The following is a 1153433-nucleotide window of genomic DNA, read 5'->3' on the forward strand; positions in this document are numbered from 1 at the left end:
AGCCGGGCCACAGCAAGTCACTCAGTGGGAGCAAGAGAGTCTCAGGGCGTCCTCTATTGGGTGCGGGCAGTTGGTGACCACGCCGGAGCAGTGTAGCAAATTGTCCTCATCTCCGCTTCGAGACGGCCAGGGGTTAGCAGCCCTCAGTGGGGGTGTTTGAGGATCCCCATCCCCAACGTACCTTATGGCTGCCAAGGATCTGGCAACTCAGACCACGCCGCCAGGGGAGCGTGGCACCCAGCGTCCGTTGGTGTGCCGCAGCTCTACCCCGGGCGCTGAAGTCTTGTTGACGGGGGGGGTCAGCGAGGGGGACAGCAGGATGAAGGCCGATGTAGGAGTCGATGAGGGCCGGAGTAGGAGCCGCCCAGCGTGGGTGTCGGCTCAACATACGAGGGTCGCTGCCCGCCTCGGGCTGTACATACGGCCAAAGCAACCGCAGGGGTGTTCCGCTGCTCCACGGGCCTTCACAGGGGTGGCGAGGTGTTTCGGTTCTGGGGGCCTGAACTGTCTGAATCTCCTCGAGTGCCGGATTTCGGCACGCAGATACGCGGACGTTGGGGGATGGTCACGGCATTTCCCAATCACAGGGTTCCCGACGCGGTTTTAATTCGGGATTTGGACCAGATGGTCCCTGCTCCAGCAGCTCGCGAATCGCAGCAGCCTGGTACAAGTTGTAGATCGTAGAGGCACAAGATCATGATCGAGTGATCTCCCTGCCACGGAGCTCACGTTTCAGGTGGCCATCTTGTTCGGCGCACAACAGCGCCCCCCAAAGCATCCACTTCTAACACAGTATTACAAAGTGAAAGCGAGCAGAGGGTTGTAGGGGACGATCCAGAAATTCTTTGGAGGTAGTGTCCTTTGCATTACAAAATCTGATCAACTTAAACAAATCCCACCCATGTAAACGGATTGCTGCATCTACCCCAGTTCAGGAATTGATCCATAAAGCCCCCCAGAAAAGGCACTGCATTTACGTTACTGATTTAAATCGAGATATGTGGGGATCCGGCAATTACAAAAGACTCAAGTCACGAGAGATTGCGTCTACTGACGGATCTGTACAGCCTATTAAGTCAATCTTCTAATTGTGAGGACTCGTCAGATGACCCGACTACTAGGGACTCGTCACTTGTCAAGCGTCCAGTTCCAAAAATTAGGAGAGAACGGGCACGGTTTGCACAAGCCGCACGAGAGCCACAGGGGAAAGCTGGAGGTGGGTGCCCAGCCCCTTGCGTACATGTGCGTACATGTGCCTTCAAATGACCTCCTAATGACCTCCTAATAGCCCCAACATCTGCAATGGCAATCTCGCTTACACCTTTCACCAAGTTGTATGAAACACTAAATGAAAATGTGAAGGATGTCACTACTTTATTGGCTATGATGAACTCAAAATTGATGCACCTAGAAGTAATGCATGGTGCACAAAGGACCAAACAAGAAGAGGCGAATAAAAAAATATTGGCAGGCATAGAATCAGCTAACAATGCTAAACGGAATGACGACTGATAAAAAATTGTTCGCAGAGGTCGCGAAGGAAGCACTCTCTCTTTCGCAAATCACACTTTGATCAAAGGGTAGAGGAGTTGGGCAATGTTGGCAACATGAAAGACATGGTAAGGAAAAATCAGACTTCTCTCCTACAAGTTCCATCCAACACTGCTATCTCCGCCATGAAGACCGATTGCCAAACGCAGCCACCTTAACTTGTGAAGCAGACTTCCCAGCCCATCATGCGATCCGAAAGTCTTGTAACGGAAGTGACTGATTCACCCAATGGAGGGCTTAAGGTTGCTTCTTCTCTGGTGGTATTTGAGGGGGAAAATCCGAAGAACCTAAGCAAGACAGAGTAAAAGTGATGGGCAGTCCAATTTACTCGAAATGTCGTTTAATACAGCATTTCTGCAAGCTAAAAATGCATCAAATCCAGCCTTACTAGACTCTCAAAAGGCTTCTGGCTCATCTCCTTTGATAGGAGTGGATCAGGCTTCTGGTCTGAAAAAGGTGCCTATTGTCATTAGTAAATCTGCAGGCCTACTCCCCATTTTTGGAAGTCTAGATGCAAAAAAAATCTCCCACAAACGAAAAAACAAAAGAACATGCCAGCCCGTAAAAAATCTCAACAAAAAGGAGCCCGAAAATTCCTTCGCAACATCAATATGTTTCAACTTGTCGATAAAGCTATCACTACCAGTTTGAAATTAGCTGACACAATCAAGGAGAACAAAATGGCCCACCTAGACCCAGGGGGAAATAACATGAAAGTTGTGGAAACTCCGCTAAACGAAGAGGAACTGGCAATTCATGAGGAATTATTGGACCCATCAACCTATGTAGACCCTGTGGAGGTGGCAGTTGAATTTGTGAAAGCCCCTCTCGAAGTACCTTGTACCCAAAAACTCACCCTGTTGCCAACAAACTCAAAATCGACCAGTGAGCCTAAGAACTCGGTAACAGATGCACTAAACTCCAAACTGGGTATGCCGCAAATGATTCAAGGATTACCAACTAACACATCACGAGAGATCAGAGATAGGTTATGTGAGTTAGTTCCCCCTGTTGTAGAGACAAGGGATGGGGGCCCAGAACCCAAGAGCCCAGAGTTCATCACGTTACAAGCAAAATGGGAAAGACAGAGGACAAGTGTGCAGATGAGACACCAGGAGGTTGGTAGTCCATGCCAGCGGCTTTTGAATGGGGTGAACTTTGCAAGTGGAAATGTAAAGCACGCGGCGGCCGTTGCGGCTGCCGAAGCTTCTATGCCCGTGAAAATTGACCACCATCAGTCAGAAACGTTGATGCAACATCAGAAGACTAGGAACCGTCAGGTTACAGCCCGGCCTGTGGAACCGACTCCTTTAATCAAACTAATGCTGGAGAGGCTGGAAGGCAGTGACAAACTAATCTTGAACAGAACAAACGTGTTAAGACTGCTACATCACATACCTCGGCTGCAATCCCTTGGTTCGAAAGATTTGAAAATTGTCGAATTCCCGAACAATCTGTGCACCGATAAGGTGATTCTGCACATTAACTCTAATATAATTGCGAATGTAATTTTGGATGCAGACGAAGAGTTGTTGTCACTGGGTTTCGATACTTATAAAGTAATGGAACCGGAAGGGCATAAACGAGCGGAGATGAAAGATGGACCAAGCGAAGCATGGCTTGCTCAAAAGGGTAATTTAAGGCCATTGGAGATCTCGCAAAAAACTACAGTATTTGAACAAAATCAGCAGGAACAGTCTGGTCAGAACGGTCCAGTACTCAAGTTCGACAACCCGTTTTCACCCCTCAAAGTGTAGTTGCGGCTGAGCGCGATGTAATAACCAGAACTAGTCCAATGGCGAAAATTAAAATTACCATAAATAATGGTGGCCCAGCCGACAAGTCCTCTTCCACGAAAACAAGCAGCTTTATGGAACAAGATTCTATGCAAGAATGGAATTGGATGGCCTCGGCTTTGAAAGCTAATACTCACAGCTAACGCTCGAAGATTAGCGCGGGTCAGGAATGTTCCTTTGCTTCATGGAACACGCGCGGCTTCATACATCTCCTAAAAAACGACTGGCTACACGACTTACAACTGATTTGTCTTCAAGAAACTTGGATGTGCAACTTGCCAGTGATATCAGGATTTGAATGTGCTCTGATCCCAGCCATCAAGGCGGAGAAGGGGCGTCCGTTAGCAGGACTCTTAACAATGATCAAACGATCCTCAGGCTACCGGTTGCTGAATTAAAAAAATAATACGCTCTACATTCAAGTTTGCGAGATACGAAAATTCATGGATACACCTAAAGCGCTTGATGTGATCCACATAATCAATTTATATTGGAACCATCGATGGACCGGGACATATCCTTTTATCGATCAGGTCACCTCAATAATCGATAACCTGCTAGAGTCAAGCAGTGGAAGTGGCTTGATAGTTTGTGGTGATCTAAATATTGACTTTTACAAACCAGAGTTCTTTCAAAGGTCAATTAGCTAAAACTTGGTCTGAATGCACAAGGTCTCTCAATGCTAAATGGTTGTACCCATGGGGACATTCCGGCGAAGCACACGTGGCAGCATGATGGCCAAAGCCCTATCATCGATTACATCTTTGCCTCTGATACGATGCGTGAGAGGATAAAAACCATGGAAATCCTTACAATGGTCAATAGTGACCATGAAATGATGGAATTAAAATTTCAAGATCTAAGAGGCGTGCAAAGCCAAAAATTGGGCACAAAAGCTCTGGTGGGGTCAAATCGTCTACGTGTGAGGCTGGAGGAACATGAGGTGACCAATATATGCTCCCAATTCAAGTCTACGCCGGAGGAGATTGAATATGTGCCTATATTGTCGCAATTTAAAGCCAAAAATATCGGGCTGAAAAATTGGTCATTTCGGAACAAACACTTTTTCGACCTAACGGTGATGCAGCGCAAAAGAATAATGAGAGCTGAAATCCGGAAAAACAATCAAGGCCCAAAGGAGGAAATAACGGCAAGAAACAAAGTAGCCAAACAGTCCTATAAAAATTGGATTAAAAGCCATCTATCTGTAATACACCAGAACGATGCTGAGGCTATGTTGAGGACTAACAGTGGCGAGTTCTGGCGAACCATTAATTGCATGGAAACGCCGCAAGAAGCATTACAAGTATGCCTGGTTCCAGAAATTGAGTGGGTGCATCATTTTACTGCTTTATACCACAAAAATCTTACTCCTAACTTGGAAACATCTAACCTAGCATCATGGAATCTACACTTTACAAGGGAAGATATCCGTGGGGTAATTATGAGAGCGAAAAACTCTAGGGCGCCTGGCCCTGACGACTTGTCAAATTTCATGATCAAACAGTTTCCTGATCTTTGGTCTGACCTGTGTTTCGATCTATTTGCTAGAATCAACTCACAAAAACAAGTGCCAACTTCATGGAAGACAGGGATAACAGTGCCGATCTTCAAGAAAGGAAATAGATCATCGAAAAACTATTGTCCGGTAGCCCTGCTTGATGTATTGGGTAAGATTTACGCGTCTTTGCTGCAAACAAAATTGATCACCTGGCCCAAAACAGCTAAAAGAGTGGACGAAAGACAAGCGGGCTTCGTGAAATTTGTTGGGTGTTCCCTGAACCCGCTTGTCCTAAATCTACTGAAAATGGAAGCCCTGCGAGCTAACACGAAAGTGTATCTTGCCTTTGTTGACTTTTCTATGGCATTTGATATGATTGACCGTGAAGCTTTGTGGCAAAAAATGGAAGTGTGGGGTTGTCCGGCAGGTTTGCTTGCGGCAATTAAAGAACTCCACACAGACACTCCAATTGCTATTCGACTAGATTAATCGGGGTCCCGGTCAGCTCAAATCAAGAGGCACAAAGGGGTTAAACAGGGATGCCTGTTGCGGGCTGCAATTTTTAGCCTTTTCATTTCCGACATCGGTGAGGCGATATACCTAAGCTCAACACATCGAAGATAAGCTGGCTGTTGTACGCCGACGATTTGGTACTCGTAGATTTAACCCCTATTGGCCTTCAACGTAAACTTGAGGCAGTGCAAAAATACGTGAGCATGAACAACCTGAAGATAAACACAGCAAAGACCGAAATACTGGTGTTTGAGAACTTAAAAACAAGCCAAAAGTCAAGGGTCTCAAAATATGTGTGGTCATTAGATCAAGACCATCTATGTATCTCAAAAAGTGTAAAGTACCTGGGCATGATTCTGAACTCCAGCATCTGTGATGAGCCTTGGGTAGCTGAATCCAAGAGGAAATGCGGTCAGCTGGCATGTCAGTGTGTTGTCATACACAGAAAATTCGGGCGCTTTTCAATGCAACCGTTGCAAAACTTTTATGAACAGAAAGTTGTCCGATCCTGACTTATGGTGCAGAAAATGCCTTTGGATGCCCGTCGAATCACTGGGCTTCACTGGAACATGCATCTGGACCAAGGCAATAAGCCTACCAATCGGAATTTCAACAGCCTGCATAAGGTATGAACCCGCCCTAATTTCGCTGCATGCCTGGATCTGCTGGAACCTACTGGCTTTGTTTCGAAAATCCAGAGCAGAGGAAGGAATTTTCCAATTTAAAATCTTTCACAATGCGTCTGCTAGAAGCCCTGATATTCTATCTCAATGGGTGAAACGATGCGAAGACCTCTTACTAACTAATAACACCAGCTTGGGAACTCTCCACTCAAATCGTACGGCAGTTAAAGTGATGATTTGGCGAGCCGATTGGATCGCTACATGTAGTGAGCGGCATTCTGCCAGCGCTATGAAAGACTCTCCTGCCGAAGCAAGAGGCTACAATGTACTTCAAAAATACCTGATTCGCTTCCCAAATTCGAAAGCCAGAAGACTATTCTTGTTATTCCGGCTAAATGCGATTAAAACCAAGGAGCGGACTAGCCATTGGGCTTGTAACACTGGATCAAATTTCACTTGTCGTTTTTGCAATAAAGAGCTGGATCTAGTACTTTTCTGTCCGGAACTAAAGGATGCAAGATCAATTCATCTCGGCCAGTGGTACGATGCCCACCAGACTGTGCGCGGATGAATGGTGGCAGAGAATGTGGAACGGATTGGACATGAAATTAATTATGCCCCTGACTTCCTTCTTGGCCGTAATAGAAGAGAAACTAAAAAATGTAATTGAACGGCCTCCAGCATAAGATGTCAAGCAAACTTATGGACGAGCAGTAACGTTAAAGATTCGGTCATGTGAAACCTTTTGTAATACCATGACATGGGATGTGAGAAGGGAGGAGGATAGTTAGGGACAAATAGCAATTGTGTTAATTGTTGTTTTGTCTTGTTTGGGTAATATTTTAAAGGTTTGAATTTAAACCAATAAAATTAATTAAAAAAAAAGTTAAAGTAAGACGCACAAGGGGTGGAAAGGAGAACGATTTTAACAGCTGTGAGGAGGAAAAGAAGAGCACAAGGGGAACAGAAAAGACGAGAGGAAAAGAAATGAGTGAAGATGAGGAAAGAACAAGACCAAACTGACAAAGTAAAGACCAGAAGCAATTGAAGGAGGTGGTAGGTCAAACACGGGAGGATGAGTGGTTGGGGGGACAGCAGAAGAATGTCTAAAGGAGGGAGAAGGGTCAAATCACTTGGGAGAAGACTGGCAGACAAGGTGTGAATTGGAAGGAGGAAAGGAACCAAGGAAGAGTTGTCACGAAGAAGCGAGGGGATCAATGAGACACATCCAAATGTTGTAGTTGAATGCAACACTAAAAGGGATTTAACTCAAAGAAATAAGGATTCTCCTCTAGCAGAATCAGTCAAGTAAATAATCGGCCAACGAATTAGCCAAATGAATTCTCCTCGGGTGCAATAAATAAACCAAAATGTTTAAGATTCAACAGTCACAAAGTCGTTGCCCGGCACTCCACAGGGAATGAGAGTCATTCACAGTCTGAGTGGTTTTGAATGCCCTCAACACTTCCTTTCCCAGGTTTAGTGGTTGCCGTCCTCTTTTCCTTCACTTGCTCTATGTGGTCTTAGTTCAGGAGTCGTACACAAATGCAGCACAAAATAGGGGACCACAAGTAGGAGGGCAAGGCCCACCAACATTAGTACCCCAAGACCACTGTTTGATTTTTGAAAAGTTGACAATGGTATCAGAGGAGGGACTGTTAACTCTGGCTCCAGGGATCTTTAGCTAGCCCAAAAGCCTCTTTGGCAGGCCATCTTCCGACTCTAGAATGCTCCCATACATAATGTTACTTACCCTTCTTTCTTTGCTTTCACTACTCCTTCCTTACTCTGATCTCCTTTCCCCTCTGTCGCATTGGCATGGTTGCATACCTGGTCCCTTTGCCATATTCTCGTACTTTCTACCGCATCTGCTGCACCGCCAGATATTGAACAGATCTCTGCCACCCTTCTTACTCTGTCTCTGCCTGAGCATGCCTTCATTTTCACCACCTCCTTTTACTTTCTCCTCTAGTTCCTGTTTCATACCTTCTCTTCTATCCCCTTCTCAGGATATCTGTTCTCCATTTACCTCCTCCAAACCACTCACCACTTCCTATCCTATTATGTTATTCCTCACCTTCTCTCCCCCTTGGCCCTTTCACCTCCTCACCTTAGTTTTCAAACTCCTCGTCATTTGGCTCTGCACCGTCTGCTCCCTCCCCAGGCCACTGGGTCTTTCTCTCCACAACTGCCTGCTGTTCTGGGTCTCCTCCATCCTTAATCCAAACCAACCAGTCTACTCTCCTCCAAGTCATCATCTACTCCTCTCTCCCACATAACCTCTCCTCAGCACATTACTCCTTGCCCCTTCTCTCCAAACTCAAAGCCACTCTTTCATCGGGCCTTGGATCCACCTTATTGCCTTTCTGTCACCCAAGAGGATATATATTAGTTATGGTTAAATTGCTAAACCCATACGAAGAGCACTTTTTGGGCGGCTTGTAACTTCGCTCCCCCTGGACGAATCCAAACCAAACTTTGCAAAAAACATATGGCCCACTCTGAATCTTTTTTCAAAGTTTGGTGAGGTTTGGTCCAGGGGGGAAAAGATATAGGGGAGGGGGGTTGAAAATTTCCTTTTTTCGCATAGACTGAATGAAGAAAAAACTTGCTCACGCCTACAGCCCAAACCGATGGACGGATATTCACCAAATTTGCGGCAGGAGCAGCGGCGTGGTCCCGAAAGTGTGCTTTTGTAAATTTGGTGAAAATCCGTCCAGTAGTTCTTTTTAAAACGACCAAAAAGTAGGTCACAAAAAATGAGTGATATCTATGTCCGGTCCACAGACACACTTCCCTGTTCGCTCCGCGGACAGGACACCGATTGGTTAATCGGCTTGCGCCATGTCCGCGGACATGCGACATGTTCGCTGATTGGATGGTGAAGAGCGTGAAGTGCGTCAGAATTTTGAAAATGCCCCCCATCTTGAATTCGCGGACAGCGGCCGGTGTCCGCAGACATCGCGGTAAAAACATATTAAAAGCATTGCACTTGACAAACTTAGCAAATAATCTCTGGGGAGGTGAGGGGTGATGAGGATGGGATATGGCTGCAAGAAGCAAAAAAAGGCTGTTTTTTACCGCGAATGTCCTGAAAAGTTCGCGGACACCTCAGGATTACAGGGTTGGTGAAATGCAGTTCTTGGAAGGCTTATAACTTTGGTTCCACTTAAAAGAACTGCATGAAATTGTGCATGTATATTTCTGACCTGATTCTGAGTGAGTATGCAAAGGTTGGTAGGATTCGGTCATGAGGGGGCAAAATTAGAGGGGGGGTCCCAAAATATTGTAGAGGCTCATAAATGTGGTGCCATTTGACAAATCTACACAAAGGTTTGCAAAAAGATTATAGATCTAGATATAGGTGTTTTCGTAAAGTCTGAATGGATTTTGTCAAGTGGGGGATAGGTTATATGACGATTGTACGTGCATACATTTGACACTTTTGAAAAAAATCAAACATGGGTGGATTTCCAGCAAACTTGCGTAAGGAGCATTGGCAAGGAACTACAAGCATGGTTTTGCAAATGTGCCAGTGTTTTATTATTTGACAAATGTCATAATGTATGTACAAAAAATGGCAGTATACGTTTAGTGACTGAGGCGTAGCCTGTGGCCATGGGCAGTGGCCAGATTGTCCGGGTCATGAAATAAGGTCATGATCCGGAAAGTCTGGCCACTGGCCATGACCACAAGGGACAAAACATAGAATTAAAGTGGCCATGTCCACCTGTGACTGGCTTTGTGGTAATGTTATTCGAAATTAGGATAGATCTGAAAGGGAAGAAAAATATGCTTGTGGCAATATGGTCATAGGGTTCTCTTTTTGCCTTCTGCAGGCTGCCATGGAAAGCGAAGAGGGGCCCTGTATGGAACCCTCGCCTTCCCTTTCCATGGTGGCCATCTTGGAAAAGGATTTTCCTTCCTACACCGGGACACCGTAGGCGTTCAAGAAAAATCTTTTTTAGCACCCTGGGTTCCCACTTTGTGAACCTAGGGTGCTAAAGGCCTTGATCCCCCATTTCAGGGGCTGGAATGGTGGGATAATGGTCCAGAGACCTTGTTATCCACCCTTGCTTCGCTTGGGCTGATAACTTGGGCTGCTGGGCCACTATCCACTGTTCCAGTCCCTGGAACGGAGGATGAACGCCACAATATTCCCATTAGCATAACACAAAATGCAAATGGAAATGTTGGAAAATCTTATTGAGTCTATGTACTTTACTGAGAAATATAAAGTAGATGGAGTATATACATTTTTTTTTAGTTCTATTTTTTAACTGTGAAAGGTGGTCCCTAAAGGAATATGTGTTTTGTTGTTTTTGGATGTATTTTTTTTGGCAGGAGAGCTGAAGACAAAGGATGGGGAGGGAAATGAGGGAAGAGGAACCAAACACTAATATGGAGGGGTAGGTGGACAAAGGAAAAAGTTGCGCATGTGTTATTTCTAAGGTAGGGGGCAGTGTTTCACATGCTCCTTAATGACAGCAGTGGTGGTGGCTCTTGGGGAGGAGGGATGGCATTAGCTCATGCCATTTTAAGCTAAATAGCAGTTTTGCTAAAAGTATGTACTGTGTACTAGATTGTTAATGGATAATGAGCAGGAATAGGTGTTCGAGCTGTGCAAGGGAAATTTTGAAGTTGAAAGTTCCTAAATCAGTAGAAAATGCAGTTCTGAACTGTCCGCAAAGCAGAGATCTTATCGTGAAGTGCAGACGGGTTCTCGGACACGTCATCATGCCGCGTGCCAGCGTATGGTCATGTGGCACTGTCTGGAAGGTCCTCTATGAAGTCAGATGTTCGTAGATGTCTACGGATGCAAAACTAGTTGAAATAGTTGCAAAAAGTGTATGGAAGTGTTAAAAATGAATCCAGAAGGTGGAAAAAGGCAGAGTTTTAAGGTGACACTTTGTAAATTGGACACAAACATTGCTATATTAGGTAAGTATATTAGTAAGTTGTAGGAAAATAGCATGAACTGGTAAAAACTTATGAAATTCACTGAAAAAACTTTGTTAAAGCAGTATTATGGTTAAGTTAGACTAATAAAAACCTTTGAAATTCACTGAAAAAACTTTGTTAAAGGAACGTTATGGTTTCAAGTAAAATCTAAAAACCCCAGAAATTCACGAGTTATGGTAAGCTAAACAACCATAACTCGCGCCACCACCCTGCACTGCTAAGACTAACACCCAGGACATCAAAGATGACATCACAAATGTAATTGATGACATCACTGATGACATCACATATCTAGCCCACTTGTTTTTGTTTATTGACATATATAGGCCAGGTGGTTTTGTTCACTGGCAGTCAGAATAATAAAATTGAAAAAGGTTCTATATATCTAGACGTTTACCTTGTCATATGTTCTTAGAGTACTTTCCTTAGGGTTTGGTCTTTACCCTTTCCATGAAGGCTTTAACCACTGATACTTTCCACCAAGAAACCTTGTTATGGGAGGTGGTGTAGGCTGACAGCGCCGCCAGATGTATGTTTAGTGAGTTAAATACCAACCCTGCATCCAGCAGGTGGAGCATGTAGGTGACAATATTGGAAGGAGTGCAATCAACCGGATTGATTTGCTTATTCTGGCACCAGATAACAAATCTCTTCCATTTATCAAAATAACAGTGCCCAGTGTTTGGTTTCCTCTATTCTTTTAGGATGTCCCTGTACCTCTGTGGTAAGTTGAGATGCCCAAACACTATGACTTCAGGAGCCATGCTGCCAAGTTCATTGAGCTTGGTTGAGGATGCACTGTTTGACCTTGGTGCTGGGATAGAAGGTTGTGCCAGCACGGGAGTCTTATGGGTTCGCGCACTGCTAGTCTGCGTAGGTGTGGGAACCACGGTTGCCTTGCCCACATGGGAGCAACTAGGATGACCGTCATCGATTCCCTGTGCATCTTGTTGACCACTTCCTCATGAGAGGGGTTGGTGGAAAAGCGTAGGCAAACATCCCTGACCAGTTCATCCACAGGGCGTTCCCCTTGGAGTCTGGCTGAGGGATCCTGGATGCGAAGCCTGGGCATTGCCGGTTTTCGCTTGTGGCGAATAGGTCTATAGTGGGGAAACCCCACTGTGAGAACATGTTTTCTACGACTTCTCTGTGTAGACACCATTGGTGCTCTTCTGGGAGGGGATCTCTGCTTAAAGCGTCTGCTAGTGAATTGAGATCCCCTGGAACATGTTGAGATGACAGGTAAATGTTCTGTCTGAGTGCCCATGACCACATTTTCTGGGTAAACCTGGACAGATTTGGCAAATGAGTCCCACCCTGTTTGTTTATGTAAAACATTGCTGTCGTATTGTCTGTTAGGATCTGTACTGATAGGTTCAACAGGTGGGGTTCGAGCGCTCGAAGCGCTCTGAAGACTGCAGGAGTTCTAGCAGATTGATATGATTCTTGGCCACTGAGTGAGACCAGAGACCCGGAGCTGTGTGGTGGAGGAGGTGTGTTCCCCACCCTGACAGGGATGCGTCTGTAGTGACTACAGCTTGTACCTCCGGATCGCAAAAGGGTTTCCCCTTTGACAGGTTCTCTCTTGTCCACCAGTGAAGACTTTGTACAAGTGTTGGCGAAACGACCACTAGATCGTCCCACTGACCACTTGCCCGAGACCACTGTTTCGCGCGTGGGGGACCAGGTAGATACACGACGCCATCATGCCTAGCAAACGCATCGCTTTGCGCACCCTTATCTGGCGACCGGGCTGATATAGAGGGCTGATAGAGGAATTTGCAGTAGTAGATTCTGAATTCTTTCCTCTGATGGAAAGGCCATCCCCTCTTGAGTGTTTAGTACAGCTCCTAGGAACTGCTTGGAGGTGCTTGGCACCAGGCTTGATTTTTTTTCTCGTTGATAGAGAAACCATAGAGAAACCCAATTCGAAGAGGTCAATCATTCTTTGGATGTTTGATCTGCAAATTACTGGGGTCTCCCCAGTGATGAGCCAGTCGTCCAGGTAAGGGTACACTGGGATTGCCTCCCTGCGTAGGTGTGCTGCCGCCACCGCCAGTACCTTGGTAAATACCCTTGGAGCCGAGGCTATACCGAAGGGCAGCACCTTGAACTCGTAGTGCTGACTGTTCACCTTGAAGCACAAGAATCTTCTGTGCGCTGAGAACATGGAAATATGAAAATAGGCATCTTTCATGTCCAATGTTGCATTGTAACCCCCCCCCTTTTTAGGAGGGGATTACTTCTTGGAGAGTAGTCATGCTAATTTTTTGGGGCTTGACATACTTGTTTGCAGGGCGTAAATCGAATACTTGGCGCATTGTTAAATCTTTTTTTGGCACAAGGAAGTAAGTTGAATAGATACCCTTGTTTACCTGGTTGCCCGGGACGAGTTCTATCGCGAGAAGATTGACAATTTCCTCGAGGAGGATCTTCTGGCCCACTGAATGTATCTTTTGACGTGGAGGGTGGTTGCGGGGGCGCTCTAGCAGTTTGATGCAGTATCCTGCGGACACTGTGGACGGCACCCATCTGTCCGATGTGATCCTTTCCCATGCTTGGGTGAAGTTGGAAATGCGCCCCCCTACTGGGGATGCATGGGAAGGGACCCTGAGCGGAACATCACTGCTTTGCGGGAGCCGTACCGCCGCCTCTGCAGGGGCTGCCTCTACCTCTGCCACGGGCCCTCTTGTTACCTCTGCCGTAATTTTGGGTAGTCTGCTGGTTGCCACCCCATGATGTACCCTGTCCGTGTGAATAATTGGAGCCCCTCTGGGAATTTTGTCCACGTGAGCGGCGAACATTACTATTCCCTCTGTGATTAGTGGGCTTATTAGTCAACTGTCCTAGGGATTTTAGAGTATCATACTCCTCTTTGGCAGTTTTTAGTGCGTCCTCTACCGCTTTGCCAAACAAGACATTCAGTTCCACCGGCATGTCAATAAGGGTTGCCTGGGTCTCGCCTCTTAATGACAGTGCTTTCTGCAATGAGCCATCCTGCATTATCTGCGGTGTCAAAGGTTGTCTTCAGAATGCAACCTGACACGGCTCTACCCTCAGACGCAGTTTGGGGCAACTGACCCTTTAGTGGTTCTGGTGCAGAGTCAATGAGAGCAGCTACCTGCTCCCACTGGGGGCAATTATAGCTTGCCAGCAGAGTGGTGGTGTTGCGATCCTTGCCTGGTAAGCGGAAGTGGAGGCTACTTTTCTTCCTAGACCGTAGATTATTTTGCTCTCCTTGTCTGGGGGAGCCTCCGATGATGACCAAGGTGTCCCCACTCTCTTTCTGGTGTTAGTAATTACCAAGGAGTCGGGCTTGAGTTGACCCCTTATGTAAAGAGGGTCTGACTGGGCAGCCCTGAACATCTTCTCAATTCTGGGGTTCACAGCCTTAGTGAGATTAGGTTTGAGAAGGGAAGGATCAATTCTACATTGGATTGATTTGAGAATAGGAATGGCTTGAGCAATGGGTCTTTTGTCCCCCACTACCTCCTCTGCAAAGTCCCTCTCTTCCTGCGCCCCCTGCGTATCTATGTGGAAGTGCTCTGCAGCTTTAGCCAAGACCCGATTTAGAAGGGGCTGGTTATCTATAGGCGAGTCAGAAACCTGTGGTTCCTTGTTAACTGGGGAGTCCATATTGTAGAACCCCCACCCCGTCGTCTTCCTCCTCATCCTGGCCCTCGTCATCTCCATAATACTCGACCCCAGTTTGGTCGTCCAGCACCAAAACGTCTGGCTCATCCCCATACTGTTGGTAAGGCTGAATATGGTAAGGGTCTAAAGACCATCCCTGAGCTGGGATATCAAGCCGAGATAGCTTATTAGGAGGCTGGGGGTCCTTGGATCCTGACGGAGTAGCATTGTCAGGGGTATAGCTAAGAAAATGCTGTGGATTTATTTTTCATAAAAATTTGCTAAGGAAGACATTCTCCTCATCACCCTGTCTATGTCCACGGTGCTCCATTCTCTGGAGCTGGGGATGACAACCTCTTGATGAGGTTCCTCTTCTAATCCCATATCATAAGAGGTGGGAGGGGTGAGCCTGGGTGAAGACACAGGGAGAGGGGTCTTAGATTTGTCCCTACCTGACGACTTGTGTTTGTCCTTGTGTACCTGGGGTGCAGAAGTTGTAAGTGTGGACCTTTTCTGCTGTTTGTGAGTGGAAGTGTTTCCCTGACGGTTTGGCCTTTTCGGAATCTTTGTACGCCTGGCGTCGAGAGTACTTTCTCTCTCTTTAGAGTGCGCACGTCAGGACTGAGGCAGACGCTGAACGTGCTGCCGGAGCCAACTTTGGGTGTGCGGCTTGGGGATGAGGTCTGACTCATCTCCTGACGAACAAACCTCTGTTACATTAGGGAGCAAGGCACTCTTGGCAACTGTGGATGGCTGCCGTGTGTCGTGCAGCGATCTCGACCTGGAACGCCCAGAGGACACAGATTAAGTGGACCGCTCTCTACGTGCCTCTTTCTTCCGAGAACTCGACCAGAGTGTCGAGTCTCGGTTGGACTTAGTGTGTTTAGATGTAGAAGAAGAAAGGGTAGCGCTCGTGTCGCCGGGTGTGCGCCCCATAACTGCCCTGCCGGACAATACTCTAAGGTCGGGGACTAGGGCTTGGGTATCTCTCGACACCCCTGTGCCCTCGCCGTGCGAATGGGCGGTGTCGCTGCCATCACTGAAGGCACCCACCACTTCCATGGCCTCGAGCTGCCTGGCGTGGTGGGCCCAACATTTAGTGGAGCGGTCCTTCAGTGTTTTAGCTTTAAAAAGCTTATACGCTCTGCAGTTAGTTTCAGGATGGTCCCTCGGCAAGCAGAGATTACAGGAGGCGTGTTTGTCAACCCAAGGGTACTTGCGGTTGCACTTGGGGAAAAATTTAAATGGAGTACTCTCTATATGTCACCTTATGGCAGCAGGCTAGTGTGTGTAGGAAAATAAAGAGTGTAGAGTATGTTTCCACCTCCCACTCTCCCTACTTGCAGGGCCGAGGCCAGAGGCCTTCCAAGGCCCAAAGTCCGCTGTGCAGCTCTCGACGGTTGTTTGTTCTTCGGACCGGCATCGATCTTCGATGTCTCGACGTGGGAGTGAAAGAACGGAAATAAATATCGATTTTTTGTCAAAATGGCTAAAAGCCAGGGAACTCTGCACAATGCTTCCGATAAGTATGGCGGAAAAAAACAATCCGAGGGTCCTACACGAGTGAGGGATCATGGGTACAGTGGACGTCACACTAGGGATAGCATTACTGGCACGCCCTGTGTCGACGGCCATTTTCGAGTTTTGAAAAACAAACTAATACTCTGCAGCTTCCACTAGATGTTGGCCTATGCACAGAATGCGATCTAAGCAGATTCCACAAGCCTCTGTAAGAAGATTCAATTCAACACTACAGCTAAGTCAATGCCTAGTCTGGGATACTGAATGGAAACCCTTATTGATATATCTTTATGTCCAGTTCATGAGTTCTGGATGACCACCCCTATATAACACCCCTCTCTTAGAATCCCATAGAGCCAAGAAGTAGTTCTGTTTTGCAAGTTTAAAAGGTTTATTTGAGAAATAAGACAAAATATAGGTACCACGCTTTTATAATAAATTAATTATCGATATCGCCCTTATAAATATAATGTTAATCAACAAGGGGTAATTTGACACTAGCACACTTCTTTATAATCAATGAGGAGTTGGTGTAGGATGGATAAAGTAGCAAAAATACTTTTATGATTTCAAGGGAAAAGCAATGAGGAATAAAATGCAGTACAGAAATACTTGATATGATTTTAGCAAAAGATAATCACTTTTTCTCTGGCAATTCACCCCCCTCCCCTACGCAATGTAAGAAATGGAAGGAGATGGAAGTAACACACACAGTTCTCAGGAATGCAATCAAATACAATACGAAATTCAATTCCCACCCCAGCAAGCTTAGAGAAAACCGGTATGAGTTTTAAAACACAGGCCCAAGTGCTTTGAATGTGGTGACAAGGAAGTGAAAAATATGCCGAAAATGGTTTTAATTCCCTTTAGGAAGTTCAGGGTGAGTGAGAGATACTTGGGATGAGTTCAGGCTCACTTTAGCAATGATTCAGAGATGGTGATTAAGAGGCCAACAATTTTTTAGCAAGGAAAGAAATGACTGCTGATGGTTACACGTGGCTGGATTTTTAACCAAATCGCAAATCGCGGTAAAATTCGCGAGTGTGTGAATCGTGATTGCGGAAAAAGTATAAGGAGTAGGAAGTCTGTTCTAGGCTTCTTGGAAAGCTTAGATTCTAAGCTTTCAGAGTAAAGTTAAATTTCGTTCCTATCCCAGAGATACGGACGATTAAATAAAGGTAGTTTTTCGGATTTAAAGTAAACTCAAATTGACAAGCGACAGCTATGCAGCTTCAGAAGTGACAGTGGTGCAGCTTTACAAAATGACAAGTGACAACTTCTAAGAGGCAGTTCTGGTTAGATTAAAATAGTTTGGATTAGATTATTTTAAACTAAGAGCTTATTTCTGTCACAATCTGACCTAAGTACTCTCAATATATTTTGGAAGGACTGGACCTCGTCACGGATCTGATCAATCAGGCTAGCGGCACTTCACAGCGATCTGGTCTCTGGGTCTGCGGTTCTGCACGGTCTGGTCTGGTCTGGCACTGGTCTGGTCTGTCCGGATACAGCGGTCTCTGCACGGCTCCTGGATCTCTGCACTGGTCCTGGCAAAAGTTCTTGGCAAGGGATTCAAGCAGCTTGCCCGGCTGTGAGTAGCTTGCAATGATTTGAGGCCTGCTGCAGAGAATTCAGCTTGTGGTTTTAGGCCTCTGATTTAGGTTCTAAAGTATAAGTTCTAGGTTCTGGAGTATGTAGCTGGAGTCAGTCTGGAACTGGTATCTTCTGGATGTTGTGTGGTCCGGCAAAACGCTCCGCAGCAACTGGATTTGAATGTCCTCTCTAGCTTCCAGGGGCTCTTTTTATGTCTTTTGAAAGTGGGTGTGTGCGCAGCATCACTAAGCCAGCCCCTCTCTCAACTGATCATTGGTCAAGCTTTTCTCTCTTCCTTGATAGGGGAAAGGAAATGCGAGTCATGGTGATGCTGTTTTATGGCCTGCAGAAAGGACACTCCCCTGTCAAATTCCACACAAATCTATATTTGACCCAAATACATATTGCACAGATACGCAGTTGTTTAAAATGACATGCACCCATCACATATCACATGAGGTATATTCTTTTCAAACTCTGCTCTTCCTGGGGGCTTGCATTTAGAAATGGCAACATTTTGCGCTTTTTAGTAGCTTTCCCCATATCGGATTTTTCTCCAAATTTATACAATTGTGTGCAAGGCATGTGGGCATTTAGTTAAGAAAGTGTCAGATTTTTAACCTGCATATATTTAGAGTAACAACCTCTTTTCCGCTCGTAAACCCCCAGATCATACCACCGGGTCCTAAAACCTCTTAAAATGTGGGCAGAAAAATCACAAGAATTATGGTATCATTTAGATAAATTTGACAAGTCCGCACCATGAGTTATACATCTTTCTTAAAATCATATTCTGGCCAACAGGGGTGTGTCTTCCCAGGTCCCATGGTTGAGAAACCAGTTTGCCCACTTTCTTTAAGCTCAGCCTGTTCTCAGAGGAGGCTGCCCCTCCCCATTTCTGCCAAGAGGAAGCCACTTTTACGACGCCCCCAATATAACATCTGCCTGAGTCAAGGAAGGGCGTTGTTCACAAGGAAGCCATTTACGAGCCCCCCAATAAACCATTTGCCTGGGCCCTTTGTTTTGTTTCTTGCAGTCCCCTGGTAATTCAATCAGAGAGTGTGTGACCTCCTTTTGGCAGGGGCAACAGAATGCAGCCAGGCCTGGGAATGCATTTGTTGGGCAAGCCTCCACTCCTGTCGGGGGTAGCTGTCTGGCAGAATTCCAGTTTCCTTAAGCCAGGTTTCAGCTAAAATGTCACTTTTTGTTCCCCAGTTTAAGTCAATACAATTTTTACATATGCAGCTAGAATGCTGATTCTAAGTTCAAAACTATGACATTTTGACAGTTACAAACTATGTGACACTCAAAAGTAGGTCACTCAGTTAATTTAAACATTTCGATTTTGGTGGTTTTAATCTAGTTTCAGTTAGGCTGCTGACATGCATAGCTCAGCCAGTTTTGTTATGAACATTGTTTTGGGCTCTTCATCTTCCCAGATTTTGTATGCACACATACTTCATTCTGCCAGATGTCCGCTGGTGTTCAGTGAGATTTTTGGATGTGTTGCAATGTTTGAAAATAGGCATTTTGAGCTGGCATTCAGAGAAACCAAAAGTAATTTTAAAGCGTTTTTGAGCTAACAGGCGCTGCTGTTTTACCTTTGGCACCCATTCCACTCATGGCACCCTGGCCCATCATGCTTGCACTGGTGGGTGGCAAGTTAGGCAGCCATTTTGGTGTACGCACAAACTGCGTTGTTCTTCTGGATTCTGGTGCACATGTGGGCTTTTTGGCCATCTTGGATTTTCTAAGCCCACAGCACCAAATGTTGCAGCATGATAGCTCAAACGTGGGTCAGGACACCCAACACCTCAGAAATATATATGTATCTAGATCTCATCATACAATTAGTATTGAGATTGTTTTATGGTTCCTGCCCCCAGGGATGGCTTGCAATTATGGGGTTGGTTTGTCCACCCCCCACAGACTGTCTTCTCTCGGCTTGCCACGCACTGGCTCTGAGGTGGTTTCCTTTAGCCTGACAGACCTTAGCTGTACATGCATGAGAGCTTGTGAGGTGACTGGTTCACTACTAAGGGAGTATGCCTATGGTTAGGCCATTTTGAAAAGTCCCTGCAGGCATGTGAGAGAGTCAGGAAATTAGTGGGGGGTCCGTGGATCCTTCCTACAGGCCTTGCATTATGTATTGAGTAGCAGTACCCCACCCCTTTAGTCAACCCACCCCCCAGAGTACTCAAATAACCAAGAGGAGGAGGACGATGTGAGAGACATGGGAGTGAAATAGAAAGGAGAAAAAAAAGGTAGACGAGTCTAGCATACCAACAACTGCAGAAACTCCTTTGGAAAGGAAGGTTAAGGTAGGAGGGAGAAGACAAGATAGGAGGTCAAGTTGCAGAGATACCAAACATGTTGTGCATTTAGTTTGCAACAAATAGAAGGGTGGTAGCTGAAAGACAGGAACAGAAAGATACAAAAACTAAGGAGTCGCCCAAGTCCCCAGGCATCCACTTAGTCTAGTGCTTAAGTGGACCGTGGCAAAGTCTGCCAAATACACTATGGTACGTGTGCCCAGCTTTATCCCTAAAAAAAACTAGGCGATAAATGCAATTCCTTCAGTATTGAAAACGCTATCATTACAGCCTCTACTGCAGTGAAAACCCTCGTGTCTATTTGGACTCTACCCTATCTATGGACAGGCAAGTCAGCGCCATCTCATCCTCAGCTGCACTCACAACCAAAATCATAAATGCAGTCAAATCTCACCTGTCACCAAAGAACTGTCTCAACATCGCCAGAGCCACGATTGGCGCAAAACTTGACTACTGCAACATCCTACTCCTAGGGACGTCTGCAAATAACAGGAACAGACCACAAATTGCACAAAACAGTGCCCTAGGAGAGAGAACATCTCCCAGGCAAGGAAAGACGCCCACTGGCTCCCAATCAAAGATCACATAACTTTCAAGGCCCTCACAATCATACACAAATGCCTCGCCCAGACTGCCCCAGCCTACCTAACAGAAAGAATACACCAGGCTCTTGCCCACAGACCAAATCCTGACCAATACTCACAACTTCTTTCAATACCAACATTCAACAGAGCTAAAGCTGGCGGCGGCACCAGCTTCAAAGTATTAGCCCCAAAAGCCTGGAACTCACTTCCACACAGCCTAAGAAATGAAGATTCCCTGACAACTGTCAGAAAGGTGCTAAAAATGAATCTATTCAACTAAACCATTTCTTAATGTGCTTCCCCTAACACCGTGCCACTGTAACCTTGGAACACTCTCAGCACTGACTTTTCAACTTGTAGTCTTACCTATGTAATACCTGTCATTTTTGTACGATTGCTTCTGTAAGACCGTTCTTAATGTGTATTCAATGAATATTCTGTGCTTTAAGTGAATAATCTGTAACAGCGCCACAATGCCCTTGGGCCGCTTGGGTGCTTTATAAATCCAAATAAATAAATTATCCAGCCCTACGAAGGTCCAGTATAGCTTCACACAGACTCTGGCGATTTAACAGACCTACTCAGAACCTAATTTGAGGAGGTGGCTTCCACAGAAAAACAACGACTTGAACAATCAGACAACAGAAAAAAGCTCAAGAAAAGAAAGGGTGCAGGACTTTTCATTTGGCTGCCAGGAGATTTAGCCCAGGGGAAGCAAGAGAGGACTGATCGATAACCCTCCTTAAGCAAGCTAGCAATGGTTCCCCGATTATCTCTCATTTATATAACCAGTCTAACCCCAGCCCTTCGCATATGTGTTGCAAAATAAACCTTTTTGCACCTATCCTTAAGAGTCCTAAATTGTGTACTCACCCTGAAGAGAAGGTCCCTGGAATGCCCCTCTCGACCCCCATAAGCATGACAGCCCAAAGAGCCAGAAATGCAAGATGCCAGTCACTGTTTGGCCAGCCCCTCGGAGGACCAGTGACATCTACACATGTGAACCGATATTCTCAGACAACCATTCAAACTTTATCGAGCTGACTTCTTCCAGGATACTGGTGCCTCACTGGACCGGATTGACTAATGGTAAATATCCAGCTGTGCTGACGTCATTAGAGACACCACAACATATTAACATTAGCCACAAAGCAAACTCGCATCCCTGCACAAAGTTACATGGACACACACTTGCACACAAAGATATGCTGACACAGTTCTGTAGATAGAGGACATATACATACTGTCAAATACATTTCCTGTTCATTAGCAAGCTGCCGAAACACAAGAAAAGCAAGAGATGCAGAGCAAGCTTGTAGCCACTTATTGCAACTAATCATATGGAACTACAGGGTCGTATAAAGAACCTGGAAGGACCAAGTAACACTAATCCATAAGTAAAATAACATATATAGAAATCATAGCATAACTATAGTGGAATTAGATGAAGCCACAGGCCTCAGAATATGGGATGAAGGAAGACAGATTTTTCAGCAGACTGTCCAGAGCTGGTGCTCACAGCCAAGGTCAGAGATGAGCAGATCATTCCTGGCCCCAGAGACAAGTAGCCACCTGCAAAATAAGAGTAAATCACCACTAATTCCAGACAGAAAAGCTCAATTTTGCAGTCTTCACCCACGTGGTCCAGCCAAGCTGAACAATAGCCATTTTACTTGTGGTGGGAAGAGGAGCAGTTCCCAGGGAAGCAGGCAAGAACTGATGCATGTGTTTTACAATGTTGCAACCTGCAGGCACTCTCTAAAGCAAAATGGTTATACCAGTAGCATCAATGGGGACACACAGTGTTTCTCATCATCTTGAGAAGGTACACGAAGTGCTGAGAACAGACCAGGGGTCCCAGGCCTGGGGAGACCCGTTCCAGCCAATCAGGGAACACAGATCCAGGGGTGGATGGCAAAGGGCAAGGGCCAATGGTAACCCTGCAACAATGTAATAGATAGTTTTTGGGGAAGGCTCAGGCAAAGCCACCTGACATGGGAGGACTAGCCAGCTAACTTCTATAAGTGCCGGCTATAGGCACTACCACCCCAGCTAACAAGTTGTGTAAGCTCGTAGGTTTTTGGAGAAGGGCCTTAACTTGTGACAACACACCCCAATAAAAGCTCCCGACACTGGCTCAGAAGCTGTGATAGCTGGAGATGTTCCGATTTCCTGTATGATCCATGTCCATTATGGAAAATAAAGGACCGTTCTAACTTGCCCTTGGCCGAGTCCTCCGTCTGTGTACCGAGGGAGGGTTTGTTGGGCCCTGGGTGCTCTGAACGGTGTGTGTGAACCTCGGTCCTCTGGCATACCTAAACAAATCCCTCAGCCGCCACATGGGCAGTGATTGCTGCATGGGTATCTGCTCATTCATGCAGGCATGTCTAGTGAGGGGTCTCAAGTGGGCGGGGGAGAAGGCAGGGGTATGTCCAGTGCTACAATGGTGGTACTCGCCAGAGTTGCTTTTCATATTTTAGTGGTTGAAAACAGACCTTTGTCAAGGAAAATCTTGTGTCTCCCTCAAGTATATCAATGGTTTTCGGTGCGTTAATCCAAGGTGTGCATGTTTTCTACATGCCAAAATAACTCATCTCTGTGCTGGTATTTATTATCTTTTGTAACAAAGCATGTGTCCTGTTCTGTGTCTTTTCATTGAGTGAGTTCTGTGTTCGTCTTCACGTGTGTTTTTCTATGGGTGATCACTTGGTAAACATGCTGTGTCCACAATTAGAATGTGGGGCTTCAACTTGAGTGGGAAGCGATGATTGGTGGTTGCCATTTTCGTGGTCTGTTGCATTAGCTGGATTCGGATAGTTGGTTTAGGTGTTTCTATGCTAATAAAGTGGTAGCAACTGGACTCTGAGGACTGGTGTTTGGTGATTATTGTTTAAACACATATGGATGTCGGAATTCATCCAATCAGAAGTAGTTTGGGATGACCAATATTCCTGCAGTAGACAGACATATTTACTGATATTTGTATTTTTTGGACACTATGGATTTACTTGATCTGACCCCATTCATTCACCCGGTGGAGCTGATGCGGATCTGAGGTGCAATTTACAAAGTAAATATAGCTCAACTATTGTACAAAGATGAAGCTTTGGCTGGAAATATAATGTACAGTTTTGGGGAATGTCTCGTAGCTATTGCTCAAAGTTATCGTTCATTCCCTCTTGTGTTCGTCATGGTGATTTGTTGAAAGGTGAAAAATGTGTCTGTGCCTTGGTTGCATTTTGAAAAGGACTATTCTTTCCCATATTCGGGCTTCGGTGGCGGAGGGCTCTATTGGCAGAGTCTACATGGAATCACTAGCCCTCACTAGTGCCTTCCACACAGTGCGTAGATACATACTCTGGGACAAGTTGATAAAGAGGGTGCCCCCACCATTCGTTAAATTGATATTCTTAGGTCATCATAACACATCTGTGAAGATCAGGCTGTCGAGAGATGGCGCTTTGTCTCAACCGATTAATACCACGTTTGGTTTGAGACAGGGATGTCTCCTTGCCCCTCTTTCAACACATTTATCAGATATAGACAACATATGGGAAAGTATAAATTACCATCCAACTTGTATTTTTTAAAATACATTGGGTGGCTTTTGCTGACGTATTATTATTCCTTCACTTGACTCTCGTTAGGCTTCAATGTAAGTTGACCGCTTTTACTAACTATGCAGTAGAGAATAATCTTACCATTAATGCTACTAAGACAAGAATAGCACATTTTTTCTAAAAAACATAAGTCTAAAGTGATGGGGTAGGGAGTGGGCAATGCTTGCTTTGCATTAACCTCCTAAATTAGATACTTGGGCTTCAATTTCTCATATAAGGAGCTTAGAAGGTAAAATCTAAATCTGTTATCGTTCAGCTCAAGAGACTTTAATTTAATGAGGGTACCATCTGGAAAAGGGGGTCAGGTCTTCCACTCTGCTTCCAAACTGTAATTCGTAATGATTTTGGGCTGGTATCTTTGGCGGCTAGAGTTTCCTGGTCTAAATTGTGCATATACTATAAGATGCGAGTTCCTCCCCCTAACTCTGTTTGAGTCCCTAGATGTTCTGCTTAATGATAAAAGTATTCCATCGTGAGAGACTAAGCCTGTAAAAATCAATTTAATGGAAACTCCTCATATAGTGAGGAGAAAACTCCGATTCCGATTAGTGCCCAACTGTAGATCAATTGCATGCCTATTCCTTGTACAAAGTGTATGGTCTCTTTCAGAGGAAGAGAAGGTTCCTTGTGATATATATATTCCTTCTTCCCGTTAAAACACGATCAGTCTATATGAGATTTAGAAGCTCTACTTCCGACCCTAGAAATGATGGGGGCTAGACTATTGATAAAGGAACTGTATAGAACATGTAGCTTGTGAAAGAAACCTAATTTTAAAGAAACCATAAAACACTTGATCTCGTTTTGTGAAGCAACAATTTTTTTAGGACCTGAGGACTTCGGAAGGCGATCATGCTCTTTGGGCAGACTTAATGGGGGCAACGGCATAGCAAAAGTGCTTCATCTCTATTGGATGATTTTAAATGGGTTTGAAATGTTCCATTATAAAAGGACATGTTTTAGAGGTGTCTTTTTTGTAAGTTACCTATTTAAAACAGTTTCTTTTCTTTTAACCGATTTACACTGTCTTTTTTCTATAATTTTTAGTTTTGATTTATACGATGTATGTGAAAGTTTAAAAGCTTATGCATCATTTTATACAGTAAAAAGGTTGATATTAAAACCAAAACACAAATGAGAAAACAGAAATTGGTTGCTTCTGCTGGCAATCCAACATAAGCATCACTGAGCTTGACAGAACCATTTTTGTTTTCCTCTTCCTTTTTTGTTTGCGTGGTGTGGATGTTTTGTGTTAAGTACTTTAAGGATAGGTATCTTTTGAAATGGCTATTCCCCCTTAGTCATGGCACTAAGGGTTTTATTTGGTTTATTTAAAAGTGATATGAGAATGCCCTCCCAATGCAACACAAATTAAATGGTGCACTATATGTCCATTTGACCAGTTGCCTTGCCACAAAGGGCACTACTTGCTTTTCGAAATGCATTTCATATTCGGCTATCCTCCCGATTCAGCACTGAATGTTGCCCGTTAACATTTAATGTCTGTTGGAAGCATTTTATTAGTAAACCTTTATTATGGCTCAGTATGTAAAAAGCTGAGCTATAAAGTCCATATTACATAGAATGCCTTCAACAGACTTATGATGGCATTATTCAGGTAGCTGAGGGTGGATGTGACATACGTTGGACGACCTGGACATGTGGGGCTTTATTTTGCATATGGTGAATATGGATGGCAGGCTAACGATGGCATTATTGGGGCACTGTATCTGAATTATGCATACGACAGCAGCACCTGCAATGATTTATCTTATATATGAGTTCCCAGGCATATAAAGGCGCTTTCGGAGCAGTACTGTTGGGTTTAGCACAAGATGACAGCACCATATTAGTGACTTACCAAGTTATAAGTGAAAACATATTGCATTTGGCAATTATATTTTTAACCTTTCATCTGGTATTTTGGCGCAGCCCTGAAGAAATTCAGCCCATCCCTTTTCACAACACAAAGAATCAATTTAGAATAAAGGAATACACTTTAATCCGTATCACTGGATTAATTAGAAGAATAAAATAATAATAATAGGTACTCACAGGTAGGTTTGATTTGTTTTATTCCAAACAGCAGAAATTAAATACACACTTGAAATGATTACAAATATACATGGAAGTAAATGCAGCATGTTTGTAACATTTGGCATTGCAGACAGACCAAGAATGCCAAACCAAATATGACACTGTGAATCAGTCTTATAATGTGTTTATAAATAGAATGGAAGTGATGATAATCCATCATTGTTACAATCAAGGGGTTTTCAGTCCTTATGATAAAACAAGTCCTTAAAACTGCTCCTACGCCGACCATGTAAAGAATTTTATTTTCACTTGTTCAGAAAATAGGAATGGAAGAACCAGCTTGCAACGTTTACCTGTTCCACTCATTTCAGAATTGAAAAATTAAGGCTCTGCAAAATCCCAGTGTCATCCATACAAAAGCTATATTGCTGAGGAACTATATACTTTTTGTAACCACCAAGAATAATTTAAATATTCCAAGAACAAACGTGAAGAGCCTTGAGATTTTCACTTTGCAATTATTTTCACATACAGATAATGGACACTTTCTTGATTCGAGGCAGTGGCAAATACACCCTGACCAAGATGTTGAATAAAAAAAAGCAGGTTTAAAAAAGAGCCAAGCAGTAACAATTGTCCATATTTTGTTAGTGATAGGGCATGCTGTTGTAGTATTTCCTTCAAGTTGTTCTTGCAATCTTCACTAGCTTACTACCCAAATATAAACATTACCCACGCAGAGGCCTGAAGGCTGAACTAGACTTTCTGCAAGACACACCCATACGTGTTCAGAAACAGCACAGATGCGAGAAAACATGTCCACTAAATACATACAACACCATAAGACACATTATGGCCTGCACAGGGATTTCCTCCCACCATTATCACTTATCTGGTATGTATTTTTCTAACAGGACAACTCGAGAAAAGAAAGGACAATTAATTACTTTCATGGAAGACTGTTACATTTGACTAGCACCGTCCATTACATCGTCCTCCAATCACATCCACTTACTGTTGGGTATTGCACTTTGGTAGCTGAAATAAGCAAAGAGTTAGCCGAAGCTGCATGGCCTATTGAGGAAAAGACAGTAAACTAGAGAAACTGGAAGCCATGAACAGATAGGGCCTCCCCTCAACCCCACGAGTCAACACCTCCCCCCAGTCCATCTATTCCCAAACACCAAAATGAAGTTTCTGATTGAGGATTAGGAAAATAGTGCCATGCCTTCCCCCAATTTTAGGTAACTTTGAACAACATTGCTGACCAGAGGGCAAGGAACAAACACTATCAGTCGTGAAAGAAAGATAGACAAGCAATAGATGATTAACAAGGGTCTCAAATCATGCAGATATTGGTTATCTCCATAACACTGGAAGACCTAATATGGAAAGGCAGAACTGCTATACTGTGCTAGAATCATATCCCTCCAAGCCCTTCTGCCACACAGCACCTTATGCTACAAGAGAAAGGCTCTAAACTGCTTCGTTGCAAACTCTGTTCTGCAGAATTCTGTCAGCGAACGTCCACTGACCAGAAACAAAACTTTAAATCTCCATTTTAGCTAGAATCTGTTCTTCGGGAGGAAAAAAAATCAAGCAGGGAAAAAAGTAAATATGGGGAAGTTGCACTGTACAAATGCGAAAATAATGTGTACGGCCCCGTTAGGTCATCAGTTTAAATCTGTCCAAGGGAAGCAACAGTGACAAAATGTTTATTCTGGTGGTGGCTATCAAAGTTAGTTGAGGACTCCAGCCATTTCACATTAGACAGGGGTGTGTGAGCAACATTTGGATACACAGTTGCTAGGGCCAGGACAAACTAATATGATAGTTTAAAATAAGCCATTCCATTAATTTCAGTGTTCTCTCCTGAGCGCTTGTGGTCAGGCCCCTCAAATAATTCGGAGATTATTTGTGCATGCACTACATGTGAGCAAATACAATAAAAAGCGTTTCCTAATTTACGCATTGTGATTTGCCTATTTCTCTCCATGCATGTGGTTGTTCCCCGAGGAACTGAATTCACTGGGCATTCGGCTATTTTCTAAACACAAGACTAGCTCACAAAACTGTTACCAAAACCAAAGAAGCATCATTTTTCCACCCACATAGCATAGTTATCCCATAGATTATTGCCCTTTATACCCGAAGACACTGTAAAGATAAATGTAAAAGAAAGAAAACTGCTAAACTTGCTAAATAAATAGAGCTCTGCTGATAAGACCAGGAGATGAAGTATAGGAATAAGAATACATATAGCATAACTATCCCAAATGTCTCTTAATTGTGCCTTTATAAAACCAGAATAACCACTTTAGGTAACGTGTGGTGGAAGGATCCTGGCAATCTTGCCACAAATGCCTTGAATTGGACCACTATGATGGAAAACATCTACTTTAACTTCCTTATACCGTAATACCCTAGATGACTTTACTATATAATGTAACATTTATGTTTGCATGCTTTTTTTTGTTCGAGGTTCTTCATGACGGCTAAAAAAAAAAAAAAAAGACAAGCGCTGCTTGAATGGACATGGAAACGTCCCCTGCAGCAGCCGTTGCAAAGAAATTTAAAGAGCAGGAGCAAAATTCACCCCGGTCAATAAATCGCAACCAAGTTAGGGAACAGAACAACCTCACAGTGACCACATCAATAGCACAAACCAATATGTTGGGGCAGCCACTTATCAAATAGTGATACAAAAGTTGAGTGGCGACTGCCAGTAATTTCATGGCCAGACTTAACCTGCTTGATGAATTAATAGTCAATTTCAAATAGCGGAAATGCCTTTTAAGAACACATTCTAGACTATCCAGTTCAGTAATGGGAATACAAATAAATACAGACACAAGTCTTAACGAACAGGCATCTTTGCACGGGGCATGTTGTACTATGTGACTAAGAACTTGTCATCAACTACAATACAACCCACTCGTTTACTATAGGATTACCAGGCCTGATGGCAGAGATCTAAAAATTGTTAATTTTTGCATGTTTGAATGACACAATGGCACCCTCTGGGAAAGCTATAAACGCAGGACTACTAGATAGCGAACAATGTGGTTTTCCAACATGGGCCCTTAACAGTCATACGTAGTTGTGGTTACATTGGCATTTATACACTTTAGGTAGCACACATGAAGGCTTCAATTAGTTCAGTCTACTGCATTATCTTCAGTTTAGTTGTTCGGATCATTGCAGGGGGAAAGGAGCTCTGAGCATGATTGGTCAAGACAGAGCTCAAGGTTTTGATTTTTGTTCGAAGAATATTATGTTTTGCCATGAATGATATTTTTTACGTTGTAGCACAGACAATGTGTTATCTAAGGCCTTTATGCGAAGTCGTTTTGCTCTGTACTGGACTGGACAGTACTGAAAAAAGTGACAATAGAAGAGCTGCACTGCACATGGGGAGACAATGACTGAGGTGGGTTAGTTAAATGTACACGTTGCTCACGTGATGAAGTTACAGAAGCAAACAGTTAAAAGGTCGGCTGATAAAAAGAAATCTGACAGATTAGCCAGATGAAGTAATCACATCCATGAAGAATCACCCTCTAGGAATGGGAAGATTACAGCAATCTGAGCCGCACTACATATGCTCCACTCAATGGTGGTGGTCTCTAAAGAATTAAACGTCAGAAAAAGGATCAAACCTCATCTGCAAAAACTGGCCATCTATAAATCACAGACATTGCATTTGTTTTCTTCTGCCAAGTTTGAAAATAGATACAAATGAAACCGGTGTCCTCAATGATAGTAGACTGCCTGGAGTCAACTGACTTGCCCGAGTAGGTATGCCAGAGTGCTGGCCTTAAAATGGCAGTTCACTAGAGATCTGCAGCAGACAGATTTTCTAAATGTGAATCCTCATATTATACTTCACTGGCTGAAACCATGAAGTGGGCCCTGTAGGCAGCAGTTTCTGTTCCTTTAACGATATCCTTGCTGACCCTTGTGTGGAGTGCTGCCGGTAGATTTGGAACATTATCTGCTATGCTGCCTGTCGGGGGTGCAGGTGACAGATCACTGTGGGAGAACAAGGACCCGCCCCCTTTCTTTGGGCAGTGGCTATGGACCATCTCCTGAAACCAGTCTTCAGCAACTGCACTTACTCTTCACTACAGCGCAATAGTCCTGCCTCTGGCCCAGGGTGTGGGGAGTGGTGCCGAGGACTGGCCTTTGTGCTCTTTGTGAAAGCTCTGGTTGGCAATGGAGCTGCAGTGGCCACTACTGGTGTCCTCTGGACAGGTGGCACTGGATACTTCTGCTCGTCTGTTAAACCAAGGGCTTTGCTGATGCCCTACCAGTGCCTAGTTGCAGAGCATTGGTGGCTGAGAAACTTACCGCTCTCTAGTTGGCAAGGAGAGGTCAGGGAAGGTCTTGATCAATCTCACGACATGGAATTGCTCAGCCATCCTATTAAAACCACAGAGAAGCTTAGCTATTTAGCCAGACAAAAAATGAACATAGCATTTTTGCAGGAGATGCACTTGATGATGCAAGCTGGCCTAGACAACATTCTGCTTGTTTGGCTCAAAGGGCCAACTAGGGAAAGCACCAAACAGGACTACCGCCGAAGGTGAGGCTAAAGCTACGATTGAGGGATTTTTTGAGTGGCCCTGTTGGCCTACGGCTATCCTCAGAGTCTCAGAAGGCTTTGCGAGAGCGTTAACACCTCTTTAGTTAGCAATATATAATACAGCATTGTGAAGGGCAGCTACAGGCAGACTACTGAGGAGGTCCAGCTTGAGCTCTTACTGTAACCAGGAAAGTTGGAAAAGATGAGTGGGCCATGCCAACCCACCTCATTGATCAACATGTGCAACAAAATACAGGACAAGATTGTGGTGCAAAGACTCCCATCCATGACGTTGAAGATGTCCTCCCAGACAAAGCAGGGTTTAATCATAGTTGCTCAGCCTGATAATCACAGGATGTAGGACAGAGTTCATCATCTTGACTTCAAAGCGATAGGGATGAGGCTGGATGCACAGAAGACATACAACTCTGCTGAATGGCCGTTTTGGTTTGAAGTGTGACAGACGTTGGGGACTGGAAGTTCATTTTTTTTCCACTGGGCGAGGTGTTGTACTCTGCCTGACTGCAAATGTACACTTGAATGGTTTGGAGCAGGGTCATAGTTGATAGAAATAGGAGGCATGCTAGGGGTGTCCCCACAGCTTGCCACTCTGGTGAAACCCCTCGACACACTTCTACGGAGTTTTGTCACTATGCTGATGAGATCAGATTATGTACAAGATCTAATTCAGAAGGCACCCACCATTATGGCAGGGTTGGAAGATTTGAGGGTATACACGTTTCTCAATAAACAGACTCATGTCTGAGGTTTTTCCTCTGAGAGCTGCCACTGAATTTGCTGGAAGAGGTCTCAAATCGTGAGAGAATAATTTTCGATACAAGGGAGTGGAGGTGTGTTGATATGGAAGATATGGAACGCCTACAAAATTGACATTTCTCAAGTGCTATGAACAGGGTGAAAGTGCAGGTAGAATGATGGGTGAAACTACTGCTCTTAATGATGGGCATGTACTTAATAAGAGGGTGATGTTGCCCAGTACATGTCTCTTGCATAATATTCAGCCTGTTATTCCTAATTCCTTCCTCATTGACTGACAGTTTGTTGATTATTAGTAGACCGTGTGGGCTGCAGCAGGCCTGAGTTGGGTGGGAGACTATGGTGCTGCTGTAGTCCAATGGGGGACTGGAGGTCCCCAACCTTGAGGTGCACTACCAGGCAACTAAGGCTCAATAAATCCTACATGGTTTGCGGAACAGTCCTCCTTGAGCAGATACTGGTGGCCTCAGCTAACTCACATTTGATGGGGCTTGCAAAGGTGCACATATATTCCAACACCGGCCATGTGCTGGCCTGTGCCATAAGGGCAAGTGTTGTACTTGCTTGGATGGGTAGGCTGCAGTTCCCTTATTACGAGTAGCTGCCCATTGGAAGGATCGTCAAACGAAAAGGATCTGTTCCTTGATTATTAAGAAAACCGGTAACCATGGTTACCGATCAGTTTATAAGGGGAGACTCGTCGTTCTATGTGTTTAGAAGGGTAGTGGCACATCGTTACACTTAGGAACTCATGAGTAATATGGCCTGCGTTTCCCATGCAGCCAAAGGTTTATGGTTATCGGGAGCTTTTGGTGGCTGTGAGGGCAAAATGTGTTCCTGCTTGTGTGCGACTAATAGCTTCAGATGCGGCTTGGGCTCTAAAAGTTGGGGAAAAATGGGTTTGACAACTTCATGAAACCTTTAATGAAAAAAGTGTTTGTGTGTGGTAACGAACCAGGGCTTATCAAGGCGCTATAAGCATAGAGTGCTCCATTATTCAATTTTACCACTATGCCGTTCATGCACCTGGTAGCTCATACAGAATTGTTCCAAAGGAGCTCGCAATACAGGGGGCAGATTTCCTTCCTCTAGCCTGCCTATGTCCCCTGATAAAGTCCTTTTGGTGATCAGTGTGTGAACAGTTGGCTCCCTTCCCTATGCTCAGTTTATTGAGCTTTAGTAGAATTTTACAGAGGTCATACAGGAGGATTTGTGGTTCTTGCATTATTGCGTGTCAAAAGAGGAGTAGCCGTCTTGTGAAACAAAGATCCCTGCGCAGAGCTCAAGTCTTAGCCATTTGTCACATGAGGGAGGTATTCACACGGAGCTGATTGAGTCCTCTCTGGGGCCAAGTACAAATAGTATGTACTAAACACTTCAACTCCTTCCAGAGAAAAGGGTGACCGCCAAAGTCTCCATGCCTGCTTTCTCCCCTTGAGATAAAGGTTTAGTGGGATTATCAAGGAATGGATATGGAGCCCGGGGCATCCTTCTGATCTTGCTTAGGATTGCCATTGGAGGAACTGTCTGTGGTTAATTCTGTGGGCAATAATTTCTGATTAGATTGATGAATGTGTACTCTCGTTAAGTCTATGAAATCTAGTAAACAAAGATCTACAAAAATGGCTCTACCTAACGTAAGTGTGTAGGTCTTGATAGTAAAATGTCCCTATTCTGACATGGAAATAGGGGCGAGAGACCGTCATATCTATTTTAAGGTGAAGCACTGGGTCTAAAGTCTCCAAACTGAAATTTTAAGACTAAATAAGTGAAATAACTCCTCAAAGGGATACTTAACGAGAAGCAAGACAAGTTCAGGTGCCAGCCATAATTTAAGGACAAGAGTGTGGACGCTCTAGAGATTCTTGGGAGTAAGTGCCCTTAAGCAGTACTTTGCTGGAGGAGAGCAATGAGACTAACAAAGAACCCAATTAGTCCATCTGATCGGATATCCAGACAACATCATTTCTTCTGACAATCTGGGTGGCATTCATAATAAAGGAACTAAAGCTGGGCTCATCTATAAGCAGAATAGCCAAATGCAGTTGGGTTTCCATGCCAAAAGCCGACAGGCCACACCACACGTGCTTACAAGTTTTGCTTGGCCTAGCTGTGAAGAAGTCAAAGAAAAAGTGCTGTGTGTTTATCTACCAGATGCGACTCTTCAGGACAGATCTAATGCAAGGCTCTTAAGGGCAATTCCAAGTACAATGCATTATCCCACTGAGGCAAAACAAAACGCCACACACTCGGCTACAGTAAAAGACTTCCCAGCCAACTTCAAAAAGTAATGTCAACTTGGATAATTTACCCAACAAGCTACATTTGATTTAGAGGATTTCCAGACTACTGCACATTTCTTTATATTGATGGGGTTTGCGCCTATCCGCGCATTAGGCAAGTAACTTGAAGAGAAGTGCAATGTTTTCATATTAATAAGTCATGTCCGAAGATTTTGCATGAGTTATTGTTTCTTTTCGAATTCCAAAAGGCTATAATTGATGGGCAGTGTAATTTTATAATCCAAAGCGTGCTCAATGTCCACTAACAATCCAAAATACTATACCATAGTGAATTTGAGGCGTTTGTGATTGCTGCAATGATACAGATCTACTTTTTAAGTTTGAAATGTGAAGCAATGCATAGGTGTGCCTAATTTAAGCAAACAGAACAAAAACTCAAACTTGTATCATGTTGTGCCTCTATGTTCGATGACACTACATTGCTGCTTCCTTACAACTGCAGAGGCTACTTGCATAGAAAATAACTCAATCCAACAATAAATAGCCCTCTCCCCCTTGCGTCGAGCCCCAGCACCCCCGTCATACAATTGACAGACTCGTCATTTCACAATTAGCATCGACCAGAATGTTAGCAACCTACAGCAGGTGCGGGGTTGCCCTTGAAAATCATTTAAACGTGCATCGCTGAGGCGGAAATGTCGAGCTTTTGAAGCGTAGCCAGATTTCCGACCTTGTTACCTTACTCACAATTAACTGCAGAATGAACATAGGAAATGGAAATGCATGTTCCCTTTTCATGCTCCTTCATTTCCAGTGCAATGCTGTTGGAGGATCAGTAAAACGTGTGTGTCCCGTAAATAAACAGCGCAGGTCAGCTCATCGGCGTAGATTCACGTTTTCCCAGAAGGATTACATAATACCAGTTTCAGATTTTATCCCAGTGCGCAATTTGCAGAGGAAGCGTTAAAACGCAGCAATTTTATCAGCAGCATCACAGTTGGTGAAGGTCTTCGTTTCAATCCCCAGCTGCATACATTGGGATCTGGGGTGTCCGCTGTTCGTCGCCTCTCTCAAAGCTCTTGAAAGCAGAGTTTCCACTTCCAGTCTATGCGATTTTACGGATGGACACAAGGAACAGAGACGTGGAAGCGGCTCTGCTTTCTCTGGCATGGTAGGTAGGCACAGAGTGTTCTGGTCTGCAGGCTCCCGGGACAGGCCAGCACTCAAATCCATGAGCCACAACTACATTGACCAGGTCGAAAGGTTGCTGGTTATCGCCACATGGTAGTCCTGTCAAACAGAGGAGTAATGTGTTGTCAAAGTGTTTCTCAGTGCAGAGAAAAATCTCAAGTCCGTGTTCTGCTTTGAAGGCCCCGTTATCTCGGCCTCTTGCGCATGACGAATAATAACACCCGCCTGATGGCGCAAAGACGCTCTTTCAGGGACGTCATTGCAAGTATTGTCAGCTGGGCCTTGCTCTCTAGAGGTAGCACTGCTAGCAGCCACCAACACCAGGGCGGTCCACTGGGGTTACTCTGTGGAAGAAAGAAAGGCACGTTTACAATGATGGCGAGTGTTGAGCAACCTTACATTTTCCCAAGCTGTCTTTCCTTTCAAACCTTACACTTGCATATTAACAGTAGATTCGCTTTGCTGAAGAGCATTATTTAATCCCCACAAATTAAACATTCTTGATCTCTTCCTTGAAGAAAAAAAACTCAAACATTTCAAATGGTATCTTAACAATGGGGCCTTGCAGGCAGGCGGTCGCCAAATGGGAATATTTACGTTTTCAGATTAAAAAAAAGCATTATAAAAAGATCAAAATGAAAGATATGACTCCTCGTGTTATAGTTTTTGCCGCACAAATGGGAAGACTGAATCACATGCATGGGAAATGTTCCTTAAAATCCATTATGAAGTTTTACAAATAAAAAATGATTCCCGCTTTGCTATATGCAGCAGAATCCTCGTTTTCTGTGGACGAAGCACATTATGGACAACCTCTCGTTTCAATGCAGAGTATAGTGGAATGGAAGATTCTGTCACTTTGTATGAAAATACTGCTACCTACTCCTAATTCCTTATTTTTCGATTTGTTTGATTTAACTCTGCAATGCTCCGATCTAGTTTTAAAAGCTGGTCGGTCCTTGCATTGCACAGAACTATTGAGGCAAATGCATTCTACAACAGAACAGCTAATAGCACAACCTCACATCATAAAACAAATTATGGCTACATGACTCGATTAAAACTACTGAGGGACAAATAAATACAAGTTGTATTGCCAGACGCATTATGAAAATACAAATAAATCAACTGCCCAATGATAGTAATTGGAGAGGTTTCTTGATGACAATGAGATTCTATCCTTTACCAACCATGGAAATTCTTGGTGTCAGAAATAACGGGATTTCTTCTCCTAGAGGCTGCCGTTTTTGTGGGAAAGAAGAGAAATTGAAGATATTAAGACATGTGTGAAATGTCCCGATCTGCTGTCGACAAGGGAACAATACTTCTCTAAATTTGGACAGAACACTGATAGTTTGCACACCAACATTTTTTGGACTAGAATTTTAAATGGAACTCACCTCCCTTACCATACCTGCTATTTCATATATACAAAGAATTTTAGGAGGCAGTGGAGAGTTTTAAACCTTTTTTTAAGAATGAAACGGATTACTGATTGTTTTGTTTGCATTATTTAATCCTACTGTATTTATATGTGTATTGTGTTAGGTTAGTTATTGGAAAATACTGTATGTTTTGTCATTTATTTTTGTAAGTTTCTGTATTTCTTTGTGAAGGTTTATATTAATAGTATACAACTTTTTTTTTTTTTTTTTTTTTAAAAAGAATACTTTAGCAGCTAAGTGCTAGCCGTGGATGGCGAGGAAGGATCGATGTTCCTTTCCCATTGTGAGTTAACAAGGCCCAGCCACTTCCTTTTCTCCCTCTCTCCACCAATATACTGTGCAACGCCATGGAGTTACCAAGACGGGGATTGGATGCCACTGCTGCCTCATGCAAGACAGGTCTTTTCACCTTGTCAACCCGATTGTTTTGGCTTACTTTGGTAACTTAACATGTATTTGTTGCGCGTCTGCGCCAGAACAAGTAATTAACACAACACATTACATTACTTAGTTGGATCTATGTGATATTGCGACGGCCGAAAATGCCGACTTTTAACCCTCTACACCACATGTATATGCGGGGGGAGAACCCCTGCCGCCCCCCATATTAATATTATACTCTAACCCCCCCACATATATATGTGGTATAAGGGGGGTTAAAAAAAAGTCGGCATTTTCGGCCGTCGCAATTCCCAGGTCGACATTTTTGTACGATTCCTATTAGTTTACTTTAATAGTAAAATGAGTTAGTATGCCCTTTAGTTTGCAGTCTTGTAAAAGAATACGATATATGTCAATTGTTGTATCCGCAATTATTAAAAGGGCCAGATCAGGAGCACACCGCAATTACGCACGCCACTCAATGTAAAATGCTGGTAAGAACCTAATTAAAAGCCTTCCAAAGATGCATGCACAAAATCAGTGCATAACACCTGTTGGCGGACAATGGTTAAGGCAAATCAAAAAACACAATAAGCCGGTTATGAAGATACAATTGCCCTATATGGTCTTCCTTTAAATGAAGGCATGGGCAATAAATAGGCACAATGACTGTCTGACTCACTCAATATACCATTTACCTTCACGCGATAAGGAAGTGTTTAAAATCTATTTTCAAGGTGTCAGGCCCACAGACTAAGGCCTGAAAACTGGACATTTAAGGCAATGCATCTGTATGTGCCTCCACTTTAAAGTGACAGTTACGTGCATATATTTCCGTTTTTAAAGATTGATGTAATGAACGGCAACAGACTTAAATTTCTAAATAAGCCCTCACAAGTTGGCTTCCATGGGAAGCATTGTATCCCTTCAAGTCCTCCGTAAAGGTCAGGGACGTGTGGCTGTGCTGACAAAGCATCATTAATAACCTGCACTGCAAGAAATGCAGTTTTCAACTAAATTTAACTGAAGAGAACTCCGTTCCCAAATAATATATAAAATGCGACTTTAAAATAATGTTACCCTCGTCCCTCCTTTTTCTTTCTCTTTCCTTCTATCGATCCATCTCTTCTCTTCCACTTTCCTACTTATTTTTTCCTCTCTCCTCTTCCAAAAAACTATGGATATTCAGTCTTTGGAGTCTTATGTGAATGGTCACTATGACAGTGTCGGAGCCAAATGAAACATGTGCATACTTCAGGTGCTGGAGGATTCCGTGGCAAAGGTGGCGTGGTCGAAAAACAACCCACCATGTCCCACCAGCAGTCTACCCTCTGATCAGCGTGAATTATTCAAAATCACAGCTTGCAGCAGACATGTGTTTCGACCATAGGTCGTTCTCAAGGCTGCCATTATAGACAAATATTATGTAGATTACATCATCACCTGAAACCATATTATAGAAACGTAGCAAAAATATGATTAAATACACAAAACAGATTGTCATTGCATACCATATAAACGTGTGGCCATCAGGGTTGGCGAAACAAAAACAGAAAACACCGGAGAGCGGTTCAGACATTTTATTTAGAAGACAAAACAATGCATAGCTGGAACGATAGTTGTGTTATTTTACTGTATCACCAATCTTTGGAAAGATGAACATTCTGAAAGGCTTCAATAGAACATTGATATCTATAGGTTGTGTAATATCATACACGACATAATGTGTTAAAAGTTGCCATTCCCTTGCACACCATACAACCATCACATTTAGGGCGGTTGTTTATCCAGCTCTTGGTTAGCCTCTGTTGTTCAATTTGCCCATAATTGGATTAAGTGGTAATAGTGATTGAATAGATGGTTGACAGTTTAAGGTGTCAGGTAAAGTGCTTGTGCTGTGTCGTGTGGCGTTTCTCTCAAGAGTTATTAGAAGAATTGAAACGGCTGTGAGAGCGGAGTCTCCCCATTCTATAGTTTAGTGAAAGTTGGGTGGCAGAGAAATTGGCCAATGAGATAAGTTGTCTTCAACATGCTGACTCACCTAAAATGATGCGCTTGACATTTCTGAGCATCACAAAATAATAAGATTGTAGTTAATAATGGGTCAGGTTAAGGTTTAAATAGTAGTCAAATGTGGAAGCGTTTCGCTACGTGGTGCGGTCTCAGAAGATAACCCCTTTGGGGGTAATGGCCCCACAGATCCTGCCGTACTTGCTAAGGCCGGACTGGCGCACTCTTCCGCCAAGGTACATCTGGCGGCTATCACCTGCTACACTAGGTCATCAGGAAGATCTTCACACAGGTTCACCGACTTGGCAAGGAGTTTCTCAAATGACTTCAGATATTTCCTGCCGCTGAAGGCACCTGCCCCGGCGTGGGAACTCAACATGGTTCTGACAAAGCTCAAGGGGTCCCCCCCTTTAAGCCTCTGCATCAGGCCTCGGTCAAGTTTCTCGCGTTGAAAACTGCTTTCCTTGTGGCCATTACCTCTGTCAGAAGGGCATTTGAGATAGAGGCCCTGCCCTGCAAGCAACCATACTTGACTTTCCATGAATCGAGGGTGGGGCTGCGTATGTGTCCCCCCCGTCATGCCCAAGGCTCTGTCGGAATTACACCTCAATGAGCCTTTGGTGTTGCCGTTTTTTTTCTTGGTCATACTGCCACTTTACGTGCTTACCAAATCTGACTATTGCTGCCAGAGGAAGCGCTTAGGGAGAGGACTGTCATTGGATGGGGACAGTATGACCCAGAGCACACTGATTGGTTTAAAGGAGAAATACAGTTATTGTATTTCTGGCACCAAGAAACTACCACATTTGGCAGATGTTGCACCAGCAAATATCCAGTTACATCACATCTCAACTAATGAATTGTGTTTTAGTTGCACTCTCTGAATTGGTACAGGAAAATAATCCTATCTTACGAAATTTAAAAATCATTGAAGGCAGAAGTGTAGAGGCAGCTGCAGATACGCGCTTGTTAACCCACAATTTGTGGCACAGAATAACAGGATGGTATATACAATTTATAAGAGCTATGTTTACCTTTTTATATGGCGTTTTAGGAAGGGAACCAGCCGAATTGACATCCTGCGTGGTACCCGGGGTAGGCAGACAAGACACAGAGAGAAAATGAACCACTAAGTCGACCTACCAACCCTTCAGCCCTCACCATCCCTTTCCTTCGATTGATTTTGCTGATTACTTCACTAACTAAGTCTATTACATACACTCAGTATTCCCGTCTTATCCACCTACTCCCTCTCTTTCACAGCCCCACTGCTGCCCCATTACTGACTCCAAACGTATAAACGGTCTACCTGGCCAACACTGGTTCAAACACTGTACATATCAGCCTGCTCGAAATTCCGATCATGCGTTGGATTCTTCTCGATACACTAGTTCCAAATACATTAAAATTGATGAGTCGAACCCGCTGCTGCCAGCCCATTTCTAAACCACTCATAGTTCTTAGAACTATTACATCATTTGAGGAAGTGTTTTGGGCAAGTGCACTTTGCTGTTCTTGCAGACGTGCTGCTGCTGGAGAAGAAGGGTATTTTAGCCATATATTCGGGCTCTACAATTGGCTCTGCCCTCTGAGCCCGGAAATCACTACTTAAAGCATAGCTTACGCGTATTTGAGCAAGTGCTGTTTGCTGCTCTTGCTGCCATTCTGCTGCTGCAGAAGAAGGGTAAATGAACTGGAGACAGGCTGTTGACTTTTAAAATATATTGAACTAATGTTGCATCAGTTATATAGTTCAAGTATATTTATACTATATCATTTATCTTCAATTGGCTGTGCCCTATGACCCGGAAATGACTACTTAAAGCATAGCCCACGTGCAATTTGCACACGCGCATTTGAGGAAGTGCTTTGGGCAAGTGCTGTTTGCTGTTCACTGGCTCGTTGGGCCATTAGCCGTGGCAGCAAAATTTAGGCGCATTTAACTGTATATGGCTCATTGTCAACGAAAGACTATATGAGAGAAAGTTGTTTTTGGTGAGTTAATTCTATATGTGTAGAACGTTTCATGCACAATCTGCGTACATTGTGTGCATTACCGAGAGAGCAGTAAGATTCTTTAGCACTGTGCGATTGATTGATCTGGTTCCTTGTGTCACAGTTTGCTTCGGGCAGCGTTGTCATCACGGTTGTTACCACGGCTGCAACTCTGGTTGATGGATGTGGAAATACTAGTTGAAAGGACAACTGATATTGATAAGTGTCATTAACGCTACCAACAAAGGTGTTCCATCTGTCCGACCTCCCCTTGAACAGAAGCTACTGTGCCGGTGTCGCAGGATTTGTCCACCTAAAATCATCACTAAATCTGTGCCTCTATCCAAAACTAGAAAAATGATGACATTTCTTCTGTAAGTGAATGGAGCAGGATTGATGAGGAAAATGCAGTGAAAGATGTTAGCAGATTTAAATCGATCACTGTGCTGTTTAGGCACTAAGTTGATTGACAATGTTATCAGTTCCTGCCAAGTTTACTGCTGTGTCTACTGTAGGTGAGAGTGATAAACTATATGCAAGATGGTTCACCAATCGAATTTGGGGAATACCCCCCCAAAGAACCAAAAATAGCGTGCAAAAGTCACGTTCATCAGGAATCTATGAACAAGAAATTCCCTGTCACTGCCATGATTAATGAGATGGCTGTCTGCAGTCCAGCCCATTTTTCTGAGTTTGCCAATGAAATTAATATTTGCAGAGTTGAATCTGAGGTGGAGTACATGAGGGAGATAATGAACCTCACGTCCACAACATGTCCGATGGATATTGACCCTCACGTTTTTTTAAACCAGGACTTGCTGACACACTTGGTAGTGACAATCAGCAATTGGTAAATGAAGTTCCATTAGAAAGTGGGAAAAAATAGGCCAGGTATGTCAGATTATTTATGCACATATCAATACCACACATGTCCAACAATAGCGATAGTGATATTATAATTAGGGTTTTTGAGACTTTCCTCTCTACCCTGGTTGACAAGTGTGATAGGTTGGAAAATAAATTAGACATTCAGTTCGTTCTCCTGCATAAGAGTATTAATCACGCTCGAAAAACGTTGAGAGCAAGGTACTAGTACTGATGCAATAACTAATATAATACCCATGAGGATCAATACCATAGAGAACCAAACGATACAAGTAAACTGTACTGACAAGGTGGCCGATATACCAATAGGAGAACCGAATAGACTTAAAAGTAAAGTGACATCACAAGCCTTTATGTATGCAAAACTACCTAAAGTGTATACAAATGTGTGTATTGTACGTGAAAAAGCTACAATTGGAAATATTGTGAATTTGGATCCGTCTAATGCAGATAACCTACTGGCTACCACGCCAAAAGTAATGGTGGCAAAAGATAAATGTGGTGGTGGTGTTGGTGTGTCTCAGGGTAATGTGGTTGATGCTGCTTGCCTGCCTGTAAGAGATTGTGTCTTGCCATCTTGATCAACTACTACCACTACCATGGCCGCAGATAAAAATGAGGAGAGTGAAATACGAGTAATGAGTACTGCCACACAAACAGGTGCAAATAGACAATCCAAATTATCTGAGATTTGGGCTGAAAAGACAAGTAAATAATAGAACGTCAGTAATAAACATGCTGACAATAGAGATGAATTCAGTGCTCTGCAACTGCAGCCCATGTCATCAGTAGAACATTTACCACCACTGAATAGAGCAGCCGTTTTGATATACCCTACTAGGGGGCCATTTAATAATACCCAAAATAATAGTGTAGCAGTGAGAGGTAGTCCTCTGAGAAATCATGGTGCAGGTGGAGTTAGTGATAACAATGTTAAGTAAGAGTGATTATATAGAAATACGGTCTAAACATCATAACTGTAACTGTGAATTGTATGCTAAAGATACTAGCAGTGTGGAGTATGGATCTTTCCCCTCCCCTCTGAAGCACTCCCTTGTGCATTGTCTCCTCAAGAAACCCACAGCTGATCCTTCTTGTCCGGCTAACTATCGCCCAACTTCCATTGCTCCCTTTTTGGGTAAGCTCCTGGAAAAGCTGGCCATCTCTCAGCTTAACCTTCACTCCGATTTTGTTGGCTCCCTCCATGACCACCAATCTGGCTTCAGAGCTGCCAGAAGCACAGAAATTGCTCTCCTGAACATCAATGAAGACCTGCTCTCCAACCTCGACTCTAACATGCCCTCTGTCCTCATCTTACTTGATCTCTCCGCTGCCTTTGACACGGTCAACAATACTACCCTCCTCAATCGTCTCTGTGACAACTTGGGGATCACCAATCAGTCTCTGGCCTGGCTGACCTCTTTCCTCTCCGATCGTCCCTACCAAGTACGACTTGGGTCTTTCCTATAGTCTATTTCCCTCTCTACCTGTGGTGTTCCCCAGGGGCCTAACCTCTCGCCTTGGCTTTTCCACCAATACCTGGCAACCCTTGCATTCTACATTTCTGTTTTCTGCAAAAATGTCCAGTGTTACGCTGATGACACCCAACTCATTTTCAGGCTTCCTTCTGCCACCCCCCTCCCTCCCTCATCTCCGATTGCCTAATCGCCATTCCAAATTGGTGTGCCACAAACGACCTTTGTCTAACGCCAACAAGACCGAGATCCTACTCATTGGTACACCCTCAACATCCTTTGCCCTCACTCTGGCCGGCTTCCCTTGGCCCTCCTCCTACCTCTACCTGCGAGGCTAAGAACCTCAGGGTTATCTGACTCCACACTTCCCTTCTCCACACACATCTCTGATGTCTTCCACACACATCTCTGATGTCTCAAAAAAGTCTAACTTCTTACTGCAACTCTTGAGAGGTACTCTGCGTTTCCTCTCCTTCCCCCAGATGCTCACTGGCTCTCAAGCTTGGATTCTCTCTAGGTTGGACTACTGTAACAGCCTCTTTTTAAATCTACCTGCCTCCACTCTCCGCCCTTTCACAATAATCCAGAACAGGACTGTGAGACTTGTCCTTGCCCTGAAGCCCTGGGATCGTATCTCTCCAGCTCTGCAATCCTCTCATTGGCTCCAGTGGATGCAAGGATAACATTTAAAACCCTCTGCATTGTCCACAAGGCTTTCTGTGTCCTGGGTCCAAAATTCCTTCATCTATCCCTCCGTAAATACCACCCCTCTTGAGCCATTCGCTCCTCTTCTTCTAATTCCCTGAGGGTCAGTCGTTTTTCTAGGAAACAAGCTGGGGTAGATCTTTGTCTTTGGCTGGGGCCTCCCTTTGGAACAGCCTCCCTGCCACCTTGAAACTTGAGGAGAACCATCTCCGGTTCCGGAAGCAGCTCAAGACCTTCCTCTTCACTTCTGCCTTCTCCCCTGCTGATCTGCTTTCTCTCTCGGCACTGTGCACCTGGCCACCCTCTGTTCTCCGGGACCAGGTACCTGCTCACTCTGCCTCCCTCCTGCACTGCCTCTGGGCCACACCCTGCACTGGGGTTTGTATCTGTACCCATACAGTCCCCATCTTTCTTCTGCACTTATCCGATGTACCCTAACCTGCACTTTGCCACTTGCTGGCTGAACTACTAATGTTGATCGCCATATCTATTCATTTTTACTTTTTATTCGGTTCTCTCTTCTGTTCGCACTTTCCACTTCTCCCCCTTCTATGCACTTTCTCCCCTTTTCCCCCTTTTTCTCTTCCTCATGCACTTGCGTGCTCTTAATGTCACTGGGGCTAGTAAGATTGGTGTTTATTTTTTGTTCTCCCCTGTTCCGTCCCTTTCCTTGGTAGTGCTCTGAAACACTTGTGTATGAGCAAGATATAAATAAAATATCAATAAAAAAACTGGAGAAGGTTATTGGCAATCTCTCCTGCCAGTCTTTAAAACCTGCTTTTCATCAATATCTCGATGACTATCATGTGTTCGTGGACCACTCGAGGGTTTTCACATATTGTTAGGGAGGATGGCCTATTGATAAACGTGGACCTCTTCTCCATTATAGCATTACAGGAAACGTGGATGACTGAGCTGTGCCTTCTTGATGGAAGGAACACTTTGCAGATATTGGCTACCAAAGGCCCCATTGGGCGCCCCAAGGGAGGATTATTAATCTCAGAACTGCAGCCTTGGCTACTAAGTGAAATCAATGGGTCATCCACTATGGTCCAGGCAGTCAAAGTAGCTCACCTTAAGACTGTTATAGTTTTGATTAATACTATTCGTCCCCCATCCCCCAACACCGTTGCTACTAAAGATAATGTGGTAACGGTCAGAAAAATATTGGATGAGAATCTGTCCAACCTACCGGTGTGGAAGTTGGGAGATTTTAATGCCAGAATAGATGACAATAACAGACTTATCATTGCCAGGTGAGTCTGCCCACGCTACACTGCCCACCATAAATCGACAGGGCAAGGCCTAGGCGAATATGCTATATGCATATCGTTTCACCAGGCTCAATAGAAACTGTCCAGGGAATGCTAATAAAGCTTTAACGTGCATGAGCGGTAAAAGTGCTTCCACCATCGACTAAGTCTTTGCCAACCCGGCGTGCTTGACGTTGGTGGGGGACATGGCTATTCTGACACGTGAGGAAAGCGACCACATGCCCTTATGTGTAATTCTAAAACCATTATCCGGTAGTGATGTGTCTAACACATACAACCAAAATGGTGATTTTTATTAATAGTGGACAAAACCGCATTCTCTGGAATGCGACAAGCCTAGAATGCCCCATATTCTGGCCAAGCAACTAACCACTGCTCTCCCGCAGTAAACAACCTGGGTTACAATTAGGTGCAATTAAGAGCGCAAAGTACCTCACAAAGGGTTTATGAACAGTCCGGCTGATCCAATGCCCCTTCAATGGCTTCTTTTGATGCGCTTTCTTGGAATTCACAGGGGCACCACTCTTTTCTCACCAACCCCTTGGGCTGCAATGAACTAATGAAGTCGCACCTTTTCTTACTTTAGGAAAGTTGGTTAACCTCACCCTTTGTTTTGGATAGATATTCTGTGATTGCTCGTTTATCCCCCACAATCCCCCTAAAGTGGGTCGTCCCAAAGGGGTTCTCTGCATTGGTGCTGTGTGTGAGTACTCATTAACCGTTTTCACTGGGGTGAAGGAACATGTTAACTTTCTTGCTGCTGTGGTGCTGTGGTTTCCCCATCGCTCAGGTGGTTCATGGGTGGCAGCTTTTTATGATCCGCCTGGGGGTAACTGCGTCCAAACTCATGAAAGTTGTTAGAGACACTCTCCCCTTAAGGACCACACAGTCGCGTAAGGTGGGAATAATTCTATCTGGTGATTTTAATGCGGATTGCTCCCGTGATCTATCCGAATTTACCACAGGTGATCATGTAACATCTGTGGTGAAAAGGGGCACAGAATGGCTAGACTCAATAGCTGAATTCGAGCTATCCCCTTTAATCATCAAGTCTTCTGACTCATATTTTACCTGGTCTAACAGTGTATATAGCAATTGTATCAAATTCATTTTTGTTAACCAAAGCTTCAGACTAGCGGCGTTGAAATTAGTGCTCATGTAATGATGAAAGTGAAATGTAATGTGGTCACAGCAACAGCCCATGAAAGGTTTACTTGTAATCCAGTGGTGAATTTACAGGGGAATAGTCTCAATGATTCATTAATGCATTGTGGGAAAACAAGTGGTGAAATTATCCGGGCCCGTCACTGGAAGTTAAACATCATGGTGGATACTTTTTGGCATCGGCATTGTGAAAAAGGAGAGCCTTAAATGAAACTCGGTGCAGAATAATGAGAAGTGGATTGTTGTCAGGCACTGATAAAAAGATAAGAGTAACCAGGGCAAACATCCTATATAAGCACTGGTTATATGATCACCAATTTAAGGATTCATCCACTATATGGAAGTTTATCAATATACTGATGAGAACGCACAACTCTGAAATGTTGGCATATGTTGTGTTCCCATACAGCTGGACTTGCGGCCATAGATGCATGTGGCATTGCCGAAGCTGAGCGGGGATCTCATATTCGTGAATACTACTGGGACAAAAAGGAGATTAGCCTTAGGGGTATGGTGAGATCAATGACTGGTTCCCCGTATGGTCACATGTAAAAAAGGCAGACCTGGTGGGAACAATAAGTAAAAGCAAAGTATCTCGGGCTGTTGGTCCTGATGGATTGTGTAATGTAATACTTAAAAGATCCACAGTTTTGGGACAACCTCTTAAAAGAGCTCTTTTTACACATATGAGAGACTGGAAAAATTCCATGCACATGGCGAAAATCTATCCTGATACCAGTATTTCAGCAGGGCCCATGTCTTCAGCTGGTTTGCTATAGGTTATTGTTCATAATTGATTGCAGTGCCAAAATCATTGCCAATCTCCTATTAGATATGCTCTCAGCATGGACCTCTGCCTGTCACTTACTACATAATAACCAGACCGGTTTTAGGAAAGGTTTCAGCACCACACCCACTCCATAGGAGTTCTCCTCACATTGATCTCAGATGCGTATCCCAACCCGGAAACTTTCACTGTACCTCTGCTTTATAGATTACAGTGCAGCAATAGAGTTATAGGCTCCAAATTATGTAAATAATTGGAAATGTGGGGAATAGACCACTCCTTGCTCTACTTTATAAAATCATTTTATAGTGACACTAAGGTTAGAGTCAGGATATCGCAGGAAGGTACACTTCCCAATCCTTTTCTACAAATATCGGGCTTAAGCAGGGATGAGTCCTTGCACCCCTGCCTTTTCATTTATTTGGGGCCGATTTCAACTTGGCATTTAAGTCAGTGCGTAACCATCCACCCCATTTTGCTAGTGAGGACATTACCTGTCCAACATACGCGGATGATACCGTCATTTTGGACAGGACTGCAGTACGTCTACCGCATTCAATCAATGCCCTTTAATTCGACACGAAAACTAACGGTCTGCATATTAACACCCCTAAAACTAAAATCATGACCATTGGCAAGAAGGCCTACGGTAGCACTGCCTACAATTGGCGCCTTATTGGTTTGCTCCTATCGAGTATCAACATCTATAAGTACCATGGATATCCATATCAAGGCTTCTCCTTCCTTCACATCCTTATCAGACATTATACCCCTGAAAGTATGGAAAAAGTGGCTGGCAATTAGAAAAGTTATCAATAACTGGGGAGGCCGCTAGATAGAGGCAAAGATAAGTCTCCATTAGTCCAGGAATCCTGCACGCATTAGAAGCTCTGTCCGAGAAAGCCATCTCTTGGCTGCGTAAACTAGAATTCTTTGCTCCGTGCTGCGTCTCCCGGGGTCAGTGCCTGGGGAGGCCATCAGACTAGAATTGGGCTTACAAGCGCTGCTCTCCTCATGGAAAATGTTGGTATCTAAGCTATGGGTCAACATTAACTATAGGAGGAGTATCAATGACTCATTATTGCATCACTCTGTGGACCACGCCAATCGCTATTCTTGCAGTCCCTGGTACAAAGTTATGGAGAAATCTGGTTAATTCTCATTGTTGGGCTAACAACTGGTCTGCTCATCGGCCCAAGAGGTGCCTTTGTTCCCAAGTATGTTGGGTCTTAGAACCCGTATTCATGACCGTATCCAGTCACTAGTACATCTGGCTGAACTATGCAAATACACTGCTTACTCACAACAGGGGATGTTCTGTGAAAGTCCATGCAAGTATTTAGCAAAATTGCGCACACCAGGTCTGATCCTTTTCATCTTGTACTTGAGCTCTGACATTCTACCAGTATTAGCAAATACTGGAGCTTGGAAGGGCATCCCCCAAACAAGTACTTGCCGCCTATGTAAGCTCCAAGTGGAAACGGTGCGCCACACATTGACGCAATGTATAGTTCTCAGTGCAAACTACGGAAAAGGGTATGCCAAATTCCAGTCGCATGGGTCGGACCAGTTTTGGAGCATGCTATTTGGTACAGAATCATTCCTAGTGTCATCCGCTGCTTATTATAAATGGCTCAGAGCCAAAGTATTACTGGAAGCAATCCCTAGGTAAACAAGCTATGAGATGTAGCTGGGTAAAGGGTAGACCCCACTTTTTAATACTTATTATTAATTTGCTACTTTTGACCTTTTTCACATAACATTTATAAAAATGCAGGTTTTGTGTTTTACTTGGATGGGCATTTTTATTGTTTTATATGACTAAACATATGCTGTAAGTAACTGTTTTGATATGTATGTATGTTCTTTTTACAGTGTAAAAAGTTGATTAGAATGCAACCGTATGCAATTAATAAATTAGTTTTTAAAAACACTGGAATGCTTTGCACCTTACTTTTCATCTTCTTCCTCATTCCATATCTTTCACACTTGTCTGAAAGACCTTAGTCTATGCTTTCTTCCCGATACCCCATTTTCCTTCCCAGTTTGACCCATTTATTGTCATTTTACCATTATTTTGTACTGTTTAGTTCACGGTCTATAAAGCACTTTGGTGAAAGCACTATATACATTTGAATAAATACAAATATATACCGCAAGATAAAAAGTTCCAGCCAGAGGGAAACTCCGGAAGGAAGCATGCAGGGAATAAGGCAGGAAGGGAGACCAGCCACAAGGAGTGGGTGGGACCAATGTTTACACAGACTAGGAAAGAGAACCATCGATGCACCGGAATGAACTGCTGGAGAACAAAACATATGGAGGGCCATCCGCCACCCAATGGGGACTTTGGAGTGTTATTGGTTTATTCAGGTCACACATTCTGATCAAATGACGCACTAATCAAAACATTCAATACATATATTATCGACCTAGAACATAGTAGTGACGCCAATCACCAATACATATATTACAATGCAATAATTCCCCAAGCAACACATTCTGGTGACCGGATTCAACATACAACCCACTCGGAGGCATTATTTACCAAAGAAAGAATTCTGGAGCTTTATATGATGAAACAGGAAAACAAACTAACTTTGCATCTTTTTGTGGGGAAAGTAAATCGGCCTCGCAGGGAAAATCTCATAGGGATGGAAAACGAATGCAATACAAAGAGAGAAGAAAGACTAAGCAGTGGATGCTGATGCAGAAGGGACATTACCATAAGAGATGGGCTTTGCAGTGCTTACTGCATTCACCATCTACATACTGATAGGCTTAGGGTCTTCTTTTAGGATCTTGATTTGCATCTATAAAACTATCCCGTTTGACCAATGTATTTCCCAAAATATGTTTTAGAATGTACACAAAAGTGGTCGCATGGTGGCTGCCGTCACAGTTCATCTGTGCACTTGAACTAGGGGAAGTGCATTGTACGGTAACTCTCTGGTGACCGTAGTTTGCCGTTGCCTGCACAGGGCTTCATTCAAAAGAAGTGCCATAATGTGCGATCTAACAAGAATAAAAATACAATATCCTTTGCTGAAGCAACGAGTGTGTGTTTTCTGTGCCATTAGTGACGATTCAAAGCATGTACACGAGAGACACCTTGTCCCAGAGGGCAGCAGATCTTTTAAAAAAAAAAAAAGCCAAGGGATAACCGCTGATGCCTTCGAAAATATCAGATAAACAAAACAAATACGGATTGCAGCATGACGATTACACCGTCCTATCCTCCTATTTCTCAAATACCAACTGTTGCCGCGATGCAGGGAACTGTAGATTATGAGGTTGGCAGTTCATTTTGATTTCAAGAAAGAAATAGCAAAGAAAGAAACATTACTGATGAACATTAAGATCTCAACACTATTTCATCATCATATTCTTTATTTTGGCGGACACTGACATAAAATATTCTCAGCCTAACCTTCCTCACCCTAGGAAAAGAACCTCGCCTGTTCAATCATCTAGTACTCTTAAGAGCCCGCATTCTACGCGACCAATGCCCGCATTTCTGTCTGCAGGTGCGTGCCGATAGAGGCAAAACATCGATCCTAGCTCTAATAAGCATAATCCGTTGTTGATGATTACTCACAAAAGTGAGAAACCCCGGCAAACCCCTGTTCGTAGGGCTATGGTCGAGAGAAGTCCCAACCTGTATGGTAGTAATTATAATCTTCCCTACTGTCTGCGAAAAACTATTTTGAACTTCAGGGTTCTTTTGGAAATACCCGCCAACTGTGCAGAGTATGTAAAGCATACTTCCAGGCCCAGCCTGCGAAGAAAATACTTGATATACCAACTAATCAATTTTGTGCCAGCTACCATGCACCAACAGATTGCCAATCAGATCCCTAGTTAAGTTATTCCCCCTTAAGGTTCAAACAGTATGCCAATTGCATAGGTCAAGTCCGCTATATAAAAGACTGCCTTGTTTCCAAATGGGAAATGTAGCTCAAGGTAGACTGGAGGACAGGTAAAAGCTTTCTTAAAAAGTTATTTTCTACAGTTTGCAGCAGGGTCTGGTTTGTGTGATCCCATATGCCACACCCATATCACCCTACTGCAACAGCCTTCGCTTTATAGATAGCTATCATGTGAGCTGGCGAAGAATGCCCCAGGTTTTTAGCAAATCTAATTATCCCACCCAATTTAGTTTTTGTCCCCAATTTAGATCGATGGTCGCCCCAAGTAAATCTATTGTTAAATCTCAATCCGAGATAATAAAGCTTTTACAGGCCTCAATTAGCGGAGTCGGTCAAAATTACCAAATATAAATTACCGACCCCACCAAAAGACCTAAAACACAACACGAAAAGTTCGAACTACCAAAAGTTTGAACTTTTCGTGGTATGTGTTTTAGGTCTTTTGGTGGGGTCGGTCCAAAAAATATTTTTTTTAAAAAAAAGGCTGCGGCGGGGTCCCCTGCAACACCCCATTCACTACACTATACAGTATAGTGAGCGGGGGGAAAACCCCTGCAGCACACACAACCCAAAAAAATAAATAAAAATAAAAAAAATTAATAAAAACCTGTGTCGGTGTCCGCCGCGACACCCCGCTCACTATACTGCACAGTGAAACTCCTGCAGCTGCCCGAAAAAAAAAAAAAAAGAAAAAGGACCCTGTGGCACCGGTTCCCAATCACGGAAGGGACACAGCGCTTCAGAAGGAAAGATAAGTAGGGTGGTGGGGGTATGTTAGGGGTGTGTTGTGGGTCTGGGTGGGGGTGTGTGTTTGTATGGTTTTGGGGTTGTTTTGTAATGGTTGTCCGAATGGGAAATGTACAAATATTTTGTATTGCGTACATTTCCCATGCAAACATTTTCGTTGCGGGTTGTTCAGCCGTGGGAAAATCACACAGATCCAGATTAGCTGCCCATCCAGATGAATAGTCAGCATAGGCTTTGATTTCCTAGAGAAACACTTTATCTGGCATTTTTTTGTATTTACCTTAAGTCCCCCATCCGTCATGTATGACCAGTACCCGTCAACCAGCATCTGCAATGATCTAAGAGGGGTTTCAATTAAAACCGCGTCATTCGTGTAACCACCAGGAGCCTCCTCCCCTTCCTTAGATCTTGGTACATCTACCCTGGAGGTGAGCAAGAACTCTTCAAGAGAATTAGTGTACAAATTAAATTGAATTTCCTCACTTAACTCGCCTCCTGTGCCAAAGCAAACCCTCACCATAGCATCTTCATAAAGAGCTGCGATGACTCGCAAGAGAGTTGCTGGTATGCCCAGATTTTGCAACATTGTCCACACGAAGGTCTGGTCCACGTGGTCAAAGGCTGAACTCCAGTCCATAAAGGCCATGTAGACAGGAACCCCCATGGTCTTGACATACTTGGCAAGAATCAAAAACAGGTTTAAGCCTTGAAAGATCATACCAGTGCCTGGCCTAAAAGCGAGGCCTAAAAACTCTACTTATTGTGCATTTGTAAGGCACTTATACAGCAAGTAAATTGTGTTTCAAAGCGCCCACAGGGCAACAGGGAGGTAAATGCAAATATAACAATGATATATGATATGGCATTTGTAACGCACCTATACACAAGTGTTTCAAGGCGCGACGAGGCAAGGAACAGGGGGAACAGAGGGAGGACAGAGAACGATCTTACTAGGCCAAGTGAAAGTGACATTGCGCAAGTACAGGGGAGGGGGGAAAAGTGCCAGGGGAAAGGGGAGGGGGCAGTGCTGTACATGGGATCAAAACAACAAGAAGTGCGGCAAGCACGTGACAGGTGCAGGGGTAAGTGCAGACAGCAGGTGTCCAAAAGTGCATGTAGGGGGACTGTAGGGTTACAGATACAAACCCAAGTACAAGGGTTGCCGGGAGGGAGTGCGGTTGTGCAACTGGGCGGGTAGGGACCTGAGCCCGAAGTCAGAGGGTAGCCAGGTGACCAGTACAGTTTCAGACAGGATATCAGCTGGGGAGAGTAAGAGAGAAAGTAGAAGCAAAGAGGAAGGTCTGGAGTTGCTTCCGGAACCGGAGATGATTCGCCTCGAGTTTCTGTGAGGCAGGGAGGCTGTTCCAGAGGGAGGCCCCAGCCGAAGAAAGATCTACCACCAACTTGTTGCTTGGAGAAGCGACTGACCCCGAGGGAGTTGGAGGAGTGAAGAGCTCAAGTAGGCAGGTATTTACGAAGAGAGAGTTGGAGGTATTGAGGACCCAGGCCCAATGAAAGATAGTGGTGGGCTACTAGGCCTTGTGAGCATTCAGAACATGCAAGTGCAGTGAGAGAAGGGAAAGAGGGAGGGGGGTTAGTGCAAGGAATACCACAGGGGGAAGTGCTAGGGGGTAAGCAGCTGTTAAGTGACTTGCGGAGAGTGGTCAACTGCCAAATGTAAGTGCAGCCCTGTGATATCACAGGTCAGTGGGTGCCAAGGCAAGTGCTGGGAGTGGGGAGAGACTGGAGGCGATTGGGTGTGAGGCCAGAACCCAGGTTGACACAGAAAGGCCCTGGTCACCAATCTCAGCAACTGTGGGGTTTAGCAGCGGAGGGAAAAGGGAAGGAGAACTTGAAAAGGAAGGTCTTGAGGAGCTTCCGGAATCTGAAGATCTGGCTGAAGACAGAGGAAGGGGAGGCAGTTCCATAGGCGTGAGACAGCCGAGGAAAGATCGGCCTCCAATTTTCTGATTAGCGAAGCGCTTGACACACAGAGAATTGGTGCCGTAGGAACGTAAAGGTCTGGAGGGAGAATATTTAGTTACAGTCCGTTGTAAATAGCGTGGCCCTTAGACAGCCTTATGGATAATGCAGAGTGATTTCAATTTTATCCTTGCAGCAACCGGGAGCCAGTGAGAGAATTTTAGGGCTGGAGATATGTGGTTCCTGGGCTTGAGGCCAAGGATAAGTCTTGCAGCCCTTTTCTGGATTAGCTGGAGGGGTCGTAGAGAAGAAGCAGGTAGGTTAAGAAAGGAACAAGTTACTTACCTCTAATTGTTGTTCTCCAGCATGGGTCTAGCATGGATTCACATGCTCATGAATACAAGAATACATAGCAGTAGACCCATGCACAACCACGGGAGGTGGCAAGGCTCAACATGAAGTATTTCAACAACTCAACACTAAGCATCTCTTACCTCCTCACCAGGCTCACCTTCAGGCGAACAGGTTGCGCAGCACTGCCTGGCCGACTCTGGACTCCTCCCTGGAATCCCGGTCAACACAGTAGAATCTCGTGAAGGTGTGCGCCAACCTCCACGTAGCAGCCCTGCAGATGTCCAGCAGGGGTACACCAGAGAAGAACGCTGTGGTAGCAGCAATCGCTCTGGCCGAATGGGCTCTCGGACAGCCGGGCAAGGGTCAGTTTGCCAACCGGTGACAGTGCATAATGCAGCCGCAGAGCCATCTGGAAATGGAAGCCTTCGAAAGGGCCTTCCCGTGGTTCACAGGTCCAAAGTTTACAAACAGCTGTGATGTCTTCAGAAGACTCTTCGTACAGTTCAAGTAGAACTTCAGCGCTCTAGCCACATCCAGCGAGTGCAAAGTCCTCAGCCGGCGATGAAGGCGACGGGAAGAAAACAGGTAACACCAAGGACTCGTTGAGATGGAAGTCCGACGGCACCTTGGGCATGAAGGAGGGGTGCGTCTTCAGCACCACCCTCGTCTCGTGGAATGTCAGGTATGGAGGTTTACAGGAGAGGGCCTGGATCTCTCCCACTCGTCGTGCGGCGGTGATGGTCACAAGAAACGCTGTCTTCCACGACAGGAACTTCAACGGTGCCGAATGCAGCGGCTCGAATGGCAGCCCCATGAGCCTGGTCAGCACCACGTTGAGCTCCCACGCCGGGGCCGGAGCCTTTACCGGCGGGAATGATCGGAATAGTACTTTCATGAACTCCTTCACCAGGCGATGAGACCATAGGGATGACCGCCCCGGAGTTCTGGTGTAGCGGGAGATAGCAGCCAGATGGATCTTGATAGAGGCATGTGCCAGCCCCGCGATAGCAAGTACGGCAGCACTTGAGGGGCCGTAATCCGCAGAGGGTTAATCTTCTGTGCACGGCACCAGACCGAGAACCTCTTCCATTTGTGTCCATAGCACTTGAGTGTCGAGGACACCCTGGCCTATGCAAGCACCTCCTTGCAGTCCGCCGGGATATTGTATTCTCAGAACTATAGTGCTGCAGGTTCAGCGACCTCGGCTCGTGTCTAGGATGGCGTCTCCTTCCCTAGCGAGAAGAACCGCGTCCGTCGGCAGTTTGACTGGGGGTAGGGGGGGGGCGCTGACATGTCCAGAAGGTCCGGGAACCAAATCTGCCTCGGCCACGCAGGTGCGACGAGGATCATCTTGCACCGGGACCGTCTGAGTTGACTGATGAGTCGCAGCAGCAAAGGCAACACATACAGGAACAGGCCGTCCCAGGGGAATGAGAAGGCATAGCCCATGCTCCCCGGCTGGGGAAATCTGCTGGCGAACCTCCGGCACTTGTCGTTCGACGCCGTTGCAAATAGGTCGATCTGGGGATTGCTCGAGTGCAGCTCCCTGCTGAGTGAGTCGGCAATGGTGTTCTTGATTCCTGCCAGATGGAAGGGTACCAGAAACATCCCTTGGACGACGGCCCTGTGCCACAGATCCTGCGCTTCCTTGGATAGGGCTGGAGATCTGGTGCCCCCCTGCTTCCGGATGTAGAACATCGTGGTGGTGTTGTCAGTGAAGACCCTTACCACCTTGGCCTTGAGGGACGGAAGGAATGACCTGAGGGCCCAGAACACAGCTCGGAGCTCCAGGACATTGATGTGTAGTGACCTCTTCTCTGGGAGCCAAAGGCCTCTTGCGTGGAGATCTCCGGTGTGCGCTACCCATCCCTCTAGGGAGGCGTCCGTCGTCACTGTTTCCTGATGTGCCAGGGTTTGGAAGTCCATGCCCGCCACCAGATGCGCGCGGTTGCCCCACCACCGGATCGCTTGGCGGAAAGTCTCTTTGAGAGAGAGATCCTGTCTTAGAAGCTGCCAGCCGCTTGCATCCAAAGGGCATCGAGGAACTCCTGCAGTGGTCGCATCCGCAGTCTGCATAGGCGCACGAGGTAGGTGCACGACGACATCATGCCGAGTAGGGACTTGATTGACCTCACCCTGGCCACGTCCATGGTCAACAGCCATTGTACCTTGCCCAGGATGGCCTTTGTCCTTTCCTTCGACGGCGAAGCCAATCGCGCCACTGTGTCGAGTGAGGCTCCCAAGCACAGGGCGACTTGCGACGGTACCAAGTGGGATTTTGCGAAGTTGGACGGTCTTCGCTGTGTGATCGACGGCGAGATCTCTTGACTTTGCTCGGTTGGGTGGCTCATCCAGGTAGGGGTAGACGTGGATCCCCTGCAGGCACAGCTGTGCCGCCACTGGTGCTAGGCACTTGGTGAATACCCTGGGCGCCGACTTCAATCCGAAGGGAAGGGCCTTGAACTGATAGTGTCGCCGTTGGACCACAAATCGCACACATTTTCGATGTCCTTTTAGAATGGGGATGTGGAAGTAGGCATCCTCCAAGACCATCCTGGAGGGTGACCATCCGGCACTTCTGGGACTTTATGTACTTGTTTAGACGACGAAGGTCCAGGATGGGTCGCCAACCGCCAATCTTCTTCCAGACAAGGAAGTATCGCCAGTACACTCCAGAGCCCCAGAGCCTCTTTGGGACGGGCTTGATGGCTCCCTTTCTTAGCATCGCCCGTACCTTCAGCAGCAGTTGAGGGACATGGTTTTCCTTCCTGGCCACGGGTGGAATACGGGGACACCTCTTTTGAAATTCCAGAGTGTGCCCGCGGGACAGGGCATCCAGCACCCGACGGTCGGTGGAGATGGACTCCCACACGCTGACGAATTCCGCCAGCCGGCCTCCCACTGGGGTGCTCAGGTGGGGGCCCGATGCCACGGCCGGTTCAATCCTGTTTCGTCACGGCCTTGCCGCCTTGGTGACGACGGGATCCTCTTGTCTTGCCGCGTCCTCTGTAGGCCTCCTGCGACGAGGAGCGGGCCGCTTGGTGGTACGAGGAACCGCCGCCAAATCCTTTGGAGGCACCTTGCTTGCCTCTGGAGTTCCGAAAGGACGGCCGTCGTCGTTGAAGAACACACAAGGCCCGAGCCGTCTCGGTGTCCGCCTTGATGGCCTGTAGTGACTCGTCCACTATCTTGCCGAATGTTAGGCAGAAACCTGTGCAGTTCCCTCTGGGACCACTGCAAAAGATTTAGGACCACAGGTGTTTGGCAGTAAACCCACTTGGTAGCAGTCTGTACCACAAAGATTCACTTGGTAGCTGTGGCTGAGCAGTCAGACTTCCCTCAAGAAGAGTTAGGCAGTATACAGAGTATTCACAATAGGTCAAGAGAACACAGTAGAACAAGTAAACACTGACCAGGGCTTGGTGTAAAAGAGATATCATTATTTATTTAAAACCACATCTAGAAAAACACACAGGCACTAATAGTAAGCAATTCAAAAACACGGTCACTAAAAGATATACACTCCCTTAAAAGAATATTAGACAAGTCTTAAGTAAAGCCCCACTTATTTTCAGACAGCGGTGAGCGCTTAACGTAGATGGCACTCTAATAGTTTGTTTTTAAAAAGGGAGAGAAACGCAGAGAACAAGTTGAAACAGATCCCAACACTTTTATCAGAACATAACAAGAGAGGAAGGCAAAGTAAAACCGTGAAGTTAGAGTTCAAGAGGCCGGACCCACTTTCAGAGGATCCAAACGAAATGTGTTCAAGGTCACACGGTTGCAGTGCACGAAAGTCTTGTAGAGGTTCAAAAAGGAGTTGGACCAAAGAAAGGGACCAGTTAGAGGGTCAAGGCGGCCAGCCCAGTCCAGAAGGTTAAGGAGTTATTACCTTGTAGCAATCTTTAGAAAGGGAGGCCTGGCGGACACGGTACCTTAAAGTGGTGAGAACGCTCCAGCGGGGGCAGTTGTTCATGGCAGCGGATGCAAGTCGGTGCTTCGTCCGGGGGAAGAGAGGATCTCGTCGTGGAGGAAGACAGGAGTCCATTGCACTGCCAGGGAAGAAACCAGCCGCGGAGTTTCTCAGGTACAAGGAGCGGTCGGGTGATTCGCGGTTCAATGGCGAGTGGCTATCCGGCTGCCGGGGTGCTTGGCACGGGCAATTCGACCACAAACCGGGTTGGGGTGCGAAGAAAGGTAAACTGGTTGTGCCCACCAGTCAGGGGAAGAAGCCTCTCCAGCCGGGAGATCTTCTCTGTCGTCGGGAAGTGGTGAGCCGGTTCTGCAGGGCTCCACCGGTGGTGTCGTCGTGGTAGGTCGGCTCAGCTTCTCCCTCGTCGGATTCTCAGGTCCTGTGGCGACTTCTGAAGGTCCAGTCCCCAAAGCCCTGCTTTTATGCAGAAAACCCCCACTCACTCAGCCTAGCTGTCACTCAAACATGCTGAGTGGTGAGCCAGCCGGCTCACCACTTGGGCCAATCACACAAGAGTGCGACTTGAGTTACCAAGGTAACTCAGTCCAGGGTGCCTAAACCCCCTCCCACACCCCCTGTGGTACCCAGACAGAGTGGCACCACTTTTGGAGGCTTCTGTGGAGAAGCCCGCCAAAAAGTGGAACAAAGGGCTCGACTTGTGTTGGAGTCACAGAAGAGAACACAAGCGCCATTTTAGAATAGAGTCTTGGCAAAAAATACCAACCGGAGAATTAATATTAATTAAATAAACCGGCGGTATGTTCGAGGCTATGAGAATTAAATAATTAAAGTTGGTAGCCTCGAAAAATGGGAAAATCCCATAGGAAAATATTCGCGGTCGAATATAAAAAGTAGTTTCCACTGCCACCAGCCAAAACTCGATCAGGGGGGGACAGAGACATGCCCCCTCGACTAACAGACCCCGGGGCAATCGAATTGCCCTGACCAGTACGTCCACAATATGATGGTTTGTACTGGTTTCTGTTAATAATTTGGGACTAGTAAAGCCAATCGTGACTTTACATGCCCTGGGAGACCGTAGTCAGTCCCAGGGTATGGAGTCTATGGTGGGGGGGTCACTATGACACCCCTGTGTTACTGCACGGAGGGTGCTGTGTAACACACATAATAAAAACACATGAGACCCTATGGTGTAAAGGACCCCATAGCCCATAAAACACATTACCAGTCAAAGGAATACCATAAATCATGTCCAAGAGTGGGAGAAAAAGAGTCTCACTCTTGGCAGGAGGAAAAAAACTCCATAAATCCAGCAAAGCTGCTGGGGGACTCACTAGGTTAGAAAATTCAGCCTAAAGAGAGAATTCTCCCTAACACTGAACAGGTTGTTCCCGTCGAAGGGCATGTCCAGAACCCTGGTCTGCACGTCCTGGCGGAAATCGGTGGCCTTGAGCCAACTGCGCCGGCGAAGGCAAACGCCGTTGCCCATCTGACGAAAGCTGGTGTCGGCGATGTCCGTGGCTACCGTAATGGCGTGGTCCGACACCACTTTGCCTTCCTGTAGTATTTCCAGGGCCTCGTCCCTCTTGTCGTCTGGGAGGAAGTCCAGCAAGGGAGTGATCTTGAACCACAGCTCCATGTCGTAGCGTGCCACGATCGCGAGGGCGTTGGCCGCTTTAATCGTCGTCGCCGACATGTCCCTTCATCCCATGGCGTCCAGCTTCTTCCCCTCGCTGTCCGGCGGGGATGTTGAAGTTGAAGCCGTCGCCCCTGCCGCTTTCTTCTTGGCCGCTGCGGAGACCACTGAATCCGGGGACGGCTGTGCCCTGAGGCACATAGGGGCGGAGTCCGGAACCCGGTACTTTTTCTTGTACCGGTCTATCTTAGCAGGAGCCGTGGACGGGATCTTCAGGAGCGCCAGGCCCTCGTCCCAGATGTAGTCCAGTAACGGGACTGAGTGGACAGTCTTCCTCTTGGCCTCCCGCTGTTGGTAGAGGAAACCTTCCTTCTTCTGTTCTTCGGGGCAGAGCTGGAAGAGCTCAGATGCCCTGGCGATCATGGCGTGGAAGGAGCCAATCTCGTCTTGGTGGGGGGATAAGGGGGGAGAGGCCCGAGGAGGTGGTGAAGGGAGGTTTATTCCTTCATCACCACCGTCGTTGTCTGTCCCCGTCGTTGCCGTCTCCGTTCCTGTCTCATCCCTCGGAGGGGATGGGGGGGTGAAGGCATGAAGGGGGGAGGAGGATGGACTCGTCTCCGCTTGTTGGGTGGGCTCCCCGACGGACCAGGCCCCCTGGGTCATCAGTGGGAGGTAAGGGCATCCTTGTCCTTATCTCCGTGCACAGGTTCTGTATAGCCATCAAGATAGCTCCTGAATTGTCCTGTGGTACAGGCACCGGCTGCAACGGGACCGACGGTTGGGGCTTGGGGTCCTCCACGGCCCTATCTTCCTCGTCGGCCTCCCCGTTGCTCTCCTAGTCGGGATCCTTCCCGTGGGCCCTGGATTCCTCGAACTTCCTGTCCAGGATCCTTTGGATGCACGCCAACTCATCCTCAGAGGTGGTATCCGTGTCCGTTATGGCTACCGTGCCCCCCCCTTCTCCTGCTGGGGTTTCGCGGGGGTCTTCTCGATAGGCAGAAAAGATTATTCCCTCTGGGGTGGCAGGGAAACTGAAGTCATCTCCACTGGGGAAGCCTCTGTAGGTTTCGCCAGGGCCGCCACGACTCCCTCAAACGAGGCCTTAGCCGGGTGAATCAGGGCCTTCACCTTGAGGGGGTGGGGAGGGTCACTGTCTCGCTCCACCTCAGCTGTCTCCGTCAGGATCGACCGGGGCTTCTCCCGAAGCTTACCGGGTTCTCAGACTTCCTCTTCACCGAGCCAGAGCGTTGGCTCGTGGTTGTAGTCTGCGATAATGTGCCCTGCCTGGCAGCCGAGGAGCCCGACCGATCGGCGCTCCCGGTGCCTGCGGACTCACAGTGCTTTGCCTTTTGTTGGGCCCCTGTTGCCGGAGTGCCCTCAAAGGTCTTAGAAGACTGCTCGGATTTCTTCTTCTCACCCGCTGCTGGGCTCTTCCCCTCCAGCCAGTTGGAGAGTCGAATAAGACGATCCTTCATTGTCCGTTCAGACATTCTTACAAAACGACCAGTCCTTCACGTGCAATTTGCAATTTGTCGTTGTGAAGGCAGTAGAGGCACCGAGAGTGCTCATCCTCAAAGACGTTCTGAAGTCTGCATCCAGGGCAGCTCCCGAACAGCTTGGATCCCACAGGCGTCATGCTTCCTTTGTCCTGGGCCATGTCCACGCGGGGTAGGCCTCAAAGATCTTCTGGAATCCTCCGAGAAGTGGAAAACATGACGAAAAGATGCCCTTGACGGGTGTAGAAATTTCTGAAAACGGGTCCCTGTTGATCGGAAGTAGAATCGGTGGAGCTTGAGGCTCGATTGACCGAAAATATAAGAGTAAACTCTTCGAAAAAAAGCCAAACCCAGTAAAAGCTCGAGCGCTACAGCATGAGGACTACCAACACTTAAACGTGCGGTAAAAATCTGAAGATGGCTGCCAGAGGAGGGGCTTAGGTAGAGGGCAGTCATTGGCTGGGGGCAGTATGACCCAGATCAGCGATTGGTTACTAGTAGAAAGACAGTTCAGAAACGAAACTGAAACTGTTTTTTTTCTTTACCGAGGATTCCCAGCCTGACGACGGGTAATATTCATGAGCATGTGAATCCATGCCAGACCCCATGCTGGAGAAGAACAAGTTACTTACTAACTGTAACGTTCTTTCGACTGGATGTTCCTCCCACGTATTCCTCATTTTATGATAAATTGTTATCTCCAGCTTCGCTGCTTCGGAACAATAATTTTGCGGCAGAGGGCGCTGTGCTTGAGGTCGTGGCGTCGATTGTCCCTCGACGGACTCCGTACTCTGTCGACGTCTCCGATGGTATAAATAGCTCGACCCGCGCCCGTTCCTTCAGTTCTGTTTTTTCGATGAAAATATAGGAGGAACACCCAGGCGTGCCCCATGACAGATACATTCTTCGTGAGAGGAATGTATAAGAAAACGTAAACTGTACTGCGGGGTAGGATGGGAGGGTCGATGAGGAATACGTGGGAGGAACATCCAGTCGAAAGAATGTTACAGTTGGTAAGTAACTTGTTCTTCGAATGGATTGTGTCCTCCCACGTATTCCTCATCTTATGATAAACTCCCATAGCGGGCGCTAGAGAGCCGTCCAAGATGGCGGCTTCCCTGTGAGCTCCGTGTAGCTCCCCAAAGATCCTGAAAATAGTATTTTTCCACAGTGACTAGTTGAGCTGTTGTGAACTCCCAGCAAGAGCTGAGGCGTTTCTGTGCACAACCCTGGAACTATTTCATCCGTCGCATGAGGTTTCGCCCACGAGCGACGGTCGGGGAAGAGTCCCACCCTCCCTTCTGCCATCTGGGCGGCGGCGAGGTCTCGGCAGAGCTGTGGCGGAGCGGCATACGGGAGGTAGCCGAGCCCGGCGGTAACATCAAAAGACGCCGGCCGTGCAGCGCCGGAGCTCCAGGGGCACTGGGCGGAGCAGAGAACCCACGCAGCAGTGGTGTACAGCGGCGGCCCCCCAGGGCGACGGCCACGCCTCGCCGGAGCTCCTGGGAAGCGAGGAGGAGCAGATTGCTGAGAAGCCGCGCAGTCCAGAGTGGGCCCAGAGGGCCGGAGTGATCAAGCAAGAACACGGGAGACGGCGACAAGGCCGCGGACCATAAGCCAGCGGGAAGCCAGGTACGAGCGCGTTGTGCGCCCCCTTAACCGCCAGCATCCGCGATAAGTTGGATTGGTCCCGCGGCTCTCCCGCGCGACAACACAACCTACAACCGCCGCGGTTCTGTGAGGCCTAGCGGCCACATACACAAAACAAACATAGATCACTCCTGCATTGCTATCAACATTGAAGGAGGCCAACTGCGGTCCATTGACTGGGGGGGTACGGGGCATGTACCAGGAGCCTCGCAAGTGAAAAGGTTTCTACAGACCTGCACAGATATAAGCGACACTCCACAGTGGGGCAACTAGTCAACTAAAAAGTACTCTGAATCGCAGCAGAAGCACCCCACCTCCAACTGCTGACAGTGAAATCGCCCCGGAGCCCCTGCGAGGCCATAGCATTAGTTCTGGGCCATAAACTGCGCCGATCACTGTGGCTATCCCCCTGAATTGCTCAGGTGTTCATCAAGAGGTGTGTGTACCCAAGTGGCGTCGTCGATACATCCATAGACGTAACACGGAATTCCCCTCCAACTCCTCTCAGATACAATAGAGGAGGCAGGGGCGAAACCAAAATTTGCAGAGTGTGCGCCTAAACGCGCGGCAAGGAATCCCCGGCAAGCCTGCCACAAACACACCCAGCAGATTCTTGGCTGGCTCTCCTGAGCCCGCCCTGTGTCGCATTCTTGGTGCTTCATCGCTCACTTTCATCGCGATCATGGGGAAAACTGATAGATCACAGAAAACTGAACTTTGAGGGCTGCTCCTCCGGCAAAGCGTCCTCTTCCAACAGTGGATCACAATCACCTAACCCAAGACCTCCCCACGAAGAAGAGGAGACGCAAGACTTCGACATCAGAGAAATTCTGTTAGACCTCAAGGCAGGGATAGGGAGCCTGGGGAGCAAACTAGACTCGCTTTCCTCCAAAGTAGACCAGCTCCAACATCGGTTGGATAAACATGCTGATAGGCTCGACACTGTCGAACAGAGGGTTTCCGACCTTGATGATGGGACATCGGCCTTAACCTCCAGGGTATCCCTACTGGAGGCGCAAATGAAGGCGCAAATTGGAGGGCCGCTAACGGCGTAATAACATAAGGATCGTCGGAATCGGAGAGCACCAACCCACCCTAAAAATGGAGGAATATGTGGAGAAAATTTGCACGGACCTGTTCGGCTCAGAGATCCTCTCAAAGTGCTTTGTTGTCGAAAGAGCCCATAGGGTTCCTAATACGAAACCCATTCCCGGAGCAAACCCCCGACCCATCATTGCGAAGCTACTCAATTATAAGGACCGGGATGCCATTCTCAGAGCAGCCAGTGTCAAAGGAGAGCTCTAATACGAGGGTGATGAGATTCAATTTTTCCCAGATTTCTCCCAAGCCGTCAAGGTGCAGAGGCGAACTTTAACGGCCGTGAAACGAAGATTACAAGAAAACCAAATCCAATACTCCATGCTTTTCCCGGCGAAACTTCGCCTCCAGCACGAAGGTAAAACGCAGTTCGTCAACACACCAGAAGAGATCAGTGATTATTTGGACCGTGCCTGCTGCAGGCCCACCCCAAACAACGGAAACCCTCAGAGGGGAAATAGACCGAGGAGGGATCCGCCATAAAAATCCACTTCGTAATTGTCGCAAAATGAAAGACGCCTCACCAACACTCACACAGCAGTTCTGTCACCACGGACCGAAATTCGTAACGAAAGTTGGGAGCCAGCCCCCTTTTGGAGGGCCACCGGCGCCCCTAGCACTGCAATGTTGACTGTTTTGTTTTTAAGGGACTGTTCTTTGTGGGCCAGTTGGGGGTTGCCCACACAAGGGTGGGAATCCAGTTCTGCCGAGCCACTACCTATCCCTCACCCTTATTCCACAACAATCACCTGGTTCCTCGACACTCACAAGCCGGGCCCTCCGGCCACCTCCAGATTACAAGAATCCAGTCAATTCCTCTGGTCCTGATGGATTGGAATTTATTAACCTCCCAGATGGCAGGAATAACACTTAAAATCGCCACCTGGAACATCCGATGGGGTAACCATCCAGGGAAGACTAGGAGAATCCTCCATCATCTCCGACGTCACAAGATCAACATTGCTATTTTACAAGAAACTCATCTCGTGCCTTCATCAGAACAACTTTGGGCCAAATCATGGGGTTGTCATAGGTACTTTTCATCATATTCGTCGTACGCTAGAGGTGTTGCAATTTTAATCGACAGGAAATCAAACTTTAGTCTCATTAACTCAGTAAAGGACTCCGAGGGAAGAGCCCTGCTGGTGAGAGGGTTGATCTCAGGGAAAGAGGTAGCAATAGTAAACTCATACGCACCAAATACCGACGGACCCAACAACTTTAAAGGGGTCATGACTCAGCTGGGGCAGATCAACGCAGCAACCATTATTTGGGGAGCAGACCTTAACACGCCAATTGACCCCATTCTCGACAAGTCCCATAATACAACAGGACATCCCTCCAAAGCCAGCGCCCAAGTCCGCAAGATTTGCCACACGTTGGAGTTGTCCGATACATGGAGGCGCCACAATCGAGACGCAAGAGAGTACACCTTTCATTCTGCTGTTCACAATACTAGTTCCCGGATTGATTACATTCTGGCATCCACTCACTGCCCTTTTAACTGGGGGGAAAGCCAAATTTTACCACGTTCCTTCTCTGATCATTCAATGGTCACACTGGAAGTCACCCTTTCAGGTACCACAAACCCTGGGCTCCGATGGAGATTCAAGCCCGGATCACTCAACAACACCGTCTTTGCGGATGAACTTCGCAAGGAACTAATATCCTTTATAGAAATAAACCAAGACTCTGTCGCCTCGGCCAGCACCATGTGGGAAACACTAAAATGTTACGTGCGAGGAGTATGCCTGGCCAAATAAAATGGCATACTAAAACTGATCCGGAGAGACTTGGCCAGCAGCGAACAGCGCTTAAAAGAACTAGAGCTGGGAGCCTCCACTACCCAAGACCTACATGTTCAAGCCGAATTAAAGAAAGAACTGCTGAAGTTCAAGGAAATAGCTGAACGAGAAATAAAGTTCATGAGCCACAAACACCAGGTCCGCCAATATGGGGAAGGACAGAAACCAGGCGCTTTGTTAGCCTGTCTTCTATCAATAGACAAATCTCCGACCCAAGTGGAGTGTATTAAAGATGACCAAGGTCAACTAGTATATTCAGAGGAAAAGATTGCCAACGTATTTCGGGACTTCTATCAAGTGCTTTATAGTTCCAAAGGGGATTCTGATCCTGAATCTATACAAAAGTTCCTTGACAACACGGAGTTGTACTGGGTTGAAGCGGATCTGCGTGAACCCTTGAATGCTCCGATAACAGTAGAGGAAATTCTGGAGGCAATAAAATCCCTCCCAAATGCCAAGGCGCCTGGGCCTGATGGGCTCATCAGAGAGTTCTACAAGGCCCATGCAACCATCCTAGACCCTCTTCTGCTCTGAGTTTTTGAAGAATCTTCGCAGTGTGGATACCTCCCCCCCCACATCGCGTGAAGCCAACGTAATGGTGCTGCACAAAGCCGGCAAAACCCCCAGATGAATATGCATCCTACAGGCCAATCTCCTTGATTAATCTGGACAATAAAATTCTAGCTAAAATCCTCGCTGCACGGTTGCTGCCTCTTATGCCCGCACTCGTAATCGGTGATCAAGCTGGGTTTATCCCGGGGCGAAGCACAACCTACGGGATCAGAAGACTGTTTGGTGTCATAAAAGCCCTAAATCCAACACAACGGGCTATAGCAGTCCCTCGACGCTGAGAAGGCGTTTGATTCAGTTGAATGGCCATTTATGTTCGCAACACTTACACAAATGGGCCTAGGCAAATTCTTTATCAAATTAGTGTCCTTGCTATACAGTGCCCCCGCTCATATATCACACTCGGAAACTCCAGGTCCGTAGGCATAACACTAGAAAGCGGAACAAGACAGGGTTGCCCGCTTTCTGCCCTTATTTTTGCCCTCATTATGGAACCCTTGGCGTCGAGGCTCCGCGCCAACCATCTGACAGAGGTCTTAAACTGGGTCCCCATATATTAATTGTCTCCCTCTACGCCGACGACGTCATGTTATTTGTCAGTGACCCCCCAGGCCAATCTTAACCCGGTAATGCGCAAAGTCATAAAATTTGGGCGAATGTCAGGTCTCAAAACCAACCACTCAAAATCGGTAATCTTTCCCCTGACCCCGACCACAACTGAATTTGCAGACGATTACGGTCTTAAATGGGAAACCTCAAAGGTTCGCTATCTGGGTATTTATATGTCACGTAATCATCACGCGATATATAGAGATAACTATGTCTGTGCACTAAATTCCTTGCAGGAACGAATTCACAGGTGGAAAACTCTGCCTCTAACGATATGGGGAAGAACCTCCTTAACGAAAATGGTCGTCTTACCCAAACTTCTCTATTTATTCACGAACATTCCGCTGCTTCTCCCCAAATCCTTTTTCCAAAAAGTCAGGAGCCTAGTCCTAGAGTTGTTGTGGGCTGGGAAACCGGCGCGCGTAGCGTACAACACATTAACGTTGCCAGTGTCGAACGGCGGACTAGCGCTCCCCGATATCGAGAAGTACTACTGGGCAGCCCAGGCCGAATTTCTCAGTCATTGGTAAATGGTCCACTTTGTTCGGCCCCACGTGCAGGTGAAGCGAGCCTTAGCTTCCCCCAACCTCCTGAGGGCCGTCATTATCAGCCATATCCCGGTCCCATACAACACGCTAAACACGGTCCTATCCACCTATGCAATTTGGAAAAAAATAGCCAATAAATACAGGGTGACAATAAGATTTTCCCCATTATTACCAATTAAATTTGTTCCTGGAATCCCCCTCACTAATGAGAAAGTGTTCCTTATATGGACAGACAAGGTTAACATTCACTCCTTTGGCGACCTCTTCCCCGGGGGTACCTTTTTGACTCCACAAATGGCCAAAGATAGAGGCGGTAACTCCTCTTTGGATGTGTTCATCTACTTTAGACTACGTCACACCCTTCAAAAGTTGTTTCCGCCCTTTCCCAATCAACCTCCCACATGGGACATATTACACAATACGATTCAAGCGCAGGGGGAAGGAAGATTAGTGTCGCTACTATACAAGTCCCACATAGCAGGCAGTGCGACACCCAAACCCAAGGCGCAGCAAAAATGGGAATCAGCCATTCATGAATCGATATCAGATGGAGACTGGTCCTATATCCTCCGCCAAACGCAAAAAGTTGCAATAAACACACGGCATAAATTAATTCACTTTAACTTCGTGCATCAGACGTACTACACCCCAGTTAAGAAGAACAATCACCACCCAGAATTGTCGGCCCGATGCGACAGTTGTGCGGCACCCAACGCTGATTTCCTCCACCTAGCTTGGAACTGCCCGGGAATTCACAATTTTTAGTCCTCTGTTCTACAAATAACTGAAGACATCATAGGCGAACAAGTGACCCCAAACCCCTTGGAGCCCTGCTCAGTCTTACGAAATACTTGCAGCCAGCATCTTGAAAACTTGCAGCTCTTCTCTTGGTGCTGGCTCGTAGGGGAATCGCGATGTCGTGGCCCACTCCCCAAGATTGAAGACTGGAAAAAAGACATTATATACTGTCAAAACACTGAGTGCGAATTTATAAGACTCCTACCATTGCATGCTCGCCCCCCAGACATCTGGGGTCCATACATAAATTATCTGCTAAAAACGCAGATCCCTCAGATTCTGATACCTCTGCGAGCTAGAAGATGTGCAGTGCGGCTGTGATTCATAAGGAGGCACTGGATAATGGCGAACTGAAAATGCGGAAGGAACCCACGGAATCCTGCAAGGGTGAACTTGGGGGGGTGAGGGGGGGTTGGCTCGGTGGGGTTGATTAAAGTTGGGGTCTTGTTTTTTCTTTCTAATTTTGCTCTGTTTGTTTTACTCTGTTTGCGCACCCTGGAGGTGCCTATGTATGGCGATCATATTGAAAAACAAAAAATAAAGTTAAAAAAAAAAAGACTCCCATAGCAGTGGCAATTTTGGAGGCAGGAGTACTAATTACAGTTTTCATGGACAGAATGCAGAACTGCCTTGGCAAATAACCCCTCATTGGAGGAGGCAGTATCCAAGCAGTAATGCTTGATAAAAGTATGCATTGTTTTCCAAGTTGCAGCTGAACAAATATCTGCTGCCGGAACTCCCCTCTTTAGAGCCGCAGAAGTAGCCATTCCCCTTGTAGAATGGGCTCGAAGCCCATCTGGTGGGTCTTTTCCCGCCAATCTGTAGCATTCAATTATGGCCTAAATGATCCGACGGGATATGGTCTGTTTTGTTACTGATAAATCCAGTTTATGACCAGTATAATCCACAAACAGTTGGTCATCTTGTCGTAATTTAGACATCCTTGAGATGTAAAAACTAAGAGCCCTCTTGGGATCTAGTCTGTGCAGTCTCTCCTCTTCCTTGCCCAAATGAGGAGGAGGATAAAATGTTGGTAGTATTATTTTTTGTGACAAATGGAAGTCCGAAACTACCTTTGGTAAAAAGGAAGGTTTAATCTTATCCTTATAAAAAACAGTATATGGTGGTTTACATGAGAGAGCCTGAAATTCACTAACCCTGCGGGCTGATAGGGCCACAAGAAGAACAGTCTTTAGTGTTAGTAGCCTCAATGGACAGGAGTGCAGAGGCTAAAAAGGTATGCAAGTCAAACATTTTAGTACTAAATTTAAATCCCAATTTGGGACATGAAAAGGTACTGGAGGGTATACGTTAGTAAGCCCTTTTAGGAATTGAATTATTAATGGTATTTTGAAGTATGAAACCTCTTCCGAGGTGCGCTTAAAAATGGACAGCGCAGCAAGATATCCTTTTATTGTACCTATCTGGAGCCCCAGATTGACTAGATGTAGTAGAAAAGAAAGCACCATTGGAGTGCCACATTTAAAAGGGTCCACATCCTTATCTTTGCACCAGTTACTGAACTTGTTCCAGCGACATCGGTATAAAGATTTCATTGCAGGCCTTCTGGCCGAAAGCAAGACCTCCATTACGTCATCCGGAAGATCCCAATCCTTGTATCACAACCTCTCAGAAACCATGCGTGAAGGTTGAGTGTCTTCACCTCTGGATGGAGAACACGACCTTCCTCTTGCGATAGAAGATCCTCTCTTTGCGGAAGACATATTGGAGGGCAGATGGACATGTCTAGAAGGTCCGGGTACCACGTCCTCCTGGCCCAATCCGGGGCAATTAGGATCATGGTTTTCCTGAACTTTCTCAATCTCTTGATTACTTGAGGAATCACAGGGACTGGGTGAAACGCGTACAGCAGTGGAAACTTCCACTTCACTCTCCCAGAGCTCCTCTGAGGAAATTCCCTTGAGCAATACAGTTCGCCATTCCGGTTGATCGCGGTGGCAAACAGATCCACTTGAGGGGTTCCCCAAAGGGCGAAGATCTCCAGAAGGACTTCCTGAGTCAGCTCCTACTCGTGAGAGACCGTGCTCTGCCTGCTCAGAGCGTCTGCCGCCGTGTTCTTCTCTCCGGCTAGGTAAATTGCCGATAGAGATTCCTTCTTGTATTGCCCAGAACCATAGCTGCATTGCCTCTCTGCACAGTGGTAGTGACCCTACTCCTCCTCTTTTGTTTAGGTAATACATGGCCACCGTGTTGTCCTTCATTATCAGGACATTCTTTCCCTGTACAGAGGGCAGAAAGGCCTTCAGCGCTAGTCAGATTGCCCTCAGCTCCAAAAGGTTGATGTGTAGTTTGGACTCCGATGGAGACCAACGATCGCTGATTGTCAGATCGTTTGTGTGTGCTCCCCACCCCGTGAGTGAGGCGTCCGTCACTACTTTTATCTCCGGCCATGGTTGCCAAAAAGATTCTCCCTTGAGTATGTTGTCGTTGCAAGCCCATCATAGAAGATCCTGAGCAACTGCGCTCAAGACTTGCAGAAGATCCGACATATTCCCTGAGAACTGGGACCACTGAGTTCTGAGTGCCAATTGAAGGGATCTCATTCTCAACCTGGCCTTCTAAGAAAATGCAGGATGCCACGAGGCCGAGCAACCTGAGAAAATCAAAGGCCGGTAGACGTTGGGCATTCTGGAACTTCGTTACCGTCTGCTGAATGTGGAGAGCTCTCACTTCGGGAGGCGAGGCTTTTCACAAGGAAGTATCCAAGACTGTTTTACAAAGGTAGCGGGCGCCCCTCTCTCGCAAGAACAGACATGATAACCTGTTCAGTGGTTATTAACCACTTGAGAGTTCGCAGCCACTGCTTTTACTCACTGTGCCTTTCACAGATGGGTAATATCCATTTGCATATCAGTCTTTGTCCTGCCCAGGGGCAGTCCAGCACCGAAATACAATGGCAATTCCAATCTGAACGAGAGTACCACCAGCAACCCCATACACGTGTTTCACCCTTGTTGGGGATCATCAGTGAGGTGAAGCTGATGCCTCTCTAAGCACAGTGAGAGGGAGACCACGTCTGGTTGCCCCCAGGAGACCTAGGGTTACCAATCCCAGGTTCCTTAAAAAATAGTTTTACAAAGGTAGCGGGCGCCCCTCTCTCGCAAGAACAGACATGATAACCTGTTCAGTGGTTATTAACCACTTGAGAGTTCGCAGCCACTGCTTTTACTCACTGTGCCTTTCACAGATGGGTAATATCCATTTGCATATCAGTCTTTGTCTTGCCCAGGAGCAGTCCAGCACCGAAATACAATGGCAATTCCAATCTGAACAAGAGTACCACCAGCAACCCCATACACGTGTTTCACCCTTGTTGGGGATCATCAGTGAGGTGAAGCTGATGCCTCTCTAAGCACAGTGAGAGGGAGACCACGTCTGGTTGCCCCCAGGAGACCTAGGGTTACCAATCCCAGGTTCCTTAAAAAATAGTTTTACAAAGGTAGCGGGCGCCCCTCTCTCGCAAGAACAGACATGATAACCTGTTCAGTGGTTATTAACCACTTGAGAGTTCGCAGCCACTGCTTTTACTCACTGTGCCTTTCACAGATGGGTAATATCCATTTGCATATCAGTCTTTGTCCTGCCCAGGGGCAGTCCAGCACCGAAATACAATGGCAATTCCAATCTGAACAAGAGTACCACCAGCAACCCCATACACGTGTTTCACCCTTGTTGGGGATCATCAGTGAGGTGAAGCTGATGCCTCTCTAAGCACAGTGAGAGGGAGACCACGTCTGGTTGCCCCCAGGAGACCTAGGGTTACCAATCCCAGGTTCCTTAAAAAATAGTTTTACAAAGGTAGCGGGCGCCCCTCTCTCGCAAGAACAGACATGATAACCTGTTCAGTGGTTAATTATTAGTGCTTAGAGAGGCTCAGCTTCACCTCACTGATGATGCCCAACAAGGCTGAAACACGTGTATGGGGTTGCTGATGGTGCCCTTGTGGGCGGGACAAAGACTGATATGCAAATGGGTATTTCCCATCTGTGAAGGTACAGTGAGCTAAAAGCAATGGCTGCGAACTCTCAATGTGGTTAATAACCACTGAACAGGTTATCATGCCTTGTTCTTTCGAGAGAGGGGCGCCTGCTACCTTTTGTGTATTTTTGAAAGGAACTTGGGGTTGGACACCCTAGGTTACCTGGGGGCAACCAGACGTGGACTCCCTGCTCACTGTGCTTAGAGAGGATCAGCTTCACCTCACTGATGATGCCCAACAAGGCTGAAACACGTGTATGGGGTTGCTGATGGTACTCTTGTTCAGAGAGGAATTGCCATAGCATTTCGGTGCTGGACTGCCCTTGTGGGCGGGACAAAGACTGATATGCAAATGGATATTTCCCATCTGTGAAGGTACAGTGAGCTAAAAGCAATGGCTGCGAACTCTCAATGTGGTTAATAACCACTGAACAGGTTATCATGCCTTGTTCTTTCGAGAGAGGGGCGCCTGCTACCTTTTGAGTATCCAAGACTGCTCTGATAAACTGGAGCTTTTGGGATGGTATCATATGAGACTTCTTGAAATTGAGGGAGAAGCCCAATTTGTGAAGGAAGTGGCAAGTGATCGAAAGATGTTCCTGAGCTTGTTTTGGAGAACTTGCTCTGATCAACCAGTCGTCCAGGTAGGGGTAGATGTGAATACCCCCTCTCCTGAGACTTGCTGCCACAACTGCCAACAGTTTGGTGAAAACCCTCGGGGCGGAGGTCAACCCGAATGGGAGAACCCGAAACTGATAAGAGTTGCCAATCGCGAACCTCCGGTACTTTCTGTGCTTTGGATGGATTGGCACATGAAAGTAAGCACCCTGAAGGTCCAATGATACCAACCAATCTTGGAGTTGGAGAGCCTGAAGGATCTGAGAAAGAGTGACCATCTTGAACTTGTCCTTCCTGAGGAACTTGTTCAAGTTTCTTAAGTCCAAGATGGGTCTCAGTCCTCCGTCCTTTTTTGGGATGAGAAAATATGGGGAGTACCAACCCCTGTTCCTCTCCGCTACAGGTACCTGTTCTATAGCACCTTTCTCTAGCAGGGTTAAAATTTCCTGCAACATTTCCTGCAACAGGAGTGGGTCTGGAGTTTTTACAGAGTTGGCTCCTGGTGGATGATTCCGAGGCCTTTTTTGGAAGGGGAGACCGTAACCTTGAGCTACTGTTTCCAGTGGCCAAGCATCTGAGGTAATGCCCCGCCATTCCTTCAGATGCTGAGATATCCTGCCTCCCACTGGTGTTTTGTGCAACAAGGTCTCAGAGGGATTTGGAGGCGGCTGCAGGAGTGGCTGAGGGTACAGATGCCGCTCCTGAGGCTGATTTTGCACCTCTTCCTCGTGCTCCACGAGGGAAGTTTCTTTTGACCCTTTGAGAAGCCTGTCCTCTTCCTCTACCAAATGAGGAGTAGTAACGAAAAGAACAACCCCTCCAGAAAGATAAGCCGGAATAGGGTTTTAGACCCTGCGCATGGAGGAACTAAGCGATTTAGCTGCCACTTTCGAGGTCTGAAATTTTTCTAGGCTTTCATCAGCCTTACTGCCAAACAGCCTCGAGCCATCAAAGGGCATGTTGAGGAGTCTGGCTTGCACGTCTGGTGCAAACCCGACTTCCTCAACCACGCAAATCTGCGTAGCACAATGCTTGCAGCCATGGATCTGCTGATACTATCAGCAGTATCCAGTCCAGACTGGAGACATTTCCCCCATTGCCTCCTTCCCGTCTTTGACTATATTCAGGAAGCCTTCCCTTTCCTCGCCTTCTGGAATAAGCTCAGCCGCCGCCGAAATACAGTCCCACAGGGTATGGGTAAACCTGGCCAGAGTACAGGTGACAGTTGTCGATTTAAGGGCCATACTGCCTGAAGTGAAAACTTTACGTGCCCAGGCATCAACTTTTTTATCCTCTCTATCTGGAGGGATAGTGGGATATGCAGTTTGCTTTGATGTGGATGCTGCCTGAATAACTAGACTTTCTGGAGTCAGATGCCTGTTTAAGTATTCAGGATCCGTACCAGCTGGTCTGTATTACTTGGGGAAATTACTATCTGCAGCAGCAATACTCTCAGGCTTTTCCCAGTTTTTCTCCATCCTCCTCTGAAGAGCCCTGTGAAAGGGGAGAACTGGATCTTTTTGAGGACCTCTAACAATTATATCCGTCATGTCATCCTGTTCAAAAACAGGTGAAGTGTTAGCCCAACCCATTTACTCAATTACTCTGGTCATAAGACTCCTGTACCCTTAGTCTGCATGTTCTGCAGAATCAGGTCTGGCAAACTAATTCTGGGGAGGTGTCAATTCCAATGGCAGAATGTAGAGCGTCACTCAGGTCTCTCATTTTGGACTCTTGATCAATGAGTTCCTCAGGAACTTGCTTTGTGCCATATGAAACTCCAAAAGGAGTGACTTCCTTTTCCTCCGAGCCAGATTCCTCATAAATTGAGGACATGGACTTAAAAAAGTCTGACCTGGGCAACGGAGTAAATCTTCTTTCTTCCTCTACCATACGCGTCGAAGGAATGGAAAAATCCTTCGAAGTTGTCGAAGGAATCTTCGATGACGTCGAAGGAATCTTCGATGACTTCGAAGATGCCCTCGATACAGGCATCGAGGTTATTTTTGGTTTCGATGCCGAAACGGTCAACGCCGATGGCATCGATTAAGTCGTTGAAGCCTTCGATGACTTATGTTTTTTATATGGCACCGGAGAGGTGCTTGACTCTCGAAAAGTCCTCGACGACTTGTCGACTCAAGTTTTTTGAGTATCCTCGACACTACCGGTTTTTTACCAAGGTAGTCTTAGACTTCCCTTTGTCGTCCAATGGAGCGAACTTAGGGGTATGGCTCTTCCGAGGTTCATTCAAGGGGGTTGGGCCGCATTCTCGAATACCTCCATCTTTTTACGAAATTCTTCCCATTTTCTGGGAGAATCCGATTTTGTCGGACATCGAATTTCTTCGGTCGACTCGGAGGATGATGATGAGGGAGATCTGTCTCCTCTTCATTTTCTTGGACGAGGAAGAAGTGTGTCTCGATCTACTCCTAGATCGAGATCTCTTTGAATGCCTATGGCGATCCGATTCCTTCGAATCAGTCGCTTTCTTATGTTTTTTGGACGTAGCCTTCTTAGAGGCTTCCCTCCCCACCGACAGTTTACCTCTCCTCTCACGAAGAGCTTTCTCGGTCATGGATTGGCAGGAACCACAGTCGTCGGTCCGGTGACTGGAACCGAGACACCAGAGACAAACCCGGTGAGGATCCGTGATCGACATTTTCGATCCACAATCTACACACTTCTTGAACCCAGTCTTGGGTGTCGAAGGAGTCGAAGAAGACATTTTCTTCACAGAAAATCTCAAGCGCCGTTCTCGATAGCGAAGCGATCGGAAAAACGGAACTGAAGCAACGGGCGCGGCTCGAGCTATTTATACCATCGGTGACGTGGACAGAGTATGAAGTCCGTCGAGGGACTATCGACGCCACGACCTCGAGCAAAGTGCCCTCTGCCGAGAATTTCTTTTTTACGAAGCAGCGAAGCTGGAGATGGCGATTTATCATAAGATGAGGAATATGTGGGAGGACACAATACATTTGAAGAGGCTATTACAGTAGTCTAGCCTAGAGAGAACAAGGGCTCTGGAGAAATTGAGCTTCTGGGGGAAAGTGAGGAAAGGAAAGATTCCTTTGAGGAGGTTGAGTTGAAAGTGGGACCTCTTGGCAAGGTCCTGAATGTGAGGGAGGAAGGAAAGAGGAGTCAAAGATGACTCCAAAGTTTCTGACTGCAGATGAAGGAGAAGGAGAGAGAGAGCCCATTGAGGGTGGCCAGAGTGAGGGGAGGAAAGAGGGACCAGGAGCCTCAATGGGAAGGATCTCAGTCTTGCTGGCACTGAGGCAGAGATCACTGGAGGCACACCAGGACTGGTTGGAAGATAGGCAGTCAGGAATGATGGAGGAAGTAAGGAGAGGGTCAGAGGGAAGTTTGAAGTTGTGCGTCATCTGCATAACACTGGAAGTTAGGTGAGAAGGTGGAGATTAGGTGTGCAAGCAGAGCAAGATGGGTGTTAACGAGCCAAGGAGGAAGTTTGGAGCCCTGTAGGACACCGGAGGTGGAGATAGAGATGGGGAGGAAAACGAGCCCCGAGTGACCTGGGATGGGAGGTCATTGAGGAAGGAGGTCTGCCAGTCCAGTGCCCGCTCCGAGATACCTTGGGTATTGTGGAGCCGTTTTCTGAGGATGGAGTGGTTGACCGTGTCAAATGCAGGAGAGGTCAAGTAGAATCAGAGCAGCTGGAGAGTTGGAGTCAAGAGATGCAAACAGTTCACGGGTGTTCAGAAGAGCAGTTTCCGTACCTCTGGATGCTCGGAATCCATATTGATGGTCTTGTAGGCACCCAACAAGTTCAGTGTGCCAGGAAGGAGATGATATAGATGGGGTGGTAGTTAGCCAGACAAGGCAAGTCTACAGAAGATTTTTTCAAGAGGGGGCACACAAGGGAGTGCTTGAGGGATGAGGGGGGACTCCATGGTACCAACCTTGACTCCAAAGAGAAAGAAATCCAAGTGGTGCATCACAGCCGGTGAGTCGAGGGGAGAGTCGATAAGAAACCGAACTGTGTTGAACGAAAAGTAGCAAACGGCTAATTTGAACTGTGAAAAGCTAAAAGAGCCATCAATGAAAAAGGGGGAAAACCAGCAACAGAAGAGCCCAGCACGACGTGGGTGCTCACTCAGGAAACTCTGGGCGATTACCAGATTGTTTAAACTACCATAACCAGAAGGCATTGGCAAAGGCAAAAAGGGGGTCAAAGTGGTCATAAACGGTTCTTGTAAAATGCTCTCTGCAGTCGAAAGTCTTTGACCAACAGATGATTGTGAAGATAAGGAAAGTGAAACCTGCATCATAAGAGTTGAATGAGAAAGGCACGATTGGCAAGAGTGAACCCGAAAGAGGGATGCCGATAAAAAGGGGGCGAAGTCTAAAGTCCCGAAATACAGTGTGTTGACAAGAGTGAACCCGGCTGAGGGATGTCCACAGTGAACTGTTAAAAAAGACATTAGGATTTGTGAATAACACAAAGAGGATTGTGTTGAAAGACACAGTAAACCCGGCAAAGGGTGCAAAACAATAGGGAAGGGCCAGAGCACAGAAGAGGGCGAGTAAGGGGTGGAAAAGGCATCACCCCTTGTATATGTGAAAAAGGAACTCTTATTTTGATACATCAGGTCTACGGAGAGACATTTTGTACAAAAGAGAACCACCAAAGGCCCCGATTGCTAAAAGTGGAACTGTTAAGCTCGTATAGGGAAAGCTCGAGCATGTGCTGTGCGCCAAAGTCATACCTTGTCCCGTGCTGAAAACGCGACAAAGGGAGACCCAGACTACCGCATCCCGACTTATTTGTGAACACTCCCTTCTTTCTTAAGAACATTATCCCACACTTCTTTTTGTATTTAGCTTAACGATTGGCAATATTCTTTTTTAGTATAGGCCCTTTTATTTTGACAAAACTCCACTCGGACTGTCTTATTATTGTTCGATGGTCGAAGCTTGCTTCCATCTTAGATTTAGGTTTAGATTAGGCATTTTTCCAACCTACCTATACAGTTTAATAAACACAAGTGAACTGGGATCACTTTTGTCTGTCTTTACTGTTGTCACCATGGGTTCCTTACAGTGGTCAGTGTTGCAGAGGGCCAGGGAGCAAAGAGGTGTGAGGGAGACTGCAGTGGGGTTGGCTAGTTACTTACAGATTTTAAAGAGTTCAGCCGTTTTGTTGGATGCATTAGAGACGAGAGCCTAGATGTGGGCCCTTTACTTCGCACGAATAGAGAGTCGGTATTGCCTCAGGAGCAGGCAACAGGCCAGTATGTCAGAGGGTGAGCCTGAGGTTTGCCACTTCCGTTCCACAGCTCTGCACTTGCGTTTCAGGGCTGCAAGGTCGGAGTCGTACCAGATGTTCTGCTTGTAGGTGTGTTTCAGACGGAACCTCATGACTGGGGCAAGAATGTTTAGTGTGTTAGTAATGCAAGATGGAGGTTGTTTAGAGTGCAGTCAGAGGTAGAGTATGCAGTGAGAGGAGAGAGGGGAATGAAGGTAGATGCCAAGGCAGCAGCTGACACTCATTTCATCAGACAGATGTTTGTAAAAGGTTTGCAGGGGTTGGGGAGGTGCGGTCAGATGGCAGATAGGATCCAGGTGAGAGGAGAGAATGGTCTGACCAGGAGAGAGGGGTGATGAGTGGGGAGGAAAGCAAAAGATCAGTGTGGATGAAGGCATCGAGAGTGTCCAGCTGAGTGAGTAGGGCTAGAAGGGAGAATGGAGAGGGAGAGCCAAGTGCAGAATTTATGGAAGAGAGTGGAAGCCATGACTGAGGAGTTGAGGGGGATGTTGAAGTCACCCAAGAGAAGGAGTTTAGAGGTAGTTGTGAGGAGAGGAGGAGGAGGAGGAGGAGGAGGAGGAGAAATCTGCCCATTCAGAGAGGAACAGGGTGGTGGAGTCAGGTGGCCTGTAGATGGTGGCAATGGGCAGGGAGGAAGTGGGAGAGATGACCAGCTTGCAGACCAGCCTCTCGAAGGAAGAGTAAGGCTGGGTGGATACGAGTGAAGAGGTGACCCACTCAGGGAAGATCAGGGCAACCCCATCGCCAGTACGGTTAGGGCTAGGCTTGGAGATCTTATAACCATCAGAGAAAAGGGAGACAAAAGCAGTGAGTGAGCTGGCATTGAACCATGTCTCAGTAAGAGCGAGGAGGTCAAGGTCTTCGAGGAGGACACAGATTTCGGCAGAGTGTGTGATCGCAGAACGCGCATGGAGTGTGGCTAGATCCAAGAGGTCACTGCCTTTGAAGTTTTTCCAACGAGGAGTACTGGTGTGTGGTACACCAGACAGAGTGGGGGGAGGGCAGAGAGTGTGGAGGAAGGAGTAGCAGGTGTGGGAAGGAAGTTAATGAGTGACGGCAACAGCTGGTTGAAGATTAGGTTGTTGGGTTGAGGACCCTGAACCAAGACAGTGCCATTGTGATAGACATTAATGATCCACCTGAATAATGAGAAGCCCGCCAACAGTACTTTCCATCTAGTGCCACCATTAACAGGTCAAGATGTGTGAGGAGAGAGAGTAGAGATAAGATGACTAGTCCATAAATCTAGGGAGGGGACAAAAAAGAGGATATCATTGAAAATCTGTCTGGAGGTTACACAGGCATAGGTGTCTGCGATGGGTAGGCCAGGGTTAGTGATCAGGATGGCTTTGAGCATTTTTCTTCCAGACTTCATGATGAGAGGAAGTATAGGTAATAGTATAGCAGTTAGAAAAGATATGTGAGATGGTTAGCGTCAGGGGCAGCGAAGGATAGGAGGAAGATAGAGGAGGGGCTGCACAGCACAGTACGAAAAACTCACTGGCAGCCAAGTAGCCAAGGGAAACAAGAAAACAGCTGCAATAGGAACACTTCAGTAATGGTAAAAAGGGGTGCAGAGAGGTTAAAAACACACCAGGATTCGAATTACCCAAAAAGCAGAGAAATGGATTGGAGAGGAATTCAATAAGGCAAGGAAGGCAGAAAGGCATAGGCACATCGTGGTTCAGCAATGTTTAGGTTAGAAAAGTCACTGTGTCCAGGCATGACTCACAGGTATTCTTGAGGGGTGGACAAAGTTCCAGAGGCACAGGTTTGTGTGGTTGCAGGCTGCATGTTTAGTGGTTGTTCCATGAGTGCAGCGGGGGTGTTAAGAGGAGGGGGCCCTGAGAACCCAGACAGGCTCAGACAGGAGCCTTAAGGAAGGGCCTTGCAGAGGGGGCCGGCTTTCGCCTGCAGGCAACCAGGATTGGGCCTTTTATTGGAGATTGGACCAATCAGAGAGGAGGAGGCTGTGAGAGCAGGGCAGGCACTCCGATGCCTGTCAATGAGGCGGCCATGATTGAAGACTCAAAAAAGGCCCTGGTTTTAAAGGAGCCCAAAAAGTGTCTTGTGTTGCTGTGGGCACACAGAATTGTTAATGGGCATGGAACGCTGCCACAATAAAAGAAAGTGAGGGCACACTAATATGGCAACGTGGGGGGCGCTTGATGGTAAGATTGTGTAAATTAGAGCAGACCCCACAGAATAACTATCAGGTCCTACCTCACTCCAAGGTTGTGCATAAGCTGCTCCAGCAGCCTTGTGGGTAGGGATCAGGCCGAAGGGGATCCTCGTTGCTGGTTGTGGGCAGAGAAATGAGAACAGGCTCAGACAGGAGCCTTAAAGAAGGGTCTTGCAGAGGGGGTCGGCTCTTGCTACAGCCCGTGACCAGGATTGGGCCTTTTACTGGGGATTTTCCCAATCAGAGTGGAGGAGGCTGTGTGAGTAGGGAGGAACAATGCTCTTTTGATCACAAAAGAATGTACAATAGATAAGAAATCAGGTTTGACAGGAAGCACTGAGCTTCTTAGAATGGGGTGAATTTGAGTGACATTCTGACCAGGTTTTTGGAGAGGCGGGTTGGGGTGAGAACATGGAACAGTCACCGGGGACGATACATGGGTGGACATACACAGATTACTCTACATGTGACTAACTTAAGTCTTCGCAAACCGAACCAGACGCGCTTACTTCATAGAATGTCTAAGGGTGTATGTCATAATTAACGTCATTTACCTGTGGCTCAGTTTCCTTTTGTGGCATGGGTCCAAAGTGGCTCAGTATTTGACTCTTCATGTTGTCATTGAGAGTGGTGAACCAGATGAATGCTTGATCATACACGGAATTGTGAAGGCTGACTAGTTCTTCATATTCAGGCCCTTCCACCTTATAAAGTGAAAATACAATGATGAAGTTCATTCATTAAAAATAATACGACATTTAAAGCCATGAATATTCATCTTTTAATGGTTCCGTTAATTCACAGTTTCAGAAAGCTTACTCGCCCAACACAATCCTAATCCGAGCTAGAGTGAATGTTTTAATGCCATCTTTCAAAATCATTCTCTTTTCTGACTAAAAGCATTTTTGCAGAGGCTCAACTGTCACCACTTTGTACTGGTGCACCCCGACAGCGGTTAAGTGACAGGTATATTCTTCTCTGTATATTTCCATCTACCTTTGTGTTTTTCTGATCAATTTTTTGTCCAAAAGGGCCAGAGACAATGCAACGTCTTTATAAGAGCAGAAACCTGCTTCTATTTAGTTTAACATTTTAATTAGTACTGAGGATGTGATGTTACACAGGGTCCAAGCCAATAAGAGGGTTCGGGTTACAGATCTCAATGAAATGGTCTTCAATCTGAACCCCTTTCAAACACCCTCCTGGAGACTTCAGCCTTCAAACTCCGGGCCCTTGCAGTACTTCCCATCACTATTTTCACTGTGGCCATTTCTTCCAACTACAAAAATGGCTGTATCCCCATATCTCAACTGAAAAAAAGCTATTAGTGCTACAAACATTCTGTGGGGCTAAGAGGTAAAACCACAGCCCAAGTGGATTTCTTCTGACCAGTAACAGCCCAGAAACTACATTACATGCCCTTGCTTCACTCGAGCCATTACAGCTCAGAAAAGCACAAGTGTGCAGGGACTTTTACTTAAATAAAACATTTTGATGATTCGGTCTGTAGGTGGAGTAATTGTGGAATCCCGCTCATAAGTGGAGGCAGCAGTCACCGTTTATCAACTCAAATGAAGACCCTAAAATGAAGCAAATTTTTCTACAATTCAACAAGCACTACTACTTTATCTCCCCCAAGTATTTGTGTATAGAACTTCTCATCTACATTTATGAACTGGATTCATATTCTTCTGTTTTACTCTCAACTTGATGACTGTGAAAGTATTAGGTGTGGGGCGATTCTTCTGATCAAATTTTGTGCCCTCTCCCTGCATGATGTTTGCTATAGTTAGGAACGATACAATTATCAGCAAGTGAGATTGTGTGAAGGCATGTTTGTACAATGAATGCATTTCCCATGGTCAGAAACAGTTAATACAGAGCTGTAGTAGCTGATATTATAAGGTGATGTCAGTCATGCCTGGTGGAAATAGGAACAAGGCATGGACCTTACCCGGGTCAGTGCACCTAAGGTTGCCTCCTGACCAATTACTTTGGACACCAGTTGCAAAGAACAAGGGCTGTATGTGGCTTGATCCAAAGTTCTTATACTCTGTGTACAATTTTCATGAAACACATGGCAGTGTTTATCATGCTGGTCATGCTGGGGTAAAACCTCAGGATTTTCATTGATATTTTATTTTATGGTATCTGCTTCCTGGCTCCAAGAATCGTGTAGCTGTGTGTGTTTTGGACTGCTTACATTTTGCTCAGCTGTCAAATTTGGAGCCAAACCTCATGTAGATCTGCTTTATTTCGGCTACATTGAAGCATAACAGCCACGTTACAGAGTAGAAATCCTCTGAGAATACCAAAATGATTGCTTTATTAAAAAACTGACAATGAGTGAATACATTTGTTTTGTTACAATGAACAGTACTATTTACAAAATCTTTGACATTTCCACGCTCTAGAGGGAGTTTGCAACAGTAAATACTCATGAAGTACATTTTGGGGTTTTACAAAATGTAAACACTACAAGCATAGTATCAATGTCATTGGATTTTAGCAATGGGAGAATCCATCTTCGTCTGATGTTCCTCAAGACCGGGCAAAAAAAAGTATTTCATTCTCTTTTATAGCACCACACATGGGGCAATCGCGAATGGCACCAGTCGACCAGTTGTTTGCAACATGATTTAGTTGAAGGATTCCAAAATGCAAACTTATATACAAGTTTCTCTCTATCGGCTAAATGATCCAAGAAATGTACTGCTCAAAGCATAACACAGGTTTAATCCGAAGACATTTGTGGAACAAACTCTCTCATTTGTTGCTGCTGTGACGAATCTGAGGATGTCGTCCCTTCACCCTTAAGGGGAGACCTTTCCCATGGGACATAGTGGTGCGTCAACAGTACAATAGCCTCCCTGGAGGTAGTACACAGGGGGAGGATCACATGGGAGAGGAAGCTCCTTATGGGATTAGGGACGAATCTCAAACCCCCTCCTTTACCGAAGACCAACCCTTCTCTCCTATCTTCAAATAGGGCTAACATCCTTTGTTGTACAGTCAGTCAACTGAATACCTCAGACCAGACTAGAATACCAGGGGACACTATTAGTTTTCCATATAAAGATTGCACAAGTATTGTGAAGAAGATGCCCAGGGGGATGCAGATCAATCCAGAGAAATTGAGTGAAGCGCCTAGTCTTCTGCAATATTTGACTGGTCCAGAACAACCAACAGGGCAGCGTCGTAGTTCAATTCTGTGTCAGCTGGGACACAGAGCAAGCTACACTCCGAGGAGGAGAGCAGCAGGCAGCCGATGAGCTGCTGCGAGAACTGCACCAGCAAGCCCGGTAGAGAAGGGAGAAACGCTGCGCATGGAAGAATGCCGCTGGTAGTTCAGGAAGAAGGGACAGTGCGAGAAAGCACCCAAATCAACCTACGGGCTTCCCCCGAACCAGAGAGGTGCAACACAGACCGGAGCCGCTGCAAGAAGGATGCCAAAGGCAGTGAAGCAACGAACAGCTAAGCCAAATCTCCACATGCTGCTGGAGCCTCACAGGAGGGCACCGTTCCTCAGGAGATGCGAACCAAGAGAAAAGGTATGCAGACATACCCAGAAGGGCTGGCGGTCCATCGAAGCCAGGGGAAGAGGTGTGGAACGCATTTGAGAAGGGTCAGCATGCGAGTCTCGGACACGCACCCCTATGAGAAACAGAATGAGAGGGCATGGGGCATTGAAATTAACTGAAGGAAGTGAAAGAGAACCACAGGCTTGGCACAAGAGTGATCCACGCTGTGGTGAACACACATTGAAAGTCTGGGACCCTGAATAATAGTAAGACATTTGAAAATGGCACACGTACTTGGCAGGAAAGTAAACCAAGTCATGCTGTTGCCGCATTACCAGTCGGTGACTCACACCCATATAAGAGGCCAATTCTGAAAACCACAAGAGTGCGTGGGACCCTAAACAGTGTTGAAACATTTGAAAGGGACACACATACTTGGCAGGAGAGTAAATCAAGACTTGGTGTTACAACCTTGCGAGTCTGGGACCTCCGCCCACATGAGGACCAAATAAAAGGGTCTGTGGCCTAAGAGAAACAAATATAGGTTTGTCAAGAGCATAAACCAACGTTTTGTGATATAGCTTTGCGAGTCTGGGACACGCACCCACATGAAGGCCTGAGAAGAACAAATTACTTTCCACTGGCAATGTTCTTTTCGACTGGATACGTTCTCCCATGTATTCCTCATCTGATATATTCTGGTCTGTTTGCAGCTTCAGAAACTTTTTTTTTCATAGTATCGGGTGCTGTGCGTCGTGGCCCTCGACAGCCTCTGTCCTGTCCTTGGCCGTGATGTCGACGCGGGTATAAGGAGCTAGTGCAGTGCCCGTTGCCTCAGTTCTAGTTTTTTTCCTCCCTTTGCTTAGCCGTCTTAAAGAAATTACCCAGACGTTGAAAGAGAGGAAGGTGTAAAAATATGGAAATTCTCGGCAAGATAGAGGGGAAGGATGGAAGTGCAACAAGGAATACGTGGGAGGAACATCCAGTCGAAAGAACATTACCAGGGGCAAGTAATTTGTTCTTCGAATGGATTGTGTTCTCCCACGTATTTCTCATCTTTGATACACTCCAAAAGCAGTAATTGAGATGGGCACACATAATGTTTTCCTGATTAATGCTGTCAAGTACAGTCTTGCCACACTAGATATGTCTTGTACGGGCTCCCCTCTTTGAAGAGTCGAAGAAGTAGCCACTCCTCAGATGGAATGTTTTCTTAAACCATCGGGCAGATCTTTGCCAGCCAATGTCTAGCATTCCGAAATGCATAGAATTATCCAGCGAGAAAGGATTTGTTTGGTGAGAGCTTGTCCCAATTTGTGACCTGAATAGCCCACAAAAAGCTGGTCATCTTGCCCGATTTTGGACATTCTGGAAATATAGAAGGTAAAGGCCCTTCTAGGGTCTAAGCAATGGAGTCTTTCCTCCATCCTTAGAAGGATGAGGAGGTGGATAAAAAGCAGGCACCACTTTTTTTTTTTGAGCCAAATGGAATTCAGATACCACTTTTGATAAGAAAGTAGTATGTACCCTCAAAATCACCTTATCCTTAAAAAAGGTAGTAAAGGGTGGTTTAGCAGAAAGATCTTGAAGCTCACTGACTGTGGGCTGATGCAATTGCTGTCAGAAAAAAGGTTTAAGGGTTAACATTCTGAGTGGACAAGAATGTAAGAATGTTAAAAAAGGTGCCCCCGTTAGGTACCTCTGCACCAAATTCAAGTCCCAAACCTGTACAATTAATGGAACCGGGGGTAAGAGGTTTGTTAATCCCTGAATTACAATAGGGACCTTGAAATGGGAACCCTCATCTGGTGAACACTTAACAATGGAATGCACCACCAAATAACCCTTTAGCGTAGAGACCTGAAGCCCCTGATGGGCCAGGTGTAGCAAAAATTACAATACAGTAGAAGTCTTGCCTGTTAAAGGATCAATACAATTATTTCTGTACCAGCTGCAAAATGTGTTCCAAAGTCAGCGGTACAGACATTTTGTTGCTGGCCTTCTGGCTGAAAGCAACACCTCCATTACGTCTTCCTGAAAGTCCCAATCTTTGCATCTTATCCAATCAGAAACTAGGGGTGAAGGTTCAGACTGATTTCTGGATGAAGGAGACCCCCCCACCCCTTGCGCGAGTAAGCCCTCTCTTTGGGGGAGACAAATTGGAGGGCAGATGGCCATCTCTAGAAGGTCCGGGTACCACGTTCTCCTGACCCCATCCAGAGCAATCAGGATCATGGATTTCCCAAACACCCTCAACCTCCTGATGACTTGAGGAATGACAGGGACTGGTGGAAACGTGTACAGAAGTGGAAATTCCCAGTTCACTAGGAACGTGTCTCCTAGAGCTGCTCTCGGAGGAAATTCCCTGTAGCAGAATAGGTTGCACTTCCGGTTGACACTGTATACAAACAGATCCACCTAAGGGGTTCCTCAAAGGACAAAGGTCTCTAGAAGAACTTCCTGGGCCAACTCCCACTAGTGGGAGATCGTACTCTGCCTGCTCAGAGCGTCCGCCACAATGTTTTCTTCTTTCGGCTAGGTGAACTGCCAGTAGAGAGATTCCTTGTCTTAGTGCCCAAAACCAAAGCTACTTTGCTTCTCTGCACAGAGGAAGTTACCCTACACCCGCTCTCTTGTTGAGCTAGTGCATGGCCACTGTATTGTCAGTCATTATCATTACAGGCTTTCCCCGCTCAGAAGGCAGAAAAGCCATCAACGCTAATCTGATTGCTATCAGCTCTAAAAGGTTGATGTGAAATCTGGCCTCCGACTGAGACCAATGACTGCTGATTGAAAGGTTGTTCATGTGCGCTCCTCATCCCATCTGTCACAATTGTCATCTCTGCCCATGGTTGCCAAAAGGGTTCTCCTTTCATCACATTCTCTCGGCAGGCCCACCACAGGCGATCCTGAGGGACTTTGTTCGGGAAGGAGCCTCATTCTGCCGGAGAATTGTGACCACTGGGATATACGGGCACAATTAAGGGACCTCATTCTCAAATGGGCTTCTGGCACTAGAAAAATGCAGGATGCCATGAGGCCGAGCAACCTTAGAAAGTCAAAGGCCGGAAGAGATTAAGCACTCAAACATTAGGGCAACCTGTGAAAGATGTTGAGCCTTCAACTCTATGGGCGAGGCATGTCCAATAGTCGTGACTGGATGTCAGGTGAAAAATCAGATTTCCTTAGCCAAGCAAATCTTCTGGCGACAGTTCTCGCCGCCATAGGCGTTTTAACAGTCTGCAGAATCTAGACCAGACTGAATAGATTGGCACATGGCCTCCTTGCCGTCTTGCACCAGGTTACTAAAGCCCTCCCTCTCCTCCCCATCCTCCCCCTCCGGGACATGGTCTACTGAAAAAGCTATCACATCCCACAAAGTGTGAGTATACTTTGCCAGGGCACAATTTGCATTTATGGACTTGAGGGCCATGCTGCCTGCAGAAAATACCGTTTTTCCTAAGGCATCAAACCTTTTATCATCTCTATCCGGGGGGATAGAAGGATGAGCTGCAGCCTTCGAAGTTGATGTGGCTGCTTAGACCACCACACTCTCAGGAGTGGGGTGCTTTGACATGAACTCGGTCTATTGAGGCAGCCCTGCATTTCTTGGTCAAATTGTTGACTGCCGGTGTGGTATCTGGTTTTGACCAGATTTCCAAGACTCTGGTTCTTAAAGCAGCGTGGAACAGTAACACTGGCTCTCTTGGAGGTCCGATATCAAAGATGACAGTCAGATCATGCGTCTCTAGAATTGCTACTGATTTTCCCCATCCCAGATATTCAGAGACCTTTCCCATCAAAGCTCTGAATGAGGGGTCAGAATGGCCTGAAGAATCGGGAGTAGCAAAATCTGTTTCTGGTGAGGAGTCTAAGCCACTAGCCTATTTTGGAGTGTACACCAGATTTAGCATTCTGAAATGAATGCTTCAGATACATTGGGAGTACCATATTCAAAACCAAAAGGTGCATTATCTTCCTCCTCCAAAATGGACCTCATGGGGGGGCGCTGTTGCGCACATAGAAAATGGCAGCCTAAAGCCGTAGCTCCTCCATCACCCCAAGATCCTACGCTTGACGATCCCTCCATAGGCCGTCTAGAGGGCTGAAACCTGCTGTAGCGATTGCCGGTGTACTTGTCCACGACTTGTGAAAATCCGGGCCCGCTGCGGTACCGGACTCCTGAGATCTGGCTGTCAACAAATCCGCCGACGGGAGCATCGGTGCCGTGCCGACGCACGGCACCAGGGGAATCTACCCAAAGGCCGTGGTTGCTGAGTGCTGCGTGCCGCGAGTGGGCGGAGTCTATGTTGGAGGCCCACGCCCTCTCCTGCTGTCCGGCCTGCTTTCTTCACGTGGTGGCGGTTGTAGGCGCCGGTCTATCCTTGGAAGCCCCAGCTCTGGCCTGCCCCTACACCAGCCTGCTTGACACTCACCTCCCCTTGATCCCGGAGTATCATGGCTTTCGCCCATGCATAGACCCGCAGGCGGCTGAGCTGGACAAACAAGTAAGCGGCCAGCGAGAGGTTGGGGGGGTGTCGCGGTGCATACATTGCATCGAGCTCCGCTAATCTGGGGCTGTGGTCCTCCTGATACCCACCCTCCTCTTTAGGCCTGTAAACTCTCTGTTAGGCCGATTGGAACGCGCAGGGCAGCTCAGCGATTTGATTGAGGTGGTGCCTCTTGATTCTCCTTTACGGACCCTGACGCTTGGGGGTGCGCTGGCCCTCGCCCGCGGTCTGAGGTTTTGACCCTCCTGAGCTCCTTGGACAAACTCACTTTACACGCGCGACTCGCTGTGGCATGGGGGAACCAAGTAAGTCAAACAGGGCATCCAAAACCCCCGCCGGCAGGAAGAAGGGCCCTATGGACACGTTTACCAACACGACTAGTCATGCTGTGCAGGGGGACACACATCCGGACGAGGATGCTCAGGGCGAGCTAGACAAGGAAAGTGCGTGTGTCACGGAGACTGAGAGCAGGATAAGTGTGAACGAGGATACTATTGCCAACCACAATCGAGATCTATCCTGTATCAAAGACACGATGAGCAAACTACAGAATAAATGTGAGGACCTCGAATCCAGGTCGAGGAGGAACAATGTCCGCGTGGTCGGAGTGGCGGAATCCTTCGGCAGGGGCCAAATGGAGAAGCACGTTGAGGAACTTTTCAAAACCCTGTTCGGGCCCGAATCGCTCTCTGAACATTTCCTGGTGGAGAGGGCGCACCGTACTCTAGCATCGGTACCCAAACCAGGAGCCCCGCCACGTATAATAATTGCCCGCCTTCTGAATTACAGAGACAGGGATACAATCCTTCGGTTGGCACGGGAGGCCGGTACATTGCAATATGAGGGGAACCGTATACATGTATACCCAGATTTCTCCGCCTCTGTCCAGGCAAATAGACGCTCTTATGAACTGGTTAAAGGAATGGTTCGGCCAAAAAATTTTATTTCAAAAATAGATAGGCAACATGAAAAAAAAAGATTGGCGTTTTTTTTCGAAGTCCCTATGTAAAATTTTGAGCAATTCAAGCTCAAAGATAGCACATGGGGGCATCCATTTTGTGAAATGGATGCCCGCCGCTGTGCTCGCTTTGGCTTTTGCTGCACTAATGAAGGAAAAGCCAGCCAGCTGTAGTAAACAAAAGCTACCACTGGGTGGCTTTTCCTTCATTGGTGCTGTACGCGGAGGACGGGGACCGGAGACTACAGGCAGAAAAGCTGCAGCTGCATCTCGGTAAGTGCTATTTTTTTTATAAAAATAAACACTAGCTGCGTTTTTTTTTCTACGTTTTCCAGGCTGGAGGAGAAATAAAACCGCAGCTTTAAAAATGTTGTATTTATGTTTGCGGTAGCTTTTGAAGCGACCACAAACATAAATACAACGTTATTGTGTTTGAAAACGCTGAGGTTTTTCTTTCTAAGTTTCTCAGGCTCCTCCGGCTCGGAGGAGCCTGAGAAACTCAGAAAGAAAAGGCCTTCGATTCTGTGTCCTGGGCGGCGGTCGGTCAAATTCTCGAAACAAAAATCTCGAAAAAAAAAATCGAATTACTCTTTTTTTAATTATATATTTATTTTGGGGTCTGGGATTAAAAAAAAAAGAATGGTAAAAAACAACCCCCCCCCCATTTCGAATAAAAAAACGGCATAAAAAAAAAATACGACTTGTTTTTCGACCATTTTGTTTGAGATTTTTCATTTCGGTTTTATCACTATAAACCGTCCTGGGCCTACTTGCTGGCAGTGCTGGAGGCATTTGGTGTTGGCCCTAACTTCATTAGATACGTGGAATTACTCTACACGGAACCTGGGGCGCGGGTACTGACCAACCAGTCAATTTCTGATTTGTTTTTATTGGGAAGGGGCACCAGGCAAGGCTGCCCATTCTCGCCCATACTATTTGCCTTGACAATAGAGCCAATGGCTATAGCGATCCGACTGCGACACTCTAACAGGGGCATTAACCTTAAGGGGGCTACTCAGCTTATCTCGCTATACGCGGACGACACACCCATATATTCGTGAACCTGAAAACAACCTAGTACCTATTATGGCTGAGATTCAAGAGTTCACCGCACACTCGGGGTACTCCATAAACAGAGACAAGTCCGAGATTTTCCCGCACACACTGTCAACCGGCTGTCCCGGCTCCATGTGTGGTTTGAAGTGGTCTGGGGAGTCCATCCGATATCTGGGGATACTTGTCTCACGTGGGAAACACACGCTGTACACAGACAAGTACGATACCACAGTACAGGCCTTGAAGACTAACTTGCTGTTATGGGACCGCCTGCCGATGTCTTTGCATGGTAGGGTAGCAGTCCTAAAAATGATAGTCCTGCCCAAATTATTATACCTATTAGTGAACATTCCGATATGGCTGGGAAGACACTTCTTTAATAAACTTAGATCCATGGCGACGACCTTTCTTTGGAATGGGAAGACTCCAAGAATAGGGTGGGAAAAGTTAACTGAACCTTACTCTGCGGGCAGCTTGGCAGCACCTAACTTTGAACTTTACTATTACGTTTCCCAGACCCAGTTCGCCAAATATTGGTATTACAAGGACGAGGGTCCCCCACATGTGGAGGTAGAAGAGCTCACCACTTCCCCCATGAACATACAGTCCATAATCTTCGATGCACACTACAGGGACTCATGCGACTTCAACCCGGTGAGCTGTACTATTGGCGCATGGAAGGCTATATTTAAAAGACTGGGAGTACTGGCCCCATATTACCCCGAGGTTTCCCTCTGGAACTACCCTAATATGATACCAACACACGACGCTAGCCTACGAGAAGCCTGGGATCCCAGCGGAGAGATGAGACTGGGGGATATGTTTATAGATGGGAAATTTGCGACCCTTCAAGTGTTCATGGGGGCTCTTGGCGGGGGCCCTCTTAGGACACTGCAGTACTATCGTATGAGATTGGTCTTCCAGAAGTGCTGGGCGTCTTTCCCTGATGAACCCCCTACACACCCATGCGTGTAGATGATAAAAGCGGGCGACCAACTGGGGGTGTCCAGTCTATACACTGTCATACAGGCACACACACTCGACTAACCTGATCAAAGGTAAATGGGAGAGCGATCTCCAAATCCCTATAGACGATAAGACCTGGGAAAGGTACTGTTCCCTTACCAAGAGAGTTTCCCTGAACGCTGGGCTACGCCTTATACAATTTAAAATTATAAACAGATTACACTACACTCTGGCCAAGATAGCAAAGTTTGTTCCAGATAGTTCAGGTGAATGTCCCAAATGTAGGGCGGATCAGGCTGGTTAATTTCATATGTACTGGGGCTGTCCGTGGTAGCTGGCTTTTGGAGGGAGGTGGCGGAGTTCCTTGAGGAGGTTACACAAATCCCCCCCGACATTGACCCCACAGAAGAACAAGTTACTTTCTTACCTGGTAACGTTCTTTCGATGGGATGGTCCAACGACGTATTCCATATCTATGACAGGTAATGTCCACAGCTGTGCTGCTTTGGAAAATCTTTGGCTTCTGCGTCCTGCGTCGATGACGTTGATGCGCCATCCCCGAGGACCTCCTCCGACAGCACCCGATGTGATAAGTAGGACGCACGACGCCCATAGCCTCAGTTATAGTTTTTTCCCAGAACGTGTGCCACCAGTTTTCAGTCAGACACAAGGCCTTGCGGAACGCAAGCTGCAATCGCAAAAGAAATTCTGCAGCGGGGAAGGCAGGGAGGGAGCGATATGGAATACGTCGTCAGACCATCCCATCGAAAGAACGTTACCAGGTAAGAAAGTAACTTGTTCTTCGAGGGGATTGGGTCCTCCGACGTATTCCATATCTATGACAGACTCCCAAAGCAGTACCAAGCAAGGAGGTGGGAAAGAATTTAGAATATAAATTTAGCATGCCCAATCAAATTGCGGAATAGAGAACTGCCTTGCCAAAGGCCAGATCTTGCCCTCTGATGGAATCGAGGGAGTAGTGACGTACAAAAGTATGTACTAAAGCCCAGGTGGCTGCATCACAGATGTAACGACTAGGAACTCCCCTCTGCAGGGCAGTAGACGCAGCCACTCCCCTGGTAGAATGGGCCCGCAAGCCAGCCGGAGGGTCCTTACCCGCCAAGCGGTAACACTCGGAGATAGCTAAAATAATCCAACGAGACAGTCTGTTTCGTCACAGCTTGTCCCAAACGCTTTCCAGCGTAACCAATGAAAAGTTGATCGTCCACTGTGACCCGGGACATGCACGAAATATAAAAGCTCAGCGCTCTCCTAGGATCAAGCCTATGGAGCCTCTCCTCTTCTTTACCAGGATGTGGAGGAGGATAGAACGCCAGAAGAACAACCTTCTGGCTCAAATGAAAGTCCGAAACCACCTTTGGAAGAAAAGAAGGACGAACTCCAAGGACAACCCTGTCCTTCTGAAACTCAGTGAAGGGTGGCTTAACTGAAAGTGCCTGTACGCACTCACTCTGCGAGCGGAAGTAACCGCAACCAAAAACACAGTGTTCAGAGTCAACAGCCTCAAAGGGCAAGAATGTAAAGGCTCAAACGGAGCACCCATAAGAAACTTAAGAACAAAGTTCAGATCCCAACCGGGCACCAGAAAAGGTGACGGAGGGAACACATTAGTGAGCCCTTTCAAAAACTGCGAAATCAAAGGAATCTTAAAATAGGAACACTCTTCAGACGAGCACTTAAAGATGGACAGCGCCGCCAGGTAACCTTTAATGGTCCCCACTTGCAAGCCCCTGTGGGCCAAAGAAAGCAAAAAAGACAGAACCATGGGAATGTCACATTCAAAAGGATCCACATTCTCAACTCTGCACCAGTCGCAGAACTTTCTCTAACGGCAACGGTACAGAGACTTTGTTGCCGGCTGCCTGTCGGAGAGCAATACCTCCATCACATCTTCAGGGAGGTCCCAATCGTTATACCTCAACCTTTCAGAAGTCAAGCGTGAAGATTGAGGGATCTGACCTCTGGATGGAGAACCTGACCCCCCCCCTCCCGTGAGAGAAAATCGTCTCGGTAGGGAAGATGACGTGGAGGGCAGATGGACAAGTCTAGAAGGTCCGGGTACCTCATCCTCCGGGCCCACGCCGGAGCAATGAGGATCATCTGGGAACTGAACCTCCGTAACCTCCGCAGCACTTGCGGGATGGGGACTGGAGGAAACGCGTACAGCAGTGGGAATGACCACTCCACCATGAACGCGTCTCCTAAGGCTCCTTTTGGAGGAAATTTCCACGAGCAAAACCTTTCGCACTTCCGGTTGACACTGGAGGCGAAGAGATCCACTTGAGGGGTCCCCCAAAGGGCGAAGATCTCCAGGAGAATCTCCTGAGCCAGCTCCCACTCGTATGAGATCGAGCTCTGCCTGCTCAGAGCGTCCGCCGTCTCGTTGTCGTCTCCGGCCAGATGAACAGCCGAGATCGAAACTTCCTGCTGGATGGCCCAGAATTCGAGCTGCATCGCCTCCCTGCACAGCGGAAGTGACCCTGCCCCCCCTTTTTGTTGAGGTAGTGCATGGCCACCGTGTTGTCCGTTAGAATCAGGACACTCTTTCAGCGCACAGTCGTCAGAAAAGCCTTCAGGGCTAGCCTGACGGCCCTCAGCTCCAACAGATTGATATGGAGTCTGGACTCCGACGGAGACCAACGACCGCTGACCGTCAACTCGTTGGCATGAGCCCCCCATCCCGTGAGGGATGCGTCCGTCACGATCGTCACCTCCGGCCAGGGCAGCCAAAATGGGGCCCCCTTCATCAGATTGCCCTCGACGGCCCACCACAGAAGGTCCCGGGCCACCGAGGGCGGCACCTGAACAGGGTCCGACAGCCTGCCGGAGGACTGAGACCACTGGAGCTTGAGTGCCCACTGCAAAGATCTCATCCGCAGACGAGCCTCTGGCACCAGAAGAATGTAGGATGCCATGAGGCCGAGCAGTCTCAAGAACTCGGACGCTGGGAGATCCTGGGCAAACTGAAACTTGTGCACCATCTGCTGAATGTAAAGAGCCCTCACCTGAGGAGGAAAACACTGCCCCAGGGATGTGTCGAGCACTGCTCCGATGTACTGGAGCCGCTGCATTGGTGTCAAATGGGACTTCTTTAAATTGAGGGAGAAGCCCAGCCTGTGAAGGGAGTGGCAGGTGACTGACAGATGATCCAGGACTTGCTCGGGAGAGCTCCCCCTGATCAACCAATCGTCCAGGTAGGGGTAGACGTGAATCCCCCCCTTTCCTGAGATGCGCTGCCACCACCACCATGAGCTTGGTGAAAACCCTCGGGCGGAGGTCAATCCGAACGGCAGGACCCGAAACTGAAAGTGCGAGTCGCCAACCGCGAACCTCAGGTACTTCTTGTGCTTGGGATGGATTGGCACATGGAAGAAAGCATCCTTGAGGTCGAGAGACACCAACCAGTCCTGAAGTTGAAGGGCCTGGAGGACTTGAGAAAGAGTCACCATCTTGAACTTGTCCTTCCTGAGGAGTTTGTTCAAACCGCGCAAGTCAATGATGGGTCTCAATCCCCCGTCTTTCTTTGAAATAAAAAATAAGGGGAATACCATCCCTTGTTCCTCTCCGCTACAGGCACCAGTTCTATGGCGCCTTTCTCCAGCAGGGCTTGAATTTCCTGCGCAAGGAGCAGATCTGGACACTTCAAAGAGAGGTTCCCTGGTGGATTGTCGTGAGGCCTCTGCCGAAAAGGAAGACAGTAGCCGTGGGTTATGATCTCCAGAACCCACACATCCGAAGTAATGGCTTGCCACTCTACAAGATGCTGCGCCAGCCTTCCCCCAACCGGCGAACCATGGGACCTGGCCTCATGACTGAGTGGTAGCGGCTGCGGCGTTGCCTGAGGGTAAAGAGGCAACTGCCCGAGCGGCCTTGGTACCTCGAGTACCTTTATTTCCACCTCTGGCACTCTTACGATGGCCTCTTTGACTGCTAGCTCCCCTCGCTTTACTGAAGGATGAGTAATAGCGAAAGGAACCTCCCCTCCATTGCTGTCCCCTAGGACGAAAAGGCGGAGGTTGGCAAACTGCAGTGCCCGACGACTTCGCTGCAGCTTTGGAGGTCTGCAACTTCTCAAGGCTCTCGTCAGCCTTGCTGCCAAAAAGGTGTTCACCGTCAAAGGGCATGTTGAGGAGCCGGGACTGCACATCAGGAGCGAACCCAGACTTCCGCAACAACGCAAACCTGTGCATTACGGTGCTCGCCGCCATGGACCGGCTGACAATCCGCCAAGTCCAAACCCGACTGAACGGCCTCACACATAGCATCCTTGCCATCCTGAAACATAGCAAGGAAGCCATCCCGTTCGTCCCCTTCGGGAATATGTTCAGCCGCTAATGCAACACAGTTCCACAGAGTGTGAGTGAAACGAGACAAGGCACATATGGAGTTGGCCGCCTGAAGCGCCATACCCCCTGAAGAAAACACTTTCTTCTCCCAGCCGTCAAAACGTTTGTCGTCCCTATCCAGAGGGACGGTAGGATACGACGTCTGCTTTGCCGGGGCCGTAGCCGCCTACACCACCAAACTCTCCGGAGTGGGGTGCCTAGGCAAGTAGCAGGGGCCGCTACTGGCTGGACGGTATTTTCGCGACAAAGACTTGCCCACTGCCGGGAGACTCTCCGGAGCAGTCCAAGCCGCCGCCACCCTTCTCTGCAGAGCCATATGAAAAGGCAAAACCGGGTCAGTGGGGGGACCGAGATCAAGGATGTCCGTGAGATCATCCTGAACGAACTCCCCTGGGGGAGCTGACCAACCCAAGTACTCGGTGACCCGAGACATATGGCGCCGATATGAAGAATCGGCATGAGTGCCAGGCTCCGGCCTACAAAACTCCACCTCCGGAGAGGTGTCCAGTCCACTGGCATCATGCAGCGACTGCCGCAGATCATCAAACTGGCTATGGCCCGAGATAAGGTCATCAGGAACCGTAACCAGAACCAAGCCCCCATCGGAGCCTTCATCACCCTCTGAAATGTACTCCAGGCGGGGAGAGGAAGACCTTTGTGGACCAAAGCAGTGCCTGACCTTAGCCATAGCCTTTTTAGGGGCAAACCCCGTGCCACGGGGCCCCTCCGACACCACTGCCTCGAAAGGCGTTGAGGGCGCCGAACGAGTTGGCGCCGGCATCGACAGAAAAGGCGTCGATGTCGAGCGAATCAGCATCGACGTCAGCTGCAGAGCCGCCAGCATCGGCAGCGTCGACACAGGCCTCGAAGCCGGAGCTCTGAGCGTGTCTCTCGACGACCTAGGCGCCGACGATCCCCTCGGAGGCGGAGCCTCGAGAGAAATCGTCGACTACCTCGGCGCCACAGGCGTCGACGTCTTCTTCGAAGACGGCACAGGATCACGCGGTCGAGCGGGTCGAGGACCGGGACCTGGAACGGGCATGGCGAGAACGGCTACCCTTGTAGCCGAGCGGGACCTCTCCCGCGAGCCGTGCCGACCACCCGAGCTCGAAGGCGTACGGGTGGTGTCTCTCGACCGGTGCCGACCGACCCCACTTGGAGGCGCGGACGGACCGGTGCTCTGCGATTCAAGAATCGCTAGCATCTGCTTCCCGAAGGAAGCCCATTCCTCCGGTGTCGCTTGCATGGAGGGATAAGCGACCCGCCGATGGGCGGAGTCCTCGGAAGAGGACGGGGAAGGCGACCTATGCCGGCGCTTCCGGGAATGCCTCGAAGAGGCGAAGGAGTGGCGAGACCGACTCCTGGAAGGAGACCCACTGGACTTCCGACGATGACGCAGAGAGTCACCCCTCGAGTCATCCGTCGAAAGCCCCGCAGACCTCGACTTCCGGGGCTTAGACACCCGGCCTACCGACAGCTTCTTCTTGCGTTCCCGCAAGGCCTTTGCCCTGAGCGATTGGCAGTCGACACAGTCGTCCGTAAGGTGGGCCTCCCCGAGGCACCAGAGGCAGGCGTCGTGCAAGTCCGTGACCGACATCTTGGACCCACAGTCCCCGCAGTTCTTGAAGCCCGGACGCGGCGTTGAAGATGAGAAAGACATCGCCACAAACAGGTCTTCACAACAAACCGAACAGGTTCAACGAACCGAGAATTGAAAACAGCAAACTCCAACGAGTCGAGGCGTACCGAGATTCACGAAGTGAACACATTCACGGAAAAAACAGAACTGAGGCTATGGGCATCGTGCATCGTCGGCCGTGGGAGGTCGTCCTCGGGGACGGCGCATCGACGTCATCGACGCAGACGCCAAAGAAGCAACACAGCTGTGGACATTACCTGTCAGATATGGAATACGTCAGAGGACCCAATCCCCTCGAAATATCTATTCGGAGACATAGGCAAGTGCGCCGAAAAAAACAGAAGATTATTCAATGTCTCGTGTGTAGTTGCCAAAAAATGTATACTACAAACATGGAAGAATGCTGCGCCACCCACTGTAAAACAGTTCCTCCGGGAATTGACATATGTAAACGAAGCTGAAGAACAATTTGTCCTCACCCGCCCATCGGCTAGTAGACCTAAAGATATTTGGGGGCCCTTCAGAATGTTTTTGTGTGATATGATCTCCGATGAAGATGAAGCTATGTAGATGTGCCACCTTGATGAGACGTACGATATCTGTACTGCTTTTCTATTCTGTCATGTTTATTTCTAGCTTTAAGGTAAAGCTGTAATTGTGTTATGTATCTTCTGGACCACTAATAAAAAAAAGTGTTAAAAAAAAAATGGACCCCATGGTCTTAAAGAAATCAGCCGTAGGTAAAGGCTTAAAAGACTGACACCTCAACAGGAGGTCTCGAAATCGCTGACAGCACTGAAGGCTTCGAAGGAGGCAATGCGTTTGAGAGACAAGGTACCCGCTTCTTTCCTTGAATTGAGGCGGAGGGCTTAGATTTTAACTTGTGTTGATACAATGACTCCTTTTACGAATGTCAAGGAGACTTACAGAAGATACACTGACAGTGTTTCCAGGTGCAATGGGTTCTGACGTTTCTTGGGCTCTTTCGAAGGGGTGCGCGGAGATGCCTTTTGCAAAACCTCTGGCATTTGGAGACAAAATTTCTCCCAGTCAGCAGAGGTTGCCGTCTTGCTAGGGAAGTTAACTCATCAGTAAGGAGAGGAGCCCAACGAAGACAACCGTGATGGATGGTGTTGGTTCTTTGTCTTTTTGTGATAAGAGGACTAGGACGAATGACTAGATCTAGATCTCTAGCGCTTTTTCACCAGGGATACTAATATCTGATCCATGACTACTTGAAGAAACACCAACAATATCACACCAACTGTTTTCTCCTCAAGTTCTCTAAACTGGGGGATATGGATTTGTATAAAGGAGATATGCATGAGCTATTTCGTCATGTTTTATCTGCTATTAATGATACTATCAATACTTTAGCCCAAGAAAAAACAAAAGTGATAAAATCTGAAACTACTAATAAAGCATAGTTCTGCGACAAGATTGCAGTAGCAAGAAAAACTAAAAGAAAATATGAGCGAGAATGGCAGAAAAATCGGTGTTCGACCACCCGGGAAAAATATTTTAAAAATCTGTCCAAGAGTATAAGAACGTAATAATGGAATTTACATTTTTTAAATATAATAATTGCATTGACAACGGGAAATCGAGTTCAAAAGAATTATTTAAAATTCTCAAAGACTTTGAAAATCACAGATCCTCCTTTCCGCCTGTTGCTAAGGACGCTGTCTGGTGCTAGCAAATTCTGAATAAATATATGCCCAAAATAACTGGGCATCGTCTAGCCATTTCCAATCAATTGGCCAATCTTCAAGAATTACAGTTTCAATTCCAGCCATCATGATGACACCTCCTTTGCAAATCTTCCAAATTTTGAATTTCATGTCTGTTCTGAATGTTCTGGCACCATGGACCGCTAAAGTGATCAACTCTTCTTTCTTATCTGGTATAGTACCTGCAGCTTTGAAGGTGGTCTGGGTCACTCCTCTATTGAAAAATTATTCTCTAGATCTCACTATTCCTAAAAACTATAGACGCATTACTACTGTTCCACATCTACTGAAAATCTTAGGGTGGCCTACGTACAGCTACAAAAATTCATTGAGGAACAAACTCCTAAATCAATCCGGTTTTCGTGCTCAAGATGGCACAGAGACTGCTCTTTTGCACCTGAAATCGAATGTTACCGGAATCATTGAAAGAAAACATACAGCGCTGCTGTTATTATTAGATCTCTCAGCAGCATTTGATACCATAGACCACAATCTGGTTCACAATAGACTTCTAACTGTTCTGAGTATTCCGCTAAGTGGATTGTGTTGTTTCTGGGCCCTAGAATCTGTGGAGTAGCAGTCGAGAACGCCCAAGCCAAACCCATTTCAAGCACATGCAGTGTTCAGCAGGGCTCCTGCTTTTCCCCGATGCTTTTTAATATTTATATCAGCCCTTTACTCAATGTTCTTGGGGATCTGGTTGTACAATTTGCAAATTACAGGTAACACGCAGATCCTCGTCGAGCTATCAGGCAACTATCAGTAGGATGCAGGGGTGGTGAATCATATTTATGCCGAAATCCAAGCCTGAATGGCACTTAACAGACTAGCCCTCAATTACTCTAAAACTGAGCGGCTTATCATGGCTTCCAGCTCTCCATTGAAGAATCTTCCCCAACAGTATGAATCATTTGAGGTGGCTGGTAGTGTTATTCCTCTAATGAGTAAAACAGTGAAAATCTTTGGAGTGATGCTCGATGACAAAACAGGTCTCTCCGATCCGCTCATCCAGTGGACAGGTTATTAAATTACATCAGATTAGACCATAGCTTACTCTTCATAACAGATCTCGCTTGCCATCCCCATTAACAAACCCCCAATTGGATTAATGTAACAGCTTGTTGATTGGGCCATCTCAAGGGAACTTGAAACGGCTACAAACCGTTCAAACCGTTCAGAACGGAGCTGTGAGGGCTGTTTTTGGCTGGGCCAGACGGGACCATGCGACTGCCTTTAGGAAGAAACTTCACTGGCTTCCGGTGAGGCAGAGAATTAGGCACAAAGTTTTGTCCCTCACCTATAAATGCCAGAATGCTAAGGCGCCACACTATCTCACTAATAGGCTGGTGAGGAAATCATCAAGCAGAGTACGACGCTCATCTGAGACACTCCAGCTTATCCAGCCAAGAACTTGCCTACAAAAGTGTGGTTATTGTGGCTTCGAATGTAATGCTCCACATGAATGGAAAACCCTGCCACTTAATATTAAAACATCTCAATCAATTTCTGTGCTTAAAAAACCTGTGAAGACGTTGCTTTTCAACCCACTCGAATAGACTTTCTACCCAATTATCTAAAAGTCTTCTCTTGAAGCTTTCTCTTGGGGCGCTCTGAGGCCTACGGGCATGTGGCACCTTATGAATAAATAAACCTCCCTGGAGTCGTCAGACAACCTCTTCTTTTTAAGGGGTACTAGAAAGAGCCTACCCGTCACAGGTTTCCCCTTCCTCTCTTCGTCTCCCTCAAGGCCTTCACTGTCAGACTGACAGGAACCGCATTTGTTTTTTATTTTGTATTTTTTTATTGGTATATAGTTTATTACAAACTTTTACCTTACTTCCACATCACAAAGATTAAAAACTAAAAGGAAATATATTGGTTCCCAGAAAAGAAAAAAAATATATATGGGACAACCCTGGGAGAGGAATAAAGGGGAAAACTGATATACTTCTGAAAACGAAAGAATAAAATATAGAGCAAGTAAAGGCAAAGGGTCGCCCCATTATATCATAAAATCCTTCACCTTCAGGTCGCTGAGGACCACCCCAGTCCTCCCCCCTATTTTAGAGTCTGACCACTATTGCTACTACTTTGTTTACAGATTCTTCTATTTCCGTTCCCCACTTCTTTACTTTGAATCCAGCAAGATTTCTCTTATAAAATGTGATAATCCATAAATGTGCTTAAAATCATTTCCGAAATAGAAATCGCTCACACCACTCCTCCATATCTACCCACAGAGTGTTCGTAAATAGGTCCCCCAAGTGTCTTAGTCTGTTTCTTAAGTGACTCGCAACCCAGGAGCAAATGGGGTAAATTTTCTGTGTGCTCTTTAAAGATTCTAGAAAGTTGAGTCCAGGGTTCCCTCTACACACCTTGCAAAAAGGACCTTTCGTGTGTATGATGTTCAGTCTGATTCTAAGAAATAGATTTCTCTGAGCTGTGCAGGGAAACATTGACAAATATTTAGGCACTATAGTCCTAATTCTACTATTAGTTTTTGACAATTATCCCAGTTTGGACGATCCTGTTAGGCTTTTTTTGCTTCACTTTTCCTTCACTTTTCCCAGGTTGATCTTAAACTGCTGATCACTTTAATCAATATTTAGTATTTGCTTACAGTTTGAGGACCAAGATCTCATTACCTTGTCCGGGGTAAGTCCTGGCTTTTCTTTAAAGATCTCAAACTATGCTGGGCTGTCTTCCATTATTGATTTCCTAAAAAGGCTGAGGGAGTTCCACATGACCCTTCCATACATGGAGACAAGGCCCAACTCCCATCTTATCGCCGCATTTGGTAACGAGTTAGGAACCTTTTTCCAGAATTGGCCTTCTAACAAGTCCCACGTTTCGCAGGATGCAGAGAGGGCCGACTCAGTACTGTATGTCAGAACCAGAATAACCTTTTGCTTGTAGAATAGGATAACTGGCAATAGAGAGAATTTCCCGTATTTCCTGTGGATTATTTCTGTCTGAGCACTGTGACTGTTTTCCTTCTTAATTCCATCATCCAAGGATTATCATCTCTGTTAGAGTTAATAAACATACCCAGGTATTTTGTGACCCTCACTACTCGCATCAGTTCTTTCCCAAGGCACCAGTGGAAACTGTTTCTTTCCTTTCAGGTTTTGTAGCACTACAATTTCGTATATTTGCCTACATTCATTTTTTAATCATTTTGATCTGTATATTTCGGCAAGATTTCCAAACTTCTTTGCAGGCCTACTGGTGTTTGGGGGTATGAGGACAAGATTGTCTGCATTTGTCGACCCAAACACCACATGCAGTTCCAGTGCAGGTCTGTAAAGCACTTTTTATTGCCACAGTCGGAGCAGCGCTTGAAACCTGTCTTCGGTGTAGACATTTTCAACGAATTTCAAAAATGTTTAGAAATACGCAGTGAAAAATCACTGAGACGATGAACTGCCCGAAGCGTGTTGATCATGTGGAAAAACAGAATTGAGGCAACGGGTGCTCCATGAGTTACTTATACCATCATCGACGTCACAGCAGAGGAAACAGGCAGTTGAGTGCCACGACTCAATGACGCCCGATACTATGGAAAATAAATTCCGAAACTGCAATTAGACTTATGAATATATCAAAGATGAGGAATACATGGGAAGACACAATCCATTTGAATAAGAGGGTCTGAAAACCTAAGAATCGAAAAGGCTGTCCATTACTAAATACTTGAGACTTTGAGAACTTTTAAGTGGAAAGAGCCGTCACTCCTAGTTTACTTTGGAGTTTTGGATTCCTTACACGTTAGTCATTATTTAATAGTATTAGGGTCAGAAGTAGGGTTGTGGGACATGACAGTGACAGACTATTTTCATGCGGACATTCTGACAGTGTTCTTTCGCTTCTTTGAGGCAGGGAGAACCCTCTTCGTTTAAGTGATAGAAAAGGCCTTTCTCCAAACCCTTCATTTTTATGAATAAAGGTTTATAAGCAGAACAATGCCACATTTATGTCTGAGTCTTACTCCTAAAACCCCACACTACGTAGAGTCCATCACTGCCCAGTCCCAATAAAACAATCTCACGTTTCTTCGAATCAGCCGAAACCAAACATTCTGGAGTATACTAAATGGGACTCAGGACAATTTTTGATTGTACCATCTTCACGTGCTTAAACCAGGACCACGGCCTGGTATTGTTATTGGCTACAATATTGTTTATTCCCATTTTGCAAACCCCCAATTCACAGCATGTCCAAAGCTTAACCCAGAATATAACTGCTTTTAGACAAGCATGCTAGCCAATGCAGGCCTGTTCTAGTTCCATGTTAACTACTATTTCCCAAGTACCAGGGTGCAAACCGGATATATTTTTGATTGTTTTCAGTTTAGCGGTTTCATGAAAGCCCCAAAGTTCAGCAGCATACAAGGTTGCTGAAAGAGTTTGCACCCTGTACACCTCCAAAGTTGCTTTAAAAGCAGAGTTATCCATTTTCTTTTTTTTTTAGAAAAGCCTATAGCGTGCACCTGCCAGTCTGTTTAGAATCAAATAGCTTTTTCCAAGCTGTGCATTCCAAGACCCAGTGTTATTAAAACGAACCTGCAACATTTTCGATTCGGACTCCATTCAATTAAATATCTAAGGAATGGAGTCTTTTTTTTTTTTTTTAAGACATTGGTACAACATCGACAATAAAACAATGTTGTATGCACAGAGGAGGATGTTAATGCTTTAACTTCCTCAGAGGGGAGCCTCATTTTGTGTCCCCAATAAGAAATCTTGCAAGACCATCATTAAAGAACGTAAATAGGGGAGCATTACACATCCTTGTCTCGCTCCTTTTGTGACCGGGAATGAAAGGTTTACATTCAACGTTATCGAAGGCAGCTTTTAGATTAATAAATACTATATATAGAAGCATGGCCTTTTAGACAAAATGTTTGTAAAATCAGAGTTCATCTGTAAGCTTGTTCAATCGTACCTTCTGCCGGAACAAAGACCTGATTGTGTGTGGTGGAGAAGTTGTAAATCAACGTAATCGATCAGCAAGATTCTTAGCACAGACATTTCCCAGGTAGTCCAAGAGCGACATAGGCCAGTAATTTGATGGTAAATTGCGATCGCCCTTTTTAATATAGGAACAATCACAGCTGAACGCCACGACATTGGTGACTCTTGATATTCATTGGCCAGATTAAAAAGTTCTAGCAGGACAGGCACGCAAAAATATGGCTGTTTTAAAAAAGGTCGATGGAATACCATCTGTCCCTGGTGCATTATTTTGTTGTGCTTTGAGTGCAATGAGCACCTCTTCTGCTGTGAACAGGGGAATCTCACCAGTATTAGACAAGCCGTGTGGTCCTACTGGCATGATATTTGCCATGGGCAACTCGTACCAGATAGATGCTGAAATGGTCATAATAAGTCTGCGTTCTATATTTAAAACACCATGCGGAACAATCTTCCAAAAAGTGTTTTGGTTGTTTTCATAGAAGGATTTATTTATTTATTTATTTTTTATTACTTGTGTATAATCAAAAAGATTTTTACAAGAATCTCTTCAAAATCTCTTTAAAAAGAAGAAAAAACAGGTCAGGTAGAGCTGCCGACAAAGTATGGAATGTAAAGTTTAAAATAAGAAAGTTCAATTTCTAATTTCTTGCGGCTATGGATGTATTGCTGCAGCGACGCAACTGTCTCGTCAGCCATTCTTTCCGATGTTGTCTGAGCTGTAATCATCTGCATGGCTGCTTCCAGAATCTTAACTGCCGCTATGGTGTATCTTGTAGTTTCCCCTGCAATCAGGCGATACCACCAGATTTCATCGTCTCAGATTTGTGAGTCTGCGAAGAGCGGGGTCAGAAATGAGACCTGCAAGTGGCTTGTTTTTTTGCAGTACATTAGCAAATGTTGAATTGTTTCTCGTTCTGAGTCCTCTTTACATAGTCTACACTTATCTGATGTTGAGAGAGCATGCGTTGCTCGTATTTCTTGAGTTGGCAGTAAATTTAAGCGTATCCTCATAAACAAGAAACAGAAGGCTTTCTTTAAGCTTTCCCACCTGCTCTCCATTGCAGCCTCTTTTTTCTTGTTTATCCTGGCTTCTGTAATCTGTTCCCCATTCCTTTACCAAATGTATTTTGTCATTTCCATCTGCTGTAATTTACAGTAAGGAGGTCTTTTACAAGGGCGGAATACCATTCAATAATGGGCTTGATTTATCCTAGTTTTTCAAGATTCTAACGTACATGCAAAGTAATTCTCGGATCCTGCTGACAGGCAGAGCTATTAATTACTTTTTAGCTTAAAGGAAACCCCTATACGCATTCGGGTGTTTTTGTGTGCACATCTACCATCTGAAGGGTTGGATTTAATAACATTCCTGCTCTAAGTCTTTATATGAGGGCAACACTTGAGACCAAACAGCTCGAGCATGAACACAGAGTGAAAAGAGGTGAGAATTAATCCAAGAGACTAAGATTGCGGTCTTCACATGCCTCATTCATAATTAAATTATATCCCAAAATAACCAATCACCTTGGGGGATCAAAATAGTTTGTCTTCTGACCCATTTTCGAACAGGTTATATCCTCCCTCTCATTCTTAATATTAGTCTACAAAAAAAACATTAAATTTCGCAGACAGCTTTTCACAGTATAAAATCCAGTCTCCTTATATACTAATAATATTAACTGTTATTTTGGCTAATTTGGACTCATTTTTAGAGATTCTCCTTAGGTCCCTAAGGACTGAGTTGCTCACTGATGTTTAATACACTTTAAGGACCAAGTGCTGATGTGAAGTGCAGACTGCAGAGATTTCTGTCAGAGCATTGTTTGTTCTGCATTTGGCGACCCGCCCCACTTTGGGTAACAAGCTCGAAGAGGAGCCCTTACTATATCAGCACAGAGTGGCGCAGAGCACCCACACCAAGTGCTGGTGTCAAGTGCAGTCTGACTCTAGCCAGACGGCGGAAGACCGTCCCGTTGTTAGTCTAGAAAATACCCTATCATAGCATAGACGGTATATTATTTTGGCCGAAAACCAACCGCACCATATGCCCAGCATCGCCAGTACAGAATCGCCAGCATAACCATAGAGCGTCCATTTTGTACCAACAGAATTCGCCATTTTGCTATTTTTGCTTTCTCTTGCTTTTCTGTTCAAATGCTTTGCTAAAATGGATTCCATTTTGTTCTGCCCCTGTACAGAGCGAGGCCACAAGTTACATGTTGAGAGACTAGCACAGACAGAAATAAACTGTTTTCCTCCCTCACAAGTCCTTGAAAGTAAGCAGAAAGGCATTTAATCACCAAGCAGGTGCCAGCTGGTCTCGCTGAAACGGCAGAAACTGTAGAAATAGGCAGTTAATGGCTTGAATTATACTCTTTTTCACGGCCCCCCTTCGATCGAGCCGACCTCTGGCTCGCAAATAGAAACTAGGAGATAGCAGGTCTTGGAATGTGTCTCTCCTACGAACACAGCTTGCTCGCAGAACAAGAGCATTATGTTCTTTGTAACAAAGAATAGTGTCTGCGCCTTAGCAGATTGCAACTGTTGCTGAATAAATGTCTTAGAAGGTGTCATTCTCGTCATAATTGTCAATCACCGAACCCTTGCTAAGGAAGATACTTTATGGGTGGTTTTCGATGTGTCACTAACTGATATGATGGTCTTTTTGTATATATGTTACTGTTGTAGAATGTTCGCTCTCTTGCGTCTCACGAGGTCTGGGTAACACACGTTGCGAGACGTGAGTTCCGGTCAGCCGACAGACTATTTGCTTTGCAATAAACCCTAGATTTTGGGAATTGAACCTTGTGTCTGGCGTATCAGTTCGTGTATGGTGATTGTGCCTTGTTTCCATGTGCGAGGGTCCCCAAGGGCCCGTCAAAAAATGGCGCCCAAATAGGGACCCTCACCCATTTGCTCCATCGTGTATGTTGAAATTTGAAGAAGGCAGAAAAAAACGAATCGAGGACTAGGCCGTCGAGCCAGGATCGAGAGGTGTTCGGGGCACCCCTGTGAAAGTGATGACTGCTTTGCAGATCTTTACACAACCGGTCCTTGATCGACGCGCCCGCTCAGAGAGCAAGGCGGCGAGGGTCCCGAAGCGAGGCAGATTGAGCCAGATACGCAGACACGATGATCCTTGGTTGCGTCTTTATACTGATGAATTGCGTCTTGAGAGACGAACCGATTGATCAGGTGAGTCGTGGCCCGATTCTTAATAGTCCCGATATTGGTTAAGAGTTGCTCTTGCAAGATCAAACGCCCAGGGTAAGGTACGAATAAGATCAAACATGACTGGGAAATTGTCTTCCTATCTCTTGGGATTTTTCCACTGCGGTAGACAATCTTTGGAAACTGGCCAGGTTGTGCCACCCGTAGGGTCACCAGCGTTCGAGATGTATGTGAAGTATGGAATAGGGGAAATAATGTTTTGTGAAATTTGGCATAGGCAGACCAGACACGTAGAAGATTTGCAATGGCCGAAAGATGGCAGTTTTGAGATGCCGCAAATAGAACATTTGGAATCAGTATTAGTGTGCAAGAAAGCACGCCCTGCGACATTTGACGTCATTAGAGACTGGAGGAAGGAAGCTAACCTCTGCTTAAGAAGCAGATAGAAACATGCGCGTAGGCACAAATCTAATGCAGATAGAGCGTTAGAACAGGAAGAAAAACAGTGGGATGAGGATATCAGAAAGGCAGACAAAAGCCTTCAATTAGGCATAGAAAGAATATATCCTCAACTAGAGTTGCATGCATCAGATGAACTAATCAATAAGATTTTAAATGAGAAAAGGGAAGAACGCCCTAAAAGTAAAACTGACATAATTGCACCAGTGCCCATTGCTCAGCTTCAGCCCCAGCCCATCCCCGCTTCTCAGTCCCAGTTACAGTTACCATTCCCCCTTCCAGTTGTTCCATCTGTACCAGCCCCTCCTGAACACGTGATCCCACTCACCCCTCCGCCTACCGAGCTTGAATCCGCAGCTATTGGAGAAGGCAGTATGGGAGAGACGGGGCCTGCACAAAGCGTGTACGCAAGAATAACTCGTAGTGCGGTCAGCAAGGAGAGAAAAAGGGAGTTGAAAGAACAGGCAGAAATATATATCGAACGAAATGACTATTCATCGACGCTGGGTTTGATGTATGATTATAAGAAGCTCAGTGAAAAACAGGTATTGTTGGAATGCATGGGAGAATATTTTATGGAAAGAGGGAAACAATTAACTGGCATGGTGCCGCTGCAGACATTGCAGGATTTGAATGCATTTTCACGTTTAAGGGCAAGTGATTCAGAGATGAAGGAACACGTGGACAGGCTTTTTGAGTTTAAAAATGAACTTGATGAATTGTATTCAGAGATGTTTTCTGTTGCTGGGTTTCGGTACAAGGAGGTAAGAAGTGGGAGAAAAGAGACAGCACCATATGTGCAACAGCAATTTTTTCCACCATCAAAACCTGTTAGTGAAGAAATGAAAATATGTATGCGAGAGGCGCTTAGATGGATTACAGATGCTAGCATTCCTACAATGGAGGTGCACAATACATTTGATCAGTATACAATAGAGATGCAAAGAAAGGTATTGCAGGTAATGGTTGAATATTTGCAAGATAGATGTGTTGAGAAAAAGCAGTGCTGCCCACCTGAAATAATGGCAGTATACAAAAGCGCGTTTTCACGGGACACTGGAAAGACTGCCCTATCCCTTGATCTAGCTATAGTGCTTCATAAGAGAGGAAGAAGGAAGAGCGAGTGCGATATTTCCCATGAGGGAGGTCCCACCCACTTTTGTGCCGAAAGTAGAAATTCCTGCCGCAAATGGGCAACCAGCGCAGGTGACAGAAGCGCATTATACAGCACAATATGTACTTGTCCCTTTCTCCAGACAAGAGGTGAATAATATAAAACAAACTATCCCTGATTTGAGAAAAAATCCGGCGGGATTCTATAAAGAAATTGAGTCGTATTTGAAATCGTCCATTTTTATAATGAGCGATATTGACCTATTATTTCCTGTAATTCTCCCCGCAGATATATAGAAGCAAATTAGGAATGTAGATCATGAAAGTTTGGGTGCTACATGGGAGAATTTAATAAAAGAGGATACAGACAGAAAAGCTGGCGAAAAGCCATCGTCAAATATGTCAGCGTTACCGGCACGAATAGTACAAACATTTTTGACAAATATGTAAGAGGGTTGTTACCTCAAATCCAAAATTTGATAATGACATCTGAAAGTGCGTGGCAAGTAAAAATCACAGAGCGAGGTATTACACATGGCCCATTACTATGAAAATAGAGTAAATACAGAAAAAGAAAAGAGGTGAAAGATAGAGTGAATTTAAAAACAAGAGTGTTACTACAGCAGGTAGCGAATAATAATAAGGGTAGAGGAAATGCACAAGGAAGAGGAAATTACACAAACATGCATGGAGGTCCACTTGGACTAAACCAACGTGCATACTGCAAGGAAGAGGGTCATTGGCGAGCACAGTGCCCACATTTGCAAAATAGAAATGAGAATGGCCCAAGAAGATAGAACAGAGGTCGCCCGGGAGCACAGGGGCAGAATAGAAACAATAGTACACAACAAAATCAGAATAATCAAGGAAATAGCAATCAAAATCAAAATCAGCAGAATGGAACTGGGGATGGAAATTTTTTGATACTCAATCAAATACATACTATTCTGGTCACTATACATCGGATGATGTTGTTGTATATAGGTTATGTATATACATGTTTATATGTTGCATGCTGCTACAGCATTGACACTGTGCTGTTCCATAATAGATTCCTTTGTATGTCATAGCTGTTAGAATGTTATTGCCCGACACTGTTATTGCTTAACATATTTCATTTGGGACCTGGATGCTGTCCGTGTTGGGGGTCTCATTGTATGCTACTTGGCTGAAGACAAATAAATCCATTTTGTACTTATTTGGTCGCATCATCTTTTCCCACAATGGCGACGAGGATGGGATTGATGAAGTCGTCCCATTGATTGCGATCCAGCATTGAGGTCTGAGACCCCCAACCGCCGTCGCACGCACGACTCTGTGGCCGGAGCAGACACTGCCGCCAGGAGGTGAAGTGTGTCGCTAGTGTGCCCCTCTGTTTTGCTACCGGCATCCAGGTAGGAAGGAGCGCCGGCGCTGCACGTTTCCCGGTCCCATTGCAGCACAGCAAAGCCCGGGACCGTTGGGGTCCGCTGTGCCCAGGGTGTGCAAAGCCGGTAGCTGCAGCGCCCGCTCCTGACGATCGTTAAGCTGGTCGAGCATCGGCCCCACAGAGCAGCTTTGCCCTGATCAGGAGCATCAGGACAGAGGACTTGGAGGAATCCGCACCCGCTCCACACGCTTGCGAGTGGAGCGAGTGGAGCCCTGCCGGGAGGAGGGCCTGCTGCAAAGTGCCGGCGAGGGGGAGCCGCCAGGAGGCAGTGACGATCCCAGCTTGCAGTCCCAGGAGGGGAGCGAGTCCCCGCTCCTTAAGTGCGTGTGCCCAAACAAGCATAACGGGCTCTTCCCTCTTCACGTAACGGGACACGTGATCGTGTCAATTCATTGAATGTGGCTGTGGCGCTGCGATCCGAGCGCCAGCATTTCCCTTCACGTTACGAATAAACACGTGACCATCGTTTTGCTGAGTGAACACGGGACACGTGATCGTGTCAATTCATTGAATGTGGCTGTGGCGCTGCGATCCGAGCGCTAGCATTTCCCTTCACGTTACAAATAAACGTGTGACCATCGTTTTGCTGGGTGAACACGGCTGTGGCGTTTTCAAACACGTGTATTGCTCGTAAAGTGTTTCTGGATCTTGCCTAGGGCCCCTTGTAGGAAGGCAACTTGTCAGGTGCCACCAGTGAAGTCCCCAGGTGAGGAATTGGGACTTCACAATATTTGATATTGCATCTTGACTTTGAAGGGACAACTTCCTGGCAAATTGGTACAGATATCTGTGTGCTGGAGTGTGGTGTGTATTCCATTCTTCAAGAATATTCACAAACTGCAATTGCCAGACTACTCAAATCTCTGTTTTGGTGGGGTTTACTGAACAGTGGTGCAAAACGTTGTATTTTAACCAAGCTCAGTGTTGTTGCTCACCCCACGGCTAGAATCAGGGAAAATGGCCTTGTCTGGAGTTCCGGGCCCTCAAGTGTTTATGCCCTCACCAGGCCCACCGACAATAAAATGGGCACCCTGGTAAAAAGGTTTTCTGCATTATGTTAATGCCACGTGTGGTAATGGGATGGCGGTTGAGCGTAAAGTTGCCATGCTAATGCATTTTTTGGGCTACGAAGGTCAGAGAATATATGACACATTACCTGATGTTAGTGAATTGAACATTGAGGAAGGAGCCAATGATTTTGACATTGCTTTGATGAAACTTGATAAACATTTTGAAGCTAAAACTAGCACAGTGCTGGAAAGGTATCACTTCGGCATGAGATGCCAACATGAAGGAGAATCTGTCGAAGACTATATAACTGCCCCGAGACATTTATCTCTGCATTGCAAATTTGGTAATGGGTTGGAAGAACATATAAGGGATCAGTTCATGATCCATTGTTCGAACGATAAAATAAGTGAGGAGGTTTTGTTAAAAGACGATCCTAGTTTGGAAGTGGTCATTAGCATTGCCAAGAGGATTGAGCATACATTGCAATGTGTGGCAAAATTGTCTGTGAAGGAGAGTAAATCAGTGGCAGTGAGTGAGGTGTTAAGAGTGGGTGATAAAAAGGGAGCTTACCCCAAAGAAAAGAAGAAACAGAAAATTAGACCCAATAGGAGATATGAAAAGACCCAAGTTAAGGGAGGGGGATCTGAACAAGGTAATAAACGCACCCAGAAGGATAATTCCCAATTTAATGTAAAGAAAGAGAATAGGTTGTGCTTTCGCTGTGGAAGCGCACGCCATCTATCTACATCTCCCATATGTCCTGGGAGACGAGCCAATTGTAGTATATGCAAAAAATGGGGTCACTTCGAAAACTGCTGTAAAAACTATCGAATAGGTGCAGGAGGTAAGGGAACCCTTCTCATAGAGGAATATGATGATCCCTCATCTGAAGAAGTCGATGGTTTAGAGAATGAAATAATCACGGTACATATGGTGAAATGTGCAGGAGCTGATGAGTGTGAACATCCTGCAGCATGGATAGAAGTAAATGGCCATCTTGTCAGAATGCTCGCCGATTCATGTTCCAAAATTACATTGATGTCTAAAATGGTTTTTGAAAATGTGGTTGGAGGTGATATCAAACTTTTGCTCCCATCCGATAGGATACCAGGGGGATATAATGGGGACAAGATAGAAATTCTGGGATGCTGTGAGGCTAAATTTAAATTTAAAGGGAGGATGACGTCTGGAAGAATTTGTCACGAAAAGAGGAGAAACATTGTTAGGTTGGAGAGAACAGAGGGGACTGAAAATTAGGTTGGACTCCAATAGTGAAGAACAGGTGCTAAATGTGATTCATCCTCCAGAACCTGGTGGGAACACAACAAAATGTGAGTTTGTGACAAAGTATCCTGAGGTATTTTGTGATAAAGTTGGTTGCCTTAAGGGAATGGTTCACAAAATTGTAATAAAGGAAGGAAGTGATCCTGTTGCATCGAAACTCAGGCCATTGCCGTTATCGATGCGAAAGGCTGTGCGCGATGAATTGGTGAAATTGGAAAAGCAGGGGATCAGAGCCAGCGAAAGCAGTAGAGTGAATATCTCCCGTGGTGGTTGTGAAGAAGGGAAATGGAGATTTGAGGGTGTGCATCGATTTGAGAGCTCAATCGATGTGTTGTGGCGGATCGCCATCCCCTACCAAATATGGGAGAGCTACTAAGTAGGATTGGAAGTGCAAAATATTTTTCCAAGCTTGACATGGCGAGTGCTTATCAGATTGGTTTGGATGTTGAGTCTCGGAAATTGACTGCTTTTATCACCTATGAAGGCATTTATCAGTTTAAACGCATGGTTTTTGGTTTGGTATCTGCTTCTTCTGTTTTCCAAAAGGTCATGGATAAATTGTTGAAGGAAGTGGATGGAGTGTGGTGTTTTCAGGACGATGTGCTAATCTGTGGGAAGGATGAGAAGGAGTTAAGGTGCAGGCTTGATATGGTGTTGGATATATTTAAGTCAAGAGGAATAACTTTAAGGGGTGAAAAGTGTGTTTTCATGACTCAGACAGTAGAGTACCTAGGTCATGAAATTTCTCAACAAGGTCTCAGACCAAAAAGAAATTTAGTAGAATCTATTTTGAAAACACATTCACCAAAGAACAAGGCGGAATTGAGATATTTCTTAGGCACCATTGAATTTTATCATCGTTTTGTTGAAAATTATACTGATCAGATAACCAATTTAAGAGCGTTATTAAGGAAAGGTGTTGAATTTATTTGGACAAATGAATGTGAGAAAGAATTTCAGGAAATGAAAAGAAAAATTGACATGGCAAAACCTCTATCAATGTTTGATACGAGGAAGAAGACAATCTTGTCTGTGGATGCCAGTGACACAGGTGTAGGAGTAGTGATCCTGCAGCCGGATGTTGATGGAACAGAGATGGTAGTAATGCATGCATCACATATGTTGAGGGGTGCAGAGTAAAACTATTCCGTGCTGGAGAAGGAAGCATTAGCGTGCCATTGGGGCATTGAAAAAATGAAAAATTTTGTTTGGGGGCAGGAATTTATTCTGAGAACCGATCATAGGCCACTTAAATCAATATTTGAAAATAAAGGTCTAGATAAAGTTTCTATGAGGGTGGCAGGATGGGTGACTAGACTACAATGCCATACATTTGTTATTGAAGCAGTTGCTGGCAAAGAAAATGTTCAGGCTGACCCTGCCTCAAGAGTGAAATTGGAAGATGATGTGAGTGACAGAGATAAAAGTGTGTGTCCTGAAAATGAGATGGTTTTTGCAACTGTTGAAGGCATCATACAGAAAGAAGAGTGGATTGGAGTATTTAAGTCAAATGAGATGTGGAAGCGCATTGTATCTTTTGTTGAAAATGTATGGCCGGAGAAAAGATTGTTGGCAGGGGAGGAAAGGTCGATGTGGGAGGTGAGAGATGAATTGTCATTGAGAGGAGAGTTGTTGTATCGGTGGGACAGACTGGTTGTTCCGGGGTGTTTGAGAGGGAAACTCATAAGTCGCGCCCACCAAGGACATATTGGTATGTGTAAAACAAAAGAGGTCATTAAGGCTGATTATTGGTGGCCGGGGATTGATCGGGAGATTGAAAAAGTTGTGGGTGCATGTCCTGAGTGTGTGTTGTCTGGGAAAAATCTCATTGCCATGTCTCAACCAATGGGTAGGACTAGTACCCCAGTGGGAGTGTGGCAGGATTTGTCAATGGACATTTTGGGCCCATTGGAATTGGGTGCAGGTAGAGGGAGGTTCATTTTAGTGTTGATTGATACTTTTTCAAGATGGACGGAGTTTAAGATTTTGAGAGAGGCGACGTGTACAAACATAATAGTATTCCTGGAGGAAGTTTTTGAGAGGGAAGGATTACCTAATAGCATCCTCACTGATAATGGGCCACAGTTTGTTGGAAAATTGTTTTTGGAGTATCTCGAAAAGTGTGGTATCAAACACAAAAAGACACCCTTGTACTATCCTCAAGCCAGTGGTATGGTTGAGAGGGTAAACAGAAGCATTATGGAAGCTATCCGTGGAGCCAATGTGACTGATTGTGATAGGAGGGTGGCTGTGAGAGATAGGCTATATGCTCTACGGATGGCTCCACGAAAGGAGACAGAAATCAGCGCTTTTGAACTGATGAGAGGACGGAAGGCAAATACATATGTAACGCCAGCTTGGTTAGGCAGGGCAAGAGCTACAGATGTGGTTGTGGATGCTGTAAAGAGGAAGATGGATGCTTGTAAAAGTAAGTGGGTGGAGAGAGTGAATGAGAAACATCCTAAAAGGAGAACAGTGGTTGAGATTGGCGATTGGGTCAGAATAAGGAAGGCGGTTGTTTCCCGGAAGGGAGAGCCACTTTTACTCAGAGCCCGTCAGGGTCGCACGAATTTTTAATAATGCTGTATGTGTGGAGGGTGGTCAAGTCTAGAGTTTATCCAGAATTGCAAAAATAAGAAGATAGAATGCACTTTTCCATGTGTATACAGCTGTTAATAAAGACATTTTGTTGTTAAGGGAGGGGGGTGTGTTGTATATAGGTTATGTATATACATGTTTATATGTTGCATGCTGCTGCAGCATTGACACTGTGCTGTTCCATAATAGATTCCTTTGTATGTCATAGCTGTTAGAATGTTATTGCCTGACACTGTTATTGCTTAACATATTTCAGTTGGGACCTGGATGCTGTCCGTGTTGGGGGTTTCATTGTATGCTACTTGCTGGTCGCATCATCTTTTCCCACAAATGTATTGTTCCGCTAGGACAGCACAGGACAGGGGTTGGAACCAATGTCTATTCCTGTTGACCAGAAAGGACCCTACGTAGAAATGAAAGTTGGGAATAAGGAGCACATTTTTCTAGTGGACAAAGGTGCACAGAGTGCTCAATAGACCATCACTTGGTTCCGGAAATACCACTGTCAGGGCAAAAGAACGTTTAAGTAGGGTTTGCAGGCACCCCAGTAATTAGCCCCGTGTCACAGTCAGTACCGATAACACTAGGACCATTCACTGAGTCTTGCCTGTTCCTGTTGCAACAGAATTGTGGTGAGAATCTATTAGGTTTAAACCTGTTGAAGAAACTAAGTGTGGCTATTCATTGTTCTCCTGATGGAGTGTTTTTGACGATCGCACCACAAAAAAATGCCAGTGTCCCAGTTCCTGTCCAAACCCCTGCCAACAGAGTTAAGTAAGGTACCGACTTGCATATGGGCGATGAATGATAACGATGTTGGTTGTTTGAAAATAGAGCCAGTGAGAGTTGTTTTGAAAGAGGGAATAACATTGCCGCATATTCCCCACTATAGAATTTCGGTGGAAGGAGAGAAAGCATTGAAGTACATTGTCTCCGATTTGGTTAAAAGAAACGTGATTGAAGAAATTACTGGTAGCACTTGTAACAGTCCCATTCTCACAGTTTATAAGAAAGGAGGTAATGAAATACTGTTTCGCTTTATAATTGATTTACACGCATTAAATAAAGTAGTAGATCCCCAATTTCCATTGGTCCCAGATGTCAATACCATTCTGACAATGATTCCAGCTTCGGCTTCATATTTTAGTGTAGTTGATCTTAAGAATGCGTTTTTTAGCATCCCAGTGCACCAAGATAGCAGATACCTATTTGCTTTCACACTAGGAGGGCGTTCTTTCACATTCACACAAATTCCACAAGGTTACACTGAGAGCCCAAGTATTTATAGCAGAGCATTCAAACAACAACTAGACATGCTAGAACTACCAGCGGGTTGTGTACTATTGCAATACATTGATGACTTGTTGATTGCTGCTGACACAGAAGAAATTTGCAAAGAGGGAACGGTCATGTCGTTGACACACTTAGCTATGCATGGTCATAAAGCATCTTTAAAAAAATTCCAGTATTGTCGAAAGGAGGTGGCCTATTTGGGCTACCTACTTTCGAAAGAGGGGAGAAGACTGACACCAGAAAGAATATAGAGTATCTCTGGTATGCCTATTCCAAAGACACAGAAAGGAGTCAGAGACATAATGGGCATGGCTTCACATTGTATGCGATTGTAAAACCAATGGTGGCATTAACAAAAAAGGATGTTGCCCTACCTTTGCCATGGGATGAGGAATGTAATGTCAAAATGCACTTGATCTGCTCAAAGTTGCTTTGTGCTCAGCTCCAGTTTTGGGCACACCAAATTATGAAAAGGTTTTAAAATTATTTGTGCATTAGAATGAGGGTTGCACGCTGGCTGTTTTGACACAGGAACCAGGACGAAGAAATAGACCATGCGGTTATTTTTTTTCTGCGCTGGACCCTGTAGCATGGACCCTGTAGCATGGACCCTGTAGCATGGACCCTGTAGCATGGACCCTGTAGCATGGACCCTGTAGCAGGCGCGTTGCCGCGTTGTTTGCGAGCTGTTGCTGCAGCTGCCGCGTCAGTAAAACAAACCGAGGGAATGGTGTTGGGGTACGCCTTAATTTTGATGGTGCCACACACAGTAAACATTATTTTAAACAGAACGCAGACGCAACATCTCACATCAGCTAGATTGACTAGATATGAAATTGTCCTGTTTGCACCACATATTCAAATTCAGAGGTGTTGTGCTTTGAATCCTGCAGAATTAATGCCCCCTCCCAATGAAGAACTGGGTGAGAATGAATCACCTCCTCATGATTTTTAATGGTTACGGAGGAAGAAACGAAAGGGAGAATTGATCTAACAGACACCCCACAGAAAGAGCCAGACGGAGAACTGTTTTGTGATGGTTCCCGTTTTAAATTACCTGTTGGCACGTCAACTGCTGCCTATGCCATCACGACACTAAAGAGTATTGTAGAGAGCAAAAGAATTCCATACAATTCAGCGCAGGCAGCAGAGATAATAGCATTGACAAGAGCATGTGAAATTTCTGAAAATCTAAATGTAAACATATATACTGACAGGCAGTATGCATTCGCGGTTGTGTACAATTTTGTCTGACTCTGAGCTGAGAGGAGTTTCCCAACATCACATGGAACTAAGATCCAACATGGCCCTTTGATAGCGTGATTGTTGTCTGCACTTACGTGTCCAAAGCGACTGGTAATAATGAAATGCGAGGCACATAAGAAAATAACATAAGGTGGGAGAAGGAAACGCATTTGCAGACAAAATTGCAAAACAAACTGCCACTGATTTACACACAAAAATGTTGATAGTACAGTCAGAAGAAGTGCCCTGCATGATAGAAAATGGGATTGCCACAGTCAAAGAGATGCAGGCGGATGCAACTGCTGATGAAATAAAAGGGTGGGCTAAGGGCTCCGCAGAATTAGACTTAGAAGGTTGCTGGGTGGACAAAGAAAGTAGAAAGTGGATGCTGCCCAACTCCTACGTAACTGCAATGGTCACCATGGCCCACAGCCCCACTCACATATGCGCGAAGATGGTTCAGCATCTGGCTACAGTATGGCAGAACGCGCACACAAGAAAAAATGCTGAGAGACTAGTTCGGAATTGCATGACATGTTTGCAACACAATACTGGAAGAGGAACAGCTACTCCAACAGGTAATTTTGGCCCCCCCTCTATGCCCTTTGAAGTGATCCATTTTGATTTCATAGAAATGGAAAGATGTCAGAACCTAAAATACATCCTGGTGGTAGTGTGTGCGTTCAATAAATGCCATACCCGCTAAAGGACTGCACCGCAATAAGCACTGCAAAAGTGATGCTAAAAGAATACTTTTCCCAATTCGGCCTGCCACAGGTTATATGGTCAGATAACGGCCCGCATTTTGTTGCTGCCGCGATAATACAGATTTGTGCAGGCCTTCAGATTGATAAACGATTCCATTGTGCCAGACACCCGATGAGTGCTGGTCTTGTTGAACGCCAGACCGGCATATTGAAAAGCAAGATTAGCAAGATATGTTCAGGGAATAAACTAAAATGGAAAGATGCATTGCCTGGTGTCTAGTTAAAGGATCGAATCCAAAGGGCCGACAGGTCAAAGGATCAACACCAAAGGGCCGACAGGTCAAAGGATTGAATTTTTTTTTTAAATTATATATTTTTGGGGGGGTTTCGTTTAGGGAAAACAACTTTTTTTTAGCAATTAAAGGGGGTTGGCGGGAACCCACACCTAAAAAAAAAAAAGTGAAAAAAAAAGAATTTGATCCTTTGACCTCTCGACCCTTTTTCTGTCGATCCTTTGACCTACAACCACATTGCCTGTAGCTTTGTTGTGCATGCGCACATCTGTGCAAGGACTGGACTCTCCCCATACGCGATCGTGATGGTGTGCGCCAAAGCCCAGGAGCTTGAGTGAAGTGGAATACCCTGTGCTTAGTACATACTGTAACATTTTAATGCAGAAGCTTTGTTTGATTCACCAGCAGGTGCAGGAGGCTCTTCCTGTCAGATATGCAGGTCCGGGGCATTGTCTGCAGCCCGGCGACTGGATCCTGGTAAAGAACTTTGATCGGAATTCATCACTTGCACCAAGTTGGCGTGGCCCTTACCAGGTACTCCTGGCAACACAAACTGCAGTTCGTGTGGATGGTCGAAAGGCGTGGATCCATGCCACCCACACAAAGAATTCCATCGCCATTGAAAAACTGCCTGATCCAGACGACCAGAAAGACGGCTGCCTCCGACTTGAAAGACACCATTGCCAGTTCTCTGCCACAAATTCTGCCTGAGAGAAAGCCTGAGAGGATTGCTAAAAAGGAGAAAGGGCTAAATGTGCCCCAACTTTGCCCAGCTGAATCTGCATTGTCACAGGCTGACATAAAGCCTGCATCATCACTTTGGCGCCCATCATCACTCGCTGCGTCACAGGCTGACTCTGGAAGTGCACCTGCACTATTCATTGATCACACAGTACCTGGAGCAATACGGTACAACCTATGTTCTCAAAATCGAAAGTGATCTGATCTTTGTGTTTTATTTTGTTTCCTCTATTCCCATCACGGATGAATTGGGAATCGGAGGCCCAGGGAAGTGGAGCATGGGGGTTGTACCAATCTGGAAGCTCTGGAACACCATTCCCGGTGCTATCTTTGAAAATAAAAATCAATTTGTTGATCACCCCGTGCCAACGAGCAGGGCGCTTATGGTACAAAGGCAATTGATGCTTGCTCTGGAGTCTTTTGAGCAATGTGCAGGAGCACGATAATCTTGCCTTACGCTTAGCAATCCAGGCTGCCGAGAACTGGCCAAAACACGTTGACAACATTTTCGAACTTGCCGGTGTTTCAACGGGTGCTGCTGCAAGAAGCATTCACGACGAACATTGTTGGAGAAGAAGAGTCACGCATGATGCCCATACCCGCTTCTGCCCCCTCCTGCACCAACGCTGATGATGTAATAAATATAGAGACTATAAAGAACTATAGAAATCATTACTGTAAGAAAGTAATGCTAATGATTATGATGCTTCTGGGTATTCTATGTACAATTTTTCCAGTATTATGGTATTTGGAGAGCGTACACCCATTGAGTTCTCTCTTGCCTGCCACAAAAGTATCTGTCACAGACAGTCCAGTCCATGTACTCTCTTATACTCTCCCTTCAATAGAAGAGACACAGGGAAGGTTATGGCAATAACACACTGCTTTTAATTATGAATATGACTCACTCAATCCTAAACAAGACCAACTGCTGGGTCTGCACACATTTACCCCAGCATGGCAGAAAAGGAATAGGATGATATGTACAGCCATTACCACTTAACACAGCATGCTATGTATCACTGAGTGCAGAAGTGGAATAAGAGTGGCACGGGTCAATTAGATGGGACAAACATGGAGGAATTTGAGAAAGTGGTAATGGAACCTGTAGGTTGTTCTATATTTAACAGAGTGAGGGTGATAAAACCAATAGTAACGCCACGAGACAGACTGTATGTGCCCTATAAATCATCTGTAATCCCGTTTCACATGAACCCAGTAGGGAACAAAGATAAAGTGCCCCCCTCGTACACAATAAATTACAGTCCTCGCACTGTTCCATTTTGTTTACGAAAGAAAGGCTCCTATTCAGTAGGGACATTCAATAGATGCATGAATGTTGCAGTACTCGAGAGAGAAGAACCAGTATATGCAGGTGACCCCGTCTATTTCATATGTGGGGAAAAAGCTTATCCCTGGTTGCCTAGAAATTGGGGAGGTACTTGTTACTTGGGGATCCTTTTCCCAGGGGTATTCCTTTCAAAAACGTCAGACATAGCAAAACTATCCAGATCAAGGCCACGGTGGGATGATGAAGCAGCATTTATTGCAGGAGACATAGCAAAATCATTTATACCATTTTGGGGTCAAGCAATACATTCGTATAATATAAGACAATTGTTCAGAATCTTGGAGAAAACAATAAATGGAACAACGGATATATTGTATAATATGACCCTGGAAGAGAAGGCAATTAGATTAATGACACTTCAGAATAGAATGGCTCTTGATATAGTTTTGGCTGACCGTGGAGGAGTTTGAAAATTGCGCGGTCAGCGTGCTGCGTATTTGTAAGTGACTCCTCCCCTACGATTTTTGAGGCAATAAAGAATTTACACATCCTGAGCTCTGACCTCCACCCCCCGGCAGGTGGTTGGGAACTGAACATAAGTTCCTGGTTTTGGGAGTTATTACGCCCATGGGGATGGAAATTAGTTGCAATTTTAGCAACAGTCCTCGGAATCGTCCTAACATATTGTTGCATACACTGTCTGCCAATAATTTGCACTGAAATAAGTGATGAATGCATACAGGAAAACTCTTTGATAAATGAATGTTTGAGCATGGAGGATGAAATTTTGTGTTTTGGACTTGCCGGCCACGTGCGCAAGTGCATCACTGAGCCTATTTTTTCAATCGCCAAGTCATTTAGGATTTCCTGAGTCAAGTTTGAGGGTAAATATTTCAGCCGAGCTCTGCAGTGGATCTTGTCCTTATTTAACCTTTCAGGGGAATGAGTCAATTCATCCAGAATCAACAATGATGGGGCATAGCTCATTATCTGGTTTAAAACCGATTTCACAAGCCCTAGTCGGACTAAGAGAACATCAATCTTGAAGTCAGGTCGCACTCAGGGATGTTGACAGATATTAGGTCTATTTTAAGTGATCTAATCTCTCATTCTTTTCAAGTAGGCAATGAAGACACTTCTATGGTTATTAGTAAGGGCTCTGATGTGCTTGTTACACAGCCGCAAGAAGTCTCTGCGTCTGAATTTTCTCAAAAGCATAAGAGGAAGTATAAAATGTCTAGTGAGCAGCAATCCCATGTAAAAAAGGAGTGAAAATCAGAGAAGTGGAAATTTAGGTAGCTGAGGGGTTAGAGAAAATGTCTTCTGAATATTCTACGCACCATTTTGGCCAGTGAGAAACATGACTCAGTTCCTGTGGCAAAGCAGGTCTCTGCACTGGAGCTCATTTGTTCCTGAATCTCAAGTACAGGTCCTTAGTATTGATCATGGTGATCAAAGTGACCGAGTGGCCATGACGGGGTTAGTTCTAGGTGGCAATTTGAGTAAGCCCAAGACATTCAAAAGAAAGAAGAAAGTGAAGAAAAGTAAGGAAATACGTCATTCGTAACCCGCCAAATCTTTGGAACCACATCAAGAGGAGTTGAGCTATGCAGATGTGACCTCAGGAGCCAAGGTGCACCCAGATGGAGTGAAAACATTTCCAGTAAAGGATTCTGCGGTTGCACAGTTGGGCTCAACTGTTCGGTATGAGGTCCAGTGTCAGAAGGAGTAGAGCTAAAAGGCAAAAGAGAAAGAATGTGTACCCCAGATGGTAATGGGCAGCTAAGGCAGGATGAGGATTTGGAAGCCTGGCCGCTGGTGTTATTCATTGAATATTCTTCCAGGAGTAACAGAATGTGCCATTGAACAGATCTAGTATTTTTTCACTATTCAGAGTGATGCCCTCTTTGTCTTGGATTTCCTCAGCTGACATCCAACAACTTCAATTTCCAGATGACCAACACTTAGACAGATACACAGTGCACTTGTTCTCTGCCCTTGTATGGTGGTTAATAAAGTCTGCTTATGTGGATTTACAGCGGAGGGGATTCGAGGCATTTATTCCCAGGATGAAGAAAACTGTTGAACCCATGGCTTTAAATGACGAGGTACAGGGTTCAGATAATGGGAATCAGTACATTTCCAAAAAGTGTCCTTCTAAAATAGAACCACCAAGGCAGAGGCAGGTTTATAGCAGTTGGGGGCACAGGGAAGGATGACTGGTCCTGGCTGGCTTCTGCCCTTTCAAACAAGCAAATGATGCGGTTTTTCAGTTTGAATCTGTATTTATATTAAGTTGGAATACATGTGGTTGTAATCGTTAAAAAAAATCCTAACGTGTTGAAGCATTTCAATAATTGTGAAATGATTTCTGCAGGAAACTTGGTTGCGCGAACTGCTGGTTATTGTTTGTTTTATTACAGTTTTTAACAAAGCAATAAAAGAAGGTCAAGGTAGACCTTCAGTGGGACACTTACTGCTATAAAAAAAATCCGGTTGGGATTTCGTAATTGTTTAATCAGAGTCTGATGCAGTGCTAGTTACAAAACTGTCAATTAACTCTTGTCATAAAAAGGTAAATGTCCTCCTGATCAATGTCTATATAAACTCTATTAGATAAGCAAGATCAGATTAGAATGGAATTGGAGATTCTTTTGCATGCGATGTCTAGAAGGTCAGTGTCCGGGGGCCTCGTTGGTGGTTATTTTTTAACTTATTGTCCGGAGGTTGAGGATCCCTATATTGAGGCTAATCATTTATGAAGTTCAGACAAGCGTGTGTCTCAACAGTGTCTCTGGCTAAGAGGGAGAACAGAGATCTTTCCTGGGCAAAATGTATGTCCAGATGGGGATTCTACAAAATCAATTGCAACTTTCCTGGTGACTCTCCTGTTCAACCTACTTAGTATGGCCCAGTTTCACATTCAACAATAGACTAGATTTATGTTGCAAACTTCCAAACAAGTGACATTCTTTTTTTTTGTGGTGGAGAAAATAGAGATCATGCAATGTTGACCCTTTAAGTTAGATTGACCTGAGAGAGTAAAATTGGTGTCAAATGTGGGTGCAAGGATATTTATAGGAAACTGGTTGTGCCAGATCTGGTCTAAACCCAAGAGATTTAATCAAGTTAATAAAATGTGTTGGAACAACTGGTTGACTGTAGAGAAACCTAGGAATTACTTGCACATAACCTATACTGAGATCTTACAAAAATGGTTGGTCTCTCTCCCTGTATTGGGAGGCTGGAAGCAGGACCTGTGGGTTAAGGGCATGGCATCTGCTTATGACGTAATTATTAGAAATTGTAAAAGGGTAATGAAAGCGGACATTTGAAAAGACAGGGCGGAGAATACCCTGACTACGGTAAAGAGGATGTTACAGGTCAAGAGGATTAGACAGGGCTATAACAATTGGCTAAAATTAAATAACCATATACAAACAAATTGTAATATGATTAAACTAATAAATGAGAAAGATTGTAGGAATATCTGGCGAATTTTAAATAATCATAAAGGTAAACAGACTGCCTATCAAGCCAATTGCGTCACTGAAACCTCTTGGGTTCAACACGTCTCTACCCTGTTTTCGAATGGTGGAGGTAAATGGACAGATCTTGTTAGGCATTCACAGTTTTCTCGGACATTGAACTTTGAGTTGGAGGATTTGGAATTGGCTTATTAAACTAAAGAGCTCCAGGGCGTGTGGCCCAAATGGTGTGTCTACCATGGTTCTAAAGTTTAGTAATGTACTATAGTTAATACTTTGTATACCTTGTTTGCACAAGTAGCTTCTGATCTGATTTGTCCTAGGTCTTGGGCTGAGGCTATCATAGTAGCGATGTTTTTAAAAGGGTAATTGGACATCGCCTCAAAGTTATAGGCCAATATCATTGACACTTTAAGTAAGGTTTTTTGCTTAACGATCTGGTCAAGTGGACTGATGTTACAAAGAGGTTCCAAGCAGGTTTTTGCAAGGCAATGGAGGCTTCCTTGAATGGACTGATTTTTACCGTTTGGCTGACTAAAGCGGGCATGGGTAAGAACCACTCCCTGTGTATTCGGCCAGTCTGGTTTTATCAGCCGTTTGACAGGGTGGACAGACCTCAGTTGTGGGCAAAATTGGTCTTGTGGACTATTGAGCCAGGTTTGTTAAATATGCTGCTACTTTTTCACTCGGATAATAGAGTGAGCATTTGTTTAAATTCTAAAGGAGATCTTTCAAGGGCAGTTCAGGATGAAAAGGGCTTAAGGGACGAGTGCCTCTTGGCAACCACACTTTTTAACCTGTACATTTCATATCTTCGGACAATGTTTTCAAACTCCTCTCTCTGTCCACCTAAGTTGGGGGCCGTGAGGGTTGGATGGGCGGCATATGCTAATGATGTGATTTTGTTGGATCAAACACCCCATGGGCTTGCAGAGGCGCTTAGACTTGGTGGAATCATATGCCAGAGAAAACAGCCTTCTAATTAATCCAGACAAGTCAAGAATCATGTCCTTTAATAAAAACATGAACCATAAAAACTTTAGGTGGGTCATTAATGATAAAAGGATGGAAGTAGTATACCAGTTTGTTTATTTGGGATTTGTTTTTGCCAAAAGGTACCATTTGGATCTTATTAAAGAAAAACATAGGGCTAAGACTGTTGCCTAGATCTCCCTTATGAAAATAATCCAGGCAAATATTGCAGTTATTCCCCACGTCCACTGTTACAATTTTACAAATCAAAAGTTATTCCCTAGATATTGTATGGGTTGGAGCTACTTACAATAAGCAATGGTTTGATATAGGGCGGGTAAAATTTGGAGGTCAGTGTTGGGTCTTCCTCCGCCGGTGCTCTTCGGAGCCATTAGACTTGAGGTTTGTATTAATTCTTGGTGACTGGTATATACGTGGAATACATTGGTGCTCTTTTGTAAGATAAAAGATGGGTAAAGAGCCTATATTGGGGGCTATTTTTCAGTCAAAGGGGGATGTCTCTTTATGAGGTCCGGCGAATGCTTCTTGACCGAAATAGGAATTGATGTGGATCGCCCTAGGGGAGAGATAAGAGCAAGTTTGAGAGACTGGGACAATATTGAATCTGCAGAATCTTTATGAAAACTAAAACCCTACAAAGAATTTACAGTGATTCCTAGCTGCTCAAAGTCTCTGAAGCCATATTTAAACACATTTCCATCTAAGTGGATTAGAATGTGGTTCCTAAAATGTGGTCTCAACTGTCTAACTTTGAAGGAATTGGCTCTCGACTAACTCCGTAGAGGAAGGCATACTTGTAGATTATGTAAACAAGACCACAGTGAAACTTGAAGAGCTGATCTGATATATGGCATTTATAACACGCCTATACACAATTGTTTCAAGGCGCGACAAGGCAAGGGAGGGGAAAAAGAGGGAAGATGGATACCGATCCTACTAGTCCAGGTGACATTGAGATCACGCAAGTGTGGGGAGAAAGGGGAGGGGGCAGTGCAGTACATAGGATAACAGTAAAATAATAAAGACAATAAATAATAGATAAAAGTGCAGCCAGCTGGTGGCAAGTACTATTAGGGGCTGTAGGGATACGGAAACAGTCCACAAGTGCAAGGGTTGCCAGGGGGCAGTGAAGGTGTACAACTGGCGGGGAGGGGACCAGGACCGGAGATCAGAGGATAGCCAGGTAACCAGTGCAGTTTCAGATTCGGCCAGGAGATCAGCAGGGGAGAGGAGGAGAGAAAGCAGAAGCAAAGAGGAAGGTCTTGAGGTGCTACCGGAACCGGAGATGGTTCGCCTCATGTTTGAGGAAGGCAGGGAGGCTGTCCAGAGGGAGGCCCCAGCAGAAGAAAGATCTACCACCAACTCGCTGCTTGGAGAAGCGACTGACCCTGAGGGTGTTGGAGGCGGATGAGCGAAGAGCTCGAGAAGGAAGATCTTTAGGAAGAAAGAGTTGAAGGTATTGAGGCCCCAGGCTCCAGAAGGCCTTGTGGACAATACAGAGGGTTTTGAACGTAATCCTCACCGCCACAGGGAGCCAGTGCAGCTATTTAGTCCTGGAGAGATACGATCCCTGGGCATGAGACCAAGGAACAGTCTTGCAGTCCTGTTTTGGATGAGTTGCAGAGGGCATAGAGTAGATGCAGGCAGATTTAGAAAGAGGATGTTGCAATAGTCCAACCTAGACAGAACCAGCGCTCTGGAGACAGTGAGCTTCTGGGGGAAGGAGAGGAAAGGAAGAATACCTCTGAGGAATCAGAAAACCATGTATGCCACTTAGTTGTGGAATGTCCATTCCTAATGCAGTCAATCATTTTTTATGTGTGACAATTTTTCTATTCCATCTCAGTTGTCTTCTGCCAGAATACATGGGAAAGATTACTGAGAGGTAACCAATGATCTACAATGAGTGCACAATTACTTTTTTAAAGGATATTTTTTTCTAAATTGGGTGACATTCCTCATTTAACTCAGTCTTTGCTGAGTGTCCAGGATTAAATATAGGGATTGAATCAGTAGAAGTGGTTTTGAAATTTCAGGAGATTTTGTACATCAATTATTTTAACCAAAAGGTTTTATGTATTGTAGGTTTATTTTAAAGTACATTTAATGCATACATTTCTTTCAGGGCCTTTGGTATTAGTGGATAAGAGATGATTGCACTGATCTTTACTATTTTGTTAATGCTACATTGCCATACTTAAGCAGTTTGAAAAGTATTTATTGAAATGCTAATATTGATGTAATTTGGTCACAATTTGTTTTTATGTATGTACTAGATGTATTTTTGTTTTTGTGACAGGTTTGAATTCAAACCATAAAACATTTTGTTAAAGAATACAAAACAATACACTTCCACTTCGCCGGGCCTGACAATAGAAAGGCCTTGCTGCTATTTGCACAATTAGCCTGGCTTTATATGCTGCAGTCATAGTTGTAATTAAGTAACATGGGTATATGCTGCTTTCTACGTTTTTTATTTTTACAAGCAATAACGCAAAGATCAATTTCTACAGAAAACCAGGAGGTGTTGCGTTTCATACTGAAACCACAGCCTCCTGCAATCTAGTCCAAGTCCATATACTCAGAGGTAGGCATGCCATACTTCAAACCCAGCAGGGCGTTAGGCAAGTTTCTTTCTGGTGTCCCAGTCATACAATGACAAACAGACTTTCAGAATCTATTTTCATATTCAGTCATTGTGAAAACCCATAGAAGAGAAAAGTATACAGAAGACCAGAGAGGAGAGCCTGCTGGAGAAGTGGGGGACCAATGAACAGATTGTGCTGAAATAGGGCGAGAGAAGTGGTGAACTGTGAGAAAGATGGAAAGGGCATCCAACAAAGTGGCTGAAGGTCTACAAAGGATTCAGAGCTTGATGTTAGACATCAAAGCCTTAAGCAGTGGCAACGAGAGTGAATCCGTGGACGAGGAAGGAGAAGAAAAGAGCTGAAGGCCACCATAGAAGGGGAGAGTAGTCTGTGATGAAAGGACATCGGAGGAAGAGACCACCATTGGAGAGTGGCAACCCAGAAAGGCATTCATATGAGGGGCACAGCACTGGTAAAGTGCTGAGGGAGGGAGAACCCAAATAAGGTGGACAATGACAGAAGGAGATGGCCAAGAAGGCAGATATTACGCCCTTAGACAAAGTAAAGCCCAGTGAGGAATACAAACCTCAAGTTGAACCCTGGAATCTGCAGTGGCAGTTTGAGTGCAACTGCAAAACTAACTAAAGCCGATTCGAAAAGATAAACCATGTACTGGACCTTGGAGCCTCTAGTGACAGTCAAGAGTAAAACACTGAGAAAGGGAAACCTAGGAGGCAAATAAAGTTGTTTGCCGTCAGAGGTACATGACAATATTGGGACAGCAGATGGAAAAAAGTTAAATTCACAAAACTGAACACATTCCAACAAGTAATCCACAAAGCTGAGCATACTGGATGCAGGGGTCCCTGTCCAGAAACCACAAAAGGAAAGCTTTACTTCCCGGTTTCTATACTTCATCCTTGATGCATTTCATACATTAACAAAATATGTGCCTTTTATGGTTTTCTTTTTGATGTATACAATGTTCCACTCACTCATTGCTCATCTTTGGAAATAGCTCCAGTTTAGTCAGGATACAGAAATCTTTAAAACAGCCGGCAAAGGTGTTGCTCCATAATGGGCCTTGCTAAGGAGTTTTGCCTGCTGCTTGGACCACAATTCCTGCGTGTGTTCATGTGTGTGTTCATGTGTGTGTGTGTGCATTTGTGTTTTTGCATGGGATTATGGGCCCGATTCATGGAAGTCTTTTATAATAGCGCAATGCCATAGGAAAACGTTCTGTGAATCAGGCCCCATATGTGTATTTGTGCACGCATATGCACTTGTCATTGCCTTTATGATCCAGAGTGTATTTTCCTTTGTGAATGCACAAGTTCATGTGTGCATGTCATATTTGCATTCTAATGGCCAGCTGGCACCCCACCCAAATACAGAACAGTCAAGGGACTGGGACGTCATGGAGAGACAAAGAGCACAGATTAAGAGGAATAGGCATCTGAAATGAGACACAAACGTAAAGTAGCAGTCATGATAAGACGAGTGAGGAAACCAGAAGACAGCTGAGCAAAACACATGTGAGGCACCAGATGAGAGAGGAGAAGAAACACCATAAACTGGGAAGACAAAGCCACTAGAGAATTCAGTGAAAGAGGTGTGCTTGAGTGACGACAAAGCGAGAGATGTAGAGCGTCAAGTGGAGACAGGTTTGTGGCCACTGGACAATGTATAGAAGGTGAATTAAAGAGAATTGCTTGGGAGAGATGAGCTAGGCAAGACATGAGTAGAAACCAAATAGCATGAAGCTTCAGGAGGAGGGAGCCGGGTAAGCAGAGCCTGTAAATGAAAGGAAACCAAGAAATAATACATTATGAAACTGGGGCAAAACGTTTCTAGAGCTATTAAACAGGGAAATGCTACATGATGGAACTGAGCAAAAAAGCCATGAAAAAGAAGTATGAGTTGACAACTGCTGTGTGCTGGAATTTGGAAGCAATGTTTTCATTTATTTTAAGAAAGACACTGTTTCCAAGTTTCAGATGTCAATGTACTTGAGCTCTAAGTTTATAGATCTGCATGACAATGCTAAAGGACGGAATCTTGGAACTTAAAGTCAAAGCTACAAGGTCAGGGTGACCGAGAGACTGATGAGAAGATCATATTCAAAACAGCTGGTCGAACTGGCAAACCATGCAAAAATAAAGCGATTGAACTGTAATTCCTGTCCCCGTCAGACTAATTTTCAGAGTTTAGATATCACAATGGACCCTAAAGGGATGCCAAATAACAGATCAACTAAAACACAAAGTAGAAAGAGCCAGATTAAGAGCGGAGTAGGCGCCTAATATTAGACACTTAAGCAGCAGCTATGACAAGAGGAGCGAGGAAACTAGATGACAGCTGAGCAAGACATGCGGGAGGAACCAGAAGCAAGAGAATAAACACCATAACCCGGGAAGACAAAGCCGCCAGATTATTCGATAAAGAAGCTCAAAGATCCAAGCAAAGCTGAGAAGTAGAAGTGAGAAAAGTCACCAGCTAGCCGAGAGCCCTACTATGGTAATACTGTTGGGACCAGCTGACCTATTTAATTAAATTAAAGTGTGCTTGAGAAAATCAGTCAGGGAAGAAAACCAGAAAAAAGTGCAGCATGAGACTAACAATGCCATGCTTGCCGGGAGCCATAAGGCCTCATCAGGGGTTGGGCAGATCGATAACAATGCATTAGTAGCACTATTACCACTGCAATACCGCTCCGCCCAATCACGAGTTTAGGTGGAAAGTGGGAGGTTTACCTCCAGCTGGTTGCTGGAGGTAAAAACCTCCCCTTTCCACCCATTTACGGTGCTATTACCGCTGGCGGTAATAGCGCCGAAAAGCCCCATAGATTCCTATGTACTCAGAATAAATGGGGATTAACAGCGCTATTGCAACTCGGGATCCAGAGAAAATGCGCCGGACTGAGTTGCGGTAACACTAATAGCATTGGGCGGTATTCCGGCGCATTTACGGCTGGGATACCTCCCAAATCGTGATGAGGCCCATAATCTAGATGTAGTGGGGTGAGGGAGCGAAAGTCTGCAGGAGGCACCAAAGAGGGATTCACTGTCAGTCAGTCAAAGAGAGAAGGTTGGCAGGCAAGGGTTCTTGGAGAGCCTTAACTTGAGAAGGGGAAACCTGAAGGGTCACTAGTGAGCAAAACGTCCATACTCTCACACACCTGTATGCGCACACAATATAGACATTTCAACTGTAGTTACTGTCTGTATAGTGAATAGAATGTGGTCCTGTTTTTACTTTCTGGATCAATATTGCCTCAGCTGAACTATGTCAGACCTCTAGTAATTAATGTGTTGTAAATGGTGCTGTAGAGTGGCAAAGATTCATTCTAAAATGGAGGACTATAGGAGTTAATTTGAGTACTAATTTGGAGGCCATATTTACACATAATCGTAATGCCATTCACCAAGGTGCGTCTGATGACATTGATGCTTTAAAAGAAAGATGAAGCAAGTTACACTTATCTTCCTCTTCCCAAAATATATCTTTCCAACCATTAACCTGCAGTTAGAGCATCACTCGCTCAGCCAAACTAATGGCAAGAAGCTGCAACTGGGTGTGACAAAATTACTTCTGCCCCACAGGAGTACAAGGAGTAGAACTGGCTAAACTGCCTACTTGGCCGTCACACTTCTACAAAACATGAGTGATCCCAATCATAAAAGGTGAAACAGGCACAAGTAAGAGATATACCTGGTTTGCCTTTGTGGTAACGTGGGCAGAGGGGCATGGAAGTGAACCAGTAGCAATACAAACAGCAATGTACAACAGTCCAAAATAAAGGAATACCAAATCAAGGTTCTATACAAATATGTATACTTTAATTAAACACACCATATGCTAAACAACTAGATAGAAAAACAATACACCAACCCACCCCTGTGGAAAGAACACAGCATATACAAAAGATAGAAAAATGCAGCACTCTGGGTAATTAAAACAGGTGAAAGGCAAACAATACAAATGTTCATACAACTATATTTACTTTTGTGAGCTAAAAGGTATCAAAAGTGACCTAACTAGTTAATACGTCCCAAAGTTGACAGCGGGGCAGTAAAGAGTTGCTAATACCTTCTGACTGTTATGGTGGGTTCGACATCAGCAAACCAAGCTTCCTGGCACTGTGCGAGCAGCGAGAAGGTCAGGATAGCACAAAAAGCAGCACCAGTGTGTCCTGGTTCTTCGAATGTGTAAAATTGTGCTTGAAACACAGCTAGAAGCGGTTTGACTGAAAACCCTGGAATCCTGGCTGATCTGTCTCTCAGGTTGCTGCGAGTCCCAATCCAGATGCTCAGGGACAAGGTAGGTCCTTCTCATTCTGCCAAACACGGGGGAGGCTGGCAAACACCTGCAGGAGACCTTCACTGAGGTACTGGGTACTGGTGTAGCTGAAAATGAAGCCAGTCTTGCTTCATCAGCAGGTCATCCCCAATGTGATCTGGGGATGGCTAGAGAGCATAGCTTGACTTTGCCTTGGAACGCCTGTCTTCACCTCATAACTGTAGGACTTGGGAAATGACTGCTCTCCCACCAGGGTCCACACAAACTGTTTAACACTTCAATGAGTACGTAGATTAATCAATGAAGGAGTGGGAGGACCCCCCTCATTTATAGGCAAAAATCTAGAGGTGATGGGACAAAAGCAAGACTGTTTAAGGGGACCAATACCTGTACTTGTGACAAGCGGTATTTGGATTTTTGCATCATACCCAAAGTGCTTTGTGCTAAAGGAAATGAAGACAAGGAAGGAAAGAGGTACAGACAAACTTTTACTGAGCTTGCCCAAACTACATTAACTCGGCCCGCCTCAGACCAGGAGTCCTTGACAACAACATGGTGCATGGAGGTTTCACTCCTTCAACTAAGCGCTACCTTATCCAAAGGACAGTAACTCGGACCATCAAACCCCCTCACCAGCAGGTATGCTTTTGGGATGGAATGCACTTTCTTCACCCATTGTTTACGAGCATCAGTGCCATGCAAAATGGGTAACTTTACCCCATTTCTAGTGACAGTCCAGAAATATCAGTCTTGGCAGGTACTAGGGCCCCCCTCAAACAACCCAGTACCATTCTCTCACAGGGAACCATCAGCCACTACCTGGCCCACACCGAATGACCTCCCCCTCCCGGAGACCAACATAGAGGTCCAATCTCCCACTCCACGTGCCAAATCCTTACACAGAATAAAACCCTGGTTACTGACGGTGTGGGGGCCTCGTTGCTAGAAGTACCCACACTCTGCTTTCCTGTGGGTGCTAACATACAATGCGGTCTGGGATTTTTAAGGGACTTTCTTGAAGAGGGTTCAGAACCTCTGTCCATTCCCTACTTCGGTTTACCATAATCAGTGGCCTCTGATTTGGCTGCATGTGCCCGTGACTTTTTGTGGACCCGAGTACTCACAAACACTCCTGAAGCCTAATCAGGCTCCAAAGATTTTGTGTCACTTGTGTCTCCTTAAACGCTGGTGTAACACCATCTCACAATTTTCAAGTGCATTCTCGCAAGTGCCCACATTAGATATGCCCCAAGTTGCATCAACTTTGGTGCTGGTGGCCCACCCATACTGACACTTCAAGGACTGATTTGCGGACATCTCAAAAGTTTAATTCCCAAACTCAGATGAGTCATTGCTGATGTGGTGCCTACGCTGTCATTAGGTGCCACCATCTGAAATACTTCCTTCAACACTCAAGTTCCAAAAATTCCCCTCTGGAAAGATTGGAGGTTTTCCAGCAGTTCAGCCCTGCTAACGATACTGCCATCTGGGGGTCTTTATTTATTGCATAGTTTCAGCAGAGTGCCTTTTTCTAGCACCCACGACCACAAAAAATGCCTGGTAGTGGTTCTAAGGTTAACTGCACACTATTTTTTATTTTTATTTTGGATGCCTAAGCTGTAGACGGTCTGTCAAATCCTAACTGGTGCACACCAGTGTGACAAAATAACTTCTGCCCCGCAGTTGATTGACAAAGACGGTCTGGTGCAGATAAGACAGCAGAGATGCAGCCACTGACAAATGTCCACCGACAGAATCTCTGAACCTGCTAGTGTGATACTTGTGCTGCTGCCTAATATGAGAAGTAAAAGAAGAATCTAAAGGGTCAAGACTTCTGTACAGCTGAAGAGGAAAACACCAGGGACTTGGCACTAGTTCCAGGTGTCGTAAATATTTCCATTCAGCCTTCACTCCAAAGAGATGCTCCCAATCAAACGACCTATCAGCTTGTTTTGAACACCTGCCTAAAACCCTGTAGTGTGCATCCAGGAGTGGCCCCCTGTTACCACTGCTCCTGTGCCTATTATTGGGTAGAAGCAGTCAACATTGTCAAGAGCAGTCTGTAATATGTGTTGTTTTGCAGAAACTCTGCTATTGGATACCACCTCCAGAAGAGGTTTCTAGTACTCTAAGATAGCTTCATCCATAAGGAGTGGGAGTAAAAGATCAGAGTGCCATGACATATGCTGCCCAAGACAAATACAACTACTACCCCCTCCCCCGCCTCGCAACCTCCCACCACCGCCCTCACAGGAGTCTATATGCTTTGATCGTTTGTCTGGAGATATATGCTGAAAGGCATTAGGCTTACAATTCCATATTTATTTTGGAAATGTTCCGAAACATTGGTGTGGTAGGGGGGAGAAGGGTTCTCCCAGTTTCAAAGTGCCAGACTTGTAATGCCACACAAATGAAAAAAAAAAAAACCTTGTTCATGCCATCTAACTCCATGTCAGCTAAGGCAGGAGTGTGGGCATGATTATAAGTGTCCATTTTGGTGCTGAAAAGTCCTGAAGGGGGCGTGCATTGTGAAGCCCACCGCGTGATGCAGGTGGTGGCACTGGGGTGTTATGGTGGTAGCAATGGTGACCAAAATAGGGATACCAAAGAATCAGTGTATGGCATTAGGGAGAAGCAGGCGCATTAGCATTCTGCTGAAATATGTTCTGCATACATTGCCTTGAAACTCTTGGTCAGCCATTGAGGCGGTTTTATAATTTAAAGGTACTTTTGGCTGTATCTTCTCCAACACTGGAATAGCATCCTCCTTGTTGCCGATACCTGCTCGAATCAAATGAGGATCTGGAAGAAGACTACCCACTTTTATAAAGGCTTTCGGGCTCTGGGATGCATCAATCAGAACAAGGAGGGGAAGGGCAAATGAACGGCTCCAGCATAGGGAACACTTTTGTGACACGTTTCAAGGGATCTTTCCGAAAGATCACCTAGCATAATTTTCTGGCATCTGTATCATGATGCATGCCTGTCAAAGTACAAAATACAGTACTAATGTGGATCCAACACAGACCACTAACGCTTGCAAGGTCTTATGTCTGATCATCTGCACAGACATAATTAACAGATTCAGTCAAAATTGAGTGGAAAGTTAACCAAAATATGCCCTGGTCTGCCACCTACCCCAGGGTTGTGAGGGATCCCTGCTCCCCCTTGACAGGGTCAAATAGTTGACGGTCACATATCATAGGTTAACAGCTTCAGAAAGAGACTACAATTTGTAACATTGCTTCTCCAGCATTTAATGATTCATATGGATATCTTGACTAGCAGTAAAAAATGTAGCACTGCAAGAGGGAAGGATAGAATCATCTTACAGAAACTGGCTGTGCAACCCAACATCACCACTTGCGATTCCATACTTGCATGGGTATCAAATTTCTCTGTATTTGCATTACAAATACCCAGTTGTGTTCAAAGAACATAATACTAAGAGTGATTGTAATTCAAACAATGCAGAGATGTGTATGTTGATGTTATAGGTGGGCAGTGACTTGTTTCAAGTGTAAATTCACTGAAAGCTTACGGAGGACCCAGTAGTCCGAAAAGCAAGACCGTTTTTGAAAACTCATGTAAGGGTCACTGATGGTAAACGCTTGGAAAGCAGTCTTTCAGTAAACATACTTGATATGTAAGCATTGCAGAGGGATAATATACTGGATTTGATAGCACAAGGTTAAGCTGAAGATCTTGGGGGAAAGAGGGGGAAAAGAGAAAAGAGAAAGAAAGAAAGTCATTCCGTCGAATAGGAATACAATGGACTTCCCTGTGTTAATTTTAGTCTGAGAGCACTCCATATTGCTCCAGAATCTCCTCCTCTGTAAAATAAAAAACAGTTTCATTTTAAAACTGTATTTCTCATCTAAACCAATCACCGTCCTCTGGGTCATACTGCCCCCATCCAATTACAGTCCTCTCCCTAAACCCCTCCTCTGGCCGCCATCTTCAAATTTGGTAAGCATGTAAAGTAGCAGAATGACCAAGAAGAGCCGCAGAGGGGGCGGAGGGAGGGTTCGCATGTAAATCCATGCCAGACCCATGCTGGAGAACCATAGTTACAGGTAAGTAACTTGTTCCTTCTCCAGCATGGTGTATTGGCAAGGATCCACATGCTCATGACTAACGTATACATAGCAGTACAACATTACACACCCACAGGAGGAAGCAAGGGTCAACAGAAGCAATTAATGTTACCTTTGGAACAGACTCACCTCAAGTGAAAACAGGTTGTGTAGCACTGCTTGGTCGACCCTCGACTCCTCCCTGGAATCGCTGTCAACAGTAGAATTTCGTGAGGGTGTGCGTGGATCTCCAGGTAATCGCCATGCAGCTGTCCAGCAGGGGTACACCAGACAGGGATGCCAGTGTTGCAGCGATCACTCTGATGAATTGGGCCCTCGGACCACTGGGCATCGGTCGGTTCGCAAACCGATGGCAGTGTGCAATGCAGCCGGAAAACCACCTTGAGATGGAAGCTTCTCACAAGGCCTTCCCATGGTTCACAGGACCAAAGTTCACAAACAGTAAAGAAGTCTTCCGAAAACTCCTAGTGCGGGTCATGTACAACTTCAGGGCACGAGCAACGTCCAGCAAGCGCAAGGCCCTTTCAGCCGGTGACAAAGGCTTCGCGGGGGGGGGGGGGGATTTGGGGGGGAACAGGTAACACCCAAGGCTCGTTGAGGTGGAATTCAGACAGAACATTCAGCATGAAAGAGGGGTGCATCCGCAGAACCACCCTTGATTTGTGGAAAGTCAGATGTGGCTGTTCGCAGGATAGGGCCTGGATCACACCTACCCTCCTGGCAGAGTTGATGGGCACAAGGAAAGCAGTCTTCCACAAGAGGAACTTGAGAGGGGCCTGATGTATAGGATCGAAGGAGGCCTTCACCGGCACGAAAGATCAAAACAGTCTTTTGAGGAACTCCTTGACGAGTCGGTGATACCAAAGTGAAGATCTTCCTGGAGACCTGGTGTAGCGGGAGATAGCCACCAGATGTACCTTGATAGAGCCATGCGCCAGTCCGGTCTTGGCCAAGAAAAGCAGGTATGGAAGAATCTGCAGGACCGTGACCCTCAGAGGGGTAATCTTCTGAGACAGGCACCACGTAGCGAAACACTTCTACTTGTGACCATAGCACTTCAAATTCGGCGACGCCCTGGCGAGGAGCTCCCTACAGTCCGCAGGCAACTCATCCTCCAAACTCTAGGGCTGCAGGAACCAAGCCCTCAGGTTCAGCGATACTAGTTTGTGGTGAAGGATTGCACCTCCTTCTCTGGTGTGAAGATACAGAACCACTGGCAGCTTGACAATGACAGGCTGAGAAGGTCTGGGTACCAAATCTGCCTTGGCCACGCCTGGCTGTTGAGTATCATCCTGCATTGGCACTTGTACAGAAACAGGTCTTCCCCCGGGAAGAACAGCGCATCCCCCAGGCTCCTCTGTTGGTGGAATCTGCTGGCAAACGTCAGGCATTTGGAGTTTGCCGTCGTCATATACCAATCTATCTGGGGCATGCCCCACTTGAAGATGCGGGCCATCTGGTGCTGCCAAAGTTCCCACTCGTGGCAATAGCACAATTCCCTGCTGAGGGAGTCTGCAATGGGGTTCTGGACTGCCGCTAGGTGAAGAGGAACGAGGAACATCCCTTGGCCGACGGACCAGTGCCACAGGTCCTACTCCTCCTCGGAGAGAGCCGGGGACGAGTGCCCCCCCCCCATTTCCTGATGTAGAACATGGTGTTGGTGCTGTCCATGAAGATCCTCACCACCTTGCCCTTCAGAGATGGGAGGAATGACTTGAGGGCCCAGAATACTGCCCGTAGCTCCAGAATATTGATCTAGAGATCCTTCTCCTCCAGCTGCCACAGGCCTCTGGTGTGCAGGCGTCCAGTGTGGGCCCCCCATCCTTCCAGGGAAGCATCCGTGTAGACAGTCTCCTTGTATGGGGGTGGGGTTGAAACCCTGTGTCCCGGGTGATGTTGGAGTGAACATCCCACCACCTTCTCGGCCGACGAACTCCTCGTCGAGCGGGATCTTGTCTGCGAAGCTTCCGGACACCTGTATCCAGGAACTCCTGAAGGAGGCTGCATCTGTAACCTGCAGAGCGCGGATAAGGTAAATGCAAGAGGACATCATGCCGAGCAACAACTCGCACCGTGGCAGTCTTCATCAACAGTCGCTGCACATTCCCATGAATGGCCGCTACTCTCTCCTCCGAGGGTGACCCCAAGAAGGAGACCGTATTGAGTCTGGCTCCTAGGAACAGCGCGTTCTGCTATGGTGTCAAGCAGTACTTTGGATAGTTGAGGGAGAATCCAAGATCCGTCAGCAGCTGGACAGTCGTCTCTGTGTGTCTGACGGCCAACTCTCACAAGCGGGTCTGGATGAGCAGGTCGTCGAGGTACAGGTACACATGTATCCCTCGGAGAGGCAGATGGGTCGTCACCGGTGCTAAACTCTTCGTGAACACCCTGGGGGCAGACCTCAATCCGAAAGGAAAGGCCTTGAATTGGTAATGCTGTGCCTGAACCACGAAGCGTAGAAACACTTGGTGCTTCTTGTGAATGGGGACGTGGAAGTAAGCATCCTCCAGGTCCAGCGACGTCAAGAAGTCACCTTTTTCCCCAGTTAGCCAGGTATGTGCTGCAATGTAACCATCCTGAATTTTTAGGACTTGAGGTTCTTGTTTAGACGTCGCAGGTCTAGAATGGGTCTCCAGCCTCCGGTCGTCTTTTTGACTAAAAAGTATCTGAAATAGACTCCAGAGCCCCATAGTTGCTGGGGAAATAGCTCTGTCGCCCCTTTGCGCAGCATGACCTGCACCTCCTCCAAGAGCTGAGGGATGTGCTGCTCCTGCCAGACCACCGAAGGGATTCGCGGACACCTGCACTGAAATTCCAGGGTATGTCCTTGGTGAGAGAATCCAGCACCCATCTGTCGGTGATCTTTCCCCACTCGCTGACGAACCTAGTCAGCCGGCCTCCCACCTGGGTGCATGGGTGGGGGCCCGATGTCCTGGCCGGTTCAGGCTTGCTTTGGCCCTGGCGTCCTGCCTTGCGGGTGACGGCGGCGCTGTCCTGCTCCACGGTCGTCCGTCTAACGGCCTATGTAGGCTTCCTGAGTTGTAGATCTGGAAGTCTGGCGTTACGACGAGGAGAAACCTTTGGACAACCTGCTTGACTTTCCTCTGGAGGAGTGAAAAGAAGAGCAGTGCTGCGTGAGTGTGAGCAGGGAACGGGCCGTCTCTGTATCCGCTTTGATGGCCTATTGAGACTCAGACGGCCTTCCCAAAAAGGTTATCACCGCACAAAGGCATGTCCAGCGCCCTCGTCTGGACCGCCTAGCAATTTGTGGCCTTCATTCATCCCTGGCGACAAAGGCAGACACTGTTCCCAATTTGTCGGAACCCTGTGTCGGCAACGTCCAGCACCACAGGGATGGCGTGATCAGAAGCCACCTCCCCCTTCTGGAAGAGAGCGATTGTCTCCAGCCTCTTGTCGTTGGGGAGGAACTCCAAAATCAGACAGCTTGTACCACAGCTCCCCGTCATACCTGGCTAGGATCATCAGTGCGTTGGCATCCATTTTCTTCCCCTTGCTGTACGGAGGGACTGAGGACGACAAGGACGGGTTAGACGACCGTTTCCTCGCAGCCGCCAAAACCACCGAATCCAGCAATGGTTGCGACCTCAGGCACTTGGGTGCAGACTATGGCACACGGTACGTGTTCTCCAGCCCACCTCATTTGGCTGGAGCCGTGCAAGGGTTCTTCAAGAGGGACAGACCCTCCCACACGTTGTCCATAAGGGGCAACGCCATGATAGTCTTCCTCTTGGCCTCACACCTCTGGTACAAGAAACCCTCCTTGGTTTCTTCGGGGACAGGCTGGAACAGCTCAGAGGCTCTGGTGATCATCATGCTCATCCGGTGGGGACTCCCTACGCTGCGCAGACACGCCGCACACTGCTGCGATATCGTCCGTGGTCACCCTCGCCATATAAGTCCCCAGATCTGCTGGGGGGGTAGAGGGGCCCTACGCAGATGTGGAGGCTGAAATGGGGCATCGGATGACACCTCTTCTTCGCTGGTGGCTGATTGGGGGACCGTTGGGACCAAGCCTTGCAGGATCCTCTTCTGAATCTCCGACACCAAGGTGTGGAGGGTTGACAGAATATCCAGAGAGATATCCCTTGGCTGAGCTGGCGTGATCGGAACACTAGACCCCACGCTATTGTCGCCGTCATCATCCTCCTACACTTCCTCGTGGTCCTCCAGGTCTTCGTTGTCCATGGATGAAACTTCCATGGCCTGGGGCTGATCCGGGGGCCCCTTGGAACCCCCCCCCCCTTTATCCACCATGAGGGGTCAGAACTAGACCGGCATCATCTTTTTTGGTGTACCAGCAGACTTCACCAAAGGCACTACGTGCCTCAGCGGCAGGGACACCTTCTGCACCACGGGGGCTACCTTCATAGGGTCAGCCCCCTTCGCCTTTGTAAGAGCGGCCGCCACCAGCTCCATCGTCGATGAAGCACGCCGATTGGGATAGCCCAAACTTAACTAGAGCTGCCTTCAAAAACTCCAAATCCACTCCTTCAAATGCTTTTTCTGCATCGACGGGTAAAATCAAAGGGTCCCACCCTCTGCCTCAGGCCTCTTCAATTAAGTGTAGGGATTTATGCATCGTGTCTGCTCGTTGTCTCCCCTTATAAAACGCACCTGGTCGCAATGCACCAACCTAGGCATATGCTAGTCTTGAGGCCAGGATGCGCGTAAATAATTTCGCATCCAAATTGAGAAGCAAGATTGGGCGATAGGAGCCACATAACCATGGGTCTCTGCCCTCTATGTTTATCATCAACATAAGAGCCTGTACTAACATTTGAGGGGCCCGTCCAGTGTACATAATGCTATTAAACAACTTGGGGGGACTAAGGCGCCTGCAAATGTCTTATAAAACCCTGCGGTATACCCGCCCTCTCCTGGTGCCTTTTCTAGTTGTAATTTAGATCTTGTCTCCCGTAATGGGGGTTATCCATTTCCGAGGCTTCGTCTGTGTTCAGCATCTGTATCAAAACGTTTTCTAGATAGGCCTCCATCGCCTCTCGGTCCGGTCGGTCCCTTACCTTATATAAACGTTGATAAAAACCTGCCAACGTCTCCAAGGTACCCCCCAGCCCCTCCACTCCCCCTATTCACCTATCGGCACGCTGGCCCCACAGTCCTGGGGCCAGGAGTTCATCCGCATTGTCCCCCATTTCATAATATTTCTGCCTCATGAACTTAAGTTTCCAAGTTATCCTTCCCTCCTCCAGAAGCCGTAGTTTGTCCCTCTTTCCCCTCGCTTCCTCCATCCATGCGCCCGCTCCCCCCTCTGAAACCTGAATTCTCCCTTCCAGAGCCCCCCAATCCCCCCTCTCCTTCCACAGCCTATTCTCTAGCAAAGTCCTCGCCCTCTTTCTACAAGCCCCTTCTCTGATCAACAGCCTCCGCCATGTCGTCTTCCGGCCTCCCAAACCATGTCCTGACCCACTTCCTTTGTGTTGTTTAAGAGGAAATACTCCTGTATCGCCTCCTTAATCTCTTCCCTGAACATAGGATCCTTCCAGAGGAACTCCGTACACCGCCACATAGAACTATTTGAGCCTAGACCCCATCCAAGACAAGTCTAGGGAGACCATGTCGTGATCGGACCAGGCAATCGGGTGGGTGTCAGATCTCATTGCGACTTCCGATAGTTCCCTTGAAGGACAGAGGTAATCTATGTGGGTATAGGTCCCATAAGGCACAGAATAAAAAGTAAATCCCCTTTCGTGCAGGTGAAAAAAACACCAGATATCACGCAGTCCATGTGTGTCGAGCCACGCTTGCAATCCTTGCCCCACCTCTGAAGTGGACCCTGTGCCAATCGTTCCCACTGCCTGCCTGTCCAGCTGTAAATTTGCCCACATATGAAGGTACCCTCCCACAATCATATGTCCCACCCCTTCGTTCAAAGCCCTTTGCAAAATGGGCTTCAGGAAATGCAGCCGGCCTTGGTCGGGGGCGTCTTACCTCCATTCTCAATCTCTTATGTTTCAGGATGCCAACCCCCCTTTTCTCGCCTCCTCCGAGCCCCAATAGACCTACCCCACAAGACCACAGGGAATCTTCCTTTCCTCACCTTTAGAGAACCGCGTTTCCTGAAGGAAAAGAATATCCATGCCCAATCTTCAAAGGTCTCTGGTTACCAATTATCAGTAAATTTAATCCTTTGACATTTAATGTGCATATCCTCAGACAATCCCCCCTGACCCCCCTATTCTGGTCCGCCATCATTGAACTTCAACATATCAATTTGGGCTGACCGCCTTCAATTCAAAACAATTTCCCTCTGAATCCTGTAAAGTCACATTAAACCCATCCCAATCGCCTTCCTGCCTCCCCCAAATAGGCCCTCTACCACCCCCCCAGAAGCACCCATACTGCTCCAGTTAAAGTTATCACTGGTCGAACAATGGGCCACCAATATGACCCAAACCACTGGGTGCTCTCCTACAACTCCTCACAAATATGAGCCCCCTACTTTCCCTGTCCACCGCGCCTAGACCCCCTACGTTCCCCTGTGCAACTCAGTGTCATTTTCCCCTCCAAGAAATATCCATTCTCGAGTCCGGCAACTGCGTCATCACCCTGGGGTCAGTTACCCCCCCACCATTCCCACAAACACCTTCTACACAGATCTACTCCCCTCTCGCAACAGCTCCCAACCTCTCACTCAATCCTTAACACAGAAGAAAAACCAAGATCGGGACTGCCCCACCCACAACCATCCTCCCACAAGGAAGTGACAAGGCATTTAAGTCATGTAGGCACAGCTGGAGGAGTGTTTTTCCGGAACTTCCTCGAACCAGGCACTTTACGCCCGTTTGGCCATTTTATACGCCATGGTCTGTCTTCAGAGCCCTTCACATCTCCTTCCGTTGTCAACTCCCCTCTCCCATCAATTCCCCCATGACCCTCTGTAGATCATCTCCCGTTACCAATTTATAGTTATAGCCATCAACCTCAAAGGATATGGAGAAGGGTAAGTACTCTACAACACCTGAGGTCTTCTTTTCTCGAAGAATCAAACGCATAGAGCTAAGGGCCAAGAAAAGAAGAGCCAACAGAAACAAGTTAACCGATTTGTCCCTAAAAATAAATCTAAAAATCAATCCATGTGTAAAATCACAGGTCATAATTCCTCTGTCAAAAAGGTATGCAATCTGTCCAAAGAGGATGAGATTATAGATCTAAATCAGCTCAATGAAGAAAGCTAAAATTATTTACAAGCAAATCTAGATGTGTCTAATAAAGTGGCAAGGCTTCCATCGCAAAAGGCCCTGTACCTAATGTACAGTTGTGTACTCCATCAGTTGACTCTATGCCATTACCAAATAGATTTCTTAATGGGGGTTAGGGGGAACGGTACCAAACAAACTATGCTGTAACTTTCCCCCCCCCCCTTCAGGGTTAAAGTAAAAGCAAGTGGTATTCCTCCGTCTGCAGGTATCTCTGTTTATTAATGACAAATCTAGTATCCCAGATGAAACAACTGTACACCCAAATACAAAGCACTGTAGATGAGGTGTCACTGCAAATGAGTGTGAGTTGTCCCGATATTGAAGAAAAAAAAATAGTATATTCCAACAAAGATGTACCGGATCAACTAGGGCCAGTTGCCTTGATTCCGTCGAACTCCATCTCTTCGAATCCCCCAACTTCAAAAACTCTTGGGTGGGAGAGTGATACTAAAATCAACGGAATGGAGAGAATTAATCGATCATTCATTCGCAATATCTTCAAGCAAATTCCATCCTTGAGGATATTGAACTCAGATGACATTGACATACTTGCCAACCCTACCGATTTAGGCGGTAGGATACCGCTTTTTAAGCAGTCCTACCGCCTACGGATTTTTTTTTTTGCCCACGTCAGCTCGGGGGGGGGGGGGGGGGGGGCTTTCAAGGGCTCCCCCGAGCTGGCGTACCGGGAGAAGGCATGGCATGCAGGCTGTTAATGTCAAAGGCACCCAGAGCGGTGGGCTAAAAGCGCCCCTCTGCCGCGGGTGCCTTTGGCAAAAGTCGCCATTAGCCCCCCACCACGCCAACTCGGGGGAGTCTTTCAAGGACATCCCCGAGCTGGCGTAGCGGGAGAAGGCGCGGCATATGCAGGCTGTTAATGTCAAAGGCACCCACGGCGGTGGGCTAAAAGCACCCCTCCGCCGCCGGTGCCTTTGGCAAAAGGCGCCATTAGCCCCCCACCACGCCAACTCGGGGGAGTCTTTCAAGGACTTCCCCGAGTTGGCGTAGCGGGAGAAGGCACAGCATGCAGGCCTTTGATGTAAAAGGCACCCGTGGCGGTGGGCTAAGGGCGCCCCTCCGCCGCGAGTGCCTTTCACAAAAGGCGCCATTAGCCCCCCACGACATCAACTCCGGAGAGTCTTTCAAGGGCTCCCCCGAGCTGGCGTGATGGCAGAAGGCGTGGCAGGCGCCTCATTGTCATTGAATGCACCTGCGGCGGCGGGCTCAGTCAATGACAATGGGCTGCTGACACACCCTATTCCTATCATTACCTCCTCACCTGACTATTTTTGAAACGTTAAGATTCCTACAGATTTTTGGTCACAGAATGTTGGCCTGTATGCATTGATTGGGTGATGCTGTCCCTGAAAAACAAGAACTGCATGATATGTCAACTTCACTCCCTCATTATCACCAAACTGATTTGGGAACACTGTACTGATCTTTTGCTACCGGGTCTGCATATCACTTTGTAGAACTCTAAAGAAGAATCCCAGGCATTTAATGAGACTCACGATAAAGCGACCGGTTCTTAACATAAATCAGCCAAATTCCACCACTGTGACAGCGCCAAATGAAAATATGCTTTAACAATTATCTCCCCTGGCTAATGCTGTCCAGGACTGGTCATGGGTTGAACCTTTGATGAAAACGGTTTTATCTCTTAAACAGTGGAATCCCCAACCGTAGCATGGCTGTGGTGAGGTTTATAACATGGAATTCCTGTGGCTTTAAGAACATGAATGTTTGGTTCAATTCTCTTGAAACTACTAGTAAACCTACGGTTATACTTATACAGGAAACCATGAAGTTACAACCCTTTCATTTAAAAGGCTATACAATGTATACCTTTTTAGCTAAAGCAGGTCCAGTTGGTAGACCCTTTGGGGGGCTTGCCGTCTTGATAAACAATAACAAACACGTATTCATCTTCTGAGGAATTAACCTTACAGGATACAGTAAACACCACCTTTCTCTTTATTAGCCTGTACTGGAATCCCACAAGGGTAGGCTTAGCTGTGATCTTGGAACAACTTACTAAAATCCTTGACAATGCCTTCCATCGCAATTCCGATGGAATTCTGGTGGTGACTTCAATTGCAAAAGTGGTGCCTTCTCTAATCCACCTCTAAGCTCCTTAAAGTATGATTCAGTCTCTGCTGCGAGAGGTCAAAGCTGGGACACCTTTATGGAATGGGTTATCCATATGGTAAAATTTGAAGGGGACCTCGATTTTAAAGAGGGAATTTCAAATCTCACAGATTACTTCTATGTTTCTGCACACTTCGTAAACAGATGTGAAAAGGTGACTATTTTCAATCTGCGCCTAGGAGATCATATGATTCATTAAACTTAATTTTAATCACAGACACTGGACACATGAAAGAGCACCTATTCTTTCGTAACTAGAAGCTGAGAGTTGAAGACCAACCGTTAGGTCGAACAATAAACTATGTCATCATTTTATTTCTACACTTAAGAGTCATCTAACGTTTGGGGATTGAGCCTACACCTGTGAGGTAGATCTTCAACAATCTGAACTTTATTAATTACACCATTAGAAGTGTTCTTGATAAACTTGTAAAAGTCACCCAAGGTAACTTTACATGCAATAAACACACATACATAGCTGAGGCTGCATGTTCTAAGAGGACCAAAAACAAAAGACTAAGGAACTCTTTTTGGCATGCAGACTTCCAGTCGAATACATGCAGTACAAAAAGCTAATTATTCAGATTCATAAAAGTAGAATACAATCTCTAAAAATAGAGATGCACATTGCTGATAATCAGAAAATGGTCAAAAACCTATGCAAACACGACAAAATCTATTTGGGCGCTCATGATGGAAACCTCTCATAGCCCGGCCTTCTCTGGACTCTTCCATTCCCGTTGAAGTATGGGTTTCATATTATACGCAAACTCATCAAATACCTTGTGCGTATGCTCACATCACTAGTCAGATGAATGACTCTTCAATTCTGGGACGCTGTCACTGGAACATTGAGGATGTGCAGTGGGCCAGCTCCAAGTTGAACTACTATAAAGCAGCTGGCCCCGATGACATTCCGTCTCGAGTCTTGAAATTGGACCCTGTGCTATGGGCCACTATCCTGAAAATTAAATATGATCTAAACTCCAAGACGAAATGCATTCCAATAGTTACTGGGTACTGTTGTTGTGAGTCTAATCTCTCAGCGCCGGTCAAGTTTCTTACCTGCCGGTGCTGCAAATTCCAAGTCCTCGGCTATGGTCACACTGGTGCTGTATGACAGACAACATGGGTAGTCACGTGGAAGTCAGCGGGATGAGGAGTTCCAAAAGGAAATCAAAGAATGGGGCTTTCTGTGAGGGTAAAAAAATAAAAAGCCGCTTCAAACTGGTGCTGCAAGTCCCCGAGTCCAGTTAGGGAGAGGGGAACAGCTGGTCTAAGACGCTCCATGAGGGCATCATGTGCAAACACTCTGCAAAGACACTATGGGGTACCTGATGTCCGAGTGAATACATGCAACATGTCCAGTAGTGGTAGACTGTAGCTCGAGGCGACAATTGTTTGTATATTTTCCGTTGTATAGGATCCTACAAGAAACAGGACTGGGTGAGAGCATTAGTCAAAGAGTTCCTAAAGCAGTGTTTTTTGCATACTGTGAATCGAGTAGGACAGAAATGGCAGCCCCAACAGTTACAAAGTGGGAATTAATCGAGTGCGTGGCAAAGTCCCAAGGTGACACAGGAGTGTGCGTGAACTTGCACATCTATAAGTATTATAGTGCTTGTTGTCCGTAGCATGGTTGAAAACCCCACTTTAATATGTGGATGTCCGTACTTGATCGGTGCATTAAGGGTGTCAGTAGTGAGACGTTCTGCCAATTTAGTAGATAGAAGCTCCTGTGTGTTAATGCCCGTGTAGGGTAAGAGTTCCCGGACTGAGGTAGCAGGCCCTGTGGGGAGAGTATAGTAATCATGAGAGAACAGTGTCAGCGTAATTGGTTTCAGCTGACAAGGTGAGCAAACAGCAGGAAAACAAAGCGGGATGCCATGGCTTACCGCGTGTGTGCATTCATCCGCAGCCCAGTCAGTGGAAGCTGCTGCCTGGCGTCCGCGCCTAGAGTGAGACGTGTATCGGCCCAATCCCAACAGTTGTTCATGTTGGGTTGTCATAGTGACCGCGCATGCGGATTGACTATGTGTGCAAAGAGTCTGTGCAGACTCTGGTAGGCGGGTCCAGCCGCAATGCAACTGCTTGCCATTGAAGCCTCGTATGTGTCGGGACTCCTGGGTCAGGTAGGAAGGAAATCAAACAGAATTCTTGTTTGGGAAATAAAGTGTGCGCCCTTGCAAGTGGGAAGGGTTTAAGTTATCTGCCAAATGGGCATTTTCCTGACTATGTGACCCTAAAGGAAAACATAAAAATAATAAAACCTACATGAAGGCAAAGGAGAATGTGGAAATGGGGCTCCAAAGCCATGTGGGGAGTGCATAAATTGCATGTGTGCCTGATACTGTGTATGGGGGTGTACCCCTGCCTGTAGGGATAAGAAACCCCCCTCATGCGCAGACTAGGGTGCGAAGAATGATGAGGCACATTTGCCGTGTGTAGCGTGTCAGAAGAGCTACTGACACCCAAACAAGGGTAGGCATCACTGATACCATATATTATACTACAGGTTGGAAAGTTTTGTTTGCACCGTGATAGTAGGTGTCTAATCGGTGAATCCACCTGGATTCATTCCTGAGTAGGCTGTTTTGGATGTCAGGGCCCACCTTGATTCTTTCCAACAGCCACCAGAGAATGTCATTTGCGGTGCGATTGGTGGCTAAAAAATGTTGCACTAGAGGTGCCGTTAGATTCTTACATCTAATTTTTGATCTGTGTTCAGAAATTCTGATGTTTACTGCCAGAGTGGTTTGACCAACATAACGTAAGCCACAGGGGCATTCTATACAGTAGACAGCATTCCGAGTTTTGCAGTTGGTAAGCTCCTTGAGGGTCCATTTGCGGCTACCAATTTGAAAGGTTCTTATCTTCTTGGTGAATTGGCAAGCGACACAGTTACCGCAAGGGTGGTGGCCTTGCAGAGGGCATAGGGTACGTGTCCCACTGCCGGTTGCGTCAGGCTGTTAGAGTGAGTGTACCAGATCTTCTCTGATGTTCCTCACACGCTTGTAAGCGAACCTTGGAAATGGTTCATCTGGTAAATTCAGGCGGGCTATGTGCCAATATTTATTGATAATTTTCTGTAGTTGCGAGGTGTGAGTGCCAAAGGTAACTACACATGTCAAGCGATCTTCAGCAGTCTGGGGGCTTTTCTGTTGTGATTGAAGGAGGGTTTCCCTATTGGTATTGCAAGCTTGTTTTCTTGCTTGTCCCAATTGTCTCTTGGGGTATCCTCTTGTTCTTAATCGGGTGGATAGGGCTTCATAGTGTCGCTTATAGTCTTCTGTAGATGTGCAGTTACGGCGTAGTCGAAGAAATTGTCCATAGGGTAGATTATCTTTAGTGTGTGCAGGGTGGTTGCTGGCGAAATGCAGTAATGTATTTCTGTCCTTTGGTTTGCGGTAAAGGTCACATTCTAATTTTCCATCTGTGTCTTATGGTCAAATCCAGAAATTTTATTTCAAGATTGCTTTCGTCCTTAGTAAACTGAATATCAGAGTTACAGGTGCTGAGCCAGGACCAAAAATCTTGCAAATGAGTCAGGGTGCCAGTCCAAATGAAGAGGACATCAATATATCGATGCCAATGACTAATCTGGGCCAGACAGTGGTTACGATCAGGGAAGATATGCTCCTTTTCAAATTTGGCCATATAGAGAATTACCAGGCTGGGGGCAAAGGCTGCACCCATCGCAGTCCCCGCAGTCCCTTTAGTCTGCAGGTATGTTAAGTTGTTGAATGTAAAGAAGTTCTTACATAGCGCTATTGTCATCAGTTCTAAGATGAAGTTGGTGGGGGTCCTGTGTGGAGTAGGATCTGCAGTCAACCATTCCCGGGCACATTCGATGGCATCTCCCTGGGGGATACTGGTATATAAGGACTTGATGTCCATACTGACCAGAAATTGCTCAGCTGGATTAAATTCCAACCCGTTCAATATGGTGATAGTGTGTGTTGTGTCCCGTAAGTAAGTACTGGTTTGTTTACTAATGGGTTGCAGAAAGAAATAGACGAATTTGCAGAGTGATTCAAGGATGGAACCGCAGCCCGACACAATTGGGCAACCTGGTGGATTGACTGGGTCTTTATGCATCTTCGGCAGTGCATAGAAGCACGGGACTCTCCCAGGCGGTCTATTCAGGAACTCTGCTTCTTTTTTGGAGATCCAGTCCCTTTGTAATGCATATTCAACAGGGTCTTATTTCTTGACACAATTCTTTGGTTGATGCTATAGCTTTCTTGATCATTGAGTAACGTCAATATCATGTCTTTATATTGTGCAGATGTCATGATGACTAATCCACCCCCTTTATCCGAAGGTTTGATGACTATTTTCTTGTTGTTCTGAAGTGATGTCAGGGCTTGTTTTTCAGTTAAAGTCAAGTTGGGCTTGGTTTTCATAGTTTTGTTCTGTAATTTGGCCGGGTCATGGAGATCTTTCAAATGTGAGAAGTTCGCTGGGTGTTTGGTTGTCTGAGGGAGTGAACAAGGAGGGTTCAATGTAGGCCTGTGTCATCTTCATTCTCCTCGGTCTCCGTGGCATTTTCTTGAAAGAAGGTGCGTAGTCTCACTTTGCGAAGAAAGGTGCGGACCTCCATTTCAGAATCATACCAGTCAGTATATGTAGTAGGCACAGAGGATAAACCTTTGGTCAATACAGACATCTCAGCCTCGGAAAGTTCAATTTTGGCTCAATTGAAGATTGGAATTGTTTGCAAGTCTTCTGTGGGGTTCAATACCTCGGTCTGCGGTGGCGGGGGCGTGTGTTTATTCTGCCTCCGCGTGGGGGGAAACCCCATTGTGGTTGTCCCCATTGGGGATTCCCATGTACCCTATCCCCTAAAAAAGGAAAAAAGGAAGGGGCAGGGTAGACAAAAATAGCTGGAGGTAGGCCCTGTTGGCGCCTCGATTGGTCGTCAGAAGATGATCCGCTGCTGGAGCCTGAGAAAGTGACTCCCCTTCGGCGAGTTCTCTGTGCCCTTGGTCCTAGATTGCTGGCAGTGGTCCCCTGATTCAGGTTATTGATATAGTTATCAGCAATGTATGGATAAACGATTTCTAATTGGAAATCTTTGATGTCTTTTTGAAGTTTCTTGGTCTTTCTATTAAGAGTTGCAGTTTTGAAATCATCAAATTGTTTGAGGTCTGCAAGCTGATTTTTTTGCGTTAGTGATGGCCGTGTTGGTGATTAAGCTGGCTTCCTCTAGATCTAGATCTTTTTGGATTTGGTTGCTAAGCCTCTGTGCCGTGGTAATAGTCAAGACCATTAAATCTTGACTGCATTAAGTGGCTACGTAACTGAAATTACTAACGTATTCTTTGTCCTCCAGAAAGAGGCACGGGGCATTCCTGACTACAAGGCCACTGGGGATGTTGTTAGCCTTTAGGTACTCCCTTAAGAAGTGGCCATGTAGTTCTGTTCAAAAACACTTCTTTTTAAGGCGTAAAATGCTATCCCCCGTGTTCGTTGTGCCTAAGGAGTGACACCTAAGGAGGGTGTATCAAACATGAAGGTGCACTAACTGAAGCAATTCTGATGTCCATAGGGGTCAAACAGGGTTGTAAGTTGGCTTCAACCCTTTTTAATCTCCATCTGTGTGATATGGATGATTTATGGAATGATCACAATACGTTCCCTGTTAGTCTGGGCAAGCTACATATCAATTGGATGGCATTTGCTGATTACCTAATCTTGTTCGATAAAATGCTGTTTGGGCTTCAGCGTAAACTTCAGATCGTCATGGCATGCGCTCACAAATGTAATCTACATCCTAATGCTGAAAAACCAAAGATAGTTGTCTTCGCTAGTAGAAAAAAAATCTAAACCATGAGGTGGATGATGGAGGGTGGCGCTGTTGAACGTGTGTTTCAACTGCCCTACCTTGGCTACAACTTGTGTGACATTTCTTCTGCAAGTATGTCGAGTAACTCATTTATCTACAAACTTAGACCGCTTCTTTCCCAAATGAAAGTGTTGTATAAAAAATTCTGCAAATTCTCACTTATTCCAGCCATTGAATTTTACACTTGCAGGGTCATATTTTGAAAGAGACTTTGGGCCTCGCCAAATCACTGCCCAACTCCATCATAGGCATGAATTAGGTATACATTCATCTTCAAAATTTCATTGGAGATTATTGAATAACTATTCCAAAATGATCAATCCTCCTAGAAACTCGCTATATGAAAACCTGTGTCACATGATAACTGATGCCTCTCCCCAGCCTGGATTACATTTCGTGAAAGAATGATACACATTTTGGTAACATTTGGCACAGAGGAACAAGAACTGATCTCAAGACCAGGAAAAGTTAAAAAAATAAATAAAGCTTTATTGCTTTGATTGGTCATGTACCACTGATGCATTAAGTAAATATAGTTTGCACCAGGAATATGCCCGTTTTATAGGAAAAAGAGCAACAGTGTGTATATCCGCAGTGCTTTCCCTTGTGACAAAGCACGGGATCTACTCAGGAGGTTTAAATTTAATATGCTTTATACCAGAGAGCAGACGAAACATTGGTACAAAAAGGAGCGCGAGGGATCAGACACCATTTGTCGCTTTTGTTCTGAGGCAAATTTAATATTGCATGTTCCTTTTTCGAACCAGATAGAATCAAGTTTTTTGGTAAAGATAACGTTGGTGACACCAGTTTCTCAAGAAATTCTCTCTGGATGAGATGTAAGTGGGGTGAAAATGTCTCCTTGATCATGTCGCTCACAACTTCCTAACTGTAATCTACAAAGAATTGATGCCAACTGCGATTCGATTGTAACAATGATGCTTTAAAGCGGTTTCCCTGTATCCAAATGACTTGCACTTCTGATTCAACCATTGCATTGTAGGCCTGACTACACACTTCTCAAACATTTGCATATGCGCTGTCTTGCACACTGTTATTGCAATTTGTAATCATTATGTTGGTTTTAAGACAAATTTCAACAAGCTTCTTTAATCATTTCATTTACTTGTCTTTTAACTGCAAATAACTAGATGTCAATTGACACTTGTTATGAAAAATTATGCTTATATGCGAATCCCCTGTAATCAAACTACTTGGATTCTTGTAATAAGCCCTTTTGTTTGGGTTTAAGTATACATCTAATATCGATTTTGCACATGCCTTGTTTTGCACACTGCATTATGGCAATTTGTGGCCAATATGTGGGTTCTAAGATGAACTTAAATTTTAAGATGTTTTTAGGGTAAAAAATGCTTTGGAAATGTATTATTTTTGCTTTGATCTTATCTCAAGTTGATAATCTTGTTTTGTAAAGGTTTTTGTATAAACCATATGCAATAGAAATGAAAAAAAAAAAAGAAGAGGCATGTTCAATCTGTATCTCACTCTCTTCTCATTCAGCCATTTCGTGAGGGGGGCACATAGAATGCCTCTTCGTAAGCTTAAGAGGACAGACCCTGTAAAATCGTGATTTTCGTGTTGCCCAGTGCCACTGTGGCTTGCCCTCTCTCGATTTCTAGAATCTTCTGTTTGTCTGGATAATTGTGGAAGAGAGCGAGGACTTATCTCGGGCCCCTACCCGACCCACCCTCTCTGCGCACCCTGAAGATTTTAGGTTCATCAATAGCTTCATCCCCAAACAAAACGGTTGCCGCCTCATGGATGACTCTCCCTCTTTCCCCGGGATTCTGAAAAATCTCAGGTTATTTCTCCTCTCACGGTTTTCAAAGTCATCCATCTTAAGAGCCATTTCCTGTTCTCTCCTCTCCAGCTTTGACAACCTCAAATCCATCTGAGTCTCCAGTGTTTTGAGGAGGATTGATGGTTCGACTGTTTGCAGCCTCTCTTCCATCTTGTCGATTCTGATGTTAATTTTGTCCACTTTTCCACCAATATCAGGCCTCATCCCCCTAATCTTTTCTAGGAGTGAGGCAATGTCTCATTGCAGATACTGCGTCACCCCCCCACTCCCTCCATCATACTCTTATTTAAGGTGTCACCTCTCAATCCCTCTTATCTAGGACCAGCGCAGCCAGGTCTCAGTGGTTTCTTCTGCCACACTGCAACCGGAGGATCCCACCAATCACTCCGACACACTCCTGTCTCCTCCAAAGATGTTCCTTTCCGGTGGAGCCACAAAGATAGCAGATGGCGTGGCAGAGGCTCCCATGTCTCAAGCCTCGCTTATCACTGTGCTGTGCCGTTCACCTGTAGAGTCCTCCAACGGCTCTTGTTCTGCTCCTTTGCCACATCCACCGGGCCTGCGCCGCATGTACTGTTCAGGCCCCCCCGGTCCAATTCTCCCTTGACTCCAGCATTTACCGCTTTCTTCTCAGATCTGTTATTGCCATTCAGACCACTGGGCTAGAGAGGCAGTCAATCCCAATCAGCCTGCGTGCCCCCCCCCCCCCCAAGCAACATTTCTAGTCCAGGCACAAGCAACAGGCACCTGCCACAGAGTATTGACCTTATGCGAATGTTGGTCCAACAAGGCGGGCACATGCCCTTGGCCGTGACCTGGGGGCCCATACCCTGTTTTCCCGGTTGCGGGCCCGGATTCGGACCCTGCCAGAGCCCTCAAGAAGGAGCCCACTGTCATGCTTATCCCGGTAGGGCCACAAATTTTTTCACAGGAGCACACCTTCCTGGGGGACTTGCCCTACCCTTGGTTCTTTTACTCTTCTAGGACTGCCGGGCCCAAGCATCGGGGCCTCTCCTCCGTCTCCCACTGTCAGCCGGGCTAATGGGCCAATATCTCTGGGGAGGGGTCCAGAAAAATGGTCAAAGCTAAGCATGAGACAAGAACCTAGGGGTTGACCTCTAGTAGTAGCCTAAATGAGATGGTGCTGTTGAGAACAAACCAGGAGGTGAAGTTTGACATGCTCTGAGGTCTAACTATGCATGCAGTGGCTGACACCTGAACCATGTCAGGTGACTGTCAAAGGATTCCACCTGGCATCAAGAGGAACAACAGGGGTGCACCCTGGCACCAACGCTCTTCATCCTTTACACGTGCGATGTTGAGGGTGTGGCAGGGTGCCTCCATTGCACCGGCAAGGTTGGGGAGCGCTAGGTTGGAGTGGATGGCCTATGTGGACGATTTCATACTGTTCAACAGAACACTGCATGGTCGCAGAGCTAAAATGCAGCTTTTAAAAAAAAAATTACCCAGGAAAATAATCTTTTGCCCAACGCATCAAAGTCTAAGGTCCTGGTTCTTTCTCGTAGAACCAAGGACATAAAATATGCTTGGACTATGGGACCTGATAGTGTGGAGCAGGTCAAGACTTTCATCTATTTGGGATACCATTTAACTAACAGGGTCAGTATTGAATACTGGAAAACCATCTTGAATGATAAAGCAAAGAAACGTACTGCTCAAATGAAGTTCTTAAAGAAGAAAGTGTGAACATTTTCTATGCTTTCCCTGAGGCGCTACTACCTAGCCAAATTTGAAGCGATCATCCTGTATGGTCTTGACCTTTGCTCTCACAACGGTTTATAGTGATATTTTCGAACGCCATATTTTCGAATGCCATTTTCTCAGCACAAAATTGCAACAATTTTTTTTTTGCATTTTTTATTTTATTTTGTTTTTGAAATGGGGAGTCCCCCCAACCCGTTTTTTTTTTATTGACACTTTTTTTTACTAACGAAACCAAAAACCATAAAATAAAATACATTCAAAAATTTGTCAGCATTTTGTTTTCGACAAAATGGCAATTCGAACAGATGTTTTCGAAAAATTAACCGGATACCCTAACACGGGTGACATTTTGAATATTATTCAGGGAAGACTCTGGAAGGACGTTCTTGGCCTTTCGATGGCTATTCCGAATGCAATTATCAGACATGAGTTGTGTCTTGTGTCATTAAAGGCCAGGTACGTCTGGAGAACGCGTTACTTCTTCAGAAGAGTCATTGCTCCTCCTAAGAATTCCCTTTATGAAAGTCTAAAAGCAGCTATGCTTGCCGGCTCTGTTCCGTCCCTGAGAGAGTTCAACGATCGGATTTGTTCTTTGTTGGCGTGCATTAGTGCCTCTGAAGACGATCTGGTTCTTAGACCAGGATACTTTAAAAAGATTTTGTTACGGTTAGACTGGGCGGAGACAGTCAACTGTATCTACTCGTGTGCAAGCTTTGTGGAATACTCACAATTTGTATATGCAAGGGAATGTCTACCGCTATACCTTCAGAAATTCCCCTCCCCTGTAATACGTATGAACTATATGCGTTTCAGGTTTAATCAACAATCTTTTTATGAGAAAATTAGGCATTGGAGCAGCCCGAATACCTTGGCTAATTTGAATGCACCTGAGAGGGAATGTAGGTTCTGTGGTGTAAGCAACTCTAGTGGAACCTTGATGTTGTGTGCATGGTTTTTGTTAAGGAGCGAACCAAGTGCTTCAAGGATAAGATAATTGGTAGCTCAGAGGTTTTCAGGAATCTGTTTTGGTGTCGTATGTGGGGCACTGCAATTTCTTTTGATTTAGCTTTGAATCTTTTTCTTACATTTCTTGGTTCTGAATTGGTTAAGAAAAATGTAGTACTGAAAATGTTATATTGATTTTTTTATCAACAAATGTATTGAATGATCTGTATTCTAATGTTTTTTTTATGTGTGCTGTTTTTTGTAATTTGTAACTTTATTTTCATTTTTTCCTTCCTTTTATGGAACTTATGTTGTGTAAGGTTTCTTGTAAACTGTAAATGCAACAATTAAAAAAAAAAAAGAAAAAAAAGAAAGAGGGACAACAAGACTATGTCAGAGTTCACTATCTTTATTGGGGGATCGGTTACAGGATTGGGCAACTCAAAAAGGCGGATCATTCCAAACAAAATCCAAGGCCAGGATGATTATCTTACAAGGGTTTTGTCTCTTCATCCTGAGAAACCTCCACTTGACCAATGTTTCTTCTGCAGTGAGCGGTTAACTAAACCTTCTTGGCATCAGAAGCACGTTTCCCAGACTATACAGTCCAAACTGGGATAACCTCATCACTTTCTGGCTTTTCAAGCTTTGGGTGACCCAAACCTTTCTTCGTGGTCTGGGATACATGTGGCCTTTCTAGAGTCCTGCACTCTACAACTCTTGAGAAGTGTAAGTGGATGTAGCCAGCAGAGAGCTTGAGTGGCCCATGGGTCTGATAGGGCCTGTACTTCCTCCTACTATTTTGTCCCCCAGCTCATTCATTTTCCCCCACCGACTGGTCCTGCCTTGGGCCCACTAGTCCTGTAGGAGCCTGCTTGCTCGTTGTGACTAGGTGTTGGTCAGGGGCAGTAGACAATTCCCTGATGAAAAAATGACCTAGAAAGCCATCTTTTTTTCCCGCAGACATGTCAAATAATTTGTCTAACTTCCTAAGGAAAAGGAAAAGATTGTAGCAGAGCCTGATACCTTGCCAAACAGTTTGTGGTCTCAAGGCTGTTGTAAAAACAGCTGTGATCTTTCCTTACAGTCAAATACCAGTCCTTAGAGGTGTGGAATCAAATGTTACCTTGCGTTAATGACAAAGCGAATGCATGTATCTAGCTAGGGAGCAGCGGGAGTGGACGTGGCCAATGGAAACACCTTCCCGTTTCAAGCATCTAGCTTTTTTGGGTTCCTATTCAGGGACCGACGAGAAGGCCATAGGCTGCAAAACCGCAAACCTTTGAGGTTGCACTGGGCCTCAAATCCCCAACCAGTGCTTTTGGGATGTATCCCCGCTAGGGAGTGTAATATGGCCGCTGCCGTTTCGACCAGGGAGCTGCTGTTCCAGCAGGCATCTATGCACTGCCTTCCAGCTCCAGCCCATTGGCTGCTCCCTGCAACATATGGCTAGGAAGCCCCCAGCTGGGAGGCGCATCCAGCCGACCTCCAAGGGTGGCATGCCTCAGACTGCCTTGGCATGGATCGCCTGCCTGTGCTCAGATCAAGGCCCACTACCACCAAGAACTACGGAATGGTAAGGGTCATCCCTCGCCCATGACCGCTATTGCCCAGTTGGATAAGCCTGCATGTTTAATACATCACAAGCCTACCTACATCATCCACCTTGTTGCTGCACTCTGCATCCCAATGCCTGCCCCCACTCCCTTCCCCCCCTCTCGCCATGGCACTTGCAGTAGAGCTACTAAATGTAAACCCAAAGCTGTACCCACCCCATCCCCCCCACCCCTCGCTCTAAGAAGTCTCCTTCCCACTCCTGCCCCGCTCCCTGCGCCTACAGGAGTCCACTTAAATCACCCGACCAGTGAAGCCATGGGGCAATCTCCATCGGAAACACTCCGGCATCAACCCAAAGATCACACCTCAGTGAGGTTAACAACCCCATGCAACACCCGCATCCCATCGACACGCGCTAGGAATGGCAATCTGCGCAGAAGGACCTGTAACAGTTATCCCGGACGCACTCATTCTTCCGTGATATGTGCCGTAACGCCTACAGCCACCAAGTGCACAGAGTCAGGAAGTGAATCCCTCCCTTCTCACTGCAACCAACTGAACTGCAGCTACAAGTACACCCCGTGAAACCCGAACGCAACCAGTGCCATCTGCCTCCACCCAGCTAACCCTGCACAACAAGAGAGCACTCTTTCTCAAATTCTCGGCAGCTATGCCCATTAACATTACAGACACCACTCCTACAAACATATTGACCAAGCCTACTGGTAATGCAACTTGTAAGAGCATCACGTCTGTACCTAATGTAAGGTCACAAGTACTCTTTCAGAATCATGGTGCCTCAGTCTACTCTAAGACCTCACCTACTATCCTGAATCGACTCAGTCGCTCTACTCCCTATACTACTGCCAAAAAGTCTGATGCTGATAGAAGTACCAGGACAGCTGCCACAAACACTGCCACAAATGTTGATACTTGCTCCACTGTTATTACCAAGAATACTGTTATATACACTACTGCTCCCTACTCATAATACCGGTGCAAATTGAGAGATATGTACTAGGGCTACTGCCACCAACTCTGCTACTAATGTTGATATATGTATTAGGGCTTCTAACGTAGATATGAAGACCACGGCTGCTACCACCAATGCTGTTATGTGTGCTACTGCTCCCCCACTCCTATTGATTCAGCCAAAAATTTACAGATATGTACTAGGGCTACTTCCACCAATTCTGCTACAAATGTTATTTGTTCTAGGGCGTCTAATGTACATAGGCAGGCCATAGCTGATACCACCGATCTCATGTGTGCTACTGCTCCCCCCCACTATAGCAACTAAACTTACCCTCAGCTCAACTACCATCATGCTGTTGAGCCTGCCCAAAACAGACCTAGGGACAGATAACCCTGTTAAAGCAGATCTTAACCTGGCCTTCATCAATGCACGCTCATTCCCTGCCCATGCGCTCGACATCCACGACCTGCTGACAGCAAACAATCTAGATGCCCTCGCCATTACAGAAACCTGGCTACATGCAGCCTCAGGTCCAGCCCCATCCCTTGCCATCCCTCCCGACTACACCATCTTCAGGAGTGATAGACCAGTCTCCAGATGTGGAGGAGCCACACTCCTAGCCAAGGACCGCCTACGCATTAGACAACTTAACACCTCTCTCAGAGAGAACTTTGACATACTCTCTCAAAGTGACCATCGGCCCTACTCACATCATCACAGTACATGTTGACTATCGCCCACCCGGCATCTTCAAAACCTTTGAGGAAGGCCTACTCCGGACACTAGGTCACAACTTAAAACCCTTGTCACAAGTGACTCTTCTGGGAGACCTAAATCTTGCCTTTAATGACCATACCGACCTACATGCTACATCACTGGCTAATTCACTAACAGCCCCAGGCTTTAATCAACTTATTAACAACCCCTGCACATTGAAGGACGCACTCTTGACTGGCTAGCTGACTTCAACTGCCATACTGCAATCAAGTCTATCACTCCCTGCCCATGGTCGGACCCTACATCAGCACATTCTCAAACCCCCTTGGCACGCACACCAAAATGCCAACCAAGTGTCTACCGCCATCACTGGCTTGCAGTTCCAGGAAACCAGAGAAAATCTTCCCTTCCTTAAGGCCCAATACCCTGAATTCCAAAAGGTATCGGATCCACAGACCTAAGCTGATATCTACACCAGCACACTGTCTGCTGCTGTTGACACCATTGCCCCTCTAGTCCCAAAAAAAGCTATAAACTTGAAGCTCATTCTAATTTATGGTACACCCAGGATCCCTTGAACCTCAGAACCAACAAAAGACTAGCAGAGCAGAATCTAGCTGGAAACCCCCCCCCCCCCCCAAACCCCAGCCCTTAAGCAGAAATTGACCGACCTGTTCTTACAATACAAACAAGCCGTAATCAGGGCCAAAGCCACCACCTTCAACACCAGAATAGCCAATGCTAACTCAGACACACGGGAATTATTAGCCATCCTTAGAGAATTGGAAGCCCCAGTCCCTCCAATCTCCACCCTTACCAAAGATTGTGTCTGGTGCACAAGTATACAAAATGCTATGCTGGAGAAAAAAGAAAAAAAAAAAGACAGACAACTGATATACATACCAAGCAAACAAGTCTTAAACACTTCAGCCAGGATTCCTTATCCAACCACTCCACCGCTCCCAACATCCCTGGGACACCCATATTTAGCTTCAACAAAATAACTTTCCAAGACACCCTAGACGTTCTAAAACGTATAAAGTCCTCAAGATGCAAAGGGAATATCGGCCCAGCATCCCTCAGCAAAGATAGCGCGGAAGCCCTAGCTCCGCTGATCACCGCATTCGTCAACTCCTCTTTCAAAATAGGCATTGTTCCGGCCAGCCTCAAAGAAGCCTAGGTTCTACCTCCATTGAAAAAACCTTCTCTCGACCCAACCCATACCCATCACCACAGTACCATTCTTACTGCAAAATTCTGGACAGAGCAGCTTATCTCCAGATTCAACGACATCTAGAATCTAACCACATCTTAGGAGTCAGTCAGGATTTTGCCCTGGCCATGGCACAGAGTCAAACGAACGTGACGTAAGTGCACACCAATTTGGATAAAGCTGAAACATTGGTCGGAACACACAAATTTAAGAAATTAAAGGTGCACTATGATCCTGGCACAGAATCACATCATACTAGAGGCAAAGACGGTCCACTGGAACATGTTACATAATGATCCTGTCCTTTACAAACTTTTCCCCAAAGCCCCTATGATGGCCTTTAAAACAGGAAGAAACCTTAGGGACAAACTAGTGAAGGCTGAGAAACCTCCCAAAGATCAACAATTATTCCTGAAAACCAAGAAAAAGGGACTTTCCCCTGTCTGGGTTGCAGTCACTGCAACATCTTGAAAGGTGATACAATCTCACATCCGCAAAAGGACTACATTAATACTGTTGAATATTGAAGTATAGGGAGTTCAGCATATTGAAACTGTCGCAGTGATCAAAGATGTTATGTGAATATGTTAGGTGTTTGGAGCTTTTCTATAAGAATGGTGATTTTGATTATTATCTTTAATATCACCATTTTAGTGACCGACTTGAGAATGAATAGATTTGTCTATCCCCATCAGCCATCTGGATATTGACCGGACATTTTATTCTACTTTTTAGTTTATCCCATCAGTTTTTGCAACATTCGGTTTAAAGCAAAGGATTGGAGTTAATGATGCCCCATGTTAAAAAGGAAGGAACTAGACGAACTATCAAGTGTATTCAAAGTTTGTGAATGGGCTGCAGACCCAATCCAAGATGAAAGTGTGCATCTGTGGGAAGAGTGGCTAGACCGTTTTTTGTCTTTGGTAAAACTCAGTTCATTACCCTATCATGGCATGCCTTAAGCAACTCTTAGTAGGCTGGTTTGAAAGCGTCTTTCACGGAGACATATTTCCCGTTTTCATTCTGATCTTCTGTGGAGTCGCTTTTGCGATCGGGTAAGCGTAGTCATCTATTACAGTCCTCTGGGCTATACTCTAGTGTCTGTATACAAGTAACAAGTTAAGAATTCTTTCTAGTTTTCTTAATGTTGACCGAGTTAGTTTTAGATTAGCTTGGAGTGTAAGTCGGCAAAGGTGCATTACAGGTCGCAGAGGACAGAGGTTTACTAGTCGGCTTTAACTGGATTTGGACACTTGTTACTGCGTGTGCGGTAACATTTAGTGGGAATTTGCCGTTTCAAGACCCCGGGAGGGGTGAGTTGAACAAGTTACTTTCTTACCTGGTAACGTTCTTTCGATGGGATGGTCCGACGACATATTCCATATCTATGACATGTAATCACCACAGCTGTGCTGCTTCGGAAACTTTTTCGGCGTCTGCGTCCTGCGTCGATGACGTCGATACGCCGCCGTCGAGGACCTCCTCCGACGTCATCCGATGTGATAAGTAGGACGCACGACGCCCATAGCCTCAGTTGTAGTTTTTTCCCCCAGAACGTGTGACATAAGTCAACTGCCAGTCAGACACAAAGCCTTGCGGAACGTAAGCTGCAATCGCAAAAGAAATTCTGCAGCGGGGAAGGCCGGGCGGGAGCGATATGGAATACGTCGTCGGACCATCCCATCGAAAGAAAGTTACCAGGTAAGAAAGTAACTTGTTCTTCGAGGGGATTGGGTCCTCCGACGTATTCCATATCTATGACAGACTCCCAAAGCAGTACCAAAGCAAGGAGGAGGGAAAGAATTTAGAATCAAAATGTAGAATAGCCAATCAAATAGCAGAGCAAAGGACCGCCTTGCCAAAGGCCAGATCCTGTGCCCGGATGGAATCAAGGGAATAGTGACGTACAAATGTATGTACTGAAGCCCAGGTGGCTGCATCACAGATGTTGCGAATAGGAACACCCCTCTGCAGGGCAGTAGACGCAGCCATACCGCTGGTAGAATGGGCCCGCAAGCCAGCCGGTGGGTCCTTACCCGCCAAACAGTAGCACTCCGAGATGGCCAAAATAATCCAGCGAGACAAAGTCTGTTTCGTCACAGCTTGCCCCAAACGCTTTCCAGCGTAACCAATAAAGAGTTGATCATCCACTCTGACCCGGGACATGCGTGAAACATAAAAGCTTAAAGCTCTCCTAGGATCAAGCCTATGGAGCCTCTCCTCTTCCTTACCAGGATGCGGAGGAGGATAGAATGCCGGAAGAACAACCTTCTGGGCCAAATGAAATTCCGTCACTACCTTCGGAAGAAAAGAAGGACGAACTCTAAGGACAACCCTGTCCTTGTGAAATACAGTGAAGGGAGGCTTAACTGAAAGTGCCTGTAACTCACTCACTCTGCGAGCGGAAGTAACCGCAACTAAAAACACAGTTTTCAGAGTTAACAGCCTCAAAGGGCAAGAATGTAAAGGCTCAAACGGAGCACCCATAAGAAACTTAAGAACCAAGTTTAAATCCCAACCGGGCACCAGGAAAGGTGACGGAGGGAACACATTAGTGAGCCCTTTCAGGAACTGTGAAATCAAAGGGATTTTAAAGTAAGAACACTCTTCAGACGAGCGCTTAAAGATGGACAGCCCGCCAGGTAACCCTTAACGGTACCCACTTGCAAGCCCCTGTGGGCCAAAGAAAGTAAAAAGGACAGAACCATGGGGATGTCACATGCAAAAGGATCCACATTCTGAACTCTGCACCAGTCGCAGAACTTACGCCAACGGCAACGGTACAGAGACTTTGTTGCCGGCCTTCGGGCCGAAAGCAACACCTCCATCACGTCCGCAGGGAGGTCCCAATCCTTATACCTCAACCTTTCAGAAGCCAAGCGTGAAGGTTGAGGGATCTGACCTCTGGATGGAGAACCTGACCCCCCTCCCGTGAGAGCAGATCGTCTCGGTAGGGAAGACGACGTGGAGGGCAGATGGATAAGTCGAGAAGGTCCGGGTACCACGTCCTCCGAGCCCACACCGGGGCAATGAGGATCATCCGGGAACCGAACTTCCGTAACCTCCGCAGCACTTGCGGGATGACGGGGACTGGAGGAAACGCGTACAGCAGCGGGAATGACCACTCCACCACGAACGCGTCTCCTAAGGCTCCTTCTGGAGGAAATTCCCGCGAGCAAAACCTTTCGCATTTCCGGTTGACACTGGAGGCGAAGAGGTCCACTTGAGGGGTCCCCCAAAGGGCGAAGATCTCCAGGAGAATCTCCTGAGCCAACTCCCACTCGTGAGAGATTGCGCTCTGCCTGCTCAGAGCGTCCGCCGTCACGTTTTCGGCTCCGGCCAGATGAACTGCCGAGATAGAAACTTCCTGCTGGATGGCCCAGAACTCGAGCTGCATCGCCTCTCTGCACAGAGGAAGTGACCCTGCCCCCCCCCTTTTTGTTGAGGTAGTGCATGGCCACTGTGTTGTCCGTCAGGATCAGGACATTCTTCCCTCGCACAGACGGCAGAAAAGCCTTCAGGGCTAGCCTGACGGCCCTCAGCTCCAACAGATTGATATGGAGTCTGGACTCCGACGGAGACCAACGACCGCTGACTGTCAGCCCGTTGGCATGAGCTCCCCATCCCGTGAGGGATGCATCCGTCACGACCGTCACCTCCGGCCAGGGAAGCCAAAATGGAGCCCCCTTCATCAAGTTGCCTTCGACGGCCCACCACAGAAGGTCCCGGGCGACAGAGGACGGCACCTGAATCGAGTCCGACATCCTGCCGGAGGACTGCGACCATTGCGTCTTGAGTGCCCACTGCAAAGATCTCATCCGCAGGCGAGCCTCTGGCACCAGAAGAATGCAGGATGCCATGAGGCCGAGCAACCTCACGAACTCTCAAGAACTCGAACGCTGGGAGCGTCTGGGCATGCTGAAACTTGTGCACCATCTGCTGAATGTGAAGAGCCCTCACCTGGGGAGGAAAACACTGCCCCAGGGAAGTGTCGAGCACTGCTCCGATGTACTGGAGCCGCTGTGTTGGTGTCAAATGGGACTTCTTGAAATTGAGGGAGAAGCCCAGCCTGTGAAGGGAGCGACAGGCGATCGATAGATGATCCAGGACTTGCTCGGGAGAGCTCCCCCTGATCAACCAATCGTCCAGGTAGGGGTAGACGTGAATCCCCCCTTGCCCGAGATGCGCTGCCACCAACACCATGAGCTTGGTGAAAACCCTCGGGGCGGAGGTCAATCCGAAAGGCAGGACCCGAAACTGAAAGTGCGAGTCGCCAACCGCGAACCTCAGGTACTTCTTGTGCTTGGGATGGATCGGCACATGGAAGTAAGCATCCTTGAGGTCGAGTGACACCAACCAGTCCTGAAGCTGAAGGGCCTGGAGAACTTGAGAGAGAGTAACCATCTTGAACTTGTCCTTCCTGAGGAGTTTGTTCAAACCGCGCAAGTCCATGATGGGTCTCAATCCCCCGTCTTTCTTCGAAACCAAAAAATAAGGGGAATACCATCCCTTGTTCCTCTCCGCTACAGGCACCAGTTCTATGGCGCCTTTCTCCAGCAGGGCTTGAATTTCCTGTGCAAGGAGCGGATCCGGACTCTGCAAAGAGAGGTTCCCCGGTGGATTGTCGCGAGGCCTGTGCCGAAAAGGAAGACAGTAGCCGTGGGTTATGATCTCCAGAACCCACACATCTGAAGTAATGGCTTGCCACTCTACAAGATGCTGCGCCAGCCTTCCCCCAACCGGCGAACCATGGGACATGGCCTCACGACTGAGTGGGAGCGGCTGCAGCGTTACCTGAGGGCAAAGAGGCAACTGCCCGAGCGGCCTTGGCACCACGGGTACCCTGTCGTCCACCTCTGGTACCCCTGCGTTGGCCTCTTTGACTGCCAGCTCCTCTCGCTCTACTGAAGGATGAGTAATAGCGAAAGGAACCACCCCTCCACTGCTGTCCCCTAGGACGAAAAGGCGGAGGTTGGCGAACTGCAGCGCCCAACGACTTCGCTGCAGCTTTTGAGGTCTGCAACCTCTCAAGGCTCTCGTCAGCCTTGCTGCCAAAAAGGTGTTCACCATCAAAGGGCATGTTGAGGAGCCGGGACTGCACATCAGGAGCAAACCCCGACTTCCGCAACCACGCAAACCTGCGTATCACGGTGCTCGCCGCCATGGACCTACTGATGCATTCAGCCAAGTCCAGACCCGACTGAACGGACTCACACATGGCATCCTTACCATCCTGGACCATAGAAAGGAAACCATCCCGTTCATCCCCTTCGGGAATACGTTCAGCCGCTAACGCAACACAGTTCCACAGAGTGTGCGTGAAACGTGACAAGGCACAAATGGAGTTGGCCGCCTGAAGCGCCATACCACCAGAAGAAAACACTTTCTTCGCCCAGCCATCAAAACGTTTGTCGTCCCTATCAGGAGGGATGGTAGGGTACGACGCCTGCTTTGCCGGGGCCGTGGCCGCCTGCACCACCAAACTTTCCGGAGTGGGGTGCCTGGTCAAGTAGCAGGGGTCGCTACTGGGTGGACGGTATTTACGCGACAAGGATCTGCCCACCGCCGGGAGACTCTCCGGAGCAGTCCAAGCCGCCGCCACCCTTCTCTGTAAAGCCATATGGAACGGCAGTACCGGGTCAGTTGGGGGACCAACATCAAGGATGTCCGTCAGATCATCCTGCACAAACTCCCCTGGGGGAGCAGACCATCCCAGATACTCAGACACCCTAGCCATAAGGCGCCGGTACGAGGAATCGGCATGGGAGCCAGGCTCAGGCCTACAAAATTCCACCTCCGGAGAGGTGTCCAGTCCACTGGCATCATGCAGTGACTGCCTCAAATCGTCAAACTGACTATGGCCCGAGACAATTTCATCTGGCACCAGACTAGGAACCAGGCCATCAGAATCCTCATCCGCCTCCGAAATATATTCCAGGTGGCGAAAAGGCACCCGAGAGTGCTTGCTCTTAACCAGAGCCTTCCTAGGGGGCACACCCGTGACACGGGGCACCTCCGACACGAAAGGCGTCGATGGCGTCGAGCGAATCGGCGCCGACGCCGAGAAAACCGGCAACGGCGCCGAGATGATCGGCGTCGACGTCGAGGAAATCGACGTCGAGGAAATCGGCGTCGAGGAAATCGGCGTCGACGTCAGATGCAGCGCCTCCAGTATCGGCGGCGTCGACACAGCCCTCGAGGCCGGAGCCCCGAGCGTGTCCCTCGACGACCAGATCGTCGACGGCCTCGACGACGTCCTCGAAGCCGGAGCCTCGAGAAAGCCTGTCGACGCCCTCGACGCCTCAGACGTCGATGTCTTCCTCGAAGACTTCACAGGAGCACACGGTCTCGAACGCGTCGAGGACCGGGACCTGGAACGGGTACGGCGAGAACGAGCCTCCTTGTCCGAACGGGACCGCTCCCGTGACTCGTGCCGACCACTCTTGCGAGCGGCGTCTCTCGACCTCACACGGCCGACCCCACTCGGGGGCGCGGACGGCTGAGTACCCTGCGACTCAAGAATCGCCAACATTTTCTTCCCGAAGGAAGCCCATTCCTCCGGCGTCGCACGGCTGGTGGGGTAACCGGCGTGCCGTGCAGAATCCTCGGAAGAGGACCTGGAAGGCGACCGGTGACGGCGCTTCCAAGAATGCCTCGAAGAGGCTGAGGAGTGGCGAGACCCACTCCTAGAAGAAGACCGACGAGACTTCCGACGACGACGCGGAGAGTCACCCCTCGAATCATCCGTCGAAAGCCCCGCCGACTTCGACTTCCGGGGCTTGGACACCCGACCTACCGACAACTTCTTCTTACGTTCGCGTAAGGCCTTGGACGTGAGCGACTGGCAGTCGATACAGTCATCCGTGTCGTGGGCCTCCCCGAGGCACCAGAGGCAGGCGCCGTGCGAGTCAGTCACCGACATCTTGGACCCACACTCCCCGCACTTCTTAAAGCCCGGACGCGGGGTTGAAGACGAAGTGGAAGACATCGCCGAAGGAAATTCACAAACGAACAGGTTCGAAGAACCAGAAAGAACAGAACTCCAAAGAGTCGAGGCTTAGAACCGAGAAACACGAAGCAACACGTTCGCGGAAAAAACGGAACTGAGGCTATGGGCGTCGTGCGTCCTACTTATCACATCGGATGACGTCGGAGGAGGTCCTTGACGACGGCGTATCGACGTCATCGACGCAGGACGCAGACGCCGAAAAAGTTTCCGAAGCAGCACAGCTGTGGTGATTACATGTCATAGATATGGAATACGTCGGAGGACCCAATCCCCTCGAAATTGTGTTTCTTTTATAGAGCGAGTATTATACGGCATAATGAAGAGTGTGTTGATCAGAGTATATGTTGAGACGTCAGGCTTTTTTTACAGGATTTTGTATCCATCTGGAAACATAATTTACCATTTGCACTATACCAGACGTTCAGGTTTAGGCAACCAGTGATTGGTCATCACAAAGTGGACGTGTGGACATTTGCAGGTGTGTAATTGCAGGCTTAGGATATGGTACATTGATTTTGGAATACGAATATTTGAATTGCTAACAGCCTGAGTTCTATTTTGTACTTTCGCTACTTATTGTAGGGATTGGCACCTCGAAAGACCTTCCTCTTCATTGCATCATTTGCTTATTTTTAAACCTCGTTTAATGTGTTCAGGCAATTCCTTCTTTTTTGAATGGGCTTGTTCTGCATGAATGGGCAACACATGCTAGGTGAACGGGTGATTACTCATGAGGATTCCTCTACACTAAGTCTTGGTCACATTAAGCTTTCTCTTGGTGATGGATTTTCATCTTTAAATATGGAAACTTTATTCTTTCAAATGTTAAAAGTCTCAACTTTGTAGTATCACTTATTCTACTATGTTTCTCTATTGTACAGAATTGGATTTTTCTGACTATGAATAGTACACAAGATTCCTTGACTTGTTTATTTTCCTTTGTAGTCTGAATTTGCTCTTGAAGGAGTGCATAGCCCGAAACGCATCAGCTCCTTTCGGACTAACAACCACTTGTGGAAACATTGATGTTAATAAAAACATTGATTTATGGTGGAATTATGCATTTGTGTCTACTTCAACTTTAAATGAATATGGACTGGTTTTCCAGTATTGTATAGTGTGCAGGGGACGGGAGGGCCCTACCCATGGACCCTCTTTCCTCTAGTATGGCACAGAGTCAGCAATCTTAGACCTTAAGAACCAGATGGATGAGATCAACGACGAGGGAAAACCTGCACTACTAGTCTTGTTCGATCTATCGGCTGCATTTGACCTAGTCGACCACAAAATACTATTTCACCACCTCACTTCCGCAGCCGCCTTCTCTCCAGAAGCAGCATCATGGATTCCCTCCTTCCTTGAAGGCAGAGAAATGAAGGTGTTCTCTGAAAATGTTTGTGCAGCGCCTTCTCAGATTAGTTGTGGAGTCCCTCAAGGGTTGTATGTCTCATCAACACTTTACAACATCTTTACTAAGCCCCTATACAACCTCCTGGACTCACAAGGCATAGTTTACATAGGAGACAATGCGCATATTCTCCTCCCTCTCTCTGGTAACTATCCCAATGACCTAACCTTGCTAAACTCTACATACACCACCATCCAAGTCTAGATGGCAACCCACTGAGCTTCTTCTCCTGCACCCCCCACGCCCCGCGGTACTAAAATAAACTTGACCTATAACACTCTCTACCTTCATAATTGATGGCAGGTTGATCTCAGTCTCATCTGCGGTAAAAACTCTTGGGGTCTACCTAGATGCAAACCTTTCCCTACCCGACAAGTAAACGCAATATCATCCTCTGCAGCACACTTTGCCGCCAGACTCTTTTTCTCAGTAGATAGCTGCCCAACCATTGCCCAGGAGGTAGTAGGCGCAAGGCTAAACTACTACAATGCCCTCATCGCCGGCACTTCTTCCTACAACATACAAAAACTGCAAATTATCCAAAATAATGCTCTATGTGCTGCCTTGAACCGGCCAAGTTCTGATCACGTATCTGAAGCCCATAGAGCTGTACATCGGCTCCCTATCCAGCAAAGAATCCTATTCAAGACACTAACCATCACACATAGATTCATTTCTAGATCCGCCCCTTCCCTAACTGTCCCAAAAGATTGTTAGATACCAATTTAACAGGCCCACTAGAACCCCCTACACCCACAGACTTGCACAACCCAAATTCAAGCCTGCTAAAGCTGGAGGCTCCAGCTTCCCAGTCACTGCCACTAAGCCCTCATTATGTGTTCACCATGCGACGATCTATGTAAGCTATGTTATCTTGATTAGGTTTATGTAAGCACAACTGCCTTTGGGCCATATGTAACTGGTTCCATGCGCCCTGATGCCTGAGGGTTTGTGTGCGCTATATAAATGTAAAAAATAAATAAACTAAACTGCAGGCAAGCATGCCCTTTAATTTTAACATTCTCATAACCTTTTCAATAAGTAAATCAGGGTAACCTTGGACTCATGAGTTGTAAAATGTCAGTCAAGTTTTTCTCAACACTGCAGTGCCGCTGGTAATACCATTCCTAAAGGCTGCAAGGGCCAACACTGTGGTTGGTTCCATCTCTGAGCCCAAAGATGTTCCTGGGCCACTGACATCCCTTACACACTGCGCGTTCCAGCAAGGTAGTGACAAACGGATTTTCTACTGCAAACCCTTGCGGTAGGGAAACATTTCACAGAGCATGTTTGAAGGTGATTCAGCTTTCCCTTCATGCTCTTCAGAACCATGCAATTGAGTGAAGTCTGTCAGATGGGATTCAACACAGGGATATTAGGACAGGTTAAAACTCCTGTCGGCAATGTACCCGACAGCACTAGGAGGTATAGTAGCAAGCAGCGCCAGAGCAAATTGTTTCAATGACGCCGCCTCTCTTGGTGCAGAAAACAGAACTCTGTTTTTAGGCAGTGATCACACTCGAGTGGCCTGCGTCAACCTGCGAAGCCAGTCGCACATCGCAAGATTCTGTGCCCAGGAATCTCTCATTCCACACCAACGCGAGAGGGCAGGGCCCACTCCCACTAGAACCCTTGCCCCGCCTCGTTTCCGGGGAAGCGAGCCCCCAGCTTCACCCACCATCTTTCTGGTGAGATTGGATGGCGCCCATGCCCCACTGAATTTCAGGATTTGAAAATTGTGAGAAGACTAATATCTGCACCGAGGCATTATTGCAGTGTAGCAACTGCCTGCAGCACGGCACTTGATTGCCGGAATAGCCTTTGCTCCTGTTCCACATTGTCACGTGGGTCGCCAGGCAATCTTTAGCAATGGCCGCTTCATTTTCAGCACCTCGCTGAGTGGCCTTCCTGTTCTTTACCACCTGTGCCCCGATTGGCTGACCGCTACTTTATCACCTAATCGGCATTACTGACGGGCAGAAGTGGGCCACACATTGCAAGGGCCCATCTGGGCTGCCAGAGCCATGGGCCCGTCACTCTGCTTCAGAACGCTGCGGACCATATGCTGCATTTTGTCTCCATCACTAATCTCCGTCCGCCTCTTACGTCTGCACCACTATGTAAGCAGACTAAGAACACTGCATAGACTGTATGCAACTAATCTCTGTAATTAACAAGTACTCTGTAACAAGCACTACGATGCCCTAGGGCCGCTCGGCGCCATACAAAATAAATAAATGAGTACTGTTCTGCAAACCCCACAATCTCGGTCTATTGTTTGCTTATTCGCCGCTAAAGCTAGTGTGAACCTCACTGTGTTGCACAACTGTACTTGGCTATAAGTGTATACACCAATAGACCTTTTAAGAGTCCATTATGGCACAGAAGTCGCCACTACCCAGTCATCAAAATTACCTCCTCTGAGACTCTACCGCCTTCAAGTTGTGATGCGCCACAGAAAACTTCTGTTCAGTACGGATCTCCACTACCTTATAGCAGGGGTGCCGAGTACAGGGGGGCTCTGGGGCCCGAGCCCCCCACCCCTGGCAAAATCAAGTCGGGGCTGAGACCCCCCCCCCCCCCGGCTGGAGAGAAGTGATGCAGCATCGATGGCCCTTTCCATCGATACTGCATCACTTCTCTCCGGCTGGGTAAAAGTGTGAACATGTCCGATTAAGCCCTCCCCTCTAGGACTCATATTGGTGTATGGTACTGGAGGGGAGGGCTTAGGGCAGTGGTATTCAAACTTTGGGGCGCGCCTCTCTGGTGGGCCGCAGCCTCATGCCCAGTGGGGCGCGCATCCACAGTTTGAAAAGAAAAAAAAAATAGGATAAATTACCAAAGGATCGGGCTGTTGCTTCATCAACAAGCAGCAGCCCGATCCACGGCCCCTGCCACACATGCTCAGTAGGGATGTAACGGTATAACGATATACCGTTAAAGATACAGATAACCACTTAATTGAACAATAATAACCGTCACATTGTTTATACCGTTATACCGTTTATACCATTAAGTGTGCTTTTCAATTTGATTTGGAAAGGCTGCAGTAAGCAAGTGATGCGCAGTCTTGGTCTTGCACTGTTGGATGTGCCGTCTGCCAAGTAGGTTCAGTTGGAGCAGTTTTTAATGCCATTCCATAAACCACACGTGCCTGACACAAAATCAATATGTTAGCAATAGGAAGAATAGATACAGTGCCAAGAAGGAAAAGGGTTTACTTTGGGTTGGCGGCTTTGGGGTTTATAATAATAATAATAATTTACATTTATATATTTAAAATGGATAATATTCCCTAAACATATGACAATGGGGTATTTCCCTGGTTCTATCATTGAATTTACATATAATAAGTCACACTGCGAAATTCACTCATCTCTGTGGGTATTCCCTGCTGCCATACTAAAGGGTAACATGTCTGTGATTACTGAACACCTTTTGCCCCGCAAGTAAACTAAAGGCTGTAACGTAAAGAGAGTGAGTGTGTGTGAGTACGTGTGTGTGCACAAGCGTATACTACCATCAGCCTCCACTGATCTGTGGCATGCAGGTTATCAAGATGGCAACATGTTCATCTTCACCAGTAGCCAGTGGGGGAACTAAAAGCCTAAATGACCACGCAAGAAAAGCTATTCAGTTTGCTTTGCCAGTCGGAGCAGGCCCCCTCCCCCCCGCCTCCTCTCCACACGTGTGTTTGTGTTTGGTGGAAGCAAGGAGTGGCATTTCAGTGGACAGTATGTTGAAAAGCCCAATTCTGGCCCTGGGTGTTACGCTCACCTGGTACCCACAGGGACGCCACCCAGCCGGGTTACTCGCTGTTATGCTAGTCAGCTTTGCCCTGATGTGGTCTGCGGGGAAGGTTCTGCCTGAAAATACAGGAGGATTGTGTTCAAGACTGACCGATTGGGGTAAGTATCCTCCCCTCCACCCCCGTATGATTTCAGTCCCTCTGGCGCCCTCTCCTCGCCTTGTGGTAGAATTAGGCGTGCTCTCCGTCCTGCCTTCTTTGCAGGGGCGCGTTGTCTTTCATGGGCAAATGCAGTCCAGTTACTTCACTGACGCCGGCCCGTTTGAGATTGTTCAGGTAGGTCTTATTGCTGTTCTTTAGTTTTGTTGCTATCCTGCATGCCTTTCTTTGTTTAAAATGTCTCTTTTTTCTCCCTTAGGTATGCAAAGCTTCAGCGCGGCGAACTGGCTTGGTTGAGCCCCGCTGGTAAATGATGGCGCATTAAGAGCGCTATGATGCGGTAAGTAAGCGCTATGCGCAGCGCTGCATAGTCTTGCCTTTGCTAACCTGTGTTTTCCTTCCTTGTAGGTCGCAGTGTTCTTCAGCACGAGTGGAATATCCGGAGTGGTGCCAGCCGAGAGGCGACCAGCCAGGTAAGCCTTTTGAGCAGTTTGCAATTTGTAAATGTCTCTACTGCTTTCTTTAATGTTGCCTCTATCTTCCTCTTTCAGGTCGTTCTTTCCGGGAGGCGTGCAGATTCGAGGAAGCTGTTCTCAGTAGCTGCGAGTGTTTAAAGATGAAGACTGCAGGTAAGATGCTGCTGCTAATGATGTTCCTTTTGTCTCCTTGCAGGTTCCGCTTCTCCGAGGTTCGAGGGAATAGCTGGACACGGTGAGCGTCACGTTGCAAGCTGCAAAGTAACGCGAAGCGTGTTGTCTTGCTCGGGTGTGGTTTAAATAGCCCCAACAAAATAGTCCAGGTAAAGTAGTCCCTAGGCTACCACACCCAAAACACTAGACCGCATAGCTTGGTTCTTAGGAACCAACCTATGTGGGTGCCTCCATGTTGGCTGACAATACAATAAAGTAGTTCCCAAGCACATTGTTTTTTCATGGTGTATGAGCCTGGCGCCATAGGCGCCAGGACTGGCCCCATGAGGGCTTTTGAAGAGGATGCCAGGCTCTAGAGGCCCGAGTCCTGACTCCACCTGGCCAATGGGTTTTGTTTGTGATGATAAATCTGACAATTTATGACCTTTTAGAAAATATCTGTTAAGATTAGTTAACTCCACCTGCTATACCGCGATAACCATGATATACCGTCATTTGGCAAGAAGGTTATTGTACCGTCATAAAACTAATACCGTGACACCCCTAATGCTTAGTGCGACAGGGGCCGGGCCTTTGTGAGGCCTGGGGCTCCATTAACAGCCTATTTATGAAGACAAAAAGGTGGTGTGTGCTTTTTATTTTCTTCATGAATAGGCTCCTAAAGGAGCCTGAGGCCCCACAGAGGCCCAGCCTCTGTCACACTATGGGTGGTGGCAGCAGGGTAGTTTCTAGCCCATTTGGTACTCAGGGTGAAACACTAGGAATGCGCCGCCCCACTCCCACCGCACCCCGCGCACCACTCCCAAACTCAATATAACACTGCATAACATTGGGAAATGGGACCAGTGGGGGCACAACACTGGGACACGGAGACCAGTGGGGGCACAACACTGGGACACGGGGACCAATGGGGGCACAACAGTGGGGGCAGGGGACCAATGGGGGCACAACAGTGGGGGCAGGGGACCAATGGGGGCACACATTGGGACAGGGGGACCAGTGGGGGCAGGGGCCCAGTGGGGGCACAACATGGGAACATGGGGACACGGGGACCAGTGGGGGCACAACATGGGGACACGGGGACCAGTGGGGGCACAACATGGGGACACGGGGACCAGTGGGGGCACAACATTGTGAAAAGGGGACCAGTGGGGGCACAGATTGGGACACAGTGGGGGCACACATTGGGACCAGTGGGGGCACACATTGGGACCAGTGGGGGCACACATTGGGACCAGTGGGGGCACACATTGTGATACAGGGACCAGTGGGGGCACACATTGTGACACAGGAACCAGTGGGGGCACACATTGTGACACAGGGGAACAGTGGGGCAGGGGACCAGTGGGGGCACCCACCTCTTCAAACACGGTGCATTTGGATCGTGGAAGTGCACAGACAGTTCCGGGGGGGGTCCAAATGCACCCAGTCGGTGGATACTAGGGTAAGTGCAGAGAGAGCCACTCTCTTGGGTTCTTTCTCAAGTGCATTGAGGGTCGGGTGAGTGCAGGGCGCTGAGGCAAGTGCAAGGGAGGACTGGTGGGGTGCCAGGGACCTGTGAGACTTTGAGGTACACCAGGCGGCCAGTCAGCAAGCTGTAGAGAAAAGGAGGGAGAGAGAAGGAAGATGAGAAAAGGATGGTCTTAAGGAGTTTCTGGAACTAAAGGAGATCAGGCTCAAGACGGAGGGTGGCAGGGGGGCTATTCCAGAAGGAGGCCCCTGCTGAGGATAAGTATCTCCATCCAAATCTCTGCTTGGAGAACCGGCTCATTCGCAGAAGACTGGAGGTAGATGAGTGGAGGGCTTGGGTGGGACAGTATTTAGGTAGGCAACGTTGCAGATAGGTAGGTCCAAGGCTCCAGAAAGCCTTGTGGACAATGCAGAGGGTCTTCAACTTGATCCTTGCAGCCACAGGGAGCCAGTGAAGGGATTTCAGTGCCAGAGAGATGCAGTCGCTGGTCTTGAGGCCAAGGATAAGTCTTGCGCTTCTGTTCTGGATGAGTTGCAGAGGGCGCAGGGCAGAAGCAGGGAGGTTGAGGAAGAGGCTGTTGCAGTAGTCCAACCTAGAGAGAACCAGGGCTCTGGAGACAGAGAGCCGCTGGGGGAAAGTGAGAAAAGGTAGAGTACCTCTGAGGAGGTCTAGCTGATAGACTTTTTAGCGACGTCAGAAATGTGAGAGGAGATGGACAGAGTGGAGTTGAAGATCACTCCAAGGTTTTTAGCCTTGCAGGTGGGTGCAGGCGCAGGGCCAAGGGAGGCCAGCCAGAGTGAAAGTAGGAAGGCTGGAGCAGGGGTGACTGAGCAGCGGACACACAGTCTTGATATGAGCGAGGAGGAGGAGGCGACTGAGGGTAGCCTGAAAGATAGTTGTGTGTCACACGCGTAGCACAGGAAGGTAGAGGTGAAAGTGGCAATCACACGTGCCAAGGCAGCCATATCGACGTTGAAGAACCAGGGGGATAAATTAGATCCCTGGGGTATGCCACAGGAGAGAGCGAAAGTTGAGAGAAAGGCTCCGAGTTCCACCTGGGATGGGCGTCTGAGAGAAAAGCGGTTAACCACACCAGAGACTGAACTGTGATTCCCAGGGTGTCAGAGAGCCGTGCAATCAGGATGTTGTGGTTAACTGTGTCAAAGGCAGAGGAGAGGTCAAGGAAAATGAGGACAGAGGGATTGTTAGTGTCAAGTTTGAGAGCAGTTCTTCACAGGTGTTCAGAAGAGCAGTTTCCGTGCCTCTGGATACTCAAAAAAACAGACTGATGGTCGTGGAAGCACCCAAAAGATTCAGTGTGGAGGGTCAGCTGAGAGATAGCCAACTTCTCCAGGAGTTTGCCCAGGAAAGGAGTAATAGAGATCGGCAGTAGTTTGCCAGAATGGAGGGGTCGACCAAGGGTTTCTTGAGCAGAAGTTGCACAAGGGAGTGCTTAAGAGCCGTTGGGAAATCTCCAGTGGAAAAGGAGAGATTGCAGAGATCAGCCAAGGCTCGGGCGAGGGAGTCAATGTTGTCCTTAATGGTTTTGGAGGGGCAGAGGTCACCCTATTTGGATGAGGCCTTCATGGACCGGACTTGTCTGGCGACCTCAGCGGGTGAGACGGAAGAGAGGGGAAGTGGTGGGGGGGGGGGGCAAAAGAGGCTCCAGTGTAGGTGTATGTTGTGGTGTGGAAGGGAGGGAGGAAAGGATGTCTTCGGTTTTTGTGATGAAGTGTGCAGCCAGGGCCGAGCAAAGGTCCTGGGTGGGTGTGACAGAAGAAGAGGCTGCTTCAGAATTGGTCAGTTCCTTACAGACTGAAAAGGTTGGCGGTGTTGCTTGATACCACGGAGATGCAGGCTTGAATAAAGGCTCTTTTCTTGGTGCGGATGCAGGGTCGATATCACCTTTGAAGGAGGCGGCAGGCCAGTTTTTCAGAGGGTTCGCCCGACAAATTCCATTTCCGCTCAGCTGCCCTACACTTGCGTTTTAGGGCTGCCAGATCGGAGTCGTACCAAGAGTTGAACTTTTTGGGAGACTTCAGACGGACCCTCATGACATGACATTTTGTAAAACTCAGGCAATATTATGTTACCACAGGTTGACAGAGCCTTTGAGCCACATATGGAAGTACTGTGGTTTAGGCTGACCTGGATCGCTTGCTCCTGGGAAGCAAGCGGTAGAGCCGCCCACACTGAGTGAGGACTGCAGTCTGCAGGGGGGGCCGTAGGCTCGATGCTGGCCACTGCCCCCCCACAGTAGTTCCGCTCTCAGCCCCTTATGCCCTGCGCCCCCAGCAATGGAGCCCCGGGGACAGGTGACGGCACTGAGCCTGGCACTGGACCTCGTCTGGCTGGCGGCGGCGCTGCTAGCCACCGACACACTGCCATCTTCAGCAACCACACCCCAGTCCCCCACCCCCAATCTTGCTGAGATATCTCGCAGGCACTGACTCTGGCTTTGTTGATTTGAATAATCTGCTTGGGGCCTGATGTGGAACCCATTCTTGAGCCGCCAGATAGCCCTTCAATGCAGTTTTTCAGCATGTGTGTTCTGCAAGTAAGTAAGCACGTTTAACGTGGGTTTGCGCACGGGTACATCTACTTACATGGTTGGCAGTGTAGTCGGCACGGCACCTCGGTCCAGGGGTCCTCCTCACCTGTCCCGACTCCTGCGTCGTGGTCGTCGCACTGCACTGCAGCATTCATACCATTGAGTTGACGATCAGATCGGTCAAGGGGGCACTTGTGGTGCTTGGTGGCATGCTAGTGCACATTGCACAGGTGCCAGCGCTGCCACCACGCCCATTCACCCATCGTGACCCTGACCCGGCCCCAAGTCCCAACCTTCACTGCGCCACCTGGTCTGCTGCTGCAGCCATCCTTACTGCAGACAGTAACTAACAGGACCGGTGCTATCACCAGGCAAGGCAGTAGTGTGGGGGTGTTGAAAAAAGCATTTTGCGCTCTAACATTTCCAACATATAGGCAAGCGCCCAACCTTGCCTAGTGAAAGCAAATGAGGTGTATGCTTGTTTCTTGGAAGGTAAAACATTAACCATAAGTGGGGTGGACTTTTTTTTACTGACTCCTTCCTTTTTTGAATAAGGGGTGTTTCAAATGAATGTTGAAAACCAGGAAAGTGGGAGTTTTTAAAACATGGAGACAACCATAGCTACAACATTTAGACGCAAGTGCTTCCATCAGTCCCAAACATCACTTGGGTGCAGGGTGAGCCTGGGTAACTGTTTTTAACATTGTACACCACTTTACCATAATTTCTGGTAAACTACAATGTTCAAAGCAGTTAACAATCCCCCCCCCTTAAGTCTGAAACCACACTTGATTGCATTATACTTCAGCGAGGATTGCATTATACCTCAGCAGAACATCTGATGTGTCCACTGAAAGGTTTAAGATTAAGCTACATCCCTAACTCTATCTGGTTACCCAGAGGTAACATTTTAGCAAATGTCACTTGTGGCTGGCCAATCTACAGCAGCACTATTGTAAGTTTGAATTGTTGATGTTTTACTGAACTATGGCACCACGCATGTCTTGCTTGGTAGTTTTTAATCGGGAAACGTCTTTACTTCTCGTTTCCCTTGAATTGGGAACTTTTTTTTGGTGGTGGTGGTGGTGGTACTCCACCTTGCAGCTGTACCTTCGGTTTAGCAAGCATTTCATTCTCCCATCCTAGTTGTGTTGCTCTGCCTTTTGAGAGAGGGCTACTACAACCTGGACGATTATAGAGCAGTGGAGTATGGGCAGTGATGTCTTACTGGAATGCAACTCGATGGCTTAAATTTCCTTCTTACTTGTCTTTGGTATATGCAGTGCATGCTAGCGAATGTTTCAACTGTTCTGCGCTGCGTGCGCCCCCCCACACGCGCCGTTGCACCAGGTGGGCGACTACATGCAAATTTGCGGTCACATAACTGCCAGTGATGTCACTTCCTGTATTTGCCCCACCCCCCCACCACCCTCTGGGAAATTCATAAATCGTCTCCCCAGCCTTATAGCATTGCTCCTACCGTGTACACAAACCTGGCGCTCGGAGCTTAGCTACATAACTACAGGCTAAGACTGCGTTGTTAGACTCAGCCAGCTATATGCCTGGGCACTGCTACGCATGCCTTGCAATCTGCACCCGTTCTTGCCGGCCATTGAAGCCCGCCCCTCTTGTTACATGTAATCATGGTCAGACTAGCTCACGTTGTCTAGTGCACTTTGTCATATTATGCTCTCACCATGCAGCTAGTATGCTTTTTAACCATGTCTACTGCTACTGTTTGGAAAACACAATTCACCTTAAACGTTCTGCCTCTGTGCTCCTTCTGATCTACTACACCGACTCCCTGCCGCTGCGCCTCTTAGCCATACTGGTTGCTCTGGAAAAACGGTTTAGCTAATAGCACACCTGGTCTAGTTGTGTGTACCATCTTTGCATGAATAGCACTTTAACTGTAAGGAAACTGTTTAGCCTAACACACTCACCGTGCCCAGCTCAACTTTATGTACTGCACTACTATTAGGTAACTCTGCCTCTTAGTCCTAAATGTTGTACTACAAAAACTGTCTAGCTTAACTGCACACTGCGACCAGCCCAACCTGCCGTTCTGCAGCAATACTATGCAGCTTTGCCTAATCCAGCCTGCTACCAAATTAGGGCCCATTCGAAACTTGCACTGAGCTGTATCTCACTGGGCTCTACAGAGTTATAATCCTCTGACAAGCTAATTTGTTAAACCTACCTCCCTAGGAAGCAAGACTCGCACATGTCTTATTGCACATGCTAGCACCCCAAAGTCACTGCCAAAAGCAGCTCTACCCCCTACTGCTAACCTAGGCCCAGCATACACTGCGAACTAGCATGGACCACAGAACGCCCAATTTGGATGACATCCCCCTACCCCATTCCTTCCCTCCTTTGGCAACCACATCAGACCACACATCTAGCCCCACCACTCACACCATGGACCACGTTGCACGTAGACTAGCCATGCTGAGGTGTCGTACCCAGCATCTAAGGCACCTGAAATCTGCCAGGCCAATTGCTATGAGAAGCCAACTGTTAGGCATGCGCTCATTTCACTTCTCAGCAGCCACAAAACAAAAGCCTGAAGAACCTTCCCTTACCTCGCCAATCACATTATGCCCCCCGCCCTTCCCGGCAGCAACAATGCTACACAGATCCCATTGCAGAGACCACTCAAGACCAAATCGAACACTCCTCCCATCCCACTCCAATGTGCCCTTATAAATGCACGCTCACTCCCAGCCCACGCCACGGAAATTCGTGACCTACTCACTAACCTAGACCCTGATGCCCTCGCCATCACAGAAACCTGGCTACACGAAGCAGCTGGACCAGCTATTGCCCTAGTCCTCCCACCAGGCTACACCATACTCCGGCAGGACAGACTGCTTACTAAAGGAGGGGGAGTTCCCCCCCATACTAAAGGAATCCCTCTCACTCCAACAAATCAACTCACAGATAGGCGGGAACGCAGACGCCTGGTCAGTAAAACGCTCCCTCTCACCAAACTGCACGATTGCCATCCATATTATCTACCAGACCCCAGGCGCATTTCTTGACTTTCACGAAAACGTACTCAATCTAATAGGCGAGAACTTAAAAACCTCCACTTAATCCATCATACTGGGCGACCTAAACCTTGAACTCAATGATCCTAAGGACAAACAAACTAAGTCTCTTGCAAAAGCCCTCCATGACATGAGATTTGTGCAACGAACGAAGAACCCAACCCATGCTAAGGGACGCATTCTAAATTGGGTAGCGGACCACAACTGCGCAGCAGACATCGGCTCCAACACTCCATGCCCCTGGACGAACCACCACCTCATTCCTTTCTCCATTCCCACCACCACTAAAACCGTCAAACCTAACACGCCTTCACCGCCGGAACTAGCTATATGCTCACACAACCTTACCAAAGACAAGATCCTACCGTTTCTAGAGGTTGCTGCCCTCAAGCCTGTGTTCTCCAACGACCCCCTTGCTCTGGCTGAACTCTACAACACCACAATCAAAAAAGCAGTGGATTCCATTGCCCCTCTGGAGAGAAAGAAAGCAAAATAGAGCAACTGCAGAATAAAATCAACTCCCACTATAATGCCCTGCCCATCCTGCCAATAAAAAACCCTGACACCAAAGAGAAGACATTCTTCTCCTTCACAGAAGTGACGGAAACTGAAGTTTTAACCCTCCTGAAACACAAAACCCTATAATTTCAAAGGCAATGTCTGCCCGGCCAATCTCAAAGATTGCGCAGACACATTAGCTCCCTTTCTGACAGCTTTCATTAATGCCTCATTCGCATCTGGCATTGTCCTTCTGCCTGAAAGTAGCTTGCGTTTGCCCGCTTTTGAAAAAAACTTTCCCTGGACCCAGCATCACCCAACAACTACAAACCTATCACCACTGTACATTCTTGCAAGAAATTCTATACAAAGCTGCATATAAGCAAATCCAACATTTCCTGGAAGTTAACAACATCCTAGGAAAGAGGCAATCAGGTTCCCCCCCAGGCCATGGGACGGAGTCAGCCTTACTAGATCTAAAGATCCAACTACGGGAAATAATGGACGAAGGAAAGCCTGCACTGCTGCTCCTCCTCAATTTGTCAGCAGGGTTTGATCTCATCGACCATAAGACACTCTGCAGACAACTCATGAACACTGCCCAATTCAGCAATGAAGCCACCTCCTGGATCACTTCCTTCTTTGAAGGGAGTGTCATGAAGGTGTTCTCCGATCATGCCTGCACTGCACCAACCTCCATCAATTGCGGAGTCCCACAGGGCTCCTGCACCTCGCCGACATTGTACAACATTTTCACCATACCCCTCTTCAACAACCTGGACAATCTCGGCATAGCATGCACAAACTATGCCGATGATACACAAGTCCTCCTCCCACTCGCTGGCTTCACGAAAAAAGACGCAGAAACACTGTGCAAAATCTATGCCACCATCCAAGCCTGGATGGCGGCTAATGGACTGTGCCTCAATGGGGGAAATCCAAAATTCTTCTGGTAGGCCCCAAGGAAACGCTCAAGAAGCTTGACAATCAATACAGCGCCAACACCCAAATCTCTGTCTCACCAGCAGTCAAAACCTTGGGGGTCTACATGGACTCCACGCTCTCCATGACATGGCAAGTTAGCACCATCTCATCCTCGGCTGCACCTAAAACCAAAATGATCAATGCAGTCAAACCCTACCTATCTACGATAAACTGCCTCTCCACAGCCAGAGCTACCATTGGTGCCAAACTGGACTACTGTAGCGTCCTGTTTGCTGGCAACTCACCCAAAAACCTCAGACTACAAATCATTCAAAACAATGCACTTAGGGCAGCCCTATGCATTACATCTCTCACGCAAGACATGATGCTCACTGGCTCCCGGTCAAAGAGCGCATACTCTTCAAGACCCTTGCCATAACCCACAAGTGCACATCACTCACAGCCTCTCCGCACCCCGCTGAAAAAGTATTCCGAGCCACTTCCTCCAGCCCCAGGCGATCACACCACTCCAATCTGCTCAACGTCCCTACCTTCAAAAAGGGCCAAAGCAGGAGGGTCGAGCTTCCTGTATCTAGCGCCTAAACATTGGAATGCCCTGCCAACAACCCTAAGGAATGAGACCTCCCACACTTCCTTCTGCAAAACACTCAAAACAAAGCTCTTCAACTAGCCCACCCCACCTCACCAATCCCACCCCCTTATTGATCCTAGGAAACCACAAGTATCTCCGGCTACTCTGTAACCACGGAACCGTGAGACATTAAAGCGGCACACCATGTAAATGTCAATGTAACAGTATTATTTCCTGTATTATGTACTTTCCTGTATCATGGTCACTGTACCCAAAAACACATACAGTCCTGCCTGTGTTTTTCATGTAACTAAAGAAGCCTTACTGTAACAGCGTCACGATGCCCCAGGGCCACCTTGTGACCTTTATAAATCTAAGTAAAAATAAATAAACCCGAGGAGGAGCAGGGACCAAAGCCAATTGAGAAAGAGGCAGCCATGCTGATGATGCCAGCTGAAACACCTTTGACATGGTCACCTTAAAGGCCTCCCCTGCTGTGGGTGTAGATTGCTATGGAAGTGAAGGTCTTGCACTCACTTCAAACTTGGCCTATCCTCAACATACTGGTTTCTCTGACACGGTTTCCCAGATGAGGAGCGTTATGTTATATGGCATTTGTATAGCACCTGCTGCCATTGGTATGGCCTCAAAGCGAGATGTGAAGGAAGGATTCTAAAATACGTGTGTGAATTTAAAGCCAGGACAAAAAGGTAGGTAGGGCGTGGTGTGATGAATCCATAGAGTCATCACTGATCCCCCGGCAGGAACCTCCCCCATGTGGCCAGGGGATGGCAGCCGCTACCTGATCCTGGGGGCGGCTATATGAGGATCACATGGGATGAGACAGCCTATGGGGGGGGATGTCATGCCTTCATTGCTTCATTGGATGAGAATTGGCATCCCCCATTTGCCCATGAAAAAGACCCCTCGACAGCCAATGCTAATGGTGTATTGCCATACATCTACACCCCCCACCCCCGACTCCCTTTAGAGAAAAAAGAGAAACCCTTTCCCAAAACCGTGTAGGCTAAAATTCCATTCCTGGTCAAACATGTAAAAGCTCCAAGATTACCCTTTCCAGTTCTAATTATCCATCACATAGAGCTCTCATATCATTCAGGACAGTTGAAAGGTATTTCCCAAGTAACCTGGATCAATTAACATCAATGTACTCCTTTTCCCACAATCAACCAATTACTGACACGAGGAAGAACGAAAGAGCAATGCAGAGCAGAAGGAGCCTCAAGCTCAAGGACTGTTCTAGTTTTTGGAATGCACCTGTGCTTCTGACTTTTAAGATCGAAGACAAGCTCCAAGCGGCTGCTGCTGTTTGGGAGAAGTTATTGATCCTCTCTGCAAGGCTTGTGGAGCTTGGAAGCACGAACCGATGTGGAGGAGCCGAGCGGCTCACCATCGAGGAAGCAGAGAAACCTTCTGATGTCAGGATGCACCGCAGACACGCTAGGAGCCAGGGAAAGACTTCTGGGCATTTGGCAACCGAATAAAGCAGCATTTCACCTACAAGGACCTGGAGCAGGACACGCGTGCCGCAGGGACGTCATCTAGGGGTCGCAATTGCTACCCCTAAAAAAAGCTACTGGTCTTTCTGGAATTCCATACAATAATTGCAAGACACATTAAAGCTTTATTTCAGGCACACTTCAGGGGGTGAGTCACTGATTTAGTCTGCTCTTAAACACCTCAAACTCACAATGCAGACAAAAACCTCCAAAAAGCATTTCGAGTAGAATAAGCACCCATTTCGGATTATTACTTTTTGCAAGTTGCAGTTATAGCATGTTTTTTTCTGCCGATACATATGCTGATCCATTCTTGTATGAAATGTATATTACGTTACAGTAATATTGTAACCATATTTTTCATAGAGTACTTCGAAACAATGCTATGTGATGCTACTTCCTGTTTTGTCAAGTGTTAAACGGTAGTGTTCCATCCCTTCCTGTGATGTCACTTCAGGGTGGGGTCAAATGACATCACTCCCTGTGATGTCAAGGGTCGTGTGATGTCACTTCCGCTACCCCTGGCATTTTGGTGAAATGAGGTCCCTGGCGTGCAAACGCAAATCCACGTGATAGACTGGAACGACGCAAGAGCAGTTCAAAGTGGAAGGCGGGAGGAAAAACCTTTGCAGCGTAAGCATGAACAGAGCCGAAGACGCCACACAGAGCCGGTGAGTCGACCCAGGAATAGTGGGGACACCAGGTCGTTTCGCCACCACGCCTAGTACAAAGTATAACAATTAAAGCAGCAGAAACAGAAAATAAAGAGACTGAAAACTAAGAAGGCATGTTGCAAATAAGGACCCTTGCCATATATGAGTGTATGGAATGCAAATATAGTGAGAACCTGAAATGAATTATCTATCAATCAAGGAGATGTAAAATACCAAAAGATGTATATTTATCTGTGGAAGTAAGAGAGGACCTACATGTGGAATTAAGTCCTGGCTGGCAAGTAAACCACACAGTTACCAGAGTATGTGGATTTCAAAATCCCTGGCAGGAAAGTATACCAGGCAATCACAAGTGCATAAGTAGTCCTGGCAGGGGAGAATACCAGGCATTTTCAAAACTACAGAAAGTCATAAAAAAGGATACAGAACGGTTTGCTGGGAGGGCTGGCGGTGGGAGAGGGGTGTGCTGTTGCGCGGCCAAAGATGGCCGCCGCCTGAAAAAGCTCTGGCAACGGCATTCAAACATCTGCTAAATATCCTGTACTTACCTGCCCATCCACCCTCCGGGACCAGAGCAACAACGCACTGAACAGCCGCGCCACCCAGGGGCCTCGCCTGCGTGCCTTGGACGGGGAGTGTTTACGCTCCATACAAGTGGAATTAAGTCTCCCACAGCCACTTGGGTTGTTGAGCACTGTGGAGGGGGTGGGGGGTGCAGGCCACCACTGGGCCCAGCACAGAGGAGCCGAGTTAGCGGAGGACTTGACCCATAGTCCGCTGACCTCTGGCGGCCTGAGCTAACGAATCTGGACCATATGCATAGACTGATATAGGAACACCTAAGCTACCTAGCACACGACATGCTTGGGACCCGTGTAGTGGAACGACCTCGTGGGCTTCACAGCGGAGATAAAGAACTGTTTGGCCCCCTCTCCCTGGATGAGGGACCGCTGCTATTCAGAGCCCTGAAACTCGCAGTTTAGGGAAACTCTAGTTCTGCGAGTTTCCCTAAACTCACAGTTTAGGAGACCCCCCTAAACCAGATACACCCACAGGGATATCACTCTTACATCTGAGTGCGCAAAGCCTGGCGATGGACAATCGCTGATACTGCGGGGGCGCATTTAAGTGGTCCAGGACACACGATAGATGGAGCAACCCAGACAGTGCGAGACACTGCACTGACCAATGAGCTACGCAAGACCATACACAAAGCGACTTCTCTCCGACATGAGGGACACAGTGGAAGAACAGAGAATCCCTAGCGCTGCAATTGCACCCAAGTCCTACGCCCCCCCGAAGAACTGGTAGGAAATTACCCCTTGCCTTCCTGCCATCAACACCAGTGATCAAACGCTGCCTTGGGAGGCTACATGAGGTGAGATGGCCCAGTTTGGATCCGGAACCTTGTGGGCCTACGCAGAGTCGCCCTGACAGAGTTTGTGCAGGCACCGACACCCCACTAACCAAGGTTGAGCAGGGGCATCCAACAACTAAGGTGAAGGTGCAGCGAAGACAACACGCAATTGGCCTCTACAGAGCCAGCTTCGAGACTCCGGTAGGGCGAGTCAGCGGATTGTCCGGTCTACAGACCCCTGTACTAGTATGGTCAATCCCAAAAAGAAACTAGCAAAGATGGATCAGTTCACGCACGCGGAACCAGCTCATGCTGCAACCTCCCTCCAGCAAACTCAGGCAAGAACAAGTGGATGTGACCGCCTTGAACCAGACTCTACTGGCACTGAAAGGTAGCACCAACAGCCTTGGAGCCAAGATAGATGCTGTCACATGTACGGTGGACGTTTCTGCAATACAAATTGAGAAATTATGCGGGCGCATGGCGGAAGCGGATCAGAGGATCGGAGACAACGAAGATAAAGTGGCCTCACTGCAGCGCGAGGTGGCCATCCTTGAACAATCAGTGAAGAAAGTGACGGCTAAAAAGGAGGACTTGGAGGGGGGCTCAAGAAGGAATATCTGTATTATGGGAATCCCGGAGTCCACACACATAGCCAATATGGAAAGAGGTGGGGAGCAGCCCCTGGTTGACATACTCGATAATCCCCCACTGTCAAATATGTTTATTGTAGAGCGGGTGCACCACTCCCTAGCGATGAAACCACCCCTGGGGGCACCGGAGCACCCCATAATAGCGAGAAATTTTCTGCTACCACGATACGGATGCCATTCTCAGAGCAGCACGAGAAAAGAAACAGATGGGGCAGCTGCACCATATGACTTTTCCCAGACTTCAGCCGTACAGAACAGGAACAGCGAAAAACTTTCCAGACTGCAAAAAACATCCTGCAAGGACATAAGATATTCAATGAGGTTTCCCGCTAAACTACTTGTGCAACACAACAAATTGACTATGTTTTTCACCACGCCAGAAGCGGCGGAATGATTTGCCAAGAATCTACCAGACCCAGGCGGTTCACGGAGACAACAGCCCTGACCTCATTGTGATATCCTTTACCAAATATGCAATAAGATCACGAGGGGGAAGGCCTGCTGAATAATGGGCCCCGGGATGCTGGGCGAGGGGTATAGTATGTTGATTATTGGCCTTTGCCATATGGAGCCCATAGGCTGCCCATAGTGCCCCAATTACCGCAGGCACTGCGGCTTTGTTTCTCTGTTATGTTTAAGAAGGGGGAATTGTTGGGCGGGAGGGAAGGGAGACGGTGAGTTGTAGTTTCTGCATGGGTGGGTACTGTGAGGGAAAAGAATAGGGCATAAACCGTTTTGCTAATTGGTTACAGATATTAGTAGCAACTCAACAACTCGCACAAATCATAATAGGAACACAGACCACGGCAAGAACGGCACCACGAAACCTGAACATGTCTCATACATCGCGGTATTAGCCACTAGATTGCCATGCATAACATGACCACCCCCGGGACGAGAGGGGAAAAAGGGGGAGCCCCTCACCATAATGACCTAGAATATAAGGGGATTCACAAATCAGAAAAAGACCAGTCTCATCGCAAACTTTAGTAGAAACCACAAGGTTAACGTGTTGTGCTTACAGGAGACACATCTGGCCCATAACAGGCCGCTCCCTAAACTAGCTGACTGGGGCATTCTTAGGTATTGCTCATCCTACTACTCACACTTTAGGGGGGTTGCCACGTACATCCATGGATCTCTACATTTCAGACTCCACGGGCAAATCAGAGATTAGGAAGGCTGATACATAATACTAGCAGGGGAACTGGCTGGCACAAAACTAATTATAAATGTATCTGCTCCCAATATGGACTCCCTGGAATTCTTCCATCAGTGCACCAGGCATATACACAAATTTATTATCTGAGCAGGAGATTTTAACTTGGCACTCACACTAGAACTGGACAGGTCTGCTAAATCACAACAAGCCCTCCCCCAGGCAGCGAAGGCATGGGCTTCCATTTCTGCATATCACAATCTCCACGATATATGGCAGAGCGAGCATCCCAACACTAGAGAATACTCCTTTTTTTCCAGAGTACATTACACTTCATCTAGAATTGATTACATCATGCCGACCACCTCCATTGTCCGGAAAGCGGAAAATTACAGAAACCAGTATACTCCCCCCGTACCCTCTCTGACCATTCACCTGTAATAGCCTGCATCTCAGACCTCGAGGCCCCCCCCGGTGAACTCTGATGTCGCTTTAGAGCCACGGCCCTATAGGACGTGGCGTTCCGAGCCAAAATAGACCAAGATATAAGGACCTTCTTCCAAACTAATGAAGGTTTGGTCCCTGGCCAGGGCACAATATGGGAGGCCTTCAAAGTTTATGTCAGGGTGCTGCATCTCGAAGGAGGGAGGGGTCTTTCGAGGCACCAGGGGGAGGCTAGAAGATACTATTAGAGAACTAGAGAACAAGCAAGTCGACTCGGACTCTACTGATAGCAGCCATTGAGGAAAATTCCTGGGAGACCCTATATTAGCGGTAGCATATGGAGAGGGGGACTGCCTAAGTAGAACTTTCGCCTGGGCCATCCGATGGACACAATGCTCCGTTCCTATAGCGGAGATCATCGGTCAGAATGGGGACGCTGTCAGGGACCTGCACGGGATCAACAAAGATTTTTATGATTATTACACTCGGCTATATGCATCATGCCATACTGCGGAGCATGAAGTACTGACACGCTACCTGGATGCAATGGCACTGGGCTGGTTGGATCAGGAACAGGGAAACGTGTTAAACGCCCCTATCTCAGAAGAGATCTGCAAGGTCATTAAATCACTTCCCAATGGTAAAGCCCTTGTATTAGACGGTATAACAGTCGAGTTTTATAAAGCATATGCAGACTTGTTAATTCCCCTAACTCCCAAGTATGTATGAAGGTGCCATGGTGAGGGGCACCCTCCCGGAATCGACCAGATCACGTGAAAGTTAGAGTGTTACCGAAACCAGGTAAAGATCGCAGATACATGGCATCATACAGGCCGTTGTCGTTGATAAATACAGATAACAAAATGTGGCCTAAGATACTAACTGACCGAATACTACCACACATGCTGCCTTTGGTTCTCCCGGACCATGCCTGTTTCATCCCGGGCCGGTCTACCCAAAACAACTTATGGCACCTATTCCCCGAACGCATAACGTGAATCCTGAGATCCCAATAGCGACCCTAGACACCGAGAAGGCCTTTGATTCTGTCGAGTGGCCCTTTCTCTTCAAGGTGCTGCGACGGTCTGGCTTTGGCCTCATGTAAATTTGCTGGGTCAAACTACTCCATACAGCCCCTAGAGCTGCAATATACATGAACTGAATGATGTCGGAATATATCTTCACTTCATGAGGCACCCACGAAGGTTGCCCCTTCTCACCAATCCTATTTGTCCTAGCTGTGGAACCCTTAGCATGTCACTTACGGGAACTGCACGTGCACCGAGGGATCTGTGTGAACTCAATTTGCACTATCATATCCTTATATGCGGACGACATCTTACTTTATATTAAAGATCCTATGTAAAACCTGGTCCCCTTCATTCGAGAAGTGTTTAGATTCTGTGAACTATCGGGCCTTAAGATCAATTGGACTAAGTCTGAAGTCCTCCCCCTAACCCCAGGTGCGCAGCAAACAGACATAGGCGAGGACCTCCGGTGGTGCCCTCATGGGTTGCGCTACCTAGGCATCACAGTCTCCACGACAGTCGAGATGCTGTACAAAGATAATTATAGTCCTAGAAACCCTGGAGCAAAAAGTAGAGTCATGGATCCTGCTTCAAATATCCCAAGCCGGGCGTATTGCCCTCGCCAAGTTGGTCATATTGCCTAAAATGCTATATAACTTCAACAATGTACTGTTATGGCCCCCTACCCACTACTGGAAAATTATAAGATTGGTGTGGGCCGGAAAACGACCCCGGATAGCGTACGATACCCTAGCAGCAACATTTGAACAGGGTGGTTTAGAATACCCAGACATGCAATTGTACTACCTCGCAGCTCAGCTGCAATATATAGCGGGATGGAATCCCCCCAACTCCCCACACAAAACGATTGCGAAGGCAGTGACCGACCCGGATGACCTAATGGGAATGCTCTGGGGAAACAGAGGTGTAAGCCCGAAGGGCGAGGTTCAACCCATAGACGAGACGTGCAGAGCTTGGGAATATGCGGGCCACCTACTGGAGGCCGCCCCCATTATCACCCTGACTTACCGATATATTATATTATTGGTGTACCGCTCACTCAAAGTCATTCAAAGTACACTTTCAAAAACTGGGAGTACAGAAACTGGGAGACCTGGTACAAAATGGGCGGTTTGTTCAGTGAGATGAGCTACGACAAATGAGGAACACAATGCGGGGACTCAATTTCAATATTATTGACTTGGAGAAACACTAAAAACTAAAGGGCCTGACTTTCCAAGCACCCGACTCCCCCATCCAGCTATACAATATATAATTAAGCCCCTGACCTCTAGTAAACTGGTCTCCACCATATAAAAAATGATCAGATGTGGGAGAGGGGAGAAGCGACAAACGCACATAACCATATGGGAGGTTTCATTAGACAGTGCTAAGCGAGAAACAATGGAAACACATCTGTAGGAAAACTGGTCAACTCATTTAACACCCGATACAGACTGATTAATTACAAATTCCTCCATCAAATCTACTACTCCCCCTTAAAGCCAAGTAGATTTTATCCAGAGTGCTCCCCAGTATGCAAAAGGTGTAACAAAGAACTAGCAGACTTATGTGGCAGACCCTTCTGGGAAAATATTGAGGGGGGTGGGGTACAGGGAAGAACTGTTAGTTGTAACATGAAAATCAATAAAGAAAGTAAAAAGAAAAAAAAGAATGTTTGCTAAACAAAGAACTTTTGAAAGCAGTTCAACTACAAGGCTAAGGAGCTTTGTAAATAACAGTACTGTTGTGGGCCAAGAAAAAGACAAAGAACTGTTAGACTAAGAATTGTTTGCATCAAGGAAAAACCCAGGGGAAGGGAATCACCCTCTGGAACCAAGGCTCTTCTAACTTGGAGAACTTTTATGTTGGAGATATTCAATTTTCATTTATGAATACTTTTTGCAATTACCTAAAGTTAAAGACATTTCCCTTTTCATCTTATAGTTCAGTTTATAGTGCGAGGGTCAGAATAGAACGTTTGGAGACAAGGAAAGTTTTCATTTTGACATCCTGACACAGGCAGATGCTTAGTCTTTGGTTTTAGGAAGGGAAATTCCTCTTCGAGCAGGAACAGAGGCCTTTTCACAAACCTTTTGTTTTCAATAAAAGTCTTTAACAACAAACATGGCAGCAGTGTGCCCTGGTTTGATTCCTGGCTCTTCACAGTGGCTAGGTCTCAGCCCAAAGAAATCAGATGAGAGGATGGGTGCTGTGATAGACTGGCAGGGGAGTAGGAGAGTCATGTAGACTGATTTTGTGCACAGCGCGGCTGAATTTTAGTCGTGGGACTGAGCTGCATTCTATTGGAAGTGGTGTGTGTTTTGAGTGGGTGGAGGTGAGCAGTGTTTATTGTAGATGTATGAAGGTGGGTGGCCATGCCCCAGGAGGGATACAGCGAAGTTCCATTGTGATGGAGTGCTAGACGTCCAGATTAAGAAAGGCTGACATCTAGTTAGAACAAGGTCTTGGAGGGCTTATAAGGCCTGACTGAAATGCTTTCCCTTGGGGTCTAGGTTTTACCATGTCGATTCATCAGGTGCCCCCACATTCCTTTCAGGGGAGGGTAATAGTTCACGCATGAGATGGACTAAGTTTGTCAGGATGCTGGAGGGAAAAGACCAGGTTTTAACAGCCTTCCTGAAGGCGAGGTGATCTGTGCGGCGGATGGTAAATGGGATTGAGTTCCAAATGGTGGGTGCTTGGACTGAGAAAGACTAGCCCCCTATTCTGGTTTATTGTGCCACTAGGAGGTGTGCTGCTCCTCATCTGAAAATTCTGGCGGGCTTGTAGCGTGTACGTTTGAGTTGCAGATATTTTGGTCCTGGGTTGTGGAGAGCTCGGTGGGTGATGCACATTGCCTTTAAAGGTGGAGTGCATGCACAAAGGACGACCCTGCAAGACAGGTGATGTTTCGTCATTCTCTTCTCTTGCGCCACAAACTGAGCCCTGGATGGGCACTCCAAAACACATGTCTCTTCAGGAGTGGACTTGTGACCCTTTCAATTCGGTCACATCAACTTTTTGAAAGCGTTCTAAGGGGTATTCTTTCTGCTGAGGGCCAGGAACAATTTAGCCACTCATTCCCAAAATGCTTTGGGATGCATTGATTGGAATGATCAGTACTCCTCTTAACCAGGTTTTTATCAATGACATAAGCACACAACAGTGTTGATCAGAAACAGACTTATGCCGGCCCCATTTCTGACAGAGCTAAAAGCTTGTTTTGGGTAGCAATGACTTTTTTTAAAGTGACTTTTCCTAAAATAATCTCTGCATGTGACCACAGAAAAAAGAACCCAGGGGAATTTGGCACACTTGCCTCTGCATACATATATACAGAGGTCGTCACAGCCGGCGCAAGAAGTCCCAGATACATATCACTGAGCTACACAGTGTCACCATGTGGCCGTTAGAAGAAATTCAAGTGTATACTGCACTAGGATGATAATTCAGAGATGAGGAATTTGTGGGAGGAATGTATGCATTAGAAAATGTTGCAAACATTACTTCAATTTACCTTTGCATCTTCGAGGTATTCGATGTTTGCAGTGTTATATCCATCTCTTTGACCATGGCTCAGGACTCGGAATCTACTTCGGCCAACTGTATCAACCACTGAGCGTCCATCTGGGAAAAACTTCACATCTCTGACCTCCAACATACAGCCATAATCAGCAAACCTGAAGGAAAGATAGGAAGCTTAGATAGCAGAAAAATACTCATCACATTGGAATAAAGACAACGAAATCAACAGACACGCATGTGCTAGTCGGACACAGCTCCTCACGCTTCATACCACTGAGAAAGTGGTAGGATAGCTAGATCAGACAGGTTGAAAGAAAGGGGCTAGATTCAAATGGGAGACATGTATAAAAAGATTAAATTCCTAACATTTCAACAAATGAAGGCTATCCTCACAAAGATTGTTTGAAAAAGTTGTGAATTTTCTCCAGACAAAAACAAAATATATGTGTTTCGAGTAGGAAAGCTTTCACAAACAATGTTGGGCATCAGATTTACCACGTACAAAATCTCGAGTTGAACTTTGGAGTCATTCCGTTTCAAAAAAAGTTAGGAATTATGGGGCAACATCCTCCGATTTGGGGGGATTTATTTTCAGACTTGCTGAAATGGCAAATTGTAGGCTTTAAACCTGTACTCTATGCACCCTCATCCTGAGCTGTTAACATGATTGTTATATGAGTTGACAGCTTGCGAGAATGTAATGAGCTGCAATCCCCAAAGGAACACATGGCACCTGTCAAAGTAGAATTCCATTCCTTTAGGAGATACATTTCAGACTCCCCTCCCCCCCTACCTCACCCCACAACTCTGCTTTGCTCATCAGGCAGACTCTCAGTCAAAGAGTGACAGTGGGAAGGTAAGTGCTGCAAAATAAAACAGATATCCATCTTCGATAGATTGCAAATATATTAACTAACATTAAGTATAATTTTCCTTCAAACCTCCCGTAATTTTTCAGCAATACTGTTTGAAGCCTTGTTGCAGCTCACAAATCATACATCTGTGCCAATTCAACCTTTATTATATCTTGACCAACAAAGAGGAAATACTAAATGTATCTTATGTAGTGGGAACATCACTTGATGAACTAGAGTTATTGTATATGTCTCCTCTAACATGTTCTTGCAAGGTGTGCAGGTCAACATACTGTGCTCACAATAACAGTGGGGGATTCACAGCCAGCAGTTTCACGTAGAGAGGACGGGTCCTTGGGCGGGGGGGGGGGAATCTAAAGGAGGCATCAAATTGAGAATTTCACCCCTCCAAACCAAGCTTGAAGGTGAACCCAGTTTGTGGGGCAGGTGGTGTCACAAAGTCTGCAATGCATTGTTGGGAATATGGATTAGGGCCCCATCCCACAAAAAAAGCCAATTAAGAGAGCATGCAAAGCAGACTTCGCCTACCAATGGGCAATGGAATAGGCCAGGATGCAGCAGACCATTAAGTAGAAGTATATATGGTGCACAGACAGGCTGAAGAAACAGATACATTGGGGGCTGGGCCCAGGCATAGACTGGATAGGCTTTAACATCCATGCAGTTATTACGGTTCAATGGGAACTGCTGTGCCCCACAGATGGAGTCAAATGCTTCAGCAGTTCTTGCGTTTACTGCCACGACTCTCAACCCAATGGGAAAATGGGAATGGGACAAAATAGGAAAGAAAACATGCCCCGCTAATCTTCTCACTGGGGCTGCACGATCAAATGGGAAAACTCTAGTTTTTGTCTTGGTCTCTTCTAATCCCTCTGTTTTCAACGTAACCTTCACTCACCAGAAACGGAAAGACACTAGGTTGTCTGTTTGCAAAATTGTTGACGATTACAAAGGAATAATTTGACACGAGATTACAGGAGCACTTCTAGTTGTTGCTTTCATAGCTGGAAGAACTTTCTGGAATGCGGCCCTAAACTATTGGAAATCTGTGGAATTCTTCATATTACCTATCCTTGGCTTGGGGTAAGAGTTTAAAGAAACCATCAAATGTTCTACTACTACTCGCCCTGTTCCTCTGACTTTGACCTAATCTTTTTTAAACTAACTAGCCCATCATTTTTAAGAAGGCTGACTAACCCTTACTCCCTTTCTATATTCCAACCTACATAATAGACTCTTAACTATTTAATTCAGTCTAAAGGCAAGATTGGAGTCTAGCCTGAGGATTGGACAAAAACGCGTCTTGATCTCCTATTGACATCAACCGGATTCAAACTATTTACAAAACGGTTTAAAGGCGAAGTGCGCTCAAAAATGTGATTGTCCCGATCGTTCGGGCATGTATTTTTAAGCATACTCTAATTGATCAAACATTTTTCCTATGCATCTTACCTTAGTTTTCCTCATGTTTACCCATGCGAAAACAACGGGTTGGGCGCTGCCATCTTGTGCTAATTTTATCCGTTGAGCCATTGCATTAACTTCAAGGGCGCTCACGGCAAGAATTCAGATCGCCCGCCCCTGAACCTGACATCATTAGACACATACAGCCCTTTTCCCAACGCCAATGCACGTCTCGTGTCAAGGTTCTCTGTGCGCAAGCTATTGACGTGCCTCCATGGACATGGCTGGACACCACTTTCCTCAATAAGTATAAATAGACCTCTTCATCAGACAACATCAGAATGGCTTTTTCAAATGTTTCAATGTATTTTTTTTTAGATCGCCTCTGACTCGTTTCAGCTCTGTTCAGCTAGCTTTGTAGTACAAAGCCCCTGCAAACAGATACTTACACTAGCATAACTATTGATTTCAATTGGTAATTGCATTTTAATTTTAAAAAGTCCATATAATGGCAAGAATACAGCCCTACCAGCACGAGCCTGAACATTCTAAGGAGGAAGTAACTGAAAGAGAAAGATGCGGGATGGGGAGTCGAACAATAGTTGGGAATATGAATCACCGGATCATGAGCCGCAGCCTAGTCACATGCAAGACGTTGTCACTTGGTGTACCTGCAAACGTTGCAAGGTCATGCCAAACGAGTTGGAGAACTGCTGTTTCCAAGAAAACTCTGGATGCTTGGCCTACATATCAGAAGACGACACCACAGCTATGTATTACCGAGCTGCATGACTTCAAGACAGCCTACCTCACAAGGTCCGTGTTGAGGATTATGATGGTGCTTATGCATGAACTTCGCGCAACAGTTCACCCTCGCAATCCAAGTAACAAGTGAGTGTACTCTAGATGTGATGTCATTTTGACCACTGAGACAACTAATATTTCATGTTTGTCTCCTACATTGTCGTAACTTTGATCGATCTATGACAAATGAATGTAGTCTGCAAATTGAATTTATTTCTCTCGCTTTTTGGAATTCAGAGTGTTCATCGCTTACATGTCTTTCACTTTCAACTAAGAAATTATATTTCTCTGTGGCCCAAACCATTATGGATTGAATGGGTGTTCACTTTTGTAATGTGTCGAGAACGCCCAAGTTCATTTATCCATGAAGTCACTTTTGTAAGGGTAACTATGCCATAGAATTCAGGATGCATTTTCAAGTAAGGGTGGTACACTTGTCAGGTTCATTCAATTACAGTATATATGCTTCTCTTCCATAGGTGGCACAGGCTGGTGGCCTACGGTTCATTTACATGGTGGCTTTATGGGAGGCTTGGATTCCGCGTTCGACGAGTAATAAGCGTCTGTCATTGGAGCCATTTGCGCCAAATTACCCAGTGACAGTGGACAGTACAGGGGATTTCCACACTGTGCTGCAACCTAAAGTATACAATTTGTAGTTTGTTTGTGCCATCAACATCACCAAACTAAATAAAACACAAATGAGCAAATCAATTTTTCAGTGAATCAAGAACACGCTCACTCGTCTACAAGGGACATGAAAGAATGGTTGGTGCCCTTTCGCGCTCTCCTCGTCCACAACAATCCACCCCCCCTCTATTATACCCCACTCCACAGTGGGTGGGTGAAAACTGCCAAGGTGCCAAACACCATGTGCAACGCAAAGGGATCCTCCAGACTCCCCTCTTCCCTGCAATCCACATAGGTTTGTGTCCCTTCAGCAGTGTTCCGGGCCTTTTACGCTCGCCTCATGCCCATCCATCCCCCCCCCTCCAGTATCAATGGCAGTTCACACCTGTGGCCATGCGCTCGCAAGGGGGCTTGGAGGAAGGGAACACTGAAGGTGCCAATCACCATGCACACTTCAAAAGGGATCTCCTGTATGGTGACCATTGTTATCATGGTCTCCCCAGACCCAGTGTCTCCAGACTCCCACCACTTCAAGACCCCAAAATAAACACATCACCCATTAACATACACACACACACCCTTTTTTTAATCCTTTATCAACACCTTGACATTAAACAGGGGAACATCTCAGATCTACAAGGTATCTCGTCATCATGCTACCTGTTCCCCGGCTACTTGCTCCCCTGCCTGCTGAATCGGCTCATTTTTCGTCCAGTTAAGGGTAGGGCAGCTATTTACTTCTCTATATTCATCAATCGCTAATCTCAAAGTTTCTATCTATTTCCACCTAATTTACGGAGTATTGTAATGTTCATTTATCTCAAAGACTTCACCATTGTCTAATGTTTCAAGTATATTGATCTCGGTAAATAGCACATTGCATCACTGTGCATTGTAATAGAATGGAATTTCTCGTGGTCCATGTTTGCAAGCATGTTTCCTTTTGATGCTTGAAGTTCATTCAACAGACGAGTAACACTTTGCGATTTGCGGTATACCAATCAATTCTGTAAGAAAGTTATTGCTGTGTTCATTTGACTAGGCTACATAGGTTTTCGTTCGAGTAAAACAAATATTGCAGACAAAGCTGTGTTATACATCCATCAATCACATGCATACAGTATTCTTTTTCTTAATTATATTTTTTATAAAGATTTTCCAGACTTTAAGAATGCCTGCATGTATCATTTTCGGTTGGCCTTCTGTGAGCTATGCCAAAAGTCCAGGCATACATTCCCAAAGGATATTGATTTAATAAGAAGATGGATTAAAAATTGCAATTTTCCAGTGGACTAGATTGAAAGTAGAGCAAAGGCTGTCTTGAACGACGTGAGGGCCAATCGATTCTGTATCTGCAGCCTGCACTTTACCGACGATATGTATGAACAAACGAAGTACACAAAAAAAAGAACTGACCCCGAATTCTTCGTAAATTGCTTCCAAATGCAATTCCAACTCAATTAAATGCACAAGCTGCCTCGGGTGAGTCCTGGATGAATTAGTTATGTTTGTTGGTATGTAAGATGATGGTCTGCATAAATAAGTATTCTCTATGATCTCTCGATTTAATTAAGGTAGTGTATTGAAAAGGTAAATTAATGAACAGATTAGAGCTTTCAGTGTATGTTTACTTAAAATGTGTCTTACTAAAGTTTCTAGTTACCAGATTCTATTGAATTTTAAAATGTTTTACTTTACTATACTACATCTGTCCCCGCACTCTGGAGCCTCCAAAAGATCAGTGAATTGTGTCCGTTAGTAAACAATGCCATAGTGCCCCTTAAAAGTCGCAAAACGTTTTTGTAATCTGCTGCTTGACATATCCTTTTTTTTTGTAGAGCACACTGATGGAAGCCCAGACCCTCAAGTGACGTAACGACCGACATGTCCAGTATCCCAATGCATGCACAAAGTGATATTTTTGAGCGCTGGACCTGCCCACATATCTAATACAACTTTAACTTTTCCCTTGTACTACTTTATGACAATGTACAGAAAATGAAGGAGCAAGATTCTGCATCAATTACCTTTCCGGAGTCCACATCAAGCTCACTCACCTATCAAGTAATTTTATTGTACTTGTCCTTTACGAGAATGTATTATGCTTGGAATTTCTTTAAAAAAAATGTAAATTTGTATGTATATTATCAGTTATTTACAATAAGTGGCATGTATGCGTGCCTCTCTATATGCAACATCATCTGCATTTCATTGTCTCAGTTACATTTTGCAGTCTTCATCCATACTAACATAAGTACTGTGTTATAGGGGGATGCTGGAACTTAGACTAAAATCACTTCCTCCTTTGCAACAAGTCCAGAGTATGAGGTATGCGTAAATCCTACAAAGGATATTATTTGAGACTGAAATTAATTTAACCTTGCACTGTTTCAAACTTTTCTGATTTTGGTTCTAACGTTACACTTCCTCCCTAATGCAGAATAGATGAAAAATCTTTTGAGGGCGACATTACAATCACTATGTTTTGCACAGTGATCACAGATCACGTACATGCGTCATCTCGGAAGGTTATCAGGTGAAATCAGAAATATATATTAGGACTATACGACGTACACTGTTTTTGAGGTTATGTTCATACGAATGTTCTATTAGTGCTGCAACAACAAACCTTATAGTATACGTTCTTAATCATTTCATACTACTTTGTGTGTAAGTGCTCTGCGCGATGAAAGATTTTCATTTCCAGTACGTTTGACTTTTTTTTAATGAATATTCTATTAAAGAAATGTACCCAAGGTGTGGAATTAGAAGAGGCGGCACATGAACCAGAGGTGAACATAACCTAATATTGAATACAATTGGACATCACATTGCATTTGGAATACATTTTTATGTTGTAATGTTTTCAAGTCACTCATATTCGTTCTGCTTGTAGATATCTACATATGTTTGTGTGGAAATGAAATGTGCTTGATTTAAACCATATAAAAACTGTTTTCAGCTTCATGGTGCAGTGGCCAGAGAAGTCCACGGTTTCGAAGCAAATTAAGAAAACAAGGGAAAAGAATGAACAAGTTTGTTTTGGAGAAGGTTTTAGGCAGATGTTTTATTCACATTAGGTTTCTAGTTTTTAAATGCTATCTGCTGTATGTGTGATATACATTGAGCATGTTAACCTAGGAAGAGAAGTATGAAGGCTCAGACAACAAATGAAACCAAAGATGTTACTTGCCAAACAGTTTTCACAATGGAGCAACTACTATTTGGGGCGCTGAGTGGTCCAGTCAATAAGCAGACTAGTGATGCTTATGTGCAGTGGCCGGAAACAGAATGGAATCACACCGGTGAACCGTACAAAGTGTCCATGGACCATTGCTACCATGCGCCAACTCGACAAGATGAAACTGAATACAATGAAGATGCATTACAATTCCTCGCAGACCACTTGACACAATCTACACCCTCTAAAAATGTTCCACCCAAGAAACATTCAATGTTACCCATTTCTCCAATTCATGTGCAAATATCACAACCTGAACTACCCGAGACTGGCGCTTCAACGCAATTGACCGAGGAATTGGCTAAAGATCTCGACTTCAGTTTTGCTAGTTTGGGGGATTTGTCCTCCACAGTCGACTCACAAAACACCTTCATGCAGGACGATTGGCTATGAAAGGAGCAAAAATACATTGGGCCTCATTACACTGATGGCGGTAAGGGTTTAGCGGTACCGGTAAGGGTACCAGTGCCGGTAAACCCTTACCGCCTTACTACGAGGTCCCTTTGTGGGACCCTACCTTAATGCCTGGTTTTACCAGCCGTTAAAGATGGGACCCGCAAAGGAACCTTGGATGTAATTACGGTACCGCAATTTGCGGTACCGTAATTACCGCTTTCCCCATTCCCATTGAGCTCTATGGGGGCAGAAATGGGAATGGGGAAGTGCTATGGTGAATGGGGAATTACCACCCCCACACACCGTGGAATAGGGCGGTAATTCGGCCATTCACCATGGCGGACTCAGTAAAATACCGGCGGCAACCATGGCGCCAATAGCGCCATGGTTACTGCTGTCCGTGTAATGAGGCCCATTGTATTCGACAGCTGCCAGCTAGAGATTGTGTAGATGCTGAAATGTGTCCATACATTGAGGGGGAACATATGCAGGGAGCCATTGGTGAATTTGTCTCGTGTAATACAAGGCACTAAGCTAAAAATCCATGCCAGCTGCGTACACCTCCATAATACAATTTCATGGTCCGCTGAACCGATGCTGGGCAAAGTTCCTACTGGAAATCTACTGTGTTCAGCAGCTTTACTTTTCAGCGGGTCAAGATTCAGTAAGACTTCCAGTTTGTGGGAGTTCAGTTCCTTGCGAAAACCCAGTATTACAAATTTAAAAAAGGGAATTCTTATTCCCCGCTATTAGTCAAGCCTGGAAAATTGAACAGATGTCAATGGAAAGTAAATTCTCTGGCAAACGTTTCAGGCTAGCTGGCGACGGACAGTGTGACAGTCCTGGATTTTCCACAAAGTACTGCACATACCACTTTCAAGACATGGAAAGGGAGTAGTTTCTTACCTGTAACTCCATTTCTCCAGCATTGGTATCTTTCATGGATTCACATGCTTAGAATATTCCCCGTCGTCAGACTGGGAACCCTCGGTACACATATATATAGTCATTTCCAATAGGAAAAACTTCTGCCCTATCCCCGTCTGCGTCCTCTACGGGGCCGCCCACGTACGCCCCGTTGGACGTGATGGTATATAAGCCCCGCCCCCGCGGGTCCCTTCAGATTTCGACCCCTCCAAGATAACGGGGGGAAAACTTGCTTACATACCAATCTTCCACATTGCAGTCCGGGGAGGCCGGAGGGCGCATGTGAATCCATGAAAGATACCAATGCTGGAGAAATGGAGTTACAGGTAAGAAACTACTCCCTTCTCCAGCATTGGATCTTTCATGGATTCACATGCTTAGAATAGATTGTAAAGCAGTAACATCAAGAAGGAGGTGAGAGTGCAATGTAACTTACATTCGTAGAGACACCCCCAAACACTACCGTTTACACCATGTATGTAAGCAACCACTTATTATACTGATACGAAACGGATTTCCGCCATACAATGCTATGTCATATGACTCAGTATGCACCCCTTGCGCACATATCTACCCAACCACTTATGTTTAGGTCAATAAACTATGCACATTCATGTATACACTCTGAAAAACCAGCTGAGGCCAAATAATAATAGGCAGCATTCTTCTTGAAACTTTGGCTTACCTCATTGAAAAAGGTGGCGAAGCACTGCCCTTCCCATTTGTACCTCATCCGCGTGCTGCTTTTCCAGGCAGTAGTGGCGCGTAAACGTGTGCGGAACAGACCATGCCGCCGCCTGGCAGATGTCCGTCAGCGGAATTCCTGGCCATAGAGCCACGGAGGAAGATGTCGATCTCGTGGAATGGGCTCTGGGACGATGTAGTAGAGGTCTCCCGGCCTTGGAATGACACAGGGTAATCGCCGAGGAGACCCAGCGAGCCAGACCTTGTTTGGAGATAGCCTTACCCCTAGCCGAGGGGCCGTAGGCGACGAATAGCTGTCTGGTGGTTCTGATATCTTGCGTTTTTTGCAGGTAAAATTTTAGCGCCCTTTTGACGTCCAGAGTGTGAAGAGCCTTCTCCGCCGTCGACGAAGGAGATGCAAAGAAAGTAGGGAGTACCAGGGTCGAGTGCTTATGATAGACCGACGGTACTTTTGGGATGAATGAAGGGTTAGTTGATAAAATAACTTTGTCCTTAAAGAACCTCAGATATGGAGGGTCTATGACCAGTGCCTGTAGTTCCGACATTCTTCTAGCCGAAGTGATGGCAACTAGGAACGCGAGTTTCCAAGATAGAAATTGTAGAGATGAAGAGGACATTGGCTCAAAGGGAGGCTTCATTAAGGCAGCTAGAACCGTGTTCAGACTCCACGATGGTGGGAACCGTTTTTCCGGAGGGAAGGTTCTAAACAGACCCTTCATGAAATGCTTCACTAGCCTGTCACTGAAAAGTGGAGGGGACTGTCTTCTTCTGGTAAATCTCGAAACAGCCGCCAGGTGTACTTTGATTGACGATGATGACAGTCCGCTCTCCGCAAGATGAAGAAGATACGGGAGGATTTGCTCCGGAGTTACTTCCAAAGGTTGTATATTTTGTTGTGTTTGACACCATATACAGAACCTTTTCCATTTGCTTACATATGATTTGTTAGTGGACGGGGCTCTGGCCGCCTGCAGAATCCTTCGGCAATCAGTCGAGACTTTTAGGTTCCCGAACTCCGAGAAGTCAGGAGCCATGCAGTTAAGTTCAGGCTGTCCGGATTGTGGTGCCACACGGTCCCCTCGTCCCTGGACAGGAGGTTCGGTACTTTCCTGAATGGTATCGGCTGATCCAGCGACAGATGAAGGAGGTCTGAGAACCATGGTTGCCTCGGCCAGCGCGGGGCCACTAGGATGACCCGGCAATTGTACCTGTGGATCCCCTGGATCGTCCTCCGTATGAGGGGAAATGGAGGGAAGGCGTAGAGGAACTTGCCTGTCCACGGAAACGAGAACGCTTCCCCCAGGGAGCCTGTTTGGGGCCATCTGCTCGCGAACTGAGCACATTTTCGGTTTCTTTCCGTGGCGAAGAGATCGATCGACGGGGTCCCCCATCTTTCGAAGATTTCCCCGAGTTGAGTGGAGTCCAGCTCCCACTCGTGTATTTGTGACATAGTCCTGCTCAAGGAATCCGCCTGTAGGTTCTTCGCTCCCGGTAGGTGGTATGCCACTAGGGAGATGTGGTGTTTTAAAGCCCAATGCCAGATCTTTTGAGCTTCCTTCGAGAGGGTCCTGGATCTGGTGCCACCCTGTTTTATCAGGTAGAACATAGCTGTCGTATTGTCCGTGAGCACTCTTACTTTTGACCCCTTGATGTGTGGGAGGAAAGATTTCAGGGCCCATCTCACCGCCCTGAGCTCCAGGACGTTGATATGTAGGCGAGATTCGGTCGACGACCACCTGCCTTGGGTTTGGTGACGTGACATGTGTGCTCCCCAGCCCGACAGAGAGGCGTCTGTAATGATGGTGTTCAGAAATTCCGGCTCCTGCAGGGGGACCCCACTGTCCAGGTTGCGCGCCACTTTCCACCATCGGATGGCTTTGATAACTCGTTCGTCGTCGACTATTATCTTGTCCGACCAGCGGCCTGTGGCCTGCTTCCATCTGTCTGATAGGAACTCCTGTAGAGGTCTCATGAACAACCGGCAGTTCGCGACTAGGTGGATGCACGATGCCATGGAGCCGAGGAGAGCCGCATATTTTCTTACTGACAACCTTCTCTGTAAACGAAGTTGGCTTGTCAGGTGTTTGATCTTCAACAACCTTTCCAGGGATGGTTTCACTAGTCCCGTGTGGGTGTCGAATTGAGCACCTAGGAACTTCAAGCTCTTCGAGGGCTTTAGTGAAGACTTTTCGTAGTTCACTGCAAATCCCAGACGCTGTAGCAGTCGCAAGGTGGTCAATAGGCTGTCGTTGGTCGACGCTGGGGAGGATCCCCTCACGAGCCAGTCGTCGAGGTACGGGTAAACGTGATGCCCTTCCTTCCGCAGCCAGGCTGCTACGGGTGCTAGGCACTTTGTAAAGGTTCTTGGGGAGGACTTCAGGCCGAAAGGGAGCACAGTAAATTGGTAGTGTGTTTGGCCGACTAGGAACCTCAGGAACCTCCTGTGGTGAGTGCGCACCGGAATGTGAAAATACGCATCTTGGAGGTCCAGAGACGCCAGGAAATCGTTCTTTTGGACCGATCTGATTACCTCCTGTAGAGTAAGCATCTTGAACTTTTGACTCAGCAGGGTTTTGTTGAGGTCCCGTAGGTCGAGGATGGGGCGCCACTTCCCGTTTGGTTTCTTTACTACGAAGCAGCGTGAGTAAACCCCTAAGCCTCTCTGTGAAGCAGGGACTAACTCGATGGCGCCTTTTTTTAGCATGAGCGCAACCTCTCGACGCAAGACGCTTAGGTGTGGTTGAGACAGGCGTATCGGTGGACGTCTTGGAGGTCTGGATTTGAATCTTCGGGAATGTCCCAGTCTCACCGTGTCCAGAACCCACCGATCTGTCGTAATTGACTCCCATTCCTCGACGCAACTTGACACTCTCCCTCCTAGAACGTCATTGTTGATCTTTTTGTTTTCCCGTCGACGACGAGTAAGTGGGACGTCTCTTAGAGGCCTGGAAATTTCTGCGTCGGGTCGAGGACTGTGAGGCGCGTCTATAGCCTTGGGACGGATATGAAGACCTCCCGAATGCTCTGTCCCTGGATCCCGCAAATCGTGCGTTTCCCGTAGCGCCTCTAAAGGGGCGAAAGGAACGAAAGGGCTTACCGCTTTGGAGAGAGCCCAGCGAGCGCGCCGTCTCAGAGTCCTCCTTCATTCCTTTCAAGGCCTCATCCACCTTCTCGCCAAACAGGTGGTCACCTTCGAAAGGCATGTCGACGACCTTATATTGCACCTCGGGTCTAAAGTTGGTGCACTTGAGCCAGGCCTGGCGTCGTAGAACCACTCCGTTGTTAATTTGTTTGAACCCCGAGTCTGCCAGGTCCACCGCTATATTGATAGCATGGTTCGAGGCTTCTTCTCCTTCACGAACCAGGGACATAGCTGATTTTCTGTGTTCTTCTGGGAGGTGGTCCAAAATGGGTGCCAGTCTGTGCCACATCTCCCTGTCATACCTGGCCATGATTGCCAGGGAGTTCGCTGCTTTCACTGTTGACGCTCCCACTGACAGGATCTTCTTACCGAAAGCGTCTTGGCGTCTAGCTTCGGAGTCCGGCGGGGTAGAGCACTTATGCTGGGCCTTTGCCTTTCTCGTCGCCGCCGCCGATACCACCGAGTCAGGCGTGGGTTGCGCAGAGAGGCATTTTGGCGTCGAATCTGGAACTTTAAATTTTTTCTCTACGCAGCCTTTGACCGCAGGTTCCGAGAATGGATGCCGCATGGTTTGGACGCCCTCTTTCCATACGTGGTCCAGTATCGGTATCGAAAAGACGGAACGCCTATTCTTGCCCATGTGGTCAAAGAGGAAGCAGTCCTTCTTTTCTTCTTGTTGGGTCAAACCGAACTCCTTGCAGGCCTTTTCCATCATGGAATGGAAGGCCCCTATGTCATCCGGTGGAGATGGGTGAATGGGACTTTTCGGAGGATCCACCTCCACATCCGAAACCCATGACGGGTCTCTCGACGGCGAGAGGGAGATATCAGAAGCTGGCCCCTGTTCAGAGAGGGAGTCCGAGAGCTCCCCTTCTTCCTGGACTGTTGGAGCAGTTGGGCCCACGACCGATCTAGTCGGGCGGTGTGAAGGTCCGGGCTCGTCGACGAGGGGAGTCGTCGGAACAGGTGGGAGCCTTTCGTCCAGGGACTTCAAGAGCGAGTGTAAGGAGGAGAGTACCTCCATGGAGAGAGTAGCCTGGGCGTTTGGAGGCTGGGTGAAAACTTGAGAGCAGGTTGCACCAGAAGGAAATCTGGGCCGTAGCCCCAGGTCTTCCGGGCTCACTATTCTGAAGCCGTCGTCTTCTTTGGAGGCGATCGAAACTGCCTGTTCTTGTAGCAGTGTGTCGGGTAGCCCCATGTCGAACGCTTCTGGCCTCCAGGCCTGGAACTCCGTCGACGAGGGAATCGTCGTCGACGATGAGCCCGTTTGAAAGGCGGGGGACTGTGACGGAGTGGGCACTTGGATCGTCGTCGTCGTCGACGGAGGGCCTGCAGGTGGCTTAGGCGGTCCCGCCTTCGCGGAGCTCTCCCTGCGTTTATCCGCCTCTCTACTCGTAGCTGATCTTTTCTGATCGCTCGAGGAGGATTTTGGCCTGTCCTTATCTTTCTTCGACGAAGAAGAAGAGGAAGATGATTTCTTCGTCGATTCTTTCGATGAGGCCTTAGAGGAATGACTTCGAGGCACGTCCTTCTCCGTAGGTCGTGATTTTTTGGCCGGAGGTTCCGACGGATGTGAGCGTCGGGAGGCTTCTGATGTTTTCGCTGAGGCGATACTGCGCACCGATCCTACCTCCGACTGAGGGTACGCTCCAGCGCCGTCGTTCAGCCACGAGACCAGTCGCCGATTCCGGTCCTTCAGGGTTTTTTGGGAAAACCCCTTGCAGATATCACATTGGTCCGCCGAGTGGTGGGGGTGAAGCCAGTAGATGCAGTCAAGATGGCCATCCCCTTCATAAACCTTCTTTAGACCGCACGTGGCACACGGGCGGAAAAGAGGCTTACCCGACATTATTGTCAGACCAACTAACAAAACTCGTAGGAGTTAGAAGCGGACCAAACAGACAAACTCGCAGGAGTTAGAAACAATCGATAAGTATTTGAAGAAAATACACGAGGAGATCCCACTATCTTTGGAGACGGTTGAAATCTGAAGGGACCCGCGGGGGCGGGGCTTATATACCATCACGTCCAACGGGGCGTACGTGGGCGGCCCCGTAGAGGACGCAGACGGGGATAGGGCAGAAGTTTTTCCTATTGGAAATGACTATATATATGTGTACCGAGGGTTCCCAGTCTGACGACGGGGAATATTCTAAGCATGTGAATCCATGAAAGATCCAATGCTGGAGAAGTAAAAATATTTGCGAGTTCGGTGACCGTGCAGGTGTCTGAATGTACATCTTCTGTGGCCATGGAGAAACGTGGTTTCATCAAATCCGTTGAACATCTTGAATCCAGGGGAATGCAAATAGACCTGCTAGACCCCGACAGGTACGTTTCAATAGCAAAGGCCATGTGAGAGCAGTTCCTACACATTCGGCATCAATTTTATGTATGGCACATTGCCAAAATCAGTCAAAAAAAAATTATAGCTGCTGGGTTAAAAAAAAAAAAAAAAAAAGGGATTCGAATTATTTGAAGTGGTGTCAGTCTATCAGCAACCATCTTTGGGGGATCTCCCAAACTTTTGATGGATCTGTAGAAATTCTACTTGAAAAATGGCGTTCATTGATGCACCATCATTCCAACGTACATTCATGGGCAGAAAACCAACATTTCCACGAATGTGCACATGGACCTTTATCGAAGGAGCAGGAACGCAAGAAGAGGTTGGTGCCATGTTCCCCTCCACACAACGCACTTGAGAAGACAGTGTACGATAAAACGCTTTCAAGAGACCTAAAGGGACTCACAGAATTCTGTCATACCAGAGATTTGGAGCTATTCCATGATATGTGCCTAAAGTACAGGCCCAAAAGGTTGCATTTCGGCATAAAAAGTATGGAGGTCAGAACAAGACTAACTGTACCCATGCACAACGAGAATGTTGGGAGGGAACAAACCAAAACTGCAGGAACCTTCGGGATGCTTTGTAACCTCATGGCCTTTACAAAACAAGGAAAACAATGGGTGGCCAAGCCAATATACTAGGAAATGCAATTCGAATTTGTGAAAGATTTGACATTGAACGCGTTGACCATGCATACTCATGGAATCTATCCTGTTTGTGTTCCTAGGACACATACAATGCCACAATACATTGCAAATGAGCCCTGTCCACCCAAAGCAGAACTCGTTGAAAGGTTGACATCCATATTTAAATTACTTGGTTTTTGATATGTTCCCCAATTTTTGGACATTGTACATAAACAATCGAATGCTATTACACTCAATTTCAATGCTATAAAAGTATTTAAGCAGATTTATTTTCAATATTTCTTGATTTGTTTTCCAATTGCATAACAGACAACTCATCAGACAATGCCAATACAAACTTTCAAAAAGAAAGAAAAAAAGAATCAACAACGTCCCGCTCGGGACCAAGATTTTCCCAAGTTATGAATTTCCCTTGTGGTGCCTTATCGCCCAGGGTGTGAATGTGTAAACTCTGGAAATGCTGAATGAAGATGTGCTCAAATGTAAGAGGGATCCCACGGACCCTATATATGGCCATCCTGGGTGAATACCACGAGCCCATCCCCACCCACTTCGCAAAGCTGTCCCAGGCCCTGAGCGTGATCTCTAATGGCTGAACCTCCGTCTTCAAATTGCGCTCCCGTGTGGCCCAAAGGAAGCCTCTAAGGTCCTCCGTTTGAGCAATTGCCCTCTCCAGCTGCGAGTGCGGCAGATTGTTCGTTGGTGACCACCACCAGATAGAGTACTGAATCTGTGCCACTAAATAGTAAAGAAACAGGTTGGGAACCTCAAAACCCCCCTGGGCATATGAGCTGCACATTAAGCGCAAGGAGATGCGGGATCGTTTCCCCGCCCAGATCAGCCTAGTCAATATAGACTCTATATGGTTCCAGAATGATACCGGGGGCCATACTGGGACGTTATTAAAGACATACAAAAGTTTTGGTAAGACAATCATTTTAGCTAAGGAGATGCAGGCCGCTTGGGAAATAGGAAGCCGGACCCAAGAATCCACCCGATGTTCCAAATGTTGCAGAGTGGCGACATAGTTTTCCCGATACAAAAGTGTGGGGAAAGTGGACACCCTAATAGCCAGATACCGAATTCCCTGTGGACACCAAGCGAAGGCCTCACCCACATCCTGCGGGGTAACTCCCGGTGTAAGCGGAAGTACCTCTGACTTAGACCAGTTTATCTGTAGCCCAGACAAAGCGCCAAATGCAGCTATCTCCCCCATCACGGGTTGCAAGTTTGTTCGAGGATGTTTTATGTATAAAAGCATATCATCCACGTAGAGTGAAATGATAGATACGTGTGACCGGATTATCATTCCGCGATGAGAGTGGAATTCTCTCAGTACACAGGCCACCGGTTCAATAGCCAGAGCAAATAAAGGGGTAAAGGGGCAGCCCTGCCTAGTCCCCCGAGTTGGATAGATGGGAGCGGATTGGACCCCATAAACCCTCGCCCATGGAGCCGTATATAGAAGGCGTATCCAGCCAAGATACGTGGATCCGATGCCCGAGCGGCGCAGGACCTCGAACAGGAAAGGCCATTCCACAGAATCTCCGCGTCCAAGGCTACCACCGTAATCGGGACCTCCGGATTCACATTGTGCATCATAGTAAATATTCTACGCAGATTATTCTGAGTGGATCGCCCCAGAATAAAACCCGCCTGATCGGGAAGGATTAATGCAGGCATGTGTGGAAGAGGCCGATCGCCAAGTAATTTGGCGATGATTTGATTATCAGTGTTTATCAATGACAGGGGACGATAGGAGGAACATCGTTTAGGATCTTTATTGGGCTTGACTAATACCGTAACCAGGGCAGTCCGTGTGGACTCCGGGACTACCCAGGAGGACGCCGCCACCTCAAACATTTTGCATAAGTGGGGGATAAGCACATCCGGGTATGCTTTGTATAATTCAGCTGATATCCCGTCGGTTCCCAGGGCTTTCCCATTCGGAAGTGATATAATCACCCTATGAATTCCTCAATTGTGGAGGGTTCGTTAAGAAGCCCACCCACCTCAGAATCAAGCCAACCTAAGGCGATCCTATCAAGAAAGTTGGTAATATCGTCATATCCAGCCAAACCATTGGCAGTGTACAACTGCTCATAATATTGGCGAAATACCTCGTTTATCTCTAGCACATCCCTGGTAAGCGCACCACCCTGAGATTCCACCTCTAATATGGGCTCCAAACGGTTCTCCTGTCTGACGGCCCAGACAAGGGTCCTACTCGGACGATCTCCCTCCCCGTATCTCACTGCAGCCACTGGGTCGCCCAGGAAACGTTTGTCACAATCCATCAGTGCCCGGCCCTCCCGCCTCTTCGCCGCAAGATTAGCTTGCAGTTCTGGAGAATCTGCACTTCCCTGAAGGAGTTCCAGATCTCTAATTTCCCTCTCCTTACGTGCAATCGCTCTGCGAATACTCTTAAGCACCCCCCCTTCCTGCGACATGCACCAGCCTCGCAGGAACTCCTTAAAAGTTTCCCAAACCACCCCTGGACTGGGAACAGACTCTGCATTAAATTGAAAAAAACTCTATAATGGCCTGGCGTAGCCCCTCCCGAAACACCAAATCTTCCAACGCCCGGGCACGAAACCTCCAACGAAGCTGCCTGGGATAAGAGGGGGGGTCCCTTGAATTTCACAAGAACTGGGGAATGGCCGAAAGGGTATGCGGGAGAATATCCGCCCTGACCACCCCGCGGGCCAGGCCCGGGGACATAAACACGTAGTCAATCCTGGACGAACTCCCGTGTACACTAGAGTGAAACGTAAATTCCCGGGCGTCAGGATGACACCGTCGCCAAACATTGAACAAGGGGTAATCGACTGTAATGGATTGCCATTTTTGCACTGCGTGAGGAATCGACCGTTGAGTCGATGCCGACCTGTCCCACGTGGAAGAGAGGGCTACATTAAAATCCCCCACCCACACTATCTCGTAACCCGGGAACAGTCGTAGATGCTCCGAGCATGCTTGAAAGAAATCGGGAGAGTCATAATTAGGGCCATAGATGTTAACAATTAGGACAGATTGGGTCGCAATCTCCCCAGCAACCAACAGAAATCGTCCCTCCTCGTCCGCCACCTGCTTGTGAAGTTTGAATTCTAAGGAGCGATGAATGTAAGTTGCAATACCCCGGGAGTGTGTAGAGTAAGAAGATCCATACCTATGAATTCCCCAGCCAGAAAGGGCAGGGAGCTTGTAACCTCTCCCCAGGTGCGTCTCTTGTAAACATAACACATTAATCTGATGATTCCTTGTATAGTTAGATACGAGTCGCACCTTTTTTGCATTAGTCAGGCCCCGAATGTTCCATGTAAGCAAAGTTATGTCCAAGGGGACAGGGGAGCCTGGCCCCGAGGGAGAACTCATGTCACCGCTCTATGGGTATATGTTAAAGGCGCTGCAGTCGCCAAAATATCGACCGGTGCGTGGCCAGGGGAGAACCTAATCAGACCGGGCGCGCCTAGAGCGATGCCTTCACCAAAAAGAAAGCTCACCCATCCCATCCCTTGGATACGAGTATATCAGGACAACCACACCTCGGACCAGGAGAGAACCCTAACGGGTGTAAAGTCAGGTCAAAGTCATTTAAAAGACAAGTAATTCCCCCAAATATAATCATGCTTAATTCTCTGTCTGTGCATACAGTTACCTGGGAAACCCCCTACCCCCAATAACGCCCAACCAATTCTAACAAAATAACAAACCAGACCCCAGAACCCTCCCTCCACCCATGCCAGAAACCCCAATCTACTGGCCCCCTCATCCCGCCCACCACCCTAAACCCCACAAACATTAGACAAACCCAAGCTAAGTTGCCGCTGGGCTCGGGGGGAAGCTGGCTAAATCTGCAGCTCATAAAGCTTGGAGGCTCAATACCATGGTTACATGTCACATTTCGATCACCAACCAGGGGACAGAATTACTTGGTACGGTCACATCGCGGATATCTTAAATGGCCATCAAGCGGGACCTGCCGTGCATCATTGAGCAGCCCCATGACCACGCCAGTCTACTCCTAGTCAAGGCGACATTGGAGCAGGAGGCGCGGGGTCCGGAATGCTCAAGGCAAACCTCTCAGCCAATTCAGGGTTAATGAAGTACGACACCCTACCATCATGTACCACCCTAAGTTTAGCAGGATACATCATTGCATAGCGGATCCCCTTCTTCCACAACATGGCCTTGATGCCTAAGAACGTTTTCCGCTGACCCTGCACCTGTTGGCTAAAATCAGGAAATAAGCGTATTGTCGATGAGCCCCATTGCAGGATCTTCTTTTCTCTGGCCACGCGCAACAGGGTATCACGATCCCTGTAGCTGAAAATTCAGGCTATAATAGCTCTATCCCGGGCGCCCGGGGCTGGTCTGACCGCCAATGAACGATGGGCCCTTTCAACCATAAACATATTCGAAACTGGCGGATTGTCCAAAACCTCCTTCAGTAACTGTTCAACAAAGAGTTCCATGTTATCAATATGAGTGGACTCAGCCACCCCGGTAATCCTTAGATTGTTCCTCCTTGATCTCCCTTCCAGGTCGTCATTCTTTGCCGTTATTTTCTCAACTGTCTGTTGCAAGGATGCCACCTCTCTTTGGAGAACTGGAGATCTTGTCCTCCCCATCCTCTGCTCCGCCTCTGCCATCCCTCTCAATTTGTATCGCCTATACATCTACCTTACAGGTTAGAGCATCGATTTTCGCTCCCAAGCTATCAGTACTTCCCTTGAGGGCCAGTAGGGTTTGATTTAAGGCAGACATGTCAATGTGAGCATCCTCGGACTCCTCCCCCTGGCCGGCAATTGATCTGTCCGCCTTCGCGAATTGCTCCATCTTGGATTGTTTCTTTGGATTACCCATTCCAAGGGGATACAGGGATCCACAAATAGTGGCCGCGCTCAAGTCGTTCTGGCACCAGACACAGAAAGGTGAGATTCTTAAGAGCCAGATTTTACCAGACTTGAGGGGCGAATGCGTACAAGATGAGGGCAAAGATCCAGGCTCCCCCCGCAGCCACAAGAACGATCACGAGCTGCGCCCGACTCCACCGTTATTTAGCCCAGACAAGTGGGGGAGGGTACCAACGGCCAGCCCACAGACCATCCCATCAGGAGTCCAATCCAGAGGAGCCACAAGGAGTACCGAGGCCAAAATGCAGAGAGAAAGAAAAAAAAAAGGGCTTCCACAGAAAGGGGGGCACCACACTACACATCTAAGAAGGGGGCCGCGGGGGTTACCCCACCATGTCTCCCACAGTGTCACTGTTCCACAAGAAATCGCCACTTGCCCCAGGTCTCAAATGCCCCCCTCCACAACAGTTCTCAGGAAGCCACAGCCAAATGGACAGAGGTGCCCAAAGTCACTCGCCGCTGAGAGGCATTCCCCAAAGCACTGATGTCGGCCCTTCCACAAGTGGGAATATGTCAAGCATGAAGGGGCAGCTCCACTCACCTCCACGGGGCCCACAACCCCTCGCCCCTACCGCCTCCAAAGCTCTGAGCAGCTGAGCGGGAGCCCAGCAACGGTCTGCCACAGGAGGGCCCGAGGCACCGAGCCAGGGCACCAGCGCCCGGGTCAGACAACAAAGCCACCCCCCCGGTCCCGGGACGGCACACACAGGCACTGCGGAGCGCGCACACTAGCTCTAAGTGCCGCTGGCCCCAAAGCCACGGCCACAGCACCCCCAGCAACCGCCGAAGACTCCCGGTGCACAGGGCTCCACGAGGCGGGGGAGAGGGGCACACCAGCTCCACACGACCGAAACCGCTCCAGGCCCTGAGGCCAGCCGCCGCAATCCACCGTTCGCAGCCCTCTAGCTGCCGTCCAGGTGTTCCGAGTATTCCGCCACAATTAGGGATAAGATCCGAGCATCTGCATTATGTTAAGCAGCTCTGGTGGGAGAAGGATCTGTAGCCTCCAGCAGAGCGCTCTCAGGCTGCGGCCATTCTCGATGCCGCGCAACAGCACCCCCCCCCCCGTATTTAAGCAGATTTAATTGGGTGTTTGATTCATTAATGTTAAACTTTTACCTTCCCTTCATTTATATTACTGGTCCTCGATCGATAAGACACGTCTGTGGTTGCTATTGGTACTATATTTCAGAAGAGAATTGCCCTAGCACATCAGTGCTGCACTGCCAATTTGGGTGGTAGAAATACTGATATGCAAATGGATTTTTCCCATCAGTCAAAGGTACACTGAGGGTTGGTTTCTGTCAAACCCTCTGCTAGACCCAAACCACATCCACACATGCAGTGCAAGGCACTAGCCTTGATGGCCCTTGGTGGGTAAGATGTTCATAGCAATGATAAAAATCGCCTGACCTATGTCAACCCCATAAGTTCCAGAACGTTTTACTTTATTGGTGTATTATTTTTTCTTACACCTCGGTGAGTGAGCACCTTTTTACACACTAAAGAGTATTTTAGTCTTTTGATGGGTGTCATTTTTTGGGGTCTTCATAGCTTTCCATAGCATCCATATTGTCTTTTCAAATGTATCCTCTTTGGCAACTTTTTGGCAATAAGTGCCTGTTGTTGCTAGTTTGCCCTAGGTGCACCACTTAACTTTCAATGGCTAACCTTGACAGAACTACAGTTCTCGAAGAGTAGAAAGTATCCTTTGATCCCTTTTTGGTGATAGTTAGTATCCCCCTTCTCATTTTAAATAAACGTAACATTTAAGTTACACAGAGAAACTTACCATTAATGGCAGGTGGGAGTAATTTGTTGAACAATTCAAATGATGTGAAAGGGCCACAAAGACTTCACTAAAAGATTCAAACTGTCCTCACATCACAAGAAATCATGCTCCCACCTTTCTGCTAAGTATATACAAGCTTAGTTACCTTTGAAAAGTTATGCTATTCTCAAAGGTATATAAGGTTATTTTGCTCACCTGTCAATTGGTTGTGCCTCTTCCACAAAAGTAATGTTGTTTGAGTTTATTATTCCTATGAGAATAATTGTATAACTGGGTTTTGCTTCCCCTGACATGCTGTTAGGCTGTGCAGATAAAGGCTGCCTTAGGTTTTGCCGACATAACTTTGGGTCATTCATACAGTGTAACACTGGGTTTTGCTTTGCATGGTCATTTTTAGACAGACACAAAACGAGTCTTAGGTTACACCTGCCTTTCAGTAGCTTGGAGTATCATTTTACTTACCTTGAGTGTAACTGTTATCCAAAACTAAGTTGAAGTAATTGCTTCCCCTACTCTGTGAACCGAAAAGCAACTTTAATTGAATATTACACCCCAAGGTCCAACTCCCCTAGAATGACTTATCCAGATTACAATTTATAGGTTTATACCGTGCCTATTATAGGAGTATCACAAAATCAGAAAAATGTATTGCATTTCACAATGCGATTTCTTGCTGAGCGCCACAGTACAACGGATAGGGTCTGCTATTCATGGAATTACTGAGATTATGATAGAGCAGGGAGGCCCCAGCCGAAGAAAGATCAACCACCAATTTGTTGCCTGGAGAAGGGACTGACCCTGAGGGAGTTGTGGGTGGAGGAGCGGAGAGCTTGAGTAAGATGATTAAAAAAAAAAAAACTTTCCTAGCAGCCTCCCCGTAGCAGACGCAATAAGTTGTTACAATAATATATCTGTTTTATGTAGGTATGAGGTGGTGGTGCGTCACGTCGACAAAAAGTGTGATGAAAGGGTAATTGAAAGGGGTAAAAAGCATGTCCTTGCAGACCTAAAATCTATCCCATGGCTCCATTTGGCTACATGGATCAAGACCTTGCATCACTTGACGGTTTCAGACTGGCACAACCGATACCTTTGACGGACGGATATCCCACAAAGGAATGCGATGTTGGCTTGGTTAGCCTGCGCTCCCCAGCTATTCTCACCTTTTGAAAACTGATCTGCCGCCAAGGGCACATCCTACTCGAATAGTGTGAACCAATTCATCGCCTCAAGTGCCTTCCTGACTTGCTATGGCCTTCTCAAGAAGAACCACTTTTTGCTTCACCAGCGGGATTGTGCGCTTTCACGCGCTACTGCAATGTTGAGCACAAGGCTACCCACTCAGTTACGCACTAGAAAGTTAGGGAACGACTCAGAGAAATGGTCTAATGCTCATCCTTGTGTACCCTATGCACTTGCACGTCCTATTGGCACAAGGCCTAGTTGGAGCATGAATGCAACTTACTTGGTATGGGCACGCAATAATACCTGTTTTACATGAAAGTAGACAGGGCTGTCTCAGGTGCGATAAGCTAGTCTGAACGGACATGCATGAATTATAGTAGGCAGCATGCAATTGAAGGCTGTCCCCTGTTACGTTCACAACAGAATGAACACAGCCCACTCAGGAAAGAAGCCAAGAGATAACTTGCAGAGTTTAACCAGGTTTAATTGTACCCAATTCAAAAAACATCAGCAAAGGTGTCGGCTGTTTGAGAACGTTGAGACTCCAGAATTAATGTTTTTGCCTTTTGAGAGGCCACAGTGTCAGTAAAGACATCACATATAGGGTCATAACCTGCACTAGTGATCAGCAAGACAGTATTCAAGATTGTGCTGCATTGGAGAATGCCTGCCTACAATTAGTTTATTTTTCAGGCGTATTTCAAATTCCACGTCGGTCAGCTGGGTTCATCTCTCCATGGAGTGACTGTCAGATCGTGGGCTGATGCTTGTGGTAATGGAAGAAATGAATAAAGTCACACTGACGTGTCTTGTCCGGTCTGTTATTATTGTGACATTTTTTCACAAAATCGAAACCTACCCGTCTCCAATCGCTAAAAAAAGCTTCCATTGTTATTTGGCCTTGAGCGAAAGTCAGCAACCGCTAGGCTTTTCGCTAGATTATTCACAAACATGATAACATTTACTATATTGAAAGTGTACATTGGAACATTTAGTTTCAATTTCTGCAATCTGTTTGGAGCGGACACTCTGCATTACACCGAGAGAATGAAACTACCCAACATTATTTAAGTTCAACTACACATACTATTTTTGTGATTAAAAACGGCATGTGTTCTGTATACATATTGAATAATTCAACCACATGCAAATGTGCGATTTGATGAAAATAATGGACACAATACGTTGTTCTCTTGAATTATATATATACCACGCCATATTTAAAAAACCAAGTGTGTAACTTGCGGTTTGTTTACAAGTCTACTAATTGTTGTTTGTGTATCGTTTAAAGAGGAGTGAATAGAGGTTTGATTTTTTGGCCGGTATTGCTTACATTGTTATGGGTGGTTAGCTGGAGCATATTGTGACGATTATTCATCGACGACCGCAACCACAACCCGTATTCAGGCTGGTGGATATCTAAACCACTTTGTCCCATGAAATATCCAGGTGTGCTATCAATGTTGCATTATTGTGCACCATAAAGCAGGTGTGGGGTGGGTGTGCCTGGGGCTGAACATTTTCAGAGGGAACTTGGTTCGCTTTTCGATCAATAATATTCCCAGTTCCGTTATAATGCCATCTGTCCGTGGTTCCCAATATCTGTCAGGGTTCTCCATCCCATTGGGAGCTATACCTACTTCACAGCGCTAACCTTTCATGTATATCGTGGTCTCAAATAATTCCCCATGTTGTCGTGTGTGTGTTCATTATGTGCAGATTGTGTTCATTATTAGGTTTCATCCGGTGCAGAATTACAGGGTAAATGGATACATTTGAATAAAGAACGGCTACTAAAATAGATTTTTATTCTGTTATCTACACAGATATATTGTACTGTTCTGCGAATGTCATAGTTTCCAGCTACTGTCGGATGGATTGTTCAATCAACAATGGCAGATAAGCCAGATAAGCCTAAACAGAGCTTTTTGCATTACTGCCATGTGGGACGACAGACGGGGACCGATCTGCCCTTTAATGGTACCAGCGACAAGGAGCAACCAGTCATCGTTTCCAGTGTAGCAACATGCTGAATCAAAAGTGTAGCGAATGAAAGTGCAAATAATACATATCTTCTCACGAAAGGAACTCCATGTGCGTCATTAGAAAGTTTTTCTGGTGTAACATAAGGACACACAACAATTGGTGGTTGATCGCAATCAGCAGATCATGAGGACAGATTCCAAGCATGCGATGTTCGCTAGCTATAACTTTTATTGCAAAAACAGTTCGTTTTGTGAACGTAATGTGGTTTTCGGAGCGTTCCTTGATAAATAAAAGCACTTGCTGCATTGCAGCCTAATGAGGTTTTCTTTCAAAATATTGTTTGCCTATCCAATTTGGGACGCACTGTGAGAGGATGTGTGTGTTTATCTTCCTGGTTCTGTGTTAACTGACGTTATGGCGTGGGTGATGACTGGGCATGTTTGGCTACGCGGCCACTAACGTCATGCAAATAGGTGGAGCATATCGTTTGGAATAGTGATGTCAGCTTCAGGGGCGGGCAATCTGTATTCTTGCCACGAGCGCCCTTGAAGTTAATGTGATGGTTCAACGATCAGATTAGCACAAGATGGCCGAGCCCAACCCGTTTTCGCATGTGTAAAAGTGAGGAAAACTAAGATAAAATGCATAGGAAATTTTGTTAAGACCGATTAGAGTATGCTTAAAAATACATGATCGATCGCACATCCCCCTTTAAGTTACAGCTACAAAATGCTGCTCACCCCATATATTCTTCTCACCAAAATACATTATCTGTTGCTAGAGTTCAAACACTAATCTTCTGAGAGGGACGGTCCCATTAAGGGATTAAATGGAACATACTTATCTATTCAGTGTCCTGAACGGAGACATGCAGGTACCCTCCGCTACAGAGAGCTGAAGGATGAGATCTTAGGCCCACGTTCTACCAGAAAAGCCAGAAGCATTCAATTCCTGGACTGAAGAAGTTGAAAGGAGCTGCTCTTCGCTGCAAGCAGGCCTCAGTTCCATGGACTCAAGCAGCAAAACCGTTTTCCCCATGCTCAAATGAACTTGCAGAGTAAGTTCCAATCTGCCATGATGTCCTATGTCTTCTCATAAGGCATGCAAGTGCTGTGTTTAGGGTTTTGGCTACAGCAGCACGTTCGCCAACCCAACTTCATCTAAACATCTAAACAGACACAGCAACCTAGCCAACCTCACAGGGATAACGTTTTAAGTGACCGTCATACCCATATATCCTGACAAAAGGTCAAGGCGATCAAGGGGCTAGAAAGCGCCCTGAGCCGTCAGGAGCAGATGTAAAGGGAGACCAGGAGTGCGTTGGAAGCCAATGAGCGACAAGAACCACCATTCGAAAGGGACTTGCGATAAGTTGTCCTCGATCCATTATGAAGGCCAAAGAATCCTCATCAAAAGAAAGCGAAAGAGCAAGCATTTCTGGATTTAGGGGTAAGTAGCCATCCACTATCATCAATTTACAACACTCTGGGAGGATAGCAGATACACCCTAAATCTACTGGTCCAGATGTCACATTATTCCATTTAATTTGCAGTTCTCCAGAGGGAGAAGAGTACTCTCAAATTACAGCATGAGCACATGGTATCATCAAGAGAAGGACAATCCGTACACTCAAAACAAGTCTAGATGTGAATAACCAGGTATCAATGTGGCACACTGTTGCAAGGGTTACATATCTGGTTATTTTTCTTGCCCAACCATGGGATAGCAAAGCTGAAAGGTGCCAAAAAAGACTTCAGAACATGGCTGTGTGAGGAGCCAGGAATGAGACTCTGACAACAAGGGATTCATGGTTTTGGTCAAACACTTATTAAAATAAAAGGTGGTGGCGAAATGCCTCTCTGACCCTGCCGTAGAGGGGATTCTCTACCTAAAACCAAAACAAAGGGTCTGTCAATTTCAGAATGTCCAAAATAAAACCGTCCTGTGTCCAAGTACGATTCTGGCCCTCACATTCTAATAAAATAAACTCTAAGGTGAAAAGGGTAATGTCTCTAGCCTGGAATGGTTTATAAATGTTCAAAAAGAAATAAATGCGCAATTCCAACACAAAAGTTCCCAAAAAATAGAGCGCCTTGTTCCAGAGGGTGGTGCCCTTCACCTGGCTTTCTCTTCCCTCCATTGCATATTCACAAGTTTCTTCTGGGCACTCACCGGTTCTTGTTGGCGTGCTTCGTTCCTCTCGTAGTAAGTCGGTGGCGGGCATGCAGCTTTTCTCCCTGTCTCGCCACCTTCGTTCCTTGTGTTCCAAGGGTCTTTTCTGCTCTGCCTCACTCGGCTCATCTTCTGCGACCCAGTATTCTTGCAGTTATGGGAATGGAAGTCCATTCTGGATGTTTTACATGGGAAGTCTGGCTGAGAGCTCTCAAAAGCCTTTAAGTGCAATTAAGTTCTGATTAATTTGTAGGCAGAGTATGTCATGCGTTTGATGGTCAATCAGATCTTGATGGTTCACATACAGATCTTGTTACAAGCTCTTCAGTTCCTTTTCCAAGGGGATGAGGGAAGGTAGAATATGCCCTTACGGCATTGGGTATGGATGGGGTATCCTCAAGAGAGTAAGGGGAATACCATGCTTACTGGAGAAGTCAAAAGGCATCAACCTGAAGATAAAGGGGAGCTAGGTTCACAAGCATTCATTTTCGTGGTTCGCTCCACCTATTCTTGAAAAAATACCAGATGGAAATATAATTAGTTCTTGTGCTCTGTTCAGTAGATCAACATTTAGAACAATCTCAAGCTTCTGTACATTTTTAGGACTCTAGTTCATTACTAAAACTGCATGCTACAAATATCAGACAGTTCTTGTTCCCTGCTATTAGTCAGGCCTAAAATTTCGAACAGATAGCCATAAACAATGCCCAAGCAGGCAAAAGGCTCATGTTTACTGGTGATGGACAGTGTGACAGTCCTGGATTTTCAGTGAAATACTGCATTTATCACATCCAGGACATGGACATCAAATAAATAGTGAGTTCTGTCGTGGTACAAGTGTCAGAATGTCCATCCTTTGTTGCAATGGAGAAATAGGGTTTCATTAAATCCATTGGACTTCTGCAATCAAGGGGATTGGAAATGGAATTGATAGCTATACAAAGGCATGTGTGAAGAGCAAAGGACATGCAAGAGCAGTTCCCGGACATAAAGCATCAATTTGATGTATGGCATGGATGATCAAAGTATTTTTTCTTCGTGTCACAGACCATTGACATAAGCAGGTGGGTAGGCTGGCGGGTCACAGTTGTTTACCGAGCTGTTACCAAACTGCAAAACATTTTTAGAGAAAAATCTATCTTAAAGAATGAAACCGAGAAACAACTAAAAGATGCATAGACTGACTGAGGAATAATTACTTACCTGGAACTCCTGTTCTCAGCATTGGTATCTTTCATAGACTCACATGCTGTGAATATTCCCAGTCGTCAGGCTGGGACTCCTCGGTAAAAGAGCAGTTTAAACTTTAAAACTTTAGTGCTCTAGTTTAGTCAATTTGGGTCATACTACCCACAGTCAATAGGAAAGGCTCCCTAAGCTCCATCCCTGGAGGCTATGTTCAGATTTTGGCATAACGCATGTAGAGTGGCAGGATGAGCCAGATAGAGCCAAGCGTGGTACGAGGGAGGGTCACTTGTAAATCTATGAAAGATACCAATGCTGGATAACAGAAGTTAAAAGTAAGTAACTTAATCCTTCTCCAGCATTTGATCTTTCATAGATTCACATGCTATGAATAGATTGCAAAGCAGTACCATATAACCATAAAGGGTGGAGGCAAGCTCCTAGAAGCAAACACTTACCACAGGAGACACTGACCTTATGCAAACAGGTTACGTAGAACCGCCTGGCCGACTCTGGACTCTACTGCAGAAGGCCTATCAACAGCAGAATCTAGTAAAGGTGTGCACCGACTTTCTGGTCGCTCCCTTGCAGAGGTTCGACAGGGACACTCTAGAGGAATGGTGTAGTGGCGGCTACACTCTGGTCGAGTAGGCCCTGGGTCTTGCAGCAAGAGGCCGGCCAGCTTGTTGAGGACAGAACGAAATGCATGAGGAAATCCGTTTGGCAATTGGATGTTTTGAGAGCGCCCTGCCAATACCAGTGGGGCCAAACGTCACAAAGAGCTGAGAGGTCTTTCTTAATGACTTGGTGCTTGTCTGACATCTAAGGAGTGCAATGAACGTTCCGCCAGGGAGAGACTAGTGAATCTAGGAGCACAGAGGCAACACCATAGGTTCATTGATATGGAACATGGAAGTCATTTTGGGCACAAAAGTTGGATTAGTGCATAGAACAACCTTGGACTTGTGAAACATCAGGTAGGGTGCCTTGCAGGAAAAAGCTTGCATCTCGCAAACCCTACGTGACGATGTGATGGCAACTAGAAAAGCAGTTTTCCACAAGGGACATTTGAGTGAGGCTTTATGCATGGGTTCGAAGGGCGGTCTCAAGTCTGGACATGACCACATTTAGCTCCCACGCTGGTGCGGATGCTTCGTAGGAGGAAAAGAAGGAAAGAGGCCCTTGAGAAATTCTTTGATCAGCCTGAGAGACCATAGAGAATCTGTGGTAGAAGAACAGTTGTCATGTGATATTTCTGCCAGATTAACTAATGGAGGAGTGAGCCAACCCGACCTGCGCTAGAGATAACGGGTAAGGCAGGATGTCTGTAGGCTGAATGGTAATGGGGTCTAGACTCCTTCAAAAACGCCATATAGTAAAACACCTTGATTTGCTTTTATAGCAGGCGAGCGTAAAAATGGCACGGGCTGACACTAGAATGTTCAGTCAGTCTTGTGGAAGAGGAATTGACCCAAATTCTAGGAGCACAGGAGCCATGCCGTCAAGTTGAGAGACTGGGTCCGTGATGGAGAATTTCCCCGTCATCCCTGGAAAGCATATTGTGCGCAGGATGAAGTATCCTCGTGGCTGCGGAGGAGGGCGAGGAGGACAGTACCACAACGGTCTCGGCCAAGCAGGGGCTAGTGAGAACAGTCTGCACTGGGGTTGTCTGAAAACATGCATGCTACCAGTGGAATCGGAGAGGGGTCGGGGGGCGTAGATGACCTTCATCTCCCATGGGAACTCAAAGGCATTGCTTAAGCGCTCCGGATGTGGGAACATGCTGATGAAAGATCTGCATCTCCTGTTCTCGTAGATGGCAAAGCAGGTCTATTTCTGGTGTTGCCCAACAGCGGAAAATATGACTGAGCTGAACCTCCTGCTACTCCCACTCATGATAGCGGATTTACCGGATGATGGAATCTGCCATGGTGTTTTGAACCCATGGAAGGTAAAAAGGAATGAGGATCATCTGACGTAGTGGCCAGCGCAACAGGGTTTGTGCGTCAGCTAGTAGAGGGAGCTCTCATTCCTCTCCGTTTGCATATATAGACCATCGTGGTGGTGATGTCCATAAACATCTCCACCACCAGGCCACTGACTGGCAGGAGGAACAATTTGAGCACCAAAACAATGGTGTGCAGCTTCAGGAGACTGATATGTAGTACTTTTGCATTGTCGAGTTGACCACCAGTGTAATGCCCTCCTGAATTGTTTTGTCAGCGTGATTGTCTCCTTCTGTGAGGCTGACATCTGCATCCTACGTGCATTGACAAACTCCAGAAGGGGTTGCATGCAGAGTCTGCAGTGTTATAGCAGGGGGATGAATGAGGATATCATGCCATGTAGGAACTTGTAGCTGTGGACAGAGGTGGGTGGTATTGAAGAAAGCTGGTGCACCTTGGCGAGGAAAACTCAGTCGCTTTCTTCCGATGGGGTCGCTGTGCAACAGCGTGTTGAGGTGGTCTCCTAAGCAAAGAGAAAGGGGGGTCTGGGAATCTCTCTACCAGCACGAACACAGCCCAATTACCTGTTCTTGGGTGAATAACCCCTGGGAGAGACTCTACCAAGTCTTTAGCTCACTGCCCCTTTCACAGAGAAGACATTTCCCTGCATATCAGCCTTTTTCCTGCCCTGGGGCAGTCCAGTGCCGAAATGCTAGGCAATTCTCCTCTGAACAAGAGTAGCATCAGTAACCCCATACACGTGTTTCAGCCTTGTTGGGCATCATCAGTGAGGTGAAACTGTTGCCTCTCTAAGAATAGTGAGCAAGGGGTCCACGTCTGGATCGCCCTGTTAACTTAGGGTGAAACCCAAAGTTAATTTATGCAAAACAAAGGGGGGTCTGGGAATCTCTCTACCAGCACGAACACAGCCCAATGACCTGTTCTTGGGTGAATAACCCCTGGGAGAGACTCACGTGTATGGGGTTACTGATGGTACTCTTGTTCAGAGGAGAATTGCCTAGCATGTTGGCGCTGGACTGCCCCTGGGCAGGACAAAGGCTGATATGCGGGGAAATTTATTCTCTGTGAAAGGGACAGTGAGCTAAAGACTTGGTAGTGTCTCTCCCAGGGGTTATTCACCCAAGAACAGGTCATTGGGCTGTGTTCGTGCTGGGAGAGAGATTCCCAGACCCCCCCTTTGTTTTCCTAAGCAAAGAGCTTGTTGGGCTATTCGAGGGCAGATTTTGGATAGTTTATCGAGCAGTCTAGGGATTGCAAGCATTGAACGGTATGTGCAGAGATGATGCCCTTCCTAGCCAATTGTCTGGGTATGAGTAGCCATGGGTTCCTGCTCAGCGCAGGTGAGCCACCACAGGGTCTAGCCATTTGGTAAATACTTGCGGGCCGACTACAGGTCAAAGGGAAGGGTTTGACCGGATAGTGGTGGCCTGCCATGACAAGACACAGGTAGCGGCAGTTTTTGTTTAGATCACTAGGGATGTGAAAGTAATCGTCATAAGTCAAGAGACCCTAGGAAATCGTCTTGTTGCAGTTGAGCTAAAACCTGTTGCAGAGTAACCATCCTGACGGTTTGACCCTTTAGAAACGTGTTCAGCATATGAAGGTCTAAATATGGGCTTCCAGCCCCCCCCCGCCCCCGATTTCTTTTTTACCAGGAAGTCTCTGAAGTAGAGACTGTTCCCTTGTTGCTCGGTCGGGACCCTTTCTATGGCTCCTTTCAACAGCAAAGACTGGACCTCCTTTTGAAGCAGATGATTGAGCTTCTCTGCCTTTTTCATTTGAGGAATGGTAGGTGGTTCGATGATGAACTCCAGCGTATAGCCCTGCTGGATGAGGGATAGCACACGTGGTTGTGATGTTTTTCCATTCCTTTACGAAATGGGACAGCCTTTCCCATTTTCCCACTGGGGTGCAAAAGTGCGGGCACGATTTGCAGCAGGTCAGGGCTGTCTAGCTGATTTCCCCTGGCTTGCAAGCTCCCGGGTCAGCCATGTTTACCCCTTTACAATTGAGAATGGTTTTGGTAGGGGTCAGAAGTGGTGTATGATGGGGTCTTGTAGGAAGGCCATTGATAGGAGAGCCTGCAGTTCTGTGTAGTTCTGGAAAATGGGATTTCGAAAGGTTCAATAGACTGGCGCCTCTGTTGCAATGTGCCCAGGGAGCAGGACATATCCATATTATTTTCCATGGGCTGCAGTGCCTTGTGAACCTTCTTGCCACATAAATCGATGCTGTTTAAAGGCATGTCGACCACCTTAGTCTGGGCTTGTGGCTGGAAATTGGTGGCATTGATCCGAAGAACACGGCCATTACCCAGTTGTCTAAAGGCTGTGTCGGCTATATCGACTGAGTCTGAAATGGCATGGTCAGATGCTGCTTCTCCCTCACGAAGGATTGCAAATACTTCCTGCTTTTTACCCTCAGGGAGGAACTCAAGGATAGGACCTAACTTAGACCACAGTTCCCAGTCATACCATCATAGAATAGCCATGGCATTAGCTGCCTTGATGGTAATGGCCTTGATGGTAATGGCAGCTGTTGCGATGACCCTTTTTCCAAAGGCATCTAGGTGTTTTCCTTCTTTATCCAATGGAACTGAGCAGGAAAAGGAAGGGAACGCTTGCGTGCCGCTGCAGACACCATGGAATCTGGAGTGGGTTGTGTTCTCGGGCAAGTGAGTGCCAGGTCTGGGACTCTACGCTTTTTAATCAAATCTCTCCGTCTTGGGGAGTGTCGGCAAGGGAGTGGTCATAGTTATTAAACCATCCTCCCAGATATTGTCCAGCATGCGTATGGCTAAAACAGATTTCCTGTGCTGCTCTTGTCTCTGGTAGAGTAATCCATCCTTCCTTTGTTTCTCTGGTGTCAAATTGAACATTTTTGTGGCCCTTGCCATTAAAGTGTGAAAGGAATCAATTTAGTTTAGTAGGGAATTTTGTCCGGGTCGGTACATCCTCTAGCTCACTGTCCGCTGGGACGATGTCATCCAATTCATCCAAAGTACCTGTTGTGTAGATGGAAGCTTGGTCCTCAGAGGGCTCGTATTCTGACTCAGTGAGTTGTAGTGGCCTCTCAAGACTATGATCCCTCATAGAGTGAGAGTCTCCATACCCACTTGTACCTAGTTGCGGCCCTTGGGGTCCCTGTGGTGGTGGTGGTGCAGAAGAATCTGGCAACCTGAGGTGTAGCTCAGTAACAAGAGCCTTTGTGGTGTCTTAAAAATGTCTCTAGTGGTTGGCAGTCTAGTGGTTGGCAGTTGTGGTAAATCACCTGGTGCTGGAGTACCTTGATTACAAGGCCCCTGAGAAGGAGTTGTCTTAGGAGGAAGCATTTCCATACGAGATCTGGATGGTACCAACTCCAACTTCTCATCTGAAGAAACAGGTAGGGACCTGCCAACTCCAACAATGGTTGAGGGGTGCCCTGCAGGTTGTCAGGAGGTCCATGGACCCTTCCCCGGGTGGTCCCAAGAGCCAAAGGGCGAACAGGTCTGGGAATCGCTGCTAAAGCTGACGGTTGCGGGGCCGTCTGTGTCAACAGCGGAGGTGGAACAGATGGGACAGGCTGCTTAGTAATAGTTGTCAAGGTTTTCGTGATCAACAGGGTCGTTTTTGTAGACGCCTACAAGGTCTTAGTCGTCGACTATGGCTTTGACGGCGGCACTTTAGCTTTAGACAACGTGGATGAAGCCCAGGAAGACCTGAGTGGAAGACGTGGACGGTCGCTGAGATTTTTCAGCCACCTTTGATCGCGTCATTGTAGCTTATGACAAAAACCCTTTGGAGGGTGTTGCATGCTTCTTCCTGCTCTGTGAAGCCTCCCCATGAGATCTGTACCTCCTTCTAGAGGTGGTGCGCTGGATCGTTCTTCCTTGCGCATACAGAACATTATGAGTGTATAGATCCGCGTTGTCAGCGGGACACGACAAAGTAGAGGGCAATCCAGTAGCAGAGCATCCGTCAGTCATTCGGCCGCTGAAAGGGATGAAGTTGAAGAGACCGCCGGAACCCAAGTACGCAGTCCTATGGGACGTTCGAGATGTCTTGCAACTGTTTCTGAGATGGCCAGAGAACGATAGCTTATCCCGCTCACAGCTATCAGGGAAGCAAGCGATGCTGCAGTGCCTTGCAGTATGCCACAGTGTGTCAGACGTAAAGGCCCTGGAGATTGATAGGAAGATTTTTTACCCGGAACGAGTGGCGTTCAACATAGCGAAAAGAACAAAGAGCAATTCTAGAATCATTTCCTACCCCTACTTCGTAGATAATAGGAAATTATGTGTAGCGCAATGCATTAAAGATTACAAAGGGGTGACTGCTCATCTTAGGCCGCAAGGCGTGACCCAGCTGCTCATAGCACGTAGAAAACCCCATCAGGCTGTAGCCACAGCGACAATTGCTAGGTGGGTGAGAGAGGTAATGCAGTGGGCTGGGATAGACTTAGCCATATTGGCACACATTCTGTTAGGGGCGCAATGGCTTCTAGAGTGTTCTCATCAGGAGTTTCCTCACAGGATATGATGAAGTCAGCCAATTGGTCTTCTGAACCTACGTTTAAGATGTTTTATTTTAAACCTGTGTCGGATATGACTAATAGGGTGGTGGCAAGCTTTAAACAAGCATAATGCTCTCCTCCTGTCTTGACATAGAATGAAGATTGCCCAGGCTTACAGAGCAGGTCAGTCTTGATTCTATTAAAGAAACGAAGGCGAGCATTATATCCCACCCAAAAATGTCAAAAGTCTTGGTCATTGTTATGTACCTGCAGTATGTACTTCGACTTTGCGCATTCTCGCCCTCATGATGTGTGTGTCATTCCCCGTAGGAGACTAGCAGAAGCCAGCCTGAAGGACTCTGAAGCTTGGAATCATGACAAGGTGAGTTGTCCCGTTGGACCTGTGGAGCCGAAAAGTCTAGAGATACGAGGACGTCCGGGACGTGGAGTGGATTTGTTTCCAGAAATCATTTGTTATGGAATGGTGTTATTGTTCAGTTAAACAAAGAGGAAAGGAACCCCGGGCAGGCATCGGATAGGTGGAACAGAGTAGCCTCAGGACTACCAGAGGTTAAGTGGGTCAAGGGACTAGTAGTGCTGAAAAGAAAGACTGCAGTTAAACTTTTAAACATTGAATTTGTCTTTTCTCGCTATTCAAAGCAGAAATACCTGTTTAAATGTTTCATGATTTGAAGTGCTGGATGGGCAGCAATAAAGAAAAGCATGATGCTTGCCTCTGTCTTTAATAGAATCAAGACTGACCTGCGCTGTAAGCCTGGGCAATCTTCATTGTTGTGGTTTTCTTTTTAAGTTTACCGGGCTTCCCCGGCTCAGGGGAGCCCGAGAAACTTAAAGGGATGGTCTAGTAAAAAATTTTATTTAAAAAATAGATAAGCAACATAAAAAAAAAATGCTAGCATTCTCCGTTTTAAAACATCCTATGTAAATTTTTGAGCTATTTTGTGAAATGGATGCCCCGCCTGTGCTGGCTTTTGCGGCACTAATGAAGGAAAAGCCAGTCAGCTGTAGTAAACAAAGGCTACCGCTGGGTGGCTTTCCCTTCATTAGTGCTGTAGGCGGAGGACAGGGACCGGAGACCAGAGCAGGAAAGCTGCAGCTGAATCTCGGTAAGTGCTATTTATTTTTTTTTAAAAAATAAGCACTAGCTGCGGTTTTCTTTCTAAGTTTTCCGGGCTGGAGGAGCCCGGAAAACTTAGAAAATAAAACCGCAGCTTTAAAAACATTGTATTTATGTTTGCGGTCGCTTTTGAAGCTCGGAGGCTCGGAGGAGCCTGAGAAACTCAGAAAGAAAAACCGCAGTGTTTTCCAACACAACCGCATTGCGGAAAACAACCGCGTTGTTTCTACCTGAATCTGCTTTCCCATTTGGGGCTCTCGGGCTCCCCACGGGGAGCCCGAGAGCCCCAAATGGGAAAGCAGATTCAGGCAGAAACAACGCGGCATTGCGGAAACAACCGCGTTGTATCTACCTGAATCTGCTTTCCCAAAGAGCCCCAAATGGGAAATCAGCTGCAGGTAGAAACACTACGCAGCATAACCGCGTGTGTTTCTGCCTGCTGTGGTTTTCACTTTGGGTCTCCGGTGCTCCCCTGGGTCTCCGGTGCTCCCCTGGGAGCACCGGAAACCCAAATTGATAGCCACAGCAGGCAGAAACACACGCGGTTGTGTTGGAAAACGCTGCGGTTTTCTTTCCAAGTTTCTCAGGCTCCTCCGAGCCGGAGGAGCCTGAGAAACTTGGAAAGAAAAACCGCAGCGTTTTCCAACACAATAACGTTGTATTTAGGTTTGCGGTTGCTTCAAAAGCGACCGCAAACATAAATACAACGTTTTTAAAGCTGCGGTTTTATTTCTAAGTTTTCCGGGCTCCTCCAGCCTGGAAAACTTAGAAAAAAAAAAACGCAGCTAGTGCTTATTTTTTAAAAATAAATAAATAGCACTTACCGAGATTCAGCTGCAGCTTTCCTGCTCTGGTCTCCAGTCCCCGTCCTCCGCCTACAGCACTAATGAAGGGAAAGCCACCCAGCGGTAGCCTTTGTTTACTACAGCTGGCTGGCTTTTCCTTCATTAGTGCCGCAAAAGCAAAAGCCAGCACAGGAGGGCCTCCATTTCACAAAATGGATGCACCCATGTGCTTGCTTTTGCGAATTTTGAGCTTGAATTTTACATAGGAAGTTTTAAAACGGAGAATGCTAGTATTTTTTTTTATGTTGCCTATCTATTTTTTAAATAAAAATGTTTACTAGACCATCCCTTTAAAAAGAAAACCAAGGCAATCATAAATACAATGTTGTGTTTATAAATGCCTTGCTTTGAGTCCCCCAGGCTCCCCCGTATTGGGGGAGCCCCGGAGACTCAAAGTGAAAGCCACTGCATTCATAAATAATATGCGGTTGTATTTATAATTGCTGTGGTTTTCCTTTTAAGTTTGCCGAGCTCCCCCGAGGCGAGGGAGCCTGAGAAATATAAAAAGAAAACCACAGAAATCATAAATACAACGTTGCATTTATAAATGCCAGTACTTTCGCTTTGAGTCGGCCGCCCCCCCACCCCGTCTCAGGGGAGCCTCAAAGCGAAAGCCACTGCCATCATAAATACAAAGCACTTGTATTTATAATGCAATGGTTTTATAAGTAAAACAAATAATAAGCACTTGCCCGAAGCAGATGGCAGGAAGGATCCCGACTGCATTTTTTGCTCTCTGGCAATAATGTAGCAAAAGATGGCTGTAATAAACAAAAGCTACCAATAGGTGGCTTTTGCTTCATTGTTGCCGCAAGGGCAGAGCTCAACACAAGCACAGGAGGCTCATCCATTTCACAAAATGGATGCCTCCTAGTGCTTGACATTTTTGAGTTTGCGCCTCATTTTCTCAAAATTGAACATAGGAACTTACTTTAAAAATATTTTTTATATATATTTTTGATTATGACCCATATTTTGAGCCAATAAAATGTGTTGAGTGAACTATCACTTTAAATCCCTTTAAAACCCTTTAAATCCAGCCTTACAATGCATACCTAACAGAGCTATGGAAACCCTCTTGTATTTGGAAATGTCTCCTGATGCGTTGGCTCTTTATCGAGCCATCCCTGTGTCTGCTGCGTCTGCTGGGGTGGATCTGCATGCGAGGGAAGAAATCTGACTTGAGCCCAGCATCATTACTGTGATTGAGACAGGGATTGGGTGCAAATTCTGCCTAGACATATGGGATTAATTGCTCCTAGATCTGGACTAGCCCCGAGAGGTATTCAGGAGTTGGGAGGGATTGTGGATGCAGACTATCAAGGAAACAAAGATAATTCTTATGAATAGTGGAGAAAATTTGTTGCCCATCCATAAGGGAGATAGGGTTAAACAACTGATACTTCTGAAATTGTCCATTGTGGAGGAAGGGGAGTCACCTAAAGTAGTGACAACTCGTGGGGACAAGGGTTTTGGCTCAGACACAATGGTTCAGAGTGCCAAGGTGTGGGCAGTAAATCCCAATGCTCAGCCTGTCCCGGCAGATGTGATTGCATCAGGAGAGGATCAGGTGGTTCTTGTGAGGGAACTTGAGAAAAGAAAATTGACACGTATTCTCGCTGACAAATGTTATTTGCGCGAATGATGTACAATGCTGATATCTTGTTTTTGAATTCTGATTTTTTAGATCCAGAGCATGCTGGTTGATTGTGTGGAGCGCAGTGGATTGTTTTCGGGAGGGTCCGGGGACATGCTGGAAGAGGTGGCAAATGTCTCCATTCTACAGATGGAATCGGGAATTTGGATGATAACTGACATGGCTGCTACCGCCTTTGCACCTTATCACGCAACCATTGTAGTTTATCGCGGTGCCTTGAGGAAACGACAAGGGCGTAAGCGTAATGCCTGGCATCCTTCTGCGCTCTCTTTGTCCTTTCTCTTTGTCCTTTGTGCAGCATGGCTAGTCGGGCAACCTGAGAATATATGGGTTTACCTGGCTCGACAAGTGTTAAACATATCACATTTCTGTCTGGCAGATGTACACGATTCCGCAAATCTGATTTCTACCTGCCTTGTGGCTATACCAACGCCGACCCCAGTATTGCAACATCTATTTGGGGTATTGCATGAGGACTCCGTCAAACAAAGTTCTTTTTCGTTTATGAGTATTGTAAGTTTTGTGCAGACACGGATCACAGAGGGAAGAACATGACTTGCATTATGATCTACAATATCGCTCCTGCTGATGTTTGTTATCAAATGACTTGTGATCCGAACTACATCGGTAAATGTCAACAGCTAGATTTGAACAAAAATGAGGGAAGACCTGGTTTTGAGTGGCGCTTATATGCGCAACCCCCAAGTGTTTGTGTTGATGTATCCAATAGCATGGTGTGCAATTTTACTGTTTTGACTGCCTGTCACCTGTATCATGTGAAACTTCCTCATGTGGGAACTATACATATTCATATATTCGTGCTAACATTTCAGGTAGCCCCTTTGCTTTAACTCGTCTTGGCTTAATGATGTTTTCTTGGCAGCCTGCTGCTCGGCGGTCTATGCGATTTATTAATTATACCGCCCTGTCACCGGATTTTAATTCTGATGTGCATTTATTGTCTGAAGCTGAAGTTTTGGCGTTAGCCATTTCGTTAGTGTGGATTTGGGGTCTGGCAGCCGGGGAATATAAAACAATGATTAATTTATTTTGCTTGGTAGTGAAAGGGCTTAACAGGACCTCGCAAGCTTTAGCAGATTTGTTAGATAATATACATTTTATAAAGGTTATTTTGCAGAATAGAGCTGCTATTGATCATTTGTTTTTAAAGCATAATTTAGGTTGTGATGTCGTAGAAGGGATGTGTTGCTTTAATTTGGAGGATCATTCCTGTTCTATTGAAAAACATATTGGTGGGTTGAAAGATGTTATTGCCCATGTCACTCGGGATCAGGATGGGAACTGGTGGGGTCAGTTTGCAAGGATTCCCGAGGCATGGCGTTCCATTTTTATTTGGGTTTTAATTATTTTAATTTGTTGTTGTATTTAGTGTATTCCGAATTTGTGGAGGATGTTCCGGATGTTTTGGGAACCATTTTTCGGCAACTGGGTTATGGTAGTTGATTTTGCAAAGGGTGGAGTGTAGTGCTTGTGCGTAAAATGAGCTAAAAGAAATGGCGCCGATGCGTGGCCATTTTGGACATTCACTTCCATTACCGCAATGAAAGCTTCTGTTTGCGTGGGCTGAATAAGTAGACATGCATTTCTGCAGTGGAGGCAAGGTCACGTAATGTCAGCTGAACTGTGGAGAATAGTTGTATTGTCTGCTGAAGGACGAGCCAAAAAGGGACTCAGAGTATTCTGTAGGTGCAGTGATAAGGGGTACTGGGAAAGAAGGCAAGGAGGAGAAGCTGGGTTTTGCCGCTTCCTGCTGCAATTTTCCACTCTTGGCTCCTCATGCTTATTGTCTGCTCGTCGGCCGAGGGCAGTCTGGTAACCTATGAGGGGAGGACGCTCCGCTCCAGACCCCGTTAGTACGAGGGATCTCTCTGCCAACCTGCTCTGGGACTCAGCAGTGTTGTGGTGATCGAGATGAAGGTGTGTTTTGCAACCATACTAACGGTGAAGCTCTTTTGCTATGTTAATGTATGATGGACTATATGTTGTGTGTTAGTATAAAGAGTAAATAAAGGGCCTATAACAAGTCATTTTGTTTTCATATAACTAGTGGTTTAAGTGGGGTTCCTTGCCTATCTGTTTCCAATAACTTGTTTTGTGGGGGGACGTAATTCTGAGGTCCCTACACGTGGCCGAGAAAAAGCAAAACATGTTCCTTGCTTCACCAACAGTCAGCCCTTTTATTAGCGTGTTAATAAACAGCGGAAGGTTTATAAGAACACCAAACATACTGTGCTGAGCCCACCATTGTTTTTAGAATTTATTATTTAAAAAGTGGTACTGTTTTTTCAGTGCTCACAAATCCATAGAATATCCTAACTAAGCTAACACGTGTGTCGACCATGTACATTTTTATTTAAGGGTTAACATTGGTTAATGCATAATTATATGTCAATTACAAGCAACAGTAATCGGACCAAAGTTCAGTCTGCCAAAGTCAAATAATTGGAAAGAATTTAAAATCATATTTGAGGGGAGAAGGGAGAGAAATAAAGAGATAAGACATAAGATAAATCATACTGTACATAACATTATTGGGCATTGCCCTAGATGCGTAAACTCTGATGAACACATATGCGCCTTCTTGGTAACCAGTGTCCTCATACCAATCCACCAATGGGTAAGTGCCTTCCCATTTGTGTCTACAGTTCAGGTCGGTGTTTGGTGCGAGTGAGATAGTGACAGGGATGTCTCCAAATGTGTTGGAAAAGTCCCAGCGGGTCGTGCTGTGACTGGGTGGATAGTCGGTGTGGATAATGTAAGTTGTTAAATTGACCCTTACCCGTGTGGCAAATAATTTGTCTTAGTGCCCATTTGATGAACAGGGATCTAAGCTTCTTAGAGGAGCTGTTCTCATGCGGAACTCACCAATTTGTGTTTTTCTTTTTAAATAGAAGGAAATAACTTCAGGTCCGTCGGGTAGTATCAGTAATTCGTAATCTGATGGTGCATAAAAATAGTACTGGTTAAAATAAAATGACGTACAAAATGAAATACAATTCTCACCAAAATGGTCAACTTTTGAGGAGTAGTAATTGGCTGTGCTGTCCTTATTTTCCTTGGATGAGACATTAGAGCAAAAATATCATTAGACTGCAATGTAAATGTATGTCTGGTGAATTAGCAGTCAGTGCTCTGGATTAAGGTGTAGTTTTCTCACCTAGATTCAGAAATTGTAGAATATGGTTCTAGTTGTTTTCTAGTTCCAGTTTTCTGCAGTTATTCTCCTCCAATGGACAATATAGTTCTTTCAAAAGTTGCACTTTGTCAGATGGATGCCTAGTAGATATAGGGTCCCATCATTAGCTAAGAAAGAGCCTAGGTTCACGCGAGTATCTTGATATCATGGAGCCCTGTATGGTGCACCTGGCCGCAGTCGGCAAATCTCTTTCTCGTCTCCCACCCGCCATTTTGTATTTTATTTATATATACTTAGGGGTCGTCCTTGCCATAAATCGCTTGTTGCGATCGGTGAGTGATGGGGTGTCTTGCCAGAATGTGTCAAGCCAATCATTATTAATGTTACAATTGTGTGTTATGTTCATATGCAATCTGGCTCTTAGCCTTATGTGCTAAATATACATGTACCCAATCTTTATCAATTCTGATATTGCAATAGATCTCGAACAATGCCACACTACATCTGGCATTCATTATGTTTGCGGGCTATTGACCCGGATATCCAAAGTGTACCCAACCACTTGTTGCATAAGATAAGCATGTTTATTCTGTTTTATAATGTGTACTCAGGCTGCTAGCCTAGAGGCTGATGTGTGTTAGTTTGTTTTAGAAGCCTCTGTAAGGAAGGCATTGTATCAAGGTAAGAGACAAGTGACCACGGTTCAAGGGTGTTCATTGAAATGTATTAAGGGTGTGATAAACTAAAACCTAAATCTAAGATGGGAGCAAGCTACGACCATCGAAATAATAATGCAGTCCTAGTGGAGTCTTATCAAAATAAAAAGGCCCATACTAAAAAACCTATTGCCAATCCTTGCTGCTAATTTACAAATAGTGTGGGGTAATGTTCATGAAAAAGAATGAAATGTTCACAAAATGTTACGTCGGGATGTTCAGGCCGTTAGCCACCATCCCCACGTTTTCAGCACGGGACAAGGCGGTTGACTCTAGCATAGCACACTCGTGGCTTCTTCAGCACAACGGCACAGTTCCATTACAAACATCAGGGCCTTCTAAGTCTCTCAAGTTATCAAAAGTCTCTTGCTTCAGAGGACCTCATGAATCAAACAAAGTTCCTTTCCAGGTATTCAAGTAGGGCGATTCACTCTTCACCCTGGATCCACAATTCCTTCTTGGGTGACTCACGGTTCACCCACCCGGGCTCAGATCCCCTTTTCACAATTAGTCTCCCTCAGGTCTGCTCGGACCAATTATAGTTTGTTTTAGCTATTGAAGACTTTCGAAAGTCCACATGATTTAGCTTGACCACTTCAATTTCACAGTACAATAATTCTCACACAATCAGCTGGATACCAAACAGAGACCTTTGAATGAGCACCCATGTGGCACCGGCCCACTCTGTATCTGGTACCCATTTAGGTTTCATAAAGTTCAATCACATACGAGTCAGCTTTCCTCATACAATGTTGCCGCTTGCAGCCTTGCGCGTAACAGTCCGGTCTCCTATCAGTCTCTCTGACTCACCAGCTGTGCAGACTTCACTGGTGCTGCTCTGTTGTCGGAGCCAAGGACAGTACCACGACGGAAATCGCTTCTCCCCATCTTGGCAATCAATGCAGGAGGGTCCTGTGTACCTTTGACACACACAAGCATTTTTCAACTGTAATTCCCGGTCTTATGTTTCTTTTTTTCGAGGCCGCTTGAAAGTCGCGCTTCTTCTCCGAAGGTGTCAAGTGTAGTTCCCTCCTTTGTAACCCTCTCTGGTCTTGCCGCCTTTCTCCTTGGTTTAAACTGCAATCTCAGAATTGCTGCTTCCTCGTGCATTTTTCCTTGCTCAGAGTGTGCATTCGTTCTCCACCTTTTATCCGTCTGGAGAAGTGTGATAAAAGTCGGGTGTGTGGAATCAGTAATGGCCTGACTCTGCCGGACCCTTGTGTTGGGACATGTCAGGTATACGGCTCTGGTGTCAGTCCGTTGTCGCTCATGATGAACTGTCTGTGAGAAAGTGTTTGTGTTGGAAAGGGGGTGGGGAAGGGAGAGGCGTTGAATGCCTAGTGGTAGGATGGGGAAAAGGGTTTTATTGGGAAGGGGATACTGTGTCTCACTCTCCAGTGTCCCACTTCCACTCCCAGAGGATCCCCCATCGAGGTGATCCTCCCACACTGGCCCACCCCCAGGAACTGGATCCAAAAGCGATGGCTGTGTCTGGGCCACCGGGATGACAAATCCATGGGGACTAGCAGGGGAGACATTTTCAGGTTTCTCACACCTCACAATTGCACTCTGTTAAATCCTCATTGTTGATCGTGTACGTGTCGCATAGTTTCATTAGTATATTTGGATGCAATTCCCAGTTGCAAGTCATACTGCATACGTTGCATTTGTTCATAGCACATTGCATGAATTTTAAGCATATTTAAAGTACATCAGTTCCAAATCCTATTGCATACGTTACATCTGTTCATAGCATATAGGATGGATTTTCACCATCTTATAGTAGTTAGTTGATACAGTATTAATGTGTAGTGGGCCATTTGGGAATATCCTTTGCCTGTTGGCACTTGAAAATTCCTATTGGTTTTACTAATTGGACAATTGCACAGCGCATTGCACGAGTTGTAAGCATCTTACAGTAATTGGTTGATACAGTAATAGTGTGTTTCGTGGGTCATTTCTGAATACAGAGTTGGGAATATCCTTTGCATGTTAGAGGAAAAAGCAGACGTCCTGTTCATAAAAACACATTCAATTCAAGCTCTTTGTTTAGGCCAGTGTATGCACTTTGTAGTTTACAAATAAGCCTGGCTTCCATTTGTCATAGAAGGAGCTTGCGGTCACCACCTCGTTTGCCACAGTTTGCTTGTTGTAAACCTATAAATCTGATGTTTACTCTGTCCTCTAGTTGATTGTTTTCTTGCCGCTAATTGGCTAGTGGGAGTCTTGGGTCTTAAGTGCCGAGATTGTAGATCTGTTCCCTGATGCCTATCCTCAATTCACAGACTGTGCTCCGAATGTAGAGCTTGTTGCAGGCATAGATAATCCCATATATGACAAATAACGTTCAACAATTGATAAACATGTTCATTTGTACTTTCTCTCCACCACAATTGTTAAATACCTCAGTGTTCTTGTGGGCATATTTACACATGCTGCATCTACCACACTTAAAGAACCCTTTGTATGGGTGCTTTAGCCAATCTTTGTCTGTACTAGTTGCTAAATTAAATTCAAAATTAAATTAAATATTCTTCAACATCTTTCAGAAAATATGGACTAACTTTAGCTCGGGTTTATCACTTCCCGTAGCTCAAGATCCATACGTAGAAGATGCCAGTGCCTACTGGTTAGTTGGTAAAGTAGCTTGTAGTCTTTTGAATATTTGGTGATAATTCTGATAATGGATATTTTCACTATCTTAGTTTTGGTAATGAATGTTGACTGTCTAGTGATATTAGTGATCTTGTTCTGTGCTTTGGTTACAGATTGTTTAGGGGGTCATCCGTCTGCAAATCTTTTGGTTATAATATCACATTCTTCTTGAAAATGTATTTCCTTGCTACAGTTTTTTTGTGCCATGAAACTCACCTACCGGGATATTATCTACTGAAGAATGTCTATGACAACTCGTGGCATATTGAGTATAATTCACTTCTGTAGGTTTTCTAAATGCTTGGGTGTGTAATTTGTCGTGTTTTACATATAAAAAAAGATCTAGGAGGTCTATACATGTACCATCGCTGTGCCAGATTTGTTCCAGGCGAAAAATAATTCTTGTTCAAAACATTTCCAAAATCTTTGAATCGTTGCTCAGTACCTTGCCAAATCAATATTACCTCATCAATACATCTATGGCAGGTAATGATGTTGGCGGTAAATTTGTTGTCTGTTAAGGTGAAGAATTCTTCGAATTGGACCAGGAAGAGGTTCACCAGAGAGGCTGCATATGTTGCCCCATAGCAACACCCTTGGTTTGTAAATAGTCCTATTGGTTGAAGAGAAAGTGTTATGTTTAGCCCCTCAACTGCTGAGGGGTCTTGCTCCCAGTGCCACTGCTGAGACCTTTTTTTGTATCTTTCGGTATGTCGCATTCCATACCTTGTAACGTTGTTGTTACAAGTGATATCCCGGCCAAATGTGCACCCTTTCTTCGCATATTTAGGCGGCCATAACGCCACCAGGAATTAGTCGTTTGCTGTAGGGGGGGTTGAGAAGGTAACAAAAAAGTGACAAAATGATGAGTTTTTTCAGAAAATGACAATAAAATGATGTACAAAGAAGCCATTTTCCAACCATTCAAGAAAAGGGTGACTGGAAACAAAACATTTTTCATAAGGGTACCATCAGTTATGTGAGAGGTAGGTGATTTTTCCCTTTTTTTAATAGGACATGCTTGGACGTAATGAAAGAGGGTAGGAAAGTGAAACAGGAACACAGAAAAGGGCATATATTTCTGAAAAGTAGGCACAATTCCGCATTCAGGAAGGGGTCATTTGCGCAGGTCAGGCAACAACTATGTACCTCAAATTCCCATAGTTTGGGAAGAAAAAGGAAAAGTGACAGAAACAAAGTATGGACTGGACATGTTTGCACTTGTAAGGTAAGGGCTTCTGTGAAATTTGAGAAAAAGCAAGCATTAGCACGAGCCAAAAACTGAGCCATGGTATACAGGATTTTTATGCAGACGGCCTAAACAGGCGTACTTAGCATTTGAAAATAAGGAAAAATGAATGTGGTGAAGAATGGAAAGCATACATTTTTTGAAACAGCACAGGGAGACCTTTTGAAGGATAGGTGACTTGCACAGGTTACAAAAGCGTAGTGTGACTAAAGCAGTGACTAAATGTAGGTCACATTTGGGAAATTAAAGGACTGTAAGAAAGCAGTAGGACATGTAGGAAAACGTTATCAAAACCAATAGAAAACAACTGTCCTACCCTCCCGCGTTCCCACAGGTGTCAAGATGAAAACGGTACCTCACATGTGTGGGTGCACCTACCTGGGCACAAAGGGAAAAGGCTAAACCACTTGTACATCAAGCGCCCTGGCGAAGACTGGATTTGGCTTTTTGGACAACCCACAGATGGTAGCTGGGGTGTCACACCCACCAAGGAAAACAGGGAACCCTATGCATTTCTCAAAAGAAGACACCAGTGGGAATCCAAAGGTCTTACTTGCGCAAATTGCACTAGATTTAATTACCCACAAGGCCCGGCAAAGTCCAAAATGTAGGGAGAAAAACAACTTTCAGACATTTGCCACCAGAAACACGCCAGCAACACCACAAGTACTACATTCCCACAGGTGTCCCTAAGAAAACGGTACCTCACATGAGTGGGTGCACTTACCTGGGTGGAAAAGAAAAAGAATTGACTGTCCCCAAGTCCAGCGGCAGTCCCAGGAAGCCCCGGTAGGGTCACCTTCCCTCCCCAAAGGGAAAAGCAATACTGCAGGATGGCCAGGGTTGCTGCCCCTGGCCTTGGCCGCCTGTCTCCCATGTGGGTTGACCATTCCCAAGCCCAGCAGCGCTCCTAAGGAGCCCTGGCAAGGTCCATATCCCTCCCCGGAAGGAATATCTGTAAGGCAGTGCAGCCAGAGCTCCAGGATGGCTCGGGGTAATGTCCCAGGCCTTGGGTACCCGTCTCCCATGTGGGTCAACTGTCCCCAAGCCCAGTGGCAGTCCCAGGGAGCCCTGCCATGGTCCCCCATCCCTCCCATGGAGAGCAAAGTAATGCAGCATGGCAAGAGCTCCAAGACGGCTGTGGCTGCTGGCCCCGGCCTTGGGCATCTGCCTTGCACATGGGTCGACCCCACCCCCAGCTCAGCGGCTGTGTCAGGGAGCCCTGGCAGAGTCACCCACCCTCCCTGAAAGGGAAAGCTGTAACACAGCCTAGCCAGAGTTCTAGGACTTCCGGGGTGCAGCTCTCAGCCTTGGGCTACTGCCTCACATGGCTCGACCGCGCCCCAGCACAGCGGCAGTCCCAGTGAGGCCCCAAAGGGTCCCCATTCCAAAGCTATAACATGGACCAGCCAGAGATCCAGGACGGCCTGGGGTACAGCAACGGGCAACAGGCGAAACAGCCTCGAACCCCAAAATATTTTCCCTGGTGGCATAGTGATCCTTACTTTTTGCCAGGGTTGTCAAAATGGGACCAGACCCTCAATGTTGCCCCTCCCAGGGAAGCAGAAAGGATCTGCCCCTCCATTGGGAGATTCCTGAGGAGGCTGTCCCTACAGGCATAGGGCCAGAGCGCTGATGCCCCTGCCCCCTGATGCCCCCGCCCCTCAAGTGTGCCTCTGGCAAAATTGCCCTATGTTTTGCCTTCCTTGGGGGCATATAGTTGCAAAACAGCACTAACTTGCCCCCAAATAAGGTAAAACAACATTATATCATTGTGTTGGCATTTTTGGGAGGTGGAGACAGATTGGCCAGGGGGGTGGGTCCACAGAGATCCCACCCGCAAGAGCATATCGCTGGTGTCCAAGCGATCCTTGTTGCTTCCTAGGGGTGGCAAAATGGGGACAGAACCAACCCCAACCCCCCCCCCTCCACCGACCCTCCCAGGGAACCAGCAAGGGTCTGCCAATCCTTGGGGGAGGAATCCTAAGGGGATCCCCAAGCATTCCAATATATGTTGTGTAATGCTGTTTTGCCTTGCTTGGAGGCAAATGGGAGCAAAATAGCACCCATCTGCCCCCAAAGGCAGCGAAACATTGAGCCATTTTTATTTATTTTTGGTGGGGGGGCCGTTTGGCCTGGTGCAGGGGTCCCCCCACCCCCAAAAGCAATGTCCTGGTGGCTTAGTGGTCATTGCTGGTCGATGATGTCCTTTCCAACGTGCCCTCGCTCAAGGAAATTGGACATAAAATGCCCTTGCAGCACGCAAAAGCATGTCTGCGAAATTTACACGCTGAAATCTTTTGCAAATTAGATTTCCTAATGACGTCGGTGCGCGTAGCGTGCACAGACGTCATCACAGCTGCACCCCGAGCCACAGGCTGTGAAGGGGAGATCCTCTTCACAGCCTGGGCATCGGTGGGAGCAGCGCAGCAACAGGGCAGGTGAGACCCCCCCCCACACCGCTAGAGGTGAGTAGTGCAGAGGACGAGCTATTGCATCCTCCGCACTGTGAACATAGTGCAGACGAGATAGCTCGCCCTCTGCAATTAAGGGGTCAAGTGTGAATTTCAAGAAATCCTTTGTTTCTAAATGCTCTAAATATGAGGCAGACATTTGCTTGTAGGATTGCTAGGCTGTGCTCAATCGAAGTGTAAAGAGTCTTTACATCTAACATGGCTAGTAGATAGTCTGGCTGCCATATTCCACCTTCAAGAGCTTGTAATACAGGAGTCGTGTCTCTGATAACACAAATTGGAGAGTTCGGCATTCCAACAGCTCCTATAAGAAGCTTAGATGCCTGATAATCAAATGGGCACCAGGGCAAATTATTTGCCACATCAGTAATTATCAATTAAACAACTCATATTATCCACACCACCTTATCCATTCAGTCACGGCAGGACCAGCTGGAACCTTTGACAAAAATCTTTATTGTGAAGTCCAAATTGAAACTGTTTAAACTATACAAATTATGGAGAAAACCTACCACCTCACCCACTTTATTGTCCCGAATAAAGATGACTGACAATGTGCAAAAGCTTTCCAGGACAAAGTTCAACTGGCCCGCTGTAAAATCCAAAAACAAACAAAATGATATAGACCCACAATATGAGCACCCGACCGGCATCGATACCAAGAATAAGATTACGTCTTCAAGCTTTTGCTCAACTACAGGCACATTTTGAATTTGCATCCACTTTCCACCACAAACATCGGGGTTCTGTAGCTATTATGGGACGGAAAGAGCTTTACTGGACTTGCAGACACAAATGTTGGAGAAACTAGACGAGGGTAAAACTGGTTTACTTATACTAGATCTCTCAGCTGCATTCGACCTCCGGGATCATTCAAGACTGTTAGAAACAGTAGCTGATACGGGAAACTGTTCCAGCCACACCATTGAATGGATAAGCTCCTTTCTAAGCGAAAGAACATCTAGAATATGTTCGATTACAGCCTGCTCTGACCCAGGATCCATCAGTTACAGAGTCCCCTAGGCGGCCTGTATCTCTCTGTCCCTTTTGAACATATATGGATACATTACTCACCGTAATTGTATTTCTGATGCTTGTATCTGTTTAGATTCACATGGTGTGCATAGGCCAACATCTAGTGGAAGCTGCTGAGTATTACAGTTATTTTCAAAACGGGACGTCGACAGGGTGTGCCAGTAAAACTATCCCTAGTGCGACGTCCACTGTACCCATGATCCCTCATGTGTCGAGGTCCCTCAGATTGTTATTTTTCAGACATGAGGTAGCATATGGTGTAGCGAGAGTACAGTTGTATCCAAGCAGATCCGTATCCGACAAGCTCATAAACATCCATGCGCCTTCTCTCTGAGGGGAGGAAGGGTGTGCGCATGTGAATCTAAGCAGATACAAGCATCAGAAATAAGATTACAGTGAGTAATGTATCCCTTCTGAGGCTTGTGGAATCTGCTTAGATCACATGCTGTGCATAGATTAGCAAGCAGTATTAGAAGAAGCTGGTGGGATATGAGAAGGTTCATGGGCGAACAAATGTCTTAGAACCGCTTGTCCCACTTGTGTATCTGTCTTGGAATATGTGACAATGCAGTAGTGCCGAGTGAAAGTGTGTATTGAGCTCCATGTAGCTGCTTTGCAAATGCTGTCTAGAGGGACATTTGCAATGAAGGCCAGAGTGGCTCCTTTGCTCCTTGTGGAGTGAGCTCAGGGCGTAAAAGGCAGTGTCTTGTCTGATAGGGAATAGCATAATTCTATACATCTGACTATCCACCCAGCGATGGCATTCTTTGAAATGAGGTCTCCTTCTCTGCCTGGCGCCATGGAGACAAACAGTTGATCTGTTTTCCTTAGCGGTCTGGTCTTGTCCTCATCGTAGAGTACCGCTCTCCTCACATCTAGTGTATGGAGTTTTACCTCAGCTGAGCTGGTGGGTTCCTGGAAGAAAGCTGGTAGCTCAATGGACTGGTTTACGTGAAATTTAGAGATTAACTTATGGGAGAACCTAGGGTGAGTACGTAAAACCAGTTTGTCCTTGTGTACAACAAAGAAAGGATCCTGCACTGACAATGCTTGGATTTCACTAACTCTTCTTCTAATAAAGCAGTTTTATAAGTCAGGTGCTCGAGACTAGACTTGTGCATAGGCTCGAAAGGGGATCCCATGAGCTTAGCAAGTACCACATTGAGATCCCATCCTGGCGGTGGGTTAGAAATTGGAGGGTGTAGTCTCTACTCCGTCCATGAATGCTTTAATGACCGGTACTTTCCACCATGAGACCTTATTATGGGAAGTTGTGTAGGCTGATAAAGCAGCCAGGTGGACCTTTAGAGATTTGAATACTAACCCTGTATCTAGCAAATGGAGCATATAAGTTAGAATGTGGGATGGAGTACATTCTATGAGGTTGATTTGTTTAGACTGGCACCAAATTACGAATCTCCTCCATTTGTCAAAGTAACAGTGCCTAGTGTTTGGCTTTCTTGAATCTTTCCAGAAATCCATGCATCTCTGTGGCAGGTTGTGATGTCCGAACTCTATGACCTCAGGATCCATGCTGCCAAGTTAATTGAGTGAGGCAGTGGGTGCACTATAAGTCCCTTGTGCTGTGGGAGTACTGGCACTAGAGTTTGATGGGATCGCACATCACCAGTTTGCGCAGATGTGGATACCATGGTTGTCTTTGCCACATAGGAGCAACTAGGATAAGCGTCATAGGTTCCTTGTGCATCTTGTTGACCACCTTCCTCATAAGAGGTTTTGGGGGAAAAGCGTATGCAAATTTCCCTGACCATTTCATCCATAGGGCGTTCCCCTTGGAGCCTGGCTGGGGGAACCTGGATGCGAAGTATGGGCATTGACTGTTTGCTTGTAGCGAACAAGTCTATTGTGGGAAAACCCCATTGAGAGAAGAGGTGTTCTACGACTCCTTCTTGTAGACGCCATTTGTGTTCTACTGGAAGGGGATCTCCGCTTAATGAGTCTGCCAGAGAGTCGAGTTCCCCTGGAACATGCTGTGACGATAGGAACATCTTCCGTTTGAGTGCCCATTTCCAAATTTGCTGCACAAGTCTGGACGGATTTGGAGAACCTGTACCCCCGTTTGTTGATCTAAAACATTGCCATAGTGCTGTCTGTTAGGATCTGCACAGATCGTCTTTTTAAAAGGATTCAAATGCTTGAAGGGCTTTGAATACTGCTAGTGGCTCTAGCAGGTTGATGTGGTTCTGAGCTACAGTGCAAGACCCCAGACCCTGAACTGTGTGGTGAAGGTAGTGAGCCCCCCCCCACCCCGCTAGAGAGGCATCCGTCCTGACAATCACCTGCATCTCTGGATCATAGAAGGTTTGCCCTTCATTAGATTTTCCCTTGTCCACCAGCGGAGACTTTCTACAAGTGCTGGCGAATCGATCACTAGATCGTCCCACTGACCACTTGCTGAGACCACTGTTTTGCCCATCACTCCTGCATGGGTCGCATGTGCAGGCGCCCATAAGGAACCAGGTAAATGCAAGATGCCATCATGGCTAATAAACGCATAGCTTTGCGCACCCTTATCTGGCGGCCGGCCCAATAATGCAGTATTTGCAGTAACACATTTTGTATTCTTTCCTCTGAAGGAAAGACCAACCCCTCTTGTGTGTTTAAGACAGCTCCTAGGAACTGTTTTGAAGTGCTTGGCACTGGGCTTGACTTTTTCTCGTTGATGGAGAAGCCCAATTCAAAGATAAGGTTGATTGTCCTTTGAATGTTTTGTCTGCAAATCAGGGGGGACTCCCCTGTAATGAGCTAGTCGTCCAGGTAAGGGTACACTGGGATTGCCTCCCTGCGCAGGTGCGCTGCCACCACCGCCAGTACCTTCGTGAATACCCTTGGAACAGATGCTATTCCGAAGGGCAGCACCTTCAATTGGTAGTGCTGGTTCGCTATCTTGAAACGCAAGAATCTTCTGTGAGCTGGGAACATTGAAATAGGAAAATAGGCATCTTTCATATCCAGTGTTGCCATGTAATCCCCCTTTTTAAGTAGCGGGATTACCTCTTGTAGCGTAGTCATGCAGAACCTTTGTGGCTTGACATACTTGTTTGCAGGGCGTAAATCTAATACTGGGCGCATTGTTAAATCTTTCTTTGGCACAAGGAAGTATGTTGAATAAATACCCCGGTTTATCTGGTTGGCCGGGGCGACTTCGATGGCATCCTTTATTAGAAGTGTGGCTATCTCCTCGAGAAGGATACGCTGGTGTTCTTCTGAGTGGATCTTCTGTCGTGGGGGGTGGTCGTTGGAGCAGTTCTATACAGTATCCGCCTGCTACTGTGGACAGCACCCATCTGTCTGAGGCGATTCCCTCCCATGCGCGGGTGAAACTGGAAATGCGTCGTCCTACTGGGGAGGCATGGAAGGCACCTGAAGTGGAATGTCACTGCTGCTTCTGCGATGGTGTGCCACCTCGAGAGGGGTTGCCCCTTCCGCGATCACGACCTCTGCGTTGTCCTCTGGGATAGCCCTGGGAGGATTGACCTGGACTACTTCCCCATGAGGAGCCCTGGTTCTGATTGTAGCTGGATCCCCGTTGAAAACCTTGGCTGCGAAAATGGCAAAAATTGCCATTCTCCCTCTGGCTGGAAGGCTTGTTGGCGAGTTGACCCAACAATTTATGCGTGTCATATTCATCCTTCGCCGTTTTAAGGACGTCTTCGACGGCTTTACCGAAGAGCATGTTCGGTTCAACAGGCATGTTTATTAGAGTGGCCTGCGTCTCAGGCCTGGACCCTGACTGGCATAGCCACGCATGCCTCTTAATAACAGTACCCTGAGCAATAATTCTTCCGGTATTGCCCGCTGCGTCAAAGTTGGTCTTCAGTAAACAACTGGACACCGCCCTCCCATCTGCAGCCACTTGTGCTAGCTGGGACTTCAGTGGCACTGGGGCAGACTAAAGTAAAGCCGACACTTCTTCCCACTTGTGGCAGATGTAGCTGGCTAAAAGTGTTGCATTGTTCGCAATTCTGGTTTGATAAATCGCAGAGGAGGAAACATTCCTACCAATAGCGTAAATTCTTTTGCTTTATCGGGTGGGGCTTCCGAGGAAGCAAGGGGGGGGCACTCTTTTTCTAGTTGTGGTCACAACTAATGAGTCTGGCCTCAGCTGCCCTCTAATATGATAGGTCTGAAGGGGCGGGTTTAAATAAACTACACGTGGGTATACAGCCCGTGTAAGGTTAGGGGCTTCTAATGACGGTAGTATTCTACACTGTACTGACTTCAGTAGCAGAATAAACTGTGCCACCATTTTCTGGTTTCCAAGGATTTGCTCCGCAAAGTCCTTGTCCTCCTGTACCTCTTGAGTGTCAATCTGAAAGTGCTCAGCCGCCTTGGCTAGCATCTCATTAAGAAGGGGCTGATTATCAATCGGAGAGTCAACAATAGGGGCCTTTTGGTCAATTGGAGAGTCTATATTGTACATATTGGCCTCTGGCTCAGCCTCTTGGCCTTCATCATCCCCATAATAAGGGTCTGCTGTCTCCTCATCGAATTGAGGGTCAGCTGTCTCTATAAAAAGAGATCTTCATTTTTGGACTCTGCTCTAGGTCATAGAGGTCTGACTGTACTCTGTAAAGGAACCTCTGTACGAGACCTTTTAGAAGGGGGGAAAGTAGGTAAAACAGGCTGAAGCTTTAGATCCGCAGAGTGCCGAGGTCAGGAGGCCGGAGGTGTGTGGGGGGGGAGTGGGGGTAGTGAAAACTCTGGAAGTATGCAGGGTCTTTTTTGTAGAAATTGGCCATAAAGGTCATTCTTTTCATCACCCAGTCGATGTCCTGAGAAGACCATTCTTTAGAATTTGGAATTACTAAAGGTTGAGAAGGAAGTCTTAAATCCTCATCTGTGGGAGGTGTTACCTTAGATTTTTGTTTCTCCTTATGAGATGAGGGCCTAGATTCTTTAGGTTTTTCTATGGGCCTACATTCCCTTGGTTTGTCTGAGTGTTTTTTTCCCTGTGAGGTGTCCAAGGTCTTTTTCCTGTGTTCCTTCCCCCTTCCCTGGGGTCCAGAGACATGTTTATCAGACTTTTTGAGGCCTACTGGTTGAATTGACGCAGAGGGTCGAATTTCAGATGTGGGGGCCGAGGCTTCGTCTGTGGACAAGAGGCCTTTGGTAGGAGTTTTACGGACGACACCCTTGCCGTCTTTCAACGGTTGGGCCATGAGCGAGTGCCCAGAGGACAGGGACTCAACGGATCTTTCCCTGGGTGCCGATCGTTGTCGATCACTCGACCCATGTGTCGAATCTCGACTTGAGGTTGTGTGTTTAATGGTGGGTGTACTTGTAGTGCCTCTGCCGCCAGGTGTAGTCCCCATAACATGGCCACCGGCCTGTCCTCTGGGTCGAGCTGCCTAGCATAGTGGGCCCAGCGTTTTGTGGAGCGGTCCTTTAACGTCTTCGGCTTCAAGAGCCTACACGCTCGACAAGACGTTTTATATGTCTGTCTACCCATGGGAATTTACAGTTGCACTTCGGTCAGAACTTAAATGGGGTTTTGTCCATAACTACGGACTATGGCAGCTGGGCGAAAAAAAAGTATAGGAATGGGGGCATATACATTTCCTAAAACAACCTCCCCCTCTCTCCCTACTGTCTGGGCCGAGGCCTGGGGCGGCCTTCCAAGGTCGACGGTCCGTCACGGTAGTCTTCGAAGGGCAGAAATTTGTCTTCACCGGCATTGTGTTTCAGAAGTCAGTGAAGAGAAGGATAGAAAGAAATACTATTGTTAATTTGAAATAAGTCAATGGCTTTATGCCGAAAGACAAACTCTGCTTTTACACGTCTGTCTAGAATGGTGGAAAAAAACAATCTGAGGGACCTCGACGCGTGAGGGATCATCGGTACAGTGGACGTCACATTAGGGATAGTATTACTGGCACGCCCTGTCGTCCCTTTTTGGGTTTCAAGAACATCTGTAATACTCTGCAGCTTCCACTAGATGTCGGCCTATGGACAGCATGTGATCTAAGCAGATTCCACAAGCCTCAGAAATTAGGATATATATGATACATTACTCACCGTAATCGTATTTCTGATGCTTGTATCTGCTTAGATTCACATGCTGTGGATAGGCCGATATCTAGTGGAAATATTTCAAAAGCTGCAGAGTATTACAGTTTGTTTTTTGAAACTCGAAAATGGGCGTCGACACAGGGCGTGCCAGTAATACTATCCCGAGTGTGACGTCCACTGTACCCATGATCCCTCACGCGTCTTGGACCCTCAGATTGTATTTTTTCTGACATGAGGTAGCATGAGGAGTAGCGCGAGTACAGATAATCCAAGCAGATAGATAAGACTACAAGCATCCATGCGCCTTCCCTCAGAGGGGAGGAAGGGTGGGTCGCATGTGAATCTAAGCAGATACAAACATCAGAAATACGATTACGGTGAGTAATGTAGATTAGCAAGCAGTGTTAGAAGAAGGTGGGATGTGAGAAGGGTCATGAGCAAATAAATGTCTTAAAACCGCTTGTCCCACTTGAGTATCTGTCTTGGAATGGGTGTCAATGCAGTAGTGCTGAGTAAAGGTGTGAATAGAGCTCCAAGTAGCTGCTTTGCAAATGGTGCCAAGGGGTACATTTGCAATGAAAGCCAGAGTGGCCCCAATGCCTCTAGCAGAGTGGGCTCTTGGCGTGAAAGGCAGAGTTTTGTCAGAAAGAGAGTAACACAACTGGATACAGTTGACAATCCACTTGGAGATGGCACCTTTAGAGACGCAATCTCCCTCTCTGCCTGTAGCTACCGAGACAAACAGCTGATCTGTTTTCCTTAGCGGTCTGGTCTTGTTTACATAGTAGAGGACTGCCCTACGCACATCTAGTGTGTGTAGTTTCACTTCAGCCGAGCTTTGTGGGTCTTGGAAGAAAGCCGGAAGCTCGATGGACTGGTTCACATGGAATTTAGAAATAAACTTAGGTGAGAACCTAGGGTGTGTACTTAAAACCAGTTTATCTTTATGAACTGTAAAGAATGGATCCTGCACTGAGAGCCTGAATATCACTGACCCTTCTTATAGATGTTATTGCTACTAAAAAGGCTGTCTTATAAGTCAGGTGTTTGAGACTGCTTTTATGCATGGGTTCGAATGGGGGGCCCATGCGTTTAGATAGCACCACGTTAACGTCCCATCCTGGTGGTGGGTTTGAAATAGGAGGGTGAAGTCTCTTTACTCCTTCCATGAAAGCTTGAACCACAGGTATCTTCCACCACGACACCTTGTTACGGGATGTGGTGTATGCTGACAGTGCTGCCAGGTGTACCTTCAGAGAGTTAAATACCAGTCCTGCATCCAGCAGGTGGAGCATGTATGTGACAATTGTGGAAGGATGCAATCAACTGGGTTGACTTGCTTATTCTGGCACCAGATAACGAATCGTTTCCATTTGTCAAAGTAGCAGTGCCTCGTGTTTGGCTACCTAGATTCCTTTAGGATGTCCATACACCTCTGAGATAATCTGAGATGTCCGAACTCTATGACCTCAGGAGCCATGCTGCTAGGTTCATTGAGTTGGGTTGACGATGCACTGTTTGACCTTGGTGCTGGGACAGTAGGTTGTACCAGCCCGGGAGTCTGATGGGTTCACACACCGCTAGTCTGCGTAGGTGTGGAAACCACGGTTGTCTCGCCCACATGGGAGCAACTAGGACAAGCGTCATTGACTCTCTGTTCATCTTGTTGACCACCTTCCTGATGAGGTGTTGGTGGAAAAGCGTACGCAAACATCCCTGACCAGTTCATCCACATGGCGTTCCCCTGGGAGTCTGGCTGGGGGAACCTGGATGCAAATCCTGCGCACTGTCTGTTTTGCTTGTGGCGAATAGGTCTATAGTGGGGAAACCCCACTGAGAGAAGATATCTTCTACGATTTCTCTGTGTAGACACCATTCGTGTTCCTCTGGGAGGAGATCTCTGCTCAAAGCCTCCGCCAGAGAATTCAGTTCCCCTGGAACATGTTGAGATGACAGGAAGATCTTCCATCTGAGTGCCCATATCCAGATTTTCTGGGCAAGCTTGGACAGATTTGGCGAACAAGTCCCTCCCTGCTTGTTTATGTAAAACATGGCTGTAGTGCTGTCCGTCCGGATCTGCACTAACATATTCAGCAGGTAGGTCTCGAATGCTTGAAGAGCTCTGAATACTGCCAGAAGCTCTAGCAGGTTGATGTGATTCTTGGCCACTGAGTGAGACCAGAGACCCTGAGCTGTGTGATGGAGGAGGTGAGCTCCCCACCCTGTCAGGCATGCATCGGTTGTGACTACCGCCTGTATCTCGGGATCGTAAAAGGGTTTCCCCTTGGACAGATATTCTCTTGTCCACCAGTGAAGGCTTTATACCAGTGTTGGCGAAACGACCACTAGATCGTCCCACTGACCACTTGCCTGAGACCACTGTTTCGCCAACCATTCCTGCATGGGACGCATGCGCGCGTGGGGGACCAAGTAAATACATGACGCCATCATGCCTAGCAAACGCATTGCTTTGCGTACCGTTATTTGGCGACCGGCCTGATATTGCGGAATTTGCAGCAGTATATTCAGAATTCCTTCCTCTGATGGAAAGGTCAACCCCTCCTGCGTGTCTAGGATAGCTCCTAGGAACTGTTTGGAGGTGCTTGGCACCAGACTTTACTTCTTCTCGTTTATTGAGAAGCCTAATTCGAAGAGGAGGTTGATCGTCCTTTGAATGTTTGTTCTGCAAATTACTAGGGTCTCCCCCGTGATGAGCCAGTCGTCCAGGTAAGGGTACACCGGGATTGCCTCCCTGCGTAGGTGTGCTGCCGCCACCACCTTGGTGAATACCCTTAGAGCCGAGGATATCCCGAAGGGCATTACCTTGAACTGGTAGTGCTGACTGCCCACCTTGAAGCGCAAGTACTTTCTGTGCACTGGGAACATGGAAATATGAAAATAGGCATCTTTCATGTCCAATGTTGCCATGTAATCCCCCTTTTTTTTTGCGCCAACCTTTTTTTTGGAACTGAAATGGCACTTCTTGCAGTGTCCCCATGCTGAATTGCACTCAAATATAGAGATAGGTCAGTGGGATTCATTGAAAATCTTTCTTCCACTGCAGTAACCTGGACAAGAGTGCTATTGAATAAACTGTGCCGCAACAAAACAAAAAAAAGCAGAGGAGCCCTGTTGTGAATGTGAAGAGATAATATAGACAAAATATAGACAAAAAAACGCAGGTCTCAGAAGGGCAAACAACCACCCCATGGAATTTTACTGCTTAAAGCATGTGCTCCTGGTTTTAACCATGGTGAGGGCTAAAGAGAAGCAAATGGAATTTGGGCTGTGTCGGGAAGCATGTATGATATGAAGGGTTATTTATAAGATGCTTAATACCCAGAGGTTTCTAAGCGTGGACCCAGGGATCGAATCAGTTTTGCTCGTGGCGTTTTTCTGCCAAGGCGAGCACGTTGCCGCTGAGCTATCCTCCCGAGACAATGTCAGAGTGTCACAAAAGAGTCCACAAAACGCACAAGCACTAGAAGCAAAGGTCACAGTTTTATTAAAGATCAGGGAATTGGCAGAATGCCCATCAGGGGATATAAAACTAAAAGCGGGACGGGTTAAACAATACGATGTATCCCCTTGTAGGACCTATGATCCCAAAACTAAGGCTGACACCCTGATCTAGAAACTGAAAGTCCAGGATAGTATCCAATAAAGTCACTCACAGTTATTGTACCAGGGCACCTCTTGGATTTGGTATGGAATCGTCCCCCACTTGAAGTCCGAAAAAAGTAATATTTCATAAAAACTGAAAACTTTAATGTTCCAAATGGAAAGTCATTCTGGATAGAAGATTTCTGATTGTGGTTTGGGTTGAGCACTGAAACCTTTTGGTAGTAGTTTCCCATGCATCATAAAAGAAAAGAAAGCATAGTAGCCCCTCTGCATCTCCGGATGAGGATATTTGGAAATTGTGGAAGCTTGAGCCTTATTGTTAGGCAAGATTGAATGCAGTACCCTGTGGGAGACTGCACCAGCCTTGTACTCTTGGCAATAGGTAACCCAACCTCTGTACTACACAAGTTGGTAGAGTGACTGAGCAGCCAGGCTCATCTCAAGAGGGGTCAATGTGAGCTGTAGGGTTGCAACATAGAGTTTCACAGTGACACGTATCAAAATACAACTTACACTCAAGGTTTCTTGATTAAACAATGATTTATTAATTTAACAGTTTTAAAATAAACCTTTAGAAGGGAGAAAATATGTAACACTTAAATATACTTCAAAATACACACTCAGTTTCAAAAAATCAGTAGATGCCATTTTGGGACGGCACACAGACATTTTCTACACCCTGAGGAGACTTCAATAACTAGGACATTGATATATCACTGGTACATTAAGAGCAATACTGAGTTTGGTGTCAAAAAGGAAAGGGTTAGGGAAGGAAACAATAGTTAACAAGTTTCTCAAACAGGTAAGCACATTTAATCCCCCCAATGTAATGTAGATTAACCCTTTCCCAGCTATACAAGTAAAGAATGTATGACTTTTTGTAGGGACGGATCAAAACACAAAGTCAGAGGTTAGAATAGTCTTCAGGGAGATAGGACAGCCAATGTCAATTGAACAAAGTCTAGGGGAGCTGAGGCACTTCTTGAAGGTAAGTATAAAGTCTTGCACAATGTTATGAGAGTTTTTTTTTTTTAACAAAAGGAATCACGGTTGGGCCACAAGCTCAGAGGCTTGTGATGGGCAAAGCTGCAAGCAACTCTGCAAAAAGCAGCAAATACAAGTCTCAACTGAAAGGAAGCAAGCTACACAACAAGAGGTAAGTGCCCTTTAGTTCACAGTACCTTAGGTCTGAAGAAATTGGTCCCCGCTGACTTATATTCCTGTTGTAGTATGGCAGATCCTGTTCCTGGGCCTCAGTCATGGGGCCAAGAGGGAGGACGTCTTGCACCCATTCGAAGGTCAGCGGCAGCAATGGGCAAAGTTCAGAGCAGCAGCACTTTGCAGTTTCAGCTTCTCGAAAATAGCACCACAGTGGTTCTTGGACACCTTGTGGACTTTTCTTGCTTGTGGGGTCCAGCACTCTGTTGAGGGGACTCGGGCTTGGTCAGCCCTGCTTCGAGGGAGTCCAGAGGGTCTTCCTGGAGCTTGGGTCTGGCTTAAAAACGATGCACTCAATTCTGGTGTTCCTGTCCCCTGGCACTCGGCAGCAGCAATGGAAGTACAGCCAGCAAAAAGGATTTCCAGTCCAGTTCGTCTTGGGGTCGATTGGTCCCACCAACCCAAGGGGAGAAGTAGTCCTTTGCAGGGCTTCTCTAGTCGAGGCAAATTCGGAGCTTCGGCACTGCAGCAGGGCTTCACTGGGCAAACCAATGGTCCAGCAGTTGCAGCAAGCTTCTCTTCAAAGTTTTTCTTCGGATTCCTTCCTCCAGTGGTTGACTCCTCCCTTCCTTGCAAAATACCTCACCTTTATTAATTCACAGCCTGTCGCTCCCACAGCAGGGTGGCGGTCCTCCAAGTACAGCCAGCAGGCCAATCACCTTTGGGTGCATTCCTGTAATCAAGGACACTAAGCACAGGGAGTTTCGGGAACCTCCATCGCTTCCTGCCCTGCCAGACACACTGGAGCGAGAGGCAGGCTTCACCAGTGAACCCTGCCGAAGACAAAATGAACAAAGGGACCAAACCTGGTTTGGCACACAGTAAATCTCAAGAAGGGCCTTTGCAACAAGAAATGGTGAAAATAGAAGACCAGGCCATTTTGACAAAATGGGCACCGATCGGTGCTATACTGCAGCTGCAAACGCACAATGGTAGGAAAAAGTAAAGCACTGCCACCAGCCATTAATTGGAGAAAAGGTAACCTAAAAATGTTACATGAGAAAGTAGACAAAGGGGATACTAAGTAACCTCTCCAGCACCCTATGTAAGATAGGGTGTGCTGAGTCTACAAAGTTACAGAAGGTAAGTAAGTCAATTTCAGTTTATGGCTCTTGGAAACAGTAGTTTAACCAAGAGAAGGTATTTAAACTTTTGGGCAATCTAAAGGACTTCCCTGTGCCACTGCACTGAAGGTGCTTTGTGTCACAACGCAAAAAGACGATGCCTATGGAGTTTGTCAGACTCCAAAACCAAAAGAAAAACAGTCTTCAAATCAAAGAAAATACAGGAGAGAGGGAAAAAGATCTCACTCTCTCCAGGATAAAAATTAGAAGTCCTAAAGTCCAGCAATAGAGCTGGGGGTCTCGAAGGTAGAAGGGAATTACCACATTTCTAAGAATTCTCCCTTACACCTATGCTTGTAGCCATATTAGAATCAGCCACAGGGGTTATGGCAGATTTCTGTGGTGCATTGCGACTGCCTGGTTTGTTCAGAGTTGGCTCTCCTCTCGGATCGTGTGTAAAAGATTGGAAGCTGCAGTTCTCAAATACAAACCCGGAGCTAGCAACGTATTCCTGTCTCTGCCATATGCTTGTCTACGTAGCCTGGTCCACAACTAAAAATGATGGGTTGTGTCCCTTGGAGCACACAGTGCCATGACTTCCGCTCAGTGCTTGGATTCAAAGATTTTGTTGTGGTTCGGCAGTGTGTTTCTTTTTCTCATCAGTTTCCTGTGTGTCCGTTTCAACGCAACTATTGAGTGTCCTGCAAATATGTGTAGGAAGCATATGCCCCAGAGCTCCCCCAGCGTTCCCCCAATACGGACTTACTTGACAGTACTGGAAGGACAGCAGGAGAACTGGGGGTTGCATCACAGATGAGGTGGCTTTCAAGAGTTTCTCTTTTCTGGTAATGCTGCAACAACTTCTTCACAGGAGGATAAGTGACAGGTGGTACGATTATCAAAAGACTATCACCATTAGGTGAAGAGAGAGGGGGAAAGAAATCGGGGACATTGTGGCTAATAAAAAAAAGAACGGTGTTAGGTAAGAATTTCATATCCTTGATAAATCTTCCTGACCTTTGGCAATCCCAGAACATTTTGCTTTGTAAAGCTAACTATTTTACCTTGTTCCTAGGTTAAGGGGAATCTTTTTCCCCCTCATCTAGTCTTTTACTCTTTATGGGTGACCTTTTTGTTTGGTTTGTTTGTTTATTTTATTTCTATAGCGCTCCGGACCCGGGAGCATAAGGGCGCTTAGTACAGGTTACAAGGCACAGTACATGGTAATAAGCAGAAATACTAAAACAAATTGAACAACAGTTATATACAGGAAATATAGGCAGTGGCGGTGATAGCACCCAATAATGACATGAATGAGGCATAAACAGTAAGTACAGTTTATAGCTAGGTCTAACTTCAAGGTTGACTTTGTCAGAAGCCACCCAATGGCAAGTTTCCTGGACGAATGGAAGGATTTGGATGATTTGATATTCAGTGGCAGGGTGTTCCAGAGTTGGGAGGCGAGGACAGTAAAGCTCGAGCCTCCAGCTCTTTTAGAGGTAAATCTAGGTACTATGAGACATAAGGTATTGGAAGATCTTGTGGTTCTGATGGAGGATTTCATGGTAAGTTCGTTAGTCAGGTAGGGGGGGTGCTAGATAGTTGAGAGCTTTGTAAGTGAGGCAGAGTGTTGTATGTCTCTCTTATAGTGTATGGTTGAAGTTATAGTTTCCTACAACTTTTGGGCTTAGGCATGGTCTCCCCTATGGGCTCTCCTGTTAATTACCTGTTCATGTATTTGTATTTTGTATTTTATTGAATTTATATAGCGTTTTAATCCAACTGAACTACAGTTCCCAAGTAGTACAGAGATTTTCATCCCCCTTTACATTTTATATAGTGAGCCATCACACCCCAAGTTATGTGGAGTGCTGGGGGATACAATGTATTCACTGTCTTACTTACCTGTAACATTTTTGTTACAATTGCAAGCTTGCTTAAATGACTGGTGGCAGAGGTTTTACCTTCATGACCTTTAGTCATTTTTACTTGCAAGCTGTTAATTCAGCCTTGGTAATGCACAGAAGGGCCAACATTTTTCTAAAATGTTGGACTCCTTTTTTCGCCATTTCTTGCTTGCTTGTAGTTTGAGGCATTCCCCTGCCATTCTAGGCTGGAAGGACCTCAGTGGGAGTTTTGTCCTCTGCAGGAATCTTTTGTATTCCCTGCAAGGCTCCACTTTCTGAGAAGGCAGGACGTGAGGGAGGAATCCAAAACTCTGCAACCCTTTGTTTTGCACCTTGCCTGAAAGGAGCCCAGTCTCAATGTGGGCTGACCGTCCCGATTTAACCGCCAAACCGCCCCTTTCTTTAAAATGCAGGGAGAGATTGCAGAAGTTGTGCTGTAGTTCTTGTTCAATACTCAGAACCTGGAAGCTAAAATTCGAGCACTGAAGCTGAAACCGAAAAGGACGACGAAGAAACTACGGCCGTAGCGATTTCCAGGGACTGGAGAGCCTGCCGTGTAACCCGAGCCTGCTGTAACCCCTTCCTTCCAATCGACCTAGGTGTCCTGAAAACGACAACCCAGAATCTGGTGGGATCAACGAGACGCATGAAGACATACATTATGAGCCATCCCACGTCCTGCTGAGACCTTGCAGGGCTGTAGTACCCCAATACCCTGGGACCTCGAGCCATTGTGTGGTGCATGGTCTTCCGAATCGAGCTGACATTTTGATGGGCTCCTGCTGGCTCTCCAGAGACACGATTTAAGTCTTTGAAGTCCCCCTCACCACAGTGCTGGACTAGATTAGAGACGAGACTCCGACTAGCAAAATATTCAGTCTTCTCCTGGCTCCTGAAAAGGGAGCCAAAACCACAGAGCGGCATCCAGCCACAAATACACTTGCCTGGAGCCTTCCCCATTGATCCCTGCTGCAAAATCCCTTCCCAAGTCCTGTCTTCTTGACAAAGGAATCCATCAACCGGGTTTTTGGCAGCAGATCCTCAAGTTCTCCTGCTGCAACTCTTCTTCTGTGCTGAGGTACTGTGTTGGCTGCAGTATTTACTCACCTTAAGCCTTTTGTGATTCCGGTGTAGGTTTGGGGTGTTTGTGATTGGGAGTCCTCTCATCCAGTTCACCGATGCCCACTGCTGGAATCCTCCTAGGTTGACTTCACAGAGGTCCCTGGACCCTAACTAACTTTTAACGTGAAATACTTACTTGTTTGAAGAGACTTTCTCAGGAACTCCGACTTTCCCTGCCACTGGACCCTATCTCACTCTGCCTACAGTTGGCTCCTAGATCACAAGGGCCCCTCTTCTGCCTCTCAGAGAACTCGTGCAATAGACTAGGGAAGGACTGGATAAGAAAAGGATTCTGTCTTGAGAAGTATAGCAAGTGATTAAAAGTTAGTTACTTGTGAAAGGGGTGGTTGGTAACTGTCCCACAGAGGGAGCAGTTACAAAAGTTCTTACTTACATTGAATGTGTTCTGCCATTCTGAAAAGTATATGTAAGGTTATTTTACTCACCTGTGAATTGGTTATGCCTCTTTCCCAAAAGTAATGCTGTTGGCTTCACTTAACTATTTATTTCAGAATATTAGTGTATAAGTTTACTAACTGCTTCAAATGACCTGCTGTATAGCCTGTCTAAAACAAATCTGCCTTGGGTTTTACTTAGCTTGAATAGCTGTGTGCAATTCTTGATGAGTATTGTAGGTTTTACTTACCTTGGTCTGCATGGTGCCATCCTAAATGAGTGTAGACAGTTATTGCTTACCTTAGTCTGTGTTCCACTGATCTGGAAAGCACCTGTAATCATACATTACATACTTGGGTTTTACCTGCCTTGAATAGTTGTGTGCCATTCATAAAAAGTGTTCTGTAGATTTAACTGACCATGGTCTGCCTGGTGCAATCCTAAATTAGTGTAGACGGTTATTTCTTACCTTAGTCTGTGTTCCACTGATCTGGAAAGCAACTGTAATTGTATATTACACAATAAGGTCTTACTTACCTGGTATAACTTATCCTAAATGTATTTATATATTTATACTGTTCGATTAATTTGTGTTCCACTATTCAGAAAGGTATCCTGGTGACGGGGTTGGTTTACTAAGTGATTCCTTAACTGAGCGTCGCTACATGACTGACAGGGTCTACTACTCTTGACTTACTGTAAAGTAATCTAGAAGTAACTGATGGTTTTACACTCCATGAATAGGTGTGTCCTATACTAAACGTGTTTGATAAGGTCTGACTTCCCGAGAAATTGTTAGTTTTCTGAACATGGTCTATGGTCTGTGTACTTTACAATCACTGTGTTGCGTTTGTATAATTGTATCTATAGTACTTATTTCCCCAACATTCCCCTTGGCCTACTTGTATTTAAATAAACTCTTTATTTTTATAATACATGGTGTTTCAGAGTTTCTATGGACCATATGCATGCTACAATTTCTTTGTACCAAACTACAGCCCTCTCTCCCTCCTAAGATAAGCCTGGCTGCTCTCTCTACGTGACTGACCAAATACTCAGGCAGTACAGCCTTATAGTAAGAGTGGAGTTTTGTACTGTCTCAGTTATATGGTTTTACTATGCCCTTAGTTCGACTTCAGAAAAACTGTCCTAACAACTGAAAAGAGTTGTTTACTTTCCTTCCCTTAAATTCCAATCACTTATCAGTGTTAGAATAAATAATGTGTTTATCTCGCATGTATCTAATATTCTGTTACCCAGTGTACAACTAATCGGATGACTTGCTGTTTTGGAAATAAATGGCACGTATTTGTAAATCCGTTGGCAAACCAATGTGCTATTGGTATATTGGCGTTCAACAAAATACTAGAAACGGATTGTGCAAAATTAGCAGTCAACAAACATTTCGGCTGGAGCCTGGATCTGAGCTGAAACAGTAGGCGTTTACATTTTAGCCCAATTGCACTACAATAGTCCTTCACTTATTTTTATTTCTGCCAATACTCTGGATGACAAATTACAGTTCCTAGCTCAGAAAATGAGAAGAGCCATGTTCTTCTAATTAACAGGCTTCAATATCTGCATTTCTTGTACGCCCTAACAAAACAGCACTATCAAATCCACAGTTATAACAGAGAACTTGCCCATTACCAAACACTTTGACTTATTGTTCACTTTATGGAAGCGAACCAATTCATACACCAGTAATCCCTCGTTTGTAGTTCTGGATCATGTACCTAAAGTGCGCTAAATGTATATTGAAGATGCCCGATATGAATCAAACAAGTAACAGCCACTCACTGCTTATGCAGAACGTCACTTTGGACAATTAATGTAGAAGGCTCAAATAACAGACAAGACAAGGATTCAGTTTCTTACCCTTTTAGTTCATCAGAAATGCACATTCCAAACTGTTTGGTACCAGTTTCCATGCTTCGCCTTATCATAAGCCGATACCGAGGTTCAAAGACATGTAGAGGGCAGGGGATTGTTGGAAATGCCATGGTGCATACAAAAATGGGAACATCCTTTGTAAGGCTGCCAAATAAAAAGAAAGTACATTTAAGGTTCTTTGTTTGCAAACATCTATTAAATGTCAAGTATATAAATTGCTATCTTCGAAGGATCTCCTGTGTTCATAATCTAAGAGTGGAAGCAAAACTGGGGTTTGAGATGATTTTTTCTTCTTTTTCTTCTCTTCTGGACTCAATCTTGTGACCAGGTTTGTAATTTTATGAAGCTTGTTTATTTCTGATTGTATTGCACACTTTATTGGTGAAAATAAAAAAATGATAATCTAGGGTTACTTTAACTTGGATTTATATTTACAAGCATTGGAAGGGAAGAAAGGGTGCTTAGGATAAGACAATTAGCAATAATGGGAAGATGTAGAGAGAAGGTATTCTAAATTAGTACAGAATGTAATAGGTATTACATTGGGACAAAGGGAGTTCAATTTTGGAGGTGTGTGAGGTATATTGAGAATGGACTTAATGGAAGCTGGGAACACTTGGTCATAAAGCCTTTTTTTCCAATAATCAAATCAGAGAACCAGGTCACAGCCTAATGGTGGAATCCTAAACTGCTCCTTGAAAATATATACACTGGCAAAAAATGTAGGCGGGATATGAGCCAGCTACCTCACAGGCACATTTGTCATCACCACCATGCACATTCCTCTACTGCATGTCCAGCTCAGTGTCAACAAGTCACCATCTACTCCATCAGTTCAAAGTGACAAATGATAACTAGTCAAAGAACAAAAGATTACACCACAACTCAAAAATTCCCTCATTCCTTCACCAGGGCCTCACACATACAGTACCACTTTTTGTGGAAACAGATTACAAAGCAGACACGCAACAGCAAAACAGGCACATGCTAGACTTCAAAGGAACATGTTGAGAATTACAGTTTGGTCAAAGGAACTGGAATAACTTGCAGCAGGTGTGCAAAATAATGTGTGGTTCGATTACCTGTAATCTTCCCTGAACAGTCCTTTTTCTCATTCCAGTCTTCACATAATGAGGCATAAAACAGACACCCGCTGCTGCTTAAAACGTTTTGTGTCTGCCCTCTCACGCCACTCTCTTCTTTGAGGGAGAGATATAAATACAAGGTCACCTCATAGCCCAGCTACATACTCCAGCAGTTAATCTCCTATACAATATCTTCACTTGCGAAGGTGGGCATGAAGTAGGACTGGGGGACTCCATAATGGCGTTTACCGATTAAATCGAGGCATTACTTCCTCTGCCCTATTTCTCATTCAAGGACTCATTTACCAGTCTGGACACTCGATACCCAATATGCAAAGGAGATGGTGGCTTTGATACTCTAGCGAAGAGTGGAAGTAGCAGATTTTTTTTAATGTCCAAGGATACAAGCAATAAAGAAGCTCACTTACAGGGAAACAGTTCTATTAACACACACTGACAACCCTACTTGCATCAAGGGGGAGAATGGTGCGGGATACCTCCCCTCTTATCCATAATCACATGCATGCCAACTAGTCCAGTCCTGGTTTTAACTTTGCATTCTGGGACTTTATTATCCATTACTTTTGGGAGGTGATATCGCAGTCCTGGTTTTTACTTTGCACTATAGAACTTGTAGTCCTGGAATAATAATGTGCATATCATTTAGTCCCAGAATGCAAAGTTAAAAGGAGGACTCGACTAGAGTCTCCCGAATGGAATAGACAATGCTATTAATCAAATGTATGTAATCAATAAAATGAGGATAAACAAGTGCCTCAAGGAGTTAGAAAATAAAAACATTGGAACAAAAAGTGATGATCAGCGCATCGTGCCCTCAAGAACAAGATGTTGGTAAGGAGGGGCACATATCAAGGACCCCACACTCAAAACTAAAGTCACAGCCACCAAGAAGAGACATGTAGGATAGGAGGTTGATGGATATTAGTGAGATTTTTACACAGACTATTGAGAAATGCACAACCATTTAACAGAAATGCATGAGACTGGAGTCTCTGCCTGCTCTGCCGAGCTCCGGCCATTAACACCTTGGCCATCTTCCCGACACTGGCGAGGGCTGCCATGAGGTAGGCCCAGTGGGACGGTGTGTGTTGAGCATACTTTTGCAACCTGAGCATTTTTTTTTTTTTGCATGCTGCCTTAATTCTCAAAGATGGCAGCTGCAGTGTAATCTGCATCCATGGCTTCCCAATTACTTGAATTGCCAATCAAGGGAGTCAGCAGGTGACGGAGCCGCCTCCCTCGAAGCCCCACACTAGGCCCCTGTCTGGCCATGGCCAACTGGCCGGGTCCCCCCGCATTTCTTCCCACTGCGTCATTTTCCGCTGCCAGTGAGGAATATCTATAACTGTGCACCCTTCTGCAGCCCAGCGCTCTAGCACTGGGCTAGCAGGTAAGTGCGGCCTCCAGAATACCTTCTCTCATCATTGCGGCTGGCCTTCAGCTCGCGCTTACATCCCTGCATCACTTGCAGACCTCTTCTGTGGGTCTTCACTCAACTCTGACTTAACACTCCCACTAAAGTTCCTCCTATCCATTCTATCCCACCTCTGAGTCACCACCCTATCTCCTTCCACCTGGTCTTGGTTTACCCAGCGATGCCCAATTTTTAAAGTGTGCAGCTGTAATCAATTCTGGGCACTTTGGCCCCTTCACATACTTTTGCTGCTGCTTGAAACTGAGGCTGTCCTCACCATTCATGAACGCTACCGCATGGTGCCCCTGCGACCCCGGATTGTGACCGATATTGTGACCATGCAACAACAGCTGCTTTTTTCCATTTTCCCCGTTTATGCGTTCATGGTTATTCTGCACAAGCTGCTGCCTTTTGCTTTTTGTCTACATGCATGTAATTTCTCTCTAGCGGCTGGTTACTCACAAGCGCTCCTACATTACTGCATTTCTGCACATTTGTTTGAATTTCAAATCTGCCTATCATGATGTTTAGTGGTTTGTTTTTAAGACCCACTTTCACCTGCGCACTGGAGCCCTAATAATGTCGCTTGCAGAATCAGCTCGAGTATATCAAGCAATAAATGAGAAGTCTTGTCACTTGGGTTGGAGTTTAACAGTGATTTATTACACACAAAACCCAACACCGGTTTCAACCCGTCAGGGGTCTTTATCAAGGCTGTGGTGATTTAAACATGGTGGGGTATACATTATTGTATTGTGAGGGATTACCCATGAGTAGGCCGGGTGAGTAGTGACTCATGTGCCAATGTGATGGAAGATTGTGATGTTTTGATATTCCAGTTGCGAGCAACATGGTGATTGGCATGGCATGCACAGTGAATGATATATGGTATTTATAACACGCCTATGCACAAGTGTTTCAATGCACAGCGAGGCAAAGGAGGGGGAACAGAGGGAAGACAAAGACAAGGATCTTACTAGGCCAGGTGACATTGAGATCACACAAGTGCAAGGGAGGACGGAAAGGGAAAAGTGCGTGGGGAACAAGGGGGCAGTGCAATACATGGGATCAACAGTAAAAAATAATAAATAAAAACAATAGGTAAAAAGTGCAGCCAGATTGTGGCAGGGGTAAGTGCAGACATCAAGTGTCAAGAGCTAGTAGGGGACTGTAGGGATACAGAAACAACAACCAAGTGCAGGGGTTGCCTGGGAGGCAGTGCAGGTGTGTAACTGGCGGGGTAGGGGACCTGGGCCAGAGATCAGAGGGTAGCCATGTAACCAGTGCAGTTTACAGTCAGGAGTTCAGCGGGGGAGAGGAGGAGAGAAAGCAGAAGCAAAGAGGAAGGTCTTGAGTTGCTTCTGGAACCGGAGATGGTTCTCAAGTTTCAGAGAGGCAGGGAGGCTGTTCCAGAGGGAGGCCCCAGCCGAGCAACTCGTTGCTTGGAGAAGTGACTGACCATGAGGGAATTGGAGGCGGATGAGCGAAGAGCTCGAGAAGGAAGATATTTAGGAAGCATGAGTTGAAGGTAATGAGGCCTCAGGCCCCAGAAGGCCTTGTGGACAATGCAGAGGGTTTTGAACTTAATCCTCGCAGCCACTGGGAGCCAGTGCAGTGATTTTAGTCCTGGAGAGATACGATCCCTCGGCTTGAGGCCAAGGACAAGTCTCGCAGTCCTGTTCTGGATGAGTTGCAGAGGGCGCAGAGTAGAATCAGGCAGATTTAGAAAGAGGCTGTTGCAGTAGTCCAGCCTAGAGAGACCCAGAGTTCTGGAGACAGTGAGCTTCTGGGGGAAGGAGAGGAAAGGAAGACTACCTCCGAGGCGGTGCAGCTGGTAGTGTGACTTCTTAGAGATGTCAGAGATGTGAGGAGAGAAGGAGAGTGTGGAGTCGAAGATGACTCAGAGGTTTTTAGCCTCGCAGGTGGGAGCAGAAAGAGGGCCAAGAGAGGCCAGCCAGAGAGCAACAGGAAGGGACGGAGCAGGTGTGCTGATGAGGAGAATCTCAGTCTTATTGGCATTAAGGCAGAGATCATTGGTGGCACACCACTCCTGGATAGCGGACAGACAGTCCGAGATGAGAGACGGAGAAGAGGTGGCAAAAGGGAGCCTGAAAATGAGCAGAGTGTCATTGGCATAGCTTTGAAAGTTGGGGCAGAGAGCGGCAAAGCGGTGGGCAAGAAGGGCCAGGTATTGGTTGAACAGCCAGGGAGAGAGGTTAGACCCCTGGGGAACACCACAGATAGAGATGAGAAAGGACCCAAGTTGGACCTGGGAGGGTCGATCGAATAGGAAAGTGGTAAACCAAGTTAGGGCCTGATTGGTGATCGCCAGGTTATCACAGAGACGGTTGAGCAGGATAGCATGGTTGACCATGTCAAAGGCAGAAGAGAGATCAAGTAGGGTAAGGCCACATGGGGTATTGGAATCAAGGTTGGGGAGCAAGTCTTCATGGAGGTTCAGGAGGGCAGTTCCGTGCTTCTGGCAGCTCTGAAGCCAGACTGATGGTCATGGAGACAACCAACCAATTCAGTGTGAAGATTAAGGTGGGACATGGCCAGCTTTTCCAGGAGTTTCCCAAGGAAAGGGTGATAGAGATTCGGCGGTAGTTAGCCAGGCAGGAGGGTCGGTTGAGGGTTTCTTATGAAGAGGGTGCCCAAGGGAGTGCTTCAGGGAAGACTCCAGTGGTGAAGGACTAGTTGCAGAAGTCAGCCCAAGCAGGAGCCAGGGTGTCAATGTGGTCCTTGGTGGTTTTTAGAGGAACAGGGGATAACCTGTTTTGATGAGACTTTCATAGATCAGACTTGTCTACAAACCTTGTCTGGGGAAAACAAGGGAAAGGCAGAGAACGAGAGAGGAGAGGGGGCCACAGAAGGGCCAGAGGAAGAGCAGGGAATAGAGGAAGAGAGAGGACAGGATGTCCTGAGTTTGTGAGATGAAATGAAAAGCCAGGGCCGTGCAGAGGGCCTCAGAGGGGACAGGAGAGGTAGAGACTGCAGCAGGATTGGCCAGCTCCTTGCAGATTTTTAAAGCGTTCGGCCGAGCTGTAGGATGCTGCAGAGACGCTGGCTTGTTATGAGGGTTCTCTTCTTGGTGCGCACAGAGCCAGTATTGCCTTTGGAGCAGGTGGCAGGATGTACAGAAAGCACGCCATTGCCAATGTGGTGACAACTATTGGCATAGTATACATGTTTTATTGTGACAAAACAGTTGTGCGCAGAAAGAAAAATGTTAGTTGTGGGATGCAATGGGGGAAGGATACTGGGCTGGATGGAGCCAATGAGCGGTATTGGAAGTTCGATGTGGTGTCTTACCGTGCGTTTGGGAGCAATTGGTGGTACATGTAGAGTGCTGAGTTCCGGCTTGGGGGGCTCTGCGGAGTACCAATCTGTGGGGTAAAACACATGCAGTGGTTGGTAGGGTATCCAAATGGTCCACATGTGCTGGGCTATTAAAGTGGGGAGCCTTGTAGCCTGGTTGGCTTAATGGAGCTCAATGGTTGGGATGGTGTGGTTGAGGGACACTGATCGCCCTGTTGGTGTTAAGGATGGCGTGGGAGGGGTTGGTGGGGGGGTGACAAAAATAGGCAAGCGCTTAACAGTTTGGAAATGTTTATCCACCAGGGAGGGGCATTGTAGGTTGGTGGGGTCCAAGGATATGCTGTAGCCTGGTGTGCCTGTGTAGGGGACACAAACGGACCGCAAAGGATTAGAGCAGGTGCCTTTGTTTTTGCCCGGGTAACGGGGTATTGGTGGTACCCCCACTGACCAAATTAGTCTGGGCATGGGGGGCAGGGGTTGATTTTGTATGTGTGGCACTTTTGTCTGGTAATTGTGGGGGTGCAGGTGGTGTGCAGCGAGAAGGGGCCAAGGTCCTGGAGTAGTGGAGGGTTAACAGGGCAGGGGCGGGAGAGCCCTGCCCTGATGGGTAGTATTGGTTAAGGGACTGCAGTAGTTTATGCATGATTGTAGCATAGATACGTGTGGTGATACATTGGACAGTGGCTGGGCGGGGATAAGCGATGGCAGTGCGCAAAGCTGCGATCAACACAAAACAACCTGCGTCCTGTCAGGGGAGAGGTGGCAAGTTAAGACCTCAAATGGTCATTTTATTTTTTGGTAAATAATTGCTTTTCTCCCGTGCACCATTAAAATAAATCCTGCCCACGAGACAGAACGCCTTCCCATTATTGACCCCAATATCGCTCTTTTCGTTAACATTTTAGGTCGCTTTGTATAAAAGGGTGATATCGACACCGAAACACAAACTTTAAATCCTCCGCCTGGGCACCTTTTTGCAGAAATTCAACCCATTGAATCGCCAGGAACTTGCTCACAACCATCTTCCTTTTTTAAAAATAAATACATTCAAAATAGGATTGAAAACCTTTTAAGTGCTGGCTTTAGACCTATATTAAAGCACCAGCCACTTTGAGGCAATCTCCAAGTAATTTAAAATGCAGGCATGTATGTCATGTTTTAAAATGCTGTTAAACTGAAAGTAGACAATTGAAATAAATCAGACCCATGCAAGGCATTTTTACGATGTTCCTGCATATGACAATGCGGAATTGCGGAACCATCCTCTCCCCAATATGTTTTTATTTTAGCATTTTTTTGTTCTATTAGTAGTTTTGCTGTGTTTTCCAAGAGCAACAAACTACTTGATCAACCTCCAGGGAGTTCGAGAAGTAAGCAATGTCTTGGGAGGATAGCTCGTGCAGCAAGTTCTCAGGTCTGACATGGGACCTGAACATCCTATGGTTAAGCGGTGCTGCAGCTATTATTGAAGTGATTTAAAGTGGGAGAGTCCTGCATGAACATCCTCCTCCCCATAGCTCTCCTCCACCAACACTGGCTGACAACTCCCTGCACCTTCCCTGCAGTAAGTGAGCATTACCCCACGCAGCATAATGGCGGAGATGCAGTATAAGATAGTCCACATGAGGGGCGATATGGATGCACAGCAGTAATTTGTATGCAACGCTCTGATGAAAAGCAGGGGTCTTCCTGTCCCGAAGAAGACGGTGACTTGGGCTAAACCGCTAAAACCAGTCGACTTTACAATCAGGCACCATGCTGTGCGCTTTAATATAGCACAAACTGCTGGTGCTAGGCCAATCTGGATAACACGGGGGAATTTGTTTGTAGGTTCCCTTCAGTGTTCCATGCATGAAGAATGGTGTTCCCAAGTCTTTGATTTCTATGTGGGCTGGCTGGACTGGAGCTTGCTCTCTGGTTACTTTGGTAACCTAGCGAATGCAGATTTGAACGGGAATCCGCTAAACCTGACTGGTCAAAGAAGCCCTTAAGGGATTGTTGCCTCTGGCTTCCAGCACCCCTAAACCGTCTCAGTAATTTGTCATCCACCTGCAATACTCTTCCACTCAGTTTAATAGTTTATCGAAAATGTATTTGATTGGCTTTAAAAACACTCAACCATACTTCTTTTAAGGATTTGTCATGAGCTGTACTTTGCAATACTTTCTCACTCGGTTTAAGTCCAATTTATTTGTTGTTTAATAAAGTTTTAAAGCTATACTCTCCCATTAATGCTGCCTATTTTGATCTTTTTGGTACAACTATGATTGACTCAATTCTAAGGCCGCCACAGCTCTCTGCTGCTCCGCTGCAGTCAAACTCCTTCTCTGGACGCCCTCCACCCACCAAGAATGGGTTTGTCAACACCAACGAACTAAAGAACCTTGCATCCATAATGATGGGCATCACAGAAACCTGCAACCAGCATTCGCATGCCCTAAACCATTCCCAGTATGCTGACTGGCCTTCGCCGGCCGAAATACCGGACACACCCCGGAGCCAGGAGACGACGCCGGCCACATTCAAAGGCCATGTCCTAAGGCTGCCACAGCTCTCTGCCGCTACGCTGCAGTAGAACAAGTTACTCTTACCTGGTAACGTTCTTTCGATGGGATGGTCCGACAACGTATTCCATATCTATGATAGGTAATCACCACAGCTGTGCTGCTTAGGAACATTTGCGGCGTCTGCGTCGATGACGTTGATACACTGTCATCGAGGACCTCCGTCGAGCCGACGTCACCAGATGTTATAAGTAGGACGCACGACGCCCGTAGCCTCAGTTGTAGTTTTTTCCGCCAACGTGTGGCACCAATCTTCTGCCAGTATGACCACAGAAAGCCTTGCGGAAACGTAAGCGGCAATCGCATAAGAAATTCTGTAGCGGGGCAGGTAGGGAGGGAGCGATATGGAATACGTCATCGGACCACCCCATCGAAAGAACGTTACCAGGTAAGAGAGTAACTTGTTCTTCGAGGGGATTGGGTCCTCAGACGTATTCCATATCTATGACAAACTCCCAAAGCAGTACCAACGTATGGAGGAGGGAAAAGAATTTAGAATTTAGAATATAGAAATTAGAATATAGAAATTTAGAATGCCCAATTAAATTGCAGAGTAAAGGACCGCCTTGCCAAAGGCCAGATCCTGCCCATGGATAGAATCTAGGGAGTAGTGTCTTACCAAAGTATGGACCGAAGCCCATGTGGCTGCTTCACAGATGTTACGAATAGGAAAACCCCTCTGCAGGGCAGTAGAGGCAGCCATACCCCTAATAGAAAGGGCCTGTAAGCCTACCGGAGGGTCCTTACCCGCCAAGTGGTAACATTCAGAAATTACCAAGATAATCCATCTAGACAAAGCCTGCTTAGTAACAGCTTGTCCCAACCGCCTTACAGCCAACCTATAAAGAGCTGATCGTCCACTCTGACCCGGGACATGCGTGAAATGTAGAAACTTAAAGCTCTCCTAGGATCCAACCTATGGAGCCTCTCGTCTTCCTTACCAGGATGCGGAGGAGGATAAAACGCTGGAAGAATGACCTTCTGGCTTAAATGAAATTCCGACACCACTTTCGGAAGAAAGGAAGGACGAACCCTAAGGACAACCATGTCCTTCGGAAACACCGTGAAGGGTGGTTTAACAGAAAGTGCCTGCAACTCACTCTGCGAGCGGAAGTAACCGCAACTAAAAATACAGTTTTAAGGGTTAACAGTCTCAAAAGACAAGAATGTAAAGGCTCAAATGGAGCAGCCATTAGGAATTTCAGAACAAGTTTCAAATCCCAACCGGGCACCTGGAAAGGTGACGGTGGAAACACATTATTGAGCCCTTTCAGAAACTGAGAAATTAAAGGAATTTTGAAATAAGAACACTCCTCAGACGAGCGCTTAAATATGGACAGCGCCACCAGGTAACCTTTAATGGTACCCACTTGCAGGCCCTTGTGGGCTAACGAAAGCAAAAAAGACAGAACCACAGGAATGTCACATGAAAAAAGGATCCACATTCTTAACCCTGCACCAGTCGCAGAACTTACGGCAACGGTACAGGGACTTTGTTGCAGACTGTCTGGCCGAAAGCAACACCTCCATCACGTCTTCAGGGAGGTCCCAATCCTTATACCTCAACCATTCAGAAGCCAAGTGTGAAGGTTGAGGGATCTGACCTCTGGATGGAGAACCTGACCCCCCTCCCGTGAGAGCAGATCGTCTCGGTAGGGAAGACGGCGTGGCGGGCAGCTAGACAAGTCAAGAAGGTCCGGATACCACGCTCTCCGGGCCCATGCCGGAGCAATGAGGATCATCTGGGAACCGAACCTCCGCAGCACTTGCAGGATGACGGGGACTGGAGGAAACGCGTACAGCAGTGGGAAGGACCACTCCACCACAAACGCGTCCCCTAAGGCTCTGGGAGGAAATTCCAGTGAGCAGAACCTTTCGCACTTCCGGTTGACACTGGAAGCGAAGAGATCCGCTTGTGGGGTCTCCCAAAGGGCGAAGATCTCCAGGAGAATCTCCTGAGCCAACTACCACTCGTGAGAGAGCGCGCTCTGCCTACTCAGAGCTTCCGCCGTCTTGTTTTTGTCTCCGGCCAGATGAACTGCTGAGATCGAAATTTCCTGCTGGATGTCCCAGAACCAGAGCTGCATCGCCTCCCTGCACAGAGGAAGTGACCCTGACCCCCCCCCCCCCCTTTTGTTGAGGTAGTGCATGGCCACTGTGTTGTCCGTCAGAATCAGGACATTCTTTCCTTGCAAAGTTGGCAGAAAAGCCTTCAGGGCAAGCCCGACGGCCCTCCGCTCCAACAGATTGATATGGAGTCTGGACTCCGACGGAGACCAACGACCTCTGACTGTCAACTCGTTGGCATGAGCTCCCCATCCCGTGAGGGATACGTCCGTCACGATCGTCACCTCCGGCCAGCGTAGCCAAAATGGAGCCCCCCTCATCAGATTGCCTTCGACGGCCCACCACAGAAGATCCTGGGCGACCGAGAGCGGCACCTGAACGGGGTCCGACATCCTGCCAGAGGACTGTGACCACTGCATCTTGAGAGCCCATTGCAGAGATCTCATCCGCAACCTGGCCTCTGGCACCAGAAGAATGCAGGATGCCATGAGGGCGAGCAACCTCAAGAACTCGAACGCCGGGAGACTCTGGGCACGTTGAAACTTGTGCACCATCTGCTGAATGTGATGAGCCCTCACCTGGGGAGGAAAACACTGCCCCAGGGATGTGTCGAGCACTGCTCCGATGTACTGGAGCCGCTGCGTTGGCGTCAAGTGGGACTTCTTTAAGTTGAGGGAGAAGCCCAGCTTCTGAAGGGAGTGGCAGGTGACTGACAGATGATCCAGGACTTGCTCGTGAGAGCGAGCCCTGAGCAACAAATTGTCCAGGTAGGGGTAGACGTGAATCCCCCCTTTCCGGAGATACGGTGCCACCACCACCACCATGAGCTTGGTGAAAACCCTCGGGTGGAGGTCAATCCGAACGACAGAACCCGAAACTAAAAGTGCGAGTCGCCAACCATGAACCTCAGGTACTTCTTGTGTTCATGAAAATAAGCGTTCTTGAGGTCGAGAGACACCAACCAGTCCTGAAGTTGAAGGGCCTGGAGGACTTGAGAGAGAGTAACCATCTTGAACTTGTCCTTCCTGAGGAGCTTGTTCAAACCACGTAAGTCCATGATGGGTCTCAATCCTCCGTCTTTCTTCGAAATCAAAAAATAAGGGGAATACCATCCCTTGTTCCTCTCCGCTACAGGCACCAGTTCTACGGCACCTTTCTCGTGCAGGGATTTTATTTCCTGCGCAAGGAGCGGATCTGGACTCCTCAAAGAGAGATTCCCCGGTGGATTGTCGTGAGGCCTCTGCCGGAAAGGAAGACGGTAGCCATGGGCTATGATCTCCAGAACCCACAGATCTGAAGTAATGGCACGCCATTCTACAAGATGCTGCGCCAGCCTTCCCCCAACCGGCGAACCATGGGACATGGCCTCATGACTGAGCTGAAGCGGCTGTGGCATTGCCTGAGGGTAAAGAGGCAACTGCCGGAGCGGCCTTGGCACCTCGAGTACCTGGTTTTCCACCTCTGGTACTCCTACGGTGGCCCCTTTGACTTGCAGCTCCACTCGATCTACCAAAGGATGAGTAATATCGAAAGGAACCTCCCCTCCATTCCTGTCCCCTAGGACGAAAAGGCGGAGATTGGCGAACTGCAGCACTCAACGACTTTGCTGCAGCTTTGGAGGTCTGCAACCTCTCAAGGCTCTCATCAGCCTTGCTGCCAAAAAGATGTTCACCATCAAAGGGCATGTTGAGAAGCCAGGCTTGTACATCAGGAGCAAACCCCGACTTCCGCAACCACGCAAATCTGCGCATTACGGTGCTCGCCCCCATGGACCGGATGACACAATCTGCCATGTCCAGACCCGACTGAACGGATTCACACATGGCATCCTTGCCATCCTGAACAAGAGCAAGAAAGTCATCCCGTTCCTCCCCTTCGGGAATAGGTTCAGCCGCCAAAGAGACAATTCCACAGAGTATGAGTGAAACTTGCTAAGGCACACACAGAGTTGGCTGCCTGAAAAGCCATACCCCCTGAAGAAAACACTTTCTTCGCCCAGCCATCAAAACGTTTGTCGTCCCCATCAGGAGGGATGGTAGGGTATGATGCCTGTTTTGCCGGGGCCGTAGCCGCCTGCACCATCAAACTCTCCGGAGTGGGGTGTGTAGTCAAGTAGCTGTGGTCGCTACTGGCTGGACGGTATTTTTTCGGCAAAGACTTGCTCACTGCCGGGAGACTCTACGGAGCAGTCCAAGCCGCTGCCATCCTTCTTTGCAAGGCCATGTGGAATGGCAATACCGGTCAGTTGGAGGACCTTGGTCAAGGATATCCGTCAGGTCATCCTGCAGAAAATCCACTGGTAGCGCAGACCACCCCAAGTATTCCATCACCCTCGACATAAGGTGCCTGTACGAGGACTCGGTGAGCGTGCCAGGCTCAGGCCTACCGAACTCAACCTCCGGAGAGGTGTCCAGACCACTGACGTTGTGCAAGGACTGATGCAGGTCTTCTAGCTGGCTATGACCAGACACGAGTTCGTCAGGAACCATACCTTCCTCAGACCCTTCATCCACCTCAGAGATGTAATCCAGAGGCTGGAATAAATCCCTGGATGAGGGCACAGAAAAAGGCTCGAATACAGGCCTTACTGACTTCTGCAGGGCCTTTCTCGGAGTTTCCACCGGTCTCCGGGGCACCTCCGTAAAATCCGCCTCGAAAGGCGTCGACGTCGAGCGTGGCGCTGATGGCTTCGACACAGGCCTCGAGGGCGGAGCCCCGAGCGTATCCTTCGACAGCCTCGGCGCCGATGGCTTCCTCGGAGGTGGAGCCTCGAGAGAGTCCTTCGACGGTTTCGGCGCCAAAGGCATCGACGTCTTCTTCGAAGACCTCACAGGCTCCGACGGTCTCGATGGCGTCGAGGACCGAGACCTGGCGCGGGCATGGCTAGAGCGATCCACCTTGTCCGACCGGGACCTCGAAAGTTTCCGGTGATTGCGACGATCGTTCGAGCCAGAAGGCGTGCGAACAGCGTCTCTAGCACGTTCCATGCCGACGTCTTTCGACGGTGCGATACGAAACGGAGCCCTGCGACTGAAAAATCGCCATCATCTCCATACAGAATGAATCCCATTCCGCAGGAGTGGAATGCTTGGTGGGACAAGCAACCCGCCGACGGGTGGAGTCCTCGGACGAGGACGGGGAAGGCGACCGATGACGGCGCTTCCGTGAGTGCCTCGAAGAGGCAGAGGAATGGCGGGACCCGCTCCGGGACCAAGACCCCCTGGACTTACGCCAACGATGCGGAGAGTCACCCCTCGAATCGTCAGTCGAAAGCCCAGTGGATTTCGACTTCCGGGGCTTGGACACCTTACCGACAGAAAGCTTCTTCTTACGCTCCCGCAAGGCCTTCGAAGTTAACGCCTGGCAATCGTCACAATCGTCCATGGCCCTCACCGAGGCATCAGAGGCAGGCGTCGTGCGGGTCCATCAGCAACATCTTGGAACCGCAGTCCCGACACTTCTTGAAACCCAGCCGCAGGGTAGAAGACGAAGACATCATGGAAATCTTCACAAACTGGTTCAAAGAACCGATAGAACAACTGAAAAGAACCAAGGCACGCCGAGATCTCTGAAGAGAACACGTTCGTGGAAAAAACGGAACCGAGGCTACGGGCGTCGTGCGTCCTACTTATAAAATCCGGTGATGTTGGCTCGACAGAGGCCCTTGAGGACAGCAGATCGATGTAGGACGCTCAAAATTTTCCGAAGCAGCACAGCTGTGGTGATTGCCTGTCATAGATAGGGAATACGTCGGAGGACCCAATCCCCTCGAAAACTTCCTTCTCAGGACCCCCTCCACCCACCAAGAATGGCGTCAACAACAACAAACTAAGAACCTTGCATCCATAAAAGATGGCCACCACAGAAATCTGTAACCAGCATTTGCCTGCCCTGAACCATTCCAAGCCTTCTGATTGGCCTTCGCCGGCCGAAATACTGAGCACACACCCGAGCCGGGAGACGACGCCAGACACATTCTTAAGCCATTTCTAAGGCCGCCATAACTCTGCTGCTTTCCGAAGCTCCAATTTGCACAATGCTGACCAACCAAACAGATCCACTAGGGCGGGTCCATCTGAGAAAGGTAAGCCTGATGTAAATATTATAATTGTGAGGTTGCTCCCTAAGACCACCAATCTCCACGCGCTCAGAATTGTCTCCTCTTGCTCCCCCTACACTCGTGCATCAGCCTGACAAACTGTACACCTTGCACATGCTGCCGATCCCCCCCCCCCCCCTCCGATACCTTAATTACTCATCTACATCCTTGTCGTGCTCGTACAGCCTTGCCCAGTCAGGTGTACCACCCTCGACTAATGAGGTCTTCCATACTGCGCCGCAACAAAAATGGCCTGTGACTTACATCGCCCCACCAGTATCTCGCCACACGAAGCCACCCCAGCACTATGCCCAACCCACAAGTGCTTGTCCCAACCTGCGTCCTTAGGAACAAACAGTCAGCATCAACAAGGCACATGTGTGATTCGCACTCCCAACGCCAACCATCAGGGTCTGCAAATCAGCAACTCAAAAATGGTTAGACCAAAACTGCTACATAACTCACCCACAAACCAACAAATTTGAGTCGGGCAGCCCACAAGATATGTCAGGCCCCACAGAGTTCCACCATTACGACCTATGCCAACCACTGCTGCCTGGACGCATCTAGCCATGAAAGAGCCATCTCAACCTAAGCCCCCTCAACCAACATGCCTGCACATCTCCACCTTATGCCGTCTGCCCCCTGCACCGTCTACACGAGGCGTTCCTGCGTGTCGGCACTGACCTCTTCCGCCTACTCCCCGAGCAGCCACAATGATGGAATTAAAGCTAAACAGTAGGCAGAACTGCCGCAAAACTCACTCAAACTACACCTTGCACCCACAACCACACAACACCATGCCCAATGCACCCCCAAACACATCCCACAGTTCCCTCAGAACATCACAACCTTCCAAACCGGCATTCACGACCACCCCACCACATTGCCCCAGTCCTATTCCACTGGAGCCGGCCCCCACCACTGAACTTGACTCAGCCAAGCCTACCACTAGGCCCGCCTCTCCAACCGCTGGCCCCGCATCACCATAATCCCACTACCAGGCCACACGAACGGTCACCTCTGCCCACCATGGGAACGTCACCCACTTGTCCTCTTCCCAAGGAACTCTAAGCGCACCCACACCTCCAGTGATTACCGCCTCACCCGACTGACCACACAATGCCAGGTCCTCATTAGCTCAAAGCAAGCTCACCAGTAGCACTATCACCACCGCAAAACCTAAACAAGACTCTCATTCCATCAGGGGAGCCCTAATCAATGCTAGATCTGTGACTGCCCATGCACTGGATATTGCTGACCTAATTATTGCCAACAACCTAGATTAACGAGTAATTTCGGAAACCTGGCTCCATGCAACCTCAGGCCCTGCTCTCTCCCTCGCTCTTCCCCAAAACTATGCCATTTTATGCAAAGACAGATCAGAGGGAAGAGGAGGTGGGGTTGCCATTATAGCCGAGGACTCCCTAACCATCAGACACACCAATACCGACATCTTACAAGTCAGAGAACTATCAGTCAAACGTAACCACATACAGCCACAGTAGCCATTGATTTGATATACCAACCTCCTGGCCCTCTACTTTCATTTGAAGACCACATATTCGCCGTCCTCTCTGCCAACTCCAAACCCACCTTTTAAAATCCTAATCCTTGGAGACCTAAACCTAGGCCTCTACGACACCACTGACTCAAACGCCATCTGTTTGGCCAACACCCTGGACACTGCTGGATTAATACAGCGCATCACACATCCTACCCACAACAAAGGCTGAATCCAATATTGGCTTGCTGACTTTAAAAAAAATAATGTATTTGTATTTGGTTATTGAAAAAACCTTTTACAAATTACTTTTTACTTCTATTACAATCATTCATTAAAACCAACCAACATCGGAAGAAAGAAAAAGAAAATTTAAAAAATTTCACTTTTGCATTTTAAACAAAAAAAACACCCTTCAGTCAATAAAAATAAAAAAGGAACAAAGATATTTGCTTGCTGACTTAAACTGTGGCATCACTATCCTCTCTAATGTATCCTGCCCCTGGTCTGATAAAAACATCACCTTCCAAATGCCCATGCAGGTACAGCATTCCAAACCTCCCCCACTGCCCGCAATACAAACCAGAAATTCTAGGAATATCACACATGCAAACATTCAACCCTTCCTAAGTCCTCTCCTAGAGCAAGTCTCACACACACATTAGTGACCCTACCATCTTGGTTGATCGCTACAACCAAACCCTGACCACTGCCATCAACGCAGTTGCCCCACTGACCAATCAGAAAGTCAAACCCTGTGCCCATGCCAACACATGGTTCACCCCTGACCTCAGAACTCTCCAGAAAGCAAAAAACGCAAAGCTGAAACATAGCGAGACAACCCTAATCAACCAAAGAAATACGATTTGAATCCACAACTAAAGCCTACAAGATCGCCATCCTCTAAGGAAAAAGCTCCACATACAATGACAGAATTAACTACAGCACTAGAGAGCTCTTCAGTATACTCTGTGATCCTGATACCCAATATCAACTGAAACAAAGACACAATTTGGTGCACAAACATCAAACTTGCCTTAACGGGTAAGATTTCTATGCTGCAATGCAAAACCAGCAAAAGAAAAATACACTGCTTGCCCTCAAAAACCATAACCAAGAACAAAGTCACCAAACATAACATCCCTCTATTTCAATGCAAACCTGTCTCAGTCAGTGATGTCAGAAATATAATAAAGGGACTCAAACCCTCCAGATGTCAAGGCGATGCCTGTCCTGCCCCAGTCATTAAAGACTATGCAGAAGCTCTGGCACCATTCATTTCCTCCCTCATCAATGCATCCTTGTCTACAGGCATTGAGCTAGCCAACTTAAGACACCAGGGTATTACCGCTCTTGAAAGAACCCACACTTGACCCCGATGTCCCAACAAACTACCGCCCCATCACCACAATACCATTCCTTTTGAAGATTTTGGATAGAGCAGCATATGTGCAGATCCAACACCTGGAATCCAACAACCTTCTAGGACTGCGACAATCTAGTTTCTGACCAAGTCGCCGGACGGAACCAGCCTTACTGGACCTAAAATAAATCAGCTTCACAAAGCTACAAACAGAGGCAAGCTTGCACTCCTCCTACTGCTTGATCTCAGCTGCCTTTGAATTAGTGGATCATGAAATACTATGCCAGCACTGTCTCACCTCAGCCCATTTCTCCACCAAAACCACCTTCTGGATCACCTTCTAACAAACAGAACAATGAGTGTCTTCTCCACCACTGCCTCAGTCCCGCCCCACCACCCCCGACACCAGTCATGTGGTGCCCCCACAAAGCCAACGCGTGTCAGGACACTATACAATATCTTCACAAAGCCACTTTTAAACCTTCTTGACACCCAGGGAATCTCATACACCAACTACACTGACAACACGCAGCTACTCCTACCTTTGACCAGCGACTATGCCACTGAAGGTCTCATTACAAGTGTACCAAACCATCCAAGCCTGGATGGCATCACACATGCTGTGTCTCAATGACAAAACATAGCTGCTCATAGTCGGCTCCCCAACCTTACTGAATAAACTTGACCCAGCATACAAATCCTTTGACATCAACGGCATCACTATCCAAGTTACCAATCATGTCAAAACCCTAAGCATTTACCTAGACTCTACACTATCATTATCCAGGCAAATCAACGCCATCGCCTCGTCGGTAACATACATCACCGAACTCATTTGCGCTTGTCGTCCATTCCTCCCTCAGAAGGTTGCCTCGCCATGGTGTGGATAGGGTCGAGGTTGGATTACTGCAACGCCCTCTTTGAAGGAACCTCATCTGGGAACATAACCAAGTTACAAGTCGTACAAAACAACGCCTTATGGGCTGCCCTGAACATTGCGAAAATAGAGCAAATCTCGCCGGCCAGAAGAAATGCTGATTGGCTCCCCATCAAAGCGCGCATCCGTTTCAAAACTCTGTTTGTCAAATTCCGCTCAAAGATATCTCACTGCCAGATTCTCAAAAGCCTCAAACTCTAGAGTTACTCGCTCAACCTACACAAATCGACTCTAGATTCCGCCTCCAAAGAGCTGGAGGAGCGAGCTTCCCGGTCATCGCCACCAAGAATTGGAATGATCTCCAGTCATCAGTGAGACTTGAACACTCCTACTGGTCATTACGCAAGCAGCTTAAAACCCTGATTTTGCCCCCCAAAATACCCAGCGACAACCTTCCTCTTTCAGCTCAGACCAATCTCCCTAAGCTTGTTTGTCACACCACCCAAGACTGGAACAATTCCTTTTTAGATGTGAAACAATGATGCTTACTATGCATCATCCAATATGTCTCACATCGGCGTACCAGTATCCAAATGTGTGTCAGTGCACAACCGTTTAGTTACAACAAAACATGTATACTAGGACAATTGTCGTCACCACATTCACTGTGCATGCCATGCCAATAACAATATCTCGCTCGCAACGGCTTTACCTCCCCATCTCCAACATGCTTGACATTCTTGCCCCTGTCATGAGGATCTACCTGAAGCCTGCCTCCAAGTGCAAAAGCTGGTACGACTTCTCTGAAACGTATGTGCAGATTTGCTGAAAGGAAGGGTCAGAGCTCTGGTTCATCCTCTGACAAACTGGCCTGTCGCCGGCTCCAAAGGCAATATGGATTTTCTCTCCGCTCCAAGAAGAGGGCCCACATCCAAGCCTGCATCTCTGGAGCCACTAACGCAGCGGAACTTTTCAAAATCTGCAAGGAACTCAGCAAACCAACTGCAGTCTCCACTTCTGCTTCCTTCCTTCCCAGGCTCTTTACACCACCATGCCTCCCATTTCACATCCAAAACTGGGCGCATCCCGTCCTCACTCTCCACCACCCACATCTGCACTCCCTCTCCTGACCCCTGCACCCCTTGGCTAAAACCACCCCCTCCCAACACCCTCCACACTCTCCTCCCTCCTGCCAATAGCACCTGATGAGGTCTCTGAAGTGGTCTGCTCTATGAAGGTCTCATCCAAAGATGTGCTCCCCTGCACTTCTAGAACCATTAAGGACAACATCTCCTCTCTCGCCCCGGCTGTTGCCGACATCTATAACCACTCCTTCGCCACTGGCTCTTTTCCCCCTATCCCTCAAGCACTCCCTTGTGAAGCCTCTCCTAAAAAAAAGCAGTCTGCTGACCCCTCCTGCCCGGCTAACTATCGCCCTATTTCCACCATCCCCTTTCTGGGTAAAGTCTTGGAGAAGTTGGTTCTCCCCCAATTGATCCTTTATACTTAACTTGCTGGTTGCATCCATGACCATGAATCTATATTCCAGGCATCCAGAGGCAAAGCAACTGCTCTCATTAACACCTGTGAAGACATGCTCGCGAATCTGAACTAACTCGCCTGCTGTGCTCATTCTCCTTGTTCTCTCTTCTGCCATTCTATCCTCATAAAATGGCTTCATGATACCCTCGACATCATGGACCGGAAACTGGACTGGCTGACCTTGTTCCTCACTAACAATCTCCCCAGTTGCAACTGGGCCCTTTCTCCTCTGCCATCTCACTTCCTGCGGTGTCCCCCTATGCTCTAACCTCTCGCTGTGGCTCTTTAATATCCATCTCGCCCCTCGGACTTACCTGATCATCTCCTTCTCTCAATTTCCAGTGTTATGCTGATGACACAGCTTTCCTTCAAACGTCCCTCCACTCCCTCCTCTTCCTCCTCTCTCAACCCAGACTATCTGACCACCATCCAGGCATGGTGTGCGGCTAACTATCCGTGTCTTAATGCCAGTAAAGCTTGAGATCATCCTTATTGGGACACCTGCTTCCCTCTTGCCACCCTCCTTGGGCCCTCGACTCCAAGGTTTTTGGCCTCACAGGATGGAGTGATCGACTCCTCTTTGTCCTTTACCCCTCTCATCTTGTACCTTGCCAAAAAGGCCCACTGACAGCTTGTCCTTCAAGGCATTCTCCCTTTCATTACCTTTCCCCAGAAGCTCAATGTCCCCAGAGCTCCGGTCCTCTCTAAGCTGGAATATTGCAACTGTCTCTTCCTCAATCTCCCCCTTTCCTCTCTACGCCCCCCCCTTAGCTAATCCAGCTAATCGAGAACAGGGCTGGAAGCCCAGGACCATATCTCTACAGCCCTAAAATCTCTCCACTGGCTCACGATGGCCGCAAGGATCAAATTCAAGTGTCAGTCAGTCTCTCAGTCTCTCTCTCTGTCTCTCAGACTTGAGCTGGGCCTCCTCAAGTTCCTGAAACTCCTCAAATCTCTGCTTTTCTCTACCTCGTTCCCCCTTTCCCTTCCCTGCTAATCACCCCACTTCTGCTGAGAATGGCAGCCTGGTCCTTCATGAATCTCACAGTTTACCAGATTCTCCACCCAGTTAACACCAGCCCCCTCCCACCTCCTCAGCACTGCCCTTGGTGGGGTGCCTGCCTGACGGCTGTGCATCCCACCCTGTCCTTCCTCCGCCGTAGCACTTAACTGATGGCCTCCTCCCTTGGCACCCGTGGCACTTCCCCATACCTTGCACCCCTCCTCCTCCTCCCCCTCCCCCTACCTTGCCTAATGCCAGAACTTCTCTGCACTTGAACGTTCGAATGTCATAAGGCCTAGTAGGACCACAATAGTATATGTACTCTTTTTGCCATTGGAATTTACCCCCCTGCTGCCTCCCCACTTTGCCTAGTGGCACCTCAAAACACCATTGTGTTGTATAGGCACCTAACAAATGCTCAATAAATGAAATGGTGAAACAACAAACGCAAACAAAAGGGAAGCCAAACTTCTCAGAGTATTAGCAATGGCAGAGCAATCAGGCTTAACTTCAGGAGGGAGGAGCACCGGTAAAGGCGGGTCCACACAGTTAAAGAAAACACACACACTGCAATACTGAAATTATATATATATATATATATATATATATATATATATATATATACACACACATATATATACATATATACATACATACATACACACACACACACACACACACACACACACACACACACACACACACACACACACACACACACACAGCCAGGTAAAAATAAGTTCTTTGGGTACACATAGCACATGATGGAAACAGTGCATGTATATATAAAAACAGACCGAATCTCCTCCTTCTGTTAACACGCAAGCCCACTATGCAGTGATAGGCAATGGACATATACACTAAACAGGGGAGGGCAAGGGTGCCCTAGACAATGTGGAAACGTACATTCACAGTCATTAGCAGGATAAGATGCCCCACAATGTTACCACTATTATTAAACACCCAAGAACATAGTAGCATGAGTGCGCAAATACACACAATACATGAAAAATATATTGGCCTAGTCAGACATAACCAGAGCGCACCAAAAGGCAAAAATATGCTAGACTCACAGCACTAGTCACAAGGCCTCATTACACCAGAGAAGAACCAGTGATACAAGTGTAACCACAGGTGAAACAATGTAACAAGGTATTTCCATAAAGAGGGTAAAAAAAGACTTTAAAAAATACAGATAAATCAGGAGCACCATCTAAAATTCCAGTCCTTGGACCCAAAACTCCAGGGACCCGGGAAAAATGTCAATGTCCTGCTCAGTACCTAAAAGAGTCACTTTAGTGAGAGTTTCAGCTAAGTGTTCAAAGTTTTAAAAATAATACAGTACACAATCAGTAGGCAAGTCCTTCTTTAACCCCACAGATGCAGAGATGGCAGCAAACAACCCAATTGAACACCAGAGACGAGATCCAGTTCCTAGTTTCCGACTTTGGAGCCCATACAAGAGATGCAGTCAAACAGCATTCGGGCCAATCCAAACGAAAGGGTAAATGAGGCTGAAGTACACCTGTAGAGATCTTAAACCACTAATCCTGGGCAGCCCCGAGGGCAAGTATCAAGACAAAATCCACTAACCCACGACCCAGATGTAGGTACTCACGGTGGCAGTTCCCGAAAAAACAGTTCTAGGAAGGCAAAACATGCCGGTGAGTACTACTCATCTTTTGCATGTGGAGTTAAAGAATCTGGACACAGGGTCTTGAAGTCCTGAAAAATGACGAACCAGACGGCCATGAACAAGAATAGCCTGTCCTTGAAGTGGAACCCACAAGCCAGAAGTGAAGGGAACTATGGAGGTGGCTCCAGGACGATGGAAGAACCAGGCCAAACAGATTCTGGCCACTTGAAGGATAAGGAAAGGCGGCTGATCAGCAGAAGATGGTCCCACAAGGAAGAATACGGCGGGGGAGACTCAGGACAGCCCAGACCAGGGAGGTATGGGGTGCCAATACCCTCACAGGCAACAGTGCCGTAAAACACGAATAAAACTGTCTCATGGGTCTGGGAGCTGGACAGGCATGGCCTAGCTAAGTGACATGTGAGATGCACAACCAGATCACTCCACTGTAATCCCAGCACGGATCCAGAAATGATGCTTCCGTCCCATAGGCCACGGTTGACATGGCATACAAAGCAGATCAGCCAGCAAATGCAAGCTCTCAAGACAGATTATTTAAGTAAGGCAGTCTTGGCGGATGGGGCCATAGCGGCTGATCCAAGATGGAGCTCCACTAGACAATGCTCGGAGGCGTTAGTGCTGCGCACCATCAACTTCATCAGGGTACGGAGCAGAGTAGTTTAAACCATCTACAGTAAGAAGCAAGAGCTGTGGCCGCTGAAACCTGCAAGAACCCACAAGGTACATGTCAAGAAATCTTTGTCCTCGCCAAAATAAGCACCTGATCATCCCACTTCCTCGTCCTGCCTCGCTCGTCCCATTGCTCGCGGCCATATCGAACTGACCTGACCACATGTGGTCCTCGCATCTCCGCGATCCCAGCGGACCGGCACCACAACATGAGAACAGTTGGGTGCCAAGATCCAGGGCAACTCCTGGGGCCATGTTCCCCAAGCATATAATCAAATTAAGGGGCTGGCACAACCCCTCTTCTCCTCTGGGGACCGTCTCTTGATTTTGAGACCTGGAGTACTCGGGAGAAACTTTGATCCAAGTTAACCTACCTGGATGAAAGAAAATCATCACCAGAACCATTGGGTCAGGCACAAAGGCTCCCCTTTCCCTGAAGGCAGTCTGCCACTCGGAGCCGGGATCCCACAGAGACTCCCACTGAAGTGATTCCCCCCTCCCCTCCCCCAACTCCCTTTTTCAGAGCTGCCAGAGCACCAGGGGACCACTCCGGTGGTGATAATGTTAAAGGATATTTGTGCCGCGCACTAACATGTCCAGGGGAGGCGGACTAGTAGCCCCAGACAATCAGGCTAATGGCAAGATAACTTGAAGTCTAATTACACAAAGGATAACAGCGATTTTGGTGTGGATGGATTTAAACGGAGAACAGAATACCACCTTGTTCAGTCTTGGTTGGGGGGGGGTGGGGGGGTCACACCACGAGTTGCAAATCTGCTAGTTCTGAACTCCCCCCTGTGGCTGGACACATTGGGAAGCCAACCTTGCATCTCTTAAGCTTTATTAAGGGCTTGTAGCTAGCACAACCACTTGACCGCCAAACACCACTACACCTGGAAGCTTTCTGCATTGGGTCCTGTCTCCGCAGGTTCAAGAAGATAGGCAACAAAACCTCATAAGGGCAGTGATGTCCTCGCCATGATGGGCGCACAGGATAAAGGTAACAGGCAGAGCAGGTGACCATTGCAGAAATTCATACTGATCAGCAGGCTTCCTCAGAGCCTAGGCACCCGTCATGAAAAGTAACCTTCAACATCTCTTTATGGACATTAAAAAGAGATTCAAGGGGGCATCTCTGAACTTTCAGAGAAAGTAACAACCTTAGATAAGCAAGTGTTAGCTGCTGCAAAGTGGATAGAGGTTGCAGAAGATGTGATTTGCGAACTGAATCACGAACTAGCAGATCTCTCAGAAAAGTGAACTTTATAGAAGCTCAATTTGATCTCCAACAACAAACAGCAAGACCAGGAAAACGGGGCTTGGCGCAATAACATTTGGAGTGGAGGAATTCCTAAACAAGTCCTTGATTCCAAGTTTCAATCCTTTGTACAACTCTTATTGCGCACCATCCTACAACTACCCAACAATGCAACAATGGAATTGTACAGAACTCAGCACACCCTCCCACGTCAAAAGAGCTCACAAGGAGAGGTCTCCCAATGTTAACACCCGAGTCCGTTTCTACACAATCAAGGAGCGGATCATGAAAGTTGCAAGGCAAAAGACAGTTACAAGATGGGCATATTCATCTACTACAGGACATCGCCCCAAACACAGTAATTAAATGAAGGGGGCTCAAGTTGGTCACAGAATGGCTCTGATCTAAACAAATCCAATACAGATGGAGCTTTCCGTGAGCCCTTATTTTTTCGTGGGAGAACAAATGTTCGACAATATCTTCTCTATACGAGGGTTCTCTCCTCTGCTTCACTCAAGATCTTTCCGACTCGGCCAAATGCAACTACATGGCCCCATCAACTTAAACTCTGAATACAAATCCTGAGGGGTGTGGAATAGAGTGGACAAATACAGAGACAGAAAAAGGGCAACGTTGCCCCACCCTCCAAAAACTAAAAAGGTGAAAGCTTTCAGGAATCAACATTCTAGCAACCCACACTCCAACATTTTCTGGATATACCTTCTACTTGGGTGGTAAAAGAAACCTGGAGATCTGAACCAATCACTATCCTTGGATGAGGAGATCCTCACTTTTAGAAGTTTGATTCTGTTCAATCCCGATGCAGCAATCTATACAACCCTTCATATGGTGATCATTGCTATGATCTTGGAAAGATTAACGGTCAAGAGGGTTTAAGGTGGGAGGGGAAGGAGTCGTGAGGTGAGGAAAGGACCTCATGAGCGTGTATTTCCACTTGTGCTTGCTCCCTCTTGAGGCATCGAGCCTTTGCACTGCCTCAGATTGGGAAGTTTTTACGCCATAGTTATATTTATTAAGTTTGTACTGTTTACATTTCATTTACTTTCAAATTCAGTGGGATCTACAGCCGAAGCCAGGTATATTTGCAACTATCCCCCTGTAAGATAGTTACAGGGCTATCTCCCTGTAAGGGCATAGCTTCAAGCTCAGTCTCCACTCGATTCTACATTTTAAACTGTAACCTTTAATGTGCAGGGTCTGAACTCGCCCATCTAGATGTCAGTATTATGGAGGTTGCAGGAGCTGGAAGCAACAATAGCGTTTCTCCCAGAAACACATCTCTTGAAAAAAAGACTAGTTTTGACTACAGTACAAAGCCTTCCAGCTCCAATATTTTGCCTCAAGAGGTAAGAAAACTGGAGCTCCAAAAAATAAGGAAAAGCAAAAGGTTTAAGGGTCCCTAAAAAAGGAATGAAGAAACCCCAAAAATGGAATTCTGCCCTAATAATTGTAGATATCCTTTCAAACATAAAAAGGGAGGGCTGCCTGGCCTAGAGCACCAAGGGAAGGTCCCACGATTGAAAGGGTGAATTAATCTTGAGCAGGAAAGGTCAAACCATTTTAGGCGGTGAGATGCTAAATGTTTCATGCGATCAAGGGGTATTCAGCATATTCTAAAAGCTTAAAAAGCTAGACGCTGGGCCCTAACTGAAGAGTCAGTCAGCTACTTCTTGAATGACTGATGTAGGAGTTCCAGGATCCTAGCCAGGTTACCAGACAGAGGCTGGAGGTATACCTGGAACATCCAAAGAAAAGTAAAGTAGCTCTATGAGCAAGAATATGAATCCACGGTAGAGGTTCTACATGAACACTGGACAGCAGCAGCCAAGCAAGGTGATATATCCACTACCTTCAGTCTTAGACTGTCAATATCCAAACCTGTTACACAGGTTTGTCATGTAGGTTCTGGTGAGGGTTTGGAAAAAAAACCTGTCGAATTGGGCAGGGGTTACCTTCCAAGTTACTCTTTAAAAAAATTGTTTTATTTATAGGCAGCAGTATACAGCAACCGCACGTCAGAGCACATTGTATAGTAAATTGTATACAGCACACATGAAGAACAGGCAATGCATCATTAAGGAGAAAACAGAAGCTGCCCGGTGCACAGCATACAAGAATGTAACTATGGGACAATGGGAGAGTTGCCACCAGAGACACTTTCAGATTGATTAATAAGATAACTATTAAAGGCTGACCACACATTCTAGGGGTGGGAGTGTATTGGGAGCATTGTCAGGTACTCTTCCTCACAGGTACGAGACCAGGTAAGTGCACGGAGCCATTTCTGAAAGGTCGGGGGTGGGGGGGCAGACTTTTCCAGCACTGTAGCATGCATTTCTTGGCCACCATGCAGCTTATGTCAAGAAATTTAGCCTGGAATCTGGTGTCACTGTATTCCCACACTCCAAACAAGACTCCCAATGGGTTTGGGTCGATCACCTCACCTGTGATGTCAGCGAGGGCCCCAAGGATCCCCTCCCAAAAGTCCACCAGCTTATGACATAACCAACATGTGTAAGCGGTCTGCACCTTCCTCCTTGCAGCGAGCACATGCGTGTGTATCAGTGGCAGCAAATTTGGAGAGTCTGCGAGGAGTATAGTCTGTTAAGCAGTTTAAACTGAATGAGGCGGTAGCGGAAATTGAGGGATACTCTTTTGTTGTGGGAACACATCTTCTTCCGTAGATGGTCAGAGATCTCTAGGCCCAGCTCATCCGCCCACTCAGAGCGTGCATGGGAGGGCCGGGGGAAGGGGGAGGATCCAAGCCAACACTAATTTGTATAGGGAGGAAACAATGCCGCTCGAGTTGGCTATGAAAGCAACCTCAGGGGAATCGGGAGGCTCGTCAGGGAAGGTGGGCCACATAGCATGGAAAGAGGCCCAGAATCTGTAATACCTTAACATTTCAAGCACAGACCCCATGTGGCCCTGCCTCCATGACTGATGAACAATGAACCTCCCGTTAGGGAAGATGTCGGTTATTGCCTGGTATCCCAGAGCCGCCCAGTGGCGGGCGAGAGCAGCATTGTGTGTGGGTTCCAGCTGGGGAAATCTCCAAGTGGGAAGCCATTTATAATAGGGACATGTGTCAGCTGTTGTATTAAGGAGGCGGCCCCAGACAAGTAAGGTGGCCGCAAATGGCGAGAAGTCTCACTGGAATACCAGGGTCATGATGTTGGTCCCAGCTGCAGCCAATGTTTCCATCTTAACATGCGGGCCGGTTAAGGGACTCGGGTACCAGTTTGTATCGTATTGGGCCTGCACAGCAACCCAACAAAGCATCAGATCAGGTGCTGTTAGCCCACCTCGCTCGTATGGGAGCAGCATGTCAAGCCATTTCTTGCGGACCGCACTCGAAGGCCACAGGAACGGTGCACAAGTTTTATGTAGGTTCATAAAATAGTGTTTCCCGGGCCAAATGGGTACGTTGCAGAAAACATACAGCAACTTAGCGACCAGGATCATTTTGTTAAGGTAGAGCTTCCCGGCGAGTGACAATGGAAGGGAGCGCCATCTGGCCATTTTGGACTCAGCAAGTTGTGCAACAAACACAGTTATCTTCCAGCAGGGTGGACCCAGAGAGGGACATCTGGACACCCAAGTATCGAATACCGCCGGGGGACCAGCGGAGTGGATATTCAGAGGCAGGTTGTGGTGTGGCGGCGGTAAGTGGGAACATTTCCGATTTGGAATAGTCGATTGTAAATCCTCAGCAGGTACCAATACGTGTGATGTCTCGAAGGATGGGGTCAAGGTGGGTGGTGGGATCCCTAATATATAATACATAATCGGCATACAGGGATATTATTACGGGGGTACCTGTCAACCGAACCCCTCTGCGAGTGTGTCGAGCTCTAACGTGGTCGGCCATGGGCTCTATGACAAGTGCAAAGAATATCGGAGAGAACGGGCAGCCTTGGTGGGTACCTCTATAGAGTGTGAACATCGCAGAGGTCAAAGAATTGATCCACACCCTAGCTACCCGGCCAGTGTACAACAATTTAATGTATCTAATCATATTGGGACAGATACCCATGGTCTCCAGAACCAGCCACATATATTTCCACAAAACCATATCGAATGCCTTCTGGGCATCAAGTGCGACGGCGATGGCATTGGAGTCCTGGTCAATTCTGGCCATTACATTAAAAAGCCGCCGGATGTTCAGGGAAGTGGACCTCTCCGGCACAAACCGGTCCTCATGTACCAAGTGTGTCATGAGCGGAAGGAAGCAGTTAGCAATCACCTTAGCGAAAATTTTGGTGTCAATGTCATGTGAAAGGGGTCTATATAAGCCGCACTCATCACTTGGCTTGCCTGGTTTGTGCAGCGCTGTAATGATAGCCTCGAGGGGAGGGAGATCACTGGATGAGCCATCGTGCACGGTCAAAGGGAGAGGAGGGGTGGTGGGGGTTGTGAGACAGAGTGATTCATTCCAGACATCTGGGAGCAAGAATGGCAACATGTTCCTGGTAAAACTCAGGGGTAAGCCCATCTGGCCCAGGTGCCCTACCCTTCGGGAGGTGGGAGATTGCCTCGACTAATTCCTCCAGTGAGATCTGAGAGTCAAGTTGATCCCGGGTGGAGCCAGAGTTGAGTGTTATGGGGATCTGGGCGAGGAGGTCTCTCATAAGTTGCTCACTAAAATCTGGGGGTAATGCGTAGAGGTTAGTGCAGAAATTAGTGAAGATTTCTAGTATCCGCTGGTCTGACCATTGAGGTGTTCCTCCGACATCCTTGATGGACACAATTTGGGTCTGGCCCCACTCCCCTTTCGCTAACCTGGCTAGTGTTTTCCCAGGTCTGTCACCCTCCCCATACCTACGCATGGCTTGTGGCCGACTGAAGTAGCAGACCTCCCTGGTGGCATGCGCATCGAAGACACCAAGTTCCTCGTTGATTTGCGCAAGTTTAGCGGGGACGGCCGCAGTCGTGCAGTTCCGCTCTAGATACCGGAGCTTGGCCTCGGAACGAGTAAGGTCGTTTCTTGTTTTCAACACGCCAGCCTCCTTGGAGATGGACATCCCCCTGATATATACCTTGAACGCGTCCCAACGAACGCCAGCAGTGGAGGACTGTAGGGAATTACATTCAAAGTAGGTAACGATGTCGGCCAATATGTCTGCTTTAAATACAATGTCAAGGAGGGCCGCAGATTTAAAACGCCAGGTGCTACAGGTAGGAACCGGCGATCCAAGCTCCACAGACAGGATAATGGGTGCATGGTCGGATATCGTACAGGCCAGTATCTGGTCCTCACGGACCCTACCAATGAGGCCATTGGACACCTAGAAGAGATCACTTCTGGATGAGCCATCGTGCACGGTCAAATAGTAAGAGTATTCTCGCAGGTGGGGATGGAAAGTCCTCCAGACGTCACGGATGTCGAGCGCAGCACAATGTGAATGCAATTTGCATGCTGCTCGCAATAATGCCTTAGGTGCCAATCCCGTCCTGTCAAAGTCGACATCAAGTACCAGGTTCATATCACCCCCCCCCCCCACACCCTCCCCAGATGATTTGGACCGCCACATAGCCCAGTAGGATTGTAGCCACAGCATCGAAATCAGGGGAGTCCACACTGGGACCGTAGGTGTTTACCGGGAGGTATTCCCTATCCACCAGCATGCAGTGTAGTATGACGTATCTGCCATCAGGGTCAACGTAGCTTTTTAGGAGAGTGAATTTAATAGATTTGTGAACCAAAGTCAGTACACCTCTAGCTTGAGTGGAATAGGTTGTGTAAAACCTGTTGGGTCCCCAAGATGGTACGATAGTTGCCAGGCGAGTCCGAGCATGTGTTTCCTGCAGCATGAGTATTTTAATACTGTGTCTTTGAGCATAAGCGACAATCTTGCGAGACTTGGTGTAATTGCCTAAACCCCGAACATTCCAGGACAAAACCTTAGTGGGCATCGCACAGGTCTAAGGTACATCCCAGCACATGTGGCTCAGTGTGCAACTTCAGCTAGCGTCATTACAATTATGCAACTCTTTCATGGCGTGAGATGCTGCTTTGCTACTGCCATTTTTTATAAGTTCAACCCAAACACAACCTCCCCCGCCCTCACCACCCAAAAATTGGCAGTGCCCACATCCACCCCCACCCACAATTACCAACAATTCCCCTTAACCAGATGTCAGCGGACCCATCACAACTTGGTCCAGCTGTTCCGCGGGCCCAACAGAGGCAAACAATCAAGAACCCCTCTAGATTAGCCGTTGTAACCGCAGTGGGGTGCGCTGTTGCCATGCGGACATCAAAGAGAGAACAGGAGCAATGGAGTAACAGGGCGGTACATGTTAATGTTAAAGGACATTTGTACCGTGCATTATCACCACCGAAGTGGTCCCCTGGCGGCTCTGAAAAGGAGAGTAGAGGGGGTGGGTTAGTGGGAATAATCTGGAAAAGTGCAAGAGAGAAGTGATGTGCTGTTGGCCGCCTCAGCTCGGTGGGTCCGTTGGCTGGGCTTGGGGTGTTTTACGGTCCGTAGTCGTCATGTGCTGTTGTGCAAGTCCATGTGGGTTTTTTTTTTGTTGCATTGTTGTGAAGTTTGTGCGGATTGCTGCGCTTTAGGCTTGTGGTTGTGTTCAGTTAGATTTTGAGAGATGTATGCAGAGGGATGGAATTGTTAGTTGGTTGGTTAGTTGGCATTGCTGTCCATTGCAATTATGGGATTGCATCTAGGTGTGGCACATGCCAACAATCACATTTCTATTCAGATGCAACGCAAGCTAGGGTTCAAAATTCTAAGTGTGGCACATGCCAACAGTCACATTTCCATCTAGGTGCGATGCAAGCTAGGGTTCAGAATTCTAAGTGTGGTGCATGTTAAGATTCACATTTCTATCCAGATGCGGCGCAAGCTAAAGTTAACAATCCTGTCAATGCAGATTTGGAATTTGACTTTGAAACTCAATATTGGGGGAATCCACCATGCTGGACGATTTAGGGAAACATCAGATTACATGGATTTTACGTGGGGCTATGATGGTGAAAAAACTGCTCCTGAGAAATTGGAAATCAGATGTTCACCCGACGTTGAACATGTGGATGGAAGAGATGTATCGCACAAGCAATATTGAAAATGTGATATATTCTGTGAATGGGGAAGGACGTATTTTGATAAAATATGGAAGGCCTTTTTGGATAAGGGTTAGTCAGTCGTTGGAGCTTCCTGTGTCGAGTTTACCTGTATTCAGATAAGTAGACATGCATGTTTCAATTTACTCATAATGTTAATGTCTTTTGCTGCTTGGTTTGTTGCTATGCCAAAGTTTTCTAGAAGGTTGTTTTCAGGTCAATGTTATGAATTGCTATTGCTTTTTGACATTTACATCACACCTTTTCTGCCCCATTTTATTTATTTATTATTATTTTTATTATTATTTTTTTTATTATTTTTGTAAATATGTTTTTTTTTAAATTAATTTTATTTTTTTTAAAAAAACACTCAATATATTTTTCATTATTATTGTATGGATAATTGTCTATTGTATCTCTTTGTTACACCGATTTCTTCTGTTAATATTTAATAAATTGGTTTAGAATAAATTATACTTATTACAACCCAAAAAAAAAAAAAAGTTAACAATCCTGAGTGTGGCACATGCCAACAATCACATTTCTATCTCGGTGCGACGCAAGCTAGGGTTCAGAATTCTGAGTGAGGTACATGTTAACAGTCACACTTCCATCTAAATGCGGCGCAAGCTAAAGTTAAGAATTCCATCTAAGTGTGGTACATGCTAATATTCATAATCCCGTCTAGATGCGACGCAGGCTAAGGTTAAGAATTCCATTTAAGTGGCGCAAGCTAACATTCACATTTCTATCTAGATGCGACGTAAGCTAAAGTTAAGAATTCCATCTAAGTGTGGTACATGCTAATATTCATAATCTCGTCTAGATGCGACTCAAGCTAAGGTTAAGAATTCCATCTAAGTGTGGCGCATGCTAACATTGTTAACCCTGTCTAAAGATGACGCAGGCTAATCTTAACATTTCTGTATTGGTGTGGCACTAGTTAACATTGGCTAAGTGCGTAATTGAATGCAACATTTACAGTCAGGCCAAGAATGGCGGAGTACACTGCAATCACACAGTTACAGTTACCATTATGTGCATCAGAGGAAAACGTCAGTGGAGCATGAGTAAACGTGGTCTAACAGCATCAAGCAGCGTGCAAACAAGTGGCCTGTTCACTGTAGCAAGCATAACCATGAGTCACATGAAGATTAATGGAGTAGTGGTCAGGCCCCGGCAGAGCCGAAAACGGTTAACCAGGTGTACCATAGCTAACAAGAACCAAGCACATATGCTGTAGGAGAGCCGGAATGGCCAATATTACCATCATCGCATTATTGAGTGAATATTAATGAACAGACGTGGATAACAAGGAGGCAGATAAACCATTAAACAGTCATAGGCAACACAAGTGTAGACCCACAGTAGGTCAGTCGTTTTCCATGAGGTCAACAGCTGGATTAATGAGTATCTGCGCCTCAATGAACTTCACTGCCTCATCAGGGACCGTAAAGAAGTTAAGTTTTTCCCTAAAGGTAAATTTGAGGCGCGCAAGAACCAGAATTACATAGGAGATGTTGCGCTCTCTCAACAACTTTTTCACCCCAAGGAATTGCCGCCTCTCCTGCTGAACACCCACCGAGAAGTCAGGGTAAATCCGGATGGTTTGCGAGCCAAGGCGCAGTTCCCCCTTCTCGCATGCAAGGCGGAGAATGAGATCCCTCTGTCCCTATAATTCGAAATTTTGGCGACGATAAGCCTAGGGAAATCTCTGGGCTTAGGTCGAGGGCTTAGAGCGTGATGTGTACGTTCAACAGTGAATAAAGCGAACAGATCAGGGTTGTCAAGCAGTTCCTTAAGCAGGTTATCGACAGCCAATTCCATGCGGCCCTTAAGTGCAGTTTCCGGAACACGTATGATACGTATGTTGTTCCTACGTGATCTGGACTCACATTTAGCCTTTACAAACTTCATGTCACGCGCGAGCGAGGTGACAGTGTCCTGGAGGGAGTGCAACGCATCTTCGTTGGCTCCTATTCGAGACTCCGCCTCAGTGATCCTGGTGCCAGCATGATCGATTTGGGATTTGAGTGATGCAAAGTTGGCATTTACATCTTCGAGCTTCTCGTGGAAGGAAGCAAAGTTTTTAGCCATGGACTCCATTGCGGTGAGATCCGGGGCAGGCGCGCCAGGATCTTCAGGTTTGAGTGATCAGGCTCCGCTCTAGGCGCTACCTTAGCAAACTTATCCATTGCCCCATACTTTGCTCCCGGGAACGATTCGACATCTCTGATTGGTTGACTCTGCAGTGGGGCCCAGATGTGAAATATCAGACGTGATGAGTACAAGCGGTTAAAGCTGGGGTCCACCGATACAGAGTGGTTGCCTCATAGGATGATGGGAGATCAGGGTGGAGACGCAGCCGGGCAGCAGGGAAGGGATGTTGATTATGCACCCAGAAGGAGCGGACTGTCGTTCAGAGGGCTGCGACTCAGCGTGAGGGCACAGAATGAGAAGCCACAGTGATCCAGGCACACGTGGGTGTAAGCAGGGCAGTTCACAGTAAGGTCTATGGTATGTGTGGCAGCAGAGTGGGCGCTGTGTGCATGAACATACCCCGTTGCACAGAGCCAGCAGGGGGCTGCCGCGTGGCCACAAGGCAGCCGGCACAACTTTTATGGGTAAGTGGGACAGGAGCACATGCAGGGCCACGGGGCACAGCAGGACCCCGGTGTGCTGAGATTACAGGGCCCACAGGACTCAAAAGGGCCCTGCGCACATACCCCAGCAGCAAGGCAATTATTAATGGAGGGGCTGGGGTCTCCTTATCAAACAAAGCTGCAGCACAGGGCACAGCGTAGGGAGCTGTAGAGGCAGGGATCCATATAGCATGGGCCCAATGCTGCCCACGCACCAAGAAGACACTGGTACAGCTGCACGTCGGGTCCCGACCCGCCCCAGCAGCGAGCTCATCTGTGGCTGGAATCAAGAGAGATCTGCCTCCGGCATGCACAAGATCCCACGAGGAAGGAGGCTCAAGGAGCTGCACCGCCGTCAGTCGGGCGGCCGCCTCAGCGTCCCGCAGGCGATGCTCATTGTAGGCGGATGCAGTCTGAGTGCCCCCCGCGGCCCGAGCCGGACCAAGCGCAGCGCAGCACACGGGTGCCAGCTCCAGGCGCAGATACTGTGGCGCCGAGCTCACCAAGGTCGTGCACACAACACCGGGCAATCCACTCACCCTGGCGCGGGAGCCGGGCCAAGGTCAAGCCTACTCCCTCGGCTTTCCGGACCAGGCCAGCAGGACCAAGGCTTCGGCTCCACAGTGCTCCTCACAGAGGGAACGGCTGGCGACATCACAGCATACCTGCCTACATTTGAAAATCAAAATTCCTGAGATTTATGCCACGCCCACAGCCAAAGACTCCGCCCATTTGCACAAGGCCCCGCCCACCTATCAAAAAGGTAAACTCGGTTGCTGTAGCCTTCAGTTTTCTTACTATAGCATTGAAAATAATTAATTCAATGCTATAGTAGCCGAAATAATAGTGCTTTCAATCCATGTCATTGGATTGAAAGCACTATTATTGCTGCAGCGGCACCTTCAGTTTGCTTACTATAGCATTGAATGAATGATTTTCAGTGCTATTGTAAGCAAAATGAAGGCGGCGGCGGCTATATAATAGTGCTTTCAATCCATGTCATTGCATTGAAAGCATTATTTCGGCTGCGCCACCGCCTTCATTTTGCTTACTATAGCATTGAATGAATTATTTTCAGTGCTAACGTAAGCAAAATTAACGTGGCACCGCCGCCGAAATAATACTGCTTTCAATCCAATGACATGGATTGAAAGCAGCATTATTATAGTGGTGCAGGCAGTGGGCACGAACATTTCGCGCCGTTTCCGGATCCCGTCATATTCTCCACGTGTAGCCAATCAGGTGGAGAATATGACGGACCAGAAAGAATCACAAAATTCCTGAGATTCAAGGGACTTCCGGAGACCCGGAGAAATGCTTGAAATTCCGGAGTCTCCGGAAAAATTCCGGAGGTTAGGCAGGTATGCATCACAGTCACCGGCGACAGGGCATTGAGAAAGGGCAATGAGGATGTTGTTGATCCAACGGGCCCCGCAGCACGACTCCGCCAGCCGACAGCCAGGCCACACTACTGGCAAAAGTTTGTATGGCCGTATCAGGTACCCCGGAGCACCGATTTCACTCGGGGTTGAAGGTCGACCTGCCTCAAGAACTCCTGTGCAGGTAGTGGCAGAACATAAAGGAGGATGCCCGAGATTTCCACCGTTGGAGTCAGATGCAATATTCGATGCCACACGGAGCACAAGCGCTAGGCAGCCATTTCTTGGGCTGCTCAACAGCGCCCCCCCCCCCCTCCAAGTTACTCTCGACTCAAATGGTAATGTGACAGGGCAGCCAGGTTTCGCTCTTTGAAAGAGAGTGGGGATGTTATGTCAATGTACAGTAAGATTGCGTGCACAGTATACTTAAGAACAAATATGCCCTTCAGTATAAATAAAAGCATCAAGTAATTACAAATATGACATAGCTGTAATGGAACACGTTGTGTATAGCCGCTATATAAATAAACAATCATATCATATCTTTCTGATGCTTTATCTGCTTAGATGCACATTTTTGCAGTGGGCCGACATCTAGTGGTTCACATGTAGTATTGCATGGCTGGTTTTCGAAATCAAAAAGGAACGTTGACAGGGCCAGTTTGTAATACTTTCCCTACTGTGACGTGTACTGTACCCATGATTCATCACACAGAGGTCCTCAGATTGTTTTGTTTCTGATATGAGGTTGTATTAAGTGTGTATTGGAGTACAGAAAAAAAAAGTAAGTTTGTCTATGTACCTTCTACTCCCAAAGAGGGGAGGGAGGGCGCATGTGAAACTAAACATATACAGGCATCCACAGGTATGTAATATTGGTCTTCTAAGGTTTCTGGATGATCTGCTTAGAATCACACACTTTACATAGACAAACGAGTAGAACCCAAACAGGGAGGTGGGTTCTAAGAAGAAACAGAGGCAAAGATGTTTTAGCACCGCTTGTCCCGTTTGAGAATCGCTCCTTGCCTGTGTGTTGTGGCATGCTGAAGGAAGGATGCTAAAAAAAACGAGGGCCACTTCTCACCGGAAGCAATCTCCTGGGTTGCCCCCTTCCTAAAAGGTAGGCTCATGAAAGTCTTCTCGGACTCTGCATGCGCCTCCGATATTACCATCCACTGCGGCATCCCGCAAGGCTCATGCACTGCCCCTACGCTGTACATCATTTTCATCCTCCCGCTCTTTAATGATCTGGATCTTCGTGACATCGCATATACCAATTACGCCGACAACACTCAAGTCCTACTCCCCTTAACCGGCATTTACGAACAAGACACTGCAGCTCCAACCAAGATCTACTCGGCAATGCAGACATGGATGGCAGCCAACAGCCTCTGTTTAAATGGGGACAACACTTGAGATCTTCATAGTAGGGACCAGGGAAACTCTCAACAAGCTCCCACCACAATACAAAACCTTTACTATGGACAACTCCACCATCACAGTCTCAGCAGCTGTGAAAACCCTAGGAGTTTACCTTGACTCCTCACTGTCCATGTCACGCCAGGTCAATGCTATAGCCTCCTCGATCGCACTCACCACCAAGGTGATCAATGCCGTCAAGCCTTTCGTCTCTAACAAAAATTGCTCATCTATCACCAGAGCCACAGTAGGTAGTAAACTAGACTACTGAAATGCACTATTCCTGGGCACCTCTGCAAAAAACCTTGAACTTCAAGTCACACAGAACAATGCCCTTAGGACACCCCTGAGTATTCACAAAAGGGAACATCTCGCAGGCTAGGAAAGATGCACACTGGCTACCGGTAAATGAATGCATACTCTTCAAAACCTTGGCCATCACACACAGATGCCTCTCTTCCGACGCCCCACCTTACCCATCAGAAAGAATCACCCTCAACTCATCCAATATACCCACCAGATCTCACTTGGCCAACCAGATCTACGTGCCTGCCTTCAAAAGAACCAACGCTGGAGGGTCCAGCCTTCAACACTTTATTTATTTATTCACATTTGTTAAGCGCACATCAGACCGAAGGCATCGTGGCGCTAGTTACAGTGTTGCTTATACTTGGTTACATACAATTCATGTCCGTGCGGTTACATTGGACGAGATATACTTTTTTTACAGACATGCAAGATCAGCATAAAGACACGTGAGAATGGGGTTAGTTGAAAAGGGTAGTTTTGAGCTTTTTTCGGAAGGAGAAGAGAGAAGCATCAGCTCTGAGGTCCATAGGTAGGGAATTCCAGAGCTTAGGTGCCAGGAAGGGGAAGCCTATGCCTCCTGCTTTGGTTCTGTCGATGCGAGGTATTGCTAGTTGGTTTGTGTATTGAGCTCTTCTTGGTCTTGTGGATTGATATTTACCTATCGTGTCAGATAGGTAAGAGGGAGCTGTGAGGTTGATGCATTTATGGGTGGTTGTGAGAATTTTGAAGGAGATCCGGTCTTTGACTGGGAGCCAGTGAGCTGCCTTTCTGGCTTGTGTGATGTGTTCTCTTTTTGGTATGCTAAGGGCTGCTCTGAGGGCGTTGTTTTGGGTTGTTGGCACCCAAAAACTGGAATGCACTGCCTACAACACTAAGAAAAGAAAAATCTTAGACTGCCTTCCACAAAATGCTGAAAACCAAACTTTTCTGCTAGATCCAACCACTATGAATAGACACACTGTTCAATTGTAACCTAAGTAACAGCATAACACACGTATGTTGCCATCCACTGTACTACTATGCCCGTTCAATATAATGTCATACCTGTTCATTGCTATGCCTGTTCCAAGTAAGTATTCTGTAACAGCGCCACAATGCCCCAGGGCCGATGAGCGCTTTATAAATCCAAATGAATAAAAATAAAGTCGTCGGAAAATGGGTTGCATGATATCAACACTTCTTTATAAAACAATAAGCAAAAAGGCCAAACTCTCCGTATTCTAAAGGATATTCCCTAACTAAGTTAAACACGAGTGCTGGTCGTTGGGGTTGTTATCCAAATGAAAAAGTCCTGTCCTTTGTCCAAAACTACCAAACTCTAGCCCTACCACTATATATTTAAACAAAGAACACTAGGAGAATTACTCTCTTCTCCTGGTTCACTGGTATCCACCTTGGGGATTGTGTTTACAAGTCTTAACTAAGAGTTCATTTTCCACAAAGATACAGAATACCAGGACCATGACACTCTCCTCCTGGTCCAATAGTCATGTGTCTTTGACAATAGGTTTGCAACCTTTGTGCTAGTCTCTCAATAAATCAAACTGTTTTAGGAGGCCAGAAGAATGGCTCCATCCATTGGGGGGGAGAAGCAACGTGATCCCAAGGTGGCACTAGTTCCACGAGTTGAGTGTGCTCTAGGTGTAAATGATAGCACTTTGTTGGATAATCTGTAGCATTGGTGTATTTACTTTACAATCCATTTAGAAAAACAAATTACTTTCCCCTGGTAATGTTCTTTCAAGTAGTTTATTCTTCTAATGCATTGTGTCCTCCCACGGATTCCTCATCTTTGATAGGACCCCGTGACAGTTTGCAAATGGATATGGGACTAAAGAATGTTGTCATTGATTAATGCTGTGAAGAACAACTTTTCCAAATTTAGCATTCCGACACGACAAGTAATCTAGATCGAAGGTGTGCAACTAAGACCAGGTTGCGGTATTGCATATATCCTCCACCGGTACACCTCTTTGTAAGGCTGAAATAATTGCCATCCCCAGGCAGAATGTGCCCTCATATAATCAGGAATATCTTTCACAGCCAAGCAATAGCATTCTGAAATACATACCCAGCAGATTATTGGCATGGTTATGCAGGCGTGAACATCCTAGACATCCAACGACAACGCTTGAAGGAGAAAATGGGGACTTATTCAAGACACAGAAATCAATTAATGACACTTTTGCTGCCTTTTACGCTAAACTATATGCCCACGACACACCGGTACCGTTGGCAGACATAAGAGGCACGTTAGAGGAAATTGGACTACCCACACTGGGCGAGTTGCAATGATAGGCCCTAGATGAGGCAATCACTCCTGAGGATGCGACAGACGCAATATGATCACGGTCCACTTGCAAAACCCCAGGTAGCGATGGACTCCCTCCCAAGTTTTACAAGGCATATGAATCAACGTTAACACTGGTACTCCACGAGGTTGGAATACTACTGAAAAGCATGAGGGAAACACTGATAGTCCCGATACCCAAACCAAATAAACCAATGGATGATTGTGACTCATACCGCCCTTTAGCTATGCTAAACTACGACGTTAAAATATTAACCACTATACTAGCCAAATGCTTGTCCAGAGTGATAGGGAGCCTGATATGAGGACCAAAGCGGTTTTGTACCAGGATGCAACACAACCGCTAACTTACGCAGACTGCAGCATGTTATGGCACAAACACAACAAAATGGGGAACACCTAGCAGTGATGTAACTAGATGCCATTAAGGCATTCGACTCTATATATTGGGAATGGCTGGTAGAGGTCCTACGGGAATTCGGGTTTTGGGAGGGCTTTGTGCTGTGGGTACAAGTACTATACAAAGACCAGAAGACAAGGGTAAAGCAGGGAATATGATGTTGGGGGCCTGGGACATACAGAGGGGTACCAGGCAGGGATGCCCACTATCAACCATGCTCTACATCCTGGGATTGGAACCGATTGAGATTTACATCAGAAAGCAATTTTCTGACGCTGGGATAAAAATAGGTGGGGAACACCATATAATATCACTCTATGCTGACGACGTACTGCTCTACTTGAGGGACCCAAAACAAAATGCATCGACAATTCTAGAAGTATTAGACAATTTTGCACGCAACTCTGGAATACACTTTAGTAGACATAAATCTTGCAGGTTTCTACTTGCAGGCCTGAGAGGGATAGGAATGTAGGAACTACCAGACGTTGGAATGCAATGGCAGCGAGACACGTTCAGATACCTGGGTGTTAAAATTAGGAACACACCAACACTCACACATGAACACAACACAGTGGCTGTGATAGAGGGTTTGCGCAACTCAATGAAGTTCTGGTCCAAACTACCACTATCAATGATGGGGAGGGCATCGATCGTCAAAATGATCATATTATTGAGGTTTCTATATTCTTTTCAAAACATTTGCTATTACATTAAGCCATCTTTCTTTCGCACTTTGGAAGCACTGGTTAGGGATTTTCTCTGGGGGACGACACGTCACAAACTAGCACTGACCACCCTAACCCTACCCTACAAGGAAGGGGGTATACAACTCCCGGACTTTGAAAGGTACTATCTTGTGGCACAAATGAGCCATGTAACTAGATGGCTATCAGATGAGGTTACTGTGGAAACTAAACTGTTGCGAGCTCTGGTTGCACCAGTGCATTTGAAAGAAATGTTATGGTCCCCACAAAACCGCATGGGACAAGACCCCATGCATGGTGACACTGGGTAGGCAAGTGTGGAACAGGGTTAAAACAGTCCTACACTTGGTGCACCCTTACTCGCCTGAAATGCCGCCAATGGCACAGTCAGGAATGGTCACCACTGACCTTACCACCATTAGATATTGGGAAAGACTGGGCTTGTGTAACTGGGGAGACATATGAAGACGGAACATTTAGAGAACTTGACTCACTACATGAGAAGGAGGGATTACCAAGTGGGCAATTTTTATGGTATCATAGAATTAAACATGCAGCTAAAACAAATTGGGACTAGTGGCTGGAAGAACCGGAAGTTAACCCTGTGATGACGGAATTATATAATCTGAGCGATGGATGGAGGCCAGTGTCGAGATTGTACGCCCAACTAAATGACAGGCCTAACCCCCGCGCCACCACGCTGAAAGCTAAATGGGAAAAGGATCTGGGAGTAGCGATCACAGAGAAAGAATGGGAGAGAGCGCTGATGCACCCCCAAGGAAGTGTCTAGGAATGCTAGATTCCGATTGATACAGATGAATGTCTTATATAGAACTTCTATGACCCCTATGAGGGTGGCAAGCTTCAACAAACAAACCAGATCAGCATGTCCGTAGTGTGGTAGAGAAGAAGCTGACCTAATGCATATGTTTTGTGGGTAAAAAATTTAACAGCAGTGTAGGAAGGCTAGAATCGCCTTATACAAATGGTCCCCAAAAGAATATCTCTTGGGCACTTATCCCAGACTGAGCAAGATTAAGCATACAGTCAAATTCATGAGCATGGCATGTATATTGGCAAAGAGGACAATAGAAATGGCATGGAAATCGAAGATGGGCAGGCAATATGCAAGGTGCAAGAAGAAAATGGAAAGGTGGACTGCAGCAGAAACAGAGGCTTGGGGTGCGGGTACAGTTGGAAATGCTGGAGATGTTAGTGTCACATTCGAAGCATGGAAAGCCCTGATCAGAGATGTGTTTCTTCCATCTGATGATATGCCCCCCTGAACAGCTAAATTCAAACAAATGCATACAGAGTACCGCAAACCATAAGCAAGGTCCTAACCAGTCTGCGCTGTCTCCCTAGAACTTGGTAGGAAAGGACTGGAATTAGACCCCCTCCAATGCTGAGTAAAGTAATGTGAAGTAGTAGATGAAGACAGTTGTTTATTGTTTGTACGTTGTTGAAGTTGTAATGTAATGATAAACATGAAGGAATAATATGTAACGCACAATTTATAAATTCCAATAAAAAAAATGTTTTTAAAAAAAGCATTCTGAAATACACAGAATAATACATTAAGACGAAGTCTTTTTGTTCACAGCCTGACCTTATGTCCAGTATAGCAATCAAAGTTGGTTGTCTTGCCTAATGTTACCTAGTCTGCTTATGTAAAAGCTTAAAGCTCTTTTAGGATCTAAACGATGTAACCTCCTCATCCTTAAAAGGATGAGGTTGGTAAAAAGTTGGTAAAACGCTGGTAAAAATATCTTTTTTGCCAGGGGAAACTAACACCACCTTGGGAACGAAGGAGGGGCGAATGCTCATAACCTTTTCATTAAAAAATACAGTGAAGGGAGTTTTGCAAGACAATGCCTGAAGCTCAATCAATCTGCGGGCAGAGGTGATAGATTTAGAGTCAATAATCTAAGCGGATAGGAATAAAGAGGCTCAATAGGAGCTCCCAATTAGGTAATTTAAAACCAAGTCAAGGTCTCAAGCCGGTACTATAAAATGGAGAGGTGGAAAGATATTAGTCCCTTGATGAACTGAGTAACAATGGCAACCTTAAAATAAGAGCCTTGTTCTGGCGTGCGCTTGAAAATAGATAGCCTTGCCGGGTAACCCTTGGCCATAGACACCTGCAGCGCCTGGTGGGCTAGGTTTAACAGAAAAGACAATACAATAGGAGTGTTACAAGTCGAAAGGTTCAATATGTTTAGATCTACACCAGCTGCAAAACATGTTCCAACAGCAGCGGTAAAGGGCTTTTGTTGCTTGCCTCCTAGCCGAAAGCAACACCTCCAGAACGTCTTCAGTGAGATCCCAGACTTTGTATCTTAACCTCTCAAACCAGGCATGAAGATTCACGGCTTTGATTTCTGGGCGGAGAAGACACTCACCCCCCCCCCCCCTCTTGTGAAAGCAGGTCTGCTCCCTGAGGACGTACTGGAGTGCAGATGAACATATCCAGAAGGGTACCACGTCCTCCTGGCCCAATCCAGAGCGATCAGGATCATGGATTTCCCGAACTTCCTCAGCCTCCCGATGACATGAGGAAGGACAGGGACTGGTGGAAACACTTACAGAATTGGAAATTCCCAGTCCAACACGAACACGTCCCCCAGGGAACCTCTTTGAGGACATTTGCTGGAGCAGAAGAGGTCGCATTTCCTGTCGATACTGTACATTAACTGATCCACTCGAGGGGTTCCCCAAAGGACGAAGATCTCTAGAAGGACTTCCTGAGCCAACTTCCACTTGTGGTAGAGCATGCTCTGTCTGGTCAGAGCGTCCACCGCTGTGATATGATACATGGTTCGAAATGTATTACTGCCCTTTACACAAGTATTTCTAGGCGCCACAAAACAAGGAAGGGGAGACAGAGGGATGATGAGACACACGGTCTTGCTCATTCTTGTGAAATTCGGATCATGCAAGTGCAACTAGCAGTGCAGGGGAGGGGAGAAATGCATGGAAGGTGTACGAGGGGAAGTGCAGTCAGGGCAGCAGGGCCCAGAGTAAGTGTGAGGACGACAGAGGACTACACAGGTGCAGTCCCAGGCCAGAAGTGCTAGGTAGGCCAAAGGCAGTGACGGTGAGTGGTCAATGGGGGTTGGGAGCGGGGGGTGGTACCCTATGAGACGGAGGGCAGGCACACCATCAGTCAGGACGAGCAGAGAGGCAGATTAGTAGAGGAGAGAAGGAAGAAGAGAAGATGAAGGTCTTTAGCATCTTCCGGAACATCAGATGATCCAGTTCGAGTCTTGAGATGGGCAGGGAGGCTATTCCAGGGTGAAGCTCCTTCAGGGGAGCGAGATCTAGCCCCCACCCCCACTCTCCGTTTGGAGAAACATCTGACCCAGAGAGAGTTTGAGGTAGCCGAGCAGAGGGCTCTAGAAGGAAGGTATTTAGGAAGAGAGTGTTTGATAGAGAGGACCAAGGCCCCCACCGGGAGCGAGTGGAGAGACTTCAGAGCTGAAGAGATGTGGTCCCAGTGCTTGAGGCCAAGGATAAGTCTTGCTGTCCTGTTCTTGATTCGTTGAAGAGGGCGAAGTGTAGAGTTAGGAAGAGTGAGAAAGAGGCTGTTGCTGTAATCCAGCCTGGAGAGAACCAGAGCTCTGAAGACAGTGAACTTCTGTGGGAAGGTGAGAAAAGGTAGGATACCTCTGCGGAGGTGCAGCTGGAAGTGGGCCTGAACTGAATAACCTCAGCCCTTTAAGATGAGTAGCAATTACCCTGGAGATGGATGGGGATGCAGATTTTATGCATACATCAATAATCGAAACTCAGATAGTTGGCAAAAAAGATAACTTATTGTCAATTATCTAAAACAGGGAGTACAACCAACATCAACAAATTCACTCGATCCTCTTACTCAACGAGTTGCATCAAAAACTGAGCTTTTATCCCCAAAAACCTTTCATCATTGACGTTGACCTACGTCACTACCAACGTCATCCAACGTGGCAAACTACAAAAACCTAATGGCAACTGTGATAGGCTCTTAGTGAACATTCAAGTTTACGTTCCATACTGGTATCGGATAGTGAGGAAAAGTGATAGGTTTATTAACATCAGGTGGGACAACTAAGCTCTCCCTTCAAAATGGCCACTATGAACGTCACTAAATACACAACGTCCCATTGGCTACACAAACTACAGGACCCTTAATTACGTGGTCCCCTACAATTGATTGGCACTCTAACCTTCGTCAGTACTTTTCCACCTACGTCTAGCAGCACGCAGATTGGACTTCCAGGTGCTGGTAAGCTCGTCTAAAACAGAGTTCCCACTAATTAGCATATCAATCCATCATCACCTCAGTGGTCTGCTGGCAATTAAGACTTTGAACTTATCCTTGGAAGTGTTCTTAGCTCTAGAGAATTCAGGGGAGCAAAGGCACGCTCTGCCCTCATGCGTAGGTGCGAGCTTCTTGCTCGTCCAACTTCATCCTTCCACGTGACTGTAGACCATGATTTTAAGCTTTCACCATCTTTAAAATACTATTATTTAATAGTCCTCCGACGTCTTCCTCGTTTGTGTCTTTTGAACAGGAGTTTTGTTCTTTCCCACAATTTGTATCCAATGCTAGTTACCTTCAGCCTGATAAAACCTTGGTTTCATGGCTCATCCAGCCTCGCCTTTTCGAGATACACTTTTAATTCATGCATTTTGGAGGCCTTTTTTTTAGTCCAACTCTGCTAGGATACGTAGTGGAACCATCAATCCTTTACTCTTTATGCATATATGTATATATTGGTGCATGCCGCAATCTATTCACTATAAAAGGTAGCCTCAAGAATACTTTGTCTGCTTGCGTTTCTTTTGCATCTGTACACATGTAAACTGACTTGATATCTTCATCCATTTTATGGCATAAGCTTCTTCACCTTGATCCCAAGAGGTCACTTTCCTTGATACCTCCTTGATGCCTTATAGAATATCTGCATTCTCTAGTCCCTGCATATCTTCTCGGCACGTCAGCTCGCTCAGCTCTGTGTGAGGTCACCATTCATCTTGACCATTCATTTACTCTGCTTCTTCCGGGATTTAATTCAAACTGCCATCATATTTTCTTGTATGCAGGTATGGTTTTCTCAATGGGAAGCTTGCCTCCAGGATTCTCCTAGGTATCAGTATTTTCACTGGTACCGCACGGTTTTCACATCCGGCCTCCCAACATATAGGCAATATAGGTGAGGTGGTTGAGGTGGGGGTACTTGGCTCCTCTACACTACCCGCTCTGGGCGATTTATCGACCACTCTCTCATCAACCTTTACATCCAGACAGCTTGGTCTGAAGAACTTCTTTGGGATCCATATCTTTTCGACTCCATTCAGGCATCCTGCTGATTTCACATGCTCATCTTTGCTCCATGTCATGAGGCTGCACTGTCCATTTGGACTACAATAGATCCATCTCCCCACGTACTTCTTATGATTCTTTGGATACAGGAACTTCGTTGCTTCAGGTGCATGGATACTGGCCTTCACAAAGTCTCCAATTTCTTCATCTGTCAAGTCTTTGGCCTTCCATCCTGGTTCAACATCGATCATGATCTTCATCCCTATGGCTTTCTTGGCTGTTTTCTTGCATTGGGAGATTATTATCTTGATCACACAGAATCCAAGCAATATCAGAGCTCCAAGGAACTTAGAAATGTCTGCCATACATTGTGGAACCCAAGAGACGAGTGATCCAAACCAGCTGTCATAGGTAATGTCTTCTACTCAGTCGATCATCTGGCCATGGAGTTTTGTCAGCATACCTCTGGCCTCTGTCAAGGTTCCATTCTCATCCTCATAAGAAGGTATGAATGTGCAACATGATTCTCCAATTTTTGCACAAACACCTCCATCCATAGCTGTGATCATGTCTAAGACATATCTGTTCTGGAGAACCATTAGTCGTATGGCTCTCAACTCTTCTCCAATAGCATTGAATCCCTTTATGGTAGTGTCGATTGTCTGTACCAATTCCCATCTGGTAATCTGCAGCCATTTGGTATTTGCTCCAACCTGGATACTTGGCATGAAGAGCAATGAAAATACTAAAGCTGTCCGACTAAATAGTCTATGCTCAGAGAATAGCATCAAAAGCTTCTATAGATTTTGCTGAGAAATAGTTCTCTCTCTTCATTCTTCGCATCAGCTCCACAGATCTCTTCTTCCTCAGGTGAGCATCTGCTTTTGGAAAATTGTCAAGGTTTAAGTCACTCTTCGGAATTACCAATGCTGGAACATGGACATTCACTCCTGAGCATCGTCCTCCCCAATCCTTGGGTAGCCTCATATATGATTTGGTTCCACAAGCCCAATAGTGATCCATGATTACTGCTGTTCCAAGTATCATTCCTGGTACATCAAAGATTCGACCACAGTTCTGATTTTCTCCAACGTTTCTTTTATTTCTGAAGCACACCTTTGCACTCTCCAAAGGCACTATCTGTAAGGGTCCTCCCCTGTCTTTGACCCAGGTCAGTAGGTTAGCAAGTCTTGGTCATAGTGGCTTACAACCATTGGGCACTATGTCAATGGTTGGTTTGTAGAAACCAATGGCCACCCAGGCTCTGCAGATCACCACTCCTCCTTCATCTGGCGATAGTACTGATCTCCAGATCTGCATTTCTCCTCTGTTCTTCCATCTACGAATTTCTTCTGTAGATTTTCCTGAACTCTCCAGTCTTTTGTTTACTTCCCATCTGATTCCAGCTCCTTTTACTCTTGGCTGCTCATATCTGATCACATGATTCTTGGTGTGAGCTCTGTTTCTTGTCTTTGTGTCCTGGACATAGTCATCTTCATCTGGATCGGTCCATTCAGTTGCCCATTTGAGATTAGCATCTCGCCTGTAAACTGGCCCCTTCTTCTGCAAAGTGCTATGTGGGAAAGACAATGTGCTGTCTGGACGTTTATTTTGAATAGCTATGAAGATCTTAGAATTCCCCATACTAGAAGGGAGGAGTGCACATACAAAGCATTCCTCCCTTGAGGTTCTTCCCACTTCCTTCATATGCTGATACCACATGTTTCCTAAATGTGCTGTACTATCCAGGTAATCATTTAGCTCAAAATCACCCCCCCTTGTATGTCTCTTAGATCGCCCTTTCCTCTTGTGACCTTCCACCAATATTTCAAAGTATATCAGCATAGTTTCTTCTAAATGGACCAATCACAGGAACACTTGTCAGCGGTGTGTTTGCATGCATTAACTGAGTAGGTTCATCTTTCAACACCCATTTCTTTTGTCTCCCTTGTAAAGCCTGTCTCTGGTGTCCAAAAATAATCTCCAAGACACTTCTTGCATTTGACTGTCAGTAACAGTTAACTTAGACTTCGGTGACTCATCATTCTTTGGAACAGGGATAACTACATAGGGTCTTGTTTGCCTAGTAGTTGCCACGTTTATGCCGTCCTTCTGCTTAGGAAGATTCCAATGAGTTTTTGCTCCTTGCACATCTATGTAATAAGATGCGCGCACAGTGAGTGAAAGCAGTATTATTATGAACAAAATGCAAGGATAAATAACACAAATATGAGAACGTGCAGCATCGATTATTTGCACAACGCAGACTTCTCTCCGAATCTGGCATGACGATATTGCTACTAATGCTGCCCATTTTATTGCCCAAGGAAGGAAAAAATAAACCTTTAATATGGCACCATTATGTACTGGTTCTGGATACTGCTGATCTCACTTGACAAACTTCTTTAGTCACCAGACTGCTTACTGGACGATGAACACGAATTCCAAGTGCACCCCACGAATCGGCCTTTCACTAGACTACATGGTGATTTTGTTTCAGCATGAACAAGTGTTCCTTTTAGCCAGCAATCCCTCGATCTGTCCCTCCGAGGAATGTCTCACTCTGATCTCAGAGTTCTCTCAGAATACCCTTTTACTTGCACTACGATGTCTCTCAAAATCGCATTCAATGCTGCATTATTTCTCGGGTCCCTTAAAAATGTACAGACATCTGTGTCTATTAACAAGCTGCGGAAACTCTTCAATCAGGTAAAAGAAGACCAAACTAACCAGTCTGTGCGCGTTATCAGCTGATAGGAGCATTTGTATTTGCTACACTGTATTCAGCAAGCTGCAGAATTTGCTCAATCGCTGTGAGCAATCACCTTGCGATCGAATCATTCTTAGAATCTTGCAGGAAAACGTGAACGCTACTAGTCCTTCCCACAATTGTAGGATATGTTCGTAACACAAAAATAAAACGTCAAATATGATCCGTGAAAAGTCATTGTGTACCACCATGAGAAAATCCAAACAGGAACTCAGTGAGAAATTAATCAGGGTACTGTACCCTCTTCCAGTTGTCGAAAACTAAATCAAGATCTGGCATATTTTTCTTCTCATCAAGGCTTAAGCATGCCTCAGTCCAATGTCAACAAAACACTTGTGGCTCAAGAATAGATATCTTCCCTTGACTCTTTCCCAAATGACTGAAAAGAGTGTTTGAAATAAGCCACAGTCCAATGAACTCCGTCTTTAGTAGACAGCTTCTGCGTCCTTCCTCGTCATGGACCTAGTGTGCATGTGCCGAGGTTCTTCCCCGATGCTTGCTTCGAAGGGTGCGGGGGTAAAGTGGTCTCTCCAGCATAGATCTTTACATCTCCTAGAAAAGTCCAAGCGTGTCTGCCCTGCACTCTGACTGCAGACAGCGTGACGTTTTCCACGATAAAAGGACCATTGAAGCGGGGCTCGTTCCACTTCTTTCTCGTATGGTTGCGGATTAGGATCGCATCTCCGGGGAACACTTTAGGAATACATAGTTCTTGAAATCCACTTGTTGAAGCATCTCCTTCTGTGTTCTATAATGCCCCACATCCTTTTCACCATAGTTGATCTGCAATTACAGAGATACTGGAGGTCATACAAGTAAGAAAGTCACACAGCTCCATTCCTAACAGTTCAGGCGTTGGCTGGGCATCACTTCTAACTCTGGATGGAGGTGTGAGGAGTGTCCTCATTCGCCTCCCTGTCACTATTATATGGGGGGTAAAATGGTGGTCCGGACCTGGTTGGTTCCTCAATGCATATAATGCCAGTGGTAGGCAATGCAACCACCCTTTCTACGAGGTAAGCTTCAATTTGGCTATTCTTTCTTTATGCAAGCTGTTGAGCCTCTCAAAGATCCCATTTCATTGTGGATGATAAGCTGAAGAAAACTGGTGCTTTATACCAAGCAACAAGCCAATCTGTTCAAAAATATTTGATTCACAAAATGAGGACCATTATCTTACAACTTCTCAAATACCCCATCTAGGAAATACTTCCCGCACTAAGAATTTTGCTGCACAGGTGGAATCTGGGTGTGTACATGGACCAGCTTCAATCCACCGTGAAAAGGGACAAACTACTACAATCATGTATCTATATCCATTACATACTTGCAGCATATCGACATAGTCGATATGCAAATGCTGAAAGGGGCCATTATTCATCAGGATAACTCCTCTAACTGTGCGCAGTGTGTGCCCAACGGTGAACCTTTGACAAACTATGCAATTCACTACATAGAATACAAAGTGTTCTAACAAATTTGGTACAAAACAATCTTCTGCAATAGTTGCAGCAAGGTTTTCTCTAGTTGTGTGCAGGGTAGGGTAGCTGTTCCAGCACCACCCTTAATAAGACTACAGGCATTACTGGTTTACCAGTGCTGTCTTGTCGCCACAATGCTTCAGAGGAGTTTAAAGAACACCCTCTTCGGGTCCATAGATCCTTCTCATCTTGAGGTGCTTGTCACTGAACCTCTATTAATTGTGTCTTCGAAAGATTACTATAGGATTCAGACACTCATCACCACCATTTTTTCATTTACATCGGCGTATCAAATGACATGATATTTTCTGGACATGCAGCGTGTTTGGCTTCATGGTCTTCTGCTTGATTTCCACGTGTGATGAAGTCTATCTTTTTAGTGTGAGCTGCACATTTAACGACTGCGATGGCTACTGGGAATTGTAGTGCCTTGATGAGCGCTTCTAAAAAAGCAGCATGCTGTACTGGAGTGCCATCCGCTCTGAGTTAGCCCCTCCTTTTCCAACGTGCTAATCCTGCATGTACCATCGAAGTCACAAAGGCGGAGTCACTGTAACACTGTTCCTGTTACGCACACCTGGTTCCCACAGGGGTGTAGATCGAACCCAGACAGCTGCAGCCTCCACCAGCGTGAAGCGTAGGGTAAAGATGACTGTCTGGACGGACCCCCTTAGTCTTGTAAGCTTGACTCGTAGAAATATTCTCCTGTAGATGGAGAAAGGTATTTAGCCCCGTGGGTGTGAATGCAGACCCCCCCCCTCCCTGCTCCCGTTCTCCCCACTTGCCACCACCGATATTCCCAGTGTCCTCACCTTATGTATTTGATTGGTGAGCTCTCCATCCTACGTGGCATGCAGGGGCGCGTAGATACTAGTTACTTCACTGGTTTTAGGTGCTGGAGTTCTGGACGATTATTGAGTCCGGAGTTTGCCAAGTTTAAAGAGTTGTAACGCTCACCTGATTCCCGCAGAGGCGCCGGTCTTGCCGTATCTTCAAAGGTGATGTGTAACACACGGTTGGCTCTTTGGGCTGGACCTCTGTGCACTGTATGTCTGACTCGAAAAGTAAGATGTCTGCAGATAGAAAATATGGGATTAATGAACTGGGGTTATTGGGTGCCTCTCTCCTCTTCCCTTTCTCTTCTCCTGTAGAACCCCAAAGGTTAACACCCTCACCTTAGGTAAGTGAACGCTGAGCTCTCCATCTGCCTCGGGGCAGGGTGCCGTAACCAGTTTCTTCACTGGATAAGGGTGCAGGCCTCTTGACCTCAGAGGACTGCTCTCCGTCGTTAACTGCACGAACGGTAAGTTCTGGGCACTTCAAATGTCTTAAGTCTTTTGTAATGATATCTCTTGTTTTGCAGGGTTCCGGCGATGGCGGGCTGATGAGAGTTGAGGATCGAACCCGCGTGAGGAATAGAAGCGCCTGGAAGCACGTAAGTAAGCGCTTGTAGCCTGCTTCACGATGCGCACTAACTGTCCCTTTTATCTTGCAGGTACAAGTTCGGAGCTTTAGAGAAGCTGAAGGGTGCTGGAATACCCACTGGATTCGGCGTGGGAAGGAGTAATGGCACGTGAGTAATAAAGTTGCCCAATGTCTTTAAACGCACCTTCTTTTGTCTTTCAGATGCGGGATGCAGCGCCGAAGGCCTCCGGAGCGTGCAAAGAGCTGGTAAGCTTTTGTCTTTCAGATGCCGGAATGCAGTGCGAAGACCTCCGGAGCATGCGAAGAGTAGGTAAGCCTTTGTCTTTCAGATGCCGGAATGCAGCGCGAGGCGTTGGTGACAGCCGATGGACCAGGTAAGAGATGCGCTGCCACTGAAGACCGTAGTGCTAACCTGTTCTTTCTTTGTCTTTACAGGTGCTGCTGAAGACTGGATTCCAGGATGGTAAGCCTTTGTTCCCTTAGGCCCAGGATCAGAAGCAGAAGACACGATGAGCGTTCTGCTGCAGAGAATGCAGAATAACGCAAAGCAAGATTCATCCATCGGGTGTGGTTTAAATAGCCTCCTGTAGTGCTTAGGTGTCTCCTTCCACAGCCACGCCTAGGTAAGAAAAGAGTTCCTGCTTTCCAGAAGAGTTCCAGTGTTCTGAACCTAGGGAGTGGCTCCTGCCCCACCCAACAGGAAAAGTAGTCCCAAACAGAAGAGGATCAGGGGTTCAACTGGCAGGTAAGTAAGCAGCATGGTCTGCTGCAGGTAAGTCCACCCAAGCATTATGAGCCCGGCGCTTCCAGCGCTGGGACTGGGCATCTTTATGAGCCTGGTGCCACTGGCGCCAGGACAGGGTCCAAAAGGTCCCAATTGGGACTGGCTGGCACTCGGAACCGGGGTTATGGGTCTGCTTCCAAGGAAGTCGGGCAAGTCCTGATCTTTTGGAAGCAGAGATCATGACAAGAGTTCAAAATGTCCAATGTTCACTCTTGCGCTTCCCTGTTGATTTGCGGCGGCAAATTCTGTCTGGAGATTGCTGGCGGCGTTCAGGTAAGAGCCTGTATCACCCCAACTATCCTGTAAAGTTGCATGAGATGAGCTCACTGTCTTTTCCTTTCCATTTTTTCTAGATGTGGCGTATTGAAGGATAAAGCCTCCGGTGATAATCAGGCAAGTCTTGTAATATAAGTGATTGTCTTTTTAGTCTCTTTAGGCTTACCTTGCTTTTTCTTGTCTTTTCCCCAGATGTAGAAAATCACCGAAAAAGTGACGGAGGCAGCGCCGAGTCGGAGATGCTGTGGGCTGGTGATAATGGAGTGGCTCTGCAGCTGGGATGCGACGTGTGCCGGAAGAATGTCCCTTCAGGCTCGGAGTGATGCCAAATCCGAAATCAGGTGAGGAATCAGATTAAAGTCTGTAATCCAACTTCTATTTTCCTTTCTCTCCTAGGGGCTCCGTGTTCGAGGCAGGCGTGGCAGAAGACTGGATGCAGGTTTGCAGGCACGGTGAGCGTTACGCTGCTAAATGCAGAATAACGCTTAGCGTGTGTTGTAGATCGGGCGTGGCTTAAATAGCTTCAAAAGTAGTCCCAGGTAAGAAGTCCCTAGAACCACACCAGAGTGAAAAGTAGTCCTTGTGGAAAAATAGTCCCTTCCAGGTCTCACGTTGGCCTGGATGCATGTGCAGCATGGTCTGCCTGAGGTAAGTGAAGACTATGAGCCTGGCGCGCCTAAGGCTGAACCCAGATAGCCCCTAGCCGGGGCTTCTGAGGTTTAAACAAATGTCCGGATGCCTGCTTCCGGGGCAGATGGGCTTGGTCCAGCTGCCCGGGGCTAGGCATCATGACAGCACTCACACCCCCCACCCCCATGACCTTTCCTGTGGTCCGTAACCTTTCCAATCGATTAAATAAAAAAGTTTAGATTTAACCATCTTAGAGTCCAGGATATCTTTTACCTCGAATTCAGGTCTCCATCTATTAGGATGGGGTCAGGTGGCTTGGCTAATCTTGTTCCGGGTTGAACTGGTTTTAGAAGTGAAACATGGAAGACGGGATGGATCCGCATACTAGAGGGCAATTCTAATTTAACTGCTACCGGGTTGATAATTTTAATGGTGTAAGGCCCCAAATATCTAGGATTAAAAGTTGAGTGCCCTTTAGGGGTATGTGTCTGGTTGCCAGCCAAACTTGATCTCCAATCTGCTAATGGGGAGTGTCACTCCTATGCTGATCGGCATTCTTCTTGTATTTCTCCTTTGCTTTTTTCAAATGTTCAGTTGCTTCCTTAAAGGCTTGAGTAATAGTAGAGTGCAGATGGGTCACTGCCGGCATTTCCAAGTGTTGGGGTGAATCAAGTTCTGAGGTTCGAGGAGGATGACCATAAATGGTATAAAAAGGGGCTTTGTCCGGTTCCTGAATGTACTGAGTTATTGTATGCGTATTCGGCCATCCATAATATATCCTTCCAATTGCCCTCGGTCTGATGCAACGTAGGTATTGCTCCAGAGTCTGGTTGGTCCTTTCCGTCTCACCATCGGTCTGGGGATGGTGACTAGCAGATAACCTCACGTCGATTTGCGCTAGTTGACAACATTTCTTCCAGAATTGCGAAATGAATTGACTACCTCGATCTGACACCAATACAGAAGGAAATCCATGTACTCGAACGATGTTTTCAAGGAATTCCTTGGCCAAAATTGAAGCGGAAGGTAATCCCTTTAAAGGAATAAAGTGAGACATCTTGGAAAAAAGGTCAACAACTACTAGAGTGGTGTTAAACCCATTACATGGAGGTAGATCTGTAATAAAGTCTAGGGACAAAGTGTGCCAAGGTGTAGGCGGAATATCCAAAGGCTGTAAAAGACCAGCTGGTTTCTTCTTCTGACTTGTTTTGGGCGCAGATCCCACAAGACAACACAAATGACTTTATGTCCTTTCGCCAGGTCGGCCACCAGAATTGTCTTAATTTTAGCATCAGTCTTGGCAATACCTGGGTGTCCTTCCATCAAAGCATCATGGTAATTGGAGATTACCAGTTCTTGCAGTTCCTTGTGTGGTAAAAACAGACGCCCTTGATAGTAGGGTAACTCATTACTGACTGAATAATCTGGGCTTTTTTTTCCAGTCCTGCAGGGCTGTTGAATTGAAAAATTGTTGAATCTTTAAATGAATATCTTCCAAAGTCTGTAAAGTAGTTACGCCGAGGATTCTTTGTCCTGGAATTATGGGTACTGGTTCTGGGTTCGAAAATGCTTCTCCTATTCCTATTCGGGATAAGGCATCTGCCTTACCATTCTTGCAACCAGGTCGATAAGTAATCACGAAATCGAATTTGGCGAAGAATAGCGCCCATCGGAGTTGACGGGATGATTGGGCCTTGGCGGTTTTTAAATACTGCAGGTTCCTGTGGTCAGTGATTACTGTGATGGTGTGCCTAGCACCGAGAAGGTAATGTCTCCAAGCTTTGAAGGCGGATTTGATGGCTAACAATTCTTTATCGGTAACCGCATAGTTTAATTCGGGGGCCGAAAACTTTCTGGACCAAAAGGCTACAGAATGAAGTTGACCGATTTCGGGATCCTTCTGGGACAGGACAGCCCCCATGGCTAAACTGGACGCATCTGTTTCGACTATGTATGGAAGTTCGGGACGTGGATGCTTCAAGACAGGTGCTGATGTGAATTTCGACTTCAACTCTTGGATGGCTCTTTCAGCCTCTTCGGTCCACAAGAAGCGTTTGTTTTTTCGCAAAAGTGCTGTGATGGGGTGTACGACCTGTGAGAAGTCTGGAATAAATCTGCGGTAGAAATTAGCAAATCCGAGCATGCTTTGTACTCCTTTAACTGAATTGGGTGATGGTCATTTGAGGATTGCATCCACTTTGAGAGTCCATTCGGACTCCTTTTGGAGTCAAGATAAATCCTAGGAATTCTACTTCCGTGGTATGAAAAACGCATTTTTCCAGTTTCGCAAATAACTTGTGCTGACGTAGTTCCTGAAGGACTGCTCGAACATGCTCAACATGATCTGATTCTGAGGAAGAGTACACTAGAATATCGTCAATGTAAACGACAACACAAACGTCGATGAGTTCACGAAGGACATCGTTCATAAAATACTGGAAGACTGCTGGTGCATTGCACAACCCAAAGGGAATCACCTGATATTCGAACAATCCGTATTTGGTGCGGAAGGCAGTCTTCCATTAGTCGCCCTTCTTTACACATACCAAATGATATGCCCCTCTGAGATCTAATTTAGTGTAAATGCAAGCATCCTTTACCCGGTCTAGTAACTCGGGGATCAAAGGCAATGGGTATCGGTTCTGCACAGTAATCTGATTTAATGCGCGGTAGTCTATCCATGTTCTAAGGTCACCTTCCTTTTTCGGTACGAAGAACAAAGCTGAGGAAACAGGGACTTGGATGGACGAATGAAACCATTAGCAAGGTATTGGTCTAGATATTGTCGTAGGTGCAGGTTTTCGGGTTCCGTGAGGGCGTAGATTCTGCTGCATGGGGTTTGTGCACCGGGGATGAGGTCGATTTGACAATCGTATGATCTATGTGGCGGTAAGGTATTTGCCTGTTCTTTTTGGAAAACATCCTGAAATTCTTGGTATTCCTGTGGTAACTGCACGACTGGAGTAGTGACTGTGGCCAGGCCTTTGTTCAAGGGTTTTTCCGGGTAGCAGGTGTGCGCACAATCCGGGAAGGTTCTTCTCTCGCCAATCAATACAAGGATAATGTGTTTCTAACCAAGGTATCCCCAGTATTATTTGGAACTGTGGGGCTTTGATTAAGTCAAACAAAATAGTCTCTCGATGCCCGTCCTGACCCAGCAATGTCATCTCTGTAGTGGAATGAGTTACAGGCCCCGAGGAAATTTCAGTTCCATCGACTGTGGTGACGACATCCGGAGCGGTCTTTTTGAAGAGAGATAGATTCATCCTAGAAGCCAATTTATGGTCCATATAGTTTCCTACGGCCCGCTATCGATATATGCCCTTGCTGCGTGCATACGTGATGGGAGTCTTGGATTAATGAGGACCATTGGTTTGATTAGATGCGAGGTCTGAGTGTCCTCCTTCAAGCTCGGCAAGCGGACCTCTAGGCTTGTCGGGCGTGATCATTTCCCGATTCAGGCTCCGTTTGTCTTCTAACAGCTACTCCGGCTACTTTCTTGGATGGTTTAATAGGGCAATCCCTTAGAAAATGTCCTGAAGCCCCATAATAAAGGCACAATTGCATTTGTCGTCTTCTTTCTCTCTCTTTTTGCATTAAGGGTTCCTTAACCCCCCCCGATATGCATGGGTTCTGATGTGTCAGTTCCTTTGGAGTTATAACATGTGGTTTGACCAGTACTCGATTCTCGAATTTAGCTTGATCAGCCTTTCGATTCTGGAGTCGGTGGTCTAACTGGACTACTAAGTCTATATATTCTGTGCAATCCTGGGGTGGGTTCACCACTTGGGCCAAAACATCATTGAGTTCACCCCAAAGCCCACGATGAAATAAAGTAATTCTTTTCTCCTCTGGCCAGCCGGTTTCCATCACTAACCTGTTGAAGGTTGCGATATAGGTTAGCAGATCCTGAGTGCCTTGTCGTAGGGATTAAAGTTTGTTATCCAGAGCCTGACCTTGCGAATGTCTGGCAAATAGTTTTTCCATGCTCAATTGAAAACCTTGAAAATCCCGAAGAAGAGGGTCATCCTGGTTGACCAGCGCGATTGACCAATCTGCTGCGCTGCCACTAAGGTACAACAGTACAAAGGCTACTTTGGCTTGGTCGTTTGGAAAAGCTCCTGGTCTGCGTAGAAAGAGCAAGCGGCACTGGTTCATGAACATGGCGAACCTTTTCGGGTCCCCAGCAAAACGTTTGGGTGGAGCTAAAGGAATGCTCCCTGGTAGAACCACTTGCACAGGATTGCTCGAAGAGACAGGAGTTGGATTCCCTCCGAGTCCAGGTAGTGGTGTTTGGTCGGCTAGATCATCAGTGCATTCCTTTGACAAAATAAGTTCTCTCTTGAGGGCATTAGTCTCTTGGCGTGCAGAGTGCACCTCTGCCCTAAGTTCCCCTAACAGTTGGGCTAGTTGGTCGGTTTCAGAGGTTTCCATAACGCCCGGGTGGGGTGTTTTAGGTAGGCTTTGCGTTCTGTTATGCTCACCTGGTTCCCACAGGGGCGTAGATCGAACCCAGACAGCTGCGGCCTCCACCAGCGTGAAGCGTAGGGCAAAGATGACCGTCTGGACGGACCCCCTTAGTCTTGTAAGCTTGACTCGTAGAAATATTCTCCTGTAGATGGAGAAAGGTATTTCGCCCCGTGGGTGTGAATGCAGACCCCCCTCTCTGCTCCCGTTCTCCCCACTTGCCACTTCCGATATACCCAGTCAGTGTCCTCACCTTATGTATTTGATTGGTGAGCTCTCCATCCTGCGTGGCATGCAGGGGCGCGTAGATACCAGTTACTTCACTGGTTTTAGGTGCTGGAGTTCTGGACGATTATTGAGTCCAGAGTTTGCCAAGTTTAAAGAGTTCAAAATGTCCAATGTTCACTCTTGCACTTTCCTGTTCATTTGCGGCGGCAAATTCTGTCTGGAGACTGCTGGCAGCGTTCAGGTAAGAGTCTGTATCACCCAAACTATCCTGTAAATTGCGTGAGATGAGCTCACTGTCTTTTCCTTCCCTTTTTTCCTAGATGCAGCGTATTGAAGGATAAAGCCTCCGGTGATAATCAGGCAAGTCTTGTAATATAAGTGATTGTCTTTTTAGTCTCTTTAGGCTCACCTTGCTTTTTCTTGTCTTGTCCCCAGATGTAGAAAATCACTGAAAAAGTGACGGAGGCAGCGCCGAGTCGGAGATGCTGTGGGCTGGTGAAAATGGAGTGGCGCTGCAGCTGGGATGCGACGCGTGCCGGAAGAATGTCCCTTCAGGCTCGGAGTGATGCCAAATCCGAAATCAGGTGAAGAATCAGATTAAAGTCTGTAATCTAACTTCTCCTATTTTCCTTTCTCTCCTAGGGGCTGCGTGTTCGAGGCAGGCATGGCAGAAGACTGGATGCAGGTTTGCAGACACGGTGAGCGTTACGCTGCTAAATGCAGAATAACGCAAAGCGTGTGTTGTAGATCGGGCGTGGCTTAAATAGCTTCAAAAGTAATCCCAGGTAAGAAGTCCCTAGAACCACACCCGAGTGAAAAGTAGTCCTTGTGGAAAAATAGTCCCTTCCAGGTCTCACGTTGGCCTGGATGCATGTGCAGCATGGTCTGCCTGAGGTAAGTGATGACTATGAGCCTGGCGCCTTAGGCGCCAGGACTGAACCCAGATAGCCCCTAGCCGGGGCTTCTGAGGTTTAAACAAATGCTGCTTCCGGGGCGGATGGGCTTGGTCCAGCTGCCCGGGGGTAGGCATCATGACAGTTCCTTCCTGGTCTGCACGATTCTCGAGCTCGACTATCAGCGCCACTAACTCTGAAGCCTGTGCTAAATAGTGAGACGGGAGTCGTGCACCTACCAATGTTTGAAACACCCCATTGGCTGTGTGTTTTACCACAGCGGCACCTGTATATCTCTGCCCATCATTTTGATCGATCCTTGAAGAACCGTCAGTAAAAACAATTTCTCCCCCGCCAAAGCATTTTCTTTTATCCTAGGGATATCATAGAACTTTTCATATATCGAACAGTCATGCGCATCCCCTGCCAGTAGTTCAGCTACAAACATGGCCGGATTCACTATTCTGCATCAGATTATTTTGATCGCTGGATTAGATATGACTACCTGCTAAGCAGAAGCCCTTTGAGAAGTCAATGTCCCTTTCGGTTTCTCCAAGATCGCAAATAATGCATGCTCAACAAACGTCATAGAGCAGCCCATCACTATACTTGCAGCCTTCTCAATGGCGAACACAGCGGCTGCCAAAGATTGTTCGCACAGAAAATTACCCCTCATTAGTGGGTACAGAATCGCACTGTAATATGCAAGAGGCTTGTACCCCAATGTGGTTCTCTGTGTGAGGACTGCTGTCATAACGGTACCATCCGTATGAGAGAATAAAAAGAATTCCTCCGCATAATTGGGAGTCCCTAAAACTGGAGCTGTACAAATTGCCTTTTTCAATTCCTCAAACCCTTCTTCCATCTCCTCAGTCCAAACAATTTTCCCTTGCGTCGCCTGTGCTTTCTTTAGAGCTTGTAATAAAGGCCTTATAAATTAACTGTAATCAAAGACCCATGCTCTGACATAGTTACATAGACACAGATATCTTTGCATATGCTTTATCGTGTGGCTTTGTGATATTCAAAATAGCCTCAGGTCTCTCAGGAGTAACCTTTTTTCCTTCATGCGAAATCAACTGACCTATGTATAACACTTCCTGTTGACAATACTGTAACTTCTCCTTGTCAACTTTATATCCTTTATCAACAAGCGTAATGATCAATTGAATAGAATTGCGTCTGCACTCTTCCTCTGAAGTGCTGCAAACTAAAATGTCATCTACGTATTGCAACACAACACTTTCCAGATTAATAGTGCTTAAATCCATCTGGAGAACTCTATTGAAAATCGATGGAGTCACAATACCTTTGAGGTAATCTTGCGCTTTTTAACTTCGTCTGTCTGAACGTGAATGACATCAGATCCTGCAAGTCTTTGTGTAAGGGGATTGAGAAAAACACATTTTTCAAAACAATCACAGTAAAATATTGTGCTTCAACAGGTATGTAACATAAGATTGTAGCAGGATTAGGAGCTAGAGGGAACTCTGCCTCTATAATCTTGTTAATCGGGCAAAGGTCTTGATTTTGCCTCCATGACCCCTCCACCCCCCCCTTAGATTTTTTGATAGGGTACACTGACTTATTACACAGTGACTCGGTCGTCACCAGGATGCCTTGATCCATCATGGTGGAAATTGTCTTAAAACTACCTTCATCTGCCTCTCGAGACATAGGATACTGTTGTGCTCAAGGTAAAATTGCTCCTGGCTTCACTTTAAGCTTTACTTCTCCAACCCCCTTCAATAGGCCTACGTCATAAGGGCCTGTAGTCCATATTGAGACTGGCACCTTTGCCATGTCTTCATCAAAATACTCGGGATGCTTTTGTGCTATCATTTTCTGAGGAACCTCTCGTTTGATGGCTCGCACCCAATGAATAATAAGCATGTCAAATATTACATCATCTGATGGATGATCTCCAAACATATCTTAATCAGTGACGTCAGTCAATCTGTAACCCTACCCAATGGCAATCACTGTGCACCATTGTCTGCCATCATGATCATTCCCATCAAGCAAAGCCATTTCCCCTCGCACTTTGACTGCTTGAAATTCTAAAGGAAAGATTTCCCTTCCTCTTCATCCATAGGTATCTTTGGCCTGAATAGAAACTCACCAGGTATTCTCATGGTTCTGCCTACTAGGCCTGGTAGCCATGTCAATAAAATGCATACCCCATAATGAAACACTTCAGGTTCCAAGAGGACTGCTCTCATGGTCACTTGTGCTGCAAACGCCATACTAAATTCACTCACGTTTAAATAATGCATTCCTGGTGTTGAACACACTATACCTTCTTAAGTAAACAAAATTGTCATATTCAACTTTGTCATTAGATCTCGATCTACTATATTGACAGGTGTCTGCCTTGAATACAGCAATGGCACCAACATGTCACATTCTCCTATTGACTCGTAAGTCTTCAGTTAAAGGAACTCTGCTTGTAGCTCCTGTGAAACCTTGAGTATTCATGGCATAGCCAGACATTTATACACAAGCGTGTTGCACCTGCATCTACAAAATGAAAAACTTTTGCCTCCTATACGGATGTCTATCCTCGTGAGGATTTGGCGTCACGGATAGTATTGAACACATCAAGTCTCCCAGTGAGCTGTGCTTTGTGGATACAGCCTCCTTCTTGTACTTGTAAAAGGATTCCCTCCATCTACAGTGACACCCCCTATCCTAGGAGTCATTAACTGTCCCATGCTTGTGCTTTGCTGTATCTGCATAGGTGAATGCTGCGACTGCCCTTGCAGTGGATTCACTGCTGCGTTTGCAAATCTTGCTGCATTCTAAGCGCTTGTGCCTGTTGCACTGCTCGATTCTGAGCAAACCCATCTCCACTCTGCTGGGAATACTCAGGCGGGTTTGAAGTCCCCCCCTCACCCCCTCTTGAAAATTGACCATTCTGCACAAACCCTTGACTTCTACACATACGAGCTAAATGCCCAGTCATTCCACATGTCCAACATATAGGAGGTGGAAATCTCCTATTCTGTCCATCCTGCATATCTAGATTGTCATTCTGCATATTTTGAAACCTTCCCTGATTGCTCTAAAAGTTTACCTGATTCTTCTGCCAATTCCCTTATTATATGGAAAATGTCTACCTCGTCATCCTCCTGTTCCTTTTGGCACAAATCCATTATTTCCCTTATCAAACTGTCTTTGATTTATCATCTGCGGCATGTTTGTTACTTGCTGTGAACTCGATCCGTCTCCACTAGTTATCATTGCCCCTTCAATAGCGTACTTGGGTAACTTAATTTTGAACTAACTTTGCCTCTTTGCCTTTCCCGATATCTTTTGTGCAATTCTTTTCTTGCAAGAGTCTGAAATAATGTGCGATGGTAAGCTGAATATCTGACCACAGCTCTGCCTCCATACCCACTAACTTCTTTCGCTGCTTCTGTACCGGGTCTGGCAGCCCTTGGCATAGTATATGATAGAACACGGGCATAGATTTCCCCCAAGCCTCATGTGTCTCCAAGGCCCACTGCTCTTGGAAATTCTGAATGTAAACAAGCAGATCTTCCCCTTCCTGCATCTTTTTCATCATTATAGCTCCCATATCGGACATGTCTGGATATAGTACCCTAACCGCTTTCCACACTGCCATTAAACTGTGCTCTGTCATGAGCAGTGTTAACCGTAGTAACAATAGCATACCGTGCTCTGGACCAAACGTCATCAGCTCTCCCTCCAAGGATGGCAATCAGGAGACCCTTAATGACCACTATAGCCAGTGTATTTCCTCCTGTCATCTTCTCTAATTCATATATACATTTTCCAGCGCCAGAAGTTAAACTCAGGAGTTTACACCTTAAGTTATCCTTGTCCATCTGGGCCAAGGTTTATACTGTGGTCTAGCTCCCCCTTTCCCTAGCAAGGGAAACTGTGAAACCCCAAACTCACCCTCATCTCCCATTGTCTGTCTATTCACAGCAGGGACAATATTTCTGCACCGCCTTCTTCCTGGCAGCGACCTTAATCTGCTCACATAAGGTGGCGAACCCCCCCCCCCTCTCACCATGGGGTTGCCCTTTAGGTTAGTCTGACTGCATCAATGATTTTGACGTCCGAGGTATAGGTACGTCTAAATCTGACCATCTCACTTTCTTATCTTTTAAAAATCAACCCTCATGACCACATACGTCACCTCTCTCTTCACCACGGAAGGTGTCTGTCTTCGTCTGACATTTCCTGTGCCCAACTTGTATAACTTCTCTCCCCCTCATCTCCATGTAGTCAGTCTGTCTAAAGACAACTCCTTGGGCCTCATTCTACACGAGGCTCCCTCTGTATCATACAACTGTGTACTCTCAAGTCGATCATTTTTTTCCCTTCCATTTTAATTCTTTCTGGGCCCTCATGTCACGATAAACTTTATTAATCGCTTCCCTAGTGCTTCTAGAGTCAAACTCGTCCTCTAGATTTACTCTAGATGGGCCTGTTAATGACTCAAATTCCGGGAAGAACTCTGTCCTCCCATGCTACTTCCGGATCGTGTCCCTTACTTCCTTCTCCAGGCGATCAAGATTGCGTGCTCTCTGCATTTTTTTCATTCTATGTCATCAAGTTCTATGTGCTTTCTTGCTTCTTCCCTCACCTGGTCTTCCTCTTTTTTCTTCATATCCCTTCTTTCATTTGCCCTTCGTATCTCTTCATCCCTTTGTCTTTGAATTCTCTTACTCTTTAACTTCTATTCTTCATCTTCTATTCTTTTCCTTTCTAACCTTTCCCTCTCATCAATTACCCTTTGTCTGTTATCTCGTTTTCTCTGCTCCTCTGCTTTCTCCTGCTTCTTCAACTGTTCATCTTGATATAACTGCCCTCTTAGCCTCTCCTTGTTTCGATCGTTCCTCCCTTTCTCTATCCTTTTTATCTTGCCCATCTTGATCTCTTTGTCTTACATCCTCGATGCCTTTACCATAGAGTTTGAGCAAAATCTGTCACCCATCCATTCGTTCTGTAGAAGTGCTGACTCATCAGCTATCTTTTTCTACCTTACATATCTTTATTTCTCTTCCTATATCTAAAGATGTGCTTGCTCGATCACTTCTCTCCTTGTCGAGTCTCTCCTTGCCCCTCAGGACCTTAGGAATTACATCTTTCTCTGTATTTTTCTTCGAGCCCTCATCACTGCTTTGTGCAGGCGACTCATATGCCGGGTTACTATACCCTGTTGCTGCCTTAAGCTCCCTCAATCGGTATAACCCACTGTCTTTCTTGTTTTTGCCGTCTATTTCCGGCGGGTTGGTGGGAGCAGAAGGATCCCCAACCCCCTCTTTGCATATATTAAGGATCCAATATATAGGAGGCTGCTCTTCTCTTTCCTCCTGGTACATTTTCCAAAGTTCTAAGCTCGCTAGTCGCTGGTCTAGCTTTCCCCCCCCTGCAGGACTACCTTCGATAGTGACCCTCCTTGCGGCCACAGCATAAACATTTTATCTGCGGTTCCCTTAACCCATTCCGCACTATATTGTCTAAGCTTAAGTGCATGTTTCGGCAATTGCTTGCAGAGGTGCACAAGTGGAGTAGCATCCTCCATTTTTGACTCGTCACTTTTGACTATCAATACTAGTTTGATATTGTCACAGATTTGAAAAACAATCAGTTTCAGCAAAATAATAATATGAGCGAGCCCCAATCGTTTCAGGCTCCAATCCCTTTCAATCACTTTTTTACTTTAATCTTGCTGAAAAACACCAACTTAAAAATCAAAACCAATAATATTTTCCAACCTTGTGTTTCTCCTTTTTTTCAACAATCACTTTTAACTATTATGTCATCACCAATACATGGATACATAAAACAAACAGACACACTCGACCAGTCACATATATCTCTTACGATCTTTTCTCTAAGACTCATCTTGCCCTCTATATCAACACTCTTTCAGGGTTTAAATCAACCTCTAAGTTAAGTTGTTAACCAAACTCATCTAATGCTTCCGCTATGGGATTGTAGGTGAAGATTTCTTCTGTTACGTTCTTTAAAACGCAGGCACAGGGCGCATTCTATTATGGCACACTCCCCACGATACCTCTTAATTGATTGATCTCACACAAGTCAATTTCTCTTCAATATTTAACACTCTTTCTCAAGTTATGTTTACGCCACGTCCCTCCTTTACACTTCTCATCACTCATTACCCATACACAGTTTTGGCATCTTGCTCAGTTTTTACTCACCATTTGCATGTTCGCCTTCCGACTCTTCGGATCGGACGCCTCTTTTACCGCCTCTCCAAATTCCCGTTCGTTCATCTTCTCATAGACCGGGAAAGGGGACTCCGTCTGAAACCGGAGGGTACCCGCCACACCCTACTTGCAAGTTTATAGCAATTTAAACTAAACCACTATGTACGGGGAGCTTCACGTCCTGTTAACCAAATGGCAGAGGTTGTGCGATATTGCAGGGACTCCAAAGTTTACGTATGTCGATGGATTTTTTAAACCATCCTCTCCGCTACCAAGGGAACTGAATAACCTCAGCCCTTTAAGATGAGTAGCAATTACTGTGGCGATTGATGGAGGATGACGATTTTATTCATACATCAATAATCAAAACAACTCAGGTAGATAACTTTTTATTGTCAATTATCTAAAACAGGAAGTACAACGAACATCAACAAATTTGCTCAATCCTCTTAATGAGTTTCATAAAAAACTGAGCTTTTATCCCCAAAACTTTTCATCATTGACATTGACCTACATCACTACCAACGTCATCCTATGTGAAAAACTACAAAAACCTAATGACAGCTGCGATAGGCTCTTAGTGAACATCTAAGTATACGTTCCATACTGGTATGGGATAGTGAGGAAAAGTGTTTCTTAGCATCTGGTGGGACAACTAAGCCCTCCCTTCAAAATGGCCATTATGAACGCCACTAAATACATGACGTTCCATTGGCTACACAAACTATAGGACCCTTAATTACGTGGTCACCTACAATTGGTTGGCACTTTAACCTTTGTCAGTACTTTCCCACCTACGTGTAGCAGCACACAGATTGGACGTCAGTGAGCTTGTCTAAAACAGAGCTTCCCACCAATTAGCATATCAATCCATCATCTCCTCAGTGGTCTGCTGGCAATTAAGACTTTGAACTTGTCCTTGGAAGTGTTCTTAGCTCTAGAGAATTCAGGGGAATGAAGGCACGCTTTGCCCTTATGCATAGGTGGTGAGCATCTTGCTCGTCCAACTTCATCCTTCCACGTGACTGTAGATCATGATTTTAAGCTTTCACGGTCTTTAAAATACTGTTTTTTAATAGACCTCTGAAGTCTTCCTCGTTTGTTTGTGTCTTTTGAACATGAGTTTTGTTCTTTCCCACGATTTGTATCCAATGCTAGTTAACTTCAGCCTGATAAGACCTTGGCTTCTTGGCTTGGCTTCATGGTTCATCCAGCCTCGCCTTTTCAAGATTCACTTTTAATTCATGTATTTTCTGGGGGGCGCTGTTGAGCGCCGAACAAGATAGCCGCCTGAGGTTAGAGCTCTGCGGCTGGCAGACAACGCAATCCTGTTTTGGCACCGTTGCACTCTAAGGCTAGTCCCAGGCTGCAACGTTTTGGAATCTACTGGCCTGGGGACTATGCAGCCCGAATCCCGACAAAAATTGGTGCCGCAGACCCTGGTTCTCGGGCACCGCTACGCCCATCCCCCACCGGCAGCGTTCCTGCGCGCCTAATCTCAGCGCCGGCGGGGAGACGGACTGCTTGGCCGGGCGATCCCGCGTCACCTCGCCACTCTTGCGGGGACCCACCGGAGGGAAGGTACACCCTCGCAACTCCTGACGGAGGGATTGGATGCAGCCGGTACGTGCCCTGGGCCCGTGCATCACCGGCGCGGGGTGAAGCGGCCGGCGCAGCTGTGCAACGCCGCTGCGTGGAGGCAGCCGCCCTTCATCGGACCTGATCGGCCCTCCCTTCTGCTCTTCTGCTCGAGCAGGGTGGAGCAGCAGCGCACCAGCGAACCTCGACACCCTAGTGGCCACAAGGTACGTGAGGGGGAAGGTCCCCATAACACCCCTGTGAAGAGGCGCGACACCTTCCCCTCACTGCAGACCCCCGCTGGCAGCACCTGTACTCCAAGCATAATGCCCACACGGCCTGCGCCGACCTGGATGGGCTCCACCAGTTGACATTTGACACGGAGAGCACTGAGGCAGGGTGGTCTGCCCCTGCAGATGTTCTGGCGCCTGGTCCCATCTTCAACCCCACTCCACTGTCTCATGTGACCTGCACCCTTCTACTCCATCTGCGCGCGGCCTGGGCCGCCTGAGCTCCTTGCATTGCACCTGGAAGGACCTTTGCCCCTGCCTCCATCACTGCGGCCTTCCACTGCCAGGTATACACGCGGCATACCTTAATTGGAGCCCTATGTGAACTACATTGTTTGTTCCGGCGTCCACGCCCTGCACTACAAGGCTGAGAGATATTCACCCTCGTTCCCCTGGCATATGTGGTTGGGCATTCACGCCGGAATCGGGAGGCGTCTCAGTACCTACCCCTCCTGAGGCCTCCAACGGGTGCCTCCTCTACATGCAGACGGATGTGGGTCCTTTGCTGCATTGCGCCCACCACAGACTAAAATCCCATAGGATGTATTAGCGGTCGCATCCACTATGTGACCGGGAGCACGGTCTCCGGAGCCCCGGCCTGTCAGCCTGATCTTCCAGGTCCCCCCCCCCTGGGGTACGGTGGGCGGACGGGCCTGCCTGCCGTCACGCACCCGCCTGCACAATCTTATATTGTACGGCCGCTGGCTTGGTTCCTTTGTGTGGATTCCCTGGGGGCTATACTTGTCTGGTCCTAGCCGACGCAGCCTAGGGTGCCGTAAGCTCTTACCTCTTTTGCATCGCCTCATCGCCACAATGACTATGGGGGCTGGAAAAAAACAGAGTTCCATGAACATGTTTACGAAGACCCCGGTCAGATCGGCCGAGGGGGTCCCTGAGCAGCCCCCCACCACTTCTGCACCCCTTGCCACCTCAGAACCCCAGAATATGATGGACTTTATCCGGGAGGGTTTTACCATGCTCCACTCGAAGTTAGACGACATGAATGGCACCATCTCCTCCATCAAGGCTCATATCGAGAGGACTGACGGCCGAGTGTCGGAAGTCGAAACCAGGTTGGGCTCCGCTGAAGACGGCCTGGGGCACTGCCCTCGGAGGTCACAGCTCTGTCCAACCACGTCCTCGAGGTAGAGAAGAAAAATGAGGACCTGGAATCTCGCTCGAGGCGCAACAACCTCCGCATCATTGGGGTACCCAAGAGTGGCATTGGTGAGTCGATGGAAGACTTTATCGAACATATACTACTGTCGCTTCTAGATTCACCGAAGCTCTCTCCGCAGTTGGCTATAGAGCGGGCTCACCGGGCCCCGACTCCTAAACCCAAACCGGGTGCACCTCCACGACCCATTATAGCTCGTGTCCTGAACTTTGAGACCGTGATGCCCTCCTCAGAGCAGCAAGACTTAAAGATGAACTTCTGCTGGGTGGAGCAAGGATACATCTATACCCTGATTTCTCGGTGGCTGTTCAGAGGGAACGTAAGACTTTCCTGGCTGTAAAGAGAAGGCTCAGAGACCATGGAGTCAAATACTCCATTTTATACCCCGCCAAGCTGCGAGTTGAGCATAACAATTAGGTGTCTTTCTTCACGATCCCGGAGGAGGCTTCCAGATTCATTGACAAACATTTTCCAGGTTGATCCTCCTCTCCAGCTATACTTCTACAGCTACTCAGAGGAACCCGTTGGGGAGTCGCTGACGCCGGCTATCCCCAGACGCCAGGAATACACTACACCTGTTCTCCTTGAATAGAGTTAGCTGGATTACTCCACATGATTGTGCCAAACTAATCTGTGCCAAAAATCTTTGTCAAGTTACGTTTAAAGCTTCATTGTAGGCACTATGTTCTCACTGGATCTGCCACAGGCCCGGAGTGGCGACATCGGTCCGGCCCACAGGCCCCCAGCCGTTGATGCCACTGGTTTGGATTTGGTTGAGGGGTTTTGGGGTTGCCATTCCTCTAGTTGGGGGAGGGATGGGGGTGGGGGTGGGTTGTGATGGGGGTTCTGTTATAAAAAAAGTTTGGCGCTGGCAGCGAGGGCGGACCAAAGGGCAACGCTGAGTTAATGGGGCGGAAGAGCTGCCACACTGGCTCATTGGACATCATCATACCAGCAATACGAATGCTACCGCTCCCTTGACGGAGAATAAACTAACTTTCATGAGTTGGAATGTGCGGGACTGGGCAATTTTAAGAAAATGAGACCGCTACAGCTGCAAGCCGAACGGCATGGGTCCAAGATCCTCTTCTTGCAGGAGACGCATGCCTGTTCGGAACAATGTATGAGATTTGCTAAAACATGGGGCCCCCAGAGATACTTTACCAACTTCTCTAATCAAAGTCGTGGGTCATGACTATTATTCGTAAGAGTCTTAAATTTGCACTTATTTCTTCACAAATAGACCCCCAGGGTAGATATGTTCTGCTCCATGCCTCACTCCAGAACAAGGAGGTGATTTTACTGAATATCTATGGCCCCAACATGGACGACCCAGAGTTTTTCACGCACCTCACGTCCCTTTTAGATGGCTTCCCTATGGTTCCTATCCTCTGGGGAAGGGACTTCAACACCATTTTTGATATAGACCTTGATAGATCCGTGTCCAGGCCCCGCCAATTTACCAGGGCAGCCTATGCTACACGGTCGTCCCTTCCCCGCCTTGCTATGGTGGACGCATGGAGATTACTCTACCCTGATTCCCGTGTCTATTCCTTTTACTCTTCGGTGCACAATTCCTATTCCCGAATCGATGGGTGATCTTTGATGTACTGATTAAGAATGTGATACAATTGTCGATCCCCCCCCCCCAGGACCCTATCTGACCACTCGCCAGTGACCATCAGCATGGGGTGGGGCCCTGATGGTGACCGTACCAGACGCTGGAGGTTGAAACCTCATTCTCTCCTTGATCCCCTGTTCAGTTCTGAGCTCGAGGTGGCTATGGAGGAGTTCTTTGACATAAATAAGGACTCAGTGTCTTCGCAGGCCACCCTATGGGAGGCCTTCAAGGTGTATATTAGGGGCATAGCGCTATCCAAGGAGAGTGGCATTCTTAGAACAATTCGAAGGGATATTGCTGTTAGCGAAATCAAGCTATCGTCCCTGGAGGCCTTGTGTTCGCTGTCTTCAACCCCCACGACCCTGGCAGCTATAGGAGCGGAGCTGGACATATTTCGTTCTCTGGCAGAACGAGAACAGAAATTCCTAGATAGACCTGGCCTGGCGAGGAGATACGGTGAGGTCAAGCGCCCCGGCCGCTTCCTTGCTAGACTCATTCGTCATGAGCTGGGTGCTCCACATATCCCCGGGATCGTTCGACATGATGGCTCCTTGGCTACCACGTCACAGGCCATCAACTCGGAGTTCTTTGCCTTCTATGAAGCACTATACTCCAAATCTGACAAGGCCACGGAAGCTGAGGTGGACTCCTATCTCGATGCTCTCCCCTTATCGGCCCTCTCTCCTGAGACCGTTGGCTCCCTCGAATCCCCGCTCACCCCGGAGGAGTTCTCGGAGGCCATAGATTCCCTTTCCTCTGGGAAGGCTCCTGGTTCCGATGGCATCCCGGTTGAATTTTATAAACGCTATAAAGCTCTCCTACCACCTCACTTAATAGCTTTCTGGGAGGAGTCTGTGGAGGCGGGCATACTCCCACCATCTCTTCGCGAAGCCACAATCACTGTTTTGCTCAAACCTGGCAAACCTCCCACCCAGTGCGGCTCGTATCGCCCACTCTCCCTCATAAACTGTGATACAAAAATGTTTGCCAAAATGTTAGCGACCAGACTTGCCCCCTGTATGCCATCTATTATACATCCGGACCAGGCGGGATTCATCCCAGGACGTTCCACTTCTCTGAACCTGAGACGGCTTTTCAATATAATTAGAAGGATTAGCCCCAATGTGCAAGCAGTGGCCGCAACCCTCGACATGCAGAAGGCGTTTGATTCGGTCTCCTGGAGATACCTTTGGCGGGTGCTCGAGCAATGCAAGTTTAGGCCTGCTTTTCACTCTTGGGTCAGGGTACTCTACGCAGGCCCGGTGGCCTGTGTCCGCACGGAAGACAGATGCTCCCCGTTCTTTAATGTAGCAAGGGGGACGAGACAGGGTTGTCCATTCTCTCCCCTGATCTTCGCTATAGCGATGGAGCCTTTTGCCGATATGCTCTGACAACTCCACTCACACAGAGGGCTTTGCTCGGCGGGTCAAGCCGACATTGTGTCTTTGTACGCGGATGATCCACTTCTTTTCGTGTGGTCTCCCACCACTAATTTACCTCTGATACTGAAAGATGTTATCCACTTTGGGCGCATCTCAGGCCTCAAGGTGAACTACACAAAATCTACGCTCTTCCCACTCACGGAATGTACCCTCCCCACTCCGGACACCCTGGGGTTTACGTGGGCGCAATCGAAATTCACTTATCTGGGGATAGAAATAACACGTCAGTTCGAGTCGACTTTCAACGAGAACTATCAAAGCTACCTCAGGCACCTAGCGGCTAAGACTCTGGCATGGAGCAAACTGCCGACCTCCCTTGCAGGTAGAATAGGGATATTGAAAATGATAGTCCTGCCCCAATTACTCTACAGGTTCACCAACATCCCCCTATGGCCGGGCGAGAGCTTCTTCCAAGTATTGACACGCAGTATCAACTCCTTCTTGTGGCACTCGGGGGCGGTCAGGCTCAAACTAGGTACCTTATCTACCCCTATGGCGGACGGCGGCTTTGGGGCCCCTGATTTTCTTAAATACTGGCTGGTCTCTCAAATCCAATACACATCCTACTGGTTTAACACGGCAGACCCTCCTCCACATGTTAGACTGGAAAAACCAGCGGTTAGTGACTGGGACATCCGCTCCCTGGTGATACAACCCGTTCCCTCGGCACGGGATACACTGAACCCGGTGGTATGTACTTCCTAGGCGCTAACGAAAACGTGGAAACTACTGGACACTCCCCGTCCATTTCATGGCAATCTCCCTCTATGGAACTTTCTCCCGGGGGTCCCACGTGTACCGCCATCAATCGTGCGCAGATGGGCGGAGGCGGGATACGAGCTGCTCCGTGACGTATTTGTACAGGGTAACTTTGTTGAGTGGCCTGACCTACCGCTACCCTTAAGGGGTGGTCTGAGCGCATGGCTCCAATATTCGTCTCTACGTAAAACCCTTAAACAAAACTACCCCATGTTTCCAGCGGTGCCACCAGACGACCCCGCTATTGAAGAACTAACCTCTACCAGAGGTAAAATATCTTGGCTATATACTATGGTACAATCCAGATCCACTCCGAAATTCACCGGGCTAAGGCGGGTGTGGGAGGAAGACCTCAGGGTGGAGGTGACAGACGAGCGCTGGGCTCACATGTGCGCTCGTATCCATCAGGTGTCCTTCAATTCCCTCTTCAAATTACTAAAGGTGTTGCATAGGTTTCAATATACCCAGAGAAGGTTACACCGTATGCTTATCGATCACACCCCAAGTTGCCCCAGATGCGGTCAGGATGTTGCCGTCTATATACACATGATATGGGCTTGCACCCGCCTCTCCAAATTTTGGGGTATGGTATTCTCAACCGTATCCGCTATACTTGATCAACCTATCGACCCCTCCCCAACGAAGGACCTATTCCATGACTTCCCCGGGCAACCCCGAGATTCCAAGAAAGTGGCCGGCCTCTGCATGCTACTAGCGGTACAAGCCATTCTGCTCTATTGGCTACGCCCCGCACCACCCACGCATGCACGCACGCTCAATGGCTCAGGGCACTCACATGGGCCTCAGACACTGAGGAGACCTGGTCCTGCCTACAACCAACTCACTCGAGGCCCAGGGATGTCTGGTTCAAGTTCTGCTCCTATATGTCAGAACTAAATGCAACACCGGATGCATCTTCCCCAACTAATACACCCATTCACACAGGTTCTTTACCCTGAGTTCAGGGATCCCTCTTCCAGCGCTTGCTCCGTATTTGGTATTGATGAAAGTTAATTGCTCCTGATGCAGTAACTGTATACCTGTATTGTTTTAACTGTACCTACCTTGTACTTGGCCTGAGTTGTGTTCGCCTATGTTTTTGCTGCCAAGCTGATGAATAAAAAAAAGTTTAAATAAAAAAAATAATTCATGTATTTTCTTACTGCAACACATTGAGAAGAGGCCTTTGTTTTTTAGTCCAACTCTGCTATGACACGTAGCGGAACCATCCATCCTTCACTCTTTATGTATATATGTATGTATTGGCACATGCCACAATCTATTCACTATAAAGCCAGCCTCAAGAATACTTTGTCTGCTTGCGTTCCTTTTGCATCTGTACATGTGTAAACTGACTATCTTCATCCATTTTAATGGCATAAGCTTCTTCACCTTGATACCTCTTGATGCCTCATAGAATATCTGCATTCTCTAATCTCTGCATCTCTTCTAGACACGTCAGCTCAGCTTTGTGTGACATCACTATTCGTCTTGACCATTCATTTTCTCTGCTTCTTCCGAGATTTTATTCAAACGGCCATCATATTTTCTTTTATGCAGGTACGGTTTTCTCAATGGGAACCTTGCCTCCAGGATTCTTCTAGGTATTGGTATTTTCACTGGTACTGCACGGTTTTCACATCCTGCCTCCCAACATATATGCAATATAGGTGAGTTGGGGTAACACGGCTCCTCCTCTACAGGCCTTTTAGGCATGGTAAGTGATGAGTGGAGAGAGTAAAGTTGAAGGCAACGCTAAGGTTCTTGCTTCACAGGAGGGTCAGGGGAGGGGGGGCCCAAGAAGAGTGGCCAGAGGGAGAGAAGGAAAAGCAGGAGCCGGTGTCCCAATGAGAAGAATCTCTATTACTGGTATTAAGGAAGAGGTCGTTCGAGGCGGACCATTGCTGAATAGCGGATAGTCAGCTCTAGAAGGTTTATGTGTAGTCTGGATTTCGATGAGACCAACAACTGCCGACTGAGATCGTTCATGTGGGCTACCCAACCCTTGAGGGAAGAATCTGTGACTATGGTTATCTCAGGCCATGGTTGCCAAAAAGGTTCCTGTGATGAATTTGGAGATGCCAACACTGTCTCCCCAGGGAAGGTCTCTCCATGTGTCAGGTAAGGGCATCCACTACCTGATCTGACCCTGGGGGTGGCTGCCCAAGGGAGGACCAGGTGGAGGGGGACAATCCTAATGGAAGTAAAGTAGACTTGACAGATGGAATCCAGTATTCCGCCAATGAAGGGACCCTAAACCACCTTCCTATGACCCCAAGAACAATCCTTCCCCTAGTAGTCTCATACATTGTACTCCTCTCACCAATCCCCTAACATGTACTGGGACGAGGAAGAATAAGAATCACCTCCATGAAGAACACTTTCCCAGTACTGTGACGAGGGAGAAGAGTGGAGGAATGATGATCACTCCTAATGAGAACCACCATAAGCGGTCTAGCCTTCCCCCAAATCCCATTGGCCATAGCCAATATAAAAGCAAGGAAAGACTCAGGAAGTTTGAGAGGAGCCCTTCCTGTGCAAACCCTGTGAAAGGAGAGAAGCCAGTCCAAAGAAGCCAGAAGAGGGAAGACCGGACGCTTTTCCAGAGGCAGTGGAATCTCTGACAAGTCCAAGGAGGAGAGACCGGCCCAGCAGAGGTGAAAATAGCCATCCAGCAGAGGAGGGAAGCTGGGGCTTGCAGTCTACTGGGTACTCCAGGCTGGCAGGAGAACCAATTCCCATATCCAGCTGTGGTGAGCCATTGAAGTTTATGGTAAGCAAAAGAAGAGTGGAGGCCGGCTACTGGCAAGTGAGCTGCATCTCTTTGCAAGGATCGAAAAAAATCAAAAGGCTGAAACCAGCATGGTGGAACAGGGCAGCTCACCGATCAAGAAAAAAGAAGCTGCTGCACCAAATGGACACACTGCGGGAACGCCAGGAGTCGACAAGACACGCCTGGATATTTGCAGTGCTTCACTTACCAGAGCCTGGAACAAAGCAGACAAGTCAAGTGGAAGTAGCGAGGGACCGGAACCGAAGAGAAAGCAGTCGCAAGAAGGAAGCAAGCGGAGTACCTTCACCAGCTGACCGCGGGAGAATCCAGGAATGCCAACAAGTGCCAATGAGTCCACCGAGAGATAGCGAGGAAACCAGGGCAAATCGGCAACCGCACCGAATTAAAATAATTATAAACAAAGCAACAGAGAGAAAAAGCCAAAAGGACTTATTGTAAAAGGGGGGATTACACTACGAACAAGACCATTGCAAATATGTGAATGTATGCAGTGCAAGCACATGGGGAAACCCGAAGAGAATAATATATCAAGAAGATAGATTATCCAACAAAGTAACTTTGGGAGCGAGCAGATATACAAGAAGTCCTGAGAAGAAATATCAGGACAAAGAAAATGTGTGTTGAGAAGGAGCAAAACCTTGGCAGAAAAGGATACTAGGAATCCTGAAAGACAGAGTTACAAGGCCTAACAGTTGTGTGACAGTGTTATTGTGGGCCAAGACAGACAAGGAACTGTTGCAAAATATCAAAGAGTAAAGAGGAATCCAGGGGAAGGAAACCACCCCCTGGAGCAAGGACCTTTATCCTTGAACCTTTGTGTTGGAACCATTTATTCTTCCTTGATGAACACTTCAAGAGCACCCAAGGTTAAAGACATTTCCATTTTTACCTTCGCATTAAGTTTATAGTATGAGGGTTAGAAACGGGACAGTTTTGTTTTGGACATTCTGACAGACAGATCCTTCGTTTTTGGTTTAGGTAAGGAAATTCCTCTTAGAGCAGTGTCAGAGAGGCATTTTCCCATCCCTTTAATTTTCAATAAATGTCTTCAACCAAAATCATGGTTAACTTGTTAGGGTGAATTCTCATTTCTGTGCAAATCCCCTTCAACCTTAGAGAACCCCAGCTCTTATGCTGGACTTTAGGAGTTTTGATTTCTATCCTGCAGTGAGTGAGACCTTTTTCTCACTCATGTATTTTTGATCTGATTTGGACTCCGTTTTCTTTGTTTTTGGAGTCTGACAAACTCCATAGGCATCTTTTTGTATTGCGATACACAGCACCTTCAGTCCAGTGTCACAGATAAGTCCTTTGGATTTTCATAAGGTTTAAATACCTTCTCTTGGGTGAACAACTGTTTCCAAGAGTAGTAAAATGAAATTGGCTTTACTTACCCATTTTTCCTAAGTAGGTCCAGTACACCCCATCTTATGTGAAGTGTGTGGGGGGTCGGGGGGGTTACCTAGTAGCCCCTTTTCCTACTTACTCATGTAAAGTTTTTCATGTTACCCTCACTACATTTAATGGCTGGTGGTAGTGGTTTAATTTTCCTACCTGTGCATTTATACCACAGGCTGAATCCTCAGCTGCAGTATTGCACCCATGGGTGTCCATTTTTTCAAAATAGCCCTGGTCGTCTTTTTTTTTTGCCAGTTCTTGCTTGCAAGGTCTTTCTTGGGATTTACTCTGCCAGCAAAACCCGGTTTAATCCTTTTGTTTATTTTGCCTTTGGCAGGCTTCAGTTCAGCAACCCGCCTACAGCTCCAGTGTGTCTGGCAGGGCAGGAAGCAAGGGAGGTGCCCGAAACTCAGTTTCCTTGGTTACCTGAATGCACCCAGTGGTGATTGGCTGGCAGGCACCCTGCTGTGTGAGTGACAGCTAGGCCGTGCATGAAAGGGAGAAACCTGCATAAAAGGTGAGGTTTCTTGGACTGAAATAGAGTCGATCACTGGATGAAACAACCGACGAAGGAAACTGGAAAAGAAGATTGTTACACCCTCCTGGACCATTGAACTGCCTGATGAAGCCCTGCTGCAGTGCTGAAGCTACAACTCCGAATCGAATAGAGAAGCCCGGAACGGACGACTTCTTCCCGTGGATTGTGGGACCAACTGACCCCAAGACGAACTGTGCTGGAAGACCTTTCCCTGCTGGCTGTACTTCTTTGCTGCTGCTGGAACCGAGTGCCAGGGGTCAGGAAACCCAGAATCGAGTGCATCGTCTTTAAGCCGGACCAGAGCTCCAGGAAGATCCTGAGGACCCTCCCAAAGCAGGACAACCCAAGCCCGAGTCACCTCAGAGTGCTGGACTCTAGAAGCAAGGGAAGCCCATCAAGTGTCCAACAACCACGGTTGTGCTATAAGTGCCGCTGATCTGAAAAGAGCCCATAGCCGCCGACAACCTTCAAACTGCAGTGCAGGAGTCCTCCAGACGTCCTCCCTCTTGTCCCCACGACTGAGGCCCAGGAACCCAGGATCTGCAAGACTAACCAGAACAAAAGTCAGCTGGATCCTCTTCTTCAAACCTAAGTTACTGTGCTGATTAAGGGGTACTTCGCTCTTGTCTGTAGCATGCTTTTTCTCACTTAAGACTTGCAGAAGCTGCTTTTTGCAGAGTTGATTTCAGCTCTGCCCTTAACAAGCCTCACAGCTTGTTGCCCAACAGTGATTGTAACAGTCTCTACACTTTGTGAGAGAATTTTATGCCATCTAAAGTAGTGCCTCAGCTCCCTAGACATTGCTCAAATTGACTTTGGCTGTCCTGGCTCCCTGCAGACTCTTCTGACCCTTTGACTTTAGCTCCAACTATCCCGCATAAGTGGTGCTTAAGTTCAACTTGTATTGCTAGGAAAGATCTAATCTAGACTTCATTTGGAGATTGAAAAGTATTCACATGCTCGGAGAACCTGTTAACCTTTTTCCTTCCCTAACATTTTCCTTTTCCACAACCTCAGAATTGCGTTAAGTGTAAAAAGTGATATATTAATGCAAAACATTGTACTAGTAATAGAAGTCACTTCAGGGTGTAGGAAGTGTGTGAGGCATCCCAAAAGGGTGTCTACTTGCTTATCTTAAATCTGAGGAGTTATTGTGAAATGTATTTTTATTGTTGCATATTGCCCTTTCTAAAGAAGGCTTATTTAAAACTGACCATTAAATTAAAGAATTATTATTTTACTAGAAAACAATGAGTGTTATTTGGATACTTGCGATTTTGAATCTCAGTGTTGCACCTCTACAGTTCCCATTTACCCCTCTTGAGATAAGTCGGGCTGCTCAGTCACTAACAACTTGTGTAGTACAGACCTATACCAATAGGTGGGTTACCTATTACCAAGAGGACAAGGCTGGTGTGGTCTCCCACAGGGAGACAGCATCCAATCTTGCCTAACACCTGTGTCCAAGATTCATTCCGGACTCCTCACATTCCCCTATCATCACATTCTCCTTGCAGGCCCACCTCAGGAGATCCTGTGCGACCTTGCTCTGGACCTGAAGGTGGTCTGTCATTCCGCCAGAGAGTTGAGACCATTGGGATCCGAGGGCCCACTGGAGGAACCTCATCCTTAGGTGGGCGTGTGGCACCAGGAAAATTCAGAATGCCACAAGGCCAAGCAACCTAAAAAAAAAAACCACAAAGGCCAGCAGATGTTGGCCATTCTGAAACTTTTCCACCACCTGCAAAATATGTTTAGCCCCCCAATGCGGGCAGCAAAGCATTCCCCGAGGCGAAGTCCAGGAAGGGCATCACCTGAGACTTTTTGAAGTTGTGAGAGAAGCCAGGTTTGTGGAGAGCAGTAGGTACTGCTGAGATATTGCAGAGCTTGGTCGGGAGAACAAGCTCCGATCAGCCAATAGTCTATGTAGGGAAACATGTGAATCCCTTTCTTCCTTAGATTTACTGCCAATACCGCCATTAACTTGCTTGAAGACCGTTGGGTGGAGGTGTGCCCGAAAGGCACAACCCAAACATGAAAGTGAGAACTTCCAATGGTGAACGTCAGGTACTTCCTGTGCTTGTGATATATAGGTGTTAGAGGAGTTTTACTAAAGTCATACTGGCAGTAAGACTTTAGTAAGCTATTCCAGTGGTTTTTAGATCCCAAACTCTAGTATCAGTCTGTACAAGCTCAGTTAGTGTGGCAGAGAAGTCAGGCTTATCTTAAGAGGAAGATGTGAGCTGTAGGTAAGTACTCCGAATATTAGACAGGCACTACAAAGCAGCATGTACACGTATATTTATATAAAGGATATAGAATATAGTTTTTTTTTAACAATTTTTATTATTTTAAACAAACACTCCAAACATTACAACCATTTAGGACGTTTGTGATCAGTATTGAAAACATTACATTATCAGATGCTCTCTGCTGTTCCCCCCCCCCCTCCCCATCAACTCGAGCCATCATAACCGTGCCATCCTCCTGAACCTCATCAGGTGTCGCATTTATCGTCAACCCATCCAAGTCTTCTGTATCATGTAAGGCCTGGTGGGGGTTTGCCATCGATGTCACCAATTGTCTCCAGGCTATCAGGGGACCTAGCTCCTCTTCCCCACCTCTAATGACTGCTTCATACCAGGCTGTGGTTTCTGCCTCGGCCCACTTCAGGAGCTCTGCCCACCACAACTCTACTCTGGGCCAGTGGACCGCTTTCCAGCACATAACGATTCTGCGCTTGGCCAAAATATAGGCCAGGTCCTTCATCTTGCTAATATGCTTTGAGTTACGTGGCCTAGAAAAGCTCCCAAGCATACATGCCCAAGCAGACCCCACATCAAGCACCACTCCACTGCTGGCCATTTTTGTTTTCAGCTCTACCCAGAATCTATTCACTTCGGGGCAAGCCCAGAACATATGCAGCAGCCCAGCCTCCTCCTCCCCGCACCTGGGGCATCTTTGTATAGCCGAGCCCCCAAAACTGGCTATTCTACCAGCAGTTAAATATGCTCTGTGGGCGACATAGTTGGATCTGCTGAAGTCTCGCATTTCAGGACACTTTCTTGTGGTACCTCTGGGCCCTATCCCATTGTCCGTCCGACATGGGTTCCCCCCACCTCCTCCTCCCAGTCATGTCTCAGTTGAATCAACTCCTTCCCCGCCTTTGTGCCCAATAGCTTGTATATCCAAGATATTTCGTGCCCTCCCTGCGACACATCGTACATCATTTCTATGGTGGCATCAGGTTCTTCTGCCAGTACTGTTTCAGGCCATCTTTCCCTCACCCGCTTCATAATCCTGGCGTAAGTAAGATATTGGCCACTATGCACCCCGGTCTCCTCGATTAATCGCTGAAAGCCCAACGCCTCCCCATCCTGCCATATGTCTCCAAGGGTGGCCAGGCCCACCGGTTCCCAGTGTCTGCGGACTCCTTTAATCAGCTGTGAGTCTCCCCCATATAACACCACCAACGGGACCTGTTGAGAGAGCGGGTCCAGGTCACCCACAGTTCGCCAAGCTCTATGCCACACCTCCCAGCCCAGCATCAAGAATCTACCCATCTCCGCTTTGTGCAGCCACACTGCCTCTTTGAGGAAGTAGGGGGCAGACTCACCCCGCAGAAGCTTAGCTTCCGCAGAATCATTTTCGGACAACCACCTAGCTACATATAGCAGCTGTCCCGCCAAGTAATACAATTCAAAGTTCGGCAGGTTTACCCCCCCCCCCTGTCACACGAATTTTGTAATTTCCAGAGGGCCACCCTGTTCCTAGAATTGTGCCATATGAAGCCCCTGCACAGGCTATGAAGTCTGACGAAGAATCGTTTGGGGATCAAGTACGGGATATTTACAAAAAGTGTAGAAGTCTAGGCAAAACCACCATTTTGAGCAAGGCTGCTCTGCCCATCATGGCGAGGGGCAATCTGGACTAAAACACCATACTGTTCTTAATGCCTTCAACTGCTTTCTCAGTGTTGTATTTGAGCTCTACCTCTAACTTGTGGTATATGTTTATGCCTAGGTATCGAAACGACTCGGTCTGCCAGGGTATCTGCAGAATGGGCAGTCTTAATTGTATTAGTTGACACTTAGACTTAATTATAAATTCCGACTTGTATCCCCCTTTGGGGGTTTTGCTCTGCTGTTTTCCTTAATCTCTAGTGATGCTGTGAAGGTGTCGAGGGAATAGGGAATATGTAATTACAAATAATTCTACAGCATCTGTTGGTGACAGTAGAATGTTACTGATTTTTTTTGTTCTTTTTTTACATTTCTTATTGGTAAGAATGAATCTGGGGTTTCAAGATCTAGTCTGTTTTTCTTGTGTATTATCTACAGTGTGTTTCACATGCTTACATGGTGGCACATCTTAACGTATTTTAGGAATACTAGTGCTGTACAGGTTCTGAGTGAGAGTGTAAAAAGCATAGGATGAAAATGTGGGGTCTTGCAGTTTTTTTCCTTGCTACATCTGTGCAACCCCTACACCACAGTGAGTTCGAAAAGCTGAGTAAGTTGTAACGTATTAAACAAAAGGTGCGAGAACCTTGTAATAATGACAACAAAAAAAAGAATGGGAAGTCTTTCTGGCGGAATACTCTTGTATCTCCCCAGGGGGAACACGCTGGACTTCCCCAGGTTCACAGATATTCCAGAGAGGGTGGCGTAGCAGGTTCTCTTCCGGGAAGCGCAGGTAGAGAAGCATGTCGTCGGCATACAGTGTTATCAAGTTTGTGCTTCCTGCCGTTCGGATCCCCACCTCGCCGTATTGTTGCCTAAGGCAAATTGCCAACGGCTCCAACGCAAGTATGTACAACATGGGCGACCAGGGGCATCCGTGTCTGGTCCCTCTACTGAGTCGCCATTTATCTGAGATTATGACGCCGGTTTTGACCCTTGCCATCGGGGAGCTGTATAACATTGACCCATCTCATATACCCCGGCCCTATCCCAAACCCTTTCAGGGTCGCCATCAACCATGACCCCCTTACTGAGTCAAAGGCCTTGACTGCGTCCAGCGACACAATGGACAACTCACCCGGTTCTTTTTCTGTTTGGTCTATAATGTGACGTAGCCTCCTGTGATTGTCTGTGATGTTTCTGCCGGGGACATAGCCTGTTTGGTCCGGGTGTATCAATTTGCCAATTAATCGCTTAAGTCTGTTGGCAAGCACCGCAGTGAATATTTTGCTATCTTGATTGAGCATCGATAAGGGCCTGTAGGACCCACAGTCCTCTTGCACCTTGCCCTGTTTCAAGAGCGGGATAATCACCGCTTCTCGAAGGGATTCCGGCAGCTCCCCCTGTTCGTAAGCATAGCCAGCAGCGGCTGGAGTAGCTCCTTCCTGTACACTTTGTAGAATTCGCTGGGTAACCCGTCCGGCGCAGGCACTTTACACGTGGGTAGGTGCTGGATCACTGTCTCCAGTTCGTCTGAGGTGATTGGGGCCTCCAAGTGTGCTCGTTCCAGGTCGTCCAAGGTGGGCAGGCCTATATCCTCTAGGGTTTCCAGCATTTCCTGACCCATGTCTCCGCCTGTGTCCTCATACAAACGTTTGTAATATCTGAGGACCTCCTTATTTACTCCCTCCTGGGTATTGTGGATCTGGCCTTCCACGTCTCTGATTTCTCTAATCACTGGTCAGGTGTTTCATTTTTGTATAACCAGGCTAGCAGTCTGCCCGGTTTGTCTCCACCTGCGTGTTGCCTTTCTACAAATTTTTTGTAATTCAACTTGCATAACCGATCCCAGAGCTCACCGCTAGCCTGTTGCAACTCCCTCGTCTTTGCGCCATCTTCCTGGGTGGTTCCTCCCCTACGCATCAGGTCCTCCAGCTCTTTCAGTTTCCTGCAGTTCTCTTTCAATGCCCCCTTGGAGCCCCTTAGATTTTGATATGGCCACCCCACGCACCACTACTTTGAATGCCTCCCATACTGTTCCCATCGATCGCACGCTGCTTGTATTAACGTCAAAATATTATGTGATGGCCTCCCTCAAGTCCTCACGGAATCCTGGGTCCTGTAGGGCCTCTGCTCTCAGCCTCCACGTCGGGATACGCGCCCTAGGGGGATGGTGCCGCCACTCCAAGACCAAAGGTGAATGGTCCAAAAGCACCCTAGCTCTATATTCTGCGCTCACCATTTCTCCTGCTATCTCTGCAGCAGCAAACACATAGTCCAGCCTAGTTTGCAGGTCATGCAGTACTGCGTAGTGCGAGTATTGTCTGTCTGTTGGTGCAACCGTCTCCACACATCCTCCAGCTTGAGGTCTGTCAGCAGTGCCCCCCAACGCTTTGGCTGCTGGAGTAAGTTTTCCCAGCTTCCTATCCCTCTGACCTATCCAACCCGGGGTTCAAGGTGCAATTAAAATTGCCGCCCCACAATATCGCGCCGCCTAACAGGGGGCTCATTTTACTATATAGGGACCTAAAGTAGGCTGCGGAATCATGCTTAGGGGCATATAGGTTTATGATATTCACTTCACGGTTTTCCAAGAGTCCCTCCACCACCACCAATCTACCCTCTGGGTCTGTTGTCGCCCTGAGCAGCTGAAACAGCACATGCGGTGCCACCCATATGACCACCCCTCTTGCATATGCTGAGTATGTGGATCCCGTAACACTCCCCTTCCATTTTCTCCAAACCACCTCCAGTTTCTCTTTGGTGAGGTGGGTTTCTTGTAGTAGAGCTATATCAATCCTCAACCTCAAATACATCATTACTTTATTCCGTTTTAGCTAACTATTGAATCCCCGCACATTCCAGGTAGCAACTTTGAGGTTACCCCCCCGCCTCTCATGTCTTTCCCGATGACTCGGAATCTGGCTCGTTTTCATCCCAACCCTCCCAACTTCCCCACTCTTCCCCAACCAAACCCCACTGCACACACCCCTTTCCCTCCCCCCCTCCCTGCCCAACCCCAACAAATGCCCAGCTCCATCCTTGGATCTCAGGCCCACCTGCGTTTGGTCCCTCCTCAGAATACCGAGGGCTAGGTCCCCGCGGAGTGTCACCAAACTACTGGTGACCTAACTAAGCTTAATGCTATGGGGGTTCTAGGATTGTCTCCCAGGAGCGCCCTCTTAAATGGTCAGTATAATTCAGTTCAAACGGATCTTGTAAGCATGTTCTTTCTAAGCAACACATCCCTTATAAGCCTTGCTTAATGCTATATTCTAGTCCCAGTGTCTCACGCTATGTCACCCTGGGTGCCACAGCCGTGTATTACTTATCTTCTTCAGTTCCTGTCTGGATACCCGACTCCTGGGGGCAGCTCTGCATGTCCAGCCACCCCATGGCATCTTCTGGGGTTTCAAAAAACAAAGTTTTGTTCCTGTGGAACACCTTCAGTTTGGCCGGGTAAAGCAGCAAATACTTGTGGCCCGTTTCCCTCAATCTTCTCTTCACTGCTCCGAAGTTCATCCTGCTGCGCTGAACCTGCAAGGTGTAGTCTGGGTAAGCGGTTATTTTCGCTGGCCCCCCTTTTGATCATTCCACTTTTCCGGAAAAACTCAAGTATTTTCTCACAATCTCGATAATTCAGGATCTTTGCGATCACTGGTCTGGGAGGGGTCCCAGCAGGCGGCCTCCTCGTCAGCGCCTTGTGCGCCCTCTCGACAGCAAATCCCTGGGTCAGCGCCCCTCCAGTTATTTCCTGCAGCAACATGGATTCTACGTATTCTGTAGGATTAGGCCCCTCAATTCCTTCTGGCAATCCAATTATGCGGATGTTATTACATCTGGCGCGTCCTGCTTCTTCCGCTCTGCTCTCGAGGTTGCCCACCCGCTGCACTAGAGCATGAAGTTCCGACTTATGGGCGGCGCAATCCGCCGTGTTCGGGGCCATCTCCTTTTCCAGATCCCCGGTGCGCTTCGCCAATGTTCTCACGTCTTGTCTAAGAAGGTTCACCTCCTCCTGGACCGCGCCGACCTTAAGATCCAGTGCCACCTTTAATTCGTTCATGGCCAGCCCCAATTTGGTCTCGCAGGCAACTTTCAGGTTTGCAATCGCGGCCAGCACCTCCTGGATTGTGCCCGGAGCCTCCGCAGTCCCGGTGGTAGTTTTGTCCTTACTCCTGGCCCCTTCAGCACCCGGAGATGTCTTGGCGTAATCATCTAGCGTAGGCTGCTTGCTCTTCGTCTCACAGTTTTGTGAGCCATCGTGCCGCACCAACTAAGTGTCTGCAGCCCTGCCACTTTTCACTAGAAGGTCTGGCCGTTCCTGGTGTATAGGGCCCACTCCGACTGTATGGGGGGTATGTGCCGGCTTCCTGCTGCGCTCCGGGAATGGGCTGTGTTCTCCCACGTACCAGGTCTGGCTTAATGTGGTTTCACAGGCCTGCGTTGTGCTCCCCTCAGTCACTGATAATCGGAAGCGTTCACTGGTTTCACCCCCCCCCCCCCCCCCCTACTGCTCCAGGCCCCGACAGGACTTCACCACCACCGGGCCCGCAGTAGTGTCACTAACACCTTTTCTGGACTCTATCCTGGCACAGGCTGCCTTCTGTGTGCTCCCCAATGCTCTGCGTATGCTTCGGGGCAAACTGTTTTGTCCGCCTCGTATTAGTGGCAGAGTCTCCCAGGACCGGGACCCCATCCAGGTGGCCCGGTGACCCCCCTCCCTTTCCTGGCCGCTTGCGTAGATGTCTCTGGCCCCACTGCAGCCCTTTTTACTGCTCAGCGCCGTGTGTGCCGCACTCTGTAGGGGGCCCGTGCTCACACCTGCACTCTAGGGCCAAGAGTGCGTCTAATTGTTCACTTGCGGTGCCGCCGCAGGGCCCCAATGGGCGCAACCGACGGGGCACTCCAGCCATTCAGTGGAGCCCCCAGTGTTCTGAGAGACCTTCACCACAGGCCTCCCTGCTCCGTTCACCACAGGCCTCCCTGCTCTGTTCTTCGTTATGTCAGGGCGCGGCCGACACAAGCTGTGCCCCGGCCCCCCACCCGTGGCCGTCCCGGACCGCCTCTGGCACTCACTCCGGCATTCCAGATCCCAGCAGGAACCGACCCTCCTCGCCTTGTCTGGGCCCCCCGCCTCCAACTCAAACACTGCGGGGGCTCTAACCTCGCCGGGCGCCGCGGGGACCAGCCGCGCAACTCAAGGAGTGTAGTGCGAGCCACCTTGCCACACCGTGTGCAGTGGCGGCGACGCGGCCAGGGGCGATACGTTTCCACCTCCCGCCACGTCCTGCAAGAGGCACAGGCCGGGGCCACCCGTCACCTCTGTCACTGTCTCGGGCCCGGGTGACCTTCACTTGGCCCGACAGGCCCCTTCCAGCATGTCTCAGTGCGATTTGTTCGCGGCCGAGCTCCACACAGCTCATGAAGCCGCAGCGGGTGCATCCGCAGCGCCATCCACCTCCATACGCAGCTGCGACACTGCGGTCAATTTATGACCCTTTGTGTCCAGTCTGCCATTCTGGCCGCCCTCCTATCTCAGGTGCCCGGCTTTCTTCTCGCGGCCGCGGCTCCCCTCGTTTGCAGCTGATCAGCCTCGCGCTGCAGTCAGAATGTGCCCTGGACCTTCATGCGTCCCAGGGTGTGCTGCCAGCATGCTTTTTCGTCCGCATTCTTCATTTATTTCAAGGATCGGTGGCAGATCTACGGGAGCTCCTGAAGAGCATGTTCTTTCACGTAGCCATCAAGCCACGCCCCCCCAAAGATATAGAATATAGTTACACCAGAATCACTTTGTATACTTCAGACGGTAACAGTAAAACACTTAGGAATACTAGATAATACACTTCAAAAGGCACTTTCACTTTTGTGTTTGTTCGCGGTTACAATTGTGGCAATGTTGGAAAGGGGAAAAGACAAGTTTATCGTATCATTGGTAATTGCGCACTCATGCGGTTTTCAACAGGTTACACAGTATGGCATTTACTCTGCAAACATACAGAAAAAACTCTTAAAGGGAGGAAAATAAGTGTTTAGTGCAACATGAGCTCAGTGCAAGGTTCTAAAACCTGTTTTTTCGCCTGGCAAGTCTTGGAAGTGCAAAAACGCAACCCTAGCTAAAGGCAGTTCCTAGAGGGCTTAAAGTCTTGGCAAACCGCGAATATTTTCAGAGTTCCTGCGGATTTATTCCAGGGTCTAAAGTTATTGATGCAGGAAGTTAGCAAGTAACAAAGGAGACCTAAAAATAGACTTGAAAAGGGGGCACAAGCAGCAGCTTGGGTCAGAGTTAAGGAGAGGGGGGGGGGTTTCCCTGGGCACATCTATGTGCATTCCAACAACACTCTGGAGCGACTTCTCGGAATCAGATAAGCAATACCTTTTTACCCACAGTACTTCGAGTTTTAAGAAAGTGTTTGTGTTGGCTTCTCCGCGAGGTGGAAGCTCTGGAGTCGACCTCCGGATTCCATGGTCTGGAGACGAAGGGCAGGACAATGGACAGGGTCTTCCAGCAGCAGTCTCGAGAGGGGGACCTGTGGCACGAATTTCAGCAACTCCTTAGTTCACTCTGCGGTTTTGGTGCCATTTCAGCAGCACCAACAAAGGACACGGATCGTCCGGTCAATCATCTTCGCTTCCTGCAGTCCCACAGTCTGGTGAGGGGGTCTGAGCAAGGTGGATCGGATCGCTGAGTGTCCCGACAGGCTCAGCACAGATTGGACAGATTCTGCCTTTCCACGACGACGCACTCGAAATGGGCAGCAGGTCTCATGGTATTGGGGTTCTGCAGCTCTGGAAACTCCTAGGACCTCGAGAGAAGGCTTGTTTCAAAGTTATTCTTCAGACTAGTTACCACCAGCGAAAGAGAAGGAGTCCTCTTCGGAGCTCCTCTGTCGCAAAGAAAACTGGGTCAGGACAGCAGTGGTCGCTTCACCGTCTTGCAAAGGGTCTGCAGGCGTCTCTGGTCATCGTTTTAGGTTACTTCTGTTTCCTGTTGTCAACTTGCTTTACACTCCAGAAGCCTCAACTTTTATACAGTTCCAGCACACACTCTTCTGCAATCTCTCAGCATTTTATAGAAAGGGGCGTTTGGCTGTCCAATCAGGACAACCAGACCCCCTGTGGGAGCTGGTCCTATTCAGGCACACTGACAAAGGACAGGGGTGTGGAAGACTCCTCCCCCCACTTCTTGCCTGCCCAATCGCTCTGCAGCCTAGGCGGGTATACCTACTGGTTCCTGCTAAAGGCCAAACACACATACAGACCTTCCCGTCCCAGAATGGTAGAAAAAGGTCTAACAAATAATAACCACAATGGCAGAAAAGGAAGGGAGGCCCCAGGTTGGTACTTGGGTGCCCCTACTGTGCACTACCAAGGCTATAGACAGCCTGCGGCATAAAAGATACACAATAGTTGGTAGAACACGTCCATCGCCACCAGCCATAACTAGGTGATTATGTGACTAAAGTCACAGGAGCAGAAAGAAAGGGGATACCAAGTACCCCTTTGACATTCCACTAAAGGTGGTGTGCCAATGTCTCAGACTATAGAGTTTAGGGAGAGAAAGTATCTCTCGATCAAAAGGGGAAGTTTTTTTTTTGCCTCAAAAGAAGTGCCATAATCAAAAATATATATATAAAAAATATTTTTAAACAAAGTGCCTATGTAAAGGTTTGAGCAAATGAGGCTCAAACTAAAACATTTCCAGCATAGGAGGCATCCCTTTTGTGAAATGGATTGAGCCTCCCGTGCCTGTGTTAATCTCTGCCCTCGTGGCAATAATGATACAAAAGCCGGCTGTAATAAACAAAAGCTACCAGTAGCTGCCTTTTGCTTCATTATTGCCAGAGAGCAGACAATGAAGTCAGGATCCTTCCTGTGTCTGCTGCTGGTAAGTGCTTTTTAAAAAAAGTTTTTTTTTAACTTTTACATATAAAGAAAACCACAGCAATTATAAAACAAACCCATTGTTGTATGCATGATTGCAGTGGCTTTCACCGAGTCTCCCGGGCTCCCCCGAACCGGGGGAACCCTGGAGACTAAAAGTAATAGTACCGGCATTTATAAATACAAAGTTGTTGTATCGAGGAGGTGCGTGGTTTTCTTTTCAAGTTTCCCAGGCTGCCCCGAACCGGGGGAGCCCGGGAAACTTAAAAAAGAAAACCACGGCAATTATAAATACAATTGGGTTGTATTTATTATTTCGTTGGCTTTCGCTTTCAGTCTCCCAGGCTCCCGTAGACCCGGGGGAGACCGGGAGACTTAAAACGATAGCCAGCGCAATCATAAATACGTTGTTGGAGCCCGTGAGACAAAGCAAAAGCCAGTGCAATCATAAATAAAATGCGGTTGTATTTATAATTGCTGTGTTTTTTTGCAGCGTCTTTTCTTGTAAGCAAGTCCTGTGCTCGGGAAACTAGAAAAGAAAGTCACAGCAATTATGAAAACTCCGCCGGCAGCCGGCAAAGTATTTATATTTGCTCTGGTTTTCATTTTACGTTTTCTGTGCTTCCCTGTGCTTGGGGAGCACAGAAAACGTAAAATGAAAGTGAAAGCAGCCTCCTCTCCATGTTAAGCTCTGCTCTGTCTGCAGTAAGCAAAAGCTCCCAGTAGGGGGCTTTTGCTGCTTGATTATTGCCACCAGAGTAGAGCTTAAAATGAACTGAGGAGGCTGCTTCAAATCACAAAATGGATGCCTCCATGTAAAAACTTTGAGCCTCATTTGCTCAAAAGTTTACAGAGGAACTTTCTTTAAAAATATGTTTTATATATATTTTTGATTATTGCCCATCTTTTGTAGTAACAACATTTTTGAGTGAACTTCCACTTCAAGAACTGTAGTTACTTAAGGATATAGAAAAATAATATTAAAGGAGAACCCAATGGGTCCCCAGCAACACTGCTCACAAGGAGCTGTGTGCTGCAGTAGTAACAGACAGATGTCTTTAAGAGCTATGGAGCAGACAGACTCCATAGTACAGGTAGAATACAAAGAATAGATTTAAAAAAAAAAGACAGAGCCCATGAGAATGAAGGAGTGGAAAAAGGCTCCACTCATTCAAGATTAAAAGATAATGGTCCAGAAGTCCAGCAAAAAGTGCTTGGGGTCTCACTAGGAGAGGGGATGAAGCACAGTAATGATAAATCTGCCCAACAATAGGCACATGAAAGTAAGCATCCAGAATATCTAGTGACACATCCAATCCTGGAACTGAAGGGCCTAGAGGATCTGCAAAAGTCACCATGTTGAATCTGTCCTTTATGAAGAACTTGTTCAGCATCTCAGGGCCAAGATGGGTCGCAGTCCTCATGCTTTCTTGGGAACCAGAAAATAGATGAAGTACCAACCTTGTAAATGCTCTGCTACAGGTATCCTTTCCACGACACGGTTCTCCAGCAGGGAGAGAATCTCCTGCAGGAGGAACAGGTCTTTTCCCCCAAAAACATTGTTTGCTCAGTGGACAATCTCGAGGTTGTTTTAAAAATAGAAGGCAGTAATCCTGGGCCACTGTTGGCAGTACCCAAGCATGTTTAACCATTCTTTGTATTGCTGCGTTAGTCTGCCTCCCACTCAAGTACTTAAGGTGGTTTTGAGGTTGTAGCTGCGGGAGAGCAGCAGTAACTGTCTGCGTAGTTCTACCTCCACGTCCCCGGGCTCCGTGTGGAAGTCTTCTCTGACCTCTTTAGGCAATTTGACCTCTAGATTTCCAGACTCAGGAATAAAAACAAAAGGAGCGACCTCTCCAACTTTGACGAGTTGACTGAGTCTGATGGGGCTGGCCAATAGAAGATAGTAGATTTAGCAGCTGCTTTGGACACTTGAAGCTTTTCTAGGCTTTCGGCAGCTTTAGTGCCTTGAAGGTGGATCTATCAAAAGGCTAGTTTAGTAACCTAGACTGCACACCTGGGGCTAAGCCTGACTTATGCAGCCACGCCAATCTTCTTGCTACTCTGCTGGCTGCCATGGAACCACCAACACAGTCAGATTCGTCCAACCCAGATAGTAAAGATTGGGCCACTGCCTCTTTGCCATCCCAAATGATATGGAGAAAACCTTCTAATTTCTCCTTCAGGGATATTTTACCCTGCCTGTGCTACTTAATGTGTAGGGAGTATTTTGCTAATGCACAAGAAGCATTTATGGCTTTGAGCACCATGTTCTCTGCGGAAAACACTTTTCCTAAAAGTCAAACCTTAGGTCATCCCTGTCAGGTGGTAATGTAGGGTAGGCTGCTGCTTTTGATGTAGAGGTAGACGCTACGATAGGGTGCCTGGAGAGGAATTCTGGGTCAATTGAAGAGGGTTTATACTTTTTAAACAGATCCTTGCATACAGCAGGCGTGGTATCTGGTTTCTGCCAGTTCTGAAGAAATTTGTTTTTCAAGGCTGAGGGAAAAGGTAAAACCTCTTTGTTGGGCGGGTCCCTTGTCTAGAATGTCAGTAAGATCATCCTGCACTATGCCCTTGGCAGGACAAGTCAAGTATTTTGTAACCTTATTCTTATACTAGGGTGGGCAGTGGAATCTGAGGAGGCAATATCTACTTCTGGGGAAGTGTCAAGCACACTAGCCTCTTTCAAACACAGACAAATCTTTCAATCTGGAATCTTCAGATACAAGTACCTCTGGAACATGTGGAATGCTATGTGCATAACCAAAAGGAGAATCGGAATAACTCTTCCTCAAACAGAGACCCCATGGACTTGAAAAGGCTTTTCGCCAAGGGCTTAAAAGCCGTCTAAGGGTCGTAGGTAGATGTCGAAGGCTTCGATGTCGAAAGCCCCGATGTCAAAACCATGGAAGTCGAGAAAGAGTGACTTTTCTTGAGACAAAGACCATGTCAACGCCTTTCGAAGTTCTTCCGACTTACGACCTGGGCCCTTAGGCACGCAAGGGGTAGCCTTTGACTACTCCATGTCGGCCTTCTGAGGCACAATGTGGTCAGAAGCATTATTTGGCTTTTCCAAGGGACCAGCAGAAGCCACCTTTGAAAATATCTCCAACATCTGGAGTCGGAATTCTTCCCACTCTGCTTTAGAAGCAGATTAAGGAGGAAACCACACCACCTTCCTGTCGGCGAGGATTCAGAAAATGAAGAGGGATGATGACTCTGCTTCCATCTCCGTAGAGACTAGGACTAAGAGTGTCATCAATCGCTCCTGGATCTCGAGTGCTTAGTTTGTTTCGAGCACTTTTTTGGTCTTCGCAGGGAAACACCCCTAAAACCGCACAGTTCTTAAACCATGTCTTCAGAGTTGAAATACTCTAATCGTTCGAAGCGTGCTGTGCAAGCAGAAAAACGGAACTGAGGCAACAGGCGCGGTGCACGCTAATTATACCAACATCACATCAGAGTGCGGGGATGGAAGCTGCCGAGGGCCCGCGACTCAACGCACAGCACTCTCTAGTTTCCAAAGCTGCAAGCAGGGTATCAGTATATCAAAGATGAGGAATCCATGGAAGGACACAGTCCATTAGAAATGGCTGCTTTGGAGACAGGGTTCCCCTTTCCTCCCCGTAGCTAAGGAAATGAAGAATTGAACAGTTTTCCTTATTGGTTTAATTTTGTTGAGAGAGTACATAACACATCTCCCAACATCTAGTGTATGGAGGGCTCTCTCCCCAGACTTTAGTGGATTTTGAAAAAAAACACTGGCAGTTCAATACATTGGTTGAACTTAATTTAGGTGCGAACCGTGGATATGTTAAGGCAACCTTGTTTTTTTGTATCATGACAAAAGGATCTGAAACTGATAACGGCTACAAGAAAAGCAGCCTTGCAGGTAAGATCTCTGAGGCTTGCTGTATGCATGGGTTCAAAAGGGAGGACCCATGAGTTTACGGAAGACAATGTTTAAATCCGACCCTGGGGGTGGATTTGCAATCAGGGGATACATTCTTGTCACCCCTTCCATGAAGGCTTTCACGACTATCTTCTACCTTGACACCTTGCTTTTTGAAGTAGTGTCAGCAGAAAGAGCAGCTAAATTGATTTTTTTGAGAACTGAACACTAGGACTGAGTCTAACAAGAGCAACGTTGAAAGGTGAACAGTCAATGGGATTTACATCAGACTTTCTACACCATAAGACAAATCGCTCTTTTTCGTTAAAGTAGCAGTGTCTATGTCCATGCATCTGTCAGGTAAGTGAACTATGACTTCAGAAGCCAGGCTGCTATGTTAGGTGTCTGAGGGCATGGATGGAGGGTTCCCCTTAATGCTGTGACAACATGTTGTAAGGGCTTGACAATCTTATAGGTGGGTAAACAGACATTTTGACCAGGTGGGAGAACCATGTGTGCTCACATTGGAGCAGCCAGGATCATTTTTAAGTGTTCCTGATGCATCTTGTGGATCACCCTGTTGAGAAGTGGCGACGGGGGGGAAAATGCATACACAAATATCCCTTACCAACTGATTCACAGTGCGTTCACCTTGGATGCTTTCAGGGGAAACCTGGTGGCGTAGGTGCACCATTTCACATTTTCGTGTGACGAACAGATCTGGTTGACCCCATTTTCCAAAAATGCTATTCACAATGTCTGTATGCAATTCCCACTCATGCTCCGAGGGAAGGTCTGTGTTTCTGCTTGGTGTGTCTGCCAGGCAGTTGTGTTCCCCTGGAATGTGTTATTACATAGGTAAATGACTCCATTTCCAAATCATGTGTGGTAGTCTGGATAGACGTAGTGGATGTGTGCCGCCCTGTTTGGTGATATAAAACATGGTGGTTGTGCTGACCGTGTGTAACGCTCACCTGAATCCCTCGGAGGCGCAGGTCTGGGCTGGGGGTTCTCGGAATCTTCTAGGGTCACGCGCAGGCCTCGAATGCCACCCTGGAAAGGCCCTTTCCTCACTGAGATCTTGATCTGAAGGGTGAGGTGTCTGCAATTAGGAGAGCAAGGGCTTAATAAGGATATATAAGACTGACTGGGCAAGCTGACTCCCCTTCCTGGTACTCCCCAAGTAGTTCGTAGGCTAAATGTGCTCACCTTATATAGGTGAAAGCGGAGCTCTCCATCCTGCGTCTGTGCAGGGGCGCCGAAGCCAGTTACTTCACTGGTTAATTGTCCAGCCTCTTGGTTGCAGAGGATGAAGATTTGGAGCTAGGCCGTCGTTAGCAGCACGAACGGCGGTTGCTTGAATATGGAGGTCCGGAGAGCGATGGAATGGCGAAGGTATTGCAGGCAAGTAAGTTGAAAATGTCAATTCGAAGTTTAAAGCACTTCTTAATGTCTCTTTTCCTTTTTCAGGTTGCAGAAGCAGCTGGGTAGAAAAATAGATGTCGAGGAATGCGCCGAGGAGTGAGAAAGATGAGAGCTGCCCAAAACACGTGCGTATGGATGGAGTTTTGTATTTCTTAATGATGTTCTTTTGTTTTGCAGATGCAAGTAGCAGCGTCGGCGGAGGCGAGAAGAATGCAGCGCAGGTAAGGAAAGTTTCACGGTGGTTACTAACCAATGTCCTTGCTTCCACAGGGTGCCGAAAAATGGAAAGCTGCAGCCCGTGGCTTGAGATGCACCGATGGATTGGGTAAGTGCTGCGCTGGTTTTTATCTCGTGCTAACCTGGTGTTCTTTTACCTTCTCAGATGCTGCAGAAGACGAAGATGGTATTTCAGAAGGTAAGATTACGGATTTCTCTTCCCTAGATGCAGAAGTTGAAGATTCTCTGGAGCTGACACGGTGAGCGTCCTGCTGCTATTGCAGAATAACGCGAAGCACGTTGCTCTGATCGGGCGTGGTTTAAATAGTCCTACTGGAGTGCTTAGGTGTCTCCTTCCACAGCAGCATTGCCCAGGTAAGAAGTCCCAGCTTCCAGAATAGTTCCAGTATCCAGTCCCAGGGAGTGGTGCTGGCCACACCCAGAAGGTAAAGTAGTTCCAGCCATGGATGGATGGATGAGGATTTCATCCTGCAGGTGAGAGCAGCATGGTCTGCAGCCGGTAGGTCCACCCAAGCACCATTCCTTACATCATGAGCCCGGCACGTCCTGTGCCGGGACTGGGTCCCCTTATGAGCCTGGCGCCACTGGCGCCAGGACAAGGTCCATAAGGCCCCTATGGGAGCCGATGGGTGCCTGAAAATGAAGTTGTGACCCAGCTTCCGAGGCAGTTGGGCTAAACCTGACTCCTTGGAGGCTGCGGTCATGACACCGTGAGAACTATTAAGGGAAGAAGAATAACGGTCCTACTAGGCCTTGTGTCATATAGATTGTGCAAGTGCAGTAACAAGAAGTGCAGGGGGAGGGCACTGTGGAGGGAAGAGCCAGTTGGGGCAGAAGGGATGATGCTAGGGTGGGAAGGGAAGCGCAGGTGAATAGGAGGCATTCAATTGCAAGAGGGGGGGGGGAGAGGGGAAGGGAAGGCCCATGGGGCTAGATGAGTGCTAAGGGGAGGCCATGTGGGCAAGTGCTGGGTGGGGGGGAGGAGTGAAGTCCAGATGCCAAGGGCGGGGGTGGACCAGACTCGGTAGTGATGCACACTCCACCAGGATAGAAGGGCAAGTGCAAGTTTGGGGGTTAAGGGGTCAGGGAGACCGGGGTGCTGGGGTAGACTGGGTGAGGAGGGCCTGGTGCCCTGTAGGACTCAAAAGGGTCCAGGCAGCCAGTCAATGCGGCAGAGGGGGGCATTAACAGGGAACAGGGGGGGGTCTTGAGAAGGTCCCGGAACTTAAGGAGATCAGGCTCAAACCCGAGAGGGGCAGTTAGGCCATTGCAGAGGGCACCCCCTCTCTGCTTGGAGAAGCATCTGATCTGCAGAGTTGGAGTTAGAAGACTGAAGGGCTCTAGCAAGGAAGTATTTAGGGCGAGAGAGAGTTGCATGTAGCAGGGTTTCAGGCCTAGAAGGCCTTTTGGAGGATGAAGAGGGTCTTGAACTTGATCCTCGCAGCCACTGGGAGCCAGTGGAGAGATTTTAGGGCTGGAGAGATGCGGTCCGTGGGCTTGAGGCCAAGGATAAGTCTTGCAGTCCTATTCTGGATTAGTTGAAGGGGGCGAAGGGAGAATTCAGGCAGATTGAGTAACAGGCTGTTGCAGTAGTCTAGCCTAGAGGACCAAAGCTCTGGAGATGAGTTTATGGGGAAGGTGAGGCAAGGGAGAATGCCTCTGAGGAGGTACAGCTAAAAGTGGGCCTTCTTGGCAAGGTTCACAATGTGAGGAGAGAAGGAGAGATAGGAGTCGACGATGACACCAAGGTTTTTAGCCTCACAAGATGGTGAGGGGAAGGGACCCATAGAGGGCAGCCAGAGAGTAGGAGGGAAGGAGGGAGGGAGCAAGGGTCCCAATAAGAAGGCTCTCCATCTTACTGCCATTATGGAAGAGATAGTTAGCAGCGCACCATGCCTAAATAGTCAGTCAGGAATGAGAGAGGCATAAGAGGAGGCAGATGAGGGAAGCTTGAAGGAGAGCTGTGTGTTGTCTGCATAACACGAAGTGAGGAGAGAAGGTGGAGTACAAGCGAGCCAGAGGGGCAAAGTAGATGTTGAAGAGGCACAGCAAGAGGATAGTGCCTTGGGTGCCGCCACAGGTGGAGAGAGTGATGGGGGCGAGAAAAGGGAAGGTTGGTCAGAGAGGAATGAAGTGCAAGGCCTGTGATGCTAAGATTGTCTCAAAGCCAATTTGTCAGCGTGACCTGATTGACTGTGTCGAAGGCAGAGAAAAGATCGAGAAGGGTAAGAACGGATGGAGAGTTGGAATCAAGACTTTAAAGCAAGTCTTCACAAGTTTTCAGTAGAGCAGTTTCTGTGCTTCTGGCTGCTCTGAAGCCAGACTGGTGGTCGTGGAGACAACCAACAGATTCAGTGTGGTGGGTCTGGTGGGAGATGACCAGCTTCTCCAGGAGTTTGCCCAGGAAGGGGGTAATGGACATAGGGTGGTAGTTAGCTGGGCAGGAGGGGTCGGAGAGGAATTTTTGAGGAGAGGATGCACAAGGGAGTGCTTGAGGGGTAGCGGGAAAGAGCCAGTGGCAAAGGAGTGAATATAGAAATCGGCCAAGACTGGCGCAAGGTAGGCAATGTTGTCCTTGATAGTTCTGGAGGAGCAGGGGACCACCTGTTTGGAGGAGACTTTCTTAGAAAGGACTTGTCTAAAGACCATGTCCAGTGCTATGTACAAGAAAAAGGAGAGTAGGAGGGAATGGAGAGGGGGACCAAGGGAGGCCTGAGAGCTGAGGAGGGAGTAGGGAAGCAAGTAGAGAAGAGAGGACAGGATGTCCTGAGTTTTGGTTCAGAAGTGGAAGGCCAGTGAAGTACAGAGGGACCGGGATGGCACGGGAGAAGTGGAGACTGCAGTAGGATTGGCGAGTTCCTTGAAGCTTTTAAAAAGTTTGCCTGTGTTGTTAGTGGGCCCAGAGATGCAGGCTTGTATATGGAACCTCTTCTTCAAGCGGATGGAGAGTCTGTATTGCCTTTGGAGCAGGTGGTAGGCCTGTCTGTTGGAGGATGTGCCAGGTGCCTGCCACATCCGCTCAGCAACTTTGTACTTCAGTTTCAGAGAGGCTAGGTCGGAGTCATACTAGGTGTTGCGCTTGGGGGCAGGTTTCATGCAGATGCTCATGACAGGGGCAAGGATGTCCAGGGTGTTGGTGATAGAGAGGTGAAGATTAGCAAGGGCAGAGTCAGTGTGGGAGGGGGAAATGAAAGTGGCAGCAAAATCAGCAACTGACACTCACTTCATCTGTCAAACAGGAGACAGGCAGAGGCTTAGCCAGAGTCCTAAGAGATCCAGGTGAGAGGACAGGAGAGCATAGTCAGATCAAGAGAGAGGTGTACTGCGAGGGTTGGAGAGGGGGATGTCTGCTGAGATGAGAGCATCCACGGTATGTTTCAGGCAGTGTCTCAGACTGGAGGGATGAATGGTGAGGGAACGAAAGTCAGAGGATGCGCAAGAGTCCAGTGGCTGAATCAGAAGAGTCAAGATGAATATTGAAGTCGCTGAGGAGGAGAAGCTTGGAGGTGGAGGTAATGTGAGAAGAGGTGATGTCAGACCACTCAGTAAGGAGGAGACCGGACCAGGGATCTTGCAGATGGTGGCGAGAGTCAACAAGAGGGTTGGAGAGACACCAAGCTTGCAGACGAGGCATTCAAAGGAAGAGTAGGTCTGAGTGGGAATGATAGTAGCAGGGACCCATTCAGGGAAGATCAAGGCCACTCTGCCTCCATACCAGTTAGGTCTGGGCTTAGAAAGGATCTTGCAGCCCTCAGGGAGGAGTGTCTCAAAAGCAGTGACAATGTTGGCAGTGAACTACGTCTCAGTGAGAGCGGGAACATCAAGGTCAAAGTCTTCAAGAAGGAGGTAGAGATCAGAGGAGTGTTTAACAGCAGAGCGAGAGTTGATGCTAGCTAGGTGAAGCTGGTTACCACCTTTGAAGGTCTTCCGTGGAGGGGTACAGGGATGTGGTACGCCCGTCAGTGGTGGAGAAGGGGGAAGTGTAACGCTCACCTTGTGTTTCCACGGGGACACCTCTCGATAAACCGGGATGCTCTTCGGAACCCTTCGCCTGTCCTGGAATCTGCAAAAGGTAGCACTAGAAGACAGGAGGGGAAGCTTAGTTGCGGTTCCTTCTCTGAGACCCACCTCCCGTGTTTCCCCTGCAGTGCCCCCAGAGACGACTCACCTTGTTCAATATAAGGGTGCGCTCTCCGCCCTGCCGCCACTCGGCAGGGGCGCATCGAGTGTGGCACCGTACCTCCGAGTTACTTCACTTGCGAGGGCCAGAGTTCAGACCGGCTGCAACTCCTTCTTCAGGTAAGTCTTTATGGATGAAAGCAATGTCTTTGTAGATGAAAGCAATGTCTTTGTAGATGAAAGTTGTCGTAGATGGTAACCTTCTCGCTTCTTGTTGCAGGTGATGGAAACTGCGGAGGAAGCTGAAGGCAGATTCGAACAGGTAAGGTGAAACGCTGAGCGGCACTGTGAGCCTCCTTGCAAATGGCTAACCTGTGATCTTATTTGTCTTGCAGGCCACGGCTACCCGGAGAATAGTTCTCGGAAATCCAAAGGGATGGTGAAGCCGTGAAGATGCTGGCCTTCAGGATGACCGATGAGTGATGTCCTAGATGTTCCTTTACCACCACACCTTACAGGGTTGGGTCCACTGTGGAAGGCTGCGAGGCTTGGGTGACCTCGAAGACAAGAGGATGCTGCCGAGCAGGTAAGGATGGCGGTGGTTCTGGCCTTGGATGATGACGAGGCCGGAGGATACTGCTGAACAGGTGAGGATGGCTGGACAGGACCAGATGAGCGTCACTCTGCAAAGGCAGAATAACGCGAAGTGCGTGCCCTTAGAGGGGTGTGGTTTAAATAGCAAGGCGGTATCCCAGGTGCCTTTAGGGCGGGCCCCACCCTGGAAGCTAGACCGCGGTATGCAGTTCTCCTGTATTCCACCTGGGGGCGGCCATGCTGGTCCATTGTCCATTGAAACCCCGTCCCAGCAAGCTTCTTCTATGCCAGCAACGCAGGACTGGCTCCAGCGCATCCGAGGGGAGCCGAATAAGGTCCTTAGGGGCCCGTGACCCCTTGATGGGGATAAGGTCGTGACAGGAAGAGGGGTGGCAGATGGAGGAATGGTAGGAGAAAGGAGGAAGCGGAGACGGAAGAAGCCCATTCAAGGAGGAGGAGGATGCTGGGCTGAGAGCCCTGGATTAGGACAGTGCCGTTCTGATACATTAATGATGCACGTAGAGGACTTCCCATCTGGTGCCAACATTAATTGCGACAAATGGAAAGGGGAGAAGACGGTGACCTTTGGGGAGTCCATAGGTCCAGAGAGGGAGTGACAAAGAGGATGTTTGTGACAGTCTGCCTGGATTGGAGTCATCCTGGTCGGTGGAGGTTGTGCCTTTACCATGCTGGCACCCAACGCTACCTCCCGACTCCACACAACACCAAGGACCCGGAAACAACATTAAGATGGGCGCTGCCGCAATGCCATACATTGCCTGGACCTTCCTGCCGTGCGTTAGGCACCCGGCTGCATCCGCCTCTTGATTGGCATACCCCCTCACCAAATGAGTGGGCTGCCGGGAGGCGAAGCCGGCACTCTTCCTAAGGCCCGCGCGCTAAGGCTTCAGGACCCGTCTTTCCCGGTATTGCCGGTGCTGGTTCGAACAAACAGAGCTCATCCCACGGCGATACACGAGCACTGCAGTCCCTGCAATAGGTACACTACAGCATGAGCCTATCCTCCAAAGTGTTGTTACACTATCACTCTGAGAATTTGTTTTTAAACTATCTGCCAACGTAATATTATTGTCACACCATAACTGGTACGACACCCCACCGTATGCATTGTTGTAACTACAGTAATTGACCGTTTTGATTTACGTAGACCATTATGCTTTTAAAATCCACAACTGCCGATTCCCTCGGCCGGACCCCCAGTACCTCTGTTTATTTCCCACTCGTGATCGTTTGTGATTGCATGTGCCACGTATGCTTCCTCCCTCCCCCTTGGTCACCCGTACGATGTGTTGTCGTCACCCCTCCCTCTTGCCTCTCTACCCTACACCTATTCACCACCCATACCGCTCCTCCCCATCCCAGCAATTCCCTGTCACACCCATTCATACTGTCTCAAAGCATCAATACGCAGTTAACACTCTGCTGTGTGGTCCATACTACCTATTTGTGACCTACTTCGTTAGCACATCTGTACCACCTAATCGGACCTACGCACTGGTATACTGTTGGCGATCCGCAAGATGGGGCGTGCAACATGTCTCTACCATTCCTAATCTTTGACTTTTGCATTTTTATTCTGCTGCCGCCCTGATACTTAGGGCCAGACAAGATGTCTGTGCCACCCTCATATCTGACCTCCACACTGGCTTGTAGTTTGCTGACCCGTTAGAAGGGTCGGGCAACATGCTTGTGTCAACTACTCTAGGCTTTTGAATTGGGACATTGCTGCCTCCCTGCAACCGGAGGCTGGGCATCATACCCGCACCTCCTATCTTGACTCATGCATCTGTATGCTGCTGCCACCCTGCCAGAGGGGGGTGGGCAACGCACCATGTCACTTATTTTTGACTTTGCATCTATATGCTGCTGCCGCCCTTTAACATGGGGCTGGCCAACATATCTGTGGTACCTATTCTTGACTCTTGCATTTGTATGCTGCTGCTGACCTATAAGATGGGTTGGGCAAATTGTATACATTTGCAAGCACTATGTAACTAAACAAACTGCACCCTACCACATGGGGCTATGTAACAATGTCTGCACAAGCACTTACGTAACCAAGTAATCCTACTTGTACAGTGCAGCGATGCCCGAGGGCAGTTGTGCGCTCTATAAATGCAAATAAATACCAGGTCCACCAATAGTAAGGATCTGCACCTTTCAAACTGGCCCAGCACCAGACACTCTGTGGCTTGGATGTGGACTTGGACCACAGTCCCAGCCCCCACATCCAGCACGCCACTTTGCAGAGGAAAGCAGAGGCAGCCATGGTACAAAATGGCCAAAGGATAGGTGAAGACCTCATGACGAGGCCATTTTAGAGTAAATATGGCATTGTTTATGGTATTATGTGCTAAAACAAAAAAGTGCATGAGTCAAAATTTAAAAACATGCTAAAAAAAAGAAAATAAAAAAGATCTGCTACCACCAGCCCACCCTGGACACATTGAATTTGTAACCACAAAGTTACAACAAAAACGTTAAAAGAATACAAAGTATCCTACCCGAACTTCACTTTAAGGTGATGAGTGCAGCTTTCAAAATACAAGAAACTCAGTAAGGGAGACTATGTTTACAAGTACTGATATTCTTAGGGATTGATCAGTTTCCCCATAAGAGTGTAAAGAGCAAGAGGAAAATCAGTTTTTTTACTTGCCTCCAGAAAGTCAGGTCAGAACGCAAATAGCAAAAAGTAAGGGTGTCCCATAGTATCTATGGGAGGAAAGCAGTAAACAAAAAAAAAAAATATATATATATATATATATTTCCTAATACATATTAAGGGGATGGCTTGGTTGGTAGTGAGTAAGTTACAAAACCACTTACAATATTGTGCTCTCCTCTGACATATTTTTGAATGAAGAATGCACATACTTGTTTAGCAGAGAGAGGCGAATCCTAACTGACAAACATCCTTTTCAACCCAGATAATGCAGACACTCATCACAAATTAGCATTGTTTTTTATTTAATTGTTTTTCTGGTTGGGAAAGAAGTTAATCTCACATGTACAACCCACCTCAGTGTATATTATCATTTATATTTCAGGTGTTGCTATTCAGACTTGCTGAACTGACTCAGCTTGTTCGGTAAGCTTTCATATTTATGATAAATCTTCCGGACCTGTGTCAACCCCAGAACTTTTTGCCTGGACTTGGTCATTATTTTACCTCGTCCTTAGATGAGTGGGGATGGTTTCCCCTCTCACCTAGTGTTTTACTCTTTATATGGGTGACCTTTTTAGGTCTCCAACATATTGCGTGATTTGAGTCAGTTTCTTATAACTTTGGACTGACTGTAAAGTACAATGGCATCACACAGCATTTTAAATGCAGCGGCTTCCTTTTAATTTATCTTTAATGTACTTGGGTGAACTACTGTTTCCAAGGGGTAAAGGGGGGTGTTCATCCTCTTTACATTTTATATAGTGAGCCAACACACCCCGAATTATGTGGAGTGCTGGGGAGATGCACTGAATCCCTTTTTTACTTGCCTAGTAATAGTTATGTTAAAATTGCAAGTTAACTTGAATGGCTGGTGGCAGTGAAACTACTTTTATGAATTCTGGACATCATTACTCGCATGCTGTCAAATCAGCCGCTGTAATGGACAGGGGGTCACCATTCTGCTAGAATGATAGGATCCTCCTTTTTTCACCATTTCTCGTTTGCTTGTCTGTTAAGTGTCGTCTTCTACCATTCTTGGCGGGAACAACCTTGGTTGAAATGTCTTCGGCAGCAATCCTTTGTATTCCCCACCGAGGCTCCAGAGGCAGGAAGCAAGGGAAGAGTCCAAAACGCAGCAGCCCTTTGCATTTCACCTTGCCTGAAATGTGCCAGTTCCTACTGGGGAGCTGGCTGTCCTGATTGGATAGCCAGACCACCCCTTTCTGTAAACTGCAGGGAGAGTTTGCAGAAGTTGTGCTGTAGTTCCTGATAAATGCTCTGATCCTAGAAGCTGCTGACAAGTCGACCACTGGAACCAAATCCAAAGAGGAAGATGAAGAAAAGACGTCTAACGATTTCCAGAAACCGGAGAGCCTGCTGTGCAACCGGAACCTGATTTAACCATTCCTTCCAAGCCACCTAGGGGGCCTGAATGTGACGACTCTTACCCAGAAGCTGGTGAGATCTGATAGTCTTGAGAAGACCTGCACAACGAGCCACCAAGAGGCACAAACTGCTTGTCTGAACAACTGTGTAGACCTGCTTGCAAACCTTGACTAACTCTCCCTCTGTCCTCATTCTTCGTGACCTCTCTGCTTTTGATACAGTAAAGCACAACATCCTGATAGCCCGTCTCGGTGATATCCTGGGCATCACAGATCAGGCCCTGGTGTGGCTTGCGTCCTTTCTCTTGAACCGCCCTTCTCCAGGTGGAACTTGGATCCTTTCTCTCTGCTATCACTCTAATTGTGGTGTCCCCCAAGAATCTAATCTATCATCCTGTTTTTTCGACGTCTACATGGCCCCTTTGGCCCAAATGATCTCTGCCTTCACCTCCAACTTTCAGTGTAATCCGCTCTCTTTCAGGCTCCCGTCTGCCTCTTCTTCATCCTCGCTCATTCCAGACTGTCTTTCCCTGATTCAGTCCTGGTGTCCTGCTAATGATCTCTGCCCTAATGCCATCAAGACAGATTGTCCTCATTGGGACACCTCCTCCCACTTTCCCACTCTGGCCGGCCTCGGTTGGTCTTGTGCCCTCCACCCACTAGTGAGGCAAGAAATCTGGGGGTCATCTTCGACTCTATCGCCTTTCCTTCTCACATCTCAGACATGTCCAAAAAATCTCACTACCAGATGCACCTCCTCAGAGGTATTCTACCTTTTCGCACCTTCCGCCAGAGGCTCATCGTCTCCAAAGCCCTGGTCCTCTCCAGACTGGACTACTGCAACAGTCTCTTTCTCAATCTTATTTCTTCTCTCCACCCTCTCCAACTTATCCAGAACAAAACCGCAAGACTTATACTTGGCCTCAAGCCCAGGGACTGCCTCGCTCCAGTGCTGAAATCACTCCACTTGGTCCCTGTGGCTGCAAGGATCACGTCCAAGTCCCTCTGGATAGTCCACAAGGCTTTCTGGGGCCGGTGACCCTACTATCTACAATGCTCTCTTCCCAAATACTCTCCTTCTAGAGCCCTCTGCTCGCTCAGCCTCCTCCAACACTCTGCAGGTGAGCCATTTTTCCAAACAGAGATATGGAGGTAGATCCTTACCCTCTGCAGGTCCCTCCCTTTGGAATAGCCTACCTGCTTTGCTCAGTCTTGAACAGGACCTCCTTAGGTTCTGGAACTCCCCAAGGCCTTCCTTTTCTTCTCCTTTTTCTCTCCCCCCTTCTTACTTCCTCTCTCCCCACCTCTTTCCCTCCTTTCTCCTCCCCAACCTGTTCAGCTCGCTGACTGGTCACCTGGTGCACCTCCAGAGCCCTACAGGTCCCAGGCTCCCCCACCAGTCCTGCACTTGCCTCCGGGCCCTTGCGCTTTGCTCAGCACTACTGCATTATGCTCCATTAAAGGGGCAACCACGCTGAACTTAACCCTGGCCCCTCCTGGACTGGGTGCACTTGTCCCCGTCCCCCTCGCACTTCCCGTATGATCACTTGCACGACCTTGAATGTACTAGGCCTAGCAAGTCTGTCCGGTCCTCCCCCTGTCGCTCCTCCCTAGCCAGGCCTAGTACTCTAGGTTAGTGTACTGTACGTTCCTTTCCCTCTCCCCCTTCTCTCCTCATTCTTTGTCACACACTTGCACTAGTAGATATGCCTCTGGCCTAGTATGCTAGTTATTGGCGTTTGATCATTCGGAATCATCAAGGTCTAAGAATGACGACTGTAATCCCCTGTTCCTTTCCCACCTTGAAGCGCTTTGAAGTACTTCACTTGTGTATAAGCGCTTTACAAATAAACAATTACATCCCTCAACGTGCTGTGACCTTACAGGGCTGCAAAATGCAAATACCCAGGGACTTCCAGCCAGTGTGCGGTACATGGGCTAACAAAGTCAGATTTCATCTGAAACTTTAGTGGATTCCTGCTGGACCTACAGAAACACTATTTGAATCCCTTAAGTCCCCTCACCAGAGTGCAGGACCGTCAGAGTGAAGAGAATCCAGCCAGCGATATTCGTTCATCTGGTTCCTGTAAAAGGGTGCCAAATCTACAGAGCTGCGATAATCTGAGAAGAATACTTTGTTGGAAGCCGACCCCATTGATGACTGCTGCCAGTTTTCCTTCCGTGTCCATTTCTTCAGTCTCGAGAACAACCCAAGGACCGGATGATGTGGTGCTGTATCCTGAAGGCATCCACCCAGAAGCTCTTTTCTCCTAACCTACTGTGTTGGCTTGGGTAATACTTAATTAAATTTGGTGTGCATCCCGTGAGGCTGAGTGGGTGATTTGTGTGGCAGGGAGATTGCCCATACCATTTGCCCAGGCCTAATGATGGAACACATATAGGGAGTCTTCTGTGCAGTCCCTAACCACTTTACAGCTACTGTCTGAAGAGAAATCTTCTGGAACTCTGACTTTCCTGCAACTGAACCCTGTCCTGACCTGCTTACAGCTGGCTCCTAGACCACTAGAGTCCCTCTTCTTCCTCTGATAAAACTCATGATATAGACTAGGGAAGGAATGTAAAAGAGAAGTCTTGCGTCTTGAAAACTATAAGAAGTGTAAAAGTACTTACTGGCTAAAGTTAGTGTGGTAACTAAGTCTGTAATAGAAGTTACCAAGTGTCATTAAGTTTATACTCATCTTGGAATTGCATACTGCCCCTCTAAAAAGTATGTATGTTATTTAACTCACTTTGAATGGGGTTTTCCCCCCCGCTTCTGAAAAGTAATAAGTGTTGGCACTGTTATCATTTCTAAAATGAATGTGTAAAAGTTTACCAATAAGGTTTACCTAACTTGAATAACAGATTGTCATTCTTAAAGTGTATTATTGGGTTTTGCTTTCCTGCATCTGCTTAGGGCATTTCTAAAACCGTCTTGGAGTTAATACTGGTCTTTGAGCTGCTTTTACCCCACTAAAAGTATATGAGTTCTTACTTAACTGAATTGCTGAATACCATTCTGAAAAGTAGACTAGGCTCCTTACTTACCTAGAAATACATTGCGTCTTTAAGAAAGTGTATAATTGGGTTTTGCTTTACCTGAACTGCTTTAGAGCGTTTCTAAAATAGTTGTTACTTACATTAGAAATTGTATTATACATGGTGGCGCTGTTGCGCACGACAAACATGGCTGCCTGATCACAGCGCTCCGGCCCGAGAAACATCCGTTGAACAAATAAATCCCCTTTTGGAGCCCGCTGCGGGGTGCCGAACACGCCGGGACGCGCAATAGGGGTTGAAGCACCTGCACAGAAAATCCTGGAGTGATCGAAGCCCTGGCTGTGGGGATACATGGCTCGGCGGTTTCTGCGGGGCGGAGCTGTGGCGCGCGTCGATCCCCGGGACCAGAGGATTGCTGCTGTGGGCCGCTGACGCTCTGGCCATGAGGAGCATAGAGAGTAAGGCCCGCGAAAATAAAGAAAACAACGGCCGGAGCTGCAGCGGTGCAACCCAACCTGGACAGCCTGCTTCCCCTCCATTTGATATCCGCGCTTGATCCAGACACGGAGGGACTGATCGGCACTGTGACTGCGAGGGGGGGGCGCTTTCCTTGCACCGCCCTGCTGGGAGCCGCGCGCCAGGACACTGGCGGAGAGGAGTCCCCGCGCCGTTGGAGCCTGCGGCCTGGATAGAATAGGTCCTGCCCACGCTGTGCAACCCCCCGACCGTGCCCGCCTCCCGACGCGGCCACCCTTGTAGCCCCGCTTGACTGAGGAAGCTTATACCGGAGGCCGGGAGACAACTTGGCAACGTAGATCCCTGTGGGAATGTGACAATGTGGTAAGAGATACAGGGATCCCTGCGGATTTTGGCTCTGGGCATTTTCCACCGTACAGTAACGGCTGCGGGACGCGGACGTCCCTCTGCGTGACAAGCTAGGGTCCCACTGAGCGGTCCCAATACATGAAGAGCATCACGAACTATGCACCTGGCTGGGTGCGGGCCATGTGAGACGTGGCTGCACTTAAAGCCACATATGTGAATCCTATAATGCTGGGAGCTGCTTGAATATCTGAACCCACAAGTAAGTGGATAGTGCAGGATAGTTGGCGCCAAGCTGCACAGTCACTGATATCACGAGTACTCACCAACCATTGAGACATTCAGTGAGGCCGTAGACGGGTTGATACCCTCGGCAGCCACTGGAAGAATCGAGCAGAGCTGGCAAGCCTTAATACCCTGAACCCAGGATACGAGGGAGAGCACGACCCATTGGCAAAGTTGGGCGGGCGGACCACTCCTGTGCTAGAGATCGCCTACGCAACATTTGGCGAGATAGCCGTGGTTCCGGTGCGGTGGCTGGTGGCGCTCTGGTGTTCGGAATAACCTAGTGCCCTAGTAGCCCAAGCGAACCCACGGCGACAATCGCCGTCTCCCGGTACTGCCTGGGGTTGAATACCCCACGACTTCAGGGTCATGGGGAACACGAGGAAGCAAGACAAAATGGCGGAGGGAGTGAGCGCTAAGAAGAGAGGGCTGATGGATTCATATACAAGCAGTCAGGCGGGGGGCGGCGAGCTTGAATCACCATCAGCGGCTGACCCTGAGCCAGGTGCGGAGAGCGGAGACAGGGTTGAATACCTGACCAACATAGTCTAAAATGGTTTCCTCTCCCCAAGTGTGAAGCTGGACGACATCGTAAGACCATTGGAACATTAAAAACCAGAGTTGACAAACAAGACCTGAGACTGACTGAGGCAGAGAACAGGATTGGAACAACTGAGGACACAGTCGCACGTCATGACCAAGACATTGCCCAGCTCCGAGAGAACCTGAATAAACTACAGAACAAGTGTGAGGATTTGGAATCACGCTCGAGAAGAAACAACGTGCGCATCGTTGGAGTTCCAGAGTCATTTGGCAAAGACAAAATGGAAATACGTGTTGAAACACTCCTTAAAACCCTTTTTGGAGCAAACTCCTTTTCAGAACACTTCCTAATCGAACGTGCATACTGCACATTGGCTCAGATATCGAAACCTGGGGCACCGCCCCGCACGATAATTGCAAGAATGCTAAACTATAGGGACAGAGACATGATCCTTCGGATGGCAAGGGAACTTGGGACACTGCAATACGAAGAAAGCCATATACACATCTACCCGGGTTTTGCCACCGGAGTTCAGGCAAGTCGCTGGTCGTATAAACCAGTTAAGAAACTTTGAAGAGCACGACAGGTCCCATATGCACTTATATTCCCAGCCAAGTTACGAATCCAATATGGAGGAAGGACACACTTTTTTGAGACTCCTGCCGCAGCCCTGGCCTACGTGGAGGCCCCCATTCCGCTGCCCCCTAGGGGCCGTGGACCAGACCAGAACGGGAGACATCCACCTACAGAGGAGGACAAACTCAGCCGAATAACTTGCTCCATGCAAGTATCCTTTTTTGCACCGGAAGTGTTTGGCCCCCATGGGGGCTCCAAGTAATGTTAAGCAGGCTGTGAGCCGGTCGGGTAGCCTCGTGATGGCAACGAAGCACCCTCAGGAATGTCCATCGGCAAGTTGGGGAAGATGATTTGGGTGGAGGAGGGGTTAGGGAAAGCGGGGATGTTTTGCGTTATTGCGACCACCTAGACGAGTTCGAGTCTTGGGGGGGGAAGTAAGCACTGTTGGAAGTTGTGGGTTAACTGAAATATGGTCTCGCAGAAGCTGGCGCCACTCAAATGTTGGTAACTTGTACAATCATGGTTGTTACAGTATAATTCAATATGTGTACATAGGAAATGGGTGATGGGCTAAAGATGAGACTAATGTCATGGAATGTCCGAGGCCTAAATAATCCAATGAAGGCTAGGAAGGTTGGTAACTATGTCACCAGGCACGGGCCACATTTTCTAATATGTTGCAAGAAACACATGCACAGAGCTTAGTTAATGAGAAAATACTGGCAAAATGGGGCAAACTGCGATACTACACAAATTATTCCTCGCAGTCCAGAGGGGTTTGCACTCTCATACATCACTCACTGAGCCTCGCAGTCCAGAGGGGTTTGCACTCTCATACATCACTCACTGAGCTTCCTTACCAGGGGCCACTTGGCGGACCCGATGGGCAGGTATGTACTGGTCTTGGGGGAAATAGCGGGGAAACAAATAACCTTAGTGAACACCTATGGTTCCAACTTGGATGACCCCGATTTTTACCTACACATGCTTGAGATCCTTACCAAACACGACTACAGTTGTATGGGGAGGAGACTTTAATGTCGCACTGGACCAGGCCCTGGATAGATCTGCTAAAGGTACCAGGACACCTTCTAGAGAGGCATTGACTCTGAAGCAAATCCTCTCGCAACTGTCCCTACTTGATGTCTGGAGAGTACTCTACCCAACCATTAAACAGTATACATTCTACTCTTCTGTTCATGATAGCGAGTCGCGTATAGATAACTGGTTTGTGTCTTCAAACATTGCACCCGCACTACAAAATTGGGAAATCCTCCCCCGCACGCTATCTGACCACTCTCCGGTTATACTGGAGATCAATTTGAAAGATGCCCCTAGACCAACGAGGAGATGGAGAATGCCTAGAGATATACTTAAATACCCAAATGTTGTCGAAACCCTGGATGTTGAAATTGCCAACTTCTTCACAGATAACATTGGGTCGGTAGATCATATATCATCAGTGTGGGAAGCCTTTAAAGTCAGGGCGAGAGGTGCCCCGATATCCAATGCCACTGGCCTCCTGAAGGGCGTATGTGCTGAACTGGAGGGGGTGGAGAAGGAATTGAGTGAACGAGAAGAAATTTACAGTCGCACACATAGTGGGGACATCCTGGCTAAAATACACAAGCTTCTTAGAGATTTCGATCGACTAGCAGTACGGGAAATACAATACATAGCGGCCCCCACCCGGGCGCGCAGATATGGTGAGGGCAATAAAGCAGGGAAAATGTTGGCCAATTTGGTAAAACATGAAAAACAATCAACCCCGATCACCACGATCCAAACGGCACAAAATGAGATAATTACAAGCGAGCGAGGAATAAACGACAAATTTGTTAAATATTATAAAAATCTTTATCCCCCACTGAGATTAGAAACTACCTCGCCACACTAGAACTCCCTAAGCTCCCAGAGGAAAGTAAACTGGTATTGGAGCAACCTGTCATGGCAGAGGAGCTCACCGAGGCAATCAAGGGGCTCACATCTGGCAAAGCACCAGGCTCCGATGGACTGGGTGCTGAATTTTATAAAGAGTTTCGGGAAGAATTGGTCCCTGTACTGTTAGAACTGTGGGGAGAGGCCCTGGGAAAGCAAATACTGCCCCCGACAATGCGCAAGGCTATAATCACAGTGTTGCCTAAACCGTGACGCCCGCCACAAGATATGTCATCCTATAGGCCCTTATCCCTAATAAATGTGGACGCTAAGATCTTTGCGAAGGTGCTGGCAAACCGAAGGCTACCCATAACGCCTACGCTGGTACACGCAGACCAAAGTGGGTTAATTCCTCAAAGGTCCACTGCCCTGAATTTGCGCAGGTTATTCGCCATAATGGCACAAATAAACCCAAACAAGCAAGCAGTGGCGGTGTCTCTCGACGCCGAGAAGGCGTTTGACTCGGTCTCCTGGGAGTACCTCTTCTTGGTTGTTGAGTCATTTGGTGTGGGCCCCCATTTCATCAAATATGTCAGACTGCTATACACTGCCCCGGGTGTGAAATTGTGCACAAATAAAACCATATCTGAGTTGTTCGAGCTGGGCAGGGGCACCAGACCATGGCAGCTGCGGTTCGGTTGAGGCATAAAAACAAGGGTATAACACTGAAAGGAGCCACTCAAATAATATCATTATACGAGGATGACACTGCTATATGTCCGCGAACCAGATAAAAACATCACCCCCATCATGGCAGACATTAACGAATTTGCAGAGTATTCTGGATACACAGTAAACGTGTGGCCTCAAGCGGTCAGAACGAAACATCAGATACCTGGGAGTGCTGGTTTCAGGCAATAGACATACCCTATATACTGATAACCATGACCAGGTGCTACAAACACTCAATACCAAACTACAGGTCTGGAGGCACCTCCCAATTTCATTACACGGTAGAATTGCAAATCTTAAAATGATTGTACATCCAAAACTATTATACCTATTTGTAAACATTCCCATATGGCCGGGAAAGGAATTTTTCTCCAGCCTTCGGTCCATGACAGTGTCATTTCTCTGGAGCGGGGGGGGTGGCCAGGATAAGTTGGGAAAAGATGACAGAACCATATGAAACAGGGGGAATAGCAGCGCCAGACTTCGAGCTCTACTACTTAGTAGCTCAGGCGCAGTTTGCAAAACATTGGTAGGATGAAGCAGACAACTCACCTCACATGTGGATAAAGGATTACACCACCACACCCACAGATGTTCGATCAGTTATTTATGATAAAAGACAAAGATTCATGTGAATTTGACCCTGTGAACTGCACTGCGAGAGCCTGGGGGGCAATATATAAAAAATTGAAAATAGAAATCCCATACAACCCCGAGACTCCCCTATGGAATTATCCAAACATTCCGCCTACATTTGACACTAGCATACAGGAGGCCTGAGACCCCGCTAAAGAGATGAAGGTGGGAGACATGTATATAGAGGGGAAGTTTGTAACCCTTGCTGTATTCACGAGAAGCATGGGAGGAGGCCCGCTCCGAACACTACAGTACTATCGAATGAGATCTGCATATCAAGCACCAAGCACGTTGGCCATCCTTTCCCGAACCCCCCCCCCCTCCCACCCATGCACACACCTGGTCACGACGCAAGGTGGACTGGGAATCTCCAAATTGTATAAAACAATACAGACCCACACTTCCACAACCAACCGGGTGAAAGAGAAATGGGAAACGGATATGAAAATGCCAATACCTGATGATAAATGGGGAAGATATTGTGCGCTCACGAAAAAGGTGTCCCTCAATGCGGGATTGCGTCAGATACAATTTAAAATCCTTAATAGATTGCACTATACTCCCGCTAAAGTTGCTAAATTTACACCTGACGATTCAGGCAACTGCCCCAAATGTGGGACCCCGCAAGCGGGATCCTACCATATGTACTGGGAATGCCCGGCCGTGGCGTGGTTCTGGGAGATGGTGGCCGCTATGCTGACCGACGTCGCACAGATTCCCCCGCACTTGTCTCCCCAAAAATACTTGTTCAGGGATATTGGGAAATGTTCTGAAAAAGTTAGGAGACTGTTTAATATATCATGTGTTATTGCCAAGAAATGTATATTGCAAGCATGGAAAAGCCCAAAGCCCCCTACCATGAACACTTTCCTACGTGAATTAACATATTAATGAATGCGAGGAACAATACATGCTCACCCAACCAAGCACAAGTCGACCAAAGGACATCTGGGGCCCCTTCAGGACGTACCTATGTGACCTGCTTTCGGACAACGAAACAGACATGTAAACTGTATACTGTTTAACATTTGATGATGATATTGCTGTAAGAAAGACCACATGATATGTTGATTGAGTGCCGATGTAACTGTTGAGACCTCAATAAAAAGATGTTTATACATATCCGACAAGTATACTGGGTATAACTAGCTATTAGGTAGCGGATAGTTATGTGCCAATAGGTTGATTACTTACCTGGAAATACATTGCGTCTTTCCTAAACTGTAAATGGGTTTTGCTTTCCGTGAATTACTTAGTGCATTCTAAAATAGTTATTGAGTGTTCAAACTCATCACTTAGTAGCTTAAGGCCCCGCCAGAAATTATATGAGTTACTTTGCTTGCTCGGATACTGGTGGTGTAACTGTATCCATTCAAGAAAGAAGGTTTCACGTGTTGCAAGACAGACTTGTAACAGGGTTGGTTTATTAAGCGATTCAGTAATTGAATAACACTGTATGATATGACCAATAGGATCTACTATCCTTAAATTACTTATTGTAATTTAAAAAGTAACTAACCTGGACTTATTCCCCAATAATAGCAGAATGCTATCCTGAATGTATAACCTTAGGTTATACTCACCTTGACTTGATTAATGCTCCTCTAAATAAGGTTATATACCATCAAACGTAACGTACCCACTCCCCCCCCCCCCCCCAGCGGCACAAAGCACACTACAAATACACACAACAGTATGAGCAAGGCCAACCAAGTAATTCAAGGCGCCCTCATCAACGCCAGATCCCCACCAGCTTATGCCCTAGACATTGCAGACATCGCTGCACACCACCTCGACTTCATAGCGATTACAGAATTATGGCTCCACGCAGCTGCTGGCCCTGCATTGGCCCTAGCATTCTCAAACAATTACACGATCTTCAGGATGTATAGACCCTATGCCAAAGGAGAAGGAGTAGCTATCATAGAAAAGAATATCCTTAACATTAGAGCAATACCAATTACCCCACTACTTTCTGTGGAATTACTCTGAGGAATTACTCTCTCTGAAAATGGCACCCTCCCCCATCACCACCTTGAACATCCACCTAATCTACAGACCGTCAGGCCCTGTACTTTCATTTGAAAATGATGTAGCCCAACTCCTTTCTGCCAACACTAAACCTAGCTCCCAGACTATCATCCTGGGCAATTTCAATTTAGGACTCAATGACCCTCTAGACAAGAAGGTACTTTCCCTAGCTAACATGATATCAGCCCTTGGTTTTTCGCACCGTATCCAGAACCCTACCCATACCAAAGGCTGCATCCTCGATTGGCTAGCGGACCACAACTGTAATACAGCCATCACCTCAAACACCACTGCCATTGGTCTGACCACCACCTTATAACCTTCAACAACACCACAAACCTTTGCCCTACCAACCCCCCACAATTAGACCCTGCAGCCTGTTAAGACGGATTTCTGTACCCTGACCTGGTGAGCAGAGGTTCAGAAGGCCAGCCTAATTTCTTGGAACAGGGTAACCTTCTGGACAAGCCAGACCAATCAAGGAAGCTTGGCGGCGGTCAAGACTAGGTCTCAGGAGGAGTGAGGGTGACTGAAAGACCTCAATGAGCACACAGAGTAAAGGACCCTTACAAATCCCTCCCAGTCAGGTGTATGACAATGCATTACTTACCGTAAAAGCATTTCTGATGGTTGTATCTGCTTAGATTCACATGCTGTGCATAGGTCCGACATCCAGTGGTCACTGCGGAGTATTGCATTTTGTTTTTCGTAGTCGAAAAGGGGACGTCGACAAGGCGTGTCTGTAACACTATCCCTATAGTGACGTGCGTTGTACCCACAATCCCTCACGCGTCGAGGTCCCTCCGTTTGTATTTTTTCTGCCCTGAGGGAGCCTTCTATACGTGAGTGAGTACAGAAAAGAGAGAGATGTAGAAAGAGGTCTATGTTCCTTCCATCCGAGCGGGGAGGAAGGGTGGGCGCATGTGAATCTAAGCAGATACAATCATCAGAAATGCTTTTACGGTAAGTAATGCATTGTCTTCTGATGTTTGTTAATCTGCTTAGAATCACATGCTGTGCATAGACTAGCGAGCAGTACCCGGAGTTGGCGGTGGGTTATGAGAAGGAACAGTAGAGAAAAGATGTCTTAATACTGCCTGTCCCACCTGGGAGTCCGATCTAGAGGGTGCGTCCAAACAGTAGTGTTTTGTAAAGGTGTGCACCGAACTCCAGGTTGCCGCCTTGCAGAAGGACACAAGGGGAACATTTGCAATGAAAGCTATGGATGCCCCCGTGCCTCGAGCAGAATGCGCTCTTGGCTTCAAGGGTAGTTCTCTCTTAGCAAGAGAGAAACAGAGAGTGATGCATTGAACAATCCATCTAGATATAGTGGACTTTGAAACTGCATCTTCTTCTCTGCCTGCTGCCACCGAGACGAAGAACTGATTAGTCTTTCTCAGTGGTCTGGTTCTTTCGATGTAAAACATGACAGCTCTGCGCACATCGAGTGTATGCAGGCTTTTTTCTCCCAGATTTAGGGTTTTGAAAGAACGTTGGTAGTTCTATTGACTGGTTCACATGGAATTTCGAGATGAATTTCGGTGCAAACCTTGGGTGTGTGCGTAGAACCACCTTGTCTTTGTGAACTGTTACAAAGGGGTCTAGAACTGAAAGAGCCTGTAGTTCACTTACTCTCCTAATGGAGGTGATAGCTATTAGGAAAGCAGTCTTAAGAGTGAGGTGCTTAAGAGTGGCCTTGTGCATGGGTTCAAAGGGCGAGCCCATGAGTCTGGTAAGTACCACATTTAGGACCCATCCGGGAGCTGGGTTAGCTATCGGAGGGTGTATTCTCTTTACCCCCTCCATGAAGGCTTTCATAACTGGGATTTTCCACCACGACACTTTAAGTTGGGAAGTGGTGTATGCAGAAAGTGCCGCTAGGTGGACTTTAATAGAATTGAACACCAGACCTGAGTCCAATAGGTGGGTCAGGTACAGAACAATTTGTGTGGGTGAGCAGTCAACCGGGTTGATGCTTTTCCCTCTACACCAGATGACAAATCTTTTCCACTTACTAGAATAGCAGTGACGAGTGTTAGGCTTTCTAGCTTCCCTGAGGATGTCCGTGCATCTCTGCGGGAGTTCTAGATGTCCAAACTCTATGATCTCAGGAGCCAGGCTGCTAAGTTCATGTTCTGAGGGCATGGATGCAATGTCCTGCCCTTGTTCTGTGACAGCATGTTGTACGGGCAGGGAAGTTTCACTGGGGGAGATAGGGACATCTCCATCAAGTGAGCGAACCATGGCTGCCGAGCCCACATAGGGGCCACTAGTATCATGGTGACTTGTTCCTGGTGCATCTTGTGCACGATCTTGTTGAGAAGGGGAGTCGGGGAGGGGGGGGGGGAAGCGTAAACAAATCTCCCTGACCATGGAATCGACAGACTGTTCCCCCTTGGACTGGTTCTGGGGGTATCTGGAAGCGTAACTTTGGCATTGTGAGTTTTCCAGAGTTGCGAACAGGTCTATTTCTGGGAATCCCCATTGTGTGAAGACGTTGAAAACGATTTCTTCTTGCAACTGCCATTCGTACTCTGAGGGCAGAGGGAAGTCTCTGCTGAGCTCGTCTGCTAGCAGATTGAGTTCCCCTGGTACATGTCGTGACAGTAGGAACATGTTGTGTCTGAGAGCCCACTTCCATATATTCTGGGACAGCTTGGACAGTCCTGGAGAGTGGGTGCCCCCCTGCTTGTTGATGTAGTACATGGCTGTGGTGCTGTCTTCCCTTGTAGGTGTTCTTGGAAGGCTTTTAGTGCTTTGAACACCGCCAGTAGCTTCAGTAGGTTTATGTGTTTGGATGCTACGCTCGGAGTCCACACTCCGTGAGCAGTCTGATGGGATAGGTGAGCCCCCCCATCCTGTGAGGGATGCGTCTGTGGTTAGAGTGGCTTCCACTGCGGGTGTGGCAAAAGGTTTCCCTATTACCAGGTTTTCCTTTGTCCACCACCGCAGCAAGAGAACCAAGGCCTGCGAGACCACCACTAGATCGTCCCATTGTCCGCTGGCCTGACACCACTGGCTGTTGAGCCACTCTTCATTAGGCGCAGGCGCGCGTGAGGTACCAAATAAACACACGACGCCATCATTCCTAGAAAGCGCATCGCTTTGCGCACCGTCACCTCTCGACCTGCCACATATTGGGGGATCTGAAACAGCATGTTTTGGACCCTCTCGTTGGAGGGGAAGACGAGGCCATCCTTTGTTCGAATTAGAGCCCCTAGGAATTGTTTGACTTGGCTGGGGTCTAAGCTGGACTTCTTCTCGTTGATGGAGAAGCCCAGTTGGAACAAAAGGTCTACAGTCTTTTGGGTGTTTGAGAAGCAGGTCTCGTAAGAATCCCCTGTTATGAGCCAGTCATCGAGGTAAGGGTATACTGGATGGATAACCTGCCCAGGTGGGCCGCTGCCACGCCAGTACTTTCGTGAATACCCTTGGTGCAGATGCTATGCCGAAGGGTAGCACTCTGAACTGGTAGTGTTTGCCCTCGATCATGAACATGAGGTATTTTCTGTGCGCTGGCAACATTAAAATATGAAAGTATGCATCTTTCATGTCCAGTGTTGTCATGTAATCTCCCTGTGATAGCAGTGGGATCACTTCCTGTAAGGTCACCATACAAAACTTTTGGGGTTTGACAAACTTGTTCGCTGGGCGCAGATCTAATACAGGGCGCATGGTTAGATCCTTTTTGGGTACAAGGAAGTACACTGAATAAATACCTTCCGTTACCTGAGATAGAGGCACAACCTCTATAGCTCCTTTTTCCAGTAGCTGATCCACTTCTTGGAGAAGGATGGCGAGGTGTTCTGGTGTCATGCGTCGTCCCCTCGGGGGTCTGTATGTTGGGGAACTGTTGAACTCTATACAGTAGCTGCGGGCTACGGTGGATAGTACCCAGCGGTCTGATGTTATTCCCTCCCATGCTGGAAGAAAGGATGTTAACCGGCCCCCGACCGGCGATGCATGGGAGGGGACCCGAATCTTCGCGTCACTTGGTGTTGTTGGTGGCTTGGGAGCCTCTAGGGGTGGAACCCCGGCCTCTCCCCTTGCCACGGCGTTGGCCTCTCTGATTGTACTGGCCACTATTACCTTGGTAGTTGTTGGCAGAATACTGTTGTTGCTGGTTTTGTTGCTGGCGTTGGCCACGAAAAAAGCACTGGTTACCAAATCCCCGCCTGTTAGGGGGCTTTGAGATTTGGTCCAAGGTCTTTATGGTGTCAAATTCTTTTTTTGCATTCTCCAGAGCGTCGTCAACTGCCTTACCAAAGAGGTTAGACTCTTCAATGGGTATATTATTGAGGGACGCTTGCGTTTCTGCCTTAAACCCGGAATTGCGAAGCCAGACGTGACGCTTCAGCAAAATTCCCTGTACCAAAGTACGGCCAGCCGTCTCTGCTGCATCGAGTGTATTCTTAACGATGCTTTGGTTGACCAGAGAGCCTTCATTAATTGTAGCCAATAATCTAGTTTTAAGGGGTTCAGGGGCCTCTTCGATGTCCTGCTTAAGCTTTCCCCATTGACCATCTGTGTAGCTTGCCAATAATGTATTTTTATTGGTAATTCTGGTTGAGAATGCTGCAGAGGTGGTGATTCTCTTGGCCAGGGCATAAAGCTTCTTCCCCTCTTTATCTGGGGATGCCTCGCTGGTAGACAGTGGGACCCCCAGCCCTCTTCCTAGTGTTGGTCACCACTAAGGAGTCCGGAATTGAATGACCCCTAATATATAGTGGGTCTGACAGAGGGTGAGAACAATTTCTCAATTCTCGGATTGACCCCTCTCACCAGTGCCGGAGTGGACAGTGAGGGGGTAATACGTCTTAACTGAGGCGAGGATGGGAATTGTTTGGCTAGTGGGAGGTTTTTCCTTGATAATCCTTTCCACGAAGTCAGTATCTGGGGTGACCTCCCCGGTTTCGAGTTCGAGTTCGAAATGCGCTGCTGCCTTCTTCAGTAGCGCATTGAAGGTGGGCTGATCATCAACAGGTGAAGGGTTCCTGACTGGTGTAGTCTCAGTATATCTGAAGACTATACTGTCTGTCTGTAGACCTAGCTGGTGACTGCCAGGGATTTGGGTCACCCTCGCCTGTGTCCACCTCGTACCCCTCCTCACCTATGTTAGAGTCCTCATGAAACCCTTCTTCTTGTTGGTCTTCATCATTAATGAACTCATCTTCCTGCGTGCCTCCCTTGGTCTCTTGGGTGCCCTATTTTCTGGGATGGCCATGAACCTGTCTATTTTATCCATACAGGACTGGAATTTCTCTAAGGTCCACTGAGGTAGGCCAGAGCGGTCTGGGAATGAAAAAGGATTTTCTTCTCCCTGTAGTTGCCTGGTTCTGTCCCATAATGTCGAAGAAAGCAAACCTTCGCCTTCTGAGTAGCCTTCTCGCAGGCTTGGGCTTTCCGTCGACGGCGGGAGCTGTCCTGACCTGTTTTCCTGCGCCTTCGGCGTTTCTTTGGCCTTGTGCGCGGTTTTCGGCATATCGCTCGCCGTCCGTCTCTGGGCGTCTTTAGTGGATATACGCGCAAGGCTTTCGGCGATCATTCTCTCTGCCGAGGGATCGGTTGCCGTCGCGCTAGGTAACGTCGAGTCTTTACTGGTAACGTGAGCACTCTTACGAGGCGCGTCGCCGGAGGATTTGGTGCTAGCGCCCTTATCTTTAGAATGCCCGGACGCCTGTCGCGGAAGCGGTGGCGGGGAGGGCTGACTACCCTTACGGTCGGCGGAAGACGCCAGTAGACCCGACGCCCCCGTTGGCGCTATGGCTGCCTTCGTCTTCGACGAATGCGTGCCGGGGGGTATGTGTTTTTGTGCTTTTTTGTGTGCGTCCTTGTCGCCGGGGTGTTCATCCCCATAAACTGGGCGTGAGCCGGGCTTGTCGGGGCCGGGGACTGACGAGGAGGAGCGTGAACGCTCCTTTGAGAGGTCTACAACCTCCGTTATGGGGGCCGTGTAATCACTGTCCTCATCACATTCGGCGGCGGCAGCGGGCGAGGAGTCAGGCCTAGACATGGCGTAGGCCACCCACCTTTTGACCTTGCGGTTCTTTAACGTTTTGGGCTTCAGTAACTGACAGGCCGCACAGCCGTCCTCCTTGTGATCGAGGGGCAAGCAACGGTTGCACCATTTGTGCTCGTCTTTCCAGGTATATTTACCCTTGCAAAGCGGGCAAAACCTAAAGGGCGTCCTCTCCATAGCTGAGGGCCAGAAGTGTGATTACGACCTCGAAGGAGAGGGAGGGGAAAGAGAAAGGCATTCTCAAAGAGAAAAGAAAGACCACACAACCCCACTCTCCCTACTGTGTAAGGCCGGCGAGGCCAGGCCACGTGTTTGGCAGCGCCGAAGGATCTCCTCCGCTCGTCCTTCCGTCGAAGATCTTGCTCGGCGGAGAAACAGCTCTGCGTCGAGGGAGGGATCTATGTTATTAATATTAATAATAAAGGACCAAAGGTCGAAGGAATGATTTGGCAATGTCTCTCGAGGAGCTCCGCATAAAGGCGACCAGTAACTGGGCGGAAAAAAACAATCTGAGGGACCTATACGCGTGAGGGATTGTGGGTTTGATGAAGGTGCAGAGAATAGTTGGTCCCACTATTCCAATGGGTCGAAGCGTCTTCACAGACCTTCAGGGACAACCAGATGCAGAGGGGTCCCATGGACCGACAGCGGGCTCAGGGTGCCAAACCTTCCAGCGGGTCACCAGCGGTTCCTCGACTCGACTTAGTTTCAGGATACTTGGGTCCTATCGTTCGTTTAGTGAGAACTCCAGAGAGCGACATGGTAGGTGTATTGGGGCCTTCTCTTACCCAGAATCTCCTTTGCGCCAAAACAAAGAGGACCCAATGGGAGATCTGCTCACATACAGGCATACCATACGGACCCCAGTGGTCCCAGGCATTTCACAGCACTCCAGACTCTCTGGCACAGAGGATGTGTATTGGGAACAGACATCCCAGCCCACCTCCTGGAGGCAAACACAAGGCATGCAGAAGCCTGCGAAAGAGTGGCATTTTGCAGGTAAAATGCATGCCCAAATAAGGACTGACCATGGTCGACTCGACCTGGGGAAGGTGAAGATGGCCAAAGGGCAGGACAAAGAACCTTGTGGCATGGCCATTTTGGAGCCAGGCCACATGTTATTGCCAGACGCGGTAATCGCGGTTTACCTGGCAGGAAAGGGTTAAAAATATACGAAATGCTAAGCTGCCACAAGCCCTGTCCAAGGCAGATCTGCACTTCTAAAAGAATCCTTCGAGATTATCTAGGGCCTTTGGAAATGACTAATAGACCAAAGTGCAGTGGACTGGAAGGTACATTGTACATTTGTGACATGTTGCAGAAAAGTTGCAACATTGGAAAGGACTAAGGGAAACGAAGTCTCCCAGTACTGACTGTCTTAAGGGCATGTCAATTTCCCCATAAAAAGTGAGCGAAAAGCCCAGGAGTGCAGCAGAAGGCTGGGCTCCTCTGGTGAAGTCAGACTATGGTGTTTAAAATCAGCAAAAAGTTGGGGGTTCACAACTGGAGGGTAAATTACACATACAATGGAAATATTCCAAACACAGCCCCATCCAGAAACAAACATTATGGTTAACAATATCCTACACTATTACAACCCATCATGGCACCCCAAAAACTAAGGAACAATAGACCCAACTACTATGGTAAAATTGAAAAACAAAACTGTACTCACTGCTATTGGCAAATTGGCACCACTCTCCATGCGTAAAACTAAGTCAGCAGCTCACCTTAATGTATGGTTCACGCCTGCCTTAAAAACCTTACATAATGCTAAAAGACTAGGTGAGACGAATTGGAAAAAATTGCCAAATGATCTAAACAAATTAGAATTCGACAGACGCACATGAGTACAAACAAGTAGACGACCTGGCTAAAAGCACTTTGTACAATGAAAGAATAACCAATGCCAACTCTAAAACTAAGGAGTTCTTTGCCATCCTCAGAGAACTAGAGTCCCCTGTACCACAAGCAGAAGCATGCAACAAGGACAAACTGGTGCTCTAACATTCAGAATGCTGACAAAATAGCACTACATCAATCCAAAATTGAATTAAAAAAAACCTACTATCCAACCTTCACATCCAGTTTAGTGCCCCAATTTGAATTTACAACTGTCACGAACGCTGAAGCCCTCAAAATCATCACCAGCCTTAAACCCTCAATATGCCAAGGCGACCTGTGCCCGGCCACGGTCATCAAGGACTCCGCCACTGAATTTACCCTATTCATCACAAGCCTAATTAAGGCTTCTTTTGTAAACACTGTCACTACCAATCCCAAAAACGCATGGGAACTTCCATTCCTAAAAAAATCCTTCCTTGGACCCCAAAACACACCAACAAACTACAGCCCCATTACAACAGTGCCATTGCTATTGAAATTATTAGACAGAGTGTTGTACCTACAAATACAAAACTTCCTGGTAGTGAATACCCTCCTTGGCCTACGACAATCGGGCTTCCGTCCTAGACATGGGACGGAAACTGCCATTTGGGACTTAAAAATCCAAATAGATGAACTAAAAGACAAAGGCAAACTAGCTTACTTCTCCTACTGGACCTCTCAGCAGCATTTGATCTTGTTGACCACAATATCCTATGCAAACGCCTAGCTTCGGCTGCCCACTTCTCCTCTAATGCCATTCAATGGATAAAATCATTCCTGACAGACAGAATGACAAGTCTTTTCCCCTAGCGCAGAAGCACAACCAACCCCGGTCACATGTGAAGTACCTCAAGGTTCCTGCATCCCTCCAACGCTATACAACATTTTTACTAAACCTCTTTTTGACCAACGGATGACTTGGGTGTCACCTAATCTAACTACGCAGATGACGCCCAAATCTTCATCCCCATCACAGGAGACTATGTCACAGACTCTAGCACTCTCAATGCCATTTACCTAACCATCCAAGCCTGGATGGCTCACCATGGTCTATGCCTCCATGACGAAATGACGGAGTTGCTCCTCAGACTGTCAATTACGTCTCACTAAACTAAACGACGCCTGTCAAACCTTCAACAACGACGGTAACCTTATAAAAGTGTCCAAAGAAGTGAAAACTTCTACTTGGACTCATCACTCACAGTAGCCAAACAAGTGACTGCCACCGCGTCAGCAACAGCATATACTTGCAAGCTCGTTAACGCATGCAGACCCTTATTGTCATCCGATAGTTGCATTACGCTAGCCAGAGCCCTCATGTTGACTAGATAGGATTATTTTAATGCCCTCTATGCTGGCACTAAGACCCAAAACATTAAAAAGAATGTCAGATACTACAAGATAATGCCTTGAGAGCGGCACTTAACATTCCCAAAACTACCCACATATCCACTACTAGACAAAATGCCCATTGGCTACCGGTTCAAGAAGGCATCAAATTCAAAACTCTGATAATAACACACAAATGTCTGTTCCAGGTGGCGCCCACATATATCGCAGACAAAGTGGTCAGATCGCAATCCAACAGGAAAAGGCACTCAGCTAACATGAGCCTGCTAACAAAACCTAGATTCAAACTACAAAAAGCCGGAGGTAGCAGCTTCCCCACAATAACATCGAAACAATGAAATGCCTTAACAGCCAAACTGAGAGCAGAAAAATCTTACTGGACCTTTCGTAAACAACTGAAAACCCACCTCTTTACACAGGGAATTTGCAACTAATTTATGCCATACACCTAGTAAACAGCCTATAACCCTAATCACTGAACCATTTTACCAGGTCGGCTGATCTGCCAATGTATGCATGCCAATAACTATTGTCTGGATTTTCCTCATTTGTAACTAATATGCCAATAACGCTGTACTATGTATATTTGAAACTATGAAAGGAATGTACTTCACACTCATGTAGTATAAGCGCCCAGATGCCTACGGGTTAGGCGTGCTATACAAATAGCAAAATAAATACATACCTTGGCTTGTATGCGTTTACTCCAAGCTCATTGGGCATCTTAACCCTTTTCAGCCAATCCTGTACGCCGGCAGGCGTAAGCCGACCCTCCAAAGGAGGCCAGATAACTAATGCTCCTGTCCAAGCCTGTCAGAGCGTGGAGGAGAGAATCCTCCACGCCTCTGATCACTTGACTTTTCTGCAGCTAACCCAACCGCCTGCCTTCACTCTATCCAAGTAAGTCTTCTGACCCAGGCCTCTCTCCCACGCGTTTTATGCTCAACATAGCGAATGTGCACACATATGGCAGCCCACCCTCCCCTCTAATTGGGTCGCACCACTATTGGCTCTGTAAACGCCCGGGGCTGCAGTCGCCCTCACCCCTAGCAGTACGCTGAGGTGATACAGTCTCCCGTGGCCCACCTCCAAGTTGGCCTGACTGCCGTACATGTATTTCTCACTCAATGCCCACTCAAGACTGCCGCCGTTTTCAAGTGCACAAGTTTCACTGTATTGCTCTGTTAAAGCCATGCATACTATGTTAAGACATGCATTTGCCTGTATCATTGTAACATGCACATACCTATTGCACGGCTCTCTTCCTTAGCTGTTTTTATATTGATGTCCTTCTGTTTATGCTCCATGCTCTTATGACTCACGGTGCATCACATCCTCTATCGTAACACCCTACGTCCGAAGCGTTGTATGTACTTCCCATTTCCTTGGCTGGTTTACTTGTGGTGCATCTTGCCACACTATAGTCAGCTCAAACGGTAGATTACACTCTGCGCCCAGACTCCACACAACTACCTCATAACTTCACTGCTGTCTGTCAAGCTCGCGTGTACAGCCCTCCGTTAAGCCAGATACCTAAAGCAATGCCGTTCCAGTCCCCTTGCACGGCAGGTATGACACATACCATTCTGCAAGAGCCTGGCAAAGCAGATACTGTGTTGCTCCCCACAGCTCCCCCCGACCAGCCAGTGCCTACCCAGTCATGCAACAGCACTCCTCTGATGGCCTGTGTACCTCCGCACACCCCCCCACCCACAACCCTTCTCCACCCATCCTAGAAGTGTCACTATCCACAAGGAAAGGCTCTGTGACGGACTCCAGCTCCCCAAACCGGCACCCAAATTCACACAACACGGGGTACCTTACTGCATTCGGGCACACAGCAAGCTCAATGGCTCGGCACCCACCCCCATCGGCCACCAAGCCAACACTCACAAGCATCTACGCTCACACCATATCCGACTCGCACAGCTACGTATTATGCGCAGGCAACTACTGCCGCCACCTGGCCCACACGTGTCAGCGCCACTGTAGCGGCATACACCATCGACTCTAAGACGCACACTGCTATCACTTTGTCCACAGGTAATGAAGTGCCCACCGTTGTAGGCCCTACTGCCTCCATGCTGCCCGCTGCTACCACCAGGCTCATATGTAATGATGTGGAACACGTCCGGTTGGCTTTCCATAAGGCTGGTCTTACACTGGCGACACTTATTGATATCCAATGTTCTTGCGTCCGTTTTATATTTATTGTCAGTTAGATAGTTAGAATTGGTCGTGTCTCACTGGAGTAGCTGGAGAGAAAGCCATAACCACCGAAACGTACAAGTGAATGAAAACTCCCGGAGAACTGCGCCAGAATAGAACTTGAGGATTTTAATTCTCATTAATCAAGAAGCCGTTCCTGATGACACGTGTTTCAGCAGGTTTTCCTTTATCATATCAGTGCATAATCTAGATCACATCATTATCCCAAATGTAGTTGTGTTTAAGAAAACCAAACCAAACAATAGTACAGAAATAGAAAATTAACAAAAACAAAAATAACATTTTTAGAGTTAATTCAATGCATACGTATGTACATATATATAAAAAAGAATAAAATAATAAGTGTTGGGTGTGATAATTCATTGGCAGATTAGGAGTTGGCGTTGGGAAGGATTTATAGGGTTAGCGAGAGAAAGGTGGTAGAGCAGAGACATTCATTAGGTAACTGTTCACATAATCTATTCCTAATGTCATTCTTGACTATTTAGGTTCAATGATCTGTATTAGATATCTACTATTGCTTACCAATGGTTATTTCTTGAAGGTAAAGTTCCTCAAAGTCATGTGTTAGATCCCTTCATAACTGAAAATAAAATAAGTATATACCCATATTAAGTCTACCCAGCGGTCTTATTGAAGCCCAACAACTCTCCTTTCAATTACGATCGTGTTCTTAGGTGCATCACTGGCATGGTGTACTCTGATCTTATTCAAGTGCAGAGTGTTACTTGAAGCAATATGCTTAGCATGCTCGTGTGATAAAATCAAGAGTGCCATTGGTTTCTAAATGCCATTACTATTTCTTCGGCAATGCGTTCAAGCTGTGGATATGTGATTTACATCTTCATGTGAATATAAAGAAAGAACTGTCGTTGCTTTCTGAATCCCGTGCCTATTTAATCAGCAAAGCGTTCAAAATGTGTTTAATGTGCTTGGTGGTCACAGTGGGGCATAATGAATCTCCTTTAAACTTAGATCGTATTCCAAGATTGTGTTACTCTTGAGAAGTACTTTGCCGTCTCATTACAATCCACATTGCTATCTTCGAATGTATATTTAGCATGCTTGTGTGTCGATATATCTTACCATCACAGAGAGGACTTATCCGTCAGGTGTCGGCTCTCTCCCTGTGCGGTGCCGGCACCATACTTGTTACTTTGTATAGGCGTTGTCGTGACAAACTGCTGGTGTGGACACCCGTTGTCATGTCAACATCGCGGTCCCGTGGCAATCACTGCTGCCTTTGTTAAGCGGAACCGCCATCTTGGAAAGTATATAACCGCTATTGTAAGTAATTGGAAACACATATTATATGACCAGTACAGACATTTAGGTAATCATGTCATGGCTGCTCTTGCTCGCTCGAGTGATTTATTAAATTATCAAACTTAGTCGGTCATTTATTCTGAAGAATACAAAATGTACATTCTGCTTGCCATACGATCCTATCCCGTATTGAATATTAAGCCTGGTATTCACTTATTCGAAATAAACATGTCAAAATATCTATCTGTGTTATAAACCCGAGAACAAGACGCCCTTGCTATGTATGAAATGTTATTGATAGCAACATTGGCGTCTCCATTTGTATCTATCAGTGTATTCTAATTAGTTGCCCCCTTGCTAGTTGTGTCTCCCTTGTTGTTCTAGTCATCCTAATGACTATGGTTACCAGAGTTTCACCCAATTAAGAAACATTATTTGATTAGCTTGGTAAAGTCGAATGTCTGTAATTAAGTCATATCATTTGGCCTGATTACGCAATAATGTATGATAGCTGAGTAACACTACCCATCAGCATCTATGACAATATCTAGGACTATTTATTACTGTTATGTTTGATATGTCAATGCTTAAATCCATACAAATATTTATATTACAATTAGTCGTGCATTATCCTGGTCATGTTTAACATGACATTGCTTAAATCCATACCAATGTTTCCAATCAGCATAGCCTTGCTCTTGGTCAACCTAGAAGGAAGGAATCAATTTTGGTAATCTAAATTGTTTAGTCAATAAATGCTTAACATTAAGATAAATGTTTGACATGAAGGATAGAACTCCTACCCAGTTAATCTGTTTCAGAGGAAGGAAACCATTTCGTTATCAAAGTTTTGACCCATAACAGTGGTATTAAAAAAAACAAATTAATCTGGCTTCTGCTTGTCTAAGTAGTTTGATCCGGACTCTTCTTCCCAGGTCCACTTTTTGTGACCTATAAACCGAATGTGCGACTTGTCCCACATTTGGTGCTCTGTTTGCCAATAATTTGACAGCGGGAACTTTGGATCTTGGCTGCCAATTTTTTGCCAAATGCTCTCTGATCCTTACTCTTAGTTCTCTTACAGTACTTCAAATGTTCAATGTGTTGCATATGACAAATTTATTTCTGCAATTGATACCTTGTTTGATCTTCATCTTTTTGCCAGTCATGTCTTAAAATTCTTTGGTTTGTCATATGCATATTAACACATGGTACATGTGCCGCATTTTCTAAATCCCGTCTGATCTGATTGAAGCCATGTCTTGTCACTTGGACTACTCATTTGGTAGTAGTAATTGGCTTACTTTTGATCTTAATGTGTCCTCTCATCTGAAGATCATGGTAGGTCTCTCCCCGACTTATTGTTTAATGTTTTCGTCCAATCTTAATAGATGCCAATGTTTTGTAAGAATCTTTCTTTAGATATGGTGATTATTGCTATACTTAGTAATGAACCCTACTTGTGAGGGTGCCAGTGAGTTGTCTTTACTTTTCATTTGTAATGTTTGATCTTGGCCGAGTCAACTTACTTTATTGTATGCTTTTCTTCACACTTGCCGTTGAATATCCCCTTTGGTAAAAGCGTTTTGCCAGTAGGTCACATTCCCGTTCAAATCTTCCCTGTATGACAGTTTCGTCTTGCTCGAACGTATTCTCCAAATGGTATGTTGTCAATAGTGGATTTAAAGTGACAGCTGCTTGCATGCAAGGTCGAGTTAACCTCTGTGTCCTTTCTATATGTCCAAGTTTGTAGGTGAGAGCCATCCACATGTATTGTCAAGTCCAAAAAATGTATCTGGCTGTCATTGCATGCTGCTGTAAATTCAATTCCAAAGTTATTCCTGTTAATTCTTGGAACTGTTCTATTGTTCTGTCCCAGATTAGAAATAAATCATCTATATACCGCGTCCATAGTTTGATCTTGCTCCGAAAGTCCTGGTCCTTGTATATTACATGATCTTCAAAGAGGCCCATAAATAAGTTGGCCAGGGCTGGTGCGCAAGGCCACACGCATAGTCTGTTGGTAGTATGTATTATTGAAAGTGAATATACTGAAATCTAGTATTAATTGTAACATTTCTTAATCATTTCAATATGCTGGCAATAGGAGGCGGAATCCTTCCTGAAGGTATAATTCGTGTTGGATTGAAGTGTACAAGGCATTCACGTCTAGAGTGGCCAAGATGTAATTATTGTGCCATGTCAGTGTCTTGAGTTTGTTAATTATACCAGTTGTATCCTTCAAATATGATGTTAGTAAACTTGCTGTTGGTTTGAGAATACTGTCCAAGTACTCAGATGTGTTCAGTCGCCCATCCAATGGCACTCAGGATTGGACATCCTTCTGGTATTGTTGTAAAATGTTTATGTATCTTTGGTAAAAATGTACATAGTGGGTGTGACTGGTTCCTTGATCTTCAGATAGTCTGATTCTTCATCTGTGATGAGTCCTCTATTATGCCAATTTGTGATGGACTCTTCTAGTCCTTTAACGATATCTTGTTTGGGATTGTCAATAAATGTTTTATAACACCCTAGAGTCGTGAGGTGCTTGTATGCCATTTGAAGATAGTCTTTTCGATCCATAACGACAATGTTTTTCCTTTTGACAGCCTCATTTAGGACTACTGATGTATCTGTTGTCAGTTGCTTCAGGGCTTGTCTTACACCATGTGTTAGATTGTTCATTCTCCCAATAGATTTTTTGTTATTACTTCGAGATTCTTTGTCCGAAATGGCAAACAATTCCTCTGATACCACCCTATGGAATGTATCAATTACATTATCCATTGGTAACTGTGGAACAAATTTGGATTTTCTTTTTAATTCTTTGGTATTCAACGTATCAGATCTGATCCTCAAAATTCTGCGATTCTGCCAGTGATCTCAACATATAGATATCCTCGATGTCTTGTATCGATAAATCACTTCTCAGTATTGGCATTGTTCTCATAAAGTCTCTGGGTGCTTTTGTAGCAAAGAATTTTTTTAACTTAAGTTTATGTACAAACTTAAAAGGATCCATGTGTAAATCTACATGATTTTATCTTGGTGCAAAAGACAGTTCTTTGTTGAGCACCCGCCTTTCCTCAGTGGTGATTACTCGACTTGAGAGGTTCAGCACAATCATTTAATTCTTGCTCATCTCTTTCACGCTGGCCCTTGTGCATCTCTTGTTGAAATTAATGAGTGCATCTGGGTTTTCGCAATCTTCTACCCCTCCTCCTTCCTCTCCTTGTTTTGGTATCTCCCACAGGTACTGATAATTGAAAACTGACTGTTTTAGGTGGTAGGTTCCTATGGTCTTTCTTATAGCGCCTGATTTGATTCACGTATCCTTGTCTATGTGGATCAAATTCTTTTTCTTTATTTTCTGCGGTACCAAGTCCTTCTGCACCCTGTTTATCAGGTTCTCAGTCAGCGTCTGAGATGAGCTGACAGATGAGGTGTTAGATGTAGTACGTTTGGAAGATGGTTTAGAGTACTGGTTGCATTTCTCTTGAAAAGTGTACACTCTATCCTCTTTGTAATCCCTTTCATCACGATAGCATTTTCTTATTTTTCTCAATTTGACCTCGTCTTGATACGTCTGAAGTATTTCATACATTTTTTCAAAGTTTTTTTCTTTAGTCGTTTCCAAAGCTTTCTCCCATTTCCTTCTTGATATTCTCAATACCTTCTACTGCTCGTTTGTGCTCTCTGGTCGCATGCTCGATAAGTAGTTCAATCATTTTCATGGAGCTACTGTTAAGATTCTTTTCCCATTCATCTGCCAGATCCTTGTCTTGATCGTTGTTGAAATTTGGAAATATAAGTATTCTCAGACCTTGTGGGAATAATTCATTCTTCACAAAATTTTCAAAGGAAACCTCCCAGTATTTATCAATTTCCTTTTTAGAAATCCTTTCTAATTTGATGAATTTAGAACATAGATCCTCCTTTTTAGTGACCATGCTTGGGGAGGCATGTGTCATGTCCCTTCTGTTTTCAAAGAGATTCAAAGTATCTTGCTCCCAATTACGTAAGTATTCTGCCATTTTGAATTTGTGTTACAGGTTATAAGTCTGCCAATTTGCCAGCCTCAAAGTCAATAGTGGAACATGTCCGGTTGGCTTTCCCTAATGCTGGTCTTACACCGGTGACACTTATTGCTACCCAATATTGTTGCGTCCGTTGGAAATGTATTGTCAGTTAGATAGTTAGAATCTGTCGCTTCTTACTGGAGTAGGTGGAGAGAAAGCCATAACCACCGAAATTTACAAGTGAAAGAAAACTCACGGAAAGCTGCGCCAGGTTAATAGAACTTGAGGATTTTAATTCTCATTAATCAAGAAGCCTTCCTGATGACAAGCGTTTCAGCGGGTTTGCCTTCATCAAATCAGGGCATAATCTAGATCAGATAATATCATTATCACAAATGTAGTTATGTTTAGGAAAACAAAACCAAACAATAGTACAGAAATAGAAAATTAAAACAAAAACAACATTTTAGAGTTAATTCAATGCATACGCATGTATGTAAATATATATATAAAATAAGTGTTAGGCGTGATAATTCGTTGACAGAGATTAGGTGTTGGCGTTGGGAAGGATTTATAGGGTTAGCGAGAGAAAGGTGGTAGAGCAGAGAAATTCATTAGGTAACTGTTCACATAATCTATTCCGAATGTCATTCTTGACCGTTAAGGTTCAATGATCTGTATTAGATATTTACTATTGCTTACCAATGGTTATTGCTTGAAGGTTAAGTTCCTCAAAGTCATGGGTTAGATCCCTTCATAACTGAAAATAAGTATATACCCCAATAAAGCAATAGTAAATATCTAATACATATCATTGAACCTTACCGGTCAAGAATGACATTCGGAATAGATTATGTGAACAGTTACCTAATGAATTTCTCTGCTCTCCCACCTTTCTCTCTCTAACACTATAAATCCTTCCCAACGCCAACCCCTAATCTCTGTCAACGAATTATCCAAAGCCTCTTCTTTCAACTCCAATCCCTATTCCAAAGACATTTTCGCCATCTTCAGGTAACTAGAAACTCCCACCTTCCCGCCCCAGGACATAACCAAAGCTGAAACCTGGTGCTCCACCATACAATCCACCATGTTCAACAAGCTAGATACACTCGACAGCAAAATACTAACCAACCCCCCCCCCTCCACCAAACCCTCAAAAACCATCACACACACCCATCCTCAACCTGAAGGTCCTGGACACCCCCCCTCTTTGCATTTAGGGATGTCAACAAAACAGAAGTCATCGTCCTCATGAAAAACATTAAACCTTCCAAGTGCAAAGGAGATATCTGTCCTGCTACACTCAGACTGCAGATTCTCTCGCACCTTTTCTCACTGTGCTTATTAACGCCTCCTTCGCTTCAGGCTTCATCCCATCTAATCTAATGTTAAGGAAGCCTAGTCACGCCCCCTCCTGAAAAAACCCTCACTAGACCCCAACACTCCTAACAACTACATACCTATTACCACAGTCCCGTTCCTCTTACAAATCCTGGACAAAGCCGCCTACGTACAAGTCCAACAATTCCTGGAAGCCAACATCATCCTTGGCACCCGACAATCCGGTTTCTGCCCCAGCCACGAGACCAAATCGGCTTTAATCGGCCTAAAAAAAACTGATGGATGACAGATGCAGGGAAACCTGCACTACTACTCCGCCTCCTCCGCCGCCGCCTCCGCCTCCTAGACAAGTCGGCCGCATTCGACCAAAAGACTGTCAACATCTCTCCTCCTCAGCACACTTCTCCGCTAACGCCATCACCTGGATATCTTCATTCCTCCAAGGTAGAGACATGCAGTATTCTTAGATAAAGCATCTGCAAAACCAGCCATCATCCAAAGTGGAGATCCACAGGGATTTTGCATATCACCCACGCCTACAACATAGTCACCAGACCTCTCTTTAACATACTCATTATGTACACTAACTACCCCGACAATACACAAACCCTCCTACCCCTGTCTGGCGCCTATGAGGCTGATGCCAAGACCCTTAATGCCACCAACGCCACCATCCAGACCTGGATGGCTGCAAACTGGCTGTGCCTCAATGGTGATAAGACAGTTACTACTGCTAGGAGCCAATGACACGGACTAAACTTGACACCCGATACTCCTCCTTCAATATTAACAACTCCATTGGTTGCATTTGGCCTTTAAGTCAATCAGAGCAACCAGGAGGCAGGAGACGGCCAACACTACCTAAGGCCGACAACAAGGCCCCTCCATTGACTCAGTTTCACTTCTCCTACATCCGAGTGAGACAATGACGCTGGGGGCATCCCATTCTGCTCCACCACCTAAGGCCCACAACAAAGGCCCCCGCCTGCTCCTGGTACGCTACTTGTGGTACTTTGTCACCCCTTCACCTGAACTGCCTTTCTGCGGCTACCTTACTGCAGTAAGAAATCTGGACTTTCCATAACAGACTTCCTTAAGTATGGGTTAATTCCCTCCTCTGGACATGCTTCTACCCTCTTCTGACTGTTTCCTTCTTTGCTTGTCTCCCTTGTTGGCACTTTTGATTTCATTGCATTGCATTTTTGCACCCATTGTTAACCTCTGTTTCCAGGTTGCCTTTCAACCCAGGCTGCGTTTTGTGCATTTAGCTCAGTTCGATTCCGGCTGTGTTTTATGCATTTAGCTTAGTTCAATTCCAGCTGTGTTTTATGCATTTAGCTTAGTTCAATTCTGGCTGTGTTTTTTATGCAAACTTGCTTTGTCATTTGCGCTCCCCCCCCCCCCAGCCCCTGCACTATGTTTATGATCTCTGTTTTGTTTGCCTGTCTGTTTCCCTGTTTGCCAGCCCACCCCCCTGCGTGCTGCCTCTTCTATCCAAAATGTCATCTGACCTAGTACGAGAGTAGCTGTTTTCCCCCCTCCCTCCTTGATCTCCCCCCCCTCCCAGCACTATCTGAAATGTTGTCAGGCCTAGTAAGATAGTCGCTTGTTTTGTCCCTCTCCTCCACCCTCTCCCCCACCCCTCCCCGCACCTCTTGTCAATTCTCCGGCTCTACCAGAAATGTCGTCAGGCCTAGTACATTAGTTGCTTGTCTGTCTCACCCCCAGCCCCTCCTCCTTACCTCTGACATAGCTCTTGCACTATCTGAAATTTCGCCAGGCCTTGTATGATAGTTATTTCACATTTTGAATGTCTCAAGGCCTTGTAAGAATGTTCATTGTATTTTTCCCTTGCTCCCTCCCTTGCCTTGAAGCGCTTTGAAACACATTGTATAAACAATCAATACTGCAAAATACTTTTCACAGAAACCTCGACAAACTACAAACCATCCAAAATAATGCCCTCCACGCCGCCATCGGCATCCTTAAAAGGGAACACATTTCAGCCAGACAAAGCCCACTGGTTTCCTGTCTGCAAATACATCCTCTTCAAGACCCTCGCTCTTACCCACAAGTACATTCACCACTCAGCCCCACCTTACCTCTCTCAGAGAGTTAAGATACCTCCCTCCTCCAGACCTACCAGAACACCCTACACCAATCTGCTTCCTGTACCTTTAGTCAAGTGTGCTAGAGGGGGTGGGGCTAGCTTCCCTTTCATTATGGCCAGACAATGGCACGCCCTCCCGCTCACCCTTAGAGCTGAACCTTCACACCTTGCCTTCTGCAAAGCCATCAAAACATGGCTATTCCCACAAATCCTCTAACTAAGACCGCTATTCCCCATGATACCTCCCGATTTACGTACATGTAATTTCAGCTATATGACCTGTAACTCCATTTCTCCAGCGTTGCTATCTTTCATATATTCACTGCATGTGAATCCATGAAAGATCCAATGCTGGAGAAATTATAAGTCACCCACCGTAGTGACTAACGCACTCTTAGTCCTTAGACCCCTTTCCTCCATACTGCATGGGCATCCCTTCCAGGGGACAGGAGACGGAACCTTTTTCACCAGAAAAAACCTTCCCCTTTAAATTTAGAGGCATGCAGAGGTGCGACCCTAGGAGCATGCCCTGCACTGACTGCGCCCTCTGGCACCACACCTCAGTCCCCATAGAGGCATTGACAATAGATTAACATTGCCTAATGACACCAGTATAATTAGGGTGGGGGCAGGGGGGGAGGATGGTGGGATGTATGGAGGAAAGGGGACTAAGGACTAAGAGTATGTTAGTCACTACGGTGAGTAACTTATAGTTACTCTTACGTACCGTCCCCTTTCCTCCACACTGCATGGGCAATTACAACTGAATGTAGCACCAGGGTGGAGAGGAGAACCTCCTTAAGCAAATAGGCTCCGGAGAACCGCCTGTCCGAAAGCCGCATCAGATATAGAGCCGGCATCCAAATGTTTGCAGAAAGCAGATTGAGTGGGCCATGTGCCCGCCCTGCTTATGACTTGCCAAGGGACATGGCACTGGAATGCGATGGCCATTGCCTTGGCCAGACTGCGTGGGCATGCATGTTTGCTGGGAGAGGCTTGTGCTGACCCTCTAATGCTTCTTTGATGGCCGAGACCATCCAGCAGGATATGGTGGCCTGATAGCCTGGTCTTGCACCTATAAAAGTGACAAATAGGATGTCTGATCTGCGGAAGCCCCTGGTCCTGTCCAGGTAGAATTTTAGGGCCTGTCTGACATCCAGGAAATGCAAAACTTGATGTGCCTCAGCCTTAGGTTCGGCAAAAAACATAGGAAGGACTATTTCTTCGTTTAAATGGAAAGCAGACTGCACTTCAGGCAGAAATGCTGGGTGTGTCCGCATGACTACTTTGTCCCTGTGAAAGGTAGTATATGGTTCTCAGGCTACCAGCGCCTGGATTTCGCTGACTCTGTGAGCTGAGGTGAGGCCGTCTTAATGTTGACCAGCCTAATGTCCGCAGACGCCATTGGCACGAATGGTTTGTGAGCCAGGGCGCCCAAGACTATGTTCAGATCCCACACGGGGTGTGGCCTCTTGATGGGCGGCTAGAGTCTTGCGAGCCGCGTCAAATGTTTCTTGACAATCGGATTTGAGGAGGAGAAGACCCTCTCCTCTGAGTTCCTGTACGCCTCAATGGCTGCGAGGTAAGTGCGACAGGTGTCCGCCTGCACACCTGAGTGGGCGAGGTGCGCCGCGAAGGAGAGCACGTCCTCCAGAGTACACGCCAGGGGGTCTATTTCCTTGGAGGCTGCCCAGTGGCAGAGCCTGGTCCATTTTATTTTATACTAGTCCCTCGTAGCCTTGCTCCTTGTGCCCTGTATGATCTCCAGATTAGCCTGGGAGAGGCTGATGTGCCTTAGCGTCACCTGTTCAGGAACCACGCTGTGAGGGCTAGCTACTGTGGCGCGGGGTGGATGACCCTGCCCCCCCCCCTATTGCGCCAGAAGATGTGCTGGGTCCGTCGGAAGGTGAATTGGTGGCATCTCCGAGAAGCTGAGCAGCTCAGAGCACCATGGCCTGGCTGGCCACCATGGAGCTATTAGAATGATGTTGAGCTGGCGAGACTCCTTAATCTTGCAAATCACTATGAATCAGCGGAGTGGGCGGGAAGGCATAAGCAGGCATGCCGTTCCACTGTATCCGAAATGTGTCGCCTAGGGAGCCGGGGCCCTGTCCCTGCCAGGAGGTGAACTGGGGGCACTTCGTTTTGTGCCATGTGGCAAAGAGATACACCTGGGGATGACCCCATCTGCTGAAGATCTGAGTAACTAGGTCGTTTAGCTGCCCCTCGTAGTGGTTCACTCCCAACCTGCTGAGCATGTCCGCCTCCAGGTTGGATTCCCCCAGAAGGTGGACTACCGTGAGGTAGATGTTTTCCAGGGCCCACTCCGACATGCTGATTGCCAGTCTGCACAGTAGAGAGGATCTGGTGCCTCCCTGCTTGTTCACATAGTACATGCTGGTCGAGTTGTCTGTCTGGATGAGGACAACTTTGCCCCTGATTAGTGGGAGGAATGCTCTGAGAGCTAGCCAGATGGCGTTCAGCTCCAACCAATTGATGTGGTACTCCTGCTCGTATCGGGTCCAGGTGCCGTGGACCTAGAAATCATCCAGCGTGGCTCCCCATCCCTCGAGAGGGGAGTCTGTGGTAATGGTGATCTGCTGGGTGGGAGGCCGGAAGGGCTTGCCCGTCCATAGGTTGCAGTCCATGGACCACCATGTGAAGTGCTGGTGGAGAGATGGCGGAACGCTGATCATCTCTGATTGAAAGCCCTGCTTCTGGTTCCATGATGCCCTTAAGTGCAGCTGTATCCTCCTCATGCTGAGTCTCTTGTGGGGGAAGGCTCATAGGACCGCTGCCAAGAGACCCAGGAGGTGCTGGTACCACCAGGCCGAGGTCACCTCTGTGCTGAGGAAGTGAGTAATGGCCATCTTGATGGCTTTGATCTTGTCCTCCGACAGAAACACCTTCTCAGAGCATGTGTCCCAGATGAGGCCCAAGAATGTCAATCTGCATGGGTTGCAGCGGCGACTTCCTGAGATTAAGCGAAAAGCCAAGATTGTGCAGTGTGCTCATAAGAGCCTGGGAAGTGTGGTGAATTGCATCCGGTGATGTAGCCCCGACGAGCCAGTCGTCGAGGAAATGGTAGCCCATGATCCTGAACCGTAGGAAAGAACGATGGGGCTGCCATATCGCAACGTTTAGATACGCATCCTTCAGATCCAGGCAGCACATCCAGTCTCACTTGCACAATGTAACCATCTTGAATTTTTGTAGAGGTAAGGAGAGGTTGAGGGTGGAAAGGTCCAGCGCAACTCCCAGGCCCGCCTTGTTCTTTTTCGGAATGGCGAAAATCCTGGAGTAGAAGCCCAGGCCTCGCTGGGAGGCTGGGACTTCCTACACGGCCTGGTTCTCTACGAGCGATCGGATCTCCGCCAGAAGAGTTGCTGTTCCAACTTGAGGGAGTGGAGGGGAGGAGGGAGGAGAGGCTGGGATGGGTAGGCGGTACCCCGTGGATACTACGGCGAGGATCCAGGGGTCCGCGAAATTCTGGTGCCAGAAATGTGCATGGAGAGCAAGCCTGCCCCCCACTGGAGACATGTGGACTTGTAGGGGCGTGTCATGCCTTCTTTCTCTCAGAGGCTTTTTGCGGAGGAGGGGGGCTTACATCCTCCCACCCCCTGTTTTTTTGCTTGCGCCAATGTGGAGTCGGCAAGCGGTCCGGCTGCCTGGACCTCCGTCCTTGAAAGCAGCGGAACCCTCTGCATGTACGCCCCTTGTCGGAGCGCTGCTGTGACTGGGTGTACGATTTGGGCGTGGTCTTTGTCAAGATGGATGAAGACTTGGCCATTTGTGAGCTGATTTTCTTTTTGTCCAGCTCATCGTCTGTGGTGGAGTGGAAGAGGTCACTCCCCTCGAATGGCAAGTCTAATATGTGTTCCTGGACGTCCGGGTTAAATTTTGTTACATGGAGCCAGGCTGTTCTTCTCATGTCCATGGCGATGCAGATGGCCCGGCCAGAGGTGTCAAAGTGGGCCACTGTGGACTACATCATGTCCTACATCACCAGCTTGGCCTCAGCCAGTCCCGCCTTGAAACGTGATTGGCTCTGCGTGGGAAGCTCGGAGGAAATCTGCAATTTCCAGCCACAACCTCTGGTTAGTGGCCGCCAGCATAGCCTGACGAAGATGCAAGGATAATTTGGAATAGAGTTTCTTCCTGTACACCTCCAAGATGGTCTCCTTGCCTAGCAGCGCCGCAGAGGAGACGACTGAGGCTTGGAGTATTATTGATGCTGCAGCGATCACCAAGGAGTGTGGCTGAGGATTGGCCGATCGCAAGAGTGTAACCCCCTCCATCTACCTGTACTTGGCGTCCAGGTGTCAATTGACCGGCTGGACAGAGTTGAGCCAACTCTTCTTGGCCAGGGCGACTACATCAGTCTGCAGTGGAATTCCTGTTTCAGCAGAGTGGCGTTGCGGGAGGACATCTGCAAGGACCCCCTCTGCTGGTTGCTCAACCTCGGGTTGAGGAAGGCCCAGGTACTCAGCCAGCCCTGCAAGATGTTCATGGAAGCCCTTGGCGGACGATGGCGTTTCGGGGTCCTCCTCATCCAACATATCCGCCTGCGCGTCAGGAGGATCCTGCACTGGTGGAGGAGTAGCAGGAGAGTACTGGGACCGGAGCCCGAAGTTGTGGCAGAGGCTGGTACGGGACCACCTGAAGAATCGGTTGGTGGGCCGGAGCCGGTGGCAAAGGCTGCGCCGGGGGATGCTGGCGGAGGAGCCTGAGGTACTGGAAGAATTGGCGGGAGCACCTCCCTGATGGCATCCCTGAGGATCAACCGCATCCGAGGGGACGGCATGAGTCCGAGGAACCTATCAAAGAACCTGTCCTTACAGGCTGGAGAGGTGGTAGGGGATATAGACTGAGTTGTGGGTGGCTGCTGGAGGCGCTGCATACACTGCCCAAATGAACGTGCTGATGTCTGGCACGGAAGCCATCTTGTCGAGCTGCCTTCCAGATGCCTGCCTCGTGTTGCTCAGCTCGCTAGGCCCAGCCTCTTGAGTGTGGATCATGAGGCCTACACTGCTCCTCAGGGCAAGGCCTGGTAGGCCTAACACCCTCGGCCCGGGGGACGGTAACACCTCTGCCATATTGCCGGTACTAGGGCGTGGCCCCTCGGACATATTGCCGGTACAGGGGCCGTCTGGTCCCTCAACACTGTCACCGGGAGGATCCCTCGACCCGTAGGCCGGTAGCCAGGGAGTCATCAGTGCACGTGCTGGTAGTAGAGCCTGGGCGGTCCCACCCGCGCGGACAAGTACTTGGGAAGGAGTCTCCCTTGTGGGGTGCGATGGGGAACAGAGGCCCTACCTTTGGCCTGGAATTATGTTCGACAAAGTCCTTCAGGTCCTCTGGAGGAGATTTCTGGAAGAGCTCCCTCCACCTGGCTAGTGTCATGATCTCTGCTTCCAAAAGGTCAGGGTTTTCCCAACTCCCTTGGAAGCAGATCCATAACCCAGGTTCCGAGTGCCAACCAGTCCCAATTGGGACCTTTTGGATCCAGTCCTGGCGCCAGTGGCACCAGGCTCATAAATATGCCCAGTCCCAGCGCTGGAAGCGCCGGGCTCATAATGCTTGGGTGGACTTACCTGCAGAAGACCATGCTGCTTACTTGCCTGCCAGTTCAGCCTCTGATCCTCTTCTGTTTGGAACTACTTTTCCTGTTGGGTGGGGCAGGAGCCACTCCCTAGGTTCAGAACACTGGAACTCTTCTGGAAAGCAGGAACTCTTTTCTTACCTAGGCGTGGCTGTGGAAGGAGACACCTAAGCACTACAGGAGGCTATTTAAACCACACCCGATGGATGAATCTTGCTTTGCGTTATTCTGCATCCTCTGCAGCAGAACGCTCATCGTGTCTTCTGCATCTGATCCTGGGCCTAAGGAAAAAGACTTACCATCCTGAATCCAGTCTTCAGCAACACCTATAAAGACAAGAAAGAACAGGTTAGCATTACGGTCTTCAGTGACAGCGCTTCACTTACCTGGTCCATCGGCTGTCACCAACGCCTCGCGCTGCATTCCGGCATCTGAAAGACAAAAGCTTACCAACTCTTCGCACGCTCCGGAGGCCTTCGGCGCTGCATCCCGCATCTGAAAGACAAAACAAGGTGCGTTTAAAGACATTGGGGAACTTTAATACTCACATGCCATTACTCCTTTCCACATCTAACCCAGTGGGTATTCCGGCACCCTGCAGTCGCTCCGAACTTGTACCTGCAAAATAAAAAGACAGAGCGCATCGTGAAGCAGGCAACAAGCGCTTACTTACGTGCTTCCAGGCGCTTCTATTCATCACACGGGCTCCATCTTCAACTCACTTCAGCCCGTCATCCGCCATCGCCGGAACCCTGCAAAACAAGAGACATCATTACTAAAGACTTTTAAAGACATTAGAATTACTCGAAACTTACCGTTCGTGCAGTAAACGACGGACAGCAGTCCTCTGAAGTCAAGAGGCCTGCTCCCCTTATCCAGTGAAGAAACTGGTTACAGCACCCTGCCCCGAGGCAGATGGAGAGCACGGCGTTCACTTACCTAAGGTGAGAGGTTAACCTTTGGGGTTCTACAGGAGAAGAGAAAGGGAAGAAGAGAGAGACATTCAATAACCCAGTTCATTAATCCCATATTTTCTATCTGCAGACATCTTACCCTTCGAGTCAGGCATACAGTGCACAGAGGTCCAGCCCAAAGAGCCAGCCGTGTGTTACACATCACCTTTGAAGATACGGTATACGCCCAGTCAAGACCGGCGCCTCTACGGGAATCAGGTGAGCGTTACAGAACGTAAAGCCTACCGCAAAACTCCCGTCCAGGCACTATGGAAACCTCGGATACCGACCAGCTAGCCCAGTTACTTGGGGAACTAAGGGCAGAAGTGCATGCAGCCAGTCAGGAAACGAACGCTCTAAGAAGGGAACTGATTATTTCCAAGGAGCGAACAGATGATCTCGCTAGACAATTGCTACAGTCACAAGCCGGACAGACCCCGTTACCCGCATCTGGGGGAAATCTTGCTTCTACATCCTCTATGAATCCAGTGCAGATCAATCTACCTGGGAATGTACCTCTGGCTCCGCCCGAACGATTTTCTGGTGACCCAAAGAAGTTTGCAGTATTTATCAATCAGTGCCGGTTGCATTTCTTATGCCGGCCAGCAGCCTTTCCAACTGATCAAGCTAAAGTAGCTTTCGTACCTTAGTGGCAATGCGGCAGACTGGTCGATCCCTCTAGTAAATCAAGATGATCCGGTCCTCCATGATTTTCAAGCTTTTCAGCTCAGTATGGAAAAACTGTTCGCAAGACATTCACAGGGGCAGGCCTTGGACAATGAGCTTCTTTCGTTGCGACAAGGTAATCAAGACCTTTTGGCTTATATTGCGTCTTTCAACAGACTGATAGTGGAAACTCAATGGCCTGAGGACAAAAGGGTTACGCTGTTTTATAGAGGTCTACGTGGAGAGCTCAAAGATGTGTTAGCCCAAGTAGTGAATCCCCCATAAGGTTGTTCGGACTATATAGACTTAGTCGTTCAAATAGATCACAGACTGCAGAACAGGAAGGCCGATCGTTCCAAGTTTGATGCTCGAGTATTTTCCAAACCGCCAACTCCTTCCAAAGGAGTAGACTCCGGGGAACCCATGCAAATAGGGGGCCTGAAAGGTCCTCTAACACAAAAGGAGCGGGAAAGGAGAAAACAGTTGCAATTATGCCTCTATTGCGGAAACTCAGGGCACTTTCTTCGAGACTGTCCGGTGAAACCTGCCAAGAAGGCAGTAGGAGCTGCAGTTAACAAAGTTACAAACTCTGAGCAGGGAAACGACCTCGCCCGACAAGAATAGAGGTCCTCTTGCCGAGCGTGAAAACCAGTTCCGTGACCTCGCATTTCGTGATACCTATGGTCCTCATTAGCCCTGATAATCCGGATCGATTACATGCAATTGAAGCTTACGTCGACAGCGGTGCCATCAGCAATTATGTGGATCATGAAATGGTTTTGAGGATGAATCTAACTCTTTGTCCCAAGGCTGTAAAGGACGTCATTACTACGGTGGATGGAACGGAGATAGCCTCCGGACCAGTAACGCATACCACTCAAGAAGTGACGCTAGTAAGTCAAGATGGACACCATGAGAAGCTCGTGTTCGATGTGATCAAGGCTCCTCAGTTTCAGATTATTCTAGGAATACCTTGGTTAGAGAAACACAATCCTCTGATCGATTGGCGAGCAAGAACGGTCCAGTTTCCAGAATGTGTCTCTACTTGTCACCCTCCACCTGGTGTTGCACTGGCAGCAATTTCTTCAGAGACTCCCCAGTTACCTCCCGAATACCTAGAATACCAAGATGTTTTCCGGAAGGATCAGGCTAACTCTCTACCTCCTCATAGGTCTTATGACTGCCAGATAGACCTGATACCTGGATCTACTCCTCCTTGTAGTAGAATTTATGCCCTCACCGAGCCTGAGAACCTTCACCTTCGACAATACCTGGATCAATACCTGGCAAATGGGTTTATTCGTCCTTCCAAGTCCCCTGCTTCTTCAGCTTTGTTCTTCGTTCCAAAAAAGGAAGGAGACCTTAGAACTTGTATAGATTATCGCTCCCTGAACCAGATCACCGTCAAGAATAGATATCCGTTACCTTTGATCCCTGAACTCCTGGACCAAGTCAGAAAAGCATGCATATATACAAAGCTGGATCTTAGAGGAGCCTACCACTTGGTACGAGTAAAAGAGGGCGATGAATGGAAGACGTCCTTCCGCACCAAATATGGGCTATTTGAATATCAGGTCATGCCCTTCGGACTTTGCAATGCCCCGGCCGCCTTTCAATATTTTATGAACGATGTCCTCAGAGAGCTCATAGATGTGTGTGTTGTTGTTTACATTGACGACATCCTCGTTTATTCTTCATCGGAATCTGAACATCGGAAACACATGAAAATGGTCCTCGAAAGATTGCGTCAACACAAACTTTTCGCTAAGTTGGAAAAATGTGTTTTCAACGTGACTGAAGTTGAATTCTTGGGATCCATATTATCACCTAGCGGAGTGCGTATGGATTCAAAGAAGGTAGATGCAGTTCTCAAATGGCCATCACCATCCTCCGTAAAAGGTGTGCAAAGCATGTTAGGCTTCGCTAACTTTTACCGCAGGTTTATCCCCGAATTTTCTCGAATAGTCCAGCCCATCACTGCCTTGTTAAAGAAAAACAAACGTTTTGAATGGTCTACCGAGGCGGAACAAGCTTTCCAGGATTTGAAGACTAAATTTATCTCTGCGCCAATCTTAAAACATCCTCGCCCCGAACTCCCCTACATCGTGGAAACTGATGCTTCAAGCCTTGCCATGGGGGCAGTTCTATCACAAAAGGACCCGGTAACCAATCAGTTGCATCCCGTGGCATTTTGGTCCCGCAAATTCTCGCCTCCTGAAATCAATTACACGATTACTGACAAGGACTTCTGGCTATCAAGTCTGCCTTTAAGGCTTGGCGGCATTATCTGCTGGGGGCCCGACACACCGTTACTGTGATTACGGATCACCGAAACCTGCAATATTTGAAAACCGCAAAAGCCCAATCCTCTAGACAACTCCGTTGGGCATTATTCTTTACCGAGTTTGACTTCATAATTACCTATCGACCTGGTACAAAAAACGGTAAAGCTGATGCCCTTTCTCGGATGGGAGTGGAAGAACACTTGATCAACCCTAAACCTGTACCAATCATTCCCGAACAAAGAATTCTGGGTGTAATCGCCACACAATCCATAGAGGAAGTTAAGGATAAAGCCAGGCAACTTGTAACTCCAGCAGACATACAGAATTGGCATCTGCAGGGAAAGGACTTTGCAGTAAAGGACAACTTATTGTATTTCCAAGAACGATTATACCTGCCCAGCACAGATTTACAGAAAAAAGTAATCTCTTGTTATCACGATTCTTTAATGGAAGGACATCCCGGTATGGCCAAGACCTCAGAAAAGATCAAGCGCTACTTCTGGTGGCCGTCTTGGAAAAAAGATATCAGAAACTTTATAATGTCCTGTGGAGTATGCGCCCAAAACAAGAGTCAAAAGGAAAGACCAGCAGGCCTCTTACGCCCTATTGACATCCCACCTCGCCTTTGGCATACGCTTTCTATGGACTTCATCACCGATCTACCTCCATGCTCCGGATACAATACGATTCTAGTAATCGTGGACTTATTCTCCAAGATGGCGCATTTCATTCCGCTCAAAGGCTTGCCAACAGCAGCAACTCTGGCCCGAGAATTTCTCGAAAACATCGTCCGACTGCACGGTTTTCCTTCGGTTCTAATTTCGGATCGAGGTAGTCAATTTATTTCTCATTTTTGGCGAAGTTGCTGTCGGTCGGCTCAAATTGATGTGAGACTATCGACCAGTCACCACCCTCAGACCGACGGACAAACCGAGAGGACCAATCAAACTCTGGAACAGTATTTACGCTGCATGCTGCAACAAACTGAAAAAACTTGGAAAGACATCCTTTGGATAGCCGAATATGCCTACAATAACTGTCCATTCGGGAACTGGGAAAACCCCGTTTTTTCTTTTATACGGCAGTCACCCTCGAACCTCGGAGTTGGATCCCCTCCAAGATCTTGAAACACCAGCAGTAGACTACCTGCATTCTACAATCACCCAAGCCTTTAAGGAAGCTGTTTCTCACCTTCAAAGGGCTAAAGACCAATACAAGAAAGGAGCAGATCAACATCGGAAGGAAGCCCCTCAATATCAAGTAGGGGATAAAGTCTGGTTATCCACCAAATATCTACCTCTAAAAGGGCCACGCACATTCAACCCAAGATACCTTGGTCCCTATTCCATCACTACCATAGTAAACCCAGTAGCGGTCAAGTTGGACTTGCCCCCGCACATGAAGATACATCCGGTCTTCCACGTCTCTATTAAAACCCGTGCAACCTCAAACCCGACTAACTAAATCTCCAAAACCCATCCTAGTTGATGGAGAACTCGAGTTTGAAGTCAAAAGCATTCTGGACTCCAAGATCTCCAAATCTAAACTATTTTACCTAATTGACTGGAAAGGCTACGGCCCCCAAGAGAGATCCTGGGAACCTGCTGAATATGTCCACGCTCCTCGCCTAATCAAAAGATTTCACCGAACATTTCCTGACAAGCCAAAACCCCCGGAGAAGCCCGGTTTGGGAGTGGCCTTGAGGGGGGTACTGTCATGATCTCTGCTTCCAAAAGGTCAGGGTTTTCCCAACTCCCTTGGAAGCAGATCCATAACCCAGGTTCCGAGTGCCAACCAGTCCCAATTGGGACCTTTTGGTCCCAGTCCTGGCGCCAGTGGCACCAGGCTCATAAATATGCCCAGTCCCAGCGCTGGAAGCGCCGGGCTCATAATGCTTGGGTGGACTTACCTGCAGCAGACCATGCTGCTTACTTGCCTGCCAGTTGAGCCTTTGATCCTCTTCTGTTTGGAACTACTTTTCCTGTTGGGTGGGGCAGGAGCCACTCCCTAGGTTCAGAACACTGGAACTCTTCTGGAAAGCAGGAACTCTTTTCTTACCTAGGCGTGGCTGTGGAAGGAGACACCTAAGCACTACAGGAGGCTATTTAAACCACACCCGATGGATGAATCTTGCTTTGCGTTATTCTGCATCCTCTGCAGCAGAACGCTCATCGTGTCTTCTGCATCTGATCCTGGACCTAAGGAAAAAGACTTACCATCCTGAATCCAGTCTTCAGCAACACCTATAAAGACAAGAAAGAACAGGTTAGCATTACGGTCTTCAGTGACAGCGCTTCACTTACCTGGTCCATCGGCTGTCACCAACGCCTCACGCTGCATTCCGGCATCTGAAAGACAAAGGCTTACCTACTCTTCATGCGCTCCGGAGGTCTTCGCCCTGCATTCCGGCATCTGAAAGACAAAAGCTTACCAACTCTTCGCACGCTCCGGAGGCCTTCGGCGCTGCATCCCGCATCTGAAAGACAAAACAAGGTGCGTTTAAAGACATTGGGGAACTTTAATACTCACGTGCCATTACTCCTTTCCACATCTAACCCAGTGGGTATTCCGGCACCCTGCAGCCGCTCCGAACTTGTACCTGCAAAATAAAAAGACAGTTAGAGCGCATCGTGAAGCAGGCAACAAGCGCTTACTTACGTGCTTCCAGGCGCTTCTATTCATCACACGGGCTCCATCTTCAACTCACTTCAGCCCGTCATCCGCCATCGCTGGAACCATGCAAAACAAGAGACATCATTACTAAAGACTTTAAAGACATTAGAATTACTCGAAACTTACCGTTCGTGCAGTAAACGACGGACAGCAGTCCTCTGAAGTCAAGAGGCCTGCTCCCCTTATCCAGTGAAGAAACTGGTTACAGCACCCTGCCCCGAGGCAGATGGAGAGCACGGCGTTCACTTACCTAAGGTGAGAGCGTTAACCTTTGGGGTTCTACAGGAGAAGAGAAAGGGAAGAAGAGAGAGACATTCAATAACCCAGTTCATTAATCCCATATTTTCTATCTGCAGACATCTTACCCTTCGAGTCAGGCATACAGTGCACAGAGGTCCAGCCCAAAGAGCCAGCCTTGTGTTACACATCACCTTTGAAGATACGGTATACGCCCAGTCAAGACCGGCGCCTCTACGGGAATCAGGTGAGCGTTACAGCTAGCCTGTTCTTCAGAGACCTCGATGACGGGGCGTTGTAAAGAAACCGGTGGGGGGGTGCCTGTACTTCTGCTCTCTATATGGTAGAGGAGAGGCACAGAGGACCCCAGCCAGGATTCTCTATTCGGTAGCAATGGACGAGCAATCAAGGCCTAGCTTCTCAGGAGGTGATGCAGGCTGGTTCTTAAGTACAGTGTAGTCCCCGAACAGCCACAAAGGAATGTCCACACACTATTACTGAAAACAGTCTTTATATAATTAATATTCAAAGGTATGTACACGATCACAATTACGCACTTTGTACTCGGAAATCAACAATGGCAAATATATACAGTTCTAAAGTGGTACCACCAAGATTATCAAATCTCATTAAAGTGCATCAACTATACGGTTAAAATGTCACACAGATCAATAACGAGGAAACCAGCAATAGAGATAGGAAGGAAAGCAAGATGGTTGACACAATAGGCAGATTACTGGCCTCTACCTTTAAGCACAGTTCTGTGTGGAGATCCCCCCCCCCACCTGCGCAACCTGTAAAATAAAGATATAGCACAAGCCCAGTCCATATATTGATCAATAGTCTTATTTCCTCCTATAATGTTTTTACTCCCCCAATGTACCTGGTGGAGTAGAGTTCTTCGAAGAAGCGTCAACGGATCCTTCTTGAGTGACTCCCTTTAAAGCAGGAGTCACGGATCTTCGAGAGGCGTCGAAGAAGGTGAACTTGGCGTCGACGAGAAGTTTGAGGGTGCCGAGACCACGACGTCCTGCGAGGATGAGGTGTGCAGGGCACCTCAGTGTTTGATTGTTCAGGACCGCAAAGAGTTTCTGAAGCACTGTGGACCAGCAAGGGCGTCGGTCGAAGTCTTTGTGGTCTCTGGGTGGCGGGAAACCCACTGGCTGGTTCTCCTCAGTGCGTTGGCGGCCTTCACTTTCTCCGGCAGGACAAAGCGGTCGACGTTGGAGTCCTTCGATTCAAATGTTCTTAGGCAAAGGAGTGGGCGGCTCCTGTCGTCGGCGGCACAGCGTCAAGCAGTCCCCGCGTCTGGGCAACAACTTCGACGGGCCTCCAGCGGTTACGCAAACCTGCAAACCCTGGTCGACGGCAATGGACATCGACGGTGGCAAAGTCCGGGTGCTTCACTTCGTTCTCCTCAGCGGTCCTGTCTCGGGTCGGCAGCCTTTCGAGGGTCTGACTTCCAGGGAGCTTCAGCGAAGGTTAGCGGTGCTCAATGGTCCCTCGGAGCACGGGAAGAGGGCGCCTTACCAGGTCCTCTCTCGGACCAGTCTTCGACGAGTTCGGCAGCTTTCAGATCGGGTCGAAGCAAATGCAACAGCAAGTCGTCTTCTTCCAGCTGGGCGTCGAGGATCAGCAGTTCCAGTTACTCTAAGTGTAGACACAGCTTCTGAACAATTTCCAGTGGTGAGGTCCCCAGATATACTATCCTGTCTCTCAGCCACACTGCTGGGTCACTCTCAGCAGCCAATCATACAGAAGGGCATTCATGCAGTCAATCAGCCAATCAGGCATACACTGCATTCAGGCCATCCTCCTCCCTCTCAGACACTCACAGCAAGGAATGTGGATTGGGACAAGTACCCAGCCATTCAACACTACACACTGCATTCAGGGCAGTTTCGGGCAGGGCTGTCTCAGTTTTGGTCTCTCATACCAGAAACCAGACAGCCACAACAAGACGTGCATATTGGTCACACACTCCATTCACCCAAGTCCCACCCACAGGGTGTACCCACAAAATACAGTCACTGGGAAGGCTCAAGCCAGTCTGGACTGGACTTCACAACAACACCATATATGGAACTTCCACCCAACAGCCATTCAGGGGGAAGGGACAGAGTCACGGCTTCCCAGGACTTTGGGAAAACAAGGTGACAGGACACACGATAAAAAGGCAGTAAAGGACAAGGATACGGAGGCCCTGTCCCTCCGATGCATTTCCAGCATCACAGGCGTTGCACGCTATACAAGCTTGCCAACTGTGGTCTGAGCCAAGGCAACGTAGGCAGAGGGCATGGGGGTCTGAAGTTGGGAAGAGCCCATCGCAGAATGGACACCTACTGAACCCTGTGGAAGTCGACATGCGCCGGGGAGGAGTAGGACGCCTGAGTACCTGTATGATAAAAAGACAGAAGTAGTATCCGCGCGTGGAATTACATGGCCGAAGCCAAACCCAGGAGCGCTGGTGAATTCGACCCGTTCCAGTCAACGCGGAAAAGGGGACTGAGGTGTGGCGCCAGAGGGCAGAGTCAGGGGAGCACATGCTCCCATGGCCACACCCCTGGGCGCCTCTAAATTTAAAGGGGAAGAAGGTTTTTTTCTGGTGAAAAAGGTTTTCTCCCGTCCCTTGGAAGGGACGCCCATGCAGTATGGAGGAAAGGGGACGGGACGTAAGAGTAGTAAAGAGCCATGCTGTGACATGCTACAACGTATCCCTTGTGTAACCCTATCGCTACGCCTAAAACCCCATCACGTATCAATGTATGCTTCTCTTCCTGTAACTAAGCAGACACCATGTAACAGCACAATGTAATATTCCATCCTGCCTTATGTTTTATAATATGTAACCATGTGTAACCTTACTACCACCCATGTAACAAATGTACCCATGTATGTTTGTCTACCTGTAACTAAGATGATTCCATGTAACAGCGCCATGAGGCCTCTGGGCTGCCGCTGCGCTTTATAAATACAAATTAATAAAAAATGAATAACTTATTTGAATAGTACTTACTTCCCCAAGATTTATCTTGGCCCACTGTATTTAAAATAAACAATTATTTTACAATACTTGGTGTATCAGTATGCTACAATTTCTTTGTACTGACCTACAGCCCTCTCTCCCTCCTAAGATGAGCCTGACAGCTCTGTCCATGCAACCAACATTATCATGTGGTACAGCCTTATACTAAAGGTGGAGTTTTTGTACTGCCTCGGATATGGATTATGAAACCAATCATTGGACTTTAGAAAAACTGTGTAACAGAGCTTCTTCTCAGTGTTCACCTAAAAGGAAGTCTAATCATTGGGGAAAGGGTTAAAGCTTATTTGGTAGCAGTTCATCAATTGCTTCTGTGACAAATCCCCCTGCTTTGCCCTGGGGACCACCAGTGGGGTGATAAAGAGGGAAGAGTGCCGCCACCAAGGTAGCAGGTGGTTGGTCCATTGCTGGTAGGGGGAGGATTCCCCTGGTCACCACCACTTACTACCTGTCTCAGGGCAGGGACAGTCACATTACCACACACACACACGCTACGGCCCCTGCAAGTGAAAAAATGGCTGGCGTTCTCACAGAACTAGCACCACATGCAAGATCTGCTCCCCTCATGTGTACAACTAGACCATGTCAATCTATGGAGGGAAAGAGGGGCCTGAACTAGGACAGTAAACTCAGACAGCCAGCACACTTAATCACAGAAACCTGTGTCTCAGATGATCAGTCTCAGTTTATCTACGAGAGAATCTCATCAGGCTCCAAGATCTGCGCAACTCTTAATACAAGAGCAGGTGGCATGGCTCAGGTGGACATACTCCTTCGTAGTCTCAACACCCTCCATTGACATCACCTTAGACTGTGAATGGCTCGCTCTGACATGCTCCATGTCTCTCACAGTTACACCGAGCTTCCCGTAAAATCTACAGACTGTCCTACAGCCCATGCTTTTTTTGACAAACTCGCCGACACCATCCTGTCTGTAGATCAACAAATACCAACCATACTTCAAGATTTCGACATCAGGATTCAGAAAGAAGGTGACACCATTACATAGTCAATTGGAGAGAACCTTGCTGTATTACACCTAACATAGCTGGACAGACTCGGTTATGTTTTCATTACACAATATGCCATCCCAACATCTGCCGCACAGTGCACCTCCCCTGGGGAGATCACAACCTATCTTGTTCAAAATTTTCCCAGACACACCACACCTCACAGGACTTTCAAAAGAACCATCAACCATGATCAGACCGTGGAAAGAAATACACATCCACTCCCTACTAGAAAGCCTAGACACAACCAAATCTACTATCCCTGCAGATGGGCAAACAAACACATTGGATGGAAAACTCCACCACATTCACAACTTATTTCCACATTTGACTGTATTGTCTCAAAGTCATTTGCCACCTCAATTCTGTACACTGTTTCTTACACATCAAGAGTCAATTATCACTAGCCAATGGCTAGTGGCAAGTGCAAATTGTGTACCCTGGCTATATAATCCTACAGGCTCTACCTCGGCCACATTCCCTTGGCTTGCCGAGATGTACCCTGCCCAAACCAGTCAACCATAGCAAGGAAGCTTGGAACTCTTGAGTCACAGCCATTGTCAGAAGCGGTTTCTCCTAGCGTTGTATGCTATGCCGCATCTCATCTTACTTAACATTCACCTAGAGGGTCATGGCCATAATTTTTCTAATACTATCCAACTAGTCTATGCAAACAGACTGACTCCCAGATTACCTAATGAGGAAACTTCAAAGAGTTCAAAATGCAGCGGCAAGACAAATTCTCAGAATGAAGAAAATGGAACATATTACATCTGCATTATGTATTCTCCAAGGACTACAAATCCAAAAAGGGTTATAATCAAAACCTTGTGCATCGCGCCCATCATTCATACCACGGAGTATCTTCCTCCTTCAGACGTGAATTTCAACAGTACACCAATTCCAGAATACTTGGGTTCAGCAATGCTGCACTACTAGTAGCCCCAACCTTCAACAAGAAACGTCAAGGAGGATCTTTTTGCAGTTTTGCTCACAAAACTATGGAACACACTACCCAAACCTCTAAGACTGGAAGTGAACTGCTTGACTTTCAGGAAACCCCTCAAACTTGGCTTTTCAAACAAGCACTTTTAAACAAATGAAAAATAATAGCAATCAACTAAAAACTGTGCACCAGAAAGTTGGGCTAATTTACAACCAGCAATTTTCTAAACTCTTGGCACCATCATCTGTGAAAAACCAATTTGATTCATGCAAAATCTGCTGTATGGCACTGGTGCGCACCTTAATCTCAGTGAAATCTACCAAACAGAACACCCACACCACCCCTCTGTAAACTCTCATCCTTCAATTAACTCATCAATACTAACATCTTGCATCCTTACACCTCCCACAGTACTTTCAACTACCTCCAGGTCTAGGGTACTTAACAGATTCAGACCCTAGCCATCTTCTATCAACAACCATGCGGCCAATTTCTGAACTCCACAATCTGGGAGCTGCCCATATGGCTAACCCGCCCAGTCGGTACCAACCACAAAAAGATTTTCATATCAGCACACAGGTATCCGACCTGCATCCATGAACACTTAAGGTTTCTGCATCTGTGTTCCCACTATCCGACCAACACACCCTGCCCTCCTTTCTTACAAAGCCATGCTCAATAAGGCCATCATTATTGTCAGTAGGGCGCTACAGAAGACCACTTGACTTTATATTACACTTAAAAACAAATAGGCTAGGTGAACCCACTGTGGGGGCAGGGTCAGGCAGTGGCAACCAGAGAGTACTGGCGAAGGTGTGGGGGGACAAGCCACCCCCAAGTCCCACATGAGAAGTGAAAGCCACCCCGAGGGGTGGAGCCCCCCCTACACCCCAGCCAATCCCTACATCAGTTGCATTGAGAAACAAAACACACCAGAGTTCCCTTACCCTATAGAGGCTGGAAGGCAGGGCCCGGGTGTGAAAGGCAAAGAGGACTTAAAAGGAGAAACTAGCCGATCCCAGGTCCAACATCAATGCTGTAACCCAACCCCAGGGGTAGGACCTGACAGTCAATCCAAAGCCCAATGAACACAACTGAATCCCCTTTCACCAGAGGGAGATAGAAAGGCTGGGCCAAAACCCTTTTAAAGCAGACAAGCCAGGTCTGGCAGTGTAGATGCTTTGAGTAAGAGCTTTAGAAATAAGACATGAGTCTGGTTGGAGGAGCGAGAAAGATTGAAAGAGAAAGCCTGAGCAAGACCCAGAAGACTGCAAGAGAGGTATGGGCAGTTGAGTGAATGTAGATAACAGAGAATTGATGGTGGGTAAAAGTCCAGGAACCTGGGTGTGGCCCAACCAGGAAAAGCTGAATCTGGACGAAAGACCCAAGAAGCTAGAGGAGAAATCCAAGGGCCTGACCAAGGCTGCCAAATGCTGGAGACCCATTCTGGATAAAGACCTGGGAGGTTTAAAGGGAGATCTGGAGATCATGGAGTTTGAAAGAGGGAACAAGGGTGGTGCCCAAAGTAACAAAGAAGTTGCCCAGAAGGGGGAATACGCTGGGAGAGACCTAGAATTCCATGAATTCTAAAGAAGAGTGCAGGAGGGTGGCGTCTGAAGGAGAGATTGGAAGTAGCCAGGTGCAGAGCAACGCCTAAAGGGTGAAAGTAGTAAGGAGGAGGGTGGTGCTTAAAGGAGTGAACAAGGGATACAAACAGATAAAAGTGAAAGAGGCATATAGGTCAGTGAGTCTACAAAAAGGGAAAGAACAGTGCTCAGGGGGGGTAAAGAAAGTATTTGAATGGATGAAGGTGGAAGAAAAAGAAATAGATTTGCAGAACAGTGACCATAGTGACCAAAGAGGTGAAGATAAGGTCTGGGTGGTACCTGCCTAGTGAACTTATTAAGGGTGCTGCATAGCCTCAAAAAGGCAGAAATTGCCAGAAGGGTTTGGTAAGTACCCCAGGTAACCCACACAGGAGGACCAAAGGGAAACCTGGTCTCAAACTTAAAAGGCACCTCACTTCCCAGAGAGACTTTTGTAGGAGAGACTATCCAGACTGCAGGCACAATATCAATTCATAATATTTTGTTTGCTAAGAGCCATTTTGTATGGTATTTTGGCCATCCTTTGTGCACGTACCCCTAAAAAAATGGTTAAGAGTTCAGTCTTTCTGGTAATTTATTCCACGTTACGGATGTTACATTTCAAATGTATAGCCAGTGGCGTTTACCGTGCATTATAAGGAGTTGAGGTACTGGTTTTATTTAATACAAAAAAGACCTTGTAAACTACATTTTTTTCCACATAAGTTAATGTTTTGATTTTTGGAGGCGACTAAAAATAAATAAAACTTGTAAAAGATAACTTACTTTGATAGTTCCTTTATTTCTTCTTCATGTATTCTCTTCCTCTCAGCGAGTTCCTCTGGCAAGTACCGAACAATTAATTCTTCTGTTAGTAGGGTCCTTTTATAAGCTCGGGTGGCTAAGAACTAGAGAAAGCCAATAGAAAACCATTTAAATCCTGTTTGCTAGAACATTCAAAAAAACATAGAAGGGTGCATTGTAGGCTTTCCTATGTCAAGGTTTTTGACAAAGGTCGCACTATGCAAAGCGGTTTTAGGATTTGTTCGGGAGCAGACAGGTGGACTAGATTTGCAGGAAACCAAAGGAAGACCTGACCCAGATTCACACATTTCTTTGACAATCATCAGCGAGTAATTGCAAGTGACCTGCATAGTTGTTCTTTTCAGCCCAACCAAAAACCATGTGCATTTAAGTAACCAATTCTCTACTGCATTTCTAACGCATGTAGTAAACTAATTTTTTGACACAGATTTCCAAATTCTGACTTGGGGGAAGCGAACATGCGGAGATAAGAAACATGGTGGCATATGAATCGTGTTCGGAATTAAGGAGAGAAACTCCATGCTTCATCAACGGAACCTTTAAAATGCCACCATGTAGGTTTATTTGATTAGTTTGAATGCAATCTCCATTTTGTTTATTTCTGTTTCAAAGAAATGGAACGGGGTTGTTGCAAACATGAAATATGTTTACATTTCCAAAAGGAGTGGGATGAACAGTTTGCTGCCTACACATGAAGTTACTTTACAAAGACAGTGCTTGCACATTTATTTCCTCACAGAATGTCTTCTTTCAATTAAACCCCTGATCTTGTCTGCCATTTGTGCATTCTCTGAAATTTAGAATAGGCACCATAACGTTTGTTTCTTTTGGAGCCAAGAATGGACTTTATTTTAATAGTTGATCACTAGCACATTATGTGCTTCTTACTCAATTTCATATTTGAGAGGAACAGCATCTTTTAATTGAGATGTGAGAAACAGCTGAAGCAGAGGATCTGGAGGCGTGGAAGGGGTCATGTGGAATTAACTATATTGGGTAAGAACCTGAGCAGGTAGTAATGACAGCAACATGTGTAATGAAAGGTGCAGATTTTGTTAATCTCTCAGGAGCAAGCCTTCCTCAAGGAATTGAGTCACGTGGGTCAGTTCAGCAGTGACATCCGTGTCAAGACTTGTGGACCAGACCAACAAAAAATGGACAGAGGGAGGCTCCTGGTAGGCACTAGACAGTATGTTTCAACTCTCAAAGGTTCTTAGTTGCGGTTTGGTTATAAGGTCGTGACCTATATAAGTGGAGGTCTGGTGGGTGGAGCCAGTGAAGAGATTCTGTGGTGCAGTGAGCACGAAGCTCTGTAGACTTGTTTTGCAAGACATACAAGCGATCTGTCTTTGCTACTACTAAAAGGAGGGTGTGAGTATTCTTGAAAAAAGAGGCTAGATGAAATAAGTGATATTGTCATCATCATTATAATAAGGAGGTATTGTTGGAAGTATGGGGTATTTTGTGCAAATTGAATTTTCAATGTATTAAGAGTTTCTTTCGTGATGGACCTTAAACAGGCTACATGTGTCAGTGCATTTGTGAAATTACAGACCATCAAGAAATTCCCTTGTGGTCAATGCCATCCTGCAAGCAAAGCAAGCAAAAGTAAAACTGGTCATACAAATTATGCTGCTTAGCAGGACTAGACTTTCCATGACATGTACCTCTACTGTCACATTTGAACTCCTCACCTCAGTTTCTATTTTTTTTTATTAGTTTATTTTTCCTAGTATGCACAATAATGCTTTGAGACTGCTTCAGGGTGCGAGGGAGGAGAAAAGAGGCGATTAGTAAAAAAGGGCTTCAGAGGGAAGGCGTGCACAAGCCAATGGGGTTAAAACCTGCTGAGTTTCAATATGCAAATGTAGAAAGTCAGACAGATATTTGCTACAGCAGCGTGGCCCCACTGATGGATTAAAAGAGGAGAGTCTGAAGCAGTCCGTTGAACATCATTAGTTTGGATTCCAATCTGAGTGTATGGAAAACACATTCAAAGTCTACCCACTGCTTTTCCATCAGTTAAGCTAGACATGCCCAAGGAGAAATGGTAAGATTCGATTTCTTCAGGACCATTAGTAGATGGGCTTCATGATTTCTAACTGTGTGGTCTAGGTTACAATCTAGCGTCATTGGCATCTGGATCCCTAACTGAAGAGCATGGATTAGGACACAAAGAATAAGTACACAGTTTAAGTCTTCAAGAGTAAGAACATTTATTAGGGTATGCAGAAAAAACATTTCTCCGTTCTGGAATTTCAATGGTATGCAATGTGGAATTCATGCTGAACGCATTACAGCCTTTCCTGCAGAGGAGCTGCATTGAAATTGACAAGCATATTTTTTAATATGATCTTGCATGCACTGTGCCATCAAAAATAAATTACACACCTTTAACTGAGCAATTCATTTGATATGTACCACTTAGTCATTTTAACTCCAACACGAGTTTCCCTGCTTACTGCGGCTTCATCAGGAGGATTTGGACTTTGATTGTTATTCTAGATTTGCCTTGTTGTTTGTACATTTGCAATTCATTGTATGCACATATTTTGGATCAAGATTTTTGTATGCGAGTACAGGAGTGTTTCTCTCCCTCGTGTTGTTTATATGCAACATTGTTCTGCTCGTGTTTAATTAGGGCCCTAAGCAAAAGTCCTAAAAAGACTAAGGGATACATATCAAAGAAGTCTGCTCAATTAACAGGGCATGCAAGATCATATTAACAAATGTCCTTCTGTAGAAGGCTAAGACTATGTACTACTGGAGTAAATAAGAACTGTCCATGCACCACAAAAATCTCCAAGACTCCGTTGAGGCACTGCACAAGAAAACGCATAGAGCAATTTGTACTACTAGTGGGTGCTTCAGGATTTTTGTGCTGCATTCAGGAGCAAGTCGCTAAGGGCAAATCCATTAGGAGAACAAAACCGCCAAATCTCATAAGATTACGTGTTTCCTGCACGAATATTTAATCTCAGGCGCCAATTTGTGGGTGGTAATATAAAAAGCACTGCTTTGCACTGGGAACCATTATGAAACGAAGTCTGTTGTTGAAGAGATGTGTGAACCTTCCTTGTTCGATCACCTGATGCCCTGGATATAAAATACTTAGAAACACTAGAGACTGCACTCTCCTTGAGCTCTGTAAGACCTTACAGGAAGAATCCCAACATTTGATAGAATAAGATCTGGGATAATAATGCTTTACACCTGGAGAGGCTTTGTTAACAGACTTTGAAAAGCATCACAATAAGAAGCACTAGAAAGAAAAGGAGAACAGTTAGTTCACTTCAGCAGCAGGACCTACGGAAACAGACTCAATAAGGGCATCTAGTAATTCTACTAAAACAGTTTTCTGCACGATTACTTAATGGACCAATAACGGTCTCCTGGCACTGCTATAGAAAACTAACCCATAACCAAGAAACACTGCAAATGACAAAGGTCTTAGTGAGACCAGCACAGTGTAGATCGCACCACTAGAAAGGAAGTATGCAGATAACAATGTAAAAAGACCCTCACTGAGGGTAAAAGGGCTACCACTCACCACCACCTTTGTAGGGTTCTAGTTTTTAACTGTTCTTTCAAAATGAAGATGGAAGTTCGAACCTTATAAATGTGTAAGGGAATCACATTGTCCCTGATGGCAGGTAAGGCTTTCAGTGATACAATGTAAAGCCTACATACCTTTGCCTCCTGCACAATAATGCATCCACTTCGGGATTCATTATCCACCTTTGTCTCGGGAGGGGAGAATAGCTCAGGGGCAACGGGCTTGCCTTGTAAGCAAGACGACACGGGGCACCACAGGTTAGATCCCTGGGTCAGCGCTTAGAAACCTCTGGGTATTAAGCGCGTTATAAATAACCTATCATATCACCAGTTACCATTGATGCACTGAGTAGTGGACAAGTAAACATGACAAGGGCACTACAAGAGCTAAAGGCAGGTAATGCCTTATTTATACTAGAACTGCTTTCTACAAATGCAGGAGATGCCAGAGTTACATAGGTGACTTGAAAGTACAGGTTCTATTGGCTCAAAGACATTCACACCCAACAAGGGGCGCTGGTGGAGTGGGATGGGGCACAAATCATTGTTGTACCTCTTTGGATACTGGTGGGTAGGTGCAGGCATACCAAACACCACAACAGATTCCTGAGCAAGTAGTTCATCATATTATGCAATAACCTGTGCCACTAGCTCTTCCAGAACGCCTTCATGGAGAGCCACACAAATGTCAAGCCTTCTTGATGCAATAGAGTCTTCATGTCTTGTTTAAAACTTTGGCTTTTCCCAAAGAGCAATCTAAAGTTGTATTTGTATTATCTTATTTAGGTGGTCAAGTGGATAATCGGTCAATACCTGATCTTTTATGTAATGATCCCACCACCCACCATTGTACAATTCTGCAACATTCCGGGAGGAAATGCAAAACAGTCTTTTGTATTTGTGTATTTATATAGTGCACAGAACGGACCAAGCCATATAGTGGTGCAGCGGGAACAAAAAGATTTGAACAAAGCATGTCAAGAATCCACACCAATGTAGAAAGAAGCAACTCTCCCAAAAGGCCCCCTATCTAAACAGAAAAGTCTCCAAAGCCTTACGAAATTGATAGAATGATTCAAGTAACCTCATTTCTCTAGGAATCGAATTCCACAGCTTTGGGCCGAAAACTGAAAATCTTCTATCTCCCCTTGTTATGCACACTGAAGGGCTGGATTGACAAAAGCAAGCAATCACTACATCGTAAGTCTCAGTGGTCGATATCGTTGAATCTGGTCTTGTACATATATTGGAGCTAAGCCTTTCGGCATTTGAATGCAAGGCAAGCCACCTTGAATCTAATGCGGTCTTCCACTGCTATCCAGTGTAAAACACGACGAAAAGGGGAAAAGGGTCTTGCCCAACCTGAAAATTAATCTAATTGCTGCATTCTGAGCTTTTTGGAGCCTCTGCATCTGTTTAAGTGGGATGCCCATCAACTGGCTGTTACAGTAGTCCAGCTGTGCATTTGTCAAGGCACCAATCACAAAGGCATGATCATCACTCGGGATATACAGCAATACCTTCCATAGTAATCTCCAGGAGTAATAAACTACCTGGACTTTCGGTGCAACCTGACCCTCACTGCTCAGGTTTTCCTGCCAGATAGAGCCCAAGTTTTTTACCTTTGAAACAAACCTGAGGTTAGATCCTAACAAGGTCGGAATAGACTGTTTCTTGGCATCGTTAAGCAGATGTTTTGGTCCAAACAAAATAAGCTCAGTCTTCGCTGCGTTCAACTGAAGCTGATTATCTGCCATCCATTGACTCACTTCGTCTAAGCAGTGCTGGAGTCTGCCAAACACTGTCAAAATTAGTAATCCGGATAAAGATTTGGGTATCGTCCGCATAGGAATTAAATCTCATCCCATGATGTCTCAGAATATCCATTAGGGGACGCATATTATTGGGCTCTACGCTCTATGCAGGGTAGAGCCCAATTCATCCAAAAGTAACCGATACCTCTTCAGAAACTATGCAGATTGGAGCGCTCAAAATGCTGTTAAGTAAATAAGAGAAGGAAAAGAGGATACAGAAACTGTTTATACTGTGAACAGGCTGGGCACTTCGTAAAACACTGTACTGTGAAGTCTAAGATACAGGAACAGGGAAACTAAGAGGCTGCGCAAACAAAGGGATTGATTTGCAGAGGAAAAATATTGAAAACCTCTCAATCGTGGCCAACACTTTAAAGTCTTTGGCGCCTTTTAGATAACTTGGTTATAGCAAGTAGAACTCTATAGGGAATTGAGGCTAAAACAGATTGGGGCTAATAAACTTTAACACAAATGTGCACGTTATTGGGCATTGATTTAGAGTCAAATGGAAAGTCCACATCTGTCAGGGCAGCTGATGGTATAAACCTTACATGAGGACCCATTACAAAACATAATTTACATGTGGCACAATATAGGCAAATTCTTGGCATCCTTTGGCTGACCGAACACAACCCTGTAGTTGAATGGGAGAATATAACGAACTCTAAGTGTTACTCTTCAGTCTGCAGAGAATTGTGGACACCTGAAGGCTCGCTTGGGAGACCAAAAAAAAGCACTCAGGACTGGTATCTAGCTTCAAGCGCTGTTCTTTCCAACTAAACACCATTCTGAAACAGGCCTTAAGGGTGGTGTCATAGCTGTAATATGATGTCTGGTGTGAAAGATGCCCAGGGACCGTGATATTAAGCCACTGACACTTATGCAGATTTATTTTAAAACACAAGATCAACCTAAATTCTCCAAAAATATGCAGAAGGGGAGGATTAGAGCATTGCGACCGAGTTAAAGTAATGTATCAGCAGCAGGGAGAGATGCTTGCGAGACGCATTAGCATCAACCACTTTCCTTATGCTACGCACTAATGGGTCTACGGCTGAAGCAAAAAGAAAACGGGAGATAGTGTGCACCCCTGCCTGGTTCCCAGAGTTAGTGCAAATACTTTGACATAAATTATAGGTGTAGCATAAATAGCAAATGTTCATTGATAAAATGACCCCTAAAACAAAGTTTTTCCAATACTGCTCTCAGGAAAGGATAATTTACCCTCTTGAGGGCCTTCTCTGGTCTAGAAATTCCCAACACAGTAAACAATCAGGGAAAACTATTTTTTATCTACACCTTCATATAGGTCCTTCGTATAGGTCCTTCTGTCACGTATTAGATGTATGGTATCGCACAAAAACTGGTATAGAGCATGCACCACTTGAAACATGACTATTTCAAAATAGACACTGAATGAGTCCACTAGCACTATCCCTAACCAGAAGCATGCCCTATCCCTGTAGGGCAATGCTGTCCCTAGGCAAAAGCTGGTGCGCCGCCTATCTAATAGAAAAGGCAAGAGGGGAAACTCACAGTCCATCTTTAACAAAGCCAGATTAGTATGCACTAATAATGGAAGGTAGGACACGCACAAGGCGAATGGCATATAGCTTGGCATTAGAGTTAGGAGCTAAGGATCTATATGACGAGCAATTAGCAACGCTAATTGGTTTAGGGATTACTGCGTTCTTAGCCTCCCCCTTAGTTTTGGATACTGATCCACCAGACCATATATGATTGAAGAGAACCCACGGTGGAACGATTAGGTGGTTTATAAAATATCAGAAAAAAGCAAATGGGCAGAGAAACAGTTTGGATCAGGGCTTTGATACTTTGACCGAATTAAGAGCAGAATGTCCTCTTTTGCGATTGGAATGGTCAACATATTTTTTTATCAAGTCCGTAGTAGCTCCATACATCCTCTGGAATTGATTTAGTGCTAGGATTGGGGGCCCGATTGCATTATGAGGTCATACTAATCGCATGTTTTTATTCCCCCTGGTATTAAGGGTCCAAGCGGGAAGTACTGGTTTATTCCCATGTCCAGAATAGCATTGCTTTGTTTTAATGATCGTAAAGTCAGCCTAGTTTGGGGAAATTGTATTAATCTGTGCGCCAATGCCTTGTAGCCTACAAAACGTTTTCCTAGCACCAGTGTCTCTACATTTGTTTTATTTCTGTTGTAGGATCTGCAACTTAGATATCAACTTTAGTTGCCCCTTGATTACTGCCTTCAACATTTCCCATTGCAGTGGTATTTCATCCATTAAGACTTTCTCTGCAAACAATTAGGTCATTTCAGATTCTATTTCCTTTGTGAAAATCTGATCCATGGGGAGAAATTGGCTAAGCTTCTAGGACATGTTACTCCTCTCAAACAGTAGTAGGTTAAAGAAACAAATAATTGGTGCATGATCGGACTGTGATATATTACCAATACGGCCCTTAGAGGTGCACATGACAGTCCAGTAGGATGTAATCAATACGTGAATAGGCTCTCTGTGTGCAAGTAAAATGAATAATCTTTCTGTAGAGAGCGATAATCAATTTATGGATCAGCAAATTCCTAGTCACGAATAGTCTGAACCAGAAACTGCAAGGCTATTTTCTGCCTATGTTCATGTTGCGCATAGCTATCTAATTTGGCGTCCATAATTACTTTGGAGAAATTAAATGTCCTTTGTAGAATGTGGCAAGATCTGCCTTAACCCTTTCAAAAGAGCTCCTCTAGCCCTCACTGGGGGCATGAAGTGAAGAGATTGTGATTAGTTCTTCATTGCATATAGCAGTCAAACAGAAATTCCCTCCTTAACCCCTTAATTGCCAAGGACGAGATATCTCGTCCTTGAAATTGCATACGCAGTGCCAAGGACGAGATAGCTCGTCCTTGGCAAAGCAGGGATCACACAAAACTGTAATCCAACCCCCGGGCTTCACTGCCAGGGGGCTGGATTACCTTAAATTTCATGTCGCATGCGTAATGCACGTCGGCGTGAAACAAAGTAATTTTCACCGCAGCAGCCATTTCGGGCTGCTGCGGTGAAAATAGAAGGTGAGTTCACCTTTCTCCCCCTCGATCTCCAGCTGCAGTTCAAGCCGGAGATCGAGGGAGGTGTCGTTGGAAAGGGGAGATTTTCCCCTTTCCAACGACACCCTGGTTATGAATATTTGGTGATAATAAAGCTGGGACTTGAGACACAGACCTGCTGTGGAGTCATTGGGTTTATACCAGGTAGCTTTATTTACATAAGTACAAATGTACATCATCCAGTTTCCCTTGTGGGTATTTACAGTGGCACAGTAGATCGGAAACAGGACATAGTTACAGAGCAGACCCACCGCCATCCTTCACACACCAGCTCAGACCCCCAACTGACTCTCTCAGAACATTCACTCACAGATCCACACAACATTCTCCTGAGCTGCATTCATGCATCAACATTCTGACAGCAAGCATTCCAGGCCAGTGACATAACAAGACAAGACTACATTACAACATCTCCCTTTCATACCAGACTCAACCACAACAACGACACCCTGTGTGACAGCATTGCTACCTGCGTATCGGGCGCAGAGCGCTCCATGCGCGGGCAGCAATGCCCACTGGACCACCAGGGAAAAGTTTGTGACGTGGGGGAGGGAGGCTGCTTACAGTAAGCAGCCCTCTCCACCCCCTGGCCCCCAAAGAATGGGGGCCCATATATAAAGACCCCTGGGGGCAGACAGGTGACCATCTACCCCCATGGGTGGGGGCATAAAAAAAATATACAAAATCGGAACTAAAATAGTGATGGGAAGGGGGCAGGGGGCTTGGGGGTCCTAGCCACCAGGACTTGTTACGGAAAGGGTGTCGTTGGAAAGGGGAGATTCTCCCCTTTCCAACGACACCCTGTGTGACAGTATTGCTGGGCGCGGAGAGTGCGCAGAGCGCTCAATTCGCGCACAGCAATGCCCACTGGACGACCAGGGATACGTTTGAGAGGTGGGGGGCTGCTTACAGAAAATGGTGGAACGCTTTTTAGGGGGGCTGTGGGGCACCCCAAAGGGTGGGGGAATTTTCTAATGGGATGGGGCGTTGACCCCCTTCCCCCCACCATGAAGTGGGTGCCATGTCATGCAGCCCTCCCTGGGACCAGATATCTGCTCCTAGGAAGGGACGCCTGAGCCCAGGGAGAAGTGCAGGACAGCCCCCCCCCACTTATCTGCCCCCTGGGAGGGCTACATGAGATGCACCGCCCCTCCAATTGGGGTGGGGGGTGGAGAAGTGCACCCCCCCTCCACATTAGAAAATTCCCCAGCGGTGTAGGGTGCCCCTCAGCCCCCGCTAAAGGGCAGGCTGCCATGTTAAAATATTTTCTTTGTTTACTTGCCTTGGCGCAGAGGGGCACATTGGTGTGCCAATCTGGCCCCGGAGTGCCCAAACCTTACTGCCCCACCCACGGGGGGGCCTGTCCCACAATTTTTGGGGGCCCTCTACCCCCCACCCCAAATGGAGGTGCCCCCGCCACCCATTTGGGGGGAGAAGGTCCCCAAAAATTGTGGGACAGGCCCTCCAGTGGGTTACCAAAGGAAAAAAGGTCGAACGCATTTTAGGGGGGGCTGTGGGGGCATCCCAAAGGGACAGGGAATTTTCTAATGGGATGGGGCATTGACTCCGCAATGGAGTGGGTGCCATGTCATGCAGCCCTCCCTGGGACCAGATATCTGCTCCTAGGAAGGGACGCCTGAGGCCAGGGAGGAGTGCAGGACAGCCCCCCCTCATCTGCCCGCAGGGAGGGCTACATTTTGCTGGTGTGACCGCAGGTAACATGTTTTTTGTTTTGTTTACAGTTTTATCTATGCGAGCAGCTGCAACGTTATGCGAGTACTGTTTATTATTCTATGGTTAGGGCCCACTGTCAGTGGGGTGGGTGAGACTGGGGCTGGATTGTTGGTGGTGTGAGTGGGAATGGGCCGACTGGGCAGATAGGTTGGTGGGCTGGGACACAATTGCAGGGGCAGGCCACAAATTGCCCCCAGAACATTGGTGTTTCCCTGGGAGCGGATCCCTCCTTTTTGGGTTGTCCGTCTGCAAGCCCAGGCTCCACCTCGGGCTGTGCTAAGTTACAGATGTCACCTCCGGGGAGGAATGGGGAACCTGCTGGTGCTCCCTGGAAATGCTGCAGTGCTTAGGGGACGGTACACCCACATGGTACATGGATGTCCAAGGCCAGGGACATCACCTCCAACTGTCCTGGAGTTGCGGCTGGGCTGCATTACAGGTTTTCCCTTCGGAGTGGTATTGGCACACTGCCGAAACGCCTTGGTGGGGAGAAGCTGTAACGCAGGGCAGCCAGGGCTCCAGCAAAGTCGGCGGTAATATCCCTGACCTTGGGCACCCTTCTCCCATGTGGGTCTTTGCCAGGGGTTCTGGATAATAAATTCTGGGCCGATTTGCGTAAGTCAGACCTCTGTGGATTCCCACGGGTGTCCTCTTTTGGGAAATGCATGGGGTTCCCTGTTTTCCTTGGTGGCTTGGACACCCGAGGCCCATATCTGTATGGTGTGCCCGTATGCAGTGTGAGAAATTCAGGTGTGAAAATAGACTTGGGGTTACTTGTGTTTTAGGCTTTCCAATTGGCGCCCAGGTAGGTGCACCCCCACATGAGGTACCGTTTTCATCGGGACTCCTGTGGGAACGCGGGACGGTAGGCCATGTGTTGTTGGCAGCGTGTTTCGATGGGTGAGCCGAGTGAAATTTGCAGAAAATGCATTTTTTTCCCCGCATTTCAGACTTTGCGGGTGGGGGCTGGGTAATAAATTCTGGGCCGATTTGCGTAAATCATACCTCCTTGGTGGCTTGGACACCCGAGGCCCATATCTGTATGGTGTGCCCGTCTGCAGTGTGTGAAATTTAGGTGTGAAAACAGACTTGGGGTTACTTGTGTTTTGGGCTTTCCCCTTGGCACCCAGGTAAGTGCACCCACACATGTGAGGTACAGTTTTCATCGGGACACCTGTGGGAACGCGGGAAGGTATAACATTTGTTGTTTTTGTGTGTTTTTCATAACGTTTTGACCCATTTGCTGGTGCCCTTTGTCACACAACCCTTTCATTTCCCAAATGTGCCCTACATTTAGTCGCTGCTTTAGGCACCATACACTTTAGTAACCTGCACAAGTCACCTAGCCTTGAAAAGGTCTGCCTGTGCTCTTTCAAAAAAAGTATGCGTGCCATTCCTCACCACATTGGTTTTCCTGATTTACACATGCTAAGTGCGTCTGTTCAAGACGTAAGCATAAAACTCCTGTGTACCATGGCTCAGTGTTTGGCTTGTGGTATTGCTTGTTTTGTAAAACACTACAAAAAATGTGCGCTTTCCTAACTGCAAGAGTCGGGGGAATGTAGCGGAGCATTGCTTTTCCCAAAATTCATAGAAGCCATTGCCGTACCAAGCCAACCATACCCAACACACCTTTTTTTTGGTCATTTTTCCGCTTTTCCCCCAATCTATGGCATTTTCCCCTACTTAGTTGCCCGACCTACGCAAATCACCCCTTCCTAAACTTGGAATTTTGTCTACTTTTCAGAAATATATGCCTTTCTGTCCTCCAATTCAGCTTTCCTACCCTTTTCATCCATTCCGTCCATGCATGTCCAACTGGCCAAAATCGCCAAAGTCGCCTACCTCTCACAAAACGGTTGATAACCACATCAAAATAATGTTTTTCGTTTCCACTCAACCTGTTCTTGAAAGCCAGGAAATTGGGGAATTCAGCACAGCAAACCATTTGTTCCTAGCTCTTACAAGGAAAAAACCACAGGCTTCTTTGGACATCATTTTATTGGCAATTTTTGAAAAAACCCAAAATTTTCACCCTTTTTGCTTATGGTCTCTCACCCCCCTGCAGCAACCTAGGATTCCTTGGTGGCGTTACGACCGCCTACATGTGGGGGGAAAAAAAAAGGAGCCACATTTGGCCGAGACAAAAAAGTTACTAGCCATTAAATGGCCACATACCGAAATCACCAAAAAAGGCCTTGGAACTGGGGGGGAAATACCCATGGCACTTAAAGGGTTAACAGTCATGCTATCTATTACCTTGAACCTAAGCAATTGATGAATGAAAATGCCCACCTCCCCTATTTTCTTCCCCCCCCCCCCCCGTCAGAGGAAAATCTGATAGGAAAGTGCTTGCGAGTAAATTTGGCCGTTATCTTTAAGCAATACACGCATTTGCCAGACACATGCTATGTCAGTATTTTCTACCTTCAGAGAGTGTCCTAACCAAATTTGCTTATTGGGGTCAATTATTCAGTCTCCTAACATTGAAAGGAATAAACCTATGAGAGTCCATTTTGAAAAGTTAGTATGACATCTAGTTACAAACCGTCAAAGTCATGTTCATGTCTTGGGAAAGCCTGGTTGGCTTGCAAACTGGAAAATGTATTGCGCTCATGACCAGCAAACTGCACAAATAAAAGACAACCTCCCTGCTCGCACATCCAATAGTGTGTTAAAAAAACAAAAGTGTCACTCCTCTGAACGAGGAGGTACTTTTGTGTGACACGATATGCCCGAAAATCACCATATATTAAGAAAAACAAGAGCAGGAGCGGAACGGCTATGCAACCCCAGTATACAGCCTTCAGAAATAGTCATGCTACCATCAGGACAACACCCTTAAAGATGGTTTTATGTTCCCTATGCGTTACAACCCCTATCCAGAATAAACCAACAGGAAGGAACTACAAATAGCTAGAACGAGGGAATAAACAATCATCTATAAACAAGGCCATCTATGAGAGACTAAAAGGACTACCACTCTGATACAAGACAGAGAGAAGATACAGATCAAATGTTAATTAATCATATTTCAAGACAAAGCTAAACATAAGTCACTTAAAACAGAACATGTGTGCAACTTGTAAGCTGGTCGAATCCTTACTGTAGAAAAGTTGAGACCAACTACAGCCATAAAAGTGATGGGTGCAAGGTTTTGAATAAATTTGAACCACTGGCACTGCTCTGGTCAACCTTCCACACCACTGTTTTCTAGCCCGTCTGCACCATTGAAAAAAGGGGGTCCAACTTTATGCAAATCAGTCAGGTACTGTCACTATGGTAGCAGCCCATGGTCTCAGCCCATCCCGAACTGCTAGGCCAGGTACCCTCTGCACAGAAACACAAGCAACCCCCCCCCCCACCCCCGACATGTTTCAGCCTTGTTGGGCATCCTCAGTGAGGTGGAGCTTGGCGCAGCGAGCAAGGGTCCAACATCTGGGCATACCCTCTCTCAGATAGGGAGACACTACAACCAAAAAGTGATGAGTGGAAGATCTGAACCACTGGCACTACTCTGCGCATCCTTCCACACCACCATTTTTTTAGCCCGTCTACGCCATTGCAAAAGGTGTCCATCCACACGAAAATCAGTCGGGTACTTTCCCCTTTTTAAACGGCTTGGCAGGTGAAGAGCGGGGGGAGTCTGGAGGATTGCCCAGAGCAATGCCAAAGGTTAAGATTAATTCTTTTTTTTGTTTAATTTAAATTTTTATTGGCAGAGATTACAACAAACACATACGTCGGAGCAAGAGATACAATGAATACACACGAAGGACACAATGTGTCTACATAAAGAAAAAGAAAAACAATACATCAAAAGATGGAGGGATAGACAATTGTGAGACACATGGTATTCAAGATATTCACTTTGGGCCTGGGGTAGTGTCACTCTTGGATGTACTCTCCTCTTGACTGGTAAGGTAGCTGTTGAAAGCAGACCATATGTTCTTGGGGCGAGAGTGATTAGGGAGCATAGTGAGGTATTCTTCGCAATTCCGAGACCAGGTAAGTGCGTTAAGCCACTTCTGAAAGGTCGGGGGGGAGGGACTCTTCCAACATTGGAGTATACATTTCTTGGCTACCATGCAGCTTATATTTAGTAATTTAGCCATACGTCTGGCGTCGTCATTATTCCATACCCCAAATAACACTCCCAGTGGATTGGGATACATCTCAGTGCCAATGATATCTGAGAGTGCCCTCAGGATCCCATCCCAGAAATCTGCCAGTTTGTGACATGTCCAGAACATGTGTATATGGCCTGCATTCTCCGCGAGCACAGGTATGTGTGATGGTGCGGGCAAACTTAGAAATTTTGAGGGGAGTATAACCTGTTCAGTAATTTAAACTGCATAACTCGGTAACGGAAATTCAGGGATACTCTATTATTGTGCGAGCACATTTTTTCCATAAGTGGTCAGAGACCTCAAGGCTCAATTCATCTGCCCATTTGGTGCATGCCTTAGAGTAATGAGCTGGGGCGCCCATCAGTAGCATCTTATATAAAGAGGAGACAATTCCACGGGCGCAGCTCAAGTATACAACCTCCAGTGTATCAGAAATCTCATCAGGAAATGTGGGCCATCTAGCACAGAAAGCAGAGCAAAGCCTGTAATACTGTAACATCTCAAGTGCAGACCCAGAGTGGCCCTGCTTCCACGTCTGTGTGTCAATGAAGTTCCCATCTGGATAGAAGTCAGTTGGTGCCTGATAGCCTAGAGCCGCCCAGTGTCGAGCCAAGGCTGTGTCGTGTGTATGCTCCAGCCCAAGGAACCCCCACGCAGGAAACCATTTATAATAGGGGTGTGATTTGGTAGTCTCGTTCAGTATTCGGCCCCAGGCAAGTAGGGTGGTGCCAACTGGGTCAAGGGGGGGAATCTGGCACATAATGTTGATGAAGTATAAGGGTCATCATGTTAACTCCAGCTGCCGCCAGGATTTCCAGCTTGACGTGCGGGCGAGTCAAAGAGCTAGGGTACTCATAAGTGGCATATTGGGCCTGTGCGGCTATCCAATAATGTGTTAGGTCAGGAGCTGTGAATCCCCCCCCTCTCATATGGAAGGGCCATATCTGACCATTTCTTACACACCGCACCAGAGTGCCATAGGAACCGTGCACATGATTTGTGTAATCTCAAAGTATTTGTTCCCGGGCCAGATGGGTATGTTTCTAAAGATGTAGAGCAATTTGGGGACCAAAACCATCTTGAGAGTCTCCCAGCGAGTGACAATGGGAGGGAGCGCCACTGTGACATTTTAGACTCGGCAAGAACACCCTGTCCTTAGGGGCGTAAGAGGGATAGGTCAAGAGACTGTCCCTGACTCTGTACAAAGAATGTGATTATTTATACCTCACACTCAAATTTTGTAACCAACAGCCTAAAAGGGTGGGAGAGGGTCAACCATTGGTAGTGAAGGTGCTTACAAGAAGGGTAGTAGATCTTGTAGTCTAGGGCCGAACTGCTTCAATTAGCATGTAGGGACTGGAGTCATTGGGATTTTTGGCATCTTTAATTACCCCGATGGTTCCACTTTCTCTCCATGCTGATGGTTGCCCAATCTCTGGGAACGTGAATCCTCTGCGGGCAAGTAACGTATCGGATCTTCACGCTCCAGCCCTTCCTTGTCCTTCATTACACAAAAAATGGTCTCACGCTCACTTTGGTTTATTAACCACGCCCTCTGCAAAGTCTCCTTTTAGTCCCCAACACTGTGACCCTCAAGTCCTCATGTTTCCCAGTCTTTCCTGTCTTGCTGCCCTTCAGAGATGGGGAATCACGCTCAACTATTCTCCATGCTAGAACTCAGAGCTGCAGCAATCTTCCCAGGTCTATTTCCTGGCCAAGTGCCTTGCTTGTATACGGGGGCAGGGGAGGAAGAGTCAGTAAGGAGGGGGGTGGGGGATAGGATAGCCAAAGGGCACTTTTTGAGACTTTTACATCCCGTCTCAGACTTTCCCGGCGCCCTCTTTATTCACTGTTTCAGTAACTGTTTGTTTCATTTTCAGTGCCGGCCCCTTGTTCATTCGTCACTACGTGAGAGATTTGGCTTGGAGGCGGGGTCATGCTGTTTGAGTTTGACGTTTCGCAACTTCATTCAGATGCATGCCAGGACGTGGCATGCATTTATTGTTGCCCGAGTGGCAGATAGGCATGTCCATGTCTATGCATATTCCTTCAGTTTTCCCCCTGCCCCTTACTTACTCGTTTCCCTTCCTTTCATTTCTTTCCAGCGGCTAAGGCTGCAAAAGGGACCGAATTGCAATGCCAGAGCTGAGAGCGGGTCTGCAATGGTGTTTTTCCAGACGGAAGGCCAGCTGGGCGCTGGGCTCGAATCACATCCCTCCGGGACAAGGAAGAATCAAGTTCATAACGCTGCCCCCACGCACCACCAGGAACACCAAGAACACTCCCACACACTCTACGATGCTTCGCGTCCGGGAGTGGGTTCTTGTGTGTAATGCTGCTCCTCCAGGGACAGAAAGGGAAAAAACACTGTTTGCAGCAGAGAGTCCAACACCAAGAACACTCTCACACACTCCGTAACTACATTACGATTGTGGGGCTGCCAGAAGGAATCGAAGAGCCTGACCCCACCAACTACATTAAAAATGTGCTGTTGCAGGAAATAGGCCCCCGGGAATCTCACACAGGGGTTCACCATAAAACGAGCGCACCATTCCCTAGTCAGGAAACCACCTCCAGGAGCTCCACCCAGGCCTATCACCACCAAAGTCTTCAACTACAGAGACAGGGAGAAGATCCAAACCTTCTCCAGAGCGGGGGCAGCATACAAAGTGTCCGCCAAACTAGCGATATTCCCGGACTACACCCTTCAGGTGCAAAAGATGAGGGCCCAATTAATCTCAGCTAAAGAAAGACTAAAAAAAGCTGAATTAAAATATATGTTGATATACCCTGCCAAACTGAAGCTTCTCCACAACGGCAAGGCCTTGTTCAACGAAAACGCACAAGTTTGGATGGGCAGCGTGCAGATCCCAGCATCCGAATTGAACTGATCTTGTATAACTGTACGGGCCGGGAGGTGCTCTTAAGGTCTACAAATGGACTAATGTTGTGAAAAAACACCACAATAAGTTGACCGCCGACGGTGGATACTATGTGCAGAGCGTATTCACTCAGCTAGAAGAAACTGGCACATAACGCAGGAGCACCACAGGAAAGACAGCTTAGTAGAGGGCATGTAACCGGCGGGCCCTTCTACTACCCCAGACTTTTGGTTAGGGTACTTGGACAGTACCCGCCCGTTGGGCACCAAGAGCCAGGTCTCTGACTGGGCTTTCGAGGAGCGGAAGTGCAGAAGACTAAGCATGCTTAGCACAGTTGGACAGTTTCAGTTTGGGGGAGTTTTGCTATATGTTGAGGGTGGGGGGGGGGGTGTTCAACAAGGGGAAGTGAGAGAAGCCTGGCATAAGAGCATCTAGTCCACACACTAATGCAGCAAATGGCTGAGGCAGGTTACCAGCCCAGCGGAAGCCCACAAGACCCACTATGCAATGGAGGGAGTCATCAAAATGATGACTTGGAACATCCAGGGCCTAAATAATTATGGCAAAAGACAGAGCATGATCACCTATTTGCGTAGACACAAAGTGGGGATTGCGCCATTTCCGGAGGCACATCTGAATGAACTAAAACAAGGGAAACTGGCCGGAAAGTGGGGAGGCGTTAGTGGTGGGTTCCACATACTGCGTAAACGCCAGAGGCGTTCTCATCTGGATAGCAACATCAATCCCCTTCAAAGTTCTACATTCTAACGCAGACGAAGGGAAGATGGTCAGAATACATGGTATACTAGAGAACAGGGAAGTATGTATAGTGAATACCTACATGCCCAATCATCATGCAACAATATTTTTTAAGTCACTATATGCGAGATTAGGCCCATATAGAAATGTAGTCAAGATATGGGGAGATTTCAATTGTACCCTAAACTCCACAATTGATAGATCTCACAATATGTTCAAAAGACCGGCCCCACCGGCTAAGGTCTTAGGCATCCTGCGGATTTATTTTCAATTAGCGAACATTTGGAGGTCACTCCACAGCGCTGTAAGAGACTACTCTGCCCCACATAAAGTAAACACAAGGTTAGACTACTTCACAGAGGAGGAACACTTGATGGAATTCGGAGAGGGGGAATACCTTGCTAGAGTCCTGTCGTACCACGCCCCACTTCTGATCAAGTGGAGGATTACTGCCCCTAGACCGCCTATACCTAACTCGAGGCTCAGAAGTGAAGCCTTGTTAGACACTGCATTCAAAGAAACATAAGGAAAAGCACAGTAGAATTCCTGGTAGTGAACAAGGGTAATGTTAAACAAGTGGGCACAGAACGGGAAACCTATAAAGTAGTGATAAGAGGAGAGATGATAGCCAAAGTGAAGTGAAGGGGGGGGGGGTTTGGAAAACCATTACCAAAGAAATTCAGGAAACTGAATTATAAAAACGCCAAAATAGAAAGGAAGAATAGTCTGGGGAAGACCATTTGGAGGAGGAAATTAGATTAAGACAGATGTGTCTGACCCAATGGGACAGGCTAGGCAAGTTTAACTACGCTTAATACAGAGAGAAGCCATGCACAAGGTGATAAACAAGGAAGGATGTTAGCTTGGCTGTAGGGAAGCGGTAATAAGAAATCTCCAATATACTCAATCCAAACAGCTGAAGACAAATTACAAAACATGCAGGCAGGCATTAATAAAGTGTTTCAGGAATATTACAGTGAGCTATACAAAGACTCCCAGACAGACTGTATAGAAGTCCTACGAGAAGCCCCAGATCTTATTGCTCTGCCATACCTAGATCAGCAAATAAGCTCACTACAAGAGCCAATAACCACAGAGGAGGTTCTAGCTACAGTAAGATCACTACCCTCGGGTAAAACCCGGGCACAGACTGTTTGCCAGGGGAGTATTATAAGGTGTCTGCTGGTATCTTGGCGCTAGTCCTAGACAGAGTATACAACGAAGCATGAGAAACGGGGATCATCCCAAATAGTATGAGAGAGGGTTTAATCATTCCACTCCTAAAACCAAACAAAAGTGCAACAGACTGTGGCGCCTACAGGCCCCGGTCTTTGCTAAACCAGAACAGCAAGATTCTCACTGTGATACTAGCGGAGAGACTCAGCAAAGTAATAACTACGATTATACACCCTGACCAAACAGGTTATGTCCCGGGAAGGAACATCTCGAACTTAAGAAGGCTACATCATGTTATACAATACAATAGACCGGACGGAGCATTGCGCTGTGGCTTCATTAGATGAGACCAAAGCATTTGATTCAGTGCACTGGGACTGATTATACACTACAATGATTTGAATGAGAATCGGCCTACAATATATGACATGGCTGAAGCTATTATAGACCCATCCAACGGCAAGTGTCAGAACAGGTACCACTTACTCGGAAAGATGGGAGTTGCAAAAGGGTACCAGACAGGGTTACCCTCTATCCCCAATGTTGTACATGATTGCAGTAGAGCACATAGCAGCATTTATACGGCAGGAATATGGTGATGCAGGAATAGGCATTGATGGAGTTAAGCATGTCGTTTCCATGTATGCGGATGACATGTTACTATACGTTCAAAACCCTAGGAGAATCTGCAGCATGTATTAGAGTTGCTAGATAATTTTAGTATACTGACCGGGATAGGAATAAATGAGACTAAATCTGGTTTATTCCCTCTGGCACAGTTAGCCGCAAAGGGAGAAACTGAGCTGCCGGTTCTATCCCTGCCATGGAGCAGGACCTCCTTCAGATAACTAGGGCTGAATATACATCAAGACCCCAAGCAAGAACATGAACACAATACCATTCAGGCTAGAGAGGAGTTGATCAAGTCAATGCAATTCTGGGGTAAGTTACCCTTGTTGCTTGAGGGAAGAGCAGCCCTACTTAAAATGGTAGCACTACCAAGGCTAATGCACTGATTCGGGAATATCCCATAGCATATACCGAAGAAATTGTTTTTAGAACTAGATGGGCACTGCAGGAGCTTCTTAGGGCAGGGTGGAAGGCAGAGTTGCACTCAACATGTTGCAAAGGCCCTACCTATGCTCAGGGAGGGCTAAAGATTCCCAACTTTGAGCTGTACTTCCTAGCGTGTCCATTGCAGTTTATAGTAAATTGGATGGCTGATGACCCCACAGATGAGACGACACTCCTACAGCTGGCGTTAAAAAGGTTATATCTGAAAGACCTTATATGGGTTGCTCTATAGGTACATGCTTACCCACATCTTGTAGAGTTAGGCATACAAATATGGCAGAGGACCTGTAGAACCATGGGAATTAGGGACCCATTATCACTGCAAACCCCTCTGGTAGCAGTAATTTCAAACAAACAGGGATTGGAGACTTGAGGAGCGAAAACAAGCTGTAAGAATTTAAGCAATTGCACAAAGGCCAATTCTTATTACATAGAGCCATACTATGCACAATAAAGGGGAGGTGGCCAACTGCTGCAGAGGACATAATGGTGTGAAGAAATCGAAACTGTTAAATATCTCAGAGGGAGGGCATGTCATATCAAGATTATATGAGGTATTGATAGAGCACAGCTCGAGTGATGAACTGAAGTGCAGAGGTTGATGGGGGAAAAAGGAACTGGGAAGGTCATTTGAAGATAATGAATGGCTAAACATAATCTTGTATCATAGGAAAGTCTCCAGGAATGCCAGGCTACTGCTGACAACTATACATAACGCCAGAATTGATAGCTAAGCTTAAAGGGGCAAGTATACAGCAGTGTCCCAAATGCAAAAAGGCGAACGTACGTTTGCCGCACATGTTTTGGGAATGCAGTGTCATATAGGAATTCTGGAGGCTCATTGCAAACAAAGTAACTCCAGGAGGTATAAACTTGGACATCCAATCTCCAGAGGCATGGTTACTGGGACTCTTCAGAAGAGGCACGAAACAAAAAGCAATGGGAACGATCAAAGACCTAATATATGTGCTGGCCAAACGCAGCATTGCCATGCAGTGGAAGGCTGATAGAGCCCAGAGTATTAATAGATGGTGGAAAGACCTAAGGAAATGGGAAACAACGGAAACGGGAGCGTGGGAGAAGGCACTAAGGGAGCAAAAATAACCTAGGATAGCAGTGGATTGCCCTCAGGGTAACTATGTTCATTCAGGATAAGGGAGAAATTATGGATTAAAAATGTGCCAAGACGAGTGTGGTCAGGAGGAATACCGATGGCTGCAATCTACTTCCAGGCAAGGAGGGAGCGGAGAGAGGGAAGTTGGGTGTTAACCGGGATCATACAATTTGGAGATTATTTAGTAATTCATGGTGTTGCATTGTAACCAGTATATGTTTGGAAAAGTTAAGAAATATATATATTTTTTGAAAGTGAGTGCCCAAATGCTGGTCTACTGCAGAGGGCACAGCGACCTCAAAAGCAGCTTACCCACTTACTCCCCTGAGGCCTAACCACTTGTATGGGATAGCCTGCCCACTCTTCAATCGTTGGCCCATGTTCTCTCCCGTTGAAGTAGAGGAGCACCCTCACCTCGCTTCTCCACAAAGGTGCCCCTTATTTCAGCTTCCATTGAGCAGTGGGGCTCAGCAACTCTGCCTCCTCGAGCCAAAATAAAGCAGGCACCGAGTCCCACTGCTGAACGGAATCTGAACTAAGGGGCGCCTTTCTGGAGAAGCGAGGCAAGGGGTGCTCCTCTGCTTCAACGGGAGAGAACATGAGCCGAAATCCCGTACCCGTAGTTGGGCCTCAGGAGAGTAAGCGGGCAATAATAGGTCCAGCCAGGAGCCGCTTTAAGCAAGGTCACCCAGGAGCACCACAGTTGCCGCGGATATAAACAATTCCCCCAACAGACCCTCTTGCCAAGCCCCACAAGAAGATCACTGAGCCACCAGAGTCCCTTTGCGGCCCGAAGACACAGTGCCACCCCATTCAATGCGGGAATGTTGAATGGACCAGCCAACAGTCCTCCCACTGGTCTAAAATGGGCCCAACAAACCCCAAACTTCAAGCCACCAGGCTCCAACAGCTTCCCCGTTTTGCAGCTAGGTCAGCGTGTCAACAATGAGAAGAATAGAGAATCCACATTCCTAACAGCTAGAGCATCAGCAGATGGCACCCATCATGGGTCCTTACATTGGTATTTTATTGCTAGGTTTACATTCTAATCCCTAAATTAATAGAGAGATGTGTTGCAGGCCACCTCCCCCCAACCCACAGCAGGGTTTATGTGGTTCTTCTCGACTGCCTTCAATATTAAATGTGGATACTAAAATTCTTGCAAAAGCAATGCCAAATAGCCTTTCATGGCAACACATTTCAACCACATCAATTTGGTTTAATAATTGTAATTGGTAATTTATAGCAGGCTTAATACTGAGAGGTTTCTAAACACAGACCCACGAATAGAACCGGTGTTGCTCGGAGTCGCCTTGCTTCCAAGGTGAACACGTTGCCCCCAAGCCATCCTCCCGAGACTGGAACAGAAAGCTCTACTGCACTACTGCTTATCTGCGGATGTTCAGGGAGGCTCTGAGGTTGTTGTTTTGAAGGACCTGTAACTTTCAGATGTTCTGGAGCTTCGTACCCACATATAAGGTGTAGCATTAGTAGAGTCGAGTTAGAACTAGTGCTCTGGCCAAGGTCAGGCAGCTGTCTGGTGTGAGGAATTGTCTACAGGAGCTGATGAGTTTGCATGTGTAAGAGGTGGCTGAAGTAATGGCATAGATTTGTTTGTTGAGGGAGGAGTCTAGGTAGAAGCCCAGTGTTTTTACCTCATTGGCGACTAATGGTGTTACCAACAATATTGAAAGACTTTAAGGCATTGAGTTTGGTGATCCTATGTTGAGAGCCTATGATGAGTAGCTCAGTTTTGTCATCATTTAGACAAAGGCTGTGCTGCACCATCCAAGCTTGAATCGCGAGATATATGGCATTGAGAGTGGATGCGTCAGCTTTGTGGTCCACAGTTATTGGGATAAGGATCTACGTTATTCGTGTAGGTGACACCCAGGTCGTCCAGACGTTCGAAAAGAGGCTTTGTAAGACCCGCATTAGTTACCGTAATAGCATTTCTGATGTGCATATGGTCCGACATCCACAGGTAACCGCAGAGTATTGCATCTTGTCTTTCGGGGATCGAAAGGGGATGTGGGCATAGGCGTGTCTGTAACACTATCCCTATCGTGACGTGTAGTGTACCCAAAATCCCTCACGCGCCGAGGTCCCTCCGATTGTATTTTTTCTGCCATGAGGGAGCCCAAGGCTATAGTGAGTGGGTACATAAAGAGAGAAAGTAGCAAGACGTCTATGTTCCTTCCACCCCGAGCGGAGAGGTAGGGAGGGCGCATGTGAATCTAAGCAGATACAATCATCAGAAATGCTATTACGGTAAGTAATGCATGTCTTCTGATGCTTGTTAATCTGCTTAGAATCACATGCTGTGCATAGACTAGCGAGCAGTACCCGGAGTTGGAGGTGGGTTGTGAGAAGGAACAGTAGAGAAAAGATGTCTTAGTACTGCTTGTCCCACCTGAGAATCAGACCTAGAATGAGTGTCTAGGCAATAGTGTTTTGTAAAGGTGTGTACAGAACTCAAGGTTGCCGCTTTGCAAATGGACTCAAGGGGAACATTTGCAATGAATGCTATGGGTGCCCCGAGTAGAATGTGCTCTAGGCTTGAAGGGGAGTTCTCTCTTAGCAAGAGTGTAACATAGTGTAATGCATTTCACAATCCACCTTGAGATGGCCGATTTAGAGACAGGATCCGCTTCTCTACCAGCTGCCACTGAAACGAAGAATGGTTTTGTTTTCCTCAGTGGTTTAGTTCTTTCCAGGTAGAACATGACTGCCCTGCGCCCATCTAGTGTGTGTAGGCTTCTTTCGACCATGCTAGTAGGGTTTTGATTGATTGGTTCACATGGAACTTTGAGATGAATTTAGGCGCAAATCTGGGATGTGTGCGCAGAACTACCTTATCTTTGTGAACTGTAACAAAGGGGTCTAGAACAGAAAGTGCCTGTAGTTAAATAACCCTTCTGATAGAAGTGATAGCCACTAGGACGGCTGTTTTATAAGTCTGGTCTTTCAGACTTGCTTTATGCATAGGCTCAAAGGGAGCTCCCATGAGCCTGGTTAAAACCACATTTAGATCCCATCCAGGGCCCTGGTGAGAAATGGGAGGATAAATCCTCTTAACCCCTTCCATAAAGGCTTTAATCACCGGTATTTTCCACCACGACACTTTTTGTTGTGATGTGGTGTAGGCCGAGCAGCCAGATTACCCTTTAGGGAATTGAAGACTAACCCAGTGTCCAACAGATGAGTTAGGTACAGCACAATGTGTGTGGGTGAGCAATCTATGGGATTGACGCCCTTGGAATTGCACCAGATCACAACATTTGCTGGCATAGCAATAACATGTATTTAGTTTCCTAGCTTCCCTGAGTATGTACATGCACCTCTGAGGGAGTTGTAGGTGCCAAAACTATGACCTCAGGAGCCATGCTGCTGAATTCAGAGTTTGTGGGCATGGGTGTAGGGTGTCCTCCATGTCCTGAGACAACATGTTGTACAGGCAGGGTAGTTCCACTGGTGGGGAAAGGGACATTTCCATTAGGTGAGCGAACCAGGGTTGGCAGGCCCACATGGGGGCCACCAGCATCATCATGGCAACTGGTTCCTGGTGCATCTTGTGCACTATCTTGTTGAGAAGGGGAGTTGGGGGGGAAAAGCGTAGACAAATTTCCTTGACTATGTTATCCAGAGACCATTCCCCTTGGATCAGTTCTGGGGGTACCTGGAGGCGTAGTCTTGTCATTGGGCGTTCTCCAGAGTAGCGAACAGGTCGATCTCTGGGAAGCCCCATTCTGCAAAGACGTTGGACACAATGTCTTCATGTAGCCGCCATTCGTATTCTTCGGGCAGAGGAAAATCTCTGCTGAGCACGTCTGCCAGAAGATTGAGTTCCCCTGGAACATGTTGGGACAACAGAAACATCTTGTGTTCCCATATCCAAATGTTTTGGGACAGCTTGGATAGCCCTGGAGAGTGAGTGCCCCCCCTGTTTGTTCAGGTAATACATGGCTGCAGTTCTGTCTGTTAGAACCAGCACTGTCTTCCCTTGCAGTTGCACCTGAAAGGCCTTCAAAGCCTTGAACACTGCTAATAGCTCCAGTAGGTTTACATGGTTGGACGCTACTTAAGGGGACCAAACTCTGTGCGCTGTCTGCTGAAGCAGGTGAGCCCCCCACCTGTGAGATGCGTCTGTAGTGAGAGTGGCTTCCACTGCAGGCGTGGTGAAGGTCTTCCCCTTCAAGAGGTTTTCTCTTGACCACCACTGCAGAGAGAGAACGAGGGCTGGCAAGACAACTACCAGATCTTCCCATTGTCCGCTGACCTGACACCACTGGCTGTTGAGCCACTCTTGCATGGGACGCATGCGCAGCCGCGCGTGGGGAACCAAGTATATGCACGATGCCATCATTCCTAGCAAGCGCATGGCCTTGCGCACCATCACCTCCCGACTGGCTACATATTGAGGGATCTGAAAAAGAATGGACTGAACCCTCTCGTTGGAGGGGAAGACGAGACAGTCCTTCGTCCGAATTAGAGCTCCCAGAAATTGTTTTATTTGACTGGAGACCAGACCATTTCTTTTCGTTGATTGAGAAAGCCAGCCTGAAGAGATCTACTGTTTTTTGGGTGTTCGAAAAACATGCGTCGAATGAGTCCCCCGTGATGAGCCAGTCGTCGAGGTAAGGGTAAACTGGAACAGACAGTCTGCGCAGGTGTGCTGCAGCCACTGCCAGGACTTTGGTAAACACCCTTGGCGCTGAGGCGATGCCAAAGGGGAGTACCTTGAATTGGTAATGCCGGTCCTTGATCAGCAATGGGATCACCTCTTGTAGCGTTACCATGCAAAACTTCTGGGGTTTTATAAACTTGTTCGCTGGGCGCAGGTCTAGAACAGGGCGCATGGTGAGATCCTTTTTGGGTACAAGGAAGTACACTGAATAGATCCCCTTGTTTACCTGAAGAACAGGGACAGCTTCTATGGCGTCCTTTCCCAGCAGTGCTTCCACCTCTTGATTCAGGATCTGCAGATGGTCCGGTGAAAGGCGCCGTGAGCGCGGCGGTCTGAATTGTGGAGGTCTGGCGAATTCCACGCAGTACTCATGGGCAACCGTCTTTATGACCCACTGGTCTGAAGTTATCCCCTCACATGCCATGAGGAAAGATGTTAATTGCCACCCGACCGGGGTGACATGGGAGGGGACCTGGATTTGGTGGTCATTTCTGACCAGAGGCTGTGGCTCCACTGGGATTGGGGCCTCTACCTCAGACTTTGCAGCGTTTCTGACCCCTTGAAGGGTAGTATGTGTAGCTTCCTGAAGTTTGTCCTGTGTTGAAGTTCCCCGTGCCGTAGTTGTTTTGACCAGCACAGGCTTGCCCTTGAAAGGACCGCCGAGCGTTATTACCCCTCTGGGGGGAAGGTTTCTGTGTGATCTGCTGTAGAGACTTCAGAGTCTCATGCTCCTTCTTGGCTGTTTCCAAGGCCTCATCCACCGCTTTCCCGAGGAGGTTAGATTCCTCAATGGGCTTATTGATGAGGGAGGCTTGGGTTTCCGGTTTAGAACTTGAGGTACGCAGCCAAGCAGGTCTTTTAAGTAGGGTCCCTTGGGCCAGAAACCCGCCCGCTGTTTCTGCAGTGTCCAGGGTGTTTTTGATCACATGCTGGTTAACTTGTCTTCCCTCCATTACAATGGAGAGGAGCTTTGATTTGACTGGTTCAGGAACCTCTTGGAGGCCTTCTTGCAGCAAATTCCATTGAGCGTCAGCATAGCTTGCCAATAGTGTCGTATTATTAGCAATCAGCATAGTGTATGCGGCCGCCGAAGTGACACATTTGCCTAGAGCATACAGTCGCTTGGACTCCTTGTCTGGCGGTGATTCCCCCATGGCAAGGGGTACCCCTGCCCTTTTCCGAGTGGTAGTCACTACAAATGAATCTGGGACGGCGTGCCCTCTAATGTATTGAGGGTCGTAAGGGGAAGGGCGAAATAATTTTTGGTCCTCTTGGGTTCACTTCCCGAATTTGAGCTGGTGATACCAATGAGGGGGCCACCCTCCTCTTAATAGAATTAAGGAGGGGGATGGCCTGGCTAGATGGAGGCTTCTCCTTCAGGATATCCTCTACAAAATCCTGCTCAGGCACAGCCTCTCGAGTGGAAAGCTGCTTTTTTCAACATGGAGTTGAATGCCATTTGGTCATCTACAGGTGAGGCCTGGCGAGCCGGAGTGGATGGAGGAGAATCCAGACACAAAACATCAGTGTCCTGACCTTCCTGCTGGGTTTGTTCCCAGTTGTCTGTAGTATCCTGTTCTTCCTCATAACTTTGTAGAAATGAAGCTTCTTCCTCTTCATTATAAATGTCCCTATATGTGTCCATGTGGACAACGTCTTCCTGCTGAACGAAGGCAGAAGACTGATCTTGAATTTGAGAAGGAAATTGGACGTTAGGATCAACCCGAGACCTTTTTGGGGGAGGATGATCAGAAAAACTGAGAATCTTCTCCAGCCGATCTATACACCGTTCAAACTTCTCTGTAGTGGACCCAAGCGGCCCTACGGGTGGAAGAACGGCGTTCTCCCCCCTACAGCGTCGGAAAGAGTCTTAGGGTGTCGGAAAGAGGCTCTTGACTATCTTCGTAGGTATCCTAAGAATCTAGATCCCAATCCGCATCTGAAACTTTTTCTGCGGCTTTTCCCATAACTTTAGGCGGAACTGGGGTAAGACCCTACCGCTGCCGTAATTCTTTCGATGCTGCTTTCGATAGTTGCTGAATCGGCGTGAGACAGTAGTTCCATCATCGGTAGGTGTACAACCTTCTGTGGCGCTAGAGAGCCTAGCGGTTGGTTGTCCGGGTAGAGGCCTAGCCATAGTTTTCAGGCCTACCGTGGCCTTCGGGACCATCGCAGCGTCAGATTTCCACGCTTCGACATGTGAAGTTTTTGGAGTAGCACCCTTACTCAATTTTGATTGCCCAGTCGCAAGACGCTGCTGCGAATGCAGGGAAGGCTTTGGATCTGAACGATCTGAGGAAACCAGCGAAGTTTTCGGCAGCCCTGTTGGCGCTTTCACCTTTTTTTCGATGAAGATGTCGAAAATGGTGTAGGGGTGGTCTGCTTAGTGTGATGCGTTTGTACGCCCCTGTCGCCGGGTGTTGTCTCTGTAGCGAGACCAGAGTAAGGCCTTAAAGGGTTGGGGACGGGCATGGCGGACCTATAAGTGTCCGCCTCGAGGTCTAACATCCGCAACAGATGTTTGGTCATCCGAGTTACCCCGTCACTCTCAGCGGGTGTGGCGGTGGGGGAATCCACCCGCGACATACCGTACGCGGCCCACCGCTTTACACAGAGCTCCTTAAGGGTCTTAGGCCGAAGGAGTTTGCAGGCCGCATACTGCTTCGCGTCGTGCTCTAGGGGAGACAGGCGTTACACGTCCTGTGTTCGTCCTTCCAAGGATATCCGACCCTACACTTAGGGCAGAATCTAAAAGGAGTCCTTTACATAGCTAAAGGGAAGGATGACCAGACCAAAATGGAAAAGAGGGGAAAGGAGGAAAGACAAACCAACAATATGGCCACCCCAACCCCACTCTCCCTATTGTATAGGTCGGCCAGAGGGCCCGACCACTTGTAAAATCCGGCCACCGGATTTTAGGCGCCGAAATCCACAGCTGTAGACAAATCCCCCATAGTCTTTGTCGAAGATGTTCTTGTGACCGAAGTGACTTAACGGGGAATAACCGACAAGTCGGTAAAGATAAACAATGTCTCTTGTAAGAGCTCCGCTATAGGGCGACCAGTTATCTGGGTGGAAAAAAACAATCTGAGGGACCACGGCGCGTGAGGGATTTTGGGTACACTACACGTCACAATAGGGATAGTGTTAGACACGCCTATGCCGACGGCCCCTTTCGGTCCCCAAAAGACAGGATGCAATACTCTGCAGTTACCACTGGATGTCGGACCATATGCACAGCATGTTATTCTAAGCAGATTAACAAGCATCAGGAAAATGTTATACAAAGTGGGGGACACAAGCTTTGGGGTACTCCGCATGCGACTAAGGTGGGTAGGGCTTCTGCTTTTGTGGAGAATACTTTCATGGTTCTGTCGCCAAGGCAAGATCTGATCCATTGTGTGGAGTTTGTGGAGAAGTGCTCTACTGAAGTCAAGGGTTTGCACAGGATGTTGTGGTCCACAAGATCAATCGCAGCAGAGGTCCAGGAGAAGCAGCAAGGCTAGTTTCCCTTTGTCCCTAGGGTCGTCCATTTCGACTTTCAAGTCTAGGAGCGCTGTTTCCGTCCCATGTCTTGAGCGGAATCCTGACCGTCGCAGTCCCAGTATGTTGTTGGCTTCCAGGTATTTCTGAATTTGCAAGTATGCTACTCTATCAAGTATTTTTTGGAGAAATGGAACGGTTGTTATTGGGTGATAGTTTGTGTTGACGTTGGAGTCGGGGGTGTGTTTTTTAAGTAGGTGTATTACCCATGCCTTAAGTCTGTAGGGACACTTGTTTTTGAAGGAGGCATTGATGGGGTTGGTGATGAAAGGGGTGAGTTGGGGTGCGTAGTCTTCGTTGACCGTCAGTGGGCAAGGGTCACCTTGGCATCTTGAAGGTTTAAGACTTTGGATGATTTGGAAGACTTCTGAATTGGTGACCGCAGTGAATTTGATTTGTTGCAGATTCTTTAGGTTGGGGGTGTTCTTGGTAGGTGTTAACGGTTCGGAGGGTTTTGCTATGCTGTTTTTTTTTTTGCTTCGATAATGGATTGTAAGCAAGAGATTTTGTTTTGGAGAGCGTTTATGTTCTCGCACCAGCTAGCGTCTTGGGGTTTCTAACTCTGAGGATTACAAATAATTTGGTGTTGGAGCTAGCTTTAGAGATTCTATCGTTGTAGAGTTTGCTTTTGGTGGAAAGTACTAGTTGTTTGGACTCCCTAGAGGCATTGTCAAAGGCATTTTTATTTATTACTCTAGGGGATTTTTTTCAGAGAGATTTGGCTTTTCTTTTAGACTTTAATGCTTTGAGCTCAGGGGTGAACCAACCATTGAGGTGGGCTGCAAGCGGGGCTATATGGTTTATGGCTGCCAGGATAGTATCATTGTACAGTTTGGTCAATATGGTAGGGTCGGTATGGTCAGCGGTAGCTGTTGCCAATACAGGTTGCAGTAGCAAGTTGTTGGCAGTGATGTTCCTTTTGTTTCTGGATGGTGCCTCTGGGGGGGGCTTGTAAAGGGCGCTTGGATTGGCCGATTTTTGTGTCGACTCTGAATGTCATAAGGTGGTGGTCAGACCAAGGGCAGGGCGAATTAGATGCAATGGTGGAGTTGCAGTTGATGTCTGCAAGCCAGTTCGAGAGTACGGCGTTTCACATGTGTGGGATTCAGGATCCTGTGTGCGAGTCCAAATGCAGATATGTATTGGCCAAGGAAAGAGCGTTGTTGTCGTGGGGGTTGTTCAAACCTAGGTTGAAGTCACCAAGAATGACTGTTTGGTATTTGGGTTTGGCATTGGAGGAGTTTTGCGTGACCTCATTCTCAAAGGTGAGTAGAGGCCCAGGGGGACAATACATGAGGTGAATGTTTAATGTGGCTGTCGCCGATAGTCATTTTTACTGACAGCAGTTCACAAGAAGTAACAGAGGTTGTGGGCACCTCTCTCATGTTCAGAGATGTTTCTTGCTACGGTGGCCACTCCTCCACCTTTCGCATTAGGTCTGCCTCTTCGACATAAGGAGTAGCTGTCTGGAACAGCAAGTGAGAGGGATGGGCCCGTGGCGGCATGTAGCCAGGATTCAGTTATGGCTAGGAAGTCCAAATCGTGTGCATTGATGATGTCTGCAATGTCTAATGCGTGGGCAGGGTGTGATCTAGCGTTCATGAGAGCTCCAAGAATAGTGTAGTTAGGAATATTGGTAAGGGTGGGTGTGCGTTCATGCGGGTAGTAAGGAGAGTAAGTAGTGTGTTTCTTTGTCGGACAGAGGGGGAGGATGTGCCCGTTGTGTCTCTAGTTGGCTTGGTGCTAGTTGCAAGGTTGGCATTTCTACGTGGCAGTGGGCATGGGGCACTGTAAGAAGAGTTGAGATGTTGTATAATAGTCTTGGTGGCCAAGTCATGCTTGTCCTGGAGTCTAGGTGGGTTGGAGGTCACTTGGGGCATAGTATGGTTATGGTTGAGAGCAACTAAAGGTGGGCGGCGGTGCTGGATGGGGTAGGGAGTTGATATAAACAGGGGCATGACTGAATACTGGAGTGCACTAATGCTAGGATTTACCCAAGTCAGATATAGGATTAGAGCAGGGAGAATGGTCGTTCTGTGGTTGGGTGGTGGGCTAAATGGTGAGGTGCAGCTAATTGGACTGAGAGCCAAAGGTGGTACGGGCTGTATGAGCCGGTTCGCCTGGTGACAATGTGTGGTGGGCATGCTGCTATTGGCCACGTGTTCAGGCAAACAACAACCGAGGGTGTCAGCGAGGTCTAGCTGTGGTTTGGACAGGTGGTCTTCGGGTGTGGGTATCTGGTGGTAACCCAAACGAGTATGGCACAAGAGCAGTTCAGGGCAGTACGCACTTGGTACTGGCAATGTAGATTGAATGCCTTGTCATAGTAACAAGGTACAGTTGTGGTGGTCTGTGTTATGGATAGCAGGGTATATCAATATGATACAGGTCAGTATATGGGTCAAGGGCAGGTTAAGTTAATGCAGTACAGTTCGGGGTCCGTTTCAGTGCACAGTTAGATCAATACAATACATTTAGCACATGCTAGTTGGTGTGCGATTAAGGCAATGCAAAAACGCTACATCAGGAGCTTAACGGCACAGGAAAACAGCTCAATACTTCAACAAAGATCAATATTTGCTTCTAGGTGCGGTTAATGTAATGCAATTCATAAATCAGGAGCGCCTTTGGGAGAGGAGCTGTGCGTGACTTAGTATGCGCCGAGGCACAGCGTGAAGCGCGCATGTTGTAAATCAGCGTAATGGGAGCAAGGGGCCATTACAGACAGTGCATTTCAGATAGTAAACATCAGATATAGACGGTTACAGCTAGGGTGTTTGTGTAGTGAAGGATTAGAAGCTGGTACACAGGTGCACCACTGCGCAAAGTACATCGGAAAGTTGGGCAGCAGTAGCGTTTGGTTAAGTTGGTCGGGCTACAGGCTTGTGTGATTCTTATCACAGTCTCAGATGAAGATCGTTGAGTTCGCATATGTGACCAGTTTAGTGTGGTTGGGAATCAACAGGACACCCCTGCTGAGATCAGGTTAGAATTTGATTTGTCATTGTTATGCACTAAAGCCTTCACTCATTCTGGGACAAGATTAAACATTCAGAAAAGGGTGAGATAATGTTCCACCTGGCTAAAGTGTTCGACTCACCATGAAAAGAAAATTCATGCTATAACCATCTACATAGAGAGTTGCCTGACAGATTAGATTCTATAATGAAGGAATTTTTTTGTCACTATTGGGGACAAAGTTTTGGACACTGAACATCGTAAAACATTTGCACGAGAGGCTCGGCCACAAATTTATTTGGTGAAAGTTCCTTAATGAGTTGAAAGGTCTTACCTTCGACTCTCCCGGATCCAATGGATTCTGTGGTTTCTAAACTGAAAACAATGCCATACCTTTCAAAATGAAAAGCCATTCAAAAAGTGAGCATATGATGCTAAAAGGGCAGATTTTTCAAATGGTACTGTTGCAGCACTACTGAGTGCACTGAAATTATTTACATATGAGGGTTCTTGACTATCGAACTTGTTAGAATTACTTTAGGCTTTCCTTAAAGTAGAATGAGGAGATCACACAGGGACACACACGAAGAACTGAAGTTATCAATTATGGGAATATAAGTTACTTACCTGTAACTGTTGTGCTCCAGCACGGGTCCGTCATGGATTCACAAGCTCATGAATATTCACTGTCAGGCTGGGAATCCTCGGTAAAAGAAAGAAAATCAGTTTCGGTTTCATTTCTGAATTGTCTTTCTCCTAACAATCAATCACTGAACTCTGGGTGATAATTCCCCCAGCCAATGACTGTCCTCTACCTAAATCCCTCCCCCGGCAGCCATCTTCAGATTTGGTAGCACGTAAAGGGGCAGTAGGACCAAGAGAAGAGCCGCAGAAGGGTAGGTGGGAGGGTTTGCATGTGTATCCATGGCAGACCCATGCTGGAGAACAACAGTTACAGGTAAGTAACTTGTTCCTTCTCCAGCATGGGGGTCTGGCATGTATTCACATGCTCAAGAATAAAGAATACATATCAGTACACACATGCACAACCACGGGAGGTGGCAAGGCTCAACAGAAGCAATTGCTTACCTCCTCACAAGGCTCACCTTCAAGCGAACAGGTTATGCAGCACTGCTTTGCTGACTCTGGACTCCTCCCTGGAATCCCTGTCGACCCAGTAGAATTTCGTGAAGGTGCGCGTCAGCCTCCATGTAGCAGCCCTGCAGATGTCCAGCAGGGGCACACCAGACAGGAACGCTGTTGCAGCAGCGATCGCTCTGGTGGAATGGGCTCTCAGAAGGCCAGGCAGTGGTCGGTTGGCCAACTGGTGACAGTGGGTGATACAGCCGGACAGTCACCTGGAAATGTAAGTCTTGGACAGGGCCTTCCCATGGTTCACAGGACCAAAGTTCACAAAAAGCTGAGAAGTTTACCGGAAACTCTTTGTGCGGGCCACATAAAACATCAGCGCTCTAGCCCCATCCAGCAAGTGCAAAGTCCCGTAGGTGTCGGGGGCGAAAAACACAGGTAAAACCAAGGACCCATTTAGATGCAAGTCCGACAGCACCTTGGGCATGAAGAAGGGGCGTGTCCGCAGCACCACCCTCATCTCGTGGAAAGTCAAGTAACGTGGCTTACAGGATAGGGCCTGGATCTCACCCACTCGTCGTGCAGAGGTGATGGCCACGAGAAAAGCAGTCTTCCACGAAAAAAACTTGAGTGGAACAGAATGCATAGGCTCGAGCAGGGGTGGTCCCATGAGCCTAGTAAGTACCACATTGCGCTCCCACGCCAGAGCTTCACCGGCGGGCACAAGCGGAATAGTCCCTTGACAAATTCCTTGACTAACCAGTGTGACAACAAGGAGGTTCGTCCTGGGGATCTGGTGTAGCGGGAGATAGCCGCCAGATGAACCTTGGAGGCGTGAACCAGGCCCGATTTAGTCAACTACAGCAAATATGAAGTACCTGAGGGTCACGGCCCCTCAGTGGATCAATCTTCTGTGAACGGCACCAAATAGCGAATCTCTTCCATTTAAGTACATAGCATTTCAAGGTAGAAGACACTCTGGCCTTGGCGAGTACCTCCTTGCAGGCCACCGGAAGATCGTAAACCCCGGATTCTAATGCTGCAAGTGCCAGGCCTTCAGGTTCAGCGATCCTGGTGCAGAATTGCACCTCCTTCCCTGGCGTGAAGATCTGCAACCACTGGTAGCTTGACCGGAGGGGACGCAGACATGCTGAGGAGGTCTGGGTACCAGATCTGCCTCGGCCACGCTGGTGCGTCAAGGATCATCCTGCACCGGCATCGTCTGAGTTAATTGATGACTCGAAGAAGCAACAGCAATGGAGGGAACGCATACAGAAACATGCAGTCCCAGGGGAATGAGAATGCGTCCCCCATGCTGCCCGGCTGGGGAAAACCTGCTGGCGAATGTTTGCCGCCGTTGCAAACAGATCGATCTGGAGATTGCCACATTAGAGAAAAAGGTAGTCCACTTGGATCCTGTTTGAAGCTCCCACTCGCGGCAAGAGCATAACTCCCTACTGAGGGAGTCAGCGACAGTGTTTTTTACTCCTGCCAGGTGAAAAGGAACGAGGAACATCCCCTGGGTGACGGCCCAGTGCCACAAGTCCTGCACCTCTTTGGAGAGTGCTGGGGATCTGGTGCCCTCCTGCTTCTGGATCTAAAACATTGTGGTGGTATTGTCTGTGAAGTCCCTCACCCCCTTGCACTTGAGGGACGGCAGAAACTACCTGAGGGCCCAAAATACCGCCCATAGTTCCAGGACGTTAATGTGGAACGTCTTGCCCTCCAGTAACCACAGGCCTCTGGAGTGAAGACGGCCGGTGGGAGATCCCCATCCTTCCAGGGAAGTATCCGTCGTGACCGTCTCCTGGTACAGGGGGTCTGGAAATGCGTGCCTCTGGATAGATTGGGGTGCAAGCCCCACCACCTTATCGCACAAAGGTACTCCTCGTCAAGCAGGATTTTGTCCTGGAAGCCTCCGGACACCTAGACCCAACGGGCATTGCGGAACTCCTATAGCGGGCGCATCCACAACCTGCAGAGTCAAATGAGGTAAAGGCATGACAACATCATGCCAAGAAGAGACTTGATGGCCCTCACCGTGGCGATATTCAGTGCCAACAGCCATTGCACCTTGCCCAAGATGGCCGTTATCCTCTACTCTGATGGCGCGACCAGGCACAACACCGCGTTGACCCAGGATCCCATGAACAGAGCATCCTGCAATGGAGTCAAGCAGGATTTGGCATAATTCACTGAACCCCAGATCCGTCAGTAGTCAGACGGTCTTCGCTGCGATGGCAGTGTCCCTTGATCTGGCCCGGATGAGCCAGTCGTCCAAGTAAAGGTAGACGTGGATCTCTTGCAGTGGTAGGTGGGCCACCACCAGAGCCAGGCACTTTGAAGACTCTGGGTGCCGACTTCAGTCCGAAAGGAAGGGCCTTGAATTGGTAATGCTTCCCTTGAACGACGAAGCACAGAAAGTTGCGGTGACCTTTGTGGATGGGGAAGTATGCCTCCTGCAGGTCCAATGATCGAAGTCTCCCTCTTCCAGTTGTCCGAGCACATGTTGAAGCGAGACCATCCTGAACTTGCTCAGTCGTCGTAGGTCGAAGATGGCCTCCAGTGCTCGCTCTTCTTTCGTACGAGGAAGTACCCTGAGAAAACTCCAGAGCCCCGAAGCCGCTTTGGAACCAGCTCTATTGCCTCTTTCCTTAACTTGGCCTGCACCTCCAGCAGCAGCTGAGGGACGCGATTTTCCTGCCAGGCCACAGGTGGTATTCAGGGACACTTTCATTGCAATTCTAACGTGTGTCTGTGGGCAACAGTGTCCAGCACCCAACGGTCGGTGGAGATGGTCTTCCACACGCTGACGAAGATAGCCAGCCGGCCTCCGACCGGGGTGCATGGGTGGGGGGCCAGACATCCTGGTCGGTTCAATCCTGTTTGGAGGTTGACTGGCCACCCTGCGGTCCCAGACGACAACTGCCCCTGAAGGCCTTGGAGCGGCCTCTGTTGGCTTCCTGGGTCGAAGAGCATGGGGGCTGGCGGTAAGAGGTGGAGCCCCTGCCAAAACCCCTTGAAGATTGGCTACACTTCCCTCCTGAGGAACGAAAGGACTGCAGTCGTTGTACAGTGACTAGGGCATGTGCTGTCTCTGTGTCCGCCTTGATGGCCTGGAGGGATTCATCCATCACTTTTCCGAACAGGTTGTCACCGTCAAAGGGCATGTCCTAAACTCTTGTCTGGACCTCCTGCCAAAAGTTGGTGGCATATGCCGTTCCCCATCTGGCGGAACCCTGCATCCGCAATGCCCATGGCCACCATGATGCCATGATCCGAAGCCATCTCGCCTTCTTGAAGGAGTTCCAAGGCCTCAACTAACTTGTCATCAGGGAGGAAGTCCAGGAGCAGAGCATGCTTAAATCACAGCTCCCAGTCCTATCTGGCTATGTTGTCGAGGGTGTTGGCAGCCTTGATCGTGGTCACCGCAGAGTAGAGAACCTTCCTACCCATGGAGTCCAATTTCTTCCCCTCGCTGTCCAGAGGGTTGGACGAAGCAGAAGACGTCAAGCCCAACTGTTTGTTTCTTCCTGGCGGCCGCTGAGATCACAGAGTCTGGCGACGGTTGAGACCGCAGACACTTGGGCGCAGAGTCCGGCACCCTGTACTTTTTATCCAGCCGGACTATCTCTTTGCTCGGGCTGTGGCAGGGTTCATCATCAAGGCCAGCCCTTTGTCAAACAGTAGGGGACAGAGGATGGTCTTCCTCTTCGCCTCTCGGCGCTGATACAAGAAGCCTGCCTTCTCCTCCGGCGTGTTCTGGAAAAGCTGAGGCTCGGGAGATCATCGCGTGGAACAATCCTATCTAGTCTGGAGGAGAGGCGACGGGAGGTCCCCCATCCCTGTGTCCGATTCCATCTCTCTTGGGGGTAGGTGGGCTGTCGAGAAGGGTGGCATGGAGGCATCAGGTGTCTCTTCTTGGCCGGTGGTTCGCCCATGGAAACGGTGGCTACCAGCACTTTTGCCGTGGGTTTGAAGGGGGATGGCGGGATCGGTCGGTATCCTCCTCTGCAACTCAGACACCATCGAGTTGAGGGCCGAGATGATATCCAGTGCAAAGTCTCTAGGAGGCCTCTGGAGAGCAGGAGAAGGGCCTGGGCCCCCAATCATCAACGTCTCCAACAACGGTATCCTCGTCGTGGGGCGAATCCCTGGCGCCTCCATTGTCATCATCCTCTTGGACGGTAGGGACAGAAAGGACGTTGTCCTCGTCTTCAGCCCAAGAAATGTCTGTTCCCTGAAGGCCTTCAGCGCCCCCTGCCCCCTTTCTTCGGGTCCAGACGGGTCGGTCTCTGGCTGAGGTACAGCATCCTTTTCTCTGGCATCTTATCAGTGGGCATATTCAAAGCCTCCCTCCTGGGAGGAAGGGTCACCCTCGCCGCTGCCGGGGCACACTGTGGGTCTGCCCCTACGGCTTTTGAAAGCAATGCCACCACAACCTCGAGGGAGGGTGAAGCTTTCGCCTGGTGCACCTGGGCAGTCACAGAGAGGCCGGGTCCTTTGTCTTGCTTGGCCTTCTTCACTGCTGAATCAGAGGTCTTGTCCTGTTTGTCCTTCTCCTTAAGGGCCGGATCAAACCCTTTGTCTCCTTTGGCCTTTTCTGCCACAGTAAGGCTGGACACCGTACCCTGCTTAGCCTTCTCCTGTCTGGTCTTCTCTGGGTTCTCCCTTAGCTTACCCGGGTTATCAGACTTTCTCTTGGATGAGGAACCAGAGCGTTGACTTGGAGATCACTGTGGATGGAGATGATGGGCGCGTCCTGCCCGTCTCGGGACACGCAGCAGCGGCGACCCCGACTGAAGCAGACTCGCTGTGCTTGGCCTTGTGTTGGGCCCCCACGGGTGGGGCACCCTCAAAGGACTTAGAAGCCTGCTCAGTTTTTCCGGATCCAGGCGAGGCATGCCCCTGTGTACCACCCGGTGCAGAGCCCTTGGCCTGCTGCCATGCTTCCAACCTTTGATGTCGGTCCCTCAAGGTGCGCTTCGAGAAGCCACAGCAAAATGCACAATGTTCCTCCTTGTGCTTTGGGTGCAGGCAATACAGACACTGGGCATGCTTGTCGTCCATTTACACATTCCACAAACCGCAGTCAGAGCACAGCTTGAAGAGGGAAGCACCGTCATACTCCTCGGCCGACATGATCCACGCGGTGTAGGCCTGGAGTATCTTCTGGAAGCCCCCCAAGAAGAATACTAAACGAAAACAGCCCTTGACGGGGCGATGAAAAATCCGAAAAACTGGTCCCAGTCAGTCAGAAGGATGATCGATGGGAGCACACAGGCTCGATTGACAGAAAAGAGTTTAACTATCAAAAAGCGAAAAACGCACCAAAACGCTTGAAGAGTAAAGCACAAGAACTCCCAACACTTGTACGTGCGGTATACATCTGAAGACTAGGAGTATTCATGAGCATGTAAATCCATGCCAGACCCCATGCTGGAGAAAAAAAATTATATAGTCTAAAAATGAAGCATTTTGGCAGAATGGTGTAGTATGCACCAGAGAATGCAAACAGGTTATCATTCAGTAAACATTTGCCCAAACTGGGCAAAAACCAGATGTTCTGTACACTTTCCAGAAAATATGGAACTGTTTGAAAAGTGCGACAACCCCAATTTATGTGTAACCATGGATAAGGAAACGGACTTCATCCCAGTCTTGTGGCGGCGAGGTCTGGCATTCCGTAATCCCTCCCTGACACTCATTCCTGAAATAGTGCCCTGTAATAGACCTGGACTACATACAGCAGTCTAATTTAGCAAGCACAATTAAAAAAAACTCATGAGTAGATGAATGTTCTGAACATTTATTTATTTTTTACATTTATAAAGCGCACAAGTCGGCCCTGGGGCATCGTGGCGCAAATACAGCAAGCTTACTTGGTTACATGAAGCATGAGGAAGAACACGAGAAAAAATCAAATAAAAACAGGCACACAGCATCTGAGGTTCTTAGTTACAGTCAACCTGTGTCTGAGCGGGGTGGTTGAGGCATCATTGGCATGGTTACATTTCAAGGCTCGAGGTTACAGTGAGCCAGTTACAAGACAGTAGAATTTGAGGTTGGTTAGTTTAAGAGCTTAGTTTGGAGTGCCTTGCAGAAGGCAGGGTGTGAGGTCTCATTCTTTAGGGCGGTGAATAGGGCATTCCATTGTTTAGGTGCTAGGGATATGAAGTTAGAGCCTCCCGCTTTGGTTCTTTTGTAGGTCGGGACATTCAGCTGGTTTGAGTGCTCTGAGCTTTTAGGTCTGGAAGATGTAGCACACACCATTTTTTCCGATAGGGAGGGGAGGGGCTGTGAGTGCGAGGCATTTGTGCGTAACGGCCAAGGTCTTGAATATTATGGGTTCTTTTACAGGGAGCCAGTGAGCAGGACGTCTTGCGAGGGAGATGCGTTCCCTTTTGGGAATAACTAGAGCTGCCCTGAGTGCATTATTCTGAATGGTTTGTAGTCTTTGTTTTTTCATGAGGTTCCCACAAGTAGAAAGTTACAGTAGTCAGGTTTGGCCCCCATGGTGGCTCTAGCTATGGCCAGACAGTTCTGAGGGGATATATCGGGCCTGACTGCATTAATCAATTTGGTGATGAATGCAACAGAGGATGCAATGGTGCCGGCTTGGTGCGTCATGGAGAGCATGGAGTCAATGAATACTCTGGTTTTCACTGATGGTGAGACAGGGATCTTGGTGTTGTCAAAGTTAAAGCTACTGTATTTTCTGTCCTGTTTATGGAGTGTTTCTTTGGTCCCTACTTAGAGGATCTCGGTTTTATCACCATTGAGGAACAGCCCATTTGCTGCCATCCATGCTTGGATGGTGGCATATGTTTTGCACAGTGTTTCTGAATCTTTTTCGTAGGAGCCCGTGAGTGGAATGAGGACCTGTGTGTCATTGGCATAGTTAGTGTAAGCTATGCCGAGATTGTCCAGTTTATTGAAGAGTGGAAGGGTGAAAATGTTAGTGTTGGTGAGGTGCAGGATCCTTGTGGAACTCCGCAGTGGATGGTGGTTGGAGGTGCGCAGGCCTGTTCAGAGAACACCTCCATAGCTCTACCTTCGAGGAAGGTGGTGATCCGTGAAGCGGCTTCCGATGTGAAATGGTCCGTATTCATGAGTTGTCTGCAGAGTGTTTTGTGGTCGACAAGATCAAACGCTGCAGATAAGTCAAGGAGGAGGAGCAGCGCTGGCTTGCTTTCGTCCACGATTTCTCCTAGTTTGTTTTTTAAATAAGGCCGATTCTGTCCCGTGGCCTGGGCGGAAACAGGATTGACTCTTCCCATGGATATTGTTGTTTTGCAAGAATTGTTGGATTTGCATGTAGGCAACTTTATCTAGAATTTTTAGAAGGAACAGGACCGTGGTGATGGGCTCTAGTAGTTAGGAGAGGCTGGGTCCACGGATGGCTTTTTCAAGAGGGGGCGAACCCACGCTTCTTTCAGGCATGGCAGGACAATGCTAGAGGCAGAGGACGCGTTTATGAATGCTGTCAGGAAGGGTGCTAATGTGTCTGCACAGTCTTTGATCAGGCTGGCCAGGCATGCATCCCCTTTGCAATTTGACGGTTTTAGGTGTTGGTGTGTCTTCTCTTTAGGGTGGATGTTTAGCGTAGGTGAGTTGGGCAGGTCCGATTTCGGCAATGCATTGTAGTGGGTTTGGATTCTGCTCTGCAGGAGAGCAATTTTGTTGAGCATGGCTGTAAGAATGCTCGAGCACCACAATTCGTCTTTCACAAGGTCTTGAGTGCTAGAGGCTGGGGTAGCTAATTCCTTGAAAATGGCAAACAGCTCTTTGGCTCCTGAATTAGCATTTGAGATTCTGGTGTCATAGGATGTGGATTTCGCTAGATAGATGGTTTTTTGTATTGAGTGGCTATTTTTCTGTAGGCTTCTAGAGTAGAATTTTGCGGATCCTTTTGAGGGGGCGTAGCTCCTGGAGTTCTTTAGTGTACCACAAGTCTACATGTTTGTTTGCTTTGGCTTTCTTTTTCTTTTACAAGAGAGGCAATGGTGTCAACATCTTTTTTGATGGTGAGATTGTATAGATCTGCCAGAACAAGAGGGTCTTTGGAGAATGGCGACTTGAGGGAAGGAACTTCAAGAAATGGTAGGATCTTGTCTTTTGTGAGGTTGCGGGCACTTCTGGCTAGTGCTGATGGTGAGGGAGTGTTAGGATTAGTGGGTTATTTGGCGGTGGGGATGGGGAAGTGGATGAGATGGTCGGTTCAGGGGTATGGGGTGTTGGAGCTGATGTCAGCTGCACAGTTGTGGTCTGCTATCCAGTCTAGGATACGTCCTCTGGAGTGTGCGAGGTTGGTGACTCATTGTAGGAATAGTGCAATTCAGAGAGAGAGAAAGTTTTACTGTCAGGGCATCTGCATTGCTCCCAAGTGGAGTATTGATTTGTCTGAGTGAAAGGGAGTCTTTAGTTATGAGTGCTACTCCACCCTCCATTAGTGATCAGTCTGTCCGGTCTGAAAAAGGTGAAGCCTGGTGGAAGGGCTGGCGAGATAGCTGGTACGGCTGCTTCACATTATTGAATATAAGTGGCATGACCTGAATATAGTCAACAAATTACTAAAAACGTGAAGATAAATATACATAGTTACAAACATGAGCGTAATGATAAATATTATGTACTTGGACACAGAATGGGAGCCCACTGAAACATTATGTCCAGAATACAAAGAACAAAAGTAGAAAAATGAATACATTGTGTAAACAATACGGCATAACATATGTTTTAAGACAGTTCAAGTGGCTCTGACCAACACATTGTGTCATCTTACCTCAGAGAGGTTTTCTTTGCACAGTGGACAGTGTGGGTTGTGATCAAGGCAGCGCTCGAGGCATTTGAGGCAAAAGGTATGGCCGCAAGGAGTAGTAACCGGCTCATAGAATAACCTAGAAAAAGCACAGTATAAGGCAGTTATTTCAGTCACATCTAGAATATAGACGTAGTGGGGACAATTGACTGGAAACAGCTACAAAGCCTTGGATCCAATACATGCACATCAACTAGCTAGGACTTCTAAGTTAATCCTAAAGTACATCTACTTAATACATGAGGTGGAAGACATATCTGCAAGCCGACTCACACCATGTTTCACAGTATTATATTGATTACAGTAACTGAAGTTGGATAAAGTAGACATTTCTCACTAAGAAACAAACTCTTATTGGTCAACCCCACCACTCTTTCAAAGTTGCAGTATGTACTTCTGGTCCAGGTGCAAACTGGAGACCTTTTGCACAGCACAAACGAAAAGCGATTCAGAACCCAATGTGCATGAGCAGTCCACCCAGTGTTCTTTCTCCAAGTCTACAGTTCAAGGTGGATACACAGACAGGGCAGGGCAGGGCAGGGCAGGGCTAGTAAAAGGGCCCAATGAAAAACGTGGGGCTGTTTGACAAAGGTCAATAGTCACTTCTTCAAGTAACTTATACATACCATCACATGCAAGACCCCCCACCCCCCATCCCCGCAGACTGGTGGAACGATAAATGCACCCTCTATTATGATTCCCTTTGCCCAAAATGTAACCTGTTCTTGCCTGAGCAGAGGCGACAGATGCACAATCTATAGGTATACGGGAGAGGTATAGAGAATTACCCAAGACTAATAAGGATTATTTGTGGCTATGCTGGGAGAATGAGTGATGCATTTAAAGTGTGCACTGACTTGTATCGGATAAAAACACAGGTAAGTGATCTGAATCCAGGACCCCTAATTTCGTCCTATACAAAAATATATGAACCTTTATGTATATGAACTAGACAGAGTTTCAAATCACTTATCATGAGATGAAACAACGAATATAAAACAAGGTACCACAATTAAAGACCTGTTTGGTGCACGGTTATAACACAGGTGAGACAACTAACCCTTCACTTGGTTCCTCCCATCTCAGAGACATCAGAGTGGAGCTTAAAACGGTGCTGTATGTCATCACTTAAATGACAACAGCCATTTCTGGCAGGAGTATAGGTGGGGCACTACAGATTTGACTGTAAAGTTGTTGCCTAGTGAATTAACACCAATTTCTGTCTGGACCACCATTGAGATACTCTGAAAGTAATTCTATATGTATCATCTATGGCAAGTTAAAGAAAAAATATTTATGGAACAATTTACAATTTTATACAAACCTGCACCTTGAAAGAGCAGACCGTCAACCTTCTATCCACATATGAATGTAGGGTTCTAAACCACCACAACCTTCTCTGCAAACTAACTCCTGCTCTGTCAGCCCAACTCTCCATGGACAGATATCTAGGCTGAACCTGGGCTAGCCTCATGGTATTCCCCCTTTTGAAAGGTGTCTCCGTCAGTAGAGTCTTACCATGGAAGGCCAGGACCATTTTGTATTTAGACAATTGTGTTTACAGTTTGCTTCCACCCAGCTAATTAAGTTCTGGGACACAGACGCCAGAAATGAATGAATGAATGAATGAATGAATGAATGAATGAATGAATGACTGACACACAGACACACACACACACACTGACACACACACACACACACACACACACAGTCTATCCTGCCCGTGCTTGCTTGCGTGTGTACGTCCCCTCCACTAATTTGCAGTCATCACTCTAGGTATCATTGGTACATTAACAGTGCAGTTTAGATAAATGCACAACAGATTTATTTTAGTGATCTATCCACCTAATTCAGGGGGATTTCGACTTGTAGCACTGCCCTGCACCATAGGGTGATACTTAATAGTTTATACTGTTCTTTCATAGTGTAAACTATGGTAAGAGTGATCTTCCATTCGGGACAGCACATCGTCCTTTTTATGCTCTAATAGGTATAGCAGGGGTGACCTCACTGAAGGAGCACAGTGAGCGGGCTACCGCAGGGTCAATCTTAATGGATTTGAGTGACTTGTCAACCTTCCTCACAAAAAGGTCTCGGCCACCAAACAGTATAGCTAATACTTTAGTCTTAACGGAAGACCTGAATGTGTAGAATGGAGTCATTCCATTCCCCAACTGGCAGAACCCTATGCCAGCCATGTTCAGCGGAATTGATCACATAATAGAAGTCTACTTCTCCAACACTCAAGGTAAGGTTTCAAGTTGTCTTTGAACAAATCGTTGAACTGTTTCTCAGATGTCTGGGGGAAGAGAATTCCATGCAAGTGGAGCGAGAAGAGCGAGAGGAAGCACAGGTAGGGTGAGGTGCCACGAGGGTAGTCAAGTAGGAGATTACAAGACTTCTTGTAGAGTTGGATAAGAGGAGGCAAGATACAGTGGCCGCCTTAGCGTGGATAGATTTTTGAACCAGGAGAAGATATTTAAATCTGCCCCGTTTTACATCGGTCATCCAGCCTGGTGACGGTAAAAGGATGTAGTTGTGAAGTGCGAGAGTTCAAAGAGTCCTGATAGCGAAGTCAATGATCTTGTCGGCAAAGTTTGAATGCAGTACCCTCTGGAAAAACTACAAACAACTATAACTACAGGTATAGGCAACCCAACCTTTCGTATAGGTTTGTACTACACAGTTTTGGTAGCGTGTTGAGCAGCCAGGCTTATCTCAAGAGGGGAAATGTGATCTGTAGTGGAGTTGCACAAAGATTCAGTTACAGGTATTCAAATAAACTCTTACACTCAAGCTTTCTTGCATTAAAAATTATTAATTTATCAGTCAGTTTTAAAGCAATATAATAGTAACATACAAATAGACTGCAATACTGTACACTCTTAGTTTCTGAATAAGACAAGACCCTTTTGGGATGGCCCACAGACACAACCTACACCCACAGGTGACTTCAGTAACAAGGGTGCTGGGGACATTAATATCTTACTGTTGGCATTCAGAATACTCTAAAGAAGTTGGTAAAAGGCAAAGGTTATTAGAACACAAGAAATTACAAATATTCATAAGCAGGGCAAATACTTTCAGATAGCACTTAGAAGAGTCATTCAATTCAAATAGGCAATGCCAAAGTCAATGGGCAAATGTCTTTGTATAGGATGCAGCACTTAAGGTAAGTACATGGAAAAGTCTTTGCATACGTTCTTAGGAGTCTTTGATAAAAAGAAGAATCAAATGTAGGGCCACAAGCTGATTAGGCTTGTGAGTTGCAGAAGTTACAAGCACTACCACAGTAAGAGTTAAGGACTCTTGAACTTGTTTTACAGTACCTTGGTAAAGAAGAAAAGATGCAGCTGATGACTTCTTGTTCCTGTGCAGCTCTGCAGATCTCACTGTTCCTGGGCCTCAGTCATGGGGACCAAAGGGAGGACATCGGGGGAAACCTGTACTGCACTGGCACTGTAAAAACTTGCAATGGGCACACTTTACTTTCAGTGGCTATTTCGCGTTTCAGCTCCTTGCGGTACACAAATAGCAATAAGCGTGGTTCCTGGCTGTCAAGGTGGACTGTCCTTACTTCTGAGGTCCTGCACTCTGCTGAGGGGGCTCAGGATTGGTCAGTCCTGTTTCATGGGAGTCCGGAGGATCTTCCAAAAGCTTTAAGCCAGCTTAAAAGTAACGCACATAATCTGGTGTCCCTCGCCCTGGCTATACTGTTCCTGCAGCAACTCTGAGGAAATTCAACCAGCTCAGAGATGGGTGTCCAGGTGGCTTACTTTTGAGTCGATTGGTCCCACCAACTCAAAAGGGAGGAGAAGTCCTTGCAGGGGCTTCTCTGTCGATGCGAACTTGGCAAGTAGTCACTGCAGCAGGGCTTCACCGGGCAAACCAACGGTCCAGGAGTTGCGCAAGGCGTCCTCTTCAAGCTCTTATTCGGTTCCTCCATCCAGTGGTTGACACTGTCTTCCAAGCCAAAAGACTTGCCATTTATTCAGTTCTCTCCCATTCATTCCAGCCTAGCTGTCACTCACCCAGCAGGGTGACTGTCCTTGCCGGACAGTCAGCCAGCCAGCCAATCACCACAGAATGCATTTGGGTATCCTAGGAGACTAAGCACAGGGAAATTCAGGCACCTCCCTCACTTTCTGCCTACTCCAGACACTCTGGCGCCAGAGGCTGGTTTCTCTCAAAGGCGAAATGAACAAAAGACCAAACCTGGTTTGGCGCGCAGAGAAACTCTCTGTAAGGACCTTTCTACAAAAACCTGGCGAAAAAAGAAGACCAGACACCATTTTAACAAAGATGGGTGTATGCCATTTTGAAAGATGGCTTCCGCGGTTACTTTACCGGAGCCGTGAACGGTCACAGTAAATGCAAACCAAGGTAGTTCAAAATGAAACCACTGCCACCAGCCAGTCAATTGAGGAAAGGGTAACATAAAAAATGTTACAGGAGTATTTAGACATAGGGGATACTAAGTAACACCTCCAGCACTCTATTGTAAGATAGGGTGTGCAGGGTCTAGCAAGTACAATGCTAAGTAAAATCAATTTCACTTTACTGTTCTGGGAAACAGTAGTTGATTCCAGAGAAGGTATTTAAACCTTGGGAAATATGGAAGACTTCCCTGTGGCACTGCACTGAAGGTGCTTTGTGACAATTGTAAAAGATGATGCCTATGGAGTTGGTTAGACTCCATAACCAAAAAGAAACCAACACAGAAAACGCATAGAATTGAAAAGTTCAAAGTGCCAAAGTTTAGCAAAAGAGCTGGAGGGCTCTAAGGTGGGAGGGATTGGCAATTTTCTGAGAATTCCCCCTAACAAAGAGGATACTGGCACAGTATTCCAGTTTAGAGAAGACAACTGTGGTTAAGGGATGATTGGCGATGTTGAAAGGAAGAAGGTGCCAGATTGTCCCAATATTTAGGGGGATGAAGAGAGCCTCTGTTTTGGAAGAGTTTAACATCAAAGAGTGCAAAGCCATCCAATATTTAATAGCAGAGAAACCATTTGAAATTTTGATAGAGATTAAAGGAGAGTTCAGGAAAAGACAAGAGGATTCTGATGTAGTCCACGAATAGCTCGTACCGGGACCCAAAGGAGGATACTCATGCTACAAGAGTAGAGGTGTAGAGTGTACAGAGGAAAGGACCAACAGTTAGAGAAGTGATTTGAGAGGTGGTGATGTAACAGGAGACCCAGAATTATCGAGGTGCTAGGTAGGATTCAATCTAGGCAAGAGCTTGATCGCAAATCCCGAGAAAGGGAGTATTAAGAAGAGTGATCCACAGTGTCAAAGGCAGCGGACAGGTCAAGGAGAATTAGGAGAAAGGATAGGTTGGAGTTCTTAGCAGAGGCAAAGTTGGAGACATTCATGAGAGCAGTTTCCGTGGAGTGACAGGAGCAGAAACCGGCTTGTAGGGGATCTCATTGGTTGTGGCTATCTAAAATTGGTAAGACTGTTGAACAACCCTTTCCAGAGTGACACTTCGCCGACAGGTTCGTGTCAGCACCTTGCTTTTTTTTTTTTAAGGCAGGATAACCATGGCCGTTTTGAAACTAGGGGTAAAGCAAGCAGAGTCGAACGACAGGTTGAAGAATTCCGTGAGGTGGGATGCCACTAAAGAGGCAATAGCCTTGACAAGCCAAGGAACAAGAGGGTCTGATGGGGCACAAGAGAGGTTAGCCTTCATCCGTAGATGTGGGATTTCTTCAGTATTAGGAGTGCTCCAGAAGGGATTTTGAGGTGGGAGTATTTTACTCCCCATTTTGAGAATTAAAGAGTAAATCCGAATAATTCAAGAGAGTACACATTTGTATTCTTCTTTGCAAGAGAGTAAAAGGCGTTGGACATCCACTGAATGTGTGCATAAAGTGAAACGTTTGGAAAATGGCAGAAAGACAAACAGTTGTATATCATGTTATCTGGCTTCAAGTGTATTACACTTGTGGAAAACACACAATAACTTGTAGGTGTGTGCTATCCAGCTGCATTTTCATGTAATTAGGACTCAAGGCCTAAGAATTACTAGATACAGAACCAGATACAAGGTAGTTGGGTATTCATAGATAAAGTTCCTTCCTGTATCAGCATTACCACTATGCCTTTCCCCTCTGAATGTTGGTGCATCTCGATCCGTTTCATGGCCTCTTCCTCGTGTTTCTGCACTCCCCTTCCTGTCGCTACCTTTTCCCTGTCTCACTTTGTTGCTCTGCCGCTCACTATTGAGTATTTCCATGCTTGTTGTTTTGGTCTTTTGCCCTGTTCCGTGTGGCATATCCTGTATCTGAATACTATTATTGCTGTTTCACTCCTGTCTTGCTGTCTCCATTGCTGTAACTCCAGTGCCTCTTACTCAGGTTAATCCCTCCTTTTTCTCTCACATCATATCACTCTGGCTCTCCTTCCATTACGTTCTCTGTTCTGTCTGTCCCAGCTTCAGCCCTTTGTTGTCCTGCAACTACTAGGTTCGTAATTGCTCTTCCTCATTTAGATTTGGAATTTGGTATAGTAATATTGAATGATACAACAAGCTGAAAATGCACTGTCCATCCACAAATATGGTACAGCTTGAAAATTAGGGGATCGTTCTTTTTAAATGTATGCAAACCTGCTTTTGGAAGTTGGGCTGGAAATTGTAAATTCACGTTTCATATCTGCAGATGCTGAACTTGTTTCCATGCTTTACTTGCACTTATGAGGTGAGTTCTGAACCATCAAACATTTAGCCCTCCGAAAAGCTAAGTCAGTTCTCCTACAATTCAAACCTTTTATTTTCATCTGAAACAAATATGCATCTGCAAGCAGTGATGAGCTCACCAAGCTATTCAATGTATAAACTGAAAGTTCCAAACCTGTGATCTGTGCAGCAGGTTTATCAACCCACTGAACTAAATTTCCTGACAGGCTGTTGACTCTGAAAGGCTTGAAGATTTGACGCACCGGCAGTCCCATGCGATAGCGGCTAGTTCCAAGCTCCATGCCTCCTTCAATGAACTATGCTAAAAATTATGTATTGGGGCAATGCGTGCACCTTCGAAGCAAGATGACATGGAGCAACACAGATTTGATCCCTGGGATCGCACTTAGAAACCTCTCTGTATTAAGCGCATCATTTAACAATTATAATTATAGTATAATGATGCAGGAGATTTGAAGCTTGTTCCTCTATAAAGGTACTAGAGTTTTGCAAGTGTAGCACAGTACTCAATAGGAGAACCAGAAGTTGCAACACTAAGAGCAGGATGGCTTGAAGCCTAACACATCAATGCAATTATTCTCACACTGTCCACCAGTGTGCATACCACCACCTACAGAGAGTGGAGGGGAAGAGTTTAGACACTGTTCCTATTCAGTACTTTAGCTCCCTACTGAAACTGCCAGCACATGTTGGTACTGTCTCATTACAACACCACTGTTGAAAAATGCAGGAACTGTTCCAAAGCATCGCAGTCCTGCTAAGAAATCTGGGTAGGATGCCAATAAATGTGCTTAAGCCCTGCTGGGAAAAGCGGACATTGTCCCATATGACCGCTCCACTGATAAAAATAGGGTACTGTGCCTACATATATAGCAGAGCTGCTGGGAAGTATTGGTACACTAAAATATATATGCAGCAGTGTTGACCTGGTCGCATTTAAAAAATAGTAGCTAGTCCTGATAAGAAGGGTTGCTAATGTCCCATTAAAACTAAAGCTCAAAGTAGTGTTAGTAGATTTTCACCCTCCGTACCTATATGAATTATACCTGCTCAGTGCAGGAGATGGAGTAGTAAAAGTAAAGTTCAGACCACATGCCCAACCGTTCCTTGCTCATTCTGCTGTGACTAACAAGTGAATGTGTTCTTTCATGCATGTATACACACACACACAGACACACATACAAACACTTGCAATCTTTTAACGCTATACACAACATATCTTCAAATTTAATATAAAAATCCTTCCAGAATGAGAAATGCCATGCACAGAGGCTCTCAAAACTAAAAAAGGCATAAAAAACCCCATGCCATTAAAAGCAATTGATGTGCTTGTGAGACACAGACACCATGGTATGAAATGCCTATGCAAATCACTGGTAAACTTGAAACAATGATACTGCAGTAGAGCAGCCTCTATTAAAACCAATGAAAACAGCAATGGTAAACAAAACAAAATGCATACCTTGCTAAAACACTTTCATACAGTACTACACCAATCTTACAAATCGGGCTCAATAAGAATGCCAATTCCAATCAGATTTCCTAAAGTGTCAAAGCAAAGTGGAAAGCACATTAGTGATGCAAAATTCTTAACATTGGAGCAAAGACAAAGAATTTGAACGAAGTGAAACATATACAAGTTCATTTCAACATGTTACACTTTGAAATCTCTAAATGTATTAGCTACATGCAACAACCAACCAAGGAAAGTGTTAAATAAACCGTGCAGGACTCATGGGGGTGCTGCCAAGAATAGCCTTCGTAATGGATACGAATTACAAAAAGAAAGAGGTCTTATTCACAAGAACCAAGTGCGTAAAAAGACCTCATACGCACCTTATGTGGAGGGCTGAGTATTAGTGTGACTAAAATGGGAGATGGAGGCAGAGGATGATGGTAGAGTAGGAGGAGGGAGTGTGATTAATGTCAGCTCAGGAGAGTCTCTCATTTTGGAAATGAGTACAGTAAAGTATTTAGCTAGGTTATTAGCTGTGAGTGGAACTGATAGTCATAGGTTTAGGAGGAGTGAGGTTAGAGACTAGCGTGTAGCTGGCAAGGCTGGTTGGAATGGAATGGATAAGGGCGAGTAGAATTTCCTTTTTGCTCTATCAGAGGACTAGAGAGTTCAGGGCAGAGGAAGTTGTAGGTCGTCATACAAGTGGATAAGCCTCAATTTGCACAAAGGTCGATGCATATTCGTGTGGGGACTGTATGAATAGGGTGGCCCATAGTTTATGAAGCAGAGACTTGGGGCAGAAAGATTGCAGTGGGAAGTGAGAAGAGGATGAGTCATAGTAGGGAGAGGAAGCTGGCGAAGGCAGCAATAGTTGAAGAAGCATCAAGTGTGAAGGAGGGGAGTGAACTGTAGGTCAGAGAGAAAGGTAGGAAAAGAACATTTACATTTCCTTTTAGTAATAGGTGAGGCAAATGGTGAGGAGAGGTCAGAGGGTGGAAGGAAGATGGTGGTGGAAACATTGGAGTGATCATATAGGGATGGTGTGACAGTATTATAAGTGGCTGACAGAGAGCAGGAGATGAACAAGAGATCCAAAGAGTTACCTCAGGGTGGGTTGGTAGGTTATGGATAGAGTGGAGAGTGTGGTTACTAAGAAAAGACAAGTTCAGATTTCTGAGACGTAGTTGGAGAGGGAAGGTTAAAGTCACCCACGAGAATAAGGTGAAGCTTAATGGAAGGAGAATCAGAGTTGCACAAATTCATTGAAGAATGGTCCACTGAGACCAGGAGGGAAATAATAGATTAAGATGTAAACTCAGTGAGGCGGAGCAATAGTAGAGATGGTGAATTAATGCAAAAGAGATAGGAGAGGAGGTGGCATTGGAGATTTCTGAGGCGATGTGGTTAAGACCGTAGGTGTCAACGCCTCTGCCATTTAAATGAGGAGAGTGAAAGAAGGATAATTTGGAGTCATGTAAGGCCACCAAGGTGGGAGTGTCAAATGGAGAAATACAAGTTTCAGGGATAGCAAGGAATCTAGGGGAGGAGAGCTGGCTTGAAAATAGTCTGATCAGGGAGGTTTTGTTGCATACAGTTGAGCATTCCAGAGTGCAGCATTCAGTTGGTGCAGTGAGGAGTAGTAGAGAAGTAGAATCCCATTAGCCGAATTAAGATGGATGCAGGCAGTGTCCGACAGGAAGTGATATCGCTGACAGAAAGTGACATGTTAAGCACAAAATGATTGTAGATTTAATGTTCACGTTCTTAAAACAGTAACTTTATGTTGTGACTCCCTTTCTTTCTGTGAGCATTTTTGACCCAATTGTGGTGTTAGAGCATCCAACTTATTTACAAACATTCTAGCGAGACTTCAGCTGAAGCTTGATTGTAGAAAGCTGCCATAACTCTCCCTTTTTCTATGATTGTCATGAAAGCAGGCACAGATTTTTTTAAGTAACTGCAGCTCTGCAGGGGCCTTTAGTTGAGAACGTCCCACCACGGTTTCAATTGGCATAAATGTATGCTAAGAAAAGTGCTGCTAATAACAATGAAATATGCTAAAGTTCTAATTGTCAGGCCTTCGTTAATAGTTGAGCCCTGTACACAGTTTATCATCCATGTTCTGCAATGGCAAAGAATTTCAGCGGTGCCTGAAGCCATCACAGGTACCTCAACAACAAACTGAGAACAGATTGAATGGAACATTCCTAAGCAGCAACCCTGTAGACACACAAGAGTCAAGAAGAACAAGTTAATTACCAATAACGTTCTTTTGATTGGATGTTCCTCCCATGTATTCCCCATGTTAGATATCTTCTCTCCTAGCTCTGCTGCTTCGGAAACATTTTTTTCACCAGAAGGTGCTGTGTTTGAGGCTGCGGGTCTTAGTCCCTCGAGGGCCACCGTAGAGCGTCGACGTCATCTACTGTATAAAGGGCTCGAGCCGTGCCCTTTACCTCAGTTCTGTTTTTACAGTGTTCACGGTCGCATTAGTTGACCAGGCTTTTAAGTCCTCAGGCTCTTAAGGAAGTTCGAGTTCAACTGGCGTAAACTGTACGTAGGGGTAGGTTGGGAGGCTCGATGAGGAATACGTCGGAAGGAACATCCAATCGAAAGAACGTTACAGTTGGTAAGTAACTTGTTCTTCAAATGATTGTGTCCTCCCACGTATTCCTCATCTTAGATAGGCTCCCAAAGCGGTAAGAATTTGGAGGAGGGAGTACCAGAAATTTCAATCGGACTGAATGAAGGACAGCTTTTGCAAAGAGTTCTCCTTTATATGATGTAGAGTGCAAGCAGTAATGTTTCACAAAGGTGTGCATCGACGACCAGGTGGCCGCAGCACAAATATCCGGCACCGGGACACCCCCATGAAGAGCCGTGGAAGTTGCCATGCCCCTGGTTGAATGAGCCCTTAACCCATCTGGAGGCTCTTTCCCAGCCAATTCATAGCACTCCGAGATTGTTAGAATTATCCATCTGGATAGAGTTTGCTTAGACACTCCAAGGCCCAATTTGTGTCCAGTATACCCGACAAATAGTTGGTCACATTGTCGAAAATTTGCCAGTCTAGAAATATAGAAACTGAGAGCCCTTTTTGGGTCCAGTCTGTGCAATCTTTACTCTTCCTTACTAGCATGTGGAGGAGGATAAAAATAAGGTAAAGTGATTTTCTGTGACAGATGGAAATCAGAGACTATCTTAGGCAAGAAGGATGGTTTGACTTTTAGAATAACTTTGTCCCTATGGAAAATGGGGTGAGGAGGCTTATAAGAGAGCGCCTGTAACTCACACAGCCACTGACAAAATAGTTTTTAGAGTGAGACGTCTTAATGGGCAAGAATGTAAGGGTTCGAAAGGGGCACACAAGAAATTTTAAGACTAAATTCAAATCCCAGATGGGCACCTGAAAAAGTGTTGAGGGTACACATTTGTCAGCCCTTTCAAGAATTGAATGACCAAAGGCATTTTAAAAAAGGACCCCTCTTCCGAGGAGCGCTTAAAAATAGATCGCACTGCCAAATATCATTTTATAGTACCAACTTGGAGCCCCAAATTGGTCAAGTGTAAGAGGAAAGAAAGTACTGTAGGAGTATTACATAAAAATGGATCCACATTATTATCCCTGCAATAGTTACTGAACTTGTTCCAACAACAGATACAAGGATTTGTTGCTGGCCACCTGGCCGAAAGCAAGATCTCCATTACATCCTCCAGGAGGTCTATCTTTGTGGAAGACTTATTGGAGGGCAGATGGACATGTCCAGAAGGTCCGGGTACCACGTCATCCTGCCCCAATCCGTGGCAAATAGGATCATGGTTTTCCTGATCTTTCTCAACCTCCTGATTACATTAGGAATCACAGGGACTGGAGGAAACTCATATAGGAGCAGAAATACCCTGTCCACTAGAGCTCCTCTTGGGGGAAATTCCCTTGAGCAGTACAGTTCGCATTTCCTGTCGACGCGGTCGCAAACAGATCCACTTGAGGGGTTCCCCAAAGGGCGAAGATCTCTTGATGGACTTCCTGAGCTAGTTCCCACTCGTGAGAGGGAGACTGCACTGCCTGCTCAGAGCGTACGCCGCCATATTCTGCTCTCCGGCTAGGTGAACTGCCGATTGAGATTCCTTCTTGCATTGCCCAGAACCAGAGCTGCATTGCCTCTCTGCACTGGTGGTAGTGATCCTACACCTCCTCTCTTGTTGAGGTTGTACATGGCCACTGTGTTGTCCATCATTATCAGTACATTCCTTCCCTGTACAGAGGGCAGAAAGGCCTTAAGCGCTAGTCCGATTGCCCTCAGCTCCAAAAGGTTAATGTGCAGTTTGGACTCTGATGGAGACCAACGACCGCTGATTGTCAGGTAGATGGTATGGGATCCCCATCCCGTGAGTGGGGGGTCCGTCACTACTGTTATCTCTAACCATTGTTGCCAAAAAGGTTCTTACTTGAGGATATTTTACTTGCAAGCCCACCATAGAAAATCTTGAGCCACTTTGGCCTGGACTTGCAGAAGAACTGACATCTCTCCCGAAAATTGGGACCATCGAGTCCCGAGGGCCCATTGGAGGGATCTCATCCTCAATCTGGCTTCAGGCACCAGAAAAATGCAGGATGCCATGAGGCCTAGCAACCTTAGAAAATCGAATGCTGGCAGATGTTCGGCATTTTGAAACTTTGTTACCATCTGCAGAATGTGGTGAGCCCTCTCCTCGGGAGGCGAGGCTTTCCCTGAGGAAGTATCCAGGACTGCTCCAATACTTGGAATCATTTGGCACTTCTTGTAATTGAGGGAGAAGCCCAGTCTGTGTAAGAAGTGGCAGGTCATGGCCAGATGTCCCTGGGCTCGTTAGGATGAACTTGCCCTGATTAGCCAATCGTCCAAGCAAGGGTAGACGGGAATCCCCCCCACCCGAGACTCGCTGCCCCTACCGCCATCAGCTTGGTGAAAACCCTTGGGGCGGAGGTCAGCCCAAATAGCAGAACTCGAAACTGAAAGTGAGAACCGCCAACTGCAAACCTCAGGTACTTTCTGTGCTTAAGATGGATTGGCACATGAAAGCAAGCATGCAAGCATGCTGAAGGTCCAATGAAACCAGCCAGTCCCGAAGCTGAAGAGCTTGAAGGGTCTGAGAAGGGGTCACCATCTTGAACTTGTCCTTCCTGAGGAATTTGTTCAAATTTCTTAAGTCCAAGATGGGTCTCAATCCTCTGTCCTTTTTGGGGATGAGAAAATAAGGGGAGTACAAACCCTTGTTACTTTCCGCTACAGGTACATGTTCTATTGCACCTTTCTCTAGCAGGGTTAAAATGACCTGCACAAGGAGCAGGTCTGGAATTTTTACAGAGTTGGCTCCCGGAGTGGATGATCTTGAGGTCTTAGATGAAAAGGAAGGCAGTAACCATGGGTTACCATCTCTAGCGCCCAGGAATCTGACGTAATGGCCCGCCATTCTTTCAGATACCGATTGATTCTGCCTTCCACTGGGGTCTTGTGGGTGAAGACCTCAAAGTGGCTTTGCAGTAGCTGCAGCAATGGCTGAGGAGGTAGTAGCCGCTGCTGGGGCTGATCTAGCACCTCTCCCCTTTCTACCACGGAGGGTTTTCTCTGTTGGCCTATTTGACTTACCTGCCCCCTCCCTCTTCCAAAAGAGGAGTAGAAATGAAAGGGACAACTCCTCCAGGAAGATGACCCTGCGTAGGAGTGTTGTTGAGGCTGTTTTATAGCAGCGCTGAGCGATTTCGCTGCCGATTTCGAGGTCTGAAGCTTCGCCAAGCTCTCGTCTGCCTTGCTGCCAAACCACCTCAAGCCGTCAAAGGGCATATTGAGTAATCTGGACTGCACATCAGGTGCAAAGTCAGATTTTCTTATCCATGCAAATCTATGTAGGACCGTGCTAGATGCCATGGACCTGCTTACACTATCCGCGGTGTCCAGTCCTGACTGGATGCATTCCTCCATAGCCTCTTTCCCATCTTTCACTATCGCCAGGAAACCATCCAGTTCCTCACCCTCCGGGATGCGGTCAGCCGCTGATGTCATACAGTCCCACAGGGTTTATAGAAATCTTGCCAAAGTGCAAGTTAAATTAATCGATTTAAGGGCCATGCTGCCCGAAGAAAAGACTTTTTCAGGCCCAAGCATCAACTTTATCATCCCTATCTGGTGGTATTGAAGGGTAAGCTGACTGCCAAGTGGAGGTTGCTGCTTGTAGCACTAAACTTTCAGGAGAGGGATGTTTAGATAGATATTCAGGATCTGATGAAGATGGTCTGTACGGTTTATAGTGATATAATCGAATGTCATTTTTTCGAAAGTCATAATATCGAGAGAAAAAAAAAATCAAAAACAAATTTCGAATTTTTTTAAAATGGCTTTTATATTCGAAATGGGGGTTCCACCCAACCGCCCAAATCCCCTTTTTAATTTTCTTTTTTGTTTTACCCATTTTTTTTATTCCCGGACTCCAATATAAATATACAATTTTAAAAAAGGGCATTCGACTTTTTTTTCAACCTTTTTGTTTTTGATATTATGACTTTCGACAAAATGTTTTCGATTTTTTGACTGCACACCGGTCTGTACTTTGCCACACTTTTTTTTTTTTACTGCCGTACCCGAATCCGGGATATCCCCATCACCCTTTTTTGCAGTGCCTTATGGAAAGGGAGGACAGGATCTTTTTGAGGGCCGTCAGTCAGGATATCAGTCATATCAACCTAGTCGAAACTTGGGGAAGCTGCTTTCCAACCCATGATATCAATGACCCTTCCCATGAGGTTCCTATACCCAGGATCTGCAAGATCTGCAGGGTCTGGTTTCCCAAATTCCACTTCAAAGGAAGTGTCTAGGAAACTGGCATTTTGAAGACAATCAAAGATCTGTCATCTTGGTATTCGGGTCTACTAACTCTTCAGGAACCTCCCTGGGTCCAAACCTAACCCCAGCTGAAGTTACATCCTCTTCAGAGGACTGCTCTTCAAAAATAGATGTCAGATCTGAAAAATTCCTGCCTGGGTTGAGGCTGGAAAAACTTTTCTGGTAAAAGGGGTGGCACTGACTTACGCTTGAACAATGGCGTTGACTTTGGCATCAGTATTAAGGAATGCTTCTATGAAGGCGTCAATGATATGGACGCTGGCTTCGACGTCTTCGAAGGAGGCTTCAATGCCGTTGAAGTAGGCTTCAGCACTGTCGAAGGTATCAATGCTATTTTCATTGGCGGCTTCAAAGTGATAATCGTGGACTGTGTCGAGTTGGATTTCGACTTCGATACCGCTACCCCGGATTTATGCACCAGTGATTTCTTTACATGAGGTGTCAGAGAACTTTCCCCTGTTGACATCCTCGACTGTTTGTCGGATCTCGTGTGCCTGGTCTTTGATCTCCCTCTGTCACTTTTGGAGTGGGCAGGGGCATCATCTCCACGCGGCTTTTCGAGGGGGGTCTGGGCCGCTTTCTCGAAGATTTTAAGCATCAAAGCCCCAAAGGCCACCCATTTTTCAGGGGAATCGTGCTTGGAATGATAAGTCACCCGTCTCTCAGACGAGGAGGAAGAAGACCTGTGACGTCGCTTTTTTGACTTCTTGGACAAAGACGAGGCGGATTTCCTCGAGCGACTCTTGGACCTCTACCTCCTCAACCCATGTCGAGATTTTCCTGAATCTTTTTGTCTTTTCGAAGACCTATAAAATTCCTCCCCCACCGCCAGCTTACCTTTCCGTTCCCTAAGAGCCTTATTGGACATGGCATGACAGGAACCACATTGTCAACCCGATGGTTGGGGCTGAGAGAGCAAAGGCAATTCCGATGGCGGTTGGTAATTGAATTTTCCGACCACACTTCAGACATTTTTCGAAACCAGTCTTGGGTGTGGTTGGAGTAGATGACGAGGACATAGACGAGAAAAAAGCTGATGCGCTGCTCTGTGACACAAAGCAGTGCTCGGAAAAACGGAACTGACGTAACAGGCGCGGCTCGAGCCCTTTATACAGCGGATGACATCGATGATCGATGGCGGCCCTCGAGGGACTACGACTCTGTGGCCTCGAACACAACGCCCTCTGGGGAAATGTATTTTTACGAAGCAGCAGAGCTGGGAGACAAGATATCCAACATAAGGAATACATGGGAGGACAATCCATTCGAAAAAGGCTTCTCGGGATGATCACTGTGGGCTAAAATGTTCCTGGCCAAAGAAAAGGCGGTTACACTTATCTCAATAGTCTGCAACCTTCGGCTCTGCAAACGTGTTGGACTACAAATCTCATCAGCCCTAGCCCGTGTAGCAGGTTGCAGACTGATGATGGGGCCAGCAGTTTTTTCATGATTGAATTTCCAGAGCAATGTAATTCTGCTCCCATTTCAACATTGGGGTTTTATTTTTCAATTCTAACTGTATTCCGACTCCTAGATTTTTTTAGGTGCTTGAATTAGACTTTTCCCTTTCATCATGGTCTTGTAAAGAGTTGTACATGGACTACTATTTTTCAGAGGTTAGCACTTATCTGTCCACTAGTGGGATGCAATGAGTCAGTGGTGGTGGTGGTTTGAGTTTGGGTTTAGCACCTCTCAAAACTTGTGCTCCCCCTCATATTTCTGCCCAGGATAAATAATCCAATAAATACAGTGGTGGATGGGAGACAGGAATCCAGAATGTGGATTGATTTAGTTCTACCAGTACCTTTTATCCAGGACTTTAGATCAGCTTCATAACATCGGCTTGAATAGCCATGGGATTTTGATCAATCCCATGGCTTTCCTTTTATCAGGTTTGCAATTGCTGAAGAGTCATCACATGACTACCGGCTCACCTAACTTGACAGCACAACTATAAGTGTCATATTTTAGATGGCCGGGCACATTGTTAATTAGCTATGGGCTTTAGACTTCTAAAAGTGAAAAGCAAAAGAAAAAGCTAGGGCTAAATTAAAAACACATTATTAATATCACTAGGAATTGTTTGTTGTTGGACTATAACATTTATAATGCACACTATCTCTACAAGAGAATAAATACACAGTGCTAAAAAGGTGTGTGTGAGCATTCTTTATGCGTTTCTAATTAGGAGAATAAAAAGCCACCATAACGCAAAGGCATGCATACTTGTTTTAGTGATAGAACTGTATAGGGATGTTTGATGATATTTAATGTTCACTTAAGCAAGAGTAATGAATGGTTTCTACTGTTCTGGGGGTAAACCCCCCCCCCCTAATAATGTTGACTGATCGTAAACCTGTCAGATGCTTAAGGGTAGAGGATCACTTGTCAAAACACAGATCCAACTCCCCTGAAGCCTTGTATCTGGTATACTGCTATTCTGCAGAAAAACCTTCCACAGCCCCAGGAGGTTGTCCGACTGCCTCTGGGGTAGAGGTTAGGATCTAGCAAGCATGGTATGAGGAAAGTCATGGCAACATAGCATCCGATATAGGTGCTATTGTATGCTGCTAAACTGAAGTTTATAGAATGGCTAAATACTTTTTCAAATCACCTGCATCAAGACGGGAATTGATGGAAAATCTAAATCTTGTTGAGGCTCCCATCATCAATGCACATTATGAGCAAAGGAACCTGCAACAACATTATCTGCTGCTGGTGAATCCCAGAGATGACAATCGGAGCCATTCATTGTCATCAGATATGCAGGCCTCCACCTCAAACTTGCAAAAAAGGTGCCTTTAGTGATACCATGATTCTGCATGAGCCGGACACTGACAAGAAGCAACAATGTTAACTTTCTCCTGACAAAATGGTTGCCATAAGTATGTAGGTCTGGAAACAAGACTATCCGCTTAATGGTGTTATTTAACTCGTGATTTAGTCGCCCCTCCTTTTGTTTTTGTCTTGCAAAAAGCCACATGTCGAGGATTACATCCAGCTTAGGGCTGGGGTGATAGAAGACCACCCAAGCAACTAACAATTTCCAGTCCCTTTAAGAGTTACCATGGTACTGTGGGCGAGTGAGGGGAACTAGCAGAATTTGGGGGTGAGAGGGGTGTACTTTATATTGTTTTGCTCTTTCATTCATTTCCTTCTCGGTTTGGTTATTGGGCTTCGGACCCACTTATAACATTCTATTTCTAAAGCCATCATTTAATTTGATCAGATTTCTACTGTTTGTCACGCCTTAGATTTTATTTATTTTGCAGGAAGAAGCATTTAGAGAACATTTTTGTTTTTTTTTCCGGACATTGTATATTAAGGTTTGTGAATTCTTTTGAATGAACTTGTATATTACAAGGTTGTGCAAACTTGCCTTTGAAGTTGCCAAAGATGTCAAACTATGAACCAAAGTAAATTTCAGGTAGATTTGTTTCACAGGTTTGTGACCAACTCTCAGACTAACCGGGTCTGTTTGGTCAGAGCCCTGCCAGCACTAGTACCAGCATTACCAATGAAAACCTCTTTAGGAGATCTCTTGAAAACAGAAAGGACAGCAAAATACCTCTTCACAGTGCCAATCTGCATGCTCGTCCGGGACAAAGAAAGCAGAAAATCTAGTACAGAAGGTGTGGAGCTGGAAAACATCCAGATCCTTCCCCCGGCACCAAGCCAAAAACATACACCACAGACAGATGGATGGATTTGGTGGCAGGTCTAGCACAGAGCAATATGTTCAAGACTTACTCCAACAAATCCCACTCTTTATACCTCAACCTTTCAGCAACCAGGCATGAAGGCTTGGGTGCAGAACCTTCCCCTCCGAATGAGAGGGCAAGTACAGCCTCTGTGGCGGACGCCACGGGAGCACATGGCCATGGCTAGCAACTCCAGGTTCTATGTACTCTGGGCCCATCCGGTGTGATGAAGATCACAGTGGACCTGAACAGATGTAATCTCCTAAGAACTAGCAGAATGACAATCGGTGGGAACGCATAGAACAGATGGAAATCCCACGCAACAGTCAAGGAATCCCCCAAATCTCCCTGATGAGGAAATTCCCTGGAGCATTCTCACTTGCACTTTCTCTTCACAGTGGAAGCACTTAAGGAGTTCTGGATAGGAGAAAAATCTCTTCCTGAACCTCCTGACAGAGCTCCTAATCATGGTAGGTAGAACACTGTCTGCTCAATGTATCCACCAGAACGTTCTCCTTGCTGGCCAGGTGAGCACCACCAAGACACACTTTCTCCAGAGCCCTGATCCACAATCGTATTGCTACTCTGCAGAGGCAAGGAGCCCACACCAGCCTGCTTGCTTAGGTAGTGCACGGCTACTGTGTTGTCCATTTGGATCAGCATAGTCTTGCCTTGTACAGTGGGGAGGAAGGCGAATAAGGGTAACCTATTCGCCCTGAACTCCAGCAAAATGATGTGCACGCGGCACTACGATAGGGACCACTGGTCGCTCACCATAAGGTCTTGAAGGGAAGTGCCCCAGTGTTTCAGGCACACATCTGTGGCTAGAGTCAGTTGGGGCCAGGGTTGTTGGAACAATACCCCTCACAGTAAGTAGTCTCTCTGGGACCATCACTACAGGTTTCTGCTCACCTTTGACAAGACCGGAAAAACATTTGTCTCTGATGTCAGCCCACTAGCAACTCGAAAGCTACTGAAGCAACCTCATGCGCAAACAGGCCTCCGGCAGTAAAAGGATGCAGGAGGCCATGAGACCCAGGAGGCACAGAAAAAGCTGATGCAGGAACATTTTCCTGGGATTGGAAGACATGAACCATATTGGAGATGCTCGCTACTCTGTGCTCGCATGGAAAGGCCCGACACATGGGAATGTCCAAGACAGCCAGATGAATCGGAGGGACTGGGACGGTGAAACTTGAGACTTCTTGAAGTAGAGGGAGAAGCCTAAGCTGTGCAACAGGCTGCACATTCAGCAAAAGTTTGCTGAAGCCTGGTATGGGGAGTGAGCTTGAATGAACCAGTCTTCCAGATAGGGGAACACATCAATGCTCTCCCTTAGGAGGTGAGCCGCTACCACCACCAGCAGCAGCTTGTTGAAGACCTCAGGTTCCAAAGAAAGGTTGAATGGCAGGACTTTGAATTTGTAAAGGTAATTTCCCACTTTGAATCTCACACTTCCTGTGCCTCATGTGTATGGGCACATGGAAGTAAATATCCCGGAGATCCAGGGAGACCAGCCAACCCTACAATGTCTAGGGCCTGAAGGATCTGGGCAAGACCGATCGTTTTGCAAGTATCCTTGGCTAAGTACAGGCTCAAAAGACTCAGATCTACGATGGGACGGAGGACCCAGTCCTCCTTTGGCACCAGAAGGTCAGTACTAGCCCTTTCCTCGTTCTGAGAAGGGTACCGGGATCTATGGCCCCACTTTGCAAGAAGTACACAGACCTCCTCCAATAGGAGACAGTGTCCCTCGTGAATGATCCGTAAGGCCCAAGCATCGGACGTGTTAACAGTCCATTCCTCACCAAACTGGGCTAATCTGCCTCCCACAGGGGATTTGTGGTGGAAGTCTCAGAGACTTCGCACATGGGACAGCGGAGGGTGCAAAACCTCTGGAGACACCTGACATCCCTGACCACTGTTGGGGCAGTGGAGCACTGGCTTTCTGAAGGGGGCTTGACCCCCGTCCCCTGTGGGCGTAGGAGGAGTAGGGGTGAAAACCCCTGCCAGCAGGGCTCGCAGGTTCCAGTACAGCCAGTCCCAGTGATTTTGCAGTCACCTTTGAGACGTGGAGATTTTTTAGCGACTCATCAGCCACAACACCAAACCGGTTGTTGCCATCAAACTGCATGTTCCTGGACATCCGGGGAAAACCCCATGTCCTCTGCCATGAGAACCTTCTCAACACCGTGCTAGTAGCATTCGTCCTGGCTGTACAGTCCGAGGTGTCCAGGCTCGATCAGAGGATATGGTGATAGGTCTCCTTCCCGTTGTGGACCAGAGCCTCAAAGCCATCTCTCATCTCACCCCTCTGGAATGTGTTCTGCTGCCTCTGTAAGAGAGACCAAAGTCTGAAAGAGAACGTTCTCCCTGCAAAGGAGGCGTTGATGCAACGTAGGCCCAGATAGAATCAAAACCATTCCTGCCACAGACATCTAGCCATTTGCTCTTCATGTCAGGAGACAAAGAGGGGAAGGAGGTGGTTTTTAGATAGCCGTGGCGGCCTGTACAATCAAGCTCTCTGGTGATGCATGGGTCGATGGGAAGTTTGGATCAGAGGGTGCAGGCATGTGCTTTTTCTCTAGGTCACGGTCAACCAGTCATGACTGAGGCTGGTTTAGACCAAAGTTCCAGGACCAGTGCTTATACTAGGTTTTCCTTCTTTGGGCCCTTATCCAGAATGTCCGTCAACTTTCTAGTGTTAGGAGCTGGAAGCATGTCCTCTAATGGTGAGGTGTCCAGGACACCTGCATCCTGCAAATTGGCTGCAAAGTCCCCCTTTTTACAATAGAACTGCTCTGGGAAGTCCCCGATTTCGCTTGGTTACAAAGGTTCTATTCCAAAGGGAACGGGGTCTGCTTCCTCATTGTTATGGGGAATTCTCAGTAATGTGCTAATTCCTCTCGACTTTAGAGACCCCCCCAGCACCTTTGCTGGATTTTGAGGACTTTATTTTTTTACCTGGAGAGAGCGAGACCCTTTTTCCTCTCTCTCTCTCTCTCTCTCTCTCTCTCGTATTTTTGCTATGACTTGAGCACTGTTTCTTTTGGTTGTGGAGTCTGACAAATTCCACAGGCATCATTGTTTACATTGTACCACACAGCACCTTCAGTGCAGGGGCACAGGGAAGTATTTCAGATTTCCCAAAGGTTTAAATACCCTCTCTTGGATTAACTACTGTTTCGAAGAGCAGTGAAGTGAAATGGACTTTACTTACATTGTAACTTTCTAGACCCAGCACACACCATTTTAAAATAGGGTGCTGGAGGGGTTACTTAGTATCCCCTTTGTCTAGCTTCTCATGTAACATTTGTTACCCTTTCCTCGATGAATGGCTGGTTGCAGTGGTTTACTTTTAACTACCCTGGTGTGCTTTTACCGCAGGCTGCATTTGAAGCTGCAGTAAAGTACCCAAGGGTGCCATTTCTGTCAAAATGGCCCGGTTGTCTTTTTTCGCCATTTCTTTGTGGAAAGGTCCTTCTTGAAATGTACTCAGCGTGCCAAACCAGGTTTGGTCCCTTTGTTCGTTTTTTATTTTTTAAATTTTATTATTCTTGATTTAACTGTTCGTTGCAGTTTTTACAAGATTTGTGTCACCTTTAGGCGTCTGTCCTTGTTTCTTTTCTTTAAAACCTCATTGTTCATGGTCCTTGTTTTTAAGGTTTATTCTTATTCCCGTGAGTTCGTGAGTAATGTGTCAAGATGTAGACTGTCGAAAAATGTTACCACTGCTATGACCCCTTTTGTCGTTTTGCCAGACATCAAGTGGTTTTGTCTTTGGTGGGGGTTCACGAGTGAAGCCCGCATCTGGCTCCAGTATGTCTTGCAGGGGCAGGAAGTGAGGGAGGTGCCCGAAACTCCCTGTGCTCAATTTCCTTGCTTACAGGAATGCACCCAAAGGTGATTGGCCGACTGGCTGTCCGTCAAGTACAGCCACCCTGCTCTTTAACTGGCAGCTGGCTGGAATTAATGGGAGAAACCTGCATAAAAAGGTGAGGCTTTTTGGCTTGGAAGGTGTAGTTGACCACTTGACAAAGGAATCCGAAGAAGAACTTCGAGACATGCCTGGCTATAACTCCTGGACTGTTGGTTTGCCCGGTGAAGCCCTGCTGCTGGGCTGAAGCTGCAAATTTGTCTAGACTAGAGAAGCCTTGCAAAGAAGACTTCTCTCCTTGAGTTGGTGGGACCAATCAACTCCAATGTAAGCCACCTGGACATCCTCTCTAAGCTGGTTGTTTTTCCATTGCAGTTGCTGCTGGAACCGAAGAGCCAGGGAGAGGAACACCAGATTGTGTGAGTTTCTTTTAAGTTGGCCAAGAGCTCCAGGAAGATCCTCCGGACTCCCAGGAAGCAGGCCTGACCGGGCCTGAGCCACCTCAACAGAGTGCTGGACCCCAGATGCAAGGAAAGCCCATCTCAACACCACTCGTTGTGGTGCTATTTGCTGAGACGCGAGGCGCTGAAACCGCGAAGTGCCACTGAACAGAAGTTGGTCCTTTTCTGTCGCTGACTGTCCCGTTGCAGTGCAGGAGTCCTCCAGACGTCCTCCCTCTTGTCCCCACGACTGAGGCCCAGGAACACAGGATCTGCAAAGCTGCACAGGAACAGAAGCCAGCTGGAACCATTTCTTCTAACCAAAGGTACTGTAAAGTCTAACAGAACTTACCTCTTGTTGTGTAACCTTACTTATTCTCAGTGGAGACTTGTCTAGGTTGCTTCTGTAGAGTTGCCATCAGCAACTTTACCTCACAAGCTTAACCAGCGTGTGGCCCCGCTTTGATTTCTTCTTTTCTACAAAGACTTCTAAAACATTTTGCAAGACTTATCTACCTGCAAGAATTGCTTCAGCTCACCTAGACTTTTGTCCAATTGACTTTGGCCTGGCTTGGCTCCCTGAATGACTCTTCTTCCCTCCGACTGTTTTTTTTGTCTTCCTTCCAAGAAGGGGGTAACTTACTTTGCATTGGGGGTTACCAAAAGTACTTACCTGCTTCAGAATATTTGTGAGATCTCTTGTTTTATTCTTTTTTCTTTGGCATGCTCCTAAGTATTGCTCTAAATGCCACAGTAATATTATTAATGTCCACAGTATCCTAGCTATTTAAGTCACCTGAGGGTGTAGGGAGTGTCTCTGTGCCATCCCAAAAGGGTACTTGCTGATTTAGAGAAACTAAGAGTGTGTATTTTGTAGTGTATTTGTGTGTTACTATTATATTGCCCCTACTGAAGACGGCTTACTCAAACTGACTGTTAAATAAATTAATCATTGTTTAATCAAGAAACCTTGTGTGTAAGAGCTTATTTGAATACTTGTCACTGTGAATCTCTGTAACTCCCCTACTGTTCACATTGACCTCTTGAGATAAACCTGTCTACTCAACACGCTACCAACCTGTGTAGTACAGATTTATACCAAAGGTTGGGTTCCTATTGCCAGGTGGTCAGGGTTGTCAGTGCACTCAAAGGGTACAGCATACAATCTTGCCTAACACTCATCATAAATGTCTTCTAGGTGAGAATCGTGCACTTCTAAGGAGCATGGCATACTCTCGAGGAGCCCCAGCGTTGACACCGGTCAGTGCCATGGAGGGAAGTGTAGTGATGGAAGATCAAGATCTGAAGACTGCAGTGTGGCCATGAGGCAGGATGCAGTGTACTCGGTTGGCTTCAGCGTGTTCATGACCGATCCTGTTGCCATGAAGGCCGCAGGCACTGAGACTTGACAAAGATGTGAAGCATTTTAAGCCTGAAGGCCTCTCATTCCTCTGGAGTAGAGGATTGGGTGAGGAAAGGTATCTGTGGAGATGTATCCTCAGGGGATTCCCTGGAGTGGTGGCTGCTCTTCAACGAGTAAGAACAATGTTGTTTGGAAGAACCGCCTGAAGACAGGGACCTCTTGCACCATTTCCATTTGTCCTTTCGGACCAGAGACCCTTCTTCAGTGTGGCAATCAACGCCAGGAAACCTCCAACAGGTCTGCTTATCACTCTTCTCATTGTGGAGAAAAGTGAAAAACTTTGCCTCCTGTTGCCACAGCACTTTGGGGGGCATCAACTGACATGGCGCACAATCCTGCATTTCATGTCCCTCATCGAGGCAGTGAAGGCAAATCCCGTCAGGATCATTTGACGCCCGCAGTCGACACACGCTTTGAACCCTGAAGACCTTGTCGCAATTGGCAAAATAGTCCAGAAAACATGCAAAGAAAAAACTTCAAACAAGCAGTATTCCTAAAACAAGCAGTGTGCATGGAGAAAAAAAAGAATCTCACTGGGCACGGTGCTTCTATATATACTGGCCTCAATGTCAGGTCTGGCGCAGGCCCGTACAGGTGTTGGGAAAGTTGCTGAAGAGCAGCTGCGCTGGGAGATGGATATCAAAGATGAGGAATCCGAGAGAGGAAAGATTCCATTAGAAACATACATTAACCGCCGCGGAAAGAGAACTGAAGTTTTCATGGCCACCTATCACTTATTGAGAACAAATTGTAACTTAATGAGGAAATCGTAGTTACATTAAATGTGTTCTGTGCATCTGAAAATAATATTAAACTCTCAAACATTTTTTGTTTTGACTCAAAATTAACACCCAGTTGATGCCTATTAATTTAAAGGTTATACAATTGAAAAAAGGTTTTGTGGCGTTCTAGATTAATTTATCAAACACAATGTAAAGTCAAACATTTGAAAAGACTTGAAAATGTTAATACCTCATACAAAGGGAACACTCAAAGTCAGAGCTATCCAAACGAACAAGCAAACTCTCTCTCAACCTTGACGTAGTCACAGTATTCTCAGGCAAAGATTCTGCATCTGATAAAGAATTCAAATAAAACAAAGTCAAAATTAAGCAGCGGCACTTAAACAAGCGATGAAATAATGCATTACAAACAAACCATTAGTGGGCACTACATTCACAGCTTCATGCAAAATCCCTTGTATGTGGTACATACAGCCTTATAAGAAGTTAATAATCCACATCGCCATTAAAGGATCTAGTAAAGGATACAGTTGCACCAATTATCGAACTATAATTCAATGTAGGATGGAGTGATCATTATTGAAAAACATCACTGTCACATGCATGCCAAAAAGCTTTCAAGCTACTCTTCATAAAAGAACGAAGAAGCTGCGCTTACCTACCTGTTAAAGCTGTGGCATCATTGATCCTGTCCAATGTAGGCAGGTGTCTGAAGTAGAAGCCAATACCTATGCTTGAAGCAGAAATTTGTGTTTAAAGAAAGACTGTAAAATGAAAACGCGATACGTTTCTCAGGCTGGTGTCTTATACAATGGGCCAAAACTCTCAGCTTTTCAAATAAGTTGGGAAGCACACAATAATCAGTTTCCCACCCTCCAACAGAGAACATTCATGATTTGGGACATCAGAGCACCATCTGGTGATTTGATTGCAGGAACCTCAGCAGCAGAGTTTGGCACAACAGATCTCTACACCTTTTCTTGTGGTCTTCACCCGTGCTGATTGGGACATACTGACAACCAATTGCCCTGGATTTGGGTTGACCGTATTAGAGGTTGTTACTAGTTCCATTTGGTCCAGCTTCTGTTCTTCAGGAATTTCCTGTGGATCATGACCTTTATGAAAGGCGAATGCAGTGGTCTAATCATAATCATTGACACCAGTAGGTTCTATTTAGCCTTTGTGAGAAAAGCATGGTATCAAGAGGAGAGACACAAGTGATACAGTTTCAAAACATTTATTTTGCTGGTCAGGGAGGTGTAATGCCCAACTTGCCCTAGCTCCAAGGTGGAACTGTTCCCTAAAAGAAAGTAAGCTAAGGGAAATCTAAGGGTTCTATGTCATTCCATCGACGGTCAGAATTTCGATTCGTTTTTTTAACGAGTATTTACCAAAAAAAAATCAACATCGATTTATTTTTTATTTTTGGGGGGTTGCCCCCAATCCACTACTGTTTTTAATTATTCCCAACCCCCCACCACCCTTTATATATACTTTCCCAAGTCCCCCTATATACTCTGATTCGTTTTTTCAGTAAAAAAACATCAACATTCCGACCGTCGATGTTAGTCCAAAATAAAATGTCTGTGTCAAAACCTAAAATTACTTCTATAAAATGTGTAGAGGACTGGATAAACTCAATAGTGTTAAACGTAAAATCAGGATGGCAGTGGAGTTCTTTTGTAGCTCCCTTGCCAAAGTTCAAAGAACTCAGAATCTCAAAGTTAACAGGCTTTTCAGGTTCAAAGTACATCACTTCTCACAACAGGTCTCTCAGGCTTCCCTTGCCCAAGTTCAGACCCTTATTGGCATCATAATTCATTTTACACAAAGTTTCTTGGGTTTCTACAGGTTCCCATTTCCTGGATTCAAAACGTTCTGGACCATGCACTTCAACGGGCTTCCAAGTCTTCCCTCGCCTAGGTTTCAAGCCCCTCTGATTTCACAATGCCCACTCTCTAACACAAATGTTCAACTTCTACAACACAAAAGTTCCATAACAGTTAAATTACCTTCTTTTGGGTTCCCTTCCCCATTTTTCAACTTCCACTGAGGTCGGGGCTCCCCACCTGCCCCTTGTTTTTGTTACCAACTGGTCACAAAGTTCACACATTTATTTTGCTAGTCTATTCATGGTGGGGTCTCTGCGGCCCTCTTGGATTAATCTCCTGCCTGGAGACCACCCCAGTGCTTTTCCAACACTCTCTGCTTTATATCAATACTTTTCCTTGAGTTTAGGGAATTTGATCCCACTTCATTTCTCACACAGCTCCCGTCTTCAGGATCTCTATTTCGCTCACACTTCGTGTCTGCGCACAGTTCCCCTCTTTACAGACACTTCATTTCATTACACAGAGAAAGTGTAATCATAAATGCGACCACTCTGCCACTTTGTATCCTTGTCAATACACACCGGGCTCTCACTGTGCTTCACTCACCGGTTGTGGTTTCTTTATCAATGTCTTTGCCGTTTGAGGTCAGAGTCTCACTGCATGCCCCTCCTTTCATGGGCCAGGGGAATGAGCATTACTGGTTACCAATTTCCAAAGAGATTAGCAAGCCTCCTGGCTCCCATCAATGGACTCTTCCTGGCTCCTTGGAGACACAGCTCACTCGCCAGGCTTTCCTCTCCTGCTTCAGCTTGCAGACCTTCAGCATCTCAGCGTCCCACTCTCCTCCAGCTGGTCCTGGGCAGCCACAGCTTCTCAGCTCCTCTCCCTACTCGCTCATCTTGCCTTCTGACCTTGCAGCTTTTATACTCACTGGGAGTGGCAACAGGCTAGCGTAGTCAACTTCAAGTGCCTAACTGCCTAACCTTGCTAGTGGGACATCTCCATGAAGCATATTGTTGTACCACTGTTTGCATCTTCTTCCCAGTACTATGGTGGTGTTTCCCAAAGGAAGGGAGTAGTTTACCTGTAACTCCATTTCTTCAGCGTTGGTATCTTTCATGGATTCACATGCTGTGAATATTTCCTATCGTTATGCTGGGAAACCTCAGTAAATTTACCCTAGTGTGTTCCTATGGAGAACATTGACACTTTGTTCTCCTATCGACATCTTTTTGGGTGCTTTAGGCCACACCAATAAGACGTCTGGTATAAATAGCCCCCTCCTCCCAGTGGCTTCCCTTCAGATTTTAACCACCAAACTAGAGGAAACCCGAACCAAGATTTGCCTGTACGGGTGGCCAGCGGGCGCATGTGAATCCATGAAAGATATCAACGCTGGAGAAGAACAAGTTACTTACCAACTGGTAACGTTCTTTCGACTGGATGTTCCCCCAATGTATTCCACATCTATGACATGTAATGTCCACAGCTGTGCGCTTCGGAAACTTCAGCAGAGGGTGTCCTGTCAATGTCCCTCGAAGGCCACTGTCGAGGGCAATGTCACCGGATGTTATAAATAGGACGCACTGCGCCCGTAGCCTCAGTTCAAGTTTTTTCCCTCAGAACGTGTGGCACCAGTCTCATGCCTGCTTGACTGCACATAGCTTTGCGGAAACGTAAGCTGCAATTGCATAGGAAATTCTCCAGAGGGGCAGGCTGGGAGGGCGATGTGGAATACGTTGGAAGAACATCCAGTTGAAAGAACGTTACCAGTTGGTAACTTGCTCTTCGAATGGATTGTGTCCTCCAACATATTCCACATCTTTGACAGACTCCCAAAGCAGTGCCAGTAAATGGAGGAGGGAAAAGAATTTAGAGTACACAATCAGATGGCAGAATAAAGAACCGCCTTACCAAAGGCCATATCCGGACCATGGACTGTATCCAGGGAGTAATGCTTAAGAAATGTGTGGAGCGAAGCACATGTAGCGGCATCACAGATATTCCGAATAGGAACACCCCGTCGAAGGGCAGTGAAAGTAGCCATGCCCCTTATGGAATGAGCTTGCAACCCTTCCAGAGGGTCCTTACCCACCAAACAGTAACACTCCGTAATGGTGATGATAATCCACCTGGACAAGGTCTGTTTGGTAACAGCCTGGCCCAATCTGTGTCCCGCATATCCTACAAAGAGTTGATCGTCCACTCTGATCTTGGATATCCTAGAAATGTAAAAGCTCAGAGATCTCCTAGGATCCAACCTATGGAGTCGCTCCTCATCCTTACTAGGATGAGGAGGATAGAAAGAAGGAAGAACCACCTTCTGACTCAAATGGAATTAAAAAAATACCTTAGGTAGAAAGGACGGACATACCCCAAGTACTACCCTGTACCCTGTCCTTGTGGAACACAGTAAAGAGTGGCTTAGAGTAAAGTGCATGCAATTCACTCACTCTGTGAGCGGAAGTAACCGCAACCAAGAACACTGTCGTGAAGGACAATCTCAAACAACAAGAGTGAAAAGGTTCAAACGGAGCACCCATGAGAAATTTCAAAACAAAATTTAAATCCCAAACCGGCACCTGGAAAGGAGACGGCGGGAACACATTAGTCAGCCCTTTAAGAAATTGAGAAATCAAAGGAATCTTAAAGTAAGAACATTCTTCAGACGAGCGCTTAAATATAGACAGCGCCGCCAGGTAACCCTTAATGGTACCAATTTGAAGGCCCCTGTGGGCCAAAGAAAGCAAAAAAGACAAAACCATAGGTATGGAGCACTGAAAAGGATCCACATTGTGACCTCTGCACCAGTCGCAGAACTTACGCCAAAAGGTACAGGGATTTTGTTGCAGGCCGCATGGGCGAAAGCGACACCTCCATCATGTCATCCAGGAGATCCCAATCCTTATATCTCAACCTTTCAGATACCAAGCGTAAAGGGATGTGAGGGATGACCTCTGGATGGAGAACCTGACAGCCCTCGCAAGCAGATCCTCTCGGTAGGGAAGACCATATGGGGGGAAGATGGACATTTCTAGAAGGTCTGGGTACCACGCTCTCCTGGCCCAATCCGGAGCAATGAGGATCATGTGGGAACCAAACCTCTAACCTCTGCAACACTTGAGGAAGGACGGGGACTGGAGGAAACGCGTACAGAAGTGGGAATGACCACTCCACTACGAACGCATCTCCCAAGGCTCCTCTTGGAGAAAATTTCCTTGAGCAGAATCGCTTGCACTTCCGGTTGACACTGGTGGCGAAGAGATCCACTTGCGGGGTCCCTAAAGGGCAAAGATCTCCTGAAGGACTTCCTGAGCCAACTACCACTCGTGAGAGATCGTGGTCTGCCTGCTCAGAGCGTCTGCCACCGCATTTTCTTCTCTGGCCAGATGAACTTCCCGAGATCGAAATTCCCTGCTGCATGGCCCAGAACCAGAGCTGCATTGCCTCTCTGCACAATGGGAGTGCCCCTGCCCCCCTCCCCTCTTTTGTTGAGGTAATGCATGGCCACTGTGTTGTCCGTCATGATCAGGACACTCTTCCCCCGTACAGCCGGCAGAAAAGCCTTCAGGGCTAGCCTGATGGACCTCAGCTCAAACAGGTTGATGTGGAGTTTGGACTCCGACGGAGACCGACTGCTGGTGGTCAAGTCGCCGGCATGAGAGCCCCATCCTGTGAGGGAAGCATCCGTCACTACAGTCACCTCCGGCCATGGTTGCCAAAACAGCTCCTCCTTCATCAGATTCCCTTCGTTGGCCCACCACAGAAGATCCTGGGAGACCGAGAGTGGAATCTGAACGGGATCCGACATCTTGCCTGAGAACTGCAATCACTGCATCTTGAGGACCCATTGCAGGGATCTCATCCTCAGCCTGGCCTCTGGCACCAGAAAAATGCAGGTTGCCATGAGGCCGAGTAACCTTAAGAATTCGAAAGCCAGGAGACTCTGGGCCTGTTTAAACTTATCCACCGTCTGCACAATGTGATGAGCCCTCACCTTGGGAGGCGAGCACTTCCCCAAGGACATGTCTAACACAGCCCTGATGTACTGGATCTGTTGGGAAGGTGTCAGATGAGACTTCTTGAAATTGAGGGAGAAGACTAGTCTGTGGAGGCAGCGGCAGGTGTGACCCAGGTGATCCAATGCTTGCTCGGGAGAGCGCGCCCGGATCAGCCAGTCGTCCAGTTAGGGGTAGACATGAATCTCCACTCGTCTGAGGTATGCTGCCACCACCACCATTAGCTTGGTGAAGACCCTCCGGACGGAGGTCAATCCGAAGGGCAGGACCATAAATTGAAAGTGCGAGTCACCAGCCGCAAACCTCAGGTACTTCCTGTGCTTTGGATGAATCGGCAGATGAAAGTAAGCATCCAGTAGGTCCAGAGACGCCAACCAATCCATGACTGTTTGGAAGCGGATGCAGGAGTGCCTGAAGGCAAAGAGGCAGCTGCATGAGCGGCTTTGGCACCTCTATTTCCCTGGCCCCTCACGTTCTACCAAAGGAGGAGTAGTAAAGAAAAGAACCTTGACACACAGCTGCGCTTAAAAATTTTGCCGCAGCTTTTGAGGTCTGCAACCTCGCAAGGCTCTCGTCAGCTTTGTTGCCAAACAAATGTGCGCCATCAAAGGGCATGTTCAGAAGACGGCTTTGCACATCCGGAGCAAAAACAGACTTAGGCAACCACGCAAATCTGCGTATAATGGTGCTCGCAGCCATGGTCCAGCTAATACTGTCTACCATATCCAAACTCGACTGAAGGGATTTGCACATGGCATCCTTGCCATGCTGCACGAGAGCCAGAAAAACATCCCTTTCTTCCCCCTCGAGAATATGCTCAGCCGCTAAAGAAACAGATCCACAAAGTGTGTGAGAACCTTGCTAAGGCACAAGTGGAGTTGGCCGATTTCAATGCCATTCTCCGCACAGAAAATACCTCCCGAGCCCAACTGTCGAAGCGCTTGTCCCTATCAGGAGGGATGGTAGGGAACGTCGCCTGCCTTGAGGTGGCCATAGCCGCCAGAACCACCAAACTCTCGGGAGTGGGGTGAGTGGATAAATAGGTGGGGTCGCTCACGGAAGGGCAGAACTTTTTTTTAATTTTTTTTAAACTTCTCTTTATTGTTTTAATAACTTGAGGAAACAATAAAACCCACAAACTTGTCCCACCACCCTCCCCCCACACCCACAACATTGCCATAGCGCCCACAACTCCCTCCCCTCCCCTGTCCCTTTCTCATCTGGCGACTTAGACATGCAGGTCCAAGAGTTTGAGTCTATGGGGTCACCACTGCTCCCGGAACTCTCCCTTTAAGTAGTCCAAGGTCTCTCCCCACTCTGCCGTAAAGTTCCCCAAGTTGCAGTTAACCCCAAACGTAGCCCACTCCAACGATACAATCTCCCACATTTTCCTCAGCCAGTCCTGCTCTGTTGGGATCCTGGGGCTCTTCCACCTTTGGGCAATGAGAGCCATCGCTGCTAGTATGAAGACTACTTTTGCCATATTATTGTCTCCCCCAATCCCCACACCCCCCGACTCTCGCCGCCTTCCCAATAGGATCTTGCGAGGGTCCTGACTCAGGCCTTCCCCAAACACCTGGTCTTGCGCCCCCGAGAGATAACCCTCCAGAAAGGTCTAATATTAGGGCAATCCCACCAAATGTGAGCCTCCAAGCCTTCTTCGCTACAACCCCTCCAGCATGTCCCGGAGGCGAGCCGGGGTATAATGCCAGCCGAATAGGTACTTGTACCAGGCCTCCTGAAGCTGGGAAACCCTGGTCACCTTCGGGATCAATTTCCAAAGCCTCTCCCAGTCCTCCCATTCCATTCCCGCCCCTAGCAGCCCCTCCCATCTGGACATATACGGCCATTTCATAGTCGGACCAGTCATCTCCAGAACCCTATAAAGATCAGAAATCAACACTCTGGACCCCTCGTGCGTAAGGAGGTATTGTCCGAATTGTGTCAGATCACGAGTTGGCGCCCTCCGAACCTCTGTGGACATCACCCAATGTCTGAGCTGAAAGTATCTGAGCCATTCCCCCTCGCTCACCCCGAACTCCTGTTTACATTCTTCAAAGGATTTCACATTCTGACCTCAAAATAAATCTGATGACCCTGCACCCCCCGCTCTCCCACTTCAGGAATGCTCCCTTTTGCATCCCCAGGGTGAAATCCTCATTATTGAAGATGGGGGTGAACGGCGACGGAAAGGTAGTTAGTTATCCCCAATTTGTCCACCGCCCCATCCCAAATTTCAACCCTCCCCTTTGTTATGTTGCTCATATATAGATGTGCTGGTCTTAACCTGCGCGGGAGCCAGAGTATCTCCCCCAGGTGGTGATGAGCTACCGCTCTATCCATCTGATCCACTGTTTATTATATTCCGCTGAAAACCATTCCCGGATTACCCTGAGCTGCGCAGCCTCGTAATAGTGTTGAAAATTCGGTAAGGCTAAGCCCCCACCCCCTTAGATGCAGCCAATAGCCGTTTGGCCAAATGCGGCGTCTTGCCCTCCCAGACAAAGTCCTTAACTGCCTTGTCCAATTCCTTAAAGAAGGGAGCTGGGACAGACAACGGAACTGTCTGAAATAAGAAAAGCAACCGTGGGAGGACCACCATTTTGAGCACCGAACCTCTTCCCAATCATGATATCCTTAGGGAGCTCCACTTCCTGAGGTCTTTTTTAATCGAAGCTAGCGTGGGAGTGTAATTCACCCCTTACCATCCTGACAACTGATTGGTGACCCTAATCCCCAGGTATCGTATTCCACCCGGAGTCCACTTAAATGGGGAGGACGCCCTCAAGACCCTTTGCCTCATCGCCCTTCAGGGACAGATTCATTATTTCAGATTTTTGCAAGTTCACACGCAGACCAGAAATGTCCCTGAACTTGGACAATAGTGCCATACACGCCTCTATGGACTCCGCTGGGCTCGTCAGAGTGAGCAGCATGTCATCGGCGAACGCCGCCACCTTATGCTGATGCCCCCCGAAAGGATTGCCCTGGATAGTCTCAGCCTCCCATATCGCCACAAGTAGGGGCTCCAAGTACAGAGTGTACAGAAGCAGAGAAAGGGGGCACCCCTGCTTAGAACCACGTCCAAGCTTGATGTGTCGTGACATCGCGCCGTTCACAAGTAAGCGCGAGGTAGGGGCTCTATAATTCGCCTGCACCATGCTGATGAACCCTGCACCTATACCCATTCTTTCCATGGCCAGAAACAGAAAAGACCACTCCACCCGGTCGAACGCCTTCTTGGCATCCAAAGCTAGGAGAATCGCCGGGGTGGGGATCTTCTGCGTTTTCTCAACAAAGTGAGCAACCTGTCTAATATTATCGGCCGTTTGTCGTCCTTGTAGAAACCCCTGTCTGATCTTGATGGATCAGCGTAGGGAGGTGCATCTCCAAGCGCCTCGCCAAGATTTTTGTGTAAATTGTCACGTCTGAGTTTATAAGAGCAATAGGCCTATAGGAGGTACATTCCTCCGGGTCCTTGCCTGCCTTATGTAGGAGTGTAATTTTGGCCTCCTCCATTGGAGGAGTAATGCAGCCCGAGGTGCCGAATGAGTTATAAAGTTGTGCAAGGTGTGGAATCAGTATGGCGGAATAGGTTTTGTAAAAGGAGACCGGGTATCCCGTCAGGGCCCGGGGCCTTATTAATGGGAAGTGACGCGATGACAGCCTGCACCTCATCCTCTGTAATGGCCTGTACCTGATCCTCCGCGATTTCCCTAGAGAGGCGCAGTAGGGTCAAGGCTCCCAAGAGGTTCTTCTGATGCTGGGTGACCAGGCCCTGAGACGTGTACAGAGCTTCATAAAATCTGGCTAGCCGCTCCCTAATCTCCTCAGTTCGGGTGAGTCTTTTCCCCCCCTTCATCCTTCAAGGCTGAGATCCTATTTTGTTCCCTGATCCCCCTCAGTAGGCGCGCTAGAAGCAAGTCCGCCTTATTGGCCTTTGCGTAAAATTTCTGCCTGACCTTTAACATAGCTCTCTCTGCCTTTTTGGTCCTCAAGATCCTCAGTTGCCCCTCAGCCAACCTATACTCCTTATAAGCTTTCCTTGAGGGGACCTTCAACCTCACCCTTGCAGCCTCCACCTCCCCTTCCAGCTGGGTCTCCAAGAGCCGCAGTTGTTTATTCCTCTCTGCCTTCAGGGTGCTAAATTCCCCTCTCAGAGTGGCCTTAAACGCGTCCCACCTTGTGCTGAGACTCTTGTCCGTGCCGTTATTTCTTTCGAAGAAAGCTTTAATGTTGCCAATCTCCTCTCTGATCACCTGGTCCCTCAGGAGTTCCCTGGGAAAATGCCAACTCTAAACCCCTGGCCTTCGCCTACCCAACTGCATTTTCATCTGCACAATCCTGTGATCGGCAATTCCCATGGGGCCAGTCTCCACCCGCTCTACCCCTCCCACCAGACTCGCTGAGACCCAGATCTAATCAATTCTATATTGGGTTCTATGCACATCCAAAAGAAACGTGTAACCCTTTTCCTCCCCCTCAACACCCTCAAGCCTCCCCCCTTAAACCGCTCCTTCAGCTGTGGGGAGGCCACTGCCCCCCCCCCACCTGCGTGTTGTGTCCGATCTAACCGCTTGTCCCAGGCCAAATTAAAGTCCCCCATCAGGATGACTTGCCCCCTCCAACACGCCCAGAGTCTCCCTCGCAAACTTGTCCTGTCCCACGTTTGGGCCATAAACCGAGGCTATAGTGTAAGTAGCGCCCATATGCTCTCCCCCCCCCCGTTTCCATGATGAACCTCCAATTTTTGTCGATGGGGATAACTTGGATACTGAAGTCCATAACTCTCCCAAATGCCAGCGCCTTTGTGGGACCTGACGCCAAAGGGATCTGTGGGAAACCCTTCAGTCACAGGCGGCCCTGGTCTTTGCGCAGCAGATGGGTCTCCTGAAGGGCCAAAACATCCGGCGCATGCGTACAAGTGAATTGTTCTAGTTTGGCCCGCTTGAGGGGAGAGTTTAACCCCCTCACATCATGGGTTAGACACCTAAAACCGAAATGGTGGTGTGCCCTGCTCCCGCAAGCTGCCCTTCCGTCCCACTTCCCAACCCTCTCCTACTCCCCCATACACCCAACTTCTCTGTTAAGCGCTAAGGCCCCCTCCCTGTCCCTTTCCCCACCCCTCCCTTGCCCCCCCTGCCCAGAACCCCCAACATTGGGCTAAACCGCACCCTCCCCCCACCCCCCCACCGTCCTGCCCCCGCCCCCGGACAATCCCGTCCTTGCTTGTTCCAACATGTTTCTACTCCCCCCCCCCCACCCCCCAGGCTCATCACGCAGCCCATGAGTCCACCAGCCCCATATATCTTCAAGGTGCCAATCAGTTAGGTCACCCGTCCCCCTCCATATTATGACCTCCCTCCCCCTCAGGACTCCAAGCTTTTAACCCCCCCCCCCCCGCTCCCACAGGGCATCGCACCCTTCCTCTTGCCCCGCTCCCCCACAGTTGCCCATTCCCAGGGTCGTCTACTCTCCCTTTGACCCCCCCCCACGGGATGCAGGGTCCCCCACGCGCCCCCCTCCCTCATTCTCCAACTCCAAACTTATAATGTTGGCCACCTCCTGGAGCGTGGTCGCCCGCTTCTGAATCCCCTCCCACTCAAACATTAAGCCAAAAGGGAAGGTCCACCTGTATTTTATCCCCTTCTTGGACAGCTCCTTCAGACTGGACCCATACCCCTTCTTTTCAGCAGTGTGCTTGCAGCCAGGTCCTGGAACAGTATTTTCTGCCCTTTGTAGAGGACAGACTCGCTTTGTCTGGCCGCTCGCAACACTGCTTCCTTCTGACCATATCTGGCGAAGGCGACCACTACTTCCTGGGGTCTGGCCTTGGGACCAACCGGGACCCGGCCGACTGTGTGCCCTATGCAGTGTTATCAAACTTGGGTCCCCTTCGCCCAAAAGTTCCGCAAATATGTGCTGGCATTCCTCCTTCAGAAGTCGATCCGTCACTGTTACTGGAAGCACCTTAATCTGGATGTTGATGTTCAGGATCTGTTATCCAATTCCTTGAGCATCGCCTACATGTTCCTCGTCGCAGTGTCCAATTGATCTATGGCCTCACTATTAGCCATAGTTTCCCTCTCGTTCTCCTGGAGGTCCCTTCCCAGCAAATCAGTCCTTTCCCCTAGTTGAGCTACTTCGTGTCAGATTTCTCCCAATGCCACATTGAGGTCGGTTCTCATTAAATGAAACCTGTCCTGAAAAGTTTGAGCCAGAGATTCTCTCAGGGCTTGCATTTCCCCCTTGAAATCTTGCCACGTCATCCGCGCCACCTCCTTAACCGCCTCAGCGACCCTTCGCTCCTTTGAATGGCCACTGCCCGTTTTGTTAGCGTCCTTGCTCTCCATTGCGGGCCAGAGTGTAGGAAGTATTCCCTGAGGCTCTCTAATGGAGTGGCTGGCCTTTCCAGATTTCCCCCTAGACCTGGTAGACATCTATGTAGGGCCCGGATTGCGGCCCCTGCCATGTTTGGGTCGGTGCCCAGAGTCTCTCGTCGCTACTTAATAGGCCCGAGACCCCTCACCTCCATGCCCGGTCGAGACCCCTGCTCCTGGGGGGGGGGGGGGGGGAGTAGGAGAGGGGGGAGGGGGAAGACCTCCAGCCCTGAAGCTCCTTCCACAAGGGGGTTGGGGGGCGTGCCTTCTTCTCCGGATCCGTGGGCCAGACTCCTAATGCATTAACACCTGGATGGGACGGGGGGGGGGGGGGAAGAGACCCGGTTCTTCGCACGCGGTAGCAACACACGCCTCCTTACTGGTAGCCGCGCGCCGCCTTCCTGGGGGTCAAAACCACGCAGCACCGCTTCCAATGCGCTCCTCCGACGTTCCGTTCACCAAGGCTGCAGTCCCGGAGCCCAGACACAGGCGGGGGGGGGGCGGAGGGAGGGCAGTGGGGGTAGGGGAGGAGGGGAGATGGTGGAACCGCCAACGAGCCAGGCCCGGGAATACGGAGCAGCCGTCAGCATGTCTACTCGCTGCCTGCGGCCATCTTGGAATCAGGGCAGTACTTTTTTGTCAAAGACTTATTAACAGCCAGAAGAGATTCCGGGGAATGCCAAGCAGCTGCCACTCTTTTCTGTAAGGTGAGATGAAATGGTAACGCCGGGTCAGAGGACGGATCTTGATCTAGGATGTTCATTAGATCATCCTGTACAAAGTCTTCAGGAGGACTGGACCAGCCCAGATACTCCAAGACCCTAGCCATGAGCCTCCTGTATGAAGACTCAGCATGAGACCCAGGCTCAGGCCTACCAAATTCAACTTCCAGAGAAGAATCCAACCCACTGGCGTCATGAAGGGCTTTTGCCTCAACTCCTCCAATTGACTGTCGCCAGAAAGAATTTGAGCCACATCAAGTTCACCAGGGGCCTCAAAATCATCCGTTTCTTCCTCTTCATAAATGTCATCCAGAGGGAGTTGAAACCCTGGCCTGGGGACCGAAGAGGACCTGGAGTCCAATACTGGCCTCACAGACTTCACAGTAGCCTTCCTAGGAGGATCCACCACATCGGGGTACTCCAACGGCGAATTTCGGGCAAAAATCCCTGAAGGCGTTGAGGGCGCTGAACGCTTCGATGCCGAGAGCGTCGTCGACCTAGACACTGGTGCTGACTGCGCCGTGAGCTGATAAAATGGCAAAGCATCGACGTCCGAGTTGGACAGACACGGCGCCGACCGAGTTGACGCCGACTTTGAGCCCTTAGTAGGTTGCAGCGGTCTCGCTGGGGTCGAGGACTGAGACCTAGAAGCACGTCTCTTGCGACTATCCAAACCCTTGTCCGAACGGGACCTTCGAAGGTTCCCGATGCGAGTCCCATCGCGGCCCTGAGCACGAAAGCGTGCGAGCCATGGTACGAGACGGATCCTGGCTGGCTTCGTGAGAAGGCACGACCAGACCCATGCCCTGCAATTGAAATATCACCAACATTTGCTCCTTAAAGGCAGCCCATTCCTCCGCAGTCGAGGACTTCGTCGGGCATGCCACTTTCCTCGCAGCTCCATTCTCCGAGGAGGACGGGGAAGGCGACCGGTGACTGCGCTTCCGAGAATGCCGCGACGAGGAAGAAGAATGGCAGGAACCACTCCGTGACCAAGAACCCCGGGCCCAGGGACGTCATTTCACCAAAATTCCAGGGGTAGCGGAAGTGACATCACACGACCCCTGATGACATCACAGGAAGTGATGTCATTTGACCCACCCCGAAGTGATATCGCGGGAAGCTATGGAACACGACTTTTCACCCGTTGACAAAACAGGGAGTGGCAACACATAGCATTGTGCACTACAAAAAATATGGTTACAATATCACTATAATGTGATGTACATTTCATACATGAATGGATCGCCATATGTATCGTTAAGATCAGTGTGTATAGGCCCATATTACCAAATTACTGTGAATGCAAGCAGACATCCATGACCAAATGATAATGATGTGTTATTATATAGCACTACGGCTAAGCGCTTTATATAGAAAAAATATATACACCCAATTTCACCCAACCTGTGTTGGTACTCATTTATCAACCTCAGAAGGATGAAAGGCTGAGTTTAGGTGTTCAAGAACAGACTAACTCAGTGACTCACCCCCTGAAGTGTGCCTGAAATAAACCTTTAATGAGTCCAGCAATTATTGTATAGAATTCCAGAAAGACACATTATTTTGTATTCCTATTCTTTCTCATTTAGGGCCAGTGCTGAAAGTGTTAGACTTGTGGCACTCCTTTTCTTATTTTTCATTTTTTTTTTTAAGCGGCCTGAAAAAGAAAGCCAGCCACCCCAGAAGTAAAGAGCCACATGGTGCTGGCCACAGTCCAGGAGCAAGGGAGACCTCAGAGGTCGCAGTTGAGACCTCTGGCGACCCCTAAATGACATCCCTGCCCGGGCCTCCTCCCGACACGGAGAGTCACCATTCGAGTTGTCGGTGGATACCCCTTGGATTTACAGGACTTACTAGGCTTAGAACCCCTACCTACAAAGAGCTTCCGCAAGGCCTTGCCAGTTTGCGACCGGCATTTTGAACAGTCGTCGGTGTCGTGACTTTCGCCCAAGCAGCACAAACAAATGCGATGCGGGTCAGTGATTGACATTTTCGACTTGCAGTCCTGGCAAGTCTTGAAGCCATACCGCAGAGTCGGTGGGGTCGAAGAAAAAGACATGTCAACAATGAAACACACGAGGCACGCCAAGTTTCAAGAAGCAACACGTTTGCGGAAAAAAATGAACTGAGGCTACGGACGCCGTGCGTCCTATTTATAACATCCAGTGACATCACCTTCGAGGGACATCGACCCAACGTCATCGACACAGGACGCCCTCTGCTGAAAAAGTTTCCGAAGTGCACAGCTGTGGACATTACATATCAAAGATGTGGAATACGTTGGAGGACACCATCCATTCGAAATGGAGTTACAGGTAAGAAACTACTCCCTTCTCCTGGATTGGATCTTTTATGGATTCACATGCTGTGAATAGATTACATAGCAGTATGACAAACCTGGAGGTTCATGACAGGCAAACTAACCCCATGCCCCAGGCCACAGCCATGAACACAAAGAATATCATCCAACAACATGCATGATAACAAAAACCAGCAAGTGATCGAGTAAAACAAACCCCGGAAGCTGCAGGGCCTACCTTATTGAAACAGGCATTGCAGGACCGCCCGTCCCACCTGCACAGCTTCCACATGTTGCTGTCCCAAACAATAGTGTCTGGTGAAGGTATGCAGCACCGCCCAAGATGTTGCCTGGCAAATTTCACTGAGCGGTATACTAACCCATAGCGCCGCCGCCGACACCGTTGACCTTTCGAATGGGCCTTAGGAGTGCCCCTCAAAGGCGTGCCAGTCTTCCCGTGACAAAAGGAAATTGTAGATGAGACCCAATGGGAAAGTCCTTGCTTAGAAATAGACTGCCCCTTGTTGGAGGGACCAAAAGCCACAAAACAGCTGTCTCGACTTCCTGAAGTCCCGAGTACGGTCTAGATAAAACTTCAACACCCTCTTGACGTCTAGGGAATGCAGAGCTCTTTCAGCCGGCGTGGCCGCCTTAGCAAAGAACGAGGGCAAGTCAATCCTAGCGTATTTGTGAAACTCTGACGGCACTTTCGGGATGAAGTGAGGATTAGAAGACAGGAGAACCATGTCTCATGAATTGCAGATACAGCGGGTCAATGACCAGCGCCTGAAGTTCCGACATCCTTCTGGCAGATCTGATCACAACCAGAAACACAACCTTCCACGAAAGGAACTTCAAGGACGCCGTCAACATGGGCTCAAACGGTGGCTTTGTTGGGCAGAATCCTGTGCAGTTCCCTTAAGGAGCACTACAGAAGATTAAGACCACAGGTGAGAGCAATAAATCCCCTTTGGTATCAGTCTGTACTACAACGATTTAGTTAGTAGCCGACTTATCTCAAGAGGGAGATGAGCAGTATTCAGGGTTTACACAATAGGCCTTCAGTACTATGAAACAAGGAAACACTGACCAAAGCTTTGTAGTAAAAAGAATATATATATTTATTTTATACACTTCTAAACACATCTATCACAGTTCTTAAGCAAGTTAAATTCGGTCGAAGAAAGCATACACAACTCCCTAGTTAAATTGTAGACAAGTTTGAGCAAGAGTGAAAACTGAGCAAAACGGCACAGTGAAAACCAAACACAAATGGCACTCTAGCAATTTCTCACAAGGGAGGGAAAGCACAAGTTATACAGAAATATCTTCTTAGACACCCTAACAACACTTCCCATACGTTTGTGAACCAGTTTAAGCAAGGCAGTACATCAGTATAGAAAATACTTAAATGAAAACTGAGCAAAATGGCAATTTACAAGGTTTATAAGTGGGGAGGAAAGGGTGGTTGTAAGAAGTAGGTGCACAAACACAGTTCTAGTTGAGAAGCAATCTAGAGAAGGCAGTTCTAACAAATTTAGCCAGTCTCAGTAGGCCTGTGCCAGAGTCAGTGGTACAGGGCAAGGGCCCAGGAGCAAAATGTTATTGTAGCTGCAGTCAAGTCTTTGGTTAACGAATTTGAAAAGGTGGATGCAGAAGGCGAAAGACAATGTTAAGAGAGAGGGGCGGCCAACCCAACAGGTAGGTAAAGGATTTAAAACACCTTTAGCTCTACCACGAAGAAAGGGCGGCCTGGCGGAACAATGTACCTTTAAAATGAAGTGGCTCCTGCGGTGGCGGTTGTACCTGATAGTTCCTGCAGTTCGGGGGATCCAGCAGAGGAAGAGAGGCTCTCATCGTGGAAGAAGGTTCAAGTTACTGCACTACCCAGGGATGAAACCAGCCGCGGTGCTGCCCGACGAATAAAAGGTACGCTCCTTTAAATTGCGGTCCGGTGGGGGGGGGGGGGACTGGTGCCTGGCTATCCGGCCTCCGAGTACAGGGTACTGGCTATTCGACCAAGGCAGGTCCGGGAATGCGATTGGCAAACTGGTTGGCCCCACCAGCTGAAGGGAAGAAGGCTCTTTTGGATGAAGATCTTCTCTCTCTAACGCTCACCTGATTCCCGTAGAGGCGCCGGTCTTGACTGGGCGTATACCGTATCTTCAAAGGTGATGTGCAACACACGGCTGGCTCTTTGGGCTGGACCTCTGTGCGCTGTATGTCTGACTCGAAGGGTAAGATGTCTGCAGATAGAAAATATGGGATTAAGGAACTGGGTTATTGAATGTCTCTCTCTTCTTCCCTTTCTCTTCTCCTGTAGAACCCCAAAGGTTAACGCTCTCACCTTAGGTAAGTGAACGCTGTGCTCTCCATCTGCCTCGGGGCAGGGTGCTGTAACCAGTTTCTTCACTGGATAAGGGGAGCAGGCCTCTTGACTTCAGAGGACTGCTGTCCGTCGTTTACTGCACGAACGGTAAGTTTCGAGTAATTCTAATGTCTTTAAAGTCTTTAGTAATGATGTCTCTTGTTTTGCAGGGTTCCGGCGATGGCGGATGACGGGCTGAAGTGAGTTGAAGATGGAGCCCGTGTGATGAATAGAAGCGCCTGGAAGCACGTAAGTAAGCGCTTGTTGCCTGCTTCACGATGCGCTCTAACTGTCTTTTTATTTTGCAGGTACAAGTTCGGAGCGGCTGCAGGGTGCCGGAATACCCACTGGGTTAGATGTGGAAAGGAGTAATGGCACGTGAGTATTAAAGTTCCCCAATGTCTTTAAACGCACCTTGTTTTGTCTTTCAGATGCGGGATGCAGCGCCGAAGGCCTCCGGAGCGTGCGAAGAGTTGGTAAGCTTTTGTCTTTCAGATGCCGGAATGCAGTGTGAAGACCTCCGGAGCGCACGAAGAGTAGGTAAGCCTTTGTCTTTCAGATGCCGGAATGCAGCGCGAGGCGTTGGTGACAGCCGATGGACCAGGTAAGTGAAGAGCTGTCACTGAAGACCGTAATGCTAACCTGTTCTTTCTTGTCTTTATAGGTGTTGCTGAAGACTGGATTCAGGATGGTAAGCCTTTTTCCTTAGGCCCAGGATCAGATGCAGAAGACACGATAAGCGTTCTGCTGCAGAGGATGCAGAATAACGCAAAGCAAGATTCATCCATCGGGTGTGGTTTAAATAGCCTCCTGTAGTGCTTAGGTGTCTCCTTCCACAGCCATGCCTAGGTAAGAAAAGAGTTCCTGCTTTCCAGAAGAGTTCCAGTGTTCTGAATCTAGGGAGTGGCTCCTGCCCCACCCAACAGGAAAAGTAGTTCCATACAGAAGAGGATCAGAGGCTCAACTGGCAGGCAAGTAAGCAGCATGGTCTGCTGCAGGTAAGTCCACCCAAGCATTATGAGCCCGGCGCTTCCAGCGCTGGGACTGGGCATATTTATGAGCCTGGTGCCACTGGCGCCAGGACTGGGTCCAAAAGGTCCCAATTGGGACTGGTTGGCACTCGGAACCTGGGTTATGGATCTGCTTCCAAGGGAGTTGGGAAAACACTGACCTTTTGGAAGCAGAGATCATGACACTCTCGTCGTGTGGAGAAAATTGGTGAGACGCTGCAGCAGGGCTTCACCGGTGGTTCAGTCGTTGTAGATGTCTTTGGCTTCTCTCCTCTTTGGCTTCTTAGTTCCAGTGGCGACGTCTTGCTCTTCCAGTCCTCAGGACCCTATTTTTATGCAAAAAGAGCCCCATTCATGCAGCCTAGCTGTCACTCGCACACTGTAGTGGTCTTCTTGGCGGGAGACCCTCCAGCCTATCAGGATAGAGTGTGACATGGATTGCGGAGGCAATCCTGTCCAGGGGTCCTACTCCCCCTCCCACACAATGGACCCACCCCAGACTCAGAGGCGCCGAAAGGAGGGCTTCTTGGCAGAAGCCCGCCAAAAGGACTAACAAAGGATCCCTGACCTGGGTTAGGAGTTTAGAGAAACACTAGAAAGAAGTTATATTAAAGTTCTGGCAAGTAAAACCTACCAGAGTAAAGTTATTAAAAATACACCGCGGTATGCTAGAGGCTGTCAGAAAATGTCGTAGCCTCGAACAATGGGAAAATCCCATAGGGAAATATTCGCAGTCCAATATTTACGGTAGTAACCACTGCCACCAGCCAGAAACCTTTGAGAGAGGGACCGTACGGTACCCTCTCGAAAATGAACATAGGGGAAAAACTTAACCCTTTCCAGTACGTCCATAGTAAGATGGGTTGTACTGGTTTAGTTCATAAAATTGACTAGTAAAGTCAATTGGGACTTTACATGCCCTGGGAGACAGTAGTCAGTCCCAGGGTATGGAGTCTATGTTTGGGGGTTGCTACGACACCCCTGTGTCACTGCACGGAGGGTGCTGTGGAACGCATGTGAATAAAGATGGTTCCAATGGAGGTGAGAAAAACCCCATAGACATTAAACACAAAAATAGCCTAAAACACACATAGCAAAAAGGCCTAAGAGTGGGAAAAAGAGTCTCGCTCTTAGCAGGAGAAAAAAACAAACCCTTCAAATCCAGCAAAGCTGCTGGGGGACTATAGGTAAGGGAAATTAGCCATAGAATGAGGCTTCATGAGAGCAGAGAGAACCACATTGAGACTCCATACCCGAGCAAACCTTTTCCCCAGGGGAAATGTCCAAACAAGTCCTTTTGGAAAATACTTAACCAATCTGTCACTGAACAGAGGAGTAGTATGGCACCGTCTCGTGAACCTGGAAATGGAATCCAAATGCATCTTGATCGACAATGCCAGGCCCCCCTGCGCCAGCTGCAGAAGGTACGGGAGAATTTGGGCCGGAGACACTTCCAGCGGCTGTACGTCCAGCTGCTGCTCCTCACACCAGGCACATAACCTAGCACATTTTCTACTGTAAGAGATATTGGTGGAAGTCGCCCTTGCCGCCGCCAGGATCCAACGACACTCCTGCGAGATACATAGATGACCAAACTGAGTGGTCAGGAGCCCCGCTGCCAGATCGTGATGCCACACCCTTCCTACGTCCTGTGACAGCAGATCCTGCTCTGACCCCAGACGAATCGGCTCTTACACTGCGAGATGAAGGAGATCTGAGAACCAAGTCTGCCTGGGCCAGAATGGGGCTACCAAGATCACTTTGCACAGGTACTTGCGCACCAACTGGATCGTTCTCAGAATCAGAGGAAACGTGTACGCGAACAGGCCCGTCCACAGGAACGAGAACGCGCCTCCCTTTGATTCGGGATGAGCGACCCTGCTGCCAAACAAAGGGCACTGATTGTTCTACGGCGTGGCATACAAGTCCAGAGGCGGAAACAACCATTTCTGGAAGACCTACGTCACCTGTTCTTCCTTCAGCTTCCACTCATGCAACTGGCCCTCGTCTCTGCTAAGATCGCCTGCTTGAACATTCTGAACCCCCGGAAAATGATAAGTAGCAATTTGAATCTCGTGAGCAATGGCCCAATGCCAGATCTCCTGAGCCCCCTGGACAGGAGCCGGGAATGCGTACCGCCCTGCTTCCGCAAACAAAACATTGTGGTGGTATTGTCTGTCCACACGCGAACCACTGCACCGTGAACGAGAGGTAGAAATGCTCTGAGAGCCCAGTGCACCGCTCTCAACACCATGACGTTGATGTGCAACACCACCTCCTCCCGAGCCCATAGGCCCTGGACTTCAGACTGGTTGAGGTGCGCCCCCCAACCCACCTGGGAAGCATCCGTCACGATCGTGAACTGAAAGTCTGGCTCCAGCAGGTGCATGCCCCATACAAGATTTTCTGTGCAAGTCCACCACCGCAGGGCCTCCACCAGAACTGGGAGATGCCCACTTTGTCCAACCATAAACCCTGACTCTGCGACCACCGGTCGGTGAGAAAAATCCTGCATCGGTCGCATGAACAGGCGGAATGCAGGACGCCATGGAGCCGAGAAGCAATATTTAACTGTGGACCGAGACCGTAGTTCCTGGGCCCCATTTGCCCACCTTGGACTGTAACTTCTCCACTCTTTCGCCCGATGGCTTCACCAGATTTTCCTGCATAAGAAATTGAGCGCAGAGAAAAATGCCCTGGATGACGTCAGATAGGATTTTGCGAAGTTGACGGCGAACCCCAGCTGTTGTAACAGGCATATGGACGCCTGGAGAGACTCAAACGTCATTTTCGGCGACAGCCCCCTGACCAACTAATCGTCCAGCTACGGGTACAAATGATGCCCCTCCCTGCGGAGGAAGGCAGCCACCAGAGCCAGACACTTTATGAATGTCCTGGGAGGCGACTTAAGCCCAAACGGGAGGACACAAAACTGGTAATGTTAAGTCTGCAACCACGAAGCGCAGGAACCTGCAATGTTTTGGCCACATCGGGATGTGGAAGTAAGCATCCTCGAGATCCAACGACGCCAGGAACTCTCCAGGCTGCACGGAGCGTATGACATCCTGCAAAGTGAGCATCATGAACTTCAGGCGTTGCAGATTTTTGTTCAACAGCCGAAGATCCAGAATAGGCCTCCACTTTCCATTGGGCTTTTTTTTTTTAACCACAAAATACCGGGAGTAGACCCCCTGGCCTCGTTCTGACACCAGGACTAGTTCAATTGCCCCTTTCGCCAAAATGACCACCACCTCTTGCCGCAAGACTGGGAGAAGCAGTTGTGCCAGCTGCACAGGTGAAATAGGGAGTTGAGGACGCCGAAACTCCGAGTGGCCGATTTGTACTTAATCCAGCACCGAGCGGTCCGTAGTAATAAGATGCCACTCGTCGACGTGCCGCAACACTTCCCCCTAGTTGACTGCCCACAAGGCAGTCATTGCTGAGACTTAGACTGCCGGCCCTTAGCAGCCAAGGCGGCCGGACCCTTCTTACTTTGCGCCTGAGAGTACCTGCTCTTCTACGTACACTGGAACGAGCACCTGAAGCCTTGGGGAGACTAACTGGAGCAACCGTAACCTCAGTCGCAGGGAGCAGCAAATCTGGCATTACCAGAGGCCCCTCGAAATGCACGAAAAGGGCAAAAAGAATGGCCACTCTGCAGTGTACCCAGGGACTTTGCCGTCTCATAGTCTTTCATCCGCTTCAGCGCCTCGATTATTTCGCCAAAGAGCTGCTCACCCTCACAGGGCATGTCCACTACCTTATGCTGGACCTCTGGACGAAAGTCAGTGCAGCGCAGCCATGCCTCCGAAGAATAACCCCATTATTTGCTTGAACCCAGATTCCGCCAGGTCCACTGCAATGTTAATGCTGTGGTTGGAGGCTTCCTCCTCCACCCGAACTAGCAGCATAGCCTCCTTGCGTTGTTGCTCCGGGAGATGATCTAAGAGCGAAGCCAACCAGTGCCACATCTGTCATACTAGGCCATAATGGCCAAGGAATTTGCTGCTTTCACTGTCGTAAACACCCACCGTCAGCTGTTTTTTTCCAAATGCATCCTGCTTCCTGGCTTCACTATCCGGGGGCGTAACACATTTATGCTGGCTCCTCGCCTTCAGACTAGCCGTCGCAGAAACCACCGACTCCAGAGTGGGGGTCGATTCCAGCACTTTAAACTTCTTTTCAAGAGGCTCTTTCACCGCTGGTTCCAAAAAAGGATGGTGCATCGTGTGCAGACCTTCCTGCCACACGTGGTCCAAAATGGGGACCGAGAAGACTGCCTTCCGTCGCTTCCCCATGTGATCAAAGAGAAAAAAGTCCTTGCAAGGCAAAATTCTTGGCAAGCCTTCGCCATCATCGCGTGAATGGCCCCAACATCATCCGGCGGAAACGGCTGAGCCGGGCTACTAGGAGGCTCCACTTCAGGGTCTGTAACCCAGGCATCGGCGCTCCAGGGCAACAAGGACACCGTTGACAGCGTGTCACGAGGACCACTCTCCGGATCCTAATCTATCAGCTCCCCTTCCTCTGGATGACCTCTGGGAAGACCCAATCCCACCAGTGATGTCAATGGAAGCCGCACTGGAGGCAAATTCCTGTGGCGACTCGGTCGAGGGGCCTCCACAGGCACACTACGTACCTGTTAGGGAGAATTCTCTGTTTAGGCTGAATTTCCTAACCTAGTGAGTCCCCCCCCAGCAGCTTTGTTGGATTTCTGGAGTTTTTTTTTTTTCCTGCCAAGAGTGAGTCTCTTTTCTTCACACTCTTGGACATGATTTGAGGGGTTCCTTTGACTGTTAATGCGTTTTATGGGCTATGGGGTCTTTTACTCCATAGGGTCTCATTTGTTTTTACTATGTGTGTTACACAGCACCCTCAGTGCAGTGACACAGGGGTGTCATAGTGACGCCCCACCATAAACTCCATACCCTGGGACTGACTACTGTCTCCCAGGGCATGTAAAGTCACCATTGGCTTTACTAGTCCCAAATTATGAACAGAAACCAGTACAAACCATATTGTGGACGTACTGGTCGGGGCAATTCGATTGCCCTGGGGTCTGTTAGTCGAGGGGGCATGTCTCCGTCCCCCCTGATCGAGTTTTGGCTGGTGGCAGTGGATACTACCTTTTATATTCGACCGCGAATATATCTCTATGGGATTTTCCCATTGTTCGAGGCTACCAACTTTAATTATTTAATTCTCATAGCCTCGAACCTACCGCCGGTTTATTTATTTAATATTAATTCGCCGGTTGATATTTTTTGCCAGGACTCTATTCTAAAATGGCGTTTTGTTCTCTTCTGTGACTGCAACCCAAGTCGAGCCCTTTGTCCCACTTTTTGGCGGGCTTCTCCACAGAAGCCTCCAAAAGTGGTGCCACTCTGTCTGGGTACCACAGGGGGTGTAGGAGGGGGTTTAGGCACCCTGGACTGAGTTACCTTGGTAACTCAAGTTGCACTCTTATGTGATTGGTCCAAGTGGTGAGCCGGCCGGCTCACCACTTAGCATGTTTGATTGACAGCTAGACTGAGTGAATGGGGGTGTGCTGCATAAAAGCAGGGCTTTTGGGACTGGAACTTTAGAAGTCGCCACAGGACCTGATAATTCGACGAGGGAGAAGCTGAGCCGACCTGCTACGACGACACCACCGGTGGAGCCCTGCGGAACCGACTCACCACTTCCCGACGACAGAGAAGATCTCCCGGCTGGAGAGTCTTCTTCCCCTGACTGGTGGGCACAACCAGTTTACCTTCTTTTCCTCGCATCCCAGGACATCTTGTGGTCGAATTGCCCGTGCCAAGCACCCCGGCAACCGGATAGCCACTTAACACTGGACCGCGAATAAAAGGACCGCTCCTTTTAGCTGAACTCCGTGGCTGGTTTCTTCCCTGGCAGTGCAACGGACTCCTGTCTTCCTCCCCGACGAGATCCTCTCTTCCCCCGGACGAAGCACTGACTTGCATCCGCTGCCAGGAACAACTGCCCCCGCTGGAGTATCCTCACCACTTTAAAGGTACTGTGTCCGCCAGGCCTCCCTTTCTAAAGATTGCTACAAGGTAATAATAATCCCTTAACCTTCTGGACTGGGCTGGCCGCCTTGAACATCTAACTGGTCCCTTTCTTTTGGTCCAACTCTTTCTGAACCTTTGAGACTTTTGTGCACTTCAACCATGTGACCTTGGACACATTTCGTTCTGATCCTCTTAAAGTGGATCCGGCTTTCTGAACTCTAACTTCACGGTTTAATTCTCCCTTCCTCTCTTGCTGTGTTATTGTGAAAGTGTTGGGATCTGTTTCAATTTATACTCTGCCTTTCTCTCCCTTTTAAACCGAATTATTAGAGTGCCATCTGCGTTAAGCGCTCACCGCTGTCTGAAAATAAGTGGTGATTTACTTAAGACTTGTCCAATATTCTTTTAAGGGAGTGTATATCTTTTAGTGACCGTGTTTTGAACTGCTTAATATTAGTGCCTGTGTGTTTTATTAGATGTGGTTTTAAATAAATAATTATATCTCTTTTACACCAAGCTCTGGTCAGTGTTCGCTTGTTCTACTGTGTTCTTTTGACCTATTGTGAATACTCTTTATACTGCCTAACTCTACTTGAGGGAAGTCTGACTGCTCAGCCACAGCTACCAAGTGAATCTGTGTGGTACAGACTGCTACCAAGTGGGTTTACTGTCAAACACCTGTAGTCTTAAATCTTTTGCAGTGGTCCCAGAGGGAACTGCACAGGTTTCTGCCCAACAGTACCACCGGAGCCACCAGGCTTGGAGCTGCCGGAATTCTCGCATCCAATGGACCCGACAGCAGAGTGTGGATTCACCATAGGGTACAGGGGGGGCCAGCCCCAACCCCCACTGACGTAGAGGAACCTGCCAACTGCAGACTCAGCGCCGATGGATCGAATACTGGCTCATGCTAGTCCTCCAGACCAGAGGACACAGGATATGGAGCCAGGTCTTGCAGAAGAATTTTAACTGGGAGCAAAGGCCCAAAGCCAGCCCCAGACTGCCAGAGATCTCCTGTAGGCAAACCACCATCAGTCTCCAGCGGAGCCGCTGATACCAACTGCGGCCCACTGACACCACCGTCGAGAAAGGAAGCTAAGGCAGCACCACAACCATCAACGGAGGAACTTCCGTCGATGAACCCCTCGTCATCGGTACTAAGGCCTCCAATCGCCCAGCCTTCTGCGGCGAAGGGGACCGATTGGATGAAGCGTCGGAACATGTTTATGATCCTTTGAGGACGAGTGTTTCGAGGAGGACGACTCTTGTGACATCGACTTCCCCCTCTCCACCGTCATGGACTTCTGCCCAGACTTCTCGGGCCTAGCACTCGCTACCATCGACTTGTCCAGACTTGCCCCTTTATAGTGATGCGACCTGGACCCAGAGGCTCTGCTACCTCTCCCCATCTCTGATGCTGGCCCCCCCCCCCCTGTGCGCTGCTTCTTAGAAGGGGGTTCTACGGACACTGCCCTCTGGTGCGTAGACACTTTCTCCTCCGGAACCAAAGACTTGCTCCCCTGAGACGAACCCACCTCCGAACCCGGGTAAGTGCCTTCGTTCAGCCAACAAATGAACCAGCGGTTGCGGTCCTTTGGCGTTTTCTGAGAAAATCCTTGACAGCTCTCACAGGCATCAGCGGAATGATTGGGGTACAGACAATACAGACAATCCGCATGGCTGCCCCTCTCGAAGACCTTCTTTAGGCCGCAGGTTTCACAAGACCTAAACAATTTCTTCTGTCCCACAGATGACATGATGGACCAAGTAAGGAAAGAGTAACTCGAGAGAATCACGAGGTAATCCCAACAGTTTGTAGACGTTAGAAATCTGAAGGAAAGAGGCGGGGTGGGGCGATTTATACCAGACATCCTATTGGTGTGGCCTTAAGCATCCAAAAAGACATCGATGGGACACTAAAGTGTCAAAGTTTTCCATAGGAAAATGCTAGGTTAAAGTTACTGAGGTTTCCCAGCATGATGACAGGAAATATTCACAGCATGTGAATCCATGAAAGATCCAATGCTGGAGAAGTCTGCACTCCTCTTGACTCCATCTTTCTCATCACATTACTTGAGTGATACTTGGAGGGAAAAAGAAGGGTGTGGGCGCCTTAACTGGTCTTATAGAGGTTGAGTGGGTGTTGGGTAGGTCACGGTCGAGGAAGGGCGGATAGATATGTTGTTGAGGAGAAGTGTGTAATGTATTTAATCCATTGCTTTTTTTTTAAATATATTTTTTATTGATTTTTCACCAAAAGACAGTATTGATACATGTTAGATTCACAGTACCAATCAATGGTCTCTCGTGGTCTCAATTACTAGGCAATTGTGAAACAGTAATAGGAATGAAACTTGTGCTTTAACCCCCCTCCCCCACTCATCCCATCTCATAGGAAAAAGGAACAGAGAAACAAATAACAGTCAGATCTTCACATTGCGCCGGCTACCATAAATACATTCCGCTCCGCAGCATGCAAAGTGAATATGTTACTCGGGATTAAAAGTTAACCAGCATTATGGGGGCAGCTCCTTTAGCTTCGCTCATTATTTACAGTAACAGGTTTAATCGGTTAGTCTGTGGGTTCCCAGTCTGCTGTGTAATATTCTAAGAAAGGCAGCCATATCATGTATGTTTCTGCTGGATTCATGTACTGAGGCTGTAAGCTTTCCATTTCGTAAATGGCATGTGCTTTGATTAACCATTCTCTTTTTGAAGGGAGAGCAGCCGACTTGCATTTAATGGTCAAGCACACTCTAGCCGCTAGTAACAGATTGCGTGGCATGTGTGACAGTGACTCATACGATTCTTCCTCGTCTGACTCAACCCCAAACAGAACCAGCACAGGTGTAAGCTCCCTGGAATTCCAGTCTATGGCCTGGATCCAACCCAGCACTTTCTTCCAGAACATCTGTACCTTACGGCATTTCCACCATTGGTGCCAGTAATCACTGTGTTCTCCACAGCCTTTCCAGCAGTAGGGAGATGTGCCCGGAAACATTTTGGACAGCCTTAAAGGAGTATAATGCCACCTCATCAGTAGCCGTGCATTGTGCATTTTATATTGCATAGAGATAGATGACGCCCACACCACCTTATACATCACCTTCCATATCTCTGGCTGGGTTGCTAGTGCTAGCTCTGCATCCCACTTAGCTTCAGATGACGGGTGCTGGAGGTGGCCTCTGGTGATCAATGATTTGTACATTTGCGCAATGATATCTTTCATTGTCTAGGAGGTGCTTAGTATTTGCTCAAACGGCGTCAGAGTGCGCTTTAGAGAATCGCTCCAACGGGCGCCATTCAGGGCACTTCTTAACTGGAGAAATAACATGGGGGCACCTCTACACCTTGTAGGTCACCCTTTAATTCTTCTAGGGTGACAAATGAACCCTTTCGCCACAGCTGCCCGGCAAGAGTAAGCCCCGCTTTGTACCCATCGGGGGATGCCTCGGATCATGGAATTAGATTGAATGGCTTGGGCAAAGGGCTCTACCACTAGGGCGTAGATAAGGGGTGAGAGCGGGCAGCCCTGCCTCGCGTGAGATTGAAGAAACTCAATTAATAGTAACTTTGGCTTGGGCCACTTGGTAAAGCGCTTTTGCTCCTTGTATCCACATGGATCCCAGCCCCACCCATTTCAGGACCGCTCTCGGAAAAGGTCATTCTACACGGTCAAATGCCTTTTCAGCGTCTACTGATAGTAAGAGAGGGTAATCCCCAGCTTCTCGGAGTGTGGCCATGAGGTCTAAGGTCTTCCTGATCTTATCTGCCCCCTGTCTACCTCTCACATACCTTACTTGATCAGAATGGACTTGTTGGGGAAGGACTAGTGCTAGGCGGGCAGCTAGGATGCTGGAGTAGATCTTAGCGTCCACATTTATTAGGGAAATTGGACGGTACGATGCGCATTCTGAGGAGTCTTTGCCTTCCTTGGGGATAACAATAATTATAATTTCCGTGAAGGACTTGGGGCCTGCCCTGACACTAAAATTGAGTTGAACAGTTTGGGGAGAAAGGGGGAGAGAGTATTGGAATTTACTTTATAAAAGGCTGGTGTGTATCCGCCCTGGTGCCGAGCCTGCCTTTACGGCCGAGATGGATCCTTGTACTTCTATTGGAGCATTTAGCATGTCCAAGTGTTCCTCGGTAATTGGCGGGCGGGGGAGGGTGGCCAGGTATCCCTCAATTGTTGAGGGCACTACTGCCCGTAGCTGTGTACAACTACGAGTAGTATCTTGAAAAGCGGTGGACAATTTCTTGTGGGTTCGTGAGGGGGATACCAGACTAGTCGTTGATTTTATATACTGCTCTGTTTGCTCTCTGCTTTCGGAGCCTATTGGCTAACATTGTGTAGGCTTTGTCCCCCTTCTCGAAGAATTTTTGCTTGAGATATTTAAGTTGCGTTAACGCTTTACTGTTCCATATATCCCATAGTTCTTCCCTCATCTTTTTAATTTTCACGATTGTGTTTTCATTTGGGGGGTGGGGGGGGTTCCCTCAGAGTTCGCTCCAGCCGAGCGATGTCTGCGCTTGGCTCTCCTTCCCCGAGTAGCCCGAGACTTTTCTTGGCCGCCCCCTCAGCTATTAAGATCCCCCTTATTGTGGCTTTCCCCGCTTCCCAAATTGTGTTCAGCGACATTCCGTCTGGATCATTCATTTCAAACAAATCTGTGATGGCCTCAAAGTGTTTCTTTGAATACTGGGTCCCTGCACAGAAAATCGTTACACAGCCACCTACGATCGGGTATTGAAAGGGGGCCTAAGTCTAGGTCTAGGTCTAGAGAACATAACTCGTGGCCAGACCAGGCCACTACTTCGATGGATGTTCCTAGGATGTCACTTTCGCTTTCAGCACCTAACAAGAGATAGTCAATTCGAGAAAGTACGTTGTGGGGGAGAGAAAAAAAAAAAAGGTAAAAGACCTTTCTTCCCGATGTGTTGTGCGCCAGCTGTCGATTAGTAGTGTTCCCTCAGCTGGCTGAGGAATCTATTTCCTTGGAGACTGCTTGGCGGGTGAGTGTTTTGCTGTATCGGGTGCCTATCACGCTCTCGTTCTTCTGCCACATTGAAGTCCCCCCACCCCACAAATAAGTGTGCCTTCCCTCCAGTCCTCCAAAAAAAAATCAAACCAGGGTTCAAAGACGTTGGATTGTCCCTGATTGGGTGCGTAGGCTGAGCAGTGTGTGATGGGACGTGTTCTCAATTTGCCTTTGAGAGCTACATATCTCCCCTGAGTATCCCTATATACATGCTCTATTTGGATCCCCAAGGACCTTCTCAACAAGATGCCCACTCCACCTTTCTTCTGGGGGCCGGAAGCCCAGACCGCTTCACCGATCCCTCTACCCACGATCTTTCTTTCTCCCTCGATGGTGTATTTTGACTCTTGTATAAACAGGACATCAAGTTTAGATGGATTGAACTGCCGTGTCAGCATTGACTTTTTCTGCAGAGAATGAAGGCCTTTCACGTTTAGGGAACCGAAGACTATGCCATCAGAGCGAGCCATACCCACTGAACAAAGTCGCGGTTGGCGCCCTGTTGCCATGTAAGTTGCATGGTGGTCGTCCCTTTTCCTTTGCAGTGAAGTGGAAGACTTGCCGCAATACTGCGATGTGTGTGTGTGTGTGTGGGGGGGTGTGGAGTCTTAATGTGAATCAAACAGGTTGTCTTGAATGGATGAGAGGATCCCCCCTCCCCTTCTCCCACCTTACTAGATGCTACCGAGAGCATTCTCATCTGAAAAAGAAAAAGGAGACGCCCTAGATCCTAAAGGGCCACCATGGCGAGACCCCTCTCCAGGCTTTAACTGCAGCTACAACATTTGTGCACGGAAGAAACATGTGTAAAAAAATAAAAAAAACAGCGTGCAGTGAAAACCCTGAGGCTAACAACCTCCGATTCATTCTGTTAGTCATCAGTTGGCAGGCTGCACCAGAAATTTGCAGTGATAAGCTAAGAAGGGAATGGATCTACAAAACATCACAAGGATTAAGAGAGCAACACAGAATCCTTCGGGATTATTCAGCCGTTTGTATTTCCACTTCAATTGTGCTCGGCCTCATCTTGGAGGCTCATTTGCCGCCTCTTGGCGTGGGCCCGTGGGCTCTCTTCGACCTTCAGTGTCTGAACTTGTGGCGGGGCCTTGGAGACGACGGTGGGCTTGCTCAGCCTCCTCCACTGAGGTTATTCTGAATTCCTCTCCATTGTACTCCAATGTCAGGGAGAAGGGGTGGCCCCATCGGTATCTCACCCCCTTCTCCTGCAGCCAACCCGTGAGTGGACGACATCCTCCTCTTTTTGCCAATGTCATTGCTGAAAGGTCTTGGTAGAGTCTTACTTTCGAACCCCGAAATTCTATTGTGTATTTCTCTTGCCCTCTGCAGAATGTCTTGTCTCTGTATATAGTAGTGGCATTTGACGAGGACTGAGCGGAGACTTTGGCGGGCCTCCCACCCTTTGCACCCTGTCAAACTCAAGCTTGGGGGGTTGTGTCACTGTAAAGGGTCAAGATTAAGGTTTTGACCTTGCTTTCCAAGCTGGAGGAGGTTTCTCCCTGTTCTTCCTCCAGACCCACTATGCAAATGTTGGATCGGCGCTCTCTATTTTCTAAGTCATCGACCTTGGACTCCATGTTCTAGGTCCAAGAGTCTAGCTTCAAATTGCATGTTGGCGATATCTCCCGACTGCTGGTTATTGTCTACTGCATCTAAGCGATCTTCGACTCTTTGTCTGTAGGTCGGAGAGTGTTTCTGTGAGGCTAGTTTTAATTGATCCGATTTCACCAAGGAGGAGCCGTATGTCCAATTTAGTTGCGCTATCGCAGTCGTTGCCTGGGATGTCCAAGGAGCTTTGGACTTCCTCAAGTTCCATGGTTGCGTTTGTGCGGCTGAACTTCTGCAAGGCGGCCAGGGTGCACGGGTCCAGCCTGGTCTTCGGTGGAGCCAATAGACCGCCCGTTGCTGCGTGTGAGGCCAGTAGACAAAGGGTTTACTCCATTTGTGCCCTGTATTGCTATGCCCAATCTGCAGTGTGGGGCCGGGCACTCTGCACTGTGACCTCTTGGCTGGTTTATACTTTAGTAGGATTTCCCCAATAACACAACTATCTTCTCTCTGACCTCCGGCAGCCCCGCTTCCATTTGTCCCCTCACCCTCCCCCACCTCTCAGCTGTGGCTCCCACGGGGCGTACACGTTAAAATGATGCTGTCCCTGCGGTATTATGTGAACTTTCTCTTGTAAGGCAAAGAGGAAGGCCTTAGTAACCCTGCCAGTGCATGGATAGTGACTGCAGGCCCCTGTAGTATCATGTTTTTGGAGTAGCTGGCGTTGGGGGGGGGGCGGGGATTTCCAATGGCCGCCAGGGCAGAGGATAGGGCTGGAGGTAACCACCAGATGCTGATGTAGAGTCTGGGCACTAGACTCCTGTGGCTAGGGCTGCGTTCCTATGTTACACGTGATTATTTGAGTCCAGGCGTCCTCAGAACTAACAAGGAGCTGGTGTTGCCATTCCCACGGGTTCAGAATCCAGAAATGTATGCCCCCCCCCCCCCCGCGGCAGCTTCAGTTAAATGTGCATATGAACAGTCCCCTTGTTTTTACGTAGATCTGGATTCTGAAAAAACAGCTGTTGTGCGCTGGTGTTACCGCTAGGCTGAGACTGGCTGAGGGCCTACTGGGCTCCCACCCATTGTGCTGATATGTTCACAGGGGGTCGGGGGGCAGCACTACCACGGAGGCGAAGACCGATGCCCCTGGAAGTGGGAGGTGGGGCGGTTTTTCTCCCTCTAGGCTAGGGTAGAGGGATAGAGGAGGGGCACTCCTCCCAACTGCAGTGATACACAGGCGGAGATCTGTTCGTCTCCCACAACAGGGGCGCCAGCAGATTTCCAGAGAAGGGTGGGAGAGGGGCTGCGCTCCCATCGCTTTTGTACGCCTACCTCCGCTGGGCCGCCCGCACCAGCGTACACACCTCCGATCAGCACTGTTCTTGATGGGTGAGGGGCAGGGGGTGACGGGCAGCTGCCGTGCTCGGGCTCCCTCATTCCTGCTACGCTGCTTTGTGAAGAGTCGGGGTGGCCATTCGTTCCTTCCTGATTTCCAAATGCACACGCCGCCTCAGCCGTGCAGGTCTTTTTGGTGTGGGACTTGCCTTTATCTCAATGATGCGTAGTGGCTGCCGCGGGCGCCATTTTTTCTTTCCCGGCCTTCCCTTTCTGCCGCGCGGCACAGGGGAGCCATGCAACGATGCAGAATCCTGCACTTCTGTTGCACGGTCTCTGATGCGGTCACCGCAGCTGTTACACAATCGTCTTCTGGTGCTGCTTAGTGTTTTGTTGGGTGAAAATTCCTCCTTTCACGGCTGACATATTTCAGGCCCGGAGAGGGAGACGATGGGTTATGCAACCATCACGTCTGCGCCCCCTGGTGGTCTCTCCATTCCATCTTTTATCATTCACAGATAAGGATAGCAAGGAATGAAACTGCTGGTTTTCACAACCAGGAAAGTAGAGGGATTGGAGGATTGGTCTGTGTTGGCTTCAAAAGAGGTTTTGCCCAATCTTGTCTTTAGATTTTCTTATCTACCTTTTCCATGGATTTTTATATGGTTTCGGAATCTTGCCAGAGTTCAAGGGGTAGATATCAGAATATCCCATAAATGCTTCAGTGATATAGTCATCTACTTCTTTAGGAAAGGTGGAACACTGTATCTCACATAAGGGACACCCAAGTTAATCCCCTAAAGATCCTCTACCCAGGTGATTCAATGGGAGAAAACCCTCAGGGTTCTCACACCTATGAGTAAATGCTGAAAATCTAGTCCATCTGGGAGTCGTGGGCCACTTTTCTGGGATAATGTAGACCACTGTTGAGTTAATCTACTGTGCAGCTTGTAGTTCTGAAGAATCTGATTGGCCAATAAGAATTAAAAGTCACGATTTGCTACAAATGCTACAGAGAATACCCCTACAGGTACTTCTGAAATAGTTTGCTGCAAAAGTAATGAAAAGCAATTTGCTATTGTGCCACTTTTTAAAATTGTGATCTAGGACTATTTTCTGTTCCAATCCGACCTTGGAAAAGGGTGTTTGAGACCAGCATTGCCTTTAGGCTCTTTGAGAGTTTCAGCTGGATCTGGGCTCAGTTTAGGGCTATTTCAGGACCAATGAGTTCATCAAAGCATGTGTCTGTGGATTTGGGCTTTAGAGGCACCTGGGAGAAACCTGCAGTGACAGGCCTGCCAGATACCTTTGAGACTGCTTCAATAAGGTTAGGCCATGCAGACACCTAGGAACATATTATGGTACTAGACACTGAGTGAGCTTCCCATTTCTAGGCTGAGTGGGCACCTCATAACAAGTTCCTTTAGCTTCATTGGTGGAACGATATTGCTGCTCGGCCCTTCAGGCCACTTAGGACAGATTCCAGTACTACGAGGGGAAGAGCTGTTCACATGGTTAGCAAACCAGGAATGACCTCCCAAAAAGAACTCCAGCTCCTGGTTGGTGTGGATTTCAAAAGAGATGCTTCTCCAATCTTGGTCCCTCCCACTGTGGCTTTCTCACAACAAAACACTGAAGTGCCATGTTTGGCAAAACCTGAAGGTATTGGCCCAGTGATAAAGACCAATACTGAAAGATTGGAATGAAGGAGATCTGAAAGGAAATCGTTTTTTTTGTTTTAGGACTCAAGTAAACTCAGTTCATCATCTGAAGTGAATTGGCGATTGCAGCTTATCTTTCATTTTAAGCTGGTGACCTGCAGCATGAGAGGACACCCAAGGAACTTATTAAAGAGCTAGTCGAAACTAAATCACTTAAAACAGAAAAAGGCATCGGAATACTGAAAATAGCAAGATTAACAGAAAAAAACTAGACATACATGAATCAGAAGTCATCAACACAGAGAGAAATGTGGAACAGATCAAATAAAGGCATTTGCAGGATAGATTGAAATTCTTTATTTAATTGCTCGGTGAACATGCTCAACTCCTCAGATTAGCCTAAACTAGACAGCACATGATTCGGGTGGAAGCAGGGTCTGAGTGAAGTAGAATAGTTTTAAATATCTTCCATCCAGACACACAGTAACATGGATACATATACTGCTGACCCGATGATGAGTGTGGCACCTTGAAGTGGTAATGAACTAATCAGTCACAAATAATGAGCATTTCATATAACACCAATGAGTATCAATGTTGACGACCTCATTAACAGAGGGTCAGGTTTCTGCAGTGAAAGAGTAATACACACATGTTGAACAGGTTGGTACAACCAACAAAAACGCCACAAATGGGTGAAAGCATTTATATTTCCAGAGAATGTAAGCATAGTGGCAATAAACACTGTATAGGTTTAATTCAATAGCAACAAATGGAGAAAGTATGTATGTCGTCATAGGAAACTGAAAGTGTGGGAGTTAAGGGAAGAGAGCCGAATACGGTATTAGCCCTTGTTCTGTATACAGTTCACATTAATAACGTATTTCTCCCAAGGCCTGGGAAACATTTAAGGATTCCCTGTTTAAGTGCTTATTCAGCCTTGATGGATGATGCTTTCCTAACTGGTTGAGTTTCTAGTCTCGGTCATGTTTGCCTTTGGTTCTCAAAGCGTGCTGCTGGTGCAACAGCTCATGAGGCCACTGTGTTGACTTAATACATTGCATCATGAAAGAGCATGCAAAATGCCCTTGCTGACTCTGCAGGAGGTCAGTGTAGAAGAGTCAAAATAGCAGACCTGAGAGTGTGCCTTTAGTCAGTCAACAGCCATTTGTAACCGAATTGATTACCAAATGCAATGCCACAGTTCAAGTGGTAGGAAGTCGTGTTTCTCAAGTCGGCACTAGTCTCTTTTGCACATTTTTTCTTCATTAAGAAATTCCATTAGACTTGCATTGACAAACTGCTATGGAACTGTGTGAAGCATTTGCTTCTCATAGTGTTAAGGAGGCAGCTGTTCATGCTCCACTTTCCTACTCAGATTTAGATTTTCCTGGTCCTCCTCCTGTGGTGGGCTACACAAAGCTTCTTTTGACAGTTTTCTGGCAGTAACAATCAACGCCAATGCGCAAGTTGGACCTCAACATAAAGCTACTCGAACAGCGGCAAACATTTTCTTCCAGCCTCAGTGACAACAGACTGATTGCTGCAGGTTTAAAACATTTATTTTTCCAGTCAAGAATGGTTCAATTGTGAAACGGTGATCGACAATGGTTAAGGAGGTGGTCATAACGCTGCTTTTTACTTATTTATAGCAGTTGAATTAGTCTAAGGATTTGTGTAGCAGGCTCAAAACAAACATCACAAATCAAGTGGGCAAGGGGAAAACCAAGTTCCACTTTAACGTGGTAAAGGACCCAAAAATGTTTACACACTTGTTGGATTGAGGACTTGGAAATTCGCAGTGGCAGGGAATGGACAGCCATCTCATTGCGCACTTCACCATAGGATTGCCCTCAATGCAGTATGCTCAAAAGATGCCCATGCAATCATGATTTGTTTTAACGATGAGCATGTGCTGCTAGTGCCAATCTATGCCTAGAGGTTGACTGGCCACTCAATTTTGATTTTTGTGGATACCCAAAGTTAAATTAGTTTCAAACTATGAGTCAAGCCTCAAATGATTAGAAGCAAAATCATACAAATTCCTTGGAGATGGAGGCATGAAGCGTTCAAGTGAAAATGTGGCATGCTGACAAATGTTAGAGGCACTGATCTGGTAACTGAAGAAATAGTGAAAGACACCCCCCAGGCACAAGCCTTCATTGTCGTCACTGAAATAATTTCTTTGGGGGCCTGTGAAAATAACCCCCTTTGAGGAGGGAAAAAAGAAGAAAAAAAAAAAGAACGGGCAAGGCGAAGCAACACCAATGGCGACTTGAAAGAATCACCCTCATCTACAAACAGGTGGCAATCGGAAGACTTTTCTTTGCTGTCTCCCAACATTAAGGACATACTAGCATCTAATTGAACTCTGGGAGTGGTTGGGGACTACAATGATTTCCTATGCAAGTAAAGATGAACATGCATGCCCTTAGCAGTTAAAGGGTTAAGGACTAAATTGTTCTGTTTTTTTGTTCAGGTGGCATGTAACAAACAATTATTGTGCAACTTTTACTCCAAGTTGCAGAGAGGCTCCCACCCCACCCCTCCTTGGTTAGTGCTGCTGACCCTTACTGTCTAAAAACTGGCTTATGAGAGTCTGAATTGTTGGATGGCTGAACAACCTCAGGGACTTCCTAAATGCCCCTACTCTCTCTCTCCAGATCTCCATGATCTCCTGGGACGTGGGATGGTGACTTACAAACTATAAAGGAGGGGTGAGTTGGAGGGGGAGTGCCTGTACTCCTGCTCTCTATACGTCAGAGGAGAGGCACAGAGGACCAAAGCCAATATACTCTATTTCTGGTAGCAATGGACGAGCAATCAAGGCCTAGCTTCTCAGGAGGGGATGCGGGCTGGTTCTTAAATACAGTGTAGTCCCCAAGCACCCACAAAGGAATGTCCACACACTGTTAGTTCAAATAAGCTCTTTATATAAATAAGGTTCAATGTTATATACACAATCCCAATAATACACTTTGTGCTCCGACAATTCTAAAATGGTAAATATATAGTTCTAGGTGGTACCACTATTACTCGGATTCCATTAAAATGCATCAACTGTACTCTGTTCCAATAGCATACGAATCAACACAGCAAAATGCTATCAAACATAGAATTAGTAGGAAGACAAGTTGGTTAAACAATTGCAGCATACTGGCCCAGTTTACCTAGGCACAGTCTGTATGAAGATCTCTCCACCCCCCCCCCCAACCTCGGCAACCTGTAAATGAAGATGTACAAGCTCAGTCCGTATATGGTCTATTAAAGTCTTATCTTCTTCTATAGTTCTGCAACCCAAATCTACCTTGTGTTGGAGTTCTGAGTCAGGGAATCGACGGGCCCTTCTTGATTGCACTCCCTTTCAGGCAGGAGCCACGGTCGTTGAATTTCCGAGATGAAGGAAGGGTGAACGTTGTTGAGGCAGCAGCTTCGGTCCTTGCGGTGCTCGTTGGCGAGTGGTCGAAAATGTCCTGCAACAGGGGAGGCGTGCGGTGCACCTCGACGACTATGGTTCGTTGCTGCAAAGAGTCAGTGAAGAACTTTGGCCCAGCAAGGGCGCCTGGTCATCAGCGTCTGCGAACGGGACGCGACTATGTCTGGCTTCAGTAGCTTCGTCGGTGTCTGAGGTCTTCGGGTGGCGGGAAAACCACTGGCGGATTCTCCTCGGTCGTCGACTACCTTTACTTTCTCCGGCAGGACAAAAACAGTCGACGGCGATGAACAGGGAAGTCCTTGGATCAAATGTTCTTAGGCAAAGGAGCACTGCGGCTCCGGTCGTCGACGATGGACGGCTGACCGGTGCTTCTCTTCGCTGTCCTCAGCGCCCCCTTCTCCGGTCGGCAGCCTTTCGTAGGTCCGTCTACCAGGGGGCTTTGGCAAAGATCAGCTAGTGCACGATGGTCCCTCGTAGCTCGGGGAGAGGTCTCCTAAACAGGTCCTCAGTTGGATCAGTTCCTTGAAGGCACAGCAGCTTTCAGATCAGCGATGGACAGCAGCAGCAGTTTTTGTTCTTCCAGTGGGCTTCAAAGTTAAGCATCAGTTTCAACTTCAGCTTCTGAACGATTTCTAGCAGTGAGAGGCCCCCAAATATACTGTTGATCTCCCATTCACTCTGCTGGGTCACACTCAGGCAACCAATCGCTCAGAAGGGCATTCAGGCAGTCAACCAAGCACACAGTGCATTCAGGCCATTCTTCACCATCCAGACACTCAACAAAGAATGTGGATTCGGACAAGCATTCTGTCATTCAACACTATACACTGCATTCATACAATTTTCGGGCAGGGCTGTCTCAGTCATTGTGTCAACCACCAGATACTAGACACCCATAACATAGAATGCGTATTCGTCACACACTCCTTTCACCCAGGTCCCACCCCATGGGCGTACCCACAACATACAGTCATTGGGAAGGCTCCAGCCAGTCTGGCCTGAACTTTCCCACAACACCATATATGAAACTTCCACCCAACAGCCAGTCAGGAGAAGGGACAGAGTCGGGGCTTCCCGGGACTTTGGGAAAAGTAAGGTAACAGGTGATAGAAAGGAAGAGGCCACAGGGGCCATCTTATTTCCTATCAGGAATCCACTGATTCCAATGACAGGGCCTGGGCATTCAAAATGGGAGGATACTCAGAGCACCTGTCAATTCATCACGAGCTGCCACCAGCCCGTGCCCTGCTCTGTGGGCCACACACACACACACAGGTGCCCAAAAACATACACTAGGAGCACAGGGTCGTACTCCCACCCATGGGTGCCATAAGGATATCCCAAGGGTCTGTTCACCAAACCAAATACAGGAAGAGCCGCACCGCCAGGAGTCCCACATTAACTCCTGCGCAGAAAACAAGACAGAACATAGATAAGGCAATAAAGGTGAAGGATTCTAAGGCTCTATTCCTCTGATGCATTTCTAGCATCACACAAACATGCTGTGATTTAGGTTTCTCCTGACACAACCAGTCCGGCTCTCCCTCCTCTACTCTTTCCTCGCATTTACTTGGTTTCACTCCTCTCGCCACTCTTCTGTCTCTTCAATGTCCTGACTCCTTCTAATTGGTGTAGACACCCTTTGATGTTTCTTCCCCTTCCACTACCCTAATACTCCTTCCGCCAAAACACTATTCAAGCAGCCTCCTTTTTTTACTCATGACCATTTGTTTCAGTCACTTCTCACACTACCTTGTCTACACATCCACCACACAAACATACACAAACTTCATGACCACTTTTATTCCTAAACCAATGCCTCATCTGCTCTACAAACCGCCACAACCTTCTGCTGGTCTCTGTCATCCTTCACCTCTGACATCACCTAGAAAAAGCATGCTTCATGCCCCCCCGTTAAGTCCCCATCCCACTGCTGGGATTGGATAACTCTCCCTGCCCAAGACTTCCACACCAGCGGAGTGTGTGTGAAAAGAAAGGGCATAAGAAGGGGGACTAAGCACCACCCACTTTCTCCATGCAGGCGTGCAGCTTATCCAGGTGGTTGGGGTTTGATGTTCCATGAATATATCCATGTTCTGGGACCCCGGTTGCCTGGGAGTAGGTTTTCCAGGGGAGGGTGGGCCCATCCCATCTCTATCCCCTGTGGTCTAGAGGGGCTCTGTGCTCATGTGCAGGCTTGCCTATTCCACTCAGCAGCTCTGTAGTGTTTCCTGTGTTGCTGTGCATGAACATGGCTTCTCTCTTTCCATGGTGCAAAGCTCCAGCATCTCTGATCTACTCTGCTGGCAGCGCTTAAAGTTCTTTTCCATTCAGTGTATGCTCACTCTTTGCAGGCGATTCCCATAGGGGCAAGTTGAAGTCTGTTTTTTTTTCTGCTTGAGGCTATACTTCTGGACTGGAGATCTGCAATCAAGACACACTGGCAAGTATCTTGTAACGAAGGTAAGTCTGAAGATAATGTGGTTCTGAAAACCTACATGCGGGCACAAGTGGGGAGGCAAGGCCTTCTCTGCAAGTCCCACCAGTTGTACGACTCGCTCTGGGCTTCTTCTTAGCTGATAGGGGGTTTCACCCACTCTTGACAAGGACAAGGTACAGGCCTCGTCACACAGCTGACCTTTGAACAAGGAGTGAAAAATTAGCATTCCAGCATTTCCCAGATGCTTTGGTCAAGACCTGTAATAAAGATTAACAAAAATATACAGGTCATACAATATGTCAACTTGAAATCATCTGGTCTGCAGTGGCGCTGCTCATTGAAAAGATAATTTTTAGGGCGAGGCGCATGCCCAGTGATCAATGTAGAGAAAATAGGACTGCCAAATTAAAAAGAAAAAAAAAGAAAAGCCAATAGGAATGGATTTGAAAAGTGCTTGTCTTAAAAAAAATCACCACAGCATCAACTAGGACTTCAAAGAATACCTTCAGCTGAAGTGCGTTAGGCAGTTTGGTACCCCACTATTGAAAATTTGAATACAGCATAAATCTTACCAGTAATAAGAGTAAAAATTTAAGTTCATACGTTTCCTGACATTCTCAAATGACATTAAGGCAGGTGCATAGGAACCAGAGGACTGGGGATGGAACATATCCCCCGCCACTTTCTAGAATTGGTGGGCAAGAAGATTGCTTCTCTTCTGAACTTTTGTGAGCAAAGGACATTATTTTTAAGGCTTTCTTACTTGCACCAAATACACATGCAATAGGCAAGAGCTAAAATTGGCTGCTGCATCCACCGAAATGCAATGACTGTCCACCTCCTGCACTGATAATTAACAGATATCAATATTCAGTAAGGAAATCGGAGAGGTCTTCAGTGCTTGTAAATTGGCCTGGCCTCAATTTTCTGTTAAGTGTCTGTATTCAAATTTAAGATAAGAATATCTGCAGGAAACCACGTGCTTCTCATTTTCAGCTTCGGTGAGGTGTTACCAACAACAAAGTGTAATGTAGGCCTAGAGTGGGGACACTGCTGTCAAGATTAATAGAAAAAAATATTCTAAGTGATATATCTGCATTTTGAAGGGCGAACACAAAAAAAAGACTGATTTTGCCGGTTTTGTGCAACCTTCAAAATGCAAAAGTACAAAATCTCTGGTGGTTTTGGGAGGGGGGAGGGTGGGAAAGGGGAGGGAGGGTTACACCCCCCTCCGTAACCTCCTGGGAATCCATAATCCCACCCGCCCCCACTCTCTCGCACCTCAAGAATTCCTTTCAAATTCACCCCCAAACCCTTTTTCCTCCATCCCGCCTCCCTTACCTCACAAAGCATACCCCTCCCAAACACCCACCACAGACAAACTGATTCTCACACACAGAAACATGCAGACACTCCCTGGTCCCTAGCTCCCATGCCACAAACATGCCCCGTCCACCCCAGACACTATACACATACACACTAAAAATTCTGAAATACACTTACCTCGGGCACCCACGTCTCCCCTCTTCCGTTCCAGCCGCGTCGGTCAGCACTTGCATGCACTTGTGTGCCTTGCAATGCCTGACAGTTCGATTTAGAAAGTCTTTTTGAATCAGTTTTTGTTTTCATGAAATCTACAATTTCACCCTACACCGAAAAAATACTAACTGGAAACAAACATTTCTTTACAATTGTCATTACAGATTACGGTGCATTCTCATATTGTGCAATTTGTAGAGTAATTAGGTTTGGAATGCTGGTATTCTATCCCTCCTCCGATATATATAGTAATACACAAATGTCCTGAAGGCACACAATAACTGATATTTGGTTTGGGGTAAGATGAAGCAGTCCCCTGGCTGTCACTTGCATGCCGCTCAGAATTTTTGTGTTTCCTGTGCTGCTTGTGGCAATCATTCCTGGAGTCCCTTGGACAAATATACAGACTTGTGTTCTATGATATAAGTGCCAAACTCGCCCAGAAATGACATGTGCAAGATGCCCCCTGACCAACGCATGTTCTCTGTCTCAAAACACCACTCAGATATTTTTACCTTCTCACGGAAGAACAGATACTTATTCTTGATCACAGAAACTTGGCTCTCAGATCAGTCCACGGTTATCCACGAGAGTAGCTCATAGGCATCTGTGCTAATCACAATAGGAATGAGGTGGCATAGCTCTGGTGCACACAGACTCCTTCATAGTCTCAATATCCTCCATTGACATCATCCCAAACACAATTGCTCGCTCTGACCTGCTCCATCTCTCCCACAGTTACACTAAGCTCCCTAGAAGCAACAAATATACCATTCCTGCAGATGGACCAGCAACCACATTAATGTAAAACTCCAGCATATTCACAACTGGATTTCTTCCTCATTGGACTGTATTGAAACCTCAATAAGTCTCAAAAAATGAAACAAGCAAAATAGTTCACCCCAGACTAAATTACTTAAAGGAAACTCGAAAACTGGAGAACATCTGGGGGGAAAGAAACTACTCTAGCAAATTCGCCTACCATCAACAGTTACGACATTACAGGGCTGAAGTACTCAAAACAAAGCAAGTACTCTTCTACAAACACATTGATTCGGGTCCATGTGAGCTGTAGGGTTGCAACAGTGTTTCACAATGACATGTACCCAAATAACACTTACACTCAAGTTTCTTGATTAAACAATATTTATTAATTGAACAGTCAGTTTGAATAAGCCTTCTTTAAAAGGGAGCAAATATGTAACACTTAACTATACTTCAAAATACACAGTTTCAATAAACCAGTAGATGCCCATTCGGATGGGACACAGACACTTCCTACACCCTGAGGTCTATAAGTAGGATACTGTGGACATTGATATATCACTGGTACATTTAGAGCAATGCCGAGTTAGGTTTAAAAGGGAAAAGGTTAGGGGAGGAAGCAATGGTTAGCAAGTTTTTCAAACAGGTGAGCACTTCTAATCCCCCAATGCAATGTAGATTACCCCTTTCCCAACTATGCAAGTAAAAAATGTATGACATTTTGGAGGGACAGATCAAAACACAAAGTCAGAGGTTAGAAGAGTCTTCAGCGAGCCATGACAGCTAATGTCACTTGAGTAAAGTCTTCCGGGGCTGAGGCACTTCTTGCAGGTAAGTAAAAAGTCTTGCACAATGTTGGAGAGCTTTGTAGAAAAGGAAATCACTGTTGAGCCACAAACTCAGAGACTTGTGTAGGACAAAACTGCAAGCAACTCTGCAAAAGGTAACAAATGCAAGTCTCAACTGAGAGCAAGCAAGTTACACAGCAAGAGGCCCTTAGATTACAGTACAGAAATTGGTTCCAACTGGCTTCTGTTCCTGTTGTAGTATGGCAGATCCGGTTGTTCCAGGGCCTCAGTCGTGGGGACAAGAGGGAGGACGTCCAATTCGAAGGCTGGCGGCAGCAATGGGCAAAGTTCAGATCAGCGGCACTTCGCAGTTTCAGCTTCGCGCAAATAGCACCACTGCGGTTCTCTGATACCTTCTGGGCTTTCCTTGCTTCTGGGGTCCAGCACTCAGTTGAGGTGGCTCAGGCTTGGTTAGTCCAGTTTCGAGGGAGTTCAGAGGATCTTCCTGGAGCTCGGGTCTGACTTTAAAAAAACGATGCACTTCATTCTGGTTTTCCTCTCCCTGGCACTCTGTTCCTGCAGCAGCAAATGGAAGTACAGCCAACTAGATGATATCCAGAGGAGTTCGTCTTGGGGTCGATTGGTCCCACCAACCCAAGGGAAGAAGTCTTCCTTTGCAGGACTTCTCTAGTCGAGGCGAAATTGGGGCTTTGGCACTGCAGAAGGCCTTCAGCGGGCAAACCAACGGTTCCGTAGTTGCAGCAAGCTTCAAGATCTTCTTCAGATTCCTTCGTCCAGTGGTCGACTCTGCCTTCCTTGCAAAAGACCTCGCCTTTTATGCAAGTCTCTCCCATTCACTCGCAGCCTAGCTGTCACTCACACAGCAGGGTGACTGTCCTCGAAGTCAGCCAGCCAGCCAGCCAGCCAGCCAATCAATCAATCAATCACCTTTGGGTGCATTCCTGTAACCAGGGAGACTAAGCACAGGAAGTTTCGGGAACCTCCCTCGCTTCCTGCCCTGCCAGACACACTCAAGCCAGAGGCGGGCTTCACCAATGAACCCAGCCAAAGACAAAACGAACAAAGGGACCAAACCTGGTTTGGCGCGCAGAGTAAATCTCAAGAAGGACCTTTCCAACAAGAAATGGTGAAAAGGGAGATGGCAAAATGGGCACCCTTGAGTGCTTTACTGCCGCTGCAATTGCAGCCCGCAGTAGAAACACTGGTAGGAAAAAGTAAATCACTGCCACCAGCCATTAATTGTATAAAGGGTAACCTAAACATTTTACATGAGAAGATCGACAAAGGGGATAATAAATAACCCCTCCAGCACCCTATTGTAAGATTGTGTGCTGGGTCTATGAAGATACAAATGTAAGTAAAGTCAATTTCACTTTACTGCTCTTGGAAACAGTAGTTTATCCAAGAGAAAGTAGTTAAACCTTTGGGAAATCTAAAAGCCTCCCCTGTGCCACTGCAATGATGGTGCTGTGTGTCACAATGTAAAAAGATGATGCCTATAGAGTTTGTCAGACTCCAAAATCAAAAGAAACAGAGTTCAAATCACAAAAAAATACATGAGGGAGAGAGTGGGGAAAAAGGTCTCGCTCTCTTCAGGATGAAGATTAAAAGTCCTAAAGTCCAGCAAAAGAGCTGGGGTCTCTAAGATAGAAGGGAATTAGCACATTTCTGAGAATTCTCCTTAACACAGAACAAAAGGGAAATGTATAAGATCAGAGAATTCAAAAACATAACAGGCTGCATCGCCACCCTTGCCCCTACACAAGAGCTCTGTGACCAGATTTCTGCACACTTGAACCAAAAGATCGACATCCAGAATCACACGGACAAAGGACGCTCCCAACCAAACACCACCACCGAGACCACACCAACCCCTTCCACTATCTCCTCTCTATTGCCTTTCTGCCTTCTGTCTGCAGGGGACCAAAAAGTTACCATTGGCTCATGCAACCCATCAAGATCATTTGGAGGATTCAAGTCCCCGCAATCTTTGCAAATCAATCATGAAATCTCCTGACTTCGCACCCATTTTCCTATACCTCCTCAACGACTCCATCAGCACGGAAGAGTCACAGCTCAGTTGAAATCTGCATACATCAGACCTTTGCTTAAAAAGACCAGAGCTGGGACTGGCCACCAGGGGGCCCATGGATGAGCTCCACTGCCGTGTGAGCTCCCAGTTCAATGGTCCTAACAGTGGTTTGAGCCCCCACTGGATGAACCCCCCCCCCACCGCATACTGAAGACCGCCGAGCGAAGTTAAACGGGACCTCCCTCTACTGGAAAAAATTTGGAGAAAGTTGGACCCGGAAACCCAGAGAAACCAGCAACCCTGCGGACCAGGACGCGTGTTCAGGAAACAAAAGAGACTCCAGGTTGGTGGCAGAGCAGGAACTCCTTCAAAAGGTCCCAGCAAGAAAAGAACAGAAAGGGCAGCCCTGGTCTCTGGGCGTCCCTCCTGCCTCGAGAACACCCCACACATTAGCAGCGGAAAGTGAGGGCCCCCCCATCCATCTGACGAACGCAGAAGAGACGGGACGGCAGAGGCAACGTCACGCTCGCCCGAAGGAGCACCGGAGGCAGCATCGTGCCAGCACAGCCTCCTAGGAAGGAGCTGAGGTAAGCCGAATAGCACCCCCGCCCCTTCAGTGGTACCACACTCCGGCGGGCCCCCCAGCCCCTCTGGAGATCCCCCCTGGCAGAAGGAGGCACGGAGTGGGGGCACCCGCCATAAACAGCGTGCCGCAGTGCCCACAGCAAACCGCGGGGTGGGACAGAACCCCAAGGACGAAACGGCCACACATACCCCATGGAAGACCGCTCCACGAAGCGCCATGCATGACCATAGATAACCTCACCCTCCTCCCCTTACGTATTATTGGAGGAACCTCATGAGAGACTGGTGAAACTTGCTAAACAGAAACACGCTGCACCATACCTGACTCCAAGGCAATGAGATACTGCATGTGATGTTAACAGTGTGAGGCATCGCCGCCGACCCACAAAAAGTAAAGATTTTATCAGAGATTGATCTCCTGGAATCACTCTGAAGACACCTGGAAATCGGGTCAATGGAGCTAAGCTCCATTTGGCATCTTTTACAGTGCTGTGCCCAGTGGGAGAACGTTAAAGAGGCACACAGAGAAACCCTCACAATCAGGTGGGGTTAACATTAACAGCCACTGAAACAACAAGCCCTGCTGGCACTTTGGGGAGACCACTACACCCACCTCAAAAAATTAAAATACATAAATAAGTTGGAGCAGTTAAAGGCCCCGGGCTACAGCAGAGCAATTAAACTCACCTGGACCATGCAGGAACTCTGTATACTCAAGAAACATTACCCACTACCTCGACTCATCACCTAAAGAGCTACCAGAATGTTGGGCCCCCGACACTGGGGCGTGTGCCCTTTTGGTACCGGTGACGCACGCGTCAGGAGGAGACGACCCTCTGCGCTCTCCAAACTGGTCCACAAACCTCCGCCTGAGAACTACATTTGATTGCTCCACTGTGGGTGCCAATAAGTGAAGCAGGCCCTCATAAGCGACTGAGAGGGTTGGGCCCCCTATTAAGGGGCGTGTGCCCTCCTCGACAGCCAACACAGCCCAGAACAGTAGCCACATCACTGGACGGACAAACCACAAAGTAGCTGCACGAAGCCAGGGCGTACCGGAAGAGGAACCGACCCTGACCAAGCGGAGCGCAAGAGGTGCCATACTCTGGACAAAACATTACACCCCCACCGACGAGGGCCCTGCTGAGAGATCTATGGACATTAAACAGAAACTCGCAACTTATCAATTGTCCCGCAGTGCACCGGCTCCAGCCACCCTCTGGACTCTGAAATTACATCGCCTGAGACAGAGGCGGCTGCCACAAAGAGCGACATAGCGGCCTTGCTGACCGAAAGGGCAGATATTGGGAATAAAGTGGACAAGATAACCCAAAGAATTGACAAGATGGAAGAAAGACTGGACGAGGTTGAACAAAATCAAACATCCCTAGGCACACTTGAATCCCAGATAGACATAAGGATCATAGAGATAGAAGCAAGCGACGAAGAATTACGATTGAAAATGGACGACTTCGAAAATAGAGAAAGAAGGAACAACCTACGCATCTTCAGGGTCCCAGACAAAGAGGGCGAGACGGAACATGATCTAAAGAAGACCCTACACAAAATAATGAAAACTCTGTTTGAGGATGAGTCCATTGACAAGCCCAAAATCAACCACATACATAGGGCCGGAGGAACAGCAGGAGGTCCAAAGACAATTTTAGCATAATTCCACAACTATGCTGACAAAGCCAGAGTCCTTGAGAAAGCAGTTCGCACCCCACAAATCCTAATCGACACAGTGAGTATCGGTCTTCCAGGAACAGTCATCCTTGACCCTTGCAATGGGAAGGATGTGTATGCCACTCACCAAATTACTAAAAGAGAAAGGAGTCCGCTACCGCTGGGGCTATTCTTTCTCGCTCACGTTTGAGTGACAGGGAACCACGATAAGGCTGCGCACAAAGAAAGACATCCAGACCTGTATAAATGATCTTCTGGGAGCCCGAGTGGATGACGCAAACTAAGGCGAGAGACGAAACGAGGACAGGCAGTGGCGTATCCAGGGCCCGAGGCGCGGGCGAATACGCGGAACTAGAACAATCAGGAGGATGAATTACTCACCAAGAACAAATCACTGAAAGCACTGGGGGAGCGGATCGAACATCGGGGGAATACCTAGCTCACTCTTGCACTCGCTTAAGCACTCTGCTGTCATCAGTGGCGACCTATGCGATGATACACTGGTGGTTGCACGAGCGGACTAAAGAGGTCTAGGAACGCCCAATCTACGGCTCGATGACTAAAAGGTGCCTGTGCAGGGTCCCAAGCGATGAAACCCATTAGCAGAAAATGGACAGCTTGGGAGACCCGGAAGGAAAAATGAGGGGGGATAGCAGATGGGGGCTCAATGTTTAGTTGAAAGTTCTACGATGGGACTGGGACGCCTCTGTTTCTCACTGGTGGTCCGACTCCAGCTGGGAGAGGTGGTTCGGACGCTGCAAAGTAATAAGGGGCAATGGGAGGGGGAGGGCAGTTATAAAGTGTTACACAAACATGTAAAATGTGAGACATCGGGCTACAAGATGAAATCAGATTTCTTAAGGTCCAACACGCAAACACAGAAGAACCCAGAGAGGTAATGGCAACAATACCCAATACACCAAAAAGTGTGCTTTCTGGATTTTGCACGCTTACTGTCAAGTGGCTTAACACCCCCCCCCCCCCCCCCACCCCCAACTAAAAGATTTTTGGTTGGCAGGGAATTCCGCAGGTCCGGGATTGATGTGTTGTTCCTGCAAGAAACAAAGTATGCCCGGGGTGAGGAGCGAAGGATCCTTCAGCCAAGGGGGGAGGGAACGGAATATTGGGGATCGGGCCCTCTTAAAAAGGTGGGTGTGGGGATACTGTTCAGAAAGGGGCTGAATTTAAAGTTCCCAAAAGTATGGATGGATGTGGAGGGGAGGGCCCCGATGAATGGCAGCCACGATGAATGGCTTAACTATCACACTGGCAACAGTGTACACACTTAACACAGGGCAAGCTAGATTCTTACACTGCACAATATCGAAAATAATGCTGGAAGCCACAGGTCATGCGATATTGGGAGGGGGTTTCAACCTATGGGCGGACGCTAAATGGGACAGACCTACGACTGCTCCGGACAGGCCTGAACCGCCGGACGCTGGCCGGACAGCGGTGGAGGCAATGATGCAAACATACGGATTGCGAGACATATGGCGATAACTACACCAGGACACCGCTGGTTACATCTTTTACTCCGCTTCTCACAACACATACACGAGAATAGATTATATGTACATCGCAAAGGAACTAATGGAAGGGACGTCACGCTCGGAGATAAAACCTATCGCCTGGTCAGACCACGATATGGTTTCCGTGGAAATAGATCTGGGTGCACTTCCACGTAAAGGAAACAAGTGGCGCTGTAATGAGACCCTGTGGAAAGACCCAGTCTTTCGCACAGAGATGGTAACGGAGATAGAATATCTTAAGGCCAATAATACTGGTGAAGTACCGAAGAGAACGGTGTGGGATGCAGGGAAAGCGACCTGGCGTGGGATACTGATTAGAGAAGGTGCCAACAAGAAGAGAGAGAGGACTCTGATAGAGAATAAACTGAGGAATCAAATAACACATTTAGATTGGGAAGCACAAACCGCCACCGAGGACAAGGCGGAGAAAACGGCTCTCGCCAGGCAGAAACGGAACAAACTTTGCCTCCTTGAGGAGGCGCAGACAGTCCGAAAACTGCAATTCCTTAAAGAGAAACATTACAAGAGGGACAAGGTTGGCAGCCAGGTTGAGGGGCCAAAGAAGATAGATGGGTGGGTGGCAACCATAGATGAAAGGGATGGGAACACCCAGGACTCACAAGGCAGGAACTTCCGAGGCATTCGCACGATTCTACGAACACTTCTGGTTCGCCTCAGATTCATAGAACAGGGAGGAGATGAACAGATATCTGAAGGATGTAGACATGTTGGGCCTCACTAGTGAGGAGACGGAAGCAATCGACGCCATGATCACGGCTGAGGAAGTAGAAAATGCAGTTTAGAGGTTTCCACTGGGTAAGGCCCCCAGGAATGATGGCTATACGGCAGACTTCTATAAAACTTTTCTACCCTCCCCCCCTTCTCCCCTTCCTGGTCGAACTCCAACGACATATTTGAGACAGGAGTAGCCCTGCAGTCCTTCTCGGAGGCATTGATCTCTGTGATACCGAAAGACGGAAGAGACCCCAAATACTGTGCATCATATCGCCCAATCTCTCTGCTAAACATCGATGTGAAGATACACGAGAATCCTGGCAGTGCGGTTAGAAATACATATGCCCCGACTCATACACTCAGACCAGGTGGGATTTAAACCCCGGGAGGCAAGGATCAGACAATGCGCAAAACGTTACACTTGATACATCAATCCAAAACTATGGGAGGCGAACCCGCTCCTCTGTCCGTAGATGCGGAGAAGTCGTTCAACAGAGTGGAATAGAGATTTCTTGAGGCAGTGTTAAAAAAGGTGCGGTTAGGAGAGAGGTTTAGGAGAGGGGTGAAAACGGTTTACACATTCCCCCAAGGCCTCTGTGGCGGTTAACTCTGAATATTCACGATGGTTCACCCTCGGGAGAGGTACTAGACAGGGCTGCCCTCTGTCCGCAATGCCATTCGCTCTGTCGCTCGAACCTCTTGCCCAAGAAATCAGAGCGGATGTCTTGGTGGAAGGGATAAAAGTCCAAGGAAGAGAATATAAAATAGCGCTATATGCAGACGACCTACTACTACACGTCACAAATCCACTACGTCCATACCCAGGGCAGTACAATTAATTGAACATTACGGTTGCCTCTCAGGTTTCAAAATTAATAAGAGCAAATCCATCCTTTTCCCCCCCTCAACAAACCCACCCAACAAGACAGAGGTACGCGACGCTAGGCCTGGCTATTGGAATGACCACACTATGGTACCTAGGGATAAACCTGGTTAGACACTTAACCACCCTCTCTATATATATATAACAAAGCAATTTGAACATTTCACACCAGCATAATGTATTCTCCCATGGCTACCGATCCAAAAAAAAAGGGTCAACTTCAAAACATTGTGCATCGCCCATCATTCATACCAGGAAGGAGGCCCTCCCTCCTTCAGAAGTTTCAGCACTACACTCCTTCTCCTTCCAAGAAAGTCCAGCAATATCACACTTGTACTTGTCCCCAATTTAGAACAAGAAACGGCAAGGAGGATCCTCTTTCAGTTCTGTCCATAAAACTGTGGAAAGCCCTGCTCAAACCTCAACCTGAAAGTGAACCATTTGACTTTCAGGAAACTGCTCAAGATTTGGCTTTTCAACCAGCCACTTTGTACAAAATGAAAAATAATAGCAACAAACTAAAAGTCGAGCACCATAAACTTGGATTATTTTACAATAAAGTTTCCCCACTACCATCTGTGGCAAACCAATTTGATGCATGGAACCTCTGCTCTGTGACACTGGTCTACACCTTAATCACAGTGAAATTTGCCACTAAGAGCTAGGAAGTGAAAACACCCTCACCCTTCAACTAACTCCTCACTATTAACATCTTGCATCCTTACAACTACAACACTCCTTCAGATGCTCTCCAAGTCTAGTGTACTGAACAGATTCAGTTCCCATCAACTACCATGCTGTCAATTTCTGCACACCACAATCCGGGGATACCCATATGTCTAACCGGCCCAGTAAGTACCAACCACAACTCGAGATGTTCATGAGCATTTGGGTACATCCAACCTGAATCCACCAAAACCAAAGGTTTCTGCATCTGCCGTCCCACTATGCTACTAACACACTGCCATCCTCTTAAAGATTCATGATCAACGAGACTAAAATTGGCAGAAGGGCACTACAGAAGACCCCTTTAAAATACATTACACTCCCTTTCCAGAAACTTAGCCAGTAGAAATTCTGAGATGAGTTTTCCAGAAGCATTCAAAACGAAAATCGGTCTGCAGTTTGCAGGATCGCCCCCATTCCCCTTCATGAATATTGACACTAGCTCTGCAATTTTACAGGAGTCTGGATTGGCCCCCGTTCTTAAGATCAAATGAAACCAGGAGCACATGGTATGTTACCCAAACTGTTGGATCGTATTCGAATAGGACCTCTACACCACCATCCGGCTTGGGGTCTCCCCTACAGCCTGTGTTTCTGGCTTCTGTGAAGGTACCATGAAGCAAGACAGACAACAGATTCAAAGTTCAAACAAAAGATCATTATTAGCTCACATTTCGGGATGGTGGAAGGCCTAACTTGCCCTCCGGAAGTGCCTAGAAGTGTGTGTTGGCTGGAGGAGACTCTGCACCTACGCTACCTTGTTGTGTGTAAATACTGCTACTTTGCTGCTGTGGTACGCTTTTAAGGACTTTACTGCAGCAGAACCTTTGGACATATATACTGTGCTCCCGCCATGCCTTAAATGTGTTTAAATATGTATTATTTTCTCATTTCATTTTCCCCTTCTAGAATCAGGCTCCGCCCCCTAACCTTGCAGGCACTACTTAACTAGGCGTGCACGCGCACTAGCGCACGCGCACTAGCGCACGCGCACTGCAGAAGTGCGCAGAAGTGTCTGTCTAGGAGAACGCTATTGCGTGTGGTGTTGTAGTAACGTATCATTTTCATTGCACTTGAAAGAAAGTTGGTTCCCCTCCCTGCACCCAACCCCACCCCATGTCTTTTCTCTGCCTTCTATGGCGAGCGTTCTCCAGATATCGGGGACAGAGAACGCTGGCTTTGGTTTATTCGCCAAAGTACCTTGAGTATCCCGATAAATGATATTGACAGCTCTCACAGTCTTTGTAGAACTCCTCACGTGAACTGCCAACTCCCACACCCCGGGTGGTTGAGCGTACTGTACTCTGTAGTTGGTTCATTCCTGAATTGGTTGTAACTTAGTGCCACGCACTGGATTGTTTATTTCATACTGCCCCTCTTTCCACTGCAGCGAAAATCTGAGTTGAGGGAGGAACTTAGTGTGACTTGGCCAAGGCTTGTGTGTCCGAGTGAACAGTTCCCAGCCAGTAAGCTCTGGTCTTCCAACAGCTTAGCCCCCTTGTACCAACTCTAGAGGAGTTTAGCCATTATTGTGATTAATAGAGGGGGGTGTGGGTGTGCCCCTGACAACGTGTGACTGTTTCGCACGTACAAATAAGCCCAAATTGGTTATAACTTTGCTGCGCTCCCCCTAATTGCTGAAGTATAGGAAATTGGTGTATAAAAGCCCCTCGACACACGCAAATACTGTAAAGAACACTTTAATTCTGTGCAATGAGGTCACGAGAGAAAGAGCACTGCTCAGTGTTGTAAATTGAATTGGATGAGAACGCCTGTGGGACCGCTTTATATTATCATACTTGCTGCTTACTGTCTCCTGTTCTGGGGAGCCACTATTATGCTGGGAAAAACTCAGATCCGCTCTAAGGCGATGGCGTGTCGCAGTATAAAAGCCTTATGGCTGGTGATCTCGTACACATATGGGGTGAATACTTCAACCATTGAAATTATTGTGACGCCGTCTTTGGACACTGAGGCTCAGGGGGCGCGAAAGGGTCCGTTAGATGCATACTTCCCGGCGAAAACCTCAGTTGCTCCCAATATACCTCCCCCGCCTGAAAATGAGGCTCTGGCTGCACAGGACATGAGCTCTACACCATTGTATCTGGACAACAATTCACTTCCGTTGTGCTACGCTCTGCAAAATAGCGCAGTACCTGTCGCTCAAAACTGTGAGCACAGGGATCTGTATCCTCCCGTTGCTGGGGATGGAGGACAGTGTTTCAGCTCCTCCCCCCGGCCCCCCACCTCATACTCTGAACACTAATACACTGCATCTTTGTACGCCTGGGCCAGCTTTCCCAAGCTCATTGCTACCTTTACGAGCCCCCTGCACTCTGAGGTTATTGGTCAGTTCAAAACTGCTCTATGAGCATGAGGTTAATCTTGACTCTGAACTTGACAACTACAGCACTCACAATACTTCTGGCTCCCCACAGAGCATTGGCATTTTGCATGTGACTGTCAAAATATTGATCAAACTCTGTGGGGCACTGAATGAAGATGTGAAAAAACAGGTTACATCTATTGCTGCACTGAACAAGTTGCTCATCGGCCAGATGGGCCCAGGCAATCGCCATACTCCCAATCCATGGTAAAACAAAGTGACTGGAAAAGGGCTATTGGTGGGAGGCTGTTCCGCCACACCACTCCCTCCCCCCTTCCTTCCTTCATTGATGCCGGATCTAGTTACCAAGGAGGAGGAGACTGGCGTCAGTCACCCTGTGATAGTTAGGGATGGAGGGGCGAGCCTTGCAAATTTCTTTCCGTCCAGGAAACAGCTGCAAATGGCTAAAAGATTGCTAACTAAAAACCACAAGCTGAAAAAGAATGTAACTGCACCGGCGGCCAGCTAGAAATTTACCTCTAGATGCCCAACCTCTCAACTCTAAGCTGCGTTTGGAGAAAAACAAGCAAGAAACTTCAAAGAGTAGCTAGAACAAAAAGGAGGTCAGCTCAGTCAGTGGGCACGTTAACAAGTTGGCTTGTGGCGGAAGTCCCAGAAAAAGGACTAGGTACCGCCCGACCACAATGACTAATATTAGTAATATTCCGATTGGCATTGGTGCCACCAACAGTCAAATACCTCATCGAGCAAAGCCTGCTTGCCCCCCAGAACGACAGCAGTCTCCTAGTAGGGCCCCCACGGCTATTTAGTCAAAAAAAAGTTTACTATCACTCACGGGAGTGCCACCAAGAATGCACAGCAACTCAATTTGTCCTCGCTCTTGGTGCAGTTCAATAAAATTCCATCATTAAGAATCCTGAATTCAGGGGACTTTGAATTTGTGGAACCACTCCAGCACCAGCAACCAAAGGTAACCAAGGTGCATTGCCGCTTACCAGAGACAGCGGCCTTAATACGTTCCCATCAATCGTCCTTAGCGCACTTGGGTTACGCACTGGATATCCCAGTGCTGGAGGAGGTTAGTCGCAGAAATCGCTTGTGCAGTGCCAGGGAACTTTCGGAACGCTCAAGGTTGGCATGGTTGCAGCGCATGATCACTCAGAAATGTCCCCCTCAGTGAAATATCACCACACTCAGTTGGAATACCAGGGGTTTCACACACTGGTACCAACAAGGTGGGACACGGGACTGTTTTACAGCATGTGACGTATTTGTCTGCAGGAGACCTGGGTCACCTTTGACGTAGCATGAGATGGCTATGTAATATTTCAAACGCCTGCCCTAAAGCCTGCCCTAAAGCGGGATCATGGACACCGAGCTGGAAGGCTCATGTTTGGAGTTAAAAATCATCTTAACCCCAGAATACTGGGGCCCCCAGGTGGTAACATATTAGCAGTAGAAATCACTGTACTTTGGGTGGGATCTCAACGACTGAACATGCTGAAGGTCAATATCTATGATCCCCCAGTAGAGATGTTGCAGAGGGCTCGTTCGAGGAATTAGATGCTTTACTGTCAGTGTGGTGTGCAAGCTCAGCTGACAATGCAGTACTTGTGTGGTGACTGGAAGGCAAGATGCATCGACCGAGACGCGGGAGGCACTTTTGAAAACATTTTTGAACGATGCATTATGAAACATGCTATATCAAATAAGAGCAGGCAGTAGTTAGCTTTCCTGAGTGACAAGGACCTCGCGCTGCTAAACGGATGTACTACGGGAGACCAACCAGGTAGCACTGCCTGGACTATGGGCTCCAAAGAGGCTACCTTGGATTACATGGCTGCGAATCCCAGATTGTTAGAACGAGTGACGTTGTTAAAAGTGACTCCTAATGCCAACAGTGACCATGCAATCCTCTTGTTTGTTTGTTTGTTTATTTATTTATATAGCGCTCTTGACCCGGGGGTATATATGCGCTTTGAACATCAGGTTACAGGTAAAAGACAATAGTACAGTATTGATAGGGCATAGATAATAGTATTCAAACAATATACATAAAATTGGACATTCGGAGTGCATACATATGTGGTAGGACAGTTATTTGTTGGTTAACCAGGAAATGACCTTAGTTCTGAAGGGTTGGAAAGTAGGTGTAGATTTAATATCCAGTGGGATGGAATTCCAGAGTTGTGATGCCAAAGTTGGGAAGCTGGATCCTCCAGCTCTTTTGAGGGAGTATTTGGGAACTGTTAGTTGTAATGAGTTGGACGATCTGGTGGTTCTAGTGTTCTGTCTTAGTGTAAATTTGTTCGAGAGGTAGGGTGGGGCAAGATGATTGAGGGCTTTGTAAGTAAGGCATATGGTTTTCAAGTCAATTTTCTGTTGGATGGACAACCATTTGCAGGCAGTTCTGGTGGCGGAGATGTGTTCCCTTCTAGGAATATTGAGGGCGGCACGGAGTGCGTTATTTTGTAAAACTTGCAATTTATTGATTACTGTTTTGTTGGCACCTACATAGAGGCTATTACAGTAATCCAGTTTAGATTGAATGAGTGCTCTGGCTAGGATGAGACAGTTGCTAGGGGAGATCAGTGGTCTGCAGGCCCTGATTAGTTTACCGGTGTAGGCAGTGGCTGAGGCGGTCATGTTGATTTGTTTAGCTAGGTTGATGTTCGTGTCTAGGTAGAAACCGAGGGTTTTTACGCTCTTGGCAATGGGTATGGTGTTACCGTCAATAGTGAAGCTAGTGTAGCCGGGACAGAGTTTACTGATAGTGTTCGGTGAGCCGACAAGAAGCAATTCAGTCTTGTCATCATTCAGGCATAGGCCATGTGTGGCCATCCATGCCTGAATGATGGAAAAGACTTCATTGATCCATTTGGCGTCCTTGTTGTAGTTGCCTGATAGGGTGAGGAGTATCTGGGTGTCATCTGCGTAGTTAGTATAGGTGACACCCAGATTGTCCAGCTTGTCGAATAAGGGCTTGGTGAAAATATTGTAAAGGGTAGGTGAGACACAGGATCCTTGTGGGACACCGCAGGTGATGGGGATAGGGTCAGCCGCTGCTAGGGGGGAGAAGACCCGCATGGTTCTGTTGTCCAGGAAAGATTGGATCCATGTGACTGCAGAGTGGGAGAAGTGTGCTGCCAGAGACAAATGGTTGCACAGGATTTTATGGTCGACCAGGTCAAAGGCAGCGGAGAGGTCAAGGAGTAGAAGGATGGCAGCCTTGTTTTTGTCTTTGAGTTCGTCTATCTGGCATTTGAGATCAACAAGGGCCGTTTCTGTCCCGTGTTGTGGTCGAAAGCCAGATTGGCGAGTTCCTAGTAGGTGATTGGCCTCAAGGTAGTCCTGGATTTGTAAATAAGCCACTCTATCCAAGATTTTTAGTAGGAATGGGACGGTGGTAATGGGTCTGTAATTCGTGGGGATGTCAGGGTTGAGAGTAGTTTTTTTTAGTAGCGGTAGGACCCAGGACTGTTTCAGATTGCTGGGGACCATGTTGTTGGCGAAGGACAGGTTTATTAATTTGGTGATAAATGGGGAGAGGTCCCTAGCTGCATCTTTTATGATCTGTGCGGGGCAGCTGTCCCCCTTGCAATTCGATGGTTTAAGGGATGCTATAATTTTCTGAACCTCCAATATGGATACCTTTTTGAAGGTGAAGCCTGAACTAGTGGCAGTAGGTGGAGGGGGCGTGGGGAAGGAGGTGGGATCGAGAGTGAGTTGTTGTCGTTTGTTGTTGATTTTAGTTTGGAGCCCTGAGATTTTGTTAGCTAGGGCATTCTGGATCCCTGTGCACCAGGGTTTATCCTTAGTGCAAGAGTCAGTGGGGGTAATGGGGTTTTCTAGTTCCTTTAGTATGTTAAAGAGCTCCTTAGTACTGGAGCTTGCCTGGGAGATCCTAGTATTGAGAGATACTTTCTTGGCCCGTATAATCTCATTTTTGTAGAGGGAGGAGATGTTGGTGAGATTGGTTCTGTTATTTATAGAAGGCACTGATTTCCAGAGTGCTTCAAGTTTGTTTTTTTGTTGACGCAGGGTTTTCAGCTCCGGGGTGAACCATGTGTTCAGGTGCGCTTTGGGTATTCCTTTGCGCAGTTTCAGTGGGGAAATGATGTCAATGGCTTTGGCCATGGACTCATTGTAGGCGTTGACCAGTTGGTTCAAGTCCGTTGTGGCGGGTAGTGCGTTTAAAGTAGGGATCACCAGAGGTATTAGGGCTTCCGCTGTGATATTGCTCTTTTTCCTAGTAGGGCAGGCAGGTGCCATGATAGGCCTTTTATGTGCTGAGTTGCTGGTAAGAATGTCAAACGGGAGGAGGTGGTGGTCAGTCCAGATAAGTTGTGTGGGATCTTTCGTAGTAATGTTGCAGTTAAGGGTAGTTATCCAGTCAAGGATTCTGCCTTTCGAATGGGTGGGTTTGGAGCAAAGTTGTTGGAGACCATGCTCCTCTAGTGCCATGGCCAGGGCAGTGGCTGGGGTGTCTAGGGGGTCGTTAAACCCAAGGTTAAAGTCTCCGAGTATAATCAATTGTGCTGATGGTTTGGAGCTTTCAGCAACTAGTGAAGTGATGTCTTCCTCAAATGAGCCAGGAGGGCCCGGGGGTCGGTAAATTAAGTGCAGCGTAATAGTACTTTTAGGGGAGGTTTGAAATTTGACTGTAATGTGTTCACAGGATTTGAGTGGGGGAGCAGAGGATAGTCTGATGTCAAGCGTGGACTTAAAGATGATAGCTACGCCGCCACCTCGAGCGTTCGGTCTATCTGCTCTAAGGATGGTGTAGTTATCAGGTATGGCTAGGGTAAGAGATGGACCTGCAGCATCGTGCAGCCATGTTTCGGTTACCGCAAGGAAGTCCAGGTTGTTTGTTAGAATAATGTCAGCGACTTCTGAGGCATCGGCGACTAATGATCTGACATTTAGGAGAGCTCCTTTAAGACTGGGATGGATAGTGTTGATGGGTGTTACAGTGTGAGGGTTGATCTTATTGAGTGATTTGGTAGGGCCTTTGCTAGGTCTGTGGTGGGTTCTGGCGCCAAGTCTAGAATTCCGATCGGAGGGGATGAGGGTAGTGTTACGGGAGTTGGTTGGGTTAGCTAATGTAGAGGTGTTGTAGTCAATGGTAGGGCAAGATGCTCTCGTGTTGATGGGGTTCTGCTTATAGACAGCTAGGTGTGTGTTAGCTGCGACATGCGGAACGTGTGCATGTCTATGGGTGGGAAGGGCGGACTTGGTATCCGGGGGGAAGGCTGGTGTGGTGGGCAGGAATGGTGTAGGGCAGGTGATCGGGTGGTGTCTTGGGCAGGCGGGTCTGACTAAACCATTATTATAGGCTAGGTAACTGTTGCCAGTGCAGGGTATGTTACTTTGCATGACTCAGAACAGGAACATGATCGCAGTCAGGCAGAGTAGCATGCTGGGGCTAAGGTAATGTACAGGGGAGTGGCGTGAAGGGGGCATAGGCGTTATAGGTAGGGCACAACACAATGCGAATGAGGTCTAGGCGACCATAGGGCACAACACAATGCGAGTGGGGTCTGGGCGACCATAGGGCACAACACAATGCGAGTGGGGTCTAGGCGACCATAGGGCACAACACAATGCGAGTGGGGTCTGGGCGACCATAGGGCACAACACAATGCGAGTGGGGTCTGGGCGACCATAGGGCACAACACAATGCAAGTGGGGTCTAGGCGACCATAGGGCACAACACAATGCGAATGAGGTCTAAGCGACCATAGGGCACAACACAATGTAAGTGGGGTCTGGGCGACCATAGGGCACAACACAATGCAAGTGGGGTCTAGGCGACCATAGGGCACAACACAATGCGAATGAGGTCTAAGCGACCATAGGGCACAACACAATGCAAGTGGGGTCTAGGCGACCATAGGGCACAACACAATGCGAATGAGGTCTGGGCGACCATAGGGCACAGCACAATGTAAGTGGGGTCTGGGCGACCATAGGGCACAACACAATGCGAGTGGGGTCTGGGCGACCATAGGGCACAACACAATGCGAATGAGGTCTGGGCGACCATAGGGCACAACACAATGCGAATGAGGTCTGGGCGACCATAGGGCACAACACAATGCAAGTGGGGTCTGGGCGACCATAGGGCACAACACAGTTGCAGTGGTACGTTAGCGACCATAGGGCACGGCCAAATAGCAGTCATGAGGCATGGAGCACTAAGGGCTAAGGATGCCTGTACTATTAAAGAAGTGGCAGCAGTAATGCATAGAGGCGGCGGCGTTGGAAGCATGAGCGTATGTAGCAAACAGTTAAAGAAACCGAGTTCAAATGTTTATGGGTGCGTAGTAGCAGAGGGCATACCAGAAAGCACAATGGTATAGACTGAGGGTATTCCCACTACTCACAAAAGATTAAAGGTCCGTGGCCCCTGGCTCCTGATGCTCCAAACAGGCTCTCAACAGGCCTTTGTATGGCCTTCGTAGGGCCGGCGGCGCATCCGCCTGCCGGCGGATGTAATGGGCGGAATAAGCGAGGCTTAGCCTCGATGTGGCGCCGCGATGCGCCCGGCATGCGGGGGTCAGGCAGGAAGTTGGACAAGGCCAGGCAGGCCTTCGTTGCAGCTTACCAGCTGTTATGGCGTTGCAGCGATGGGGAAAGGGCTCCTGCCCTCTTCCCTTGGATGGGGCGATGTAGTGAGGCCCAACAGGCTCTCAACAGGCCTTTGTACGGCCTTCGTAGGGCCGCCGGCGCATCCGCCTGCCGGCGGATGTAATGGGCGGGATAAGCGAGGCTTGTTGGGCATTGAAGTCCTGGTGGATCCAAAAAAGGTCATTGTATGTGGGGAGGCTTTGGCAAATCAGACCGGAAACCGGATTAGTTGGAGCCAAAAAAAGATCAGGATGTGTGCCACAGCCTTTCCCCTCGGTATGGTAGATTGTTCTGCCCTTAAAGGCAAGGACCCGGTGGCCATAGAACTTTGGATACACAATCTGGCTCATAGTATTGGTCAATCAGTTGGAATCCCAGCCATGAATGGAATCAACAGGCCCAACAAGCCATTTGACGCAAACATACGTGATGCTAAACGCAGGATGCGTCGGAATATTCAAGCCCTCATCTCACAAGGCCAGTGCCTGGGCTGTGTCTCACAGGTACAGTCGGAGATAAAGAATGTTAGGGCAAAATTCCATGTATGGCTAAAACAGTATTGCCTGTCTGAACAGAGAATAGCTTGGCAGCGATTTGTCCAGACTTTGATAACAAGAGATGGTCGAGATATTTGAGGATTTTGGCTACAGCTACGGGTGACAAATTGCTCAAGACCCTAAATCCCATCTCTGGGGCTGAATGGGTGGCGTATGTTACTATAAGGTTCTATACCACCAAAACAGTGGCTACCATGGCTGATGCCTCTGACCCATGGCCAGTGCCCATGAGCCATCAGATCCTGGTGGACCGAATGGTCTAGCCAATGTTGTAGTAAAGAGGGACTCCGATAATTGGGCCCAGATCCTTCTGATCCTGGACTCTTGAATATGCAGGACCACACAATCTTCTTGCCAGCAATCAGTACTTCTCCCCATTCATAAGAAGGGTGATCGGACCAAAATCATCAATTACCGGCTGTTATCCATGCTGGACGTCACAGGCAAGATATTCACCTCTGTGGCCCTAAGAGAACTTCAGACATGGACAACCAAAAACAATGTCCTTAACCCAGAGCAGACCAGTTTTATCACGGGATAGAGTACCTCACATAACATCAGGGTCTATGAATCATCTCATTCAGACCACTCTGAGCCGAAGGGACGCAAAGTTGTACGTCGCCTTGATGGATTTTTATGGGCTAATCTTTGAGCCTTAAATTGCCCTGACTGGATCGTCCATATTCTGTTTCTTCTCCAGAGCAACAACACCAACAGAGTACGGTTGGACCAAGAGGGTGGAGTGACTGATCCCATAATCATTAACATAGGAGTAAAACAGGATGCGTTGCAGCTCCCCCTACTATATAATTTATATATAGCGGACCTTCTCCCCAATTTGCTTGGGACAGCGAACTGCCCACCGAGGATTGGTGATCTTCCTGTAGTGGGTATGTTCTACATGGATGACCTGGTTCTGTGTGAGCGCACTTTCAGGTGTATGAATGCCTTGCTCAACGAGCTCTCCATAAAGATAGGATATATGATAGTTTATTTATATAGCGCCTATACACAATGTGTTTCAAAGCGCTTCAAGGCAAGGAAGGGAACAAGGGAAAATACAAGTACATTCTTACAAGCCATGAACAGTAAGGATGTGAAATTAACTATCGTACTCGGCCTGACGACATTTCAGATAGTGCAAGTGGTAAGACATAGATAAGGAAGGGAGGGGCGAGTGGGAAGGAAATGGAAACAGACAGGCAACTCTCGTACTAGGCCCGATGACATTTCTGGTAGAGCTGGAGGAAAACAAAAGGTGAGGGGGAGGGGTGCAGAAAGGGAGTGGAGGAACAAAACAAGTGACTATCGTACAAGGCCTGACGTTTCAGATAGTGCTGGAGGGAGGGGGGGGGGCAACAGTAAGGGGATAGGGGAGCGACAGACGAGGTTGCTATCATAGTAGGTCCAGGGACAATTCTGATAGATTAAGGTGACCTACATCCACTTACACCTGCTCCCCAGGAGCGGCAAGCAGGAAGGCACCAGGTGGGCGGGGCTTAGGTCAGGTGACCTCAATCCACTTACACCTGCTCCCCAGCTGCAAAGGAAAAGAGGCTGGAGGGCTCCTTAAGTAGGGAAAAGAGCAGCAAGCAGGAAGGCAGCAGGTGGGCGGGGCTTGCTAAGTGGTGAAAAGGAGCGGCAAGCAGGAAGGCACCAGGTGGGCGGGGCTTAGGCCAGGTGACCTCGATCCACTTACACCTGCTCCCCCAGCTGCCCTTGAATTAGGGCTGACGATAAACCTTGAAAAGACCAGCGTCATGCTGGTCACCAGGAACAAGGTTAATAGGAGTACGATGGACACTTCAATTGGTACGATCGACTATGTTGCGTCCTATCCGTACTTGGGGCTGGAGATCAGTGCAAGTGCCGATTACGAGTTAATCAAGACCAAATAAATCAGAAGAGCGAAGCAGCTAACGCTCCAAGCACGTAGGTTTGCTGTTCGATACGCAGGCTTTTCCTTAGCCGGGGTAATCCTGCTCTATAAGCAATGTTTTGTTCCATCGTTGCTGTATGGACTTGAGGCACTCGCCATTCAGGACTTTTCCTGGTTGAATAAATTGGAGGGACTCGATTGCGGCAATGTGGGCATGGGTCCTTCATGTTCAATGGAATATCTGCACCTTGAACTAGGTTTGACATCCCTTGGGGGTATGGCGAGCCGGGCAAGAGGATGTTTCTTCCTAAAGTCTTGAACAAACCGGAGTTGTGAGCTATAAGTAGCAGTAGGCAGGAGCTACGAATTGGAAAAAGTATACATGGTTGCAATTTCGCGTCACTTAAAGAGATAAACTGGTGGCCCAACTTTGGTAAAGGCACCCCATATATACATTTAAAGACATTTTTGAAAACACATTTAATAAGTGGTACTGATGTAGGAATTACACCCACTTGGCCACACTAAAAAGGATACGAAGCAGTGTCCCATTTGGTCCACCGTTACCGAAAAACACAACCTTACTTATTGCTTTGTCCAGATCCAGCCGTTAGGACTTTTATGTTAAAATTGCATACCAACCAACTGCTGGTACAACTGGACACGCTTGGGCCTTTTGACCGAGAACAGATACTGCTGTATTTGTGCCGTTACAGAGAAGCCAGAAACTGCTAGGCACGTGCTCTCAGTGTGCGAAATTGGGAGACATATGTATAACCTAGGAAGCCTGGTCCACAGCTATGATGCAATCCTCACAGATTATTTCTAGGACTATTGCTTGAATGCTGATTCCACTGCGATGCAAATTGCTTCGCTACGAGTGTGGCGCCACGTCCGACCGTTATTAGTCTAAGGGGATTCTCCTTGATTTTCCTATTCAGACACCTGTGAGGGCACTATTAATAAACAAATGGCACGCCTCCAAGGTCTGACGAGGGTTGTAGTTGACTGATAAAAGGTATGCCTTAGGTGACAATGGATGCAAGACTGTTGACAAGCTTGGTGCTCCACTGTCGGTTATCAATAAAAAAAACGGACGTCTCTGGAACACACATTAGTAACTGTTTTCTCCTAATGATGTCCTCTGAGTCTGATAGAAGGAGCCAAGACAGGCCTGTTGTAATCATTAAGCTACTTAAATAGCGAATGTTTGATAACTATTTTGTTTATAACGCTCGTGTGTGTACTTATTTTTAGGGTTTCTACATATTTTCAGGATTTTCGCAATCTAAATACTGTTAACCACTGTGAACATTGCAAATATTGTGAATCAAGAATTTTTAATGCATCGAACTGCACTGTCAAACTAACATGTCAGACTACATGGACACATTGAGGAGAAATTGAAATCTGTCTAGGAATCCAAATGGAAAAATTGAACCTAAATGTAATGTAACAAGCAGTATAGATTATGATCTATGTAGATGTACATGTGTCCCATTACTCTATGTTTTATCCTGATTTTAAGAAATTGTGATGATCGTTTGATTGCTGTATATTGAATGCGTTGTGTAAAGTTCTTGATTGAACTATATCACAAAGAATTATTATTATTACTAACTTGCCCTATACTAAGGTGGGATTTCCCTATCTAAACAAATAAAGCTAAACAATGTGTAGGGATGTCAGTAACCAAAGAAGCTCAGAGCTCCCTTCCCCAAGTTCAACACAGTTCCACAGAATGGTCTTGGAGTTCCTTTCCCCAAGTTCAACACAGTTATGCAGGTTTCAAATTCACAGTCACATTCACTGGTTTAGTTTTCCTTCTTGTTCTGTCACTTAAACAATCTAAGGCTGACAGCCTCAACCTCTAGAATTCTCTTGGTTTAGGACCATACGGTTCACCCATCACAGGTCGCACAACCGCTAACCCTTGGCACTATATAACAGTTCCTTCTTTCTCATAGGACTTCCTTGACAACACAAGTTTCCTTTCTGCATCTATGTCACAAGTCCAAATATATTTTTTAGCCGCTTCTTGCCTTTATCAACATGTGACTCTCACAACTTCCTTTGTGGTATTTCTCCTGGTAACCATATTGCTTCCACACTATCCAAAAGTGTTTTGCTTTTTATTCGTTTCACATTGTTCGCAAATGCTGTTTCTTTAAAATCACTTTGTTCGCAAGTGCACATAACTTTTGTTTTCAAGTGATATTCTCATATCTTTTCCTTTGATCAGCATTCAAATCTCATAAGGTTCTTGACAACTTGTTTGGTATTCAATATTTCATATTGGGTCTGCAGACCCCTTTTCCATACCATTCAAAACTCCATCACATGCTTGACAACTTGTTTGGTATTCAATAGTTCAAAAGTTACCAAGCTTTAAGTATCCTTGTATCTGCTGCACCCAGTTACCTAAGGGTTTGGTGCGCATTACAAAATCAATAAAACAAATAAACTTGGATCCCCAGACCGCTTTTCCATAGACTTCGCTTGACCGGCATCTGCCGTTACACACCCTGTCCCTGGAGCGCCCCCGGCCTGAGTGATGCTTCCCCATGACTCACTTGAGTGTGTCCACTCCTCTGGGTGCTCAGATTTCACTCTCGGGTGCTCACTGGCTCCACACTCTACCGCAGAGCTCTGGCGAGCAGCGCCCGCTTCTCTGGGTTCCCCACACCAAACACGGAACACACAGCAATGGGCTCTGCCCAGCTACAGACCCTCTCGCGGCCCGCTCCGGCCTCCGCGTCTTTCTGTATTATCTGCATTGTCTTTTTCACCAGCCCATACTCTGCCTGATCCAACTCCGATTGCCGCGCTCTCCTGCCCAGCTGGTTCTCTGCTCTGCTGCTTTCTTCCTCTTTTCTACACCTGCAAACATTTAACAGGTTGCAGGTATGAGCTCTTAATTCTCATTGCCGGACCATAGTTATTGTGACATGCCTGACCCTCACAAAAGTCCTCAGACCTCCTCCTCATCTCAATATTAGAGTGGTGAAATAGCATGTTAGTGTGCACTACTCCTAGTCGCCTCTTCCTCGCGCCAGTACTATAATGGTCTGAATGGGGAAAAGTGAGGGGAGATGGTTTGCAACAGCCTATAAAGGCAGGGGTGGGGTAAGGTTGGCTCTCGCCAGAAAAGAGGGGATACCATGTCTCGCCTGCGGATATCCGCTGCCCAATCCCCAAGGAAATTCCACCCAGGTGATCCTCCCTCGCATCTCCACCTCCAGGGTCCGGAATCAAGAGCAAAGGCCTTTCCCCCAGCCACCTGAGAAGAGATTCAAGGGGAACAAGGTCTGAGGATACCCTCAGGTTTCTCACAGTTCCTGACCTCAGCCAGAGAGAAGTGGGGACACTAAACAGAACCAAGCTTGGAGCGACCTACTACATACGATGATGTGCCCTCCACGTCACTGGAGAGATTACTCTAAAGTCTCTAGATTTAACCCTTCATTCCCCAAGTTATCAAGGCCCACAAGGATAGTGTGCTTAGTCAAGATCGCTCAAGCTCTTTTCACACACTGGGGCTTCTTGGTACGAATGCGTTCCCTATACTCGCTCTTTACCAATTGTACCCACAGATATATTACTTTAACTACTGCTTTCATTTTCCTGAGTAGATGAGACAGCTCCTTCCTTGTTCCAACAGTTCTTGCCGAACAATGTTGGTCAATTCGGTCCAATGTTCTTACGAGAACTGGCAGGAGAAGTCAGGTGGTTGTTAATAACCGTAAACATCTCAGTAATGCCATTATGTTTATCTGAGGTGCCTGAATCGTGGGCCAGGATGCATTCTAAGTATCGCAAAATACCAAATAGATGACATGGCTATTTGCCCCTTGCTGATCTATTTTGAGGTTCAAGGAAACAATGTGAATTGGGCCTTGATCGCTTTCCACCCTTGACCCAAGACAGAAATCACAACAGGTGCAGCACTGGACAGACAGAAAAATGAAATCTTGAAGAGCCCTTAAGTGCACAGAAAGTATGTGATGCTAGTGTATCGTTAAGGGATCTTCCATTTAGTACACCCACACCTGCCTACATCGCCAATTTCCTCATTAAGAGTCCAGCTGGTTAAGTCCAAAGTGCATGACATAAGGGGCACAAACCTCTCAGAGTGTCATGATAGTCAAATCATCATCATCTGATTCTGCTGACATAACACCATTAAAGTCGCCAGCAAGGTGTCTGCACCCACTACCCCCCTGAATAACTGAAGAAATGGGCTGTTGGAATTCATAATTGGCATATGTAGGGGTACGAATGGGGTGTCAGTTGTATTTATGAAAGATGTTAAAGATGTGAGTGGATCCAGAATCTAACTGAGAAACATCCATCTTCAGCTTGGTGGACATCCATATGAGCAAGGCCCCCCTACATCTGCCCCTTTGCACTGCTAAGGCAGGATGACAACATTTGAGATAACCTTCCTTGTGAAAGGAATTGGTGTCCCAAGATTCTTGGAGCGCTAGGATATCTGTGGCCTACATATGAGTGCCATTCTTAGTCCCCAGGGTTGGCCATCAAGCCAGAGACGTTACCAGCAGATAGACATGAGGGGATTAGGGGGGGCGGACTACGATTGGGCCATCCTGCAGCACAGCTTTAAGCTGTAGGGCCAAGAATATGGTGGGAGAAGACGACACTGGTCAGTCGATCGCATCAAGTAAAGAAAATCGGAGCAGATTCCGAATTGTTGGCCCAACAATCTTGATATACATTGAAAAGTTGCATGGTGGGAGGACATGAAAGCTTAGTTTGGTCTGGGGTTTCCAGCTGTGCAGTTAATAGGGATAATTAAAACTAGAAAATTGAGGTCAGAAATGAACCCAAATTGGTCAGCATAACGCACAGAGTTGCGTGAGCTGTACCTCTCCCCGGGATTCGGATATGAACAATATCGTTATGAATTATTAATTTGCAATTACACCTCCAGGAAGCAGTGTGTTACGTTGTTGATTAATGTTTCCTTGGATACCCAGAGAATTTTAGGTGGCTTCAACGATCTATTCGTAGGTTGTAGATCTAAAGATGGGACACTGTCGAGAAACACAAAAGGCATAGTCAAATGACCAGAGGGAGTAGGCACAGGGCTGGGCTGGCTCAATTACTTACTTGGTATAGAATCCTTCACCTTTGCAGCTCTACAACAGCTTCTTTTGTTAGACAAATGCCCTGTGATGGAATAGGCAACTGAGGGCACTGAGCCATAGTCTATATCCTGTGCATCATTTGTGGATGCAGTGGTGCTCCATGTTGGCACATATTGCTGATGAGTTCGATCACCTCTTTCCTGAGAGTTTTGATGTCTCCCTGTGCAGCCTCCAAGGATTGATTTAGCAAAATCGATGACAGTACGCATTAAGGTTAATGCTGACACAAAGATTCCAAGTCTCCCAAAAAAGTATATCGTACGCTCTGCATTTTCTGGGACAAACAGAGCTGGAAGGAACCAGTAGAACAAGTTATTTACCCCTGGTAACGTTCTTTCGACTGGATGTTCCTCCCACGTATTGCTCATCTTACAATATCTCCTTCCCGCGTCGGCTGCTTCAGAATTTTTCTTTTGCGGTAGAGGGCGCCATACAGAGTCGACAACTCAATGTCCCTCAATGGCCTTTGTCCCCTCTCGAGGTTGACATCGATTGATATATGGGATACATTACTCACCGTAATCGTATTTCTGATGCTTGTATCTGCTTAGATTCACATGCTGTGCATAGGGACATCTAGTGGAAGCTGCGGAGTATTACAGTTTGTTTTTCGAAACTTGAAAATGGGCGTCGACACAGGGCGTGCCAGTAATACTATCCCTAGTGTGACGTCCACTGTACCCATGATCCCTCACACGTCTAGGACCCTCAGATTGTATTTTTTCTGACATGAGGTAGCATGAGGAGTAGCGCGAGTACAGATAATCCAAGCAGATAGAAAGGTAAGACTAAAAGCATCCATGCGCCTTCTCTCAGAGGGGAGGAAGGGTGGGTCGCATGTGAATCTAAGCAGATACAAGCATCAGAAATACGATTACGGTGAGTAATGTATCCCTTCTGAGGCTTGTGGAATCTGCTTAGATCACATGCTGTGCATAGATTAGCGAGCAGTGTTAGAAGAAGGAGGTGGGATGTGAGAAGGGTCATGAGCAAATAAATGTCTTAGAACCGCTTGTCCCACTTGAGTATGTGTCTTGGAATGGGTGTCAATGCAGTAGTGCTGAGTAAAAGTGTGAATAGAGGCTCCAAGTAGCTGCTTTGCAAATGGTGTCAAGGGGTACATTTCCAATGAAAGCCAGAGTGGCCCCAATGCCTCTTGTCGAGTGGGCTCTTGGCGTGAAAGGCAGAGTTTTTTCAGAAAGGAAGTAACACAGCTGGATACAGTTAACAATCCACTTAGAGATGGCACCTTTAGAGACGCGATCTCCCTCTCTGCCTGTAGCTACAGAGACAAACAGTTGGTCTGTTTTCCTTGGCGGTCTGGTTTTGTTTACATAGTATAGGACCGCCCTACGCACACCTAGGGTGTGTATTTTCACCTCAGCCGAGCTTTGTGGGTCTAGGAAGAAAGCCGGAAGCTCGATGGACTGGTTCACGTGGAATTTAGAAATAAACTTAGGTGAGAACCTAGGGTGTGTACGTAAAACCAGTTTATCTTTATGAACTGTAAAGAAAGGACCCTGCACTGACAGAGCCTGAATTTCACGGACCCTTCTTATAGATTTAATTGCTACTAAGAAGGCTGTCTTATAAGTCAGGTGTTTGAGACTGCTTTTATGCATGGGCTCCAATGGGGGGGCCCATGAGCTTAGATAGCACCACGTTAAGGTCCCATCCTGGTGGTGGGTTTGAAATTGGAGGGTGAAGTCTCTTTACTCCTTCCATGAAGGCTTTAATCACTGGTACTTTCCACCACGACACCTTGTTATGGGAGGTAGTGTATGCTGACAGAGCTGCCAGGTGTACCTTTAGCGAGTTAAAAACCAACCCATGCGTCCAGCAGGTGGAGAATGTATGTGGCACCAGATAACAAATCTTTTCCATTTGTCAAAGTAGCAGTGCCTCGTGTTTGGCTTCCTAGATTCTTTTAGGATGTCCATACATCTCTGTGGTAAATTGAGATGTCCAAACTCTATGACCTCATAAGCCATGCTGCCAGGTTCATTGAGTTGGGTTGAGGATGCACTTTTTGACCTTGGTGCTGGGACAGTAGGTTGTACCAGCCCGGGAGTTTGATGGGCTCGCACACTGCTAGTCTGCATAAGTGTGGGAACCACAGTTGTCTCGCCCACATGGGAGCAACCAGGACGATCGTCATCTATTCTCTGTTCAGCTTGTTGAACACCTTCCTGATGAGGTGTTGGTGGAAAAGCGTACGCAAACATCCCTGACCAGTTCATCCACAGGGCGTTCCCCTGGGAGTCTGGTTGGGGGAACCTGGATGCGAATCCTGGGCACAGTCTGTTTTTGCTTGTGGCGAATAGGTCTATAGTGGGGGAAACCCCACTAAGAGAAGATATCTTCTACGACTTCTCTGTTTAGACACCATTTGTGTTCCTCTGGCAGGGGGATCTCTGCTCAAAGCATCCGCCAGAGAATTGAGATTCCCCTGGAACATGTTGAGATGACAGGAAGATGTTCCATCCGAGTACCCAAATCCAAATTTTCTGGGCAAGCTTGGACAGATTTGGCGAACGAGTCCCTCCTTGTTTGTTCAGGTAAAACATGGCTGTGGTGCTGTCCGTCAGGATCTGCACTGACAGGTTCAACAGGTAGGGCTCGAACGCTTGAAGCGCTCTGAATACTGCCAGAGGCTCTAGCAGGTTGATATGATTCTTGGCCACTGAGTGAGACCAGCGACCCTGAGCTGTGTGGTAGAGATGGTGTGCCCCCCACCTTGTCAGGCATGCGTCTGTTGTGACTACCGCCTGTATCTCGGGATCGTAAAAGGGTTTCCCCTTGGATAGATTCTCTCTTGTCCACCAGTGAAGGCTTTGTACAAGTGTTGGCGAAACAACGTCCCACTGATCACTTGCCTGAGACCACTGTTTCGCCAACCATTCTTGAATGGGACGCAGGCGCATGTGGGACACCAGGTAAATACATGACGCCATCAAGCCCAGCAAGCGCATTGCTTTGCGTACCGTTATCTGGCGACCGGCCCGATATTGCGGAATTTGCAGCAGTATATTCCAAATTCTTTCCTCTGATGGAAAGGCAAACCCCTCTAGAGCATTTAGAACAGCTCCTAGGAAGTGCTTGGAGGTGCTGGGCACTAGACTTGTTTTTTTCTCGTTTATGGAGAAGCCCAATTCGAAGAGGAGGTCGATAGTTCTTCGAATGTTTGTCCTGCAAATTACTGGGGTCTCCCCCGTGATGAGCCATTCGTCCAGATAAGGGTACCCACTGGGATTGCCTCCCTGCGTAGGTGTGCCACCGCCAGTCACCAATGGTGAATACCCTTGGAGCCAAGGCTATCCCGAAGGGCAGTACCTTGAACTCGTAGTGCGGACTGTCCACCTTGAAGCGCAAGTACTTTCTGTGCACTGGGAACATGGAAATATGAAAATATGCATCTTTCATGTCCAATGTTGCCATGTAATCCCCTTTTTAGGAGGGGGATTACCTCTTGGAGAGTAGTCGTGTGAAATTTTTGGGGCTTGACATACTTGTTTGCAGGCCTTAAGTCCAATACTGGGCACATTGTCAAATCTTTTTTTGGCACAAGGAAGTAAGTTGCATAAATACCCTTGTTTACCTGGTGTCCCGGGACGAGTTCCATCGCGTCCTTTGCTAGAAGATTGGCGATCTCTTCGAGGAGGATCTTCTGGTGGTCTAATGAGTGTACTCTTTGACGTGGCGGGTTGTTTCGGGGACGCTCTAACAGTTCTATGCAGTATCCTGCGGACACTTTGGACAGCACCCATCTGTCTGATGTGATCCCTTCCCAAGCTTGGGTGAAGTTGGTAATGCGTCCCCCTACTGGGGATGCGTGAGAAGGGACCCTGAACGGAACGTCACTGGGGATGCCTCTACCCTTACCACGTCCTCTCTTATAACCCCTGCCATAACTCTGGGTAGACTGCTGGTTGTTGTTCCATGGTGTACCCTGCCCCTGGGAATAGTTTGTTCCTCTCTGGGAATTTTGTCTGCGTGGGCTACGAAAATTGCCATTCCCTCTTTGATTTGGGGGTTTGTTGGTTAATTGGCCTAGGGATTTGAGAGTCTCGTACTCATCCTTGGCATTTTTCAGGGCGTCCTCTACCGCCTTTCCAAACAGTGATCTGTCTCCATCAGTTTGTCTATTAATGATGCTTATGTTTCGGGTTTGAACCCAGATTGGCGTAACCAAGCATGTCTTTTGATAACAGCGCTTTCTGCTATCAATCTGCCGGCGTCAACCGCGGCATCAAAGGTTTCTTTTAAGATGCAACCGGACACGGCTCTTCCCTCCGATGCAACCCGTGCCAATTGGCCTTTTAAGGGTTCTGGGGAAGAGTCTATGAGTGCCGCGACTTCCTCCCACTGCTGACAGTTGTAACTCGCCAGTAGGGTGGTGGAGTTGGCGATCCTTGCCTGGTAGGCGGAAGTGGAGGCTACTTTCCTACCCAAGCCATAAATCTTCTTGCTCTCCTTGTCGGGAGGAGCTTCGGACGATCACAGGGGTGTTCCCGCCCTCTTTTGTGTGTTCGTAACTACCAGGGAGTCCGGTTTCAGTTGCCCCCTTATGTACAGCGGGTCTGATTGGGCTGCCCTGAAATGTTTCTCTATCCTGGGGTTTACCGCCCTGGTGAGGTTGGGATTCACAAGGGAAGGGTATATCCTCCTTTGTATTGATTTAAAGATAGGGATGGCCTGGGCAACAGGCCTCCTTTCTCCCACTAATTCTTCCTGTGCTCCCTGGGTGTCAATGTGGAAGTGTTCTGCCGCTCTGGACAGAATTTCATTCAGGAGAGGTTGGTTGTCGACCGGGGAGTCGGTAACCGGGGGATCTTTGTCTACTGGGGAATCTACCCTGTAGGTTTCTGGGTCATCCTCTTCCTCCTCTTGGTCCTCATCATCCCCATAGTAGGCCGTCCCAGATTGGTCTCTCAACATGCCCAAATCAGGATATATGAGAGGAAGTGTTCAGGATTCTTGGCATAGAAGTCTGCCAAAGACGACATCCTAGACATAACTCTGTCTATGTCGTCACTAGACTATTCCTTTGAGCTGGGAATGACTCTTTCCTTGGAGAGTTTCCCTGTCTTGTCCCGACTGGACCTATGTGTTTGTGACAGAAGACTGAGACTTGCCCGTCTGTTTTTGCCTGTCTGACTGCTTCTGAGGTGTGGAAGAAGGTAGAGAATGCTTCTTTTGTTGTTTTCCCTCCTCCCCGTAGGTGGAAGAGTGTTTTCCCTGTTTATTCGCCCCTTCGGAGCCTTTCGACGTCTGGCGTCAAGGTTCGGGGGTAGTGTCCCTATCTCTCGAGTGTGGAGGTTGGGACTCAGGAACAGCCGTTAAGCGGTCTGCTGACGCCGACTCCTGGAGTGCGGCCTGGGGATAGAGGTCGGGTTTGGCTTCTGACGATCGAACCTCCGTTACCTTAGGGAGCGGGGCACTCTTGGCAACAGTGGATGGCTGCCTGAAGTCATGCGGCGATCTAGATCAAGAACGCCCAGAGGACACCGATTCGGTGGACCGTTCTCTGTGTGCCTCTTTCAGAGAACTCGACGAGCGCGTCGAGTCTCGGTTGGACTTATGTTTGGTGGAAGTGGTGTGGGTAGCGCTTGTGTCGCCGGGTGTTTTCCCCATAGCCGCCCTGCCGGACGACCTTCCGTGGTCGGGGACTTGCGCTTGGCTGTCTCTCCATGCCACGTTGCCCTCGCCGTCCGAAAGCACAGCGTCGCTGACATCGCTGAAGGTGCCCTCCACTGCCTTGGCCTCTTGACGCCTGGCGTGGTGGGCCCAACGCTTGATCGAACGGTCCTTTATCGTTTTCGGTTTAAACCTACTACACGCTCTACAGTTCGCCTCGGGGTGGTCCCTCGGCAAGCAGAGGTTGCAAGTGGCGTGTGTCAATCCAAGGGTACTTGCGGTTGCACTTGGGGCAAAATTGGAAAGGGGTACCCTCCATACGCACCTTGTGGCAGCGGGCTAATGATTGTAGGAATATATACAAGATGTACCTATATATAAAAAAGTGTGTGGAGTATGTGCCACCCCCCCCACTCTCCCTACTTGCAGGGCCGAGGCCAGAGGCCTTCCAAGGCCCGGGCCGAGGCCAGAGGCCTTCCGAGGCCCAAGTCTGTCGTGCAGCTCTCGACGGTCGATTTCTTCTCCGGGCCGGCATCGAGTGTGGAGGTTCGGCGACTCGACGTTGGGGTGGAGAACTGGGGAAATATAACGATATTTTTGCAAAATTCTGGCTAAGGCCAGGGAACTCTGCGGGATGCTTCCGACCAGTATGGTGGAAAAAAAACAATCTGAGGGTCCTAGACGCGTGAGGGATCATGGGTACAGTGGACATCACACTAGGGATAGTATTACTGGCATGCCCTGTGTCGACGCCCATTTTCAAGTTTCGAAAAACAAACTAATACTCCGCAGCTTCCACTAGATGTCGGCCTATGCACAGCATGTGATCTAAGCAGATTCCACAAGCCTCAGAAATTATATATATATATATATATATATATATATATATATATATATACACACACACACACATATACACACACACACACACACACCCAGTTTACTCAAGTTCCTAGTTTTTTTGCCACTTCTTACAGAATAACCAGCATTTGTGAGGTCAAAGACCAGATGCTCAAGTAACGAAAGGTGTAATGGACGGATATTCTACTGAGATGCAGGATGGGTGGGGCTGTCGTGCCTGCGCCATGGGCGCATACATTGGCGATCATTATGGACCTTATTTCTCATATTCGAGACTTTGGTACTTTTCTATTTCTTCCAACAAACTTCAATAACCACAATGCCCCTGGCTATAAAGATCTATTCCTGGCTATTCCTAGTGGTCATCATCGAAACTAAAATCCCCAGAAGCTCTGGGGATTTGCTCTGCTTCCACCCGCTCAGGAACAGAGAGGGAGGTGGCTGATTGTCTGCAGGTGTGCTTAGCCAGGTGCGACCAATTAGCCTACCTCTGTGCTGGGCTGGGCAGTATAAAAGCTGCTGCCTGCAGGGGCTCAGTCTCTTGCATTAAGAGTCCTTCCAGCACCTTTTTGCTTAGAGCTACGTATCTTTGTATGCGGTTCCTCTGCATAGCAGCCGATCACGCTCCGCTGCTACCTTCCGTCCTTGCCTTCCAGGCTCCAGCCAAGCAGCCGATCACGCTCCACTGCTACCTTCCGTCCTTGCCTTCCAGGCTCCAGCCAAGCAGCCGATCACGCTCCGCTGCTACCTACCGTCCTCTGTTATCCACATCAGTTTACCTTCATTATTTCCTTTGTTATTACAGTTCCTCTGTTTCCGGATTGCTGCTCCCTTGCTTTCTTCCTTGTTTTCAACCCTCAGTTCTTTCTCCCTATATCCAATCCTGTTATATGGCTTTCCCTTCATTTCCTTCTGCTAGGTTGCTATTCAACTTCCTTTTCCCTGGATTTATCTGTTAGTGTCTTCTCTTGTACGGTTTGTAAACCCCTTGTACAGGGCTTGTCTGTTGGTTTCCGTCAGGCAACCTCTGCCCTTTCCCTGGTCTAGTTTCTACGTTACAGACACCCATAGCTGTTGTTCCAAGACATGAGTAAACAGTGTGGGCCTCTGTTATAGCAAACTGTGCAGAAGGTTAGAGTTTTCCTAAGGTTCGTGGAATACTCTTTTCCTAGATCTGCATACACCCCAAGAGGGAATCTATCCTGTACCTTTTCCCTTACTACACTTGCCTACTCTTCACTCTCCTTTCTTTCCGCTGTGTGTGAACTATTCTGTCCTCTTTACTTTGGCACAACCACCCAAATCCTTCATGGGTGTCCTGTGCCACTCTTAATAGGGTGCCATCCTTGACAGGGGCAATGAGGACAACATGGGAGGACCATCCAGCCGAAAGAACGTTACCAGGTTTAAGTAACTTAACCAGGTGTCCTCCCACGTATTCCTCATTTTATATTAGCCACCCAAAGAAGTATGGTATTGGAGGAGGGAGGAGAATTTTTAACGTTTGCCATTAACACTGAAGCACAGATTTTCCAAAACTCGCCTCCTGTCCTGACGCAGATTCTAGACAATAGTGGTTTGTAAAGGTGGGTACAGATGACCAAGTAGCTGCCGCACAGATGCCCTTGATCATGCCCCTCCCCTTTGTAGAGCAGATGAAGTGGCCACACCCCTTGTGGAAGGAACCCGTAAGCAGAGGGGCCTCCTGATCAGCTAGTCGAACACTAGGTAATGCATACAATTATTCAACAGGGTAACATTTGCTTTGTAACTGCAACCTAGTTTGTGCTTGGTGTAGCCAATTAACAACTGATCATCTTGTCTCAGTTTAGCCAAACGAGAAATATAAAAGCTTGAAGCCCTTTTGGGGTCCAGTCTGTGAAGCCTTTCTTCCTCCTTACCAGGGTGAGTGGGAGGGTAAAAATGTTGGCAATACCATTTTTTGGGATAGATGAAACTCTGAAACCAACTTCGGCAGAAAATAAGTCACTCTTATTGCAACCTTTTCCTTATAGAAAGTTGTAAACCGAGGGTTACATGACCAGGCCTGCAATTCGCTGAAACTGCGTGCAGATGCTATAGCCGTTAGAGTTTTTAATGCCAGTAATGTTAATGGGCAAGAATGAAGCAGTTCAAAGAGAGGACACTGGGAATTTTAACACCAGATTCAAATCCCAAATGGGTCCCACAAAAGGGTCTGGAGGGTACACATTTGTGAGCTCTTAACAATTGAATTACAATTGGCATCTTAAAGTAAGTTTGCTCAGACGTGAGCTTAAAAATAGAAAGCATCGCCAAGTTTCCCTTGACGTTGCCAACCTGGAGCCCCAGATTAGCTAGATGCAGTAGGAATGATAACACCATAGTAGTGTCGCATAGAAAAGGATCTACATTCTTCTCTGCACCAGCTGCAGAAATTGTTCCAACGGCAGCAATACAGAGATTCTGTTGCTGTCCTTGTGCCTGAAAGCAAAATCTCCATCATGTCTTCCAGGAGGTCCCAGTCCTTAAACCTCAACCTCTCAGAAACCATGCGTGAAGGTTGAAGTCTTGACCGCTGGATGGAGAACACAACCCTCTCTTTGCGGAATCCAAATTGGAGGGCAGATGGACATGTCCGGAAGGTCCAGGTACCACGTCCTTCTGGCCCAATCCGGAGCAATTAGCTCATTTTCAGGCAACCCTCGGCCTCCTGCTCCTCCTCTCCTTCCCTCATCTATGACTGACTGTCTGCCATCCAGGATTGGTGTGCCGCTCTGCCTTAATGCCAGTAAAACTGAAATTCTACTCATCGGCACACCCACTCCCTCCTTCCTTGCAGCTCTCTGGCCGGCCTCTCTTGGCCCTCCTCCCACTCCCACCTGCAAGGCAAAAAACCTTGGGGTCACCTTCGACTCTGCACTCTCCTTCTCACCTCACATCTCTGACGTCTCTAAGAGGTCACACTACCAGCTGCACCTCCTTAGAGGTATTCTTCCTTTCCTATCCTTCCCCCAGAAGCTCACTGTCTCCAGAGCCCTGGTCCTCTCCAAGCTGGACTACTGTAACAGCCTCTATCTAAATCTTCCTGCCTCCACTCTCCGTCCTCTGCAACTTATCCAGAACAAGACTGCAAGACTTGTCCTTGGCCTCAAGCCCAGGGATCGTATCTCTCCAGGACTGAAATCTCTGCACTGGCTCCCAGTGGCTGCGAGGATTAAACCTCTGCATTGTACACAAGGCCTTCTGGGGTCTGGGGCCGAAATACCTTCAACTCTCTTCCTAAATACCTTCCTTCTCAAGCTCTTCGCTCATCTGCCTCCAACTCCCTCAGGGTCAGTCGCTTCTCCAAACAACAAGTTGGTGGCAGATCACTCTCTTCGGCAGGGGCCTCTCTCTGAAACAGCCTTCCTGCTCCCCGAAACTCGAGGAGAACCACCTCCGGTTCAGGAAACCCCTCAAAACCTTCCTCTTTGCTTCTGCTTTCTCTCCTCCACTCCCTTGCTGAACTCCTGACTGAAACTGCACTGGTTACCTGGCCACCCTTCTGATCTCTGGCCAGGCCCCGTCAACTGGCCACCTGCACTGCCTCCCTGGCAACCTCTGCACTTGGGGACTGTTTTCTGTATCCCTTCAGTCCCCTTTCCAGCACTTTGTCCACACTTCCTTGCACTTGCCCGTTTTTTATGTATTTTATTTACCTCATTTATTCCACTTCCCATGTACTACACTTTTCCCCCCCTCCCTATCCCCCCCTTGCACTCTTCCTTTCCCCCCTTCCCATGCACTTGTGCGATCTGAATGACACCTGGCCTAGTAAGATCGTTGTCTGTCCTCCCTTTGTCCCCCCCCCCTTGCCTCATCACGCCTTGAAATACTTGAGTATAGGCACGTTATAAATGCCATATCATGGATTTCCGTAACTTTCTTAACCTCCTGATCACCTGAGGGATGACAGAGACTGGAGGAAACATGTACAGGAGTTGAAACTCGCAGTCGACTACAAATGCATCCCCTAGTGCTCCTCTCTGAGAAAATTCCCTGGAACAGAGCAGTTCACACTTCCGGTTGACACTGGACACAAACAGATCTACTTGAGGGGTTCCCCAAAGGGTGAATATCTCTTGAAGGACTTCCTGAGCTAGTTCCCACTCGTGGGAAACTGCACTCTACCTGCTCAGAGAATCTGTTCTCTCCTCTCCGGCTAGGTGAACTGCCAATTGGGAGATTCCCTCTTGAAATGCCCAGAACCATAGCAGCATTGCCTCTCTGCACAGCGGTAGTGACCCTACATCACATCTCTTGTTGAGGTAGTACATGGCCACTGTATTGTCTGTCATAAGGACATTCTTTCATCGTACAGATGCCAGAAAAGCCTTCAGAGCTAGTCTGACTGCGCTCAGCTCCAAAAGGTTGATGTGTAGTTTAGACTCCGATGGAAACCAATGTTAGGAAGAATTCTCAGAAATGTGCTTTGTTGGATTTTGAGGGCTTGATTGTTTTAACCTGGAGAGAGAGAGAGACCCTTGTTCCCACTCATGTATTTTAATGTGATTTGGAACTCTTGTTTCTTTTGGTTGTGAATTCTGACAAACTCCATAGTCATCTTTGTGCAGTGGCACAGGGAAGTCTTTCAGATTTCCTCAAGGTTTAAATAGCTTCCCTTGGATAAACCCGGTTTCCAAGAGCAGTGAAGTGAAACTGACTTTACTTACACTTGTACATTTCTAGACCCAACACACACTATCTTACAATAGGGTGCTGGAGGGGTTACTTAGTATCCCCTTTGTCTAGCTTCTCATGTAACATTTTTATGTTACCCTTTCCTCGATGAATGGCTGGTGGCAGTGGTATACTTTTAACTACCGTGGTGAGCATTTACTGCGGGCTGCGTTCGCAGCTGCAGTAAAGCACCCAGGGGTGCCTTTTTTGTCAAAATGGCCCCGGTCTTCTTTTGTCGCCATTTCTTTGTGAAAAGGTCCTTCTTGAGATTTACTCTGCGCGCCAAACCAGGTTTGGTCCCTTTGTTCATTTTGCCTTTGGCAGGATTTATAAGTGAAGGCCTCCTCTGGCTCCAGGGAGTCTGGTGGGGTCAGGAAGAAAGAGGGATGCCCGATATTGCCTGTGTTTAGTCTCCTAGGAGACAGGAATGCACTCTTAGGTGATTGGCCGACTGGCTGTCTGGAAAGGATAGCCACCCTGCTGGGTGACTGACAGCTAAGCTGGAATGAATGGGAGAAACCTGCATAAAAGGCGAGACTTTTGGCTTGGAAAGCAGAGTCGGCCACTGGACGAAGGAATCCGAAGAAGAACTTTAAGACGCCTGCTGCAACTCCTGGACTGTTGGTTTGCGCAGTGAAGCCCTGCTGCTGTGCTGAAACTCCAAATTCGTATCAACGGAGAAGGCCCTGCAAGGACGACTTCTCCCTTTGAGTTGGTGGGACCAATCAACTCCAAAGTAAGCCAGCTGGATATCCTCTTGGAGCTGGTTGAAAGTCCAGTGCAGTTGCTGCTGGAACCTAATAGCCAGGGAGAGGAACAGATTGTGTGCGTTGCTTTTAAGCTGGCCAAGAGCTCCAGGAAGATACGCCGGACTCCCAGGAAGCAGGACTGACCTAGCCTCAGCCACCTCAACAGAGTGCTGGACCCCAGATGCAAGTAAAGCCCCTTTCGACAGCCAGGAACAGAGGGTTGCTATTTGAGGTAGAAGCGAGGAGCTGAAACACCAGTGCCACCCGTTTGAAGATTGCCGGTTGCGGTCGGTGACCGTCCCATTGCAGTGCATGAGTCCCCAGACGTCCTCCCTCTTGTTCCCACGACTGAGGCCCCAGGAACACCAGGATCTGCAGAGCTGCACGGGAACAGAAGTAATCTGCTGCCCATTTTCTTCAACCTAAAGGTACTGTACAGTCTGAGATAACTTACTGTTGTGTAACTGCACTTGTTCTCTGTTAGAGAGACCTGTTGTGGTTGCTCGGTAGAGTTGCTGATAGTTTCTTTACTTCACAAGTCTACACAACTTGTGGCCCTGCTTTGAATTCTTCTTTTCTACAAAGACTTCTAAAACATTGTGCAAGACTTACTTATCTGCAAGAAGTGCTTCAGCTCACCCATACTTTTGCCCAATTGCCTTTGGCCTAGCCTGGCTCCCTGAACGACTCTTCTGCCCTCTGACATTGTGTTTTGTCCACCTTCTAGGAAGGGGTTAACTAACTTTGATTTGGGGGTTACAAAAAGTACTTACCTGCTTCAGAATATTTGTGTGATCTCTTGTTCTGTTCTAATAACCTTTTTCTTTGCCTAACTCTTAAGTCTGATCGTAAATGCAAACAGTGGTATATTAATGTCCAGTGTCCTAGGTACTAAAGTCACCTGAGGGTGTAGGAAGTGTCTGTGCATCCCAAAAAGGTACTTACTGGTTTAGAAATAAAAAGAGTGGATTTTAGAGTGTAGTTTTGTGTACTATTATATTGCCCCCTTCTGAAGAAGGCTTACTCTAACTGTTAAATTAATAATTGTTTAATCAAGAAACCTTGTGTATAAGAGTTTATTTGAATACTTGTCACTTTGAATCTCTAACTCCCCTACAGCTCACATTGACCCCTCTTGAGAAAAGCCTGGCTGCTCAACGCGCTACCAACCTGTGTAGTACAGACTTATACCAAAGGTTGGGTTCCTATTGCCAGGAGGTCAGGGTTGTTGTAGTACACACATACATCTTGCCTAACAACCAACAACCGCTGACCGTCAGATCATTGGCATGGGCTCCCCACCCTGTGAGGGAGTATTCCGGAACTACAGTCATCTCCAGCCATGGTTGCCAAAAAGGTTCCCCCTTCAGAATGTTGTCCTTGCAGGCACACCACAGGAGATCCGGTGCCACTGTGCTCGGAACCTGAAGTATATCTGACATTTTGCCATAAAACAGATCACTGCGACTTGAGGAATCTTGTGCTCATCCGAGCCTCTGGCACCAGAAAAATGCAGGATGTCATGAGGCGGAGCAACCTCAGGAAATCGAAGGCCGGATGACATAGGGCACACTGAAATTTGTTGACCATCTGCTGAATGTGTTGAGCGTTCACTCGGGTGCCAAGGCTTTCCCCGGTGAAGCATCAAGGACCACTCAGATGAACAGGAGCTTTTGGGTGGGTATCATGTGGGACTTCTTGAAATTGAAGGAGAAGCTCAGACTGTGGTGAGAGTGGCAGGTGATGCTGAGATGTTCCAAGACCTGTTTGAGAGAACGGGCCCCGATTAGCCAATCGTCCAGGTAGGGGTAGACGTGAATCCACCCCCCCCACTCCGACCCCCCCCCCCCCCCAACTCCTGAGACTCGCTGCCACCACTGCAATCAACTTGGTGAAAACCCTCGGGCGGAGGTCAGCCCGAATGGCAGAACTCTAAACTGATAATGAGAACCACCAACGACGATCCTCCGGTACTTCCTGTGCTTGTAATGTATAGGAACATGAAGTAAGCATCCTTAAGGTCCAATGATACCATTCAATCCTGGAGCTGTAGGGCATGAAGGATCTGAGAAAGGGTAACCATTTTGAATGTGTCCTTCGTGAGAAACGTGTTCAATTACCTGAAGTCCAAAATGTGTTTCAATCCTCGTCCTTTTTGGGGCGGCAGCTTTTCACCCGGGCTCAAGGGCATGCAAGCATTAGCCTTCTTTGACTCTTTATCGGTGTTAGTAGGCACGACAGGGTCGCGTCTCCTCTTTTCCTTTGAAGGGGCCAGGGCTGCCTTTTCAAAGATTTCTTTAGATTTGAAGCCTGAAAGCCTCCGATTCAGTTTTCAAAGCCGACTTACCTGGGCGGGCTTCTCTGCGTTCAGGAGAGGAGTTGGAAGATCAGGACGGGGACCCATGAAGCGGAATGGCACGACTCACCCCTCGATTCACCTGACGAAAGTCTCTTCAAAGGTGTCGTGTAAGGCGATTTCTGATTAGGCCTACCTGCAGCAACACTCCCCTTTTCGTTCCTTGAGCGCCTTCCCAGTCATGAATTGACAGGATCTACAGTCAACTGTGGTCGGTGCCTAAGCACTGCAAACAAATGCGGTGAGGGCCGGTATTTAAAATTCAACCACAGTCCATGTCTTTTTTTTTAAACCCGGTCTTCAGGATAGAATAAGTAGACATGTTGGACAAACGTCGTCGGTTCGTACAGAAACAGCCAGGCTGTATACGAAGTGATCGGTTTAGCTGGAAAACGGAGCAGTAACAGCACAATGCGTGCTCTATATACTGTCTATGACGTCAACCTCGAGAGGGAATGGAGGTCTTCAAGGGACATTAAGTCGTCAACACACAGCGCCCTCTACTGCAAAAGAAATTCTGAAGCAGTTGATGCTGGAAGGAGATATACGTGGGAGGACTCAATCCATTTGGAAGGTAGAAGTAATACAAGTACGGCAATGACAGTGGTTGACTTTGGCTATTGAAGGGAGCAGGGGGGGGTCTACGGATTAAGCTGGTATTTAAGTTGTAACTGAGTAAGCAAGCAACAAGTAAATGGCCTAATAAGCATGAAACAGTCATTTACTTCACTGACCACAGTGGCTCCTTCACTTAAAAGGAAAAAAGGGTTATCCCTGCATCAAAATCGGAACCAGGGAGAACTCAGAGGTGATTTCAAGGGGGCACTCAGTTCGAAAAAGTCTGTTAGGGAGAATTCTCTGTATAGGCTAATTTCCCAAACCTAGTGAGTCCCCCAGCAGCTTTGCTGGATTTTTGGGGTTAATTTTTTTCTCCTGCTAAGAGCGAGACACTTTCTCCCACTCCTAGACATGATTTGAGATATCCTTTGACTTTGTAATGTGTTTTATGGGCTATGGGGTCTGTTACTCCATACAGTAACATGTGTTTTTGGTAAGTGTGTTACAAAGCACCCTCAGTGCAGTAACACAGGGGTGTCATAATGACCCCCAAACATAGTCTTAAATTGTGAACAGAACCAGTACAAACCATCATATTGTGGAAGTATTGGTAGGGGTAATTAGATTGCCCCTGGGTCTGTTTTTCGAGGGGGCACTGTGCAGTCCCCACTCGATTGTGGACTGTGGATTTGCTATTCCTACAACCAATAGATTCTCCACTATCTCCCCTTTGCCAATTCAGATACCAAAAGCACCTTCTCCAGAAAACATTGCTGACACTCAACCAGTATTAGTTCAAATCTACCAGGCTATTCTTGGTTCCTCCTGCCACCTCAAATGTAGCTATCCCTGCGACTCCAGCTATCCCAATTATTTCAGTCACCCCATGACCTTGCATCTTGCCTCATGTAAACCAAGAAATTACTAGACACATGGAGAATTCAACAACAGTCTGCCAATGATCATTGAACACTGCTGTTTTTATTAATGGGCTTCTTTGAAGTTAAAGGTTTGCTGTATTTTATTGATTCACAGATACTGTAAAGCTTCACTTGTGGTTTTGTACAAAAATGAAGCTAGGGGAAAAACGACAGATGAGAAAAATATACACAGAATAATAGTTGAAATATCTGAAAAAATATACCGTAAAACCTGGAGCCACTATCGCCATTACTGCTATAGACCCCACACCAAATAACAGTGACATAATGCACACTTAAGTTCCCATCTATCCAACTGTAGGGTACACAGAGTTTGGTCTGACCGGTTCTGCTTAATTCCCTTCCCGCTCCCCTCCTCACCCAATCACACCAGTGGCCTCAAACCTACATCACAGCAGCAATCAAATAGCCAAGGACAGGTCTCCTTGCCTCATACAAGGAATTACCCCATCTCAGACACTCCAAATCTTTCTCCTGGATTGGCTTCAGCACCTATCCTCTCTCTACGCTCCCATCCTTGCATGCTTTTCATGACCCTTGAAACCCATGTTCAAACCCCCAACCGCACTCTTTCTCCGCTCTCTCTGCCGACAACTTTGCCTGCATTTCTCATCCAAGATAATCACAGTACGAGGATTCCCTGGTTGTCGGAAACTCTCTTCAGCCCTTCTTATTTCAAGTACCTCTCACTCGTCCCATCTTCACTCCATCTAATTTTCGGCGCACCAACTCGACTGAACATGTACCTTCAAGGCATGTTTGAAGGTTACGGCCAGATCACTCTTGAAGAGGGCCATGTATGCTTTTCAACCGCATTAATACATACATAGAAGCTCATGTGTTTTTGCATCCCTCTCTAATCTGAGCAAAAACTCCATGGAAATGGAACTCAGACACATCTCAATCTGTGTTACAGTCTCAACACTGGCATCTCTCCTGCACACATCTTTCAGGATCGCTTTAAACCTTTGACACAGCATATTATCCCTCTCTCCTTCAGATTCTCTCCTATATTGGCTTCCACAGGAGGCATTACTCAAATTGACCTTTTACAATTGACCTTTTGTCCTAATTGACCTAATAGTGGTCCTAATTGACCTTCTGCACAATTGACCCATACTTGACTTTTATAAATATATGTGTGGGGTGGGTTTGGGGTAATAAATATAATGGGATTGGATAGGGAGTTGCAGGGGGTTTCGCCCCGAATATATGTCCTAATTGACCTTCATTTCACGATCAATTGTGAAAAGGTAAATTCTGCCACGATCAATTGTGAAAAGGTCATTTCGTATACATCCTTCCAGGTCACTGCCCTGGCTTGCATTGCCAACCATCTGGCTGGCAACAGCTTTCTAGTATCCTGCAATTGTAGCACCTCTTTTGCACCCCCTCTCATGGTGGGAATCTCACAAAAATCAGGCATTGGTCCTCCCTCTTCACACTTCATGCACCTTCTCTTGGCTTCTGCCATCATCTGGACAATTTTCATTCCCTACCTTCATCCCGGATCTATCCCTCTCAGCCATTTGTCACTTCATTGCTCTACTTTGCTGCTTAACTCAACGGAAATTGGACCAATCCATCTCCCAAGCCTCTGGCAGTACCCCACCTCTCCTATGTCCTTTCCACCGAATTTACAAACTCTGTCCTGAATGGCTCAAAATCTGGGGGGGATCTACCAGACAGCGAACGTCAACAATTTACCATGGCCATAAGCTTCATGTGGGTGCTTATTCATGCAAAACCACTCCCTCCCCAAACCCTTTTCTTGCCTACAAATCTTTCCATGGACTAGTCTCCTGCCACTCTGCAAAAAAGTCTGGATATCTCACGCTTCTTTATCACTGGTGTCCTGCAATAGGAGGCCTCACTCACACTGAACCCAAACCAACTGCGATGTCCACCCTACGTTACTTTTTGCTTTTGCTCAGTCACTGTCCTTACTCCACACCATTACAATCACCTGGTCCCCAATATCAAGGTAAGGCCCACTCTAACCAGTTTTAAGACTGCCTTACTACCTTCTCTACCTTGAGCAAGCATTACATTTCACCATCATCCTCATGCACCGCACCACCTGGAAGACCTACTGCTGAGAATGCTGTACTGCACAATTGGACAAAACAGTACTTTGTGTATATGGTATAAATGTGTTGTAATGTTTTATCTTGTATTGTCCCCTTTTACTGTGTCCAACCTTTACATCCCAGTTTATATACAAACAACCCTGCATTGATCTGTTGTAAAGCATTACTTCTGAAGTAGCATCCACTTATGGTACACCCAGCATGGTCACAGGTAAACGACAGAATTGTTCCTTTGATGGCGAATTTGTAGTGGCAAAACTATTATACACGAAGGAACTCCGTAAATTAAAAACTCTGCAAATGCATAACAGTAGAAAGGTTTAGCTAACTACCAGAATTGTAAACGTAGAAAGTCTGCCAAAATGAATATGAAAGGGTTCTCCAGAAAAATTATGCTTGCGCATTGTGGAAATTGCTGAATAGAGTTAGAACCAATTCTCCACAACTTGCACTGAATCCTTTGGGTGAAGACAAATGGGTAACTCATAACCAAGATTGTGTATGAAGACAGCCCTAACTCTTAAACAAGAACTAACAAAGTTAAAAACCATTAACATTTTGTTAGAAAAGTATCATTGAAATAATTGGGCATTTGAAGAACTGTCGAGCTCCTGGCCCTAACAGTCTTGCTTCCATGGTTATAAAACAGGACCCTACACTATGGGCAGAAATTATTTATAATGTGTAAGAAAGTATGTGAGGAACAGTACATTCCAGTATCTTGGAAAACAAACATTTTAGTTCCAGTGTATAAAGCCGGCTCCAGCGAAGTGCCTGAAAATCCCTTTTGAATCTGGCTTTAGAACTGTGACAAGTACTACTCACAACATTCTTTTACTTTATGTATACCATCTAGAGCCAAGATAAGAAACAATCCATCTGTCTATATAACCTTTATAGACTTTAAAAACTGCCTTTGAGAGTGAGGTAACCGGCAGAAACTGGGGACTATTTACTGAGATGCACTGTCCTGGTTGGTTACTCAATATTTTGATAATGCTACATACTAATAACAGTACTCAAATCCGTTTAGACAACGAAGGATATATATATATATATATATATATATATATATATATATATATATATATATATATATATATATATATATATATATATATATATATATATATATAGAAGCCGATAAGGGTTACCAAAGGTGTTAAACAAGGGTGCCTATTGGCAGCACACCGGTTTAACCTTTACCTTGCAAACTTGATTAGACGTCTAGTAGAAAAGGCAAACTGCCCAGTTAAATTTGAAGATGTAAAGATCACTGCTCTCCTGTACACCGACGGTCTCATCATAGTAGATCACATGTACAGTGGGATGAAATACATATTAGAGTTGGTACGCTTTGCAAAAGAGCATTCTATTATTATTAATCTAAAAGAAAAAAACAAACTAAGTTGTTCTTATCTACAAGAATCAATAAACCGAAGAAGTATCATGGGGAAAGACTGAATATATGGATAGCTATAAATACCTTGTAGTGCTGTTTAGCAGTAAAGCAGAATATAGCTTTTGATTGAAAACAAAATCAGACGTGCCAAGCAAATTATGAGATTAGTAAGGAACTTTGTAAATAACTAAGCTGGGTATTCCCTTAAAGGGATCTTGATGCTCTATAGGCAGTGGTTGATTCCTGTTGTAGCATATGGGATTAAGGCTATATAACCATGAAAGATTTTTCATTGAGAGAAAATGGAGGGTTATTTTTGGCGTAACACCCTGGGATTGTCCCCCTCTTGTCCAATCCAATATATCAGGGTTGAATTTGGACTCCAATCCCTTGAATCTGCTGTGCTGCAACAACGGTGACTTTTGCCTCCGAAAACTATGCGTCATCCTGAAAGTCATTTACTTCGTACTATTGGCTCTAAAGTAATTAAACTCGAGAAGATTGATCAATTGAATGTTTATGATACGGCCTGTCGCGACCTGTTCACGGAACTGGTCTGTAGAATGTAATCGTTGTGGCCAATTTAAATTTATTAAATCAGCATTCAAATCTAAACTTAAGAGAAAAGATTGGGAGAACAACTTCAATCGAATGAGTGAACTCCAGAACTACAGGTATATTGAGGAAATGGTGTATACCTTTCCCCGTCCCCAAATTTATTTGTTACCTTGTCCTGACCCATTGGTACGTAAATTTCATTTACTCATGAGAATGAATCAATTACTGGTAACAGCCCCACGCATGGTGCACAATGGAAACCATCTAAAATTCAACGATACTGCCACATGTGTAGGATGTGCAATACCCTTGAAACAGGGAGACAGGTTATACCGGTTGTCCTCAAATGCAAAACTTGTATAAATTGAACTATGGTCATTATGTGCACAACTGGACTTTCATTCAGATAGACCATTTTTGGCATTCCTACTTGAACACTCATTCGGAATCAATGTATATGGTGCTTTATAGGGTCTGGTCCAAAGTGTTGATAGCCCTTGGCTCACTTTTAAGCTAAGACTACTACTCCTGTACTGAGATCACCTCAGTTGCTAAAACTGAGATTAAAATTGTAGCTGAAAATATTGAGTTAGACATAAGGAAGGTGAAAACACTTTATAATGAATTAATTATAATTGTAATAAGTATTGGAAGTGATGAAATTGTTTTGTAAAGATTTATGTGTTTTTACTGTTTGTAATAGTTGTATAAGTTCTGTGAACTAAAAACTAAATAAATACTAATAAATGATGTCGGAAAGCACCCACAAACGGGAATCACAATCTATAATATTTCTTATTTGCAGTATTTCTGGTCCAAGTACTCACCTCCATTAAATACAAACAGAAAATGCAAGGAAGCCAGTGACAAGACATTGCAGCTATTAGAGGCAGATAGGTCTGTCTGCATGAGTGCAAGAGGTTGACAGAAACAAGATGTGGCTTTCAGGGGACAGCTGCCTTTTTTAGGGATGGGTGGCAGAAAATGGCACTAAGACCAGCAGGGTGTAAAGAAGAGTGAGTGAAGAACCGAAGTGCCGGTAGGAGACAATGGTAACTTGACATATTGTGTAGCATCCTATAATACACACAAAATGAAGTCTATTAAAACATGTTCAGTACCAACCTTTTTTCACTATTTTATTGGGCATTTCCCAGCAATGCAAATCCCCTGAACTGATGGAAAGTGGTCTTTTTAAAGTAGCTCCTTGTAAATTTGACAGGACTGCTTCCAAAGTCTTGTTCCTTTCCTCTGGTAGCAGATCACACGTATGGTGTGGAGTGGTACATGGCTCAGGGCTTTGAAAGAGGTCCGATGCTTGGGGTGTGGCTTTGGTTAATCTGAACAAAGTTTCCTGCAAAGGAGAAGTACACCATGAGAAGGATCACAGAAAACAGTGCAAATGCTCACTTTACTATTTGCTGAATCTAGAAAAAGCACGCCACAATGCAATAAGATTATGCTCAAGATAAGTCAATAACTATTTTACGTACTGTTCTCATAAATATCATTGGACATCGCTTTTTATTGCAATTTAACTATAAATCAAAACTTTAGAGTAACTATGTGTCAACATGACTTTACTTGACGGTTTAATTTACACAATTGCGTTAGACAAAAATAATATTTACACAGAACAAAGAGCAACAACCAACTGTCACTTTGATCCTTTGCACTTGGGCACTTGGGCCTCAGCTGCTAGGTCAAAGTAAAATTAAAACAGAAGAGTTGTTCTACTACAAGAATACCATCAAACTTCCAAAAGGACTTGGGTTCAGAGTGCAAGTCATTAGGGCAGTTTATGGTATAAGCATACTGAGTGCTTATTAGAGAGGTCCCCTTTAATTAATGGAGGACTTCAGGTCACCAAGTAGAAGAAAGTTACTTCTGCCAAAGAAAGCACTAGGCAATGAAAACTGGTATAACAACAAGCATTCAAAGAGACAGGTTTTGTCTTTTCTAGTGACAGACCTCTTCCCCAATCCACATATTTTAACTTACAACTTTTCACAATAACATGTTACTAATTGTATTTAACATTTTCATTATAAAACAAAATATATGTTACTACTAGTCTATCCTTTCAATACAAAATTAAAAAACATGAGACAAGCTAGTGGTAGGGGGTGCTGTACCGTATAGGACTCAAGTAGCTGAAGACACACTTGGTTAAGAATGTATCACACCAAAAGATGCTCAATAGCTCCAACTCACTCTATACCTTTCAGAGAGATGCAATTACAGTCAGACGTTGCTGTTCTAAATACCCTTAACAGGCCAGGTTGTTGAAATCAGAATAAACGTCATCAATATTGAGGCAGGAAAGCTTGTAGAATGTATGTTAAACATGTCCAACAAATATTTATTCATTTGCATGTATTATGCACTTATACATCCAAATGGCGTTTCAAAGCACACCAAGACAAAGAATGAGGTTCGTGGGAGGGAGGGGTTTGCAAGGAAGATGCAAACAATACAGAAATACAGACACACTCTTACTGGAGCTGGAAACATTCAGAACAGGCAAGTGCTGCAACATGAAGGCATCAAGAAAAGAAAATGCAGGGTGATGAGGGGAACAAAACAAAACATTTCTACTAGTCCAAAGGACATTCAGAACGAGCAAGTGTTGAATAGAAAGCGAGGGGCAGAAGGGGGATGTGCAGGTACAAGTAGGTAAATTGCATTATGTAGAAACCAGACATGCAATTATGACAGAAGCAAGTAAAAGGACTACAGACTGGAAAAGCATGGCCTCATAGAATGAGCGGCTACATCAGGCATACAGATATGCAGTTATAGCATGTTAGGGAGAATTCTCAAAAATGTGCTAATTCCCTTCATCTTAGAGACCCCCCAGCACTTTTGCTGGATTTTGAGGACTTGTTTTTTTTTACCTGGAAAGAGTGCCTTTTTTCCAACTCATGTATTTTGATGCGTGTTTTACATTTGTGTTCTTTGATTATGGAGTTTTAGATAACTCCATAGGCACCATCTTTTCATGTGTGATACACAGCACCCTCAGTGCAGTGACACAGGAATGTCTTTTAGACTTCCCAAAGGTTTAACAACCTTCTCTGGGATCAACTACTGTTTCCCAGAGAATAAAGTGAAATTGACTTTGCTAGTCTTTTCCAAATTCCTAGACCCAACACACACCATCTTACAATGGAGTGCTGGAGGGGTTACATAGTATCCTCCGTGTCTAAACACTCATGTAGCAGTCAAATGCTACCCTTTCCTATTGAAAAGGCTGGTGGCAGTGGTTTTACAACGAACTACCATTTTTCTCGACCGCGAACACCGGTAGCTAAAAATCCCAGGAGCCATGTTTTTCAAAATGGCGCCTTAAGCCCCTTTGTTTAAACGGGTCCCAGTCTTTTTTCGCCATTTCTTTTTGGAAAGGTCCTTCTAGTGTGTCTCTGCGCGCCAAACCAGGTTTGGTCCCTTTGTTCGTGTGCCTTTGGCGGGCTTCAGGACTGAATTCCGCCCTTGGCGTCTGAGTGTCTGGGGTGGGCAGGAAGTGAGGGAGGTGCCCGAAACTCCCTGTGCTCAGTCTCCTAGGAGACCCAAATGCGCTCTGGTGGTGATTGGCTGGCTGATTGGCCGGCAAGGACAGCCACCCTGCTGGGTAAGTGACAGCTAGGCTGGAATGAAAGGGAGAGAACTGTTTAAAAGGTGAGTCTCGTGGACTGGAAAGCAGAGTCGACCACTGGAACGAAAGAACCGAAGACGAGCCAGAAGAGGACAGCTGCAGCAACTCCTGGACCGTTGGTTTGCCCGGTGAATCCCTGCTGCAGGTCCGAATTGCCAAACTCCATTTGACAGAGAAGCTCCTTCAAGGGCGGCTTCTTCCTTTGAGTTGGTGGGACCAATCAACTCAAAGACACCTGGATACCATTCTCAAGGCTGGTTAGGATTAACCAGGGAGAGGGACACCAGTTTGTGTTCTTGAATCTACAGCTACTGGAACTGAAGTGACTCCATTTTGTTTGCTTTCTTCCAACGATCCCGTGCAGTGCAGGAGTTCCCCCCAATGTCCTCCCTCTTGTCCCCACGACTGAGGCTCAGGAACAGCGAGATCTGCAGAAACAACGACTTCAGCAGCATTTGTTTCTTCATACAAAGGTACTGTGCCAACCAGATTAAGAGAACGCCACTCTCGCGGTGAAAGTTCATGAAACTTTCCCAACTTGCAGGCCTAATCAGCTTGTGACCCCACAAATGATTCCTTTTCACCTAAACTACTTCTGAGAACTTTTGCAAAGACTTTACTGTTTGATACCAGAACTGCTCTTTCCTATCCAGAATAATAGCCCATTGACTTGAATTGAACTCTTCTGGTGAACTGAAACTATTTGCACTGCCTAGAAAGTATATGTAATCTATTCTACTTACTTTTGTCCTTTTTGCTCACTGCTAAGTAACTGAACTGCCATTTTGCTCCTATTTCAGGGGAGCTCAAACTGTCTCAAAAGCTTAGAGTTTTGTATTGAAGTGTATTGGTATATAATATTAAGTTGTCTTCTGCTAGTGAAATGTTTTTTAAATTATTGTGTAATAAATTAATAAGTGTTTTACCAAGAAACCTTGAGTACAAGTGTCTACTTGAACCACTGTGATTGAAAGTCCTCTGTGTACCTGTTTTGCTTTTTAGATTCTGTGAAGGTTGGGGATGGATATGGGGTGTGGATTCTATGCAATGAGTTCTACGATTACAATGCTGATAAGTTTGTTGCTTGTATGTTTTCTATAAAATTCAATAAACTTAATAAAAAAAAGAAAGTCCTCTGTGTAACTACTTGTACTGCTCACATTCACTCTTGAGATAAGCCTGGCTGCTCAGCTCGCTACCAACAAACTGTGTGGTACAGACTTATACCAAAGGTTGGTCATGCTTACAGCTGTAGTCCTAATTGTGTGTAGTGGTCCCAGAGGGACCAGAAAAACAGGTAAGAAGACTGCAGCCTGTAACGGCCTCGCCTCATAGAATGAGGTGCTACATCAAGCATACAGACATGCAGTTATTGCAGAACAGGCAAGAATGGCTGCAGCCTGGAGAAGCCATGCCTCATAGAATGAAAAGACATTGGGGTGGGTGCATAATTTGGGAAAGCATTGCCCTACTGTGCAGGGGGCTCTGTCAAATATTCAGGTACAAGTGACATGGAGCAATATTGGAATGCCACAACTCATGAAGGGGGCTACAATAGTCAGGTGCAAATCGGTGGAACAGTGCAGGGCTGCAAATGTAAGCCCAGGAAAAAGGTAAGCAGGCACAAAACGCCTCTGGTGCCGTAAGGTAGTCAGCAGTGTCCTTAAGAGTACAAGATGAGAATACAAAGATGGAACACCCGTGCTGGCTGCCCGGGTTTGGCCCAAACGATGAAGGCCTCAATCTGAATAAGGCAGACTGGCAGTAGAGGCAGCATTGCAAAAAGCTGCATGATGTTGGAAATGGAGGCAGCCATTATTAAGATGGCACGAAACCATGCAATGAATGCTTCAGCCCAGCAGGGCTTACCTTGTGGATGAAAGTCACAGCAGGTGATTTAGAGCACCTGCAAGCTGTCGGCAAAGGGAATGGTGATGGATTACCCTCAGAGCAGACAGCCTGCGAACCTCCCTCGATCCTCTTCCTCACTCCAGAGCCAGGGAATGTGCTGTCACTGCATGACAAACTTGCTAAACAAGCATTTAAACTGCCTATTTGAGAGTGATTGGCCCAATGGTTAATGAAATAATCTATGGGGCGATTTGCAGCATGGAGCAGCTTGGTTGTGGTGCCTGCTCTATAAATAGCAAGAGTTTTAAGGGAATTGGGTAAGCTATACCCTAGGCAAGTAATAAAGGAAAGCACACTTTACCATGAACCCTATTTGGCAATGACAGGGGTACCTGGTGGTGCCCCTCATGACTGCATTTGTACTCATGGCACTGCATTTGCTACTGCCGATTCAGTGATAGCAGGGTTGTTGTGCATTTGTATTTATTTGAAGGACTGTGAAGATGGATTTCCAAAACAAAGAAGACACAATAGGTTAGCCAAAATCCAATCAAGGCCTAGTCTCAGAAAGAATTGGGTGGGTGGTCTAAGGCTACAATAAGTCCACACACAGGAACACCAAGTTAGACAGTAAGTATATAAAAATACAGTTATTTATTAGGACTTTAGTTACACACTAAGCATATTAAAATCACAAACAAGTATTGCGACACAAAACATTATAAAACATATATTATACACATTAACCATTAGGAGAATAGTCAATCTAATAAGTCCAGCCAAGAGATGGTATGGAGCCTTGTGCCCAAAAGTCACAAGTTCCCAAATATAGCCTCCTTTGGTAAGTTTATTTAGAAGGGGTGTAGTGGTGCTTTTATAAAGTTTCAAAAGTTAGATAAGTATTCAGTCAAGTTCAGATAGGCACTCAAACTAATACAGCACACTACGTTAGGCCTAGGGAAGGATGCTTTACTCATGTTCCACCACCGCATGTCAGAGTGAAAATGCAGGAGCAAGCAACTTGTGGCCTAAGCCGAAGATCTGAAAAGTTTCAAGGCTCTTCTTGGACCAATGTCGGCTGCAGTGAGGTAGCCCAGTAGAGAGCGGGTCAGTACACTGGTTTGTCCAGGGATACTTATGAAGGCTCGATCCTCGAGCATACCAGTTCAGAGGCTGAAGGACCGACAAGGGTCTTCTTAAGATAAGATAAAACGGCTTCATCGGACCAATCAATAGAGTCAAGGCTAGTCAGCTGCAGGGGTCTTCCTCAGGTCTGTGGGCTGCTAGTCTTCGTAGAATTCTTGGCCCCAACTGTGATCTGAAGAACAGTTGCAGGAGTCCCCCATTTAATCCAAGATTCAGACTGGGAGCAAGCCCAAGCCCACCAATGGTAAGGATCTGCACCACTCAAAAAGCCAGAGGTTGCCCAGTCTGGGGCAACCACATCTGCCAAGCACCAGACTTTCAGGCACCAAAGAATGTGGATTGGGACTAGACGGTAGAGACGTATACGTGTACAGACACAAAAAGGATTTCCATATAAGATATTTCCTGTCTTGTGAAGGCAGGAAGAAGGTCAAAGAACAACATGGCCAAAGAGCAAGCGAAACATCTTGTAGCACAGCCATTTCTAGGCGCTTGCCACCTTTAGTAGCCATTTGTGGTAAATGCAAGAGCACAAGTAAAATAAAAAAATAAAAAAATCAATATCACTGCTGCCACCAGTTTGTCTTAGGCACAAATTCAAAGTAACCAAACAGCCATTATGTAAAGAAATGAAGATACACAGTGTTAAGAAAGATCTCTATTTTAGGCAAACTTTGCCTCCATATTCTACAGACCCACCCCCCACAATGTTTGATTTCGTTTTACCTTTGTCCTGACTTTTTGCAGAGAATTGAAGCCTTCACTTGACTGGCCTTTTACTAATTTGTTATGGGGAAACCAGTATTGGGAAGACATGCATTACTCACCGTATTCGGATTTCTGGTGATTGTATCTGCTTAGATTCACATGATGTGCATATAGTCCGACATCTAGATCGAAAAAGGACGTCGACATGGATGAGACTAACACTATCCCTAAAGTGACGTGTAGTGTAGCCAAGATAGTTCACGTATCGAGGTCCCCCCCAAATGTTTTTGCGTTATGCCATGAGGGAGCCTGATGTAATATGAGAGTACAAAAGAAAAGAAAGTATAAGATGGGAGGGGAACGGTGGGCACATGTGACTAAGCAGATACAAACACGAGAAATACAATCACGGTGAATAATGCATGTCTTCTGCTGCTTGTGAATCTGCTTAGAATCACATGCTTTGAGGGAACGATAGCAAAGAGATGTCTCGACACCGACTGACCCACCTGAGAATCAGTCTTCGAGTGCGTATCTAAGCAGTAATGTTGACTTAAAGTGTGAAAAGAAGTCCAGATAGCTGTTTTGCAAATAGAATCAAGGTTACCATTTGCAATAAAAACTATAGTAGCTCCTGTGCTAGAGTAAAATGTGCTCTAGGCGTAAAGGGTAAATCTCTTAGCTAGAGAGTAACACAATTGGATGCATTTAATAATCCGTCTTGAGATGGGCCACTTAGAGACAGGGTCCCCTTCTCTACCAGCGGCAACAGAGACAAAGAAGTGGCAAATCTTTCATATTAGTTTTCATTTATCAAGGTAATACACCACTGCTCTCCTAACATCTAGTGTATGGAGCCTTCTTTCAACTGAGTTAGTGGGATTCTGAACGAAAATTGGAAGTTCAATGGATTGGCTGTGGAACTTAGAAATGAATTTAGGCGCAAAGCGTGGGTGTGTGCGTAGTACCACTTTGTCGTTCTAAATGGTAACACATGGGTCCTGAAATGAGAGCCTGGGGTTCCCCAACTCTCCTAACAGCGGCAATAGACACCAGAAAAGCAGTCTTATAAGGGAGAGCCTTAAGAGTAGCTTTGTGCATTGGCTCAAAAAGAGGCACCATTAGTCTTGTAAGAACAACATTCAAGTCCCATCCATGAGTTGGATTGGAAATAGGAAGGTGAAGTCTTTTTACCCCTTCCATAAACGCCTTAATTACTGGGACTTTCCACCGGGAAACTTTGCTCTGAGATGTTGTGCAAGCAGACAGGGCAGCAAAGTGGACCTTTAGCAAGTTGAAAACAAGTCCAGAGTCCAAGAGGCATGTTAGATTAAGGACTATGTGTGTGAACAGTCAATAGGGTTGATGTTCCCAGTACTGCACTAAATTACAAAACATTTCCATTTACTGAATAACAGTGTCTAGTGTTAGGTTTCCGTGCCTCTTTAAGAATGTCCATACACCTTTGAGGTAGTTGGAGATGCCCTAACTAGGACTTCAGGAGCCATGCTGCTAAAATGAGCATTTGAAGGCATGGGTGTAGTGTTGTCCCTTGGTCTTGAGACAGCATTTTGTACGTGCAATGCAGTTTAATTGCAGTGGCAAGTTACATTCTCATGAGGTGTGAGAACCACAGCTGATGAGCCCATATTGGTGCCATCAGGATTAGTGTAACTTGCTCTTGGTGCATAATGTGCACTATCCCATTGAGCTGGGGCAAAGCTTAAGCAAATCTCCCTCACAAGGCTATCCAGAGACCGTCCCCCCCCCCCTGACTTTCTCTGGGGGTATCTGGAGGCATAGTCTGGGCATTGCACGTTCTCCAGTGTTGTAAAAAGGTTGATGTCTGGATGTCCCCATTCTGCAAAGACGTGTAGAATGTGTTCTTGCAAGCGCCACTCATGTTCTACGGGTAGCTGCAAGTCTCTGCTGAGCACGTCTGCCTGAAGATTGTGTTCCCCTGGAACATGTTCTGACAGGAGTAACATGCCTTGTTTGAATGTCCATTTCCAAATGCTCTGACAGTTCGGACAGCCCTGGAGAATGAGTCCCTGCCTGTTTGTTAAGGTAAAATATGGCTGTAGTGCTTTCTGTAAGGATCAGAACGGTCTTCCCTTGTAGTTGTGTCTGAAAAGCCTTTGGGGCTTTGAATACAGCAAGTAGTTCCAACAGATCGATGGGTTTGCTACTGATTGTGACCACATGCCATGCGCTGTCTGGTGTAGGTAGTGTGTTCCTCATCCTGACAGGGATGCGCTCGTCGTGAGAGTGGCTTCTACTGCAGGGGTGGTGGATTTTCCCTCCAAAAAGGTTCTCCTTCGACCACCAGTGCAGAGACTGAATGAAGGCTGCAGTGACGACCACTAGATCATCCCATTGACCTCTTTTCTGACACCACTTGGTCGAGAGCCACTCCTGCATAGGACGCATACGCAGTGACTGCCGTCCGAATGTGAAGCCAATCCTTTTCTTTTCCATGGATGCCGCTATGCCATGTGAAGCAGCTGCCGCAGCCAACGGCCGCTAGCAGTGCAGCGTGACAGCTAGTTTACGACCAGTCGTGGATTTGGGTCCTTCCCTCTAATCTCATGACTGGTGATGGCTGCGGCTGTTAGGGGTGCTGGGCTGCTGGGTTTTGCTGTATGGTCCTGCAGGGCACCGGAGTCTCCTGCTCTTCCCATTTGTTTGTGTACACAGCCAAGGTGCTTCATGGATGCTGCCCCTTGTGCTTTCGGTTACTAAGGGTGTGAGGTCAGGGTGAGACATAAGGTGAGTGTGCAGAAGACTTATCTAAAACCATTGCGATTCTGCTGGGGAAGCCTTCCTCTCGTTGTTTGCTCAAGATATTGAGTGGTCCTTGTGGCTCAGTGTTTGGCTAAAACTGGTCTTCTTATATGCCATACACTAGAGCGTGTACAGGCAAAGGGAGGTTGGATGTTTTTTCCGAGCCTCCCTCCCACCTTAATGATGTTTTTTCAACTCTCCCCCTGCGCATACTGCTGCAGGTAGGAGTTGCTTGCTGGAATTTTTTGCAAGAAGTGCCCGCAGAAGACGGCACCTTCATGGTGAGAGTATGGATTCTGTGAATGAAGACGGGAGGGATAGCGTACACTCCCCAGGGGTCATTTCTATGTTAAAGAAGGATGAAGTTGCTTCCCAGAAGGCTGCTGCTGGTGCGTTCGACATACTATCAGCTTCTAATCAAACTGGAACTTTTGTTCAGTCGCTATCAGCTATAAGGAAGGTGTTACAATCTCCTCAAAAAAAGATTGGTGAAGTGTTTGCTGAATCACAGTGGGGTAGGGCTTGAAGAAAATCTATAAGATGGAAAAGGAAATCAAATTTAATATATTATTCCTGCCAAACCAAGAGTCTGAAAGGTTTCATCATCTCAATAGACCGGTTTTAAAAGACTGAACAAAGCAGGTTAGCCAGGTCTGTAGATGGAGAATTCATTAGCAAAGTTCACACATTTTATAGACATTTCAGTCCACCAAAAGTCCCATATGGCAGAGATTTTCTCCTAAACCTCTCTGGAAACAATTGCCAGTAGCACCGATTTTGATGCGTTAACTGTAAAATCAGAAACTGCAACAACATTTTCGATTTTCTGACTGAAGGTCAGGAAGGCATCCTAGTAGGTCTGAAATGGAGGCCAGAAAGTCATCTACAAATAAGGATAGTTTGTACTCACAATCTCCACACCCAATAACTTAAAGGCTTGAACAACTCTACACATTCTTGCAAATGGTTCAATTACTAGAATGAACAGGTGTGGGGATAGCTGGCATCTCTGTCTGACACCAAGGTCAAGTTGAACCACTTTGGACAGATTTCCATTTATTTTCATAGTTGGGTTGGTGCAAGAAGCAAATATTCACAATATGAATTGATCCCCCAAAGCCTCCCATCTTGAGAGTAGATTTCAAGATGTCCCAGTTAGTATCAAATGCTTTTAATGCATCTAGAATAAGAGAGAATGGGGCCCCAGACAATCTTTACTTTCTCCATTAGATCATTAAACGTCCTCACATTATAAATACCTGGTATCCTCTAACAACTCCTGATTGATTTATACATATAATAGATGGGAAAATGTTTTCAAGATAAGACACTAGGACCTGTGAGGTGCTAGAAGGAAGGCTCTGACTAAAGGTGGCATCTTTTGGGGCATAGACTTTTATTGATCAAGAAAGGTATGAGAGGGGGGCCTCTCCATCCCTAAAATTAAGGTGGGTGGCACTGCCTCATATATAACGTCTGTCCCAGTCGTGTCCCCATAACCCATCTCTGTCCCTCACACTAAAAACTAAAAATGGTGCAAGACTGATCTCACTCTAAAGAAAATATTCTCACCCAGTCCGGCTTTCAAAAGGTTCAAAACAATGCTCAAGAAAATAATGTTACAATTTTAGAGGGTTGCTCCTTTCCCCTACACTTAAAAGGTCAAATGCCTTCCAGTCTCTACGCATACAAAAGGCAAAGGATTCTCCAGAAGTACAACAAGTTCCTCAGTCCCAGGTTCGCAATACTTGAAGGGTCTTGGTATACACTCTTGCCAAGAACCAAATATCTTATATATTGTCTCTGCTTCATGAATAGGGCTCCTGCATTTGTTTTCTGGTTAGGGTCCCAGACCCTTTTATCCTTGGTCTCTCTTTGGGTGTGGGTCCCAGACTCACAATGGAACCTTTCTTTGGTTTGGTTTACTCTCCTGTCAAATGTAGTGTTCATGGTTTCCAATCTTGCTTTCAGGCGGTATCTCCGACTCCCTTATACTTTCTGCTTTATATGGGTGCAGGTCCCAGACTCGCAATTGTTTTCTGGAATAGCCTGGTTCACTCTCTTGCCAAGCTAAGATTTCACTGGTCATGTATTCACTTGTCATGCATTTATTAAGGACTGGGGTATCTAAGCAGTTGCTTCTCCATATTTCTTTTAGTGTATTAGTCCACAATACTTTCCGATTCTCATTCGGTCCTTTCTGTGCTTCACTGGCTTTCCTGGCCCTCCTGTTAATCCCACCCAACCCACGTATCATCTTCAGTTTGTGTTTTCTGGGTGGCGGGTTTCCGTCTCGAGGCTCCAGTAGCCCTTGCACTTGCTCTTGGTTCTGTTGTTAGTCTGTAGCATCCATGTCCTTCTCGCAGTCCGTTCTCACCTCAGCGTTGCTGGGGACACTGCAAGGCGCTCCAGTGCCTATTCAGTAAGTGAACTTCAGAGTAGCCATCTCTCAGACGTTTGTTCTCTCTCCTTCAACGGCAAATGGTGTCTTGTGTGCGTGTTGGTCTCGCATCTCCATGCACTGCTTTCCAGCCGACTGTGTTGCCTTCCCAGACACTGCTACCAGGAGGGATTCTCTTCTGGCTCTCAGCAGTGCTACATTTAAACTCCAGCATTGGGAAAGGAAGTCGTTCTGAACCAGTCGGATTTGTTGAAGGACTAGACTGCTCACTTCAGTTCACCTGCATGATCTTGATTCTCGCAGTCCTCTTCCTGGTTTCAGTACATGGTTTCAGATGTAATGAGTCAACCTTAATATCGGTTAGCTCTTTATTCTGCATGAATGAACTAGTTGGATTGGTTTTACAATAAAACATATCAGTCCTATCAGGGCAGATGGGAGGGGGATTCAACCCCTGAAAAGGCTGAAGGCTGGGTTCTATCGCGTCTCCTGAAGAGGATAGTCCCTAGTCCAATAAGGGGCTTCCCTTCCCAGGTAATCCTCCCGCTGTGCACCACCCCCAGGGGGATTAATGTACTGTGGACAGACCGGCCTGCAACAAAGAAGGGTCTGTCCCTACTTTGTAAGGGGCAAGGCTAGCGAAATACAAAAAAAAAAAAAAGTTTGAGAGGAAAAACATTAAATGAAATTACTAGCAGGGGGGGTGGTATATATATATATATATACACACATATATATACACATGCACATATACATACACATATACATTACTCACCGTAATCGTATTTCTGGTGCTTGTATCTGCTTAGATTCACATGCTGTGCATAGGCCGAAATCTAGTGGAAGCTGCGGAGTATTACAGTTTGTATAGTAATACTATCCCTAGTGTGACGTCCACTGTACCCATGATCCCTCACGCGTCTAAGACCCTCAGATTGTATTTTTTCTGATATGAGGAAGCATGAGGAGTAGCGCGAGTACAGATGATCCAAGCAGATAGAAGATAGATAAAATAAGACTACACGCATCCATGCGCCTTCTCTCAGAGGGGAGGAAGGGTGGGTCGCATGTGAATCTAAGCAGACACAAGCATCAGAAATACGATTACGGTGAGTAATGTATCCCTTCTGAGGCTTGTGGAATCTGCTTAGATCACATGCTGTGCATAGATTAGCGAGCAGTGTTAGAAGGAGGTGGGATGTGAGAAGGGTCATGAGCAAATAAATGTCTTAGAACCGCTTGTCCCACTTGAGTATCTGTCTTGGAATGGGTGTCAATGCAGTAGTGCTGAGTAAAAGTGTGAATAGAGCTCCAAGTAGCTGCTTTGCAAATGGTGTCAAGGGGAACATTTGCAATGAAAGCCAGAGTGGCCCCAATGCCTCTTGTCGAGTGGGCTCTGGGCGTAAAAGGCAAAGTTTTGTCAGAAAGAGAGTAACACAACTGGATACAGTTGACAATCCACTTGGAGATGGCACCCTTAGAGACGCGATCTCCCTCTTTGCCTGTGGCTACGGAGACAAACAGTTGATCTGTTTTCCTAAGCGGTCTGATCTGGTTTAAGTAGTAAAGGACCGCCCTACGCACATCTAGGGTGTGTAGTTTAACCTCAGCCGAGCTTTGTGGGTTTTGGAAGAAAGCCGGAAGCTCGATGGACTGGTTTACATGGAATTTAGAAATAAACTTAGGTGAGAACCTAGGGTGTGTCCGTAAAACCAGCTTATCCTTATGAATAGTAAAGAATGGATCCTGCACTGACAGAGCCTGAATTTCCCTGACCCTTATGGATGTAATGGCTACTAAGAAGGCAGTCTTATAGGTCAGGTGTTTGAGACTTGTCTTATGCATGGGCTCGAATGGGGGGCCCATGAGTTTAGATAGCACCACGTTCAGGTCCCATCCTGGTGGTGGGTTAGATATAGGGGGATGAAGTCTCTTTACTCCCTCCATGAAGGCTTTAACCACGGGTACCTTCCACCACGACACCTTGCTATGTGAGGTGGTGTACGCTGACAGTGGTGCCAGGTGTACCTTTAGTGAATTGAAAACCAACCCTGCGTCCAGCAGGTGGAGCATGTATGTCACGATTGTGGAAGGAGTGCAATCAACTTGGTTGATTTGTTTATTCTGGCACCAGATAACGAATCTCTTCCATTTGTCGAAGTAGCAATGCCTCGTGTTCGGTTTCCTAGACTCTTTTAGGATGTCCATACACCTCTGTGGTAAATTGAGATGTCCAAACTCTATGACCTCAGGAGCCATGCTGCTAGGTTCATGGAGTTGGGTAGAGGATGCACCTTCTGACCTTGGTGCTGGGACAAAAGATTGTACCAGCCCGGGAGTTTGATGGGATCGCACACCGAGAGTCTGCGTAGGTGTGGAAACCGACTCTGTTCATCTTGTTCACCACCTTCCTGATGAGAGGAGTTGGTGGAAAAGCGTACGCAAACATCCCTGACCAGTTCATCCACAGGGCGTTCCCCTGGGAGTCTGGTTGGGGAAACTTGGATGCGAATCCTGGGCACTGTTTTCGCTTGTGGCGAATAGGTCTATAGTGGGGAAACCCCACTGAGAGAAGAGATCTTCTACGATTTCTCTGTGTAGACACCATTCGTGTTCCTCCGGAAGGGGATCTCTGCTCAAGGCGTCCGCTAGAGAATTGAGATCCCCTGGAACATGTTGGGATGACAGAAAGATGTTCCGTCTGAGTGCCCATATACAAGTTTTCTGGGCAAGTCTGGACAGATTTGGCGAACGAGTACCTCCTTGCTTGTTCAGGTAGAACATGGCTGTCGTGCTGTCCGTCCGGATCTGCACCGACAGGTTCAGTAGGTGGGGTTCGAATGCTTGAAGTGCTCTGAAAACTGCCAGAAGCTCTAGCAAGTTGATGTGATTCTTGGCCAATGTGTGAGACCACAGACCCTGAGCTGTGTGGTGGAGATGGTGAGCTCCCCATCCTGTCAGGCATGCGTCCGTCGTGACTACCGCCTGTATCTCGGGATCGTAAAAGGGTTTCCCCTTGGATAGATTGTCTCTTGTCCACCAGTGGAGGCTTTTTACAAGTGTTGGCGAAACGATCACTAGATCGTCCCACTGACCACTTGCCTGAGACCACAATTTTGCCAAAAATTCTTGCATGGGACTCATGCGCAGGCGCGCGTGGGGGACCAGGTAAATACATGACGCCATCATGCCCAGCAAACGCATTGCTTTGCGTACTGTCATCTGGCGACCGGTTTGATATTGCGGCATTTGCAGTAGTATATTCCGAATTCTTTCCTCTGAAGGAAAAGCCAACCCCTCTAGAGCATTTAGAACAGCTCCTAGGAAGTGCTTGGAGGTGCTGGGCACTAGACTTGATTTTTTCTCGTTTATGGAGAAGCCCAATTCGAAGAGGAGGTCGATAGTTCTTTGAATGTTTGTCCTGCAAATTACTGGGGTCTCCCCCGTGATGAGCCAGTCGTCCAGATAAGGGTACACTGGGATTGCCTCCCTGCGTAGGTGTGCCGCCGCCACCGCCAGTACCTTGGTGAATACCCTTGGAGCCGAGGCTATCCCGAAGGGCAGTACCTTGAACTGGTAGAGCTGACTGTCCATCTTGAAGCGCAGATAATTTCTGTGTGCTGGGAACATGGAAATATGAAAATAGGCATCTTTCATATCCAATGTTGCCATGTAATCCCCCTTTTTTCGGAGGGGAATTACCTCTTGGAGAGTAGTCATGCGAAATTTTTGGGGCTTGACATACTTGTTTGCAGGCCGTAAGTCCAATACTGGGCGCATTGTCAAATCTTTTTTTGGCACAAGGAAGTAAGTTGAATAAATACCCTTGTTTACCTGGTGTCCCGGGGACGAGTTCTATCGCGTCCTGTGCAAGAAGATTTTCGATCTCTTCGAGTAGGATCTTCTGGTGGTCTAAGGAGTGTATTCTTTGTCGTGGAGGGTGGTTTTGAGGACGCTCTAGGAGTTCTATGCAGTATCCTGCGGACACTGTGGACAGCACCCATCTGTCTGATGTGATTCCTTCCCAAGCTTGGGTGAAGATGGAAATACGTCCCCCCCCTACTGGGGATGCGTGAGAAGGGACCCTTAAGTGAGCGTCACTGTTTTGGTGGAGGCGTGCCGCCTCCTTTATTGGGACTGCCTCTACCCCTACCATGACCTCTCTTGTTACCCCTGCCATAACTCTGGGTAGAGTGCTGGTTAGTGTTTGATGGAGTACCCTGGTCTTGGGAATAGTTTGAGCCTCTTTGGGAGTTTTGTCCGCGAGGCTGACGAAAATTGCCATTTCCTCTCTGGTTAGGGGGTTTGTTGGTTAGTTGCCCTAGGGACTTGAATGTATCGTACTCGTCCTTGGCATTCTTCAGCGCGTCCTCGACCGCCTTTCCAAACAATAGATCCGGCTCCACCAGCTTATCTATCTATGATGCATGGGTCTCGGCCTTGAACCCAGACTGCCGTAGCCAAGCATGCCTCTTGACCGCGCTTTCAGCAATTAATCTGCCGGCGTTATCCGCGGCATCAAAGGTTAATTTTAAAATGCAACCTGACACGGCTCTCCCCTCTGCCGAAACTCGTGCCAATTGACTTTTTAAGGGTTCTGGGGCGGAGTCTATGAGAGCTACGACTTCTTCCCACTGGTGGCAGTTGCAACTAGCCAGCAGGGTGGTGCAGTTGGCAATCCGTGCCTGGTAGGCGGAAAATGAGGCTACTTTCCTGCCCAAGCCATAAATCTTCTTGCTCTCCTTGTCGGGAGGAGCTTCGGACGATGACAAGGGTGTTCCCGCCCTCTTACGGGTGTTTGTAACAACCAGGGAGTCCGGTTTGAGATGTCCCCTTATGTACAGTGGGTCAGATAGGGCTGCCCTGAAAAGCTTTTCAATTCTGGGGTTTACTGCCCTAGTGAGATTGGGGTTAACAAGGGAAGGGTCTATCCTCCTTTGTATCGACTTAAGGATAGGGATGGCCTGAGCAACAGGTCTCCTTTCTCCCACCAATTCCTCTGCAAAGTCCCTCTCTTCCTGAGCACCTTGGGTGTCAATTTGGAAGTGCTGTGCCGCTCTGGACAGGACCTCATTTAGGAGAGGCTGGTTGTCGACAGGGGAGTCGGTAACCGCGGGCTCTTTCTCTACCGGGGAATCTACCCTGTAGATATTTGGGTCCTCCTTCTCTTGGTCCTCATCATCCCCATAATAGCCCATCCCAGTTTGTTCTTTGAACATGCCCACGTCTGAATCCTCACCAAAGGATGGATCTTCCTGATATTGAGAATAGGGCTGTATATAAAAGGGGTCTGAAGACTGAGTAGGTGCTTCACCCCGGGACTTCTTACTTGGGGGTGTTGGATCCTTAGAGCCTGAGGGAGTTGCCCCTTCTGGGGTATAAGATAGAAAGTGTTCCGGGTTTTTGGCGTAGAAATCTGCCAATGATGACATCCTTGACATTACTCTGTCTATGTCATCACTGGAACATTCCCTTGAACTGGGAATAACTATTCTGGAGTGCTTTCCCTGTTTTATCCTGACTAGACCTACTGGCCTGAACAGGGGCCTTAGGGACAAGAGACTGAGACTTGTCCGTCTGTTTAGGTGGAGTAGAATGTAGTTTAGGAGTGGAAGTAGGCTGGGACTGCTTACTTTGTTGTTTTCCCCCCTCCCCACGGGTGGAAGAGGGTTTCCCCGAATTTTGGGCCCTATCAGAGCTTTTCGACTCCTGGCGCCGAGATTCGGGGGTAGAGTCCCTGTCTCTGGAGAGTGTAAGGGATTCGGTAGCAGCCTTCGCACTGCCTGCAGACGCCGACTCCTGGAGTGCAGCCTGGGGGTAGAGGTCGGCGTCATCCTCCGACGACCGAACCTCAGTCACTAAGGGGAGCGAGGCACTCTTAGCAACAGTGGACGGTTGCCTGGTGTCATGAGGCGATCTCGAACGCGAACGCCCAGAGGACACGGACTCGGTGGACCGTTCTCTACGTGCCTCTTTCCGAGAACTCGACGTGCGCGTCGAGTCTCAGTTGGAACTTTGTTTGCTGGAAGTGGTGTGGGTAGCGCTCGTGTCGCCGGGTGTCTTCCCCATAGCTGCCCTGCCGGACAACCTTCTGAGGTTGGGGACTTGCGCTTGGCTGTCCATTGACGCCACATTGCCCTCGCCGTCCGAAAGTACGGTGTTGCTGCCATCGCTGAAGGCACCCTCCGCGGCCATGGCCTCTTGTCGCCTGGCGTGGTGGGCCCAACGCTTTGTCGAACGGTCCTTAAGGGTCTTCGGTTTGAACCGACTGCACGCTCTGCGATTCGCCTCGGGGTGGTCCCTCGGCAAGCAGAGCTTACACGTGTCTGTCAACCCAAGAATACTTGCTGTTGCACCTGGGGCAAAATTGAAAGGGGGTACCCTCCATACGCACCCTGTGGCAGCGGGCTGGGAGTGTAGGAATATAAGTAATGTACCTATATTAATCAGAGTGTAGGATATGTGCCACCCACCACTCTCCCTACTTGCAGGGCCGAGTCCAGAGGCCTTCCGAGGCCCGGCCAGAGGCCTTCCGAGGCCCAAATCCGTCGCTGTAGTTTGACGGTTGACTTTTCTCTGACCCGGCGTAGAGTGTCGATGTTCGGAGACTCGACGTATAGGTGGAATAAACGGGGAAATATACAACAATATTTGCAAAATCTGACTAAGTCAGGGAACTCCGCTCAGTGCTTCCGACCAGCATGGCGGAAAAAAAACAATCTGAGGGTCCTAGACGCGTGAGGGATCATGAGTACAGTGGACGTCACACTAGGGATAGTATTACTGGCACGCCCTGTGTCGACGCCCATTTTCGAGTTTCGAAAAACAAACTGTAATACTCCGCAGCTTCCACTAGATGTCGGCCTATGCACAGCATGTGATCTAAGCAGATTCCACAAGCCTCAGAAATATATATAAAGGTATCTAAGCATTAGGTGATATTATTTCACACGTATTACAAGTCCTTATGTTTGCTCTATATATAATTAGAACAAAGCACACTGTGCTGCATATACAAATGAGCAGTTTGTTGAAGAGAGCAGTTTTGAGGGTTTTCCAGAAGACGTGGAGAGAAATTTCAGCTCGGAGTGCAAGTGGGAGCGCATTCCATAGCTTCGGGGCAATATACAGGAATCCTAACCCTCCTGCCTTGGCGCTGTTGATGCGCGGTACAATGAGTTGGTTGGAGTGGCATGTTCTGGTGGGCCTAGATGAGTGATCCGGATAGTGTGTCTGAGAGGTAGGATGGTGCTGTGTAATTAATGCATGTGTGTGTGGTCGTGAGAATTTTAAACGTGATGCGGTCTTTGACTGGGAAGCAATTAACCGTCTTTCTTGCTTGTGTGATGTGGTCTCTTTTAGGTATACTTAGGGCTGCTCAGAGTTATTTTGGGTAGTCTAGAGCCTGTTTATGTTTTGTGCTCTGGCGGATCTGTAAGGCAAGAGGGTAAGGGTAGGGGTGGTGAGTTGTTAGGACTGAACGGGAGAAAGAGCAAGGGAGCTGTAATGTGCAGTTGGCAGCTTCAGTTTCGTTCCCACCGTTCGCTGAGCACAGGTGTTTTTCGATTTGTTGGTAGCCATCATGTGCTGTTGTGCGATACTATGTGTAGTTTGTTTCATCGTTGTGGTGTAGTGAAGTGCATGCAGTTGTTGTACTGTAGAGGTATGGTTATGTTTAGTTCACAGCTTGAAAGGTGCAAGCAAAAGGGTTGAGTTTTTTTAGTAGGGTTGGTTAGGGGTGGTACCCTATCCTAACCCCAGTGTTCTGAATGACTGTGGCCCTGGTCTCTTGCCCCGTCACACATTCTGTGTGCTAGACATACCACTCCTATGTTGTGTGCAGAAGATTGAGTCCTCAATGCGGCTATTCAGAGGCAGTACCTGTCCACCTCCAGCGTTCAGACCAAGTGCTGTCGATATCCCTTTCCTCGTATCTCACCCTGGTGTGCCGCAACCACCACCCCCATGGGTACCTCCTGGGAGAGGAGTGTGCTCCCTGTGCCTCGCGGTCCATAATTTCTGAGATCAGAATGCCTCCCTCCTCCCATTTATTCTCCAGTCAGTGGTCCAATTAGGTCGAACCCATCTCTTCTGCCAGTTTCCCCATTTGACGCTCTATAGTGAAGGGTACACCCAAGTCTCACTCCCATTCAGACGGCTCTCTTCTTCTCTGCACTCTGCTTTGGCTTGGCTTACTCCCCAGTCATTCTTCTGGCACGAATGCCTAGATTTGGGGGACAACAGCAAATGCAGTGACACCCAAATCTGAGACAGCAGCAAACGATAACATTTCTAAATTTGAGGTACCTCGATATATGGAGAAATGCCCAAATTGGGACTCCACAGTAAATGCAGTGACATCTAGATTTGGGATATAGCAGTGAGAGATAAAACGTCCCAAAATTTGATGCACCCTTGTGGCCCCATGGTCCCCGTGCTCACGGTTTATAAGTTCTGAGTTCGGGACACCTCTTTCACCCTTTTCATCTAAGGCCCTCCATCTGTGGTCCAATTAAGTCAGACACATTTCTCTCCCCCGTTTCCGTATTGACCCTCTAAAGGGACGGGTACACCTGGCCCTCATTCCTGTTCAGGCGCCCCTCTACATCGGTGCACTTCCCTCCGTTACAGCCTAATCTCCAGTCCTTTTCAGTTGGGATTGCATTTCATGGAGCGTGGTGGCTGTTCATTCATATTTGTCCCGTTCTGAATTAAAGAGCCAGGTTTTTCGAGATTTTCTGAATTTTAGATGGTTCTTCATGGATTGTATGTCTCTGGGTAGAGAGTTCCAAAGTTGTACGGCTAGGCAAGAGAATTCTGATCCACCACGTTTGTGTATGGTTTAGGTACTAGGCAGATGTCGCTGGATCCGAGTGTTCTAGTCAGGCTGGTAGATAAGGAATGTTCTTTTGCAGGAATTCCACTGCTAGGACGTGAATTGCTGTGTGTGTTATGCACATTGTTTTGAATGGGATTCGTTTTTTGACTGGTAGCCAATGTAGCATCTTTAGCGCTGGAGTGGTATGGTCTCTTCATGGGAGTTTGAGGAGAAGTCTGGCTGCTGCATTCTGTATACGTTGCAGTTTCTTCAGTAAATAATCCAGAATACCGAGGTATAGCTGTTGGCGTAGTCCATCTTGGACATGAAGGAGATGATGGTCAGTGTTTTGTGCATGAAAGAGGAAAGGTAGAATCTTTTTGATTGTGTGTAGATTAATCCGATTATAGCATTTACTTGCAGTTCTAGGGTTAGCTTGTTCCACATTAGGACTCCTAGGTTTTTTACAGCTTTGGATGTGCGAGTGCTGTTCCCAGTTCTACAGGCCATGTGATGTACTGTCTGCTTCCTTGGTTGTTGGATGTAATCATGAATCCTGTTATGCCCAGGTTGATTTTGCAGTGATTAGTGTTCATCCATTGGTAGAGTTTTGTTGTGTTCTCCTGTCGTTAATCAACAATGTTGTAGATTTGGGTGTCATCTGCGTAGTTGTAGCAAGAGAAGCATTGTCTTTTGATGAGGTTGATTAATGGTGTCAGATTTTTAAGACGAGCAGGGATAGTGAGATCCTTGAGGTTCTCCACAGGTAGTGTCTTGCTGTGCGGATTTGAATGGTTTCATCCATACCCTGTTCTTTCAGACAAGAAAGATTTAATCCAGAGCAGCGCCGTTTGGGTGATCCCCATTTCTTCCAGCCTCTGACTGTCGAATGCGACGGAGAGGTCGAGTAGTACCGTTGCCGAGTTTGCGTTGGTCTTTAGGTCTTCCCATATAAAGAGCAGTACCGTTTCCGTCCCCCTCATGGGTATGAAGCCGACTTGTGCCTGGTCCATCAGTTGGTGATTTTCCCCGTGTTCCAGTGTTTGTTCAGAGACATAGGCCTCTAATAACTTTGCCTAATAGGGAATGTTTGAGATTCGTCTGCAGTTTCAGAGTGCTTCCACATCACCCTCTGTGTCCTTGAGTAGTGGTTTGATGTAGGCAGATTTGAATGCTCGTAGTACTGTACGCATCGAGAGTGGAGGTTGAAGAGGTAGTAGAATTTTCAAGGGTGTGCCCTGTGTGAGAATTGATTTAGAGGTCCGGTGGGCAGCGGTCCATTGGGGAGCCTGCCTTGTTGCTTTTTTTCACCAGGTTGAGGAGTTTTTCTTCTTGAAAATTAGGCAAAGCTTTTCAACCTGTTCTGTTGTCCTGGCCTAGGTAGGGGATGGTGCATGGCCTGGTTGATTGGCCCACTTTGTATAATTCAGTGTATGTCAGTGATTTTATTCTTAAAATGATCTGCGAGATCGCAGCCTTTTTTTTTTCCTTATTTACACATTTTTGGCAAATTACATGTAAAAAGTAATTGGCAAATTTCAATCATTGTCTGGAATTCAGTAAGGACTGCAAAGTGCCAGATTGTTTAGTCATCAATGCTCCTTTTTACAAAGTTCAGCTGGAGGTTGCCCCCTACAGGACCTAATCACTAGATATTTGCATTTGTCGAGCTACTACGTGGTGAGGATGTCTAGCATCATTACCTCACCCTGAAGATTAGGAAGCTCGTCAGATATTTCAGAACTATACTATTCATGTCCTGCGGCCCCCGCACCAAACAACTGGATTTCTAGGTGGATTCTCTGAAGGGAACGCTTCTTAAGTGCCTCAACATCTCAAGTTATATTGCTCTTTAGGTCTAAGCAGGCAGTGAGGTCTTCCTTAGAAAAATCAACTGGGGAGGGTCAGTTTGCAATGGAGTGGGAGTCACCCTGGAAATAGACAGATGTAATGTCGGAACCACGCTTTGATAGTGAACGCTAACCCGGACAGCAGGTTGAGCTGAGACCCTCATGAAATGATCCATGGGTATCTTCTGCCATCATTGCATAGTGCAACTGTGATTATACCAAGAATAGCAAGGGGCAGGATACTCTCCATGAATTAGGCCACCAAATTAAGCACCCCTCAGCACAACCTGCATCTGGAAACAGGTCCCCACATACGCCATGCAAAGTTACCAAAAGAAGCCTCAAAAAGGTTTGGTGTGATCAATACCTTCTCAGGAGCCTCATCAGCAACCTTCGCTTGGCAAGATTTAAAGGAGGTACCCAGCCTCCCTAACAAGAGGGGTAGGGCAGACCCCCGATCAACTCACGGTGGCTGAGGCAGGTAAAACTGTTTGATGGCGTTCACCTGTGGCCCTGTTGCCGTGCCTACACACAACAGTTCTCCATGGTACACACCCATCAATGCAAGGTACAGCATGACTTGGGATGATTACAAACCCACCCTTTCCATGGTCTGAACATGGCCAGCTGGATTTATATATTTATTGGTCACTTATATAGCGCCTATACACTTAAGCGTTTAAAATCGCTCCAACGCAAGGAGGGTGAGTACTTAAGCAACAATTGACATTAATAGGCATTGGAACATTCAGAATTGGCAAGTGCTATGCATTTAGAGGTACAACATCGAACAAGGTGGGATAAAAACTGTTTACAACATATGACATAATTATTGTACGTGCCTAACGGTCAATTCAATAATGCAAGAGCTTACATAGAGAAAGGGGAGGTGAGGGTAAGTCGAACAGAGCAAAGATAAGTGCATGAGACATGTAGTAGGAGTGGAGGGTGTGAGAGGGGTGGCAAGGACAGGCACACTACACACAAAAACAAAAGTGGCTGCAGATGTAAAGTCACAAAAAAAATAAAAAAAAATAAAGAAATCGAAATTAGGCGAGCTGCAACTCACAAGTAAATCTGCAGGGCCAAGATCGCGGGTCACAGTTTTCCTCCAAAATCCATGCGACTCCATCATGGTGTGCTGTGGAGGTGAAGGAGGTGGGGGGGGGGGGGGTTCCGGTCTAGAACAAGCCCAGACAGGTTTTGCAGTGACCCTTAGATGAGGCCCTTGCATGAGGGCCAGCTTTTGCCTGCCAGCTACCATCACAGCAGGCTTTGTTGATTGTGGCAGCCAACCATCTCGGCCTCCAGGCAGAGATCGGGACAAAGTCAGGCAAAGGTGGCCATGATGGAAATGGCCTAACCAGGCCTCGTGAAGGGGTACTATGCAGTCCGGGTCTAAGGGCTGCAGGCAGATGGTGTGGGCCCTGCAGCAGAGGTGGAAGAACAGGATTTGGGTGAATTTCCACCATGCCACTCACAAGGCACTCCACACCAAAGGTACAGAAGCTCATCCCGCTGGGCCCAAACAGATTTGGTGGCCAGCTCGCTGCCACACCATTGACTCCAAGGAGATTACCAGCTGCCCCGGGGAAGAGCAATACGAGGCTAGGAGGCACCCAGCAGCATGGCACTCCGAAAGCAGGCTCCATCTTAGTGGGCTTTGTGCATCTCAAAAGCTCCCTACCCACATCTATAAGGGCTGATAAGACTACTCTCTACATAGAATATTCACTGGAACAATGAGGGTGAGGGGGTGTATTCATCGGACCCAAATTGAATCTATGTTGGATCATTGGAGAGATGCAATGAACTTGCCAGGACGGGCGGGAGCTTCAGAGGGGAATGTCTTATCAAGCCACCATCCTGACCATGCCCTCTTTTTTGTATGCTTTGGTGGCAATGAAAGATAGGTGCCAACCTGTGAAGAAAAGGGTCTTTAGGTTGGAGGACTGTCCCATTTTGATATCTGCACTACAATTAGGAACAACTCAGAATAAAGCTCCTTGAAAATGGACACCCTGCTTGGTCTAGTCTGTTGATTAATATTCATGATCTGATACAGAACTAAAGTTTAGTTTCGAAAACAGTTGATAACATGCCCTAGGACTTTTGAGAAGAGTGGTCACACAACAGTGGCAAAAGTACACTAGGGGCCCGATTACAGACACTGCAGTAGAGCAAAAAAATTGCGGCCATGTTCGAAAACATTAGCACTGTGACAGGTGCAATTTTTTTATGATATAAGCACCAGGGCAAAAAATGTCACCAGCGGAAAAAACATGCAGTTTCAATGCAGTTTTGCACCATGTCAAAGTTTTCCTTAGTGCTAATACGAAAGTGTATTAGCAGTAGGGCAAACTTTGCCCTGGTGCAAAAGGTGCATTTTTTGCAGTACGGCCATTTTTTGCCAAGGTGCATGAACCATGAAAAATTGCACACGTGTCACGGAGCAAATATTTTCTAATATGACCCCAATATTTTGTGCCCTAGTGCTAAAATGGAGCAACTTTGCACAGGTGCAAAGTTTCTGTAATCTGGCCCCATGGTGGCAGTTAAAGGTCATAAGGTCTGAATGATATCACAATATATCTTAAATAGTGGCTGTCATTTGGGAGCAGAGAATAGCATAGCTAAAAAGAATGTGCACCCTCCAAACTCACCTAACGGGTCTGTGTGTCTATGAATAAAAGTTTACCTGCAACTGTAATGGTGTACAAGCAAGCTCTCCTAATGTTTCACATTGTTGATTCACAACTCTCTGATCATATACAATCTATAAAAATACGTAGATGGTACCTGTGAGCATCCTGCGTTGGAATAGTCTTCAGAGGAAGGCGATGTACTTCTACTGCTCAGAAAAACAGGCTTCAGCCTGTTGTAGGACGGTGAGCAGAAGGGTGCTGTTAAACTTCCACGCAGATTTTCATAGGCTGGGACAAACATCTCACACATTATCTAAATAAATTTAGAATAGGAGAACCTTTCAAATCATTGTCCAAAATTTGACATGTAAAACCTGTAAACACAAGAGAACTAGCTTGCATGAGAAGAGAGGAGTTTAGTTATGTACCTAGGTACAGTAAAAGAAACAATACCTTCCTTGCACAGGACGACTCAGAACCTTATACTTGGGACAATGGACTTTTCAAAAGGAAGGAATGAATGTCAAACGGTAAATCAAAATTACCTTCTGTGCTTCTTTCTTCATGTCACACATGTCGGGACTCAAGGCAACACAATAGAGGTACTCCTTCAGCGCCTCATCTGTCCTTCCTAATCCAGATAAAGCTTGCCCTTTCACTGCATGTCCCTTTAAATATAAAAATTTAAAAAAGTTTAATAAAGGCCATTAACATGCACAGGTTTGAGTGATATAAACGCATCTACATCAATCATTTAATACACTTCAGTCAATGTGGAATTCCTTTGAAGGGCAAACCGTATGAGCATGGAACTGAAATACAATATATGATCCTCCTTATACGCTTCTGTGCTTTGTCACCTCACACACCTCTGTGTTCAAGTCAGTCATGCCTGCTGTGTGACCTCAAGCATTTTAGCCTTGTGACTCCCCAGAGCATAGACTACCGAAGTGTTCCTATCAAAACACTTGTGCACCAAGGATGCCAAGCAGCCCATAAAATCGGTCGTCCCTTGCCCGGTTTACTGTTAGGAGCGATTTTTGAGAACAAAAACGGGCGTGGGGTTTCGAGAGGCTAACCAATATGCAAGGGGTTTTCACACCTGGGTCTAGCTTAGATGCAGATGACTAGGTGGTTTGGCGTAAAAGTACACTTGAAGACTGTTGGGTACTAAAAAGGTCCACACAGATGTATATGAAACTATAATATTAATTAAAAGAAATGCAATTAAAAGTCAAGAGTACACTAAATAAGCAACCATATGCACATTTCTACAAAGTCGGTATGATATGATATATGGCATGTGTAATGCGCCTATACACAAGTGTTTCAAGGCGCGATGAGGCAAGGAAGGGGGAACAGAGGGAGGACAGAGACAATGTTACTAGGCTAAATGACATTGAGATCGCACAAGTGTAGGGGACAGTGAGGGGGTGGGGGGGCCAGGGGAAAGGGGAGGGGCAGTGCTGTACAAGGGATCAAAACAATAACAAGAAGTGCAGCCAGCAGGTGGCAGGTGCAAGGGTAAATGTAGACAGCAGGTGTCCAAAAGTGCAGGTAGGGGGATTGTAGGGTTACAGATACAGACCCAAGTGCAACAGTTGCCGGGAGGCAGTGTGGGTGTGCAACTGGGCGAGCAGGGACCTGGGCCCGAAATAAGAGGGTATCCAGCTGACCAGTGCAGTATCAGACAGGAAATCAGCAGGGGAGAGGAAGAGAGAAGGCAGAAGCAAAGAGGAAGGTCTTGAGGTACTTCCGGAACTGGAGATGGTTTGCCAAGTTTCAGAGAGGCAGGGAGGCTGTTCCAGAGGAAGGCCCCAGCCGAAGAAAGATCTACCACCATCTCGTAGCTTGGAACGGTAATCCCAAAGGGGACGACACACCGCTGCACAATTCAAAAAGTTCTAATAACACTTATGAAATACAAAAGCAAAACTGTTCAAAGTAAAGCACTGGAGGAAAATAATGTAGACATTAAAAACCATATAAAAGGGCGGGGCTAAGGCACATCAGCAGTAATGGCTGCCTAAACTGTGAGCTCCGACCAGAGAACCTGCAATCAATCCTCTTCTGCGAAGCAGGGACTGAATTCAACCACCCGTCGCAAATTATATGGGATGCGGAAAGCTGCCCGCGACCGAGTATCAGTCTTTCAAGTGATAATCCACCCGAATTCAGCTGGCTGGATAACATTGTGCCTGGACGGTCTGGCGTTACCCGTATTTGCGAGATACGCGGCCAGCGTTGCTGAATCCTTCTGCGGCAGCGAGAGCCCAGGTAGCTGTACAGCCCCTGGAACGAGGCAGCTAATCTGCAGTTAGTGAGTGGAGGGACTGAGCACACGGTGATGTTTCTCTTCGGCGTCAGGCCCACTCCCCCCCCCCCCCGCCGTCATTGAAGTATCGGTGTACGGAGTGCTGTGCGAGAGGTGGCAGGATATAGGCCTTGCAGTCAGGGCCAGCCCTAGGATTTTCAGGACCCTGGGCAGCGCAAGAATGAGACTTTAACATACAAAACATCAAGGGCAGTTACAGTCCCTCAACTAACTTCATTGATTCTCATCCTTCATACCTGGGACTGTCTCACTTCTCACTCCACCTCATCTGGACTCCCGACTATTTTAGCTGTGCCTAGTTGCTGCGCGCGTTTTCACCTTGTACTGCCAAAAGTCGAATTTGGATGGGCCCGCTGAAGCCTCAACCTCCTGCCTCCTGCCCCCTGTTCCCCTTCCCACCCTAACCCACTGTCTCTGCTAGCATGCTCTTCTTCTATCCTCCTTGTGTCGCCTCACCTCCCCTCCCCTCCCCTCTACTTGCCCATTTCCTTATACCTTAAAACTGCTACTACTCGGAGCGTAGTAATTCTCAGTAGTCTACCTTTCCTACACTTCTCTTCACCTCCCACCAACCCGCCCCCTCCACTGTATTTATGTCACGCCGCTATATAACTGTTTGATCCACTTCAACTTAGCATTGTCTGTTCTACCCTGCTCGCCCGCCCACCTTTAACCTATTTGTGTAAGGCACTTTGAAATACTAAGGCCTGTCGTCAGACGTGAAAGAGTTATCTTCACTGTTATATGTATGATATGCACTTATTCATTCAATTACCCTGCCCTGTGCAGGCCTGCATCATTCAGAAAGTCAACGGCTCCGAGTGACTTTTCTCCCACTGTTCCCCTCCCCTCCTTGAGCGCTTTGAAACACTTCAGTGTATAGGCGCTATACAAATAAAGTCAAAACACCACATTTTCCAACCCATTTTGCAGCAGCAATGAGGGACAAAAAAGTCACATGACTTACAGGAAGATACACACATAACATCTCACCAGCAGTCACCTAGCCTGCTCAGTTGCTGTTGCAACATTCCGTTATGGGATTCCCCGTTTCCCTTTTAAATTCCTACACCCCACCAAACAGTTGTGGCCTGCTCACCCCCTCCAATGAAGTCTCAGAGGGTACATTGATGAGGCTCCCATCTCATTTTGTCTGCTACTACAAATTAATCCTCACTCCTGATTTTGCCACATAGGTAAATTTTAACAGTGAAATCATATACTGGACATCATATTGTTTTTGTCTCCTGCCTTACTAATGGCAACGTGTTTTTAAAATAACTGTCCATGATATTTTGTATATTGAACTCATTCTGTGAAATAATTTTCTGTAATATCACAGGTCACCATTTATGCAAATAAGGGGGCCTGCACATCTTATGCCGCCCAGGGCCCTGAAAATCCTAGGGACGGCCCTGGTGAAGAGCGCTGCTGCTGCCCTGTTCCGTTTCCAGCTTGACAGCTCTTATGCACTGGTTGTCAAATCCCTGTTTGCTTGGAGAATCTGCTGAATTCACACAAGCATTGAATCACTGATGGGGGCTTCATGTGCCATCTTCTTCACTTGCTGTCCCCCGTCAGGACTCTGGCACTCTTGTGACTGTGATATTTCGATGTTAGATGATCCATGGTGTGAAACGAAGGTACTGCAGACTACTTATTTGCCCTGGGTGCTTCAAATAGGTAACCTCGGACGGGCTGTTCTTTCTGTCTGAGGTGCCTCTGCACTTCATGACATAAGAGCAGGGTAAGAACAGTGTCGGTCTTTGGGCTGCAACAGAATTATTCCAGACATTCTTGATCTCCGAGTCTGCACTCCACAAAGCAGTCTCGGGCGTGTCTGGGGAAATGCCTGGATCCAAATCCAAAAAGCAGAGCTTACTGGATGCGTTTGCCAAGAGTACCCCTAGTACGAAGGATAAACCGGTGAAAGTTTTCGCCCATTACTATCACCCAACATACTATGGAACAGCAGGCGGCTGACTTACTGTTAAGGAGAATTCTCAGAAATGTGCCAATGCCCTCCACCTTAGAGACCCCCAGCAACTTTGCTGGATTTTGAGGACTTGATTATTTTAACCTGGAGTGAGTGAGACCCTTTTCACCACTCTCTCAGGTATTTTAATGTGATTTTCTACACGGTTTCTTTTGGTTATGGAGTCTAACAAACTCCATAGGCATCATATTTTACAATGGTGTCCCAAAGCACCTTCAGATTTCCCAAGGTTTAAATACCTTCTCTGGGATAAACTACTGTTTCCCAGAGCAGTAAAGTGCAATTGACTTTGCTTAGCATTGTAACTTTCTAGACCCAGCACACACTATCTTGCAATAGAGTGCTGGAGGGGTTACTTAGTATCCCCTTTGTCTAGCTTCTTATAAAACATGTTTTACGTTACCCTTTCCTCACTGAATGGCTGGTGGCAGTGGTTTTGTTTTGAACTACTGTGGTTTGCATTTACCGCGACAGTTCGCGGCTGCGGTAAAGCAACCCGCGGGAGCCATCTTTTTCAAAATGGCGCAGAGCCATCTTTGATAAAATGGCCCCCAGTCTTCTTTCACCATGTCTTTGTGGAAAGGTCCTTCTAGAGAGTTTCTCTGCGCGCCAAACCAGGTTTGGTCTGTTAATTTTGCCTTTGGTAGGGTTTCTGAGTGAAACCTGCCTCTGGCTCCAGAATGTCTGGGGTAGGCAGAAGTGAGGGAGGTGCCCAAAACTCCCTGTGCTTAGTCTCCTGGGAGACCCAAATGCACTCTGTTGTGATTGGCTGGTTGACTGTCCAGCAAGGACAGCCACCCTGCTGGGGGAGTGACAGCTAGGCTGGAATGAATGGGAGAGAACTGACTAAAAGGTGACTGGACGAAGGAACCGAAGAAGAGCTTGAAGAGGACGCCTGCTGGAACTCCTGGACCGTTGGTTTACCCGGTGAAGCCCCGCTACAGTGCCAACTTGCCAAGTTCGCATTGACAGAGAAGCCACTGCAAGGACGACTTCTCCCTTTGAGTTGGTTGGACCAATCAACTCCAAAGTAAGCCACCTGGACATCTATCTCAGAATTTGGTTGAATTTCTACAGAGTTGCTGCTGGAAACCATAGAGCCAGGGAGAGGAACACCAGATTGTGTGTGTTGCTTTTAAGCTCGCCGAGAGCTTTTGGAAGATCCTCCGGATTCCCAACAAGCAGGACTGACCAAGCCTGTGCCCCAACAGAGTGCAGGACCCCAGAAGCACGGAAAGCCCACCTCAACAGTCAGGAACCGCATTGTTGCCATTTGCAGTGGTCGCAAGGAGCTGAAGACTTGAAACAGCCACTGACAGTGAAGTTTGCCGTTTACAGTGCATTGCAGGAATCCCCAGATGTCCACCCTCTTGTCCCCACGACTGAGACCCAGGAACAGTGAGAGCTGCACAGGAAGAGAAGTCATCAGCTGCATCTTTTCTTCTTTGCTAAGGTACTGTAAAACAAGTCTAAGACCTTACCTCTTACTGCAGATTAGCTTGAAACTCCTACAACTCAAGTCTAATCAGCTTGTGGCCCTACATGCGATTCTTCCTGTTCATCAAAGACTCCTAAGAACTTGTGCAAAGACTTTTCCATTTACTTACCTGAAGTGCTGCATCCTATACAAAGACTTTTGCCCATTGACTTTGGCTTAGCCTATTGAATTGTATGACTCTTCTAAGAGGATCTGAAAGTATTTGCCCTGCTTAAGAATATTGGTGATCTCTTGTGTTCTTATAACCTTTGCCTTTTACCAACTTTTAAGAGTGTTCTGAATGCCAAAAGTAAGATATTAATGTCCCCAGTACCCTTGTTACTGAAGTCACCTGTGGGTGTAGATTGTGTCTGTGGGCCATCCCAAAAGGGTCTTGTCTGATTCAGAAACTCGGAGTGTACAGTATTGAAGTGTATTTGTATGTTACTATTATATTGCTTTATAACTGACTAATAAATTAATAATTTTTTATGCAAGAAACCTTCAGTGTAAGAGTTAATTTGAATACCTGTAACTGTGAATCTTTGTGCAACTCCACTACTACTCACATTTCCCCTCTTGCGATAAGCCTGGCTGCTCAACACGCTACCAAAACTATGTAGTACAAGCTTAGACCAAAGGTTGGGTTGCCTATAACTGTAGTCACAGTTGTTTATAGTGTTCCCAGAGCGTACTGCATTGCCCATCACTTACATGCTATTATGCTGGAGATGATAGGCACCCTTTTTACACAGGATCAGAAAATGAACACCCTTGCCAGTAGACTGGAGAGCTCTGAACACAAGATAGAACTGGTCTGTGGTTATATGTCAGAGGTAGAGATATCTTTGTTGGCCTATCCGAGAACTCAGTTCCTGGATGGGAGACTAGCAGGACTGGAAGAGGGCATGAAGGCGGTGCACGAGAAAAACGATTTAGAAGCCAGAGCGCAACGTAGTAATATACAAATTGTTGGGCCCGCCGGAGAGCTCAGAAAAGTAGCTGCCAATATTTCTGGGGCACCTTGTCTTTTCCGACCACTTCTTGATAGAAAGCGCTCCTCATGCACCTGGCCCCAGACCTGCCCTAGGGTGCCCAACCCGTACCGTTACGAGTCCTAAACTATAGTGACAGGGATCTAACACTCAAGGCTGGCAGAGAGAAAGGGGAGCTACGATCTGAAAATGCTTGTGTCTCTATATATCCAACTTCAGCGTTGCTGTACAGACTGCAAGGCAGACTTTCTTCAATGTCCAGCGCAGGTTGAGAGAGTACTTGAAAATTCTGTTCCCAGCCAATTTGAAAGCGATTCAGGGAAAAATCAAATTATTTCTATCACCAGAAGATGCCTCACACTTTTTAGATTCACTGTGATACAATCCTACTATTCCGATACTCCGCGTTAGAAAAGATTTCTTTTGAAGCAACTCTTCCTACATAGTCTATGGACCCCAAACCTTTCACATTTGTTTCTATATCCCAACCTGACTTTTTATAGTGGGGCACTGCCCTCAAATGCAATCCACTGAGCTTGAGCTCATTGTTATGGGGAAACTGACACTGTCAGGCTATCAGTACTGAGAAACTTTGTTTTTCTTAGTCCAACGACTTTGCCACTTGTTGGTAACATTGCATTATTGTGTAAAGTAGCTTATACTATCGCACAAGAGGGCCATTATGTTTTTCGGCCCTAGACACTATATAAAGGGATTTCTGGTGGCTGTACAATGTGCCTTACGACAGACTGGTGGCAGCAGTAGCTTTTGCTTATATTTGTGTAACTTTATTGTGCCATACCACGTTTATCGCATTTGGCCCAAGACTCTGGCTGTTGTCCAAGATGCCCGTGCCACAAGATCTTTTGTCTGTCCCTTTGGACATTTTGTCCTCCGACCTTCCCCCCCCTTCCCCCACGCCCCTTGCCTTTCCAGGTGTGGGACTTATTTGTGCATATAGTTGCACGCAAATATTGCTTCTTTCACGGGTCCCTCCCTGCAGGTCATGTGTGTAGGCATCCAGGATTGTGATTGTCGGGTACCAATCCACATTACTGGTGCATGGGTGTCTGGTGTGCATTAGAGCATGAGGACGCCAGTGGTCCCTGATTAGACAACTGCTTGCTGGCATGCATGGGGCAGATCTCATTAGTGGGCAGGTGCCAGCACTAGCCTGACTTTGGATATGAGGAGGGGGTCCTGTGTCCATTCCAGCAGATCAGCAACAGTTTCGAACGAGTCTGCAGAAGGAGAAAAGTATCCTGAAAAGGCGAGCAGTACAAACGATGATCTTAAGATGCCCTGAAGAGGGCTGGCACCCGAATCCTGTGGTCCCAGTCATGCCCTGCTTTGCGCTACATCTCAGAAGACCTGTGAAGGTGCGTTGAACCTTTGGAGTGGTGGGACCAATCACTTTCAACGCCTCCTGGTATCCCTGTAAGTGAGTCTTCTCAGAAGTGTTCCTAGCCATCCAGCGGACAGACTAGCTGAAACCTTGGGTACCACACAGGAGCATCGTCATTTTGAGTTTCTACCCAAGACTTTGGGGAAACCCAGCTTATCCTACAATGCACCTTTGGGTTGCTAGAAAGGAGGTTGCATTGTACCGCCAGACTTGGGTGCCCCTGCATCACTGTTTGACAGGGACGGTCAATGAGGGCGGTCTTCCCGCATTCCTTGCAGTGCCCCGATGCCTGCTGCATCCATGTTTTCTTCATTCATCAACCGAATCGAGAGTAGCAGCTCCTGTCCCATACCAGACTTGTGTCAGCACCCACAGCGCCTGTGCATCTGGGAACCAAACTGAGGGCGTGGGGAGGTAAATCAAACCTCCAACAACCACCTCTAGACCTGCCAAGTCTGGACCAAACCCGACCTAAGGGCGGTGAGCAGTGAAGTCACTTACCGGTGGCAGTTTGTTCATCCAAACGCATTTACGCGCAAAAGGCTATTTTTGATCTTCCTTTTGGCTTGAGTAGTATCTACTTCCTAAAGCACTCTAAAAGTTGGGAACAGCTTTTCCATGTAGCAGATCCTGGCCTAAATGATGGAACCAGTTTCACCTCATCAGAATTTTCACCCTAACTTTTGCCAGCATCCTAAGAAGTACGTTGTGCACTTTATGCACAATCAAGCGCTTTTACGCAAGCATCAATCATTGAGCACAAGGAAACATTAATCTTCAGGATGTACTTAAAGTTAGGGTTGCCATCTCTGAAAGTTGTCAGTGCTATACAAATTATTCACCCTTTTCATTTGCAGGTATTCGTAGAGTTGCTAACTTTTTCGCAATCACCAATATATGGGATACATTACTCACCATAATTGTATTTCTGATGCTTGTATCTGCTTAGATTCATATGCTGTGCTTAGGCCGACATCTAGTGGCAGCTGCAGAGTATTACAGTTGTTGTTTTCAAAACTCGAAAAGGGAAGTCGACAGGGCGTGCCAGTAATACTATCCCTAGTGTGACATCCACTGTACCCATGGTCCTTCACGCGTCGAGGTCCCTCAGATTATTTTTCTGACATGAGGTAGCATGAAGTGTAGCGAAGCGTGAGAACATTTGTATCCAAACAGATACGTATCAGACAAGCTCATAAGCATCCATGCACCTTCTCTGCGCGGGGAGGAATGGGGAGCGCATGTGAATCTAAGCAGATACAAGCATCAGAAATACGATTATGGTGAGTAATGTATCCATTCTGAGGCTTGTGGAATCTGCTTAGATCACATGCTGTGCATAGATTAGCGAGCAGTGTTAGAAGTTGGTGGGATGTGAGAAGGTTCATGGGCGAACAGATGTCTTAGAACCGCTTGTCCCACCTGTGTATCGGTCTTGGAATGTGCGTCAATGCAGTAATGCGGAACAGGGGGACATTTGCAATGAAGGCCAGAGTGGCTCCTGTGCTCCTTGTGAAGTGAGCTCTAGACATGAAAGGCAGTGTCTTGTTTGATAATGAATAGCACAATTGTATACATCCGACTATCCATCTGGAGATGGCATTTTTGGAAATGCAGTCTCCTTCTCTGCCTGCTGCTATGGAGACAAACAGTTGGTCTGTTTTCCTTAGCGGTCTCTTGTTTACATAGTAAAGGACCACCCTCCTCACATCTAGTGTGTGGAGTTTTACCTGAGCTGGTGGGGTTCTGAAAGAAAGCCGGTAGCTCAATAGACTGGTTTACGTGAAATTTAGAGATGAACTTGGGGGGGGAGAACCTGGGGGAGGGGGGGTTTATCCTGGTGTATAACAAAGATAGTATCCTGCACTGACAATGCTTGTATTTCACAAACTCTTCTTATGGAAGCAATAACCACTAAGAAGGCAGTTTTGTAAGTTAGGTGTTTAAGACTACACTTATGCATCGGCTCGAAAGGAGGCCCCATGATTTTAGAGAGTACAACTGAGATCCCATCCTCGCGGTAGATTAGAAATTAAAGGGTGACGTCTCTTTACCCCCTCCATGAATGCTTTGATGACAGGGACCTTCCTTCCATAAAGAGTTTAATACTAACCCCCGAATTTAGCAAGTGGAGCATATAAGTTAGAATGTGGGATGGAGTACATTCTATGGGGTTAAATTGTTTAGACTGGCACCGAATTACAAATTTCCTCCACTTGTCAAAGTAACAGTGCCTATTGTTAGGTTTTCTTGCTTCTTTCAAGATATCCACACACCTTTGTGGTAGGTTAAGATGTCCGAACTCTGACTTCAGGAGCCATGCTGCCAAGTTCATTGAGTGGGGTTGTTTGCGCAGATGTGGATACCAAGGTTGTCTTGCCCACATAGGAGCAACTAGGATGAGCGTCATCTGTTCCTTGTGGATCTTGTTCACCACCTTCTTCATGTGAGGTGTTGGGGCGGGAGGGGCCGGGTCGGGCAGAATGAAGCGTAAGCAAATTACCCTGACAAGTTCATCTATAGGGTGTTCCCCTTGGAGCCTGGCTGGGGGGATTCTGGACGCGAAGTCTGGGCATTGACTGTTTTCGCTTGTAGCGAACAAGTCTATTGTGGGGTAACCCCATTGAGAGAAGAGGTGCTCTACCGCCCCTGTGTGTAGTTTCGTGTTCCTCTGGTAGGGGATCTCTGCTCAGTGAGTCTGCAAGAGAGTTGAGTTCCCCTGGAATGTGCTGTGACGATAGGAATATCTTCCGTTTGAATGCTCTACTCCAAATTTGTTGCGCAAGTCTGGACAGAACGTGTGCCCCCCTGTTTGTTGATTTAAAACATTGCTGTAGTGCTGTCTGTCAGGAATTGCACAGATTGGTTCGCTAGGTGAAACTTGAATTCCTGAAGGGCTTTGAACACTGCCAGTAGTTCTAGCATATTGATGTGGTTCTTAGCTACCTCCAGAGACCACAGACCCGAGCTCTGTGGTGAAGGTAATGAGCACCCCACCCGGCGAGTGAGGCATCTGTCCTGACAATTACTTGTACTTCCGGATCGTGGAAGGGTTTCCCCTTCAGCAGATTTTCCCTTGTCCACCAACGAATATCTTGTACTGGTGTTGGCGAAACGACCACTAGATCGTCCCACTGACAACTTGTCTGAGACCACTGTTTCGCCAACCACTCCTGCATGGGTCGCAAGCGCAGGCACGCGTGTGGTACCAGGTAAATGCAAGATGCCATTATGCCGAGCAAACACAAAACTTTGCTCACCCTTATCTGGCAGCCAGCCTGATAATGTGGTATTTGCCGTAATATGTTTTGGACTCTTTCCTCTGACAGAAAGACCAACCCCTCTTCTGTGTTTACGACAGTTCCTAGGAACGGTTTGGTTGTGCTTGGCACTAGGCTTGATTTTTTCATCGTTGATGGAGAAGCCCAATTGAAAGAGAAGGTTGATAGTTCTTTGTCTTACCTACAAATCAGGGGAGACTCCCCTGTAATTCATCCAGTCGTCCAGGTAAGGGCACACTGGGACTGGCTCCCTGTGCAAGTGTGCTGCCACCACTGCAAGTACCATCATAAATTCCCTGAGAGCAGATGCTATTCTGAAGGACAGCACTTTGAATTGGTAGTGCTGGTTCGCTATATACGCAAGAATCTTCTGTGCGCTGGGAATATTGAAATATGACAATAGGCATCTTTCATATCCAGCGTGGTCATGTAATCCCTTTTTTAGTAGAAGGATTACTTCTTGTAGCGTAGTCATGCAGAAATTTACTGGCTTGGCATATTTGTTTTCAGGGCACAAATCTAATACTGGGCACACTGTTAGATCTTTCTTTGGCACAAGGAAGTAAGTTGAATAAATACCCTTGTTTGCCTGATTGGCCGGGACGATTTCTATGGCGTCCTTTTGTAGCAGCATTATGATTTCCTCGAGGAGGATGCATTGGTCTTCTTTGGAGTGCGTTTTCTGGCGCCGGGATGATTCCGGTGTTGCCCAAGAAGCTCTAAAGAATATCCGCCCGCTACGGTGGACAGCACCCATCTGTCTGAAGCGATTCCCTCCCATGCTTGGGTGAAGTTGGAAATGCGCCCTCCTACTGTAGAGGCATGAGAGGGCACCTAAAGCAGGATGTCACTGCGTCTGAGGTGAGGTACCACCTCTGGAGGAAGAACCCCTTCCCCGATGTGTGATCTGCACTGTCCTCTGGTAATTCTGAGAGGCTTTGTCTCGATTGTTGCCAGAGGCTGTACCCCGATTTTGATTATAGGAACCCCTCTGAGAAAATTGTCCTTGTGTGCGATGAGAATTCCTGTTTCCCCTTTGGCCAGGAGGTTTATTGGTTAATTGGCCCAATGATTTCAATGTATCATTCTTCGATGGCTGTCTTCAAGGCGTCTTTGACGGCCTTGCCAAAGAGTACATTTGGCTCGACGGGCATGTTAATGAGAGTAGCCTGCGTCTCTGGCTTCAACCCGGATTGGTGTTACCAAGCGTAACGATTAATAATGGTTCCCTCAGCTATGATTCTTCTGGCATTGTCGAGACCACTCTTTAGAAGGCAGCTTGACACTGCCCTCCCTTCTGCAGCCATCAGTGCTGAGTCTTGAGGGGTTCCGGGGCTGATGAGAGTAACGCAGAGACTTTGTCACATTTACGGCAGTTAGAACTAGCTAATAAGGTAGAGTTCTTAGCAACCCTGGTCTGGAACGAAGCAGAAGAGGGCACCTTCCTGCCCATTGTGTACAGCCTCTTGCTTTCTTTGTCTGGGGGAGCCGCAGAAGAGGCTAGGGGAGTACCTGCTCTTTTTCGTGTTGTAGTAACAACTAGCGAGTCAGGCCTTAGCTGCCCCCTAATGTATAGGTCAATTATAGCTGAATCTTGCGCTGGCTCTTCGGGGCAAGACCTTTTAGCAGGGGATTCAACAGGGTTCTGCGACCCAGAGGCCGCTGTTGTGGGAGGGGTGGAGTGAAAGCTTGTTAAGTAGTTAGGGTCTTTCTTATAAACATTTGCCATGAAAGACATTCTTCTCATGACCTTAACTATATCTTCAGCTGACCATTGGGCCTAACTAGGAATTACCATAGGTTGAGGTCGGAGACCTAAATCTTCTGGAGTGGGTGGGATTACATTAGAAGGTGTAGCCTTTTTCTTTAAGGCTGAAGAGGGGGAATCCTGTGTCTGAGGTTACTTATTCTTATGAGGGGGACCTATCCTTTTGTGTTTTATCCTTATGAGGTGTCTTAGAGGAGCTCTTTTTAGACTCCCTTGACTTTACAAGGCCTTCCGGTACGTGCTTAACTAACTGAGCTAGTACGGCCTGTATGGGCTTTACTGCTATCGACACGGAATGTCGAATCTCGGCTATGGTCAAATCCGAAGTCTCGTCAGATGACTCAGGATCTTCGGGAATATTTTTATGTGCGAAGTCTGGGCTGTCTTTCGACAGTCGGGCCCGTCATGTGGCGATCTCGACCTGGAGGGCCCAGAGGACATCGATTCAACGGACCTCTCCCTAGAGGTCGTGCTTTGCCATTTGCTCGACCCGTTTGTTGCGTCTCGGCGGTGGGTTGTGGGTTTGGTGGGTGGGGGGGTAGTGAGTACGCTTTCACTGCCGGGTGCTGTCCCCAAAACATGGCCGCCGCCTGTCAGTTGGGGGCCTGCGCCTGGGAAATCGAAGTAACCCTGTCGCCTTCATATACTGCAGCGTTACTGACGTTGCTGAATGCACCCTCCACCTCCATGGCCTCGAGTTGCCTGGCGTGGAGGGCCCAGCGTTTAGTTAAGCGGTTTAGTTAAGCGATCCTTCAATGTCTTGGGTTTGAAGAGTCTACACGCTCGACATGAAGCCTCGACGTGGTCCCGAGGGAGACAAAGGTTACACACAAGATGTTTGTCGACCCACTGGAACTTTTTCCATAACAAAATGACATGGCAGTTAGGTGAATGTAGTGTACGGAAAGGGGTATATACACATTCTAATATGTCCTCCCCCTCTCTCCCTACTGTGTGGGCAGAAACACGGAGCAGCCTTCCCAGGCCGGAATGATCCGTCGACAGGAGTCTTCAACAGTCATTTGTTTTCCCCACCGCCGTCACATGGTCTCGATAGCCGGTGGATATAAAGGATAATAAGAAAACTATAGTTAATTGTATAATAATAAATGGCAATAAGCCGAAAGGGAACTACACAAAATAGCTTCCGTCTCTGATGGTGGAAAAAAACAATGAGGGACCTCGCCCCGTGAAGGGCCATGGGTACAGTGGACGTCACACTAGGGATAGTATTACTGGCACGCCCCGTCGACGTCACTTTTCGAATTTCGAAAACAACTAATACTCTGCAGCTTCCACAAGATGCCGGCCTATGCACAGCATGTGATGTAAGCAGATGACACAAGCCTCAGAAATATATATTACATAGAGGGTTGCCGGTGTGATGTTTTACTACTTCAATTCACGATTCATTTCAGTTCATTGGGCCTATAATAAAGAACATATTTGTGTATGCTACTGTGTTATTCTTGGTGTTTCACAGTGTGTGCTCAATGGAGAACCCCTGATCACACTCACCCCTCCTGAGATTTAGACTGGACTGCTCTCCAAGTTACCGTGAATTGGTCTGGCCATCTTCCCAAAGGTGTTCGCCTGTTCATCTAACAAGGGTGGCCTCCTAAACATCTGTCCACCAGGCCAGAGTTTTGAAATCCATTCTACCACCCATTGCACACAAGAGAAAAACTCATCAGAGTACCAGCAATGGGCGATACCTGCTCCCATCAGTCACTACTGTGTTACCCTGTAAGTTGAATGGTTCTCTGGGAGGGCTTTTGCACGACATGCACTCCACATAGGAAGTTGCGCTAGTTATTTTGGTTGATTTGCTAGGGGTTTTACTTTTTTGTTCCATGGTGGGATCATTGGATGCTGCACTGGAGGTTGGGGTTGTTCCAGTGAGTGTGGTGGGAGGTGCTAGGACTATTGGGGGAAATTGTTTACTATGGAAGTGTTACTGCAGAAATATTGCTTAGGCAGATTGGCCGGCATGCCCATACTGATAGGGTTCCTATTTTGATGCTGTATTCTCAGTTGTGTAGCAGGGACGGTATCAGCTACTACTATGGCATCTAATAGATTCCATTGTACTCACTAACGTGGAATGTCAGGGGGCTGATTAAGGTCATCAAGCAGCGTAAAATAACAGCATTCTTGAAGAGACATCAATTCTCCATTATGCTACAGGAAGCACACCTTACTAAAGAAGGATATCCCAAATTCTGGAAGTGCAAGGCTTATTCAAACTGGCACTCCTCAACTGCCACTCCTCATACCACTACTTACTCACTGGGGGTCATGATACTTGTGAAAAACCCATTAGGCATTCAACACAAAGTAATACTTGGCCCAGAGGGGAGATGTATAATTCTTGCTGGCTGTATTTCTGGGCAGGGGGTTGTCCTGGTTAACCTAAATGCTCCCAACATAGATGACCCCAGCTTTTTTTTTTAAAATAACATCTGTCAGGTTGCATGAATTCTTAGATTATGCAGCATTTCTTACAGGCGATAGGAATGCAGCGATTGAACTCTCGCTAGACAGATCCATGGACGTGGTTAGACCCCTGAGCTGTGCTGCAAGGACTCTATTGAACCTTAGTGATAAACATACCCTGCTTAATGTGTGGTGAAGTAAACAAAGGACTTAACGTTTTATTCATCGGTCCATGACTCCTACTTGTTAGGCAAAGTTTGTATTCAGTACCCTTTGGGACCACTACTCACAACTAGGACTACAGGTGTAAGCAAATCAACCTTTGGTATAAGTCTGTACTACACAGTTTTGGAAGCGGAGCCGAGCAGCCAGGTTTATCTCAAGAGGGGAATGTGAGCAGCTCGTATTTTCAGTACCTTAAAATATGGGTAGAAATTAGTTTCTGACATTTAGAGGCTTTTGTGTAGAGGCATTTGTGAAATGCACACATGATTTGTATTTGCTTATCAACACTAGAGGTGGCAACAGCCAGATTTATATATGTAAATACAATCATTTTTTACAAGGAGCACACTAACATGGAGCCAAGCAAAGTTACAACGTTGATTTTTGAATAAGGACAGATTTAATCCTAATGTTAATATATGGTTGTAAACAAACACCTATGCCTTTTTGTGTAGGTGGGATTGAACCCAGGACTTAAGTCAATAATAGGATGGCAAAGTTACTTTACAGTGGGTGAACTGTAACCTTATTGAAAAGGGTAAGAGATGTGATTGTACAGTACAATGAATGTCAGGTAACAAGGTGATAACCTTTCTGCTATTTTACAAAGAGTAAGACAGATAGAATATTGTTAAATGGCATATAGGTCAATATAACAACGATACAAGAACTCTATTTCCACCAACCCCCCTTCCTTGGCTCTGCAACACTGACACACGCACACAATATTTTTTTCCCTAAAATGCACGAGGTGTCATGTATTTTCATAAGCATGGTTTCTGGAGATTCATGGTGTGGGGTTAAAACACAAGGAAGTCGCATTTTTAAGTATGTGTGAAATAATTGAGCTGTAAGTTACATTTGTACTTCATTTCTTTTTTCATTTGTATCAATATGAATAGCCCGGATTTGAGAAAGGCGCAGTCGGCGAAACACGTGTCATCCAAGAAGGGCTTAACCTTTATCAAAGCAAACAAATAAATAAACAAAGAATTATTTTCATCAGAAACAACGGTTGTTTTGGAATTTTTTATTTATTTACTTTGGCGCAAAGAAGTGCAGGCACAGTTGTGCTTTTTCTCAAAATTTACAGAAGGAGTGGAGGAACTCCGTGTCTCCGTGGCCTACACTCATGCGACAAATCCTAAAATAATAGACAAAGGAATACAATACACAAGGCAAGCATCAAAACTACAAGGAACAAACAATAACAGGTCGCGAAGGTACAAGCATATGATATCTGTTCCAAAAAGTTCCTCAATGTCAAAAAATGGTTCATTGTAGATATTGAGTACCGCGCAGACCGTTAACAAAGATGGCAGAATTCTTGGAGAACAGAGAGGAAGAAGCTAGCAACCTTTTTTCTCCCAGGGGCAACAATACTCATGCATTTAGTTCAAGTGCCCCAAAAAGAGAGGACCTTATATATAAATTTGTGAAATTGGAAAGGGCCTCTCGAAGGGAAATTGATAAGTATTGGGAAATAATCTCTCTGAAGAACTATTTATCCAAAGAGCAGATCCCAAGAGGACTTTGTATTTTAATTTTTCCGGACTTTAATAAAGAGGATGATAAGGACCTAGCGGACAACTGGGAATCAAATCTCAACCAGTGTTCAAGACAAATGTTGGAAATGTTAATTAAACATGCTCAAAGGGAACATAAAAGAACGACGGAAAAGATAGAAAATATTAAAAAAGAAATCAAGGAGGCAAAGGCGCTAGATGTTATAAAAGGGAAGAACTTTTTGAAAATGTATGAAATTCTAAAAGAATATCAAGATGATATAAAACTACGGAAACTAAGGAAATTTTATCGTGACGACAGATTTCCAAGATGATAGAGTCTACACCCTCCAAGAAAAATATAACAAAATGACTAAACAAGTGTCAAGAGAGAGCACTCCCAATACCTCGTCAGCAAGTTCTGAAGCAGAGGAGGAACCAGAGGGGAATACTGATGTAGTACAGGGGACAAGCAAGCGAAAAGGACAAGGATTTTTGAATCAAATTAGGCGTTTTAAAAAAGGTAATTGAAATGTCCCAAAGAAACAAGTCCGTTTTCAGATCAACAAAGAACCGGACACCTCACAGAAAACAGTCGGAGCAGGGGCAGGAGAGGAACAGGAGGATCTAGAAAATTCAGACGGTCTAGACACCTATCGGCGCCTAACTCGAGCAGCGTCACGAGAAGCAGCAAAGAAACAGAAATGAACAATCTAGTGATGAACATATCAAACCAACCTCTAACAGAAGATTAAATCAGTTTACTTAACAAAGGCTTATCATTTGCCCCAACAAACTTCTTTGAACCTATTGACATACATGTGGATCTTTTTAAATTTGTTCGAAAATTGAAGTTGTAAAAGTTTTTTGCAACTCAAGCAGGCAAGAGGAAAACAATACGAGAAAGTATGACTCAGTGATATAACTATTGAAGAATTGAGCAATGTGCATTTATTAAGATCTCTACAAGAACCAGGACACTATCCAATGGATCAAACAATTCAGGAACTAGAAATACAACCGGCTAATCTAACCAGTAAAGAACTCGAAATTTTTACTACAACTCTCACCAGACAATATGGTGGATGCTTTTTACAAAGCTGTGACACAGGATTTATACCATCTGAGAACAAAACCTAAACCAAGAGGCAGAAATCCCCCTGAGTCAAAAGGAAATAACAGCTATACAGAATCTACAATTAAATAAAAATGTGGTCATAAAAGCAGACAAGGGTGGTAACATTGTAGTAATGAACCGAGAGGATTATATTATGATGGCCAAGAACCACCTAGACACTCCAAATTGTCGTTGGGTTGGTTTGCAATTTTTCATAACAAAGATTATACATGATCTAACGAGCCTAATAGATGCTTGGTACCGGCAAGGACTAATTTCAGATGAAGAGAAATCTCACCTTCGTGTAATCAAACCTAAGATTCCAACCATATATTTCCTTCCAAAAGTATGCAAGACCTTTGAGACCATTCCAGAAGGAAGGCCAATCATGAGTGGCATAGGATGGGCGACAGAACCATTGGCGGAATGTATTGATAATGTAATAAGACCAGAGGTAACCAAAATCAAGGCATACTTAAAGGATACAACAGCTGTTATCAAAATATTAGAAGGAATCCATTGGCAAGATACCTACATGTTAGCGACTTTGGATGTTAAGGCACTGTACACATCTATTGGAAACCAATTGGCACTCAATACAATAGATTATACTTTTAAGGACAAGTCTGCCTCTCACTTCAATTATGCATGCATGCATGTTGAAAGAAATGCTTTTGGCCACTTTGGAGAACAACATTTTTATTTTTGATAACCAATTTTATCGCCAAATTCGTGGGGTTGCCATGGGTGTTAAAAACGCCCCAGCCCTAGCTAATATAGTGATGGGAATGTTTGAGTATATGTTTATTTACCAGCTGCAAGGATTCAAAGAGAAGGTAATAATATGGTCAAGATACATTGATGATGTATTAATTGTTTGGAATGGAACTGCGGACAAATTAGACTCCTTATTACATCAAGTCAACCAGAATCAATATGGCTTAGAGTTTACTGGACTAAGTAGCCGGTCTGAAATAAACTTTTTGGATTTAACCATCTATGTATCCAATACCAACTTTACACTAAAACTTACAGAAAAGAAACAGGTGAACTCCACACATTTTGCAACCAGCTGCCACCACCAACCAGTTATTTTGAACATTCCTAAAGGAGAATTCATTCATGCCAAAAGAAATTGTACTGAACTCGTAAATTTTGATAAGGAATGTAATTTACTATCAGATCGTTTTACAGTCAGGGGGTACCCTCGTAAAGCAATTGCAATCGCTAGGAGTAAAGCTCAAAATATGACAAGGCAATCAACATTGCTACAAAGAACTAAGGAAGGACAATCGGACAAAATGATCCAATGTATCACTACGTACTGTGCAAACAACAAGGAGATTAAGAGAGTTCTTAAACGGAATTGGTACTTATTGAAACTGGATCCACATGTAAGTGAGTATATTCAAGATTATCCGACCAGAGTTTATAGAAAAGCCAAAACTTTGAAAATGATGTTGAGCCCATCACTACTGCCCGAAAAAGAAGAGATAAGACCACAGACATGGTTACACCAACCAGGGCCAGGTTTCAGAAAGTGTGGCTTCTGCACAATGTGCCAGTATGCGATTCCAGACACAGATGTGTTCTCAAACAAAGATGAGATTAAAACTCGGATCAATGAACAAATAAATTGCAGATCCATATATGTCATCTATGCGATAATATGCGTCTGTAATCTAATATACATCGGGAGTACCATTCGAGAGCCAAGAACGAGAATCAGAGAACACTTATCTGCAATTGGAAGTCAGGACAAAAACCTTCCATTGTCCCATCATTGGCAAAATAATCATCAACTACAAAACAAAAAAAAACACATCAGATTCGTGGGCCTGAAGAGAATAAAAATGGGCAAACGTGGAGGTGATCAAGAATTACGTTTGCGGCAGGAAGAAGCCAGACTAATTTGCCGCTTCAAAGCGGTAGAACAAGGGTTAAACTCAGACAATGAGATGGTTCATTTTCTTTGGAAATGCAACAATAAGTGACAATGTTTTCCAATTATGAACATGTACCATGACAACGAATGGATGAATGCACAATATGCAATATGACATTGTGCCAGGTTTTGGTTTTTCAAATTGACATTTGCTTTATCAGTAATACTAATTTTTTGTATTTTCTATAATGCACAATATGCAATATGATAGAGTTATGCTTTGGTGTTTTGAATCGATAGTGGTTTCAACAGTAAGACTGACCTTTGTATTCTTCACATACAATCTACAAAGTCTGAATCATTATAAACCAAACAAACCAAAACCAACATGTTGGAAATGGGAAAAAAAATGGCCATTTAACAGAATAGAATTATTTAAAGGAAAAAGCATGGTTCATGTAGAGGGAGGTTTGGTAACTAGGTATGTGCTTAACTACTGACAAAACGACAAAGTAAAAATAACACCTTTCATTCATTTTTGGGGGAAACTACATTACCCATAATCCATCACTTTGGAAACAGGTTCACATCAGAATTGAGCAACTCCTACGACTAACAAATAACATTAATCAGATGTGGGACTTTTAGAAATGTAGCCAGTGCCTAATAAGACTAATATTAGAGCACTTTTCCACTGGCAAGGCTACATGTTAAAAAACTGTTCTTTGCATAATAAAATAATCACCACGAGCTAAATGCACGAAGAAAGGGTTTAAGATAACCCGCTATTAAGTTAAACATGGTAAGGCATCCCAAAATATGGCCGCCCCCTTTTTTTACCACGAGCACAATACTGGAAGAAAGGGTTCATGGTAACCCGTTACTAAGCAAAACATGGGAAGGCATCGCAAAATATGGGCGCCAACTTGGTAGCGAGGAAAGAGAGGAGGGACTTAGGGATAATGCTCCTTTAACTAACAGTGACCATCAGGAGAGAAGGAACCCGACGCTTGGAGCAGGAGATAATTAATTTGTAGGTAAGCCCTGAGATTAGGTGGGAAGCCCACCCACGGCTGCAGGCACGTTTTATAATCGTGCTATGAGACTGTATTTGTCTTTTACAAAGACAATAAGAAAATGTGCACGCTTTTATTTACGCCTGACATGAGGGGTACACAGCGATCAGGAGCCGGCAGCTCATATTTTCAGTACCTTAAAATATGGGTAGAAACTAATTTTCTGACATTTGATTTAAAGAGGCTTTTGTGTAGAGGCATTTGTGAAATGCACGCATGATTTGTATTTGCTTATCAACACTAGAGGTGGCAACAGCCTGATGTATATATGTAAATACAATCATTTTTTCCAAGGAGCACACTAACATGGAGCCAAGCAAAGTTACAACGTTGATTTTTGAATAAGGACAGATTTAATCCTAATGTTAATATATGGCTGTAAACATACACCTATGCCTTTTTGTGTAGGTGGGATTGAACATAGGACAAAAGTCAATAATAGGACGGCAAAGTTACTTTACAGTGGGTGAACTGTAACCTTATTGAAAAGGGTAAGAGATGTGATTGTACAGTACGATTGTCAGGTAACAAGGTGATAACCTTTCTGCTATTTTACAAAGAGCAAGACATAGATATAATATCGTTAAATGGCATATAGGTCAACAATATAACAACGATACAAGAACTCTATTTCCACCCACCCCCCCCTTCCTTGGCTCTGCAACACTGACACACGCACACAATATTTTTTCCCTAAAATGCACGAGGTGTCATGTATTTTCATAAGCATGGTTTCTGGAGATTCATGGTGTGGGGTTAAAACACAAAGAAGTCACATTTTTGAGTATGTGTGAAATAATTGAGCTGTAAGTTACATTTGTACTTTATCTTTTTTTTTTTTCCATTTGTATCAATATGAATAGCCCGGATTTGAGAAAGGCGCAGTCGCCGAAACACGTGTCATCCAAGAAGGGCTTAACCTTTATCAAAGCAAAGAAATAAACAAAGAATTATTTTCATGAGAAACAACGGTTGTTTTGGAATTTTTTATTTATTTACTTTGGCGCAAAGAAGTGCAGGCAGAGTTGTGCTTTTTCTCAGTAATGATGTTACACAGAGGTCTACAATCACAAGCGTTCAAATAAACTCTTACGCTCAAGGTTTCTTAAATACTTATGAATGTATCCGTCAGTTAGAAAACATTCATAAGGAGGTGGCAATATAATCACACAAATATACTTCAATACTATTTCAGAATACTTTTCAAGATGAGTAAAAGGCAAAGATTATTAGAACATGAAAGGTTACAATTATTCTTAGACAGTGCGTATACTTTGAGTTCACCCGAAGAGTTAATTCAATAGGCTAGGCCAAAGTCAATGGGCTAAAGTCTTGGACAGGATAAAGCGGTTCTGGTAAGTAAACGGTAAAATCTCTGCACAAGTTCTTGGAAGTAGTTTGTAAAAAGAAGAATTATATGTTGGGTCACAAGCTGATTAGGCCTGCAAGTTGCAAAAGTTTCAAGCACTTTCACTGCGAGAGGCAAGTACCATCAGTCTTATTTCACAGTACCTTACAATGAAGAAAAAGATGCAGCTGATGACTTCTGTTGCTGGCAGTTCCTGCATATCTCGCTGTTCCTGTGCCTCAGTCGTGGGGACAAGAGGGAGGACGTCGGGGGACTCCTGCACCGAAACTGGTGAAAAAGCTTGCAACTGGCAAACTTCAATTCCGGTGGCTGTAAGTAACGCACACAAACTGGTGTCCCGCTCCCTGGTTATACGGTTTCCTGCAGCACTCTGAGGGGATCAGCACTGAGATAGGCATCAAGGTGGCTTGCTGTTGAGTTGATTGGTCTCCCACCAACTCAAAAAGGGAGAAGTTGTCCTTGCAGGGCTTCTCTGTCGAGGTGAACTTGGCGATTCGGAACTGCAGCAGGGTTTCACCGGGTAAACCAACAGTCCAGGAGTTGCAGCAGCCGTCCACTTCAAGCTCGTCTTCGGTTCTTTCGTTCCAGTGGTCGACTCTGCCTTCCAAGCCAAGAGACTCGCCTTTTATTCAGCTCTCTCCCATTCATTCCAGCCTAGCTGTCACTCACCCAGCAGGGTGGCTGTCCTTGCCGGACAGTCAGCCAGCCAATCACCACAGAGTGCATTTGGGTCTCCTAGGAGACTAAGCACAGGGAGTGTCTGGCACCTCCCTCACTTCCTGCCCACCCCAGAAACTCGGGCGCCAGAACGGTCTTCACTCCTGAAGTCCAACAAAGGCGAATGAACAAAGACCAAACCTGGTTTGGTGCACAGAGCAAAACTCTAGAAGGACCTTTCCACAAAAAAATGGCGAAAAAAGAAGACCGGGACCTGTTTTTACAGAGGTGGCTCAGACGGCATCTTGAAAAACATGGCTCCCGCGATTTAACGCTACTGTTGCTCGCGGTCGGAAAGAAATATTTTAAAAAAACCACAGTAATCCATTGTAAAACCACTGCCACCAGCCATTCTGAGAGGAAAGGGTAGCATTTGACTGCTGCAGGAGTATCTAGACACAGGGGATACTAAGTAACCCCTCCAGCAGTATTGTAAGATAGGGTGTGCTGTGTCTAGGAATTTAAAAGACTAGTAAAGTCAATTTCACTATATTTACTCTGGGAAACAGTAGTTTATCCCAGAGAAGGTATTTAAACCTTGGGAAAGCCTGTGCCACTGCACTAAGGTTGCTGTGCGACACAAATGAAAAGATGATGCCTATGGAGGTGGTTAGATTCCATAACCAAAAGAAACACAAGAGTAAAACACATTTCAAAACGCATGAGAGAGAGTGGGAAAAAGGGTCACACTCTCTCCAGGTAAAAAATCAAGTCCTCAAAATCCAGCAAAGTTGCTGGGGGTCTGTAAGGTGAAGGGAATTAGCACATTTATGAGAATTCTCCCTAACACTACTCCCGTACAGACAGATGGCCCTCACTAAAAATGAGGATTTGGGTGAAATACTGTGATATCTTACCACATACACTTTCTGATCACTCCCCAGTAGCATTGCCACTACTCCTTCCTGACGCACATCAGTTTAGTAGAAAGTGGCAATTTAAACCTGACTCTTTGCATGACGTGGCATTCCTAGCCAACCTTTTTGTGGAGAAGTCAGAATTTTTGGACCTAAATAAGAGTTCAGTAGCCGAGGTAGCATTCTTCTGGGAAACATAGAAAAGATATTTGAGAGGGGTCAGTATCTCTAATGAAAATGGTTGTCAGAACTGAGCAGGCAATAAAGACGCTAGACACGGAATAGATTAGAGACCATTCTAATATTAAGTTGTCTGCAATTAAGGTCAAGCTTAGTGAGTTCCGATATGCTGCTAACAGGGAGATACGGTTTCTTGGACGCAGAGTCTCAGCCATGCGATATGACGAGGGAGATAGTTCAGGCAAATTTGTTCTTGGACACTCAGAGCTGAGAAACCTTTGGTGCAGATTTCGGAAATAGAGGACAGAGCGATATGTAGGGATCAGGACTCCATTATGAAGGCATTCATTACATTGTATTTAGATTTTTATAGCAATCATGTTGGGGTCCCTTGTGATAGATTGCTACAGTACCTTCAGATGGTGGAGTTGGGTTAGTAGTTGAGGGACACCGGGAGCTGTTGAGCATCCATATTACGACTGATAAGATCATGCAAGCCATCCGATCACCGGAATGGCAAGACCCACCCCTTCTGATGGTATAGCAACAGAATATTATGAGGAATTTGGCACCTCACTGGCCCCATTGCTTGACGAGGTATACCGAGAAAGCCCTGGGTAAACAAATGTTGCCATCCACAGTCAGAGAAGCAGTCATTACAGCAACACCCAAGACAGGGAAAGACCGTTGCATGTGTGCCTCATTGAGGCCCCTCTCATTGCTAAACATTTGACAGTGGGCTTGTTCTACCGGATCAATGCGGGTTCGTACCTGGGAGATCCATTCAATTTAACCTGAACAGTTTATTTACAATACTTTGAGATGGCCCAGAGTCCCAAGCAGCCACTATGCTACTAGACGCTGTGAAGACAGACTCTCTGAGCTGGCCCTTCCTGTTTACCATTGCAGTGTATGGGAATTATGTCTTCTCGTTGATCAAGTTGCTTTATACTAAACCTGTACTAAATCTGAAGTAAACTATTGATCAATGGAGTGACTTCAGCCCCCTTTGAACGGTATACATCCACGCCAGATTGGCCCAGCATCCACCTAAGAAGGCCATTGGCTGCCGTTAGTCAGAGCCGGCCCACCTCCAGCAAGGCCATCGACAACAAGGCCGTTGCCTGTTCCCTGCCTGTTCATGCCCACAAAGGTAACTTTTCACAGACCCCACTGTTATTCTGCTCCCCCGAACCCTAGTGACCGTCTTTTATACTCATAGTGTAACTATTGTTATCACTGCCTCATGCATATCACACCTGCCTGCTTGATTGATTTGTGCACCACTTCATCCTTGGCACATAATTGCTAATATCCTATCACTATGATGTTGCCCCACGGCATTTTAAGATATGCATTTATTCTGACCTGAATTGCACTATATAGTCAGCGGACCGCGCCACCCTGACCTTAGTCAGGCACCACAGAACTATATCAACGTGCACCAAGTACATTACTGCATCTATATGCGGATTACGGTACTTCGTCTTTTGTATCACCTCTTAAACCTATGTGCTACACATTTGTTACTTACCGTGTCACCTCAGTGCACACCTGCTATACTGTGCGATTATTGTGCTACCCTCCTGCCTCATTCTGTGATTTCGAATCTAGGTGCCCCATTATACTCTTTTTTCAAAGTGTTACTTTAGTGCATTTTTGCTACACTCTGTGACTTCGAATCTAAGAGCTCCCCACTGCTCACTACCTACGGCCAATTGCGAGGGGCATCCCCACTGCGAACTATCCTCCTGATAAAGAGAAGTACCCCTCATATTAAGCGTCTGGCACTATACCTCTCCTGTTATCCGAACCACCAGGCCAAGTCATGCGACTGTGGCACCCTGCCTGCATCCACCTTATCTACCTAGTCATTGTAGGGTATTCAACCTCTACCATCGGCATTCACTCCACCAGCATTGCCAAGACAACTCACCCTCGTCCACAACATTTCCACACATCTCCTTACTATGCATCACTGCACAGACCACTCAATTAATCCGTACCTCAACGATCCAGCTCTGTGGCTCAAGCACTTTGCCACAAAACCTACACCTAACCAAACCTGCACACTACTATCCAGAAACACCAGATCTAGATTGCCCCGTGCACCTTGCACGTAGTGCAGCTACACCACCCATATACAACATGATTCACCAACGAGACCCAACCTCCCCTCCTCCCACCCCCTCCCCTCATCCCCCATCCCAGCACAGCGCTCAAGGGAGCTCTTATCAATGGCAGATCCCTCACAGCACACGCTCTCGACATTGCTGACCTCATCACCGTCCAAAACCTCGACTTCCTAACCATCACTGAAACCTGGTTACATGCTGCCTCTGGCCCTCTTCTCGCCTTAGCCATACCCAACGGTTACTCCATCATTAGAAATGACCGCCATTCCTACTTGTCCAAAGGTGGAGGAGTCGCATTTATTCACAAAGATAATATTACTATGAGAACTACTACCAACTCCCAATTCAGTTCTGCAGAATCCCTATCCGTGAAACTATCCCTCTCACCCACCAGTACAGCAACATTACACCTCATCTACAGACCCCCAGGTCCTCTTGGCTCATTCACAGATATTACATCTATTCTGTCTGCCAATACCAAGCTCAACTCGCAAGTGTTACTAGGTGACCTCAATCTGGGCCTCTTCGACCCTAAGGACCACATGGCCTCCGAGGTTGCCACTACCCGTGGTAACTTAGACTTCCAACAACGCATTCTCGCACCTACCCACAATAAGGGCAGAACGCTCAACTGGTTATCAGACCTCAACTGCAACACCAGGATCACCTCCAACTTCGCATGCGCCTGGTCCGACCATCACATCATTACTTTCCACTTACCAGCCACTAACCCCCAACCCAAACCTACCATAGCCCCTGCTATACCCACCAGGAACAAAAAAGACATTACAGGGACAAATTGATCCCTCTCATTCTCCCCATAATCAACAAATGTGCCTCGCAGCACAAGGACCCTACCGTCCTAGTAGACACCTTCAATCTTACCCTACTCAAAGCTATTGAGACTATAGCCCCACTAAAATTACGCAAAGCAAAACAAAGATCCTATCTGAACGCATGGTTCACCCCACAGCTTAGAGTTCTGTGCAAAGAAAAGCGGAAGGCCGAAGCTCTTTGGAAAAGCAATCCTAGCATGGCTAACAAAGACTCCCTTCTCATCACTTCACTTAACTACAAGGAATAATCCTCCAAGCCAAAAAAGACATACAACCAACGTATATCTCAAGCTGAATCCAACACGAGTTATTTATGATTCTCAAAGAATTAGAATCTCCCTCTCCGGCCCCCAACTCCTGCATCAAAGACAGCACTTGGTGCAATAACATCCAAAATGCACTTAAACTCACTACCTTGCAATCCAAAATTAACCCCAAACAAAATACCCTTATCACCTCCCCCCTAACTAAAACCATGCCACCTAAAACGACCTTCCCACTCTCCCACCACCATTCAGTTTTACGTCTCTTACCGTCTCTGAGGTCGAAAAAAATCATCAGTACCCTAAAACCCTCGAACTGCCAAGGTGACTCTTGCCCGGCACCGATCATTAAGGAATCGGCACATGACCTGGCTCCGTTCATAACCACTTTCATCAATGGCTCATTTCAATCAGGAGTGGTCCCTAACAATTTGAAGAACGCTTGGGTTTATCCCCCTTCTAAAAAAAACGACTCTCGATCCGGAGTCTCCAACTAACTACAAGCCCATTACTATGGTCCCATTTCTTCTTAACATACTAGACGGAGCAGCCTACCTAAAGATACAGAACTACCTGGAAACAAATAATCTTCTAGGCACAAGACAATCTGGTTTCATGCCCAAACATGGGACCGAAACAGCCCTCTTGGACCTCAAAAACCAAATTGAGGACCTAAAAGATAATGGTAAACTGGCACTACTACTCCTATTGGACTTATCTGCTGCCTTCGATCTAGTCAACCACCAAATCCTCTGTCAACATCTGAAATCCACAGCTCATTTTTCTGACAACGCTACCAACTGGATCAGGTCATTCCTAGACAATAGACACATGAGAGTATTCTCCCCTACCTCCTCAGCAGGCCCAGTGCCAGTCCCCTGTGGGGTCCCGCAAGGGTCTTGTGTATCCCCCACCCTCTACAATGTGTTCATTAAAGCCCTGTTTGATGTGCTTGACTATCTGGGTGTCACCTACACCAATTACACCGATGACACCCAGATACTCATTCCCATCACAGGCGACTATTCTGTAGACTATCATTAAACCACATTTACCATGTCATCCAAGCCTGGATGGCACAACCTGAGCTCTGTCTCAATGACGATAAGAGAGCTCCTCATCTTAGGTACTCAACAAGTTGAACCCTTTGTTCAGTTCCTTCAACATCGATGGCAACCCCATCAAAGTTTCCAAAGATACTAAAACTTTGGGAATCTACTTAGATTCTACACTCACTTCACAAACCAATGCAGTCGCGACCGCATCAGCCTACACATGTAAACTGATCACCGCTTGTCGCCCTTTCCTCTCTACGCAGAACTGCATCACCCTCGCCAGGACTATGGTTATGTCCAAACTGGACTACTGCAACATACTGTACCAAGGCACCACCCAGTGCAACCTCAAACTCTAGATCATTCAAAACAACGCCATCAGAGCAGCCCTTAACATCCCTAGATCAGCACACATCTCTAAAACTAGGAAGAATTTACACTGGCTTTCAGTCTCCCAAAGGATTTCACTCAAATCACTTGCCCTTACTTACAAATGTATTCACAACAAAGCACCTATCTACTTAGCCTTGCGGTTTACTCAATATATCCCGCCACGGTCACTCAGGTCTGCCCATAACCAAAGCCTCGCAATCCCTAGATTCAAACTACAAACAGCTGGAGGGGCTAGTTTCCCAGTCTTGGCAGCCAAACTGTGGAACACTGTATCCCTCACTATTAGAAATCTTTCATCTCTTAACCTATTTAAACTCAAGGTTAAACACTGGCTAGCCATTTCAGATGTCCAACTGTCTTCTGAATAGCTGTCCTCCCAGATTTGGTTATGTGTACCAAACTAACCCGCACTGTTCCTGTATGCCTATGCTTTGTACTGTGCTCTTGTATCGTTCCTGTATGCCTAGGCCTTGTACTATGCTCATGTAATATTGTAACTATTGCTTGAAGATATGCGCCCGGTTGCCTCCGGGCCTGGTTTGCGCTATAAAAATAAACAAAATACAAATACAAATACAGCAACGCTGTCCCCAGTCGCCTCTGCTTTTTGCATTAGCTATTGAGACCCTTGCTTGCCTGTTGCATACAGAACATATTCACAGAGGCCTTACCTTTTATACACAGAAAGTCTTGGTCTGACTATGCGGATGATCTCCGGATTTATATTTCGCACACTGCCCACAAAAACTGACCCCATTGTTGAAGCGGTTATGGCATTTCAATTTTTTTCTGGACTCAAGATTAAGGGGGCAAAATCTGAACTATTTCCACTTACACCTAGCACTACCCAGGTGAAAACCAACTGGGGTTCAGAAGGTGTCCTGAGGGTGTTAGATACTTAAGAGTGTTTGTATCTACGGATGTGTGAAAGTTGTTTACCGACAATTACGCACTTCTCACTACAGAAGAAACTATAGCGCTGGACCGGTTTACCACTCCCCTACATCGATTAAGATGTTAGTCCTTGCCAAGTTTTTATACATTTTCATAAATGTCCTGATCAGACCACCTAGATCATATTTTAACGGAATACGCTCAATGCAAACTAGATTTATCGTGGCTGGCTTCCCCTTGGGGACGGTGGGCTGGCAGTCCCTGACTTTGAAGCCTATTATCTGGTTGCTCAGACAAGTACCATTAAATACTGGTATGATGTGGCGTTATGCACACAGCATGTAGCTTTGGGAAGGGCCATAGTAAAGCCAACCAGGCTCACTGCGGAGCTATGGGGTAGAAAGCGCATAACGCATACTGTAAATACTCACAGGGAATGAAAGCGTCCAAAATTCCTCAGGGGCAGCAGAAGATCTGTTACTAAATGGTAATTGATTAACCCACTGTGGGCCTCCTCTGGGAGGCCGACCTTCCCTATGAAATAGCACCCTGTCCAAGCTAATCAGATACGGGCGGGATGGAAGGTCAGCTGGAAGAGCAAAATATCACCAGGTATTCACCAGTCTGAAAAGAAATGAAGGACACGGAGTACCAGAGCAGCGGGCAACATAAGCGATAATATTCAATTAGAGAGATACTAACCTGAATTAGCCGGGAATCTACTTAGAATGGAAGATTAGAAGTAGGTGGCAAAAAGCTCTTTGTCGTGATGTTTTCTGATGGAAGTCCGGGATACGAGTAGCAGCACAAGAATTGGGAAGTTTGAATGAGGTAGGGTAAAAGGGAAGGATAGTTAATATGGTTAGTTAGGAACCTTTTTCCCCCCGTACAGAACAAGGGCGCTCTAATGGGAAGAGAAAGGCAATGGAAAACAGCAAGGCGTCCAAAGTACTCTGATTATGAAAGAACAATTCATCAGATGAAGGGCAATCCAGTATCAATCCGACTAAATGTATCAAAGAACCAGGTACGCATAAGTAAACAGTACAGAATCGTAATCCAAGATACAGGGTCATTACCAGACCCGAGGTCGGAAGCAGGAGGATAACTTCAAGTCGAAGATATGACCGTTGCAAAGCTGAAATTAATAACCAGACAGCAAAAACATAGAACAGGAGCGCAGGATCAAAGTAGTAAGGAACTAACTTCAATCAGAATCATTTGCATATTGAAAATCAAGTCCTTTTGTACTTCCAGGCTAGAAGTGCCATCGTATGACATGGGCGCGACGCTGGCGTGCGTTGCATAGTCAAGGAAACGGGAGCAGAGGAAAAAGGGGCAGAGCTGTGAGGCTGCGTCGCTCTACGAGGCGCCATGGCAACCACTAGGAGCGCCGGAGCAGAACCGCAGGCCTCCCCGCCTCAGAAAATGATGGTGAGGAAGGCTAGAAGCTGGAGCAGTAACACATACAACATTAAATACTGTCCAAACTGCTCTTGCTGTGGTACATTTGATCCACGTGCAGCATGATCATCCCATAACCAAGCTGCTGGACATAGATTTTTCCAGAATAGGAGGGGCTACGGGAACGGGCTGCAATCAATATTGGGAGGACATGTGACTGGTACAGGGATCGTGAATTTATTTCGGCTGAGGCTTTTAGAGAAATCGAAGGCATCACAGCAAAAGTGCAGGTGATGCGAGTTAAGGGCAAGATCAGCACTTTGCCAGATTGATTCCCTCAACTACCGCAACCCTCCGACACGCTGCAATTTCTCTTAACTAGAGATCAACCGCAACAAACTATATCCAAGTTATACCGCAGGGTACAGGAATGGTGAAGGGGCTAAACTATGAACATAAATTGCTCCACTTCAAATGTATCCATTAGGCATACATCACCCCCAAAAGCAAAATCAAAAAATTCGACCCAAGTTCTCCGGTTGAATGCCCCTGGTGTAAATCACAAGATGCAGAATTTCTACATATGGTCTGGAGCTGCCCAGGGGTAGCCTCGTATTGGGTGGAAATTCTAAAAATCCTTTGCTATAGCAACAAATGTAATAGGTCTTTTACTCCTGGGAGGTATTTGCTAGGCGTTACTCACAGCTCCCTGAAGCACGTTCGTAGATTTTTAGGCATAGCTCTATTGATCACTAAACGCTGTGTGGCCATGATATGGTGGACACCGCGAACCCCTCTAGTAGACTAGCGGCTGAAGGATCTTGCCTGGTAAAATGAACAAGGACACAGACAATGGGTGGTCCCATCAGCATAGTCAAAAGATTATTAGTCCCTTTTTTGAGCATATCTCCATAGTACAACAGACTCCAGTAGGACTAATAACTTCAACAGTAGCAGTATAGATACACTAGTTGATATACATTTATACTGAACTGTCCTGTTAATTACTATCAGTTACTATCAGTTTGCTGGCCGCTTTAATCTTCGATAGCACTGGGTTTCTTCAAGACTGTCAAACCCGCAACAATTTAGGTTGGCGTACAGACGCATTTGGCTGTACAATAATACACTGCTGTTGTGCCTACATGATTGTTGCTATAGACATGTAAAACCTCTAACAGGTAGTTGTTGGGAAGTCTGTGGTAATAAATGCTGGGGATGAGATTGGTGTATGGGTCTGTACGGTACACTGTAGCTCTATGGAGTGGGTTATTGTTTGCAATATGAACACTTATGCTTGCTGATATGCCTACCCGTTACTATAATGTTCATTTTATGCTGTAACAAAAAATTGGAAGAAATATTAAAGTATAAAATAAAAACATACCTTACAATTAGATGGTATTACCCAGGAGCTTAAGGCATCCTTCCCTAACCAGAAAGTTCAAACTACCAAGGTTCCAGTGGAACTAGTTCACCGGAATTTACCTGGATTCAAGTTAATGAAGTTGAAAGGTTCTCACAATGTGAGGCTCGAGTAAAGCCAACAGGTAAGACTTTAAAAAAAATAACACTTAGGTAAAGTGAGTTTCCCAAAACAGTAGTAACTCCCCATTGCTAGTCATTTAGGGGTCCATAGGCTGGCATCCTATACCAAAACTCCATTGCCCATGGTCAGGTAGTTTAATGGGGTTGGACTATACAAAGATGTAATGCCTAAGGGAGGGGCGAAGGGGCACCAAAAGTGGTATGCAGTCTCACTCCTATCTTCTATTTCCAGAACTCCCCCCACCAGATAAGTAGTAATGGCTGCAGTCAACTAGTCTCGCCTAGTCTCTCGGGACCCCCTTGTTATTTGCAGTCAACTACTTACATCTTTGGTCCAATTGCAGATCATCCAGGGTCTCCGTTGCAGAGGTAGTTTGTGTGTTGGATTTGGGTCTGCCTAGAGACAGCTCTAACTCCTGAAGAAGGTATGGTGCAGTTCCTGGAATCCACCAGCTGGACAGGATGGACAATGATGAAAGGGGATTGCGGCGACTCCCATGACAACCGATGACCTGATTGACCCTACAGCTGGGAGGGTGACCCTGGTCAAAGTTAGGCATGCTCAGATCTTGTAGGACATAGAATTCAGGCTAAAGTCAGGCCCTTCTTGGTGGAGAGCAGCAGCTGCAAGTGGTCACAGTTAATTTCCCACTGAGTGGAGTGATGTGGAAGTTCTTCCCTTGTTGCCGAAGGTGGTCCAGAGGTTCCCCGGTGGATGGGTTTGGCACTGCTAGTTTCTCAAAAGCAGTCCTTTTGCTCTCATCAGTGGTGTCTTCAGTCTCTTGGTTACAGTGGGAGACATCCACAATGCCTCCAGACTCCCTCATTCTAAAACCTCCCCCCATCCCACCAAGGGAAGGATATGCACCATTCAAACATGCAGAGGTTGTCCAATGATGGACAGTCAACTGCCCAACATCTGCCCAGCAACAAACATGTCATGGCTGAAGTGTGGATTGGGACGAGACAGCCCAAGCCTCAGTTTTAGGCACACAAAGCACTGATCAAGACTGGACTCCCCCACCCCCCCCCCCCCAATCCCCATAATGTACATTACCTTATTTTGAAGATTAAGGCCTGGTAGGCAGGAGTCAGACAAAAAAACAGTATGGCACATGGGCAGGATGTGTACCACGAGGAGAACCCATTTTGAGTATATGGTACTCAAAAAGGCATTATTGCAGCAAAAAGAATAGTGCATGGCGGTAGTGCACCGGAAAAGTGAAAATACCTGATCAGCCTGTTCTGTACACATCACAGGAGGACCAAACACGTTACCAAAAACGTTACAAGGTAAAACGGAAAAATGGGGTACAGTATCCATGCAACACTCCAATTAAGGTGGCTACTGTTACAATGTAAAACAATGGGAAAAAGTAAATGGGAGAAAGATCTCCCTACAAGAGCAGCCAAAAGGACTAACACGTATCCTTCAAAATGTGGGAAATTAGTAGGTCAGTGAAGCTAGAAAGCTTTCTCGCTTCAAGTCTTGAAAAACAAGTCAGGGGCATGGCCTGATGTTATACAATGTTCTCTATGACGTGCTCATAGAAACCTATGTTCTATGTTAGATCCATATGATCGAACATTCTTCGAGTCTGTTACTGTTTGGTCAGACCTCCGGGGGCCGCACATTAAAGCTCCTGAACCTGATATTGTATTCGGCCTCTTTACTTCAATTGGCGACGAGGCGGTGAACCTGGCCCCCGGAGCGCATCGGACTGCTGTTGCTACCACCCACGCTCTGCAGCGACGTGCAACACCCGCTGTGAAGCGGCGCTGCATACACTGCCGCCACGCCTCTTCCCGGCCTCGGGAGAGCGACGCAGAGCGGCTGTAGGAGCCGGGCAAAGCAACGCGCTTCCAGCAGAGTAACCAGCCCCAGCATTCCACGCATGACAGAGGTACCCTTTTCATTTTTTTCGGGGTTTCAGATCATCCGCTCTCTGCAGAATAAGCATTTTTCGAACCGCCGGCAACGGCAATTCGAGTAAAGGACTTTGGCACGTACTATTACGTGCGGCCATCTTTGTTTACCATTCATGTAACCACGGCAACGGCGCAGTCCCGATCCTACAGAGCTCACATTTCTATGAAAGCACTCCGATCGCAGTAGCAAGACGGAGGGACAATCAAGTTCAACCTTTGTCGAGTGAACTTCCCTTCCCCACCTGATCCAACGATACGTTTAATGGAATACAAGGACACAAAAGTTTAGAACACAAAAAAAAATATATATATATTTTCTTTATTGGAAAAGAACGCAGAAGGAATGAGAGACAACGCCCTGACTCTGTAAAGAAATATCACCTGAGGGCCCAAACTTGGCAGCCATTAAATTGCCACAAACACTGACCTACTGGTAACTGCCCATTTAAAACGAAGTGCATTTAGTACTAGAATCCAAGCACATCCACCTGTACAGTACCCTAAAACACGGCGTACCAAGTAGCCAACACCCCTACAAGAGGCCACGTCGAGGCATGCTGGTGAGCATCAATTTTATTGGAAGCATCTCTTGCAGGCAGCACCCCAGTCATTTACACAAGCCTGCGCACGGCTTCTACCCCACTGTCAAGACTGCCCTGCACCCTACCACCTTTCCAACATGCAAAACATCCCTCATCCAGCCAAATTCCTCCCTTTTCCCGGAACTCCAGTCTCTCCCTGGGAACAATGGATTGACGGCTTCCACGTCTACCTCAGAGCCATCGGGGGCAGCAAATTCAATGATGACCTTAAAGAGGCAACCCTCTTGAACTGCATAGGAGCCGAAGCCCTAAGATTATTCAGGGCATTACCAGAGCCAGACGATGTCGGGGGCGATGGCAATCACAACCACAAGTTCGACACGGCCCTAGCCAAACTTGGCAAACACTTCGGCAATAAAACCAACATTGTACTGGAGAGGTACAGGTTCTTCACTAGGAAGCAGCTGAAGGGCGAGTCGATCGACTCTTACATCGCATCATTGAGAGTACTGATGTCAACTTGTGAATTCACCGGAGTCAGTGACGAGTACTTGAGGGACCAGCTCGTCCTCAACGTGGCTGACCCTCGGATACAGCAGGAATTATGGCAGACAAGAAATCCCCCTCTTGACCAAGCCATTGAGATAGCGAGAAGCATGGAGTTTGGTGACCACTGCATGAAGGAGAGACTCACCCAAAAGGAAAGTGTCGAAGTAAAGTCTGTCGAGACCAATCCTGAAGTCAACACCGCCAATAATTTACTCGCCTTGGTCAGAAGAGCTCCAACTTTGAGGCTCAAGATTCAATTCCAGGAGAGGTAGGATTTTGTACAGTGATCCCGCCCACTGCCAACGATGGGGACGGTTTAAGCACGAGGATGCTGAAAAGGCGTGTCCCGCAAACAATGCTGAGTGCTACAAGTGTGGCCATTTCGGACATTTCGCTAAAGTTTGCAACAGCACGCGAGGTAGAACGAACAGGCCCCCTTGATACAGCAGGGAGGCATCCATCAGATCAAGGTCTGTGAGATCCATAGAGGACGATCCCAGTTACAATAATAATATGCTGCTCATCGATCAAGCCTCCCCACCGATACAAATACTCACCGTCCCCTCCCCACACGATTCCAAGGGCCCATGGGTCGACATGTACGTGGATGGGACACGGTTACCAGTAATGGTGGACACAGGCTCCCCCTACACGATGGTGGACATCCAGACATTTTTGAGAACCCTCTCCAGGAAGTTACAGGACCTTCAACACACGCCGCTGAGAGCCACAGGCTATGGAAAGACTCCCATCGAGATAATTGGATACACGTGGGTGAAACTCAAGTTTCATGGAAGAGAGACATATTGCAAGCTTTTTGTGGCTAAGAACGGCTCTTCAGTTGTGGGGTGGGAAGAACAGGCTGCTTTACGGATAAAAATTCATCCTGGAGAAGATAACCCCGTTCTGAGCGTGCTGAGTGATGCCACCGGCATAGAACCCACCGACAAAGTCTACCTTGGCCAAGAAATTTCCCAAGGTCTTCAGCGATAAGGTAGGGCTCCTCCGAGGTTTTCAACACAGAATAGTCTTGAAAAAGAACGCCATTCCCGTAGACCATCGTGTCAGGTGAATTCCTTTTGGCACTAAAGACGCTCTGAGGAAGGAACTCACTCGCCTGTGCGAAGAAAACATCATCCAGCCCATAGAGAGTTCTGAGTGGCTCGCTCCCATCGTCCTCGTAGGCAAGCCTGACAACTCCATAAGAATGTGTGTTGATTTACGTGACTTGAACAAGAACATATGGGTAAACAGACACCCCCTCCCCAACATATCCGAACTTCTCTCAACCATGAAGCCTGCTAACTACTTCAGCACTCTCGACCTCTCGTCAGCATATCATCAGATCGCTTTGGAAGAGACTTCGAAGAACCTCACCTCATTTGTCACACCCTTGGGGGCGTTCATGTTCAACAGGATGCCTTTTGGCCTTGCCTCAGCTGCGGCAGTATTTCAGAGGCTAATGACACCTTTTTGGAGGTCTTGACGGTGTACACTGTTTTCAAGACATCCTCATATCTGCCAGTACAGAAGATGAGCACGATACCAAACTCATGAGCGTCCTCCAGGTGATCCAAAAAAGTGGGCTCACTCTCAAATTGGAAAAATGCAATATAAAGTGCAGACAAGTGTCCTATCTTGGCCATTCTATCGATGCCAAAGGGATCAGCCCCAAGAAAAAACTCATGGATGCCATATTAAACATCGCCGAACCTGAAAACAAAGACCAACTCAGGAGTTTTCTCGGCATGACCGAGTACTATTCAAAGTTTGTGAGCAACTATGTCAATAAGACAAGACACATGAGGAACCTCATGAAAAAAGCCACCAAGTTTATCTGGTCCCTGGAATGCAAGGAGTTTGAAGAAATCAATTCCAACATTAATCAGGCTCCTGCACTAGCGATATTCGACTGCAAGGCTAAAACCATCATTTCCGTAGATGCTAGCAAGAGCGGACTTGGGGGCGTCCTAGAACAACAACAAAAAGGAAGGGAGTGTAACCATCGCCTTTGCCTCAAGAGTGCTGAGAGGTGCAGAACTCAATTACTCAACCATTGAGAGAGAAGCCCTGGGGGTGAAGTGGATTCTACAGCACTTCAGGAACTTAATATGGGGCCTACCCATAATACTCAAAACCGATCACAAACCTTTAGTAAACGTCCTCCAATCCAAAACACCGCACCTCATTTCACCAAGGATAAGATGTTGGTTTCTTGACATCATGCAATACAATCTCCAAGTGTGCTATACTCCTGGTCTCTCAAATCAAGTAGCTGATTGTCTTTTTAAACTATCCACCAACCTAGAAGACGAGACCAACCAACCTGATGAAGACATAGCCACCATCAATCCTGCCATCCCCAAGGATGACTGGTTGAATATCACCAACAACGAACCAGAGCAGCAAGAGATCAGGAAAGCTATAATCAACGACTGGATTGAACCGAATCGAGTGTTAGCAAATTCATACCTGTCAAGGACGAAATAACCATGAATGAAAAACACATTTTCAGAGGTTACAGGCTGATTCCGCCCATGCTACTCAGGAAGAAACTCCTCGAGCTGGCCCATGAAGGTCATTTGGGGAGAAGCCTGACGAAAAATAGGCTGAGAAGCAACTACTGGTGGCCGAACATGTGGAGGGAAGCTGAGGAGAAGGTAAATAACTGTTCCGCCTGTGCCATGAGCGACAAGTCTAAAGTGCTGAGGAAGACCCCCCTTCAGACCAAAGAACCACCCAAAGATATATGGTCAAAAATCGCCATAGACATTATGGGTCCCTTTGAGAACATCTAAGCCGTGAAAGTATACATAATAGTCCTTGTAGACTATACCTCAAAAAGGACTGAATGGGGAATTGCTGAAACAAATGTTACCACTACGAAAATCACAGAGTTTGACAGAAATATTTAACAGGGAAGGAGATCCTAAAGAATTGGTCTCAGACAACGGATCCCAGTTCATATCTTCTGAATTCTGTGAATTCCTTAAAGACAGATCCATCAAACATAACCACGTCTTTATATCACCCAATATCCAACGGATTAGTAGAAAGAATGAACAGGCTTGTGAAAAGCATAATCCAACCAGCCGTAGCTAATACCCTTCCCTGGAGAGAAACACTCAAAGAAGCCTTGTGTGCGTACAGAACACCGCATACCACCACCAACATCGAGCCATTCACCATGATGCGAGGCAGAGCTGCTACCAACCGACTAAGACCAGCTTGGATCTTCATGAATAGCGGTGAAGTTAAGCTCAACACGGAACAAATCCAGAAAAGAGTACTTGAAAAGCAGGCAAAGTACAAGATATATTACGACTCAAAAAATGCTGTAAAAGAAATGCAAGTTCGGGAAGGAGACTGGGTCTGTGTCAAAGAACCGAAAAAAGACACTCAAGGGCGAAACCAAATTCAGATCTCCACAAAGAGTCATCCAATGTCATGGCAAATCCGCCATACTAGATGATGGGAAGAAGTGGTCAGGAGATGACCTTGTAAAGATAAGATACCCACAGAACTAGTACTTCCAAGCACATGTCCCATGAAACGTCTTCAAGGGTGGACTCTCCTCCCACTGGAACACTTCAGCACAGTCAATGGGAGAAAATTGGATTTCACGGAAACATCGAAGAAACTTTAAATAATAGACTGTCGAGGAGGAATCGGAAGATCGTTCGAAACTTCAACCAAGATTACATATATTACTGATCCACCTCTTTCCAATGTTTCTTATATATCTTTGATCACCAAAAACCCTCTTGTTCCCCCCCTCTTCCTTTCCCTTTTCTTTGTTTTCTCCCAGCAAGGGAGATGTTATACAATGTTCTCTATGACATGCTCATAGAAACCTATGTTCTATGTTAGATCCCTATGATCGAACATTCTTCGAGAGTCAGTTACTGTTTGGTCCGACCTCCGGGGGCCGCACATTAAAGCTCCTGAACCTGATATTGTATTCGGCCTCTTTACTTCACCTGGTGAGACCCAGGAGCAGATATCTCCCAGAGTGCCTGAGTCGGGCGAGGGGATAGAACAAAGGGATACACCACTTCAACGTTGCACCAGCACACCCTGAGGGAGAGTTGGCTGATCCCTTTGTGTGTCATGTCCTGGTTTAAATGCATGTTGGATCTGCAGATGTCTGGCGCGTCATCATCAGAGCTGGGGCAGGGCAAGGAGAAGGCAGTCCAAAATGGTGCCCGGATTGGTCACGCAAAACCTCCCTGCCTGACTCAAGTGTGAGGCCCTAGAGGCCCAACAGAGTCAAGCTACCCCAATTGGTTGACATCTGGAACGCCACTGGAACACAGCATGCACCAAGGTATCAGAAGAAAGGGGTGGCTGAGCCGGTGGCCTCTCGATGGTAGAGTGGAGTGGAACGGACAGCAGAGGCCGATGGACCACAGTGGAAGAGTGTTTGGGCTGGATCCCTTTACATGTGACAGGCAGAAGTTCAGAGACCCTAGTGTGGGGGTTCCCTTCCGGTGAGGGCAGCTTCCTCTGGGACCTCGTGCCGCAGATGCGCGCTATCGGAGGGGAGGCAGTGCACTCCATAGCTGGATTGGTGTGCGCCGCTCATCACCCATTGTATTTGTGATTTATATAGCGCCCTTTCCCCAATTTTATGGCCTCAATGCGCTTTGTGGTTGGAACGCCCTTGGTGACCGCAGTCCATATGTAGGAGGTGCTAAGAGTTTAAATTAAAAGTTGCATGTGTGCATTTTGCCTGGTTAAGACTTATGTGGAATGGTTAAGCTCCAGTAAGCAGCCCAAAGTTCAGGCACGTGGTGGGTGCGGTTAGTGGTTTCGTATAGAGTGCTAGTGCTGAAGATCCGATGCATACCCAGCTTGACTGAATTTTCTTTTGTATATTGTCGCTGTATACCAATGGCAGGTGTTGAGGTACGTCAGGGGTTTCAGTGTGGACCGCTATGTGTGCTGCTAGACAAGAATAGGTGCGTTCTAGGGTGCATGGATGGGTGGCGGTGCCTGTGGCCTGTGTCCACAGGCATGGTGTAAGGTATGCTTGGATGGAGTTCGACTGCAATGTTCATTTTCTTGGTCCAATGCGATTGGCTGGTCTCGCTATTCGTGGTCTGTCTCCCAGAGTAATGGCATTGGCTGACAACTTGCAGCACGCGTGGCTCTTGCCTTGGACGCTCCATGAGGACCATTTGGGACTCCTCATCTGGGGTCCGTTTGTAAACTGGTAGGAATAGTTCAAGCACAGACCAGATGTGAGCGACTCGAGTATATGAACCAAGTAAGCTTTAATTACAGATATAGCATATATGGGTTTCAGTTACTCTCCAGTTATGTACAAGGGACAGAGACCACCCACCCTCTAGCACACCAGCTCAGGACCCAACTGGCACTCACAGAACTCTCACCAGCAAACACTCGCCAAAGTTTTTCTGCATTGTCAATCATTGCAAGCACTACGCACAGCATACATAGATAGGCAGCAGGACAGGACATTTAAGCATCACAAGATTTCTGCCTTACTCAAAGGGACTGGATCATTGGGGGAGCCTAACTCTAACAACCTATAACCACTCTCAGCATGCACAGCAATGGCCATGCAGACTAAACTCACAAAAACGAATTACATTACGACTATGCTGCAGGCCCAAGTGAAACAGAAGAAAATGTTAACAGCTTTGGCAATGGTCCACATGCCGGCTGAAAGCAGGGAGAGGACCAACCACCAAACCAGATTGGACCTAAAAAACGTGCTCTTCAAAATCAAGGGTAGCATTGCCAAGCTCAGTATAAGTGAGTAGCAGACAGTGAAACATGAATTAATGAGACTGAACAGGCCGCCTGTGAAATCTCTTACGAAACTGCAGAATTAAGGAGACACTGGTAAGAAAAATTAGTCACCCTTCAGGAAGGCTTGGAAAATCGTTCCAGGCAAAACAATGTTAGAGTGGTTCTGACCATGTCAGAACACGATAGCAGATAACCTCCCCAAATACATCCAGGCACTATTGAGTGACTTGCTGGAACTCCGAGGATGCACCAATTGTGCTCTACTGCACACCCTGCCTCTGTACAGCCTGTGGTGCTGGCCCCCTCCTCTCCTCCAGACGTGTTTGCCGTGTATATTTTTTCCAAAGTGAAAAGCAACATCTTGGAAGCTGCCCAGAAAACTCTGAATATCATCGACAGAGATGCTCATTGACATATATTAGAACCTTGCACCAATAGCAATGCAAAAGAGAGAAGCCCTGCGACAGGTTACCCTATGGCTCAAAAAGGAAAAGATCCTACAAAGATGTGGCTTCCCTGCCAACCTACTCTTCATATAAAACGGCTGTAAGCAAGCTACAACAACCCTACACGAGGCAGCACAGCTCATTGATCCAGGAGGTGCAGAGTCCCCCAGCAGAGTCATCACCTCCTTTGCTACCTTCAGCAGATACAAATAATTCTAACACCAGAAAGGAGGGTGTGTTCAAGAGTAAGAGGGAGGACAGAGACGTAGCAGCTGAACACAAATCAAATGAACTATTCTGCTGTATTTCTCACCCCCATCTAATAGGTAGGGCGGTCTGCGTGCCCTAAAGTTCATCAGTGGCAATGTGCCCAAAGGAGAGTGATCACGAGCGGCCCCTCACCTGGGAGACTGGAGTTGCCTCTTTGAACACAGACAGTTGAAACCTCTTGGCCACCAACTATAGTAATTGCAACTCGGGCCTGGCCTGGCAACCATTCGGAGATCCCATGGAGCCATGAAGAAAATGGCGCACATTTTATCTTATTGTTTTTACTGTTTGGTTGAGGTGGGATGGGGTGTGGGAGAACAGTTACAATTATTTTAGTTGAGGGGTAATTATGTTGCATTTTAAGTTGGGCGGGCAGTTTAACAATACAACTACAATCCTTCGGTTTAAATGCCATTAATATCTGTGGGATCAAAATGCGAAGTAACATTCTACTGGATCCCACCGTGTCCGACTACAAGATCCTCACACTTTACACACAAGTCCTCAACTCCCTAATTGAACACAAATATAGCTAAAAAGGCTAACTGATCTGGAATGCTCCATAGCATTACTACAGGAGACCCACTTGTGCCCCCTGGATGAACAAATTGTATGACAGGAGGTTCACTGGAGTGAAGCACTGGAATGTTGTTTGTCCAAGGAGTTCCATATGTCAAAAGAGTCCCTCCGGGATATACATGCGAGTCAATGGGTCCCTGTTTGGCCATATTTTTACTATTGTATCGCTCTATTCCCCAATTGATAAAAAGGGGAATTTTCAACAGGTTTCCTTGGATACATTATCCCATTTGTTGTGGGTCGCATAATATTAGGAGGCATCCTTAACTTTGCCACTGACCTGCAGTATGACAAGACCTACTATCCAAATCAGATTAAAAAAATAAATTGCTTCATCTTTGTCAGAATGCTAAGGGTAACAGAACCAGTGGATGTCTGGCAATTCTTACAAGTAAAGGCGAGGGCTTACACTCAATTCTTGCATGTCCACAGGGGCTTTGTGAGAATTGATGTCCTGTTGGCGTCATCGTCCCCATTTCCATGCATCCCCAGCACTCATGGCATCCGGATCTTTCCCGGTTATGCTGAATGTCTCAATAATGAGACTGTTGCCCTCTATGACACAGCCCTCAGAGATTTAGTCTTAAGAGTTAATATTGCTAAAGCAATCAAGAATTACTTCCATGAAAACTCAGCTAGTGCCACCTCAGTATCTGTGCCTTGGAATGAGATGAAAGCTGCTGTCAAACTCATCGCCTACATGGCAGCTTATACAAAATGACACTTCACTCAAAGTGAGTATTGAGGCAGCGGTGCAGGAATGCAAAGCCATAGACATACAAAAATGCTCCCCTAGAGTATTGCAGAACATCGGGTAGCACATGAACTGGATGCCCACCTGGCTGAGGGAACAGCACAGGCAATTATGAGGACCAAGCAATCTTACTACAAGAAAGGTATTAAGACCAATAAAGTCTTTGTTTATAAAGTTCCAAAAACAAATACTAGCAATGGAATGACTAGCCTGGATGACGCCAATGGGGAAATCCATTACGCGGAAGGCAAGAAAACGTGAGATTGTGCAACAATACTTCTATACCCTAATGAGGGGTGAGCTCCTCTCCCAACAGGGGCAATGATACTACACCAGCTCCGCTCATCTCCCGAACTCAGAGCATATGGCAGAGGTAGAGGCGGCTATCGGTACACTAAAAGAATAGGGCCCTGGACTCTATGGTTACACAGCTCTTTTCTGATTGATTGAAAAACATTTATTCGGCGTCAGCCATTAGGACAACATAATACATTTCTAAAATACATTGCGAACACACTAAATCCAGACCAAACAAAAATTTACAAAAGGGCTCCATTCTATAGAATCTTCAAGTCATAACTACTTCACTATTTAATGACTTTCTCAAACAGGTGGGATTTCCACAGTCTATTAAAGAGTCTGACACAATATTAATATGGAAGCCTAGTAAGCAATAGCACAACTGTGCCTCGTATAGGCGTATCACTTTGCTGAACACTGATGTAAAGTTGTACTCAAAGGTTCTGGCGTCTAGGTTAAACAAGATGCTCCCGTTCCTCAGACCAATCGGGGTTCATCACAGGACTATGCACCCATGACATCAGGCATGCATTAAACTTAATCAAATTTGTGCATAGGAATGATCTGAATCTGCATTCTGTCTCTGGATTCCACCAATGTGTTCGGTAAGGTGAACTGGGAGTTCATACAACAGGTCCTGCAGGCCTTTTTTGTTTTTACTTTGTTCCCGTATTCCAACATTTCTTTATTGGCTAATTATCAATCATCTCTGTAACGAGGGGCTGGGTTCAATTGGGGGTCACACCAGCCCAATCAGGAGTTCACAAGGTACTAGACAGGAGGTACCTGCTTTCCACTCCTATTTTAACATTGATTTGTTGAACCGTTAGCTAAACGCATTAGGGATAACCCTTGATTTGGGTGTACCAGTGAATGGGACAGACTACAAAGTCTCCCTGTATGCAGACTATCTTACGCTGAGCTTAACAGACTATCCTGAGTCCTTTAATGCAGCAATGAAAGAACAAAGGGATTTCAAATTGACTTTGGGCTCCTCTATTAATCATCATCTGTCCTCTGGGCTGAACATATCAGTGCCCCACGGGTACTCAAGAAGTTAAGACCAACCAGCCCCCTGAGATGGAGCCCTGACTCTATACCATATCTGGGCATACACATTCTTTCCTACCCACGTGGCGACTGTCGCTGTAACCTCTCTAAACTGTTTGTTGTGGAACTTGATAAATGGTTAAACACAGGAGCGCTCGAGAATGGAATTAACTGCAGAGAGGATGAATCTCCTGCCTCGCTTCCTGTACTTTTGCTTGGCCATCCTGGTATTGATTTCAAATCCAGCCCATATCTGGGAAAGCGGGGCAGGGGCAAATGGCCACGAATATCAAGGGTGGTGGCATTGGGGAATGTTGGACATAGAGGATTGAGACACACTATACAACCTGACCACGCAAATCTCCCACATGGCGTGCTGGTGTGGAACGGGTGGCAAGTTGAAACTGGTTATGATCGAACAAGCCATGCTCTGCCACCTCCTCTCCCTCTCACATCTCTGATTGCCTAACTGCCATTCATGATTGGTGTGCCCCCAATGATCTTTGTCTGAATGCCAGCAAGACAAAGATTCACCTCATCGGCACACCATCATCCCTTGGCCCTCCTCCTAACCCCATCTGCGAGGCTAAGAACCTCGGGGTCATCTTTGACTCCACCCTTTCCTACACTGCCCACATCTGAGGTCTAAAAAGTCAAATTTCCTACTGCGCCTCCTCAGGAGGTACTCTGCCTTTCCTCTCCTTCCCCCAGAAGCTCATGGTATCCCAATCTCTGGTTCTCTCTAGCTTGGACTATTTTAACAGCCTCTTTCTAAATCTACCTGCCTCTACTCTCCACCCTCTGCAACTAATCCAGAACAGGACTGCGAGACTTGTCTTTGGCCTCAAGCCCTGGGATCGTATCTCTCCAGCTCTGAAATCTCTCCATTGGCTCCCAGTGGATGCAAGGATTAAATTCAGAACCCTCTGCATTGTCCACAAGGCTTTCTGGGGCCTGGGTCCAAAATACCTCCAGCTATCCCTGCGCAAATACGTCCCCTCTCGAGCTCTTCGCTCCTCCAATTCCAGCTGGGGGTAGATCTCGGTCTTCGGCTGGGGCCTCCCTCTGGAACAGCCTCCCTGCCACTCTAAAACTTGAGAACCATCTCTGGTTCCGGAAGCACCTCAAGACCTTCCTCTTTTCTTCAGCAGGGGAGAGGGGGAGCAAAGGCAGATCTGTTCTCTCTTGGCACTGTGCACCTGGTCACCCTCTGTTCTCCGGGCCCAGGTACCTGCTCACCCTGCCACCCTCCCGCACTGCCTCCGGGCCACCCCTTGCACTGGGGTCTGTATCTGTACTCCTACACCCCCCCCCCCCCTTTTTCTTGCTGCACTTATCAGACCCACCCTGTCTGCTGCCTCAAACCTAGCACTTGCAAATTGCTGGCTGCACTACCACTGTTTGTTGCCTTTATTATTTATTTATTGTTATTTATCTGTTTCTCCTCTGCTTCGCACTTCCCACTTCTCCCCCCTTCAATGCACTTTTCCCCTCCCCCTCTCCCATGCGCTTGCACGTTCTCAATGACTGGGCCTAGTAAGAGGGCTGTTTTGTTCTCCCCTGTCCCCTCCCTTGCCTCGCTCTGAAACACTTGTGTACAAGCGCGATAGAAATAAAATATCAATTCCAATCTCTTATCTGTGCACCCCTCCAATGATACAACTCAACGCTTAGAGTGCCAAATTACCGGGCTCTACCAAAACCTTGCTATTCTATTGGCGTAAAATCGATCAGGAATGGGGGTATGAACCAGCTCAAAGCCCCATGTCACCAATAGTGGGAAACCCAGACTTTTTTCTGGGCATTATGGGAATGCTTTTCAAAATGGTCAGAATTTAATTCAATTGATGTTTTATTTATATTGCGCTCCTACACAAGTGTTTGAGTGCAACAAGACAACGGAGGGGAACAAGGGAGAACAAAAACAACGTTACTGGGCCCAGTGATCAAAGAACGCGCAAGTGCATTTCAGAAAAAAATGTTTTTGTTTGAGGGCGCTGTGCTCTAGGTCGTGGGGTCGATTGTCCCTCGAGGGGCTCTGTTCCGTGTCGACGTCACTGTTGGTATAAGTAGCTCGAGCCGCGCCCGTTGGCTTCAGTTCCGTTTTCTCGAGGAAATACTCGTGGAACATCCAGGCGTATGCTGTGACTGATAGGCTCATCGTGAGATGAAAGTGTAAGAAAACCTAAATTGTAATGCGCGGTAGGCTGGGAGGGTCGATGAGGAATACGTGGGAGGAACATCCAGTCGAAAGAACGTTACAGTTGGTAAGTAACTTGTTCTTCGAATGGATTGTGTCCTTCAACGTATTCCTCATCTTGTGATAGACTCCCATAGCAGTGATCAATTTGGAGGTGGGAGTGCTAGTTTTTGTTTTCATGGACGGAGCGAAGTGCCGCCCTGGCAAATAACCCCTCATTGTAGGAGGAGGCATCTAAGCAGTAATGCTTGATAAAGGTATACATTGATGTCCATGTTGCACCCGAGCAAATGTCTTTTGCAGAACTCCCCTCTTCAAAGCTGCAGAAGTAGCCATTCCCCTAGTGGAGTGAGCACGTAGCCCATCCGGTGGGTCTTTTCCTGCTAATCTGTAGCATTCCAATATAGCCAGAATCATCCAGCGGGATATAGTTTGTTTTGTCACCGCTATCCCTAATTTACGACCTGTTTACCCTACAAAGAGTTGGTCATCTTGACGTAATTTTGTCATTCTTGAAATCTAAAAACTGAGGGCCCTCTTGGGGTCAAGTCTAAGCACTCTCTCCTCTTCTTTGCCCAAATGAGGAGGAGGATAGAATGTTGGTAAAATAATTTTCTGTGACAAATGTAAGTCGGAAACTACTTTCGGTAACAAAGATGGTTTAACCTTAAGAACTACCTTGTCCTTGTAAAAGATGGTATATGGAGGTTTACATGAGAGCCTTTAGTTCACCAACCTTGCGGGCTGTTAATGCCACAAGGACAGTTTTTTGTGTTAAAAGCCTCAATGAACAGGAGTGCAGAGGCTCAAATGGTATACAAGTTAGGAACTTAAGAACAAAGTTTAAATCCCAAGTTGGAACATGAAACGGTATTGGTGGATATACATTGGTAAATCCTTTCAGGAATGTATGATTAATGGAATTTTAAATTAAGAAACCTCTTCCGAGGAGCGCTTAAAAATGGACAGCTCAGCAAGATATCCTTTGATTGTTCCGATCTGGAGCCCCAGATTGGCTAGATGTAACAGGAAAGAAAGCACCATTGGGGTGCCACATTGAAAAGGGTCCACATACCTATCTTTGCACCAGTTACTGAACTTGTTCCAACAACACCGGTACAAGGATTTTGTTGCTGGCCTTCTGGCCGAAAGCAAAATCCCCATTACGTCATCCGGAAGATCCCAATCCTTGTATCTCAACCTCTCAGAAACCATGCATGTATGTGGAGTGTCTTGACCTCTGGATGGAGAACCTGACCTTCCTCTTGCGAGAGAAGATCCTCTTTGTGGAAGACGTATTGGAGGGCAGATGGACATGTCCAGAAGGTCCGGGTACCACGTCCTCCTGGCCCAGTCCGTGGCAATGAAGATCATGGTTTTCCTGAACTTTCTCAACCTCCTAATTACTTGAGGAATCACGGGGACTGGAGAAAACGCGTACAGCAGGGGGAAATCCCAGTACACCACGAAAGCGTCTCCTAGAACTCCTCTCGGGGGAAATTCCCTTGAGCAATACTGATCGCACTTCCGGTTTACCGTGGTTGTGAACAGATCCACTTGAGGGGTTCCCCAAAGGGCGAACATCTCCAGAAGGACTTCCTGAGCCAACGCTCACTCGTGGGAGACTGCTCTGCCTGCTCAGAGCGTCTGCCGCCATGTTCTGCTCTCCGGCTAGGTGAACTGCCGATAGAGAGATTCCTGCTCGTATTGCCCAGAACCAGAGCTGCATTGCCTCTCTGCACATAGGTAGTGATCCTACGCCTCTTTTGTTGAGGTAGTACATGGCCACTGTGTTGTCCGTCATCATCAGGACATTCTTTCCCTGTACAGAGGGCAGGAAGGCCTTCAGCGCCAGTCTGATTGCCCTCAGCTCCAATAGGTTGATGTGTAATTTGGACTCTGACGGAGACGAACGTCCGCTGATTGTCAGATCGAAGGTGTGAGCTCCCCACCCCATGAGTGAGGCGTCCGTTACTACTGTTATCTCCGGCCATGGTTACCAAAAAGATTCTCCCTTGAGGATGTTGTCGTTGCAAGCCCACCATAATAGATCCTGAGCAACTGCGCTCGGGACTTGCAGAAGATCTGACATATTCCCCGAGAATTGGGACCACTGAGTTCTGAGGGCCCATTTGAGGGATCTCATTCTCAGTCTGGCCTCTGGCACCAGAAAAATGCAGGATGCCATGAAGCCGAGCAACCTCAGAAAATGGAAGGCCGGCAGAGGCTGGGCTTTCTGGAATTTTGTTACAATCTGCTGGATGTGAAGAGCCCTTACCTCGGGCGGCGAGGCTTTGCCCGAGGAAGTGTCCAAGACTGCTCCGATAAACTGGAGTTGTTGGGATGGTATCAGCTTGTTGAAAACCCTCGTAGCGGAGGTCAGCCCGAAAGGCAGAACTCGAAACTGAAAGTGAGAACCGCCAACTGCTAACCTCAGGTATTTTATGTGCTTGGGATGGATTGGCACATGAAAATAAGCATCCTGAAGGTCCAATGATACCAACCAGTCTTCGAGTTGGAGAGCTGAAGGATCTGAGAAAGGGTTACCATCTTGAACTTGTCCTTCCTGAGAAACTTGTTCAATTCTCTTAAGTCCAAGATGGGTCTCAGTCCTCCGTCGTCCTTTGGGATGAGAAAATAACGGGAGTACCAACCTTTGTTCCTCTCCGCTAAAAGGTACATGTTCTATTGCTGCTTTCTCTACCAGGGTTAAAATTTCCTGAAAAAGGAGCGGATCTGGAATTTTGGTAGAGCTGGCTCCCGGTAGATGATCGTGAGGTCTTTTTAGGAAGGGAAGGCAGTAACCTTCAACTACTGTTTCCAGTGCCCAAGCATCTGAAGTAATGCCTCGCCATTCTTTCAGATACTGAGAGATTCTGCCTCCCACTGGTGTTTTGTATGATAAGACATCAGAGTGATTTCGAGTCGGCTGCAGGAGCGGCTGAGGACATAGATGCCATTCCTGAAGATGACTTTGTAGTCTTTCCTCGTCTACCATGAGTGACATTCCTTTTGCCCCTTTGAAAAGCCTGACCTCTTACTCTACCAACAGAAGAGTAGTATCGAAAAAAGGACGACCCCTCCAGGAAAATGAGCCCGAATAGGGTTTCTGAGGCTGTCGCATGGAGGCACTAAAGGATTTAGCTGCTGCTTTTGAGGTCTGTAGTTTTTCTAGGCTCTCATCAGCCTTACTACCAAACAGCCTCGAGCCATCAAAAGGCATGTTGAGAAGTCTGGTCCGCACATCTGGTGCAGACCCAGACTTTCTCAACCACGCAAATCTGCGTAGCACTGTGCTTGATGCCATTGATCTGCTAATACTATCAGCAGTATCCAGTCCAGACTGGAGACATTGCCTCCTTCCTGTCTTTGACTATATTCAGGAAGCCTTCCCTTTCCTCGCCTTCCGGAATATGTTCAGCCGCCGGCGAAATGCATTCCCACAGGGTATGTGTGAACCTGGCCAGGGTACAGGTGACATTGGTTGATTTCAAGGCCATGCTACCTGAAGAAAAAAACTTTACGAGCCCAAGCATCAACCTTCTTATCCTCCCTATCCGAAGGTATGGTTGGGTATGCTGTCTGTCTCGAAGTAGTAGCAGCCTGAATAACCAGACTTTCTGGAGTAGGGTGTCTATTCAGATATTCTGGATCAGAAGTAGAAGTTCTGTACTTCTTTGGAAGATTGCGGTCTACTGCAGCAATGTTATCAGGTTTTTCCCAGTTCCTTTCAACTGTCCTTTGAAGCGCCCTATTGAAAGGGAGAACTGGATCTTTCTGGGGTCCTCGGACTATTATGTCCATTATATCATCTTGCTCAAAAGTAGGTGAGGCTCTTCCCCAACCCATATATTCTATCACCCTGTTCATCAAATTCATGTACCCTGAGTCTGCATGTTCTGCAGGATCAGGTGCAGCAAACTCTAATTCAGGTGATGTGTCAACACCACTAGCAGAATGTAGAGTTTCGCATAGGTCTCCAATTTTAGTTTCAGGGTTTATAAGTTCCTCTGGAACTTGTCTAGTGCCATATTTTACTCCAAAAGGAGCGACATCTTCATCTTCCGAGCCAGATTCTTCAAAAATTGAAGACATGGACCTAAAAAAATCTGACTTGGGTAAAGGTGTAAACCTTCTCTCTTCCTCCTGATTTTTTGTCAAAGAAATAGGTGTTTTCTTCGACGGGGTCGAAGGAACCTTCGACACACTCGACGAAGTCTTCGATAAGGGCATCGAAGATAGTATAGGCTTCGATGTTGAAGTTGTCAGCGGCCATGGCGTCGACGAAGTTGCACTCGACTTCGACAACTTCTGCTTTTTATGAGGGATTGGAGAAACACTCGATCCTAGAGGATCTCTCGAAGATTTGTTTTATGGGTACTACTGGGTTTGACCACCGTAGTTCCAGACTTCCCTGTGTCGTCCCGTGGAGCAACCGGGGTCTGGCTTTTCTGAGGTTTCTTTGAGGGGGGTCGAGGCCGCATTCTCAAAGATCTGCATCATTTTTCTTCTAAAATGTTCCCCTTTTGTCGGGGAATCCGATCTTGTTGGACATCGAACCAATTCAGTCGATGTATCGGATGATGACGATGGAGATCTACGTCTCCTTTTTAGTTTTTTATAAGACGAAGAAGATTGTCTCCATCTACTACGAGATCGGGATCTCTTTGAGGGTTTTTAATGACGTTCCGATTCCTTTGAATCAGACGGATTCCTTATACATTTTCGACGAGGCCTTCGAAGTGGCTTTTGACGCCTCCCACCCCACCGCTAACTTACTTTTCCTCTCACGGAGGGCCTTCTCCGTCATCGACTGACAGGAGCCACAGTCGCCGGTTCGATGATCCAAACCCAAACACCAAAGACAGATACGGTGAGTATCGGTGATAGATATCTTCGACCCGCAGTCGATGCACTTCTTAAACCCAGTTTTGGGTGTAGAAGCGGTTGATGATGAAGACATTTTCTGACAGAAAATCTCGAAGCGTGCCGTTCACGAGAGCGAAGCAATCGGAAAAATGGAACTGAAGCCAACGGGCGCGAGTTACTTATACCAACAGTGACGTCGACATGGAATAGAGCCCGTCGAGGGACAATCGATGCCACGACCTCGAGCACAGCGACCCTCTACTGAAAAAAATAATTCCGAAGCAGCGAAGCTGGCGAGAACGAATCACAAGATGAGGAATACGTGGGAGGACACAATCCATTCGAAGGGGAGATTACAAAGGAGGACTTTGATGTTAAATCCTTATGCTCGATTAAAGTTTAGAACTCTTTAACTGAGCAACCTAAAGAGGAACAAATCTGAAAATTGGTAGACATTAAACTAATTTCAGCCTTGTATTTTGAAGACATTGATGAAACGTGTACCATGTATGGAACCAAAGTTATGAAAAATGTCTTATTGTAATAGAACGCTCAATGTTGCAAACCTAAAATTGTATGTACATGATCAGAGCCCAGAGATGTACCGAATTAGAAATGATTAATCCAAACAGTTATAGTTGAAATTGATAAAAATCCGTAGAATGACCAAGACAGCTCGCACAAGGATGGGGAGTGAATGTGAATGTAGACAATAGAATATAAAATGTGTCCAATGTTATTAGGGTACATAATGTTAGAAAAGTACATTTGTGCAAAAGTTATGTTTTGGTAAAAATCAAGGTGGGAGTTCCTAAATCCTGTCATAAAAGACGACGGCTCTGTTCAGACCGGCAACCAGGACAAAGCACATGCCTGTAGCCACTCACAGACATGGGGGGGTGTTTTTGAAGTTCTGCCCACGCCATAAACTTTGCAATGGATAAATATAGGAGTTTCACTACACATAGGAGACTGCTTCCAGAACCCATCCAGATGTCCGCGCAGCACCTTATTCCAGAACTCTTCATCTTGAAGCTGACTGCAGAACTCTTTGAAGATCCAGATTTCTTTGCAGAATCCAGACTTTAGCATTGAGGAACTCTTGTTCGCTTCACCCAATTGTAAACCTCCAGAACTTAAAAGAATTCTGATTCAGCTTGGCTTGCTACCATTAAGGCTTGCCCGCTGAAACTTGCATCCTGTCATCTGCCGTGTCCAGTAACCAGAAGGGCCCATTCTAATCCAGCCTGAGGCACAGTCCAAAATTGACCAGAACCGCGCCACTGATCCAAATTCCTCTAGAGGTGCCCTGCTGCTGGTAGACCTGATCGGATGGTCCAATTTAATTACAAAGGACTAAGTATGAATAGGAAGAACAGTGATCCATAGTATATCTGCATTGTGTTATCCCAATCTCAACCCAGCCCATTTTTAAATTCAGAACCCTAGTATTGTTAGAATCCTTCTTGCGCTGATTTTCTCACCTGTGTTACAAAACCATAACTCCTTAGTGATTTTGAATAACTAAAGTAAATCCCAGAAATCGAGTATCCACCACGGACTGGTTGCGCTGGCCAGGTAGCTGTGAAGTTTCATGTGTGGCATCCTCTTTTTCATAGTCATTAATATAGTATAATAAAACCTGTCATTTTTAAAACCGAATTCTGGTTCCATTTGCACGCCTATTTTGCAAAAACGCCTCTTACTAAAACAACTAACTTCTTCACTTTTAAAGATAGAAACAAAATTATAACTCTGACTGATACCCAAGATCCATGGCTACATCCACAACTAGATAACAGCGTATTTTGATTTCTCCAATATCACATAGTAAATGTTTGCCGCAAATTTGCAATTTAGTCAAAGTTACATGTGTCTTTTGCCCATTTCAAAGTGCTTCTTCCATCCCATCCTGAGTGTGTATTGTTGTTTATATTATCGCTCATGTGTGTAAGGACTTGTTTAGAGTTGCTTTCCTTAGAACTTTTCTCCATTTAAGCATTTTTGCACCCTTTTGCAATATTTTAGAAAGCCATTCTCACCTGTCAGTTTAAAAGTGTCATTTGCAAAAACGGTGTTCCTCTCTTGTTTGGGGAGCGAAGACTGCCTATAAACTCTATAACTTGTCTTTCATTCCTGAATACCTGCCGATTACTCACATTGGTGTTGGATTGCTCATTTGTATTTAAACAAAACTTTGCAGGGGGAATCTTAACCTAAATGCTATCTGTGCACAAAACAAAACTGTCCTGTGTTTCTATTCTGCATTAGTATAAGCGAATTCAATTGCTTTGCTTATCTTTGAATTGTATCGTCACCCGTTGGGTGATTGCTGCCTCATATATATATATTAAACATGAGTGAATTGAATATTAAATAAATCTTTACCTTTACTAACTAGCGTGATTCCTGGTTCAGTGTGAACTGGGGGGGTATTTTGAGATGGGTGTGATATGAGTGGTATATCATTCAGAATATTGAATATAGACAAAAATAAATAAGGATTTCATCGCATGCTACATGCTAGGCGAGACCTGAATGAGTGCCTGACTGAAATCCCCTACAGTCCATGGGAGAAGGCAAGGGGAAAAGTGCATGGAAGGGGGAGAAGTGGAAAGTGCGGAGCAAAGGGAAAACAGATAAATAATAAAAAGGCAACAAACAGTGGTAGTGCAGCTAGCAAGTGCTGGGTTTAAGGAAGCAGGCAGGGTATGCCTGAGAAGTGCAGTAAAGGAAAAAAAAAGTGGTTGGTTGACTGTATGGTTACAGATCCAGACCCCAGTGCAAGGGGAGACCCGGAGTCAGTGCGGGTTTGCCGGCAGGGTGAGCAGGGGAGAGGAGGGGCAAAGGAAGAAGCCAAGAGGAAGGTTGAGGTACTTCCGGAACCGGAGATGGTTCTCCTCAAATTTCAGAAGGTGAACTAATCCAATTATCACTACTCTACAGGGACTCGTCCCTTGTGACATTGGACGAATGTCAAGGAAAATGTCATCTGAATGAAGCAGACAGATAGTTATATTCAATTACATTGTTGGGTTTTCAAAGCCAAAGGGCGACTCGCAATTCAACTGAACTTGAGCTCACATGGGAGGCCGGGGGAGACTGGCACAATAATCTCACCTACATAAGCAACTGAGCCAGGGACATTGCAGCTATTACACCCATGTACATGACTAATTGGGAGACCAACATAGGTAAGCCCCTGAAAGACATGAGAGATATGGTCCAGTATCCACTATTCCTCCAGGTGCCCCACCAACAGTGAATACATGTACAAAGGGGTAAACAAATGGCAAGCTACTCGTCAGCCATAAAAAGTCACTTGCCACCTCTATTTTACACATACACAGCACACCAATTTGCACCCTGGTATAAGGTATGCTGTAAGTGGTACATGCCCCCTTTGTGGCTCCACAAATACCTGACTCATCCTGCTGGCAGCCAGGGAGATTTCAAAAATCAAAACTTTCAGGGGGAGATCTTATCCCATGCCAAGTCGATTAAGGGGATCCAGCTGTTGATGGATCCGCTGGTGGTGTTGCTGGGCTGCTCATCATAGCCAGAGCCTGGAAAAGCCTAGACGTCCTATCATGATGTTCTGGTGGACATCTGGTCGCCATTCCTTGCATACTCTCAGAACCTGCACTCACCTTCAAACCGAATTGCCTGCGTAACCTTCTGCTGCCCTGAGTTTCTAAGAGTATTGTCGTCATATCCGCTTTAGAATGACAACCAGGGGACTTTCTTAGCATTGTGGGGTTCTACTACTTTGCGGGAAGGAGGAATGAATGTATGGGGTACGGGCAGGGGATATTTGTTCACCATTTGTAAGGTTTACCTGAAGTCGTTGTCGATCGGGCCGGTCCATTTGAATTCTGATAATTTGTGTTACAGCAATAAATAAATAAGTGGTAAAATAAAGAAAAAAACAAAGTCAGCAGCAAAAGAAGTAGGGGACACCACCCGGAGCAGAGGTTAGGAATGTTAAAAGTACCCCTAAAAAGGGATACTGACCTAAAATGTGCTCTTTTGGATTAGGTAAATATTCCCAACAAAACAAAATAGGGATCGGCCCTTTGCAGGGGTACACCAGAAGGGTTTAGCCCTTCGTCAGTGAACGGCCGTGCTGGTCTGCTGCCAGCAGAAGCATCACCAGTGCATGACACATAGTTCAGCTACCTTGTTAACTAATCTAAAGAGGGCATAGAATATTTTTCAGTGATAGGTGGGCACAAAAAAGTATCCGTTACTACAAATGTGTATATTAAAAATATATAAAAATAATATATAAAATTGAAATCTATTTTTACTTGCCAAAAAAATACCCAGTCGAAAATTACCACTATTTTTTTTATTGCATAAAACAGATCTATCTTTACATTTAAAAAAGAAAAAAAAAAAAGGAGAGTAAAATACGCCCACCTCAAAATCTTATCTGGAGCAAAGTGTAAATAAGGCACACTTTTAGCACCTACGGTACCTAAGGGCGTTCAACCTACCAGCGCTCCGAGGTCATACCAATGATATTTAGAGCGCTATATAAATGCCAAATAACATCTCATCTCATCTCATCTAGATGGGATTGTGAATGTTGACAAGTGTCACACTTGGTTAGAATTGTGAACATTAGCCTGCGCCAGATAGGATCCAGATGCGACATGAATGTTAACTATTGCCACACTTAGATACATTAATACCACATTTAGATAGACCCACGAACATTAGCCTGCGCCAGAGCCAGATAGAATTGTGAATGTTAGAAAACACCACACTTCGTTAGAGTTGTGAAGATTAGCCTGCATCACATATAAACAGGATGGTAAATGTCGACAAGTGCTACACTTGGATAGAAGAACAAATATCATCAGTAACCTCAAGCTAGAAATTGCTCGGCTCCTGCTGAATTGGCTCATAAACCCACGCAAACACTCCCATCCCATATCATTACGCTTACTTTCTACTCTACACCATCACACAATTAGAATGCAGCTATACCCCTGATCAATTCGGCCTAGCAGTTCACATACGAACTTTACCCCCTGAACACCTCATCACTCTAATAAAACGCAGCTATCCCATGACATTCCGGCCTAGCTGCTCACATAAGCGTCCTACAGGCCTAACGCAGCCAGAACCCAGTCTGGGTGTCCACCCACCAGACTGCACACATTCAACCGATATCTTCTCCACCTAACGCTAGGATGCAGCTACCATCTGGCAATTACATCAGCCGCACACATAATTGGTGCACCCATGCACCCTATGACACTTTCCCGCTCTACTGACCTGGACTGCGGTCCCAGGGGGTGTTCAACCTACCAGTGCTTTGAGATCATACCAATGATATATAGAGCACTATATAAATGCCAAATAACATAACCTAGACACCTACTTGACATAGTTGCACTTTATAAATTCTGCTACATTACATTAAATACTTTTTTTATGTTTACATTTATAGAATGCACCAAGCCCTTAGGCATCAGGGCACTGTTACATACATGTTACTCTTATGGCATGAGATTATGGTTACATACATGTTAATCACATTACTTCATGTTAGATTACAGATGCATGTTACTCTCATTGCAAATGGTTACGGTTATTGTTTGGTACAAGTTACTCTTAATGCTTGGATTATGGTTGCATACATGTTACTCTTAGTTTAAGTTTACATTACGTTTACAGTTTGATATAATCGGGAGGTGGTGCAGCACAAGACTGCCAAGTCATGTCCGGTAAGTTACAGCACAATTAGGTGGGTTGCATCCAAAGAAAGTTTGAACAGCCTAGTGCTGAAAGACAGCATCAGACAATTTGCATAACGGGTGAATCCACAGATAAGGGATGGAAACAAGATGGAGTGCGTGAAGGTCAGTAGTCTGCGGAGTCGGCCGTATAATACAGGTGTGTAGTGTTAAAGTTTCTAGCGAGATGCTATAGGTAAAGTCAGGTAAGTTAAAGGCTAGTAAAGAATATATGAACAGCGCAAGGCTGTAGGAAGAATCTGTTACATTATAACTATGCCCCGATCACCACGGTGCTTGTTAGAGTGAGTGCGCAGTAGCGTTAATAGAAGTGAAAGGGCGCATAAATTAAGTGCAAAATACAGGTGGTTGTAAAGGCATAGACTGTCAAGCCATGCCTCATGAAGCAGGGGGCTACACCAGGCATGCATACAGATGCAGAAAGGATGCCGTATATGAGAAGACAAGGTGCAAGCAGCGCTAGTAAATAAATTACAAACGTGGGTGCAGAAGTCTCAATGTTCTAGCTTAATTCGGATTACAGATCTCTTGCCTAGAATAGCGATACGGAAGGTCAGAGTAACAATACACTTGCATGCAACCAAAACATTATTTGCTTCTCTCCTTTTCCCCATTCGTGGCGTCTGTGAGTCTAGACTAAGGAGAGGGAATTGCTGGGTTGTACAATTTATAGTGAACCGTGCATACAACACAATTGTGTATAATGCGCATTACACAATTAATACATTTCCATAGGTGATTGTTATGCAATGGGTAAAATGCCTTCATCATAGGCTGTTTGTTGAAACAAAAAACATACCTGCATTACAAGCTGGGTTTACAACCCAAAATACACCTCCATGTGAAAACAAAGCATACATCCTCCAATGGCAATGCCCTTTATTGCTCCCTTTCCTTCATGTCATTAAGTGAACCAGCCCATCTCACCTTTTTCCTGCGACAGATATCCTGTGCACCTTTAAAAACATGTCTGCAAAATGCCTGCAAAAGGTTTTCCAAGCATATACATGCTTCTCAACAGTCTGGATTCACAGATGTTTTTGGATATCAAAAAGTGATTTTAAGAAAAGTGGCTGGGGCACTACAAATGGTTCCATGTCCGTCTGCCATGGTTTTCTTCCGGTGGCATTTTTTACAAAAACATTACATCGAAAAAACAACTGTCGGCCAAACAACAGTATACACTTCAATTAGGTTTTCTATAGGATGTGCATTTCCGGTAGTAAACATGCTACACAACTCCCCCTCCCCCCCCCCCCCCTGGGCAAATAAGTCGTTCTTTATAAATGCAGGCCTTAAAGAAACCATATAACAAAAAGAAAACTCACCAGACAGACTACAACATTCCTAGTTCACAGTCCACTTTCCACTATTCTTGTGGGGGCAGTTTTCCTACTTTGACTGCAACCGAGCGATTTTTTTTTTTGCAGCACCAAAGAAAAACGTTAATCCTATTTTAGCGAAGACAGGGCATGCATGGTTGTAGCCTGCCTTTCAAAGCCCCACCCCAGGCTACGCACCTCAATCCTTTTCTATCAGCCAAGTCCTTACCTGAATGATAGTGATTTTTTAGATGAAGAAAGGCAGGCAGGCATAGGGAGGAAAGTCCCTACCTTGTGTAAACATTTACATACTCCTACACCCCCCAGCCCATATCCTCCATACTTGGGGGAGAATTCTAAGCACTCAATCAAGAAGAGGGGGATGGTCCAGAAATTAACTTAGTCAAATAGATTCTGCAGGAGAGTTTGTCTCAAGTGGGCATCGGCCCTCGAACATCTATCCAAGCAGTAATGTTTGCAAAATGCAGAAGGAGAGGCCCAAGAAGTCGCTTTAGCAAAGACATGCTGCAGCTGGAAGGCAACCGATATTGCCTTTGCAAGGACTGCATGGGCACAAAGCCTTTTAGGAGCGATTAACCGAGTGCCCCCAAAGAGATGACACATTTTCAGCTGGAAGTCCGAAACGTTTCGGACCTGGCTATGTGACACTTTATGGCACAGCACACATCCAGGCAATGCAGAACCCTTTCCGCCTCAGAGGAAGAGCTCCTGAAAATGGAAGTTAAGGAAATCTCCTGGTTAAAATGGAATTCTGCAACTACTTCATCAACAAATGAAGGATGCGTTTGTAACACCACTTGGTCTTTGTGAGCACTGAACATGGGTTTCCTGCTGAGAGTACCAGCAATTCTCCTACACGTTGTACTGAAGATATTGCTAGCTTGAACACAGACTACTACGTCACCATTTTACTAACCGTGGCCATAGGTTCATATGGTCTGCGAGTAAGAGCGAAAAGAAATACATTAAGATAAGATCACATTAAGGATGGATTGGTTTTCTTGGCAGGTAGACAGGGCACAGGCCGTTGAAATGCTGCTTAACATGATGCGATACAGAGAAGGAAGAGGATTCAAATTGTAGCATACCCTACAGCTGACAAATAGGTTCAACAGGAATCTGAAGCCCCGAGGTCAACACATCATCCAGGCAAAAAAAGTATTTCTCCCTTTCTCAAGCATCCAGCAGCAGAATTTAACCATTTTTCTCTTATGTGATTAATCTTTCCACACTGCCTGGGAGATTTGCATATTCCCTACTGACATTCATATATGATCAAAGGTCAGCTTCCTCAGGAACCATGTCACTAATGAGACAGATTGAGTGGCGGGGTGCATGATGAGGCCCCCTTTCTGGGTGAGAAGATCCTGCCACAATGATAAGAGAACCAACCATCCCATTACAATGGACGTCAGATCAGAGAACTAGAAGGCACTCAGGGGCAATCGGGATGATAAATAAAACGCTCTGTAGGGTCAGGGGTAAAGGAATAGGTAGACATCCGGTCTCAACATAGCTCTAGAAAATCCCCAGAGATCCTGGACCACAACACCCTCAGGAATACTAAAGAAGACTGTTGAGTTGCAATGCACACAGATACACCTTGGCAGGCGGCTCAACTAGTTTCCCTCTTTGTTCGATATGCCCGGAAGATGGAGAACGATACCATGAGTCACATCCCAGACTCACTCTCCACCACCAAGAAAACGGGCAAGGGTCTGATCCATTGTTGACATAGAACATCGAGATGGAACTGTTCGCCTCAATGCGGACTACCTTGTTTCTAATATTTGGGGGGTAGGCTTTGAATGCTAGAAAGATAGCCCTCAACTCTAGGACATTTGTATGGTCCTTGTATTCCTGAAGAGACCAAAGATCATGCACCTGGTGATTCACCAGATTGGCTCGCCAACTGTGTAGCTGTGGGGTGACTGACAATGTTACAAGGTCCTCAAAAGGTTTTCTCCTTCCGCAGATTGTTCAAGTTTGACCACCATCTTGGGATGCTGTGGAAAAGACCCTGGCCAAAGCATTGTTCCTTCAGAAGCCTATTAAAAAACAATCAGTTCCTAAGTGGAAGTCAAGGGAGACTTCTGAAAGTTCAACAAAAGACCTAGGTCGAAAGGACGATTCAAGCAGCAGTTGTATAGCATGCTTGGATGCCTGAAAACTGGGCTCTAACCAAGGAGTCATTCAGTGTCATCTCAGAAGATATGAGGAGCCAAGTTCAGATTAGTAACTTGTATTGAAACTGGCTGTTCCCTAAAAAAAGAAAAGAAAAAAAAGAAAAGAAAGAAAAAAGTATCAAACTGGTAGTGAAGAGGGAATTAGAACCTCAGCGTATTTAATCTCCCTGCCGTAATATCAATTTGATCTGCGCAGGCATGATCATCTTGAATTTTTTAGGGAAAGTATGGGAAAAGATGGCTCACATTTCGGTCCTGGTACTCCCCGAAACAAAGCAAGGGACTGGGAACAAAAATCAAGGCACAGAACGCCTGAATATTTGCCTGATGCCAAGTGAGCACTGATCAGAATTTTTCAGTGGGCTTGCTTTTCTCTTGGCCATTTCCTTATTATTAGAGCTTTTGAAATGGTGTGCCCCTTGTAGAGGTAAAGAACTTTCGCTTGCAGGGCTTTTGTAACATTTAATCACACCTGCCTTTAGGAATCTGTGCCTACAGCGATGCTCTTGGCTACCATGTCCACATGGTTCAAGACGGATCCTACAATGCCCAGTTCTTGTTAAATTCTCAGATTTGCAGCTTCCAGCAGAGTGCCTGCATTTGCTTTCCCCTAAATGCAGCCCGGTATTTGCTTAAAGCTTTCACGCAAAGGTTTTTAGAGCCTTACCTTCTTTACCGAAAACCATGCCCACAGAGGATGATGAATATTGTTTAGTATAGAGGGGGGCCACAGCCACTAAAGAGGAAAGCTGTGTGCAGTGAGGTAAACCCACCTGCTCAGATCTAACTGGTCTATAGGAAAGATTTTTTTTCCGGTTTGAAGTAGAGAGAAGATGATTTTTCCAGGCCTCACATGCTTAAGCCAGGATTTTCTTTTGTAGCATACCTCAAGGTCTCATGCCTTTATGGACCAGGCACAGCCAGAAATCTGGTTTCATAATAAGTTAACTCTGGTAGAGGGATCTCAAAAAATTCCATCAAAGCAGTTACACGCTTGTGGAAAGAGCCACCCGACACAGGCATATTCCTCTTCAACATCATTGTATCTTTACTCATGCAGGGTAGACGGGTTCACCTTGCGGAACCACATCCGAGAGTGAGCAGAGAAGAGGAGGCGGGGGAAATCAGGTAGGCCCTTACAAAAGGTTCCAACCGAGGCCATGCCTTTGATAGTATTTGAGGGGGAGATGCCATGGGCAGTTGAGGGGACAGCAGCACCTTTATAAGGTCTTTCATATCATTGTTTATGCATCTTGATTTAGAGTCTGGAACTGTGAGGAAAAACCTGCCACCCGCTAGAGGTTGGAGAGCGAAGGTGGTTGGGGCAGCAGCTGGGCCCACAAATCCACTGAAATAAGCGGACATGTGGACTCCCCAACCAAGGCTCTACACACTGCCATGGGGATGAGTTGGAAGGAAGGTAGAGTAGGAGGTAAAGACACCCTGGTCGGTGCCAACCACTCAACAGGGCAAAAGAATCCCTGCAGACAGAATGCAATATCAATCGTAAAGGATAGCGTGCATAGTTAGGAAGAACCACATATAAAGATCTGTAGCTAATATGGGATATAACTATATAGCAACAGACTATCAGAAATATCAAAATGGCAACTAAATTTTGAAAAGCAAACACATGACATGGTTTTACATAAAAAAGATGAAAACGGCATGATTGAACTACAGCAGCTACTTGGGCTTGTAGCTAGAAAACCAAACTAAAAACAAAGCCCAGATTGCAAGACTGATGATAGAAAAAAAAGAGGAAGTGTAAATCAAAGGAGAAGCAGAAAAATGGGTGTTTGGGGCCGGGGGGTGGGGTTGAGACAAAGGAAACAAGAAATCCATGATTTTAGGAGCAGAGTGGCAGGTAGAAAGACGAAGAGTCAACGAAAGATAAGGAAGGAAAAATGTGAGTATCTGCATAGAAATGAGCCTGAAAGCCATGGTTTGAAATCAAAGAAGCCAGAGATGATGTATAGAGTGTAAATTAGAGCAGGCCTAGTACAGCCTGTCCAGCTCTTCCAGTCGCCCTCGCCCACAAACTCTGCCCGACATCACTCATAGCTTGCACTCCTTTGCCGTGTATTGTCCCTTGTCATCTGCGTGATGTTTCAACTTTTGCATGAGGCTCTGAAGTGCGGCCAAATCGCATCGATGCCCTCAAGAGCAGCCGAGGTCCTGCGCACCCTTCTTCAACGGGTAAGATCGGCTGTTGCTGCATGAGCAAAGCATGTGCCCCTTACTACCAGACGCATCATTCGCTGTTGATACTGCTAGAATATCCCTGCGCTCGGATGTTTGATATTAGCAACTTCAGAAAAATTAGCATAATCTGTCACCAAGTGGCTCCTACCATACCCACCACTGTCCAACCACTTAGGCTTTTTTACCCCCATTAACTATCCAGTTCCAATAGTCCATACTGGACACTGCTAGGCCGCTGAGACACTGCCCTCAATACATCAGACAATCAGACATAGTCTGCTTTAACTGTATTGTGCCTTATGGTCGCCTGTGGACCATTATAACTGTTGTGCCTTATGGTCGCCTGTGGACCACTATAATTGTGTTGTGCCTTATGGTCGCCTGTGGACCACTATAATTGTGTTGTGCCTTATGGTCGCCTGTGGACCATTATAACTGTGTTGTGCCTTACGGTCGCCTTTGGACCACTATTATTGTGTTGTGCCTTATGGTCGCCATCAGACCACCTTAACTGTATTGTGCCTTATGGTCGCCTTTGGACCACTATAATTGTGTTGTGCCTTATGGTCGCCATCAGACCACCTTAACTGTATTGTGCCTTATGGTCGCCTTTGGACCACTATAATTGTGTTGTGCCTTATGGTCGCCATCAGACCACCTTAACTGTATTGTGCCTTATGGTCGCCTTTGGACCACTATAATTGTGTTGTGCCTTATGGTCGCCTGTGGACCACTATAATTGTGTTGTGCCTTATGGTCGCCTGTGGACCATTATAACTGTGTTGTGCCTTACGGTCGCCATAGTCCACACTGTTTATGCTGATCTGAGCCTGCACTTCTGGTCACTATAAACCTCACTGATCTGAGCTGGTCACCAACAGTTCACATCGATTGTACTGTGACTCATAGCTACTTGCCAGCTACTTCCCGAACCACCATCTGAACTATGCCACCCTGGCTAGCTCTCATCATGTTCCCTTTCTGTATCATGCCCGACTGCACACCCTGCAGCAGAAATGGCTTTGTCCCATTCAATAATGGTTTAGCAAAGCTTGCCTGCCCTAGACACCACCCCATTCCCTGCCCCACTTCCTTCCTACCCTCCCTACCCCCTTTCTCACTCAGTGCATCATCGGACCGTAGCACTAAAGCTAGTGCCACCTTAGGTTACACTACACCTAACCGTACCACCGGTGATCACGCAGACAACATCAACACCAACGATCCCTCGCCACTATGCTCACCTAGTGTCCTATCCCTAAGCCAACTGAGCAAACCTTGTCCCACCACAGTCGGGAATCAAAGACTTGCAACCAGATGTCACCATTGGTCCTACCACCGGAACACAGTCATTAGGTTCAACCCCATTAATTCTACCCAGACCATAGATGTCCCATCAGAGGCAGAGGCCCCACCAGCCAACATACCCAAGCCCCCAGCTAATCTCAAAGGGGCGCTCATTAACGCCCGCTCAGTCCCTGCTCATGCGCTAGACATCGCTGACTTAATTGTGACTGAAAACCTGGACTTTCTGGCTATCACAGAAACCTGGTTACATGCAGCGTCTGGCCCCGCCCTATCCCTTGCCATACCAGATAACTACTCTATCATTAGATGCGATAGGGACAACAGTCAATCCAAAGGAGGTGGTTTAGCATTTATATTTAAGAGTTCTCTCAATCTAAGAGTTGCTAACAATCACCAGCTGCCATCTGCTGAACTACTCACAATTAAACTCCCAATCTCACCCAATCATACCGCCCTTGTGTACCTCATCTATCGGCCACCTGGTCCCACGTCCACATTCATAGAAGACATCTCTTCCATCCTAGCCTCTAGCACCAAGCCTAAATCCCAAATTATCCTACTTGGAGACCTTAACCTAGGATATCTGGACACAAACGACACTAAAGCTTGTGACCTTGCCAACGCTCTATCCGACTTTGGCCTAACCCAGCATGTCAAGGTACCCACCCATATCAAAGGCCGCACATTAGACTGGGTCTCAGACTTGAATTGCGCACTAAACATAACCTCTGTGCTACCATGTGCTTGGTCTGACCACCACAAAATAACATTCTCCCTCAATTCTTGCCCACCTGTGCACAAACCTTGTACTGTGCCACCCACACTTACTCGCAACAAGAAGGATATTACAACTGAGAAACTACTCCCACTCATCCTCCCACTTTTAAACTCTGTCTCCACAACTTGTGCGGACCCTACCGTCCTTGTGGACACTTACAATCGTGCTATGTTAAAAGCACTGGACACCATTGCACCTCTCAAACAGCGCAAAGAAAAACCACGCAACCACCTCAACTCCTGGTTCACCCCACACCTACGTGAACTTAGGAAAGACAAGCGTAAAGCCGAGACCCTCTGGAGAAATTCACCCACACCAGCAAATAAAATCAACCTTCTAACCATCACCCTCTCGTATAAAGAAGCCATACTAGCAGCAAAAAAAGAAGTTTACAATAATAGAATCATGCAGGCTCATTCCAATACCAAGGAACTCTTTAAAATTCTTAAGGAATTAGAGTCCCCAGCTGCTCCCCTTGACACTTGCACCCCGGACACCGAATGGTGCGCCAACATTCAAAAAGCTCTACTCAACAAAATCACCACTCTCCAAACCAAAATCAACACAAAGAAAAACTATCTCCTTGATTCAGTAGGTAATTCCCTTCCCGCCAATCTCTCCTCCCACAATCACCACCTCAAACCTTTCAGTTTCTCTCCCCTAACCATTAAGGAAGTGGAAATTATCATCAAGAAGTTAAAGCCATCTAATTGTCAAGGCGATGCCTGCCCAGCTCCGATCGTACAAGAAGCAGCGCTTGAGCTTGCCCCCTTTATCACCACCCTTATCAACTCCTCCTTTAAATCTGGCATAGTACCAGATAACCTCAAGGATGCTTGGGTAATCCCCCTAATCAAAAAACCTAACCTAGACCCTAACATTCCTACCAACTATAGGCCCATCACCACGGTACCATACCTTCTAAAAATTTTGGACCGGGCGGCATACATCCAAATTCAAAGCTATCTTGACAAGAACAACCTACTAGGACTTAGGCAATCCGGTTTTCGGCCGAGACACGGCACAGAGACCGCTCTTATAGACCTAAAAACACAAATTGAGGATCTGAAAGACAAGGGCAAACAAGCGATCCTACTCCTCCTAGATTTATCAGCCGCTTTTGATCTGGTAGATCACCAAATCCTTTGCCAGCACCTTATAACGGCTGCCCATTTCTCTGAAGCAGCTACCTCCTGGATCAGTTCATTCCTTGCAAACAGATCCATGAGAGTCTTCTCATCTCATGCCGCCGCTGACCCAGCACATGTTCCTTGCGGTGTCCCACAAGGCTCATGCGTATCACCCACGCTTTATAATATCTTTACGAAACCACTCTTTGATATTCTTGACCATCTGGGTGTCACCTATACAAATTATGCGGATGACACCCAGATACTCATTCCTATAACGGGTGACTACGTAACTGACGTTAAAGCTCTCAATGCAGTTTACACCGTCATCCAGGCGTGGATGGCCCACCACGGTCTCTGCCTCAACGACGAGAAGACTGAGCTACTCATCTTAGGCTCCCAATCTAAACTTGCAAAACTTGGCAGCAAATATGAGGCTTTCAACATTGATGGCAACATTATTAAGGTCTCCAACGTTACTAAAACACTGGGAATCTACCTAGACTCCACCCTCTCGCTCACCAGACAAACTAACTCAGTAGCCTCAGCATCGGCTTACACGTGCAAACTAATCACTGCCTGCCGTCCTTTCCTAACTCTGGACAACTGCCTGATCCTTGCCAGAACCCTTATTTTATCCAAAATTGATTACTGTAATGCCCTGTACCTCGGAACTAATCAAAGAAACATCGACAAACTTCAGGTAACCCAGAATAACGCCATTAGGGCTGCTCTCAACATTCCTAGGCGCACCCACATCTCCTCCACGAGACGGAACTTGCGATGGCTTTCTATCCCACAGCGTATTGCCTTCAAAACTCTTATCTTAAGTTACAAAGCACAGAACAACGCAGCACCAGCGTACTTGTCAGAGCGCTTTACACAACACACAGCCCACAGACCACTAAGAGCTGCGCAAGCACATACACTAATTATTCCCTGCTTTAAACTACAGACTGCCAGAGGCTCAAGCTTCCCGGTACTGGCCGCTAAGCTCTGGAATTCACTACCCAATGACCTCAGGAACGTCCCCTCCCTCCAATCCTTCAAACACAGAACAAAACAATGGCTCTATGAGCAAGACGAAGAGCTGACCACCATGTGGTAATCATCCATTGCATGCTCTACAACCCCATCCACTGTTGTATTTATTGTGACTACTCTCTATGTATGCTTATTTACTATGCAATTTGTAATCTATCTTTCTGTAAAACTTTGTAACCCTTCTAAACATGCGCCCTGATGCCTTTGGGCAGGTTGCGCAATATAAATAAAATAAATACAAATAAAATACAAAATACAGATCCCTGTGAAATGTAATAGCAAATGCTATATGACCGTGATGACAAACCTTTCCATGAAAACACTTTTGGAGCAATTGGATAGGTAAGAAGAAAACCACTGCAGGAAACCCCCAAGATGAACGAGTAGAAAGCACAGTGGGGTGATTAACTGCATCGAAAGTAGAATCAAACTCAATTACAACTAAAAAGTAATTCAGTGACAGAAGGGGGCTGGATAAAACATTTTGCAGAACTCTGTAAAAACCAAAGAAATAGCATGGTAGATCTGAAGGATAGCGGGCAATGGTCATTAAATCTGACTGGGAAAGTAATAGACAAGTCGACCTCAAGAGCTGCGGGACGGAATGGTCTCACAAATACCATATTCAAGTCTAACGTAAATATTTGGTCCCAAATTGTGTTGATATAGTCTATGAATATAATACACAGTAAAAGCTACCCACCCAGTTGGAACGCAGCCATAATCATCCCAATTTACAAAACCGGCAGTCAGCAGATCCAGAGAACTATCGCCCGATTGCACTACTGGGTGTGTATAGCAATATATTTGTAACCATCATTCTAAAAGACCTGATCATTGGGCGGACTCTAACAGGATCCTGTGTAAAGAACAGATTGGGTTTAGAAAAACAATGTCAACTTCACGAAATGGTTTAGTAATAAGTATAATGAGGAAGGAAGGCCCTGTCGAAAGACAATTTACCTCCAAGCCAGTTGCCCATGGCTCACCCCCTAACCTCAAAAACCTATGCAATGAAAAAATAATTGCAGAAGCAAATTGGAAAAAGCACCTTTTAGACTTGAAGAAATATTCACAAATGTCTAAAATAGCTACAAAACAGCCATACTCCAGACAAAAAGGGATACCTATAATGACAGAATCACTGAAGCTAATTACGGAATGAAAGAACTACTTATATCCTTATTGAATTAGAGTCCCCCATACCTCCACCAGAAACCTGTACTAAGGATGCAACCTGGTGCTCAAATATACAAAAAGAGCTTCTTCACGAAATCTCTCTATTACAACCAAAAATGTAAACTAAAAAACGTAGACTGCCAGATGATTAAATTCATAGAACCACAGGACTCCTCCTCAAATATTCGTAGCCTATTTGAGTTTACACCCGTCACCAATCGAGAAGTAGAGGAAATACTAAACAGCTTCAAACCATTGAGATGCGAAGGGGATATCTGCCCGGAAACAATCAAAGAAGCTGCAGAGACTCTCGCGCCTTTCATCACTATGTTAATCAATGCATCATTTGAAACAAGTACAGTCCCGACCAACCTGAAAAATGCTTGGTTCCTAACTATTTAAAACATTTTAAAAAATACTAACCTCGTTCCCAACATACCTACCAATTATAGACTCAATCTTAGACCGGGCTGCTCATTTGCAAATCCAGAAGTACATTGAATCAAATAACCTCCTTGGCCTGAGACAATCAGGCTTCAGAACAGGTCACAGCACCGGATCAGCTTTGATTGACTTAAAAACTCAAATGGACGAACTAAAGGACAAAGGCAACCTAGCCCTCCTCTTGATACTCTATCTTTCCGCTGCCTTTGATTTAGTCAATCATAAAATCCTCTGTAAACATCTCTCATCGGCAGCCCACTTCTCAATCAATGCCTCCACATGGATACAATCCTTCTTAGACAACAGAACTACGAGGGTATTCGCACCTTCAGCAACAGCTGAACCAGCCCCAGTCACCTGCAGAGTACCACAGGGTTCATGCGTATCCCCTACCTTATACAATATCTTTAACAAGCCTTTGTTCCACAACTTTAACAATCTGGGTGTCTCCTACTCTAACTATGCAGATGACACCCAGATTCTCATCCCCATCACAGGCGATTACGACACCGATACTAAACTGCTCAATGAAATCTGCCTGACCATTCAGGCGTGGATGGCTAGCCATAGTTTATGCCTCAATGGTGAGACAAAGCTACTCCTCATAGGATCCCAGACCAAATTGAATAAACTGGACAACAATTCAAATCATTTAACATAAAACAGCATCGGCATCAAAGTCTCGAAGGAAGTAAAGACCTTAGGAATTTAGTTATACTCCTCACTCACCCTTACCAAGCAAGTGAATGCTACAGCCTCTGCCACGAACTATACATGCAAACTAATCAACACCTGTAGACCATTCTTATCCACAGAAAGTTGCACTACCTTAGCAAAGCCCTCATATTGTCTAAAACATAAATTACTCACCGTAATAGCATTTCTGATGATTGAATCTGCTTAGATTCACATGCTGTGCATATGGTCCGACATCCAGTAGTAACCGCAGAGTATTGCATCTAGTCTTTCAAGGACCGAAAGGGGACGACGGCATAGGCATGTCTGTAACACTATCGCTATCGTGAAGTGTAGTGTACCCAAAATCCCTCACGCGCCTAGGTCCCTCCGATTGTATTTTTTCTGCCATGAGGGAGCCCAAGGCTATAGTGAGTGAGTACGTGAAGAGGAGAGAAGTAGTAAGAGGTCTATGTTCCTTCCACCCTGAGCGGGGCGGTAGGTAGTGCACATGTGAATCTAAGAAGATACAATCATCAGAAATGCTATTACAGTGAGTAATGCAGGTCTTCTGATGCTTGTTAATCTGCCTAGAATCACATGCTGTGCATAGACTAGCGAGCAGTACCCGGAGTTGGAGATGGGTTGTGAGAAGGAACAGTAGAGAAAAGAGGTCTTAGTACTGCTTGTCCCACCTGAGAATCAGACCTCGAATGAGTGTCTAGGCAATAGTGTTTTGTAAAGGTGTGTACAGAACTCCAGGTTGCCGCTTTGCAAATGGACCTCAAGGTGAACATTTGCAATGAATGCTATGGATGCCCCAGTGCCACGAGTAGAATGTGCTCTAGGCTTAAAGGGCAGTTCTCTCTTAGCAATAGTGTAACAGTGTGATGCATTTGACAATCCACCTTGAGATCGCAGATTTAGAGACAGGATCCCCTTCTCTACCAGCTGCCACTGAAACGAAAAATGTGTTTTCCTCAGTGGTTTAGTTCTTTCCAGGTAGAACATGACTGCCCTGCGCACATCTAGTGTGTGTAGGCTTCTTTCGGCCATGCTAGTAGGATTCTGGAAAAAGGTAGGTAGTTCAATCGATTGGTTCACATGGAACTTCAAGATGAATTTAGGCGCAAATCTGGGGTGAGTGCGCAGAACTACCTTATCCCTGTGGACTGTAACAAAGGGGTCTAGAACAGAAAGTGCCTGTAGTTCGCTAACCCTTCTAATAGAAGTGATAGCCACTAGGAATAAGTCAGGTCTTTTAGACTTGCTTTATGCATTGGCTCAAAGGGAGCTCCCATGAGCCTGATCGAAATCACATTTAGGTCCCACCCAGGAGTTGGGTGAGAAATGGGAAGATAAATCCTCTTAATCACCGGTATCTTCCACCACAATACCTTTTGATGTGGTGTAGGCTGGGAGAGCAGCCAGATGAACCTTTAGGGAATTGAAGACCAACCCAGTGTCTAACAGATGGGTAAGGTACAGCACAATGTGTGTGGGGGAGCAATCGATGGGATTGACGCCCTTGGAATTACACCAGATGACAAAACGTTTCCATTTGCTGGCATAGCAATAACGTGTATTAGGTTTTCTAGCTTCCCCGAGTATGTCCATGCACCTCTGAGGGAGCTGTCGGTGTCCAAACTCTATGACCTCAGGAGCCAGGCTGCTAAGTTCGGATGCTTGTGGGCATGGGTGTAGGGTCTCCCCCCTGTCCTGAGACAACATGTTGTATGGGCAGGGTAGTTTTACTGGTGGGGAGAGGGACATTTCCATCAGATAAGCAAACCAGGGTTGGCGGGCCCACATGGGGGGCACCAGTATCATGTAACTGGTACCTAGTGCATCATGTGCACCATCTTGTTGGTCAGGGGGGAAAAGCGTAGACAAATTTCCCTGACAGTGTTATCCAGAGACTGTTCCCCTTGGAGCGGTTATGTGGGTACCTGGAGGCGTAGTCTTGGCATTGGGCGTTCTCGGGGGGTTGCGAACAGGTCGATCTCTGGGAAGCCCCATTCTGCGAAGACGTTGGACACGATGTCTTTGTGCAGAAGCCATTCATATTCTTCGGGAAGAGGAAAACCTCTGCTGAGCAAGTCTGCCAGAAGATTGAGTTCCCCTGGAACATGTTGGGACAACAGAAACATCTTGTGTTTGAGAGCCCATATCCAAATGTTTTGGGACAGGTTGGATAGCCCTGGAGAGTGAATGCCCCCCTGTTTGTTCAGGTAATACGTGGTTGTAGTGCCGTCTTCCCTTGTAGTTGCACCTGAAAGGCCTTTAAGGCCTTGAACACTGCTAATATCTCCAGTAAATATATATGGTTGGACGTTACCTGAGGGGACCACACTCCATGTGCTGTCTGCTGAAGCTGGTGATTTCCCCCCCCCCCCCCGACCCCGTGAGAGATGCGTCTGTCGTGAGAATGGCTTCCACTGCAGGGGTGGTGAAGGTTTTCCCCTTCAAGAGGTTCTCTCTTGACCACAACTGCAGAGAGAGAACGAGGGCTGGCGAGACAACTACCAGATCTTCCCATTGTCCGCTGGCCTGACAGCACTGGCTGTTGAGCCACTCTTGCATGGGACGCATGCGCAGCCGCGCGTGGGGAACCAAGTATATGCACGACGCCATCATTCCTAGCAAACGCATGGTTTTGTGCACCGTCACCTCCCGACTGGCTACATATTGAGGGAAAAATCATGTTCTGAACCCTCTTGTTGGAGGGGAAGATGAGGCAGTCTTTTGTTCGGATTAGAGCTCCCAGAAATTGTTTTATTTGGCTGGGGACTAGACTGGATTTCTTCTCGTTGATAGAGAACCCCAGACTGAACAGAAGGTCTACAGTCTTTTGTGTGTTCAAAATACATGTGTCGGACGAGTCCTGTTATGAGCCAGTTGTCGAGGTAAGGGTAAACCGGGACGGATAACCTGCGCAGGTGTGCTGCCGCTACTGCCAGGACCTTCGTAAACACCCTTGGCGCCGAGGCGATGCTGAAGGGGAATACTTTGAATTGGTAATGCCTGTCTTCTATCATGAACCTTAGATATTTTCTGTGTGCTGGCAACATTGAAATATGAAAGTATGCATCTTTCATGGCCAATGTTGCCATGTAGTCCCCCTGTTTCAACAGTGGGATCACCTCCTGTAGCGTTACCATGTGAAACTTTTGATGTTTTATGAATTTGTTCGCTGGGCGCAGGTCTAGAACAAGGCGCATGCTGAGGTCCTTTTTGGGTACAAGGAAGTAGCCTAAATAAATACCATGGTTTACCTGAAGAATAGGGACGGCTTCTATGGTGTCCTTTCCCAGCAACACTTCCACCTCTTGATTCAGGATCTCCAGATGGTCTGGTGAAAGGCGCTGTGAGCGTGGTGGTCTGAATTGTGGACGTCGGGCGAGTTCCACGCAGTACCCGTGGGCTACCGTCTTTACGACCCACTGGTCTGAAGTTAACATCTTTCCTCACAGCATGGGAGGGGATATGTGCCCCCCCCCCCCGACCGGGATGACATGGGAGGGGACCTGGATCTGATGGTCATTTATGACCGGAGGCTGCGGGCTCCTCTAGGATTGGGGCCTCTACCTCTGGCTTTGCCACGTCGTTGATCCCTTGGAGGGTAGTATGTGGGGCTTCCTGATGTTTGTCCGTCATTGAAGTTTTCCGTGCCATAGTTCTGACTTGCATGGGACTGCCCTCGAAAGGACTGTCGATAATTATTTCCTCTCTGGGGGGGGGGGGGGTCTTTGAGTGATTTGCTGTAGAGACTTAAGAGTCTCATGCTCCTTCTTGGCTGTTTCTATGGCCTCATCGACTGCCTTTCGAAAAGGTTAGCTTCTTCAATCGGTTTATTGATGAGCAAAGCTTGTATTTCAGGTTTAAACCCTGAGGTACGCAGCCAAGCGTGCCTTTTGAGTAAGGTTCCTTGGGCCAGAGACCTGCCTGCTGTTTCAGCCGTGTCCAGAGTGTTCTTTATCACATTCTGGTTCACTTGCCTGCCTTCGGCCACAATATTGAGAAGCTTGGACCAGGCAGGCTCTGGGACCTCTTGGAGACCTTCTTGTACTAGGTTCCATTGAGAGTCAGCATAACTCGCCAGTAGCGTAGCGTTATTCGCTATGCGCGTAGTATATGTGACAGCCGAGGTAACCCGTTTACCTAGGGCATAAAGCCTTTTTGATTGTCTATCTGGAGGTGCCTCCCCTGTAGCAAGGGGTACTCCTGCCCATTTGCGGGTGGCAGTCACTACCAGAGAATCTGGGGTGACATGCCCTTTAATGTATTGAGGGTCCGAAAGAGCTGGCCGAAACAACTTTTCAACTCTCGGATTCACTGCCCGGTTTTGAACTGTTGACACTAGCAAAGGAGCCAATCTTCTCAAAATAATTAAGGAGGGGAATGGCCTGGCTAGAGGGAGGTTTCTCCTTAAGGATATCCTCTACAAAATCCTGCTCAGGCACTGCCTTTTGCGTAGAGATTTGAAAATGCTCAGCTGCCTTCTTTAACATGGTATTGTAGGCCATTTGGTCGTCTACGGGCGAGGCCTGGCGAGCCGGGGTGGACGGGGAGGACGGGGAGGAATCCAAGCACAATACAACAGTGTCATGATCTTGATGTGGAAGCGTCCATGGGTCCATCACTACTTGCTGGGTTTCATCCCAATTGTCCGTGGCATCCGCCTGGTCCTCATCGTAATTTTGTACGAAAGAAGGTTCCTCAGCCTCACTGTAGATGTCCCTAGAGGTATCCATCTGGACGATGTCTTCATGATGGACGGGGACAGAAGGCTGATCTTCATGGAAATGTGAAGCAGATTGAAGGGTAGGCTCACCCAGAGATCTTTTCGGGGAAGGATGGTCAGAAAAATTTAGCATTCTTTCAAGACGGTCCATACACCCCTCAAAATTTCTCTCTAGTCCATTTAGAAGACCCAGAAGGGCCTACGGGTGGAAAAGCGTCATCTTACACCCTTTGGCGTCGAAAATGGTCTCTCAGGGTGTTGGAAAGAGGCTCTTGACTGTCCTCATAGGTATCGTGAGAATCGGGGCACCCTGACGTATCTAAAGATTGTCCGCGGCCTGCCCCATGTTTTTCGGTGGAACGGGAATAAGTCCAACCGCCAAAGTAATTCTCTCGATGCTCTGTTCGATTACCGCCGAATCAGCGCGAGTTAGTGGCCCGAAGGTTTATCGGCATACTTACCGCCTTCCGCGGTACAAGAGGGTCTAGGGGTTGGTTTATCGCCTTGAGGTCTAGTAGTGATTTTTTGGCCTACCGCGGCTTTGGCATCGTCGTAGCGTCGGATTTCCACGCTTCGACGTGTAAACCCGATTTAGGGATAGCGCCCTCGTTTGTCTTTGAATGCCCAGTCGCAAGACGCTGTTGTGGATGCAGGGAAGGCTTTGGATCTGAACGATCCGAGGAATCTGCCAAACTTTGACGGCCCTGCTGGGGCTTTTACCTTTTTCGACGTATCCGTCTAAATAGGTGTAGGGGTTGTGTAATTAATGTAATGCGCTTGTACGCCCCTGTCACCAGGTGTTGTCCCTGAAGCGAGACCAGAGTCTGGCCTTAAAGGGTCAGGGACAGGCGTGGCGGACCTAGAAGTGTCTGCCTCGATGTCTATCACATCTGTAACGGATGTTTGGTCATCGGAGGTGCCCCCGTCACTTTCGGCAGGTGTGGCGGTGGGGGAAGGGGATTCCACCCGCGACATACCATACGCGGCCCACCGATTTACACCACGCTCCTTAAGGGTCTTAGGCCGAAGGAGTTTGCAAGCCGCACACCGCTTTTTGGTCGCAAACTAAGGTAGACAGGAGTTGCAGGTCCTGTGTTCGTCCTTCCAAGGGTATCTAGTCCTACACTTAGGACAGAACCTAAAAGGAGTCCTTTCCATAGCCAAAGGGGAAGATGACCAGACCTATAGGGTAAAGAGGGGGAAAAGAGAGGAAGGACATACCGGAAATATGGCCATCCCGACTCCACTCTCCCTACTGTACAGGCCGGCCAGAAGGCCCGGCCACGTGGATGCTTCAGCCGCCGGATCGTAGGTGCCGAAAACCACAGCCGTAGACAAGTCCCCTGTAGTCTTAGTCAAAGTTGTTCTTGGCATCGAATTGACTTCAGGGGGGAAAAAACCAACAAGTCGGTAAGGATATTAAACAAGGTCTCTTAAGTAAGAGCTCTGCTATAGGGCAACCAGTTATGTGGGCAGAAAAAAAAAATCTGAGGGACCTCGGCGCATGAGGGATTTTGGGTACACTACACATCACGATAGGGATAGTGTTACAGAAACGCCTATGCCGACGTCCCCTTTCGGTCCCCGAGAGACAAGATGCAATACTCGCGGTTACCACTGGATGTCGGACCATATGCACAGCATATGACTAAGCAGATTAACAAGCATCAGAAATTAGATTACTGTAATGCCCTCTACCTCAGGACTAAAATATAAAAAAACTACAAATACTGCAAAATAACACGTTGAAGATGGCTCTCAATATCCCAAAAACTCACCACATTTCTGCAGCTCGACAACACCCACTGGTTGCCAGTTCAAGCCAGAATTGCTTTCAAAGCCTTTGCACTAACAATGTCTATCCAACTCAGCTCCCAAATACCTTGCATGTAAATTCACTAGAAACCTTTCTGACAGACCCATACGGTCATCTCTCTCCCATTGCCTCAATGTTCCCAAATACAAAATACAAAAAGCAGGGGGCAACAGCTTTCCTGTATTAGCCACTAAACTATGAAATTCCATGCCAGTAACACTAAGAGCCGAACCAGAATACTGGGGCTTTAGGAAAAAAGTGAAAACTTGGCTGTTCACTAAGGAACTCCCATATGTACCTGCTCACTTTACTCATTCATATGTGGTTCTGCAAACTTGATCTCTGGTCTTTCTTACAATACACTTGTAATATTACCTGCGCAATTGTTGAATACACCAACGTTAATGTGATGATTAATGCCTTCCAAATGTAACTGTTCTAGCAAGGCTCCACACCTGCTTGCCTGTAACTGTAAGATAAGCTTTCGTATATGCGTCCAGATACCCCATGGTCAAGAGTGCTTTATAAATGCACAAATAAATATGTTGCCTCAGTCGATTTATCGGAGGCATTCGATACAGTAAATAGAGGACTTCTATGGTGTAAATTTAAAGACTAGGGCATTCCTCCTGGTCTCCTCATTAACACCTCTGCATAAAAAAAATCGTATATGCACATGTGAGGATAGACTGGGCAGGACACCTATCAAAACAAATACCAACAGAAAGGGGAATGAGGTAGGGGTGCATTTTGGCCCCCGCCTCTTCAACCTTTACCTGGCAGACTTGAATGAGGCACTTGAGGTCGTGGCTCTAGTACGCCCTAATGTGGGCACAAGGAAGGTGTGTTGGATCGCATTTGCCGACGGCATCCTACTGCAGGACTAGACAAGCTGAGCCCTTCAACAACTACTTCTGGGTTTAGAAATATATGCTGAAAATAAGTATCTCCATGAAATCTAATGTTTTGCGAAATAAACAATACGTACAAGATGGTTTCTTGATGGTGAAATACTGGAAAGAACAAAGGAAACCAAATATTTGGGATTTATGTTATATTCGAACACTCAAGTTGCTCTGGTAGAGAATAGACTAATATGGAAATCCAACAGATGACCTGTCAAATGAAAACCTTGTTGAGAAAATACAGTAGGATCTCATTGTTACCTTTAATCAAGTTCCATAAGGGAAGAGTAATTCCGACACCACTGTAAGGCATGGATATTGATTCACAGGCCTGGCGGTTGAACTGGGTAAAACTATAAGGGAGCTCATGGAAAAAAGTCCATAGTCTGCCAGTCACTGCCAATGGCCTCTCTCCGCTATGAACTTGGAAAGAGCTCATTGACTGGAAATTGGTTCAACTATATAGATCAATGTTGGTACATTCTCCTGACACTGTTTACGAAGATGTTCATTCCATGTTGGTAGGGACGTCAAGCTGTTATGGAAGAATTCTGCAAAGGGTTGTACTAGAAATTCTGACTAGAAGAGACAAAACCGTTGAAGATCTGGTAGTGAATTTAATAGATGTTATGTTATGTTATGTTACCTAAATTTGTAGAGCGCACGGTCGCCCAGGGGCATCATGGCGCTGATGAGGAAACTGTCACACAGGAAGAGTAGTAATAGTCGGGGGGCTAGAATAAGGTAGTTTTCAGGTAGATAAGGTAGATGTTAAAAGAGCTTTATTGACAATGGACTGGATCAAGACAGATGCTGTGCAAACCTATGAGCTACACAGGAGATGATCATTGTTGGATAAACCTAGGGGTACTTTACCAACATATTGAAGAAGGTTTCCTAATGCCAACAGAAGGAGACAGATTTTGAATAAATGTATTACCCACTAGGCAGTTATTAGCAGTGTGTGCGAAAAACCCAATTTAACAGTGGCTGTACTCTCTGTGATGGGCAGACGGAACAATTACCATATCTGGATCAAATGCCCTGGAACATTAGAAAGGTCTTTGGGCGTTTTGTGAATCTCGAGGACTGGCTTGAAACTGAGGACTTTAAGGAGGAGGATGTCCTCTGGACATGAATGTATGTTGAGTTTAGAAACAATTAATTTGATTAATGAATTAGGTTTTTTGTGTTAGATTAATGCAAAGAGATATGTTCAGAGGACTGGTTAGGTACTGCTTTAAGAATTTTAAGTAATAAGAGTTTTAAAATGATACATTTGTTAATTGTTTTTTGTATGACTATGTGAAAAATCATCTGTATTTGATTGTAACACAATAATACAAAAAAATGTAAAAGTCTCTTCGACAGCAGTTTAAAACCCAAAGATGGATCGGAGGATGATGTTGATGGCTTCGACATCGAAGACCTCAACACCAAATCCATTGACAGAAGATGCAGAAGCCTTTGGCTTCGATGCTTCTCTTGCAGTCAACACTGTCAGCGCCAGTACAATAGACATTTTAGGACTCTTCCAACCAGGGGCTTTTGGGCTTGCAACTCCTTGTCTGCTTTAGAAGGCTCAGTGAGATCATTAGACTTCTTCGGCTATTTCGAGGAACCTGGAGGGGCCGCCTTTGAGAAAATGTTCAACAATTTCAGATAGAACTCTTCCCAATCTGCTGCTGAGGCAGATGTGTCTGGAAAACATACCTTCCTTTTGTCGAGCGAGGAGATGACGACAAAGAATGACGTCTCTTCTTGGATTTTCTCTGAGACTAAGGTGAAGAATGAGGCGAATCGCTCTTTGACCTCCGACTGCTTAGAAGGTTTGGAGCATTTCTTAGGACTTTGAAGTGACTCCCTTTAACTCCCATATTCAGAGGATTTCCTCTTCGAGTGAATAGAGAACAGGGATTTAGATACAGACCGACCTACAGTGAGTTGAGCCTTCCTCTCCTTCAAGGCTCTGCTAGTGATAAACTGACATGAACTACAGTCGACTGTGCTCTTTACAGAGACACCAGAGGCATATACTGAGCGGATCTGTGATGGACATCTTCGATTAATAATAAGCACACCTCTTGAGAACAGCCTTTGGAGTAGCCATACTTGAAGAAACAAAGAATCGCTGAGGCAAGTGAAACCTCGACGAGCAGTGCATGCGGAAAAACGGAGCGGAAGCAACGGACACACTTCCTGCTATTTACACCAACATCACGTCCAAGTGCAGCGATGGAAGCCGCTGAGGGACACCGACCTGATGATACATGGTGCCCCCTGCTGTCGAAAACGTTTCTGAAGCAGCAAGCAGGATATTGGTATTTCGAAGATATGGAATCCGTGGGAGGACACAATCCATTAGTAGAGAGGGGTGTCTGGAGACAAAAGGGGTAAATAAGTCACTGCTTCCTTTCGTGGAGGAAGGAGCAGAACCAGCTCAAGACCTTGCCACTGATGCCAAATAAAGTTTATACAGTAGATCAAAATAGTATCGTTAACTGCCTCAAAGGCAGGAGAATAATTTAAAATTCTCGGTGCCCCGACACCACCATCATCATTCCCCCAGTTTCTAAAATCGACAGCAGGCAAGAGTATAGACTTTCTACTACATCCAATGTGGAAACCAACCAGGAAGGGGTGGAATAAAAAGTTACTCTTCAACTAAGCTCGGAAGAGCCCTTGCACACAAGTTTCAAACTTTCTCGTAAGGACATGGAGGAGAGATATGGGGAAAAATATGGCTGGAATAGAAGCATCTAGGATGTTTGTTTTAAAAGGGGAGTCATGGTGGATTAAAAAGCTTTGGAGAGCATACTGGACCACAGAACCGTACCAAGCAGCTGAAGGGGAGGAGGGCAGCTACTTTCTAAACGAAATATGATTAATGCAAATTGAGGTTGCACTGAAGTCTGAGCTTCAATCACCTAATATTCTAAGCAATCCTATGATTTTGGACCAGTGTGGTTGGCATGCAGGAAAGCACCTTGGATCAAAACAAGGACTCAACCTCCGAGTCTCGAAATGTTAAGTTATAGTCTAGAAGATCCACCTCCACCACATATTGACTTCAATTGTAAACATATTTTACACCAGGTCATGGTTCACTTAGCAAACAAACTTAGTGTTCAATGGAAATGTTAGGTTTTATTTAACCACAGACAGTTAAAACAGAACGCTTTAACGTGGCACAAAAAAGAAAGCCTTATAACAAATTGCTTTCAACTAAACAGAGAAAAAAAGCCAACATGTGTTTCAACATTTCACAGGTTTTAATTGGGGCTAAGTTACATAATTTCTACAAAAAGCACCATTGAAACCCACATTATCACTATTGTAAATTTTAATTATGCAACATTGTAAATTGCTGTAACACTAATTTCTATGCAACATTGTAAGCCTCGTATATTGTGTTCACTGCGCCCGGTTACCCTTGGGTCTGGCGCGCAATACAAATAAACAAACAAACATTGGGAATGTCCCAAGTGGAAGGGGATGTAAGGGAGAGCAAACACGAACAAACAAAAAAAAATAGAAATTTGTGTTAATTCTGTGCACCCCTATACCCTGTCAGACCTGTATCACATACAACTCTATTTAGAATCAAATATACTCTTAACCTCTTCATGACTTAATTACATAAACAACCGCCTAACAGTGGCTTGCATATAATCATACATTTAAACAGAAGTGCCACCTCCTTTTGTGATGTTCCACTCTAATCGCCGTAACACAGCTGTTCCAGATCAACTATGGCCTAGCTCTCCCCACCTTTACCAGAAACCCCAATGTATTGAAAGTGCACTGTTCAAAATGAAATGGTAATAAGTTCACCTATAATGCGATATGCCTTACCTATCTTGGACTTTTAACTAGTCCACCTAGTAACGAGTAAGAAATGGAGGGGACATATTAATAGTCTTAATCCAAAATCTCTATGGAATGGAAGCGAGGATGATTGGCAAATACCAGACTAACAAAAGGATTAAACTCAGATCATGAAATGGGAATTTTCCACTAAATGTATGTAAAATAGTGCGTCATTGAATCATTCATCTAACCGGTTTCATGTCAACGTTTAATATTATACTCTGAATGTATCTAAAATGAAGTGTCATTGAAACATTCACCGAATCGGTTTTAAGTCATTGATAAACACCAGAATTTTGAGTATGGTATGTTATTGATGCAGAACCCAGTGCTAAGAAGGCAATTAGCATGATCATGAGGTTTTGAAAGTTAAACCAGTGCTGAGCAAGACATTGGGTCTTTTAAGAGGGATAGTTGATGGAGATCCATGTGGTAAGGAGCTCTCACCGTCATTAACAAAAAACTTGCACTGCGTGTTCCACAAAGATTCAGTGAGATAGGATATCTAGCTATGCTGACTACGGTTACTTAGCAAGGATAAGTCCTCTTTGGATTTTATTTTGCTGGGAGTCCGAAAGGAGATGGGATACGAATTATTTAATAAGATTTTTTTGAAATTAATGTCTTATATGCACAGCACTTCACATTTTTTCAGGATATATTACAATCATGAGAGGCCCAATGCTTATAAATCACTAGAGGCCACATCCTTACCGAGTGTTTCAGCCTCAGATTTGTTTACGTTTGCCATTATACGCGTTGCACCTTGCGTCAGAAGGCATGATGTCAAATTTTGAACGGTGCACTTTCATATATAGGGGGTGATGGTGGTGAGAGAGTCAGGCCACATTTGATCTGCAACAGCGGTATTAGGGCGATTAAAGTGGAACATCACAAAAAGAGGTGGCACTTCTGTTTAAATGGATGATTGCAAGCATGGCACTATTAGGTGGTTGCTTACGTAATTAAGACATGAAGACGTTAAGAGTATGTTTGATTCTAAATCGAGTTGTATGTGATCTAAGTCTGAGGGTATAGGGGTGCAACAGAATTAATGTCTATTTTGTTTTCGTTTCTCCTTGTTTGCTCTCCCTTACATCCCCTACCTCTTGGGACATTCCCAATATGGGTTTCAATACTGCTTTTTTCACAAATGATGTAACAAACCTGTGAAAGGTTGAAACAGGTGTTGGCTTTTTTTCCTCTGCGTTTAGTTAAAAGCAATTTGTTATAAGGCTTTTCTTTTTTATGCCAAGGTAAAGGCATTGCTTTATAACTGTCTGTGGTTAAATATAGCCTAAAGACATTTCCATTGAACAGTAAAATGGTTGTCTAAGTGAAACTATGACCTGGGTTAAAATATATTTACAAATGAAGTCAATATGTTTTGGCGCTGGAGGTGGATGTTCTAGACTATTACTTTCTTAACGAAGACTGCAGATTTGAATAGGGGTGTTGTGTGTTACATGTTATTAGTAGATCGAATTAGGAACAATAGAATGCTAATGTTGGGCTCTAGAATGTTGGGGGTTGGTTGGGCAATCTGGTTATAAAATAAAGTATAGATTATATTTGTTATCGCCACCGGCAACGCATTCAATGATAGGTATGAAATATAATCTTCCGCTTCACTTTGCATCATTACATCCGTCCCATCCACTGGGTGCCTTGATAAATAATCGGCTGGATTTGCATCCTTCCCTGGTCGGTGGACAATCTTATAGTTATATTCTTGTAGCCTCAAGCCCCAACGTTCAATTCTTGGGGGCATTTTTATTCGAGGATTTCCGAATATTGAGATTAAAGCTTGATGATCCGGTACAAGCCGCGGATTCGACTTCCTAGACTAGACTATTACACAGCTGAGGAAGATGAGGAGATCAGAAAAAGAGATTTAATGAAGCGTCTGAAAACTAAGGAGTGGGTCGACATGAAGAAGAAAGCTGCTGAAATAAAACTACAGGAGGGAGACATTGTGGTTGTAAAGCAGAGGCAGCGAAAGAAGATAGACTCCAAGTACAGACCGACAAAGTTGAAAGTCACTGCTGTAAAGGGATCGTTGGTCACAGCGGTTGGAACTGGTGGTGAAATCACTAGAAACATATCCTTTTTCAAAAAGATTTTTCCTCAGGGGCATGAGAGGGAGGAGACTGGGAAATGTACAGAACTGATTGATGACACAGATATTGATTTAACGTGGTTATATGTGAATGAGGATAAACCTGTGGAAGGAGGAAAAGAACGGGGTTTGAGGGAAGTGTGCACAGAAGGGAATGTTGATGTTAGTGGTGGAGAAGGTCAAGGCATGCATGTGGAAGGAGGCAATTGTGTTTTTGGTGGGGACATAGAAAACAGGGACGTTAGAGATGATTTTCAAGATAATCATATGAGGAGTAGATTTCAAAGAGTCATTCGCAAACCAGAGAGACTCATTGAACAAATGTAATGCTTGATGAACTAAAGGGGCAGCCATATGATAAGTAAGGGGGGGGGGTGTTGTGTGTTACATGTTATTAGTAGATCGAATTAGGAACAATAGAATGCTAATGTTGGGCTCTAGAATGTTGGGGGTTGGTTGGGCAGTCTGGTTATAAAATAAAGTATAGATAAGACGTTCAACCTCTTGGCTAATTATTCATTTGGATAATATAAACAATACACAACAAGGGTCTCCCTTTAGCCACCAGCCTAATTTTGGGGCACCAACCAAGGGCAACATTTCGTGGGGAATAGGACATCAATAAACAAGACTGGGAGTTGGGGGTGGGGGGGGTAAAAGACAATAAAAAGGTAGCTGCTGTACTGTTGCCTTCATTTAAGTACCTTTGGCCAGAGGGGCTTCTTTTGGCAAACTACTTCTGCATCGGTAAGTGCTTGTTTGTAGCTTTTCATTGCTGTATGCACCTCTGCCCTCTGCGCTTGTGAATGGTAATCAGAAGGATCTGAAACAGAAGCAAAAGAGCGTTAGCAAAATATTTATACCATAATACATCAGATGATTTCTGCCAATGCCTTTGTTAGAAAGTATTGCTACGCCATTGAAGCTATGCACTTGCTGACAAACCCATAACACGTTACAAAAATGCTCTACACATAAAATGGTCTGCATTGGTTGCTTCCATTGTTTACTTCCATTGTTTAACACTTCCTGACCTTGGTTTACTGCCTCCAACATACAGTGGTCCTTTCAATCGTCACCTACACCGGACACTGGAGGTTGACTTATGCAGGTGTTTGGTAGAGTGATATAAGTCACCTTGCACCCACTTATAAGCATAGGTCTACTTTGAGGATGGAATCTAGGTAAAAGTAGTGACCTCATAAGATGCTGCCATGGTTGCACAATTGGCCAATGGGTGATTCAGAAAACGTTACTCACTGTAGCAACTGTTGTACTCCAAGTGCAGCGTCCCCTTTCTTCCTTACTTTTGTGACTATTTGTCCTACGGGGCCAGGCCAGTGTTTTTTAGCAGCATAAAAAAATGTACTTTTGTTTTTACGCAAAACCGGGCGCATGACCATCTAGGGTACCACCTATCAATGCCCCACCCTAGGCTTCAACATCCAATCACATTCACTGAGGTAGATACGAGATTGATGGCCAAGTTGTTAAGGAGGGAGGGTAGACATATGGAGGAAAGCGGTCCCTAGGCTAGAAGCACAGTAAACACTATGTTGAGTAACCTTTCTTATGCCCAAATCCCATCCCTGTTCCTCCGTACTTTTGGGCGATTACCAGGCACTTCTGAGATATGGGAAGGATGGTCCCATTACCAGCTTAAACAGGTACATAAGGACTGCCTGTCTGAACTAACCATCCTATCTGAAGCTCACGTCCACAGAGCAATGCCTGTAGAAGGCATAAGGAGTAGCCTAGGTTGCTGCCTTGACATTTGTATCCCGGGTATGGTGTTGTAAAGCCACCCAACCCCTCTCACTTGATGCGCATTAAGCCCTTTAAGAGGGGGCAAGCCGTGAATAGTGCAGCTTGTCACAATGCAGGAAAATAATCCATTTATAGATGGTGGACTTGGCTGCTTGGGAGCCTTTGTTAGTACCACCAAATCCAACAAAAAGTCTCTTGGAGAACCTGAACTTTTTAGTCTTGCCCAAATAAAAGGTTACCAGTCCTCCTTACGTGCAGGTAATGGGGGACACTTTTTTGCATCATAAAACAGACTTCGAAAAATAATAATGGAAAAGCGATTTCCTGATTTAGATGGAACAAAAGGTGAGCATTAAAGACTACCCTGTGCCTTTAGAACACACGTTTCCCCAGTTGATAAAACATCTCTCAGATGGTTCTCATCAAAATTATAGCAACGAGAAGAACAAGTTACTTTCTTACCTGGTAACGTTCTTTCGATGGGATGGTCCGACGACGTATTCCATATCTATGACAGTAATCACCACAGCTGTGCTGCTTCGGAAACTTTTTCGGCGTCTGCGTCCTGCGTCGATGACGTCGATGCGCCGCCGTCGAGGACCTCGTCCGACGTCATCCGATGTGATAAGTAGGACGCACGACGCCAGTAGCCTCAGTTGTAGTTTTTTCCCCCCAGAACGTGTGACAATAGTCAACTGCCAGTCCGACACAAAGCCTTGCGGAACGTAAGCTGCAAACGCAACAGAAATTCTGCAGCGGGGAAGGCAGGGCGGGAGCGATATGGAATACGTCGTCGGACCATCCCATCGAAAGAACGTTACCAGGTAAGAAAGTAACTTGTTCTTCGAGGGGATTGGGTCCTCCGACGTATTCCATATCTATGACAGACTCCCAAAGCAGTACCAAATCAAGGAGGAGGGAAAGAATTTAGAAACAAAATTTAGAATAGCCAATCAAATAGCAGAGCAAAGGACCGCCTTGCCAAAGGCCAGATCCTGCCCTCTGATGGAATCGAGGGAATAATGCCGCACAAATGTATGCACTGAAGCCCAGGTGGCAGCATCACAGATGTTGCGAATAGGAACACCCCTCTGCAGGGCAGTAGATGCAGCCAAGCCCCTGGTAGAATGGGCCCGCAAGCCAGCCGGAGGGTCCTTGCCCGCCAAGCGGTAACACTCCGAGATGGCCAAAATAATCCAGCGGGACAAAGTCAGTTTCGTCACAGCTTGCCCCAAGCGCTTACCAGCGTAACCAATAAAGAGTTGATCGTCCACTCTGACCCGGGACATGCGAGAAACATAAAAGCTCAAAGCTCTCCTAGGATCAAGCCTATGGAGCCTCTCCTCTTCCTTACCAGGATGCGGAGGAGGATAGAATGCCGGAAGAACAATCTTCTGGGCCAAATGAAATTCCGTCACTACCTTCGGAAGAAAAGAAGGACGAACTCGAAGGACAACCCTGTCCTTGTGAAATACAGTGAAGGGTGGCTTAACAGAAAGTGCCTGTAACTCACTCACTCTGCGAGCGGAAGTAACCGCAACTAAAAACACAGTTTTCAAAGTCAACAGCCTCAAAGGGCAAGAATGTAACGGCTCAAACGGAGCACCCATAAGAAACCTAAGAACAAGGTTCAAATCCCAACCGGGCACCAGGAAAGGCGACGGAGGGAACACATTAGTGAGCCCTTTCAGAAACTGTGAAATTAAAGGGATTTTAAAGTAAGAACATTCTTCAGATGAGCGCTTAAAGATGGACAGCGCCGCCAGGTAACCCTTAACAGTACCCACTTGCAAGCCCCTGTGGGCCAAAGAAAGCAAAAAGGACAGAACCATGGGGATGTCACATGCAAAAGGATCCACATTCTGAACTCTGCACCAGTCGCAGAACTTACGCCAACGGCAACGGTACAGAGACTTAGTTGCGGGCCTTCGGGCCGAAAGCAACACCTCCATCACGTCTTCAGGGAGGTCCCAATCCTTATACCTCAACCTTTCAGAAGCCAAGCGTGAAGGTTGAGGGATCCGACCTCTGGATGGAGAACCTGACCCCCCTCCCGTGAGAGCAGATCGTCTCGGTAGGGAAGACGACGTGGAGGGCAGATGGACAAGTCGAGAAGGTCCGGGTACCACGTCCTCCGAGCCCACGCCGGAGCAATGAGGATCATCCGGGAACCGAACTTCCGTAACCTCCGCAGCACTTGCGGGATGACGGGGACCGGAGGAAACGCGTACAGCAGCGGGAACGACCACTCCACCACGAACGCGTCTCCTAAGGCTCCTTTTGGAGGAAATTCCCGCGAGCAAAACCTTTCGCACTTCCGGTTGACACTGGAGGCAAAGAGATCCACTTGAGGGGTCCCCCAAAGGGCGAAGATCTCCAGGAGAATCTCCTGAGCCAACTCCCACTCGTGAGAGATCGTGCTCTGCCTGCTCAGAGCGTCCGCCGTCACGTTCTCGACTCCGGCCAGATGAACTGCCGAGATCGAAACTTCCTGCTGGATGGCCCAGAACTCGAGCTGCATCGCCTCCCTGCACAGAGGAAGTGACCCTGCCCCCCCCCTTTTTGTTGAGGTAGTGCATGGCCACTGTGTTGTCCGTCAGGATCAGGACATTCTTCCCTCGCACCGTCGGCAGAAAAGCCCTCAGGGCTAGCCTGACGGCCCTCAGCTCCAACAGATTGATATGGAGTCTGGACTCCGACGGAGACCAACGACCGCTGACTGTCAGCCCGTTGGCATGAGCTCCCCATCCCGTGAGGGATGCATCCGACACGATCGTCACCTCCGGCCAGGGAAGCCAAAACGGAGCCCCCTTCATCAAGTTGCCTTCGACGGCCCACCACAGAAGGTCCCGGGCGACCGAGGGCGGCACCTGAATCGGGTCCGACATCCTGCCGGAGGACTGCGACCATTGCATCTTGAGTGCCCACTGCAAAGATCTCATTCGCAGGCGAGCCTCTGGCACCAGAAGAATGCAGGATGCCATGAGGCCGAGCAACCTCAAGAACTCGAACGCTGGGAGCGTCTGGGCATGCTGAAACTTGCGCACCATCTGCTGAATGTGAAGAGCCCTCACCTGGGGAGGAAAACACTGCCCCAGGGAAGTGTCGAGCACTGCTCCGATGTACTGGAGCCTCTGCGTTGGCGTCAAATGGGACTTCTTTAAATTGAGGGAGAAGCCCAGCCTGTGAAGGGAGTGGCAGGCGACGGACAGATGATCCAGGACCTGCTCGGGAGAGCTCCCCCTGATCAACCAATCGTCCAGGTAGGGGTAGACGTGAATCCCCCCTTGCCCGAGATGCGCTGCCACCACCACCATGAGCTTGGTGAAAACCCTCGGGGCGGAGGTCAAACTGAACGGCAGGACCCGAAACTGAAAGTGCGAGTCGCCAACCGCGAACCTCAGGTACTTCTTGTGCTTGGGATGGATCGGCACATGGAAGTAAGCATCCTTGAGGTCGAGTGACACCAACCAGTCCTGAAGCTGAAGGGCCTGGAGGACTTGAGAGAGGGTAACCATCTTGAACTTGTCCTTCCTGAGGAGTTTGTTCAAACCGCGCAAGTCCATGATGGGTCTCAATCCCCCGTCTTTCTTGGAAATCAAAAAATAAGGGGAATACCATCCCTTGTTCCTCTCCGCTACAGGCACCAGTTCTATGGCGCCTTTCTCCAGCAGGGCTTGAATTTCCTGCGCAAGGAGCGGATCCGGACACTTCAAAGAGAGGTTCCCCGGTGGATTGTCGCGAGGCCTGTGCCGAAAGGGAAGACAGTAGCCGTGGGTTATGATCTCCAGAACCCACACATCCGAAGTAATGGCACGCCACTCTACAAGATGCTGCGCCAGTCATCCCCCAACCGGCGAACCATGGGACAAGGCCTCATGACTGAGTAGGAGCGGCTGCGGCGTTACCTGAGGGCAAAGAGGCAACTGCCCGAGCGGCCTTGGCACCACGGGTACCCTGTCGTCCATCTCTGGTACCCCTGCGTTGGCCCCTTTGACTGCCAGCTCCTCTCGCTCTACCAAAGGACGAGTAATAGCGAAAGGAGCCACCCCTCCACTGCTGTCCCCTAGGACGAAAAGGCGGAGGTTGGCGAACTGCAGCGCCCAACGACTTCGCTGCAGCTTTTGAGGTCTGCAACCTCTCAAGGCTCTCGTCAGCCTTGCTGCCAAAAAGATGTTCACCATCAAAGGGCATGTTGAGGAGCCGGGACTGCACATCAGGAGCAAACCCCGACTTCCGCAACCACGCAAACCTGCGTATCACGGTGCTCGCCGCCATGGACCTACTGACGCATTCAGCTAAGTCCAAACCCGACTGAACGGACTCACACATGGCATCCTTACCATCCTGGACCAAAGCAAGGAAACCAACCCGTTCGTCCCCTTCGGGAATATGTTCAGCCGCTAACGCAACACAGTTCCACAGAGTGTGCGTGAAACGTGACAAGGCACAAATGGAGTTGGCCGCCTGAAGCGCCATACCACCAGAAGAAAACACCTTCGCCCAGCCATCAAAACGTTTGTCGTCCCTATCAGGAGGGATGGTAGGGTACGACGCCTGCTTTGCCGGGGCCGTGGCCGCCTGCACCACCAAACTTTCCGGAGTGGGGTGCCTGGTCAAGTAGCAGGGGTCGCCACTGGCTGGACGGTATTTCCGCGACAAGGATCTGCCCACTGCCGGGAGACTCTCCGGAGCAGTCCAAGCCGCCGCCACCCTACGCTGTAAAGCCATATGGAATGGCAGAACCGGGTCAGATGGGGGACCAACATCAAGGATGTCCGTCAGATCATCCTGCACAAACTCCCCTGGGGGAGCAGACCATCCCAGATACTCAGACACCCTAGCCATAAGGCGCCGGTATGAGGAATCGGCATGGGAGCCAGGCTCAGGCCGACCAAATTCCACCTCCGGAGAGGTGTCCAGACCACTAGCATCATGCAGCGACTGCCTCAAATCGTCAAATTGACTATGGCCCGAGACAATGTCATCCGGCACCAGATCAGGAACCAGGCCAACCGAATCCTCATCCGCCTCCGAAATATAATCCAAGTGGTGGAAAGGCACCTGAGAGTGCCTGCTCTTAGCCAGAGCCTTCCTAGGGGGTACACCCGAGACACCTCCGACACGAAAGGCGTCGATGGCGTCGAGCGAATCGGCGCCGCCGTCGAGAAAACCGGCAACGGCGCCGAGAGGATCGGCGTCGAGGAAATCGGCGTCGACGTCAGATGCAGCGCCTCCAATATCGGCGGCGTCGACACAGCCCTCGAAGCCGGAGCCCCGAGCGTGTCCCTCGACGACCTGAACGTCGACGGCTTCGACGACTTCCTCGGAGCCGGAGCTTCGAGAAAGCCTGTCGACGCCCTCGACGCCTCAGACGTCGATGTCTTCCTCGAAGACATCACAGGTGCACACGGTCTCGATCGCGTCGAGGACCGGGACCTGGAACGGGTACGGCGAGAACGAGCCTCCTTGTCCGAACGGGACCTCTCCCGTGACTCGTGCCGACCACTCTTGCGAGCGGCGTCTCTCGACCTCACACGGCCGACCCCACTCGGGGGCGCGGACGGTTGAGTACCCTGCGACTCAAGAATCGCCAACATTTTCTTCCCGAAGGAAGCCCATTCCTCCGGCGTCGCACGGCTGGTGGGATAACCGACGTGCCGGGCAGAGTCCTCGGAAGAGGACCTGGAAGGCGACCGGTGACGGCGCTTCCGAGAACGCCTCGAAGAGGCAGAGGAGTGGCGAGACCGACTCCTAGAAGAAGACCGACGAGACCTCCGACGATGACGCGGAGAGTCACCCCTCGAATCATCCGTCGAAAGCCCCGCCGACTTCGACTTCCGGGGCTTGGACACCCGACCTACCGACAATTTCTTCTTACGTTCGCGTAAGGCCTTGGAAGTGAGCGACAGGCAGTCGACACAGTCATCCGTGTCGTGGGCCTCCCCGAGGCACCAGAGGCAGGCGTCGTGCGAGTCAGTCACCGACATCTTGGACCCACACACCCCGCACTTCTTGAAGCCCGGACGCAGGGTTGAAGACGAAGTGGAAGACATCGCTGCGAAGGAATATTCACAAACGAACAGGCTCGAAGAACCAGAAAGAACAGAACTCCAAAGAGTCGAGGCTAGAACCGAGAAACACGAAGCAACACGTTCGCGGAAAAAACGGAACTGAGGCTACTGGCGTCGTGCGTCCTACTTATCACATCGGATGACGTCGGACGTCGGAGGAGGTCCTCGACGGCGGCGCATCGACGTCATCGACGCAGGACGCAGACGCCGAAAAAGTTTCCGAAGCAGCACAGCTGTGGTGATTACTGTCATAGATATGGAATACGTCGGAGGACCCAATCCCCTCGAAAGGCTGCTTTCCAGAAAACAAGAAGACCATCAGTGGTGGCCATAGTCTTTGAAAGTTTTACAGCAGATAGCCGTCAATATTAAGTTTTTGTTGTACGGAGGAAAGAAAGACCTCCTCGAGTGAAGAGAATAGGGAGCTAAGCCATTCCTGCTCAAATTAGTTTTTACAGAATAACAAGACATGGCAAACAACTCCACAACTCGCATTTTACAACAGCATTTCATGTCCTTAAAGATCTTATCCTTTTCACTTCGATCATTTAGAGGGAGCATGTTCAGGCAAGACTCCACTCCTCAGTATTTTTAGTACATAGTTCCCCTCGCTGGACTGCATGACCAGTTGACTAACATACAATGTCAGAGAGGACCAGGTGCTCCCTTTTAGTCTGCCTCTCTCCAAATCATGCCTTAATGCACTCTGCTTCAGGGTGTTTAAGTGATTCAATGACGTATACAGAGCACCATCCACCCTATGCAGTTCTCAGCTTCCCAAATTTTTCCGGGCTTCTCTTTACCAGACATATTTATTCATCAAGGAAGAACCTGCTATTTGACTCATTGCCTTACTCATGTGGGGGTTTTCAGGAATCTCTCAAGTATATCTGAGAAATAAGACGCAAACCTCAGCTTCGTCCGAGTTGCTATACTTGCGATCCCCAGTTCTAGACGCAGTTAGGGGTGCCCTACAGAAGAGACAGTCATTTTAAGGTTTTGTTTTGTATTGCCTAAATGTGGGAGCAGTTGTAATAGCCCCAAAGCTCACTACCATGTATAAGTAGGGGGTGCACAGAATAGCCCTATGAACACTAATCAAGCAAGCAGGAACCATACATACATACATACATATGATAAACCTAAGGAGTCTCCCTAACCTAGCCAAAGCTTTCATCACAATCATGTTGAGAAGCATTGCCCATTTCCCATTTTTAGCTAAACGTAATCCTAGATAACATAAGCCAGCCGCCTCGATGTGCACCACGTTTAGAATGTCATCCAAGTAAGCAGAGAGCAAGGGTTACCAGACATTTGGTCGAAAAAAATTGGTCGACCAGACAAATGGTCGAACCAATTTGGTCGAAAACCAAATGGTCGAATTTTTTTTTTTTTATTTTAACCCTTTTTTTAATTTTTTTGGGGGTGTCCCCCCCCAACCCCCTTTTTTTCCTCTAATAACCCCTTTTTTTACAAAACGAAAACCCGAAAAATAAATATATAAATAAAAAAAAAAAATTCAACCATTTGGTTTTCGACCAAATTGCAGTCGACCAGTTTTTTTTCGACCAAATGACTGGACACCGAGAGCAAGTTCTTGTGTTTTTCTAGCAACCAGTGGGAGAAACTAGTCCATCAGCCCTTGTATGGTGATCCGATGGGCACCGTCATTACCACTTATAGGATGTGAACATTGACAGTGGACAACCCAAGATGGTCTAATGAGAGCTCTTCATGCACTACGCTGCTAAAGTCATTAATGGAGAGATCAAGTCTAGCCACATTTCTTCCAGAATCATTACCCTCTTCGATTGTAGATCCATAGCCTGTGACCAGGATTCTCTCAAAGCAAGCAGAGTCCTAATATTCAAATAGGCTAAGAGGACATCAAAGACACAAGAGGCTATGAGGCCAAACAGTCTCTGTAACCACCAGGCATTCAGAGATGATTGGCTGGGGAAGGGGGAGCACATGGTCCAAATGGCTAACTGTGTACGCTGTAGAGAAGACCAGGGCATAAGCAGTGTTCCAGCAATACCCAAGACTACCTCAGGTCGTCTACCAGGCCAAGGTCGTAAAAAAGATGAGGCAAGAATTTAAATGTTTGTTAGACACTTGTGGAACTATGTCCTCGCCAGCCAGTTGTGCAGGTACGGATATACATGGAAGCATAGAAACCAAGGAACCCTTTGCTGCCATCATCTTCAGGAAAGACGTGTGGAGCAGAGATAAGTCCAAACAGAAGGACTCTGTATTGGAAATTAATGCTCTGCATGAAAAACTATTCTGTGTGCTAGCTAAATGAGGTCGAATCTGAATCTGAATCTGTGCAGTAGAGCTGAAGGATGTCCATCTCCCTGCAAGAGGGCAGATCAAATGTGTGCAGTTATCACCCTGAACTTTTCTGTGACTAGGAGGCGGCTAAACCAGGAGCAAGGTGCTCAGGCCAGCTTGTTAGGGTTTGGCACCACGGATAGGAGAGAGTAATATCCCTCGCCTCTGCCCAGAAAAGGGATGAGTTCAACCGCTCCTGTCTGGAGGAGCATCTTCATCTCCTCCTGATGATAGTCGGAAGAGTTATTCCCGGATCACCAACACCAAAATCTAGTGATCTGATGTGATGGTATTCCAAACTGCTATGTGAAGGGATGACCCAACCCCACTGGAGTGGCTGGGGACCGGGCATGGACATTACTTGGTGGGTTTGTCAGCATACCTCGAGCTGACCCGTGAGAAGGATTGAGCGATAAAGCCGCACATGGAGGATCTCTTTTTCCATGTGTAGACTGGTACACCTGTCTGCCCATCTACTTCTAGAGTCTTGAACCCCCTCTCCCTCACCCACCTAATCCTGATGGTTTGAAGTATTGTGGCGGCTTTGTTAACATCAAAAGTGATTTGGCAGTCAAGGTACTCCCCTCCTTTTCATTAAGCTCAGAGTTGTGGAAGAGGTCCACATTGTCAAATGGAAGGTCCAATACCTTGTCCTGGACCACCTTGGAGAATCTGGTGTAGTGCAGCCACGCTGCTCTACACACAACTGTTTCTATCGCAATGCCTATAGCAGATGTGTCAACATGATGTGCTGATAGGTCCTCAGCAATAACAGACATTCACCAAACCAGCTTTGAAACGTGTCAATGTGCCCACAGGAATACATTTCTCAAACAGACAGTTCTCACCATAGTTTGGTTTACTGCCACAAGAAGAGCTTTGGTGTTTACGTGCCTATGCTGCAAAGCAGAATTGGCAATAACACTTTCATGCCCCCTGCTTCTATCAGTTTGTCCTCTGCTCAACACTTGTGAAGATCAAGAGGCAGAAGAGGATAGCCTGGAATACAATGTTGCTGCATGCACAACTGAACAGGAAGGTTGAAGACACTGGTTCAAGTAAACCTACCTGAGGGTCAGAAAGTGGTAATGGATTAGTTTATTATTTGTATAGCGCCGCCTGGCCCTGGGGCATCCAAGCGCTTAAATTGAGGACAACAAAACAGAGTAATGCAATACAATACAGATTTGGTACATTATCGGGCAAGTACAGATTAGTGCAAGGTATGGCAGGCATAGGTTATGTCAAAATACTTGGTTTACAAGGTTGCGGGCAGTGTGAACAGTTACTAGTATAATGTCAGTAGTTTAGGCTTCGTTGGTTAGTAACCAGGATTTGGCGCTGTGTCTGAATCTATGAAAGGAGGGTTCAGATCTAAGATACAGGAGCAGCGAGTTCCAAAGTTTGGAGGCAAGCACAGGGAAGCTTGCGCCACCTGCCTTTTAAAGTTTGTATCTGGGGGTGGTTAGACAGTGTGTTTGCGCTGATCTGGTTGGACGAGGTGGGATGTGGAGTGTGAAGTTGTCTGATAGGTATCTCAGTGCTTGGTTAGTTAGGCACTTGTGCGTAAGCGTGAGCGTTTTGTATTCAATTCCCCGAGATATAGATAGCCAATTGCAGGATCTTCTGGTGTCAGATATGCGTTCGTGTTTGGCAATGTTCAGAGCTGCTCGTAGGGCGTTGTTTTGAATAACTTGCAGCTTGTTGATTGTGATACAGTTGGAGGTTGAGAGGTACGGTCTGCTGGCATTGATGAGCTTACAGGTGTAAGCGGTGGCAGAAGAGATGGCGTTAATCTATCTCGTCAGTGTGAGGGAAGAGTCAAGGTAAATCCCAAGGGTTTTGACATTGTTGGAGACAGATGTTGTTCCCTTCGATAGAGAATGTCTGATTTAGTTTGTCCAGTTTGTTCAGTCTGGGATGAATCCCTAGGAGGAGGAGTTCAGTCTTATTGTCGTTGACACAGGCCGTGCTTAGCCATCCATTCTTGGATAATGGAGTAGATGTTGAGAACTGCATTGTCAGTGGAGTAGTCGCCTGTTAGTGGGATAAGTATTTGCGTGTCGTCTGCGTAGTTCGTGTAGAGGACACCCAAACGGTCCAGTATGTCGAAGAGGGGTTTTGTGAATACATTATATAGCGTAGGGGAGACGCAGGAGCCCTGAGGGGCACCGCATGTGACTGGGGCTGGTTTGGCAGAGGCTGTCGGAGAAAAAACCCTCATGGATCTGTTATTCAAGAAGGACTGGATCCAGGCATTGGCTTTGTCAGAGAATTTGACTGCTGAGGTTACATTTTTACAAAGGATGTCATGGTTGACCAGGTCGAAGGCCGCCGACAGATCGAGGAGAAGAAGTGCAAGTTTGCCATTGTCTTTGATGTTGTCCATTTGTGTCTTGAGGTCAATCAAAGCAGTCTCGGTGCCGTGTTTGGGTCGGAAACCTGATTGTCTGAGTCCTAATAGGTTGTTTTTCTCGAGGTGGTTCTGTATCTGTAGATAGGCAGCTCTGTCACAGATTTTGAGGAGGAAGGGGACAGTCGTGATGGGTCTGTAGTTGGTGGGGACACTGGGGTCGAGGGTGGGCTTCTTTAATAGGGTTAGAACCCAGGAGTCCTTCAGATTGTTGGGCACTATGCTAGATGTGAACGAAGAGTTGATCAATGAGGTAATGAGGGGAGCAAGATGTTTGGCTGAGTCTTTGCTAATAGGCTACGGGCAGATATCGCCTTGGCACTTGGATGGTTTCAGTGAGTTAATTATGTCTTCCACCTCTTTGATGGATTTGGTGGAGAACTCAAATAGGTTGTTGTCGTCCGCTGTAGGTGAGTGGGTAAGGGGGACGGTGTTGTCAGTGAAGGTGAGGCTTTCTTTCTTAGTTACAATTTTGGCTTGTAACATGGCAATTTTACCTAGGAGTGCATCTTGAATGTTAGTGCACCAAGATATGTCTTTGGTGCAGGTATCTGGAGGGGGGGGAATTCGAGTTCTCTGAGAATGTTAAAAAGCTCTTTGGTGTTGGATTTGGTGTCACAGATTCTTTCATTATACATGTTTTTTTTTTGTCTGGATGATGGCTGTCTTGTAGATGTTGGAGGCAAGTGTGAATGCTGTCTTGTTGGTGGAGGGCATTTGTTTCCAAGATAGCTCAGCTTGTCTTTTTGGTTTTGCAGAGTATTTTTAGTTCAGAAGTGAACCAGGAATTGAGATGCGCTCGTGGTTTGGCTTTCTGGAGTTTGAGAGGTGCTATGGTGTTTATAGCCTTGACGATGGTTGTGTTGTAGAGATCTAATTCCGTGGGGTTAATGATGGTGGGTGAGAGGTTGATGATGGGTTGGAGTAAGGGGAGGAGTTTCTCTACTGTGATGTTTTTGCTATTTCTAGTGAGTGTCGGTGGATCATTGGGAGCAGGGCCGGGTGTTTGGGTGCCTTTGTTGATGGTGAAGGTGATGAGGTGGTGGTGGTCCGTCCAGGCGCATGGTGCGTTGGAGAGGATGGTGGTGTTGCAGTTGAGATCAGCTATCCAATCAAGGAAGCAGCCTTTATTATGGGTGGGTTGTGAGATGTGATGGGTGAAACCTAGTTCGGAAATGGTGTTGGCGATGGTGTTTGCATTGTCGTCTTTCTGGTCATTGAGACCTAAGTTAAAATCGCCTAGAATGAGAAGTCGTGAGTTGGGTTTGGTGTTGTTGGAGAGTAAGAAAGCTATGTCGTCGTTGAAGGACAGTATGGGGCCTGGTGGTCTATAGAGAAGGTGGGTGGTAATAGTACTTGTATGGGTTGTGGACAGTTTGATGGTGAGTAGTTCAGCGGATGGGAAGGATTGGTTTTGAATGTGCCTTATGTTGAGGGAGCTTTTAGCAATGATGGCTAATGGTGCGCAATCAACTAGGATTTTGGGACAGTCAGATCAAGTATGGGGACATCACCCAATGGGATGCTAGGGCGCTGCCAGGCCAAGTAGGAAGCTTGGGTGCGGTCAGCTGAAGGCTGTAATGTATACACAACTGAGGTTTTCTCTGAGATTCTGAGATTTTCAGCAGTAACCAGCTAGGGTGCTAAAAGCATCAGTTAGAACGAATAATACATACACAGCTAACATTTTCGGGTGATACTCAGCTAGGATGCTAGTACACAGTTCTCTAAAGTAGTAATGCATGCATGATTGAGATGTTCTCTGATATTCTGGGTTATCAGGCAGTAGTCAACTAAGATACTAAAACAGTCAGTAAAATGCATAATACATACACGATTGAAATTTTCGGGTAGTACCCAGCTAGGGTGCTAGTGCGCAATTCGCTAAAAATAGTAATGCATATACAACTGAGTTTTTCTCAGAACTTCTGAGTTTTCGACAATCAGCAAGGATGCAGATGCAGTTTGTTAGGGCGAATAGCGCATGCACGGTTGTGTATGCGCAATTGTAGCTACGCAATCAAATGCAGTTTTCGCATGGTACTTAGCTAGGATGCCAGTGCACAAACAATTAGGGCGCTAATGCATACACAGTTAAGATGTTCGGGTAGTGATCGAGTTTGGTGTTAGGGTGCATTAATGTGGAGCTGGTGAGTAGTTAATTAGGATGCGGACTACGACGAGTCATGTGCTGGCGCTTAGGTCAGTGGAGAGAGGGCTAGATAGTTGATGACTATCAGGTAGGATGTGGGCACAGTGCTGTAACGTGAGTAAGTGGAGTGCCCGTGCGCGACTGCTACCATAATGTTGACATGTTGCTGCAATGGCTGGATAGACGATGCAGGAAGGGGAATCTGAGGTAGGGTGCAGAATGGCGTGTCAGTGAGCTGTAGGTGATGTGCTTGAAATGAGCACAGTGCTGCAGGCTTGGCATTGACCGTGAACAGGTACTTAAATGACGGCAGGGATACAGTGTGTGCAGTTCGGTTTGTGGAGCGCTGTGACATTCGTGGCATGATGTGAGGAGGGTGGCGCCTGGTTTCTCATCTGCGCAATAAGTAATAAAGTTGTTTACACGTAGCAAAACATTACAGCAGTAAAGCAGCTATGACTGGCAGAAGCGAACTGGCATGCGAGATGTCAATTACATCGGAGAACGAAATGTCAATTGCAGCGGTACTTAGATGCATGGGGGTCTTATGGCGAGACCACGTTTGGGTAGAGGCCAGGGGACAGAGTTAGGCTTCTGAGTCATGAACGGCTTACCTGAATTTTGGCAGAGTTCTGGGCCTCAAGCCTCGTAGGCCACCGGACAGACTCCAGACAGGCAGCCTTGTTGGGTAGCCTTAGTCGGTTGGGCTGGCGTTCGCCTGCCGGCGATGGGATTGGCCCCATTAATCCGAAATCAGCCAATCTGAGCTCATCCGGCCAGATGGAGGCTATGCACACAGGATCAGTGTGGCGTCGGCCATCTTGGACTTTAGTCAGCCTCGTGGATCAGCATGGAGGCATGGCAAATAATACAGTTCTGCATAAAAATAGCAGAGATCGTGAGCTGAATACTATTTAAAGAAACTTGTGCTGAAATTAGGGGCACAATGCAGATTTCGAATCTGCTTAGGAAAATAAAGTAGATTTGTCGAGTGTCGCTCTGAAGGGGATCACAGACCAACTCTGGCCTCACCTGAGATGATGGAAGTTGCCACTGCTCCAGCAATGGTGAGGTGATCCAGCATCTCTGGTGGCCTGGATGCCTATATTTTTGTTTTTGAGGGTGACTGAATGCAGCTTCATCCAGATTATGTTGGCTTCCGCAAGCACCTCTTTATGCCAAATGCCTGAGCTTTCAGCAGCTCTAATAGAAGGCGTCCAAGCCATAATGCCTGATCCTGGTTGAGATGATTTGAGAAGGGAGATTTCCAGAAAAGCCAAAAGGAAGGCCTTAGCGGAAGAGGGAATTTATCCTCCCTTGTCCTGCACAGATCCCAATTATCTGGAGCAGGGGATGAAGGGGTCAGAAGAACACCCCATGAAGGGAGGGGTCAGTGGTTTTGGCTCAGTTGTATGTGGCAGTTGCGGCTCAGGACAACGCTTTTCTGAAACGGCCAGGGATGTGAGGAGGCTTACTTCCAACATCAGCACCTACCAGCCCCTTAATGAGATCTCTAAAAGATTACTTAATTGGAGCAGAATGCATCAGCATCTGCAATCTTGCAAAGAAGGAATACTATGCTGGCTGGTTTGTCCATGGAGGCTGCTAAGGAAGAGACCACTGTAAGTGTGACAGCTTCGACCAGGATGCTACCAACACTAGTTGCCAAGATGACCTCACCTTCCAGGGATCTACGTAATGAAGTGGGGATGTGGTGGAAGCCAGCCACAACTTTGGAGCCAAAGATATTTGCTGGCGATGTTTACTTGATCCTGCAGGCAAAGGGGTTTCTACCCAGAAAGACACTAAGAGTAGTCCAAGGCCTCAACTCATACATCAGGTGCCCCCCTTTTGCCCAGCCAGGCACTAGCAGAAGTCCAATTCCTAAACCTACAAACAGTTATTGAAGATTTTAATATCCTTTAATATTGATTTAATTGAGCACAGGTGGGTAACTGAATGATTCAAAATAGAGTACACAAAAGGCAAGACTTTGTCCTTTATGGTTTCAAATGTATTACTATCTCCTACAGTAGACTGCACAAACTAACGAAAAACACTGCCACTGTGGGGAAAGAGGGACAGGTGGGGTCAGATACTCTTCTCCTAAGTCTCTTAAGTTCAGTGCAAGCCCATTTCTGCTCAGGTAACTAATGGCAGACTGTGGGTTATATGCCCACCGAGGTCATGGGCACAATGGGGGTAATCTGTCTAGTCAACAGGATAGAGACACAAACATCATTGAAGATTAAATATGTAATATATAGTGCACTGGTGCTGCAAGGCAGTGCAATAACTCAAATGAAGGAACATATCAAAAGTGTGCCGCCACCTACCAAGAATGCATACAAGTGGCTCGTTCCATCCCAGTTTTTCTCTGTTGATTTTGGGTGAGATGCTCGACGCTGACAACCTTGTGCATTTAGATTTAACATCTATCGGCTTACAAAGGAAACTTGCATCTGTGTGTTGCTGCCGCCCTGCAACATGGGGTAGGCACCATGTATATGCCTATTGCTGGATTCTTGCATCTGTGTGCTGCTGCCGCCCTGAAACATAGGGCTAGGCTCAATGGATGTGATTATCTTGTACTTCTCTTTTGCACTTTGCATATGTTGTATTACTGTTGCACATCCTACGATATTGTAACTCACCTTTCTTGTCTGTAACCTGAAGCACTGAAACTAATCTCTCAAGCGTAAGCGCCTAGATACCTCAGGGTTTTGCGCGCTATACAAATAAACAAACTCACTCAAAACCTACGTTGACCATAACGGCCTAAATATCAATGCCAACGAATCAGAGATAATGATATTGCAAAATCTAACAGGAAAGAAAAGAAAAAAATCAACAAAAAGACTCCCCATTGGAGATAAGGGAAAGAAACACTAAACCGAATAGAATCGACAAGATACTTGGGGATGCGGATCAACTCAATGACTCTACGTCAGTGAACACCATCAAGGCAAAAAACAAGCAACCAACAGCGCAGCGAATCACCATCTACAATAAATTCTGTGAATTTTCGATGCCAACGGTAACATCCTTTTACAAGCACAAAGCTGTTCCCGCATTAATCCAGGGAGCAGACTGTGCATTAGGATGCCCCTGGAGCCTGTGGTCATCTCGGGAAAACACATTTTGGCAAACTCTACTACATCTGCCACAGTGTACCCACTGATATCATAAGCTAAAGACTGGGTTTAATCTCTTTAAACGCCAGAGTCACTTGGAGTGGTCTCTCGTTCTATGGAAAAATCATGAAGGATGATACACCTACACAGTTCAACATATTACGATCACAATGTAAATACAAGAATGACCTGATCCATAAAGAATGGATTGAGCGATGTCTTAAAACATTAGCAGACATTAATATGTCCATGACCCCTATGCTTTCTAATCCTGAAGCCGTAAAAAGAAAATTATGGGATCGAGATTGTGCCTTTGGTCAACTGTGTCAGACAAATTGTTAAAAAATGTATGCAGTGAAACAAAATCTATGAACAAACTGCCTAAATATTTAGAAAAATTCCTCAACGCCACCACCGGCATCTATTCATGAGATTTCGTTTCAACTTATTACACACAAAAGACATTCTCAAAAAGTGAAAAAGCAATTAATTCAAGAACTATAAGTGTAGGTTCAGTCAAGGCCCAGCTGAAACTTTAAAACATTTAACCTCGTTTTGCACGGCAAAACAAACACAAAGAATGCAGCCTCTTGGAGTCTTCACATCAGGAACACCTTTGATAAGCAGAGCGGAATGGTGGCAAATACTCTGTGAAGGACAGAATACTAAATTAACCAACGCCTTGACAAACTTTCTGGACCACATAGCCAAATTATTATCATACTACATTTATACCTTCAAAACAAAGGAGAATGTATAAACTGAGGACAAACCCACATGGTCCATACGTTGTGATAATTACACCATTTCAAGACACAAGAATTGTTGAAAATGTGTGCGTTGCATGATCCTTTTTTTAAAGTTTGTAACAAACTAATAAAAAAATGATATATATTTTCCATAGTACAATTCATATATTTACCACATTGAGGATTACGTGGATTTGCGATTGGTAGTGCACATCAGAATTTTAATCTGCTTTTTTTTTAAACTAATGTTATTCTGTAAAAAAAAATTAAAAAAACTCTACAGTCATTATGACTTTAATTTATTATCTTGTTCCATGCATTCACACTTCTTACATACTCTCCATTCTACCCAACATGCTTCATTCCTATCATACGTTTCCTAAAAACACATTTCACAGGAAATTCTTCAGGGTAGCACTATCTGCTTTTCCATAAATCCTATTCTTAAAATGTTATCAAAAATAGATTTGACAGAGTGTTCCATAAACTTTTTTCAGAAGGTTGTAAGTAATCCATAGTCTGAGCCCAGTGTTTTCAAATCCATGTGTAACTTCTGTCTACGCCACGCTCGTCTCATTCGGGCTCCTAAATCTCTCTCTTCGCGCTCAGCAGTACGTATCAACAGACACTCCCATATATTCATTAGTAGGAAAGGTCATGGGCGAACAGGCATTACTTAATCCCAGCATGGCTGTTATCCTGTTTCACACTTACCAGCCCCTTGAGAGGAAGAGTATTATAAACATCTTAAGGGACACTAATATAGGGCACACATACCAGCATGAAAGTGTGCACCCCGTACAAGAAAACTAAACTATTCTAACCACTCCTAGAGGACTAAACAAGAAATTACTCAAAAGCACCTCTGTGGCATTCAAACAGCAGTCTATAGCTACCCTTTTACCCATCCCCCCCCCCCCTGTCCTTGCACCTCTATCCTCTCCTCCTTGGGTATGTCCCACCACCTCTACACGGACGACACCCAGCTTTTTCTATCCTTTTTCTCCTTCTCCTGTGCAATCCATGCCAGCTTATCCTCGTGTTATTGGACGTTAAATCCTGGAGGGTCCATCATGACCTTGTCCCAAACTCATCCAAAACCGATTTTTCTTCCCTGCCTCTACCATTCTCACTCTCCATCTCATGTCCCCCTTCTCTACCCATTTCATCAGCCACTCGTAAACAGTCTACCCAGATGTATCCCTTCCCTAATCCTATTTCCTCTTTTTCATGCTCCTGCCAAGCTCATCCGTTTAATATTTGTAAAGTAGGAGTCTTTCTTTCATTCTATGCTTCGAAGCTCCTCATATCTTCTTATTTCACTGCCCTTTCTGCTGCTCCGGCTTCGCCTCACTCTTTCCATCTAGTTCCCTTTGCAATATATCTAGAACACTTCGATCCGTCGCCTATTCTCTTTCTCCTTGTTACTCGGTTTGCTCCTGCCCTTTCAATCTTGCCTTAAATTCTATTTCCTTTGCCTAATTGTTTAGTCTTTCCATAATCTCTCCCGCCTTATCGGGCTGTTCTTGCCTCATTCTACCTACTGCTCTCAACGCAGTCAATCTTGGTTCCTCTTGGCTGCATCTAGTCCTCCATGTGCCCAGTTGCGCTTTAGCTCCTTCTCACTGTTGGCCCTGTAGCACTGGCATGCACTACCACTCTGCCTTTGTTCGCTTCCTATCAATTGTTACGCTCTCCTTTGCGAGATCATCTTTCCTTCAAGACTACTAGATTTTATCATGTTTATTATTCATTTGATGTACCATTTAATAAGTTCATTACTTTGACGTACAGCACTTCATAAACTCAAATAAAATACAAAAATACCTGTGACACATGCTGGAAAACAGGGCTAGTGGTGCACTTGAGTGATGCAGGTTTTCTATCAGGAGCACCTGTTGGTGTACTGAAGCAGCATCTTTCGAACAAATAAAATAATGGTTGCCCAGGCTCGCACCATGGACGGATCAGACATCGGCTATCTAGTTAAAAATGTGCGAGTCCGCTGTGACCCACATGGCAAAGTAGCAACAGAATAAACAGAGGAGGTTAAAAGCAAATTCACGCACTGAAAGAGCCACCACCAACCTTCTCCAACTTTACAGAATATTGGGCTCCTAAACCATTAAACCTACCTGGAAACGAACTGCTGATCTGTCATTTATTAGTGAGTTGGTCAATTCTCAGCTGATAAATGCCCTCTTCTTGACACTTTTCTGTCAGCAGAAAGCCATACCATTAGGGTATATGAAGACCTATACTTATATGTTGGGTGCCTCCTACCTGGCTAAAGGGTGTGAACCCCAGGACGTTCGCAAGGGAATACTCCTAGTCCTGCAAGATCATTGAGCTTCTCTCATCAGCAGCACTCCAGATAAGGTGCTTATCTCGCCTTTTTACGGACTTCATTCTTATGAATACGGCACATTTTGTTTTTCCTATTCGTATCCATTGCGCCTTTTCTTGGCAGTACCCCCATAAATTATGACGTGCACTGCAGACATCGAAATGGCTTGAGTCATGATCTGCTTATTGGACACTTTCCTGTTTTGGTTATTTCATCTAGCAAATACTTTTACAGTCTGTAAAGTCTAACACTTGGAAATAAATTAGTGTGTGTTTTTCACTTTGTTGAAATGTTTATTTTCTGTGTTAGTGTTCTTTAAGAATTTTGCATCACTAATGTGCATTGCAATTTGCATTGACACTTTAGGAAGTTTGATTAGAATTGCCATTCCTATTGAGCCAGATTTTGAAGATTGGTATAGTACAGTGTAAACGTATGTTCTATCAAGGGCTGCATTTTGGTGTTTATTGCAGCCGTTTTCATTGGTTTTAATAGAGGCCGGACTAGCAGAGTAGCAGTCTTTGGCACCAAACTGCACTCTACTGCTGTTGGAACTGTGTTTGGAGGTCTTTTTTCCATGTTTACTGCTGGAGTGGGAGGACCTGCTTTTAATCCTTTTGCAGCTGCGGAGCGGGCGCGGAGTAGTGGCAGAGCAGCAGTCTTTGGCAGTCTATGGCTGCCGTAGCTGCCTCTGATTACATGGTGCTTAAAAGGAAAACAGAAGATGACGGTCGCTGTTTAAGAAGCTTGCGTCTTCGACGAGAAGAACCAGGTGACCCAGGCTCGCTGAACCTATTGCAACACTCCCACTTTCCAGGGACAACGCTGCCTGGACTCGCAACCCACTCTGACAAGGGTCTGGACGAAATTGGAAGCCGGGAACGAGGCCGCGGCAGGTTAGCAAACTGTACACTCTAATATAGATATGCAATGGGTAAATTCAGAAATGATTTTATGGAATAAGTATCCAACTGATAAGAATTGCTGCTATTGCACTATGCACTTTATTGCTATGTATGCACTTTATGAGTGTAATGCTGACCAATACTGCTGCTATTGCACTATGCACTTTACACATTTTAGAGCATCAGGGACAGGAACACGATCACAATTATTGCTACTGCATGACGTGGTTTCCCGATATATTGGCACTTAAGGATTCTAAGGCTTTTTTATGAACAATACCATGCTGCTAAATCAGAAAAGGTTTGATGCTTGTCGCTATTTGCACTATGCACCTTATGGAATCATCATAATTGTTGCCACTGCACGATGTGGTCTATCGGTATGTTGGCACGTAAGGATTCCAATGCATTATTTACGAATAATATACTGCTAAATTAGAAAAGGTTTGGCGCCTGTTGCCATTTGCACTATGCACCTTACGAATTTTAGAGTACCGAAGACAGCCACATTATCAGGGTGACTGCCATTGTAGTATGCATCATTTTGCTAACCACATACCATAGGATTCCAATGTACTGTGTACAATAAGAATCGTGCTGCCGATTGTAAGCCAAAGATGTGATAATTGTATCACTAACCAACACTGCCATTGGTGCAATATGCATTTCATGAAATACAAAGGTTTCTGAGAAGGTCAATGCCATGCTGATGAATGAAGCCATTAGGCATCAATCGCACATTGGGGTTGGGTGGCCTATAATCCTGTTAGTGCACTGTGCATCTGTTTGGTAGAACTCTGTCAAAATCTTTAAAGGTCTATGTGGCTGTTTACAATTCTGATGCAAGTCGGGTATCCATATGACATTAGATTTGAAATGTCAGACACTGTTTTCAAAATGCACGGAACCCCCAAAACAAAGGATACTCAAGCACAATACAAAATATTCGATGCACGAGGGGTACTGTTCATGTGTCTCGTGTATAAAAGCCGCATATAAGAGTTAAAAGTACTACCTCTGTCACATTATAAGATGGCCACCATGCTTTTGCTAGACAAGATGTGCAATGGCAAAGGGAGTCCTTTTTCTATTTTGGCTAAAATAATCTCCAGTGCTTCCAGTATGCTCTGCACTGTTTTAAAACTCACTGGTTGTTGGGGGCTCGCAGTTGTGAACAAGCGGCGAGATTTGCCGCGAAACGCGTTAACGCCCAAAAACGGGCACTTTTTTGCACTATGGGAGTGCCATATTTTGATGGCCTGTAATTTTAACTTTTGAATTTTGCTTGCTGAGTTGTAAGGATCCAAATAAAGAAAACTTTTTTCTACCAATTGACATTTTGGAATCCGGATGCTTTATTGACCAAAACGACTGAAGAGTGCCACTCACTTTGCCTGATGGAAATCAGTGCCCCAAAGAGATATATATATAGATATATATATCTATATATATCTAAGTGGTGGTGGCCATTTTATAATGTGACAGAGGTAGTACTTTTAACTCTTGTATATATATATATCTCTCCAGACAGACGTTTCCTTGCCTTCCGAGCCCGACATTGCCTGTATTAACATCAGTACTAACATCAGCAAAATGTAACCTTGGACTCTAAAGGGAGACTTAAGAAATACAAATAAACACAAACAAAATGACAGTTAAAACTGATTCTGGTTTGTTGCCTGACCCAGATAACGGCTCCCTCCCCCAACAACATACATGCCCTGCGGTCCCACGAAGCTCAGTCCCCTCGAATGGCGAGGACAGTGAAGCAGAGACTACACGGCTGGGTATCTCTGCAGTGGGCGGTGCGGTGAAGGGCAGCATCGGATCAGGCTCGCCTGAAGAGACAGAAACAGGAGAGAGGTCCTTAGTGGACACGAGCCTCTTAGAAAGTAGAAAAAGTTTATCCCAAGATCTTGACTTGCAAATAGGCGAGTCCAACGTTAAAACAGGAGGCAGAGAAGAATTGGGCGCCTGAAATGGAGTGATGTACGTTGGTCAGGAAATGGCCGCTTTTCACTTCCAAATTGAAATACATGCATTTCCTGAAACTGAAGACCTGATGAGCTCATCTATGTCGCTTAACTCTTTCCACACTTCAGCAGCTGAGATACTCAGCCCATTGCTCTGAGATCGAAACGAAGACGAAGGAATAACAGTAATTTCTGGCGACAAGAGCTTTTTAGGAAAAGGGGATAAGCCGGGGCAGTCTATATTTAATAACCATGATCATAGCCCACCAAAAAAGGAGACTAAAAAAAAAAAAAAAGCTCATGTTGAAATTGACAGTAGAAGCAAAATCAACTAAAGTCAGGGAGAAACGGACTTCAATTAAAAACACTTTGAACAGACATAAAAATGGCTTTAAAAAAAAAAAGCCAACAAATGCGGAAATACAGGAAAATTATCCCCACAAGACACCCTGGAACGAATCCATTAACAGCATTTTTTTCCAAACAGGTTAAACCGATTTCTGATAACATAAGTGGAATTATCAGACGCAGAAATTCTGGAGGCCGCAGAGGAAGAAATAAACCTAGCGGCAGATCAAGTGCAGGAACCGGCATTCCCACATGATGATCAATTAACTGCCCTGATCAAACTGCCAACCAACCTAGAAAGTTTGAAAAGGTGGCACTTTTGGTCGCTCATCCATCATGACGATTATACCAACTAGGGCCAATTTGGGGCACGTACTGGGTGAAATGAAAAAATCCACATACCACCCTCTGCAACAGCAGAATCTCAGCTCTAAAGACGAAACTCAGAAGAATGGGAAATATAACCATCGGACACCCACTATATCCAAGTCCGAAATAGCACTACGGAAACAAACTGACAGTAACAACGGGGACCCGCTAACTATGTCAACGGAAGAAGTTCTGGAGAGCGATCGTGGGCTCGATCCCCAAGTTGCGCATTCAAGCATCGAAGGTACTCCTTTAGACCCTAAACTTGGTTTATGGTAGAGCACAAGAGACACTCAACAAAGGTGAAATCCCTACCAGAACCTAAAGAACTTATTATGACTACTGGTCAAAAGAACACTTTGGGAGGAACCAACTTTGGTGGAAACAACCTTTACTTCACCAATTCGGAATAGAAGATAGTTTGTTCCCCTAAACAGAGGGGAAAGACACACCTACTGAAAAACAAGACTTGTTTGCAATAATGTCTGCAGTCACCATTGCCCTAGCGCCCTTTAGCAAACTTTATGAAGCTCTAAATGACAACTTGAAGGACCACACCACGATAACAGCAATGATGCCCTCCCAGTTAATATACTTGGAGGGCTACATAACAGCAATAAACGCGAGATAAAAAGTGAGGGAAACAATTCCCGGTTGCCAACTCCAAAAAAGTCTGGTGACCGGGGAACTACAGAACCGGACGAGGACCGAATTATGATTGGCACACAGACAATAACGAAAATTAAACCAACTGGCCAACTGGATGACAGTGTGCCTTGGCAACTCAGAAGAGTTCCCAGTCTCATGTAGTAATTTGGACAGCCACATCAGCATAGTACACCAGACAGTGAAAACTAGAGACAACCTTAAAACAACAGAGGTTGAACTCCGAAGGAAGCGAGTGATCAATTCAGAAAAGCAAAAGGAAAAAGGGGCTTATGCTCCAAATGGTAGTGGAATACTAGAAGAACAATCTTGGATTATGGACAAGAGCCATTCGTCCCTGGCTCTCCAACAAACAAAAATACTATTATTAACAACGTTAATGACAACATAAGCAAAGATTTTGCCATCTTTACACAATCACGGAACAGACATCTGGATGTCAGTATAGCCTCATCCAGTAACCACCTACAAGAATCATCTAGCTTAACAAGAAAAACCGCAGAAGGTAAAGAAAACAACAAAGCTCCTAAGCCTGCTCCGCGGAAAAAACAAGTCGGAATTCAAATCGAGGAGGAAGTAACTGGACCTTCAATGGGTAGCAAGAGGGCTGATCATAAGAACAATCCACAAAAATCACCAATAACGATAGAAATTTTTGAAGCAAATGAAGACTTGAGTCAATATCCAGAGGAAGACCACGACACTGGATTACCAGACGTTCCCCAGGCAAAAGAAAGAACACTAAATTGGCAATTGTTTTGCAGACAAGAAACACAAAAGAATAGAGTATATGACATTACTGAATCACTGGTTTTCTTAACATTGGAAAAAAGACGTCAAAAAGTAATCTAGACAGTAACCAACACGGAACAAAGTAGACAAGACAAAGGATTAAACCCTGAAACAAAAACACCAATCTCCCCGAGATCTAATTCAAGAAATAAAATAAGGAGCAGCATTTTTCCAGAACAGGAAACCCCGTAAAGCAAAAGACTTAATGATAAGAATAAAATCACCTATAATAAAAGAAATACAGCCGCTGACGGTAGAACTGGCAAAAAGGACTATCAGACTTCAAGCAATCATGCCGGTTCCTACCCGGAAAGGCGGTCGGGACGAGAAAAGGAATACTATTCTGGAAAAGAAAAAGACAAAAGATCCTGCATGTTCAAATTACAACAAATCCTAGCCAAAGGGGAAAAGGTGATCCCGAATAGGAAAACAAATATTAGTTTATTCCATTGTATACCAAACTTGCATCTCGTGCTTTCAGAAGACCTGAAAATTGTTGAGCCAGGGCAAGAAGGCAGAAAAGCAAGTTCATACCTACACATCATTTCGCCGGTGGTGAAGGGAATGCTAATGGAACCTGCAGAAAGTATATTAATGGTGGGATACGACCTAACAAACAAAAAATTCTGAGAAAGGGGCTGACTTACATGGATCTTTCGAGAAAACACAAACACAGAACTCTAGAAGAAGAGAGACAAAGAAAATCAGAACGAGCGCTGTCTGCCACCAAGTCTCACAGAAAGCACAACGGAGACAGAAAAAGAGAAGATTATTTCCCTCCTGTCTCTCAACTACAAAAACACAAGGAACAAAGAGATAGATTCCACGGGAGGTAGTGTAAAGGAAAACACATTTTTTGAAGACCCGTTGAATATAGGTCGGGTACCCGCATGGCCCACTTGCAAGAATGAAAGTTACCTTTGAGCACGATTTTATCATCAGAGCCGACTGGTGAAAATGAAAAACACTTGACAAAGAACAACAATCGTGGGCCTGGATTTCAAAGGCTCTAGAAATCCAACCGTGAGAATTGCCACCCAAGTGTCTTGAAATCATCACGTCACAGGAGACAGGATCGGATAACTCGAAGCTGGATCCAAATGTATTAAGATTAGTCTCCTGGAACACTAGAGGCTTTCAACACCCGATGTAAACCTGCCAATCTTCGACATATGTCTCCAGGGGACCTGGCTGGTAGAAAAACGCTATGTAGATGGCTACAAGGTCTTTCTTTCCCCTGCACAAAAAGGAGAAAAAGGAAGACCAACATCAGGGCTATTAATCGCACTTCGCCGTGGAATTGGAATAACATTTTCAAAGACACTTAGTTTGAGTCCATTTCTACTAGTTCTGCTTTTACAATGGAATGATACGATCCCGTGAGGAAAAGACGAGGGTGGAGTTCCCATGATAATAAATATATACTGGAATCCACAGCCTATGAGTAATGCAAAAGTTTGGTTGATGGAAAAAGCGATCGACGAGGCATTAGTAGACACTTTAATTAACCACATCAAAGGATATTGGAGCAGTAAGATTGCCAGAATTAGATATTCATGATAAAGTCAAACTATATATACCCTCAAAGATGCTTAAAAACGTTATATGGAATATGAGAAAGAGCCTACAGAACAGTGGATTACCCCTTGAAGCCCGGGATGATTCACAGCTATTACCACAAAAAGGCATGCAACAGTCAAATACCATGCAAACATCAAAGCAAAACACTAACCAACCGTCCGCAGAAATAGGTCAGACATGCTGCAAATGTAGAGAAGGGTTGTCAGCCAAATCCGAAATCTCTGCAGCAAATACAGCAACCAATTGGGCATGGATACGTCAGGCAGAGCATTATGCGACAAAAAAATACTGCACCATAGATGGGCAGTGCACCAGAAGTACATGCTTGTACATTAGCTGTTTGGAATACAAAAGGCTTTTCGCATCCTCTTTCCACTAAAGTGCAATGTTTAAAATCATACGATATAGTGGCTCACATCGGAGCCACTATGAGAGGATCGTCAGGTACAATGGGTTCCAGAAAAGAAATGGCCCAAAGGGCAACCGGCGGCTGGTTTGTTAGCTCCAGTATCCTTACAATCCCAGTTGCAATGTAACCGTTGGGAATTTCCCGATCCAGCAATTCAACTGTCACGACACCCTCAGCATTTTATTGCGATCCTTTTAACACTAAAAGTAGAAACCGAGTACGATGGACCCTAAATGAAATAAATAGGTTGACAGCTAAGGTATCTAAAGACTTGTTACATAATGAGTTGTTGAAGACATCAGAATATACTAGTCACATTAAAAAAATATTGGAATCCCACAAAAAAATACAAAACAGGAGGAAGTGGAAAAAATGATGCAAGCGTTGGTAAATAAATCAGCCTCAGAAATATGGTGGCTAGTTAATACTGGTGCTAATGCTAATAAGACAATTGAATACAATAACTGAAGGACCGTGGGTTGCACATTTCAAGGGACTTTGGGCAACCGAAACCAACAATAACGAGTTCAAACCTTGAGGTTTAACCTCTCAATTTTAACATTTGATTCCCTGGATATCATAATTTGAATCAGAGTACCTCTCGAGCCGCAGGTCCGGATCATCTGACAAATATGACACTGAAAGATCATCCAATAGAATAGGCTAACATCTTAGAACTAATATTCAGAACTGTCATACAATCTGGGAAAATTCCTAAGTCCTGGCAAGAATCAATTGTGATTCCAGTCTTCAAAAAGGGGAACAGAAATGACCCATGCAATTACAGGCCGATAGCCCTCTTAGATGCTCCAGGAAAAAATGTTGCCCGGTTGGTTTGCGTGACCTAAACAAATGGCTTAATGAAAATCAACTACTAGACAAACATCAATCTGGTTTAGTTAAAGGAATAGGTACAGTTTTAAACTTAACGTTATTATCTGCAATTAAAATGGAAGCAATTTTAAATAAGGCCCCTGTATTTTTAGCACTAATCGATTTTAGACAGGCTTTTAATTCAGTCTCCAGAGAAATTTTACGGACAAAACTCTTACAAGAAAACTGTCCACTGCATGTAATACACCTAATACATCAATTTTATTCAAACACGTCAGTCAGACTCAAGCTAACTAATGGACTCCTATCAAGATCAATACTCACTTATGCTGGCCACAAGCAAAGCTGCATCTTTGCCTCTACACTATTTAACTTATATGGGATACATTATTCACTGTAATCGTATTTCTGATGCTTGTATCTGCTTAGATTCACATGCTGTGCATAGGCCGACATCTAGTGGAAGCTGCGGAGTATTACAGTTTGTTTTTCGAAACTCGAAAATGGGCGTCAACACAGGGCGTGCCAGTAATACTATCCCTAGTGTGACGTCCACTGTACCCAAGATCCCTCACGCGGCTAGGATCCTCAGATTGTATTTTTTCTGACATGAGGTAGCATGAGGAGTAGCGTGAGTACAGATAATCCAAGCAGATAGACAGAAAGGTAAGACTACAAGCAATCATGCGCCTTCTCTCAGAGGGGAGGAAGGGTGGGTCGCATGTGAATCTAAGCAGATGCAAGCATCAGAAATACGATTACAGTGAGTAATGTATCCCTTTTGAGGCTTGTGGAATCTGCTTAGATCACATGCTGTGCATAGATTAGCGAGCAGTACCTGAAGAAGGAGGTGGGATGTGAGAAGGGTCATGAGCAAATAAGTGTCTTAGAACAGCTTGTCCCACTTGTGTATCTGCCTTGGAATGGGTGTCAATGCAGTAATGCTGAGTAAAAGTGTGAATAGAGCTCCAAGTAGCTGCTTTGCAAATGGTGTCAAGGGGTACATTTGCAATGAAAGCCAGAGTGGCCCCAATGCCTCTAGTAGAGTGGGCTCTTGGCGTGAAAGGCAGAGTTCTTTCAGCGAGTGAGTAACACAGCTGGATACAGTTAATAATCCACTTCGAGATGGCACCTTTAGAGACACGATCCCCCTCTCTGCCTGTAGCTACGGAGACAAAAAGTTGGTCTGTTTTTCTTAGCGGTCTGGTTTTATTTACGCAGTAGAGGACCGCCCTACGCACATCTAGGGTGTCTAGTTTCACCTCAGCCGAGCTTTGCGGGTCCTGGAAGAAAGCCGGAAGCTCGATGGACTGGTTAACATGGAATTTTGATATAAATTTAGGTGAGAACCTAGGGTGTGTGCGTAAAACCAGTTTGTCTTTATGGACAGTAAAGAAGGGATCCTGCACTGACAGAGCCTGAATTTCACTGACCCTTCTTGTAGAAGTAATAGCTCCTAAGAAGGCCGTTTTATAAGTCAGGTGTTTGAGACTGCTTTTATGTATGGGTTCGAAAGGGGGCCCATTGAGCTTGGCTAGCACCACATTAAGGTCCCACCCTGGTGGTGGGTTTGAAATAGGAGGGTGAAGTCTCTTTACTCCTTCCATGAAGGCTTTAAACTAGTGGTACTTTCCACCACGAAACATTGCTATGGGAAGTGGTGTAAGCCGACAGGGCTGCCAGGTGTACTTACAGTGAGTTAAAAACCAATCCTGCATCTAGCAGGTGGAGCATGTATGTAACAATAGTGGAAGGAGTGCAATCAACCGGGTTGATTTGTCTACTCTGGCACCAGAAAACGAACCTCTTCCACTTGTCAAAGTAACAGTGCCTTGTGTTTGGTTTCCTAGATTCCTTTAGGATGTCCATACACCTCTGTGGCAAATTGAGATGTCCAAACTCTATGACCTCAGGAGCCATGCTGCCAGGTTCATCGAGTTGGGTTGCTGGTGCACTGTTTGACCTTGGTGCTGGGACAGTAGGTTGTACCAGGCTGGAAGTTTGATGGGCTCGCACACCGCCATCCTGCGTAGGTGTGGGAACCACGGTTGTCTTGCCCACATGGGAGCAACTAGGACGAGCGTCATCGATTCCCTGTTCATCTTGTTCACCACTTTCCTGGAGAGGAGTTGGTGGAAAAGCGTACGCAAACATCCCTGACCAGATCATCCACAGGTCGTTCCCTTGGGAGTCTGGTTGGGGGAACCTGGATGCAAATCCTGGGCATTGTCTGTTTTCGCTTGTGGCGAATAAGTCTATAGTGGGGAAACCCCACTGAGAGAAGATATCTTCTACGACCTCTCTGTGTAGAACCCATTCGTGTTCCTCTGGGAGGGAGTCTCTGCTCAGAGCATCCGCTAGGGAATTGAGCTCCCCTGGAACATGCTGTGATGACAGGAAGATGTTCCGTCTGAGTGCCCATATCCAGATTTTCTGGGCAAGCTTGGACAGATTTGGCGAGCGAGTCCCTCCTTGCTTGTTCAGGTAGAACATGGCTGTTGTGCTGTCCGTCCGGATTTGCACTGACAGGTTTAGTAGGTGGGGCTCGAACGCCTGAAGCGCTCTGAATACTGCCAGAAGCTCTAGCAGGTTGATGTGGTTCTTGGCCACTGAGTGAGACCAGAGACCCTGAGCTGTGTGGTGGAGATGGTGAGCTCCCCACCCCGTCAGACATGCATCTGTAGTGACTACTGCCTGTACTTCGGGATCGTAAAAGGGTTTCCCCTGTGCGAGATTCTCTCTTGTCCACCAGTGAAGGCTTTGTACCAGTGTTGGCGAAACGACCACTAGATCGTCCCACTGACCACTTGCCTGAGGCCACTGTTTCGCCAACCATTCCTGCATGGGACGCAGGCGCACGTGGGGGACCAGGTAAATACATGACGGCATCATGCCCAATAAACGCATTGCTTTGCGTACCGTTATTTGTTGACCGGACTGATAATGCGGAATTTGCAGTAGTATATTCCGAATTCTTTCTTCAGAAGGAAAGGTCAACCCCTCTTGGGTATCTAGGATTGCTCCTAGGAATTGTTTTGAGGTGCTTGGCACCAGGCTTGACTTTTTCTCGTTGATTGAGAAGCCTAACTCGTGTAGGAGGTCGATAGTCCTTTGAATGTTTGTCCTGCCAATTCCTGGGGTTTCCCCCGTTATGAGCCAGTCGTCCAGATAAGGGTACACTGGGATTGTCTCCCTGCGTAGGTGTGCAGCCGCCACCGCCAGTACCTTGGTGAATACCCTTGGTGCTGAAGCTATCCCGAAGGGCAGTACCTTGAATTGGTAGTGTCGACTGTCCACCTTGAAGCGCAAGTACTTTCTGTGCGCTGGGAACATGGAAATATGAAAATAAGCATCTTTCATATCCAAGGTTGCCATGTAATCCCCTTTTTTAGGAGGGGGATTACCTCTTGTAGCGTGGTCATACGAAATTTTTGGGGCTTGACATACTTGTTGGCAGGCCGTAAGTCCAATACTGGGCGCATTGTCAAATCTTTCTTTGGCACAAGGAAGTAAGTTGAATAAATACCCTTGTTTACCTGGTGTCCCGGGACGAGTTCTGTCGCGTCCTTTTCTAGCAGAATGGCGATCTCCTCGAGGAGAATCTTCTGATGTTCTAAGGAGTGTACTCTGTCGTGGAGGATGGTTCCGGGGACGCTGCAGTAGCTCTATACAATATCCTGTGGATACTGTTGACAGCACCCATCTGTCTGATGTGATCCCTTCCCAAGCCTGGGTGAAGTTGGATATGCGTCCCCCTACTGGGGTTGCGTGAGAAGGGACCCTGAACTGAGCGTCACTGCTTTGGTGGAGGCGTGCCGCCTCCTTTGCTGAGGCTGCCTCTGCCTTTACCACGACCTCTCCTATTACCCCTGCCGTAACCCTGGGTAGACTGTTGGTTGTTGTTCCACTGTGTACCCTGCCCCTGGGAGTAATTAGATCCGCTCTGGGAATTTTGGCCGCGTGGGCGACGAAAATTACTATTCCCTCTCTGGTTAGGGGGTTTATTGGTTAACTGGCCAAGGGACTTGAGTGTTTCATATTCGTCCTTGGCATTTTTCAGTGCGTCTTCGACCGCCTTACCAAACAACAGATCGGTTTCCACCGGTTTGTCCAACAATGATGCCTGGGTTTCTGCTTTAAAACCAGACTGCCGTAACCACGCATGTCTTTTGATAACAGTGCCCTCTGCTATCAATCTGCCTGCGTTGTCCGCGGCGTCGAAGGTTGCTTTCAAAATGCAACCAGACACGGCTCTACCCTCTGCGGAAATCTGAGCTAACTGGCCCTTTAAAGGTTCAGGAGCAGAGGCTATGAGTGCTGCGACTTCTTCCCACTGATGGCAGTTGTAGCTGGCCAACAGGGTGGTGGAGTTAGCAATCCTTGCTTGATAGGCGGACATTGAGGCTACTTTCCTGCCGAAACCATATAGTTTTTTGCTCTCCTTGTCGGGAGGAGCTTCGGACGATGACAAGGGGGTTCCAGCCCTCTTACGAGTGTTGGTGACAACTAGGGAGTCTGGCTTCAGATGTCCTCTTATAATACAGAGAGGGTCAGACTGGGCCGCCCTGAAAAGTTTTTCAACCCTGGGATTGACTGCTCTGGTGAGGTTCGGGTTCACCAGGGACCCATCTATTCTCCGCTGAATGGACTTAAGGATAGGGATGGTCTGGGCAACAGGCCTCCTTTCTCCCACTAACTCTTCTGCGAAGTCCCTTTCCTCCTGGACACCGTGGTGTCAATGTGGAAATGTTCTGCTGCGCGAGCGAGAACCTCATTTAGGGGGGGTTGGTTATCGACCGGGGAGTCGGTAACCGGGGCTTCGTTTTCTACCGGGGAATCTACTCTGTATGTTTCAGGGTCCTCTTCTTCTTCTACCTGGTCCTCATCATCCCCATAGTAGCCCGTCCCGGTTTGCTCTTCTATCATACCAAATTCTTGGTCCTCACCAAAGGAAGCCTCTCCTTGATACCGTGAGTATGGTCTTGCGTAAGGCTGTACCTCGAAGGGTTGTGATCTCATCGGAGTTTCAAACCGGGGCTTTTTACTCGGGGGGATAGGATCAGTAGAGCCTGAGGGTGTGGCCCCTTGTGGATCATACGAGAGGAAATGTTCTGGATTTTTATCATAAAAATCAGCCAAAGACGACATTCTTGACATGACCCTATCTATGTCTTCACTGGACCATTTTTTGGAACTGGGAATGACTCTCAGCAAGTCTATGGGATTTATCTTGAGTAGCTTTGCTGGTTGTAGACCTATCAGCAGACCTGGTTTTGTCTGTCTGTTTAGGGGGAGTGGAGTGTTTCACAGGTGTGGAAGAATGTACAGGTAGTTTCTTCTGCTGTTTTTCCCCCTCCCCGTGCGTGGAAAAATGTGTTCCCTGTCCTTTAGTGGCTCCGGAGTTTTTCGACGCCTGCGTCGAGGATCGGGGGTGGTGTCCCTGTCCTTCGAGCGTGGGGCCTCACTGGCTCTAACTGCGGGCTCCGACTCCTGGAGCGCGGCCTGGGGGTGGAAGTCGTCTTCGTCTTCCGACGATCCAACTTCTGTTAGCCTAGGGAGCGAGGCACTCTTGGCAAGAGTGGATGATTGCCTGGAGTCATGTGGCGATCTTGATCGAGAGCGCCCAGAGGACACCGAATCGGACCGTTCTGTTTGTGCCTCTTTCCGAGAACTCGACGTCGTCGAGTCTCGGTTGGACTTAGTGTGTGTAGTATGTGAAGCGCTTGTGTCGCCGGGGGTCTTCCCCATAGCCGCCCTGCCGGACGACCTTCCGAGGTCGGGGACCTGCGCTCGGCTGTCTTTCGACGCCGTAATGCCCTCGCCGTCCGAAAGTATGGCGTCGCTGCCATCGCTGAAGGCGCCCTCCGCTGCCATGGCCGCCTGCCTGGCGTGGTGGGCCCAACGCTTCGTCGAACGGTCCTTAAGTGTCTTAAGTTTAAACCTACTACACGCTCTGCAGTTCGCTTCGGGGTGGTCCCTCGGCAAGCAGAGATTGCACGTGGCATGCCTGTCGACCCAAGGGTATTTGCGATTGCACTTGGGGCAGAATTGAAAAGGGGTACCCTCCATACGCACCTTGAGGCAGCGGGCAGTTAAGTGTAGGAAATGTATAAGGTGTACCTATATACCAAGAGTGTAGAGTATGTACCACCCCCCCACTCTCCCTACTTGCAGGGCCGAGGACAGAGGCCTTCCAAGGCCCGGGCCGAGGCCAGCGGCCTTCCGAGGCCCAAATCCATCGTGCAGCAGCCGACGGTCGATTTCTTCTCCAGCCGGCGTCGAGTGTCGAAGTTCGACGTTGGGGTGGGGAAGGATGTCAATAGATTAATCTTTTAAATTTTTAGCAAAAGTATGGCTAAGGCCAGGGGACTCCGCAAAATGCTTCCGACCAGTATGGCGGAAAAAAACAATCTGAGGATCCTAGACGCGTGAGGGATCTTGGGTACAGTGGACGTCACACTAGGGATAGTATTACTGGCATTTTCGAGTTTCGAAAAACAAACTGTAATACTCCGCAGCTTCCACTAGATGTTGGCCTATGCACAGCATGTGATCTAAGCAGATTCCACAAGCCTCAGAAATTAGAGATACACACAGCCTTTGAAGCTGTGTGATCTTTTCCACCCAAATTAGGTCCAGAAGAGATATCTTGCCTACTTTATGCCGATGACTTAGTTATTCTTGACAGTAGACCCATTGGCTTCCAAAGAACATTAGCAGCTCCAACTACGTATGCACAGCATAATCATTTAATAAATGCTCAGAAGTCAAATGTTTTAGTTTTTCATCAACATAACCCCCTGGTTTTTATCGGGAACTCCACTTAACCAAGTTATGCAGTACAAATATCTTGGAACCAACCTAAACACCCACCCATCAGACCTGCCCTATACAAATGAACTAAATGTAAGATTCAGCTCAGGCCAAGGCCATTCAAAATAAGTATGGAAAATGCTCGTTAAATCCTGCAATATTATTTTATAAACACAAGGTAGTGCCAATTATTACATACGGGGCTCAATCCAAAATACCACAAAATTGGCCAAAGTGGGAAGTACTAGAGGGTCGCTATTGGAAGACCATCCTATCGTTACCTGTAAGTCTGCAGATTCCTATAATCAGATTTGAATAGGGACTCTCCTCATTTGCAGCCTCTGTATATTGGCAATTGCTCTCTTCTCATAGAAAATGCCCAATGTCACTACCGAATTCTCAGAACTTGCTTAATCTTCTAAAAACACAACTCACATCCTTATCAGCTGAGTCATTACAACCATGAAAAACAATGTCCCCGACACTTTTAGAAGCAGCAAACATTAGCCTAGAACTTTTAATCGGAAACCCTGATCAAGCCAAATTGAAATGATGGTGGTGGGATAGGCAGAGCACATGTGAAGCCTGTGATACATATACATTATTTCAGAACAATCCTTTTATGCTGAAATCAATGCACAAACCTGAACATTACCTTCTAAAATTCCCAGATACTGGCTATGCAAATTCGATTTTACGTCTCGGACTGAATTTATGGGCGATTAGAACTAGACTAGCCATCCTTAAGAAAACAATATCTACAGAAACAAATTGTAAGTTTTGCAAAGAGCCAGATCAACAAGAAACACTACAACACTTGATCATAGAATGCCCGGCTGTAAGAGAGAGCAGGAAAACAACCTTTTAAATTCTCTGATTTCACACAATTGTCGAAAGAACAATTATGGATATCTGTATTTAATGAAACCAACATTTCGCTAAACATCGCAACTGTTCAGTTTCTCCAAGGTCTTAAACTATCTACTGATAATTAAATTTGAATTATAGAGGAGGTCCAAACTCTAATACTGGCAAAATAATATCTTAGGAACGTAATTGAATACATGGAATATCCCCTCAATCGGTTACATTGAGCGTTCTCTTGATCTTATGAAATAATGTTATGCAAATGCCGTTGTAGTAAATGATGGTTTTAAACTGAAGTTTTTAAACAAGCACTAAAGTTACCAATAACAAAACAAGATGAAGCACTGACTTAATGGAGACCAAATGGACCTTTTAAATGAGATGTTTATTGAAGAAATGGAAAATGAATTTATGGGTCTAGATTTTTTACTACTTGTATTTATCTATATCTATTTTGCTTGGCATTCTATTGCAAGAGATTACAACTGTAAGAGAGCTGAACAAAAAAAATGTATTCATATGCTCGTTAATAGCGTAGAACTAGAAAAGATTAGTGACCGAGGTATCAATCTCAAATCTTATGTATATATCCAAATGGTGAATGATAAGTGACATTTCGAATATATGATTCTATCAAACTGTATGGGAAATGTACTACCATATGCAGAAATGAATAAGAACTGAATGATGATTGAATCTAAATTGTAACTTCACCTAATATATTTCATAATATGCTATAACAAATTGAAAAAGTGGAAATGTCAACTAAAACTATTTTCATACGAAAAAAGAATATTTAAAAAAAAGGAAAAATCAAACATTTCAAGGGCCACAAGCTTTGAGGCTTGTGAGGGGCAAAGCTATAGCAACTCTGCCAGGTAACCAAAACAGGTCTAAACTGAGAGCAAGTAAGGCTACACAACAAGAGGTAAGTTTGCAGTACCTCCGGTTAGAAGAAATGGTTCCAGCTGGCTTCTGTTCCTGTGCAGCTCTGTAGATCCTGTTCCTGAGCCTCCGTTATGGGGACAAGAGGGAGGACGTCTGGCAACTCCTGCTCTGCAGTGGGAAGGTCAGCGGCAGCAATGGGCAAACTTCAATTCAGCGGTCCTTCTGTGTTTCATCTCTCGCGTCTGACAGCAAATAGCAACACTGCGGTTCTCGGATACCACTCTGGACTTTCCTTGCATCTGGGGTCTAGCACTCTGTTGAGGTGACTCAGGCTTTGTCAGTCCTGCTTCAGAGAAGTCCGGAGGATCTTCCTGGTGCTCGGGTCCAACTTAAGAGCAACGCACACCATCTGATGTTCCTCTCCCTGGCACTTCGGTTCTAGCAGCAGAGGTACAGCCAGCTCCGAGAGGATGTCCAGACGGGCTCATTTTGGAGTTTATTGGTCCCACCAACTCAAGGGGAGAAGTCGTCCTTGCAGGGCTTCTCTAGTCGAGGCAAATTCAGAGCTCCAGCACAGCAGCAAGGCTTCACCGGGCAAACCAACGGTCCAGAAGTTGCAGCAGGCATCTCTTCCAAGTTCTTCTTCGGATTCCTTCATCCAGTGGTCGACTCTGCCTTCCAAGCCAAAAAGTCTTGCCTTTTAAGCAGGTTTCTCCCATTCATTCCAGCCTAGCTGTCAATCACACAGCAGGGTGGCTGTCCTTTCCGGACAGCCAGCCGGCCAATCACATTTGGGTGCATTCCTGTAACCAAGGGGATTAAGCACAGGGATTTTAGGGCACCTCCCTCACTTCCTGCCCCTGCCAGCCATACTGGAGCCAGAGGCGGGCTTCACTTTTGAATCCCGCCAGAGACAAAATGAACAAAGGGACCAAACCTGGTTTGGCGCACAGAGTAAATCTCAAGAAGGACCTTTCCAACAAGAAATGGTGAAAAAAGAAGACCAGGGCCATTTTGACGAAATGGGCACCCATGGGTGCCTTACTGTGGCTGCAAACGCAGCCCGCGGTAAAAACACAATGGTAGTAAAAAGTAAACCACTGCCACCAGCCGTTAATTGTAGAAATGCTAACACAAATGTTATATGAGAAACTAGACAAAGGGGATACCAAGTAACCCCTCCAGCAACCTATGGTAAAATAGGGTCTAGAAAGTTACAAAATGTAAGTAAAGTCAATTTCACTTCACTGCTCTTGGAAACAGTTTCACCAAGAGAAGGTATTTAAACCTTTGGGAAATCTAAGACTTCCATGTAAAGATGATGCCTATGGAGTTTGTCAGACTAAACACAGAGTCTAAATCACAATATAAATACACTAGAGAGTGAAACAAAGAGCTCACTCTCTCCAGGTTAGAAATCAAAAGTCCTGAAGTCCAGCAAAAGAGCTGTGGGTATCCGGAATTAGCACATTTCTGAGAATTCTCCCCAACACTTGGCTTCATGGCAACATCGCTGCACCTATGCACACCAGCACCCCTACTCATGCCAAAGATCACCAACGCCTCCACTCATGCGCCCAAGCTCACCAGAGCTGCCACTCATGCGCCCAAGCTCACCAGTGCCGCCACTCACGCGCCCAAGCAGATAACGCCCCCCTAGGACGAATATTTGAAATGCATTCCTGCGCCTCTGTACCCAAACACGTTACTCTCCCCCCAAGCCCTTGACATCTCAATGGTTTAGCCACTAAACGCATTACGAAAATGAAAAAGCCCCAGTCACCCCACCCAAACCCCCCCCCCCATCGAGATGCACCCTGATCAATGCCAGATCAGTCACTGCTCATGCACTTGATATCCATGACCTAATAACCTCCAAGGATAGACACCCTGGCCATCACGAAACATAGCTGTATCCAACACCATCCCCCTAGGCTATGCCCTACTCGGAGAGGATAGAACAGAAAGCAAGGGGTGGTTGGGGGGGGGAGAGAAGAGGGGTAGCATTCATATACAAGGATTCTTTCTTTCCATTGCCAGCCCTGGTTGCCAAACGACTGTCTGGAACTTACACCTTTTATGACTAAGTTCGTTAACATCTCCCTTGCTCAGGGAGTTGTCCCAGATGCTCTGAAAATGTCGATTGTCACCCCTTTGTTAAAAAAAACTGGACTGGATCCAGAAGACTATGGCAATTACCGCCCTATTGCGGGTCTTCCATGGCCAGGCAAACTTTTAGAGAAAGTAGTGACTAAACAGTTACAGGATATTTGTTGAAGATCACGGCCTTCTCCATCCGTTACAGTCGGGCTTTCGTCCACTGCACGGGACAGAGACTGCACTCACGGCAGTTTGGGATGACATGTTGCAGGCAGGAGACGCTGGGAAACTTTCCTTGCTTGTAATGCTCGATCTCTCAGCCAAATTTGATACGGTGGATCATAGTATTTTGTTAGATCGCCTAAAAAACCTAATCAATGTGGGTCCTGAGGCACTCCAATGGTTTTCATCTTTTTTCACCGACCGTCAGCAAAGTGTTCGAGTGGGGGGATTTCTCAGAAATACTTTCTCAATGTTGTGGGGTGCCACAGGGATCGGCTCTCTCCCCACTCCTGTTTAACATTTACCTCCGTGCTTTGATGAACATTTTGGAAAAATATAATCTGAGGTTCCATTCCTATGCTGATACTCTGTTGTACATCAGACATGACGATGTAGAGGATGCTCTCACTGTGGTCACTAGCTGCCTAGTCGAGATAAGCACCTGGATGGAGGAAAATTGGCTGCAATTGAACCCAAAAAAAACAGAGGTGATTTTGTTTGGACATCTTCTTGCAGGAGGAAAATGTCCTCCTCAGTTTTTGGGGGCTAGCCTTAAATATTCCACCAAGGTCAATAATCTGGGCTGTATCTGGCAGAGTGACCTGGGATGTAATGCCCAGGTCTCAGCCAAGGTACAGTCCGTATTCTATAACATCCGCCTCTTGCGCCAAGCTCTACCCTACGTGCCCAAAGCAGATCGTGCTGTAGTGGTGGGAGCACTGGTCAATTCAAATCTTGATTACTGCAATGGTCTCCTGGCCGGAGCACCAAGTAATCAAATCTATCGTCTCCAGAAAGCACAAAATGCTGGAGTCAGACTGGTTTTTGGTGTACCAAAAAATACCCCCACATCCGGTCTTCGTCGGTCACTACATTGGTTGACAGTCGAAGATCGGATTAAATTTAAGATTGGCTGTTTGGTTTATCGATGCCTGCACGACATGGCACCAGCATATCTAACAGACAAGCTGAGACGATATCAACCTACCCGCACTCTTAGGTCAGAGGATCACTTCCTTCTTGTAATTCCTAGGATGAAGTACAGGTCTAGAGGAGATCGGTGTTTCTCAGTGACCGGGCCCAGATTGTGGAACAGCCTTCCGTTATATCTGAGACAAGCCAACTCCCTGATGACCTTTAGAGCAGGTCTCAAAACTCATCTCTTTAAATAAAGTCTGTTATCCTGACTATTTTGTTTGCTGTATAGTTTTTTCTATCCAGTTGGTCCTTCTGGCCTTCTAAGTGTCATCATCTTGTTCCATCTGCACCAGAATACGATTCGGCTTGTTGTGTGCACGCTTATAAATTCTTCAAAATTCATTTCAACCCACTCTGCTTAAACTCACTGCCTCTCCCAACCATTCTATAAAACTGTACCTTTTGTACCGCCCCCAGGCACCCCATCCAGCTTCGAAGGGAACCTTCTCCAAGCCATAAGAGCCATCCTTAAGCCTAAAACTCCACTCATAATCCTGGGAGACTTCAATCTTGGTTACAACGATTCTTCAGATACCCACGTCTGCTCAGCCCTACGCTGCATTCAACTGATCGCAGACCCCCCCACACACTCCCAAAGCTGTATACGCGATTGGCTACTTGACCATAACTGTAACACATCAACTCCAATGTCACCTACCCATGGACAGGCCACCACGCTGTAACCTTTGACCTACCCATTCCACAGAGGCACACTGATCAAGCCCCCTCGCCTACCCCCACTCTTGCACGAAGCACACAGACCCTCACAGGTGAATGGCTACTCCCGCTACTCACAACCAATATACCAGCAGACCACAATGTTGAATCCTTAGTGAACCAGTGCAATTCCCTACTCTCAAGCGCAGCGGAGTCCTTAACCCCCCCCCAACCAATGAAGATGCTCAAAGAAATTAATAGCAACCAAAAAAAATAAATAAATAAAGGTTCACCACGTAACTACTCCTTACAGGCAACATTAAAAAAAGCTGCTGAAGCCACATGGCAGAAGAACCCAAGTGCATCCAACAAGGCACTATTCTCAGAATATGAAAAAAAAAAAAAAATATATATATATATATTCAGTAAGAAACTTTGTTAAAGGGACGTTATGGTTCCAAGTAAAACCGAAAACCCCTGAAATTCGCTAGTTATGGTAAGCTAAGCAACCACAATTCGCGCCACCCCCCACCCCCCTTCATTGATAAGACTAACACCCAGGACATAAAAGATGACATCACAAATGTCATTGATGACATCACTGATGACATCACGTGCATTTACTTTTCATGAAAAGTCTGTACAAGGGATTCTTCTTACAATGTTGATAAAAACACGGTTTAAAAAAGTATCAAGGATCCTTGGAATAGATACCTTGAACTATGTAGTGAGCAGGTGAGCCTCCCCAGAGCCCCCGACCCTCTGGAAAACCCTGGGCCTTGCCTTTTCAGCCCCCATACCTGCATGCTGCCTAGTATGCCCGGTCCCTTCCCTGTTGATCCACGCACCCAGAGCCCGCCTCCCAGCCCTCCCGCCACCCGTGATTGGTTAGTTCCCTGGTCTTAGATGCCCCTCCTAGGGCAGCCCTCTGCCCGTTGCAGCCCCTGAGGCTAAGGGCGTCGAGACAAAGGGCGGCTCCTACATTGGCGGCTCCAAGATGTGTCTGCAGGTGTCCGCAGGGGAAGCCAAGGAAGCCAGCAGGCACCAACAAAACTGAGTGTGGCATGGGTGGGGTGTAGAGCAATTACTCTACTCCAGAAAGCCCCTGTCACTCTACCTTCCTTCCATAGCGTAGACTGCCATAGACTTAAATACATACTTAGGAAGACTTGTGACCACTGTAAATGGATTGTAAATGCTGCTTTGTGATGCATATGAACTTACTTGCCAATAATTTTAGCTAGTGCCACACATGTAGGGAACTGAACTTTAGCTTGCGTCGCATCTAGATAGAAATGTGATTCTTAACATGCCCCACACTTAGAATTCTGAACCCTAGCTTGCGTCGCAGCTAGATAGAATTGTGATCGTTAGCATGTGCTACACTTGTATGGAATTCTGAACTTTAGCTTGCATCGCATCTAGATAGAAATGTGAATGTCAGCATGTACCGCACCCAGATGGAATCCCATAATTGCAAGGACAGCAATGCCAACTAACCAACTAACTAACAATTTCATCCCTCTGCATACACCTCTCAAACTCTAACCAAACACAACCACAAGCCTAAAACTCAGCAATCCGCACAAACTTCACAACGATGCAACAACAAAACAAACCACACAGACTTGCACAACAGCACACGACGACTACTGACCGTAAAACACCCCAAGCCCAGCCAACGGACCCACCGGGCTGAGGCTGCCAACAGCACATCACTGCTCTCTTGCACTTTTCCAGCTTATTCCCACTAACCCACCCCCTCTCCTCCCCTTTTTCAGAGCCGCCAGAGCACCAGGGGACCACTTCGGTGGTGATAATGTTAAAGGACATTTGTACCGCACACTAGGCAATGCATTGATATAAATAGCATTCTATTATGAAGTTTTTACAGTATACTAAATACTTAGCTACTCATGTATAAATAAAAGGATTGTGTGCAGCATACATGATGGAGGGGCAATATTTATAAACTTCCCATGTTGAATAGTGAAATGAAAAATACTTTTAGAGTTGTGTACTGTGCAACATGTAATAACTAGCTAATAAAACCCACTTACTACATAATTGCATTATTACATACTTAACCCAAAGACACAACACATACAAATATGATTATATGTAGAACAAGTGAAGTACGCAAAAAAAGCAGCAGTAGAATCAGAAAGTGTTTATAACCTAACTGATTATCTTTATGCACAGAAAGGATTGCTTTGCTTCAAACCTACTACTTCCCTATGTACAACTATCACATGATGTGACTGCACCCTAAAGAAAGTAATGCAAATACAAATATGATCACATCCAGAGAAAGTACAGTAATAAAAAAACAGCAGAATAAAAAAGAAAAGTGTGGATAACCTTACTGATTGTCTTCATACACAAAGCATTGCTATCTTTTAAGTGTGTATTTTTCCTATGTATACATTTCATATGCGGTGAGTGGACCCTAAGTGAATTATTGTAAGAACATATATGATGTATATGTCTACAAATATAGTACATTCTTATTTCTTTGTTCCCAGCTATTACTGTCTAAGATATATCACTAAAGGAAAAAAAGAGTGAGCCAGACATGTGATGTCATCAGTGATGTCATCAATGACATTTGTGATGTCATCTTTGATGTCCTGGGTGTTATTCTTAGCAGTGCACGGTGGTGGCGCAAGTTATGGTTGCTTAGCTTACCATAACTAGCGAATTTCAGGGGTTTTTCGGTTTTACTTGGAACCATAACATCCCTTTAACGTTTTATTTTACTGAAGTTCATAGGTTTTTAGTAGCGCAACTTAACCATAACGTCCCTTTAACAAAGTTTTTTTTACTGAATATACATTTTCATAGTGTGAATTTGATAGATGTATACTAGGACTCCCTTACTTTATATATATGTAACATAGAACATACTGAACCCCCCGCTAATGATTTTGATGTCCGCGGACTGTGCGTATGTCCGCGGACGACATCAACACTACCCAAACACTCAGGGGGTATCTTAAATTGGTCTATCATATCATATAAACTCTGCACAAGTTCAAAAATCAGCACATAAACACATTATATGTAATAAAGAGTGAAACCTATACATCTAAAACATCAACCATCCATGTAAATACCATATGTAGTAAAATGGAATATACCGAAACAAAAAAAGATATGCCTCCAACATAATTACCTCACAGAAACTGCAGAGCTAGAAGCAACAGTAGACCTACACAACAGTACGAATACAACTTACCAGAAACTAGTAAGTAAACTTCATTTTTCTTATATATTTCTAAACTTTTTGTATTAGATACACTACAATTAATATATTTTTGTTTTTCACACAGAAATGTGCAGTACTTTGGAATGGCTTGAGGAGAAATTTCCACATGAAATGTCTGAAGACCGTGATAATAATGGTAGACACTTCTCTATATAAGGAAATTAATAATCATTACTTTATGTGTACTTAACATATATATTTATTTTTAACAGACCATACGAAAATAATACACCAAAAGAAATTGGAAAAGACTCTGCAACGGATGGAACAGAAAATGGACATGCTCAAGGAAAATTTCAATGTTTTGAAGCAGTTAGTGGAGGACCACATAAAAAAAATTAAATATTGTCCCACATGTACCTGTTCCCCCTCTCCATGTGCCAGTCAACTATCCCCAAACCCTCAAACACCAATAAAAACGTTTTGATGAGACTTCCATCCCTTCATCCCCTCCCATCAATCCTCTCCAAACCCCTAATTCCCCTGTATTTGTATCAGTTTCTGCTTCCCCCTCTCTTTCATAAATTGTACATAAGTATATAATAAACAAAATTATATTTCTTTTAATGAAATTCTTTGTATCTTATTTTTTTTTCAAAAAGCAGCTAGAATGTCTGCGGACAGTGCACCTGTCCGGGCGGTCCGTAATTAACAAAATGGGGATGTCCTAAGGACACTACACCTGTCCGTACCATTCGCAGCCAAGATGGAACTGTTCTTAGAACACACCCGGTGTCCGGGATGTCTGTAAATGAACAAAATGGGGGTGTCCCAAGGACACTATACCTGTCCGTACCGTCCGCAGCCAAGTTGAAACTGTCCTAAGAACACGCGCCGTGTCCGGGATGTCCGTAGTCAAACAAAATGGAGGTGTCCTAAGGACACTATGCCTGTCCATACAGTCTGCAGAACATCTACGCACATGCGTACCACACCCGTAAATCCTGCGAACATCGCGCCTGTCTGTAACTGTTCGACTCACTTGTGTCGCACTTTAAATTAGTTTCAGGACCTGAACGCTGTCTGTAGAACACCCGCGCGAATGCGCACGACCGTTCCCATGCATTTGGTGTCCTCCGGACACCAGTTCCCTTCGCGGACGTGTTCGACGTCATCATGTGACCGCACCCACGCTGAGCCTGCAGAGGGAAACACACGTGAGGATGTAGAGAACGAGGATGAAGAGAAGGTCGTCGAGGAACTCCCTACTACCAGCACTCGCCGGGAGTCTTGGGTGTGGCGGTTGTTTACAGTTCATGGCAACGTACCAAAAGCACATGCGAACAAGGTCACCTGTAACCAGTGCAACATGGCGCTGAGACGTGGTTCGTACAGCTTTGGTAAGACATCCATGAAGCGATACCTAACGTCGTTCCACAGTGCGGACATTCCCAAGGTTGTACCTTGTGATAAACGTAGTAGGTTGAGTTCCTCTACAGCATCGTCCGTTTCCGCTCCTCTCACCACAACGGACACTCCTGTGGGAGAGCGCATCCCTCCAGCTGCTTCACAGGCCATTCGCAATGCTGTTGACCCTTACCTTTCGCGGGTCACAATATTGTGTATGTACTGCGACCCAGTACTCTGGGTGCTTTGAGACTACGGTCAAGGAACACCAGAAGACCTGCTACCTACCTAAGTAAGGCCCACCCTACATCTTCCTCTCTCCACCTGGCCTTTCTTATCCCTGTGGTTGGTGTCCCTTCCTTACCCTCCTTTCCTCTACTCTCCTGGTGTGTTGTGTGTAAAAAAACAAAAATCTATAAAACAAAAATCCCAAAAAAAAGGCTCTTTTCAGAGGCACCTTTCACAGTTTAAAAATAGAAGTGGCAAATAAACATTGCAGGGCAGTGTGCATTTTTTGGAAGTCCGCGGACAACCCTAGGACATAAAATTTTAGGATGCTGCCCTAGAAAAACCAATGCACTTTTCTCTAGTAACAAGTGGTGGCTCTGAAAAGAGCCTTTTGGTGGTGGTTTTGTATGTTTCAAAAACTTTAAATCATCTACTGCAAAATAGATGACTATAAATTCCAAAAAAGGTTGCAATGCATTTTACACATTTCTCAGAAGAATCTGATTGCCAGCATAAGTAAGAGGGAGTCCATCTCTGCGAAAAATGTATGTGCTACGAAACATAATATTTTCATTGTGAAAAGAGGACATGCCAACATCTCTTAGAAAGGCAAAAACAGCCTTATTGACATTGCGCCTCGGTTTCTCCATTTGTGGACCAAATAAAGAAGAACGCAGCCACATTTGTCTTTGTGCAATACGAGAGAAAATTAGTTGGGAATTTGGAAACATGTCCATGACCTTCTCAAGTCCTTTCATTGCAAATTGCAAAGAAATTCCAGACACATGTCCTAAACTGTTCCCTCCACAATGAATTATAATTATGTCTGGATGATGCTCTGTCTCTAAAGTAGCACAGTGAGGTACCAAGTCCAGCCACTTCATTCCACGCACACCATGCCAGTGCACTTCCACATGAGGAAATCCAAGATCTGCAGCTACTCCACAGCGTTCCGCATGCACCTCCAACCAATGTATCCATGAGTCTCCCAAAATCAAGATAATCTGTTTTCAGAAACACATAGCCATAGCTATCTGTTCTTCTCTCAGGAAAAAGACGTTCTGACAAAATCTCTCCTTACACAACACACCCAGTAAACTTTACTGACCAATCCATACCTCCGCTCATTCTCATTTGCATGCCTCTCCGCCCCAGAATCCCTGTATGTAATACGCGCTGTCCGCAGACAACCGCCATGTCTGCGGACATATCGAAAATCTGAGCGTGGTGGTGTACATTTAAATAATGTGCCCATTTCCCCTTTGTGGTGGGCTCTGAAAAGAGCCGTTTTTTTGGGTTTTTTGCAGATGCCTGACAGACATCTGTTACTTTGTATTTTTTTGGGGTTTTCTTCTTACTTCACAACTAAAATCTTCACATAACCTTCTCCAAAGCCACCCTTACATTCCAAAACAGCATGGCATTTCCCAAAAAAGAAATATATGCCATCTTCTTAAAAATAAACAGCATTACTCGAATCAATATTCTCATTATTACAGAAAAACATACCAGCTCTAAGCATGAAAGCACACATGCCTCGATTGATTGCACATCTAGCAATGTTTTGCTGAGGACAAAAAACAGAACTATTGTCCCATATTGCCCTAGGTATTAATCCAGAAAAAATTACTTTCGCATTTGGAAGGATGTTCATTACTGCTTGAACCAACTGTTCCAAATCTGCCAACAAAGTAGGGGCACTGACATAGCCCAAATGGAAAGCACCATAGTGCAAAATTACCAGATGGGGACTGTTCATCCTGCGCATATCTTCACAAACTTGCAGAATTCCCTCTACATTGCAATCAGGCACAGCGCTCCACACCACCTCCACTCCTTTAACATCGAAATTGTTTGCCACATGTCTGCATTGAGCATACTGCTGTAAACCATGGACAAACATATCTCCGAGTACCAACACCCTGACTTTCTCCACCTCTGCCACCTTCACTACACACTCCTACACAAATCCACAACGTCAACATCTGATTGGCTGATCCCTACATTCCCCTTTCCATACTAGATTTGCTGGAAAACCTTGGATGTGGTACACCTACCCGCAGACAGCCATGCGGCACGTAACTCTTAGCCAGCCCTTCTACCCTTTCCACATCACTCTCGGTGCCATTCCCTCATTGGATACAGTTAAGCAGTCACAGAACCATCCACCAATCACATCCAAGACCTCTACATCTAACTCCATCATCAGAGTTCCGCACTCCAAATGTACTGCTGATCACTGAGTACAAGTCTCATATCATTGGAAAGCACCTACTACAAAAACTACTCTACAAGTCTCCAAGATTTCTACTTACAGCTGCATTCATATCCACATGCATGAATACAAACAGGTATGCATATTTTATTCACAGTACATGTACAACTGTTATGAATCCATATAAACAGAGTAATGCCACTAAACCTGCAAAGCCTATACATACATGCCAACCCTCCCGATTTAGGCGCGAGACTCCTGATTTTTTTCATTGAAAAATCGCACTATTTTTTACTGTCTCCCGCCTTAAATTAATGCTAATCCAATGCAATCCTATGGGAAAAATAAATGTTCCCGATTACTATAGTGAGGTCTCCCTCTCAGGTGCTCCCGATTGTTGGCATGTCTACCTATAAAACAAATTTATTGAAATTCTTCCCATCTACTATAATAATCTCACTTCCAAACCGGTCTGCTATCTACAACACACCTTTAAAAAACCAAGGGAATTTCATGCACTTAAAATTCTACTAATTTGCAAAGCATGTTGAACTAACATTGTAACTAAAATATAAAGGCTGCACATAGTGTTTGCATGCATTTCATTTGACTATGTTCATATATCAAACAAGAATACTACCACAAAAACATAAAAAATCAACGTCTACATTAACATCAGTGCTATAAACACAAAATTACTAACTTATTTCTTTTACAATTGCAGTGAAGACCACTCTCCTGAAAATCAGCAACATCTGAACAACAAACATATCCGAAGAAACCTACTCATTCCACAAAAAAAGAGTAAGTACAATACTACCTTAATATTCTTACGGTTCCTCAAACAGTGTATGGTTCATTCATGTAATTTGTGCACCAAAAAAATAACGATTTCTGAACCATTCTGCCCACAAATCCCCATTTATTAAACAGATTAGCAGGCAGAATGGCACACAAATCCCTTTTTTTGGAACACAAATAAAATACTCAACCCATAGAATGTTAGTACTACAAAACAAAGAACTGTTAATTTTATACCATTAGATTTACTGTTAATGCTTCTCACCACTAGCTCACTTTCTACTCTCATCTGAACCGCAGTTTAGTAACACACAAATAGAAGAATAGCCTTCCCAACTAATTGTAACTGCCCAATGCACAATCACACCACCACATACATCTTTCCCATCATACTCAGACACTCATGCACACAGCACACATACATTACAGAACGGCCCAACCCATACCTTTTTTTTTTTTCAACAGACCCCAAAGAATGCCTACCAAAAAGCAAGTCCGTAGAAAGCAACGCCGAAATAGAGCAAATGAAAATAAAAGTCTCCAAAATAAGCATCCATCTATACCAGAGTTTGTAAAATAGTTCAAACAAAAAAGCTAATACAGTCATTTAGTGAAACAAAACAAGCTTCCTGTAAAGAAACGTTGCCTCCTCTATCAAAATGTAAAACGAAACAAAAAATGCTTAACAAGTATTCGGCTGCCACTACTGCTCCTATAAATCTTGATATACTAGCAAGTAACCAAACCAAAAAAAGTATTTTAGCAAAAATGTTCCGCCACAGAGTCCTTCAGCATCTTATAAAAACAGGAGACAAATCATGCACAACCCTTCAAACCTACCGTAGAAAATTAATCTTAGAAGCTTAAATAGACAGTCCAATCCTTCTCAAAAGAAAGTTATTCCTTGTAGTGTTAAACAGAATGAAAGCACTAACAAAACTAACTACTAAATTACAAAAAAAACTTTTCAATAAACGGAATGTCAACAAAAATAACTTCTTAAATATCTGTGGAGGTGAATGGAGTCACACCACGACCACAGAACCATATTTTAATGAAGAAACACAAACAAAAACAAACAAACACAATTGCCATAGATAGCAGTGGAAGAGGTTATGAAAAAATTAATACCATAATAGAACACGAAATACTGCTTACAAAAATAGGCCCAGAAAACTCAGAATTACCTCTCCATTCGACTGAACCAGAACGTCCAGTATACAAATGGCCATGCACGTCAATGTGTAACATTCCCAAAAAAATCTTTCAAATCTTTACGCCAGGTCCTCAATCAGTATGTGAAAGGCAAAGACAAAATCAAAATGAAAGTGCTGCAAAAAATGAATACCTGTCCAGTGCGCAAATACACAGGACTACAAGGACATTCATTAGCCTGCATTTCAGGACCCATTTGCAAAAGCACCTTCCATCAGATCAAAATGATATCAACACATCATTCAACTATAAGAAATCTATTCTACAAACTGTGCTATGCTAAAGGTCCTGCTTTAGCACTAACCAATTTAAATAACACTCTTCTACATGGTACACCTAAAGACCTACTCGAAGAAATCGACCATATCCAGAAAAAATATTTTGTAAGTGAAAGCCACTTACAAAATGCAATAGCTTTACAACAGACTTGCAACAATTCTGCACATAGCAACCTTCTACTACACACATACACTAAAATTTAAAAGTACATCCGTTGAAGTACCAAACCATGTGTGTGTGTGTTGCCGCAGAACTTTTTATAAAAGAAACACAAAAACTATAGACATAACATACAAAATAGAAGACAATGAAGATTCCAAATGGTTTGAATTAGCGCTCTAACATATAGCAGAAAACAAATACAAAATAACTGACCCCTTAATACTTTGCAGTTACTGCACTACAAAACTTGACAACAACCAAACTCCTTCACGTGCTATCACAAATAACTTGGAATTATTCTCACTACCAAAACCCCTGCAACAACTCAATTTATATGAGAGCATCATAATTCAAACAGTGCACCAATTTCAAGTAATAATACGCCTTCAACCAAAAACAGCAAAATTACCTGCCTCTGAATTGGTGAAAGGCATTTGTGGCAAAGTAGTTTATTTACCATTAGATCTGAAAGAAAATGTGCACACTCTGGGAGTGCAACGTCCAATAGAGCAATCTTTAATTGTCTTTGTAAACGGTGTACCAACAAAAGACAAAAAAAATTGGCAACAACTCGTAGACTTACATAAAGTTAGACAAGCCTTGCAATATCTAAAAGACAATGAATACTACAAAGAAATAAATATTGAAGAAAACTTAAGGGAAACAACTGAAATAATTCAAGAGTCACCAGAAACTGGTCGATTTAAACTTCTACATCCTGCTACAGTATCCAATATTTTTGACCATAAAACAATTCATCCATTACACTCTAATGACACCATAGATGATGCACTAGAAATGTATCAAATGCGACAAACCAAAGGATCACCAATCAGCATATGGGAAAAGTATAGAAGCACATGCTTTTCCTCTACTCTTTCCTACTGGCAAAGGAGGAAGGTACGATGATAGACCCACTCAGATAACAGCATCAGAATACCGCTCGTTACGAATGTATTCTGAAGATCCACATTTTGTCTAAATCTGGGAATACATACTCCACCTACTCTTTGAAAGTGAACTAATAACTATGTTACAGAGTTGCACACATTGAAATCAGGAACCCACTTTAAAAATATGTCAGCTATGCAATTAATACAAAAAGTGTAAGAAAAAGATGAGGTTTTACAATCAAGCATTACAAATCTGTTAGCAAACATGCGTGGTACGAAACAGTACTGGTTCCAACATCACAGAGATGTTCGTTGTACGATAAGAAACCTTGGCCCACCCACTTGGTTTGTTACATTAAGTTGTGCAGAATATGCATGGGAAGACTTACCTGATTTCCTACGCATAACAAACAAAAACAAAACAAACATACATAGATATACTAACACCTGGAGAGCTTTGCTCTCTAGATCCTGTTAATGTTTCAAGATATTTCCATCATCGTTTCATTGCTATGCTACACTTTATTTGTAATAAAACTGTTCCTCCCCTCGGAGAAGTGCAACACTTCTTTTGGAGAAAAGAATACCAAGCCAGAGGAGCACCACATATCCACATGCTGTTATGGATTAAAGATGCACCTAAATTTGGTCAGGACAGTGATTCCACTGTTTTACAGTTTATCGAAAAATATGCCACTTGTGAAATTCCATCAAAAGCAACAAATAGTGATCTTCATGCACAAATTGTACAATTTCAAAGACACAATTGTGGCAAATCTTGTCGTCGCAAATACAAAAACAAAGGGAAATACTACACCAAATGCTGCTTTGGTTTCCCTACACCAGTTACAGAAACAGGTGAAGTGAACAACTTCATGTCTTCAGAGTGTTAAAGGTAAATCACCTAAGAACACATATTACATAAAGAACAGAAGAATCAAAATGTATCAATGATTACAATGCAATTATTGCCCTCTTATGGAATTCAAACATAGATGTGCATTACATTGCAGACAATTCCACTGCAGTTGCACAATGTGTTACAGCCTACTTACCAAAAGCAGAAAAAACAGCTTCAAGACCTCTGGAATGACCTATCATCAGACAAAACACTATCTCAGAAATTGTACAGATTAGGCATAAAAATGCTCTCTCAGAGAATGTGGCTCATATGAAGCTGCAGGTTGTTTAACCGGTACTGCTTTGTATGGAAAATCTGAAAATATAGTATGGCTAAGTCTTGGTCCTGCTAAATCTAGAAAAAGAGTGCTGAAATCATATGAGGACATAGAAACAATAGCCAAAAATGATCCCAACAGCCAAGACATTTTGAAAAACAATTTACTAGACACATACTACCCGAACAGGAGTACCACTTTGGAAACCATGTGTCTATACCACATAGCCCAAAACTTCACATACAAAAATAATATAAAACCCGATTTAAAAAAAAGGTAGCTATAGAGTGACAGATTGTGAAGGCAGCTTAGTGAAATTTACCAAACGAAGCTTAATTAATCATATCAAATTGTCATCAAAAACTCCTCAATAGAAAGAACTATATTACATGTCCCTGCTACAACTTTTTAAACCATGGAGAAAAGAAGAGATACTAGTAAACTATGACTCCTATGAAGACGCTTTCAAAGCAAATGAAAGCACTATCACCGATATAAACTTTACACAGTACAAAACAATGTTGCACAATGAACAGCAACACAAAGAAGAATTCCAGGCCCAACTAGATAAGGACACTCCCGACAGTAGTCAACCTTCTTTAACAAGAAGTCAAGAACCACTGGGACAGCCAGAAATAGCAAATGAGGCATAATTAGCTATGACAGAAGTAGAGAACACCATGTGTCACTATGAAGAAGATGAACAAGTTACTTCTTACCTTGTAACGTTCTTTCGACGGGATGTTCCTCCGACGTATTCCTCATCTTAGATATCTCCTTCCAGCACTGCTGGCCTCGGAAAAATTTTTCTCTAGAGGGCGCTGCGCGTCGACGTCCTCCGAGTCGATGTCCCTCAACAGACGCCGTATCGACGTCGACGTCATCCTGCCTATAAAGGCCGCGCGCAGCGTCCGTTGCTCAGTTCCGTTTTGTAGCCCACAATAATACTTTCTGGACTAACTAATCACCCTGAAGAAGCGTAAGCTGCAACAACAAGGGAAGTAGAACTGCGGGGATGGATGGGAGGGTCGATGAGGAATACGTCGGAGGAACATCCCGTCGAAAGAACGTTACAAGGTAAACAAAGGCAGAGGTCTCGATGACCTCGACAGAATTGGAATTCTGCTCGACAATCTCGACGCCATCGACGTCGAGGACCTGGGGATAGTCACTGGGTGTGTCGTAACCGTGACTTTGATCTGTCATTCTCCCTGAGAATTGTGACCACTGAGTCCTCAGTGCCCACTGGAGGGATCTCATTCTCAGGCGAGCCTCTGGCACTAGGAAAATGCAGGATGCCATGAGGCCTAGCAACCTCAAAAAGTCGAAGGCTGGGAGACGTTGGGCATGTTGGAACTTGGTAACCATCTGTAGAATATCTTGAGCCCTCACCTCTGGTGGCGAGGCTTTTCCCAGGGAAGTGTCCAGGATCGCTCCTATGAACTGGAGTCTCTGCGATGGTATCATTTGTGACTTCTTTAAATTGAGGGAGAAGCCCAGTCTGAAGGAAGTGGCACACGTGATTTAGCTGGATCTGAGCTTGTTCCGGAGAAACAGCCCTGATCAACCAATCGTCCAGGTAGGGGTAGACGTGAATCCCTTCCCTCCTTAGACTTGCAGCCACTACCGACATTGACTTGGTGAAGACCCTCGGGGCGGAGGTCAGCCCAAATGGCAGCACTCGAAATTGATAGTGAGAGTTGCCAATTGCGAACCTCAGGTATTTCCTGTGTTTGAGATGGATAGGCACATGGAAATAAGCGTCCTGAAGGTCCAGAGATACCAACCAGTCCTGGAACTGAAGGGCCTGGAGGATCTGAGAAAGAGTGACCATCTTGAATTTGTCTTTTCTGAGGAATTTGTTTAATTCTCGCAAGTCCAAGATGGGTCTCAGTCCTCCGTCTTTCTTTGGAATGAGAAAGTAAGAGGAGTACCAGCCCTTGTTCCTCTCCGCTACAGGTACCGGTTCTATGGCACCTTTCTCTAGCAGGTCCAAAATTTCCTGCAAGAGGAGCGGATCTGGAGCTTTGAGAGCTGATCCCCGGTGGATGACTGAGGTATACGTAGGAAAGGCAGGCAGTAACCTTGGGCAACTGTTTCCAATGCCCAAGCATCTGACGTGATAGCCTGCCATACCGCCAGATGTTGAGTCAACCTGCCTCCTACAGGTGTCCTGTGAGGGAAGTCCTCAGAGTGGTTTTGAGGCGGCTGATGCAGATGCCGATGGTAAAGAGGCACCTGCTGTTGCTGCGGCTTTTGAATATCTACCCCGTCCACCTCGGGTAGTTCTTCTTTGTCCCCTTTGAGCCGGTCGTCCTCTACCTCTTCCGAATGCAGAGTAGAAGCGAAAGGACTTGCCTCTCGCAGAGGTTCCTGTGGGACGAAAAGGAGTCTGACGGATTGCAGCTCCTAGGGATTTTGCTGCTGCTTTTGAAGTTTGCAGTTTCTCTAAACTGTCATCCGCCTTTTTCCCGAACAAAGAAGAGCCATCGAATGGCATGTTCAAGAGCCTGGCTTGCACATCTGGGGCAAAACCAGACTTTCTCAACCAAGCGAATCTCCTGGTTGATGTACTTGCCGCCATTGCTCTGCTGATACTGTCAGCCGAATCAATGCCCGTCTGGAGGGATTCGCACATAGCGTCTTTACCGTCCTGTATAATATTCAGGAACGCATCCCTTTCTTCTCCCTCCGGGATGCAGTCAGCCGCTGTAGAAGCACACTCCCAAAGTGTATGGCTGAACCTAGCAAGGGTGAAAGTAGCATTAACAGATTTTAACGCCATGCTACATGCTGAAAAGACCATCTTTGCCATAGCATCATATTTTTTATCGTCCCTGTCCTGTGGGACCGTAGGATAAGCCGTCTTGACATCGGTAGAGGATGCTGCCTGTACCACCAGACTTTCTGGGGATGGGTGTTTTGACAAAAACTCCAGGTCTGTAGAAGATACCCTGTACTTTGTAGACAGTTTTTTATTTACTGCTGGTACTACATCTGGGGTTTCCCAGTTTGTCAAGATCTTCCTCTGAAGAGCCTTATGAAAAGGCACCACAGGATCCTCCTGTGGGCCCTTGTCAAGAATATCCGTGAGGTCATCTTGTTGGAAAGATTGTGAAGGTGCAGACCACCCCATGAACTCTGTGATTCTGGCCATTAAGGCTCTATAGGGGGTTTCAGCATGCTCCCCCGGGTCTGGCCTAGCAAACTCCACCTCAGGGGAAGTGTCTAACCCACTTGCCTTATGTAAGGAATCATGAAGATCCTTTAACCTGCGTTCTTCAGAGGAAAATTCCTCTCTAATTGGGGTTACAGATCCCTGCAACTCAAATGTGTCTTCCTGTTCAGACAATTCACCCTCTTCCAAAATTGAGGACATAGTTCTCAATTGTTCTGAACTCATAAAAGGAGTAAATCCCATTTCCAAGGCAGAGGGTGCCGAACTTGTCATTATCGGTCTCGAAAACATCGATGTCGTCGACGCCGAAGGCTTCGAGCGTGGCGTCGAAAACAAAGGCGGAGGTCTCGATGACCTCGACAGAATTGGAATTCTGCTCGACAATTGACGCCATCGACGTCGAGGACCTGGGGATAGTCACTGGGTGTGTCGTAACCGTGACTTTTCTTGGCGTCGAAGCTGGCGTCGAGTTGACAGACCCGTGTGTCGAAGGTCCCTTCGACAACGGCGTCGAAGACATTGACCTCGGCGTCGACGGAACCCGCGTCGACGGAACCTTCGAGGAAGGTTTGGAGGTCATAGTCCTACCTCGAGGGTTCGAGACGCGCTCGAGAGGTTACCTTCGCCGGGTACTGCGACTCCCGGCGTTTTTGACCTTCGGGTCTTTCGACCAGAGCATCGCTCTCGGCAGTCTTCGAGGGGGTCGAGGCCACTTTCTCGAAGACGCTCATCATATTTTTGCGGAATTCCTCCCATTCAGCCCGGGAACTATGTTTCGTGGGGCAAGGGATTCTTTTTGGCGAAACAGAGGAAGAGGAAGACGGAGAAGGGGATCTTCGACGTCTCCTCTTGGAGTGCTTCGATCTCGAGGAGTGATGAGACCCACTCCGAGACCTGGAGCGCGAATGGTGACGAGGAGACGAGTTTCTCGACTTCGTCGACGAAGAAGAAGCTTTAAAAGTCTTACCTTTCTCCAGCTTCCCCCTACGCTCCTTCAGGGCCTTAGCTGTCATGGACATACAGTCCTCGCATTCCGAAAAATGGTGTTCAGCTCCCAAACACCACAGACAAACTCTGAGGGTCAGTCAACGACATCTTTTTCCCACAATCTCGGCATTTTTTGAAGCCGGATCGAGGAGTTGTCGGTTCCGACTAGGAAGCCATCGAGTACGGATCGAATGACTCGAGGTAAATAGGATTAATCGGACTAAGAACTGAGCAACGGTATTCCGAGGCACTGAGTAAGCGCGGAAAAACGGAACTGAGCAACGGACGCTGCGCGCGGCCTTTATAGGCAGGATGACGTCGACGTCATTACGGCGGCTGTCGAGGGACATCGACTCGGAGGACGTCGACGCGCAGCGCCCTCTAGAGAAAAAAATTTCCGAGGCCAGCAGAGCTGGAAGGAGATATCTAAGATGAGGAATACGTCGGAGGACACAATCCCTTTGGAACAGAAGACTTAACTGTACTACTATCAAAACTGAACAAAGAGCAGCACACCATTTTTTCAAGAAGTAACAAAAGAAATTGCACATGGTGTACAACATGAAAAAAAAAGAATGTACCTGCCAGAATTACAAACCTATACTACTATACGCCCGTGGTGAAGCTGGTTCAGGCAAAACATTCTTAATCAAAATCATCAGCAAGTTCCTTCAACAATTGACAAACAAACTGTCAGCTGTTGTAACTGCCCCCACAGGTTTAGCTGCCGACAACATAGACGTTGTCACTTTACGCCGATTAGTACTCCTTCCAGAAGAACACCAAAACAAATTAGAATATTACAGACTTTCTACAGAAGCTGCATTGGAACTACGCAGAGTTAAAACACATGAAAATGCTAATAGATGAAGTGAGCATGGTCTCCAACCTAATGTTGGCTTTGATTCACCTCAGATTGCAAGAAGTACTTAAAACAAACTACGAATAGCTCTTTGGAGGAAAACACATTATTGTTTTCGGAGATCTTCTTCAACTACCTCCAGCTACTGTCCAGTTCTGGCCCCACAATGGGCTGCCCCGTGACCACTACTACTCAACATAACTACAGTAGTAACTATACCAACCAATACCTTAATGACCCTGCCCTTTGGCTGGATCACTTTGCAAGGAAACCCAACCCCTACCCAACCTTGCTCCCTTCCGCTCAGAAACAAGAGTCTAGGCTCTAGATTCCACCTTTTTCACACCCGCAGCAATAACCCCAAGCACACTATACATACTCCACCTCACTCACCCTCACCTACCTCTACGCTGAAATCCTCTACCACAATAGTCAAACCTCCACAGATCAAGGGTGCCCTCATTAACGCCAGATCTCTTCCAGCTCACGCACTAGACATTGCAGACATCACAACCCTAGAACTTGACTTTATGGCCATATCCGAAACGTGGCTACATGCCGCATCCGGACTCTCACTGGCCCTGGCCTTACCGCCAGACTACGGCATCAAGCGATGTGATCGCATCACTGCCCAATCTAGAGGCGGTGGAGTGGCCTTCATTCATAAAAACTCCCTCAGCCTAAGAGTGTCGTCCAATTCCAAACTCGAGTCAGCTGAACTACTCACAGTGAAATTACCACTAACGCCCAACCAAACCGCCACACTCCACCTTATCTACAGACCCCCGGGTCCTGCACACTCCTTTGTTGGTGAAATTTCCACCCTTCCCCTAGACAAAACTAAAACCAACTCGCAAATCATCATCCTAGGTGACCTTAATCTGGGATTTGGCGACCCTAAAGACTCCACTGCTTCTGACTTAGAGAACGTTCGAACCGACTTCGGCTTCACCATGCTTATTCAAGAACCCACCCATACTAAAGGCAGGACCCTTGACTGGCTGGCCGGCTCCAACTGTAATATCAAGGTCCTCTCCAATACCCCCTGCTTTTGGTCCAAACACCACATTATCACCTTCAATATGGAAGCAGCCCCGCATGCCCCGACCGTGATAGCTCCAGCCCTCCCCACAGAAATAAAAAAGACAAAGGAGAAACTTCTCCCATCTCTCAATGCGGCTACACTCACCTGCACTGACCCTACATCTTTAGCAGACAAATACAATCATAGCATGGTCACGGCTATAAATTCCATCGCCCCTATCAAACTCAGGAAGTCTAAACCACGTGCATATCTCAACTCTTGGTTTACACCTCAGTTAAGAGTGCTCCGCAAAGCTAAACGTTGTGCCAAAAATCGTTGGAAAAGCTACCCCCCTGATGAGCACAAAGACGGTTTTATCCTTGCATCCCTCTCCTACAAAGATGCCATTATCACTGCCAAAAAGGAGTCCTTGAATAACCGCATCTTGCAAGCAGACTCGAACACAAAAGAACTCTAAGATCTTAAAAGAACTCGAATCCCCAGCCAACCCTACTGACACTTGCATTAAAGACAGTAAATGGTGTGCTAACATCCAATCCGCTCTACTGAATAAAATCTCGACTCTACAATCTAAAATCAAAGACAAACAAGACAGCCTGAAGCTGAACAACCGTCCACCCACCACTGTAAGGGTCACCCCTCTAGATTCTCCCAATATTAAACCTTTTGCCTTCTCCCCGCTCACTATCGTTGAGGTAGAAGACATTATCAAGAGAATCAAACCTTCAAACTGCCAAGGCGACCCGTGCCCCGCTCCTATCATTAAGGAATCTGCCCATGATTTGGCCCCCTTCATCATGGCCTTCATTAACTCCTCTTTTAAAACCGGCACTGTCCCCGACAACCTCAAGGACGCTTGGGTGATCCCATTGCTTAAAAAACCTTCCCTGGACACAAGTATTCCCACTAACTTCAGACCCATAGTCACCGTCCCGATCTTGCTCAAGATCCTAGACCGCGCGGCATACCTTCAGATCCAAAACTACTTGGAATTTAATAATCTCCTTGGTTTACGACAATCTGGATTCCGCCCTGGACATGGGACCGAAACAGCCCTGATAGACCTAAAAACCCAAATTGAGATCTTAAAAGACAACGGGAAACTGGCAATGCTACTTCTCCTAGACCTCTGTGGCTTTTGATTTGGTCAACCACCAAATCTTATGCCGGCACCTTCACTCCGATGCCCACTTCTCGGACTCAGCCACAGAATGGATCAAATCCTTTCTGAGTAACAGGTCCATGAGGGTCTTTTCACCCTCCGCAGCCGCTGAACCCTCCCCAATTCACTGCGGTGTTCCCCAAGGTTATTGCATGTCACCTACTCTCGATAATGTTTTCACTAAACCGCTCTTTGATGTACATGATTATCTGGTTGTCTCGTATACAAACTATGCGGATGACACCCAGATTCTCATCCCCCATCACTGGAGACTATTTAGCTGACACCAAGGCCTTGAACAACGTTTACCTGGTTATCCAGGCATGGATGGCCCAACACGAACTATGCCTTAACGACAAGGCTGAGCTCCTCATCTTGGGTTCCCTACAGCGTCTGAGCAAACTAGAGCCATCCTACCAATTTACCATAGATGGCAATACCATCAAAGTCTCCAAAGACACAGAAACATTAGGTTTTTAACCTTGATGCCACTCTATCCTTGTCTCGACAAACAAATGCAGTCAGATCAGCCTCTGCCTACACGTGTAAACTTATTGCAGCCTGTAGACCGTTTGACTGCCATGAACGGTGCCACCCTAGCCAGAACACTTATTATGTCTGAAATTGACTATTGTAGTGCCATCTACTTAGGGACAATCTGAATAAACTACAAATCACCCAGAACAATGCCATTAGGGCAGCTTCAAACATTCCTAGAAACCACCACATTTCCGATTCCAGAACCAACCTGCATTGGCTACCGGTCAAGCAGAGAATTGCACTGAAAACTCTTGCCCTCATGCACAAATGCCTGGCCAACAAGGCCCCTCACTACCTCTGCAACAGGCTTTCCATCCATTCCTCCACCCGACCGCAAAGAACGGCACAGATTCACAGCCTTACGATTCCTAGGTTCAAACTCCAAAAAACGGGGGGCACGAGTTTCCCTGTCCTAGCCTCTAAGTTGTGTAACTCTCTCCCCGTCGCCATCAGATCAGAAGACTCATTTAACACCTTCAAGTCGAAAACAAAATCTTGGCTTTTCGATCAGAACTGAGGCATTCCTTCTCTTGTGCTTCACGCCACAGTCTGTCAGCCGGTTGCCTCCACTACTTTGTTAACTTCTTTAAATACGTCATATTGACCTGCCAAACTCTGTTTCTATGCCTACTTCTTCCTAATGATCTCTGCTCGCATTATATTTTAGGTCGCTATGCATCACCTTGCTAACTGCTACTCTGCAATTTATGTATATTTCTTTGGCTGTTACTACTCTTGTATATAACTATGTATGTATAATTTGCTTCAAGTTGCGCCCTGATGTCCCTGGGCCGGACGGTGCATGTTATAAATAAACAAATACAAATTGACACCAGTGAAAGGTGAATCTATTTTTAAAACCTTAGGACAAAAACTCTGCTGTAAAACTGTTGGCAGCATAGGAAAAGTCAACCTTTGGCTACATTTCAAATACAGAGAATTAACAGAAAACATGCGCCAATATGCAGACCTCACTTACGCCAACATTTAAAAAAATATTAGAGTTGGTGTACTAGCTCAAGAAGCACAATCAATATTAAAAACCTGGCACATCCATGCACTTTATGGCCATAACTCATGTGCTACTGATGTTATGGAACAATTAGCGCACAAAAATGTCAATTGTATGTCCTTAATGCCAACTCTTGCAAGCTGTTCCAAATTCAATGAAACCATGTTGAAAAAAGAAATGCAACCAATAATTGAAATTTGCTCCAAAGACAAACTGGTATGACATTACCCATGTGTCAACAAGCCACAACAAGACTAAATACCTTAGAAAATTATATCTCTCAGGGGGGCGCTGCTGCGCTGAAACACGATGGCTGCCTGATGTCAGGGCTCTGAACCGGGAGAGAAGAATATCCTGTAAAAATACTCTTCCAGTGCACCCATTCTAGCCTGCGCCGACGGAGTGGACATGGGAGCCCATCCAACATCTCCCTGCTGATTTCTGTGCCCCTGCGCTCCTGTAGGATCCTGCTGCGGCACTCGACTTTGACGGCGGCCGCTTGTGCCTGGCCGCCCCGACCTGCGGCTCCAGCGCCTGCAGCTCTCTCCTCCACATGAGAGCGCGGCGCTGCAGGCTGCCGAGGGGGAGGGGCGCTGAGCCCTCCTCAGCGAGCGGGGCCGCCGCAGCCACTGGTGACCTTCCCGGATCCCCCCAGCACATCACCCCAGCTGGCCCTGGGGCCTCCGCTGACTGTCTCCTGGGACGCCTGGTGGCATTGGAGCCCCCGGTCCCTGTTACAGTGGAGTGCCCGACATTGCTGCGGTGCCCAGCACCTCACCGCAACCTGCCCGCTCTTTCTCTGCTGCCCCCCTCCCGATTCCTCACAGGCCACTTCGGAGACCAGGTAGGGGAGTGCGGGGGGCTTTGAACTGCTGGCTCCTGCACAGTCCTGACCTGCGGCGGCCTGATTCTCCCGGCGCGGGCTCTCTGCTCCATCTGAACGCGGTGCTGCAGGCTGCCGAGGGGGAGGGGCGCCCGAGCCCTCCTCGGCGAGCGTGGCCGCTGCAAGCTTTTGTGTGAGCTCTGGACTCCCCGGTTCCATCCACTACTCTGTCCCAACGGGCCCATTAAGCTCACCGGCGGCCTCCTCCGATCGATGCCTGGGGGCGTCCTGGTCCCTCACTGCCTGATCTTGAGGACTGCCTGATAGCGCTGTGGGGCCCCGCGCCTCCACACAGCCTGCTCTCCCGTCCTCTGCCTCCCCCCCTCCCAACTCCACACAGGCCTCATCAACAGCGTGGTGGGTGGGGTTGCGGGGGGGCTCTGACCTCCCAGCTCCTGCACGGTCTCGGTCTACGGCGGCCTGACCATACTGGCACGGGCTCGCGCCACGGTCCTGCACTCTAGTAACTCCCCATCAGCCGTTCCTTTTTCCCCCTCCGTGGCCTGCGGGGACACGCACGGCAACGTTGCTACTTGAGCATATACCACTTTCCCAGAGGATTACAGTCCACTGCTCCTGATCCCCCATACTCACTGCAAGCCGGCTGCTCCTGCCTACTACACTAGTCTGTGGATGCCCGACGTCCGGATCGCATGTTCACAGTGACAACGCACTCTTGGCACCCCCCCAGCTCCACCTTTACAATCAACGTGACCAATCTGGCAGTCGTTCTCCTGCTGAGTCCCATGCTCTAACACAACAGTTGGGGACACGAGACCCCTCGGTCCCCCTTCTACCACACGCACCGGGAGGGCATACCCACGGAAATAATCCTACAGCCATCTAACTGCACCTCACCTCTGGGACAGAGCCGCAGTCCTGACCCATTGAATTCAACCCCAGCTCGGAAAGCCATTGCCAACTGCGCCTCACCATCATCCTTTTTGACTCCCCGCCGCCCCCCATCTAGACAACTATCTACACAGTAACGGTCACACGCCCTTGTCGGCACTCCTTGTAGTCCTGGAAGCCCAAATTCCACCATCACCATGACAAAGGGAGCTGGCGCTGGGAAGAAGCAAAGCTCGCTCAATATGTTTGCCAAGACTCCGTCCAAGACGCCGCCCGATCCCCCAGAGGAGGCACTCACGGTCTCCACACCCTCACCCTCCGATGAGTCGCAGAGAATGCTTGAATATATGAGAGAGGGATTTACCGCATTGCACTCTAAATTGGACGATATGAACGGTACTCTCTCTTCTATAAAAGCGCATATGGAAAGAACGGATAGCCGGGTCACTGAGATTGAGACCAGGGTAGGCATTGCTGAGGATGACCTGGGATCGCTGCGGGCTGCGGTTTCCAAACTTACCAATCGGGTCTCGGCGGTGGAGAAGAAGAACGATGACCTCGAATTCCGATCTAGGCGTAATAACCAGCGCATCGTTGGCATTCCTGAGGATAATATCAATGAGCCCATGGAGGACTATGTAGAACGTATCCTCTTAACAATACTAGACACCCCGAAGCTCTCCTCACACTTCGCGGTCGAAAGGGCACATCGCTCTCTTACTGCCAAGCCTAGACCGGGTGCACCTCCCCGACCCATTATCGCCAGGATCCTAAATTTGCGGGATCGGGACGCCTTGCTTTGTGCGGCCAGAGCCAAGGGGGAGCTACACCTTGGGCCGGCAAGAATTCATCTCTATCCCGATTTCTGTCGCTGTGCAACAGGAGCGCAAAACCTTTCTTGCTGTAAAAAAGAGGCTTCGGGACTTGGGGGTCAGGTACTCCATGCTCTTCCCAGCGAAGTTGAGAATTGAACACTCGAAGCAAACTTTTTTCTTCACCATCCCAGAGGAGGCATCGAAATTCATTGATGAACACTTTCCCAGATGACCTTCTCACTCCTATTGCATAGGGTAGCCCTAGGATGACCCCTGCTCATACTTATGTCAGTTACACTGCCATTGCTGCCAGGCTCCCTAGGGCACCCAAGCTCTGCTGGAAATTCTCGGCCGCCGCTTCTGTTCTTGTTGTCCCAGCGACCCTTGGCGATGCCGACATTGGTTCTCGCACAGCCTTACTGTGTTCGGGCGGCCTCGGCCCCCGGACGAGATCCCAGTTTGGAGACTATTCCGCAGCCGATCTCAGGCCCCCGGACTTGATTGACTGGGCTCTGGATCCACCCGGATCATAATGTGTTCACTGGTCGCACTTGTGGCGGCGGCCGAGGACCCTCAACGGTCGCTTGTGCTCCAGGCTCCTCCTTTCCTGATATTCCAGAGCCCTGCAGCTCCCTCACGCCAACACTATGTACTTTACTTATTACTGCTGAACTGTGTATTATCCTTACGCTCTCCCCGGTTCAGCGTGCCATCGCTGGGTGAACTTACAGCCCCCCAGGCGCAGATGCCTAGTACTTTGTTGTTGTTAAGGGGTTTGGGTTTCTTCCCTCTGGTTGGGGGAGGGATGTGGGAGGGGGGATGTGGGGTGGAGGGGTAGTTATGGTTGAAAATGGCTTGACGTCCACCAGGGGCGCCACATGCTCCACATCATATACATGTAGGCAGAGATCCTCCAACGACTGGATCGACAGACTTTCTCTTAGTTGGTAACACATTGCTGAGGCTGAACCAACATCCCTGCACAAATGGCGAGTAACGACCTGACTTTCATGGGCTGGAATGTCCGGGGTTTGGGCAATCACAAAAAGATGCACCAGATATAGTTATACGCCGAGCGCCAATGAGTCAAAATTCTTTGCTTGCAAGAAGCCCATGCTCGTTTCCAACAGTGTGAACGGTTCGCTAAACAGTGGGGCTCCCAAAGGTATTACACTAACTATTCCACCCAGAGCCGCGGCACCCTCACTCTGATACACAGAAGTGAAATTTGTGTGCAATCACTCACGTATAGACCCCCTTGGCAGATATGTGTTAACCATCGGCACGCTGCAGTGCCAGGAGGTAGCTAGCCTAAACATTTACGGTCCTAATGTTGACAACCCTGACTTCTATCTACACCTAGCCTCGGTCCTGGAAAGCTTTCCCTTGATCCCGATCATATGGGGAGGAGACTTTAACACTATATTGGATGTAACCCTAGACAGGTCAGGCTCACGCCCTCGCCAACTCTCCAGAGTGGCCTACACCATACTTACAACACTCCCACGCTTGTCACTAGTTGATCCCTGGCGACTAATGTACCCTGATTCCCGAGCGTACTCATACTATTCCACAGTCCACGATTCGCACTCTAGAATAGATAGATGGCTCATTACCGACATGCTAGTTAGGTCTCTGTCTCACGAGGCTATCCTCCCCAGAACACTATCTGACCACTCACCTGTTATCTCGCTGAACTGGGGCCCTGACGCCAATAGACCGAGGCAGTGGAGGTTAAGCTCCCATGCGCTCCTCGATCAGGCTTTTGCGGCGGAGCTCGAATCCTCCATTGAAGAGTTCTTCGAGTTCAATGTGGACTCTGACAACACACGCTATGCTCTGGGAATCATTCAAAGCATATACGAGGGGCGTCGCTATCTCCAAGGGGTGTGGCATTCTTAAGAGAATTCGCGCAGATATCTCCGTTAGCGAATCAACCCTAGCCGATCGAGGCCCAATACGCTCTTGACCACTCCCCAACCACACTCTCGTTATTGGGCTCGGAACTGGATAACTTTCGAACCCTTGCGGAACGAGAGATCAAATTCCTGGACTCCCCCTGCTCGGCGAGAAGATATGGCGAAGGTGAACGCCCCAGCCGTTTACTGGCAAGGCTGCTCCGACGCAAATTCGGCGCCCCTAATATCCCAGCCATAGCGAGGCCAGACGGTTCCATGGCTGTGTCCCCACAGGACATCAACTCCGAATTTCTAGCGTTCTACACCTCCCTGTACTCTGAAGTTGATAGTCCCCCCATATCGGAGACCGATTCCTTCCTGGATTTCAAGCCCTCCCTCTGTCCTGTCCGACGAAGCTGGTATCTCATTAGAGAGACCCATCACTCCCGTGGAGCTCGCCGAAGCCATTGAGTCATTAGCATCTGGCAAAGCCCCTGGCCAGATGTGCTTCCCATTGAATTTTATAAGCAGTATAACTCACTACTGGTCCCGCACATGCTGTCCCTTTGGGAGGAATCGTGTGAAAAGGGTATACTTCCTCCTACCCTGCGGGAGGCATTGATTACAGTCCTTCTCAAACCTGGCAAGCCCCCTTCCCAATGTAGCTCATATCGGCCCCCTCATTGATTAACAGTGATGTTAAAATATACGCCAAACTCCTAGCCAACCGTTTACCCCCAATTATGCCACACATTATTCACCCTGACCAAGCAGGATTCGTCCCAGGAATGTCCATATCCCTAAATTTGAGAAGACTCTTTAACGTGATCAGCAGGGTCAACCCCACCGCACAGGCGGTGGCAGCCACTCTGGACATGCAGAAGGCCTTTGACTCGGTCTTGTGGAAATACTTATGGCGGGTTCTTGTGAAATGTAAATTTGGTCCCAACTTCCTGGCTTGGGTTAAGTTACTTTACACCTCTCCCTCAGCCAGAGTCCGTACTGAGGACAGATGTTCCGTCTCCTTTCAGATAGCAAGAGGGACTTGGCAGGGATGCCCCTTCTCCCCACTAATTTTTGCCATAGCTATTGAACCTTTCGCTGACATGATTCGCCAGTCCCATAGGGGATTGCGCACAGCGGGCCAGGCGACATAGTTTCCCTTTATGCAGACGATGCTCTTCTGTACATTCGCTCACCAGACACCAACCTTGCCCCTATCCTTGCGGACGATGCCCAGTTCGGTGACATATCGGGATTAAAAGTGAATGCTGCATCTTATAACTCGAAATTCAAGCTCATACAGTTTAAGATCCTGCATAGATATCATCATACACCTAAGAGATTACACTGTATGTTCCCAGACTCCGCCTCCAGTTGCCCCAGGTGCGGCATGGATCAAGCAACCTACATTCATATGCTCTGGCATTGCCCTCACCTGACCCAATTCTGGACCGATGTCTGCTCCACGCTGTCAGACATGTTGGAACACTCCATTGCCCCCACCCCACTACAGTGTCTCTTCCATGACTTTCCCCAGCTGGGCCGGAAATCAAGCAGGCTTGCGGGTCTCTGTAGTCTGCTGGCGGTCCGCTGCATACTGTTATGTTGGCTCCGACCTAGGGCACCTGTACACTCACAATGGCTTAGATCAGTTACATGGGCTCATGACACGGAAGAGACCTGGAGTGCATTGCAACATTCACACTCACGGCCAAGGGATATCTGGCGAAGGTTCTGTGACTACATGACCTCCTTGTCCTCTCCCTCCAACTCTGCTCAGTCTTCTCCCGTATGTTCATCATAATGTGATTGCCGTGCTATCTGTACGACTCCAATGCTGGTACCTTGTTTACACCCTGATCTCTCTCCCCCCCCCCACTTCCCCACAGATAAACCATTGTGTATTGCTGAAGATGTATGCTTACTTCTATCGCTGTTGCTGCCATGTGGCCGCCCTCTGTTCTTTTTTCAAGTGTGTTGTCAAGCCAAACAAAAACAAGTTTAAAAAAAAGAAAATTATATCTCCAACACAGCTGGTTTGGAGAAAATATTAAAATTATCCTTAAACTGCAGAGTAATGCTTAAACGTAACCTTGACGTGGAGCAAGGACTAGTTAATGGAGCACTGGGTACAGTTGTTGGCTTTCAAACTTACCCACGTGACAACAACATTCAGTTTGTCAATATTCTCTTTGACAAACTTTCAGAAGTAAAAAAGGATAGGGCGCTCAACAGCTCGATTCCTTCTCTTCAAAGACATGTATGTACGCAGAGAACAATTTTCTCTAACTCTAGCATACGCAGTCACCATTCATAAATCACAAGGTCTTACCCTAGACAAAGCATTAATAGATATTGGTAACATAGTCTTTAAAGAATGCATGAGCTACGTAGCACTATCACGCTTACGTACACTTGACTGTCTATTTGTAATTAACTTTGATGCAAGTTAAGTAAACGCTGATATTCCTTGCATTTTAGAACACAATAGATTACGTTCACTATACACACCCCTGTCTAAAAACATACTGTTCCACAAAAAGGAAAACGTTGTAAAAGAAAATAATTCCAACAGAAATGCAACAGGATCAGACTGCAAATCCTCCAAAGAGAGTAAAAGAAGCTAATACTTCATCAATTACCACAACCAAAGAACAACCTATTACTCAAAGTAACTCAGAAACAGACACTCCGAAAAAATGACTTGGACACAGAACTATCTGGTCCATTCAAATTTTCAAATATAACTGGTGTAATTTGCTACACAAATGGAGCAATGAATATTCTATTTCAAGTGCCACCAATTGTTGATAACATTTACTTACACAGTACAGACCAATTGTGTTTGCAAATGTTAGTACTTCATCAAAACGCAACAAACAATCCTGACAACACGTATAGTGTTCATGGAATAAGATAGGAATTGGACTACTGTGCTGGAATGGTGAAATTCACTATTAACTCACAAGAAGATCCACAAGAATTTCTAATGTACTTACTGCAAGAACTGGAAAACAAAAACATACCTATAAATGATCTTGCAGATTTCATACATGTGGAAACATACATGCACTCTCTGCAACAATGTGACACAGGAACAAATCCCTAATGAGCGCTTTGTGTATGTATCCATACCCAATTGTGAATCCGTTCCATTTCAGCAACTTGTACAGAATGCAAACCATGGTAGATTATGTACTATCGCTCCACCTTACTAATATAAACAGATAGTAAATACATAATACTAATGCTTCTACGTTACAATGCAGATGGTACCAAAAACAACTGCAAGTTGACTGGATTCACACATGGTCAAGTATCACTTGGTAAGAAAACCTTCACAATAGGTATAATCTACCACACAGGAGCCACAACCAATGCAGGTCACTACACTGCATATATAAAAAAGAAATGTGGATGGTTCGAATGTAATGATAGTACCATTACTCTAAAGCAGAGATTACCAGCAAATCTTACAAACACTTAATCTTCTTAAAACCAAAATTTAATCTGTACTTAAACATTAAGAAAACGCAATAAAAAAACGATAAACTGTTAGAATACGTCAACAGGTATCTAACTGCCCCAAGATTCTATAACAACCAACAGAAAAATGAATACCACTAAATTATAACAAGAAATAAACAGTTAGAATACGCCAACAGGTATCTAACTGCTCCAAAAATCTGCAACAAGCTAACAGATAGAACATTAACGAGAAACTAAGTGAACACTGAAAACAAACCAAACAAACAAGGCTGTAGCATAACAAAAAAAAGTTTTTTTAATCCGACATGGATTTTTTTTCCCCACAGACCCAATGATTTGAAAAACAAACACAGAAACTGAGCAAATTGCACAGTACACTGGTTTGTAAACTACTAAATATGAGGGTAAAAAAAAAAGCTGAAATATCTATTATGCAATAGGGATGTAACGGTATTACGGTATACCGTTAAAGATACCGTAAACCAATTGATTGAACAATAATAACCGTCACATTGTTTATACCGGGATACCGTTCATACCATAATGTGTTTTTCAATCGGATTTGGAAAGGCTGCAGTAAGAAAGTGCTGCGCAGTCTTGGTCTTGCACTGTTGGATGTGCCTTCTGCCAAGTAGTTTGTTTGAGCAGTTTTTAATGCCATTCCATAAACCACACGTGCCTGACACAAAATCAATATGTTAGCAATAGGAAGAATAAATAAAGTGCCAAGAAGGAAAAGGGTTTGTTTTTTTTAAAGCACTCACACAGCCCGCGGGCATCGAGGCGCTGTTAAAGAAATTGTTTATTTAGTTGCGTAATTGTTTTGGTCTTAGTTGCATATTTATAACGTGCTTAAACACCCAGAAGTTTCTAAGCGCGGACCCGGGGATCAAACCTGTGTTGCTTTGTGTCGTCTTGCTTCCAAGGCGCGCACGTTGCCGCTGAGCTATCCTCCCGGGACTTTGGGTTGGCGGCTTTGGGGTTTATATATTTATAATGGATAATGTTTTCTAAACATATGACAATGGGTGATTTCCCTGGTTCCATCATTGAATTTACATATAATAAGTCACACTGCGAAATTTACTCCTCTGTGGGTATTCCCTGCTGCCATACCAAAGGGTAACATGTCCGTGATTACTGAACACCTTTTGGCCCGGAAGTAAACTAAAGGCTGTAACGTAAAGAGAGTGCGTGTGCATATATGTGTATGCGCACTACCATCAGACTCCATTGATCTGTGGCAAGCAGGTTATCAAGATGGCAACATGTTCTTCACCAGTAGCCAGTGGGGGAGCTAAAAGCCTAAATGACCACTTAAGAAAGTCTTTTCAGTTTGCTTTGCCAGTCGCAGCAGGGCTCCCCCTCCTCTCCACACGTGTGTGTGTTTGGTGGAAGCAAGGGGTGGCATTTCAGTGGAAAGTATGTTGAAAAGCCCAATTCTGGGCCTGGGTGCCTGGTTTTGTTTGAGATGATAAATCGACAATTAATGACCTTTTAAAAATATTTGTTTAGTTAACTCCACCTGCTATACCGCGATAACCATGATATACCGTCATTTGGCAAGAAGGTTATTGTACCGTCATAAAACTAATACTGTGACACCCCTATTATGCAATGTAATAAGTCTTTATGAAATACATACACTAAACTGCTCTTTTCTTTTATCACAGAAATTGAAAAAGAATGTGCTCCAGTTACCCAACTCATGAAAAAAATATATCCAATCTCAAAAAATCAAACAGTAAGATATTCCAATAGAACGCATAAATACTGCTGCATAACAGAACCATTGAAGCAAACATCTAACCATACACCACAATACAAAATGTTCACTTCCATTGATATGTTATACTACAGTGCTTGTTACCAAACTCTACAATCTTAATGACATGACGTAGCCAAAACTTCACATACAAATTATACAAATCAAACAGCACACACTGTAGATTTGCAAACATTTGATAGATATTCGATTCTATGGGTGTGCTGCGGTGGTTGTGGCAGGGGCCTAGAGTCTTTGGTGCATGGCCTACGGCCTGCGGCCATGCACCCAAGACTCTAAGCCCTGGCCGCAACCACCGCAGCATATCACAACCATAGATCACACCCATAGAATCAAACATTTTAACTGTCTATATGGGCCCACCCATATCACACTTTCTGCAAAGTTTGGTGAGAAAACATCCAGGGAAAGCGAAGTTATAAGCCACCCATGTTGGCTTATAACTTCAGTGCATATAACTTCAGTCTTGGGTGCATGGACTTTGGCCATGCACCCAAGACTCTAGGTCCTGGCCACAACCACTGCAGCATATCACACCCATAGAATCAAACATTTTAACTGCGGCATATGGTCAATTTTTATGTCCGCTGACACCACGCGTGTCCTTAGAACAGTTTCAACTTGCCTGCGGACAGCACGGACGGGAATACGATCCTTAGGACACCCCTCATTTTCACTAATTACGAACATCCCGGACAGCTTAACCATAACTACACAGCCACTAGTGTGGATATTAGTTCTAGACATTTCCAGATTGCTTCTTATTTATATAGGAAAACATACCTTTTCAGAATCAATGTTTAGTCCATCAGGTTTTAGTGAGTCCAATTTGCATATTAATTTGGCCTCTAATTGGCATAGCCTAAATTCTGTTACCTAACTTTAGATGTTGGGTAACATGGGCTAGCCCAACAAAGGATATCTCGACACATTTTTCTTGTGTTTTTCTTCAAAATGTATGGGCAATGAATAGGTTTGATCTTTGTTTTTGATCGCACTATAGTGCTGTAAAATACAAAGTTTTAAGGGTCCAATATAGTGCAAATCGCAACTACATGTAACAGCATATACCACATTTTGTAATGCATGTAATCCTAGGTTTGTACACATTAAGCCTTTGCTACTAACAAAAGGCTGTTTAGAGACATGATCACACATTTTACAGTTACCACATTTACTAAAGCCTACATTAGGGCTCTTTACTCGAAGCCAGTTAGTTGCATTCATTTCAATTCTAACTTTGCTTGATGCCAAATTGTTTTTTAGCGTCAGCACTTTACAAAACGTGACACTTGATCTCTCAGTCAACACTTTGCTGAGATCCTTGTCAGTGGTTAGAACATTCCAATGCTTTTGCATTATGGATTTGATCTGTTTCGCCTGTTGATTGAATCCTGTGATGAACCCGATTGCCACATCTTTAGGTTTTTTGACTGGATTAAACAAGTCCATTCTTTTAACTTTTTCTGCTTTATCATAGCATTCTGTTATTGTATTTATAGCATAGCCCCTGTTGGTAAATCTTCTGCCTATTGACTTTGCTTCATTCTGAAAATAATTTTCTGAGCTACATATACGTTTTGCTCTTAGAAATTCTCCGTATGGTATTGATTTCTTAAGGGACGTCGGGTGGTGGCTATTAGCGTGCAGTATGGAGTTGGAGCTGGTTTTCCTTCTATAGAGACTTGATGTTTTGTTATGGTCTTCCACTTGAAATTGGATGTCTAGGAAGACTAGTTCTTGCTTACTACTGACACTGGTTAGTTCCAAATTGAACATTCTTATTAAGAACTGTAATATATTCTGCCAGTGATTGCTCAGTGTCAGCCCATATTATAAATAGGTCATCTATAAACCTGTACCAGACTATTATATGTTTGGTGAAAGATTCCAACTCCTCCCTCCAGGCTACATTCGTTTCCCACTAACCCATATATACATTGGAATAGGTGGCCGCCATTTATGAGCCTAAATAGGTTGTCTCCATACAGGAAATAACTATTCTCAAGACAGAATTGGAGCATATCAAGGAGCATTTGGTTAGGCTTACGATAACTAACAGATCTCCCCTCAAGTAAGTACTTACAGGCCTTTAAACCATATTGGTGCCCTATGGATGTGTAAAGTGAGGTAACGTCTAAGGAAACCAATAAATAATTAGTTCCCAATTAATGTCTCTCAGCTTGGTTAGCAAATCACGCGTGTCCCGAAATCTAGATGTCTTTTCCAATAGGCTTCCAATTGACGAGACTATTGGACGTCCTGGCGGATCGACTAGCCTCTTGTGGCTCCTGGTGTTAAAGTATATGACATGCATTACTTACCGTAATAGCATTTCTGATGATTGTATCTGCTTAGATTCAGATGCTTTGCGTATGGTCTGACATCCAGTGGTAACCGCAGAGTATTGCATCTGGTCTTTCAGGGACCGAAAGGGGACGTCGGCATAGGCTTGTCTGTAACACTATCCCTATCGTGACTTGTAGTGTACCCAAAATCCCTCATGCGCTGAAGTCCCTCCGATTGTATTTTTTCTCCCATGAGGGAGCCCAAGGCTATAGTGAGCGAGTACATAAAGAGCGAAAGTAGTAAGAAATCTATGTTCCTCCCACCCCGAGCGGGGAGGTAGGGAGGGCGCATGTGAATCTAAGCAGATACAATCATCAGAAATGCTATTACGGTAAGTAATGCAGGTCTTCTGATGCTTGTTAACCTGCTTAGAATCACATGCTTTGCATAGACTAGCAAGCAGTACACCGGAGTTGGAGGTGGGTTGTGAGAATGAACAGTAGAGAAAAGAAGTCTTAGTACTGCTTGTCCCACCTGAGAATCAGACCTAGAATGAGCGTCTACGCAATAGTGTTTTGTAAAGGTGTGTACAGAACTCCAGGTTGCCGCTTTGCAAATTTACTCAAGGGGAACATTTGCAATGAATGCTATGGATGCCCCAGTGCCCAGAGTAGAATGTGCTCTAGGCTTGAAGGGCAGTTCTCTTAGAACATAGTCCCGGGAGGATAGCTCAGTGGCAACGTGTTCGCTTTGGAAGCAAGACGACTCAAAGCAACACAGGTTCGATCCCCGGGTCCGTGCTTGGAGATCTCTAAAAATTTAAGTGCATTATAAATGCGCAACTAAGACAAAAAAAAAAGAAACTAACAAAAAAATTCCTGTAACAGCGCCTCGATGCCCGCGGGTTGGGTGAGCACTTTAAAAATTAAAAAAAATAAAATGAAAAATGCAAATAGCGTGATGCATTTGACAATCCACCTTGAGATAGCTGATTTAGAGACAGGATCCCCTTCTCTACCAGCTGCCACAGAAACAAAGAATTGCTTTGTTTTCCTCAGTGGTTTAGTTCTTTCCAGGTAGAACATGACTGCCCTGCGCACATCTAGTGTGTGTTCTGGAAGAAAGTGGGTAGTTTGATTGATTGGTTCACATGGAATTTTGAGATGAATTTAGGTGCAAATCTGGGATGTGTGCGCAGAACTAACTTATATTTGTGGACTGTAACAAAGGGGTCTAGAACAGAAAGTGCCTGTAGTTCGCTAACCCTTCTGATAGAAGCGATAGCCACTAGGACGGCTGTATTGTAAGTCAGGTCTTTCAGACTTGCTTTATGCATAGGCTTAAAGGGAGCTCCCAGGAGCCTGGTCAAAACCACATTTAGGTCCCATCCACGGGCTGGGTGAGAAACGGGAGGGTAAATCCTCTTAACCCCTTCCATAAAGGCTTTAATCACCAGTATTTTCCACCACAACACTTTTTGTTGCGATGTGGTGTAGGCTGACAGAGCAGCCAGATGAACCTTTAGGGAATTGAAGACTAACCCAGTGTCCAACAGATGGTTTAGGTAGAGCACAATGTGTGCGGGTGAACAATCTTTGGGATTGACGCCCTTGGAATTGCACCAGATGACAAAACGTTTCCATTTGCTGGCATAGCAATAACGTGTATTCGGTTTCCTAGCCTCAGTGAGTATGTCCATGCACCTCTGAGGGAGTTGCAGGTGTCCAAACTATGACCTCAGGAGCCAAGCTGCTAAGTTCAGAGTTTGTGGGCATGGGTGTAGGGTCTCCCCACTTTCCTGAAACAACATGCTGTACGGGCAGGGTAGTTTCACTGGCGGTGAGAGGGACATTTCCATCAGATGAGTGAACCAGGGTTGGCGGGCCCACATGGGGGCCACCAGTATCATGGTAACTGGTTCCTGGTGCATCTTGTGCACTATCTTGTTGAGAAGGGGAGTCGGGGGGGGGGGAGCATAGACACATTTCCCTGACCAGGTTATCCAGAGACCGCTCCCCTTGGATCGGTTCCGGGGGTACCTGGAGGCGTAGTCTTGGCATTGGGCGTTCTCCTGAGTAGCGAACAGGTCGATTTCTGGGAAACCCCATTCTGCAAATACGTTGGACACAATGTATTTGTGCAGCCGCCATTCGTATTCTTCGGGCAGAGGGAAATCTCTGCTGAGCACATCTGCCAGAAGATTGAGTTCCCCTGGAACATGTTGGGACAACAGAAACATCTTGTGTTTGAGAGCTCTTATCCAAATGTTTTGGGACAGCTTGGAAAGCCCTGGAGAGTGAGTGCCCCCCTGTTTGCTCAGGTAATACATGGCTGTAGTGCTGTCCGTTAGAAACTATCTTCCCTTGTAGTAACACCTGAAAGGCCTTCAAAGCCTCGACTACCACTAATAGCTCCAATAAGTTTATATGGTTGGACGCTACTTGAGGGGACCAAACTCTGTGTGCTGTCTGCTGAAGCAGGTGAGCCCCTCCACCCTGTGAGAGATGCGTCTGTACTGAGAGTGGCTTCCACTGCAGGGGTGGTGAAGGTCTTCCTCTTCAAGAAGTTTTCTCTTGACCACCACTGCAGAGAGAGAGAACGAGGGCTGGCAAGACAACTACCAGATCTTCCCATTTTCTGCTAGCCTGACACCACTGGCCGTTGAGCCACTCTTGCATGGGACACATGCACAGCCGCACGTGGAGAACCAAGTATATGCATGACGCCATCATTCCTAGCAAGCGCATGGCCTTGCGCACCGTCACCTCGCGACTGGCTACATATTGAGGGATCTGAAAAAGCATGTTCTGAACCCTCTCGTTGGAGAGGAAGACAAGACCGTCCTTTGTCCGAATTAGAGCTCCCAGAAATTATTTTGTTTGACTGGGGACTAGACTGGATTACTTTTCGTTTATTGAGAAACCCAGACTGAAGAGGAGATCTACTGTTTTTTGGGTGTTCGAAAAACATGTGTCGAATGAGTCCCCGTGATGAGCCAGTCGTCGAAATAAGGGTAAACTGGGACCGACAGTCTGCGCAGGTGTGCTGCAGCCTCTGCCAGGACTTTGGTAAACACCCTTGGCGCTGAGGCTATGCTGAAGGGGAGTACCTTGAATTGGTAATGCCTGTCCTTTATCATGAACCATAGATATTTCCCGTGCGCTGGCAACATTGAAATATGAAAGTATGCATCTTTCATGTCCAATGTTGCCATGTAGTCCCCTTGTTTCAGCAATGTGATCACCTCCTGCAGTGTTACCATGCAAAACTGGGGTTTTCTAAACTTGTTCGCTGTGTGCAGGTCTAGAACAGGGCGCATAGTGAGATCCTTTTTGGGGTACAAGGAAGTACACTGAATAAATACCCTTGTTTACCTGAAGAATAGGGACGGCTCCTATGGTATCCTTTCCCAGCAGTGCTTCCACCTCTTGATTCAGGATCTCCAGATGGTCCGGTGAAGGGCACCGTGAGCACGGCGGTCTGAATTGGGGAGGTCGGGCGAATTCCAGTCAGTAACCGTGGGCGACTGTCTTTATGACAAACTGGTCTGAAGTTATCCCCTCCCATGCCATGAGGAAAGATGTTAATCGCCCCCCGACCGGGGTGACATGGGAGGGGACCTGGATTTGGTTCTGACCAGAGGCTGTAGATCCTCTGAGACTGGGGCCTCTGCCTTTGCCGCGTTTCTGACCCCTTGAAGGGTAGTATGCGGGGCTTACAGAAGTTTGTCCTGTGTTGAAGTTCCCGTGCCATAGTTGTTTTGACCAGCACGGGCTTGCCCGCGAAAGGACCGCTGAGAGTGATTACCACTCTGGGTGGAAGGTTTGTGTGATCTGTTGCAGAGACTTCAGAGTCTCATGCTCCTTCTTGGCTGTTTCCAAAGCCTCATCCACCGCTTTCCCGAAGAGGTTAGATTCCTAAATGGGTTTATTGATGAGGGAGGCTTGTGTTTTCAGTTTAAAACCGGAGGTACGCAGCCAAGTGTGTCTTAAGTAGGATCCCTTGGGCCAGAGACCTGCCTGCTGTTTCCGCAGTGTCCAAGGTGTTTTTGATCACATGCTGGTTAACTTGTCTTCCCTCCATTACAATGGAGAGAAGCTTGGATTTGGCAGGTTCAGGAACCTCTTGGAGGCCTTCCTGGAGCAAGTTCCACTGAGCGTCAGCATAGCTTGCCAATAGTGTGGTATTAGCAATCCAAGTGACTCGTTTGCCTAGAGCATTCAGTCTTTTGAATTCCTTGTCCGGCAGTGATTTCCCCCGTGGCAAGGGGTACCCCTGCCCTTTTTCGAGTGGTAGTCACAACCAATGAATCTGGGACGGCGTGCCCTCTAATGTATAGAGGGTCGGAAGGGGAAGGGCGAAATAATTTTTCCACTCTTGGGTTCACTGCCTGAGTTTGAGCTGGTGAAACCAATGAGGAAGCCAACCTTCTCTTAATAGAATTAAGGAGGGAGATGGCCCGGCTAGACGGGGGCTTCTCCTTAAGGATAACCTCTACAAAATCTTGCTCAGGCACAGCCTCTTGAGTGGAGATTTGAAAGTGTTCAGCTGCTTTTTTCAACATGGAGTTGAAGGCCATTTGGTCATCTACAGGTGAGGCCTGGCGAGCCGGAGTGGGCGGAGGGGAATCCAGGCACAAAACATCAGTGTCCTGATCTTGCTGTGTCCATGGGTCTTGACCTTCCTGCTGGGTTTCTTCCCAGTGGTCTGTAGTATCCTGCTGTTCCTCCTCCTAACTCTGTAGAAATGAAGCTTCTTCCTCTTCATTATAAATGTCTCTATATGTGTCCATGTGGACAATGCCTTCCCGCTGGACGGGGGCAGAAGACTGATCTTGAAAATGAGAAGGAAATTGGAGGTTAGGGTCTACCCGAGACCTTTTTGGGGAAGGATGATCAGAAAAACTGACAATCTTCGCCAGCCGATCCATACACCCTTCTCTAGTCCATTTAGTGGACCCAGACGGGCCTACGGGTGGGAAAGCGACGTTCTCCGCCCTACGGCGCCGAAAAAAGTCTCTTAGGGTGTCGGAAAGAGGCTCTTGACTATCTTCGTACGTTTCGTTCGAATCGGAATCCCATACCGCATCTCAAGCTTTTTCCGTGGCTTGTCCCATAACTTTCGGCAGAACCGGGGTAAGACCCCACCGCCGCCGTAATTCTTTCGATGCTGCCTTAGATAATCGCTGAATCGGTGTGAGACAGTTGCTCCGATCGTCTATCGGTAGGTGTATTACCTTGCACGGCACTAGAGGGCCTAGCGGCTGGTTTTTCAGGTAGAGGCCTAGCCGTAGTTTTTGGGCCTACCGCGGCCTTCGGGACTGTTGCAGCATTGGACTTACGCGCTTCGACATGTGAAGTTTTAGGAGTAGCGCCCTTACTTGATTTATGTTGCCCAGACGCAAGACGCTGCTGTGGATGCGGGGAAGGCTTTGGATCTGAGCGATCTGAGGAATCCGTCGAAATTTTCGGCGGCCCTGTTGGCACTTTCACCTTTTTCGACGAAGACGCTGAAAACGGTGTAGGGGTTGTCTGCTTAGTGTGATGTGTTTGTACGCCCCTGCCGCCGGGTGTTGTGCCTGTAGCGAGACCAGCGTCAGGCCTTAAAGGGACGGGGACGGGCATGGCGAACCTAGAAGTGTCCGCCTCGAGGTCTATAACATCCGCAACAGATGTTTGGTCATCCGAGGTACCCCCCCGTCACTCTCAGCGGGTGTGGCGGCGGGGGAAGAGGGTTCCACCCACGAGATACCTTACGCGGCTCACCGCTTTACACAGCGCTCCTTAAGGTTCTTAGGCCGGATGAGTTTGCAGGCCGCACTCTGCTTTTCGTCGTACTCTAGGGGGAGACGGGCGTTACACGTCCTGCTAGTCTTTCCAAGGATATCTGACCCTACACTTAGGGCAGAATCTAAAAGGAGTCCTTTCCATAGCTAAAGGGAAAGATGACCAGACCAAAAGGGTAAAGAGGGGAAAGGAGGAAAGACATACCGACAATATGGCTAACCTGACCCCACTCTCCCTACTGTACAAGTCGGCCAGAGGGCTCGACCATGTGGAAAATCCGGACGCCGGATCTAGGCGCTGAAATCCACAACCGTAGACTAATCCCCCCAAGTCTTTGTCGAAGATGTTCTTGTGACCGAAGTGACTTAACGGGGAATAAACGAAAGTCGGTAAAGATAAACAATGTCTCTTGTAAGAGCTCTGCTATAGGGCGACCAGTTATCTGGGCGGAAAAAAACAATCTGAGGGACCTCAGCACGTGAGGGATTTTAGGTACACTACACGTCACGATAGGGATAGTGTTACAGACGTCCCCTTTCGGTCCCCGAAAGACAAGATGCAATACTCTGCAGTTACCACTGGATGTCAGACCATATGCAAAGCATGTGATTCTAAGCAGATTAACAAGCATCAGAAAATAGGAGTACTAGGATGTTCAGTTGAGGAAAGATTATTCATCTTCATCTATAAAGCATTCATCACACCATTTTCGTAGCAGGGAAAAAAAATTGTTTGTTACATTTGGAATTGTTTTGTCTACTTTCTCATAGCATCCCAAATTGTCCAACTTCCTTGATGCTTCTTTCTTGTAGCTTTCATTGTCCATGACCACCACTCCTCCTCCTTTATCTGATGGTCGAATTACTATTGTGTTGCCATTTTTCAGGAGTTCAAGGGCTTGTAATTGCAATGCATTTAGATATTTCATTTTCTTATTAGATGCATTCAATGCTAGTGCTTTCAGATCTTTGATCACCAAATCCTCAAACATATCAACTGAACTGCACATGATGTTGGGGCAGAAAATTGATTTTGGTTTGAAGTTGCTAGAGCTACTCATGCCTGTGTCAATTCCAAACAGTTCCCTTAAATCAGAGTCATTCATATTCATTTCTGTGAATCTTGAATATGGATTAGATTGCAGTTCACTTAAACATTTTAGGGTTACCAAATCAGTTTCTGACTGCTATTCTCCATTTGTGTATAGAACTTGCGTCATCTGGGAGCGATTTGGTACATGGATCGGAATTTTAATTAGATTCCATGCAGCCCAGTATGATTTATGTTTTGCACATTAGTGCAGGTATCTCGTAACAAAATGTTGTTTAAAACAAAGTAGAGGGTGCAGACTGCGCGATCGTGACTGACCAATCACACCATTCAAAACTGGTGAATTACATCTATGATCACTGTGATGCTGGAAATGCATTGGATGGACAGGGCCTCCCTTGTCCTTGTCCTGTAGTCCTCTGTCATTGTGTTCTGTATTGTTTTGTGCCCAGGAGTCCATGTGGGACTCCTGGCAGTGCAGCTGTTCCCGTTTATGGTTTGGTGTACAGACCCATGGGATACCCTTATGGCACTCACGGGTGGGGGTACAACCCTGTGCCCCTAGTGTATGTTTTTGGGCACCTGTGGGTGGCCCACAAAGCAGGGTATGGGCTGGTGGCAGCTCCATGCTGAAGTGACAGGTGCTCAGAGTATCCTCCATTTTGGGATACCCAGGCCCTGCCATTGGAATCAGTTGATTCCTGATAGAAAGCAAGATGGCCCCTGTGGCCTCTTGTTTCTATTGCCTGTTACCTTGCTTTCCCAAAGTCCTAGGAAGCCCGACTCTGTCCCTTCCCCCTGAATGGCTGTTGGGTGGAAGTTCCATATATGGTGTTGTTGTGAAGTCCAGTCCAGACTGGCTGGAGCCTTCCCAGTGACTGGATGTTGTGCGTACACCCTGTGGGTGGGACCTGGGTGAATGGAGTGTGTGACCAATATGCACTTCTTGTTGTGGCTGTCTGGTTTCTGGTATGAGAGACAAAGACAGACAGCTCTGCCCGAAACTGGCCTGAATGCAGTGTGTAGTCTGTAGTGTTGAATGGCTGGGTACTTGTCCCAATCCACGTTCCTTGTTGTGAGTGTCTGAGAGGGAGGAGGATGGCCTGAATGCACTGTGTGCCTGATTGGCTGACTGACTGCATGAATGCCCTTCTGTATGATTGGCTGCTAAGAGTGACCCAGCATTGCGGATGAGAGACAGGAAAGTATTTCTGGGGACCTCTCACCACTGGAAATTGTTCAGAAGCTGTGTCTACACGTGAAGAGTAACTGGAACTGCTGATCCTCGACGCCCAGCTGGAAGAAGACAACTTGCTGTTGCATTTGCTTCGACCTGATCTGAAAGCTGCCGAATTCATCGAAGACTGATCCGAGAGAGGACTTGGTAAGGCGCCCTCTTCCCGTGCTCCGAGGGACCATCGAGCACCGCTGACCTTCGCCAAAGCACCCTGGAAGTGAGACCCTCGAAAGGCTGCCGACCCGAGACGGGACCGCCTAGGAGAACAAAGTGAAGCACCCGGACATCGCCGCCGCCGAAGTCCATTGCCGTCGACCAGGGTTCGCAGGTTCGTGTAACCGCTGGAGGCCCGTCGAAGTCGTGTTGCCCCAGAAGAGGGGACCGCTTGACGCCGTGACGCCGACAACCAGAGCTGCCCGCTCCTTTGCCCAAGAACATTTGAATCGAAGGACTCCCTTGTCCGCAACGTCGACTGCTTTGTCCCGCCGGAGAAAGTCAAGGCCGCCGACGAGAATCCGCCGGTGGGTTTCCCGCCACCCAGAGACCACAAAGACTTCGACGACTCGACGCCCTTGCTGGGCCACAGTTCTTCCGAAACTCTTTGCGGTCCTGAACAATCCATCGCCGAGGTGTCCCGCACACCTCATCCTCGCAGGACGTCGCCGACGAGCACCGCCTGGATTGACACCATGGTCTCAGCACCCTCGAACTTCTCATCGACGCCAAGTTCACCTTCTTTGACGCCTCTGGACGATCCAGGACTCCTGCTTTAATGGGAGTCACGCCAGAAGGATCCGTCGATGCTTCTTCGAAGAACTCTACTCCACCAGGTACATTGGGGGGGGCGGTAAAAACATTATAGGAGAGAATAAGACTATTGGACTGGGCTTGTGCTATATCTTTATTTTACAGGTTGCCCAGATGGGGGGGGGGGATCTCCACATAGAACCGTCTAGGTAACGGGCCAGTATTCTGCAAAATTGTGTCAACAATCTTGCTTTCCCTCCTATCTCTATTGCTGGTTTCCTTTTTATTGATCTGTGTGACATTCTAACAGTATAGTTGGTGCACTTTAATGAGATCTGATATTAGTGGTACCACTTTAGAATTGTATATATTTGCCATTGTTGATTTCTGAGTACAAAGTGAGTTATTGTGATAGTGTACATACCTTTGAATATTAATTATATAAAGACTGTTTTCAGTAATGCAGTGTGTGGACATTCCTTTGTGGGGGCTTGGGGACTACACTGTACTTAAGAACCAGCCTGCATCACCTCCTGAGAAGCTAGGCCTTGATTGCTCGGCCACGTACAAATAATAGAGAATCTTGGAAGGGGTCCTCTGTGCCTCTCCTCTACCATATAGAGAGCAGAAGTACAGACACCCCCCTCCGGTCCTTTACAATCACTACTTTAGTGTATTTACACAATCCCTGTTAAGGCATTATGTTGTAATTTAGCATGTCCAAGATGGCGGAATGTATAGTTTGCCAGACCATAGAGATTAGACAGGAGGGGCAGAGTAGCCGATAGCGGGTCACATGACCCACATGGAGTGAGTGGGCGGAAACGGTCGCGCTTTTACACACAGTTCCTTTAAAAAGAATGCGAGATAGCAACAATCTGGATAAGAACTAGCCTGATGAAGCTCTGCAACAGAGCGGAACGCGTGGCACTCTCCACCCGGTGGGGTGAGTTTTATGTTTGACCTGGTCTGCATTAAGATTTATGTAATGAATTTACAGTGTATGATGCTTGTGTTATAATAAATGAAAGAAACACGTTTTATCACCAAGTTTTGGTCTAGTGTGCTTGAGCATTCTTCTACCATCAGGCTTGTCAGTCAGTAAAAGCGTTTGACTGTAGTGGATATATATATATGATACATTACTCAACGTAATCGTATTTCTGATGCTCGTATCTGCTTAGATTCACATGTTGTGCATAGGCCGACATCTAGTGGAAGCTGCAGAGTATTACAGTTTGTTTTTCAAAACTCAAAAAGGGGCGTCGAATCAGGGCGTGCCAGTAATACTATCTCTAGTGTGACATCCCCTGTACTCATGATCCCTCACTCGTGTAGGACCCTGAGATTGTATTCTTTCTGACATGATGTAGCATGAGGAGTAGCGTGAGTACAGAGTATCCAAGCAGATAAGACTACAAGCATCCATGCGTCTTCTCTCAGAGGGGAGGAAGGGCGGGCGCATGTGCATCTAAGCAGATACAAGCATCATAAATACGATTATGGTGAGTAATGCATCCCTTCTGAGGCTTGTGGAATCTGCTTAGATCACATGCTGTGCATATATTAGCGAGCAGTGTTAGAAGGAGGTGGGATGTGAGAAGGTTCATGAGCGAACAGATGTTTAAGAACCGCTTGTCCCACTTGAGTATCTGTCTTGGAATGAGTGTCAATGCAGTAGTGCTGAGTAAAGGTGTGAATAGAGCTCCATGTAGCTGCTTTGCAAATTCTGTCAAGGGGTACATTTGCAATGAAAGCCAGAGTGGCTCCAGTACCTCTTGTAGAGTGGGCCCTTGGCCTAAAAGGCAGTGTTTTATCTGAACGGTACTAGCACAGTTGGATACATCAGACTATCCACCTAGAGATGGCCTTCTTAGAGATGTGATCTCCTTCTCTGCCTGGAGCTATGGAGATGAACAGCTGGTCGGTCTTTCTTAGCGGTCTGGTCTACGTAGTAGAGGACCACCCTCCTTACATCTAGTGTGTGGAGTTTCACCACAGCAGAGCTTTTGGGTTCTTGGAAGAAGGCCGGTAGCTCAATGGACTGGTTAACATGGAATTTGGAAATTAACTTAGATGAGAACCTAGGGTGAGTGCGTAAAACCAGTTTATCCTTATGAATAGTAAAGAAAGGATCCTGCACTGACGGAGCTTGAATTTCACCAACCCTTCTTATTGAGGTAGTGGCTACTAAGAAGGCAGTTTTATAAGTCAAGTGTTTGAGACTAGATTTGTGTATGGGCTCAGAGGGAGGTCCCATGAGGTGAGCAAGTTCCACATTAAGGTCCCAACCTGGTGGTGGATTAGAAATTGAAGGGTGGAGTCTCTTTAGCCCTTACATAAATGCTTTGACGACTGGCACTTTCCACCATGACACCTTGCTATGGGAAGTGGTGTAGGCTGATAAAGCTGCCAGGTCCACTTTTAGTGAGTTAAACACTAAGCCTGCATCCAGTAGGTGGAGAATATAGGTGACAACATTAGAAGGAGAACAATCAATTGGGGCGATTTGTTTATTCTGGCACCAAATTACAAATCTTTTCCATTCGTCATACTAACAGTGCCTTGTGTTAGGTTTTCTTGACTCTCAAGATATCCATACATCTCTTGGATAAATTGAGATGTCTGAACTCTATGACTTCAGGAGCCATGCTGGCAAGTTCATGGAGTTGGGCTAGGGTGCACTGTTAACCCCTCGTGCTTGGAGAGTAGGTTGTAAGGGCACAGGAGTTTGATGGGGTCCCACACCGCCAGTTTGCGTAGGTGTGGATACTATGGCCGTCTCTCCCACATAGGAGCAACCAGGATGAGCGTCATCGATTCCCTGTGGATCTTGTTCATCACCTTCCTCAACAGAGGGGCTGGTGGGAAAGCATAGGCAAACATCCCTGACCAACTCATCTATAGGGCATTCCCCTTGGAGCCTGGCTGGGGGAACCTGGATGCGAAGTTTGGGCATTGCCTGTTTTCGCTTGTGGCGAATAGGTTTATAGTGGGGAAACCCCACTGAGAAAAGAGGTCTCCTATGACTTCTTCGTGTAGTGTCCACTCGTGTTCTTCTGGGAGGGGATACCTGCTCAGAGCATCTGCTAGTGAGTTGAGATCCCCCGGAAGATGTTGGGATGATAGGTAAATCCTCTGAGTGCCCATTTCCAAATTTTCTGGGCAAGCTTGGACAGATTTGGCGAACGAGTGCCCCCTTTTTTGTTTAGGTAAAACATTGCAGTTGTGCAGTCTGTTAGGATCTGCACTGACTGGTTGGATAGGAGGGGTTTGAATGCCCGAAGCGCTCTGAAGACTGCAAGAAGTTCTAGCAGATTGATGTGATTCTGAGCCACTGTGTGAGACCAGAGAGCCTGAGCTGTATGGTGAAGGTAGTGGGCTCCCCACCCTTATTTGGCGACCGGCCTGATAGAGGAATTTGCAGAAACAGATTTCAAATTCGTTCCTCTGATGGGAAGGTCAACCCCTCTTGGGTGTTTAAGACAGCTCCTAGGAACTGTTTTGAGGTGCTTGGCACTAGGCTTGATTTTTTTCTCGCTGATTGAGAGGCCCAATTGGAAGAGGAGATTGATTGTTCTTTGGATGTTTAGTCTGCAAATCAAGGGGGATTCCCCTGTAATGAGCCAGTCGTCCAGGTAAGGGTACACTGGGATTGCCTCCCTGCGTAGGTGCGCCTCCACCACCGCCAGTACCTTGGTGAATACCCTTGGAGCCAAGGCTATTCCGAAGGGCAGCACCTTGAACTGGTAGTGCTGGCTGTCTATTTTGAAATGCAAGAATCTTCTGTGCGCTGGGAACATTGGAATGTGAAAATAAGCATCTTTCATATCTAATGTTGCCATGTAATCCCCCTTTTTTAGTAGGGGGATAACCTCTTGTAATGTAGTCATGCAGAATTTGTGTGGCTTGACATACTTGTTTGCAAGGCGCAAATCTAATACTGAGCGCATAGTTAAATCTTTCTTAGGCACAAGGAAGTAAGTTGAATAAATACCCCTGTTTACCTGGTTGGCCGGGACGAGTACTATGGCGTCCTTTGCAAGCAGAATGGCGATCTCCTCGAGGAGGATTTTCTGGTGTTCCAAGGAGTGTACCTTCTGTCTCAGAGGATGGTCGTGGGGTCGCCCTAGTAGCTATATACAGTATCCCGCGGACACTGGACAGCACCCATCTGTCCGAAGTGATCCCCTCCCATGCGTGGGTGAAGGTGGAACTGCACCCCCCCTACTGGGGATGTATGGGAGGGGACCCGAAACAGAATGTCACCGTTTACTGGGTGGCGTACCACCTTTGGTGGTGCCGCCTCTACCCCTGATGCGGCCTCTGGGGAAGCCTTAAGATGACTGGTTGTTGCCCCATGAGTTTACTTGATTTTGATAGTAGTTTGAACCCCTCTGGGAGCTTTGGCCCCAAAAGCGACGAAAATGAGTTTCCCCTCTGTCCTGTTAGGATATCGTACTCGTCCTTAGCTGTCTTCAGGGCTTCCTCCACTGCCTTGCCGAATAGTACGTTTGGTTCTACTGGCATGTCTATAAGGGTGGCTTGGGTTTCGTGTTTGAACCCTGACTATCTTAACCATGCGTGATGCTTTATTACAGTGCCTTCTGCGATTAATCTTACAGCATTATCTGCTGCATCAAAGTTTGTTTTCAGTATGCATCTGATACGGCTCTTCCATCTGCTGCCAGCTGAGCCAACTGGCTCTTCAGTGGTTCAGGTGCGGATGATACTAAAGCAGCTACTTCTTCCCACTGGTGGCAATTGTAGCTTGCCAAAAGAGTGGCACTGTTAGCAATGTGTGCATGATAGGCAGAAGTGGAGGCAACTTTCCTACCCAGAGCATATAGTCCTTTTGCTCTCTTTATCGGGAAATGATTCAGAAGCAAGTGGTGTACCTGCCCTCTTTCTGGTGGTTGTTAGTACCAGGGAGTCGGGTATTAACTGACCCCTAATGTACAGGGGATCGGAGGGTGCGGCACAGAAAGGTTTTTCAACTCGTGGATTAACCGCACAAGTAAGATTTGGAGTTCCCAGCGAGGGGTCAATTCTACGCAGGATAGATTTCAATATAGGGATAGCCTAGTAATGGCTCTTCTGTCACCTAGGATCTCTTCCCATTGAAATCCCGGTCCTCTTGGACACCTTGTGTGTCAATATGAAAATGGGCTGCTGCTTTAGCCAATACCTCATTGAGGAGTGGTTGATTATCTACCGGTGAGTCAATCACTCAGAGGTCTTTAGGAATTGGGGAGTCAAGATCTGGTCCTCGTCACCCCCATAATAAGAGACCCCCGTCTGGTCTTCCATCATTTGTGGTTCTGTTTCCTCACAATATGACTCTGGATAGTAAGATCCAATGACCAAAGGGTCTGTGACCAAGCTCTGCGCCAGGGCATCAGAGCAGAGTCTTTTAGCAGGGGGTTGAGAGGCCTTGGACCCCAAAGGGGCAGAGGTAGGTGGAGTGTTGGCATAACCATGAAAATAATTAGAGTCTTTTTCATAAAAGTCTGCAAAAAAAGACACTCTTCTCATGACACTATCGATGTTAGGCGAATTCCATTCTCTGGAGCTAGGGAGAACCACAACCTCTTCTGTTTCTTCTTCCATGCCCATATCTTGAGCAGTGGGAGGGACGATTTTATCTTTAGTGGGAGGGTCAGGGACCTTGGACTTTCCTACTGATTTAGGGGCCTTTTGTTTTTCCTTATGAATATGGTGTTCTGAAGGGTTTTTGCGTTTGTCCCCCTTCCCATTACTAGAGGAATGTTTCCCAGTGGTTTTAGGGGCTTCCGAGGGATCTGACACCTCGGGTCGAGAATCGGAGGTGGTACGAGATTTGGGGGTGGTCTTGGAGGAAGGACGTCTAATCTCGGGAGTAGACTCTACGCGCTTTGCTTGAGGATAGAGGTCGGAATAGTCTGACGATCGGTCCTCAGGGAGTATTGGGAGTGCGACACTTTCTCCAACCGCGGACGGTTGGTCTTTGTCATGAGGCGAACGGGAACGACCAGAGGACACAATCGTTGGACCGCTCTCTGTGTCTTCCGTTGCCGATCACTCGTCACGCGTGTCGAGTCATGGCTGGGGCTGATGTGTTTAGTGGAAGTGGTGTGTGTCGCGCTTATGCCGCCGGGTGTTGTCCCCATAACTGTGCCGCCGGCCAGTCCTCGGGGGGCTTGCGCGTGGGTGTCTGAAGTCACCCTTCTGCCATCGCCGTCCGATACGGCGGTGTTGCTGCCATCGCTAAATGACCCCTCGGCGTCCATGGCCTCTAGTTGCCTGGCGTAGTGGGCCCAGCATTTAGTGGAGCGGTCCTTGAGTGTTTTCGGCTTAAAGAGCTTGCAAGCTCGACAGGTAGCCTCGGGATGGTCTCGTGGGAGACACAGATTGCACGTATTGTGCTCGTCTACCCAGGGAACCTTCCTGTTACACTTAGGGCAGAATTTGAAAGGAGTACTCTCCATAAGTCTGAAATTGGCAGCGGGCTGGTATAGGAAGGAAATAAATGTGGGAAAGGTAGGACCACCCCCCACTCTCCCTACTTGTACAGGGCCTAGGCCAGAGGCCTTCCAAGGCCCAAAGTCCGTCGTGTAGTTTTCGACGGCTGGTTTCGTCGATCCTCACCGACGTCCATCTTCGGCGTATGGTGGAAGAGAACGGGGAAGATTTTAACAATATTTTAATATCATTGGCTAATGCCAAGGGAGCTCTGCAACATGAGTCCGACTAGAATGGCGGGAGAAAACTATCTGAGGGTCCTACACGCTTGAGGGATCATGGGTACAGGGGACGTCAAACTAGGGATAGTATTACTGCACGCCCTGGTTCGAAGCCCCTTTCAGTTTCGAAAAACAACTAATACTCTGCAGCTTCCACTAGATGTCGGCCTATGCACAGCATGTGATCTAAGCAGTTCCACAAGCCTCAGAAATTATATATATATGGCCTAAAAGCTTGTGAATACTTTTTGCATACACGTTCCTTGAATTATCTCTCAGATGATTCTTGAGATGATTGCGCTTTGTCTGACAATTGTTTCCTCTTTGATAAGCAGTTCTATATGCAACTTCAGGGGACTGCTATGGGCTCCACTTTTGCTCGCTCCTATGCACATTTGTTGATGGGGTGGTGGGAAAAATGTGTGGTCTGGCATCCCAGAAACAGTCATACATCCAGAATTGCCCTCTGGCTTAGATATATAGATGACTTGTTTATTATCTGGGAGGGCACAAGTGCTGACTGGTTGGATTTTGTTAATATACTTAACATTAATGATTTGAATCTTCAGTTCGCCGAGAGCCACAGCAAGACTGCTATTACATACTTGGATATTCTTGTTACTGTGGCTCAGGGTGAATTGATCACCAGTCTATACAGAAAGCCCACCAGTTCGAATATTCCATTACATGCCAAGAGTAACTACACGGCCACCCTCAAATGGAGTATCCCCTATGGAGAATTCATTCGCATACGCAGAAATTGTACAACGACTGAAATCTTTGATTGCGAATGCGCCCTCATAGCAAATAGATTTAAACAACGTGGTTACGCTAAGAAAATTTTGGAGAGAGCTTTTTTGAAAGCGAGAAGTATGGACCGCTCCCAGCTATTGTTGCAGGACGATTCTGAACATACCACCACTAATACTAATGAAACACGTCTGATTTTAACATTTGGAGCTAAATCGCACAACATTCGCCAAGTCATGCAGAGTCACTGGCACATTCTTAAATCTGATGAACACCTTAACACTATTCTGGGTGACCGCATTAACATCACTTTTCGGCGGTCTACCTCATTTAAAGACATTAGTTCCCAGCTTTATGAGACCTATAGACAATGCAGTGACTAACACTTGGTTTAACACCAAACCTTGCGGTTTTTATAAATGCTCCAAATGTAAAGCATGCACCTATGCTGTTAACAAAACTCATTATACCCATCCCATCTTGGGTAGTAACATCAAGCTGGCATCCAGAATCACCTGCGATACTGATCATGTGGTATATGTTCTAAATTGTCCTTGTAACATGTGATATGTGGGCAGTACCAAAGGTAAATTGAAACTAAGAATACTTCAGCATATTCGAGCCATTAGAAATATTGATTCCAGTTATCCGATGGCTCTACATTTTCAGTCCCAACATGACAGCAAATTGGAGGGTTTTTCCTTTTTTGGGATTTGCACAGTGCCCAAATCACCCAGAGGTGGCAATCGGGAGTTATTGCTGAGGCAACTGGAGACCAAATCTAGACTGGACCTTGAGACAAAGAAACCCAGGGGTCATAATTTAGACAAAGAATTGTATACTTTTTTGGGGACCCAATAGTTTATACTTGATGTTATTTTTATGTATTGTTGTGTGATTTTAGGTACCTCAGATGTTTTTTATGACCCCTCAGATACTTTGATCTCGGTATTTTAGAGTCTTCACCTGCCTTTAGCTATTAAGAATATTCTCCTTTGCCAGAACGTATTTAAGGTTATTTCATGAAATTTGTTGGCCTATCTTGTATCATTACTGGTTTTAACATGTATAGTAGTAGGGTGTATATATAATTTTTAATATTATTAAGATGATAATATTTTTTTACACAGTGCACATTGGATTCCATTAACGTGTTCACTCTTATGCATTTTTTCGCGCCTTCTAAATCCAAAAATAAGTATGACTGGGTGACGATATATATGGGATACATTACTCACCGTAATCGTATTTCTGATGCTTGTATCTGCTTAGATTCACATGCTGTGCATAGGCCGACATCTAGTGGAAGCTGCGGAGTATTACAGTTTGTTTTTCGAAACTCGAAAATGGGCGTCGACACAGGCGTGCCAGTAATACTATCCCTAATATATATATATATATATATATATATATATATATATATATATATATATATATATTAATTTTTTTATATGTGTATTTTTAATCAAATATTGCACGGGCCTATAAAGCATGCATGTATCATCGGGCTGCTATCAAAGGTTTATGAGGAAGGATGTTTTGCTTCAAAAATTGGGGCATTTTAGGGCTAATGCACTTTGCACTTTATTGTGGATCTATTTGTTTGCGATTCTCCAGCTGTCCATGGCTGCACGGTCTTTGTGCCATGCTCTTCTTTTCAAGGGAGCATGGTAGTTTTTAAATCTTTGAGCTTGTATGAAAGTGCACCCATGGACGTAGAGCACTGTGCGCATTATTATTGCTGTGGAGAATGTAACTGTGATCCCTTTTATTCCCTTTCCTTTTCCCTTTTACCCCTTTACCCCTTTTTCCTTACCATTGCTGCTATGCACTTTTGCACCTTGTATAATGTTTACGCACTAAGCACTTTAACTTGTCCTAACACAGCTATCTTTGCTTGATTAGACCCGTTCTTTTCCCCAGCTCATACATTATGTTTACTGTATGTATTGGTATACTCAGATTACTTATGATTAAGGCGTATGCATATATGAAACTTATCCCATCGCACGTTTAAAATTCACATTGCGGGATCATACTGAGGAGATGGCAATATATCTGAGAGTGCGCTAAACTTTTGGCGTAGTCTTCGCATACTTTTGGTTGGTTGGCTTCTGCAGACTCGGCTTTTCTCCTCGTTTATATACATATTGTTGACATCTTTTTTAAGAGGCACGTTCCAGTCTGTTTTTGCCGTTGTATCCTACATTTGCAGAGGGAACCTTACATTACTTGTACATGGTTCCTTTTTTACAACGGTCACTACTTTGACTGTTTCCTTCCATTTGTTACCATTTTGCCTTCCCCGTGGTATGTGCCATCCCTTTTTAGAGTTCCCTCTCTGATGAATTTTGAGGCACTCGCGGCTATACATTTTCAATTTCAAGATGTGATTACGTGTCTAGCTCACAACAAAATATATTTTATCTCACTGTGAATATTGGAATACGAAAATCTTGGTACACTACAACATGGCTGCCTGATTCACTACACATGGAAGTGACACGCGGAATGGGACACTCTATGCACTGCAATCAAAGAGTTCGAATCATGTTTTAAGGAGTCCTTTGTCTGCGTTTTCCCTGCTATTGTGAACAAGCGGTCGGTTGATCGCGAAACACGTCGGTTGTGCCTTTCAGGTTCCCCTTTCTAATGCACTTTTGATTAATAAAGAACATTTGGTGCTGCCCGATTTTGCCGTTAAGCCTTTTATTTGCTGAAGATTGGATTGTCTGGACTCAGCTGCTCTTGGGAGTGCAATCAGTTGGAATTTTCGTTTTGAATATATATATATATATATATATATATATATATATATATATATATATATATATATATATATATATATATATATATATATATACACACACACACCAAATTAAAATGTATTCCAAAGCACACAACCTAGCCATCAGCCCACTGCATAACCCAACTAATGCACTTCTGTACACTTGTAGCTCTTCCAGTTCTCTCCCATCTCCAAACCTGACATGGCCAACTTAATGAACGGCCTCAAGACCTCATGGTGCAAAGGAGAAAAAAAACACTTGCCCCACCACCGTGGTCAAACAATGCCTCACTCCACTCACCTCCTTCCCAATCATCATCATCGCCATTGTCAACGCCTCCTTTTCCTCCAACAACATCCCTTCCTGCCTTAAAGAATCCTGGATCACCCCTTGCGAAAAAACAAAAACAGCACTTGACCCTACCATACCCACCAACTCCCGATCTATCACCACTGAAAATCCTAGACAGAATTGCCTACACCTAAACAGTGTCTTTTCTGGAAGCTCACTCCATCCTCAGCCCAATCAACATTGGATGATGCCAATGATGGAAAACTCTCCCTCCTTATGCTACTTGATCTCTCTGCTGCATTTGATCTGTTGGACCGCAAGACCCTTTGCCACCACCTGACCTCAGTTGCACACTTTTCTCCAGAAGCATTTAGCTGGGTTGCCCCCTTCCTCAAAAAACATAACCTCAAGTCTTTGCTGGCGAAGCCGCAGCCCCGCCCACCCCCATGCCATGCATGTCCCACAAGGCGCATGCCTCTCGCCCACACTCTACAATATGGATATAAAACCTCTGGTCGACTCCCTAGGTATCTCCATCAGAAATTCAGTGGATAATACGCAAATATTCATTCCCTTGACATGCTCTTATGACCAGGACTGCGCCACTGTAAAAGCCATTTACGAGACTATCCAAACAAGGATGGCCTAACACAGCCTATGTATCTTTTGAACCGGTCTCTCCAACCTTGATACTGCATACTGGCTTTTCCCCATAGATTGACACAACATCCCTGTCTCCACATCTGTGAAAAAATTGACCATCTACCTCAACATGACCCACCAAATCAACATCGCCTCTGCAACAGCTTAGATAACCAAACTCATACGCGCAAGCAGACCTTTCTTATCTACCACAAACCGCCTTTCAGTTGCCCGCGCCCTGGTGCTGTCCAAGCTAGACTATTGCAACGCCTTACTTTGTGGGACCTCTGACAAAAACCTGAACAGGTTCTAGATCATCCAAAACAATGCCCTCTGAGCAGTCCTAGACCTGACAAAATCAGTCCACATATCCAAGCTAAAATGCCCAGTCCACTGGCTCCCCATCCGCAAAAGAATACAATTCAAAATCCTTGTGATTGCACACCGGTGCCTGGCGAACAAAGCTCTGGCTTACCTTGCCCAGAGGATTAAGAAATACTCGCCAGCTAGACTGCTCAGATCCTCCAACAGCCAGAGACTACTCACTGCCAGATTCAGACAAACTAGCAAGTGTCTCAAATGTCCCCATTGTGGTAGTTAACCTCTGGAACAATCTCCCCCTCCATGACATGGGAGGATAGCTCAGCTGTAACATGCTTGCCTTGGACGCAGGATGACACGGAGCAACAGGTTCGATCCCCGGGTCCGCGCTTAGAAACCTCTGGGTATTAAGCGTGTTATAAATAACCTATCATATCATCATTTACCCTCGTAGACGTCCTACCAACTTTTCAGAAAGAAAATAAAGACTCACTTATTTAACTATTTAGCCTTTTCCGCCGGCTTGAAATATACCTATGCAACTGTACCCATCTATGTAACTAGCGCCCTGATGATCGAGGACTAGGTGCGCTGCTGTAAAATAAATGTATATTGCCCAAATGTACGTGTGAACCACTGTTTACGTGCAGGTGGAGGCAAGCATGTCTTTGCACATCTTTCATCCCAATGCTCAGGCAATCCAGGGAAAAAGAAATAGAAACTCATACGCCAAGAATGGTCATCAGAGCTGAAAAGGAAAAGCCTGCATTTTCACAAGAGTTCCTCAAATTGCTCACTAGTGGCTCGTCCATTTTTATACATGCAGGTACACCTCAACCCATGGAAAACCTAGATGTTTGGCATTCATGCACTCAGGAGAACCAGTGAAATACAGCTTGCTGCAGCTCCCTCGTTGACCTGTTCCTGCACAAGAGTGCCAAAAGGGAAGCGTTATTTGTCAAAGAAACTCTTGAAACAGCAAAGCTTTGCAAAGGTTTCTTGGCCAGGCGATCAGAAGGAGGAAGGTTTGCCACCCACAAAAAAGTTGGGGTGTGCAAAACGTTTGAACTCTGGGATTTTCCAACATTTCTCTCGAGTCGTCATCCTTTCTGATAAAATGGACGTGTCCTCCCCCCCGCCCCCCACATACACACACCTCTTCAGCGTTTGCTGTACCCCACTCTAGGATCAACAGGCCCTGAGGAAGGGCAATTTTAGATAAAGTACCTCTGGGTTGAGGTGTAACGGGTGGGTAACGTTGGTCTAGAGGTAGATAATCTGACTCTGGGTGTGATCCAAAACTCCTCAAAGAACCAATACATAGAAGAACCAACAAGCAATACTCTCCCACTACAGACAACAAAGGTGGAGAGGCTGATGGCAAACTAAGGGTGTTTTGTCATTAGTGGGATCAGATATTGCTCAAGATGGAAGCAGAGGATGATGACGGGGCTCCACTTGTAGGGTTGAGAGATTTGCCATTTGTAAAGTGTCCCAACCCGTAGGTATCTGGGCGTTGGGCAGACATGAAATAGTATTTTTTTCTTAGGATACATAATAAAGACATAATACAGTTACACAGTTTACCATATTTACAGTATGTACAGACGGCACATTGATACAGTGTGCAGAGGAGTTTAGAGAGACTGAGTGCCTGGGACATTTCTACAGGTTGTGTGTTAGGAGCCAGGTTTTGAGTTGTCTGCCGAAGGATTTGTGGGAGGGGTCAGATCTGATGGCTAGAGGGAGGGTGTTCCATTTATTAGCAGCTACTACAGGGAAGCTGCGTCCCCCAGCCTTAGCTCTCTTGAATTTGGGCATGGTGAGGAGATTGGCAATGGTGGCGCATGTAGGTTTGGGCATTTGGGATGATGAGTATGTTGCAGAGGTATTTCGGGACGGTATTAGCCAGGCATTTGTGAGTAATCAACATAGATTTGTACCTAATCCTGTCCTGGACCGGTAGCCAGAGTGCTTTCTTTCTTGGGGGATATTTAAGGCAGCTCGTAGGGCGTCGTTTTGTGTGACTTGAAGTTTTTTGATGTTGTTAGTTGAGGCTCCAGCGAGGAGAATGTTTCAGTAGTCGAGTTTGGACAGGATGAGAGCTCTGCCTAGAGTCGTGCAGCTGGCTTGTGAGACATAGGCTCTGCATGCATTAATGAGTTTAGCTGTGTATGCTGCAGATGAAATAGTTGCGTTGACCTGTCTGGAGAGCGATAGTGATGAGTCAAGGTACACGGCCAAGGTTTTTACCTCCTTCAAGATGGTGATGGTGTTAGTCTATTTGATGTTTTTTTTATTTTGGGTCAGGTTTTTTTTTTAGACCTGGGTGCCTACCAGTAGCAGATCAGTTTTCTAATTGTTTAGTCATAATTCATGTTGAGCCATCCAAGTTTAGATGATCAGATAGATGTTATTGAGTGCGGTAGAATCCTTTTCGTAGTTGCCTGTGAGGTGCATTAGGATCTGCGTGTCATCCTCATAGTTATAAGTCACTCAGAGTTAGTCTAAGCGGTCGAACAGGGCTTAGTGAAAATATTCTATACTGTTGGTGATGAGCAAGATCTTGGGCACACGGCAGAGAACTGGGACAGGAGCAGTATTTGCGCTGTTGGAAAAAACTCTCATTGTTCGTTCTGAGAGGAATGATTCTATCCATGTTATGGCTTTACAGGAGAAATGGGCAGCACTAGATAGTGAACCATGAAATCCTGTGCCATCACCTAAGTCAAAGGCCGCAGAGAGGTCAAGGAGTAGTAAAATAGCTAAGTTTCCATTGTCAATGACATCAATTTATTTTTTTTGAGGTCGAGGAGCACCGTTTCTATGCCATGCCTGGGTTGGAAATCCGATTGCCGTAGGTCCAGGAGGTTGTTTGTTTCAAGATGTTCTTGTATTTGAAGGTAGGCGGCAGAAAAGGGACAGTTGTGATGGGGCGGTAGTTGGTTGGTATGTTAGGGTCCACAGATTATTTCTTTTAAAAAAAAATAATTTTAAGAGTGGGAGGACACAGGCGCCTTTTAGATTATTGGGAACGGTGCTTTGCGCGAAGGAATTATTGATGAGAGCTGATAAATAGGCGAGCTTGGTGACACAGTCTTTGATGAGCGGAGCGGGGCAGATGTTGTCATGATCTCTGCTTCCAAAAGATCAGGACTTGCCCGACTCCCTTGGAAGCAGACCCATAACCCCGGTTCCGAGTGCCAGCCAGTCCCAATTGGGACCTTTTGGACCCTGTCCTGGCGCCAGTGGCACCAGGCTCATAAAGATGCCCAGTCCCAGCGCTGGAAGCGCCGGGCTCATAATGCTTGGGTGGACTTACCTGCAGCAGACCATGCTGCTTACTTACCTGCCAGTTGAACCCCGGATCCTCTTCTGTTTGGGACTACTTTTCCTGTTGGGTGGGGCAGGAGCCACTCCCTAGGTTCAGAACACTGGAACTCTTCTGGAAAGCAGGAACTCTTTTCTTACCTAGGCGTGGCTGTGGAAGGAGACACCTAAGCACTACAGGAGGCTATTTAAACCACACCCGATGGATGAATCTTGCTTTGTGTTATTCTGCATTCTCTGCAGCAGAACGCTCATCGTGTCTTCTGCTTCTGATCCTGGGCCTAAGGAAACAAAGGCTTACCATCCTGGAATCCAGTCTTCAGCAGCACCTGTAAAGACAAAGAAAGAACAGGTTAGCACTACGGTCTTCAGTGGCAGCGCATCTCTTACCTGGTCCATCGGCTGTCACCAACGCCTCGCGCTGCATTCCGGCATCTGAAAGACAAAGGCTTACCTACTCTTCGCATGTTCCGGAGGTCTTCGCACTGCATTCCGGCATCTGAAAGACAAAAGCTTACCAGCTCTTCGCACGCTCCGGAGGCCTTCGGCGCTGCATCCCGCATCTGAAAGACAAAAGAAGGTGCGTTTAAAGACATTGGGCAACTTTATTACTCACGTGCCATTACTCCTTCCCACGCCGAATCCAGTGGGTATTCCAGCACCCTTCAGCTTCTTTAAAGCTCCGAACTTGTACCTGCAAGATAAAAGGGACAGTTAGTGCGCATCGTGAAGCAGGCTACAAGCGCTTACCTACGTGCTTCTAGGCGCTTCTATTCCTCACGCGGGTTCGATCCTCAACTCTCATCAGCCCGCCATCCGCCATCGCCGGAACTCTGCAAAACAAGAGATATCATTACAAAAGACTTTTAAGACATTTGAAGCGCCCAGAACTTACTGTTCGTGCAGTTAACGACGGACAGCAGTCCTCTGAGGTCAAGAGGCCTGCACCCTTATCCAGTGAAGGAACTGGTTACGGCACCCTGCCCCGAGGCAGATGGAGAGCTCGGCGTTCACTTACCTAAGGTGAGGGCGTTAACCTTTGGGTTTCTACAGGAGAAGAGAAAGGGAAGAGGAGAGAGGCACCCAATAACCCCAGTTCATTAATCCCATATTTTCTATCTGCAGACATCTTACTCATCGAGTCAGACATACAGTGCACAGAGGTCCAGCCCAAAGAGCCAACCGTGTGTTACACATCACCTTTGAAGATACGGCATTCACCCAGTCAAGACCGGCGCCTCTGCGGGAATCAGGTGAGCGTTACAGATGTCTTAGCATCTGGAAGGTTTAAGGCTAGAGATGATCTTGGTAAGCTCAGTGGTGGAGACGGGCCTGAATTCAAATTGTGAATGGTGTTTACCAGTGTTCTAGGTATCAGTGAGGGTATCTGCGACGAGTACCTTGTCTTATTTATTAGCAATTTTGGTCTGGAGCATGGATATTTTCACTAGGAGTGCTTTTTGCATGTCAGTACACCATGTTTCGTCGTTGCGCCAGGTTTCTGGTGGGTTGACTGGGGACTCAGGTTCCTGCAGGATAGTAAACATTTCTTTACTCCCCGATTTGGCATTAGCGATTCGCTCGTTGTACGCGAGGCTCTTTTTTGGTAGGGGAGGCTTTCCATGAGGACTCAGCGGCCTATTTGGTGGATCTTCGGTTTTCTAGGCTGGGAGTATACCAGGAGTTGAGATGGGCTGTTGGTTTGAGTTTGCAGAGTCTCAGTGGTGCTATTTTGTCAAGGGCCTGTAGGAGGGTGGCATTACATAGCTCTACCATAGAGGCCGGGTTTGCAGTTGAGTGGATTTGATCTGCGATTTGAAGTAACAGGGGAGCAGGTTGGTGCGCTTAATATTGTGTGCATTTCTCTCAAGTGACGCTAGGGCAAGTTGAGGAACCGTTTTGATCTTGGTTTGTTTGAGAACGGTGAAATTAATGACGGTATGGTCGGATCAAGGGCAAGGGGAGTTAGCTGGGATACTGGTGGACCCATTCAGGTCGGCGAGCCACTCTAGGGTTTGGCCTTTATCATGGGTGGTGAGATCAATGCACTGGGTGAATCCTAGAGAGGAAATTGTGTTGTGTATGGCAGAGGCATTGATGTCAGAGCGGTCATGGAGGCCTAAGTTTAATTCACCTAGTATGATCATGCTTGAGGAAGTCTTGGTCGTGTTAGATACGAGGAGGACTAAATCGTCAAAGGATTGAGTGGGCCTGGAGTTCTGTACAAGATGTGGAAGGTGAGTGAGGCAGTAATGGGGAGCGAGTTTGAGTGAGTAGTTCTCCCGATTGGAAGGGTTGGCTCAGTAGTTCTCCGATGGGCAGATTGGATTTCGCGATCAGGGCGAGCCCACCTGCTTTGGCTAGACGCCTATCTTTTCTGTAGATTGTGTACCCCTCAGGGATGGCTAAAGATAAGGAAGGACCAGCCGCTGCATGAAGCCAGGTTTCTGTGATGGCAAGTATGTTGAGTTGGTTGGTAGAGATGAGGTCAGAGATGGAGGGCGTGGGCTAATAGAGATCTGGCATTGACCAGTCCACCATGGATTAGGGCTGCTTGTGGATTTGGGTAGGGTGAAGTCAAGACCATCTAGTTTGTTCCAAGGGGTGCGATTCGTTTAGCTTGTGGCAGCATTAGGTGTGCAGGGATTGCTCTCATGAGGAAGGTTGGGTTCGCAGGTAGTGTCGTCAGGGGCATGTGTTGCAAGGTGAGGTGACTCTTGGGGAGCCGCAATAGTGGGTGCATACGGTGCGAGCCCAAAGGCGGCGTTCCCAAGTACCTCGGCCAACTCGTGTGTGTGGTAGCAGCAGAAGCGTAGAAGTTGGGGGGGAATGATTGCTCATTTGCTACGGCATCAACATTCGCAGTAGCGTCAGCAGCGGGGACACAAGGTTCAGTGAGGTCATAGAAGCCACAACATTCAGGGCATTTGGGGCAGGTAGGGGGCTCATTCGAGGCGGCATTATCGTGGACAGAGGGTTGAGCAACAACATTGAGAGCGTAATTCGAAGTGCGTAGGGCAAGTGGGAAGAACATTCATTGTGGATTTTACAGCATAAGCACAAAGTTCTGCAGCATCAGAGAAACCGCAAAAGTCAGGGCGCATGGTGAGGGGCTCATTCGGAGCAGCATTCAAAGTAGCAAAGGGAGGCTTCCTTCTAGTTCCCTAGCATCTAAAATTTTAAAAAACTGTAGAACATCTGTTCATTCTGTTTTTTGTTAATCCTTGTTAATCCTTGTACAGGGCTCCGATTACCAGCTACATGGAATAGTTCAAGCTATATACAATTTCAACTGGAAAGTAGTGGTCCTTTCTCTTCTGTCTCAGTATACAAAGAGAAGCCATGGCACCTGCATCTGGAAATATATTCTCTGTGCAGTGGCAGAGCCTCTGTGCACCAAATAGCCTCAGAAATAGGACTGCCACAGACAAATAAGAGAATGCCACAAGCAATACCAAGTGTTCTCTTTATGAACACAAGAGAGAACCTACAACCTAAATCAAAACTACACCCACTCATTAGCTTTAGGCTTTGCAATATATGTTAACGCGAAAACTTGTTTTGCTCAAGTCTGATGCTCCCTCTGACCCGATCCCATTGGCCATCCTCAAGACCATTATGCCCAATATGATTCCTTGGGTCATGGAAGCACTTTATCTGGCCTGTCAGCCAAGCTCAATTCCTAGAGACCTTAAACAGGCTACTGTAATTCCCCTTCTTAAAAAACATCACTGGATGCTTTGGTTCTGGCAAATTTCAGTACTCTCTCTCCTTACTTTTTTCATGAAGGTACTGGAATCGCTGTTCTCCCCTCTTTTGTCTTCTTTTTCTGAGATTTGTGGTTTCTTCAATCCCTTTCAGTCTGGGTTCCGGCTGGGGCAGGGTATGAAGAGTGTCCTAGTGTCCGTAGTTAAATATGACCTGGCCATGTTGGTTGACAGAGGTGGGGTGAGAGTCTGGATATTTGCGGCGTTTGACAGTCGTCCACTCCATCCTGTTGTCCCGCTTGGCCTTGGCAGGCATCTTTGGCCACATTTTGGTCTGGTTTACCTCTATTTAGGCTGATCAGCGTCAACTGCTTTCTCTTCCCCACTTTCTTTAACTCAAGCACTTTGAGGTGCTCCTCAGAGCTCCACCCTGCGCCCCATGCTATTTAACATCTACGTCCAGCCGCTAGCTCACCTTGTCCACTCCTGTGGTTGCCATTGTTACTCATATACGATGACAGATTCTGGTTTGATTACATCTGGACCAGGCAGGGGTGTCATTGTGTCTGTGTGAGTGCTTGGCAGCAATGGAAAAGTGGAGGAGTGAACTGGCTCAAGCTGAATGGGGACAAAATGGAAGTCCTGCTGGTGGGCTCCTCTCCAAATCCAGCTCTATGGTCACCTCTTTTCTGGCCATCTGCACTAGGTGATGTTCCTATTCCAGCGACGATGGTGAAGAACGGAAGGGGTTTTCCTCTCCTCTTCCCTCTCGATGGCCCCTCAAGTGAGTTTGTTCTGCAAAACGGGTCACTTTCTCCATAAAGTGCTCCAAAAAGTACTCCCATTTCTACTCAGTCACCCGCAACCTTTGGTTGTTGCCGCTCTGATTACTAGTCAAATTGACTATTGTAATGCTCCATTTCTGGCCCAGCATCTGTCTTGAAATATCGTTCGCAACTGCTGCAAAATGTTGCTGGCTGGGTGGCTAGCAACTCTCCTTATGGTGTTCATATCAGCCCGGTGCTCCGTTCACTCCACTGGCTCGCTGTAGCTGAGAGGATAAAATTAAAATCTGTTTGGTTCACCAGGAATTGTATGGTCTGGGGGCTAATTGCAAGAGAAATCCCCTTCCTATGTTCCGGGACGAGCTGTTCGGTCTGGCAATGCCCACCTTGTGGCCATTCCAAAAATCTGGCTATCCAGAGGGGAAGGTTGTGCGTTCATTTATGCCGCTGGCAAATTGTGGAATGTTATTCTGCCAACAGTCAGGTGTATCGAGAACCACCTCCAATTCAGGCGATCTTTGAAAACTTGTTTTAGACACAAGTTGTTTTAGCCTAGTAGTGAAATCCTTGTGCCAGGATGCCCTTCGGTGAATGTGCGTGCTACAAATGTGGCTAACATAACAAATATCACAAGCTCAGACATGGCTTTTGAAAGGTTTCTAAAATCAAACTAACGTAAAGTGGTCTTATAAAGCGACCTTCTGGCGCTGTACGTGGGTCTGTAAGAAAAGAGGGGCGCGGGAATAGCAGATGGGAAACCTGTTGCGGTGATGGTGCAGAAGCACGCAAGACCTGTGTGCACTTTTGATTTTATACGATTGGCGGAGATACTGGCATATAGTTAGCCACTGATAAGGCTAGGAAGGAGGGTTTAGTCATAGCTCGATTAAAATTCAAGTGTTAATGGGTAAAACTGAGTATGTGGGGTGTAATGTATGTTTAACGAGAAGTCGGTCGGGGAGAAAAGGCTAAAAGATGAGAGGTAAAAGGAGTGGGGCAAAGATGTTGGGCGTCATCCGTTAGAATTATTTGGAGGGGCGTAGACAATCCTGAAATCATGTATTGAAATTATAAGACATGGCAAAGGCATCATAAAGCATTAGAAGTCAAACTAATACATACAAGGCAAAATAACCTCTTGTCCTCGGACTCCTTCCACTGCCTCCTCAAACAGGTCCCCATAGGGAGGCGCTGTTGGATGCCGACGGTGATGGCCGCCTGAACGCGTAGCTGCGCCATACCTCCAACATCCTGATACAAATCCAGCGGATCCAGGAACTGAATGAATAAAAAATTCAGTGTGCGAGATTGCAGTGACCGAGAGGCTCCCGGGGACGCTTTGGTGGCCTGAAAACAATGACTGTCTACAGCGAGGAGACTGCCGTCTTCCCAGCGAGGATGGAGGGCCTATGGACTCCCCCTCGCCCGCAACTCGCCTCTGCCACCCCGGCTCGCCAGGCGCGAGCGCGGCCGACTCCTCTGGGACTGCTGGGCAGGCGGCAGGGAGGACAAGGACATATCTCCCAGGCTGCAGGCGACTGCCGGAGAATCCCCGGTGACAAGAATACTCCGCCTACATGCACTCCGAACCTGAAGTACCCGCAGTGGGCTCCCCTCCCCCGGTGGCCGCCGTGTGCGCTGCGAGCGGTGGGGCCGCCGAGGTTGAGGGAGGCCCCCCCTACAACGATGACGCTGTGAGTACTTCTTAATGTAAATCCCCAAATCTAATCAGGAAGCGGCCCGACAGATCACTGGCACAAAAGCACTTCCAAAGACTTGGTGCCTGTAACCTCCCCCCCTACCCCCCCCCCCCACATCAGCATTGTGCTGCCTCTCCCTCACCGGAACGTACCATTTACATGGAGAAGTGGCGAAACGGTGCCCCAACTCAAGCAGAGCAGCCCATTAATAGGGGCTAATCCTTGATGACGGACTTCCTCCCAGGTGTGGCGCTGGAGGGGGAGGGGGGGCGGAGGGGCGAGCGTGCACCTGTGAGGACCTCAGTCAGAGCCCTTCTACAGTGCGAATCTGAAAATACACACTCCGGTGACAGGTAAAGCACTAAGCAAGCTCAGTACCCCCTCTCCCTCTGCTATAAAATTACGTGCACCCAGCTATGACCAGAGGAAATAAGGGGAACAAAAAAGGGCCCATGGATGCCTTTACAAAAACTCAAATGGAGGATAGGGGAGAGGCCCCCCCCGCCGCTAAACTCCCCTGCAGCCCAACAACCCACCAATGCGGCACCAGACCCCTATATGATGGTACTCCAGGCTGGCTTCGCCGCAGTGAACTCCATACTGGATGATATCGGAAGCACCATATCCTCAATTAACACAGATCTTCAAAGGTGAATGCACGTGTGGGGGAGGCAGAGAACAGGATCAGTAAAGTGGAAGATACAACCGCCACCCAGGGAAAAGACATAACGGATATTAAGAAACACGTGAAACTAGTGCAAATGAAGTGCGACGATTTGGAGTCACGATTGCGCCGTAATAACGTTAGAGTGGTCGGCTTGGCAGAGAAATCAATTAATGTACCCATGGAAGTCTACTTGGGTGAAGTTATCCGTACTTTACTCCCAGAAACACAATTTTCAAATCAGTTCCTCGTCGAGAGCCCACTGGGCCCTAGTGCCGACCCCAAAACCAGGAGCACCTCCGCGCACAGTCATTTCCCCGCCTCCTAAACTACTGCGACATGTACCTGATCCTCAAGCTGTCCAGAGAGAAGGGAACTCTGATGTACGACTCCACCAGAATACACATATACCCCGATTTCTCAAATGCGGTACAGTCGGCCCGCCGCACTTTTGACCAGGCCAAGAGAGCGTTAAGAGCCAGATCTATTCCATACGCAATGTTATTCCCGGCTAAACTTCGAGTGCAACATGCTGGGAAGGTATATTTCTTTGAGTTACTGGAGGAAGCTATGGGCTATATCGAGCGCAACATCCCACAACCACCAGGAGACAAAAATCTGTCGCCCGAGATGAACACATGAAAGTGGAAGGAATCGACAGATATGGGATCACTTAAGTAAACCTGGATCCAAGTTATAATGGCGCGGTGGCCGTTACTGCGGTCTGGTCGGTAGGAAGTAAGGGATAGACCAACTATGCAGTGCCATCCACCCTTTTCGAATGTTGTGCAGTTGGGGGGGACTTACACTGTTCAGTTGTAGGGATGGTGAGGGTGGGGAGGGCTTCCGGCCTGTTGCCCAAGTTACAAGGGGAAGGCACCATGCAATAATGCGTGGTCCGACTGTAAATGAGTCGATAGGAAATTGATGTTACATTGGAGGCTAGACGAGATCGATGAACAATCTGACAGGAATTGCACACAGAACATAGAGGCACACAGCCCACCACAAATCAGAATGGAACTATAATGGCATCACCAGGGAGTCAGTGGGTACAGGGTGTTAAACTCCTTACATGGAACGTCAGAGGCCTGGTAAACCCGATGAAGGCAAGGAAAATTATAACATTTGCAAACCGCCACAAGATCGATATCCTCCTCCTACAGGAGACGCACGCAACCAAGAAAATAACAGACGTTTGCACACAACTGGGGCCCCGTGAAAGTCACCACAAATTATTCCACGCGTGCGAGGGGAGTCCTCACGGTAGTGCACAAACGGACCAACTTCCAGATGTCCAAATCCGCGGTGGATGGTGAAGGTCGATACGTGATCGTATGGGGGCAACTACACAACAGGGAGATAGTCATTGTGAACACCTACGGCCCTAATCTAGACTCTCGAGTTCTACCTACAAATTATGGAATTGCTCTCACCACTGGGCTCAACTGAAGTGATCTGGGGTGGCGATCTCAACTTAATATTGAACATCGACAGACCGAACGACGATAGGTCGCAGGCAGCAATCCAAATCAGTTTTTCGTTTCAGTGGCAGCAGGTAGAGGAGGAGACCCTGTCTCCAAATCTACTATCTCTAGGTGGATTGTCAAATGCATCACACTCTTGACTGATGCTTCTGAGCGTCCACCGAAACAATTCTCGCAATGCTTTCGGTAAGATCCTGCGCAGTAGGGAGACGGGTAGCCTGGGCCTGCAGTTGTACAGTCTCCGGTGGAACCGGGGCCTTGTCGTCTGCGGACGCCTTCTTACGATGCATCTCGACAGGTTTTGGAATATCGAGGGTAGCGCCCTTCACTGTCTAGTGTCCAGTCGCTAGGTGCATCTGCGGCTGCAGGGAGAGCTGCCGATCCCGACGGTCGGCGGGCACGGCCGAAACTTCCAGTGTGCCCGGTGGCGGTGTGGACCGCTTCGACGAAGACTGGCCGGGGGTTGTGTGTTTAGTGAGTTGAAAGTGTTCATCTTTGTCGCCGGGGTGTACAGTCCCCATAGCAGTGCCTGAGGTGTGCTGGGCGGGGCTGGGGACAGACGACGCAGAGCGGGAACGCTCTGCTGAAAGGTCAACAACCTTCGAGTCGGAGGCCTGCTCGTCACTGATGCCCTCGTCGCACGCGGCAGTGGGAGACCTTGACTCGGCCTTCGACATCCCATAGGCCACCATTGCTTGACACAGGGCTCCTTCAATGTCTTCGGACGGAGGAGCTTGCAAGCCGCACAACCTTCTTCGTCGTGATCGAGGTGCAAGCAACGGTTACACCGTCGATGCTCATCTCTCCAAGGAAATTTGCCCTTGCAAATGGGGCAAAACCTACATGGAATTCTCTCCATAGCTGACGATAGGGAAAGTAACGAAGACCAAAGAAGAGAGAGGGAGGAAAGGGAAAGGTCTTCTCAGATTTTACAGAAATGTCCACCCCGACCCCACTCTGTGTAGGCCGGCTGGAAGGCCCGGCCAAGTGGTCGGCAACGCCAACTGGATCACTGTCCGTCGAAGGTCTGTGGAGGTTTCGGCAGAGATCCAGAACAGCTGTCGATAGGAAGGACAGTCAGGGTGATCTTAAATAATAATCTAATATATTCAACCAAAGGTCGATGGGACAATTAATGTCTCTGTACGAGCTCCGCTTAAGGCGACCAGTATGCTGGGCGGAAAAAAAATAATCTGAGGGACCTTGACGCGCGAGGGATTTTGGGTACACTACACGTCACGTTAGGGATAGTGTTGCAGGCACGCCCATGTCGACTTCCCCTTTCGATTCTCGAAAGACAAGATGCAATACTCCTTGGTGACCACTGGATGTCGGACTATATGCACAGCATGTGATTTTAAGCAGATTAACAAGCATCAGAAACATACAATTCTATAATTATAGAGGTATTGCTCTCTAAGCAGAGCAGATGGTTTTAGGACTGGTAACCACTTTAATGTGGAGAGGTGTAAATCAAGAATGCCTTTTAGTATGTCCGTGGAGTGCGTGATCATAGCTTTAAGAAAAAATATATTCTAAGGGCATATGCACAAACCACATGGCACAACATTATGATTTTGGCAGGGTATCCAGGTACAAAGTGAACCGCGCGCACTGGAATGGATTAGCCCAGGATTTTTCTTTTAAAAAGGGCATGTTGGTGGCCTTTCCGGTTGCAGCTGTGTTGCAGAATTCCAACTGGGACAGCGAGGGCTTCAGAGTCCGGTCTCGTGGCATCTGAAAGAAGAGGCATAATCATCCAGAAGGTACGTGTTGTTAGGGTCACGGGAGGTGGATTGCAGCAGCACACGTTGAGAGCCCAGGAAGGGAAGAGGCTAAGACATTAAACATGATAGCTAAAAGGTCTGTTTTGCCCTGGGCTCGTTTTCTGTCACAGGAGCCACATTTGGAAATAGCAGGTCTCCAGTGAACAAGCCCTGCTATTTCCCCAAGTGTGGCAGGCTAAAATAGTGCCTGTGTGAAAGACGGTCATACGGACAACGTTTCCGCTTGACATGCTTAGGAAATTAGCAGGGCTTGCTCCCCGGAGCCCTGCCATCGCTAATGTGGCGCGTGCTCCTGCAACAGAAAATGAGCCCAGGACGAGGCAGAGACATTAAGTATGATAGCCAAATGTCTCCACTTCATCCTGGGCTCATTTCCATTGGTAGTACTTTTATTCATACGCATACATTTTTGGCAATTCAAATTGTGATGTAGAGTTAGTACTTGCATGCCAGGGGCATAGGTGCGGAGTGCATGGTGGAAAAGGGGGCAGCTGACCACATACTAGTTGAACCATGGGGGCAGGTTTGGGTTGCAATATAAAATTGTCTGGGGTACCAATGAAAAAGTGGCCCACAGTTACAAATAGCAATTCATTCCCTTTGTCACTGACTGTTTGAGTAGTACCCAACGGGGAGGATTTTGATAAAATGTGATACAAATTTGCATTTTAAAGATTATCCAGAAACACTCATCAAAACTAGTAATTGCATGGTGAAGTAACTTATCAAACTGGCCCACACTAGCATTTTGTGCTCCGGCATTGCCCTATAGGCCTGTCAAAGCCTGGGCCTGAGTGTCCTTTTGCCCCTGTGGATATTCTGCATGTTTGTCACCCAAAACAAAAACAAATAAGGTGCGGGTGCTGTGCTTTTTATTCACTTGACATAACAGTGGTTCTGTCTCCCCACTTGCTGGGCTGAGATTTAGTGAGGTGTTACCATGCATCTTGCAAAAATAGCAAGTGCTGCTCACTTAAAAGCGGGAAGGCTGCTTCATCAATATGGCAACTGTAGCTTAATTGAATGGTCGAAGGAGCGAGGTGGGCATACCAAAGCTGTTTGGAAGTAGTGATGGGAAAGCAGAATGCTGAGGAAAGACAGCTCAGCAGGTTAGGCGACTGTTGCTACATTTTCATGTTTAGACCTGCCTGTAAATACTTTGGGTTTTTTGACTATTTCTGCTGCACAGTTTGCTCCAAAATGGCTTGGTTTTGACCTGGGGATGGGCATAGCCCCCTTGCTTCCCTCAGTGTGGGAATTTTCTTCCCCTGTAGCCCCCTAAAAAGTGGCACCCATGCCGAGGAAAAATTCTCACAGCAGTCCTTAAGTGTGGCTTCAGATGTGAAGGAGAGATTTAAGTGCTTGTAACATTGAAGCGTCACTAGAATAATCTCATTAGAATCCATAAAACGACCCCACACAAGTAAGTTTACACTCCCTCACAGTCTCTGAATTTAGCACCTCTCCCAACATTTGTAGGGTTAGCTCCCTGAAGATATGAACTTCCCCAAATAGAAATTTCTTCTGACTGAGGAGCATCTGAGTGACTCCATCTGAGTTGCTGTATCAAGTTACACACCAGACTGCAGAGCAGTAGTGGATAGCATGCCGTGTCAGCCTTCATATCGTTTTCCTACATTATGTTATGTTAAAAAGGTACTTATATAGCGCACAGTCACAAATGGAATTGGTCCCCAGGCGCTCTGGCGGATCTGTAAAACGAGAAGGTGGGATGGCTAAGGTGAAGAGGGGGTAGGATAGTGAGAGGTGTGGTGTACTGTTGGCAGCTTCAACTCGGTAGACACCGGATGCTGATCTTTGGTGTGGGTATTGGATCGGTGTCAGTCAGCGTGTGCTGTTGGTGCATCTTATGTGTTGTTGCGTGTGGTGAAGTGCGTGCAGCTTGTTGTGCGAGAGATGGTTCTGCAAGTTTTTGAGCGAGATAGGTATGTAGAGAGTTTGAGTTTATATTGGTTAGTGGGTTATATGGCATTTAACATGCCTTTAACATGCCAACATTCACAGTTCTGTCCAAGTGTAGTACTTGCTGATCTACATAGTTCCTTCTAAGTGTGGTACTCGCTAACCTTCACAATAATTATCCAGATATGGCGCTTGTTAATGTTCTCAATTCCAAGTATGGCGCATGCTAACATTCAAAATCCTATCTAGATGCAGCACAGGTTAATGTTCTGAATTCTAAGCGTGGCACATGCTAACATTCAAGTTCCATCTAGGTGTGGCATGTGCTAACATTCACAATCCTATCTTTGTGATAGTTTCTTTGGAGACAGCCATTAATAGAAAATAATGCAATAAAGGTTATTGAACTTATTAACATAATCGTGAAGGAATATGTTATTCCCTCTATTTATAATAACAAAGTTACTCACCGTAGTGACTACATTACTCCTAAGTCCATAGTCCCCTTTCCTCCATATTTGTGGGACATTCCGTCCTTTGGGATGGGACCGGAGCACTTGTCAAAAAGCATCAAAAATTACATTTTTTGTTCTTTTATTTTTAGGCGGGGTACCGCACATGGCAGTATCCCCGCCCTCCTGAGCTCAGCCCTGCACATCGCCCTTCAGTCCTTTTCTATCACCAGGTCCGAGACCATTTATGCAATAATAGAGGATACTTATTAGAGGAGATGGCAGTCGGGCATATGGTGGAAAGTGGACTATGGACTAGGAGTAAGGTAGTCACTACGGCGAGTAACTTTCTTATACTCCTACGTCCCGGCCCCTTTCCTCCATACTTGTGGGAGATTCCCAAGCACACACATCATAGGTTGTACGGGTGGATGGAACACCCTTTTACAGGCATAAGTTCTTAAGAACAGCCTGGTCAAATTGGGCATCAGGCAAAGATGATGGGGAGGCCCACGAAGCCGCCTTGACAAAGGACCCCCAAGGGACATACTTTTTGGAAGGCAACAGCAGTTGCTTTGCCATAGACTAGATGTGCATGGATGCTCATTGGTGGATTAAGGCCGTGAATGCTTTAACCTTCTGAAAAACATGAGGCAATCCAGCATGGGGGGATAGTTGCTTTGGAAGCCGATTTCCCCTTCTGGCCTCCGAATGTGAGAAAGAGTTGCGAGGAGCTTCGGAGTGTACTCGTTCTATGGAGGTAACACTTCAGGGCTCGCCTGACGTCCAAGTTGTGTAAAACTCTCTCTGCATCAGATGCCAGGTTAGGAAAGAAGACAGGTAAGGATACCGATTGGTTGAAATGAAAATCGGCAGCCACCTTAGGCAGCAAGGAAGGATGAGAGCGAAGCACAACCTCAGGCCTGTGGAAAGTGAGGAACAGATGTTCCACAGAAAGAGCTTGGAGCTCACTTACTCACCTTGGCGAGGTTATTGCGATCAGAAGGCAACCTTCCAAGAAAGGTACTTCAGATCGATAGGGACCATAGGTTCAAATGACTTATGGCATAACGCCACAGCGGGAAGAGATTAAGAGACCCGCAAAATGCCTTTCGATGACTGGATTAGTCAATGAAAAGGAACAACTGTCCAGGGACAGGAAAGCCGCAATAGCAGATAAGTAAGTTCTGCATAACAGAACCTGGATGCCAGAAACGGCAAGATGAGCCATTTGCTCCTGTACGGAGTCCTTGTAGAAGGCTTCCTGGTCGCTTGGATAATGCACACATTGTCCTTGGACAGATCGAACTGTTAACGATCTGAACTCAGACACCCGCAAAGCTAAATGGATTGTGGGGAGTGGTGCCACATCTGTTGAATGCTCTGGTGAAGGAGGTTGGGAATCTGATCGGGGGGGCTTGGGAGGTGGGGGTATGAGGGGTTTTGAGTACTGACAGATGCTGTAGTTCCAAAAAACTGTATCTGGCTGGCCACCAAGGAGCCTTTAACAGGAGAGTGCAGTTTGATGTGCTGAGCTTGCAGAGCAACCGATGGATAAGAGGCAATGAAGGAAAAGCATTAGCTTTTATGTTGTCCCACGAGATCTGGAGAGCGTCCCCCTGGACGCATAAAGAGGCAGTTTCCTGTTTGAAGAAGTTGCAAAGAGACAACTCGCTGGCGATGTTTTACATCAACAAGCAGCTGTCCATGCGAACACCAACTACACTGTTGCTGTAAGGGAGGTATTCAAAATGGCCACTCCGGTCCGCGGTGGTTGGGCCGCCATATTGTCCATGCCTGGGGTGAACTGCATCACAGGGGCAAGCGAAGCAATAGTCTCCTCAGGGGAGTCAGGAGCCTTGCGTGTCATTTTAGCCTTGAAACAAGGAACCTCGGCAGAGCTGCTACTGGCAGATCTAGGGTGTTTACTCGACAAGTTAGGGACTGCCCCAGAATTAGCCTCTAGTGGAGGATCCTCGGCAGAGCCGGCACTGGAAGGCCTGTGGTGCATGGCTGCCTTCTTTTGCCACCTCAACAGAACTGGTATCACCACGGCCGTGCGCATGGGAAGGCTAAGGGATATACCTTACAGCCAAGACCCTCAATGAGGGACCATCAATTCTGTTGGTGTCCGATTTAGCCCCAAGAAGGGGAACCTCAGGTTTAACCCTGGTCCATATAGCCACTTCGAGAGGGGCCTCAAGCCAAGACTCGGCACAGTTAGTGCCAGATGCAGAAGCTTTGGGACGAACCCTGGTATCTAGAGCCACAGAAGAACTGGGCTCAACCTTAGCCCCAAATGGGGAACCTCGGAAGAAGATCCGGTTTTGGCAGACCCGCTGCAGGGCCCTCGCATGAGTGTCCGGTGCGCCTCGCTGAGCTGAGACCAAAAGGGAGTACTCAAAACTGAAAGTGTTCTGCTCCCGCGGAGAACCGCAGATATTTCCCATGCGGGCTCCAAATCAGAATATGCATGTACGCATCCTGGAGGTCCAACACACTGAGCCAATCGCCCTTCCGAAGAAAGGACTTATTTGGCAGGGCGTGATCATCTTCAATTTCTCTTGGGAAGAGATAGATTGAACTGAGAAAGATCGAGAATAGTGTGCACGCCAGCCTGGTTGGGTTTGGGCACTGAATAGATGGGAGTAATAGCGCTCCACTTGCTCCCTGGGGGGGGGGTCGGAGGAAACAGGTTCCAGCGCCCTGAGGTCTGGAAGTTTCTGTACCTCGGCTCTGAGGGAGGGCGATCCAGTCTGCTGCAAGGGAGGGATGAAGTGCGGGGCAAGGGGCAGGGCGAGGCGGGTTAGAGGGGCAAGTGGAAGCCCACCCAAGCGATGGACAAAAATGACCAGCCTTCGGTGATGGTCTGCCAGGCCCGAGAAGAGATGAAATTCGTCCTCCCACCGGAGTCTCATGCATCAGACAAAGAATATAATTTTGAGGATTTGTCGGCAGGGAGGCAGGGCTACCTGTCCGTGGAGAGGAGGCTGCTTGTCGAGAGAAAAAACAGCCACCTTGCCGTTGTTGCTTACGACGGGGCCCGTCAACCGGAGCTCCAGATCGGCGCGCATGCTATCCTGAAACCCCCTGAACCCCGAGAAGGACAGAGTCCGAGAACCTGACCTCTGTGTAGAAGGGGCCTTAGCTGGAGCTTTCGCCAGAAAGATTTGGCGGTTTGGGTACTCGCTTTTGTCTTTGTGAGTTCCTCGTCTGTAGAATAATTAAACAACTCCTTGCCATCAAAAGGAAGGTCCAGAGTCTTGCACTTCCTTTGAGAACTTCGTTGCGTGGAGCCACGCCTGGCGGGAGTTGTCAACTCCAACCATAAGGCCTCGAGCCGAGGCATCTACATGGTGTGCCGCAGCCTCCAGTAGATCCTGTGCCACACTCTGGTGCCCGACAACCCGGCTTTAAAATCATCAAGCCTATCCGGATTAATGCACTCCTGAAAGCCAGCCAACACTTTCCACAGCCTCAGATTGGCTGATGCCAGGATGAACTCTGTGTTCGCCTGACGAAGATGGAGCGCCGAATTGGCAAAGACTTTCTTGCCCGGAGTCCAGAAATGTATCCTCTTTGGATAGGATTTGGGCCGCTGCCGTTGAAGATGCAGAGGCCCGCTTGGACTGGAGGGTGGCCGCTGCCACCACCGTGGATGACGGGAGCGGACAAGCCAACAAGGCTATTTCCTCAGAGGTGTGAAGCTTGTATCAAGCATCAATTCTCTTGTTGATGTGGAGCCCAGTGTGGGGTTTATCCCAGATCTTGCTTGCCTCAGCCAAAACGTCCTTCTGGACGAACAGGCCGGTGCGCTCTTGATGTGACAGGGTAAAGGCTCCCCAAAGCACCACCTACTGAGGAGTGGGGGCCTCAGGTACTGGAATGTCAAGGAGGGCCATCATATCCAAGACCCGGTCATGGAATGCTCTCACCGAGCGGGGCTGCTCATCACTGTCCTGATCCGCTTGAGGCGCATCAAGCGAGGCAGGGACAGAAGCCTAGTCCACCATGAATACTGCCTCAGGTTTTAAAGTGCTGTCCCGGTCTGCCGGTGTCTTCTCTATAGGAGACAAAGGGGGCAGAGGAGGGAGAGATGGAGGAGGTTGAGAAGGAAGCGGTGGAGGGAGTGGCACCACCGAAGCCTGCATTGGAACAGCCGGGGCAGAAGGTGGGACAGGAGGCTCAGAGTAAATTTCCCTGGAAAGACGCTTGAAATACACCTTCATAGGGCCAGAGTGCATGAGCATCTGAAGCTTCCCCAAAAAACTCATCCTCAGCCGAAGGCTTTGGCGCTGGCACAGGCAGAGGTCGCCCATGTGGGGAATACCTCCATGAACGCAGGGAGGATGGTTGCCAGGAAGGCCCACCACCGGCCAGGTCCAAATAAGTAAGTGGAGCGGAAGCAGAAGGTAGCAAGACTGTATGAGGCATCGGTGTCCGGGTGTGAAAGTCAAATGAAGTGCGGAACGGATTTCTTTTGTCCACATGGCGTGGAAAAGGCTGCTCAACCCCAAAAGGAATGCTCCCAGCACCAGACGGTGTGAATGTCGGTGTAAAACGTATCCAAAATGGCCGCCGTAGACCACAGGGGTTGGGCGCCATTTTGTCAATACCCGAGTAGAACTGCATCACATGTGGAGATGAGTCAATTGTCTCCTTGGGGGAGTTGGGGGACTTAAGTAACACCTTAGCCTTGACACAAGGATCCTCGGCAGAGCCGGTACTGGGTGGTCTCAGAGCTTTACTGCACATCTTGGAACCGGTCCCAAAATTAGCCTCCAACGGAGGAACCGGAGCAGAGCCGGTAGTGGAGAGGTAATGGTCCGTGACCGCCCTCTTTGCCCCCTCGAAAGAACCGGTACCACCATGACCATGAGCGTGGGACGGTTCAGGGATAGCCCTCACCGACAAGACCTTCAAAGAGGGTCTCCCGGATCTGTCGCTAGTGACTTTAGCTTCAACAAGAGGAACCTCTGGTGTTAACCCGGTACGTAAAGAAGCTCTCACAAGAGCTTCTTTACATACCGGACCGTGACTCGGTATGGAAAGCTCCAGAAACGGAGACCTCAGGGCGTACCCCTGTGTCAGTGTGGAAAGCCCCAGATATTGAGATCTCAGGGCGAACCCTGGTATCCAGAGCCACAGACAAACTGGACTTAACCTTAGCACCCAAATGGTGAACCACGGAACAATGTCCTGTACTAGCAGGTCCGCTGCAGGAACCCTCGGAGAACAATCTGGTATGCCTATTAGGCCCCTCGGGCACCTCAGGGGAACCCCTGGAGACAGAGCTACACAAGCCCCTCCCACACCTGGAAGACTCTGGAAAGGAGTCCCCTGGCCGGGGAGCCCTAACAAAGTAAAGAACTTACTGGGTGTTTCTTCTTTTCGTCGATGAAAAGCTGGAAATTAGGTGGAGGAACGTGCTGAAAAACCTCCCACCGAAGAGGACTACGTTGGAGTGCCTTGATGGAGAGGGAGTCGCAGTAGAAGCACGAATCCCAACGATGTTCCGGGCCTAGATACTCCAAACAAAGAGTAGGGATCCACCCTAGCGAAGCAACGTTCGCATGAAGAACAGGACACGAATCCAAGACGCTACGGCATAGACAGAGGACTAGATGACCGAGGAACCAGAGCAGGAAAAAAGGACAAAGGGAATCAAAATAAAGATTCCCAGTGATGCTAGTGCGTCCAGCCCTGACCGTGCTGAGAAATGGGCGATGCGTAGGGCGGAGCTCAGAAGGGCGGGGTTACAGCCACGTGTGGTAGCCCGCATAAAAATAAAAGGACAATTACATTTTTGATTTTTGACAAAAGTGCTCCGGTCCCGTCCCGAAGGACGGAATGTCCCACAAGTATGGAGGAAAGGGGACGAAACGTAGGAGTAAGGGAAAATAAAGGGCTAAAAAAATAGGAGTAAAGGTTCCAATGTTCATGAACATCCCCACCCCCGATATCGCCCGCAAGTAGCTCTCAACTGTTGGCCCTCCAATGAAAGTAGCTCTAGCTTACGTAAAGGTTGGAGACCCCTGCCCTAGACCATTCCACATAGTGGCATATATAGGACTATCAGAGACAGAACATTGTGAAATACAGATATTTTGTTGAAGCAAAAACCATAAGCCAGCACGAGCAAGAAAACTATTTAAAGAAAAATCTCAATTTAACCAAGTAAAGTAAACTAGAAGAGGACACGCCAAGGAGAGGCAAAGCAGAGAGAAAGCGTGTAAGCAGGAGAAGCCCCCTGACAGCGTCACAGTCGAGAGGCAGAGCAAAAGAGCCGCAGAGCCAGCAACTTTCAGAATTGGTCAGTCTGCCAGTGTGAAACGCTGGAAGCACAGCATCTGCCGCCGCTGGTGAACCGAGGAGACAAGACGCCAAGTCCCGGTGGTGGTGTCGCCATGATAGCTTGGTGGTGGGCAGTGCACAGTATGACACCGAAACCACCCAGCTGAAGAAACCGCAAGAGATGCTGTGGACCACAGCAAAACCTGGTCGACAAGGACGAGACGCTGCCGGACTAAGAGAGAGAATGAGGCAAAGCCAAAAGGAAGAGCTCGAGTGAGTGCTGATCCCCGGGATGTTTTCCCACCAACGCGGTGCGAACAGGGGAAGATGGTAGAACCGGGAGGCCGCCGGGGAATCATTACACATCAGGAAAAACTTGTCCCAGTGAAATTAACAAGACGGAGTGGACTGATGATAAATTGGAACTCTGTAAAGCACTGGAGGGGGGCGTCTGTACTCCTGCTCTCTATATGGCAGACAGCAGCACAGAGCACCCCCGCCAAGATTCACCATAGTGGTAAAACGTGGTAGAACAATCAAGGCTTAGCTCTCAGGAGGTGATGTGGGCTGGTTCTTAAGTACAGTGTAGTCCCCAAGCACCCACAAAGGAATGTCCATACACTTGGTTAGTGAAAACACAGTCTTTATATAAATAAGGTTCAAGGTTATATACACAATCACAATAACACACTTTGTACTCTGGCAATACTATAATGGCAAATATATACAGGTGTGCGTGGTACCACTCTTACCATCGATTCCTTTAAAATGTGCCAACAGCCCTAATAACATATGAATCAGATTGTAAGATCAACAATACACCACAGAAAGAATGCAAGCTAATAAATAAATAAAACAATGGCAGAACAGTCTATCTCACTACCATGAGACAGTTATGTGTGAGGATTCCCCCCCCCCCCCACCTGGGCAACCTGTAAATAAAGCGTATTTGACAAGCCCAGTCCAATTATGCTATATAGTTTTGAGTCCTTCTAAAAGGTTACACGACCCCCAAAGTACCTGGATTCGTAGAGTTCTTCGATGAGTCATCGACTGGCTCTTGAGTGCACTCCCTTTAAGGCAGGAGCCACGCGTCGTCTAGAGGTCAGTGATAAAAATGGTGAACACTGTCGTTGCAGCACCAGCTTTGGTTCTTGCGGTGCTCGCTGACGATCGGTTGAAAACGATCTGCATGCTGAGGCGTGCGGTGAACCTCGACGACTAGAGTTCGTTGACGCAAAGAGTCAATGAAGAACCTTGGCCCAGCAAGGTCTTCGGGTGGTGGGAAACCCACTGGCGGATTTTCCTCGGTCGTCAGCGGCCTTGACGTTCTCCGGCAGGACGAAAGCGGTCGACGAGGATGAGCAAGGGAGTCCCTGTTTCAATGTTCTTAGGAAAAGGAGCACTGTGCTCCCAGCACCAGACGGTGTGAATGTCGGTGTAAAACGTATCCAAAATGGCCGCCGTAGACCACAGGGGTTGGGCGCCATTTTGTCAATACCCGAGTAGAACTGCATCACATGTGGAGATGAGTCAATTGTCTCCTTGGGGGAGTTGGGGGACTTAAGTAACACCTTAGCCTTGACACAAGGATCCTCGGCAGAGCCGGTACTGGGTGGTCTCAGAGCTTTACTGCACATCTTGGAACCGGTCCCAAAATTAGCCTCCAACGGAGGAACCGGAGCAGAGCCGGTAGTGGAGAGGTAATGGTCCGTGACCGCCCTCTTTGCCCCCTCGAAAGAACCGGTACCACCATGACCATGAGCGTGGGACGGTTCAGGGATAGCCCTCACCGACAAGACCTTCAAAGAGGGTCTCCCGGATCTGTCGCTAGTGACTTTAGCTTCAACAAGAGGAACCTCTGGTGTTAACCCGGTACGTAAAGAAGCTCTCACAAGAGCTTCTTTACATACCGGACCGTGACTCGGTATGGAAAGCTCCAGAAACGGAGACCTCAGGGCGTACCCCTGTGTCAGTGTGGAAAGCCCCAGATATTGAGATCTCAGGGCGAACCCTGGTATCCAGAGCCACAGACAAATGGGACTTAACCTTAGCACCCAAATGGTGAACCACGGAACAATGTCCTGTACTAGCAGGTCCGCTGCAGGAACCCTCGGAGAACAATCTGGTATGCCTATTAGGCCCCTCGGGCACCTCAGGGGAACCCCTGGAGACAGGCGTGCTGAGGCGTGCGGTGAACCTCGACGACTAGAGTTCGTTGACGCAAAGAGTCAATGAAGAACCTTGGCCCAGCAAGGTCTTCGAGTGGTGGGAAACCCACTGGCGGATTTTCCTCGGTCGTCAGCGGCCTTGACGTTCTCCGGCAGGACGAAAGCGGTCGACGAGGATGAGCAAGGGAGTCCCTGTTTCAATGTTCTTAGGAAAAGGAGCACTGTGGCTCCGGTGGCGACGGCAGTCGTCGACGGTGATGGACTTCAAAGTCCGGGCGCTTCACTTTGTGATTTCACAGCGGTCCCAGTCTCCGGTCGGCAGCCTTTCACGGGTCTGAAGTCCAGGGAGCTTTGGCAAAGATCAGCTGGTGCACAATGGTCCCTCGTAGCTCGGGAAGAGGTCTCCTAGCCAGGTCTTCTCTTGGATCAGTTCATTGACAGTCCTGCAGCTTTCAGATTAGCTAAGGACAGCAGCAGCAATTCTTCCAGCGGGCTTCAAGGTTAAGCATCAACTTCCGCTTCTCAACGATTTCCATCAGTCAGAGGCCCCCCAGATTTACTGTTTTATCTCCCATTCACTCTGCTGGGTCACACTCAGGCAAGTCAGGCAGCCAATCAGGCTCACAGTGCATTCAGGCCTTTCCTCTCCATCCAGACACTCACAACACAGAATTTTTATTTCCGACAAGCACTCTGCCATTCAGCACTCGACACTGCATTCATACCAGTTTCGAGCAGGGCTGTCTCAGTCACTGTGTCAACCACAAGATACTAGAAACCCACAACATGAAATGCGTATTCACACATTCCATTCACCCAGGTCCCTCCACCACGGGCGTACCCACAACATACAGTCATTGGGAAAGCTCCAGTCAGTCTGGTCTAGACTGCTCACAATACAATGTATGGAACTTCCACCCACAGCCAGTCAGGGGGAAGGGACAGTCGGGGCTTCCCGGGACTTCGGGAAAATAAGGTACCAGGCGATAGAAAGCAAGAGGCCACAGGGGCTCTCTTGTTCCTGTCAGGAATCAAATTATTCCAATGGCAGTGCCTGGGTATCCCAAAATGGAGGATATTCAGAGCACCTGTCAGTTCAGCATGGAGCTGCCACCAGCCCATACCCAGGTGCCCAAAAACATGCACTAGGAGTACAGGGTTGTACTCCCACCCATGGGTGCCATAAGGGTATCCCAAGGGTCTATTAACCATGACCAAAAAGAGGAAGAGCTGCACCGCCAGGAGTCCCACATGAACTCCTGCACGGAAAACAAGACAGAACATACATGATAAAGCAATAAAGGACAAGGATATGGAGGCCCTGTCCCTCCAATGCATTTCCAGCATCACAAAAACAATGTGAGAAAGTCCAGAGTAAATCGGCAAAGAAAAAAGAAGAGAAGAAAAAGAAAAAGGTCACACTGCCTGTCCTGGAAGAGGCGTCCACAAATCGTACACCTCGAGGTGACGCAGTGTCGCCCCCCCACACTCGAGAGGAGTCTGTAGTAACTGTTACTTGTGGGCAGGGCTCCTGGAAGAGGTTCCCACCGAAAGGTTTCTGGAAGAAGACCACCACTGAAGATCCACCATCATGGAGGATGGAACTCGAATCATTTTGGGAGTCCAGATCGGTAGCCTGAGACCAGCAGCTCTGAAAAGCAAGCTGCGTGCACCTCATTGTCAGTCATGCAAGAGTTTGAGCTAACACGCAAGAGGCCATAAAGGCCCATGAGTCTCTGGAACCACCAGGCCGACGTGGGAGGACTGCAGGAAAATCTGGCACGTGGTTGACCGGTACGTAATCCTGTCCTCCTTCAGAACCATTCTGGTACTGACAGTATCCCAACGGAAACCGAGAAAGAGCAGGTCTTGAGCAACCGTTCTAGAGGATTTCCTCCAGTTCACGGACAGCCCGAGATGAACATGAGCTAGAGGGGTGACTGGAGATTGGCAGTTGCGGCTTGTGAGCAAGGACTGCCAGGAACAAATCATCCAAATATGGATACACATGAACTCCCTGCAGTCTGAGGAATGCTGCGATGACCATCATCTTCGTGAAGACACACAGCGCTGAGCTGAGACCAAACCGTAGCACTCAATACTGGAAGTGTTCCGTTTCTACAGATATTAACGATGCAGGCTTCAGATCAGGATATACATCTAGGTGTCCTGAAGGTCTACCACACTGACCCAATCGCCCTTCCGGAGAGAGGACTTTATCTGGCTGGGCGTAATTATATTGAATTTCTCTTGAGCTAGAAAGATTGAAATTGGAGAGGTCGAGTATAGTGCACAGGCCAGCCTGGATGGGTGCGAGCATTGTAAAACAGACGGGAGTAATAGCCCGCCCCTTGCTGCCGCAAGGGAACAGGCTCCGCTGCTATGAGATCTATAAGTTTCTGAACCTCGACTCTGAGGGAGGGCGACCCAGTCTGCTGAAGAGGAGGGTCAGAGGGTGGGGTAGGAGGTAGGGGTAAGCGGAAGCCCGCCCGGTCGACGGACAAAACCCATCGGTCTTCTGTGATGGTCTGCCACACTTCCAGATGAGAATATTCGTCCTCCCACCGGAGTCTCGTGAGACCGATGGAAAACATTTAGATGGTTTATCAGCGGGGAGAAAAAAAACGGCCACCCTGCCTTTGTTGCTTGCGGTGAGGCCCACCAGCAGGAGCTTCTGCCCAATGGTCCTGGATCCCTCTAAAACCAGAGAAGGACCTGGTTTGAGTCCCCAACCTGAGCGTAAGCTGCTTTAGTTGGGGTTTTGGCAAGGACCGACAGATTTAACCGTTTGTGTGCTTGCCTTCGTTTTCGCAAGTTCCTCATCAGTAGAAGAGAGGAATAGCTCCTTACCTTTGAAGGGAAGATCCAGCACTTTGGCCTGAACCTTCTTCGAGAACTTTGTAGCATTCAGCCAAGCTTGGCAGGAGAGGTCTATTCCAACCATAAAGCCATGAGCCGAAGTGTTGACATGATGGGCCGCAGCCTCCAGCAGGTCCTGAGCCAGAACTTGGCATCCGATAATCCGCCCTTAAAATCTTCGAGCCTGTCAGGAGGAATACATTCTTGAACCTCGGCAAGCTCCTTCCACAGCTTGAGATTAGCAGCCGCCAGGATTTCCTCAGTATTAGGCTGTCGCAGCTGAAGAGCCGAATTAGAAAATACTTTTTTCCCCCAATGGCATCAAGAAGCTTGTCCTCCTTGGAAAGGACTTGAGACGCTGCAGTGGAAGATGTAGAGGATGGCTGCGACCGGAGCGTAGCTGCTGTCACCACAGTCGATGAGGGGAGCCGACATTCCGTCAACAGTATGTCTTGTGTAGCTTGTAACGAGTGTCAATTTTCCTGTTCACATTCTGCCCGGAATGGGATTTTCCCCACACCTTGCAGGCTTCAGCCAGGACATCCTTTTGAAGGAAAAGGCATGTGCGCTCCTGTGTCGAAAGAGTAAGGGCTCCAGAAAGTACACCTTCCTGTGAAGCCGGAGGCTCGGGTATTGGAAAATCTAGCAACGCTATCATATCCACTAGCCGGTCACAAAAGGCTCTGATAGAGCAGGGCAAGTCGTCGCTATCCTGGTCCGCTTGATCTTCATCCTTTGTGGCGGGAACAGAATCCTGATCTCAGCATGTGGTACCTCAGATCCTGAGGGCAGACTTGACTGCACAATAGGAGTCTTAAGCACAGGTGAAAGTGGAGGCAGGGGGTGTAGTGAAGGCAGCGGGGGTAGTGGAGGAAGTGGCCCCACTGAAGGGGAGGTGGAGGTGGCACTACCGGAACCTGCAGAGGATTAGCCGGAGCAGGTGGCGACTCGGGAGGCTTGGGATACATTTCTTTGAATAGATCTTTAAAGTATGCCTTCATTGGGTCAGAGTGCATAAGGGTCTGAAACTTTCCAAAACCTTGAATGGGCATACCTCCAGGACTGCAAAGAGGCTGGTTGCCAGGAATACCCTCCACTAGCTGGATCCATGTAGAACAAGGGAGCGGACGTAGGAGGGAGCAGGACTGTGTGGCAGCAGAAAATGAGCATGCCAGTCCATCGGATGGCGGAACGGATTCCTACTATCCACATTACGTGAACAAGAAAAGGCTGGTCCGCCCCCAGAACAGGCCCCCAAGTAACAGCTGTTGAGAACGTTGGTGTGAGAGAGGTAGTCAAATGGCCGCCGCAGACCACGGGGGTTGGACCAACTTTTTGTTACTGCTCGAGAACTGCGTTGCAGGTGTCAGTGAGGCTGTTGTCACCAAAGGGGTACCAGGGGACTTCTGTTCCATTTAATCCTTTTGACAAGGAACCTTGGCAGAGCCGGTGCCAGCAGGTCTAGAGTGCTTTTGCGACCGCTTAGGGTCTGCTGAAGAATTAGCCCTCAGTGAGGGAAGCGTGGCAGAGCCGGTACTTGAAGACTTATGGTGTTTGCCCGTCTTCTTTGCCCCTTCAGCAGGATCAGTTTGTCCACTGGATTGTGTGTGGGAAGGCTTAGGGTCACCCCCATAGCAAGAGCCCTCATAGGGGGACCCTTAATCCTGCCGGTTTCAGATATAGCCCCTAGTCGGGGATCCTCTGGGGGAACCCCAGTGCTTTTAGTCGCTTTATTGGAAACCTCGAGACGAGTCTCAGGTACACTTAGTTGAAAACCGCTCCAGAAATGCTGGGCTTAATTTTAGCCCCCAGATGGGGAACCTCGGATGAAGATCCGGTCCAGACAGGCCCTTCACAGGGCACCTCAGAGGAAACTAGTGCAGGTTAGATCCCTTTCGGACACCGCAGGGAGAGCCCTGGTACCAGAGCCACTTGGGCCCCTCACAGAACCAGTCCCCTTGCCGGGGTGCCCTAAAAAAGGAAGGAACTTCCAAGACACTTCCGCATTTATAACAGTTCATTGACGAAAAAAGGAGGAGGAATCCGCTGGAACACCTCCTCCCACCTGACAAGCTGGAGTGCCCAGACAGAGAAAGTCGCAGTAGAAGCAGGAGTCTCACCGGTGTTCCGGGCCCAAGCACTCCACAGTGGGGATCCGCCCTCGTGAAACGACGTTCGAACGAAGAACAGGCCACTAATCCCAGACACTCCAGCATAGACAGAACAAAGAAGACTATGGAACTGGAGCAGCAATATGAATGAGGGAACAAAAAGAATTCCCTAAAATGCAAGTGCACCTGACCCTGACCACGCAGAGAAAAGGACTGAAGGGTGAGGCACGTGCGGAGCTCAGGAAGGCAGGGCTGTGGTCACGTGCGGTAGCCCTGCGTAAAATAAAAAGGACCAAAAAAAAGTGCTCTGGTCCCATCCCGATCGACAGAATATCCCACAAGTACAGAGGAAAGGGGACGGGACGCGAGCGTAATTAAATTATATGTTTGAAACAGCCAGGTAAAATGACTGAAACATTCTATCTAGTATCCAATGTACAAATAAAAATGAGTATCAACCTAATAAAAGATACAGGTCTTGGTAAAGTGACTTCGCATAAGCATTGCACATACGAATGTATTTGTTGCTAGCCAATGACCCAAACATGTATAGAAGGGGAGGCAGATATCGACATTAACAGTAAGAATAATTGGCCAATATAATTCCAATAGTTTAACTAGAAACCTCCAATGATCTGGTCTTGGATGAAACATTTTTTTTTTTACTAAATGCTATTAAGATCCTCGCTGCATTTTTTTGCATTTTCCCCCAACGGAGAAACCACATATTGACTTTCATTATAAAGGGAGTAAGTATCCTGCAGAAACCAGGTAACCCAAGAGCAAAGTAAGCCTCTTTCCAATAGGCTGCATTCAGTCTCTGAACATACTCATTTGACAGCTGTAGCTCCTGCAAACCACACTTTGCTCAATGTCGGCTTATAACAAAGGAAATGAGCTACACTGTCAGGTAAAACGGATTTGCTCTTCCCCTATTAATCCTATTTAAGGGTCATCTGAGTCAATGAATGGAATAATGATATCCGTGACTAATGGCATCTCTTGCCGCAGCGGCTAGCTAACGTTAGCCCCAGTGCTGCAGATTTGAGAAATGCATGCACACTACAACAACATTTATGAAAATGTGGACAGCGATTGTCACCCATATGCACCTATATGTGCGTGGGCTAGAGGAGATGCAAAAGCATCAGTGCAAATTCACTCCCTTTTATTTTATAAACCATAAATGCTACGTGTATCTTTCTAGTTCCTATATTACTTAGGCAAAGAAAGTGCTAAACTTAAACAATGTATTTAAAGAAATTGGCTGTGAAGGCGCAGTTCCCTAAAGAAGCGATGGAGATTAAAGCAATTGACTCAGATTTTATTTAATGCAAGTGTGACACTCGAGATACCGTGTTGGGCCGAGTCGACAGCAAGCTGGAGAAAGGGGACGACTGAATGACCACAGTCCCCTTTGCAGTCAAATGAGGTGTTCGTTATTCACAGTTTGATGGGTAGAGTTGTGGAAAGACTTCTTTGTGGTAGATTTACTGGCAGTACTCCATTGTACTGCCTGTAACGTGCTGACCAGAGAAAACTACTTTCAGACCTCGTACAGGTTTCATTATTTAAAAATAAATCAAAGGCCGTTTAATTTCTCTGCAATTTCTAAATGTGCGCTTCAGCTTTGTGCGCTTGGAAATGTGTTTTATATTGATGCTATTTAGGGATTAATGTTTCAGTTGTTTATCAGTAAAATCAGTTTCGGTTACCATTCAACAATTCTACTATTTTCAAGATCACTGCAGCAGGGCAAGTGGTTTTTCTACCTTGTGGAGAAACAATTTAAGCCAGATGCTCTGCTTTCTGCTGCTATGGAGGGGTACAGTTTTTACACGAGTTTCCGTTTAGCTCTACAGTGGCCACTTGGTGCCTGGGAGTTTTGAGTTGTATTTCATGTGTAGTAGAATCCTGTATGCTTTGTTGACAACAGCACTGTTTGGTGCTGCTCTACTCCCTTGAAGAATGGTGGACAGTGGGCAGCTGCAAACAGAGATTTGAACTGCCTCCCACATCGTTATGTGGGTGGCTCCCAGTTTGAGCCACATCGCATGAAAAGGGACGTTGGGCTTTGGAAAGGGGTGACGTGGGTCGGGGTTCTGGCAGTTTGCCATGATGTGAGAAAGAATAAAGACATGCAATTAACCTCCACCGTGTCCGCGTGTTTATGGCCCTGTCAGGGTCCTGTTTATGTTTCCGTTCCAGAGAGCCTTACGCACTGCCTGCGCAAGGGATCTGACAACTGGCGACAAGGGAACCGCGGGAACGGAATCCACACTGACAGAAGTGGAGTGTCACAGGGTGAAGAAACTGACGAGAAGGTTGCCGTAGGCCACTGCATACGCACGCCTCAGTGTGTTGCCGGTCACCGTAATCGTATTTCTAATGCTTGTATCTGCTTAGGTTCACATGCTGTGCATAGGCTGACATCTAGCGGAAGCTGCAGAGTATTAGTTTGTTTTTCGAAACTCGAAAATGGGCGTCGAGACAGGGCGTGCCAGTAATACTATCTCTAGTGTGACGTCCACTGTACTCATGATCCCTCACGTGTGTAGGACCCTCAGATTGTATTTTTTCTGACATGAGGTAGCATGAGGAGTAGCGCGAGTACAGATTATCCAAGCAGATAGATAGAAAGATAAGACTACAAGCATCCATGCGGCTTCTCTCAGAGGGGAGGAAGGGCGGGCGCATGTGAATCTAAGCAGACAAGCATCAGAAATAGGATTACGGTGAGTAATGTATCCCTTCGGAGGCTTGTGGAATCTGCTTAGATCACATGCTGTGCATAGATTAGCGAGCATTGTTAGAAGGAGGAGGTGGGATGTGAGAAGGGTCATGAGCAAATAAATGTCTTAGAACCGCTTGTCCCACTTGAGTATCTGTCTTGGAATGTGCGTCAATGCGGTAGTGTGGAGTAAAAGTGTGAATAGAGCTCCAAGTAGCTGCTTAGCAAATGGTGTCAAGGGGTACATTTGCAATGAAAGCCAGAGTGGCCCCAGTGCCTCTAATAGAGTGGGCATTTGGCATAAAAGGCAGAGTTCTTTCAGAAAGGGAGTAACATAACTGGATGCAATTGACTATCCACTTGGAGATGGCACCTTTAGAGATGCGATTCCCTCTCTGCCTGTAGCTACGGAGACAAACAGTTGGTCTGTTTCTATTAGCAGCCTGGTCTTGTCTAAGTAGTAGAGGACCGCTCTTCGCACATCTAGAGTGTAGTTTCACCTCAGCAGAGCTTTTGGGTTCTTGGAAGAAGGCCGGAAGCTCAATGGACTGGTTGACGTGGAATTTAGAAATGAACTTGGGTGAGAACCTAGGGTGTGTTCGTAGAACCAGTTTATCCTTATGAACAGTAAAGAAAGGATCCTGCACTGACAGAGCCTGAATTTCACTAACCCTTCTTATGGATGCAATGGCTACTAAGAAGGCAATTTAATAGGTCCGGTGTTTGAGACTGGCTTTATGCATGGGTTCGAAGGGTGGGCCCATGAGTTTACCAAGCACCACATTAAGGTCCCATCCTGGTGGTGGGTTAGAAATTGGAGGGTGTAGTCTCTTTACCCCTTCCATGAAGGCTTTAACCACTGGTACTTTCCACCACAAAACCTTGTTATGGGAGGTGGTGTAGGCTGACAGCACCGCCAGGTGTACCTTGAGTGAGTTAAATACCAACCCTGCATCAAGCAGGTGGAGCATGTATGTGACAATATTGGAAGGAGTGCAATCAACCGGGCTGATTTGCTTATTCTAGCACCAGATAACAAATCTTTTCCATTTATCAAAGTAACAGTGCCTCATGTTTGGTTTCCTAGATTCTTTTAGGATGTCCATACATCTCTGTGGTAAGTTGAGATGTCCAAACTCTATGACTTCAGGAGCCATGCTGCCAAGTTCATTGAGCTGGGTTGAGGATGCACTGTCTAACCTTGGTGCTGGGACAGTAGGTTGTACCAGCAGGGAGTCTGATGAGCTCGCACACTGCTAGTCTGCGTAAGTGTGGGAACCACGGTTGTCTCGCCCACATGGGAGCAACTAGGATGAGCGTCATCGATTCCCTGTGCATCTTGTTGACCACCTTCCTCATGAGAGGGGTTGGTGGAAAAGCATAGGCAAACATCTCTGACCAGTTCATCCATAGGGCATTCCCCTTGGAGTCTGGCTGAGGTAACCTGGATGCGAATCCTGGGCATTGGCTGTTTTCGCTTGTGGCGAATACGTCTATAGTGGGGAAACCCCACTGTGAGAAGAGGTCTTCTACGACTTCTCTGTGTAGACACCATTTGTGTTCTTCTGGGAGGGATCTCTGCTTAAAGCGTCCGCTAGTGAATTAAGATCCCATGGAACATGTTGAGATGACAGGTAAATATTCCGTCTGAGTACCCATGTCCAAATTTTCTGGGCAAGCCTGGACAGATTTGGCGAACGAGTCCCTACCTGTTTGTTTATGTAAAACATTGCTGTCGTACTGTCGGTAGGATCTGTACTGACAGGTTCAACAGGTGGAGTTCGAACTCTCGAAGCGCTCTGAAGAATGCCAGAAGCTCTAGCAGATTGATATGATTCTTGGCCACTGAGTGAGACCAGAGACCCTGAGCTGTGTGGTGGTGGAGGTGTGCTCCCCACCCCGACAGGGACGCGTCTGTAGTAACTACAACTTGTACCACCGGAGCGTAAAAGGGTTTCCCCCTTTGACAGGTTCTCTCTTGTACAAAGTCTTCACTGGTGGACAAGTGTTGGCGAAACGACCACTAGATCGTCCCTGAGACCACTGTTTCGCCAACCATTCTTGCATGGGTTGCATGCGCAGGCGCGCGTGGGGTACCAGGTAAATACATGACCATCATGCCTAGCAAACGCATCGCTTTGCGCACCCTTATCTGGCGACCGGGCTGATATAGAGGAATTTGCAGTAGTACATTCCGAATTCTTTCCTATGATGGAAAGGCCAACCCCTCTTGAGTGTTTAGGACAGCTCCTAGGAACTGTTTGGAGGTGCTTGGCACCAGGCTTGATTTTTTTCTCGTTGATAGAGAAACCCAATTCAAAGAGGAGGTCGATCGTTCTTTGAATGTTTGATCTGCAAATTACTGGGGTCTCCCCCGTGATGAGCCAGTCGTTCAGGTAAGGGTAAACTGGGATTGCCTCCCTGCGTAGGTGTGCCGCCGCCACCGCCAGTACCTTGGTGAATACCCTTGGAGCCGAGGCTATACCGAAGGGCAGCACCTTGAACTGGTAGTGCTGACTGTCCACCTTGAAGTGCAAGAATCTTCTGTGCGCTGGGAACATGGAAATATGAAAACAGGTATCTTTCATGTCCAATGTTGCCATGTAATCCCCCTTTTTAGGAGGGGGATTACGTCTTGGAGAGTTAGTCATGCAACATTTTTGGGGCATGACATACTTGTTTGCAGGCCGTAAGTCTAATACTGGGCGCATTGTCAAATCTTTTTTTGGCACAAGGAAGTAGGTTAAATAGATACCCTTGTTTACCTGGTTGCCCGGGACGAGTTCTATCGCGTCCTTTGCGAGAAGATTGACGATTTCCTCAAAGAGGATCTTCTGGTGGTCCAGGGAATGTATTTTTTGTCGTGGAGGGTGGTTTTGGGGACGCTCTAGCAGTTGGATGCAGTATACTGCGGACACTGTGGACAGCACCCATCTGTCTGAAGTGATCCCTTCCCATGCTTGGGTGAAGTTGGAAATGCGGCTCCCTACTGGGGATGCGTGGGAAGGGACCCTGAGCGGAACGTCACTGCTTTGCGGGAGGCTTAGCACCTCTGCCGGGACTGCCTCTACCACGGCTCCTCTTGTTACCTCTGCCGTAACTCTGGGTAGTCTGCTGGTTGCCACCACATGATGTACCCTGTACCTGTGTATAATTGGATCCCCTCTGCGAATTTTGGCCGCGTGCGTGACGAAAATTACCATTCCCTTTTGATTAGGGGGTTTAATCGTCAATTGTCCCAGGGACTTTAGAGTATCGTACTTGTCTTTGGCAGTTTTTAGTGCGTCCTCTACCGCTTTACCAAACAAGAGATTCGGTTCGACCGGCATGTCAATAAGGGTTGCCTGGGTCTCGGGTTTAAACCCCGACTGTCTTAGCCAAGCGTGCCTTTTAATGACAGTGCTCTCTGCTATGAGCCGGCCTGCATTATCTGCGGCGTCAAAGGTTGTCTTCAGGATGCAACCGGACACGGCTATACCCTCCAACGCGATCTGGGCCAACTGATCCTTTAGTGGTTCCGGTGCGGAGTCAATGAGAGCGGCTGCCTGCTCCCACTGGTGGCAATTATAGCTTGCCAGCAGAGTGGTGGTGTTGGCGATCCTTGCCTGGTAAGCGGAAGTGGAGGCCACCTTCCTTCCCAACCCATAAATTCTTTTGCTCTCCTTGTCTGGGGGAGCCTCAGATGAAGATAGGAGGAGTCCCCGCTCTTTTTCAGGCGTTTGTAATTACCAAGGAGTCAGGCTTAAGTTGACCCCTTATGTAAAGTGGGTCTGACTGGGCGGCCCTGAACATTTTCTCAATTCTGGGGTTTACAGCCCTGGTGAGATTAGGTGTGAGAAGGGAAGGATCAATTCTCCGTTGGATGGACTTGAGAATTGGAATGGCTTGAGCAATGGGTCTCTTGTCTCCCACTAGCTCTTCAGCAAAGTCCCTCTCTTCCTGCGCCCCCTGAGTGTCTATGCAGAAGTGCTCTGCAGCTTTACTCAAGACCTCATTTAGAAGGGGCTGGGTATCTACTGGAGAGTCGGTAACCTGAGGTTCTTTGCGAACAGGAGAGTCTATCCTGTAGACTTCTGCGACGTCAGCCTCCTCCCCACCCCGGCCCTCGTCATCTCCATAATAATCTACCCCCATTTGGTCGTCCAACATTACTAAATCTGGATCCTCATCATACTGTTGTGGATCCTCACCATACTGTTGGTAAGGTTGTATATAGAAAGGGTCTGAAATCAGGCACCCAGTTGGAGCTTCAAACCGAGGTTTCTTACTAGGAGGCTGAGGGTCCATGGATCCTGAAGGAGTAGTGTTGTCTGGGGTATAACTGAGGAAATGTTCTGGGTTTTTAGAGTAGAAATCAGCCAGGGAAGATATCCTCCTCATTACCCTGTCTATATCTTCACTGCTCCATTCTCTGGAGCTGGGAATGAATTTCCTGAGAAGTTTCCCCTTCTATTCCCCTATCGTGAGGAGTGGGTGGAATGGTCTTGGATTTAGGGGCAGGGACAGGGGTCTTGGATCTTTGTGTATTTGTGTATCTGAAGACTTCTCTTTCTCCCTATGTGTCTGTGGTGCAGAAGTAGAGTGAGAAGATTTCTGCTGTTTACCCCCTTCCCCTTGAGTAGAGTGTTTCCCTGATGTTTTCACCTTCTCAGAGCTTTTCGATGCCTGGCGTCGAGATTCGGGGGCACTCTCTTTCGAGTGTGCATGTTGGGACTCGGAGTCAGACGCCGAACGGGCTGCAGGAGCAGACTTCTGGTGTGCGGCCTGGGGGTGGAGGTCGGATTAGTCTTCTGACGAACGTACCTCTGACTTTGGGCAGCGAGGCACTCTTGGCAAATGTGGACGGTTGCCTTGTGTCGTGCGGCGATCTCGACCTGGAACGCCCAGAGGTCACCGATTCCGTAGACCGCTCTCTTCGTGCCTCTTTCCGAGAACTCGACACACGAGTCGAGTCTCGGTTGGACTCGAGTGTTTATGTGCAGTAGTAGTGTGGGTAGCGCTCTTGTCGCCGGGTGTGCTCCCCATAACTGCCCTGCCAGACAATCCTCCGAGGTCAGGGACTTGCGCTTGGGCGTCTTTCGACACCTCTGTGCCCTCGCTGTCCGAAAGTACGGCGTCGCTGCCATCACTGAAGGCACCCACTGCATCCATGGCCTCGAGTTGCCTGGCGTGGTGGGCCCAATGTTTAGTGGAGCCGCCCTTTAGTGTTTTCACCTTGAACAGGCTACATGCTCAGCAGTTGGCCTCAGGGTGATCCCTTGGCAAGCAGAGGTTACAGGTGGCGTGTTCGTCAACCCAAGGGTACTTGCGGTTGCACTTGGGGCAAACTTTAAATGGTGTACTCTCCATGTGCACCTATGGCAGCGGGCTAGTGTGTGTAGGAAATAATAAGAGTGTAGAGTATGTTTCCACCCCCCACTCTCCCTACTTGCAGAGCCGAGGCCAGAGGCCTTCCGAGGCCCAAAGTCCAGCTCTCGACGGTTGTCTGTTCTTCAGACCGGCGTCGATCTTCAATGTCTCGACGTGGAAGTGAAAGAACGGGGACAATAATTTTGAATTTTTGCAAAACGGCTGAACGCCAGTGAACTCCCCGTAATACTTCCGACCAGTATGGCGGAAAAAAACAATCTGAGGGTCCTACACGCGTGAGGGATCATGGGTACAGTGGACGTCACACTAGGCATAGTATTACTGGCACGCCCTTTGCCAACGCCAATTTTCGAAAAACAAACTCTAATACTCCGCAGCTTCCACTAGATGTCTGCCTATGCACAGCATGTGAATCTAAGCAGATACAAGCATCAGAAATATGATTACGGTGAGTAATGTATTATATATATATATATATATATATATATATATATATATATATATATATATATATATATATATATATATATATATATATATATATATATATATATATATATATATATATATATATATATATATATATATATATATATATATATATATATATATATATATATATATATATCTGGCCAAGGGACTTCATATTCGTCCTTGGCATTTTTCAGTGCGTCTTCGACCGCCTTACAAAACAACAGATCGGTTTCCACCGGTTTGTCCAACAATGATGCCTGGGTTTCTGCCTTAAAACCAGACTGCCGTAACCATGCATGTCTTTTGATAACAGTGCCCTCCGCTATCAATCTGCCTGCGTTGTCCGCAGCGTTGAAGGTTGCTTTCAAAATGCAACCAGACACGGCTCTACCCTCTGCGGAAATCCGAGCTAACTGGCCCTTTAAAGGTTCAGGAGCAGAGGCTATGAGTGCCGCGACTTCTTCCTACTGATGGCAGTTGTAGCTGGCCAAAAGGGTGGTGGAGTTAGCAATCCTTTTCTTGATAGGCGGATGTTGAGGCTACTTTCCTGCCGAAACCGTATAGTTTTTTGCTCTCCTTGTCGGGAGGAGCTTCGGACAATGACAAGGGTGTTCCAGCCCTCTTACGAGTGTTGGTGACAAATAGGGAGTCTGGCTTCAGATGTCCTCTTATATAGAGAGGGTCAGACTGGGCCGCCCTGAAAAGTTTTTCAACCCTGGGATTGACTGCTCTGGTGAGGTTCGGGTTCACCAGGGACAGATCTATTCTCCGCTGAATGGACTTAAGGATAGGGATGGTCTGGGCAACAGGCCTCCTTTCTCCCACTAACTCTTCTGCGAAGTCCCTTTCCTCCTGGACACCGTGGGTGTCAATGTGGAAATGTTCTGCTGCGCGAGCGAGAACCTCATTTAGGAGGGGTTGGTTATCGACCGGGGAGTCGGTAACCGGGGCTTCGTTCTCTACCGGGGAATCTACTCTGTATGTTTCAGGGTCCTCCTCTTCTTCTTCCTGGCCCTCATCATCCCCATAGTAGCCCGTCCCGGTTTGCTCTTCTATCATACCAAATTCTTGGTCCTCAACAAAGGAAGCCTCTTGTAACGCTTACCTGGACTCTGCGGGGACACTCACTATGGAACTACGTGACACAGTTCTTCTCAATTGGTGTAGCTCCCAATCCTCCCTTCAACCATACGAAGATGAGTTCCTAGGACAAACACAAGAGATTTCTAAGAATTTTGATTAGCACTTCTATGGAGTTTAAACTAATTCTACGCTCTCATATAACACTTCAGCTTTTTTAATTACCTTAGGAATTTATGTTGTTAGCTCTCCATCCTGCATCTGTGCAGGGGCGCTAGAGGGGCCTGAAGTTCTGAAGAGGGGAGATGGTGCTAACTAATGTAGCTAGGAAGGAAATTTTCACTAATGTTCAATAAACTGGAAAGGTACAGCGCACAAATAATCACACAACAGATAAGAGTGTGAAACCATGATAACTGCGCCTGACTGAAGTGACTGGAATTAGGACTGGGAAATTTAGGAGTACCTAAAGTGTGAGAGGAATTTCTACACCCACGCATTCATGGGCACTACAACCGGAAAACGAATTTACCTCAGGAAACACACTCACAACCCCCAAAGCGTTCAAGCCTTTGAAAATAACTGAAGAAGCATACGGCAAACATGCCATACAACGCTTGTGGCGAACTCAAACAATATATAAAGAACACACGCCAAACTAAGATCCAAAGCTAAGGAACACTCAGTAGCTAATGAAGCGCAAACCCAGCTCCATACGTTACGCGCAAAAAATGCTCAGTAACTGATTACAACGCAACACTGAACTTCACATTATCATGGGAAAAGTTATGCTGCTTCAGAGGATAAGAGCAAGATACTTGCGAAACATTTCTGACAGGAAACTCTTGAATTATGGAAGTCGTTCAGTGACTGGAAAATGACGGGGCTAAGGAGTGACCGAAATGAAGTCTGTGACGAGAGTTCCAAACACCGACTGTGGAAGATACTATGACTGGAAATTGTAGGAATTGCAGGGAACTCAGGGAAACAATAACGGGCTGAAAAGGGAACCAAATGACAGAAAGGGAAGTGTAACTAGTGGCTCTGGAACGTGACAGGACCTAAAGCTGGACAGCGGCAAGCGTTGACTGGATTCTTTCCGAACTCGAAGCAGGGAATGCTCGAGGGGCTTAAATAGGAGGAGAGAGAAAACAACTAGACCTACACTGCACACTCTACCAGCATAAACTAGGCAGCCCTGTTGAGTGTTGGGAAGTACTGCCCATGCCTAACACTGCCCTGAGTTGCTTTTTCTTAACATCCACGAATGGTAGATTGAAGACCAATTCTTTTTGGACGCAATTGTAGGAACTTTTGCTGTGATCATGACAGTATTCCCCCCCCCCCCCCCCCCCCCCAAGGCCCCTCCTACGGTGAAACCTTCTCCCTCTGGCTTGCTAGGATTATTCAGATGAAAGGATTTAATTAATCGGGGAGCGTGAATGTTTTCGAGGGGTTCCCAAGTTCTATCCTGCGGCCCATAACCCTTCCAGTCCACCAAGTAATGCAATTGTCTGCGAACAACCTTAGAGTCCAAGATAGCCTTTACCTCGTACTCTGGCTGGTCACCTTCCACAATTACAGGAGCCGGTGGACCCTGGATTCGGGTATTTGGACTTACAGCCTTTAATAAAGACACATGGAACACTGAATGAATTTTCATGTTTTTGGGGAGTGTTAATTTCATGGCCACCGGGTTGATGATCTTAATGGTAAAAGGACCCAAAAATCTTGGAAGAAATTTCCTGGATCCTCTCAACCTCAGATTCCTTGTAGCCAACCACACTGAGTCTCCCACCTTGTATCCGGGGAGTCTCTTCGCTTTTGATCAGCAAACTTCTTCTGAGCAGTCTTCGCCAAGTACAACTGTTTTCTGGCTAGGTGAACAGCGGTTATAATGTTGTCATGCAGTGTCTTTATAGCAGGCATTTCCAGAGATTCAGGTGGATCATGAACCGAGGTTCGTGGATGCCGACCATATACAGTGAAGAATGGACTTAATCCAGTCGAGGAGTGTACGGAATTATTGTAGGCATATTCTGCAATCCACAATATTTTCTGCCAAGAGTCGTCAGTTTGATGAAGCATGCATCTGAGGTACTGTTCCAACGTTTGATTTGTGCGTTCTGTCTGCCCATCAGTTTGTGGGTGATAACTAGTGGACAAACGTATCTCCATCTGAGCCATCTTGCAACATCTTTTCCAGAATTCAGAGACAAATTGACTTCCCCGATCAGACACCACAATGGAAGGAAAGCCATGCAGCCTTACAATGTTTTCCAAAAATACCTTAGCTAGGACCGATGCAGTAGGCAATCCTTTCAATGCCACAAAGTGTGCCATCTTAGAAAATAGATCCACCACCACCAGGATGGTGTCAAATCCTTCACAGTTGGGTAAGTCTGTAATAAAATCCAGGGAGAGTGTATGCCAAGGAAGAGGCGGAACTTCCAATGGTTTGAGACGACCGGCAGGTTTCATTTTCTGCGATTTATTTTGAGCACAAACTCCACAGGTTTTGATGAATTGAATTACATCCTTACGCCAAGTTGGCCACCAATACGATCTCTTGACTCTTTCTAAGGTTTTAGTGACTCCCGGATGTCCTTCCATTAGTGCACTATGGTAGTCTGTAATCACTTGCTCTCGTAGCTTTTGAGTTGGCAAGAATAATAGCCCCTTATAAAAGGGCAATTCGTCCTGTACATAACAATGTTCCTTTTCGGATTCCCATTTTTGCCATTCTGCTGTACTGATATTGGCTTTGATTTCAACTCTCAATTTTTCAAATAAGGAATCTGTAACATCCATGACTCCAAGCACCTTTTCAACTGGAATTATCTCCACCGGAGTTGTGGCACTGTAAGCTTCTTCTCCCTTACCAATTCGGGACAGAGCGTCGGCCTTTCCATTACGGATACCAGGCCGAAATGTGATAAAGTCGTACTCAGCAAAGAAAAGAGCCCATCTCAACTGACGCGAAGATTGTGCCTTTGCCGAACGCAAGTACTGCAGATTCCGATGATCTGTGAAAATGGTAACTGTGTGCCTAGCCCCAAGCAGATAATGTCTCCATTCCTTCAATGCACACTTGATCGCCAACAACTCCTTATCGGTGACTGTATAATTCAATTCCGCTGCTGAGAACTTTTTTGACCAAAAGGCCACTGGGTGTAATTCGTGCGAGATAGGATCACGCTTCGACAAGACTGCGCCCATGGCGACGTTGGATGCATCAGTCGCTACCACAAAGGGAAGATCCAACTTAGGATGTTGAAGGACAGCAGCTGCAGTGAATTTCTCTTTCAGTTTCTGGAAGGCCTCACCAGCCTCATTTGTCCAAGCAAAGGTCTTATTCTTTCGCAGCAACGACGTGATAGGATGAACCAGCTGAGAAAAATCAGACACAAATCGTCGATAAAAGTTAGCGAACCCCAAAAAACTTTGGACTCCTTTAACTGATGTTGGAGCTGGCCAGGATAGAATTGCGTCAACCTTTCTGTTGTCCATTTTCACTCCTTCCGAAGACAATATGAATCCCAAAAATTCCACCTCTGGAACATGGAAGTGACATTTCTCCAATTTTACATACAAGAAGTTTTCCTTGAGGATTTGAAGAACAGAAGTTACATGTTTGACATGTTCCCGGGGGTCGGCAGAAAAAAATCAGGATGTCATCCACATATATCACAACACAGATATCCAGAAGCTCCCGAAAAATGTCATTCATGAATGACTGAAAGGCTGCTGGCGCGTTACATAACCCAAAGGGCATAACCTGATATTCGAAGAGTCCATAACGTGTGCGAAAGGCAGTCTTCCATTCATCTCCAGGTTTAATGCGAATGAGATGGTATGCCCCACGAAGGTGAAGGTCTAGTTTGGTGAAGATCCTGGCTCCTTTCACCTGGTCCAGCAACGTGGAAATCAGAGGCAAGGGGTATCGGTTCTTTATAGTGATTTGATTTAGGGCCCTGTAATCGATGCAGGTTCTTAGGTCTCCTTCCTTTTTGGGCACGAAGAACAAAGGCGATGCTGCTGGGGACTTGGATGGTCGAATAAATCCATTGGCTAAATACTGATCCAGATACGTTTTCAAATGGAGGTTTTCCTTTTCAGTTAATGCATAAATTCGATGGCACGGAAGTTGGGCTCCTGGAACCAGATCTATTTGGCAATCATAAGGTCTATGAGGGGGCAGGACTTCAGCTTGCTTCTCCTCCTGAAAAACATCCTGGAACCGTTGATATTCATAGGGCAACAACCCGATGAGACCCAACGTGACTTCTGCAGTGTTCGGCGGTAGTTTCTTTTCCTGAACATGTTCTGTCCCATTACAAGTTTCTTCACTTCACTCTGAACCAAACACCACAGTTCTTGCACGCCAATCAATGACAGGATTATGTCTTTCTAGCCAAGGAATTCCTAGGATGATCTGGAATTGTGGCGCCTGAATAAGGTCAAAGGAAATCTCCTCCTTGTGTTCCCCCAGGCAGAGCATTATGATATCGTTAGTGCGTTGTGTAACTGGACCTGACACAAGGGGAGTGCCATCCACTCCAGAAACATTTTCTGCTTCCAACTTATCAGTTAACGGGATGCCCAATCTGCTGGCCAGGTTTAAATCCATATAGTTGCCGATGGCCCCACAATCAATGTAAGCGTTTAGCGTGAATTTTTTTGTAGGACAATCCTGACTGAATAGGATAACTGGAATCACAAAGTGTGAGGTCGCCGAAACCTTCTTCACGCTCGACAAGCTGACCTCTATGCTTGTCGGGCACTTAAGTTTTCCGGAGTTTGCTCCTTCTTTTCCTGACTAACACCGCCCAGGGGTTTTCGTGAAGGTTTCACAGGACAGTCCTTCAGGAAATGACCAGCCTTCCCGCAGTACAAACAGAGCTGTTGCTGCCGCCTTTTTTCTCTCTCAGCTTGGGAGATAGGACCACGAATGACACCCAGTTGCATAGGTTCGGCATGGTTTTCTGATGACACCCTTCCAGAAGTTTCCTTGGGGCGAACAAAATATGCCCGACTCTCTGGGCGACCTCGATCCATTCTCCGATCTTGAAGTCGGTGATCCAACTGGATGGTTAAGTCTATGAATTCGGCAATTCCTTCTGGTGGGTTCACCACTTGTGCTAGGACATCCTTCAGCTCACCCCGCAACCCACGGTAAAACAAGGTAGTTCTTTTCTCTGAGGGCCAATTGGTTTCTGCAACAATTCTATTGAAAGTGGCTACATATGCTAGCAAATCTTGATTACCCTGTCGAAGTGACAACAATTCATTATCTAATGCTTGTCCTTGGGTGTGGCGGGCAAAAAGTTTTTCTAGTTCACATTGGAAGTTTTGAAAGTTTCTCAACACAGGATCATCTCCATTGACAAGAGGAACTGCCCAGTCAGCAGCATACCCACCCAGGTAAGAGAACACAAAGGCCACCTTAGATTGGTCTGTGGGAAACGTTCCCGGCCTGCATAAGAAATGTAGCCTGCATTGATTTAGAAACACTGCAAACCTTTTTGGGTCTCCAAAAAAGCGTTCTGGGGGGGCCAAGGGAATATTTCCTGGTACGATTACTTGGACAGGAACTGATGGTGCAATTGGGGCTGAAACTTGGGGGTTACCAGAAGGCAACGGAACCTGACCAGCTTGTGACTGCAATAATTGGCGGGCCAACTCCTCAGTTCTATCCCTGTTTACCACTAACTCTTTCCTCAGAGCATTAGTTTCGGAACGTGCTGCATGCACTTCCGCTCTCAATTCCCCCAACAATTGGGCCAACAGATCAACCTCAGGAGTTCCCATGATGTCCAGGCAGAGTATGTTTCAAAGGGCTTCGCGTTCTGTAACGCTTACCTGGACTCTGCGGGGACACTCACTATGGAACTACGTGACACAGTTCTTCTCAATTGGTGTAGCTCCCAATCCTCCCTTCAACCATACGAAGATGAGTTCCTAGGACAAACACAAGAGATTTCTAAGAATTTTGATTAGCACTTCTATGGAGTTTAAACTAATTCTACGCTCTCATATAACACTTCAGCTTTTTTAATTACCTTAGGAATTTATGTTGTTAGCTCTCCATCCTGCATCTGTGCAGGGGCGCTAGTTCTGAAGAGGGGAGATGGTGCTAACTAATGTAGCTAGGAAGGAAATTTTCACTAATGTTCAATAAACTGGAAAGGTACAGCGCACAAATAATCACACAACAGATAAGAGTGTGAAACCATGATAACTGCGCCTGACTGAAGTGACTGGAATTAGGACTGGGAAATTTAGGAGTACCTAAAGTGTGAGAGGAATTTCTACACCCACGCATTCATGGGCACCACAACCGGAAAACAAATTTACCTCAGGAAACACACTCACAACCCCCAAAGCGTTCAAGCCTTTGAAAATAACTGAAGAAGCATACGGCAAACATGCCATACAACGCTTGTGGCGAACTCAAACAATATGTAAAGAACACACGCCAAACTAAGATCCAAAGCTAAGGAACACTCAGTAGCTAATGAAGCGCAAACCCAGCTCCATACGTTACGCGCAAAAAATGCTCAGTAACTGATTACAACGCAACACTGAACTTCACATTATCATGGGAAAAGTTATGCTGCTTCAGAGGATAAGAGCAAGATACTTGCGAAACATTTCTGACAGGAAACTCTTGAATTATGGAAGTCGTTCCGTGACTGGAAAATGACGGGGCTAAGGAGTGACCGAAATGAAGTCTGTGACGAGAGTTCCAAACACCGACTGTGGAAGATACTATGACTGGAAATTGTAGGAATTGCAGGGAACTCAGGGAAACAATAACGGGCTGAAAAGGGAACCAAATGACAGAAAGGGAAGTGTAACTAGTGGCGCTGGAACGTGACAGGACCTAAAGCTGGACAGCGGCAAGCGTTGACTGGATTCTTTCCGAACGCGAAACAGGGAATGCTCGAGGGGAGGGGCTTAAATAGGAGGAGAGAGAAAACAACTAGACCTACACTGCGCACTCTACCAGCATAAACCAGGCAGCCCTGTTGAGTGTTGGGAAGTACTGCCCATGCCCAACACTGCCCTGAGTTGCTTTTTCTTAACATCCACGAATGGTAGATTGAAGACCAATTCTTTTTGGACGCAATTGTAGGAACTTTTGCTGTGATCATGACACATCTCCTCGATACCGTGAGTATGGTCTTGCGTAAGGCTGTACCTCAAAGGGTTCTGACCTCATCGGAGTTTCAAACCGGGGCTTTTTACTCGGGGGGATAGGATCAGTAGAGCCTGAGGGTGTGGCCCCCTGTGGATCATACGAGAGGAAATGTTCTGGATTTTTATCATAAAAATCAGCCAAAGAAGACATTCTTGACATGACCCTATCTATGTCTTCACTGGAACATTTTTTGGAACTGGGAATGACTCTCTCAGCAAGTCTATGGGATTTATCTTGAGTAGCTTTGCTGGTTGTAGACCTATCAGCAGACCTGGTTTTGTCTGTCTGTTTAGGGGGAGTGGAGTGTTTCACAGGTGTGGAAGAATGTACAGGTAGTTTCTTCTGCTGTTTTTCCCCCTCCCCGTGCGTGGAAAAATGTTTTCCCTGTCCTTTAGTGGCTCCGGAGTTTTTCGACGCCTGGCGTCGAGGATCGGGGGTGGTGTCCCTATCCTTCGAGCGTGGGGCCTCGCTGGCTTTAACTGCGGGCTCCGACTCCTGGAGCGCGGCCTGGGGGTGGAAGTCGTCTTCGTCTTCAGACGATCGAACTTCTGTTAGCCTAGGGAGCGAGGCACTCGTGGCAAGAGTGGATGATTGCCTGGAGTCATGCGGCGATCTTGATCGAGAGCGCCCAGAGGTCACCGAATCGGACCGTTCTGTTTGTGCCTCTTTCCGAGAGCTCGACGTCGTCGAGTCTCGGTTGGACTTAGTCTGTTTAGTGTGTGTGTAGTATGTGAAGCGCTTGTGTCGCCGGGGGTCTTCCCCGTAGCCGCCCTGCCGGACGACCTTCCGAGGTCGGGGACCTGCGCTCGGCTGTCTTTCGACGCCGTAATGCCCTCGCCGTCCGAAAGTACGGCGTCGCTGACATCGCTGGAGGCGCCCTCCGCTGCCATGGCCGCCTGCCTGGCGTGGTGGGCCCAACGCTTCGTCGAACGGTCCTTAATTGTCTTAGGTTTAAACCTACTACACGCTCTGCAGTTTGCTTCGGGGTGGTCCCTCGGCAAGCAGAGATTGCACATGGCGTGCCTGTCGACCCAAGGGTATTTGGGATTGCACTTGGGGCAGAATTGAAAAGGGGTACCCTCCATACGCACCTTTAGGCAGCGGGCAGTTAAGTGTAGGAAATGTATAAGGTGTACCTATATACAAAGAGTGTAGAGTATGTACCACCCCCCACTCTCCCTACTTGCAGGGCTGAGGCCAGAGGCCTTCCAAGGCCCGGGCCGAGGCCAGCGGCCTTCCGAGGCCCAAATCCGTCGTGCAGCAGCCGACGGTCGATTTCTTCTCCAGCCGGCGTCGAGTGTCGAAGTTCGACGTTGGGGTGGGGAAGGATGTCAATAGATTAATCTTTTAAATTTTTAGCAAAAGTATGGCTAAGGCCAGGGGACTCCGCAAAATGCTTCCGACCAGTATGGCGGAAAAAAACAATCTGAGGATCCTAGACGCGTGAGGGATCTTGGGTACAGTGGACGTCACACTAGGGATAGTATTACTGGCATGCCCTGTGCCGACGCCCATTTTCGAATTTCGAAAAACAAACTGTAATACTCCGCAGCTTCCACTAGATGTCGGCCTATGCACAGCATGTGATCTAAGCAGATTCCACAAGCCTCAGAAATATATATATACACATACACTTGAGCCCACTGAGTGTGCGCGCACTCCCATCAGACCCAGAGTGAAAAGGGGGGAGGAAGCAGAACATGTTGGAAGCCCGGCACGGTTAGTAAAGAAAAAAAAACAAATGCGGCACAGCCATAAAGTCTTGCGTAGCACTAACTTCAAAACCAGTGAGGATAGAAGGGTGAGGAAGAGTGATTTCAGCCCACCACTGGTCACAAGATGTGCTGCACACATAGCCCACCCACGTGAGTGTGAGCCATGAACATAAGGCATCACAAACAATCTATTTGGGACTGAGAAAAACAGTAAGAAACAAAAATAAATAATTTTCACAAGCAAACAAAGTTTGAGATCTGACAGACAACAGAATAAACAGTAAACATTATCACAGAGGAACTTCCAAACATTGCAGTGTGTAACTGTTACACAAAAGTCTTTCACTGTGCCGCTGAATCTTACAAGCAGTTTCTTAGGGAACCAAGTCAGCCAACATGTCTGAGGAAGATCCCACGTCCACGACAGGCGCAGCCTTATCAAGTGAGAAGGCACCCTTGACAAAAAGGGGATCACAAGTATTACACTTACCACATGTTTTTGATATAAGAGATACCAGTAACCTAGGGCCACGATGGGCTACCTGGCTACGCAATTTCAACTTCTATGTTGGTGCTATAGGACTCAAAGATGACACTAGACTCAAAAACACTCTTTCCATGGCAGTGGGTCCTGCAGTAAGAGGTATTGTAGGAGAGTTAATCAACCTTGACACCAAGAATTACACTCCAAATTGACAGAATATTTCACCCCACTGACTAAAAGATTATGAAAGACATCTTGCATACTACACGCCAAGAGAAAGGGGAATCCATAGACAACTTTGTAATGCGATTGCGCACAAGTTGAAGCACTGCGAATTTCCTCGATACTCCAATGATGAGGCTCTCTGGTCACAAGGAATAGCTGGGTGTGAATCTCAAAGTTCTCGTAAAAAACTATTACTAAAAAACGATGTCAAAATCCCTTGATGAACTTCTGGCTTTGGCACGTATGGAGGCAGCAGTGGAGTCGCAATTAGACAATCTAGGCAAGTCACCATCCAGCCGAAATCTGCTCATCAAGAAGTTATTTACTTCAACCAACTCACTACCAAGACACAAGAAGACCACCTGTTAAAGATGTGGTTATGAGTACCCTCATGCAGGGGAATGTCCTGCCATTGGACATAAATGTGCTGCGTGTGGGGTTTATGACCATTACAGAGTCATGTGCAAAAAAGCACCGATCTAGCCCACACCTTCCGGAGAAACTTCAAGGTGCCAAGAAAATCGCCACCCACAAGTCCGCGTGAAGGGGGCCCCAATACAGACTACAGGTGGCAGAGTTGAGAGGGACTATAAGAAAACCTATCCGAGAGATGAACACAGGCCATCTGATGCCTCGCAACAGCAGGCACAGGCGCCATGTCCGCTGTATAGAAATGAAGTCACTTTCCAGCAGTGAATCATCTTCATCTGGAGTAGACCAGAGCAAAAAGTGATGTGTGGGCTCCGAATAACAGCACTGCAACCCAACATAGCCCTGTCCTTAGCATCCAAGTAAATCACACACCCATGGACTTCCTCCTTGACACGGGTGCCACCGCCAATATAATTAGTGAAAAAACCCGACACTCTACCCAATGCACCGAAACTCAAAAAAGCTATGATTGACATTTACCCATATGACTACACCACGCCACTGCCCTGCAAGGGCGTCATAAATCCCACGTTGCAAAAGTACAGGTACATGTCCTCAAGAACGAAGCAAAAAGCGGATGCATACTCAGACTGCAGTGGACATGGGATTAGTTCACATAATGTACCAACTGATGGCTCAAGTATTTTTCTCGACAGGAGGACATCGAAGCACCGTTCCCAAAACTGTTTAAAGGATTAGGGAAGTTAAAGAATTGGAAAGTCCAGCTTCATATCAATCCAGAAGTCAAACCTGTTGCCCAACACTACCGGGGCATACCTATTAATATACAACATCAAGTTGAGGATGAAATCAACAAACTACTAAAACAGCACGTCATAGAGCCAGTGACGGGATCCACTCCATTGGTGTCATCCATAGCACCCGTTCCGAAGAAATCACCTGACGGTTCCATTAGGTTATGCATGGATATGAGGAAGGAAAATGAGGCCCTAGAAAGATACCAAGCACCAAGAATAACAGACATTATTCACCATCTGCATGGAGCAATATACTTCTCGAAACTAGATATTACAATTCATTACCAAACTCATTAACGCCTCCTTCTCTTCAGGCATCATTCCCAACAATCTTAAAGAATCGCTTATGGGCCCCCCCCCCCTCTACTCAAAAAACCCTCACTAGACCCTTCCATACCCACCAACTAGAGACCCATCACCACCGTCCCCTTCCTGCTCAAAATATTAGATAAGACTGCCTATAAACAAATACAAAAATATCTTGAACAAAACCACCTCCTGGGAATCTGGCAATCAGGCTTTAGGCCCCAACATGGGACAGAAACTGGTCTCATTGACCTTAAGGCCAAAATCGACTGAGAGATAATGGGAAAACTGCTCTACTACTCCTCCTAGAACTCACAGCAGCATTTGATCTAGTAGATCACAAAATGTTATGCAACTACCTGGACTCGGCCGCCCACTTCTCCCAAGAAGCTATTGGTTGGATTGAGTCATTCCTCAGCAACAGATCTATGTATGTCTTCTCCACCTCAGCTTCCACCGACCCCATCACATGTGGGGTCCCTCAGGGTTCATGAGTCTCCCCCACACTGTATAACGTGTTCACGAAGCCCCCGTTTGATGATCTTGACCGTCTGGGTATCACCTACACTAATTACGCCGATGTTACCCAGAACCTCATCCCGTTGACGGGAGACTACAACAAGGATTTGGCCTTGGTTAACAGGGTATACCTCATCACCCAGGCATGGATGGCTTCCCACAGTCTATGGCTGAATGATGACAAGACTGAACTCATCATCCTCGGATCCACCACTAATCTAAATAAACTGGACCATAACTACACCAGCCTTATTATAGACGGCAATCCCATCAAGGTATCTAAAGAAGTGAAAACCCTAGGAATCTACCTAGATTCTGCCCTCTCCTTCCATAAGCAGGTTAGTTCCATGGCCACCCCCACAGCCTACACATGTAAGCTCATAAGAGCAGCCAAACCTTTCCTATCCACTCAGAACTGCATTACCTTAGCCAGAGCCCTTGTATTATCAAAACTGGACTATTGTAACGCCCTCTACGTAGGAGCCAACAAACAGGTAACCAATAAAATCCAGACCCTACAAAACAATGCTCTCAGAGCAGCACTCAGCATCCCCAAGAGAGAACACATCTCGAACATAAGTAGAACTCACAATTGGCTTACCATCACCGACAAAATCCTGCTCAAAGTAGCCTCCTTAACACACAAATGCCTCAATAATGCAGCCCCCCGCTACTTAGCCGACAGAATAAAAAGATACACCCCCTAACAGACTCACCAGATCCATCAATGCTAACTTACCTACAGTTCCCAGATTCAATCGAACCAAAATGGGCGGCAACAGCTTCCAAGTGAAAGCAGCCCAACACTGGAACTCTTTACCACCCTCCCTTAGGACACCTCAAACCTATCCCCACTTTAGGCGTAGCTACATTCAGTGGTTAAATAAAAATGACCAATAACTGACCTCGCCTTTACTAATCATGTAACCATTTATACCTGTAAACTGTATATTACTGCATCCATCGCAACTGTATCAACCCATGTACACGCTGTAAATGACTGTACAGCACTGTAACCAAGCTGAGAATAACCTTGCTGCTCCTGCGCCCTCATACCTTTGGGTCTGGCGTACAATATAAATGAAGAAAACAAACAAACAAACATACAAAAGGATATCAGATTGAAATTGTACCAGAGTCTAGGTATATCACCACTTTCGTAACTCACCTGGGCTTATTCCAATACAAGAGGCTCAGTTTAGGCATCTCGTCGGCCGCAGAGATTTTCCAAGAGGAAATTCACAAGATCATCTGCCATGTTCCAAACTGTCTGAATTATTTGGATGATGTACTTACTAGTCTATGAAAATCCAAGGAATAACACAATGCCACTCTCCAGTCTGAACAGCACTTGAAACAGCATGTCTTGCGCTCAATCGAGCAAAGTATGAATTCCGTAAAGAACACATTTTCAGTAAAAGGAATGAGAACGGTCCCTGAAAAAGTTGCAGCCCTTAACGCTATACTCAACTGCCACGAAACATATCAGAGCTATGATCTTTTCTTGGTCTGGCAAGCTATTGCTCTCGATATTTACAAGACTATGCAACTGCGAGTAATCCTTTATGGATGCTCACATGGAAAAATCAGTCATTTGAGTGGTCTCCAGAGTGTCTAAATGCCTTTGAAACCATCTGTGACAACATCAGCAAAGTAGATAACATGGCATACTTTGATGCAGATAAAAAGACGGAAGTAATAGTGGATGCCAGCTCAGTTGGACTGGGTGCCATACTGACACAATGTAATCCAGCAGATCCTGCTGAAAAATGTGTAGTAGCATATGCTAGCAGAAGCCTTAAAACAACAGAACAAGCCTATTCTCAAGCAGAAAAAGAAAGCTTAGCGGTGGTGTGGGCCTGCGAATAGTTTCACCTTTTCTTATATGGCAAAGCATTCACTGTCATCACTGATCACCAGGCACTTCTTACAATTTTCGGTAACCCCAAGCAAAGAATGCCCCCTCTTATAGCAAGGTGGGAATATGCCTTCAAGATTATAAAATTCAATATCATGCACCGCCCAGGAAAGGAAAACAACCCGGCGGACTACCTTTCAAGACACCCGGCAGGCCCAGCCCACGCAAGTCCTTCCATTGCAGACAACTACATCATATTCAACCTATGCCGGTGGAGTGCACCACCATACGCAAAGAATCAGAAAATGATAAAGCCTTCGCTATAATGACTCACTGCATGCAGATAGACAGGGTGTCACATGCTAAACAACAAGCCTGACAAGAAGCAGACACGGTGAAAGATAGAGAGTTGGAACTGGTGAAAGAGGCGTCGACAGTAGTTGAAGATCACATTGTGATGAAAGGCTCAAAAGTTGTCATCCCATCTTCACTACATGAATGTGGTGTCGAGCTAGCACAGGAAGGTCACCGGGGGATAGCCTCCACGAAACAAACGTCTTCTACATGAGAAGGTCTGCTTTCCCCGATTAGACACTCTGGTAGATATTGGCAGATGTGACCTATGCACACTGGTGGCTCCTCAGCCACACCCAAATCCCCTAAAATTGCAACACTTCCTGGAGGTGTTTGGGAGGAAATAGCAGTCGATTTGGTTGGACCACTGCAAAATGGAAAATACGTAATAGTACTCATTGATGAACATTCTTTCCAGACGCACAGCTCATTGAGTCAACGTCAGCGACGTGCATCATTCCAGCATTAGACAGAGTGTTATCCACTTATGGAACATCAAAAGGTCCTGAAATAAGACACGATTTTGAGTATTTTACCAAATACATGGGGTTCATGCAAAATAACACCACGATGGCCTCAGGCTAATGGGATTGTGAACGGTTCATGGCCAACATCAAGAAGTTCCTACATATAGCCAACCTGATCAATAAACCCTTTGAGCAAGCACTATATCAGCTGCTACAGGATTGCCACACCCCTCACAGCACTACTAGTGTGAGCCCCTCTGACCTCATGTTTCGACGAGTCATAAGAACACGACTGCCAGAGAGTCAAAGTCGACAGCCCATCACGCCTCTTTTTTTTTTAAACTTGTTTTTAACATTTTTTACAACATAAACATCTCCAACAGTCCCCGCGCCCCCACCCCCCTTTTTCCCTAACCCCCTCTCCCCCCCTAAGGAAAACAAACAAGCCACTTCCCAGTGTTCCTTGACTCTCCAAAATGCTGTCAACGCCCTCCCTCCCTGCTCACTGTAGGTCCAATAGCCTGAGATGCTGTGGGCGCCAACCAATCCTAAAGTCGTCTCTGAGAAAGGCCAACACTTCACCCCATTCACTTGCAAAGCTCTGTATTGCATTGTTTATAGCATATGTCGCCCATTCCACCACGACTATCTCCCAAACTTTCCGGAGCCAATCCCGAAATGCTGGTGCTGTCAGGCTTTTCCAGTTCTGGGCAATCAGTGCCATTCCTGCAATAACAAGCATCACTTGTGCCCTTTCCCTAGCTCCAGATGCACATTAGGTCTTCGTGCTGAATGCCCAACAAGATCAATTCCGGGGATCTGCTCCCCCTGGTCCAAAGGCCTGTTGTTGAGCTTTCTGAATTTCCTCCCAGAAGGGCACTATTTTAGGGCATCCCCACCAAATGTGCTCTGCAGTCCCCACCGCCCCACACCCTCTCCAACAATCACTAGACTTCCCAGGGTATGGCCTGTGTAGGCGGGCTGGAGTGTAGTGCCAACCGTATATAAGTTTATACCAAGCCTGCTGGGTCTGGGATGCTCTTGCTAATTTCGGGATTGGCCTCCATAGTCTCTCCCATTCCTTCTTCTCTATTCCTCTTCCCAGTACCCTTTCCCATTTGCCCATAAAGGCCCAGCTTAGCCTCGGCTTGGCCTCATCTGAAATTCCATACAGCTGCAAGATTAGCCCTTTGGAACCATCATTAGACATTACGAATTTTTCGAATTTAGTAGGGTCTCCGATAGCCGCCTCTTTATTCTCTGGGTGCATCAACCAATGGCGTAACTGGTATTACCGCAATCTTTCCTCCTCCCCCAGGGTGAAATCCATTTTACATTTCGGGAAAAGAGCTAATATCCTTCCCAATAAACATATCCTGCATCCTCCTACACCCCCCTTCCTGCCATTTTTTGAAAGCCCCCCCCTCTCCAGCCCAGGTGTGAAATCCCCATTTTCGAATATTGGTGTAAACTGGGATGGAAAGGTAGTAATGCCTCTTTATCTGGTCAGCCTGTCCCAGTTATCCGCCATCAGTTTAGTGATGGAACTCATGTACATGTGTTTTGGCCGGTGGCATTTTGGGAGCCATAACACCACGTCCAGGTCATGTTTAGTTACCGCCCTATCCATTTTCACCCAGTGCTTCTCTCCCCCTTGTTGAAGCCACTCCCTAATGACTCAACTGCGTAGCCTCATAGTATTGCCGAAAATCAGGGAGGGCCAGTCCGCCCGCTCTTCTTGGAGCTGTGAATAGCTGTCTACTGACCCTGGCTTTCTTACCCTCCCAAATAATTTGTTCGTTATGGTTCAGCGCTCCTTGAAAAAGCGCTCTGCGACCGTTTGTGGGAGAGCCTGGAACAAATATAAAAGGCGCAGTAGTATAACCATCTTTATAGCCGCTATTCTCCCTAGCCAGGAAACGCAAAGGTTCCGCCACCTGTGGAGGCCTATTCTGATGTTTTTTTACTAGCAGAGGGTAGTTCGCTGCAAACCATCCAGGGAGCATCTGAGTTATCTTCACCCCCAGATACACAATCCCCCCAGGGCGCCATGCGAACTAAGAGGATCTTTTGAGTTCTTCCCACTCCCCTTTCCCCAGGCTCAGGACAATTAATTCGGATTTGCCCAGGTTGGTACGCAGCCCCGATACCTCCCCGAAACTTTCAAGCAGTAGACCACTGGCCCTACAGGATTGGGATGGATCAGTAAGGGTAAGCAGCATATAGTCAGCAAAAGCTGCGACTTTGTGCTGGATCCCCCCAAACGGAATTCCCCGGATGTCTCCTGAGTCCCGAATAGCTTGAAGTAGAGGCTCCAGATATATAGCGAACAGTAAGGGGGACAGGGGGCAGCCCTGCTTCGTACCTCTTTGCAACTGGAACAATCTGGATGCCACCCCATTAACCATCACCCTTGCCCGTGGCCCGTTATAGTTAGCTTTGACCATTTGCAGAAAAGTCCCACCCAGTCCCATGCGTTCCAGGACCCTGAAGAGGAATGACCACTCAACCTGATCGAACACTTTTCAGTGTAAAGCGACAGAAGAGCCGCGGGAGTGTTCGTTTTTGCCACCTTTTCTAGAGCAAGTGTGCTAACCTTCTGATATTGTCTGCCGTTTGTCTGCCCTTAATGAAGCCAGATTGATCCTGGTGGATTAGGTCAGGAAGAAGCCCCTCTAGTCTATTCGCCAATATCTTAGTGAAAATGTTCGTTTCGACATTAATAAGGGCTATCGGTCTACAAGAGGACCTTTCTAGAGGGTTTTTCCTCGGTTTCTGAATCAGGGAGATTTTAGCCTTGTTCATGGAAGGGGTTATTCCTCCAGTTGTTTTGAAAGTGTTAAAAAGATAGGTTAGGTGTGGCACCAGTAGTCCGGCAAACGGTTTATAGAAGGCGGCTGAGAAGCCGTCAGGGGCAGGAGCTTTACCCCGGGGCAGCTTCCCCATCACCCCCCCCTTACCTCGTCCTCCGAGATTTCTTGATTCAGAATTTGAGCCCCGCTCCCTACCACTGGCAACTGAACCTCATCTAGAAACGACTCCTGGTATTGTCACTGGGGGTTTTGCGACCTATATGGAGATTCAAAGTACTCAGTAATGGTTTCCTGAAGGTACTCGAGTTGAGTAACTATCCCTCTCCCCCGTGAGTAGAGCAATGATTGTATTTCTCGACTCCGTCCCCCGGAGAAGTCGCGCCAGCAAGGTGCCAGTCTTATTGGCCTTGGCATAGAATTTCTGCCTCACCGATAAGAGGGCTCCTTCCGCTTTTTTAGTTCTTAGCAAGTTCAGTTGACCCACCGCCCTTCTATAATCCCTATGGTTGCGTCTGCTGGGGGTCTCAACAGCTCTTTCCCCTGCTTCCTCCACCTCCGCTTCCAACAGGGTCTCCAGGGCTATCATCTGCTTACGTTTTCATGCCTTGGCTGCCATAATTTCGCCTCGTATTGTAGCCTTGAATGCATCCCATCGGATATCCTCCCCCGTTTCTCCCCTTTTATTGCTTTCAAAGCCTTGCTCTCCATCTCTCCCATAATGTCAGGGTCCCTTAACAGATATTCAGGGTATTTCCAGCCCCATAACCTCTTCCTCGAGTAGCCCAATTCAAGATGCATTATGAGTATCTTATGGTCTGCTATGCCCATGGGGCCCACTTCCACCTCCTTGACCCTCCCCACCAAGTTCGCCGAGACCCAAAAATTATCTATTCTCGATTGTGTCCCATGAACTTCCGAGAAGAAGGTGAACCCCTCATCTCCTTTCACTTCCCTCCAAACGTCCCGTAAGCCTACACCTGACATTCTGTCCCGCCAGGCATGTGATGCCACTATCCCCCCTCCCCTGAGTTTGCCACCTGACCTGCCCCTTATTCTGTCCCACGCAATGTTCAGGTCTCCCATTAAAATTATTGGAGTGTTCTCTGACCTTCCGCAAAAGGTGCTGAAGAAAGGCTTCTTGTCCTTAATTGGGAGCGTAGACCACAACTATCATGTAGAATCCATCTCCAACAGTTCCCATTACCATTGGATATCTGCCTTCTTTGTCTCTAATCACCTCATCTATCTTGAAATTGGTCATGTTGCCTATTGCCAGGGCCACCCCTCCGGATTTGGTCTCTCCTGAGGCGTGCACTATTTGGTCAAAGCCCCTTAGTCTGAGTCTATGCTGGTCCCCTTGCAGCAGATGGGTTTCTTGCAAGCCTAGAAAATCCGGGCGGTATCTTTTCGTGAAAAGCTCAAGCTTCTCTCTAATGGGGAATTAAGCCACCTGGCGTTATGCATGATCCACTTGAATATCAAAGATTAATGACCTCCCCCTTCGTGCTTCCCCGCAAAACCTCTCCTCCCGCCCAGAGCTCGGGTTTACGCCCCAGATATCTCTTACCTCTAGGAGAGTGAACACTATGTGGCTGAACCTTAACTCCCCCCCCCCTCTGTTCCCTCGTCCTCCCTCCTCCATCCCCTTGAACAGTCAGAAACGATGAGCTCCCCTTTCTGGACACCCTCGACCAATCCCCTTCCGCCCTAGAACCGGGCTTGCTCCCCGGTTTACCTTTTCCTCCAACAAAGATAACACTGTGTGGCTTAACTATATCCGCCCCCTTTTCCCCTCATCCCCTCCCGCCCCACCCTCCCAACTCCCCTGATCCCCTCCTGCATGCTTCCACGCATTTATCGATTCCATGATGTTTGCTCCTCACCTCCCCTTCTTGTCAACCTTTTTGACCACCACCCTCTTTAGTGTGCTCTTATTCCCTTTCAGTCCCCGCTCACCTCCGCTCCCTCCTCAACTCCCGGACCCCTCACTCCATTCCCTCCGGAGGGAGCCCGCCGAGACCGCCTTCTACGTCTCCCCTCCCCCGCCATCGACCATTCCCACGGTCTAGGCTTAAGGCCCAACCCTGGGTTCCGGCATTCTCCTCAAATTGGGCATCCCCTGCACTTGATCCAAGTCCACCTGTAGAAGAGCCGCCCCTTCCTGCGGCGATGTAATCCGTTTTTGAGCCCCCTCCCACTCAAATAAGAGTCCAAAAGGGAAAGTCCATTTGTACTTAACCCCCTGGCCCTGCAGCTTTGCTAGAATAGGGCCCATCTGCCTCCTCTTGAGTAGGAGCCAGTCAAGTGGCACAGTGAGTAGAGCGTTCGCTTTGACATCGGTGCAGAGTCTGCTAACGCAGGTTCGAATCCCGGCGGGGCCAAACTCAGCCTTTCATCCTTCCGAGGTCGATAAATGAGCACCACACACCGTGGGTAATAATAAGTAGCGCTCAGATACCTGAGGGTTTGTAGCGCTATATAAATGCCAAATTATTATTATTATTAAATTATTATTATTATTAGAGTGCTGCTGGCGAGATCCTGGAAGAGTTCAATTCTCTGAACATTGCTCCTTAGGCCTTGCTGCTCTGAGAACTGCCTCCTTTTGTGCATACCTCGTGAATGCCGCCAGCACATCTCGTGGTCTTGCATTCCGGGTGTAATTGAGGCGGCCCACTCCATGTACTCTATCCAATTCGACCGCATCCGGTGTCACTTCCCCCAGCAAATCTGCAAAAATTCCCTGGATTGTTTCCTCCAGGTCTCCGTCGAGAACTGACTCCGGCAGCCATTTCAGCCTAATGTTGATCCGTCTGGATCTGTTTTCCAAATCCTCCTTTCTGATCTCCAGATTCTGAGTCGCCGTGCCCAACCGTTCTATCGCTTCACTATTCTCGGTTGCCTCCTTGCTCACTTCCTGTAGGCCTCTTTCCACCATGTCCGTTCTCTCCCCCAGCTGGCTTATCACCTGTTTAAGGTCACACAAGGCCTGACTTAAGTCCAGGGGAGTTGCTAGGTCTGGAAAAGACCCGGGCTATGCTGATATCTGAACTGTCGGGACTGGGGGCTAGCTAGCTTTTTGGCTGTAGATCCTGAGATTCTATCCGGGGCTACAACCAAAAGATCAGGGGCTATAGCCCCCTTAGCCCCCCCCTAGCAACGCTCCTGCTTAAGTCCATCCTTATTAGCTGGAACTGGTCCCTAAACGTCTTCGGCAGTGAGTTTTGCAGGGAGAGTATCTCCCCATGCAGATCTGGACGGGAAAGCAGGGAAGCCTGGGGGATTTCATCAGATCTCGACCGAGTTGGGGGTCCTTCTTGCCGACTGTTGCCCTCCTCCTGAGTGACTTTGTTTGACCACATAACAATGAGGGGGCCCGATATCTCCACTTGTGAGAGCCCACTCTTGTTGGACCTGCCCTGGTTTTTGGCGGCCATATCACTACTGTCTTATGTGCGCTAGGTTTGGTCGCCCCCAATTTAGTCTCTCCTCGTCTCGGAGGGGGGGATCACGTATGAAGGGCCAGGGGGGGAGGGGTACTCCCTTATCTCCGTAATATTCTTAGGGGGGCCCTTCAGCAAGCCCAGACTGTGCCCCAGCGTTATGGAGCATCAAAGCCTCTCTCAGAGGACCCCTACACCCTACAGTCCGTGTCCCCGTAAGCCTGCCTCCTGAAGGACTCGTACTCTCCCCCGCACCTAGGTCTCTGCAGGTGAGCCTTCACTCTTCAGGATGGCGTGTCCTCACTTTCAGATCCCCCCCCCATGCCTCCTCACCGTGATCTTCCTAAGCGCCAGCTGGGATCCGTCGCATCAAGGCTGCGCCACTGGAGCCCACACCTCAGCTCGCTTGGTTGCCTGCACCTTCTTTCTTCCGGGCCACTCTTCGTTCTGCCGAGAGGTCTCGGGGGGCGGCCCCTGCCTCTCTCGCCCCAGGGTCCTCTGGTCCAGACTCCCCGGGCGCTCTCCTGGGCTAATCTCTCTCCGGAGCCCGACAGGCTCGCACGGTGGACCCCGGGCCAGGTCCACTCCAAGGGGCTCGGAGTGCAGATCCCTGGCACTCCACTCTACGACACTCCCCCAGGACGTCGCCTCAGCTTCAGCTCCGCGCTCGGAACACTCGCGGGCCCGTACCTCTCCGTGGCCTCGGAAGGGGGCAGGGAGAAGCGTCACAGGACCCGCGGCCGGGTACTCCCTCAGGCCGAGCCAGCTCCGGAACCCCCGGGGAACCCTGCCAATCCTCGGCTCCGCTGTAACCCTGCCACGACTCGGCAGGTTCCCTCTTCTTCGGGTTTCCCGTTGTCTTGTTCCACGGCTAGACAGTCCGCCCGATCCGGTCCCGGAGCACGTCCCGCCAAATGCTCGGGCGCGTGGGCGGGCCTGCACAGTAGACCCCCGGGCCAGGTCCGCTCCAAGGGGCTTGGGGTAGAGATCCCCAGCACTCCACTCTCCGGCGCTACCCCGAGACGGTGCCGCAGCTTCAGCTCCGCGTTCAGGAGCGCTCGTAGGCCAGATCCTCTCCGCAGCCTTAGTGGGGGCTGAGTGAGGCACCACAGGACCCGCGGTCGGGTACTCCCTCAGGATAAGTCGGCTCCGGAGCACCTGGGGAGCCTCGCCGATTTCCGCTCCGCTGCAACCCTGCCGCGACCCGGCAGGCTCCCTCTTCTTCGGGTTTCCCACTGCCTTGGTCCCAGAGCACGGCTGCTAAACACTCCGGCGTGTGGGCGGGCTGTAACTGGGCTCTGCTCGCCGCGCAGAGCACTAACCGCCCGAAACCCAGAATACACGAATAGGTTGGAGCCAGCAGAACCCAGCATCAAAAAGCCCACTAGAACACCCGGTTCTTCGCCTGTCCTTTGCCTTAATGGGGGTGGTGCGCTCCTTCTAGGCGGAGGGTATCAGAGAGCCGTCAACACACGTCTATCTAGTGTCGGCGGCCATCTTGGAATCCCATCCCCATCACACCTCTTAAGCAGCAAGTCAAGGATCATGATCTAGAACAAAAAGGAGATAAAGGAAAGGGCCGACACCCGAAGGGCAGCGCATGAGTGCGAGGTAGATCTGGGAGATCAGGTAGTGATGTGCCAGCCAAGGGCCTGGAAGGAAGACTCGACATTCGCCCCAGAAATGCTGATCGCGACTGCCAAAAGGGGAAACATGGTAACAGCCAGTGGAGATCCAAGAAACTCCATACCCCAGAAGACCTCAACGTAGCTGCATAAAACCCCTCAGGCTAATTGAGGAAATGGGGTAAAGACATAGGCTAAGCTGTACTCTTTGGGGAGGGGGGGGGCGATGTCACGTCATAACATAACCCCTGTTGCCCTCACACATCGTTATGTGGGTGGCTGCCAGTTTGGGCCACATCGCATGAAAAGGGATGTTGGGCTGGGGGGCGGTTGGAAAGGGGTCACGTGGGTCTGGGTTCTGGCAATTTGCCATGATTTGAGGAAGAATAAAGACATGTAATTAACCTCCACTGTGTCCGCGTGTTTATGGGCCTGTCGGGGTCCTGTTTATGTTTCCGTTCCAAAGAGCCTTCCGCACTGCCTGCGCAAGGGCTATGACAAGCGAAGTCGTGTTCATTCAAAAGAGCCAAAGATCTGCAACTAAATTATCTTAATTGCGTACGTGTTGGAGAGGAGCTGTCCCAAGCTGCCAATCTCTTTACCCTTTGCATTCTAGGAAGGGGAATTTCTCATCTGAAGGGAGGATTCATATTTGTAAAAAAAAAAAAAAAAAAAAAAAAAAATGGAATTTCAACCTAACAAAAATAACACGATTTTAAAAAGCAATAAAATTGATAACTACGCTATCTCAGCCATTTCGATCCTCACTTCGGAGATTTGTTTGCAATCTAAATCATAGGTTCAAATCATGGCAGGGGCAAGCTCGCCCCTTCATGCTTCCCTGCTCAATGTGTAACGTAATGAAGTAAGTATTTATACTGAGTCAGTTACCACCACAGTGATATCCTGGCACTGATGCTCATCACGAGTAATGTGTGGTATCCACGGCAGCGTTTTCCAGAGCAGTATATGGACGGAGAGGTAGGGGGGGAAGAAGGGAAAGGTTTTGGTGCAGCGGGACAAGAACAGCCCTATGGGTAGAGGTGAAGGAAAAGCGGAAGCAGCTGGGTAGTGTTTGTTTCAGCGTGAGGAAGGAGGCTGTGTACCTGGATCTAGGCTTGCGTTTCACTGGCAAGTGTTTTGTAATTGTACTTTGTAACACTGTAGGAGATGAGTGGTTGTATCATATGCTTGAAATGTGCTCAAAACATCATATGTAGTGTGCAAAATGGATCAAATGCGATATGTGCAGATGTCCCATCTCAACATTCAGAGTTAAGGACTGTGATTTGCCAATGCATGTGCTTTCTAACAGATGAGTGAAGAGGTGCGTTATTGTGCAGGTAGACTTATGTTTCACTGAACACTTTCCACATGTAGAAGGGATGCAGCGAGTACCATTAAATTACATCAATCATCTCAGTGCTTGGAAGTGGTAAGAGTCCCGGACAAAGTGTAATACAAAACAGGGTATTATTATAGTTCATCATATAGAGTGCAGCTTGGCATCATATTGTAAACAAAAAGCCAACTTCTCACCTGATGTGAGCACGAGAAATTTGACCAGCCTAAATTGGGTCATTGTATGTGCAAATTAGAATAAAACACACAAGACAGCTTTCACCTTCCATAATCCAAACACGGCGCTAGAAAGAAGTGTCAGCTAACAAATAATCCTGCTATGTTTGAATGTGAGGACTTCCACAATTTGGTCGATCACAGAATGGAGAAATAAGGTAAAACCCTGCTAAAAAGACCCTTTGTCAGCAGAATAGCAAAGCAAATTAACTAGTGTACAAATATGATGGGAAATTAAGATTCAGAAAGGATTATCACCTGGCACATCGTTGTGTGTATATATATATATATATATATATATATAAATACACAGTGTTAGTCATAAAAACCTACATTTTGGAGAAGGCTTATGATACAGTGGAGACTTCCCTCTTGTAGAGACATGGGTCAATGAGAATCATGAGCGTGAAACAATAACCTATCGGCACATTTTGCTCTTTAAGCACAGTGGTAGCAGGTGGAGTTGCTTTGGAAATGCAAGAGTGAACAATAAAATAAACAGTGGATATAAGGGAGCACAGTGGCGTACATAGATAAGGGGCTCCTATGTGTCTTGGGAGGATAGCCCAGGGGCAACGTGCTCGCCTTGGAAGCAAGACAACACGGAGCAACAGAGGTTCGAACCCCGAGTCCGCGCTTAGAAACTTCAGGTTATTTATAATGCGCTTAATACCCAATCATATGATCATATATAAAATGAGGCTATATACAGGTCAACTTGACAGTAGTGGCAGCTGGGTACATTTGGCTGAATCCATGCATACAATATTCAAGAAACCACAGTTTCCAGAGGTTTACCTCCCCAACGTTGAGTGGTATTACAGTGGCAGCTGCAAATAAAACATACTGAATTTCATGAAATGTGCACTTCCATTCAATTATAGGAGCACCCAATTGCTATGGAGTGATATTACTGTAACTAGTAAAAGGAAAGTGTAACGGATACAGTGAGCATGGCACCGGGGATCTATTGATAAAAACTGTGGATTCATCTAGAAGCACTTCAGAGCCAGTCCAAGTAAACACAAAACATGCACCTCAGGAAGGTAATCTTGTAAGGATGGAAGAATGCTAGACTGTGTAAAAGAAGCAAATACAAAAAGAGCCTTTACTGAGAAACACTGGCGTTTAAAACAAAAAACTTTACATTTAGTTCTTGTGTTCTCTCTCATATTCCTAAAAATACAAGGCCCTCCACTTAGCTTAAAACCATTTGACCTGAAATGGGACTATCGAAATGAGTTTGCCTCGGTCTGGTCACCAACACCATTCCATAAAACCACCAAGCGAATAGAACTGCAACTAGAGGGTTGTCTGTAATGTATGTGATTTTGGATAGCGCCCTTCCACCCGATTGGCCACTGCTGAGGTGTGTGTGTGTGTGTGTGGGCCAGATCGTTGATTGGCTAGTTTGAGTGCTAGCCCCTACCTGGATTTTTAGATAAGAGGACCCCTCTACCTATTCTTGAGAGATCCTGGAAGAAACCAGAAGGAGCCAAGTATCCTGTCCAGCTACAAGACTTAAGGAGACAGTGTACCCGTTGGAAGGAGGCCTGGCAACCATCTTCTGCGCCTGTCCTGGAAGAGCCCCTTCTTGTAGGTGATCTTAAGCAGTGTTGCAAAGGAGCTGCGACCCTTTGAATGGTGGGAACATCCATTCTCGATGTTCCCACATGGCTCTTCTTCTCGATGTCCCAGCAATGGCTCTTGGGTCATCTAAAGCTTCTAACTCCAAAGACCACCCTTCACCTGGATCTTGGCATCTGGTTAGATGAATGGACATCATCTTTGCAACCATCCCCACTCCCACAATTTCTCAGAAATGGGGCAGCGTTCCTATGTAGATTACGTTTTCTTTTGCAAGATTTGTTGGGTCAGAAGGTATGTCCCATTTCTGCCTTTGGAAAATGTTTTATTGTATATCAGATGTTGGTTTGAGAAAACTCTTGCATTGTCGACCATAAGGTAGGGCCGTTCCAGAGGGGCATGGCTAGGCAGCCATGGAATAGGCTGTGTGTCCCGTGAGCCTCGTGATCCGACAAGATAATCTGCCGAAAAAACGAGCATTATTACACCAATTGCGACTCCAAATTAAAGAAAAGGCATAGGAGAACGCTGAGCGAATAGTGGGCAGACCGGCTGCACGATCAAAGCCTTGAAACTGACTGAGTGAGACAATGTATCTCGGAGGCAGCCGCGAGGGAAAATCAAGATGGCGGTGCCCGAGAACAAAAAGGGACCCAGAGGACTGCATTCCCTTAAGAGGTGCGGCTGGTCCTGACGGATAGATGCGGCTGCGGACCTGCGAGTAAATCACAGAATGAATGGCCGCACGTTTGGGAAGCTGTAAGAAGACGAGACCGTGGCAGATTCCCGGAGGAGGCGCACCGCGAGTGCCGATCCGCTGGAATCCCCTTGCGGGATACGAAGTGCCCGTTGATACGGAGGCGAACCTAGAAGACTAGAAAGTCCCTACTGGCGTTGAAGGATTAAGACAAAATCGGGCCCTGCGGAAAGATAAGCCGTGGCGAAGGAGACTATCCCTGAAGACCTGCGGTGCGGACTGCAGGCGCTTGGAGCGGGCGTTGTTCGTTTGGAATATAGCAGCGGTGGCAACTGCACGGCACACGCAGGGATGTGGTGAGCAGGCTGCCTGAGTGACTGGAGCTGGAAAATCGTTCGGGAGATACATTGTGTCTTGGTGCCAGCCGCGGGAGGAAAGGGGTAATGGCGGCGCTTGAGAACCAAGGAAACTAGAGGAGTGCGCCCCTTTGATGGTGCGACCGCCCCAAACAGACTGAAGCAGTTGCCGGCCTGCAAACAGGAAGATGGGGCAGGCCATCGGACATAAGTAGCCACACGTTCGGATGGCTGCAGAAAGCGGAAGCAAGTCGCATCTTGAGGTATGCTGAGAGGGCTTGTAGGCAGTGAGTGGAGACACAATATGCGGAGGGTCCTGTAGACCGTACATTGCTGCAGTGGAAAATATCCCTAGTGATCTGCGGAGCAAAATGGAGGCCCTTGGGGCGGGCGTTGCTGGCTGAAGGTAGTGTCATCCAGCACTGCAGGGCCTCCTTGACACTGAGGAGCTGCGGTGGCATGTAAAGCAGAGAAACGAACTTGCGTGCGTTTATGCAAGTAACAACAGGCCAGAGGAAGTGTGGAGTGCGCGCATGGGGATAAGGACCGTGGACAATTAATGTTATTGTAATGGAATAACTGCGGAAGAACACCTGGCAAGCTGGACATGGCCTGCAAAGTGAAGCGCAGCTGTGTTCAGCGGGGATGCACAGCGAGGCCACACGGATGACCCAATAGCTAAGTGCAAGAGAGTAACAAAACTCTATGAGGAGAAGGTGCACCCAAACTTTACATACACTGTATGTGCTCAGGCAGGCCAAGTATATGAGGAGGTGTCGCTGGAGCCTATACCAACGAAATGTGCATGGTGAATGAACGTGGGAGGATACAATCCACCTGAAATACAAACCTATGCGCCATAATACAAGTAAGCTGCAGGGGAAGTGACCCCAACGGCCGGAAGACCTAGGAGTGCCATATTAACACTGTAAAGTCAGAACTGGACACGCAAGAAAGTAGCGCAATGTCAGTGAAAGGGCCAAGAGCTAAGACTAAACAACCCACAATGGAGGTCTTCGCAAAAGTACAGAAGACCCCTACAACAGCGACGCAGGACACGGTTGCGACTCCCGCAGCAGATGCCCCGGAAAGGGATAAGCATCAGATCCTGGCGGCCATAACTGAATTAAGTACCAACTGGGGCGCAGCAATGGCAGACCTGCGGACGGCCTTAGAGAGCAAAATTGATGCGGTAGGTACGGAACTCACCCTGCTACGACAAGACGTTAGGGTGTTGGCAGAGAGAACAAGTGATCTGGAAAGTGCAGTAAAGATCAACACTGACGTCAGCACGAACAACGCAAAAGAAGTCCACATGCTAAAACAGCAAGTTGCCAATCTTGAGAATCGGGTGGAAGAAGCAGAAGGAAGGGCGAGAACAAACAATACACGGGTGGTCGGCCTGCCGGAGGGGGGAGGAGGGCCAGGACCCCACTAACTATGTGGAGAACATGATCCTACAGGAGATAGGCGCAGTGCCCTGATGAGAAAACCACGACCCGGGGCACCGCCGAGACCGATAATAGCAAGGATCCTGAATTATAGAGATGGAGAAAAGATCCTGGAGTATTTTCGTAAGGGTGGAACACTAGAAAGAGCATCTACCAACATCACGGCATACCCGGATTATATGATGCTGGTGCAAAGGTATAGCTATGTGGCCGTCAAAAGGAGCCTGCGTGCGGCCGGCATCAAGTACATGCTTCTGTATCCGACAAAACTGAAGGTGCTGTACAAAACTAGAGCGCTTTTCTTTGACACACCGGAGGAGGTGGTGTCATGGTTAGACTTGCAGGGCTGCCCGGAACAAGAGGCGGACCGAGATTGCCAGGAACACAACGACTGAGGAACCTGAATCGTGGACACTGAGGGGGTAAGTGGGAGGGGGGCATTGTCATATGGGGACAGGCGAGATTGGAGACATTGTGTGGCCCTCGGGCCCGTGCCCCTGTACGGACTGGAATATAGTGGTTAAAATGTATAAAGGAGCTGCATAGAATTTACATGAAGCGTAACAGAATGGGAAATAGGAGCAAAGGGACTGAAGCAACCCACCCCTGAGAACTAGTAGTTGAGTGGCCGCTAGGGCGACTTCACCCTACTGAGCCCCGAGCATAGGCTTGCGCTGGACAGGGCTAGACGTGGGGGGCCTGAGATCCAGGGATGGAGCTGGGCAACAGTTGGAGGGAGAGTTGTTGGGGAGGGTTTCGGAGGGGGGCGGGAAGGAGGAGGGAGAGTTTGAGATTTACATAGTTGTGGGGAGTTTAAGTTTGAACATGAGCCTACCTAGAAACATTAGACGTTGAATCTGTATCGCGCGGGTGGGTGGAAGCTGGTAGAGGTGGAAAAGAGAGAAAATAATGAGTCATGGGGGATCTTAAAATAATCACATGGAATGTCAGGGGACGTAACAGTTATTTAAAAAGGAATAAGGTTATGCTGCATCTCTGCATCTAAGAAGGAAAAAATAGATATTACGCTGCTGGAGGAAACGCATTTGACTCGGGAAAAGATGGAGTTGATTGTGAAGAAATGGAAAGGGGTGGTGGTAGGCTCAACATACTCTGCGTATGCCAGAGGAGTACTAATCTGGGTGGCGCCGCACGTCCCATTTCAACTACTACAGGAGGTGGCGGAGACAGATGGGAGGATGGTCATGCCGAGGGGGCTGGTAGAAAATAAGGAGTCCTGCATTGTAAACACATATGCCCCCAATCAGAACACTGCAGCATATTTTAGGACTGTGTACCAGCCTCTCCATATGTGTGGGTAGCGCAGTGATCTGGGGTGGGGATTTTAACTGTGTACTGAACCCCAACATAGATAGATCGGATGGCAAAATGGATACATCTACCCCAGCAGCGAAAGTATTACAGACACTGCTAGATGACTTTCGTCTGGCAGATGTATGGAGAACAACACACCCCCAGGAGAGGCAATATTCGCATTACTCCGCCCCACAGCACCTACACACGAGGCTGGACTATATCTTTGCCACGTCGGATGTGATAGCAGAGACCACTCAGATAGAATATAAGGCGAGGGTCCTTTCAGATCACTCATCATTGGTTTTTGGGTGGCAATACCACCCTCCCCCCCCCCCCCCCCGAGGGCACGGATCCCGACGTGGCGCCTCCGGGCGGAGGCGCTCAAGGACCCAGTTTTTAGAGAAGATATAAGAGAAGAGATCACCAATTATTTTGAGGAAAATACGGGTAGCATTGACTCGGCGGGCATATTATGGGAAGCCTTTAAGGTAGTAATGCGAGAGGTTGCCATAGCAAAATCAAAAGGCCTGCAGGGCGGAGTTCTGGCTGACCTACAAAGAACAGAAAAGGAATTGGAGGGAGAATTAAAAGGGGGATGCGAAGACATGGAGCGGGTTCTCAGGCTACAGCAGAAACGTGCAGAATACTGGGAAAGGCTCTGCAATCTCAACTACAAAAAGTATATTGAGAGACAGCATGCGGGAGGGGATAAAACTGGACGGCGTTTAGCATGGCTATATAAGAGCGAGGCTCCCAGACCCACGATTAGAACGAGAATGAGAGAAGATGGTGGTGTAGTGGACACCCAAGAAGGAGTTAACAGGGAGTTTGCAGAATATTACAAGGTGCTATATACAGACAAGAGGGGAGGTACCCATGATAAGTGAGGAAGAGAGGGAAGAGCTAGATGCACCAATCACCCTAGAGGAGTTAGAAGTGGTGAGGCAGCTACCTACCTGTAAGACCCCAGGGGCGGATGGGCTCCCGAGTGAATTTTATAAAATATACAAGGAAGAAGTGCTTCCCCCAATGTTAGAAATGCTCAATGAAGCGTTTGAGGTAGGACGGTTACCCGAAACACTCAGAGAGGCGATCATTATACTGCTTCCTAAGCCTAATAAACCTGAGCACAGCTGTGGCTCTTACCGACCTCTCTCGATGCTGAACCAGGACAGTAAGATATTGACGGCTGTCCTGGCAAATAGATAGCGAAGAGTAATTAGCAAGTTAATTCACCCTGATCAGACGGGCTATGTCCCGAATAGGAACATAACTCATAACCATAGGTGACTCCGACGGGTGGTTGAATGGGGTAGTGCGACCGGAGGCGAAATGGCGATTGTGTCCTTAGACGCGGTCAAAGCTTTCGACTCGGTCAAGTGGCCATGGCTGCTGGCAGCCTTGGAGAAATACGGGATGGGACCTGGGTACATGAGGTGGGCAAATATGCTATACAGTGAACCACTGGCCAGAGTTAGAACGGGATCAGTAATATCTGAGAGATGGCAACTAAGCAGAGGCACTAGGCAGGGGTGCCCTTGGTCCCCGATGCTTTATGTATTGGCCCTAGAGCCCCTAGCGATATACCTCAGACAACAATATGATACGATAGGTATTGAGGTGGGGGGAGGGAACGACACTTGATCTCCTTATATGCAGATGATCTGTTGCTATACTTAAGGTATCCAGAGGAAAATCTCCAGTACATACTGGAGGTGATGGAGGGATATGCAGGGCTGTCTGGGATAGCAGTGAATCCTCAGAAATCAAGTATGTTTCGGCTGGGCAGTTATAAGGGAACCCCCGAGAAACGGCTACCAGTGCTACAAATACCATGGGCGGTGCGTTCTTTCCAGTACCTTGGGATAGACGTGTACCACACGGTGGTGGAGGAGGAACATAGGCACAACACTGAGGTGGCAATCGTGAAAATTGAGAAGTGTATGCGATTCTGGGTAAAGTTGCCCCTACCTATGATGGGACGGGGTGCAATGCTAAAAATGGTGGTCCTGCCTAGGCTCCTGCATTATTTTAGTAATATTCCATACATGATACCTAAGAAGTTCTTGGCTAAACTGAACAGTATATGTAGGGATTTCTTGTGGCATGGTACCCGAAACAGAGTGGCGCTATGGAAGCTGCAGAACTTCTATGAAAAAGGAGGGATAAAACTGCCTAATATTGAGGTTTATTATATAGCAAGCCAGCTGCAAAATGTGGCTAAGTGGCTCTCGGAGGAAGTGACCCCTGAATCTAGACTATTCGGACACGATAGCGCTCCATTTTACTTAAAAGAAATGATCTGGCTGCCTAAACTCTGAAATGAAAGAGCGCCCTAGGATGATGACGCTTGGGTGGCAGATGTGGCGTCGGGCATGCCGGATGATGGAGAACCCATTCCCATGCTCCCCGCAGGTACCGCTAGTCGCACTGGCAGGGGAAGATACGCAGTTAAGGGTGATAATCAGAACTCACTGGGAATCGGTGGGGCGGGTAACGTTGGGAGATGTTTGGCAGGAGGGGACCATTTTGGATTTTGAAACTCTTGGGGAGAAAACGGGATTGCATACGGGCCAGTACATCACATATCACAGGATGGTGCAGAGAATTAGGAAAAAATGGCCTGAAACAGTATTGGAAGAAGAACCAGACGCGATTATAGAGGCAATATATGATATATCGGAGGGGGGGCATGAGATTTCTAGACTGTATGAGATGGTGATGTCTAAGGTCGGGAAGGACATGACACAATCGAGACTAGATTGGGAAGCGGAAGTCGGAACCCTGATAGAAGATGGGATGTGGGAACGAGCCCTGGGATACCACAAAAAGGTGTCAAGAAATGCGAGACTGAAACAAATACAACTATACATAACGCACAGAGCATATATGACACCTATGAGGATATCCAAGTTCGGAAAGGCTGTACGAGAAGCATGTCCCAAGTGTAACGAGGAAAATGCTGATATGACACATATGTTTTGGTCATGCCCAGTAATTAAGCGTTTTTGGGGAGAAGTCGCCCAAAAGCTACCGGAAAAGGGGGTCACGATAATTATAGATACAGCCTGGGCCTGCTTGTTGGGAGGGTTCCCCAGATCGTCCAAACATGTTGGTAAATTATTATAGATACAGCCTGGGCCTGCTTGTTGGGAGGGTTCCCCAGATCGTCCAAACATGTTGGTAAATTGAAAGATTTAGCATATGTGCTTGCTAAACGAAGGATTGCAATGGGATGGAAGACTTGTCACAAGCCACGGGTGGAGGTGTGGTGGAAAGAGTTACAGAAATGGGCAGAGGCAGAAACAATGGTATGGCAAGAGGCAAGCACTGCAGGGGGGGGGGGGGGGAGAGACGGGTGCCCTGATGGCATGGAAATCATTAATCGCGGAATTATATGGAGCAATACAAGACCAAACAGAATCTACGGAAATGAGACCCCGCCGCGTACGGCATATACAGAGTACGAAGAACAAACAGGCTCATGAAGGGGGGTGAGCAGTAATCAAGATTGGGAATTGAACAATGGCATTGTTGTAAAATGCACTGCATGTTTGGTTAAAATTAATAAAAACCTTTTAAAAAAAAAAAAAAAAAAAAAAAAGAAAAGGTAGGCCCGTTCCTCTACTGGAATCTGGAGTTCGGGCCTACATCGATGCACTAGCATTGCCTCATTGTCCTCTGAAATGTGGAAATTGGAGCTTCTGTGGAAGTGATAGTTTATATGGTCCGTTTACATACAAATGATCATCCCAATCCTATAAGGATCTCCACTCCACGTTTCTAGAGTCCAGTAGATCTTTTGTGAAAAGGCAGATGTTGAGGAGCGGGGCACACATTGAATAATTAGCATGCAAACTCCACACAAACATCAAACTCAACCATTACTGTCAAGCACATGACATTTTCAACAGCAACTTCACTTGGCCAACCTCGAAAATTTCAGAGACTGTTCAGCTTAGCTGGGAGTATCTCATATGCATTTGCTTTCTTTGTCCTTGCAAGAAACAAAGTCCTTGCTAGCACGCTCCAGAACCATGATGCTCTTTCATTCTGCAGACCCAATGTACTATTTTGGCTAGTTTGACCACAGGAGCATGTCCTGGTAAACATTTGTCTTTCTTTTAAGTGGTATCTCAGTTTTCAGAATTTGTATGACTTGACTGCATATTAGTCTGTTTTCTCATCATATAGTGTCCCCTTTTTAAATTTAAGGACGCTTTTACATTTTTCTTAAGATTAACTAAGGAATTTTCTATTAAGGAGGGGTGCACCCGCGTGTTCAAATCAGCCAATCCTAAAGACATCCACATTGCACCATATAACGATGTATTACATTTTTTCTTTAGATGGGTCTTACATTTTGTGAAATTAATATCTACAACCACACTGGTCTCCGATTGCCATCTTGTGACGATCTATAAATCTTAGCACGTGTCCCTGTGTGACAGACAGCCGCAAACGCTATGGAGGCACCCATTGTCATGACGTTCGTGCACAATGTTCTAGGCATACTGTCCACGCATGACGAAATTGTGTTTATGTACGCAAAAGACTTACTCATTCAGTGCATAACCACGTTTCTTTTTTGTTGCTTGGCAAAAAATACACTTTATTGTAATTATTGTATTTCACGTTGAATTAATGAAAGACATAGCACTATATCGGTATGTTTTTTTATTTATCTGTAAATTGTGAAATACATTGATGCCATTCAAACGGTGTACGGTCTTCACAATAAAAGAAATGTTGCCTACATTTTTAGGGGCTCGGGGGGGATTCAAAATCAACACAAAAGAAAAGAAACAAAATTTTGTCCAAAGCAAGAATTAATTTCCAAATGTTCACCAGTTGATTTGTATTTTCTTGATTGTCAATTGTTTAGGCAATAAGACCCCTTACCGGATCGGGTGGTAACGGCGCAGGGTCCAAGTTACAAGCCCAAGATTGACCCACTGCGACCCCCACCCCAACATGAACTGGGACACTCCACCGCAGGCCGTAATTGCTGCCGCATGGTGGCCCCTGCCCTGTAAAAAGGGGCGAGACTTAAACCATTATTTGTACTTTCCAGTGTTTGTAATGTCTCGTGGGCAGTGAAGACAGAAGCAGATTAGTCCAGACTAGTGATCCAGTGGGAAAAGGAGAATAAGAGGGGCAACAGGAAACAGGAAATTGTGGGATGTCGGGTGAGGTCGGAGGAGGCGGTGGCAGAACAAGAGACCATCAGGAAGAAGGATGGTGGAAAGGAGTGTGGAGGCAAATATAAAAAAAAATGAGGTATTGGTTAGTGAGAGCAAGTGGTACTATTTGGTGAATGTCTGCAAGGTGGGGGGATTGGGAGTGTACATTGTGAGTGGGAAGGATTGTGAGATTCAATGGAGGGCAGCTGAGTAGAAGTTGAGTAGTATTGGTAGTACTATTAGTACTTTATTATTGGTTGGACAGTGGAGGAAGATCTAAGCAGAAGAGGGGAAAAAGCGGGTGTGGAGTTGAATGCAGCAGTGTGGCAAGGGCAGAGGAACATCGTGGTGTGGAAGAAAGGAGACAGAGTAGGGCAGAATGTTTGAAAAGCAGCCCCTAAATCTTTAGTTACTGAACATCAATAGTGTAGGGCAAGTTTAGGAATTTGGATAGAGAAGGCAATTGCCTTTTTAGATCTCTTAATACCAGACTAGACAGTAGGGGGTCAATATTCTCTATATTCAGATCTGGGGACTAGGGATGCCTGGGTAGGGTGGACAGCCCTAGATCTAAATGACGGTATGAGGGACTAACTATGTATATAACGATCATTGACAATAGGTTACAGACCAGAGGCAGGAAGCACCAAGCCCTCCATTATTTCAAAGAACAGGAGGAGAAAACCTACTGAGCAAGGTTAGTGCTATAGCGATTAGATTACAAAGTAGTAGAAACTCTGACTCATTTACTATTATATAGTTAGGTTTACACATCATTGTTGTCGCTTTCCAGGGTCTTTACACAAGACACCGTCCTGAGGAAGGTGGTATAACTACAGGTCCACCGAAACCACTATCAACTGACTAACGAAAAGAACTAAATGAAAATTGTTTCCATATGTGACGTGGACCTGGTTGCAATTGAACAGTCTCGGGAGGATAGCTCAGGAAGCAAGACGACACAGAGCAACACAGTTTCCATTCCCCGGGTCCGCGCTTAGAAACCTCTGAGTATTAAGCGTGCTATAATATGACCTATCATATCATATCAGTGTTTTCTATGGGGTTTTTAGTGGGTTCTGGCTCACAAGGTGATGACGGCTGTATAAACAGTGTTTAGGGCTCATGGTAGAATTGCTTCTAAATGTGAATGTAGTCCTACTGGTTTGAAGAAATGGTAAATACCAGGGGACGGTTGAATACAATATGTTCATAGGAGTATGAAATGGGAAACAATAATAAAACGCCTATCTAGCTCCACTGCTATGATGGTCATTTTCCTATGCAACAAACTAAAACTAAAACTAATGGTGCTCATCAAATGTCCAGAAAGAAATAATCCTTCGACCAAAACATACTTGCTATCTGGCCCCACCACTTGGAAACAAAATGTAACCAAAGTAGGCCAGAGCAATAGTCTCTATCCTTGGCTTTGTATGACCCAATGGCTTGGATCTCTTTCCAAAGAAGGTTTTGAAAGTTTGTCAAGTTCTGGCTCTCTTTCCAAAAAGGTGGTTTTACCATTTTGTCAATTCCTCACATCATAGGCCTTCACCCTCTGTGCAGGTTCTGACTGGCTAATAGACACCCACTAGTTCTTTATGTGGAGAAAAAGGTTTTTTCTTATTGCAATTCCATCATTTCTTACTAGGTGATTGATATTCCTCTTGTCTTGGGTTTAAGCACTGGAAACCTTCAGGTTCTTTTGGTTCCCAGACTTACTCGCTGTGATTTGTATTTCCATGGCTCCCCTAAGGCCAGAGGCCATGTGATAGTCTTACTTTAGCAGGGTCTTTGTGGGGTGACTGCCCGTATCTAGTGTTTAGGTTTTCCTGGACCATGTAACCTTTTTGGCTTTCCAGCCTCTAGTATCAATGTCTCTTGATTTTCTCAGGCTCTCCAAATCCCTTTGGTCCTCGGATAGGCTTGCTTTATCAGGTCCTCAGTTGCCCATTATGGTGGTCTTTGCTCCCGTAACCCTTGTGGCTTCCCAAGCCTTGGATATAATGGTTCACCCCTCTCAGCCTGGTTACCTCTTCGGGAGCATTCACTTCTCTGGCTCTTATGCGGAAATCCGGCATCCGATCTTTCCACTGTAGTGTGGGCTCTACACCAGTTAACGGGCCCCAAGCCCACCACGGCTTCTGTGTGGTCGCGCCATCAGGTGAGATGTCTCTTTACGTCTCTTTCTTCTTCGGCTTTATTGCCGCTCGGGACGTAAGCGTTCCCGGGGTCTTGCTAGCGGTCAGCTTGCTCTCTGCACTACTGCTGGCTCCAGCCCTCCAGGACGTCCTCCAGTCGGAGGCTCCCCTCTGCGTAGGATTCCCTCTCCTCCATTCCAGGTTCCTTGTCGTTTTATGTACGTCATCAAAACCAAAAGGGGTGTGTCGTTTCTCCGTCTATGGAGTTCAGGCGGGCCCCTACATTACCTGAAGCCAAATAGTTTGTAGAAATGGCATTATTTGATGAATTAGTCCTTGTGCCCAAGAGGTGAGTCGCTCCCAGTGAGGTCCCACAGTCCTAGGGAGGAGTTTTCTTAACGTGCTCACCCCTAGCCACAAAGGGGGTGGCTCGCCTCTGGGTAGAAGGGACGAATAGTCCAGATTCCTCACATTCTTTCCATCTAATTCAGAAATGAAAACCTTTGATATTTAAAGAATAGCTTGCCTCCATTTGCTTATACCATCACTCAATTAAGCCTCATCTAGATACATTTTGTCTCTGCAGCCCGGCAAGCCCTTCATTGGCTACCTGTGAAAGCATGTCTCTGTGCTCGATTTATCATAAAAGTCCCTGCAGGAGAAATGTATTTCTGCATATCAGCTAAATGTCTTCTGTGATCAGCGTCTTCTTTTCTGGTAGCAGTACCATTCTACTGTCTGGAAGGAACGTTGTGGTTGCCGTTCCTTCTTGGTGGCAGGATCCAAACTTTGGAACGCCCTTCCTCTGACTTAACGTAGCCTGCCTATCAGCAATTTAAAGCATCTCAAAACTCACTTATTCACAAATCTACTAAATCCCCATGTCTGTTCATTTCTCGTGTCTGCTCCTTGATGCCTTTGGTGATTAGTTGCACTATACAAGTGTAATGATGATGAAAATCAAGGTTTAATTTATTTCTCTCAGTAAAAAAGGAAGTCAACGTTTGTTAGAACCGATTTGCTATACTCTGGCCTGGTGGACAGATGTATAGAAGGCAAACCTAGTTTAGTGACCGGGACAACTCTGGGCGCTGTAGCCAAGCCAGTTCAAGGTAGGCAGATGAGTTGTCTAGGCCAAGTCTCAAGAGGTGGTGAGCCTGTAAGGAGTCCTCAGTGAGCGCACACAGTGAAAAGTCAAAGAACACACTTGGAGAAGCATTTATATAAATACTTATTTATGGCCATGTAACACTATGAGAAATGACTACTAGCATGTAATATCACGCAACACTAAATAAAAGATACATATAACACTGGAGTAGGGCAAATTACATCTAAAACCCCTATAAAGGAAGGTAAATATTAGTATGCAGCACTACAGGTCAGTCCATCCCCAAGATGTATGGGGCCTTGTGCCCAAAAGTTCCACACAGTTTTGTGAGACGGAAAGAATTAGTGTAGGGCTTCTGGGGTCCAATGAAGAGTTCCAAAGTGGTTGAGGGCAAGTGTCCCCAATATTGGCGTGCTTGTGCGAGCAGGCACTGGCAAAGCCAACTGTTGTAAAAGCTTCAAAAAGTTACCAAACTTTTAAAAGGGGATATTGGGGGTGGTGGGGGGGGGGGGGGCGGGTCGTTCAGGTAAATACTGTTACAACTCACCCCGTACTGCGATTCTTCTTAGGACTTGGCAGGTTCTGAATAGAGTCCTAGGTTGTTTTTCCCATCTTCAGCTCTGGTCCCTGATGCCCAGAGGTTGCAGGTTTGAGCACTTCCCCGGTTGGTGCCAAATGCTGGTTCAAGGTCTTCAGGTTAGAGAATGCAGAAGAACTCTATGCAGGGCGCCTCAGCACAGGTTTGGATGCAGTAAAGCTGTTTCAGATGACGGCCATCAATGCACGGTGACGCAGGGGGAATCACTAGCTGCTGTCAGACTTTGCCTCCTATCGCGGGTGCTCTTTATGCTGCAACCACGAAATTTGGCAGAGGCGAGTCTTCTACCATAGGCTGCCGATCCAGCCCAAGTTCCAGGCCTCGACTCGAAATGGCGACCTATGCAGCACAGTAGCCCAAACTCTGAGCTTGTCAGCCACTGGGTGATCCAGGGCCACCTCCGAAGGCTCTTCTTTACGGGAACAACAAATCTTGCAAAAGAAAAAGTAATGTACATAGGAACGCTGCCCCATTTCCAAGAATTGTGGGAGTGGTGATGGTTGCAAAGATTATGTCCATTCATCTAACTAGATGCCAAGATTCAAGTGAAGGGTGGTCTTTGAAGTTATGAAGAAGCTTTAGATGACCAAGACCCACCAAGTATATCCTGAGAAGGTATTCTTCCTAATGCAGAAAACTAGTTGAAGCACATGGAAATATTGTGCAGGGCTCAGAACAAGTCGGCTTTTGTACCAAAATGGATTCTCCAAATGGAAACCTCCAAGTAGTTACCAGCTCTAAAGTGGCTCGCGTTAAACTAGAAGCGAGTATAAACTGTTTGTCGTTGTGAAAGCCATTCGTTACAATGGAAACATATCATGCGCACTTCTAGTACAAGTTATAGTGCTCGCGTGTAAAGAAAAGCAGTCAATTTTCCATTGTCAAACTTTGAAATGTTGCCCGAGTGGTTGCGTGTCTCCAATCAAAAAGGTGGACGGTTTATGAAGTACTCTGAAAACTGACTTTCACATTTGTTACAAGATCTTAAGACAACAAAGGAAGGACGCCTGTGACCAATTCGGATTCCTGGTTGAAGTAGAAAGTGTCTCTGTATTTATACTTGGGAATCCAAACCCTTACAAATGCTCAAGGTCGAAGAACTACCCTAAAAAGAGTGGTTGCGTATGCCTAAAAGTGCTTTCCCTTTGAAGTAAAACTAAGAATCAATATTATTTGTTGTCCTGTTAATAAGAACACACATTACCAAAAAGTGGCGCACCCTTTCTACAGTGAAGAAAACCCAGTTTAAATCCATCCAACAGGCGAAGTTGTTAAAGGTCCAGTATCCTTGGATACAAGAGGGACATTGTTATATGAAGTTGAAAGTGTTGCAATACAACTTCAAGGTATCCAATGGAACCAAGAAGGCATGTATAAAGCTGGGGAAGGGTGCTTGTAAGAAGATTGAGCAAACAACCTGCAATGCTAAGACTGTTGAACATGAGAGAAAGGCAGCGTGGAAGCGGAGGTAGGTTATCCTTGGGTCAGAAGGCAGGCAGACGAGGCAAAGAGGCTGCTCTTTTCTTGGAGCATAGGAAAGAAGACTGCCTAGTCTACCTGTACTGTTCTAACATACACGGTTGAAGCAGAAATACCTGAACTGTGGTTGTGTAGAATACTGTCAGTAGATGTCACATAGAAATTGTCTGAAGTAGTGGCATACTGTGGAACCAAGGAGTGTTTCCATGGTAACAGAAGTAGAAGGGTGGTTGTCAAGAGCAGAAAATCACCCAAAAGAAGTATTCTGACAATTATACCAAATGTACTGCAGTGGTTATGAACACTTGTAGAATTGTAGAAGTGGTCAATCTATTCTTTGTACTGTGGCAAAGACATCTTGGAAGGAAGACATCCAGAATTACCATTGGTGCCATTTCCTTGGCTGGAATTGGAAAGGGATCCCTTCCACTGAAAGCTGAACTGTTGCCAGTGAATTTTTGTTTGGTGATCTTTTATTGGAAACTTACAAAAACTGGCTAAAGACTTTATTCTTCTGTTTGAACATATGGGGAAATTGACTTAACAATCCTGGGGAAGGGATTTACCCAGGACAGGTCAAGGTCATCTCAATTACTGGCTGTTGGTTATTCACAGTTATGTTTTTTATAATTTACTTTGTATGTTTTTTGTGGTTTATTATGAGGGCTAGTTTGTTTCTTTGATGAGTATTCCCTTAGCTCTAAAACTAGGTAGGGAACTCCCAGAGAGTAGGTTTAGTGAAGATTTACATTAATTCTAAGAATACATGCAGTAGTCTACCCCGCATTACTGACCCCTCCCAGTCATCCAATGACAGTATATTAGGCATCTTGATTGAAACTTTTGAGATGGATAGATCACCATATGCAAAGAGTGACTAACTAAAAATGTGTACATTTAAGTGTGAAATGCAGTGTTTAAGTGAAGAACTTGGAAACAGCATTTGAAGAGTCCTAAGAGCACTTATTTGCCAAATACTACTACAACCTCTGTGACTGTACAATGAGTACGGGACAAAATATTCAACCTGCGTCCTGATGAAGGCCGAATAGAAAAACAAAGGGGTGCTCGACAAAAGAGCAGACACCATTTATAGGGGCTGAAACACACCGTTGTCGACATTATGTATTTTTTTTTTTTTTTTTTAAATAACACAGTGCCGTATTGCGTAAATGCAAATCTGAAACAGGAAACACATAGTCAATCACTTTCCTTTGTTGACTTTTTGTGGGTGCCAAATAACCGATGTAGATCGTAGAAATAAGGTTACATTGAAACGGTCACTTGAGGTACATGGCAGAGTCCAAAAACTGAATCCGCATTAGAGACAATTGAGGCGCACTTTACTAACCCCATAACTTTTGAGTCAAATAATGACAATTATATTATGTCGAAGTTAGATTTGCGCAATGCTATGTACTAGCTCCATGTCCCATTGTGGTAGCGTCTGGTCACAGGTTAAAGCAGAATAACCAAGAGCTACTTCTAGCTCCTGCTTATCTAATCCCAATCCCTGGCACAGTCTAGCATTTTCAAAACAAACGTGTATGTTAAAGAAACTTGTGACAATCCAATTTGATTAGGGATTTTACATTGAGCTGAGCAGAGCGGAAAGCAAAGCAACTAAATTGCATTTGGATGCAGTGGGAGCAAACCACTTAAGGGCGAAAGGTCAATCTCCACAAACATGCTACAAGGACAGAATTATTTTAATTCCTTTACAAAACACTACGAAGTTGAAACAACTATCCGGTGGAAATGTGTGGCAGTTCACAGATGTTTCTCTGGAGCTTGGGCAGATAAACCTCTGATCTCCAGTCTTAAACTTGAAGTGCGATATTGTCAACAGGGAGGTCCAGAGGATTGCAGGGGTCTATGTGAAACAGAAGGTAAAATCTTAAGGGAAAGATAGACGGGCCAAGTCATGTAGCCATCTAAAAACCAGATAACAGATCTTGATTTGAATCCACCTTTCCATTGCTAGCCTGTGGAGTTGGCAACTATCCAGGCAGATGGAATCTCATTTGTGAAGTTTAAAATTTAGATGCACAGCAACATTCTGTCCAGACTGCAGGTGATGAAGCGGATAGGCAGGATTAACAGTTAGAACGAGTTGAGTTGCCAAAGTCCAATTTAGAATCCACCGTGATTCCACCACTACCTTGCAAAGGTTACCAGGAACAAAAGACGAAATTAGAAAAAGTAGGGTCTTAAATTATTATTATTATTTTGTTTTTTAAAAAAAGATAATCCAAACTCTGCAGTAATATGAGGATGCTAAAAGGAGTTCAGCATCCTTCAGAATGCCAAGGTTTTTCACCTCTTCCACGAACTTGGGACAGTGTCCAAGAATAGAAAAGGGCAGTTGTACATGCTCGATTTAGCATAAAATGGCAGTGTTCCAGCTAACTACCTCGATCTTGGAGAAGCACAAGACCACTCAAACAAATCCAATCACTCAGTCAGGTTGGGCTGTGCCCACACAACAGAATGTGCGTCATCTGCCTAGGAATTACATCTAAAGCCCAAGTCCGTAAAGAGATTTAAGAAGTGAACAAGGTAAATACTAAACAATAGGCATGGTCCTGCCTGAAGAACCCAGAGGTCGCCCTGGTCGATGGGGTTTGATAAGAGCCGAGCTGAACTTGTCGCACATGTCCACTGAGAAAGGTACAAAACCACTCTAAGGGTACCAGCCTGATGTCGGAACTTTGACAATTTCATTAAGAGACTCTGGTGGCTCACTGTGTCGAAAGCTGCAGACCAAGCATGATCAGCAGGGAAAGATGGCCTTGATCTGCTGCAATAAGGTCATCATCCCAGACTGGTAGAAGGGCGATTTCGGTAAAATGATAGAATTGAAAACCTGTCCGATAAACATCAAATGCACTAGCGGATTCCAAATAAATCATGGCAGGGAGTACCTTTGACAATTTTGAAAATCCAAGTGAGTCCAGCTATAGATGAAGGTTTCCATTATTAATTGGGTTAAGGGAAGGTTTTTTGTAAATGGGGGGATCCAAGATGGACCGTTTCCAAGTAGAGATCATCCCCAGTGGATAAAGCTCATTTTATACATTTTTATAAAGGACCAACTTGGGACGAAGGGAGCAGAATAATTTTTTTTTTAAAAAAAAAAACACCCTTTGACTTGAAATACTAATAGCACTTCCAAGCACCAAGCATCTCCCCAAGCACCAAGCATCTCCAACTACTGTAAAGAAGCGCTTTATATCCAGTTGTGTCCCCCCTGGTGTTGCCACCTTCCCCAAAAATGTGTTTGTCACCACTTTACCATGTCACTACATTTATGCATCCTGAAAAGAAAATCTGCTAACAGTGGTGGGGTGACAATTAAAAATAAATCAAATGTTATGTTACAAAGTTTGTATAGGGCCCCGAACAACTACCACAGTGGTCTAAAGGCCCCAAGGCTCATCTCGAAGTTGGCCTATTGTGCCCCCACCACAGGTATCCCCACCTTTGCCCGAGGAGGGAATGCGATAGAGATATAGGGTAAAGATGAAAACCAGAGATTCAACAAGTGGCGAGGAAGGTTAAAGGGAGGGGGATGAGGTTTGTAATGGTATGGGTGCATGTTGATGCAGACAATGTTGATCCATGGATTAGGAGTGGAGAATATTTAGAGGGAAACTCAAAAAGGTGTCTGTAGGAGCAGGGAGGATTTTAGTTTGAAGGCAGGTTTCAGAAAGATACAGAAATTTACAAAACCTTTAGTGTGCAGCTGTGTGATTAACTTGAAATGCGTTTGAGCGAAAGCCTTAAACAGTGGAGGTTTTTTGTTGTTGGGGGAAATGCATTTTATTTGCCTGGGCAAACAAACTCCAGAATAAGTAACACTGAGACTGCAAAGCCTTAAGGCAAACAGTGGCCAAATAACGAGGACTGATGGGTATAGCGGGAAGCAGAAATTGATAAAATGGGTGTTTGTCTAACCCGAATTCATTAAAATCCTGGTAACTTACTAGACCGACATCTTGTAGCGTGGCACCCTATTGCGTGAAATGTTTTAATGGGCAACGTTACAAACTTAGTAGTAAGAGGACAAAAGATGCATAGAGATGTAGGGACTTGGCATAAACCATATCATTTGTTCATAACATAAGGGAAAAGAGCGAGTCTGCTTCCAAATACTTTTGTTAGTATTTGCAGCATCAGGGCGGGAGACTAAACTGAAAATGTAAACTGCCTGCCTTTGCCCCGATTATACCACTTCATTCTACGGCACCAACCGAGCTGTTCGTTTAGATATGGATGTGGTAATAGTGAAAGTGAAAACGATTTTAGTTTGAGGTTTTATTGTGGAATGGTGGATGAATGTTTGTCAGCAGACGCCCAGAGTGGAATAATGTATTTTGGAAACACATATGCTGATCTTTGAACAATTAATTCTGCCTTAATGAAGGCCTACATATTGGAGAGCATCATTTGAGTTAGCTCAAAAAGGGTGAAACACATGCGTCGATGTTTCCTTTTAATTAAGCATACTATACGGTGTACAAAATGTGTGTTTATTGTGTAAGAATAATTGTCCCACAGGATGATCGTACAACTGTAATGAAGTCAGAATCATGCTAACAAGACCGTCAATGTGTTTAGATCATTCCCATGTATGTATTAGCCTTATTATGTTTTGAATTTTCTATTAATAAAGACTTGTCAATAAGATTAGATGTGTATGCCTGAATGAATTAATCAATTAAATGATTTCTGGGATTATTTCTATGTAAAATGCTTTGAAGGCCATTCTGTTCTCTATTGAAATAATTTTCTGGCCCGTTACAAATATTGTTACTTTCAATGTGTCTAATGTAGCTCATTCATGATAGACACATGGACAACTGCCTGCGCTACTCCAGGTCAGATGACATCGACCGTTCCACATTAAGCAAAATGTGTACACCCGAAAAATATTCTATTCGTTATTTGAATGCATTGTATTTGCTTTTATTGAATATTGAAGTGTCATTTCGACCAGAAATGACATACATAGTTAGCAATGCAGGTGGCTGAGGCAGTCCCGGGGTAGGGTGACTTTACAAAAGGTTTAGGATATTCGAGTATCTGACTATTTTCTTGCAGGTGTTGAGACAATGGATAGCGGCTCTGTTTTGTATTGCATTAAGATGTTCTCAATCGGATTTGTATTTCTTTGAGCTTTTGTGATCACGTGTCTCATCTTTGAAGCGCAAATAGATTTCTTTTACTTCTGCCTCATGTGGAAGGTATTCACTGCAGTTTCGTTTTGCTTGTGTAAACTCGCCTGTTGGGATGGTTGTTTTGGGACTGCGGGTGTGAAGTAGGAAGTACCAAGAATGTACTTATGTTACTACACAAAAAGTTCTGCCTTCTAATGGGTGGTTTCTAGCATGCAAGCCTGAGTCCAAGAAGGTTATTGATTCTCGACTAACACTGCATAATAGTTCTATTCTGAAAGAATAGTTTGGTCTGTTAATCATCATCCCCTGCCAAGTAAAATATGGAACGTTGATCCATCTGGACAACATGATTATGGTCTCTACAAGTTGAACTTATGTCAATCTGGAAAAGTGAATACTCTTCATTTGAATGACAGACGTAACTTGATGGCCGAAGGCCAACCGTCTTATGCACCGAATTATAGAAATACAGACTGCTATGCTTGACCAACAAGCATTTAAACGTAGCAAGAATCGCCATTTTGCTTGTTAACCATTGCTCATTGCTTTCTGTCTAAAACTGCTTTGCAGCTTGCAATTCTTGCAAATTCTGCTTACTCTGCTCAACTGTTAACATTGTTGACTGAGTATGAAAGGGCAAGGTCGCGGGACTGAGGCGTTTGTTGAAACTCCTCATGAGTAGCCCAGAAAGGAATGCCCATGCTCCCTCTCTGTAGCCTTGAGGGAGAGCTGCAGGGCATTTAATCATTTCACAGCTGCCAGCCAGTCTCGTACTATGGTAGAATATGTTAGAATAAAGCAGCTAAAGGCTTGAATTATGCTCTTCTTACGGCCCCCCTCCGCAAAACCCTTTAGAGCGTGTCGGCTCCCAGGACACGAATAGTACCTCATAGATAGCAAAGCTTGGAATGTGACTCTTCCCCCGTGTGCAGCTTGCTTCCAAGAACAGAACCACTGTGTTGTGTTCAACAACTAGAAGATGCCTCCGCACTTTCTAATTGCACAGTGTTACTAGAATAGACATCGAAAGTGCCATAATTGTCATACCCATCGGAAATATCCATCGTCATCCCAAGTTCAAAGAAACTTAATAAAGGGGGGTGTTAAACATGACATAGCTGATTGTATGATATGCATTTTGTATATCTGTAACTGATGTACGTAATTCGCTCTCTTGCGTCCCTCGAGGTCTAGGAAACTGAAGTCGCGGGGTGCGAGACCACAGTTGGCCAATTGAGACTATTTTTGCTTGCAATAAAACCCTAGCATTGGGAATTTGAACCTCGTGTCTGGCGCATCCTTTCGTGTATGGTTATTGCCTTGTTTCCATATCGCGAGGGACCCCTAGGTGCCCCTTTCAAGATGGCGCCCGAACAGGGACCCTCCCCCACTTGCCCCATCGTATACGTTGTAACAGAGTAAAGGCGGAAGAACGGCGAGGACGGGGCGATCGAGCCGGGATCAAGAGGTGTACGGGGCGCCCTGTAGAAGTGAGGAGAGATTCCTTCGCAGATCTGCACACATCTGATCCCTGATCGACGTACCGGGCCGAGGGCAAAGGAGGCAAGGGTCCCGAAACGAGGCAGAAGCCAGAGAAGCGCAGACACGACGTTGGGAGAGGTTGCGTCAGGACAGGCGACTTGTTTTATCAGGCGAGTCATTCCCCGATTCAAACGAAAACCTGATTTTTGGTAGAGTGTTCATTTTGCAAATTCAAACGTCCATGTAAAGGTTAGTTAACCAAAGGGGGAAGGTTAAAAAACATGCCTGGAGTACTGTCCACTTTAGCGGGGCTTTTCCGCTGCGGTAGACAGTCCTTGGAATATGGCCAAAGTGCACTGCCTGGGGGAACGCCGGCTTATGACATGTATGCAAAATATGGTGTGGGTGCGATAATATTTTGTGAAATTTGGCATAGGCAAACTAGAAAGCAACAGGACCATCAGTGGCCGATTAATGGTAGTTCTGAGATTGCAAGGATAGATAACCTAGAAAGGGTGTTGATAAGGAAAAAAGCACGACCCGCAGCTTTTGAGACCATCAAAGATTGGAGGAGGGAAGCAATGATCCGATTTAGGAGTAGAGAGAAGCATGCGCCTAGGCACAAATCGAAGCTTGAGGTAGCAGAAGAAAAGGAGGAGGAGGAGTGGACGGCAAGTCTAAGACGGGAAGGGAGACGTGAGCAAATGAACATAGAAGGAATATACCCGCAGCAGGAACTACACATAGCAAATGTTCCATTAATTCGTCTGCTAACTAATACGAGTCGAGGCCCAAAACCAGGATCGAAACCAAACACGCCAGTAGTGACTGCGCAGGCCCAACCAGTAGCTCTCATATCCCCTCCCAAAGCCCAAGTACTTCCCCTCACGCAAGCATTAACCCACGCCCCAACCACAGCTCGAGCCCTCCCAGAAGCGCAGACCGCAGACGCACAATTTCCCAGCACCCAGGAAGGCCCTTCACAGATGCCACCTGTGTCACTTGTACCATCCGCACCTCCCGCTCCAGAAACAGATTCAGCACCATCCGCCCCTCCCGAAGTCGAAATTGAGACCGGGGAGGCGAGAGGCGGGGCTGAAGGAACAGGATTTGGACGGGTAACTCGCAGCGCGATCAGCAAAGAAAGAAAGATTGAATTACAGCAAGAGGCAGAAATGTACATAGAAGGAAATGATGGGACGGCAGCATTGGCCTCATTGTATGGGTACCGAAAAAGCAACAAGACAGGTACTGTTGGAATGCATGGGGGAACTTTTGGTGGGAGAATGGAAAAAGATACTTGGGAATTTACCGCCACAACGATTGTTAGATTTGAATAAGTTAGCACGCAGTGAGCAAAGAGAGGAGGATGTAAGAAAACGTGTACAAAATCATTGAACTACAAAATGAAATGGAAGATAGATATGCTGAAATGTTTGCTACACCTGAATATAGTAAGGAGAGTATTAAGAAAGGTAGGAAGGAGGCGTCGATGTTGTATATGCAAAAATCGTGGCCAACAGTTTTTTCAGGTGGTGCAAAGCATTTGCCGGCACCGGGACAAATAGGTGATAAACAAAGATTGCAGGCATGGGTGGGGGAAACAATGCGATGGATGTCAAACAAAAGAACGTCAGTGAAGGAAGTAAGTGAAATATGTAATGGGTACCCATTGGAGATGAGAAAAGAAGCGATGCGAACGATAGTAGGAGTGTTACTGCAGCAGGTAATTGGATACAATAGAGGTAGAGGAAATGCACAAGGCAGGGGAAATTTGAATAATATGCACGGGGTGTCATTGGGATTAAATCAATGTGCATACTGTAAAGAGGAAGGACACTGGCGAGCGCAATGCCCGCACCTACAGAATAGAGGTGGGTTTGGCCAAAGAAGGCCTCAGAGGACATCAGGGGTCAAATGGCCCAAGCAAAAATAGCATGCAGCAGCAACAGGGATATACCAATGGAGGTAATCAAAACCAATCCTATGGTCAAAACCAAGCTCAACAGAACCAGGCATTGAACCAAAGTGTTCCGAACCAAAATCAGGGTGGGCAGGGCCAACAGAGAAATGATCAGAGTGGAGGACACCGAGGGGGAAATGGGAATATTTTTGATACACAGCCAAACACGCATTATAGCAGCAGCGGTGACAACACATCGGACGATGTGTTATTCTCGCAATAGGACAGCCCACGGCAGGGGTCGGAACTAGTGTCTATTCCTGTGAATCAAAGAGGACCCTACGTAGAAATGAGAGTCGGGAATAAGAAGCACTGTTTCCTTGTAGATACAAGGGCACAGAAGTGTTTGATAGACCACCACTTGGTTCCGGAGATCCCACTGTCGGGGCAAAAGAATGTTTCTGTAGGGTTTGCATGTACACCAGTAATTAACCCCATGTCCGAAGCTGTCCCAATTACAATAGGACCATTTACAGAACAGTGTCCATTTCTTCTGACAGAAAATTGTGGGGAGAACTTGCTAGGATTAAATTTGTTGAGAAAATTGGGGGCAGTTATACATTGTACGGCAGATGGGGTGTCCCGCACAATTTGGCCTCACGATGCACCGGTGACGGAATTTATGTCAAAAGCGTTACCAGAAGAGCTAAGTAGAGTACCAACCTGTCTGTGGGCAATGCATGATAACGATGTAGGATGCTTGAAAATAGAGCCAGCAAAAATAACTTTGAAAGAAGGTGTTACATTACCACGAATTCCCCAGTATAAAATTTCTGTTGAAGGTGAGAAGGGATTAAAGAGTATTGTTACTGACCTGGTGAGATTGGGGGTGGTTGAAGAAATTGCAGGTAGCACGTGCAACAGCCCGATTCTTCCAGTTTACAAGAAAGGAGGTAATGAAGTACCATATCCTTTCATAATTGATCTGCGCGCATTGAACAAAGTGGTAGACCCATAATTCCCTTTGGTCCCCAGATGTCCCAACAATACTGACAATCATACCGGCCACTGCAGAATACTTTAGTGTAGTTGATTTGAAGAAAGCGTTCTTTAGTATTCCATGGATAAAAGCAGTAGATATCTGTTCGCGTTCACTCTAGGAGGTCGATCATTCACATTCACACGCATTCCACAAGGATACACAGAAAGCCCGAGTATTTACAGCAGAGCGCTAAAAGAGCAGCTAGACATGTTAAAATTACCCGAAGGTTGCGTACTCTTGCAGTACATAGATGACTTATTACAAGCTGCTGACACAAAAGAGATCTGCAAAGAAAGTACTATATTACTACTGACACACCTAGCGACCCATGGTCACAAGGCGAGTTTGAAGAAATTCCAGTATAATCAGAAGGAGGTGTCTTATTTGGGTTACCTACTTTCGAAAGAAGGGAGAAGATTAACACCAGAACGCATAGAAAGTATTTCTAGTATGCCTATTCCAAAAACTCAAAAAGGAGTGAGAGCTGTAATAGGCATGGCCTCTTATTGTCGGCAGTGGATCAGTAATTTTGCGTTGATTGTGAAGCCGATGATAAAATTAACTAAAAAGGATGCAGTGATGCCATTACAGTGGGATGAAGAATGTCAGAAAGCGTTTGAGCAATTGAAATCTGCATTGTGGTCTGCGCCAGTTTTAGGCACTCCTAACTATATAAAGATCTTTAGACTATTTGTGAGCGAGAGTGGAGGATGTGCATTGGCGGTTTTGACACAGGAACAAGGTGGAAGAAATAGGCCATGCGGCTATTATTCTTCCGTGCTGGACCCTGTAGCGCGCGCACTACCACGATGTTTGCGATCCGTCGCAGCGGCTGCTGCGTCAGTGAAGCAAACGGAAGGAATGGTATTGGGGCATACTTTAATTCTGATGGTGCCACATGCTATAGACGTTCTATTAAATAGAACACAGACGCAACACCTCACTTCTGCCAGACTAACAAGATATGAGCTCATCTTGTTTGCACCCCACATCCAAATTATGAGGTGTAGCGCATTGAATCCTGCAGAATTAATGCCACTGCCCATGCAGAAATTGGTGACAACGAATCACCACCCCATGATTGTTTAATGGTCACTGAAGAAGAAACAAAGGGAAGAGTTGACTTGAGCGACATCCCACAGAAAGAGCCAGATGGGGAGTTGTTTTGTGATGGCTCTGGTTTTAAATTACCTGCTGGTACATCAACGGCCCCATATGCAATTACTACCCTAGAGAGTGTTGTAGAAAGCAGAAGAATCCCCTACAATTCGGCACAAGCCGCAGAAATAATAGCACTGACCCAAGCCTGTGAACTCTGAGAATTTGAACGTGAATATTTATACTGACAGCCAGTACGCCTTTGGCGTGGTTCATAAATTTGGCCGACTCTGGGCTGAGAGGGGTTTCTTGACATCACATGGGGCCAGGATTCAGTATGGGCCTTTGATTGTGCGATTGTTGTCTGCACTCACGTTTCCAAAGCGCTCAGCTATAGTGCAACGCGAGGCGCATAAAAAGGTAACATGTAAAGTGGGAGAGGGAAACGCATTTGCAGACAGGATTGCAAAACAAACAGCCACATATTTGGGAAATGAAATGATGACAGTACAGACTGAGGAAGTACCTTGTATGATAGAGAATGGAGTTGCCACAGTCAAAGAAATGCAGGCTGAGGCCACGACCGAAGAGATTCAGGGGTGGGCTGAGGGCTCTGCCGAGTTAGATTTGGAAGGATGTTGGGTGGACAAAGAGACCAAGAACTGGATGTTGCCAAATTGTTACGTAACCGCAATGGTTACAATGGCGCATAGCCCTACCCACATTTGCGAGAAGAAGATGGTACAGCATTTATCCACAGTATGGAAAAATTAGCACATAAAAAAGAATGCAGAAAGGCTAGTGCAGAATTTTATTACGTGCTTGCAACACAATGTAGGGAAGGGAACCGTGACTCCAGTAGGTAGTTTTGGCCCACCCTCCATGCCATTTGAGGTGATCCATTTTGATTTCATAGAAATGGAAAGGTGCCAGAACTACAAATGTGTTAGTGGTGATTTGTGCATTTAGCAAGTGGGTGGAGGCACATCCTTTAAAATACTGTACTGCCATGTCAACGGCAAAAGTAATGTTGAAAGAGTATTTCTCCCGGTTCGGGCTGCCCAGTGTCCTGTGGTCAGATAACGGCCCACACTTTGTGGGCGCAGTAGTACTACAGATCTGTGCAGGTCTGCAGATAGAGAAACGATTCCACAGTTCCAATCATCCCAGTTCTGCCGGGCTTGTTGAGAGACATAACGGTATCTTAAAGTCAAAGATAGCTAAAATATGTGCTGGGAGCAAGTTGAGTTGGGTGGATGCATTACCCCTAGCGCTATTGTGCATGCGCACGTCTGTGCAGGCTAAAACTGGGCTCTCCCCCTATGAAATTATAATGGGGAGACCGGCAAATGTATGGTGCGCACCGCAGCCCAAAAGATTATGTGAGGTTGAGCATCCTGTATTAAACACGTACTGTGGCCTTTTAATGCAGAAGTTGCGTTTGATTCATCAGCAGGTGCAGGAGGCGTTACCAGTGCGATACACCGGACCGGGGCACTCGCTGGTCCCTGGAAGCTGAGTCCCGATTAAGAACTTTGAGCGGAAGACAGCATTAGCACCTAGGTGGCGCGGCCCCTACCAAGGTACCTTTGGCGACGCAAACGGCCATTCGAGTGGACGGACGCAAGGCTTGGATCCATGCGACACATGCCAAAAGATTCCCAGGACTGCTGACAACTTCCGACGACCAGAGAAAGGAAACGGTCTCGGAAACAAAAGAAACTGTTGCCAGTCCACTGCCACAGCATCAGCCTGAGCGAGAAGTGAAAGTTGAAACAAAGCCCAAGCGAGAAGTGAAACTCGAAACAGCCTGAGGAGGCTGCCAGAAAGGGGAAAGGGCGAAAAGTGCCCCAACGTTGCTCAGCAGAAACAACATCACTGCCGAACGACACAAACTCTGCATTGAAAACACCAGCAGAAACAACGCGTGTACCCCTTTGGCGCCCGCCAGTTTCTGCAAACGCACCAAAGCCAAAGAAAGAAACTACATCATTGCCACGGCGCTCATCGCTACCCATCATTGTGCCGCACGCTGACACTGAGCCTGATACTGAAAGTGCAACGGCACTATTCACGGATCATACAGTACCAGGAGTGAAACGGTATAATTTGCGGCCTCGACAGGCAAAGTGATCCACAGATCTTTGGTGCTTTTGTTTTGCTTTTGGTTCCTCTCACGGACGGAGTAGGAACCAGGGGCGTAGAGGAGAGAAGTGTGAGAATTGTGCAAGTCGGACAATTCAAGACTCACGGGTCCTCGGTGCGCTTATAATAAAGTACATGTGTCAGGAGCCATAGCATGACAAGCTGGACGCACATAAGTACTAAGGCTGATAGAGTACATGTGTCCTAAGCCAGAGCGGGACAAGCTGGATCCACATAGTACTCTGTCAATAAAGAATTGTTCAGAAATCGTCTGAGCAGTGGGAGAAAGAATAGCTAATCTTGCTCGGAGTGGATAAGTGATCTAGGCTGTGAAAGGGCTGGCAGAATTGAACTGTGACATTTTCGTTGAACTTTTCTGGCATCAAGAACGGGAGACATTTGCGACGAACTTTGCCAGCAAGAAGAAAGACGATGAAGAACAAATCAAGACCGGTTTCAGCCTCCTCCTGCACCCCTGCTGAAAAGATGATAGTTTTAGAGACTAAGTTTAGGGAAAAAGCATGGTAAAAGGAATAAGGTACTGATTTGGACATTGATCCTGTGTTTCTTAAGTATGGTAGTACCAACAATAACAGCTATTACACTGTGGTTCTTGGAGTCCGTGCACCCATTAGAAACACTTTTGCCAAAAGCAGCTACTGAAAGCCCGGTTCATGTAATTACTGGTACTTTGTCCCCAATGGAAGAAAGACAGAAGGATACGGCAACAATACATTGTTGCTCATTATGAACATGACCCATGCGGTTTTAAAGAAAAAAAAAAGATTGCTGGGTTTGTGCCCATTTACCACAGCACGGTGGCAAAGGGATAGGCTGGTATGTACACCCGTTACAATTGGTTTATTCATGTGAAGTATCGTTGAGTGCAATGTTCTTTGGGAAGTGGAACAAAAGTAATACGGGTCAGCTAGATGAGACCAATATGAATGAATTTGAGGAAGTGATCATGAGACCTGTGGGTTGTTCCATATTCCACAAAGCTTGCGTGTTTTCACCAGATCCCATGAGGAAGAATACACGAAAGACAACAAGACTAGATAGATTACATAGGCAGAATAGACCGACCCCACCAGCAGAAGAAACATCAGTAATGACATTTCGAATGAGGGATGAATGGAATAAAGATGCTGTGCCCCCTGCCTATACAGTGGATCACAGCCCCGAAACTGCTCCCCTATGTTTACAATGTTTACAGAAAAAAGGTTCCTATAAAGTAGGAATGTTTAGCAGCTGCCTGAACACAGTGGTTTTAAAGCACGAAATAGAACCCGTGTACGTAGGGGAACCGGTTTACTTTATATGTGGGGAAAAAGCATATCCCTGGTTACCTAGGAACTGGGGAGGTACATGCTACCTAGGTCTACTGTTTCCAGGAGTGTTCCTCTTAGAAACAGCAGAAGTAGCCAGACGAACAAAAAGTAGAACTCAAGGAGTAGTGAAGATGGAATGATAGCAATAGATATAGCCAAATCGTTTATACCATTTTTGGCCCAAATAGAAAACTCCTATAATATAAGAAAACTGTCTAGAATATTAAAAAATACAATAGATTCAACAACGGATATTTTATTGAATATGACGTTAGAAGAGAAAGGAATAAGACTAATGGCACTACAAAACAGGATGGCTCTCGATATAATATTAGTTGATCGTGGGGGAGTTTGCAAACGCGTAAAAACTGCATGCTGTGTGTATATAGACGATTACTCCCCTACGATATTTAAAGCAATCCGGAAATTACATGCATTAAGTTCCACACTCTCTACTGAAGAAGGGGGTTGGGGGATAGGATCCTGGTTGTGGGGACTATTGCGGTCCTGGGGATGGAAGTAAATTTCGATACTAATGGTGGTACTTGGTATATTCATAACATGTTGCTGTTGCATACAATGCCTACCAATAGTTTGCACTGAAACAACTGAGGGATGTACTAAGGGATGTATGCACATGGTGTTGAGAGGAAAACAAACGCATGGCCGAAATAACAGACACTGATGAAACAAAAACAGTAAAACAATTCATGGCTATAGACATTAATGATGAAGATGATGCTCATGATAGCATGAGAGGTTCAGACATAGATACCCCAGACTTATCCTCATCGGAGGAGGATACAATGAATGAATAAGACGTTTGGCATACAGCCAAAAGGAGGGTTTGTCAATCTGGAAAAGTGAATACTCTTCATTTGAATGACAGACGTAACTTGATGGCCGAAGGCCAACCGTCTTATGCACCAAATTATAGAAATACAGACTGCTATGCTTGACCAACAAGCGGCCATTTTAAACGTAGCAAGAATCGCCATTTTGCTTGTTAACCATTGCTCATTGCTTTCTGTCTAAAACTGCTTTGCAGCTTGCAATTCTTGCGAATTCTGCTTACTCTGCTCAACTGTTAACATTGTTGTCTGAATATGAAAGGGCAAAGGTCGCGGGACAGAGGAGTTCGTTGAAACTCCTCATGAGTAGCCCAGAAAGGAATGCCCACGCTCCCCCTCTGTAGCCTTGAGGGAGAGCTGCAGGGCATTTAATCATTTCACAGCTGCCAGCCAGTCTCGTACTGTGGTAGAATATGTTAGAATAAAGCAGCTAAAGGCTTTAAATATGCTCTTCTTACTGCCCCCCTTCGCAAAACCCTTTAGAGCGTGTCGGCTCCCATGACACGAATAGTACCTCATAGATGGCAAAGCTTGGAATGGGACTCTTCCCCAGTGTGCAGCTTGCTTCCAAGAACAGAACCCCTGTGTTCTGTTCAACAACTAGAAGATGCCTCCGCACTTTCTAATTGCACAGTGTTACTAGAATAGACATAGAAAGTGTCAATTGTCATACCCATTGGAAATGTCCATCATGATCCTGAGTTCAAAGAAACTTAATAAAGGGGGGTGTTAAACATGACATAGCTGATTGTAGGATATGCATTTTGTATATATGTAACTGATGTACGTAATTCGCTCTCTTGCGTCCCTCGAGGTCTAGGAAACTCACGTCGCGGGGCGCGAGACCACAGTTGGCCAATTGGGACTATTTTTGCTTGCAATAAACCCTAGCATTGGGAATTTGAACCTTGTGTCTGGCGCATCCTTTCGTGTATGGTTATTGCCTTGTTTCCATATTGCGAGGGACCCCTAGGGGCCCCTTTCACTTCAGCTGTGGCTAATGCGTGTAAAATTTGGTGTTGTGACAAAAAGGGTAAGTCCTAAATGGTGCATATTTCACTCTGATGCCGACCTCATTTGACGATCGTATCGGCTTTCAAATAATAAACTGTTTCAAATTCGTACATCAAGAAATAGAGGTAACATAATGTAATCAAAGTGGCAATGGCACTATAAAGATGAGAAATATTCTGATGAATATTATGTGGTCTGTATTTTCGGTATGCATATTTGAACATACCTAGCACACCATTAGCAGTTTACATTATGTCCAGTTAGAAAATTAAAACGTGCAATTTAGCAGATCATTGTTAGTTTTGGCCAGCTTCCGCATGGTAGCAGGTTTACAGTATAATGACTTAGCTCGATGTATTTTTTTTTTTTTATAGACAATTACCTGGCAGGCAACCCAAAGTAAACAGTAGGTTAGAAATTCTTTAAGAAGCTTACAGAAGGGACAGAGTGCCAAACTGTAGGGTACAACGGGCCTCTTTAAAGAACTTTGGAGTTTCCCCCAAGTATCTTGTGATCGACTTCCAAACTGAAAGCGCAGGATGCATTTTTCCAAAGTTTCAGAAATTACACTGCAATAGTCAAGAGAATGCTCCACTACCTCTGGCTATTTGTTCAGTAAGGTACGGATGTGTTTCAGGTATTACCATGAATTGTTTGAATCCGAAATGACCTAGTGATAAAAAAACGAGTTCTTTTTTTGAAAATAGCTTGATTTTTTCCTCCCACTGCCATTTGAGATAACCCGCTCCCACCCACCCCCTTACTTGCCCTATGGCGGCACACTTCACTGTGTACCGCCGACTAGCTTTGTCCCTGCGACGCATGTTCCCTTCAAGTCTGATCTGGAACCGGCACTGCAGGGTCCTTTTTTTTATTAAAAAAAAAGAAAAAAATATAAAAAACAATTGGGAAGCTGGGGAACCCCTTCCCCCCCCCACAACCCTCTAAGCCATTACAGTGAACAGGGGTGTGGGGGGAAAACCCTGCAACCCCAGCTCCAGATGTTCACTGTAATGGCACCGAAAGGGAGACAATCGACATTTCGGCTATAGGTAATTTTCAGAAACCCGAAATTTGATCCACTCTCCCATTCGTTTTCTTTCCTTGATCATATCTACGGATTGCGTGTTTCAGCAAGTGCAGTTGAGGTGTGCTTTTTGTGACACAAAACTGATCATTTTTTACCAGAATTGAAGGATCACTGTTAGACTGGCAATCTTACTGTAGGTTTGGGGTTGTTCAGTGGCTACCCCTCTAACCCCAACCCAAGAATTTTGCCAATGAAATGGATGGGAGAATTAGTTTTAAAATTGGCCAGCACATTAGGGTCTATGTTAGGCTTCCTCACAGAGCGACAATAGAAGAGGTTTTTTTTAAAAGTAACTGGGCGGGCCACAGTCCAAAATGGCATGTTATAGATATCTACCAGAGAAGCAACTGAGATTTAAATATCATTTATGATAGCTGCTGGCCATGAAAAGAACGAATCTCTAGATGCCTTCAGTGAATTTTCTATTGTTTGAATACATCCTGTCAGGGCGAGAGTATTTTTCTCCCAGTTTTAGGAAATTGGGCAACAAAATGATGAATCAGGAAGTAAACAATTGTGCACACTTAGGCAAGTAAAGTTAGCAATTCCCATATGTATTTGTTATCATACAAGCCATCTTCAAATCAAGCACCACTATAACAGAGGCCCTGGTTATAAAGAATGCGGCTCAGGCAAATGGTCTAAAAAAATAAAAAGGGTCTGCAACCTTTGGATTTCCAGATGTTTCAGACAACAATTCCCATGATATCGGGTTATTGAGGATACTGGTTAGGGATGATGAGTTGTAGTCCAAAACATCTGGAGAGCCAAACATTGCAGACCCCTGGTCAAAACTCACCTCTTTGATGAAGTTGGCATAAAAGGTCAGATGAATTCATACCAGTCGCTCCCAGCTTTTAGTCGTTAGGAATACTGACCGGTGGGTGAAGCAGCCCAGTACCTTGGGATAGGGGGAGGACAGAGAGGAGAAGTAGGGAGATGAAAAGAGGAGATCTACCAGAGGCACTGTGCAGAGGTTGCAGATAAAACTGCAGAGTCCAGGAAGATCAGTCATATCAGAGAGACAGACAGCGGGATGTCAGTCACAGATACCACCTGTAGACTAGAGGAATTGAGACTAGCCCAAATAGCAGCAGAGGGCGAGATGGGCAATGAACGCCAGATGCTGTACCCACAAGGATATTTCCTGGCAGGGATGTCAGTGGCAGGGAGTGCATCGGGGGGAACAGCGCAAGCGGAAACAAGCCTGGAAAGAGGCTTGCGGACACCAAAATGGGAAAGAACTGTGGGGAATGCCACTTGACAAGGAGGAGGGATCTGTGAAATAACCTGGCAGAGGTTTAAAGAGATTTTGAGAAGAGATGCGGCTGGCTGTACCCAGGAATGAAAGTTACTAGTCTTTTAGAAACCGTGCCAAGAAAAGATCTTCATTCTGGAACTTTCCCTAAAGTTCCAATAGCCAGTGAGAAACTGATCACCCAGAGAAAAGCTGCATGTTGGGACTTTTTATTAGATTATTTGATAACTTGCTACCTGCATATGCTGGCGCATGAGAACTAGGAAGTGAGGAGGGGAGCAAAAACAAAATGGTAAAATACACAACACAAGCACTTGGTTAAAAAGTACCAACTTTTGCACAGCTTTGCTAAGGAACTTTAACGTCAGGTTCCTACAAAACAGTGAGTGACTGACCCGAGCACAAATACTCATGTGGCAGATTCAAGACTAAATTATCAAAGATGGTGAGAAACAATGTGACAAAACAGGAGACCAGGTATAGAGCTCCTGACCACCTTGGTCCAACATTGTATATTAAAAAGAAAACTCTTGGATCGATTTTTCAGAAATATTCACTGCACATAATTGACCGTTTTTTTCTTGTGAGCACATTCTAACTGGTTTTCATGATTATGTTCAGTTAACCCAGCAGGAGCAAAGTGATTGTCTTGAAGAAAGAGCATGCAGAGCATCACAGGTTAGAATCGCAGTCCAGCGCTTAAAGGCTCGCCGAAGCGTGATATAACAGCTCAAATTTGAATGGCCTGGCCTTAACTGACTGTAGTGGCAGTTAAATTAATGAATGTGAATTCATTTTTTTGCAGTAGTACAATGTCAGGAGATTTGTACGAGTGTGGTACTGGCACAATGATCATATGGCATGGTAGTAAGATCAACAGTCATTGCCCCAACACCCACACAATCCCAGTCTTTGCACAATCACAAATACAGACAAAATAGGGTCAGTACAGATGTACTGCTATCTGTACTCAAAGTAGTTCCCAAATATGACTCATTTGAGCTCTAGTCCTACAATAACATTTGGCTTATTTCTATCCCTTGAACAAAACCCAGTGCAAGTCAGTCTGGAGCATTGGGCCTTCCCCCAACACTCGCACAAATCCTTGCATTTTTTAATATCTTGTTATTACTCTGGCACTAGAAACATCAAGTTTAACTGTCATAATAGGAGGCCAAGAAATTTGACAACCCATATTTTTCAGTTTTCACATGTACAATAATTCCCAGTTTGACGATCCCAGTCATCTCACTTAGTTAACTTTAAAATACTCCACATTGACCACTACATTATATTCTATGCATCAGTCCTGGTAGATGCCATGTTTGACAATCCCAGTATACCTATTGGTTACAACATTCCAGTTAATTCCTATCTTGAGGTTGCCCGTATTCACAATCTCGGAATATTCCCAGTGTTTCTAATCCCAAAAAATGTCTTAATGATTCTATTATATATACATATAGTCACAGTATGACAAAACCAACATGCCACCACTTTAACAGCTGCTGTATAAACCTGTTTGAATAATGCAGTATATTGCCAGTTTGCAGTCTACGCAGAACCCCAGTATATTCAAAACTTGAAAATACCAGTGAACAACCCGATTACAAATCCCACTGTACTCTAGGTTTTACATTCACAGTGTGTACAATGCCAGTATATTCCCAATGTATGCAAACATTTGCCGAACCCCTGTGTATCCCCACTTGGATAATGCTTGATAAACCCAGTACATCCTCAGTTTAAATTCGAACATATTCTCACTTTGTATATTCCAAAAACACACCCTGTTTACACAATTCCCAGTACATTCTGAAGTTGGAAATTCTATTTTTACAATTGAGATGGTCTCAGTTTGTACTAAAACTCTACATTGCTAGTATTACTAGATCTGGCTAGTTTTCAAAATTCCAAATTCTTGGGCGTTCACATTTTGCACATCGCCACAGTACAGAGTTCAACTCTAGTTCCTGTATATAAAGCTAGAATATTCCCAATTTGGACAATTCCATCATACCCCAGTGCCATTTCACAATCTAATTTTCCTTCCGGTTTACCGATTAACAATTCCACTAAACTCCAGGTTTACTGTTATACAATGAGTAGTCCTCACTATACTACAGGGTTGACAACACACAATTACTGTACCTTTTCAAATTTTGCAAAGGCAGTGCAATTCCAGTCTACACAATTCCAGCCTCCTCAGTTTGACATTCGTGATATACCTTGCATATTCCCACATTTCAACATTCCTGTGTATGCACAATTCCGGTATACCCCGTTTCACAATCCTAGTATATTTCACATTTGCACTCCGTACATTATTCTACAGTTTCACTATCCTTGACTGCTTCAGTCAATTTAAGTTAGCAAAATCCCACTAAAACAATGCCAGCGCAACAACAGCTTCTCAGTGTACTTCTACTAGTTCAACAGCCTCATTACATCACTTGTTTACACAACCCTAGAAAACTCCCACACTGCCGGTATAATCAAAGGTTGCTAATCCCGTTTACAATCCCAGTATACAGACAGTCTGTACAATCAAAGTGTACTGTGTGGTTGCCACTGCAAGCATACTCCCAGTTTTTACAACCCACGTAAACACTATTCCAGCATGCGGTCTGTGTTAGCAAATCCTGTAAACTTCCAGTTTGGGAACCCAAGTACACATTTAATGGGACAGTTTGTATTATCAATTTCACAATTCCAGACCCCTCACAGTTTGAAAAAAACCTTGAATATTCCAAGTATAAACACCCCACGAGAATACTGCTTGCACAATACCATACATTTCTAGTTTGCACAGTCAATTTACAGTTTTACAATCTAGTTTGCAGAATGACAGTTTGCAAAACACAAGTATATTTCCCTTCTGCACAATAGCCAGATTTTCAGTGACAGTATAGCCGGTTTCACCGGTTAAAATCTGAATATATTCAAAGTTTGATTGAATATCCTAGTATATATTCCTGGTCTGACCAAGACTACCATATTCACTATTTGTTAATGCCGGTCTATTAACAGATTGCAAGTTCCTAGTTTATTCCCATTTTTAACATTCACAGGAAACATCTGGTTCAACCAGAGGAGATTGTCAGTTGCCAGTTTATTCCTAATTCTAGTATACTAATCATGGTTATCAAAATCAGTCAAATTGCTAAATCCAAGTTATGAAATATAAGAAAAGCCGCAGTAAATGCCCAGTCTGAACAATTCAGTCAGTAAGGAACCAGTTTCACAGCCCTAGCATAAAATGCATTTCCAAATTCCCACTCTAATTCCCCTTTGACAGCCCTCTAACAGTTCCATTTTAAAAAGGGTAGCAGGCGCTTCTCTCCAGAAAGAACATGGCATGATAACCTGTTCTGAGATGAGTTTGCAGCACACGCTTTTTGCTCACTGTACCTTTCACAGATGGGAAATATCCATTTGCATATCAGTCTTTGTCCCGCCCACATGGGCAGTCCAGCACCGAAATGCTATGGCAATTCCTCTCTGAACAAGAGTACCACCAGCAACCCCATACACGAGTTTCAGCCTTGTTGGGCCTCATCAGTGAGGTGAAGCTGTGCCTCTCTGAGCACAGTGAGCAGGGAGTCCAAGTCTGGGGTGCTGCAGGGAGTTCACACCAGGGTGCTGCTTTTCTAAAGGGCCTTTGATTCTACTGAAAAGGGAGGGTCAGGGTTAGGGTAGCCAGACCGATCTGTACATGTTTGGGAAACTTCTGGCATCTTGTTTCTCTATGCCTTGCTCTTTTTCCTGTAACCCTGCACTTCCAGTAGCAAAGCATGTTGGGTGTGATGTCAGAATGGCAAAGACCACTCCTTTCAAGAGCAGGGATTGGACCCCAAAAGCAGGCTAGCTTTAGTCCAATCACCTGTAGGCGTTTGGGATCCCACACCACTTTGGATTCCAAACCAGAAAGAAGATTATTAGACCATGCTGGGAGAGCAGTCCTTTACAGTGTCCTCCAGTTGTGAGGTGAAGGCAGGTGTTCAAAGGCAGTGGCGAGCTTTGTCCCTCAACCATCCCCAGGGACCATTAGGGGTGACCTTTGCTACTGGACCAAGACTGCATCTCTGCCAGCCACCCTGTTGCATGGGACCTCACAGAGTTGCAGGACCCTTGAAGGTGTGTGCAAGCCTCCCCCATGTTTGGGAGCAAGAGAAAAAGGACTAACCTTGGACCTTGAGACCCTGGAATGGGGCTCTCAGCACCTGGAAGCCAAAACAGCAGAGATCCCAGTTTTCAAGGTCGACCCGCTGTGACTCTAGTGTATTCGACACAGCACGAACGAACGGCACCCTTCAATGCTGCCTTTGGCGTTCATGTTCTTCGCCGCTGCACCATGCTAGATGAAGCGTGCTGTTGCCTTGGCTTGAACAAACAAAGCACTGCTGCGTTGCACTGCTCAAGTCTGTCTGAAGCACCAGCATAGTCATCATTGTGCCTGTAAATCGATCGACCTAACCCTTGTCTCTGCCAAACCGCGACCTCCGAGCCTCCGTATAGAATCGATTTGCCCGAGCACCCTGGTACCAGCTCACAGTCAAACTTCGACTGCACCAGGTGACCGCCCGATCCAAACAGCACGAGTAGACTATTTGAAATTGCAGCCACCTTCTGTTCAATTTAGACTGGACGCCAGCTTGCTGCTGAACTGCTGCATCCACAAACTGTAAAAAACCTGAACCAAGACCTTTGCAAAAGGTATTATTGACTAATATCTGCCCCATGGTCCATATTTGGGCACTAAAGACTGGACATTTGAATCCCTTTTGTAACCTCAAGAACATATCCTTTAAACACTGTGGCCTTTATTATTTTTTTATTTATTAAGAGTTCATGGTTACATTAGAACATTTAAAACACTAAACAAATATTAAATGAAACATCTTTCTTCCTTATGCGACATAAAATCATAATACAACACCTTTAATAACCCAAGTATAAAATTCACTAATCATAAATGCATCACATAAAATACTAATTTACACTTGCAATAAATTATGCAATGCACAGTAATAGGTTAATTCCAAATGTCACATTTACAGATGATTTTGAACATACAGTACACCATCATATAGCCTTTTAAATGACAGACAATTCATTATAATTCATTGATTTTACTAGTAATCTCCTGACAAATAAAATACAAGTTAAAATGTAAAACATAGTTCTCACCAGAATAGATATATGACCATATTTGGTTGCTCTCTAAAATAATCCACGCGCAAAATACCATAAAATCATATCAGTCAGTTTAGAACAGCCTGTAGATAGGTGTCTAGATGTTTCTATTTCATCTTTACATAAATCGGCACAACAGATTTTGAAAGGGGACATTCTTTCAGGCACCTATCTGGCTGAATGTCGGATGTTGCTCTAAACGGAGCAGTAGAATAAATCTTGCAATCCTGTTATTTTCCTTAATTACATTATTTAAAAAGGTATATTTACAGAAAAAGCTTGCTTGACATAAATCACCAAAACCCCCTTTTCTGATTTTGAATCCCGAATTTATTATCCCTGTCCCTGACTGAGGCCTTTTGTTTTATCTCCTCGATATACTATTACAAACTGGAGTCGCAGGGAAGGCTCGTTCTGTCTCAACCCGTTACAATATAACACAAAAAAGACAGAACCACTTATTTTACAATGTTATTCCTAATGCTATAGTCCCTGCAAATGAATAAATGTCCATAAAAGAGGATCCGACTATCCCTAATCCAAAGCACGGAGACCAAGACGAGAAATCAAGAAATTGTCTTTTTTAGCGAATATGATGCATTAATGTCATAACATAGGTCCTGAAGAAAGTGGAGAGTGTTGCTATATCCGTTGAAACTGGTTGACACCATTTAGGGTCAGATGTGATGACCTGATCCGAGACACAACATAACTAGTGAGCTCGGCATAAATTACATTACTTTTCTTTTGCACTCAACTAAAAAAAATTGACACCAAGTAATCCAAAAGGTGGATTCTTTTAAAATTTGCTCATATAGAATTGAGCTATTTAGGGATTTATAAAACACACTATATGGAAGCGATAGAAATAAAGATGGAAAGCTTCGACTTCCAATATAGTGTGCACTATTTTAACATCTAGTGAAAGTAGCGGTTAGGGTGAGCTTCTTGTCTATCCCTCAGACTAGATAGGCGTCTAATCAAACGCTCTCTAGGGACAGAATAATTGGCTGAGGGATAGTCAGATCATCTCCCCGATAGCCACAGCCACACCCAAATTAAATGGGATACATTACTCACCTACATGACCACCCCCCGCTCTCCCTACTGACAGGGCAGAGGCCTTCCGAGGCCCGGAGTCCGTGGTGCCAGTCCTCGACGGTTGATTTCTCTGATCTTCACCAGCGTTGGTCTTTGGCATACGGTGGAAGGGGAAAGGAGAAGTATTAACGTTAATTTAACTATAAAACGGCTTAGCGCCGAAGGAACTCCGCAACATGCGTCCGACTAGTATGCAGAAAAAAACAACAATCTGAGGGTCCTACACGCGTGAGGGATCATGGGTACAGGGGACGTCACACTAGGAATAGTATTATTGGCACGCCCTAGTCGACATCCCTTTGAGTTTCGAAAAACAAACTGTAGTACTCTGCAGCTTCCACTAGATGTCGGCCTATGCACAGCATGTGATCTAAGCAGATTTCACAAACATCAGAAATAATGTTATATCCTATTTAATTGAAAAAGAGATTAACATCTTTCGCAGTGCCAGCCAGATTCAACTTCTCCACATAGTAGGAGTACAGCGATTTATCGTTTCCCTTGTCATTTAATATCTTCATTATTAAAATTCCCATGGCTATTTTCTTAGAGGTCTGCATAACCATAAACCCTAATTCACTACATATAGCCTCTATAGGGGTGTAATTGGGCAACCCCAACATGGCTCGCCATAGTTTCCACTCCAACCTAGGGAGCCATGATGTTTCTATTACAGGTTATATCGCCATGCTATATAGCTCACGTGGAACTATACCAGATTTGTCAACTTCTAGCAGACCCTTTGGAGTAGCCCCCATTGAGCACAATTGCGCCAAATTGTCTGGGCACTTAATCCATAAGCTTCTAGCACACTTGCTTCTGGGGTTAAGTGTTAGCAATACACATACCTAAATATATGCATATGACAACCTCTATAGTTTCATTAGATAATTTCCATGTATATTTGCAACTATGTTTATTTCCTGCCAAAATTACCATAATTTTAATTTTCTTAAAATGAATGCTCAAAGGATTCTGATCAGCATGTTTTTGTAACGTCATAAGATTCCTTTGTAATCCCATTTGTGTGTGGCCTATCAAGACAGTATCGCCTGCATTCATAAGGCAAGTGACATGGTGGCAACCAGCAGGCAGAGGATAGTTCTTGCAATTATCAAGTTCCTTCAGTAAGATATAGGTTAAACAAGGTGGGGGATAACGTACATCATTTTTTTAGCCCAATTTTGTTATCAATTGCCGGGCACAGCCGCCCCTCCTGGTTCAACCTAAAATGCACCCTGGCATCCACATATAGAGCTTTAACAAAATGCAAGGTGACCAAATCCAATCCCCACGTATGTAATTTGTCCCATAATATCAGTCTGTCCACTGTTTCAAACACACTTTCATAATCAACAAAAGCAATATTCATAGCAATCCCCTTAGTGCTCAGGGTTTTCCTCATCAAATAGTTCAGGACCCAAACAACACTTATCTGCTTGGTATTAGGACCTACCTTTTGGTATAGGTCTGTACTACACAAGTTGGTAGTGTGACTGAGCATCCAGGCCTATCTCAAGAGGGGTAAATGTGAGCTGTACAAATGAAATCCGTAAATACAAGTAGCCAATTAACACTTCCACTCAAGGTTTCTGTTATAAATAAATAACTATTTCATTAACATCAATTTTTAAATAAGCGTTCTTTAAAAAGGCAATTCATGTAACAATGTAAATATACTTTTGAGAATCAGAACCAGTTAGTGGCTTATCTTTGGATATGCTTCTTACACACTTCCTACATACACCCTGAGGCGACTTCAATCACAAGGACAGTAATGGCATTTATTTATCACACTAGTTATACTTTGCAGATTGAGGTTTGCAGAAAAGGAAATAAAAGGTTAAACAGGTTCTCAGTAAATGCGAGGACAACTAAAGCTTTCAATGAAGTCTCGACAAAGCTTTCCCAGCAGTACCTGTTCACAACAAGCTACCAGCTATGAAGTACATACAATATCAATGGACTAGAAGAGTCTTCAGGGAGCCAGGACAGTCAAAGTCAATTGGACCACAGTCTCTGGGGCTGAGGCACTTCTTAGATTAGAAACAGTCTTGCACAAAGTTAAAGAGTTTGCAGAAAATCACTTTTAGGGTCACAGGTGGTTAATTGTGAAAAGAGTTGGAATCAACTCTAAAAAAGGTAAGCCACTGCAATTCCCAACTGAGAAAAGCAGCTAAAAGACAATGAGGTAAGTACCCCAAGTCTAAACAGTACCTCTGGTTTGAAGAGGAGTGTTCCAGCTGGATTATGTCTTGCTACAGCGGTGCAGACCCCATGTTCCTGAGCCTCCGGGCTCTTTTCGGCTCAGCGACACTTTGCAGTTTCAGTGCTTAGTAAACAGTACCATTGCGGACCTCGGAAACCGGTTGGGCTTCCTTCACTCCTTGGGTCCTGCACTCTGCTGAGGGGACTCTAGCTCTGGTCGTCTGGATTCTGGAGGGTCCTCATGAGACTACTGGAGCTTGTAGACGGATTTCAGACATTTCACTTGACTAGAGATTACTCGACCCCTGGCACTCGGTTCTTGCAGCAATGAAGTACATCCAGTCGGGGGAAGATGGTCCAGTGGAGTTAGTCTCTGGCTTAGTTGGTCCCACTAACCCAAGGGGAGAAGTCGTTCCGTCCAGAGCTTCTCTGTCAGATTGAAAAAGGAGTTTCAGAACAGCAGCAAGGCTTCACCTGGCAATTCAAAGGCCCAGGAGGATGCAGCAAGCTTCGTTCACGGTTTCACAGTGGTCGACTGCCTCTAGTCCCAAAACCCTCGCCTTTTAAGCAGGTTTCTCCAATTCATGCACAGCCTAGGCTGTCAATCACACAGCAGGGTGGCTGTCCTAAAAGAAACAGCCGGCCAATCTGGACTTGTTGCCTTCAAGCATTCCTAGAGACAAAGGACAGGGGAGTTTCGGGACCCTCCCTCACATCCTGTGCTTCCAGAAACACACTGGAAGCAGGGGAGGGCTTCAGGTCTGAAGCCCGGCAAAGGCAAGACAAATAAAGGCTTCAAATCTGTTTTGATGCAGAGTAAAACCCAAGAAAGACCTCCCAAACAGAAAATGGCACAAAAAGAAAACCAGGGCCATTTTGACGAAATGGTCACCCATGGGTGCTGTACGACAGTCGAGGGTTCAGCCTGCGGTAGAAAACCACAATGGTAGGAAACATTAAACCACTGCCACCAGCCATTTAAAGTAGTGAGGGTAACAAAAATGTTACATGAGAATGTAGGATAATAGACTACTAGCTAACCACCAGCACTCCATATAAGAGGGGGTGTGCTGGACCTACAAAGAGAAAAGGTAAGTAAAGTCAATTTCACTTTACTATCCTTGGGAACTGTAGTTCACAGAAGGAAAGGTATTTAAACCTTAGGAGAAATCTAAAGGATTTCTCTGCGACACTGCACTGATGGTGCTGTATGTCACCATGCAAAATGTAGATGCCTATGGAGTTTGTCAGACACCAAAAACAGTGGAAACCCAAAATCCAAATCAGGTAAAAACACATGAGAGTGAGAATAAGGTCTCACTCACTCCAGTGTTCAAGTTAAAGACATAAGGCCAGCAAAAGAGCTGGGGAACTCTAAGGTGAAGGAATTTAGCACTAAAATGAAAATTCTCCCTAACACCCTTTCCTGTATCCAGTCTACTGATTGCCTAGAATGTTATCCTTCTTAATCCAATCGTTTATTCTTTGTAGGATAAAGACTGACTTTCTTTTGCAGCAGAATCCATCATCGCTAGCGTTAGTTCTCTGGATTCACTCAAGGTCCTTTTTTATATATTGGTACGAGTATCAATTAAGTCCAATTAACAGGGACTTTTCCCATGTTCTCGACAATTTAAATATATTCCGTATAATAGCAGTTCTTTCCTAATTAATGCATTAGCCAAACTGCCAGAACCAAGGGCCCTAGATGGTTTCATTTTCTTGATAATTCTTTCTATATCTTCACCCGTAATAGATAATATATTTACTTTAAACAATTTATCATGATGCGGGTTCACTTTCACTATTGTCCCTTTTACAGAATTTCGCACGTATATGCTTAATCCAGATACATTCTGATATTATTAATTTCTTTTGGCATCATTACTCAATAAGTGATTCCTAAATCACCGACTAGTAGCAACAGAGCCCTTGTGCACCCTACGCCAATTTTTATACCTTGTCTTAAGTTGAGTGATGTCCATGTTTTTCTCACTTGCAGTCTTATCCTCCTTTATGTGTGCCTTAAGCAGTTTTTTTACAACTATAGCCATGTCATTGAAATGATTATTCCCATTCTTTATATAAAGACATTTTTTCTGTTTCTTATTCACATTGATTACAATATTCTCAATTAAGATCTCAAGCTCACTAATACATTTAAAATTATAGATCTCAAATACAGTATCTAAAACACATTAAATGTAAGAATATTACTTTCTGACTAAGTCACTATTGCCCATTCAATTTACAAAATAGCTCCCAGCTACCTTATTGTAATGCCTACTAAAATTGTATTGTAGGGTGAAATTAGCATGGTCACTAGGACAAGTGTACTTGCATCTATATTGACTTATGTTTGCCAACATTTCTTTAGGTATCAAAAGATAATCCAGCCAATATGTGTGACCCAAGAAAGGGCGGTCGCCAGACCTCCTTGGAGGACCTACTGTGGAAGTACAAACAACACAGACACCCGAATCTCTGCATCAGCGAGGTCATGAAAACCACTGTAGACGCCTGGGACAAACAAACCAGGAGGGGTACCATGACCACGCCATTGGCCCCTTTCATGCCTATACGTCGGAACCCTCAATTCCCACCGGGACAAGAATCGGGGGGGCCTTTGAAAAATGGGAAGCCGCAGAGTGCAGGAAAATCGGGGAAATGTTCAATGAAATAAGAACATTCACCGAATGTAAAAAGATGTGGAACCTAGCAGAGGCGGACAGATATAAATATGAGCAAATTAGGCATTGGCTTGCCACTCCGGAGTTCTCACAAAGTGCCACAAGGGACTTCACTCCATTCGAAAAATACCTTATAACCAACTCAGGTGACAAGAAACTGGTTTCAACACTATCACTTTATCAATACACAAGAAGAAATCAAATGGGCATACATGAAGAGATGGGAAGGTACGCTTGGGGAAGAGATATCAAAGCAGCAATGGACGGAATTGTGGGCTGGCATCCCAAAACTCACCCAGGCAGTGCAAACCAGAGAAATGTGGCTTACAATAATTACTCAATGGCACTACACACCAGAGAGGCTCAACACTATGTACCCGGAAACGTCGGATCGTTGCTGGAGGGGGTGCCCGGAATCTGGCACGTGGAGGCACATCTGGTGGGACTGTCAGGGGGTCAAGGGTTTCTGGATGGAAGTGCGAACGGAAATGAAAAAGATGTTCCCAGAGGTGGACCAAATGGGGGAGAAGGTGTGGCTGTGTGGATTCAAGGATCAACAGGCCAAGAATCTTCACAAAGCACATTGGAGGAGTGTTATGGGTCTGGTCATTGCGGCTTGGGCAACAATTGCCCAAAATTGGAAAAAAACAAGACCCACCTTTGGTTTTCACATGGCTGCAGAAGGTGTAGTCGCAAATGACCATGGAAAAGATCATGCACCACCTTCAGGACCAGAAGGAATCCTTCACGAAGGAATGGGGGGAGGGTAGGGGGAGGAGGTGGTGGGGAGTTCTGGAATATTTGCAGTCGGACTATATGGAACAATGATGCCTGCATAATATCAAAATAACAGACATATATATAGCTCATAGACTTTCCCTGAGACAAAACTGAACGGGGTCCATATCTTCCGGGGGGGAGTGGGGAGCTTTGAGGGATTCTTTGTGTTGATTGTTTATACATGTGGAAATCAATAAAAACAAGTACAGGGCAGAGTATTCGCCTTATTTTCTGGTTCCTGGGTTGGCCCAAGTCATGTGCTAATATGAAAGACAACCAATTTCCAGGATTACTTTCCAATTCTTCTCCGCTAGGCATTAGAATGTTAACTTCATACTGATTATCAATAAAAAAGGGAAATTTACCATTAAACACATTATTTTTCGCAAACCTCTGGTAATTGAGATCGCCTACCAATACATAACCTTTTCTATTTTCAAATTACCAAAGTTATAGTATCAAATCTATTATGTTGATAATATCAGCCAGAGGATTGTATACATTAACAGGATCTCATGTCTCCTCTTATTCGCAGTAATTGATGTTACTGCTGGCAAAATATTAGTATTTATAGGGCCACAATCAACCTGTATCAGCGGGATAATATTCTTTACACATTTTAACAATCCACCAGAGACTCTCCCTCACCCCACTATGCCGGTGCTTTCACTGGATGATCTTATATCCAGATAACAAAAAGGTCCTCAATCATCCAGGTCTCCTGCAACAAAAAGTTTTCCGAGGATAGCAAAAAACCAAGGCCCTCCATATTTCTTATGAATGAAGCAAATCCTCTGGAATTCCAACGTAACGAATACCAGTTCAAATAAGGTATCCATCCTCTACCTACGCGAGTCATAAGCATGTGCTCCGTGCCTATATGAAATAAACTAGTGCACGTTTGAGTAACTTCAAGAATGGATGAATATGTACTTCATGTATAATTCGGCTACGTCATGAGGTCAGTGATGACATCATTGATTTCTGGCTTTGCAGTCAGTCGACCTCTTGCTCACATTAAACCTTTTGGTCTTTATCACTTTCACACGGACAATACTCAGATTTTTCCTTTCTTTTTTGCCTTTCACAGAGAACAATCATTGTAACGTCTCTGCTGGTCTACTGTCAGTCCAATCCTGGATGCATTCACGGTGTCTGCACCTTGATCCATCTAAAACAGAAATAAATGTTTTTCCATCTTCCTCTCCCTCCATTTCTCCTTCCGCTATCGTTTGTCTGCCTTACTCCATCTCTTCTTCAACATTGGCCTGCAATTTAGGAGTTATATTCGATTCCGACCTTTCCTTTGCTTCTCACATTTCTGCCACAGCCCGTTCCTATTGCTTTTTAATATATGGAAAAGGTGTTCTCTTATCTTTTCATGCCACTAAACTTCTGATTTCTTCCTCGATTATTTCTAGACTTTAATATTGTTCTGCTCTTCTTACTCGTCTTCCTGCCTACCATTTTGCTCCCTTGCAGTCCATCTTTCAATCTGCCATCTGTACTCTCTTTTTCCATTTCCCCTCAGTCCTCCATTACAGATCCACTACGCTCCTTTTTGCTGTCAATCTTTTGAATATCATCCATTACTCAATTTCTTGTATGTTGTCTTGACATGTACCGAAAAACCACACTAGTTAGCGTATGATAAAATTCTACATGCTACTACTATCTTTTGTCTCAAGGCCTCCTGTGATGTCAAAATGGCCTATGTCGGCCCTCTAGTGACCGGTCCACTGCTACAGTTGTATCTCCATCTACTGATAAAGAAACGCAGTACTATGCATACTTATGGTAAATGATTTATTACAATGGTCTGGTGTTGAAAAACAATACATATATATATAAATTCAACAAATCATTCCAACTCCTCGTTATCCTTCACTCACCTCACTTCATTACAAAATGTGTAAAACTGAACACAAGAAGCAGTACAAAAATTGTTTAAAGGTTAAAGGGCAACTAGAGTAGGATAGGGCTAGATTGACATTCAGGGGTTAATTCATAGAATTTAGCGCACAAGTGGCGCACGCGGCTGGCGCACAGTGTGCGCGTGCGAATCTTTGCGCCAGCCGCGTGTGCTAAAATCCATTTCCGCGCACATCGTATTCATGGATTTTAGCTACCAAAACCAGCCGTGGCGCAGCGACCCTGCAGCAGTGCTAGTTATGCCCCCAAGAACGCCCCTCGCGCAAGGAAAAGCCATCAAAATCCCCAATCCAGTGTAAAGGGCTGCGCTAACCCTGTACCAGTATACAGGGCCTCCACACAGCACACGGCAAGTGGGGAACGTGTATTACTGGGGTTCGCGGGAAGTTTCACACGCGATCGGAGCATGGTATGTGTAGTTCGGGTGTGCACGGGAAGTTTCACACGCGATTGGCCCTGTGCGAGTGGGGTACGTGTATTCCAGGGGTGCGCGGGAGGTTTCACACGCGATCGGAGCGGGGTACGTGTAAATCGGGGGTGCGCGGGAAGTTTCACATGCGATTGGCCCTGTGTGAGTGGGGTTGATGAGCCATCATTGCTCCCACCTACAGCCTGCTCCTCCTGCTGTCCATGTGCCCTGTCCGATGGTGCCTGCACATCCTCCATCAGCTGGTCTCCAGTTGTGGTGTCCACCCCTGCTGGACCACCGACTGCCGACTTTGGCAGGGATGAGAGCTCCACCGAGCTGGCTGTGTTGGTCGGGCCAGGTCCACAGGGGGCCCTGGTGGAATCTGGGCTGGAAGACGGCAGGGAGAACGACTGGCGCATAGTCTCCACAGAGGAGGAGAGGTCCACCAGAGTGCGCGACACATGTAGGAACCCACCGACCAGGGACCCTCCCAACAGTGCCACGTCGCGACGCTGCGGTTTGTGATGGCGTGCGTTCTCCGCCCAGGACAAACGCACGTCATCACGAATGTCACACGTGTGCAACGCGACACCAATCAGGACGGAGCCCATACGGTCATGGGACCCCTTGTCCGCAGGTAGTGGAGAGTCAGATGACATGGCACTCTCCCCTACCTGCGGACAGGCCTGGGACGGGGCATTCCCTGGTGGTGCATGGTGGTGCAGTCACAGGGTCAAGGACAGGGACATGCACAGGCCCCTCCGCGATGACCTGTGCTGCCTCCTGACCCTGGACTGCACCACTTGCACCATTGGTACTACCCCCACCAGGCCCCATGTGCGGCTCAGTAGCGGGCTCCTCCTCCTCTGTGGAGACCACCAACCTGGATGTCTCTGTACCGTCTTCCGCCATTGCAAGCCCCTGTGGGGGCTCACCTGGCCCTTCTGCCACAGCCGTAGTGGCAGACGCAGCACAAGCCCCCTTGCTCCCGGATGATAAGTCCTGGGAAGGTGGCTGGGCCTTGCGTCGCTGCCCGGTGGAGGCATCCCCGCCGCTTGCCTCCACAGCGCTGTCTCCGCCCTCTTCTTCACTTGACGCTGCGTAGAGGGAGACATAGAACACAAGCATCAGGGTACAGTAAACAACATTCCCCTAGACAGGAAGCAATAACACATGAGTTGCAGTGTCTTACATCACTTCCATCCTGTCCCTTCACAACACATGGGTGAATGCACGCAACACACATGCATGAAGAGGCACGGCGCCTTCAATCAACACCAGCATCCATGTACAAGGGCCTCTATTAACCAAAATCTTGCCTTCAAACTCACATGCATCATGGCTCACACTGATCCCATGCACACACATCACCGGAGGGTCATGCATCATGCCTTGCACACCACAGACACAGTGGATAGACACAGTGCATACAACGGTGACAGCACTGCATGAGTGAATGTACACATCACATACATGTGTCATGAATACATGGCGTACCTAAGTGTCACACACACATCTCAGACACACACACACACACGTGCACCATACATGTACATGACAGCAGCACCCATCCCTCACACCCCCACCATGTGCAAGAACAGGCACTAGCATGCTTTCATTTGTGCATTTGCCATACAGCTACCCATGTTGCATTGTAGCTCATGCACCAACCATGTGGTTCAAACATTACTGGTCTCACATGCATGACCATGATGTCCCTGCACACGCACATCTATACATGGCCTATGTCACAAATACAGGCAAGTATCAGACTACCAGCACACTGCAACATGCCCTGTCTCACACACCAATGCTTGGCCACTTACCGCTCAACTCCAGACGGGTCTTCCTCTGCAGGATCTGGGCGTGGAGCGCAGGGCCTACGCGTTCCAGGACCCTCATCTGGATGTCACTCATGCTGACCCCGCCCCCCTCCGCGAGGCGCCGGGCCTTGTAGAGGGTCCTGGACCTCAAGTCCTCCCAGCGCTTCTTGACGTGCTTGATGTCGCGGGTTGCCACCCCCTCCGCGTTGATGGCAACCACTACGTCGTCCCAGATCCTCTCCCGTCCTTCCTTGTTGGCGTGTGATGTTCCGAAGAGGGCATCAAAATGCCCCAGGACATACTCCACCAGGACACCAACTTCCTTCACACTGAAGCTGGTGGCCCTCTGGCTGGGGGTCACCAGTGGTCTCAGATGGTGTTTGCCCCGACATGGCGACCCCCGAGGCAGGCGTGGGTGGGCATCTGGGTCCTGGGGCTGGGCTGTGGAGCGATGGTATCCCAGTCGTGAGTCTTCTGTTCCAGCAGGGGTGGACAAAGCAACTGGAACCCTGGCTGACGTGCAGGCACCAAATAGCAGGGCACGTGGGCAGCAGGCAGGCAGCAGCAGATGGCAGGTGGGAGCGTGCTCGGGGCTCTGGGGCGGGCAGTAATTCGGCCTTCTGGGCAGGAGCGTGGTCTTCTGTGTGTTGTTGTGTGGCCAGCTTGATACGGAGTGATTTGGCACGTGAAAATCTTGCACTTCAGCGTGTAATTCGAGGAAAGGCGCATAAGCACACGTACGTGGTTTCATTGGACCAAAGGCCCTTAGCGCGTAAGCGCTTCTGTGACGTGACTCGCGCGGGCGTTTCCCTCGTGACGTGGGCATAGTGGTTCAGCGAGTGTGAAAAAACTGCACGTCCGCGTGTGGATGGTGTAATCCGAGGAAAGGGCCCACACGTGTAAGTGACGTGACGCGCGCGAGCATTTCCATCAACACGGGTGCATGTTCATCGTACACGTCCAAAAACTGCACGTCCAAGTGTCAGCTCGTGTAATTGGAGGAAAGGGCATTAGCGCGTACACGCGCAAGTGACGCTGTACGTGTGGGCTGCTTTAAAAGGTACGTGTAGGACCTAATTCCCTTATACGTGCTTTTCGTGGAGAGCAAGTGGGTGAATTCTGTACTTCTTGTCGGTTCATACGCGATTACTTCACAGCGTTTCAAGTTCGTACTCCCGGTTACCTCTGACAGCGTTCTTTATTCCTTTTGGGCCCGTTTCCTCAAACAGCGTTCACTTCTACTTTTGTCCTGTCTCCTCAGACAGCGTACAATTCTTCTTTTGGCGGGGGTGTTGCCAACGCGCACAAGCGTGTCTTTTTCACGTTCTTTTTCCAGGCAGACGGTGAGTCGCGCACGTATTTACCAACTGTGCTTGCCCCGTGTGTCGCGTACCCCTTCAGAGGTCATTGTAGGCTGCGTGTATTACGCGTACGCTTATTTTTGTGTTTCTGGGGGCCACAGCGTAGTGCGGGTTCATTTTTTCATGCACGTGGTCTATGAGGGGTTGCGTGCACGTTATATTTTGATTTTGGGCTGCCTGTGCGTTGCGTGACCTGTCATCTTCCCCCAGGGGTCACAGACAGCATTGTTAGAGCACTAGGGTACGAATTCCATCTAGTACCCTACCCCTTTCCCCCCCAATTGCCCAGGACAATAGTTTACTGCTACTCCCATACGCACAACAACATCAGTGCCACGGTTGGGAGGCGACCAAGTGGTAAGGGAGGCAAAGGTGGCCGACCTTCAAAAGGTGGGTGTGGTAGGGGACATGGCCGGGATTTGCAGGGTGCCCCTAGACCCCCATGTGTGGAGGACCAATCAGGGACACCCATGCCATTCCTCCCACCCCCATGGTTGAGGAAAACGTGCGACACCCTCCCAGCTCAGCCCTTGTTGGACCAGCCCATTGTGGCACCTGACCTGGCACAGGATGACTCCCAGGCTGACTTCCAGGTCAGCAAGTCTAGGCCACGTGTGGAGGTGCAAGTTGGTGTCACCAAGCCACGTGGATCTGGGGCAGCTAGGTCATCTGCTGCCCCAAGTAGGCAGGATGGGGAGGCTGCAGGGGCAGCTGCAGCTCCATCCACCCCAGCTCTGAGTCTCCCAGCCAGGACAGCGACAGTCCAGGTCCATCAAACTGACGTTCCCCCTGCCAACATCACACTTCTGCCAATGCCTGCACCAAGTTACGTAACTGAAGGGACTGCTCAAAAAGTGGTAGAACTTTATAGAGCTGTAATATATGGGAACAAGAGGAAGGGCGTCCTACCACATTAATTTACATCAAACGATTCCTGCATTCCTTATTTACTGCAGAAGTATACTTCATTTGACATACTAAGTATCAACAAGTTTGTAAACTCATAATTAAACGAGAAATAAATACACATAAAGTGATGAAATTGACTTTTAGGCTGCTTAGTTCAACTAAATGTCAACAACGAAGAATGGAATGAATTTAATCAACCATAACATTTAATAGTTTTATATGAACAACACATGCCCACTTATTTTGCAAACATATTCAAATTGAAACAAAGCAAAAATAGATTGGAAACATAATTCAATTAGTTACCATACCAATTTGCAATAACATGACATGAGATCTGAACAATTGTTTCATAAATTGTCGTTAAAGAAACACAGATAAAACATAAAACCCTAGGTGATGAACCAGGGTGGGTCATAGACTTGGTTACCTCAACAGAATATTTAGTATACCTTGAAAATAGCAGGTATAATGTATTTGTATCTGTAAAAAAACCCACCCTGGTTTATCACCTACGGTTTTACGTTTTATCTGTGTTTCTTTAACGACAATTTATGAAACAATTGTTCAGATCTCATGTCATGTTATTGACTCCCTAAGCAGCCAAAAAGTCAATTTCATCACTTTATGTGTATTTATTTCTGGTTTAATTATGAGTTTACAAACTTGTTGATACTTAGTATGTCAAATGAAGTTTACTTCTGCAGTAAATAAGGAATGCAGGAATCGTTTGATGTAAATTAATGTGGTAGGACGCCCTTCCTCTTGTTCCCATAATGCCTGCACCAAGGCCTATGGTCATTGTGCATTCGCACACTCCTACTACCCAGTCCACTGGTGCTTCTGCCCCTACTGACCAGAGCGGCGTAAGCCACTCAGGCTCCGCTCCACCTTTGAAAGAGGAAGAAGGGTGCTCTGGCACAACAGGCGGAGACCCCAGACACAGCTACACACTCTGGCACGTCAAGGAAGCCTAGCTTTAATGACCCGGAACTTGATGCACTTGTGACCTATGTGTCGGCACATAGCCATGAAATGTTGGTGACTGCAGGGTGCAAGACCACACCTGGTCAACGTAGGGCACACTGGCAGACCATCGCGGACCGCATAAGTGCCCTTGGATTTGTGAGGCGCACAGCTGATGATTGCTACAAGCGGTGGAATTACCTGAAACGCAGAGCAAAGAACAAGCTGGCCTCAAATCATGCCGCTACTCTGGTGACTGTCGGTGGGTCTCCACAAGAGGACAACGAACTCACTGAACATGTCTGTTGCTGGGACCTTCGTCACAGAGGAACAGATCCAAGGTGTGGGAGAACTACCCGATTACGAGGCATTGTCCGGTGAGTGCCCATGCGTGGGTGTGTGTGTAATCCATGTGTATGTTGTTTGGGTGACGGGTTCTGATTGAGTGCCAGGTGAGGGTGTGTACTCCTGAGTGTTATGGGTCACCCATTTGCTTCCTCCCATACATTCACGTGCCTTGGATTTGGGTATGACTGTATCCCTTCTGCCCACAGTTGCCAATTACGCCCAGACTAGTGCACTTTACGTTGAACTGTCATCTTGCAACTACATTGGTCAGATTTTGTAAGTGTTCATTCAGGCTGATTGTTTCCACACTCCCATTTTTAGTACACATTATTCTGCCCTATTGCAACATATGTGATATGCTTCGGTCATTGTTTACAGCCCACATGGGCCACTACTTTTACTTGGTTACGTTAATGATTACACCATTCAGGCCGATGGAGTATTGGGCTGCAAACATTTTTTTATTAGGGCCCGTTTGCATGTGGAAGATGACAGATGTTTCCTGTAATGTTAAAGTGACCAACCATTGATCAGCCCACAATGACTGTTATTGGACACTGGATGTGTTTCAGTGTGTGGCACATGCATATTTTGCAACACTATTCAGCATCAATCTTCGCATCATGTCGATGTGACATGGATGTGTGACAGTACTCATTCACTGACATATTGCTGTAGTTTTGTAAATTACCGTGGCTATGTTACATGACATCTGTGTGGTGGCATGTGTCATGTATGTGTATTGGACATGCCACTCACAGCCTGATGTGTGATGCCAGTGCTACACATGCTGCAAATGTGTTGTATTTCCATCTTGCTCTCCCCAGTGTCTGTCTTTTTGACTCCACTTCCAACTCTTTGACAGTGCATGCATGGCAGGGTTATAGTCATGTGGGACATGTGTAAATCATGTACTGGATCTCTGGCTTGTCACATGTGTGTGCTATGGTGCTCATGCCCGTTTCCATTTGTTGTCTTTCATGTTTTTGCAGGGGATGACGCACTTGATGCTGTTGAGGAGATGGTGCAGACCCAGGAGGAATCTCAGGCACGACCGGGCACCAGTGGGGGACGTGGGGTGGTGGTGGGTGAAAACCCAATGTTACTGCAGACCATACTGTCCAGGGGTGCCCCTGAGTGCACCTCCCCAGACCTCTATTCAGGTGCTGAGTCGGATGATGAGACTTATGTGCCGTCGCAGGTAAGTGTCTCTGGCAGGGATTCTGTTCTGTCCAACCCACCTGCACCAGGGGTAGAACCCTCTATGGGGATGTCAGTGTTGGTAAGTCCGCCGTTGGCGGTTACGGATGCAGGGTCACACTCCACAGCATCGGATCCTGTTCCTGGGCCAGCAGATCAGAGGGGGAATGCAGTCCTGCAGCCTCAGGCAGTGCCAGCACAGCAAGGTGCAGATCGCCTTGCCCCAAACAAGTGTGGTGCCCGTCGACACAGTGGCCGTGCGCCACCAGGCAATACTTTATGGGAAAACTCCATGTACGGTATGGCAACCCAACAGGCAGCATCAGTAGAAATGATGGCTCAGGCAATGGAGAGGGTGGCCACTTCCATTATCACCCCCCCCCTGAAAAGGCAGATGGAGCAACAACAGCAGGCAACAGACTCCATTTGCCAATCACACAGGGAAGACATGTTGGCGTCCAACAGGGAGACGGGTGGCACTGGAGACTCTGCGCAAATCCATATCAATAGAGTCCCAGGGCCACAGGGAAGCCCTGAGGGAAGAACTCCATAACCTCAGGCAGACTCTGCTTGAACTTGAGGCTTCCCGAAATGTTAGGGCAGAACAGCAGCTGGAGCAGCTCACACGTTCGCTCTCAGCTGAGCTGCATACAACACGCGAGGAGATCCGGGCATCACGCGAGGCCATGCGTGCAGAAATGCAGGCAACCCGTGATGTGCTGCATGGGGATCTCCGCACTTTAATCCTCCAGAATCAGACCTTCCAGACCTGCATGCTTCCCGCCATGGCGGACCATACCAGGTCTTTGCGCGGGCTGCCTCCCATAGTATCACCGCCTGCTGATGCAGCAGCAGAGAATGAGCAGAGCGACAGCAGTTCTCCCACAATGGCATAGCCGTGCAGGCCATGAGCCCAAGGAGGTATTTTTTTTCCGCAACATCCACGCAGGTGGGTGTTGGTGTGCACCCTCTCCTCAAACCTCCTGGCTGTCTACTTTGCAGATGCAGTTCATGTTGTATGCAGTACACTGAGACATTTGCGTGGCAGCAACACTCTACAGTTGTAAGGGGTCGATGTGCTGGGGTATTCAGGTTGTAAGACTACCACTACTTGAACTTAGAACTGTCATGTTTTTGCATTTTTCCATGGTGTGTTGCAGCATTGTGTTGGTGTTAAGTATTTGGTAGTGTGCTGTTAGTTATACATTACTGGTAGCATATGGTGTGTGGGCAGTTTCCATTAGGGACAGTGTACTTTGTGACACTTGTGTCAGGTCTTGTGCATTGCTTTGTTTGCTTTCACATTACATGACATGCCATGGTGTGTTTGGTGGTGGAGCTGGGGAGGGGTTGGGTGACATGGCACTTTTCTCATGTTGTATTTAGCAAGGGGGTACTGAATTTCGCAGCATAGATGTATGTCTTTTGATGACAGCGTTGGTGGTGTTTGGGTAGGTAGGGATGCACACAATATAACACTTCCAGGTGACCAATCTCAGGATGGTATGGTTGTGACAGTTGAGTGTCCCTTATGCCATCATCATCGATTGTCAGCTGGTATGTGCCAGGGCTGGGTGTACTCCACAGGGGTGTGTTATGTGAAGTAATTAGCCACCAGCTGCGTACGGGCTGCCTCACCACGTGCCCTTTCCCCTCCCATGCGCAGCGGGCGTGCAGGTGGTTGGGAATGTGGGGGCACCACCACGTCCACGGGCAGGCCCCGGCGTGTTGCAACGTTGTGCAGGACACATGCTGCCACTATGATCCTGCACGCTACTGGGGGAGCATATAACAGCTGCCCACCAGAGCTGTCAAGGGAGAGAAAGCGTGACTTGAGCACTCTGAATGTACGCTCCACTATGCCCCGGGTTGCAATATGGGCTGTGTTGTATCTTACCTCGGGTGGGGTTCCGATTTGGCGTCAACATGTGGGTGCTCAGAGGGTAGGCACTGTCCCCTGGGGAGGTGGTGATGGGTATCATTAGTGGGGTTGTGACATTACTCAGTATCTGACATGCATGCATGTGCTGTGGCATTTATACTCACCAGGCAGCCATGTATCGCCATGCCGCCCAGCTTCTAGGTCCCGGTTTAGGGTTGACATTCTGTAAATGAAACTGTCGTGGGTGGACCCTGGATAGTTGGCATATACTGAGGTGATGATTCCCTTAGCATCACATACTACCTGCATGTTGATGGAATGCCAGTGCTTGCGGTTTCTATAGATGTGCTCTGATGCCCTGGGGGGACGTAGAGCCACATGGGTGCAGTCAATGGCACCTAGCACTTTGGGGAATTGTGCCACCCCATAGAAATCCTGGACGGCAGCCTGCCTTTCTGCAGGTGTTCTGGGCAGGTATATGTGCCTGCGGACTGATGGGCGTGCAGTCATGATGGCCAACACCTGGTGTAGGCAGCGTGACTGCGTGGCCTGTGACATTCCCCCCCCCCCCCCCCACTATAGCACTTGTCCGCTGAAATGGTCCAGTGGCCAAGAAGTGCAGTACATGGAGGACCTTCTCCAGGGGGCTGAGTGCTTGGGAGCACAGGGTGGGTGATGTGAGGTCATCCTCCCACTCACTCACCAGGCCGAGTATTATGTGAGGTGGAAACCTGTACCTCCCATACACCTAGTCATCAGGCATCCCAAAAAGGCTGGTTCTGGGCCTAACTATCCTCCTCCTCCTGCGGTATCCCACAACCACTGCTGCTAGGAATGGTATATTCATCTTGGCGTCTGAGCTTGTTTGTGGTTTGCGCGCACTTTTATGCTGCGCGGGTCCGCGTACGCCCGCTTCCTGCTGGCGTATGTGTTTCCGGATTAGCGTGTCTTTTTTTGGCGCACGCATTAGCCCCGTTCGATTCCATGAATACGTGTTGTAGACGCGGGTGTGGGCGTTCTGCGCATTTGCCTCCTGTACTTCCCCCGTGACGCCCACATTTTCATGCGTTGTTCCCTATTCCGCGTGTTACGCCCCCTCTTCCGCCTGCTTTTGTTGTGTGCACTGCGCTATGTGCGCTTAGCACATGCTGTTTGGAGACGTGTGCGCCAGCGTGCGCCACGCAGAATTTGAACGCACATCCAGGGATTTATACGCACTTACATGAATCGCTGTGAGCGGGTTTCGTTGCGATTTTCGCACTTGCACTGCGATTTGCACGCTTGCGCCGAAAATTTCAGCGCACATTCATTCCATGAATCGGCCTGTCAATTCTTGTAGTAGTCTCCATTCCACATTATTGTTCAAAGACCTCTATGGCCACTTGCCGTTGAAAGCGCTAAATTATTTACCACTTTGTTGACTGGTCTACAGACTCCTCTATCACATTGTCCATGTTGTGCTGAAGTGCACTGTGCCTCTCTAATATACAATGCATGTGTATATTAGAAAGGCACAGAGTGCTTTATCATAACATGAACAATGTGATAAAGCATGTAGAAGTTTACCATACACTACCTAGTGTGGGTTTTCCGTTCAATAGCCCCAACAGTGTATGGGCATAGAGGGACTGAGTAGCTAATTGTCTTTAAATGTACGCATGGCCTGGCTCCTCCCTATCTTTGCCGTTGGTGTCCTTCTATACCACTGCTCACCCTCTTCATCTTACTGTTACTCCTAAACACCCCGTGCAACTTCTCGCTTTCGCTCCTTCTCTTCGATTGCCCACAAACTTTGGAATTCTCTGCCTCCCTCTGTATCCGTCCTTCGCTGTCCTTGTATTCTTTCCATCTCTGTCAAAGCCCATCTCCTTACTTCATCAGAAATGAATCAGTGTACACTTTGAGATTGTTTTTTTGTATTTATAACGCGCCCACAACAGACTTAACCGTATAGGGGTGCAGTTGGAATTACCAATATTGAAATTATGATACAGAGCATCAGTCGATAGTTGTTTTGTTACAGTGTCCCTATGAGTTGTCGGACAATTAGATTACTGGAACAAAAAAAGTTTTTAAATCTTTCCCAAACAAGTGTCTGGCATTCCCCGATATTTTTCGGTATGCTGCTCCATAATTTAGGTCCAAAAACTGCAAATCTCCTATCCCCTCTGGTAAAAAAAGGTGACCGGGGGTTACTTAGCAGTAGTTGATTGCTTGATCTGAGAGCCCTCACTGGGTTATAGGGCAAGATTTTGTTGCCTCGATATTCCGGGACCAATCCTTTTAGGCACTTAAAAATCATACAAGCAACCTTAAATTTAATCCGGTCCTCGACCATTAACCAGTGAAGTGACCTCCGTAAGGGAGAAACATGAACTGTTTTCCTCTGACTGCCAATCAATCCAACTGCTGCATTTTGGGCCTTCTGGAGCCTATGTAGTTGTTTGGCTGGAGCACCTATCAAAAGACTGTTACAATAGTCTAGATGGGTATTTGTCATAGCGCCAACCACTACTACATGGTCTTCTTTAGGAATATATGTAATAACTCCTCGTAGCATCCGTAACGAATAGTAAACGGATTGAAACGTTGCCTCTACCTGTGCCTCACTACATAAATTCTCCTGCAACATGCATCCTAAATTCTTATTCTTGGTGGAGAATTGAAGTTTCTCCCCAAGAATGCATGGGGCAAAAGATTCTCTTGCCGCTACAACCTGCTTCTCTGATCCAAACAGAATCAGCTGTTTTTGCTGCATTCAACTGGAGTTGGTTTCTAGCCATCCATCCATATCTTCAAAACACTGATTCACTTTAATAAAAGCCTCCTCGACATAGTCGATCGATGTATATCTGAGCATCATCAGTTTAAGATTGATAACTTACGCCATGACTTTTCAAAATATTCAACACAGGCTGCATATATAAATTAAATAGCAGGGGGGAAGTGAAGACCCCTGTGGCACTCAACAGCTCATGGCAATAGGGTCGGACATATGCCCCACATATTTCACCTGCTGGTATCTGTCAAGAATGATGCAAACACTTCAAAGCCTGGTCGGAAACATTACCAGGCTTTGATAGGTGCTCTAATATAATACTATGCTTGACTGTGTCAAAGGCTGTGGACAGATCTAACATTACAAAACGAGTAATTCCACCTCTGTCCGCAACCTCTAATAACTCATCATACACGGTCAACAGGGCCGTTTCTGTCCCATGTTTGGGCCGAAAACCCGATTGTATCTCATCAAGTAGTGTCTCCTTCTCCACAAATGTTTGCACTTGTGAGGTCACCACTTTCTTTAAAATATTGCCTGGTCCATGATAGGCCTGCCACCGTTTTTTAAGGAGGTAATAATAGACTTTTTTTTAGTTCCCTGGGTACTGAACCCTCTGCCAGTGATTTGTTAACAAATGTAGTAACAAAGGGAGCAATATTTTTCACAATATTTTTGGCTGAGCATGCAGGCAGAGTAAACAGAGTCGTTAGTAGGTTTAAGCTTTAATATCAAAGATTGAAAATACATCTCTGTCACTGGTGAAAGTCAAACTTCACACATTCTGTGTTACTTCCAACTACTGCACTAACTCAGTTGTCTGACTATGGGGTGTCTGAATCTCCTCAGTCTTTGTCCTACTGCTTTCTTGTATGATTTCAAGTTTTTCTTTAAAGAATACATTGAACCTATGTGCTTGCCCTAGCGAAGGCTAAACTGATGAAGCAATACAGCTTTGTTTGAAAAATATTGTAACCACTGCAAACAGTTCTCTTGGTTGGTTACCAGCATTGCTAATTTCAGTGTGGAAAATGAATCTCTTTGAGTCCTAAAGGGCTTGTTTATAGTGTTAGTGCACATTTTCCATCATCAGTACATTCCAATGATTAGGATTCTCTCACTTCTTTTCCGTTTGGCAGGCCTTCTTCCTAAGAGGGATAAGCTCAGACGCAAACCTGGATTTAGGAGATCTAGTACTTTTGGGATTTAGCTGGGCATATTTGGATATAGTATCCAAAGTTGCAGCACCCTGGGTAAAGAATTCATCACTTGAAAGGGAACAATCAATATTAGCTAATTTTCCGCATACCTTCTCCTGGGATATTGGCCAAGTCATTGATTTTACAAATAAACACCAATGGTCTTCCCTTCCCTTACTGGAGTAACAAAGTAAAAAACTGAACGAAGCGATGGGATCAAAGAAAGGGGACGGTTCCCCTCATTGCTGTCCAAATACCCCTGGATAGGAATATGTCCAAATAGTGGCCTTTGACATGTGACGGATCCATAGCCAAGGATATTAACCCATGGTTCCCAATTATTTCATTTAGCTCCTTCGAATCTGCATGTTGGGTGTTGTCCATCTAGATATTCCAGTCTCCTACACAAAATGTGCTTGTATTTGCTCTCTGATAATGTAAGAAAATGTGTAAAATAAAAAGTATTTGTCCGGCGCTTGGTGAAAATGTGTTGTAAATTCAATAAAATAAACGTTAATGGTCTAAAGGGGACTTCGAGGGATCTGTTCCCAACTCATCCTGAATGTAAAGAACTGAATTGATGCAGGTGTGAATGTGGGAGGATTTATTTCATGGCACTCTGAATTCAATTGGTAAACATAAGACAGCAAAAGGATAATTACAGCATGGGTGGGATAACTCATGTGGCTGAATTTCTAAGACATTGGACATGCATCTTCAGCTAATAAACAATGAAAATTCAATTCATACAATAAATTCACCATTGGACTTTTTCTTATAGCAATTCAGGGAGATGTATGAAATGCCACACACCAGCAATTAGACCCCTGTCCATTAAAGTCCATTACTACTCCTTCAAATTAGTCAAATTGAAAGAACATGCTAAGTTTGTGAGACCATAACACTTCTTTCCTGAAATCAAAGTGAGCAAGCTGTAAAACGAACTTAAATGTGTGTTCTGGCAGTGAACCGTAGTTCTAAATTGGGTAGAAACATTGTGCCTGTTGGTTGTTGCGTATCACCATATTTATTTCCAAATGCAAAGTAGAGCATTAAATTCCTGTATACTGCGGAAAGTGCTTATGAAAACATTCACCCTTGTCTCAAATGTGAGAGAGGCAATGGGGCTCTAAATCTGCTGCCAGAGTCAAAAGCTGAATGTTGCATGCATCCTTCCACTTGGGTATGCAGTGATAAAAATTGCGGGAAAAAATGTCGCCTGAACAAATAATCGTGGCAAAAATGCAGTTGTTTGACCCAGTGAAGGTGTACCCCATTATACCATTTAAGGGGAGTGGAGGTTACGGGGGTGTCCCCCGCCCCCCTTAAATGGTAAAATGGGTACGGTGGTTGCGGGGGTGTCCCCCGCATCCTTTACATCAATTGCTGTGGCAAAACCACTGCCTTTTTACACAATATTTTATGTCAACAGCCATTTTTGCGGCGAATTTAATACATGGAACCTTCCACTGTCAGTCAAAAGCCACTGTGTAATGCTTGAATCTGTATGCTCAAAACAATGTTGTTGTCCAACAGTATTTTTAACAATTTACCTGCTCGTGTATGCTTCATTGCATGTCTTGGAAATCAGCACACGGAGCAGAGTGGATGGACCGTTTAGAGAGGGTTACAGCGACAATCGAATACAATTGTGATCTGGGAATTGCATCCCCAATAGCGATGGCCATGATCTAGGTTGGCATTGTACGGTACACACTTCACCCTTATGCTTAAGCTGTGGAACCGCTACACCTACGGGACACACTCTCTAGACAGTAAATACATAAAACAATATGCAGAAACTTGTTTTGTGTTAGCAATAAAAAGGCTGTGGCTTTTTTTTTAAAAAGTAATAATAATAAAAACATAACTTACTATTATAGGAATTTGCCAAAAAACAGGTGTGCAATGTTGTCTTAGTTCCATACTTTTGGGCAGTTGGGCCAGGAACTGGAAGTTGCCCTTCTTTGCTGACAGGGTGCCGCCAGCGCGAGCTGCCAGGTCTTGGCTGGTAAGCACTCCTGTGCCTGATGGCTGTTTCCTCCCATGCCCAGGCCGCCTTATCTATTCTTCTGTTCCACGACTTTCAGACAACGACCGTTGTCCTGTGCTTGCCCAAATGTACCTTTTCCAGGGGCGGGTAGGATCCAGGCAAATGAAAAAGATGGATCTGCGAGTGCAGTATCCCGGTGCACTCCGAGCAGAGTGTTTTTTCTGCAGGACTGCTCCAGCAGTCCTGCATTTATGGGGCAAGTAGGCCCTGGGGACATAATGGCATATGGCTACTGGCCCCTCCAAATGGCCAGCCTGTGCAGACAGCCACTTTTCACCTATGTGCGTGGCTTCCTGCCTCTCCTCTCTCTTACTGTTAAGAGTGTTCTCTCCAACTTTGAAGAGGGGGAAGAGACACTGGGGGGTTTTGGTGCTGGCGCCAACCGCCTATTAGCAACTTTTGTTGGGTCCTGTGTCCCCTCCCGGTCAGGCTCTTCCTGTGAGACCTGCATCAGAAGAGGACAAGGGGGTGGTGTACCTTATGGTTGCCTTTCTCCCCTCCCCCCTTCCCTCCTCTACCCCGTGGGCAGCTCCCAAGCTTAAGGGACTGTGCCCTTGAGCTCCATGGTGGTGCCACCTAATTCCGCGGCACTCGACATTTGTATTGCAGAGTGACTAGGAGTGATACCGCTGAAGTTCGAAGACTGAGGAAATCGGGTTCAAGTGAGCCGCTTTGGAGGCAAAAAAGTAATAACTTAGTTCTTATAACGTTAATTGGCCACAAGATGTGCAATGTGATCATCTTGTGCTGCTACTAAATAACAATTTAGCAAGACGCAAAACTCAATGATGTGAAAAGCAATAGTTCATTGTTGATGTTCAAAATTATCTACACCCATTCAATACACTGGTACTCTTTAACAATACCTTTGAATACATAATTAACAAAATGCAGTTTTGGGTAGAGTCCAAGATGCAAGGTTTCCTGTTGTCCTTGACATACTCATCACAAACACTACCCTTTTCAGTTTGTGCTATTAGGTGGTCCGTGGGACACCTATAAGCCGAAACAATTTCAGTAGAGTACAGATAAGGAGAAAAGGCATTTGAGGAGGGATAACACATTTTGTAGGTGTTTAGTTATCTTCCCACCCACTGAGAGGCCGTATTAATCCCTATGGCAGTTCGAACCAGGTTCATGCCCCTCCCCGCCCAAAACACCTTCCCATGTGAAGTCTTTGAGCTCACTTTAAGATTTACCATCAACCATTGCACTCAAGGGTGCCAGTGTTTTTTCAAAGCAGTCTTCTGAGAGTTTTACCTAATTGGAGTTATAAACCCTCTACAGGTGTAATAGAAAATGTCTTAACCAGGTTTCCTTCAGCCACTCGATTTATAAGCACTATGCATGTCCTTCACTGAAGTACTGTTAACAAGCATTGGCAAAGAACACCGTTCTGGCTTGTGTATAAGTATTAGACATTTGCCAGGCACTGCCATTAGATGCCCAAGTACTCGTACCATCAATGGCCAGTTAATACCACTAGGCTGTGCTTGGCAAGTGCCTTTCCCATGCCTACACAAGAGCTCAAACTGTTGGCAACGTCAAGCGTGTTCCTTTAACGTGATCCACCTCTGCTTGACCCCTACCCGTTTGTTTTATCCGTACCCTGCGCCCCCACTGTCTAAACCATGACCTTTTCTATGCAGACTATGTTCTCAATACCCCAGGCGGGAGCACAATATGCCAACTTCACAAGCTTCTGCACTTTGAGACCACTGCAGTGGCTTATTAGCCCAGTAGAAAAGATTTTTAACATTACATGAATAGGTCTCTTCCTCAACTCCTTCCCGTCTTTAAAAGTCGTTTTTTTGAACTTCTGCTTCCATCCCTTTTCTTGCCCTTTTTTATTCCCCAGCATTCCATGGTATGGTTACCCCTGGCAAGGGCCCAATAGGCCACAATTCAGAACATGCCTTCGTGCTGTAAGAATACTACAGTGGTGAATGGCATATTATGAAAAATGTGTAAAATAAACAGCCAAGTAATGTGGCAAAAGGTACTGCATTTTATATAATGCAACGGGCGAGTAAACAAAACGTGAATTGAAGTGTCCTTTTGATAGGAGAAAATATAAAAAAAACATCCATATGATTGCCCGTGGAAAAATAGTTTTAGTAAACAAATTAAAATGGAACTGGTTGAGCCTTCAAAGAAGCAATACACAAACGTTGTGATGCCCTTAAGTAATTACCAGGTAGTTTGTGTTAAGGGATGGGGTTCTGCTTCTAAATATAAATGACAACGTTTCTGATATCACGATATCAAGGACTAAGACGAACTCTATTTTGTATACGTTTGCTCCATCAACCTTTAAAACTTGATAAGTTAATGGGCTTACTATGGTATTCAACAAACAAAAATCACGTCAATACAACCTTTTTATACAGTCTTACTGCAATATTTTCCCTAATATTATCAATCAAGTTACACATAAGAATTTCTCCAGAACAGTGTAGTTAAAGAAATATAGTTTAATCCCTTATAAGAAGAGGAGCACATATTAAACCGCAGCTTCAACCAGAAATAGCTGACTAGAGTTTAGACTGCAACGCCCCAATTATATGAAGATAAATGTAGTGGAAGTACCCCCTAAACAACCCAAGATAGCTTTCCAAAACGCATCGTTTTGGGCAACCCAGCGGACCATTGAGCTTCAGCCTGCCATGCTATACGAGAAAAAAAAGAGAATATGCAAATCAGGCTTGATCAGTGTAAAGGGGCATCCCGCAAGGGCAGGGGTGGGGGCGGAATTAGAAGGAGGGGTGGAGTCCCGAGGGGACAGAGCTAGCAGTTTAACTCTGCTCAAAGGAAATGTTCAAAATAATAGTTTAACAAGCATTTGCAATGCCAACACAGTTTGGGCTTTTGTGGGCATTTTACAGCTGTGCCTGCAAAATGCCTAATACTTTATACACATGGTCAATCAATGGGTGGGCAAATAACCAAACACCCACAAGCTTTGTGTTGTCTCCAACATACAGTACGCACACAATCAGAAGAGATGCAACGAAACGGTAGCGCCCGCTATTTCAAGTAATAAGTTCTGGGCTCTGCTTGGCTGAAAGATAGCTAGCAACCAAAAGAGTGTTTGCCGCAGAGCCTGCAAGAAAAACAGATTTCAGCTCTGGGCTACTAAAAAGAAAACTAATATCCCCAGATGGGGTTGTCCCAATTCTGGCCAATCACAGATGGATGAAATCCCAATTCCACCTCAATGGGATTCAGACATGTGACCTACAGATTGTATTCTGTGCTCCATAACCAGCATTTGCTCAACCCACCGATCTATCCTAGCTATCAGAGAGAACATTTTTCACTCACCTCTAACCTGACTGTCCCTCACTTCCTCTGCCTCCACTCTAGCACTTCATGCATCATGGTCGCATCCTCAGCGCAGCTGGCCATACTGTAACATGCTCTTAAAAATGTCCAATGTTGGTTGTCCATAATCTGTGTATGTCCACTTATCGGAGTGCAGCCTTGGAGCAGCATAGTGTGGGGCATTCCTGTCCTGGTGTTAAGTGGGTTGGACAGGAGCATAAAACGCTGGCAAGCCTCCAGATGGCCAGCGATGCCTGCTGACTAGAACAAAAGCAACCCTGAGATCCTGCTCGTTCTCCTGCCAAGGAGGAGAAAAGATGCATGTAGCGCCTGCTTTAAGAGTGTCCCTTCCAGGAAAGCAGTACACCAGACACCACTGCTGCACAAGCAAGCCAATCAGATTGGGGGAGGAAGGCATTGGGAAACGTGCAAATCTCCCCACAGTTTGTTAGTGCAGGCAACTGGCATAAAGCCTAGCTTCATCACAGAATGGCCAAGTAACCACCTTTGGTTGACCTGGAAATACTTTCCGGGAGCTGGCCCGCACACTTACTGGCATTCTGCTCTACTGACCCGTGGAGGGTATTGGGGCGAGTAAAGGTCTCCTGTGTTCTTACAGTCACCTGTGGGGTTGGAGGGCTTGGGGGAGGGGGACAACTTGCTCCCCCGGTGGCAAGGGGAAGAACATTTAAGCTCTAATATGTTTCAGTCAAGGAGGTAGCTAATCAATGATACACGAAATCAAGCGCAACTTGCAAACCTGTTCCGGGGGCTGCCCTGCCCTACCTGCAATACTCACCAGCCATACCTTGCATCTCTGTTATGTGGTCTTTGCGTTTCAGAACAGGTGAAAAGCTGCCCTAGCCAACAGACCCGCTTGCTGATAAAAGGGGAGCCACCCAGCAACTTCAAAATTGCCCTCAACCAACAGAAATGCTTGCTTACCATTCTCAAGCAGGTGGAAGGTTTAAATGACAGTTTGAACGGTAAGAAGGCACTTCTACAAGCAGCTAATTTATTCTCCAAGCATTGACTTTTATGTCCCCATTAAAAAACTATTTTTCAAATCAGGCCCATAACGTTTACTACCAGATAGTATTGCCACACAATTTTGTGTCTTTATGACTTGACTTAAAAGCTGCATAACGCATAGTAGATTTGTTTAGGCTGACCTCATTTTGCATTCATATAGTTGTATTCTGCCATTCCAAACAGGGAAACCAAAGTTACTGTTATTTTGGTTCACATAAGTATTTAGATATTTGTCATTTCAGTTTACAATGTGATTTGTGTACAAAATCCTGCAAACACAGAGGACAGTGCTCAAAATCCGTGAGCACTGTCCTCTGTATTTGCAGGATTTTGCTCCCACTTCGTTTCTTTTAGGTCCCCGCTGTCTGCAACACGGCGCATGCCGGCAGCAGGGAGCTAGAAATCCTGAATGCGAGCTAAATCCCACATACACTCAGAATAGTGCTCACATCAGAGAGGATCTCGGGGCTAAAGACCCCGAGAGCCTCTCCGAAGCGTGGAAGCATGCACTGTGGGGTTTCATGTCTTATTGCAAGTTTCTTATTTGAACACTTTACAGTTGGTTTAAAAGCGGCTGGGAAGGAAAACAACAGAAAGGGGATGAATCAAAAGGACAAAAATAGAGGTGGGGTGAGCCATACATTTATGTGTGAAGCTGAATACAACCAGTCGGGTTGCGGGACCATGTGGAGCAAGCAGCTGCATAACCCTTCTCAGATAACCGAGGCAATCATTGAGCCAGTAAGGGTTCGAACACTACATGACATGCATCACAGCATTGCCAGTTTTGTGTTGCAAGACACTGATACATATTAAAACTGATTTAAAAAGGAGTAACCGTCCTAGCTATATTAATAAAACAAGGAAATGCAACACAGAACGGACAGAAATAATTATTGCTGTCGAAAGTATTGTAAATTACTTTAGCTATTTTAAAAAAGATTATATTCATATTTTAAAAAAAGATTATATTCACACGAGTCAATGTATAATTTTATTTGGAAGATGTATGGTATCTTTCCTATTCAAAGATGGCCCCTAGTTTCAGCTCGTTTCCAGAGAGCTTCCGTAGAGACAGTCATCCTAGAAGAGTTCCGAGATGGGCAGGAATGGGGGGCATTAGCCATAGGGATAGGGATTAGCATGGGCAGGGAATGGGAGGGATTCCATAACCTAACAACTGTGTATCCCTACTCAAATGTCATCTCCACTGGAAAAGCATTACAGACCATCATTCAAAGCTCATATTTGAAGCTCTTATTTTAATTACAATAGTTGGCTTAAAAAGGTAAAACTTTCAGCGCCATCAAATACCCCAAACTAAAAATTGTGCAACTTCTTTCATGCTGCTTCTTTCTAGACTCCACACTGTACATCAATTACACTGTACATCAATTCCACTTTAAATCACTTCCATGGCAGTGGTGCACACAAGATACTGTGGGTAACGCAGTGATTTTTAGTACATTACGGGATCCATAGACACGTCTACATTAAAAGGCTAGCATGGCAGTTCAGCAAGTCAAGAGATCATTGCTGAGAGGTTATATTAAAAACGGGTTGAAATCATGACTTTTTGCAATTTCTTATAAAAAAAACGTGTATAAAATAAAATGTGTTTGTCCAGGGCATTGGTTGGGCTGGTTGCTTGCTTATATTCAGGGCAGAGGTGGGGGTATCTGCCCCTGTAGTGAAAATCAAAAGTTGGCACCCATGAACTCACAGTTTAATTTCCTAATAACTGCTATCAGCACAACAGAAGCATTTGTTTGGGATTAAGCAGTTTGACAAGCATATAACAAGGAAGGGGCACCAAAATTGCAGGGCATTTGTACGGTGGTCTCATAAAAAAAAGAAACGCATTTCGAAGAAAACTAGTGAATGCAAGTTTAAGCAGCATTTTTGAGCTTGGAAATTGCCTTTTTTTCTATGACAGTGTAAGATGCACATTTGGAAAACAATCGTGTGCCCAGCATGTAGAAGCGCGCTTTCAACAGCGATGGTCTTTCCTGCCATTAAGGAAGGAGAAGGACCATATGCAAATAAGGGTTGGTCCCACTCTGAAAAAGGAAGACCTGCCCAAGCTGACATGGCACAGTCCTTCTGCACATGATCAAAGCAAACCCAGATGTTTCAGCTGTGTTGGGCGCCGTCAGTGAAGTGTAGCTTGTGTCCCCAAGCACCAGGGGGCGCTCATCCATAATGGGCGAGGGAGAATCGACCCACCGAGTCTTGGCCACCTCTCACCCATTATGGAGGAGCCAGCCCAGTAACATACGAGCACTCCTTCAGCTGATTTTTTCAGCTGAGTGAGTGCCCTTAACTGGGAACAGGAAACCGTTTCCCTTTCCCAGTTAACCTTCCACAGCCGCGCAAGCTCAATGAGCCATGCACGGTTGGGGGCGTTTGCTTCCACAACCTCGCATGGCTCATTTGAAATGCTGGCTGGGGAACTGCACGCCCGTTTGTGCAAGGCGGTGCTCCTGTGCCTCCTTGCACATACAGACAAAGCAGGATGGAGTGGGGCGCCTCCGGACCAACGCTCTGGCCCCTTGGACGCATGTGCAGGGACTAGGAAATGTGCCGATTCCTGTTCATGCTTGCAGGGGGCTGGAACACTGGAATCTCTGGATCCGTGACATAAGGTAAGTTTGTTTATGTTCATTTTTATGTGTATGGAAGCGTGTATGCTTGTGTTTTGAGCGAGTGCATGAGAGGCGATTGTGACTGAATGAGACGGTGAGAGGTGTGCATGTGCGTTTTTTGTCTCTGGGGGACAGGGATAGTGTTATTTTAATAGATAGATGTCCAGAAGAAGAAAAAAAAACATACCTGCCAGAGTGCATTTGTGTGTGTGGCACTGTAGAGCCCAGGGGGACGGACATGGAATTTTTTTTCCCTGACATCTATGATAGATGTCCAGTAAAAAATAACATCCCTGCCCCCTGTTCCCCCAGTGCCTGGCATACACACATAAACACATTGATTGTGTGTATGTGTGAGAAGCTCGGGACCCAGGGGACAGGCGTGTCATTTTTCTACTGGGCATCTATGGTAGGTGACCAGTAAAAAAAAAAAAAAGTCATGTACCCCAGTGCCCTCCAGCACCTGGCATCACACAATTACATTCATCATTATTGTGATTAGGTCTGGTGTAAGGCGCTGGCACACCATGGAGCAGGCATGGCATTTATGATGCTACCAGTCTAGCCATTTCTTACTGAGGCATGACATTTTGTATTGGGCATCTTCGATAAAGCAAGCAGGATCAGTGGTATCATTTTTACTGTGGCATGACATTGTGTACTAGGCACCTTTGGTAAAACAAGCATTGGTGTTATTATGTAGCTAGAATGGCATGTCAATGCTGCCAGTTCAGTCATTTCATATTGTGGTATGGCATTTTGCATTGGGCATCGTAGGTCAAGCAAGCATGAAAAGTGTTATTATGTAGCTCGACTAGCATTTTAGTACAGCCACTTTGGACATGTTTTCATACTTTGGGATGCATTTTTAATGGTAAAGCCAACTGGAGTATGTTCTTATGTGGAGATACTGCCATATATTGGCAGAACAGCCATGGGCATTTTTCTTATAGTATCATTACAAGCATCACGCACAAAGCAAACATGAGTATGATCTTATATGGGAATAATAGGATATAATGTTGCAGTCAGCATGGAAATGTATGGGCAGAGCCAGTGTGAACATTTTTATACTGGCACATATTGTGGGAAAAGACATCATGAAAATGTGTTGAAGAAATGGTCCTGTGTACTGTTGGTGACTTGCATCTATTGGATTTTTTTTATGAGTTATCCTACAAAACCCAATTGCAAACTGTTTGGCTTTTTTACCCAATTTTTCTAAAAAAATATTTTAAAAAAAAAGTGTGCTCTAAAAAGCACCATTTTCATTTAAAATATTTGGAGAACCCCCTCCCCACCCTCAGTGTCCCGAACCCACTTGAGACTTGAGTGGTGTGGGCTCCCTCGCTACGCCATATCAGGGACAAATATTTACACACCTCCAGTTAAGAAAATTCACCATCCACCACTGCCAAGCACAGCAGGCTTGGGACCTACGTCTGGGTATATCATCTCACTCTGGGTGGTATTTGTAAAATGTAATGTTGATGGCTGGAAGGTTGTCAATTCAAAACCTTCCAGTCATCAACCTTCAGTTTGGCAAATTTTACTTCCACATGAGATGCAAACCATAACCATTATAGACCCATTATTCTTTAAATGTCTTATAGATGTCTCCTAATGCTCATTTATACAGTGCTAAAAAAATTCATTGAGGTACATGTGTATGGCACTAGTTGACCTTGAGAGTCAAAAGTAGCACTAGCTAACTATTGGCAGCAAGCAAACATGCTCTCCTAAAACATAACCAGGAGCTAAAAAGCTCCCAGCAGTTTCAAAACATGTACAAATATTAGGGTTGTTACCCAGGATACAATACACGATCACCACCAACAGATACTTATTACCGAGCTCCGTGCCCATCTTACCCTTAAGAATCAATCGTTTTTATCAATGTACAGGCAATAGTGTTTATCAGCAAAATGTGTACCATCACAGTAAAGTATATATCACACGGTACCTCGACATCTCATTACGTTCTTGATACAATATGCCCCCAGCAGCACTCACCCAGTTCCATCGCCTTGTTGCACTTGTCCAGGGCTTCACGTACATCGTTGCTTTGCAGCAGGTTCAGTGCCTCAAGACAAAGGCTGCGTACCTGGCTCTGAACGGGAAAGGTCCTTTGCAGTAGGTTGCCCAATATCACGTTTACACGAGTGCAGCTCTGGTCCAGCAATGTGCCCGGAGGTCGGCATATCGGACACTGTCTGGAAACTGCCTGCCCATCGGTCTGCAGATGCAGGCAGGCACGACACAGACTGTGGCCACAGGTCGGGGTGACGGGCTCCAGCAGCAGTTGTTTGCAGCACGGACAGCAGAGCAGCGGCGGCAGATCGTTCTCCCATAGCTCACTTTCCACTATTGCAGAGGGTAGCCCCTTCTCCCGCAGGCTATGGGCAACACTTTCAACTAGTAGCAGGAGTTCCTCGGGCCGCAGTCTACCCAGTACAGCCGCTGAACTGTACGAGTCCAGTGCCTCCGACACCCTCCCAGCTCGGGCCAATGCTTCCCCCCGGCGGAGGAACAGACTCCTCTCGGGTCGTGACAGCTCAGCTAGTTGTGAGCCATAGATCTCGGCTGCCAACCCATAGTCCCCTGCCTCAACTGCCTCTTCTGCTACCTGTAGCATTTCCGAGGAGCCCACTGCCTCCATGATGAAGCAGTAGTTGTGGGTCCCCGGCCCTCCCCTCAGTCACGCATGACCCCAGGGAACGGAAATCTGCTTTACCACTAAACGGCTAGGGGCCATACCTCAAGATCTGCGGTTACAGGGACCTGTACAATGGAGGCCACAGGACTTGAAGCCGTTCAAGGGAGTTTGCCAGGATCTGTCCAACCTTTCTGTGCTACCTTCCTGCAGTTTATTAGGGCTTTGGTCATCCTATAGTTAAATCAAGTTGCAGTGCCTGGGGTGGGAGTACTACAGAGCTCTGTGCAGCATGGGGAAAGAGCGCTATATAAATAATGGCATACAATACAATATCCGATCTGCGCTATTGCCAACACTATGAACATATGTTTTGGTCTCTGGTTAGTCGCTCAGCCTCTTTCAGCAGAGCTCCGGGCAAGCCCCCGCCCCTGTGCATCCTATGGATAACCCACTGTCAGTCCAACAAAGAATACCCTGGGGCATGTCAGTCAGCCATACAGACACAGGAAGGCGATGTGGGCAACCCCATCCAAAGTCAGAAAAATGCCACGCGAGAAACAGCCTGTTGCTCACTACACCTGGCTTCTAGTGCCCCTAGTAACTGGACACCCAGTCATTAGGCGACCCCGGACCACCAGTTCCCACTATCCATCATCCTGGGAGTGTCCTCGCACAGCCTCTCCTAACGCCAGGGTAGAGGCATGTGTGAGCTGCCAAAAACCTCTTCGCCCACCTCACCTTCCCACCCTGGGTCTGGGTGTCCCCCCTCCACCAGGAAAGAGGCAACGGACTGCGAGAAGCTGTCCACAACCCTGCGGGCTACTGTTGCAGCCGAAGCATGCACCTACTTCACAAACATAGACGAAGGACTCCCATTTTTCTCTTAGAATTAGAGGTGGTGCCGTGATAGCAACTGTTTATGCCTTTAGCAGGGCGGCCATCTTAAAGTGAAGGTGATAGTTTTCCCTATGAACAACCGCTGAGTTACTGACCACTCCCGCTGCTCCACAACAAAATGTACATCAAAACAAAATAGTATTATGTAAAGAAGTATTTAATATAGTATGCATAAATGTGAGTGGCAATAACATTATATATAGTATTACATTGATTTTCCATTCCTTATATTACACAAGCACAACGAAAAAGAAAGTAAAACTTAAAAAAAAAAAAGATTTCCATCAACTTCAGCAACAATGTTTCTCTTCTACGTTTCATTATTACAGTGTAACTTTCACTTTAAGATGGCCGCACGTTAAGGTTCCGTATTATATTGGTAGCCTATTGTCTCTATCCCACTTGCTCCACCCGTACGGTAGTAGGGGCCGGGCACAAAAAATATGCTTATATAATCGCAGCGCTTGTGTAACCTAAGGGTTGGTTGCCCCCTCCCACTCGCTCGCAGAGCCGGCCGATTATATCAGCCAGTGGGGAGTCTGCAAGACTGCCGCCCTCCCGTCTCCCGTCTCCGTCTCCCACATCCCACATGAACGTGTACATTGATTGATTGATTGATTGATTGTTTGATTGATTGATGGATGTCAGTTAGATGGGAAGCGCGCGAGCGTTTTCCAGTGAATATTTTGTGGTAAAAAGTTTTATTGAGTTTTTAACAGAGACAACAGTAGACGTTACATAACCCGGGCATTTGTCCATTACTATGCCAACATACATCACTCTTGCTCATTCCTCTTGGCTCCTTCCTTTCCCCAACCAGTAAGGTGCACAATGAGACATGTCTTCTTTTTGGCATAAAAATGCTGCTGATTTATTTTCACACATAGTAAAAAACGCAGCAAACAATTTGTGAAAATAGTTCTGAATGTGCCCCTGCAGGTGTTCCTGGGCTGAGAGAGCGCTGTTTATTGGGGGGAAGCTGAGCCCTCATTGCTACCACCAGACGCCCCCGCCTCTTAGGCTCCCAAGAGGTGCTGGTCCGAGGGGAGCGAAGACCCTTCTGACTTTCACATGGCTCGTTCGGAGTCTGTCTCTTGTCACTGGTCGCCAAAACACTGCCTCGCCATCCCGCAACGTCAACGGCCAGGCCTTGCTGTAGCTGTCCCTTATGCAGGGTGGGTGGGTGGAAAACAAAAATCCTTTTCTGCTGCAGCGGGCGTCCTTCTGTTGGGGGCTGGATGCTTCCTGCAGCAGGACACCCGCCGCTTATATGGGGCTTGGCCCGCCCCCTTCCTTTGTTGCCCTTCGTGGGCTTTCCAAGCGCTTTGGCGCGATTCGTATTATCTCTCCCCCTAACACAGATAGGAGGGAGGAGGAGGACCCTGCGCGGGTTATCGGGGTGCCTCCTTCATTTTGTATTTTCTTTTGTCGTCACCTTCATAACCTGGGCATTTGTCCATTACCATGCCAACATACATTACTCTTGCTCATTCCTCTTGACCCCTTCCTTTTCCCAACCAGTAAGGTGCAGAATGAGACATGTCTTCTTTTTGGCATGAAAATGCTGCAGATTTATAGATTTATTTTCATACATAATAAAAAACACAGCAATTTGTGAAAATAGTTCAGAAGGTGCGGCGACTGCTTCGTGTCGAAAACCTGCTTCCCCCTTTTCCCAACAAAGTCCACAGTAGGCACAACTCCCCCAACCCTTCGTGTCTGAGACCCACCTTCCCCTGCAGGTGTTCCTTGGCTGAGAGAGCACAGTTTATTCGGGGGAAGCGTAGCCCACATTGCTACCACCAGACACCCCCGCCGCTTAGGCTCCCAAGAGGCGCTGGTCCGAGAAGAGCAAAGACCCTTCCTGCTTTCCCATGGCTCATTTGAAGACTGTCTCTTTTCGCTGGTCGCCAAAACACTGCCACACCGAAGTAGGGTTACCGCCCACTGCGGCTCCCCCCTTTCCTATTTCATAGTTCCAGGAGCTTTGTGCAAACATTCCAATAAAACAGATCCATCCCAGATTCAGACAAATGCACTCCATCCTTCAAGTAATACTCCGGAGATTTCAAATTGATCAGGCTGTGCCTGACCTGGGGAAAACCTCTGCCCTTGCAGAATTTTGCCATTGTGCAATTTAATTTCCTTCTCGACTTCTCCACCGCTGAGTGGCTCTCAGCGCCCCTCCATTCCTGCCTCGGACTGATTTCTGACCACAAAATCTTGGTCTCCCCCAGCTGCGATGAACACTCCTGTAAGGAAAACATAATCTCCCTCATCAGGGTCCCCCTCCCCAAGCACATCAAATCGTTGACTCCAAGGTGTATGATCAAGACATCCGGTTTTTGCTGCTTACCCATCAATTTGCAAATGTGCCCCTGCAGCTGTGCCCATCTCATCCCGGGCACTCCGTGCCACCATATCCGGTACTCGCCAGCGGTCAGCTCCTCCTGCTCGGCCATCCAGCTCGCCCCAGCCCTTGACAAAAAGGAATGCCCTACAACCCAGACGGACCGCCTCCTCCTCTGAACTGTTGCTAGTAAGAAGGAGATGAGAAGGAAGCTGTTAACTCTACAATTTTTCAGGCCTGATGTATCTCCTGAAACACCCCGACTTCCATCCCCCTATTTGCTTGATTGCCTCTGGACCCAGGTCCATTTCTGCTGCTGATGTGTCTGCCCCTATCCTAAATGAATGAGTCCCGAACACCCCCTCAGTTACCCCAATCTTCTCTAGTGCCATGTTCATGACCCTCCTGAATTGGAAACAGCTCAAGGCTGACCCATCACTGTGCAAGAGAAGGGTGGACCCCTCACCTGTAGGCAGTCTCTGCTGGATATAAGCAGCCACGCTCGATACCGGGCATACCGTGCTCCCTTGAGTGCTGAGGAGTGTAACTGTCCTCCCTTTCCCCTTCTGATCGGTCTTGGATCTTCTCATAAAAATGCTTAACCGATCCTCTCTAAGCGAACATCTCCCAGCCTTAAAAACCTGGAGCCCCTGCCGTCCCTATTCTCAGGCACCAGCTCACTTACTCTGAATGCCCCAAAGATAGCTAATGTGAAGGCCGCCGTGAACAAAACCCTTTCAGACTCATTGTGGCAAACCCCCCCTAAGCATCCAATCAGACTGTGCAATTTAACAACATCAATGGGCCACCTTGCATCTGGCTTCCTTTCAGCCTGCTTGGCCCAACCTCTCATTGCCATCACAATGTAATGCTCTTTTGTGGGGTCTGCTTTGCCCCCCAGCTTGCAATAATGGGCTATTGCTGCCAAGTGATAAGCCATCCAAGATCGGGTTTTCTCAGACCGCCAACACCATCCGACAAAGGCATGTATTGGCAACTCCCTCTGCCCTTCTGTTAAAACCTTGTTCTGGAAGGCCAAGAACCGATCCCAGCACACCTTGTATCTTCTCAGGTGCTAGCGCGGTATTGATTAAGGAACTTAGACCCCCCAATCATGCCCCACCACTGAGCCTTGAATGGGATCATCATCTTGCTTGCTTCTGGATAGTTCCCCCGAAACTTCTCCCACTGTAAACGAGAGAGAGAGTCAGCAGCCACGTTTTTCACCCCTGGAATATGCCAAGCCCTAACTTTGGTGTTCAATGTCAGCAAGCTTTTAGTGAGCTCTCTAAGCAACTTCAAAACCCTGGGATTGCTGGACATCCCTTGATTGATGATCTGCACCACTGCCAAGTTGTCAGACCAGAGCAACACCTTTTTGTTTCTCAATCGCTTGCCCCACAATTTAAATGCCACCACGATGGGGGCTAGCTCTAGCAGAGTGATGTCCCCAGTAATCCCCTCATGATGCCAAGTTGCTGGCCACGCCTGACCCCACCAATTGCTCCCCAAAATGGCCCTGAAACCGTGTGAACCTGAGGAGTCAGTGAATAGTTCAAGTCTATTGCTGCTGGCCCACTCCTCTATCCATAGCAACACCCCATTAAAGTCATCCAAAAAACCGTCCCACATTCTGCTATCCTCTTTTACTTCAGACCCAAGTCTGACATGTTGTGATGCGTACTGTAAACCCACCGTTTTGAGCTCAATGCTCCTAGCGAACACCCTACCCGCCGGGATGACCTTACCAGCAAAATTGAGGGTACCCGCCAATGATTGAAGCTCCCTCAGAGTAGCCTTGCTACTGCCCCTCAAAACCTTGATTGTTTCCTTCAATTTCAGCACTTTATCACTGGGTAGCCTACACTCCCCTGCTACTGAATAAATCTCGATCCCCAGGAATGTTAGTGTCGTGACCGGGCCAACTGTCTTCCCCCTGGCTAGTGGGACCCCCATTTCCTCCATCAATCACTGAAATGAGTTCATGAGCGACCGGCACTCCCCCATCCCCTCTTTCCCGATAAACAAGAAATCATCGAGGTAGCGCAGGATCCCTCCCAATGAAACCCTCAGCTTCAATGCAAATTCCAAAAAGGTGCTGTTTTTTTCAAAATATGCACAAGAAATAGCACAACCCATTGGCAAACATTTGTCATAAAAGTACTTTGTACCTTGAAGCCCAGCAAATGGTAACTCTCCTTGTGCATTGGTAATAACCTGAAGGCGGACTATATGTCAGCCTTCCCCATAAGAGCCGCTCTCTCCGCAGACCTCACCATCTCTAGTGCATCCTCAAAGGATGAATAGTGCACCCTGCACAGCTGTTCGGGTATGCCATCGTTTACAGATTCCCACTCAGGAAAGAAAAGGTGGTGGATTAACTGGTAATGCCCCTCTTACTTCTTTGGGACCAGCCCTAATGGTGATACTACAAAATTCTCCAATGGTGGAGAGGTAAAGGGGCCCGCCACCCACCCGAGTTTGATTTCCTTTTCCACTTTCTGTGTCACCACTTCCGGCATCCCCAATGCTGACTTCAAATTGTTGGCTTCCCTGCCAACCTTAGTCCCAGAGAAGGGAATTCTGAAACCCCACCTGAAGCCTTCCCAGAGAATTTTTGCATCCATACTGTTGTGGTACCCATTTAGAAAAGGAATCAATGCCTGCAATTGAACTGGTGTCCCTCCCTTCCTCGGCTACCTTGCCTTTCCCTTCTACCTCCTCCGGGGCTACTTTGCCCCCCCCTTCTCCCTCCTTCTCTGCCCCCTCTCGGGCTCCCTCTACACCTCCGAAGGGCGTACCTCTGATCTGTACCCCTCCCCGGAAGTCCATCAAGGATCGCAACCTTCTCCATATTGCCACTCTTAACTCTCGCTCTGCTATCAAACACTCCTCTGACATCTGCCGCCTTCTGGAAGAACTTGACCTTGATGTCCTCGGTCTCACCGAGACATGGTTCACGGCCAGCTCTGTCACTAGCTTTGACACGCTCCTACCTGACGGCTACAAGATCCTCTCATCGCCCAGGTCCAACCTCTCTGGAGGGGGTGTAGCTCTGATCTTCCCAGAATGGATTCCTGCCTCTGTCATTCAGACGCACGCCTACTCCTCTTTTGATTGCCTCGTCTGCAGGCTCTCTCTCTCTCCTAGCCATTCCCTTACTGTGGCTACTATCTATCGGCCACCTGGTCAGATCTCCTCCTTCCTCTCTGAGTGGTCGGACCTCTCCACCTCACTCCTGGCCTCGACTACCCAAATCCTCCTTCTTGGAGACTTCAACATCCACCTGGATGCCTCCTTTGCTCCCTTCGGACTCTTCCGTGACCTCTGCGACTCTCTCTCACTCACTATCCTCCCCTCAGGCCAGACTCACTCTGCAGGGCACACTCTGGATGTTCTTATCTCCCCTGACCTTTCCCTCTCTGTCCCCCTCTCCACTCCGCTCTCCTGGAGTGATCACTTTCTCCTATCCTCTCACTTCACCCTCCCTACCCCTCAGGCCAAGCCACCTCCATCACTGCCACCCACCTTCTCGGTCATCCGACCCATGAAGCGCGTGTCAGTTGAGGCTTTCCCCGCCACCTTCTCACACCCTGACCCCCTCTTTGGCTGACTCTCACCCTGACACAGCCCTCTCCATGCTCCACTCTTCTATATCTGATACTCTTGATATCCTTGCCCCTGTCATGAGAATCCGCATGAAGCCCAAAGCCAAGTGTAACGACTGGTATGACTCTGATCTCGTCACCCTAAAACGCAAGTGCAGGGTGGCCAAGAGGAAATGGCGTGCTTCATGTTCATCCTCTGACAAACTGACCTGCCGCCTGCTGCAAAGGCAATACCAGCTCTCCGTCCTCACCAAGAAGAGAGCTCTTATCCAAGCCTGCATCTCCGCGGCATCTAACAACTCGCCAATCCTGCCGCAGTCTCTACCTCTCCTGTACCTTCCCAGGCCCTCTGCACGGCACTGGCTTCTCACTTCATTTCTAAAACTCAAGACATCCTGTCCTCACTCGCCTCCTATCGCCTCCCTCCTCCCATTCCCTGCTCCTCCTCCGGCCCTTCTGTAGCCACCCCCGCTCTCACCTTCTCTGCCTTTCCCTTTTTCTCTGCAGACAAGGTTTCTAGACAAGTCTGATCTATGAAAGTCTCGTCGAAACAGGTTCACCCCTGTTCCTCCAAAACTATCAAGGACCATATCGACTCCCTGGCTCCTGCCCTGGCTGATTTCTGCAATCACTCCTTCGCCACTGGAGTCTTCCCATCCCCCCGAAGCAATACCTTGTGCACCCTCTCCTTAAGAAACCCTCTGCCGACTCCTCCTGCCAGGCTATTTATCGCCCAATCGCCATCACTCCCTTCCTGGGCAAGGTCCTGGAGAAACTGGCCATCTCCCAGCTCAATCTCCACACCGAATCTGTTGGTTGTCTTCATGACCATCAGTCTGGCTTCAGAGCTGCCAGAAGCACGGAAACCTCTCTCCTGAACATCTGTGAAGACCTGCTCTCCAACCTCGACTCCAACACCCCGTGCGTCCTCATCCTGCTTGATCTTTCCTCGGCCTTTGACACTGTCAACCATGCCATCCTGCTCAACCGTCTCTGGGATAACCTGGGTATAACTGGTCAGGCTCTGGCGTGGCTGACCTCTTTCCTCTCCGACCAACCCTCCCAGGTCCAACTCGGGTCCTTCCTCTCTGATATCTTTTTCTCTACCTGTGGTGTCCCCCAGTAATCTAACCTCTCTCCCTGGCTCTTCAACCAATATCTGGCACTCCTTGCCCACCGCATCGCCGCTCTCTGCCCCAACTTTCAGTGCTATGCGGATGATACTCAGCTCATTTTCAGGCTACCCTCGGCCTCCTCCTCTCCTTCCCTCATCTCTGTCTGTCTGTCTGCTATCCAGGAGTGGTGTGCTGCTAATGACCTCTGCCTTAATGCCAGTAAGACTGAGATTTTACTCATTGGCACTCCCACTCCCTCCTCCCTGCAGCTCTCTGGCTGGCCTCTCTTGGCCCTCTTCCTGCTCCCACCTGCAAGGCTAAAAACCTCTCGGTTATCTTTGACTCCACACTCTCTTTCTCCCCTCACATCTCTGATGTCACTAAGAAATCACACTACCAGCTGCACTTCCTCAGAGGTATTCTTCCCTTCCTCTCCTTCCCCCAGAAGCTTAGAGTCTCCAGAGCCCTGGTTCTCTCTAGGCTGGACTATTGCAACAGCCTCTATCTAAATCTGCCTGCCTCTACTCTCCGCCCTCTGCAATTTATCCGGAACAGGACTGCAAGACTTGTCCTCGGCCTCAAGCCCAGGGATCGTATCTCTCCAGGACTGAAATCTCTGCACTGGCTCCCAGTGGCTGCAAGGATTAAGTTCAACACCCTTTGCATTTTCCACAAGGCCCTCCGGGGCCTGGGGCAGCAATACCTTCAACTCTCTCTTCCCAAATATCTTCCTTCTCGAGCTCTTCGCTCATCCACCTCCAACTCCCTCAGGGTCCGTCGCTTCTCCAAGCAACGAGTTGGTGGTAGATCTCTCTCCTCTGCAGGGGCCTCCCTCTGGAACAGCCTTCCTGCCTCCCTGAAACTTGAGGAGAACCATCTCCGGTTCTGGAAGCACCTCAAAACCTTCCTCTTTGCTTCTGCTTTTTCTCCCCCTCTCCCCTGCTAAATTCCTGGCTGAAACTGCACAGGCTACCTGGCCACCCTTTGAGACCTTGTGCCCAGGGCCCACCATTTGCACACCTGCACTGCCTCCCTGTCAACTCTCGCACTTGGGGACTGTATTCTCTATCCTTACAGTCCCCCACCAGCACTTATGTCTGCTCTTACCTTGCACTTGCCACCATCCGGCCGTTATTTATCCTAATATTCTACTATCTCATGTACTGCACTTTCCCCTCTCCCATGTACTGCACTTTCCCCCTTGCTTCCCCCTCGCACTTTTCACCTTCCCCTTCCCATGCACTTGCGCGATCTGAATCACACCTGGCCTAGTAGGATCGTTATCTGTCTTCCCTCTGTTCCCCCTCCCTTGCCTCGTCGCGCCTTGAAACACTTGTGTATAGGCGCGTTTCAAATACCATATCAGATCATATCATATACTTGTTACCTGCAACCGCGGATCCAGTTCTTCATCGCTCCGGTTACAGCATACGTGTCCGGCGGCTCCAGGGCCCCGCTTCCATCATCTACACGGGGGAAAGAGCAAGAACAGGATTACAGAAGGTATGGACAATAACTCACCGAACAGACACTTGTTGAGGAACGAAGTAAACGAAGAAAACGGAAGATGCACAATACAAAGCCAAGCAAGGAAAGGCTGAAAACCAACACGCAAAAGAAGACAGACAAGAATAAGAACACTACTTACCAAAAGAGCCGGGTAGACGCAGCTGGACTGGACTACTGGACGCAAGGGACCAGTGAAGGAACTCCGTCCTTGGCCATTAAGCGCCTCTGCCAGAAGTAGCAAGACGGAGTGCGCACAGACACTACTAAAAGGTGAGCCAACTGGGGACAGTGCACCTATCGGGAGTACAATCCTGGAGGAAGGACGGAAGGGGCGCAAAGCCGTAGCTACCATCACTCAACGTTCCCCTTTGTATTCACGCAGGTGCGTGACCCTGAGGAACTCCTACCAAAATCACTGGTGTCCACACAGCAAGCACATCCCTATGACGCATTTCACCCCTGGGGGGGCTACAACCGTGCCCCAACGCCCCCACAGAGACAAGGTAAGCCTAACACATACCCTCTCCCTATAGGCCCTTGGTATGTGCCAAACCAAGGAGTTCCCTGCCACCCCTGCGGGGGCAAAGCCTGGCATCAGCCTCCCATACTGTGTGACATTTCCTAATCCTCCACCCTGCACCTGGTTGACCGTTGGAGCTGGCACCGGCAGAGCCCCCTGGCTGTTCCCACCCAAAGAGGTGACCCCGGGAACTGACGCCTCTTGCCCCCAATACACTGGCCCTTGACCCTGAGAGCCTGCTGGTGATGAGCCAACCTGAGGCAACAGCCCAACCCCTACTACCGGACCTGTGCTGGGCAAGGAAAAGGCTTGGATTACCCCAGAACCCAAGCCCCTTGACCTCAGGTTCTTCCCTTGATGGTGAACAGCCTCAGCGTTCCTTCCCAACTGATTAAATGCATTCACATTAACACATAATATTTGGCCATTGCCACCATTCCCCCATGCTTGCATACACTGCATGAACATACCTTTTACCGCCTCCAAGGATGTGGGTCCCTCTGCTGCTACCGCCGAGTTGGCTACAGGACCGCGGGGTGCACTGCCACGGTTCCTTGGAGCCTCACCAGGTACAGGCGCTGTAAAGGCTACATGCTCCTGCGCCCTCCCCCTTCCTTTTGCGTCAGCGGATCTGCGCTTCTTGGGCACTTCTGCTTGCTGGCTTTGGCCTTTTCTGTCATGATCCTCTTCCTCTTAGCTACTGGCTCGTCCTCTTCGCTCAGACCGTCTTCTTCCTCCTCACCTTCTTCTAAGAGCTGAATTTCTTGCCTGGCTTCATCATTGGCAGTGGTCTGAAACAGCAGAGGCAAATCGGCCCTTTGGCTGTGCCCAGCTGCCTCAGCCCCAAAGTGAGAGGCTACCAGATTCATCCATTTTGGCCCATGCTTGGCTGCTGCCATCCTAGCCATGGACAAGAAGGCCTCCAGGTCCTTCTGTGGGCAGCAAACCCCTGTGGCACCCTGACCCTATGTGGCCATGCCTGCTGTAGTATGCAATCCATTGCAAGGCCTTTAGTCTGCTAAACCAGGCACATGCACTGCCGATCGCAGCAGCCTTTCAGGTTGATCCTTTGCACCACACGATGCAGTTTCTTGTGTCCTGAGCCTCAAACCCTGGCTCACCCCTTGTGTTGCTTCTGCCACAATAACATGTGCTTGTTAGCTCTTTTGAAGATTTTAGCCGCAAAAATCCAACCCTTGTCCACAATGTAGCCAAAGTTACTTTGCTAATTTCCGTTCGTTGCTTTCCGGCTGCTTGTGTCTGTGGGGCAAAATGAACTTAGCCGCCAATATCCTTTCCAGCCAGGCGACACAGAAGTTTGTTAAGACTTATTAGCCCCCCAGTTTCTAATCACCGCCGCAGCCCGGGTAATGCACAGCAACAGTCTTTCACCCCAGTGGCCCGTACGTTTGTTAACCCTTGTTAGCCCCCAAGATTATATTCACCACCGAAGCCCAGGCAATGAGCAGCAACAGTCTATCACCCAGGCGGCCCGGCCGTTTGTTAACGATCGCTCTAGGTATAATCCCCAAAATGTTTTCAACGCTGCAGCCCGGGTCCGCCTAACTTCAAAACCGAACGCCTTTTGATCCGGCCGCCTGGTCCGTGAGCCGGGGAGACTCCACCTCTTCTTCCGGCCCGCTCTGCTGGCCTGCCCTGCTGCTTGCTCACCTCTGCTCCGAGCTGGGCTTCGATGACTCTGCACCCAGCGGTCCCGGATCCAGTGACGTGACGGTTGTTCCCCTCGTGTACCCGACGGTGGCCTCCAGGTACCAGCACTGCGGCTCTGACTTCTCTGCAGCTCTCCACAGCCGCTCCCGCTTCCGCAGCTCTAGCAGCACCCTGGAAGTAACGGTGAGACACACAGCTCTGACCTCCTTGCAGCTCTCCCGCAGCAGCTCCAAATTCCTCCGCTCTGTCAGCAAGTAACGACGAAGACTCCTCACGAAAACAAAACGAAGATCCTTTTCTGCTGTGGCAGGCGTCCTTCTGCTGGGGGCTGGATGCTTCCTGCAGCAGGACGCACGCCGCTTATATGGGGCTTGGCCCATCCCCTTCCTTTGTTGCCCTTTCGCAGGCTTTCCAAGCGCTTTGACATGCTTCGTATTATCCCTCCCCATTACCCAGGGAGGGCAGAGGAGGAGGACCCTGCCCGGGTTACCGGGGTGCCTCCTCCATTTTGTATTTTCTTTTGTCGTCACCTTCAAAATTAGTGCCATATCCCTCATAGAGGGAAACAGAAGGTCATAAATCAAACGTGGAAGATGTGTAATATATACAACATAGGTGAGGGATAGTTAGTTTAAATGCCAACATTCTGAGGCACCTAGGAGGGAGATTTCAGGAGAGAATTCTGGAGACATTAATTTGCCATAGGCATGCATTGGGGCTAGAATGATTTTAGGCAGGAGAATGTTCAAAATCGGGAGTGTCAGCCTAAATCGGGAGGGTTGGCATGTCTGGGATAGGGCTATAGGTACACAGGAGGAGACACAACATATGAGAAACATGCAATAGATGAACAGGAGAAGAAATCATTGGCAATAATTACTTGGTCCATGACGGACTCTGTTATGCAGCGTTAGTACAAACATTGTAATTCGACTCTTGATGGAGAGAACTACATGTTTGTTACAACAGCATTCAATAAATTGTTTCATTGTGCGGGTGCGCACCAGTGAGTACCAAAAGTGTAGGATACTATGGAGAGTAATATTACTACTGAGAGGAAGCAGAGTGAAGGGAATAGATGAGAAGAAGAGTGCAAGAAAGAGTGGAAATGAAAGTAAGAGGGGAGAAGAAGGAAGGAGAATGGAACTACTGTGTGGTTCACTATTGACTTTGAAAAGATTCTTCTGAGGTGCAGCTTCAGGGAGGTTATGAAGGGGGTGGAAGGGAAACACAGCCAGGAATGGTGACATCCTAGAACAAATTCAAGAAGAATTTGTGTCAGATGCAAATGTCAGAGGGTCTTCGGGAGAGAGATCTAATGGTTCTAATTAATGGAGGTTTGCGAACTGGGGCTGTGCAGTCAAGTGTGGAGAATGGGGTGGGGTTTGCAGAGGTACTTCTCCATGGGGTTCCAAATTTCAAAGAACTTTACAGTTTCAAAGGTGTCTTTACACAATGCTTTTTCCAAGCAATGAGATAGACAGATAGAGTTCCACCAGGCTCGATGAGTTGGCAGGTCTTTATTTTTCCAACGTGTGGTGATGCCTTGGATGGCTGCGGCTAGAAAAGAATCAAGTAGGGAGATGTGTCGGAAATTTAGAAGTCTATCTTTAGCGTTAGTGACTAATGAGTTGATGCATAGGTCTTTCAATGAGTGTATGGAGACAATTTGAAGGATATCTAAGATATCTGTCGCAATTTTCTCCCAGAAAGCAGTAAGTTGAGGACACGTGAAAAGCATATGCTCTATGATGCCCAGTAGTTGTGTCCCACTCAAGCCGGTCAAAAGCGTTCTCTGCGTCTTATGCCATTAGGAGTTTTTGTTCAATGGTAGGGTTAGCAATCGAGAGGGTATCAGTGACCAGTTTGGTGTTAGCATAGGCATGCCTGCCTTTGATGAAGCCCACTTGGTCGTTTTCTTTATCAGGAGTAGATGTTTCTCTAATAGCAAAGATTTTACCAAATATTTTGCAGTCAACGTTGGCTAACGAGATGGGTCTGTAATTTTTGGGGTAGCAGGGTCCTTATTGTTTTTCAGAAGTACTATAATGTTTGCTTCGCCAAATGTGCACGTGGGTCAGTCTGTATAGCGGAAGTGGTCATATAAGCTTAATAGATTAGGGGAAACACTTCTATAGGGAGTCCATCTGGTCCGGGTGATTTCCCTTTTTTCATATTGGAAATGGCGTTCATTATTTCTGACAGAGTGATTGGAGCGTCTAGAGGCTTCAGGAGATTTTGATTGATTTTCTTTGTATGGATTTTCTCAAAGAATAGTTCAATTTCTGTTTGGATATGTGGGTTAGAGTTTTCAGAAGTATATAATATACAGTAGTACTCTGCAAAGACCTTTGCAATTTCCGAGTCCATGGTGCATGTTTAGCAGAGACTATTACTTAACGATTCAATTTTGGATTTTTCCTTTTTGCCTTTTAGGTAACCAGCGAGAAGTTTTCCTGCTTTGTTTGAACCCCCATGGTATTTTGCCTTGATATTGACTAGTGAAATGTTAGCTGCTGTGGTAGATTTATTATTGAGCTCGAATTTGGCTTTCATACGATTTTTTAGGGTAGCAACAGAGTTATCTAGCTGGAATTGTTTTTCAAGTTGCTTGATAGTTGAGAGGGAATCTTGTAATTCTTTCTGAAATTTATTTTTTTTTAGCTACTTTACTAATGATTTCTCCTCGTAAGGTCGCTTTAAAGGAATAGTGTGCTCAAAAATATTATTGTCCCGATCGTTTGGGCATGTGTTTTTCAGCATACGGTGATTGATCGTAAAAACGTTCCTATGCATCTTACCTTGGTTTTCCTCACTTTTACACATCCAAAAACAAAGCGTCGGGCGCGGCCATCTTGTGCTAATCTTATCCTTGGATTGATCACACTAAGTTAAAGTGTACCTGTGGCACTTAATCATATCCCCGTCCCTGAAACGGACATCACTCGACGCTTACACCCCTTTTCACAAAGCCAATGCACGTCTCGTGTCCATGTTCTCTGTGCGCAAGCTATTGACATGTCTCCATGGAAATGGCTGGACGCCTCTTTCCTCAATAAGTATAAACAGACCCCTTCTCATCAGACATCAGAGTTGCTTTTTCATTCGTTTAACTGTCTTTTTTTGATTGCCTGTGACTCGTTTCTGCTCTGTTCAGCTACTTTCTTAGCAAAAAGCCCATGCAAACAGATACTTGGCCTAGCATTACTATTGATTTCAATTGTTACTTGTGTTTTATTTAAAAGTGTGTCGTATAATGGCAGCAATACAGGCCTACCAGTATGAGACTGAGTATTCTGAGGAAGAAGTAATTGAAAGAGAAAGGTGTGGAAACAATGGAAAATCGAACAATAGTTGGGAAGATGAATCACCAGAGCATGAGCCTGAGCCTAGTCGAATGGAAAACGTTTCCACTTGGTGTATCTGCAATCGCTGCAAGGTCATGTCAACCGAGGTGGAGAACTGCTGCTGCAAAGAAAACTCTGGATGCTTGGCCTACATATCAGAAGATGACACACCTCCGCTATGTGTTACCGAGCTGCATGACTTCAAGGCAGCCTGCCTCACAAGGTCTGTGTTGAGGATTATGATGGTGCTTATGCATGAACTTCGTGCAACAGTTCACCCTCGCAATCCAAGTAAAGAGTAAGTGTACTCTAGGTGTGATGTCATTTTGACCACTGAGAGGAATAATATTTCATGTTTGTACCCTACATTGTTGTCACTTTGATCGATCACTGATGAATGAATTTAGTCTTCAAATTGGAAATATTTCTCTATCTTTTTGCAAAGCGCAGTGTTCATCGCTTACGTGCGTTTTACTTGCAACTAAGAAACAATATTTCTCTGTTGCCCAAACCGTTATGGATTGAATGGTTGTTCACTCTTGCAATGTGTCTAGGCTCCAAAGCCCAAATTCATTTATCAAAAAAGTGACGTTTGTAAGGGCAAATATGTCATAGAATTCAGGATGCATTTTCAAGTAAGGCTGGAAAACTTACAGTATGTATGTTTCTCTTCCACAGGTGGTACAGGTGGTACAGGCTAGTGGCCTACCTTTCATTTACATGGTGGCTTTATAAGAGGCTTGGATTCCGCGTTCGCCGAGTAATACCTGCCATTCGTGCAAAATTCCCCAGTGACAACGGACAGTACATGGGATTTTTTCGCACACTGTGTTGCAACCTCAAGTATACAATTTGTAGTTTGTTTGTGCAAACATCACCAAACTAAATAAAATACAAATGAGCATATACGAATAGTTTCAATTTTTCAGTGAATCAAGAACACGCTCACTCGATTCTGAGGGACATGAAATAATGTTTGGTGCCTTTTTGTGCTCACTCCAGTACTGGGTGGGTGGGAACGGCCAAGGTGCCAAACACCATGTACACTTCAAAAGCGATCTTCTGCACAGTGACCATTGTTTTCATGGCCTCACCAGACCCTGTCGCCAGACTCCCCTCTGCAAGTCCCCCCCTTTGCAATCCACATAAGTGTGTCTCCCTTCAGCAGTGTTCCGGACCTTTTGCGCTTGCCTCATGCCCATCCTTCCCCCCTCCAGTATCAATGTACCAGCATCACTGATGACATCATGAATAGGGTGCAAATTATAGCATTGCATCGGTAAGGGGCCTACGGAAAGTTGGTACTATCTGGGAAACAAGCTGATAATTGGCCACCGTCTCTCTGTTGCTCTTGGCACACGTGGGTCCGCTGGGTTCATCTGCGTAGTGTGAAGCTCAGGGCAAGGGAGCACACATCTTTCTAACTAAAACAAAGAACAGGATCTGATAATGCAGAAATAATGGCACACAAAATCTAGCATGTATAGGTCTATTCTGGTCGCATGAGCTAATATATGGGCTTTCTAACCTTTGACGCTTTTGGATTCTCTTTGATACCGCAAACTCTTCACCCAGGTGCCGACCCCAAAGGGTTGATTTGCCATCTGGCCCGCTTGGGTCCTCATAAGATAGACGTTTGTTGTTCTTTGGGAAAATATATTGCCACATAGGATTGGGGGTGTTTTTGGGGTCTGTGACTGATCGGTGCGCTGGAGGGTAGGATGGGTATCACCATCAAAGGAACTGGGGGGGTCAGAAGTAGGGGGGCTCGGGACTGTCAGGGACGGTGGTTGGGAGGGCACGGTAAGTTTAGTGGAGATGAATGGGCACTTGGCTTATGACTACTAACTGTCACACGCTCTTCGCAGAGCATATTCTTTCTAAAATCATACCACAGGATTGTAACAAGGCATGGCTGGCTTCCGTGAGAACAGGGCTCGCGCAGAGCTGGCAAGGGAGAGCAATCGTGTGGGCTGGCTGTGCGAGGTGCTGCAGATAATGGATGAGAACTGCATTTCTACATAGAGATTGTTTTTCGGGCCTGGTACAAAAGATGGCGCTGGGACTAGTTCACAAATGTTTTTTTATGGCTGAGCTGTGGGCTATAAAGTATTGTTTATTTTCTATGGGCTGTGGTGCAACAGAATGCCGCAGGGGGTGGCTATGCCTACTCCCCTTGGTTATTACATATGGTATGTTTCTAGAGCGACGCAAGGGTGGGGGGCAAGGATCGTCTCTTTACCAACAACGGTGACCATTGTTCTCATGGCATCCCCAGACTCAGTGTTTCCAGACTCCCCTCTGCAAGACCCCGCCTTGCAATACACACAAGTGTGTCTCCCTTCAGCAGTGTTCCGGGCCTTTTCCGCTCGCCCCATGCCCATCCTTCCCCACTCCAGTATCAATGGCATTTCGCACCTCTGGCCATGCGAAACAAGGGGGCTGGGTGGGTGTGAAAGGCCAAGGTGCCAAACACCATGTACACTTCAAAAGGGATCTTCTGCATGGTGACCATTGTCCTCATGGCCTCCCCAGACCCAGTGTCTCCAGTCTCCCCTCTGCAAGACCCCACCATTGCAATCCACACAAGTGTGTCTCCCTTCAGCAGTGTTCCGGGCCTTTTCCGCTTGCCCCATACCCATCCTTCCCCCCTCCAGTATCAATGGCATTTTGCACCTGTGGCCATGCGCAAGCAAGGGGGGTGGGTGGGTGTGAACAGCCAAGGTGCCAAACACCATGTACACTTCAAAAGGGATCTTCTGCATGGTGACCATTGTTCTCATGGCCTCCCCAGACCCAGTGTCTCCAGACTCCCCTCTGCAAGACCCCGCAACAAATACGTCACACATTCACATACACACCCTCTTTTCTAATCCTCTATTAACACCTTGACATTTAACAGGAGAACATCTCTGTGCTCAGTAAGGTATCTGTTCGTCGTGCAACTTGTTCACCGGACAGTTGCTCCCCTTCTTGCTGAATCGGCTTGTTTGTTCGTCCAGGTAAGGGTGGTAGGTCACCGAATGTCCTTCTCTATATTCATCTACTGCTGATCTCAATTTATTTTACTATTCCTGCCAATTGTGCCAGCCATTGTAATGTTCATTTAGCCCAATGACTTCACCATTGTCTAATGTTTCAAGTATTTTCATCTCGAAAAATACCACATTGGATCTTTGTCCATTGCAATAGAATAGAATATGTCATGGGACATGTTTGTAAGCATGTTCCCTTTTGATGCATGAAAGTACATGCAACGGACGAGTAACACGTTACAAATAGCAGTGTACCAATCATATCTGTAAGACAGGTACCGCTATGTTCATTTGACAATGCTAAACATGTTTTCCCTCTTTGACAAAAACTAATATTGCATAGAAAGCTGTAATATAATCACATCAATCACTGGCATACAGTAATTCTTTTGAATTATTTATATATTTCTATACAGGTGTAAGAGACAATTGAAGAATGCCAGCCTGTATGGTACTCGGTTGCCCTTCTAAGAGCCATTCAAAACAAAAAGTCCAGGCTTGGTCCTGCATACAATCCCAAAGGATATTTATTTAATAAGGGAATGGGTTAAATACTGTGGTTTTCGGGTGGATAGGCTTGAACGTAGAGCCCAGGCTGTCTTGACAGACGTGAGGTCCAATCGATTCCGCATCTGCAGCTGGCACTTTACCAATGATATGTACGACGGATCCGAATACACTAAGAAGCGTTGACCCCGAATTCATCATAAATTGCTTCCACTTGCAATTCCAAATGAATGTATGCACACGCTGCCTCCGGTGAGTCCTGCATGATGAATTAGCTATGTTTGTTGTTATGTTGGACGATGGGCTGCATAAATAGGTACTATCAATGATCTCTTTATCAAAATCTGGTAGGGTACTGAAATGTTAGCTTTCTGTGTATATTTACTATAAAATTGTCTTACTAAGGTTTCCATTGCTACAAGATAGTATTGAATTTTTACCATACTAGATTTCACTACACTACATCGGTCCCGCTTCCTAGAGCCGCTAACGAATCTAACAATTATGACCATTATAAAACAATGCCATTGTGCCCATTAAAAGTAAGTCGCATTGTGTTTTCGTAATCGGTTGCTTGACATGTTTCTTTTTTGGCATAGAGCACAGCGATGGATGAACAGACCCTCACAAGTGAAGAAACCACGGACACGTCCAGTGTCTTAATGGTGAGTCCTGCTGGCATGCACAAAGTGATATTCTCGAGCTTTGGATCTTCCCACACATATAATACAAATATGTTTTTCCCTTGGCCCACTTTATGACAATGCTCGGAAAATGAAGCAACAAGATTCAGCATCAATTTCATTTCCAGAGTCAACATCAGGTTTACTCGCCTATCAAGTAATTTTATTATACTTGTCCTTTATGAAAATGTGTTATGCTTGCAATTTAAAATGAAATGAAAAGTAACACTAAGTGGCATGTATGGGTGTCCCTCTATATGTACAATTGTTTGAATCTTATTGTCACAGTTCCATTTTGCTGTTTTCACCCATACTAAATGAAGTACTGTGTTACAGGTGGATGCTGGAACTTCAGCCACAATCACTTCATCCTTTGCAACTGGTCCAGAGTATGAGGTATGCGTACTTCCTCCCTAATGCAGAATACATTACAAAATGTTTGAAGGCAACATTACAATCAGTATGTTTTGCATGGTAATCTCTGATGAAGCACATGTGTCATCTCTGAACGTTATTGGGTACAATGTGAAAGGTATATTATGACTGTTTACGAGGGTATGTTCATACGAATGTTCTCTTAGAGTTGCGAGAACAAACCTTATAGTATACAGTTCTTACTCATTTAATAATACTTTGTGTGTAAGTGCACAGTGCGATGAAAGATTCAAAGTTCCAGCACAATTCACTTTTCCTTTTTTGTTAATGAATATTCTGTTCAAGGAATGTAGACAAGGGGCCTCATTACGACCCAGGCGGAAAATTACCGCCTGGGTCGTACCTTTACCACCATGGCGTAAACTACGTTTAAGCCATGGTGGTTGGCGGACTTACTGCCCCATTCCGAGGTTGGCGGGGCGGTAAGTCCCCAATCCCCATTTACCCTTCCCCATTCCCATTTTTGCCCCATAGGGCATAATGGGAGTGCGGAAGGCGTTAATTACGCCACCGTAAATTACGGTGGCGTAATTAAAGGAGAGTTCCGGGACTTTTTTTTTATTGTCCCTACGGGTCGGCCATGTGTTTGTAAGCATAAATCGGTAGATCGTAGGAAACTTTCCTATGGACCTTACCCGACTTTTCGCCCATTATCGCACTCGAAATCAGCCTCCATTTTGTGATAATCCTATCATTCCGCCGCATCGACCTGGCTCACCTGCCTTTGCGGCACTAAATCAAATCCCCCGCCCCTGAAACAGACTTTATCAAAACATTCATATTCCCCGCCTCTATCCGTGACGTGACTGAGCTGCGTAGGCAAACGCGCCCAGGCGTCTTCTACGCGACTCCACACAGACCCCGGAAATCAACACAGATCAGCTCACAATACAGCGCGCCACAATTCGGAATATGAAACTGTACTTTGAAATCAAACCGCAAGATTGTAAATGTGGTAAAGTACATTTATTTGACATCAAATGTTTAGAGAATATTCAGCGATTTACATTTTTATTTGCTCACGTTCCAAAAAGTTCGTATTGAGGAACGCGATGGTCCTTTGCTGTACACAGGGTCTTAGAGCATCTCACAATACAGCGCCACAATTCGGAATGTGAAACCGTGGTTTAAAAGCAAACGGCAAGATTGTACATTTGGCAAAGTACGTTTATTGGACATCAAATGTTTAGAGAATATTCAGCGATTTGCATTTTTCTTTGCTCTCGATCCAAATTAGTTCGTCTTGAGGGAAGCGATGTTCGTGTGCAGTACACAGGGTGTTGGTTTACGATAAAAATAAGCTCTTCGGTCGCACTGATAATCGCATGGCTGTTCCAACAACCAGGCACTAGGCCACCACAACGGTAGGTATGTTGCATCTAACCGTTAGTACCGCGTAAGGGCATACTTGTACTTGGCGATCGTCCCATAAAATGGTCAGGGTGGTAACGTTGTTCACGCGGAGAAGCAACTGGCGGCTGTAGAACCCGTCTGCAGGTGTCTGGTACTCGTGACACAGACAGTAGTGAATGATGTACCTAAAAACATAAAAAATGAAATTAGTCTCACCATCAGATCCTTATTAAAATTATTCATTTCATAGCGAGGACAGCGCTACTGGGTGTACACAAGTGTTTAAAGGCGTGGCGAGGCATGGAGGGGGGGGGAGTGGAGTACAAGGTAAGTAGCATAAAATAATAAATAAATAGGGCCAGCTGGTGGCAAGTGCAAGGTAAGTGCAGAACAAGTGCTGGGAAGGGGGGGCTGTAGGATACTGAGACAGTCCCCCAGTGCAGGGGTTGACAGGGAGGCAGTGCAGGTGGAGAGTGGAAGGGCCCAGGACCGAGGTCGCAGACAGTGGACCAGTTGTAGCAGGGGAGAGGGAGAGAGAAAGCAGAAGCAAAGAGGAAGGTTTTGAGGTGCTTCAGTAAAAGCAGATGTTTCTCCTCAAGATAGTGCGCGGTAGAAAACAATATGCCACATAGAACGAACAAGTACAACTGAACCCGTCTTTAAAGCCACTGTATAGTAATGAAATTGCGGTATAAACTCATCAAAAGTTACTTACATTATATTTGCATTTTCCATTGTGTCTCTGTGTAGGGCAGACCCGAAACACCACTCCTTCTTTGCCGACGTTACTTCTTCTAATTAACGTGGCTCATCGTTTCGTTTCTGAATTTTTATTCATTATCTTTTCTTAGTCTTTCAGGATGGTCCCGGCCTGTCAAGGTCAAATCACAATAGAACCTTATATTGGGTCGTGGGCCGTTCCGCCACCCGAGCAAAACATCAAAGCAGCTGACCTTCACTTTGAGCGAGCACACATTTCTAGTTAGCTGGAGTTAGTTTTAGGGACATCTTGTCTGCGTGCCTTTTTTTTTATTGTCCCTATGGGTCGGCCATGTTTTTGCAATACGGAAACATTCTATAATTTTTGTAAAAATGATTTATATTACTGTTTGGTTTAATTGCAATGGGCCTGCAACATGAGGAGACTCGAGAGAACAGACAATCAAATTACAATCATTTAAACCGTGATGTGTATTTCTCAATGAGCTCTGCTTTAGGTGGACATGGAACAGAGGCAATGTTGGGTGGCAATGCAGTTGTCCCCTGCATAGGTTCGTTCACCACTCCATGTATGTACCTATCGAGGACATCTACGATAAGTCTCTCAATAAACTCATATTGCATATCCTCAAACACTGGTTTGATCACCCATTGTTTACTTCTTTTAGTGAAGGCCTTATTGTAGCGAAGCGTCCCTAAAGTTCCGGTCATCCTACTTTGTTGACGGCCAACATTATGGTTATGTGCCAAGACCGCTAAAAGAGTCCGATTTATCATGCCTTCCATGCCAAAATGCAATCTTTTGGGCCTGTACTTGAGGCACATATTGTGGAACACCTCCAAATCTCCTGTGTGGCAGAATTCCGTGAGTCCCCTCAAAGCTTTTGTTATAGTTTTATCAAATACAATCTTTTCAATGGCTTTGTGAGTGGGTGATGAAGGAATCAACCACTTCTTCTTCCGTGCCTCCTCTGTGGACAAATGGCCATGTTCACATTTGTGGAAATGCTCATTTGTCGACCATCGATGTACGTTGCTACAGTGCAACATTACTGACCGCCATTTTTCCAGTAGAATTTCCAACGACCCTTCACATGTTTTTGAGCTCCACCAAAGATGGTTGCTGATTGACTTGGACCACTGTGAAATACCTTGCAATTCTTTTTTTTTACCTGCAGCAGACAATTTTTTATTGATTGATTTTGCAAGATGCCAAACGTCAAATTGGTGATTTATATTTTTGTACTGTTCTCTCATTGTCTTGGCAATTGAAACGTGTCTGTCCGTGGCTATCAGGTCGATCACCATTCCCCGCGATTGTAGTTCTTGCAATGATGCTACAAAGCCAACTTTCTCCATGGCCACTGAGGATGTACTTTGTGACACCTGCACGACCACCGAACTCACAATTTTCTTACTTTCCATGTCCTGAAAGTGGTAGGTGCAGTACTTGGCTGAAAATCCTGGGCTGTCGCACTGTCCATCACCGGCTAGCCTGAAGCGTTTGCCCGCGAATGTACTTTCCATTGACATTTTTTCCATTCTCCAAGCTTCGCTGATGGCTGGAAATAGATAATCGGTTTGGTATTTGTAGAACTGACTTTTCGCAATGAAATGGATTCCCACAAACTGAAAGAAATACTGTAACTTTTTAAAACTTGAACCACTAAAAAGTGCGGCCGCTGCACAAAGTAGATTGCCTGCTGGCAGTTGCCCCAGCATGGGTTGTGCAGACCATGCGAACGGATGATATTGTGTACAGGTGGCATGTATTTTAAGGTTAGTGCCTCGAATTGCACGAGTCACATTAATCAATGGCTCCCCACATACTTCCCCACCAACCGAATGCCCACATTTCATCATCATAATAATATCCATCAAACAGCTATCGAATACAATGAATTTGGCCTCTTTCCTTATACTGTCACTCTGCATCCCAGCTGGTTCGGCCTGTAACGTTGAGGACATGTCACTCGCATGAAAGGTACAATCTCTGATATCGTCTTCCGCTATGCTGAGTGATATTGATGGTGTTTCATTGTCGTCCACGTCATTCTCTTCCATTGCAACATCTGTTCCTTGTCCGGAGATGGGAGAAAAAAACAATGTCTTCAACTTTCGCGCGCTCTTATTTTTTGCGGGTGTGGATTCTGTGAATTGATCTCCGACTGCATCCAAACTACCAGGAGGACATTCACTATCAATGGCTGGTGGTGGTATAGCTCCGTTGTCAATCACTTCATATTCTTCCCATTGGCACGATGCATCTCCAGTCTCAAGTCCCTGCCAAAAGGTTTGACAAGCAACATCTCTCGTTCGCTTCACTGTCTGTGTAGATCTAGTTCTTACACCCACTCGCAACTAGAGGACAGATTAGAAAAGGGATGTTCAGTTTAAACACAACTTACAGTATTGAACTATTGACAGTGAAAGACAACATAATATAGTGAACAGGACACTAACCTTCTTTTGCTTTCTTTTCTTTGAAACTTTCTTGCCTCGAACTTCAACATCTGGACGCTGTTGCTCCGACTCGTGTGTGCATGTCTCCACTTCCTCTCGCGCTGCAACGACTATATTTTCATGATAAGCACATCCATCACTCACTGAGGCTCCATCGACTCCCTGAAACATAGAACTTTCATTAGTATGTATAATAATATTGAAAACACAAAATGTACTTGGGGACCAATACCCATACGTACATCTCAATAGCAAAACACGAATGAACGCATTGTGTAGAACATTCAAACGACAATAGTTCACGCATTGTTGATCTAGTTAGATTGAACTGTCAAGATCCATACCTCGGGCTCCGCATAGACTTCCATTGATGATATTATTGAAGATGACGCTTCAGCAACTCCCTGAAACACAGTAATTGCATTAGTATGCTTTTCTATTTTGTTAAAAAGAACATAAACTTTGAGCAGGCGTCAACGGCTCATCTAAATAGACCTGCACAAATGATCAGTTGTCTAAAATAAATAATGGATATGTAAATATGATTCGATTTGCTCGATCGTTGGAAGTGTCACCACCCAGAGATCTGCATCAACTACTAGGGGTGATGTTCTTGTAGAAGAAGCTCCGTCATCTCCCTGAAACATAGTACTTGCGTTAATAAAGAAGGAAGTATAGCGGATGTAATCACGTCATATGATTTCGCTTGATCGAACTGTCAGTATCCATACCTCGAAATGCATAAGAACATCAAGGGACGATGTAACTGCGGTGCACACTTCTGCAAGCTGTTGCGCCGACCCGTAACTGCATGCTCCCCCTTCTACTTGGACTAATGCTCCATCGACTCCCTGAAACATAGGACTTTCATTAGTAATGAACACAATATTGAAAAAAGAAGACAAATAGGAGGGCGACGACAGAAGGACATATCAATGGCTAAAAACGAAAGAAACATTGTGTGTAACAATCACGCTACAAGAATGCAAGATCTGATGATCTCCATCGATGGAACTGTCCGGAAACGTACCTCGAGCATCTGAGTGACATCTACGGTTGTCGTCAATGCGTTGGACTCCTCAGCATCTCCCTGAAAGACAGTACTTGCATTATTTTGGATAACAATAATTATAACTGAAAACAAAGACTAGAGGACGAGTACAAGGGTGTACCATTAGGTAAAATAATTACACGATCAATTAAAACTATTGATTTACATGCCTAAAACAAGTCAGTGTCAGAATAGCTAAGTAAGATTACCCGATAGGCGCTTGAAGTGGCTGATGACTGCAATAACGACACGGATGGAGAATCTTCCGCCTTCATATTGAGTGGATACATAAATGGGGAAATTATTGTTAGCTAATGCTACACACTACCGCAAGGCCGAGAGATAAATACGTAAACTTGACTCACCAGTGGAGGGATGTGGACGAATAGAGTCGGAATAGCGGTTGAGAGCAATTTTCGCCTCGCTCGCGGTGTTTTCTTCTTTATTAGCAATGATGTGGAGTACATGTCTGGGCTAAAGTGCCTGCTGCAGATGCGGTATCGATCACCCCTCTTGTCCGCAAAGACTTCTAGGACTCTACTTTCTAGCTCAGAGGCTGGATATCCGCAATATCGGACCCATTCTCTTATCTGATCTATTGTCTTAGGGAAAACATGCATTATAGTACCTTCAGATTTGTTATGGGTCTTCGAAGGGCAACCGCCAATGGAACAGGCAGGCATTATGGAAAGTTCTGAAAAGTAAAGATCAACAATTCTCTATGAATACCAATGTGTTAAAACAGTAAATGACACATAAAAGGTTCAATGCAAGGTCCGTTTTGGTTCTTGGAACTATACACGTTATTCACATGCGGATAAGTATTTCAATAACTTTCAAAAAATAGAAAAAGTAATTTGACTAAACTCAGAACATGTGACTAGTTCCTTGCATGTACTGTCGTGAACGAAAAGAAAACATGGATGCAATTTGATGACTACTAGCAAATAGATATAAATTAAAAAATTGGACGCAAAATGATTATGGTACATGGACTTACCTTGACGAACAAACAGTTAGATGCAGGGATCAGAGTAGTTTCTTGTCGTAGAACAGGGAGCAGTTTACAGGTTGCAAACTGACGAGTTTGCTCAAAGTGGTCACGGAAGTTCACAGAGACGAAGAGCAGATAACCAGCACCTTCACGGGTTGACTAGCAAAGCGCAAAGAAGTTCTCATTAGAAATATGAAGTGGGTTATAAAGAATTCGAACCAGGGGTGTGTTTGTGAATGAATGACGTGTATATGTCGTGGCATTATGTGGATTGCAGGGGGCCGTCCAGCGTGAGGGGGATGCTTGGCAGGAGACACGGGGTCTGGAGGTAGACATGGGAACAACAAACCCATGCTCTATAGACCACTTTGAAGTGTACATGGTCTTTGGCACCTCTTGGCCTTTATCGCTCCCTGACAGCTCCACTTGCCAGCAGCGCAAGTACCCCGGTGCGAACTGCCTTTGATAGGGCGGGGGGTGGATCGGGGCGGTGGTCGTGCAGACAAGACACAGGAAGACTCGTGAATGGAGACACACTTATGTGGATTGCAGGGGGCCGTCCAGCGTGAGGGGGATGCTTGGCAGGAGACACGGGGTCTGGAGGTAGACATGGGAACAACAAACCCATGCTCTATAGACCACTTTGAAGTGTACATGGTCTTTGGCACCTCTTGGCCTTTATCGCTCCCTGACAGCTCCACTTGCCAGCAGCGCAAGTACCCCGGTGCAAACTGCCTTTGATAGGGCGGGGGGTGGATCGGGGCGGTGGTCGTGCAGACAAGACACAGGAAGACTCGTGAATGGAGACACACTTATGTGGATTGCAGGGGGCCGTCCAGCGTGAGGGGGATGCTTGGCAGGAGACACGGGGTCTGGAGGTAGACATGGGAACAACAAACCCATGCTCTATAGACCACTTTGAAGTGTACATGGTCTTTGGCACCTCTTGGCCTTTATCGCTCCCTGACAGCTCCACTTGCCAGCAGCGCAAGTACCCCGGTGCAAACTGCCTTTGATAGGGCGGGGGGTGGATCGGGGCGGTGGTCGTGCAGACAAGACACAGGAAGACTCGTGAATGGAGACACACTTATGTGGATTGCAGGGGGCCGTCCAGCGTGAGGGGGATGCTTGGCAGGAGACACGGGGTCTGGAGGTAGACATGGGAACAACAAACCCATGCTCTATAGACCACTTTGAAGTGTACATGGTCTTTGGCACCTCTTGGCCTTTATCGCTCCCTGACAGCTCCACTTGCCAGCAGCTCAAGTACCCCGGTGCGAACTGCCTTTGATAAGGCGGGGGGTGGATCGGGGCGGTGGTCGTGCAGACAAGACCCGTTTGCCGCAGGGCCTCACCAAGGAGAGGCCATCTAACTGAATGTAAGAGGATGGCTGCAGGATCTACTACATGGAAGGCAGGGGGGTGAGTTTATAAATACCTCACCCTCCCAGGAGAATATACACTAGATTCATTTAAAAAATTAAAACAACCATTGTTAAAATATATGTTGGGCTTTATTTTAGATTTTAATTAAACATAAATAATAAACATTACACATTGTAAAGTTGAGGTTGCAGCACATCGAGGGAAAATCCGCGGTATTGTCCACTGTCACTGGGGAAATGTTGTCTAATGGCAAGTACCGCACAGGCAGGTATTACTCTCCGAACGCGGTGTCCGAGCCTCCCGTGAAGCCACCAAGTGAAGCAACGATAGGCCACCAGCCTGTACCACCTGTGAAAAAAAAAGATGCAAACTGTATTAAACTGACCAAACTTTCTTATCAATGTCGATTCAGGTAACACATGTCATTTTCCTTAGAAAAAAATTATATCTAGAAAATGCACTATATGGAACCAATTTACATGCGTTCCAATGATATGTAAATGTAATTTTATATGTGGGAGACGACCATGAAATAGTGGTGGCATCACTGACATCACAAACAGAGTATACTTACTCGTTACTCGGATTACGCGGACGAACAGTGCCACGAAGTTCGTGCATAAGCACCATCATCATCCTCAACACTGTCCGTGAGAGGCAGGCTTCCCTGAACTCTGGCAGCTCGGTGATGCATTGCGGACTTTGCTCGCCTTCCTGCTGACTTTGCTCGCTTTCCGAAATGTAGGCCAAGCACCCGGAATTTTCACGGCAGCAGCAGTTCTCCTCCTCAGTTGGCATTAGCTCGCACCGATTGCACGTGCACCAGGTGGAGACGCCGTCCATGCGACATGGTCCAGGCTCTTCATCCGTTGACTGGTCCTCCCAACTGCCGTCCGAATCCCCATCGTTTTCGCGTGCTTGCCTTTCCAGTAGTTCTTCCTCGGTGTACTCGGGCTCGTACATATACGGCATTATTGTGGCCATTGTGCGGTAAAGATAGTAAAATAATTTATAGCGGTGGTACTGGTATCTGTTCACACGGGCTACAAGCGGCGAAGGTAGCTGACCAGAGCACTGAAACGAGTCACAGAATACTCAAAGTAACACAGAGAGAGGAATGGAATCGAAAATCTGCTGCTGTATGTTGTGAAACGGTCTGTTTATACTTATTGGGGAAAGAGGCGTCCTGCCATTTCCATGGCAACACGTCAATAGCTGAGGCGCAGCGATTGTTGACACGAGACGTGCTTGAAATGGGCAGTACGCGTCTGCTGATGTCAGGCTCAGGGGCGGGGGATTTGATTTAGTGCCGCAAAGGCAGGTGAGCCAGGTCGATGCGGCGGAATGATAGGATTATCACAAAATGGAGGCTGATTTCGAGTGCGATAAGGGGCGAAAAGTCGGGTAAGGTCCATAGGAAAGTTTCCTACGATCTACCGATTTATGCTTACAAACACATGGCCGACCCGTAGGGACAATAAAAAAAAAGTCCCGGAACTCTCCTTTAACAACAAGGTCCCTTAGCGCCATGGATTTTAACACCTGCTAAAAGCAGGTGTTAAATCCTCCATGGCGCTAAGGGACCTCGGAATCAGGCGGTAAGGGTCGGCGCTGTTTACGCTGCCGTAAACCCCTTACCGCCTGGGTCGTAATGAGGCCCAAGGTGTTGAAATAGAAACGGAGGCACATGGACCAGAGGTAAACATAACCTAATATTGAATACTATTGGACATCACATTGCATTTAGAATACATTTTAATGTTGTCATTTTTCCTATTCAATCAAGTTGATTCTGTTTGTAGATATATACAGATGTTGGTTTGCGATAAAATGAAATGTGCTGGATGTACACCATATAAAAACGCTATTTTTTTCAGCTTGCTGATGCGGTGGAAAAAGACAATGGCACAGTTTACAAGAAAACAAAGAAAAGAAGGATAACAAACAACAAGTTTGCTTAGTAGAACTTGTTAAGCTGTTGATTTATTCATATATTGTTTTTGTATATAAAGTGGTATCTGCTGTATGTGGGCTATACATTGAGCATGTTTCTCAACACATCTTTAAGAGGCCCAGAAGGAAGCAAAGTATAAAGACACAGACAATCAATGAAACAAAAGATGTTGCTTGCCAAACTGATTTCACAATGGAGCAACTACTATTTGGGGCGCAGCATGTTCCAGTCACTAAGCATACTTGTGATGCTTATGCCCAATGGCCGGCGATACGTGCAAAGTGTCCATGGACTATTGCTACCATGTGACAACTCGACAAGATGAGACTGAATACAATGAAGATGCATTGCAATTCTTCGCAGACTCCTTGACACAATCTACACCTGCCAAAAATGTTCCACCAAAGAAACATTTGATTATATCTGTTTCTCCAATTTGCGTGCAAATTTCACAACCTGAAATAACAGAGAATGAAGCTTCAACGCAACTGACCAAGGAACTTGCTAAAATCTTGGCTTCAGTTTGCCGAGTTCTTTCGATATGTCCACCACAGCCGAATCACAAACTACATTCATGTCGGATGATTGGCTGATAAAGGAGCCAAAATACATTGTATTTGACAGCTGCCTGCTAGAGATACTACAGATGCTGAAATGTGTCCATACATTTAGGGGGAACATATGAGGGCAGCCATTGGTGAATGTATCACGTTTATTACAAGGCACTAACCTGAAAATCCAAGCCAGCTGTGTCCACCTCCATAGTACATTTTCATGGTCCAATCAACTGATGCTGGGCAGAGCACCAGCTGGAAATCTCCTATGTTCAGAAGCTTTACTTTTCAGCGGGTCTACGTTTGGTAAGATTTACAATTTCTGTCAATTTGTTAGAGTTGAGTTCCTTGCTAAAACCCATTAGTGAAGCCTGGAAAGTTGAACAGATGTCAATCGAAAGCACATTCTCTGGCAAACTATTTTGGCTAGCTGGCGACGGACAGTGTGACAGCCCAGGATTTTCAGAAAAGTACTGCACATACCATTTTCAAGACATGAAAAGTAAAAAAAATGGTGAGTTCGGAGATAGTGCAGGAGTCCGAATGTACATCTTCTGTGCCATAGAGAAATGTGGTTTCATCAAATCTGTAAAATGTCTTTAATCGAGGAGGATGCAAATAGAGCTAATAGCCACTGACAGGCATGTTTCGATGCCAAGGCCATGCAAGAGCAGTTTCCACACATTCATCATCAATTCGATTTATGGCACGTTGCCAAATCAGTCAATAAAAAAATTACAGCTGCTGGGGGAAAAAAGGGTTCTGAAGAAATCTTAAAGTGGTGTCAGTCTATCAGCAACCATCTTTGGTGGAGCTCCAAAACTTGTGATGGTTCTGTAGAAATTCCACTTGAGAAATGGCATTCATTGATGCACCATTGTTCCAACGTACACTCATGGGCAGAAAAACAACATTTTCAAAAATGTGCACATGGACCTTTATCTGAGAAGCAGAAACAAAAAAGAAGTGGTTGGTGCCATGTTTACCTCCACACAAAGCTCTTGAGAAGATCGTGTACGATAAAACGCTTTCCAGAGACATGAAGGGACTCACCGAATTCTGTCATACTGGAGATTTGGAGGTGTTCCATAATATGTGCCTAAAGTACAGGCCCAAAAGGTTGCATTTCGGCATAGACGATATGTAGGCCAGAACAAGACTAGCTGTACTTGCGCACAATGAGAACGTTGGGAGGGAACAAGTGAAAACTGCAGGACATTTTGGGATTTGACATTGAATGTGTCACGTCCTCTCACACACCCCATCTCCCACTTCCCCGCTCACACCTGTCTCTCCCATCAGGCGCTTCTCGTGTTCTCCATTTACATCAGCAGGGGAAGCACGGCAGGCGGGATACCATGTTGAGCGGACCCGCCTCTTTTCGCCCATTTCCGCGCTGGCGGATGCCATGGCGCCTCCTGCACAGACGGCGACGCCAGGTTACCAAGAAGTTCTGGCAGCCCCAATCGCTGGCCGCGTTGCACTCCGCGTAACGTGTGCGAGCGGTCACGTGATGCGTCATGTGACACCGCTCGCCGCTTCAAAAGAAGCCGGCAAACAAGACACTTTGCTTCACAGCTACTTCTACGGAGGACTGCCAGGCGTTACCTTTTGCTTCTTGTTACTCTCCTTGTCTCGACATTGGAATGCTTCATTTGGACCTGCTCTTGGATTACCCTTGGACTCTGGCGTGCTCTCTGATCTTCCGGACACCTGACACCTGTTTGTACTTTGGACTTGCTTTTGGATTACCCTTCTGTTTCTGCAAACCTCGGATTGCTTCAAGTCTTGCCACGGATCAAGTTCTTGCTCCACCAGGTGTTTTCAGGAGTGCCAAGTACATCATCTCAGCCTGCTGTGGGTTCCCCTGCTGTCTGCATAGGTTTCTTACCTATACTCCACCCTTTTTAGGTAAGCTGGTGTCACTGCATCTTGTTTGCTATCTCTGCCAATTGCCTTTTGGGTGTTTTCTTGATTATAACCCTTTGCCTTACAGCACTCAGGGGTCCTTCCGGCGTTCCCGGTACCAGGCTGACGACAACACTCCCACCTGTGGCCTCAAAGATTGCTAGGGCAGTATTTTACATTCTGCTCGAGCGGTACTTGGGGACGGAGGCATAACATAACTGCACGACCATCAAGTCGGACCCATCAAGTTAGAACAGAATGCGTTGGCCACGCATACTCATGGAATCGATCCAGATTTTGTTCCTAGGACACACACAATACCACAAAACATTGCTAACGAGCCCTGTCCACCTAAAAAGGAACTTGTCACAATATAAATAATTAGTAGCTGTCTTCACAATCTGCTCACAGTAACATTTTCAATATGTTCCCTAATGTTTGCACATTGTACATCAACAATTGAATGCTATTGTACTCAATTTTAATGCTACAAAAAGTATTAAAAATTATTTAATTATGCAGATTACATTTGGTGTATGATTCATTAATGTATTTCATTCACCTTCCCTTCATCAATATTTATGTTCCTAGAATGATAAGACACATGTCTGCAATTGCTATTCGTGATATATTTGAAAATGGAATTGCCCTAGCACATCGATGCTGCACTGCCCATTTCGGTTGCTGAAATAATGATGGGCAAATTGGATATTAGCCATCAGTCAATGGGACACTGAGACTTGGTGTCTGTCAAACCCTTAATTCATGACCCAAACCACATACACATATGCAGTGCTTGGCACTGGCACTGAAAGCCTATGGTGGGTAAGATTTTCATAGCAATGATCAATCGACTGACCTGTGTCCACCCCCTAACCTCCATAACGTTCTGCCTTAGCAGTTTTTAAATTTGTTTACATACCTCTGCGATAAGGCCCCTTCTCTGATACAATTTCACTATTTTGATGTGTGAGTTTTTTGGGTTTCTCCATAGCTCTACATGGCACACCATTGCGTCCAAAATATCATTTTCAAAGTACCGTCTTTGTCAACATTTTGGCAATTAGTGCCTGCTGTTGCTGGGTTTCCATAGAGTGTGACTCCGTGTTTTGATTTGCATTCGCCCCTCCTTGTGTCCTTCCCTTGTGTTTTTCACAGCACCCTCCAACACCATTCCTCTTCTTCCCTCTGCCTACCAACTCCCTGGTGCTCTCTGTCTCTCCTATCTTTTGTAACTGTTTCTCTATCGACTACCCTGCTCTGCTCATTAAACCTGGTAGGAAGAGGTTTATGAAGGACCTCTTGGTCTCCAACCCCAGCCTCCCAATCACTGATACCCATACCTGTGCTATGTCCAGGCAAACCCTCAGCGACATACTCTGTGTCATTCCCTTGCCACACCTATGGACTCTACATATGGTCTCTGTCATCTCTCCTTTCTCTTCTTCTCACACATTAATGGTGGCACTCCTCTTGGCCTCCTTCCACTATGTGCAAAGTCATCATTAATGTTTACTTAATGCCTCTTAATTTAGAAGTCTCCTTGTTAAAGTCTCCTTCTTGGAGGATTTAACATTCAACTGGATGCTTTGTGTACTTCCTCAGGACACACAGAAAACTGCTTTCTTGAACATTCCTTAATACCTGCTTTCCAAACTTCATTCCGTCAACCCGTGTCCTCATCATATTCAATCGCTACTCTGCCTTTGACATGGTGAACTCTACCATCCTTTTCAACCGTCTCCATGATAACCAGGGTTATCCTCGATCATGCCCTGGCTGACTTCTTTCATCTCTGATAGACCCTCCATGTCCTTCCTCTACTCTATCTGCTTTTTCTCCCCTTATCCCCTGCTGATCTGCTCACTGAAACTGTGCTGATTGTTAGGATACCGTCTGACCCATCTACCCTTTCATCTTGGGGCCAGTTCCCCTCCCCACCAGTTGTCCACCTGCACTGCCCCCCTGATAACACTTGCACTCAGGGACTGTTTCTGTGTCCCTACAGCACCCTAACAGCAATTGACACCTGTTTTCCGCACTTACCCTTGCACTTTCCACCTGCTGCCGTGATTTGTATTTATTGGATTCCTTTATTTGTTGGGACTGTTTATCCTATGCACTCCACTGGCCCCGTTAGCACTTTCACCCTTGCCCCCCCTTCCTATTGCGCTTTCGCAATATCAATGTCACCTGGACTAGTAAGATCTTTGTCTCTGTCTTCCCTCTGTCTCCCCTCCCTTGCCTCGTCGCGCCTTGATGCACTTGTACATTAGTGCATTATAAGTGCCATATCATATCATCATATGATATTGTGGTCTTTTTTGTACAGACACAAAAGGAATCCTAGGTTACACAAGGCTTTTAGTGCCTTGTACTATCGGTTTTACTTACCTTCAGTGTAACTGTGGTCAAAAACTAATTTGAAGTCATGGCTTCCCCAGCTCTGTGAAATGAAAAGCAACTGTCAAAGAATATTACGCCCCAAGGTCCAACTCTCCTAGAAGGACAGTTATACAAAATACAATTCATAGTTCTATGCCAATTAATAGTTCTATACCGTGCCTATTATAGACCATGTGATTTCTTGCTGAGATTCACAGTATAAAGGATAGAGTCTAGCAAAGGAATTCCATGTTGGCTTGTTTGGCCTGCGCTCACCGGCCGTTTTCCAGATTTCGAAAACTGATCTGCCGCGAAGGGCACACCCTGCTGCAATAGTGGGAACCAATTCTTCATCGCCTCAGGCCCCTTCCTGACTTTCTACAGCCTTCCCAAGAAGATAAGCTTTTTGCTTGACCGTCCCAATTGCGTGACTTCACGCACTACTGCAATGTTCAGCTCAAGGCTACAGGCTTCTCAGGTCCGCGTTTGAAATTCAGGTGAAAGAATCCGTCAGATTCGCTAACGCTCATCTGCGCTTAACCTATGCCGATTGAGACAAGGCATAGTCAGATCATAAATACAACTATCTGGGTGTGGGCAAGCAATGTGACCTGTCTCGATTGAACCTAGGCAGAGCTACCTCAGTTGGGATAGTGTGAACGGCTGTCCCATGTTACGCTCAGAACCTAATGAATACAAACCTCTCATGAAAGAAGCAAAGAGATAGGTTGCAGGATTTCACAAGGTTATCTTTATTCCAAAATTAAATAATAATCAACAAAGGTAGATGCTGTTCGTGAACATTGAGACATTGAGACTCCAGATCTAATGCTTTTGCCTATGGAAAGGCCACAATGTCATGAATGACATCACATATAGGTTCATAATCCGCACTAGAGACAGTATTTCCAGATCGTGCGGCATTGGTGGATGCCAACAATTCATTTATTTTTCTTGTATTTTTTTAATGCCATGTGCACCTGCTGTGCTCAGTGCTCCATGGAGTGATGGTCACTTTGTGGGATGATGCTTTTCTTTTTTTTAAAACAATTTTATTACATTTTCAACCAATAAAACCAATACAAACCAAATATGCAGTGCAAGTATCAATAATGCAATTCCACTTTGTTCATTACACAGTTTGATCACTGCTCCCCTTATCCCACCCCCCTTGTGAGCCTATTTAATCCTATTCACTTTGTATCTGCACCGCATGGTGGGGTCTGTTTTCCAGTGGATTCCGCCAAATCTGGCATCGTTCCAAACAGTTCCGCTACCAACGATTTCCATGCCATCAGGGTTCCCACCTCTTCTTCTCCTCCTATGTTACTTGCCTCCTGCCATACCATAGTCTCTGCCTCCGCCCACCTCTGCAACTCCTTCCACCACATCTCCCCCCGTGGCCTATGACAAGCCTTCCAACCCATGGCGATCCTCCTTTTTGCGAGCACATATGCTAAATCCTTCAGTTTGTTGACATGCTTCAGTTTCTGCGATCTAGGGAACCCCACCAGTAAGCAGGCCCAGGCTGAGTTTATAACAATAGTGACCCCTTTTTCCGCTAGTTTCCCCACTATTTCGTTCCAGAAGCGCTCAATCACTGGGCAGGACCAAAACATGTGTACCATGTCAACCTGTTCTTCATCACATTTGGGACATGCTTGTCTACCGGCATTTTTAAACCTTGATATCTTCAGGGGTGTCATGTATGCCCTGTGCATAATATATAATTGTATCTGTTTCAACCAAGCGTTTCTTGACACCTTTTTATGATACCACAGAGCACGTTCCCACATCCCGTCCTCCATCGGGGCTCCCACCTCAGTTTCCCAGTCTAATCTTAGTTGCGTTGGTTCTTTCCCAACCTTGAGCATCAGAATTTCATACAATCTTCAAATCTCATGCCCTCCCTCTGTTATATCATATATCGTCTCTACGGTACCATCTGGCTCTTCTTCGAGTACCGTTTCAGGCCAAGTTTTCTTGATTTCCCGCACCAATCTATGGTATGTAAAATACTGACCCACGTGTAGTCCTACTTCCTCACCCAACTCTTCAAAATTTATGATGGCTCCCTCCCGCCAGACATCTCCCATAGTTACCAACCCCACCGATTCCCAGTGGTTTCTAATTGTCATTCGTAGCTGCACATCTCCTCTGGCCAGCGCAACCAGCGGTATCTGCAGGGAGCATGGGGCCGGGATTTCCATCATCCGGCACGCTCGGCGCCAGATCCTCCACCCAAGCATCATCATCCCAGGGCACACCTTCATTTCTGTCTTGGGCAACCAGATCACTTCTTTTAAATAAAATGGGGCACAATCTGCGCTAAACAACCTGGATTCAGGGGTCACTTTGTCCGAGAGCCATTTAGCAAGGTATTGCAATTGGCTCGCTACATAGTAGACCTCGTAGTTAGGGAGCCTTATTCCTCTTTTTTCGTAAAAATTCTGCAACTTCCATAGTGCCACCCTGCGTCTGGTGCCCTGCCATAGGAAGTCCCTGCACATACTGTTTAGCCTGGTGAAAAACTTCCCAGGTATGAGGTATGGAATGTTCCCAAAATAATGCAGAAGTCTGGGCAAGACCACCATCGTAAGCATTGCACTACGCCCCATCATCGCTAGTGGCAGCTTCCCCCGAAATGTCATACTTTTTCCAATTTTTACTATAGCTACCTCCGTGTTGTTTCTATGTTCTTTTTCAACCGTATGGTACACATCTCTCCCAAGGTACCGAAAGGTATCAACAGCCCAAGGAGCTTGCAGCACTGGCAGCTGCCCTATAGGGATTCCCTTATAGCTACCTAACGGGAAAATGATAGACTTCTGAGGATTCACCGCTATGCCAGACAGCCCCGCATACCTATCCATAACCTCCAGGATGTACTGAAGATTCTCCTCCGGGTACTTCAGGTACAACAGCAAATCATCTGCATACAAGGAGATTAAGTGTCGCTCCCCTCCCACCTCGATGCCTATAGTGTCATACTGTTGTCTGAGATATATAGCCAAAGGCTCCAAAGCTAGTATGTATAACATAGGGGACCATGGGCACCCTTGTCTAGTACCGCTGCCTAGCCACCATCTCTCAGAAATCACAGCTCCTGTCTTGACTCTGGCCAACGGCTCACTATATAACATCTTTGCCCATTTTATGTATCCAGGCCCCATCCCATATCCTGCCAAGGCCGCCAGCAGCCATGGCCACTTGACAGAATCGAAGGCCTTTGCCGCGTCTAGAGACACTATTGCCATTTCACCCTCATTCCTGCCCGCCCATTCGACGACTCGGTGGAGTCGCCTGTGGTTATGAGTTATGTTCCTAATCGGAACATAGCCTGTCTGATCTGGGTGTATGAGTTTGCCTATGACTCTTCGCAGTCTGCTTGCCAAGACAGCTGTCAGTATCTTGCTGTCCTGATTCAGCATTGATAGCGGTCTGTAGGAGCCATAGCTGTGTCCAGGCTTATAGGGCTTAGGAAGCGGAATTATAATTGCTTCTCTAAGCGACTTTGGCAGCCGTCCCGTCTCAACGCTTCATTTAGCATATCTAACATTGGGGGGAGCACTTCTGCTTTATACGCTTTATAAAACTCACTTGGAAGCCCGTCCGCCCCTAGGGTCTTACTAGTAGGTAGTTATCTCACCACTGCTTCTAACTCCTCCAAAGTAATCGGTGCATGCAACTCTTCTCTTTCTTCAGCACGTATTTTGGGCAGAGCTATGTCTTCAAGAGTTTCTTTTATTTCCTCTTGACTACTCTTCTCCGCATCCCCATATAGTTCCCTGTAGTAATTAGCAAACTCCTGATTAACTCCCTCCTGGGTGTCAGCTACACTGCCATCTTCTCTTGTTATTGTCCTAATGGTGGGTCTGGGGATTTCGCTCTTGTATAACCATGCCAGAAGCCTTCCCATTTTGTCTCCTCCCGCGTGCTGTCTCTCTATGTATTTCTTATAACTTAGCTTACACAACCTATCCCAATGTTCTCCACATGTCTGTTGCAATTTAAGTATCAGCTCGTATCTGTTCCAGTATCGTCATTCTCCCTTTGCGCTTTTTCCAGCTCCCTTTCAGCTTCATGTAAGTCAGTTAGGATTCCTCCTTGCAGGCTTTTAGATTTTGCTATGGCTACGCCCCGCAACACCACCTTAAAATCTTCCCATAGCGTGCTCGCCGAGTCCACACTACCCGTATTCACCTCAAAGTAGTTTATGATCTCCTCCCTTATATCTTCCCTAAACAAGGGATCTTTAAGCGCCTCCGCTCGGAGCCGCCATGTTGGGATCCTCGCTCTTGGGGAGCGGTGTTGCCAGCCAACAACTAAAGGCAAGTGGTCCGACAGGACCCTCGCTTTATATTCTGCCCGCACCATTTCTATCATTATGTCTATTAGCGCTATGGTTCATGCCGGTAAAATACCGGCACCGCCTTGGTGGAAAGGGGAATTACCGCCCTATTCCAAGGTTGGCGGGGCGGTAATTCCCCCTTCCACCATTGCCCTTCCCCATTCCCATTTTTGCCCCATAGGGCATAATGGGAATGGGGAAGGTGCTGATTACGGTACCGCAAATTTGCAGTGCTGTAATTAGCACCGAGGTCCCTTTACGGGTTGGTTTTTAACGCCTGCCAAAAGCAGGCGTTAAAGTACCAACCCGCAAAGGGACCTCGTAATAAGGCGGTAAGGGTTAACGGTCACCGGTACCATTACCGGTGACCGTTAACCCTTACCGCCTTCCGTGTAATGAGGCCCATAGTCTAGCCTTGTATACAACTGTTGTGGGGCAGAATAGTGCGAGTACTGTCTTTCATGGGGGTGCTTCGTTCTCCATACATCTGCCAGACCAAAGTCGGCTAGCAGTGTTTGCAGCACTCGTGCCGCTGGTTTATCCAATTTTCGATCTAATCTGTCCACCTTGGGGTTTAGTACACAGTTAAAATCTCCACCCCAGATCACCGCACTTCCCATACACATGCCAAGGTGAGTACTCAAGGTTCTAAAATATGTTGCCGTATTCTGATTGGGTGCGTATGTATTCACTATACTTATCTCTCTATTCTCCACCAATCCCCTCAGTATGACTACTATCCCATCCGCTCCCGCAGTTTCCTCTAACACGTGAAAGGGGACATGCGGTGCCACCCAGATGAGGACCCATCTAGCATAGGCAGAGTATGTTGAGCCCACCACGACCCCTTTCCATTTCCTCATAACCGTTCCCAGTCTTTCTCTCATCAAATGAGTCTCCTGTAGCAGCGCAATATCTATCTTCTGTCTGTGCAGGTATAGCATAACCTTATTTCTTTTTAAATAGCTGTTTAGACCCCTGACATTCCATGTAATTATCTTAAGGTCCCCCATGGCTTGTTATGGCTCCCATCCCCACTCCATCAGTGCATTCCATTTCTCGTTTCTGTTCCTGTCTATATAGGCTCGTTCCCCGGTTCAAACTTCCCCTATCTACAAACACTTCAAACACCTCTATAACACCCTCCGTCCCAACACCCTTCCCTTCCGAAACTCACCCAACTCCCCGTTCCTCCCACCCCGCCCCTCCTCTCCTCCCCAACATCCCCCTCCCCAACTGTTGCCCAGCTCCATCCCTGGATCTCAGGCACCCCCGCATCTAGCTCTTTCTGGCTCCCGCCTGTATTCGATGCTCCGCAGGGTGAGGCCGCCCTAGTGGCTAACCTGCTACAACTTTTACTATTATTCGGTGGGGGGGTAGGGTGCTTGCATCCTGCCACTCCTATTTGCTATAATCCCAACACACTTTGCTGTACAATTGGCGCATGTGCGCACATTACTATATTCAAGTCTTTTAAGTTCGCCAAAGTCAATGGTATCCCCGCAAGATATCGACCCTGCCTAGTCACACCCCTTACTCATAATCACCATCATTATTTCTATTGGGGTATCCGCTGTGCGCCACATCAACATACATGCAATGTCCCCTTCACTTATCGTGTTCCTCTTGAGCTTGCTCCGCATCTTGTTCCGGACAACCCTGAAGGTCTAGCCATGTCGTCGCTTCTTCGGGGGTGTAAAAAAAAACATCTTGCTCTTATGCAGCACTTTCAATTTCGCGGGATACAGAAGCATATATTTTATTCCTGCCATGCGTAACCTTCTTTTGATTGCCACATAACTGTACCGCTGCCTCTGGACCAACATTGTATAATCCGGATATGCTGTGATGGTGCACGAGGCCCTTTCTATCGTTCCTCCTTTGCAAAAGTACTCCAAAATCCTCTCGCAATCCTTGTAGTTCAATATTTTCGCGATTATTGCCCAGGGGGGCGGGGGGGCGGCTTCGGTCTCCTCACAAGAGCTCTATGTGCATGCTCCACTGCGAATCCTTGCGAATGTTTTTCGGCCCCTATTTCTTGTTGTAAGAGTAGGTTCTCAACGTAGTCTGTGGGGTCTTGGCCTTCCTCCCCCTCCGGCAAGCCAACCACGTGGATGTTGTTCCTCTTGCTCTCCCTTCCGCTTCTTCCGCACGATTTTCCAGGTTAACTACCTGCTGTTTTAATATGTAAACCTCCTTCGCATTGTTGGCGCTGGTGTCTGAGTTAGTTTTTACTGCACTTTCCAGGTTGCTCGTTCTCTCTGCCAATGCCCTTACATCTTGTCATAGCAAGGCAACGTCAATGCCTACTGCGTCTATCTTGGCCTCCAGTGAAGTGCGTAGGTCTGCCATCGCTGACCCCCATGAGTCTCTCAGCTTCGTGATAGCAGCTAAAATCTGATGGTTCTCCGTCGCTACAGTGCTCTCTGCCGGTGCTGTCGTGCCCTTAGGTGCAGTGGTCGCTGGGGATAGTTGTGTCTTGGCGAATGCTTCCATTGTGGATTGTTTGTTCTTGTTCTTGCTTATGGCCCCTCGCCCAGTCATCTTGCAGCTTCAGTTTGCATACTAGGTTGTTTGGCCTCAGCTGCATCTATCTTGTTCCTCTGATTTGATACGGCCTCAGAGTAATACCACAGGTCTGGGTCAATTGTTCAGGGGGGCTCTATTTAAGCTTGTGCTCGCTGGGTTAGTTTTCGAGTGGGTTGTGTCCTCTCACGTTACAGCTTATTTTGTTACGACCTGGGGCGCACTATTTCTTTCTGTCTAGTTCCCCAGGCTCCTTGGGGTTTTGCGCACGCTGTGCTCTGCCGCCTGTAGCCTCTGCAGTTTTTAACTTCTTCAGTAGCTTGAGCTCGCCCCACAGGTCACGTCTTCCTGTGTTGGCTCCCACCTTGTGGCTTTGCACAGAGTCATGAGCTAGTATACAGCCACTGTGCGTGCCTCCAGTTCTCAATACTGCGCCCTCATTTATTTTGGAAAGAGCACGATCACCACTGCCTGTGCCAGCTCGGCAGTATCAACATGTCCCCCAGAGGCCGCTGCTGCCGAATGTGCACTTGCACGTTCCGGTCACTGAATATTGTTCGTGAGCCGCCGCTTGCTGCTTCAATTACACTATTCGCCCGAGCTCTACTGCCAGTTCGGTGCACTATTATTGTTGCCTCCCTCGCCCAGGACTATATTACTGAGAGTTTGGGCACGCGACACCCACCGTTTCCCAACAAAGGCCCCAAGCGGCCGCCCCAGCTGATCTCTGTTGCACTTGGGGGCCTCGCTCACGCTTCAGTGCACAGCAACATCTCGCTCGCAGGCTTGCCTCGCCGTGACCAAATGTTATTACAGTCGGCTGCTTTAATCTCTATGCGCCGGCACTCAAGCTACTGCAGTCAACAGACAGCCTTTCCGAGTCATGCTATACAACGTTGCACACACCAAATGTTCTTCTGCTTTTCCGACGATCCGCCGGGCACCCCAGCCGACGTGGGCTTCGCAAGCGCTGCTATCAGTGGCCGCTCGCGACAGTGTATCTTGTGCGCTTCCTCTCCCGGGCTCACCCCACAGCGCAGCACATCGCTTGAAGCTTTTCTTGCGGCTTTAAGCATTCGCCTCTGGGTATCATACGAAGCGAGCCCTTCATTCGCAGCTGAAAGCCTGACTCAGTCGTTCCGGCGATCGGGGTGTTTTCCGGGCCCGATGCCTTTGTTAGCCACCATTTTGCAGGACTTCGTGTTCCACACAGCAAAACCCTGCAGAGCTCATATCTCGGACATCTTTTCCCCAAACAATTGGTCCTTTGCCACTGTAGTAGGGAACACCTTCCAACATCTCCACCTATGTTTTCAGCAGATTTTAGTCCGAATAAGTGCTTCCATTAGGATCGATATCGGATCAGTAGGAGCAGCCACTCCGGAGCACGTCCTACTCCATGGCTGGCTGGCCACGCCCCCCCCCACTTCGTGGGATGATGCTTTTGGTGAAAAGAAATGTATCCGTTCACACTGCGGCATCTTCTCCGGTATGTTTTAATATTGTGGCATTCATTTGCAAAAATGAAACCTACCAAACATAAGCGCTGAAAACAAGCTTCAATTGTTATGTGACCTTGGACCGAAGGGAGCAATCGCCAGGCTAGAAGGACAGAAGCTATGGAATACCAGCAAAAATGATAACATTTACTATTATGAAAGTGGATATTGGAACATTTAGGGCCTCATTACGAGGTAGGAGGTAAGGGATTACCGGCAACGGTAAGAGTGCCGGTGCCGGTTTTCCCTTACCTCCATATTCCGAGGTCCCTTAGCGGGTCCCTTCCTTAACGCCTGGTCTGACCAGGTGTTAAGGACGGGACCCGCTAAGGGACTTCAGAGCTAATGACGGTACCGCAAATTGCGGTAATGTTATTAGCTACTTCCCCATTCCCATTGAGCCCTATGGGGGATCAAATGGGAATGGGGACTGGTTCTCAGAATGGGGATTTACCGGGTCCTCCAAGGTTGGAATGACCCGGTAAGTACCCATTCCGAAAACCCAGACACAGTGGGCCTCATTCCGGGTTTGGAGCTAACCATGGAGTAATTAGCTCCATGGTTGCCTCCGAAACCGTCCCAAATTCGGCATGATGAATGGAGTAATTACCGGTCCATTCCAGGGTTGGAGGGACCGGTAATTCCCCATTCACCTTTTGCCCTTCCCCATTCCCATTTCTGCCCCATAGGGCTCAATGGGAATGGGGAAGGGGGTAATTACCTCTGAAGTACCTTTGCGGGTCCCGTACTTTACTCCTGCTAAAAGCAGGAGGTAAGGAAGGACCCGCAAATGGACCTCGGAATACGGAGGTAAGGGATTACCGGCATCGGCACCTTACCGGTGCCGGTTATTCCTTACCTCCAACCTCGGAATGACCCCCAGTATGCGGTAAGGGGGTAGCCATGGTGCTAATAGCACCATGGCTACCTCCTACCTCGTAATGAGGACCTTAGTTTCAATATTTGCAAATCGTTTTTCAGAGCCGACACAGCACGTTACGCCAAGAGAATAGAACAACTAAACCTAATGTAAGTTGAACTATACATAATACTTTTGCGATGAAAAAAGGGGAAATTGTTCTTTTTGCATATTGGAGAATTTAGCGACGTGCGAAAATTACATTTTGACGTAAAGAGTGAACAGAATATGTTGTTCTGTATACCACACCATATTTAAAATACCAAGTTCATAACTAGTGGTTTATTTATAAGTCTACTAATAATTGTTATTGGTGTTTTGGTTAAGTCGGGATGAGTAAAGGTTGGGATTTTTGGCTTGTATTGATTATTGACATTGTTATGGTTTGTTTGTTGGAGCATATTGTGACGATTACACGTAGACAAGACAAAAGCACAACCTGTATGCAGGCTAGTGATATCTAAACCACTTCGTCCCATGAAATATCAGGGTGTGCAATCAAGGTTGCATTATTGAAAGGGCCGGGTTCAGAACATTTTCCAAGGGTAATTGGTTCGCTTCTCTATAGATAATATTCTCAGTTCCGTTACAATGCCATCTGTCCGTTGTCCCATTTATGAGTGACTTTATCCATACCTTTGGGAGCTACACCGACTTCTCAGCTCTAAACTTTTATGCACATAGTAGTCTAAAATAGTCCCCCAAGTTGTCTGTGTGTGTTCATTTTGTGTAGTTTGTGTTCGTTATTCTGTTTCATCCGAGGCAGAATTACAACATAAATTAGTATAAAGAACGGATACTAAAATATATTTTTATTCTGTTATCTACACAGATATATTGTACCGTTCTGCGAATTCCATAATTTCCAGCTGCCATGGGATGGCTTTTTCAACCAGCAATGGCAGATACGCCTAACCGCATCATTCAGCATCACCATAATGTGGGACGATAGACCGGGACCAATATGCCCTTTGGCGGTACCAGCGATAAGGAGCAACCTATCATCGTTTACGGTGTAGCAAGAATTTGATGCATCGAATACACATCTTCTCCCGAAAGGAACACCACGTGCATCATTTTGCCCCTCGAGCCTAAGTACACACAAGTATTGGTGGTTCATCGCAATCAGTGGATCTCAATGTGGTTTTTGGAGCGTTCTTTGATAAATTAAAGCACTTGCAAAATTGCAGATTAATGGTGTTTTCTGTAGTAAAGTTATTGGTAGTAAATTCAATTTGGGACGTGCTGTGAGAGTGTGTTGATCTTCCGTGTTCTGTGTCAACTGACGTTATTACGTGGGTGATGACTGGGCGCGTTTAGCTAGGTTGCCCACTAACGTCATGAAAATAGGTGGAGCATATTGTTTGGAATAGTGATGTCAGCTTCAGGGGCGGGGGATATGATTTAGTGACGCAGGGGCACTTGAACTTCGGGCAATCGATCCACGGATAAGATTAGCACAAGATGGCCATACCCGACTCCTTGTTTTCGCATGTGTAAAAGTGAGGAAAACCAAGGTAAGATGGATAGGAAAGTTTTTTACGATCGATCACTGTGTGCTGAAAAACACATGCCTGAACGATCGGGACAATAATATTTTTGAGCGCACTATCCCTTTAAAGGCGTCGCAGGTAATTTAATATTAGTCTGATCAGGACAGTTCAGTGCAAATAATTCCTTACAGAATACAGTGATCTCTCTGATGAAGTTTGGATCTTTAAGAAGAATTGTGTTTAGATGCCATCTTTTATTATTATTATTATCATCTGTATGATTATATATGTATGCAAATGCATATTTTGATCCTTAGGCCTTGTCTCTGTGCATTTCATTTACTTGTTAGCATCTAGTCGGACATATTATGGACGGTCACAGAACTCCAGAATCTTTAAAGTAGTGATATAAGTGACTTAACGAAATGATAAAAGCATGAAATAGTGGGTCAAGAGATGGAAGAGGGCAGGGTTGGAAGGAACCTCCTTAAAAGAAAACAAGGAAGCAGAATCAGGCGAAAACAATTGTTTACATTTTGCCTTAAACTGGGCCCCATGGCTCTAGTGTTTTTCTTTTGATCCCAGCGGCCTCTTGATAAGGGTAACATACATGCCAACCCTCCTGATTTAGGCGGGAGACTCCTGATTGATTTCATCCAAAACTGTGCTATTTTTTGCTGTCTCCCTCCTAAAATATTTCTACCCCAATTCAACCCAATGGGAAAATTAAATTCACCCAATTGTCGTTACAAAATCTCCCTCCCAGCTGCGCAAAATGTTGGAATGTATGGAGTAAGTCGATTTATTGGCACCAGGCAATGCTGGTAGCCACCATTTTGAACTAGGCAGCAGCATTAGTATAAATGTGTAGCCGAGAAGCGCTAAATCTGCTGCTCTGCGGATGTCGGTATCCCCGTGCAGCGTCAGATGCAGTGCTGGTTTCAAACCAACTGTAGTTGATGCTACACAGGGAGAGGCAGACGGCCGTTCGTGCTGTACTCAGGAGGTTGGGCACAGTGTGGCTCCCCCTTTACTAAAGTACCAATAAAGTGATAGTGAACTTACCTTGCTGGCTCTGTATCCTTTGTGCAACCCACAACATAAGCGACTAGTGGGCAAACCCTGTGAACATGTACGCCCTGCCAGGAGTTCTGCGTTGGTGTCTGAATAATCCAGCATGGGACTAGGACACAGGAATCAGGCAGGAGATGGTAAGTACAAAACAGGAAATGTGCTTTATTCTTCAGTTCCAGATTAAGGCTTAGATAGGAACACAGGGAGTATGCATCTTCTTAGTTCACAGTCCCATGCAAGTCCAGAATAACAGTCACCCGGAATCTCTAGCAACACGCATTCTACATTCCATCCAACATTCTCACAGCAGCATCAAGCTTACTTGTATTCAAGGTACCACACACCTCTTTCCCTAACAACACAATACCCATCCAACACTCAACCTAACAGCCTCTAAGAACCAAACTAACTGACACATTGCCTAACAGGAAAACATATCAGTCAAAATAAACACATTCTCCCTTATGCCCTGGCCTGCCACACCAAGGCCTTGAGTCTGCCACACCCAAGCACAGACTATCCACAGGAGGGTATAAAATACTGCACAGCAGCAACCTCAACTACACTCATAACCATCAAAACCAAACATTACCTCCTTATGTTCTGGCCTGCCATACTAGGGCTCAAACAATTTTGCCTAGTGCACACCTTTTGCTTACATTAGGTAAAAGTATTAAGATGCTTAGCGGGGTACAGGGGAGAATATCAACCCTGACACTGGGTTGTACCAAACTATGTGAAAACAGCAGGTGTCCACAACCTTTGTGGAACACTCCCGTCCCTTGCACACCCTGTAGTTGAAAACACAACCAAATTCACTTGCGTAATTTCAAAAATAAAACTTTATAAAGGGATGATTTCGTCATCCACGAATTTTGTACCCCAGTTAGGGTTAATTTAGACAAACAATAATTCAACATTCAATTTGTATCAGTTCATAACCAACATATATAACATAAAGTAAACTGATTTTTACAGTACATGGTACAAATAGTAACTATCTTTTATAGTCCAGACAACCAAAAACTTTCATTTACAATTCATGTGGCTTATAGTAGACAATTTGTACTTGATTTTAACTCCTAATCCAACGTGGGCCATGTAGACGGAAAGATTGAAGAAATAACACGTCTAGTAGACATCTTCTGAAGAAGGGGATCTATTCGCCCCGAAACGCGTAAAGCATACTGTACTTTGAAGACTTTGACTCTGTCTGCTAAGACGCATGTAACATATCACATATTACTGTGAACATTGGATTAGGAGTTAAAACCCTAACTGGGGTACAAAATTCATGGATGACGAAATCATCCCTTTATAAAGTTTTATTTTTGAAATTACGCAAGAGAATTTGGTTGTGCTGCCATACTAGGGCCTCAGGTCTGCCACACCTGAGCAAAAAACCTCCTCAACTACACCGAGCAACCAAACAAGAAACTAAAATCCTGTAATGTCGCAACCAGCAAGTGAACGCCCCGAGGACACAACCATCAAAACAACAACCCCACCATACCACACACCAATCACGAGACCAAAATGTAACACAACCAAAAACTACCACATCTCCCTGAGAAACAAATAAAAGAAGAGCATAGAAAGGTCACTCACTGAACAAATAACACATTGAAAACACAAACACCACTGCAAGAGAGCAGTAACGTCAACAAACCACACAAACACAGGAGGGCAATCCCATGTTCACATGGAACCTCACCTGTCACCCAAACACAGGTTGGCCAGTCTCATTTTCAGGCAACACCACCAATAAGTAAATACTACAATAAGCCGGCTAAACTACAGTGCACATCCTCCATTTGCCACAACCGTGCTAACACCACAGCTAAACACGGGATTACTCCATGCACCGAAGTGCAATACAGCCTCCACATGACAAAAACAACTTCCCATGGCAGAATCCTCCATGACACTAATATATTCTTTGTGTCACTACTACTACACTACTCCTGCACAACAATGCTTGAAGGTCCTACGTCTGCAACCACAAAACACTTAAGGACTCCGAAGTCAAAATTCCGGGCATATAAATGTAAGAATGTCCAACAACCACAAAACTCAAACACCAACTCATTGCCTGGTTTCAGTAACTACTGCAACAAAACCTACAACACCTACTCTTACCTTGTTACGAACATCCGTCCTGCTCCCCACTGCAAATGCCCTTCGCACACAACACTCTGCAACACACCGAAATAACCACACAGGAGACCAGAAGTAGAAAAGGCTCAGCATGTATTGAAAGCAGGAACCAAACACCTGCGTGGACTGCTCTACCACCTCAGGCCAGTTTCATCCTTATATACAGACAAGGTGGCTACTCCAGTCCTCATCACTCATGTTACAGTGTTGCCTGCGGACTGCGTCCGGGCCCACGTAAGGCATGTAGGGGCAATCAGGGGACAAGTGATAAAAGTGTCCAGGTTCTTGAAATAATGTCTTCCTGCACAGGGGGCCGTTTAGCCTTGGGGGTCTGGTTACAGCTTGTAGCCACGAACAGCATGTACTTCTCGCAGAGATGGTTTCCCATCGCCTGAGGCGTGTCCATCACGCATTCTACAGCCACTGTGACCTTACTGGCGCCATCCCAACCTCTCCTTGCGCAGGGCCTCAAGAAATCAGATAAAAACATAGTTAGATCTCGTAAAACATCTGGTTGTAAATGCCCTACCGTGCAGACACCCTCCTGCTGTCTGGGCAAAGTTTTGTAGGCCCGCCCTCCACAGAGCCAAAACACCCCTGAGGTGAACAGGTGTATTTGGTAGTTCTTCCAGTTGAAAAGTACCCTGTTGTATATTGCCAAACCCAAAAAGTATCTTGTTTCATTCCTAACCACTGGGCCCTTGCATCTACAGTCATCTGGGTGTACTATGTGTCTCCTTGCATCCATTATTTCCCCATGTATGTCGTACCTAGTTACATTTTGCTCCCTACATCCTTCCTCATCATAACAGGTACATATTACCCTCTTAAATCCGTGGATGTAACTTTTTGTGTCTATTGTGATTGTCATGGCATAGGGCCCATATGTCCCTACCGCATAATCCTGTGATCGCGCTCCTCCCCCCACCCCCCGCAGATTTAATGCAGAAGGGTGCAGAAAGTGATTCTTGGAATGTAAATGAGGGTACCACCTGTCCTGTTTCGTCCTTTCTGGACCCTGCCCTTACATCACCCACCCATTTTTCCATTATAAATGGCTCTGCCACTAATGGTGTTCCTTGTTGTGCATGCGTAGGGAACTGTAAACATAATCAACAATTTGATATCTTGAATGTGTCGGCCACCACCTGTGTTACTTTGATAAATCCATTCATATGCCATTTCCATTGGCCATATGCACAGGCACATCTGGAAGACAAAAACACATACCTTTGCTGTACATCTTTCTTTCTTTCTGTACTTTTTCCCCTTTTTTTACTCCGTCCTTCCTACCCCTTTCATGCTCTTCACTTTCTCCATATTCCCTTCCTTTCTTCATTCTCTTCAGATGGCTTTGGTGCCTCATAAACAGAACTTCACCATCCTATTGTTCAATGCAATACACTGGGCCTCATTACGAGGTTGGAGGTAACCATGGCACTATTAGCGCCATGGCTGCCTCCAAACCCTTACCGACTCCGCCCTGGTGAATGGAGCTATTACCGACCCATTCCAAGGTTGGCGGGGGCGGTAATTCCCCATTCACCAGGGCTCTTCCCCATTCCCATTTGAGCCCCCATAGGGCTCAATGGGAATGGGGAAGGCGCTAATAACGGTACCGCAAATTGCGGTACCGTTATTAGCTCCAAAGTCCCTTTGCGGGTCCCGTTTGTTTGTTTGTTTGTTTATTTGGTAATGCGCACCAAACCCTTGGGTAGCCGGGAGCAGCAGTATACAAGAAATCTTAAGCTTATTACAATAATTGGCATGAGTATATAGAACACATAGGCAAAACGAATAATAAAAAGGAGGAAGGAAGAAATATATATATGCAAGAATATGTACAAAACATATGTATAGGCACATGGCATGACTTGGAAAAGTCCGGAACACTCTAGCAAGGCTGTCTAACAGGTGGGTGTATATACTCAGGTTTATAGGTAAGGCTATAAGTCTAAGTATCACATATGGGCTAGGAAGGTGGAAATGCATACTCAGCTATCTTGGTGTGGAGAGATACATAAGCCGGAAATATGGTAAGGGTCAAGGTGGGGGTGAGTGGGGTGTTAGTCAAGTTATGTGTTATTGGCCCGCAACCAATTAATAAGCTTGTGTCCTTGTGTCTGAATTTAGGGTACGGTTGTTCAGTTCTGAGGTCGAGTGGCAGCTTGTTCCAACAGTAGGCAGCTTTGACGGGGAAACTAGAACCTCCCGCTGTTGAGCGTTTAAACCTAGGAGTCTCAAGTTTAAAGGAGTTGGCAGATCTTATGGGTCGCATGGAAGTTCTCCTCGTAATTTCCATTAGATACGGGGGGGCTAAGTTGTTCAGACATTTAGAGGTGAGGGAAGCTGTTTTGAATAGGATTCTGTCCGTTATTTTTAGCCAATTAACCTCTTTCCTGAATTTGGTGACGTGCTCTTTGTGAGGGATATTTAGTACTGCTCTCAGGGCATTGTTCTGCAGTCTTTGAATTTTATCTGTGATGTATTTGGTGGCACCTGAGTACAGGGCATTGCAGTAGTCTAACCTAGACATGACGAGAGCATTAGCTAGAGTGATGCAGCTGGCACTGGAGAGGTACGGCCTGGATGCACGGATAAGTTTGCAGGTGTAGGTGGTGGAGGAGGCGAGGGAGTTGACCTGCTTCTTGAGGGTGAGGGAGGAGTCCAGATAGAATCCCAGGTTTTTATCCACAGGCATCACCTTGATAGGGTTGTTATCAATGCTGAAGGATATGTAGTTTGGGGTGAGTTTTTGGATATTGGCTTCAGAACCTAGGATTAGTATCTCCGTTTTATCGTCATTCAAGCAGAGGCCATGTGAGGCCATCCATGCCTGAATGAGGGTGTATATCTTGTTCACCAAGGCTGAGTCTGTCTCGTAGTCGCCCGAAAGGGGTATGAGGATCGTGGTGTCGTCTGCGTAGTTAGTGTAGGTGACACCCAGTCTGTCCAACTTGTCAAACAGAGGCTTGGTGAAGATGTTATACATGGTGGGGAGACACAGGATCCTTGTGGGACACCACAGGTTATATTGATAGGGTCAGCAGAGTCCGAAGTGGAGAAGACTCGCATAGTGCGATTAGCCAAGAAGGATTGGACCCAAGCTATGGCATCTCCGGTGAAGTTGGCGGCAGATTCGAGGTGGTTACATAGGACTGCATGGTCAACCAAGTCGAAAGCTGGCGACAAGTCCGGTAGGCGGAGTAAGGACGTTTTTCCATTATCCTTTAGTTCTTCAATTTGTGTCTTGAGGTCTAGCAGAGCTGTTTCCGTACCATGGAGTGGACGGAAGCCAGATTGCCGTGAGCCAAGCAGGTGGTTGGCTTCCAGGTAATCCTGGATTTGTATGTAGGCAGCTCTGTCTAGGATTTTAAGTGGAAATGGCACAGTGGTGATGGGTCTATAGTTGGTGGGGATCGTGGGGTCCAAGGTTTGTTTTTTTCAACAGTGGGAGTACCCATGATTCTTTGAGGTTGGTAGGTACTGTATTGGATTTAAAGGAGGAGTTTATGAGCTTGGTAATGAAGGGAGCTAAGTCCCTAGCTGCGTCCTTTATTATTTGTGCTGGGCAGGAGGCGCCCTTGCAGTTTGACGGTTTGAGGGAAAGTATTATTTTTTCTGTGTCGATTATGGAGATAGTCTTGAAGCTGAAGGGTGCGGTAGACTTATTCTCTTGAGGTTGGGGTATTTGTTGGTCCAAGGGTGACAGTGTGGCCTTTTATTTTGCAATTTTGCATTGAAGATTTTGTTGGAGAGGGCATTTTGTATGTTGGTACACCAGTCTTTGTTTTTAGGGGCATTGTCTATAAGTTGAATAGGGGATTCCAGTTCGCGGAGGATGGCGAATAGCTCTTTAGTATTAGAATTAGCTTTCGCAATCCTGTCATTAAAGGTGTTCTTCTAGTTTTGATTATTTCTTTTTTGTAAGACCTTTTTTGGTAAAACCAGGCGTTAAGGGAGGACCCGCAAAGGGAACTCGTAGTAGGGCGGTAAGGGATTACTCGTGTTGGAGCATGCCCATCTTCTCCTTGCCTCTCCTGTCTCACTTCCAGCATGTTACACAGACGGACACATGTGTTTGCCAGACTTCCAATATTGTTGGCCACCAGGCCATCACTGTCAGGCATCAGTACCCATTTTCTCCCCTCTCATGAGTCCAGTAGCCGTGTGCCCATAGCAGGACATCTCTTTTTAATACTGTAGGTAGTATTATTACCCATTGTCCGCGTGTTTTGTAACACCACGTGTTGTTCTTCCGATGGATGAAATCACACTCTTGTTTTGATTTCATGTACTTCCTTGGTGTCTCATCCTCTTCTTGTAATTCAGACAGGAGTTTTTCTCTGCCTCCTTGTTCCTGTGTCTTCCCTCTGCGCAGCATTATTTTCATTGTCCCCTCTCCCGCTGCCACATACCAATCTTCATTTTCCTCTGTCTCTGTTTCCGATGGGGGTGACGCTGGCCATTCTTCCTCGAGTACTTCCCCTTGTGGGGTTGTTGGACCCTCGTCCCTCTCTGTAGAATTACCATGGTTGGCACAGGTGTGCATGAGTGTTCTTTTATTGCTAGTCTTGCTGCAGCGTCTGCCCTGTTGTTTCCTTCGGCCCATCTTCCCTTCCTTTTGTGAGCTTTTGTTTTAATTACCCATATTCTTCGGCGCTGTCCTGATAATTCATCTATATGCTTCCAATCTTCGTCAAACTAGATTGCTGACCCATCGGTCCCCCATAGTGTTGGTCTCTCCACCATTGTAATTTATATGGTGAGCCCTTTAAACACATAGGGGGTCATTAGGAGGTAGGAGGTAACCATGGTGCTATTAGCACCATGGCTACCCCCTTACCGCATTCTGGGTTCCAACCCTGGAGGACACGGTAAATCCCCATTACGGGAACCATTCCCCATTCCCATTCGATCCCCCATAGGGCTCAATGGGAATGGGGATGGAGCTAATAACGGTTCCGCAATTTGCAGTACCGTTATTAGCTCTGAAGTCCCTTAAAGGGTCCCTTCCATAACGCCTGGTGAGGTGGGCGGTAAGGGATTACCGGTATCGTAAGGGCACGGTACCGGTAATCCTTTACCACCCGATTACGAGTTCCCTTTGTGGGTCCTCCCTTAACGCCTGGTTTTACCAGGCGTTAAGGATGGGACCCGCAAAGGGACTTTGGTGCTAATAACGGTACCGCAATTTGCTGTACCGTTATTAGCGCCTTCCCCATTTCCATTGAACCCTATGGGGGCTCAAATGGGAATGGGGAAGGGCCCTGGTGAATGGGGAATTACCGCCCCGCCAACCTTGGAATGGGGCGGTAATAGCTCCATTCACCAGGGGGGAGTCGGTAAGGATTTGGAGGCAGCCATGGCGCTAATAGCGCCATGGTTACCTCCAAACTCCTAATGAGGCCCCAGGTGTTAAGGAAGGGACCCGGTAAGGGACCTCGGAATAGGGTGGTAAGGGATTACCGGCACCAGTGTCCTTACCGGTACCGGTAATCCGTTACCAACTACCTCGTAATGACCCCCATAGTCTGAGTCCACTACCACTGTTGTTGTTATTTCGGGTGGTATTTTCTGCATTCTTCCAGGTGCCAGCACTACCACTTGGAGCTCACCGTACTGTGTGCTTTTTCGGTCAAACACCATCGAGTCATCCAGCCACTGATCATTTTGCCTGTACACTCCCGCTGCCGCTGATTGTAATTTGTTATTTACATATGTTGAGCTTCCATCGCAAAAGAATGTAGGACCATCAATATATTTTTCAGGTGCACAAGCCCTAAACATGTCGTGCAGGGTGTTCACTGTTTCTGCCCTGTATTCATGTGGCTCATCTAGCCGTATGCCGTCCACTGGTATGTATTTGTCTTCTCCTTCCTCAAAGATCCATTTCCCTATCCTCTGTGTACTGACATTGCCCTTGTACATTTTAGACGATAGTAGCATCTGTATGGGTTTGTGGTTTGTTTTGATGATGCATCTAGCACCCCCCAGTCATGTATCGGAACTTGTTTACTGCCCAGTACAATGTGCATAGCTGTTTTTCACATCTGGAGTCTTTTAGTTCAGTTGATTTGTAGTTTAAAGAGTTACGTGCAACTAAGTGTGAGTATCCCCATATCCTTGTGTCAGTATTGCGGCTTGTGTACTTTCCGATATTTTTGGCCACATGTAAAATGGCATATCCAGATTTGGGCTCACTAATGATGGTGCCCCATTTAATAAATCCTTCAGTTTTTTAAATGCCTCAGTGTGTTCCTCTGTCCAGTCAAATCTGTCTGTTCTTAATAATTTGTATAGTATTTTCATATGCTCTGCGAGTAGGAGTGTGAAATTCCTTGAGAATCCCAAAATGCCTATAGCCCTGTGTAATGCTGTGTGATCTGTTGGGAGTGGTAATGAGTTAATTAACTGCAGTCTGTCTCTGCGTACGCTTTTTCCATTTCCTGATATGGTCACTCCCAAAAATCGCACCTCTTTCTTACAAATCTGTGCCTTTCCACCATTCAATTTAAGCCCACCCTCTTGTAGTGATGTTAGTACTTCTCCTAGGTGCTTTTCATGTAATTTACTCTGTTTTGCTGCATATCAGTACATCATCCACATATTGAATAACCGTCTTTGGACATGTTATGCCCTGCTGTATGCATTTCATTGCAGCGTGGGAGATGGTGGGGCTGTCCCTGAGTCCCTATGGCAGCACATTTCATACATGCACCACCCCTTCTACCGCAAACACTGTTAGCTCACATGAATCATCATGCAATGGGAGAGAGTAGAACCCATCGGATATATCGAGGATACTGAACACCTGCATCCCTGGTTGTATTTTTGCCATCATTTCCAGGAATGATGCCACCAACTGTGGTCTGGGTTGTAAGTGTTGGTTAATTATGTAGTAGTCAATTGTTAGGCGGAATGAGTTATCCAGTTTCTTCACTGCCCATACTGGTGACACAAATGGAACCCACCCTGTATGTTCTGCTATGGCCCTCCTCTCTTGTAGGGCCACCAGTATATTCTTTATTTGTTCTGCCATATGTATCTCATATGGTTTTACATATCATGGAATGCTAGTCAGTTTCAATACCACATTATCCTGTGTCTTCCCAAAATCCATCCTGTGTTTTGCCTATATGTCCTTAAATCTCTCCTTCCAATCTGTTCTTGTGCCATTTGTGTGTGTGAGAATATGTGTTGACCTTTGTTGTTGCTGTGACAACCTCCATCGGTATAACATGTACCGTGCCCGCTGTCCCTTGGAGGCAGAGGCACTGATTTGCTAGGTTGATAACCGCCCCTCTTTTCAGCAAGGCATCAATTCCCAGGATGTCCTCCCTCCCTGTGGCACATGTCTGTTTGCCCATGTTTAAACCATTTAGGTTAATAGTTAGTTCCTTTATCGGGGATGCTATTATGGGCCCACCTAGTCCCTGCATTCTTGAATGTTTGGTGTCTGTAAACCTTGCTTTAGTCAGAGTTAGTGCCGCCCGCTATCCACTAATATGGTTGCGATGTGTGTGACTACACCAGCGGTGAAAGAACCTTCTTTCCTCATGTGGCCCATCTGTCTTGGTGTAGGGGTATCACTGCAGCCTCTAACTCTGCTGATTTGTCCCTGTCCTAGCATCCAGTGGTGCCTGTTACAGCAGCCACCGGCATGGCCCCAGTACTGGTAACTTGTTCTCTCAATTTGAGCCTTTTCCTTTATGTCACTGAGCTCCTATTGCTACTTCCAGTATGTGAACCAGGGCTGTATTCCCCCCTCTGCATTCTGGTACAATTTTGCCCCTGTGTTCCTGTCATACAGCACCTTTCCCGCCGTACCTCTCCCTCGTCCTCTGCTCCCCTACCCCAACCTCAGAAAAATGTGGCATCCTCGCTCTAACTTTCTGCATCATATGTGACACTTCTCATTGGTGACAATGTTTCCCACCCCTGCATGTATCTGCCTGCTCTTTGCATCCCCTCACTGGTATAACTTTCCTTACTGCCAACCATGTATCATCTGCTGCATTTAGAATGTATGGCCATCCCTGGATCGTTTTTCCTCCACATCCACCTTTCCTTCCACTACCCTTGTAATTTCATCAGGCAGTAATTGCCATATTATCACCTTCTCCTCCACCCCTGGGTCCCTCATGAGTGTTTGTGTTAACATGTCTGCGAAGTCGAACGGGCTGTAGTCCCATCCGATTTTTATTACTTGCATCAGTTTTGGAAGCGCCAGTATCCTGTGATATTTCTTCATTAATGCCATAATGGGCTCTATGCGCACCCTCCATCTAGTGCCCTTCCCCTTAGCTGCATCTTCCACTAAGTTCCTGTCCTCTATATCAGAGAAACCTGGAATTATCAATTCTGACGGTTTGCATACTGCTTTTAAGGTCATAATAACTTGTGCCCTGTCCAAATGGTGTGCATCCAGCATTTTGTATGTGTAGTGTAGCGCTGCAAAGAGCTCCATTGGGCAGGCCCCCCAATACCCGGGCATCTCTTTTATGAGGGCCACCATATTCATAATATCCTGTGGTCTATCCTGTGTTAAATCCTGTGTCCCCTGTTGTCCACCCACCTTTAGCTAATGCTCTAGCTGTATTCCTACTTCCCTATCGTTTTGGGCAATGTTGTCCATAGCCGCCTTTATCTTTGCCCACTGTTATGCTTGAACTAAAATGGCGCTGGTGTATTCTGGGAGCGCTCGGAGCCATGATGGATATTTACTTCATGACGCAGTGAAAAGCTGCACACATTTTGCTGAGTGTTAGATTCACGGTGCTGAGGAAAACATGCTTTCCAAACCTGGTATGCGGTCAAGGACATTTCTGCTGGGAAAGCTCACTTTGTTATGGTTTGTTACTGTTCTCTGCAGAGCGTGTTTTTAGAGGAGGGAGGCACTCTGCTCCTTGAGGGTGCCTCTCGATTGACCAAGCTGGCAACCGACGGCTGCTCATCAACCGCACAAGTGCCATTTCCAGAAGGTTTGAGAACTGCCACCCCTTTGCAGAGTGTGTATATATGCAGAAACCCAGAGGTGGTCAGGTGAGACTATAGCCGGAGGAGGACGCTTACGTCCGGCACTCCTGTGAGCTGTGGTGCTCTCGGCCTGGCTGTTCCTGGTGTCTTCCAGCTGCTTCTGGGCGAGATGAAGATTCCAGTTACGCTCACGGTGATGTAGTTCCTTTTGAATTCTTTGTTTCTTCTGTGATTTATGTCTATGTTACTTCTGTGAGTTATTTCTATGTTATCACTGGTTGCTTCTAAACTTTGAATAAATAGCCGTATAAGTACTGATTATCTTCTAAGAGTGTGTGGTTACGAGTTATTGCGTCTGTCTGCGTTCAAAGTATTTGCTCTATAATTGCATTGGTGATTTATGTTTTTCCGTGCACTCTGGGGAGAGCAATACACCCACATATCCCTTGTCACAGTTATAGTTTACAGTATCCAAATTTAGCTCCTCTTTCAATTCCCCCACCATAGATGTACTGTCTACTTCTGTTTTTGTAAAACTCCCCCCACCTGTAGCGTGATTGGCGCCATTTTAACTGCCTTGTTATAAGGTGGTGGGCTTATATATTCCTCTGGTGGTGCAGCTTTAACAGGCAGCACCGGATATGCCCGATCATCTTTGTCTGGATGCTGCTGTCTGTACACCTCAAATGCATTTTTGTGCATTTTAAGCTCCTCCTGACAGTCAGCAAGTTGCTGTCTAATGTCTTCACATTCTTGGGCTTTGAGCACAATAGTGAACGACATCTGCATACAATGAGTATTTGCCATTTGCTGTGCATACATAAGCTCATCTCTCATGTCACAAAGCAGTGCATTCTGTCGTGCAACCTCATCATTCTCCCCTTTTGGGATATATGATACATTTTCCACAGACATGTCACAATGACATGGATCTTGTTTTTACAATATTACTTCTTGCCTGTGGTGAAAAGCAATTCATTAATCAAATCCTCCACAGTTCTTGGAGGTTTGTCAACATTTGACCAAATACATATTTCTTTCTTTTTCTTCAAAAATTCTTCAATAACCTCCTTTGCCTCCTCTTCCCGCCTGGTCAGTGGACTGGAGTCCACCATCTGTATTACTCCTTCTGTCCCTGTTGACCCTCCTGTAGTGCAAGCTCACAACCCTGTGCAGTGCTTTATGTCAATACAGCTTTGACCCTGCACCTGTCCTTAATAATCGGTGCTCTGACTGTACCATAAGCCCTACTCTTGTGTGCTCTGACTTGTCCACAGCTCTGTAGATGCCCTTTGACCCTGCACTAACAATAGTACTCGGAGGGAGCTGTCCCTACGAGGCGGTACTCCTTGTTTTTCTCAGAGTCCCCTGGCCTCCGAAGTCTCTTGTGCAAATTTCTAGTGCCTTTCAGCAATAAAAGGAAATTACATACCTATAGGTACAGTGAAAAACATTATTTTCACTTACCCTTTTGGATGTTGCCTATGACCGTGCCAGCGAAAGGCGAGAAGGGTAGTTCAAGGGTCTCGGGTCCTACCTTGTGCGAACATCCGTTCTGCTCCCCACTGTAAATGCCTGTCAGGATTAGTCTTGCGAATACTAAGGCAGCGAATATGGCAAGGGAAATGTGCACATAGGAACAACGACTCATGTATGCTAGAAGCCAGGAGTGCAAACAGAGTGTGATATTAAACCCAATATGTGAAAAGGGATGTGGGGTAAGCACCTGACCGCGAGGAAAGTCGGCAAGCGCCTTACCCCCAATTGCTGTTACAGGTACTGACAGCGCTAAACCCACGTAGAGGGCAAGCAATGACAGGATCTGTGAACTAACACTCTGATGGTATCAAATAAGGGAACTAAAGAACTGTACTCACAAGGACGAGAATAAACCTCTTGAACGTCAGCTAGCCCATGAATCCTGTTGATGAACTGGGACCCCGAGAGGCTAGAACAGCAATGGGAGAAGTAGGAAGGTCCAGAGGGCACGGGCTGTAGGTTGCCAGGGAGAGGTAGACTGTAGAACAGGGGGCCCAAGAGGACAAGGGCTGAAGGCAGCCGGAGCGAGGCAGGCTGCAGGGCAGGGAGCCCAGAGGACAAGGGCGGAGGCTGGAATGCAGCAGAGCGTGATCCGCTGTTATGTGGGGAGCCCGACAGGGCAAGGGTGAAGGCTGGAAGGCAGCCGAGAGTGATCCGCTGCAGAAAACTAAATACCTAAGTTGAAATAGTGATAACAAATAGTGAGGAAAACATAAGCATTCACACAGGAGCTAGCTAACAACCGCACACCACACCTAAAATCAAATGGGAAAATAAATGCAGAAGTGCTAAGGAAAACCTGGAATGGATCCCAAAAGAAGTAAGGATCAGGAGCAGGGAAAAAGCTAAATAACCAATGCAAACTTCTCCCTATCCTTCCAAGGAAAAGACAGGAAGCTAAAGAGGAAGGCTAAGGCATACGGGTTAACAGCAGCAAAGGACAGAGTCAAAGAAATACCAACTGGGCTGCATTTGAAAAGGGAAAGCACTGAGAAATGCTGCCTGTAAACAGAGGAAGGAAAAAAGGGAAACAAGGGAGCAGAAATCAATTAGAGCATGAATCAGAGATTCAGGGCGGAGGGAACAAGAAAACAGGAACCAGGACCTAGGTAAAAGGGCAAGGAACAGTGAACAAGGGACTAGTCAAAAACAGGAACACTGCAAACGATGACCAGCGCTGGACTGAAGTGAGACTGTGGCTTTTAAAGCTGCTAAACGAGCACACGCCTCAGGTGTGCTGACTGCTGCACCTGCAGCCACAGGTGTTGCTTATCCTCCACCCAACCTAGTCCTGCAAGGGTGGAGGTGGAGCAGGAGGCCAGGCATTCTGGGAAACACAGTCATTTGGTTAAAGAAGCATGCTGGCTGCCAAAGACCTGGAATGGATCCGGAAGGGAAGTAGTTTGGAAAATAGGGATTTTGCGCTCCCAATTCATTACAGCACTGTGGCATTAGGTTCGGAGGAAATGTCCAGCAAGGAATAAGCCCCAAAACATGCCCCCAAGTGGCGGGAACGGGAGCGAAGGGAGCGAGTCGTGACAGTATACCCCCTCCTACGGCCCTCTTCGGGTGCCCGCCACCCGCACGAGACTTCTTCTTTCCATGATGGGAGTGCTTTTTCTTTGGAGGTGGCACTGATGGAAATGGTGGCTTGTGGGCAAAGGCAGATGGGCTTCCATGATAGGAGTGCTTTGTCTTTGGAAGTGATACTGCTGGAATCGATGGCTTCTGGTGAGGAAGAGACTCATGGTTTGAAGAAAGGCATGAAGGACTTGCAAGACCTGAAGCAAAGTTGAAAGGTCCAGGAAGCTCAGTCACTGGGAGTGGACCCTTGTAAGTCTTTGAGGAGGGAGGCAGGCTGGTGCAACTTGCCTTAGACAATGGTAGAAGTTCTGTTAGCCTTTCTGTCGAGAGCGCACATGCGGGAGGTAAGGAAGTTGCTGGCTTCAGGAAATGTTCATGTTCAGCCATTAGAGAAGGTGGCGGCTGAGGTAGAGGTTCAGATCTTTTTCTGTCATCCATCTGGGAAAAGGCTTGTGGTTGAAAATGATTAAGGTTTGATTGCACGTTGGATACAACAGCAGGGACGTTTTGCATACTGATAGGAGTGATAGACACAGCACTTGGTATTTCAGGCACACTTGCAGAAGGAGCAATAACAGACACATCTTGAACTGCAGCAGTCATTCCCTTCCTTTGGCTACTAGCACCCAACTGGTGCTTCTTGGCGGAATTCTGTTGCACAAGTTCTGTAGGTAATACGCCGGTCTGCACCACCCCCTGTGCACACCCAGGTGAGTGGTTCTGACTCACCACTTGGTCTAGCTTGATGACTCTGAAGCGGGAGCTGGCAAAAGTCTCAAAATCTGATGCTGCATCTTTTGGAGGCTCTGATGCTAAAGTGAAGCAGTTGGGAGAATCGTCTTGTGGAAAAGGCTGGCATTCTGATGCTCCTCCTGAAGCAAAAGAAAGGCATTCTAAACGTTCATCGACAGTAAATGTTTGGGATTCAGGAGGACTGTCTGGAGCAGTAGAAAATACAGCAGGATCTGATGGTGTCGACAGGTATACCTCTGATGTTGGAAGCGAAGCTAAGCAGGATACCGGTGTATCATGAACTGAAGGCAAACAAGCAATAGACTCTGGAACTGAAGACATGCACATATGATGGACTACCGGAGGCTCTCTGGCTGAAGGATGATCTTCTGGATGAGTCACTGTAGACAGGCAGGCCAGAGGAAACTTTGAAGCGGAAGGCATGCAAGTTGGAGCCATCTCGGTAGCTGAATCCAAACATGTCAGGGTCTTTGGGACTAACCCCGTGCATGGTGGAGGCTCTTGATGAAATGGCAGACATGGCAGTGGTTCATTGGTTGAAGACACGTGTACCAAAGATGACTGCAGGGCTGTGGATTGGATCATAGAAGAGTCAATGGTTGTAGGAGGACACACAGAAGTCTCAGAAGTTGATAGACACATTGGTGTCTCAGGAATGGAGGGCACCTTTAGGGCATTAGACTCCTTGGCTCCAGTAACCAAGGACTGAACTGTACCCTTGCGGTCCTTTTCTTTAGTGGGTGACACAGAGTCTCTTTCTTTGTGGAAGTCAAAATCAACCAGTGGAATCACCATAGTAAAGTCTCTGTTAATCAGGATTTCGTCAATTGTCCATTCCTCTGTCTTAGCTTCTGAAAGAGGCAGATTAACAATCAACAGTTCAGGATTCGCCTGCTGGTCTTTTGGTTCTGTATACTGTGGAATGAGTTCATCAGAACATGCAATCTGTACAGTCTCTGACTGTTTGTATTGATCAGAATTGGCAGAAGGAAGAGTGAACCCAGAGGTAAGATCGTCTTCCACATCAGCTTTAAACTCTACTTCAGTCTCAGCAGCTGTATCAAGAGCAGGACCTAAGCCTAGTGTAGTGACTGAGTCTGTGTATGCCACCTTTGTGTATTGTGTTTGGAGATCAGAAGCTTGTATGTGTGCTAGCTCAGAATTATGACAGACTGCTACACAGGAAACTTTAGGTAAAGGAGTGGCTTGTAAATCTTCAGCTAACTGCAATCCCTGATAATCAGCAGAACAATTGTTAGAAACTGTGCCCAGATTGAGCGCTGTGCTAGAAGAAAGACTTTCACTTCCAATAGATCTAACATATTGGCAATTATCATGATTTACCAAAGTCTCTGCACTCAGGGGCTGAACTGTGTTCACTTCATCAACATCAATGGATAAAGTCTGAGGTGTATTCAGGAATGCGTGCAAGATCTTATTCTCCTCTTGTAAAGAAATGAATTCTTGTGTTAACTCCTCAAGCTTGGCTCTTAGTATGCCCTGCATTAACTGTACATCACTATCAGTAGGCACAGGGGGAGGCATAGTAGCATCAGGGCTGGATCCTGCACTAGCAATCTGGATGTGCACCGATTGTGCACTGTCCTCTACTGCTTTCAGGTTCTGAGATTTATACTTTCTCATACTAACTTGGTCTGTGTTACCCTTAAGCAAACTATTGACCTTAGACCTCTTGACATTAGGGACTACCGTATGTACTTGTGCAAAGAAGTATTTGGACTGAGGGTAGAAAACAGAAGTTATGCAAGGAACCCCTCCATTCTTTATGTTTGTACCATGAAACTGTTCTATCTGAGGTGAAGCACAACTGGAATCATGGGTTTCAACAACCGAGGTACTCTTGTCTAATAAGTCTGACAGTGTGTTGTTTTCTACGGTTAAGGCTTGCGCTGACATAGAATCGGGATCAGAACAAAAGATCGAACTAGGATCAGGCAATGTAGGATGAGCCATCCTATGGGAAAAATACTCTGCTCGTAAATGCCCATTCGTGACAAGGAGTTCATTTAAACCAAGACTAGTGATTTGATTGTCACAGGTAAATGTAGGGGAAGCTTTCTGTACAAACTTGTTAGAGGCCTTGCTGCCTTTCTTTCTTAAACTTGCCATATTCAATGGGAATTTTGGGCTGGTCATTCTGTCAGGATTAGTCTTGCGAATACTAAGGCAGCGAATATGGCAAGGGAAATGTGCACATAGGAACAACGACTCATGTATGCTAGAAGCCAGGAGTGCAAACAGAGTGTGATATTAAACCCAATATGTGAAAAGGGATGTGGGGTAAGCACCTGACCGCGAGGAAAGTCGGCAAGCGCCTTACCCCCAATTGCTGTTACAGGTACTGACAGCGCTAAACCCACGTAGAGGGCAAGCAATGACAGGATCTGTGAACTAACACTCTGATGGTATCAAATAAGGGAACTAAAGAACTGTACTCACAAGGACGAGAATAAACCTCTTGAACGTCAGCTAGCCCATGAATCCTGTTGATGAACTGGGACCCCGAGAGGCTAGAACAGCAATGGGAGAAGTAGGAAGGTCCAGAGGGCACGGGCTGTAGGTTGCCAGGGAGAGGTAGACTGTAGAACAGGGGGCCCAAGAGGACAAGGGCTGAAGGCAGCCGGAGCGAGGCAGGCTGCAGGGCAGGGAGCCCAGAGGACAAGGGCGGAGGCTGGAATGCAGCAGAGCGTGATCCGCTGTTATGTGGGGAGCCCGACAGGGCAAGGGTGAAGGCTGGAAGGCAGCCGAGAGTGATCCGCTGCAGAAAACTAAATACCTAAGTTGAAATAGTGATAACAAATAGTGAGGAAAACATAAGCATTCACACAGGAGCTAGCTAACAACCGCACACCACACCTAAAATCAAATGGGAAAATAAATGCAGAAGTGCTAAGGAAAACCTGGAATGGATCCCAAAAGAAGTAAGGATCAGGAGCAGGGAAAAAGCTAAATAACCAATGCAAACTTCTCCCTATCCTTCCAAGGAAAAGACAGGAAGCTAAAGAGGAAGGCTAAGGCATACGGGTTAACAGCAGCAAAGGACAGAGTCAAAGAAATACCAACTGGGCTGCATTTGAAAAGGGAAAGCACTGAGAAATGCTGCCTGTAAACAGAGGAAGGAAAAAAGGGAAACAAGGGAGCAGAAATCAATTAGAGCATGAATCAGAGATTCAGGGCGGAGGGAACAAGAAAACAGGAACCAGGACCTAGGTAAAAGGGCAAGGAACAGTGAACAAGGGACTAGTCAAAAACAGGAACACTGCAAACGATGACCAGCGCTGGACTGAAGTGAGACTGTGGCTTTTAAAGCTGCTAAACGAGCACACGCCTCAGGTGTGCTGACTGCTGCACCTGCAGCCACAGGTGTTGCTTATCCTCCACCCAACCTAGTCCTGCAAGGGTGGAGGTGGAGCAGGAGGCCAGGCATTCTGGGAAACACAGTCATTTGGTTAAAGAAGCATGCTGGCTGCCAAAGACCTGGAATGGATCCGGAAGGGAAGTAGTTTGGAAAATAGGGATTTTGCGCTCCCAATTCATTACAGCACTGTGGCATTAGGTTCGGAGGAAATGTCCAGCAAGGAATAAGCCCCAAAACATGCCCCCAAGTGGCGGGAACGGGAGCGAAGGGAGCGAGTCGTGACAATGCCCTTCACACACAGCACTCTGCAACACACCGAAATAACCACAGAGTAGACCAGAAGTAGAAAAGGCTCGGCATGTATTGAAAGCAGGAACCAAATGCCTGGGTGGAATGCTTTGCCACCTCAGGCCAGTTGCATCCTTATATACAGACAAGGTGGCTACTCCAGTCCTCATCACTCATGTTACAGTGTTGCCTGCGGGCTGCGTCCAGGCCCATACAAGGCATGTAGGGGAAATCGGGGGACACGTGATAAAAGTGTCCAGGTTCTTAGAATAATATCTTCCTGCGCACAGGGCAGTTTAGCCTTGGGGGTCTGGTTACAGCTTGTAGCCACGAACAGCGTGTACTTCTCGCAGAGATGGTTTCCCACTGCCTGAGGCTTGTCCATCACGCATTCCACAGCCATTGTGACCTTGCTGGCACCAGCCCAACCTCTCCTTGTGCAGGGCCTCAAGAAAGCAGATAAACACATAGTTAGATCTCCTAACATACCTAATGTCATTAACTCCTAAACAAAATACTCAACACCTACTCTTTCCCAGTGCCAGTAGCTACTGCAGCAAAACATACAAACACCTACTCTTAACTAGTGACCATAATACCTAAACACTAAACATTATAGTCACCCACCTACTTTTACCTGGTGTCAACTATTACATTAAAATATACTTCACTCCACAATATACATTCACTCCACAACATACATCTCCACACCACAACAACGTCATAGGCACTCTACATCCCCGACCATCGCTTCAATGCCAGTTCACCCATCACCTCCAGTTCCATACCAAAATGTACCCTAGAGGAACATTTACATAACACTGATTTTAAAGTAGTGGTGATTAGGCAATACTTCAAAATGTCTTCATAACTTCATAACTTCAATATGACAGTTTTTAAAAATGTAGGTGTTAGAACACAGTAAAATACACATAGTATGACAGTCTCGGGAGAATAGCTCAACGGCAACCTGCATGCCTTGGAAACAAAACGACACAAAGCAACACAGGTTCTATTCCGGGGTCTGTGCTTAGAAATCTCTTGGTATTAAGCGCGTTATAAATAACCGATTATAGGATGAACATGCATGTTCATTTTAAATACTTCTATCATATTAGCGTTGTTAGCTTTCTTGAAGGAAGTCTTTGGGATCCTGGAACAGGTCAGAAAGGGTTATACGCCCTGTCAGCTGGATAACGCAGTTTGGGGCTGCCTAAAATGGCAGAATCTGATGCGTTGGTCTGAAAATTTAAATGGGAGATGCATGCTTGTAGACCAGTAGAAATTATTAGTTGAGTCTACGTAGAAGGACTGTTCATGGATTAGGGTAGCCTAAAAGGTTATTATTGTGATGAGTTGTGTTGGCTTCTCCTGTGGAAATTACTTGAATTTTGAGTTATTCTTTGTTTCTTTTTACTTATGTGTGTTTATAACTCGGGATGGAAAATGCTTAAGGTTTAAATTTAATAAAAAAAACAAATGCTAATTTTTTTTGTAATACTAAATAGCTTATGACTAACACCCACAACCAATATACAACATGCAACATACCCACTACACACTACGCACAACACAGTCACACAGCTTTATACTCCATTCACACACAACTCATTAAACCAGCACTTTCCCTCACTTGACTTTAATGCAAGTTTCTACTAAACATTTCTTAATTTCAAAATACTGCACAATATTCTTTTTAAATCCCACATGGTGTACTATTTACACTCAAACATGTGTAAAGAAACGTAACATTAGATATTTCCCAATATATATTTTGCCTCCTACCCCTCATTTATCGCCTCTGCTCTTTAAAATTACAACCAACTTCAGAGCACTGATATCATCTAACACGTCATCAAAACAAAACTTCATGTGATTCCAATGTACATCTATGTTAATGTTCGCTAACTCATCTGCCAGAAGGCTGCTTCCTTACGTGTCTTCCCAGGGCATCACAAACTCCCTGTTAATCTCCCCGGAAACCAATTTTTATGCATCAACTTGAACATGTTCTCACAGTGCCGCTGCCTTCCACGTGTAAACACAGCACAAAGAAAATGGAAAGATCAACGGCCACCTCCCACATACGGAATCAATGCCACATTACTTCCATGGCAGCGCTTCAAGTTTCACTGACAGACCAAGTCCTGGGCAGCCTACACTCCAGACTTCAAACCCCATAACAAAGCTGCACATCAAGATACAGGCAGCTTTGTAGGGTCCTCTCTTCCATCTCCTATGATCCGTCGTCCACAGAACACAACAAGCTGTTCTAACGCTCACCATCCTGCACACCATGGCCACTGACATCACATCTCCGCAATCATGTAGATGGACGGAGCTCCGTGCCACCAACAGCCGCACTGCAACCGACCCTGCAGGCCAACCGTCCTGAACACCTTGGTTTCTCTGGGATGATCTTTGGTCCTCCAATGAGTGGATGCTGCATCTTCCATTGCCTGGCCGAGGTAAACGGACCTCACCACTACAGCTAGCTGAGCTCCTCCTGCTCCATGACCCACCATAGAGCCTCCTACTACAGTCACACACTGCATAGGACTGCTGTTGTCTTCACGCCTCCTGCTAGGGCTGCTGTACGACCACTATATGATCACTTGTACCTAACTTGGCAGCTCTCCTACGGCCTTCTGGTTTCTGTAGCATTACTCATATGGGGATCGACCAGAGTTTCTTGGAGGAGCACCCACGTGGTGCCGGTCCCCCTCTGCAGCTGGTCTCCCCTTTACACTTTTACAGTTGTTTGAACTTTCTCACTTTGCCACTTTGTGGCTTTCATTCACCACAGCCTGGTTCCTATCTGCTCTCCCCTCGACTCACAAGCTGTGATGAACCACTTGACTTTCTTCTTCCTGGGGTGAAGGCTGGTACCATGGTAGCAGGAGTTTCCCTCACTCCCACTTATCAGCGTCGATACGCTCTGTGTACCGTTGACATCCGTTGAAGCACACTTGGGTTGTTGTCCTCGGTTTTATGATTCCCTCTGTGGAGGTTTCGCGGGTCTGCGTCGGAAAGGGAAAGGTTGTGTCTCTCCTTCTCAGCCTCTCGATATTCAATGCCTTTCTCCTTCTTTTGTACTGCTCGGTCTGGATAACTGTCTCATTATGCGGTCTGCCTTGCTCCACCTTTTATCCATGTGGGAAAGGGAAAGGGCTGTCAGGTGTGTGTGATTCTGATCAATTTCCTGACTTTGCCTGACCCTTGTATTAGGACATGTCAGGTAAATGGCTCTGGTCTTAGTCCATTCTCTGATGTGTCGTGCAAAAGTGTTTGTGTCGGAAAAGGGGGGGCCAGTGGTTTTGAATGTCCTGCATGGTAGGATGGGGAAAAGGTGTTGAAAGAAGGGGGATACCGCGTCTCGCCCGCCTGTGTCCCACTCCCACTCCCAGAGGACCCCATAGGAATCATTTCTCTTTTCCCAGGGGGAATGGTAGCTTCCCTACTGCTACAAATATCAAACCCTATTCATTCCTTGTTAGCGATGGAAGGGTTAGAGGCTCTTGGAGTAAGTTTTTGAAATGGTATGGTTCCTCAATTAGTTTCAATTGAGTCACATCCCACTCTGACACGATATGTAAGGAACTCATGGTGACAATAGTAAAGACAGACACAAGTGATCACAGTTCAATGGTGTTTATTAAACTGTGAGTGCAGGGTGGAAAAATGCCTAACCTAAATCTAAGATGGGAGCAAGCGTTGACCATCAAATGAAAAATAAGGCAGTCCTTTTGGCGTCCTGTCAAAGAAAAAAGCATATACTAAAAAAACCTATTGCCAATTCCTTACAACTAATTACAGAAAGAGTGTGGGATACGGTATTCAAAATAAAGAAGAAAGTGTTCACAAATAATAAGTCAGGATCTGATTGCTTCGTGGTCTCCTTTCCCGTTTTTAGCACGGGACAAGGTGGGACTTTGGACCACAGCACACGCTCAAGCCTTCCGAGCACGAGCTAACAGTTCTGTAAAAGCTATCAGGTTCTTCGATGGTTAAGTCTTTTTGTAATGAAAATTCCCTTGCCTTCGAGACCTGATGCTCGCAACAAACACAACGCTTTGTTCTACGAACACATTGGGTGATGGCTTCACCCCTGGTTCCCCCTCTTCTGGGCACACACACCTCAGAAGTCATATTCAGCAAATTAGAAAGACATTTCCTTTCTCAGTGAACTTGGGTGATAACTTTCCACCCTTGGATCTCCCTCGACCGGGCTCGGACCCCAGATGACAAGGGGGACATTTTCCTTCCCCTTGTTTTGCAATGTTCCCTGCTTTCACAAATCATAATGTCTTTTTGAACAGGTTTTCAGCCTTTGCCCCTGGTTGTCAGCTTCCCTCTGCCAGGTTCACTCTCGCCGACTTTTGCAACACACTGTTCATGTACTAATCTTCACCATGCAGGATTCACTTCCTTTAGCTTTCACAATTCTCTGTTGGTCAAAGACTTCGATGGTACAGAGGATTTTAAAAGGCCCCTGTATGGCCACTTTGACCATTCTTCCCCTCTTCCCAAGGCCTGCTGGTTACGGTAGTCTTTACCGTTGGGTAATCACTCAGAGTTTGCTGCTTGAGCACCCATGTGGTACCGGACTCTCCTGTATCTGGTTTTCCCCCTCCTTCGTTAATAGTATCCTTTTTGCTTTTCAAAGTTCAACTTAGCCTTTGGCTACTTTTCATTCAACATAGTTTGGTTTCTTATAGACACTCCCCTCGACTCACCGGCTGTGATGAACTGCTTGGCTTTCTTTCGCCCCGTTGTCAAGGTTGGTACCACAGAGACAAGCATCTCTCCCCAGCTTTGCAATCAGCAGAGGGGGGTCTTGTGTACCGTTGACATCTGTTGCAATACACGCTGGCTATTGTTCAATAACTTACCATTCCCTATATGGAGATTTCACGGCCTTGGTCGGAAAGGTTGACTCTCTTCTTGTCACCCTCTCGGTCCGCTCCGTCTTTTTCCCCCTCTTGAACTGCTGTGCTGAGTAAGCTCTTATGCGTGCAGTCTCCTTGCTCATCCTGTGCTCTTGTGCTCCACCTTTTATCCTTGTGGGGAAGGGAAAGGGCAGTCGGGTGTGTGTGTGTGATTCTGTTCAATTGCCTGACTTTGCCTGGCCCTGGTATTGGGACACATCAGGTAAACTGCTCTGGCGTTAGTCTGTTGTCTTTCATGTTGTGTGAAAGTGTTCGTGTGGAAAAAGGTGGGCAGTGTTTTGGAATATCCTATGTGGAAGGATGGGGAAAAGCTGTCAAAAGAAGGGCGATACCACGTGTCCCACTCCCCAAGGACCAAGGACCCCCCCATCCAGGTTATCCTCCCTCACTGCTACACCCCCAGGAACTGCATCCAATAGTGATGGCCATATCCTGGCCACTTGTATGTCAGATCACGGGGGACTAGCTAGCGAGACACCTTCAGATTTCTCACACCAGGAAAGGCCCTCCACCAAGACAGCTTAGCATTTCAACCTGTGTCCGTTTTTCAACATCCTCGTCACCAAAATAATGCATCCAGAATGGGACTCAAGACACTCAAACCAAGCAGGAGACGGCAAGTATAAAACAGGAAAGGTACTTTATTGTTCAGTTCCAGGTTAAGGCTTAGATCCGAACACAGGGAGTATGCATCTTCTCAGCTCACAGTCCCATGCTAAAGTCCAGACCAACAGTCACTCTCTGAATCTCCAGCAACACACATTCTACATTCCATCCAACATTCTCACAGCAGCATCAAGCTCACTCGCATGCATGATACCACAGCACACTACCTGCTGGCAGCAGCCCTAAACTACAGGGAAACAGTGAACCAGGCAGCAATAAGGACATTGATGAAGGAGAGATGAATATGATCCTGTGATCCCACTGCTGCAGTGTTGAGGCACCGAGGGAGCTGTGGCCGTGAATTGCCTGTACCTTGCTTTGAGTAGTTGTTTTAGCCTGTTATTTTAGTTCATTGTTTTGGCTTGTATCTGTAGACATGGAAGTCACTATCCAATCACCACCTCCCTTCCAAGCCACCCCGCCTGAGTCAGGAATAGTGTGGATCCAATGGAAGAAGATGTTCAATGACTATCTGATTGCTGTAGGTGGAAAAACCTTTGACCCCCGAAAGGAAACAAAGCTATACTGCTAATTAACTTGGGGGTAGACGTGTGGAGGATTTTTTAGACACTACCTATAGTGCAGATTGGGGATGAAACTGGAGATGCACATGATGTGTATCAGGCAACTGAACGTGCTCTCATGGAACAGTTTGGCCCGTGTATAAATGCTGTCAGAGCGCCATTCATTCTTTGCACGCTCAAAGGAACCTGGTGAAAAAGTTAGTGCTTATGCAGCGACATTGGGCAGATTGGCAAAAAACAGTAAGTTTGGGAGCTTGATAGTCTGCTACGTGATCAAATTGTGAGATGTACTGCAGATAAAATGCTACAAGAGAGATGACTAATTATAAAGGAACTTACATTAGATCAGGCATGATCATGGCGAAGTTGGCTGAGCAGCATATTCCACGACAATAACAAATGTGTCCAAAGAAGTAGTTAATAGCCTGAACGGTAGAAATCCGAGGAATCCAAGAGAACTTGAGAATGTTCCAAAAAATGTCAAGGCCCAATGGAGGACAGGCAAACTATTGCCAAATCTCAATGGGTTAAAAGCAAATTAGTATGCATTGCCTGTGGTGAAAGTGAACACATATCAACGAGTATCAGGATCCTACCCACCTGCCAGACAGCACTGCTAAATGTGCATATTCAGAGACTCTGTTTATGGCATAATTGCAAAGTTAAAACCTACAAACTGCCTCTGAATTCCTTTACTTGTTTTACTGCTGCAGTTTTGGACCAATCTAATTTCATGTTCCATTCAGGGTTTTGGGTTAAACCAGCAGATGCATTCCGGTACATGTATGCTGTCCAAGAGACAGAGCGCTGGAGGAGGCATACTAAGTACATTTGTTTGCAGCAAGCTACTAAGAGCTGGAGAGGCCGTGATTGCATTCACCTGTTCCAAGCAACTGCAGGCTAGGCTGCAGAGAGCTGGAGAGACCTTAATTACAATCCACTGCTGCAGGCAACTGAAGCTGGGGCTGGGCTGTTTCTGCCTAGCTTTTCTCTCTTTCTCTCTGCAATCCCAGTCTCTTGAAGGTTTCCCGTTTGTTCCTTGCCTGTGAGATTACCAGAATTCAATCCATAGTTCTAGGGCCTGTTCTTAAGTACTCTGAGTTCTGTGAACCCCTCGTATTCAGTGTGTTGACAACAACCTATCTTGTCTGAGTCCATTGCCTTGTATAATCTGATATTCCAGTCTCTGCTTTGTACTTTGTTTCAATATCCTGTCCTGTACCTTGTTACTTCGTTCAACACTGATTTCCACCTGTATTACGTCTTGGTCCACTGTGGTGCCTCCGCTCTGTATCTTTTTACAGTGTGACCCCTGGGTTGGTCTCTGTTCAGACCAGATAGGGGAAAGACTTCTGTTGCCTTTGCCTAGTCTGTTGGAGTCTTACCTGTCTCAGTATATGGTTACCAGTTTTACCCTTACATTGAGTACAACAGTCTCTTCGGCACACCTAACCCATGATGCCGCTGTATGACAGTTGTTAAGAGTAATCTGCTGGTGCCATTCCCAAGGGCTTTTCCTAATCCATGGAGACCCCTCATCATATTCCTGTACACCCTTTATTCTGATCAATCAGTGTTGCCCTGTATACTTGCTTGTCTTTGCTTTCTCTCTGTCTCTTTACTTACAGTCAGCTCCTACCCCTGCAGTTCCTGTGAATACCTGTCTCAACTCAGATCAGCTTGGTATGTACCCTGTTTCTGTTACATGCTAGCATTGCCTCAGGAATCTACCCTAATCTACAGTGCCTACTGTGAGATATAGCTTTTGCCCTGTGCTCTCTGGGCAGACTCCGGAAAACAAGTAAGAGTTTCTCAGTGAGAGGAGCGACAGGTGAGAAGTGTAAGAGGCGGCATCATCTGGCTAAGATGTGCAGTAATAGAGCTAGTAGAGATGTAAGGTATCTTGATGATGAATTACATTTTTCAAGATTATATGAATTAGTTGTTAATTGCAACCAGAAAACCCAGTGTATACATTCATGAAGTTCAACCCCTTTGACATGTGATCTTCTTCCATAGTCAGTGATGACATTCTCCACATAATGCATTTATCATTCATGAATAACTGAGTTTATTATTCAGACCATGTGACAGAAACCCATTAACCCAAATGGTGATTGTACAACGCTTTCCATAAACACTTTAAGGTATGGGGAGGGAGAGAAATAAATAAGGATGCCTTTCGAAGCAGCAGTAAATCCTTATCCTCCCATATGCTCTGGCGTCCCATATACATTTTCCCTGCACTTTTCCCTGCACTCTTTCACGTAATTCTATTTGCAACTGCCATCTCAAGTCATATAGGCTTCTGTATACATTCTACCTATATCCCTGAAAACCCATGAACCATCAGCTCTCAATTTAACTCTTCTTGTAACCGGACCTTTATGGTCATCAAAATAAAAAAAAAACCTTCATGCTCCCAGGCAAATTACTCTTTGTATCTCAGAACCCAATCTGGCCACAAAAACCTAACAAATGGCTTTCCATTCCGTTCTCACCTTTAGCCCTTTGCGATGTTGTCAGGCCGAGTACGATAGATAATTTCACATCCTTACTGTTCATGGCCTGTAAGAATGTCATTGTATTTTCCCTTGTTCCCTCCCTTGCTTTGAAGCGCTTTGAAACACATTGTGTATATGCACTTTATAAATAAACTATCATATCATATGTTATCACAACTGCACATATGCGGTTTGCTTCCAACCCCCTATCATGACCTTGGTCATCCAGCTTTCCAAACCAGCAAAAAATAACCTCCAAGTGAATCCAGGGACTCTGCGGCCTACTAGGACTGCAAGTAATTGAATCCTGCATTCTGCAATGTCTCCATTTACCCACAATGATGAACCTCATATTTCCCAATGCCCTAAATGTATCGGCAATGTTACTCATTGTCAAATCCCCACATTAACCCGGTTCAAGATTACTGCATCCCCTCCCATTGATTTCCCGTCAGCAAGCTTCTCTCTCATATGCACAATGTTCCCTGTTACATGCTTCTAAGCACTACAAGTTGGACATTGCACAATAACATTGTACCTATGCTAGTGCTAATTATGTTGCTACCTATTGCAAATCTAAAATGTATCCAAAATGGCATACTAAGTAACACTTATTCTGATTCCTTTGACTACTTTAAAACACATTTTGTTGCATCTAATCCCCATGCATCATGGCCTAGAACAAACCAAGTAACGTAACCCTCAACATTCCCCCCTTTAGTTAATTTATTAACTACTCAATTTAATTCTCTCTCTTTAATAATATCTTCTCGGGGAACCCAAACCCTACAAACTTCCTGCATACTCTTTCCACTTCAGGCATAATCCTCCTGTGTACAAGACAAAAAAATCCACCCACTATGTCCGCAATCAACCCAATAATCCACATAGTTATCCGAATCCGGTGGAAGACACAAGACAGTACCTGGAGGCCCCATCAAACCTGGCTTGGCACCTGACTTAGTTTGTGTGTCTATATGGTTTGGAAGTGGCCCTGCCCGTAGACAGCGTCACCAACAGCATGACACCTGTTCAAGGTAGCTTGGCAGAACAGCATCTCAAGAGCACCTGACAGGAACAGAAAATGAGAAGCAAAAAGACAAGAATAGGCATCAGTATCTTCACAGATATGCTAATCCAGGAGGGCACCTAGGAGAATAATGAGTCCATCCAAGTATCCTCTTCAATCCCAGCCTCCCTATCTATGGCCACTCAAAGTTTGTGTAGTGCTCCAATTGTTTGGGACAGGGTCCCATTGTCCAAATCATTGGGAGGTATATATGTACGACACATGCTCCCTATCTTTTGTTACACCCCGCCTTCCATAGCCATCAGATGTTCCAGGGTGTGCCAATTTTGCAGTGTCATGAGGTGCAAGGCCCTCATTTCTTCCCTTATTGAATTAAAAGCAAATTCAGATGATTCATAAATTGGTGCATCTAGTACCTTGTCACCTGGAGCCACTTAACATTTGCAATGGCTTGAATACCATGGGCCAGGAGGGAGGCAAAGAGCATCTCAGTCCTATTAAATAGCTGAAAGTGATCTGGAACGTTCCCCAAAAAAAAGTCGACGAGATGTAGTTAATACGGGTATGTCATTTCAAAAGTTCAAGCATCTTATGTCCTTTCAAAGTTCCTAGTCCATTTCCATTCAATGAAGAAAGGGACACGGGGGACTCAAAAGGCACAGAGGTTGCTCGTGGCGACATACTTTACACTGTCAGATGGGCTTCAGTCGCAATCAGGGCCCGAGAGTGTAGTGTAGTGATGCTGCACACACGCCACCAAGTTGGAAGAAGTTGAAGATATGCAGGAGTCCCTAAAGTCCAGTAGGAAGTATGGTGGACGTTCCTCCAGCAAAATCAGTAATACATACGATCCTGTTCATATTTGTGCCAACAGGTACAGTGCCATCACGCTTGAAACACAAGGATAAGCATGTCAGTAACCGGATCTTAACAGGTTTCCCTGGCTCCTTGAGCCACGCAAGACATTTTACATACAAGTTCCCTTGTTCAGAAAATGTGTCATTAATATGTGCCACTGCTTCTTCAGTGAGCCCTCTCATTGCTCCCACTATGCAACTTATTACTGGCTGCTCCCATCGGTAATGTGAAAAAACAGAACCTTTGATTTTCAATTGCGCTCTCGAGTTGCATCATACATTTTCATACTCCTTTTCTTTATTCACACACTCATGTTTACCAATGGCTATGATTGATGCGTGGACTGACTGTCCTTTCAATTGCCCTCATACTCTGCATAAGGCCATGTGTGCCAAACAAAGTGCTATCTTTGGTGACACTGTGATAGGAATAAACACTCTGGGAATGCCAGAAGCATGGGGGATAAGGAAGCAGCTATAAAAAGAATTTGCAGACCTTTCTCTCCCCACCCTTCTCATGTGACTCTACTATATATTATCTACAGCAAAGCCACACACATCCATGGAACTTTCCAGACCCCATCCTTCAGTTTCAATAATACTTTGCTCAATAATTCCCTTTTCTCTGGGCATTATTACAATATGAGACCCTAAATTATTAACAAAAAACGTTTACATTCCTACTCTCTCGAACCCCCGCAAACTCCACTACACCTAAACAAAGAGAAAGACAAAAGAGAAAAAAAAGGAGGACAACATACACATATACAACACAACCTTCTTGTTCCTGCAAACTGCGTCTTTGGTGACTGAAGGAAAAATAACATTGTCTGGTTGTCCATACGGATGCCCTACTCTAAAAATGTCACAATACTTGTATGTCTACTCATATAATTGACCCTGGGGTTGGTCTTCAATAGGGTCTTGTTCTTGAGGATGACGATTAGTGTTGGTGTCTCATTGATCATTGAAGCGATGGATCGAATGCTCTAAGAAAGAAATTGAAGTTGCTGCAGGGATGCCGAGTTGTTGATCACTGGTGCAGCTGGCTGTTGCAGATGTGGCTGGAACTGTTAGGAGATAATCCTGATATATTCTTTAAAATCCAGAAATGTCCCTAGAATGCCTCACCTAACACTTGAGCTGAATTGCACAGCTGAGGTTCTGCATGCAGGCATGAGAGATGTTTGCATGCATCTGCCTACCACTAATTACTACAATGTACAGTAATTATCTGTTCCTAGCTAATACAAACAATTCACAATACCATTTTGTTCAATTAATTACCTTCAATAATGCACAACATAAAGACAACATATACTCACAATGTAATAACAAAATTACTGTAGTTGTTATCCATAGGTCTCCCTCCGTGTTCTTAAAGTGCAACTGAAAAAAATACTTATAGTATGGTTTTAAAAAGTACTATACCTGTAATACTTCTTAAATGTCCTCCTTCATCGTGTGTGTGTTGAAAAAATACAGTTGATCTAGTGCTATCCTACACAAAGGTCGGTCTAAGCACGAGTACTGTACGTGCACTTCCCTTTTTTTTGTTTCCCAATGAAAACTTGTAGGGGACATTACATATTCTCTTCGTATCCTCAAATCATTGTTCTATTGTGCTGCTCGTGCCTACAAATCAATAAGCTGTATACTGGCAAGGCTCTAACAGGTGGTTTAAACATCTGGAATAATTGTAACTAATTCTGCTAATGTCGTAGTGCTCACTGCTTGCAAAATAAACTATTCCTATAGCTAATTATTCTATGGTATTGTTCCCTGTGCTAGAAAATATATGCTTTCTTCTAAACTGCTTTTCTCCACAGTCCATTTTATTGTGCTCTAGCAATGCTTCTATTAACCTCATTAATAAAGTTGCATATTTTACTATCCATCATTTCATTCCTTTTAACCCCTTTTCTACCATTTTAAAATCCCTGAATACACTGCGAGTAACATAATGGTCTGCTATGTGCTTTCATCTATTTCCTTCGACATATGATACTACCCTTCTCTTGACATAATCACAGCTGGCTTCAATTTAATCTTCACTTGTTCCAAAAAGTCCTGCATTATGCCGAGTATTTATCCAAAAGTGTGCTGACACTTCCAAGAGGCCTTCTTGCTGTTGCCATGTCATTGTTTGTGCTACAAAGTCTGAATAAAACGTGACAAAACCGCATTGAGCCGTCTCAAGCGCTCTGCCGTAACGTAGATTGACAACACACTTTATGCAGTGTAGTTACATTTACCTGATGTCACATTACTGTCTGTGAAGGCATCATGAATGAGACACAGACAACGGTATAGAAGTTTACCGTGTAAACATTTATTAACTAAAATGAGGGTTGGGAAAATACCTAACTTGCCCTAATCTAAGGTGGGATTTCCCTCCCTGAATTAATCTTATGATAGTCTATGTCAGGAAGTCCAAAGCAAATGTCTGTCTGTGTCCAAACACTATACTTGCCGTCACATCTAAATGAATACAATGTGTTGGGATGTAAGCATCAAATGATAAGTGTTCCAAATAATAGTTCAGAGCTTCTTCCAGCTCTTAAGTGGAAAAGGGTTTTCCCTTCCCCATGATTCAAATAGTTCACTTTAGAACAAAGGGGTTCCCTTGCCCTCACTTTTAAGTCTTCCAATGTTTCAAAAACAACACTGTTCCTTTGGATAATTAAAGTTCCAACATAACACAGTTATTTGGGATAGTTCTCCAGCCCTTAGGGTTTGGTTTCCTGTCACCAATTTAATGTTCAGCTCATCAATTTCAGTTCACATAAGCTTCCTTTATTTAATCATAGGGTGGCTTTTTCTTAGGTGGGCATATTCGACTAGGCGCAGTTGTCAGACCACATAGTCCACCCATCACAGGTCACGCAACCAACACAACTTACTTGGCTCTGTTTCATAGCTTCCTTGCCACATTTTCGGGATCACAATGAGGCTGGACTCAGTGTCCTTTTAACTGCCTTCGAAGCTATTCTCATACATTTCATTAATATTTACTTGTCCAGTAGCCTTCACTTGCACAACCAACATATGCTTCCAGGCCCACGCTCCTGCTAAGAAGCATTTGTTTGAAAACCTTTATTTGCTGAGGTTCCAGGGTTGGTGGAATGCCTGACCGGCCCTAACTCTAAAGGGATGGTTCCCTTAACTGATGTTTCTAATGACCGTTGTTGTCTAATAGACCAAAATAAAAGTCTGTATTTGTCTAAGCCCATGCTTGCCCTCACACTGCACAAAAATGTGATAGGAAGTCTTTTTCAAAGGAGGAAAAATGGTGGTTCAACAAAAATGGCAAAAACCTGAGTTGGTTTCAGGTTGGTCGTCTCACCGGGTTCAATTTGGGTCTTCTCACCATGTTCAATTTGGTCAATGTCACAAATATGGTTTCACTCAACAGGGCTGTTCGTAAGACCTTTTCTACAGGGCCCTTAGAGCGATTTCAAATACATTTAACACTTTTACTTCAGTGTCCGACTGTATTCGACATATTAGTTCACACACACGCATCTCCCCTTTGTTACACTATTACTGTTACTTTCACATCGCTGAAGTCTTCCCTTTAACTTCACTCGAATACTCAAATAAATTTGACCCTGTTTCTGACACATTTCAAATGCTGCTTTGTATTGCAATCTTCACAACCCGGCTCTGTAATACATTCAGACTCACCGGGCTGACGTCTGCGCTTTGTCTTCAATACGGTTCTTTGTTCCAAGGTCAGGGTCTCACTGCCTGCCCCCCAAACACTCCTGGGCTGTCTCACCGGCCCAAGGGAACAAGCACTTGCTTCCGCAGTCTTTGCAAGAGACTAGCACGCTCCTCGGCTCCCAAACGCAGACTCTCCTGGGCTCCGTGGAGACATGGTTTTCTCGCCACGTTGCTGCTCTTGCGAATTGCAGCATCTCAGCATCCCGGTCTCTGGCTTCTGGTCCTGGTCAGCTCTCGCACCTCTGCTCTCCTCCCCAACTTGCTCTTTTGGTTTGCTCTCCTACCCGCTCATCCATTTGTGTAAGACCACACCTTTATAGCGAAAAGACCAGTCAAGTGGAATCAGGTGTGAATAGTTCCTGGTGAACGCCTGACTCTATTAGTGGGACAACATGGGTTCTATCTAGGGTAGGTTGCCCTTATTTTCCCCATGTTATTCCTATGGGTAATCTTTACTGATCTTAGATGCCTCTTCCTCAACCCAGTATTTGTTGGAAATGTGGAGGGGGAGTTGGGGTGAGATTGGAAATACCCCATAAAGGCTGAGGGAGAGTAGGTTGGGGGTGTTTTGGGATTGGGGAAATACTATGTCTCACCCTTGGGTATCGTCCTCCCAATCCCTCGTGACCCTCCATTCAGGTGATCCTCCCTCGGTTGTCCACCCCCAGGGTTGTGATCCAAAAGCAATGGCTGTTATGATGTAAGTTGTGTATTGTCACTGGCCAGGAGTGAATGCCATTGGAATGTTGATGTATGAATGATAAGCAGCTCAGGAGAATGTTGAGTGCGTCTGTGAGTGAGTGTTCCATGAATGTCATTTGGGGGCCTGAGCTGGGTGTGTAAGGATGGCCGGTGGATCTCTGTCCGTGTACTTACCTGTCTATGTACCTGTGATGTCTACCATGGCTACCAGTAATGGTACTGTAGTGTACTGTATATATGAAGAGAAACTGGATCCTGTATAACTGTACATATGTACAATAAAGCTGACCTGGAAAAAACAATCTGGCTCCACAGCTGGTCTGTGTATGTGACGTCAGAGCCCAACTTATACATAACAATTGGCGACAAAGGAGCCATATTTGGAGAAAGACAAGAAAAAGAAAAGGACAGGACAGAAAAAGGCTGCACCAGAGGTGAAACTACAGCAACCAGAAAGATAAGGAGAGCTATGGTGGGGGGGGGGGAAGCTGCAGCATTCCCCCGTGTTTTAAAATAATCCATCCTGCTCAGAGTAAAGTAAAGTGAGACATTTGGCTCTCTGGGAGGGATGCCCCCACCAGCAAGGAAGTTCCCAGAGATCCCCGGCAAAGCAAAAAGGGCCCTGCCACCTGCATATCAAAGAGTGGCTGACAAAAGTGATAATATTAAAGTCACGGTTAAAAGGGAGTGCACACGCGTTCTGAACCTATTTTTCAATACATGTAAAATGACTTACTAGTGGCTGGTGCCGTGAGATGGCCACCAGGAGGGGCAGCAAGGTTCATGATGATGGTGCCCTATTGAAAGTGAAAGGAGCGTCCCCTTATTGGAGTTGGTGCTTCATGCTGCCAGTAATGGAAAAATAAAATGTCCAGCGCGCCACAGCAGCAATGTGGTGTTTCATGCTGCCAGTAACGGAGGAAAAAATTATAATGTCCAGCGCGCCACGGCGGCAAGTTGGGAGCAATGTGGAAGGGCTCCCCTTGGTGATGTACTGGCAGCGCTGGGCTCCGGTGGCAGTTGGTTTGGGAGGTCCAGCAGATCCAGCCTCTTCCGAAGCTCACAAGGAAGTGATGACGTCGGTAGAACGCCAAAGGGACATGGCAATAGATGGCCGTGAGAAAATGCTGCAGATGGAGCGTTGGGGGCCATGTGTACCACGCAGCAAATACATTAGAAAAAGGCACCTAACAGTCGTTGAGTTTTCAGGTTGTTTCTACGTACGACGTCAGGGTGGACCAAGATTTCCACATTACTTGTCCAAGGCATTTTAAATGAAGAAGTAACTGTCTGCGTGTGAGTTCGTTCAGAATGGCGCAAGAATGCTATTGGCCAGAACATGGTAAAACTCCCCATGTGACATTGATAACAGTGTACGGTTATGAGCGACGCTCCGGAAATACGGTGATCCTGGGTTTTATCATTTGGAATCGGTAATATAATTCTATGTCAAGACCGGAGGCTCGGATTATGCTTTCTCCACAACTTTACTGTTCAGCAGCAAAGAAAAACAGTACCAATGAACATGAATACAAATCTAATAAAAACTACAATAACCATGTTTTTCTGAGCATTTGTAGTCCATTTCGATTGGTCCTCGAACTGACCATGTGATAAGTCCATTAACCAATAAACAAGTCCTTAAACCATAAAACACCTGTCCTCTTTCCCTTCCTCCTCTTTGTTTGCTGCTCGGCAGCGAGTTAAGTACTTTTTCCTTTATTACACTATTGTGAATGTTGGTGTGCATGATAACTTTCACCTAAGTGTGACGAGCGTGTTTATTTTATAAGGCGGAACATTCCGCAACGGTTAGGCGGTTCTAAGGGGCGGCGGCCGCGACGGGGCTGGTGCTCCGGCGTCCGCAGCTCCTACGAACCGTCAAAGAGGGCACTACATAACGGAAGGGAGAGCGTGACGGGACCGCCTAGTTCCGGCGCTCTCTCCTTCGTTTTTTCATTGCGAAAGTTTGTACGTTGGGAGTTGGACACGAGTGATATTGATCCGAAAGAAAGATTCTTTTATACTGATAAGGCCTATAACAGCACGCATTGCACGAGCGTAGCGTCCTGTTTTACGAGCTCAGCAGCGCCCCTGCAGGCAATCTTCTGACACCGCACCTAAAACGGGCACAGTCCCAGGTAAAACCTGTGAAGTGAAAATACTGTTATATCTATGATATAAACAGAACCAGGGAAGACTTATAATTCACAATTTAATACAATATCTGAACCTCTGTACTGAGAGAACCCTGGTATATATTTATATATATATATATATAATATCATAATACTACTCCCCAGGGCCTGGGAATCATGAGTTCCTCTAGTGATGAGGGGAAGGATGGGGTCAACCAAAAGAGGAGCCACTCGTACATGAATGTTGTCTTCCAGAAAGCCCTGGGGGCTTCACTGGGACATAATCCTCAGCAAATAGCGCTGATGGAGGATTGGCTCAGATTCTCCCAGGGCCTGGAGGAGGTCAAGAGCCTTAAGGCACGTATGAAAACAAAAGGGGGCAGTAAATCAGCCCGTAGGGCGGATGAAGCCCACACCCCCCTGGGCTCTCCACCAAAAACGAAAGGTGGTAAAAGGAAAAGAAAGGGTAAGACGGTGCCTAGTCGGGGAGAGTCATCTTCCTATTCCTCAGATGAGGATGAGAATGATTGGGAGGAATATCCCGAGGAAGAAGAAGTGTTATCAATTTCCTCATCAGGGGATGAGAGCCATGAGGCTTCAAAGAAAAGGAAGAAGGAGGAGGAGGATGGTGCCGCTGAAGGGGATTTTGATCCGGAAGCATTGATCCATCCCAGATCATCAGAATGGGAACCCCCCAAAAGAATATCGGCATATTTAAAGAAACGCCTGAGGGCGCCATTGGCCAGAGAAGCCAGAAGTAAGATGAGGGCGGAATGCCCCAGACCACTTCTCCCAGAAGGTGCGGCAGATACACCTGTAATAGATGACAAAATGATAACTTTTATGAGCAAGTTTACCAAAGATGTGAGGAAGGGTCTTGATAGATCCTGGCGATCATGTCAGGACAAGATGCTCGATATAACGGGACCCCTCACAAAGATACTCCAGATGGGAGAAGAAGCAAAGGTAAAAGGGAAGCCGATTGACCCGGCAATTCTTATTGGATGGGCCCAGAGGGCGATATGCATATTAGGGAACGCTAACCATGCTATAACTACGGAAAGGAGGAGATCTTTGTTAGTAAAGATCGACCCTAAGTTGAGTGAGTTAGCCTCCTAAGAATCCGCCACTTCGGCGAAAGGAAAGTTGTTTGGGGACTCCTTTATCAAGGAGCTCACCAAATGTGTAAATTCTTATGCAGCTTTGGATAAAGCTCAAGCCTCTCTTAAGAGAGTTTTCGGAAGGCAGATTTTTGGACGGGCCAGCAGAGGAAGGGGTCATTCGGCTGGCCGGTTCCAATACAATCGATCCTACCAAGACAGAGGGCAATGGAGAGAGCATGAGGAGCGCAAACAAACACCTTTCTTCCCTTCAAGAGGTAGAGGAAGAGGAGGAAACTGGCGAGGGGAGCGTCAGCAAAATAACCCAGGTGAGAATAACAGTCCCACGTCTACAGATTCTAGAAGTAGGTGGGAGAACGGCTCAATTTTTAAACAATTGGTTGAAAATATCGTGGGATTCCTGGGTGATTCAGACTGCTCAAGGTTATTATATAGATTTTCTAGATACACCTCAGCAGGAGAGACCACCAAAAGGGATGGTATTGAACAGGGAAGACAAGATCTTACTGGAGAAGGAATTGAGAGGGCTGGAAAGCAAAAGGGCTATAAGACCCACATCAGGTCAGTCAGGAGGTTACATAAGCAATATGTTCCTAGTAAAAGGGAAACACAAGACAAGACCGATAATCAATCTGAGAGGCCAACATGGTTTTGTTGTGTACAGACATAAGGGATACACCTACTAAGAGATACTCTAATTCAGGGATACTGGCTAGCCAGGATAGATTTGAAAGATGCATACCTGACTCTTCCCATAGCAGAGGAACACCGAGATTTCTGAGATTTATCTGGGGGGAAGCGACATGGGAGTTTCGATGCCTACCCTTTGGCCTAGCATCGGCACCATGGTGTTTCACCAAGATGATGAAGCCAGTTGTATCACACCTCAGGGCTCAAGGGATAAGACTCATAATATATTGAGATGATATATGTCTGATGTGCCAAGAGAAGGAGACATTGATAGCACAGGTTCAGTTAACAATAGACTTATTAGAAAGCCTGGAATTGGGAGAAATCCAGCCTAGTACCAACTCAGACAATGGAATTCCTAGGTTTCATAGTGAACTCAATTCAGGGAACCCTCAGAGGCCGATTCATGGAATAATTAGCGCGGCGCAAGTGGGCAAAAACGTGCGAATCGCAGTGGAATAGCGAAAATCGCAGTGCAAGTGCGAAAATCGCACATCGATTCATGGAAATCCGTGCGCGAGAAAACCAGCGGGTGTGCGATAAAAAAGTGCGCCGCGCACGTTGGCGCACAGGCCATCTAACAGCGTGCGCCAGGTCAAAGTGAAAATTGCACAGGCCACAGCGAAATACGCACATAGCGCGGCGCACGCAACAAAAGTAGGCGGAACACGGGCGTAACACTCGGAATGGGGAACAACTTGCAAAAACGTGGGCGTCACGGGGGAAGTACAGGGCACAAGTGCGCGGAACGCCCACATGCTCGCCTACAACACGTATTCATGGAATAGAATAGGGCAAAAAAGCGCACGCTCAAACCAGCGCACAGGCACAAACACGACCGCCACAAGAAAGCAGGCGGTAGCGTCTCTGCGGCTGTAAGAAATGTGCGCCAAAAGGTGCGCCAACAAATAGCACCTATATACTGCCATGATGAATGTCCTATACTGTGGCCCTCCAGGACAAATGACGTGCAAAGGGGTACCCACAAACACGGACACCCGTTGACAAAAAATACGTGTGCGTGTATACCGGGGTGCGCGGGAAGTCTCACACGCAATTTCAGCAGGGTACAACTTCACGCGATCGGGCCTGGGGGAGCGGGCTACGTGTATTACAGGGGTTCGCGTGAAGTTTCTCACGCGATCGGGCCTGGGGGAGCGGGCTACGTGTATTACAGGGGTTCGCGTGAAGTTTTTCACGCGATCGGGCCTAGGGGAGCGGGCTACGTGTATTTCAGGGGTTCGCGTGAAGTTTTTCACGCGATTAGCCAGGGTACGTGTATTTCAGGGGTGCGCGGGAAGTTCCACACGCGAATATACTGGGCGCGTGTATTTCAGGGGTGCGCGGGAAATTCCACACGCGAATAGCCTGGGCGCGTGTATTTCAGGGGTGCGCGGGAAGTTCCACACGCGAATAGCCTGGGCGCGTGTATTTCAGGGGTGCGCGGGAAGTTCCAAACGCGAATATACTGGGCGCGTGTATTTCAGGGGTGCGCGGGAAGTTCCACACGCGAATAGCCTGGGCGCGTGTATTTCAGGGGTGCGCGGGAAGTTCCACACGCGAATAGCCTGGGCGCGTGTATTTCAGGGGTGCGCGGGAAGTTCCACACGCGAATAGCCTGGGCGCGTGTATTTCAGGGGTGCGCGGGAATTATCACACGCGATTTGGCTTGGTACGTGTATTACAGGTGTGCGTGGGAAGTTACACACGCGATTAGGCTGGGTGGGTCCTCACAGGTGTTCCCTGTACACCCTCCACGGCCCCTGCAGGCAGCCCACAAAACAGGGGACTACCCTGCACACCTGCTCATGTCTCCCACCACCCCCACCCCCCACCATCCAGGGGCACCCTCCACCAGGCCCCCACTCATGTCTCCCACCACCCCCACCCCCCAGCAGTGCAGGGGCAGCCTCCACCAGGCACCCACTCATGTCCCCTATCACCCCCACCCCCTGCCACCAGGGGCACCCTCCACCAGGCCCCCACTCATGTCTCCCACCACCCCCACCCCCCAGCAGTGCAGGGGCAGCCTCCACCAGGCCCCCACTCATGTCCCCTATCACCCCCACCCCCTCAGTCACGAGGGGCACCCTCCACCAGGCCCCCACTCATGTCTCCCCCCACCCCCACCCCCCCAGTCACCAGGGGCACCCTCCACCAGGCCCCCACTCATGTCTCCCACCACCCCCACCCCCCAGCAGTGCAGGGGCAGCCTCCACCAGGCCCCCACCCATGTCTCCCACCACCCCCACCCCCCAGCAGTGCAGGGGCAGCCCCCACCAGGCCCCCACTCATGTCCCTATCACCCCCACCCCCCCAGTCACCAGGGGCACCCTCCACCAGGCCCCCACTCATGTCTCCCACCACCCCCACCCCCCCAGTCACCAGGGGCACCCTCCACCAGGCCCCCACTCATGTCTCCCACCACCCCCACCCCCCAGCAGTGCAGGGGCAGCCTCCACCAGGCACCCACTCATGTCCCCTATCACCCCCACCCCCCCCGCCACCAGGGGCACCCTCCACTAGGCCCCCACTCATGTCTCCCACCACCCCCACCCCCCAGCAGTGCAGGGGCAGCCTCCACCAGGCCCCCACTCATGTCCCCTATCACCCCCACCCCCCCAGTCACCAGGGGCACCCTCCACCAGGCCCCCACTCATGTCTCCCACCACCCCCACCCCCCAGCAGTGCAGGGGCACCCTCCACCAGGCCCCCACTCATGTCCCCTATCACCCCCACCCTCCAGTCACCAGGGGCACCCTCCACCAGGCCCCCACTCATGTCTCCCACCACCCCCACCCCCCCAGTCACCAGGGGCACCCTCCACCAGGCCCCCACTCATGTCTCCCACCACCCCCACCCCCCAGCAGTGCAGGGGCAGCCCCCACCAGGCCCCCACTCATGTCCCCTATCACCCCCACCCCCCCAGTCACCAGGGGCACCCTCCACCAGGCCCCCACTCATGTCTCCCACCACCCCCACCCCCCAGCAGTGCAGGGGCAGCCCCCACCAGGCCCCCACTCATGTCCCCTATCACCCCCACCCCCCCAGTCACCAGGGGCACCCTCCACCAGGCCCCCACTCATGTCTCCCACCACCCCCACCCCCTAGTTACCAGGGGCAGCCTCCACCAGGCCCCCACCCATGTCCCCCTGCCCCCAGGTCCTGACGATACACAATCATGGCAGTAATGGGCAGCATACCCAGCACAAACACCCAGGCAAGGATTGCATCCACCCACATAGTGAATGCAATTACATGACACAACCCCAATGGCAAGTATGTAAATGAACACATGTCCGTCACACACACATACACAATGGCTGCAAGTGAATGTCAAAACCCATATCATGACATGTATGAAACCAAAGACAAAATAACACAAGTGGAAGTAAAAATAAAAAATGTATTAAAGATTAAAAATAAGTAAACAAATCAAACATACAACTATGTGGATAACAAAATAAATGGTCCATGTCGGAGAACAAAAGTAAAAATCAAAAAAAGAAAAAGGAATACAAAAACAAATGTTGACCAAAGCAATATCAAGTCGAAGGAAAAGAATGAAAAACCATTTCCACATGGTGAACACAATAATGAAAAAAAGAAAATGTTCCTTCAAAAAACAAACTAAATACAGGAATGTACCAGGGTCCATGAGCCCAACACCATAAAGGAAACCTACTACCACCTAATGAAAAAAATATATACAAAAAAGTGGCCATTGTCCGAGCGGTCCAAAATAATAAAAACAAATAAAGGAAACCTAACACTAACTAACTATATAACTATATACAAAGGCAGCGGGCAAGTCCTGCGGCTCACTTGTTGATGTTGCTGGCCAGGGCATCATCGAACTCCATGTCGATGTCCTGGAGGCGGGACTCTGTCCTGGCCCCGAGGTCTCGCAGGGATAACCCCATGTTCAGCTCAAACTCCCTGCGAGCTTCCTCGAGGCACTCAGCCCGCCTCAACGCCCGACGCATGGAGAACTCCGCCCTGACCATGGCGAGCCGCTCCTCTTCCGCCCGCTGCCGCTCCGCACCTATCCGCTGGACCAACTGCTCCCACACAGAAGACACCACCATCCCAGGGTTGCCCTGCCCTCCGGCCGATGCCTGCCCCTCTGATCTTGATGGCCCCGAGCCATGATGCCTCCCACGTCGAGCCCGCTGCTGCCTCCGACGCCACTGCCTCTGCCAGCACGACGGCATCCAGGCTGATGGAAACCACCGACGCCGTCGTGCACGTGCCCTGCCTGATGATGCTGTCACATCTTCCATCTGCTGGGGTCCAGTTGCTGTGTTGTCCACCCCTGCTGGACCTCCGACTCCCAACTGTGGCAGGGATGGGATCCCCACCGAGCTGGCTGCATTGGTCGGGGCAGGTCCACAGGGGGCCCTGGTGGCATCTGGGCTGGAAGACGGCAAGGAGAACGACTGGTGGATAGCCTGCACAGAGGAGGAGAGGGCCGCCACATTGGCCAACACATGCAGGAAACCCCCAAACATGGCCGATCCCAATTAGGCCACGTCGGCACGGTGCACTTCGTGATGACGTGCGTGCTCCTCCCGGGAAGCACGCACGGCATCACGAATCACAGCCGTGCGCATCGCGACCCCAATCAGGACCTTCTCCGCACGGCCAGGGGTTCCCACGTCCGCAGGTGGAGGGGAGTCAGGTGACATGGACATCCCCTCTACCTGCGGACGGGCCTGGGACGGGGCATCCCTGCTGGTGCATGGTGGTGCACTCACAGGGTCAGGGACAGCGACATGCACAGGCCCCTCCACGGTGACCTGTGCTGCCTCCTGCCCCTGGCCCTGGACTGCACCACTTGCACCAGCAGGGATGCCCCCACCAGGCCCCATGTGTGCCCCAGTGGCGGCCTCCTCCTCCTCTGTGCAAACCACCAACCTGGATGGCTCCTCACCGTCTCCCACCGTAGCAGGCCCCTGTGGGGGCTCACCCACCCCTTCCGCTGCAGCCGTGGGGGCATCCCCGCCGCCTTGCTCCACAGCGCCGTCTCCGCCCTCTTCTTCACTAGCCGCTGCGTAGAGGGAGACAAAGAACACAAGCATCAGGGTACTGGACAATGGTCCCCTAGACAGGAAGCAATAGCAGATGACCACCACTGTCAAAGTACACTTCCATCATGTCCCTCCACAACACATGGGTCAGTCCAGGCAAAACACACACAGTAACAGGCATGATGCATGCCATGGACATTTCCATGCATGTCCAATGGACTCTTGAAACATTCAATGATATGGAACTCACATGCATCATGGCTCATGCCTTTCACATGCACACACTTCACCTCAGTCACATCCATCTGGCCCCAAACACAACAAACACAGCGGATACAACGGCAATTTGGCTTCTTCACTGAATCTGTGCATTGTCACACACATGTGTCATGCATCCATGGCATGCACAAGTCACAGACACGCAGGTCAGCCACACAGACATGGCTACCACATATGTACCTGGCATCAGCACCCATCCCTCACCCCCACCCATGTCCCGGTACAGAGACTGGCATGCTCTCATGTTCAAAATCTGCATAGGGGTCCCCATGCGGCATTTGAACACATGCAACAACCATGTGGGTCACACATCACTGGTTGCACATGCATTACCATGATGTCCATGCACACATACATGCATACATGGCCTATGGCACACATATAGGCAAGTATCATAGACCCAGCACACAGCAACATGCCCTGTGTCACACAGTAATGCTTGGACACTTACCGCTCAACTCCAGACGGGCCTCCCTCTCAAGGATCTGGGCGTGGAGCGCTGGGCGTACGCGTTCCAGGACCCTCATCTGGATGGAACTCATGCGGCCCCGGCCCCCCTCCACGAGGCGCCGGGCCTTCACAAGGGTCCTGGACCTCAAGTCCTCCCAGCGCTTCTTGATCTTCTGGACGTTGCGGGTTGCCACCCCCTCCGCGTTGATGGCAACCACACAGTCGGCCCAGATCCTCTCCCGTCCATCCTTGCTGGCGTGGGACGATCCAAAGAGGGCATCATACTGCCCCAGGACATGCTCCACCAGGACACCAACTTCGGTGGCAGTGAAGCTGGTGCCCCTCTGCCCCTCTGGCCTGGGGTTGCCACTGGTGCCAGATGTGGAAGTGCCCGACATGGCAACCCCAGAGGCAGGTGTGGGTGGGCAACTGGGTCCTGGGGCTGGGCTGTGGAGCGATGTAATCCCAGTCGGGAGTCTTCAGTTCCAGCAGGGGTGGACACAGCAACTGGACCCCTGCAGATGGCTGATGTGCAGGCACCAAATGGCAGGGCACGGTGGCAGCAGGCAGGCAGGCAGGCAGCAGCAGATGGCACTTGGGAGGCTGCTCGGGGCACGGGGGGCAGTAACTCGGCCTTCTGGGCAGGAGCGTGGTCTTCCGTGTGTTTTCGCGTGGCCAGCTTGATACGGAGTGATTTGGCACGTGAAAATTCGGCACGTCAGCGTGAAATCCAAGGAAAGGCCCTTAGCCCGTAAGCACGTAAGCACGCATACGCGATTCTATTGGTCCAGAGTCCCTCAGCGCGTAAGCGCGTATGTGACGTGACCCGCACGGGTGTTCCCCACCCAGCACGTGATGACGGAGCACACGTGTAAATACTGCACGTCAGAGTGTCATCGCGTGTAATTGGACAAAAGTGCGCGTACACGCGATTGGCCTATGTACGTGTATTTCAGGGGTGCGCGGGCACTTACACACGCAAGTACGTCAGTGCACCTGTATCCCGTTGTGCGTGTGAATTTCCACACGCTATTGGACTGGGAACTGGATTCCAGGGGTGCGCGGGTCACACGCTCGCCTAGAACACGCGCAAAGCATGAATTTGCGCACTTTAACAATAACAAGCCAGACGCCAGGATGAACATACCGTTCCTAGCAGCAGTGGCAGTGGGCTACCAAAGGAGGAGGAGGAGGATAGTCAGGGCCAGAATATTCACACCCAGAACCAGCCTTTTCGGGATGCCTGATGACCAGGTGTATGGAAGGTACAGGTTTCCACCACACATAATACTGGACCTGGTGAGTGAGTGGGAGGATGACCTCACATCACCCACCCTGTGCTCCCAAGCACTCAGCCCCCTGGAGAAGGTCCTCAATGTACTGCACTTCTTAGCCACTGGATCATTTCAGCGGACAAGTGCCATAGTGGGTGGGGTGTCACAGGCCACCCAGTCACGCTGCCTACACCAGGTCTTGAACATCATCACTGCACGCCCATCAGTCCGCAGGCACATATACCTGCCCAGAACACCTGCAGAAAGGCATGCTGCAGCCCTGGATTTTTACGGTGTGGCACGATTCCCCAAAGTGCTAGGTGCCATCGACTGCACCCATGTGGCTCTACGTCCCCCTAGGGCATCTAAGCACATCTATAGGAACCGCAAGTACTGGCATTCCATCAACGTGCAGGTAGTATGTAATGCCAAGGGAATCATCACCTCAGTATATGCAAACTATCCGGCTCCACCCACGACAGCTTCATTTACCGAATGTCCACCCTATGCCGGGACCTAGATGCTGGGCGGCATGGCGATACATGGCTGCTTGGTGAGTATGTATGCCACTGCACATGCATGCATGTTGGATACTGAGCAAGGTCACAACCCCACCAATGATACCAATCACCACCTCCACAGGGGACAGTGCCTACTCTCTCAGCCCCCACATGATGACGCCAATTCGGAACCCCACCACGCCACCCGAGGTAAGATATAACACAGCCCACATTACAACCCGGGGCATAGTGGAGCGCACATTCGGAGTGCTAAAGTCACGCTTTCGCTCCCTTGACCGTTCTGGCGGGCAGCTGTTATACGCTCCCCCAGTAGTGTGCAGGATCATAGTGGCAGCATGTGTCCTGCACAACGTTGCAACACGCCGGGGCCTGGCCGTGGACATGGTGGTGGCCCCACATCCCCAACCACATGCACAGCCGCTGCGCATGGGAGGGGAAAGGGCACGGGGGGAGGCAGCCCGTACACAGCTAGTGGCTAATTACTTCACATAGTAATCACACCCCTGTGGACTGCACACTGGCCTGGCACATTCCATCTGACAGTCAATGATGACTCAACCTGACACTGATCTTGAATGTCTGGAGATTCAACCGTGAAAAGCATATCAGCCTGAGATTGTTCACCTGGAAGTGTTACAATGTGTGCATCCCTACCCACACACACCACCAATGCAGTGTTGTGAAGAAACACATTCAAGCAGCTAAAATGAATACCCACTTGCTAAATGCAACAAGAGGACAGTGCCATGTCACCCAACCCATCCCCAGCACCGCCACACAACACACCGTGCCATGTCATGCTATGTGCAGGTAAACAAAGTAATCCCCACAACATGACAAGTGTTGCGATGTACAGTGTCCCCAATTGAAACTTGCTACACCTGAAATACTCACTGTAATGCAGGACCAACAACAAACTTGAGTAGGTACTACCATTGATATGACTTCACTAATGTGATAAATCAGTAGTCTCACCACCTGGAAATGCCTGCACTCCCACCACTTCCAACTGAACAGTGTTGGCGCCATGTAGAGTTGTAGGTGCACTGCTGCCAACAAGGACCCCATCTCCAGACTAGAGGGCCTTGTGTAGACATGAGGTAGGGACCTGCAAATTGGGAGGCAGACACAGATGATGAGTTACACATCAATGCAACATGCAGTGTACAACACAACAGCAATATGCACTAGGAATGTATACACAGTATTGACTAGACTGCCCACACATGTAGTGGGAGTCCAATGTCACCATGTACTTCAATGTCACTTGGGCACACCCTTTGCAAGCCCATGGAAACGGGAAGCAGGAGGGGTGTGTGACTCAAACCCAGGCATCTGAACCTAATACATGACAAGCCTGCATGTGCCCAGCCACAATGCAGCGTATGCCCACAGGAACCACGGAGCCGACAAATTGTCCCCAAAAAATTGGGAAAAATATAAAATAAAAAATAAAAATAAAAATAAAAATAAAAATAAAAATAAAAAAAAATCAAAAATGGCCATTAAAGGGCCCGGGGGGGGGGGGGGTTGGGGAGGCCACCCAGGAGGTCCGAGGTCAGGGTGCACACCAAAACCCACCTGTGTGGATCCTGGGAAAAAAAAACACCTCCATGGGCTCATGGCCCACACGGCTACCCTATTGTGGGAGTATCACTGCTGTCGCTATTATCACCCTGTGCAGCTGCATCCGGAGGTGGTTGCACTATGGGAGGCAGCCCACGCAAGGCCCTACTCTGTTCCTCCATGGCTGCAAGCATGCGGGTGTGGTAGGTCTCGTTCTGGAGGATGAGGGTGCGGAGGTCCCCATGCAACAACTCACGGGATGCCCGGACCTCCGCCCTCGTTGCTTGCATCTCAGCTGAGAGCGTACGGGTGAGACGCTCCAGCTGCTGTTCTGTCCTTTGGTGTGTTGAAGCCTCAAGCTCAACAAGAGTCGTCCTGAGTTGATGTAGCTCCTGCCTCAGGGCTTCCCTGTGGCCCTGGGACTCTATGGAGATGGCCTCCTGCAGAGTCGCCAGTGCCGCCCGCCTGTCCCTGTTGGACGCCAACATGTCCTCCCTGTGTGACTGGCAGATGGAGTTGGTTGCCTGCTCTAGTCGCTCCATCAGCCTTTCAGGGGGGACAATGGAAGTGGCCACCCTATCCATGGCCTGAGCCATCATCTCGGATGATGCTGCCTGTTGGGTAGCCATACCGTAAATGGATTGCTCCCATGCGGTATTGCCAGGTGGCGTACGGCCACCACGTCGGCGGGCACCACACCTGTCTGGGGCAAGGCGGACTGCGCCTTGCTGTGCCGGCACTGCCTGAGGCTGCAGGACTGCATTCCCCCTCTGATCTGCTGGCTCAGGAACAGGATCAGATGTCGCGGAGTGTGACCCTGCATCCGTAACCACCAAAGGCCTAGCTGCCAACACTGACATCCCCATTGAGGGTTCTGACCCTGGTGCAGGTGGGTGGGACAGAACAGAATCCCTCCCTGGAACACTCACCTGCGACGGCACGTAGGTCTCATCATCCGAGTCAACAGCTGAGTACAGCTCGGGGGAGGTGCAGCCAGAGACACCCCTTGAGAGCACGACCTGCAGCACTTGTGGGTTCTCACCCACCAGCACACCACGTCCCTCACTGGTGGTTGGTCGGCCCTCGGACCCCTCCTGGCTCTGCACCATCTCCACAACCCCAGCAGTATCAGGTGCGTCTTCCCCTGCAATGACATAATGACAAAGAAATGGAAACAGGCATTAGCACCATGGCACACAATGAGGGCTGAGAAGCAAGAGAACCAGTACTTGATTGACACATGTCCCACATGACTAAGACCCTCCCATGCATGCACCCTCACTGCGTATGAAGGGCAGGCAAATGGCACACACTCATGGCACAAAGATGGAAGATGAACACATTTTCTGCATGCTGCCTGGCAGTGGCATCACACATTGGCCTGTGATTGCCAGGTGACACACACATGCCATCACACAGCTGCCATGTACCATTGCTATTGAGTGTAGATGGAGAGGAGGGCAGCACTTATTCATTCAGTCCAGTTCCCGCATGCAATAGCTTTTCTAATTCAAACAGGTCTGATTTTTCACCTGGAGCTGCCAGTCCAATATGGTCCAATTGCACAGGGACATGTGTGAACATATGATATCCAGGTAACAAAGTCACTCCACTTTACCATAGCCATACCAGACATGTGACCAGAGGACTGAGGAATGCCTAGTATAAGTGGTGGAATGCAAACAATCTGTCTGATTGAACATAGAAAAATAAGCAACAATGTTGTGGCAAGGTGACACTACAAGGGCAACTGGGGTGCTGTTGGGCTAGATGTCTACTGTTGGCAGAAGGGATACTGCAATGGCCAAATGCAGCTGCGCAGGATGTATTGCATGAAGCACATGGCTGACCCATACGACTCAGGCGCACACACTCTCACCTGGCACACAAACAGATGCCCTCACACACACACCATGCACATGGATGACACACACATGCATGTGCACTCACCGGACAATGCCTCGTAATCAGCCAGATCTCCCACGCCTTGGATCTGTTCCTCCGTGACGTAGGTCCCAGCGACTGACTCATGTGGAGTGAGTTCCATGTCTAATACTGGAGACCCACCTCCAGTCACTAGAGTTGCGGCATGACTTGAGGCCAGCTTCTTCTTTGCCCTGCGCTTTAGGTCATTCCAGCGCTTATAGCAATCATTGGCTGTGCGCCTCACGATTCCAAGGGCACTTACGATGTCCGCAACGGTCTGCCAGTGTGCCTGGCGTTGTGCAGGTGTGGTCTTGGATCCTGCAACAATGACCATCTCGTTATCATGTCCGGACACATACTGGACAAGTGCATTCAGTTCGTCATCCGTGAAGCTGGGCTTCCTGGACGGGCCGGACTGTGTAGCCGTGTCTAGGGCATCAGCCTGTGCCGGACGAGCACTCTTCCTCTTCCGCTTGGAAGGTGGTGGTGATCCTGAGTGTCCTGCGCCGCTCTGGACACTAGGGGCAGGAGCCCTGGTGGGCTCTGTATCAGGTGTGTGGGATTTCACACTCAGCATGGGATTTGGTGCAGGCATTGGCTCTAGTGTAATGGTGTCAGGGGGAATGTCAGCAGGATGGACTAGGACCGACACTGTCCTGGCTGGGTGTGTGAGAGCTGGGGTGGATGGAGCCGCAGCTGCCCCTGCAGCCTCTCCGCCCTGCCTACTTGGGGCAGCAGATGACCTTGCTGCCCCAGATCCACGTGGCATGATGGCATCAACGTGCACCAGCGCACGTGTCGTAGCCCTGCTGACCTGGAAGTCAGCCATGGAGTCAGCCAGGTCTGGTGCCACAATGGGCTGGTCCAACAAGGGCTGAGCATGGATGGTGTCAGCCACATCAGCCTCAACGGGAGGGGGGGAGGGGGGGATTATGGGTGCCCTTGACTGGTCCTCCACACATGGGGGGACAGGCTCACCCTGCAAGTTACAACCACGTCCCCTACCGGATCCACCACGGCCACCACTTGTGGCTCTTCCACCTTTGCCACCCTTACGGAATCCTCGCCTCCCAGCCATGGCACTGATATTAATGTGCGTATGGGAGTGGATGTAGACTATTGTCCTGGGCAATTGGGGGTCAAAGGGGTTGGGTACCAGATGGTAATTGTACCCTAGTGCTCTAGCAAGGCTGAATGTAACCCCTGGGGAAAGATGACGGGTCACGCAACGCACAGGAGGCCCAAAAAAGGGAGATGACGTGCACGCAACCCCTCCTAGACCACGTGTGCAGAAAGAAAAACCTGCACTACGCTGTGGCACCCAGTAACACAAGAATGAACGTATGCGTGTCACACGCAGCCTAGAATGACCTCTGAAGGGGTAGGCTACACACGGGGCAAGCACAGAAGTTAGATACGTGCGTGACTCACCGTCTGCCAGGTAAAAGAGCGTGAAAAATGAGCGCGTTTGGTTGGCAACACCCCCGCCAAAATAAGATTTGTACGCTGTCTGAGGAGACAGGACAACAGTAGAAGGGGACACTGTTTGAGGGAACAGGCCCAGGTAAACCAGTACAAGAGAAAAAAGAGAAAAAGCTGTCAGAGGTAACAGGGAGTACGAACTGGAAACGCCGTGAAGTAAATCGCGTGTGAAACGACAAGAAGTACAGAATTCACCCACTCGCTCTCCACGAAAAGCACGTACAAGGAAATGGTGTTCTACACGTACCTTATATACAGGCCCACACGTACAGCGTCACTTACGCGGCGTGTACGTGCTAGGGCCATTGCCACCAATCACACGCTTTGTCACTTCTGCGTGTAGGTCCTTTTTCACCAATCACACGCTTTGTCACTTCTGCGTGTAGGTCCTTTTTCACCAATCACACGCTTTGTCACTTCTGCGTGTAGGTCCATTTTAAACTATTACACGCTTTGACACTGGGACGTGTCACGCAACATTTTCCTACGCGTGCACGTCGATTTACATGCAGACGTGTTTGATTTTCGCGTGCAAAATCACTCGTATCAAGCTGGCCACGCGTTCACACATGGAAGACCACGCTCCTGCCCAGGGGGCCAAATTACTGCCCCCCAGAGCCCTGAGCACGCTCCCACCTGCCATCTGCTGCTGCCTGACTGCCTGCTGGCCACGTGCCCTGCCATTTGCTGCCTGCACATCAGCCAGGGGTGCTGTTGCTGTGACCACCCCTGCTGGAACCAAAGGCTCCCGACTGCTTTTCCGTCGCCCCACAGCCCTGCCCCAGGACCCACTTGCCCACCCACTCCTGCCTCTGGGGTTGCCATGTCGGCCACTACAACAGGTGGCACCAGTGCCAACCCCCGGCCAAGGAGGCAGAGGGGCACCAGCTTCAGTGCCAGGGAAGTTGGTGTCGTGGTGGAGGCTGCCCCTGCACTGCTGGGGGGTGGGGGTGGTGGGAGACATGGGTGGGGGCCTGGTGGAGGGTGCCCCTGCACTGCTGGGGGTGGGGTGGTGGGAGACATGGGTGGGGGCCTGGTGGAGGCTGCCCCTGCACTGCTGGGGGTGTGGGGGTGGTGGGAGACATGAGTGGGGGCCTGGTGGAGGGTGCCCCCGCACTGCTGGGGTGTGGGGGTGGTGGGAGACATGAGTGGGGGCCTGGTGGAGGGTGACCCTGGTGGCTGGGGGGTGGGGGTGGTGGGAGACATGAGTGGGGGCCTGGTGGAGGCTGCCCTGCACTGCTGGGGGGTGGGGGTGGTGGGAGACATGGATGGGGGCCTGGTAGAGGGTGCCCCTGGTGGCGGGGGGGTGGGGGTGATAGGGGACATGAGTGGGGGCCTGGTGGAGGGTGTCCCTGCACTGCTGGGGGGTGGGGGTGGTGGGAGACATGAGTGGGGGCCTGGTGGAGGCTGCCCCTGCACTGCTGGGGGGTGGGGGTGGTGGGAGACATGAGTGGGGGCCTGGTGGGGGCTGCCCATGGTGGCATGGGGGTGGGGGTGGTGGGAGACATGAGTGGGGGCCTGGTGGGGGCTGCCCATGGTGGCAGGGGGGTGGGGTGGTGGGAGACATGGGTGGGTGCCTGGTGGAGGGTGCCCCTGCACTGCTGGGGTGTGGGGGTGGTGGGAGACATGAGTGGGGGCCTGGTGGAGGCTGCCCCTGCACTGCTGGGGGGTGGGGGTGGTGGGAGACATGAGTGGGGGCCTGGTGGAGGCTGCCCCTGCACTGCTGGGGGGTGGGGGTGGTGGGAGACATGAGTGGGGGCCTGGTGGGGGCTGCCCATGGTGGCAGGGGGGTGGGGGTGGTGGGAGACATGAGTGGGGGCCTGGTGGAGGCTGCCCCTGCACTGCTGGGGGGTGGGGGTGGTGGGAGACATGAGTGGGGGCCTGGTGGAGGGTGACCCTGGTGGCTGGGGGGTGGGGGTGGTGGGAGACATGAGTGGGGGCCTGGTGGGGGCTGCCCCTGCACTGCTGGGGGGTGGGGGTGGTGGGAGACATGAGTGGGGGCCTGGTGGAGGCTGCCCCTGCACTGCTGGGGGGTGGGGGTGGTGGGAGACATGAGTGGGGGCCTGGTGGGGGCTGCCCATGGTGGCAGGAGGGTGGGGGTGGTGGGAGACATGAGTGGGGGCCTGGTGGGGGCTGCCCATGGTGGCAGGGGGGTGGGGGTGGTGGGAGACATGAGTGGGGGCCTGGTGGAGGCTGCCCCTGCACTGCTGGGGGGTGGGGGTGGTGGGAGACATGAGTGGGGGCCTGGTGGAGGGTGACCCTGGTGGCTGGGGGGTGGGGGTGGTGGGAGACATGAGTGGGGGCCTGGTGGGGGCTGCCCCTGCACTGCTGGGGGGTGGGGGTGGTGGGAGACATGAGTGGGGGCCTGGTGGAGGTTGACCCTGCACTGCTGGGGGGTGGGGTGGTGGGAGACATGAGTGGGGGCCTGGTGGAGGGTGCCCCTGCACTGCTGGGGGGTGGGGGTGGTGGGAGACATGAGTGGGGGCCTGGTGGAGGGTGACCCTGGTGGCTGGGGGGTGGGGGTGGTGGGAGACATGAGTGGGGGCCTGGTGGGGGCTGCCCCTGCACTGCTGGGGGGTGGGGGTGGTGGGAGACATGAGTGGGGGCCTGGTGGAGGCTGCCCCTGCACTGCTGGGGGGTGGGGGTGGTGGGAGACATGAGTGGGGGCCTGGTGGGGGCTGCCCATGGTGGCAGGGGGGTGGGGGTGGTGGGAGACATGAGTGGGGGCCTGGTGGAGGGTGCCCCTGGTGGCGGGGGGTGGGGGTGATAGGGGACATGAGTGGGGGCCTGGTGGAGGCTGCCCCTGCACTGCTGGGGGGTGGGGGTGGTGGGAGACATGGGTGGGGGCCTGGTGGAGGCTGCCCCTGCACTGCTGGGGGGTGGGGGTGGTGGGAGACATGGATGGGGGCCTGGTGGAGGGTGCCCCTGGTGGCGGGGGGGTGGGGGTGATAGGGGACATGAGTGGGGGCCTGGTGGAGGGTGCCCCTGCACTGCTGGTGGATGGGGGTGGTGGGAGACATGGGTGGGGGCCTGGTGGAGGCTGCCCCTGCACTCCTGGGGGTGGGGGTGCAGGGGGACATGAGCAGGTGTGCAGGGTAGTCCCCTGTTTTGTGGGCTGCCTGCAGGGGCCGTGGAGGGTGTACAGGGAACACCTGTGAGGACCCACCCAGCCTAATTGCGTGTGATAATTCCCGTACACCCCTGTAATACACGTACCTGGCCAAATCGCATGTGAGAATTCCTGCGCACCCCTGTAATACACGTACCCAGCCGAATCGCGTGTAGAACTTCCCGTGTACCCCTGTAATACACGTACCCAGCCAAATCGCGTGTGATAATTCCCACGTACCCCTGTAATACACGTACCCTGGCCAATCGCGTGTACAACTTCCCACGCACCCCTGTAATACACGTACCAAGCCAAATCGCGTCTGATAATTCCCGCGCACCCCTGTAATACACGTACCTGGCCAAATCGCATGTGAGAATTCCCGCGCACCCCTGTAATACACGTACCCAGCCGAATCGCGTGTAGAACTTCCCGTGTACCCCTGTAATACACCTACCCAGCCAAATCGCGTGTGATAATTCCCGCGCACCCCTGTAATACACGTACCCAGCCAAATCGCATGTGATAATTCCTGCGTACCCCTGTGATACACGTGCCCTAGCTAATCGCGTGTAAAACTTCACGCGTACCCCTGTAATACACGTACCCTGGCTAATCGCGTGTATAACTTAATGCGTACCCCTGATATGCACGTTACCCGCTTTGCGTTCCTTGTTTGGCAGCCCTGTGGACTGGTCCAGGGTTAGCGCTGCCCTTTGCGATGATTTAGCGATTTTGATGGCTTTTCCTTGCGCGAGGGCGTTCTTGGGGGCGTTACTGGCGCTGCTGCAGGTTCACTGCGATATGCCAAACATATCAGAGAGGGAAGATTAATGGAAGAATGTCGGCATGTGGTTAGAACCATATGTTATTATTTACAGGAAGGCAGAATTTTAGTGTATGTGTAGAACTGCAATGATAATGTTTTTTTACAGGATTGCTGCATTTTGTTGGGTTATCTTGAAACGTGTGTTGGCCCTGATCAAGCCAGCACATCCATATTGGGGACATTATGTGGATGCAGCACTGTTATAATGCAGAAATATTAAATGAATATGGACATTTATTTATTATGCAATGACAAATTAGATTTTAAGTAGAAAGAAATGGAATGAAAATTGAAAAGGAATATGCAAAATGTTTCAGTTTATACTACGTGGAATATGTTTGTGAAGTGATTTAAGTGACATGGAAATGTATTTTTGGGTAATGGTGATACCCAAAGAGTAAATGGGTAGTGGTACTGGAAAAAGTGGAAGTTATACTGATACCCTGAGGTGTTGTTTTGGCCCGTTGTCGTTTGACATGTTTTAAGTGTTGTGGCCTAGAATGTTCTTTTTTTGAAAAAAATGATGTGATATTTGCTAACCATACCACATGTGCTGATGGTGTTTGGTTAGGTTCCAGGGTATATCGAGGTAAGTACATATGCTAGACAGCAAAGTGTGCACTCAAGAGAAAATGTGCACATAGTGGGTTAAAATCCATGAGTTTTAAAGGGGAGAATGCATTCAACTAAGAATGGTTGAATTGCTGCATCAACTAAGAAGGGTTGATTTGCGTACATGTAGGATATTATGAAAATGCAGCAGCCAATAGGGCTGCAATGCGTAAAGTGGTGTAAAAGGAGGTGCATTCTTTAGGATGTGTGAGCAGTAAAGTATGATACCTTTAGTCATCAAAATAAGCTTGACAGGTTTCCACGCCCCTTTAAACCGGATGTCCCTCCCTATCGGAAGTCCCGGGGCGGAAGTGACATCATGCGGGGTGACCTGGAAGTTTGCCTGAGCGGAAATCCCTTTGTGGAAGTGATGCATGTGTGTTTAACAGGATTGTAGGCCTTAGCAGGGGTGTTCCCCCGGATGTGACATCATAGGTGTTAGCAGGGAGGTCCCCCCAAAGTCTGGAGGCCCTAGGGCCCCCACTGTGTGTTCCCCCGGATGTCCCCCACAAAGACCCGGAAGTGTGTCGCAGTGTTTTGCACAGTGGGGCGTCTGTAGATGATGTCTGCCGGGTGCCACTTTATGGGTGTGGAATGAAGGATGTATATATACAGATGGGATTTGGGAGGGAGGTACACGCCGCTCCTGAAACCCGAGGAAAACCTGCTTAAAGAGCATCAGCGCGACCTGCAGTTATGGAGAGGTATAAATAAGGTTGAAAGTTCGGGTGTCCGGCCTGGCAGGCTGTGCTAAAGAGGGTTTTTAGTATTGGGTGGTTGTGTGTCTACACTTATAACAAGAACTGTGCGAAGAAAAGCATGACAGATATACTAAGAATTGAAGAAAGAAAAAATACATTATTTGGAAATATTAATAGTAATATTCATATAGAAATATTGATATTAATATTCATATAGAAATATGGCTATTCATATTACTCTTTTTATCTTGTTTGTTTCTTTCGCTCTCTATTGCTTTCTCCCTGTTTTGTTCACCTTAATTCTATCCTTTTTTGTTATTCTTTTACAAATAAGGTGACTATTTTGCATTTGTGTAAATATCTCTCTGTACATTGTATTACTGTATTATGTTTTAAGTATCAAATGTATAAATAAAGTCTTGAACATGTTTTAATTAATATTAATATTCATATAGACATATTGGTATTGCAATTTATATAGAAATATTAATATCCATAAAGAAATATTAATATTAATCTTCATACTGAATATTAATATTAATATCTGTAAATATTGATGGGGTGCCCTAGGGCCCCCACTGTGTGCTCTGAGCACACCAGACTTGTGAAGTAATGCCTGTGTTCTTTGAAAAGGCCAGGCTCTGGGGTCTTGGGCAGCAGCTCAGGGCTCTGGACGGTGTTGCAGCTGGGCTCAGGCCTAAGCAAACAGTGTAAGCCCCAGGATGACTGGTATATATAGCTTAAAAACAGCTGTTAGCTTCAGCTGATGTGTCCCTTTAAATTCACGTGGAGACCGGCCTGGTGGTGCTCTAAGTTAAATTCCAGAGCATTCCTCAGCAGACAGTGCATAGGAAGTGTGTGTGTTTAAAGGCATCTGGGTAATTACTTAAATGACAACAGCTGATGTGTCCCTTGAAATTTACGTGTAGGCATGCCTCGTGCTCCAAGTTAAATTCCACAGCAGACAGCGCATAGGAAGTGTGTCGGGATTCTAGAATGGCTGGCAGCAGAGTAGCAGCTTAACTCAACTGCTCTGGACCTCTCCCTGAAGACATTTATAAATAAATTGTAATGAGCTCCAAGAAGAAGATTGGTGAAGCAGAAAACCCTGCCTCAAAGAAATCCAAACAGGTTCCCGAGATGGAGGAAACCCCAAGCCTTGGAGATGTCTACAAGACCATTCTTCAGGTAGCTCAATATGTTAGTGATAGTAAACTGACTATGGCTGAGCTCAATTTGAAAACTGGACAACTGGATGGCAGGGTCACTGAGTTGGAGAAATCTTCCTCATCTATGAGCTCTGAGATAGCAGGCAGCTTTCAGGCTTACAATAAACTGAGGTCTGATTTGAAAAAAGAAAAAGAACAACACCTGGATTTGGAGTTGAGGATTAGAGCAAGAAACATCAGATTGGTTGGAGTAGAGGACTCTGGTGATGATGAGGACCTGCCTTCCTTGGTTTTTCAAGTCTTTCAAGACAGCTTTCAATGTAATGCAAACAAGATTGAAGACATTGATAATATTTTTAGGATTGGTAAAAATCTGGGGGACAAGGCAAGGCATGTTTTGGTTTCATTTATGAATCTGAGGTCAAAGGAACGCTTGATGAAAGCTGCCAGACTGGTTGGAAAACACCTCCTTCAAAGGTAAATCCTTTTTTGTTTACCCAGACTATCCTAAGGAAGTCTTGCTACTGAGGAGGTCATTTAGGGGGGCTAAAGACTTGGCTAAACAGCTCTCTTTGAGGTCCTTTCTCAGTAGAAATAGTGTCCTTACTATTGTGTTTCCTGATGGAGAGAAGTGCACATCCGACCCTGCTCAGGCACTTGATTGATTGGATACATTTAAAAGGGGTCTTCCTATGCCTGCTTTTACCATTGAATGATCTTGATTGCTTTCCCCATCCCCCACCATGACTTCAGATTTTTAATTTCTCTTTCTCGTTTTTTTATTTTTACAATGTATGCTATGTTTGAACATACATAAAGATGGCGCCGACTGGACATGGCAGTTGACATTGTTACATTACATTGTTACATTTTTAAAAGATGCTATGGAGGCATTTTGTTGTAATGCAAGAACTTACTGTGGATTCTTTTTATTTTCGCAGCTTCGGCCCATGCTGCGCAGTGCCGCAGCCGGGGTTAGAGGAAGGAACCAGTCAGCGTGTGACGTGCGACGCATGACTTCCAGTCAGCTGATCGGGCAGCGTTTTGTTCCTGGAACGGATGGGGGCAGATCGCACATACGGTGCCCACAATGCGGTTGCGGCCGATGGTGATCTGCAGTGGAAGTGATCATATGGTGCCGCTTGGTTGTTTTTTGTCTACATTGGCTGGAATAAGTACTGGAGCAGAATAAAACCAGTGTGCCCGGTCGTGAGGTACGTACTGCAGTTGGAGAAGGTGCGCAGTGACCGGCTGGGAGTGGTATGCCCCGGAAGATTTTAGCACACTGACATTGGATGCTTTAGGTCCAGGCTTGATACTGACAAATGATTGCAAGCACATTGTCAGCTTGTTCACTTCCGAGGCTACCTCAAGCGATGGCTGTGTGCATATTCTTGTTATGTGGTTTTTTGGTTCTTCAGCACAGCCTTGTTGGATATTTTCTCTGGATGGGGCAATAACTCATAGATCTGGAACTGTCACACATTCTGCATTGGATGTGCCTTATGGCTGGTGAAATGTTGGGCATTATTTTTGTCCCTCTTGTATGCTGATTACCACAGCCTTAATTTATTCTTTTCACAGGTTTGCATTACTGCTTTGGAAGGTGGTACATTTTTTGTTGTAAGGTGGTGGATCACTTTACACTTCTGGGTGGTTGGTTGGTTGGTTATGTCTTATTACGGATTTTCTTGTTTTTGTCAGGTTCTTAGTTTTCTTCTAGCAAATATTGTTTATGGTTTTACTGGTGGTTGGGGGCTGAGGGTTTTTGTGAGTTATCTTGGTGGGTTTTTGGGTTTCACTTATGCACTCTTTCTAGTTGTTCTTGGAAAGGGTAACTTAGATGCATTGTTGTTTTTCTATTGTGCCTTGGGAGGGGTCCTGGGGATGGTCTGAATGTTGTTTCAATTATTGTTTGGGCTGAATAGACTTTGCTGTCTTATCTATTCTTTTTGTTTTTTCGTCTTTGTTTTTGGTTCATATTTATGTGTGTGTCTTTCTTTCAGTTTTTTTGGTTCTATTTTTATTTTAGATGTTCCAGACCTTCATGTTATAATGGCGACTTCTTGCACAGGTGGGACTGTTAATGACCTGTGTGTTGTTTCTTTCGATGTGAATGGGGTCAATAATTTGTTAAAGAAAAAGAAAGTGTTTCATATGTTACAGGACATGCATGCTGACATCTGTTTTTTGCAGGAAACTCATATTTTGGCGGATGAAATTTCCAGGTTGGAAAAGGAGTGGGTTGGTTCTGCTATGGATCCTCCTTTTCATCAAGGTCGAGGGGTGTGACCATTTTGTGTAGTAAGAAACTACCTGTTAAAATTTTGAAGGAATGTGGGGATAAGGATGGTAGGATGATTGCATTGTTGGTTGAGATTCAGGGGGAGTTGTTAACTCTCTGCAATGTGTATGCTCCTACAGTGGACGATGGCTCCTTTTTCAGAATGGTGGCACAGACCCTTTTAGATTTGAATAATCCTGATATTCTACTTGGTGGGGACTTATACGGTAGTTGATCCTAAACTGGATAGAAGTGAGGTCAGGCGTGTGTTGCGGTGTGATTATCATCATCAGGCACTTAGATCACTCTTGGAGGAACACAATTTGAAAGATACGTGGCGTCTGGAGAACCTGGACAAACGTCAATACAGTTTCTTTTCTAATGCGCATGGTGTGTTTTCTAGACTTAGACATGATTTTTACTGGTGGGAATATGTCGGAAAGTATTGTCTCTAGTGGTATTGGTAATATCTTATTGAGTGATCATGCCCCCGTTGAGATGCATTTGAGGCTTAAATTTCAGTATAAAAGAAGTTTCTCATGGAAGATGAACACCTCCATCTTATTGGATGATGATATTTTGGAGCGGATTGTTTCGGAAGCAAACTATTTTGTTATGGAGAATTGCTCAGAGGAGATCAGTGTGGCGAACACATGGGAAGCCTTTAAATGCTGTATGCATGGTGTTTGTTTAGGGTTGTCTAGTGGTAAACGGAAAAAGGAGGAGAGTAAGAAGTGTGATCTTGATCGCGTATTGGTGAGATCTCTCGGGATCTGATGCTTGATCCAACTGGCTCAGCAAAATTGGCAACTTTGAAAAAACTCAAAAAAGAAATGGAAGACTTTTTGTCGCTGAGGGCAGAGCATGGCTTGTTCTATTCTAAATGTACTTATTTCGAAAAAGGAGAACGTTGTGACAGATGGCTGGCATACTGGTTGAAGAAAAGGATTTCAGAGTCAGCAATTGCTTCTATGGTTGACAGGGAGGGTAGAATTACATTTGATCCCAATAAAATTAACTCGATTTTTCGTGACTTCTACGAGAATCTGTATAGCAATGAAACTGGTATTACTGGTAGGGGTGAAGACTTCTTTGGTAATATGAATTTGCCTAGGATTCAGGATACTGAACGTGATCTTCTTGGTGATATGATAACGGTGGATAAGATCAAAAGTGCGATTTCAGGGCTGAATGTGGGCAAATCCCTGGGCCCAGACGGCCTCCCTTGTGAGTTTTATAGAATCCTCCCGAGCTCTTGAGAGATATGTTTGTTTCTAGCAAATTGAACGGGACGTTGCCTAAAAGTACTAACCATGTGTCTATTTCGTTTTTTTAAAAAAAGGTAAGGACTGTAATCATCTGGCTAGTTATCGTCCAATCAGCCTTATCAATACCGATAATAAGATTCTTGGCAAGGTTCTTGCTATGCACCTGGTACAGTTCTTGCCTGCTTTGATTGATGAGGAACAATCTGGATTCATGAAAAATCAGCGTACGTCCAGTAACATCAGGAGGTTGTTAGTTACTATGGAAATGGCGGATAGGATGGGCTGTGATGCCGCTGTCCTTTGCCTTGATGCGGAGAAAGCTTTCGACAGGGTTAGTTGGGATTACTTGTATTCAGTACTGAGGAGGATGAATCTGGGTGAGGATTTCATTTCTTGGGTTGGTCTTCTGTATGCCAGACCGACGGCTGACGTTAAGACTAATGGGGTAATTTCGGAACCTTTTTGTTTAGAGCGCTGCACACGTCAAGTTTGACCTTTTTCTCCTCTGTTTTTCATTTTAGCGATTGAGCCTCTTGCAATTAGCATCAAAAATGAACCAGATTTGCATGGGGTTGTTTGCTGGGGTGTGGTGCAGAAGGCTTGGCTTTATGCGGACGACCTCCTATTGGTGCTGAAGGATTTTCAGGTGTCCTTGCCCAGTCTGATGCGGATTTTGTCTGATTTTCATGATTGCTCAGGCTACAAAATTATCCGTTTGAAGTCAGAAGTGTTGCCTCCGTCGAATAGATGTGATAAGGCTCTGGTTACGGGGCTGGGGTTTACTTGGTGTGATATACGCTTGCGTTATTTGGGGGTATGGTTGACGTATCCTCTTTCCAGGATGGTTTAAGAGAACATGAGTGTGGTTATTCGAGATTGTAGGTTGGATTTTGAAAGGTGGTCCTTGCTTAATCTTTCCCTGTGGGGTAAAGTTAATGCCCTGAAAATGAATACAACACCCAGGATTAACTTTGTGTCTGGCATGCTTCCATTGAAAATTAAGAGTTGTCATTGGAATGATTTGGACCGTCTTGTTCAAGAATTTTTATGGGACAAAAAACCTCCAAGGCTTAGTCTATGGAAATTACAGCTTCCAGTCCATTTAGGTGGTTTAGGGGTTCCGAATTTTCGGGCCTACCATTTGGCCTTTTCTGCACATTCTTTTGTTCCATTTTTGACAGGGGAGTTAGACAGCTGGGCGGTGGCGGAGTCGAGTGCCTTTGGGCGGCTGGGCCCGGAAGCATTGTTGACCACTAATACAAAGGTTCATGGTGGTAGTTTGTTGGCAACGTCCTTTTTGCGCCATTCATGGGTTTCAGTATTGTCAATGCTTGGTCATGACGCATTTAAGTGCAGGAGTGCCTCTATCTGGCTGAATCCTAGGATTAGGGATAATTTGAGGACAGTTTTTTGGCCTGAATGGTTTTTGATGGATATTAAACGGGTATCTGATTTGGGGAATGATGATCGGTGGCTGACTGCTGCTGAGCTGAGGGAGAAATGGAATTTTGATGGTTTATCAGACTCTGCTTATAGACGCCTGAAGAGGGCTGTTGGGGAGGTGGACTGGTCTGACTCTTTGGATGTGAGCGCTCTTCTGACGGATTCCAGCGGGCAGAGTGGTGATCTGGCCAGTAGGCTTTACAAGCTAATTGTGTCCCATTATCGGAATAATGACAATTTACAGAGAGTTTGGAGTGAGAGAATTGGATCAGAGATTGATATGGATGATTGGCAGAACATGTGTAGTAATGTCTCTTTGTGTTAGCTGAATCTTAGTGAACAGTCTCGACAAATCAAGATCCTGAATCGTGTGTATTGGTGTCCTGAAACACTTCATAAAAGAGGCATGTCTGACAGTACCGACTGTTGGGGTTGCGTTCAGGCAGTTGGGTCATTGGAACACATGTTGTGGAGCTGTGGGAGGGTCAAACATTTTTGGAGTGAGGTCTGTGATGTGTGTGTCTGGATTGCTGCAGGAGGGCCTGTCCTTGATTTTAGGACGGTAGTTCTGGGTGATGATTCTGGTTGGTTGATGTCAGCTCCGCCCACAAGAAGTGGATTTTTCGCGCATTCATTGTGGCCAAGAGGCTGATTCTCTGTGGATGGAAAGGGCAGGTTCCTCCTTCCTTCGAGGAGTGGATCCAGGAAATGCATTGCCTGTCAAGGACAGAAAAATTGATTTACAATTGAAATGTAAATTGTCTTCATATGAGAAGATCTGGAACGTGTTTAATGACTTCTTTTAATTTTGTTTTTGTACATTCTGTTTCTGTAATATTGCTTGTTGATGATGTGTTGTATATATTGTATATATTATAAATAAATAAATATAATACATATAAAAAGGAAGTGTGTTGGCCTGAAGCCCTATGGGGAGTTACTTAAGTGGCAACACCTGGTGTGGCACAAGTTGTTCCAAGGTATTTTCACAGCAAACTGAAAAACCTGCCACTTTAGACCCTTAAAAATAGATGGTGTGAGTTGTTGTCAGACCTTTTCAGAACGCTATTCAGGAATCAACCCATTGCATACCCTGTGGGGTGCCATATTGACTGTTAGCGACCATGCAGAGTCAGGAGCCAAATTCTGAAGTAAGTCAGGGTATACTCTTTGAATTGTTGTAGCATAGGATAGCTTTGTGTAAAAGCTATGCTAACTGTTTTATATTTAATTTGCTTATAATCACAGTATGCAGCCCTTTCGTTTTATGATGATGAGATAAATTACATCCATGTTCCAGGTAATATTTAATCCAATCAACTGCATTAAGCCTAGCAATGCTTATCTTAATGCAGATGACTAGAAGCAGCTGTGAGCTGTGTCACTTTGTTTATCTTGCTGGGAATGCTTGGTGGGGGGAGCAGATGTGGCTCAGCCCCTGTTAAAACACCGGCCTGCCCAGCAAGATAAACAAGAAACAGAGCAGCATGCTTTAAAAGACAAAAGTATCCCACAGCTAATTGCAGCATGTGAGCCCTTATTTCATGGGTGCCCTTCTGCAATTAGCTGAGGGCTACTTCAGTATTTTAAAGAATATTTATTCAGTAACACTGGGCAAAACTACTAGCTCAGCGCTACAGACGGCCTGGGGCATAAAAATGTCTGACACCAACAAAAAAAGAAAAAAAAAGTGGGACGCATTTGCAAAATGGCAATTCATGCCTTATGTGACACTGTTTGATTAGCACCCAAGGATAAGGTGCTTGATAAAAATGTGTGGCATATTGTACATTTTCAAAAAGAATATTTATTTAGCAACGCTGGTCAAAACTATTAGCCTCATAGCGAAGTAACTCATCAAAATGCCCCCAGGGTCCCCAGGTGTAAATGGTAATTCATGCCTTTTGTGACACTGTTTGAACAGTCCCCACGGAGGATATTTTTAATAAAATGTGATACAGATTGTATACTTTAAACATTATTTATTCAGCAATGCTTGTCAAAACTATTAGCCTCATAGCGAAGTAACTCATCAAAATGCCCCCAGGGTCCCCAGGTGTAAATGGTAATTCATGCCTTTTGTGACACTTTTTGAACAGGTCCCAAGGAGGATATTTTTGATAAAATGTGATACAGATTATATTATTCAGCAACGCTGGTCAAAACCATTAGCCTCATAGTTAGGTAACTCTGCAAGCTGGCCCACATCAACCAACGAATAAGGGCCCCAGCCTTGCTTGTGTTTCTGGTGCGGCCCTGTGTTTGTTGCCCCAGGGATTGAGCATTTGCAGTATGTGCGGCCAGAGGTTTATACTTCCTTACATTTTTCTAGCAGAGGAATATGATCCATATGCTACATGGACAGAACGCTTGCAGGCCATCTGTCTAGATTCCGAAACCCTTACAGACAGACGTCTTGAACGAAAATGGAATGAATGTTGAGACTTTTGGTGTGTATTATTAATATTTATAAATTGTATATTTGGTATCCATCTTTAATAATTTAATATTTAGTATTAATATCTGGTATTAATATTTAAGAAATTAATAATCAGGAGTACTTTTTGTTAATATTTATTAATAATGATTATTAATAAGAAATTAATATGTTGTTTTAATTGTTACTATTTATTTATAATGGTTATTAATGGTTATTCGTATTTAATAATTGTTAATAATTTAATATATGGTATTAATATTTAAGAAATTAATAGTTTTTTTTTTCTTTTACAATAATGTATGCTGTTTCTTTATTTTTAAGCAGTGGCAGATGACCATAGTTATGCCAAGACGGATGACGCTGATACTCAACAGATTGATGCTGGAACTTCTGAGGCTGGGAGAGAGGCATCTGTCTTTGTAACAGGTAATGGCGACTGTCACTATAGATATGCTCGTTAAAGGTCAATCCCTGTAAAGACTGTATGTTTTTTATTTGGTACAAGTTGTTTTCCAAGATTTGGGTCTTTTGTGGAAAATATGATCATGCATTTGAAGGATATGATGCCAGTTTGGATCCTTGATGTAGAGCTTGTTGGTAAACGGGCGCTTTCATTTTATTTCAGAGTCACACTCTGGAGGATGATCAACGCCATCAGCTGCCCGAGGATCAACGCCAGCGGCTGGCCCATCCGATTCACGCTCTGGAGGATCAAAGCCATCGGCTGCCCGAGGATCAATGCCAGCGGCTGCCCCATCCGATTCACACTCTGGAGGATCAACGCCATCGGCTGGCCCTGTGTTAAAGCGGAAACAACCTGCTGGGGATACACTGTGTACATTTGTATGACTAGTAACCAGCAAACCCCTTTTTCCACAGCTATGACCGTTAATATTTCAAGGTGTCTTTGTAACGCCGTAGGCTTACCCCAGCATTTCATTGTAAAGTATTGCTTGGACTATTTTTTTCTGTAATAGCACGCTAAACTGCTTTTTCTTTTGATTAATTTTAGGGGCTTGTGTTGCGGTGGAGGAAGAAGTTATAGCACAAGCAACCTCTGTGGCCCCACGCTCGTGCACCCCAACGTCAGCAGATCAGCCGCATACACAGCCATTGTACAATGCAAACAACACGACTGTTGTATTACCTGTGAATGTTAGACCTACCCATGAGGCACATATCAGTGGTGACATTATACAGGCCCCCGGGCTTCTGATCGGGAGCTCGGAAATCCTTTTAGTCAGAGTCTCAGGTAGCGCCCGTCCGTGGTCCCCCAGTTGTGGAGAGATCACACCACCTCATGTGTACTCACCAACGATCCCCAACCATGAGCTAGATGTTACTAATTCTGAAGATGTAGAATATCTGTGGATTCAACCTAGCATCAGTGCCGCCCTAGATTCTGACTCTGTTATACTAATTACTGATTCACCCATAAAAGAGGCGGTCATAGTTATTTCAGACTCCCCCTTAAAAATACAGTCTCAAGACTTTGTATACGCCTCGGTTATCTGTGAATCAGGCTATATCCCGAAACTCCTTGATCTTTCCTACAGAGGGCCCAACGGTGTAAACAAACAGTGCCGTACAACAGTCATTTATTGTGCAGAGCATAATATACAGCCCTTAAAATCCCCAAAGCCTAAGAATCTTAATACGCTGAATATCTGTGTAAATACTCTAGACTCTAAAAGGGGTAGCATTGTTAAGCAATTATTTTCAGACGTCCTGTTTAAAAAAACGGAGAAGGGAAAAATATTTGTTAGGGGAGCATAACAATGTTATATTATGATGCCAGGCTTGTAGATTGAAACGCAGTCTCAGTAAAAAATCTTTAGCAGCTATGCGTAAGCATGTGTCTAAGGCCAAACATATCCTTTTCACTAAGGAGTCTAAAAACAGGATGAACACCCCGGCAAAAAAATTTATGAAAAATAAAAGACCCCATCTCTTAAAAACAAACTAAAAAAATAAACGGCTGCTAAAAAAGCATGTACATTCCAGCCCAGGTTTTGCAGACCCTGCAGCATCTTTAAGATCAGCGGTAGACCCCGGGCTGTGTACAGACAATGGCCCTCATTACAACACCGGCGCTAAACCATGGCGCTATTAGCACCATGGTTGGTGCTGGTGTTGTAACGGGTCTGCCATGGTTCAATGGGGAATTACCACCCCATTCCAAGGTTGGCGGAGCGGTAATTCCCCATTGAACCATGGCCCTTCCCCATTCCCATTTTCGCCCCATAGGGCTCTATGGGAATGGGGAAGGTGCTAAGTACGGTACCGCAAATTGCGGTACCGTACTTAGCACCAAGGTCCCTTTGCGGGTCCCTACTTTAACGGCTGGTGTAGACCAGCCGTTAAGGTCGGGTCCCGTAAAGGGACCTCGTAATCAGGCGCTAATGGGTTAACGGCGCCGCAGCCTTTTACGGCGACGTTAACCCATTAGCGCCAGGGTCGTAATGAGGCCCCATGTCTGCTTAAGCGCAGAGCCTAAGACACCGATGCTTGTGTTGAAAGATACAAGCACACCCTCAATCCCTGTTAAAAAATAATGCATACCTGTAAAAAATGTACAGGCCCGGCATTTAAAATGGTTTAGAACCCACAGCCAGCGGAAAATGTTTCTGAAACGCTTGAGAAAAGCAAAAATAATCATCATGCAGTGCTCACTTAAAGCTTTAGAGTCACAACTCCAAAATACACCGCCACCACCTGAAACGGACATCGTTTTTTTGAGTATGGGCACACACAAGAGAGATCTACCAAGGTTTAGAAGAGTTGAATACTATGAAGTGTTCGGCTTTATAAATTTAGATCAGTTAAGATCTACCGGACAAAGGTTATTAATGATGACCCGAGGCAGTTGAAAGGCTCGTCTCCCAGATCCTTGAAACGGTCGGGCCTAACGATTTCATCCAGATACGCTTAGACAGTTTGGTTTTAAACAGGCCTCTTTTCACCCAGCGTTCGTTCGGTCAGACCTTTGATGTTTTGGAGTTTCTAGAAAACATAGGAAAACTACTACAATGTAAGGCGGAACTCGATTGTAACAGAACCATTGAGACTAATGTCTGTGGTTGTCAGGTGTAGAGAGGGAGGCGTGTACAGACCCCTGAATAAAACACTTTATAGTATGGTTGTGTACAAGTAGAAACGCTGGCTCTTGAATTTTAACTACGGGTCCTTGAACATACCTATGGCTGCAAGCATTATAGGGCTGCTTGAGGCTAGAATGGTTACTGACGAGTACATACAGGCAAAGGCTCTGGAGGTTCACAAAGTTCTGGGTATACCCCCGGATATCATGGTTGGCTTTAATGAATCACGTTTATTTGAAGACCACTTCGGAGTCCCTATCAAAATTCTGTATAATGAGGACAGGCTTTGGAAATACTTCCCGCCAGGTGACAACGTTAATAACAACACTATATATATTTTACACCACAATCAGCACTACTATGGGATCTTAAATCTTCAGGGTTTCCTAGGGGCTGGAACTGTATGCCCTCATTGTTATCACATATACAGCAATAAGGCGGCTTGTACAGGAGGGCGGTGCGTCCTCTGACGAGCTCATAGGTAGGTTAGAGCTCACCTTCTAGTACCTGTATAACAAGATAGCTGCACCAAGAGGAGGTTGGGGTGCAGGATTCACTTACTCCAACACAATTCAATAAGGACAACTCAATAGTTTGGCAAAGGGAAGTCCGTTTAATGACAAGTACAAAAAACGGGGAAACAAATGGGTATCAGCAGTGATGCGATCGCCTGTCTCGCTTCAACTTCCAAATTCTTCATTCAAACAGCAATTCGTATAGGCAAAATTCGTCATCATTGACGTATAAAAACTCATAAGTTTGTCATGCAATTCTATTGGTCGGAAAGGTAACTTAAGTATAGGTGCTATATCTGTATATGGTAACGGAGCACGCGGATTGGGTAACTCTTATCGGGTGGGCGTCTACGTCCATCCCACTACATCACTCGTGATAGACGTCACTACAACTACGACGTCTTATTGGTTCTACAAGCTATAGGACCCTAGATTATTTGGTCCATTGTGATTGGGTGGGTTACACCCCTAGGCATAAATCTCCACTTTAGTTAGCAGCATGCAGAATGGACACCCAGATGCGGAGTGCCCCAAGATTTACCCTGCCTCCCTTACATCAATCAGTACTTTTAGGGCTATGTGTGAATTAGTTGGCTGAGGATGGCCCCAAAACTGTAGCTTCTTATCAGGAAAAGTTATGGCATCCTGGGTTCTGGGTGACATCAGACGCTGGTACCTCTTTGTCCTTGGCTGGTCATGTGTCTGTTCACCGTGAATCTGCTTCATTTTCCTTCTTTTCGTGTATTTGATTCTTACTTAGTCTCGCCACCTGCCTGGGGCCTCCTTATCTCGACCTTCACTGGCTGGTATCCTCTGAAGTTTCGATTCTCCGAGGTTGCTGCTCTCCTCCCTTCCTTAGGTTGACCTCGGATTCCCAGGCATGAGCTACTTCTTTTCGATTCCGCGCTTTCCTTTGGCTGGAATATGAATCTTGGCCTTGTTAGTCCTTTGCAACATGGGCTTAATTCTGCTTTACAAAATGGAGTCGCACTTGTATAGTGTGCTTCATTGAGGTAGATATATGATTGGCGCTTGCCGCTCTAAGCTTCTACTAAGCATTGCAAGCAGTACCATTTACTTGGCTTCTTGCGTTCCGAGCCTATTTACATGCATTCAGTCAGTTTCACATTTCGATCCTGGTTACCTTCTTTGTGCTGCAACGTTGTATCTTCTTATACGTCTACCACATCATTATTCTTTACATTTTGTCCTTGTGTATCATCTTTTGCTCGTTGTTTTATGGTTACCTGTACGTCATGTCTGGGCTCTTATGTCGTCACCATTTACCTTCCATTAGGGCACTTTGAGTCTCTTCGGGGACGGCCTGTAGGTAGTTTTCACTTCGGGCCAGCTGCTGGTACCGTTGCCTCAAAGGGTACCGAGCTGCCCATGGTTGTCTGGTTATAGGCACTTCAACAGGTATTGCTCTTCTGATGGGCACTGGGCAGAGGCCCAGTACAGCTCTCTGTTGGTTCAATACCTCCTCGTACGTCATGTACTTTGGCGAGTATGTTCCTGGTACCTCAAACTGAGGGGCTGGGGTATAGGCCATGTCTGGGACCTCCTCTACAGGCTCACAGGTGCCACTTACACTGCAACATGTGTCAGAGAGCCGGGTGCGTGGTGATCAGTGATTCAGTCTTTAAATGTCTAGGTATAAAACATTTGTCCGGTCCAAAGAATGTCTTCAACAGCACATTGAAAAAGCACCTCAAGGTATAGCCGAATGTCATCTTAAAACAGACTGCAGGTCCTGCGACCATTTTATAAAGGTCAAACATAACTGTAAGGGGAGGATCTGTCCCCGATGTGATGTGGAAGTTGTCTCCGTGGATGAACACCAGTGTTATATGATGCCCCCAAAAGAAGCAGCCAAGACCGAGAAAAACATAATCTTTGATATGGAGTGCATGCAAGAGACCGGTATACACATCCCCAACTATATTTATTCCAAACATCTCACTAGTGAAGACGCTTGGGAATTCGATGGTGCTGACTGCGTCAGCCGCTTTATCACAACATTTCTGGCTAAGAAATTCCAGGGGTATAGCGTTTTTTGGCTCACAACAGTCAGGGCTACGATGGCTTCTTCATAATACAAAAACTGATTAAAGAGAGAGTTGCCGTCAAGCTAATAACTCAGGGTGCAAAGCTGAAGCTCCTCGAGGTACCAGATCTTAAAATTCGATTTATCGACAGTTTGAATTTTCTACCCATGAAGTTAAGCAAGCTGCCTAAGCCTTTTGGTTTCCCTGGGTCCAAAGGTTATTTCCCACATTTCTTTAACACTGTACAGAATCAGAATTATGTGGACCCCATCCCCTCTGTTGAGGGTTATGGTTCAGAATATATGATGCCTGCCGATAAGGAGGCATTTCTTAAATGGTATACCGAGGCCAGAACACAGGTTTTTGATTTTAAGAGAGAGCTAAAAACCTATTGTTGTGAAGATGTCAATATTTTGAGAACCGCCTGTAACAGTTTTCGAGACGGTATCATTGACCTGACCCGAAAGGTGCACATTCTGGAGGACCCTGACAACCCTGGGATGATGATAAAATGTGTTACCTACGTAGATCCCTTTACATTTATCACCCTGGCTAGCATGGTGTATGAATATATACAAACAGCTGTTTCTAAAGTCTGAAACAATAGCCCTCATACCCCCAAACATGTACCACAGTAAACAAAAGCGCTTCTCCACACCATCCATCCACTGGTTAATGTATATGTCTGAGCAGGTAAAGATCCCTATACAGCATGCCCTGAGTAGCGGCGAGAAAAAGATTGGACCCTATTTTCTAGACGGCTTTGCTTCTTTAAATGGGGAACAGCAGGCCTATGAGTTTAACGGTTGTTTTTTTCATGGGTGCCCACAATGCTATAAGAAAGACGCCTATAACACCTTGACGGCGTGTACTTAAGATCATCTATACAGAAGAACTCTTTTAAAAAATAATTTTCTTGAGACCCGGGGCCTGCGCGATATTACGCTGTGGGAGCATGAATGGTCAGAAATGTTGAAAAATGATGCAGACTTAACGATTTTTCTTAAACAGAAGAAATTACCAGAACCTCTAGAACCGCGTGACGCTTTTTTGGAGGTAGGACTAATGCCATCAAGCTCTATCACGAAACAGACCCTGGTGAGAAGATACACTACTACGACTTTACCAGACTCTACTCCTTTGTCAACCATTCAAAACCCTACCCTTTAGGGCCCCCCATATCATCTATGAAAATGTTGGGGATATTAAGAAGTATTTTGGTCTGATCAAATGCCAAGCCTACCCCCCTAAGAGGCTTTATTTCCTGGTCCTCCTTCAGCAGATTTCTGGTAAGCTCATGTTCCCTTTATGTATGGTATGTTTAGAGTCAAAACAGACTGCAAAATGCACACATAGCGATGAGGAATGCTTGATTATGGGTACCTGGTGTATCGTCGAGTTAGAAGTGGCCTTGCAGAAGGGGTACCGGCTGGGGAAGATTCATGAAATATGGCATTTTGATAACATCAAGGTAGAGGTCTTTTGTGAGTACATTCATATGTTCCTGCAAATGAAACAGGAATCTTCAGGATACCCGAGGGTTGCGATGACCCCGCTTCCCGCCAGAAGTACATAGATGAGTATTACACACATCAGGGCATCCGTTTAAGACCAGAATCAGATAACCTCACAAGAGAAGAAAGACTCTGCTTGAAAAATCCAAGTGAGATGGACAATCTCACAATCAAACCCGCAGATAAAGGAGGTGGGATTGTAGTAATGGACACCATCCAATATGAGAAAGAATGTTTGAGACTCTTGAGTGATTCAAACTCCTATAAAAAACTGGACAATGACCCTACAGAAAGACTTCAATCAGAAATCAAAAGCCTTACAGATCATGCTTTAAGCAATGAATGGATATGTACAGAAGAGGCACGCTTTTTAAACAAATCACATCCTAAAAAAGCGGCATTTTACACTCTGCCTAAGATACATAAAGATAAAGATAACCCCCCTGGTAGACCGATTTTGTTGGCAATTGATTCTTTATTAGAACCACTGTCCATATACAGGGAATTTTTTCTGAAACCAGTTCTTTAAACACCAGGGGGTCAGCATGGGGGCTACCTTCGCCCCACATGTAGCAAATTTATACATGGCAAATTTTGAAGCCAGATTTGTACCAGGTATACGAAATGCCTCAATCCATCAACATCCGGAATTTACTGATCTGTTAAATGTATGGCGACGATATATAGATGATATATTTATCATCTGGAAAGGTACGAGCGCCTCTCTCCTAGAATTTCACCAATGGCTTAATACCATTGATTCAAATATTAAATTTACCATTGAATGGAGCCACAAACAAGTAAGCTTTCTTGACCTAATGATCAAAAAAGCTGGTACCACTTTACAGACATCACTCTTCAGAAAAAAAACAGATATAAATACGTTACTACATTACTCAAGTTTCCACCCGGATGGCCTGAAATATAACCTGCCCTATGGGCAATTTCTGCACATCCGCCGTAATAGTACAACGACGGACGATTATAAGATGCATGCATCGCAACTGAAAGAGCGATTGCAAACACGAGGCTACCCAAGTAGATTGGTCAAAAACAACATGAAGAGAGCAGCGAATACAGACAGGGAGACAAGCTTGACTCCCAAGGAAAAACAGTCCAACGACAAACTGGTTTGCGTTACTACATAGAATCCTATAAGTAACGACATTAAAAAAATCATAAACCGGAATTGGAGTCTGGTAAAATACCATGGCACCCTGATGCAAAAACCCATGTTTGCCTTTAAGCGCAACAGCAATCTGCGCCAAAAATGAGTACATACTTACTGAGAGAAATCAAAGGGACAGAATGTTCGCAATCAATGGGGATTACCACCAATAACTGGATACCACAAATGTGGAAATTGTGTAGCATGTCCACTAACAGAAACGAAACATGTGTTTCAATATGGCAATACGACATGGGAACTAAGACAACACACTAATTGCCTAACCAAGAATGCTATATACATTATTTCTTGCCCTTGCAATTTAATGTATGTAGGGCAAACCATCATGGAGGTTAGACAAAGGATAGGTGTACACCGTTCATGTATCCGAAATAAGGTGACTCACAAACCCTTAGTAAATCACTTTACAAAAAAAAACACAAGGACACAGACCTCAAATGGTATGTTATACAAACCATTAGACCAAAAAGCAGTGGGGGCGACATGGCCAAGGCTCTACATAAATTAGAAAAACTATGGATCTACTTGTTAGATACAGTACGCCAAGGCCTCAATATTTCTGTAGAGTGGAATGCATTAACTACCAACTAGTCTGGGACACACAGTCAATTCGTTTTCTGGATAAGCATGTTCCCCTTCAAATAGGTGACAGTCAAAAATGCACATGACCAGACAGGGTTATATATGCAAATAACGTTTGCAACCTCCATAATGGACCAACACAAAAAGACTAAATCTCCCACAATTCCACGAGTACGGGCATTGACACTCTTGGTGGTATCCCAAACAACTATGGACCAATTTGGAGTATAATTTCCGATCTTGACATATATCAGTCATACCCACAAATACCAGAAACTATACCTTTTGGATTTAAATCCAACTCTTTCTCTGCATTGAGTGGCCGCACTGTAAGGACTGCCGGAGTACACACAGTCCTCTTTCTATCTCCATTATCGCGTGGCGTGTGTTGAGTATGCACGGCACAAACGCTGAGTCCTGCAACTGAATTGCGAGCAGAAAGCCATAAATGTTACACACGAGGTAGCTGGACAAATGCATTTTTGTAGTATTTTGGGCCACAGGGGGAATTTGTATACACCACGGGATCACTAAATCGCGCTCCGTTACATTTCAGGCTCTCCAGACCACTATTGAATAGCTAGAACCCCGCACCAGACAGATTTCAGTGTTGGGACATCTACTCACAGGGATTTACCTTCCCGAGGGGATTAAACATCTAAAAGTGAGTACCCTTCAACTAATCATGCGATCAAGGTGGCATGGACATGAGCAAATTACTTTCTTCATAAATCGATTAGGAAGCCTTGTGTTTGTTTCTTGCACCATAGGTCTGCAATTGAATTACAAAAGATAAGTTTGGAAAATACACAGAAGCTTGTGTTACCTGGATTAAATTACCATCAACCCACGTTTACGTGTACCCATTGGATTACAAACCACATGGTTAGATGAACTTACAACCTAGATCACTAGTAGTAAGTACCTCTCTTTATAAACAATTTGTATACCCGGTTGGAAACCCATGCAGCTCTTATATTAGGATTTTGTATGTGTTTTTGTCACTATGTAGGAGGACACGCAACCCTTACTAATTGACATGACAACCAGGGATTAAATCCATTATTGAACAACTGTCCCTGGAAACTCGGTGGAGGTGAGTTCAGAGAAGAGCAATTTTTTGCTTATCAATAACATGAATTGCATGAAAGTAATACAAGATGACAGGAGACACAGGAATGGACTATAATTAGGTTATTACTGTCGAACAGAGCACAGCCCACAGTACAAGGACTGTTTGTACTTCTCCACCCACAAGGATAACGAACAATGGGTGACTTCACTTAAAGACTCACACCCCATGAGGTGTTTTTCTTCGCCACACTCTGGACCTTAATTTCCTTGAAGCTGTGTCCACTATGCGTAAGCCGGATGCACTCTGCATTTAAATGCCCGGGAGAAAGTGAATACAGCATTTCGCCCCTTCTCAGCGGAGCCTAGCGGTTCCCTTCCCACAGAGATCTCCATACCGGAGGCCCAGACGAAGGCGTTCCAACTACCAGCCGAAACGCCCCAAGGCCGAGCACTATTTGTGCCTTACTGTCCTTCCCAACTAGATAGGGAGCCCCTCCCCCTGGCGTAGACCGATGGTTTTGGTCCTCTGTTTGTGAAGTTGAATTTACATCTTGGTTTAATCTTCCCGGCCCTCGAAGTACAGCTGGGCGATTGGTACACCTTGCTTTACTTGTGGACCGCTAAATCAGGTTTTCCCACATCATTAATTTCCCTTGGTGATTATATATTGGCAATATGCCAATCCCCCCTCTCCTTTTTTTCTTGGAGTAACCAATTTGGTCTTATCCTGACTAAATTCAACCCGTTAAATTGAAATTCGTAGGCATTCTGAGTAAAGCAGGGCCAGTAACCAGCCTTTGCTTAAATTTGGGGACCAAAGCATTGGCCATTACATTTTTTCTATTTGTACTGTACAGTTGTTGAACAGTTTTTTTGTATAAATGAAATTATATTTTTTATTGTTTCTTTCTTACTTTTTTGCACAAATATCTTGTGCTCACTAAAATTGTACTAACTCACAAAGTTTGTTACCATTGAACAACAAGAGTATTCATTGTGAAATAATTATTTTTCTGTACTGGACTCATGTCATACTTTCTTCTTTTTTTCCCTTTTTTTCATTTTTTCTTTTTCTTTTCCAAAAAAACAAGTCATTTACTGTTTTATGATTTTTTGGTCAAAAAAGAAAAACACGAACTATTAATAAATTTAAGTAAATAATTACTAAGAATGAGGAATTTGAGCCTTATTTTTCCACAATTGGTGACCTAATTGTGTATTTAGAGGATACTTGGCTTACTAGTTGAAGCACAATTTTGAAATAATCGGAACTGAACCATTCAGACACCCCAACATTAGGGCAGTGTCATCAACTATATCTGTGGTTGGAGTCCTTTTTGTTCTTTTTGTTCTTTTTGTCCTTTTTGTTCTCCACTGTTACTGTCTTTTAGGCTACCAGGCTCATCCTATCTATGATTGAGACATCATATTTTTAATGTTGTACTCCGTCATGATAAAGGTTGGCTAGAACAACCCGGGCGAGGACTGAGGGGTGGACTGGCCTATCGAAAACTCTGGAGATTTCCCAGTAGGCCTCTGTACCCTGGGCCTCTTATGTGTGGTATTTCGAAATTTTCCCATAGGAAAAGGGTTGGGTTTGCTGAAAATGTGTATTCTGGGGCCACTTTGAAAAATATTTCCAGGCCCTCTTTTGGTTTCCAGTCCACCCCTGGCGAGGAGTTTCCCACCCATTTTGAAACACAACCGAAACACGTGTTGGCATACTCCAAGTTCCTGTAAACTGTCAACAGGGACCCACATCTTTGAAATATAAGAGTGTTATACTTTGGAAGTCACATTTGTTTGTTATACTATTGGGAAACAAAACAACACTCATTGTGTAATGAGATTTGCTGAATATGAAATTGGTATAGATGAGATATGAATGAACTGTGAATGATGGGAACAGTATTGTTGAGCCTTTTATTTTATAAGATGTGTAAATATTATGTGAACATTTTGAAAATAAATTTTGTTTTATGAAAAAGTAATGTGAAAGAAACATATTCCTGTCACTCTTGTTCTATTGGTCCATTTTCACTTATTTCACACATCTTATCCATAGCCGTGGCGTCATCAGGTTCCCCTTCGATGGCGGTCGCTGTTGCCGGTGGACTTTTAGGGCTGTAGTATTTTTGAAGAGTGTTGAAGTCATTGGCCTCTGTATTATTCTTAGAGTACTAGCTGTAGTGCTTCATAATTGGCGGTATAGCTGTTGCTGAGCTATCAGATTTTTCCAGGGCTTCAGGAGCAGCTTGTACCTCCCTCCCAAACCCCATCTGTATATATACACCCTACAAACCACACCACTAAAGATGGCCCCTGCACAGACATCATCTCCAGTCGCCCCACCGTGCAAAACACTGCGACACACTTCCGGGTCTTTGTGAGGGATATCCGGGGGAACGCACAGTGGGGGCACTAGGGGCTCCAGGCTTTGGGGGGACCTCTCCGCTAACACCTATGATGTCACATCCGGGGGAACACCCCCCTAGGGCCTAGGTTCCTGTTAAACACACCTACATCACTTCCGGGATGGGATTTCCTCTCAGGCGGAACTTCCGGGTCACCCCGCATGACGTCACTTCCACCCCGGGACTTCTGATAGGGAGGGACATCCGGGTTACGGGGGTGTGGAAACCTGTCAAGCTTATTTTGATTACTAAAGGTATCATACTTTACTACTATTACCAGACGAAAGCCCTCAAGTGACTCACCCACTCGTACGTACCGGACGGACCATATCCAGACCGGCAGACGCATTTAGATAGAATTGTGAACATTAGCATGGCCACACTTGGATGGAATTGTGGACATTGGCCTGCGTCGCATCTAGAGGGGACTTTGAATGCTAGAATGCCCCCCCCCCCTTAGATAGAATTGTGAATATTACCATGTCTACACTTAGATAGAATTGAGAATATTAGCCTGCATCGCATCTAGATAGGACCTTGAATGTTAGCATGCCCGCACCTAGGTGAAACCTGAATGCCAGCATGCCCACACCTGGATAGATTTGTGAATATTAGCCTGCGTTGCATCTAGATAGGACTTTCAATGTTAGCAGGCCCGCACCTATGCGAAACCTGAAGACTAACACAGGCCACACTTAGAATTGTGGACATTGGCCTGCGTCGCATCTAGATGGGACTGATTGAAGGATAGCAAGCCCGCGCCTAGATGAAACTTGAATGTTGGCGTGTGCCACACTTGGAATTGTGAACACCAGCCTGAGTAGCATCCAGACAGGGTTGTGAATGATAGCATGCCCACACCTGGACAGATTTCTAGACGCTAGCTTGCACCGCATCTGGATGGGACTGTGAATGGTGGCTTGCCCACACCCAGATAGAATTCTAAACATTGGCCTGCGCCGCACCCAGATAGAGTTGTGGGGGTTAGCAGGTGCTACACTTGGACAGAACTGCGAATGTTAGCATGCTAAAGCGAATGTTAGCATGCTAAAGGTCAGGTAACCCACTAACCAATATAAGCTCAAACTCTGCATACTTATCTCACTCAAAAAACTCACCCAACCATCTCTCGCACAACAAGCCGCACGCACTTCACAACACTGCAACAACACATAAGCCTTACCAACAGCACACGCGGCATGACACCGATCCAATACCCGCACCAAATCTCAGCATCTGGTGTATACTGAGTTGAAGCTGCCAACAGAACACCACTCCTCTCACTATCCTACTCCCTCCTCACCTTACTAACCCACCCAACCTTATCATTTACAGATCTGCCACAGCGCCTCGGGACCAATTCCGTTGGTGACAGTGCGCGGTATAAATACCTTTAACATTTAACATTTACTAGTGTGGAAATGCACCAATGCAAAAGTAAAGTGATATGGACTATAGGAGTGTAGCGTCCTTAATAATTTTAATGAAGACTCTTGCAGAGCCGCAGCTGGGCATAGATATTGAAGAGTGTGCAGATATTGAAATGTCTAATTAGATTGTACACATTTTGGCCATGTTTTTTCCTTATAGTTTCTTAGGTTTTAAGGAGAAGAAAAGGAATTGAGAGGCTTATAGTTGATTTTAGTTGAATTTGGTGCTGCCAGGAGCACCTTAATTGTTTAATTTGTTTTATGTGGGTGATTGTGGCAGTGCCTGTGGTACGTTTGATGCATGTGGTTATGATTAATATGGATGTATGTGGCGCGGGTGAGTATGGATGTTGTGATTGAGGTCGCTTGCATGTGTTGTAATGCTGCCTCGTTCCACCATCCCTCTGGTATAATTGAGCTTGAATGCATGTTGTCATTGAGAGGTGTTAGAGTTCTGGTTGTGGTGATGTGTGATTGCTGTATGCCCTGAGTTGAAGTTCTGATTGGAAGATTGATTTGAAAAATGTGTGGTTGATATTCTGTGGGATGTCTGTTATGGGCGATAAGTGGGAGCCGATTGTAGAGGATTGTGCTGTGATTGTGAGAGTGAAGTTGGTGGACGAATTGCCCCTTCTGTGTTGTTGTTCCTGGCATGGGCAACACCACTCTCCCAGCAGGTTAGTTTGTGGAATCATGCGGTTAGGTCCCGTTTGGCTCTGCTGCGTTGTTGTGCGTAGCAACCGGTCCGGTGTTGGGCAATCCGCGGTCCCCCACTTTCTGTTCCCCACCCTGGATGTGTGATTGGTGTTTTGATGGTTACCTGTGGGTGTTAGTGCCAGAGTGTGGCAGGCTCTGTTTCTGGATGTGGCAGATCCAGAAGGAAGGTTGTTGGCTGTGGTCTTGAATGTGGGGTGTGTGCTTCTGTATGGAAGGGAGGTGTTGTGGTGTGTGCTGTTGTATGGAAGGGAGATGTTATGATGTAAGTCTTGTATTGTCGCTGGCCAGGAGTGCATGCCATTGGAATGTTGATATATGAATGATAAGCAGCTCAGGAGAATGGTGAGTGGGTCTGTGAGTGAGTGTTCCATGAATGTCAGTTGGGGGCCTGAGCTGGGTGTCTAAAGATGGCCGGTGGGTCTCCGTCCATGTACTTGCCTGTCTATGTACCTGTGATGTCTACCGTGACTACCAGTAATGGTACTGTACATATGAAGAGAAACTGGATCCTGTATAGCTGTAAATATGTACAACAAAGCTGACCTGGACAAAATCATATGGCTCCACAGCTGGTGTGTGTATGTGACGTCAGAGCCCAAAACGTATACATAACAATGGTCCTTCCCTGTCCACCTGAATGGAAGATCCGGGGGGTGGGTGGGAGCATTGCTCACAATTTCCATTCACTTTTCCTTATATTCAATTCAGATATTTAAAACCAAATGTCTCTTGATTTCTGTGAAATTGTGTACTTCTACATTATAGTCAATGTATACATTCAGATTGGTACCTAACATCAGCCACTGCATTACACAAGCAGATGTATACATTTATGAATTTAAAGTTGTTTGTTTATGGTCAGACTGGGCATCCTGCCTAGGCTGCTGCATTATGACAAAATAGAATGTATATAAGAAGCTCCTTGGTGAAACACAGGCCGTTTGTGCAGCCTGATTGAGGAGAGGTGCATTCGGATGAACCTTAAATAATGAAGATAGAGAGGTGGAAAACAGTACAGCCAAAAGGGCAGGCTAAATTCGAATTTGGCAGCAGAGGTGAAAAGCAGTACAGGCAAAGGAGCAAAGCAAAATTCAGATTGGCAGCAGAGGTGGAAAACAGTACAGCAACAGGCAGTGGGAGTGAGAAGTCCAGGAGAGGAGGTGAAGTTTGTAAAATCTTGGACGAGGAGCAAATTGAGGGAGAGGCAACTAACCCATGGTAGTTGAGGTGTGAGTGTACTACTGTTCAGACTCCAACAGGGAGTGCAGGAGTGATAGTCACATTCAGCTGGTGAGGGGTGTAGGAGGACCTCCCAGGCCGGTCCAGGTCATGGACAGGGAGAAGACAGGGCCTCTCTTGTGCTAGAAGGAATTACAAATAAAGATCTGAAGTGAAATGATGAGTTTGTCGCTCACGAATATTGTATTATAATTAAGTTTATTGTAAAGGAAGTCCACAGGAGGGCCAACCTTCGACAGCCGTTCATCTTCGTGTATAGTTCTGGAATGCCAGATTCCAGAACCATATACGAGAGCATGACGCAGTTATGGAACTATGTACATCATAATAACATTATAGAGTTGACTACATATTCATTTTATAATTAAACATAAGAAAGTGTAACGACATGCATATGAATGAATATTTCAGATAAAGAGCACATAAGATAATTAAATGAATATACTTAAATGACCAAACAGGATATTACTATTAAAAGTTTTTTAAAGGATATAGGAAAGATGTGGCGAAACTCCATCAGACGGTTGGTTCACTCTAACTCCATCAATGTACAAATACGCCATCAAGTTCAATAATATATAAAATCCGGTTTGGAATTTTGCACAGTTCTCCTGGATCTCGAAGACATATACTTATTTCCCATCATCTCTCCAGAAGACTTTTGAATTGCATCGGCACCACTTGCAGGTAAAATATCATCTCTGACATCTCTTGAAAACATATAATTGTCCTTTAAAATCTCTCCTGTGGGACTTTGGCTTGCTTCATTTCTCATTACTTCTCCCTTCCTTGCAAGTATGACATCATCGCAAGACCACTTCTTGCCATCGTCTAAAAGTACTGATTTCCTTGAACATTCCGTCACTTTTTGGGGAGAACGATATTTTGATTCCCCTTTCATTTCTTTCTTGGGTTCCTTAACCCGAATCCAATCTCCTTTCTCAATCCTGCTTTCCAACACATGCTTTTGCTTATCATAATATTTCTTATATTCATTTTGTCTTTTCTTTACCTTCTTCACAATCTCATCCAAATGTCCTTATTTTTTTTTAATACAAGCCAAGCAGGTCTAAGTCTATTGGTAGCAATTCTCCCTCTCATAAGGGTGAACGGTTCTTCCTCCGTCACAGAGTGTGGAGTGACTCTATATGTGTTAAGGGCCTCTTTGAGCGTCTCTCTCCATGGCAATTTATTAGCAATGGCCAATTGAACCAATTGAATGATTCCCTTTATAAATCGGTTCATCCTTTCTATTAAACCATTTCCCATAGGATGATACAACGCTGTTGTAATGTGTTTGATAGCTCGTTCCTTCAAAAAACTTTGACCTTCTAATGATAAGAATTGGACCCCATTATCAGATATCAGTTCTTGTGGGTCACCTTCCCTACTTAATACTTCCTCTAAAAACTTCATGACTTTCATAGCCATCACAGATCCTTCAATCACACCACGCTACCCATTTAGACGTATAATCTACCAACACGATGAAATAAACTTTCTGGGGTTCAAGCATCTCATAGGGGTCAGTTATGTCAATGGCTAACTTTGTCCAAACTGAACTAGGTACTCCTACAGGGTGTAGCGGTGTATTCCGAGTAATTTTTCCTTTATCGCTTACTGCACATGCATTAAACTCCTTGACCAAAGCTTCTAACTCGCTCCACATATTTGGCCACCAGTAGGGTTCTCTCACTCTTCTCTACGTTAAACTTCTCCGACACATGGCATTCATGGGCAATTTCCATAATTCTCTCTCTCAAAACCACTGGTGGAATTATACGATCACCTTGGTAAATACATGTGTTGTCACATGATATCTCATCTTTTATCTTCTCCCCCGACTTGATATCAGCCCCTACATTTTTCCAACCATTCCCAATTGCTATCCTCAGGTGTTCTTGCTCTGCATCTTCCTTCATGGCCTTGACCCATTCCTCCTTCGAGAAACTGGGATGTTTATGTGCTATGATACATTCCGCTCCTTGATCTTCTGTTAATTCATCAATATTATTATGTTCATCATCTTCAGTATCACATGGTAACCGAGAAAAACAGTCAGCCACCACATTTGATCTACCTGGGGTATACTTTATTTTGACGTTGTATTGCATGATGATTAAAGTCCACCTCCTGATTCGTGGAGATGTCAAATGTGGGTTTTTGGGATTCAATACATGTATAAGTGGTTTATGGTCCGTCTTGAGATCTATAGGAATACCCCAAATGAGTCCCTTGAAATGTTCTAAAATCCATTTGACTCCTAAGGCCTCCTTTTCGATGATTGAATAATTCCTTTCTGCTCCTTTCAATGTTCTGGAGGCAAAGGCAATTGGAACCACGAATCCTCCCTGCACCTTCTCCAGGACACCTCCCAAACCAATGTTGCTAGTATCTACGGATATCATAGTTTTTGCGCTATGGTCAAACATTTTAAGTGTTGGTGCTTTATTTATCAATGATTTAATCATGTTAAATTCTTTCCTGCACTCTTCAGACAAGGAGAATCTTGCACCTTTGCACATCAAGTCTCTCATCTGCTTTGTCTTGTCTGAGTAATAATCCACAAATTTGGAATAATATTCTGTTAGACCCAAAAAACTTCAAAGCTGGTCTTTATTGATCGGATCAGGAATTTTAAGGATGGTGTCCACTAATGCTTCCTTAGGTTTTATGCCATCAGCATTAATACAGTGACCCAGGTAAGTTACCTCTTTTTTCTTTATCTTGCATTTTTCAATCTTGAGTGTGAGGCCTTTCTGTTGAATAACTTGTAGCACACCCAGCAATTTTGCATCGTGTTCATCTTCAGACATAGCAGATACCAGTATATCGTCTTGGAAATAGTGCACTGCTTGAAGGCCATTAAACAGATAATGCATCAATCTTTGAAAGACAGCAGCTGCTGACGCTAATGTAATGACCCTTCGCCCCTGGCCCTCACTGGCAAGTCAGCCTTCCAGTTAGGGCCAGGTCAAGGGCCTTAAAACCTCATCCACGATTCTCTAGGAGTCAGTCCTGGCTCCTTTGTGCCAGGCTCATAACCATCATGAAGACCAACATTAGAATGGGGCTATTTACTTGGGACTATTTAACTTGGGGAGGTTCAGCCAACATGGAGGCACACACATAGCTCAGTTACAAGGAACTGAGCTATGCGGTCTAGTCTTTTGGGTGTGGCAGGCCTGGGACTACTTTACCTGGACTACATTGGGTGTGGTAGGCCTGTGACTATTTTACCTGGGCTACTTTATCTGAGACTATTTAAACCGCACCCAAACAGCAGAACATGCTTTGCGTTATTCTGCTGTGGGCAGCGTAACGCTCACCGTGTCCAGTTCTTTGATGCCAGTTTACCTGAAACCAAGGACTTGCAGAGAGAGAAAGAACACTACGAAACTTACCTGGAACAGTATCCTGTCTTCAATCCATCGCCGACTTCAGTTCCATTCACCTGAAGGTACGAACTCAATCATCCAGCACCGCATGCATCCTGGAATACCATAGCCTGGCAAGAGGAGGAAGAAAGACAGCATTAGTAAGCGTTTACTCACGTTTCCTCCCGAATGAAGAAAGCCACACAATTCTTACCTGGGTAGTCATCTCCTGGTCAGTATCATTGCTGGAACATTACGGCGCTCGGCGAGGAACATCGCAACCTGCAAGGAGAGAAAAGACACAGGTTAGCAATATAAAAGGCGAAACAGCGCATCACGCATTACTCACCGGACAGCATCGCGCACACCGCGCTTTCGCCTACCGGCCCATGCCCATCTTCAAACTGCATGACAACACCAAAATACCTTACATACCTAAAAGGAAAGAAGCAAGACATTATTATTCGAACTAAGAGGAACATAACAACTGCATATAAAGACTATAAAGCAGCAAACCTACGGAGTCGCAGCAGGCCTGGATTCCCACGGGGGGGGGGGCTTCACCAGTGAAGTACTTTGGTTGCTCCTCGCCCCCCACATCTATGCGCCCCTGCCACGAGGAGCAGATGGAGAATCCACCTTTTATAATATTAAGGTTAGGAGAGGGCCCAAGGGGGAGGAAGGAGTTGAGGCCAAGGGAGGTGGGAAAACATAAAGACAATCTGGTATTGAATCCAGCTCTCCTATATTGCAGACCCATCTTTAACCGGGTTCGAGAGTGCAAATCATCCAAACAGGGTTGGGTGGCGTCCCCTTGGATACCAGGTGAGCTTAACAGCTAACCCCAACAACATCCTTTTGTACCTAAAAGCTCCTAATGGAGTAATACATGATGTGAGATGTCTGGATTCTTCGTCCAGCACCACTTGATGATATGCAGAAGGTAGGTCTAATGTTTTGAAGAACTTCGCCGGCTTCATTGTGGTAAGCATTTCCCCAATGTTTGGTAGAGGGTGGCGATCTACCCATATACTGCTGTTAGGGTCCCTCAAATTAACGCACATCCTGATCGATCCATCCGGTTTTTGCACAATAACAATTGGGGATAGCCATTCAGAGCTCTCAATTGGTTCTATTATGTCTTGTTTATATAATTTTTCCAACCCCTTTTGTAATGCCTCTCTAGTGCCAATTGGTATATTCCTTACCTTATGGGCTACCAGCTTTGCCCCTCTTTTAAGTACAATGCGATGTTTAAATCCTTTTAAAATGGCAATATTGTCATTGAATACTTTAGGAAAGCTTTTAGCCAAATTTTCAGAGGTGTCACAACTGTTTTCTGTTATGCTCAAGATCGGTATATTTTCACCAGGATGTATCCTAATTCTCAACGATGCTTGTTCCCACCAGCCAACAATGGAGAACCCATTTTCCGCCACATATAACTTACAATAGGTTTTTCTTCCTTCAAAATCCAGATGTACCCATGTGTACCCTATAATATTAATGGGCGTCTTGCCATAACCAGTTGCTCTTCCTTTAGTTAATTGCAAATCCTCCATCTTCCCTTTTAAAACATTTAGAAAAGTCTCCATGTCCACCATCGTATATGGAGAACCAGTGTCAACCATAACTTGCAAAGTTATGCCATTTATAGACATAGGTACCCATGGACCAACAACACCAGTAAACGCCAGTATTTGTACTTCTTCTTCAAATCCATTGGCGATCGCCAGTAAACTACTCGGACCACCCAACTCTTCCAATGCCTTTATGCTTGTCATGTTGCCTCTTCCAAAGCGACCAGGATTCCTCTGTACATTGTTCATATAACGTGAATTAAATCTGCCTCTCCCTCTGCTGTTCCGACAGACTTTACCAAAATGACCCACCTGGCCACACCTGTAGCATTCCGCAGATAGTGCTGGACATTCTTTTTCCAAGTTCGTATGATTATACCAACCACACTTGAAGCATTTGCCTTGTATCCTATTTGGGGTCTCTCTATCTTGTCTAGACATCATACCAAAGTCAGATTTGACTATTTTTTTTACAATAGCAATCAAAGCCTCCTCATCTTTATTGTGGCTTCTATGCTGGACATCTTGAACAGACTTTACTTCACTCCAATCCGGTCTGTTCTAAATCTCCCTCATACATTTCTCACCCAGTTCCATTGACCTGGCAATTTCAAGTTCTTGTTCTAACGTCGGATCTTTCGCCTGCCGTAGGCGCTGTTTTTTTTGGGAATCTGCTACATGTAAAACAAGTTGATCCCTTAAATATTTGTTTGCCACTCCAGTAAAGTTGCATGATGAAATAAGACCCCTTAAGGCAGCTATATAGTTGTCAACACTTTCACCCTTACATTGTTTCCTAGAAAAGAACCTGTATCGTTCCAGAACAATGTTGGTTTTATTGCCAAAGTGTTTGCTTAATTTAGTCAATGCAGTATCATATTTTCTGGCACTACTTGCTGAGTCTCCAGAGCCTTCTTCAGCATCTGTTAATTCAGGTAATGTTCTAAAAATCCTCAGCGCTTCTGCACCCACACAATTAAGCAATGTGGCTTCTTTCAAATCGCCATTATATTTAGCCCCTCCAATTGCCCTTAAGTATACTTGGAAGCTGTCCTGCCATTGTTCCCACGTGCAGACAGGATTACCAGGATGCGCCAAAAATGGAACTGGGGCTGCAATGTTCTGCATATTGTAGGATGTATGTCTTGTATATATATTCACTCACTTCTATTGTGACTTTTTGTTGTGGAATTACGTTATTGTATATTTCCCAGACACTTCCTTATAGGTATTATACTACAGTTGATGAGCATGTGTTGACACAGAGTTGAACAGCGCTTTGCAAATTGTCGCATTTGTTTCTCTTCCCTAATGTTCATGTAAACTGTATCTCCACTTGTGACTCGTTGAGCACTGCGTCTTCATTCATGTGTTGTCTGTGGGAAATTAACTCATCAATATATTTATTGCATCTGTGTCACTTTCATTTCACTTTTCCTTTGTCTAGCAAATAATATTTGAACTGCATGACTTAGTTGTGCTCTGTGCCTTTATTATTGCGCTGGCCGTGCAAAGCCGATTCACAATTTCCTTATTTGTACTTGCGTATGACAGTTCATAACAACGTGTGTTTGCATATACAGTAGGCATGGCAACGCTTCCTCATTCACAAAATAGCGGCACGTAATCAACGTTTCTTGGGTCCTTTACTCTAATCACCATCCATAGAAACATACATTGTCTTTAGGCAGTGTTACGCATCTCACGCTATAAGGGGCTTTCTTCTAGTCTTTTGCCCGTTGACCCTCGCATCTCGTGCACGATCCGTAAAATGCACCTTGCAATTATATACTTTTTGAGGTTACCTTATATTCATTTATGATGCTGATAATCACTGCCTTGCTATATCTTTTGTTCCACTGTTGGATGCACGCGTGGAGTTTAATTATCACAGTTAACCTTCTTCACTGTTAGTTTCTTCATGGAAACACGATCCTTGATCACGGCTGGGGACTTCCTCAAACACAACTCCTCGTCGCCAATTGAAGCGAAATGAAGAGTTCGTCGCTCACGATTATTGTATTACAATGAAGTTTATTGTAAAGGAAGTCCAAAGGAGGGCCAACCTTCAACAGCCGTTCATCTTCGTGTATAGTTCTGGAATGCCAGATTCCAGAACCATGCACAAGAGTATGACGCGTTTATGGAACTATCTACATCATAACAACATTATAGAGTTGACTACATTATAACAAGATCTCAGACCAAATAACCAGACAGACTCAGGGAATATGGCAAAGTACTACTTTATTCTCATTTTATAAAGCAGGGAGAACTGACAGGCATTGGACTGATGCATGCACTCTCCCACAGTAGCTTGATTACATAGAGGTTTTATACCCCAATATGCGTCATCTATGATGTCATCCTACGTGGCAAATCATAAAACCTAGTGAGTGGGAGCACACCACTATCTTTGTTTGAGGCTCTCATGAACAGCCCTTGTGACTTCTGAGTCACATGTGAAGAGACCACGAATCTGTCGTTCTCAGCCTCTTATTTATTGCTATTTTATTCAATTATGCAGGGTGCTGTTGCTCCTCTTGGCCGCTATAGACTTGCTCACTCTACCTTGCACTTTCATACACTTTTAATTGTCCAATACTTTGGCTGTTGCAGAAGATTTCTTCTTCCTTAATCTAAGAGGAATGTTTCACATTCAGGGCTTATCCGTGTAACTCCCCTTGTGACTTGCAATTATACCTTAAAATAGTGTCCTTGATCCTAGGCTAACCTCGACTCATTGCTGTTTTGCACACAAGCTGTATTTACAGCATCCCATAAATCTGCAGTCTTGGTCTGTCTCTGAGGTGGCTTGGTTGAATTCGACATGAGCAAGCGTCAATTTTTCTATCGTGGCTGTCCTTGGCACATTATATATTCCTCTATAGCAAGCTTCTATGTGCTTCATCTATCTTGCGTTACTGCATATTTACAGTTATTAACCAGTAAGTTACTTCATTCTTCGTTATATCCATGATTACTTTTGCTTTGGGTACATATTTCTCTTGGTGTTTGGTACATCGTCACTCTTCAGTATTTTCATATCGTTTCAGCATATAATATGACATGATAAGTCATTTATAATGCGCGAGTACAAAAGTGCTTCTAGGCGCAACAAGATAAGGAGGGGGAACAGAAGGAGCACAAAAAAACAATCTTACTAGGTCCTGTGTCATTCAGATCACGAAAGTGCGGGGAGAGAGGAGAGGAGAAGTGCCGGGGGTGGGAGGAGGGAGAAGAACAGGTAACTCAATAAGTGCTGCCAGAGGGTGGCTCAAAAGTGTAGAGAGACAGGGACTGTAGGTCTGCAGATACAGATCCTTAAGTGCTGGGGAGCCCAGATGCAGTGCCAGGGCAACTGGACATGCAGGACATGGGCCCGGGTTTCAGAGGGTGGCCAAGTGACCAGTGTGCGGAGCAGTCAGTGCCATCAGCCAAGGAGAGGAAGAGAGGAAGCGGAAGCGAAAAGGAAGGTCTTGAGTTGCTTCTGGAACCTGGAGGTGGTTCTGCTCAAGCTTGAGAGGCAGGGAGGCTGTTCCAAAGGGAGGCCCCAGCCGAGGAAAGAGATCTACCCCCCACTCTCTGCTTGCAGACGCATCTGACCCTCAGAGAGTTGGAGGTGGATGAGCAGAGGGCTCTAGAAAGAAGATGTTTAGGAAGAAAAAGTTGGCGGTAGTGTGGTCATAGGCCTCAGGAAACCCTTGTGCATGATGCAAAGGGTCTTGAACTTGATCCTTGCAGCCACAGAGCTGGAGAGATACAATCCCTGGCCTTGAGGCCAAGGACAGTCCTGTTATGGATAAATTGTAAAGAGGGTGTTGCAGTAGTCTAGTCTTAAGAGGACCAGAGCTCTGGAGACAGTGAGCTTCTGGGGGAAGTGAAAAAAAAACAGAATACCTTTGTGAAGGTGAAGCTGATAGTGTGACTGCTTAGATACGTCAGAGATGTGAGGAGAGAAGGAGAGGGTGGAGTCGAAGATGACACCAAGATTCGTAGCCTCACAGGAAGGAGCAGGAAGAGGGCACAGGGTGGGCAGACAGAGAGAGAAAGAGGAAAGGAGGCCACAGGTGTCCCTTTGAGGAGGATCGCAGTCTTACTGGTATTAAGGCAGAGATCATTGCGGCACACCATTCCTGAATTGCAGCCAAATAGTCTGGTATGAGAGAATGATCAGAGGTGGCTGAGGGGAGCTTGAAGGAGTGCTTGGTGTCATCAGCATAGCACTGAAAGTTAGAACAGAAAGTAGCAATGCGGGGCAAGAGGCACCAGGTAGTGGGTGAACCTCTAGGGTGAAAGGTTAGATGCCTGGGGAGCACCACAAGTAGAGAGAGGGATACAGGAGAGGAAAGACCCAAGTTGGACCTGAGAGGGTCTGTCAGTGAGAAAGGAGGTCAACCAGGCCAGGGCCTGATCAGTGATACCCAGGTTGTCGTGGATGCGATTGAGCAGGATGGCAGGGTTGACTGTGTCGAAAGCAGAGGATAGATCGAGGAGAATGAGGACAGAAGGGAGGTTAGAGTCAAGATTAGAGAGCAAGTCTTCACTACTGTTCAGGAGAGCAGTTTCCATGCTTCTGGAAGCTCTATAGCCAGACTGGTGGTCGTGGAGGCAACTAGCATAGGTTAATGTATCTTCTTTGTGACATCACTCTGCCCTCCTCAGATTTCACTTAATGTTCCATGATGTCCATAGGTGCATGCTGACATCCTTCCATGCAGCATCCTTCCATACTTTCAGTGTGAGGGTACATTCTATATGACTGTCTGAGTGCATAATGTCTCTCATACACTTGAGGCAGTAGTGGGATTACACAAGGCGTCCCATCCGCCTGCTGTTCCAATATTTCGGTGGTGAGGGGGTGGGAACTAGTGAGAACACATTCACCTGCTCCTCTACAGGAAGCACTCACCCACCCTGTTTTATTTTAAAAGACCACAATGGGAGGTCTTAAGGGGTGATGTAGGCTCAGAGGCTATTGTCATTTATAGTCCTTTGGGGAAAGGTGTGTTTATCTTCGAAGGAGCAAAGACAGCATTAGTGGGTACGCTTCACTGCATTTTTGGATGAGAAGTTGAATTTGCAGCGTGTGCTTCTTAACGAGTGTCAAACTTGTTGTGGGAATAAGGAGAACACTCACTGTTTTAATTCCAGACGTGAACTTTTAATACTTTCTTACTGTACTGTCAACAGAACTTCTTTCTTTTGAGCTGAACAAACAATTCTACTCGGGTGGTAAATAAATACTGCAGTATTCTCCTTCACAATTCTCTTGGGCTCTCTTCCCAGTTAGGCATCCCCCTGGGCTGACTTCAGATCTGTCCTTCTGACCTCTTTGGGTGAAGAGTATATTTTAAAACAAAAATCTGATTTCTTTTCCCCCGTGCAGGCCTCACTCTTCTTCTGTGGATGAGTGGAAGTTAATTGGTGCCTCTGTGTGGTTACAACAGGCTTTATGGGCTTCCAGTGTCAGGAGCTCACCATTGGGGTCTTCCTCCCTTTATAACAGTCCCTTTTAAGGCTTAGGAAGGCATTTATGGGTAGGTGTCAGCGACGTTCATGGCCAGGTTTAAAATAGCAAGAAGAATTCCTCTTCAATGTCTATTTCACTGTGTGTGCCGCGCGACCGCTTCCCTCCAGTGCTGCGGCACTGATAATGGTATATTTTCCCCTTTGTCTGAGAGTCCCCAGGTCTAAAAGGATGACTTAAGAGACCATCCTGGAGTCATCCGATGATCAGCGAACTACATTAGAAGTCATTCCCACATCATCAGAAGTCATCAGGCTGTTAAAGTCATCAGCAAATCTCTCAGAATGGTGGGTGATGATTTGGGGATGAGCTTAGGATGACTTGCTGATGATGCCAACATCATCCCTATTTTAGAAAACTCTTTGTTCCTGATTATTTTAGGATGACTTGCTGATTACATCAAGAGCATAACCATGATGATTTGGGGATGAGCTTAGGATGACTTGCTGATGATGCCAACATCATCCCTATTTTAGAAAACTCTTTGTTCCTGATGATTTTAGGATGACTTGCCGATTACATCAAGAACATAACCATGATGATTTGGGGATGATTCTGGGATGACCTGCCGATTACTTCAAGAGCATCAACAGGTTTGCCCCAGATGATTCTGGGATGACTTGCTGATTAGTTGAAGAGCAAAAACATGTTTGTACCTGATGATTTGGAGATGATTCTGGGATGACCTACTGATTACTTCAAGAGCATCGCCATGAAACATGTTTGTTCTTGATGATTTGGGGATGGCTTACTGATTATTCAGAGCATCAGAGTTTTTTAGGATGATTTGCGGACTAATACTGATTGTCATTCAGCTTTTGCTTAGTTGCACTTGTGCTGAATGATTTTTTAATGCTTTGCTGAGCATACCTTTTTGGCATTCTTTTTAATTGCATGTAAAAAGCTTAATATGGATATGATCATTTAAATTGCAACACCCAATGTAAAAGTGTTAAACCATTGAACAGGAATCACACTTAAAAAGCATACATGCCACAGAAATAAGTGCTCTCTTTACGCACGTGTGTCAGTTTCATTCAGGGTGATTAGAAACTCTTCACACACGGCACAGGCGAGAGAGAGAGCCTCTCAGCTGTTTCCCCTTCGACGACAGTCTGCCTTCAAATGACTTGCTCTCTCTCACTGTGGCAATAAACCACGAGATGGCGGGCCAATTATGCCCCAGGTAATGCCCCCGGGGCCCATAGTTACAGGCTCGAACGTAGCGAGGGCCTTAACGAGGCCCTGGGGGCATTACCGCGGGCGGTATTGGCCTGCCGTCGAGGGGCTTATTGACATTAGTACCTCAGCCCGTTAGAGTGGGGTACTAATGGCATTTTTTTCTGTTCCGAAATGCTGCCGTGCTTCGGAACAGAAAAATAATTAAATAAATAAATAAATAAATAAAATGGCCGCCGGGAAAGGGAAAACATAGTCGATTTTCCCTTTCCATGGCGGCCATCGGGAGCGGACGCGCTGGGAACAGAAGTATTGCCAGTGCGTTCACTCCTGAGAAAAGAAGGAAAAAGAAGGTAAGTGGGGTTGAGAGGGAGAGGAGGGGATAGTTTGCAGGAGAAGGGGGTGGAGAAAAAAAACTTACCGCTGTCCCCAGCGGGGGACGAATGGAAGCCTCCAGCCATGGAGAGGCTCGGAGCGGGGATTGCCCCGTTTCGAGCCTCCTCATTGGCTTAGGGGCTGCCACGCCCCCTGCCGGGAACAAACCCAGGCACGTACGTGCGTCCACGGGATTATACTGTGGTATGGCTCGGAAACGAGCCAATCACGTTAAGTGTATCCCATGGACGCACGTCCGCTGGGTACTAATTCTCGATACAATCCAGGCTCTGAACGCGAGCCTTTTCAGTAATGCGCCGTTCTCCAGTGACAACACAAATAAACAATTTCACTCAGCCGCGTCCCTCCGACAACGGCGCAGCTCGAGACAGGCACTTCTCCCTCATCAGCCCAAAGTGGTTATAACGATGAAAACGAACTTCTCTTTCTCTTCCTTTCAACATATGATTCTCTTCATGCACTGAGGGCCTCAGTATGCCCGTTCATACTTAACGTCTTCCTCCACACCGGCACCCTGTCAACGAACCAACCACATGTTAGAGGAAAGCCCCTAAGCTTCCCCTTGCTCTTCCCTGATTTTCTGCAGCCTCCCTACATCAGGCCCCATTGTTCCTCCTCCTACAGTCATCCTCGCACCCCTTGCCTGCCGTGATTCTCTGTATTACCACCCTTACCCTCAGGGCACATTCTCTCTTGGTTAACCCCTTCACAATGAGATTGACAGGCCGATTCATGGAATAATTAGCGCGGCGCAAGTGGGCAAAAACGTGCGAATCGCAGTGGAATAGCGAAAATCGCAGTGCAAGTGCGAAAATCGCACGAAAAGCAGCGCACGTCGATTCATGGCAGTCCGTGCGCGAGAAAACCAGCGGATGTGCGATAAAAAGTGCGCCGCGCACGTTGGCGCACAGGCCATCTAACAGCGTGCGCCAGGTCACAGAGAAAATCGCACAGGCCACAGCGAAATTCGCACATAGCGCGGCGCACGCAGCAAAAGTAGGCGGAACACGGGCGTAACACTCGGAATGGGGAACAACTTGCAAAAACGTGGGCGTCACGGGGGAAGTACAGGGCACAAGTGCGCGGAACGCCCACACGCTCGCCTACAACACGTATTCATGGAATAGAATAGGGCAAAAAAGCGCACGCTCAAACCAGCGCACATGCACAAACACGACCGCCACAAGAAAGCAGGCGGTAGCGTCTCTGCGGCTGTAAGAAATGTGCGCCAAAAGGTGCGCCAACAAATAGCACCCATATACTGCCATGATGAATGTCCTATACTGTGGCCCTCCAGGACAAATGACGTGCAAAGGGGTACCCACAAACACGGACACGCTGACAAAAAATACGTGTGCGTGTATACCGGGATGCGCGGGAAGTCTCACACGCGATTTGGCCGGGTACGTGGATTTCAGGGGTGCGCGGGAAGGTCCACACGCGATTCCATCAGGGTAGGTGTATTCCAGGGGTGCGCGGGAAGTTCTACACGCCATTCCATCAGGGTACGTGTATTTCAGGGGTGCGCGGGAAGTCCCACACGCGATTACAGCAGGGTACGTGTATTTCAGGGGTGCGCGGGAAGTTCCACACGCGAATAGGCTGGGCGCGTGTATTTCAGGGGTGCGCGGGAAGTTCCACACGCTAATAGCCTGGGCGCGTGTATTTCAGGGGTGCGCGGGAAGTTCCACACGCGATTACAGCAGGGTACGTGTATTTCAGGGGTGCGCAGGAATTTCCACACGCGAATAGCCTGGGCGCGTGTATTTCAGGGGTGCGCGGGAAGTCCCACACGCGATAACAGCAGGGTGCGTGTATTTCAGGGGTGCGCGGGAAGTTCCACACGCGAATAGCCTGGGCGCGTGTATTTCAGGGGTGCGCGGGAATTTCCACATGCGATTACAGCAGGGTACGTGTATTTCAGGGGTGCGCGGGAATTTCCACACGCGAATAGCCTGGGCGCGTGTATTTCAGGGGTGCGCGGGAAGTCCCACATGCGATTACAGCAGGGTACGTGTATTTCAGGGGTGCGCGGGAATTTCCACACGCGAATAGCCTGGGCGCGTGTATTTCAGGGGTGCGCGGGAATTATCACACGCGATTTGGCTTGGTACGTGTATTAAAGGGGTGCGTGGGAAGTCACACACGCGATTAGGCTGGGTGGGTCCTCACAGGTGTTCCCTGTACACCCTCGACGGCCCCTGCAGGCAGCCCACAAAACAGGGGACTACCCTGCACACCTGCTCATGTCTCCCACCACCCCCACCCCCCCAGTCACCAGGGGCAGCCTCCACCAGGCCCCCACCATGTCTCCCACCACCCCCACCCCCCTGCCACCAGGGGCACCCTCCACCAGGCCCCCACTCATGTCTCCCACCACCCCCACCCCCCAGCAGTGCAGGGGCACCCTCCACCAGGCCCCCACTCATGTCTCCCACCACCCCCACCCCCCAGCAGTGCAGGGGCAGCCTCCACCAGGCCCCCACTCATGTCCCCTATCACCCCCACCCCCCCGCCACCAGGGGCACCCTCCACCAGGCCCCCACTCATGTCTCCCACCACCCCCACCCCCCACCATCCAGGGGCACCCTCCACCAGGCCCCCACCCATGTCTCCCACCACCCCCACCCCCCAGCATCCAGGGGCACCCTCCACCAGGCCCCCACCCATGTCCCCTATCACCCCCACCCCCCAGCAGTGCAGGGGCACCCTCCACCAGGCCCCCACTCATGTCTCCCACCACCCCCACCCCCCCAGTCACCAGGGGCAGCCTCCACCAGGCCCCCACTCATGTCTCCCACCACCCCCACCCCCCCAGTCACCAGGGGCAGCCTCCACCAGGCCCCCACTCATGTCTCCCACCACCCCCACCCCCCCGCCACCAGGGGCACCCTCCACCAGGCCCCCACTCATGTCTCCCACCACCCCCACCCCCCCAGTCACCAGGGGCACCCTCCACCAGGCCCCCACTCATGTCTCCCACCACCCCCACCCCCCCAGTCACCAGGGGCAGCCTCCACCAGGCCCCCACTCATGTCTCCCACCACCCCCACCCCCCCCGCCACCAGGGACACCCTCCACCAGGCCCCCACTCATGTCTCCCACCACCCCCACCCCCCCAGCCACCAGGGGCACCCTCCACCAGGCCCCCACTCATGTCTCCCACCAGCCCCACCCCCCCAGTCACCAGGGGCAGCCTCCACCAGGCCCCCACTCATGTCTCCCACCACCCCCACCCCCCAGCATCCAGGGGCACCCTCCACCAGGCCCCCACTCATGTCTCCCACCACCCCCACCCCCCCAGTCACCAGGGGCAGCCTCCACCAGGCCCCCACTCATGTCTCCCACCACCCCCACCCCCCCGCCACCAGGGGCACCCTCCACCAGGCCCCCACTCATGTCTCCCACCACCCCCACCCCCCCAGCCACCATGGGCACCCTCCACCAGGCCCCCACTCATGTCTCCCACCACCCCCACCCCCCCAGTCACCAGGGGCAGCCTCCACCAGGCCCCCACTCATGTCTCCCACCACCCCCACCCCCCACCATCCAGGGGCACCCTCCACCAGGCCCCCACTCATGTCTCCCACCACCCCCACCCCCCAGCAGTGCAGGGGCACCCTCCACCAGGCCCCCACTCATGTCTCCCACCACCCCCACCCCCCAGCAGTGCAGGAGCAGCCTCCACCAGGCCCCCACTCATGTCCCCTATCACCCCCACCCCCCCGCCACCAGGGGCATCCTCCACCAGGCCCCCACTCATGTCTCCCACCACCCCCACCCCCCCAGTCACCAGGGGCACCCTCCACCAGGCCCCCACCCATGTCTCCCACCACCCCCAACCCCCAGCAGTGCAGGGGCACCCTCCACCAGGCCCCCACCCATGTCTCCCACCACCCCACCCCCCCGCCACCAGGGGCAGCCTCCACCAGGCCCCCACTCATGTCTCCCACCACCCCCACCCCCCTGCCACCATGGGCACCCTCCACCAGGCCCCCACTCATGTCTCCCACCACCCCCACCCCCCAGCATCCAGGGGCACCCTCCACCAGGCCCCCACCCATGTCTCCCACCACCCCCACCCCCCGCCACCAGGGGCACCCTCCACCAGGCCCCCACCCATGTCTCCCACCACCCCCACCCCCCAGCATCCAGGGGCACCCTCCACCAGGCCCCCACCCATGTCCCCTATCACCCCCACCCCCCAGCAGTGCAGGGGCAGCCTCCACCAGGCCCCCACTCATGTCTCCCACCACCCCCACCCCCCAGCATCCAGGGGCACCCTCCACCAGGCCCCCACTCATGTCTCCCACCACCCCCACCCCCCCAGTCACCAGGGGCACCCTCCACCAGGCCCCCACTCATGTCTCCCACCACCCCCACCCCCCCAGTCACCAGGGGCAGCCTCCACCAGGCACCCACACATGTCTCCCACCACCCCCACCCCCCCAGTCACCAGGGGCAGCCTCCACCAGGCCCCCACTCATGTCTCCCACCACCCCCACCCCCCCAGTCACCAGGGGCAGCCTCCACCAGGCCCCCACTCATGTCTCCCACCACCCCCACCCCCCCGCCACCAGGGGCACCCTCCACCAGGCCCCCACTCATGTCTCCCACCACCCCCACCCCCCAGCAGTGCAGGGGCAGCCTCCACCAGGCCCCCACTCATGTCCCCTATCACCCCCACCCCCCCCGCCACCAGGGGCACCCTCCACCAGGCCCCCACTCATGTCTCCCACCACCCCCACCCCCCAGCAGTGCAGGGGCACCCTCCACCAGGCCCCCACGCATGTCTCCCACCACCCCCACCCCCCAGCAGTGCAGGGGCAGCCTCCACCAGGCCCCCACTCATGTCCCCTATCACCCCCACCCCCCCGCCACCAGGGGCACCCTCCACCAGGCCCCGACTCATGTCTCCCACCACCCCCACCCCCCCAGTCACCTGGGGCACCCTCCACCAGGCCCCCACCCATGTCTCCCACCACCCCCACCCCCCAGCATCCAGGGGCAGCCTCCACCATGCCCCCACTCATGTCTCCCACCACCCCCACCCCCCAGCATCCAGGGGCACCCTCCACCAGGCCCCCACCCATGTCCCCTATCACCCCCACCCCCCAGCAGTGCAGGGGCACCCTCCACCAGGCCCCCACCCATGTCTCCCACCACCCCCACCCCCCAGCAGTGCAGGGGCACCCTCCACCAGGCACCCACACATGTCCCCCTGCCCCCAGGTCCTGACGATACTCAATCATGGCAGTAATGGGCAGCATACCCAGCACAAACACCCAGGCAAGGATTGCATCCACCCACATAGTGAATGCAATTACATGATACAACCCCAATGGCAAGTATGTAAATGAACACATGTCCGTCACACACACATACACAATGGGTGCAAGTGAATGTCAAACCCCATATCATGACATGTATGAAACCAATGAGAAAATACCACAAGTGAAAGTAAAAAAAAATTGTATTAAAGATGTGAAATAAGTAAACAAATCAAACACACAACAATGGGGATAACAAAATAAAAGGTCCATGTCCGAGAACAAATGTAAAAAAATAAAAAAAAATAGGAATCCAAAAACAAATGTAGTCCAAAGCAAAATCATGTGGAAGGAAAATAATGAAAAACCATTTCCTCAGGGTCCATGAGCCCAACACCATAAATGAAACCTACTACTACCTAATGAAAAAATATATACAAAAAAGTGGACATTGTCCGAGCGGTCCAAATAAATAAAAATGAATAAAGGAAACCTAACACTAACTAACTAAATAACTATATACAAAGGCAGCGGGCAAGTCCTGCGGCTCACTCGGTGATGTTGCTGGCCAGGGCATCATCAAACTCCATGTCGATGTCCTGGAGGCGGGACTCTGTCCTGGCCCCGAGGTCTCGCAGGGATAACCCCATGTCCAGCTCAAACTCCCTGCGAGCTTCCTCGAGGCACTCAGCCCGCCTCAACGCCCGACGCATGGAGAACTCCGCCCTGACCATGGTGAGCCGCTCCTCTTCCGCCCGCTGCCGCTCCGCACCTATCCGCTGGACCAACTGCTCCCACACGGAAGACACCACCATCCCAGGGTTGCCCTGCCCTCCGGCCGATGCCTGCCCCTCTGATCTTGATGGCCCCGAGCCATGATGCCTCCCACGTCGAGCCCGCTGCTGCCTCCGACGCCACTGCCTCTGCCAGCACGACGGCATCCAGGCTGATGGAAACCACCGACGCCGTCGTGCACGTGCCCTGCCCGATGATGCTGTCACATCTTCCATCTGCTGGGGTCCAGTTGCTGTGTTGTCCACCCCTGCTGGACCTCCGACTCCCGACTGTGGCAGGGATGGGATCCCCACCGAGCTGGCTGCATTGGTCAGGGTAGGTCCACAGGGGGCCCTGGTGGCATCTGGGCTGGAAGACGGCAAGGAGAACGACTGGTGAATAGCCTGCACAGAGGAGGAGAGGGCCGCCAGATTGGCCAACACATGCAGGAAACCCCCGAACATGGCCGATCCCAATTGGGCCACGTCGGCACGGTGCACTTCGTGATGACGTGCGTGCTCCTCCCGGGAAGCACGCACGGCATCACGAATCACAGCCGTGCGCATCGCGACCCCAATCAGGACCTTCTCCGCACGGCCAGGGGTCCCCTCGTCCGCAGGTGGAGGGGAGTCAGGTGACATGGACATCCCCTCTACCTGCGGACGGGCCTGGGACGGGGCATCCCTGCTGGTGCATGGTGGTGCACTCACAGGGTCAGGGACAGCGACATGCACAGGCCCCTCCACGGTGACCTGTGCTGCCTCCTGCCCCTGGCCCTGGACTGCACCACTTGCACCAGCAGGGATGCCCCCACCAGGCCCCATGTGCGCCCCAGTGGCGGCCTCCTCCTCCTCTGTGCAAACCACCAACCTGGATGGCTCCTCACCGTCTCCCACCGTAGCAGGCCCCTGTGGAGGCTCACCCACCCCTTCCGCTGCAGCCGTGGGGGCATCCCCGCCGCCTTGCTCCACAGCGCCGTCTCCGCCCTCTTCTTCACTAGCCGCTGCGTAGAGGGAGACAAAGAACACAAGCATCAGGGTACTGTACATTGGTCCCCTAGACAGGAAGCAATAGCAGATGAGCACCACTGTCAAAGTACACTTCCATCATGTCCCTCCACAACACATGGGTCAGTCCAGGCAAAACACACACAGTCACAGGCATGGTGCATGCCATGGACATTTCCATGCATGTCCAATGGACACTTGAAACATACAATGATATGTAACTCACATGCATCATGGGTCATGCCTATCACATGCACACACTTCACCTCAGTCACATCCATCTGGCCCCATACACCCCAAACACAGCGGATACAAGGGTAAATTGACTGCTTCACTGAATCTGTGCATTGTCACACACATGTGTCATGCATCCATGGCATGCACAAGTCACAGACACGCAGGTCAGGCACACAGACATGGCTAACATATATGTACCTGGCATCAGCACCCATCCCTCACCCCCACCCATGTCCAGGTACAGAGACTGGCATGCTCTCATGTTCATAATCTGCATAGTGCTCCCCATGTGGCATTTAAACACATGCTACAACCATGTGGCTCACACATCACTGGTCGCACATGCATTACCATGATGTCCCTGCACACATACATTCATACATGGCCTATGGCACACATACAGGCAAGTATCATAGAACCAGCACACCGTAACATGCCCTGTCTCACACAGTAATGCTCGGACACTTACCGCTCAACTCCAGACGGGTCTCCCTCTCAAGGATCTGGGCGTGGAGCGCTGGGCGTACGCGTTCCAGGACCCTCAACTGGATGGAACTCATGCGGCCCCGGCCCCCCTCCACGAGGTGCCAGGCCTTCACAAGGGTCCTGGACCTCAAGTCCTCCCAGCGCTTCTTGATCTTCTGGACGTTGCGGGTTGCCACCCCCTCCGCGTTGATGGCAACCACACAGTCGGCCCAGATCCTCTCCCGTCCTTCCTTGCTGGCGCGGGACGATCCAAAGAGGGCATCATACTGCCCCAGGACATGCTCCACCAGGACACCAACTTCGGTGGCAGTGAAGCTGGTGCCCCTCTGCCCCTCTGGCCTGGGGTTGCCACTGGTGCCAGATGTGGAAGTGCCCGACATGGCAACCCCAGAGGCAGGTGTGGGTGGGCAACTGGGTCCTGGGGCTGGGCTGTGGAGCGATGTAATCCCAGTCGGGAGTCTTCAGTTCCAGCAGGGGTGGACACAGCAACTGGACCCCTGCAGATGGCTGATGTGCAGGCACCAAATGGCAGGGCACGGTGGCAGCAGGCAGGCAGAAAGGCAGCAGCAGATGGCACGTGGGAGGCTGCTCGGGGCACTGGGGGGCAGTAACTCGGCCTTCTGGGCAGGAGCGTGGTCTTCCGTGTGTTTTCGCGTGGCCAGCTTGATACGGAGTGATTTGGCACGTGAAAATCCTGCACGTCAGCGTGAAATCCGAGGAAAGGCCCTTAGCGCGTAAGCGCGTCAGCACGCATACGTGATTCTATTGGACCAGAGTCCCTCAGCGCGTAAGCGCGTCTGTGACGTGACCCGCACGGGTGTTCCCCACTCAGCACGTGATGACGGAGAACACGTGGAAATACTGCACGTCAGCGTGTAATTGGACAAAAGTGCGCGTACACGCGATTGGCCTATGTACGTGTATTTCATGGGTGCGCGGGCACTTACACACGCAAGGACGTCAGCGCACCTGTATCCCGTGGTGCGTGGGAATTTCCACACGCTATTGGACTGGGAACTGGATTCCAGGGGTGCGCGGGTCACACGCTCGCCTAGAACACGCGCAAAGCATAAATTTGCGCACTTTAACAATAACAAGCTCAGACGCCAGGATGAACATACCGTTCCTAGCAGCAGTGGCAGTGGGCTACCAAAGGAGGAGGAGGAGGATAGTCAGGGCCAGAATATTCACACCCAGAACCAGCCTTTTCGGGATGCCTGATGACCAGGTGTATGGGAGGTACAGGTTTCCACCACACATAATACTGGACCTGGTGAGTGAGTGGGAGGATGACCTCACATCACCCACCCTGTGCTCCCAAGCACTCAGCCCCCTGGAGAAGGTCCTCAATGTACTGCACTTCTTAGCCACTGGATCATTTCAGCGGACAAGTGCCATAGTGGGTGGGGTGTCACAGGCCACCCAGTCACGCTGCCTACACCAGGTCTTGAACATCATCACTGCACGCCCATCAGTCCGCAGGCACATATACCTGCCCAGAACACCTGCAGAAAGGCATGCTGCCGCCCAGGATTTTTACGGTGTGGCACGATTCCCCAAAGTGCTAGGTGCCATCGACTGCACCCATGTGGCTCTACGTCCCCCCAGGGCATCTGAGCACATCTATAGGAACCGCAAGCACTGGCATTCCATCAACGTGCAGGTAGCATGTAATGCCAAGGGAATCATCTCCTCAGTATATGCCAACTATCCCGGGTCCACCCACGACAGCTTCATTTACCGAATGTCCACCCTAAGCCGGGACCTAGAAGCTGGGCGGCATGGCGATACATGGCTGCTTGGTGAGTATGTATGCCAGTGCACATGCATGCATGTTGGATACTGAGCAAGGTCACAACCCCACCAATGATACCAACCACCACCTCCACAGGGGACAGTGCCTACCCTCTCAGCCCCCACATGATGACGCCAATTCGGAACCCCACCACGCCACCCGAGGTAAGATATAACACAGCCCACATTACGACCCGGGGCATAGTGGAGCGCACATTCGGAGTGCTAAAGTCACGCTTTCGCTCCCTTGACCGTTCTGGCGGCCAGCTGTTATACGCTCCCCCAGTAGTGTGCAGGATCATAGTGGCAGCATGTGTCCTGCACAACGTTGCAACACGCCGGGGCCTGGCCGTGGACATGGTGGTGGCCCCACATCCCCAACCACATGCACAGCCGCTGCGCATGGGAGGGGAAAGGGCACGGGGGGAGGCAGCCCGTACACAGCTAGTGGCTAATTACTTCACATAGAAATCACACCCCTGTGGAGTGCACACTGCCCTGGCACATTCCATCTGACAATCAATGATGACTCAATCTGACACTGATCCTGAATGTCTGGAGAATGAACCGTGAATACCATATCAGCCTGAGATTGTTCACCTGGAAGTGTCACAATGTGTGCATCCCTACCCACACAGACACCACCAATGCAGTTTTGTGGAATTACACATTCAAGCAGCTAAAAAGAATACCCACTTGCAAAATGCAACAAGAGGACAGTGCCATGTCAGCCAACCCAACCCCAGCACCGCCACACGACACACCGTGCCATGTCATGCAATTTGCAGGTAAACAAAGTTATCCCCACAACATGACACTAGTGTCACTATGTACAGTGTCCCTATTAGAGACCTGCAACACCTGAGATGCTCACAGTGATGCCGGACCAACAACATACTCGAGCACGTACTACCATTAACATGACATCACAAATGTTACATATTAGTAGTCTCACCACCTGGAAATGCCTGCACTCCCACCACTACCAACTGTGCAGTGTTGGCGCCATGTAGAGTTGTAGGTGCACTGCTGCCAACATGGACCCCATCTCCAGACTAGAGGTCCTTGTGTAGACATGAGGAAGGGACCTGCAAATTGGGAGGTAGACACAGAAGATGAGTTACACATCAATGCAACATGCAGTGTACAACACAACAGCAATATGCACTAGGAATGTATACACAGTATTGACTACAGACTGCCCACACAGCTCATGGGAGTCCAACGTCACTGTGTAATTCACTGTCACTTGGGCACACCCTTTGCAAGCCCATGGAAACGGGAAGCAGGAGGGGTGTGTGTGACTCAAACCCAAGCATCTGAACCAAATACATTACAAGCCTGCATGTGCCCAGCCACAATGCAGCGTATGCCCACAGGAACCACGGAAGCCAACAAATCGTTCCCAAAAAATAGGGAATAAAATAAATAAAAATAAAAATAAAAATAAGAAACAATCAAAAATGGCCATTGATGGGCCCGGGGGGGTTGGGGAGGCCACCCAGGAGGTCCGAGGACAGGATGCACACCAGAACCCACCTGCGTGGATCCTGGGAAAATAAAACACCTCCATGGGCTCATGGCCCACACGGCTACCCTATTGTGGGAGTATCACTGCTGTCGCTATTATCACCCTGTGCAGCTGCATCCGGAGGTGGTTGCACTATGGGAGGCAGCCCACGCAAGGCCCTAGTCTGCTCCTCCATGGCTGCAAGCATGCGGGTGTGGTAGGTCTGGTTCTGGAGGATGAGTGTGCGGAGGTCCCCATGCAACAACTCACGGGATGCCCGGACCTCCGCCCTCGTTGCCTGCATCTCAGCTGAGAGCGTACGGGTGAGACGCTCTAGCTGCTGTTCTGTCCTTTGGTGTGTTGAAGCCTCAAGCTCAACAAGAGTCGTCCTGAGGTGAAGGAGCTCCTGCCTCAGGGCTTCCCTGTGGCCCTGGGACTCAATGGAGATGGCCTCCTGCAGAGTCGCCAGTGCCGCCCGCCTGTCCCTGTTGGACCCCAACATGTCCTCCCTGTGTGACTGGCAGATGGAGTCGGTTGCCTGCTCTAGTCGCTCCATCAGCCTTTCAGGGGGGACAATGGAAGTGGCCACCCTATCCATGGCCTGAGCCATCATCTCGGATGATGCAGCCTGTTGGGTTGCCATACCGTAAATGGATTGCTCCCATGCGGTATTGCCAGGTGGCGTACGGCCACCACGTCGGCGGGCACCACACCTGTCTGGGGCAAGGCGAACTGCGCCTTGCTGTGCCGGCACTGCCTGAGGCTGCAGGACTGCATTCCCCCTCTGATCTGCTGGCCCAGGAACAGGATCAGATGTCGCGGAGTGTGACCCTGCATCCGTAACCACCAAAGGCGTAGCTGCCAACACTGACATCCCCATGGAGGGTTCTGACCCTGGTGCAGGTGGGTGAGACAGAACAGAATCCCTCCCTGGAACACTCACCTGCGACGGCACGTAGGTCTCATCCGAATCTACACCTGAGTACAGCTCGGGGGAGGTGCAGCCAGAGACACCCCTTGAGAGCACGACCTGCAGCACTTGTGGGTTCTCCCCCACCACCACACCACGTCCCTCACTGGTGGTTGGTCGGCCCTCGGACCCCTCCTGGGTCTGCACCATCTCCACAACCCCAGCAGTATCAGGTGCGTCTTCCCCTGCAAAGACATGAAAACAAAGAAATGGAAACAGGCATTAGCACCATGGCACACAATGAGGGCTGAGAAGCAAGAGAACCAGTACTTGATTGACACATGTCCCACATGACTAAATCCCTCCCATGCATGCACCCTCACTGCGTATGAAGTGCAGGCAAATGGCACACACTGATGACACCAAGATGGAAGATGAACACATTTTCTGCATGCTGCCTGGCAGTGGCATCACACATTGGCCTGTGATTGCCAGGTGAAACACACATTCCATCACACAGATGGCATGTACCATTGCTATTGAGTGAAGATGGAGAGGAGGGCAGCACCTATTCATTCAGTCCAGTTCCCGCATGTAATTGCTTTTCTAATTCTAACAGGTCAGATTTTTCACCTGGAGCTGGCAGTCTGAAATGGTCCAATTGCACAGGGACATGTGTGTACAAATGATATCCAGGTAACAAAGTCACTCCACTTTACCATAGCCATGTCAGACATGTGACTAGTGGACAGCGACATGGCTAGTAAAAGTGGGGGAATGCAAACAATCTGACTGAATGAACAGTGAAAAATAAGCAACAATGTTGTGGCAAGGTGACACTTCAAGGGCAACTGGCGTGCAGTTGGGCTAGATGTCTACTGTTGGCAGAAGGGATACTGCTATGGCCAAATGCAGCTGCGCAGGAAGTATTGCATGAAGCACATGGCTGACCCATACGACTCAGGCGCACACACTCTCACCTGGCACACAAACAGAAGCCCTCACACACACACCATGCACATGGATGACACACACATGCATGTGCACTCACCGGACAATGCCTCGTAATCAGCCAGATCTCCCACGCCTTGGATCTGTTCCTCCGTGACGTAGGTCCCAGCGACTGACTCATGTGGAGTGAGTTCCATGTCTACTACTGGAGACCCACCTCCAGTCACTAGAGTTGCGGCATGACTTGAGGCCAGCTTACTCTTTGCCCTGCGCTTTAGGTCATTCCAGCGCTTATAGCAATCATTGGCTGTGCGCCTCACGATTCCAAGGGCACTTACGATGTCCGCAACAGTCTGCCAGTGTGCCTGGCGTTGTGCAGGTGTGGTCTTGGATCCTGCAACAATGACCATCTCGTTGTCATGTCCGGACACATACTCGACAAGTGCATTCAGTTCGTCATCCGTGAAGCTGGGCTTCCTGGACGGGCCGGACTGTGTAGCCGTGTCTGGGGCATCAGCCTGTGCCGGACGAGCACTCTTCCTCTTCCGCTTGGAAGGTGGTGGTGATCCTGAGTGTCCTGCGCCGCTCTGGACACTAGGGGCAGGAGCCCTGGTGGACTCTGTATCAGGAGTGTGGGAATGCACACTCAGCATGGGAGTTGGTGCAGGCATTGGCTCTAGTGTGATGGTGTCAGGGGGAATGTCAGCAGCATGGACTAGGACCGACACTGTCCTGGCTGGGTGTGTGAGGGCTGGGGTGGATGGAGCCGCAGCTGCCCCTGCAGCCTCTCCGCCCTGCCTCCTTGGTGCAGCAGATGACCTTGCTGCCCCAGATCCACGTGGCATAATGGCATCAACGTGCACCAGCGCACGTGTCGTAGCCCTGCTGACCTGGAAGTCAGCCATGGAGTCAGCCAGGTCTGGTGCCACAATGGGCTGGTCCAACAAGGGCTGAGCATGGATGGTGTCAGCCACATCAGCCTCAACGGGAGGGGGGAGGGGGGGGATTATGGGTGCCCGTGACTGGTCCTCCACACATGGGGGGACAGGCTCACCCTGCAAGTTACGACCACGTCCCCTACCGGATCCACCACGGCCACCACTTGTGGCTCTTCCACCTTTGCCACCCTTACGGAATCCTCGCCTCCCAGCCATGGCACTGATGTTAATGTGCGTATGGGAGTGGATGTAGACTATTGTCCTGGGCAATTGGGGGTCAAAGGGGTTGGGTACCAGATGGTAATTGTACCCTAGTGCTCTAGCAAGGCTGAATGTAACCCCTGGGGAAAGATGACGGGTCACGCAACGCACAGGAGGCCCAAAAAAGGGAGATGACGTGCACGCAACCCCTCCTAGACCACGTGTGCAGAAAGAAAAACCTGCACTACGCTGTGGCACCCAGTAACACAAGAATGAACGTATGCGTGTCACACGCAGCCTAGAATGACCTCTGAAGGGGTAGGCTACACACGGGGCAAGCACAGATGTTAGATACGTGCGTGACTCACCGTCTGCCAGGTAAAAGAGCGTGAAAAATGAGCGCGTTTGGTTGGCAACACCCCCGCCAAAAGAAGATATGTACGCTGTCTGAGGAGACAGGACAATAGTAGAAGGGAACACTGTTTGAGGGAACAGGCCCAGGTAAACCAGTACAAGAGAAAAAATAGAAAAAGCTGTCAGAGGTAACAGGGAGTACGAACTTGAAACGCCGTGAAGTAAATCGCGTGTGAAACGACAAGAAGTACAGAATTCACCCACTCGCTCTCCACGAAAAGCAGCACAAGGAATTGGTGTTCTACACGTACCTTATATGCAGGCCCACACGTACAGCGTCACTTACGCGGCGTGTACGTGCTAGGCCCATTCCCACCAATTACACGCTTTGTCACTTCTGCGTGTAGGTCCATTCCCACCAATTACACGCTTTGTCACTTCTGCGTGTAGGTCCATTTGCACCAATTACACGCTTTGACACTTCTGCGTGTAGGTCCATTTGCACCAATTACACGCTTTGTCACTTCTGCGTGTAGGGCTATTTCCACCAATAACACGCTTTGACACTCGGACGTGTCACGCAACTTTTTCCTACACGTGCACGTGACTTCATAGACGCGCATATGCGTTTACGCGCTAAGGGCCTTTCATCGATTTACACGCAGACGTGTGGGATTTTCACGTGCAGAATCACTCACTACGTATCAAGCTGTCCAGGCGTTCACACACGAAAGACCACGCTCCTGCCCAGGAGGCCAAATTACTGCCCCCCAGAGCCCTGAGCACGCTCCCACCTGCCATCTGCTGCTGCCTGACTGCCTGCTGCCCACGTGCCCTGCCATTTGCTGCCTGCACATCAGCCAGGGGTGCTGTTGCTGTGACCACCCCTGCTGGAACCAAAGGCTCCCGACTGCTTTTCCGTCGCCCCACAGCCCAGGCCCAGGACCCAGTTGCCCACCCACTCCTGCCTCTGGGGTTGCCATGTTGGGCACTACAACATCTGGTACCATTGGCAACCCCCGGCCAAGGAGGCAGAGGGGCACCAGCTTCAGTGCCAGGGAAGTTGGTGTCCTGGTGGAGGCTGCCCCTGGATGGTGGGGGGTGGGGGTGGGGGTGGTGGGAGCCATGAGTGGGGGCCTGGTGGAGGGTGCCCCTGGTGGCTGGGGGTTGGGGGTGGTGGGAGACATGGGTGGGGGCCTGGTGGAGGGTGCCCCTGGTGGCGGGGGGTGGGGGTGTTGGGAGACATGAGTGGGGGCCTGGTGGAGGGTGCCCCTGCACTGCTGGGGGGTGGGGGTGATAGGGGTCATGGGTGGTGGCCTGGTGGAGGGTGCCCCTGGTGGAGGGGGGTGGGGGTGGTGGGAGACATGAGTGGGGGCCTGGTGGAGGCTGCCCCTGCACTGCTGGGGGGTGGGGGTGGTGGGAGACATGGGTGGGGGCCTGGTGGAGGGTGCCCCTGGATGGTGGGGGGTGGGGGTGGTGGGAGACATGAGTGGGGGCCTGGTGGAGGGTGCCCCTGCACTGCTGGGGGGTGGGGGTGGTGGGAGACATGAGTGGGGGCCTGGTGGAGGGTGCCCCTGGTGGCGGGGGGTGGGGGTGGTGGGAGACATGAGTGGGGGCCTGGTGGAGGGTGCCCCTGGTGGCGAGGGGGTGGGGATGGTGGGGGACATGAGTGGGGGCCTGGTGGAGGGTGCCCCTGGTGGCTGGGGGTTGGGGGTGGTGGGAGACATGGGTGGGGGCCTGGTGGAGGCTGCCCCTGGTGACTGGGGGGGTGGGGGTGGTGGGAGACATGAGTGGGGGCCTGGTGGAGGGTGCCCCTGGATGGTGGGGGGTGGGGTTGGTGGGAGACATGAGTGGGGGCCTGGTGGAGGGTGCCCCTGGTGACTGGGGGGGTGGGGGTGGTGGGAGACATGGGTGGGGGCCTGGTGGAGGGTGCCCCTGGATGGTGGGGGGTGGGGGTGGTGGGAGACATGAGTGGGGGCCTGGTGGAGGGTGCCCCTGCACTGCTGGGGGGTGGGGGTGGTGGGAGACATGGGTGGGGGCCTGGTGGAGGCTGCCCCTGGTGACTGGGGGGGTGGGGGTGGTGGGAGACATGAGTGGGGGCCTGGTGGAGGGTGCCCCTGGTGGCGGGGGGGTGGGGGTGATAGGGGACATGAGTGGGGGCCTGGTGGAGGGTGCCCCTGCACTGCTGGGGGGTGGGGGTGGTGGGAGACATGGGTGGGGGCCTGGTGGAGGCTGCCCCTGGTGGCTGGGGGTTGGGGGTGGTGGGAGACATGGGTGGGGGCCTGGTGGAGGCTGCCCCTGCACTGCTGGGGGGTGGGGGTGGTGGGAGACATGGGTGGGGGCCTGGTGGAGGCTGCCCCTGGTGACTGGGGCGGTGGGGGTGGTGGGAGACATGAGTGGGGGCCTGGTGGAGGGTGCCCCTGGTGGCGGGGGGGTGGGGGTGATAGGGGACATGAGTGGGGGCCTGGTGGAGGGTGCCCCTGCACTGCTGGGGGGTTGGGGTCGTGGGAGACATGGGTGGGGGCCTGGTGGAGGCTGCCCCTGGTGACTGGGGGGGTGGGGGTGGTGGGAGACATGAGTGGGGGCCTGGTGGAGGGTGCCCCTGCACTGCTGGGGGGTGGGGGTGGTGGGAGACATGAGTGGGGGCCTGGTGGAGGGTGCCCCTGGTGGCGGGGGGTGGGGGTGATAGGGGACATGAGTGGGGGCCTGGTGGAGGGTGCCCCTGCACTGCTGGGGGGTGGGGGTGGTGGGAGACATGGGTGGGGGCCTGGTGGAGGCTGCCCCTGGTGACTGGGGGGGTGGGGGTGGTGGGAGACATGAGTGGGGGCCTGGTGGAGGGTGCCCCTGGTGACTGGGGGGATGGGGGTGGTGGGAGACATGGGTGGGGGCCTGGTGGAGGGTGCCCCTGGATGGTGGGGGTGGGGGTGGTGGGAGACATGAGTGGGGGCCTGGTGGAGGCTGCCCCTGCACTGCTGGGGGGTGGTGGGAGACATGGGTGGGGGCCTGGTGGAGGCTGCCCCTGCACTGCTGGGGGGTGGTGGGAGACATGGGTGGGGGCCTGGTGGAGGGTGCCCCTAGTGGCGGGGGGGTGGGGGTGATAGGGGACATGAGTGGGGGCCTGGTGGAGGGTGCCCCTGCACTGCTGGGGGTTGGGGGTGGTGGGAGACATGGGTGGGGGCCTGGTGGAGGCTGCCCCTGGTGACTGGGGGGGTGGGGGTGGTGGGAGACATGAGTGGGGGCCTGGTGGAGGCTGCCCCTGCACTGCTGGGGGGTGGTGGGAGACATGGGTGGGGGCCTGGTGGAGGGTGCCCCTAGTGGCGGGGGGGTGGGGGTGATAGGGGACATGAGTGGGGGCCTGGTGGAGGGTGCCCCTGCACTGCTGGGGGGTGGGGGTGGTGGGAGACATGGGTGGGGGCCTGGTGGAGGCTGCCCCTGGTGACTGGGGGGGTGGGGGTGGTGGGAGACATGAGTGGGGGCCTGGTGGAGGGTGCCCATGGTGGCGGGGGGGTGGGGCTGATAGGGGACATGAGTGGGGGCCTGGTGGAGGGTGCCCCTGCACTGCTGGGGGGTGGGGGTGGTGGGAGACATGAGTGGGGGCCTGGTGGAGGGTGCCCCTGGTGGCTGGGGGTTGGGGGTGGTGGGAGACATGGGTGGGGGCCTGGTGGAGGCTGCCCCTGCACTGCTGGGGGGTGGGGGTGGTGGGAGACATGGGTGGGGGCCTGGTGGAGGCTGCCCCTGCACTGCTGGGGGGTGGGGGTGGTGGGAGCCATGAGTGGGGGCCTGGTGGAGGGTGCCCCTGGTGGCTGGGGGTTGGGGGTGGTGGGAGACATGGGTGGGGGCCTGGTGGAGGGTGCCCCTGGTGGCGGGGGGTGGGGGTGGTGGGAGACATGAGTGGGGGCCTGGTGGAGGGTGCCCCTGCACTGCTGGGGGGTGGGGGTGATAGGGGTCATGGGTGGGGGCCTGGTGGAGGGTGCCCCTGGTGACTGGGGGGGGTGGGGGTGGTGGGAGACATGGGTGGTGGCCTGGTGGAGGGTGCCCCTGGTGGCGGGGGGTGGGGGTGGTGGGAGACATGAGTGGGGGCCTGGTGGAGGCTGCCCCTGCACTGCTGGGGGGTGGGGGTGGTGGGAGACATGGGTGGGGGCCTGGTGGAGGGTGCCCCTGGATGGTGGGGGGTGGGGGTGGTGGGAGACATGAGTGGGGGCCTGGTGGAGGGTGCCCCTGCACTGCTGGGGGGTGGGGGTGGTGGGAGACATGAGTGGGGGCCTGGTGGAGGGTGCCCCTGGTGGCGGGGGGTGGGGGTGGTGGGAGACATGAGTGGGGGCCTGGTGGAGGGTGCCCCTGGTGGCGGGGGGGGGGGTGGTGGGGGACATGAGTGGGGGCCTGGTGGAGGGTGCCCCTGGTGGCTGGGGGTTGGGGGTGGTGGGAGACGTGGGTGGGGGCCTGGTGGAGGCTGCCCCTGGTGACTGGGGGGGTGGGGGTGGTGGGAGACATGAGTGGGGGCCTGGTGGAGGGTGCCCCTGGTGGCGGGGGGGTGGGGGTGATAGGGGACATGAGTGGGGGCCTGGTGGAGGGTGCCCCTGCACTGCTGGGGGGTGGGGGTGGGGGGAGACATGGGTGGGGGCCTGGTGGAGGCTGCCCCTGGTGACTGGGGGGGTGGGGGTGGCGGGAGACCTGAGTGGGGGCCTGGTGGAGGGTGCCCCTGCACTGCTGGGGGTGGGGGTGGTGGGAGACATGAGTGGGGGCCTGGTGGAGGGTGCCCCTGGTGGCGGGGTGGTGGGGGTGATAGGGGACATGAGTGGGGGCCTGGTGGAGCGTGCCCCTGCACTGCTGGGGGGTGGGGGTGGTGGGAGACATGGGTGGGGGCCTGGTGGAGGCTGCCCCTGGTGACTGGGGGGGTGGGGGTGGTGGGAGACATGAGTGGGGGCCTGGTGGAGGGTGCCCCTGGTGACTGGGGGGGTGGGGTGGTGGGAGACATGGGTGGGGGCCTGGTGGAGGGTGCCCCTGGATGGTGGGGGGTGGGGGTGGTGGGAGACATGAGTGGGGGCCTGGTGGAGGGTGCCCCTGCACTGCTGGGGGGTGGGGGTGGTGGGAGACATGAGTGGGGGCCTGGTGGAGGGTGCCCCTGGTGGCGGGGGGTGGGGGTGGTGGGAGACATGAGTGGGGGCCTGGTGGAGGGTGCCCCTTGTGGCGGGGGGGTGGGGGTGGTGGGGGACATGAGTGGGGGCCTGGTGGAGGGTGCCCCTGGTGGCTGGGGGTTGGGGGTGGTGGGAGACGTGGGTGGGGGCCTGGTGGAGGCTGCCCCTGGTGACTGGGGAGGTGGGGGTGGTGGGAGACATGAGTGGGGGCCTGGTGGAGGGTGCCCCTGGTGGCGGGGGGGTGGGGGTGATAGGGGACATGAGTGGGGGCCTGGTGGAGGGTGCCCCTGCACTGCTGGGGGGTGGGGGTGGGGGGAGACATGGGTGGGGGCCTGGTGGAGGCTTCCCCTGGTGACTGGGGGGGTGGGGGTGGTGGGAGACATGAGTGGGGGCCTGGTGGAGGGTGCCCCTGCACTGCTGGGGGGTGGGGGTGGTGGGAGACATGAGTGGGGGCCTGGTGGAGGGTGCCCCTGGTGGCGGGGGGGTGGGGGTGATAGGGGACATGAGTGGGGGCCTGGTGGAGGGTGCCCCTGCACTGCTGGGGGGTGGGGGTGGTGGGAGACATGGGTGGGGGCCTGGTGGAGGCTGCCCCTGGTGACTGGGGGGGTGGGGGTGGTGGGAGACATGAGTGGGGGCCTGGTGGAGGGTGCCCCTGGTGACTGGGGGGTGGGGGTGGTGGGAGACATGGGTGGGGGCCTGGTGGAGGGTGCCCCTGGATGGTGGGGGGTGGGGGTGGTGGGAGACATGAGTGGGGGCCTGGTGGAGGCTGCCCCTGCACTGCTGGGGGTGGGGGCGGTGGGAGACATGGGTGGGGGCCTGGTGGAGGCTGCCCCTGCACTGCTGGGGGGTGGGGGTGGTGGGAGACATGGGTGGGGGCCTGGTGGAGGGTGCCCCTGGTGGCGGGGGGGTGGGGGTGATAGGGGACATGAGTGGGGGCCTGGTGGAGGGTGCCCCTGCACTGCTGGGGGGTGGGGGTGGTGGGAGACATGGGTGGGTGCCTGGTGGAGGCTGCCCCTGGTGACTGGGGGGGGGGTGGGGGTGGTGGGAGACATGAGTGGGGGCCTGGTGGAGGGTGCCCCTGGTGGCGGGGGGGTGGGGGTGATAGGGGACATGAGTGGGGGCCTGGTGGAGGGTGCCCCTGCACTGCTGGGGGGTGGGGGTGGTGGGAGACATGAGTGGGGGCCTGGTGGAGGGTGCCCCTGGTGGCTGGGGGTTGGGGGTGGTGGGAGACATGGGTGGGGGCCTGGTGAAGGCTGCCCCTGCACTGCTGGGGGGTGGGGGTGGTGGGAGCCATGAGTGGGGGCCTGGTGGAGGGTGCCCCTGGTGGCTGGGGGTTGGGGGTGGTGGGAGACATGGGTGGGGGCCTGGTGGAGGGTGCCCCTGGTGGCGGGGGGTTGGGGGTGGTGGGAGACATGAGTGGGGGCCTGGTGGAGGGTGCCCCTGCACTGCTGGGGGGTGGGGTGATAGGGGTCATGGGTGGGGGCCTGGTGGAGGGTGCCCCTGGTGACTGGGGGGGTGGGGGTGGTGGGAGACATGGGTGGTGGCCTGGTGGAGGGTGCCCCTGGTGGCGGGGGGTGGGGGTGGTGGGAGACATGAGTGGGGGCCTGGTGGAGGCTGCCCCTGCACTGCTGGGGGGTGGGGGTGGTGGGAGACATGGGTGGGGGCCTGTTGGAGGGTGCCCCTGGATGGTGGGGGGTGGGGGTGGTGGGAGACATGAGTGGGGGCCTGGTGGAGGGTGCCCCTGCACTGCTGGGGGGTGGGGGTGGTGGGAGACATGAGTGGGGGCCTGGTGGAGGGTGCCCCTGGTGGCGGGGGGTGGGGGTGGTGGGAGACATGAGTGGGGGCCTGGTGGAGGGTGCCCCTGGTGGTGGGGGGTGGGGGTGGTGGGGGACATGAGTGGGGGCCTGGTGGAGGGTGCCCCTGGTGGCTGGGGGTTGGGGGTGGTGGGAGACATGGGTGGGGGCCTGGTGGAGGGTGCCCCTGGTGGCGGGGGGTGGGGGTGGTGGGAGACATGAGTGGGGGCCTGGTGGAGGCTGCCCCTGCACTGCTGGGGGGTGGGGGTGGTGGGAGACATGGGTGGGGGCCTGGTGGAGGGTGCCCCTGGATGGTGGGGGGTGGGGGTGGTGGGAGACATGAGTGGGGGCCTGGTGGAGGGTGCCCCTGCACTGCTGGGGGGTGGGGGTGGTGGGAGACATGAGTCGGGGCCTGGTGGAGGGTGCCCCTGGTGGCGGGGGGGTGGGGGTGGTGGGAGACATGAGTGGGGGCCTGGTGGAGCGTGCCCCTGGTGGCTGGGGGTTGGGGGTGGTGGGAGACATGGGTGGGGGCCTGGTGGAGGCTGCTCCTGGATGGTGGGGGGTGGGGGTGGTGGGAGACATGAGTGGGGGCCTGGTGGAGGGTGCCCCTGCACTGCTGGGGGGTGGGGGTGCAGGGGGACATGAGCAGGTGTGCAGGGTAGTCCCCTGTTTTGTGTGCTGCCTGCAGGGGCCGTGGAGGGTGTACAGGGAACACCTGTGAGGACCCACCCAGCCTAATTGCGTGTGATAATTCCCGCACACCCCTGTAATACACGTACCTGGCCAAATCGCATGTGAGAATTCCCGCGCACCCCTGTAATACACGTACCTGGCCAAATCGCGTGTGATAATTCCCATGTACCCCTGTAATACACGTACCCTGGCCAATCGCGTGTAGTACTTCCCACGCACCCCTGTAATACACGTACCAAGCCAAATCGCGGGTGATAATTCCCGCGCACCCCTGTAATACACGTACCTGGCCAAATCGCATGTGAGAATTCCCGCGCACCCCTGTAATACACGTACCCAGCCGAATCGCGTGTAGAACTTCCCGTGTACCCCTGTAATACACGTACCCAGCCAAATCGTGTGTGATAATTCCTGCGTACCCCTGTGATACACGTGCCCTGGCTAATCGCGTGTTAAACTTCACGCGTACCCCTGTAATACACGTACCCTGGCTAATCGCGTGTTTAACTTCACGCGTACCCCTGATATGCACGTTACCCGCTTTGCGTTCCTTGTTTGGCAGCCCTGTAGACTGGTCCAGGGTTAGCGCAGCCCTTTGCGATGATTTAGCGATTTTGATGGCTTTTCCTTGCGCGAGGGCGTTCTTGGGGGCGTTACTGGCGCTGCTGCAGGGTCGCTGCGATACTCTGTGCCACGGCTGGTTTGGGTGCCTAAAATCCATGAATACGCTGTGCGCGGAAATCGGTTTTGGCGCACGTGCCTGGCGCAGACAATCGCACGCGGACACTCTGCGCCAGCCGCTTGCGACACTTTTCTGCGAAATTCTATGAATTACCCTGTGAATTTTGAATTCCTAGCTGGCGTTTGAATTGAAGGGAAAGAGCTATTCATTCTGGGAGCAAGCTGAAATAGTTGTAACAACGTGTTTTAGAGGTTTATTACAATTAGTAACCGCATTGCACTTGCACGTTCCCAGATACGACAGCGACCGCAATGTAATGGTTGTAGATGCAATGTTTCCCCATGAAAGGCTTTCATTTGTTGCATTGAGCTTTGTTCATGAGACGCTATAAAGAACATAATGCTAACGTAAGGGGTGAAAATGGGCTTTTCGTAAATGGTTTCCCAGCACAACACAGTACTTTCGCACTGGTTATAACAACAGGGCTAGATGCTATCTTTGGCACTGTAAGTGTTCAGTTAAGAGAAGTATGTAGCATCTTACTTCCTATAGAGTGTTCAAGCTGTAATATGTAGAGTGCTAGAAAGCAATGCGGATTTTAGATTGTTGGGGGTAAGATGCAGTACTGGTTGTCAGTTGGCTGCAGATGTGAGCGTGTATAGACACATCTGATGTGATCTGCATTACAACTTCAATAAACAGACTTTTCTGCTTACCATGTGGTAGATAATTTCAATGGCAAGGAGATTAACTAGGAGCATCCCACTGAGTAGCTCCAGTTCACTTTGAAATGGATTTCACGCTCTGCTTGATTCCTGGCCAAGGATGAAGACCGGTCTACAGGTCATCCAAGTTAGCGAGCAACATGCCACACCTATCGAGGTGAGAAGAGGCTATCTCTCTGTTCCCCGTTTTTGCGCTGCCCTGCCTACTAAATTGTACGCACTCTGTTTTGATTCAGTTGGCAACTATATCAACAAAGAAACAGTCAGGACACTGTTGCTGTTGAACACGGAAGCACATGTTCTGAAAAAAGGAGATTGATGAAAATGAAACGTGATAAAGGAAAAGGAATACCTTTGTTTAAAAAAAGGCAATTAAAAAAAGAACAACAAAAATGTTCTCTTTACTTACACACAAGAATTAAATTGAATGGGCAAGAGTGTTTTTGGGGGTGGCACTGGCTCGGCTTCCCAGGATAGTGGTGTTTGTGGACCAGTTGTGCTTCTGAGGCCATGGGTGGTGATATTGCTGCCTCTTAGGCCCCATTTATGGTGTTGGTAGCACTCCCAGCTGGGCCTTGGAGGGTGCCGTTGGGCTGGTGTTGCATCTGAGGTACTGAGTGATGGGACTAGTGGTGCTGCTGAGGCCATGGGTGGTGGTTCTGCCTGTTGAACCATGAGTGATGTTACATGAAAAGTTTATGCAATCACACTGCACCAAAACAGTTTATTTTTTTTATAATATGCACAGTGGTGCATAATTTAATGGTAGACCAGATCAGCCTGACACGTGTTTCGGGAATGTCCCTTCTTCTGAGGCAGTTCCACTCTTTCGATTTCACCACAATTATTTAGTGCACTGGAAATCCATCCACCATCTTTTGCTTCGTGCATTAGCACTTTCTCTTATATCAGCTCCCGAAAAAATAGCAGTTGCCGAAAGGCTGTAATTGTGATGTACGTACTCTCATACCGCCCCGCCTTCATTGGGGCGGCTGCCTCACAGGCACACCCCATCGATATCTACGGTCCCCTGCGGCCGTACACCTTGCGCAGTGTACTCTTGTACCACCCCGCCTTCACTGGGGCAGCCACCTCACAGGCAAGCCACGTCGATATCTACGGCCCCCCTGCATCCGCACAACTTACACTGCATCCTCTTGTACCGCCCCGCCTTCACTAGGGCTGCCCCTGCCCGGCACACCCTTCGATCACATGCCGGCGCTGTCCGCGCACGGCCACCTGTTCACCTGCCCTGTAGTTTCAGCACCGAGTTGCGAGCCCCGCGCTCGCTGTTAACACAGTGTCCTATGCAATGACCTATGGGTGACGTCACCAAGCTAATCCTTCACAACCAAACAATTTGTGCACGTATTACACACAACAATCCCGCCGTTTTAATTCTGCATGTAAAAATCCACAATCCCCACAGCTGTCTTCCCACCTCCCCTGGAGTGGAGTATATGTCATCAATCAACTGTTTTTGTAATTGAACTTCACCCGTCGCATCGACTGACGTTTGATAAGTTTCTTACCATAAAAACTTAACCAGTCAACTACCTTCCGCAATCAAAAATAGCTTCCGCTACATTTGACAGGAATCCGACATCTACTCATCGAACTAGAACGCTCAATTCATAGTAAAACCACATCTATTCACTAAGCTACAACGTCGATTCATAGGAAGACCACGCCCCTACACATGTGTTCACTGTCCAGACCTATCGGCGCAACAATCCTTCCGTCACATGGGGACCTGCTGCCCTGCCCCCAAAATGCTCACCAACACAAGAAGGGACTACCTCCGCTCCCTTCCCTACAAATATACATGTGCCAACCATCGCCTGACAATGTTACACCACCCTCCGCCCTATTTACACACCCCCCCACCCGCACAATAGGTTGTTGCTAGTTGTGTGGACCACACTTACTGTTAGGTGCACGTCTGCCGGCGCCGCTCGGCTGCTGGCTCCCCTCCCACCTACGCCTCCTCTGGACCGCATCTGGACACTCGCTAACCGCGGGCGGGATGATTATGAAGTTAGCTCCCAACGACCAATTCTCCGGTTGCGCTGTACGGTTGTGTCGCAATTTGCGAGGGTCCTGCAGTGTCCGAGGTACGACAGCGGAGAGGGCAGCACCTTGCTGAGGCAACGTCACAAATGATCTCACTGGAGCCGCCAACTTGTTAGGGTAATTTCTGGGGTTTGCAGAGCTGTACCTAGGGTCCGCGGAAATCCATCCAGGCCCTAACTCCTTCCAATGTCCCAAAGAAGTCGAGGTCCACACAAGGAGCAAAGGGTTACTGCTGTTTTATTATAGCAAACAAGCAGGGATCACAGGCATGGTGCAAAATCCAATCCTGGCACATCTCACCGATTTTGGGCTTGCAGGCCACTTTTGTACACTTGCAACGTCACAATCAGTGTCACTTACCAAAATCCTTCCCCGAACCTAACGCCACTCTGGGTTGGTTTCCTGTGTCGAAGGTCCAGTATAGAAACATATAGTGCACAGTGTTACTGATGGACACTGTGTCAGGTGGTAGACTTGGATCATCCCTAAAAATTTCTACCTGAAAAGTGTTACATAAGAGGGCCTGATGATTGGCTGGGGATTCCCGCAGCCAACCCCTAGCCCCCAGTGTCCTCATTGGTCAGGCGGTGGGTGGGTCTGGTAAGGCCGTGGGTGGGCTTCTAAGTCTGGGACTACTGTTGTTCCCAGCCCGCAAGACACCTGCTCTCGTACAGTTTGTATCAACAAGGTGTGACTTTGTGACAGTGTGTAACAATGGGGTGCTTTTACTAATTCTATGAGAACGGTCTATTCTCAGCGCATGCTGTAGGTGGATTGTTGCAATTTGTTGCGAGCTCGGTCCCAGACGTGAGACGTGTAACGCTCACCTGGTATCCACGGGACGCCACTCAACCTGTTCTGACCTCTTACGACCTCGAACCCTTCCCTGGAGTCTACTCGACTGGAGACTGGGCCTGAAACACAGGATTGGTAGAGTTTAACTCCATATTGTCTCTGTGTGCTTGAACACCTTCTTCCCCGGGGTCCAACCATTCTCTTTGATCCACAGCTCACCTTGTTTTCTTGGAAAGTGTGCTCTCTGTCCTGCTTTCAACGCAGGGGCACGTTGATTGATGCGGGCTTGTTGCTGCCTAGTTACTTCACTGGCAAGAGTCCGACAGGTAAGTATAATGAGTCTTTTGAACAGTTCTCTAACTTCGTTCCTTTCCTTCCTTAGATGATGGCCGGCGTCCGGGGATGGCGACTTGCTGCTGAGATGAGTAGCGCTGAAGGTGAGTGAGAGCACAATGCGCGATGCGACCCTTTCATATTTGTATTGAACTGAGTTCTTTTTCTGTGTCTTTTAGATGCCGCGACGTTTTCAGCATGGATGCCGGTTATGAAGAAGAAATGCGGTGAGTAAGCGTGGTATGCGGCGCCTCTAGATGTTTCCACGCTAACCTGGAGTGTCTTTTCCCTCTTGCAGATGGATGAGAAGTTCCGGAGACAGAGTTCCCCCAGAGCGGCTGGGATTCAGGTAAGCGTTTGAAGCTTGTACAGTTTTTAAAAATAAGCGAAGATATGCTGAATGCTTACTAATGCCTTTTTTCTGTTCTTTTCCCTTTTCCTTAGGAAGCGGCGTGCCGGGATGGGAATGACACCGCAGAACAGAAGGAGCGATGTATGATGGGCAGAAGCGCCGCAAGGTAAGGCTGTTCCTAACAGTGTTCTTGTTCTTGCAGGAGCTGGGCGCAGAAGAAAGAAGCAGGCCCACTGGAGACCGATCCGAACACGGTGAGTGCCACGCTGTAGGTGCAGAAAACGCAAAGCATGTTTCTCAGCCTGGGCGTGGCTTAAATAGTCTCTGGGTATCTCAGGTGTCTCTGGGCTGAACCACACCCAAAAGACTAGACTGCACATGCAGTTCTGGGAACTGAAATATGTGGGGGCATCTATCTTGTCCCCATCAATGCACTACAAGTCCAATCCCCAATGTTCTCCTATGGGAGTGAATGAGCCTGGTGCCACAAGCGCCAAGTCTGACTGCAAGTGGGTCTTTGGAGGGATGGAGAGGCCCTTGAGGGCCATGTAGGTGATCGTGGCCTGGCTCAAGCCTGACATCTTGGAGGACTGGGGACATGAGGCGCAGGAATCATGACAGCACTACCCCCCCCCCAAGGCCCCTCTCAAGGTTGCTCTTCTGTCTGGTCCTGGTTTGTTTGGATGGTTTTGATGAAATCATCTAAGCAAGCGAGGTGCATGGATGTACTCACAAGGCTCCCATGTCCTGTCTTGTGGACCATACCCCTTCCAGTCTACTAAGTAGTATAATTTGGATCTGACGTACTTTGAATCCAGGATGTCCTTGACTTCGAATTCTGGCTCCCCGGCAACTACTACTGGCTGCGGTGGCGTTGCTACCCAGGTCCCAGGTTGAACAGGTTTAAGGAGAGACACGTGGAACACAGGATGAATCTGCATGTTTGACGGCAAAGCTAGTCTGACCGCCACAGGATTTATCACAGAGATGACGGTGAATGGACCCAGGTATCTTGGACAGAAAGTTCGGGTTCCTTTAATGGACACGTGTTTAGACGCCAGCCAGACTTTGTCTCCCACTTGGTAGTTGGGGGCCTTTGCTCGGTGTTGATCAGCAAACATCTTTTGGCGATTCTTAGCTTGAAGTAGGTGTTCAGCTGCCCTTTTAAAGGTTTGAGAAATGGTTGTGTGCAAGGTTTTGACTGCTGGCATTTCCAGGGTTGTAGGAACGTCCAACTCAGAAGTACGTGGGTGCCTGCCATACATGGTATAAAAGGGTGTCTGCCAAGTTCTGGTGTGTAGGGAATTATTATAAGCATATTCAGCTATCCATAATAGGTCGAACCAGCTTCCTTCAGCTTGGTGTAACATGCAATGCAGATACTGCTCGAGCATCTGATTTGTCCTCTCAGTTTGACCATCCGTTTGGGGATGGTGACTGGTGGATAGCCGGATGTCGATCTGGGCCCTAGAGCAGCATTTTCTCCAGATGTTAGATACAAATTGAGTGCCTCGGTCTGAGACCAAAACTGAAGGAAATCCATGGAGCCGTACGATGCCTTCAAGAAATACCTTTGCCAGAGTGGAATCATTTGGGAGCCCCTTAAGAGGAATGAAATGTGCCATTTTTGAAAATAGGTCCACGACCACAAGAATAGTGTTAAACCCTTGACTGGGTGGTAAGTCAGTAATAAAATCGAGGAACAGCATGTGCCAGGGTGCTGGTGGGATTTCCAATGGTTGCAATAGCCCAGCCGGTTTCTGCTTGGATGACTTGTTTTGAGCACACACTCCACAAGATAGGATGAATTTGATAATGTCTTTACGCCACGTGGGCCACCAATAATTTTGTTTTACCTTGGCTAGGGTTTTAGCGATTCCGGGGTGGCCCTCGATCAAGGAATCATGATAACCGGACATGACTTGTTCTCGCAGTTCTTGGTTTGGTAAGAATAAACGATTCCTGAAGTAGGGCAACTGATCTTTTATCATGTAATGTTCTCCTTGTGCACCCCACGCTTGTAATTGCTCCGGACTTATCAGGTTTCGGATTTCTTCATGTAATTCTTTCTGAGTTATGGTTGCTGTGATTCCTAGGAGCTTGTCACTCGGGATGATTGCTATTGGGTCGGGGGTCTGATACCCTTTCTCTTCCACCCCCATACGGGAAAGGGCATCGGCCTTCCCGTTTTTCACCCCTGGTCGAAATGTAATCACGTAGTCATATTCAGCAAAAAAAAGAGCCCAACATAGTTTTCGTGAGGATTGGGCCTTTGCCGTTTTTAGGTACTGGAGGTTCCCTTGGTCAGTTATTACGGTGATTGTGTGTCTGGCGCCCAAGAGGTAGTGCCGCCATGCCTTAAAGGCTGACTTTATGGCCAGGAGTTCTTTGTCTGTGATAGCGTAATTGAGTTCAGGGGGTGTGAATTTACTCGACCAGAAAGCAACAGGGTGTAACTGGCCCATTTCGGGGTCCTTTTGTGAGAGGACGGCTCCCATAGCCATGCTTGAGGCGTCTGTTTCCACCAGGTATGAGAGATCAGGGCGAGGGTGGCGTAAGATTGGGGCAGATGTGAATCTTGCTTTGAGTTTCTGGAAAGCTTCCTCGGCTTCTGTTGTCCACTGGAACATTTTGTTGCTTTTCCTTAGCAATGACGTGATGGGATGCACGATTTGCGAAAATCCTGGGATGAACCGGCGGTAGAAGTTTGCAAAACCCAGCATACTTTGAACCCCCTTGAATGAATTTGGGGATGGCCAGTTCAGGATAGCATCTACCTTGTGTACATCCATTTGGATTCCATTCGGGCTGAGAATAAAGCCCAGGACTTCCACCTCGGAGACGTGGAATGAGCACTTTTCGAGCTTGGCGTAGAGCTGGTGTTGACAGAGTTTCTCCAATACGGATTGGACGTGTTTAACGTGGTCCTGCTTTGATGCGGAATAAACTAGAATATCGTCGATGTACACTAGAGCACAGACATCAATCAATTCCCGTAGGACATCGTTCATGAAGTATTGAAATGCTGCAAGCGCGTTGCAAAGGCCAAAGGGCATTACTTGATATTCGTACGAGCCGTATTTGGTGCGAAAAGCGGTTTTCCATTCGTCCCCCTGTTTTACGAGAACAAGGTGATATGCCCCCCTCAGGTCTAATTTTGTGTAGATTTGGGCATCTTTCACTTGATCAAGCAATTCAGGGATCAGTGGCAGGGGGTAACGGTTTTTTACGGTAATCTGGCTCAGTGCGCGATAGTCGATGCCCGTTCTCAAGTGCCCCTCCTTTTTCGGGATGAAGAATAGAGGACTGGCTGCTGGAGACTTCGAGGGACGGATGAACCCGTTGGCCAGGTATTGGTCAAGATAGGCCCTCAGGTGCTGGTTTTCTGGTTCCGTGAGTGCGTAAATTCACCCACAAGGGATTTGTGTGCCGGGTATCAGGTCGATTTGGCAATCGTATGGTCTATGCGGTGGCAGGGTATTAGCCTGTTCTTTCTGAAAGACATCTTGAAAGTCCTGGTATTCACTTGGTAGGGTGCCGATTGCCACAGTCGCAAGCGTGGAGGTTCTGGTGTCTATTGGTTGTTTCTCTTGGAGATAACATGTGTGGGCGCAAGTCTCGGGAAAGGCCAATTCTTTTGCTCGCCAATCGATTCAAGAATTGTGAGCTACCAACCATGGCATTCCCAAAATCAACCGGAACTGTGGTGCCTTAATGAGGTCGAAAACGATAGATTCTTGGTGTCCATCCTGGCACAGAAGGGTTAAAGATGCAGTGCATTGGGATACTGGACCAGAAGCTATTTCCGTGCCGTCGACAGTGGTAACAGTGTCGGTGGTTGATTTAGGGCGTAACGGAAGCCCCATCTTTGCCGCAAGATCCTGGTCGATGTAATTCCCAACGGCTCCACTGTCAATGTACGCTCTTACTGCGTGCATCCGAGATGGTTGTTGGTGATTGATCAAGACCACAGATAGTGCAAAATGGGAGGTCTGTAGTTCACTTTCTTCGCTCGACAAGTGGACCCCTACACTTGCCGGGCTGGGGAGTTTTCTGATTCCTTGATGGTATCTTCCTTGTCCGTGGCCCCTACCGTCCTCCTCAGTGGCTTCACAGGGCACTCTTTAAGGAAATGACCTGACCTTCCACAGTACAGACATAACTGCTGCTGTCTCCTTGTTACGCTCACCTGGCTCCCACAGGGGCGTCGGTCGGACCCGGACAGCTGCGGTCTCCACCCAAGTGATGCGTAGTGCAGCGATGATGACTAGATCTGCCCTCCTAATCTTGTCTGCTTAACCCGTAGAAATATTCTCCTGCAAGTGGAGAGATGGATTTAGCCACTTGTGGATTCAAGTGATGGCCCACCCACAGTTCTCCCCAACTAATCACCTCCGAAATGCCCCCACAGCAATCTCACCTTATATTCTTGAAAGATGAGCTCTCCATCCTGCGTGGATTTGCAGGGGCGCGTCGATTCCAGTTACTTCACTGGTTTGAAGGCTTGGGAGAGTTCCGGAGAGTATTGACTCTGAGGTTCCTGGTGAGGACCAGTAAGTATTAAGTTCATAGAGTTCAATATGTCCGATGTTCACTCTTGTTCCCCCCTTCCTTCCTTGTCTTGCAGCTGGCTCGTGAAAAGATGCTCTTGTGGCAGCTGGTGGCACTCAGGTAAGAGTCTGTATTACCCGGCGCTGTCCGGTAAATGTTGCACGAGGAAAACGTGTTGTTTTGTCTACTTACAGATGCGGCACGTGAAAATATGGAGAGTCACAAAAGGATGCCTGCGGTGGTAAGTCTATGGTGGTAAGAATTATATTTGTTGGTTCCCTCGGCTCACCTTGTGGTTTTCTTTTGTCTCCTAGGTGCCGAAGTTTGGCGAAGAAATGATGGAGGCAGCGTCGACCCGAAGGATGCTGTGCATAGCTCTCAACCATTTGTGTTGCAATGGCGGGTGAAATCACCCGATTTTGATTTTGGCGGGTGAGACGCCCATTGGAATGAATGGGCGTGCAGGAGGCTTGGCGGGTGAGTCAGCCTTTTACAAGGCGGGTGATACCCGCCAAAAGCGTGTGAGTTGAGAGCTATGATGGTGTGAAGACTGGTGAGTATGGCGCGGCGCTGCAGCTGGAGGTGCGGCGTGTGCAGAAATGATGTTCTTTACAGGTCCGTAGACAAGATGGATCCAGAATCAGATGTGGAATAGAAATAAGATCGTTTTCTAACCTTGTCCCTTTCTTTCCTCTTTGTTTTAGGAGCTCCGGATTCGAGGCGGGCGTGGCAGAAGACTGGACGCAGGCTGCAGGCACGGTGAATGTTACGCTGCTGGATGCAGAATAACGCGAAGTGTGTGTTGCTGGTCAGGCGTGGTTTAAATAGCCTCAAAAGTAGTCCCAGGTAAGAAGTCCTTAGAACCACACCCGAGTAAAAAATAGTCCATGTAGAAAAATAGCCCCTTTCAGGCTTCATGTTGGATTGGAGTCATTTGCAGCATGGTCTGCCTGAGGTAAGTTATGACTATGAGCCTGGCGCCTTAGGCGCCAGCACTGATTCCTACTATGAGCCTGGCGCCTAAGGTGCCAGGACTGAACCCAGATAGCCCCTAGCCGGGGCTGCTGAGGTTTTACTAAATGTCTAGATGCCTGCTCCCGGGGCTGATGGGCTTGGTCCGGATGCCTGGGGGTAGGCATCATGACACTCTTTTTATCCCTTTCCGCTTTAGTCAAGGGGGATCTGACCCCCCCGATTTGCATTGGTTCTCCTGAACCTTCTGTTGTGCGGGTAATATTGTCCTTTGAACGCACATACATAGGGCGAGGGTCCGGTCTGGTTCGATCTGCTCTTCGGTCCTGCAACCTATGATCCAGTTGAACATCAAGGTTAATGAATTCTGAGCAGTCTTTCGGGGGGTACACTACTTGTGCGAGAACATCCTTGAGCTCCCGCCGCAACCCCCGATGAAATAACGTGGTTCTCTTCTCCACTGGCCATTCTGCTTCAACTACGAGTCTATTGAACGTGGCTATGTATGTTAATAGGTCTTGATTCCCTTGGCGTAGGCACAGAAGTTCGTTGTCTAATGCCTGCCCATGAGTACGACGGGCGAACAGCTTTTCCATCTCCTGCTGAAAGCCCCTGAAGTCATGCAGCAAAAGATCGTCTTGGGCCACAACGGGTACAGACCAGTCCGCAGCGCTACCACTCAGGTAGGATAGCACAAAAGCGACCCGTGATTGGTCATTCGGAAAGGCCCCTGGTCTACAAAGGAAGTGCAGGCAGCACTGGTTCATGAACGTTGCAAACCTCTTGGGATCCCCCGTAAATCGTTCGGGCGGGGCCAAGGGACCTGCCCCAGGAAGTATTATCTGAACGGGTTTGGCTGATGGTGCTGGCATCGAGGGCACGCTTCCCGGCAAAGGTGCATGCCCTGCTTGTGACTGGAGAAGTTGCCGGCTTAAATCATCAGTGTGTTCTTTGGCTACTATCAGCTCTCTCCTCAGGGTGTTGGTCTCCTGCCTGGCTGCATGTACTTCGGAACGTAGCTGCCCGAACATGTGGGCTAACTGGTCGGTTTTTGATGTTTCCATGACGCCCAGGTGGGTTTTGATGTGAGGCTTTGCGTTCTGTAACGCTCACCTGGTATCCACGGGGACGTCACTCAGCCTGTTCTGACCTCTTATGACCTCAAACCCTTCCCTGGAGTCTACTCGACTGGAGACTGGGCCTGAAACACAGGATTGGTAGAGTTTAACTCCCTATTGTCTCTGTGTGCTTGAACCCCTTCTTCCCCGGGGTCCAACCCTTCCCTTTGATCCACAGCTCACCTTATTTTCTTGGAAAATGTGCTCTCCGTCCTGCTTTCAACGCAGGGGCGCATTGATTGATGCGGGTTCGTTGCTGCCTAGTTACTTCACTGGCAAGAGTCCGACAGGTAAGTATAATGAGTCTTTTGAGCAGTTCTCTAACTTTGTTCCTTTCCTTCCTTAGATGATGGCCGGTGTCCGGGGATGGCGACGTGCTGCTGAGAAGAGTAGCGCTCAAGGTTAGTGAGAGCGCGATGCGCGATGCGACCTTTACGTATTTGTATTGAACGGAGTTCTTTTTCTGTGTCTTTTAGGTGCCGCAACGTTTTCAGCATGGATGCCGGTTATGAAGAAGAAATGCGGTGAGTAAGCGCGGTATGCGGCGCCTCTATATGTTTCCACGCTAACGTGGAGTGTCTTTTTCCCTCTTGCAGATGGATGAGAAGTTCCGGAGACAGAGTTCGCCCAGAGCGGCTGGGATTCAGGTAAGCGTTTGAAGCTTGTACAGTCTTTAAAAATAAGCGAAGATTTGTTGAATGCTTACTAATGCCTTTTTTCTGTTCTTTTCCCTTTTCCTTAGGAAGCGGCGTGCCGGGATGGGAATGACACTGCCGAAGATGCCCGCAGAACAGAAGGAGCGATGAATGATGGGCAGAAGCGCCACAAGGTAAGGCTGTTCCTAACGGTGTTCTTGTTCTTGCAGGAGCTGGGCGCAGAAGAAAGATGCAGGCCGACTGGAGACTGATCTGAACACAGTGAGTGCCACGCTGCAGGTGCAGAAAACGCAAAGCATGTTTCTCAGCCTGGGTGTGGCTTAAATAGTCTCTGGGTATCCCAGGTGTTTCTGGGCTGAACCAGACCCAAAAGACTAGACTGCACATGCAGTTCTGGGAACCGAAATATGTGGGGGCATCCATCTTGTTCCCATCAATGCACTATAAGTCCAATCCCCAATCTTATCCTATGGGAGTGAGTGAGTCTGGTGCCACAAGCGCCAAGTCTGACTCGAAGTGGGTCTTTGGAGGGATGGAGAGGCCCTTGAGGGCCATGTAGGTGATCGTGGCCTGGCTCCAGCCTGACATCTTGGAGGGCTGGGAACATGAGGGGCAGGAATCATGACAATTGGCCACATGTTCCCAGTTTCCAGGCCTTGGCACCATGTCAGTTTGGCCGAGTCACGTGTGGGAGACCGTTGGTGAGGCCGAATTACTCCTATTTAATTTGTATTTTGGCTTGGAATATTCTCTCCTATAGCCGGTCTCACTGTGGCGCGGTGGGTGAGGAGTGTCACTTGCACAGAATCTTGCAGCTTGGCATGTCTGTGAGACGATTCTGGCTTGCTGGACTGTCCTAAAGCCTACTACGGCTCCGATTATGCATTCAGCATAATTGTCCATAGGTCTAGGGCATAACATGGTCAGTCAGGTCCCTTGAGTGCTCCTGTCCACCCATAGGGTTAATAGCGTGTAGCATCTGCAAGCATATGCACAAGCTCTTCTGTCATCTTGCGTTTCTGCGGTGCTGTAGCGAGCCTAAGTGGCAAAATAACAAACCATGCAGACAGTATGTATATGTCACTGTCCTCTAGCTCATAGAACTGTACGTGCATGTTCTTCGTGTGGATTGGTGTGTGAGTGTCCCGAAAGTGCAGGTTGCACGTGTGCTTCCTGTCTAACGCAGCTATGTCGTCATGGTGTCTCTAACGACCTGTAACATGGTTTGCGGGAGATTCAGTCGATTCATTCCATATAATCATCTCAAGCTCGGTCTTGACTGTCGTCGCTTGGTTTGGATATAGTCCGTACCATCGCAGGGTTATATGCTCGGATGGCTGGGTACCGTTCGTAGTGCGTGCTCATGCTGGGAGCGGTGGGGATTGGTGCAGCCTCATACGGTCGGTGGTTATTCTGTCGGGGTGCTTCTTCCGGTTGGGGGGCCCGTCAAACCCATGGTCATAAGATCCCAAGACGCAGAAGCAGCAACTGAAACACTTGTAGAAATTGACTACGGATACGCTGTCTGTTTGTTATTTTCCTTTTCCACACACGCAGGGCCTATGTGAACTTCGTGGGAATTGTACTGTCTGTTTTCACCCATGTTACCTTCCATCCGTCACCCAGACACTTTCTCTAACCAATTTGTCCATGCTGTAAGGGGCGCAATAGATTCAGAGCACGATCCCGTGGAGTATATTATCTTGTCTTCGTAGAGTACTTGGCCCAAACATACGCACAACTTGAGCACAGTGAGCCCCCAGTGCTGGCCACATTAAGCAACCCATCAGTAAGAAAGGTCTGGTAAGAGGTGTTTGCCTTCGCCGTCAGTGATTACTTGGTCCGCGGGGCTTAGGGGCAAAATAACAAACCATGCAGACAGTATGTATATGTCACTGTCCTCTAGCTCACAGAACTGTACGTGCGTGTTCTTCGTGTGGATTGGTGTGTGAGTGTCCCAAAGGTGCAGGTTGCACGTGTGCTTCCTGTCTAACGCAGCTATGTCGTCATGGTGTCTCTAACGACCTGTAACATGGTTTGCGGGAGATTCAGTCGATTCATTCCATATAATCATCTCAAGCTCGGTCTTGACTGTCGTCGCTTGGTTTGGATATAGTCCGTACCATCGCAGGGTTATATGCTCGGATGGCTGGGTACCGTTCGTAGTGCGTGCTCATGCTGGGAGCGGTGGGGATTGGTGCAACCTCATACGGTCGGTGGTTATTCTGTCGGGGTGCTTCTTCCGGTTGGGGGGCCCGTCAAACCCATGGTCATAAGATCCCAAGACGCAGAAGCAGCAACTGGAACACTTGTAAAAATTGACTACGGATACGCTGTCTGTTTGTTATTTTCCTTTTCCACACACGCAGGGCCTATGTGAACTTCGTGGGAATTGTACTGTCTGTTTTCACCCATGTTACCTTCCATCCGTCACCCAGACACTTTCTCTAACCAATTTGTCCATGCTGTAAGGAGCGCAATAGATTCAGAGCACGATTCCGTGGAGTATATTATCTTGTCTTCGTAGAGTACTTGGCCCAAACATACGCACAACTTGAGCACAGTGAGCCCCCAGTGCTGGCCACATTAAGCAACCCACCAGTAAGAAAGGTCTGGTAAGAGGTGTTTGCCTTCGCCGTCAGTGATTACTTGGTCCGCGGGGCTTAGGGGCACTTACAACACTAACACAGTAACACACTTCTTTGCTCATTTCAGGAGGGCAACTGTATCACCGGGCTGCAAGGATCAAGCAGCATAAGTGGAGATGAAGGGAACAATAAACAACATTAGCATTATGTCATGTCTATTAATTCCCAGTGGATTGATGTTATTCATATTCTGGCAATTATATGTTGTTGTTAGTGCTAGCGCTGTACCCTCTAGTAACATTCCCCCGACCCCAGCAGGTGGAACGACCATGACAGGTGGACGAGAGACCACTGCTGATATGGTAAAGAGAGTAAGCACAGTGTTGACACAGACATGAAGGGAGTAAACATGTATCTCACCAACACTGCTCGAGTGTCCAGCAACATGTGCTACAAACACATCATAAAAGTAGGTAAGGAAACCACTGAGGAGAGCTGTTATGTTTGCTCTTTAATCTCCTAAGCAATGAGTGCCTCTAGAATGTTCATTGCTACTGAAATACTGACAGCAAGAGCACAATGCCTGATCTTTCTCACGATGGTGCACACACAGGGAAGATTTCAAGGGAAGTCAGCAACGTTGAGATGGATGTACAAAGGAACATTCCCGTACAAAGATAACTACATCAAGACATTAGACATGCTGAACAACTACTGCCAGCTAGATGAAGCTACATCGTACATAACTGACGGACCTGAGACGGGAGAAACAAAGACTATCACAATGAAGGAACTGCCATGTCCCTGGACACAAGAGTGAAGGAGATAGGAGGTTAGCCCGGTTCTGGGAAAGACCACAGATACTAGTGTTTGGACGAGTGTACACTAACGATGGATGGCAGGATGGAGTAGTGGGAAGCAAAGCACTGACACTAGCCCAGTCGTCAGTGAACAAGGTGCAGGAGGAAAATGACAAGTGCCTGAAGGAATGGGAGGCAAGTGCAAAGTTACTGATATGGGTGGAAAATGAAAGCTGGACCGATGCCGATAATTCCTCTGTAGACACCAGCCCTGTGCTATCAGAACAATGGCAAGGCTGAAGTTGGTGCGAACATTGGGTGCAAAATGATTGAGCAACTCACAGCTATGAAGATGGGAACAGCAGTACTGATGGATCACTATTGGGCTTGCGGATCGAAAGTATACGAGAAGTTGCCACCCGATTGAAAGGAGGAGTTTGCTCGTTGGTACACATCAACATGCCTTCATTGGTCATGCCCAGGAAGGATGTAAAGTTCAATGAATTTCCGAAAATGAACAACAATAAGAGAAGGAAGAGATTGGTCGAGGTGGCACCAATGGCCAAGGCAGACAAGACGGAGAAACGGGAAAGGTTGAGCAGTGTGAAGAGAGGAGGGAATTACTCCTCAGAAGCATCAGAAACGGCACTAGATGAGATCCCAGCAGAACATAGGCTGTTCAGTAGGACACAAATGTTATTTGCATCAATAATACCATCTGTGCAGACATACACAAATGCCAAATGGTTACAGATCACTTGCTGGGAGCTGGTGGTAACAATTAACTCTACTGTGAATGGATTCAATAAAGGAAGAGCTCAGAGCAATAAGGTTGGTGGCGCTCCAGAATAGATATGTTCTGGATCTTCTCACAGCTATGGAAGGAGAGGTTTGCGCAAAGATAGGGAGTTCCTGTTGCGCAATCATACCTGCCAATGTCGAACATAATGGAACTCTATCAGATGCAGTAGCGCAACTGGCACAGATGCACGCCAAAATGGAAGAGGAGGCATGAGGAACCGGCAAGGACAAGAGCTGGCTACCGTATATATGGTCATAGATGCCACATTGGCTGTCAGATGGACTGAAGGTGATAGCGAGAGCTCCCGTGTTGGGAGCAGCATCTATGTGCGGGATAAAAATCTGCATGGCAAGCTGCAAGAAACCGCAGAAGAGGAATGCAGACCCTGATGGGTGTGAACATAGGAGGAACAAAAGATGAAATTGTAGCAGAGAGGGACAAGCTCAGAGAGAAAATCGCACAGTGCCAGCTATTCCCCACTGAATCCATGAAGCTGGACAATCCGCTTGACCCAAAGTACTATGAAGGGAGGTGGGTTTGGTGCAACCCCAAAAGAGTGTGTTGCTACGTGCACTGGTCATTCGATGGCCACACAAAACTACTATGGACATCTCAGAGGAATAACTAAGATATGGCAGCCCATAGCAACAGGACTGTCATATAAGAATGTGGTTGATAGGCCAACCAGAGAGGGGACTGAAGAGGGATGGGGAATGCTACCACCCTCACCCATGAAATTCATAACACAAAAGAAGGCCAGGAAACACTGCAATTTATTCTATTCTATACACCCATTCTATTTTGGACGAATTCCCAACAGACCAATGGTTGACAAATATGTCGAGGGATACCCCCTCAGCCAGCCATATGCCCACAACCAGCCCTACAGACCAGGTGAACCACAGAGTGGACGAGGAGCACCAGGCTATACCCAAAGACACCTCAATTGACAGTCTCACCTAAAGCGCCAAGAAGCCATGTTGCTGATGTTGTTAGAGACACCACGATTTAGCAGCATTAGACATGAATCACACGTGCCATCCACACTCTGGGACATAAACACACACTTGAATACATGAAAAACTTGAGCGTACAGTTGTATAGTTAGAGGAAAAACGCATACACATATTGTCATTGTTTATTATTTTTGCCATTAGCTAAACGCAGCAACGCAGAAACCGCAAGAAGCAAGATATGCTGAGCAATGCTTGCAGAGGCTTACGTGTGAAATAACCCTATGGAACTGCAGGAGCATCTATGGGACATGACAGATTCAAGTGTGACAAACTTATGACGAATGTAGTATAGCACAAACATTGTAGCAATCGCATTATAATGGTTTAGGAAACGTACAGCAGGCCACAGGCCTCTCAGCAAGAGCCAAGCTGAGCAAAATCCAGGCTGGACAAGGAGCAAACCATGTGAGACAGTACCCACTGCCAAGGCCACAAGATACGGATGACATTCCGTTCCCTGGACGACAAAGGCAACAGCTGCAGTAAATACGAATAATTCCTCATAATTCAGAGCTGCACAGCTTAAAATCATGGTCTCTGAACACGTGACCCGGCCAACGCAGACAATGGACAGCACCCATTGCTGGCAAAGGGAGCCGATCTCAGGCTACCAGACAGAGGACTTCAACACATATGCTACAATGTGAGGCAAGTGTTGCACTGAGCAAAAGAGCACTCTCACAGGCTAAGGTGGTACACACAAGTTACAATGCAGACACACAGATTGTATACATACATTGAACCAACCTATCCTGTTTTACATATGGCTGCTTGCACTAGACTAGCCCATCTCTAGGCGTTCTTGTCCTGTCTACTTCAACCCACCTACTGTGATCTGTACTTACCCTGCTACCTGATTGTTAGAAAACATAATGCAGGTTACTATCATCCAACTAACTGTTCTCCTGACATTTCTGACCTTCATCTCCGAGCCTGTACCTCAAAGTACGACCACCAAGATGATGACTAACAACACTTGCACCCCTACCAAACAGATCAACGTTAGCCATACACATAACCCCCCTAACAGAACTAACATTCCATGCAACGTCACACAGAGGAATATGAAATTCCGTTCCAGACTATCCAAACTATTTGAACTGCCTGTCATTAGATCTACCACACTCCCACAATTCAGCAACAAACGAAATACTACCACTCAGAAATCCAACCTCAATGTCACCTTAAACGCAAACAATAGAAGGACTAAACTTAATAAACATCCAAACAAATTGGAACATACCAACAGTAATGCTAAGCCCACCATATCCTTAACCACTCCACCACTCAAAGGTGCTCTCATTAATGCAAGGTCACTAGTAGCACATGCCACCGAAATTCGCGACCTGATACAAACAGAAAATTATGACTTCATAGCCATCACCGAATCATGGTTACATCAGAAGCAGGTCCTGCACTGATGCTTGCTGTGCCTGCTAACTGCACCATACTTAGACAAGATAGAGCTGACACCCGGGGAGGAGGTCTAGCTATCATTGCCAAATCAAGTCTAGCAATGAAAATAACAGCACCCCTACATGTCAACTTGTGTGAATCTCTCATACTCAAGTTACCTTTATCAGACTCCCAAACCATCACCATATATCTAATATACAGACCACCAGGCCCCACTGGCTCCTTCGAGGAGGACCTCTTTATGATCCTGGCAGACAACCTAAAGAATGCTACACAGGCACTCCTAGGAGACATGAACCTGGGCTTTAATGACCCTAAAGACATACAAGCAACATCCATTGCCAATGTCATATCCGAACTAGGCTTCTCCCAAAATGTTGCACAGCCAACCCACGAGAAGTGTAGAACACACAATTGGGTGGCTGACCATAACTGCAATACTACCATTACCTCAGTGAGCCCACAGGCATGGACTGACCATTCGCTCATAGCCTTCACTGTAGATGCCAAAATGAACTTCTCTCACAATAACCCTATAGCACCACCCATGCTAACCAGAAACTAAAAAAAGATCACTACCGGCAAACTCCTACCGCTGATTCTCCCTACTTTAAACGCACTACCTGACACGCTAGAGCCATCAACCTTAGTAAATGAATTTAATAAAGTCATAACAGAAGCCCTTGACACCACTGCCCCCATTGAAACTTAGGAATAGCAAACCTAGAGCCCACCTAAATACGTGGTTCACACCATACTTAAACCTACTAAGGAAAGAAAGACGTAAAATTGAGAACATCTGGGGATTAGCACCATCTGAGGCGAATAAAGCTAATCCCATCAACATTTCTTAAATACAATTCGGAAATAAAGCGGTCCAAAAAAGAAAGTTTCGACAACAGGATACTGCAAGCCAAATCTCGCACGAAGGAACTTTTTGTAATACTGAAAGAATTGGAAAACCCTATCCCGTTACCTGATAACTGTGTTAAAGATAAGATATGGTGCTCTGACATACAGAATGCACTTAATGACAAAATTGCTCTCTCCAAGTCAAAATAGCTAAATAAAAGATTAAACATACCCAAATACACTCCACAAACTAATATCCCTAAGACTGTTTTACCCAAACCAGCACAATGTTTTACAGTTAATAAAGTCTCTATTCTTGAGGTTGAAAAAATAATACTCTCTCTTAAACCATCCAATTGCAGAGGAGATAAATGCTCAGCCCAACTCATAAAAGATGCGGCAAGGTACTTGTCCCCATTCACTTATTAACGCGTCATTCACCTCAGGTACTATCCCTAGTAACCTCAAGGAATCATGGGTCCTCCCACTTCTCAAGAAACAAACACTAGACCCTACCATACCCACAAACTAAAGACCGATAACAACGGTGCCATTCCTCCTAAAGATATTGGACAGGGTGGCTTACCTACAGATTCAGCAATTCTTGGAACAGAACCTACTCCTTGGCACCCGGCAATCAGGCTTCAGACCACAACATGGGACTGAAACAGCACTCAATGACCTTAAGACCCAGGTTGACGAGCTGAGAGACCAAGGAAGATGCGCCTTACTACTTCTTCTGGATCTGTCAGCAGCGTTTGACCTGGTGGATCACAAGGTACTCTGCAACCATCTAGAGTCAGCAGCGCACTTCTCGCAACAAGTTATAGCGTGGATTAAATCCTTTTTAATTGAAAGAACCATGAGAGTTTTTTCTACTTCAGCAGCAGCCGATCCCATTCCCATCACATGTGGTGTTCCCCAAGGGTCCTGCATCTCTCCCACCATGTATAATATATTCACCAAGCCCCTCTTTAATGTTCTAGATTGTCTCTGTGTCACCTACACTAACTATGTGGATGACACCCAGATTCTCATCCCACTTACGGGAGATTACAATCAGGATTTGGCCTTGGTGAATAGAATATACTTCATCATCCAGGCATGGATGGCACTCCACGGTCTATGCCTGAATGATGACAAAACAACTCATCATTCTAGGGACCCCATCCAACATTAACAAACTTGGCCCTAACTACACCTCATTCGATATTGATGGGAACATGATTAAGGTGGCCAAAGAGGTAAAAACCCTAGGTTTTGTATCTCGACTATAACCTCACCTCGGTAAAACAGGTGAATGCTATGGCATCATCCACAACCTACACATGTAAGCTAATCAGATCAGCTAAACCCTTCCTTACAACTAGCTGTTGCATCTCACTGGCAAGAGCACTTGTGCTCTCCAAACTAGATTACTGCAACACCTTATACCTGGGGTCCAACAAATATATCACCAAGAAAATTCAATTACTCCAAAATAATGCCTTGAGAGCAGCGTTAGGATTGACTAAAAGTGAACTAAAAGTGAACATATTGACTAAAAGTGAACATATCCCAACAGCAAGTAGACAGGCAAACTGGCTCACCACTACAATTACAATACAATACAATACAATTAAACTAAAGACAGTCTCCCTCACCTAAAAATGTCTGAACAATGCAGCACCTTGATACCTGACAGAGAGGTTTAAAAGAAGACTTGCGCTCCGACCTACCAGAGCAGCCTACACTAACTCTCTGACAGTCCCATCGTTGAAACGAATGACAATTGGTGGTAATAGCTTCACTGTTAAAGCTGCCCAACTTTGGAATACCCTCCCACCTACTCTCAGGGTGGAGCAAACTTACCATCAATTTGGACTAAACATCATCAACTGGCTCAAAGCCAATGATCCTTAAACTTAGCCTTAACTCTTACCCATCTTTCTCTCTTCTGAAATCAACTAATCCTAATGTACAGTCTCATACTCTTCCCAAACCTCTTACCTCTTACCTGCATTAGATATATCTCATTCTATCTCATTCTGTCTCACCTCTTGAAAACCCTTGTAACTTACATTATTCCATGTATTGCATATGTATTGTATTGTATGTAACTCATATGATTTACGCTCAGCCATTTACCTAACTTATATCCATGCATATTGTGTACCTTACCTTTAACTCTCTCAGACTCCTCTTTATCGCATCTGAGCTATACCTTTGCATATACTGCACTTATCTGTAACCATGTAAACTGAAAAGGTCCTTGTTCTGGTGCCCTGATACCTTCGGGTCTGGTGCGTGTTACAAATAAAAAACAAAAAAACAAAATAATAGTCATTCTTATTACCTTGAAAATGCACACGAGAGCTGAGAACCTTTGGGAATCCCAGTCCTGGGGCATCAGCTCTAGCCAACCACAGTTCAGTATCCTAGGGGTGGGTAGCAACGGGTCAGAACCAATGGTAAACCCATCACACTGCAACATTGTTATAGATAGTGACTTGGGGATGGACCAGGTCAGCCACCTGACATGGATGGGCCAGTAGAATAACATGTATAGTGTCCACTGTAGGTGGTAAGAGGCTCAGTAGCCAATTAGGAGGGGGCGATAGGTTTCTGGAGAGAGAGGCCCAAGTAATGACGAAGCAGTGACATAATTGTGATTGCGCGCCAGGAGAAGTTGAGAGGTGCATGGATTTCTCCTGTTCCTCTGCTGATCCCCGTTGGTTTCGCCTGTAATAAACTGCCGTTTGAACTTGCCATTGACCGAGTTCTCTGTTTATCTTGTGGAAGGTGTTGGGCCTTCAGAGAGTCCGTAAACTCCTAGTGGCCCTCTGGCATACCTGGGAGTTTGTCCCAACAACACTTTTAAGACTAATCAAAACTTTTAAAGCATGTTAAACTATTTTATGTACTGTAATTGAAACTGTTCTATACATACATTGCTAATACATTGTTTATCTTACAACCAGATTCCTCTCCAATCATCTTTACAAATAAATAGTAGCAACATTTTTATAAATACATATAAATCTAAAATGCAAAAGACATCTACCAATGCCAAAACTATTGGCATTGCCAATGCTTGTTAAAATTCAGTATATCTCCATACACTACCTGCATACATACAAAAGAAAATGTTTTATGGTAATAAAGAGAACTCATCAAGTAAGGAAGATGAAATCCATTGTATCGTGACCATAGAAGTCATTTAAGACTCTACTAGCAAACTATGTATAGGCAGGGTCAATAAAATAAATGTCAGTCCGCATTGACCTAGTTAAGGATGGAAGAACACATTATGTAAAATGCTGAAAATAAAGTCATAATGTGTTTTGAAAGATGGCTGTGCATGAAGCAAAAAGGAGGGAATGACAAAGGAGAATTGTATTGGAAAAGCTATCTGCAAATTTGTTAGAAGGGTTTTTCTGACGGCCCACACGGCATTGCAATCCGAAAGCAGCACAGCCTCTAAGGCATTGCAGAGATGGTATTATAGAGGGACTTATCACACGTGACTAGATGGAGTGCGGATGTGTAAGCGGGAGATACCGACAAGTGAAGTGAAGATATGAAAGTAGGAGATGGCTCTCTCATGACACATGTGACATGCAAAAGGTTGTGAGAGTTCACACTTCAACAGTGTCACAAATGACTCCTTAATCTAATGAAAATAGCATATGTGGGGGCTGTTTTATTTTCTCTGTGGTTTACTCTTTAGATGTGGGTACTCTGTTGGATTGTTTTCTTTCATTACAAAGAAAATAAACAGACTGCCCCTGTCACAAACTGAAATCACTGTGAGGCGTATGTTTACTTTGACATTACTAAAATAATGAAATAAATAAATACTGCTTTCTTGGTTTGTACACCACCAACTCTTTATTCAGAGGGCCCAATTGCCCGAACATACTTTTGCTGAAGTGGTCTTGATCAAATAATGACAGACAACAACTGTGATTGCATTAGTGTGCAGGCCCCATCAAACCAATAGCTCTCGCCACTCTATTTCCTTTGTAGTTTATGTATAAACTATATCATTTTAATAAAAAAAAATAAATAATAAAAATATCCTTTGTATCACTATCTTTCCCTTACTCAGGCTGCACTCGCAGGTCATGTCAAAGCCACTCTCATCCCTGGTCACGTTCAGCTGAGTGAGGCCAGCATTGCTTCATGGAGACCCTCATATGGGGGTTCTGGCCATCTGGTTACCCTCATTTTGGTCACAAAGAGCGCTTGGTAGTATGCCCCCTGTACTCAACCGACATAATGGTACAGTGCAACCTCCCTTCTCCTGCTTCTTCCTTCCTCAAGCATTACCCATTCAATGATATGCAGCCCTATCAATGTATGTATGTATTTATTTATTTATTTTAAGGCACGCGCTGTGAAACACAGGCACTTCTTGGTGCCAATGTGACTATTCTCCCAGTAGAAGAGTCCAACAGCACTGACACAGCACTGCAAAATCCTATTGCACTGTGTATTTGTGAAGGAGGCGCACACTGCTGCAGTCATTTAGCCGTTGGCAGGTCCCTGCTGTAGGAAGCTCTGACTACAAAGATCAACAGGATAGGAGAACATTGTGGGGGCATAGGGCCTAACTATGTACTTTTGTGGGCTGTATAACTGACATGGCACTTTATTAAGCTTGCACTGCTACTCAATTGCTGTTTACGGGGCAGGTTTACACTGCTAGAGTCCTACACCACTAACGCCATATTTCTGAAGGGACCTCACACTGTGGGGGCCCTGTAGCCTTGACAGGGCACTGCTGGAGGAGTCTTACAATAACAGAGTCTTCTAACACTGTTGTGGCAAAGCAAGAGGAATCTCAGACTACTTGAACCCTACATCGTCGACAATATATGTCTGGGATGTGATAGTCCTGACAATGTTCTTCTGGGGGAACACTGCTAGCGTTCAATAGTACTGCCAGGGAAGGACTGGAGAAAGCTTGCACTGGGAGGGTAATGAGCAAACACTGCTATGGGAGTCGCAGGCCGAATTCATCAAAGCCCGGACACTGCAGGGAAACATCTTTCCCTTTACAGACCCCACTGTCATGTTTGTTCGCGATATGGGGGATACCCCCACAACCACTGTGAACCTCACCTGCCCTCCTCCCCAGTGCCTAGTCCCAGTCATCAATTCTGCGGGGGACCCCTGCCACCTCTGTCGCCCGACCCGCTCTCTAATCATAACATTCACACACACACGTACCCCCCACACACATACATACACATGTACCTCCTCCTTGCCTGACAGTTCGTGATGCCACCATGTCCACTTCCTGTGAACACATGTGCAGTTCCCCCAAAGGCCGACTTGGAACAAAAGCAGCCTTCTGCGGAACTCACAACGAGAAAAGTGGGCTGATCAGGACTCTCACAAAGCCCTTGTCCATCTTCCTCATACAAGTCTTTAGTATGCGAGGCCAAGGCCCCTTGAGACAGAAACTACAGTTTCAAACTAACTTGGAAAAAAGATCCTTGGCCCTTCCTTAGTCCTCCTTCCATGTTTAATGATTTGTTCTCCAGGTCCTGATAAAGCATCTCCCATTAAACTGATCCCAATTTGTTTCAGTTATGCGATTGCTGGTATCCTTAAGACCTATGGTCTTAGCCTAATACAGCTATGGATACATTATTGCAGCCCCATGGGAGAATACGTTGGTAATCCTCTTCGATTTTGTTTTGGCACTTGCTTTGTGCGCACCTGGAAGCTCCACAGATCAATGCTTACATTAGTAATTGTTACTCATGCCTCAGTAGCTGGTTCTTCCAGGCCCTGTGTCTGTTTATCAGGCCCTTGTTGTTTCGGCTGCCAAGGCAATCTGCATGACTTACAGGTCGAGGCATCTTACAGATGCTCCTACATTTCTGGATCTTACATCTGGAGGACCAGAGGTCCAGTCTTCATTACTTGCAGCAGTACCTGAAGTTCAAGTAAAACCCTTGGCCATGGGAGGGCTTAGGTTTCATGAAAAATGCCTCCACTTTGTTGGCTTTGTGAGCATCTCCTATCTCAATCCCCCGATACACTGTCTTCTAGATCATCAATCTGTATCACGGCAGTCCTAGTTTATGGTTTGGTGTTTCTTGTTTTTTAGGAGAATTTACTAAATAAAATTTCCCAAACTGTCCACTCAGAGTAGGCCCATCAGCAGGAGACACTGGCTGGGACAAAGCCCTGGCTTAATTGCCAGAAGGGTGTGAGGTTCTGGGACACTGATGAACACTGCCTCCATGCAAATCCCATCTTCCATTTCCATGCCCGGCTCCTCTGTGATCCACACAAAACAAGTCACCGTTTTTTTAAAAAAAAAAACAGACTTGCTCTTAGCATCTCGGGACTGAGCAGCCCTGGGGTGTTAATAGGATAAACACTCTCAGTGGCGAGCTGGATCTGCCAGTAATGGCACTGGGGCTCATTGTTAAGGCACTAGCTTCTCTCTGGCCTATCATTTTTGGCTCAGGCCATCCCTGACCAATGCAGCCTGCCGCAATGGGTGTTATTGCTGCATTACACAGACTCCTAGTCTTACTCGTCAAAGTCTTAGTTCCCCCCTACACCTTTCCCACCCATGCCGAGACAGCTTGGTATTAAACAAGTGGGAATGGGAGATTATTATATTTCAAATGGTGGTGAGAGAAAAGAAAATAAAGAAACATGGAAGAAGGACTAAGGTACGGCCTAGGATCTTTCTTCCAGGTTTGTCACAAAGGGTAGTTGATAGAATCAGTGTAATGTAAGATTACCAATAAATATTCGGGTCATTTACATGGATTCCTATGGCATCCACACCAATCAGCCATCATCAAAATTAGATGCTAGCAGAAATACATTTGGACTTGTATGGTGGAGAGAGGTGCCGGATTCACAAATTGGAATCTTGTCCCCTCTAAACTATAAAAAAACCAAGGAAAATAACCATGTTTGTAAAAAGTATGCGCACAGGTTTTACACATGCTTAATAAGAACAGAGTCATTTAAGTGGACCCTATACAATCAGCCATAAGTCCTTAGTCATTTTTCTTATCGTGGTGACCATATCATGTTCTGCATGATGTGAAAAAAGCACATTTCCTCAAAACAATAAACTGCGTTTTTAGTGGTCAATCAAGTAAACATCAAAGAGGCAGAAAAAGGGGTTACTTCATTGCTCAATTTAATTTTTGATGTATGTGAAAAAGGCAAAGGACTTGTCAGGGAATATACTCACTCCCACATGTATTCTCCACTCACTGCTATGAATAGTTCATAGCAGTCTTTTGTGAATAGCTGACCAGATTACTTACTGTTAATCTTCATTACTCATAGTCATACTCTTCATCGTCAAAGTACTTGTGAGGTCACCGAACTCCATCTCAGGAATACATTCCATCTTTTCACTAACACCCATACATGAGCCATGCCTCCCCAGAGAGTACAATACTCTCGCAACTCCACAACATGTTAGTTTCAATACCTCCTAACATATCATGGAAGGTTTTTCACGCCGCACCATAGCGGGCAAGGAGGGTCGTAAGTACTGTGATGAGGAAGAGTAGGACTATGAGTAACAATATTACCATTAAGTAGCCAGGTCTTTACCTTCATGTACCTCCTCCTCGTCCCAGTACTTACTTGTGAGGCATACCAAAGACAGACGTGAAAAAGTGATCCATTAACACAAAAACATAGGCCAACAAGACTGAAGTTGCAACACCCCATCACCAACTTTATTCCAAAACACCACAACAAATCACCCTTGATTAGCAGTACCAGCACTCAACACCTCCCACCTCCCTTCAAAGGACAAAGACCCTGGCATGTGCAAAATGAGGCAATAGTATCTGGTGAACGTTTTCGGGTTGACCCAGGTCATCGCCCAGCAGATGTCCAAAACTCGGCACACCCTTTGCCACTGCCCAGGATGCCGCTGTGTGCCTAGTAGTACTATCCTGAAAAAAGCCAGCAAAGAGATCTGCACACCAGAATAGGCTAAGGCAATAGCCTGCTGAATTCAATTGCTAATCGTAAGTACCAAATAAGGAGGGAGAGAGTGGCCTGGGAAATACAGGGCTGTTATTGAAAACAGAAGGATAGATGTTATCACTCACTATCCCTGCCTACTCCCGAAATTTCCCTAGATATCGCTGATGAGCTGATTATCTAAAAGGGACAGAAAAAGAGGAAAAGAGAAATCATTTTTGAATAACCTCACAATCCAATGATAGTTACAACCTTGTCTGTCCCAGGTCACTAATACCCTAATGGGTGGGAATCAATGGAGAAGTGTTTAAAAGGTTAACACCTATGGCAAAGTCTCAGCCTCTGCTATGGGTACATAGTAATTTAATATCCCGCAGATAGGCTGAGTAGTTCTAGGGTATATGCCAGAGCAAAAAGGTAACTGGCACTACTTATCTGGGTCAGCTTTTTAAATGAAGACAAACATATAACGGGCCACCGAATATGTGTTTTTAGGTACTTGATACTGGACAGAGTATGGGAAAGTTAAAAAAGAGGGTTGTGCAGAGTGTAGGTAGGTTTGTTTATATTCGGCACAGGTAGCATAGCTCAGTGGCAAGTGCTTGTTTTGGAAGCAAGACGATGCAGAGCAACACAGGATCGAAACCCGGGTCCCCGCTTAGAAACCTCAGGACGCTGTTCTATCCAGGGGTAGGCCAACACAGACCTTTTAACGTCCAATTCATGCCACCGCTTATCCTCAGGAGAGGTGGGACTGGGAAAGAAAGAAGGACGGAAGCACAATATCCCGTGACTGATGGAACTTAGAAATGACTTTAGGAAGAAAACTCGGATCACATCTGAGAACCAGGGAATCTGAGAGAACTTGCAGAATCTGAGCCGTGCACAAACAATTTCCCACAGCCTCCTTGCCGAGGTAAAGGCCACCAAGAACACCCTCTTCCACATGGGATGTTATTTGGGGTCGCCAGGGTCACATACATGATCCCCGTGGCCTCCCTTGCTACCCCTGCAGTGCCCCTTGCTAGCCCTGTATTTTTAAAATGATTTTTTAAATGGAAGCTCCTGGGCACTGGAGTAGCGGGAGTCCCCTGCTACTCCGATAGCCAGGAGCTTACATGGGGCCCCGCCACACCAGTCTGGGGGGGGCAGCCCAGTCCTCGCCCATCAGGTTGAAGGCTGGGGCTTGCAGCGTGAGAAGGAAACGCTTAGTAGGGGTTGGAGCTGACTGTGACATGTAGCACGTGTCACATGCCATGTTCAGCTCCAACCCCTTCTCCTCTGGCTTCCTCACGGCTCATATACAGGAACCAGGAAAATCTCCCAGCTTCCTGTTTCCTGTTTGTGAGCAGCACAGAGGAACCGAAGGTGGCCCGGTGTGACGGACTGAAGCCAGGCAAACAGGTAAGAAGGCTTTATTTTTATTTTTTAATGTGATGTGGATTTTGCAAGTGTGAAGTGCGTGTCAGATGTATGTATGTGCTATGGGTCAGTGAGTGGTGGCTGAATGAGAAGAAATGTGATAGTTTGTAAGTTTGAATTTTCTCTGTGGATGTGTGCCTGTGTAGAGAATGCAGTCAGAGTTGATGTAAGAGAAGGTGTATGAGTGAGTGACTGCTGGTTGAATGAGTATGTATGTGATAGTGTGTTTCAATGTTCTGGATGGGTACATGTCTGTGCGGAGAATGCAGTGTGAGTGGACGCGAGAGAAGGTGTATCCATCATTGAGTGGTGGGTCAATGAGTAGGAATGTGATAGTGTGTGTTTGAATGTTCTGGGTGGGTGGATGCGTTTCTGTGTGGAGAATGCATTGCAAGTGGACATGTCAGGTTTGGGATGAGTGAATGGTGGGTGACTAGGAATGTGAGTGTGCGTGTGCGTGTGTATGTGCAAATGTTCTAGGCAGGTGGGTGCAGTGTGAGTGTATGTTAGAGAAGGTAAATGGGAGAGTGACTGGTGGGTGAATACGTATGAATGTGCTTGTGTGTATGAATGTTCTGGGTGGGTGGGTGCATGACTCTGTGGTGAATGCAGTGTGAACGAATGTGAGAGGAGATGTATGGATGGGTGAAAGGGGATATGTGTGTGTGTGTGTGTGTAAGGCTCTGGGAGACTGGGAATCTCTAGAGATTTTTGACGCATCCTTTATTAACTTTGCATGTTTTACTGGTATTTTCAGGCAAAGCCAAGTACATGTGTGTCATGACCTGGCTAGACTGGCATTTTGGTGCAGCCAGTCTACCCATTGCTTACTCTGGCATGATGTTTATTACTCGGCATCCTTGATAAAGCAAGCATAATAAGTAGTATTACCTCACTTTCTTACTGTAGCATGACATTTTATTAACTGAGCATCTATGATGAAGCAAGGATGAAAGTGTTCTTATGGGTCTAGACTGGCTTACATTGGATCCAGTTTGGACATGCTTTCTTATTGTGATGTGTTCCTTTTAATGGCCAAACCAACAGTAGTATTTTCTTACATAGAAGTATTGGCAGAGCCAGCTTTGTGCCTAATTCCAGTAATGATACTATAAAAAACATCTCAAAGCGAACATGAGTATGTTGTTATATGGGAATACTAGCATATGTTGGTGGAGCCAGCATGGAAATGTATGGGCACAACTAGCACAAACATTTGGTTATTCTGGCATACACTTCATGGACCGGCATGACAATGCATTGGGAAATGTGCTTGTGCACTTTTGGTGACTTGCCTCTATTGTACTTTTTCATGAGTTACCGTACACCCCAAAAACAAAGAGGTGATGGCTGGAAGGTTTAGAATTAATCTTAACCACTGGCAATGCTCTGGGCAACCCTCCAGACCACCGCTCTTCGCCTGCCAAGCCATTACAGAAGGGAAAGACCATATGCAAATCAGGCTTGGCCCCACCCCAAAAGGGGCAGTCCAGCCCGAACTACTAGGCCACATCCCTTCTGCACGAGACCACAAGCATCCCCAAACATGTTTCGCCCTTGTTGGGGCTCATCAGTGAGGAGTAGCTTGGGTCTCTAGGTCCAGCAGGCACGGGACCCACGTCTGGGCATACCCGTCCCACTTGGGGTGACATAGCAAAAACAAAGAGGTGATGGCTGGAAGGTTTAGAATTAATCTTAACCACTGGCAATGCTCTGGGCAACCCTCCAGACCACCGTTCTTTGCCTGCCAAGCCATTACAGAAGGGAAAGACCATATGCAAATCAGGCTTGGCCCCACCCCAAAAGGGGCAGTCCAGCCCGAACTACTAGGCCACATCCCTTCTGCACGAGACCACAAGCATCCCCAAACATGTTTCGCCCTTGTTGGGGCTCATCAGTGAGGAGTAGCTTGGGTCTCTAGGCCCAGCAGGCACGGGACCCACGTCTGGGCATACCCGTCCCACTTGGGGTGACATAGCAAAAACAAAGAGGTGATGGCTGGAAGGTTTAGAATTAATCTTAACCACTGGCAATGCTCTGGGCAACCCTCCAGACCACCGTTCTTCGCCTGCCAAGCCATTACAGAAGGGAAAGACCATATGCAAATCAGGCTTGGCCCCACCCCAAAAGGGGCAGTCCAGCCCGAACTACTAGGCCACATCCCTTCTGCACGAGACCACAAGCATCCCCAAACATGTTTCGCCCTTGTTGGGGCTCATCAGTGAGGAGTAGCTTGGGTCTCTAGGCCCAGCAGGCACGGGACCCACGTCTGGGCATACCCGTCCCACTTGGGGTGACATAGCAAAAACAAAGAGGTGATGGCTGGAAGGTTTAGAATTAATCTTAACCACTGGCAATGCTCTGGGCAACCCTCCAGACCACCGTTCTTCGCCTGCCAAGCCATTACAGAAGGGAAAGACCATATGCAAATCAGGCTTGGCCCCACCCCAAAAGGGGCAGTCCAGCCCGAACTACTAGGCCACATCCCTTCTGCACGAGACCACAAGCATCCCCAAACATGTTTCGCCCTTGTTGGGGCTCATCAGTGAGGAGTAGCTTGGGTCTCTAGGCCCAGCAGGCACGGGACCCACGTCTGGGCATACCCGTCCCACTTGGGGTGACATAGCAAAAACAAAGAGATGATGGCTGGAAGGTTTAGAATTAATCTTAACCACTGGCAATGCTCTGGGCAACCCTCCAGACCACCGTTCTTCGCCTGCCAAGCCATTACAGAAGGGAAAGACCATATGCAAATCAGGCTTGGCCCCACCCCAAAAGGGGCAGTCCAGCCCGAACTACTAGGCCACATCCCTTCTGCACGAGACCACAAGCATCCCCAAACATGTTTCGCCCTTGTTGGGGCTCATCAGTGAGGAGTAGCTTGGGTCTCTAGGCCCAGCAGGCACGGGACCCACGTCTGGGCATACCCGTCCCACTTGGGGTGACATAGCAAAAACAAAGAGGTGATGGCTGGAAGGTTTAGAATTAATCTTAACCACTGGCAATGCTCTGGGCAACCCTCCAGACCACCGTTCTTCGCCTGCCAAGCCATTACAGAAGGGAAAGACCATATGCAAATCAGGCTTGGCCCCACCCCAAAAGGGGCAGTCCAGCCCGAACTACTAGGCCACATCCCTTCTGCACGAGACCACAAGCATCCCCAAACATGTTTCGCCCTTGTTGGGGCTCATCAGTGAGGAGTAGCTTGGGTCTCTAGGCCCAGCATTCACGGGACCCACGTCTGGGCATACCCGTCCCACTTGGGGTGACATAGCAAAAACAAAGAGGTGATGGCTGGAAGGTTTAGAATTAATCTTAACCACTGGCAATGATCTGGGCAACCCTCCAGACCACCGTTCTTCGCCTGCCAAGCCATTACAGAAGGGAAAGACCATATGCAAATCAGGCTTGGCCCCACCCCAAAAGGGGCAGTCCAGCCCGAACTACTAGGCCACATCCCTTCTGCACGAGACCACAAGCATCCCCAAACATGTTTCGCCCTTGTTGGGACTCATCAGTGAGGAGTAGCTTGGGTCTCCAGGCCCAGCAGGCACGGGACCCACGTCTGGGCATACCCGTCCCACTTGGGGTGACATAGCAAAAACAAAGAGATGATGGCTGGAAGGTTTAGAATTAATCTTAACCACTGGCAATGCTCTGGGCAACCCTCCAGACCACCGTTCATCGCCTGCCAAGCCATTACAGAAGGGAAAGACCATATGCAAATCAGGCTTGGCCCCACCCCAAAAGGGGCAGTCCAGCCCGAACTACTAGGCCACATCCCTTCTGCACGAGACCACAAGCATCCCCAAACATGTTTCGCCCTTGTTGGGGCTCATCAGTGAGGAGTAGCTTGGGTCTCTAGGCCCAGCAGGCACGGGACCCACGTCTGGGCATACCCGTCCCTCTTGGGGTGACATAGCAAAAACAAAGAGGTGATGGCTGGAAGGTTTAGAATTAATCTTAACCACTGGCAATGCTCTGGGCAACCCTCCAGACCACCGTTCTTCGCCTGCCAAGCCCGAGTGGGACGGGTATGCCCAGACGTGGGTCCCGTGCCTGCTGGCCTAGAGACCCAAGCTACTCCTCACTGATGAGCCCCAACAAGGGCGAAACATGTTTGGGGATGCTTGTGGTCTCGTGCAGAAGGGATGTGGCCTAGCAGTTCGGGCTGGACTGCCCCTTTTGGGGTGGAGCCAAGCATGATCTGCATATGGTCTTTCCCTTCTGTAATGGCTTGGCAGGCGAAGAACGGTGGTCTGGAGGGTTGCCCAGAGCGTTGCCAGTGGTTAAGATTAAGTCTAAACCTTCCAGCCATCACCTCTTTGTTTTTGCTATGTCACCCCGAGTGGGACGGGTGTGCCCAGACGTGGGTCCCGTGCCTGCTGGCCTAGAGACCCAAGCTACTCCTCACTGATGAGCCCCAACAAGGGCAAAACATGTTTGGGGATGCTTGTGGTCTCGTGCAGAAGGGATGTGGCCTAGCAGTTCGGGCTGGACTGCCCCTTTTGGGGTGGAGCCAAGCATGATCTGCATATGGTCTTTCCCTTCTGTAATGGCTTGGCAGGCGAAGAACGGTGGTCTGGAGGGTTGCCCAGAGCGTTGCCAGTGGTTAAGATTAAGTCTAAACCTTCCAGCCATCACCTCTTTGTTTTTGCTATGTCACCCCGAGTGGGACGGGTATGCCCAGACGAGGGTCCCGTGCCTGCTGGCCTAGAGACCCAAGCTACTCCTCACTGATGAGCCCCAACAAGGGCGAAGCATGTTTGGGGATGCTTGTGGTCTCGTGCAGAAGGGATGTGGCCTAGCAGTTCGGGCTGGACTGCCCCTTTTGGGGTGGAGCCAAGCATGATCTGCATATGGTCTTTCCCTTCTGTAATGGCTTGGCAGGCGAAGAACGGTGGTCTGGAGGGTTGCCCAGAGCGTTGCCAGTGGTTAAGATTAAGTCTAAACCTTCCAGCCATCACCTCTTTGTTTTTGCTATGTTACCGTACACCCTACAAAACCGATTGCAAACTGTCTGGCCTTTTACCCAAATCTTCACAGAAAGTGTGCTGTGTAATGCACCATTTTAACCCATTATCAAAAAAAAAAATTCTCATGGGAGGGGGAAGAACCACCTCGAATCACCCTAACCAAATTGTGTTCGTTCAGGCCCCCTTGCTATGCTCGGTCGCAATCGCATGCATGTGGCAAATATATATACCTTCCAATAAAACAACTCACCAACCACCACTGGTGCGTGGTATTTTGGGGGACCAGGCACCGCCCGCTTCTTTCAAAACAAGGTGGAAAATTTAAGCTTAGCTAAAAAGCATATTTACTTCTTTCACTTGGAGTAGTGCATGCCCCTGCAGCGGCATAATCTTCATGGACAATGCACACATGTGGTGGTCCCAGGTGTGGCATGCCCTGTGCTTTGTTAAGGAGCGTGGAGGAAAGGGCCCCCAAATTTTGTGCTACGCCACTGATTGTTTAAGACAATAAGAGCTGGACACCTCAAAAGTGAGAGAGCCATGGAGTGACCCACCCCTCTCCAGTCAAACTGCTTCTTGGAAAGGACTTTGTGGAAGCTTCATTCACGGGCCGGTCCTCTGGGGGTCATTAAATTACGCACCTCGCACATAGAGCTCTGAAAATGGTAGATGCATTGAGCCCCACTCTTGAGGGAAGTGCAGCCCTCACGTCCCCACTTGTAACGCTCACCTAGCTCCCACGGAGGCGCTGGTCTGGGTTGCTGTGGCCTCTTCAAGCGTGATGCGCAGAATTCGGACCACCGATTGAACAGGATCCCCAAATCTTGCTTGTCTGGCCCGTAGGAATATCCTTCTGCAGATGAGAAAGGGGATTAACTGTCCGCTGAATAGTGTGCTTGTTCCCCCTTTTCTCCCTTCGTTCTTCTCTGACTTCCTCCAAAACCCCCGGTTTAAGCTCACCTTATGGTTTGGAAGGATGAACTCTCCATCCTGCTTCTGGTGCAGGGGCGCGCGTTCGTCCAGTTACTTCACTGGTTTTCAGAATGGCGCTGGCAAATCCACTTGACTTTTCTGAGCGATACGACGTAAGTATGAAGATGCAAAAGTTCAAGTGTGAGCCTCCTTTTATGTTGTTTTTCCTAACCTGTGATCTGTCCTTTATTTCAGGTGCAGAACAAAGGCGATGCGTTGAGGGGTTAAATTGCCGGTGGTAAAATCAGGTGAGTTAGTGATGAGGGCGACCCCTCTAAATGTCTTTATAATTCCCCAGTAATGTCTTTTGTCCTTTCCCCATAGGGGCCGGGGTGCGGTACCTGCCAAAGATGCGGCGCCGACCCGAGATGTGGAATGGTTCACCAAGATAAGCCGGTAAGTAATATGGCTGGAAATTCGGCCTTCCTCTTGTGTTCCCTTGCTCACCTTTTGTCTCTTCTTCTCTCCCCTAGGTGCAGAGATGTGGCGACCGGTGCTGAGAGCCGAGATGGAGCCGGGCGGCGTCTCGGGAACAGGTGAGTGAAGCGCGGCGCTGCAGCGAGCAACGCAGTGCTTTTAAATGGAAGTCTTCCTTCAGGAATGCTGGCGTGAAGATTCCGGATGCAGGTAAGAAGGTTGAATAAGTTCTTGGTTTTCACCTTTCTCTTCTCTTCTTTCCTTCAGGTGTTTCAGGTTCGAGGCGGGCGCGGCTGGAGTCCAGGTGCAGGAGCAGACACGATGAGCGTTCAGCTGCTGGGATGCAGAACAACGCGAAGCACGTGTGGCTGTCCGGGCGTGGCTTATATAGCCTTGGAAGAAGTTCCAGGTGAGTATTCTTCCACAGACCCACCCAAGTAACAAAATAGTTCCTTCAGAAAAATAGTCCCTCCTAAGCCTCATTTGGCTTGGTTCTTCATGCAGCATGGTCTGCATCAGGTGAGTGTGCAGCATGGTCTGCTTCATGTAAGTGCACCAAACACTTCCCCTTATGAGCCTGGTGCCTATGGCGCCAGGACTGATGTCCAACATGAGCCTGGCGCCAACGGCGCCAGGACAGAGTCCAAAGAGCCCCTATAAAGGGCCGCTGGGCTTTTACCCGGGGGCGTGATGCCTGCTCCCGGGAGTGCTGGGCCTGGCCTGGTGCTCCGGGGGTAGGCATCATGACACCACTTCTCAGCCTGTTAACAAAAAGATTGAAGAAGAGTCATGTTTCAAAGCTTACGGCATTTGTTATGTTTGGCTCTGAGTTTTGGGTGACTTGTGGTTGTTTGTCACATAACTGAAAGATAAATGCACACTGAGACAGATGGCCTTAGCTTTCACCCGCACAATAGGTTTCTTCTATCGTAGTGGTAGCTGACTAATAGATACATTTATAACCGGGCAATTTTGTTAATACTAAATCCTGGTCAATGATTGAATTCTCAGGCCTTGCTTGTGCAGCATTTTGCTCCTGGGTAAACAGACAGCGCACGCCTACCCAGCTTAGTGCTTTTTTGGCTACTTTAACACATCAATGCCACAGATAACAAGTACTTCTGTGTACATTATATATAGATGTTTCATACATTAGCTGTAGCCTGTGTTAGAGATGTCCATTACCCTGTTATAAGTACTGCATTATTTAGGTTTTACATATAGGCCCCATGTTGAATCTGGAAAATTACATTCCACAAATGTGTGATCGTGGACAAATCACGCCTCCCTCTGTCCCTCGGTTTTTACATCTGGTTGAAATAAGAGCACTTGGAAACATGTGTGTTAGACGCATCTGAAGGTGATGTCACTTGGGGCGGGGTCAAATTACATCACTTCCTTTGATGTCATCAGATGTCAGTGGTCATGTGATGTCACGTCCGCTAGCCCTGGCATTTTGGTGCAAGGACGTCCCCGTCTTCCACATGAGACACTTGATATGAATGGACTTCATTGGTTCAATTGGAGAGTCTTGCAAAGCATGCAAAACCAAGGGAAGGCCAAAAGGAGGAGCACCAGCCTACACCATGGGCTTAGACAATAGGAAACTTTTCAACAGCCGGGAGGTAAACAGCTCACACCCGGACCTGAGAACCCAAGGCTCCCTAAAAGCCTGGATTGCCAACCATTGGGCCCTAAGAGATGACACTACCAGGCCCATGTCTCAGATCCAGCACCAGCCCTCTGAAGTTCCAACAGATCTGGCGAAACAAAGACCTGCGCAAGATCCAATCGAACTAAAGGAAAGTCCTGGTCAGGCCATCAACCTGGACTCTGTCCATCCCCCTGATATGAACTGCCCATAATTGCAGCACGTTGCTCCCTGCCCAGCATCCCAACCTGAACCGGATAGACTCCAGTCAACATGACTTCATACCACCCTGTCAATTGACATAAGCAAATTCCAATGTATTGTCCATCTGGACCATAGCAGCCGACCCTAGGATGGAACCGGAAAACGTTTTAGAGCCAGGAAGATCGCTGTCAGCTCCCTCCAACTGAATGATTGAGAATCCTGCATCGGCGTGCAGCACCCCTGAGCACTCTGGGCTCCCAACACTGCCCCCACCCGAGCCATTGGCATTGGTAGTAACAATGTTTGGTAAGGGGTGAACCAACGGAAAACCCTGCAACCCATTTTCCAAGTCCACGCACCACCAAAGCTGAAACCTCAGAGCCGGCAGAAAGACAATGCGTGCTCTGTACATCTGAGAATGTTCCCCCAAGAGTGGTACACATGGGAGACCAACGGGTGCATGTGAAGCAGTGCCCATGGAACCACAACAACACATGCTGCCATGTGGCCCTGTACTCTGAGAACATCCCTGGCCATAAGCTAGTCCTTTCCTAGCAGAAGCCCCAAGAGATGCTGCAGGTGGTCTGCCTGGTCCATTGGCAGTAGAATCCACCCCTGTGCAATCCAAAAATGGGCCCCTACATACTGCAGATACTGAGAAAGTGCCAAACAAGATTTGCCTCAATTGATCGGGAACCCAAGTCATTTCAACACTCCAGACAACTGCTACCCCCTGGAAGAAGCCTTGATTACCCAGTTGTCCAGGTACCAAAACACCTGTATTCCCCTTGCATGAAGGAGTGCCACCACAGGTCCCAACACCTTCGTAAATACCCCGAGAGCCGCCTTTAGGCTGAAGGGAAGGGTTCAAAATTGGAAATGCCTGCTCAGGAAAAGAAATCACAGATATTTCCGATGCAACCTCTGAATGGTCACATGAAAGATGAAGGGATGTCAAAAATTTGCGATCAACAGGATGATCCTGTACAGACTCTCCATCTTGAAATGCAGAGCTGCACGAACTTGTTCAGCATCTTGAGGTCAATGATCAGTCAGAACTTGCCATTGGGTTTGGGCAACATGAATATAACAAAGTAGAACCCCACGGCCCTCTCCTTCCTGGGAACTACCTGGATCATTCCCTTCTCCAACATTTCCAGGACACTCTGCGTCATGGCCAGAGCACACTCCTCCCTCCTGGAAAGCAAATGCTGCTGAGCATGATGGAGTCGAGGCAAATGCGATACCGTATCCCCACTGAACAACCCCGTACACCCACACAGTGGAAGATACGGCCCACCAAGCTGGCCAGAACCAGCAGAGCCTGGCCCCAGCACATTTGGTATCAGGACTGCAAAGGTGCCAGAATAAAGGGTTTGCCAGACTTCTGCGCCCCTTTATTCCGACTTCCACCAGGAAGCTTCCAAAAACTCCCCCTGCACACAGCATGGCTCTGAAACTTCTTATGGTTGCCAGAAGCCCCAGCCCTGGGCTTACCCTCAGAGTGACGACAAAGCTTCTCAGCAGGCTTATGCGTTCTGAACACACTATGCACCCATCCTCCAGAGAATCAGTAAACAACATCTTGCCCTCAAATGGAATTTTCAAGGCCTCCACCTTCTCTTGCCCATCAGAATGCCTGAAAGTCCCGGAGGAGTAAGTGACGGCGGCCCGATAGAGCAGCTCTCATGGTCACTGCCGTAGAGTTAACACCATCATAGGCCATATCTGACAGGAGCTCCAGCTGGTACTGCATACCTTGCAGCAGGGGAGCACAGCCTGCCCGTTCCTCCACAAGTCAACTTCCTAAAACCACCCAATGCAGTCTCAGCCATGTGGGAGACGTATGTTGCAGCTGGAAAGGCCCTGTGCGCCCCCGCGTAAGACCTTTTCAGGGCCAAATACCCCTTTTTGTCCATCGGGTCCCAGATGGCCTCTTCCTCATCCGCCATTGATGAGTGACCCACCAGGCTTGACAAAATAGTATCCACCTGAAGTACCTGTGGAAGTACACCCTCCTTCTCTTGCAAGGGATACAGATTTGCCATGAACAAGGTACCGCCACCTTTTCAGGCTCAACTATTTCTTAAGCACTTCCTCCCAAATATCGGCAAGTAACGGCAGTCTCACCTTGATAGTATGCATAAAGTAGCGTGGAGGAGGCTGGAATTCAGACTCCACATTAGCCACAGGGGCAGCTCTTGAAACGGCAGGTATTCCACCACCTGTGCCAATACCGCATCCAATGCCTCTTTGTCCAGATATCTCCGCTTGGGTTCCTCAGCATCGCCAGGCACTGCTTCTGACGAAGATGAGGAGGACTCCCCATCAGAAGAATCTGATGACAGCACTAGAGCCCTGGACCGGGTGGAATTCTTCTGTACACTGGCCTCTCTTCTTGGGGCCGTCTGGCAAATGCAGACCAACCGCTTATCTCACAAACTTTTACGCTTGGAGGAAGTATGCCAGTCAGCGCCTGAAAAGGAAGACAGCGAGCTCGGTATGTCGGCCTCCATGTCAACATGCTTCAATTTATACATCCATTTACCAAGAGACATGCCAGAAATTCAACAGGACAGAATGCGTCAGTCAACCCAGCAAGACCCACCCAAGAGAGCAGCAGAGACCCAACAGGACTACAAAAGGAACACTCCAGGACAGCAAGAGCAGAGCACAAGGCACTAGCACAGCAAAGCCCCAACAGCCCAAAGACCCCATCAGAGCTCCTAAATAAAGGCCAGCAAGTGCACCAGCAGGTGTATCAATTACCCCAATTAAGCCACACATTCCAGTCCCGCCTTTCTGCATCCAAGCGAGTACACGCACTACCTGACCCTCTCAGGCAGTCGATCCGGGAAGGGAAAATGGTAAGCATAGTTATAGGTTCAGACTGACATGTGAATCTAAAAAAGATGTGTTGAGCAACCTCGTGGAGGCAGCGGACACTGCCCATACCACTGAGAAGTCAAAAGAAGCCTCTGTGAGCTCACCGCTCCCTCGCGGCACCAAAGCCCCACCCCTGTCTCCACGCAACAGAACCAGCATCGGAGACAGGGATGGGAGCGAACAGCGTTGGCAGTCAAAGTTTCCTGGAGGAAGGAGCTGCATCAGCCAGCCTCTCCACCAGCCTCAGCCACCTGCTGAAAGCGGGTTGAATGGCATGCTCAGTGCCACCACCATCCTCCGTGGTTGTCCCTCTGCCATCAAGAGGGCACAGCCCTCAGCCTCCCCACTTACCGATTCCCAGAGCGATTATCTGTTCGCCCACACGGTAGGACCTCCTAGTACAGGAAGCTCAATCAAGTCCCCTGCCCAGCAAAAGGACCTGGGGGAACAAAGACCCTAACCCCCATGCATCCATAAGCCCAGCAGGGAGTGCAGTGGGCAGGAGAACTTACAGTTGCCTCTCCAAGCACAGCATGGAGAGGAAACGAGGGAGAAGCAGGCAGCCCAGCCACCTACCCAAGATCCTGACATGTAGGCAGGAAAGAAAAAACTATAATGTTGTGGGGTGGGGTGTATTGTACTCTTGGGACAGGGGTGGAACAGGTGTGGGTGTTAATAAAAGATGGAATGGATTCCTGAGATGGAAGTCATGGACCTCACAAGTAAATACTGGGATGAGGAAGAGGGACGTGGAGGTAATGTGCATCATCAGTGCACTGCTATAAATAAATCAATAGGTATGTCTAATGTCTTGCCATCTGTCTCGTGTGACACCGGCTGGATCCTTTCCTGGGGGTGGACCAGTGAGGGAAGGATTACCTGGATGGGGTGTCCTCGGGGAGTGAGAGTGGGACACCGATGAGTGAGACATGGTATCCCCCATCCTCTCACGTAGGACATTCCAAACCACTGCCCCCCTCCTTTTCCAACACAAACACTTTTGCCCGACACAAAGAACACCGAACTAACACCGGAGCTGTTTACCTGACATGTCTCATTACAAAGCTCAGTCAAAGTCAGGCAATTGATCAGAATCACACACACCTGACGGCCCTTTCCCTTCCCCAAAGGGATAAAAGGTAGAGCCAGAGAGCACAGTACGAGCGAGGCGAGACTGCACGATGGCACAGCTACACAGGCACGGCAGTTCAAGAGAAGGAGAAAGGCAGCAGGAATTGAGAGGGTGGCAAGGAGAGAAGTGACCTTGCCCTTTTTGTCCCAGACCCGCGGAACCTTCGTGGAAGAGAGCCTAAGACTGCAAACAATAGCACAAGTGTCTTGCAACAGATGTCAACGGTACACGGGGCAAGCTTATGCCAATAAGCAGGAATGAGGGAAGCTCCTGCAAAGTGGCAAGTTTGAACCAAGTTTAATGAACTGTGTAAAATACTGTAAAAAGTGTAAAGGGGAGACCAGCTGCAGAAGGAAAACCGGCACCACATGGGTACTATTTCAAGATACTCTGGTCGATCCCCATCAGAGCAAAACTACAGGCACCAGAAGGCCGTAGGGGAAATGTTGAAAGTGGTCATACAGGAAGTCTAGTAAAATCCTTGTACAATCGAAAGACTGATCTGCAAACTAGGTGAAAATAAGGGAAGTGAATCCTGCATTGACAGAAAGCAAGGGAAGTGAAACCCGCATCTGAAAAAGCAAGGGAAGTGAATCCCCCAAATATAAGTGAATGTGACGTTGATAAGGGTCCGAACCCGATGGAGGGAGATCCAGGTGTGAAGCGGTCACGCAAATACTGGCCGTCAAGAGGGATCCAAGCTCGATGGAGAGAGATCCAGGGGTGAAGTCCTCACCCACATATTGGCCATCAAGAGGGGTCTGAGCCCGACCGGTGGAGATCCAGGGGTAAAGCTTTTGCCCAAAAGTTCATTGAAAAAGAACTGTCATATAAATTGTGAAATGATATATGTAAGAAGGGTCAGTGCCCAGAAGAGGGGGAACGAGGGGTGAAGCCATCACCGTAGGTGAAACTGTGGTAATTAATTGAGAAGGGTTAGTGCCCAGAAGAGGGGGACCCAAGGGTGAATCCATCACCCAACGAACATTGGAAGCAAACAACCATTTGTTAAAGGAGCCTTTGCTTTGTTATTTGAACACGTCAGGCCCTTAAAGGCAAGAGACTTTCAAATGAAACGAGACTTGGCCATGGACGACCCTGATAGCTGAAAGCTCGAAAAGCTGAACTGTCATCTCGTGCTAGAAAAGCTTGAGAGTGTGTCCTGAGAGCTGGCATTAGATCTGCCGTCTCAGGCTGCCGTGCTGGAGAAGCCTGAGGCTATACTGTGCTCCAAGCTCCCATCTGCTCGAGCACAAAACGTGGGGAATGGAGACACAGGTTACTGCATCCTGACATATTATTTGAGAACACTTCCTTCTTTTCTTGAGAGCTATCCCACACCCTTTTTTGTATTAGTTGTACGGTTTGGCAATAGTTTCTTTTGTATAGGCCCTTTTATTTGACACAAGGCCACTAGGACTGCCTTATTTTTCATTTGATGGTTGACACTTGCTCCCATCCTAGATTTAGGTTTAGAATAGGCATTTTTTCCAACCTGCATACAGAATTCATTGTTCAATAAACACCCTTGAACTGTGATCACTTGTGTCTGTCTTACTTGTTGTCACCATGAGTTCCTCACAAAAGTCACAGGAGGCCCACGATACAATGCTCCTGAAGGTATGCAAAGAACTAAGCAATGCAAATCTAACCCTTAATAAAGAGCAATGCCATTCAATAAGAACATGCTGACGTTCTTTAGCCACATTTTCTGAGAGAAATGCATTGAACCTGAATCTGACAAGATCTGAGCACCATCAAACATCGCCCAAGTGAGGTCATTCTTAGGACTAGCGAGTTACTGCACACGCTACCTCCCTGGCTTTGCCTCCACCAGCGCTCCATTATGGTCACTGACCAAAAAGAACAACAAGTTCACATGGGAGCCAGCACAGAAAAAGGCATTCGACAAAATGAGGAAGGACATTGCCTCAATAGTATGCATGTCATACTTTGAACCCAACTTGCACACGGAAGTGATGATGGACGCAAGCCCTGTAGGCATGTGTGCCATCCTGGCACAACACACCAGACGTGAACATGCCCACAGAAAAAATATGTCATATGCTAGCAAAAGCCTAACCAAAGCCAAACAACGGTATTCGCAAGCAGAAAAAGAGAGCCTTGCTGTCTTGTGGGCATGCAAGCACTTCCACCTATTCCTGTATGGCAAACCATTCACCGTTATAACAGACCATCAGGCCCTCATCACAGTATATGGAAAGCCTACGGCCCAGATACCACCCTGCATTGTCCACTGGGGTCTTCGCCTGCAAGAATATCATTTTAACATCCCCCACAAACCAGGCAAAGAAGAAAACCCAGACTTCTTGTTCCGCCACCCCGTCAGGCCCACAATCATCCAGCGATGGAGGGGAAGGGTATGTCAAAACCACATTCTATCTCCATGTAAGAGCTGGTGCGGTGCACGTCAGAAGATGCAACCATAGTGCTTGCTGCAGTTTGCATCCAAACCGGGAGGTGGAAATCAATTTAAGACTTAATACAGCACAACCCGACAGTACTTTTCACGATACTCACATGCACGAAGGACGAACTGTCCATCTCGCTATCAAATCTGATTCTTAAGGGGGATAATATAGTGGTAACAGCACCTCTGCAACAGAGGATGGTAGACATAGCACATAAAGTCCACCAAGGGACAATGTCTACCAACAGGTTGTTTTGGAGGAAAATGTGATTCCCCGGAATGGACAGTATCATTGAGAACTCTCTCTGTGCATGCCACATATGCCTCAGCATGCCACCACAATTGCCGCCGGAGCCCTTGCAGGTGACATCACTCATGGACCGAATATGGGATGAAGGGACAATTGACTTCTTCTGTCTGCTCAGAGACTACATACTTGTGGTCCTAGACACTCCAGGTACCCTGAGATTGGGAATGAGATCCTGCAGTCCACCACAGCCACAGCAGTGATCCCAGCACTAAATTGGATCTTCTCGTCTTATGGCAACCCAAACCTGGTGAAGTCGGACAATGAACCCACATTCACAAGTCATGACTTCCGGGAGTTTGCACTGTACATGGGTTTTCACCACTGGTAGGTCAAACCCCTATGGGTGATCCCTGGCGAACAGGACCGTTGAACATTTTATGGCCAACATCAAAAGGGCTGTCAGAATATCGAACATCATGCACAGGCCCTTAGAGCAGATGCTATACCAATTCCTGCGGGACTATCGCAATACGCTGCATGATTCCACAAGGCCCTGTCCCGATGAGAAAATGTTTGGTCGCCCAGTACACACAAGAATGCCCCACGACCCACAGAATGAAGAGCCCATCGGAAGTGACAGTGAGATAAGGAGAAAGGACGGAGAAGTGAAAACAAAATGAAAGAATATTCCAACCGCAACGCGGAACACAAGAGTCGCACCTACAGCTTGGCGACAGTGTCATCTTGAGGCAAGATGCCTCCCATAAACGAGTACCGCCATTTCACCCTCGTCCTCTCATTGTGATCAGCAGGAATGGCTCCATGATCACAGACGAGAGGACCGACAAACATGTAACACGCAATGCCTCTTTAAGAAGATACTGCTAGGGCCTTGAGGAGAAGACAGAGACTGGAGTGACGGTGAGAATATTAGGCAGGAGGAGTCTGGTTATACAGGCGATGGAGAGGAGTCCGAAACTGAGAAGAGCGTCAATCCCTGAGATGAACAGAGAGCCGAGCCCCTGCATCACAGAACAGATGGTCAACCTCACTGGATCTTCAAACGACCAAGAAGGTGGATAGAGGAAATGGATTAGGACACTGTTACTCTGGGCAGAGATGTAATGTTGGGCCATCTGTGTCATGTGACACTAGCATGGGAAATCATGATGGGTCATGTGACCCGAGTTAAGGAGATGGGGAGGGGCACGTGAATTAAGAAGTTCTGGTTGATGTCTACACTGGTGTGGACGTGGGGTCTCTGTGTGCATGGGGATTGGACCTGACAGCATGCTAAAAAAAAAATGCTGGTGAAAATTAATTGCTGGGCTGCGAGGGTGCTCTTTGAAAAGTGCATATATTCTCACGAAATTCAGCACTTAAGGGAAAAGGAAAGGTTGAACAGGTTGGGGGACGAGGGCGAGCGAAACATTTTAACATGGGGACCGGAAGGGCAAAGAACTCTCAATATTAATCCTCTGGTTCATTATTCCCCAATCCTTTCCACTGTGGTGTTGTGACAATTCTTGACACAAACTTGCTCACCAAAAAACGATCGGTCAGGACTACAGCATACAGTTTGTGCAATTATTAGCATACAATAAGTAACAGTGAAACTTTCAGTTGTCAAAGGTCACGCATGATACTTTCACTCAGTGCAACACTGCAGACCAATATAAAAGCACAAACACACCTGCACTCAATGGTGTATTTAGGCTTTCTGCTGCCCTAGGCCCAAATAAATGCATGAGCGCCCCTCCCCAACTTTACTCCACCTCTTCCAGACTCTGCACCTTCACCGGATTGCACCCCTTCAACAAACTCTGTCTGCGTTATCCAAACTACCCCCCATCACCCCCATCTTTCCCCCATTTTGGCTCCATAACATTATACGGACGTTTTTAAGGATGCAGGGATTAGAAAGTTATTGCTTCCTTTCTATTAATTCGTGGCTGTCATCTCCTGCGTTATGTTAGTTGAAAGAGTGTTTTCAGATCGTTGCTGCCCAAGATTTGGAGAAGGCAGTGTGTTCCACAGTTGCGTACACTATAGGTAATTGTTACACTAGTTGTCTACTTTCGGTTAAGTCCGAAAACAATCTTTTAGAGGAAGTGATAAGAACATAAGCTCTCTGCCAACTGGACACAAGTGAGAGAAGGTAGGAATGAGGAATTTTGGTTTCAATGAGCATCTAGACTGGTCTGTAATATTAATGCAACATAATTAAATGTCTAAATCCTGTCTTGTCAAATGGTAAAGTTTGCATATGGAATATAGGCAAGTGGTACAGGCACATCTTATAAAAATGTTAAATAAAACAAACTCAACCCCCTTCTCATGGTTACAGCTCTGATGTTATCAGGGGGCAAACTGAAATAAGGCAAGTTACCTGCTGCAGCCGATGTACCTCCAATCCCTTGGGCTGGAACACCATTAAAATATGGCAAAATCACAAGTGTAATTTATAAACTCTGACTGGGCATAAACACTTCAGTAGAGTAAAGACAGTTGGAGAAGGTTCTTAGAATCTTTGGCTATGCATTCTCATGTTGGAGTAATGGATCAGGGCGACCCTGAACATTCCTGTGTGGGAAGCAACAGCATTCCTTATAGCTGCACAATACAGGCACCTTTTATAACAAACTAACTGGGGTACCCTGTGTTGCCCGTGCCCTGATCGCGTGGTGTCTCATGTGCCCTGGAGGATGTTGCTCTTGTCCTCTTGTCTGCAAGACTTGCTTCAGTTTGCTCTGGCATCTCATATGCCCCGGAGGATGTTGCTCTTTTGCTCTGGTTGGCAAGTCATGCTGCTTGTTGTTGTGTTTCAGAAGCTCTTGATATTGACTTTCGCTTTGCATCAGATGAGCTTTTCCAAGCGATGTTCCTTTTTTGTGCGGCATGTTTCAGTCACTCAATGGCTTCAGCACATTTGAGAAAATGTATAAGGAAGATTGATTGATTGTGCTCTCTTCTCGTGAATGAACTTAAGTAAACTGTAACCTTGCCATTTGCCATATTTGGAGAGGCGTGATAAAAAACTTTTTACAATGTTTTTTTTAATTCCCTTAAAAAATGCTTCAATGAACACTTTCAAACTGTATACAGTAGTAATACATTTCAAAGGAATAACCAACACATCAAACATTTGGCTTCAGACACTTTTCCAAATGTTGCCTGCTTCTAATACCTACTGTAGTGAATCGTAGTGAGCATCATTAAATGAGGGTGTCTACGGAGTGCATCTTTCTGCATCCAAACATAGACTACAATCTTGTCCCAGACAGATAGGAATCCATGAAAAATGTGGTAGCAGTGGGTTCAACAGTGTGGATTTTTATAGCCGGACAAACAAACACATATCCGAAAATGATTTTGCATTTAAGATTTTTACAACCAAACATAGACTACAATCGTGCCCCATACAGATGAGGAATCCATGAAAAATGTGGTAGCAGTGGGTTCAACAGTGTGGATTTTTATAGCCGGACAAACAAACACATATTCAAAAATTATTTTGCATTTAAGATTTTTACAACCAAACATAGACTACGACCTTGCCCCAGACAAAAGAGGAATCCATGTAAAATTTGGTAGACGTAGATTCAACGGTGTGGATTTGCATAGCCGGACAAACATACACACGCACATACATACATTCAGCTTTATATATAAAGATGAAGGGGTAAATACTATTTACACCATTGCTGTTTGTGCAATTGTGCAAAATACCCAACACTCAGAGAATAAAATTGAGCAACGGATCGGGCCTTCCAGCGCATTATTACCTTTGTGGTTGTGGTTTAAGGTATCAGTCTTGGCAGCTTGCGTTTAAGGTAATTTAAAATGTTTAACTCTGTAGAGTTGGTTGGACTGTACAATACATAGGAACATTTTGAGATGTGTGGGTATAGATCTTGGTGTCCTGCTGTCGTTTGAAGTACTGTTTCACAGTATAAGTCCTTCCATGTTTTTAAAATATAATTAATGTAAAGATTACTTGTAAGCATCACAGTTATGCATTGTGTAACATACTTTGCAGTTGGTTCTCCTGGTAGTACTGAGCGTGCAGACGAATGTCATGAAAGACACTTGATAAACTCAGCAGGGATGCCATTTGCTGCTTAGCACTGAACAGCTTCTGTGCAGATGGCTGAATGGATATCTTTACGTGACTCCTTTTCAGCTGTGAAACAGTGTGTACCTTTGGCACGCAGTTTTTGTTCTCACCCTTCTATTGCTTTGGGTATCTTTTCCCAGATTTCTTGATGCACTTGTGCATTCAGATTTACTCTTTGCCATTTTATCTTCTCTACGATCTAATTTCATGCTAGCACCTTTTGGGGAGCCACAGACCTCTGAAATGTGGGGATGGGGAGATAAATGAGTGCTTGCTTCTGAGCAAGTGTCACCTGTGGGAACTCTGTGCTCATAGGCATGCGTTTAATATTGGAAAATGATGCATCATTTTTAACCTTACCTTTCTGGAGGGAAAACCCACATTTTTGTAACAGTTTAAAAAATGCATGCTGTGTTTGAATATAAAAGTGAATGCTTAACACAGTTTATGTGTGTATTGATTAGAAATAACTCCAACGATAATGTGAAGTTGCACCAATAAAACCAATGAGGTTTTGATTGTTTTGCATATATATATTTTTTTAAACTTTATTTACAAAACTATAAAATCACATACATTACAATACACACCATAAGACATTTAAAGTACTTGAAACCATCAAAACACTTTTTTTTAAAACAACTAATTACATTGCAGCATATAACCACACATAGCCCCCAGCCTAATTCACCACATCCCCCAGTCACCTCCCCCCAGCCCCTATTTACATAAGTACAACACCAAGTCTAGTATAGCTGAAGAAATTTACCCCAAATGTTCTCAAATAAAACCAATTTCCCTTCCCTTCTGTAAAGTGTCCTCTCCATAGCCACCAAGTCATGCATATTAAAGAGCATTTTGGGAAGATAAGACTGACCAAAGAGCTTTATATCTGTCATGTATGTCTGTGAGAGTTGTATGACTGAATTACTTAATACTTAAAGTCACTCTAACAAGCTTTTGTAAATATCAAGCATATATACAAGTTTGGCCATCACAAGCATTAACTGTCAGAGGGGAATGACTGCTTACAGCTCAAAATTACTTGCAGTGTTGTGGATCAGCCAGACTCGGAGAAACAAAATTAGCTTTATTTAAAAGAAATGACAACCAGTAAAATGAAAATATGCTGCAATAAAATGCTGCTCCTCTGGCAAGCTGCAGCCCTAGGCCTCTACCTAGTCGTAAACACATCTACTCCAATCAGTTTCCACCTGCTACCAGGGTTTTTATTTGTCAGTCATCAACGTTCTTGCAAGAGAGATCAAGAGTTATATACCTAAGCTTCAAATAGTGTGAGGAGGTGCGAGGGGGGTCTGAGAGATAAACAAACTTCACACAAAAATCAACGGTTGTAATCTTGCACCCCTTATCTGGCTCGTAGGAAGTGAGCAACTGTACATACGAGGGCGTGTACATGTGTCCAACAACTACAAGTCATTTTTGATCTATGTTCTTAAAGTCTGGCACCAACAACCAAGGACCTTACATTGGTATAGCTTCATCCATTTATAGTATAAAAAATAGAAACAAAACCGGGGTCTTGGTGCATGTACACACAATGGCCCTCATTACGACCCTGGCGGAAAGGGTTCTACGCCAGCGTAATGCATGGCGTACCTTTCCGCCAGACTACGAGTTCCCGTAGCGCCATGGCGATTTATACGCCTGGTTTTTCCGGGCGGAAAAATCCATGGCGCTACGGGACCTGTTGTTAATTACGCCACCGTAATTTACGGTGGCGTAATTAACGCCTTCCCCACTCCCATTATACCCTATGGGGCAAAAATGGGAATGGGGAAGGGTAAATGGGGATTGGGGACTTACCGCCCCGCGAAGGTCGGAATGGGGCGGTAAGTCCGCCAACCCCCATGGCGGAGTTGGCAGCTCTGCGCCATGGACCATGGTGCAAATTGCACCATGGTCCTCCGCCAGGGTCGTAATGAGGGCCAATGAGTTTTCAAAAACGCTGTTTTTGAAGCACCTTCTGCGAAATACAGTAGTTTGATGTTTTCCTGCAGGCCTGCTGATGGAGCTAGGGTGCCATCTAGTGGCGACTCAGTTGGTTCCCAAGCTGCCTTCTGTTTACTGAGAGCATTCATTTGTAGATAGGATGGGTAGTGCAACTACGTGAAGCGGTGATGATGAACTGTATTCGATTTTGAGTCGCAGGCCGCTTGTACTGGTCACTTTCCCTGTTGGCGCTTTACGTGCGATACGAAATTGAGGGGTTCTCTAATGAGGCAGGGAAACAGGTGCGTGTGTGCCCTGCTCGCATCGGGTGTTGCCTGCGAGCCATGGGTGACATTGGGCGATTCATGCTTATGACACATGCTAAGGTTGTGCGTACAATGCGCCCTTGGGGCATCCTATGGTGACGGAGGAGGCAAAACATTGGGAGAGCGCTGATTGACAACAACCCCTGCTCCTGTTTCTGCACATCAGAAGATCTGGGCGCTACACAAATGAAAGGAGCATCGCCAATGCCACCAGTTTTGGCCTTTATGTAGGCATACAATAGGCATTTGCCAGGCACTGCTGTACTCGTATTAACTGGCCATAGCAGATGCGAAATAGTGCGAGTACGTGGGCATAGAATGGCAATTCCTGGCAAATGCCTAAACACAAGCCAACACGTTTGGCTTTGCCAGTGCTTACTTTTAAGAGGACTTCTGTGAAGGACATACATACTGCTAATAAACGAAGTGGCTGCAGGGACATAACGCATTTTTGTTTTACCCCAATGGCATGTTTACAGCTCCAATTAAGCAAAAAACTGTCCTAAAATAACGCTTGCAGTCACTCTGATGTTACTGCTTGCTTGGTAAAGCTAGCTCAAAGAGAAGCGAGGAGGACGTGTTTTGATCGGGAGGGGCTGTAAGCGGAAGCCGTTTGAAATATTCTCCCTTGTTCATAAGGTAAGTAATGAAGATGGTGGAACCACTCCAGACCAGGTTAGTAGAAAAGGAATGCTTATTTATTGTCTTAGTTATAGATGTAGATCAGATGTAGGAGAGAGGTAATAAGCATCCTTCTAGTTCTGCAGCATTGGATCTTTCATGGATTCACATGCTTAGAATATTCCCCGTCGACACTTATAAAGCCGTTTCCCATAGGAAAACTTCAGACACTTTTGTGTTCTATCTATGTCGTTTTTGGGGCCGCCCACGCATACCCGACTAGGACGTAGCGGTATAAATGCCCCGCCCCTGCGGCTTCCTTCAGATTTCAACCGTCTCCAAAGTAGTCGGAGCACCTCGTGTAGTCTACTATTTTGTCTAGGTTGTGTTGTTGGAGTTTTGTCCTGATGTCGGGAAAAGCGCTGTTCCGCCCGTGCGCTACGTGTGGGTTGAAGAAGGTGTATGAGGGGGACGGGCATATGGATTGCATATATTGTCTACACCCTCATCATTCGGCAGACAAGTGCGACATATGTAAGGGCTTCTCACAGAAGACTCTTAAAGATCGAAGTCGACGACTAGTGGCATGGTTAAACGATGGAGCGGGGGCATACCCGCCTTCGGATGTAGGCTCCACGCGCAGTGTGGCCTCAGTGTCAAAATCTTCAGGGGCCCCACGCCACTCGACATCATCGGAACCCCCGGTGAAGAAATCACGACCGGCGGAGAAGGAATCATCGAGAAGCCATTCTAAGGAGTCCTCGTCGAAGAAAGCCCCGTCATCCTCATCTTCGACGAAGAAAGACAGAAAGGAAAAGTCGAAATCCTCCTCGGGCGATCACCATAGATCGACCTCGAGTCAAGAAGTGGAGAAGCGTAGGTCAAGTTCAGAAAAGGCGGGAACGCCTAAGGGACCTACAGGACCACCACCGTCATCGACGGCAGGGCAGTCGTCGACCCCTTCTCTGCCACTGACACAATTGGTCTCAACTATTCTTGGGCCGCAGATGGTGACGACGATGACGGGGCCAGCTTTAGCCTCGTCGACGGAGATTCCGCAAGAGGCCTAGTGACCAGAAGTATTCGACCGGGTTTTGCCAGAGACCCTACTGCAGCAAGAGGCGGCCTTGTCGCTGTCCTCGTGAGATGAGGATGTGAGAGTAGCTGGCCCTGCAGACCTCGGGTTACGAAGAATTACCAGGCCTCTCTCCGGGGGAGCCAGCATTCCGGGGTCTACCCCTCTTCTCAATCCGCAGTCACTCTTGTCGCTGGAGGTTTTATCCACGTTACAAACTTTGCTGAAGACACTTGACGAGAGGCTACCTCAAGCAACTCCGGCCAGGTCGGCCATCGACGAACCGGGCCCGTCTCGTCGGCCACCTCCGTCAACCCCCACGGCAGTGCCAGCGGGTGAAGACCTCTCTGCTGCACGCCACGAGGAGGGAGAACTGATAGATTCGGACTCGGACAGGAGAACCTTCTTGGATGTCTCACTTTCCCCCTCCAGGGATCCAACCTGGGAGTCTGAAGTGGAATTAGAAACCCCGAGAAGCCCGGCTCAGCCATCTCCCCGGGACGACATTGGGTCATTTCACGCCATGATGGCCAAAGCGTGTACAGAATTCGGGTTGGCCCAGGAAGAGGAGAAAAAGGACTGCTTTCTTTTCGACCACATGGGAAAGAGAAGAAGGTCGGTGTTCTCGGTACCCATCCTGGATCATGTGTGGCAGGAGGGGTTACAGACCATGCGTCACCCTTTCTCGGAACCGGCAATAAAAGGTCGCCTGGAGAAAAAATGTAAGGCCCCAGAAGCTACCCCCAAGTGTCTGTCCTCCCAACCAACCCCTGACTTGGTGGTGTCAGCGGCGGCGGCGAGAAAGGCGAGGGCCCAGCACAAGTGCACGACCCCCCAGGAAAGTGAAGCCAGAAGACAGGATGCCTTTGGCAAAAAAGTGCTGTCGGTAGGAGCAACCACTGTGAAAGCGGCCAACTCTCTGGCTAAAGTAGCCAGATACGACAGAGAAATGTGGCACCGACTGGCACCTATGCTGGAGCATCTTCCGGAAGAACATCGTAAGGCGGTGATGTTACTCGTCAGGGAAGGTGAAGAGGCCTCCAATCATGCCATAAACATCGGAGTGGACCTCGCAGAATCGGGGTTTAAACAGGTGAATAACGGTGTGGTTCTCCGAAGGCAAGCATGGCTGAAATGCACCAACTTTAGACCAGAGTTGCAATACAAGGTGGTGGATATGCCCTTTGAGGGAGACCTTCTGTTCGTCGAGAAGGTGGACGAGTCCCTGAAGGGCATGAAGGAGGACTCGGACATGGCGCTTTCCTTGGGTGCCCTCCAGAGTGGTCGAAGTTTCAGGTCTTTTCACCCCTTTAGGGGAGCATCGGGAAACTCCAGATTCTCGGCATCGAGAGACAGATCCTTCAGTAGGCCGGCGCACCCCGCCCAGGGATACAGATGGGCTTCTCAAGCGGCAAAACGACGCCGGGACTACCAGACCCCCAGGAAGAGAACAGGTTACTTGTCGTCGACGAGAGATAAGCAGACCAAGGACCAGAAATGACGGGCATTGGAACGTTCTGGGAGGCAGAGTATCATGCTACATCGACGAATGGGAGCAAATAACAACAGATCAGTGGGTGTTGGACACCGTAAGATATGGACATTCCCTGCAATTCAAAAGCAACCCTCCGCACATTCCACCGGCGTTTGTAGCTCAACCCCATCTGAGCGTGTTGCAGCAGGAAGTAGCACTTATGCTACAAAAAGGTGCTATAGAATTGGTTCCATCGTCGCAGAAGGGTCAAGGGGCTTATTCCCGATACTTCGTGGTGAAAAAACCAAACGGAAAATGGCGTCCCATTCTAGACCTGCGCTCAACAAGACGTTGAAAAGCCTAAAATTCAAGATGCTCACGCTCCAGGAAGTGATCCAGTCACTTCAGGAAGGGGACTTTCTGGCGTCTCTGGACCTGCAGGACGCGTACTTCCACATACCAATGTGTCGGCGACACAGACAGTTCCTAAGGTTTGTGGTAGGACTACCAGTTCACAGTACTTCCTTTTGGGCTGAAATCCTCTCCCAGAATGTTCACGAAATGTTTGGCCCCGGTGGCGCCCTGGCTGAGAAGGCAAGGTCATCATGTGTACCCGTATCTCGACGACTGGTTGGTGAGGGGGTCTTCCCCTATGTCGACTCACACAAGTTTGCAGGCCACCATGCAACTCTTACAACGGCTGGGGTTTGCGGTAAGCTTCGAGAAATCTTCGTTGACGCCGTCGAGAAGCTTGGTGTTCCTGGGCACGCAATTCGAGACCCAGTCAGGGTTATTGAAGCCATTCCTCGACAGAATCACCAAACTCAATCGATTGGCAGGTCGGCTGAGAATCAATACCAGACTATCAGTGAGAAAATATGTGTCAATTCTGGGAGCTATGGCGTCCTGCATTCCTCTAGTGGGCAACTGCTGCCTGTACATGAGACCTGTTCAAGAGTTTCTGGCGGACCGGTGGTCGCAGGCCCAAGGGCTCTAGTCAGACAAGCTGATCGTCGACGACGACGAGCTCCTACTAGCTCTTCAGTGGTGGCAGAGCTTTCAGAATCTATCCAGAGGGGTACCCCTACAGGATCCGGAGTTTCGGCTAACCATAGTGACGGACGCATCCCTGACAGGCTGGGGAGCACACCTGGGCACTCTACAAACGCAAGGTCGTTGGTCCCGGAGGGAGTCACTCCTGCACATCAATGTTCTGGAACTGAGAGCAGTGCGCTGGGCCTTGAAGTCTTTCCTGCTGCACATCAGAGGGTTCATAGTGAGAATATTGACAGACAACACAATGGTGATGTTTTACTTAAGGAAGCAAGGGGGCACGCGGTCCAGAACCCTTTCCACCGAGGCTCAGAAGGTGTGGCATTGTGCTCTGAAACACGATATATCCATCGTAGCTCATCATCTCCCGGGAGTAAGGAACGAGCAAGTGGACTCACTCAGCAGAAATATGGACTAAATACACGAATGGGAGATAGACAGCGTTCAGTTCTCGAAGGTCTTCGAGAAATGGGGACGGCCTCCACTGGATCTCTTCGCAACAAAGAGGAACAAGAAGTGCGAGATGTATGCCAGCAGATGGCCACAGGAAGGTTCTCTGGGGGAAGTGCTCTCCTTCCCGTGGACGGACAAGTTCCACTACGCCTTCCCCCCGTTCCCTCTTATAAGGAGAACTCTGCAGTGGATATGCAGGTACAGGTGCCGGGTCATCCTAGTGGCACTGTGTTGGCTGAGGCAGCCGTGGTTTTCCGACCTGCTTCACCTGTCAGTAGATCAACCGATAACGTTCCCGAAGGGTCCCAATCTCCTGTCCCGGGACGAAGGAACAGTGTGGCATCACAATCCAGACAGTCTCAAACTCACAGCTTGGCTCCTGACTTTTCGGAATTTGGTGCCTTGAGCATTTCGTCGGATTGTCAGAGAATCCTGCAAGCAGCACATGCCCCTTCCACCAAAAAGTGGTACACGTGTAAGTGGAAAAGGCTCTGTACGTGGTGTCAAGGACAGCCGGGAGTGCAACCTCTAAGGGTAACTCCGGAGCAACTTCTACTGTATCTGCTACACCTGGCGAAGAGCGGATTATCTTTTTCATCAATAAAGGTACATCTGGCGGCCATCTCTAGGTTCACGAGTTGGAGGCAGTCGTCTCCCTTGTTTAGTGACAGGCTGGTGAAACACTTCATGAGAGGTCTATTCCAAACATTCCCACTGGTTAAACGTTTTCCATCAACGTGGAGTCTTAATGTGGTGCTAGCAGGGTTAATGAAAGCACCCTTTGAACTAATGGCCACATCGTCGATGAAGTTCTTGTCATGGAAATTGGCTTTTCTAATAGCTATAACATCAGCTAGGCGGCTCTCAGAATTGCAAGCATTGGTCGAAGACCCGCCGTACCTAAGGTTCTTTAAGGACAAAGTGGTTCTGTCAACTAATCCTCGTTTCATTCCAAAAGTTCCTACGGCTTATCATAAACACTCGTCCATTGTCCTGCCTACCTTTTTCGCGACCCCCTCATCGGCTGTGGAAAAAGTCCTCCATACCTTGGACGTGAAGAGAGCTCTAAAATATTACCTTCATCGGACTCAACAACTTAGATCTATGCAGCAACTCTTCATTGCATATGGTCCATCGGCGAGAGGAAAAGCAATTTCAAAGCAGGGACTTGCCCGATGGGTCTCGTCGACGATTGCCTTCTGTCATTCCAAAGCGGGAAAACCGCTACAAGGGCGTCCGAGAGCTCATTCCACGAGGGCAACTTCGTCTTCGACGGCGTTGTGGGCAGGAATCCCGCTGGCAGACATTTGCCAGGTGGCGGCATGGTCAGTGCCTCACATGTTTACCCACCATTACTGTCTCGAATGGCAGCATGCAGACGAGATACAAATGGGAAGAGCAGTCGTACGCCATCTGTTTCACTAAGATAAGCCCTTTTCAGGAAGGGTCTGTACTTATTTTAGCATATGTATATATGGACATATATAGGTATATGTATATATATATATATATATATATATATATATATATAGGTTCGGTATATGTATGCTTAGGAGGGTGCCGGATTGCATTCACACCTCCCCTTTTCAGGATCACTGCTGTATATTCTATTCTAAGCATGTGAATCCATGCAAGATCCAATGCTGGAGAAGGGAATAGTTTCTTACCTGTAACTCCAGCATTGGTATCTTTCATGGATTCACATGCGCCCGCCGGCCTCCCCGGAATGCAATCTACTAGTATAACTAGGTTTCACCCCATTCTACTTTGGAGGGGTCGAAATCTGAAGGGAGCTGCGGGGGCGGGGCATTTATACCGCTACGTCCTAGTGGGGCATGCGTGGGCGGCCCCCAAAAATGACGTAGATAGGACACAAAAGTGTCGGAAGTTTTCCTATGGGAAACTGCTTTATAAGTGTACCGAGGGTTCCCAGTCTGTCGACAGGGAATATTCTAAGCATGTGAATCCATGAAAGATACCAATGCTGGAGAAATGGAGTTACAGGTAAGAAACTATTCCCTTCCTCTGTCTCTCTCTCCGTGTGCCAACCGCCCCAAAACCCCCCACCAGGAACCCTCAGCACACTCCATTCCACTTGCATCATTACATTCCAATACATTCCATGGAGCCTCACTGCTCACTGAACATGAGCATACTTACACAGATACTACACATCCTCCTTCCTGGGACCCTACCATAGGCCACAATAACTATGCCTACATGTTTCTGGACAAATACTAACTTTCTGAACATGTCCATAACACCCTTATGTCCTGACTGCCACCCAGGACCTCAGGCCTGCCATGCCCAATCACAAGCTCTCACAAGAGAAAATAAAACATTTCCAAACCAACTTACCCTTCCAAGAAACTTAGCACCTTCTATCAGTATCTGCCACATCCTGACCTTAAGCCTCTCACACTGAAGCAGATACTGGCACTTAAACAAAAGGCAAAGAAAACTACCCTTACTCTCTGTATCGTGTCAGTGCTCATAACCCAACCTAAATACAAAGAAAACCATATACATGTGAAGGTAAAGTAATAACCCCCCTCAAGAGAACACATAAAAGTGGGAAAAGATAGAAAAGGTACTAACATGACAAAGGTCACACAAAGCAAAAACTGCAACATAAGGAAATGTTGCATGAAGTAACAGATAAACACAGGAACTAAGGGTTAGCTACTCCTCAAGCCTCTATGTAAACTGTCACCTTTTAGATTTAAAGTTTCTTTACTTCTAGTAATATTCATGTGCCACCACTTTCTAGACATTACATTACACTCTATGTGTACATAAAATGCAACTCACCATTATCTGTTTCGTGAGAATATTTAACATTTTGGAGAATGCTGAAATCTGTGGAAGAATTGTGCAGACGTGTTCTAGTACTGACATGTTCTGGCAGAGTGTGTGTGCACCAGGCATCTGAGTGTAGCATGGTCGACAGACCCCACACCAGTAGAAAGCGGAGCGGGGGGTACCTTCTGAGAGAGAGGTTGATGTGAGGAGATGTCAATCTGTGTAGATAGGGGGTATGTATGCCTTCTGTAATGTGTGGGAGGGGTTGATGTATAGAGATTCATAGGAAGCTGCAGACTATGCTAGCATAGAAGCGCCCAGATCTGTTATGTGCCAATGCTCAAGAGATGTTTTTTTTCTGCCATGCGCGAGAGTGGTTGATGTGTAGAGATTCAGCCCAAGTAGAAAGGGACAGACGATTTCCCTCATGCAAGTGTGGTTGATGTGTAAAGATGACAACCTGGGTAGAAAAGGGGGTGCGCCGTCTCTAATATTTCTAAGTCACGCCTCCCAGTAAAAAGGTGCACTGTGTGAGTGCTCACAGTGTGTATGTTGGTAATGTGTGGGTGCTGCGTGTGGATAATTGTTGCGTGTTGGATGCTTGCCGATGAAGACTGCAGCATTTCCTTTCGGAAGGGAAACAGAAGGGGGGACCAGTACTGCATGTATGAAGTGGAACTGGATGAAGAGTCTCTGTGTGACCACAACAAATGCAGTATTACAAAGCTAAAATTTGAGAGTATGCAAGGTACTTTTGATGCAGGGGAGCCTGAAAACTTCAGTTTGGATTAGCTTGGGTTAATGGGTCAATTGGAGAGTCTAGGGTAACGAAATATGACATGTGTGAGTGCTTCATGGGAAGATCTTTTTCTGGCTGCACTGATATAGAGTTCCGAATATGGTACACGCAGTGGGTATATGAATATCGACATAGTGATAGGTGTTCATTATGGCTAGTGCAGTGCAGGGGGTTCAATACAGTAGCGTATTTGACATATTTAACTTTTGAGTTTCTGGGTGTGCCTCATTGGTGACAAGGAGGTCATGTTCATTAAGTCACAAGAAGGGGCTGATATTAAAATGTTGTTTTGTAGTGCATGGCAAAGAGTTCCATGTGTTAATAATAACATTAATAGGAGTTTCTGGGTGTGCCTTCTTGGTGACAAGGAGGTCATGTTCATTAAGTCACAAGAAGGGGCTGATATTAAAATGTGTTTTGTAGTGCATGGCAAAGCGTTCCATGAGTTAATAATAACATTAGTCGGATTTTCAGAAGTGAAATGATATTGAAGAATGTAACTCTTTGGAGTTGGTGAAATACTTAACTGTTGTGAGGATTTGCGAGCATAGATCTGCAGAGATGGCTATGGCCATTTAGGTTTATAGTAACATTTTAAATGTCAGACTATTTGGTCTCTTGCACCGATTTCAAATGTCATATGGAGGTGTAGATGCAGATAAACATATAAAGATGTCAAGCACTATGGGCCTCATGAGGAGTTGGGTGGTATCCCAGTGGTATTACCGCCGGGTTACTGCCGGCACTAATAGCGTTGCCGCCAACCGGTCTGGCGCAATTAGCGCCGGATCAAGGATTTGGCGGTAACTGTTATTCCCCAATACCCATTGGGTCCATTGAATGGGGAATTTTTGGCGCACTTAGCACGCCCATAAATGGGAATTTGTCCTGCACGTTTACCCCCAGCTTTTAGCTGGGGGTAAACACGGAAGACCCATGTTTGGGTGGTCCCTTAAATACAGCGGTAATAGCGTTGCCGCCGCATTTAAGGGCTACTGCCCAACTCGCGACGAGGCCCTATGTCTAAATAATAGTGCAGGTGTTTTAGGAGAATTTGACATGGTGTATAGAGATATATGTTTGAACAGTAATGTGTATCAACAGTGTATGAGTTGCACTAGGCCTCTGTGTGTGGGTACTAGTAGAGCGACACCATGTTCTTTAAAGACCTTGTGAATGGAGAGAGTATGGGACTGGTGCTTCCGTGTGGCACAGTCATTGGCACAGAGCGTCACTACCCTCTATAAAAACATTGCAAATGGTTTGAGTATGGGACTGATGCTTTCTGTGTGTGGCACAGTCATTGGTAGAGAGAGACACTGTGTTTTCTTAGAAACAATGTGAATGGTGAGAGTATGGGACTGGTGCTTCCGGTGTGAGGCACAGTCATTGGCATAGAGCCACACTGCGCTCTTTAAAGACCTTGTGATCAGGGAGAGTATGGGACTGAAGGTGCTGGTGTGAGGCACAGACATTGGTATAGACCGACACTGCGTTTTCGTTAACGCCTTTATGGTGAGAGTATATGACTATTATCTCGGTGTGTGGGGTAGTCAATGGAAATGGTGTGCAAGGTCGGATATTGGTAGAGGGGTACACACCCAAAGTGTTTCCAGCGATGCATTATATTATAACGTATGTGTGTGTGTGGATGAAACCATGATGGGTGCATGGGTGTGTGATATGCGTGGTGCAATGTGTGGTGTGAACTGTAAAGGAGAGGGGATGTGTTGTATAGTGCTGCATGATATGTGGTGCAGTCTGGAAAGGAAGGGAGATGTGTATTATAGTGCTTGGGATGATGCATGAGTCTGGTGATGTAAAAGAAAATGTTATTATGTGAGTGAGAGAATGTTCTGTGTGACGGTCCCACACCCAGGCAGTTAGAAAGAACGTGCCTGGTTGGTGGGTGCCAGTGGTATTCCTGCAAGCTATCTTATGTAGCTGAAGTAACTCAATAAAGCAATTTTACTGGAAACCTACCTGAAGTGCCTGAGGATCCTGCTTTATTTCAGGAAGCATCCTCATTCTGAAAGGAGGAGTAGACCCCCCCCTCTCTGGTGATACACAGGTGAAAATGTCATTAATGGCCTGTACCCCGCCCTCTTGTCTAACATTGTAAAGTCCGGAGTATTGTCCATTGAGACAGCCAGGTTGCCCTTATTAAAGGCAGGTACATTAGAACATAGGACACAATGTACACATTTAATTGAGACAACATAAAAACATAACGAAATGCTTACATTGTGCAAAACCCACATAACACATAATATAGATTTCTGATATGGAATATACAACACCAAAATGAATGCCCCATCATATATTACAAATAAGCCACAGCCCTTAAATCTCCTAGAAATTTAAAAGTGTTGCACACATAGAAAATATAGGGTTGTGTGTAGCTCAGAAAGGGAGGGCCACGACAGAAGCCAATGCGCAGTGAGTCAGCAGTTTAAATGGTAAGAATATATTATTTACAACATTGCTGCTTACAAATGAACCTGGCATAAAGTCAGAAAAAGATAAGCTAAAATGTCTGGAGCAATGTGTCATCCCCAAAGCGGATTCAAAACCAGTTCTTAAAGTTGCAAAATATGTCTTGTGTTTAGTGAAATAAGGAAAAATCTGAGTCATTGTAACAAGAAATAATCAAGTGTTCTAGAAAAGCATTTATTTCCAATGGAAAACAAGCAATGTATTTTACCTTTAAGAAAATTGGCCTATCAAAATATAAGGTTCATATTAACATAACATTATTGTGTAATTCGTGCCATCTTATAAAACCATGATGGATGCAGAAATCCAGCGAGATATTCTTTTTCAGCTTGTAAGACAGTTGATTAAACAAGATGCTCCCAGCTGGCTGTCTTTGTGTCTCTTCCTTGCACAGTGTGTATTTATTTCCAGGGATGGCTGACTGTAAGGAGTTATGGCTAAGGAATAACTAGAGGGACTTCTTCTTATGTTCCCCCTACAATTGTAAAACCTTTCCATTTACGGTCGAGGTACACTGCTAAAGCTCTAACACAATAATAGGGCAGGACACCTAATAAATATAAGGTGCAACACACTCAGCGTTCACCCATGAGTGAAAAGAGAGCCTGATGTTCCCACTGGGTTTCACAGCTGTCCTCTGGTGGACAGGGTCAAGAAAGCAGGACAGGATGATTGTCTGACTCTCCCTGCCTCAGTTGGAGCTGTTCCTAGACTTCGCTGATGTGAAGCCTGTTTAAAAGTGGATAGAAAAAGAAAGATTATTGTAGAAATGTTATGCAGGTGGGAACATACAATCAGACCTCGTTATATTGGCTTATGAGACACTTCACTCTCACGAGCCTCTAACTATCATTATACATTATACTTAAAAGTGATTAGGAAGACCCAGAAGGCTATCTTTGGCAAACACACTTGTATTGATCTATAGTCTGGGAATCCCTGTTTCTTAGAATCAAATTACTAAAAAATGTGAAGACACAAGGAATGTTCTGCGATGAATAAGTTGCTCGTCCATCGAAGATCAAATCTGAAATGTATCCATAGGCACCTCCTTGAATGTCATAACTACAGTTTTCATCGTCTACCGGTTTCAGTGATTGCCTATTTCTTATACCCACTTTCTTCAGGATTGTCTTCAGTTAAAATTAGTGGTATATTCACAGTTGCTCTGTTTAGAGGCTTATGGGCATTGTTCCTTACCACATCTCAGTTATATCACATCGCTGTTTTGAGACCGCAGCTGTGACCATGTAAAGGCAGAATCAAGGAGTCACAGTGCTGTTGCACATAAAGTAAAATGAAACAGGCAGATTTGTGTCTATTTGCAACTACTTCTGTTTGCAAGTGTTGCCATGAAACAATCAGTTCCACTCTCAATGACCAGATTCTACATTGCAATGGCTAAAAAGTCACTCATATTAGTCAGACTCACTCTCAGATTATAGAACTCTGAGGGTAAACAGGCTTTAATGTAGTTCAAGTTATCAGGTGTTGGGGTATGGGTCTGGACCACCAGTTGCTGCTGCAGGTCATCTACTCTTAGTACAATCCCACGTATTGTTCTTTGTAAATCAGGTTGGCAAGTACCCTGCAAAGGGAAATGTTAAGAAGGGAGTTTTAGTTACCTCTGCAGCCCACCACCTGTCTCATCACACGCATTTAGCAGCGTGGCCACCAGTGCCTATAATGCACCTGGTGCAATGGAATTAGATCAGCGCTGCCTGAAGTGCGTGCTGCACCCTCTACTATATATCTACATATATGTGAACGCATGGTTGGTTTTGTACCCGTTAACTTGTTCGGCTGCATTCCATGATGGATGCAGATCACTGTAGCCCCACACATTCAGTATTTGTTGTGCTGTAGATGTGATTGGTTCTAGGTCATTTGGTCGAATCTAAATGGTCGACAGGACAAATGGTCGACACCAAAAGGTCGACAGGTCAAATGGTCGAATTTGTTTTTTTTTTGTTTTTTCAAATTTTTTTTTTTTTTTTTTTGGAGGGGTCCTCCCAATCCCCTTTTTTTTGCTAAAAACCCATTTTTTTCCCTAAACGAAAACCTAAAAAATATATACATAAATAAAAAAAAAATTCGACCATTTGACCTGTCGACCAAATTGTGTCGACCATCGACCATTTGTCTGTCGACCAATTGACTAGACACCAATGTGATTATCACTGTCTCTTCACAAGTTGCTGAGTTGTCTATTCACACACCGGATGCACGTTTGCTATTTCCTACATGCGTCCATTCATCAGGGTCAGGCAAGACTTGCGCAGTGCATCGCGCTCTTTGACTAGGCCGTTGTCTGAAGTATCTAAAAGCAGCTGTTGTCCAGATAACGAATTTCCAACGTACTAAAGACGCAACGTAGCACAAAAAGTGTGTGTCTCTCATCCTCGCCTGCCTCTGGTTGCTAACACCTCTGCAACTGAGACTGGAGGCTGTGATTGAAAGTGCATAGGGAATCCAGGTACTTGTGGTATCCAGGAGGAGTACTCCTTTCAGATTGTTGTAACAAATGTCTATCCATCCCGTGCCATAGATACAGGGGCAGCTATCTTTTCCCAGGATAGCTTAGATTGATCTAAGCAATGTACCTCAATGACATAGTATGGAGGCTGTGATTGCTGCAGAGCTAGTGGATTAGCTCTATAGTCGATTCCTACAGGCCAACTCGGTCTGTTTTAAATTGATACTCCAGTTTGGCTGTTGATACAAGAACTTATTGCCATCCATCCAGGGACACGATTCCGGGCATAGCTAACTTATTCTAAAAATGGAGCATGGTGTTCTAGGCATAGTGCCTCTATTAACTTGTCCATAAACTACAGTTATAGTAAAATGGCTATAGTTTGCCATTCAATGTATTCATTAAGACGGACTTGGTCTGTTTTAAGCCGAAATATCCACTTCTGTTACCTTTTTAATATTAGGGCCTGTATATTTCTACCTCTAAACGGACCAATCTCCTTTTCGATAATTGTCCAGCGTAACTCCTTAGGTGTGTGGCGGTGTAACTGAAAGTGTGCTACCAGTGGTGCGTTTTCTCGCCCCAGTCTGATGCACGACATGTGCTCTTGAATTCGCTAGACAGGTATTTTGTTTCCGTGGAGTTATGAGGCCTAAGGCATTGTGTACGTGACATCAGTGAACACACAGAACATTGGCCACAGGGCGAGTGTCCCAGTGGTCGATCTATCCCCCCAGATAGTCTCTTGGGAGTGCGGTGACTGTTGGTGGTTGCTTACACTACACTTGTGTGTCTTGAAGATTTTTTTTCCTTTTCTTGATGGCAAATCGTGGTTTGGTCAGATTGGAGGAACCAACGTTGAATATGGGCCAACGTTTCAGGATTTCCTTTTTTATTTGGTTGGTTTTGCTAGAATAGCTAAGAACCACTGTTATCTGTTGTTCTCCCGTAGGTATTTATCCTGTAGTAGGATGGTATCTCTTGGAATGTTACCTGCTCTTTCTTTGGCATGTTTGATAAGTTTAATAAGTCTTTTAGTATGTGGAGTTCTCATCTTGCTAAAGTAAAGATTAGACCCATATCCGTACATGGTCAGCAAGAAAATAAGTATGGGGTCAAATAAAAGATTGTGAAATCAAGAAGTAATCAGAAGATGGAATTACATGAGTCTGAATAGGATTGAAGAACAGAAGGTCAGCAGAAATAAAAAGAAGATCAAGAACCCCAGCTTTAACATGTGTAGCAGGGAAAGTAATTAATTTAAGATTATACATTCAGGTGGAAAGGATAAGAGGGCAAAGAGAAGGATTTGATTGAGTATTAAAGTTCCCAGCAAAGTAGAACGAAATAGCCAAAGCAGATACCAAACATAGTAAACAATGAACATCATCCTAGAAAGTCCTGAGACCATTACAGGGAGAATAAACAATCAAAATAGCAAGTGGTAGGGGGCAGAAAAAGAAAGGAAATGATATTTGAAAGAAGAAAATAGAGGAGGAGAAAGAACAGTAGAAGTAACAGTGTAACAAGTGTGAAATAAAAGACCAGTGCCGCTTCCAGGCAGAGTGAGAAAAAAACGACCGAGTTGATGTAAGAGCTGCCCGCAAGGCTGTGTCAAAATGGTGAAGACAAATTTGATAATACAAAGAAAATCCAAATTAAATGCGAATAATATATCCAAGACTGAATCAGTTGGGGGACAATTGAACAAGCATTGCAGACACCTAGATTAATTAGTGGAAACAGAGGATCCCAAATAGAGCGATAAATAAGATTAGAATGGAAACCCACGCAGGTTACACACCTGCTCCTAGAGTTAGAAATGCAAAAGGTGGATCCACCAGGGGGCGCCGAGATGTACTGACACATCTCAGCGCGTCTCCCCATCTGGGCATCGTTCGCGGGACCTGCGCCCCCGCCCGACACCCCCCGAGTGAGGAATCACCACTACCCCCACTAATATTACGGTCCCGAGCACCCCCAGCCCAAGTTTGAGGTCCCGCGGAGACCTAGATCCGGAGATCGCAGCTCGAGAACTTCGAGCGAGGGAGGCCCCTCCCCCCGGCTGCCCCGCGGCACCACATAGGAGCAGCGTTGAGCCCGGGCTCGAATCCGGCCAACAGAGGCCCAGACGACCCCGGCGGGCGATCCCGCCACCCATCCGACAGCGCCGGAGGCCGGAGAGACGTGCCTGGAAGCCGCCACGGCTGCCCTGGAGGCGCAGCAGGGCGGCACCGCAAGAGGGGGACCCAGGCTGCGCTCCGCTCCGTAAGACGGGAGAGGAGCGTGACAAGGCCTACGCAGAACAACAGCCCGCAGGCTCTTGGGGTAAGGAGACTCGGCCCTGCGCTAGACGGAAGGCGGGGGCCCCAGGAGACCTGAGGAGGGGGAAGGCCAACTTAACATAAAAATAATATAATCAAAAATAATTATAAGGGGAAAAAAAAAAAATAAATAATAATAAAAAAGGAATAAGCGGACAGCGAAGAGCCCCCTGAGCGGTGAACTGGTCTTCTGGATTGCGCGGGGCCTAGCAGAGCGGACGCCCTCCCCCTTGATTCCACGGCGGGGTGGGTGAGGGTCCCCGAAAAACAATAACCCACATCCCGCCCCGAACATAGCAGAACTGAGAGTCTCTCAGCGACCAATACAGACGGGGGAGGACAACCCCAGGGGAAGTGAAGAACCCGGGTGAGGTTCTATGAGCTGGAGGTTAGCCCTTCAACAGTTCCGTCGCCCTCACTCACCCCCTGAGCCTCGGAAGGCCTCTGTAATGGCGGCCCAAACACAGCAGGAGTCCGTGGACGCTGGCACGGTTTCTAGGGGGATGACGGCCCTGCTGGAGGAAATCACAGGCTTCCGAGCTGATATTGCCCTCAGGCTAGACTCCCTAGACAAAAAGGTGAACACTATAGACGACAGGGTGCAGGCATTGGAGAACAACACAGCCTCGAGTGACATTTTCGAGACGCAATTTGACATGCGCCTGTCGGAATTGGAGAGAAGAGAAGAGAAATGTTCCCTAAAAATGGATGACCTGGAAAATAGGGAACGTCGCTGCAACCTACGCTTCCTGGGCTTCCCGGAACAAGATGGGAAAACCCAGGCAGACATTGTCAAGGCAATCCACGCGGTGGTGAGGGTGCTCTTTGAAGGGTCCAACACCAAAGAAACCCACAATTGACAGGGCCCACAGAGCGGGGGCGTCCTCCAGAGGCCCCAGATCAGTATTAGTACGCTTCCACTACTTTTCCGAGAAAAGCAGAATCCTTGAGCTTGCTCGCAAGAAAGGCCCGGTGGAATGGGAAGGGGCCCAGATATCGGTATATCAAGACTTGTCGGCTTTTACCCTAGCGAGACGCCGCCTTTGCTCCCCTCTGACAAAAATGCTCCAAGCCAAGGGAGTCCGCTACAGGTGGGGGTATCCATTCTCACTCTCTTTCGAGCTCGAGGGATATAAATATGCTTTGATCACCGAAGATGACATTCAAAGAGTGACGGGTGAACTCCTAGACAGTTCAGGCCTGGAAACGGGAGACCGGGATCGGGAGCGCATCCCGTTGGGCCCAAAGGGAAACAAAGCTCCGAAGGAAAGGCGCAGAGTACGAGGCCAGAGAAAATTCAGGAGAGTGGCCCCATCATCACCGGACCCGCAGATTGACTGAAGCGAGCTAATGGTGTCCGACGAATAACTCATTTATTGTTACTGTGATGGGGGATTTGGCATTTCTTCTTTTTTCCTCGCTTTGTATTGATCCCGGGAGGGAGAGAGGGGGGGCTCGAATGGGTGTTAATGTTGAGTTCTAAAGCCCGGAGGGGGGAGACACGGGTGGCCTGTTGGTGTGATTTAGGAACAATGTCTCAACACAACCAGGCGATCAGGGGGGAGGGGGGTGGGGGGAGAGAAGGGGAGAAGTTGGGGTGTTGGGGGAACTATTATAGCGCGCCAAGGTTTGGGGACCCGATCATACACCGGGGACTGTCACTAGCCCTCAGGGAAGTACAAAAGCATTATGGGAGTATCGACGCTTGCGTCTCTGAAATTGGAGTAATGAGCTTCATACTGTGCCCTAATGGATGATTCACTCCAATCCTTGTCAGTGGGGACCTTAAATGTCCGGGGTCTCAACTCGCCTACCAAGAGGTCTCTGCTCATACGGGAATTTTCAAGGGCGAGGTTACACGTTCTCTTTGTGCAAGAAACTCACTGGGTTCGGGGAAAGGAGCCCAAGCTCAAGGCTAAACACATAGAGCAGATGTACACTGCCTCCACCCAGTCAAAGAAGAGAGGAGTAGCCCTACTGGTATCCCCCGAGGCTCACTTTGGGTTTAAAACGTCTAAGGCAGACCCGGAAGGCCGGTATCTCATGGTAAAAGGGGATGTGCGGGGACGTTTGTTTACTTTGGTTTGCATTTATGCCCCAAATGAAGCGCAGGACACCTTTTGGGAGAACATGAAGGGGACGATAATGGCATTCGCGGAGGGCACCCTCCTGGTGGGAGGGGATTTTAATATGGTGTTGTGTCCCGAGAGGGATAGGAAATCGATGAACCCTTGCCCCAACAGCCGGCTCCACAAAAAGTTGGCACTAGCCTTTCAGGAAGTGAATGGGGAACTGGGGTTGTGTGACACGGGTGCACCCAAGAAAGGCATGAACCCCAGCTACACGTTTTACTCTAGACCCCATGCTGTCTTCTCACGCATAGACTATATTCTGGTAGACTCATCACTGCAGGAAGAGGTCGCGGGTGCTGGGGTGGAGACCGTCCCCTGGACGGATCATGATATGGTTAAGATTAGGATCGGCCTCCCCCCGGCCCCTGTAACCGGATCCCGTTGGAGCTGTAACGATCTTCTTCTACATGACAAGGAAACACGCCAAACCCTCCTGACAGCCATAGAAGACTATTTCACCCTTAACGACAACGGGGAGGTTAGCATCAGTGGAGTATGGGAGGCATTTAAGGCAACGATTAGGGGTACCCTGATCGGCATCGGAGCGGGGAAAAAAAGGGAGAGGGACCGGGAAGAGAAGGATTTGAAAAGTAAGATAGAGGCCATTCAACCGGGCGGTAAACTAAAAACACAGATGTTTCCTGGGCAATGGGAGGAATTGCAGAAGCTGCGCACCAGATTGGCCGACCTTCAGGTGGGGCAAATAGAAAGGAAGCTCTCATTCTTGAAACAAAAGTATATGGAAAAGGGGGAAAAGGCCGATAAGATTCTGGCCTGGAGACTCCGCGAACTTAGGAGTAGCAGGAGAGTAAATTCAATCCGCTCACCGGATGGGAACTCAACCGCAAGGGACTCCAAAATTACTGACCAATTTAGGCTATACTATGAAAAACTGTATAGCTCAGATTATGGGGGGGACGGGATGGATGTTGATAGATTCCTGGATTCCCTCCCTGTCCCGGGCCTACTCCCAGAGAAGGCAGACACCCTGGAAATCCCCATCTCTCCGGAGGAAATCGTCGACACGATCTCCTCCCTAAAGAGTGGCACTGCCCCGGGAGATGACGGCTTCTCGGTTAAATTTTACAAGACCTATAGATCTACGCTCGCCCCCTTTCTGGCCAAATTGTTCAACTCTGCACTTAGACAAGGTACCCTCCCGCCCACGATGATGTCAGCCTTAATAGTGGTCTTACCTAAAGAAGGCAAAGACCCAGCTTTTTGCCAATCTTATCGCCCCATATCGCTGCTAAACACCGATGTTAAAATATTGGCCAAACTTTTGGCGAATAGATTGGCAAAACTCCTCCCTACCCTCGTACATGGGGACCAAGTGGGCTTTATTCCGGGGCGCCAGGGGTCAGATAACATAAGAAAGACTCTCGACCTTATGCACGAGGCTTCCGAACAGGGAGTGGAGGGATACCTCCTTTCGCTCGACTCGGAGAAAGCCTTCGACCGCGTCGAATGGCCCTACATGATCAAAGTTCTTCGGAAAATGGGACTGGGAGATAATTTCTGCGGGTGGGTCGCGGCATTATACAACTCGCCCTCGGCGAGAGTGTTAGTTAACGGGGGTACTTCAGAGCCCTTTTCCCTTTCCAGGGGCACCAGACAAGGATGCCCCCTATCACCCCTATTATATGCTCTGGCCATGGAGCCCCTGGCCATAGCGATTAGGAGCGACCCGGAAGTTACGGGATTACGGTGTGGTGAGTGTGATTTTAAACTGTCCCTATTCGCAGATGATATACTCTGTTATCTGACTAACATTCATAGATCCCTTCCGAGGCTGTTTGACCTTATACGCTCCTTTGGCTCCTTTTCGGGGCTGAGAATAAATGCGTCCAAATCAAGCATCATGCCCATGGGCCCGGGAGAACTAGATATCGGAAACAATACCGATATTCTGGGGGTTAGAATCGAGCGAGAATCCACAGTTTACCTGGGCACCTGTATTCCCAGAGATCTGTCACATATATACCAGAGCAACTTCCCTGATATTCTCGCCCGGGTTAGTAGGGATCTCAAGAGATGGGCTCCCCTCACACTCTCCTGGATCGGACGCATGGTTACAGTGAAAATGAATATACTACCTCGCCTTCTCTATCTCTTCTCCGCCCTTCCCATTGTGATACCCGAGACCTTCTTTGACGTGCTCCAGTCTCGTGTCCTACAATTTATCTGGAATGGCAAAAGACCCAGGGTTAAAACCTCCACTCTGACCCTCCCAAAATCCCAGGGTGGCTTTGGACTCCCCGACTTTAGACTCTACTACAAAGCAGCTCAGTTTAGGGTAATGTTGGAGCATATGAGGGACGACATGCGCACGTATTGGACCTACATTGAAGACAACCACGCTCACCCGAAAAAGGTCAGGGACTACCTATGGGCCTCTCCCAGGTCCCTCCCCCCACAGCTCAGGACACATCCCACTCTTGCAGTCCTCTGGTCGCTGTGGAAACCCAGTAAAGCTAATAAATTGTTGACTTCGTGGCCCTCTCCACTGACATCGCTCTGGGGCCCACCCATTGACCTGGGCAGGAGGGGCTTCCGAGACACCCAGGCTTGGTCCGACATGGGCCTGGAAAGAATCTCCCAACTCACACGGGAAGAAGGCTTCATCGAATACGATAGCTTGAAGGAGGCCCTGATGGATAGGCCCCCCACGGTTTTTGAATTTCTGAGGCTCAAAGGGATACTCACCCAGCCACTGTGGTCCGGACGCCTTAGTCGCCCCCTCACCCCTCTCGAACTTATTCTGGCCAAGAGTACATCGCGTAAAGGTTCGTTGGCTAAATTCTACAGTGTACTGAATACGGCGGACCTAGAGGGTAGACAACCCTTCAAGCGCATATGGGAAGAGAGGATGGGAATGTCAATAGATGACCACACCTGGAGGGCGGTTTTTAAGTGTATTTTCACGGGTTCCCTATATACAGCAGCCATGGAACATAACTTTAAAATCCTACACTCTTGGCATCGCCCCCCAGCTTTGTTGTCAAGGATGTACCGGGATGTTTCCCCTTTCTGCCCCAGGGGGTGCCACCAACGGGGAACCTGGTTTCACATGTGGTGGAACTGCCCGTCCATACAGGTTTATTGGACGGAACTACTTAGCTGGATTAAGGATATTGAGGGTTATGGTCCATCGCTGCACCCATTGGAAATCCTACTGGGCGCCCCCATGCCGGAGTCGGAAGTGAATGCGTTCCCTAAAGTCATTGGTGCTATGTTACGGGCAGGAAGGCTGGCACTCGCACAAAAATGGAAGAGTGGCCTGGCCCCTTCCAAAGAGGAGTGGCTATGCAAACTTAGGGCGATTTTCAGCTACGAAAAACTTACTGCATTAGCAAATGACACTATGTCTGACTTTACACAAGAATGGACAGCAGTGCTGCTGCACGACGATTGTACCTCTATGCGTTTATAATAGAGGGATTGTACAAAGGCTTACTCTTCACAGGGTCTCATGCCCCTTGGAGGCCGAGTCTGACCCTGGCCTATCTTTTTCTTGGTACTACCCCACTGCTTCAAGGAACATGTTTTACTACCAAGTGCTACGCAAGTGTACTCCCTTATGCTTAAAGTAGTTGCATCTTCTCTAAACCTGGCATGCTCATCGCTTGGGGGGAGGGAGCGGGAGGGGGGAATGGGGATTGGGAGTTAAGATAATGGGGGTTTAAATCAGAAAATGTTACCGACAATGTGATTTCTTTTGCATTAATTGCTGGTTGAAAGGGCCGCGAGGTCCACTTTGCTATGTCCATTGTCAATAAAAACATATTTAAAAAAAAAAGAAATGCAAAAGGTCATATTCATAATAGGAGAACCAATAACAAAAACAAATAACAGAAATGGAAAAAATGTCACGGTGAGTTATTGAATGGAGCATGCATAACCAGAGGTAGTCGGATGAGAAGTGAGGCCTACTGGCCGTGAACTGATACGAACAGGGAACTGCTATGCCCTTGGAAAAGTCTGCCTTTAGAAAACATATGCCCGTGCAATGGACATACTTGATTGCTGCCTGATCATGTAGAGCAAACAGTGTGATTGGCCGGGTGAAGGGGCAAAGACACATGGCTGTGAGTTGGTGGAACAGGGGCACCTGACGATGGGCTCACCCTACCATGTAGACCCTGAATCTATGCAGCCAAGAGTCATTCCATTATGGTACGATTGCACAAAAGGCAGAAAACAGGGAGGATGAGTCATGTTACCCGGGCCACCAGAGGTCATGTGACTGGCCAGGAGTGGGAGGGATGGAGTCACATGGCTGCAAATTGGTCAAACATTGGCAGTTGACAACAGGCTCAGTCCATGGTGTAGGCACTGGATCCATGCCTTCCAAGATGGTACTATTCCGCAACAGGTGGAAAAAAGGAGGAAGAGTCATACAACCTGAGCCAATAGAGGTCACACAACTGGCCGGGATTGGGGGGAAGCGACATGGCACAGAGTTTGTTGGACAGCCGCAGATGAGAACAGGTGCACTCCACAGCATAGATGCCGGATCCACAGTGCCAAGAGTCACTGAATGATGCTTATGATGGCATGGGTGACAAGTAGAAGTGGTCTGGCGTGGTCTGCTACGTTGGAAACTGATCAGCAGTATTTCTTCAGTACCCATTCGTGGAGGAGAGGCTTACCAGCAGAGCTGCACTGAAGCAGTTAAAAACTGCCAGAAGGCACAGAGCACTGCATGGGTGACAAGTGGATGTGAAGTGGTCTGGCGTGGTCTGCTCCATTGGAAACTGATCAGCAGTATTTCTTCAGTGCCCATTCGTGGAGGAGGTGCTTACCAGCAGAGCTGCACAAAACTGTTAAAAACTGCCAAAAGGTGTGGAGCTCCCAGTGGATGTGAAGTGGTCTGGCGTGGTCTGCTCCTTTAGAAACTGATCAGCAGTATTTCTTCAGTGCCCATTCGTGAAGGAGGTGCTGCACTGAAGCAGTTAAAAAAGTGTGAGGAGTGTAGCATTGCGTGGTTGTGAAGCGGTCTTGTGAGTGTCTGGTGGGACCGTGGGCTGAAAGCTGTTAAAATTGGCAGTAAGTCAACAAACTAGTAACCCTTGACCACAAACCTTCTCTTCACCAACTGCCCCTGCTTGTTTTATCTTGGTATCTGTGTCAACCCCCTCCCCCTACACTTGTGGGTAAAGGCTGGGTTGGGAGTAATTATGCCTGGAAAAGCACCAGCAAAAACAAGAACATATAATCTGTGTAAAGCAAAGCCGTATGGCAAAAGGAGCAGCTATAAAAGAGTATCAGTGAGAGTGGCAGAAGCGACCGGGACACGCAAGACGGTGAGTGTGATGGAAGAGCCAATGCCGCGGTGGCCACAGGGAGAAGTCTGAGAATTACTAGTTACATCCAGCCAGAGGACCAAAGAGAGAAGTCACGTGCAACAAGCGCGGTGGCAATGGCACAGACAGAGGTCTTCAACACCTCAGAGGCAGTGAGGCAGGATAATAACAGCATATCCTTTGGCGACATTGATAACAATTCACCCCTAGAACTATGGTATTCTATTTTTGACGCCTCATGCCCACAAGAAAGCCTAGAAGAGAAGACAAGATTTGTGATGCCGGAGAGGGGTTTGGTCGAAGCAGTGAAGGTGTCTCCCTCTGCTTAGCTCTTAATACATCCCCATCCCCGTCTCTCAGCCTCCCCCAAATTGTGTTTTGAGCGTATGCCACAGACCGTAGAAGACTCTGTGCCTACTGAAGGAGTAAACCGGAATCTGAATCTCTCAGAGCGATCAGCGAAATCGACTATCCCTAGTAACAACGATGTCCTGAATTTTGCAATAAAGATTTTGCTGAGGTTGTGTGGTCGCATACATGAAGACTTGCTTAAACAAGGTGCACTTATAGAGACACTAAGCGCTACACAACTGCCAAAAAACAAAGAGCTGGAATTGGCCGACCAAGTGCAACCAAATGAAAATGAGAATGACAAACATAAATCACCACCAAGCGATAATGCTTCTCTAGCTGATCTAGAAATCATAGACCTGCAGCCATTGTCTCCACTGTCTTACCCGACTAGAGAGGAAAGGCGGAAGAGGAAACGTTTGCAACGTATTCAAGCGACCGCTTCTATTAATACTCCTCCCGCACCCCAGGTCCAACCTAGTCCCCTGCTGAATTCAACCATAGTCTCTATGATTTAGCCGCAACATGTGAGGAAGAAAATCAGCAGGGAAGAAAATCAGCTGGAGAAAAAAACGCCAACAACAGTCGGTGGGCACACTTACTAGCTTGCTTCTTTAAGTCCAAAGCAGCAGGAACCTGACAGTTGGTGACACTCCCGAAGAAGGTTTCAAGGCGGGAGACACTTGTGAAGAAGGAAGCAGGGTGGGATTTCATGATTTAAATACATGACAACATTCGGTATCAACCTATTGAAAATAGCAGGCATTATGAGGGAGGTGGACTTAAAAGATCCAAGCATACTAACCATAACTGCTAAAACAAGGGACACTAAAGCTCCTAACGTGAATCGATCGAACCCCATGAAATTGTTCACGAAGATACCATCTCTCCAAATTTTAATTTCGTCTGACTTTGACTTTGTACAACCTCTAAGTCGCATGCTCCCAGAAAGTGCTTCAATGATAAGAGCCCAGAAGGCATCTTTAGCCTACCTGGGCTTTGAACTTGATAGACAAATCTGTGAGCTGGCAGAGGGGGCGATATGTACCCCAGGGGCACAGCAAACCTGAGGGGTTTAACAACGAGGGTGGTCACTGATGGTTGAGAAGTGTTTTCCCAAGTATGGGCCCAGTACCAGCATGAAGTTGGAAATTGAGTTGTTGGAATATTAGGGGCTATTCGCACTTTTGTCCGAATGAACCATCTACTAAATTGTTAACAAGCTTCAAAGTGTTTATATAGCAGGAAACCTGGTTATGCGCCCCATTCCATTTAGATGTGTACAACATTTTTCAACGTTTAGCATCTAAGGACCCCGGTAATCCCTTACCGCCCTAGTGCGAGTTCCCTTTGCAGGCCCTTCCTTAACGCCTGGTTCTACCAGGCGTTAAGCACGGGACCTGCAAAGGGATACCGGGATCAATAACGGTACCGCAATTTGCGGTACGGTTATTGCCGCCTTCCCATTGAGCCCTATGGGGGCTCAAATGGGAATGGGGAATGGCTTTGGTGAATGGGGAATTACCGGTCCCGCCGACCTCGGACTGGACCGGTAATTGCTCCATCCACCAGACCGGAGTCGGAACGATTTTGAAGGCAGCCATGGCGCTAATAGCGCCATGGCTACCTCCAACCTCGTAATGACCCCCACAGAGTTTGGAGGAAGTGGAAGTGAACTCTGGTGGCAACCGTATTAGCTGGTCCTATTTAAACATCCAAAAAAGCATGTTCTGCCCGTTAGAGGGCTAATAAGTGTAGCCCTGCGCAGATTCTATTGGGCATCAGCCAACAATATAGAAGAATGGATATACGAGATGATGTGTGCGGCCGGAGTGGTTAAGGGACAGCTGAAGGGTTTACCAATAACTTGAAATCTCCTAGGTTTGACCGCAAAATTAGGAGGGCTAAAGCCAACCTAAGAAAACAATTGCGTCAAATTAAAACTACAGACGCTCCCATAGTAGTAACCTTGAAAGTAATAGAAAAGGCTAAAAATCACTACAGGAATTGGCTCAAGCACCATACATTTAAGGGTTACATAGGGACTGGCAAAATATGATGGTTGCTGTCTGCAGTAAAAATATACGAACAGTGTGGCAAGTACTGATGCAGGCGAGAAGTGCAAAAGAGCAGCCCGGGATAAACACAATAGCCAAACAAAAGTGGATGCGGTTCATACAGGGGAACATGTTTTCCTGAGAGGCATAGTGTAGATAGAGTAAAATCCTTGAAGAGGGAGACTGCAAGTGGCCTCTGACTCTTAGTATTACAGACTTGCAAGATCAGATAAAAAAGTAAAAAAACTCGAGAGCCCCAGGACCAAATGGCCTGCCGGCCACAGTACTGCAGAAAGATCCCAGAGGATGGGCAATGCTGTTATTGCAGTTATTTGAGAAAGTCTGCAGAGAGAAAGCTCTCCCGTTGTCGTGGACAAAGGCTATTCTACTGCCAGTTCATAAAGCAGGTGAAAGACCGAGGCCAGAGAATTATAGATTATTATCTATGTTAGATGTGACCGGGAAACTGTTTGCCTCCTGTGTGCTGACCCAATTACAATCCTGGGTAGAGCGGGATGGCACTGTGGGTCCCTTTCAGACAGGCTACCGCCCTGGCTCTAGTACACTTCACAATATTAGACTCTTAGACGCCCTGCTCATGAGAGCCAGTGTAAAACAGAGTGCACCAATATATGTGGCTTTTGTAGACTTTTGAGCAGCATTTGACCAGTTCGACCGTGCTCGTCTGTGGGGCAAACTAAGGGAAAAGAACTGCCCTGAGTGGCTGGTGGATATCCTTCTTGATTTCCACAGCAATAACGCAGCGTGCATCTGCCTTTGGACTAACGGTAGTCTGTTCAGACCAGTGAGCATCAATAGGGGAGTTGAGCAAGGGAGCGTGCTGGCTCCCTTGGTGTTCAATGTATACCTGGCTGATCTACCAGCCTGTCTAGAGAGTCGAGCCAGATGTCCTCCTAAAATTGGAACAACACCTGCTTCCGCCATGCTTTACGCAGACGATCTGGTCATATTTGACCAGACCTTTTCAGGACTTAAGGCCATACTAAATGAGTTGTGGAGATATTCTAATACCAATGGGTTGGCCGTGAATTTAAGCAAGACGAAGATCATGCTATTCTCCAGAAGGAAAAATGAATCACCCTGTGATGATGACAACTCTAGGAGCGATACAATATGCTGACTCTTGTAAATATCTGGGCATTACCTTATCTAACCGGACAAATTTTGCCAACATCATAGATCTGAAAAGCAGGAAAGCTAAGTAATTAAGCGCTCTCTGCAATAGAGTTGTCCACCAGCATGCGGGCTATTCCCTGGTTGGGATAGTCACGCTGTATAAACAGTGGGCTTGTCCTTCTGTCCTATATGGACTGAAGGCTCTAGCAATGTGCAACCTAAGCTGGCTAAATAGATAGGAGGGTCATTTCTGGCGTAGTGTACTGGGGCTGCCAAGAATGACACCAATGGAATACATATACCTCGAATAAGACTTGATCTCCCTTTCAGGTATGGTGTTAAAAAGAAGAGGTGTACTGTATATCACATCTCCGTTATCTCTACAGTGTCCATTGCTAGCAGTGCTGGGTAGTAGTCTGCATAAGGAGCCTTTACTGCAAGGCTGTAATTACATGAATCTAAACGATGAGCAATTCGATCTAATGCAGTGGCACCCTGACTTTAAACTCTGCACCGACTTCCAAACACTAAAAGGGGTCTTTTGCAGGAAACTCAATAGATGAGACTGGTACTGTAACTACGCCCACCCAGCGAAACTAAAAGGTTACTCAGCTGTGTACACAGTGACACATACCTTTACTGTGTCCAGTTCCCCCACCCAAGCATTCATCAGATGCACATTAAGATGCGCTGTAACTTACTACCATTTGGGTAGCCAGATGGGGTTTGGAGGACGGAGAGAGGTATTGTCGGATATGCCTATGTCCCACTAATGTGGAGACTGCTAGACATGTTTTCACTAGCTGTCTCGAATTGGGCCCCCTGTACATGACCTCCCTTGGCAAGTGTGTCCATGATTATGAGAGTATAAAAAACCATGGACTTCTGGAATTACTGTTTAAAGACAGATTCTACATCCACACATGTGGCACATTATCAGGTATGGAGACAAATTTGAAGAATTGTTAGGGAAGTTTATCGATGTTACGATTTTGGAAGCCAAATGACGACTACTAGGAAATATACTATGCACTGCATGCTGAATTGTAATTAGGTGTAGTACTGCATTTTTGCACACCAAGTCCATTGATCTAAATTCAGTGTTGTTTTTAATTTTGTTATTAATGACACTTTGGCACAAGCATGTTTTTTGTTTATTTTACTGTGATTTAATTTATGTGGAATTAATGTATGTTACTGTTCATGAAAATTTCTGTTTTGAACTAAAACATAAATTAATTTAAAAAAAATAATGAATGATGGTAAGATTCTGCAACATGCAGAAAACAGGGAGGAAGACTCATGTGAACCATGTCACCAGAGGTCAAGTGTCTGGCCAGGAGCAGAGGAAGAGGAACCACATTGCAGAGAGTTGGGCAAAATGTGTCAGCTGACAACAGGCTCAGTCGAGAGTATAGACGCTGCATCTACACAGTCAATAGTTAGTGAATGGTGTTAGGATTCTGCAACAGGCATAAAACAGAGAGGAAAAGTTATGTAACCCCCATCACCAGAGGTCACATGACTGGCTGGAAGCGAGAGGGCGGGCAGCCCACGTGGCTGCAAGTTGGTCGACACAGCGGCAGCTGACGACAGGCTCAGTCAGCAGTTTAGATGCTGAATCCGCGCTGCCATGAGTCACTGAATGATGGTAAGATTCTGCAACAGATGGAAAACGTTCCATGTGTTAATTTCCCCGCAAAAATATTGCGATACAAAAATATCGCCATATTTTTGTGCCGATATTGAGGCATGGGCCCTGCGGGGGACACCCCTGCAACCCTTGCATTATTTTTAAATGTAAGGGGGACAACCCGACCACCCCCGCTCCCACAAATGATCCCCCCCCCCCCAAAATATCGCCTATGGCGTTCCAGACAACCATATATACAGCAATATTTTTAGTGGGGATAATATGTAGCGATACCATGGCAAACAAGGAGGAAGAGTCATGTGAGCCATGCCACCAGGGGTCACGTGACTGGTCAAAAGCATGAGACAGAGGCTCAGGGCCGTAAATTGGCCAAACAGCATCAGTTTACAACTGGCTCAGTCCACAGTGTAGTTGCCGGATCCACACAGCCAAGAGTCAATGGATGATGGTAAGATTCTTCAACAGGCAGAATACATGGAGAAAGAGACCCATGCCGCCAGAGGTCATGTTACTAGCTAGGAGCAGGGCGGGGGCGAATCACATGGCTGCAAGTTGGTCAAACAGTGGCAGCTGACAACAGGCTCAGTCCACAGTGTACATGTAATAAATGTATATATTTTTCAACATATCAGTGTAGTTAATGCTTCTATGGATATGTGTGTGGAATAATGATACCTTTGTCTCAGCCTACTACCCCTTCCCAAGAGTTGAGTCTTACCGCTATGTCATGCTACTTCCCTTTAAAAGAGATATGGCTTCCCTTTTTGTCTCAGTGTGTTAGTCTGCGTCCCCCAGGGATAGGGGTTGTACAAACACTGCCCTTAAAAAGAGGTATGGTATGGGCAGCAAGAAAGCCCAATTACATCACACACATTTAACAGGTACGTCATTAATCTGATGAGCCCTCCTCACCAGTAATCCAACAAACAAGTCTAGAATTTTATTTATTGAAACAATAACATTTGGCAAAGGAAGCCTAAGGCACACAGGAGATTAGAGACGGCCCCACCGCCTGTATGGGTAAATCTCAGGAACTGGTCAGCTTAGTGATGATCGCTGCAAATATGTCTGGCATGAAAAGGGGTTTAATCCCATTCTGACAGCATGACATGAAAACTGTTTCAAACACAGTCAGGAAGGGACAAGTCTAAGTCTCAAGAGCTCTCCAGTTTACTTCATATAACAAAGGAAAGTCGACGAGTAAAGCAATGTTTGTACCCAGGTCAAAAAATAAGTAGTAATAAGTTATACCTAGAGGCAAAGTATATGGTGTTAGGTATCAAATGTCTACCATGTTGTTGAGACAGTAGTTAAGTATTGCCTTGTGGAAAGCAGTATCTCGGATTCATCTAATATTTAGATCCCTAAAACATGTTTTGAAGCTGGGAGGGTTATTATCCTACTCAGCTACAGATGTGGTCTTTCTCACATTTCCTTCTATCATTTGATTGGTCCCAGTTCTTGAATGAAGAACAAATGAATGCATTGTAAATGGCCACACACAAACAGCACAAACCTGGTCCATTCGTACAGTATGCACCAGTTTTATGTAACTGTTATCTATCTCCCACTTATCTTTTTTACTTTAAATGATAGTAGCTTATTAATGCATTTGGATAACGGTAATGCTACCTTATAAGGTCAATGTTGTCTGTTAAATAATAAGCACTTTAGGATTTACAACCACTTTCAGTGAACTTGTTATGATGCCATTTATATGTAAGGGCATAAACATCCTGGTTACTGTGACAAATAAGGATGTTGTGGTTCTTGTAGAAACTGTAAGCATAAACATGGTGGGGTCTCATGCCCAATTTGAATGTGCATCCTGCTGTTGTTGGCATATCTTTAACAAATCACAACAAACATGTGTTGTAGTCTGCCAGGCGCCATGGAATCTTTCTAAGGTTCCACAGCACTGTGTATATATATATGTGAACATGTTCCCCTGGTGCCAGATTCATCTGCAGGAGGAGGGCCTCTATCTTTTATGACAATAAATACTTTTTTGAGAAGACTCACCTTGGGTCCTGGAAGTCCCTCACTTCAGTAACATGGCAAATTGTGAAAGGGGGATCACCTAGTGTGAAACTGAAAGCTCCATTCCTGAATTGCTCTTTCAAATGCATAACAATATGTCTAAAATTAGCAGTATGCATCTGCGCCTAGATGGGGATAGACGATTGTGGGTAAAACCTGTACTGCTATTGCATTATTAGAGCAATGAGATCAGAGATCAAAAGAAGATGGGGGAAACAGATAGATTTTCATGTTGTATTGTCATACATTTGCAATGCAGTGATTATTTATTTATTTGAATGTTTGTAAAGTGCCAACTCTCCGGAAGGTCTCAGAGCGCTACCACAACACAAACATACAATACGCAATACAAACAATACAAATCAAAATAATAAAAAACAAAATTAAAGCACAGCTGTACTGCAATGCAGGCTGTGTGAACTCCATTTTTGAAACCATTGATTCTAAATAGACCTGAAACCATATGGCACATGGAAAAGAAATTCAAAATCATGGGGCTCACACAAGAATTCAGAAAAAAGAACTGAACCGAATGTGGATGGGAACAACCTGTGGGTAAACTGGTCCTGGATCTTGAGCAAGTATGTCACGAAGTCCCACGCACCTTCGCGTGCAACAACTCTAAAACAGTATTCAAGCTCTTAGAAGAGTCCATGCACAGTCTATACTCACAATCTAAGAAACCCCCGGAAAGCAAACATATTTCTACAGGACGTGGGCCTTACTAAGGCCTAATCAATAAAAATGAGGTACTAGGTAATCACTAGGAAAAGTAGCAGTGATCTATTTCTCTGCTTGCTTATGAAGAATGTAAACCATAAGTTCATTGCATTTGGCTACGAAGGAGAGATGCAACACAATCATTATCTTCTTCCAAGGCTGAATGGAAAAGCTGGCAATTGTGGCCTTGCATGTTTATTTCACTGGACATGTTTTTATGTGGATTTGATTCAGCAATATTTATGTATGTATAGAATAGTGAATCTGATTTTGAGGAATTAAAAAGACGTGGTAATATGTTTAATTGTGATTGATTGTCTTATTGTTTCAATTTCAATCTTTATTGGGTTTTACAGAAAACCATTCAGCAGTCTGAAACAAGAGAAATGATGCAATTCTCGCATGGGCTCATGTCGGATTAGACATTGATTTAAGCATTGATTAACTCGTTCATTATGACACTGGATGATGAGGCGCAGCTGCACACTTGCATTCAGAATAGATTGGGAGCAGGCGCCCTGCTACTCCAGTATGTTTTGAATTGGCAGTTAGTCTGTGCTTCGTGTGCAACCTCTGTTCTTATCAGAAATTTGGCGACTGTTTGTCCTTGCTAAGCTCGTAGCAAAATACCCCCAAAGAAGCTGGCTATGAGATTTCTCTAACATAGCATAATTGGAATCTGGGTTTTCTAATTTGACATTTATTGAAGCACTGTTTCTAAGCACTAGCTACTCATCTATGTACAGGGCCATTTTAACAGTTTCTTGGGCCTGGGGCACAGGCAGCCTTGCCTGAAACCCATGCCCTTCTCCCAACCCCCACTGAAAGCCATGTCACCCCCCCCCCCCACCCAAGAACCCATGCCTCCTCCCAATCCACAAAATGAAGCCATTAAATACCTCAAGTCAAGTTCAACAGAAACTTGTCTTGGCTTTAAATGGAATATATAGTTAAAGACAAAAGACTTTTAACGTATTTCCAACACAAAACATAACTTATATCAACTTAATCAACAACAAACATCACATCACTCTGCACGTTCAAGTTGGAGTTTGAATGTGTTTAATCCACCTGCCCTTGACACCCCCCCCTCTCTTGTTTGCATAGACTCCTCCGCTAACGTCCAGTTAGTCCTCCTCCGGTTCTCGTGGGTCTTCCATACTATCTTCTTCTTCGCTTCTGTACAGGTCTTGCACTAGGGTATTCCACGCTAATAATTTGGCTCCCCGTCCCCTTCTCCCCTGTGCAGCACCCTTGTCCACACTGACGTCTCAGCTACCGTCCATTTCTGCAGGTCTGCCCACCACATTTCCATTGACGGTCCTGTGCTTGTATTCCACGCCATTGCTATGCAGCATTTTGCCAGTATTGTCATCAAGTCTGTCATTTTTGCCAAGTGCGTTCTCTGTTTACCTCCTCTTGGGAACAGGCCCAGCAGGTAAGATTCCGGTGACCATACTTGCATGTGGATTCCTCCCTTCGATGCTCTTCCCTTGATGGCCTTCCAGAAATGCGTTATCACCGGACATGTCCGAAACATATGCGATATATCCGCTAATTCTGCCGCACAGTGCGGGCAACCACAGGCCTGCCTATCCCCCAATGTCAACATTCTTTTTGGCGTGAGATATTCGCTGTGTATAAAATAAAGCTGCATCTGTCGAAACCTTGCGTTCCTGGAGACTTTCACTGTATACCGGAGGACCTGGCCCGATTCCTCATCCGTGAAGGGTTTCTGGAGCTCGTCCTTCCATCTGGTACGTGCTTGTAGAACTCTTGTTTTGGTGGTAACGAGTAGCAGCACATAAAGCCTGGACACTGTGTGTGTCCCCACTGAGATCTCATACCATGCATCTAATGCCCCCCCTCCTTCATCCACCTCCGGCAAGGTCTTCCACCTTTTCCTGTTCGTTCGGACTATATTTTTGTACAATATGAAGTGGCTGTTATGGATGCCCTGCTCTTCTACCAGGGTCTGAAAGCCTACCCAGTGTCCATCTCGTTACAAATGTTAGTTTCCCCACATAGTAATATTGCTCAAAGTCTGGGACCCTGATGCCCCCCATTCATAGTCCCTATGTAGTGTGCTTAGTGCTATCCTGTTTCTCCCCCCCCCATAGGAATTCCCTTGCCTTGGTGTGTAACAGTTGAAAGGATGACCTTGGGATGTTGTAAGGAATGTTGGTGAAGTAATACAGGAGACGCGGTAGCACCGTCATCTTCAACAGAGCCGCCCTCCCCATCATCCCCAACGGTAACGTCTTCAAAAACTGCATGGCCTTCCCTATTTCTCTAGGGCCACCTGAGTTTTGGCCCTGTATGTCTCTCCAGTGTCATGATGGAGGTCTACTCCCAGGTATCTGAAAGTGAGTGACGTCCATGTCAGTCCTAAGTCCGGTTGGTGTCTGGGGGTTGCTCCTCTCAGGCACGCCAGAGGGAACAGTGAAGATTTTCCTATATTGATAGTGATTCCGATAGCCTGCCGAATGCTTTCAGGGCTTCGAGCAGGTGTGTTCGTGGGTCCTCGACATAGAGGAGCATGTCATTGCATTTATTGATATTTCATGCACCACCCTATCTATCTCTATTCCCGTATCCCTGTATTCATCCCTGAGAAAGGCAGCAAATGGTTCCGGGCCAATATATATAACATTGGGGACAGTGGGCATCCCTGCTTCGTACCCCTCACAATGTTCCACTCCTCTGAGACATGCCTGCATGTCTTCACCCTTGCCCTTGGATCCTTGTATAGGAGCCTAACTAAGCGTAGGAAACCCTCGCCTATCCCATAGTGGGCGAGCACCTCCAGGAGCCAATCCCAGTTCACTTAATCAAAGGCCTTTATAGCATCCAGTGATGCTACTGCGCATTCTCCCCCTCTCTGATTCGTGTGGTCTATGACGTGGTAGAGTCTGCTGAGATTCCACGTTGTATTCCTTCCTGGTACATATCCCGTTTGGTCTGGGTGTACTAGCATGGGTATAGCCCGTTTGAGTCGGCTGGCCAGAGCCGCTGTCAGGATTTTGGAATCCTGGTTTATTAATGAGATTGGCCTATAGGAGCCACACTCAAAGGGTGGTTTTCCCTGTTTCCAGTATGGGTACAATTATAGATTCTGACATACTCCTTTACAGCTGTCCCCTCTCATATGCCTCCTTGAGTGTCTCTAGCAGTCTCGGGGCCAGGCTCCCCTTGTATTGCTTGTAGAATTCACTGGGTAGCCCATCGTGTCCGGGGGATTTCCTTCTCCACTATGCCCAGTTCGGTCAGAATACTTCCCCTGAGTCCTCCAGTCTTTCCTATTGCTGCATCCCTCACCACCACCTTGTGAGCTTTCCAGACCGTACCAGTGCTGCCCACACTCCCCGCATTGTGATCAAAATAGTCATATATTGTGCCCTGGACATGCTCTAGGAAGTCCCCATCCCTCAATGCCTCTGCCCGCAACCGCCATGTTGGTACGGGAGCCCTCCTGTATGTATGTGCCCAAACCGCAACTAGTGGGGCGTGGTCTGATGATGTTCGTTTGTGTATGTGTGCCCCAGTGAATTCCCCCAGTGTCTCCTTGCCCGTGAACAGGTAGTCTATTCGAGTGAATGTCCCATGTGGGGTGCTATAGTGTGTATATCC

At 47.1% G+C, this 1153433-nt stretch overlaps 1 protein-coding gene across 1 annotated transcript; it reads right to left on the reverse strand.

Annotated features, from left to right (window-relative positions):
- Nucleotides 1-26288: 26288 nt before the first annotated feature.
- LONRF2 (LON peptidase N-terminal domain and ring finger 2) lies at nucleotides 26289-909028 on the reverse strand. The gene is made up of 12 exons (XM_069636696.1): nucleotides 907541-909028; nucleotides 679281-679399; nucleotides 595190-595312; nucleotides 594799-594957; nucleotides 569912-570140; nucleotides 481160-481262; nucleotides 455671-455785; nucleotides 413241-413362; nucleotides 259800-259958; nucleotides 192805-192967; nucleotides 80922-81071; nucleotides 26289-35407 (listed from the first exon to the last, which is right to left on the reverse strand). The coding sequence occupies exons 1-12, from the start codon at nucleotides 908184-908186 to the stop codon at nucleotides 35249-35251; spliced, it is 2247 nt and encodes a 748-aa protein (XP_069492797.1). The 5' UTR covers nucleotides 908187-909028; the 3' UTR covers nucleotides 26289-35248.
- Nucleotides 909029-1153433: the final 244405 nt, after the last annotated feature.

This window comes from Ambystoma mexicanum, chromosome 7p (genome assembly GCF_040938575.1).
Source record: "Ambystoma mexicanum isolate Mex_15411 chromosome 7p, UKY_AmexF1_1, whole genome shotgun sequence".
In the NCBI taxonomy this organism is placed as follows: domain Eukaryota; kingdom Metazoa; phylum Chordata; class Amphibia; order Caudata; family Ambystomatidae; genus Ambystoma; species Ambystoma mexicanum.

Excerpts from the sequence above, each read along its gene's own strand:
- LONRF2 (XM_069636696.1), bottom strand. The coding sequence starts at position 908,186 with ATGGAGGCAGTGGGCTCCTCGGAAATGCTACAGGTAGCAGAAGAGGCA. Across the intron at positions 679,400-907,540 it reads CAACAAGGCGATGGAACTGG|ATCCTTCTGATTACCATTCA; the intron begins GTGAGTGCTGCT and ends CTTCTGTTTCAG. Across the intron at positions 455,786-481,159 it reads GAGTGTTCCCTTTGTATGAG|GTTATTCTATGAGCCGGTTA; the intron begins GTATTAACATTT and ends TGCTTTTTCTAG.